Genomic DNA, 1,153,433 nt, shown 5'->3' with positions numbered 1-1,153,433 from the left:
TCCATTTATTCTTTTATGTAGAGACTGTCCAGTTTGACCAATGTACATGGCAGAGGGGCATTGCTGGCACATAATGGCATATATCACATTGGTGGATGTGCAGGTGAACAAGCCTCTGATAGTGTGGCTGATGTTATTAGGCCCTGTGATGGTGTCCCCTGAATAGATATGTGGGCACAGTTGGCAACGGGCTTTGTTGCAAGGATAGGTTTCTGGGTTAGTGGTTCTGTTGTGTGGTATGTGGTTGCTGGTGATTATTTGCTTCAGATTGGGGGGCTGTCTGTAGGCAAGGACTGGCCTGTCTCCCAAGATTTGTGAGAGTGTTGGGTCATCCTTCAGGATAGGTTGTAGATCCTTAATAATGCATTGGAGGGGTTTTATATTGGGGGCTGAAGGTGACGGCTAGTGGCGTTCTGTTATTTTCTTTGTTAGGCCTGTCCTGTAGTAGGTGACTTCTGGGAACTCTTCTGGCTCTATCAATCTGTTTCTTCACTTCCACAGGTGGGTATTGTAGTTGTAAGAATGCTTGATAGAGATCTTGTAGGTGTTTGTCTCTGTCTGAGGGGTTGGAGCAAATGCGGTTGTATCGCAGAGGTTGGCTGAAGACAATGGATCGTGTGGTGTGGTCAGGGTGAAAGCTGGAGGCATGTAGGTAGGAATAGCGGTCAGTAGGTTTCCGGTATAGGGTGGTGTTTATGTGACCATTGTTTATTAGCACTGTAGTGTCCAGGAAGTGGATCTCTTGTGTAGACTGGACCAGGCTGAGGTTGATGGTGGGATGGAAATTGTTGAAATCATGGTGGAATTCCTCAAGGGCTTCTTTTCCATGGGTCCAGATGATAAAGATGTCATCAATATAGCGCAAGTAGAGTAGGGGCGTTAGGGGACGAGAGCTGAGGAAGCGTTGTTCTAAGTCAGCCATAAAAATGTTGGCATACTCTGGGGTCATGCGGGTACCCATAGCAGTGCCACTGATTTGAAGTTATACATTGTCCCCAAATGTAAAATAGTTATGGGTAAGGACAAAGTCACAAAGTTCAGCCACCAGGTAGAATGGTTAGCTACTGATGTGCTGAAACCACAGCTGACTAGTGTTCTCTCATTGTTTGCTTGTACTTCCCTGTTGGTCTGTCTATGTCCATCTGTTGCTTCTTGTCTTAGAGTGTAAGCTCCTTGGTGCAGTGACTTTTTCTTCTGTGTTTGTACAACACCTCTGTCAAGTGCCTCTGACAATGGGGTGCTGGCCCATAACTGAGGCTTCTAGATGCTATGATAAATAATACATCAGACCCAAGGTCTGTCTACTCCTGTATCATGTCTCCAGTAATGACCAGCACTAGATGCCCAGAGAAAGGTGCAAGAACCCCACATTAGGCAGATATAGGATAATCTGCCCCCATGAAGGGTCCCATCCTAACCCCTAATAATTAGAGATCAGGGTAAGCTTGGAATTACAAGGGTTTTTATTCATTCCAAAATGCTAGCTTTATCTTTTCTCTCCTGTCATTCTTCCTAAAACCGAATACAGTGTAAGATTCATAGGTTTCAAGGCCAGAGGGGACAATTGCGATCATCTAGTCTGGCCTGTATAACACAGGCCATAGAACTTCCCCAAACTAATCGCTAGGGCATATTTTTTTAGGAAAAACATCCAATCTCGATTTAAAAATTGTCAGTGATGGAGAATGCACCATGACCCCCAGTAAAGTGTTCCAATGGCTAATTACTCTCACTTTAAAAATGTTCAAATTTTGAATTCTGTAAAAAGAAATGTATTTCTCTTCCCTCCCCCCCCCCAGCAGCTCTAACTATCGTATTTTTCATGGCTACAATTGGACTCTCATTCAGCAGGATTCTTTTGAACATCCCAACCCACACCTCAAAGTGCAGAGTAGTGCTCCTTACCATCATGAAGGGCTGTAATGACTCATAGGGAAAAGATGCATGCACAGAAACACCATTTTGGATTTCCTTAGAAATCTCTCATGTGAACATAACCTAGCTTGACCATGGTTTGCATGGGGTCGGAAGACATCGCAGTTTGAAGTATTATGAATGAAAGCAAATAAACATTCATTGCAAGCTTTCAGGTTACCATATGACCAAAATGTGACTCTGTCTGGTAATTTATATATCATGGAATCTGAGTACCTTGCTATTATTAATGGATTTCTTCCTCTCTTCTCTCATGTGACCCAGAGAAGTATTAATTCTATTTTACAGCTGGGGAACTGAAGTGTGGCAGCTGCCAACTTGGCCAGCACACCAGGGATCTTCAGAGCCAGAAGCATGAACTGCTACACTTTGAACTAAGAAGAGAGGGTAAGTAGATGGGGCGTGTAACAACTTATGTACTCTGTAGATTGGCACAGAAGGGCACCTGCAACACATGCTCATCAGTGGGTTACAGAAGCACAGAGAGATTAAGATCAGACATTTCCACTAACTTTGGATGTCCAATTCAAGATACCTAAGCCCAATTTTTCAGAGTACTTAGTAGTGTATAGCTCATTATATGCCCAGAGCTGAATTCCCATTGACCTCAGTTGTGAATGAACAGCACTTCTAAGGATAAATTAAATGATTTTGGTCAATGCCACACAGGCTATCTCTGTCTGACCCATGAGTTGAACCCAGGTTTCCCAAAGCCTCATCCCCTGCCATATCCACCAGACCATCCTTCCTACGTTGCTATATCTTCGCCCATATATTTCTCCACACATATTGCATATAAACTATATATGAAATATGTGATACCTAACTTAGTTTCATCTCACAGGCCATCTGACATGAAACCAAATTAATTTTAAATATATAAGTAAAATAGCTTTAAAATCGTTAATATATTTACTCTCAAATATATCTAGTTCCATAGCAGGGATTACTTGTGTTGTGTGCTAAAGGCCAAGTTTGTATATACTACATGTATTCTATGTACATATGAAATATCTTTGATCAAATATAGGGGAGATATGGTTTATCCATATGGCTTGGTTTTGACATACGGGAGTCGTGTGTTTCTATGGAGAACATAATACACAAAGCTAATTATATTAGGTAAAAAACTGAAAGCCACAGCGTGGGACAGGCAGGTGTTCAACTGGATTTTCACATAGGAATGTCTTCAAGGTCACTGATAGTGATGAGATCTCAGAGATTCCCAAATCTGCATAAAGTTATTCCTCTCCTCCCCACTACACTAACCACCTACTGCTCTATTGTCAGTCGGTGACATGGGATGGTAGATTTTCCTCTTCAAATACACCATTGACCATCTCTGTCATTAAAGAACCTGGGCATCTTTCACTGGCCAAGATAGGCAGGGGCTTGAAACACAGGTGGTGACTTACATTTCCTTTGCTTCATCTAGAACATCTTGCTCTGTGAATGTGCCAAATTCTGTGAAGTGAGCAGGTATGTATTTTGCCTAGGGCTTGGTGTAGGGTTGCTGCTGTCTGGAGATGTCTCAGATGTGCTCTACCTTTTTAAAGAAGTATATTACCAGTACCTCATATAGTGCTGAGTTGGTTTATAGGGTGGATTGCAATTAGGATTGACAAAGTAGTTTAAATTCTGGAAATTCTGCAGGTCAGCATTACTGACTCCAATTGGCCAATAGCACAGGGGGTGCATAAGGTTTTACAAGTATCCCTTGGGTCAGATACATGCATAGGAGTTCATCCAAGGATGGCATGTGAGATCACTACTGAGAGCCAGTAGCACACGGGTCATCATAACCATTGTTAAATATGGGTACAGGTATTATTTAAGGATTTGTGTGGCTACAAAAAATATATTCTTAAGGTCTTGGAGTTGTGGCACGTCACCTGGGGTGACATACCTCTGTAATGTTCCTTTCAGGCAGTAGGTAACAGACAATTATCTCTCTGTCTGGTCATCTGTGTATTGTATGCCTCACAATGTATGCCGTTTGCAGACTGAGCCACTTTTAGGTCTGTAATAGAGTAAGCAAAGAGATTGAAGTGTTCTCCGACTGGTTTTTGAATGTTATAATTCTTGACGTCTGATTTGTGTCCATTTATTCTTTTACGTAGAGACTGTCCAGTTTGACCAATGTACATGACAGAGGGGCATTGCTGGCACATGATGGCATATATCACATTGGTAGATGTGCAGGTGAACAAGCCTCTGATAGTGTGGCTGATGTGATTAGGCCCTATGATGGTGTCCCCTGAATAGATATGTGGACACAGTTGGCAACGGGCTTTGTTGCAAGGATAGGTTCCTGGGTTAGTGGTTCTGTTGTGTGGTGTGTGGTTGCTGGTGATTATTTGCTCCAGGTTGGGGGGCTGTCTGTAAGCAAGGCCTGTCCTGTCTTCCAAGATCTGTGAGAGTGATGGGTCGTCCTTCAGGATAGGTTGTAGATCCTTGATGATGCGTTGGAGAGGTTTTAGTTGGTGGCTGAAGGTGATGGCTAGTGACGTTCTGTTATTTTCTTTGTCAGTCTCTATGTAAAAGAATAAATGGACACAAATCAGACATCAAGAATTATAACATTCAAAAACCAATCGGAGAACACTTCAATCTCTTTGGTCACTCGATTACAGACCTAGAAGTGGCAATTCTTCAACAAAAAAACTTCAAAAACAGACTCCAATGAGAGACTGCTGAATTGGAATTAATTTGCAAACAATTAACTTAGGCTTGAATAAAGCCTGGGAGTGGATGGGTCATTACACAAATTAAAAGTATTTCCCCATGTTTATCCGCCCCCACCCACCCCGCAGTTCCTCAGACGTTCTTGTCAACTGCTGGAAATGGCCCACCTTGATTATCACTACAAAAGGTTTTTTCCCCCCGCTCTCCTGCTGGTAATAGCTCACCTCATCTGTTAATGGTGATGCTGCAGCTGCTCAAGGGGCTGTAGGGCCAGGAAGGGAAGATTCCAGGGCAGTTGGGAAGAGAAGGTCACAGAAGCAGGATGTTTGGGGCCCTGGGAGGAACAAAGCATTTGAAGGCAGATGGGAAATGGTACTGGAATCAACCAGATGTTACAGGTATTAGTAGCTGAAATGTCTACAGTACTTGTCTCAGCTGTGTTAAAACTAGCACATTGACAAGGGACTGTGTCAGGTCAAGGTTTGGTACCACAGCACACTGGAGACCTCGCAAAAGAGCTACATGTGTCTCACACATTAAGGTTGATGACTCAACATGCACATTAATGACTCCAATCTCTACCATGCCATACATGACTAGGAGCCATACATGACTAGTCCTGTCCAGGAGAACACCTAGCATTTTTGGTGAAGAAGATATTAGACTCCGAGAGGATAAATCAGAGAATGGGATGGATGTGGAGTTCTGTTTCTGACAATGCATTGCCTTGCTGTGTATGATCTGGAGAAAATCATCTTTGACTTAACCCTCCTGCCCCACTTTACAACATTTAGATACTTCTCTTATGGAACTACTGACCAACTTAACTAATTAATGTTGGTAAAGCATTTTGAGTGCTGCTGTGTACATCAACACATTACTATTACTTTTAAAATCTGAATCAAGAAAGCCTATGAGAAAGAAAACTATGAACATGGTCTGCTAGGTGGGTCTGAGGGCAAAGTATCTGATTCAAAGCCCACTGAAGTCTTTGTAAGGACTTCCACTGACTCAATGGGCTGTGGATCAGGCTCTAAATAGAATATGGGCTACTTTAGCAAGACTTCCCAACTGATTTAAGAGGGAAGTCAGATTGTGTAAGGAAGTTTTCCTTTTGGTCAGACCCAGTGATGAGCTGCCACAATCTTAACAACGGGTTCCCTCCTCACCCCACAAGGGGGTTGTTGTCCACCCCCACCCCCCGGGACTCCTGCCCCATCCAACCCCCCCGCCTACTCCCAGCCCCATCCACTGTCCCCTGACTGCCCCCAGAACCGGGCAGGAGGGTCTCGTGGGCCACCGTAGTGGGTGCCCACCCCACCCATAAGAGCCAGAGGCACGTGCCGGGGGGAGAGGTGGGGAGTCTCGGAGGTGCTTACCTGGGGCAGCTCCCAGGAAGCATCCGGAAGGTCCCTCTGGCTCCTAGGAGCATGAGAGCTTAGCTGGGGGGGAACAAGGCGGGCGGCCGCTCCCCCACAGATCACATCAAAAGTGGCGCCTTAGGTGCCGACTCCCTGGGTGCTCCGGGGCTGGAGCACCCATGGAGAGAATTTGGTGGATGCAGAGCACCCACTGGCAGCTCCCTGCCCCGCACCCGGCCCAGGCTCACCTCACCTCCGCTCCGCCTCCTCCCCTGAACGCACCGCCCCACTCTGCTTCTCCACCCCCCTGGCTTCCCGTGAATCAGCTGTTCGGCGGGAAGCTGGGGAGGGCTGAGAAGCAAGCAGCCGCTTCCCGCTCAGGCCGAGGGTGGCGGAGGTGAGCTGGGGTGGGGAGAGGTTCCCCTGCATGCCCCCCCCCCGGTTACCTGCTGTGGTGCGGGCGGCCCTCCTTGTCCCCCCCCCGCCCCCCTCCACTCACCTTCGCCTCCCTGGGCTTGAGCGGGAAGCCGCGGCCTGCTTCTCAGCCTGCCCCAGCTTCCTGCGTGAACAGCTAATTCGTGGGAAGCCTGGGGTGGGGGGCGGAGAAGCAGAACGGGGCGGCGCTTTCAGGGGAGGAGGCAGAGGCGGAGCGGAGGTGAGCTGGGGCTGGGGCTGGGGCCAGGGCTGGGCCGGGGAAGGGACCTGCCGGTGAGTGCTCTGCACCCACCAAATTTTCCCCTTGTGTGCTCCAGGGCTGGAGCCACTTTTGGCTGGTGCCACTTTTGGCCGGTTAAATTTAGAAGCCCTTTTAGAACCGGTTGTCCCTCGCAGAACAACCAGTTCCAAAAGGACTTCTAAATTTAACAGCCGGTTCTAGCGAACCGGTGGGAACCGGCTCCAGCTCACCACTGGTCAGACCCCTCCAAGAAGTCTGGAGAACTTATTCTCACCCGTGGGAACTTGCTCCCGCTAACTAATTTGGAGAACAGGAAAAGGGAAATTGCACACTAGCAGGGTTTACACTAGACAATGGAGCAATCTCATTATTGCTTAAACATACAAGCTTAACATTTTTTACCCTACCTCTCTTTTCATGACACAAAAAAGGTAAATAAACATGAAAGACCTATGGACTTATTACATTTTACACAATAGAGTGCAGCTTTATTGGGCTTTATTACATCTTGAAAAGATTAACTGCACCTGCCTATGAAGAATCCTCCTCAGTCCAGGTAAGCAGGCAAAGACACCTTCTTTATTAGAGCACATTCAAAGGAGACATTTCACTGCACTGGTTTATAGCAAGAGTAGTTTAACAAATGACAGAACCTACAACTTGTGAGGTGCAAGACTGCCCCCTAGTGGTGAGACTCAAATGTGGATGGGACACAAAACATTTCTTTGGACGCTATGGCAGAGTAAATGTTCAATAAGAAACTTGCATTTCTCTTCATTTTGATTGTTGATTCGGGGGAGGGGAGGGTTGGTGCTTTTCTTACCTTTCATATTGTGTTCTGCACACAGATCTGAGAGAAAAAAGTTCAGCAAAATTATCACTATCAGCAATTTTTAACAGTTGTTTCGTTATTGGAGAAAAATGCATAAAACTTAAACTTTGTTCAGTGCTCCAGTTTTTGTGTGAACTAATGCAGCTGTTATTTCCTGCTAATCATTTCATTCTCAATGCATGTAATTAAGCGCAAACTTATCTTTAAAGTAAAACAGAATGAATGATTAACAGTGAAACTACAGTGCTATGTTAAGGTGCATACCTTATTGAAAAAAGGAGTAGACATCTATGCACCTGATCCAGTGGTCACTGAAGTCAATGGGAGTCTTCCCATTGTCTTTACTGGTTTTCAGATCAGGTCCTGAATTAATAAGAAGGGCATTTGAAGTTATATGGCACATGAAAATTGTGTGTATTACATGCCATTAATCCCCCGGGGACAAACTGATCCATAAGTAGTGTTAATAGGAAATGTCCCTTGCAGAGCCCCCTACAGCCATCAATGTTTCTGACTGCTGTGATGGGTCTCAGGGCACCCAGGACTGTGAGTCACCTTGTTACACCCCTGCGCTCTCCTCTGCACTGTGCCAGCCCTGTCTTTGCAGCTTAACAATAGGTGCATCCCAGTCCCCAAGTCCCTTTGAATCATTCCCCTGTGATCCTGACCCTGGCTACTCACAGAAATTCCAGATCCTCTGCACCCAAAGGTGCCAGGTACCCCACTTTGCCAGTTTGACCTTAAACCACTGCTCTTGTAAACCACACAGCACCTGTGAGCACTTACAATAAAACACAAGTAGGTTTATTTAAGAAAGGGTAAAGATTGAACTAGAAATGAGAGAAAGTGATGGAAACAACTGGTTAGAACACAAAACAAAAATCAGAAAATGCAAACTAGGGCCTGCACTTATTAATAGTCACCTTTTCCATCTAATGAATCTCCTACCCCCAAAGTTCAGTCTGTTGCAAAGCTGGCTGGTTTCATAAGAACCAGGATCCAAATGTTCATGAAAATACCCCTGTTCCACAAGGGGTTCCCTCAGTGAATGGATCCTCAGGAGCTCTCCCACCTCTGTGTTATATTGAAACAGTCTTTTGTTTTGACCCCATCCTGTTGTAATGTTACTTTTTTACCTTTAAATTATTTTGATTGTTTGCAGTTGCCTGTGATGATTTTCAGTTGAAAGTCTTAGTATTGTGCAAGGCTAAACAACTGAGCCTTGCATTGCATCTCTGGCTAAACAAGGGAGGGTGACAACTCCCCCTGGCCCGAATGGGCCGTCACCAAGACAGGTTTTCCTCTGGTGACTAAATTCTACTCCAGGTCTATAAAGCAGACTTTCAATATAAATATATTATTTCTTAAATATTATCTGTACGTACACTTCACAATGTGTGACGATTATGAATCTTGACAAGTTACAAGCTTTCAGTGGATACCTCACATGTTACTCTTTATGAATAAATATCCTGTAAGATATATGTTTTGTGCAGTGAGTTTGTCAGGTCTGAGAGGAGAGTTGTCTGCACAGAATATGGGACCTTTCTTTGCTTCTTTGCTAAGAAGCTTCTGTGTCACTACTACAGGTTCTTTTGCAGTGTTTTGGTCCCTAAAGAAGACTAGAGCCAGCTTGGAACCACAGAAAAGTGTGACTGATTTTTCTTACATTTACCCAACCTCGAAAAGATTCAGGTCTATTTTGAATTGATAGGTGCAGCTTCCAAGCTATTATCCTTTTATCCAAATCAGTTTTTCCATTCCTAGTTGTTATTCCTTTTTTATGCAACCTTTTAGCAGTTCAGGAAAGAGAGACATTTTAAATCTTGAGGATTTTTTTTTTATTAAATTCAATAGATTGAGTAAAAGGATCACAATCTGGCCCCAAATGAAAAAATTTCTAAGGAATTTCTAAGGATTTTCTAAGGAAATTTCTAAGGAATTTCTAAGGAAATTGTGTTCTTTGTATAACTTCTCAGGTGCGGTGTATTAAAGCCTTGTCTGAGCAATGCACCATTAGAAACTCTTGCTCCTGGACTGCAGTGCAGACATGGAGTATGTATTTTGGTTGTCCCATAGGAAATCAGCGCTGTTCCACTTGCGGTTCTAGAGCTCAGCAATATTGTCATGCAGTTTTTACACTGGTTATGTTACTTACATAGAATTGTGTTTTGAGGGATATAGTACCCTAAAATTAGGAAATACACCTCTACCCCAATATAACATGACCCGATATAACATGAATTCGGATATAACGTGGTAAAGCAGTGTTCCAGGGGGGCGGGACTGTGCGCTCCCGTGGATCAAAGCAAGTTCAGTATAATGCAGTTTCACCTATAATGTGGTAAGATTTTTTAGCTCCCGAGGACAGAGTTATATCAGGGTAGAGGTGTAAAATTAAATGTATCATTTTTTAAAATATCAGGAAGTCTACACTGGTTTCTCCAAATAACCCCATTAATACCCATGCTATATAGAAAAATAAAGCAAAAGAGAAAGAAAAACAAAACAAGGGGCCAAGTTCTTCAGCTGGAGTAAATCAGGGTAGCACCATTGCAAGAAATTAAGTTACACTATTAGCCCTATTAGCCCTAAATGTATACATCTAAATACTATCAAATAGCCTCTGGATTAATTGATTACTTGAATGTTCTGTGTTTATTGGCTTCTAGGTATCTCACTTCCAAAAGTTTTCGGTCTAGTTGAAGCATGTTCATCCCAGAACATGAAAGAGACAAGGCGGGTAAGATAATATCTTTTATTGGACCAAGTTCTGTTGGTAGAATGTATAAGCTTTTGAGCTACTCAGAGCTTTTCTTCTGGTCTGGGGAAGGAAGCTGAGGTTTGTAAATCTGTCCAGTGAGCAGAATTGTCAGACACTTCTATGCTCGTAGGAACCTTCTGTACCTGAGCTTTGCCTATTATCCCATAACTTCTGTTCTAGAATACAAAGATAGTCTGAAGAAGTTAGTCCTTCCTAGGGCAATGGGAAGCCATTAGATAAGACAGATGTGTATAGACTGTTGTTTTGAAATCCTTTTTCTCTTGTATTATCATTTCTTCCTACTGTTAAGATTAAACAACACTCAGACAACTGTCTGATCACTATATTCACCACTGTTCACCGACTTGCAAAGGGAAGAACCACAGATGCCAAATCCACTCGAATCTGCTCAGTAAGCACGGTTGATACAGAGGATGCTGTAGCCATGGGCCCAGTCTAAGAGTGGGAGAATTGTGTGATTCCACCCCAGGAGAAGTAATGGCATGAGGCCTGATGCTTGAGGAGGTGCATTCAGAGGGTATGTCCACACTGTATGTGGGAGCAAGCTGTCCAGCTTATGAGCTCATGGTAGCATGCTAAAAATAGCTGTGTAGATGTTACTTTGAGGTTGCAGCCTGGGGGTCTTGAGTTCGCCCACCCTCAGGTTTGAGAACTCACGCTCCAGCCCAAGCCTCAGGCTCAAAGCAATATCTATGCAGTTATTTTTAGCGTGCTCACACAAGCCAATACGGTTGGGTTGGGAGGCTTGTGCCCAGATGCAGTGTAGATATGTAAATTAGGAAGGGGACAGGGCAGCTAGCCCTGTAACCATGCGATCATACTTTAGGTGTGGGTGGCTTTTAAAAGAGGCAGATTAGTGCTGTGCAGATCTGCAATAAAAATCCCTTTACCTTGCTGCCATTTCTTTGTGAGGTCCAGGGGCTGCTTCGGCCCCAGCAGAGAGCAGTGAAGCAATATGGATCCTGCATGGGCAGTGGGTATAATAGGCCAGGAGAGACTAAGCCAAGCCCGGGCCCCGCCCATGCTCTGCCCTCTCCCCCAAGCCAGTGCCCAAGATGGCGGGAGCTCAGCTCTGCCAGAGGCCAGTGCTGGGGGCAGCCCAGTGGTGGTGCCAGCTGGGGGCCCGGGGCGGTTCGGCTGCAGCTCCTCTGGCTGCAGGTCGGAGAGAGAGTGCTCAGGACTCCAGCAGATGGGGGCTAGGGGCAGGGCCTTGGGCAGAAGAGGCGGGGCCATGTGGCTCATGTGCCACCCCTGGATTCCTGTAAGAGACATACCGCCTGAGGGAGAGGGAGCCATGGAACCTGTGCAGATGCTCCTTCCCTATGGGATTTTTGTGGATTTAGGAAGTGACTTCCCTGCCATTTCTACAGCAGCTAAACACCACCTCCCTGCCAATCCAATTGCTACATCTGTCTAGGTTTAGTAATACTCCGTTTATCCAATTATTATCGGGCTCTCTGTATTAACCGAACAACCAGTGCACATAGGTCCAGAAGTGGGTGATCGCCCCTGTGGCCACTAGATGGCGATGTAGCCTCGCACTTTCCCATTTTCCAAATTATCCGAATTTTTAATGATCTGATCTGGCCCCAGTCAGATCGGATTAAGGGGTTCTGCTGTACTTACACAGCCCTCGTTACTGTAGCATATGGATTCCATGGCAAACTGGGAGGAAGTTCCACTAAGAACCAGTGCATGGGAAAACCCACTTTGGGGTAGCATATATGAAATAATTCAGGTGTGTGTTTGACATGAAAAGTCATTCAAATACACTTAAGTGACAATAAAAGAACTATTTATCTGGGGATGAAAAGAGCAGCTGTAAAAACACCAACCTTTACCTCATAGGGGCTTCTTACAGGTGGACTCAAATATCATCCACCAGCATGGCAGATTTGGTCATTTGTTTTTAGAGATTTTCCCAGCCTATCTTTTGCTGTTATGCATTCCTATAGTCGTCATGTATTATTTCTAGACATGGTTGAAACTTTTCTTTAAAATAATATTTAAAAAGCCTTCAAAATTACATTTTTCCCCATTTCAAAGGCACTGAAGAGGATTTTAATAAAAATCTGTAAAATATTTGTATTGGAAATGTTATAAAAATTATCGAACTCTTCGTTCATTCACTGACATTTTGGTAAATGAAACATTTCAAAACCATTCTAGATTCAAAACAAGTTGCAAATTTAATTTAAAAAAAAATAAACATTTTAAAAATGTCAGTGTGGGGGCAACATTTTTCATTTTTGAAAAAAAAAGACCCTTTTTAGATGGGAAAAAAAATGTGTTTTAAGAATTTGAATGTCCTTAATTATTTCCAGCAGACTGTCACCTGGTGGCCTCAACTGAGACCAGGACCCCATTGTGCTATACATTGTTCAAAGACATAGTAAGTGAATGTACCTGCTTTGAAAAGCTTACAGTCTAAATAGACAAGACAGACAAAGTGTGTGCGGGAAATAAATACTGTTCCCACTTTACAGGTGGGAAACTGAGGTTCAGAGAGGGATGCGGCCTGATTTTTTAGAAGTTTTGAGCACCCGCAAATCTCAGTGATATCTATTTGAGCAGTGGGTGTACAGCAAGCAGACCTGCCCAAGTTCACATAGAAAGTGTGTGGCAGGGCTGGAAATCAAAGCCTTATTTTCTGAGTTCCAGTCTGGTCCCTTAATGAAAAGGCCATTGTTCCTCTGAAATGATAATGGTTTTACCCCACTGGTTGGCTTTGTTGTGGACCACCTCTTGATATGGTTACTGTTCCATTGATTTAGGTGTTGGTGTACTAATTTTAATTAATAATTAAATTTGGTGTACTAATAAATAAAACTGTTCTCAGTACTGACGTCTAATCATAGCCGTGCTTTCAGAAATATCCTTTTGACATTAGATTTTATCTTGGAGTCCATGAGAGTTTTATTTTTGTTTCTGTGCCCCATTCCTGTTTTATATCCATATTGTAAGGTGATAACGGCAAAGCATTGGAATGCCACCTGTCTTTTGAATTTCTCCCAAGCTTTTATCTGTTCATCCAGATGGTTCGATTTGCATTGACAATTTTTGTGGCTGCTTCAATTAGCTTATGCTGTTTCATGGTGAAACTAATTATTTTAACTTTCATAAAAAAAAGCACAAATTCAACAGCAGATGTTATATCAAATACAGGAAGCAATAAGCAGTAGGCCAGCTTACCTCTATTATATTCACTGCTTTGCATTGTATTCTGCTTTTTGTATTCAGCAGTAATGCAAGGAACCTGCAGGCTTGTATCCTGTAAGACACTGGCTTCAGCAGCTAGCATGAGGCTTGAAATCTATGAACTTTGGCATCGATAAACTTAGGTAACTATATATTTTGAGGAACTGGAAGTAGAGTGTAGGGAGGGAATTTTGTCCATAATGACATCAGCCAGCCACAGAACATGAATGGGCACCAGCTTCTGAACGGAACATCCGCCCACAAGAATGCCATGGCAACGAATTGATGTATATGGTAATAGGGTGAAATCATAAATACAGTAACCTATAGAAGGACACCTTAACATTGATAAGGGGAGGAAATACAAATAAGGGAGAGGGGAGAACCCACTATTGATTAAGCATTAGACATGATAATGTCCACGTAACATATTCTAAAAGTGGCATACTAACCTGGGGCAGTAGGAGAGAGAGATGTAGCCATTGGGAGGGACCAGAATGATGGCCACTGGTGAGGATGTGGAAGGTTACAGTGATGAGGAAGATAATGACTAAGATTTCAGATTGTTCTGCAAGGGATGGTGTGAGTATGGATGTTCAGATGTACTTTCTATATTATCTCTATTTACCTTACTGAATTAGAGTGTGTGACTTTGCTAAATGTATTAATAAATTATTTATTTGTAAATATAAAAGAGTTCCTGTAGTGTGAGTGTTGCACCTGTGCACATTGGGGTTCCCAACTTTATAATAACTTTAATAATACTGGTCCTGATCTTGGGACAAGAACCTGTCAACCCTCAAAGTGATAACTGGGAATTTTTATTCATAATCTATAGACCAGGCTACAACTCCCAATGCTATAGTCTAACAGAGAATAATATTAGAAAAGCATGTTGGTTTATTTTATATTACATCCACTTTCATTGGACATGTTTTCCTTCTTATTATTTTGCTACTAAAAATTCTAGCAGTAAAGTACAACATTTTAGAAAAATTAACAGTACCTGATACAATATCTATATTTTGCTATTATTTACAGATTGGTTTTTCTACGAATATAAACATTTTGCTATTGGGACACTGGTATAAATGAAGGATAACTCCATAGACCAATTTACACCTATGTAAAAGACACTAAAATTTGGCCCTAATTATTATTAGAGGTGGTGAATCTCTTGAAGCTGGTTAGGAAATTTCCCATAAAATGTTTTTGGGCAGAAAACACTGTTTCTGCAAAATAAAAATTTTTCATGGGAAATATTTTGCCCTTTCCCCCATATTTTGTTTCAGATAGCACTGACCTGAAAGGAAACTTTCAGTTCATCAGCATAAATCAAAATATGTAATTTTGGATCAGTTCAAAATTAATCTTTCTTGGTGTGAGCTGTCATGGTGCCTCATGTGAATTGAAGTTCAGATGCTTCATGCCCCAGTCTCCTCCATAAGCCAGTCTCCCTGGCTGGAGTACATCTCCCTACAGGCCTGCACTGAGCCAGGTGGACTTTAACTTGAGGGGAATGGATTATTTTGGGCCTTAGGCAAGGCATAAGATTTTTATTTTCTATGCCTGGGCTGTCAGGGACAGTGAGGATGTAGGTATAATAGTTAGAAAGGAGAGACATAATGGAGAACATCTCAGGCCTGATGGTTAACTAGTTTGGCTACCAGTAGTGGACTGTGATCCAATAACCCCTTAAAGCCAACTAGAAAGAGGGTTACAAGAATATCCAGATTCTGGCATGTTCATTCTGGTTCACCAAAGAATGTCATGGGGGGGTCTTAAATGAAAGCCAAGGGTCAAACTGGTCATTGATAGCATTGTGAAATATATGCACAGATACTATGTAAGGAGTTGAATATGTATACTGAAAATATGTTCTTAGATTCTATACCACAGCAGAGCGGAAGAAACAGGTTTTCTGTCAGTAAGGAAATGCTTGTTCCGCAGTCTCTCTTACGGAATGTAAGTTAAGCATTGTAAGCTAATACAATGGATTCTCATTTACACAGGGAGTCAATAAAGAAATGTGAAATCAACAGGGAAGCAAGCACACAGGAACATAAGCCAGGTGGTTATCCTGTGTCTGAGTACAGGTAGTGAACTTTGGGGATATAAGCAGAAGGCAAAGAAGATACCTATTTATCCTGAACCTAGGAAGTAAACTGGCAGTGTGTTTATATTCATGAAAATGGGATCACAACCAACTTTGGTTGAAACTCTGCCGAGTACTTTGGGGGCAAAGTAAATTTCTTTAGACAGGAGGTTAGTCTGTTAAGTTTAATCTCTAGAAAACATGTTTTGATTTTTTGTATATGTAACCTTATATTTCTATTAGCCTTACGCACGATCTCTTAAATCTTTGGTAACAAACTTATTCTTATTTTTACTATAAATATATCTCAGTACTATGATATTAAGCAAAGTGCTGATCCTGAGTTGAATCACAGAAGCTGATGTTTGCACTCTTTCCTTGGAGTCAGCGGAGCTGATATTTCTGGGAGTGTTCAGTGGATTAGGGGCTGGACTCTACAGGGAAGTCTTCAAAGAGGCTGGGGACTGGGGTGCACATGTTGTTCACCTGCCAAACAAAGTAAGGGGTGGTAGAGCTCGGGTGGTGTCAGGGAGTTGACACTCAGTTAAGCAGAAGCAAGTCTCCCTCACACTGGAGGGTAATAAGGTGACTCACAGTCCTGGGTTCCCCGAGAACAATCACATGGACACAGTGTTATTAAATGGGTTAGGGTCTCTGCGGTTGATATAGTGCCTGTTTTCTAGTTCCCTGCAAGGACAGAGGGTGTCACAACAAGCAGTTATTGTAGAAAGGGTACCCAGTACTGAAGAATGAAATTATTGTTCATAAAAGTGAATGATAAATGGCATGGCTGGAGCCAAGCATAGGCCCTGATTCCAAAGTCCATTGAAGTGAATGTAAAGAAGATCCTGGTGAGTTCACTAGGCTTTCGTCCATGGAACAGGCAGGAGGTGATCAAGCTCCCTGGACTGCTGTGTTAAGGGTCATTCCTCTGATTTCCCCTGGAAGAGATTCTCTCATTAATGATGTGGAGTCTGCATTGTGTAGGAGATTATGAGGTTATACTATCTCATATAGTGTTGTTAGGCATTGTATTGAGTCTATAATCCATTGCTCTGTAACTTCTGTTAAAGAAATCAGGTAAGCACCTGGAGAGAACTGTCATTGTTCACTCACAACCTAACGTGACTTCTACTTGGTTACTCAACATGGGTGCATGTAACTTTTAACAGGAATCCTGCCTCCTTTAGTCAACAGAGTTTCTTCTTGTTCAGCTATTAATATATAAAGCCAATGACGTCTTTAACAAAAATCCATCAGAATTCTTTTTTCCTTCCCCTGTTTACCGAGGCCTGTATCATAGAGCATACTATGTATCACTAAAGCAGACATGTTTAGGAGTAGCAGAAAAAAGTATAAGACATCTGACATAGACAAGAAGGATTGTCTTGTGGTTAAACCATTTGCATTGAGACTCAGATGATCTGGATCAGTTCCCAGCTATACACGGACTCCCTGTGTGAACTTGGATGGATCTCTCGATCCCCTCATGCCTCAGTTTTCCATTTTGTAAAATGGGGATAATATTTTACAACCACCACTTGCTTGTCTTATCTTTTTAAATTATAAGCTCTTCAGGACAGGGACTGTCTCTTACTTGGTTTGTACAGTGCTTAGCATGGACCCAGTCTCAAGTGGGGCCAGTGGATGCTCCTGGAATACTGAGTGAATAAAGGTTAATGTAACATAACTAGAGTCCCAAAAGAAATTAACTAGTGAGTGTGATTATTCTATATCTGCTGTTGCTGAACTGTATGATTTTTCTATTCTAGTGATTTGTCTTGTGTGTCTTTGTATGTGTTCACTTTGATGTTGGCTTTTCATGGTGGATTTCCTATGAGAACCTAAGATCTCTTTTCTTCATTCACTGGTCCAAACTATACCTTTTCAAATATTGCTATGGAAAATGTTTCTTAGCTGAGATTTTAGATTGTGTGTGGGCCATATAATTGAATAAGAAGGGCTGTATTACATACAGCTAAGTTTGGAAGAGATCCCGGAGTAAAGAAAATATTAAATAAAGTGGAAAAAATCAACATATGGATGTTATCAATGTAGAATGGAAAATAGCCAACTGAAGTGGGGAAATTCCCACTCAGAGGGGAAACAAGTAACCGGTATTTAATATTGCTGCCAACACAAAGGGCCAGCACAGCTCATAAAGTAAACTCAGGTGGTGTGGGGATTGGATTGTAAAGGGAAACACGAGTACATCCTTTTTCAGTCGGGACCAAATATGTAAAGCTTCTGTTCAAAAACACAAAGGATCCCAGCAACACCGTCAGATAGGGAGATTATAGAGGCTTCACACAGACATAGCCACCACTCAAGGATATGCGTAATCACTGGCAACAGAGAGCAGACTATGTTACAATATGAGAGGCAGAGTGATCTAATGGACTGAGCACATGAGTGGAACCCAGGAGCTCTTAAGTTCTCATCTTTGATCTATCATTCACTGGCTGTATGGCCTTGGGCAAGCCACTTAGGTCCAGATCCTCAAAGGTATTTAGGCACCTAACTCCCATTGATTTCAAGGCACTGGGAGCTACATATGAGGATCTGGGCCTTAGTCTCCGTGTGTAAAAAGTCCCTCTCAATCTGTAAAATAGGGATAATCATAATACGACACAGTGAAGCTGAGGTTTGATTAGTGAGTTGATTAGCTGTGCAAATGCAAAGCACTGTATGTGATTATCAGTATTATCATTTTGTTTCAGCTCTAGTTTTGGGAGCACACTCTTCCATGACCATCTTCAGTAGCTGGATATCTGCTCACCTACCACATGATCATATCATCCACCAAAATACTGCCTTCAGATAGCAGTAGCTGTAGGAAAGCTATTTCTGCAGCCATGAATACTGTTTTGTAGGCTGAAGTGGCATTTGCAGATTTATCACCTTGCATAGGCTAGACTCCCCAGACATACATTAGAGCAAAACCAGGGATATGATATTGTTCCTTTAGGACCAAATTGTCCCTCATGTTAGTGTGGGTGCACAAAGGGAAGGGTGAAAACAGCCCAAGAGAACTGCTGGCAGACCCTGCACTCATGGGAGTGAAGGGACAAAATGTTCCGTGCACCCCCTACGAGAGGAAATGGGGAGAGAGTGGTTCATGTCCTGAGTAGCAGCCCAGGAAACTGGCTGTCCACTGAGAAAGGAAAGAATGCACCATTTGAGATGAGATGCAGCACATGCGTTTCTCCTGTACACTAGAGAATTGGGGGAGAATTTTTTCCTTTAGATGCATAACTCTTTCCAGAGGTCTGCCCAATGGTTCTAAACTGTTCCTAATTTGAGTCATATTGTAATCAACACAATCTTGCAGACCTGTGGGTGCTTATGGCTCACATAGTATGTGGGTGCAGTTCTGCTGAATGAGGATGCAGGACGCACAAAACTATGCAGGGGTTAATTTGCTTACTGTGAGTTGTGGAAATATGCTCTACATGGCCGTTTGCACTGAGTCACTGGAGTGTGCAGCTATATGTTTTTCAGGAGGTATGAACCCCCTGCACAGACTCTTTGCATCTTGCACCTCTGCCCAGTTAAACCAAATTATTTGGGCCACAAGTTTGGGTCTGAAGGGTGATAAAAAGAAGAGAAGTGTTATTGTGGCTAGTGAATTCTAGACTATGCAAATTCATTCCCTGTACCAAACCTGGAAAGGAGGTGCTGGGGGCTCACAGGGATGGGAGAAGATGGAATACTGATCAATTCCACATGCATGGATGGATTAGCCTAATAAATTATATTTGAAAGTATGTAGCTGTGTTGCAGCACTATTGTTTTAGGACATATGACATATTGGATTTGAGCAGTAGATGCAGGTGAAATAAAAAGGGCCATTTTAAAGTTAGGGATGCGTACTAGAAGAATATTAGAAATACACAGTTGATTTTTGGCTTATACTTGATAGAGCTATCAATTATAAATACATTTTTGTTGTTATGATATACTCCAAATTGATCAGCTGACCTAATGATAATTCACCGATGTCTTTGAAACAATTTATCAGAGGAGAAAAAACATTTCCTAATGACAACTAAATTAAAAACCAGGATTTCTAATAATTTAATAAGCAGAATCTCTTCCTTAAAAAATAACCTTATTAAGCTTCCTATGAGCAAAATAAATGAGTTCTGATAAAAATAGCTTCATTATGTTTCTCTTTTTTTTATAATTACAAAACTGTATCTTCTCTGCCACCTAATGGATGTGTATTCTGACCATTGCTGTTTAACATCTGATTCTTAAAATCAACAGTCAGTGGTTTCAGTTTACTTCTTACATGGCAGGAGGCCACATCATAAAAGACTTCATGACAACTGGCAGTCTCCTCATCTGCTCGCTTCAAAGTGCATGATTGAAACTAAGGATAGAATGTAAAGACAATGAGATGGCAGAGGTGTACCTAAGGGTAGAATCTGCCCCCAGAGACCCTTTATAGTTGGTGATCACATCTGAGAAAGAAAGAACCATCTTGACTTTCAGATCCCAGATTGAGAAAACAGGATGAGCATTTGGAAAGAACTGTTTAAAATGTAAACTGTCTGCATTCAATGTGGAAAACATTGGGAGACATTATATATGAAATCCCATTATGCCATTTTTACAGACATACTTTTCAAAGTAGAACCTGCTTTAAAGTTTTGGTGCTACAGAGATTTGTGGGATATTTTATTACTGTACTTTGGAAACGTTTTTGTCTTTAATTTATGTAAAGTACAACCAGATACTGAATGCATGTGATAATGATTGGATGGAATATTAATTTTAAATATGGCTGTGCAGAATCCTGGTTTGAACATCAAACATCAATCTGCAGTAAACATGCTGTATATTTCATAGGGATCCTGAAAGCTAGAGGCAGCTTACATTAATAAATAGGGCAAGCAACTTCCTTTTAGTGCAAGGTAGCACGATCCACACAGCTAGGTAGTATGCGGCAAATTAGTGTACTAGAGATTTAGATCCTATCTTGCTGTGCATTAAGTCTCTATCTAGACAAGCCCTCACGCTCCCATAAAACTGACATCAACTGAGTTATATTGGTGTAAAACACTGAAATAACTGACATCAACTGAGTTATATTGGTGTAAAACTGGCAGGAGCAGGGAGTCAGCATCACTAGATTTTCAAGGAGGTAGATCACCTATTTTAATTCAACACGATAGAGATAGCAGTGACATATTGGACCTTATTCATTATTGTCCTGCACCTCGTATAGTCATTTATGTGAGTTCAAAGTGAGGATTGGAATGGTTGTATTTTACATTCATTTTGTATGCCAAGAGCAAAGCAGTTTACAGAACCCAGGTTGTTGTTGTTTAACATTTGTGTTTCTGTAGCCTGTGGAGGCTCCAGTCAGGGATCAAGACACCACTGTTCTAATACAGAAAGAGAGTCCCTGCCTCAAAGAGCTTACCATATAAGTAGACTAGAGTAGCTGATAATGATCATCCCTTGATGGAGGCCCAGTCAGTTTAAAAAACAAACTCTCTTGTGAAATATGTGGAGAAGGAAGACGCACATGCTTTCATCAGTGAAGGTTCATAGGCAGTTTAAAATTAATGTTGAATATGAGTAGGTAGTCAAATTAACTTTGTATCAACTCCCCAAATGCTGCTTCTGAGAATGCTTCAGAACCCAAAGATGAATCTCTACTATAAAAATTATAAATCTATCCCAAGAAATATATTTAGATCCTTCCTGGAATAGTTGCATTGGGAAATTTATTGTGGCTTCTTTGGCATCTTAATTTAAATAAATACCTACCACTACTTGGGGAAGTTTATTTTACTTATTTCCCTTCTATCAACTGAAGTCAAGAAAGCCAGCAATTCTTTGGAAGATGAGATTTAGAAGGTGCTAACATTGTGACTGGCTTAGAGTGCACATTCTTAATCAGTTCAGATAAGAATGTGAAAGTTTTAATACCTGAATTAGAGTATTTCTTATGATAACTTTGAAAGCATTTCTAGAACTGGTCAGCATTTTTCAGCTGAAAAGCCTATTAATTGGAAAATGACCATTTCAAACAAAATTGTGAACAATCATCAAATTGCCAAAATATTTTGTTTTTCATTAACTTTTAGATTTTTTTAATAATGTTATCCAAATGCTTTTGCTTACAGAATTTGCTTACTGAAAATTGGATTTTTTTGGTAAACAAATAATTCCCATGGCTATTTAGATAACATTTCAAGAACATTTTGTGGAAAACAGAAAATAGAAGGTTAAAAATATAGGGGGGAAGGGTCTGTGTTTAAAAAAACTGACAAAATGAAGTCCTGGAACAAGCAACTCCCACTGAAGTCATTGGAAAGCATATTCGTTTACACCAGGGCTCAATTTGTCCCCTTGAATTAAAACAATAATAATTAATAGTGGGGCCAATTTTCCCATGCTGGACCTGATGCAGTCATTTATACTTATGCAAAGTGAATGTAAAATGATATTGAATTAGAATGACAGGTCAGAGTGTCAACTTATGCAAATCAGCACAAGTCCATTGAAGTCAATGGCGCTGCACCAGCTAAGGCGCTGGCTCCATAAAATGTACAGTTCCATGGTCAAAAAGAAAAGGTGGACTTGTGGCACCTTAGAGACTAACCAATTTATTTGAGCATAAGCTTTCGTGAGCTACAGCTCACTTCATCCGATGCATTCAGTGGAAAATACAGTGAGGAGATTTATATACACACAGAACATGAAAAAATAGGTGTTTATCATGCACACTGTAAGGAGAGTGATCACTTAAGATGAGCTATTACCAGCAGGAGAGTGGGGGGTGGGGGGGGGGGAAACCCTTTGTAGTGATAATCAAGGTGGGCACTTTCCAGCAGTTGACAAGAACGTCTGAGGAACATTGGGGGGGGGGGGGAATAAACAAGGGGAAATAGTTTTACTTTGTGTAATGACTCAACCACTCCCAGTCTCTATTCAAGCCTAAGTTAATTGTATCCAATTTGCAAATTAATTCCAATTCAACAGTCTCTCGTTGGAGTCTGTTTCTGAAGTCTTTTTGTTGAAGAATTGCCACTTTTAGGTCAGAAATCGAGCAACCAAAGAGATCGAAGTGTTCTCCAACTGGTTTTTGAATGTTATAATTCTTGACGTCTGATTTGTGTTCATTTATTCTTTTACGTAGAGACTGTCTAGTTTGACCAATGTACATGGCAGAGGGGCATTGCTGGCACATGATGGCATATATCACATTGGTAGATGTGCAGGTGAACGAGCTTCTGATAGCACGGCTGATGTGATTAGGCCCTCTGATGGTGTCCCCTGAATAGACGCATCATAGGGCCTAATCACATCAGCCACACTATCAGAAGCTCATTTTCACCTGCACATCTACCAATGTGATATATGCCATCATGTGCCATCATGCTGATTTGGGAGCATTTTGCATAGGTGCAAATGATTGCAAAAATTGCAGGCTGTGACGATTCAGTCCTCTGTGTTCAAAAATCTTGAAAGATGATATTGTTTTTAAATTAAATTTTACAGAGCCTTCCAATAATGCACTTCCAAAATGCATATTCCATCATAGGTGCTGAAAGTAGGGATGCTGGGGATGCTGCAACACCTCCTGACTTGAAGTGGTTTCCATTCTGTGCAGGGTTTGCAGTTTGGTTCAATGGCTCTCAGCACCCCCACCATAAAAATGTTCCAGCATCCCTGTGTTCCATTGTTAAGATTCTGACACTAATCAATGTGGGGAGGGGGGTTAACAGCATTCCATGGATCAGAGATTTTCCCACTGATTCATAGTCAGACATTGGGCTTCCCGATACTAATTTTTATGGAAGGAAAAAAATAAGTGATTGATTTTTCCAACAGGAGTAAGTAACTAGAATCTATGTGGAGCACTTAGTGACATTATAGTGATTTGGATATCTTTCATTTCACCAGGAAGGCAATAACATCTTTATGACTTAACAGCTTATAAAGTTGAGAAATGAAATCCCAGTGTCACTGAGAAGAGTGAGAAAAACAAATAGCACAAATGGAGTTCCCTTCAACAGACCATCAGCAGCTGTATTTAGCAGTTATTAAATGTGTCTGTGCACCTTATTGATAAGTTAGCCTTTCAGATTCACTGCTGCAATTGTTCCGACAGAACATCCCTTGCTCTTTTTAATATCAAAAGCTTTTGAGAGCAGTATTACAGCTGTTGAATTTGCATATGTTTTTTGTGTCATCTCAGAGTTACATTTGTAAAAGTCAGCTAGGAAAATGGAGACAGCTTTTCACTTCACAAGGCTAGTGACAGCCATCATTTATCTGCAAACTGTTATTGGTTTTCACATTGTCATCATGCCTGGGAGCTCTAGTCATGGCCTAGGACCCCGGGGTGCTAGGTGCTGTACACACACAGAACAAAAAGTCAGTCCCTGCCCTCAAAGAGTTTTCAGTCTAAGTATAAGAGATGAGAGTGGGATGCAGACAGACAGGGGAGTTCCAGTTGTTTGCAGGTACAGACTTAAAGCCAGATCGTGGGCTGCCCTGGCTCAACTATGCTGGGGGCATTCAGAAAATCACCTGCCCCCACTTACATCGCTATTCCTTTATCCTGGTTATATGTTACATGATAAGCATCACTCAGCCACTTGGCAAACGACAATAAAGCATGACATTTAATGACTTGCACCTTCGCATCATTTTCATGACATTAAAAAAAGACTTTGGTCTGTTGGACTGTTCCATTCAATACAACGAAGAAGTTTAGCTATCTGAAGTTTTCACAGCTTACATTTCTGTTTTCTTGTCTATTAAAGGTGCTTTTCTTTTTCTTCAGCTGGGCTGGCCTCCTTTCTAAATAATGGACTGACTGACTCCTAGTGTAAGACTACTAACACAGGGCATATGGCATCATGGGTGCATTATTTCTTAATCCACTGAAAGCTTTTTATGAGACGTATTCTTTTACAGTTCAATTAGTGCTTTAAATGAAATGGAACATAAACTGAGAAGGCACAAGTCAAAAGAATGATGGGCCATTTCCCCTCAGAAACCTTATATCTCGAAATTTGGCTCTAAATAGCTGTTCGCAGGTTGTATTTATCTATTACTGAAAAAGAGAAACATTAGCAAACGTGAATCTACCTGCTTGCAGGAGGCTCTGAGGTCTACTTGCGCCAAACAATAATAATCAGAGACTAATAGAAACCACATGTGGAAAGAAGGGCAATTTATAACCAAATGCTCAATAAAAACAAGTAGCTAGGAAAGATCAGTTTTCATGTTCTACCTCACTGATTATGCAGAAGTCCCTAAGGCAGTTATACTCGGTATATTGTATCCAGAAAATACCTTTTTTATGAACAAAGGTATAATCCTAGATTTCTGCTTCCCTATCTTTCTATTGAAACTACCTATGTATGAGCAGGGAACTATATAACACAATCCAATGGCTGGAAGTTGAAGCTAGACAAATTCAAATAGGAAATAAAGGTGTAATTTTTTAACTGTGAGAGTAATTAGCCTTTGGAACCATTTACCCAGATTCTCCATCACTGACAAATTTTAAATCAAGATTGGATGTTTTTTTCTGAAAGATCTGCTCTAAGAATTATTTGGGGGAAGTTCTATAACCCGTGTTATACAAGAGGTCAGACTAAATGCTCATAATAGTCCCTTCTGGCCTTAGAATCTATTAATCTGTTTTAGGCAGTAATGGTCTTGTGAAGTGGGACTCAAAAGATCTAGTTTTGCCACAGACTTTCTGTGTGACCTTGTGCAAGTCACTTAGGGGGAATATTTTCAAAGACACAAATGAGAATTGGATGCCCAATGACCACTGACTTTCAGTGGGTCTCAGTGCGTATCTGCTCTCTGTACCTTTGAAAATCTCCACCATAATCTTTCTGGGCCTCAATTACCTATCTGTAAAATGGGCTTGGTTGTACCCTGCAGGCGTATTATGAGAATACATTTATTATTGTTTCTGAGGATCTCAGTTACTCAGATGATGGGGACCATATAAGAATGTACATAAAGCTCAGAGACAACTATAAAGCACCAGTCACTATGGCATCTACATGTGGAATGAAATTAGCACAAATATCATTATATGCAGACCACTGAACTAGATTGCGTTTTACCTTCCTTCTGTGCCTTCCTTCTGTCCTCTCCCAGTCTACTGCAGATAATTCTATCTCCTGGGTTTTGTGGATGTAACAAAATCCTTTATAGGAGTAATTTTTACTGCCAGGGACACCCAAGATGATTGATTTCTGTTTGTTCATATCTATAATCTCAAGAACCAGAAAACAGTGGCCCAATCTTTCAGTGTATTGTTACCAATGCTCATTTTCTGCATTAAACTCCTCAGTTTTCCCACAAATGGCCATTCCTATATTTTCCTCATTGCCAGTTTTATAAAGGGACCACTTAATGCACAAGAAACACACTCCACTTACAGGGCCATAGGCTGGGAACATGCTGCTTTATTACAGAATCACTTCCAGAGTGGGTGGAAATGCCCACTATATAAACAGGAGTAAGGAAGGGGTGGAGCATAAGGTGAGCATATTTTTCCAAAGGGAAAACGGACACCGCACGAGGTTGGCCTGAGGCCCCTGCCCATGTGCAAGGCCAGCCTGAACCCCCCTACTGCCCACCCGCGGGGCTGGCTCAAAGCCTCCATCTCCCCACCGACTGCGGGGCCAGCCCGAGCCCCCTTGCCACCCACCCACACAGGGCCAGCCTGAGGTCCCCTTCTACCCACTGCACATGAGGCCAGCTGGTCCAGCCTGAGCCACTCTCCCAAGCCCTCCCTCCCACACAGGGCTGACTTTGAAGCTTGTCTCCCCCTCCTCCTCACACATTCCTCTGTGCCCCGCTAGGGGTCGCACCCCACTTTTTTGGCAAAACTCTGCATTTGTCCAGTTTGCTCTTGCCAGCTGATGATCCGTTGGCAAGAGCAAACGGGACAAGTGACTAGTTTTGCCAAAAAAGTCGGGACGGCCAGGACAGGGCTTAAAAAAGGGATGTTCTGGCCAAAACAGGAAGTATGGTCACCCTAAGCATGGCTCTGATCTGTAATACTCTGACTATCCCAATTAACTCCTTGAAGATCACTTTACTACAACGGGGTTTCTGTGAAATGGTGGGGTTGGCTCAGGCATCCCAAAACAGACAGTCTCAGGCTCTTTCTGATCCCTGCTGGCAGTGTTTTCTACAGTCCGTCCCCTTGCAGCAGAAGTAGACGGCAGAGCTGCCTCCCTAGCTTTACATTGGCTGGGGAAATCCTTCTACATGGCTGTAATTCTTCATGGGAAATTTCCACCTGGATCACACAGTACAAAGTAAACTTTGTGGACCAGAGAATCCAGCCCCCTGTCTCCACTTGGAAAATGGCCCACTGCTGACAGTTATGTCTGGCAGGGATCATTTTCCTAGTACAGAGAGAGTCGAAAGAGGCCTCTGCTGACTCCAAGATTCTGCTGCTATTGTCCCATTTTACATGGTATGCTGCAAAGTCCATGCTAAGAGCAAATCACAGGGCTGTATTAATTATGGTAATAATAATTTACTCTAATTATCGGATATCTTTATTCCAACCCTCTCCCATCTGCCCTCTTCCCTCCTCCTCCATCCTGTGGAAATTCTTTCCTTTAGGTTTAAACTAGCTGGAGAAGCCAAATCCTTCTCTCAAGGTTTCCTCACAGCCACTGGGTATTAAACTAGCTGGAGAAACGAATTTGCCTCTGAGCCAAAACTTTTAATAAAATCCAGCTTTCTCTTAAAGCCACAGTGGAAGAGAAACCAACTCTGTTATATTAATATTTGTTTAGTTTAGGCCCTTGGTTAAGAAGCAGGGGCAGGACTTTAAATTCTATTTCTGTGTTTTGTTTGGGGAGAAAATTCTAGTTTTGTTGTCGTTTTGGAAAGAAAGAAAGAATGTCAAGAAAGGAGTAAGCAAGGTCAAAAGAGAGCGCCAGGAGGATAAGATGCCTCCAAAAACTCAAGAAACGGAGCCACCTAAGTAGGGGTGCTTAAAAGTACTGTCACAGTTGGAATGCAGTGAGCATCATTCAGTTCTTACCCTGTGTGACGAAGTGGGACTGTTCTTAATGTTTCCTCTGAATAGTGTGGGGGTGCCTCAGTTTCCCCTAGGCAGTTCTTAAGTATCTAGGGGGTGGAGTAAGGGTGTATGATCATTGCAGAGCCCTAGAGGGCATGTGTGTGCAGGAGTCTGGACACAGAGAATGGCCGACACCCTGTTTCCTGGCAACTAATGGCCTGGGCCCTTCCCCCCCTGCAAGGTGAGAGCTGAAGGGTTGGAGAACAAAGGAATCAGGTGACCACCTGGCCCGGGAAAGGAACAAAGCCCAGAGGAGGAGGGGCTGGAGGGGGTTTTCAGTTTGGGGCTGGCTGGGACATGGAGTGAAGTGCAGACGTGGTTGTCTGGCTCACTGCCCCCCAAAATGGACCCAGCTGAGGGGTCCCGTTCTCTGCACCTGCAAGCTCTGTTTTAGACCATGTTCCTGTCGTCTAATAAACCTTCTGTTTTACTGGCTGGCTGAGAGTCACGTCTGACTGCGAAGTTGGGGTGCAGGACCCTCTGGCTTCCCCAGGAGCCCCGCCTGAGCGGACTCGCTGTGGGAAGCGCACGGAGGGGCAGAGGATGCTGAATGCTCCGAGGTCAGACCCAGGAAGGTGGAAGCTGTGTGAGCTGCGTGTCCTGAAGACAGGCTGCTCACAGAAAGGCGACTGCCCCAGAGTCCTGACTGGCTTCATGGGGAGCAGTTCCAGAGCATCGCCCAGGGACTCCGTGACAACTGGTGGCAGCGGTGGGATGTACTGCACCCCGTGGATGGTGCTTCCTGCAGTAAGTGACTGGGGAGCAGTAACACGAAGGGGGATTGCCGAGGACCAGGCCTGCTGAAGGCTCAGAGAGGAGCGGTTTCGGGGGGCGGTTAACCCCTGGGAGTGTGTGACCAGCGAGAAGGACTGTGCAGTAACAGGGTTCCCCTGGGGATTGCAGCGAGCAGTCCAAGGGGCGGAGGAGTCTGCAGCTCGACCCTGGCAAAGAGGTGGTGACCTCGAGAAGGGCTGACACACTAGGGGTTCTCCCTGGAAACCGTGGGGAGCTGAGAACACACGGGCCTGTGAGTCCACAACAACTTGGGAGGAGCGGAGTGATGGCCTGTCACCGTCTCCTTAAGAAGGACATTGTAACCCTGTGCAAACAGAGAGGGTTGAGCGTTGGAAAGTTCACCAAAGCAGAGTTAATCGTGCAGCTGGAGGAGGATGACCGCTCTAAGGAACAGATTCCTGACCCCAACTGGGGCTATAGCAGGATCTGGGAGCAGCTGAAGCGGGAGCCAGGCATCGCCAAGACTCCTGTCCCCGACCAGACGGGGGTCTTCACGATCGGGTTCCCCATTGGGGGATCAAGACGGACGGGATTGGAGCTGAGTCTGAGAGAGCAAGAGGACTGTGAGAGACAGCGAGAGCCCGAGAAAGAGCTGCAGAAGCAGCAGCAGCATGAACTGGCGGTGGGGGAGCGGAGAGGCCTAGGGGACCTCCCAGGGGTGAGTGGGGATAGACCCCGGGGGGCCAGTTCCGCAGGGAACCTCGAGACTAAATTGCTGCCCCTGGTTAAGGGGGGTGTGTGTGTGGATGCCACCTCACTGCCTTTGAGCAGGCTGGCGATTTGAACCAAGGGGACCCTGCGGAAAAGCCCCGGTGTCTAGCTCCCTTGCTGGGTCCCAAGGCCACAGACTCCGTCAGCCAGATGGTTGGGGATGTGGACAGGCTCCCACTCCTGACCCCAACCTATATGTCTGTGTGGAGTTTCCTGGGGCCAGGCCCCCCGGACCTCCAGTGGGAGCAGAAGGTGATGGTCAATGGGGAGACATTCTTGGGGTGGCCAAAGGGCATGGGCTGCATAAACCTTCCCACATGCGGCCTGCGAGTGCTATCAACCACCCCTGACCTAAGGGAGGGCGTGAAACTGGAAGGGCCTGGTGTAACTCCTACCAAGGAATGGGAGAGATGCTGGGGCATCCATGGGAACGTTGGTGGCTTCGAACTTCCCCAGGTCACCGGCTAAAGTGACCCCGCTCAGTTCGATCTCGAAGGGGGGAGAGATGTGACGAAGTGGGACTGTTCTTAATGTTTCCTCTGAATAGTGTGGGGGTGCCTCAGTTTCCCCTAGGCAGTTCTTAAGTATCTAGGGGGTGGAGTAAGGGTGTATGATCATTGCAGAGCCCTAGAGGGCATGTGTGTGCAGGAGTCTGGACACAGAGAATGGCCGACACCCTGTTTCCTGGCAACTAATGGCCTGGGCCCTTCCCCCCCTGCAAGGTGAGAGCTGAAGGGTTGGAGAACAAAGGAATCAGGTGACCACCTGGCCCGGGAAAGGAACAAAGCCCAGAGGAGGAGGGGCTGGAGGGGGTTTTCAGTTTGGGGCTGGCTGGGACATGGAGTGAAGTGCAGACGTGGTTGTCTGGCTCACTGCCCCCCAAAATGGACCCAGCTGAGGGGTCCCGTTCTCTGCACCTGCAAGCTCTGTTTTAGACCATGTTCCTGTCGTCTAATAAACCTTCTGTTTTACTGGCTGGCTGAGAGTCACGTCTGACTGCGAAGTTGGGGTGCAGGACCCTCTGGCTTCCCCAGGAGCCCCGCCTGAGCGGACTCGCTGTGGGAAGCGCACGGAGGGGCAGAGGATGCTGAATGCTCCGAGGTCAGACCCAGGAAGGTGGAAGCTGTGTGAGCTGTGTGTCCTGAAGACAGGCTGCTCACAGAAAGGCGACTGCCCCAGAGTCCTGACTGGCTTCATGGGGAGCAGTTCCAGAGCATCGCCCAGGGACTCCACCTAAGTAGGGGTGCTTAAAAGTACTGTCACAGTTGGAATGCAGTGAGCATCATTCAGTTCTTACCCTGCTTTCCTCTTTCCATTTTACAGATGGAGAGGCACAAAGCTATAACAGAGGTTAGGGGGAGGCCAGTTTGGGTAACACCTTTGAAACATTCAGCTTGCTCTCCCAACCATGCTAATATATAGATTTGGAATTTTCACTAAAGTATAGTAAAATTGACTTAAGCCTTGTCTACAGTACAGGAATAAATTGATCTAAGCTACACAATTTGAGTTACATTAGTAGCATAATTCAAGTCAACATAGCTTAGGTCTACTTACCGCGGGGTCCACACTATGCTGTGTCAAAGGGAGATGCTCTCCTGTCAACTCCCCTTACTCTTCTCATTCTGGTGGAATACAGGAGTCGACAGGAGAGCGATCTGCGGTTGATTTAGTGGGTCATCGACCGCTGATGCATCAGTCGCCACACGTTGATCCCTGCTAAGTGTAGACAAGCCCTTATTGGCTGGAATTTGGGGTTGTACTGGACTATTTTTAGGGGTATATGGTCACAGAATGCTTTGGCATTTTTCAGTTTTGTTGGGGAAACTTCACCCAATGAGACCTCAGTGGTCTGGGGAGATGTGAAAGTCTCTAGGACAGTGATCATGAGGATTTAGAAATGCTTGTTGTCCTGCTTAATGGCCCTTTTCCTAATCATTATTGCATATCGCCTGACACTGATGTAGATCTCTGGTGACAACCATTTGATATACGTCAGATTAAGTCATTCTGCAAGAAATGTGCATTGCATGTCACTGACTTCCAAAGCGTTTTTAGATTGTATTTCCAAGACATCTATCAATTCCAATGTATTGTCCAGTTGTTTTGTTGATGATAGAGGATATAATCTTCATGGTGTATAAACAGCCTTCCTGCTTCACAGAGACCTTTCTTCATACATAACCCTTTGCATTATACCTCTCACTTTGCATTATATGATGCTTTCTTTCACAGGCTATGATGTATCTGCTTGCAACATCCTACATTCAAATGATAAGTGAGCTTTATAGACTGGAAAAATCTGTCTGTGCTTTCACTGAAAAAAAGAGCATGAGATGTTCCCATCAATCCTGGAGTTGCACCAGGAGAGGATGAATCTCAAAAGGTTCTGGAGTTTGGATTTGATTTAGGTATGAATCCAAAAGTTGGAGAGGTATCTGAGCTAGCCAAACATCTTGAGGTAGGAATGTAGGGTTTGAAATCTCCCCATCTCCTAAATAAAGCTACTCCTGAACAGGAATATGCTTGTAGCTACGATCCAGATGAGGGCCATAGATGTACCTGAATAGATTTAGAGATTATCCTGCAAATAGAGGTGGTCAGGAATTTTTTGACAAACATTTTTTTCAATCAGAAAAATAACCAAATTCAAATCTTTTTATGAAAATGTACCAGTTTAAATGAAACTTTTGTTAAAACAGATTTCCGCGTAGTATGAAACTTCTGGTCAAAATGAAAGCATGCACAAGCACTGGCGGATTCAGAGCATGGATGTGAACCTAGATCTCCCATGCCCCAGGTAAGTCCCCAAATCGGTGGGCAAGAGGTTATTCAGAGGGGCTCTCAATCTCTCCTGTTGGAGCTGTTCCAATATGTACAAATAAACATTTACTGGACCACAGCAAGACTGACTGTATAAGCCTGGTGGTTAGGGCCCTCAACTAGGATGCAGAAAATCCAGGTTCAAGTTCCTCCTCCAAAGGAGAGACTTGAAGTTGGGTCCCTATATCCCAGGCAAGTGTCCTACCCACCACTCTATTGGCTATTCCCAAGACAGTTGGGTTTGCTTTTTCATGAAGATCTCTGAAAGGTCTCACTTTCATCCCAAGGCAGAACAGGACATTTTTTGAAATTTCAGTGTTTCTCAGGACAGGAAAACTGTTTCCCGTCCATCTCTAGCTGCATGTGTCTTTATACAGTATCTATTTTTTTCCACTGAACATTTTTACTCAGCCTCCTTTCTGCTCCCTTTTACACTGTTATCTCCCCAATAAAACTCAAGGTTGAGTCAAATGAGTAATGGGATTAAATTAAGAAAAGGAAAATGTAGGCTGAATATCAGGAAAAACCTCCTGGCAGCACGATGAATTAACATGAAGTATAGTCTCCCCAAGGGAAGTGGTGGAAATGCCACCACTTTTAAAATAAGCATTAGAAAATACACTCTAGGGAGCAATCCTGGGAAATGGACTGGATAATTTCTTAGGGCCTTCCTCTCTTTAATGTCTCAGATTCTGTGATGGAAAGCCAGTCATTTTCCACTGAGAATGGAGGACACGGCTTGTTAAAGTTTATAAGGCAAGCTGAAACACTTATCTACATGATATGAAAGCTGATGAAACAGAAATTAATATGAACACTTCTGGGCACACAGGGAGTCTTGGTTCTCCTTTAAACATTGGAGGGAGACTGATGCAATGTGAAGTTTTGTTCTTGTCACTGACCCATGCATACCTGAGCAGCTCACGTACAGTTTGACCTGGGGTTTTCAGCTGCTACATTCCATTCACCTTAGTGAGCACAAAAGGCTGTATGTCCATAGCATTCTATATATCATTACTTCTCCATGCCGCTCAGAAAGATAAACATTTTTATCCCAAGGATTTATAGCCAGCTCAGCGGGCAGCATGAAACATTTAAGAAATAAAACCTTGTGAAAGCAACTCAGTGAAAGTTAGTGAGGGTTTTCGGTCATTCGTATTTCGAGACATATAGGGCCTGATTCGCCACTCAGACAAATTGGGGCTCCAATTCAGGGCAACCTGGCCCTGGCAAAATTAAAACTGCACAGGCAACCTGCTTGCAACAGTCCCACTCCTTCACCTTAGGCCAGCTGGCACAGGAAGGAACAGAGCCACATTCACCAACTTCCTGCTGGTGGAGGGTTCCCCTGTGCAGGAGGAATTCTCCACTGTCTATCTCCAGCTGGTTTAAAGCTGTTTTGTAGCACATAATGAGTGGGGATGGGCCCATGGTTAGGACACTAGCCTAGGACTTGAGAGAACAGTGTTCAATCCCTTGATCTGTCACAGGCTTCTGGTGTGCCCTTGATCTTTTCAGTAACTCTGTTCCCCATCTCTAAAATGGGGACAGTAGCACTTCTCTACCTCACAGGGGTGTTGGGAGGAGAAAAATATTGCAAAGTGCTTAGATACTATGGCAATGGGGGCCATACAAATACCTAAAATAGATTATGCAGCACAAAGCGGCATTAGCCAATCAGGGATTCCAGTGCATAGACTTCAAACCTGCATTCAGAATGTAGCTGGCATTTCCAGTTAAGTCTGCAGCATGGGGCCTGGGTTACTTACAGATTTTAACTAGTGTAGATGATGGATTCTCTGTAACTTGAAGTCTTTAAATTATATGAGAACTTCAGTAACTCAGCCAGAGGTTACGGGTCTATTACAGGAGTGGGTGGGAGAGGTTCTGCGGCCTGCAGTGTGCAGGAGATCAGACTAGATCAGTGTTCCCCAAACTTTTTACCTCGCACACCCCCCTTATCGCTGTCCATGTCCCCCCAACCTCTGGAGCCAGGGCCATCGCTCTGGGAGTGGGGGACGTGGACAGATGTAAGTGGGCCAAGGTTAGGACCATAGCTGGGGACAGGCGTGGGAGTGGAGCCTCAGCCAGGGGCCGAGGCTGGTAGCTAGTGTCCCAGGTGTGGGGCCAGCAGCCATGGCCGGAAGTGGAGCCTCGGGGAACAGGGCCGTCAGTCAGATCCCCGGGTGCAAGGCCAAAAGCCACAGCCAGGAGCAGAGCACCAGGAATGGGGCCAGCAGCAGCTGGAACCCTGGGCATGGGTCTGAGAGCGAGGTCTGGGGCCAGGAGCAAATGTGGGTGGCACTCCCTCCCCACCTCCATGGGGGCTGGCCCCTGCCCCCCCCCCAATGTTCCTCCCCACGCGCCAAGGGGGACATGCCCCACAGATTGGGGACCTCTGGACTGGATGATCATAATGATTGATCCTTTTTCATTTTAAAGACTATGTGTCTAAATCATGGGAATTGTACCATATCATTGTCATATCATATATATGCGCTATATCTTGATAGTATATGGCTTTTGACACAGATCCACATAACATTCTCATAAGCAACCTAGGGAAATATGATCTAGATTAAATTGCTATAAGATGGGTGGGAAACTTGTTGAAAGACCATATTCTAAGAGTAATTATCATGGGTTTCCAGTCAAACAAGGAGGAAAAATCTAGTGGGATTCCATAGGGTTGAGTCCTGGATCCGGTAGTATTCAATATTTTAATTATATACTTGGATAATGGAGTGAAAACTGTGCTCATAAAATTTGCAGATGACACCAAACTGGGAGGGGTTGCAAGCACTTTGGAGGGCAGGATTTTAAAACAACTTTGACAAATTGAAGAACTGGTCTGAATTCAACAAGATGACATTCAAAAAAGGCAAATGCAAAATAATACACTTAGGAAAGAAAACTTAAATGCACAACTACAAAATGGAGAAAAACTGGCCAGGCGATAGTGAATATTTCTGAAAAGAATCTGGGGATTACAGTGGAGTACACACTGAATATGAACCAGCAATATGATGTAGTTGCAAAAAAGGCTAACATTCAGGGATGCATTCACAGGATGGTTGTATATCGAACACAGGTGGTAACTGTCCCACTCTATTCGGAACTGGTTAAGCCATATCTGGAGTTCTGTGTCCAGTTCTGAGCCTCATACTTGAAGAAAGATCTGGACAAATTGGAGCAAATCAAGAGACGAGCAACAAAAATGACAAAAGGTTTAGAAAAGCTGACCTATGAGGAAAGGTTAAAAATACTGGGCATGTTTAATCTTGAGAAAAGAGGTTGGACAGGTTTCTGATAACAATCCTCAGATATGTTAATGGTTGTTATAATGAGTACAATGATAACTTGTTCTCCATGTATGCAGTGTTGTTGTTGCCATGTTGGTCCCAGGATATTTGTCCCTTGTCTCTCTCACCAACAGAAGTTGGTCCAATAAAAGCTATTACCTCATCCACCTTGTCTCTTTAATTGTTCTCCAGGTCCACTGAAGGTAGGACAAGAAGTAATTGGCTGCAGCAAGGGAGATTTAGGTTAGAATTAGGAAAAACTTTGTAACAATCAGAGTAGTTAAGCACTGGAAAAGGATTCCAAAGGAGTTTATGGAATCCGCTTCATTGGAAGTTTTTGAGAATAAGTTAGACAAACACCTGTTTGGGATGGTCTATCTATACTTGGTCTTGTCTTAATGACTTCTGAAGGTGCTTTCCAGCCCTATATTTCTATGCGTCTATGTACTCAGCATGTTGTATATCAAAACATTGGCCAAGATTTTCAAAAGATTTAAGAGCTGAAAAGTCTTAATTTTGTATGACTAATTTAAAATGAAAATGATTACCATCACTATAACTAATGAGCTAGTCATCTCCAAACTCAACGCTAAGCTATAATTATAGCTCCCTGTCACTGCCTGTTCTTCAGAGGTCAGGCTCGTGTTTATAAAGTGTATAAAATCTAGTTCTGATTTGATTAAAATTTCATCTTCTACCTTAATTACATCAGGCAGGGTTAATGTGAGAGCTAGAAACCATGCTATATCGTAATGTGATGTAGGAGAGCTAATTAAAGCTATATGATGGTGTCTTAATTGTCTAAATGCGTTCCCACTTGAGATGGAAATGCCCACGTTGACTGACTGCTGCAGGAGGCTACACACAGAGAGCCAGATCCTCTGGTCCATGTGTGATGCATCCAAGGCAGTTCAGGGATGAAGGTGCAAAGGTGACTGAGACCTTTGGGCCAGAGTCCCATTGCAAATTAGAGTAACCTGAAGGCTCCTCTAGTTTATGTCAGTTACCCAAAGCCCAAAAGGAGCCTTTTTGAGACACAGTGATTGTCTGGGCACATGAATACTTTAGCCACCTCCCTTTCCCCGGACATGGGCCGGCAGTTAGGCAGTGAGGGGGTATTGGAACCATTGTGCCTCTGAACAGCACAGAGCAGCTTGAATATGTGGCTAGAGACTTTGTACTGCAAAGCACAGGCACACTTTGCAGCCATGCCACTTTGAGTTGTCATGAGGGCAGATACGTTAAAATAAGCATGGGTTATGGCCTGGTCAAAACTTTGACAAGAGATCTCTATGTAAAACCCAGGTGTGCAAGGTAGGTAGGTAACACTTTTCCTTTTGAGTCAGCACTGAGCCAATGCCACAACACGATGGAAGGGGGCACTGCTTCTGGGATGTCAGCTCTCAGAATACATGTAAGTCAAGATTTTGACTGCATGCCATCCTAAAAGATCCCATGGCAATTTTGGAAGAATCTCTGGCTAAATTTCCTTTGGGTAATTATATTCTGCCTACAAAAATTATCCTGTAATTGCATCTGCTTAAACTAATCTTGGGGTATGTCAACACAGAGAGTGGCAGTGAGTTTCAAAGGCAGGACTGACAGACTCAAACTCATGGGGTCTACACCCCTCTCTAGACTTCAGAGCCTAAGCTCCAAACTGAGCTGCAACATCTATACAGCTATTTTCAGTTGTGACAATACCCAGGGCACAGCCTGGACTGAGGAACGGCTGTGTCCTCTCAGTTTTCCAACCACGGTGCCTTTTACACTACTTTGCTGTGAGAGCTACTGCTCCTGGTCTGCTCTCACACAGCCTCCAGCTGTAAATTACTCCCAGTTACACTGCAAGAGTGCTACAGCCTGGCAACCTTGAATTACACTGCAGCGCAATGCCATCAGATTCCCAGTCCCAGACTTTCCCCCACAAATGTGGGTCTTGTACAGCCCAGCTCTGGACAACACAAGCTCATATAAAGTCTGTCATTTTATTAATAGAAAATGATATGCACAAATCCTGTTATCTCAAATTGAGTATCCCAAACACTTCAATCCAAAACACTGGTCTAGATAAAACAATAAAACAAGTCTATTAACTACAGGAAGATAGATGTTAAGCGGCTAGAAGTAATGAGGCATAAAAGTCAGAATTGGTTACAAGAAAGTAAAAGTAAATGCAACTAATACCTAACTTAACAAGCTAAGTGAGTTCAAAGCAAAAGTTTCTTTCACCACATGTTCCAAAAGTCTTACTGGCTGAAACTCTTTTAGTCAGGATCTCGTCCCAGTCCAGTCATGCTTCCTTTGCCCTTCAAATGTTTTGATGTCATGAGTAGAGATGAAGGGAGAGATCTGTTGGGGTATTTGCCCTCCCTTCTTATATGGTTTCTCTCTTCTTTGAGTACCATCTCCAGCTGAGTTTCAGGGTGTGGGTGGGAACACCCAGCTGTTTTTTTGTCAAAATGTAAATCATCACCCATATCCTTTTTCCTGCCAAAGAATAACCAGGTGATAGTCCATTTGATTTTACTGACACCTGGCTGAGGTATTGGCTAGCCTTTTGTCTCAGTTTGTGGCTGCTTTTAGTAATGTCATATGGTAGAATCTTATAACTTGACACACATGTTGCTGCACATATTTTAAATGGACAATAATGATCAGTAAAGTATGTGTTTTCAAATGATACTTCCCAAGGCATATTTTGTATTCAGTGTCTCATAGTCATAGAATCATAGAATATCAGGGTTGGAAGGGACCCCTGAAGGTCATCTAGTCCAACCCCCTGCTCAAAGCAGGACCAATTCCCAGTTACATCATCCCAGCCAGGGCTTTGTCAAGCCTGACCTTAAAAACCTCTAAGGAAGGAGATTCTACCACCTCCCTAGGTAACGCATTCCAGTGTTTCACCACCCTCTTAGTGAAAAAGTTTTTCCTGATATCCAATCTAAACCTCCCCCACTGCAACTTGAGACCATTACTCCTCGGTCTGTCATCTGCTACCATTGAGAACAGTCTAGAGCCATCCTCTTTAGAACCCCCTTTCAGGTAGTTGAAAGCAGCTATCAAATCCCCCCTCATTCTTCTCTTCTGCAGGCTAAACAATCCCAGCTCCCTCAGCCTCTCCTCATAACTCATGTGTTCCAGTACCCTAATCATTTTTGTTGCCCTTCGCTGGACTCTCTCCAATTTATCCACATCCTTCTTGAAGTGTGGGGCCCAAAACTGGACACAGTACTCCAGATGAGGCCTCACCAATGTCGAATAGAGGGGAACGATCACGTCCCTCGATCTGCTCGCTATGCCCCTACTTATACATCCCAAAATGCCATTGGCCTTCTTGGCAACAAGGGCACACTGCTGACTCATATCCAGCTTCTCATCCACTGTCACCCCTAGGTCCTTTTCCGCAGAACTGCTGCCTAGCCATTCGGTCCCTAGTCTGTAGCTGTGCATTGGGTTCTTCCGTCCTAAGTGCAGGACCCTGCACTTATCCTTATTGAACCTCATCAGATTTCTTTTGGCCCAATCCTCCAATTTGTCTAGGTCTTTCTGTATCCTATCCCTCCCCTCCAGCGTATCTACCACTCCTCCCAGTTTAGTATCATCCGCAAATTTGCTGAGAGTGCAATCCACACCATCCTCCAGATCATTTATGAAGATATTGAACAAAACCGGCCCCAGGACCGACCCTTGGGGTACTCCACTTGATACCGGCTGCCAACTCGATATGGAGCCATTGATCACTACCCGTTGAACCCGACAATCTAGCCAGCTTTCTACCCACCTTGTAGTGCATTCATCCAGCCCATACTTCCTTAACTTGCTGACAAGAATACTGTGGGAGACCGTGTCAAAAGCTTTGCTAAAGTCAAGAAACAATACATCCACTGCTTTCCCTTCATCCACAGAACCAGTAATCTCATCATAGAAGGCAATTAGATTAGTCAGGCATGACCTTCCCTTGGTGAATCCATGCTGGCTGTTCCTGATCACTTTCCTCTCATGCAAGTGCTTCAGGATTGATTCTTTGAGGACCTGCTCCATGATTTTTCCAGGGACTGAGGTGAGGCTGACTGGCCTGTAGTTCCCAGGATCCTCCTTCTTCCCTTTTTTAAAGATTGGCACTACATTAGCCTTTTTCCAGTCATCCGGGACTTCCCCGGTTCGCCACGAGTTTTCAAAGATAATGGCCAATGGCTCTGCAATCACAGCCGCCAATTCCTTCAGCACTCTCGGATGCAACTCGTCCGGCCCCATGGACTTGTGCACGTCCAGCTTTTCTAAATAGTCCCTAACCACCTCTATCTCCACAGAGGGCTGGCCATCTCTTCCCCATTTTGTGATGCCCAGCGCAGCAGTCTGGGAGCTGACCTTGTTAGTGAAGACAGAGGCAAAAAAAGCATTGAGTACATTAGCTTTTTCCACATCCTCTGTCACTAGGTTGCCTCCCTCATTCAGTAAGGGGCCCACACTTTCCTTGGCTTTCTTCTTGTTGCCAACATACCTGAAGAAACCCTTCTTGTTACTCTTGACATCTCTCGCTAGCTGCAGCTCCAGGTGCGATTTGGCCCTCCTGATATCATTCCTACATGCCCGAGCAATATTTTTATACTCTTCCCTGGTCATATGTCCAACCTTCCACTTCTTGTAAGCTTCTTTTTTATGTTTAAGATCCGCTAGGATTTCACCATTAAGCCAAGCTGGTCGTCTGCCATATTTACTATTCTTTCGACTCATTGGGATGGTTTGTCCCTGTAACCTCAACAGGGATTCCTTGAAATACAGCCAGCTCTCCTGGACTCCTTTCCCCTTCATGTCAGTCCCCCAGGGGATCCTGGCCATCCGTTCCCTGAGGGAGTCGAAGTCTGCTTTCCTGAAGTCCAGGGTCCGTATCGTGCTGCTTACCTTTCTTCCCTGCGTCAGGATCCTGAACTCAACCAACTCATGGTCACTGCCTCCCAGATTCCCATCCACTTTTGCTTCCCCCACTAATTCTACCCGGTTTGTGAGCAGCAGGTCAAGAAAAGCGCCCCCCCTAGTTGGCTCCTCTATCACTTGCGCCAGGAAATTGTCCCCTACGCTTTCCAAAAACTTCCTGGATTGTCTATGCACCGCTGTATTGCTCTCCCAGCAGATATCAGGAAAATTAAAGTCACCCATGAGAATCAGGGCATGCGATCTAGTAGCTTCCGTGAGCTGCCGGAAGAGAGCCTCATCCACCTCATCCCCCTGGTCCGGTGGTCTATAGCAGACTCCCACCACTACATCACTCTTGTTGCACACACTTCTAAACTTAATCCAGAGACACTCAGGTTTTTCTACAGTTTCGTACCGGAGCTCTGAGCAGTCATACTGCTCCCTTACATACAGTGCTACTCCCCCACCTTTTCTGCCCTGCCTGTCCTTCCTGAACAGTTTATAACCATCCATGACAGTACTCCAGTCATGTGAGTTATCCCACCAAGTCTCTGTTATTCCGATCACGTCATAGTTCCTTGACATCACCAGGACTCCAGTTCTCCCTGCTTGTAAAAGTCTTGTAAAAGGGGTGAATGAGGGGTACAAGCTGTCACATTAGTGTGGCAGCTGAGCTCCACAAGCCCAAGTCTGTTGACCGAGGTGTTAGGATATAGATATTCAGGCCTGTCTGTAAAGGCCTATACTCTAAGAATTTAGGTGTATTCCTATCACTTGGCTAGTTAGAGGTATAAAAGAAAGAATCAAAATCACTGTCTGCCAGTGTAAGGGCCTTCTCTTACTGTGACAGTCTGAGGCCCTGTTCTTAGGCTAAGGCCTTTGGCTAAGCGACAGAGGCAGCCATAAGCTGGGAAGTGAATGGTCACATCCTCACATTCCAAACTAGTCACATTGAAATAAGGTGCTATTGGGCTGTTAGGAATTTAATCCTGTCCTTATAGTGCCTATCACCTCCAGAGAAAGGGAAGTGCCTAGAAGCTGTAAAAGGAAATTGAGGTTGATAGTTTTCTGTCTGGTAAGAACTCACTTATCAATAGACACAGCTGGGAAACTCTTATGTCTTTACAGATGTAGTTGTGAAATCCTCATTTCTGTATTGTTTTGTCATTATAGTTCCCACTTTGCTATTGTTTATTGGCATGGTCTCTGTCTAGTTCTGTGATTGCTTCTGTCTGCTGTATAATTAATTTTGCTGGGTGTAAACTAATTAAGGTGGTGGGATATAATTGGTTAGCTAATCCATGTTAGGATTGGTTAGTTAAATTTTAGTAGAATGATTGGTTAAGGTATAGCTAAGAATATTACTATATAAATTAGGGGCAAACAGGAAGTAAGTTGGGATTCGAAAATAAGGAAAAAGGAACTTGTATTTAGCTTGCTGGAAGTTCACCCCAATAAACATCGAATTGTTTGCACCTTCGGACTTCGGGTATTGTTGCTCTCTGTTCATGCGAGAAGAACCAGGGAAGTGGGAGAGTGAAGGAATAAGCTCTCTAACATCTTGGTGCCGTGACCTGGATACATCGCATTGGATAGGTAAGTGGCAGCCTGTAAGTCCCCCTCCCCAACAGTCCGCGCAGCTGCTTGGAGGGGGTATGGCGAACTCTCGTGATGGTAGTTGCGGGTTCTGGCAAGCTGGGGTAACGGATTTTTTGAACAAATGGATAAGGAAGAATCAGGGCCCATACCAGGTGCAGGGGTTCACCTGGGATGAGATTGAGAAGGAGATGGGAGAGGTTTTGGGAGACCCCAAGGGAAAGGAGTGTAGGAAAAAGGGAATGGTATTACAAGGTTTGTGTGCTGGGATGGCATACTGGGTAAAAAGGGAAGCTGATCTCCTCCAACACATTAAGGATTTGGAGGAGATTGTGGATCAGCAACGGATTTTAACAGAAAAATCTGTGTTAGCAGTAGAGGTAGTGGATTTGAAGGCACGGGATGCTGCACGGACAGAGGAGTCTTGTGAGGCAATCCGGAGAGAGAGGGACGAACTGCTGGGGAGAGTAGGAGACTTAGAGGAGGAATTGTATTATTGTAAACATGGGGGCAATGGATTTGGGGACCTCAAACCATCTGCCCCACTAATGGAACTGAAGGAGACACCTCCACCACCCTACCCTGAAAAAACACTGTACCCACCACTGCCGGTGGATGTTGTAAGCCGACGATCCACAGTTACAGCCCCTGCGAGACAGGCTACCCGGGAGGAACTGCAGGAGGCAGGAATAGTGGCCCCAGTTGCGGGGTGGGGGGACCATGCCCCACAAGTAGTAGAACAGGCAGAAATCCGCCCCTTGTCCCTGAAGGACCGGGAGGCAGTACTGGGCCGTTTGGGAAAGGTACCCCGGAATGATTGGGATCAGTTTGTGCTGTGGCTAGTGGAGGTGGGCAGAGAGATGGAGGGTCTAACTCGTGAGGACCAGGTGATCTTATGGTGTAGTCTTTTGGGACGAGGTACCTTGGGAATCGATGTGGCAGGAGTGGCACATCCATTTCTAATTCCCGGACAGGTGGCAAAACACTTGTTTGGGGTGTACTCTCGTACTGCGGGGATGAATAAGATGAAGCGAGTCCCTGGGGAAACAGGGCGGGATACACTTAATCGCATACAGGCCTGGGCACGGTGCTGGGTGGATCCCCTGGACGGTCCATGGGTGATGCCCCAGACAGGGGCACCGGGACCTGGTGGGGGTGTGGAGCAGGGTAGGGGTGTGGAATTGCTGGAGAAATGGTTGGAGCTGAGCAATCCGCAGTTCGTGGGGCATTTAAGGTTGCAGCACCCTGAACTTGCTCCCAATCAGCTACCCCAGTTTCTGGAACAGGCAGATGTGTGGAGGCAGATGCATCAGGGGGAAGAGCCAGTCCATGCTATTACTGCGGGGGATCAATACAAGGTGGAAAGGAGTGGGTCAGCCTGGAGAGGAGGAGGTAGAGGGAGAGTTCGTGGCTTTGGGAGGGTAGTCAGGGATGAGCGGGCAGCTATAGAGCAACAGATCCAGAGATTGCAGGCTAAACTGACTACCCACGATCTTACCAGATCAGGGGGAAAATGGTCCCGGAGGCCAAGGGACTGGGACTGCCTGAAATGCCAGACATACAATTTTGCATGGAGACAGGAATGTGTTCGGTGCCAGGACCCCCGGTCTCCCCATGAACCAGTGGGAGGGACAGAGGTGGGTACTGCAACTTAGGGGTGCCCTGGGAGGCGTCCTGTCCATGTTCTCAGTTTGGGACGGGATGCATCTGGTCGCCCCACGCTCCAGGGGGCAATCGAAGGGAGTCCCATGAGGGATTTTTTGATAGACACTGGAGCAGCCATCAGTTTAACCACATGGGGGCAGGGGAGACCCTCAGAAGGGACTGTGACAATTGTAGGGGCAACAGGAGGGGAGACACAGTTAACCCTGAGGAGGGGACAAATCAAAGGAATCTGGGGGGAAGGGGAGATTATGTGGGGTTGTAATGATATGCTTAATCTGTTGGGGGCAGGAGATTTACACAAACTGGGACTTGTACTGGATTTAGCCAATTGGGTGTGTTTACTGGGGCAAACGCAGGACGGTCAGGGCTATACCATTCCCATGGGGATAGCCACTATGACCATTAAAGCGGCACATGCCCTCCCACCACCCCCGGCTGGGTGGGAACACATCCCTGTGTGGGCTAAGGATAACCTGGATTGTGGTAGGGGCAACATGAAGGTACTGATGGAGGGAGGGGACCCTCCCCCACAGAAACAGTATCCCATTCCTCGGGAGGCATTGGCAGAGGTGGGGGCAACTATTGGGGAGTTGGAACAAAGGGGACTGATTCGGGCAGTTGCATCCCCTTGTAATGCTGCTGTGTGGCCCGTGAGGAAGCCAAATGGTACCTGGCGCCTCACTGTGGATTACAGGGCACTAAATGCTCTGGCCAATTCGCCAGCCTCAGTGGTGGCAGCGTACCCTGAAATGTTGGCCCGTATTGGACCCCAGTTCCGAATTTTCACTGTTTTGGACATAGCTAATGGGTTTTGGTCTCTGCCACTAGCTACCTCGTGTCAGTATAAAACTGCATTCACATGGGAGGGCAGACAATTCTGCTGGACAGTCCTACCCCAGGGATATAGGGACTCCCCTGCAATTTTTCACAGATACATGAGACAGGCTCTGGAGGGGGTGGATTCAGCAAGGTGCATACAATATGTAGACGACCTGTTGCTAATGTCAGGGACAGAGGAAGAAGACAGGGAACTAACTGAGCAGGTCTTGCAAGCTTTGGCAAGAGCAGGATTGAAGGTCAATGGGAAAAAGGCTCAGATGGGACAGACAAGAGTGACCTACTTAGGAGTGGAAGTGTCTCAGATGGGAAGGGAAATCGATAAGGGACGGGTGCAGCTGATCCAGTCCCTGCCACTGCCTACGGATGTTAAAAGCTTGCAAAGTTTTCTGGGTCTAACTGGATTTTGCAGGGATTTTGTGGCCAATTATGCAGAAATAGCCCAGCCTCTATTTGACCTAACCCGAGCCTCAACTTGGGAATGGTCAGAAGAGTGTACTGAGGCAGTGAGAGTGCTAAAGGAAAACCTGGCCAGTGCTCCAGTGCTGGCCTCCCCAGATGGGGAGAAATTCTTTTATCTGTACCCTTTGGTATCGGACACTACCATTGGTTGTGCATTAACACAGGAGTATGGAGCAAAGGACCGACCTGTGGCCTTTGCCTCTCGACTTTTGAGTGCTGTGGAATTGAAGTATGGATGGTGTGAAAAGGTGCTGTTGTGCTCCTACTGGGGGGTAGGGAAATTTAAATACCTTACGGGAATGCAGAAAGTAATAATCCGATCTCATCATGACCCCCTGCGGCTGTTAAACATGCACACTATTTTACAGGGACAAGTGAGTGGGCAGCGTATTGCTAAATGGTTGCTGGCTCTACAGGCAGAAAACATTAAAGCAGAGGTCAAAGCAGACCTCTTAAAGCAGAGGATGTGACTGTTCGCTTCCTAGCTTATGGCTGCCTCTGCTGCTTAGCCAAAGGCCTTAGCCTAAGAACAGGGCCTAAAACTGTCACAGTAAGAGAAGGCCCTTACACCAGCAGACAGTGATTTTGATTCTTTCTTTTATACCTCTAGAACTATCCAAGTGATAAGAATACCCCTAAATTCTTAAAGGACAGGCCTTTGCAGACAGGCCTGAATATCTATATCCTAACAACTTGCATAGTATGGTTTCACTATATGAGTTGTATTTTTTTTCATAACATAGGTGAAACAATGCAAATGCTCAGATTTCTGTAGAGGTATCTGGGACGTACTGTTCACTACCTGGAGGCCTTATTTTTATTAGAAAACATTTTTCATTCACATTTGAAGAAGGTTTTTTTTTTTCTATTTGTTTTGGAAAATTCATATTGCTCTGCTATATTAAAAAAGGATAAGGGGTTTGCATTATTATTAATATAAGACAACTTTATGAGGAATTCGCAGCATGAGGACTGGCTCACGGACAACACCGTATGATGAGTACTGCTTCAGAACCTTTAGCTTCTGGTCTGTTATTAACTCCCTCCTTCTTCCAGTGGGAGCCTTACTCACGTGGAGTCACATTATGACCCTTGCTGTGCACCCAAGCAAAGCCAGGGGCTCTAAGCACTCCCCCTTAATTACCTGTACTCAATATAATCCGGCAGCCACACTGGTTTAGGGGCTGTGCTCCTAAGAACCTCTCAATGCCAGTTGACAGATTGTACATTGTTCTGTCACAGTAATTCCTGACTCGCTTGACAAACTCACTACATTTAGCATACTGCTTTCATAGTATTTATCCATAAAGAATGTCATGTGAGGTCTTCAGTAAAAGCCAGGGTCATACTGTCCATTAATACTGTAGTGAAATGTATGAATAAGTACAGTGTAAGAAGTTATACTGAAAATATGATCCTAACAACATCTGAATCAAGCCAGGGTTGACAATCAGGTTGTCAGTTCACTTGCAATTTAAGCTTTGTAAGCCAACATAATCAAAGCTTTGTTTGCATACAAAGTCAACATGAGAATGTGAAAACAACATGAAGTAAACACACCAGAAAACAAAACCCCCAGGTGTCATACTGACTCTGGAGACCAGCAGTGACACTGGGTGATATAAAGGAGAAGGTAAAAGCACCTCAGGAAGTAATCAGGCAGTGCAATTACATTAGTGAAAACAGGATCCTAACCTACCCTGGTTGGAATCACTGTGAAGGACATTTTGGTGAGCTAAGACTGCATTTAGACAGATGGTTAGCCTCTTAATGTTAAGTTTAGTCTGTAGAAGGCAGGGTATTGATTTTGTTTTATATGTAACCTTTCTGTTTCTATTATCGTCCTTGCTCAGTATCTCTTAAATCTTGGCCTTTCATAACAAACTTATTATTGTTTTCACTATAAATATATCATAGTGCTGTGATCTTATAGAGGAGCTGATCCCCATTTGACTCAGACAAGCTACTGTCCCCTTCAGGATAGCAAACCTGGTATTTCTGTGAGTAGCCAGTGACAGGGGCTGGATACCACAGGTGAATGTTTCAAAGGGACTCTAGGACTCAGGTGCACCAATTGTTAACCTTCAAAGGACAGAGAGAGTTGGTATTGCCCTGAGGATATTGTCTGGGTGGCTAATAGAATGGAGGTGTCAGAGAGCTAACACCCACTTAAACACGAGCAATTCCTCTCGGTGGAGGTAGGAGGATAACAAGGTGACTTACAGTCCTGGGCACCCTGAGAAAGTGTCACAGGTGTTCTCTTCTTTTGGATTCTATATCTGAAGACCATATATTTTAAGAAGCTGTCGGATGACACTATCACTTTTGAGCATTCTGAAGTATCAACATTTCATCCCACCCTCACCCTGCACACTCCATAATCAGTAAGAGTTTACATGATTTGGGTCATACATAATCAAGATATTGATTTCAATAAATCCATGCATTTAATGTATCCCATATCAATCCAACAATACATATCTGAATAATAGAAATATATTGGGGGACCTCAATTTCATTTGATACAGTGAATACTCTTTTTAATGTGAAAAATATTCAACAAATTATAAGTAAATAAATTATATACATATTCAACGGAATACTAATAAATAATAATTTTAATCAAATACTGCAGTGGATCAAGTGGTGGTGCACCTGGATCCAAAGCACTTTTCTACACACATACTGGAAAATGTGCTCATGTTATGTTTTCTACAGATGCTTCAGTTGGTGGTGGTAAGGAGGTGGGTTTTGGCGTTGGTGTGATGCCTTTGCCAATTTTTGCTGTCCATGATTTCTGCTGTGCTTCCGAACTGCTGGCACAGTTTGATTGTCCATAGAATGTATAGGTCCTATTCAAGGTAATGGTGCAAGAATAGAATTGCAGCCATGAATTTGGTTGTCTGGTCAATGACATCAGTCATTGCTGCACTGACGTCACCCAGCAGAGAGCGGGAGAATCCAGCTCACTGAATCTTTGCCAAGGCTAAAATAGGAAGCTATTATAACCCAGCCTGAGAGTGCACAGGCAGCTAGCAGCCCTGCTGCAATGGTCCAGTGTTGTTCTGCAGAGCATGCAGGTCTAATACAGATCTCTCTTGAACTGTGGGTTCCATAATTACTGAAGATGTTAGGATCTGTCTAAGATAATGGTGCAAGAGTAAAATAAATACATCGGTGTCATCTGATAATGCTGATTTTCCCCACCAGTTTCCTCTTATACAACCATCTCCATTTGTTGTACAAGGATTTGTCAGCTTACTCATGTGAGGTGGCCACGTCTTCTCTGTTGATCACCACACCTCCCTGATTTATTTCATCTGGGATGTTGTCTCTGCCTGTGAGGAATGGCTTGTGCTTTAGCGTGTGTCATTTATGAAACTTCTTGTCTTGAATGAATTCTGTACAAATGATGTCAGACAATGGTTTCTTATTTTCAGTAAACATCAAGAAAACTTTCTATAGAGGTAGCTATGTACTTGCACCCAACTGATATACTCTGTTTCAGTAGCTCTGCTAGATCTCACGCTATTCTTTGTTTTGAAGTCTTTGTACTTGTCAAAGACAAGGTATGCATCACCTCCTGCTAGCCTGTGTTCAGTGTAGACTCTGAAGCTGGTCACAGAGTCTTTGGTGCTATCACTTCCTGGCCAGTGTACTACACAAAGAACTGTGGAACCATTAGCAACTGCACAGATGCCTTCTTGTGAAGCATATATCTAGTTGGCACCTCTGTCTGCAGCTGCTTCTTTAGGTTAGACATAGCCTTGGCAATCCACATGTCACCAGAGTCAGTGAACATTGACAGGGGTACAGGAGCCAGCTGATGTGACAAAATATTCTTGATGTCAACCGCTTGAGAATGTGCTTGCTTATCATTCAAAATGTTCAGCAGTGGCAAGTTGTCATCAAGCATTTTCTTTGAACTTCGGGTCTTGAAATTCAGACTCCACAAAAAACACACATTGTAGGGACACTAAAACAAGGTAGTACCAAAAACTTGCATTTGGCTATCAGACTACTACTCATAGCACAGGTAGTTGTGCTGAGGCAAATCAGCCTCCAGGGGTTTCCGTCTTGTGCCAGTGGGCAATGAATGGACCACCAGGGCATGGATGGGCAGAGCATTCGATCTGTCTGCCTTCCACCATGCATCAGTCAGGATAACTGAGTGTGACAGCAAGGAACGGCTTAAGGGATACTTGCCTATCATGTGAGTCAGCAAGGGGTTTAAAGGGAAGGGTGAGTCCTCTTTCTGGGGGCTGAGGGAAGAAAGAGAAAAGTCTCTTGGGGCTGCAATTAGGGGAAATGCCTTATTTTGAGCTTGAACGATAAACTGTGCCCTGAGACAGGGGCCTAAACAGACTTGGATGTGATACTGGTTGTTGAGAATTTATACTGAGTAACTACACAAATTTTCTATACTAATAACACAAGATTGATGAGAAGCAGCACATCAAGAGTGGGTTTAAAGAGGGATCTAAAGTGGGGTAGGTTGGGGCCTTGCAGGTGTTTAGAGACCTGTGGGAAGTAGCTAAAAGATGGATTTATTCACAATCAGGGCCAGCCATAAGGTAGACAATCAGAGCAGCCACCCTGGGTGCCAACATCTGGGGGCACCAAATCTTTCCATTTGGGAGTGCCAAATCCCTGGGGGGTTTTGCTTGATGGGGGTGGGGGGCACTGAAAACATTTTCTGCCTTGGATGGAAAAACACTTGGGGCCGGCCTTCCCTCAACAGTGATAAAAATATGTAAAGAAAAATTTCTTTCTGGAAAACTGAAGTCCTGAACTCCAGCTATAAACAAATTGAAAGCAGTCAGGTCACATTCTTGTTCGTTTGTATATTTCATAATGATGAATAGTTTGTAAACAGTGAGACCGAGATACCTTTGAAGATCTGGGCCGGAGAGCCTATGAGCACATTCAAGAGTTTCAAGTAAGGGTGAAAATCAAAATTCTGCAAGAAATCAGCTTTCTTGCCTTCCTGGCTAATTTCTGCAACAGGGATTAGGCTCCTATTGCTCCTGTGATTGGGCCTAAATTTCCCAGAGTGACTAATGTTTTTTTATTGCCTCCATTTTAAGGTGTCCAAGTTGAGAGTCCTTGAATGGGCCTGATTTTCAGAAAGGCCTGAGTATCTACCCTTTCAGCATCAAACCCCCGTTAAAATGCCTCAAGTTGGGCAGCTAAAAATTGGGACCCAAAATGGCTAGGCACTTTGGAAAATATAAATCCTTATTTTTAAAATAGAAATAAATTTACAAGGAATTGCGTGTCAGATCAGAATAGCACAGAGGCCAGAAATGAAACAATATCCAGTGGTAGCTCTTGCAGGAGCAGGGCAGAGAGTAGTTCATAGTTGACCTCCCAAGAGATCAGTTACTTTTTAGTGGAGGCAACCCCTTACAAGTGGGTATAATTAGCTTTAATGCAGTCAGAGGGAAGGGAAGCCTTCTCATTGGTATGGACCAATTTAGGCAGCTCTCTGCATTGCTTGTGTGGTAGAGAAATAACTACATATGGATTTAATCTTCCCATAAAATGTAATTTGTGCGCATATCAGATGTTGTATAATTTACCATAATCAATGTGGAGTTCGACAGAACAAAGTCTCCAGAACGATAGCTCTGATGTCTGTCCGATTTATTCCCTTTTTTAAAATCTAACACTTCATTGATTTTTATCTGTCTCAGATTTCAACACCTCTGTCAAAGAGTTTGTCATCATGCAGGTCTAATATAATTTTACTCTTCCAATAAAGCTACAGAGAAGTGATGGATCGGAATTAGCTCACAAGCCCTGCCTGATCCATGTGGTGATGGTTGACTTGCAAATAGCCAATTAACCAACAGTTATGCTAAACAAGAAGGGAGGTACTGAGTTTTTTTCTGTTGGTTCCAGAGTTACTGCCATTATATAGAAAATCAGAGCCTTGCCTTGCAAATCTATTCCAACCTAATATTTTTCTTACTTCCTACAAAGTTGGAAAAGTAAAGTAAATAGGACACTGGTCTGGGAGTCAGGAGATCTGGATATGCTATTCCTAGCTCTGGCACTGACCTGCTGCATGACTTTAGGCTAGTCATTTCATTCCTTGTTTTCTCACTTGTTGTATGTCTTGCTGTAAGCTGCATGGCTGTCCCTCCCTGTCAGCCTCTGAGGGAGGCCACATCTCCTCGCTGTCGCGTACCTGGAACAGTGAGCTCAAAGCGGGGAATCAGCTACACCTAGTGCTCTGGTCTTCCAGCCAGGCAGAACAGTAATGCAGTCTGTGAGCCCTGGGCCCTCTATCAGAGCAGGGCAGCAAACAGTTAGTAGGCTTTGGCCTGCAATCAGGGCAGAGCAGCTGAGCAGTCTTTGAGCCCCAGGTAAGGGTGAGCACCAATAAAGTCTAGAGGCTCAGGAAAGGTGAGCACCAAACACAGTCTGTGAGGCTCAGGCAGGGGTGAGCACCAAACACAGTCTGTGGGGCTCAGGCAGGGGTGAGCACCAAACACAGTCTGTGGGGCTCAGGCAGGGGTGCCTGAGCAGTGCAGGCCTCCTGGTCTAAGGAAGAAGAGTACTGCCACCCCAGAGGTGGGGTTGCAGGGAGGGCCGCTCAACTCCACCGTGCCCTAACAGTGGCAGAGTGGTCCACCACTGGGTCAGTGGGGATCCACCTGCAACACGCTGACCTTGGATCAGGCCAGCTTTCAGCCAGGCTGTTGCCTGTTTCCCTGGGCTGCTTCCTACTCTTCCCCTTGGGTGTACCTGCGTCTGTCATCTCAGGAGTGGGGGGGCTCTGGCCAGTCCACAGGCGGCAGCTGTAGCAGCTCTTTGGCGTCTTGCTTGGCCAGCAACCCAGGGAGCTTGGACCAGTCCTCAGGCGGCAGCCCCAGCAACTCCTCAGCATCTTGGTCAGCCAGCGGTCTTGGGAGTTCTCGCCAATCCTCAGGAGGCAGCCCTGGCAGCTCCTCTGCAGGCTCCAGCAGCAGGTGGGATGCATCCGTCTCCTTTGATGGCTCCACTTCAGCTGAGCTGCACGGCCCACCTTTTGTACTTCCCCTTCCTATCCCACCCTTCTGCTTCTGGTGGGGCGGACGTGGCTGTCCTAGTTTGGCCCACCAGGGGGCGTGTTGTGGTCTCTGTGGGAGGCCACACCTCCTCGTTACACTTGCCTATTTAGATGTTAAGCTTACCAGAGCAGAGACTCTCTCTTACATGTGTTCGTTCGGACTGTGCCTCGCACAATGGGGCACTTCCCATGAGTCAGTATCACTAGCATCAATAACTTTCTTTTAAGTGGGGTCGGAGGGCAGGAGAATGGTTTGGATAAAGCAGGAAATATGACTGGAACCTTTCCTTTAGACTAGACCCAAATCCAAGCCTTTTTGAATTTTCAAGAAACTTCAACTAATTTTTAGTGAATGCATTCTATGTTTATTATTTTACATGCAGGAACACATCAATTAGATTGCCAAGAACACGGGATGGGGGCATGTAGTTGTTGGCTGGCCTACACTACAGCTTAACAGAGTAGTCATTGAACCTTCTGTTCTTGAAATGGTTCGGTTCCATTCACATTAACCAACGCTCGCTAATATAAATACCCACACATGCCAATTCCAGGCACTGTTCTTTGCTTTCTGTACTGTACTTGCATTTTTCAGGAGATGACACTTTTTATGGCTTATTGTAGAACGACATTATAAATGTCATTGAATTACATTTCAAAAGAAAACAATAAGATTATATATAAAAACCTAAATTATCCTTAATACAGTTTTACTTGAATAATGGTTTTAATAGTTTCGAAACAGCTACTCTGTGCCAAAGCATGTTCTTTTTACTGTTTTCTTAAAGAGGAAGGATGGTCCAAAGTTTAGGGGCACTAGCCTAGGACTTGGGAGAGCCAGGCGGAATTTCCTACTCTGCCAGAGACTTCCTGTTTGATGGTGGGCAAGTCCATTAGTGACTCTCAGTGCCTCTGCTCCCCACCTGTAGAATGGTGAGAATACACTTCCCTATCCTAAAAGAATGCTGTGATGATAGGTACATTAAAGACTGAGGCACTCAGATGTAGTAGGAAGAGAGCTTGAGAGATAAGCCCTTGCATTAGAGGCCTGGTGTGAGGCCTGAGCTAAAGTAGTGGCCAAGCTTTGCTGATATAAAGAAAAGTTAGCAAACACCAGGCTGTGAGCAAACGGCAGGCTCTGCCTGCATGCAAGCTCACAGAATCTGGCGAGAACAGGGCAGATATTGCAGACATGCACATTCCTCAGAAGCGCTAGGCACAGAGCACTCATGCAAACACCTCCCAATATCAAGTGGTACCAGAACATCCCAATATCAAGGATGGTACAGAAACATTCCCCAAGGATAACAGGAACACACTGACCCCTCCTAAAAGAAAAAATCAGGATGACAGTGTGATGAATAGAGATGTTTTAATCGAAGCAACATGTACAAGGAGATGGGTAATAACTAGCCATGTCAGGGGGCAGTAGCTAACTCTGTCAGAGGGGCAGTACATAACTTGTTTGTATCAGGGTATAAAGAAGTGTCTCTGAGAGAGTGTACTGGTCCAACTGAGGGGGGAACTGGAAAGTCCCGCAATTAATTGAGCTCAGGGCCATCCTTACCCATACGCAAAGCACGCAGCTGCATAGGGCACCAGGAAATTTGGGGCACCAAACTTCCTGGTGCCCTGCGCAGCTACATGCTGCTCCAGCCCCTGCTTTGGCTCTTCCCAGGCCTGCTCCACCCTGCCCCAGTCCTGCCCCAGCCCCTTCCCACCCCTGCTCCACCCCCGCCCCCATACCCCTGAAGATTGCAGCCGGGCCCAACCCTGTACTCACCGGTGAGTGACCCGGCCCCAGCCTACTCTGCTCCGCTGGCTCCCGCTGGCTCCACTGGTTCCCCCGGCTCCGCTGGTTCCCCCCTCCCCCCAAGCCTGGGAGCCAGGGGAGCACACAGGAAAAACACACATGCAGCCGAACATCTAACCACATCAGATACTATGGTGATGAGGACTATATAAGTATTATAGAGAGATAGCATTTACCTACCTTCCAGTGGTGTCGAAAATAAATACACGAAAGATAGTGAAGTGCTCAGATATTGTATTAATGAGCATCATAAGTACATAATACAGATGATATTCTCCTCCCCCAAAACCATTTATTTCACCTCGCTATTGCATCTTGTCATCAATGAAGATAAGAAGCTATTATGGGCCAAGAACTGCCTTTTTCACAAGACTGTACAATGCCTCGCACCATGGCACTCCAATCCCCTATTAGTGCCTCTAAGCAATCCTGCAACACAGAAAAAAACTAATAGTGTTAGGATGCACTCTATCTTTAATAAGGTGGGGTGGAGAGATGCTTGTGAGAGTCAAGAGCAGCTGAACATCACACACAATGCTGCTGGAACAGCAATGAATGAGGGGCGGCGACGGGAGGGGGGCAGATAGGTTAAAGCAGTGATACTCAGATTGAGGCTTGCGAGCCACAAGTGACTCTTTAATGTGTGTCCTGCGGCTCTTTGCAGCACATGAAATTAAAAGACTGTGTGGTTTAATTATTAACTAATCTAAGTTAATAACCAATCAGGATGTTTTTAGTATGTTATTAACCAGTTGTAGTTGATGAAATAGCACTTGGTCAGTCATTTTGCTGTGAGAATAACATTTTGCTGTGAGAATAACATATATATATGTTATAGCAGCCGTGTTAGTCTGTATTCGCAAAAAGAAAAGGAGTACTAGTGGCACCTTAGAGACTAACCAATTTATTTGAGCATAAGCTTTCGTGAGCTACAGCTCACTTCATCAGATGCATTCAGTGGAATATACAGTGGGGAGATGTATATACATAGAGAACATGAAACAATGGGTGTTACCATACACGCTATAACGAGAGTGATCAGGTAAGGTGAGCTATTACCAATAGGAGAGCGGGGGGGGGGGGGGTGGGAAGGAACCTTTTGTAGTGAAAATCAAGGTGGGCCATTTCCAGTAGTTGACAAGAATGTCTGAGGAAGAGTGAGGGGTGGGGGAAGGGGAGAATAAACATGGGGAAATAGTTTGACTTTGTGTAATGACCCATCCACTCCCAATCTTTATTCAAGCCTAAGTTAATTGTATGCAGTTTGCAAATAATTCCAATTCAGCAGTCTCTCCTTGGAGTCTGTTTTTGAAGTTTTTTTTGTTGAATAATTGCCACTTCTAGGTCTGTAATTGAGTGACCTAAGAGATTGAAGTGTCCTCCGACTGGTTTTTGAATGTTATAATTCTTGACTTCTGATTTGTATCCATTTATTCTTTTACATAGATACTGTCCAGTTTGACCAATGTACATGGCAGAGGGGCATTGCTGGCACATGATGGCATATATCACATTGGTAGATGTGCAGGTGAACGAGCCTCTGATAGTGTGGCTGATGTGATTAGGCCCTATGATGATGTCCCCTGAATAGATATGTGGACACAGTTGGCAACGGACTTTGTTGCAAGGATAGGTTCCTGGGTTAGTGATTCTGTTGTGTGGTGTGTGGTTGCTGGTGAGTATTTGCTTCAGGTTGGGGAGCTGCCTGTAAGCAAGGACTCCCAAGGTCTGTGAGAGTGATGGTTCGTCCTTCAGGATGGGTTGTTGATCCTTGATGAGGCATTGGAGAGGTTTTAGTTGGGGGCTGAAGGTGATGGCTAGTGGCGTTCTGTTATTTTCTTTGTTGGGTCTGTCCTGTAGTAGGTGACTTCTGGGTACTCTTCTGGCTCTGTCAATCTGTTTCTTCACTTCCGCAGGTGGGTATTGTAGTTGTAAGAACGCTTGATAGAGATCTTGTAGGTGTTTGTCTCTGTCTGAGGGGTTGGAGCAAATGCAGTTGTATCGTAGAGCTTGGCTGTAGACAGTGGATTGTGTGGTGTGGTCTGGATGAAAGCTGGAGGCATGTAGGTAGGAATAGCGGTCAGTAGGTTTCCGGTATAGGGTGGTGTTTATGTGACCATCGCTTATTAGCACCGTTGTGTCCAGGAAGTGGATCTCTTGTGTGGACTCGTCTAGGCTGTGGTTGATGGTGGGATGGAAATTGTTGAAATCATGGTGGAATTCCTCAAGGGTTTCTTTTCCATGGGTCCAGATGATGAAGAAGTCATCAATGTAGCGCAAGTAGAGTAGGGGCGTTAGGGGACGAGAGCTGAGGAAGCGTTGTTCTACGTCAGCCATAAAAATGTTGGCATACTGCAGGGCCACGTGGGTACCCATTGCAGTGCCGCTGATTTGAAGGTATCCATTGTCCCCAAATGTGAAATAGTTATGGGTGAGGACAAAGTCACAAAGTTCAGCCACCAGGTTTGCCGTGACATTATCGGGGATACTGTTCCTGACACCTTGTAGTTCATCTTTGTGTGGAATGTTGGTGTAGAGGGCTTCTACATCCATAGCGTTATGTGTTATAGTTTCAAACAAGCAATTTGATCATGACAAATGCTTAAGGAACAGAATATCAAGACATCTACTCTTATCATTCTCATAGTGTTCTTTTTGACCACGCCTCCTTTATTCATAGATTCCAAGGCCAGAAGGGACCATGGTGATCATTTAGTCTGACCTCCAGTATAACACAGACAATAGAACTTCCCCAAAATAATTCCAAGAGCATATCCTTTAGAAAAACATCCAATCTTGATTTAAAAATTGACAGTGACAGAGAATCCACCATGGGCCTTGATAAATTGTTCCAATGGTTAATTATTCTGACTGTTAAAAATTTACCCTTATTTCCAGTCTGAATTTATCTAGCTTGAACTTCCAGCCATTGGATCATTTTATATTTCTCTGCCAGACTGAAGAGCCCATTATTAGGTATTTGTCCACATGTACATACTGATACACTGCAATCAGTCACCCCTTAGCCTTCTACATGAAATTCCTATAAGATGGGAGCACAACTCTTTGAAAGATCATATTCAAAGAGTTCTTATCAATGGTTCTCTGTCAAACCGGTAGGGTGCATCTAGTGAGGATCTGTAGGGGTCAGTCCTGAGTCTGGTAGTATTCAATATTTTTATTAATGACTTGGATACTGGAGTGGAGAATATGCTTGTAACATTTGCAAATTACACCAAGATAAGAGGGCTTGCAAGAATTTTGGATGACAGGAATTAGAATTCAAAGCAACCTTAACAAAGGGAGAATTGGACTGGACTGATTCAACAAGATTAATTTCAATACAGATAAGTGCAAAATAAGACACTATACATAATGCAAAGAAAAAAATCAAATGTGCAGCGCAGCAAGTGCCTGAGAGAGAGCCCGGCTGGGGAGATGGTGGCAGCGGCCCGTTCCCCACCCAGGCCCAGCTGCCAGGGACAGGGGCCGAGTGAGCCAGAAACATTCCAGCGGGGAGAGGGGACTCCGGATCACTCAGCCCCTGTCCTTGGGCCCAGGCACAGCTGGGCCCAGACAGGAGGGTGGCCCACTGCCACCACCTCCCCAGCTGGGCTCTCTCTCAGGCAGCTGTTATGCAGCACAGAACAGTGACCCCCAGTGGCTGGCATTAGAAATGGCTGGTCCTGACCCTTCTGCTCCCCACGACCGGGAAGTCATGCGGGAGAAGGACAGAGCCTCTCTCTCTCCCCACAACCGGCAAGTCAAGCCGAAATATGAGGGGGCACTTGACCCCGTACTTCCCCCCTACACATTGCCTATGCACACTGCCTAGTATGGGTCACAACTGTGCCAAATTCAGGACAAACTGCTAGGAACAGGGCAGACACACCCCCAAACTGGTAGTATATTCTATAACTAGATTTCCCCAAGCCAGAAATAAAAGTGAGCTCTTGTATCACCACACTGGTTAACAAGAAGCCAAAACACAGTCCCCTTAGGCAATCCAGCCCCTGGCTTACCACCCAGACAACTGGACTATTGCGATAACTTATTATTAAAGCCAGAAATCACATATAATAGGTTCCTGCAACTCCAAGAAGCTGGCCACTCACCCCAGGTTAAAATATGCCTTAGATCTTACCCCACAACCATGCTGCAGTCAATTCCTTTAGTAACTAAATTAAAGGTTTATTAATAAAAAAAAGAAAAGAGAAGAAGAGAGTTATGAAATAGTTAAAGGAATCAGATACATTACAATCGATTTTCAGAGTCAGTAGGTCAGGATAATAGCAGTGGTAGTAAGTCTGCTAGCTTGCAATAACTCTCTCTGGGTCACCCAAAATATTGGGGGTCATCAGTTCTTTGTTCAAAGCGTCCCTGTTGTTGGAAATCACAGTCCAGAGAAGTAGAGCAGGACTGAAGACAAAGAATGATATCACAGTGTGCAATTTATATCTCTAAGTCCAGGTGCATGGAAAGTTACGGGCACCAAAATGGAGTCCTGGGTCACATGTGCACTGCTGAGTCCTGAGGCATTCACTGCCTACCTGGTGCCTGAAGAGACCTTGGGAGAGGTCCCTGGAAGAGCTGATTGTCCTTAAGGGACCATCAAGCAGGCTGGCTAGCCTTGATGTAAATGTCTTTTTGGGGCATCAGCCAAGAAAACAACATATTTAAGATACAAACACATAGCAAATATTCATAACTTCATATACAAAGATGATACATGGATTTAAACAGGATAATAATACTGAGAAGTCTATAGCTTTTCCATTGATACCTTACAAGGCATACTTTATACAAGATTTATCACAGTTGTACAACAGTGGTGATACATGAGTGATGATACATTAGTGTAAACACAGTCACCTTTCTTTTATACAACATCACACCAGGGACTGTGGGTCAGGGTACTATAGGGCCACAATGCTATCTCTAAACCACATAGTAATTCCCACTATGTAAGGGGAATTGCCAGCTGGCCAAATGTGCTAGCTTTACAGACCGTTTGCCTAGCAGAAGAGTGCAAGGAAGCTATATTGGAATAGATAATAGGGCCCACATAATTTTATAGTTAAAAGATCAGGAAGCAATCAACCTTATAGTATTCTTTCATGGTATAGCCTAGATGGTGTCCAGCCAGTACCTCAGATTAAGAAATTAGTAGCATGCAACTATGAAATGTATTTATCCAACAGTATTGTCATACCACTTTCTACGGAGCTTAGCAGTCAACACTCAGATAAAAGCATTAGCGCATCCACAGATCAGCCATTATTGGGTCAGATATTAGGGGCCTATTTTTAACAGTGTGTAAATGTGTTAAGTCCTGACATAGAACAACCTTTGCGACTGTAGTTTTGGTTCTCCTGGACCAGGACAGAGAAAGAGCACTTAGTTCTTTTAGGGCCTGATTCAAAGCCCATTACTCCCATTGACTTCAATGTGTTTAGTACTAGACCCTTCATACTTTATGCCCTGCTTCCTGCCCCCCTATTGTCATTCGAAGCCAGATTACATCAAATATAGAAATGAAAAAAACACATACAAATATAGTGTAATTAAATCTCATTAGTGTTTTGTCTATGAAAAATGTCCCCAAATCTATCTTGGGAAGACCATTTAGACTGCAAACCTCCTGGATATGCAAAAAAATCTTACATAATTTTGGACTTTGTTGTGAATAATGTAAAAAACTACATTAAGCAGAATGCAAAGCTACAATGAAATCTTTCAAAACTTCATTAGGAAAGACTCAGCTAAATCAAGGCATAACCACATTGAAGCCAGGAAAGATCATTCTTAATGTGGGATGCCAAAAAAAGGCTTCCCATCATCACAATCGCAGCTTATGTGTTGCTTTTGATCTTGAAGTAATCTTCACTTTCCAGGGGAAAGGATAGAGGAAGAAAAGCCTAAAGCAACAAACTATGCCCTCAGCTAAAGCAACTTCTTCCACTTCTGGCACAGTAGCATTCTAAATGTCTAGAACTATTTTTTAAAGTGCTAGTAAATGAGATTTCTCTCTTTCCCCCAGACAACTTTTGTTAACTCATTCCTTTCCATGGATATACACAGCTCCTAGTGCTCTGAGGGGAGGGATGGGAAGAGCATGACAGAATGTTTTTTTAAATGGATTTGTCATGACTGAGTGCTAGATGAAATAGCACTGAACAGTATGAAACAAATAAAACCTGGAACCAAACTCAAATCCTTTTTAAAGGGGTTCAGATTAGGAGCTGGAAATTGCATTGGCTGAGCTGAATTTGGGTGCTTATGTGAACTGAACTGATGAAATATTTGAAGTCCCCATCTGCAGCTGAGATCAGTTCATAAAATTACCTTTACCACAAACACATACACAACCCTGACCAAATGACTAATCCCAACAGGACACACACAGTACATTAGCTATTATCCCTCCTGGCATTTAAACAGGTTTGGCATGGATGGTTATTATCTTAAGGCTTTATGAATCAGATCCTCACATAGTGTAAACTGAGGTGACTCCTTTGAACTGAGTGGAGCTACACCAGTTTATGCCAGCTGAGGCTCTGGCCCTCTGAGTTAGAAGGTGGATGTGGCTGGCTTATGCCTCCAGGGGCATGGATATTTGTATATCTGTATAGTACAGTAAATCGCTAACCATCAAACAGATTTTACATTGATGATAATCAAAGACCAAGCTTAAGGATGTTGTAATAGGCCTGCATATTATTTCACTTTCCTTGAATTGGCTCTGATGGGCTACAAAGAAGCAGAAAACTGAAGCCCCCAGAAGTATTTAAATATAACTATATGAAAAAATGCTTCTCTTTGTAGAGTGATAATTTTTTCATGGTATCCTGGTATAACTCCATTTCTGCTCAGTGCAGATTGTGATCTCTACCAGTTATGACCATGAAAGAAATATTACAGCCTAAGGCAACCTTAAAAAGTTAAATAGAGAGCTTGAGGTTCCAAACTCTTTGAATGCTATGACAGAACAGGAATATTTTCTCTTCTGCTGTAGTCTATACTTGGTGCCTTAATTATGTAATGAGCAACCTGCCATGTATATTCTCTTAGTGCTGTAACAGGAAGATACTAACATGCACAGTGAGCGTGGTGTATAACTGAATGTCAGTCTTTCCATTGATTTCAGTGGGCTTTGGATCAGGCCCAGCATACACACATACAAGTACAGAAAGAAGAATCCTTGTGTAGACTATAAACCAGTTGGACTCTGGGGAGAGAAAGTGAGCAGGGATACAGCAGTCTGCAGAAAAGATGTACACAAGGCCTATGAAATATGAGTGGCTAAATTCCCATTTGTCAGAAGGGAAAAGCCCTTTGGTCAGACAGTGAATGCTCTGCCTCTCTCAGGATCAGGCCCTCTGTGAGCATTGCTGGTTTGAATCATTTTTTTCTTTTCCTAACTTATTAGAAGGCATTAAAAGATTTATCACTCCAAAGAATTTTTTTCTTCCCTTTCTCCATAGATATAAACATCAGCTCAACAAAATAGATTGATGTTTGCCAGGCTACAGGTCAAACTGCACTTTAGAACCTTTCAGTCCCTCTCTAAAGCAATTTTCAGGTGAAAATGTACAGGTGGCCTGTGAAAAACACAATTGCTAAGGTTTTAGAATGTCTAATGCAAAGTTTTCAATACAGCACTAGTTGTTAGATTTCCTCTCTCCTGTCTACATGTGACACAGTCTTACTTTCCCACTTCTATGTTTCATTAGACACAAAGTGGGAGAGATCCCTTTATACTTTCTATCTTCCTAGCAGTGCGTATATCTCAATGGGCTCATTTTCTTTCCATCGCTCTGAAACAGACATTTGGAAGGAGCTCCGATTCAGTATTTCTGATTAAAGGTGATTCCTTGTGTGCACCACTGTCCATGCAGGATGTAGTATATGATTGAAAGCGAATGGGTGCTTGTGATAATGAGGTGTAAGTGCAAAAAGATTATTTCAACCATTAGCACAGTAGCCAGAAGCTTTTGATACAAATACTGTCCTGTAATTAGAGCCAACACGGCACATTTTTGTGTCAGGAGTTTTGTCTCAAGATTTTCACTGGAGCATAATTAATCGACATTCCAATGTAACATCTTGGCAACCATCATGTAAAGTAACAGAAGAATTGGAGCCACGAGGTAGCCTGGTGCTCAGGAGGGCCTGATTAAACTCAGTGTGAGTAATTACAGGAGGCAGTTAATACAGGAAAACAGAAGCGTGCACCGGTTGGGACTGAAAACAAATGTCTGCTGTCCGTTAAACATAACTGCTGTTCAGTCCATTTTATTGACCAAGAGATCATTGCTCTGGGTTAGGAGAACAGAGAAAGGAGTTTTCAGAGGACACACTGCAGAAGGAAATCCGCCTTGAAAGAACTCCCTGTGAATTAACAGAACTGCAGGGGGATAGAGCAGCAAGGGAGGGGTATGTTTCCTTCCCTCAGAAACTATTCTGAAGCCCTGCCATGAATTTATGTACAGAACAAATTAGTTTGGTTTTAATATGTTAGCCAAAAAGTGTGTTTTGAGACTGACATTGCCTGAAATAGTTAAAAATAATGTAGTTTCCAGGATCTTGAAAGGTTTCCCCACAAAATGTGCAGCATTTTCAACAAACTGTTGAGACTAGTTTTCTAAATGAAATGTGAGCTGAGTTTGCTTTTAGCTAACTTCCAGGACCCCCATAGCTTCTGAGCCATTATAACGCTGTAAGAACAGAATAAACTTTCAGCCTAATGAATGCTCACATTGTGGGGGACCAAATGTTCCTACGTTTCACATGTGCGGGGAAAAAAACCTTCAACTGAAACATGGCATCTAAATTTTAAACCACAACGAAGTGAGTCAGGACTGTGAGTGGCAGTCAGAATACAGCCAATTTAGAGGTGACTGGTCACTTCATAGGCTTTAGCCACAATGAAACAACATAAGCAGCACCAGGCAATATTTTTCTCTCTCTGAAGATGATATTGAGTCACATACTGGATTTAGGCTTTGTGGAAAGCTTTTTTCCTCAACATCAAGGAATGACAATATTTTTTATAGCTAAATGAGTGCATGGAATTTATAACTAAGGCTTATTTTAGAGATGGGCACGAACAAGAGAACTCTGGTCCAACTCCCATTCCAAATGTCAGTGTCTCATCTGTTAGAAAGGGAGCATCATTTCAGCCTTGACAGTGTTCTGCATAGAGCATTTACAATAGCTAATCACTTCAAGGCAAAGAAACTGGTATTATTGCTTATGAAACAAAATATCTGTCTTTGTGCTACATTAAATGTTTTAGTCCAGGTAGAGCAGAAGCTGGAGCCAATCTTTTAAGGTGAATGAAAGCTGATTTATTTCTGAGGACAGAGGAACAGTGTTCCCTGGAACAGCAAACACTAGCAATTATAAGGATGATAAAGATTTTGTGGAAAATGTTACCGAGACAAGGCCCATTTTGGCAGCAGATATTCTGAGACATTTACTTATAGCTTCTGTAAACAAGACTAGGCTCACGCTGCTTTCTCATGGGATGGGGATATAATTGTTATTCATTATTTGTACTGTAGTAGCATCTAGAGGCTCTTTTGGCCCAATCCTCCAATTTGTCTAGGTCCCTCTGTATCCTATCCCTGCCCTCCAGTGTATCTACCACTCCTCCCAGTTTAGTATCATCCGCAAATTTGCTGAGAGTGCAATCCACACCATCCTCCAGATCATTTATGAAGATATTGAACAAAACCGGCCCCAGGACCGACCCCTGGGGCACTCCACTTGACACCGGCTACCAACTAGACATGGAGCCATTGATCACTACCCGTTGAGCCCGACAATCTAGCCAACTTTCTACCCACCTTATAGTGCATTCATCCAGCCCATACTTCTTTAACTTGCTGACAAGAATACTGACGACCCATCACTCTCACAGATCTTGGGAAACAGGCCAGTCCTTGCTTACAGACAGCCCCCCAACCTGAAGCAAATACTCACCAGCAACCACACACCACACAAAAGAACCACTAACCCAGGAACCTATCCTTGCAACAAAGCTCGTTGCTAACTGTGTCCACATATCTATTCAGGGGACATCATCATATGGCCTAATCACATCAGCCACACTATCAGAGGCTCGTTCACCTGCACATCTACCAATGTGATATATGCCATCATATGCCACCAATGCCCCTCTGCCATGTACATTGGCCAAACTGGACAATCTCTACGTAAAAGAATAAATGGATACAAATCAGTCGTCAAGAATTATAACATTCAAAAACCAGTCGGAGAACACTTCAATCTCTTTTGTCACTCGATTACAGACCTAAAAGTGGCAATTCTTCAACAAAAAATCTTCAAAAACAGACTCCAAGGAGAGACTGCTGAATTTGAATTAATTTGCAAACTGGATACAATTAACTTAGGCTTGAATAAAGACTGGGAGTGGATGGGTCATTACACAAAGTAAAACTATTTCCTCATGTTTATTCCTCCTCCCCTCCTCTGTTCCTCAGACGTTCTTGTCAACTGCTGGAAATGGCGCACCTTGATTATCACTACAAAAGGTCCTCCCCGCCCGCTCTCCTGCTGGTAATAGCTCACCTTACCTGATCACTCTTGTTACAGTGTGTATGGTAACACGCATTTTTTCATGTTCTCTGTGTATATAAATCTCCCCACTGTATTTTCCACTGAATGCATCTGATGAAGTGAGCTGTAGCTCACGAAAGCTTATGCTCAAATAAATTTGTTAGTCTCTAACATGCCACAAGTCCTCCTTTTCTTTTTATGGCTATTTTGTTGCTCTACACACACCCTTGAGGGGAAAACATGGCTAGTTGGTTGTATTATTTCCCCTCACCTAACAACCTCACCGAAAATTTCCCCAATTCTTGTCTCTTGCCAAGCTATGCACAGCACAGGACCCAAAACAACGGGAGGGAGAAATGTGGTTTTACACCATGTTAGCATTCCCCTGATTCTGGGACAAGTTCAGTTTCCATCATAGGTTAGCACAGCCATAAGGCTGCTCTATCCTATGCTGAGTTTTCTGTAGCCCCAGCCATAGCTGTCCCTTGGGTAAAGTGAATCGGGGCGGCCGCTCCGGGCACAACTATAAAAAGGGGAATAACTGGCAAGGTGGTAGTACTGTTGAAGAGGATCTAGGGGTTATAGTGGATCACAAATTGAATATGAGTCAACAGTGTGATGCAGTTGCAAAAAATGCTAATATCATTCTGGGGTGTATTAACAGGAGTGTTGAATGTCAAACATGTGAGGTAACTGTCTCGCTCTACTCAGTACTGGGGAAGCTTCAGTGGGAATACTGTGTTCAGCTCTGGGTGCTACACTTTGCGAAAGATGGAGAATCCAAACGACAGCAACAAAAATGATAACAGATTTAGAAAACCTAAAAGGTTAAAAAAGCTGGGTGAGTTAGTCCTGAGAAAAGAAAACTGAGGGAGGACCTGATAAAAGTCTTCAAATATGTTAAGGGCTGTAAAGATGTAAAGAGGATGGTGATCAATTGTGCTCCATGTCCACAGAAGGTAGGACAAGAAGCAATTGGCTTAATCTGCAGTAATGGAGATTTAGGTTAGATGTAAGGAAAATCTTTCTAACTATAAGAATAGTTAATCTCTGGAAAAGGCTTCCAAGGGGGGTTATGGAATTGCTATCACTGGAGGTTTTTAAGAACAGGTGGGACAAAGACCTGTTAGGGATGGTCAAGCTTTTCCTGGTCCTGCCTGAGCGCAGTGAGCTAGACCTGATTACTTCTTGAGAAGCTAATGTAAATCGTGTGCACACATTCTAGCACATCGGATTGACAATACACCAGAGGCTTAACATGGTAACTGTAACTTTTCACACATACATCAAATTATATTCATGTGCATGATTTATTTAAAGCATATACTGAATGTGTTCTCAAGTAAAATTTAATTTTATAAATTAAATGTATGGCCCAACTGCTTTACTACCCACTGTAGCAACCACATCCCAACAATATGGTTGGTTTGAGTTACTATAATACTATACCAATCAGTACCCATTATACCACAAATCAGAATCTGATGCTTTAGGCTACATTCTGGGGGGGGGGGGGGTTGGGGTTTTTTTTTTTAGCTGATCTTATATGCGCAGGCATAGATACAAAGCAACATAATGCACTGAGCCAAGTGTTGGTTTTAATTGGCACTGTTCAAAGAGGAAAAGAGAGAGAGAAGTTCATTTTAGCTAGAATGAAGTTCACAAAATGAATATTTAATGAAGAGGTAAACAAGAGAAGTGCAAATTATGCTCTTTCACAAACAGAAGAATAATTGCTCTTTTTAAAAGAATAAGATGATTTGATTCAAATAACATATCTAAAATGCACCAACCTAGGTGAGTTGTGTGGTATATAGTGGCAATAAACTTAAAAGACTACCTGGCAAAGTAATCAAAACTTACATCAGTATTCTGAATTTACTGGACTCCAAGGTTTTGGACTTAACAGCTCAAGAACTGTGTATTTCAATTTTAAAGGATGATGAATCTTTTGAAGGAAAGTTTGAAAAACATTTTTAAACGATCATTCTTAAGAAGAACACTTGTGTCTGCCCCATGTCAGTGCGTAGAGAATTAAAAGGGGCCGAGTTATAGGCCCCCCAAAAGGCAACCTCTCAACACATGTAACACATACTGCCCTCAATCTCTGTGCAAAATCCCCTCACTATTGATGGAAGCTCTACCAATTTTGACAGAAGAGCAATGTGTTTTGCTTTTGGCATGGGGTAGGGATTTCCAATGTTTTGCTATTTGTTTGAGGAATGTGAAGCAATAGCCGATGTGCACCATATATTTACTGTGTCTATATGTCTATGATGGAGGCTAAGGGGATAAATATTGTGTCTTTAAATGATCAAGAAAGAAGAATGAAATTTGGAGAATATTTTGCTCACAGGAGTTGTGTGATATAGCTGTCATTAGAAATTCATTTTCACTGGGGCAACTTATTGATGACATGTCCAAAGATATTCCTCTTGCCCAGACTCCAAATGCCCCTTTAGTACTTTCAGATATTTATATAGTGCATTCTGGAGTTTAACTTCTTTAAGCTTGTTATATTTTAATATACTTTAACAATTTAGGAATCTACATCAACCTTAAAACAAACTCCTGCAGTGCAATACAACATGTGCTTGTCTATCTAAGCCGCAGAAGTAGTCTGTTTTATCTGTGTTTATACTGTTATCTATCTAAGCTAGTGGTTTTCAACCTTTTTTTCATTTGCAGGCTCCTAAAAGATTTTGAATGGAGGTGCAGACCCCTTTGGAAACCTTAGACATAGTCTGTGGACCCCCAGAGTTCGACTGACCACTGTTCTGTGGTAACAACAACTTTTCGCAGACCCCTCAGACACAGTCTGTGGACTTGCACTTGTTTGAGTGCTAAAGCCACGCTTTGCCATCCCTTTTCTCCTGGGATGTTAGTGTTTGGAACACTCTCTCCTGTTGAATTCCTTGTCTCCTGCACTGGGGACGTATGAAAAGAGGGGGACAGAGAAATTAACCCCTGCTATGCTTCGCCACTCTTTGAGACCTGGAGGAAGCGTGGGTTGAGGGGTGAGAGGGGGAATTTGTTGTTGCTGTTTTGCCCTCCAGCCACTAGATGTCATTCTTGTGTTGGTTTCAGCAGTTGCCTCCCATCCTCCTTCTCACTATTGCCCCATTCATTGTAGCACAAAAGGGAACCACCAGGGAGAGGCTGCACTGCTGCTGTTTGGAGGAAAGGCATGGCAGGAAAGGAGTCACTGCTATGGTCTTAGCAGACCGACTGAGGACTCCACTGATGTGCTTCTCTGCAGGAAACTCATCTGGGGCCTAAGGTAAGGCTAGGATTTGAGGTGAAGAGAAGCTGATGTCAGCCCTTTGGCTGCAGTATGAAATAATTAGTGAGCGTGTGTAGGGGACGATGGGGAAATGGAAGTGCAAGCTCCCCTTTCCCCCCAGGTTTCAAGTAATCTCTTCCCCTGAACTGCAGGGAACAAATTCAGTGCAATACGTTTCAGTGATAACTGACACCCTGTTCTGTTTCAGTCCTTCACTTGGTGTTATCTGAAAAGCTGTTCCCATTCACAGGAGTTCATAGTTGTGAGCTGATGTTTGCCAGTGCAAGTGGTGCAGTGTATGTCCTTGTCTTCATTTCATCCTACTTCCTTCCTCTACCAGCGCATCTGGAAGAGTCACACGCACCTTAAAAGTTTTTTTTTTTTTTTTTTTTTAAGAAATTGTTTTAATGCATGTAGTTAATAGAAAGGGGAATCCACTGGTATATGCCAGCACAATGTGTTCTTTTGAGCCTCTGGTTAAAAAAGGCATTCATTTCTCTGTGTTTCTCTTTGCACCAGAGTCTCAATGTTTAATAGATTTGATTGTATAGTAAATAATTTTTACTCAGAGTTTCTTTAATGAATGCCCAACATAAATGGTGAAAACGTAAAATTCATTTTTTAAAATTTTCACATTTATTAATGTGTAAGCTTGCAAACATTTATACATGTGCGTAACTTTTACATACATGAGTAGTCCTATTAACTTCAATTAGAGTGTTCCATGCATATATGTTTGCAGGATCAGGGGCTAGGTTGGTAGTAATGCAGGTAAGGAGAAATATTAACATATATACAGGGTCAAATTCTGAAGCCTCTATTCATATTTTACTTAGTTCTAACTCAGGCAAAGTCCCAGGAAAGTCATTGACTTCAATGGGATTCTTTCATGTCTTGTAGAAAGCACTTACTGGATTGCAGGATTGGGTCCTCTGTCATGAGTATTTCACTTACATAGTTATTCTGTGTAGCAGGGGATATGTGGGGTGATATCGGCACAGTACACATCAGCAGGAAATTCCCAAATAGAAAAACAGTGTAGTGGGTTGGGATGGGTCTCACTAATTGGACACATAACACAGAAAGGGGCAAAGAGAATGTCCTTAGACTTAACGTAGAGTATACAGAAATTGTGTAGCCCTGTGCCATGACTATATCACTTTACACTGTGTCATTAATAGTGAAAGAACCCCCAGCAGGGCATACAGATTCAAAACAGATTTACTCGATTGCATATGCTGAAGGAGAATAGTTTACGTTGATGTTTCAAACATGGATATAACAAAATCACTAGGCCAAGTGAAAGAAAGTTACTTGTAATATTTCAGAATGGAATGGAATGGAATGTCATTTCAACACCAGTGCTGCTTCTAGGAGGCTTGACCAAAGGAGAAGACTTTAAAAAGATAAAGATCAAAGGACCTTGGACTATGCCTGGGGAACAATTCAGCTAAAATTCCTAATCCACTTGAGCATTATCCAACAGCTGTTCTCTGTTCTTGCTTCCTTTCAATCCATCCCTAATGCAGCTGCAAAGATTTTCTTCCTGTCTTGCTTGTTCCTATCTCCTTCCACATTAGCTTCAAGCTTCTCCTCCTCACTTTCAAATCATTTCACAAGTCCATCCCAGTTACAGTTCTGTCTTGGTCACCTCTTTATGCTCTCTGAAGGCTGCCAGTGCTTCTCTTCTGACTGCTCCCTTTGTCTCCTTAATCCACTGCAAATTTTGCACCTTTTTATGATGCCATTCCCCCATGTCTGGAACAGCTTCCTGGTTATTCTGTGCTAAGCTCAGTTTTTCTGTTTTCTTCAAAACTGTTCTTTAAAAAAAACATACATTGCAGCTTTGGCATGTTCCCATGACAGGGTGCAGAGATTTTACACTCCATGTGACATACAGGGAGTTAACTCCCTTATGGTAATTTCTGGCAGCCCATAGCCACATAAGGTGAAAGAGGGAGGAGTTAATGAGTCAAGACTCCTGAATGAAGGCATTAGGAGTCTCGGGGCTGGTCTAGACATGGAGTTGCACTGCTTTAACTGTAACTGTGATTTCAAACAGATTGAGTTAAACAAGTGCAAAAGACTGTGTGGCCTCTCTTATTTCGGTTTAAACCAAGCTGCTATCAGTTTAGTTTAAGTTAATTAGGAACAGGCTTAAGCTAAACCAGTGATCCCCAAACTTTTCAGGGTCATGCCCCCCCTTACTCCTGTCCACCCCACTGCCCTTGAGCTGGGGCTGGGAGTAGTGGGGAAACATGGACAGAGGTAAAGAGGCTGGAGGCATAGCTGGGAGGAGGGGAGCTAGGGCTCTGGGTGCAGGGCTGGGAGCAGAGCCCTGGGCGGAGGGCCAGCAGCTGCGGTCCCAGGTGCAGGGCTGGCATCTGGGGCCAGGAGCAGAGCTGGGTGATGCTTCCTTCCAGCTCCCCATGGGGGTTTGCCCAGGACCCAGCAGCGCCCTCCCACCCCGAACAGTCCTCCATGCTCCCCTAAGGGGACACCTCCCACAGTTTGGGGACCTCTGAGCTAAACCAATATAAGCCATTCAAATCAAAATAAGGGTGTCCAGACCGTGGTTTGCACCATTTAACTAAATAATAATAATACATAGCCAAGCTCTTATATGCTTTTCAACATCAGTAGATCTCAAAGTGCTGTCCAAAGTATGTCAATATCATAATCTCCATTTTACAGATGGGGAAACTGAGGCAAAGAGAATTGAGATGAACTGTCCAAGGTCACCCAGGAGGCCAGGGCCAGAACTGGAAATAGATCCTAGGCCTTCCAAATCCCAGGCCAGAATTTTATCCACTGGGCCACACTAGGGTTGCCAGCTGTCTGATTTTCGACTGGAACACTCGGTCGACAAGAGACCCTGGAGGCTCTGGTCAGCACCGCCGACCAGGCCATTAAAAGTCCGGGTGGCAGTGCTGTAGAGCTAAGGCAGGCTAGTCCCTACCTGTCCTGGGACTGCGCTGCACCCCGGAAGTGGCCAGCAGGTCCGGCTGCTAGACGGGGGAGCCATGGGGCTCTGCACGCTGTCCCATCCCTGAGCACTGGCTCCGCACTCCCATTGGCCAGGAGCTGCAGCCAATGGGAGCCGGGGGGGGCAGTGCCTGTGTGCAAGAGCAATGCGTGGAGTCTTCTCCCCCTCCCAGTCCCCCCCCCCCCGCCTCGGAGCTGGACCTGCTGGCCACTTCCGGGGCGCAGTGCAGAGCCAGGACGGGCAGGGAGCCTGCCTTAGCACCGCTGACTGGGAGCCGCCTGAGATAAGCCCGTGTCCAAACCCAGAGCCCCAACCCCCTACCCCAGTCCTGAGCACCCCCCCCAAACCCAGCGTCCCCTCCTGCACCCCAAATCCCTCATCCCTGGGCCCACCCCAGAGCCTTCACCCCCAGTCAGAGCCCTCACCCCCCCTCACCTCAACCCCATGCCCCAGCCCAGAGCCCCCTCCCACACCCTGAACCCCTCATCCCTGGCCCCACCCCAGAGCCCATACCCCCTTCTACACCCCAACCCCGTGCCTCAACGCGCAGCCACCTCCTGTACTCCGAATCCCTCAACCCCATCCCCAGTCTGGAGCCCCCTCCTGCAGCCCAAATCCGTCATCCCCAGCCCCACCCCAGAGCCCGCATCCCCAGTCAGAGCCCTCATCCCCTCCCACACACCAACTCCCTGCCCCAGCCTGGAGCCCCCTCCTGCACCCTGAACTCCTCATTTCTGGCCCCATCCCGGAGCCCACACCCCCAGTTACATCCCTCACTCCCTCCCGCACCCCAACCCCCTGCCCCAACCCCACTCAGTGAAAGTGAGTGAGAGTGGGGGAGAGCGAGCCACCGAGGTAGGGGGCATGTAATGAGCAGCAAGTGGGGCCTCGGAGCAGGAGTGGGGCAAGGACGGGGCCTTGAGGAAGAGCCGGGGCTAGAGTGTTTGGTTTTGTGCAATTAGAAAGTTGGCAACCCTAGGCCACGCTTCCTCTTCAACTTCTGCAAATTTGTGTGCAGAAAACCTATGAGGATCAGCATCAAAGCTTTATTACAACAGTTCAACCCTCATTGCAAAAGATAGAATAGAAGTGAGCAGGTTAAACCAGAAGGTAGATTTTCACATCAGAAGATTGTTTTTGTTGAATGATGAGCAGGTCCTTTTAGCTTTCCTGTTGGTTTAATAGTAAAACTTATTGAGGTTTCTGTTTGTTTAAAACTGATTTAACTTGGAATTCTGAGTAAATCAGGGCAGCTAATCCCCTTCAAAAGACTCTTCCCTCTAAGAAAAGAGAGAGGAGGGAGCATTTCTCCATGACATGTTCAAATCCAAACCTCCTGAGAAATGACTGGCGTCTGTATAAGAGCAAAGAGTCTCTAGTCTCTCTTAGTGACCCATACTTGTTATCTTCCTATTAATTTACTCTGGACTGGATAGCAAGAGGATTTCTAGTTTGAGACCTTCTGGACAGATTGGAAAGAATTCCTCTCTGGGGAATAAAAAATAAAATAAAATAGAAATAATTTGATGTTTACTGCATGGTCATTTTCACTAACATGCAAATTCCAGATGCATGATCCTATAACTGAAAGCCATATCTGTTATAAATTAACTGAAAATGCAGCCCTGCTGACTAAGAGAGCTCATGAGGCTCTTAATTTTTTTGATTTACCACTGAAGAGGACCTCTTGCCTTTCAGATGTACTTCTCAATGAAAACTGTGTTCAGGCCAGATCGTGCTATGAGGTCAGCTCATATATTCGGAAAGGAAAGCTCATGCAGAAGACATGTGAACAATTTCCTTTGTTTAATACTAAGGGCTTTCTGGGATTTGCTAAGAGAATGAAATGGGGGGTTGAGTCATAAAATGAATAACAACATGATCTTTTGGGAACCAAAGGTTAATATAAGAAAACAGCATCCAGAAGAGATGTTATAACTAGTCAAATGTCCCATAGAAGACCCAGAGGCAATAACTTCCAAGCAGTCAATGGTGTGCGCCAAAGAAGAATAAAAACTTTGCATCACTGGTAGAATTTTTTACCATTTGGCATCTGGGATCTTAAATCAAGGTTATATGAACTCTGCAGCAAGCTTTATGTAGGTTCTGTAGCAAGGGCCCCAGGGTTCTCAGGCACTCTGGTTGACCATATCGGATATTCCGTGACAGCTTTAGATTTTTATTCAGTTAAATAGGATCATAAACAATCCAGTCAGTACAACAGACCTTGTGGTCTTCATTTTTATATTAAAGTCAATGTTATATTTTGTCCTTTAAATTTTTTATTTTCAAGGTGCTAAAATTGGTATATCCACACACAATTGAATGCAATATGCATTGGGCATGTCAGGGAGGAGTGGGACGTTTTTGGTAGCTGGATAGGGATATAATTGGTGCTTTTAATTTGGCACCGGGGAAGACTTTGGAGGTGATTGAGGGGTGGAGGGGCAAACACATTAGCTGGCATTATCGTGTTAGCAAAATAGTTAATATTAGCGCCAAAATTATCATGATCAGGCTTAACAACCAATGGCAGGGGAGGTGTTCAAAAGTCTTTCAGAGCTATTGTTTCAGGTACTTACATCATTTCATTATTTACGCTTTGTTTGTTTTTGAAAGGTGTTACAAAATGTAAATTTAAAAATGAAGGCTTAGATTTTGTACCACAATTATTCTGCAAGAGGTGGATTCTATAATACTTATAAATAGAGCAAGATCTCGTGTATGCATACAGAGTACAGAACATAGAATTTTTTTATATAAATAGGGGAATTTGCAATGATTATAACACAGTTTCTGATCATAATATTTCCTGGATCGGAAGACTCAGAATACAATGGTACTGTATTACCATGATTAGAAAGAAGAACTACAGTTGATTAATAATAATATTTAGCGCCAACATAATGCTTTTTATACATAGATCTCAATCATCCCCATTTTATAGATTGGGAAACTGAAGTACAGAGAGGGGCAAGTGACTTGCTGTCATAAATATAAAGGGAAGGGTAAACCCCTTTGAAATCCCTCCTGGCCAGGGGAAAGCTCCTCTCACCTGTAAAGGGTTAAGAAGCTAAAGGTAACCTCGCTGGCACCTGACCAAAATGACCAATGAGGAGACAAGATACTTTCAAAAGCTGGGAGGAGGGAGACAAACAAAGGGTTTGTGTCTGTCTGTGTGCTGCTCTTGCCAGAGAGGAATGGAGTCTTAAAATTTTTAGTAAGTAATCTAGCTAGGTATGTGTTAGATTATGATTTCTTTAAATGGCTGAGAAAAGAATTGTGCTGAATAGAATAACTATTTCTGTCTGTGCATCTTTTTTGTAACTTAAGGTTTTGCCTAGAGGGGTTCTCTATGTTTTGAATCTAATTACCCTGTAAGATATCTACCATCCTGATTTTACAGGGGGGATTTCTTTATTTCTATTTACTTCTATTTTTATTAAAGGTCTTCTTGTAAAAACTGAATGCTTTTTCATTGTTCTCAGATCCAAGGGTTTGGGTCTGTGGTCACCTATGCAAATTGGTGAGGCTTTTTATCCAACATTTCCCAGGAAAGGGGGGGGTGCAAGTGTTGGGAGGATTGTTCATTGTTCTTAAGATCCAAGGGTCTGGGTCTGTAGTCACCTAGGCAAATTGGTGAGGCTTTTTACCAAACCTTGTCCAGGAAGTGGGGTGCAAGGTTTTGGGAAGTATTTTGGGGGGAAAGACGCGTCCAAACAGCTCTTCCCCAGTAACCAGTATTAGTTTGGTGGTGGTAGCGGCCATTCCAAGGATAACGGGTGTAATACCTTTAGGAATACCTTGGGGAAGTTTTGACCTAAGCTGGTAAAGATAAGCTTAGGAGGTTTTTCATGCAGGTCCCCACATCTGTACCCTAGAGTTCAGAGTGGGGGAGGAACCTTGACATGGTGGCACAGTGGTGGGATTAACCTGAAATCATTTTGAGATCCAGTTGAGATTTTTTGAACTAGAAATACAGATTTTAAAAAGGAAATTTTTTTTTCTTTGGAAAGAAAGTCCAGAAAGCAGCTTTGAAACTGAAAGCAGCTTGGTTTCTCTCTGCTCTGTGGCCAAGCAGAGATAAAAGGGGATTATCTTGTGAATTGCAGGTTTTTTTGCCTGGAGGCAGGGTACTTAACTCCTGCAGGGAAATTCACAGTCTTCCAACCCATTGTTTTTTTTTTCTTTTCTTCCTAAAAGTAAATAGGGGGTGTGTGTTCTACCCATTTGCTTTTTCTTTGGGCTGGGTAAGCAGGTTTCCAAGCAGTTGGAGGTTTTTTGCTTTAATTTGGGCCCAGAGCAGAGACAAGGGAATTGTCTTTTTCTGTAGGCTGACAATCACTATCAGAGAATAGGTATTCTATTGCAGCACAGCAAAATTTTACAGCCAAGTTTTGTTTGTTTATTTCTAAACCTCAGGTGTAAAGTTAGTTAAAAAAACAGAGAGGTTAGAATGACCAAATCCTCAGCTCAACTACAGCTGGAATTAGCCAAATTTCAGGCTGAGGAAAGACAAAGGGAACATGAAAGACAGATAGAACTCATGCGGCTGGAGAAGGAGGTACAGGAGGCTGCCCACAAGAGGGAAATGGAGGCAAGGAAGCATGTGGAGGAGGAGAGGGAAAAAGAGAGGAAGCATGTGGAGGAGGAGAAGGAAAAAGAGAGGAAGCATGTGGAGGAGATGGAGAGGATAAAGGCCCAGCAGAATATACCAACAAACCCTAGCAATCCTTCTCCGGGTACCACTTCCCATCCCAGAAAGTTCCCCACCTACAAGGCAGGTGATGATACTGAGGCCTTCTTAGAAAACTTCGAAAGGGCCTGCCTTGGGTACAACATCTCTACTGACCAATACATGGTAGAGCTGAGGCCGCAGCTCAGTGGACCCTTAGCTGAGGTGGCAGCTGAAATGCCTAAAGAACACATGAACAAGTATGAACTGTTTAAATCCAAGGCGAGAGTCAGAATGGGGATAACACCCGAGCAGTCTCGTCGGAGGTTCAGAGCCCTAAGGTGGAAACCAGACATGTCATTTACCCGACATGCCTACCACATTGTGAAACATTGGGATGCCTGGATATCAGGAGCAAGTGTTGAATCTCCAGTAAATTTGCCCTTCCTAATGCAAATGGAACAATTCTTAGAGGGTGTTCCTGAGGAAATAGAAAGATACATCCTAGATGGGAAACCCAAAACTGTAATTGAGGCAGGAGAGATTGGAGCCAGATGGGTGGAGGTGGCAGAGAAGAAGAAAACTGGTCGCAGTTGGAGCGGAGACCAGAAGGGACCACCCCAGACCACACCCTATTACCGGGGGCCGCCCAAAGCCCCACCTACCTCCCAAAGAACCCTCCAGACCCCTTATCGTCCCACCACCCCGTTCTCCAGCAACCCTCCTCGCCCCAGTGACCCGTCAGCTGGACGATGTTTTAAGTGTAACGAGCTGGGGCATGTAAAGGCCAACTGCCCCAAGAACCCCAACAGATTACAGTTCATTGCACCGGAATCACACCAGAGGTCCACAGGCCCAGATACCTCCCAGATACCCTTGGAGCGGAGGGAAACTGTGAGTGTGGGCGGGAAGAAGGTCACCGCGTGGAGGGACACCGGAGCACAAGTGTCAGCTATCCATGCTTCCTTAGTGGACCCCAATTTAATCAACCCAGAGATCCAAGTGACGATTCAACCCTTCAAGTCCAACTCTTTCGATTTGCCTACAGCCAAGTTGCCTGTCCAGTACAAGGGCTGGTCAGGAATGTGGACTTTTGCAGTCTATGATGATTATCCCATCCCCATGCTGTTGGGGGAAGACTTGGCCAATCATGTGAAGCAGGCCAAGAGAGTGGGAATGGTCCCCCGCAGCCAGGCTAAACAAGCCGTGAGGCCTAGCTCTGTTCCGGAAACTTCTATCAGGACCCAGTCAGAGGTGATGGACCCGGACCCCAGGCCAATGTCTGCAACAGCAGTAGTGGATCCAGTCCCAGAGACCCAGACGGAACCAGTCCCAGAACCGGAACCAGCCGAACAACCAACACCAGACCCCGTGTCAGCACTGAATCCAGTACTTGCAACCTCAACACCAGAGGGCCCCACCGAACCTGAACTGGCAGCAGCCGATAACCCGACCCAAGAGGCTCAGCCGGAGCCTGAATCCCAACATAGTGCACCAGCGGAGAGCGGTTCACAGTCAACAGAAACAGCTCCATCCCCTATATCGCTTCCAGAGGGACCAAGCCTAGGTCCACAATCCCATGAGGAACTGATGTCCCCAGCATCAAGGGAACAGTTCCAGACCGAACAGGAAGCAGATGAAAGCCTCCAGAGAGCTTGGACGGCGGCACGGAGCAACCCACCGCCTCTCAGCTCTTCTAATCGATCCAGGTTTGTTATAGAAAGAGGACTTTTATACAAGGAAACTCTTTCTGGCGGACACCAGGAAGACTGGCATCCTCAGAAACAGTTGGTAGTTCCAACTAAATACCGGGCCAAGCTCTTGAGCTTAGCCCACGATCACCCTAGTGGCCATGCTGGGGTGAACAGGACCAAAGACCGTTTGGGGGGATCATTCCACTGGGAGGGAATGGGCAAGGATGTTTCTACCTATGTCCAGTCTTGTGAGGTGTGCCAAAGAGTGGGAAAACCCCAAGACCAGGTCAAAGCCCCTCTCCAGCCACTCCCCATCATTGAAGTTCCATTTCAGCGAGTAGCTGTGGATATTCTGGGTCCTTTTCCGAAAAAGACACCCAGAGGAAAGCAGTACATACTGACTTTCATGGATTTTGCCACCCGATGGCCGGAAGCAGTAGCTCTAAGCAACACCAGGGCTAAAAGTGTGTGCCAGGCACTAGCAGACATTTTTGCCAGGGTAGGTTGGCCCTCCGACATCCTCACAGATGCAGGGACTAATTTCCTGGCAGGAACTATGAAAAACCTTTGGGAAGCTCATGGGGTAAATCACTTGGTTGCCACTCCTTACCACCATCAAACAAATGGCATGGTGGAGAAGTTTAATGGAACTTTGGGGGCCATGATACGTAAATTCGTAAATGAGCACTCCAATGATTGGGACCTAGTATTGCAGCAGTTGCTCTTTGCCTACAGAGCTGTACCACATCCCAGTTTAGGGTTTTCCCCATTTGAACTCGTATATGGCCGTGAGGTTAAGGGGCCATTGCAGTTGGTGAAGCAGCAATGGGAGGGATTTACACCTTCTCCAGGAACTAGCATTCTGGACTTTGTAACCAACCTACAAAACACCCTCCGAACCTCTTTAGCCCTTGCTAGAGAAAACTTACAGGATGCTCAAAAAGAGCAAAAAGCCTGGTATGATAAACATGCCAGAGAGCGTTCCTTCAAAGTAGGAGACCAGGTCATGGTCTTAAAGGCGCTCCAGGCCCATAAAATGGAAGCATCGTGGGAAGGGCCATTCATGGTCCAGGAGCGCCTGGGAGCTGTTAATTATCTCATAGCATTCCCCACCTCCAACCGAAAGCCTAAGGTGTACCATATTAATTCTCTAAAGCCCTTTTATTCCAGAGAATTAAAGGTTTGTCAGTTTACAGCCCAGGGAGGAGACGACGCTGAGTGGCCTGAAGGTGTTTACTACGAAGGGAAATGTGCTGGTGGTGTGGAAGAGGTGAACCTCTCCATGACCCTTGGGCGTATGCAGCGACAGCAGATCCAGGAGCTGTGCCCTAGCTACGCGCCAACGTTCTCAGCCACCCCAGGACTGACTGAACGGGCATACCACTCCATTGACACAGGTAATGCTCACCCAATTAGGGTCCAACCTTACCGGGTGTCTCCTCAAGCTAAAACTGCTATAGAACGGGAGATCCAGGATATGTTACAGATGGGGGTAATCCGCCCCTCTGAAAGTGCATGGACATCTCCAGTGGTTCTAGTTCCCAAACCAGATGGGGAAATACGTTTTTGCGTGGACTACCGTAAGCTAAATGCTGTAACTCGCCCAGACAACTATCCAATGCCACGCACAGATGAACTATTAGAGAAACTGGGACGGGCCCAGTTCATCTCTACCTTGGACTTAACCAAGGGGTACTGGCAGGTACCGCTAGATGAATCTGCCAAGGAAAGGTCAGCCTTCATCACACATCTCGGGCTGTATGAATTTAATGTACTCCCTTTCGGGCTGCGAAATGCACCCACCACTTTCCAAAGACTTGTAGATGGTCTCCTAGCGGGATTAGGAGAATATGCAGTCGCCTACCTTGACGACGTGGCCATATTTTCGGATTCCTGGGCAGACCACCTGGAACATCTACAAAAAGTCCTTGAGCGCATAAGGGAGGCAGGACGAACTGTTAAGGCTAAGAAGTGTCAAATAGGCCTAAACAGAGTGACTTACCTTGGACACCAGGTGGGTCAAGGAACTATCAGCCCCCTACAGGCCAAAGTGGATGCTATCCAAAAGTGGCCTGTCCCAAAGTCAAAGAAACAGGTTCAATCCTTCTTAGGCTTGGCCGGTTATTACAGACGATTTGTACCGCACTACAGCCAAATCGCTGCCCCACTGACAGACCTAACCAAAAAGAAACAGCCAAATGCTGTTCAGTGGACCGGAAAGTGTCAGAAGGCCTTTAACAAGCTTAAAGCGACACTCATGTCTGACCCTGTACTAAGGGCCCCAGACTTTGACAAACCGTTCCTAGTAACCACAGATGCATCCGAGCGTGGTGTGGGAGCAGTTTTAATGCAGAAAGGACCTGATCAAGAATTCCACCCTGTAGTGTTTCTCAGCAAAAAACTGTCTGAGAGGGAAAGCAACTGGTCAGTCACTGAAAAAGAATGTTATGCCATTGTCTACGCTCTGGAAAAGCTACGCCCATATGTTTGGGGACGGCGTTTCCACCTGCAAACCGACCATGCTGCACTAAAGTGGCTTCACACCGTCAAAGAAACTAACAAAAAACTTCTTCGGTGGAGTTTAGCTCTCCAAGATTTTGATTTCGACATCCAACACATCTCAGGAGCTTCTAACAAAGTGGCTGATGCACTCTCCCGTGAAAGTTTCCCAGAATCAACTGGTTAAAATCGTCCTTGAGATGTGGAAAATATTGTTAGTCTTTATGTACTTGGTAGTATATTTAGAGATGCATGTGTCTTATTAACTCTGTTTTCCTAGAGCTCCAGGAAGAAATCCCAGCCAGTGTTTCACCCTAGCTGAGATTTGGGGGGCGTGTCATAAATATAAAGGGAAGGGTAAACCCCTTTGAAATCCCTCCTGGCCAGGGGAAAGCTCCTCTCACCTGTAAAGGGTTAAGAAGCTAAAGGTAACCTCGCTGGCACCTGACCAAAATGACCAATGAGGAGACAAGATACTTTCAAAAGCTGGGAGGAGGGAGACAAACAAAGGGTTTGTGTCTGTCTGTGTGCTGCTCTTGCCAGAGACAGAACAGGAATGGAGTCTTAGAACTTTTAGTAAGTAATCTAGCTAGGTATGTGTTAGATTATGATTTCTTTAAATGGCTGAGAAAAGAATTGTGCTGAATAGAATAACTATTTCTGTCTGTGCATCTTTTTTGTAACTTAAGGTTTTGCCTAGAGGGGTTCTCTATGTTTTGAATCTAATTACCCTGTAAGATATCTACCATCCTGATTTTACAGGGGGGATTTCTTTATTTCTATTTACTTCTATTTTTTATTAAAGGTCTTCTTGTAAAAACTGAATGCTTTTTCATTGTTCTCAGATCCAAGGGTTTGGGTCTGTGGTCACCTATGCAAATTGGTGAGGCTTTTTATCCAACATTTCCCAGGAAAGGGGGGGTGCAAGTGTTGGGAGGATTGTTCATTGTTCTTAAGATCCAAGGGTCTGGGTCTGTAGTCACCTAGGCAAATTGGTGAGGCTTTTTACCAAACCTTGTCCAGGAAGTGGGGTGCAAGGTTTTGGGAAGTATTTTGGGGGGAAAGACGCGTCCAAACAGCTCTTCCCCAGTAACCAGTATTAGTTTGGTGGTGGTAGCGGCCATTCCAAGGATAACGGGTGTAATACCTTGGGGAATACCTTGGGGAAGTTTTGACCTAAGCTGGTAAAGATAAGCTTAGGAGGTTTTTCATGCAGGTCCCCACATCGGTACCCTAGAGTTCAGAGTGGGGGAGGAACCTTGACACTTGCCCAAGGTTACTAAGTAGCTAAATTCATATACTTTCAGTTAGAAATGAAGTCAACCAGATCTGAACACCTTTGAACTTCGAGGGAATTCGGATCCAAATTAATTTTATTACCTGCCTTTATGTCTGTAAGGGTACGTCTACACTGGAAAAACAAACAAAAAAAGCCCTGTTGGCAGCGAGTCTCAGAGCCCAAGTCTACATGCAGGGGTTGTGGGGGCTTGCACTACACCACTACAAATAGCGGTGTAGATGTTCCTGCTCACTGAGATTCACCCCCTCTTGCTGGTTTCACAGCCTGAACTTCAATCCAAGTTCCACCCCGACAGCTATTTTTAGCACCATAATGTCAGCCCCACGAGCCCAAGTTTGTAGACTTGGGCTCCCAGGTTCGCTGCTGCAGATCTTTTTATACACTGTACATACACCCTAAAGTGCTGAACCAAACCCCTAGATTAAAATACCCTCAATTTTTGAGACATTAGCTCCGCTTCTCAGTGAACCTTAGAGGTTTATAATTGAAGATTGTCATGCATTGTTTTAAATATGGACGTCTGGTAGTGCCAGGTTCATTTCCTTGCCAGAGACTTTTGGATTTCTGCATGAAGCCAGTTGGGTTTTGGTGGCCATTTCTGAGTTTCTGGCTTTTAGTTCTCATTATTTAAAACAAACAAACAAACACAACCTTTTATTTTCATATCAATCAGTGGGTCTCAACTTTATACTGGGAATCACCACCTCTCATTTAGCAACGTGGGATGGGCAACATGGTTCTGACCTTCTGCCACCTCTTCACAGCCAGAGTAAGGCCCTGTGATTGACGCTGCTGGTTGTTCACACATGATATCAAAACTTTGGGCAAAAAATGGAGAATAATGTTCTTAAAACACTGATCTGGGACATAAGGGATCTGGGTTCTTTTACTGACTCTTTCACAGATTTCCTTTGTGACCTTGGGGTGTCACATATCCATATTTATAAAACAGGGAAAATATTTATTTTGGGATGCTGCGAGGGCTAATTTATTAATGATTGTAAAGCACTTTGCATTTCTCCAGTGCCTTCCATCAGAAAGTAGGTGTGTGAGTGTGCGTGTGTGTGTGGTGTTGTGTTTGGCTTGTTGCTTTCTGCTTTGGAGGGCTTCCTCGATCATGCTTGCTGAGTATAATACTATGCTATGTCAGATTTTGTTGTAAAAGTGAAGCAGTGGCAAAATGATTAAATCAAATTAGAGGAACTGTTTGTTCTTCGTGGAAAAGCTCAATCGTTTGGGAATGTGTAACCAATTCTTTTTGTTTTTCAGCTGTGCCCTGACTGCAGTCCTTCTGTGATTGTTTTTTCTGTACTGTGCTTCCATCAGTAATAAGGTTTATTTGCTGACAGCTGTTGATAAGAAATAGCATGATGTGAATATGCACAGGAAATACCACCCACTGTTTCTAACAACTATATCAGGGGTGGGCAAACGTTTTGGCCCGAGGGCCACATCTGGGAATAGAAATAGTATAGTGGGCCATGGATGCTTACAAAATTGGGGTTGGGGTGTGGTAGGAGGTGAGAGCTCTGGCTGGGAGTGCGGGCTCTGGGGTGGGGCTGGGGATGAGGAGTTTGGGGTGTAGGAGGGTGCTCTGGGCTGGGACCGAGGGGTTTGGAGGGTGGGAGGGGAATCAGGGCTGAGGTGGGGGAGTGGAGTGTGTGTGTGTGGGCGGGGTGAGGGCTCCGGCTGGGGAGTGCGAGCTCTGGGGTGGGGCTGGGGATAAGGAGTTTGGGGTGCAAGAGGGTGCTCTGGGCTGGGACTGAGGGGTTCGGAGGGAGGGAGGAGGATCAGGGAGGAGGATACTAAACTGGGAGGAGTGGTAGATACGCTGGAGGGGAGGGATAGGATACAGAAGGACCTAGACAAATTGGAGGATTGGGCCAAAAGAAATCTGATGAGGTTCAATAAGGATAAGTGCAGGGTCCTGCACTTAGGACAGAAGAACCCAATGCACAGCTACAGACTAGGGACCGAATGTCTAGGCAGCAGTTCTGCGGAAAAGGACCTAGGGGTGACAGTGGACGAGAAGCTGGATATGAGTCAGCAGTGTGCCCTTGTTGCCAAGAAGGCCAATGGCATTTTGGGATGTATAAGTAGGGGCATAGCGAGCAGATCGAGGGACGTGATCGTTCCCCTCTATTCGACATTGGTGAGGCCTCATCTGGAGTACTGTGTCCAGTTTTGGGCCCCACACTTCAAGAAGGATGTGGATAAATTGGAGAGAGTCCAGCGAAGGGCAACAAAAATGATTAGGGGTCTGGAACATATGAGTTATGAGGAGAGGCTGAGGGAGCTGGGATTGTTTAGCCTGCAGAAGAGAAGAATGAGGGGGGATTTGATAGCTGTTTTCAACTACCTGAAAGGGGGTTCCAAAGAGGATGGCTCTAGACTGTTCTCAATGGTATCAGATGACAGAACGAGGAGTAATGGTCTCAAGTTACAGTGGGGGAGGTTTAGATTGGATATTAGGAAAAACTTTTTCACTAAGAGGGTAGTGAAACACTGGAATGCGTTACCTAGGGAGGTGGTAGAATCTCCTTCCTTAGAGGTTTTTAAGGTCAGGCTTGACAAAGCCCTGGCTGGGATGATTTAACTGGGAATTGGTCCTGCTTTGAGCAGGGGGTTGGACTAGATGACCTTCTGGGGTCCCTTCCAACCCTTATATTCTATGATTCTATGATTCTATGATCAGGGCTGGGGCAGGGGGTTGGGACATGGGGAGAGGCTCAGGGGTGCACTTACCTCAAACGGTTCCTGGAAGCAGAGGCATGTCCCTCCTCTGTCTCCTATATGGAGGTGCGGCCAGGCGGTTCTGCATGCTGGCCCGTCCATAGGCACCGCCCCTGCAGCTCCCATTGGGTCATCGGAATGCGTAGGAGCTGGAGTGGGCCCATGCCATGGCTTCCGGGAGCCGCATGGTACAGCCCCGTAACCCTGGGCCCCGGCTGAAGCTCCAGAGTAGGGCAAGCGTCAGACCCCACCCCCCAGCGGGAGCTCGCAGGCCGGCTTAAAATGGCCTGCGGGCCGTAGTTTGCCCATCCCTGAACTATATGGTGGATCCTGGTTTTCTTTTACCTCCCTATGCTTAAACAAGCTTCTCTGGGGAACTGTATCTTCCTGGACATAAGATAGGGCTGGTGAATTTAAATGTAACAGTTCTTTAAATTTGTCACATAAAGCCAGATCTTCAAAAGCTCTCCACATAGTATCTAACAACTTCTCAATATTCCAGAATCGTAATGGAAATTACTTACAATAGCTTTGTTCACTCATGTCATGAGAGTTCTCTTTGGGTCCACTAGGTGGCTAACAAGTGTTGAAATAAAAGCAGGCATTTGCCTTCATATCTCACAGAACACAATACATATCTAATTTAAAAAAGTTTCCAAATGACAAATGTATCACAGCTAAAGGTGCTTTCCTCACGTACTGGAAGGCTGACTTGGGCAAAATTTGGAGAAATAAATGGCCTCAATAGCCACTGTAAGTCATATTAAAAGTATAATCAATCAACATACTTAAGGGAGATTTAAACAGTGCCTGGTGGGGATAGTGTGTATGTGATGGTCCAGGAAAAGGTAGGAAATTAGCCTGGGGAGGAAGGGGGAGAATGCAAAACAGAGGGACCATATATGAAAACGTGCTGCCCCTGTAAACAGTGGTTTTTGTTTTGTTTTGATTTTGTGGGTGGGAAATGGACCAGGGTGGAGCTGTGGAAAAAATGTATGTATCATGGCCAGATCACCCCGCATTGGTGATTATTTGTTTAGTATGAAGGAGGAGTAAACCTACATTGTGGGCTGGAAAGTTTGATTCATATTCAAGGCGAGACTGGGACAAAAGAAGAGAGCTGTTACAGAATCAAACAGACAGAGAGAGAGAGAGGAGCAAAGCAGGAGGGGAAAGAAAAACAATATAAAGAAAAATATATGCAGTAAATACTGCATGTACTGTATAGGTGCACAACTGACTTATGTAGATCGGGATGCCTTATGGCAGTGGGAGAAAGCTGTTGCTCTCCTGATACACAGCACAGGCTTCTTGTGAGGATAGAAAATTAAAAATGAAGGTTTTTGAACTTTAAACTGCCTTTGAGACTCTATTTTTGAGAATAGTTGAATGTTAGGCAAAAATTGTGGTGTTTGGGGTTTTGCATATGAACAGGTTTAAACCTAAGATCCAAACATCCCCAATCTTTGGGAGAAGGGATCAGAATCTGATCCCAGATTAGAACACAGATTTGACATCGGGCCTGTTTTTTGGCTACAGGATTGAATCCCATATTCCTTCCTTCTCAGGGGTGGGCATCAATAGGGACATTTGTATAGTGAAACAACATTGATGGAATTAAAGACTGCAGTTACTGAACAGAACTCTTCCATGACTACTTCTAGGTGCTTGTGAGGCATTATGAGAAAAATGAATTCACCCTGTGTTTGGATGTGAAAACCAGTGTCCAGTGACTGTGCAAGGTTCTTAAAATGGTTTATGTTAATGACAAATACTATACTCTCAATGTAGATGGAGCACAGGCTTTTAGTTATTACAGACAGGGCTGACTAAGCTATGTTACTGCACCACCAAAGTAGGAGCACACTCTCTATTTTCACTCTCCTCCGACTTTCCTGGGAAAAAAACGAAATAAACGAAAGTGCGGTGTCATGGGCTCTGTCTCCTTTGTGTAGACATGAGCTTGTAGGTCACTCTAGTTAACTCTCATTGACAGGAAAGAGCAAACGCTCCTTTTCAATTAACTTTTTTACGGAGTTTAGCAACTGTGAAGGAAGCTGGTAGGCAGCTCTGGAGACTGATGCCCCCCGTTCATTTACAGAACTGGCTCAGTATAACAACATCAGCAGTGCTAGCTACTTCACAGTGCTGTACAGTAAGCCTGACCTGTAGCAACTGGGATGAAAGAGAGTTCAGTGTCTATGCCTCGTCAGACATTGGCTCATCTGCTGAAACATACAGTTAGTGCCAGTGGTGACTGATGGTGGCTTTATGAAATGGATTCTTTTCCATATGGAGACCACCAAACTCCTTTGACACAGGCCACTGAGCAACCATTAGCTCATATTGACTTTTGGGCCAAGATCTGAAAAAATTGGGAGCCTAGAGTTGGGCTTCTGAGCTCTTATTTAGGTTCTAAAAGAAGAGTCCTGATTTTTCAAAAGTGCTAACCAGCAGCCCTTATTACATCTGATTCCCATGTTTGGAGGTTTTGGGTGGGGGCGGGGCGAGGAAAATGTGGATGCTATCAGTTATCTTCTATCTGAAAAACATATTTGCTACCAATAAATATTAAGGTGAACAGAAGCAATCCATACTACAAAGCTCGTGAAAGGGGATTTATCTGTAAGTGTGACATTATTGCTCCCGGTTGTGCAGAAAAGCCTGCCTGCCAGTTGTTTTTCTCTCCAGTCTTCTTTGCACCTTCCCTCCTCCCAAGAGAGTCCTGGGTCCCACTTCACTCCTTGCTTAAAAGGCTGGATTTGGCCCATTTGGTCTGGAGTGTTATTAGTCCCTCTCTGTCTCCTTTTTCTTCCTGAATTACCTTCTCATAGCAATAAGTAACTTACCATACTAAATGTATGTATGTATCCAAACAGACTCCAAAGTCATACTAACTACAGTGGTTTAATGTTCAAGGACTTTACAGAAGAATGCATGTGTGAAATAATGTCTCTCCCACCAGCATCGTCTCTATAGACGCATCCAAACCCACCAGGCTGGCTGAAAGATGAAGAATTTGCTACAGAGAATGGGGATATATTACACTGCAGACTTCTATAAAGATGGAAACTTTTTGTCCTTAAAGCAAACAAAAGAGAAGTTTAATATCCAGATATTGTTATTAGTGTAAAACATCTGTTCTGTTCAAAATGTAAAGAATAATACAAGTAGCCTGGCTGCGGTGAGATTTGATTAACCATAGTGATAAACTGAGATAGACTGTCAAAATGTAAAACAAAAGAATAATGTGTTTACCATCTGGTTGGGAAATGCTCTTACTCATATAGTCTCAGATGTTCGTCCCAAGCAATAGTTATGGTTGTGGAATATATACTATTCCCTAGGGCCCATTAATTAGCTTGCGGAATAATTTAGAGGTTAGAAAGATAACAGGACTGTTATTAAAACAAAAGTCTTGAATGTTGGCCAAGCAATAGCAAAGAGTGGAGAGTTGGAATAGATTAAAAAGTGCTTTCTGACGGAATTGGTAATGTGATCTAATAACCTGCAAACCATTAGAAAGAATTGTATTTGCCGTTAGAAGAACAAATGGGAACAATTTCCCACAATTTGGCAAACAGTTGTTAATTACATTGAAGAGACAGGAAATATAGAATAGACTTTTAGCTTTCTGTGGCTTAGGCTGTAGTAATTTAAGGACAAGTTGGCTGAATAACTCTGAAGACTAAGAGCATAATGAAATATGGGAGAAGTAATAGCTTCTGCATGGAGTATATTTTACAGCACAAAATATTGAGGCCTCTATTGATTTGTGCTCTTTTGGAAATGTCTATTTGATAAAAATAATTTTTGATACACATACATTTCTTGCCTAGTGTCTACAAATGGATTATACCATACCATTACATACTATATACTTTCTTTTGTGCATTATAATTTAACAATGTCCTAGCTAGCAAATGCCATCATCCAGAAGACTTTTACCCTGTCTCCTGCGGTGGCCAATGAATAGATATTGTTTAGTCATGTATCAAGTTTCCTGTGATATCAACATTTAGTCCAACACAGGCCAAAACCCTTTTAATTTGTTTACTGTTTTAGAAATGGGCCTGAACTGATAGCCCAAACCTGAACACCTCCAGATTTGGAGAACCTTTGGACCTGAATATCATAGCTTTTACTTTGTGCAAGTCCATTTCCTCTAACAATACAAAGTAATAATGAATTACAGCAATGGCAATTGTTGTACTCTAGGTAAGTAGCATTTAGGTGAAATATTACTTTAATAAATTTCTAATGATGAAATACAAAATGTGAGAGAAGTTTTGGAGTACCGGAAGAATAAAAGTTTTTCAGTAAGCTATTCAGGTCCCTTTCCTTCATACACTTAGGCACCTGCTAAATTTTACTCATATGAGTAGTCCCATTGAAGTCAATGGGACTACTCATATCATATGAATAAAACTAAGCATACACATAAATATTTGCAAGATTGGAGCATTACATAATGAAATTAGGAAAGCAATCCATAGCATAGAAGACAAAACTAGATAAGAGTACTTAACATACATTCAGGCTATATTCACAAAAACATTCCACACTTCACAAGGGCTTTCGATGGAGTTTGTTTAGTACAAGTGTGCAAAGTGCAACATCTGAGTAATTAAAACTCTTTTAAACATTAATTATAATAACCTCTTCAGCCTGAGCAAAATTGGCACCTTTATCAATATACATTCGCTCTGAATCATTAATGAATAATCCAAACCTGCATGGACCAATTCATATTTGGAATTTGCTGTTTAGTGTTTACACATGAGTATTTACTGAATCAGAGTAAACATTAATACAAAATCATTTCTGTGGCAACCCTTTAATCATGTACTATGGACATTGTCTCAAGGAAAAGCCTTTTCTCATATAGACTTTATCTAAATCTTTTCCCAGTGATAAAATATGAAAAGGCTGCTGGATAAAAAAAAAATTCAAACTTGCACTTTATTTATTATTATTTTGTATTCCAATATCACTTAGAACCTCCAGCTGAAATTTGGGCACCCATTGTGTTGAGTGCTGTATAGACACATAGTAAGACAGTCTCTGCTCTAAAGAGCCTTCTTTCTATATAGACAGACAAAAGGCAAGAGGAGAAACAGGAACAGAGAAATGAAATGGATTTCCCAAGGAAACACAGAAAGTCAGTGGAAACCCAGATCCAGAACCAACATTCCCTTATCCCTAACCCCATGCCCTATACATTACCTTAGCAGGAATTAATCAGCTTACTGTATTCTCTTCTCAGGAGATGCACAGATCTGCTTGTTTTCTCTGGTTTTGGTTGTAAGCAACAAGACACTGTACCAGATCCAGAACAGGTGTAGATCAATGACTTTCCATTGATATCAGGAGAGGCAGAGTGATTTACACCATCTGAGGAATTAACTCTGTGCTTTATGCATTTTTAAGTGAATATGACACTTTTGTAGACATAGTCATTTAGCCATATGCCTCTAAAACAGTACGGTATCAAAATGAAAAAATCAGTTTAAATGTGCCGTCAACTACTCATATGTTTCTGTTTCTTGAAATGGTTGTTGATACTTGCATTTGAAGTTGTTAAGCCTGATTCTCCGTTCTGTTGGAGAACATGGATTTACTCTGGCTCAGCTTGAATGGTTACCTAGTGTAATGGAGTGGAGAATCGGCCCACTGTTAATAAAGTGTACACTTCTCCACAAAAGTACTTGTAGGACTGCATACTTAAAATGTAGTTGTTGTGAAACATGATTTTAAAGACATTGACTAATCAGTATAATAAATAAAAAACACAAAGATTGAAATTGTGCTCTGAGGTATACCTGTGCAACATCGTGATAGTCACTTGGCCAGATGTAATGAACTGTAAATTTTGGCAATGCAGCACCCTTTGTGAATGTGTGTTGAGGTTCCAGAGGGATGGCATGTGGACGGACGGGGCTTGGAGAATCCTACACTGTTTACATCTGTGGCCATTTCTCCACTCTCTTCCTGCAGAGTTGGTGAGTGCAAAGGACACTGAGACTACTCCAGAAAATATACTGGGAGAGACTCCATAGCGTGTCTGCTTCTACTCCATGCCCAAGGAGAGAATTCGAGAATTCTTCTACCTGCAGTGATCTCCATTACTTAGCTCAGTTAATTCAGCTGGTCACTGGGCATGAGATTTGTACTTCAGTGCTGGCAACTGTCAGAAGAAATAGCTATGAATGGTAATTAATGCAATAAGCCTTGATCAAGAGAATTAGTAATTACAGATAACCTGTGGCTGCTAATATTTATTACTAATGGTTTTAGTCTTTGCATTACTTTACATAAATGACATGTTGAAGAAGGTGGTGTGTACAGCTTACCAGGTGTCAATTCCTGGGTCACTGATATGATAAATAACATTAATAGTGGCGGTTCTCCAGAGGTTAACTTCCACAGGGAGAAAGCGACAGAGAAATGTATCCTACTGTTCTGACCTGAGCCAGGCAGGATACCAGTTTACTTAACCATGTGTGTTTAGATGTCCTAGCTGCAAGTATGTCAGATCAGATCTCTAAGAACTGGGGAGTAATTTCTGATTAGAACCAGTCTCATTATTCATTACATATAATATTTAGAGTGAATTTAGCTATTTGTCTGTCTGCATTTACATTGTTCACAAAGTGATCCACAAGTACTCCTTTTCTTTTTGCGAATACAGACTAACACGGCTGTTCCTCTGAAACCTGAGTTCTGAGAGTGTTTCAATAGTATAATAGTTTGGATGAACAGTTTTCATCTTGCAAGATGATTGTGAACAGTTGACTTTGAATATGTGCTGCTTGTGGCCTGTGGTTAGTACAGCTAGTTGGAAGTTGGGGGTGGGGAGATGTAATAATTCTCATTCTATTTTTATATTATAAAAATACACACACCCACACACTGTATCATGGCACGTTGCATGGTATTTCCAATATGTAAAAATGTGTTGTGTGGGGTACTTTCTAAAATACCAGAAGAGTAACTTCAAAGTGACTCAGGTCACCATGAGAAGTCTATGACTTCTCAAACATTTGTCATGATATTTTGTTAGAAAAATGATAACCGCTCTAGTGCTGAATGTTGAAGCTGGTGGTTTATGTTCAGCCTGCATAGTTCAGATTGCTAAGCAGTCTTACATCTGTGTAGCCTGTGTTTTGTGTGGTGGCGCCTATCATTTTTGCTATATCTAAATAAAGGACTATTTAACTGTTCCCTCATTTAGTCCGCTTGAAAGGCAGCTGTTACATCCATCAGCTTCAGTGAGGTATTTTCCAATCCCCCCCCCCCCATAATAATGTTTTATATTTTCATCAACTTTGTTTTAATCAAATTTTTTCATTCAGGGCTCTATCTGTTAGAAAAGTGATAACAAAATTTAATGAAAAATGTTAAAATGTCATTGAGTATAATGGTGATGTGAGTCATGTCAGGGTTACCCTTCTGGTATATCAGAAGGTATCCGAAACAACACATCTTTACATATTGGAAATACGATGCAACATGCCATGAAATGGCATGTTATTACCTGAGAACTCAGTGTTCTGACCAATTAAACAGGAAACATAGAAGTTGTCATACCACTGATACCAATGTTCCCTCTAGTCCAGTATCCTGTTTGTGACAGTGCCCAGTGGCAAGAAACTCTTCAGTAGATAGTTGTGGAATAAACTACCCTTTAGGAAACTACCCCGTCAGTTAATGGATTGGCATATGGCCTGAAGTATGAGAGTTTAGAACCATACTAAAAATCTTTGATTTGAATGATTGATTGTAAAAGAAAACTTGTGTTTGTGATTCTAAGATGTTTGATCAAAATCAAATTCAAATTCAGTGTTGCAATTAAGTGACCATTTATTTCAGAATCACATTTTTGGGAAAATAGAAATAGCATGCAAACCATAAAAAATTGAGTTTTACAGTACAATTTGATTTTTAAATCTCTTAGCAGCTAATAATTTGAGAGACAGGTAGTTCTTGCAGCTAAATTTACCACCTAAATGAAGACAAGACTCACTGAAGTGCCTTTTTTTTTTTGAACTGTATTAACTATTCCGTGTATAAACCAAATGATGTGGGTTGCAAAACCATACTGAAAGAACTTCCTCTATCTGTTTTTATATAGAGTGGAACAAGCACCATATGACCACATAATTATTAGTTAGCTCTGCAAATATTCATGGACTTAATCCTACAAGGAAGCATTTTTACAGTTGGTACAACAAATAAACATCTGGTCTCTGAGCCAGCAGAAGCCATTTGAGAAAACATTCCCTTTAACATCTTAATATTCTCTCTAGAATCAATCCCCTGTAAATTTTGGTTCACTACCTTAACAACCTGAGGCAACAAGCTGAAGCAATAGCAGGCACATGATGTAATATGGATACCCTTTGCATACATAGGGTAGGACTGGACAGCAGAGTCTTTTCTATGATCAGGGAAAAGGGAGTAGAGATGACAGCACCATGCTGCTGGGCAAAGAAGTGTCTAGAGTTACCAATAGTACATGCTGCCTATTGGAGGCCGCTAAAAATCTTGTAGACATGGCATTGGATATACGCTGTCAAATATAGGGGTACAGGCATATGGTGAGCACTAAGTATCTGCATATTCATTTCCCCATACTCTTAAACAACAGAATTGGTAGCAATTGTTTCTTCACTGTGGGAAGTGTTAAGGTTCAGTATATATTCCTTATGGAAAGTCCCATAGCATTTAATAGAAAATGTTCTATTAACAACTAATAATTGTTAATTTTTCTATAGAATTTTGAACTATCCTATAGACTTTTATAGAGAATTCTGTCCCTGATACAAAATTCTACAGGATGGTTACAAAATACCTATGAATTGATCTCCTTGTCTATTAAATTCTGTATTTTTTTAAATTAGCAAAGAAGCATATTGGCTTTAGTAAAATTAAATTCTATATGACCTTTCTTCCATAAAGGTTCAAGATGGGAAGCTATGTAGAGAAATCAGTGTAGGGAAGGTTAGAGAAATATGTAAGGTGTGCAGTTGAGGTCTACATGGTCCCAGTTTAGGAAAATGTCCTTATTCAGGATAGCATTTAAGTTGACCTCTTTTACTTCAGAAATTTGGAATATGTTAGATGCAACATATGGCATTTTTTAAGTATTTCAGAAATGTTCATATGGACAGTCTTGCCTGATTTTTTTAAACTGTATCTGGTCTCCTTCCTTCCTAAGCAATGGACTGAGAAACTTGTCGTTGTTTGGGGATTTTTTCCATATCAATGATTTTGTGTTTAGCAGAAAAGCCTCTGTGTAGCCTCTTCATTTCCCTCCATGCATCCTGTTTTTATGATTCCTGCAAGCAATCTTCTAATATGAAGAAGAAACTTAATTGAGAGGGGATGAATCTGAGGTAAAGGGACCAGGAATTGTCAGATGGCAGGCAACTGTATGTGTATGATTCATGACATCTCTTATGAATTTCACTGGGCATGATTTCACTGCAGTCCTTACTCAGGCAAAAGCCCCAAAGAATTCCTTGCGAATTTTGCCTGAGTAAAGGCCTATTAATTGTATTAATTTATAAAATTGAATGCCCTTTACTGATTTGGGTTGGCACTTGTTGATGTAATAGTCTCTCAGTGGCCTTGAATGTAAGGATGAGAATTTGTATCTTGATGTGGAAAGAGACAGAAGGCCAGTGGAGGGAATGGCATGATTAGATTGACATGGGAAACAATGTCAAGGCATGTTAGAAATAGGATTCTGATTCAGTTGTGGTTTGACGTACTTGAACAGGTAATTTTTTATAAAGATAATATTTGAGGGGGATGGCATAGCTGGAATTCTTAGACTTTTAAATTTATGCTCTAACATGCAAAAAATATTTCCTGTGTAAGCGAATAACACTGGATAACTGCAATAATACTTCTGTACATTCTTTTCTTGTGTTACAACACAGATGGATTAGGCTGGTAGATGTGATCCTCTGTCATTTGGCCTGATGCAAAACTCACTGTGGTCATTGACTTCAGTGGCTTTGCATCAGGTTTCTGGTGACTTAATAGTAGAGAGGGGTATGAGCTGCATCTTATCTGAATAATCTTGGCTCTTATCTGAATTTACCCAAACTTAGGGGACGTGTAGATCTGGGTTCTGTCTTGGATCTGTATCTCCTTGGTTTCTGCAGACTATTCCATATGTTGAACTGCGTTCTCACTTAAGAAGTGTCTCATGGATTCTTTCAGATGCTGTTCCTATTGCTACTTCTAGGATGCAGCCTTTTCCCCTGTAACTGGTGCTCAGCAAAACTCTTCACTTCTGTCCTTTTCACTTCTGTCCTTCCAGTCTATATCTGAGGCCCTGGCCATAAAGTATCCCACTACCTTGTCCAGAGGTTACATGCAAAGTGAGTAACCCTGTACTCCTGGATTTTTACATAACAAATGACTTTAGTCCAGGAACATCAAATGCAATAATTCTGTTGCAGATATAATGGTGAGCTGCTAATGACAGCACATGCTGAATTGGGGAAAGCCTAGGAAAGCAAAGGGATTATTAAAAATGTAATTAACTAAAAGACATGGGGGGAATTACATTACCCCTGAAAATAATGCTGGGTAAGTTATTTAAACCCATAATGTCACTAACTGCACATAGAATAATCCCTTTTAAGCATTTAAATATGAAGAAATCTTGTCTCCCTAGCTAATAAATTATTCCATAAAACAGTAGCTTTGTTACGTACATTTTTGTAAGCTAGTCTTTATTTGCCCTCTAAGCCTCACTTATTAGGGATAAAACTAAAGCCAGCCATATACCAACTTGACCATTTAAAGATGAATGGATTTAAGTCCAAATTATAGGTTTGTGACTGTGACCATAAATCATCTTGTCCTTCCTTTAGAGCTGTTTTAAAGTTGCCAGTCTTTATTGGAAATAAGATGAACTCTTTAAAAAGTAGAAATATAATATACATGAAATGTCAAAGTGTAAAAACTGAAGTGACAACGAATTTAATTATAGCCAGAGGGAAAGAGGTGAAAACATAGCCTACTTTTCATGTGCCTTTTAAAAAAAAAAAAATCCTTGACCAGAAAAATGTGGGAGGGGAACAGCTGGGAAGGTTGTTTCTTAATTTGCAGAAGATTAATCTGTGGTTTTGCTTTGTTTTCCCGGTGTCATTCTGGACCATATCTGACTCTGAATGGTGGGGACTTCAGGAAGGGTATATGGAGCTTCTGTTCCCCACCTCATTAGTGCACTCATGCAGTACTCGTACTGGGTGGTTGAGGGCAACCCAGCTACTGCAGGTATCATTGCTCCCCCTCTTGAAGGGAGCATTGTGTGGACAGGCCTCCAGCTGGATGGCACTTATGCTCTAATGCAGTGGTTCTTAACCTTTATTGCACCTGCACCCCTTTGGTTCTCAAAATATGTTCTCACACACCTTATCAAAAATCAAAATATATTCTCGCACCCCTTATCAAAAATCGTTGAAGTAGGTCAGTTCTTTAAACCTAGATATATTTTTGTTTGTATATTACAGTAATTGTTAAAAAATGTATAATGTTAATAAATACATAGGTTTGATGAAACAAAGCAGTTGTACTTAGGTGCCTGTGCTTAATTTGTGTTTTCAATGATTTACCTTTTAAAAAAATCTGGCATGTCTTACACCCCCAGAGAGGGCATCTTGCACCCCCAGGGGGTGCGTGCACCCCAGGTTAAGAACCACTGCTCTAATGCAATGGTGTTCAAACTTTTTTTTTGCGGACCACTTGAAAATTGCTGAGGGTCTTGGTGATCTTTCCAAATGTTGTTGTACCATTAGCTAACTATTGTAAAGCACTTTGATAAAAGCACTATATAAAAAACTCCATCATAATAATGAACGTTTTTTTGTTCTAGAAATAAAAGCGCACAACTCATTTTAATATCAGTAGTCTTACCTTTCTAATGCGATGGATGTCCCCTCTCTCCCCCGCTGCGGCAGCCCTCGAGCTGGGCCTGGGAAGGAGGGGGGTCTCTCCCCAGCAGCCACAGCCCTGGAGCTGGGGAAAGTCACCTCTCTCTCTGAGCGCCGCAGCCCTGCACATCCCAAATTCCCCTCACCTCCTCTTCTCACCCCATTGCTCCCTCCCACCTACCCCTTATTCCCCCCAAGGCCACCACCTCACCTTACATGTGTGTCTTCTCCAGGGTCCAGGCATCTAATTAGCAGCTCCACTAATTAGGTGGGCGGCCCTTCATTCTCTCGTGTGCAGCTGCCCAGATGCGCACCTTAGAGGGAACTATCCGTGGACCACGTGAATGGAGCTCACAGACCACTGGTGGTCCACGGACCACAGTTTGAGAACCTCGGATCTAATGTGTATTATACACCAGAAAACAGGAGTAACCATGTGCATCTTATCACTTATCCTTCCCCACCTCCCCTAACGGGAGTCAGCATAGTTTTGACTTGAGGCTTTTTCTGTCAACAAAAATCCAGTTTTGGTTACATCACAAGATGGAACATCCACTTTTCATAGTTTCTTAAGGAATTTAGGAAACTTCAAGTGTTTAGGGGCCAAATCCTGTCATCTGTACTCAGGCAAAGCACTTATCAGTGCAATGGGAGTTTTGTCTTTGTAAGGATGAAAGGCAAGTCCAGTCTTAGTCATCATTAGAGCTGGCTGAAATTTGGCAGGCAAAACTTTTTGTTTGCCAAAAAAATGCAGATTTGGGTTGATGAAATATTTCACAAATTCATGTTGATTTTGGCAAATTGTTTCAGCTGACAGGAAACAGTAAATTTTTGGAAGTGTCTAAACAAATAATTTCAACTTTATCAAAATGCAATGCTTTGATTTTGTGGGGGCTAGATTCACAAGGGAATTTAGATGCTATTCACAAAACTGACGAGAAGGTGGGGCCACTATCCCCTCCTTTACACCCAAAACCGTAGTGGTTAGGAGTTCACTCACCTGAAATGTGTGAAAACCAGGTTCAAAGCTCCACTCTGGTGCTGGCACTTGAATGCTGGTCTTCCCCCTCCCGGAGGGGTCCCTAACCATGGGGATAGTGGTGTAGCTGTTTCATTCTTTCCTGTTGACGCTATTCCCCTTTATATAAAATACTTGAATAATCACTGGACTAGAGAGAGAGAGAGTGAATGAGTCACGATAGCCTAGTAGTTAGGGCACTTCGCTGGAAGGGGAGAACAGCCATCAAACTGAAAAATCAGTTATTAGCACAGCTCTTGTATTTATTGATTCTGAAACACAATTTTCAAAGACTAAGCACGTTCTCAGCATTATGTCCTGGTGCTAACACTGTGCATAAGTCATTGCAAGGACAGATTCTAATATAGGGCTAGAACAAAAGGTATTAGCAATGCTATAAATAATATTAATTTGTGAATAACAAGCGCAATGTGCAATAGAGCTGCCTAGGCAATAGGTTCTGTCAACTTTTAAAAAGGAGAATATAGAAATCCCTAGAAAAATATTAAATTTGATTATTGAAAATAAGTGTTGATGACTGGGAAATATTCCAATCAGACTTTTACATGTAACCCTTTCCAATAATATTTATTCCAGTATTTTAGTGATTACTCTTTCCTAAAAGCTATCAAGTAAAAAGCCTGATTCAGACAGCAAATGAAAAATATGCCAAAAAGTCTTGTTTACATGGAGGGGAAAAAACCCTCCGAGATGCTGATATGAAGCTGACTCCTTGCCCACTTAATTAAACTTGTAAAAGCTACAAACTCTCTTGAGAATGTGACAAAATCTGGGAAATGCAGGGATTAAAAACTGAAGTATGATGGAGAGATTGTTTTAGCAGCAAGATATGTCCAGTCTTTCATAGTAGGATAGTGGTATTTGGTGTTTCACGTCTTTTGTGCTGTATCCTCCCATGTTATGCCTTGCTTTGAAGTTTTGAGTTAAACAAACAAGTGCAGAGGTCACATCAATGAATTACCACTGCAGTGACAACTTTGGCTTTCTCTCATCCTCATTTCAGTTTGTCCACAATTCATTGTCAAGATCTGAGCCGATATTTCTTTGGACCTGAGCTGAGAGGCCCATTTTATTTTGTTAGTTTGAACGGGTTTGTGAAATGACCAAAAATGTGATACTAGGACTTGACAGGGGATTAGAACAGCTGGTCAAGAGATCCTTAAGTAGATCAAAGCATCTTTTTGAATAAGTAACTTTATAGGTTCCTGTGCAAGAAAAAAAGTTTTGCCTTTTTGCTTTTATGAAATAATTTAATCTGTAATATTTCAATGAAATAAATACATATGAAAACTATAAAATATGACACCATATTTTGAGTGCATAAAACAATTTAAGTTCCAAAGAGTTTTGTCTACCTCTTTCCAATATTTTAATTATAATATTAGCATTCATAGATGTAGAAAACTTCATTTCTAATTTTTGTCATTAAATCATTCTTTTGTCATTAAATCAATCATTTTCTCTTTCTGGTGACTTCATTTCATCATTGTTTCTTCTTTCCAAACAAACAGAAGTTGCTTTCTGATTTAGTTTATATCTGTGGTACAACACCTCACAGCCAGGGAGCCTAAGCACAATTTAGGTAACAGGGAACTTTTGGACCAACCTATGTCATCAGGAAGTCCTTCTTTTTCTCTGTTTGTAACTTAAGCATTATACTATGATTTTTCTCTTGTTGGGAAACAGAAATGGTATCGTGTAGTCAGAGGTGACGCATGGCAGAGGGTCATGCATGGCTCCTTCCCTCCCCCCGATTTGCTGCTTGTAGTGAGCATGGTCACACAGACTGAACATGCCCAGTAACATCTGCCCCACCGCTATCAGCAGTTCCGGGTCATCTCTGTGTGTAGTGTGTTGTCAGTGAGGACTGAATCTGGAACCTTCTGATCGAAGAGAATGGGCTGCTTCTACTGGAGTTCAGTAATAATACTTGGTTTTATATAGGAATTTTCATCTGTAAATCTCAGAGCAAAGACATAAGTATCATTATCTTCATTTCACACAAGGAGAATACAGTACTGAGGGATAGATAGCTGAGGTGGCTTGCCAAAGGTCACACAGGAAGCTACTGGCAGAGCAGGGAATAGACCCACAGCTCTCCTGAGGCCCAAACCAGTGCCCTGTCCAAAGGACCATGCTACCTGTCTTTCTTTGTTGCAGAAGTAGACTCTTGTCCTGGGTGGATACACTTCTATCGGATATGGGATATTTGTCTGAAGCAGCCTCTTGCACTCCCCAGGATTGGGGTGTGAGAAATTGTCATATACCCACATTTATTTTCCATCTCTCTCTACCCATCTTAGATAATCACAGCTTTAGTACATCTGAGGATTAAGCATGGTAGCTCTAGTGTGTCTTCAACTGTCAGACAATGGTTTTGAGAAGATGGGGACTAGCAGGTACAGTCAATAAAAGAAGATCAGTTGAGCACCTGTGCTGCAGTCTCTATCTTAACAATCATGTAAGTGGCTAAGCAGGGGAAAGCAGCTGTGTAATGATCCTGAAGACAAGTACCGTCATTGTAGGTAAGAGGCTAATGAGATTCAAGAGTTTCAGCATGTATCAGCCTGTCATATTGATCATGTTGTGGTTTTGGGGGTTTGAATCCTGCAACAGTAACACAAGAAATCAGTGGCAATTGTATTCAGCAGCACAGTGTATATAAACGCTGCTTTACGATGCTGTAGACAGTTCCTCCACCAGGAAATGGCAATGAACTTTAAGATATTTTCTTTTTTCTGTTGCAGTGACTGAGACATTCTTTGTTGACATCTTTGAGAAAGCAAGTGCTATTTATAGACTCAGAGAATCCTAGAAATGTAGGGCTGGACGGGACCTTGAAAAGCCATCAAGCCACCAGAGCTGAGGCAGGACCAGGTAAACGTAGACCACCCCTGAGAGGTGTTTTGGAGGTTTTTAAAAACAGATTGGACATTGATGGGGATTCCACAACCTCTCTTGGAAGCCTATTCCAAAGTTTAACTATCCTTATAGTTAGAAAATTTTTCCTAATATCTAACCTAAATCTCCCTTGCTGCAGATTAGCCCATTACTTCTTGTCCCACTTTCAGTCGACATGGGGAACAACTGATAACTGTCCTCTTTATAACAGTCCTTAGTATATTTGAAGACAATTTTTCAAGACCCCACTTGGTCTTCTTTTCTCAAGACTAAACATACCCAGTATTTTCAACCTTTCCTCATAGTTCATGTTTTCTAAACCTTTTTATCATTTTTGTTGCTCTCCTCTGGATGCTCCAGTTTGTCCACATTTTTCCTTAATTGTGGCAGCAGAACTAGACACAGTACTCCAGCTAAGGCCTCACCAGTGCTGAGTTGAGTGGTCCATGTCTTATATGCAACACTCCTTTAAAAACATTCCAGAACAGTATTAGCCATTTTTGCTACTGCATCACACTGTTGACACGTATTCAATTTATGATCCACTATAACCCCCAATCCTTGTCAGCGGTACTACCACCTAGCCAGTTATTCCCCATTCTGTAGTTGTGTATTTGATTTTTCCTCCCTAAGTGAAGTACTTTGCATTCCTCTTTACTCATATTTATATTTATATTTGATCTGAACACAAAAGAGAAGAGGCCAAACCAAAGGTTCTAGATGCAATGACATCTAAAACCTTGATGGATAATGAAAATCCATCAATTAAAACAAACAAAAGCAACTTGTATCCCTTAGGAACTACCATAATTCAAATAAACAAGAATACTGTAATAAAAGCAGCAACAGCAGACTCCCCTAACTCCCAATAAGAAAACAGGTAAGATAAGAATACCTCCTCCCCAATCTGCCCATCTCAGATCACATAAATGCAATTGGCTCCACAGTGGAGGTATTTTTGGGATAAGGATAAAAAAAGTTGTGAATGGAAGTGGAATTTGCAGAGGACAGGGTCAGAGAGGTTTTGGGGTACAGCTCTAGCTACCTAACTCCCACACAGGTGAAATTACATTCTCTTTCAGTAAATAAACACAGATTAAAACATGTAAATTAGTAGTACCCAAATACTAAGGTCTTTACTGCGGGTTAGATCATACCCCCAAATATCTGCATGTAGCAGGGATCTTTTTTGTACTTAACCTTTCCATGCAAATGTAATTGTGTGTAGAGTGGGGAAAGGGAACTCAACCACCTTTACAGAAGTATCACCCTTCTTAGAACCCCAGTCAGGATCCAGCTGCAGACGGATCTGGGGCAGGGCGTAGGTGGCCCTGCATTGGATGGGGCCAGGATGATGCATCATCCTTGTCTGGAGATTTCCCAGGAAAGAATTGTTTCGGGCAATGTTCCTTGTTCTGCAGAGACCTTTCCAGGGCAGGAAACACTTTTTTAAAGGCAGTCCCCAGGGCACCCACAACCAGTGGGGAATCTCCAGTTAAGTGGCTTCATTGGAGCAGTGCAGCTGAGCAGAGTGGAAAATGGGGGCACATAGGTGTTGTAGAAGCAGACAGCTTTCATGCATATGGAGACGTCCTAAGGCAGGTCACACTTTTTTCTTTCCACTTTCTCTCCTGACAGAATGATTGAGGAGAGTCTCCCATTAGCCCTCAGTTTTCAGTCATGCCTTATTCAGGCATACTCCTCATTGACTTCTCTGAATCTGGCCCTAAAGGTAACATTTTCAAAAAATGCCTAAATACTCCTAAGACCTCTTTTTCCAAAGACTCTAAGTTACTTAAGAGTCTACGTCAATGAGAAATAAGCTCCTAAACCAATCAGGGTCCTTTTGAAAATGTTATCCTTAAAATGACTGAGGGTACATCTACACGGGGGGTGGGAGAGAAGGGGAGAAACAGCCTTGCAATAATGAGTCTCAGAGTCCAAGTCAAATGACTCAGCTCACGCTATGGGGCTAAAAATATCAGGGTAGATGTTCTTGCTTAGGCTGGAGCCTGGCTCGAAGACTCAACCACTGTGTCAAGTTGCAGAACCTGGGCTTCAGCCCAAAGGAGTACAGTGCTATTTTTAGCCTCATAGCATGAGCCCAAAGTCTTCTGACCGGGGCTCTGAGACTCGCTGCTGTGGGTCTTTTTTTTGCCATGAAGATGTGCATTTAAAGAGAACCATTGACTTTGATCTGAAGCGCCAAATGCTTTCGAAAATGTGTCTTAGGTAGCTTTGAAAACTGTCGTAAAACTATCTGTCTGTTCATCTATACTGAGAGTCCTTAAACCTTATCTCAATTTTTATTCCCTCATCCATGCACTTCTTTTTTTGTGGTTTTTACTTACCTTTTTATAAACAATGAAAGGTCTAGAATCTAGTTAGAATGTAGATCCTAGCACGTAACAGTGAACAGATTTGGCATGTTCTGTATTTATTGGCCCAATTTCATGCAGACATTCATTTCTTAACATATTGGTGGTTTCTGTGTCCTATTAACTAAACACTGTAACATATTGCTGAAGTCAGTTTTCATACCTGCTAGATGAAGTACAGTGGTTTGTATGCAGAGTGAATATTAGTTTCATCTTGGTGTATATTAAAAATGTTGATATGGCACTGGTGAAATACCATATGTATTCAGTATTTTAAAATATTGTATTGAAGAAATATGACTTTCTAATATAATACAGATAGGAACATATTTTACTTGTCCATTGTTTTCACATTTCATTAGTAATGAAATCTACCACCATTGTAGGCTTCTGGAATAAATTTTCAATACTACAGGGTCACTTACTTCCTTACAGTAATATTGATGGACAGTAATTGATTCTGATTATAACCACAGTGTCTCCTCTTTTATTCAACCAGTTCAGTCTTGAAAAATCTTTCATATCCTGTGGATTTTTCCTCTTGATTGTTAATTTTACATCTTAGAATAGTTATGGACAAGAGTGCCCCAATACCAAAGCAGCATGATAGTGTTTTGCACCAATTCTGCACAGGTGGCATTTAGGTTGACCATATAGCAAGTGTGAAAAACAAGACACTTTTTTCTGGGGCAGAGAACATAGTTGTGTATTTTAGACAAAGCCCCTAATATCGGGATGGTCCTGTTAATAGCGGGACATCTGGTCACCCTAGTGACAGTTGTTACACAAGTGTAAGGCAGCAGAGAATCAGGTCCTTTATATATAAAAACTGTATAAAATGCTTTAGAGTTTCCATACATATTAGTCATGTAACTTTTTGCAAACAGCAACAACAGCAACAAGGGTCAGGTCCATATATTTTTAGGGAAGTCTCTACAATTTGCTTAATTTTGGCTGAGGTCCCCACCCAGTAATCTGGGAATCTGTATCCATTCTAAATATCTTTATGCAGGCAAATCTGTACCCACCTGCAAGCACACTCAACAGGGGGGTTAAATAATTTTATTGGGGGAAGGAAGGGGAAAGGACAGGGTGAACTTGAACAAACTTTGCAATTTAACACTTTCTAGATAACACTTTCTAGAGCCATTTGCCTCAGGATGCATGAGTCACAATCCAAACAAATGGGCTTGAGTGGTTGATGCAGTTTTGTCACCTCCCTGCCCCGCACTCACGGTTAGTAGGTGCAGGTGCCCCAGGTAAAATCAGGGTCCCTTGTTTCTGAGGCAGCTCTGTGACTCTACCTCCTGTGCTGCTATAATGATTTTAGCAGCTAGGACAGGGAGGACTTACCAAAGTCTTTAAGCTGATGTAGATGGATGCTGCATACTCCTCTGCTCTTACCGTAGCACACATAACTGCTTTCAGTCTGCTGCTCTCCTGCTGGGTGCTGGGGTGGGCCCAGCTGCCGCTTTGCCCTGCCTGCTGCTGGGCTCTGTTCTTTGTTTGCTACTGACCAGATGACTTTTAATCATTTCCGAGAGCTCTTTTCACGCAAGGCCACCATGGCTCTCAACTCAGCTCTTTCAGGGATCAGAGGATTAGTGGTCTGAGGGATCCACCACAGTCCCTACAACTCAGAGAGGTATTCCCAGGAATAAGTCATGAATGTGTAGTCACCTTCCTCTTGAATGTTGGTTCTGTCCAAGGCTTCTTACCCAACCTTATAAAATATCAGTTTTGTTAGGGTGACCCCATACTGAGTCATTGTCCAGGCTTTGTTCAGATGGTCCCAGCAGGGTAATCCCCAAAATATTGTCCCCAAGTACAAAACTAAGCCAAAGTATACCCTATTGCCCCCAAACTATCCACAGTTCATATATAAATGGGGCACAGCCTTGCTCAATCAACTCCCCTTGCTCTCCAGCAGATGCCAGCAGAGAGCCTATCTTTGCTCTCAGATTCCTATCTTTTCTTGTAGGCTTAAGGCCACAGGGCTTACAGTTAAATAATTGTTAGTGAACAACAAAAAAATGCAGGCATTCAAAATCAATGAATGCTCTCAAAAATTTTGGTCTAACATGCTGAAATTAACGCAGAAAGTCAGAAGCAAAGCCTCAAGTTCTATCCAATTCAATGAATCCCATGCCCTAACCACAAAACTGGTCTGGGTTTCCGTCCTCAGAAGTTGAATGGGCTGGCAGTGCTTTGCTTTCAGGATGCCTGTTGGGCTTTAGAACGCGGTGATAGTGGGCTTACATTACCCCCTCCTCTGCAGATAAACTGGGTATTTGGCCAGTGTGTTCTCTTTGTAGTGTTTTCCTATAATCCGTTAGCAGAGTTTTTTAAACTACTGAAATAAAAAGGTGTTTGGTGGTGGTTGTGACCTTGCTTAGGATAGACCAAGAACTCATAGTGTAATGCTGCACCTTTTTAGTCTGAATGAAACCTGTGCTACAGGCAAGCCACTAGATTTAATAATAAGAACAGGAGGACTTGTGGCACCTTAGAGACTAACCAATTTATCTGAGCATAAGCTTTCGTGAGCTACAGCTCACTTCATCGGATGCATTCAGACTTAATAATAGATTTAATAACATATTCTTTTCTGTGAAGGAGGGTAGGAGAAATATATATCCCTAAGTATAGAATATATGGTAATTTTGGGTCAAATCTTTTATTCCTTGCTCAGTAGTCAATAAAATAAAATCCTCAGGCTACGGTTTCTGATCTCTTTTCAGTGAAATACAGAGTTCAGTGGGAAGAGAATTTGGCCCATAAACTTAAATGGGAATTTTGAGCTCAATCTTGATCCCTTTGAAGTCAATAGCCAACTTATGCATTTGGGCCTTGAGTAGACTGAAGGATACTACCCTTCATTTGCTAATTATATCCTTGTCTAAGATGTCTAAAACCATCATTCTCATTATTTTGTTTACAGAAACTGCACAGATAGTCCTATAGCAAGGGCATTTTACCAAATTCTCATAGTTCATCACTGAGAAATAAAATACCCCTGCATCATCTTAGTCCTGACTCTCACGTTCAGTCTGAGACTACTTTAATCCCCGAGTCTTTGATATTACAACTTCATTTTTAGATTTTTTTTAGTAGTGAATGGTTTCCTTTAGAGGTTTGGGATGAAATACTTTCATAGGTGTCAAGGGAAAATAAGCATTTCTATCACATTTGTCTTTTATTATTTGTCACCTTTTGGGAGATATCTTCTGTTGTGTTTTTTTCTCCTTTGTAATAATTACTTCCATCTATTAGTTTCCTTGGAGCCTTCTGTAGCATCAATCTATAATTGTGAATCCTGTTTTGATAAATCAGTTCTCATCAGATGTCAATAAGAAGTCAAAATGGACAACTGAACAGGACAATTGGACATTTTAAAGCCATCTGAATAGGACAATATTCAGTTATAGATGTCAAGACTAGATGTGAATAATGTCACAGAAGTTAAAGGTTGGGGGTAATCCACTCAGAAGTCATTCATGAATCATATTTAAATAGCTTCAGACACTTTTAAAAAAGTTATATTCCATCACACAACGAAATCTCTCTATCCTGATATGCGTGACAGTTACACATTGTAGGGAGACGTTCGCCATTATCTTGCTAGTGCCTAAGATGCTGAAAGAACCTTCTCTAGAATAAAACTACTTATGCTAGTTGTTTTTTTTTTAAAGAAAACAATTGGATTTTAACAAAACAAAGTTCTTTTTTCTTGGCTAGGAAGCAGTTAATTAATCACAAAGAAACAACCAATTTTTCAATTCACTTAATCATTCTACAAACAATTTTTTCCCCCTGAATAAAGAGACCACATTAAAATGTGTAATGTATGGAAGGTAGTTGCAGGAATTGATTGAATGAACTCTTCCTGGAAGTATGAAATCCACTCTATTCTGCTTACAACCATGAATTTCTTTGATAATGTTATGCGTGTTTCCATACTGGGGAAAATATGATAAGAATGGAAAATATACTTTAAAATTATAGGTTGTTTATTTTTAATGGAAGCAGCCATAGGATCAAACTAAATAAAGAGTTGACAAAAGTGTAATGAAATTCAGCTGCTACTGGGTTTGAAAGAAATCCAGCATTTATTTTTGTGGCTAAGATGCTGTAACACACAGTGGTAACATAGCAAACTATTTCAGGGCCAAGTTCCACCCTCACTTGTGCATGCTCACGTTGAAGTCTCAGTGGATAGAATGTCGTTATCCAAACTAGATTATGACCAGGGTGGATAAAAATCAATGATTTAAAAAAACAAAACCCAAAATCTGATTTTTTTTATTTAAATCAGATTGTTTCATTTGAATTGGATTTTTTTTAATTTAAATCTAAAGATAGTTTTAATTAAGATACATTATAGCTCAAAGATACCTCATCATGGAATAGCGATTATAAATTCTAATTCTATAGTATGAGACAATATATTCATGTAATGTTTAAGAAAAGTTTTGTAAATGTGTCCCAATAGTTCATGGATTAGGGACCCAATATTATGGGGTTCCAGGGGCTTCTGTATAGATTATTTACATTAATCTTTCTATCTACCCAGTGGGACTTAGTGCTCAGTCTAGAAGATACCATCAGAATTGATTAGAGAGATAACATGCTTGTTAACAGCAAAAAATGTTTTTAAATAAATAAATAATATATAGAAGTGAGAAATAACAGACCTCAACCCTATTGTCCCTCTGCTGATTTGTGTACACAGAGTCAATCCTTTACCTCTCTCTAAAAGTGCAAAGTTTCAGAAAGTTCAATGAATGGAAGATTGCTGGGGGTGGAATAGATCTGGACAAGGAGAAGAAGTCTGGAGATAAATGTGAGAAGGGAGGGACAGTCAGTAGAAACAAAAATGAAACTGTTTGAGCAGCATATTCCAGAAGTCTTGAGGACTTTCTGAGTGTAGTCTTCACTGATTTGAGATTTACCGTACCATTCTCTCACTAGAAGGGAAAACCTATAATGTCAGCAGGCCGTAAAAGAGACCCAGTTTGGGGATGTTTTTATGAAGTTCCTCTACCTGCTTCTCCACGTGGGCACCAATGATACTGCCAAGAATGACCTTGAGCGGATCACTGCGGACTACGTGGCTCTGGGAAGAAGGATAAAGGAGTTGGAGGCGCAAGTGGTGTTCTCGTCCATCCTCCCCGTGGAAGGAAAAGGCCTGGGTAGGGACCGTCGAATCGTGGAAGTCAACAAATGGCTACGCAGGTGGTGTTGGAGAGAAGGCTTTGGATTCTTTGACCATGGGATGGTGTTCCATGAAGGAGGATTGCTGGGCAGAGACGGGCTCCATCTTACAAAGAGAGGGAAGAGCATCTTTGCCAGCAGGCTGGCTAACCTAGTGAGGAGGGCTTTAAACTAGGTTCACCGGGGGAAGGAGACCAAAGCCCTGAGTTAAGTGGGAAAGCGGGATGCCGGGAGGAAGCTCAGGCAGGAATGTCTGTGAGGGGAGGGCTCGTGCCTCATACTGAGAATGAGGGGCAATCAACAGGTTATCTCAAGTGCTTATATACGAATGCACAAAGCCTTGGAAACAAGCAGGGAGAACTGGAGGTCCTGGTGATGTCAAGGAATTATGACGTGATTGGAATAACAGAGACTTGGTGGGATAACTCACATGACTGGAGTACTGTTGTGGATGGTTATAAACTGTTCAGGAAGGACAGGCAGGGCAGAAAAGGTGGGAGAGTAGCACTGTATGTAAGGGAGCAGTATGACTGCTCAGAGCTCCGGTACGAAACTGCAGAAAAACCTGAGTGTCTCTGGATTAAGTTTAGAAGTGTTTGCAACAAGAGTGATGTAGTGGTGGGAGTCTGCTATAGACCACCGGACCAGGGGGATGAGGTAGATGAGGCTTTCTTCCGGCAGCTCACGGAAGCTACTAGATCGCATGCCCTGATTCCCATGGGTGACTTTAATTTTCCTGATATCTGCTGGGAGAGCAATACAGTGGTGCATAGACAATCCAGGAAGTTTTTGGAAAGCGTAGGGGACAATTTCCTGGCGCAAGTGCTAGAGGAGCCAACTAGGGGGGGTGCTTTTCTTGACCTGCTGCTCACAAACCGGGTAGAATTAGTGGGGGAAGCAAAAGTGGATGGGAATCTGGGAGGCAGTGACCATGAGTTGGTTGAGTTCAGGATCCTGACGCAGGGAAGAAAGGTAAGCAGCAGGATACGGACCCTGGACTTCAGGAAAGCAGACTTCGACTCCCTCAGGGAACGGATGGCCAGGATCCCCTGGGGGACTAACATGAAGGGGAAAGGAGTCCAGGAGAGCTGGCTGTATTTCAAGGAATCCCTGTTGAGGTTACAGGGACAAACCATCCCAATGAGTCGAAAGAATAGTAAATATGGCAGGCGACCAGCTTGGCTTAATGGTGAAATCCTAGCGGATCTTAAACATAAAAAAGAAGCTTACAAGAAGTGGAAGGTTGGACATATGACCAGGGAAGAGTATAAAAATATTGCTTGGGCATGTAGGAATGATATCAGGAGGGCCAAATCGCACCTGGAGCTGCAGCTAGCGAGAGATGTCAAGAGTAACAAGAAGGGTTTCTTCAGGTATGTTGGCAACAAGAAGAAAGCCAAGGAAAGTGTGGGCCCCTTACTGAATGAGGGAGGCAACCTAGTGACAGAGGATGTGGAAAAAGCTAATGTACTCAATGCTTTTTTTGCTTCTGTCTTCACTAACAAGGTCAGCTCCCAGACTGCTGCGCTGGGCATCACAAAATGGGGAAGAGATGGCCAGCCCTCTGTGGAGATAGAGGTGGTTAGGGACTATTTAGAAAAGCTGGACGTGCACAAGTCCATGGGGCCGGACGAGTTGCATCCGAGAGTGCTGAAGGAATTGGCGGCTGTGATTGCAGAGCCATTGGCCATTATCTTTGAAAACTCGTGGCGAACCGGGGAAGTCCCGGATGACTGGAAAAAGGCTAATGTAGTGCCAATCTTTAAAAAAGGGAAGAAGGAGGATCCTGGGAACTACAGGCCAGTCAGCCTCACCTCAGTCCCTGGAAAAATCATGGAGCAGGTCCTGAAAGAATCAATCCTGATGCACTTGCATGAGAGGAAAGTGATCAGGAACAGCCAGCATGGATTCACCAAGGGAAGGTCATGCCTGACTAATCTAATTGCCTTTTATGATGAGATTACTGGTTCTGTGGATGAAGGGAAAGCAGTGGATGTATTGTTTCTTGACTTTAGCAAAGCTTTTGACACGGTCTCCCACAGTATTCTTGTCAGCAAGTTAAGGAAGTATTGGCTGGATGAATGCACTATAAGGTGGGTAGAAAGCTGGCTAGATTGTCGGGCTCAACGGGTAGTGATCAATGGCTCCATATCTAGTTGGCAGCCGGTATCAAGTGGAGTGCCCCAAGGGTTGGTCCTGGGGCCGGTTTTGTTCAATATCTTCATAAATGATCTGGAGGATGGTGTGGATTGCACTCTCAGCAAATTTGCGGATGATACTAAACTGGGAGGAGTGGTAGATACGCTGGAGGGGAGGGATAGGATACAGAAGGACCTAGACAAATTGGAGGATTGGGCCAAAAGAAATCTGATGAGGTTCAATAAGGATAAGTGTAGGGTCCTGCACTTAGGATGGAAGAATCCAATGCACCGCTACAGACTAGGGACCGAATGGCTAGGCAGCAGTTCTGCGGAAAAGGACCTAGGGGTGACAGTGGACGAGAAGCTGGATATGAGTCAGCAGTGTGCCCTTGTTGCCAAGAAGGCCAATGGCATTTTGGGATGTATAAGTAGGGGCATAGCGAGCAGATCGAGGGACGTGATCGTTCCCTTCTATTCGACATTGGTGAGGCCTCATCTGGAGTACTGTGTCCAGTTTTGGGCCCCACACTACAAGAAGGATGTGGATAAATTGGAGAGAGTCCACCGAAGGGCAACAAAAATGATTAGGGGTCTAGAACACATGACTTATGAGGAGAGGCTGAGGGAGCTGGGATTGTTTAGCCTGCAGAAGAGAAGAATGAGGGGGGATTTGATAGCTGCTTTCAACTACCTGAAAGGGGGTTCCAAAGAGGATGGCTCTAGACTGTTCTCAATGGTAGCAGATGACAGACCGAGGAGTAATGGTCTCAAGTTGCAGTGGGGGAGGTTTAGATTGGATATTAGGAAAAACTTTTTCACTAAGAGGGTGGTGAAACACTGGAATGCGTTACCTAGGGAGGTGGTAGAATCTCCTTCCTTAGAGGTTTTTAAGGTCAGGCTTGACAAAGCCCTGGCTGGGATGATTTAACTGGGAATTGGTCCTGCTTTGAGCAGGGGGTTGGACTAGATGACCTTCAGGGGTCCCTTCCAACCCTGATATTCTATGATTCTATGATTCTATACCTATGAAGAATATGTATTAAGGTTATAACAACCAACAAGAATGCACTTTTATGTAGAAATCCATGATTAAATCGAGTCTTCCTGAGTAGCGTTTTAAATCATGATGTAAATCAATTTGATTTAAATCAAATCCACCCTGATTATGACCAGCAGATAATACCCTATTCAAATTTAGGTTGCAGTGGACTAATGCACGAGGTGTCAAACACCTGCATAAATGAAAAAGTTGACATTCTGGGGGTGAACTGTGAGGGGTGTAGAATATAGCTAGTTGATTTGTGATTACATATATTAAGTCAGCCCACTCGCCTGTGTACTCATGGGCAGTTGTGGGAGCAGAGGTTTCGGGCTGCCATTTAATAGCCCACTTAGAGTCTGAGAGGATTTCATTTTCCTCATGATCCCTGCAGACCTCCCCTGTGTAAAGCCCATTCATATGCACTTTATGGAGAAGAGTGGACCTTGTAAACAGTGTGTGCATAACAAAGACTTAATTTTAAAAACACTGGAAAATGTTGGATCTAATCTAAACTCTCCCAAAATACAGAGCTCCCAGTTAATTGTTTTACATTAAGACTAATTAGCTCGACAGATAGATGTGGATGCCTGATGGTCCCAGTATGTGTTTTCAGGAATGTCTCCAGAGTTCCCCAGTTGTGTGGTAATCAGGGCCGGCTCCAGGCACCAGCGTTCCATGCCGGTGCTTCGGGCGGCAGTGTTTCCGTGGCCGCAGCAATTCAGCAGCAGCTTCTTCCTTTTGCCATCCACGGCGGTCATTCGGCGGTAGCTTCTCTCTTCTGTCACCCACGGTGGCAATTTGGCGGCGGCAGTTTTTTTCACTACTTGGGGCGGCAAAAACGGTTGAGCCGGCCCTGGCGGTAATTAAAGGAGAGATTTACCATGTTATGGTTATTGCCATTAGGCTCTTAGGGTAAGAGCCAGAAAGAGAAATACACTGACTGGAATGTGTGTGCAATGGCAGCTATTTGTTTTTGTTTGTTTTGGGTTGTGGGTTTTTTTTTTTTTTTTTTTTTTTTGAATGAACAAAGGTTTGAAGGAGGCCAGTGTTTGATAGGTTACTTGAAACAATGCAACTGACTAAGCTACAGCTACCTTTCAGGAAGGCCATAACTTTGCATGAAAGGCAGGCCTGCACACTTATTTGGAACTGAAAAAAAATTCTCAGAAACCGTCTACATTTTGCTAGATGCTGCAGTGATCTTGCCCACTATCATATGCAGCGTTATAGCCATGTGGGCCCCAGGATATTAGAGCGCCACCTTACCAACTGTCATGACTTTATCATGAGTCTTTCGATAGCTATTTTCCTTAAAACATCAGCTCCTGGCGTCAGTAATTACACGAGCTTTCATTCTTTTAAAAAGTTTCTAACCCTCATTAAAAATCTTGAAACCTTGACCTGAGTGAATCCTAAAGTCTCAAAAAACAAAAGGCGCATTAAAAAGTACCCCACAATTTGTGATTTTTTTCAAAAATCTAATTTTTTAATCTAATCTCATAATTTGTAGGTCTAATTCACATTTGGGATTGGCAATATTGTTATTGAGTATAATTGTTCTTCATCTAACAGACATTTCATTGCAATTAAACAGAACTCAGTTCCCAACTAAGAGGAAAAGACTAATCTACTACCTTCATGCTGACTCATAGATTGTGAACTCTTTGGGACAGAGACCATGTTTTTGTTATGCGTGTTTAGGTCTAGCATAATAAGCACACAGACCCTGATTGGGGCTTTCAAGTGTTACTGTAATATGGGTAACAAACTTGATACAATGTGCTGAGCCTGCTGTCTTCCATGCTGACCTGTGTTGTCTGATTGTTTCCTTGTACTCCTCTCTTTGTTTCTACATGTCTCATACTGAGAAACTAAAGTTCTTTGTGGGCAGGGACTGTCTTTTTGTCATGTTTGTACAGCGCCAAGCACCGTCCTGGTCTTTGACTGAGGCTTCTGGGCGCTATCACAATTGAGGTAATAGTGGATGACCTCTAGCTTCAACCTTGAACCTCCCAACTTTCAGTCAGGTTTAAGGGTCCCTCATGCTTATAAGATGTATGTAAAATGGAGAGCAGCAACATGGACCTTGGGTCCAGGTGCCCAGGAGTAAGTGGATGTACCTCAGAGCAGATGGAAAAGGAGAGCAGGGGAGCAGGCAGTCTTGGCTGAGCCACATAGCAGAGGCCTTCTGATTTTTTGCCAGTATATGCTCTATAGCAAATCACCACCTTCCGTCTCCCCACAAGGGAGAGGAGCAGGGAGCAGATAGAGGCATCTCAGCCAACAGTGCTTTCTGGTGCTACACCTGCAGTGTTATATCTTCTGCACCATACCTGAGGACTGTCTGCCCTGAGGCACATTCTAGCCCAGATAAGGCTCTAAAACTACCATTGCTGCACTGAGCCTTTAATAAATCTCAATAGAGAAAATTATCTCTACCATTGTGGTGAGTATGTGCCTCTTTGCCAACTCTGGGTCAGCTGGAGCACCCCTAAGTTCCATCACCTGACTCAGGAGCGGCAGAAGCTCCATAAAAGTGAAGGGGCCACCAGCTCTCGAACAGTTGCTTCTTTGTAGCCGTGATGTCAAGGATTCCTCAGCTAACAGCAGCTCCTGGGATTCTTTGGGGGCTCTAGTGTGGGAGGCAGCATAGAAATGCAATGCTGCATTGATATTAATGGAGCAAGAGCATACACGAAGTATCAGAAGGGGAAGTAACACTGCGATCATTCGTTTACTTCGTTGAGTGTGCCTTTTTAAAGACTGGGGACTCAGCTGTACATTTCTTTTAGGGCTTTTTTCTTGTATTCAGCATGGAGAAAAGATGAGCTCTCAGATTTTCTGGGCAATAACACTTCGCATTCTTCAATAAATGGTCCTATTTACAGGTCATATAGCTCTAAGTTTAGTAACCGATCTGCTATTGGCAACTGGATTTAAGCATTGCATGTGAAACAGCTAAACAGCTGAATTATGAAAACTCAGTGCTGTTGCTGTCTCATTTTAGACTCATTAAAAATTATACTATGCACATCATGTTTTCTGCTCTGTATAGGATGCAATGCCATGCCACGCGATTCATTTTTAGTAAAAAGAAAAGGAGTACTTGTGGCACCTTAGAGACTAACCAATTTATTTGAGCATAAGCTACAGCTCACTTCATTGGATGCATCAAGTGCCACAAGTACTCCTTTTCTTTTTGCGAGTACTGACTAACACGGCTGCTACTCTGAACCTGTCATTTTTAGTAGATTCCAAATATGATCAAGGTAGTAAAACCCTGATATAACATCTGGTATTCATTGATTTTCTGCTTTAAACACTGTTAGTGCTGGTCTGACCAGGGCACTAGAGAGTAACTAGTTGGAGTTCACACAATATAGATTAACTGTCTTATTTCACATTTGACCCTAGACTCATCCTAGGGTCTATTTACTGTTGCCCAGTCTTCTCCAGTTAGTCTTACCTTTGTAGAAATATTCTCAGACAAAAACTGTTAACATGGAGTTAAGGCTGGGATAAAAAATAATCGGCAATTTAGAATAAATTACATTAAAAATGTTGCAGCTATCCCCCAAACAAAGCATTATGAACCCAGGAAATTCAGAGTTCACATTAAATCTGAAAGGAATTCAAACATGTTAAGGTATGGAAATGCTCAGTTAGGACACACAACCAGCCTTTGTGACACAATTTGATAACAATCATATTTAAGACATTTTAATATTTGTGGGTCCAGATTAGATTAAACTAATTTATAAAGATGTATTTGATTCCTCCCCTCCAGCATCCTATTGTGTCCCTAGAGGGCAATTCTCTCTCCTACTGTCAATTTGGCAGATGTATTGGAAACCTATATATTTTTAAAAATCTTATTGACAGTATAAAGAACCAGGTGCATGCATTTATCGTGGAGATTGTGACTTAGATGGGAACCAGTGCATGAGGGAATCAAGATCCAACAAGATGAATTAAACCTTTTTATAAGCCAGTGGGCTAACTCATTGGCCCATGTACCAAAGAACACTCTCCAGCCACAAGATTCCAGTTCCTTTGCTTCAGGAACTCATTTTTCATTCTTCATAATAAAACTGTTTAACTTTAACATATCAGTCACATCCTTTCCCCCAGACCCTAGGGTTTCTGCCAGAGCCTATCTACTCCCTTCATTTCTCCCTCAGCTCGGCTCTTGATGGCTTTTATGAGGACCAGGTGAATTTCAAGCTATCACCTGATCCTTGGCCTTAACCTCAGCTGGGAGGCAGCTGATTAATCACAGGTGGGGCAGGCCCAACATCTCTTAAAGGGCCAGCCATGTTGTAATTACTAAATGTGAGCTTTGACCATAATGCTGGAATTGTGGCGGTTTGTTTGCTTTTCAGATGAGCCAAATATTCAAAAGTTGCTTATTTTGCCACTTCCATCTACTTCCCAGCCTCTTGGAGGTGCATGTGTGCATGCATGTTTTCCTTTATCTAACTGGATAGCTGTCCAATATATGCCCTATTTCTTTGACAGCAGAAAACCATTTTCAGTTATGTTACATAAGAGATGCACTCTAATGCAGCTGAACTCTGCTGGTAACACAAGAATTGGAACTACAAAGAAGGGATTGTAGAATATAGTCTCTAATGAATTTCAGCTATACTAACGATAGAGGAAATTCTTCAGTATTAGATCATGTAAAGCTCCCACTGAAGTTTGGCACAAATGAGGAATGGGACCAATATTATCAATATACTGTCTATTTTTAAGCATAAGTGAATTTATGAGGCATCATAGGTAATGTTATCCGCTACCTCTCTTCCCTCCCCCCCCCCCCCCCCCACAAAAATGTATTAAGATTAGTACTTTGGACTTTATGTTTGACAAATGGCATCTGTTATTTTGAATGAAGACACTGATCAGCTGTATGATCTTATGAGATGCTGAACATCTTTTTTGGGGTTAAAATGCCTTTTGGCAATGTAGATTTAATTAGATTTAATGTAGATTTAATTAATTAGCAATCAGGTTAGGAGGATGCACATATTTTTTGATTCCTGGGAAAGTCGAGGAGAGATGGCTTCAAACAAAATAACTGATAAATTAAAACAGACATTTCACTGCTCTAAATAATTTATTGGTACTCAGAAAGGAACAGACAAATACTCAGGTGGCTAATTTTTAATGCTGACATCTCAATGATTTACTAAAACATCTAAAACATCTGCCAGTCAGGTTATATGTGCTCCATTCAATACTCAGACGCTCGTAAAGAAGCTGTCCTGGTGAAAGAGAGTGCTACTTTAGAACAGGCATGATAACATTCAGTCCAAATGCACATGCCAGTGTTGATAGAGAGATTAAGTTTCCCTTGAGTATTGTCAAGTACAAGCAGACTTTTCTTTCTTTCCTTTTTTTTTTTTTTTGAGTTATGCCAAAGTTTAGTCAGGTGGTAAAAAAATGTAGAGGGAACAGCTAGCTGAAGCCTGAGCAGATGCATGTTGTAGCTATAACACTTCATGATAGTTCAGAAACCCTTTCTACTAGTGAAGCTTTCGGCCAGAGTTTGGCTGTGATTCAGAAAGGCACATGCTTAAATACCTAACTTTAAGCGCATGTGTAGTCCCAGTGACTGCCATAGGACTTCTCGTGACATCAGTGGAACTACTCATGTGATTGAAGTTTGGCACATGCTAAAGCATCTTTCTGGATCAAGACCTATGCTGTAAGTAGAGCCTGACTGCAATGCTAATTATTGACTGAGTAAGCAAAGCCCTACAATCAACTTCATGGCATTTATCTCTCTGTGACATAACAACAGAAGTTGGTCCACTAAATGATATTACCTCACCCTCCTTGTCTGTAACATGATAACTTTTGAACATTGCATCTCATCCATTCCAAAATGTCAGGGGTGTTTCTAGGCATTAGTGGGCAGAACCCTATTGATTGAAAAGCCTCATTTAGAGGAAAATAGGCCCATGGGCTGCCTAATGCTGCAGGCTGTGGAATCTCTCTGGCACCCCTTGCTGCTGCCTACAGCCATCAGAGGCAGCAGCTTAACTTGCTGTGCGGTAAGGCTGTCTGTAGCCTGGAGTCTAAGAAAACTAAGAAAGCCGTATAGGGAGGGTTATTGAGGGGACCTGGAGGGGGAAGAATGGGGATGGGAGGGAAGCAGCAGGGATGGGAGGGATGGGGCACTGCTAGTGTGGGGAACAGGGACCTGGAGAGCAGTGTCGTGATGGGGGAAGCAGCAATCTGGAGTACAGAGAAGCATGGCTGGGGACGGTGGCGGGGGAGAAGAAACATCAGGGACCCACAGGAATGTGTGTGGTGGGGAAGGGGACTGGGGAGAAAGGTCAAGGGGAAGCAGGGACCCAGAGAGGAGTGGGGGAGCCATGTGGGGTGGGAAAGCAGGGATCTGGAGGAGGAGTGGGGAAGTGGTTGTGATGAGTAACTGGAAGGTAAAAGACAAAGCAGCTCTGCAGGCAGCTTGTGTGAGGTCTGTAATCCTCCACACCTTTCCCCTGCAGTGCTCCCCCAGTTCCTACACGTCCCCTTCTTCTCCCTCCCCCGCGCCCCCCAAATTGCTGCAGGCAGAGTCATCTTTCTGGAACCCCTGCCGCTGCCTCCCACACATCTCAAGCGGCAGCTTAATGTGCAGTTCTCTCATTGGGTGTACAGCGTGGCCTACAGAAGCAATGAAGTGCTTGACCCCCTGGTTATGGAAGGCTGCGGACAGCCATCTTTAAAATAATACATGTATTGTGTAAGCACTGATAGATTTGTGCCAATTGCAGCCTGATCTTGAGAGGTGCGAAGTTTATCCAGTAGTGTGCTCAGTGGCTTCAAATCCCAGTGCAGTCGGCTCTCCTCTTGAAATCCTTATTTGAACATGCTATGGGTTGGATTCTGTTGGGTGGAGATAATTCCTGCAAGGTGAAATTATTCAGGCTGACTGCAGGGTCTGGTGCCCACCTAACAACACAGCTTTGCTGATCTTGCTTCAGGAGTTATGGCTTGATCCTCAGAGGTATTGAGCAGTTTGGCCCCAGAATAGCAAGTGCTTAAGTACCTGCTTAACTATTAGCAAATGAGCCATCTTGTTGACTTCAAAGGACTTTTCACATGCTTAAGAGCTTTGCAGGACTGGGGCAAGAGTGCTCAGACTAAGCTCTGAGTAAAGTGTATATTTTAGTAAAGTAGCATTAATTGCTGCACTGGTTTATTTCAGTGCACTGCAGTGCAATCTGTTTTCAAATTATTCATTTGCAAAATGACAGGTTTCAGAGTAGCAGCCATGTTAGTCTGTATCCGCAAAAAGAAAAGGAGTACTTGTGGCACCTTAGAGACTAACAAATTTATTTGAGCATAAGCTTTTGTGAGCTACAGCTCACTTCATCGGATGCATGCAGTGGAAAATACAGGGGGGAGATTTTATATACACAGAGAACATGAAACAATGGGTGTTACCATACACACTGTAACAAGAGCAATCAGGTAAGGTGAGCTATTACCAGCAGGAGAGCAGGGGGGAGGGGGAGGACTTTTTGTGGTGATAATCGAGGTGGGCCATTTCAGCAGTTGACAGGAACTTGTGAGGAACAGGGGGCGGGGGGGATTAAACATTTGCAAAAGAGCATCTTTCACACCAGTACCTTGCAGTACTGTACACCATTAATGAATTAATTCATGCAACATCCTTGGCAATAGGAAAGTAATAATAATCCTATTTTATAGCTAGCTAAAAGAGGGATCAGAGAGGTGAGTGCTTCTACCTAAAAAGTGACTCTAAAAATATGTGTTCTACATCTATAACCTCTTAAGGACTTCCATATTAAAAAGGTTATTTAAGAGTAAAAAGGATCACATCCTTGTCATCCACCTCGTTGCCAGCCCTGCACACTTAGCCTGAGATCAAAATCAGGACAAGTTATTTCTCAGGCATGTACCATTATTAGTAATTAAAAAAGCACAATGCCTTCAAATCCAGCTTGTTTATTTAACCGTTCTCATGATCCAGCCCGATGAGCAGATCTGTTGAATAAGGCTACATCTAAACTTATGGCAGTGTGCAGAGTACAGATGCTACAGGCTCAGCTAGCCTGGCTATAAATAGCAGTGTAGATGGGGAGAAATGGCTAAGGCAAGTTGAATAGAGTACTGAACCTCCCATGGGATATACCCTGCATCAGTGGTTCTCAAACTAGGGCCGCTGCTTGTTCAGGGAAAGCCCCTGGCGGGCCGGGCCGGTTTGTTTATCTGCCGCGTCCACAGGTTCAGCCGATTGTGGCTCCCACTGGCTGCGGTTCGCCACTCCAGGCCAATGGGGGCTGCAGGAAGGGCAGCCAGCGCATCCCTCGGTCCACGCCGCTTCCCGCAGCCCCCGTTGGCCTGGAGCGGCGAACTGCGGCCAGTGGGAGCCGCGATTGGCCGAACCTGCGGACGCGGCAGGTAAACAAACTGGCTCGGCCCACGAGGGGCTTTCCCTGAACAAGCGATGGCCCTAGTTTGAGAACCACTGCCCTACATGATCTGTCTGCATGCCAAAGCAGTGTCTCCCACATCTACACTGCTAAAAATAGCAGTGTAGTGTCCTTCTGCCTTCCTGCTGCCAGAGCCTTTCCCCACCACAGTGAAAAGCTCCAGCAGTGGGGGAAGGCTCTGATGCAAGGAGGCAGCAAGGAAGGGCTCCAGCGGCACCCTTCTGCCAGAGCCTTTCCTCACTGCCTCCCCCCCGCCAGAGCCTTTCCTCACTGTTGCTGGAGCCTGTCACTGCTGTATGTACAGCTACATGTGTAGTGCCTGTACTTTACATGTAAGTGTAGACATAGCCAAAGAAGACGTGTTTTAATTCAATAGATGTCAGAGTAAAATTATGCTTCAAGTGATTTTCCCAGGGTGACCCTGAAAGTTTGTGGCACGCTAGAACTAGAATTCAGTTCAAGGAATGTGTACACAAAATGATACTGTTTCCAGCTGAAACAGAGTCTAGTAGGTGTCTCATTATACGTATATATTGTTTTATTGTTTTAAATTCTTTCAGATTTGGTCCTATCTTGTTTAAAGTAATTCAGAAAAAAATGAGCAATTTTAGAGTACTCCACTTAGGGTTGTGGAGTACAGGGCAGAAACTGAGATAAAATAGAACATGGCTAATTATCTGTATTAGCTAAATAATTGGAATTTTGCATACATTCACTAGAGGAAAATATTTTTGTTTGTATACCAGGCACAGACCACATATTTTGCCCTGCAGCAGGTGTAACTTTCTTAAAATGCTCTCTAACATTCTTAATAAGAAAACCTTCAGTAAAGCATGACTCCTCAAAACTGTAGTAAAATAAATAAAAAGTCATTTAATGGTGATTCTTAACATCTGTTGACACAGTAGGTAATGGCTAATTCAGTATTAAGGAGCTAATGAAAATCCAAGTGAGGATGATACATGATGTGAAAAGTTCACCTTTTGACTTTCTACAGTATAACCTGGTATCATAAAATCTTGCGACATTCTTATCTCCCTGAATATTTTAAATTAACGAGAATTGTTTTAGCTTTTGCACTTTATCGTTTATGCTTATTCTTTGTTTAGACTGATCCAGCAAACCACTTAATCACATGTTTAAACTTAGCACAAGCGTGAGACTTAAGCACAAGTCAGTGGAACTTTATATACTGTATGCTTGAAGATCAGCCCATGCTTCAGTGTGTTGTTGAACTGGAGCCATATTGCCAAGTGGAGGTAGAATGGTGAATATGTACTATAGGCAGGCTACAAAATAGCTGTCTGGTAGAGGGATGAGGCCTCATGAGACATCCACAACTTCTTCTCTTGCACAGGGTGAACAGCTGGTCAGCATAGCCTTTGCAAAAAGGGCATGCTCACACCACAGGAAGATGTTCCTGGCAGTGTCTATCAGTGCATAGTGCAATCTAAAGCAGTACTCGTCTGGCAGAAATGCCAACAGAAATCAGGAATGCAAATTTGCTACCTTTTCACTTGAAGCAAACTCTGCCCACACAGGAAACAGCGACCCCTGGAAATGGATCCAACAGGGTGAGGCAAGCTTTTATATTTTACTTTACAACAAGTAGAAACAATGATATGGTACTGGACAGGATTAGGAAATAAACTGCTTCCTAGCAGGTAACAAAGCAGATGAGTTGCAATAACAAAAGTGATGTTTAAGATAAACCTATGGTTTTGTAGGCCCAGTCCTGAAGCCCTTTTTGTGTGAATCAAGCCAATTCCTCTGAAGAATATTCACCACTCTTCATGAATTCATTGTCATAAGTAAGGTTATGATTATGTCCCAGCTGCAAGCCCTGGAGCTCTGAGCCACAGCAGGGGCCCTGCAGTGCCCACAGAGCTCCCAGCCACAGCGGGTGGCCCCCAGAGCTCCCAGCCACTGTGGTGGGGGCACTCCACAGCTCCTGGCCACCATGGGCCTGGAGCTCTGAGCCTCCACGGGCAGCGGAGACCTGCAGCTCCCAGCCACTGTGAGTGGCACCAGAGGTGGGTGCTGGACCCCTCCTCCCCCCTTCCCCATTTTGTTAGGGTTAGTTTTAGTAGTGGATAAACAAGCTTCAACAGACAAAAGAATAAACTTTTCATCATTTTTCTCTCTATAAAATTGCTTGGCATTTTTTGCATGGTCTCTCTTGTGATGCTCCAGTATAACCAAAACATCTACACAACACCTGAAAATCCAAGAATGTTTTAAGGCAAGTCTACACTTAAGATGCTGCATTGGCATACATAAGAACATAAGAATGGCCATACTAGGTCAGACCAAAGGTCCATACAGCCCAGTATCCTGTCTACCAACAGTGGCCAATGCCAGGTGCCCCAGAGGGAGTGAACTTACCAGGTAATGACATAGTGATTTCTCTCCTGCCATCCATCTCCACCCTCTGACAAATAGAGGCTAGGGACACCATTCCTTACCCATCCTGGCTAATAGCCATTAATGGACTTAACCTCCATGAATTTATCCAGTTCTCTTTTAAACCCGGTTATAGTCCTAGCCTTCAAACCTCCTCAGGCGAGGAGTTCCACAGGTTGACTGTGTGCTGAGTGAAGAAGAACTTCCTTTTATTTGTTTTAAACCTGCTACCCATTAATTTTGTTTGATGGCCCCTAGTTCTTATATTATGGGAACAAGTAAATAACTTTTCCTTATTCACTTTCTCCACACCACTCATGATTTTATATACCTCTATACCACCACTCATGATTTTATATACCTTTTCCAAGCTGAAAAGTCCTAGCCTCTTTAATCTCTCCTCATATGGGACCCATTCCAACCCCCTAATAATTTTAGTTGCTCTTTTCTGAACCTTTTCTAATGCCAGTAGATCTTTTTTGAGATGAGGGGACCACATCTGTACGCAGTATTCCAGATAAGAAAAGGAGTACTTGTGGCACCTTAGAGACTAACCAATTTATTTGAGCATAAGCTTTCGTGAGCTACAGCTCACTTCATTGGATGCATACTGTTGACTTTCCACAGCTGGGATGGGTCTTTCAGACCTTGGTTCAAAGCTTCAGTGTAGCAAAGTTCCTCCAGAGGTATGAAGACAAGATGGAGGAGCTGCAGCAGCTTTTTATATTCTCATGCCATGTGGTCTTTCTTTCTTTGTTCCAAAGACAAGCTGTCCATCACATGGCATGGAAAAACCTCAGAATTCTATCCAAAGGCATGTCCCTGCATACCTTGCTGAGTTTCAAGGCGTGTCTGCCTTCTCTCAATGGGTCAGTTGTATAGCTGATGGTCCTTAATGGGCCATCAAGCAGGCTAGGCAGAGTTGACACCAACTTGTCTGGGGTGTCACCCAGAAGCACAGCATAAGTTTGAAATAGAGACAGTATAGAGCCAATATTCATAACTGCAACTACAAAAATGATACACACATATAGACAAGGGGAAATAGGCTACCTTGCATGACTAAGCCACTCCCAGTCTTTATTCAAGCCTAAGTTAATTGTATCCAATTTGCAAATGAATTCCAATTCAACAGTTTCTCGCTGGAGTCTGGATTTGAAGTTTTTTTGTTGTAAAATAGCGACTTTCATGTCTGTAATCGCGTGACCAGAGAGATTGAAGTGTTCTCCGACTGGTTTATGAATGTTATAATTCTTGACATCTGATTTGTGTCCATTTACTCTTTTACGTAGAGACTGTCCAGTTTGACCAATGTACATGGCAGAGGGGCATTGCTGGCACATGATGGCATATATCACATTGGTGGATGTGCACGTGAACAAGCCTCTGATAGTGTGGCTGATGTTATTAGGCCCTGTGATGGTGTCCCCTGAATAGATATGTGGGCACAGTTGGCAACTGGCTTTGTTGCAAGGATAGGTTCCTGGGTTAGTGGTTCTGTTGTGTGGTATGTGGTTGCTGGTGAGTATTTGCTTCAGGTTGGGGGGCTGTCTGTAGGCAAGGACTGGCCTGTCTCCCAAGATTTGTGAGAGTGTTGGGTCATCCGTCAGGATAGGTTGTAGATCCTTAATAATGCGTTGGAGGGGTTTTAGTTGGGGGCTGAAGGTGACGGCTGGTGGCGTTCTGTTATTTTCTTTGTTAGGCCTGTCCTGTAGTAGGTGACTTCTGGGAACTCTTCTGGCTCTATCAATCTGTTTCTTCACTTCCGCAGATGAGTATTGTAGTTGTAAGAATGCTTGATAGAGATCTTGTAGGTGTCTGTCTCTGTCTGAGGCGTTGGAGCAAATGCGGTTGTATTGCAGAGCTTGGCTGTAGACAATGGATCGTGTGGTGTGGTCAGGGTGAAAGCTGGAGGCGTGTAGATAGGAATAGCGGTCAGTAGGTTTCCGGTATAGGGTGGTGTTTATGTGACCATTGTTTATTAGCACTGTAGTGTCCAGGAAGTGGATCTCTTGTGTGGACTGGACCAGGCTGAGGTTGATGTTGGGATGGAAATTGTTGAAATCATGGTGGAATTCCTCAAGGGCTTCTTTTCCATGGGTCCAGATGATGAAGATGTCATCAATGTAGCGCAAGTAGAGTAGGGGTATTAGGGGACGAGAGCTGAGGAAGCGTTGTTCTAAATCAGCCATAAAAATGTTGGCATACTGTGGGGCCATGCGGGTACCCATAGCAGTGCCGCTGATCTGAAGGTATACATTGTCCCCAAATGTAAAATAGTTATGGGTAAGGACAAGGAGGATAGTGTTCTCTACAAGCCGTCAAGAACCCTATCCCCGATAATGTCACGGCTAACCTGGTGGCTGAACTTTGTGGCTTTTTCCTTACCCATAACTTATTTTACATTTGGGGACAATGTATACCTCAGATCAGCGGCACTGCTATGGGTACCCGCATGGTCCCACAGTATGAATTCATTTAAGATTTTTATTTCATTTGATTCTACATTTTCTTTCACATATAGTGCCACTCCCCCCCCCACCCACGCATGACCTGTTCCGTCCTTCCGATATATTTTGTACTCCGGAATGATTGTGTCCCATTGATTGTCCTCACTCCACCAGGTTTCTATGATGCCTATTATATAAATATCCTCCTTTAACACGAGGCACTCTAGTTCTCCCATCTTATTATTTAGACTTCTAGCATTTGCGTACAAGCCCTTTAAAAACTTGTCATTGTTTATTTGTCTGCCCTTTTCTGATGTGTCAGATTCTTTATGTGAATGTTTCTTGTCTGATCTGGCCCATACTTTATCCTCTTTCATCCTCTCCTCCTGACTAAAACCTAGAGAATCTCTATAAGTTGACTCTCCTCTAAGAGAAGTCTTTGTCTGATCCACGTGCACCTCTACAGCAATTGGCTTTCCCCCATCTCTTAGTTTAAAAACTGCTCTGCAACCTTTTTAATGTTAAGTGCCAGCAGTCTGGATCCACTTTGGTTAACGTGGAGCCCATCCTTCATGTATAGGCTCCCCCTATCCCCAAAGATTCCCCAGTTCCTAATGAATCTAAACCCCTCCTCTTTACACCATCGTCTCATCCACGCATTGAGACTCTGAAGCTCTGCCTGCCTATCTGGCCCTGCGCGTGGAACTGGAAGCATTTCTGAGAATGCCATAATAGAGGTCCTGGATTTCAGTCTCTTTCCTTGCAGCCTAAATTTGGCCTCCAGGACGTCTCTCCTACCCTTCCCTATGTCATTGGTACCTCCATGTACCACGACCACTGGCTGCTCCCCAGCACTACACATAAGTCTATCTAGATGCCTCGAGAGATCCGCAACCTTCGCAGCAGGCAGGCAAGTCACAATAAGGTTCTCCCAGTCATCACAAACCCAGCTGTCTATGTTTCTAATGATCGAGTCTCCCATAACTAACACCTGCCTTTTCCTAATGACTGGAGTTCCCTCCCCCGGAGAGGTAACCTCAGTGCAAGAGGATACCCCAACATCTTCTGGAAGGAGGGTCCCAACTATGGGAAGGTTTCCCTCTGTTCCCATTGACTGCTCTCCTTCTCTGGGCCTTTCATCCTCCATAATAGCGCAGGGGCTGTCTGACCGGAGGTGGGACAAATGTACTGTGTCCTGGAAAGCCTCATCAACATACCTCTCTGCATCCCTTAGCTCCTCCAGTTCCGTCATCCTGGCCTACAAAGCCCAGTCTCTGAGGGCCAGGAGCTCCTTGCACAGAATGCACACCTATGCCACCCGCCCACAGGGCAGGTAATCATACATGCTACACTGAGTGCAATAAACAGGATAGCCCCCACTCTGCTGCTGGGCTTCTGCCTGCATTTTCTCCTACCGTTACCTAGGTAAATGATAGGGTTTTTGTTTAAATCAAGAAGTTTTGATTATAGTTTAGTGTAAAGGTTTTAAAGAATGGCAAGTGTACCTTGCCCCCTTCCCACTCCCCTTCCCAGCTCCTTCTCAAAACTCCCTGTTAGTGGCCCCTGTTCGCAAAGCTCCCTGGTTGCTTGCTTACTGCTTTATAAAGCCCTGGCCTCCTTGATAGCCCCGCTCCCTGCCTAAGGCTCAGCCAATGAACAGAGGCTTCTAGATTTCAAACCTTGTTTAGAAGCTCACAGCTTCCAACTGCCAGTCACAGCACAGGGTCCTTCAAACAGACAGACAGACAGACAAACACAAGCTCAGCACACAGCACGTAACCCCCAAACACAAACACACACTACAGACAGCCACGTACCCCAAGGGTCCCGTATTTGCTCCTCCTTCACCTGGAGAACTCCCTCTCGAAAATCCCTGTTAGCGGCCCCTGTTTACAAAGCTGTAGCTGCACCAGTAATGATGCGCTGCTGTCACACTCCTGTGAAGACGCTCCTATGCCGATGAGAGAGCTTCTTCCGTCGGTGTAGTCAGTCCACCTCTGCAAGAGGTGGTAGCTATGTCAGCGGGAGAAGCTCTCCTGCTGACATAGCGCTGTCTACACCGGGGGCTAATTCGGTATAACTGTGTTGCTCAGTGGTGTGGATTTTTCACACACAGGAGTGTAAGCAGTGTCAGGATGAGCTCCCCCCTGACATCTGGTGGTGAGGTGTGGCAAGTTGTGGAAAAGAACTTCAGGGGCCGATCTCATTTGCATAGGCACACCCACCCCGCCTAGAATGAGGCCATAGCTGCCCAAATGGTCACTTTGGCTGCTGTGGGATCCCCAGTGTCCCTGTTATTGGGGCAGGAAGAATAAATTGTTATTACCCTGATTATGGGAACTGTGCTTGGAACTGTACTTGGCCTTTTGTTATGATGGAGGGACTCACCATCAACTAAGTAGCAAGGGTCATGGTTTTTAAAACTCTGTGAATGCCATGCTAGGCAAGGGTCATGGGTTTTAAAACTCTGTGAATGGAGAGAGAGGCTGGGGACAAGTATTAATACTTGGTGGCATGGGCCCCTTGGTGAGAGCCTTACATGCTAATTGCACTTTCTCCTCTCTCCACTATGCAATATCAGAGCTAATTTTGATTCCATTAGGAGTCTAGTTACAGGCTGCTGAGCTCACTTTGGGCTAATGGTGCACCAGCACTGAGGCTCCCCTACTACAAGCTGAATTCACCTAAGAGCTGAAATCACTGAGCATTGTGTTAAGTAGTGGGAGAGCCTGAAGATATATTGTGGAGCAGTTTGCGGGACGGCTGGAGTGCCTTGTGGACAGGCTGGTGGAGCAGTTCGTAGGACAGCGGGAGCTGCTGGTGGGACGCGGAGCAGTTTCTGGTCCGGCTGGTGGAGGAGTTTGTGGGGCGGCTGGCGGAGCGAAGGCCTATGGGGCTGTGGGGCGGTCAGCTTCAGATCATGTAAGGTGCCTCTTACCCCCGTCCCATTTCTACCCAGGTTGGGAGGTAAAGCTCCGCAGATAAACTTTCGAATTCTGGGGCTGCCCTGACCAGGGACAAAGACTTTTGGGTCATTGGACTTTTGGGACTTTGGGTGATTTGGGGTTGCTGGACTCAAGAACCAAAGGGAAAGGGGCATGCCCCAATTTGCTTATGGTGGGTTTTTTTTTCTCATGGGTTGTGTTATGAATCCTGTTGGTGGTGTTTCCCCAACATAATGCCACATTGTTTCTCTCTGTTATTAAAAGGCTTTTTTGCTACACTCAGACTATGTGCTTGCGAGAGGGGAAGTATTGCCTCTTGGAGGCGCCCAGTGGGGGTGGTATATATTTGTCCCAGGTCACTGGGTGGGGGCTCGAGCCGGTTTGCATTGTGTTATTGGAATGGATCCCCTAGATATTGAACCCGGCCCTTGTTGCTGCCAACTCTGACGGGCAGAAGGGTTACAGGAGCAACATAGTTATACTGATGTAAGTTTATAATGTAGACCTGGCCTTAGTTTTCAAAAAAAACCAAACAAATTCAACATTTTCTTTCCGAATTGTGAACAGAACCAGGACAGCTGCGTGCTGCTGCATGAAACCAGGAAGTGAAATTGACTAGAAGCACACAGTAAAATTAGTGAGATTTCACTAACAGAAGATTGGCCCTGCACTGAGAGCTGCAGTGCCCAACCCTAGGGTTGCCAGGCGTCTGGTTTTCGACTGGAATGTCCTTTTGAAAAGGGATCCTGGTGGCTGGGTCATTAAAAGTCCGGTAGTTGGCGGCGCTAAGGCAGGAGGGGTGTGTCCTGGCTCAGCGTGGCTCCCAGAAGGGGCTGGCATCTCCCTGAAGCCCCTAGGCTCAGGGGCAGCCAGGGAGGCGCTGAGCTGCAGCCAGTGGGAACTGCGGGGGCAGAGGCTGCGGGTGAGGGCAGCACCCGGAGCCCCATGGCCCCTCTGCCTAGGGGCCAGACATGCTGACCACTTCCATGTGCCAGCTGAGGTAAGTGCTGCCTGGCCGGAGACCTCGTCCCTCATTTCCTCCCACTCTTTTGTCCCAGTTTGGAACCCCCTCCTGCACCCCACACTCCTTCCCATGCCCCAACCCCTTGCCCCAAGTCAGAGACCCCTCCCGCACCCTAACTCCCTCCCAGAGCTGAACCCCAATCCCCTGCCCCAGCTCTGAGCTCTCTTCCACACTCAAACTCCCCCCCGGTTCCCACACCCCCTCCCATAGCCCAACCCCTGCCCCAGCCCTGAGTCCCCTCCCGCACCCAAATTCCCTCCCAGAGCCCAAACACCACACCCTCTCCTGCACACCAGCCCCTTGCCCTAGCCTGGAGCCCCTTCTTGCACCCAGAACCCTTCATTTCTAGTCCCACCTCAGAGCCCGCACCTACCCGTATCCCCCTGCACCCCAACCACCTGCCCCAGCCCGGTGAAAATGAGTGAGGGTGGGGGAGAGCAAGTGATGGAGAGAGGGGGAATGGAGTGAATGGGGGCGGGGCCTCAGGGAAGGGGCAGGGGGCAGGGCAAGGATGTTCGGTTTTCTGCAATCAGAAAATTGGCAAGTCTAACCCCTGAACATGTACAGAGCCCCATTGAAGCTGGGGTTTCATGCATATGCAGGGGTCTGCCCTAGTAGTTCTCCATGGAAAATGGTGGCCTAAATTGACGCAGTCTAGCCACAACAAATGGATCACAAGCAACCGTGAGGCTAAAATATACTTGGATAAACCATCGGTGTAATCATTGTGATTAATGAACAATTTCATAAAAATTGAATGCTGTGCACATATAGCTCATTTCCTGTTCACCAGTTAATTAATTCTAATAAATTATTGGCTGTAAATAGTTTGCTGATCCCAACTTAGCACCTTAAAAGTATGGGGAACTACTATCTCACATTGCCATAATGTTACAACGGCCCTGTTGCATTCCTTGCCTTGTGACTGTCACCTAATATTCTCTCTCTCTGAGGAATGTACCTGGTCCTGCTTTTCAGGCAGCAAAAATGCTTCATTCAAGTTTCAGCATGCCTGTTTGTGCAGTTGTAGTTACTGGGCATGTTGAAACTATGACAAAGCTGATAAAGCAGTTGTGGGGATTTTCTCCTTTCAAAAAGACAATGCAAAACTGGTGGCCAAGACCCAACAAAATCCTGCAGTTTGTCACCTGCATCCTCCTCTCTGTATATATCTTGGTGTTATATATTCAAAGTCCACTGCAGCATCAAAAACTCAAAAAAAGAGTGTTTAAATAGGGCAACATGCCCACATAAATAACTGATAAATCTGAAACAGAAAATAGCGATAAAATTGCCCAAACAACTACTCTTCAACTATGTCCCTCTCCACCCCCCAAAACATGAAAACATTTGTCAGCGTATGAAACAACTCCAAAATAAGATCAAAACCAAAAAGTCTTCAGTCGTGCATGGAAGGCGCCATAGCTGCACTGTGGCAGACATCCAGGAGAAGAGATTGCCAGAGGCAAAGATCTACAACAGCAAAGATGCTGCCTATTGGGAATAATAATTATTTTATTGATTAACACATAAATAGTTAGTTCACTAAAAAGTCACATGTTCCAATCCTGCTGATCTGAGATGCCCAAAAGAGATGACAGTTAGTCAGTCCCTCAGTGAAACAGATCCTGTACTATTTACCACTTTATATGCTAAAAGGAGAAATTGGCGTCAGCTATATCAGACTTCTGACATAGTATGATGCCTATGACATTCTGGGATGCTATCCAGACCGATGAGGGGTCACTGCTTGCCCTGCAACCTTGGAACCTCACAGTGACTTGCTGCTGTAGCTCCCACCTGGGCCACTCACAAACAGGCAGCCAGTGTGCAGGTCACATCCTGAGTGTCTTGTAAAACCACAGTTCTGGTCCAACGATGCTGATTCCAGCAGCCTGTCAGAAAACACCAGCCATACTCTGGCTTTCACTAGCCTTGGTTACTATTTGAAGGGTGACCCCAATATGCTCCCAGTCCCAGATTCCCCTCCCCAAATATGTATGTTCTGTACTGTCCAGTCCTCTCGTGGACAGTCCAGAAATATTTGATCTATTGTCCCTCTAAAGGAACAATGCATAATAACTTGCCACCTTAAATTGAGTTACCTGGATGTTTTAACTTAAATATACTGATTGAATTAAACAAGAAAACAAGTTTTATTAACAAAGAAGATAGGATTTTAAGTGAGTACAAGCAATGAGGCATAAAAATCAGAAATAGTTACAAGAAAAATAAAGATAAAACGCTTCCTAGTGCCTAACTTAAACTGTATTTGATTCAAGGTAAAATTCTTACCACATCCTTCCAATGACATTACTGACCAAAATCTCCAGGACAGGACCCCTTCTCCAATGTCCAACGGCTGTTTCTTTTGTCTTCTTAGGTGCAAAGAGGGATTTAAAAAAACACTTGGACAAGAAAAAATAGAACTTGTGGTATTTTTGGCCCTCACTATTATAGTTCATTCCCCCTATGAAATGCATTTGCCTGAGGGTTACTCCTAGTTAAAGTTTATTCAAACAGTAAAGAAGCCAACATGGTGTCTGGAGGTGAAAGAAATTCCATCCTATATCTTCTCACCTCTGCTAAGACACAGTTCTGTTTGTTCCTGTCCCGTCCCGCTTCCTTGCCAAGGAATGGCCACTTGATTGACTATCAGCTTTGATGACATCTGGGTGCGGCGTCAACTTGTCTTTTGTCTTTGAGAAACAGGTTTACCCACTCCCCAGACTTGTCTGGTAAGCACACTTCAGTTATGATTTCAGCTTACGTTCATAACTTTAATAGAATATTGCTACGTGCATTTCACCATTATGTTATTAACCAGCAAGTTATTAGTTTTCAAATGATACTTTATAAGGCATATTTTGTACAAAGATTATTACAGTGGTGTTTAGAGTGTGAATACAGGATCGTTAGGTATATCAAACTTTTGACAGAGTATGGCACCCCCTTTTGTTTTATTTTCATAGTTTTACAGAGAATAGTTGCACCTGGAGTTCTCTTAATTCCTTCAGAGATAAGCTTCTGCTGTGATTTACTAAATTTCCTTGGTTTGTAGTCTATAGTGTGTGGTCTGGTGAGCCAGAGAGTTGACTCCTAGTGCCTGATACTGCAATGGACTGGTGAATCAGACCATCTGGCTATTATTCCTCATTCTAGAGCTGTCTCACTGTGCGATGTTAGTCAAGTTATTTAACTTTTCTATGCTTCAGCTTACCTGACCGTTTAAAGGGTTGTTGTAGTGCTTCTTATGATGGAAATCCAGGATCCTCTGAAGTCAGTGGCAAAACTCCCATTGGCTTCAATGAGGCCAGGATTTCACCCTAGTTATTTCATAGCACTGTGAAATATGTGATAGGTACTTCATGGAGGATATTGGCTTCAGTGGGAGTTTAGGGATCTCAGTATGTTTTGGATGTTTTCTGTACTTCTCAAGTTTCGGCCTGTGTGTGCATGGTTTTTTGTTTTGTTTTTTTAATCCCTTTTTGACCCTGAGGTGAAAAGCTGCTATTTAAGTACAAAGTGTTATCATTATTGAGGTAGGTGATGTACAAACCCTTAGCTATTGCAGCTGCACACATGTCAGATTTTTTTTTCTGTCTTCCAGAAAAATAAAAATCAGCTTGACTCTTCATTTCAGTCATGTTCCATTTAGCAGTGGAATTTCCCAGTTGCCTTTATTATATATAAAAACTGAAATCTGGTACAAATCAGTTGTTTTGTGGAATGTTTGCTGGTAAATGAAGAGAGTAATCTCCCATATTGCAGTAATCTGAAATAAAATGGTTAGGCTGTATTACACATACCCGGTGTTGAGCAACTGTTAATTCAATAGGTTTTTTTAACACAATTATATTTCAAAATTAATATTGGAATGGTCTTCCCAGTAATGTTCTTGACAGATGCTGTCATGTTATGTGCAACGGCTGTACTTTTGCTCATGGTTATACATTGAAAGGTATTCTGTATTTATTTGTATTATCGTACCAACTAGGTACATATCACATGCCTCATGCAAACATTTATGTTCATTTTTCTGAGTGGAGGAGGAAAGTAAAATCAAGTATCAAATAATTGCACTTGATGGTAACAAATGATATTAAAGAGAGAGAAGATTAGTTCATTAACTTTGAGTTGTGCTTGATAGAAGATTCTCTTACTCAAAAGCATTAAGGGGGACACACAATCTTTATTCCTGGTGGGTGTGGAGGCCAATATATTTTATCATAATACACTTCTTCCAACTGCCAGTAGCTGAAATCCTGGCTCCATTGACATTAATGGGAGATTTGTCATTGCCTTCATTAGGGTCAGGATTTCACTCGATGTGTTTAGCCAACATGGATCATAGAATCATAGAATATTAGGGTTGGAAGAGACCTCTAGTCCAATCCCCTGCTCAAAGCAGGACCAATGCCAACTAAATTATCCCAGCCAGGGCTTTGTCAAGACAGGCCTTAAAAACCTCTACGGAGGGATCAGTAGCCATCTTCCATTTTATTTTAATTTTTCCTCTTTACCACAGTCCTAATTAAACATTGGAATAACTCCAAGATTGTACCAAAATGATGGGGCTGAAATTTGCTCATATTATATAAAATTCTGAAGCAGGATGTGGCCACAAATCTTAGGACATTTACACCAGAATATTTGATATAAGAATTTATCCCTCAAAACAGTAAATGTCTATATGTTGGTTGGATGGGACTTACGAATTCTAATAGCAAGGATATTGGATTAGAATTGTAACAGTGGAAACTCTCTCACCCTGAAAATGTAATGTTCTCTCTTGAGATGATGACAGACATCAAAAAAGGGTAAAACAAAGAGGATAGTATAGTTTACACAGACAGAAAGCTGGAAAGATAAATGGCCAGATCCTTCAGAGTCTTGTGGCTGCATCACCTGCAGATTCTGGTCACAAAGCCAGCAGAACCAGCTCTGGGAGAATCAACCCAATTCAAGGGGATCCTGTGCTGGTGTTTCGGCTCCTATTGCACCAGTAGCAGTGGACAAAGGAGTGAGACTGACATGAACCCCTATGCTTCACTGGCCACTCAATCTTTACATCTCCTTTGCTCCCCACCATTTGAGCTGTATGCTTCTTAGCTGCAACCAAGGATCTGGGCTAAATAATCTAGGAACATGATACATTATGGGTCCATTCCCACACTTTTCCTTAGGCTAAATCCCCATAATTACTTGAATAACCTATTAGACGGAGAAGGTGGATGAGGTAATGTCTTTCATTGGACCAGCTTCTGTTGGTGAGAGAAAGAATCTTTCTGGGACCTGAAGAAGCGCTCTGTGTGGCTTGAAAACTTGTCTCTCTCACCAACAGAAGTTGGTCCAATAAAAGATATACCCTACCCACCTTGTCTCTCTAATATCCTGGGACAGACAAGGCGATAACTACACTGCATAAAATAACCTGTCTCAGCCCTAGTGTTTTCTGTTTCTGAAAGCCAATAATTTTCTATTTAATCACTTCTCTGAATTTTTTTTCTGTTTTGCAGTTCCACGATCTGAGCTGTTGCTTTATTAAACCTCCCCACCAAAATAGTTTAGTTGAATGAATTATATCTTTTCTTTAAGCTTCTTGATATTTTAATGCGAGCAATATTTTAAATAGTTTATGATATAGACCTGGAACAATCCAACTGATCTGGATAAATGTTGCTACACCTTTTTGTGGGAGGTTCTGTACTTATTTCAGTGTATATCCGCTTCTCAATAAGTTTCTGCTTTCAATCATATTTGAGTTATTATAAAAATAAAGAAATCTCTTTACACATAGACTATACATGATTTTTTGCCAACCCAACATTACTGTAATGTGTTTTTAAGTAGTTTATTTTTTGCCTTGGGAACGATTTTCCTTTTGATGCTATTCCATCGCTTGTTGAACTTATCTTTTTTTTTGGCAGCTAACATAACTCACTCAAATAGCGAAATGGCCACTCTGGTTTTGAAATGTAGAAGGGCTAAGAAGAGGACCTGGATTTAATCATATTTCACTGACTTTTTTCTAATTGTTGTTAATAATTATTACATACCTGACTAGAAAATAAATTGATACTAGCATTACAATTTTCAGAGGAACAGCCGTGTTAGTCTGTATTCGCAAAAAGAAAAGGAGTACTTGTGGCACCTTAGAGACTAACCAATTTATTTGAGCATGAGCTTTCGTGAGCCACAGCTCACTTCATCAGATGTGTACCGTGGAAACTGCAGCAGACTTTATATACACACAGAAATCATGAAACAATACCTCCTCCCACCCCACTGTCCTGCTGGTAATAGCAATATTATACAATATCTACCTACCATTGTCTATCTTAGGGTTTCGTGTTTCCACTCATTAGTGTAGTACCTAAGTGCCTTCCACATAAACTCAGTAACACTAGCAAAATCCCTAATGGATTTCATAGTTTTCTCACAAAGTTTAATGAACTGTGGCTGCATAGAGAAACCATGGTTGTCAGCAGGGATTGAACCTGGGACCTTCGGGGCCAAAAAAGCAGAAGGCCCTACCATTTGAGCCGAAGAAAGAATTTTACTAGCTGTAATGTGAGTAAGTTATGGGGGCAAATTGCTAGTGGGGAGACATGATTACATGCAATTTGAGACACCGTATTATATAAGCCTCAATACATGATTAGAAACGGACATGGCCTGCAAAGTTCAGCTATAACTCTGCCTTCAGACTCCCCAACCCCTTCCAAACTTTCAAAGGTGTTCATATCTATGCATTTGGATTTGGCTCAGCAGAAATTGTCTCTTTTCTCTTTCTTTACATTGTGTTATTTGCAAAAGGTGAAAAATAATTCAGTAAGAAATATCACTTGGATTCTGTATTTATTGCAGTCTGGTTGTTTCTGTTGATGAATAGAAACTTTTTGCTTTAAAAAGTTGCATTCACAAGTCTTTGTCTAGAACTCTGTAAGACTTGATGTTTTCAACTAAGAGGTGGTTTGTTGAAAAAATGTTTTTTTTCTTACATTTTTTGTAAATTCACATTAAGTGTTTTAAATTGGAGAGGATACACTGTTATTAGTACATAGGAAACTGTTTAATCCCTGCTTTAAGTGCAAAACTCATCTTAATTTTAACTATGGAGTCACAGAAAGTGCCTCCATAATAAAAATGAGACAGCATCATGCTGTCTACCTTGTAATCTGCAGTTTGGCCTACATTAATTCCATGATATGTGCCTTTCCTATCGTAGTGTGCAAGCCCTAATGGATTCCTCAGCAGTAATATTTCAGCTCTAGAGTATTATTCATAGTGAAATTATAGCACAGTAGTCTTTCTTTGACGGGGTAACAAACTTTGTGGATGCGGGAAGCGGTAGATCTGGTATATCTTGACTTCAGTAAGGCTTTTGATACTGTCTTGCATGACCTTCTCATAAACAAACTAAGGAAATACAATCTAGATGGAGCTACTATAAGGTAGGTACATAACTGGTTGGAAAATTGTTCCCAGAGAGTAACAGTAGTTCACAGTCATGCTGGAAGGGCATAATGAGTGGGGTCCTGCAGGGATCGGTTCTGGGTCCAGTTCTCTTCAATATCTTCATCAATGATTCAGATAATAGCATACAGAGTACACTTATAAAGTTTGCGGACTGTTCCAAGCTGGGAGGGTTTGCAAGTGCTTTGGAGGATAGGATTAAAATTCAAAATGATCTGGACAAAACTGGAGAAATGGTCTGAAGTAAATAGGATGAAATCAATAAGGACAAATACAAAGTACTCCACTTAGGAAGGAACAATCAGTTGTACACATACAAAATGGGAAATGACCACCTAGGAAGGAGTACTGCGGAAAGGGATCTGGGGCTCATAGTGGATCACAAGCTAAATATGAGTCAACAGCATAATGCTGTTGCAAAAAAAGCAATCGTCATTCTGGGATGTATTAGCAGGAGTGTTGTAAGCAAGACACAAGAAGTAATTTGTCTGCTCTACTCCGCGTTGATTAGGCCTCAACTGGAGTATTGTGTCCAGTTCTGGGCTCCACATTTCAGGAAAGATGTGGACAAACTGGAGAAAGTCCAGAGACGAGCGATAAAAATGATTAAAGGCCTAGAAAACATGACTTATGAGGGAAGATTGAAAAAATTGGGTTTGTTTAGTCTAGAGAGGAGAAGACTGAGAAGGGGGCACAATAACAGTTTTGAAGTACATAAAAGTTGTTACAAGGAGGAGGGAGAAAAATTGTTCTTCTTAACCTCTAAGGATAGGACAAGAAGCCATGGGCTTAAAGCATGGGTGGTTTAGGTTGGACATTAGGAAAAACTTCCTAACTGTCAGAGTGGTTAAGCACTGGAATAAATTGCCTAGGGAGGTGGTGGAATCTCCATCATTGAAGATTTTTAAGAGCAGGTTAGACAAACACCTGTCAGGGATGGTCTAGATAATACTTAGTCCTGCCTTAAGTGCAGGGGTCTGGACTAGATGACCTCTCGAGGTCCCTTCCAATTCTATGATTATTTCATCTTTTTATTTTAAAAAATATCTAGTTCCCAGAAACATGTGGGTTAAGACTAATTGGCACCTTCTTGACACTGGTGATAATGTTCTGTTAGGCTGATCTTTAATTGATTATCATGCACATAGAAGTAGAACCTAGCCTTTAATATGACCTCTTTTTCTGGATCTGGCAACACAAAGTGGCTGTTTAACTATCCTACCTGGCAGCTTTGGATCCCTTGGCATGGAGAAATCTCTGAGTGTGGTAAAATTGTTTGACTCAACTCTGTCATTACCCTCCTTGGTAGGATAGGGGATGACCACTGTTATGTTTTGGAAATTCCCAGATGTTTCGGAAGCTCCTACAAGCCAGGATAAGGGCTTATCTAGACCAACAGTTTGTGGCAAGCTGGGGTGTAAATCTACAGCATACTAGTGTGCTGCACACTAATTGTTCGTGTGGACTCTACTAGTGCTCACTATAAGTTCCCTAGTGTGCTCTGATCTACTCCTCTTTCAAAATGTTAGTCACAATTTTGCAAGCAATAGTGGAGCTATCTAATGACTATAGTTAAGGGTTTTGCTAACCTCTCTATTGAAGGAGTATTCATTTGGCAAATATGTGATCACCCTGATTTGAAACTTGGCATTTTAGGTTTAAGTCTTAGGAAATTTAAAACAAACAAACAGACAAAAATTGAACATTTTTATGATATCAGGGCACTCACATTTATCAATAGAAGCTGAAAAATACTTTCTATGACATTAATATAAAAACACACTATATTGTGTGTAAGTGTTACAAGGTTTGTTTGTAGATTATACACCTACCCTAAACCACAAAAGCAAAGAAATGAAAAATTAAGGTTTCTACAAGTACATACCATCTCTCTTCCATTCAGCAAGGCACCCCTCATCACTAGTACAACCACCATATCCTACAGATCATACACCACAACCTTGACTTTGCCTCAGTAGGAATATCCACTTCAAACTACTACCACCACAACAGACCAGACTTCTCTCCTATTATCCCTTTTAGTACAATGCGGGAAAATCAAACTCACCCATCCTGACAGGAAGATCTGCCATGTTAGGCTATGGAACAGTCTCCCAAAGGAAGAGACAGGAGTCCCCCTGTGTTTGTGGGAGAGGGGCATTTAAAATTAAATTGTTCTGTTGGAATCAATCCTTCTCTGTCAAGGGAGCAGGGGGTTTGTGACTTAATGGGCTCTTTTAGTCTCTAAGGTATATGATTCTTTATGTGAACTTACCATAAATATAGTGCCACCAAACATGCATTGCTTTATGCTAACATTATTGGAAAATATTTTATTGTGATTTAAATATAGCTTCGTCTTCTGTTCCTGGCATCACAATTAATAGAAATTCCAAAACCAAGAGGGTGTTTATTCACAGAATTTAATCCTAATTGTTTGTTACATACATTTCACTTGGGGTTGAGATGGTTTGGATGTATTAAACCGTAACTTTGCCTATACAGTGAAACTTTGGCAAATATATATAATTGACCAACACTGATCAATTCTGTTCAGTTTTATATAGGTTTATATGCTTCAGTAGTCACTGTAGTATCTGAGCACCTTCCAGTAGTGCATTAAACAACATGATTAAGATGTCATGTGTGGTTTGTTCTTTCTTCCCTCCTCTTCCTGTGGAAGAAATGTTTTTTGGTTTGACAGGGATTTTTATTTTATGTTACTTTTTATGTACAAGATCCTCAGTGTTCATTTTAGAGAACGCAGGTTGAAAAGCATGCCTTGCGCTTGGAGAAGAGGCTTTCTGATGGCCCTTAATTCCTGGCTTGTCCAAAAGTCTCAGACCAGCCCCAGAGAAACCTCTTTCCCCTGAAGAACATGAGCTTTGCCCTTGTGGTAAAAAGTTCCATTCTGTCTGATGAGTGGAGTGATTGATCAGTCTTTATCCTCTACCATTTGGTGCTTGTCTCAGGTCATTGAGCATCTTGAAGATAGGGACTAAGACCTTAAACTTGATTCAATGTTCTCTGGGAAGCCAGTGTAGAAAGTAGAGGACAGGTTTGATGTGCTCATGGTAACTCATGTTGCTGAGGAGATGCGCTGTGGCATTGAATTCTATCTGAAATTTCCTATGGGCTGAGGGCTTTATGTCTAGTTGACATTTGTATCATGTCCATTGTGATGCAAATATCATATTGTGATATCTGATCAAAAATGTCTTGTCCTCTGGGGGTTCTTTCCCTAGAGAGTAGAGGAGTCTCTCATTTTAATTGTGTACCAATCTTTATGATTAGAATCAGAATCTGAACATCCCTGGGTTTGTTCAACCCTAATTTCCACCCTATCTACCTTGAATAATGAACACAGATGGACTTTAGTCACAAAGTGTAGATCCAGAGTGGCTTTGTATCTGGGGGTTCAGAGCAGAATTTCTGATTTGGGCCCATCTCTAGTAACCCATTTGAGTACAATGTGACTTATTCTACTTATAAACTTGCTATCTCATTCAAGATAAAATGGAATTTGGGACCACAGTAACTGCCATATTGGATCAGAACAATGTTCTGTTGACACCAGTATCCTGTCTTCATCAGGGACCATTACCAAGTGCTTCAACAAAAGAAAACCTATGGTAGACATCTTTGGGCTATCCTCCCACACACAAATTTTCCTCTCAGTTCCCTATGATAGTTACAGGTTGGCTTTGCAGAGTGTTTTAGTGCAAGCATGCTGACTGCTCAGAAGAGTTTCCTTTGTGGGAGTGGGAGGATCAAAGTTAATCTTTAGAGCCCAGCAAAACATTTTAAGCAAAACCTTTTTCTGTAGGGAAATGCCATTTTGGATAAAGCTATTTTGTTTTTGCAAAAATGTGTTAGTTTTAATGAAACTTCCATTGGGAAGATTTGTCAGTTTCAGGATAGAGTATATGAGAAAGAGAGAACCCAGAATGGCTAATAATGTAGGAGGTTTAGGCTGAAAAGCAGGGACTTGAAGCCAGAGTTCTCATACCCCACCCTAGTGCCCTAACCAGCAGGCTATTGGCTGTCCCAAAGTGATGGCTATCTCTTTCTAGTTTTCATGAAAATTTTTCCACCCAAATTTTTCAGGAAACAGAATTACTGTTTTCTGGCCAGCTCTACTAATCTCCTTCCTCCTTTGCTACTTTCTATGGAACTTAAGTTGAAAAAGTCTTTAAAAAGTCATATACACATTTTTGAGCTTATATCTTATAAAACTCATTTCACCAAACCTGAAATGTGGTTCTAAATTGATTTGACAGTATCCACTTACTTTTCAACATAGTCTTATGTATTTCTGTGCCCACTACATATTTATGTGGAGAATAGTTTCTAATGTATGTCAGAGGCTAATGTGGAATATTAGCAATTTTAGTATTCAGTAGTGTATAGATAGAAGTAAACAGCACATCACAAAATACTGTAATAATTTAAATATACTGTAAATAATTCATGATTTGGGCATTGACTATTTTCACTATACAATGTACAGTCTATGTATTACATTATATAATGCATGTGTTTCATTCAAAATGTATATGATTTCAGTACTTTTTGTGCCAGAACACAAATTATATCCCTAAGAGCACCTCATAACTTTGGGAACCAGAAATTGTTACACAACCCAGATGCTTTTTGGGAGAATATAAGAACTTCATTAACAAAATTCTCTATTGGTATAAATCCCTTAGACTGTGATAAGTGGGGCTGTTGCAGACTGAGAATTGGTGAATCAAAAACTGGCTCCCTGAATGCCCCTCTCCTGCCCAGAGTTTATCTTGGTTTAGGAGAGAATGTGATCCAATGTGTGTTCAGAGACTAAAGAATTAGTGAGAATGAGTGTGCAAGTGTAACGCTGACAGAGCCCGGTCGTTGGTGGGCGTGATCAAATCAGGGACCTCTGGAGCTTAGTGCATGAGCCTCTACTGCATGAGTTAAAAGCCAAGTTCCTCTTAGCTAAGGCTGTAGAGCAGACTTATTTTATCTCTCTCTTTAAGTGGTCTCGGTGCCACTCGATGGGACAGAACACCACACCCAGAAGGTGTGTGGGTTACGCAAGTGAGCAGGGGTAGTAGCATCTCTGGATTAATCTCAGTGCTAGAAACAATACACTGCACCTTCTCACAAATGAACAACAGCAGAAAGTGGTTGAAGGTTAAGTTAGATTTAAATTCATAAGCCGCTAACAAAGGAAATACGTTAGGACACTGATCTCTATTAAAAATGCCATTGACTGATGTAATTTGATTTTGAGGCCTACAATCTGATCTTGAGCAAAGACAGAGATGGATGTAATTAGACTGTTGAAGTGATGAAGTATTTTCAAGTATGTACTATTTGATATTTTCCTAGAAAAAGTACTGAGTCCTCAGGCCTCCTTGAGACAGCCTTATTTTATGTGACAGAAGATAAGTGTCTTCATAGATGATATAGAATTTTGATATTAAATCCAGGGTTCATTCCAGAATTTGTGGTTTTACAATCCCATCTCTTGTGTGCCAAATAACCATTTTCTTCTTATCGAAATTTTTCCTTATGAAACACTCTTTCCAGGAAGTCTTTCACTGCTGACCTAATATAGAAAGAAAAGAAAAGAAAATGGCAGGACCTCTGACTTGACCATCATTTACTGTTAATTGTTATGTTATTGCTGGAACTATACTCTCTGTCTAATTTAGATCACAATTCTGCAGACTTTATGTTGTGTAGGATTAATGTGAGCGATGCTGCTGAGGCCAATCAGACAAGCTGCATGAATAAATACTCACCAGAAGTGAGTAAGGGTTGCACAATCCCTAAGTTGCTAAGCTTTTTAGGGTAGACATCTGGTCCACTTCTAGTCTGTTATGTACTGCATTGACAACACAGATGGCCTTTGACCAATAACAATAACATGAAATCCATATCACAAATATCTCAATGATACTGATGGCGAGGGATCCATCTATGTAGCAGGTACCTGTGTTGCAAATCTTTCTCACATTACTTATGAAAGTACTGCCAATTGCAAGATTTGGCCCGAATTATGAAACCATTGTTGAAAAATGTAAGTTCATAGTGCTGGCCACCACATTCAGACAGACATGGTGAAGGAAGAGAAATTATTTTAGAGATGGACACAAAAATATGCAAAGGGAAAAAAATGGGTTTGTGGTACATGAAGACGCTGAGAGGGAGGCAAAAGGCCTTTGTCTTGGAGAAGAGAGGCAGATAACATAGTCAGAGAAAGGATTCGGGACCGTTTGGAACTATAAACTATAGGGCTTGAATAAGATAAAGAAAGGCATCTTGTGAAATATGGGCTTGGTGCACAGAGAACTAAATAATTTTGGAGAACACAAAGGATGGACAAAGAAGAGGACTAGAGAGGCCTCAAAGGGAGGAGAGGAGACAGATATGCTTAGAATGTCGTGGACAAAAACGTGTTTACTGGAGTAGAGAAATACATGATGGAGAATGGGTGAGCAGCAACACTAAATGGTAAAGGCCTAGATGCTCAAATAATTTGGGGGAGTAAGCAGACCTAGAAAAGATAGTAATTGGTCTTGGCAATCGGAGAATCCCTGGAATAGACATCAAAGACCAAAGTATATTGTGAAGAAACAAAAATCCCCTGGGAGCTGTTCAGCTAAACAAAGTTTGATACTGTGTATGGTTTTCATGTATCTCAAAAGATACCAACAAATGTGAAAGGTCTTTAACCAAGATCTGCAGCTGAAATTTGAACACTCATGAAATCTGGGAAAGTTCGAATCAGGATACAGGTCTAAATTTAGCAATAGCCCCCTTATCTCCACATGAGACTGATCCATATGCATCAGACTCTGGAAATGTTTGAATGTAAATGTGAACTTTAAAGTTTGGGCCCCTCTGTAGAGTCTCTTTATTTAGGAAAAATATGTTCATTATTATATTCTTGGTTATTTTTTGCTGAAAGAACTGGTTGCCCTTATTACTTAGAAGGAAACATGTTCACACAGGCTTAGCCATGGTATTGCACAGAAGTGTGCAAATCCCCCCCCCCAAAAAAAAAAACACTGAGAGAATATATTAAAAATAAAGTTGATGGATTTCCACTTATTAAATATATTAAAGATATTAAAATATATATTTAAATATATTAAAAATAAAGTTACCCAAAGAGTTCAAAACTAGCTACGAACTGGAGTCATGAAGTTTGGATCTAGATGCAGACTTCTGCAAGGTTTGTTGGGGAGTGGAGACTGGATCCATATTGCAGAGGGAATATTCAAAAGGTTTCCTTTCATATGCGGTTATAGGAAAGGGCAAAGGTTTGAGGAGGAAGGGATCTTAATCTTGCTGAGCAGTTTCTCCCATCCCTAGTAATCATGGATGGTTTCCAAAATAAGAATCCTACAGGACATACATGTTTGAAGAATGTGATGATCAAAGAACAGGCCTTTCCTAGTGGCCGACACATTCTCATTTATCCCTTTTTACAAAGACATAATTACTATAGTAGAGGTCAAACTGCATGTGCAGAAAATATGTGGCTATGAGGAGGAGTACTACTCAGAAAAGTTTTGGTTGAATGCTTGGTATCAGAATTGTTTCTTTTGGCTAGATTGTGCCCAAGGATAACATTTTCAAAAGCCCCTAAGTCCTATCTTCAAAAGAGATGTAAGCTTTTAAGGCTCCTAAGCCATTTAGGCACTTCTAATTTTTGTATCCCATGCTTTATGTAGGGTGCTGGGGAAGGAGCAAGGAAGCTCACCCCCCCACAGGGTTCACACAGTTGTGGGCTTTACACTTTTCTGATTGTAAGAACAGCTCTTAGCTTGAGTAGGGCACAAAGTTTACCGGGCTTTTGCACCTTCTAACAGGATGGCACAGTTGCCCTGCCACTCCTGGGAAGCTCTGAGAGGCATTTTGCCTGCCTGAGGCCTCCTGGAGTGTTCACAGGTACAGTGTGACTCAGTACCACCTTCAGCTGGAGGGTCTGCTTTCAATGCACAAAGAAGCCATGTCTGGTTATTTTACAAATTAAAAACATGAAAAAACTCATATGATTAGTGTGTGTGTGAAACACACAAAATCCCTATGTTAAAAGAACTTTATAAAGGTTGCAAAAGTTAGGAAGTACCAAAACGAAGGTTGCCAGAACAAGCTTAATTTGGGCCCCTGATGCATATGCATTATGACACAGTTTTTAATTATCTGATCACATACTTTTTTTTTTCCATAGGACTCCTGCCTCATTCAGCACTTTACTGAGCATGTGCAAACTGCGATTTTTCTGAGGCTGATAACTTGACCAAATTTGGATGGATTTTTACAGAGGCAGTGAAAGGCATATCCCTGACATAAACACCACTCCCCTGCCAAATTTCAAATTCCTTCTCCACAGCATGCGTCTAGAGCCTTTTTTAACATAAATAAATAAATAAATAAATAAGGGCACCAGAACTATTTTAACCTGGGCAAAAAAAACCCATATTTTTCCTCTAGCCTCATTCTTGGAAATGGCTGAAGTTGTCCAAAAAAAAAATCAGCCTGAGGCACACACCTGGCATGGAAACCTTCAGCACAAATGGGTAAAGTCTGTCAAAGTTATAAGCAACTGAGGACAGGGTCTTAAAATGGGAAGCGTTGGGCACCCTTAATAATAGGCAGTGCTACCAGCCCCCATCTATAAGGAACATACATGTGCTGCACACATAATTTGGTGGTATGCTCCGCTTGAATTGCGGTTTCACTAATTAACTTTATGCCATCCAGCTCATTTCAGCTCAGTCCAGTTCTGACATGGCCCTTCTTATTCTTGATAGAGTTCTACTGTGCATGCTTCTCTTTCACCTGCCTTCCCAAAGCAGACTGATGTCACTGCCAGTGCCTTATGACCATACAAAAGAGTTGAGATTTGCAGCTGCAAGAATTTGATGCCAAATTCTGGAATGTATTTTTCCACAAGCAACAGCATCTTGGTATGCGACGGGCTTCCTGTCTGGTCTCACTGCTTTGGTCATCTTGGAATGGTTTGAGAGGCTGCCGTAGGAGGGCTTTGCTCATGAGTTGTCCTCTCTCCTGGTGCCATTTGCCTTTTACTTGCTTTTGAATCTGAGAAACTTAATCCTTTTTGGATGCTGTATTAGAAATCTGGGCTTACAAAAATACTATAAAGAGGCTATTTTTTGCTCTAGGAAAACATACCGTCCGTCAATCCTGCCAATGGTTTGTGATACACTGTGTAAGTAAATACACTGATTGTGAAACTGTGCATATTGTAATGCATGCTTCATTTACATAATGAGCAGTCTTACGCTTTTTACACGACATCTCCATGAGCCACTTTACGGGAGAACAGATTCCTCCCCGCAGAAGTTACTGTAGGCGTTCATTTTCATGTGTCTCCACATGTAGTGAGAGTGTGTCATAATGGATAGAGCACTGGAATGGTGCAAGAGACAGGCTCTGTGCCCAGCTCTGCTGATGGGTTGTTGAGTGACCTTGCAAATTCTTGTCACAGCCCCGTGCCTCTGTTTCCCCAGCTGTACACTGGTTATTATGATGCTTTGTAAAGCACGTAGAATTCTACAAATAAAAATACTATATAAGAGCTAGGTATTAGTATTAACAAGTTACCATGTTGTAAGAAGGATCAACCTAGAGAAATTTTGGGGCTGTAAGTGAAAATTTAAAACTTTTCAAATGCTCTGGATATTTTCCTTTAGGTCAGTGGTAGAGGCCTGTGCTTCAAGTGCTGATGATTTCATGGCATACATTAGATCCACAGAGAGATCACCACTTTTTAATATGGCAAGCTGTCTGCAGGAGTAGAACGTAGGACTATCAGTATCAAAATCACAGGCCTCTACCACATCTATTGGCTGGATACTCCATGTGAATACTTCATAATATTTGAGTATGGATATTCCTTTAGCTGGCAGCAATACAAGGCTTTTATCCATGTGAGTGACCCAAGAGAGGAAGACTTTTTATTATTATTTTTCTTTTATTTGTGTTACAGTGATGCTCCCAAACAAAATCAGGGCTCCATTGTGTTAGGCATGGGGTTCTCAATCTTTTTCTGCTGGGACCCTCTTTGAAAATATGTCAGGCTGTCACAACCCCCCTCCATACCATACCACCCTTACTTCTGCACTACTGGTGGTGGCAACACTACCTTCAGGACTGGGCGACCAGCCACCACTTTCACGACCCCCCCCCACCCCCCACAATTGTCTTGTGACCCCTCTTCCATGTTGGGACCCTGAGTTTGAGAAACACAGTGCTAGGTGTTGTGAAAAGACATAGTGAACACCATCCCAGACCTGAAGAATTTACAATGTAAGTAGACAAGTCTAAGGATGGCAGGAAAGAAGTATTACAGTCCCCATTTTACACATAGATTAAGTGACATGCTTGAGGTCTTACAGGAAGAACGCAGCAGAGTCAAAAAATGGAGTCCTGAGTCCTAGTTTAGTTCTTTAACCATAATACATCAATGTTACATCTGTACATCTGATTGCCAACTGGGCCTGGAACCCAAAAAAACCAGAATAACATGCTGAAGGGTGCAGCCAAAGTATTTTCATTGTGGTTGGAACAAACAGGAACAAAAGTCTTGTGGAAGATCCTGATTTCCTGACAAATTTTGCAGACTCAAGGTATTTGGCTAGTTCAGATAAGCGTCCAGGTTTTGGGATATTTATTCACTCTGAATGTAAAGTGCAAGCCTTTGGAGGTCTGCCAATTAGCCATCACTATTCATTATTGTTAACATGGTGTTATTGCAGACAACATTTGGGGCAATGCTTTTTGAAGAGAGTATAATTACACCTAATAAACTAACTTGTGGACAGGGGAAAAAAATGTCAGCAATGCATCAGCATCTTTCATTAAAGCAGCTGCTCTCCTTTAATATGGTTGCTGTGGTTTTTAAATTGCTACTCCCACCTGTCTTGTGTTTTTTGATTTGTGGGGAGCTAGGCTTTCTAAATCACCCATCAGAATGGAGCGAGGCAGAGAAGGAGCAGAAACTGGGATGTTTCAAAGTCCATCACTAGAGTCGGGTCATGACACCAGCATAATCATTTATAAATCTCCTCCTCTTTAAAACTTGTAATCCAGTTGTGGGGATTCTAAAAGGGCAGGTCAGTGACTGTTGATAGTCGTTATTTTCTGTGAGAAGCGTATTTGTGAGTTTCAGAAGGTTTTTTTATTATCAAAATATAACAAGCCTAATTTTGATGAAAGCAGGTTTATAACATCAGCAGTTATCATTCTTTCCCGACACATGGCTCAGTGCCACTCACTAAAAACACTGCAGTCAGGTCCTGCTTGTGTAACAATAAAATAAAATAAAAAGCATTACATTTCATACTGCTAAAATCTCTGGGCCATTTTCCACTGGATGTGGCACTAGGGATGTATGAAGCTATAGCAGCACAATGCCTCAAGCGTGTAGAAAAAGCCCACTCAGAAGCATACATACTGGTGGTTTCAAAAGGTGCATCTTGCTACCTGCACACCCTGTCTTCTGTCTTATGATAGAGTCACGTCCCCTTCTGACTGGCTTATATCAGTGTGTCCAAAAGCAGAATTTGGACCAGTCTGAATAAGAATATCACTCTTCATTTTCAAGGCTCTTCACAGCCTATTCTTACCTTAGCTATCAAGTCTCATAGACTATCAAAATGTCGACTCCTGCCTCTGATCAGCCCATGACACCAGCCTTCAGCTCCCACTTGTTAAATGTCCAAACATCACCTTAATTCCTTTTCCCATCCAGGCTCTCATGCTTGGGAGGCATTTCCCATAAACACCCTCAAAACTATCTCATTATCCTCTTTCAAAATGCTCCTTAAAAATACTCCTTTGCCAGGGTGCTTACAAAATACTAGATAAAGGTTAGGCTGCTGGTGTGCTAATACTACTGCTGATCATGCTGACTAATATAGTCTCATTGTTTCCTTGTGCTCCTTCTATCTGTGTGTCAGTTTATGAGTTGTGTCTTGTCTTATACTTAGATTGTAAGCACTTTGGGCCAGGGACACTGGTGGTAGTTGCTTCCACAGCCAACACCAAAGCAGGGGCTGCATAACACTGGTGCAAATCTGGTATAACTCCATTTGAGTGGAGCTGGTGTAAGAGAAAGGAGAATCAGGTCCGTTGTGTTTTTCACCTTGCACCCATACATAAGCACATAAGATCCTGCAAATACAGTATTTATGAGACATGGATTATATTCTATGAGAATTACACAAGTGGGCAAACTTTATATTCAGTAGCAAACCCCTCTAAAATCAGTTCACATTTGTTTTCAGTACACATATGTGCTCTTCCCACTGACTCCAGAGTATATGGGTCTTGATTGCAGTTTGTATGTTTTGCTGTCAGCAAAAAATACAGTGTATTTCGCTGTGTAAAGGAAGAGGCTGAAATGCCTTCAATTACATCTGCATGACCCAGTGACTCATTCTCTATTTTAGGAATAGTCCCAATTTTCACTTGTGATAGTTAAGCTTTTAGCTCAGAATTATGCAAAAGCCAAACAAAAGCTAGAGGTTCTTAAGGTGCTGAGCTATGCACCCAGTAATATTATGACAGTCAAACTATAAATACAAGGGACCAACTTCTGCTCTCACTTACAGTGGTATAAATCTAGAGCAAATCCATTGGATTTACAGGGTAGAATATATGGATTTGCATGGAAGAGTATACATAAGCAGGTGGAGTTCTACCCTGCTCTGAGCTGAGCATACATGCACTGAGGGTCTGATCCTGCTCCATTAAAGTTAATGGGAGTTTTGCAGTTGACTTCACTGCGAGTAGGACTGAGCCATACTTAAAGTCTAATTCTTCACTGCTTGCACCATGCGTAGTAACTTGTACTAATGCAAACTGGCTGTAAAATGTTACTATTCTATCAGAGTTGGTAGCATTTTACTCCTACTCTGCACTGATAGAAATTAATGGACAAGATGCAAGGCAGTGAAGAACCAGGTTTGTAAAATCCAAATGTGTCTCCCTCCTCTATTTTGCCTTTAGGGGTAACCCAGATAACAGTCTCAGTCTGTGTAACTCAGCCTGTGCTTTCTCCCTCGGGTTAGCTTTTCCTAGGGCTTACCTATTTTTCTTCTCGATCCCTCAGCCTGTGAAAGAGTGACTCCAACCCCCGTATGCTCCTACAGTGGAGCTCATTAGATACCTGATCTGTGCTGAGTGACTCATCACTGATCACACTGCGCCGCTATTGAGTTGGAAAGATGCTTTCTGAGCCTCTGGATAGCGGGGCTAGCTTTTGGGGCTCGCAAGGGAGAATCGCACCTTTCAGTTAAAAGAAACTGAACGTAGCAGGTATGTCTTTTAGCTTGTTTCCTTGCAGAGATGCCTTGAAAATGTAAATTGATACAAATGAATGTAAGCTACCATTAGAGTTAAAAGCAATATTCAGCTGGGTTCTCTTTCTGAAGCAGAAAATGTGGCAGAGAGATATAAGGAGACATACTCATATTTTATGTAAAAATAATTGGTTATACTTGGGCTGTATCTCATAGAATAATCTTAGTGCTTTTCCCTCAAATCCATATGCTGGCCTACATGTAAGAGCGTGAGCATAGTGGACAAAAACTGAGTTGGGAGGAAAGGATGTGGCAGGAGAAAAAAGCATCCCCATCTCTGCTTGTTAACATTTGTAGCCCTCCCAGAGGCTGGGAATGAACTAGCTAGATCTCCATTAGGTAGCTGCTGTCCAGCATTTGCACCCATTATTGCAGTAGCAGCTACAACAGGATGGAGATTCCATCCCTAATTGTGGGGAGAGTGGTGCATTATGTAGGCCTTGGAATATACTCCAGCCTATGCCAGGTGCTCCAGAAGAGGAGAAACCAGTCATCTGGTATAACATTCAGCCACATGTCCTTTGAGTTACTTGTATGCAACAACACTAACAAGTACAGGCCTCAGTCTTGCCACAACTCTGTATGTAGCCTTATTTACTTCATGTGAGTGAAGAGGTCTGGCCTGCACAGAGCAAACGCCAAGATTGAGGTTATCATAGAATCATAGACTATCAGGTTGGAAGGGACCTCAGGAGATCATCTAGTCCAACCCCCTGCTCAAAGCAGGACCAGTCTCCAACTAAATCATCCCAGCCAGGGCTTTGTCAAGCCTGACCTTAAAAACCTCAAAGGAAGGAGATTCCACCACCTCCCTAGGTAACGCATTCCAGTGCTTCACCACCCTCCTACTGAAAAAGTTTTTCCTAATATCCAACCTAATCCTCCCCCACTGCAGTTATAGGTTAAAGAACTTTTCCTTGTTACAGAGACTGCACATAACCTTCTGATTCCACAAAAGCTAAACTCCAGGCAAACTAATTCTAAAATGTCACCCTTTCTTTTTAATTACAAAGCCAAAGATTGAACTGTACTTAGCAATATGTAAAAATAGAATGTGCTGTTGACAAGATATCATTATCCAATGCCTTGTTACTAATTCATTTGTTTTAAAAGGAATTACTTGGAATAAGTCACTGGTAATTGTATAGCAGGTTACATTTACTTTGCATGAGAGTGTCAAATGGAACTGAGTTCCCCAAATCCTCTTTATGAGTGACTTCCAGACTCTCAGGCACCTATTAGCTGTCCTTATTCAACAAAATCCTTACAGTTCCATCAATTGAGTCTTATTATATTGCAATTTTTCTACAATGCCCTGCTATAAAAAATAAATTTTTTGGAACAGTTACAAAGGAAAAACTATTAAGCAGGTCAAAATCTTAAAACATATGAAAGGTATAATAACATCTTACATTTTTAAGTAGCATCCTCCATTTCGTGGATCAAAGTGCTTTACAAATGTAGACTCCCAATGATTTCATAGAATTTGGCTCTTAACGGATACACAAAATGGGGGAGAGGCAGTGGGGTGGATTCAAGCCTACTATTATGGGTTGGGGTGAGAAAATCCCTGCCAAACCTACCACTTGTAGAACTTCTTCTTGCTCCTACCATGACAGTATAATTCCTTTCCACACCATGTCTGCCAAAGCTCATCTCCCTTTTCAGGAATGTGTGGACATTCTAATCACAGGGTTGAAGCACACTATTGGCACAATATGAAAAATATAATAATAATACTAGAAGGAAGAGTGCCACCTACTGAATCCTCATTACATACAGGCTTGCACATCTGCAATTTTTTTCTAATATAGTATATAATTTCAAATGAACAGTTTCTCAATTTTTCTTTTAAATGCATCATTGGGGTGATTTTTGCACTGAATATTCCCCCTGAAAATATATTAGTCCACTTTCTTTATGTAGACACTGATAATATAAAAACTGTGTTTGTTCTCCTTTCAGGCTATCTTCTTTAAGTGTAAAAAGAAAAGGAGTACTTGTGGCACCTTAGAGACTAACCAATTTATTTGAGCATGAGCTTTCATGAGCTACAGCTCACTTCATCGGATGCATGATGAGCTGTAGCTCACGAAAGCTCATGCTCAAATAAATTTGTTAGTCTCTAAGGTGCCACAAGTACTCCTTTTCTTTTTGCGAATATAGACTAACACGGCTGTTACTCTGAAACCTTCTTTAAGTGTGTTATTGAGGAAAACTTTAGACACACAATTGCTGTTCTGCACACAAAGTCTGTTATTGATGGGTTGTAGAGTGTTTATGTAGCAAAAGTACCAGAATTTAAACACTTCTAAAACCTAGCTGGCTTTTGACGTTAATGGTCAAATCAATACTTGTGCAGTTAAAATGATTGGAAGTCAATAATTGGATCAGCTCTCTAAATATCTAGAGATTTGGATGTAATAATAATAATAAATAACACCAAGCTCTAATATAGGACTTTTCATCCATGGGTGTCAAAATGCTGTACAAAGGAGTTCAGTATTATCTCCATTTTACAGATGGAGAAACTGAGGCATAGAGAAGTGAAGTGACCTGCCCAAGGTCACCCATCAGGCCAGTAGTAGAGTTGGGAATAGAACCCAGATCCCCTGAGTTCAGTGTTCTATCCACTAGGCCCTACTGCCTCTCAAAACAGTATCTCCCAGGTGAATAAGGTATATAGCCTACTGTAAATCATTATTTATATCACAGCAGTGCCCAGTGGAACCAGTAATGACCAGCATCCAATTGTGCTAGAAACTGTACAAATACAGAACAGACTAATGTGGAACATTGAAACTCATAAATGCCAAAAAATTCAAATAAGGGGGAATAAATCTCTTTGAAACAAATCTTAAACTTACTTGTTTATTGATTAAAATGACATTCCATACATCATTTTTCCCCAAGCAGAGCCCAAAGATGTATTCTGTAAAGGGAACCCCAGACATTTAATATTTGCAGTGCATATTTCTGTATATAATTGTACAAATAAATATTGTGAGTATGAGTCCCAGCCTACAATGTTATTAAAGGCATTTCTAATGTAGCTGTAAACTAGGTTTGTACTTGTGCTCCATTTGTTTAATATGAACCCAGTCCAGCTTCCATTAAAATCAATGGTGTGTCTCTCCACTGTTTAAATGGGAGTTGGATCAGGCCCTGTTTTCCTGCAGTACCAGGAGAATCGTCTCCTGTTAGTTTTACCTTCTCTTTTTTGATAGCATACTAGCTCAATCTTTTAATGTTTTGATTTTAGCTATGTAATTTTCAAACTATTGCCTATCGTGCAGACCGATATTGTCTCATTGGCTCCTTGTACTTCCCCATCTGCTTATATTCATCTGTTATCTCTTAGACTGTAAGGTTTTGGGGCTGGGGACTGTCTTCTTGTTCACTGTTGGTACAGTGTCTGGCACATTGGGGTTATGATCCATGACTAGGGTTCTTAGGAACTACAGCTCTGATCCTCAAAGGTATTTAGGCACCAAATTCCCTTTGATTTCAGTGGACACTAGCAGCCTGAATACATTGAGGTTTTGGGCTTATGGTAATACAAATAGTAAATGATAAAAAGAACTTGCTGGTCTCGAGTTCATTTCTTATCACCCTTACACATGCGGATTGCATTTATTTCAGGATTATTTCCCTACTGACTTTTCATTCCTCTTTATTAATACGAGTATAATGTTCATACTAGTTTCTTATTCCATTTCCTATTCATTTTCCTAGTAGATGAAAAGATCGATCTTATGGTTAAGAATTGGACTGAGAATCAAAAGACCTGCATTCAGTTCTACAACAAACTTTACTGTTTGATCATGAGCAAGCCACTTAATCTTTCTTTGTCTCAGATCCCCATCTGTAAAGAAGAGATACTAGTATTACATACTTGGTTTGTTTCTCTAGATGGTAAAAATCTTAGGGTCAGAGACTGCCTTTTACTATATGTTTGTAAAGTGACTAGCACATAAGAACGGCCATACCAGGTCAGACCAAAGGTCCATCTAGCCCAGTATCCTGTCTTCCGACAGTGGTGCCCCAGAGGGAATGAACAGAACAGGTAATCATCAAATGTTTCATCCCTTGTCACCCATTCCCAGCTCGTGGCAAACAGAGGCTAGGGAAGTACAAAGAAGTCCCAATCCCAGTATAGTGTCTCTTGGCACTACCATACTACAGTACCAGTAAAATTGCCTCTTGGCGCTACCATAATACCAGTATGGTAACTAATACTAAAAGTTATAATCCTATAGCAATATGAGACTCAGTAGGAGTAACTGAGCAAATGATAATGATAAACCTCGATCATGCTCAATTAAGTCAATTCAGTGCAAGACTCCTGTACAGAATTCTGTGGAAGTTTTACCTATGCATTAGGTCCAATAATAATATCTAGTACTTATAGAGCACCTCACATTTTTTAAGCACAAAGCATTACCTAACTTATCCCCATAGCAACCCTTCAAGGTGGGTAATATTATTTCCTGCATTTTACAGAAGAAGAAAACTGAGTCAGAGAAGTTGTGATTTTTCCCAAGGCCACACAGAAAATAAATCCATGGCAAAGCCAGGGTTAGCACTGAGGATTTCCTGGCTTCCAGACCTGTGCTCAGTTCCCCAGGCCATTCTGCCACTTAGTTAACTAATAAAAAAAAATATGAATTGTATGGCCCCATGAGTTTAACTGTTCTTCCATTTAGTGTATTTTCTCTAGGATTAAGTGTCTGTGGTGCTAACATCACCAACTTTGTTCTCCCCTCCCCACATTATACTAGCAGACTTACAGTAATGTTTCAGGACAGAAAGAGGCTGTGTGGCTTGATGCAATCTTTCCCTGTAGTACTTATACCCTGAAATTTTTTTTTGTCTGCTTCAGAGTGCTTCTCTAACACTTTTGAATGATCACAGCTGTGGTTTCCGGTGCCATCGCCGTTGATCCATTCTACATGTTAATTATCCCCTCCCATTCTCCTGATTGCCATAGAGCCTGGAATTTTCTTTTTTGACCTTGTTAATTTCTCTTCATGTCTTCTATGCCCCTCAGAGTTTTATGTAACCTCCTTTACGGTAACACCCAGAGGGGTTGTGCTACATTCTGAATCTACATAGACATAGGTAGTTCCCGCCCCCAAAGACTTTACAAGCTAAGAAGGGGTTTATAATCGTAGAAAACATAAAGTTGCTTTTTCCATAGTTCTGTCATTGATGCCCCCTTTGTATCTATTCTAGTTCTTTGTTGTATTTTCAGCAATTTAGTAATATTTTGTGTGAATTAGTATTATTGCACTGTAATACTAGAACAGTGGTCCATTAGACCTTTGCTCAGTATTCTTAACAATCTATTCTAATTGGTGCTCTATTCCTTACTATATACATCCCTATATTTGTTTGCTTCCTATTTCCATATTGTACTTTGAGTTAATATATGGTATACGCAAAAAAAAAAAAAAGGAGTACTTGTGGCACCTTGGAGACTAACCAATTTATTTGAGCATAAGCTTTCGTGAGCTACAGCTCACTTCATCGGATGCATACCGTGGAAACTGCAGAAGATGTTTTTATACACCCAAACCATGAAAAAATGGGTGTTTATCACTACAAAAGGTTTTCTCTCCCCCCCACCCCACTCTCCTGCTGGTAATAGCTTATGTAAAGTGATCGCTCTCCTTACAATGTGTGTGATAATCAAGGTGGGCCATTTCCAGCACAAATCCAGGGTTTAACAAGAACGTCTGAGGAAGAGGGTGGGGGGTGTAGGAAAAAACAAGGGGAAATAGGTTACCTTGCATAATAACTTAGCCACTCCGAATCTCTATTCAAGCCTAAGTTAAATGTATCCAGTTTGCAAATTAATTCCAGTTCAACAGTCTCTCGCTGGAGTCTGGTTTTGAAGTTTTTCTGTTGTAATATCGCAACTTTCATGTCTGTAATCGCGTGACCAGAGAGACTGAAGTGTTCTCCGACTGGTTTATGAATGTTATAATTCTTGACATCTGATTTGTGTCCATTTATTCTTTTATGTAGAGACTGTCCAGTTAGGCCTGTCCTGTAGTAGGTGATTTCTGGGATCTCTTCTGGCTCTATCAATCTGTTTCTTCACTTCCGCAGGTGGGTATTGTAGTTGTAAGAATGCTTGATAGAGATCTTGTAGGTGTTTTTCTCTGTCTGAGGGGTTGGAGCAAATGCGGTTGTATCGCAGAGCTTGGCTGTAGACAATGGATCGTGTGGTGTGGTCAGGGTGAAAGCTAGAGGCATGTAGGTAGGAATAGCGGTCAGTAGGTTTCCGGTATAGGGTGGTGTTTATGTGACCATCGTTTATTAGCACTGTGGTGTTCAGGAAGTGGATCTTTTGTGTGGACTGGACCATCCCACCATCAACCTCAGCCTGGTCCAGTCCACACGACCACACCACACGATCCATTGTCTACAGCCAAGCTCTGCGATACAACCGCATTTACTCTGAAACCTGTCAATATATGGTATATCCTCCTCCCCAGCTTTCATTTGGATACCACTCCCTGGAAGGCTCGCATATACTAGTTATGTATTTGCTTGCATATACTCCATATATTTGCTTTAAAAGAGCTGTGTAGTAACTTGTAACTGCTGGTGATACACCGTTCATAGCCCTTGGAGGGAAAAGATAAGCTCAGGTGGTGGCCGTTAGTGTCCCTGTCTTACGCTGGATATCAGTGTAAGACAGGGAGCTGTGCAACCTTACAGCCTCGGTTAGGAGGGAGAGAGATATGGGTCTCCCCTCAAGAGAGGTGACAGCTGGGAGCTGGAAAACTTAAGTGGGTGCCCTCAAGAGCCCAGAGAGAGGGGAACATGTGCAGTTACCTGGAAATGGTGACAATATGGTGGCTGTGTGAATGGGCTCTATGACACTTAGGAATTACCAGTAAATTACTAACAACAGGAAAATCAAGTATTGTAGAAGGAAAAAGCACAGAGAAAAGTGTATCATTCTTTTGTGGGGAAGAATAGCAAAAAGAAAGACAGGAGTAGGAATTAGGAACCATGGAAGAAACAGATGTTGAACTTGTATGAGCAGCTAGATTCCCCAGGTGGTGGTACTTCTCTGGAAGCATTTACAATCTAAGTACTTCACCTTAATCACTCCCCACTGTATTTTAGTTCCTGCAGGAGCTGTGATAACCTCCCCCTGTAGAGTAGAATGCAGTCATATAGAAACCATTCATAACTGCAATACAGTATGGTCCCCAAAGATATTGTATTGGATTGCAATGTCTGTCACAAAGATGTTATCTGATTTACTGTAATTATACTAGAGTTTAGTATAATGCACCCATTGAGTTACGAGGCTACATCCAATGCTGGATAGGAGAAATCTTGATGCCAGGTAGTCTTGGTGTTTGTACAATGTTTCTCTGCTGGCATACAGAAGAGCTATGACTGACGACAAGAAATGCAACTTGTCAATGGACGTTGATACCATGAGGATCTGTTTAGTTGTACTCCTTTGGGTAGGGCATAGTCTGGTTAATCCAGATTCCTTTCCCCCCCATTAGTGGTTACTTTGATCAATGTCAGAGGTTTATATTGCTCGTGGAGAAGGCAGACCATCTCTGAGCTGGTCTCCCTTTCGACTGTGTGATTTCAGATGGGTCTCGCTCATTGATTGGATTCAACTTGGCTTCTGGTAAGGATTTCTGTGGCCTTCAGAATTCGTTGTGCTCGGCTACCTGCTGTTCTGGTCCTTGTCCATCATGCATGCGTTCAGTTAACAGTGATGCTGTGATGACATAATCAGGCATTACTAGTTGCTCACTTAACAAAGGTAAGATAATGATCACTTTTAAACATGCAGAGATCCCTACCATCCTCAGAAAATCTTCTCTTAATGTTGGTGATCTTGCAAGGCTGAAAATACTTCTTCTTGGAGATTATAGTTAGGAAAATGGTGGCTATTCAGTTACACTTATGTTTGGACACCAGTAACATCATGAAAGATTTCAGCCTTCCTCTAAATTTAGATCATGCTTTTAAGGGTCACATGAATATACCCTGTAGATTTCAGTTTGGAGTCACCTGGTGCTTTGGTCATTTTCTCAGTCACTATCAAATAATCATAGAAATCACAGAACTGGAAGGGACCTGGAGAGGTCATCTAGTCCAGTCCCCTGCACTTTTGGCAGGTCTAAGTATTATATAGACCATTCCTGAAAGGTGTTTGTCTAACCTGTTCTTAAAAATCTCCAGTGATGGAGATTCCACAACCTCCCTAGACAATTTATTCCAATGCTTAACCACCCTGGCAGTTAGGAAGTTTTTCCTAATGTCCAACCTTGCTGCAATTTAAGCCCATTGCTTCTTGTCCTATCCTCAAAGGTTAAGAAAAACAATTTTTCTTCCTCCTCCTTACAACCTTTTACATACTTGAAAACTGTTATCATGTCCCCTCTCACTTTTCTCTTTTCCACACTAAAGAACCCCAATTTTTTCAATCTTCCCTCATAAGTCATATTTTCTAGACCTTAAATCATTTTTGTCGCTCTTCTCTGGACTCTCTCCAATTTGTCCACATCCTTCCTGAAATGTGGCGCCCAGAACTGAGGCCTAATCAGTGCAGAGTAGAGTGGAAGAATTACTTCTTGTGTCTTGCTTAGAACACTCCTGCTAATACATCTGTAGCACCGCGAGAGAATTAGCTCTTTTTTCAGCCTTGGAGCGCCCTCTGCAGGCCAGTGTCCCATATGACTCAGGCCTCTGTGTCCCTCCCGGACCCCAGTGCCCCTTTACCTTGGGTGCTGCCCCCTGGCTGTATACCCACTCTCTGGGTCTCCCCACCCCAGGGAACCCCCAAACTTCTATCCCCACCTCGCCTCAGTCTATGGCTACTACCAGTCCCGTACGATCTAGCCCCTGTTCACTGGGGCAGACTGCAGTGTACAAGCCATTCATCATAGACAAAGTGGGGGTTGGACCTGCTGCCTTGGCCTACCCTGGGCTACACCTCTGCAATCCTAGTACCCTTCCTGGCCTTTCATCAAAGGCCTGCAGCCTGGGGGGTTTCCAGGCTGGAGCTCCCCCCATCTCCTCTAGCCTTCCCCCAGCCCTCCTCCACCCTAGGTACTTTGCTCTGCTCCCAAGCAGCCAGGCCCATCTCTCTATTGCCAGAGGGAGATTGCCTGAGCTCCTGGCTCCCAGCATCTTTATAGGGCCAGCTATGGCCTGATTGGGGCGTAGCCCCAGCTGTGGTTGCCTTCCCAATCAGCCCAGCTTTTCCCCTGCCGCAGCCCTCTCCCAGGGCTGTTTTAAGCCCTTCAGGGCAGGAGCGGGTGACCACCCTGCTACAACATCCCAGAAGGATGTTCACTTTTTTTTGCAACAGTGTTACGCTTTTGACTCATATTTAGTTTGTGGTCCACTATGACCCCCAGATCCCTTTCCGCAGTACTCCTTCCTGGGCAGTCATTTCCCATTTTGTATGTTTGCAACTGATTGTTTCTTCATTTTTTGAATTTTAATCCTATCCTTCAAAGCACTTGTTACCCCTCTCAGCTTGGTATAGTCTGCAAACTTTATAAGAGTACTCTGTATGCCATTATCTATATCATTGATGAAGATATTGAACAGAACCGGATCCCTGTGGGACCCCACTCGTTATGCCCTTCCAGCTTGACTGTGAACCACTTATTACGACTCTCTGGGAACGGTTTTCCAACCAGTGTTGCACCCACCTTATAGTAACTCCATCTAGGTTGCATTTTGCTAGTTTGTTTATGAGAAGACAGTATCAAAGGCTTTACTAAAGTCAAGATATACCACGTCCAGTGCTTCCCCCTTATCCACAAGGCTTGTTACCCTGTCAAAGAAAGCTAGCAGGTTCCTTTGACACGATTTGTTTTTGACAAATCCAGGCTGACTGTTACTTATCACCTTATTATCTTCTAATGAATACAATGAGCCTCTCAGCAGCTTCCGAGATGATAGTGAGTTGTTCTTTGCTGACTAAGGGATGCTGTAAGTGTGTCTGGAACTAACCTGCCCTGGTTCCAGTCATACTCAGAAGACAGCAGTCTGTTAGTGGTGATGGTTAATTGTGTGTCACCACTGACAGGGTTGATATTCCATCCCTCTGGCATAGAATCATAGAATATAAGGGTTGGAAGGGACCCCAGAAGGTCATCTAGTCCAACCCCCTGCTCAAGCAGGACCAATTCCCAGTTAAATCATCCCAGCCAGGGCTTTGTCAAGCCTGACCTTAAAAACCTCTAAGGAAGGAGATTCTACCACCTCCCTAGGCAACGCATTCCAGTGTTTCACCACCCTCATAGTGAAAAAGTTTTTCCTAATATCCAATCTAAACCTCCCCCACTGTAACTTGAGACCATTACTCCTCGTTCTGTCATCTGATACCATTGAGAACAGTCTAGAGCCATCCTCTTTGGAACCCCCTTTCAGGTAGTTGAAAACAGCTATCAAATCCCCCCTCATTCTTCTCTTCTGCAGGCTAAACAATCCCAGCTCCCTCAGCCTCTCCTCATAACTCATATGTTCCAGACCCCTAATCATTTTTGTTGCCCTTCGCTGGACTCTCTCCAATTTATCCACATCCTTCTTGAAGTGTGGGGCCCAAAACTGGACACAGTACTCCAGATGAGGCCTCACCAATGTCGAATAGAGGGGAACGATCACGTCCCTCGATCTGCTCGCTATGCCCCTACTTATACATCCCAAAATGCCATTGGCCTTCTTGGCAACAAGGGCACACTGCTGACTCATATCCAGCTTCTCGTCCACTGTCACCCCTAGGTCCTTTTCCGCAGAACTGCTGCCTAGCCATTCGGTCCCTAGTCTGTAGCTGTGCATTGGGTTCTTCCGTCCTAAGTGCAGGACCCTGCACTTATCCTTATTGAACCTCATCAGATTTCTTTTGGCCCAATCCTCCAATTTGTCTAGGTCCCTCTGTATCCTATCCCTCCCCTCCAGCGTATCTACCACTCCTCCCAGTTTAGTATCATCCGCAAATTTGCTGAGAGTGCAATCCACACCATCCTCCAGATCATTTATGAAGATATTGAACAAAACCGGCCCCAGGACCGACCCTTGGGGCACACCACTTGATACCGGCTGCCAACTAGACATGGAGCCATTGATCACTACCCGTTGAGCCCGACAATCTAGCCAGCTTTCTACCCACCTTGTAGTGCATTCATCCAGCCCATACTTCCTTAACTTGCTGACAAGAATACTGTGGGAGACCGTGTCAAAAGCTTTGCTAAAGTCAAGAAACAATACATCCACTGCTTTCCCTTCATCCACAGAACCAGTAATCTCATCATAGAAGGCGATTAGATTAGTCAGGCATGACCTTCCCTTGGTGAATCCATGCTGGCTGTTCCTGATCACTTTCCTCTCATGCAAGTGCTTCAGGATTGATTCTTTGAGGACCTGCTCCATGATTTTTCCAGGGACTGAAGTGAGGCTCACTGGCCTGTAGTTCCCAGGATCCTCCTTCTTCCCTTTTTTAAAGATTGGCACTACATTAGCCTTTTTCCAGTCATCCGGGACTTCCCCGGTTCGCCACGAGTTTTCAAAGATAATGGCCAATGGCTCTGCAATCACAGCCGCCAGTTCCTTCAGCACTCTCGGATGCAACTCGTCCGGCCCCATGGACTTGTGCACGTCCAGCTTTTCTAAAAAGTCCCTAACCACCTCTATCTCCACAGAGGGCTGGCCATCTCTTCCCCATTTTGTGATGCCCAGCGTAGCAGTCTGGGAGCTGACCTTGTTAGTGAAAACAGAGGCAAAAAAAGCATTGAGTACATTAGCTTTTTCCACATCCTCTGTCACTAGTTTGCCTCCGTCATTCAGTAAGGGGCCCACACATTCCTTGGCTTTCTTCTTGTTGCCAACATACCTGAAGAAACCCTTCTTGTTACTCTTGACATCTCTGGCTAGCTGCAGCTCCAGGTGCGATTTGGCCCTCCTGATAACATTCCTACATGCCCTAGCAATATTTTTATACTCTTCCCTGGTCATATGTCCAACCTTCCACTTCTTGTAAGCTTCTTTTTTATGTTTAAGATCCGCTAAGATTTCACCATTAAGCCAAGCTGGTCGCCTGCCATATTTACTATTCTTTCGACTCATCGGGATGGTTTGTCCCTGTAACCTCAACAGGGATTCCTTGAAATACAGCCAGCTCTCCTGGACTCCTTTCCCCTTCATGTTAGTCCCCCAGGGGATCCTGGCCATCCGTTCCCTGAGGGAGTCGAAGTCTGCTTTCCTGAAGTCCAGGGTCCGTATCGTGCTGCTTACCTTTCTTCCCTGTGTCAGGATCCTGAACTCAACCAACTCATGGTCACTGCCCCCCAGATTCCCATCCACTTTTGCTTCCCCCACTAATTCTACCCGGTTTGTGAGCAGCAGGTCAAGAAAAGCGCCCCCCCCTAGTTGGCTCCTCGAGCACTTGCGCCAGGAAATTGTCCCCTACGCTTTCCAAAAAACTTCCTGGATTGTCTATGCATCCCTTCTGTCTCCCGTGTTGTTCAACATACATACAAAGTCACTTGGTGAGATCATTTCTAAATGTAGGGTAGAGTACCATTAGGATCCAATGAAGTGAGCTGTAGCTCACGAAAGATTATGCTCAGATAAATTTCTTAGTCTCTAAGGTGGCACAAGTCCTCCTTTTCTTTTATGCAGATACAGACTAACATGGCTTCTACTCTGAAACCTGTCAATAGGAAACTAGTGGTATAGGGCTATATGTCCCCTTTCCCTTATGCTCTGAAAGTTCAGTCTATGCCCTCAATGATTGCAGCTATCAGTCTGCAAGTCTGGGAACAGAAAAGTTTATCTGCCTCATAGAGGTCATGTGTGGGTAGGCCCACACTTCTTTCATGTCCCTGGGTGGGATTTGTTTAGAGAGGTAGTGAGTCAGGCTGAGGGACTCAGTGAGAACATTTTACCTTGCTCTTCTCCAGGAGGCCAGTTTGCGCTGCAATGCAATGTACCAATTTGTGTGTATTGTTTTGTATTTTACAAGATGAACACAGTTCTTTTTCCTGATCTTTGTTGTGCTTATGTTTCCTGAGTATGTGTCTCAGTTTCTGCATTCCGTCAGCCTGTAAATCCGCTGTCTGAGAAGTCAGAATTGAGTCAAGCTGAGATGAAGGTTACTGTATGTGATATAAATATGTGTGACTTGGCAATACAATATTACCCTTTCATTTTCCATAAATGTGTGGGACTTCGAGCATGGAGTCTGGCAGAAAGTATGCAGTGTTCACAACTAACAAATCAGCCTTAAATTTAGACTTAATAATCCATGTGGGTACAAGTAGATGCCTGTAAGCGAGATTAAATGATTTAGTTTAATGACTCTACAACTCATGAACTGGACGACTTTAAGTCTCATGTTTCTAACCACTGAAATTTAAAGTAACAGATGCTTCAATATTGAGAAGTCTTATAAATTAAACTCAGTCTTATGGTTGTATGCAGTCAGTATTCTAGAAATATTCCTAGTCTTAGAAATAGTCACTTAGATATTCTCTATTATAATTGTTAGTTTTCCTTTAACAAACCAAAACTACTGGTGAAAAAGTAAAATGCGTTCTTAAAATATAACTCTCAGTGAATTGTCTTACTGAATGTTTTACACATAAGTTATTGGGGTCAATACAGGGATGGAATTGTTTGGCCTGTGTTTTACAGGAGGTCATATTTGGTGCTCTAATGGACCCATTTGGGCTTGAAGTATATGAATCCACTTCCCCTCTTAGATACACACATAAGAGATCAAATTTTCAAGGTTGGAATCTTTCAGTGGAGAACCATGGCAACTTTCAAAAAAAATAAGTGGGTAGGATGAGTAAAATACAAAGAGGAAAGACAACAAAAGGAAAAAAAAACAAACAAAATCACAAACCAGTATAAGGAGTTTTCTGTCAGTTGCATTTCAAATGAACATAAAAGCTGAAATACCAGAGTATGGCATGAGCCATCTAACTCTAAAATACTTCAATGACCATAACAGTGTAGCCCTTTGCAATCATCCCTCTTTTCCCTAATATACTTCCTCATCAGCTTAACCCCCAGGTGATTCTGGTCACTTCAAAGCAAAGGAGTTTTCTAACTAGCAAAAGAAGAGAGACTAAAAACATACACACCCATTCAACCTGATATATCCCCCAGACACACGGCCACTGACCTGTGTTTCCAGTCCTATACATCTCTGCCACCTTACCTAAATGGTGGATTGCGCACCTTCACAATAGCAAGCTTTTAATTCTCACTAAATATTACCTGGCAAACTAACTGCGTGTCACAGGTAAGACAAAGGTAGAGAGCTAAGTTCCCTCAAAGCTGCGCGGCCGCATAGCAGGCTATTAAGTGCTGCACAAGCACTCAGGGCTGTGGTGGGGAGAGATGCCTCTCCCCCAGCCCTGGACCTGCTGCAGCCGGGAGAGAGGTGCCCCTCCTCTGTCCCCAGCCCAGCCCAGCCCAGACCTACCGCAGCCAGGAGAGAGGCTCCCCAACCCAGCCCCTCCTGGAACTGCTGCATCTGGGGGAGACGCGCCCCTCCCACGGCCCCAACCCAGCCCCGGCCCGGACCTGCCGTGGCTGGGGGAGAGGCACCCCTTCCCCATAGCCCAGGTGCTGCTGCGGGGAGAGAGAGCTTGCAGGAGTCCGAGTCCTCTCTCCCCGACATAGCCCCAGGGCAGCCTGCACCCGAAACCCTTCATCCCCAGCCCCACCCCAGAGCCTCCACCCCATATGGAGCCCTCAAACCCTCTCCCAGCTCCACTCCAGATCCCACACCCTCAGCTAGAGCACTCACCCCCCACACCCCAACCCTCTGCCCCAGTCCTGAGCCCCCTCCACACTCACTCCAAACCCCTCAGTCCCATCCCCACCACATGATTTTTTTATGTGCACCTGTCAAGGTTCCTCCCCCACTCTGAACTCTAGGGTACAGATGTGGGGACCTGCATGAAAAACCTCCTAAGCTTATCTTTACTAGCTTAGGTCAAAACTTCTCCAAGGTACAAAATATTACACCCGTTATCCTTGGAATGGCCGCTACCACCACCAAACTAATACTGGTTACTGGGGAAGAGCTGTTTGGACACGTCTTTCCCCCCAAAATACTTCCCAAAACCTTGCACCCCACTTCCTGGACAAGGTTTGGTAAAAAGCCTCACCAATTTGTCTAGGTGACTACAGACCCAGACCCTTGGATCTTAAGAAAATGAACAATCCTCCCAACACTTGCACCCCCCCTCTCCTGGGAAATGTTGGATAAAAAGCCTCACCAATTTGCATAGGTGACCACAGACCCAAACCCTTGGATCTGAGAACAATGAAAAAGCATTCAGTTTTTTACAAGAAGACTTTTAATAAAAAATAGAAGTAAATAGAAATAAAGAAATCCCCCCTGTAAAATCAGGATGGTAGATATCTTACAGGGTAATTAGATTCCAAAACATAGAGAACCCCTCTAGGCAAAACCTTAAGTTACAAAAAAGATACACAGACAGAAATAGTTATTCTATTCAGCACAATGCTTTTCTCAGCCATTTAAAGAAATCATAATCTAACACATACCTAGCTAGATTACTTACTAAAAGTTCTAAGACTCCATTCCTGTTCTGTCCCTGGCAAGAAGCAGCATACAGACAGACACAGACCCTTTGTTTCTCTCCCTCCTCCCAGCTTTTGAAAGTATCTTGTCTCCTCATTGGTCATTTTGGTCAGGTGCCAGCGAGGTTACCTTTAGCTTTTTAACCCTTTACAGGTGAGAGGAGCTTTCCCCTGGCCAGGAGGGATTTCAAAGGGGTTTACCCTTCCCTTTATATTTATGACAGCACCAGTATGGGAGTGATGTGTCACACCATCACCTCCATATTGGTGCACATAACAAAACTCATTCCGCACAGGTGTGGTAAAAATTAGAGGCAACACTGAAGAGAGACTTGCTGTTCAGGAGTAAAAATGGTAAGTGCTGTGGGAGATGTGTTATAATGATGACAGGCACAGCACCTCTTATCTATGATGATCCCACAACACTCAGCAGATTTTAATTCTCACTAAATATTACCTGGCAAACTAACTGTGTGTCACAGGTAAGACAAAGGTAGAGAGCTAAATTCCCTCCAAGCTACTCGGCCGCGCAGCAGCCTACTGAGTGCTTGAAAGAGATCACTGAAATCTAGTCACCTCTGGGTAAGGAGGATTGCAGATTTAGAGTGTAAATCAAGATTATGCAAGAGCTTAGGACAGAAAGTGAGAAATATTTGAATGAATGGATACTACGTGAGAAATGCAGGCAGAGCAGAAAGGAATAAGCCTTTAGTCAGGATACAGGGAATAAGGTTCTTGTAAGAAATGCCATTAGGTCAGGACCACAGCTGTATATCTCATCTGAAGGATAGCACCCCTATGAGTATGCTGGCTCCTATAATAATACATTATATGTAACTTTTTTATTATAAAATGCTTCTGATTCATATAGCGCCTTTCCTTGAAGGAAACACTGGGGGTGAATTCCTGCCCATTATTCTCTGGTGACTTGACCAGGATTTTACCCCACCTGTATGGATTTGGGAAGTGTTTTTTTGTTTTGTTTTTTTTGCAAGGTTGACAACTTTCTCATTTTTGTTTGTTTTTCATTTTTGATTTGGTAACGTGTTCAGAAGCATTGAGGTAGATCTCTTCATTTTCCAATCATTCGGGGTGATTCCATTTAGGCTCCTATAATATACAGTATTTAAAAAGGAGTCGAATGAGACTCTTACTCTGTTTAAACAGGATTCTTAATTCTTAATTCTGAAATAGCTGTTATAACATAAAATCATAAAGTTTCTTGTTGAGTTGTTTTCTATAAAACACAAAGTGGGATTTATACAACTTTTTTTTTTCCTTGAGTGCTTAGGGAAAATTCTTGACACAAAGCCTTCATTGGCAATCACCATCTGTCTTTGTGTGGCTGGCAGGTGCTAATTGGCAAAAGTGAAGGGAGTCTGGAAGAAACACATAGCTCGGTATAGCCAGCCCTGTTCAGCTGCAAAAAGAAAGTTCTTTGAACTTTTACTGGCTGTTCATCAAATCAAGCTTTTCAGGGCAACAAATGCTTAGCTTTGTTGCAGTGTTAAGAGTACAATGTTTGTAGCTGTGGGGTTGTGACATAGTGTACTGTCTTAGTTTCCTGATAGTTTTTATCATGAAAGAAATTAATTTAATCAGCGATACAGTTTAAGCTGTTAATGTAGCTTTTGTTTTAACACTTACTGTTTCATGGGAACTGCTTTGGTCCCTAAGATGTAGAAATAGTGTTTTTGATTTAGGACATAGAGACTAAAGTGTACCGTGTATATTATTACAAGGCTCTAATTTCACTGTGGGTTTCTCTGATATCATAAAGTATATGGCTTAGAAAGTTTAGTATTTAAAATCATGAAGCTGAAATGTTGTTGTTGTGTATGTATTTTTTTGTATATTAATGGCCATATACTGGAGGCTTTACCATGTTGAATAGGACCTTACTGTCCCCTAATCTGCATGTAGTCCTGTTATGGGCTGTAGGATTACTCATGGAGTATGGTCCAACTCAGTTTAATATTTAAGAAGCACGCCTACATGTCTTCTTTAACACGTTAAGACATTAAGTTGTTAAGCTTTTTGTATTTCGTGTTTTTTTAAACAGCCTCTAATTTTTCAGTTGCACTTAACTGGGGGCACAACCATAGTATTTAGGTTTCAGAGGAACAGCCGTGTTAGTCTGTATTCGCAAAAAGAAAAGGAGTACAGTGGGGTGGGAGGAGGTATTGTTTCATATTCTCTGTGTGTATATAAAGTCTGCTGCAGTTTCCACGGTAAACATCTGATGAAGTGAGCTGTAGCTCACGAAAGCTCATGCTCAAATAAATTGGTTAGTCTCTAAGGTGCCACAAGTACTCCTTTTCATAGTATTTAGATGGCATAACTATCTCGTTGTTCCTGCAAATCGTATATATAAATGGTATTGCTTTATTCCCCAAACTGAAGGTTGAATTGGGCCCCTTTAAAAGTTAGTCCTAAGAAATATCTTTCAAAATGTGGCTCACACATAGCTGTCTATAACAATATCAGATTTAGAATGATCATACAGTATGCTATAAAATTTCTGGTTTACTGGTATTTAAACTGCTAGATAATACAAATATAATTTTCCAGGTCTAACAATATTGATTCTTCAGGAAAAGTCCTTCAAAATTTAATGGAATAGTATAATAATCTTATAAGTGTTTAGCTATCCTTTTTGAACTTCAGCAATGGGATCCAATGGTTAGAGCAGTGGACTGGGACTCTGGAGACCTGGGATCTAGTCCCAGCTGTATTACTGTGTGCTAAGTCTCTGTGCCTCTGTCCTCAGTTCCCAAACTTTGTCTTTCCTTGCCTTAGTAGGGTGAGATTTTCAAAGGAGCCTAAGGGAATTGAATGTGAATTTCATTGGTATTTGGAGGCCTAATTCCAAATGGTTGGACGTTCCTTAGGGTATGTCTACACTACGAAATTAGGTCGAATTTATAGACGTCGGTTTTTTTAGAAATTGGTTTTATATATTCGAGTGTGTGTGTCCCCACAGAAAATGCTCTAAGTGCATTAACTCGGCGGAGTGCTTCCACAGTACCGAGGCTAGAGTCGACTTCCGGAGCGTTGCACTGTGGGTAGCTATCCCACAGTTCCCGCAGTCTCCGCTGCCCATTGGAATTCTGGGTTGAGATCCCAGTGCCTGATGGGGCTAAAACAATGTCGCGGGTGGTTCTGGGTACATATTGTCAGGCCCCCATTCCCTCCCTCCCTCCGTGAAAGCAAGGGCAGACAATCGTTTCACACCTTTTTTTCTGAGTTACCTGTGCAGACGCCATACCACGGCAAGCATGGAGCCCGCTCAGCTCACTGTCACCGTATGTCTCCTGAGTGCTGGCAGACGCGGTACTGCATTGCTACACAGCAGCAGCAACCCATTGCCTTGTGGCAGCAGACAGTACAATAGACTGGTAGCCATCATCGTCATGTCCGAGGTGCTCCTGGTCGCCTGTGTGAGGTTGATCAGGAGTGCCTGGGCAGACATGAGCGTAGGGACTAAATTTGGAGTGACTTGATCAAGTCATTCTCTTTAGTCCTGCAGTCAGTCCTATTGAACCATCTTATGGTGAGCAGGCAGGTGATACGGATTGCTAGCAGTCCTATTGCATCATCTTCTGCTGGGCAGGCAAGAGATGAGGTTGGCTAGCAGTCCTATTGTACCATCTTCTGCCGAGCAGCCATGAGATGTGGATGGCATGCAGTCTTTCTGCACCGTCTGCTGCCAGCCAAAGATGTAAAAGATAGATGGAGTGTATCAAAACAAGAAATAGACCAGCTTTGTTTTGTACTCATTTGCAAATCCCACCCCGTCTAGGGGACTCATTCCTCTAGGTCACACTGCAGTCACTCACAGAGAAGGTGCAGTGAGGTAAATCTAGCTTAGAAAATCCCAGCCTTAGATTGTTAATTTTTCACAGCAGGGACTGTTCTCCATAAGTATTTGTAGAGCACAAGACACAATGAGCCCCACATCTGGGTTGGGGGCTTCTAAGCCCAATAATAATAATAATTTATAATAATAGAGTATAGAATGTATATAATATAGAATTAGGGACCTCATCCATAGCCCATAGAACTTTATGGCTTGATTTCCTTTCTAGGGTCTCTTTGAACCATTCTCTAAACTTTTATACATGTGTACAATAATTTCTTCAGAATCTTATTTCTTTTCTGAGGTTGGAGAATTTCTAAAGAATTTTGCCTCTATTAAATTATATGTACATTAGATAATGTTGTTGTAAATCATTAAAAGTCTGAAAAAAATTTTGCGGAGGAAAACTGACTCTGAATTAACAGCAAGATAGTCAGCTAAAGAATTCGAGTTCACTTTTCAATGATCTTATCTTTAATCAGAATCATCTACATATATGAGGGGTGTCACTGGCCTGCAGAAGAAATTGCCTTCAGTTATGTTGAGTTTCTGCACAAAAGTTGTGCTTTTCTCCACTCAAATTACCATGATTTTACTTAATTAACAGTGAAAATTTATTTTCACGTACAGAAACTTTGCTAGTATTAGTTGAAAATCTGAGGCATGAATTTATAATAAAATTGTGAGGCCCACTTCTGGAACGTTAGTTAGAGCTTCCCTTCTTGTTTTTGAAAAACTAAGGGTTCAACTGCACCAGCTGGAAAAGGCACAAGGTCTTTCCTGCTTGTTCCCCAGCATGAGGCCAGGCAGAATGACAGTGCTTATATGACAGTGACCATCTTGGCTGACACACTGGGAATTGAAGCAGGGATCTCTGTAGCTAAAGCTTAAGCTATGAAAATACAGGCTCTATAGCTGGGTCTGTAACAAATATGAGCATGGAAGCCATTACTCTGCATTTAGACAGGAGACACTTTGCACACCCTCTCATTAAAGTGTGTGAAAATTGGTGTTGCATGGCATGCCAAAGATGACAGAACAGAGCCCTTTAAATTTAATCTCTGAAATGACTTGCTGCATTGCTCTGAAATGCTTATAAGAAAGAACATCTGTTATTCCTCCTCTAAGCATGTTTCTTCTTATCTTCTTTGAATGAATACATTGAATCAATCCAATTGTTTGATGGCGGCCGAGGAAGAAGTTTAATCAAATGGCTTTTAAGGTAGGAACAATTACGGATTAACACTGACAAGCAAGAATCATTGCCTAAAATCATGAAGGGAGTCAAGATTATGTAGAAACAAAGGGGCATGTTTTCCTTTCTGATGTAATGCAGCATTTCCTCCCCAGATCCAAGGATTAATTTTTGTAATAGTTTTAGAGAACATAAATGAACAGGACTTTTTATAGGTCTTGGCTATCTACTCTCATTTCAGATTTTATTCATTGAGAGGATTTTCTCTTTCTTGACCAAATAAATATCTTCACACGCCAAAATCTTTGGCTCACTACTAGTGAAATCTGAGTTCTCTTGGACAAGGATAACTAGTGGACCTGACCCAATCAGTAATATACATTTTAAGCACTAAGCTGAATCTGAGGGCCTGAAGACTCACAGTCCTTGCAGATGAGCTGAATGTCCTTGGCTGTCTGCTAGCACAGGTAGCTTTGGGTATGAATATCATGCTGAAATATCTACAGCCATTTAATCAGTAGTTTGGCCTTGGTCTGTGAGCCACAGATCAGCATTTTAGCAACAGCTTTGAAGAAAAGACAGTTTATCTATACATGTAATATAAATTATTTCAGGAGGGAAACAGGACACTTAAATAAAAAATAAATAGAACTGTTTCTCTGCTATACCACTGTTCTGCTAGAACCTCCCCTCATCTCTAATGTAATCTAACGATGCTGAACAGAGACGTCAGGGACCTTTTAATAGAGAACTGGTTATGTACCAGGTTGATGAGAATTATGGCAAGCTGAGTGTCACAAGGAATCTTAAATTCCTACATATTTTCCCCATGATTGTTGTTTTGACTAAAGGAGCAAGCAGCTAAAGAGTTTTTAAAATGTGGGGGAGCGGCAGGGGCCATGAAAAATCTGAAATGTCACATGTCACTGCATTTAATAGGGAGTGAACTACTGGTTCTCAGCAGCAGCAGCAGCAGAACTGGTAACTTTGGAACTTGTTTAACATTCAATTTGCATAGTCCTAAAAATAAATCAGTCTTGAAACATTCACTGTGCCAATGTTTATCCATGCTCATTTTTTAGGCCCGGAAGGGTGGTCTCATTTTTTTTTTATTTTAACAGTACAGGGATTATTACGGACATTGTCAGCAGATTTAGTGCCAGCAGATTTAGTGCTGACTGAGGATCTTTGTTCTGAAACGATTTGCCTTAGCATATAGGTCCAGAGCAGACAAGTGCCTAGGTGTGTACTCAAATCATTGATTTTTCTTTATGACTTAATGTATTTCATGTTGCTGGTAGCAACCTTGAAGCCAAAGAATGGCTTTGTGGAGTCCCACAATCCCTTTGGAAGCTAAGCTTTTAAGAAGGGAGACTGTTATGAAAATCAGATTTTGTTAGTATGTGATGGGAATATTGAAGGGAACTGTTATAATTCCAGTTTTGTTTGAGGTCTGATGTTGACAACAAATGACTGTTACCAGAGATTTTTATTTTATTCCTGCTCACCATCTACAAGAAAGTGTCAGCATGTTCTTTAGTGCCTTGGCAACTGTCTGTGGGTGGGTCACATAATTCAATGTAGGATGCTTGCCAAGTGCACCCACATTTTTTGAGAATTAGCTACAGCAATGGGGGCAGGAATCTACTAAGTTAATATCGATCCATACAAACACCAGGAACTTTAGAGGCTGTGGATACTGTGCAGCATCTGTGGAAAAGCTGTATACAATTTGACCTCATCTGGTGACAATTATGAAAAAATAGCAGCAAGTATGTATGAACTGGTTGCTTCTCCACCTATTATTCTCAGTACATACATTTTGCATCCTGGAAATGACCAGGGATAGAGGGCGTGTGATCAACTTATGTGGGTAATATTTTATTTCCAATTTGGGTAATATGGAGATATAGCTGAAAGAAGGAACAAAATTAGTTGTACTTTGCTATCCAAATACCATTTTTATGTGCCTGTTATTCATAGATTTTCAGACCAGAAAGGATCATTAGATCATCTACTCTGACTTCCTGTGTAACACAGAATTCAGAATTCCATCCAGGTACTTTTGTATTGAGCCCAATAACTTGTGTTTGACTAAAGCACATCTTCTAGAACAGCATCCAGTCTTCATTTGAAGATTTCAAGGATTTGAATAGCCCTTGGTAGTTTATTCTGATGGCTAATCACTGTCACTGTTAAAAATCTGAGCTTTGTTTCTAATTTGAATTTGTCTGGCTTCAGCTTACAGCTACTGGTTCTTGTTATGCCTTTTGCTGGTAGACTAAAGAGCCCGGAGCCCTTTAGTACTTGGTATTTTCTCCCCTTGTTACAAATGGTTACTAGCACTGTTGGGCATTTCATTGGAAACAACCAAGAATCCCTGTTAGAGAAGAGGCAATAAAACTTCCTATCTCATTTGATGTGCTGCTTGATTGACACGATAATTTGGGAAAGATCATGGAAGCCAGTCAAAGTATTTCCACTAACTTCAATGGGCTTTAAATCAGGTGTTCTAGCAGGTGCTAATAATTTAAATTGAAAAGAGTCTTCATCTAATAGGAATCGTCTTAATAAGATATATCTGCTCTGGAATAAGGTGTAGCTGCTCATTGTATGCCTCTCTGAAGCTCTTATTTTGTGGATGTGTTTGCCATTTTTTATTTTCTTAGGGCCACATTCTGATACACTTACTCTCACTGGATAGCACCTTGCTCCATGAATAGTCAGAGTGAAATCAGTGTGACTGCTTGTTGAGTGAGGTACCGTTTTATGTGAGTATGGGTGACAGAATCTTAGCTTTACTTTGTCAGTTGTAGCAGATAGCATACTTGGAACTGTTTGGAAGGTTTAAAAGCTTTTATTTCTATCTGATTTCTAAAAACTGCACAGTCTGATCAACATTTCTGAGAAGCAATCTGGTCTCATGGTGTGGTGGAATCACTCATATATACAAGAAAATAATTTTGTGGAAGTGATTAATTTGGCTTTTCCCTCCTTCCCACTTCCTCTAACATCTCTTGCCAACTAATAACAGAATAAGGAGATGTGGTATGTTTGAGCTAACAGTTGAATAGCACTATAATGCAATACCAAACCTTAAGGAAGTAGCCTTGGATTCTGATCTCAGTTATGGAATCATAGATGTGTAGGGCTGAAAGTGATTTTGAGAGGTCATCTAGTCCAATCACCTGCATTGAGGCAGGACTGAGTAAACCTAGACCAATTCTGACACATTTGTCCAATCTGTTCTTAAAAAATCTCAATTCCACAACCTCCCTTGACAGCCTATTCCAGAGCTTAACTACCCTTATAGTGAGAGTTTTTCCTAGTATCTAACCTAAATATCCCTAGTTGCAGATTAAGCCTGTTACTACTTGTCCAACCTTCAGTGGACATGGAGAACAACTGATCACCGTCTCCTTTATAGTAGACATTAACATATTTGAAAACTGTTATCAGGTCTCCCGTTGGTCCTCTTTTTCAAGACCAAACATGACCAGGGTTTTTTTTTTTAATCTTTCCTCATAGGTCAGGTTTTTTAAACTGTTTATCATTTTTTGCTGCTTTCCTCTGGAGTCTCTCCAGTTTGTTCACATTTTCCCTATAGTGTGGCACCCAGAAGTGGACATAGTATTACAGGTGAGGCTTTAACGGTGCCTAGTAGAGCAGGGAAAATTACCTCCCGTATCTTACATACAACAGTCCTGTTCATATGTTCCGGAATAACATTAGCCTTTTTTTACAGCATCACATTGTTGACTCATATTCAATTTGAGATCCACTGTAACTAAGGCTACTTTTTAGTCATGGGTATTTTTAGTAAAAGTCATGGACAGGTCACAGGCAACAAACAAAAATTCACGGGCCCGTGACCTGTCCATGACTTCACTCCATCATCCAGGTCATTAATGAAAGTATTGAATAGCACCAGAGCCAGGACTGACGGCTGTGGGACCCTACTACATATCCCAGTTTGACAGTGAACCATTGTAAACTTTGCTTTGAATATTCTTTCAACCAGTAGTGAACTCACCTTATAATAATATCATCTAGACCATATTTCCCTAGTTTGTTTATGAGAATGTCATGTGGAACTGTGTCAAAACCTTTCTAAAATCAAGATATATAATATCTACAGCTTCCCCCCATACACTAGACCAGTAACTGTGTCAAAGAAGGAAATTAGGTTGGTTTGGCATGATTTGTTCTTGACAAATCCATGCTTGCTATTCCTTATAACCCTGTTATCCTCTAGGTGCTTACAAATTGATTATTTAATAATTTGTTCTAGTATCTTTCCAGGTACCGAAGCTAAGTTGACTGGTCTATAATTCCCTGGGTCCTCTTTGTTCCTCTTTTTAAAAATAGGTACTATGTTTGCCCTTTACCGTCCCCCATGAGTTCTCAAAGATAATTACTAATATGGGAGAACCCTGTTTATCTGACCCTCCATTATTCTGTTCTCCATATTAGCCAAACAACCAGCACACACAGGTCCAGAAGCGGCAATCTTTCCTGTGGCCGTTAGATGGCCCTGTAGACTAGCATGTTCCCATTCTCCAGCTTATTCAAATTTTTCATTGTCCGATCTGGTCCTGGTCCCAATTAGATCGCATAAATGGGGTTCTGATGTAGTTCCAAGTTTGCTTCAGCTAATTCCTTAAGTATCCTAGGATGAATTTCAACAGGCCTTGCTGATTTGAATCCATGTAATGTATCTAAATATTCGTTTACCTGTGTGTTCCCTATTTTGGCTTGCATTCCTTTTCCTTTGTTGTTAATATTAATTGTCCGGGTTGTCCAGTCACCACTAACTTTTTTAGTGGTGACTGAAGCAAAATTGGTATTAAACAACTCAGTCTTCTTGATGTCATCAATTGTTAGATCTCCTTCCCCACTAAGTAGAGGACCTATACTTTTTCCTTCATCTTTCTCTTGTTCCTAATGTATTTAAAGAGTATCTTCATATTGCCTTTTATGTTCCTTGGTCAGTGTAACTCATTTGGTGCCTTAACCTTTCTGATTTTGTCCTTATGTGCTTGTGCTATTCTTTTGAATTCCTCTTTAGAAATTCATCCATGATTCATCTTTTTGTAGGATTCCTTTTTGATTTTCAGGTCATTAAAGAGCTCCTGATAGCCTCTTTCTGTTCTTCCTATCTTCTCTTCACATGGGGATAGTTTTCAATTGTACCTTTAATATTGTCTCCTCGAGAAACTTCCAGCTCTTCTGAACTCCTTTATCTCTTAGATTTTCTTCCTTACTTATAAATTCTCTGAGTTTGTCAAAGTCTCGCTGTCTTTATTCTAATGCTCTCACTTCTTCTTTTCCTTAGAATAATGAAATCTGTCATTTAGTGATCACTTTCACTCAAATTGCCTTCTACCTTCAGATTCAGAATTTCTGAATTCCTCCCTGTTAGTCAGAATCAATTCTAAAACAGCTGTCTCTGGGGTAACTTCCTGCGCTTTCAGAAGCAAAAAGTTGTCCCAAGTATATTAAAGAGCTTATTGGAAATGTAGTGTTTTACCATATTTTACTACAGAAGTCTGGGTAGTTAAAGTCCCCCATTACTACACCAGGTCTTCTGTTTTGGATATTTTTGTTATTTGTTTTTAGAAATGCTTCATCCACCTCCTCTTCCTGATTTGGTGGTCTATTGTAGACCCCTAACATTATGTCATCCCTATTTTACCATCTTTTATCTTTATAAAGGACCATCAATTAGTGGAGTTGACTTTTGTAAATTTGTTAGTCTCTAAGGTGCCACAAGTCCTCCTTTTCTTTTTGTGGATACAGACTAACACGGCTGCTACTCTGAAACCTGCAAAAGGGTTTATATCCCTTGTAAGTTTTTATCCTCTCTAAAGTAACTGTGATCAGAATTTGGTGCTAACTGATAGGGGTTAGGAAGATATTTTTCCTGTGGGAAGAATATTCCATAATTGTCCTCTAAGAGTTTTCTTGCACTTTCCTTTGATGCATTTGGTATTATGACTATTAGAGAATAGCAACTAGACTGGATGGTTTAATTGAGTATGGCCATTCCTATACCATATGTATTTTATTGTGTTTGGAAACATGGTAGTCTTTGTGGAAGGATGGGGCTTAATTTTTCCCCAGACAGTGGCTTATACTAGGGGGGCACTCTCCCTTTGCAAGTTCTATTCATTCCCAGATAAAATGGTGAGATAATTCCCTCTATCAAAGGGTTATGAGGAACCCTCTGTCATCCTGAAGCACCAACATCACAACACTGAGGCTGTGTGTGCAAGGGGCACAGGTGTGTCTGACCATTTATTCTTTAAGAGTTTCTCCACTTCTCTCTCTGAAGCAAAAGATTGTGTTGTCTTATATGCACAGGCTGTTCAGCAATAGCCTAGTTTAAATAGAGCTTTCACCATATTTATGGCTCATCATAAATCTGATCATATCGAACACCAATTTTTCAATCCTCAGTCAAAAAGTCAAACAAATGTCATTTGATGGTGTTACTTACCAATTTACTCCATAATATCCATTTTCACCTCTTTCTAAAGCTTCTGTGCTCTAGCCTGATATAACATGACCATTAAAGCACCGCACCAGGGATACAAATACAGTTTACTGTTTAGACAGTAGTATCCTGCATTGGACATACTTGGAGTTTTCCAGGCAGGGCTGGTCTGCAGTCAGGTGGCTCACTGAGTATTACCAGATAAGCATGCAAGCGTTTGCTACAGAGATCAAAACTCACTCTCCATTAGTGTAGACACACCCACACTTTACCTGAAACCCTGCAGCTCCTGACATGTTTATTTTAAATGCATATGGTTTAGGAATAAGAGGTTGAACTTAAGGTGTCTCAGATGGATTCTCCTCTTACTTACTCCAATATAAATTGGAAATAAATCGTCTGAAGTCAGTGCAATTTCACCAGTGTTAAACTGAATTATGTGAGTGGAGAATCAGGTCCAAGATGCCCATGCTTCAAGAAGAACACGTGTGAGGTCCCCTTCATACAGTTACTAACAGTCCTTCCATAATAACATGGTGAAATTATGTCCTTTTAACTCCTGCTTCAGTTGGGAAGCCCCTAAAAGCTGAAGATACTCATGCAAATGTATTCTCTGCAAGGGAAAGGCCAACATTGTTCAAACATGGGAGAGAATTTAAGAAGTGGAAGTGGCCAGCCTTCAGTCAGGTAAAAGCAAGAGCAATGAATACCATTCATTTGGATTGGGCTATGAACTAGTTCTAGGGAAGCTCCACACTTTTTTTGTGCATGAGTGTAAAAATTTATTATTCCTCAGTAGATTTTGGGATATTGGTACTTGTTCATGACCTTAACTGATCTGATCCTACATCATGGTCTGCTAATGAGACTTAGCAGATCACTGTGTAAAACTGAGGCCTTCCTTTGTGCAAAGCAGAGTTACCCTATTTTTGAGAAACCATGCATCCTAGATTAGAATGTGAACCAAAGATTTAAGATGATGTTCCAGGCTCAGGGGGCCTTAAGTGATGGTAAGGAAGGCCCACGGGAGACAGTCAGCTCCCCTGCCTCCCATGAATTGGCCAACAGGTAACCACAGGAAGTGGAACCTACCCCTGACCTCTTCTGCTTCTCCATGTGGATTCCAGATGAGGTGGGGGAGAAGTTGGGGGGCAACCAGACCTCAGAAGGAAGCCCCCTTCCCTCTGACATAATAGATCCCAAGAGGTGGCTATCCCTTTTCCTGTCTGATTAAATCTCCACCCCAAGATGAGAGAGGGTAGGGGAATGGGCATTTACTGGTTGGGCTTTGTATTCCATATACAAAATGAGAGATGAATCACAGTAAAATTAAATTCTACTAAACAGGCAGGACCTCTAGCTGAGAGTTTATAATCTTTGAATAAGTAATCCATTACCAGTTATGTATAGCAAGAATGATTACATACTCCATAGAGCTGTAAATAATTATTTGACAATATATTCCAATCACATACTAAAATGTAGGGCTACAGATTCACATTAATTTAAAGATATGAAGAACAGAAACCTGGACTCCAAAGAGACAGTGCAGCAAGACTAGAAATGAAGCTGGAGATTCTGGTTTTATGGTTTCAGAGTAGCAGCTGTGTTAGTCTGTATCCGCAAAAAGAACAGGAGTACTTGTGGCACCTTAGACTAACAAATGTATTTGAACATAAGCTTGCATCGGCTACAGCCCACTTCATAAGATGCATAGAATGGAAAATATAGTAAGAATATATATATACATATATATACATACAGAGAACATGAAAGGGTGGAAGTTGCTATACCAACTCTAAGAGGCTAATTAATTAAGATGAGCTATTCTCATCAGGAGAAAAAAAACATTCCGAGTGATAATCAAGATGGCCCATTTCAGACAGTTGACAAGAAGGCGTGAGGATACTTAACATGGGGAAATAGATTCAATTTGTGTAATGACCCAGCCACACCCAGTCTCTAATCAAGCCCAAGTTAATGGTATCTAGTTTGCAAATTAATTCCAGTTCAGCAGTTTCTTGTTGGAGACTGTTTTTGAAGCTTTTCTGTTGCAAAATTGCCACCTTTACATCTGTTACTGAGTGACCGGAGAGGTTGATGTGTTCTCCTACTGGTTTTTGAATGTTATGATTCCTGATGTCAGATTTGTGTCCATTTATTCTTTTGCGTAGAGACTGTCCGGTTTGGCCAATGTACATGGCAGAGGGGCATTGCTGGCCCATGATGGCATATATCATATTGGTAGATGTGCAGGTGAATGAGCCCCTGATGGCATGGCTGATGCGATTAGGTCCTGTGATGGTATCACTTGAATAGATATGTGGACAGAGTTGGCATCGGGCTTTGTTGCAAGGATAGGTTCCTGGGTTAGTGGTTCTGTTATATGGTGTGTGTGGTTGCTGGTGAGTATTTGCTTCAGGTTGGGGGGCTGTCTGTAAGTGAGGACTGGCCTGTCTCCCAAGATCTGTGAGAGTGAGGGATCATCTTTCAGGATAGGTTATAGATCTGTGACGATGCGCTGGAGAGGTTTTAGTTGGGGGCTGAAGGTGATAGCTAATGGCATTCTGTTATTTTCTTTGTTGGGCCTGTCCTGTAGTAGGTGACTTCTGGGTACTCTTCTGGCTCTGTCAATCTGTTTTTTTCACTTCAGCAGGTGGGTATTGTAGTTTTAAGAATGCTTGATAGAGATCTTGTAGGTGTTTGTTTCTGTCTGAGGGATTAGAGCAAATCCGGTTGTATCATAGAGCTTGGCTGTAGACAATGGATCACGTGGTGTGTCTTGGATGGAAGGTGGAGGCATGTGGGTAAGTATAGCGGTCAGTAGGTTTCTGGTATAGGGTGGTGTTTATGTGACCATTGTTTATTAGCAATGTAGTGTCCAGGAAGTGGATCTCTTGTGTGGACTGGTCCAGGCTGAGGTTGATGGTGGGATGGAAATTGTTGAAATCATGGTGGAATTCCTCAAGGGCTTCTTTTCCATGGGTCCAGATGATGAAGAAGTCATCAATGTAGCGCAAGTAGAGTAGGGGCGTTAGGGGATGAGAGCTAAGGAAGCGTTGTTCTACGTCAGCCATAAAAATGTTGGCATACTGCAGGGCCATGCGGGTAGCCATAGCAGTGCCACTGACTTGAAGGTATACATTGTCCCCAAATGTGAAATCATTATGGGTGAGGACAAAGTCACAAACTTCAGCCACCAGGTTTGCTGTGACATTATCGGGGATACTGTTCCTGACGGCTTGTAGTCCATCTTTGTGTGTAATGTTGGTGTAGAGGGCTTCTACATCCATAGTGGCCAGGATGGTGTTTTCAGGAAGATCACCAATGTATTGTAGTATCCTCAGGAAGTCAGTGGTGTCTAAAAGATAGCTGGGAGTGCTGGTAGCGTAGGGCCTGAGGAGAGAGTCCACATAGCCAGACAATCCTGTTGTTAGGGTGCCAATGCCTGAGATGTTGGGGCATCCAGGATTTCCAGGTTTATGGATCTTGGGTAGCAAATAGAATACCCCTGGTTGGGATTCTAGGGGTGTGTCTGTGCGGAATTGTTCTTGTGCTTTTTCAGGGAGTTTCCTGAACAGATGGTGTAGTTTCTTTTGGTAATCATCAGTGGGATCAGAGAATAATGACCTGTAGAATGTGAAGTTAGAGAGCTGCCTAGCAGCCTCTTGTTCATATTCCAACTTATTCATGATGACGACAGCACCTCCTTTGTCAGCCTTTTTGATTATGGTGTCCGAGTTGTTCCTGAGGCTGTTGATGGCGTTGTGTTCAGCATGACTAAGGTTATGGGGCAAGTGATACTGCTTTTCCACAATTTCAGTCCGTGCACGTCGACAGAAGCAATATATGTAGAAGTCCAGTCTGTTGTTTCGACCTTCAGGAGGAGTCCACCTAGAATCCTTCTTTTTGTAGTGCTGGTAGGAAGGATTCTGTGGGTCAGTATGTTGTTTAAAGGCGTGTTGGAAATATTCTTTGAGTCTGAGACGTCGAAAGTAGGAATCTAGGTCACCACAGAACTGTATCATGTTCTTGGGCCTGGAAAAGAATGAGAAATTTGATTGACTATGTGGAAATGTACTGGATGCCTGGAAACTGTTTTTTCAGCTTCTTCAGTGTGGAAATTATTCAGAATTACTACCGACTCACTGGTTTGCTACCATAATTACCAATAGTTCATAAATAAGAATAATGTGTTTTGGAACATCTTTCATAGTGGGGTGTTCGTTCTTAGATTTTTCTATTTGACTTCACATTTCTACTGCAGATATTAATGTATCTCCTTCTCTGGGCGTTTCTTTTCTATTGAAGGTTCTGATTTCAAAGACTAGGCTACTATTAAAGATGTAAGGGCAAAAGGTAATAATTTTTTATATTCTAAAGAAATCCTTGTTTTGGTTATAAACAATAGATTATTAATGGTGGTGATCATACACTTGTGTGGGTTTGCCATTGATTTCTGTGGGACTAATTAGCACAGAGTTGTCTAACCTCCAGGTTAAAATTCCAACACTTCACCTGATGTATATTCACGATAATTTATTCTCATCCTGCTTCACACAGAGTTTTAAATATGGGGAAATATACAAGTAAATAACACTTAATATGACATCAGTAAAATCCAAACATTATCACAGCCCTAGAATTTTTTTTTAAATTTTAAAATTAAATTTCTTTTAATTCCTTGTTTCTGAAGATGCTGTTAATTTAAACCATAACATCTGTCTAAAACTCACCAAAGCAAATAGACTGATAGTGAAGGCTGGACTATGTCCAGCTCTGTTTAGGGGAAGAGAACAAAGAGTTCGAAGAATCTTCACTCCCTTGAGTAGGGATTGCTGGTTCTGCTCTTTTAGCAGGAGGACTCTGCAAAGCTAGTAAGGCCTGGGGTAGTATTATCATAGAATCATAGAAGATTTGGAAGAGACCTCAGGAGATCATCTAGTCCAGCCCCCTGCTCAAAGCAGGACCAACACCAATTAAATCATCCCAGCCAGGGCTTTTTCAAGCCGGGCCTTAAAAATCTCTAAGGATGGAGATTCCAACACCTCCCTAGGTAACCCATTCGAATTCTTCACCACTCTCCTAGTGAAATAGTTCTTCCTAATATCCAACCTAGACCTCCCCCACTGCAATTTGAGATCATTGCTGCTTGTTCTGTCATCTGCCATCACTGAGAACAGCTGAACTCCATCTTCTTTGGAACCCGCCTTCAGGTAGTTGAAGGCTGCTATCAAATCCCACCTCACTCTTCTCTTCTGCAGACTAAATAAGCCCCGTTCTTTCAGCCTCTCCTCATAAGTCATGTGCCCCAGCCCCCTAATCATCTGCCCCAGCCCCCTAATCATTTTCATTGCCCTCTGCTGGACTGTCTCCAATTTGTTCACATCCTTTCTGTAGTGGGGGGCCCAAAACTGGATGCAATAATCCAGATGTGGCCTCACCAGTGCCGAATAGAGGGGAATAATCACTTCCCTTGGTCTGCTGCCAATGCTCCTACTAATTCAGCTCAATATGCCATTTGCCTTTCCAAAGTAGGAGGAGAGGGGCCATGGTCCTACCTCCCCTTTTTACCAGTCTGTAGAGCTGTCCCCACATGCAGGAAATCTGATAGCACCTTTTGAAAGAGTAGCACAAAAGTCCTGTTCCTTGGAGCACTAGCAGGCATTTTGCCTCCATGCCACCACACAGGGCGATGCCATAAAAGGTCACATATGCGCCTCTGGACCCTATTCAGTTGCCAGGTCTGGATGACTGTGTGAGTTGCAGCCTCCATATAGATGCCCCACAAGAGGGCAGGTACTGGGTAATTGGTGCATGGAGCCAAGGCAAAAGCCTAGTCGAGTCTGCACAGTTCCCTAACACCCGCACCTTCCTCCGCCTTCTCATTATAACCTGTCAGATAACTGGTAGGAACCCCTCTGTGAGGAAAGCCTCTGCAGGGGAGTCCTACTGCCACCCCCTCCTGGTGAGATTCAGTATCCAGCACCGATCAGTGTGCTGAGTGCAGAGGGCAAACTCGCTGCACTTATTGAATAGGAGGTGGTATGGGTGGGTGGCCCCACATACCTGCTCCTATGGTAAGGTAGCCTCCCAAAGATAAAGGTACCTGGTAATGGTAATCTTCCCTTGAGAACAGTGTATCTTTAAAATAAAATGAAGTGTTTGTATTTTGAAACACATACTCGATTGGCACTGATCTAATTAAACAATGTCCCCACTAACAGCTTTAACAGGGCAGGGGTTCTCAAATTTCATTGCACTGTTCCCCCCTTCTGACAACAAAAATTACAATATGACACCAGGAGGGGGGACTGAAGCCTGAGCCCACCCGAGCCCTGCTGCCCTGGGCGGGGGGGGGGCGAGGGTGCAAAGCCCAAGGGTTCAGCCTCAGGCAGGGGGCCTGTAACCTGAGCCCTGCCACCCAGAGCTGACACCCTCAGGCTTCGACTTTGGCCCTGGGCAGTGCAGCTCGGGCTTTGCCCCAGGGCCCAGAAAGTCTAATGCCAGCCCTGGTGATCCCATTAAAACAGGGTCACGACCCACTTTGGGCACCCGACCCACAGTTTGAGAACCACTGGATTAGGGGTATTATTGAGAGTCATGGACCATTCCAGGCTGATCTTTCTAGACAGTGGGATCCCCAAGATGTTTTTATTTGAGGAAACTGACCATACGAGAACAGATGGTTCAGTTCAAGCGAAAGATTTATCTTTCTTCGCAGCTTACCACTTATTTTTATAAATAGAGACTTTTAAGGATATGGAGTAGGGCATTTCTGGAGTCAGTTTTGTTAAGGATCTCAGCTAACATTAAAGATACATTTAGGAATTGTTTCTAGTTTAGCCACTTGTATTTGTTTATCTGAGCAGATGGGCTGTTATGAGTAACCAGTAAGGGGTGGACCTTAAGCCTGTACAGGAATAGAGGAAGATTGGAAAGACCATGTATTAGGTTTGTAAAACCAAACCAGGGTTGACTGAGACCTGAAGCCTTTCATCTGAACCCACCAAAGATTGTTGGATTACTTAGATAAAAGGTGCTGCTTTTGGCCATCTCTGGTTTAAGCTGCTTGTACCTACTATCAGTGGTATAATTTGAGTTAAGTAATTGAGTTGTTGGAATTTTCATAAGATTAAATTTTCATACTTCCTTTTTGAATGCAACAAATAGCTCATTTACATTAATTCTTAGCTTCTTACCCCCCTATAAAATAATTGAAAATACTAAACAGAATTAGCATTTAGCAAAGGATACAACACGAAGACCTGCATACCTTCACTTATATAAGTAATGCTAATACAGGTGAGTAACCCTAATGAAGTGAGTCTATCCATGTGAATTACTCATGTTAGTAAGGTTTCAGAGTAACAGCCGTGTTAGTCTGTATTCGCAAAAAGAAAAGGAGGACTTGTGGCACCTTTGAGACTAACCAATTTACCTGAGCATAAGCTTTCGTGAGCTACAGCTCACTGGGACTGCAAGTTTGGGGAGTCTAAAATATCAAATCATGAAGATCAACTTAGAAACTGAATGCTCTGGTAGAATACAATGATGGGAGAAGCATTAAGAATAATTAAAACATATGGTGATATAATTTACTCGAAATAAAAATAATAGCTTTTGGCTGTAGTACCAGGGTCTCCAGTTCTGGGGTGTGCATTCGGTGACACTTCAGAAGCAAGTCCAGTAGCCAAAAAGTTAACACCAGCTTGACTCTTTAATATTTTGCTCTTTCCACACCGTACTTTTGTACTTGCAAAGGCCCATACCTTTCTGTACGGAAGTTTGGAAATATAAATAATTATATACCAATGTAATACTATAACTATTACTCTTTACAGGTGAATTTCACACCTGTGTAATTTGAGGATTTCAATGGTGTGCAGCCGCTGTGCTGCTCCTCTGCACAGGTGTGAATTTCCTTTATGCTAGGTGACATCTGTAATTCACCACTCATACAAAGGTGTGCAGTTCCTTTGACTACAGAGCCACAAACTTACTGCCATCACAGGTGCCTGAAGTTCTCAAATAAATGTGTGATTCCATTTTGTTTACCCTACAACTTTTACAATCTGTCCATGGACAATTTTGAACAGAAAAAGAGGCAACATTTGTGAAATGATTATTATTTTATTATGGTAGTCAAGTTTGAGACCCTTGTGTGCTCAGCTCTGTGCAAATACATAGTAAGATGAGTCCGGCCCCGACAAGCTTACACTATAAATAGACAAGACAGATGGACAGAGAAATAAAGTCACTTGCCTAGGGTTACACAGCAGGCCAAGCAGAAGGAACAGAACCCAGGTTTCCTGAGCTACAGTCCAGTGCTCTCTGAATGCACCACTCTGTTAATGATTCATTACGATTTATCCAGTTAGCTCTAGGATAGATTGCACACTCTTTGTACCACTGCAAAGTGCAATACAAAACAATGCAAAAGAAAACTCTTGAAGATTAACAATATTGATAGATGTAGAAATATATGCAGATTTCTTCCTGTAACATCTGTTTTAAATTAGATGGAAACATTCCTCATTCTAGAATATCACTGTAGTTTTACCACCTCTTACAAAAATAACACACTATAATTTTATGGGTCACTTAAAAATGCTACTATTCAACTTCTTTTTGTGCTTTCATGTGGTATAAACATACTATGTATTTTCCTAATCCATAACATCTGACTCCCTTAAATGGCAAGAGATGTCTTCTGCATAAAAGTAGATCATTTCCATAGTTTTTATATGGGACTGTTAAGGTAATGCTAAAGAATACCTTGGTTTTTGCAGCACCATGAATGAGTTCAAATATCTGGGGATTAAGACTGCCTTGCGACTGTTGGATCTACAGTGCTGTTGTCTGTCTGAAGCATATCCTGACATCATCGATGTCATTAACCAATTAGTACTTGGAAAGGAAGAATTAGTTTGATTAAAATAGAAGGGATCCTCAAACTGTCAATGGGATTAGTCAAGTGATTGAAGTTAAGTATGCTTGTCAGTGTTTGCAGGATGATTTTCTATCTAATAGGTACTTATGTGCCACTCCCAACACCTCAATATTTGAGCACCTCAGAAACATATCCTTGGTATGCCATTCTGACATAGAAGAGTATTATTTTCATTTTATAGATGGAGAATCTGAGGCACATAGTGGAGCAACTTATCCAGAACCACAGAAGTCTTTGGCAGAAGCTGGAATTGAATCCAGATCTTCTGAATCTTAGTCTAGTGTTTCACCTCTAAGACCACCCTTCCTTCCCCAGATGTCTGCATCTTTGATCCACATATTTCGTTTGACATCTTTGCTGTCATTTTCGTGGCTCTTCGTGGAGCATTCTTGAGGTTTATATGGTCATGAAAAAGACTGCATATTCATCTCAAGGAGATCTTGTTATGAAAAGAATCAGGTGGAGTAGCTACTATAAAAGCAAATTACACCTGCTGGTGATGACTCAGGGCAGGTCTACACTACTGCTAAGTCAATGTAACTTATATCACTTAAACACTGTCCACACCATGCTATGTTGATGGGAGACGCTTTCCTGACAACATAGCTTCCACATCTTGAGATGGAGTAATTATGCCAGTGACATAGTGTGTCTTCATCAGACGTGCAATAGCAGTGCAGCTGCATTGGTGGAGACCAGACAGGTGGTGGAGACCAGAGAAGGGAGTTGCTTGATTTAGGATGGTATCTCAGGCATGTTCAGAGATGCCCTTAAAATTTCTGCCATATATTTCCTCCTCCATCAGATGTAGAATAATATGCCACAGTGTCTGCCAAATAGATTTGTATTTAGGAGGCACAAGAAGATAATTCTTAAAGAAAGAATTATCCATATTTTATCCATATTTGTTATCCATATTTTAGGGAAGGAAGTTCATATTCTTTTGTAGAGATGAGTAAGATTACTATGTATTTCCTCAGAGCTGAGCACACAAGGGCCTCAAACTTGATGACTGTAATACAAATAATAATCATTTGCAAAATTTTGCCTCTTTTTCTTTTCAAAATTGTCCATGGACAGATTGTAGAAGTCGTAGGGTAAACAATCTGGAATAACACATTTAGATTTCATCCCATCCCAGTATTTCAGCATCTTTATGCCAGAACATTAATAGCCACTGCAGGTCTTAGGTGCCTCATTTCAAAACAGAAACTACCTTGACCAATTAAACAAAAGGTTCATAAACCCTACTGGAATTTAGTGATGTGGAGCAGGGTGGGGAATTGTACACTGAGAAAGGGTCAGGAATTAGGAGAATGAAGAGAGGAGGACTGGACAAGAGAGGGATGGATACTTAGGAAATGTTGATTTGCTGTAAAAGTAAAGGAATAATTAATTAAGCTTATATTGCACATTTTAGCTTTTCTTCTTTTTTTAAAAAATAAGGAAATTTAATCTGGAATATCCAGCAAAGTGCTGGAGAGACAGGATCATGTTTCAGTGTCCAGTGGTAAAAGAAGTATTATTAGTAATTGAAGATGTTTTGAACCAGGCATTACACATTCTTTATAAAGTGGGAGAGATCAATGGAGTTTCAGTCCTAAAATGTGATAGCAAGGTTAGCATCCTAGAGACACTTCATTTAAAGTAAGACTAATGGTGTCTCGTGATTAATCATTTATTACTCTGAACATTTCTGTACAATAGGATCAAGACCAGGAGACTCAGGTGAGATCTCTGCCATCAAGGGGTCTTCTTACACAATTCAGTGTGACATGGCTGTGTGAACTTTGGAAATGATTGAGGGCAGTATGTGATAGTGTGCAGATCCAAATTTAAAACTAGGACTCAAATCTCTTTCTGATTTCAGATTTTTAAAATTTCTTTATATTTTGTATATCCTGAGCAATACATATTAATGTTTTATGGAGAATACAGTTCTAAAATTAATAGTGTACAGAATAAAGCTTTGAATAAAATTTACAACTTCTGGGTTACCAGGTGGCTCATGGATTGGTTCCAATTCAAATCCAGTCCCGGTCATTAGTGACTGAATGTTGTTACCATTTGATGACCTTTCAATGGCCTGTGAAAACTATGTGATCTCAGTCCATTTGCCACTAAGCACAGGTCATTTAATAACCACAACTGACACTTCTTGGTAGCCTCAGCAGAGTGGCCAAGGACAGAATAGGCCACTTAGAGTGAACTTGTTGTCTCACCACTAGAGGTGTTATCTCTAGAACAGGGTTAAGGCATACTTGAAGGTGGAAGGCTGTACTGTTCATGCTTGTGCTATAGCTGTTTTATGAATAAATGGCCGGGAACTGTGGCCAATGGGAACTGTGGAGGTGGTGCCTGTGAGTGCGGGCAGAGCCCCCTGACCCCTCTGCCAAGGAGCTGGACATGCCGGCCGCTTCCAGGAGTTCTGGAGGGAAAGACCACCCAGCCAGAGCCTGCACCCCAAACACCCTCCCACATCCGAAGCCCCTGCCCCAACCTGGAGCCTTCTCCTGCACCCCAAACCCCTAATCTCTGGCCCCACCCCAGAGCCCGCACCCCCAGCCAGAGCCCACACCTCAACCCCCTGTCCCAGCCCAGTGAAAATGAGTGAGGGTTGGGGAAAGCGAGCAATGGAGGGAGGGAGGATGGAGAGAGTAGGGGTGGAGCCTTGGAGAAGGGGTGGGGAAGGAGTGGGCCTAGGGAAAAGGGTGTGGCAGGAGCAGGACAAGGGTGTTCTGTTTTCTGTGATTAGAAAGTTGGCAACTGTACCTTGGACCCACAAAGTCAGCCTCCTCCTAGCACTAGCCAAAATGGCCATCTGTCAGTCTAGGAGAAGGAGGCCTGATAGAGAGTTTCTCTGCCACTGTGGGTCCTATTTCCATTCCCTAATTATCTCATATATGGAAGCAATTACCCTGGGCAGTGTCTACTGACTCCTTGGACTTCTTCACAGAGTAGTGGGAGCTATCCAGTGTTTTCTGCTCAGTGTTCCCTCCTATTGCATTGTTGACTCTCACTCCTATTCCTGTTTTACCGTTTGTTGTCTCAAGCAATCTGTTGTCTCGTGAGTTCTGAGTTCTAGCACCTTTCATGAGCATTAAATTCACACACAAATAAGAAAAAAAAATAATTTCCTACTTAGACTCTGAAACTAGCGAACGAAAACATCCTCTCTGGCTCCTTCACCTCCCATGTGAGAGGAATTCACCTGCAAAGTGGTAGATCGTCTGCTGTGTTGACCTGATATTTATCATCATAAGATCCTGACAGCATTAAAAACCTTATTAATATATTATATATATATATATAGGCTTGGCAGAATTCCATTTTTATTTTTTATAATGTTGACAGATGTTTGTTTTTAAGCATTTTTAATTATCAATTTGAATTTTCAAAGTTGCAGGAAATTATGGAGGGGTCAGACAATAGCTGTTTAAAGACAGAAGACATTGAGATTCAAAAAGTTAAAGCTTTATAACAGTTAAAATACAAATTGTTGGCATCACATGTCAAAATAACACAGGAAATATCCTTAAATCAAACTCTAAGAAGTCCTCAAGCAGCATTTTCTTTTACTTTTCATATCTGTAAATTTCGAAGATTATTACAGATGAAAACAGTTTTTTCACCTGTTTATGTGTGTATGGTGAAATTGATGTTTACTAATAAAAACTCTGTCCTTCCATGCCTGAATATATAGAACAGAGAGATCGTCATCAGAAGACTAACCTCTAAGAGTATCTGTGGAAGGAATAAGTTCAGTGAAGTTAACATAATCAGCAGTTTTTCCGAAAATTAAATGTGAAGGAAGGACATGTGTAATACAAGCCTGGAGTGGCAAGTATTAATTTTTAAATCCTTGCGGGCCCCCACTTCTGCACTTGGAGTCACAGATTGGGGATTCCACCTCTGCCACCAGGTCAAGGCTGAATTCCCACTCTGTCACTCCGAGTGCAAAAGTGGGGGCCTGCAAGGATTTTAAAAATTAATACTTGCCACTCCAGGTGTGATTATTTAATTTTATTTGTAGGAGAACCTTTTAAAGAAATGTTTTAAACCAACCAAGATATTAACTGTGGCAAATCACTGTTTCTTGATCTGGAAAAAAATAATCTTCAGTAAGATATAATTCCTCCCAGCCCATAGCTATTTAAGCACTAAAGGTTGTTAATGCAGTAACGGCTGTTGGTTGGCTGCTGGCTGTTCAGCTCATAATGATAGACGTTATCAACTACTGGTGATCAAGTTTTGTGTGTACATATATACAAAAATGCTTATGGGAGCATTAGGTTCACCATGAACAATATCCCTTGTCTTGCAAGGACATTCCAAATTTCAGTGAGCATGACAAGAAATATTCATCTTTCACAAATGGCCATCCGCTCTGCTGAGCACTTTCGTAAAATGGTCTGAGTGGAGGATTGAGCCAGGAACTCCTGAGTTCTAATGAACATTGAAACATAGAAATTGTCATATAGCAACAGACCAGTGGTCCATTAAGTCCAGTCAGGGAACAGAAGTGGTACCAAGATGTGACATGAATGACTCATCAAACCTCTTGTATATTGAATACTTGATACATTAGTAGCACGGCAAACAGTTTGCGGATAAGCGATCAACCAGAATTTGTTCTCACCAAATAATTAAACATTTTTTAATTGTAAATAGAGTAGTAGAAATTTCAGTCCATTTATGGACAATTTGTGAGAAGGAAAAATGTGATAGATTAGGATAATAAGCTGTTCATCGTGAATTGCGTGGTCAGGAAGTAAAGACTGTTTCTTAGTTTTTAGTGATTAGAATTCAGACTTTAGCTCCAATCCAGCAAAACACTTCAGCATATGTTTAAAGTTAAACACTTGACATCAATGGGATTACTTGAATGCTTAAAGATAAGCATATGCTTAAGTGCTTTCTGGGTCAGACTGTTGGTACTAACAAAGGAAGTGTAATGCAGTTGCTGTTTATATGGTGGATTATGTTTTTTAATGTTTGTAAAACCACATACAACTCAATTTATGTTTAATTTAGGGATTGTACCTCAACTAGAAAATAACTTGTATTGAATATATAGATTTAATCTATTCAGATTTATTGCCAGTATTTTAATAGAGGGTAAAATTCAGTGTCGCTGAAGTGAGCTCTATGGGCCAAATGATATGCAGGCATAAATTGGAGAGACAAGGTTGGTCAGGTAATATCTTCATTGGACCAACTTTTGTTAGTGAGAGAGACCAGTGACACTGAGTACGTTTCCCAGGTCTGAAGAAGAGCTCTGTGTAAGCTTGAAAGCTTGTCTCTCCCACCAACAGAAGTTGGTCCAGTAAAAGATATTACCTCACTCACCTTCTCTTTCTAATATCCTGGGACCAACATAGCTACAACTACACTGCATTCCTGGTATAAATTATCAGAGGGGTGGCCGTGTTTGCCACTTCTACAGATCCAGACTAAGAGTCCTGTGGCAATTTATAGACTAACAGACGTATTGGAGCATAAGCTTTTGTGGGTGACATGCATCTGAAGAAGTGGCTATTCACCCACGAAACCTTACGTCTGTTAGTCTATAAGGTGCCACAGTATTCTTTGCCGCTTTTACTGTATAAATTGGCACAGTTCTGCTAACTTCAATGGAGTTGTGGCAACCTACATCAGCAGAGTATCTGGCCCTTTGCCTTTTGCTTCTGTACTATATAGTAATTAAGTTTTTTGGGTCTAACACATTAGAAAAACAAAACTTAAGGAGTGAGAGTTGCACAGACTGCTAATGTGCTATACAGCAACCAAAACATGAGGGTATGGATATTTTCCAACATGCCTCAATAGATATCACAAAATGAGTTAACATCTAGTGAACATTTTAATTATTACTCTTTTAAACTTTTATCATAACAACTGTTCTGGTAATTACACTAGTATTAAAGTGTAGTTTGAAGCAAAACCACACTATTTATTGTAGTGTAAATCAGGGTTTCCTTAGGCAGCCATAATTTGTGCGTCCCTCTGGTTTTGCGTACTTTAATGTTTCTATTTTAGTGAATACACATGTGCTTTTTGTTAGAGTGGGGAAATTGTAGCAGACTAAACTGTAGACTAGGCTGCTTTTTGGGGGGGCTCATGCCCTCCTTTGGTGTTGGAGGAAGATGGTCACTTATACAAAAACAAATCTTGATTAAGAGAATCCCTGCAGAGAAGTGTGGTTTTCCCTGGCTCCTCACAAAGTACACAAAGCTCCTATATAAAGAGTTTTGGGTTTGTCTAATTGATCAAACTTTTAATTGCTGGCTTCCCCATTGCATACACAGTGGTTTTGTTCAATCCAAAGTAGACACGAGTCTGAACCACAAATTTTATAAGATCATAGAAGTTAGGAAAAGACCTAGTATGTCATCCAGTACATGTATCTTCCAGGGCATGGTTGTCTATTTATAAATGATGGGGTTTCCACACATCCCTTGGAAGACTATTCCACATCCTAATGCATCTCACTGCCAAGAGGTTTTTTCCCAACATTCAGCCTAAATATTCCCTTTCTTAGTTTTATCCTGTTTCTTCAAATTTTATCTCTGTGTATTATACTGAAATAAGCCCACTCCCTTGTGGGTTTTGGATTTGTGTAGATGGTTGAGGTATCCACTCTTAGCCCCAGATTCCACAAGTTACTCTGTGTGGGCATAGGAGTGCAAATGGCATGGAGTAACTTTCAGGATTTGGCCCATAGTATTATTAGCACATAATTTTGGATCCTGATTTCAAAAGTCAAAGGTGTTTTCGACCAGGCACTTGATTTTTTTTTTCATAATTGGGAAGACCAGCTGCAAAAATCAGATTTGGATTCAAGGCTGGATTCCAAATACTATATCCAGGGTGTTTTGAATGTATTTCTCATAAAATAGAAACCTATCAGTATAGAAGGGTAACAGTCTTACTGATATCTGGGCTTATTTCGCACACAAACAGACATTTTCTCTCCTACTAAATGCAGTCCTACTAAAAGTATGTGATGTTACCAGTGACAAAAAGTCCTCTGATCCTTAACAGGACAGAAATGTATCATTGTATTGTTATAATTAATTAAAACAATTTTATACCTACCGCTGACAAGGTTCTTTTTATCCAAAGATTCCAACAGACTTTACAAAGGAATACAACTTTATTATACCCGTTGTAGATATGGGGAAACAGTGGTACGTGTAGGTTTGGGGCAAAATTTTCAAAAGCTGCCACTGATTTAAGATGCTTCAGTTCTTGGGTGTCTAATTTAAGACCGCTAAACCCATACTTTTCAGAGGTGCTGAGAACCTCATGTTCTTATTGACTTTTATTGAGCTATAGGTGCTCAGTACCACTGAAAACCAGGCTTCTAAGTACAATTGTCTCAAGCTGCCCACTGAAAAATTAAGGCACCCAAAATGAGTCAATACTTTGGGGATGAGTACCACAGCAAGTCAGTACATCTGCACCAGCCCAAACAGTAGGATTAAATATCTGCAAATCAATTATACCTGAAAATACTACTGAATGTTGGCATTGGAGAGCTGTAAAATTAGATTCCTTAAGTTTAATTACCACAATCACCGATTTTATTACTGAAATGCAGTGAAATGACTGGAGAGATTTGGGTACCTGAGTAGGTGTAGGTATGGGGTAACACAATACCCATCCATCCTTACTATTGATGTGTGTGATCTCAGCAGGGAGGCAACAGATTTATTTGGGATAAAAGTGATCAAATATCTAGCACTAAATCAGGACTGACACTCCAATTGCATCTCCACAGGGTCGTAATTTAAATGATTACCTTAATACTTGTTGATGCCTGGTCACCCATCTTGTTAAAATGTGAAGTTGCTGGATCTTCAATAATGAGAGTGCACTAGAAACACAGAATTTCAAGGGTCCAGTCTGATTGCTGATGGCCCAAATAAATATGTGTCTAGACTGATGTCCAACATGTAATGGAATGGTAATAAGTGCCTTCATTGTGATTACAGGGCAGATGGTAAAAAACCCAATAATTTACTATTCATGGCGTAAGAAAAACCCAGATTCAGAGTGTAAATCTGGAACTTGCTTTGTTTCAAGTTGCACATGATGAAGAGCGGTGATGAGATGTTCTATTTTTTTTAAACAATTGTTATTTTGCCTGTGATGTGGCTGACATAGTAGTTTTTTAATCCTGTTCCAATACAGAGAGAAATGTGGATTGGATCTTCTGGGTTTTTCCTGAAAGAGTGATGACATGGTTAAGGCTGGGATTTCAGAAGAGCTTATGGGACTTTGGTGACTAATTCCCCTAAAGTTCTATATCTCCATGTACTGCCTGAAACTGTTTGAGGACTTGGCTACACAGAGGATTTGCTGAGATTGCAGCCAACACTGGCCAGCCACCAGTCTCGCTGCACTAATGCAAAAGCTCTAGTACTAACTGGCAAACCTCACCTATGTTTGAAGTCAGGGTTGGTTGCACTTGTGCAAATTGCAGCATATAGCAGCTTACTGTGTCTGCACTGGGGATTTGTGCTGGTGCAGTTGCACTGGAAGCGGGCCATCAACAACTATAAATGGGACAAACCCAGAGTGTAGCCAGGGATGCGATGCCATCAGTTTGTTGCAGTGGGAATGTGGAGTCCATTACCTGGCAATAAAACTGGAATTGATTTTCAAATATTTTGTATTAGAATGCATATGCAATTTTAAAGCCTCCAGCTGATTTGTGGTTAAATCAGTTTATTATTTATAACTGCTTTTTAATTTCACCATTAATATGATTATCAAAATAAAACATGGCCTAAAGTTTCAGACAGAAAAGTTGTATGTTACGGTTGTTTTGTGTCTAAACAACCAATGCTAACTTTGTTGACAAGTGTCTCTGTTGGCACCCAAACCATTGCATTCATGTGCAGAGAGAGGCTAATAACTGGAATCAAATGACTACACATTACCTTTTGAGGTAAATAATATTATCTACATATAACCAATTATTTCCTAAATACAGTGCTATTGAAGAACCAAGGAACAATCAACTGGCAGTAAGATCATTAGAGAGTTTAAAGGGACCGCCACATATCAATTTGATTGCTCGTTCAGGCCGAAAAAAAAGGCATCATTAGCTTTGACTGGTTTTTTTTTAATATATATTCTTCCTGCTGAGTTAATGGGAAATAGCTGGTACACATAAACACTTAGTACTGAACTTGTAACCACCCTGCTATTATTTGCTGCCCTGTGATCAGAAGAAAAATATGACATTTCAATTTTCCTTGATCTTCAACAAATAAGTGACCATTTTTTTCCTATTTAGAGACCACAGAATTTGTTAACAACAACAACAAAAATCATCAAACCCCACATTCCAGTAGAAAAATCAGTAATTTGATTTTCATCCAAGACTAGCCACACAATTCTGTGACCCATGTGCTAATCATGAACCGGGCATATACAGCTGATTTCAGGAATAAGATATTCTGATTTGCCTTTCTTTTATTGTAAACTGTTAAAATATCTGTGGAAACAACAATATTTGAAGGGTGCTCATTTATTTTACCTTGCCCTCTCCTCCCCTCCCCCACCTCCTGTTAACTAGAGTAAGTGATCTACTTCAAGAATATTAGGCATCTTATTGACATTCACCTGTAATTCAGTTTAGAAATTATATTACTGCAAACAGCAATGCTCAAAGGACAATAAAGTCCAATATTTACTTCTCAAAACCTAATCTTTTTGGAATTAAAAGGAGTGTAATTTAACTGAGAATTCTTTTTTCTCCATAGCATTAACTTTAAATAAAATGTTGTGGTCAGTTTAAAGTAGAGTTTCCTGATAATCAAACGCTTATGTTTATTGCCTGTTGTCCAAAGTAGATCCTGAATCAAAGCAAGAATGCACCATCTCTATCACAATATAGACGTAATGCTCCACAATCTTAAGAACATGAAATACATTCACATAACATTAGGGTCTGACTTCAGCAGACAAAAGCGAAGACCTCCTGCACCATCCTTTACTTGATATCCAGATGAAAAGAGTTATATAAGAGCTAGGTATTATTACTCTGTTGTTCCTCTGTATTGACAATCTCTGGGAATACTGCTTCACCATCAGTTAACACATCATAGCAGGGTCAATGGGGTCATCCAAGTGGATCTGTGCCTTTCTTTCTGAGACATCCCAGAGGGTAGTATTGGGCAATTGCTTACCAGCTACTAGCGCTCTGTCATCTGCATGTTCTATCTTGTCAACCCTCTGGTTTAATGTGCATGTGGGGGTTGTTATAGGATCAGTGAGGAATTTTGGGTTGTGGTGCCTCCAATATATTAATGAAATACAGATTTAAATTGCTACCTTTTCTGACCCTACCAATGAAGTGGAGCCATTTACCAGTGCTTAACAGGATATGGGATTGAGGCATGTATATGAATGCTAACTGACTGAGATAAGAGAGAGAATGATCATAGATTAGGTAGATTTCCTCTTGATTTTATCTGCCTATTGTAGATATTTCTTTATAGTAGTATCTAAAAGCTGAAATGGCAGAAATAACAACAGCACCTGACGGATATGAGCTTGCTGATGTACACCAGCTGAGAATCTGATCCAGTAAATATAAAAGTTATGTGCTTTTTATTCTCACTGTATCATTTAAGAAAGAGAGAGAAGATTCCTGAAACATTAAAGTGTATCATGTTCAAAATAGGACTATAAGCCAGAACTCCAGGCTCGTTTTTAAAATATGTTAAGGCTATACTTGGACCACCCCTGTTTAAAAGGTCTAAACACTTCATTTTGTTTTATTGTTATAATATTTAGAATTTGTTACTGTTGCTAGTAGCTGAGAGTCTACTTATTTATATCATTCCATGTTTACATTTCACTGTACACACTGCACTTAAATCAGTTTGCATAATATGTTAGAAGTGTTTTGATAGGAATGTTTAGATTTACAGGCTTGGTGATTTCATTGGAGTTGCTCTGGATTTACAGTCATGCATTGAGAACAAAGCCTGGCTACAGTATTTAAGTATGCAATGCACAATATAATTCATAGTCCAATATATGCAGTTTTAAATTATACCTACAGAAATATAACTCGGACTTTATGTAACAATTTGTTGTGCTTTCCTTTTCTTAGACTTACTAAAGAAAATGTGTAGTCTTGTTCTTTAGGAGGATGTAATCACAGAACTGTTCTGCCGTCTGGAGTATATACCTTATATATTACACCAGTGTAAATCCACAGCAAGACAATGGTGGTTATTCTGGATTTGTACCAGTGTCACTGAATGCAGTGTTTGTCCCTATATTCTTAAAGACTCTGCACTTTCCAAACATGAAATCACTTATTCCCCTGCCAGCATATTGGAATTACGTTTCTGAGACTGATTCAAAGTTGATTGAGATGAACCATTGCATTTAGTTTATTAACTCAAATATAAGAGTTAAACTTGCCTTGGTTATGTGTAGCAGTTTCTCAGGATCCCAGTCAGGTACTCATACTCATCTGAGATTAAATCCTAATATTTGAATGTTTACATAGTTTTTTCTTCTATCCAAAGAGTTCCAAATCCTTTTCAGACATTCCTTACAACACCCCCGTGCGGTAGGTATGTTAGTATGCCCATTTAACTGAGGGGACACAGGGGCACAGAAAGGTTATCTGTCTTGCCTCAGGTGGCCAGACTTCCAGACCTGTAGCTGTCCCTCCATGACTTGCATTGCACATTCTGCATTTCAAGTTTGGGCAATGGCATGAAAGAGAAAAACAGATCCAGTGTAACAAAGACGACCTTCCTACACTGATGTAGAAAAAAGCCAGAGAAAAGGTCCAGAATAGGAATTCCTCCCCACAACCCCGCCACCTCAGTCCCCACCGACACCCTATAAATTAATCAATTGCCACATACAAATACGCAATTTCCCCTTTTCTCGTGGTCCATTAGTCCCCCTTCCAATCCATTCATCCCCCACACCAGTTCCTCAGTCAGAGTGGATAAAAATCAGTGATATTTTTTTAAAAAATAAAAAGACAGATTTTTTTTATTTAAATCAGATTTTTTTGATAAAATGCTTTTTGAGGAAAAAACCTATTATAGCTCAAAGATATCTCATCATGGAATAGTGATTTTAAATTCTAATTTTATAGTATGAGGCAATATATTTATGTAATATTTAAGAAAAGTTTTGTAAATGAGTTCCAATTTTATGGGGTTTCAGGGGCTTCTGTATAGATTATTTAGGTTAATCTTTCTATCTACCCAATGGGACTCAGCACTCAGTCTCGAAGATACCATCAGAGATGCTTAGTTTTGCAGTTCTTAGACTGTAGATTTGTGTCTCCAGAGGTAACATGTTTGTAACAGCAAAAATGTTTTTAAATAAGTAAATATAGAGAGGTGAGAAATAAGAGACGTCAACTCTATTGTCCCTCTGTAAATTTGTGTACAGAGTTAATCCCTCACCTCTCTCTAAAAGTGCAAAGTTTCAAAAAGTTCAATGAATAGAAGACTGTTGGGAGTGGAATAGATTTGGACAAGGAGAAGAAGTCTAGAGATAAATGTGAAAAGCAAGGGACATATGCTTGTTTTATTAAAATATTATATGTTTGCTGTTGAAGAAAAAAATCCAGAATACTTAATGTTGTTGTTTTAGTTAAATAAAACAATTTAAATGTCTGTCTGGTGATGTTCTCCTCCTAATACAGCATGGCAAGAAAATCCTCCAAATATTAATGATTAATCTGTTGAATTGGAGATTGTTCACCTCCCAATGACTTCATAAATATCTGCTTCAATTACCTTTGGTAAATGATATAACCAAACAATCATTCATTTTCTGATATAGCTGTAAAACTATTCTGAAATGTTTTCAAAATAAATCACTGTTTAAAAATGCATTGTCTGTACCTTCTAAAAACGAAACCTACATCTGTCTCTGAGTTGTGACGAATATGCAGCAAGGTTATAACCACCAACAAGAATTCACTTTTATGTAGAAAAGCATGTTTAAATTGAGTCTTCCTGACTAGTGATTTAAATCAATTTTTAAATAAAATCAATTTGATTTAAATCAAATCCACCCTGCCCTCAATTATCCCCGTTCCTGCCTCAGTTCCCCACCTTGAGGCTGAGCTTTTCTCCTCAGCAGCAGCCATCGCTTTTGGTGCTGAGGAGCCTATGCTGTGACTCCTTCCCTGGCTAGGGGCTTAATCTTCTCACAGCTCCCCTTGCCTGACACCTTCCACAGCTCCCTCAGAGTTTCTCATGAAGGGCTCTGAGGGCAGTGACAGGAAGGGAACAGGGGCAGGGCCTCGAGCAATGAGAGGCTAGAGAGTCACACTTCAGATCAAAAAGCCTCATCCTCTGGCCAAAAGGTAAAAATTCGGCTGGGAAGGTCTTGCTGATTCTATTGGAGCCAAAACTGATAACTGCTAATTTATGTTTAAAAACAAATGCTACTCTTGTACACTATAGATATAGGTGTACAGTACAAACAGTTTTGGGTGGCAGGGGAATTGCCACTTGCTGAGGTACACATCTTATCTTTGCACAAATGTGCATCTCCCTCCATTTGGGGCTAATGCAGAATCTGGCCCACAGTTTCTAGCAACTAAGGTTTAAAGCAATGGAAGCAAAAAGAAGCATAGCCATAAAATTTTCAACAGTATTCCTAATTTGGTGCATTAACTTTTGGCTGTACTACCTGGGACTCCCAAGGTCTGAGTTTTTCAGAAGTGCTGAGTATCTACCGTAGTGGGTGTGGTATAAGTATCTGAAGAACAGAACAGAGTATGGCAAGAGAATTTTGAGGTTTTGAGGCTCATAGTATATGGATTTGTTTTTTGTATTGAACACTTGCACCCAGAACTTTGGATGGGCATGTATCATAATACATTAAATTAAAGACTGCTCTATTGTCCATATAGGGATCCTCAAAAGCCTCGGAGTAAAAATGCTGTTTTGATCATCCCAAATATGCAATGTTTCAGCAATTTTAGGCTTAACTTTATACTTGAGAGAAAAATGAGTCATGTAGTATTTTAAACTCAGTTAAGGATATTATTTTAATGATGAAATATGCAAATACAGTTAATACAAACGTACAGAACCTCAGCCAAAGCCCATTGAAATTAACTGGAGTCTCTCTGTTAACCTCAGTGGTCATTGGATGAAGTGAGCTGTAGCTCACGAAAGCTCATGCTCAAATAAATTGGTTAGTCTCTAAGGTGCCACAAGTACTCCTTTTCTTTTTGCGAATACAGACTAACACGGCTGTTCCTCTGAAACCATACAACACCTTGTTAGTTAAAGTACACAGCCCATTGACTGAGCCTCCTAATACTTCTGTGAGGTAGGTATTCTAATACCCATCTTGCAAATGGTAAACTCATGCACACTGTGGTCACTGTTCTGCTCTAAGGCACACTCTAGGCACACTCCATCATAAATGTATTCCAGATGTAAACTGACACCTGTTAGTTATCAAAGCTTTGTTTTTGACACAGGTATATTTTCTAATTATAGATTGTGAAAGTTTTCTATGCTTTCTCAGTTACAGTTTAAGAAGTGGTTGATGGGCATTTGAAGACCTGATATTGCTTTATCATACCGTCCAAACAATACATTCCGTTTGTTTATACATGTAATATATGTGTCTGACCCTGTCAACACTTATTTGCATAAGCAGCTTTATTCATGTATATAAATTTCATGTCTTTGGGATCAGATCCACAGATCATATGTAAAGTAAGTATAACGGAGGGATTATATGGTACAGAAATTATAATCTGAAGGGAAACTGAACTCACCAAGGTATCTTTAAAAGCGAGGTAATACAATAAATAAAAAGGTAGTATGCAAAACTGATATTTATTTGTATTCTGATCTATGCGTTAACATGCTGTTTAATGAGTCTAAATTATGATAAATTTGAACAGTTAATGATAGGGTGAATCCTGCTCTTTAATTGTTCTGGGAACAACAACTAAAATGACTTTCTAAACATATTTTTCCAAAGGGAGGGGAAGAGGGAATCCTGGACCCCATCCTGGTGCCTGAGAATGTGAGATCGTTAAGCAACTGGAAGGATCAGTGCACAGCACATGGATCAGAAACATTCATAGAAGCAGCAAGTATTGTATATTGCCTCAACCTTTGCTGAACTTTCCCAGTAAATACAGCATGCTGACAGCCTGGCATCCCTGCTGGGTGGATCCTGCAGCTCCAGGAGGGAATGGCACTTCTTGTTTTTAATTAGCAAAGGTGAAAGGTGAATTAAAACTAGCTGTTTGGCAAGTCAGAGCAAGGGACTGTGTTCTGAAGAGCACCAAGGAGGAGGTGTGTTTTTTTTTTTTTTTTTTTTTTTCCCCTCCTGAATGAATTGCCGAGCAGGAGGGACTGAAAATACAGCTTCTTCCTGAATCCACTGGCAGAGTTACTGAAGAGAGCTCAAGACACAACAGTGCAGAGTAACTCCTTGGAATGTCCTCTCAGTTTATAAACAGTTGTTGCAGGGAGAGAATATTTTTACATGACGTTTGCACAGCCTGACAATGTGGGGCTGTGTGCTGTTCTGATGAGAACTGAATTTCCCATAGAGATCCCCACAAACCGAACAGGAAAAGATTTAGCTGCGTTGGGAAAGTCAAGAGTGGAACTTGAAGCTTTTAAAAACAGAACAACTAAGTGAAGAAGCACAAGAATTTGATCTTGGGCAGCATGGCATCTACTAAGGACCTTTTAATCCTGGCACTATATGGCTTGTTACTAGAGTTACCGACCAGATGTCATACAACAGATACAAGGCTGCCAAGGTTACGTCTGTCACATAAAGGTAGGTCAGTATGTCAGCTAGTTTTTTGTGACAAATTCAACCTTGCTGTAACTCCACCGCTTCAGTGGAATTACTACACCACGGATGAATTTGGACCCTTGACAGAATGAAATATTCCTATTCAGAAATTTATGAATGATTTTTCCTGTGCTGAATAAACGGTGCAATTAAGTTTGCTGTAGACAGCAATATTTACTTTAAAGCACTTCTACTGATTCATAGCGGCTACTACAATAGCCTTTTACACCTGAGAGTGCATTAAACTAGCTAGTCACTCTGGCATTATTCTCCATGTTCTGTGAAGATTGTTCTTTAACAAGGATGAAATGCAATAGATAACACATGTGATCACTGAATAGTTTATGATCTGCTGTCTTCCACCAGGTAAGTCCTAAGCAGTTAGATGCCTGTGTTACACATTTTGCTGTGGCTCCAACTTATGTATATAGTGGGTGAATTCCTGTGCAGCTTGATGAATCATCTTCTAAACTAGCAAATGTCATCACACTATAATTAAAATGACTAACTGCCAATATAAGTCTGCTTTCAGTTTGACTGAATTGCCCAAAGATAAATGTCATTTTGCTATGAAATAGGTGGGTGGATATAAAACTCTTGACTCTTTATTTTAGTTGCAGTTTACCTGAAGTTTGAATCCCTCCTCCTTAATTCCAAATAAAATCCTATGAGCCAAAGTATGCCCTCATTTGCACCTGGGTAATAGGGTTGCATAGGTTTAAATTCATTCCCAGGTTTCTTTATTTCAGCTTGAGCCTTTTTTACATAAATGCTTGTGCAGTTCCATGCAATTGTAGTTCTCTGCAGCAGCACACACATTAACAGATGACGTAACTAGAAAATATGCAGCAGATTGTTGTTGCAGAAGAAATTAAAAGGACAGAGTGTGCATCATATGCCCATAATCTGTCACTAAGAAATGTTTTTATATAACCTATTGTACAAAGATTAAAAGAAAGTGACTCTCTCCTTTGCTGATCTAACAAGGATGAGAAGGCAGGAGGGAAGGAAGAGAGAAACACACCAGAGAAATATTACTGTAGTTATTAAAACAGACAAGTTTCATCAGTATGAAATATGTTATAATAGCAATTTTTAAAAAATGTATTCGCATCAGACTACGAGTACACATTGTACAGAGTCTAAACTAGCATGAGACTAAACAGGATTTAATTGTCTTTTATATAGCAAGCTGAATTACCAGTTATGGGAGAAAGAAAGGAAAAGCTGAATAGGATAATTGGTCTGAATGTCTTGTTAGAGGGCTAATAGAAGTGGGTTTTGCTTTTATAGACCATTTGGAACACTTTTTAGTGGAAGAAAGATTTGTCTTAAAGAGCTGTTTTGTAATTGAACCAGTGATTAGCATCAATGAATGAAATGAATTGATCCTAGTTTTATACAGGAAACCTTATTTTTTTGACATATGGTTTTCAAAATACAGTAGCAACTATTGATAAGTGTTGACTTTATCCTGCTTTATGGAATCCCTCCCCTCTGGAAGCAACATATTTGAGTGTCAGTTTCTTGTTAGGTGTAATTAGAAATACTATAAGTATTATAGATATTACTTGGTGGTGATGGGGTGGAGGCGAGGAAAAAGACACAGTGAATGAGATAAATAGTCCTACTGTTGTGCTAATGCAGGGCACTGGATTAGCTGCCAATTTTGGCAAGCTTCCCATGATGGTTCTGTAGGTATTAAATGTTTCTACTCTCACTTAGTGTGGTAAATTGTTTTTCCACTGGTTAGAATCAATGTGCATTTATTTCCCTGCCTACTGCTTTCATTTTCAGAGAGCTAATAATTTGGTCATAACACATCATAATTCTGTGATGTTTTTAAATAGATTATAAAATACCAGTTTCTCACTCAGGGCCAAATTTTAACCCCACTGAAGCCAGCTGTCACTGATTCCAATGACTTTACTGTGACAAAGATTTGGCCCTAATATATTGACTCTGCTCCCTGATATGAGCACACTTATCACCACCTTATACTTGGCTCATATATGTACTGCAACTGACTTTACCAGTTACACTGTGCTGGGTTCCTGAGTGCATATTCAAAGTCAAAGGTTAGAAGTGGCATACCTGTTTGCATCCTGGGAACAGCTATTGTAATTCTCCCAGCCAAAAGAATGTAGCATTCAACAGCAAGACAATGACTAAATGTCCTTGCCCTATTCACTAACCAAGTATGAATAGCAGGAGGGTCTGCCATCCTAATTTTGTAGTTCCAGAGGGCTGTTGCTCTGTGTACCAAACAGGCAAGAGGGTAATTATAATTAAATTGTAACTTGTCCTCTTTACAAAGCCAACCTATGCTTTGAAGTAAGTTGCCATTTTGAGATAGGCGACAAAGTTCATAGGGGTAGTTATAGTATGGAATAGCCATAACATCTGAGCAGAGACAAATTTATAACAGACACTGATTAGTGGAACTGAGTTTGCTATTCACACTCCTCCTGTTTGTGACTGTGTATGTTAGTGGCTAATCAGCACTTGGAAGATTATATGATAGATTGTTTGGAGGATTGTATGATAGGTAGTACAGTGAGGTATATGCCCAAGAGTCAAACAAACATTTTTAATTTATCTGTTTAAAAAGATTTTTACTTCAAAACATCTAAACTTTTTCCATGAGCTAGAAATTAAGGAAGGAGATTAATTTATTATTATCTAGTTTAATTTCAAAAATGGCACATTTGAAATAGCTGTGAGGCAGGAGATCCTTTATCTACAGAGCAGGCAAGGACTGGCCAATGGCAGTGCAAACTTTTCACATCCCTGAGCAACAATATCAGATTCCTGATGCGGTAGGGTAACCTTTGTGGATGAGAATAACACAGTCGCCATGCTAATTAAGGGACAGATTGTGCAACCCTTACTCATGTGTATCAGCACCTACTCACTTAATTAGCTTCCATGGCAGTTCATCAATAGCAGTACATTCTTGAACCCTCAATAAATTTGTCAAGCCTAACATAAACTGTATTGGTGATTTTTAGTAAGGTGGACACCTGTCTGCAAGAAACTGGGGCTACCAGTTCAGCTTACCCAGAACCTGCTCTTGCTCCCACTAAAGTCAATGAGAGTTTCACTACTGACTTAAGCGGGAACAGAATCAGCGTTATAGTTAACTCAACAGCCATCGGATGGTTGCAGCTTTTGGTTGCTAATTGTCTGAACCAATTTGAACCAGTGACAGTGTGTTCCCTCTTCCATTATGATTTCCCTGAGCCATCCATTCACTTTTCAGTTATCAGGAGATTTATACCAGGATTTAGAAAAATGTTCTTGGTTTCATGTTTATTTAGTGCTACAGTTTTGCCTAAAGGTCAGTGTCTGATGATGAACAATAAACATCTTAGGGTGCATTATTACATCAAACTATTGACTCATGCTGATTTGTAGAGTTACAAATATATTACTGCTGTGTTCACTATTACAGAGACATAATGTTTCTACATTAGTATGTTACAGGTTGACAGCTACATTTAAAATGATATAAAAATCATTAGCTCATTTTATATACAATAGACTCTGCCTAATGAGGTGCTAATGGAAGCCAAGTTTCAACTAATAGTCTTTATAGGCTGATGCTAAAATTCTTTCCCAATATCCCACAGTTAGCATTCTCTGGGAAACACATAATTGAGGTGGAATCAATAGAAGCTGTATGTTAAACAGAAACTATTTACATTACAGGTTGAAGTAGGACTGGTTTTGCAGAAGACAGTAGGTCTATATTTAAAAGTTAGCACAGCCATGTTAACCTGATCTGGATCAAAAGCTTTCATGAAAATGTTTGATACCCGTGTACAAATTCAATTTACAATGCATTTTAAACTATGCTTTGTGGTAGTGCGTTTTTGTGTCTGGGAAAGAGGAAAAAAGTACAGAAGTTCACCCAATAAAAATTAGTCCAAGTAAACAAAGAAGGCTAAAGGGAGGCTTTGGTATAATAATAATAATTAATAAAAGGATTGTTTTTGTATCTGACTATGTTCAGTGCATGAATCCATCCCATCACTTATTTTCATTAGCTAATTCAAGAAATCACAGAAATTAGAGCTGAGCGGAGAAAAAAGATATTATTTCATTAGTTCATTTCCCTGCAAATGTAGGTTTCCTCCTTACATTATTTACAGATTGTCAGGTTGGGTATTAAACGTGCCAAGAGGTGAACCTTTCATCTGTTCCCTTGGGAAACTGTTTGACAACCTACTGCATCTCTGTTGGGAAACTTTGCTGATATTCAGCCAGTTGTTCATCCAAATTTCCTTCTCAGTTTCATCTTATTACACCTACTCATATCACCTAACTCCTCTCAGATATTTGTATTTATGTTGCTCCTTTGCCACTCCTTAGCCAAGCTGTACAAATTTACCCCTTCAATCTTTCCTCATAATCATGCTCTCAATCCCCAGATCTTTTTCTTGCTTTTCTCTGAACTCATCCAATATGTGGGTTTTACCCTTCTGATAAATCATATCTGTGGAGGGATATGTGCATCGGAAGGCATCCTCCTCCTCAGAGAGGCAGAAAACAAGAATGTCACCCATATGTGCATGTGAATTTTAATATATGTGATTAATTTCTGGGGTTTCGATCTGTGTAATCACCATTGAGGGCTGTTGTAATTTGTTAACAAATTTGGTTCATTGTCATTGTAGTTAAGACTGAGGCAGCATCGCCACTGCAACAATTTTCAGTTATAACTTCCTAGGTGACCTCAGCTTTGAATGTTTTTTATTTACGAAGTGAGATCAAACTGTTCACTTGAGCACTGCACTAAGCTAGGACAATTCAAGCTGTTCATTTCAAATCTTGTTAGTTGTTGTTGTGGCTCTTATTTGAATTATCTAGGACTTGTCTAGGAGCCCCAGTCATGGACCCAGACACCGTTTTGCTAGGTTCTGTACAAACACGGGACAAAATGACTGCTGCTGCTGCCTGAAAGAATGTATTGCTTTCTTTTATCAGAGATTCACTTGAAAAAACGAAAAGGAGGACTTGTTGCACCTTAGAGACTAACCAATTTATTTGAGCATAAGCTTTCGTGAGCTGCAGCTCACTTCATCGGATCTGAGGTGCCACAAGTACTCCTTTTCTTTTTGCGAATACAGACTAACACGGCTGCTACTCTGAAACCTGTCACATGAAAAAAAAACAATCCTGATTTCTGAGAATGGATTCGCAAGCATTCACCCAATGGTTTTGATGAATAGGTTGCTCATAAACTGCTCATGTTGGCTCTTTGCTGTTCACTGTTGACCACTCGTGTTGTATGTGTGCGACTGAACACCTGAATCACATGGTATTGTTTCTGATTCCTGACTGGATGGATGCAACTTTTTAGCTGCAGAATAATGAATACAGCATAATAAAGAGCAAAATTCTGGGAGAGAATTATTAAATAAATGAACATTCATGATGGTAAGTATGCCAATTGCTTTATGAATGCACAGTGGTCATCTCAATACTCCAAATAAATGATTGTAGAGCCACATGAATCCTAATTAAGGCTAAGATTTTGTCACAGACATTTCTAGTAAAAGTCACAGACAGGTCATGGGCAACAAAGAAAAATTCATGGAAGCCTATGACCAGTCCCTGACTTTTACTAAAAATATCCCTGACAAAATGGGGAGCCGAGCTGCAAGGTCCCCATGCTGCCTGCAGAGGTTGGGCTGCTGAGAGGTCTGGGAGCCCCCACTGCCTACGGGGACTTGGAGCTCCAGGGTCTCCTGGCTCAGAGCTCCGGGGTATCCCGCCATTCGTGGCGGCCGGGAGCTTTGAAAGACTCCGGGAGCCCTTCGCACCTCGGAACTCTGGGACCCTGCTGCCCTCAGCAGCTCAGAGCTCTGTGGTGCCCTCACCACCCATGGCTGCTGGGAGCTTTGGGATATCCCTGCCGCCTGTGGCCGATCGGAGTTCCCAGGTCCCCTGCCATCCTTGGCCACGGGGACCCTACAGCTATTAGGCTATTGAGGCCTATTCTCCAATATCACAGTAAATGGAAATTACTCAGCGGGCTCAATGAGAGAGTTACCTATTCAGGCTCTGGGTCAGATCTGAGCTACAACTGGATGAGGATCTGGTTCTTTCGGGGTATGTATAGATATAGTCCAGAGACACAGATACAAAGTGAATTGGTATACATGACTTTTTTGAGCTTGGATTCTTCGCCACACGTGGTGTATGTAGGGCACTGCACTTCTGAGTGTTTGGGAAATTAAGAACTATATTATGGTTGTAGTTCGATGGAATGTGGCTGCAAATAAAGACTACTAACCAGAATTATGAGTGTTTAGTGGAAACAATCTGTGTCTTTCTCTATCTTTCTCTTTACCCAAATTCTTGAGGCGAGACAGAACGCAATGTCAATGCAGGAATGACCTAGGGGGGGAAAAATACAGATAGGAGCTCTTTTGTCTTACGCTCACTTCTTTTTTCTTTTCTTTTTTTCTCTCCTTTTTTTGCTGTCTCCCACTGATCAGACAACTGATTCCTTACACTGAAACTATGGCGATTTTTAGGCTTTTCCAACTGACCCTAAAGGGGCCTGTTCACCAGAGCTGGAATTTCTGGCAAAGAATCCACCAGTTCCTCTCATAACTACATCCTATTAACAAAGGCTTTTGAGGGTTTTGTTGCAGCAAAATTCTGAAGGGATACACTGTATTGGTGTTTGTCTTGAAGCAGACAGCTTGCAGTGTAACTTCAGTTGGCTTGTTGATTTTGTTTTAGAGAACTGAGTGTCATCTGAAGTTTCTAATCAGTTATCTCGCTGCTTTCAAAGAGCCACCACCATCTGTTGTTGTAAACTTTTTTAAACACATTGCGTGAGTTATCATTCCTCTGGAAATGAAAGCTGTATTTTAGTTTAATACATGCAGGATTAATATTATTTATGTGATTTACAGTATGCTGTGCAGGGCCACGCATCTGTTTCAAACCTTTTGAGAAACTTTTGGGTCAATAAATATTGTAAAACTGTGCAATGGGAATACTAAATATTATTAAATCTGGTGTCCTGGTTTTCTTCATGTAGTCAGTCAAAGATCATGAAACCACAAAGTGCAGCCATCATTAATTAGAAAATATTCATTTTTTAAAAAACACAGACCCTGCAAGGAAAAAGGTGCAAATCTTTATTTTACAGCTGAAACCCATTCAACTTGAATACATTATTCTTAATGTTGTGTTTATTAGATAATGTGTTCTGCACTTAAATAGCCAGTTGAGGATTCAAGATGGCAACATGAAAGAAAAAGTTAAGGAAGAAAGCTGGTGAATATATTATGCCGCAAAAAAAACAACACTAACTACATTATGAGCTTGGTTTCAGTTCAAAGCTTCTGTAAAATGAAGTAAATGGATCTGTGTTTGTTTTAAAGAAATGGAAATTTAAGTTACCAGCATAAATATTGAGTTTTGGGAACTAAGCAGATCTTCTATATGCGCCGACTTATTAAAATATTATTCTCTTTTCTGAAAATTAATAATTCATTTAATGCAGAATTTCAGTAACAGAAATGTTAGCAGCCTATCGTGTCCATGGCTTTGGCATTTAACTCTGGAAAATGCCTTTCTCCTCTCTCTCTCTGACTTGTTTCAATCTGCCTCAGTGTTACAAATTCTCACTGTGGAGGAGGAAAGTTATGAGCAGTTCACCTTGTGAACCAAGTCAGCTGTGGGCTTACATAATTGAATTTTTTTCCCCTCAGGATCTTCTGTAGTTAAAATGAAGCTATAACGTGATTAGATTTCACCATGATGGATCTCTCTGTCCAGCAGCTCTGTTGTACTCACAGTGAATTTTGCCCTTACAGAAAAAAGTATCACAGAAATATACCTACCACCAGATGATTGCTTTTCAGGAAAAAGAAAAAGGAGTACTTGTGGCACCTTAGAGACTAACCAGTTTATTTGAGCATAAGCTTTCGTGAGCTACAGCTCACTTCATTGCTTATGCTCAAATAAATTGGTTAGTCTCTAAGGTGCCACAAATACTCCTTTTCTTTTTGCGAATACAGACTAACACGGCTGCTACTCTGAAACTTTTCAGGAAAATCTTTGATGATCTTTGTTTTCATCATCAAAAATCTGAACAAAAATAGTTGCCATGAAGGAAGTTCTCTCTTTGTGCACTTCAGGAATCCTTCTGCCCTAAGATCCTTCGCCACTAGATCTTTTCAGAAGTCATTTAAAGTACACCATATCAATGGGGCATCTGGCACTATGTTTAACCTCAGTACACTGAGTGAGCAAATCACCTCAACATGTTTCGCCCATCCTGTTGTTTCTTTTACAATCTACCAGAGCTTTGTATTTTTTTTTTATGAATGGGCTATTTGTAGGTCCTCACAAATATGATTAGATTTGAAAGATCTGTTTACGGTTTCTGTACAAGTATATGCAGGTGGTCTGTAACCTCAGACATGACAACATCGAATTCCTGCCAAACCTCTCCCAGTGCTGGTATGATGCACTCACTGTGAATAGGAGCCAGTAGCTGTAAAGTTTGCATGGCTCATACAGCTAAAAGAGAAATCTAAATAGACTGAAAACTTTAACTCATCCTTAAATTACTCTTTATTAGGCTCAGGTGAAAATAGATACTTCATCCACCTTGCTGCCTGTCTGAACAGATACAACATGCAGCATGCTTTGCTACCTATTAAGTCAGTTAGGACTCTGATCTAAAGACCATTTAAAGTCAATGGGAGTCTTTGTGTTGACATTAATGGATTTTGGATTAGGCCTTGAGTGCAGTGGAGCTGTTTTTCAAACTGAAATGTCAGTCAGTATGTCGGAATGTCGCCTGCTTGTTTTCCATATGTTTTAAACCTATCCGGGAAGACTGTCAGTATGAAACAAAACCTTACATCATGCTATATGATTAAAAAACCCTCTTTTGAGTTACTAAAGTGGCGTTATTATTTATCTCTGAAGAACTGCATGATTAACACATGGGACCACCATTGGGTATGGATAGATTTCAAGGTGACACTTGGATCTCCAATATAAAGAAGAATATTCAAGATAGTTATCACAGGCTGCGTGTGTTAGTTGGGAAACTACTTTCAAATGCTTCTGGAAGACAACTGGTAAGAAAACATATGAGATAAAGCCTGAATCAGCCTATTAACCATTCAACTCGATGGAAACTCTGGAGTTTTCTAAGTGCAAAAAGCCCTATTTTTCATAGGCACCTTATGGTAGTACAGGTTTTAACTCACATTGTAAATTTATTTTATGTTAACATTCATACCAGAAACCTAATTATGAGTTACACACTTTCAATCAGGGCACTTGAAACAATATCATATGATTTATGTGACCAGTTGTAACTCAGCATAGTTTGAATTATTGGATTGAGTATTTAACAGCAAACCATGGAGTAAATACAAGATCAGAAAACTGATATATTCAAGAAAATCCTGATCTGTCAGCAGACAACAGGGAAAATGTAATGAAATGAACTATTTGATGGGACTTATTCACTCAACTGTAATAATATGTTGATTATGCCAGTATCCTGAGCAGGGCAATATATGGTTCACTTTGGAGTCTGATCTGGCTGCTGCTGTTAAGAAAAATAGTATACAGTATGTGATGCTTATGAAATTAAGTTGCTGACATTTCAATTTCATCAGCACTGAAATGTTTCAGTTTTCAGGCAGTATACTCCTTCAGTGAAGCATCTGAGTCTCATCCTTTGTCTCTGCTTCTTTATCCTCAAATAGAATATTTGCTAACAGATTTAGGAGGGGCTTAATTGGAACTCTCTGGTATGCTAATGATTTTTTTGGCAAGCTGCTAATAAAACAATTCTGTAAGCCAAAGAATTAATGTTTGGAAGAAAGTCATATAAGTGTCGGAAGACTCAGAATTCTGTATGTACCTACTCTGTACTTACCTCTTTTGTGTTTATTTTTATTTAAAGGGCTGTTGACTTCAAACGGTGTAGGGATTTAAGCTTCCCTAGGAAGTTGAACAATGAGCTTCTTACAGATGCTAAATTTGTTTTATGGTGGGAGGGAAGGGGGGGAGATATAGCCTGTAGCTTGTAACATACAAATGATTTGTTTAATAGGCTTGATAAAAAAGCGAGAGCAGCTGTAAACATATTTTACTTGTTGACATGCAATAAATGCCACAGAAAATCTCACCATTTCTTGCTCTGATCTTGTTGACCTTCGCTGAAGAGAATGATTTAAAATGAATGCAGAATAGTGTTATCCTCAAAACTTCAGTATCAATAAACTGAGGTTTTTTCCCAGCTATTAGTCCTCAACACAGTGTTACCAAAATTTAATATCAGTACTCTTTCTGGCCATGCTGTACTTATCTTGAAGATAAATCGTCATTTTGCAGCTGGAAAGCTAAAGGCTAATGAGTGTTGCCAAGAACTCCTGCAACTCCTATTTGTGACTAAGCCAAGTATTTTACTGTGGGTGTGTGTGTGGCATAAGCAAGAGTAAAAGAAAATAAGCTTGCTCATTTGTGTATTAAATGATTCAGCTCAGCTGATTGAGAATGTTATGATGCAAAGCTTGGAACTATCTGTTCTCTCTGAGCACAGAAAGATGAAGCTGGTAAGCAATTTGCTGGCCTTTTAGGGCTCTCATTCCTATTAAAAGTCCTTGTTGCAGAGATGGGGTGTGTGTGTGTGTGTGTGTGTGTCGTTCAGTCTGTCACTGTCTTCTCTTTCTCTGCTTCCTCATCTCAGGCCTTACAAAGTCCTTCTTCATATTTTCAGGTTACACAGAAGTCTGGGAGAGCAGCCACTTTCAGGAAACACTACATACGTAAAGAGGGTGTGTAACAGGCTCGCTCCTGGTTGGAGGGATGAGCTGGCACTCCCTCCTTCGGTTGCTCACCCCATGGTATCCCTGGACTCTGGGTTCTCCTTCTTCCTGGCTTGGCCCCCTTGGCCAGGTTACTATAGTCCTTCCCTTCTTGGGCATCAAAGTTCCACTGGACAAACTGTCTATCTGCGGTTTCTGGCAGTCTTCTGATTCAAGTCAATAGCACTTCCCCAGTGACCGGTAGGGGACCTGAGACCCACCTGCTACTCCAGGTTTCAGCCCAGAGATCCTAAAATCAGCAGCCAAAGTCTACCATTTCCATGAGCTTCTTCCTACTTTGCCCTCTTCAGGCTTTCTTCTCCACCACCTACCTGTGTGAACCCCTTCCTTCGGGCTTAGGATCCCAGGGCTTCTGCCAGCCCTCCACCGGGTTTTTTTCCTTCTCTCCTCACTATGCCCAGAGAGTGTCTGCAGACCTCCACCTCTTCCTATCACTCTTGTCCTACATAACCCCTGCAGTGGTGGTGTGGGGTGAACACCCCATCACAGGGTGATAGGTTGCATCAACCTGTTGATTAGTCTATTATTTTGCACAGTGACACATTGCAATGCGGAGAGTGTTTTACTCATTCCAAAGTACAATTTTTTTAAAAGTGGTTCCCAGTAAGTGAACGTTTGCAGTTGTACTGGAACAATGCTACACCCTGACGACTTTGTATTGCATTTCTTAAATACTTGCATTCTTGTGGGTTAAAATGGTTTATGTTGTTGAGAATAACAAATAAACAATTGCAGAAAAGGGTGATTGTTTCTCTAAAAGTGGCTTTGAGTACAGAGCTTACCTTTTTACAGTCTAGCCATGTGATATGTCAAACATTTAATCTAGAAATAGTGCTGAGGTCTCATTCTGCCGTCATTAATGGCAATGGCAACATTCTTGTGAGTTTCCATGAAAGGAGGAGCAGCCAACAGGTTCCCTTGCATCTATCCTTCCCTGAATATAAACCTAGCTTACTGATTTAGAGTCTGATCATGCAAGGCACTAACTAGTCCTGGGATTTACAAAGTGCATAGTCCCAGGGAAGCACAACTGTCTTGGTGGACTATAAATGGAAATGCTGTCACTGATGTTGTGGGTTCCTGATCTGTTGGTGGCCTTACAGATCAGGCTGAGACTCTGATCCTACAACGACTAAGTCACATGCTTAATTTTAGTCATGTGAGCTGTTCTATTGACTTAAAGTAAAGCATGTGTTTGCAGGATCTGAGCCTAAGGCACAAGGGTGATTGTCTCAGAATGACCCATCCATTTTTCAATATTTTAAAAATCAAAATAGTAACACAAGTAAAGTTGTTGAACAGAATTTTTATTTTGGCAAAGCCCAATTAATGGTCTTCACAAAGCACCATGGGTTCTTGTGAAGGATTCCATATGGTACTATAAAGGTACTTTTTTATTGTGCTTTTTGGCTAAAACTCAACTACAGAAAGGCCATAAGAGCAACATTTCTCCTTGCCCCCCATGCCTCTATATCATATGAAAGGCAGACCTCACTGAACATGCTTCTTAGATTACTTTATAGAGTGTTCCGAGGTCTATGGGTGCAAGGAGGTATACCTGTGATTTATTATTTTGAATTATTTTATTATTGTGCTGTTTAAACATGTGCCCTTTACTTTTCTAACACTGGAAGAGCTCCTTTCAACTACATTGGAATGGCTCTTTTCAATGTTACAAAAATGCAGCAAATAACTTTACAAAAGAAACACTGGGCTTTTTGCTCACTGCTGGAGGGTACATACTGTGGGATAACATGTAAGCTGTCAGATCAAGCCTCTGTGCTCTTAGAAGTGTAGCATATACCTGGTTAATGACAGATATTTACCTGAAAGCATGTCTGAGGCCTAATGAGGATTTGAAAGTAATAACTGATAGTGTGTATACATGCTTGCAAACCTGCTCATAGAGTGTGCCAAGAATTTTGTAATGATATGGAAATATTGTGTAAATTAGAACTGTTATGGGATAGTGAGCCAATTGGCATACATTGGTGCCCCACAATGATGACTGGGTATGTTGCAGGATCCAAAGGGAATGCCGAAGGATTTGTTTGAAGACATCATGTCTCAGCATATCGTGTGTCTAAGGTGCCACAAGTACTCCTCATTCTTCTTGTGTTTAGGTTGGCATAAACACAGCTATAAAGTAACTTGGAGAAAGCAGATATGAAGCCTGTGGTGAAAGTTTGTTTGGAGTTTGTTTTCCAAGTTAGTCACACATTATATTGATGGCTGTAGTCCTATGGCTTGGTCGAGGTATTTTGCTGAGGTGTGTGACTATTTAGTTTGCAAAATGATGGCAAGTTTCTGCAGACTTTGGGCAAATCTACACTACAAAATTAAGTCTACCTAAGTTATGTCAACTTACAGCCACAGCAGTGATTAAATTGCTTTTGCAAGTCCACACTACACTCTTTGTGTCGGTGGTGCGTGTTCTCACCAGGAGTGTTTGCACCAAATTAATTGTCAGAGTGGGGCATTTTGGGATGGCTTCTGAAAGACAGCAACAGTGGATGTACACTGACACTGCGTTGACCAAACTACATCGACTTAAGTGCTACGCCTCTCACAATTATTAAATCAGTGTAATGGGTGAGTTACATCGGTCGGAGCTGCATTTTAATGTAGATACTTTCAGAGTTAGGTCGATGTAAGATACCTTACATCGACCTAACTCTGTAGTGTAGACCAGGGCTTAGATTCTCATATGCACTTTGTCCCAGAGGTTTTGTTTTTATTAGGATATGGCTCTTAAGTCTGTAAGGTCTGGTGTCACGAGGCATTATGATTTGGATGACAGAGATTAGTTGTTACCATATTTAGAGGAGGTTCCATACTTGTCATTGTAACCACTGTTCCCTCTAAGCTGTGCACGTGTGCAAGTACACACAGATCCTAAACCCTGTGCACATGGCGAAACACTGCACACACAAAAATTTGCACAGAAACACAAGTTGCATAGAAGAAAATTTTTGCACGAACGGCCTGCCAAAAATTTGCACAGAAAATTTTTTTTGCGCACCCAGCCTGTCAAAAATTAGAGGGAACATTGGTAGTAACTGCATTACAACAACATGGGATAACAACCTGTTTCTATTGGCATCTCAGAGTTTTGCAGTTGCTTTCACTGGAGATATAGTCAGGCCTGTAACTCTTTGTTCTACTCATTTGATATGGATTTCTCTGTATGAATAGAGAAAACCACAGAGTGCAGTAAGGGGAAAGTAGGAGTTGGGAAGATGGCATGGCAAGTGCTGACCTTTGCTTCAGGATTGTTGATTGAACATCACTTGTACAAGACTGTTTAAGTCCTAATTTGAACACCTCTCTGTTTTTGCTTTTGAAGAGCAACACCTTGTAGTGATGTATATCTATGTTGGGGGTGGGGATGAACACCAGAGAACTGAACTGACAGTCCCTGAAGTTGGGATATTGCTGTAACACTGCTGAGTGCAATTATAAGCAAATTACTTACATCAAGATATTACTTGCAAGGGGTGAAATCCTGGTCTTATTGAAATCAGTGGGACTTTTGCCACTGATTTCAGTAGGGCCAGGATTTCACCCACAAAGTTTTCCCGTATATAGAGACTAGACTAGAATTTGGGAAATCTAGGTTTGATTCCTGGTTTTACAATAAATTTCCAGTGTGATTTTGGGTTGGGATTTTCAGAGGGGCAGCTTGCTTAATTAATTGCTATCAAAACTATGTAGTTAAGTGGCAAGTCAAATATCAATGTATTTATTGGTAACATTTATGAATATAGAGCAGTATAAGGAATTATCAAACATTTGCAGCTCCAGGATGGCTGTATCTTCCTCCTGCTTACCATGCTTACTGAAGGAATCACTGACTGCGGGACCTGTAGTATCTCTGGTCTGCATTTTACAGCCACTGAAAGCCATGAAAATTTTACGAGGACCCTTTGAATTTTAGGCCTACCACCACTGCTTTCAGAGACAAAAACTTCCATTGAGCTCAGTGGGAGCGAGAGTGGGCTCTTTTTAGACCAATATGACTTCATGCTTATCTAAGTTCTCACACTCTTCCCAGCTCTACCACAGGAATGTCCATTTGGGTGCTAATCAGTCCTATGGCTTTAGGTAGAATACTAAGCAACAGCAAGCCCCATTCAGTAGCGTACAGCCGGATGTACAGCCAGCTGAGCCACTACTGGAATTTGACCAAATATACTCAGTACCTCTACACTATTGTGCACCATTGACCCCATCCTGCTTGTACAGATGAAGCAGTGTAGTCTAGAGATTGGAGCAGGGACCTGGGAGTTGGGATGGTCCAGTGGTTAGGGTGCTACCCTGGAACTTGCGAGACCTGGGTTCATTTCCTTGCTGTGCCTCAGGCTTCCTGTGTGTGACAGTGGGAAAGTTACTCAGGCCAGACTTTCACTGAAAAATTAAGTCAACCCAGCTATGTTGCTCAGCCATGTGAAACATCCACACACCCGGAGCAAGACAGCTAAGCCGACCAAACTGCTGGTGTATACAGCACTAGGTTGATGGAAGAATTCTTCTGTGGACCTAGCTACCGCCTCTCCGGGGGTGGATTAACTAGACCGATGGAAGAACCTCTCCCATCACTGTAGTGAATGTCTACACTGTAGTGAATGTCTACTACCGTAGCTGTAGTGCTGCAGCTGTAGTGTTTCAAGTGTAGACTAGCTCGCAGAACTTCCCTACTCCACAGGGGGCATTCCGAGGTTAAATACGTTTAAAAATTGTGTGGTGTTCAGATACTATGATAATAGAGGCTATTGAAGTACCTTAGATAGATTGTCAGAAACTTCCTTGGTGTTCCAGTCTCAGCTCTACAAACTAGCTGTTAAGACTGACTCAAAATTATTGCCTTAGGCCAAGTCTATACTAAAAAGTTAGGTTTCAGAGGAACAGCCGTGTTAGTCTGTATTCGCAAAAAGAAAAGGAGTACTTGTGGCACCTTAGAGACTAACCAATTTAATTGAGCATGAGCTTTCGTGAGCTACAGCTCACTTCATCAGATGCATACCGTGGAAACTGCAGCAGACTTTATATATACATAGAGAATATGAAACAATACCTCCTCCCACCCCACTGTCCTGCTGGTAACAGCTTATCTAAAGTGATCAACAGGTGGGCCATTTCCAGCACAAATCCAGGTTTTCTCACCCTCCACCCCCCCACACAAATTCACTCTCCTGCTGGTGCTAGCCCATCCAAAGTGACAACTCTTTACATAATCAAGTCGGGCTATTTCCTGCATAAATCCAGGTTTTCTCACAAAAGTTAGGTTAACCCACGCCCCTGAGCAACATAGTTAAACTGATCTAATCCCCAATGTAGACTGCACTAGGTCAGTGGAAGAATTAGCTACTGCCTCTTGGGGACGTGAATTAGTGATGGGTGAACGCTCTCCCCCTCAACCCCCACCCTGGGCCCCAGTTTAAGTGTAGAAACATAGCATGAGTGGTTTCGTTTATTCATTTGTAAAATAGGTGTAATATCTCACATGGCTTAAACTTGTCAAGTGCTTTGACATCCTTGGCTGAAAGAAGCCATATTAAGTGTAAAGTGTTGTTATTTACACATCTACCCTCTTATCTGGGATGATAGCAGTTGCAGAAAGGCATGGGAAAACACCATGGGAAAACACCTGTAACACCCTTTCACCACTTCTTTCAGCCAAGGATGTCAAAGCAATTTCCAAATTTAAACAGAAGGTGCTGCTAAAAGTCACCCTGATTCATTGAGGCACAGCAAATGGAACAAATAGGCTTCAAGAGAGATTACCAAGGCACCAATAGGAGACAGTCAATAAAAATTAAATAAATGAGAGCAGAGCTTGTTTTGGCTCACAAAAGAACCAAGCCACCTTTACTTTTGGCAGTTATTCATCCTCTCTATTCCTGTCCTCACTTCTCCCCTGTGCACTGCTGTGAAACTTGCTCTGGTGAATACATTTCATCCAAGGTTTAACTGCCTTGGTAGGAGCCAGATAGATGATCTGTTATCAGTGATCTAACAGAGCTTTCACCTCTGCCCAAGTTCCCATGTAAATCACAAACTATATAATCTGTTTCACAGGTAGGGCATAGTGCAGCAGACATACTTAGTGAATCCAGTTTATCACTGACTAATATGCATTAGGCTGAAGATATTTTCTTATATATTAATTTTAAGCATCAGGCCTATTTTGTGAAAACTAAAAATGAGTATCTATGGATTTCTTGTCCTACCTTTATAATAATGCAATGGTCATGGACAGTATAGCAAATGAATAAAACCCTGCAGAGAGGGATTTTCCCCTACAAACAGATTTTCCCCACCATACGCTTGCTGTTTTTAGATGGTGTGGAATTACCTCTCCAGCCTTTCCTACAGCATTTTGGCACTTTCCATTTCAATCACAGAGAGATACTGCTTAACATTGCGATTAAAACTGTGATTAATTGCGATTAATTTTTTGAGTTAATCGTGTGAGTTAACTGCGATTAATCAACAGCCCTAATTATTACCTTAGAATAGCTGTTAAATAATTTTCTTCCTATTCTTTGTGGCTGAAAAGTCTTCAGTGAGGTCACTGAAATCCATCTGGTGAAACAAATCACACTCAATTGACATTGATGTCAAATTATTCAATCTTATCTGATCCATACTTGACCTGAATCAATGTTTGATTAGGGCCAATTTTGTAAATGGGCATTCACCTCCAGCGCTAGCTACTGGCAGTGTCTAAAAAATTCATAATGCAATATCTACTTTGGGAAATGCAGACTGTACAATCTTTTGTCATAAAAGTTGAAGCAAGTTATTTGGAGATTTGCTGTTCTTATCTCTTACATACAGTCTAACTTGGACCAATTCATCTGCAGTTCTCTTAGCAGCAGAAGCACGTATCTTGCATGCAGACAGCCCACTAAAATTAGTAAAAAAATCCAAAGTGGGCACACACTTCATTATATGTTTCATAACTATGGGCAAGTCTACGCTACTGTGCCACATTGGCACAGTTATACCGATGCAGCTGCGCTGCTGTAGTGTGTCTGGTGAAGACATGCTAGGTCGACAGGCGAGCGCTCTTCCATCGATATAATAATTCTACCTCCATGAGAGGCCGAAGCTATGTCAGCAGGAGAGCATCACCCACTGACAGCGTGGTATGGACAATGTTTAAGTTGTGGTAACTTACATTGCACAGAAGGTATCTTATTCACACCAATGAGTGACATAAATTACAACGACCTAAGTGGTAGTGTAGATCAGCCCTATGTTGCAGCTTTGTGACAAGTTTTTCAATCATAATGTTGAAAACCTCCATTCAAAATTTATCTTGCCCTGCCAACATGTAGTTCAGCTCCTCAGCTTCACTGAGGTCTTTTTATGCTTTAGCCCTTTTTACTCTTACATTATTGAGAAACTCACATTTGTATTATTTTAGCTGCTGTTTCACAGCTGTCAAATTGTTCCTGTAGGTCTGCCACAAATTCCGTCAGCAAGCCCACCAATTTTACAGCAGTAATGAGTTCTAGCTCAGCAGCCTAAAGAGCGTTACCTGTTGATTGAAACCTCTGTAGAAGTGTGTTCTTCTTCGAGTGCTTGCTCATATCAATTCCAATTAGGTGTGTGCGCACCGCATGCACGATCATCAGAAGATTTTTATCCCAGCAACACTCGGTGGGTCGGCTGAGGTGTCCCCCGGAGTGGCGCCTTCATGGCACCGGATATATGCCCCAGCCGACCCAGCGCCCCCTCAGTTCCTTCTTACCGCCCATGATGGTCGGTCGTTGGAACTGTGGAGCGCAGCGTAGCTGAGGGGGGGAGGGATAGCTCAGTGGTTTGAGCATTGGCCTGCTAAACCCAGGGTTGTGCGTTCAATCCTTGAGGGGGCCATTTAGGGATGTGCAGCAAAAATTGGGGATTTGTCCTGCTTTGAGCAGGGGGTTGGACTAGATGACCTCCTGAGGTCCCTTCCAATCCTGATATTCTATGATCTCCACTCTCCCTAACTTTCTCTCTTAGTACCTGTTAATAGTTGTTAGTAGTTGTTAATAGATAGTGTAGTTAGATTAGTGTACTTAGTAGGGTGGAGTGGGGTCCCGGTACCGCAGGGCCCATGCCGGGGTCTCCAGGTTTCAATCCCTGCTTGGCTTGCCTGAAGCCGATGCCAACGGGAGACCCCCACAACTCTTGCCTAAGGTGTCTGGGGAATCCCACCAAGCGGACAAGTGCCGCATTTGCAAAGCCTTCAAGCCGAGGACCAAAAAGGAGCGGGACTTTAGACTCAAGCAGCTCCTTATGGGGCGGCATTTAGCCCGGTCCCTTCCTCTATGCACCGGGACTTGGCGTCGTCTTCGGTGAGGACTGCCCCTGCGGCACCAAATGGTCCGGCACCACGTTCAGACTCTGCTAAAGACTCGCAGTCTCAGGCCCCACCGGCACCTCCACCACAGCAGCGCTGGTCCCTGTCTCCGGGCCAGAAGAAGAAGCAGCCCAAGCAGGTGCTGACTGCTTCTTCTTTGTCGGTTTGACAGCCACCGACACTTCCCACACCACAGCCGGAGCCAAGTCCATTGCTGGAGCGCACAGGACAAGTAACGGCTCCTGCACTGTCAACTCCGGCGCCGCAAGGGCTGTCGAGTCCGGTGCATGTTAGCTCCCCGGTGCACACCGCAGTCGAGCTAAGGCTGCCCTCCATGCCAGAGACCTTCTCTGCAGCGTGGGACTTGATCGCACTCACAGACCCAACTCCCCTGCAGCCAGCGGCACCTCTAGTGTGGGTGCTGCTGTCGAAGGGAAAACCATCCCTGATACAACTACCTTCGCCGAGTGAAGCAGGGCAGCACCGGTCCCGGTCCCAATCTTGGTCCCGGCACCTTTCACAGCGTCGCTTGCAGTCCTGGCACCGATCCCGTTCTCGGCGCCGGTCGTACTCGTGACGCCGCTCTGGCTCGCGAAGATCTGAATCGTGGTACGGCTGGTACTGATCAGACTCTTGGCACTACTCCTGGTACTGGTCAGAGCAGTGCTCGACCTGGAGCCGATCCCGGTGCCGGTCTCATCGAAGGTCACCGTCGAGATCTAGATCAGGCTCCTGGTACCGATACGACCGCAGGCACCGACTGACATCTCGGTACCGTTCTACATCTCGCCACCGGTCCCCAGCACCACGGCACTGTACAGCACCAGGGGACTCTGCACCGATATGTTCGGCACCGCCTTGGTCATCTTGCTCCGCCTCCACGTCGTCATGCTCATGAGGTAGCCACCGTGCCCAGGAGTAGGGCGAGGACGGTGCGGGACGGTGGCTGGACGAAGGCCAGAACCTGGGCCAAGGATCTCCACAGTGGTCTTTTTGGACCCCCTGGGCACACCATCAGATCCAATGGGTTCCTTAGGGGGCTTCCCGTTCCACCCCTTCGGAGCCCCGAGTACCAGAGGCCATTGTGTCTCGCCCCCACCAGGGGGTTCTGAGGGGACTGCTCCAGCACCAACACAGGCCCACGCCCCTAGTGTGGTGGACCTTGGGCAACAAGTTCCTCCACATGAGGACCCCTTGCAGGAACCCTTTGTCCTCTTCTTCGTATCTTCTTCGTCCTCGCCTGATGAGGCAGTGGCAGGACTTACGGTTTCGGGCCCTCCTCCTATGGACCTCTGCGCCCACCAGGAGCTGCTCCGCAGGGTGGCATGCAATATGAACCTCCAGGAAGAGGAGGTGGTGGAGGTAGAGGACCTTGTGGTCAACATTCTGTCTGCAGAGGCACCATCCAGGGTGGCCCTCCCAATCATACGGACTATACAGGCCAATGCCAAGACAATCTGGCAGTCGCCAGCCTCTATTCCACCTATGGCCAAGGGGGTGGAAAGGAAGTACTTTGTCCCCTCAAAGGAGTACGAGTACCTCTACACACACCCCCAACCGTGTTCCCTTGTTGTGGCTTTGGTCAACAAGAAGGAACAGCATGGTCAGTAGGCCCTGGCACCCAAATCAAAGGACGTTAGATGCCTAGACTTGTTTGGGCACAAGATGGAGTCGGCCGGAGGCTTGCAGCTCAGGGTGGCCAACCAGCAGGCACTCCTGAGCAGATACGGTTATAATTTGTGGCACTCTATGGAGAAATTCAAAGAGCTGGTTCCACAGGAGTCCAGAGAGGAATTTGGGGCTCTAGTGGAGGAGGGCAAGAAGGTGGCCAGAACCTCCCTGCAAGCCTCTCTGGATGCAGCGGACTTGGCAGCTAGGACCCTGGCCTCAGGCATAGCCATGCACTGTATCTCATGGCTGCAGGTCTCTGGCTTACTGCCAGAGTTGCAGCAGACCCTCCAGGACCTACCCTTTAATGTCCAGGGCCTATTCTCAGACAAAACAGACTCAAGGCTGCAGAGTCTGAAGGACTCGAGAACTATTATGCGCTCTTTGGGAATGCATACCCCAGTAACGCAGAGAAGGCCTTCAGACCGCAGCCTCAGAGGTCCTGCCCTCCCCCTCAGCCAAGACAGGACTTCTTTAGAAGACGGGTCCAAGGTGGTAGAAGAAGACAAACTGGCCACCAAGCCAGCCACGGCCAGGGCCCTCCCAAGTCATCGGCTGGGCCTAAGCAGAACTTTTGAAGGTACGCCTGAGGATGGAGCACCAGTCTCCATTCAGGATCCTTCCCCACCTTTCCAAGATTGTCTTTCCCATTTCCTCCGTGCGTGGTCTCACTTAATATCAGACCGTTGGGTCCTTCACACGGTGGAAAGGGGTTACTCCCTTCAATTTGCTTCCCCCCCCCGCCACCCTCCTACCCCGTCCCTCCTCATGGACCCTTCTCACAAGCACCTCCTTCTACAGGAGGGCCAATCACTCCTAGCTGTGGGGGGTGATAGAGGAGCTTCCAAGAGAGTCAAGGGGCAGGGGTTTTTACTCCTGCCACTTCCTAATCCCCAAGGCCAAGGGTGGACTTCGGCCCATCCTGGACCTATGCGGACTCAACAAATTCATGGTAAAGTTGAAGTTCCGCATGGTCTCTCTAAGGACCATTATTCCTTCCTTAGATCCTGGAGACTGGTACGCCCCCCTCGACATGAAGGACGCGTACTTCCACATTGCGATCTACCCAGCGCACAGACGCTTCCTTCGCTTTGTGGTCAATCAACAGCACTTCCAATTCACCGTCCTTCCTTTTGGCCTATCTGTGGCCCCCAGGACATTTGCCAAGTGCATGGCTGTTGTGGCTGCCTGCCTTCGTCGACAATTTTCAGAGTAACAGCCATGTTAGTCTGTATTCGCAAAAAGAAAAGGAGTACTTGTGGCACCTTAGAGACTAACCAATTTATTTGAGCATAAGCTTTTGTGAGCTACAGCTCACTTCATCGGTATGCATCCGATGAAGTGAGCTGTAGCTCACGAAAGCTTATGCTCAGATAAATTGGTTAGTCTCTAAGGTGCCACAAGTACAACTTTTCTTTTTTCATCGACAATGGATCTAAGTGTTCCCATACCTCGATGACTGGCTTATTCGGGGCCGCTCCAGGGATCAGGTGCAGTCTCATGTCCAGCTCACCATGAACATGTTCAATCGACTGGGCCTCCTGCTCAATGTCGCGAAATCTACTCTGGTACCAACCCAGAGGATAGAATTCGTAGGAGCAGTCTTAGACTCAGGCCTAGCCCAAGCACTTCTGCCGGAAGCACGCTTCCAATCCCTGGTGAACATCATCCACAGCCTGCAAAACTTCCCAACCTCGACCGTGAAAACATGCCTATGCCTCCTGGGACATATGGCCTCTTGCACATATGTGACCATGCATGCCAGGCTGCGGCTACGTCCACTCCAAGCCTGGCTATCAACAGTATACCGCCCAGGTTGGGACAGCTTGAGCACAGTGGTTATCGTCCCGCCAGGGATATTAGCCTATCTAGATTGGTGGCTGGACCCCAAATCAGTGTGCGAAGGGGTGCCATTTCACGCCCTGCAGCCCTCCGTGTCCCTAGTCACGGATGCGTCATCCCTGGGATGGGGAGCCCATCTTGGGGTCATCCGTACACAGGGGCTATGGTCGGCAGGAGAGTTATCCCTGCACATCAACATACGGGAACTCAGAGCTGTGCGCCTGGCATGTCAGGCATTCCGAGAGCGCATTCAAGACAACACAATGGCCATGTTTTACATCAACAAGCAAGGGGGAGCCCGGTCATCCCCCCTCTGTCCGGAGGCCACTCGTCTGTGGGAATTCTGTATAGCCCACTCGATCCATCTGGTGGTGTCGTTTCTCCCAGGAGTCCAGAACACCTTAGCGGACCACCTCAGCAGATCATTTCAGACTCACGAGTGATCAGTTTGCCTGGACGTCATCCACTCTGTCTTCTTGAAGTGGGGCTTTCCCCGATAGACTTATTCGCCTCTCATGAGAATCGGAAATGCCAAGTGTTCTGTTCTCTACAAGGACGCTCTCCGGGTTCCCTGTCAGACGCCTTCCCAGTGCAGTGGAAGGATCACCTGTGCTACGCCTTCCCTCCATTCCCGCTAGTCCACAGGGTCCTGCTCAAGCTGCACAGGGACAGAGCCTGTCTTGATTTTGGTCGCCCTGGCGTGGCCCAGACAGCACTGGTATACCACTCTCCTAGAGCTGTTGGTGGACACTCCAATTCCACTCGCTCTGTGGCCAGACCTGATCACTCAGGATCACGGGCGACTCTGTCATCCTGACCTGCAATCTCTCCATCTCACAGCGTGGACGCTGCATGGCTAACTCAATCTGAGCTGTGCTGCTCTCACTTGGTACAGCAGGTCTTTTTGGGTAGCAGGAAGCCCTCTACCAGGTCCACATACTTAGCCAAGTGGAAGCGTTTTTCCTGCTGGTGCTCTGAGAGTCATACGGCCCCGCTACAGGCGTCAGTACCTATCATCTTGGACTACCTCCTGTCCTTAAAACAGCAGGGCTTGGCAATATCATAATCAGAGTGCACCTGGCACCTATTTCACCCGGGCGAAAATGGGCGTTCGGACCTCTCCAATCCCATGGTCAGCAAATTTCTCAAGGGGTTGGAGCACCTGTTCCCACGAATTCGACAACCGGTCTCTACGTGAGATCTTAACCTGGTCCTCCTCAAACTCATGACTGCCCCGTTAGAGCCGATGGCCACCTGCTTGCTCCTGTACCTTTCCTGGAAGACAGCCTTCCTCATAGCTATCACTTGGGCGAGGCGTGTGTCTGACCTCAGGGCACTCACATCGGAACTGCTGTCTAAGGTGTTCCATAAGGACAAGGTACAGCTGCAACCCCACCCGGCCTTCCTCCCTAAGGTGGTGTCTGCTTCCATCTCAACCAGGACATCTTCCTTCCTGTCTTCTACCGGAAGCTGCATGCCTCTCGATGGGAACAACAGCTGCACTCCCTGGATGTTCGCAGGGCCCTCACCTTCTACATTACGTTACCTAGGGAGATGGTGGAATCTCGTTCCTTAGATATTTTTAAGGTCAGGCTTGACAAAGCCCTAGCTGGGATGATTTAGTTGAGGATTGGTCCTGCTTTGAGCAGAGGGTTGGACTAGATGACCTCCTGAGGTCCCTTCCAACCCTGATATTCTATGATTCTATGATTCTATACATAGAGCGAACGACACCTTTCAGGAAAACGTCGCAGCTGTTTGTTGCTGTGGCAGACCGGATGAAGGGCCTTCCAGTCTTCTCCCAGCGCATCTTGTCTTGGATCACATCATGCATCCGTGCGTGCTATGACTTGGCTGGTGTCCCAACTGCACACCTTACCGCCCACTCCACACGGGCTCAGGCTTCATCTTCTGCTTTCCTGGCACACGTACCCATACAGGACATATGTAGAGCAGCGACTTGGTCATCGGTGCATACCTTCGCCGCCCACTATGCGATATTTCAGCAGCCCAGGGGTGATGCCGCATTTGGTTCAGCGGTCCTTCACTCCGCGACATTTCACTATGACCCCACCACCTAGGTAAGGTTTGGGAGTCACCTAATTGGAATCGATATTAGCAAGCACTCGAAGAAGAAAAGATGGTTACTCACCTTTGTAACTGTTGTTCTTTTCGAGATGTGTTGCTCACATCCATTCCAAACCCACCCTCCTTCCCGTCTGTCGGAGTAGCCGGCAAGAAGGACTGAGGGGGCGCTGGATCGGCTGGGGCATATATCCAGTGCCATGAAGGCGCCACTCCAGGGCGCGCCTCAGCCGACCCATCGAGTGTTGCTGGGGTAAAAATCTTCCGACGATCATGCACGCGGCGCGCACACACCCAATTGGAATGGATATGAGCAACACATCTTGAAGAACAACAGTTACAAAGGTGAGTGACCGTCTTTTTCAAGAGCTGTAAAAAAAAGCAGCTTGCAGCTTGTCCATTTTGCTTTGCAGAGATTGAGCATCACTGTGCGTGCTTGGTTTCTGTTTTAAATCATCAGCTACACTTTTCAGAGAATCCTGGTTATTGCCATAATTAAGACAAAGTGCTTTTGTAGCCTGGCCGTGGGCAGACCATCTAATACCAGCCAATCCTTCAGAGTTTTAGTTCTTTTATTGTCGCTTGGATCTAATGCTGCTGAAACAACATGCCAGCAATGGGTTGATTCATAGATTCCAAGGCCAGAAGTGACCCCAGTGATCATCCAGTCTGACTTCCTGTATAACAGATGCCTTGGAACTTCACCAAAATAATTCTTAGGGCATATCTTAAAAAAAAACTAATCCAGTCTTGATTTTAAAATTGTCAGTGATGGAGAATCAGCCATGACTTTTGGTAAATTGTTTCAATGGAGCAGAAATTAAAAAGAGACTGAAGAAACAAACAAACAAAAATGTTTACCTCCAAGCAGCAGTTTATGCTAGTAACTATGCTTGTAACCTCAAATGAGCTGAGCTCAGAACCCACTACTAGTGGATTACTAGTACTACTAGTGGGGGAAGGGATAGCTCAGTGGTTTGAGCACTGGCCTGCTAAACCCAGGGTGGCTAGTTCAATCCTTGAGGGGGCCATTTAGGGATCAGGGCAAAAATTGGGAATTGGTCCTGCTTTGAGCAGGGGGTTGGACTAGATGACCTCTGAGGTCCCTTCCAACTCTGATATTCTATGATTAGTCTCCTGAATTCATATTTGGAAACCTTTATATGTTCCGGACATGTTCCTGGCATTATCATAACCCCTGCAATTAGATATGCCAATGTTCATCTCCTGGAAAACTGTACGAACAGAATGGAAAGGCAGTTCTCCAAGACGACTCATGATAGGTAGAAATTTCAGAAAACGCTCTTGAATCTGTCTGCCTTGTGATACATAGCACACAGTGACTGTAAGCTGATCAACATGGAATATGTCTGGAGTGGAATCTAATAATTGAAATGTACTTTTGCTATCTGCAACTGACTGATTATTTCAAAACTACTTTTTCCCCTTTAAATACATAAATTCTTTGCAAATGATCGATGATTCTCAGGTGCTACAGATCTCAAACCCAGGCCTGGGAGTCTGAGCGTTATCTGCTGCACCACTGAGCTGCAAGGCCTGATGAGGGAACTGCTTCTCAGACCCCATCACCAGAAGCTACACCCACTGATTCAGCAGGGTTAGTTGACTAACAGCCGACTGTTGTTGTAGGCCTGTTGTTGCACAGACTGATGAGAACAAGTCCCAGCTTCCTTGCATTGTCCCTGTTACTGCTACCTAACAGGCATCATCCCTGTTTCTGCTACCACAGCTTGTTCCTACTTCCTTACCTTGACCCCAGTTGCTGACATTGACTTTGATCCTTGGTGTGACCTCTGCCTCTAACCCTGGCTTTGATCCTTGACATGACCATGACCCTGACACTACTCCTGGTTCCAACCACTAGGTCAGGCAGCCCATGTTAGAGACCTTGACAATGATAGGTATGAAGGCTTTCCTTTACCAGCATCTCCATATTTGTATACGTTCATAAAGGAAAGAAATGAACTGACTCAACAATGCCAAGATTCCCAAATATTTACTGTTATTAGGGAAGCCCACAATTTCATTATCTCCTCTAAAGTGAACACCACTCTCAACAAGAAACATCTGCAACAACCATGTCTAAGGACATCTCTCCAATACTTTCACTTATTTTCAAGCTGTTTTTTCAGCTCATTGTGTACCTGGCCTTTGACTTGTGTCTGGGAAATCCAAGGAGGCATTGTATTTTGATGATAAACTCTGCTCTCATGCTCTAAAATGGGAACTGCAGCATGTTTCCAGTCATTAAATCCAGAAGCACTAAGTGCGGGTATGCAAGAATCTCCAAATAATCAGCATACAGAACAAAAACTCTCCCTGTCAATGATTGATAAGGAAGCCACTCAAGAGGCACAGATTCTCCATTTTTCAGAAAGTATGTGAACAGCGTTTTTGATAAGCACCACTTCTGATTTCTTGTAACTTTTTTAAATGCTGAAAAATCTCAATTTTTATTTTGACACAATTGAGGTCCTTTCGTAATCTAGGAAGATAGCGGGGTCTCAGTTGCTGGAGCCCAGAGTACAGTATTGGTGACAAATGGATCAGTTTTAATATCCACTATATTATTGCTTTCATATGTGACAATTTTCACTCTCTTCTGAAACTGACTCACTGGAGAATGAAAAATTAGGACTTGCCAGTAATTCACAGTATGATCCATGCGTGTCAGTTGTTTCCTTCTGTTGATTTTTCTCTGATGACTATAGATGTTGGAATTCATTAATATTTTCAAAAAATTCTAATAGATTGGAGAAACACAACATCTCTATTATTATGTCATGTTCATCTAGGTATTTTATAATTCTGTCTTCGATAGATTAGCTGAAACACTAGCTAGATATTGAAATAAGGCTTATTTTTCTGTAATTCCCAGGATGACCTTTACCATCTCTTTTTAGATGGTACAATATTGTGCTACCTTCCGATCCTGATTTTCATGAGAGATTGCTTATTTTTGTCAGCAGCTTAGGCATTTAATTCTAAAGTGTCTTCAGAACTTTTCAGTTGCCACGGACTTGTATTTTATTTAGAACCTAGTGATATTTGGAGTATTTTCTTAAAGCCCTAACTATCAGAGCGAAAGAGAATCTCATCTTGAGAATCTCAGTTTTAGTTTAAAAAGAAAAAAATTTGTAGCCCTCACAGTTGCAGAGAAAAACTTGAAAATATAAATAAGGGTCAAAAACCAGAAGGAAAATAAAAAGAACCCTGCATCTCATGACTTTTAAAACAGCATCAGATGCTTTAAACATGGGAGCCTGAGCCATGACTTCCAAATGTGTGGAGTCAGCAACACTTAGATGAGTGCCAAAAAGTTCTAGTGAGTTCTTACTTAATATATTAATTAGGTCCAGTACTCCTACTTTTGTCATCCTATTTTCTGACTGGGCCTCATGTGTATTACTTGAAAAATATAGGTTTGGGATAGATGTTTGCCCAATTTTGTCTATGAGGAAGAAGAATGCAAAGAAATTATTTACTCCTTTTGAGCCCGGTGTATCCACCAATCCTTTTATAGGCTCCGTAAATAATCTATTTGTTTTTATTTCTATTTGCACTTCAGATTCCTTTCTAGCTTTCCTAATGACCAGTTGCAATTTTTGTCATATTTTGTTTCTTTCTGTTGAGTTTAATTGGGCTGGATTTCAGTTTTTGGAAGGATACCTGTTTAGCTCAAGTAGTATCTTGAAGCTTGCTATTTGACCATATTGCTTAGTTTTACTTACTTTCCATATTCCTTTTAGTTTGGGCCTCTTCTGACTCTGTTCCGCTATTCTTAAGCGGCCTCCATGCTGAGTCTAAGGTTTTTAATTTCCTCACTTTTGGCTGTAGGGTCTTTTTTTTACTAGCTTTTTCGTTGATTTTGTCTTTGTTTTTAAAGCCCTCTTTCTAAAGTTTCACATCACAGTACTATATTTTTGGTATGATTCCTCCCCCAACAGTGTTAAACTTAATTATATTGTAGCCACTATTAGTTAGTGGCTCAAGTATAGCTACTTCTTGAATCAACTCCAGTGTGTAACTTATAACTAGGTCAAGCGTAGTATTCCCTCTTATGTGTTCCAGAAGGAATCATTTGAGGTGTCAAGAAATTGCTTCCCTCAACACTGGCCCGCGTTATGACATACGATCAGTTGAAATATGGGTTGTTAAAGTTACCTATTACAGTTTTTTTAGATTTGGTGCCTCTTTGATCTCTCACCATTACGCACTCAGTATCCTTTTCCAGTAGCAGTGGTACAAAGCCTACTTATATATGGCTTGGAATTTGTATCCAGAGAATTTTGAATGCATGTGACATGTCAGTACAAAATGTTTTTATGACACAGTGACTACTTATTGCAATATCATGGATAAACCTTATTGAACTAAGTTTAAGTAGCTTAGGAGTTCATTGTATTTAAAAATGCAAATGTTTATGTATTATTGTGGAATTGTATGTAACTTTTTTAAGGGGAAGAGAAGGCTAACGTAAACCCAGAGGAGCGTAATGAGCTTCAAAGGACTCTTTTAAAACAATGGGCCAGACAAGTTTGAACTTCTGAAGCTACACCTTGAGGAGAAACCCATTGCCTGGCTAATTACCTGTTCACAGTCTCTGCAGATCAGAGACACAACTGGACAAAAGAGGGACTCACAGATTCATGGACATGTTTGTTCTGAGCTAACAAGTGTTATGAACTTGTGACCACAGAAAACCTCGTTTGTGGGGTTTGAAGGACTGATCCCTTGCCAGAGCCCTGGTTGGAATCAAGGGGTGATCTCTAGTAAGTTTATTAACATATGTGTAGGGTCTTTTATTGTTTTAATATATTTTCTGTATAATGCTTTTACCTTAGGAATAAAGGTGCTTGCTTAGAAAGAGCTGCGTGGCAACTTCACTGACAGTAGTTACGTTGTTTATAGCCTCCAAGAAGAAGGCAAAGCAAGCCTTATCAGGCTATCTGTCTTGCTGTGGAATTCTCAGTGTAGTCTGGGAATTTTGCAGCCTGGGAAAGTCCCAGTCAGAAGAAAGAGAGATGCAGGTCTCCGCCCAAGAGAGGTGGTTGCTGGGGAGTCAGAAGCCTGAGAGTGGGTTCCTTTGTTGGACCACAACAGGGAAATACAAGTGTAGTTGTCCTGAATTGTGACAGTTATATCACTACATACTACAAGACAATTGTTTAAACATTACTGGAGACCATTCAAGTGAACAAGAAAATCTTAGCAGCTGTGAGTTTGTGATAACCTCCACAGTTGAAAATATAACTAAATCCCTGAATGGTTTAAAATATCTTTGATTTTAAGTACAGGGAATTCTATTTATTAAACATATATTGTTATCTGTGGGGGATCATGATGCGTTGATTTTTAACCCACCAATTTGTTGTACCTATCTCATCCCTTTATTTTTTGGTCTGGTTGAAGATAAGCGTACATCTCTCTCTCTCTCTCTCCCGTTTCAGAAAGAGAACCACCTAGGAAAGGCCTCTTATTTCTAATGATCTTAATTAGATCTCTCCTCCATTGTATCTGAATTTGGACTAGAGACTACCCAAATTCAGATTACACGCTCTACTGCTTCAGTATAGACACTCACTACAGTAATAGGAGGGGTCCCATCACTGCAGTGAATCCACCTCTCCAAGAGGCAGTAGCTAGATCAACAGAGGAATTCTTCCATCGCCCTTGTGCTTTCTACACTGGGGATTAAGTCAGTTCAGCTAAGTCACTCAAGTGAGGATTGTTCACACCTCTGAGCGATGGAGTTGGATCAACCTAACTTTTTAGTGTAGACCCGGCTTTAGGTTTGCTTCTCCACCTTACCTTGTTATATTGGTTTAATGTCAATATAATCATTGCTTTCCATGACAATGTTTTAGATGCTCAGTACATTAGAAGTCTAGTTTTAGGCAGCTAGTTTGGAAAAATGTTGACCTTAGTGTCCATGGAAGATGTTGGATATTGACCACGCTGCAGACTGAAGTTCTTTATTCATCTACAGGACCGGGGTAATGGAGTAGTGGAAAGTATTACATCACTATACCTTAACCCTGATTTAGAAGGACCCCTAGATTTATCATTCTCTACACCCATTAAATTATTTGTCTACCTGCAGTAAGTGCCAACAAGTCTACTGAAGTAGTGTTAATTGTAAAAGTTTGTCCTTAGGCAGCTAGACAGAAGCCAACAAACAGCCATCAGATGGTAGCAACTTCTAATCAATACTTAACTGGTCCAGCTTCAGAATAGAAATGATCTAAATGGGAAAAGGCACTCTGGTCCCCTACCTGTCTTTTGAACCATCAAATCCAATAAGAAACCATGTTCTGAAATAGAGGAAAAGTTGATCTTTCAATCTGGTCCTATAGCTGGTTTCAGTCTTACTGAGCGTCAGCTTTATTTTCTCTCAAGTCCCTTACATTCCAGAAAATTTAGTTAAAGTTAAAGAATTTCCAGCTGCAGCAAGTTGGGTGGTAATTCTGTGATGTCAGTAAATGTCTACTGGAGCCTAGGTTAACCCCACTAAACTTATGACCTAAAACAATTAGGGACTTTCAACCTGCAAAAGGTCCGTAGATGAACTTATGTGGTTGAATCTGACACCATAAAAGGTCAGTGGTCTCTGATTTATTGTCTATACCATTCTGCATATTGCAGCAGATAAAACTTTTTTTCCCTATGAAAACTTAGAATGACATCATAACAGATAGAACAATAATGAAATCATGGCCACAAAGTGATAAGTGGTGTCTGTGCTATGTTTCTCTTTTTCCAGAGCAAAGCATTACTTAAAATAATATCCTCCATGTTAGCCACATTACTGTGGGTTCAAGAGTTAATAAAAATCATAGATGGCATATGATTATGTGGAATATGTTCTGAGTTCTTAAATAACGTGAATAATTAATTTGGTAAATATCTGCTGAATAATGCATAATGCTCTCTATATTTTCAGGATTTGCGTCAAGAAGTTTAACTCATTGTTAATCCTCCAGACTGTGGCTAGATAGCTTTAGAAGAACAGATTACACTGAAAATACAGCCATTTCCTTACTAGCAAATACATTATAATAGTTAAGTGTTTTATTAATGTATTTATCCTTTGCTTTGATTTTTGTCAAAATAAACAAGCTAAATATGGTTGGCCCAGGTTAGTACATGGAAGGGAGACCTTGAAAGGAAATTCCAAATGTTGCAGAACGCGAAAAGGCTGATTTTATGTCTTCACCCCAGGTCCTCTCATTGTCATGCCTGGCACACTGGGCCAGGATTTTATCCATTTTCTCTCTCCTCTCCTTTTCTATCTCTGATCTTCTTGTTATTTTTGCTTCCAAATTATTTTCTTTATTCCTCTCTTGCTTTGTAGCTGCCTTGATATGGAGAGATTCAATTGGGAGAGGAATTATGACTGTGTCACAGCTAATTGGGAGAGGGATGTACATAAATTGGAGGGGGTACATAGGAGAGCCAGGAGAATGATTAAAGGATTGGAAAACAGGCCTTATAATGATGGGCACAAGGAGCTCGATCTAGTTAACTTAACAAGGAGAAGGTTAAGGTCTGACTTGATTACAGTCTATAAGTGTGCACATGGGGAACAAATACTTAATAATGGATCTTCAATCTAGCAGAGAAAGATATAACAAAATCCAGTGGCTGGAAGTTGAAGCTAGACAAATTCAAAAATTCTTGATACATGGGCACTCTGAAAACATATGAGCTAATGCAGGACCAAGAGTTACATTTCCAACAGTGATCAACATTTGAGGCCCATTACTATTTACATATGTGGGGACCACTATATTCAAAAAAGTGTCTTTTGTTGCATAAGCCTTAGTCCCAGGTTTATAGTTGTTTTTTAAACATTTGATACAGTTTTATTCATTTGGGTAGAAGATAGTTGAGTATCCAGGTCACTGTTTCAAGTACCTCTCGAATTATCAATCTTTGGCAGAGTTTTTTGGGTCAGAAAATCATAAAAGGATACCCCTGGCCAAATAAATCCAGAAAGTTTCCTCAAAATAATAAAAGTTCTGGAGGATCTGGAGCTTTCAATGCATGTAGCACATTGATAAGCAAAATGCTTTAACTGCAGATATTTCCGTGCTCTGGATCAGAGCAAATTGTTGCTGAAGATCGACAAATGATTTAAATGTATCATTGTCAATTAGTTGTGACACAGTCATAATTGCTTTCTCCATCTAATCTCTCCACATCAAAGTTTTGCCACCAATTTTAAGGATAGGTTGCTCCATAGGACTGCCTCCACATGGAAGAATGGATGGAAGCAGAATTTTCTAGCCAAATTTGACCAAGCTTGCCCTCCCAGCCGTTATTGTGGACTCTCTGGAGCCATCAAATCTATAACAATTTGATCCTACAATGCGTGAAAAGAGAAGAGGGTATATTAATTGTTGTTCTGTCTGAACTCAAGGTGGGATCAATGCAGTCATATCTAAGAGCCACGAAGATGCCTGGCTTAACAAAAAGGAAATATGATAATTTTTCAAGTTGGGAAACAAAATCCCTTCAGAGACAAAGGGAGCTGTACTTTGTTCAGAGCCAGACTAGTTTTCTTACTTGCACGGCCAAAGGAACATTCTGAAAATATTATTGAATTTCTTAAAATAAGTCTGTGGAATAGAACAAGAGAAACTCCCTCAGGACAGAACAAATTCTTGGAAGAACATTTATTTTCAGTATATTAATTTTACCCACAAACTGAGATTTAACTAACTCCATTTCCCCAAATCATTGGCCATTGGTTTTATATTTATCTTAGGGATGTCTTGAATATTATTGAGAATCTATAAAACTGCAGAGTAATATTCAGGCTGGGGCTGGAGCCCAAGCTCTTGGACCCCATGAGGGAGGACGGTCCCATAGTGCAGGCTCCAGTCCAAATACAAACATCCATACTGCAATTTTATAGCCCTGCAGCCCAAATCTGTGATTTTCAGCTCACACAGAGGTACCCACGCTAGCTCTGCTCAACCTAATGCTTAAAAATAGCAGTGTGCCTGCAGCGGCATGGGCAGCAGCTTGATCTAACCGCCCAAGTAAGTAGCCCAGGATCAGGAAGAACTGTTCTTGGGACAGCTAACTGGGGGTCGTGACCCCTTAGAGGGTCACAAGGTTATTACTTGGGGGGTCGCAAGCTGTCAGCCTACACCCCAAATCCCATTTCACCTCCAGCATTTATAGTATTAAATATAAAGTATTTTTAATTTATAAGGGGAGGGGTTCGCACTCATAGTCTCGCTGTTTGAAAGGGGTCACCAATATAAAAGTTTGAGAACCACTGGGCTAGCCTGGCTGGTTACCTGTGGTGCTACAGACACACTGCTATTTTTAGGTGTTAGCTTGAACAGAGCTAGTGTGGGTACATCTATGTGAGCCGGCAATCAGACCTCCCAGCTCAAAGTAGACGTATGCTTAGTAACTTAATTGGAAAATTTTGACCCCTGAGTTTATGTGCAAATTGCCTAATCCCAGTTTGCCTTCCTGGGCTGTTAACCTTCTCCTTGTTAAACTGAAAAAAAAATTCAGAAATGTCAATTTGAATCAAAATTTTGTTTAAAAATAGATTCAAATTGGCATTTTGTTTAGAAAAAGTCAATTGGAGTTGGCATTTGAAATGTTGTGTTTGACCCATATTAATTTTTTTTCCATTTTTTGTTTCTTCATGAAACACCAGAAAAATTCAGTTTCGTTTCAAAACTAACAAAAATTGTGGGGGGCAACTTTTTGGTTCGGCCAGTGAACCATTAAAATAAATCATTAGTTCAGTTCTAATTAAATGTTTGGCTAACCTTTTTTTTTTCCCATTGCTGTCTTTTTCTGGGATGTTCTGCCCTTGTGGGTTCTGAAAAGAAACAGAACTCCTTCAGCTGAAGTGTATGAAGAACCAAAGAATTCATTAGAAATGCTGTTTTGATTAGATTTCCCTTTACAATTTTGCTGACTCAAAAGTAGAGATGAGATTAAGCTGCAAAATTCTGATCTACATTCAGATCTGGATTTGGATTTTTAAAAGCCCAAAGTTTTGAGATTTTCAAGTGCAAGGTTTGTCATATTATAGAGGTAAGAAACAATTACAAAATTATAATCTTGGTAAGGATTCCAACCCCAACAATGTCTGGATCCAAGACCATTCAGATACGGTTGTTATCAACTCCTGTCTTCTCTAGAAGCAAAGAATGGTCTCGTTCCAGAAAGTATTATCATCCAAAGAAAAAAATTGTTTCTGTGACAGCTGTCTGCCCTTTGTAAGGGTGTTCAGAATACACACATGAATAAAGGACAGATATGTTTATAAGGTGATATGAGCCTAAAGATTCCATATATGTATATATGGAAAGTTGAATGCATTCTTCCCCCCTCCCGTTCTTCAAGAGAGAGTTTTTGAATTATACTCAGTGATGGGGGAAGAAAAAAAAAACTGTCTCCAATGTATTAAAGCCAGTAGGTCACATATGCACCCGAGCTGTATTTCATCCTGTATGGGATTTGTAAAACCAAATGAGATAATGTTTTTATGCTTATATAATGCCTTTCATCCAGATGACAACTGAACTCTTGAGAAACTCATATACAAGCTATATACAGGGATCACCTCATCCACCACTGTGACTGTTATGTTCATAGCATACACACTGAGAAGTTAGATACAAACATAAAATACTCTTGCTGAAAGGTAGAAAAATAACAGTACTTTATTTTTTAAAAGTCAGAATGATAACAAAGAGAAGCAAAGCAGGTGCTCCCTAAAACAGAGAGACAACTCACACCACCTAACTGTAGGCTGTCTTAGTGCAAATTGATGGCTCCTAAGCCCAGATCATGAGCTTCCCTACAGAGTCCCATGGCTGCAAGCAGGACCAGGAAGACCTCTGAGAATTTTAAGGCTTTACTGGTAATAGGTGATTTCTATAGTTGTAATGTTTAGGGCCCCAGCGACTGTGAGAGTCTCTAAGTTTCACCTCGTGTTCCCGGGTGTCAAGTGTGTATTTTGGGACTATTTAAACAGATTCTTCTTATTGTTTGTATGGTATCAATGTGTATTTCTCTCTCTGCTATCTTTTCTGTTTTGTTTTTTCATGTATTTAATTCCTCTTTCTGCCTCCCTTTCAATAGCATCCAACACCAGGAGTTTCCTTCCCACTCACGTAGAATATGTACCGGGAAGCAACAGCCTACCTCTGGTTTATATAACTTTTGCTGCTTAAATATGCAAGAACTGTATGCTGCTCAGGAAAAATTGCAATTTCTCATTTATTCGCAAAGCAACTTTATATTTTATACAGTATATTTTAACAATGATGTCTGCAATAATTAAATGTGTCTCCTGGAACATAAAGGGTTTTAATAACCCTATTAAAAGATATACACACACAGAAACCTCTGTCGTGGCAGGCACTACCCCTCCAGCTGCTGATGGTGCAGTGGAAATTTCCAGCCCGTACCTGGACTAAATTACTGATATGCCAATGGGACCCATCGTGCAATTCATATGTTATCGCTCCTAGATGCTGGAAATGAAAGCTGTGACCCAAACTTGGACCCCCTCCATGATATGCATATACGTACCCACTGCTCCAGCACCAGAGTCTTCACCTAGCCCTCTGTTTGTCATTGGTGTAAGCTTTGGAGTAAGCCTGATACTTCTGTACATGGGTGTGAACCTCTTGCAGATCTATATTCCTGGGATCTTTAAAAAAGGGGTGCCATAAGTGTAATGATAAGCACAATTCTTGTCCCAGCAGCAGCAAAGCTTGTGAATGACCTGTACCTCTCTGGGGAACAGCCCGGTAATGATGTAGTACTGAGTGAAGAGCTTACAGAACAGATAAACCCATGGGACAGGTGAGCCTGAAGCCTGTTCTTCAATGTGAGATTAAATCTCTCTACACTCCCCTTAGCCTGAGGGTGTTATCTCAGAGTACAGACAGGCCAGATACCTTTATCTGCTAGGAATTGGGTAAAACAAGTAGGAACTAACTGGAGTCCATTATCACTAATTATTGTGTGGGGATAACCCCACCTAGAGAACCACTCCTTCAGCTGATCATAGATGACTTGTACTGTTATTAAGATGCTAGCTGCAACCTCTGGCCATTTGGAAAAAAAGGTCATAGGCTATTAACAGAAACTGCTGATGCTGTGTGGCAGAGGTTATATCTTCACATATGTCTAGCTGTAGGGACTGCCACAGCCCAGACCACAGCAGGATAGGGATCATGCGTAAGCTGGTTGTCTTATAGGATTTACCACTAAGAAAACGTGGTTCACAATTTCTGATCAACTCTTCAATAAGACTATCAATTCCTGGCCACCATACCACTGTGTGACACCTCTGCTTCATACATACCACTCCAAGGTGCCCTTCTTGGACAGTGGACAGCACCTCTGTCCTCCTGGCCTCTAGTATTACTACAATGTGCTTAAATTGCAGCAAGGGAGGTTTAGGTTGGGCATTAGGAAAAACTTCCTAACTGTCAGAGTGGTTAAGCACTGGAACAAATTTCCTAGGGGGATCTCCATCATTGGGGATTTTTAAGAGCAGGTTGGACAAACACCTGTCAGGGATGGTCTAGATAATACTTATGCCTGCCTTGAGTGCAGGGGACTGGACTAGATGACCTCTTGAGGTCCCTTCCACTTCTATGATTCTATGATCCTTTTCTGTGGGGGTCTCCTCCTCCTGGCTTCACTTCCTGGTTTCTTAAAGGAGCAATACCTCATAAGCAGCCATTCCCAAATACTACAAATGACAAGTTATAATTTCTAATAGATGACTAAAGTGATATTTCAAAATGACTTCTTTTTACTACATATTATATTTGGAAAAGAAGCTGTTGTGGATTTCTTTTTTCCTGAAAGTATTCTTCTAGTAATAGAAGACTATACTATCTCAAGTGGAAAGAATATCCATAGAAACCTTCTAGTCTGGTCTCATTTTGTTGGAAATACAGAAATGGCATAATGTAAGTGAAGCGGATTTTGTATATATAACATAAAATTAATGGGCAACTTGGCCTAGCAACCACAAGCATTTCAACTTCATCCCTTTTCTACCAACAATCCTGCAAACAGTCACGCATGTGCTCAACTTTAAGCATGTGAAGAGTCCCATTTTACTCAGTTTATGTACTTAAATTTAAAAATATGTATATTGGCTTGTCTCCACCAACACTTAGTTTGTGGCAAGTTAGGGTATAAACCTACCCCACACTAGCCAGCATGCCCTAAGTGCCCATCTGGACCCTGCTGCAACACACCAAATGTTACTCCTGTTTAAAGCAGAATAGATTGAAGTGTGGTACAGAATTTTTATTCTCGGCATCAGGGTCCACACAGACACTGAGTGCATGGCAGGCCAGTGCAGGGTAGATTTACACCACAGCTTTCCATGAACTAAGTGTTCTTCTTCAAATGCTTGCTCACATCAGTTCCATTCTAGGTGTGCACGCGCTCACGTGCACGGTCGTCAGAGATTTTTGCCTCAGCGGTATCCATAGGACCTGCTGTGGTGCCCCCTAGAGTGCCCCGCTCATGCCACGGTGTATCTGGCGCTGCCGGCCCTGTGCCTTCTCAGTTCCTTCTGACTGCTCGTGGTGGTCAGTCGGAGCGTCTCTACCCCTTGCTTCCCAAGGGGCCAGAGGTTCCTTTTCTCAGCCTTGTGCTTGTAGTTGTAAATAGTTCTTTTGTTTGTTAATTAGTAGTTAAGTAGCCATTAAGTGTTCAGTTAGTTAGGGTCCCAGAAGGGCCTTTGTCCCTGGCAGGGCATACCTCAGCTTCTGGGTTTTAAGCCCTACTCCACATGTAACAGGCCTATGCCCGTTAGCGACCCATACGATAGTTGTCTGCAGTGCTCCCACTTGAAGGAGCGTTGTTGCATCTGTCAGAACTTTCATCCTCGGACGTAGAGAGAGTGTGACATATGACTCAGGGCCCTCCTGATGCAGGCTGCCCTGCGCTCAACTTCAGAGCTGGCTTGGCACAAAACGGCACTCAGCAATTCGACTTTGATGCATAGCGCATCCCTGGCACAGGGCTCCTCTGGCACCGATCCCTGTCACTGGTGCTGAAGAAGAAGGCAAAGAAGACGGCACCGAGCAAGCCCGATAAAGGCACTCTGGGCAAAGGACTCTGTTCAGGCCTTACGCCACTCTGGACCCGCACAAGGGCTCCGCCATGGGGAGTTCCTCCCCCTGAAAAGACCCTACACTGACTCCGGGCAGCAGTACAGGGTCCAAGCCAATGGTGCAGCCGATACCCTTTCAGCTTTCAGCACCTGCAGAACCAAGAGAGCTCCCATGACAGCCAGCACTGCATTCGGCAATGGAACTGGTTAAGGCTCCCTGCAAGGGCAAGCCCACCAGTAGGGCCTCACACAAGATGAGCGAGTGCTACCGGTCTCTGGAGCCAAGACAAAGCCTGGCTCTCCACGCTCTTGGTCTCTGCGTCAGCCCAGGTCTCCGGCCCGTTGTTACCAGGCATCGGTATGGTGCTCCTGGTCCCAGTCTTTGGGCCAAAGCTCTTCCAGGCATAGACGATCTCCCTGTCATGTCGGTTGCCGACGCCGAGACCTTGAGGCCACTCCCCGACACGGCACTGTTCTCCCTACTCCTGGCACTGGTTGCGACACTCCCAACACCAGTCACCGGTGGCGATGGTTTGACGCCAGGCCTCGACGATCCCACCATGGTCACCGGAGGGTGACGACCTCTCCGGATCAGAGGCAGAGTTCAGCCCCTTGCAAAGACAGCAATGGGTCTGGGCTCCAGAGAGCGCATCTGCGGCGTTGGTGACAGCCTAGCAGCAGGGCCAGTGGCCAGCCTGGGGGGTTCCTGTCATACCATTACCCCACTCCCGCCAGCCCTCAGTCACCGCATCAGACAGGCCGAATTTGACACCAGCTGCACCGTCGGCACCAGCTTTGGTGCAGGATGCTCCAATGGCCGTCGCGGGTGAGGAGCTGGTACCCACCCCAAGGCCATCCTCCCCAGCCAGTGAGGACACCGTCGGACCTCCCACGGTGGTCCAATCATCCTCCTCCTCTCCAGACGAGGCGGGGGTGGGCCCCTCCAGAGCTAGCCCACTGGATGATTTCAAGGAGCATCAGACGCTGCTCCGTAGGGTGGCTTTGAATTTGGGCCTCAAGGCAGAGGAGATGTAGGAGCATACACATTGTTTAATGTACCCGCGGCATCCACCCCAGCCCATGTCGCACTCCCCGTGTACGAGGGGGTCCTGAACATTGCCAAGTCCATCTGGAAAACACTGTCCTCTATTCCACCCAAGTCCAACAGAGCAAATAAAAAGTACTTTGTTCCTGCGAAAGGGTTTGAGTACCATCCGCCACTGGGATAATTGGTCGTGTCTGCGGCCAATGAGAGGGATAAGAGGGCCCCACCAGTTTCACCCCTAAAAATAAAGAGGCCAAGAGGCTGGACTTTTTTGGTCGCAAAATTTATTCTACGGCCAGCCTCCAGTTTCGGGTGGCAAACCACCAGACCCTCTTGGACCGCTATAATTTTAATTTGTGGTACTCCCTCCTCAGATTCAAAACTCCATGTCCCAGGAAGCGGCCCAGGAGTCTGCAACCCTGGTGGAGGAGGGTGCCATGGCGGCTCGGTGCTCTCTCCAAATGGCCTGGGATCCAGCCTATTCGGAGTCTGGGTGGTTGCCTCCACGGTGGTTATGAGGTGCAGTTCCTGGCTACAGACCGCATGCCTGTCCCAGGAGATGCAGGCCTCTATTCAGGACCTCCCATCTGATTGTGTCAGCCTTTTCTCCGACCAGACTGACGCATGGCTGCATAGGCTTAAGGACACAGAGGCAACTCTCTGCTCTCTGGGGATGCACACTCCTCAGGTGTCAAGGCAGCCGTTCTGGCCTCCTCCACCATCTCAACAGTGGCAGCCTCATCAAGAGCCTGCAAAGAAACGGGGCACCGGGTTTAGCCGCCGCCGCACATCATCGTCCTGCTCTCCTGTGCAGCCTGGCCCGGTGAAGCACCAAGGGGGCCAGAAACGCTCATTTTGAGGGTGTGCCCGGGAGCGACACACCAGCCATCTGCCCGGATCCTTCCCGCCTTTTCCACAACTTCCTTTTCCCTTACCATTTGGCCAGGTCCAGGGTTATGTCGGACCACTGGGTCCTGGACATAGTCACTCGGGGCTAAACCCTGCAATTTTTGCCCTTCCCCCCCTTTTCCCTATCCCTCTTCAGGGACTTGTGATATTATCTGATTAAAATACAACCATATAGATCATTGTTGCAACCACCGTTATATATTTGCAACAAATCTTGTACAAAATGTGGCATGTAAGATGTCTATGAAAAGGTTATGATTTGCTGGTTATGATTATGCTATTTGTATGCATGTATCATTTTTCTATTTGAAGTTGTGAATATTGGCTCCATACCTGGATTTCAAATGTTTGCTCCTGGCGTAATGCCCACAAGGTAGTTAGGCAGCACATCTTGGAGGGACTATTCAAATTAAGTGGCCCATCAAAAGAACATTTAACTGACAATAAGCCATGGGAGATGCCTATCTACACTTAATGGAATTTTCTGCTGTGACTAGGCGAAATGCATGGACATGTGACTTGTCCATGTGGCTCCAACCACCATCTTGTTACTGTACTTATCCTCAGCAAGAACAATGGGGTTCTCTCCACATGGCAGTTGATATAAAAGGCCCTGGAAACACCTCCGTTTTGCCTGTTCCAGCCTCTGTCCTGCTACAGCCTCTACCTTGCTCAGGCCTCTGGAATAAGAATTTATACTAATGGGAGCATTCTAACCAATGGACTGAGGATCTTCCAATGATTTGGAAGCAACCAGAGACTTGACTTAAGCCAGCAGTTTATTCCCTCACTGCTATAAGCCTAAACCAAGAACTTCGCAATTACTGTATGTATTTGATTCCTTTAACCAATTTTAACTCTCACCTTTCTTTCTTCCTTTTTAAATATAAACCTTTAGATTTTAGATACTAAAAGATTGGCATCAGTGTGGTTTTTCGGTAAGATCTGACTTATATATTGACCTGGGTGTGTGGCTGGTCCTTTGGGATCAGAGGAACCTTTTATTTGATGAGACTGGTTGTAAAGAACCACTCATCTCTAAATCCAGTGTTTTTGGTGGTGACATAAGAACTGGAATGCCTAAGGAAACTAATTTTATGACTTCTTGTTAGCCAGTGTGGTGAAACAAAAGTTTACTTTTGTTGCTGGTTTGATATATCTTATAGAAGAATAACCATCAGTTTTGGGTTGTGATGGCCTTGTTTTTCAGCAGTCTGTCCTGAATTTTGCATCCTCATTTGTGACCCACTGAGGCACGGTTACAGGATCCTTCTCACGAGCAACTCCTTGTCCAGGAGGTTGAGAAGCTCCTCAGCTTGGGGGCTGTGGAGGAGGTTCCTCGGGATATGGAAGGAAGAGGATTCTATTCCCGCTTCTTCCTAATCCTGAAGGCAAAAGGGGGCCTCAGACCCATTCTGGACCTGTGTGGCCTTAACAAGTCTCTCAAGAAGTTGAAGTTCCGCATGGTCTCCCTGGCCTCCATCATCCCTTCCCTGGATCTGGGGGGACTGGTACGCCACTCTCGACTTAAAGGATGGTTACTTCCATGTCACCATATTCCCGGAACACAGACGGTTCCTGCACTTCATAGTGGCTGGGCGCCACCTACAGTTCATGGTGCTACCCTTTGGCCTGTCCTCAGCCCCAGGGTGTTCACCAAATGAATGGTGCCTGTGGCGACTTACTTCAAATGTTGGGGGGGGTACAGATATTTCCGTACCTTGATGACTGGCTTATCAAGGGCAGGTCTCCGGAGCAGGTGCAAAGGAGCCTCAATTTAGTGCGTTCCACCTGCAGCAACCTGGGCCTGTTAATAAACACAGCAAAGTCCACACTAATACCAGTCCAATGCATAAAGTTTATTGGGGCGGTTCTCGACTCCCCGCGGGCCAGGGCCTTCCTTCCTGAAGCGAGTTTCCAGGCCATGGCAGACGTAATCTCCGACATAAATGCCCACCTGCTCACCATGGCCCACACGTGTCTGCAGCTGTTGGGTCATACGGCCGCGTGAACGTACGTGGTCAGGCATGCCCGACTTCATCTGCAGCCTTTGCAAATGTAGATGGCCTCGGTTTACATTCCCAGCAGCCACCCCCAGACCGAGCAGTCACGGTTCCAAGCCATATCCTACGGTCATTTGACTGGTAGTGGAGTTCCAAGGAGTTCCTTTTGTGTCCTCGACCTCATCGCTCACCCTTGTCTTGGACGCTTTGGATCTGGGCTGGGGAGCCCACCTGGGCGAGCTCAACACCAAGGCCATTGGCTACAACCCAACCTGGCCCTTCACATCAATTTCAGGGAGTTCAGGGTGGTTTGCCTGGCATGTCAGGCTTTCTTGCCCAACCTGAAGGGCAAGGTGGTGCAAGTCCTACCTCTGCAATGTATTACATCAACAGGCAGAGTGGCACCAGGTCTTCAGCCCGTTGTCGGGAAACACTCAGCCTCTGGAACTTTTGTGTGTGACACAACATTCACCTGGTGGCCACCCACCTGCCGGGAACCAAGAACGTCCTAGCAAATCGCCTCAGCAGGACCTTCTCATCTTGCCACGAATGGTCGCTCCATCCGGAGGTGGTCAGCCTAATCTTCCACAGGCGGGGGGATCCCCAGGTAGACCTGTTCACGTCCTGGCAGAACGGGAAGTGCCACATGTTCTGCTTTCTGCAGGGCAAGGACAAGGGCTCCCTGTTGGATGCCTTCCTGATTTTGTGGTTGGGAGAACTGAGGTACGCCTTCCTGCTGGTGCCCTTGGTCCACAGGTCACTGCTAAAGGTGAGGCAAGGCAAAGCCATGGTCATCCTTGTGGCCTCAGCCTGGCCCTGTCAACACTAGGTCGGCATGCTGCCCAGTGTGTTGGCAGCCACCCCCCCTGCTGCTGCCTGTTCGGCTGGATCTGCTGTCCCAGAACCATGGCAATCTGCTGCACCCGAACCTGGTGGCACTCCACTTGACAGCCTGACTGCTGCGTGGCTGAGGGGAGATGAACAACAGTGTTCCGCCAGTGTCCAGCAAGTCCTGCTGGGCAGCAGGAAGCCCTCCACCAGAGCTACCTATGTGGCTCAGTGGAAGCGATTTACATGTTGGGCCTTGGATCGTCACATCCGTATGGAAGAGGCCCCGCTGCAGGATGTCTTGGACTATTTGCTGCACCTTAAGCTCCAGGCCTATCACTGTCTTTGGGTAAGATGTACCTGGAGGCCATTTTGGTGTTCCATCCTCCGTTTCAAAGCAGGTCATTCTTCGCCCACCCTATAACAGCGTGGTTTCTGAAAGGCCAGCAATGCCTTTTCCCATATGTTCAAGACCCGGTACCCCCTTGTGAACTGAATCTTGTGCTCTCAAGGCTCATGGTTCCCCCCTTCAAGTCCCTTGCCTCCTGCTCTCTCCTGTGTCTCTCCTGGTCTCCTTCCTAGTCACTATAACTTCGGCCTGTTGAGTGTCCGAAATCAGAGCACTAACATCCGAACTGCCTTACACAGTCTTCTATAAGGACAAGGTCCAGCTGCCCAAAGTCACCTCCCAGTTCCATACTGGTCAAGACAAATACTTGCCGGTCTTTTGTCCTAAGACCCACGTGACGGATGAGGAACGCAGGTTGCATACCCTGGATATCAGACGGGCTCTGGCTTTATACATAGATAGAACAAGGCCATTCCATAAGTCAACAAAGTTGTTCATTGTGGTCGCAGACAGGATGTCCAGTGTCTGCCCAAAGAATATCATCATGGATCACGGCCTGCATTCACTACTCTTATGAGCTAGTGAAGGTGCCGCTGCTGCCAATAATGATGGTTCACTCGACTAGACACAGGCATCCTCGGCAGCCTTCCTTGCTCAGGTGCCGATCCAAGAAATCTGTCAGGCCATGACCTGGTCCTCCGTCCACACATTCGCTTCACAGTGTGTGCTGACCCAGCAAGCTTGAGATGACCCTGGTTTTGGCAGAGCAGTGCTCCAACCTGCAAGTCTGTGAACTCTGAGCCCATCTCTGTGGATTCTGCTTGTGAGTCACCTAGAATGGAATCGACATGAGCAAGCACTCGAAGAGGAAAACACGGTTACCTACCTTTCGTAACTGTTGTTCTTCTAGACGTGTTGCTCTGTCCATTCCATTACCCGCCCTCCTACCCCTCTGTTGGAGTTGTTGGCAAGAAGAAACTTGCGCAGGGCCAGCGGTACCTGATATACACGGCATGAGCGCAGCACTCTAGGGGCGTCTCAGCCGGCCCTACGGATACCGCTAAAGCAAAAATCTCTGACAACCACACACTTGGGCACGCGCACACTTAGAATGGAATGGACATGAGCAACACATCTCGAAGAACAACAGTTATGAAAGGTAGGTAACGGTTTTTTTATGTAGAAAACCCATACGTCTTTGTAAAATGTAACGATGGGGCATGTAGGCACAATATGATGTTTTCAATGGGACTACTAGCATATTTCAAGTTACGTGTTTGAACTTCTGCAGGACTAGAGCCAAAGTTTACCCATCATGTAAGTCCCAACTAGAATTATGCAATTATTAACTATTATAATTCAGTTATTTATTTTTTATTTTATTAATGTCATGTATTATTTTTGGTTTAATTTAATTTAATTTTATAATTTTATTATTTCTAAATATTTAATTATTGTTTAACCTACAATATGCAGTAAGAAGGGGAGCAAAGAGAATAGAGTGTATGTTACAAGTGTTTTGTATAAAATCAGAAAGGGCACTAATAGTTTTCCTAACCCCACCAAAAGAATAGTTGCATCAAATGTAGATACAGCTTGTTGAATTCACAAGTGTGTTAACTGATACGTATCCCTCATATTTTTCCTTCAGTGTTGTTATATTGCCTCCTTTGTGCTGTAATCCTTACTTTGGCCAAACCCCTCCAAATTCAATATTTCAACAGCAGACCTTGTTATTTAAAGACGGCTTCTTAATTGTTTTAATAGCACTTGAAGTTCTCAAAGCCTGTTGCTTTAATCCTAGGGGACTGCCCAGAAAATGGATGAACTGCGATAATATTTAAGCTAACAAATCTTCATTTGAATATCCTTTGTAGTTTACCATGACAGGAAGAGTCATTAACCACTTTGTACTCCCCCCTCAGTAAATCTAAACTTTCAAAAGATGGTGTAACCTACACTGCAGCCCAACCAGCAGGTTTCATGTTTTCAATTTTCTCATCAAGACTTCATCTCTGAGTTGCCTGCAGGACACTGAAGGCTTGCACATTGTGTAACAATTGCTGTTCGCTGTGGGGTAATTGAGAAGCCGGGATTCCCAGTGTTTCAGCTTACAAGGGAGTAGTACTGTGCAGTACACACCAGTTTCCTGGCCTATTAATTAAGTCAAGGATTGTGCTCTTTATTTCATTATAGGCTAGTTAGAGAATTCTCATTTCTTCCATATGTCAAGAGATCATTTGTCTACATCTCTGGGACAAGTGTAATAATAGATCAACCTGTATGTAACAAAGTGTGTCTGTGACCAATTCATTTGCAGTGATAGGCAGTTTGAATGGGAAAACATGCTCATGTAGAAAATAAGTTAAGAAGAGGAGACTGCTCTCCCTCTTTCCTACTTGTTATATTTTCTAAATGACTAAGTATTTACGGGGGCGGGGGAGGAGAGAGAGTGAGAGAGAGCCCAGTGGTTAGGGCACCCACGTGGGAGGTAGGAAACCCAAGGTCCAGTCCCTCTGCTCCAATCATGTTCATTATTTATCGACAGTGAAAGAGTTTTAACGGGAGAGACACCACATCAGGATACCCCAAAACTGAATGATTAGAGCACTCTCCTGAGAGATGGGAGATCTCTGTTTAAATCCTTTCTCTCCTTCTGGTTGTGTAGGGGGAATTGAACCTGGTCTCCCACATCCCAGGTGAGTGCTTAACCAATGGGCTAAAAGTTATAAGGTAGGCAGCACTGCCGCCACCTTTACAGATGTTTTGTGTGGGTCAAGAAAGGTGCCTACCTCATGCCTGCAACACATGCCTAAGGTGCCTATGCTGCCTGACTCCTGGCGGCTCGTCCCCATTTATGGATCACTAAGCAGAAATAGGTGCCTCCCTGCAACCTGGACTTAGGCACCTATCTCTGTGAGAAGAGTGGGGTTTTAGCACACCCCCCTCTCCTCAGCATCTGCCATTGACCAGTTTAGGTGGCCCTCACCTAACATGCGGGCTTTTGTGGGTTACACTCAAAGTGTCTATCTCTCCCCAGTCATTGCACAGGTAGCCTAGGCGCCTAACTTAGGCTTTGTGGATCACAGTGATTTTCTAGGTGCCTAAAAGTTATCTCAGCATTGCAATGCCTAAGTCCCTTTGTGGATCTGGGGTGAAAGTTCATTTAGCTGCTGTCTAGGGAGGAGTTGAATAACACCTCTCAGCTGTCTGCTCAGGACGCTACATAATTTAGCATTGTTATGGGAATTGTTTCACTAGTAATATGTCTGCTCTGAACCTGTGGATCTTGAAGTGATTGTCTATCAGGAGAGCGGTTGGCAGGTGAGCCTTATAAAGCCTTTAGCAAATTTTGCTTGCACCTGGCTGCTTTTATAACCTGCCTACACAAGAGAAACCTGAGGAATCTGAGGCAATTTATGTGAGTTGGCTTAACTACTTGTTTTAAGAACTGGTGCATATGAGTAGACAACATTCATGTACAACTCAGAGGGCTTCTGTGAAGTAGGAGAATATAGAGATTATAGCATTCTAGCAGAAACCTGTGGAAATAGGAAGCAGTGCAGGCTTTTGTTTAGAAGCATGTTGTCTTCTTTTATTCTTTCATGCACATTTTAAATAAGTGTCCAACTTACATTTGGTATTTCAGTCATCAACATTCCCCCAGCTTTATACGTGGAGTGCCAACTTACCTGTTGGCAAAGCAAACATGTAAAGCGTAGCAGATTTTACCTACATTTTTTTTAAAGGAATCTCTCTCTATTTGCAATGCAAAGTGATCTATTGGATTAAGCCCTTTCTACTCCGGCTACATGGGCACAGCACAGAAAACAACTGCTACCTCCCCTGTGAATGCCAGGTTTCCCAGATCTCAGAACTGATGTAAAACAGACTGAAGGTTAGAGTCAGGGACAGATCTTCACTCAGTGTGAGTTGGTGTAGTTCCAATGACATCACTGAGGGTATGTCTTCGCAGGAGGTAGAGGTGTAATTTCCAATTACCCATGCTAGCTGTGATAAAGCCAGCAGGCTAAAAATAGCAGTGTAGCCCCAGCTTCACAGGTGATGGGAGGGACTAGCTTCCCCCAGTACAGTACCATCTGGAACCTTAGGGTATGTACTGAGAGCAGCTAGCCCTTCCTGCCACCAATGGAGCTGCGGCTATGCTGTAATTTTTAGCACACTAGCTTAAGCAAACCTAGTATGGGTATTTCTACCCAAATTGGAAATTCCAGTTCGAGTGCAGAGATACCCTGATTTACACCAGCTGAGGCTTGGGATCTTTAGAGCTGCTGCTTCCATAGTCTTTTCTATGCAGAGTTTCTTTGCATCAGTGTAGCTAAGCTACCAGGCTAGGCCCATTTTGAACTGGTATTAATTGTGGACTCTAGTGATTTGCATAAGAATGGCTACAAAAATATGAATTAGATTGTTCCAAATTTCCCTGATCTAGACAAGTCCCAAATTGTTTAATTTAAAAAAAAAAAGTCTTCAATCCGTATCCATTTTTGAATTAGCATGGTAGGTATTTTTCTCTTCCAAAGAAAATGTAGAGCTCAAGAAAAATGCCTGATTGTTTAACCTCTGAGCGGGAATAAGAAAGCTGGTCTGTAGGAAATCAAGTTTCCCCACACAATTCTGCCACTGTCCATCATAAACCTTGCTGTAGAGGTTAATGATATCTCCATCCCCATTCCATCTTTTCCCTGTCTGATTAGGTTGAAAAGGTACTAACTGTAATTGCCATTATAATTGTATTGCTGTAGTAGTTTGGGGCAGCGATCAGGGCTCCATTGTGTAAGGTGATGTATACACCTGTAGTCAAAAGAGTTCTTCTCCCAAAGAGCTCACAGTTCAGAATAGTGTCATTTGGGATGCAGATGCTGATCCTTCAGTCGAAGGGCTGATCTACACAATTGGATCAATCCAGCTACGTCACCCAGGAGTGTGAAAAATCCATACCCCTGAGTGATGTAGTTAGGTGGACCTAAGTCCCCATGTAGACAGCACTTCCATCGACGTAGCTACCCCTCTGGAGGAGGTGGATTACCTGCGCTGTGGGAAGAATTCATCTGTCTGCCTAGGTAGTGTCTACACTGAAGCTTTACAGCAGTGCGGCTGCAGTGCTGCAGTTGTTCTGCTGTAGCATTTCAAGTGTAGACAAGCCCGCAGGTGGGACTAATATTACCAACTTATTTTATGTAGGGTGGTAACTTAGCCCAGAGGTTTTAAACAGAAGGAATTTTATGATAATGTAATGTTGCATACCATAGGGCAATACTGTCACAGATGCAAAAGGATCCTTATTTGTGTCAGAGATGGGCTGAATGGAAATTCTATGCTAAAAATGTCTCTAGAAACATGGATGTTTAGATGTTCATGTATGTAGACAACTTTAACATGAAGGAGGTCACTGCATGCCACTGAAATAGGTACCCTATGGGAACCCCAAGATAGATAGAACAGAATGATGGCCGAGGTCCATCTTATGGGACTGGATAATAATGTGATATATGGCATAGAAATTTCCTTCTCTACCACAGTAATGCAACAGCCTAGTAGGCCTCTGCTTATAAAACATACCTATTGGTATGACTGACTTTGAGAGTCTGCCTATATGCAGCGTATCAGAGGGGTAGCCGTGTTAGTCTGTATCCACAAAAACAACGAGGAGTCCGGTGGCACCTTAAAGACTAACAGATTATTTGGGCATAAGCTTTCGTGGGTAAAAAACCCACTTCTTCAGATGCATGGAGTGGAAATTACAGATACAGGCATAAATATATTGGCACATGAAGAGAAAGGAGGTACCTTACAAGTGGAGAACCAGTGTTAAAGGCCAATTCAGTCAAGGTGTATGTGGTCAACTCCCAATAACTGATGAGGCAGTGTCAATACTAAGAGAGGGAAAATTGCTAGTGATGCTCACATAAACACCACCCTATACTGGATACCTACTGACTGCTATACTTACCTACATGCCTCCAGCTTTCATCCAAACCACATCACATGATCCATTGTCTACAGCCAAGCCCTAAGATACAACCACATTTGCTCCATTCCCTCAGACAGAGACAAGCAACTACAAGATCTTTATCAAGCATTCTTAAAACTACAGTACCCACCTGGGGAAGTGAGCAAACAGATTGACAGAGCGAGACGGGTTCCCAGAAGTCACCTGCTACAGGACAGGCCCAACAAGGAAAATAACAGAACACCACCGGGCATCACGTACAGCCCCCAGCTAAAACCTCTCCAGCACATCATCAACGATCTACAACCTATTCTGGAAAATGATCCCTCATTCTCTCAGACCTTGGGAGACAGGCCAGTCCTCGCTTACAGACAGCCTCACCAACCTGAAGCAAATACTCACCGGCAACTACACACCACACCACAGAAACACTAACCCAGGAACCAATCCCTGTTACAAACCCCGTTGCCTACTCTGTCCCCATATCTACTCTAGTGACACCATCACAGGACCCAACCACATCAGCCACACCATCAGGGGCTCATTAACCCCTCATTATCTACCAATGTGATATATGCCATCATGTGCCAGCAATGCCCTCTGCCATGTACATTGGCCAAACCAGATAGTCTCTACGTAAAATAATAAATGGACACAAATCAGACATCAGGAATGGCAACATACAAAAGCCAGTAGGAGAGCACTTCAATCTCCCTGGATATTCCCTGTATCTGTAATTTTCACTCCATGCATCTGAAGATTGTGGGGTTTTTACCCACAAAACCTTATGCCCAAATAAATCTGACGTCTGCAATGGACTCCTTGTTGTACCTATATGCAGACAGCTAAGCAATATATTAAATATTAATATTTATTGGGATAACTGCATGACTCAAGGGTCTGTCAATAGGATATTGAACTTTTAATTTTCATGCTGATAGTTTGGCTGTAGGTAATTGTGAAAGTTATTGAAAGCTGGTGTAAATCCTCAAGTTTGACTGAAGCCTGTGAACCTGTAGCAGTGTACACCATCTTCAAATCTTGACTAAGTAATCTATGGAATTGTGCCAATTTCAGTGTCAGAGGACACCTAAGTTATAAAGGATATTCTGAAATCCTTTTATGATTAAAGTTCAACACACATATCAAACAAAGTTTGGTTTGCTTGAATTTGAGCAAACCCATGAAATGTGTGACTTTAGTGTGTTTTTGGTCACTACTGCCTCCCTGAATCAGAAAAAAAAATCTCATAGGAAGTTTTATACTGCTTAACCACAGCATATGTTCCCATCCTTTAGGGAAAACATAATTTTGATTGAAAGGGATACCGTGTTATGTGTAACCTAAAGTTTTCTCTCATTTTAATGGACTTTTCTAAAATATTAAAGGCTGGTAATGGAAAATTTTAAACACTAGCGACAAAAATGACATCACGTTGCTTTCATTAAATGCTACCTTTAACCCTTAGGAAAAGAGAAGCAGTGATCAAAGTGGCAAATAGTTTCAACATCTTCAGTTTTAAAAAAGATAATTTAAAAGGATAAATTCTTTGTAAGAAATGAAATAAATACAGATGCCCAATCAGCAATGGGTGATTACTCTGCAACTTAAAGGGACAGTTGTCAGTTTAATATTTTGGATGCCTACGAAGATTCTGCATGCATTCAACTTTCATAAAAACACCAGTATGGCTTGATATTGCATATAACAACTAAGCATTTTTATCATCCTTTGAAAATATACTCTTAAGTTACACTCAACATATATGGAAACATAAGTGCAGCTGGAGTGTTTAAAATATAGCCAAAATGGTGTTTGACGTGTCTGGAATCCCACAGACATGTCAATACATATCTTTGCACTGCCTAGAACTAAATGGTTAATGCATTAGGACACTTGTGCCTATTTAAACATTGCTTTGTAATAATTGAATGTATACTAATTAGAGCCGGTCGGGAATTATATGTCAACATTATATTTTGATGGAAAATGCAGTTCTGCAAAATCAAAATTATCCACACATGCAAAAAAAAAGGCATTTAGCAAGTACACTAAGAGCTCTCTTTGAAAGATCAAGACAAAAATACTCCATGAAGAAAGAGGACAAAGAAAATATATTTAAATAATCACAAGTTGGCAAAGCACAAATGAATAGACGAGTCTATTACAAAGGCCCTATTCATCCAGATGTGAATATCCAAGCACAGAATTTACATTATGGTGTCTATTCAGATTAGTATCAGAGGGTTAGCCGTGTTAGTCTGGATCTGTAAAAGCGGCAAAGAGTCCTGTGGCACCTTATAGACTAACAGACGTATTGGAGCATAAGCTTTCGTGGGTGAATACCCACTTTGTCAGATGCAGCTTATGCTCCAATATGTCTGTTAGTCTTTAAGGTGCCACAGGACTCTTTGCTGCTTATTCAGATTAGGTTACTTGCAAGAAGGTTTTACTGAGTCTGTCCTCACATATGGGGGAAAACTTCAGTCACTCTCACTCCAGTATATTATACACCAGTGTATATCCACCTATTTTTCTCCCGGTTTTTGCTGGGCTTGGGTTGGCCTGCCCCACTGAATCTGCTGTGCATGCTCTGACTGGAAGAGCGGGTTAAAAGGGAGTGCAGGCAAAGGGTGGTGGACAGGCTGCAGGAAAGCGGAATCCAATCTCCAGGGAGCCAGAGGGAAGGTTGAGCTTGAGAGGGGACCACAGAACTGGTAAGGCCCACAGGTAGAGGCTTCGCTAACCACCACCCTTTCCCCCATTTGAGAGCCAGCAGTTCCTGCAGCACCCTGCTCCTGTGGACTTTTCTTTATTTTTTTCTTAGAAAGAGAGAGACTCACTGTTTGGACTATAGGGACCACTAAAGGGACCTACTGGTAGGAAGTAGCCCAGGGAAGTGATGTTGGACTTACTGCAGGGAGCACCCTACTGGTGTTGCTTCCCTTAGGACCTGGGCAGGCGGGAACCCAGTGGTGCGGGATGGCCCAGGTCCACCTCCCACACCTTCTTAAGGGCCAAGGCCCGGATGTGGGTGGAAAGGTGAAGATTCCTGGCTTAAGGTTAGGAACAGATATCTCTACCTCCCTGACAGAGGAGCAAGGGGCTGGAAGTTGGGTGTGCTAACGACTGGGCCTCCTGGCACTCTGAGTCCCCTGTCACCACGTGGTTATCATAGCCACATGCAGCTTTTCATAATGACAGCAAATTATCCGGTATTGAAACTACTTTTCACAGTTAGGATTGTTAAGAGTCGTTATCAGATGTTTCATTCAAATATTGCAGCATGGCAAGCTCACAGACGGTTCATAGGATTTGTATTAACCCATAGGTGCTTAATTCCTTGTGTTGTAATGATAATAAAAATCATTATAATTATTTATGTGTATTATGTTAGCACCTAAAGGCCCCAAATCAAGATTGTGGCCCCATTGTCCTAGGTGCTGAACAAACATATAATAAATAATTATATTTATAATTAAATGTAAAATATAAATATATATTTATAAATATAAAATATAATATAAAATATATATATATATAAATGTTCTGACACGTGTCCTTAAACCAATTTTCTGATCTCATTTATACCAGTGTAAATTCAGACTCTCCACTGAAGTCAGTGGAGATACTCTGGATATACAGTGGCATCAATAGTGTTACTTTGGATTTACACAGGTGTAACAGAGATCAAAATCTGGTCCATTATTTTAAAATTACAGAATATCAGGTACAATAATTGGCACGCTGGAGTTACTGGAAGCAGACAAACAGTTGACATCATCATCAAATTGGTTAGTCTCTAAGGTGCCACAAGTACTCCTTTTCTTTTTGCTAATACAGACTAACACGGCTGCTACTCTGAAACCTGTCATTAGGCAGGCAAACCATTTATTTTTAAAAAGGATAAATCATGTTGTTTTCAGTCTCGGGGCCAAAATTCTTTGAGGCTCTTATTAAAATTACTTTTTTATTTGATTAGAAACTGACTAAGAGCACCATACTCAACCAAGGGCAAATTTCCCTTTAGACTTCTTTGGCTACCAAGGAACATAATCTAGTATTAGATATGCCTAAACATGGTTAGGGTTAGGTGGCTAAGTTCCTAATGGATTGGTATTTAATTGGCTATATTTCTGTTGAACTGGAGTGGTATGGAAGCAACGCTAAAAAGTGATGCACTGTGTTGCCATCTGCGTGGCACTGTACCTCTGATAACTTTAATAAAAGCTGTCTGTTCTCATGATGTTCACAACGGACTCCCATTTGCGTTAATAGGAAGCGCTTGTTTTTATCACTTATTTTGTTTTTACCAGTATTAGATGTTCATGGTGCATTAGAAGCAGATGAGAATGCAAGGTCCCTTCCCCTTTCTCACACAGAAGACTATTTTTCTGTGTATTTATCTGTTAAAACTTTGTCCTTATACAGACCCGTTGAGGTAGTATTTAAGTAGCCACTTAATGAAGGAAAGCATGGGCAGATGTAGCCTCCCAATTCAATGGGTGTACTATATTAAACCGCCAGGGGGCACCAACCAACTGAAGCAGCACCCTCCACGCTAGCACCCAACCCTAATCCCATCAGGGGTCAGAGAGCTGCACTTATCCCACAATGTGGGGCTGGGCCTGGCTTCTTGCTTCGGACCTTGCGACCTGGCCCATGGGGTCGCAATATCACTCAGGTTTGGTCCGACCATCCCTCTGTCATGAGGGGCAGAAAGGCCAAACCCAAGTGGGGATCCAGGCCCAGCCCCATGAGACAGGAGCCGCTGCTCCAGGCTGAGAGCGGGGCAGGCTCACTCTCCAACCAGTCTCCCCTCTGCACTGGGCCAGGTATATATATGCCTGGTTTTGGACCCTCCGTTTCATGATTTCTGTGGGTACATCTGAATCCATAAACCCATGCAAAAGCCACCCCAGCAGAGGAATGGATATGCATGTCTGTTCAAAGGGGAGGAAAAATAAAACAGATTGAACTTATTCTGCAGAGGGGAAGAAAGAATCCATCTGCATACTGTCCATTTATGTTTGTTTGTTTCATCTGCTTTTTTTCTTACTCAGTTTCTTAGACATTTATGTAAACAGAAACATCCACTCAACTCTGCTGGGGAAAGAGAGAATTTGGTCTGCATGTTGGCTCAATCCTAAACTTCCCCTGAGGTTTTGTGATAACAACCTAGGGCCCTTAACAAGATGTTAATAGACTTGGTGCGTTGTTCATACAAATGAAGGAATTCATGTGAACGTTTCTATTTTTTTTACACTTTCTATTGGCCTGCGTTGGCTGCTTTTTTTTCAGCAACAACACATAACACCGACATCTCAAATTAATTTACCTTGAGGGCCAGCCTTAAGACACATGCCAAGTGTAGAGCTACTCAAGACCTCAGACTTTTAGGTTCCACTTTTTGTCAGCACTGTCTTCCATACATACCCAGAACTACTTGTTCACCCAGCTGCTTGAAGTGACTCCCCCTGGGGTCAGCTGGGTGCTCAACCATGTGAAAATCAGGCCAATTATTTATCTGCCTCAATATGGATTTGGGTACCAATTTTTGGAAATCTTAGCCTAAATGTTTAGCTGAGAATGAAGTTCTTAAGTATTGATTACTGTGTGGTATTTGCTAAGGAAAGACCAGTATTAATTTATAACCAGCATACCATATGCATGGCAAACTGCAGCCCCTTCTGTAACCTTCCCATACAGAAACGTGTAATTTCTGGTTTTTTTCTTAGATGATCTGTATACTCTATTCATGATTGTTAAAACTCTGAGCTGGGTGTTTTCTGGCAGTGAATGAACATCAGAGTTTATGACAGGTTTCAGAGTAACAGCCGTGTTAGTCTGTATTCGCAAAAAGAAAAGGAGTACTTATGGCACCTTAGAGACTAACCAATTTATTTGAGCATAAGCTTTCGTGAGCTACAGCGCTGCTTAGCTTTGCCATAGGGTTGTCAACTTTCTGATTGCAGAAAACAGAACACTCTTGCCCCACCCCCTGCCCCACCCCTAGGCCTCGCCCCTGTCTCACCTCTTCTCCAAGGCACCACCCCCACTCACTCCATCCCCCCTTCCTCAGTTGTTCTCCCCCACCCTCACTCATTCATTTTCACTGGGCTGGGGCAAAGGTTTGGGGTGTGGGAGGGGTTGAGGGCTCTGTCTAGGGGTGCAGGCTCTGGGTTGGGGCTGGAGATGAGGGGTTTGGGGTGCAGGAGGGGACTCTCGGCTGGGACCAAGGATTGGGGGTGCAGGGAGGTTGAAGACTCTGGCTGGGGGGTGCCGGTTCTGGTGTGGGGCTGAGAATGAGGGATTTGGGATGTTGGAGGGGGCTCCAGACTGGGGCTGAGGGGTTTGGAGTGTGGAAGGGGGGTGAGGACTCCGTCTGGGGGTGTGGGCTATTGTGTGTGGCCAGGGATGAGGCGTTTGGTGTGCAGGAGGGGGCTCTGGGTTGTGGCCAAGGGGTTCGGAGGGCAGAAGAGGGATCAGGACTGGGGTAGGGGGTTGGGGCATGGGAGTGGGTGAGGGGTGCAGGCTATGAGCGGTGCTTTCCTGTGGTAGCTCCCAGAAGCAGTGGCATGTTTCCACTCCAGTTGCAAGGCACAGGCGCGGCCAGGCAGATCTGCATGCTGCTCCATCCGCAGTCGCCGCCCCTGCAGCTCCCATTGGCTGGGAAATGTGGCCAATGGGAGCTGCAGAGCTGGCTCTTGGGGTGAGGCAGCGCACAGAGCCCCTGGTTGCCCCTATACGTAGGAGCTGCAGGGGGAACATGCCTACTGCTTCCAGGAGCTGCAGGGAGCCACGGCTTTAGCTGCCTTACCCCACTGCACCACTGACCGGACATTTAACAGTCTGACTGGAGCTGCCAGTGAAATAAATATGATAGCTCACCTAATACAAGGATTAGTAGCATAGGCACTGACTTGTAGTTTTCCCTGAGGGTGCTTCACCCCCGCTTCACCCCGAGGCCCCGCCACCACTCTGCCCACCACTCTGCCCCATCTGTCAAGGCCCTACCCTCGCTCCACCTATTCCCACCCCCACTCTGCCCCTCCCCAAGGCCCTGCCCTTACTCTGCCTCTTCCTGCCCCACTCCGCCCCCTCTCCTGAGGCCCTGCCATCGCTCTGGCTCTTCCTGCCCCTGCTCCAGCCCCACCCCAAAGGCCCCTGCCCGCCCGCTCCTCACTACTTTTTAGCCTCTCCCAAATCCCTTCCCCAGCCACCAAACAGCTGGCCGCCCAATAGCTGATTAATGGCATGTCAGAACAGCTGTGGCTGGTCATTGCTGAGCACCCACTGTTTTTTCCTGTGGGTGCTTGGGCCCCGGAGCACCCATGGAGTCATCGCCTATGATCAATAGTATTAATTATTGGATTATCACAGTACCTGGGAGCCCGAGTCATGAATCAAAACTTCATTGTGCTAGGCGCTGCACAAATAAAGAACAAGAAGATGATGTATACCCCAAAGAGTTTACAGACAGCGACAACAGAGAGAGACAGACAAGAGATCTGAGTCAAAGATGCCACCCATGTTAACTAATATAGCCATGAAATACACAGTCTCTAGCATTATGACTTTTTAAAGCTTAAAACAGGCTCCGTTTTTCAATCCTTTTTATTTATTTCATAGGAGGTTAGGCTGGAACTTAGTTAAGAATATAAAACAATGCTGAAGGAGGTAAAAAATCAGCTTCCAACTGAGAAGGTTTTCAAGCCTTTTAGCCCATCTCTGGAAGGAAAAGAGCTTATTAAAAAGCAAAATGGGATGCGACAGGGTCGGGCCAGATGGCTATAGGAGAGTAATAGAAGGCCGATATATAAGCCCCAGGCTAAGTAGGTCCCTTTTCCCTGGGTAAGGTAACAGAGAAGGTTCCAGAACAATAAGGAACCTTCTGGAGACAATTAAGACAGGCTGATTAGAACACCTGCAGCCAATCAAGAAGCTGCTGGAATCAAGAAGCTGGGCTGGAACCCGGAGTAGAGGGTGGGCCCGGGTTCCCCCCAAATCCTCCCAATTCCTGGTCAGACACAGGAGTCGTCGACCTGGACTGTGAATTCAGAAAAACGGCCAAGCTGAGCTCTGCCGTGAAGCTCCAAGGCGAGCAAATCTGCCAATAAGTGTAAGCACACGAAGGTAGAGCAGGAACTTTGTCACAGGGAGTAAAAGATTTAAAGGTTGAAGTGACGTAGCAAGCAGTAATGTTTGCTGAGGTAACAAGGTGCTGTTCATAATGGAAATGCAGTTGGTATGACAAGTGGAGATATAAAAGGGAAGTGTAAGATTATAAATAATGAATAAGTCTTGAGGAGGAGGAAAATTTTTGGAAGCCAGTTTAAAGTTTGCAAGGATGACAAAGATGCTTATGGCTTTGGGTTTATAGTTACACTGGATTTCAGAATGTTTTACAGATATATAAGTAGGATACATCAACTTGTTTATCTTAGAGTAACATGATGCTCATGGGTGGATTGGCAGCAATTGGGACTGAACATGGAACCTCTGCATGCACTAAAGAACGGGATTCCAGGTAGAAAATATATAGCAGATTCATAAACTTCTGTTTCTCCTACTAGATTAGCTGAAGTCTAACATTTTGCTAATACCATGCTGGAGAATTTATTATTTGATTGTCTAGTGAAGATTGTCTGCTATTAGGCTTTAACTTCTGAATGATAATTCTTTGCACTTAGACATTTACTTTTCTTCTGAGGCTCTCAGAGCACTTTGCATGACTACTACTATTCCTGAGATATCACACCATTTTAAAGATAAAGTAGAATGAGGCACAATAAGGTAAAAGCCCAAAATTGTCATCTGCTTTTGAAAGCCTTAGTTTTTGGGTGCCCAAGTCAGGAACATAAGGCCTGACTTTTTTCAGAGGCGCTTACTGTCCATTGCTCCATCTGGAGTTAATGGATGGTACCACTGCAAAGCATCTCTGAAAAATCAGGCCCTATGTGTTTCAAGTCTGGCACCCCCAAATTAGAAGGTACTTTTGAAAAACAAGTATTAAGATTTGCCTAAATCAGGGGTAGACCTGTGACTGAAACCCAGGAGTCTTGCCTCCCAGTCCTTACTAGCTAACGCACTTTAGCAGAAACCCAGTGCTGGACCTATGCTTTTTTTTTTTTTTTAAACGTACAAAAAACTCAGATACTTTATTCGTCATATATAAAAAGCAAGCAGATGCTATGTAAAATACCTAAGAACTATGTAGGACACATGCAAAGGTGAAAACTAGGTGACCCAACTCCCACCCTCCTCTCGAGTCAGAGGCTAGGCTTGAGGTGCTCTATTTGACCTCCCCCCCAAAGATAACCCTCTAATTTTCAGCGATCAGCCCTTTGACGGGGCAGGGCCTTGAGTTGGGTGGCATCAGGAGATGTTCTGGGACGTAGCCTAGGGAGGGGAGAATGGGACTGGAGAGGAGCCGGGCTTGGGTGTGAGACAACACATATCTTTGAGGGGAGAAGAGCTGAAAGGTAGCAGGACACTGGTGGACCATGTGGGCTGAGGACCATTGCAGCATGGTGGGTCCAGAAGCCAAGATGAAGCCACCACAAATGGCAGACACCATGGGTCTAGCATCTTGGCTTCTGTATTCCCTCCACGCTGCAGATGCAGTCCCAGCACCAACCCACCTAGCTTTGCACCCAAAAGCTCCCGTGCTATAAGTTGTCTCCTCTATGGAACTAGCTAAACTCCAGGGACTCTGGAACATCCTTAGTTATGCTCATGAGTTTCTTGTTAGTTTGCAGAACTCACAAATTCTGCCAACAATGCATCCTTAACAAACACATTAAAAATATTGAATAGAAACAGTCTAATGTGCCGGTGCCCTGTGCCAACACTCATAATTTTAAAACTACTCAACTGATGTTCCTCAGATTTATTTTGCTTCTTAAATCTCAATGTAACTTATAAAAACAAATAAAAATCTCTTTTGAAGTTTATCACATCAGATGTTTTTTAGTGTGAAATTGCTGGCTGGAACAGATGGGGAGAATGTATTCCCCTACCCCCCACTTCCCACCCCATCAATTTTGCGCAAACTTTCAAAAACAATTCACAGTTGGGGTGAGATCAAATGTAGAAAATGTAATTCAAAGGAATTATTCTGACAAAGCTATTGAGCAACTGGTCCAAAGAGATTACACTGGTAGTTAACCTTAACGAGGGCAAGCAATACACATGCACACTATAATAAGTAGCAGATTAATTTTCACTTTTGTAAATCTTTTCTCTGCCTGTTGACTAGACAGATTAACAATACTGGCTTTTATCTTGCCTCCAGTAACTAGTGGGCAGATTCTTAAAGGTATTTAGGTGCGTAAAGATGCACATAGCCACGTAGTGGGATTTTCAAAAGCATCTAGATGTCTAACTCCCATTCAGATCAATCAGTCAATGTGGATATGTGAAATCAATGGCAGATAGACACCTAAGCACTTTCAACAATCCCAGTAGGCAACTCTCTGCATCTTTAGGTGCCTAAAGGTCTGGCCCAAGGTCCTTAACTTCAAACACATAACTGTAGGACCAGAGTTTTCAGAGATGACTAGTGATTTTTTGTGCCTCAAATGTTAGGTGTTCATCGCTGGGACATCTTAAAGCAGCCTGATTTTAAGCAAATGTTGAGCACTCACCTCCTGAAAATCAACCCCCTTTTAAAATGTCCAACAGTGGAATCCCAGAAACTGATGCCCTCAAAATCACTAGTCGTTCTTGAAAAATTTCAACAATAATCAGTTCAAATGTAAAGAAGTGTTTTGAGTAGCATCGCCTTTATTGAATGTTATTGCGCAGCTAGCAAAAGCTGCACAGAGTAATCTAAGGCCTTGTCTACACTGCAGAGTTTTGTTGGCAAAAGGCAGCTTTTGGTGGCAAAACATTGGAGGTGTGAGCACTGCAATGCCACTTTTAGCGACAAAACACTTGAGTTTTGGCAACAAAATAAAACCACCTCAACGAGAGACACAGAACTCTTTGTGGCAAAGTTAAAATGACAATGCATCAGTGTAGACGCTGCCATTCATTATATCAACAGAACTGGCCTCCCCCAGTATCCCACAATGCCCACCATGACTGCTCTGCTCACCGTTTTGAACTTGGCTGCTCTGCAGACATGCATCCCTCCTCTTTCAAAGCTTCGTGAAGTCTCTGGGAACAAAGAACAAATCATTAACGTGGGATGCTGTTGTCTCCTGTACTACAAACACTGCTGTGCTGTGCAGAGCCAGCGAAGGAGACAGGGCTGATATCGGGGGTGTCCCTGCCTGAGGACTGGTTGCTGTCGGTGGTTGTCTGAACTTAGAGAGAGCATGCTGACACACTCACCCTCCCCCAACATACATTGTCCCCCAACACACTCTCTGACTTTGTTTCTCCCCCCAACACACAGACATTCCCTGTCACCCGCTCTCCCCCTTTCCCGCCACAAACACCAGTTGAAAAGTGACTGACAATCTAGTAGGATGCCCATGGAATGATGGGATTGAGAAACCTGCATCATGTGAAGCTGTACCTGCCCCATGAGGCATTGCAAACCCTTCCCAAAGCGCCCTGCAGCCACTTACACAGTGGGATAGCTACCCACAGTGCATTGTTCTCTGTGTCGATGCAAGAGCTGCTAGTGTGGATGCACTCTGCCGAAACTAGGAGCATAGGACATGCAACAGCGGGTTAATTAAAACGCTTTAATTAAAGTGGCAGAACTTTTGGCAACAAAACTCTTCAGTGTAGACATAGCCTAAGGTGGAGCATTTAATTTAACTTACTTTAAGACAGCTGTGTTCATTCTTTGCTTTCTGTATAAGCCTTTGTTTAAATTCTGATCAAGAGCCTCATTGCTTAAATATATATTTGAATCTGTCACACAAACAAGAACATTTACAAATTGTGCAGGTCACTCCCATGGGCCTCAATAAATAAATAAATCTATATTAATAAGGAAAAGAGGAAATAACAAATCCAGGGGAAGTAATGAATTGCCTGCTAATTGATTCAGATCAGAGATTCACACTTCATAAGGTCAGTTTTAATTGCTTTGAAAACACGTCAACTCTCCGAGGCCTTTCTGAAATGTTTGCTTTTGCTGGCAAGAGGGAAAATTCAACACTGTGTAGATAGCAGCATAACAAAAGGTCTGGAGTTTTTATTTTTGTTTTTCTTTCATCCATATTTCCATTGGCTTATAACAGACCCTGGAAGACTTACTGCAAGTAGCTAATTATTCTCATTTATGTATATAATGCAGTAATATTTTTCTTCTTGAATCATTGAAACCGATGTTCATTGAAAACTTAAAAGTTAGCCCTAGTTCTTAAGACAGGGTTTCAGCTAAAAAAACTAGGTTCTGGCTTGTGCTACATGCCCACACAAGGGAGTAAGAACCCTAACACCACCCTTATACCTTCCCTTCCTGGGGTTACTCAGACCTTGGGTCCACACATAGGAGTAAGCATTGCAGGGTCGCTTGCCTGCCCAAAGCACGTGGCCAGGAAGGGGCAAGAAATGAGCAGAATGAGAGTCTTGGTGCCACTTCCCCACTTGCTGGCTGGAGTAGCTGAGCTGGCATGGAGGTGGGTAAGTAATCTGTGTCTGGTGTAAGCTGTTTGGTAAATTATTTCCCCCCTGGGAGCAAGGAGGGAGGAATGGTGACTCAGATGGCTCTAAGAACAGGAGGACTTGTGGCACCTTAGAGACTAGCAAATTTATTTGAGCATAAGGTTTCGCGAGCTACAGCTCACTCTGAAACCTATTCTTCCATAGCATCACTTGCCGTAGTTGCTTATGTGCAGAATGCATGCTGTATACTGCATGTAGCATATCATCATACTCTTATGCACACAGCCTCAGGGACTTTTCTACCAATGGGACAGTACATAACAAGTGTTACACTTTCAGCGGTCTCTCTTCTCTTGTTGTGGTTTTTTGGAGGTGGATGGGGTTTTTTTAATAATAAAGGTAGTTTAATTGGTGGCATGTCTGTACCAAAACAGATAAGTAATTATTGCCACAAAGTTTTCAACTGGAGAAAATGATTCAGGAGTCCTGAGTCAAAAATGGAGCTGGGTAAATAATTGATTTTCTTTTTTAGTTCAATGGCAGGTCTTCAAAATAAATAAAAAATTCAGTTCAGGTTGAACCAAATCTGAATTTTTAAAAAAATGTTGGTGACTTGAAAGAGTCTGTTTGAGAGAGGGGATTCAAACCTGGGTTTTCCACACTTTAATTGCCGAGCGAAAGGTCTGGAGGAGAAGAAGAGGAGCCAGCAATCCCACCACTCCCGCACCTTCTCTTCTGGCCTTTTTGTGAAGGGCCGAAACTATTCATGTCAAATTCGCAAATAGGTTTGGGTCAGCCAAACTTCATTTTTTCCTCAAATGAATTACTTGTCTGAAAAATTTTGCCCCACTCTAATCAGGAAGGAAAGCTCTAATGTATGTAACTTTCACTACCTCCTACATATCCCCTCTCTGAATACTCTCATAACTATAAGAATGCTTGAACAAGTCAGTCTATTGTCAAATGTGTGTGTTGCTAACTAGAGCTGGTTGGAGAATTTCTGTTGAAACCACATTTTGACAAAACCCAGGAAAAATATAGTCATGAAAGATATTTTCCAGTTCCTGATCAGCTATATTACTAACAGTAAAAAACAACAACACAGAACCATATATAAACTAATTTTGTTTACTATTTGCAAATGTCTAGGCTCATTAAATAGTTTAAATTTACAAAAGAAGTATCATCTCTATCTTACATATGGAGGCACAAAAATGAGGTGAATTCCTCAAACGTTAAATTGGGGGTAGAGCTGGGACTGGAACACGAGATTTCCTGGATCCCAGCTCAGTACCTTAACCTCTCTCACACACACGTACACACAGTTTTATACAGATAGATAGATACTGTGTGTGTGAAATATTGCAGCTTGAAATACAGATTATCATTTCTTTTCCTTTTTTCAGAGTTTTGTGCATGGGCTATCAGTCAATTTCAAAATGCAACTTGCCCAAAACACAAGAAGTCCCTTTGAATCTGTGGTTTAAGTATACAAAATAGTTCCAGACAAACAGGGCTTTTCATCTTACCTGAAATTGTTTCAGGCATTGCCTCCACCTTTTAGGATTAATTCCTGCGGTCTCATAATTTCTTGTTTGCTAGGCAAAATTTCCTGGGCCCAATTCTCAGTTATACTTCGGCAACTGTATCCCTTCCTAGTTAGTGTAAAGGGTCTTAAAGTGGAATTATATTTATATCCCACTTTACTGCTCTTTGCACTGCTTGGTATAAGTCGGCCTTACCGTAAATTAGGAGTATGGGCCATAAGAGTAAGGACAGCAGGTTTTGTCTCTCAAGCGTGGTCTACGCTACAAAGTTAGGTTGATGTAAGTTGCCTTGCATCGACCTATGTGTTCACATTTCTACACTTAAATTTGTATTTGGCTGACTTAAGCATCCTGTTACAGCAACACAGTAAAACCACCTCCCTGAATGGCATGAAGCAGGGATCGGCAACCTTTGGCACGCGGCCCATCAGGGATATCCGCTGGCGGGCCGGGAAGGTTTTTTTTCCCCTGCAGCGTCCACAGGTTCAGCCGATTGCAGCTCCCACTGGCCACAGTTCACTGTTCCAGGCCAGTCGGGGCTGGAGGAAGCAGCGGCCAGCACATCCCTCAGCCCAAAGAGCCATGATGGAGCTACTGAGATTAACAAGGTGTGAGTGTAGACACTGCATGACCTGTGTCAGCCCAAACAATCCTCTAGCAGCTGTTCCACAATGTCCATTCCCTGCGACAGTGACCATTGTGGTCACTATTTTAAACTCTGTTGCCCAGGGGTCAGAGACAGTGGAAGCCACACCTTCCATTAGACCCACACATCCATTAGACCCTTGGAGTTTTTTAATATGCCTTTTCCTGATTGGCTACTTTGGTGAGTACACTTAGCATCTTCTTTGTGTGCAGCTGCCTGACTGATCATGTCCACACAGTAGACACACTTCTGCCAGAGTAGACTGGAAGTATTGGATCTCCTGGGCCTGTGGGGAGAAGAGGCTATACAAGCACATGTATGAACCAGCCATAGAAATGTGGATATGTATGAGCAAATTGCATGGGGGATGCAGGCAGGGATATCACAAGGCCAGGGAGCACAGCAATAGATCCAGTGTTGCACCACAGACCTGCCACTTCTACAAGTTGATGCATGCCATTCATGGTGCAGACCCCAACAGCACTCTGCAGACTACTATGGATACCTCCAAGGAGCCTGAGACAGACCCCTACCATGAACAGTGAAAGAGAGCGGGGGGACTCCAGCCATGCCACGAGCCAGAACCTGTTTGGGACTCCTCATGCTCTATCCAGTCCTGCCAGGCACATATGGATGAGGAGGAAGGGTATTCGGGTAAATGTGTGTGCATGCATTTTTTCTTACAGTGCTTACATTTAAATATAGCATGTGGCCCCATCTCCAAGCTAACAAGAAAAAGTTATCAACTTTTTACTGTTTTACTTGTATGAGAAGAGGTAGAGGTACAACAAACAGAGGTAGAGTTGTCATCTGCTTTTCATTCTCCTTTTGGGATAGACAAGGGGCCATGTGGAGCACCTTGTTTATGTGCATAGTGATATGCTGTTTATCTTTCTGAGAGACCTTGATGAAACTTTCATGGAAATACTCTGCAGTCCTCTCCCACAGGCTTCCAGGGATGTGTGATCCTTTATCCACCCCACACTGGCCTATAAAGGATTAATGGAGCCCTAGCGAGGCTGTGCGAAAAGCAGCCAATAGGAAAGGGGCTGTGAGCCAACCAGGGCCGGGCAGGCCCATATAAGAAAAGCTGCAGGGCAGAGCAGGGGCAGTTGCTCCCTGGAGCTCAAGGAGGGAGAATTGGCTGCCTTGCAGGAGGAAGGAAGCTAGCATCTTGGACAAAGCAGTGCTGGGCAGGATCAGGGGAGTGAGAGTGAGCTCCTGGCTGACTGCTGGCATGCTGAGGCCCTGAAATAAGGGTCACAGGGAAGTGGCCCAGAGAAAGGTACTGGGATGTTGGAGGGGACGCACTATGTGGCTGTCATCTACAGAATCCCTGGGCTGAGACCCAGAGTCGTTCCCCCCACATACACACACACACCTGCACGCACTGCTGAGGAAGTAACTGGACCATCAGACTGTGGTACATTCCCCCAGAACAGGGGAGAACAGAGTGGGACATGGCTGGAGGGCTGTGTCCTGAAGAGGACACCATGGTCCTTGTAAGAACACATATCCAGAAGCAGAAGTGATGGTGGGGAGACACCACCAGAAGAGGGCGCACTGGCTAATCCTCGGGATAGCCAGCAGGAGGTGCCGCAGTGGTGAGTGAATCCCATCGCAGAATGACAGCTCTATTTCTTCCGCCGCAGTAGGATGCTTTCCTTTGCCACTCTGTGATGAGTTCTGCTGGCACCATTGCAGTAAACAGTCTAGCGTCTTACAGGCCTAGATGCCAGTAGTAGCTGTGTTCTCTGTGTCTTTGTGACCCTCAGGAGTGAAATATCAGCTAAAACCACCATCACCTGTGGAAAATAGTGCCACGATTCAGTGCCATTGCCTTATACTCGTACTGACGGAATAGGGACAGAAACTTCATAGCTTCCTACCACAGAATATCCCTCCTCCTCCTATCCCTGGTGGGCCATACTCACTATGGCTGGGGCTGGAGAGCTGTACAATGTAGAAGCACTCCAAAGCTGACATGTCAATAAGCATGTTGTATTAAATGTCTGTAAATCCAGTGGTACATCTGTTATCAGCAGCTTCTGGTGTGGTGGCCCTGAAGGATGCCCCCTCCACACCCACAGCATGCCTGGCCCTGATAAGGATGAGAAAGAAGAAGAATAGGGAGGGTATGTTCTGTGAGATCCTGAAACCCAGTGCTGCATGAGATGGTGGACAAAGTGCTTGGGGTGCAATATGAATGACAGCATGGAGAAAAGCAGAGAGCAGGAAGCAGGCCCGGGAATCCCAGCAGGACAATGATAGGGAGATATACCAGGAAATAATGGTTCTCCTTAGGCCAGAAACCCAAGTGCTGCAGGCTCTGCTTGACTTACAGGTCTCAAAATCCTGAATTTTCCACCCTTAGCAGTCCTTGGAGAACTCCACGGTTGCTTGTTCCTACACCCCCCAACATACCACATAGCATTGTGGGGCTCATCAGGACCCCGACCAGTCCATGCTGGGAGACAGCTTCAGATACACAGATCTGTGAGAAGCAGAGTTTCTGTATGTGTAGCCACAACAGACTATTTTTGTGCACTCAAATGGACATAAATGTTTACTTCCTAATTTAAAATTATCACCCCATTATGTTAAAGATTTGTATAACATTGCCTGTGGGTTTGTATAACATAGGCTGAGGGTATTTTTGCACATTGATTTTCTGTACTGGTTTTTCCCCACTCAATAAAGTTCTGGTTTTGGAGAAGCAAATTATCTTTTATTTCACAACAGCAATTGCAGTGCTGGGCTCTTGTAACAGCCCTTGTGTCTGGATGCTCAAAGTCAGCGGAGCTCCATCTCCCTCCTCCACCCTGGAATCAGCTTTTCTCCCTTTGTCTCACAGATATTATTCAGAACACAACAGACAGGTATAACCATTTGGATATTTTTCTCACTAAGATCTAGTCTAGTGAGTAAGCACTGCCAGCATCCCTTCAACCTACCAAAAGCATATTCAGCAGTCATTCTGCACATGCTGAGCTAGTAGGTGAATCATTCCTTGGTGTTGTCCATGTGGCCAGTGTATGGGTTCATGAGCCAAGGGACAATGGGGTAGGCTGTGTCCCCCTGAATTACTACTGACATTTCAATATTGCTGGGCAGGGAAGAATGCCTTTGCTTGCAGCTCTCAGAACAATCCTGGGTTCTTAAAGATGCAAGCATCATGCACCTTCCCTGACCAGCCCACACTGATATCCCCAGCATACCAACCATAGAAAAGTAGCCCTTTCTGTTGATTTACTTTGTGACAATGTGGGCTGGTGCAACCCCATTTGTGCAAATCTATCTGCTATTTCCTGCATGTTAACGAGAGTCACAGTCCTGAGTAGCAGGAGATGATTACTGGCCCTGTGCACTTGAATGACAATGGCTTCCACTGTGGATTTTCCAACTCCAAAATGATTTCCCACCGACCTGTAGCAATCCAACATTGCAAGCGTCCAGAGTGTGGTTGCCACTTGCTTCTCCACTGTCAATGCAGCTCCAATTCTGGTGTCCATGATCTGGAGAGCTGAGGCGAGTCCGGCATACAGATCCAGGAATGTAGTGTTTCACATCTCACAGCTCTGCAGACACAGCCCATCATCCCAAACTTGCATTACAATAAGAAAAGGAGTACTTGTGGCACCTTAGAGACTAACCAATTTATTTGAGCATGAGCTTTCGTGAGCTACAGCTCACTTCATCGGATGCATACCGTGGAAACTGCAGCAGACTTTATATATACACAGAGAATATGAAACAATACCTCCTCCCACCCCACTGTCCTGCTGGTAATAGCTTATCTAAAGTGATCATCAGGTGGGCCATTTCCAGCACAAATCCAGGTTTTCTCACCCTCCACCCCCCCACACATATTCACTCTCCTGCTGGTGCTAGCCCATCCAAAGTGACAACTCTTTACATAATCAAGTTGGGCTATTTCCTGCACAAATCCAGGTTTTCTCACATCCCCCCCACCCCCATACACACACAAACTCACTCTCCTGCTGGTAATAGCTCATCCAAACTGACCACTCTCCAAGTTTAAATCCAAGTTAAACCAGAACATCTGGGGGGGGGGGTAGGAAAAAACAAGAGGAAACAGGCTACCTTGCATAATGACTTAGCCACTCCCAGTCTCTATTTAAGCCTAAATTAATAGTATCCAATTTGCAAATGAATTCCAATTCAGCAGTTTCTCGCTGGAGTCTGGATTTGAAGTTTTTTTGTTTTAAGATAGCGACCTTCATGTCTGTGATTGCGTGACCAGAGAGATTGAAGTGTTCTCCGACTGGTTTATGAATGTTATAATTCTTGACATCTGATTTGTGTCCATTTATTCTTTTACGTAGAGACTGTCCAGTTTGACCAATGTACATGGCAGAGGGGCATTGCTGGCACATGATGGCATATATCACATTGGTGGATGTGCAGGTGAACGAGCCTCTGATAGTGTGGCTGATGTTATTAGGCCCTGTGATGGTGTCCCCTGAATAGATATGTGGGCACAATTGGCAACAGGCTTTGTTGCAAGGATAAGTTCCTGGGTTAGTGGTTCTGTTGTGTGGTATGTGGTTGTTGGTGAGTATTTGCTTCAGGTTGCGGGGCTGTCTGTAGGCAAGGACTGGTCTGTCTCCCAAGACTTGTGAGAGTGTTGGGTCATCCTTTAGGATAGGTTGTAGATCCTTAATAATGCGTTGGAGGGGTTTTAGTTGGGGGCTGAAGGTGACCGCTAGTGGCGTTCTGTTATTTTCTTTGTTAGGCCTGTCCTGTAGTAGGTAACTTCTGGGAACTCTTCTGGCTCTATCAATCTGTTTCTTTACTTCTGCAGGTGGGTATTGTAGTTGTAAGAAAGCTTGACAGAGATCTTGTAGGTGTTTGTCTCTGTCTGAGGGGTTGGAGCAAATGCGGTTGTATCGCAGAGCTTGGCTGTAGACGATGGATCGTGTGGTGTGGTCAGGGTGAAAGCTGGAGGCATGCAGGTAGGAATAGCGGTCAGTAGGTTTCCGGTATAGGATGGTGTTTATGTGACCATTGTTTATTAGCACTGTAGTGTCCAGGAAGTGGATCTCTTGTGTGGACTGGACCAGGCTGAGGTTGGTGGTGGGATGGAAATTGTTGAAATCATGGTGGAATTCCTCAAGGGCTTCTTTTCCATGGGTCCAGATGATGAAGATGTCATCAATATAGCGCAAGTAGAGTAGGGGCTTTAGGGGACGAGAGCTGAGGAAGCGTTGTTCTAAATCAGCCATAAAAATGTTGGCATACTGTGGGGCCATGCGGGTACCCATAGCAGTGCCGCTGATCTGAAGGTATACATTGTCCCCAAATGTGAAATAGTTATGGGTAAGGACAAAGTCACAAAGTTCAGCCACCAGGTTAGCCGTGACATTATCGGGGATAGTGTTCTTGACGGCTTGTAGTCCATCTTTGTGTGGAATGTTGGTGTAGAGGGCTTCTACATCCATAGTAGCCAGGATGGTGTTATCAGGAAGATCACCGATGGATTGAAGTTTCCTCAGGAAGTCAGTGGTGTCTCGAAGGTAGCTGGGAGTGCTGGTAGCGTAGGGCCTGAGGAGGGAGTCTACATAGCCAGACAATCCTGCTGTCAGGGTGCCAATGCCTGAGATGATGGGGCGCCCAGGATTTCCAGGTTTATGGATCTTGGGTAGTAGATAGAATATCCCAGGTCGGGGTTCCAGGGGTGTGTCTGTGCGGATTTGATCTTGTGCTTTTTCAGGAAGTTTCTTGAGCAAATACTGTAGTTGCTTTTGGTAACTCTCAGTGGGATCATAGGGTAATGGCTTGTAGAAACTCGTGTTGGAGAGCTGCCGAGCAGCCTCTTGTTCATATTCCTACCTATTCATGATGACAACAGCACCTCCTTTGTCAGCCTTTTTGATTATGATGTCAGAGTTGTTTCTGAGGCTGTGGATGGCATTGCGTTCCGCATGGCTGAGGTTATGGGGCAAGTGATGCTGCTTTTCCACAATTTCAGCCCGTGCACGTCGGCGGAAGCACTCTATGTAGAAGTCCAGTCTGCTGTTTCGACCTTCAGGAGGAGTCCATCTAGAATCCCTCTTTCTGTAGTGTTGGTAGGGAGACCTCTGTGGATTAGTATGTTGTTCAGAGGTATTTTGGAAATATTCCTTGAGTCGGAGACGTCGAAAATAGGATTCTAGGTCACCACAGAACTGTATCATGTTCGTGGGGGTGGAGGGGCAGAAGGAGAGGCCCCGAGATAGAACAGCTGCTTCTGCTGGGCTGAGAGTATAGTTGGATAGGTTAACAATATTGCTAGGTGGGTTGAGGGAACCATTGCTGTGGCCCCTTGTAGAATGTAGTAGTTTAGAAAGTTTAGTGTCCTTTTTCTTTTGTAGAGAAGCAAAGTGTGCGTTGTAAATGGCTTGTCTAGTTTTAGTAAAATCCAGCCACGAGGAAGTTTGTGTGGAAGGTTGGTTTTTTATGAGAGTATCCATTTTTGAGAGCTCATTCTTAATCTTTCCCTGTTTGCTGTAGAGGATGTTGATCAGGTGATTCCGCAGTTTCTTTGAGAGCGTGTGGCACAAGCTGTCAGCATAGTCTGTGTCGTATGTAGATTGTAATGGATTTTTTACCTACAGTCCTTTTGGTACGATGTCCATCTGTTTGCATTTGGAAAGGAAGATGATGTCTGTCTGTATCTGTACAAGTTTTTTCATGCAGTTGATAGATTTCCACTCCATACGGCTAAATGCAGTGCCTTGCATAATGATAGGTTTCAGAGTAACAGCCGTGTTAGTCTGTATTCGCAAAAAGAAAAGGAGTACTTGTGGCACCTTAGAGACTAACCAATTTATTTGAGCATGAGCTTTCGTGAGCTACAGCTCACTTCATCGGATGCATACCTATTACCAGCAGGACAGTGGGGTGGGAGGAGGTATTGTTTCATATTCTCTGTGAATGTATAAAGTCTGCTGCAGTTTCCACGGTATGCATCCGATGAAGTGAGCTGTAGCTCACGAAAGCTCATGCTCAAATAAATTGGTTAGTCTCTAAGGTGCCACAAGTACTCCTTTTCTTTTTGCGAATACAGACTAACACGGCTGTTACTCTGAAACCTTGCATTACAATGTGATCCTGCCAGTTGGTGCTTGTTTCTCAGGCCCAGAAGCAGACTCCACCATCTGAAGCTGCTCCATGAATGCCACCAACAACCTATTTTCATTATGTCGCTCAGCAAACTGTCCTCAAAGAAATTGTCATGTCCCCTGCTGTTGTGGTACTTCGTGAAGGTCTACAAATACAGGAGAATTGTGTGTAATGTATTTGTAAACTTCATAATAACAGTGCAGATCTCTGCGGATTCCAGGCTTCTGTCAGAGCTGGTAGACCCTGAAAGTGCTGTGCAAGTTTGTGGGTTCAAATAAAAAAGATGCAAAAATTATTGGATACAGGTGGCATTATGCAATGGAGAAAGTTGCATATGGGGAACTTGATCCCTAGCTCTTAGAAGTCCCTGGGTGAGTCGTTTCTATCCCACAACACATTGTGAAAATTTAGGGAAAAGGCATTTCACCAGATGGTGTCATGTGGCATACTGGTATACCTACCTATGGTACACCACACTTTATATCAACACAAGCACTCCTAGTAAATACACACAGTACTGATACAAGCAGCCACGTGTGCACTCATCTGAGCAACGTGCAAACTTCAGTGGCTGTATGCTGATGTAACTTGTGTCAACCACAATTTGTAGGGTAGACAAGGCCCTAGTAAACTGCTGCACAATCTCTTCATCTGATCCTCATCTTATTATGAGAAAATTTGCATTGTTAAACAGCACTGCAGCCTAACAGCACGTGCTAGATTTCCTATTCCAGTGCTGCAAGCTATTAAAGATTTCAAAAACCTTTGTTGCTAGGAATTTTAATTCTGACAGCCGGGGCCATTCATGTTGAAAGTTTTTAATCACGGGCATAAACTTCAGATCTTAGTGAATGAGGCAAGAGGTTATGATGTGAAACTTCATCCCCATTGTAAAGTTCATATGCTGCTGATTATAAATCTGCAAATGGAGCTCTCATTGCTTCTTTCTAAAACAGCTTTATAAAGAGTTATTTTGAGCAAAATTAGAATAGATGACAAGGACAAATTGCCATGAAATATATGTGAGCATAGTTCTAAAAGTCTACTTTATAATTTAACAAGATATTAGTGAGATGTTAATAGTAACACTCGTTAGAAATGTTTGACATCTTTATTCTATACTGAGTATAGGTATAGACCATTTCCCAGTTCTGCTACCATGGAAGTCAATGGCATTACTCCAATTGAATAAACTGGGAGTAGGATAAGTCCCCTCTTCAACTTTTCTTTATGATTTTTCTCCTCTTTTCACAGAGCTGACTTGAGCTGACGATACCACATGTGGGTTCTTGCTTCATTGATATACACTGTGTGCAACATCATTTGGGGATGTAAATCAGTGAAGAATTTCCACTCTATTTAGAGATGAATTCTGACACCTTTGAAGATAATCCCTAAAATGATATTTTGACTCAGTGTTTAAAGTTTCCGATTATTAATTTATTAATCCTGTTTTTAAGAACACACATTTCCAAACTCAACTTTTATATCTACCCATGATGTATTTAAGACATCTAAGAACAGACTCAGCCAAACTCTGCTTGGTAGATGCAGCATGGGCAAATAAATGTATTTGGGGGTCCTCTTCGTTGAAACGTAGCACTCTGAGAATACTCTACATGAAAGCAAAGAATTAATTTGCTCCAGACTTCTAGTATCTCCACTTCATAGAACACCTGTGCGTCACTGAGAATAAATTGTGTTAATCAGTAAAATATCTAATGGCAGTATGCCCATCATTTTGCTTGAGTGTACATGCAAAGAAATTTAAAAAAGAATCTAACAAGGCTGCCTCTTTTGAATTCCTCATATTATCCTTCCAAAACATTAGCATTTCTTAATTCATCTTTTAGCCACCAATAATCCAGCAGACTAAAGCATAGTAAGATTGAATGGAGGGAATGGAAAGATAGAAAAATTCAGAATGGAAATGGGTGCAGATTTTTACCAAAGAGGGTAATTAATCTTTGGAACAGCTAACCAAGGGAAATGGAAAAATCTCCAATAAGTCTTTAAATCAAGGTTGGATAGCTTTCTAACTAATATATACTCTAGCTCAACAGGAGTGACCTTGACACAGGAATTACTGGGTAAAATTCTACAGCCTGTAATATGCAACAGGTCAGACAAGAGGATCATAATGGTCCTTTTTGGCCTTAATATCTGTGGGTTAATTCATGACCACTTTAAGTCAGTTGCAAAACTCCCATTGATTTAAATCGGGACAGAATTCCATTCTATAAATCTATGAACAAATTTTCTAGTCATGTTAGAGGAAAACAATGGAAACACTTTTGGTACATTTATTTTAGGTCTCTTGTAAGTATTTGTTACAAAATGAATACAAGATCTGAATATATTGGTGTAGAGTTTACACTCTGTTCTTGTACTGTAGCAATAATTACTTACCTTCCTTTCCAATCCCTTCATCCCAAGGGATTGCAAAGAGCTTTACAAACTGATAATCAAAGTGGATCATTTCATTCACCACTGAAATAAACTGCCACTGGGGGGAAGCTGTTTTGATTCTACTAGATTTGTACATTGCTATTTTTACTGTATGCGTAGGCTTGTGTGTGAAGAATAATTGGAAAGTGGATCATTACCTGGATGTTGAAAAAAAAGTAATTTCTATCCATAAAAGTACAGGATGTATTTGATTAACTAGTTTAAAAGTGAATGATAAGAATTTGGCAATAGTATGAGAACCTTTCAGTATAAAAAGTGGAGCATGTCAGCAACAACTATGAAACACCTCAGAAAAGTCCAGCATTACGTGTAATATTCAGATTTCAGAGTAGCAGCCATGTTAGTCTGTATTCGCAAAAAGAAAAGGAGTACTTATGGCACCTTAGAGACTAACCAATTTATTTGAGCATAAGCTTTCGTGAGCTACAGCTCACTTCATCCAATGAAGCTGTAGCTCACGAAAGCTTATGCTCAAATAAATTGGTTAGTCTCTAAGGTGCCACAAGTACTCCTTTTCTTTGTGTAATATTCAGAGTGTGCCTTCTGATGCTCTATTACCTTTAGCAACAGTTCTACAGCTGAATTTCTATTTGAAAATGTGTTCCCTAGTTTAAAGGAAAAAATATATTTCAGCCAGAACCCAACTGAGCTGGAATATCTGCAAGCATCTTTCTTGTACTTTCATCTTCTAGTCCTGTAAAGTAGGTGTTAAATTCCTAGTATAAGAGCAGTCATGCAACTGAGATGACGTAATATTAGTATGGAAGTTACTATTCCAATGCCTGTATTAAACTTCTAAGCCTCTGTGTGAAGTAGATAATAAAAGTGCTGTGCTGTCATGTTTTCCAGTAAGTATTCTATTTCTAGTTACCTAAAGCACTATTGAATTAAATTTTCAATGGTAATTATTGAATTTTGGATGCCTCAGTTTTTGGGTGCCCAACATGAGGCATGCTGAGGGCAGTCTGATTTTTAGAGGGCCAGTGTTCACCATTTCAAGTCTTCTCAAGTTGGGCATTCAAAATTACTAGACATTTTTGAAAATGTAAGCCATCGTGACTAAGATTTGGCTAGAAAGATTAAAGACTATACAGAAACAAGTTCCATAATTACGATATATTTAAGGGTAATCTGAAGCTGAATTGTTAATTTCACTGATGCTGAATGTGTTAGTTGTGTAACAGCAGGTCTTTGACACAATATACATTATAACTATCTTCAGAAATAAAAAAATTTCTAAAAAATCTTTTCCATCTCTAGCTTCAATGGGTATGAGTACACGGGAACAAGAAACCTTGTGTTAGTAAGTCTCGGAGCGCAAGTCTACAGACTAGTAATCACTCTGGCCCTAAAAATAGCCATGTAGATGTTCAGGTGCAGGCTCTGAAGCCAAGGGAAGGAGGTGAGTTACAAAGTCCAACCTCCAACTCGAGCCTGAACTTCTACATAGCTATTTTTAGTGCCATAGAGCAAGTCTTGTGAGTCCGCGTCTGTAGTCCCAGGTTCTGAGACTTGCTGCTCTGGTGTTTTTGGCCTGGTCTACACTACAGAGTTAGGTCGATGTAAGGTAAGCATCTACTCAAAGCCCTGAGGAAGATGAGGAGGAGGAGGAGGTTGAAGATAGCGCACAGCAAGCAAGCGGAGAAACCGTTTTCCCCGAGAGCCAGGAACTGTTTCTCACCTTGGACCTGGAGCCAGAATCCACCCAAGGCGGGCTCCCGGATCCGCCAGGCAGAGAAGGGACCTCTGGTGAGTGTACCTTTGTAAATATAATACATGATTTAAAAGCAAGCATGTTTAAGGATTAATTTGTGGCCAGTACAGCTACTGGAAAAGTCTGCTGACGTGTCTGGGGATGGCGCAGAAATCCTCCAGGGACAGCTCCATAAAGCTCTCCTGGATGTACTCCCAGAACCTTTGCAAAAGGTTTCTGGGGAGGGCAGCCTTATTCCGTCCTCCATGGTAGGACACTTTACCACTCCAGGCCAGTAGCAAGTAGTCGGGAATCATTGCAGAACAAAGCATGGCAGCGTATGGTCCTGGTGTTTGCTGGTATTCGAGCATCATCCGTTCTTTATCTTTCTGTGTTATCCTCAGGAGAGTGATATCATTCATGGTCACCTGGTTGAAATAGGGTAATTTTATTAAGGGGACATTTAGAGGTGGCTGTTCCTGCTGGGCTGTTTGCCTGTGGCTGAACAGAAATCTTCCCTGCTGTTAGCCATGCGATGGGGGGAGGAGTGAAGTGACTATCCCAGAGAATTGGGGGTGTGTGTGTGTGGGGGGGGTAATTGGGTTTGTGCTGCACGTTAACCCGAAAACCACAGCCCCTCCTTTTAAATTGCCAACGCATTTTAAATGGCCAACCCAACAGCTGTTTGGTATGGGAAATGAGGGCGCTGTTGTTTGAAACCATTTCCACATGTTATGGAGGTTAAAGAAACCAAAACACTGTGGCTTACCATGGCTGCCTGCGATCCAAATTCTTTTGCCCGCCACCAAACCGGCAGACCCTCAATATAAGAGGCAAAATGCGACCTTGTACCAAATGCACATGTGCTATGTAATGTTAACAGCAAGGTTCACCCTGAAAGAGTCTATCCATTATTCTCTAAAATGTTTCTTTTTAACTACTACTCTCCCTTTTTTTCCCTCCCACAGCTGCAAATGTTTCAACACTCCCCCTACCATCACCGTCCCAGAGGCTAGCGAAGATTAGAAGTCGAAAAAATGCACTCACAATGAAATGTTCTCTGAGCTCATGCAATCCTCTCACACTGAAAGAGCCCAGCAGAATGCGTGGAGGCAGACAATGTTAGAGTTCAGGAAAGCACAATATGAGTGCGAGGACAGGTGGTGGGTTGAAGATAATAAGTGGCAGGTAGAAGATGATAGGTGGCGTCAGCTTGCTGACAGATGGCAGGAGTCAATGCTGAGGCTACTGGAGGATCAAACTGATATGCACCGGCATATAGTTGAGGTGCAGGAAAGGCAGCATGAGCACAGATCGCCGCTACAGCCCCTGTGTAACCAACTGCCCTCCTCCCCAAGTTCCACAGCCTCCTCACCCAGACGCCCAAGAATGCAGTGTGGGGGCCTCTGGGCACCCAACCACTCCATCCCAGAGGACTGCCCAAGCAACAGAAAGCTGGCATTCAATATGTTTTAAAGTGCAGTGTGGCCTTGTCCTTCCCTCCTCCCCCACCCCTCCCGGGCTACCTTGGCAGTTATGCCCCTATTTGTGTGATGAATTAATAAAAAATGCATGAATTTGAAGCAACAATGACTTTATTGCCTCTGCATGCGGTGATCAAAGGGGGGAGGGGAGAGTGGTTAGCTTACAGGGAAGCAGAGTGAACCAAGGGGCGGGGGTTTTCATCAAGGAGAAACAAACAGAACTTTCACACCCATAGCCTGGCCAGTCATGAAACTGGTTTTCAAAGCTTCTCTGATGCGCAGCGTGCCTTGCTGTACTCTTCTAACTGCCTTGGTGTCTGGCCGCGTGTAATCAGCGACCAGGCGATTTGCCTCAACCTCCCACCCCGCCATAAACATCTCCCCCTTACTCTCACAGATATTCTAAAGTGCACAGCAAGCAGTAATAACAATAGGAATATTGGTTTAGCTGAGGTCTAACCGAGTCAGTAAACTGCGCCAGCGCGCTTTTAAATGTCCAAATGCACATTCCACCACCATTCTGCACTTCCTCAGCCTATAGCTGAACAGCTCCTGACTACTGTCCAGGGTGCCTGTTTATGGTTTCATGAGCCACGGCATTAAGGGGTAGGCTGGCTCCCCAAGGATAACTATAGGCATTTCAACATCCCCAATGGTTATTTTCTGGTCTGGAAAGAAAGTCCCTTGCTGCAGCTGTTGAAACAGGCCAGAGTTCCTGAAGATGCGAGCATCATGTACCTTTCCTGGCCATCCCACATTGATGTTGGTGAAATGTCCCTTGTGATCCACCAGTGCTTGCAGCACCATTGAAAAGTACCCCTTTTGGTTTATGTACTCGCTGCCTTGGTGCTCCGGTGCCAAGATAGGGATATGGGTTCCGTCTATGGCCCCACTACAGTTAGGGAATCCCATTGCAGCAAAGCCATCCACTATGACCTGCAAATTTCCCAGAGTCACTACCCTTGATATCAGCAGCTCAGTGATTGCTTTGGCTACTTGCATCACAGCAGCCCCCACAGAAGATTTGCACACTCCAAATTGATTCCCGACTGACTGGTAGCTGTTTGGTGTTGCAAGCTTCCACAGGCTATCGCCACTCGCTTCTGAACTGTGGGGGTTGCTCTCATCTTGGTATTCATGCGCTTCAGGGCAGGGGAAAGCAAGTCACAAAGTTCCATGAAAGTGCCCTTATGTATGCAAAAGTTTCACAGGCATTGGGAATAGTCCCAGACGTGCAACACTATGCGGTCCCACCAGTCTGTGCTTGTTTTCCGGGCCCAGAGTCGGCGTTCCACGGCATGAACCTGCTGCATTACCACCGTGATGTCCACATTGCCGGGGTCCGTACTTTGAGAGAAGTCTGTGTCTATGTCCTCATCGCTCTCGTCACCATGCTGCTGTCGCCTCCTCGCCTGCTTTTGCAGGTTCTGGTTCTGCATATACTGCATGATAATGCGTAAGGTGTTTACAATGCTCATAATCGCCGCGGAGATCTGAACAGGCTCCATACTTTCCGTGGTATGTCGTCTGCAGGAGAGCAGAGTGGCAGCGGAAGCGGCTGGTGGATGACGATGCTGACAGCAATATGGTGCCTGCACGGAAAAAGGCGCAAAACGATTGTCGGCTGTTGCTTTCATGGAGGGAGGAGCAAGGGGTAGGCTGGCAGCAGACAGTGAAGTCCGACTGCTAGCCGTCGTCATCTCCTGGGTGCTCGTGGTGCTGCTGGCTGGGAGAGCAGCCTGAGGCAGAATGGCCTCCTCAAGGATTGAACTCACAACCCTGGGTTTAGCAGGCCAATGCTCAAAACACTGAGCTATGCCTCTGCCAATATTCCAGGCAGGACTGAATCTCCATTAGACAAAACCTAAAGAAGAGAATGACCTGAGTCTCTCCCATTTATGTCCATGTGCCCCTGACACTCACTGAGGTCTGCCAGGAGCACTCATCTCTGCCCAGGCGCCCCGACCGACCTCACCGAGTCCGGCCAAGAGCACCCAGGAGATGACGAGGATGGCTATCAGTCTTAATGCACCATCTGCTGCCACAAGGCAATGAGCTGCTGCTGTGTAGCAATGCAGTCCTGCGTCTGCCAGCACCCAGGAGATGTATGGTGACGGTGAGCTGAGTGGGCTCCATGCTTGCCATTGTATGGGGTCTGCACGGGTAACCCGGAAAAAAAGGCACAAAACGATTGTGTGCCGTTGCTTTCACGGAGGGAGGGAAGGAGGGACGGGGGGCCTGACGACATGTACCCAGAACCACTAGGGACAATGTTTTATGCCCCATCAGGCATTGGGATCTCAACCCAGAATTCCAATGGGCAGCGGAGACTGTGGGAACTGTGGGATAACTACCCACAGTGCAATGCTCTGGAAGTTGACGCTAGCCTCGGTACTGTGGACGCATTCCGCCAACTTAATGGTCTTAAGTGGGGACACACACAATCTACTGTATAAAATCGATTTCTAAAAAATCGACTTCTATAAATTCGCCCTCATTTCATAGTGTGGACATAGTGTAAAATTTAGCTCCCACCGATGTAACTCACCCATGACACCGACTTAATAACTCCACTTCCGTGAGAGGCATAGCACTTAGGTTGATGTAGTTAGGTCGATGCAGTGTCAGTGTAGACGTTGTGTTACTTACATCACCTGTTGCTGCCTTTCAGAAGCCCCACAATGACAGTTAAATAGGTGCAAGCACTCCTAGTGAGGACATGCACTGCTGACACAAAGAGCATAGTGTGGACATGCAAAAGTGATTAATTACTTCGGTGGCTGTACGTTGACGTAACTTAGGTCGATTTAATTTTGTAGTGTAGATCTGCCTTCTTTTTCTTTGCCGCATAGACATACCCTATGACTCAGGTCACAGAGACAGCAGAAATCTAAATATCCCATTTGTAGCATTAATCCATATGGAAGCTTAACTTTTTCCTATCTGTGCTTTTGACGTCTCATCAAGAACCCAACCCTACTCCAAAAGAAATCGATTTGAGTCTCTTTATTGACTCCAGTGAGAGTCATATGGGGTTGCAATGCTCATTGTTATCAATAATAGCTGCAGTGCAGGCTACATTGATACACATTGAGGACCAGATCTTGATCGTCTTAAGGTCAATGGCAAGCTTCCTATTGATTTCAGGGGGACCAAGGTTTTGTCCCTGTTACTTTATTTTGCATACAGGTATTGTCTACATTTTCAGCTGCTTCCGATAATGAAGTATTGAGTCTTATGCGATTTAGATATGAAAGGTCTGCTGTTATGACCCCTAATTGCTCCTGTCTTAAAAGATTTCAGTACTTCTAAGATGTGTAATTCTGTTTCTTTTCAAGGCACATGAAAAGGGATAATGTTAGCATTTTGCAGTTAATTCAATTACTTTCCACTTGTGAAAATGTTGACAGGATTTCCTATCACTGCAAAAGGGTCTTGATTATTAGGTGTGATTGGCAGCCCAGACATAACTGCTGAACTGCAGCTAAAATTAAAGCATTTTATCATTACTTGCTACATATCTTTTGCGACAAACCATTCAGCAAAACATTTAAACCATTATTCCAGTGAATTGATTTTCAACAGTAATTAATGTCCAGTTTGTTAGATAATAGTCTCAGTCAAAGCAGAGAGCAGTTAGAATCTGCTCTTGTGGTGGATAGCAAAAGTTATAGTATTTGTCATCCTAAACCACAGTAGTCGTTAAATATGATAGACCAAATTCTTTTTTTTTATTTACATCCTTATACAACAACACAGTAGTCCGAGAACTTGGCCCTACACATTTAAAATAGTTCAGAAATAAGGAAAAAAGAGTGAAACTTTACTGGAAAAATGGATCTTTGCCTGGATGTTGAATACCATAATTTTCCACCCACAAAACACAGGATGTGTTTTATTAATCATATTTCAAGCAAATCGTAAGAATTTTGTAATAGCATAATAGGAAAGGATTTGACTTTGAAAAGTAGAGCGTGTCAGTGACAGCTATGAAACACCCTTAAGAAAAACATCTCAGTGAAAAGCTGACTAAGAGATGATATTACAGTATAATGATGAGTGTATAGACCTTGTGGGAGAGAGAGAGGCAGAATCTGGGGAAGCATGGCTATTGGTCCAGCATGCATATGATTAATCCTGGTTAGGTGTTTTTTCAGACAACTAGATGAACCCTAGTTGGAAATCCATAATGCAGAGATGAGGAGTGGGTGCTAGAAATGTGTCTAAGACTTACAGAGGGCCAAAAAAAGGTGTAGATCAGTATGAAGCCTAACAGGAGTCTGAAGATACTAAACAGGTTGAATAGACGTAAAGCTGCTATCAAGGCTGTGAGCAAAGAAATTTCTTTTAATTCTCTTCTCTTTAATTATACATTTTCATCTCACTAGAGAAATGTCCAGCCTATGGCACCTAGAAGTTTGCAAGCCAATAAAAGGGCTCTCTTACCTAAGAAGATGGTTGTGTTTGAATGAGTAGCTGATAGAAAATGTTCCCACCAGACTTTGGGCTGTTTTTTTACAAGAGCAGAGCATTTAGCCATTTTACCTGAGGTAGCAGACAGAGTATGTACCCAAGGTCCATGATGAGTGTGTACTACCACACTGTGGTGTCTTCTTCACTCCTATTACTAGGGTGACCAGATGTCCCGATTTTATAGGGACAGTCCCGATTTTTGGGTCTTTTTCTTATGTAGGCCCTTATTGCGCCCCACCCCCAGTCCCGATTTTCCACACTTGCTGTCTGGTCACTCTAATTGTTACCAACACCAGCTGGATGCAAGCTAGCTCAGGTAGGTTAGCTTTTGCACAGGGTGGACATACCCTTTGACTGATTCAGCATAAGTTCTCCTGGGATGGGATGTTGAAAGAAGTTCATGGGCCCATGTATCCCCTACACTGAAACTCTTGGACTAGGAGAAGATCAATTGATCACTCCCTAAGGAACAAGAGGGGACAGCTGCCTACCCCCAAAGAAGTAGGAGGTGAGAGATGAGGTTGCAAGTCACCATTCCTTGTGGACTTCAGGTAAAGTTAATGTGTGATGAGAATGAGAATGTGCTGGGAATCTTTTGGGCTCTGGAAGATGGAGCGGCTTGGGTAGTAAACATTATAAACTCCCAAGTCAGGCTTGTTTTTCACCAATAAACAAGCAAAATACTGTTGTTCCAGCTGAATTTGCACCCAAACTTCTGTGCTGGTATGTGATTAGATCAGGTATAATATGTATGGCTATTCTCTGCCTACTCCCAAATTAAGCTTTTCCATGGTTATTTTACTCAGACCTTCATTATTTTCAAATACAAGCATATAAAGAGAATTTAACAGTGGCTAGTAGAAACTAACAAGGACTATGTTCACATGGAATTTAAATAATCTTTAGTACAATTTTCTTTTTATTCCATGAACATTTCCAATAAGGTTCTGTCACAATTAGACTTTGCACTACTGCATACTAAATAACCTATTTTTCTTAATTGTGGTGGCTTATGTGTGGATAAGTACACTTAAAAAAGATAACATTTTGCTAAATTATATTAGAAAAGATGGAAAATTGTTAGATTTATTTCAGAGAATTCTTTTATATCATCATAGCTCAGTTAGCCCACACACTCCTGTAGGTGTGCTGAGATTTTAAATATGGCACTTGTTGCATAACTCACAATTTTCCTCACAAATTCAATTTAGAGTAGCAAAGAATTACTGTATATCCAATTTAACTGCTTCTGTCAAAAGAAAGCAAATATTTTTTATAAACTCTCCTTTGTTATGTCTATATTTAATTAAATTTGGGAATATGATTTTTCCCCCAATAGCCATCTGTTTTTTATTATGATACCTACATTTGCCTACAAGTGTAGGGGTTTTCAAAGCTGAATAGGCATTATCTATTAATAAAGAGAAATTATTTCACTCTGCACTGTGGAACAGATACAGAATAATTGGAACCAATGGGAGAGGCTATTTGTTTGTTTATTTATTTATTTATTTATTTATTTATTTATTTATTTCACCAAAAAGTAACTCTTCAAGTTAGGAACGATGATTCCACCGATATGTCTTCTGGTTGAGTACACATTTTTATTGAGCTGTTACTTAATCCATCAAAGATGTTGATTATATCTTTTAATAACTTGAACAGTCAAGAAAAAGATTGATTTAATGTCATGGCAGTTTTAGCACAAAGCAGGCATTTTAAATCTGAGATATATGACAGGAAGGGAAGAAATTGCCTCGGGGCAAAGAAGAAAATATTATAATATTTCAGTGAAATACATCTCTCCCACCGGTTCAGCTACTCCCAGGAGGGATAGTGCTAGATGCTTCTGTTAAAAGCATTCACAATTATAAAGTCTTCCAAGAAAAACGGAGAGAACTTGCTCATCTAGACTGTAGTCACTTCACGTAATAATATTTAGATATCATTTTAACTGGGAATTATGTAGTTTATTCGGTGTTGCTCAGAAATGATACACTTCAGTAAAATGCCATGTTTTTGACACTTTCCTTAAATAAAAGTAAGGAAAAATAATTTAAATGTACACTACTGCTTATCATGTCTTCCTCCCTCTCATCCAAGGATCTCAAAAGCACTTGGCAATCATTAACTGATTAAGTCTCCCACTAGCTAATGTGAGCTAGGTAAGGGATACATGGGGATAACTTCAACACAACCACTGTGGCTTCACTGCAAAAACAGGTGTATTTTTATACTGAGGTAACTGACTCAAGATAGCTATCTTAATGTAAAATCCAAGTGGAGACCAGGCACACATGGGTTTTATCTCAATTTAGCTAGTTGAGATCAGCACTATATCCCCACCTGGCTTTGACCTAAATGCTCTAAGTTGACCTAAAAATCACGTGTGCCTTGTGCCCAATAGGATTTTACATTGTGTTAGCTATCTCAGTGTAAGAATACACCTAATTTTTGCAGTGAAGACATAGCATGTAACATCTTCTCTACATACAGTATTTGTACCATGATAATTCTGTTGCTTGACCGATGTAAGCACCTTTATGCTCATATAACTGCATCCACACTAGGGGATTACACCACTTTAATAAAATTGGTGTCTAAATGGATGTAGCTATGGTTGAAATAAAATCTCTGTGTAGACCAGCCCTAAGGAAGTCCTCTCAAGAGTGGGATGCAGCCCTTGCTTCAATAGCATTCTATGCAAACATTTTTAAATGGGAAGAACACTAACGTATACAATTGAAATTGGGAGGGGGAAATTTAGGGAGGCAGAATGTACCTACTGGAGTCTATACCAGCTCTTCAAGATCTGCCCAAGGAGGACCCTCCATTTCCACATCTTCTCCACGCTTAAGCATCGAAGATTGCTGTTCAGCGGACTCCAGACCCATTCTTCCCACAGACCCTCTGGAGAGCACTCCATGGTTCCAGAATTTAGGGTGGGAGAGGCTGGGAGACTGGACCAACCACAAGAGTAGCTGGCAGGCAAAGGGGATATACATTGTTTCCCCAATCCCTCAAAATTTATGCCACTCTTCCACCACAAATATGCCCCATTTGCCCTGATAGTTCCAGGGCAGGTGCAGACAGCTGGAGTCCCTAGTAGTACAGCTCTAGTCGTATTGTGTTTGGGTGAATGTGAGGTGGGGAGCATTAGGATCCAGTGCTAGTGCACAGAGGGAATCTGTTTGGAGAATGAGATTTTTTCTGGCTGCTAATGCAAGCTGCAGTAGGGTTATCAGGTTGCTATGGTAGTTTCATGCTAGTTAATACAAAATAAAATCTGTTTTATTGGGACACTGCTAAGAGATCCTGTTTGATAGTAGGAATTGCTGCAAGCTGATGTTTTAATGTTCCATGTACAGTTCAGGTGGGTTTTCAAGAAGCTGATATTACAGAGGTCATGGCATTGTTAATTGCAATTAATTTTTTTAAGATTCTACATGCATTAATTTTCTTCATCCGATACATCACTATTTTAAAATGTACACAGGTGCATACAGTCCAACTGTATGGAACATAAGATAATAATCTGGACACATTTCCTTCTCGGTTTTATAGAGGGTTTAGTTATACTACTTGACGCTTGTGCTTGTGAAGCCAGCAGTGTGTGCTGGCTGAAATGGGGTGTTTTTCAGAATGATGTGTACGGTAATAACTTACATACCTTTATAGCCTGTTAGGTGCTCTGTCATAAAGCAATCCACACCCAGGGGACCCCAGGCCTGTTAGTCGAGGGTCAACATTCAAACTATGTACTGTTCTTCATTTAGCTATGGAACTCCCATTGATATCGACAGAATTTCAGCTTTCAGACTGATGGAACTGCATGGCTATAACTTTTCTGTGGCAAAATTTCTCCTAGTACATGTTAAACAAACAGAATTTTTTCTTACTTACTATGGTTCTATCTGAGAAGCTAAAGTGGAGCTGAAGAGCCAGCAAAGATTTTAGATTTAAGATTACAATGCAAGGTCACAGGAAAATATGCAAAAACTCTCCTGCTCTCACTTGCTTCTTTTGGCTGCACCTGAATAACAAGGCTTCCCCGCAAATCCCCTGGTGTTGATGGAAAGCTACCTAACTTCAGGCTAGCGAAAGTTCTGACAAGCATTAAATATATCCTTCCAGGCTGCCCTCTGGAAAACAAAACTCTCATCGGAGGATGGTTTGCAGTTGAAATAGGAGCTAGAAGTATTTGAAAACAATGCCAGGATGTTTTAGAAAATAAAATTATTAATCTCCAGGGCACTTAGTTAAGAAAGTGAAGTGTTGAAAGAGAAAAGAATTAAGACAGTTAAAAGTATGCACATTTGCAGTGTTAATGAATACCGTCCCCACCAGAGACCAAGTCAAGTTTTATTTGCTAATGGTGCATTTCCAAATGGTTACCTGTCTTCCAGTGATCCAACATGAAGTCAGTTTGCAAACACCATGGCCAGTAACCCTTGACTGTATGAAGTGACAGATGTGAGAATCCAATTAATGAATATTCACTATCTGTAAAATTAGTATTCAGACCATGCAGATTCCTAATTGAAAACAGGGCAAATAGGTTTTGGTACGGGAAGAATGTCCTTGCAGCAGCCGTATCTGCCATTTCAATCCTTAGGGGCAGATTGTCAGCAGAGGTGGCAGGTTTGTATAATTTTTGGTGGTGCCCAGAACAGGTCCAAGTTCTGCCCCCCACACAAACACGTACCTGCCTTGTAAGCTGATATATATATTTGTAAAATAATGTAAAAATGGACTGGAAAAAGTACACATTTAACAGTTTCCCTATATTGCACAATGGTGGGGGGTGAGGGCTCTGGCTGTGAGTGAGGGCTCTGGGGTGGGGCTGGCCCTTATTGTCTTAAGCTTTATTTGCCCTAATTCTAAAGTGAGGACAAAGACCTTTACATACCCATTAGCAGGGTTATGAGGTCCAGTTAAATAATGGTTGTAAAGTGCAACATGCATGCAAACGTATTATGAGGCTGGTCTGTTTCAGAAATGGGAGTAGAATTCAGGCCACGTAGGTTCCTATTGCTTTGCTAACACTACTGAACGGCCACTGCGCCACCAACCTCATTTGCAGGAGCATATTTTTCTGCAAGAGTGGTTTATCAGTTTTCCTTTGTTGAGAATAACTGGAATTTCAGGGCTGCAAATTGATGGCAAACAAAATGATGAAATACTTTGCAATGTATGTATGCGATAAATATTGCCACTTTTTCACCAAACTCTAACGCAAGTGATGGCGGAGACTTTCTGTGCCTGCTAGAAGCTCAAAGTAAACGAAGTATCAGTCTAACAGAGCAAATTCTGCTTTTGTGATTTCTTTGGCACTCAGTAAAGTTTTGAAAAGAACTTTTCCTGCAATTAGTAGAAATAATGGGGGTGCTTGTAACCTCCTTAGGCCCATAACCAAACAGTCTTAAATATATTGATTGCCATATAAATTAGAAAGTTAAGTACAAGAGCTTTAATTTTTTTAACTGAATTAAATACGGTTGCGTAGCTCTATTAACACAACCACTGGAGCATCCAAATATTTGGTTAGCTTGTAATTAGCATTTGGAGATTAGTGGAGATAAACAATCAGCAGCTCAGATGTCTGGATCCTTCTTGGTGATTTCAGCATTTGCAGAGACATTTGGATGGCACAGGGACTCGACTATTCTTGCAGCTCTATGTGGGGTTTCTCCAGGCCAGGTCTGTGGCAAACTGGTGGGGATGGCAGGGGAAATGTTCATTGCTGCTATCCATATTTGTGCCTGTTTTCTGGTTAAGTAGAAGTTTTCTGTCTCCAAGACTTTGGCACCAGCCTGTTTCATGCAAATATTGAGAGATGGTTTCAAAAAAAGAACAAAAAGGCCAGTGCAGTTTTCGGGCTGCATATGGAAATATATCATGTAAGATCATAACTACATGTAGGTCATTGCATTACATTTTGGGTACCACATTAGCAGAAAATTATTGATGGGATTTCAAAGGAAAACAACAAAAATAATCAAGGTGCTTACTGTTGAAGTAGGGCTTGTTCGTACAAGTTACTGAAGAGAGTTGGTCAGAAAAAGGGACTAGCAATTCCCACCCCACTCCTCCTTGCCTTTCAAAAATTTGAAATTGTTATGAGATCTTGCAATTCAAAAAACTAGCCCAAATCCGGTAAACTACATAAACCCATGCTTAACTTTAAGTGCTTGAGTTGTTCCATTAACTTTGTGGTGAACTACAATGGTTGCATCTTTAGTGCTCAGCCAGCCCTCTGGTTTATGGGGCCAGATGTGGAATAATCCACAGCTTTAATCCCTAGGAATATCCCACTCCCGACCCATCTTCTACCTGCCTTCCTTCCCTTCTTTCTGATTACAAAAGGACTCAGCTAATCAATGAAAATAGAAGCATCACTAGACAGGGAGGAAGACAGGTGAGTATAGTCAGTAGGTTACACTGAAGCCAGTGGGGGAAGATGGTAGAGAATAGTTTTGAGTGTAGGTCCTTAAAAGCAGGCCCTTAAGGGCAGTCACTCGTGTTCCTCCTCATCTCTTACTCTTATAATTAAAGGTTAGTTAAAGTGCCTTATCAGAATAAGGGAAAATTGGGGGTGAGTATAGGTTATTTTGTTAGAATGTACTGTGTGATACTTGACCTTAATTTTTAATTAAAATAAAAATCTGGTGAAGGCCACAACTAAGGCTGCCAAGTCATGTGTGTGGTAGAATATTAGAATGTCAGTCATTATTAAAACCTTTGAAAATTAAAGTTTAGAGCTTTTCCTTTTAAAAAGGTGAGTATTTTTCATTTGAAGCCTTGTTTCTAAACCACAATTTTTAATAAAAATAACATATTCCGCACACCATTGAAATAACTACCCGCGGCAACCCATCTGGAATTAATTTCTTCTCATATCATGGGATTTATGTCACTGCTCTCCAATATGACATTGAAAAGCACGCACAAAAAATAACATTGACTCAAGGATATAGTTATGTTTATCCTTATAGAAGCGGATTTTTCTTTTATTTTCAAAGTAGCATCCTTTGGACTGGCACATGTTATTGGCTTATGGAACAAAAATACCAGAAGTAGGCATGCAGAAGTGCGCTCGCACAGGCCTACAAAATGAGAAAGTGGTCAGTTTTGCAATCCTTGTAGTACTCTGAATGAGGAACTTCCACTGATCCCAATGGGAGGTTTCCATGTGAGAGGACTGTGCAATCAGGCATTAGGAGATTTCCCCCAGATATGCCAGGGGACCATAGTTCTAATGGCTGCGTCAAGACTTCGCTCTCTAAGGGCATGATCCTAATGTCCATTAAAGTCAATGGGAGTCTTTCCATCAACTTTAGTGGGCATTGGATCATGCCAAATGTATCTTTTTAAGGAAACATTTCCCAAATTATTTGGTATCCTGTAGACGAGTGTGATAACCAAATAGTTTTAACAACAAGGAGTCCAGTGGCACCTTTAGGACTAACAGATTTGTTTGGGCATACGTTTTCGATGCATCTGAAGAAGTGGGGTTTTTACCCACGAAAGGTTATGCCCAAATAAAGCTGTTAGTCTTTAAGGTGCCACAGGACTCCTTGTTGTTTTTGTGGATACAGACTAACATGGCTACCCCCTGATACTTGACAAATAGTTTTAGTTAGTTTTATGAAGGCCCTTAAGTATCCAATGGCAGAGTGAGAACTTGTAGAATTTGTGCTCTATATTAAGGAGTATATTGTGTAAAGGGAATTTCCGTGGTTAAGGATAGATTAATTTTTTGGCATAAAGTATCCCAAATTAAACTCCACAGCTGCTGCTCTTCCATTGTCCTTCCTCATCCCTCCCTCCCCAAAGTGGTTTGTAAAGGCCCGATCCACAGCACGTTGAAATCGATGATTGTATTTCCATTGACCTCTGTGGACTCTTTATCTAGTCTTTTACAGATAAACCAGCAATGAAAAGCTGCCAAAGCCTCTCCCTTCTTTAAGATGGATCCACAGACCCCCATATTTCTGGCATTTTTGAGAATAGGAAGGATGCTCACCTATCCAACAGCATCCTAATACAGGGAGCAGGTTCTATTTTGCTATTCTATTGATGTCTGTGTCAGCCAGGAGGAAAAAAAAAGGGGGCCATGTGGTCTGAAATGCAACTTAGGTTAGCAATAACGAAGGCTCCATAGATTCTTGTTCCAGTGTGGGACAGAATGTTCTCCCAGTACTTCCTCTTCCCTCCCAGACAAGTTGTCCCCTCCCTGCCACAGCCCACATTGTGGAGATATGACAGCCTGAGCTCTGTTGTATGGAAGCCAACATGATCACCTCATCAGTAACCAACTGAGAAGTCATAAGATAAGATTTTGTCATGGAGCTCAGAGAGGTCACGGATTCAGCTTCAGCTTCAGCCCCACACTCCAGGGTGGTGGGGTCGGAGCTGTCAGCCGCCACAGGCAGTGTAGGCTCCACAGCTGTCTGCCACTGTGGGCTGGGGGTGCCCTGGAGCGCTGAGGCGCGGGCCCCAGAGCTCTGAGCCACCACAGGTAGTGGGAGCCCCGGACTCTGAGCCACTGCATACCGGGGGCCTCGAAGCTATGAGCTGCTGCGTACTAGGGGCCTCGAAGCTTTGAGCCGTTGCGTGCGTACTGGGGGCCCCGGAACTGTGAGTCTATCCCCCCCGTCAGCCTCTCTCCTGACAGTCTCCCCTCCCCACTCCATTATTTTTAGTAAAAATCACAGACAGGTCACAGGCTTCCATGAATTTTTGTTTATTGCCCGCGTCCTGACTTTTACTAAAAATAACCCTGATAAAATCTTAACCTTAGTCATAAACAAAGAAATATGACTTCAGCTGTGGAATAAGCAGCCAGAGTGGATGAACTGTTAGGAAACAAAAAGCCTATTTTCATACGAATGTTTTCAGTCATAAAAATGGAAGAAAAATAAAACAGGACCTATGTGCTATAGCAGCAGAGATTGCTTTAAATAGGCCATTTTTCACAGTCACGCATGCAGGATCAGCAGGTCTTGAAACTGTAGCAGAGTGAGCATACCACTATGGTGTGACCGAAATGAACTAGAGCAGTGTTCATGCTGGTATGTCACATTTTCATGTAAATAATGGTTAGTCATAAACAGTAGGGAGCCCATTTATATGTTTATCTAGGCTGTAAGCTGTGTTTTAATACACGCTATTGAGCAGAGGCGTTAGATCCTATGTTTATTTTTCTTTGTATCTTCATATTTAGTATCCTTAACCCCTAGAGATATTTTCCTAGTGTCTGACTGATGTTAAATGTAACAGGTTCCATAGGAGGTGCTTTTTTGAAATGACTACATTTTTTTCCCTTCTGACTCATGGAATCATATATGGTCTCTAGGGGAAGAAATAATATGCTATAGAAGAATATGTGTTACACTGTTAGACATGATGTATTTCATTTTGCCTCATTCTGTAGCACTTGGAACAGGCTTGGAAATTAATACAAAGAAAAGTCTCAGAAGAAGACAAATGGTGGACAGTAGACTGCAACAGAGCCATGTGATTTTCATTTGCAATGTACTATTACTGTATTGAATTTCACTTATAATATTTCCTGAGAAAATAGTGTTCAAAGACATGAAAGTAAATGAGAATAATATCAGTTCAAAGTTTCCAGAATATCTGTACATTTCACTAAGAGGTAAAGCTAAGCTTTACTAAGAAAAGTAACTTCATTGCCAAGATAGAGCTATTGAAACATGTGCAGACATTTTAAATTATTAGCCACCAAGAAATGTATTTAATTTTATACTGTACTAAAGCAAATACCCAGAGCAACATAGGTTATGTCTACACTGCACACTTCTTTCAGCAGCATGTAAAGTATGTACTCGGGTAGCCCCAAAAGCACGGGTTTAGGTAGCAGTGTAGACAGTGAAGCACAGCTTAGGTGACTAGAGTACAGATATGTCTGAAAGGTGTGGGTACGTACCTGACTACATTCCCTACATGTCTCTCTACTCACCCAACCCCTGCCTTCCTGCCTGCACTGCTATTTTTAGCCATACTGGGCCCCTCTACCTCCCAGCTGCTGGACCCATTCCTGACCACAGGAAAAGACTCCGACAGCGGGGAAAGGCTCTGGAAGTGGGAGGCAGCAAGGAAGGGCTCCAGTAGGAGCTGCCTCCCACCACCAGAGGCGTTCGTTGACATATGTAGTTTATACCGCAGTGTGGATCCAGCTTGATACAACTCCAATGGCAGCTTGTAGCTACACATACACTACGCACCACCAAAAGGGGTGGGTACTGTAGACACAGCCTGAGAGGACAAAGCAAAAAAGGAGCAATTCTGAAAATATTTATTGAAAATCCCATCAATAAATAGCATTAAAATCTTTAAAAGTCACAAGAAATTCTGCATTTTGACTATGCAAAGGCTGGGGATCCTGTGCAATGCTACTGCAAAGGATAGCAGAAAAGGAGACCTCTCCATTTATTGTGGCCAAACAATGCTCTTGGGTGCATGCACTTGGACAGAGTGGATCTCTTTGATTTGAATCCTCAATGTTAATCATGATTTCAAATAGAATTTTAAAAAACCCACAACATTTCATTTGTTAAATAAAATTTCCTTGGACGGACTGGATACTCAAGAAAAAAAGTTTATCAAAACATTTTGCAAAATTAATTGATTTATTAAACAAGCAGCATTATCTGTAGTTAAAGAACAGAGCTAATTGTTTCTGATCTTTCAGGGTTTTAGAACTAGATGTCCTTCCTCTCACAGCTGGATTACATACATAGGTTGGAAAAAAGAAAGCAAGATTTCTTGTTTTGTTATCTCCAACTGGTTTCCTAAGTCTGAAGGAACTAGTCATTGAACTGAACTACTCGAATAAACTAAAATGAAGAAAATATCCTCTTTGCTTCTGCAGAAGTGGCTACTGTTGTCAAAAAAGTGCCAGGTGCTTAACCAGTGACTTCCACCAGTTCAGTGATTTGATTGTCTTTAAAACTGGGCTGCAAATAGGTAATGCTAAATATTATTATTTTTATTTAATTTAAATAAAAGATACACATTTAGGCCTTAGCATAGGTTGTCATAATTTCATATTTAATTTTACATTTTAGTAATCTTATTTATGTATGTATTTATTTTATTTAAATCATCTTTGTCCACCCTGCGCTTGGGTGTAGGCTTCATGAGGGCATAGGGGTCTGTGTGTACTGAGCTCAGTCAGGATTGCTGCTTATATCACCAAGGGCTAGATTTTAAAAGGAATATAGGTGCCTAAAGATGCTAATAGGTTCCCAATGAGATTTCCAAAAGTACCTAAGCAGGTTAGACATCTAAGTCTTGTTGAAATCAATGGGAGTTATGCACTTTTGAAAATGCCACTAGGTGCCTATCTGCATCATTAGGTGCCTGATTTCCATTGAAAACCTGGCCCCAGGTCCTGGGGTTTCCCAAAAGGTCTGTTAGTCAGATAACACAGATATAATACTTTGTTAACTTAGATGGATTTATGAGATCTATCTATCCATCTATCTAAAATATTATTAGGTCCACTTTTTCTGTATCGCTTTTAACCTTAGACATTGCAGATGCATTTTTTGATGGAGTTACCCTGGACAAATATATATGCAGGAAATGAGGAAACTTTTCCAATATATAAATGGGAAAAAAGAGAGAAGATTCATTCTGCACAGAGCAGTATTTTAACACTGACCATTGGGAGTTTGTGTTCTATGAGCTGAAATATTGTAGGGCGGTTTATGTATAGATATATAGAGAGATACATCATATATATCAGTAAGATGTACTACCATGTTAATGTAATAATTTGCTGTCCAACAAATTTACAACAGCAAGAAAATTCAATCAGGGTGAAGTTGAACTTCAGTCCCTTAACTCACAAGTGCTTAAAATTATGGTGGTGTCCACACACCAGGTTGGCCTTACGGTAAATAATGTGGCTGCACATTAAAAGGGGTTGGTTGATTTTATGACACACGGGAAGGAGTATTTTACTTACTAATGGAATTGACTCAGAATAATTAATTTTATGGACCATTGTACGTATTTATGTAAGATCAGAATAGTCCATTCTCATGCTTCAGGGTGTGTAGTGATGACCACAAGGTTCACAACACAGTTTTTCACCACATGTATAACATTGCAGTTTTTTGGGGATTTTTCAACTTCCTCTGAAGCATCAAGGATGGATGAACGTCAGAGGAAAGATACTAAACAAGAAGAACTAATGATCAGAGTAGTTAAGGCTAATCTTATGTTCCTGTTTAGTCTGTGCCATAACTCTTGGGACCAATGAACTGAGCAAAGTTGAGGCAGTGTAAACCTTACCTCTGATTTTCTTGTAAGTAGCTAATTAGCCCCTTAGCATTATTTTGACATGTTTTTGTGGTTTAGCTTATTTAATTTTGGATTATGCAGCTTGAAGTGTGGCCTAAATTTTCAGAGTAAAACCTACATTTTGATGGGGTGAGGTTGTGCTGGCATGCCATGGCTGATACTGTAATGCAGTCAAGTTTATTCATTTTGAAAACTAAAAAGGCTCTTTGATTTTGAATAACCTGCACACAAGATGCCGACTTAACAGGCAGTTGTATTAAAGATACTTTGCAATAATCTAGCATTAAGTAGATAAAGTTTAGCAGGAACACATGGCTACTGAATTTCTTCATATTACATTTGAATAACGGCTTGGCAGAGATTATGTTATATGATGTTATATATATATATGCTGTTATAATTTCTACATAACATACATTTAAATAGGATCTCTCATGTGTAATATGATTATGCAAGATGCTCTTAGGGTCCCAGGACCAGATCCTGATTCAGCCATCAGAGTAAATAGTCCCATTGACTTCAGAATGACGGTTCATGTATGTGAGTAATAACTTCTCATGTGACAAGTCAGTAACAGATCAGAGCAGTGATACTCCCACTGATATGTCACTTGCATCTTATAGAAAAAGCTGATACAACAATTTAATTGGAAACTAGGGTGGGTCAAAATGTTTTGGAGCAGAGGTTTCCCAAATATTATTTGTGAAAAAAAGAGTTTTGTTTCATTTGAAACTTTTCGTGATTTTTTCTCCTCCTTTTTTGAAAAAAAAAAAAATTCAAACAAAAGGAAAACTTGAAGCTTTTTTCCCACTAGAAAAAAAAAGGAGGAGGGAATAGGAGAGAGAATTTCCCCCACACACACACACTTTACTCACAGTTTTCATTTTTCTTCTTTTTTTCCATTGAAAAGGTGAGGGAAAAAACAAAAAAGTGAGGAAAATATAAGGTCTGTTGTGATCTTATCAGTCATTTGGGGTGTATTTGTTGAATTATCAAACAGCAAAAGTTTTCCTTTTAAAACAGCTGGACAATCAGTATTGGTACTAATTCCACACTGAACCTGTGTATTAAAAAACCCATAACCCCTTATGGATTCAGTTGCTGTGTAGCACTGTGTAAAGGAACACAGTGAAGTATTTAAGGCACAGAACTGTGAGATAGCACACTTAGATTTCATTCCTGGCTATTCTCAGGCTTTCTTTGTGATCTTGGGCATGTCACAATGACCAAATTCTGCATGCGATTAATATACGATACTTCTCTTGAAACTCCACTTAAATTAGTAGGGATCCATAGAGTGTGAGTCTGTGCGAAATTTGACTCTTTGTGCATATTTAGCTCCCACAGGTGGGACAAACGTGTTTGTGCTGAGGAGAACACATTGATCCCTTTATAGAGGAGACATAGACGAAATTCATCACTGTTAGGCCATTGATCAATGAGGTTGTACAGAAGCAATTGAAAGAAGAACTTAACCTGATATATTTAAAGTAGTCCAAGGCTCTCTGTGTAATGTCCTGGAAGGGACATTACTGTGGATGAAGTCTTGAGGATTGCAAAGTACCTCTTGGGAGTTGGACCTGTGATTGGACTAGGATTTTGGATCAGTCAAAGTAGAAAAAGCTTCTGAAGAATCCGTCCCATGTTTCTGTAGCATTTCGGTGCTTGTGGAACTAGGTCTTAGTACTGCGTAGATCAGTTCCCCATTGGACACATTAAAAAAAAACTACATCCAGTTGGGTTTTAATTAACAGGCTAAGACCTCCTATCAGGGTAAATATCCTCGAGGAATGGGTGATTTTGTGGTTAAGGCACTAGACTGAGACTTAAGAGTTCTTTGTTCAGTTCTCAGCTATGCCATAGTCTTCTTGTGTGGCCTTAGGAAAGCAACTATGCATCCGTACCTCACATGAAAAATGTGGAAAATAATCCTTTACTTACTTTCTCCCACTCTTTGTCTGTCTTTTCTACTTGGACTTTAAGCTCCACAGAGAAGGGACTGTCTCTAATTATAGATATGCCCAATGCCAAACACAGTGGGGCCCTAATTTTGGTTGGGGCCACTAGGTGCTGCTGTAATTCAAAAGGTAAATACTAATGTTACCCTGATACCGAGTCTTAGGGCTGGTCTACATGCAGAGTTGCACCCAAATAACAAAAGGTGTGAATTAAAACAGATTCAGTTATTTGGCTGCAAATCTCTGTGCAAATAATCTTATTTTGGAATAAAAGTGCCTTAAATTGATTTAGCTAAAATTGGTTTATCAACTTTTAATTTACATCAGTTTTGCATCTTTTATTCCAAAATAATTGTCCACACACAAACTTGCCCCAGAGTAACTTAAAATGATTGAAATCATACATTTTTGTTATTTTGGTGCAAATTTGTGTGCAGACAAGTCCTTAGTTTGTTCCTTTAAAGTTCCATAATACAATAGAACACATAGATAAGGGATATCATTCAAAGTAACTTTCTTGTCTATGAATACTTATTAAACATCATAGAATCTTTTGCCAAGATGATCAAAGTCATATTTGATTCCTGCCTTTGTAATGGATTAAACTTTTGTTTCCTACATTTGTCAGCATATAGAAAAAATAACACTAGTTGAGCTTTTTGACCAAGTGAGCCCATTTATCAAGCTGACATATTGGCTACCACACAAAAATGTACAGAGTCCATCAATAGTGTAGATGAAGGTGTAAACTAAAGCCAAATTTTTATGCCAGTCTGAGATATGTGATGAATGGGATGCAACTTAGCTTTATTAATCTTTGCACATTCTTAATATCTCATACTTGACATTTGTAGTGAGCTGCTTCTTTTATGAGCATTCTTTTTATTTCACTTATGTACAAAAGGGAGTTAATCATACTTCAACTTAGTCATCTTTTTGTCACTTACCCTCCACAGGGATTTGGCATCCCAGCCATAACACGTGATTACCTCACCACACATTCAATCAGTCTTTATCTCTCTCTTTCTCTGTTGGGGAAATGATTTCACATTCCACAGCTTCAAGAGGTGCAGTGTTTAGCACATTATTAAAATATAAAAAGGCATTAATAACACATTTTACACCTCAAAAATAAAACTTCATTGCCTTTGAGTTGACACACACGTACCACTGGAACTTCTGTAGAAAGAAACAAGCTGAGGCAGTAGCTGGAAGCCTGCAGTTTTGCTTGCAAATGCATTCTGTGCTTAGTACCAGAATATGTGGCCTTGATTATATTTCTGGAGTAAGTCAGGAAAAAAATCAAACGAGTTACATTGGTGAAGGGGGAGCACTATCAGGCCATACATAATTATGGAGAATCCATCAAGGTGTCCTCCAAAAGGCTGTTAATTTATTCCTTCATAATGATTTGTGGCTAACATACACAGGAAGAACAATTCTTACAGGGGGGACTAGACTGTCCAATACAATCACACAGGAGTGTCAATGGTCATCAGTAAAGCCTTTACCTATCTGTAGGACTCTTCAGAACTATGATTTTTAGGGGAGGGAGCATTACACATATGTAGTCCTCTCTAGGGGCAGCGTAATTTATAGTGCAGTTACTGTTTTCCTTGACTGCAGTAACTCTCCTGGCTTTGACATAATGTGAAGGGGCAGCCATGGGTGGCCAGTAGTAAGCAATCAAGATCTGCATGGCACAGCAGGCTGCCCTAGCAGAGAGCCATGCTCTCCTTTGTTGTACTATGAGTAGTCAGAGCTAAGATGTCTAGAAGTCTACTACAGAACTGAGCTCCACAGATTAATACATAGCTCATTCTCTAGTCCTGAGAGGAGGAGGGGATCTGAAACCAAATGTATAGCAAAGGGCATGGCTGTGAGCAGAAACTGAAAAGAACTAAAATGTTTGAACATGTTGCCAGAGGAAAATGTCAAGCACCACACTGCTGCATATATGGTATTAGGGGATGACAGGGTGTCTGTAAATATGGAATGAGTTCATTCAAGCCCCTTGCAGCCTGAGATGAAGCTCATTTGCAGATGGGCCCCTGTATTGCTTAGGAATCCCTTAAAGCATATGTCATCCTCTACAGAAGTGTGGATGTCTGCCAATAGTAAGTAATTGATGCTCAGAGCAGTAATAATTTCTGTTTCGGCTATAGTAAGACACGTCTCATACGTTTTAGTCCAGTTCTTCTTCTCTTATTCCTCCTGCATTTCCGTAGGCCACACCCCCACTGGAGCATATAAATTATCAAATTCTTATCTTTTGCAGATCTTCTAGGTGAGAGAAAAATAATCTGCCAATCTACCAAAAATCGCTCTTGGTTTGTGCTTTTGATTTCACAGCAGATTTTCAGCAAATTGCTATGCTTTTCAACACCCCGGATATGGGCCCTATGTACGTAAGTGGTGGAAACTTAAGCAGCTATATACAAATTGTCCTGTGCATTCACCGTAGCTGTCCTCCATTGCCATATAATTCAATGAACTTCTCTGCAATGCTGCTGCAGGCAACTTTTTAGCCAATTTCATCTAAATACTATTTTAAGAATAAACAGCATTCAGTTACTTTTCTTGCTATCTCTGCTCTCCCCTCAATGAAACCAGTGGGAATTGTGAGTTCTCAGCACCTCTGAAAATGAGGCATTTTATTAGGTACAAATTATGGGTTGAAGTGCCCAGATGTGAACACTGTAACTTCATTGCCTGGCACACTAAGAGGTTGAACTTTACGTAATTAATCAGAGGATGTTGTTCAAGGGCCACTACCAACAATGGTAGTAATTAAATCATTGTCTATGCATTTAACAGGTAATGCAGTAGAGCTAATTCAGGGTATGTCTGCAATGGAGATAGAAGGTAGAATTTCCAGCATGAGTACACATCCCGGCTGTAGCTCTGATTGAACTAGCCTACTGAAAATAGAAGTGTAGCCACTGCTGGGCAAGCAGCAGGATGGGCTGGCCGCCCTGAGTACACACCTAAGGATGCAGTCAGACTCAGGGCAGCTTGCAGTACACATTTAAGCGACATTACAGAAGTTACAGTGGTACATTCTTTTAATATCATATTGTATTTCCTTAGTGAAACTAGGCTTCCCTTCACACTCAGCCCTACACAACCATTCACACACACATAACCTAGAAGTAGTACAGAGTGTGTGGCTGTTTTGAGATAACTACACATCATAAGTATATGGGAAGTCATGAAGCCTAAGGTCAAGTCACCCCATGCTCCCGAGGAGAGCAATCTTCTCCCAGGAAGGCAAACATACATATTTAAAATGTATCACAAAGAACAAGTGTTTGAACATATATCAGTCTTGAATTATTCACAGGGAGGAGGCAGATTACAGTAGCTCCTTGCTTAACGTTGTAGTTATGTTCTTGAAAAATGCGACTTTAAGCAAAACGATATTAAGCGAATCCAATTTCCCCATAAGAATTAATGTAAATAGGGAGGGTTAGGTTCCAGGGAATTTTTTTTCACTGCCTGCTAGAACAGTACTTTGTCAACTATTTGCGGGATTCTCTGGAAGAGCAGCCCATTGGAGCTAGCGGGTGGGGGCTGGGAACGAGGGTGGGCCAGCAGCCCCCCTATCAGCTCCCCTCTACACACTCCCCAGCACCTCTTGCCTGCTGGTGGGCCCCGCGGATCAGCACCTCCCCCCTCCCTCTCTCAGCTTCCTGAGCTCCTTTGCCGTGTTCAGGAGAGGGGAGGCGCTGATCAGCAGAGCCTGCAGGTGGGAGGCGCTCGGGTGTGTGTGGAGGGGAGCTATTTGGGGGGCTGCTGGCCCACCATAGTTCCAAGCCCCCACCTGCAAAACAACGTTATAAGCGAACATTACACAACTTTCAAGGAGTATGTTGCCTAATAGATGAGCGACATAACAACAAAACACCATTAACTGGGGCGACGTTAAGTGAGGAGTTACTGTATATTCAAATGTTAATGAATAAATAGCATTCCATTCCTATTGATTAAAATTTTAAGTCAATAAATAACTAATAATTTCTGGAATTAATTGTTGATATTGTACCAAATAGCATTAAACAGATATTTATAAATATGTTGGACTTAGCTCTGAATTTCATATTTGCTGGTTTGGCTGCAAAACTAAGCTCTGGGAACACTGTGGTTCTCTACGGCCCAGAATTTAACAAACAGGAATGTAGTTTATTAATTAAAATACATAAAAACAAGCCCCAATGTTGACTAGCAACTGTCATAGGAGAGCAGTAGAAAGAACCATAGAAAGAGATATTTTCTTCTAAGACTGAACAAGGAACTTTAGCAGAATGGGGAAAGCAATATTACTCCTAGAGTTGCTTCACCCTAAAGCTTCTGCCTGCAGCCTTTTCCAGCCTCTCCCAACCTGCCTTCCAGCTACAGTTTTAAACAGACTCTAAAAATACCCTCACAGTCATATTTTGCTGAATACAGCGCCTCTGATTGGAAGAGGACCAGCACAAGGCAAATGCACAGTTTATATCCTCAAAATTTGCCAACTCCACATATTAAAAGAAATCATGGATCAGGCTCTAAAAATCATGAGATTTAAAAAAAAAATAATTGGAGTTCTTTTTATTTGTTTTCTGGCATTTAAGCCTTTAGGATTCACTTGGCTAAAATTTTTCAAGCTTTGGTCTGCAGTTATGAGGGATAGAAAGTTACTTTTTTAATGAAAGTACAGAGTCTAACAATCACATAACTCCAGGAACTGCACAGAAAATGCACAGAAAAATGCTAATGGTAATGGCTAGAACTGGTTGGAAATGAGAAATTTTTATTCCCCAGGAAATTCCAACATCTCAGGGAAAAAATTATTTTGAATCAGAAGGAGAAGCTGAAATTTCCTATGGAACAAAAATTCTGAAAAATTTTGATTCAGAACCATCAAAATGTTTCATTTTTGACAATGTCAGATGTTCACTTTTTGCCCTTATTATATATAATATTAAAAATAATGTAATTAAGGAACCATTTCATTTTGACATGTATATAATATTAAAATTAATATTAATATTAAAATTAATATTATATACAAGGTTAAATGAATCAAAATAATAAAGTCAAAATGAAATATTTTAGCTTATTGAAGCTAAACCTTTTAGACATTATTGAAATGAAATATTTCAACATTATCAAAATGACATCATAGGCAAGTCAAAACAATTCATTTTGACTTTTTTTTCTGTTGAAAGTCATCAGAATTGATGCATTCCCACAATACATGTAGATTTTGACAAAGTTACAATTTCAGATGGGAAATTGTTCAGTCAAAAATTTTTCAACCAGCCAATAATAAGCTATCTTGTGTCACTCTTACTTGTACCAAATACAGCCTTATTCCTCAAGTAGTCCAATTAGAGCCAATGGAACTACTCAAGAAGAAAAATACTACTTAATGTGAACAAGGATGAGACATTCTGCAAAACTTTGCTGCCATTGCATAGCATGGTACGTGCTATTTTTTAAACAAAGCACTACTTTATTTCCTGCATAAATATTATTGATAGCAAAAAAGTACCTCAAGTGCAATTTATTCAAATTTCACATCAATATCCTACTCAGAATAATAGTAATAGAATTAAATATTGTGATAAAAATTGAAGGAAAAAATGACCAAAGTGCCATAAGCTTTTCTTTCAGCCCACATTGAAACTGAATGTACGTTTGCAAGGTATTGTTCATAATTTATAATAAGTAAAGCCTGTAAGTCTACTGGAAGGGAACTTCCACTTAACAAGGAAAGACAAAAGGCAGACCTTTTCTTTCTGTATACCATTTCTTATAAAGATACAGTAATAAAGCCTCATACAAGAGACTGATTCTTTTTTACAATAAGAAGACTATGAAGGAAAGAAAATTTTATTAGCTAGTTGGCCTGGTTATTTCTCAGTCAAAGGGTATATCAGTTACTCTACACAACTGCAACATTCCAAGAATTAAATTAAATTATGGACATTAGAAGCCAGCACAGTTTACATCTGTGCAAGATTTAAAACTGAGGCACATTTGATGATTTCTGTAGTCCCAGCAGAAATATTCCTGCAGAAATAATGCTGTTAAAAATTCTTTCTTAGAATACTTTATTCTTTCAAATGCCCATGTGCCAGGTGCATATTTGACTTTTTTTTAATGTGACATGAAAAAAACAACCTTGATTTCCTCACATATTTTCCCTTTCTTTAATCGTTTTGTGATTTTGGTAGTGTTATTGCTTTAAAGTTCTTACTGTGCTCCAGCATCCATACGGGCAAACTCCTGCGCTTGTCTGGAGCACATTAACTTCGGTGGCGTTTAACACAAGTCCAGGTCTGCCTGTACTGATGTTTTTTTGTAGGTTTGGGGCCTTAATACTATGTAATGCAGTAGGGTTTGAACCTGGGATCTTTGGTTTAACATATGATCCCCTTCACCGTGCTCTGTAATTATACAAAAAAAAAAAAAGGCTTTAGCACACTTGTAATTCCCATTTTGCTCATGCCAAAGTGGGTAAGGCTGGATTACAATATTTTAATTCATTACAAAATTGTTTGATTAGCTGTAATGGCTGCACAAGAGGCTGGAATGGCTGTTGGCATTGCATGCATCCTCTGGTTCCTGAAGCTGGAGAACACTTTATGTAATTTATGCTCAGAAGATCATAAAAACAGAACAGAAATAGATTGCGCATGGGGGTCAGATTCTCAGCTGGTGGAAGTCAGTGTAACTGCATTTATGCCAATAGAGCTGTGCCAGTTTATACCAGCTGAAGATCTGGCCTTTTTTTTTAATTCAGCAGATTACAGTGAGATGCAATTTATGCTATTTATTGCTGCTATACAGTTTCCCTGCCACCATCCACAGCAAGTGTAATCTCTTCCCTACAGAGGTGGGAGTAGAACTGTGTGAAAAGTTCACAATGAACCATAGACACCACGCTGCCAAGGTCACCTGTTTTCTGGATTTGGTATAGACACTAAAACTTGATCATGTGTTTTTTTTCTTCCCGTAAAGACCCATTGAGGTTCAAGAGTACGCAGATAAAGATTAAAGTATACCTGGATTAATGGACTGTTTTGCGTCAGAAATGAAATCTTGCAAAATGTGTGGCATGATGGTGAAATTCAGTGATTTCAACTGTGTTTCACTTGGAGTTCTGGGATTCAAACTCAAAGCCAAAATTGATTGTAGAAATTGTGGTGATGGGAGATGAGGATGAGTCCACAAGAATCACCCTTAAAGGAAATATTCACAAGAACCCTTGTGTGGTAAAGCTTTTGACTTCTTTACAGCGATAATCTGGATATATGATCCTCCTATTTTTTGAATGCTACTTAAAAAAACCTGTGACATAAGAATGTAAAAAGGGAGATAAAGTAAATATTTAACAAAAAGAGGTTCCTTGCATGTCTTTGCTGGAACTCGCTTGACATAGAGGACTGGTATTTCAAGAAGCACAATTTGCTTTAAAGGGCTGTTGCTTATATTGCAGTATGTGGATGTATAAATGCTTATAATTGGAATGTGATACAGGAGAGGAGGAGGGGTGGGAAATGGCACAGAGGCAGGTAGAATTACTTGAAACTTTAGCTGCATTGATTATTTCAGAGCACTATCCAACACTCTAGGTGCTATAATCCAAGACAATACAACAACAAACCAATCCATAACATTGCTCTCCTGCTGGAAACCCACCTTCAAGATAATATGAACCCACCAGAAAAGAAATACGCTGTTCTCCCACAGGACATCTCTCCCCGCACTCCCCCAACCTTTTCACTCTCCCCGAAAGTGCAGGATAGAAGCAATTTTGCAGCTTGTCCAGGACAATGACAGATTCTGGTTATTTCAGACCAATTGAGATGTACATTTCAAACTGTTAGATATTGTAAGGTGCATTATTGATGTAGAAAATACTAATATCTGTCATTAAATCACTTAGCATAGCCCTACCTGCTGCTACGGAAGAGAGAGAGATATGGATATAACTGACAATTTTTAATTCTTGAGAGATGTTCAAATAGTAATGAAGTCCATGTAAGAACCTAGATAGTTGGTAGTTGCCATGGGTGGAGTGAATATGTGACTCTGTCAGGAACAGAAGAGGTGGTAACTATATAGCACAATTGATTGTGGCCATATTTGTGGTAACACCTGCACTGGGGCTGGAGTCACACAGAAAATGTGACAACTTTTTAAAAAGATTTTTCTTTTCTGCAATATAGGGACATTGGGGGTGCATCTAGGACAAAACTCCACTCTGGGGTGGTTAGAGTCAATCGAGCAGCACTCGCTTACCCCAGATGGAAATTTGGCCCATGATCCTTTGAAGAACTAGACCCTTACTACAGGGACTATATTTACATTCTCATTGTTAATTTGTTTTTGGTTTTTGAGAGTGTTGATTGAGATGGCAAGTAGCCCTGTTTGAAAAACAGAGCCTTATTTTAAAATAGCTGACATCAGTTATTATAATATACATACACAAATTATAATATAAACCTACACATTCTGTGGGATCCAGGGTGTTTTCCTCAGATCTCCGTTTGAACTGCCTTGGGAAATGGACTGTGTGCGGTGTGTAAGTGTCACTCTGGCCTCATCGCTGTTTGTCGTAGAGGTGATAAATCCAGCCAGTAATGCAAGATCAATACCCTGAACACCACTTTCAGATATCCGCATTAGTGTGTAAAGAGTAAATTATATCACAGAAATTATAGCTGGAAATGGCCTGCTAGGTCATCTGATCCTTTCCCTGCCAGTGCATGGCTGTCGCCTACATCATGTTTTCTTGTGCTTCATCTCATCCAGTTTTAATTCTCTCTCCTACAAAGAGAAAAGGAGTACTTGTGGCACCTTAGAGACTAACAATTGGTTAGTCTCTAAGGTGCCACAAGTACTCCTTTTCTTTTTGCGAATACAGACTAACACGGCTGTTACTCTGAAACCTCTCCTACAAAGGCATCACAACTAATAGGTCTGACTGCCAGGACAATTATTCCTTGTCTTTATTTCTAATTATCCTGCCTTAGACCACCCTAAACAGTTCCTCTCATTCCTTGATGCATCATTTGCCTTCTGCAGATACTTGTAGAGGGCTATCATGGCCACTCTTAATGTTACATCGGGCCTGATTCTCCATTGACTTCACCAGTGCAAAGCAGGTGCAGAACATGCCAAGTCAGAACTGTGGCCACTGTGCGCTGCAGTGGAACAGTACATTTATTTTACAACTGTAAATGTTCCCTCATGGGGACAGCACCCTCCTGCCTCTGAGCAGGAATGCCATCTTCTGAGCAGCAGCAGCATGCGGGTTTTAAGCAGCAACATGAGTCAGGAAAAGTTGGTGGGGACTGTCCAGAAGGATAAGTCCATTGACAGACTTAAGAATGCACAGTGCCTCTCTCTAGGGAAATAGGCATCTGTTCACACAGGAAACTGTATTGGGAAGCCCAGAATAATCAGCTTATATCAATGGTTGCAATGCTTGGGCAGTCCATCCACAGTGATGTTATTTAAATTAAAGTGGAGCAGGAAAGCTGAGCATAGGAACTTGTGAAAAAGGCTGGCTATACCAAAGCAATGCGAAGAGACTCTTACAGTGGTATAAATGAGAACAGGACAAACCTTCTTCCCTAAGTGGGTACCCCTTTTTCAAAAATGATCTCCAGGCTCACGCTATACATTAAGGATGAACTACTATATTTATATTGAATGTCCAGCTCCAGAATCTGTCTTTCAGATTGCTCAAGAGTGGACCATCTAATAGATAGAGGGGCTTGCTGCTGTGGTAAAGGACTTGAGTGGAGTAGAAAGAGGGAGAAATGCATGAAGCACTAATAGGCCGCAGGTGTCTTAAGAGACACAGAAATGGTGAGGTTGTAGAGATGACTGTGGTGCAGGGAAGGTTGTGGGTTTACATTTTGTTCAGTCTCACACTGAAAAGTTCCCTCCAGTTGACCTAACTGAAAAATGGGTACCTGATCCAATGGGCTAGGGCCATCAAAGGCAGTTAGATGTGATGCTGGCCACATCACTCCCTTGTGTACTGTTGGTTCTGAAACTGAAACTGAAATGGCCCGAAAAGTCATTGGCTCAGGGGAACTTTGACTTTGTAGAGATAGTGTTTCAACCTCTCCCATTAGCTAAAATGATATAGACCCTCATCCTATAGTCCTTATATGACAAGTAATAGTGGTCATATAGCTGATGACTGTACCTAGGTTGCTAAACCTTGATTTTACCAGAACAGAAGGTAACTCTTTTGCTTTAGAAAGGTATGATGTACTTCCCCCACTCTGGCACTACCTTGCCAGCACTCACTAACATATCAAGTGGGAGGCCATGGTCTCACCCTGTCAAGGGGAGATGAAGCACAGATAACAGCACTAACTATTCCGCCCCTTCTAGTTCTTAGCAGTTAAAACCAAATTCTGCTTGCCTCCTGCAGAAGAACATACTCAGGCAAATGATCTCATTGAAGTCAGCAACTGTTTCCATGAGTACATACTCACCAGTGTTAATAAGGGTTTCACAAATAGGACCTACTGCATTGGAGGAAATTATTTAAATTCACAAAAATGGACATTTAGCCTCTGCTTTTATTGCTTTTTTAAATTTGTCTCTGTAGTGAAATTATTTCTAGCCCCCTTCACACCATACTTCAGTGTGCAGAATGTTACCAGCAACCTCACACCCAAAAACAGAATAATGTTCCCAATTCCTAACTCCTGAAATAAGGGGAAGATCTCCCCTAACAAAGGGCAGAACTACTTGAATTTAACATTTTCCTCTAAAATATTAATGGAGTACAACATAAACAATTAAATAGCTTTCAGTTAAATAATGCATGCATATGAACTGTTCATCCCCGAGTTAAGGATTCTTACTTGTGACAGTTTGGATAAATATATTATTCAATGTCAAGTTATTTCATACAATACATGATGTATAGTTTACATCTGTTTCATAACATAATGGATGAATAATTGCATCTCGCAGTATAAATACTGCAGCAATATGCATCATGAATTATAAACTTAATAGACCCTCAAATAATCCAGTGGTTATAAATCTGTGCAAAATATGAGTTTCAGTTTACCTCCTGTGTCAAATGTTGCTAGAAGATCGGTGTATAACAGCTTTTGGCAAATATAAGCCTAATACAATTAACACTAATTTCACTGTGGAACTGTTTCCTATTAACCATGAAGCTAGTGGGGACAGACTCAGGCACTTTGTCAGTTTCAGTGAGTATGCTTGGAAGGCATCATGTAGTCCAACCAATTTATAATAATGAGAAAAAACACTCGTTTGTACAAGTTGTTCTTTCATAGTGTGTCTCATTTTCCCCCCATCTTAGCATACTACTTTTATCAAACACATATATATTAGCTAAATGTAGTGATACAGTGGGCACGCTTCAAAAGTTGATTCTGATTTTAAAGACAGTTATGCTTTCAGACATATTCCCTGTTTTTAACATGGGAGAATAGCACTACAACCAGTAAGATCTCTAGAACTTTAAAGAATGTTTTGAATGTACTGACTGCATATCAAGCTGTGAGTGTTTGCTGAAAACCAAGTTCTGATAGCAAGTAGTTGGTCTTGTTGTTAAGACACTGAACAGAAACTTGGGGTGGGTTCCAATTCCCTGCCCTTCCACAGATTTCCAGAGTGATCTTGGGCAAGTTACTTTTGACCTGATCCATCACCCATTGAAGATAATGGAAAGATTCCATTTACTTTAGTGAGATTTAGTGAGATCAGACCCTTTTTCTCTCTGTGCCTCACTGCCCCATCTATACAATGGAGATGACACTTCCTTTCCCCCACTTTCTTTCCATCTCCTGTATTCAGATTGTAAACTCTCCAAGGCAGGGACTGTCCCTTACTATATTTGTGCAGCACCTGGCACAGTGGAATCTGACCAGACCTTAGTTGAGGGCCTCTAGGCACTACTGCAATATAAATGATAATAACGAAGCTGCAATGCTGCTGCTCTGTTTCTGTAGATACTGTGGGATGTAAAACAAGAGTCCTTATGAGAAATGATTATTTTAAAGGCCACCCAGGTAAATATTTCATGCTCTACCTAGCATAAAGTCATCTGTAACAACAGAAGGCACAGTGACCCAAGAAAATCATTGCATCTCTGCTGTTAAAATAAAACACAAATATTTTAAAACAAAGATGCCTTTGTATACAGATACAATAAAGAGGGATGTATTGAAGGAACACTGAAAGTGCACAGTGTTTATACACAGACTGTGAAATTAAACGGGACAGGGTAATTCTTAAACTGTGTTTCTCTTTCTTTCTTTATGGTTACTATCAGGTGGGATGAGGGCAAACAAACATGTACTTGTAATTTAGATTACATGTTTCTGTGCAGACTAGAGGGCCTTTCATTGTATTGGTTTTGGGGCAGGGGTGAGTTCAAAAGCATTTAAGGGAACACAAATTCCATTGAAATGCAATGGGACTTGTATTAAATCTCTTAGATGTTTTAGAAAAATCTGACCCCAAATTTATTATGATGATTACACTGCAAGCTAGGAGTGGAAGCCCAGCTTCGGGATGAACTCTTAAAAATTGTAAGGGAGCCCAAACTGTTTTTAATTGTATTTGACTCTTCAGCAACTAAAGCATGGCGAGGCATACTTTGAACATATTGTAGCCTTTGTTCCCTATTTTTCCGTGCATACCAGAAACAGAGGAATAGAAAATGTGTGAATAAAAATGTGTGTAATCATCTGTGAAGGCTTAGGGTACCTGTGCAGTGCTTTATATAATTCACAATTGTTATATGACCAGTAATAGCTGCCTAATGTTGACATACCTTCTCCAGTTACTTTAGCTAACATTAACATTGTCAAGATCTGCAGAGTCCAAGTCAAATGGCAGAAGTATTTTAAATGTCTCCATTCACTTGACTGCTAATATTTGCGTAGCATTATCGACATTTTGAAAGGCTTCAAAGTTGTCCCTAGTTATTCACAAAAAGGGTTTTTTTTTTCTCTCTCTGAAAATATTTAACTTTCCTAATACTTTGCAGATAATTATGTATATATGGGGAAAATCTGGGAAAACAAATCAGACAAGAAATGGGTTCTTAAAGAAGGTTTTTGCTATATAATACTTTTCTTATGATGGCTTAAAAAAAGAGCTTCATGATTACAAACACTTGTCCTATATAGGGATATATCTTTAGCCTGTATTTAAATGTACCTTAGTATAGATTCTTCCTTAAAAATAGTGCATGATGTAAGCACCTTCATCTGGCTTTATTTAACATGGAAAACTATCTGATTAAATTGGACCTAACAAACAAGCCTTGATTTATGTATTTCTTAGGCACCTAGATTTCCTATTAAAAGGCATAGGAGTTCTGGGTGTGTCAGGAAAGCAGGATCAAGCCAGAAAGGGTAGCCAAAGAGATGAAAATGTGGGGCCAAACCGCAGTTGGTAAAAATCAGTGTAGCTCCATTGAAGTCAATTATTTGCAGCAGCTGAGGTTCTGGCCTATTTCATGTTACTCTAAACCGGAGCATTCGAACACAGTTATTTTGTTGTATTAGGCAGAGCAGATTCCAGGGGCAACAAAATATTGGTTGCACATGCTGCCATTTATTTACCTTATATTTACAGATATTGTGCTCAGCCTTATGAGCACTCAGACTTACTCTGGGGTCTGTGGTGTAGAAGGATTTTTTTAACTCACCTATGGAATATTATATCAGACTCTGCATCTGCTGTGAGTAATTGATTTGGCAGAGAAGCTAAGCTGAAAATTTCCTTTCATCTTTTATTTCTTTACTTCTCAGTTTTCCCTCTTTTTTTGCTTTCCCTACAATGCCTCTTTTCTCTTTCCTTCTGTTTTTTATCATGTTGATGGTTCCAGATATCCTTGCTTATGCTGTCAATCACATGCCATCCTGTTCAAGAGTGTATGCCCCATGAAAATCACTTGGGATAGATTATTTTTATCCATCCTTTCAAAGGAAATTCAATTTAACAGTCATTTTGAATAGCCTAAAACGCTAACTTATTTGGCATCTTTATTTTAAATGAAAGCACCGGATTCTCTTCCTGTCAAAACACTGGATTTCTCCATAGGAAGAATTCTACCAGTGCTTGGTTGGTAATAAGCATGTAGTGAGTGGTACACCTTAATAAATCAAGACTTCAAGAGGTCGATCTGTCTGTGTTTGATCAGAAAAGTGCTGTACTTATTTGAACCATGTGTACCTTCTAAAACACAGAGATTTATAAATCTTCTCTTTCAACTGTTAAACTGTTAAGAAATTAAATATAATTTAAGACATTTTAACTTATTTTTAGTAGATTCGCTCAGTAGAAACAGTGCCATATAATATTTATAAATAAAAACATTGGCTTTGCTTTGATAGGACAGTTAGATAATGTTCTCCAGGACTATTTCAGGTTGTACTCCACCAGGGTGTAACAATAAAATACGAATATTTTCACTTTTATGTTTGAATTGAAACTCTTTTTAGGAATAACCATGGAGGAACTAATGGTATGAAACTCCCTATTTTGCACTTTTTGCTCTGGAAAAATCCTACTATTACTACTACTAATAAATAAATAAATACCTAGATCTTATATATTATATATCATCCATACATCTGAAAGTGCTTTACAAAAGAAGTAAGTATCATTAAATACTGAAGTCAGTGTGGAATTGTCCTGAGTAAGGAGAAAGGAGGTGAGGGAGGGACTGTTTGCCCTTGGCCACTGTTTGAGAGGGCACTCAAATCAAGCTTTAACCTGGCACGCGGGGTCACAGTGCCACTCAGGTTTGGTTTGGTTTGGTGGCCCCTCCTCCATGACTGAGTGGTGACCAGGCCAAACCTGAGTGGTACTGCAACCCCACACACCAGGTAGCATTGCTCGGAGCAGGGCCCAGTGCCATGGGATAGCAGATTAACTACTTCTGTGGGGTGGGTGAAGTACAGGCTCACTCACCAAACTCATCTGCCCAGCCTCCCCTTGGCGGGATTCCTTTTGGAAGGGTGGGGAGTGATCTCAATTTCAGATTTTTCCCCAGGCCCCCAAAAAACCCTGCAGCCCTGCTTAATAGGAGACCATCTTCAAAATTCTCAATCTCATGTGAGTATACCATGCCCAGGCCAGCAGTCCCATTGAAGTTAAGGATTGCTCACATAAGAACTGCTGGAGCCGGGACCAAGATCCAGATACCATGGACCAGGATCTCTGCTGGTGTAGGGTAAATGTCTGTATGCAGATTTACACCAGTTAAGAATCTGGTCCACATTCTCCTGCAATACTCTTATATTTCATTCCACGGTTATTGATGACAAACACTGAGGGATGTTGGTGCATGTTTTGTGGGAAGAGGCACATTTTGCAGCTCAACAAAATCTTTGGAGCCTTGGATGATCAGTGCAGATGTTGTGGTTATGGAGCCTTGGTTTTATCGCTTGCCAGCATTTACTGTCCAGCACTGAAATGAGTCCAAAAACGGAGAAAGATGTTGTGGGCTAACAATCTGTTACTGCACAGGAAACAGCCAGCTAATTGGAAATAAGCGTGGAATCGCTGCAGGAAGCTTGATTTGAAAACTCCAACAACAAACAAGTAAAGCTGGCTGGGCAACCCGATGCTGGCTGTGAATGCCAATTCATTACAAGCATGTTCTGGGGAAAAAATTGCACTTTAAAAACACAGGAGTCACAGGAAAAAAATAAGATGCTATTACTATTCTTATTTATAGTTGGTCTGATTCCTCTCCCCTCTGCATTGATTCATGGGTCAATTCCAAAACCCGCTGAAGTCAATGGAAAGACTCCCCTTGGGCTTTGGATCAAGCCCTAAGGGAGAAGTTAATTGCAAGTTACAGTGGTTTAATACCAATAAAAGCAAGGTCAGAAACAGCATCCAAAAGCCTGCTAGGCACTTCTCTGGCATGTAGGAAGACAGGCGGATGCCCCAAAGAGATCACAGTCTACAAACAAGGAATGCCTGAGTCACAGTGCAGCAGCATTTGAGGCGATTGCACAACGGGTGCACACAGCTTTGTGGCATAGAGGCCAGCAGTGCGGGGACTCTGCACACTGGTGAGCAGGGAGCGTGTGGGGCAGCTGAGCGCGTGCGATGAGAGGTGCAATAGCAGCTGCAGCGAGATTTATCTCCTTCTTTGCAGCCTGGGGATGAGGATTCCTGGATAGTTCAAAAGTATCCAGCCTAGATCCTCAGGCTGGCTGCTGAGCAGAGGATTTTAGCTCAACCACAAATAAGCAATGAACTCTGGACCAGGGGGTCTCAACCTTTTTCTTTCTGAGCCCCCCCCCCAACATACTATTAAAACTCCACGGCCCACCTGTGCCACAATAACTGCTTCTCTGCATATAAAAGCCAGAGCCGGCATTAGGGGGTAGCAAGCAGGGCAATTTCCCAGGGCCCCGCAAAGGTAAGTTGCTTAGGTTTTGGCTTCAGCCCTGGGTGGTGGGTCTCAGGGCTCTGGGTTTCAGCCCCATGTGGTGGGGCTTCAACTTTCTGCTCTGGGCCCCAGCAAATCTAATGCCAGCCCTGCTTGGCGGACCTCCAGAAACCTGCTCGTGGCCCCCCCAAGGGGGCCCCCGACCCCTGGTTGAGAATAGGGTGACCAGGTGTCCAGTTTTCGACCAGAACACCTCGTTAAAAAGGGATCCTGGAGGCTCCGGTCAGCACCACTGACCAGGCGATTGACTGTGTGGTTGGCAGCGGTGTGCAGGCTCCCAGGAAGCAGCTGGCATGTCTCCCCTCTGGCTCCTACACGTAGGAGCAGAAGAGGGCTCCGCACGCTGCCCCCACCCTAAGCGCTGCCCCCGCAGCTTCCATTGGCCGGGAACCACTGCCAAGGGGAGCTGCAGGTGCGGCGTCTGCAGACGGGGCAGCACACAGAGCCTCCTGGCTGCACCTCCGCATAGGAGCTGCACAGGGAACATGTTGCTGCTTCCAGGAGCTGCTTGAGGTAAGCGCCGCCCAGAGCCTGCACCCATGAGACCCTCCTCCAGTGCCCAAACGCCCTGCTCCAGCCCCCCAAGCCACTGCTCCAGCCCTGATCCCCCTCCCACCCTCCAAACCTCTCAGTCCCAGCCCGGAGCCCTGCCCTGCACCCCAAATCCCTCATCCCTGGTCCCACCCCAGAGCCCACACCTGCAGCCAGAGCCCTCACCCCCTCTCACATCCCAACCCACTGCCTCAGCCTGGAGCCCCCTCCCACACTCTGAACTCCTAATTTCTGGCCCCACCCCAGAGCCCGCATCCCCAGCCGGAGCCCTCACCCTCACTCCCCCATGTACCCCAGCTCCCTGAGCCAGCCTGGTGAAAATGAGCCAGTGAGTGAGGGTGGGGGGAGCAACCAGCAAAGGAAGTGGGGAATGGAGTGAGTGAGGGCAGGGCCTCAGAGAAGGAGCAGGGCATTGGCGGGGCCTCAGAGGAGGGGTGGGGCAACAGTGTTCAGTTTTATGTGAGTAGAAAGTTGGCAACCCTACTTGAGAACCACTGCTCTGTACAATGAAATATAAAGCTATAGGGAAAGCTTAAGAGCTGGTGAGCTCAATGGACTTGTACATTTGCACTAGCTAAGGATTTGGCCCTATGCCCAACCAGTTGCATATATAATGGTGGTTTATCTTGTTACTATATACACGGTTGTCATTTCTCTTAAATTACCAAGATCGGGGGGTAAGCGGAGGGGAAATTCTAGCCCCACTGAAACCAACGGCAAAACTCTTAATTCTGTGGGCCACAATTTCCCCCATGATGACTATATTTTTGTTTCATATTACATCTTTTCACCAGCTGTATCTATCCACCTACTCAGTTACCCAATTTCCAAATTTTTGTTCTTTCACAAACCTTTCACTGACAGTATCAAATTGGAACAATGTGATTTGCATGTTGTACGAATAGTCTGACATAACATACCTTCGTGCCTTGTTTTCCTTATTTTTTGTTAAGATCACAGTGTGGCTCTAGCCCCATTTACACCAGTTCTGCACCAGTGTAACTCAGTTTACTTCAGTGTAATTACTCCTGATTTGCACCAGAACCAAGGCGATCAGAATCAGACCAATGCCTTCCATTAAGTGCATTGAAAGAGAGCATATTTGATCTTTTTTCCAGCATACTGTTCTATCATTCTAAAACATCAGTATGGTCACACAAGACAAACTAACTTTAATCATTAATAAAGTGAGGAGGAACATGGGTGCATGTCAAAAATTTATCCCAAATGTGTTATACTGTCACTTGTTTAAAACATGCATTACTTCAGTGTCATTATAATCCATTGAAAAATCAGATACTGAAAATGCTTTCCACTAGTTTGAAAAGAACCCCTCACCCCCTTTTTAAAATTAAGTTTCCATCATTACAGTGAGTTGATGTTTCGTAGCAAAATATCAACACTGAATTTCTCTTCAAAAAGAATGAAATAAAATTGACGACTAGAGAATATTTTATTGGACTGGCATATATTCATTTGATTAAATTTTAAAATCTCTATGTTTACAGCCCGTTTAACGGTTTTATATTGTTATTTTTAATGGGAGCTATAGCTTCACTATGGAAAGCTATGAAGGGGAACTTTACTCCAGAATTCTGCATGAGCGTACACTTTGGTTTCTATAGGAGTGGATGTAGTATCCATACTATATATCTCGGCAGGTTTATAATGTTTTATATTTCCATTGCATAAGACATAAAAGTAGATCAGTTACAGTGCCATCTGCTGAATATGAACTACAATCACTAAGAAAGATAAACTAAATAGAAGACAGAGAAAAAAGTGAAAGATTAATTTTAAGCACGAACAGCTACTTAATGAGATCAGAGCACAATCTAACAAGCTTAACTATGTAAATGCATCTCATGTTTTTAAAAGTTTGATTTCTATTTCTATTGAATATTTGCAACCAAACCAAATTAGGAAGGGGAAAAACCCAAACTGTACCCAGCAATCTGTTACATGAATAGGATCACACCAGTAATAATCTTGTCCAATATTGTAAAAAGATAAGGAGAAAGTTCTGTGCTCCGTAAAGCACTTAGACCATCTAAAAGTACAATAATCACCTTATTTAATTTCAGAGATTTTTATGAAATGTGGTTTGTACAGATAAGGGAAGGTCTGTATTTGCAGTTGTGTTTGTGGGATTTATTTTTCCCTCTGATGTTTGCTGTACTCTGACTGCAGGCTTCATGTTCACATCCACAAATTCCAAAGAAGTATCTAGAAGAAAGTTGATTCCTCCCTGGGAAGAATCATCCATGGACATCAATGATCTATCCCTTTTGACTAAGACAAATGTATTCTCCAAATGGAGCTTCTTAGCCAGGATCATCTGCTGTTAAAAAGAAGAGACTGAGTCATGGGCCTCCTTTTAGTCTACATTAGGACTGTAGGTTTACAAGTATCTGATGAGGCAACCAATGTAGTACCTTTTTCTGCTAGGACATTTGAATGTTGTAGCACTGTGATAACCGGGAAGAGTGACAAATTGTGAATGTCCACTACTGACTCAAGTCCCTTAGTTTGTTACTGTCCTTAGCTGTATTGGTCATAACAGATCTAGGGGAAATCCTAGCTCCATGGAAATCATAGGCAAAAAACACACTGACTTCAGTGGGGCCAGGCTTTCACACACATGCACACCCACACCCCCCCGTGTTTATAAAAGGTAGCTGAAAGGTGAAATATCTTCCCCATTGTGCATATTAGCTGATTATTAATTCCTGATTAGCATTCATAAATAGGAAGAGTTAAATCCTTGATGCTATGCAAGTGAGCTTATCCCAGTTATGGAGTATAACTGAAGAGGATGTTTCTTGCAGCTATTAGGATATTGCTTTCTGTTTATTGCTCTATCCAATTTCTGAGGAGTCTGCCTGACTGCCATATTGTGGGTTAAAGTGGCTGCATACTGTATCAGAGTTCCACACTGCACTCTCTCACAATGACTTTTACTTCTATTTTGCACATTAACTGAAAATTTAAGTATTGCAGACTAAAAAGTATACAGATTATTTTTGTGTATGGAAAAACGCGTGGTAACTTTCAGCATTACCATTATCTGCGACTTCATAAGTTATCTCTTTTTTTGGTGTGATTCATTCTGATTCAACTCTGGTTGAGGTGAAAGCGTAGAGGTTAGTGGGTAAGAAATGAAGGATCTTTTCCCCATTTGATATGCTATTTAGGCAACAGTACAGCTATTCCGAGCCCAATAAATATAATTGAGATGCAGCTTCAAGTGTTCATCTGCAGTGTTTAAAAGCAGGATTGCTTTGAAGATTATGGGTAGGTCAGGGAGGCAGAATGACATTACTAATGTACTAGCTCATGTTCAGTGGCCAAGATTCCTTGTTTCCCAGGGAGAAAGAACTGTGCCTCCTGTTATCAATTTTATATGGAATATTGCCAGTTAAGGGTCCCAACCTTGTCAGACTGATCCAAGCACTTGTAAGATGATATTTTTATTTTGGTGATGGATTACTAGTTGTGGTTCCTGTGTATAATCATCTGCTCTAAAGTACTGATGGGTTGAGGATGAAGGCTGATTTTACTGTTACCATCCAATCAGAAAGAATGGCATGTCCAGAGAAACTAACTGACTTTTATAGACTTGAGGATTGGCTGAACTTTTTTCTTAAAACCACTAGTAGGTGGTTGTCCTCAAATTTGAAGGTTGTCTAATGAGTCTTATCCAGAAGGACTTTTTGATTCATCCGGTAATCATTTGTGTTACAAGTCTCTCAGGATCTTTCTCTATCTCTCTGTCTTGGTTTCTCTCCTTTTCATACATCTCGTTTTGGCAAGAGGAGTGAGCAAATTTTGGAATTCACCTGTAGCAAAAATCTGAATTAATTCATACTCCTTTGTGTTTTGCCAGGTTCTTGCCAAAGCTGGCTAGCTGTAATATTTGTAATCCACAGCTAAACTGATAGTTAAAGAAATAAAATGTCATTCAGATTGTCTGCTCACATTACATGGACATCATAGATTACATTAGAGAATCTATTACATTATTGTTTGAGACACATGGCAACCCTAAGTGCTGCCTCTTGTTATGAAGCAGGCCTGAGAGGTTCACCTTGCATACTCAGCTTGTTCAGCATGTCAGAATCATTTGTCAACGTCCCACATCTGGAAAGCATCTTCACTGGAAGAATGTGCGGCAGAATTAAGTAATGTGGGAGGTAAGATTGTATTTCTGCAAAAAATGTAAAGAGGGAACCGAAGATTTTTTTGAGAAGGCAAAAGAGGTGAGCGATAGACTTGTGTGGTTGTGATGTAATGCTACACAAAGCCGTGTGCTTCTGTAACTTTGTCACCCTCCTTAACAAAGTACAAACTGGAACAAGGAACAATCAGTATTTATGGTTAACAACAGAAGCCTATTTAGAGGTCTGCACCAGGGGATTGGGTTTTGAGGGTTGGGTATCAGGGTAAATGATTAGTCTAGGGGGCAGCATGCTTTGGCTATGCACTCAAAAATCACCACCTTTAAGAAGCTTTTTGTATTTAGAACACCAAGCATATTTTGCTGAAAGAAAAAAAAAGTGTTTTAATTTAAAAACTGGAGATGTCAAAATCAAACAGTTCCCAAGTTCATTCTTCTAGTAGGAGAAATATTTGCTCTAGCACAATCCTTGGAAGTTTGGAAGGATAGACACTATTTGGGAAATGAGCATTAAAACAGAGCAGAAATTAGCCATAGTGAATACAGCCTGGTATGGCTCTGCAAATAGCCAACAGTGTCCTGTCCACGAAAGAAGAGAGCTGCTGGAGGCCCAGCACATCTCATCGTTTATCATTATCCTCACATAGAAGGGAGAATAATCGGAATCAGTTCATAAAAAGTGTGTTTGTTATAAGAAAGAACTTGGCAAGTGAGATTGCCTTGACTATCTGCCAATTTGTGTCTGGAAGGCAGAGGACAGACCTGCAGAATTGAATGGGCATGGAAAACAGTGAGCACGGAACTGGCAAGCTTTGTTCAATTTCAGATACTGTAGTTCTTTTATGAAATATAGTCTACGAGCCCATAGTTGCTCTAAGCCTTTTGTTGGTAAGTGAACTGACAGAGTCAATTTAGGAATGTGTAAATATTGAAATAACCATTTCTTTGTGTGCCCAGAGGAAGCAGAGAAATATTGTTCCTGCAGTAATGATGCTTTGCATTTATATGATACTTTTTATCTAAAGATTTCAATGAGCTAATTACACTCCTTGAAATAACTAAGTTGCATTCTACTAATCTTACAGATAGTTAAACTGAGACACATTGAGGTTGTGACTTGCCTAAGGATGGGAATGGAAGCTAACTGGCTTTATTTCCAGTCCTCTGTGCTAAACACTAAACGATACAGCCTCCTGAAATAGTCCTTCCTCTCCAAATGGAGTATCTTTTAAATGTCTATAGATCCATGTGAGGAGTAGGTTCATGGAAAAAAACCTTTTAGCTCTGGCATCTACACTGGCTTATCAAGGGGGGAAGCTCCTCTTTAGCTCACATGGTACGTAGTAGCTTCTCCATATACAACACAAGGAGCCTGATTGAATTTTCATATAGAGCAGGTCCAGCCACTAAATGGGAAGCTCTGCTAATTGACTAAGTGTTACCTAGTGTTGAGCCACCAGTCTATGGTCCATCTACATTACAAGGTTATGGATGAAATTTTTGCCATCATTTACACGCATGCAGTCCCTATTGACTTCACACTGGTTTCCTCTAGCTTGTTTCACAAAGTTTTTGCACTCTCACCTTTTGCTTTTTGGAGTCCATTATTGTTTTATGGCTGTTTTAATCAGTGAGAATGGGACCTGGAGGAGCATATGTGTCTTCTGGATGTCCACTATAAACACATTTAGACACAGGGGACAAATTTTCCTAGTGCTGTTCAAGTCAATAAAGTTACACCAGGGATGAATTTGGCCCATGGCTACCAATTTTTAAATATGGATGTCTATAGGACATATAGAACAAACCTCTCGTAATTAGACGTCCAGATTAGTTGTATAGGAGGTGCATATATTTCCCTCTTCCCCAGCCTGATCTTGAAAGATGCTAAACTCTCTCAACATCTCAATGGGAGATGAGGATGCACCTGGCATGACTGAGTTTTATGTACCAGTCTGTCGATTTAAATGCCCAAATGTAGATAGCTCATCCTATTTTGGCGCTCACATTTGAAAACCAGTCCACTCTGATTTCTTGTGCAGACCTAACCAAGAGGCATATCTGTCAAGTGAAATAATGTCTCTGTTATGAGAATTTTGCTCCCAGGACAAGGTGCAGGTAAACCAGGAGAGTGTTACAAAGATATCTCTGGATCTTCTTCTGACCAGTGTATAACCAGAACATTAAAATTCCATTTCTCTCACCCCAAGGCTGAGTCAAAAAAAGAATATATAGGGTTTTTATCACTGAAAAGGAAAAGCAGGAAGTGGTTGTTTGAGACAAAAATTGTATTTGCAGTTCTGGTTTGATCCCGTTTCTTATATAAATACAGACTTATATATGGATTGAATGTTTCTGAAAGATTTCATTTGGAGAGAGAAATTTTCTGTCCACCTTTAGAGAGCAGATCAGGTACAATGCAGCACAGGGTTTCCGACATTTCACCACCAAAATATCCCACTTCTAATCGTAATATAACACTAGCCGTGATAAAAAGGCTCTTCTACACAGGGACATTCAGGAAAGTTACAACGAATTAACTAAAGATGTTAAGTTAATGCACCTAAGTTAAAGTATGTTCACCCCCATGTGGATGCTCTCATTCAGAAGTAATGTGGCTTTTGTTTACTGTAGCTTAATTCTCCACATGAGACTGTCCAACATCAGTATTTTAGTTCCTTTTTTCAGGCTTGAGTTTTACTTCTTCAGAATAAACCAATTCAGCACAATTTTCACCTATAAACAGGTCCCTTTCCCCAACAAGAGCCTGATCTGCTCTCTAAAGGTGTCAATTCCAAGGCCCTCTTTCTAGGCATTAAAACAGGTCTCTCTGCTCCCTTTTGCTGAGCCTTTCCTCAAGCAGTCTGGCTTTCAGCCTTCCTGGTGTGCTCCTTGCAGGATTACACTCCCCAGGCCATCTACCTGGGATCTAAGGAGGGCCTCTCTGCTCCCTTCTCTCCCTGAATTCAGGCTGCTCTTTAACCCAGCAGACCTGGTACTGAAGGTACGTCTATACTGAAAGAACAGGCAAACAAAAAGCCCTGCAGCAGAAAGTCTCAGAGCCTGAGTCAACTGACTCAGGTTCATGCTATGGGGCTAAAAATAGCCGTGCAGATGTTCCTGCTTGGGCTGGAACCTGGGATCTGAAACCCTCTCCCTTCACTGGGTTTCAGAGCCCTGGTTGTAGCCCAAGTGGGAATGTCTACCCTGCTATTTTTAACCTCATAGCCTGTGACCCTTGAGCCTCGAGTCAGTTGACCTGGGCTCTGGGACTCATGGCCATGGGTGGGTTTTTTGATATTTTTATTTTGTGCAATTTATACGTACCGTGAATCACCAATCTTCTATCATCTGACCCCAGGACTTATTCCCTTCAGCAGGAGAGAGGGAGCATGAGCCTGGGAGAGGGAGTAGGTTAGCCCCAGCCCTCCTGAAAGGTCAACTCACCATGTGGCAGCTACCCAAAATCCATAGTTGCCTTTGAAATTGTGGACATATAGGGTACAGGATGTCTGCTACTCTCATTGATTTCAGTGGCAACATTTACATTGAATTCAATGGGAGCTGAGTTGGGCCTTCAGTAGAAAAAAAAACATGAAAGGGATGAAAGGAAGCAATGTTATTGTGAACTGACTAAGAATATACTTACTTATCATTGGGGGCTTAACAGACATGCAGCTTGGTGGGGGGAAGTGAAGGCTGGGATAATTTATCCACCAGAGTCTGAATTTCTGGCAAATGACTTTCTATTGATTCATCCCCCTTTTCTCATTTGCAGTTAATGTTTTAAAGAGTTAATTCCCTTTTCTAAAATGCTAAAGAGGAAACATTTTGTTTTTCTGTCACATGGTAGATTGAGCACAAAGATTACAATGTACAAATCCACTTCCAGATCTCCAGGACATTTGGACAGTTTTGAAAATAGTTCCCAAGTGTTCTGTGTCTCTTTCTTACTAGGCGTTTTTAAGATTCAGAATATCTTAATGTCCCCAAAACCTTTTACCTCTTTCCCTGGAAAAACATGAAAACGAAGTCGTGAAACTAAGTTGTTGGGTATTGATCATGCCAACTGGTTGTATTTCAGAGCTCTGGGATTTAAACAGGACATCAGTCTTTCATAGCCCATCTGGATACCTTGGTCTTCACACAATGCTGCTGGATGAATATCAAGAGCGACTGTTTGTGGGAGGAAGGGATCTTGTGTATTCTCTCAGCTTGGACCGAGTCAGCGAGAACTACAGAGAGGTGCGGAAACATAAAATAGTGCATGGCATGTGATTCTGCATGAGAATAACTTCCCAGGGCTGGGGGACTTGGATGGCTCAGGTGACTGGAAATGGGATAGTGGATGTTTTCACATTTAAAGGGACACCAAGTTAAAATTGAAATTTCTCTTATTTGTTTTTAAACTAAATTAATACCCACGATCACTTGACCTGCAAGAGATTGGTGGAAATAAATATTTCTCACACTATTTCAGCTTGTTTATTTTGTGCATTCGACAGCATTTTGTTTACAGTTGAGTTAACTGTTTCCCTCATGTAGTCTTTCCCACAGCAATGGGGGGAAGGGAAAGCATTTCAAAAACCACAGAAATACACAAATTGGAAGGGGCCTAGATTTCAAGTTGACTGTGTCCCTTTAAGTCACTGGCTCAAAGCCAATCCAGGTGAGCAGTGGCTGAAAGTTAGTATCATTTGTAGCCTGTTCAGTGGTTTATGGGAGAAGACTTGGTGGTTTCTGCTGGAAAGGTTTGCACGTTACAAAAACATTGCTTATAGTCTAAGTGGCAGTCTAAGTGGAGAGGCCTCCAATGAATGGGGATGGAGACTGAACTCCTTTCTGTCCGCTGAGGCTCAGATTGGAAGCACATTGACAGAGCAGTGTAAGGACAGGTCCACAGTCCACACTGCACTTGGCTGCTCTGTGGATAAAGGATTTTAAAATCTGGCCCCTTTCAACAGCATCAAATTCACTTCAAAATAAATAAATACAACACCATTAGAAAAATATCTTTAACTGATTTCCATTGTGTACCAACCCTTAGACAATGAGCAGCTGATGCAAATACTCAGGAGACAAGTGTATTAACTCGGCTATGTAGGAAATTAAATGCTAGGACTCCACAAAGCACAGTGATACACACAGGACCTTACTCTTCCACTGTAAGATGGGCGTTAACTGCCCTTGCATTTGGTAGAAATTGCTCATATCCTGTAATGAGAGTAGCGTCCAGGGATACTAAAACATTTAAGAAGTGTCTGTTTCTATAAAATAACCAATCTTTCAATTAAGAGTAAATCAGCATAAGAAACGATGACAGCATAGAACATTTTGTGCTTCTGTCCAACCATCTTAACCATCTTGTCCCATCTGGACACACTCTTCGGGCTCTCATTCCAGTGACATTAAAAGAAAGTTTAGCCATTTACTCTGAAACTCCACCCTTTGTCTGGAGGCCTGTGCACAGGGTATATCAGATTAGTGGCAATTTGTTTTTAATGATATGCGAAAAATCAGAACCGGGAATAAATGTTCAGCCTGACTGAACATATTTGGAAACATGACCTCACTGGGCTCGGCTCCTCAGAATTCAACTTTCATGAGCTCTTTGGCTTTTCCTGTCGGTTATCCTAGAGTGCATTGCAGATATTGTATAAGTAGGGGCATAGCGAGCAGATCGAGGGACGTCATCGTCCCCCTCGGTTCGACATTGGTGAGGCCTCATCTGGAGTACTGTGTCCAGTTTTGGGCCCCACACTACAAGAAGGATGTGGATAAATTGGAGAGAGTCCAGCGAAAGGCAACAAAAATGATTAGGGGTCTGGAACACATGACTTATGGGGAGAGGCTGAGGGAACTGGGATTGTTTAGTCTGCAGAAGAGAAGAATGAGGGGGGATTTGATAGCTGCTTTCAACTACCTGAGAGGTGGTTCCAGAGAGGATAGTTCTAGACTATTCTCAGTGGTAGAAGAGGACAGGACAAGGAGTAATGGTCTCAAGTTGCAGTGGGGGAGGTTTAGGTTGGATATTAGGAAAAACTTTTTCACTAGGAGGGTGGTGAAACACTGGAATGCGTTACCTAGGGAGGCGGTAGAATCTCCTTCCTTAGAAGTTTTTAAGGTCAGGCTTGACAAAGCCCTGGCTGGGATGATTTAATTGGGGATTGGTTCTGCTTTGAGCAGGGGGTTGGACTAGATGACCTCCTGATGTCCCTTCCAACCCTGATATTCTATGATTCTATGATATTCACTCCAAAGTCGAGAGGGCAGAGTAGAGAGACTTTGACTGCTGCTAGGTCCAACAATTTTATCAGCAAAGATGTAGGTGAAAGGAACTTCATCAGACTTTTTCACATTAGAAATTTAGAGTGAAGTTTGAGCGGTCCATGCATTTCTACCTAAGGACCTCATCAAGCTGTAATTAAGGCATATTAATTAGCCATTGAACTTTTCTTTCATGTTGCAAACACTCATTGAAGTAATCTAAGACATAGTTATAAACCAAAGAGAGTATAATTAGCATTCCAAACTGATACTATGAAGAGAAAAAAAAAAAAAAGAGGAAAGGCAAATTTATCTATTTCAGTCCTATCTCTTGTAACAGGGACAAGTTTCCAGAAGCAGCAGGGAAATGTTTTAAAGCTAGTGACTCTGGACCACATTTCATAAATCTCCTTTTGTCTTTGATATCCTTAAAAAACTGTGAAAGAATTTTGTTGTTGTGTTCCCCATGTAGTGTTATACCATGGAATATGAAGAGAGTTTTTATTACCTCTGGCCTTAAATCTACAGATCCATGAGACTTGTGGATTATCTAGAAAAACAAAACAAAACAAAACAAAACCCCTTTGCATCACAGATGTATCCCCTCTGTCAGAAAACAAGCCAAGAATTCCTTAGAATATTCAGCTATGATGAGTCCATAAGGAGCTCCTCTGAGAAAAGCAATAAAGTACTGGGTGGATGTAAAATAATTTTTTTGTTTATTGACTGCCAAAATAATCCAGCAAATCTAAAATAACTTAATTGGTGGAGAATTTGGGGTGTGCATTCTGTGGAGCCTACATTTTAAAGACATCTGTTCTGTTTCCCAGAGTTTGATTCCCTCACGCCACCAAATTTCAAATAAAAGCCTGCAGTGTAGCGTACATTTGTATCTGTAAGTGACCACGTATGAATGTATTTCTGTTTCTAACCACATTAAAAACATCTTCATTTATTGTCTTGGTTACCTTTTACATCATTTTAAGAATCAATACAATTAAAACCAACAACAAGCTGTCAGGAGGTCTCTTTAGGAGACCTTGGTTCAACTGCAGCAGGCTGTAGACTTCCCATGTGACCTTAGGCAAGTCATTTAATCTCTCTGTGCCTCAGTTCTCCATCTATGAAATGGGGATAATGATACTTCCTTTCTCTTACCTGTGACTGTCTTACCTATTTGGATTGTAAACTCACTGGACCAGGTGTTTCTCTTTTTATGGGTATGTACAACACCTAGCATAAAGAGGCCCTAGTTTCAGGAGTGAGTTCTACCAGGTAACACAGAGCTGTTTTTTGTCATTTATAAAAAAATGTTAAAATTGTTAGTGTATTCTACAGAAATAATTCTGAACACTACAGCTTCCAGTGGTGATACTCTAGTGTTCTGGACCTTGTCTGGAGAATGCCGTGGTATTCTGCAGAGGTTGGGGAGTGATGGGGGGGACAGGGGGAAGAGAAGCAGTGATCTGAGAAGTGGAAGGTGCATGTCAATAGGTTCACAGGACTAGTTCACAAAACCGTACAAATGTTCAGATGCTTCTCTATACCTTGTGAGGCCTCCCTCGTATGACCCTCACTGTCCCGGGATTTCTTATTCCCCTTGATACCACTTTTTGCATCCAGCTCTGCACATATTTGGGGTCTGAGACAAAGCCCACAAGGCCTATCATTTTCTAACAAATCTTAGGAGAGGAGGCCTGTGTGGTGTAATGTATTATTTGTATTACTGTGGTGGAGTTTCCATCTCTTGAAGTCTTCAAATCAAGGTTTAATGACTGGTTGCCTTTCTGGAAGGTATGTTTTAGACAAACACCAGTTATTGGGTTCAATACAGAGGTAACTGGGTGAAACTTAATTGGCTTGTGATATACAGGAGATCAGACTATATGATCTTCTGACCTTAAACTAAATGAATCTGTAGATCATAACACTTCCCCAAACTGACCTAGACTTTGGAAGAAGTGAGGGAGTTGTTCTGAGATACTAGGCATGGTTCCATCTCTGATTAAAATATTTCCTCTGCCTGAATTTGCTCAGAGTGGTTGCTTTATGTGGAGTTAAACCAGGTGTGAGTATAGCCTGGGTATCAGTGCAATCTTACCATTCCAAGTGCTTATTCCTTTGAAAAGTATATTTTTAAAGTAGCCTTTTCCTATCTTTTCATCTCACTATTAGCAGATAAAATAATAATCTGTGAGTGGAATACTGACAAACCTTAATGTCAACAGTCACTTCCCACTGTTTTTTTTAAAAATGTTACCTGTGAATTTCCAAGCAGAAATCTTATTTTCATTGATCTGAAAATGGTATCACCTGAAGTGGAGACATTTTTGTTTCCAGTTCTTAAAGTGCTAGGAAGTGAAATCATCAGGCTAGTCCACCCAGGTCATTGTTTCACATATTTTTCATCCATACAAAGTGGAATGAAACAAAATTCTATAGCATAGGTTAACTGAAAAGCCACTTGTGACATTTGGCCTTCCTTGCAATAATTGACACTAAGCGGCTGATCCTGCCTTCAGTGAGGTTAACAGCTAAATTCTCATTTACCTCAGTGGGAGCTGAATTCTATCCTAAGTGATGTTTAGAGCAGGAAACAAGTGATTTTCAAATTGGTGTTCAATGGAAAAGTGTTTAAAGTCTTTGGATATTAAGTGGGCACAGTTGTACTGAATTAGTACAAAATGCTTTGGTGCATGGATTTCCCTTCAAATCAGAGAACGTATATTGAGTTTCCTCCATTATCTGATGGAGAAGACCGCCAGCTGTAATGCAGGAGAAATTAAATGCCTCCTTATACACCTGTATAGTTAACTTGTATAGTCAGAAATCTTTTGTCAAAAATTGGAATATTTAGCTTAATAACTTCTGAAAATCGGACTATTACAAAACATTATAAAATATTACTGTATAGAGTGTAGCAACAAAAACTGTACATTGAAAGTGATGACTCTTCAACCCAATCCAAAGAGGAAAAGCTGGATTGGCTGTGAATTATACACTTTTATATCCCCACTTGAATGATCTTGTGTTATTTCAGATACATTGGCCCAGTACACCCCAGCAGGCAGAAGAATGCACAATTAAAGGAAGAGATGCTGTAAGTATAATTAATTGCAAATTAATTACCTTTTAGTTACAGATGGGGTTGAACCAGTAACTTGGATCAAAGCATCCTTTAATTTTCGAGTGTTCAAAATCCTGATCCAATTCTGAATGTTGCTGTGTAGATTTACAGCTCAGATCCATTGAAGTGAGCTGTAGCTCATGAAAGCTTATGCTCAAATAAATTTGTTAATCTCTAAGGTGCCACAAGTACTCCTTTTCTTTTTGCGGATACAGACTAACACGGCTGCTACTCTGAAACCTAGCATGACTATTGTTAGCACATTAAGTCACTGGTTTAATTGCTTTCAAGACTAAGCAGTAACTGAGCAGTGAACACACTGGCTGCTACCAGCACACATGGGTTTTCTTTGGAGGTTTCACACCTGGTAATGGACAGGCCTGGCACTGCTTAGTTCATGAGATGTAATAAGATTGGCATCAGAGTGAAAGCCATTTTCTAACGGACATTAATAGTTCTGTTTCTTCTTTTTCTCATGAAAGATCTCATTTAATAAGGAAGATTGAGGAAATCAGAACTTTCTTATCCCCACAAATCCATTTCAACCAAATCTCGCTATTTTCCCACCACAGCAATCCATTCCTTACTTTCTGACCCACATGCTGAAACTCTCATCTGATTCCTTATTAAGATCTATTTTAAATACTACAACCTCTTAACTTTAGGCCTCTCTGATACTAACTTAGCCATCGCCACCCCCTCCACAATGTGACTGCTAAAATTATCTCCCTCATCTCCTCTGTCATTCTGAACATATCACCTCTAGCCTTCCCTTCAAGTTCTGCACTGGCTTGAATAATGGCCTTGTCTCCTATCACATCTTCCCTCTTCATCCACTGTTGATTGCCAGTAATGCCAGTCTAGACACCCGATTAATTTTTCTTCTTCCATGCCTATCTCCCTGCCTTTGTCCATATTGCTATGTGCATGGAATATCATTGTATCTTGATTCACCACGCTGCAGCCTCTCTTGATTCTAATCTTTCCTAAAGACTACTTATTACAGCATACCCACAAGAAGCAAGTTAAATTAATAGTAATATATAAAATACACCGTAAGTTACATCCACCCCTGTGGTCTGCTATCCCCACACAAAGCCTGTGGGACTTTACTAGGGAGCAGTGCAAGGATGCCGGGGCTCACACCTATGCAGAGCTCCCATTTGGCATCAGAGACTGAAAATTCTTAGGGGCATAAATGATGTATATTTTTGTACAGCATCAAGTTCATTGTCAGAACCTAATGAATGCACTCGCCACTGAGGTAGCTAACACTGGACGAGAGGATTTCAAAAGGCCAGAGATACTTTTGAAGTGTGAAAATACAGCAAACAGTCAAGCGCAAACACAGCCACAACAAATATTGTCGGTGACACCTAGGAAGCTGTAAACATCAATGGTCAACACTAGCATGAAAAACATACTACTCATCCACCTGGGGGGCATGGGAGCACCAGTTTTGAGAAATTAACAACCAAGCTACCTCACTCCTTACACACCTGAAGCTGAAGTGAACCTTGCTGAAGTGGCTTAAATGTTCAGTAAACTTTTTTCAGCCCTCATTTCACTGAGGGTACCTGCAATAGCAGGAGACTGGACTTGATGACCCAGGATATCTCCTCCAGTTCTATATCCTATGTTCATTTGATTATGAGGAGATAGATAGATAGATAGATAGATAGATAGATAGATAGATAGATAGATAGATAGATAGATAGATAGATAGATAGATAGATAGATAGATAGATAGATGTCTGGGACTTTTCAACTTGGAAAAAAAGACGACTAAGGTCTATAAAGTCATGACTGGTGTGGAGAAAATAAATAAGGAAGTGTTATTTACTCCTTCTCATAACACAAAAACTAGGGGTCACCAAATGAAATTAATAGGCAACAGGTTTAAAACAAACAGAAGGAAGTATTTTTTCACACAACGCACAGTCAACTTGTGGAAATCCTTGCCAGAGGATGTTGTGAAGGCCAAGACTATAACATGGTTCAAAAAAGAACTAGATAAGTTCATGGAGAATAGGTCCATCAATGGCTATTAGCTAGAATGGGCAGGGATGGTGTCCCTAGCCTCTGTTTGCTGGAAGCTGGGAATGGGCGACAGGGGATGGATCTCTTGATGATTACCTGTTCTGTTCATTCTTTCTGGAGCACCTGGCATTGGCCACTGTCGGAGGATGGGATACTGGCCTGGATGGACCTTTAGTCTGATCCAGTGTGGCCATTCTTATTTTCATGTTTTTGTGCTTTTGAAATCAATCTGGAAGCAGAAGGGGAAGGGGAAAAACATGAGAAGGACCTTTCTTGTGGTGATTTCTTCCCAATAAGAAGCAGGATGTACCATGAAATCATAGGATAAGGCATATTGTCATAAGAACATAAGAATGGCCATACTGGGTCAGACCAAAGGTCCATACAGCCCAGGATCCTATCTGCCGACAGTGGCCAATACCAGGTGCCCCACAGGGAGTGAACTTAACAGGTAATGATCTAGTGATCTCTCTCCTGCCATCCATCTCCACCCTCTGACAAACAGAGGCTAAGGACACCATTCCTTACCCATCCTGGCTAATAACCATTAATGGACTTAACCTCCATGAATTTATCCAGTTCTCTTTTAAACCGTATAGTCCTAGCCTTCACAACCTCCTCAGGCAAGGAGTTCCACAGTTTGACTGTGCGCTGAGTGAAGAAGAACTTCCTTTTATTTGTTTTAAACCTGCTACCCATTAATTTCATTTGGTGTCCCCTAGTTCTTATATTATGGGAACAAGTAAATAACTTTTCCTTATTCACTTTCTCCACACCACTCATGATTTTATATACCTCGATCATATCCCCCCTTAGTCTCCTCTTTTCCAAGCTGAAAAGTCCTACCCTCTTTAATCTCTCCTCATATGGGACCCATTCCAATCCCCTAATAATTTTAGTTGCCCTTTTCTGAACCTTTTCTAATGCCAGTAGATCTTTTTTGAGATGAGGGGACCACATCTGTACGTAGTATTCAAGATGTGGGCGTACCATGGATTTATATAAGGGCAATAAGATATTCTCCATCTTATTCTCTATCCCTTTTTTAATGATTCCTAACATCCCGTTTGCTTTTTTGACTGCCGCTGCACACTGCGTGGAAGTCTTCAGAGAACTATCCACGATGACTCCAAGATCTTTCTCCTGATTAGCTGTGGCTAAATTAGCCCCCATCATATTGTATGTATAATTGGGGTTATTTTTTCCAATGTGCATTACTTTACATTGATCCACATTAAATTTCATTTGCAATTTTGTTGCTCAATCACTTAGTTTTGTGAGGTCTTTTTGAAGTTCTTCACAGTCTGCTTTGGTCTTAACTATCTTGAGCAGTTTAGAATTGTCTGCAAACTTTGCCACCTCACTGTTTACCCCTTTCTCCAGATCATTTATGAATAAGTTGAATATGATTGGTCCTAGGACTGACCCTTGGGGAACACCACTAGTTACCCCTCTCCATTCTGAAAAATTACCATTTATTCCTACGCTTTGTTCCCTGTCTTTTAACCAGTTCTCAATCCATGAAAGGATCTTCCCTCTTATCCCATGACAACTTAATTTATGTAAGAGCCTTTGGTGAGGGACCTTGTCAAAGGCTTTCTGGAAATCTAAGTACACTATGTCCACTGGATCCCCCTTGTCCACATGCTTGTTGACCCCCTCAGAAAACTCTATTAGATTACAGAGTAACAGCCGTGTTAGTCTGTATTCGCAAAAAGAAAAGGAGTACTTGTGACACCTTAGAGACTAACATAAACTCACGAAAGCTTATGCTCAAATAAATTGGTTAGTCTCTAAGGTGCCACAAGTACTCCTTTTCTTTTTTCTCTAAAAGATTAGTAAGACACGATCTCCCTTTATAGAAACCATGTTGACTTTTATGCAACAATTTATGCTCTTCTATGTGTCTGACAATTCTATTCTTTACTTTTGTTTCTTTGCTCTTGGGTGAATGCCATCTGGTCCGGTGACTTGTTAGTGTTAAGTTTCTCAATTAATTCCAAAACCTCCTCTAGTGATATTTGAATCTGTGACAATTCCTCAGATTTGTCACCTACAAAAGACGGCTCAGATTTGGGAATCTCCTTAACATCCTCAGCCATGAAGACTAAAGCAAAGAATTCATTTAGTTTCTCTCAGATGACTTTATTGTTTTTAAGTGGTACTTTTGTATCTCGATCGTCCAGGGGTCCCACCTGTTGTTCAGCAGGCTTCCTGCTTCTGATGTACTTAAAAACATTTTGTTATTACCTTTTCGAGTTTTTGGCTAGCTGTTCTTCAAACTCCTTTTTGGCTTTTCTTATTACATTTTTACATTTAATTTGGCAGTGTTTATGCTCCTTTCTATTTACCTCACTAGGATTTGACTTCCACTTTTTAAAAGATGCTTTTTTATCTCTCACTGCTTCTTTTACATGGTTGTTAAGCCACAGTGGCTCTTTTTTAGTTCTTTTACTGTGTTTTTTTAATTTGGGGCATACATTTAAGTTGCGCCTCTGTTATGGTGTCTTTGAAAAGTGTCCATGCAGCTTGCAGGGATTTCACTCTAGTCACTGTACCTTTTAATTTATGTTTAACTAATCTCCTCATTTTTGCATAGTTCCCCTTTCTGAAATTAAATGCCATAGTGTTGGGCTGTTGAGGTGTTCTTCCCACCACAGGAATGTTAAATGTTATTATATTATGGTCACTATTTCCAAGCAGTCCTGTTATAGTTACCTCTTGGACCAGATCCTGCACTCCACTCAGGACTAGATCAAGAGTTGCCTCTCCCCTTGTGGGTTCCTGTTCCAGCTGCTCCAAGAAGCAGTCATTTAAAGTATCGAGAAATTTTCTCTCTGCATTTTGTCCTGAGGTGACATGTACCCAGCCAATATGGGGATAATTGAAATCCCCCACTATTATTGAGTATTTTATTTTGATAACCTCTCTAATCTCCCTTAGCATTTCATCGTCACTATCACTGTCCTGGTCAGGTGGTGGATAGAATCATAGAATCATAGAATATCAGGGTTGGAAGGGACCTCAGGAGGTCATCTAGTCCAACCCCCTGCTCAAAGCAGGACCAATCCCCAACTAAGTCATCCCAGCCAGGGCTTTGTCAAGCCTGACCTTAAAAATATCTAAGGAAGGAGATTCCACCACCTCCCCAGGTAACGCATTCCACTGTTTCACCACCTTCCTAGTGAAAAAGTTTTTCCTAATATCCAACCTAAACCTCCCCCACTGTAACTTGAGACCACTACTCCTTGTTCTGTCATAAGCTACCACTGAGATAATAGATCCCGACTCTTATATTCTTATTAGAGCATGGAATTACTATCCATACAGACTCTATGGAACATGTGGATTCATTTAAGATTTTTATTTCATTTGATTCTACATTTTCTTTCACATATAGTGCCACTTCCCCTCTCTTCCACCACCCCCCAACCTGTTCTGTCCTTCCGATATATTTTGTACCCCGGAATGATTGTGTCCCATTGATTGTCCTCACTCCACCAGGTTTCTATGATGCCTATTATATCAATATCCTCCTTTAACACGAGGCACTCTAGTTCACCCATCTTATTATTTAGACATCTAGTATTTGTGTACAAGCACTTTAAAAACTTGTCACTGTTTATTTGTCTGCCCTTTTCTGATGTGTCAGATTCTTTATCTGAATGTTTCTCATCTGATCTGGCCCATACCTTATCCTCTTTCATCCTCTCCTCCTGACTAAAACCTAGAGAATCTCTATCAGTTGACTCTCCTCTAAGAGAAGTCTTTGTCCGATCCATGTGCGCCTCTGCAGCAATCGGCTTTCCCCCATATCTTAGTTTAAAAACTGCTCTGCAACCTTTTTAGTGTTAAGTGTCTTCAGATTTGGACAGATTTAATGTTAAGTGTCTTCTGACTGGACAGAATCAAGATTATTCAATATTTTTCAATATTACCCAATATTTATTATTAATAATATTCAATATTATTTCAATATTACCCAGACTTGTGGAATTTATCTAACTGAGTCTGATTGTTGAAGCACTTGAGGTTTATCTATTATTCCCTCTCAGGAGAGGATGGTATTACAATCAAAGCCTCATTTCCCTTTGCTCACAGTGCTTTTACAGTTTATGATATTTTGTCCCCAGCCGCAGTCTTACAAGTTTCTAGGGAAGTTAAATACTCATTCTCTTATAGAAATATACAATGTTCTTCTGCTATAATAGTTCAAACCCCTTGAAGTTTACAATAATATTATTACAATCCCTGAGGCCATTACCGTGGAACACTGCAGTGTTTTTTCTCACGGGAATCCATGATTGATTATGAAATGCTCAATCATCAGTATTGCCAACCCCAAACAGTCAAAAACCAGGAGTCACGCCCCTCCAAAATTATGGGATTGACTTCAAACTCCATAAGATTTTTTTTTAAGTAAATTATGGGACTTTTTCTTTGACTGTGGTGTCTGAGTCTTTAGTGTTTCTGTTTTCCAGCTCTTCTTTGCAACCATGAGGGCTAGAAATTTACAAAAACAATGAGGAGTCCGGTGGCACCTTAAAGACTAACAGATTTATTTGGGCATAAGCTTTCGTGGGTAAAAAAACCCACTTCTTCAGATGCATGAAGTGAAAATTACAGATGCAGGCATAAATATACCGACACATGAAGAGAAAGGAGTTACCTACCTTACAAGTGGAGAACCAGTGTTGACAAGGCCAATTCAGTCAGGGTGGATGTGACACATTCTTAGGCCCCTTACCCTTCACTGCCTTTGTTTTTTGTCTTTGCTGCCGCCTTTCCCACTTTGCTCTGAACAAAGCATATTATACATGATAAGATGTGTAAAAAGTTTTAATAGCCATCTCAGTATTTAGGTATTCCACACTTTTCTTCACCAGCTCTTACTCTGTGACACTACAGGCTCCTTGTACAAGCTCTTAAGAGGTTATAAGTTCATCTTGTAGCAGTAAAACTTTAAGTATTGTAGTCATAAACACTATTGCAGAAAGCTTGTAAGAAACTAAATAGGACAATAGAATTGGGAAACCTTGTTCTTGACAACATGTGCACAACCTTAAACTTGGGCTAGGCTTTACTGATTTGGCTTAAACCAAAATAAAACTCTATTGCTTTAAATCCTGTGTCCGCTGCAGACATGCCAAATGCAGAAATTGGGCTTGTTTTTGGCTTAATTGGCTTGTGAGTTGCTTGTTGGCTAGTTTTTGGCTTATTGCTTGTTTGGCTCGTAGCCTGTTGCTTCTTTTTTTGATTGGCTCCTGGCAAGCAGGGGTAAGGGGGGCAACAAGGGGCATAGGGGGGAGAGAGTCAGGGGTGCACAGCGGGCCCACCACAGTCCCAGACTGCACGCCGGGGGGGATCTAGTCACATAGAGTGTTGGGGTTCTTAGGGATTGGCTTGTTTTAGCCTTGCTTTGAAAAGGGAATAGCTTGATTTTTGGCTTACTGTGAAAGTCGGGTGCTTATTTACTGTGTGAAAGTTGGCAACTGTGGACTTGGCTGGCCTGTGATAGAGGGTGTTTAGTTCCCCTCTGCATTTTTATCAGTCAGACATTAGTCAGAGGTAAGAAATATATTCTGTAACAGTGACTCCAGCTCCTTAATACAGTAGAGTAAAATGAGTAAAACATCTACAGATCTGTTAATAGATCTAGTGGGCATGTTAAAGATAACCTTCTCTGAAGACAGACTATATAATGTGTTTGTGTGTGTGATATCTCTAAACACCCTTTCACAAGAACATAACAAATATGGTTTAATAGGTTTACTTAGAAGTACATATAGCGAAGTTTATTTTTCTAATTTGCTGGATCTGACATTTCCCTCTGGCCCATCTACCATATATCCTGAGCCAGATTCTGGTCTCTGCTACACCAATATAAATACAGAGTAACTCCACAAAAGTCAATAAAATGATTGGAATTACACAGATGTAAATAAGTATACATTTTGGACCATATATATTAGAGGAAGGAAGGATGGGTTCGTTGTTAGGACCCTGGGAATGAGCAGAGCTGGATTCTATTCCATGGGGGTTGCAGATTCATCGTGTAACATTGGGCAAATCACTTAATCTCCTTGTTTCTCTGTCTGTAAGAAGGGGATACCCTATCTCACAGGTATTCATTAATGCTTGTGATTTGTGCTCAAGTATTGCAGTGATAAGAGCTATAGAACCATACAAATGCAGGGCTGGAAGGAACTTGAAGAGCTCTTGTAATCCATCCTCCCTGCGCATAGGAAGGATTAAGTATACCTAGACCATCCACATAAGTACTTAGACAAGGGAAGTAGAGAGATTCCCAAGGCTCAGAGGAAGTGGGGTTGTTTTTAAATTATTCTGAATACTAAGTTTCTCCTCTTCTTTTAAAAATAGGACGAATGTGCAAACTACATCCGCGTCCTTCACTGGTACAACAGAACACACCTCCTGGCCTGTGGTACAGGGGCTTTTGATCCCCTCTGCACTTTTATCAGAGTCGGACATCCCTCAGAGGTAAGAAGTATATTCTAGAGCCAGGACACTATTCTGAGCTGTAGCAAACCCCTCCTATGGTTATATATAAGCACACAAATTAAAGCACAGTGGAACACTGAGGTTGTTGAAATGGAGGGATCCCAGGTCACACTGCAGTCTGTGCAAGAGAAGTGACGTTTCCTATATACCACTCCACATGCAAAGACCACTCACAATTGCAGTCCTTGCACTCTTTTAAGTGCAAGGACTGGTCCCTAATAATGTCTCCATAGGTAGCCACCCCTAAAGGAAGAAGTCCTACAGAATTTTAAGAAGTCCTATAGAATTTAGTAAGAGTAATAACCTTGCTATAGGTTTCTTTTTTAAACCATCCTCTTGAATTAGAGAATGATCTTTCTATAGGGTAGTTCAAAAACCTGTAGAAAGTTCTCTGTTGTATTTGATAGGGCTTGAGAGCAATTATTATAGAATCATATTGATTTCTATAGAACTCTGTTAAATTCTATAAGACCCTTACATAAAAGTTGGTTGGGGAACTATGAGACCTAGCAGGCCACAGAGGGGAGCACACATTGATTTCTGTGGGACTGCTCATGTGAGTAAAGTGAGCAAGATTTGGTCACCAGACATCACCGTTATTAAGCAGTTACAAAATGACCATTTAATTAAGTAATTGCAGCCAAATGCCTCACTGACAAAGTGTCATCCTGATGTCATGAATGAGTGATGAATTGGTGAGTGATTTCCAGCCTTATGTAGTTGTGTAAATAGCTAATCTAACTGAAAACACATTTTGGAAAATTACATATAAGCTCACACATTACTGTCACCTTGGAATTTGTTTTAGCTGAATTATATAGCACTTTTTGAGATAAAGGTGTATCAGAGTTTGCATTCTAAGTCTTTCCCCCCGGGCATTTATAAACTGAATAATATATGCTTTTTGATGTGCCAGGAGATGCAAGCTCTCATCCCAGGATTGATATATTTTTTTGTTTCTTTTTCAGTGTTTTAGTTTTGATCAAACACAGCTGGTGCACTTAAACATCTTCATGCCTTTTGTAAGATTTCATCTTTCCACAGAATGCTGTGGCTGTACTCTCTGCTGACTTCCAGCCTTTGCTACCACCTTAAAGGCAGTAGCACTGATTCTGATCTCTCTTACACCAGAATATCTTCAAGGAGTTCATTGGAGCTACCCATGGTTTACACTGGTATGAGTGAGGATATAGTCAGGGCTAATGGGATTGCAGAGGGTGTCAGTCGATGCAGAGGTTGATCCTAAGTCTATAACGTCAACATAATTCTCATGCAAGAACAAGGATTTTCTGCAGTCTGCAGGAATCTAGAACCCTGCAATTTCAAGTTTTTTAGCTCAGAGTTAAAATCAGCCTAAGGAATGGACGAGGACTGCTAACTATCCCTTTTATGTAGTATTTTACAGCTGAATTCAGAACATGTTGACCTCAGTGGGTTTTGGATCTGGTTCTAAGTATCTGTGTGCAACTTATCTGCAGCGACATGTGGCCCCACTGAGTTGGGTGGCTTGATTTACCCACATGAGGACTGATCCTGCATTCACTGCCCACCTAAATTAACCACTGACCTCAAGCATAGTTTTTGAAATCCCCTAAACCTGAACCGCTCTTTGAGGACCTGGATGCCTTCAACTGGATGCTCAGGGTGTTCAGCATATTGCAGAATTAGGCTCTTGGCCAGCAAGCTGTGTCAAAATCACCAAGTTCCTCTAGGTTTTCATGTGAAAACTTGAACCATGTTTCTTTTTGTGTAAATCCATAAATCACTGAGAAGGAACCGTATCTCAAACTTTCCAGCAAAGCTGGGAGGAGTTTTGAGTATGTGATGAGAAACAAAACCAGTTGAGTTTTATTTTAACCCTCTTTATGAAAGTTCTGCACAGATCTAATCATTCCAAACCTGTTGAGAAGAGCTGAAAGGGAAGGGCCCACATTAAAAAGCTCACATGGAGCCACCACTCCACATATCAGCAGCAGTGCTGTGAAAGGAGGCCCTGCTCCTAGAGCCCTGGTTAGTGGGAGGGCTGGGAATAAGCAACCAGACAAAGCCAGACTCTCGGGGTATGTCTACCCAGCAATATAAGCTTAGGCTAACCTAGGGATCGGCAACCTTTGGCACACAGCCTGTCAGGGAAAGCTGCTGGCAGGCCGGGACAGTTTGTTTACCTGCAGCATCCCCCATAGGGGAGAAAAAGCTTAGAAATGAAGTTACAAGTGCTTTTCTTTTCATTTCCATATGCTGTCCAAACACTTCAGACTGTTTGCCAAAATGACTCAAGCTCTGCTATAAACAATCAGTGTTTATATTTCAAGATTGTAACCGTAATTCCAAGCAAAAAATAAAAAGAATTATTGAATGTTTTCTGTGGTTGGAGTCAAAGAAACTGAAAAAGCACTGCTGTTTCCTAGTGTAACTGTTGGGTGGGCTAGAGTTTACAACATCACCCTTCTCCTAGTGCCGAAGAACAGCTCCTGTATAAAAGCACAAGGAGACCCAGAATCAGGGCTGTCCTACGCAAGTTATCTAAGGGGAATATTAAGGGATGGGGCAGGGAAGGTGGGGTCTCCTGAGGGGAGATATTGAGGGAAGGGGAAGGGGAAGGCGGTTCCCAGCCAGTGCTGCTGATACCAGTGTGTGGAGGGAGCCCAGCCACTACCCCCTGCCTGGCGCTGCCCTTCCCTCTGCCACCCGCCCGGCGTGGCTTCTGCCGGGACTTGGGGCTTCCCTCCACCGCCCAGCTGCCCGACGCGACTTCTGACGCAGCTCGAGGCTTCCCTCCACCGCCTGCCCGCACACATGGGGTGGGGGTGATGGAAGCTCTGGCCAGGGGCCCTTGCCATGCACCCAGCTTTGAGCGGAGATTCCGCTCTCCAGTGCGCACGGCTCCCTCCCAGCACCCACAGCCCCACGCCAGCTCCTACCTTGTTCAGGGGGTGGAGAGAAGCCCTCCGGCCAGTGGGTGGGCTGAAGGGAGTGAGCAGTGGATGAGGGTGAGGGGCCAGGGGGCTTCTACCACTTCCCACCTTTCTTTAAAAATTTCCCACCCATGTTGCAGATTGGTTGTCCTGATTCACTCTGCACATGTGCAGCGAGGAAGACGCCAGGTGCAAACTTCACACAACCACGGCCAGCCTGCCTATGGGTAGGGACAGCAGAGTCAGAGCACAGCACAAGTGGAACAGCCCGGGCCCCGCAGCCTGGTGATGCCCCAAATTTTCAGGTGCCCCATGCAGCCCGTATGCTGCGTATGATTTTCAGCAAGGATTGCACAGGGTCAACCTCCCCACAATCAAGTCCGAAAAGAACAAAAGGAATTAACGTAATTCTTAAATTCCAGTTTTATAAAATCTTATGATAAATAACAAATGTCTTTAACATAACACAGTTACTTTATAATCCGCATACATTATCTTCACAGTTATAAACAAAGAAAGAAAGAAAACAAATCTAAACAGGTCAGTCTCCACAGAAACTTAGTGAGAAGGAGCTCACAAGTTTCAAAAGCTAAGTCTCATTTACAGCCTTTATATAGATGTTGGTGACCAATTTGCTGAGTCAAAAGCATTGCAACCCCATCTTTCCTCCACTTGCTTGTAGAAATCTTCAGCTGGAATCCATGCAGACTCTTCCTCCTCTTCTGTTGAGTTCACACAGTTAGCTAGTCAGCTAACTAATTAACTAACCACCACTCAGTTAAGTATATAGATTTTAAAAGTCCTGCTGCAAAATGCTTCAGAGTTAGGGGAAAACAGCCTGCTTTCTGCTTCTATGGCTCAGCTTCTCGCAGCCCACTCAACCACATGGCCGTTTGTAAAGCAGCTGCCCTCATGAAGTTCAGCTACAGGGAACCTATTGAGCATGTCCAAAACTACCACACCCAATTTGAGAAATTTCTGGGTGTGGAGTGCTAATTGTATGTCTGTGCCTCTAGCAACAATGAGTCAGACACAACTCACTCCTGTTTCCTTCCTCCCCCTTTGCTTCTCCATACAGTAGAACCTCAGAGTTACAAACACCTCAGGAATGAAGGTTGTTCGTAACTCTGACCAAAAGGTTGTGGTTGTTCCTTCAAAAGTTTACAACTTAACATTGACTTACCACAGTTTTCAAACTTTACTATGCAGAAGAAAATTGCTGCTTTCCCCCTTTTTTCAGTAGTTTACATTTAACACAGTACTGTATTGTATTTGCTTTTGTTTGTTTTTGGTTTTTTGTTTCTGTTGCTTTCTGATTTTGTATTTCTGGTTCCAAATGATATGTGTTGTAGACTCGTCAGTTTGTAACTCTTAGGTTCTACTGTAGATCTCTTAAAGAGATATCTCTCTAGTAGGCACATTGGTTACACTACAAAATTGAAATTAGCTTTTCTAATTATTTGAAACACAATTGGGGGAGGGATATTTACATTAATGAAAGAAACATTGTTCACATTGCATATATTATTCTTGTTTTGAAAGTTTGGTTTTAGTTAGGAATGTGACTACAAAAATAACATCCATATTTACTCTCTCTCTCAACTACTCAATGTCACATTTTCTCAGTTTACCAGGCAGAAAAAGTTTTTTTTTTTCTAACTCCTTACCTTACAGTTTCAATTTAGGAGCTGCAACATTCAGCTGTTTTTTTTTCTGCGTCTTACATCAGCACCAATGATTAAGATTTTTCAGTCAAAATTTAGCTGACAGTTTTGCTCATGATGACTGAGGCTGTGAGAATTCCTCACACATTGACTCCATGATGGGAACAGTAGCAAAATTGATGGATATTTTTGTTTAATCTTTAAATTAAGCAATTGGCTCACATAAACATAAACAGCAGACCTAGAGCCAAGTTCTACAAAGTTTACTCCCAGAAGTTACTCACCTGCATGAGATTTTGTGGAATCAGGCCTGTGTTGAGAAAGGAGGCATTACTTTGATGTAATCAATGTTCTTACTAGAACCACACAGCAAGGAACTATTTTCAAGGACCCATTCCTACCCTGAAGACAATGACAGTGAGGGTTCTGAGCACCTAAGAAGTTAAGGCCCTAAGTTAAGGTCATGTGAATCATAGAGAGTCACTGTCTTCTAACACTGAGAAGGGAACTTCATTAGAAAGAGGAAAATGGTGTTGTTTCTAAAACCATTCTGTATACCTCTCATTGCCTCATTGCTTCTCTTGCAAACCTTTCAAACCTTCTCTTTGCAAACTACCTGCTACAGATGCAAAAAAATTAGTGACCATCTCCTCAGCAGACCTGTTTAGGAAAAAATAAACAATCAGCTGATAAAAACAGAAAACAAAATAAACAAGAAAATAAAAAAAGAGGTGTTCATGACAATAAGCACAGCTCACAATCCTTCACTATTGCACCGCTGTCACCTTATTCGTCCATCCCTCCTTTTCTCCCCTTGTTTATTGTCCCTTGCTGTAATATGCCAAATTTTGGTCCTAAAGTTACACCGGTTGAAGCCAATGAACTCCAGGGAGGCGAAATAAAGTCCCAAGGATGCATGGCCACATTCTGATCCAGCTAGTGTAAATCTGCGTAGCTCAGTGCAGTTACCCCAATGTCCACCAGCTGAGGATCTGGCCCTCAGTCTCAAAAGGTGTTGAGTGCCATACCTATGGTATGGTAGAAATAATACATTATTGAAGAGGCTAGGTTGTTATAACTGCACTGCCCAAGAAGCAGGGTGGGGACCAAATTATCGCTCTAAAAGTCGCAAGTTGAACCCAGCGTATTGCTTTCCTCTTTGGGAATGCACCAGCCTGGTACCTGGAATAGCTTTCTTCCCTCCTCCAATCCCCCATCTCTGCTTTTCTGTGTGGGAGAAAGAGTACCAGCCCACTGGCAACTGCTCTCCCCATTGCATAGGGTCTGGCAAAGAAAATAGCAGGAGAGCATGGTGACTTCTTTTACCTTTCAGCTGGCTCAGACTCAGGCTCACGAGTAAGCCCAGTGACCAGACTATGTTCTCTGTATTTTTATTATCTCCTTATTATTTACTAGGGACATGTGTATGAAATCAGGGTCTGTGTTTCTTAAAAAATTCATCTATTCCTTCTGCTTATTTCCTACTGTTGTGTCTTACACACACACACACACACCATAAATCACCCATCGCATCACCACGATAGGCTCAGTCATTGAGTCAACTGCACTCCCCAAACTCAACTTCTCAACTTAACTTTGCATAAACCTTAAGCTACGGGATTTGAACTGTCCTTTTATTTGTGAATATTTGCATATTCTCTGAGGGCAAAAAGTACACAAACACTCAACAGGAATTTCTGAGCTATAGGAGAATTTAACACCATGATTACGTGCAACTGAAGCATCCAATAACAGCAAGGCAGTTGGATACGCCTTGGAATGTAACATTTAGCTGCAACCTTTGCACTCAGCAATTACAGAGAATGTTAGCCAGCCCAGTCGTTTTTCAAAGATCCATGGAAGTTTCATTCACTAAAAGAGTCAGAATTTCTTTTATAATAGACAGTTAGGATCAGTGATTATTATTATTTATTCTCTGTAGATCCCCCCGATGAATTTCCCCCACTGAAGTGCAGAGACTATCCCCTGTGGGTGGGATGGATATTATAATTGGCATCCAACTAACTTTGATCCTGGGGAATTAAGGTAAAGGAACACCCACTGACATGAATGGAGCCATTTATACATCTCAGAGCTATTGTTCAGGCTATATGCATCTCCACTGAATATTCACTTTCATCTAGCTGAGAGCATCTCATTGAGATAAATGGGCCACTTCTCACTTTTCTGAGCCTGCTGTTCTGGTGATGGCTGTGTATGCTAGTGTACCAAGCTTGCATGCTCAGCACTGTCATGTATGGTGGGGAAACATGGACAACTTATGCTCATCAGGAGAAAAGGTTGAACAGTTTCCACCTACGCTGTTTATGCCAAATGGCAAGATAAAGTCACCAACGCTGAGGTTCTTCAAAGGGTAAATTTATTAAGTGTGACAGCCCTGCTCAAGCAAAGATGACTGTGCTGGCTAGGCCAGCTGAGTAGGTTGGAAGATGGACATACACCCAAGGACATGCTATACAGGGAGCTTTCAGAGGGAACAAGAACAACAGGACATCCCAAACTTTGCTATAAAGACACATGCGAGCAAGATATGAAGGAACTGGAATTGATCCTGATGGATTTGAAATCTTGGAAGGTGATCGTAACAAGTGGCACCATTGTCTCCATCAGCCATTAAAAGTCCATGACAGGAGCTGGCTCCTCCAGCTTGAAGAGAAAAGAGCTGGTAGGAAGCAAGGAGCTCCCAACCAAGGTACATACATTTGCAATAACTGCCAAAGATCATGCAACTCTCAGATTGGACTATTCAGTCATGTGAGATATTGCAAACCATCTACATCATAGCCTGCAATTTCCACCATCTATCACAGAGGAAAGGATGCCAACCTATTCTGGTGATGGCGGTGTAGGGCATCTCCCCATGGTTAAGGTTAAAAGCTGCTTTCTGTATAAAGGATGACTCTTCAGTGCTCTAAAATCTGCAATCTTACATAGTTTGTCTTGAAATTTGCTATGCCTCATTATGGGAGTGTAGGGTAGGGTTAGTGATTCAAATGTGGGATCACTTGAGTGGGGGGGGAGCCAAGATAAAGCCCCCAAGAAAAAACAGTATTTTATTAAGGTCACAGATTCTAGCAATTTTGAAGTTTGAAACTGACCCCATGCAGAAATCTCAGAATGAACTGTAAACATTCGGGGAAAATCTTCCTCTGTCTAGGTTTGTGGGTGTTTTTTGTTTGGTTTGTTTAAAAACGTCATGCACTTTGGAAAATCTTGGTCATAACTTCTTATGTAATCGTAAAAAGAAAAGGAGGACTTGTGGCACCTTAGAGACTAACAAATTTATTTGAGCATAAGCTTTCGTGAGCTTCAGCTCACTTCATCGGATGCATTCCACTGAATGCATCCGATGAAGTGAGCTGTAGCTCACAAAAGCTTATGCTCAGATAAATTTGTTAGTCTCTAAGATGCCACAAGTCCTCCTTTTCTTTTTGCGGATACAGACTAACACGGCTGCTACTCTGAAATATGTAATCATAGAATCATAGACTTTAAGGTCAGAAGGGACCAGTGTGATCGTCTAGTCTGACCTCCTGCACAACGCAGGCCACAGAATCTCACCCACCAACTCCTGTAACAAACCCCTAACCTATGTCTGAGCTATTGAAGTCCTCAAATAGTGGTTTAAAGCTTCAAGGTGCAGAGAATCCTCCAGCAAGTGACCAATGCCCCACGCTGCAGAGGAAGGCAAAAAAAAACCCAGGGCCTTTCCAATCTGCCCTTGAGGAAAATTCCTTCCCGACCCCAAATATGGCGATCAGCTAGACCCTGAGAATGTGGGCAAGGCTCACCAGCCAGACACCCAGGAAAGAATTCTGTAACCCAGGAAAGATAATAATTGCAAGATGCTTTGGAATCCTTCAGGAGGAAATCTACAGTGATGTTATACATATGTTCTAGTGTTTCTTTCATCAAAGTTTTGTGAATTTTATAAAAATAGTATATCATGATACTGCTATGTTGGTTTTAATATAAAATAATTATCTTTAAACACACTGAAACATATTAGGTAATAGGCAACATTTATTAGACTCTGTCTCTAGCTTGGGTTATACCATCAAAGTCAAACCAATTGCGTTTATTTCTAAATCAAATTAATTATAAATTCAAGGATAAGCCATATTCCCAGTTCAAATATGAAATACATAACAGATGAATGTAGTGATCTAATTATAATATTGGTTTAATTGCCAGTGCTTTATAATTCCAGGCTGCTTAGCAAAACTGGTACCAGCAATTACCTTTCCAAAAACATAGAATTACATTCATTAATAGGAACATACAGCTTTATTTCCTTTTTAGAATATCTTTATTACTTTGGCTCTGATGCATGTTGGTTTCCCAAATATAAATGTTTAGACAAATTGCCTTAAAATTAACTGCTTTTTTAAAAACAAATTACTGGATTAGGAAAAGAAAAGCTAGAATACTGATTTAGCTGTCCCTTTCAAGAGATACAATGGATGAGATGATGTCTGCAAAAGAAGATCTGACTCACTCTCTTCCAACAAATATGTTACATAATAAGAAAGCTAATTATTTCAGGCTTTGCTAAACACTTCTGAATTTCAAAAGGGACTAACAAGTCAAAGAAGATTTGTACTTGGCTGCTGGAGAGAAAAGAACAGGAATCCATTGTGCCTAAAATCAATTCTTTCCTTCCAAGGAAAGAGCAATCAGAGAAGTCCCCTGCTCCCCTAGGGTTCTGTGAAAAGTTGAACAGGCATACCTACCAGACACCACTCTCCAATAATTAGCCTGGGAGAAGCCCTCAATACCAGGTTCAAAAGGTGAGGGAAGGAGAAGAAAATTTCCTTGGATGTCATTTCCCTATACACCAGCATCCCATATAATTACGTCATAGGTGCCTGCCTCAATTATCTACAAGACAATGGACAACACTCAGATATCCAACCCAAACACATTGCCAAACTCATCCATTTCATCCTCACCTATAACAATTTTATATTCAACAACAAACATTTAGTCCAAACCCTGGGTTCTAGGATGTCTCTCCAATATTCCAACCTCTTCATGGGCCACCTTGAGGAAGAATTTCTGGACAAATACACTACAAAGCCAATGATATACCTGAGATACATCAATGATATTTTCATCTTTGTGGACAGACGACCTAAACTGCTTCATAGATTTCCACCACAACTTCAACAACCACTGCCCATCCATCAGATTCTCTCTAGAACACTCCCATAGCAGTATCGACTTCCTGGACACCATGATCAACTTCAGCAATGGAACTCTACAGACAACTACCTACAAGAAACCCACGGATCACCACACTTACCTTCACAGGTCCAGTAACCAAGAAATCTGTTATCTACAGCCAGGCACCCAGATACCATAGAATATGCTCTGAGGAGAAAGTCCAGGATACATACCTTAACAGACTTTAAACCACCTGTATCAAACAAGGGCATTCCACCAGAGAAGTAGATTGCGTCATGGAACAGTGCACCCAAGTACCCTGAAAGAACCTGCTTCAATATAGAACTAAAAAACCTCCAACCACCCCATACAATTACAATCCATACTTGATGGGGACCACATTCTGAATAAATCTTTCCCACACACCCTTTTCTGCATTCAAGCCTTCTGCTTTCGGATGCCTCCAAGCTCGTCATCCGAAACCAGCTCCCCACCAACTCAAAGTGGCACCAGAACCTGCCGAAACAACAGATGCAAAACCTGCAGACATATCTTCACGGCTAGGATGATCAACACCCTCCACGGTACACCTTTCACAATCCATAGGTCCTATACATGCCTATCACAACATATGTCATGTCTCATCCTGTGCACTAAATGCCCCAATAACAACTCTGTGGGTGAAAGTAGACAATCACTACACTCCCGAATGAACTCGCACAGAAAAATGATAAAAGACAAAAACACCATACCACCCACAGGTGAACAACCACTCCATATATATATGCAGAATATTTTAGGTTCATTGTATGAGCTCATAATTTGATTAGGGGATAACCTAATAATTTGGTTAAGGGAAAGTGAAACAATGATTTTTGTTCCTCATAAGTGGTCTATTCACAGGACCAGCAAATGTGGGGAGGGCGGAAGAGGTTTTGCATTGTTCCACGACACCTCTACTGGCTTATTGAATAAGTAGCATAGATGTGCCCAGATTGGCCTCCCTACCTGTTGTCCTTGGTCAGAATATATATATTCATTTTTATTTTAAATCTGTCCATTGCCATATAGGGGTGTAGTAAATTACTAAGGCATCATATGATCACCAGCGTAAGGGGAAACACAGAAGGGAAAACAATCTGGGCCATAATCTTACTCTCAGACCCTTTACATTATATACATATAGCCACAGTGAGAGGCAGCCAACATCTGGAGCAGAGAGCATCAGCCAGACAAACAGCTGGGTGTCAAAGCATGTAGGGAGAATGGAAATTATGGTCAGGGACAATGGGTTAAACCCTTTGTGGCATTTTCTGTAAGAAAAATCTTTTATGTCTCCACTGAGCAGACAGAACCTCACTTTTAAATGCCTCCCGTAAAAATGCCCCAACACAGTAAACCACACAGAACTGCATGTATCAGCCTCAGAGGACTGAAAGGCTAAGTACTTCCTTCCAGGGTATGAACTGTGGTTCTAGGGAGTCTACGGTAGGTACTTCAAATCTGATGCATAGGTTACTAAGCCATTGCCTCTACAATTAGCTTTGAGGGACTCTGCATGTCAGAGTTCTAGGGGAGGAAGAACCATTCCAAATTATGAATCTTTGGAGCCTGTTGGAAAGGAACGAGCATTACATAAGCAAGAAATGTGGGTGGGCTCAGGAGAGAAAGGGGGTTGGTGAAGCCAGCTGGGAGTCTCTCTGAATGTGTATTTGCCCACTTTTGCTCCATATTTCACCTAATGTTTTCACTGGATTTCTTTCTCTGTTCTCTCTTTTTCCTTTGTTCACATTTTCTCCTAAGTGGAGCATGAACACAGTAACATTCAACCATGTACTGTGCTTTTGAGCCAACATTGTTAGCATGGTTTCAGAATTAGGCAAAACGAGTTCACCTCTTCCCATTGGAACGAACTGAATTGATCTGACATGTGAGTCATGAAAGCATGTTTAAAACATGTGTCAGTTTTAATGTTAAATGGATTGTCTTTGCCTTCCTGATCAGTATTTCAGATTGTTGTCATCGTCCTTTCAACTTGATCTATTCATTTAAAAAAATAAAATTGTATCAATATTCATTTTTATTATTCAGACAGCATTTCTGACATATCATTTTGCAATGTAAACAAACATAGCTCTGCTCAGTTATTTCTTCTGTATACCTTTTTCCCCTTACCTCATCTCCACTCTCAACATGCAGGGGATTAAGGAGCTGGAACATCTGGTTTCACTGATCAAACAGAAGTGGGTGGTGGTCAGCCCTTCACTAGATAGAATGTGTGACAAATTCTTACCCTGAAAATATTTGCTCAAGAGACACAGCGTCTCTCTCGTTGCCTGGATAAGGAGCCAGCCAGTCAGAAAGCCATCAATTAAGGCTCTGAGTGTTTATCAAGCAAATTCAGTTATGGACTCAAATTTGCAGCTGTAGCTCACGAAAGCATATGCTCAAATAAATTTGTTAGTCTCTAAGGTGCCACAAGTACTCCTTTTCTTTTTGCGAATACAGACTAACACGGCTGCTACTCTGAAACCACTAAATACTATGAAATTGTTTATTTTCTCCAGTCATTCCCATCCACAGTTCATGTAAACCTAGTCATTAAATTTATGGATGTTTTAATCTGTCATGAGTTCATGTATGTAAAGTGATACCAGGTAAGCATCATCATTGTGCATTGTTTAAATTCGGCCACGTTCTAAGTTTAAAGTTAATCAAACCGTTTAGGTGAGGAGTATGAATTGATCGGCCGTATGTACTCAATTTTCCATCACATTAGGTTTGCCCTTTGCATGATTAAAGACGGGTGGTCAGAAGGGGACAAACCAATACAGAGAAACAATGTTGCTTTCAAAAAGAGTAAGGAAGATTCCACCCGTGTTGTAATTTGACAGACATAAGTAAAACACTCTACAATGTACAGAATTTATTATATGTATGGCTGGATTCTGCCACCATCACTTAAGATGAATAGTGCCTTTCCCTGAGAGGACTCGCATTAAAATCAATGGGACAGGTTGTGGAGTAAAGTTGGTACACAACAGACATAAGAGTGGCAGAATCTCAGCTGTAATAATTAAAAACAGCAAGTATGGAAGCATCATTGATTTTAGGTTATCTTTTTGCAATTTTATAAAGTACCTCTTTTTCCTCACAGAAGTTATCAATCTTCAAGTGTATAAGCTCCTCATTCTACTCATATTCATTCAGCAGCCACTGGTTCAAAAGATCGACTAGACCATTTTAATCCTGAGTGCTCCTGGAAAATTACTTTTCATTTCACACAAACGGACCTTCCCCCTCCCCCACCCAACCCTACGTCCATGGTTTGTTACCTTTCTCCAGATATAGCACCTGCTTCAGATGCAGCCCTCAGTAACAAGAACAAGAGTGATGGGGCTCTGAGATTCTCATCCTCTGCAACCATCGCACTTAAAATGTGATTTTGTTTGGTGGAAATGGTTCATGTTATCGGAGGGTCTCATCTTGGGAGCTTTGTCATTGACTTCAGTGGAAACAGGAATGGATACCTTGGTCACTTAGATTGACATTCTCTCTTATGTAGAGGACCCACACAAGGCCTATACCTGAAGTCCCACTTAAGTTCTAAAAGCAGGCTCTAAAAGTGATGCAATAGGGCCTTGTGCTGGACCTCCGCCCCTGGCAAATTTCAACCTTAGAACTTATTTCCAATAATACTGTGGTAATTATGTCCCAGTTACTGATCTCGTTTGATAGCCCTCTCCCGATTCACCTGATGCCATTGTTCTTTCTATGGACTCAAGTTGTGTTTTCCTATATTTCTTTTGCTGTTGGTAATTTTCTGTGTGATAGCAGATCCCTCCAAGGAGGCTACTCAAGCTTAATGAGTGAAGTAGTTTCTGCAGCCCTCACATCTCACCTCACAAAGGGGAAATTATTGGAGGATCCATGTGACATTAGATCCACTCCACATTCTTTCTCCAGACTTACCCACTTCCGAGTGCCCCCTGTGTGTTGCTGCAACTCCAAAGGGAGCCCTCAGGTGTCTGGGTCCTGCTCCATGGAGCAGATTTGCACTTCCCCTTCAAATTCTTCCCCTCCTTGTGTAACCACTGATTACTGTGTATTTAGTTTTCCCCATCAAGGCCTGGTCCACAGAAGATATGAGTCTGTTACAGCTAGAGAACCTGGCTCTGTAGCTCAAGCTGTAAAGACCTTTTAGCTCTGGAGGTCTCCGGTATTGGCCAAAATAGCAGCCATCCCATTTGTGCTCTTTAAGTGCACAATTTCCGTTACCAGGGCCCCTCCACACCCTTGCTCACTACAGAGGATATGTACAGCTATTGGCCACACCCGTGTCCCTCCTAAAGTCTAGCCTGGAGCCACCACTATGTAATGAACGGCTTTGAAATCCTCAAATGATGCCTGTGCTCTCTGTGTGTGTAATTGTTACTATTGCCATAGTTTTCCACATTTATTAAATCATAGAGCGTTTTTTCCAGCTACTTTAGGGCACACATTTCGGCAGAAGTCATGCATTTCTAATCCTTTAGCAAAGCCAGCCAGCAGCCTGACTCAGTTCCAGATTTTAAACATGTTTTTACATTGAAGCCCAATATGTCTTCATAATTTAAATATAGAATAAAATGCATGGACCTGAAAATTACACCTGAGCATTCAGGGAGGATTTAAGGTCTATAATATTTAATGCACTCTCATTGATCTTTTCACTGTCACTGAATAGCAAAGATGATTGAAAACAGATCTCAGAAACAAATACTAGCCCCAAAATAATCTTCATCATGCTGGATAGAGGAGGAATAGAAAATTTCAGCTAGCTTTATGTGGACTTTACTTCTTATTCTAAATCTATCTCTGCTCTGAGAAAATAAAGTTAGATGAACATGGAAGGTAGGGTTTTCCAAAGTGCTCAGCATTGGGCCAACTTTGCAGCCAGTGAAGTTCATGGTAAATCTCCCACTGCTCTCAGTGGGAGTAGAGTTTGGCCAGCGTTTAGCTCTTTTGAAACATAATATGTTTAGAGCTAATATTCTTTGGGCATTTTCTATAGAAAGCCATGATTTATAAGGAATGCTCTTATTAAGTTACCGAGAAGTAATTAACAGCAGTTCAGAGAGTCAGTACAAGTCGTAATTAGCACTTAGGTGGTGCACAGGCCTCTTCATAGGGATTAATTTCACCAGAAGTGTTTTCCTATTACCCCAAGTCTTCTTTAAATCGGAAGCATTAAAGTGGATGCTGGAAAGCAGAAAAATGGGGCCCAAGACCTTAAAGAAGAACAAAAGAGAGAGCTTGGCAACACAATGAGGCTAGTAGTAGAAGGAGAGTTCTTGGACCCACACCTGCCTTAACAGAATGATTTCCTTTTATTGTAGATGGGAAGTAAATTTACTGTCAAACAAATAAGTCAGGGCTTGGGGAGTTGTGTGGCCTCTGACCTCATCATCTCCAGAGGTTCTTTCTTGCTGACTGGAGCTCTGCAGAGAGCATTATGGCAGAACAAGTTAAAAATTACTTAGACAAGTTAGATGTCTTCGTCACCAGGGCCTGATGAATATTCAAGGAGCTGACTGAGCAGATATCTGAGCCATTAGCGATTATCTTTGAAAAGTCATGGAAGACGGGAGAGATTCCAGAAGATTGGAAAAGGGCAAATATAGTTCCAATCTATAAAAAAGGGAAATAAGGACAACCCAGGGAATTACAGAAGAGTTAGCTTAACTTCTGTACCTGGACAGATAATGGAGAAAATAATTAAGCAATCAATATGCAAACATCTAGAAGATAATAAGGTGATAAGTAACAGTCAGCATGGATTTGTCAAGAACAAATTGTGTCAAACCAACCTGATAGATTTCTTTGACAGGGTAACAAGCCTTGTGGATGGGGAGGAAGCGCTAGATGTGGTATATTTTGACTTTAGTAAAGCTTTTGATACTGTCTCGCATGACCTTCACAAACAAACTAGGGAAGTGCAACCTAGATGGAGTTACTGTAAGGTGGGTGCAAAACTGGTTGAAATCCGTTCCCAGAGAGTAGTTATCAGTGGTTCATAGTCATGCTGGAAGGGCATAATTAGTGGGCTCCTGCAGGGAACAGTTCTGGGCCTGGTTCTATTCAATATCTTCATCAATGATTTAGATAATGGTATACGGAGTACACTTATAAAGTTTGCAGGAAATACCAAGCTGGGAGGGATTGCAAGTACTTTGGAGGATAGGATTAAAATTCAAAATGATCTGGACAAACTGGAGAAATGGTCTAAAGTAAATAGGATGAAATTCAATAAGGGCAAATGCAAAGTACTCTATTTAGGAAAGAACAATCAGTTGCACACATACACAATGGAAATGACAGCCTAGGAAGGAGTACTGCAGAAAGGGATCTGGGGGTCATAGTGGACCATAAGCTAAATATGAGTCAACAGTGTAACAATGTTGGAAAAATAGCGAACATCCTTCTGGGATGTATTAGCAGGAGGGTTGTAAGCAAGACACGAGAAGTAATTCTTTCGCTCTATTCCACGCTGATTAGGCCTCAACCAGAGTATTGCGTCCAGTTCTTGGCACCACATTTCAGGAAAGATGTGGACAAACTGGAGAAAGCCCAGAGAAGAACAACAAAAAGCATAAAAGGTCTAGAAAACATGACCTATGAGGGAAGATGGGAAAAATGAGTTTCTTTAGTCTGGGAAAGAGAAGACTGAGAGGGGATATGATAACAGTTTACAAGTACATAAAAGGTTTTTACAAGGAGGAGGGGAAAAATTATTCTTCTTAACCTCTGAGGATAGGACAAGAAGCTATGTGCTTAAATTGCAGCAAGGGAGGTTTATGTTGAACATTAGGAAAAACTTCCTGTCAGGGTGGTTAAGTACTGGACTAAATTGCCTAGGGAGGTTGTGAAATCGCCATCATTGGAGATTTTTAAGAGCAGGTTAGACAAACACCTGTCAGGAAAGGTCTCGATAATACATAGTCCTACCATGAGTGCAGGGGACTGGACTAGATGATTTCTTGAGGTCCCTTCCAGTCCTATGATTCTATGGAAGTTTCTTGCCATAAGTTAGATGGTGAGTTCACATTGTTATCTGCTTGGGTGGCAGTAAAAATAATTTTGAATTTCAGAACTTGCCATTCCATTGACACCTGGCAAAGGCGGTCAGCAGGGTATTTCCCCCCCTCAATAAGAGGATGATACATTTTGAAACTAGAACATTTCTGCTACTAAAACTATTGAGGCTTTCCATGTATCTAGGTGTACGTAAAGTTGCTCAACACCATGCTGTCTGAGCACTTGCATTGCTTGCTACATTTTAGGTTATCGTTTTGCTCAAGAGAGTAGTAATTCTGTAGGCTTCAATGGGAGTGAGTGAAATTGTGCACATGCTTAAGTGCCTGCAGGATGAGGACCTAAGTGCCCTCTGTACGAGCTTCCTGTGTGCCTGGTTTTCTTTTAGCATCAGTTCATTCTCTGTTGGTTTCAGCATCTTAAATGATTTGGTTCTTTGGTTTCCTAATTAAAGGCATTGACAGTGTCTGAAAACTTATTTTAATATTCTAACCCATTGTACAGATGTAGTCATTTGTTTATACAACAGGGATACTTATCTAATACTCTAGGGTATAATATAATAGTTGTATATATGGAAACTGTTTAATCTAAATTGTTCTACACATTACTGAAGGCTAAATGATTTGAAATGTCTTTTCAGGCCTGATCGTATTGTCAGCTTTCAGTTATGCTACCTAAAATATAAACCTCTTTCTCCCTACATCCAGTACAGTATATCTCTTTCCCCACATACTTTCTTGATGAGGTGGACTGTTCAGCTTATGAAAGGTCATAGAGTTGTGGGTTCATTTCAGAGATTTGTATTTGAATTAAAACACTGACTAGGTGTTCTGCTGATATACAGACATGCTCTGTGATTTTTCTTTTTTTTTTTTTTTTAGAAAATGTGGGAGTCAAAGTGTGTTTAATACCCCCATCCTGAAAGAAGCCTCTGCATAGTGTACTTAACATCTGTATATATTAGGATGTAGGATTTAAAAAAAGCAGGGAAGAACATTTTGCCAATATAAAGGATACATATTTGCAAGAAGGAGGGTTTAGGGATCAGCATGGCATGTGGGTGCAGGCAATTAACACTAATAACTTTGTTGTAGTCCCAGAGATAAAACAAAAAGAAAACACAGAGGAGATGGGTTCTATCAAAAACACCCCAGTTGTCTGTTGTGGTCACCAGTTTTCTTTGGATCCCTCCTGCTTTTAACTTTTCCTATCACATAAAAATATCTATTTGCAACAAGGAAAAGGTCTTTCCAATTGCCATGTTTGATGAAGTATAAATAATATATGTCAACAGAAGTTCCTTGGTGCATGAAATGATTCAGCAAGTGCCAAGAACCATAGTTACAGATTTCTACCTACACTCATGGTGTCCTAAAAGTGTAACTTTCCCCAAGGAGGAATTACTGGTCTGCAATACAAATTACCTTGAGTTCTTTTTCAAACAGAGGCATAATTCCCTTGCAAATTACTAACTTGTTAAGTGACTTCAGCTGTACTGTTTGATCCATACTTATACATATATTTTTAACTAAAAGTGCTAAAATCTGTATCTTTCCCAATCTGTCTAATAGCTGAAACTTCTTTTCAGAGGAATGGCAACCCTTTCCCATTCTTTTTCATGAACATTTTGTAGGTCCTGTATTATATGGGAGACTACCCTACCACAAAGTTTGCTGATAATTACCATTAATAGATCAAGTTACTCATTTTAGGCCCATTCCCAGTGGAATCAGTAAGAGTCTCTCCATTGACTTCTGTGAGATATAGTTTGAGTCATTTTACTGTATCTGAAAGGAACACACCTATCAATATCTCGGGGGTGGGGGGCATTGCTATTTTTTTTCCTTATATGGAAAACACTTGCGGAGTCTTAAAACTGAAAAACAAACAAACAAGGAAAATCAAATTATTTTGCCTCATTCATATACTTTCATAGGGACATCTATACATCGCCCCTTTATTAAGCCAGAGTTTAAAGCTGACCACGTGCATAAGTGCTTTGCTGAATGGGACTGGATTTAAGCACATGCTTTACATTAAGCACAAACTCAGATTCTTTGTTGAATCAGAACCAAAGGCAAGTGAAAAAGCAAATCTCTACTCTACAATTTAATGTAGCCCTTCAACTTTAATAGTTCTGATTTTCTTTTTCTTACATTATTATTTATAATTTACATTATATTTTGTGACAAAGTACCTCCTCTGCCTTGGTGAGTCCTGTGCTTATTGGATTTGCTCGCCTCAGAGGTTCATGACAGCTCTCAGTTTGGCCACTTTCGTGGCTCAAATCTGCCGTTCACTCAGTTAGCCTCATCACTGGCCAGCAAGGGGAAAAGGAAGAAGAATCCCCGCAGTCCTAGTGGATCGGGGAACAGGCCAGAGACCTTCCCCTCTGGTGGAACCCACAGTCCAGGTCAACTCCTCCAGTATCAAGTAGGGACTTGGGGGAATGGAGGGATGGGGGGAACCCAGGCCCGCCCTCTACTTCGGGTTCCAGCCCAGGGCCCTGTGGATTGCAGCTGTCTACAGTGGCTCCTGTAACAGCTATGTGACAGCTACAACTCCCTGGGCTACTTCCCCATGTCCTCCTCCCAACACCTTCTTTATTCTCACCACAGGACCTTCCTCTTGATGTCTGATAATGCTTGTATTTCTCAGTCTTCCAGTAGTACATCTTCTCACTCTCATCTTCTTGCACCGTTTGCTCCCAGCTCCTCCCACGCCCACCACAAACTGAAGTGAGCTCCTTTTTAAAACCCAGGTGCCCTGATTAGCCTGCCTTAATTGATTCTAGCAGCTTCTTGATTGGCTGCAGGTGTTCTAATCAGCCTGTCTGCCTTAATTGTTTCCAGAAAGTTCCTGATTGTTCTGGAACCTTCCCTGTTACCTTACCCAGGGAAAAGGGACCTACTTAACCTGGGGCTAATATATCTGCCTTCTGTCACTCTCCTGTAGCCATCTGGCCTGACCCTGCCACAATTTTTATTCTCTAACATTATTAATTCCCATTGAGTTAGTTAAATATAAAATGGCTGTAACTCTTGGAAACTACGTATATTTTTGTAAAAGATGATTATTTTATTAATAGCCAAGTGTGCATTGGGTTTCTTTAGTCAGAGGAACCATACATGAAACTCTGGTTTTTGATCTATGCTTAGAAATTAGTAACTCCACCCACCCATCTGTGTTGGTGCATGACTTTTAGCCTAACCACTGGAAAATGCCTGTAAAATAAATGACAATGTTGAATTGCTATGTACTATCCTGTAGGGTGTGAGTTTTCATCTGACAGTCTCAAAGGATTCCAGTGTCACACACACAGCAAGGAGGGCTAGAATGTTAATATCAGCCCTTGACGTTATTAATGTGTCACACTTATTTCATTTAAATTGGCATCATATGGAAGCAGACACATAGTCATCTCCAATGACTAACCTCCACAATTAGAAATGCTGTATCTGTTGTGCTGTCCCGGAAGGCTAAGGTGGAAAATCTCCCTTGGAAAAAGTTATCGTCTACATTTTGCAGACCTTTTTTGTGATGAGCTCATGCATCTGCTAGCATTTAATGTGGTACGAGTCCTGCTTTCTATCAAAACTAGTAAGGCCCACTGAAAAAGTCTCCATGTTACACTGAAATCCAAATTTTTGCCTACCTTGATTGATAGTGATGGCTTGTAAATTTAAACCATATTGCCTAGTCAAAAATTCCAGCTGTTAAAACACAGATAATGACAGGACAGTATAAATGCTGCCTACCATTCTCACTACAGTTAAACCTGCACACTGCACATTCCATGAACCATAAAATAGATGTTTTTGGTTTACAGATTGTGTCATCATGGCTCAATGGGTCAGTTTATCTTTGTGTTGTTTTTTTTTTTATTGGTTGGCTGTGATAATAATAAGAACCCAGTGAGCTAAGTTGTCCTGTGTGCAAAAAGAGCTTCACCATATGCAAGTTTCACTGCGCTCCCTTAAAACCACTCATTGATTTTAAGTTAAACGGCCTAATGTGCACCATGCATATTATGGCCTTATTTCTGCAATGAGATCTGTGCAGGCACTGGGGTCTGTCTGCATAGGTCTCATTGCAGGATCCAGGCCTAAATGACTGTAGAAAGTGCTGAGGAGAAATGGATGGTTTCAGTTTACAGTGTTTTGCATGAACCTGTTTTGTTGGTTTGCGTCACATGAGTTTCACATTGAGGTTCGGGTTTAAACGAGTCCAATGAACCAGCACAATGAAATGTAGAAGAAACCACTGAGTTTTGTCTCATTTTACCATGAAACAATAATTTTTCTCAGGTTCACTCAGAATCCCTCCACAATTGCTAGAAGGGTTGTAAACCCAAGGCAACTTTTTGAAGAACGTGGCTCAAATTTAAGGTTTGCAATAGCAGGTGAATTTTCCCTGATGGAAACTGTGAATGTTTGAATAGAATATTTATACCATCCAATGGAATTATATAGCAGATATATAATTCTTTCTTCCTTTCTATTGGCTGCTTGAAAAATTATATAAAAGGAGATAATTTTCTATTAATATCTATAGATTTTATGAATAATTTCTATAGAACCCTTTTCAATTTCTATGGGACTCCATTGGGTTTGTCTTTATCAAATTCTGTAGGCAGAGGGTGCTTAAGACAATCTGCCACCTTAGACAAAACTTCAATACACTTCCCCCTCCTATAGGTCTAGGCTGGCAGATTTGGCCTGGTTGCCATTGATTTGGCCTGATAGAGGGGTAGCTGGGCCAAATTTGAGTGAGAGGCATTGTGGTCTGGCCTGCTGGCTTACAACATCACTCAAATTTGGCCCAGTCACCCTTCTGTCAAGCTGCCACTTTAGGCAGCTGCCCCAAAATCCACTGCCTTAGTGAGCTGCCTAATTCACCAATCGTTAAGAGTGGCTCCGGTCTATAAGATGGTCCCATAAGACTAGCCTGCTTTGGGTTTACTTATGAAATTTCACATATCCCTAACTATAGAGCAGTGGCCTACATTCTGTCCTTGCATGACGTAAGATTTTTCTCTGCCAGGTTTCACTGTCCCAAGTTGATCAAAAGCTATTGCTTTTAATGGACTTTTCCTAAGTAAAATTTGAGCAAGAATGACAGTTTATGGTTCTTAAATAGGGACATGTCTTGTCATGGACACCCCCTCCCCCCACCCAGTTTGTTTAAGTTGCAGATCTGTGTGCAAAATAACACACAACAGGAGATATGGACCCTACCATATCAATTGCAGAAAACAGTAGTGCTGTGTAAATAGCGTAAACACCATTTCTGCAACTGTTGGTGTGAAATGTTTATGTTAATTTGCTTCAACTCTCTGTCCACCCCTGTTTTCTGTTCACCTTATTTACCGAAGAATGTTTCTTTTATCAGTTTTAAATTTGCAGTTGTTGATTTCACTGAATATCTCATTGTTCTTTTATCATGAGTGGGTAAATGGACAGCACAAGTATTAGGATATCATGTTAAATCTTTGAACTCACAAGTTATTTCTCTAATTACTTTTCACCTTCACCTTTGAAAATTGTTCACATTCTTTGGTTTTTATTTAACTGATTTACTGACAAATGCTCCAGGGAGGCAACTCAGGTGGGGAGAGGGGCGATATTTTTAATGAGTACCTTTATTTTTAGTAGCTGGTTAAGACAGAGATAACAGCAGGTAGGCACATTCTCTAAAGAAGAATTTCCTTTGCATTACATTTTTGGACAGTAATGACTCTCTAGTGCATTCTTCATGGTTTTCAGGAGTATTTTTTCCCTTTGTTTTGTTCTCTTTATTGTTCTTGTCCACTGTCAACCCAAAACATCCTGATTTTTCTTTAACCCAAACTGGTGTGTGATGTTTAAGAAATTTGGAATGAAATTCAAGTTTCCACAAGAATCCTATCCCTTTGTGGCTTGAAAATTGACCAGCAGCAGGATGGAGTAACCCAAGCCACAGGATGAGGTGGTAAAGTCTCCCTCTGTCTTTTCCTCACACCTCGTCCTTCCTCTCTTTCCCTCTCTTTTTCTATGTTAATCATTGGACTATCAGTATTATAAATTGATTGAGAGCATTACTGTAGGCTAACAGAGTTCTCACTCCCCACCTTCCACATGCACATGTCAACCCAAATAGCTTTAGCATATACAAGTGTGGAAGATGCACAAGAAAAATGCACAGAGCAGCAAAATATAATTAGAGCTTCAAAGAGCCAGTGTCACTGAAGATTTGGAAAAACAACACTCTTCAAAACTGGTGACAGAGCAGGCAGCAGGAGATGGGGACTAAAGAGGTGCCAAGTTACCGTTAACTTCAAACCACATCCAGCAGCAAGGGGACATTTCAAAACAGCACCAGGAAGGAACCAATAAGAGCTCATGTTTCAAAGCAGAAAGTCTTTATCTTCCCTCCAAGTGTCAGTGGTGTGTGCCTATCTGGTGGGATAATTAAATAGTGTATAGGTTTTTGTTCAGTCTCTTATCTAACTAAAACACACCAGTAAAGAAAGCAAGCACTCATCAATAGTTATATTGAAAGTTGTTCGTTTCAAGGACGCCAGCTTTACTGGTTTACCAGTCATTAGATGAATCTCAATTTTAAAATATCCGTAAATGAGCAGGTTTGTCATTTTTTTTACCTACACCTAAATAAACATAGGCAGATGGGAGACCTGCCATGGCCAGACTCAGTAGTCGAGGGGGTAAACCCTCACTGGAGAAACTGAGTCAGTGCTGAGTGTGCCTGTGGCATGTGTAAAACATATCCAGGATCTGCTGGGAGTCGTTAGACTCTGGCACAGCTAGGAAAGTTAGGGGCCACCACTTCCACTGAGATCAGGGAAATTGAAGCACAGCTGGATGGTTCTGCGGCCAAAACCTGCTGGGTGTAGTGAGTCATTGATACAGCTAGGTAAATAGCCGTGGGCCAGTACTCCACTGAGATCAGGACAAACTACTGGGAGCAGAGGAGACTCTGGAAAAGAGATCTGGTTTCACACCTTCCGGGGCGACAGATTCCTTTACTGACTAGGGTGATCCATATGGGTGTGACGCAACCACCTGGTGAAGTATGGATGTTAAAGAGGGGGAAAGGTGCCCCTTAGTCTATGGATTCAGGGGTACTGAGCAGTGATGCCTGGAGAGTAGCCAGAGGCTAATCCTACTGCATAAATGGCAGGGGGAGAGGTGTGATACAGAGGCCCATTGATGGTTCACCACTCTGTGTCAACAAGTTTTGTCACGCCTGACATACTCACCACACCTAACACACTGTTGTCATAATCTGTATCTAAAAGGTGTCATGTAAGGTATCATATACAAACTGATAACACGCTAGTCCCGAAAATCATTGAGTAGTGGAAGTACTGGGTGTGTTCAAAGAATTATAAATATGTGCTAGAATTATGTTCTTTAAATGTGTTTGGCAAGCAATGCACAAACCCAATCTGCCTAGACAAAGGAATGTATATTTGCTTGTCTGACCAGGCTGGTCATCAGGCAGAGACAATAAAGGAACATGTACATGTAAGAGAAACAAAGTTATCAAGCTAGCAAGTGGGAGAGAAGACAGCATGGTGTCTGCACCCTAGAAGAAGGGAGAAACTTTGGGCTTATTTTTCAAAGAATACATTTCAAAGGTTTACTGGACTAAAAAGAAAGGGGGAAAAATCTCTAACTTCTCCTGAGGAGTCAAAGAAGCCCCACACTTTGAACTCTGTGTGTTGGGTCCTGGCTAAATGTCCAGTCAGCCATGCTGAAAAAAAGTCTATGATAAGTAAACTTCTCTGAACAAAAGACTCTGGTTTGTTAAGTTTTAGGCTTAGAAGCATATTTTTACTTTTTCTTTTATATAGCCATTTCTATCTTTATTCCTTATGCCTGTTATCACTGAAACCTAGGTTCTTTGTTAATAAATTTGTTTTGCTTTTAACACAAACCATCTCAGCACTTTGGTTGAAGTGGAGGGTTTGTCAACCCCAGTTAAGTTAATAAGCTTTTGTGTATTGTCTCTTTAAAGGAGCAGCAAACTTAATTTCTCTGAGTTCAGTTAGAGGGCTGGACACTGCAGAGAGATGTCTCTGGGGAGCTTGGGAATTAGGGTTCGCTGATTGTTACCTGCACAGTAAGGTTTTGGACTGAAGAGTTTGCTGACAAAGCAGACAAGATGGTGTGTCAGGGAGCTGACACACAGCTCAACAGCAGCACTCTCACTTGTTGAGGCAGAGTAGGTAACAGTGACTCATAATTCTAGGGGTCCTCAGCGGAGGTCACACTGGTGTACTAGTCACTGGGTGAATCTCAACTTTAAAGTATCCTTAGATGGGCAGGTTTGTAATTATTTTTCCCATCATCTAAATGAACTAGGACTGTCAAGCAATTAAAAAAGTTAATCGTGATTAATCGTGCTGTTAAACAATAATAGGATACCATTTATTTACATATTTTTGGATGTTTTCTACATTTTCAAATATATTAATTTCAGTTACAACACAGAATACGAAGTGTACCGTGGTCACTTTCTATTAATTTTTATTACAAATATTTGCACTGTAAAAAAACAGAAGAAATAGTATTTTTCAGTTCACCTAATACAAGTACTGTAGTGCAATCTCTTTGTCATGAAAGTTGAACTTACACATGTAGAATTATGTACAAAAAATAACTGCATTCAAAAATAAAACAGTGTAAAACTTCAGAGCCTACAAGTCCACTCAGTCCTACTTCAGCCAATCGATGAGACAAACAAGTTTGGTTACATTTGCAGGAGATAATGCTGCCGCTTCTTGTTTACAATGTCACCTGAAAGTGAGAAGAGGTGTTCACGTGGCACTGTTGTAGCCGGTGTTGCAAGATATGTACATGCCAGATGTGCTAAAGATGCATATGTCCCTTCATGCTTCAACCACCATTCCAGAGGACATGTGTCCATGCTGATGAAGGGTTCTGCTAGATAATGATACAAAGCAGAGCGGACCGACACATGTTCATTTTCATCATCTGAGTCAAATGCCATCAGCAGAAGGTTGATTTTCTTTTTGGTGGTTCGGGTTCTGTAGTTTCCGTATCGGAGTGTTGCTCTTTTAAGACTCTTGAAAACATGCTCCGCATCTCATTCCTTTCAGATTTTGGAAGACACTTCAGATTCTTAAACTTTGGGTCGAGTGCTGTAGCTATTTTTAGAAATCTCACATTGGTACTGTGACGGGTTGGATCACAGAAACCCCCTTGGGACTGCCAACTGATGTCCCAAGACTACTTCTTCCTCTGCTTTCCCTGCCAGCTTGGGACTCCAGCGCCCTGTCTTGTTGAGCCAGACACGCCAGTCTACTCCAACACAGACCCAGGGTCTGAACCACGGGCCCAAAAGCTGCAGACTTAACTGAAAGCAGCTTAAGAAATGTTCCTGTCTTTAACGCTCAGATGCCCAACTCCCAATGGGGTCCAAACCCCAAATAAATCCGTTTTACCCTGTATAAAGTTTATACAGGGTAAACTCATACATTGTCCGCCCTCTATAACACTGATAGAGCGATATGCACAGCTGTTTCCGCCCCCTCCCCCCCCGCCCCCAGGTATTAATACATACTCTGGGTTAATTAATAAGTAAAAAGTGATTTTATGAAATACAGAAAGTAGGATTTAAGTGGTTCCAAGTAGTAACAGACAGAACAAAGTGAATTACCAAGCAAAATAAAATAGAACACGCAAGTCTATGTCTAAGAAAACTGAATACAGATAAAAACCTCACCCTTAGAGGAATTCCAGTAAGCTTCCTTTTACAGAATAGTCTCCTTCTAGTCTGGGTCCAGCAATCACTCACAGCCCCTGTAGTTACTGTCCTTTGTTCCAGTTTCTTTCAGGTATCCTTGGGGGTGGAGAGGCTATCTCCTTAGCCAGCTGAAGACAAAATAGAGGGGTCTCCCCGGGGTTTAAATAGACTTTTTCTGGTGGGTGGACATCCCTCACTCCCCCTGTGTAGAATCCCAGCTACAATATGGAGTTTTGGAGTCACACGGCCCAGTCCCATGTCCATGCATGACTCAGAACTTACAGGTAGCAGCCATGGGTCACATGCTACCTTGAACGTCCTCAAATAGACTTCTTATGTGGATTGGAGCATTCCAAGATCCATTGTCTCTTAAGGGCTTCTTGATTGGGCACTTAATTTGCACATTACTTTCTCAAGAAGAACAGGGGTACTAGTGGCACCTTAGAGACTAACAAATTTATTTGAGCATAAGCTTTCGTGGGCTACAGCCCACTTCATCAGATGCATAGAATGGAACATATAGTAAGAAGATACATGAAAAGGCGGAAGTTGCCATAACAACTCTAAGAGGCTAGTTAATTAAGATGAGCTATTATCAGCAGGAGAAAAAAACTTTTGTAGTGATAATCAAGATGGCCCATTTCAGACAGTTGACAAGAAAAACTACTGTGCTAATAAGCGATGGTGACATAAACACCACCCTATACCAGAAACCAACTGACTGCTATACTTACCTACATGCCTCCAGCTTCCATCCAGACCACACCACACGATCCATTGTATACAGCCAAACTCTTCGATACAACCGCATTTGCTCTAATCCCTCAGACAGAGACAAACACTGACAAGATCTCGATCAAGCATTCTTAAAACTACGATACCCACCTGCTGAAGTGAAAAAAACAGATTGACAGAGCCAGAAGAGTACCCAGAAGTCATCTACTACAGGAGAGGCCCAACAAAGAAAATAACAGAACGCCACTAACTGTCACCTTCAGCCCACAACTAACACCTCTCCAGCGCATCATCAAAGATCTACAACCTATCCTGAAAGACGATCCCTCACTCTCACAGATCTTGGGTGACAGACCAGTCCTCACTTACAGACAGCTCCCCAACCTGAAGCAAATACTCACCAGCAACCACACAACAAAAACACTAACCCAGTAACCTATCCTTGCAACAAAGCCCGATGCCAACTCAGTCCACATATCTATTCAAGTGACAGAATCATAGGACCTAATCACATCAGCCACACCATCAGGGGTCGTTCACCTACACATCTACCAATGTGATATATGCCATCATGTGCCAGCAATGCCCCTCTGCCATGTACATTGGCCAAGCCAGACAGTCTCTACACAAAAGAATAAATGGACACAAATCTGACATCAGGAATCATAACATTCAAAAACGCAGTAGGAGAACACTTCAACCTCTCTGGTCACTCAGTAACAGACTTAAAGGTGGCAATTTTGGAACAGAAAAGCTTAAAAAACAGACTCCAGTGAGAAACTGCTGAACTGGAATTAATTTGCAAACTAGATACCATTAACCTGGGCTTGAATAGAGATTGGGAGTGGCTGGATCATTACACAAATTGAATCTATTTCCCCATGTTAAGTATCCTCACACCTTCTTGTCAGCTGTCTGAAATGGGCCATCTTGATTATCACTACAAAAGTTTTTTTTCTCATGCTGATAATAGCTCATCTCTTAGAGCCGGTATTGTAACTTCCACCTTTTCATGTTCTCTGTCCGTATATATATCTTCTTATTATATGTTCCATTCTATGCATCTGATGAAGTGGGCTGTAGCCCACGAAAGCTGATGCTCAAATAAATGTGTTAGTCTCTAAGGTGCCACAAGTACTCCTGTTCTTTTTGCGGATACAGACTAACACGGCTGCTACTCTGAAACCTTTCTCAAGAAGCTGACCAAATGCTTTACAAAGACTACTTAAAAATCAAGCCAGTACACAGCCAATATTCATAACTTCGAATACAAAAATGATACATGCATACAAATAGGATTAATAGATTCAGTAGATCATAACCTTTACAGAGATATGTTACATGGCATATGTAGCATAAAACATATTCTAGTTATGTCATATATATATTCATAAGCATTGTTCCATAAAGCCTTATGGGGGGCACCGTCACAGGTACCTTCTTTGCATTTTGTCAAATCTGCAGTGAAAGTGTTCATAAAATAAATAACGTGCTGGGTCATCATCCGAAACTGCTACAACATGAAATATATGGCAGAATGAAGGAAAAACACAGAGCAGGAGACATACAATTCTCCCTCAAGGAGTTCAGTCACAAATTTAATTAAGGTTTCAGAGTAACAGCCGTGTTAGTCCGTATTCGCAAAAAGAAAAGGAGTACTTGTGGCACCTTAGAGACTAACCAATTTATTTGAGCATAAGCTTTCGTGAGCTACAGCTCACTTCATCGGATGCATACTGTGGAAAGTGTAGAAGATCTTTTTATACACACAAAGCTTGAAAAAATACCTCCCCCCCGACTCTCCTGCTGGTAATAGCTTATCTAAAGTGATCACTCTCCTTACAATGTGTATGATAATCAAGTTGGGCCATTTCCAGCACAAATCCAGGTTTTCTCACCCCCGCCCCGCCCCCACACACACAAACCCACTCTCCTGCTGGTAATAGCTTATCTAAAGTGATCACTCTCCTTACAATGTGTATGATAATCAAGGTGGGCCATTTCCAGCACAAATCCAGGGTTTAACAAGAACGTCTGGGGGGCGTGGGGTAGGAAAAAACAAGGGGAAATAGGTTACCTTGCATAATGACTTAGCCACTCCCAGTCTCTATTCAAGCCTAAGTTAATTGTATCCAATTTGCAAATGAATTCCAATTCAACAGTTTCTCGCTGGAGTCTGGATTTGAAGTTTTTTTGTTGTAATATCGCAACTTTCATGTCTGTAATCGCGTGACCAGAGAGATTGAAGTGTTCTCCGACTGGTTTATGAATGTTATAATTCTTGACATCTGATTTGTGTCCATTTATTCTTTTACATAGAGACTGTGCAGTTTGACCAATGTACATGGCAGAGGGGCATTGCTGGCACATGATGGCATATATCACATTGGTGGATGTGCAGGTGACAGCACCTCCTTTGTCAGCCTTTTTGATTATGATGTCAGAGTTGTTTCTGAGGCTGTGGATGGCATTGTGTTCCGTACGGCTGAGGTTATGGGGCTTTTCCAAAATTTCAGCCCGTGCACGTCGGCGGAAGCACTCTATGTAGAAGCTCATGCTCAAATAAATTGGTTAGTCTTTAAGGTGCCACAAGTACTCCTTTTCTTTTTGCAAATTTAATTAACACATTATGTTTTTAACAAGCTTCATCAGCATGGAAGCATGTCCTCTGGAATGGTGGCTGAAGCATAAAGGGGCATATACATGTTTAGCATATCTGGCATGTAAATACCTTGCAATTCCAGCTTCAAAAATGCCATGCAAATGCTTGTTCTCACTTTCAGCTGACATTGTAAATAAGGAGCTGGTAGCATTATCTCCCGTAAATGTAAACAAACTCGTTTGTGTCTTAAAAATTGGCTGAACAAGAACTAGGACTGAGAGGACTAGTGGGCTCTAAAGTTTTACATTGTTTTGTTTTTGAGTGCAGTTATGTAACAAAATAATTCTGCATTTATAAGTTGCACTTTCATGATAAAGAGATTGCACTACAGTACTTGTACGAGGTGCACTGAAAAATGCTATTTCTTTTGTTTCTTTTTTACAGTGATAATATTTGCAATAAGAATAATAATATAAAGTGAGGACTGTACACTTTATATTCTGTGTTGTAATTCAAATCAATATATCTGAAAATGTAGAAAAACATCCAAACATTTTTAATAAATTTCAATTGGTAGTCTATTGTTTAACAGTGTGATTAAAACTGCGATTAATCATGATTAATTTTTGTAATTGTGATTAATTTTTTTGAGTTAATCACGAGTTAAGTGCGATTAAGCAACAGCCCTAAAATAAACCTAGTTGGATGGGCTATGTTCAATGTAAAAAAATACTTTCTTCTGGGGCAACTAATTGAAAATGGACAATAAATGACTAATGCGGAGAAAATAGCTGGATAAGGGAAAATGTTAGGGGTCTCAATTGACCACAGAGGATCTATTCCTTCCATTGCAAACACTTCAACAACTGTATAATCTACCTGGTGCAAATGGTATTTCCTGAAGCTTAAACATTTTTTGAAGGACATATTCAATCCACAGGCAGTGGAACTGCCAGAAATCCAGAGTTTCTGTTGCTCTGAAGAGAGCTCCCTTGGTTTTCCAGACCAGTTGCAGCCTCTTAAGAGTTCCTGGTCCAAGTGACTCTCCCTAATTTAGATTATCTGTGCTGGGCCTGGAACAAAAAAATGTATATAAACCTGAGCCCTAGCCAATGGGGAAATGCCTTGCATTAAAAATTCTTTTGTTGATATATGATTAAGGCTGATCCAGCAGAAAATTATATTTCATTCACACTGGTCTCCACATAAGTTACAGTGCTTGGGTTTTCCCAACACAGACTGCTTCTGGAGATGTGGGTCTCCTGGAGCCCTACTGGCTCATGTGTTTTGCGATGGTCTCAGGATCCAGTCTTTCAGGCTAGAAGTAGATAGGAGGATTAATATGGTGATGGGTACAGTCTTAGAAATTACTTTCCAGAACTGTGTTTTGGAATATATCCCAACATCTTGGAAACTCTCTAGCTCTTGGGAAGCTTGTTTCCATAGTGCACTGCTTGTAGACAAATGGCTTATATTGCTTTGATGGAAGAGCAGATTGCTTCCAGGGATAGAAGCCTGGCTGGCTGGCAACTACAGAGTGAGTAACATTTCAAAGAAGATGGGCCTTAGACAAATTTGAAAAGATTCAGTCTAACTTTGTACAGGCCTTCATTAATCTCTAGAGGATGAGAACCGAAATGTCGCTCTCATTACCCTCTCTCTTCCCTCTCTTCCCCCCACCGCTCTGTTTTCTGCCCTCCCATTCTTTTATCTTGCTGTCCCTTTTAAAAACCTTTATTTCTTTAGCTCCCTTTTTTGGGTGGTTTTACATCTACCCAAACAGCTGACATACATGTGTACCACCAACCTAAAACTGAGATCAGTTCACCAAGCAGAAGGATTGAATTTATACAAAAAGAAAAGGAGTACTTGTGGCACCTTAGAGACTAACAAATTTATTTGAGCATAAGCTTTCGTGAGCTACAGCTCACTTCATCGGACGCATTGTGAGCTGTAGCTCACGAAAGCTTATGCTCAAATAAATTTGTTAGTCTCTAAGGTGCCACAAGTCCTCCTTTTCTTTTTGCAGATACAGACTAACACGGCTGCTACTCTGAAACCTGAATTTATACAGTATGCTGAAATAAATAATATGGTTTCATATACTTGTTTGATGAGTGAATCTGTAACACAGAACTGGCATTGCTGGAATATATGGTATCATATATATTTATAATACAAATTCTTGATGATTGTACTATGTATATTTTGGCAATCTAATTGTCATAACTGTACTTTCTCCTCCTCTCCCCGCTTATTTTTGGAGGGGAAAATTTTAATAATACATACATTTTAAAATTAGTTTCCAATTCACCCGATAATCACGTACCCCGCAAAAGAGACAGAGGACAACTAGATACTTCGATATTTCTCTACCATTTGTTCAACACTCAGACAAAATACACTCATTCGCCAAAAACCAGCACACCTGTCCAATTATTTTCAATATTAACATTTGATAGACATGCCTAGTTAAATATGTGTAAACAGAGATTTCACTCAATTTATAAAATCACCAAAAACAGCATGTCTTGGGTAACGTAAAGGTGCTCACTCTGTAATAAAGATAACACCCTATTAAATGAGCTGAGGATTATATTACTGTTTAATGTTTCTCTAAGCAAAAGCTCACTGTTGTAATGAACATTGTTTTGGCTCTGATATTTACATGGCAAAGATTTGTTAAAACTTCATAAATAAATAAATAGTTTTAAAAATATTTTCTTCTTTTCCAAGACTAATTTTGGAGTACGTCTGCAACATAAATCACATCACATGTTCTGAATGTTTTAATCAAAGATTCATTCCTAAAACTTTCTAGTACAAAGAAGACACACAGTAGCCTCAAATTTATGCTCCATTTATTATGCCATCCTATCTAGAGAGGACAAATGCATTTCTTTGCTAGATAGTTATTGAATATTTAGATAATTTTAGAGGAGAGAGGGAAATTTCCCCTCATGATGCCCATACAAATGAATCACTGATTCTAATACATGCATATTTCAGTAAATGTTGCAGTGTAGTATTCATGCAAGGGTGTTTTGTGGAAATCAAAGAATCTTTATAACGAATTTATTAGTGAACAATGGTAACCTTATTTTCTCCACACAGAAAAAGTCAATTCAGTTCAGAGATATCAAACACATTAAAGCTAATCTTTTATTCTTTTATTTTAATGTAGTATTTATGCTGTTTTCTGTGACTTTCTTTAAAGGATCACCTATTTCAACTGGACTGGCACAAATTTGAGAGAGGACGAGGCAGGTGCCCTTTTGATCCCAGCTCCTCCTTCATCTCAACTTTAATTGGTAATGAACTTTATGTCTCAATCTTCAAGGTGCTGTCAAACTGTCTTTCTGAGTCTCTTTCGTCAGCTCTCCTAGGTGTTATCAGTATTTCTCTACAGCCTATGGCATGTCAGACTTACTTCTATCAGTGGTGCCCAGATTAATATTACATTCCAGACAGTGTTAATTTGAGCAAGTGTATCTCAGACGAGTGAGCAGATGTTCTATTTCATGTGCTGTTCTACAAACATAATTGATTGTCACTTATTGTCAAAGATTCATTCCTAAAACTTTCTAGTACAAAGATTTTATATACACAGAGAACATGAAACAATGGGTGTTACCATACAGACTGTAACAAAAGTGATCAGGAAAGATGAGCTATTACCAGCAGGAGAGCTGGGGCGGGGGGGTACCTTTTGTAGTAATAATCAAGATGGGCAATTTCCAGCATTTTACAAGAACAGTAGGAGGGGAAATAAACAAGGCGAAATAGTTTTACTTTTTGTGTAATGACACATCTACTCCCAATCTTTATTCAAGCCTAAGTTAATTGTATCCAGTTTGCAAATTAATTCCAATTCAGCAGTCTCTCAATGGAGTCTGCTCAGCCTCGACCTCATCAACCTCAGCCTGGACCAGTCCACACAAGAGATCCACTTCCTGGACATGACGGTGCTAATAAGCGATGGTCACATAAACACCACCCTATACCGGAAACCTACTGACCGCTATACTTACCTACATGCCTCCAGCTTTCACCCAGACCACACCACAGGATCCATTGTCTACAGCCAAGCTCTATGATAGAACCGCATGTGCTCCAACCCCTCAGACAGAGACAAACACCTACAAGATCTCTATCAAGCATTCTTACAACTACAATACACACCTGCTGAAGTAAAGATACAGATTGACAGAGCCAGAAGAGTACCCAGAAGTTAACAGGACAGGCCCAACAAAGAAAATAACAGAACGCCACTAGCCGTCACCTTCAGCCCCCAACTAAAACCTCTCCAATGCATCATCAAAGATCTGCAACCTATCCTGAAGGATGACCCATCACTCTCACAGAACTTGGGAGACAGGCCAGTCCTTGCTTACAGACAGCCCCCCAACCTGAAGCAAATACTCACCAGCAACCACACACCACACAACAAAAACACTAACCCAGGAACCTATCCTTGCAACAAAGCCCGTTGCCAACTGTGACCACATATCTATTCAGGGGACACCATCACAGGGCCTAATCACATCAGCCACACTATCAGAAGCTCGTTCACCTGCACATCTACCAATGTGATATATGCCATCATGTGCCAGCAATGCCCCTCTGCCATGTACATTGGCCAAACTAGACAGTCTCTACGTAAAAGAATAAATGGACACAAATCAGACGTCAAGAATTATAACATTCAAAAACCAGTCGGAGAACACTTCAGTCTCTTTGCTCACTCGATTACAGACCTAAAAGTGGCAATTCTTCAACAAAAAAACTTCAGAAACAGACTCCAAGGAGAGACTGCTGAATTGGAATTAATTTGCAAGCTGGATACAATTAACTTAGGCTTGAATAAAGACTGGGAGTGGATGTGTCATTACACAAAGTAAAACTATTTCCCCTTGTTTATTTCCCCCCCCCCACTGTTCTTGTAAAGTGCTGGAAATGGCCCACCTTGTTTATCACTACAAAATGTTCCCCCCTCCCCCCCGCGCTTTCCTTCTGGTAATAGCTCACCTTTCCTGATCACTCTTGTTACAGTCTGTATGGTAACACCCATTGTTTCATGTTCTCTGTGTATATAAAATCTCCCCAGTATATTTTCCATTGTATGCATCCGATGAAGTGAGCTGTAGCTCACGAAAGCTTATGCTCTAATAAATTTGTTAGTCTCTAAGGTGCCACAAGTACTTCTTTTCTTTTTATGGATACAGACTAACACGGCTGCTACTCTGAAACCTGTCATTCTGGAGATAGTTTTGTGTTGTCTTGTTTTTCTTGATTTTTCAGTTTACATTTCAGTGGCATAAAATTTGTGGATTTTAATGTTCTTTTGTTGTTTACCTCAAACACCAAATCTCAGTTTGTCCAGAGAAGGAGGGGTGTTAATAGACTGTACCATCTTGAACTAAAATAAGAAAGCTGATCCCTAGTATCGCAAAGGTACTTACCATGAGTGGATTATATAGACATGGAAGATCCAGAAAAAAATATTTTGACTGACTTCCCCATGCCCCATGAAGTACGGTTGAGTATGGGTCTTTCACACACTCTTCTTCTGTCTATGTTTCAACCATTTAATAACCATTTAATGATCACACAGTGAGCTCTGCATAGGTATAGGGGGTCCACCTGCACAGAGCGTAACTGTAGGATTGGAGCTTTGCAGTCAGATTCTGCAGTTCTCAGTCTTTACTCAGGCAAAACTAAGAAAATAAATTAGATTTGATTCTGCTCGAACTGCGAGATCAATGTGAGTTTTATTATTGTCTGAAATGGAAGTCAGATTGTGTCCTGATTGAGCACTTCATGCCGGGGCATAAGGTACTTAGCCTTCATGCCTGGATCTTGGAAAAAAGCAGTTTGGGGTACATCTACACAGCATTTTAAAACCCAGGAGTCTCAGAGCCTGGGTCCGCAGACAAGGGCTCCCACGACAGCAGCTGTGTAGACAGGCTTGAGCTTAGCTCTGAAACCTGAAGAGAGGGGTGGGTTTCAGAACCTGAGCTCCAGCCCAAGTGACTACCTTTACACTGCTGTTTTTAGCACTGTAGCACAAGTCCCGTAAGCCTGAGTCTGTAGACCTAGGTTCTGAGACTGCCTGCTGTGGATTCTGAAATGCAGTGGGCCGTATTCTTATAGGTCCCATTCTAGAAGCTCTTCATGTGCCAAATTTTCCTTGAAGTCAATTGATATTCCACAAATGTATGGTTTGTAGGATCTGACTCCTAAGAGCCTGTAACGTTTTTGTATCAGTGGAGAAATGATCTCACCGTTTTCTACTAAGCAGTATGAAAGTTTCCTAAAAACTTTAGGTTCACCAGGAATTTGTTTTATGTTAAGAATCAGATTAACTTTTCTAGGAGAAAGTCTTCCTTTCAATGCAAATATAGCCAGATTGTCTACATTCTTACAAATCTTTGTGAGGAAATGCTGTATTCTTAAAGGGTCATACAGCAGCTCAAGGAACCTATCCTTGATGTTATTTAAAAATAAATACTTATCTGAGGGTATAAAGTTCTTAAAGGTATACATATTTATATATTTTCCTGTTATTTAAGGGGCTCTCGTATTCATAGTGAAGGGAAACGGGAAACACTAGAAGACTATGTTTTAATGTGATTTTTTTTTTACCTCTTTGAGGCCTACAGTGGAGCAACCACAGAAGACATAACACTTGGCAAATGAACAGAATGAATTCTTAGGGCATCTCATGAGATCATGTATTGTAGCTGTTTGGGTTTGTGGCACACGGTTGATAGTTTGGGGGGGATTTGTCTGGAGGACAATGAGAAGTGTAGAAACAAGCATTGTAGCCATTAATAGATAACCATTTGTGTGGATGGCACCAAAGCAGCAAGAGTGAAAGGCTGGACTATTGCTCTGTCCAAGCAGAACAAATAAAGGGTAATCTTTGGATCAGATAAGGCAACAGGAAGATTAGTATTGTATGAGAAAACAGGCTAAGATTTACTCAGCCTAAGAAGACTTTAGCCATTTAGCTGTACATGGAGCATTCAGCCATAAAAGGAGATACAAGATAAAGAAAATAAGAGGATGAATGAGGGCCTAGCCACAGGCACTTGAGTACCATATTTGTGTGCTGGCACCCATCTTTGACCAAACATATGCCAAAGAGGCTTGTGCATCTGAGCACCATGACCAAGGGATTCTGGCTCATTTCACGTGAGAGTAGGGGCTTTTCTTGTCCATTCCTTCTTTCTTGCCCCCTTTATCTAGTACTGGATTTGGCACCTCACTAGACAAGCTAGTGAAGAACCATATGCCCAGCAGAAGGGCTGGTCCTCAACACCAACACTGGCTGGCAAGAGTGTAAACCCAGGGGTTTTTTTTATTCATCCCAGATGAAGAACGAATATATTGTTATATGGCTTTGTAACAAGGGAAAAGGAAGTTGTAAATAGAGAAATAAGTAAAATTTTCAAAAGCACCTAAATGACTTAGGTGCCTAAGTCTTATTAAAAGTCAGTGGGAGTTCGGCTCCTAATTAACTAGGGCCGAGATCTTCAAAGATATTTAGCAAAAAGAAAAGGAGTACTTGTGGCACCTTAGAGACTAACCAATTTATTTGAGCATGAGCTTTCGTGAGCTACAGCTCACTTCATCGGATGCGTACCGTGGAAACTGCAGCAGACATTATATACACACAGAGATCATGAAACAATACCTCCTCCCACCCCACTGTCCTGCTGGTAATAGCTTATCTAAAGTGATCATCAAGTTTCATGATCTTGTTTCATGATCTCTGTGTGTATATAATGTCTGCTGCAGTTTCCACGGTATGCATCCGATGAAGTGAGCTGTAGCTCACGAAAGCTCATGCTCAAATAAATTGGTTAGTCTCTAAGGTGCCACAAGTACTCCTTTTCTTTTTGCGAATACAGACTAACACGGCTGTTACTCTGAAAGATATTTAGGAATCTAACTCCTACTGATTTTAATGGGAGTTAGGCACCTAATACCATGGAGAAGATAGACATAAGTCACTTTTAAAAATGGGACTTAGGTGCTTTTGAACATTTACCCAAAGGCTTTTAACAAACCATAAGCTTAACCCAATTCCTTTTTTTTATTTTAAATCTCTTTTGAAGGCTTTGAAATCTGTTTCCATCTTTGTAGCCTGCGGGCTTCCTGCCACCACCAACTCCTCCATTCTTTTGAGACCTCCATCTAAATTTCATATTACTCCCATTTTGGTTTATTATAATTTGTTTTTAAGCAGGAATCCAGCATCCTTCCCAATGGGCTGAACAAAATGACTTTAAAGTTTTATGTACCTACCTCTCTAAGTGTGCATTTTCTGTTCTGTCCTACTCAAACCCATCACCATGGTATCTGACCATTTATTTTGTGCCCATCACAGTGGTATCTGAATGCTTTATAAATTTAAGTCCATATTATTGTTCTGAATAAAGACCTGCATTTTCTTTTCTCTCCCATAGTCTAAGGTTGAGCTAAATTGTCACTTCTTTATTCTATCCTTCTATTGCTCTCTTTCACTCAGTTATTCTCTTTCCCATTCCAAGAACAGGCATAAAAAACCAGAGGGATCATTATCAGAATGGATTTTCCTAGATAGAAAATAGACATTAAAATCTAGTGTAAATTTATCACAGCTTGCTCATAAAGTATTAAATATATATCAAAAAATATAGGCCTAAACTGTTTTATCAGCCACTGTGGTCTTAGTCAATCAGCCTGAGTGATTTATTACAGAGCTGCTTTGACTATTGAAAGCATATGGGATGATAGGGGGATTTTTGTTTTGTTTTGTTTTTTAGAAAATCGGTCCAAGAGTTTTGTATGGAATTTTTCTAACCATTTACATTTTATGCCACTTCTCTGCAGCTGAACATCTATTCTGTTTCCTTATGCGGACAATATGTGACAAGTTTAATCATTCAGAATAGAATTTTCATCACAAGCTACTTTACCATCTGGTTAGATGACCTGTCATAAAACTCAATAAAATGTGGGATATTCAGTTTTAAAGCCAAGTCAGGAACTATCATTTTGTTGAACCAGGATTTTTAATTGAAGGGCTGAAATACACAAACTTTTCTTTTGACCTAAGTAAACCTATTTAAATCTGATTTTAGTCATACATATTGCAAATTATCTTCCGGATTTAACCATTTCTAAACTGTAGAATACTTGCCATTGGGGTGCTTTGCCTTTTTATTCAAAAGAGAGTCAGATCACTTCAAATGCAAAAGTTATAGCTTAGCGGCTCCATAAAAAGGAGTACTACTAATGGTAACTCTTAATATTTCCATTATTTTACTACTTTCACTTCAAATTACTCATACCAAAAACATCACCAACAACGGAAGCACAGCCATTTCTGAGGTAGAAATAGCCTATCTATTCTAAACTTGCAGTAATTTTAAGAGAATTGGAAAATAATATTCGTTTGATATTACATGAAGGGTTCAACTAAAAGGAATGTTGCAATCTTGTGCTGGAATTTGGCACCCTTTTAACCTTGGGTTATACCTGTACTCTTAGGAAAATTGTCGTGGGATATGGTCATGTGTTTTGTGTCACATCAAAGATGAGATCTTCATCACAACACTGCCCTCTATCAATTTGCTGGGATATTGCATTATTGATAACTGTGAGGATACCTGGGTTGTTTCTTTTAAAATGTAGCAGAAAGCCAGGCAAGAGGGAGATTGGTGAAGTTGCCAGGTAACATCTCCGTAAGGGATCAGAGAGAGAGAGTAGCTTTGGAGACAGCACTCCTGATATCTAAAAATGTTTCTTGTTCAGTGTTAGAAGAAAAGGATTTTGTGCTTCTTTACCATTGTCACTTGAAATAAAATCAGTTCTGCATTATCCTCTTTTTTGCACATTTTTGAAACTTTTACACTTTTTTGCTTAGAAGCACAAAATCCTGTTGTCCTGAGTTGTCAGACAAAATTCCAGTTGCTTTCTAGGACTACAGAAATTGTCCCTTAATTTGTTATTTCTAATTAAAAGCACTCCAGAGCAAAGCCTGACTTGATATTAACAAGATAAAAAACAGAAGATACCATTAGACACATTAGATAGTGTACAATGCATGTATCTTCTCTAGAGAGATAAACTACACCCACTCAACTGGGACCACACCAAAATCAGATTCAAACATTTGTTACACAGTCTACCTAAAGTCTATATGTTATCAAAGCCTTGTTTGCTGATTAGAAGCAGATTAGTGTGAATATTTTAGAAAGTCAAGCAAGAAAATGCATCATTTCCCTATACACATTATAACATTTTACAGGTAGTTATGTTAATCTTGTGAATAAATTGTTTTGGCACATCCTAAAAAGTTTACAGTAATGGACCGTAATGTATATGTGATCTTAAAGCAATGAGAATCTCATTATTGAAGTTTAAAGAATCCTAATGCTGCATCTGTTTATTCCTCATTCAGAAAATGTACATTAGAGAAGCGGGCAGTGTTGGCTTTACCCTGGATTCCATCTGCACCTAAAATTCCTAGGGAATTTTGAATGTACTAGGAATGCAGAATTCAGCCCTCTTTTTTCAAATAGCAGAATTTCCTTTCCATGTATGAAACTCTTCATCAAAAATTATTTTTAACCTAACCATTGGAGCAACTTACCAAGGTTTGTAGATTCTCCACCACAGACAATTTTTAAATCCACACTGGATTTTTTTTTCTAAAAGATATGCTCTAGTTCAGGGATCGGTAACCTTCGGCACGTGGCACATCAGGGTAATCTGCTGGCGGGCCACAAGACATTTGGTTTACGTTGACCATCCACAGGCACAGCCCCCCGCAGCTCCCAGTGGCCGAGGTTCGCCATTCCCGATCAATGGGAGCTGCAGGGACCAGGCCTGCGGACGGTCAACGTAAACAAAATGTCTTGTGGCCTTCCAGTAGACTACCCTAATGGGCTGCGTGCTGAAGGTTGCCGACCCCCGCTCTAGTTCAAACAGTAAATAATTTAGGGGGTCCTGCTTTTTTATGGGAGATCAGACTAGATTCCACAGTGGTTCTTCTGGCATTATAATCTATGAATCTGTGAGTTGTGTCATTGTTAACATGTTCTGAAATGTTTTCCCTGTGAAGTCAGCTATCACAGCCCACTAATCCAAGCTCCTATTGCTTTCCCCTGATTTTCCTGATGAATCTTCTTGATATGGAATCAATAGTTTGAGCTATTAGACAAGCAAATAGTCAAGAAAAAAGAGAGAAGATATTTATTTGGTTAATCTGTTCCCTACTTTATATAATTACTGTGCTTACAAAAACACTGTGTTTGTGCAAATTTACAGAAAGACAGTAGATGTGGCACTAAGCTGGGAGTCAGAAGTTCTATTTTGGGTTCTGCCCTGATTTAGTGGCAAGTACAAGCAAGTAACTCTTTGTCCTCCAGTTTGAAATGAGATGCCTGATGATATTTACCTTCCTTTGTAAAATGCTTTGAGATCTACAAAAGAAGAATTCTGTATAAGCCTTATTCAAAGACAATGCAAAAATCTGCCATTGACTTCAGTGGCCTTTGCATCAGGTCCTAAAAGAGCTGAATGTTGTTATTAAGGAAAGTGGAGAGCAAAATTAGAAAAAACATAAGAAACTTATAAATTAAGGTTACAGAAGGAACAACCATCCTGCATGTCCTGTATTTTTTTAATTATATAAATCCTGTAACATAAACAGGGAATATATTAACTTACATTCTTAACTAAAAAATAAGAATGGAAACTACTACTTATTATAAGTGCAAAATGACAGCAGGGATGATTAATTATGGAAATTTATCAGCATTTTGAGACATTTGTGATTCATTCTATATAACCTTAAAGTTGAATTCAGGTAAGTTTTGTTTTTTGTGGATTTTTTTTTGTTTTTGTTTGTTTTTGGAGGCGCAGTTTGCATTTAATTTTCTTGAATTCTTTTTTTCTAGAAAAAAGAAACATGGAATTGTCTTTTGTGCTCCCATTTACACTTTGATGATCACCTTTCTTTGAACTTAATGGGATGTAGAAGGAATGCTGTAACCTAATAAGCAAAATCTGCCAAATTGACTTCAGCAAAGTAAAGGCTTCAGGCTTGGATCCATATTTTTGTCTGGAGAAGGCAGGCAGTGTTAACAGTTCTTTAATTAATAAAATCTCTCTCTCTCTCTCTCTCTTTCTCAAAACACAAATCCTGCCCCAAGCATAAATTTTACCCTGAAAAGGGAACAGTGACAGACACTGCACAAAGTTTGACTTGGTACGGCACAACGTTTTGATTAAAAGAGTAGAACTATATAAAATTAACATGGCACAATTAAATCGATTACAAGCTGACCAACTGACAGGCCTCAAAATGTAATTGTTAATGGAGAATCATCATCAAGCAGATGTGTTTCTATTGGGATACCGCAAGAATTAGTTCTTGGCCCTATGCTATTTTACATTTATATTTATGACCTAGAAGAAAAAATAAAATCATCACTGATAAAGTTTGCAGATGACATAAAAATTGGGGGAATGGTAAGTAATGAAGAGGACAAGTCACTGGTATTGAGAGATCTGGATCACTTGGTAAGCTGGGTGCAAGAAAACAAGAAGTGTTTTAATACAGCTAAATGTAAATGGATACATGTAGGAACAAAGAATGTAGGCCATACTTACAGGATGGGGGACTCTATCCTGGAATGCAGTGACTCTGAAAAAGATGTGGGGGTCATGATGGATAATCAGCTGCACATGAGCTCCCAGTGCAACGCTGTGGCCAAAGGGGCTAATGTGGATCTTAGGATACATAAACAGGGGAATCTTGAGTAGGACTAGAGAGATTATTTTACTTCCATATTTGGCACTGGTGCGATCACTGCTGTGTCCAGTTCTGGTGTCCACAATTCAAGAAGGATGTTGATAAATTGGAGAGGTTTCAGAGAAGAGCCCCATGTGTTAGAGGAATAGAATCTAGAAGCTCAATCTATTTAGCGTAACAAAGCGAAGGTTAAGGGGTGACTTGATCACAGTCTATAAGTAGCTGCATGAGGAACAAATATATCATAGCGGGCTCTTCAGGCTAGCAGAGAGAGGTATAACATGATTCAGTGTCTGGAAGTTGAAGCTAGACAAATTGAGATGGGAAATAGGGAGTAAATTTTTAACACTGAGGGCAATTAACTATTGGAATAATTTACCAAAGGTAATGGTGGATTTTTCATAATTGACAGTTTTTAAATCAAGATTGGATGTTTTTCTAAAAGATATGATCTGGGAATTATTTTGGGAAGTTCTATGGCCTGTGTTATCCAAGAGGTCAGACTAGATTATGATCCCTTCTGGCCTTGGAATCTATGATTCTAAGTCCAGTAGAGACTTTGCTATTGATTTTACATGGAAGGTGCTGACATACTATGCGGTTGGGCGGCAGTATAAAACCCTGAGATAGAGATAGGAGAGCACTACATGAATATGCACTGTGATAGCGGAATCTTCACAACAGGGGGATAAAAAAGTAGAAATTTGAGCCAGAATTTCAAACTTGGAGGCATCAGGTCAGTACCTAAATCTATTTTTGAGGGTGCTTTGTACATATGAAAACCTGGCCATTTATTTTGGTGCCATAATATGATTTTAAAGGCTTGATACAAAGCCTATTGATGTCAGTGGGACAAGAGAGAAAACAGAAAATCCATGAATACCAAAAGGTAAAAGTTTGCAGAATCAAGTTAAAGTTCTTATGCTGAGATCACTTCCTGTCATGCTGACCGTAATTGGTTAGTCTCTAAGGTGCCACAAGTACTCCTTTTCTTATTGTTTCCTTGTACTTCCCCTGTTAGCTACTGTCTTATACTTAGATTGTTAGCTTTTTAGGCCAGGGACTGTATATCATTTCTGTGTGTGTCTAGCAGCTAGTATAGTGGGGGTTTGGTCCATGGGACTTGTAGGTGCTATTGTAATACAAATAATAAAATGGTAAAAAGAAGTACAGTAAATGGTTATTTAAATCCCTCATCCAGCTGATGGTATTTTCCATGTTTTGAGTGTCCTGCTAATCAACTTGTTCAAAGCAGAGAAGCATCATGTTTTGAATTATAAATTTCCACAGTTTTACTGCTATGAAGCAGCCTGTGATTTGTCAGATGGAATTTTTGAAAGGCGATATATGGGTTGTGTAGTTCATTAATCAATGTTGCAAAGAATGTTTTGAATATTATTCAGATACTGGCAAGCTCTCTTGTCTTAGCACCACTGGGGTGCTGTTTTGGTTTTTTTTAATTTCACTTACTGATATGTTACATGGTGGTGACTCAGTTTTTGTTATAAGGTAATATCCATTCTTCAAGAAGAGAAGCCGAGGGGAAAACTTCCCTCAGTTCTGAATCAGCTGAGGTCTCTGAACCAGCCCCAGCTGCCAGACTGCTGTAAACTTTTCAGAATCATTATTTCGACTTATGGTGCCATTAAGTTCTCATATAACTCTTAACAGAAACAAAATCCCCACCTATAGGGGGATGTGCACGCAAAATTTGTGCTTTCATTAAAGTCCATAATCACTAGCAAATGTTATTGATCAGTACGTTTATTTTGATTAGGGAGCGAGAAATGGTGTTACTGAAATCTCCACACAGATTAGCTTGGAACTGGAAATAATTTACTTCCGTCTGTTTGCACAGTTTGTGGCAGCAGTTTTATTTTATAATGTAAGGCTGCCATCTACTGGTCTTAACAAGCTACTTTTTTAATGAAACCTAACCAAATGCTAATGTAATCTCAGATTCATAAATGGTATATTATTGAAACACCCTAAAACAGGCACTTGATGTAACTTGAGCATTTTCATATGCGCTGTTTGCATCTCACTTGGAACAGCAAGTGGTCGGACAGGATATCAAACACTGAAGTCCGGTCCAGTGCTGTATGGCTAATGTTGAATCCCTAATCCTTGCAGCTTCACTGGACTGGTCACCTCATACATATGGATGCTATGTGACTCCCCAAAGCCATATTTTATGGACAGTTGAAAATGGGAGTACATATGCTAGGAGGCCAATGAAAACAATACAAGAACACTCTCAAAGCCCACCTAAAAGCTGGCCATGCCGACCCAAATACATGGGAAGCTGCTGCTGGCTGGTGGTAGATTAGGATTGCGGCAGACCTGTTGGTCTGAAGTTAAAGCCATTGAGAACATCTGAACAGAAAAAGCCAAAGAGAAGCAGGCTGTGGCAAAAGCACGTGGCCATATCTGCCCAACATGTGGATGCATCTGCGGATCCCTCATTGATTTACATTTGCCCAAGAAAACACACTGAAACAACTTGACTCTCTTATGTCTACTATGAGTATTATTTATTTATTAAGAGGTGGATATCGTCCTCTTATAAAACTTTGAAATAAAATTTATGTTTGGATATGTTTTGTTTTAGAAAAAGACAAATGTGCTACATTTTAATATAGTTATTAAGTAGAAATCTATGAGCTAAGAACATAAGGGGCAAAGTTTTCAAAACAGCTTAGCTTCCATGTAGGCACCTAGAGAACGGCTGGATTCTTCAAAGTGAGCAGAACCTAGCTGTTCTCATTAAGTCTCTTACGGATAGATTTTCAAAAGTGATCAGCACTCAACACGCTGGGCACTTCTGAAAATCTGGTCACTTCATTTTGGTACCTGAACTGAGCTCTTGCTGAAAAATCTGGCCCCGTTTCTGTTCACAGCTGTCTTTCAGCAAATGTCCTACCACCAGACTCCCCCAGCTCAATCTTTCCATTGGGTTATAATGTTCTAAAATAACATTCTGAATGCAAATGAAAAGATTAACACCATTTTCCTTAGAAATATAGTTGGTATAAACAACTATGAACAAGAAATAGGATTACAATAAGGTAAAGCATTTTATTAGTCTCTGATACTGAAGCCTCAGCTCCCAGTGAAGTCACAGTATGTCACAGAATCAGTTTTATTATTTATAATAATAATTATTATTATTATTATTTATTTTATTTATATATTATCTGTGTATTACGTAATACTTAGAGGCACCATCTGAAATCTGTCCCATTCTTCTAAGCACTATACAACACAGAGTAAGACCCTGCTTTGTAGACCTTTCAGTCTAAATCAGTGGTGGGCAACCTATGGCCCACAGGCCACATGAGGCCCATCAGGGTAATCTGATTACAGGCTGTGAGACATTTTGCTGACGTTGACCGTCCGCAGGCTTGGCCCCCCGCAACTCCCAGTGGCCGCAGTTTGCCTTTCCCAGCCAATGAGAGCTGCGGGAAGCAGCGGGCCACAGGGACTCCCGCCACTGGTCTACATTGACAAGACAGACAGTGGGTGGGAGAAAGAAACATGACTACCTCCATTGTACAGATGGGGCGCTGAGGCAGAGGCACATTAAGTGAATGCCAAAAGTCACACAGGAAGACTGTAGTAGAACCAGGAATTAAACCCAGATCTCCTGATCTTAGTCCAGTGTCATAATCGCAACAATGTCCTTCTTTTCTGAGGGCCTGAAGTCAATAAGACTCTTTTCATCAACTTCAATAAGACATGAATCAGGCCATAGATCCATTAAGTGTAGGCACCTTTTGAGGAGCACAATTTGTTTTTAGACAGTAAACTTCACCTTATAAAAAAAGTTGCATCTATAGCATGCTATTCTCTCTTATTATTTATCATTTGTATTACAATACTACCTCAGAGCTCCAGTCACAGACCAGGACCCCAAGGTGCTAGGTGCTGTACAAACACAGAAGCAAACAGTAGTCCCTACCCCAAATAGCTTACCCAGTTTCTCTTCCTTATTTACTGTAGCTAAGAGTTCTATATAATGAGGAATGGTGAATCTGGTGGAACCTTTGGTTTTGGTAATCTTACTAATGAATATATTGGACTCTCAGTATAGACATATACAGCATGGGAACTTTTTCTCCTGTAATTTAAACCCATCAGGTATTTTTAATCCTGAGGTTGTTTCAGTTTTTAACAAAATGTTTTTCTCACAAAAGAGAAGCCTGCACTATGTTGGAGAAAGCAGAATTCCTCGCTACCTTCCAAAAGCTGGGCTGGCTTCCAGCAAGCTTCTAACACCACCATCTTGTCCAAAGTATTAACTACAACTTTCCTATGTCTTGCAATTATGGGCTGTGGGGTAAAATTGTGCCACGGGCCAGCATCCGTTAAACATTCCCATGGGTTGGCTTTTTTCCTAATGTTCTCAGTTCGTACACAACCTCACATACTCAGTGGCTGACTCAATCTCTTGGCTAAAGTTGTAGAGAATATTAACAAGTTGTGTCTCTCATGGGGTTTTTTTTTTCCAGAGTATCTAGTAAGTACAGTATTGCCCTAACTTGTTCACTAATATGTCTGGTCTGCAGGGGGTGAGCTATTTGCTGGGCTCTACAATGACTACTGGGGGAGAGATGCTGCTGTCTTGCGTACTATGGGTCGTATACCACATATTCGAACTGAACCTGACGATGAGCGTTTATTGAAAGGTACAGGAAGTGAAAGAATACAGTTCATAAACCTAGGGAAATCTTTGGAGCTCTGTTGTTTATCAGAAATGAGAACTACAGTGTCATGAGCCGGATTCGCACTGCATCCAGCACAGAATTTTAGAGAGGGCTCCTTTCAGAACAAGGTCTTCCCAAGAGGTTGAAAGAGTGCACCAGCACAGGCTTGCAGCCAACAGTGGACAATGTGATTCCACAACCAGCAGGTCATCTATGGAGAGTGCATGCTTAGGGAGGCGAGATGTGCTGATTCAGTGCATCAGCTAAGGAGCCTCCACCTTAAGCCCAAGAGAAGACGGAGATGACAGCCCTGTTGCCTGCCTTTTCCAGAGGGCATCAGAGCTGGGGAACAAAGAGGCAGGCTGAGACAAGGAAGTGCAATTTGGATCTGTTTGCGCCAGTGCAAGTGAATTTGGCTCATTGGCTCTAAAATGTGGTTGTAGATTGGAGGCATCTCAAAAGAGCAGTGATTTGTTCAGATGCTAGGGGTGAATCCTGGTCCCACTGAAATCAATGGGAGTTTTGCCACTGAATTACTGAGTTGGGCTTTCAACCTAGATACAAGGCCTCATTTGACCAAACCACTTAAATATGCACCGGTACTTAACTTTGAGCATGTGTTTCAACCTCTTGACTCCAATGAGACTAAATACATGCTTGAGTAGTTTGCTGAATCGCAGACTTGGGTAGTACAATGGCAAGTACTATATAAATGATGTCGGAGATCATTAAAAAGGTAGATAGATGTACTCAATACATAGGCAAAATTGATCTTATCTCTAAGAGATGGTCTCTGTTTGTTTAAAATTAGGTTTCATGGTGGTATGGTTATAGTTTTGTTTTTTAATTTCCTCTATTTTTACACTGTGATTATGAAAAGGGGAAATATTTTAAAATATATATTTAATATATTTATATTTTAATCAACTAGAATAAAATCCCCAACTTAGTCCTCAATGACAGCAACATCTTAAAACAGCATTATGGCTCCAATATCAGAGCAGAAGTTTATGAAATATTTACAAAAGCATCTTATAATGATATCATGTCAGGTCCTAAGCTTCTTAAGAGGTCATGTCAAGGGAATGAATGCTGTTCCTGCTTTTGAAGAAAACTGTAAATGCTTTCTCAGAATGACTTAGGATGACAAGGAATCACTCTGCCCACAAGAACTCTGCCCAGGTTTGTGTTAAAGGTTCACAACATGGGCAAACCCAAATTTCAGCTTAGTAATGAAAACCCAAACCAGAAAAGTTTCACGTGGTTACCGTTTCCTAACAAAGGTGCACTCAGCACCTTCTAACTACAGGCACACCTCTGTTTGCTGAACAGAGCTGGACCTTTATCTCACTGGGTAAAAGGCACTTTGTCTGAAGCCAAAATTGGTATTCCTGGGCTTGTTTTGTATGTAGCCAGAGATTGCTACATAAACTCAGTGCCAAGTTTCAGCCTAATTTAAACTAAAATGTAAAAGCCCCAGAGAACAGGGCGGGAAAGAGATCTTTTCCTTGAACATATACAAAAGAGTATTGATATGCGAATTGGAGTTATAAAAATATTTTTGAAGCTAATGTTTTCCACATGTTCTGTAGATACCCACCCAAATAAAATAGGTTTCTACTCTATTTCCTCTCCCAAAATGGTAGATCTTTCCCTGGAAAAATCTCTGCTTCGTTCATTATATTTTCCTGTTCTCTATTAAAATGGTTAATTGATTTTTAAAATATTTATGATGTTTTAATAAACTTGAGCCAACTCTTTTTCTTTTTCTTCCTTTTTAAAGAACCAAAGTTTGTTGGCTCATACATGATTCCTGACAATGAAGACCGGGATGATAACAAAGTCTATTTCTTCTTTACTGAAAAAGCGTTAGAGGCAGAGACAGACGCTCATGCCATTTATGCCAGAGTTGGACGAGTGTGTGCGGTGAGATTCTTTTGTCCTGATCCTCTAGTAGAACAACTTACTGTGTGTTCACTTTTTCATACATTCTCCTACCTTCAAATGTACCATCAGTTAGTATTTGGGGAGGAGGAAGGGCGTCAGATGGGTCTGAACAAAAATCCCACATCTAACCATCCTCCAGTTTTGGGAAGTTCAAAATCCTAACCCACTTTTGGGCTGGAAGCTGAACCTCCACATCCAAACACTATTGAACTCTTGAGTGAGGAGGTTCAAAATCCAGACATGGATCCACGTTTTGTGGTTTAAGCCCATCTCTAGTTCTTTTGCAGTTAAGTGACACAGTTTGGTAATAATAATGATGATACTTAGCACTCAATGTTCACACAGCATTTCCCCAGCCAGATTCTCTCCTGCATCAGAGCTCTCCTCGGAACAAGGGGTGGAGGATGAATAACTGCCTGTATAAGGGGTTGGCTCCAGCCCCAAAGCCACTTAAAGCTGCTGCCAGGCCATTCTAAGTAACACCATGCTTTATGGTCCCTACAGACATGGGAGGATATGGGAGCTCAGCCACATGCTGTCAGCACATATCTTCCTGCCCCTAACGTGCCCCCTATATCAGGGATTGGAGGAACAGTATTTCCAGGGTTACCAGCAGGGAGCTCTCCTTGGATTGGAATATTCTGCTGCTCATTTGCAGCCGGTTTCTAGCCTCTTTGCATGAATAGCAAAAACGAGCCAGATCACAATAGATCCAGTCTTTCATGTGGAGAGCGCCTTTTAAATATGAACTAATTAATCCTTGCAATACCGCTGTGAGCTAGTAAACAGCATAATCCCCATTTCACAGATGAGGAAAATGAGGAAAAGAGGTGAAATGATTTGCGAAGATCACACACCAAGTCAGTAGCAGAGCCAGGAATAGACTGCAGATTTCCCAGTGTCTAATCTGCCTTTGAAGGCAGCCACATTCATTCTTCATAACTAAAGGAAGACTGATGGATGTACAGAGAGCAGTATACAAATGGAACAACATGCAAAACTACTTTATTAGCAGGAGACACAGGATGTTACACTTAGCCTCCAGCAAACGGCTTGTTAAAATTTCTTATGCAGCACCTAGTTAAAAGAGAGTCACGTATATGAAACATCCTAAATAGGGATGTTATCAAACTGAAAAACAGATTCTCAACATCACCAATGCTTGGGTCAGCAGCCTCAGTGAAGATAGTTCGACTGGGATTGATGAGAAATTCCTGGAGGAATTGATATCAGTCTTGGGACATATTTGCAGGACACTGTGTGGAAGGTTGCCGTGAATTAGCCCTGTCTGAACCTGTTCCAGAAACAGATTTGGGGCTTCTGTCTCCAAGTCTATTGATCCAGCGATGCACTCAGTTCATATAGAAATATACAGTCAGCTAAAATATTTGGACTATTGAGTTAATCGACTGTAGAAATAAATGAGAAGGGTTTACAACAGCTGGACAGGTAAAACTAGTTGCAGCCCTAGTATTTAATTAAAAATTCTTACAAACCCACAGCTTTTAATGAGAAATTGGATAAATCTCTACAGTTTTACTAGAGACTGACTCCAAAATAATAACACAAGTGGAATAATAGAAATGTGGTTTGAAATTGTATGCTTCAGACATTGAAAGGCACAATGAGAGCGCAATTCAACATTGAGTATTGTTCATCTAGATGCATTCCTCTAAATTACATTTATTATTTGTTTCTCTCTCCACACAGAATGATATGGGAGGACAGCGAATGTTGGTGAATAAATGGAGCACTTTCCTCAAAACCAGACTGATCTGCTCTGTGCCAGGAATGAATGGAATTGATACATATTTTGATGAATTAGGTAAATATCTTGGACAGAAATAAAGTTACACCACACTGTACAGAATCTGAACTTCTCTGCTAATCCCTTTTTACCTCAGTATAGGACATGTACCATTAACAGGAAGAGACTACTAATATTTGGATTACATCAAATATATATATATATATATATATATATATATATATATATATATATATATATATATTTCCAATACATATGTATTTTATATTTCAAAATATATTATAATATATAAAGTATATTTACGGACTAGGCTAACTTCCATTACACTTGTATTTATTTATATCATGTTTTTAAAAGCTGTGTTAAATTAAGTAGTGTGTATCAAGAAATAACTTTCCACTGTTAACAAGCAGTCAACTGTATCTCCTTTGGGACTCGGAAAAGTAGGTGAGCTATAAATAACATTGTGTTTTCATTTTTACAGAGGATGTGTTTTTACTACAAACTCGGGATAACAAAAATCCAGTGATATTTGGACTCTTTAACACGACAAGGTAACTAGCAAGGAAAGATGACAGTAATAGAGGCATATTTGACCAGTCTATAATTAAGGAAGATGTCAGTTGTGTAATAAATATCATATAGCTGATACACATTGCATAACTGATCAATTTAATTCTGATGCTATACATGCCCTTTCCCCTCACCCTCAATAATGCAGCTGCTGAGCAGGGCTGCCCTTACCATGAGGTGAACTGAGGCGGCCGCCTCAGGTGCCAGACTGTGTTCGGGGAGGGGGCGGCACCACTAGGACCCAGAGTTTCAAAGTTTTGGCCAAGCGAGGGGGCATGAGGGCATCATTTGAGCTCCCCGCCTCAAATGGCAAAATGGCAAAATGTTGTAGGCCAGCCCTGCTTCTTAGGGTAGTGAATTTAGTATATAAAGTGAAAATACATAGCTTCATTTAGAGCCTAATCGAGGGGTCGGCAACCTTCAGCATGCGGCCCATCAGGGTAGTCCACTGGCGGGCCACAAGACATGCCCCTCCTCCCTGCAGCTCCCAGTGGCCGCAGTTCACCGTTCCTGGCCAATGGGAGCTGCGGGGGGCCGTTCCTGCAGACGGTCAATTTAAACAAGATGTCTCGCAGCCCGCCAGCAGATTACCCTGATGGGCTGCATGCTGAAGGTTGCCAACCCGTGGCCTAATCTATTGTCCACTGAAGTCAATAGAAGGACTCAGATTGACTTTAGGTGGTGTTGTATCATTCCCATAGGTCCTGACTCAGCAAGAAATTATACAAATGAATACAGAAAGACTATGAGTAGAAGGATGGTCTAGAGCTTAGGGACCCTCGTCTAGAAGGTGGGAGACTGAGGTTCAGTTCCCTGTTCTTCCATGGACTTCTTGTGTGACTTTGAGCAAGTCACTTATCTCTGTGACTTAATTTTGCATCTGTAAAATAGAGACGATAGCATTTCTCTACCTCAAAGAGGTGTTGGGAGACTAAATACATTAAAAATTATGAAGAATTCAGATACTATGGTAACGATGGAGGCCATGTTAGTACCTGAGATAACGTAATCAGTCCCATTAAACTCAATGGGACCAATCACATGTTTAAACATAGACATATTTTTAAAATATCTTGCTGAATCTAATTTCATGAGTACTCATTATTAATACATTCACAGGGTATGACATTTATGTAATAAGTTCTATTAGTATGATTAATTCAACCACCAAACTGTACACTACAGCTACAATCTTTGCTTTAACATCTTTGATTTTTATTTTATAGCAATATTTTTAGAGGATATGCTATATGTGTCTATCATATAGCTAGCATCCGAGCAGCCTTCAATGGACCGTACGCTCATAAAGAAGGACCTGAATACCATTGGTCTCTGTATGAAGGAAAAGTACCTTACCCCAGGCCTGGCTCGGTAGGTACACGAGAAACCCTATTTTCTGTTGTGATGTCAGTCTAATTCAAGTTGGGAAGAAAATAAAATAAACAGGTCATGATGGACAAATATCATAATGTCCAGAATTGTGATAATGAGTATTTGATATCAATATGATGCTATTGAAAACGGATGGAATGACTCTAGCAGTAAACTATTAAGGCTATCAACAATATATTTTACCCAAAGTAAAACAATGAGAGTTAGATCCCTAGGGGCTCAGGGGGCTTTGGATTAGACCCTAGTTATCACCTCATGACTCTGTCTACAAAGATTGCATGTTTTGGTGGTTTTGGGGGGCAAAAAATAAATTGAAGTGGTAATTGACTTTTTTGCAATATCTCCAATGATTTCTGGTTTTAGTCATCTGGGAATAGCATGAAACCATGCTTTCTAAGGTATTTCACTATCTCTTTTCTGGCCCCTGCCAGGACCAGGATATGCAATGGAACAGGAAAATGTTAAGAGCAAAAAAATTATAGAAATATAGGACTGAAAGGGACCTTCATAGGTCATCTAGTCCAGTCTCCTGCACTGAGGCAGGACTAAGTATTATCTAGACAGTCCCTGAGAGCTGTTTGTCTAACCTGCTCTTAAAAATCTCCAATGATGGATATTCCTCAGCCTCCCAAGTAATTTGTTCCAGTGCTTAACTACCCTAAAAATTAAGAAGTTTTCCCTTATTTCAAACCTAAATCTCTCTTGCTGCAGTTTTAGCCCATTAATATCACGTCCCGTTCAGTCTTCACTTCTCCAGATTAAACAAACCCAGTCGTTTCAGTCTTTCCTCACATGTTTTCTAGACCTTTAATCATTTTTGTTGCTCTCCTCTGGACTCTCTCCAGTTTGTCCACATCTTTCCTGAAGTGTAATGCTCAGAACTGGACACAGTACTCCAGCTGAGGCCTTATCAATTCTGAGTAGAATGGAAGAATTATTTCTTGTTTCTTGCTTAAAACTTACTTGCTACTACATCCCAGAATTATGTCTGCTTTTTTTGCAACAGTTTTACATTGTTGACTCATATATAGTTTGTGATCCACTATAACCCTCAAATCCTTTTCTGCAATACTCCTTCCAAGGTAGTCATTTCCGATTTTGTATTTGTACAATTGATTATTCCTTCCTAAGTGTACTTTGCATTTGTTCTTATTGAATTTCATCCTATTTAATTCAGACCATTTCTCCACTTTGTCAAGATCATTTTGAATTCTAATCTTGTTTTCCAAACCACTTGAAATCCCTCCTTGGTACCATCTGCAAACTTATAAGTGTACTCTCTATGCCATTGTCCAAATCATTTATGAAGATATTGAATAGAACCAGAGGCAGGTCAGATCCCTGAGTGACCCCACTCGATATGCCCTTCCATCTTAACTGTGAACCACTGATAACTACTCTCTGAGTATAGTTTTCCAACCAGTTGTGCACCCACCTTATAGTAGAATCATCTAGGCTATATAAAATGTTAAACCAAAAAAGTTAATCCACTGTTTTGAATCTTACTTCAAAGTTCTCATTCAATTTGATGCAGGTTTTGCTCAAAGGATCAAATGGTTCTTAATTCCAATAATATAGGTAAATGCTCAAACTAGGAATAAGGTGCAGATTTTTAACAGTGAGGGTAATTAATCATTGGAACCATTTACCTAGGGATGTGGAGGATTCTCCATCAATTTAAGTCTTTAAATCAGGATTGGGTGTCTTTCTAAAAGATATGTTGTAGCTCAACCAGAATTTATTTTTGATGCAGAAATTATTGGGGTGAAATCCCATTGCCTCTGTTATGCAGAAGGTCAAACCAGACTATCACAATGGTCCCTTCTGGCCTTAATATGTATGTCTGCCAGGACCCTACAGATGGATGGATAGATTTGATCTGAACCAGTTCCCACTTTCTATACCTTCTTCTGGGCATCCTGCTTTCCTTCCATTTGCCAAACGATTCCAACAATTTGCCAATTTTGCCAACATGAAGAAAGTAAATAAAGATTTTTTTTTTACAAATTTGCGAAGAACAGAGTTGCAACAAGAACATGAATGTGCTTCTTTCTCGACTTTGTTATGACTTTTCCCAGAACTGGATCTTAGTACCAATGCACACTAAGTGAAAAGGAAACCCTGGGGCATACTCTGCAAACATAATAGAGCTGGCCTTTTTCCCATGGCATATTTTGCTCGTATACAGGAGCTGGCATCTGCACAGTTGTTTGTGCCTGGCATATGAGTTTTTATTTGGTGTATTGCCAGATTTCTGACAGGGATCACTTACACATTCCTTGCATAGAAAGAGGGGAAGAATTTCTATGATGGTGCTTCTTCACAGGCATGAACCAGCATCCCTCTCTCAGGCTCCCTCTGAATGTCTGTCTCTCATTTTCGATGTCTCTAAGGCTCCCATCACCATGGGATCTAAACACCACTATTCTTACTTGCCACATGGGCTTCAATGCTTTTAAAAAGGTTCTCAGCACATTCACATTCCATGGATATCAATGGTAGCCAAGGGTGCACAGTACCTCTCAAGAGTTTGTTAGCACCTCACAGATCAGGCCCAGGGTCAAAAAGGCCCGATTCTCCTCTCACTTCCTCTGATGTAAATCAGGAGTAACTGTGTTGAAGTCAAAGGAATTGAACCACGTAAAGCTGTTGTGAATGAGAGGAGAGTCAGACCCCAGATTTTTTCCTCTCCCCATACAGCTCCTTCCCCACAGTCATCTTCTGTGTAACTAATTAGCTGTACAAGGTATTATTACCAGCTGCAATTTTGTTAGGCTCAACAAGCCTTTCCTGTAAAACGTCAGCCTCATGCAGATTTTTGGCTGTGTGAGACCCATTTACATATGTAACATGTTTAGCTAAAAGAAAAGGAGGCACCTTAGAGAGTAACAAATTTATTTGAGCATAAGCTTTCGTGAGCTACAGCATGCTACGTACATGCTACACACATGCTGCTTTGAAATGTCACCCCTTTATCTTTTAATTGGCTAAGTGTTTGTTCTCCTGAGTTTACCAGTGGAGTAAACAATTTGCTGGTTCATTACTCATGGTATTGCTTTTGCTTTGCTATCTGAGTCAGTATTAAGTTTTATACTAAAAACAATCATATTCAAAAATAAACTTTGTGTGCAATCCGTTTATCACAGAATCACAGAAATGAGAGGTAGAAAGGCCAATTAGCTTATCTAGTCCATACCAATGCAGCTTCATTCCCTACTGTGTAATCTCAAATTCACCATCCGGTCTCATTTAAAATGACTGTTGGCTTCTGCAGCTTCTTTTGGGGTAGGAGTCACAAACCAAAATACAATAGAATATATTCCCCTAAAGAGATTATCTGGGATTTGAACAGTGTAAATGAGATTTATACCATCTTGATGTCACAGGGCTTTTTGTTCCTTTGTGGATGTGGGGACAAGCTGGAGACAAACTTCAGCTATTGGTGCTGAATCAGGATAAAACGACTGGCAAGTAAAATGCCTAATTTTCAGCTAGGAGGTGGAAGGAAACTGAAGTAATCATCTCCCAATGTAATACTTTCTATGAGACTGCTATGCCAGTTATTGGATCTGACAAAATGAGAGAAGTGAGGATGCACCAGAAACAGATTGCAGAATGGTTGATTATTTTACAAAGATTAGATTCTTCTCAACTATTCTGCAAGTCTGTATTCATTCCTTTTTCAGGAAGCAAATCCCCCCTATCCCAGAGCAAGGACTGAGTAAAACTGAATGAGGATTTCCACATTAGTCTCTACATTTCTGTTAGGAAATCTTTTTAAACAAATCTGAATGTTTGAGTTTTCTTTTTTTCTGAGCAAGTCACTAGCACTGAGCCATTAAATGGAACTTTCTGGTAAGAAGGACAAAACACTGTGCTAAATCCTCTGCTACACAGGAACCAAATTCATCCCAGTTGATGGGGAGACCGGTAAAGGAGCTGTGTGCTATTCCAACTTGACACCCATATCATGCCCCTATTCTTCATAGCATCTAGAGGCCCCAACCAAGACCAGGGCCCCATTGTGCTATCATCATCACGAAAGGGACATTGCCAACTTGCAAATTCAGTGGCACCTGGATCAGTCTCTGGCAAGGTGCTTACACTAGTCTAATGGTATATTCAGTTTGTGTCCATCACTGGCAATCTTATCGCACCACTCAAGCTTTTGGCAACCATGTGATTGTTGGACACGTAGCAGCATTCCTTGGTATGCATTCTTCAGAATTTGTTGGTCTTCCATTCCAATAATATGTCTATATTAAGAAAGTCGTCCAAACCAAATCAGTGCTGATGGAGGGGTTTGACTTTGAATATCCTGAATATTTCTAATCTTCTCTTGCCACTTGATATGGAGCAGCTGACAAAGATGATGGGAATCAAAAATATCAGTCTTGGGTTCTTCAGCCTTCCCCAGTGCCCGTGTTTCATTGCCATATGAAAAAGTTGGTATAATTGTGGTTCCATAAATCCTCAGCTTCACGGCAAGCAAAGTAACCTGAAGGCCCTGAAACAAGGCAGCAACTGCTGTTCTGTGCATGCTTTTGAGCATCCTCCAGCCCTCTCTGTGACTCTGCCCATGTATTTGACTGCTTCCAGCTACTTTTTGCTCTACCAGATTGGACACCAGCTGCAGCAATTCACCAAACTGAGCGAACAAGACAGTGGCATTGGTGTATTTGAGATCTCAAAATAGAATGATCTTCAGGTGAATGCCACTAGTGGCTGCTTCCTCAAGCTTATCCAGCAACCAGTCAATATGGATGTTGAACAATGGTGACATAATGCAGCCTTGCTGAACTCCCATAGAGACAGGAAACAATGCCATGTATCTGTGATTGACTCAGGCACAGAGTTCAATTCCATTAGAGTTCTTCTGTCAATTACACTGTCTTCCTCGGGACTCTGAATCGCTCCATTGTGCTAGAAACTATGCAAACAGAGAGTAAGGTCAGTCCCTGGACCTTAAGGGCTAACAGTTTAAATAGAGAAGATAAACAAAAGGTGGGAGCAGAAAGAGAGGGATAGAGGTCAAGGTGAAGCATGTGAGTGACAGAGCCTGAACCCTGAGTCCCAGTTCACTGAATCGTGTTGCCTTCCTAATCTTGAGGGTGTTATGGGACCTGGATCAGCTGGCTATGCTAGCTTTATGCTAGCTGAAGATTCAGCCATTCTTGACTGAGATTTAGGGCAGCTTTAGAGTCATCTGGTGTTGCTTCAGTAGAACAAAGGGACTTTGCATGGACCAGGCACCGGCCCTCTGAGTTTGGGTGTGGGGACCCGACTTTCAGGAGTGCCGTGTTGGTGGTGCCACTTCTTGGAAAGATGTTGGTTGCAATGATCCCAGTACCTTCTCCATGTTTAGTTAATTCTGAGAGCAATAGTGACAGAAGAAAGTGACAGGTTACAGAGTAGCAGCTGTGTTTGTCTGAATCCGTAAAAAGAAAAGGAGGACTTGTGGCACCTTAGAGACTAACAAATTTATTTGAGCATAAGCTTTCGTAGCTCACGAAGGCTTATGCTCTAATAAATTTCTTAGTCTCTAAGGTGCCACAAGTACTCCTTTTCTTTTTAAAAGAAAGTGACAAATCTTGCTCACCTCTATGAATCAACGTCTATCGATGTTGGCTGTTGGATGAGACTAGGTGGAGTCTATAAATTGGGGGAGAAGAGCAGTTTTAAATCACACAAACCCAGAGCTCACATATTTGGTAGAGCTAGACTGGTTCTGGCAGACTCTAGAATCTGTAATGTCTGCTGGAAGTATTGCTTTGGTCATGTGAGTAATCAGGCTACTACTCCTTTGTCACATCTAGTGTATTTTTACTGTGATGCTTCTGAAAACAAGACCAGCTTCCTCAGAAATGATGTTGAAGGGAAACTTTAGAGGCAGCTGCATCTACCAATTCCCCTCTAGAGTTTTTTTATTGTTTTTAATTCAGAAATAAAAGCCTGCAAAGGATCGTTTTGATCAAATCTCTCGAGTTGGAACTTTGCAACGGAACTTGGCAATGCTACTCGATGTGCTGTTCAATCTAGGGAAAGCGGAGGTTCAGCTTGTCTGAAAAACCCCAAACCTTTCCCTTTATTACAAACAGCTGGTGAAACGCCATCCCTAGGCTGATTAGACAATTACTTCAAAGTCAACACTGAGCATTCATGGAGCCAACCCCCATAAGTGGAAACAAACAGCTCCCGCTTTGACAAGTGCAGGAGCTTGTTTTTGTCAATTATAGTTGGCTGCAAGTTTAAAATGACCATTTCCAGTAAACATTAAGAGGGTTTTATTTCATTTTATTGATTGAAAATACAATTTAAATAGGGAGAGCCTGCTACTGTGGCTTTTCTTGAAATGCTTCTGAAAACCACACTGTCATGTGGAGATTGGGAGGAAGTGAACGTTACTGAAATATTTCCAGCTTGCTCATAAATGGTTTCAATTAGAGATCATGAGGCAAATTTGAAATGAAGAATCTATGTTAAGTCAGGGGACATTATCCTGTTTTTTTACATAATATTTAAAAATTAACTTTTATGGATAATGCCACAGTTTAGCCCTACAAATAAATTTAACCTAATCAGTAAATTCAATTCAATCACTGACTTATAGTGTGCTTTGCCAAATGGTAGACTGATCAAAGCAAACATTGGCATTTCAGGCTAACCTGTGATATATAATATTGTCATTATGAAGTAGAAATGAGAATTAAATGCAATACCACTAAGCATCTTGAGATGAAGAATTACTGCTGGTGCTGTGGGATTCATTTTTAAATGTGCTTAATTTCCTATTATGGTATTTTTGCAATCAAAATTAAACTATAGATTGATACCAAATGTTGCTGTTTTGCTCATTTTACATGGCTGGCTGTACTGAGTAGAAAACTTCTTTCTTCCTACTGTCTTACGATTAATGAAAAAAAGCCGAGAACCATTCTGATAACATTTTCAATCAAAATTTGTGGGGAAAAGAGGCACTACACTTTTTGTGAAAAACTAAAAATGTTGATCATGTAAATTTTTCATCAAAAAAATCTTTTTACAAAAAAAGCCATTTTTCCAATAAAATAAACCTCTCTGGGTATGCCTGAAAATGGGCTAGCCTACCCGAGCTAGTTTGAATCCAGCTAACTCACTAACAACTGCATTGAAGACAGCTCAGCACAGTCTGTAGAAGCCCAGCATGAATCCTGGGTATATCTTCGGCTCACTAGCCTGCAGAGTCTGAAGCCTGTGCTGCATTGTTTCTGCTGTTGTTACCCATGTTAGCTGGATTCAAGCTAGTGCAAGGAGGCTAGCCTGTGCTCAGCTTTTGCTGCATAGACATAGCCCATGTCTGAAAAAAACCTGATCAGCTCTACTGCTAATGTATTAGAGACATGGAGCTAATTTATTTCTGTAATACGTTATGAGAGGCCTTAACACTGGTTGGAAAACTGCCTTTGCGTAAGTATATGTGTGCATGCATGCATGCACACATATTTATATATACACACACCTGCATGTGTGTAGATAGATACATATGTAGATACATACATACTGTGGTCAAATTCAAGCTCTCATTGTAATTAAAAGCAGAATCTGGCCCTCGGTATACATTTGGGACCAAACCAGAATGTCTTTTCCTTAATAAGAACTAAATAAACTCCTGTTGACTTCAGCCAGAGTTCTGTTTGAGCAAAGATCTTTGCAGATCTTTGCCCCTGCTTCCTTCTCATTGCTAGTCACCCACTGTCTACTGCTCGGACTTTGCCCTCCAGCAGTTCCATCTTCTTTCATGCCCCCTTTATTCCCTAATCCCTCAAACGCCCATGCCTTCTCTTCTCCTGGGAGCTGTGGAGAGTCAGCATCCTTGAGAATGAGGCCTATACCATATATCATCTAAGCCAGCATTAAAAAAAATCCATGTATATAACCAGCCTATCACATGTTTTTACAGTGTGCCAGCAAAGTCAATGGCGGTCTGTATGGTACCACCAAAGACTATCCTGACGAAGCTGTCCGTTTTGCAAGGAGCCACCCACTGATGTATCAGCCCATCAAACCTGTTCATAAAAGGCCAATACTTGTGAAAACCGATGGCAAGTACAACCTAAAACAAATATCGGTGGATAGAGTGGAAGCTGAAGATGGGCAATACGATGTCTTGTTTATTGGCACAGGTAAATAAAAAAGATGGTATCTTATCTTTTTTCCTCCCACTTTCAACAAACCTATGACACCTCTCCAAGATTAAGCTGTTTCTGTTTGACAGGCGTCAAGTTGAAACCACAATCCTAATAAATAATCATACTCAACATTTCCATAGCACGTTTTATCTGTAGAGCACCAAATGCAAGGAGAGATTACAAGTCCCTGTTTCACCACTGGAGAATCTGAGGCAGCGATTTATCTAAGGTCATTGAGCAGACCTGTGGCAGAAATAAAAATAACAAGGGCTGGAAAAAAAGGATTAAAAACTGGAGCCTAAGTTTTTAAGAATGGGAGCCTAAAATACAGGTCCTGCAAAGGGAGCTGATTTTTCAAAAGTGCAATTCCCAGTGATCACAGTTCAGTGCCACACCTGAGACCCAGATTCAGAAGATATTAAAATAAGTTGTCTGATTTTTAAAAAAGTCAGTGCAAGCTGCTGGCTTTATTACTTACTCTGGGGACCACACGTCTAGAGGCTGGTGTTAAATAGAAGCAGTCAGTTTTTAGACCTACACTGTGATGCAGTACCAGGAACTGGTCATTGGAAGAAGGGATTGCCCCATCGTGCAATTCAAAAATAAGCTGCAAAAAGTTTGAGAGTTCTGCCAAGTTTTCAGACATCCCTAATACATTTTGATTTCTCAAAATACCTTTTTTTTAGCACCCATACAACAACTTTGGAAAAGGTCAAATATGTCACAAGCTTTCATATTTCGACGTCTGGGCAGGCACACAGAATGTCAACATCCTTTAATGCCTAACTGTTCTTCGGAACTTAAGAAAACGTAAATAAGGCCTGGAAATAGACTTGAATCTTTGCAATATCGAACTTATCTGGAAATGATTGAAAGATTCATACTTCTAAATTTTATCATAGCAACAGGGATTACTTGCCACAGGCACTAGTGGCCAGTTTGCCAAACAAAAAGCATTTAGTGTAAGCTATCTTTTAACTAATTAAATTTAGATGGAAACCATATTTCACTGTTCAAAGGATACAAAAGAAGTGTGCTTGTAGAATAGCAGGGTGTGCTTTACATTAATACTGTTTTCTAAACTTTTACATTTTGGTTCCAGTATGTGGTGAAATTAATCACATGCCATGTTCTTTGTCATGTATGTGTCTGTGCTGGATTTCATAACATTGACTGTATATTTTATGCTTTACACTTGTATATATAGTAAAACTTGCATGTTCAGAAAAGCAAATAGGTCTCTGATCAAGCAAAAGAAAAACTGTAGCCAGCAGAGCCACTCACCATAGTTAAGTAGGTGCTTAAGTACTCTGCTGGACTGGCGCCTAACTGCAGCTTATTCTTCTCTTTATAATTTGTTTTTTGGCGAAAAGAATTTCCAGCATAGCAATCTTGGGTTTGGCACTTTGAGCCCAATCATGCAGTGTTTACTCTGGCAAAAAATTCAGGGGTGCCCTGGGTATTATTTTGCAGGAAAGGGTCAATCTTCCTCTATCTAGATCCAACACATGAAGTGTTCATGTGGTCTAACTATGAATTGAGTTGTTTGAATGGCTTATCAAAGAGGAAGTCTAAACTTCAGGGTTAACGTTCCACAACATGCTTGTCAGCTGGATTCACAGAGGATCTTAGTTATGAAAATCTGAGCTCCGGGCAGTAATTCCTTTTAACTGTTCCCTCAAAAAATGGACCTCTTTGATCCATTTTTTCTTTGAGGAGAGGTGTTGGAGCCTACTTGAATGGCTCCTTTTTATGTGCATCTCCTTTATCTCTCCCTGAACATTTTTTTTCCCCCTGGTGCCTCTCTGGTTAATTTCTTTCTCCTGTAAATCAGAGATGAGTGAGAATAACAGGAGACCAGGAAGCAGCAATTGCTGCTGCTGATGACAAACTCGCAGCCTCGGAAAAATAAGGGATATTTAATAACAGGCAGCAAGACAAAATGAAGCAGAGGGAGACCAACAGTTATTCCAATGTGTTAATTTATTGTAACACAATAAATAATTTTTTGTAACACAATAAATAAGTGGGAGGCAGTATCATATAGTGGATTGACCACGGAACCGAGAGACAGGGCAACCTCAACTGTGTTCCTGACTCTACTACTTACTTGCTGGGTGGTCTTGATCCAGTGACTTAACCCTTAAAGATCTCAGGCCCAGATCCTTAAAGACATTTAGGCACCTAGCTCCCATTGAACTCAGTGGGAGTTAGGAACCTGAATACCTTTGAAGATTTAGGCCTCCATTTCCTAATTTGATGTCACATGTATTTTTATGTTCAAGATTCAAAAGCAAAGTGGATAATAAAAGAACTAATAATATGAAATATATTTCCAAGTTTGGTAGGTTTTTATTATTTAGGTTTTATCAGTTTAAAGAAGTTATTTTGATCTTCGTCAACTGACAAATTAATATTACTACCAGTTATGAATTATAGGGTGTTTTCTATTTGCTTCCAGATAATGGGATTGTGTTGAAAGTCATTACAATTTACAACCAGGACACAGAATCAATGGAAGAAGTGATTCTTGAAGAAATGCAAGTATTCAAGGTACAATGCCCTGTGTAAGAAACATATATCCAACTGTCACAAATCTAAATTAAAATGCCTACAGTGTATCAATATGAGTGAAAATACAATATCTGTGTGCAGTGAAACCCTCTGATGAGACTCTAGTTTTTTCACAGGAAATCTTCATTATAAACAGAGGTTTAATTGAACCAGAGTTGCACACTGAATACTGAAAGAACTGAAACAAGTCAGGAATTTCACTCTATGGTTTAAATCACAGAAATGCAGAGCTGCAATGTTCTCGAGAAGTCGTATAGTCCATCCTCTCTTGCGAAGGCAGGCCCAAGTAAAATTAGACCATCCCTGAGAGGTGTTCATCCAACCTGTTCTTAAAAACCTCTATTGATTGATTGGATTCCACCGCCTCCCTTGGTACCTATTCCAGCATCTAACTGCCCTTATAGTTAGAGAGTTTTTCCTAATATCTAACCTAAATCTCCCTTGGTGCAGATTAAGTCAATTGCTTCTTGTCCTATCTTCAGTGGACATGGAGAACAATTGATAAAGGGCTCTTTATAATAGCCCTTAAGATATTTGAAGATTGTTATCAGATCCCACTTCAGTCTTCTTTTCTCAAGACTAAACATACTAATTTTTTTTAACTCTTTCCTCATATATCAGGTTTTCTAAACATCTTTGTTGCTCTCCTATGGACTCTCCTATTTGTCCACATCTTTCTTAAAATGTGATGCCCGAAACTGGACTCAGTACTCCAGCTGAGGCATCACCAAAGCAAAGTAGAAGGGCAATTACCTCCTATGTCTTACATAATGATACTTCTGTTAATACACTGCAGAATTATATTAGCCTTTTTCACAGCTGCATCACATTGTTGGCTCATATTCAATTTGTGATCCTCTATAACCCCCAGATCTTTTTCTGCAGTACTACTGCCTAGCCAGTTATTACTCATTTTATATTTGTACTTTTGATTTTTCCTTCCTAAGTGTAGTACTTTTAACTTGTCTTTATTGAATTTCATCAACTCCAAATTGTAAAGGTCATTTAAAATTCTAATCCAGCCCTCCAAAGTACTTGCAACCCTTCCCAGTTTGGTGCCATCCACAAATTTTATGAGCATACGCCCAATGCCATTATTCAAACCATTCATGAAAATGTTGAATAGTTCTGGACCCAGGACAGATCTCTGCGGGACCCTAAGCAATAAGTCCTCCCAGTTTGACAGCAAACTATTTGAGCATGGTTTTCCAACCAGTTGTGCCAGTTTAATCTAGACCACATTTCCCTAATTTGCTTATGAGAATGTCTTATGTTCAGACAGAGCCTGTAAGATTTTAGGCTATTTTATAGGAAGAAGACTAACTACTTGATTTTATCCCTCCCTAAAAAATAGTCAATTAAGCATCTAAATGGGTTAAATTGCAAGCATAAAATTGCACCCAGGTTACTGGAGATTTAGTGAAGGTCCAGCTAAAAACCAGAGCCCAGAAAGAGAAATTCAGTCTATGCTGTGGGCCAAATCTTGAGTCCCTGCTTAGAAAAATTTCCTGTTGCTTTCAATAAGAATTTTGCCTGATTAAAAATCACAGTTTTTGGTGTGTAGCAAACTAGATATAATGAAATCCTACCCACAGAGGCACTACAGTGCTAGGACTACAGGGCTTGGACCAATAAGTGGGACCCAGTGTAAGTTCTCAGTGTAGTCGATGAGGATTCTGTTCTGCCAGTGTTACAGGAAGTCTGAGAAAAAGACAAAGGGGCAAGGCCACGAGTTGGAATGCCTGATAATTTAATCTTATCTATAGTCAGCCTGCCATGTATAAAGAACACTCCGCTTGTCATACTGAAGTGAGACAAATGGGATCGGTGAAACCAGGACTTGACATGACTGCCGTGCTCCCATTAGGTTTGATATTGTTCTCTGAATTAAAAATGTATGGTTTTTAAAAATCACTTTTTATAAAAATAATAGTTCTCAATTTCCTTCATTTACTCTACTCTGACAAAGAGTCCTAGAGAAAATGAGGGTACTTCACATGGTATAGAGAGGAGAGCCTCATATCTTGAGTAAATACTAATACTCTTTCTGTTAAATGTACAGTCATCATAAACAAGGCATTTCTTTTGATTTCCATGTAAAGCAAAGGACTAATCTCTTATTTTTTTTCAGGTGCCAGTTCCTATTATTTCTATGGAAATATCTTCAAAGAGGGCAAGTATTTTTCTGTGTTTAAAATAACATGACTCTGTAACTGAAATGTGGCAAAGATCTAAACTGTATATAGCTGGGTACTGTATATAAAGAGATCAGGTCAAGTAATATATGCTAATATTTTAATATAAACTCATAGTTAATCATGCTCTGCTTTTTATGAAACATTTAGGTTTTTCATTGCTGAATAAATCTGCGGCATTCACATTAGCATCCATTTTAAAGCAAGTGAAAAGCAATCTAATTCAAGAGTTGCTGGCATAGTAATCGCACAAGGAATCGCTTGAGAGACAGGGACTTTGTTGCTGATAAATTTGAAGTGATTGAGCAAGGGAGCATGGGGATTTCAGTGTAAGGAAGCCTCCTTTGTACTCCGCACCTTCATATTCAGTGGCCCCAGAGAGTGTTGGGCATGATTTAAATCGCAGTTTCTGAGTGTCTGCCAGAGAGGGTATGATTCAAGCGGTCTTCATGATGCTCCTAGCTCTTTCTCTCATCGGGCACAAAAGACCCAGCTGGGAATCTCCATATCAGTCCAAGCTGGCCCCAGATCTTCATTTTAACAGAGGATGGCTGAATATCAGTTCAAATGATTTGGTGTCAGTCTGGTTAGGGGGAGGAATTCTAAACTGAGTCCATGGCTTTCTGGGGCAGAAAGGGCTGAGCACCACAAAGGGCTGTTGGGGGAGACCCCTCTCTCCCTGATAAACAGAAATCTGGTTGGTTTGAACAAGATCAGGACCAACCCTCCCTCTCATGGGGCCACTGAACGTGGACGTGGGCAGCACAAAGGAGGCTCTCCTGGCCCGGAAATCTGCATGCTCTGGTGGCCAATCACTTTACATTGATCAGCAACAGATTTTTCCTTAGTCCCTGTTTCCCTCAAGTTATTCCCTGCTGTGATTATTGTGCCAGCAATTCATGAGTCAGATTGATCTTCCACTTGCTTTGATAATATGAACCCCACAGATCGCAGTGAAAACCTGAGTGTTTCATAATAAAACAGAGCGTGATTAACTAATGTGAATGAGTTCACATTTAAATATCACACACTATTAGATGATCTCGCTCTTATATGCACTTATATGCATTTCACATTTTTGTCACATTGTATACGCACACGTGTGTATATGTTATAGGTGGTGCAGGTAGCAACACCTACGGTTGCCCAGTAATTCCCAGTGTAATACCCTGTTTTCAGTTGCTTATAGTTTTGCCAAACTTTACCTGCTTTGGCTGAAATTTTTCATGCCAGGGTGTTTGCCTCGGGCTGACTTCAGAGTTTCAGCAAAAATGGTTCAGCCATTTCTGAGTGTGAAATAAGAGGAAAATACATTGTTTCACCCATGGTAACAAATTGGTTTGAAATTCTTTTTTAGAAGCTCTAGCGTCTCCATGTTTTGGAGCAGGGACATAAAATTGGGCACAGAGGTTACCCTGGCATCAGGGATGTGCCTTTTGCAGATCCCATGAAAAACACCCCAAAATGGCCAAGTTATGAGCCTTTGAAAAAAATCTCAGTTCACGCATGCTCAGTAGTGACTTGTTAGAGTTTGGCTGGTAATTCTCAGAAAATTCCACTGCACTGAGCATGCTTCAGCCCCATACAATGCCCCACCCCTCAGAGCAAGAGAACTTGTTCCACCAGAGCTGCAGGAGCTGAGCAGGTCTTTCCCTGCTATTGCTCCTTCCAGCGACTATGGTCCACTGTCATGCCTGGCACCAGAACTTAAAGCAGGAAGATTGTTTGTGAGTGTGTGTGTGCTCTCAATGACGCTCCCGACACACACCTTTCTGGCACCCCTCAGCAAGGAGAAGAAGGAGGAAGCAGCCTGACTTGAGTGCAGAGAGGTGAGGTGCAAGGAGAAGAGCAGGAGTAAGGGTTGCGGAGAGGGGAGATAGGAGCAGATGAAGGTAGCTGTGATCTCATCAGGAGCAGAGATCTGGGGAAAGGAATGGACAAGAACAGAGGAGAGTGAGGGGAAGCAGCATACATGGGGGCAGGTGCAGGAGCAGAGGGGAGGAGGGGATAGGCACATGAGGCAAAAAGGTTAAGAGCTGGGCAGGGGATAGGAGCAGAGAAGTAGGACTGAGGCAGGAGCTTGGACCAGATGGGGGAGAGAGGCAAGAGGAGGTGGGAGAGGACCCTGCGCTAGGGGGAAGAGAAAATATAGGAACAGAGGTGGGGGGAATGGAGTGGAGTGGGGGGATAGGAGCAGGAACTGAAGAGGGAGGAAGTGGGTAGAAACAGAGTTAGACAGGTATAGTGAGGAGAGAGAGAGAAGGGTTTATAACCTCTAGAACACACTCCCCTACGGAGCCTAGAATTGAACCCAGGAGTCCGGACTCTCAGCGTTCCTTTGCTGTCTCTCAAACAGCTGTGAAACCCTCTGGCAAAGTTTGTCTCATCCCCATCTTGTGCTGGCCCACAGAGATAATAACAGCGTAAATCTGCTGCCAGTTTTTCAATTGGCTCGAGTGCCAGAGCTCTGTGCTGGGTCTCTATAGGTCCACATCCTGCTGATAACCCACAAAGGGGATTATTATGGTTCCACATGATGGAATTTCTGTTTTTTCAGTTTGCTTTTTTAAACACTTAGAAAATTACATCCAGAAAAACTACATTAAAAGAATGTTAAGGTCAAGCACTTTCAAAGTCAAGCACTCAAAAGTTAGGAAATGCCAGAATTGAGCTTGCCTGTGCAATCTTAATTCGGCCCTTTTCTGCATATGCATTATGTGCGTCCTTTAATTATATGACCACATACAATTATATGACCTGCCTCATACAGTGCACAGGGTAGCTCTCCAAGAGGGCAGAAGGGAATTAAGCGTGCATGGGCAACTGTAAAGCTGGCATTTTCTAAAGTTCAAGTGGCAAATGACCTCGTCTTTTCCTAGTAGATGCTCTGTCCATAACAGTGTGTGCTACATTTTCTACAGCAACAACTGTATGTTGGATCTGAGTCTGCCGTAGCACAAGTGAAGTTCCATCAGTGTGACATGTATGGCACAGCCTGCACTGACTGCTGCCTAGCAAGAGATCCTTACTGTGCTTGGGATGGGATATCCTGTTCTAGATACTATCCCACAGGAATGCAGGCAAAGAGGTGAGAACTGTATTTTGCTACAAAATCCTCTTTGCATAATAATTATTTAAAGAGTTCCTATTGCAACAGAAATGGTTTCCTTTCTCCCCCTCGTATAAATAACTGAACAATGATATACTTTAGCTAATGATTTATTAACCCAGCCTTAGGGAATACAGAAGGATAAATGAACATGCTGACATGCACAGATGTTAAGTGCACACACTTCTTAGGAGCTAGACACACTGAGTGTTAAACAAATGTCTGATGTTCCCAATGCTACAGCTTGAAGACACGACTTCATTCTCTACAATGTGCAATAATTTATTTGGATTGTATTTGATGGTGAACTATATAATGCAACAGCCTATAAAAAGAAAGAAAGAAAGAAAGCAAATATATTAACAGCCAAATATCATTGTAAGACATATTCAAACAGTGCCTAGCTCTCTATCAATATATTGTAATGATTATTACATAAGTCAGCAAAAGGGCATATTATTTATGATACAGTCCTTTCCTTGATTTACTTTTAATTGCTACTTCTGCAAAAACATGCTCATATTTATTAGAACTACAATTTGGCCATTTTCAACAGGGTTACTTTGAATTAATGCAAAGATGTGTTCCTTTTGTACTGAGAGGCTGCTGAAAAAACAGTGAGGATGACACAGTTCATGATCTCTCCAAATCCACCAGTGCTCTCTTAAAAACAAAACAAAACACAGGCCTATGGTTTTTCTTCATCCACGATACCTCATGCTTGTCCTCCCATGACTCTGGAAGCTTGGTAGTCTCAAACCCATTGCTAACTATTGCTAGGCAAAATGAATGCTTCTGTGATTTTTGAAAAGGTATGGGAAGAGAATTGGATAGCGCAGTCTTTTGGATAGAATACCTCATAGCCATAAAAGATTCAGCTAAAGAAAGAACCTATCAGAGCATTCTGTCTTTGCAAGATCCAAGTTAAGCTAAGTAGGAATTCCATGACATGTCTACACATTGTATCAGATCCTCCTTGCATAACTCATGGAAGCAGTCCCAATGGAGACCACGCACTTGCCTAAAACGAGAAGAATCTGGCTCAGATTGATACAGTCCTGGAAAGTATTGATAGAACACATACATCATCCGTTATATTCTGGGCCAGTGAGCATTGTTCCCTACTGTATAAGCAGGAATTGGATGATCATAATTATATTGCAAATTAGATACTCATCTAATCACGTAAATGCCCTGGAGATTCCTGATTAATCTATTTAACTAGGAACTGTGTGGTGCAGATAGCCTCATGCTGTCTTGCTAATGCACCTCAACAAGATTCTGGAGGGTCTGTCTCTGGAGACGAGAGAGTAGTTCAGTCTCTCCATTCACTGCTGTTAAGTGCTAGCTATGGTAATGGAGGCTTTGTGATGTCCACTATTAACTGGACTTGAGACCACAAACTTACTTCACATGTGGGAGGTCACTGAACAGATAGTAACAACTTTGCTTCACTATCCAGCTGGTTCAGGGTGGAGAGACTGGGCTGCTGGAAAAAGTAGGTCTCGGTAGAGAGTATGGAGCCCTTCACCCTGCACCACCACCACCTTTCAACGCTTCTGGGTAAGATGCAGGTCTGTGGTGGCTGCCTGCATTCTGGAATCGTGCAGAGATGTTGACCAGCTCAGCACTCAGCACCCCTGAAGATGTGTGTTTGAGTTAGGGTTAGCCATGTCTCTGTTCTCCAACTTCCCCCTGCCTTGTGGGTGGAGGGCTGCCTTAGGGAGTAACCAAAGGCACAGCAAAAAACATCAGTAAACACTCATGCCCTTACACATGTGGAATGATTGTGTTTGTTTCTGGCAGCCCCAATGACATCATGCCTCTCTCTGCCATTTTCATGCAGCACTCCCCTTCCTTGATTTGGTCCTAATGCTAGCCTAGCAGCTTGAATTTGACCCTGATTGAATGGAAGTGAACACCATATATTTGGGTTGGGTTTGGAATCTTAAAATCAGTCATAATTAATAGTGCAAACTCAAGCAGAAATACGTCTGGGTAGTTAATTCCACCCCTCTTTTAAAACTTAATGAGTGTAAGGCATGAAGTGTGTTTAGACAAACATGAAATAGAAAACCTGCAGGCTACTACATGTTGTTAAGTATGTTGCTAAAGAATGTTGTTACTGCTGCCAGGTTGTTCTGGCTGCTCAGTACTTCTGTTCTTGGAGCTCCGGTGCTATCAGCACTAGAAGAGAGTGCAGCCTGCTAATTCAGCAGACCTCAGTGTTATAAAGAAAGAATGACCATAGGCATTGTTTGGTGACAAAGGCACTCAGCCAGGTTTATAGAGCTAAAGGGCCTGGTTTCTAATCCCACAACCATGATAACTACATGGTAACTCCAATTCAACATTGTACTAGAGTGCATTGTTGTTTTTAAGCACATGTGTAAGTCTATGCCTATAGAAAACACTTAAGCATGCGATTAACTGTAAGCATGTATTTAAGTCCTAAAATGGGATTAAACATATGTTTAAAGTTAAATTGATGTTTAAGTGACTTGTAGAATAAGGACCTAAATGCTAACCCCAAAGTCAACATGGTATTAAAAACTAAAATGAGTGAACATGAGTGGCTGGTAAAGAAGGATATTGCTATAATAGTAATCACAGAAACTTGGTGGAATGATGACACTCAAGGGTACAAAATATATAGTAATGACAGAATAGATCATGCTGATGGGGGAGTGGCACTATATGTGAAAGAAAACATGGAGTCAAATTTGTAACAATCTTACATGAATCAAACTGTACAATGTAATCTCTATGGATATAAATTCCATGACCAGGATGGTGATGGTGATTGTGAAATGCTCAGGGAGATTAGACAGGCTATAAAAATAAAAAATCTCAGTAATAATGGGGGATTTCAACTATCCCCATATTGACTGGGTACATGTCACTTCAGGACAGGATGTACAAATAAAATTTCTAGACACCATTAATGTCTGCTTCTTAGAGCAGCTAGTCCTGGAACCCACGAGGGGAAAGGCGATTCTTGATTTAGTCCTAAACAGAGCAAAGGATCTGGTCCAAGAGGTGATTATAGCTGACCTCCTCAGTCATAGTAACCATAATATACTTAAATTTAACATCCTTGTGGTGGTGGGTGAAAAGGACACCAAAGAAGCCCACCACAGTATATTTAACTTCAGAAAGGGGAAACAACAAAAAAATGAGGAAGCTAGTTAAATGGAAATTAAAAGGAACAGTCACAAGAGTGAAATGCCTGCAAGCTGCAGGGACACTTTTTAAAAACACGATAATAGGGGCTCAAATTAAATGTATACCCAAGGCATCCTTTAAAAATTGGAAGTAAAATCCAACTGAGGAAAATAGAAAAGAGCATAAACTCTGGGATGTCAAGTATAAGAGTATAATTAGGCCGGCCCAAAGGATGTGAGGGAGATTCCCACACCTGAACCATTCTTTTTAGGTGACAAATCTAAGGAACTGTCCCAGATTGAGATGTCTGTAAAGGAGGTTTTGGAACAAATTGAAAAATTAAACAGTAATAAGTCATGAGGACTAGATGGTATTCACCCAAGAGTTCTGAAGGAATTCAAATATGAAATTGAAGAATTACTAACTATGGTATGTAATTATGACGGTGTGTACCAAGCCTTTTGAGGCCCCCTGCTGGAGGCCTCATGGTCGTACCACACTGCCTGGGTGTTCCAGGCTAGACTAGAAAGGCTTAAGGGAAGCAGCCAATCGGCATGCAGCAGGCTTATATAAAAGGAGTTTCAAGGCCTGAGCAAGTCAGGTCCTGGCTGGGACCAGAGGGGCAAGGAACAGTATTTGTTATTGGTCACAGACAATCAAGAAGAGAATCAGAAGAAGGGCTCTGGTGGGACTTGCATGAAGTGAGAAGGAAGAGGATTTGAGAACTTCAGTCATGAGGTCAGGGTGAAGAGAAGGGGGCTATGTGGGAAAAGGCCCAGGGAATAACAGCATGAAAGTGAAGGAAGCAGTATGGGGCTGCTGTATATGAGGTCCCTGGGCTGGGACCCAGAGTAGTGGGCAGGTCCAGGTCCCCCCACCAGCCAATGCTGGAGTGGCTTAAGCCCCAAAAATGGGATATGACTAGTATAAAAGTCCAATAAAAGGGATTTAAAGGTACCCAGAGACATGACTGAAGACCCTGGTGAGGATAGACTTACAGTTCTGGTGGGACTCTTTACTAATCCTGAAGAAGGGGATAAGTTTCCTATAGAAGCGAGAGCAGAGGTCTGAACTTAAAAGGAGCCCAAAAGGGGCAGAAGAGAGAAGGCATCCTCAGGAAGGAGAGGCTGAGTCCATCTTGAGCCAGGGAATTGAATGACTTTACTTCATATTCATTTTGGACTTGAATGCCCAAGAAGCAGTTTATCCATTTTACAACAATGTGACTTGGCCAGAGGACTGAGCTACTGAAGACCCACCTAATGAGGCCAATAACATACAGGAGTTCCAGGACGAGAAAAGGATGCAGCACCACACCCAGCTGACAGAAGGCACTGCCGAGAGGAGAGTGCCCTGTCTCAGTCACCTATTACTTAAAACAGCTTCTGTACCAGATGGCCGGAGAATAGCTACCAAATGCCAATTTTTAAAAAAGGCTCCAGAGGTGATCCTGGCAATTACAGGCCAGTAAGCCTAATTTCAATACCAGGCAAATTGGTTGAAACTATAGTAAAGAACATAATTATCAAACACATAGAAGAACATGATTTGTTGGGAAAGGGTCAACACAACTTTTGTAAAGGGAAATCATGCCTCACCAATCTATTAGAATTCTTTGAAGAGGTCAACAAGCATGTGGACAAGGGTTATCCCATGGATAGTGTACTTGGACTTTCAGACAGCTTTTGACAAGGTCCATCACCAAAGGCTCTTAAGCAAACTAAGCAGTCATGGGATAAAAGGGGAGATCTTCTCATGGATCAATAATTGGTAAAAAGACAGCAAACAAAGAGTAGGAATAAATGCTCAGTTTTCACAATGGAAAGCTAAATAGTGATGTCCCGAGGGATTTATACTGGGACCACTGTTGTTCAACATATTCATAAATGATCTGGAAAAAGAGGTAAGCAGTGAGGTGGCAAAGTTTGCAGATGATGCAAAATTACTCAAGATAGTTAAGTCCAAAGTAGACTGCAAAGAGTTACATAGGGATACCACAAAACTAGGGGACTGGGCCACAAAATTCATTGTTGATAAATTCAGATTAATGCACATTGGAAACATAATCCCAGTTATACATACAAAATGATGGGTTCTAAAGTAGCTGTTACCACTCAAGAAAGAGACTTTGGAGTCATCATGGATAGTTTTCTGAAAACATCTGCTCAGTGTGCAATGGCCATCAAAAAAGCTAACAGAATGTTTGGAACCACGAGGAAATGGATAGATAATAAGACAGAAAATATCAAAATGCCACTGTATAAATCCATGGTATACCTACACCTTCAATCCTGTGTGCAGTTCTGGTTGCCCCATCTCAAAAAAGATATATTATAATTGGAAAAGGTGCAGAGAAGGGTAATTAAAATTATTACTGCTGTGGAACAGCTTCCACATGAGGAAATACAGGGACTATTCAGCTTGGAAAGGAGGCATCTAAGGAGGGATATGCCAGAAGTCTACAAAATCATGAATGGTGTGGAGAAAGTGAATAGTGAAATGTTATTTACTCTTCCACATAACACAAGAACCAGGGTCACCCAATGAAATGAATAGGCCTCAGGTTAAAACAAACAAAAGGAAGTACTTCTTCACACAACGCATAGTCAACCTGTGGAACTCATTGACAGGGATATTGTGAAGGCCAAAACTGTAATTCAAAAAAGAATTAGGTAAGTTCATGGAGGATAGATCCATCAATGGCTATGAGCCAAGATGGTCAGGGATGCAACCCCATGCTTTGAGTGTCCCTAAGCCTCTGACTGTCAAATGCTGTGACTGGATGACAGGATGGATCACTTGATGATTGCCCTGTTCTGTTCATTTCCTTTGAAGCATCTCACATTTGTCACCATCAGAAGACAAGATACTGGGGTAGATGGATGATTGGTCTGACCCAGTGTGGCCATTCTTATGTTCTTATGTTGTAACAATTGGTCTGATGAACTAAAACAAGTGTTTTATTTCATCAGTTTCAAATTATTCTTGTTTTAACATGTTCATATTTTTTCTGAACCATTGTCCTAGCCTTTCAGTCAGGCTTCTCTTACCACAGCTGTCACTCACAATAGCAAAATGTCACCAAACAGATGGATTTGCCTCTTGAATGGGGCAGCGAATAGAGGAAAGTGCTGCAGGGTCATGACTTTCATTAGCCATTAGCCCATGCACTGATTATCATGAGCCAGAGCACAATTCATGTCTTCTGATATCCTATTCACCCAAAAAGAGGCCTCAGAAAAGACTGATGGAGCTCATAACAGAGTTTACAGTCAAGGCCAATGTCTGAAACACTTCATGTATTCACACCTAGGACTAGAGAATCCAAGTCCTTAAAAATGCCCCCTGCTGCCCGGAGTCCTAAATATGCCTTGCTAGAGGATACTTTATTCACCCTTCTCAGACTCTTAATTGTGGGTATCGAGAGGCGCAGCTGCCATCTTAATGTCCAAGTAAGAACCACCATGGCAAGATAAAAAAGGTCACATGATTATGACAAAATTCCAGATTTCATTTAATAAAAACAACGTAAGGTTCTAGTCCTCATGACTGTGAAGAAAAACTTGAAAATATAAACCCAGCATAATTAGCGGTGAGATGTCTTCCAGGAGTCCGCAGAGAGCCTGGAACAATAGTTGATCTGCCCCATATAATTCTGAGACCTACCAAGAGCAGGTTCCTCCATGTGTGATGATAGGATCAGAACTCCTACCTACCATCATCATAAAGCAACTTCCCTAACACCTCCCCATCCTCAGCTTAAAAATTCAACACGTATGGTATTCCATTGGCCAGCTCCTCAGCTGGTGTATAGCAGTCGAGCTCTAATGAAGTCAGTGCAGCTGTGCTGATTTACACCCACTGAGGATTTGGTCCCCTGTGTCCTGGTGGCAGGAAGAACTGTGTTAATTACTGATATTATTTAAATAAGAAAAAAGTCATTAGGTTTGGCTTATTTCTGCTATACATTGTATAGAGTAGGTACACACATGAATACGAAAATAATTGTGCTCTAGGAGGTTCGCCATGTTGTCTGTTCCTTTTAATCAGCTGTTCAGCCTTGCAGATGCAAGACTGATAGTTCTGTATAATTGTTCTTTATGCAACCATAGGAAAATTATCCTGAGTTCCAACTATAAATTTTAGGACTCAAAATTCTGCATCTGACAAGGTGGTAAACTCAGCTTCCTGATACTTTCTTTCTTAGCAACTAGCTTTAATCTTATTTATCGTTATGGTCAGAGAACAAAATGTTTAAAATAATAACATCCTTCTTGTTGGTATCCATCGGAGAGTTAGGCATTTGCATTTATTTTCCATAGTTTTGTAAATACCTTGTTTTCAAAAACTGAGAGAGTATTGTCTACAGTGGTTGGAGCCAGAATTCCTGGGTTCTTGTCTCAGCTCTGCCAGTGACTCAATAGATAGCCTAGGGCAAGTCACCTCCTGTGCCTCAGTTTCCCCTTTGGTAAAATGGGAATTATAATACCAATTACGTAGGAGCATTGGGAGGCTAAAGTGATGTTTGTAGAGTATTTTAAGTTCCTCAGATGAAAGGAGTTATAAGAGAGCTAATAAAAATACCCCTCCACACAGACTGTAAACTGTGAAAGACTCAAAACAACTTTTCTGCTAAATATTGTCGTGTGTGTGTGTGTGTGTGTGTGCGCACGCGCATGCGTAACAGTTCAAAGCAACCTTGCAGCCAGTAAATTCAACCACTTAGGAATTCCCCTGCCTATGGGAATACCCAGTTACTGTTGAGATGCTATAACAGCTTCTATCACAGGGTCTCTAGGGCTCTGGGATACAGGGCATAGTTAAAGGAAGAGAATGTTTACAAGATACAGCAGCTTTCATGCTGCTCCAGATTTTGCCAGGGACCAGAATGGTGAACACAAAGAAAGCTTACAGCTGCCCCGGTCTCCTTTCCCCTAAACTAGCGCCGTATTGGTCCAAAGTATCTGGTTTCAGTATCTATGGATTGAGTCAAATGTACATGTCTGAGACTTTCTTTTAGACACATCAGATTTCTACAGAAAGTCTCCTCCTGCAGGCATCTGAGCACCTTCAGTTTAAGTGGAGGAAAACAATACTGGTGTATGAACTTAACTCCACACAGTGATAGTGCTGGCCAATATTTCAGCAGGAAGATCTAGTTCCCTGAATTTCTAATGATTCCAACTTTTGTGTAAAAGGTCAACAGTCCACAAGTTAAGCATATTTCTTAAAACAATTCCATTTTTTTCCCCCAGACGTTTCCGCAGACAAGACGTTCGACATGGAAATGCAGCTCAGCAGTGCTTTGGCCAGCAGTTCATTGGTAATCCACACACAGTGCAGCAGAATGCTAGTGAATGCCTAGAGCAAACAGTATGGCTTTTACACAGGAGAAACATCAAGGGCTGAGTCTGACCTCAGTTACACAGTTTTTATACTGATATAACTCTCATGATTTCAGTGGAATTACTCCTGATTTACACCCTTGACATTAGAAGCACACTGTAAGGACCAAGATCCCAAAGCAGGAAAGCTTTCCTATTCAAGATGGTGCTTAACCATGTACTGTGCTTAAGTCCCATTGGATTCAATGAGACTTAAGAGCATGCTAAAGTGCTGTCCTAAATAGGGATGGACTTGCATGCATGCTTAAATGCTCTTCTGAACCGCAGCTCAAATCATGCAACATGCTCAGTGCTCTCACATCCCATTAATTTCAACTACTGCTACTGTGGGCAGTGTAAAAACGTAGATAGGTAGCAGCTGCCAGGGTGTGCTGAGATTCTCGCCAGATTAGGCCCAATAAATCTAAAGAAAAAGAATCAAAGATCAGGGGGTTCTCTGTGACAGATGTTTCTCCAGAGAATTTTTTGCTGAAATGTATTTTTCCGCAGGATGAATTAGAATTTGAAAGGGAAATATTTCAAAGATGAAATATTTGTTAAGTTTGCCCTTGGACATTTCATACCATCCATTTTCAGCAGGATAGCTTAATGTATTTCTGCTGGAAAAAAATAAAGGACATCTATGGCCCACTGTGACGCTTAACTGCAAAACTGCATGCAATGAAGATTGTAGATTTGATTGAGAACTACACTAGGAACCTCACAATAGAGCACAGCAAATGTAAATAAAGAGAGAGAGAGAAATCATAATGGTTATTAATTCCCAGGCTTCTGGACCAGAAACTGATCATGAGTTGGTATCAGGAAAATAATCGCCCTATACTCCACTCCTCTCATAGTGGTATAAGGAAATGAACTAGAAAGACTGCTGCCCTGTTCCACTATAGCACCTCCTTTGTCTGTTCCACCATGGATTTTGTTATACATAGGAGCCTGCAACTGACTCTTGGTTAGTCACATTCAAATGAAAGTTTTAGTAACATTTGGATGGCAAAGCTATACACTTGTACTTTCTGTGCATGTGTTGTAGAGATCTGCTGTAGAGCTGACCTGGGAATGGTTTTTCCATCCCATGAATATTTTTGCGAGTTCAAAATGTTTTCTTATCTTGAAGTAAAGAAAAAAATTGACATCTCAAAAATACTTGCAGTCTGAAAAATTGTGTTTTTCTTTTGTATTTTGGATCAATTGAAACAGTTTGTTTTGATAATTTTGGAATGTTTTGTTTTGATTTTGATCTCTCGCCCCACACCCCCAAACTTTCTTACAGTCTAATTAGCCTGTATTTTGAAACACAACATTGCTTTGAACCAGAATTTTTTGTTTTGAAAATGTTGAAATGAAACATTTTGACAATTGTGATCTTTTTCCTTGACAGAAAATTAATCAAACCTGACCTGGTTTCGTGGACAGTTTGGTTTCGATGAATCAACATTTTTAGTTAAAAAGAAAAAAAAGCCTATCATCAAAAAATTCCCAACCAGCTCTAAGCTGTACAAATTCTGGGCACGCCATACAAAACAGTTTAGATGTTCATAGGTTTTGAGCGTTTGATCATGTAACATACTAAGAAATCTGATCCCAATCCTGCAAAATAATTTATCCCATGCTTGCTGTCAAGCATGTAAGTAGTCTTATTGGTGTCATTGACTTAAAATTAAACACGTGCATATGTACTTTGCTGGATGGATGCCAGAGTGCTTAGCACTTTGCAGGGTCAAGCCCTACAGACACATGCACAATCACAACCACCTGACATGCAGTACTTTGGTAGGCTACTTCACCTTAGGGCTGGATCCTGTGAGATCCTGAGGTGAGCCAGGCCTTCCATTCCTCCTCGAGAGAGTGGGAGCAGAGGGTGCTCCACAGTTCCCAGGATAAGGCCATTAGTAGGTACAAAATTTCAATCACTACCTGGAGGGCTATGGGTCAAATTCCATTCTAAAGGTGAACATCAAAGGAGTCCTTAAAAAGCCCAAAGGAAACGTGCTTAACGAAAAGGGTAGCATTTATTTTAGTTACACAACTGGCAAATAAATAAGAATCTTACTTTCCTTCACAGGAGAAGCCCTGGAGAAGACTGAAGAACGGATAGTATATGGAATAGAGTACAACAGCACTCTTCTGGAGTGTACCCCCAGAACTTTACAAGCGAAAGTGATCTGGTTTGTGCAGCGAGCCCACGAAGCCAGGAAGGAGGAGGTAATTTCCCATATAATTCTAGTTATACCATGTTTATAAAAAGGGTCGGTCATATTAGGGATCTTACAGGTAAATGAGCCGTCAGTGAAACAGCTGGTACCAGTTGGTGGAATTTACAAAGATTCATAGATTTTTAAGGGCAGTTGGGAACACTATGATTATCTAGTCTGACTTCCTGCATAAACAGGCCACGGCATTTTACTCAGTGATTCCTGCATCAATACCAGTTTGTCGAATGAGAGAATAGGTTTTAGAAGTGCATCCACCAGTGGCTCGCAAGTCTTTCATTTGGGGAGACTTATATGCACATGCCAGAAGCTCCCTAGAAATGGAGGGACCACCAGTCCCCAGACAGTCGCCCCACCCCCCGAGGCCCCATCTCCTCCCTTGAGCCCCCCCCCCACTCCTCTTCACCTCCTCCCCTAAGGCCCCCCCACCCACGTCTCCTCTTTGCCTCTTCTGCTGAGGCCCACCCACCTGCCCGCTCGCTCACTCCTCTCCGCTTCTTCCCCCAAGGTCCCCCACCCACCCACAGCTTGCTCCTCTCCCCCCAAGGTCCTCCCCCGCCCACTGGCCACTCGCTCCTCTCCATGCCAGAGAGGAGCGAGCAGGGGGTGGGGTAGGCTTCAGGGAAGAGGCCGAGTGGGAGCGGGGCCCTGGGGCAGAGAATAGTTGGGGTAACAGTGACTCCCTCCCGCACGCTTCTGGGGACCTTTGCCTCCAGCACTCCGAAGGTGGTGGGCCAGCATGCTTCCAAAGGGAGGTGACCCATGCCACATCCACAGCATTTGCCCTCCTGCATGACCAGCCTTTTTTGGAGAGTCTTAGCCTCCCTCAGCTTCTTATACGCACCACCCATGAGTCCGTTTCAATCTTCTTTTAAAATTTCAGAGTAATGGAGAATCTACCACATCCCTTTGCAAATGATTCCAATGACGACTGTCTATCACTGTTATCAATTTGCACCTTATTTCCAGTTTGAATTGTCTAGCTTCAACTTCCAACTATTAGTTCTTATTATTCTTTTGTATACTAGTTTAAAACTTTATTCCACCATCAGATATCGGCCTTACAGGTTGTGATCAGTGCTATCGATCTTAGTTACTTATACGGTCCCTGTTAAAATTTTCAGTGTATTGATCCTCACGAGACCTCTGTAGTGTAGGGAAGTGCCATTTTTCCCAGAGGGAAACGAGGCACAGAGAGACGAAGTGACTTGCCAGTTCTCACACAAAAGGCCTATAGCGGGCCAGTAAATTGAACCCAGGTTCCTAATGTCCTATGCCAGCACTGTCACCACATAACCTCCTCCCTCCTGCAATAAACGTAACCCTGTATGTGCTTGGAAAAGGCATGTTACAGCATCTTAGATTTATGTCCTGTAAATACTCACTGCTGAATTTGTAGCCAAGTCCCTACAGTACATTTAAAAATGATTGCACTGCTGTTTCTAATGCAGTACTAATCTTGTACTTACTGTGACTGCATTGATAATACAGTGTCATTGGCTCATTTCTCAGGTGAAGACAGATGACAGAATTGTCAAAATGGACCTTGGCCTCTTATTCTTAAGGCTGCACAGGCTGGATGCCGGGACCTATTTTTGTCAGACTGTGGAACACAGCATTGTTCATACAGTCAGAAAAATCACGCTGGAGGTAGTGGAGGAGGAGCGTATAGATGAAATGTTCAACAAAGACTATGAGGAGGACATACCTCACAAAATGCCATGCCCAGTGCAGAGCAGCATTCCTCAGGGATCGAAGCCGTGGTACAAGGAATTTCTGCAGCTAATAGGGTACAGCAACTTCCAGAGGGTCGAGGAGTATTGCGAAAAGGTGTGGTGCACGGATAAGAGGAGGAAAAAGCTGAAAATGTCCCCGTCCAAGTGGAAGTACGCCAACCCACAAGAGAAGAAGGCACGCATTAGGCCGGAGCATTACCGCCACCCCAGGAATGTAGTTGGCTCTTGATGGACAAAATGGATCCATTATTTTTGGGAGAATTTTTATTTGGACCTAAGGAATAGGGAGAAATCAGTCTTGGGTTTGGTAACTGACACAGGTTTTATATATATATATATATATATATATATATATAAAATAATGGGACTGAAAACAGAAAAGTGTTCTGTTAAGTTATAGCTTATACTCATGATGACTGTCTAGAGGTAATTTAAAAAAAAATCTACTTAATAGCTGTTTCTAAATAGGTCATTGCATTCAGAGTTTTCCATTTAAGGAGAACATGACAATCATTGTGCTTTAGTCAATTTCCCATGTGCAGCATGCTTCTGCTGTATATTCTTGCATATTAAGGAAATTTTAAAGTAAACTCATATAGTTAAGCATTGACAAGCAGAAGAAAAATTTGATGTATAATTTCCTTTGGTTTCACAAATGTCCTATTGCTTCTAAAAGCTGCACATTGCAAGATCTTAGCTTTCACTTGTGGCCTGTTTGCTTGTATTCGTAAGAGCCACAAGTTTTGTTAGTGTGGTGTACTCTTATTTCTAAAGATGTTGAAGAGGAATCTTATTTACTTCCCATCATTGCTTGTCTTTACCAGTAATTTATGAAGCACAGTGTACTACTATCACAACTAAATAGTACTGCCTTGTAACTTGATGTAAGTCAAATGCATGCGGAGAACAAAAACAGAATGAAGTTCTTCAGTGTAACTTTCTGTAAAACCTTGGAGTAATAGGTTAGTGAGAGTGTAAATCATGGTTATAGTAATGGACTGTTGGCTCAGTAGATATAAGATTTATAAGAATGCCCTCTTGTGGCAAAAGAGAACATTTCCTCACATTGGTGTTACGTTTTCTCCAGAAATTTATATACTTGAGTGTTATCCACAGTCTCCTGATTTGCAGCCTAGCTGTTAGTGCCACAGCCTTTCTACTGCATGTGCTGAAATCTCAACTATTTCAAACACAGGGTTAGAAATTACTTGTACTGGGGAATAGAGTTTAAAGAAATAAGCAACATATTAAGGTATTCAATGTAATATGCTTTTGGTGCAGCAAATACTGGTGAAAGAGGCAGATCGTGAAAACAACTTTATTTGTATAGTCACATGGTCGGATTTACCTGATACGGAATCTCTTCTTAGCACAGCTATTTTGCTGAACTTGTGAATTCTAGGGATGTGGGATCAAAAGAATAAGAAATCACTTACCACCTAGAATTTTCAGAGTATCACTGAAAAAAAATACAAAGCTTTCATTTTATTTTTGATTTTCATATTTTTCTTAAAAGTGTAGCACATTTTAGCGCAAAGAGTCACAGGAGAACTCGGATGTGAACATGTGAATTAGAACTAAAAAAAAATTGGAAATAAAAAGCGCTACTGTTGTGATATAAAAATATGAATCACAAATAGCACAGTTGGAAAACTCTAGCTGAGTGTGAGTTCTGCAGGATCCTTTCCCGTCGGCTGAGATGGGTTCTAGTGTGTGAATGATTACATCCCAATTGTGTGGCGCCACTAGATAAATCAACTGCTTCAGTCAGTGCATGACCCCAACCGTAATGAATAGCCCCAAGTCTGTAAAATTGGGCTGTCTCATAATTTTGAGGTAACCAAACATATATTTCAGGGATGTTCCACTTAACAGGTTCATATACAACTCTCATTCCACCTTCAACTTTTAATCAAGAAACGGTGTCTGGGATTAACGTTCTGGGGCACACAGATTTGTTATTAACCTAGCAGTCCTGTTATGAACCTAACACTGGAATGGAGGTTATTGCTGTGCACTCCAGTGTCTCTAAGACACACTGTATGTTGAACAAACAAAACAGTGTGTCTGAGAGAAGGCAGTTGCTGGGATCAGAGTCTAAGCTAGCATTGGAGTGAGCTCAACTTGGATCTTATCTCTTCAAAAGCATCATTTGCTCGGAGCAGAGAGTGTCTTGGTACTCAGAGGGATGCTGTTTGCAACTTGCCAGTCAACAGAAGCAAAAGGAGAAGCAGGATTTCATATTGTATCAATCACACAGATAGATAAACCTCTCTAGCTTCTAGTTATTTTAAGTAGGCTGTAGTTTATCTAAGAGTTTGCATGGCACATAGCTAGAGGGGCTGGCTCAGTGATCCAGTGGCAAAGGCAATGAGGAGATCAGAGCTTTCTGCTCCCTTGACCATGAGAAGCAGAGAACGTTATGTACAGCTGCTTTGGGAGAGGGAACATCTTGTAGCCACACCCTTTTGCTGATGCTGTGTATGGTGTGAACACCCAGTGCAGGAAGCATCAGATGAACTCCTTCAGCAATGCCAGTTTGGGCCTGAAGAGGCCTTACTCCAGTTAGGATCATATATATTGCTACAGGTTTAGCACTGAAGTCTACAAAGTAGGGGAGGAGAACATATATACCCATAGGCATCCCTACCTATTACTTACCTCCTCTTAATTAGCTCAGCAAAATCTGACTGGCATACACATACCATCTGACTCCCCCTCGGGGTAAATTATTAGAACCCCACTGAAGTTCTCCAGCAGCAGGCTGGTAGTAGGTTGCTCGACATTTAAGAGTAGTGAGTAAAGAAATGAAAAATACTAATAGGAGAGATCCCCTAGGCTAGAAGGAAATATAAATTCCCTCCTCCTCACCCCAGGTATTACTGGACATAAGGGCATTCGGGTCTTCCAAGTGAAAAATAATCTCAAGCAATTCATAGATTGGGGGTTGGGGAAGATGCATGGTGTCTGTCACGGCAGAGATACATTTGTGTTATAGGAATATAATGGGGGTTCTTTATTCAGGCCACTGGACTTGAACAGCCTTTGGAGTTATCCCAAGCTCTCTAGCTCTCAGAAGAACTAAACACAGCCTGTCCAGTGACACCACATCTCCCCAAGTCTTGGTCTAAACTGAATCATCATAGAACATGTTTGCTCCACTACTGGGGTATCCATAGAATCTACAGCCCTTTAAGGGTGATGTTGGCATTTTCATTAATTTGTTGTCAGCCATCTCAGTGCTAAAGGCTTATGCCAGATACAGTACCTCATAGTGACAGAAATAACAGATTCTCTGTCACTCTGAGGAAACTAACTCAATTATGTGTATATATAATTCTCTGAGATTATAGATGGAAACCAGGTGATCCACAAACCAGAATTTGTGTTTCAACACAATATATTTTTGATAGTTTCCTTTCCCAATGTTAGTTAAATGTTGAGAATCATCTTAAATTCTTAGCTTGTTCAGGGCCAGTTTGAGGATCTTTCAACCTTCATCATTAGTAGTGACTGTAACAACTCCTAAAACTTGGTTAAACATAAGATCACCTTTAAAATTATTATGACGACTGCAGAAGAAGAGCAAGTGTGACAATAGTGCATTTGAGTCAGATATGCATTTTTCTGCACAGAGGTGCTTTTATAGTAGGCAATGTTATTTAAAATGCTTCTTTGTGTATATACGGGGTGGCATTGTGTGTATCTTTTCATTATGGATTTGATGTATTTTGTATGTGCATGAAGTGGCTTAATTATATCATGAAGTACAGTACAATATTTGGGTGATATAATCTGTATGGCTTCCTGTTATTTATTTCGGAGTATGTGGAGCAGTATTTATTTTCACTGATCACCCAGTGGATATATTATCTCCCATCAATTTCTAGTGTGGATCGCACATTTCTGAGGGCAGAATTTCGTAAACAAAAGACGGGAGGATTATAATCTGTAGCCGTTCACTGAGAGGTAACATGAGTTAGTGGACAAGGAACTAGAGGGCTCGTCTACACTAGAATTGCTATCGCTGTGCCGCTGTAGTGCTGCTAGTGAAGATGCTCTATGCTGACTGAAGAGAGCTCTCCCTTTGGCCTAATTACTCCAGCTCCCCGAGCGGCGGTAGCTGTGTTGGCAAGAGAGTGTCTCCCGCCGACATAGCACTGTCCACACCGGCGCTTAGGTTGGTGTAATTTACATCGCTCGGGGGAGAGGGGTGGCTTTTCCACCCTCCTGAGCAAATTAAGTTATACCAAAGTAAGCGCTAGTATGTTCAAGCCGTGAGGACTCAGTAGGCCTGGGCTCTGACGCTGACCTACTGTGTTACCTTGACAGGTCACTTCACAGCTCTGTGTCTCTGTTTCCCCTCCTGCTGGTTTTCTCTCTTGTCATCTTAGCCCCTGGTCCGGCAGTTTGTTGCAAGAGGCACTTAGAGAGTAATCTCTTTGGGACAGGAGCTGTCTCCCGCTATATGTATGTACAGCTCCTAGTATGATGTGGCCCTGATCTTAGGGCTTCAAGGCACCACTCCAATACAAATAATAATTATTATTATTGCTCTAAAACTTTTTGTTATGGTGAAGGGGCAAGGGTGCAGAAGATTGGCGAGGAGCTAAGTGGTGGACTGCGTATGTGACTGGATGTAAGCGGAGGATGCAGGCTGTTTCAATGAACTTTGTCCGACAGACCCTGCCAAAAGACATTGTAGCATAGCTCAGCATATTTTTGCCTGTAAACAAGTTAGTTTATGTAATAAACATAAATCATACATATAAGAATGTAACCAGCTATTGACCCCATGTAATCCCGAGATAAGCGCGGAGATTATAGTGCCGCAGAGGACTCCCCCCCAGCGGAGTCCTGCCTGGTCAGCTGTCCCGAACGGCCAGAGTCCCCTGCAGCCCCTCCACGCATCCTAGGGGCTCCCCGTGCAGATTGGAGCACAAGTTCTTCCTTCCTTCCTTCCTTCCTTCAATAAAGTGTAGTTTACTATTCTTAGGCCTGAGTGTCCTCCTTTCACTGGTATCTCCCCCCCGCAGCCCTTGCGGGCATATATGGGACCTCTGTCTGGTATACCTCAACATAGGCCTTAAGACTCCCTAACTTTTCTGTAGTAAAGAAATGTCTCTTTTATGTAGTCCAAATTTGTGAAAGAAACAACACACACACATACATAGAAATGTGTGGACCTTCATTTGGTTGAACAGATGAGTCATTTTGAAATGCCACACAGATTATCTTCCAGCGTAATTAATATACTGGGGGAGCTGTATTTTTATTAGTATTATTTTGGAGAAAAAAAATCAATTTTCTGTCCTTGAAAAAGTAGTGAACCCGTTTCCTTTGGGGAAAAACAAATCCATGAATATCCTCATTCAACTCAAGAGCAGTGAAGTTGGCATTATTTATGCCGCCTCATGTCTCTAGGTCCAGAAGTTACACATACTCTTCAAAGCTGCCCTGTCCAGATAAGAGGCACTGTAAGTGAGCTTTTTTACATTTGTGACCTAGCAGGATGTTTGTTATTCCCATCACCCCTGTGAGTCCATTTCTGTTCACCAAACTGCTGTTTACTTTCGAGATTTTAAAGAGCCAGAGGGAGGATTCCTGTTCATTTACCACCAGTAGTTGGTGCAAATCAAGCTGTGATTGGCAAGTCTTGTTTTTTAAGTGATTTTTTTTCCTTTGATGAAATACTTTGCCTGAATAATACTGTAATGTTGCAAAACTGGAACGTCTGACAGGCTCATGATGCATCAAGTACGAATACTACCAGCTATCATTATTTAAAACAAGGAGTTAATCAGTGTTTCATAGTGTCTCAGGCCCCAGTCCTCCAACTAAACCCACACCCACAAACCCTGGTGTCCAGACAGACCACTGTTGCAGTCTGGCCTGCAAAGACATTATTGCCCCTCCAGACCAATGCAGAGTATAATACTATAGCTTAGATTGCAAAACACTCTGTTATACAAGGATGTACAGAACATTAACCCGCTATTGCCTTGTGCTCAGAGGTCTCTAAAGTCAGTGGGGCTGTTCATGGGTGCAGAGGTCAGCCAACATGAACCCAGCTGCAGGATTGGGACCTTAAAGGCCAGTGATTTAAGGCCCTAGTAGGCACTAGTATTGCAAGCAGGGCTCCCTTTTACCTACAGGGATCCTGTAACAGGGTGCTTGCCATGAGGTCCTGAGCCAGCCCTCTGTTAGCCCAGCTCCAGCTAAGAAGCATTGATTGCAGCTGGCTGAGTATGCCACACCTAATTGGATAGAAGAGACACACCTGCAGGCCTCATTAGCCGGGGGCTATATAGGGCTGATAGGAAGGCAGTAAATGGAGGGGTAGCAGCAACAAACAACAGCAAGAGAGGAGCTAAGGGCTGTGCAGCCCTGCTGGCCGGAGAAGCTAGCTGTTGTCCAGGTTGCTTCTTGGTCACGGTCTGTAAATAGAAGGTGGTGGGAGCTGACACTGTATCTAAAAGGCATTGGTGATTGCACTCAGAAGAGGTCTCTGGCTGATTTGTTGCGAGGACATGTGAACTCCTTACTACAGAGCCTCACTGAGTTCAATGGAGATTTGCATGCTAGAGAGCATGCTGAGAGAGAAATAAAAGTGGAGCCGATTGCACCACTTGGCCAGCAGATGTCTTATACGCCAGGGGATCTTTCAATTTCAGAGAAGCTTAACTTGTTTTGGGATTGCAGAGCCTCTATACTAGTCCCCCCCACTCAGACTCCCTCCCCACATGCTGCCCCCCAAAGAGCTTCCTCGTTTATCCAGCATAAAAAAAGAGAGTGCGTGAATGTACCCTTCCCTGTGCTATACCCATAGATGACAGTTATTTTATGTGCAAACTAGAACTGAACTCTCTTATAATCCGGGCAGTGAAGTCTGCTCAGGTTACACAGACAGTAAACTGGCTTCAGGTCTGATTAGTGACAGACTTTGTGTCTGGCAGTGAAGTTTGGCGTGCAGGGGGTTTTCTTTTGGTGTATGAGGGACTTTCACCTCATCAGGAGAAGTGTGGCAAGTGAGCCAGGGCCTGCTCAATTTAAAATCAATAGCATTTCACCATGGACTGCAAAAGCAGCGGCCCGATGTCTCTGTTTTCACTCCTGTTGACACAAACTCCTGATGCTTTCAAGCTGAGAGTTGGCTGTCTGCCTACATGAATGTGCTGAAAACACACAATAACAGACACTGGTGTGGATCGTAGCATTGTGAAGAATGGGAGGCTGATCTCTGAGCCATTGCGCTGTTTTCTGGTATATCGCCTGAGTGCTGTAAAAACTGAAACAAATCCTCTTTATGCTCATGTTCTTATAATAGGAGGTGACGGTTTCACTACCTATAACAGTCAGCATTTAGAGAGGGGCAGGAAGGGGCAGCTCCATTTCCAGCCCAGGTAACTGGTAATGCCCAGGAAGAAGGTTGTAAAACCGCTCAACAACCTTCTGTAGTGGGGAGGATCCATGCAACAGAGGATTTTCCAGCAACCTCCGTGACAGAATCACAGCCTTAAAAAGAATTACTGTAATTCATAACAGGTGGCCTTTTGATCTAGGCTAGCTGACCCCTCTGTGATATCCTGCAGACTCACCATCTCCCATGGAATGGAACACACACTCCAGTACTAAAAGTTCTTCTTAAATAGACAACTGAGATCTAAACTTAGCCCTGCTCTGTTTATGTGTTTGGTTCTTGTGCCAACATTGAGATGGTTAGTCTGTTCAGCCAACGCATTTTATGGCATGTAAATTAACAACTGTCTGAGTTTTCTATGCCCATGGTGTTATCCTCAGTTTCCTCCCATTACTGGAGGCTGATTGGCCATTATATATATGTAACCCACTGTCCAGTGTATATTACATGCTACTTTTCTAGTGTCTCATCCACAGAGCTCATAAATCTGCTACAGCTATAAACTCAGATGGTGCTGACTCATGCTTTTAGTACTGGAGGTCCTGGGTTAAATCTCTGGTGACAACCCATAATGGAGGTCTCTATGGATATACTTTTGAATGGACCAGTTAGTGCCAATTACATGGACTCCCAGACCACAGCATCATGCAGTACTTATACTAGGCTCTATGCCCCCCAGTGGCTGCCTTCTGGGATTTGCATTACTATACTACCTTTAGGTTCATAGTCTTCTACAATTCCATCTATATTAACAATTTGTAGCTCTTAACTGTACCATCAAAACAAATCTCTATTTTGGAACCTAAGAATGAAATCCTGGCCCCATGAAAGTCAATGACAAAGCTCCCATTGGCTTGAAATGGGCCAGGAATTCACCCTAGGTGTTTTTATATTTTTGGGTTTGAGTTTTTTGTTTTGTTTTTTGCATGTCCCACCTTTAGTATTTTAATACCCCAAAATGTCTTACTAGTCTAATGAGGGTTTTTTTCTAGCAGTTGCAGAATTCCTAGATTCCCTTCATTTCTAGTATAAAGTCAGTTATTTGAAGGGATTGTATTTAAAAATAACATTAAGGGGAAAACACACACACACGCTACCTTGAAACAGACTGGGGCCTTTGCTTCTTAGCACAGCCTACTAACTCTTCTTCAGATCAGGGGTAAAGTACTAGCAACCTGAAACAATCCTTTAGTACACTACAGAGCTTAATATTCTTAGAGACATATCTGCATTTGATTAAATATAAGCAGCAAGGTGGCTGAAAATGTACTTTTACACAAACTCAAACTGTGAACCAGTTCCAGAAAAGCCGATGTTGGGGATTATCAAGGCTAAATCATAGATCTAAGCCTTGTCCCTTTTTAAAATACACCACATGATAACAGAATACATTAATACACCATTTTGTATTTAACTGGATTTCTGGGCATAGAATGGTTGTCTTTTAGGCATCTCTTGAAAAAATTCAAAAATCCCGATATGGGGAAGAATTCATTTACTGCCTAACTTCTTTTGAGTTTCATTTCTGAAATGCAGTTTAATTCTTTGAGATATTTATGATCTTGTACTACAGAAGCATTAATGCTGCTCAGTGCATGAGCACCATATGTCCTACCTGCTCATAATAACTAATACATGTCTAATTTTGTATGTGTGGTATTGGGTACACATTGCAGACAATGAGCCCAGGGTTCTGATCACCTACTTCAGCAAGGCGTGCACCCAGCTCTTGTGGGAGCCTCAGAGCATGAATTCCAAAGTGCTGTGTTAGCCTAGAACTAAATTCCCCCCCTTTATTATATTTGAAAATGCATCTATTGCATGGATTTTCCTTTTCTGCATCATTTCATTTTCTTTTCCAAAACTCTATAAATAGTTTTTTAACCATCAACATTTTGCACTCATCATATGTACTAGCTACTTTGTGATACCAGATGATCTGGGCATGATTCTCCTCTGCTTTGCAATCATGTGTTTCTGTGCATAGGTGTACTATGCTACCAATACAGAATGGCAGTGTATTACATCCACTTTGCAGAGATCTACATGATTTCATGGGGTGCAAAACAGTGGGGAATCCATACCCGTTTGGTCCCCATATGTGGGACCAGCATTGGGTTCTGTGAGGCACTGTACAAAGTAGGCCCTATGACACCTCAGGCACACTATATTAATATTTGTAGTTTATGTAGTGGAGTGGAAATATCTAGCAGTTGTTGGGCTGGCCTGGGAGGTCTAACTGGTACATGACCAAGTCTCATTAGGGAAATGGAAAAGGGTTTTGCATCTGGGAATAGGTGGGTCAAGAAGCTTGTCTGCTATACTGAAGATTCAGAAAACCATTTTATGAAAGCCCAATGTAAGCCTTATTTACACATTTATATACTGGCCTCATGTTAAAATGTAAGGAGCGCTTCAGGCCAGGTGCACTGGAACAATTTTTGTAGTGGGAGTGTTGAAAGGGGGCGCGTTTGGTCACAACGCAGAACAAATTTGGCCCGTCTCAATCTACAGATGGGTGGTGTCATACATATAAAGGGAAGGGTAACCACCTTTCTGTGTGCAGAACTATAATATCCCTCCTGGCCAGAGGCAAAACCCTTTCACCTGTAAAGCATTAAGAAGCTAGGATAACCTCACTGGCACCTGACCAAAATGACCAATGAGGAGACAAGATACTTTCAAAGCTGGAAGGGGGGAGGGGAACAAAGGGTCTGTCTGTGGGATGCTTTTGCCAGGAACAGATCAGGAATGCTGTTCATAACTCCTTAAGTTAGTAAGTAATCTAGCTAGAAATGCATTAGATTTCCTTTAGTTTAAATGGCTGGTAAAATAGCTGTGCTGAATGGAGTGTATATTCCTGTTTTTGTGTCTTTTTGTAACTTAAGGTTTTGCCTAGAGGGATTCTCTATGCTTTGAATCTGATTACCTTGTAAGGTATTTACCATCCTTATTTTACAGAGGTGATTCTTTTACTTTTACTTTAATTAAAAGTCTTCTTTTGAGAACCTGATTGATTTTTCATTGTTCTTAAGATTCAAGGGTTTGGGTCTGTGCTCACCTATGCAAATTGGTGAGGATTTTTATCAAGCCTTCCCCAGGAAAGGGGGTATAGGGCTTGGGAGGAAGATGTCTACAAGTGGGCTCTTTCCCTGATCTATGTTTAACATGCTTGGTAGTGGCAGCATAGGGTTCAAGGCCAAGGCAAAGTTTGTACCTTGAGGAAGTTTTTAAGCTAAGCTGGTAAGAATAAGCTTAGGGGGTCTTTCATGCAGTTCCCCTCATCTGTACCCTAGAGTTCAGAGTGGGGAAGGAACCTTGACAGGTGGATAGGCCAAACCTGAGCATCACTGTGACCCTGTGCACCAGGTCACAGCTCCAGGATTGAATCAAAAATAATCTGTGAAAATTCAGTGGAAAAAGCCATTCTTTACTGAAAAAAGTTTGATGAAAGTAATTTGACCACCTCTAATCATAATGCAAAGTCTGTCACAACATTCAAACTAAACTGTTGGGATAACTGGTAGCCCTGCCTGTGTTAGTGCTCCTTACACTGTCCCTCCTCCCCTTTAGAGTAGATGGTGACGGAGCAGCTTCCTTTGCTCCTTATGTATCAACTTGTAATAAAGTAATGGTGCTGCAGCCAGTAAAGAGTTAACAGGTCCAAGTTGGTCATATGGTAGCTTGGAGCAGAGAATAAAAGGAATCTGGGGAGCGGAGGAGAAAGGTGTGTCCGTGTGTCCTCTCAGTTCCTGGCTGGCTGAAATAGGTAGAATCTCTTGTGATTACTGCTTAGGGTTTTTATGGGTGATTTGCTTTTGTTTTGTGGATGAAAAACAAGCCCTGAGGAAACGCCTTAATTAAAAAGGGCTAATTGTTAAAGTTTTGCTTCCCTTCCCTGGCTGGTGAAATCTGCCCACCAGCCTAGACACCTATTAAAACAATGGATTTGCTACCAATGTCTATAAAAAAAAACCAAAGAAAAACTCACATTTCAGAAAGAAAAACCAAAGCTTATTAAAGCCACCATCGATCAACACTACAAAACTAATCCTATGAAAAGCCACTGCCATGCCGTAACAGTATAAAACAAGCAATATATTATTAAACACAGAAAACTACATTAACAGACCACTATTAAGATTGCAAAGTCAGTTGCACTCCAGAAGTTAGAAAATACCAGAATTCAGGTGGCCTGTGCAGCCTTAATTTTGCTATTTTATGAATATGGATTACGATAGTCTTAAATTACATGATCACAACCTATTTTTTCCATAGGACCTCTGCTTTATTCAGTGCAAAGGATAAACTAGCTCTGAGGAGGAATCAGGGTTGTATAGTGAAATAGACTGTTTGTAGGCCTCGGCTTCATTTGTTGCAGAAATTAGAAGGTGTGAACTGCATGAGGCAGAAGTTTGAAGGAAAAAGAAAGGATGGTCTCATGGTTGAGGCCCTGTGTAAATCACAATTTCACAAAAATCATGAAATTAGCCAACTACAGTGATCTTTCCAACAGCAGGGAGGCCAAAGTACATCTTGAAAAAACATGGCATTCGGCTAATTCAGCAGCTCATTGGGGAATTGGGGGGCCAGCAAGCGAGAGGGAGTATCTCACCCATGGCACTGGCTGGATGGCCCAGCCTGGCCCATAGTAGGGATTGGAGTTTAGCTCGCTTCATGCTCAGTTTTGGCCCAGGCTGCTGCTGTGGCTTCCTGTCCGGTACGGTTGCCAACTGTCTAATCACACAAACCCAAACAGCCTTGCCCTGCCCTCTGCTCTCCCCCTTCTGCAAGGCTCTGCCCCACCCCTTTGCCCCCCCATTTTGCCCCCTCTCCCTCTGTCACTTGCTCTCCCCCAGCCTCACTCACTTTAACTAGGCTGGGGCAGGGGGTTCAGGTGTGGGAGTGGGTACAGGCTCTGGGCTGGGGCTGAAGGGTTCAGAGTGCTGGAGCGGGCTCCGGGCTGAGCCTGGGGTGCGGGGTTGGGGTGCAGGAGGGGGTGAAGGGTGTGAGCTCTGGGAGGGAGTTTGGGTGCAGGAGGGAGCTCAGGGCTGGGGCAGGGAGATGGGGTGTGGGAAGGGGTGAGGGGTGCAGGCTCCAGCTGGGCGGCACTTACCATGGGTGGCTCCCGGTCAGTGGCGCAGCAGGGCTAAGGCAGGCTCCCTGCCTGCCTGCTTTGACATTGTGCCACTCCCAGAAGCAGTCTGGGATGGTGGGGGGGCTCTGCGCAATGCTCCTGCCTGTAGCCCCCCCCCTTTTAACTGGGACCATGGTGACTGGACCATCCCTATTGGCCCAGTGCAGAGTTGGTACAATTGCTACCTACATTTTATCATGATATTATCAACCAGCGAGTAATTAGTTTTCAAATGATACCTCACGAGGCATGTTTTGTACAAAGATTATTACAATAATGTGTAGAGTTTGAATACAGGGGTGCTTTCAGTTACATGCATCTGAAATTTCCAGCTTCTCTGAATGCTCTTAGCTCAAGTCTGAGTCAGGCAGAGCCAAATGAGCTGTGAGTGATCTATCACTCTGTTATCACTGCTTCTACAAGAGCAGAGTGGTCATCTAAGCTCTATGAGTCATGCTTGACTCACAGGAAATTGCCATCACCGGTTGCTGTGCTCTGAGACCATAAAGTAGGCAGCAGTGAGCGCAGACTAAGCAGACCCTAGGCTTCTTAGTCTGGGCACCAAAGTTTCTAGTCATTTTGAAAATTTAGGTATATATATATATATATATATATATATATATATATATATATAATGTAATTTGCAGTTCTATCTATATGCTTTACTTCAAAGGCATAAGATCGATTATTTGAATAGGTATTCCACTGAAATGGCTGCAAGAACCAAGCATAGGTTGGCATTACTAAAATGTTCATGAATAGCTTCTGTTTCTGCATACTGTAAAAGCTCTTAATTTTTTTCTCCTTAAAGCAGAGAAAGTTCTTTAAAAAAAAAATTAAGCCAAAAATACATGGGGAATATCTAGAGCCTAGAATGCATAACAAAATAATTAACTCAAGAGCTGATGCTACCATTGGTAAAATTTTCAAAAAAATTTTAAAGTGGTTAAAGTTCCATTTTCAAATGTGACTTGGGCACTTAGGAGCCTAAGAATCACTGAAAGTCAACAGGACCTAGGCTCCTAAGCCATTTAGGAACTTCTGAAAAATTTACCAAACTTCTTCTTGGAATTGGCCTAATCTGTTGTTGGTGCAGCTCCACTGGCCTATAGTGCTGAGTGCCTGCAGATCCTATTGGGATCTGGGAGTGTTCAGAACCTCTAGGCATTAGGTAGTCAGGGCCCAGGGGCTCCCTTGGGAATAATCAATGGCTCTGCATCTTTCCAGACTCCATAAGAGTTTGTGCCAGGCTGATTTAGGGGCATGTAGGGACAAGGCTAGGGAAGTGAGTGTGGATGTGCTGGTCCTGTACCCCAGCTATTCTCTGGCTTCTAGGCACAAGCTAGTGCATTCTTTAGAACTCTCCTGTGTCAGGACTAGGACCAGAGCTGTCATAAATATAAAGGGAAGGGTAAACCCCTTTGAAATCCTTCCTGGCCAGGGGAAAGCTCCTCTCACCTGTAAAGGGTTAAGAAGCTAAAGGTAACCTCGCTGGCACCTGACCAAAATGACCAATGAGGAGACAAGATACTTTCAAAAGCTGGGAGGAGGGAGAGAAACAAAGGGTCTGTGTGTCTGTCTATATTCTGTCTTTGCCGGGGATAGACCAGGAATGGAGTCTTAGAACTTTTAGTAAGTAATCTAGCTAGGTATGTGTTAGATTATGATTTCTTTAAATGGCTGAGAAAAGAATTGTGCTGAATAGAATAACTATTTCTGTCTGTGTATCTTTTTTGTAACTTAAGGTTTTGCCTAGAGGGGTTCTCTATGTTTTTGAATCTAATTACCCTGTAAGATATCTACCATCCTGATTTTACAGGGGGGATTTCTTCATTTCTATTTACTTCTATTTTTACTAAAAGTCTTCTTGTAAGAAACTGAATGCTTTTTCATTGTTCTTAGATCCAAGGGTTTGGGTCTGTGGTCACCTATGCAAATTGGTGAGGCTTTTTATCCAACATTTCCCAGGAAAGGAGGGGTGCAAGTGTTGGGAGGATTGTTCATTGTTCTTAAGAACCAAGGGTCTGGGTCTGTAGTTACCTAGGCAAATTGGTGAGGCTTTTTAACCAAACCTTGTCCAGGAAGTGGGGTGCAAGGTTTTGGGAAGTATTTTGGGGGGAAGGACGCGTCCAAACAGCTCTTCCCCAGTAACCAGTATTAGTTTGGTGGTGGTAGCGGCCAGTCCAAGGACAACGGGTGGAATATTTTGTACCTTGGGGAAGTTTTGACCTAAGCTGGTAAAGATAAGCTTAGGAGGTTTTTCATGCAGGTCCCCACATCTGTACCCTAGAGTTCAGAGTGGGGGAGGAACCTTGACAAGAGCCTAGCAGCCCCAGGATAAGGGGAAATGGATTGTGCTTTGCCTCTGTCTCAGTGCTACAGAGACAGGGAAAAATTAGGGCCTCTGTGACCAGTTCTACTATGGGTCTTTGCAAGCTGGGATGTCTATATCATCTCTTCACAATGAATGAGCCTTTCACCTCTTCCATACTCTTGAAAGTTGCTAATTTATAAACTTAAGCTGTGGAAATAACTAATTGTTTTTGCTTTGACCACCGAAATGATGGTTTTTTAAAAAAATCATTTTGGGTTGATCCAGAATGAGATTTTTTTAATTCTTTGGTGAAATGAAAAAGAAAAATAGTAAAAAATAAAGTTCATTTTGAATTCAAGATTTTACATTTTTTTAAAATGAAATTGAGAGAAATTATAAAACAAAAAATCTTCCAAAATGAAAAGTTGAAACGTGTTTCAGGAATGCCAAAATTGATCCAGGAGAATTTGAGGAGGTTTTAAGGAAGCCAAATATTGGTTTGATTTCTGCTCACTGTCTCCCCCACATGCACAATTCTAAGGGGAAATCCATTCCCAATAGATATTGGTATCTTGATGGCACTGATAGGAGATGGATAGCTAGGGCTGGATCTCTAATCCTTGGAAGAAAGTGTAACATGTAAGTAGTTGCTGATGGCTTTAAATTTTATACATGAGCAAAGGCTAATATTGTCAGCGCAGATAAATGAGCGTTGCTTTGTGTAACTTCTAAAGGGAGAAATCCACTGGGAAACAATTTGTGAACCCTGTAAAATGGCAGCAAACAGCTTTCGGTTTCACTGTTAATGGAACTCCCATGCTTGCAGCCCTGTATTTTAAACAGTAGTGCCCTACACATGTTCACTTGAAGCCTAAAGAATTGTGGTCTCTGTGCCTGTCCCTGCTTTATAAAAATAAATAAATACATACTGAGATGCTGAGAAAGTGACTTGAAAGCCATCAAGTAGTATTTTGTCACAGTTTGTGATATACTTGTGGGAATGGTTTAGTTGATTTTGCTGGAGACTTTTGTCCTTTCCTGGCTGCTTTCATCTGCACTGAAAAGTTGACCAAAAAAAGTAACTTCACACATACAAACTGCCGATCGTTCAGCCTTGCTAATTATATTAAAATAGTTCTAATTATAATACCACAACATGTTTTTATATTTATAAGTGGCAGGTGCTAATTTGTGTGTGTGAATTGTTGCATTTTTAGATTTAGCAAATGAGTATGGTGCTATCTTTTAATTAATCATTAATCCTGTTCCAGTCCCTGCTCTCTAAAAAACAACTGGAAAGCCAGCTTTAACTGTTGCCTGTGAATTCCCATTGCACAGGGAGAAGCATGGGTAACAAGCTAATAGGGTCTAGAAATTAAACTGATTTAGGATTTGTGGGTAGGAAAAAACAGAGGTGTGGGCTATGGTGTGTCTGCACTTCAGATCTTCCCAATTTCTGGAGTAGCTCCTCAAGGGCCTAGGGGTGCCAGAGTTTGAGCTGCTGTAACTTATGCTGGAAACCAGGCTGGTCCACAGACTGCTCCAGAATTCGAGGGCCACGAGTATTTAAATCTTCCTTTTGTTTTTGATGGGATCAGCTAAGCTGGTTGTTTTTGAGCTGTTTAGCTGCTGACATGTAACACTAGGTACACCATGCTTTGTACCATAGCATCTTTTGGTTTCAGCAGGCAAAAAAGCTTTTTTATGCTGCAAATGTTAAACAAACAGAAATCTTAGAAGCTTCAGTCTATTGCCTTCATTCTCTGTTATTATACTGCAGTCATCTTCATGATGCCTGAGTGAATAAGGGAATTTCAACTTAAGATGAAAGGAGTTTTACTCTCATTTAACTTGAGGGTGGAATTTAAAATTTCTTTGCATTCCTTTATGGGTTTTTGTTTGTCTCTTCAGTTTATCTTAAGAGTTCTTTGATTTACTATTCTTTCCTTCACTCTGTTTCCTGTAGCAGCTAGTCAATCACTGACTCTACCTAGAGAAGCATCAACAGTTTATGAAGACACCGAGCATAACCTGGAACTCATTCACAGGACTGCAAGATGGAGTAAATGGAATGTCTGGATGCCTTCAATAAGGTATGAGAACACATACAGACATCAGGGAGTCCTGTCAAATGAGCAGTGTTGGTAGAAGAAATGGAAATGGGCATCCTTTCAGGAAAGTGAACTATATCAGAAATACATCAGCACTAGAATAAATTTATATATATATATACACACACACACAAGAGAAGAATGCAAATAATAAAATCCAGTGAAAAACCAAAACAAATATCAATATATCTTCTCCCTTACTGTGCCCTCTTTTTAAATGGTTGTCAGATGCAATATATTCATCAAAATAATAAAAGCACCTTGTGACAGGCAGGACCTTGCTGGTCAAGCTGGGGTGCCCCCATCCATCCAGTATGGGGATGGTCCACTCTGCTGCTCAGTTATGGGCCTCTCCATTAAGCAGGTGATCTCTGCCAAGCATGGCCCAGCCCCCAGACAGAGTCACCTAAATGGGTGGTTCATGGATTCTGAGCAGCAAAACAATCAAACAGTCTGTAGGATTAGCCCCCAGCCAGGGCAAAGCAGCAAGCAAGCTGCAGCCTCTGAGCAGGGCAAAGTAAGCAAACAATCAGTCTATAGAGCTCACATTCCTTGGGGCTGGGGCATAGTTTAGGCAGCTTCCTCAATAGGCAGTGGCTAAGCTTCCACGGCAGTCTCCACAGCCGGCAGATCGTCTGGCAGGTAGTCCAGACCCCCAGGATTTACCACCAAGGGCACTACAAGTACCTCTGCAGGAACCACCACTATGCTCCCTTCCTCCCACACAACTGGCCTGGGCTGCCTCCTTTTATCTGAGTTCTCCACTTGGAGCATGTGCAGCAGGGAAGAGGGGGTGTGGCCTCCTAGGGCCCACAATGATTGGGCTGCCCTGGCGGCCCAGTGCAGGCTGGTACACCACATCACACACCTGTTTGCATGACCCTGTTGTCTATTGGTTGGAGCACAGAAAAGAGAAGCAGTGTTCTGTCATAAATTCATAATGTTTAAGGCCAGAAGGGACCATTAGATTATCTCGCCCAGCTGTTCTCAAACTGTGGGTTGGGACCCCAAAGTGGGGTTGCCAGGGCTGGCTTAGACTTCCTGGGGCTGAAGCCTGAGCCCCACAGCCCAGGCCCATAGCTAAAGCCCGAGCCCCACTGCCTGAGGCCAAAACCCAAGGGCTTTAGCCTTGGGCAGTGGGATTCAGATTACAGGCCCCCTGCCTGAGACTGAAGCCCTTGGGCTTCTGTTTTGTCTCCCCCACCTGCAGTGGCAGGGCTCAAGCTTCATTCCCCCTCCTGGAGTCGTGTAGTAATTTTTATTGTCAGAAGGGGATCTCCCACACACACCTATCCAAAACAGTACTCAGCGCAAAAGCTCCTGGGTGGTTTCACACATGTCTTAGATGGGGCTTTTGTCTTTTGTCTTAGATGGGGCTTCTGTTCACCATGATGTTAACTGAAGGGAGCGTTCGCATCTGTCTACCTCAACAGGGTTTTAGCCCAACCTACAACATGATTTCACTCAGCTCATAAAAATATTTACATCCAAATCACTGATGGAAATGTTGAATAGCATCAGGTCTAATCCCGATCCTTGTGGAACCCCACTAGAAACTCACCCATTTGATGATGGTTCCTCGTTGACAACTACTTTTTCAGATGTCAGTTAGCCAGTTCTTAATCCATCTAACTTGTGCTTTATTGAGATTGTATAGTGCTAATTTTTGAATCAGAATGTCATGTTTAACTAAGTTGAATGCCTTACAAAATCCTAAGGCTGTGTCTACACTGTGTCTTCCAGCAGCACAGTGAGGGGTGGTAGCTTTGGTGGTGGGAGAGTGTCTCCCACTAGCAAATTACTATCCACACTGGTGCTTTTTGTCATTAAAACTTTTGTCAGTCAGGGGTGTGTTTTTCCTCACACTCCTGACTGACAAAAGGTTTAATGACAAAAGTGTAGTGCGGACATAGCCTCAGTGTACTACATCTATGCAATTACCTTTATCAACCACATTTGTAATCTCATCAAAGAATGAAATCAGGTTTGTTTGAAAAGATCTATTTTCCACAAAACTGTGCTGACTGCCATTAATTATATTTCTATCCTTTAATTCTTTATCAGTTGCATCCCATATCAGCTTTTCCATTATTTTGCCGAGGATTATAGGCTAACTGGCATATATTTATCTAGGTCATACTAATTGCCCTTTGAATATTGGCACACAACATTAGCATTAATCTTCTGGAATTTTCCAGGTATGGCAAGATTTATTAAAAATGAACATCAACGGCCAGAGATTTCCTCCGCCAACTCTTTTAGGACTCTTGGGTACAATTTGTATGGTACTTCTGACTTAAAACTGTTTATCCTAAGAATATCTTGGGTTCTATTGGTATCTCTTTCTGATTCATCTTCTGAAATTGAGCAAATTACCTAATTTTTATGCTTCAGTTTTGCATTTGAAAATAGGTATATCTTCCTTATTTAGATTGCAATCTGGTTCTTTTTTTCTTATGTGTTTATACAGTGCCTAGCACAAGGGCCCAGATTCATGATTGGGGCTCCTACATGCTTTTTAATACAAATAATTAGTAATACCTTCTTCACAGGATTAATTAATATTTGTAAAGCACTTTAAGGACATAAAGCAGTAGGTATTACAGAATTGCAAAATAATATTATCAAAAAGTGTAGGGCTGAGAAAATTATTGATGTTCCATTTTTCTAGGTATCTTGTGAGATTATGAGAGTCCTATTTCAGGAAACCACTTAAGCATATGCTTAACTTTGAAGTCAATGGGACTCAAGCACTGCTTAGTGCTTTCCTGAATCAGGGCCTAAAAGTGTTGGTGTGTATGATGTTCACTACAAACTTTCTCTTTGGGTATGTCTGTTCTAAAGCTGGAGCTGTAATTTCCAGCTTGAGTAGACATTCCTGTGCAAGTATGTACCTAGGGTCTTGGGCGGGATCACATCTGGGGCAACTAGCTCCTCCCCACTACTCACGCTGCCACAGCTACACTTCTATGTTTGGTGTGTTCGCCTAATTAGAGCTAGTGCAGGTATGTCTCCCTAAGCTGGAAACTATCCCTCCGGCTCCAGTGTGGGCATACCCTAAGACTTTGTAAGAGCCCCACCTTCATCATCCCTGGTGGAGAATGTGATGGCATTCAGACTTGCATGGCTGTTTACGTGTTTTTTATTATAGAAGTAAAGAGAAAAGCAATGCAATAAATGTTAGTGGGGTCTGACAGGTGGGCCTTCTGGAATTCTACCTGGTGTACTGGGATTTCAGTGAGCCTCTCCTGCTTGACCAGTCTGGGTTTCCCCCATCCCCACTTTGCTGAATTAGGCTCTCCAGCCTCTTGCAACGCACACACACACAGGTAGGGCCGCACCCCACTGCAGACACAGACTGAAGTCAGCTCTGTGTGAGAGGACTCCCCCAGCACTCATGTGCACACCCCTTTCGAGAGAGAAACCCAAAATAATACTGTCTTGCACTGTATAGAAAAATCTGTACAGGGCAAGCTCATAAAAATTCGCCCTCTTCTTCAATGTGAAGAGAGATGTGCATGACTTCTTCCCTCCCCCCCATTAGAAATTACATAAACTGGGTTTAATAATAAACAAAATAAGTTTATTAACTACAAAATAGATTTTAAGTGGTTAAAGGGATAGCAAACAGAATAAAGCAGATTACCTTAGTAAATAAACAAAAGCTGCAAACTGAGCTTAACACACTAGATAGGTAGCATACAAATTAGCAAATTCTCACCCTGAGTTATAAACCAGTTGACAGATTCTTAAGGCACAAGTTGCCTTGACTTTCTCAGATTTTCTTAGAGGGTAAAAATCCTTCCAGCCTGGGACTATCACTTCCCACAGTTCAGCCTTTGTTTCTCAGGTGATTTCAGGTGTGTTGTTGTAGGGAGAGTGAGGTCCCCTCATGTCACTGTCCCTCTTTTATATCTTCCCGTCACTTGCTGGAAAGCTTTTTTGCTGTTGTTAGTAAGAAATGTTGTGTTGTTATTGTTTAAATGTGTTTAATTAGCTGTTTTAATAGTATGTATAAGGTAAAGGTTATGTAAATCACTGGCTTTAATGAAATCCAATATGAAATATATCATCTGTGACTCTCGGACTCCATCTTTGTAAGCAGACTTGTTTACTGTAAAGACCCTGGATTTCCCTGACTCAAACCGGACTGAACCAGTTTTTCCCACCAAAAAGGCTATATAAGAACTTGCTCAGCACCTGTGCAGGGCTGTCCATTCCAGCATCAGCATGTTCACAGTCGGGTCTTCCTAACGCTCCAGAGCTAGAGAGAAGAGTACCATCTATCCCACAGCGAAGTTGAGGAAGGAGAGGCCTGTCCTCACTATCCCCACCACAGCGAACTGAATCCATTTTACCATTCTGGAGGGTCCTGCTTTCCTGGTGTCCATCATCCTGGAAGATATCCCTGCCTGCAATGAAATCCAACAGTCGTCGGGATGCCCCAGTCTTCCTCCTAGTGGACTCCACATCAGCCGGAGAGTAGAAGGTCCTGGGCTTCGCCCCAGTATGCTGTGTCCACTGCGCCTAAATCGTAGGAAAAGGTTTCTGTATTGGGGTTTTATTTATTGTTTTTCTGAATACCAAGGGAGGTTTTGTGGGTCTGAGCTTCAAGCTTCTAAAGCCAGTCACTGAATCACTGCATGGTTAAGTTTGAGTTTCTTCCCTATGTTTTTCCAGTTCTCTGTACCTTTACCCTTAATATATTTACCTTTGTTTGCACCATATCACCTAGTCTTTCCTTCATTTTTATTACATCACACAGGGAGGAAGGGACACCCTTATTGTAAGCTAAATCCACTGGTGACAGACACGGAAGGGAACCGAGTCTGCTCTTCTGAGAAAAGGGGCTTTCCTTTTCTATCTTTCCCCCTACCATTTCTCGAGTATTTTCTCTCTGAAGCATTACCTTACTCCCCTTGGGGTAACACTGTGACCTGGGTCAAGCACTTCCCATTGTATAGAACTATCTGATCTGGGTCAAACAGTTCCCATTGTGTAGAGCTATCTCTGAGAGGTTTCTATTGCACACAGTTCCTGGGGTAATCCTTACACTTCTGTGCATTTCTTCAATAAGTCACTAACATTGTTTGGCTTCATCCAGCGTAACACATTTGAAATACAGAGACTTGGTCAATTTTCCCAGCTTCAGGTACAAAAACGATACATGCATACAAATTGGATAAACACATTCAGTAAATCGTAGCCTTTCCCATGATACCTTACATGAGCCCTCTTGCATAAAGTACATCTCAGTTATGTCATATCCATATCATAAGCATATTTCCATAAAGAATATGGAGTGTAACATCACATGGGGATTTTACTGGTAGCCCACACTAGTGCACAATCAGAGGAACAGAAAGTAAGTGCAAATGAGTTTTCAACTGATCCTTCATGTCTATATCTCCTCCTCACAAAAAATAGTGTGCTGGCCTTGGAGAGGGGCATGAAGTATAATGTATAATTTTCCATTTTCATTCTACTCCTCAAACTGTCATGGACATTTCATGCTATATGTAGCTCATTCTACCCTTCACATTATCAAGACAATTGGAAGGTATTATATGCTTTTCTGTTCTTGTTCACATGCTTGTAATGCAAAGGGATTAATATTATGCCATCCTCTGCTCCCATTATGGTCTCTCTTGGAGAAACAGTATACCAATATAGCTGGGAAAATATACCAGCCATTTAAACAGTCTGTGACAATTCACTGTAGTGGGGAAAGGTGCTAAAATACAAGAAGAAGAATACAGGCATCCATTTTTGGGAAAAGGGATGATGCCAAGAATTGGAGGGAATACATATTGAATAATCCTTTCTGTAACAGCCCTGAGATTCCCCATTCTCACAGTCTTCTTCTCTCATAGTCAGAAGATAAGTGATGGGGGAGGGCAGAAACTGTATTGATCAGCAAGAGATTTTTATTTTTTTGCAACAAAACAACCCATTAGATAGATGAAGTCTTGTTGCCCATGGTAACAGGAAAACTGCATTCCAGCTGCATGACTATATATTTTAGTTTTACCTATTCCTTTCTAAATTATAAATAAAAACAGCAGCAAAAGAGAAGTAATTAGGATTATGCATTGTTTGGTCATTAGAGGGAGATTTGATAACAGAAGAGATTTCTTAAGAGAATACTGTAAAACCTATTGGTTATATGGGTAGTAATTGCTTTCAGCATTTAATGCCTCTAACTGTACGTACAGCAACAATATCCTGGAGGGTAGCCTCTCTTTCCACTGCCAGAAAGCTTGGAAGAAGGAGATGGGAGTCCTGTCCGGCTTTGCTTGCATATATGCACGCTATAAAATGTACTGTGCATGCCTTTGCCTGATTATGAAAAAGTATGTGCACTTTCACATTATAGAGTATGGCTAGATCTGCAAAGGGGACTTGGGGGTTGTCTACACATGCAGTTAGACAACAGCAAGCTGGGCAGTGACTCTTCCCTGCTCTAACCTTCCATGGTCTAACTGTCCACGTACACGCTGATGATGTGCCTTAACAGTGTGGTAGAGCACTTTGCTCTAGAGCAGCGGTGGGCAAACTATGCCCCCCAGGCTACACCCGGCCCCCAGGACCCTCCTGCCGGCCCCTGAGCTCCTGGCCTGGGAGGCTCACCCCCGGACCCTCCCCTGCTGTTCCCCCTCCCCTGCAGCCTTAGCTCACTGCACTGCTGGCACAATGATTGGGGTGGTGGGGCTGTGAGCTCCTGGGGCAGCGCAGCTGGGCAGCGCAGCTGCACAGCCCGGCCTGACTCGGTGCTCTGCCCTGCGTGGTGTGTGGCTGGCTGCACCTGGGCGGCTGCCAGCTCTGGTGCAGCTGTGCCGCCAGCCATTGGTGCTCCAGGCAGCGCCGTAAGGGGGCGGGGGGGGGGAGGAGGGGGAGATTAATAGAGGGCAGGGGAGTTTGGGGTGGTAGTCAGGGGATGGGGGTGTGGATGGGGTCGGGGCAGTCAGAGGGCAGGGAACAGGGGGGTTGAATAGGGGCAGGGGTTCCGGGTGGCGGTCAGCGGACAGGGAGAAGGGGTGGTTGGATGGGGCAGGGGTTCTGGGGGGGGCAGTCAGGAATGAGAGGAAGGGTTGGATGGGGCAGCAGGGGGCAGTCAGGGGCAGGGGTCCCCAGGGGCCGTCAGGGGGTGATAAGCAGGGAATAGGGGGCGAGGGCCACGCCACACCTGGCTGTTTGGGGAGGCACAGTCTCCCCTAACCAGCCCTCCATACAATTTCCGAAACCTGATGCGGCCCTCAGGCCAAAATGTTTGCCCGCCCCTGCTCTAGAGTCATCTTTGAAACAGGACTACTTCAAAGCCCATTAACAAACTGTTAACGTGCATCAGCAGGGTGCACACAGAGAGTTAGACCATGGTACGTTATTGCGGGTTAGCTTTACATCTGTCACAGACTGGGGTGTGGGTGGTCATGCCTGTTAGGATATAGATATTCAGGCCTGTCTGTAAAGGCCTATAATCTAAGAATTTAGGTGTATTCTTATCACTTAGGTAGTTCTAGAGGTATAAAAGAAAGAATCAAAATCACTGTCTGCTGGTGTAAGGGCCTTGTCTTACTGTGACAGTCTGAGGCCCTGTTCTTATGCTAAGGCCTTTGGCTAAGCAGCAGAGGCAGCCATAAGCTGGGAAGCGAATGGTCACCTCCTCACATTCCAAACTAGTCACATTGAAATAAGGTGCTATTGGGCTGTTAGGAATATACTCCTGTCCTGATAATGCCTATCGCTTCCAGAGAAAGGGAAGTGCCTAGAAGATGTAAAAGGAAACTTAGTTTGAGTTCTGCGGAAAAGGACCTAGGGGTGACAGTGGACGAGAAGCTGGATATGAGTCAGCAGTGGGCCCTTGTTGCCAAGAAGGCCAATGGCATTTTGGGATGTATAAGTAGGGGCATAGCGAGCAGATCGAGGGACGTGATCTTCCCCCTCTATTCAACATTGGTGAGGCCTCATCTGGAGTACTGTGTCCAGTTTTGGGCCCCACGCTACAAGAAGGATGTGGATAAATTGGAGAGAGTCCAGCGAAGGGCAACAAAAATTATTAGGGGTCTGGAAAACATGACTTATGAGGAGAGGCTGAGGGAACTGGGATTGTTTATTCTGCAGAAGAGAAGAATGAGGGGGGATTTGATAGCTGCTTTCAACTACCTGAGAGGTGGTTCCAGAGAGGATGGTTCTAGACTATTCTCAGTGGTAGAAGAGGACAGGACAAGGAGTAATGGTCTCAAGTTGCAGTGGGGGAGGTTTAGGTTGGATATTAGGAAAAACTTTTTCACTAGGAGGGTGGTGAAACACTGGAATGTGTTACCTAGGGAGGTGGTAGAATCTCCTTCCTTAGAAGTTTTTAAGGTCAGGCTTGACAAAGCCCTGGCTGGGATGATTTAATTGGGGATTGGTCCTGCTTTGAGCAGGGGGTTGGACTAGATGACCTCCTGAGGTCCCTTCCATCCCTGATATTCTATGATTCTATGATTCTTCCTGTCTGGCAAGAACTCACTTATCAATAGATGTAGTTGTGAAATCCTCACTTCTGTATTGTTTTGTCATTATAGTTCCCACTTTGCTATTGTTTATTTGCATGGTCTCTGTCTGGTTCTGTGATTGTTTCTGTCTGCAGTATAATTAAATTTGCTGGGTGTAAACTAATTAAGGTGGTGGGATATAATTGGTTAAATAATCATGTTACAATATGACAGGTTTCAGAGGAACAGCCGTGTTAGTCTGTATTCGCAAAAAGAAAAGGAGTACTTGTGGCACCTTAGAGACTAACCAATTTATTTGAGCATGAGCTTTCGTGAGCCACAGCTCACTGAGCTGTGGCTCACGAAAGCTCATGCTCAAATAAATTGGTTAGTCTCTAAGGTGCCACAAGTACTCCTTTTCATGTTACAATATGTTAGGATTGGTTAGTTAAATTTCAGTAAAATGATAGGTTAAGGTATAGCTAAGCAGAACTCAAGTTTTACTATATAATCTGCAGTCAATCAGGAAGTAAGGGGGGGAAATGGGTACAGGGAATGGGAAATTGGAATCATGTTTTGCTAAGAGAGGAAATGGGTACAGGGAATGGGGGTGGGGAAATTGGAATCATGTTTTGCTAAGGGGGGGAATGGGAACAGGAACACAGGTAAGGCTCTATGGTGTCAGAGCTGGGAAGGGGGACATTAAGGAAGGAAACTGGAATCATGCTTGCTGGAAGTTCACCCCAATAAAAATTGAATTATCTGCACCTTTGGACTTCAGGTATTGTTGCTCTCTATTCATGCGAGAAGAACCAGGGAAGTAAGTGGGTGAAGGAATAAGCCCCCTAACAATGCCTAGTGGTCAGAGCTGTGGCAGTCAGGAACCAGGAGTTGGAGCCTAGTGAGATTAGAGCCACAGTCAAGAACCAGGCTAGGGAGCAGGGCTAGAGAAGACTGCAAATGAGGCAGTCACAGGAGCAATTGCAGCTTCAGGCATAAGCATTAAACCTGCTGCTTGGCTTAAGAGCATGCCGGCTGGTTCCCCTCAGCCCGTCAGGTGGATTGGCCAGCAGTCGGTTCTGCTGTAGCTCCCCTGTGTTCATTAGTCTGCCTGGAGTTTGAGCTATCTAGTCCCGGGCTGAGCTGCAGGTCTTAGTTCCTGACAACACGGTCTTTGCCATGGTCCAATTGTTCTTTTACACAAGCCCTTAGTCTTATGTTGCAATGCCTAATTTTGGGTGTCGGGCTGCCCAGTGAAATCCACAGCCCTGAGTTAGGGTCCTGCCACCCAGGCTCCTTATACAATGCATGGGGAAAGTAAGACACCTAAGAATGGAATTCACAGTAGCCAGCAAGCTGAGCAAGGAGCTGCCTAAGCTAGTCAATATGAAACAATGAGATGGTGTGGCCCAAACTGTAGGGCGTTAGGCACCTCCCTCTACTGGGGATCCCTGCAAAAAAGGAGAAGGAAGAGGTTTCCCCACCCCAAGTAGACCAGTAGTTAGATGACCCACTTAGGCTGTGGAAGACCTAGGTTCATATTCCATGGCTTCTCCCCCAGGTCAATGCCCTAATCACTGAGTTGTAGGGTATTCTAGGGTGAGAATCTCTCCTTTTGAGGTTGTTCTAGTGTTTGTAGATAAATAAATATTCATCAGAGCAGCAACTGGAGCCTGACTGTCACACACCCCTCATTAACTGTCTCTGACCCAATTAATATTATTTGTTGACTCAAAGTGGACCTGCATCAACAAGAGAGATTGAAAGGGACTGGCTATTGCCAACTAGCTTAGAAGTTAGGGCAGTCACCTCAGAGGTGGGAGACTTGGATTCAAGTCCCTGCTCTGAACCAGAAAGTGGGAACCTGGGTTTCCCATCTTGTGGGGTATAAGAGAATAGTAGGGGTAGCACCACTGGTTTTTGTTTTTTTTTGGGGAGGGTGGGGGGGAATCCTGTAAGTGTGCTCTGAGGCTATCTAAAAACACGCCTACTGGATTGAACCTTGCAGGCACAGTAGACATGGGGAATGCCCAGTTTGGGGACTAGATGCTGAGCAGCTTGGTGGTATCAGGATTTGGGCAGCTTTTCATTTTCCCACTAGCAGAAATTTTGGTGCCTACAGGATTAGGCGGCAGCTGAGTGCATTTTTAAGGATCTACATTTTGGGTTTGGGAATCTAACGTGGCAGTTAGATTAGAGCCTTTATGGATCTATCCCTATGTCTTCTGTATGCCAGTCCAGAGAAGAGAGATTGCAAATGAAGCCAATGCACCAATAAACCAAGGGAAGATAGTGTCTATGCGTTAAAAATGTACATTTGATTTGTGTTCTCTGGTGCATGTTAGAACTGTATGAGGGCCAGCTAGGGGTAAGCCATGGTAAGTCAATAAGGAGCCCTGGAACTTTGACGATGGTTGAGCAGCCTGAATAAGAGCTGGCTGCTCTAGTTCTTGCCTCTGAACTCTGAGGATATAATTATTCAAAATCCTTTAAACCACATTTTACAAATGTAAACAGACACAGTTCCCTTGTTTAAAAGAGGCCATAATCTGAGAGAGACAAGACAAAAGCAAAACAAGTCCTGGAGCAATGAATCAGGAATGGAAGAATGTGGAGAGATTGCTGTGAGGAGGAAGGCAAAATAATTACTGAGACCTTGTCTACACTAGAACTTACTTTGGTATAATCCAGGGATGGGCAAACTACGGTCCGCGAGCCACATCCGGCCTGTCAGACCATTTAATGTGGCCCTCAGCTCCCACCAGAGAGCGGGGTTGGGGGCTTGCCCCACTCAGCCAGGCTCCCAGGAAGAGAATGGCATAACCCATCTCTGGCTCCTACGTAGTACATGGAGGTTTGGCCAGGCAGCTCTGCAAGCTGCCTGGTCCGCAGGCACCGTCCCCGCAGCTCCCATTGGTCGTGGTTCCTGGCCAATGGGAGTTTCAGGGTGGTGCCTGCGGATGGGGCAGCACGCAGAACTGCCTGGCCATGCCTCGGAGCCAGAAAGGGGACATGCTTCCAGGAGCTGCTTGCAGTAAGTGCCACCCAGAGCCTGCACCCCTGTGCACCCCCCGCACCCCAACCCCCTGCCACAGCCCTGGATCCCCCTCCCACCCTCCGAAGCCCTGGATCCCAGCTCAGAGCCCGTTCTTGTACTCCAAGCCCCTCATCCCCAGCCCCACTCCCGAGCCTGCACCCCCAGCCAGAGCCCTCACCTCCCCATGCTCCAACAGCCTGCCCCATCCCTGATCTCCCTCCCACCCTCCGAATCCATTGATCCCAGCCCAGAGCACCCTCCTGTACCCCAAACCTTTCATCCCCAGCCCCACCCCAGAGCCCATACTCCCAGCCGGAGCCCTCACATCCCTCCCCCGTATTCCAACCCCCTGTCCCAGCCCTGATCCCCCTCCCACCTTCCAAACCCCTCAGTCCCAGCCTGGAGCCCCCTCCTGCACCCCAAACCCCTCATTCCCAGCCCCTCTGAGCCCTCACCCCCTGCACGCCAATCCAGAGCCCCCTCACGCACCCTGAACTCCTCATTTCTGGCCCCATCCCAGAGCCCACACCCCCAGCTGGAGCCCTCACCCCCTCCCACACCCCATCCCCAATTTCATGAGCATTCATGGCCTGCCAGGCAATTTCCATACCCCGATGTGGCCCTCAGGCTAAAACGTTTGCCCACCCCGGTATAATCTATGTCGCTCAGGGGTGTGAATAATTCACACCCCTGAACAACATAAGTTATACTAACCTAAGTGCTGGTATAGACAGCCCTATGTCAATGGGAGAGCTTCTCCTGCTGACACAGCTACTACCTCTCCAGGAGATGGAGTAATTGAACTGATGTGAGAGCTCTCTCCTGTTGGCTTAGAATATCTTCACCAGAAGCACTACAGTGACACAGCTGTAGTTGGAAGATTGTCCCAGCTGAGGCAGTTGCATACATGAGACTGCAGAACTGCATTTCTACCACTGTGTGGGGCCAGGTGAGGCTATAAATCAGGAATGCGCCCAGAGCGCTCACAGGATTTAAGATGGCTTCTCTTAGCTCTAACTGAACCTTGGCTTGTTCTCTGGTGAGACTAAAGATCCTTCATATTGGCAGCAATTCCCTAATAGAGGAGCTACTTTCCATAGGTAAGAGAGAGATTTGAATTTTTCCTACTTATTTAATACAGGGTGCAACTGTGGCGGTTCAGTGATGAGACAGAACACAGCTTTATGCAAGCAGACAGGCTGGTCAGCGCAGATGGGCCGTTCTGCCCCCCCGCCTTCCACCTTCTCCTTTTATTATATTTCTCCCCCCTAAGCATTACACACTGCTACCACAAAAAGATACACAAAGGAATGTATGACGTTGATTAATATACTTAGTTGCATCTATATTTACTACAATCCTGGTTCTCAGGCCTTGAGCCCAGGCTAAGAAAGCCTCCCACAATTGCTGTCCAAACAATCAAGTTCTCATGGTTCATGTCTAGCCCTTGTCCTTGGATAGAGCAATGTGTGCATTGCTTCTAGGAAACAGTCAGGGTGTGCCCCGCCTGCTTCCAGGTGGAATAGCTAAACATTAACCCTTCATCTCCCCGTTTTTTATTTATTGATATTTGGCCATCTCATGGTAGCCGTCAATTTGTTTTGTCATGCTATTTAACTCCCAGACAGACAAGGACATAACCTGGGGAGCTTTCCAGGGCAAAATTTTACAAAATCTTAACAAGGAAAGAATACATTGTACACAGCAGCAGCAAAAAATAAGCCCAATGATTACAAACACAAAATAACCAAAAGCTCAACATCTGCAATATAATCATCTAAAAGGGGTACACTTCTTTTAGGAAATAGCAGGCACAAAAGGCACACAATCATCACAGAATTAGCAGTGATTTGGGCGAGAATCGCCACAAACAAAGTCTCAGGAGTCTCTGGCTGTTGATCTGCTGCCAGTCTTCGTTGAGCCGCGGCGACCAATGCTTTTACTGCTCCCCATGTCACGGGCTGGCTTGGGACGCTACGCCTCCTCCGTTTCCGTCCCGTCGTTGTCGACTCGGGGGGCAACGCGGTCTCCTCCAAGGTCAGCTGAAACTCCGGTATGGGATTCGACAGTCCCTGGTGCCATGCCATGTTGTTTAAGTGCCGGTCGCACACACCGAGCTGGAACCCACAACGGTCCTGCAGGGAGAGACACAGCAGCATATCCCCGACCCCAAGTGATTAGAGGTACTGGGCCCAGCCACTGTGGATCGGGCAGCTGACAGTAATAGACACGTGGTCTTTCCAGTACCTCAGATTTGTGAAAATGCCGATCCGCAGGGGTCTGCTGATCTGCATTCAGTGTTAAATTATTTAAAGTAAACAAGAGGGTATGCATTTGTTGTTAAATGTCTCCTAAGGTTTGGAGACGCAGCTCCCCTTGTTTTAATTGTTTATCTAGCAAGGTTTTGAGTGTGCGATTGGCACGTTCAACAATGGCTTGGCCCGTGAAATTATAAGGGATTCCGTGTGTAAGACGGACGTCCCAGCGGGCACAAAAGGTGGAGAGGGCTGCAGAGCAGTAGGCTGGGGCATATCTGTTTTAATTTGGCAGGGGCGACCCATAACAAAAAAGCAGGCCAGCAAATGGTGAATAACTTTGTTAGTGGCTTCCCCACGTTGTGGGGTTGCCCAAAGGAAGCCCGAATAAGTATCAACGGAAACATGTAAAAACGAATAGGGGCGGAATTGTGGCACATGAGTGACATCCATCTGCCACAGCTGATTTGCTGCGGTACCTCGGGGGTTAACGGCATAAGAAAAGGTAGGAGCAGCAGCAGCACAGTGGGGGCAGGAACGAACAATGGAACGTGCATGATCAGCAGGAATGTGAAACTGCCGGGCCAAAACAGAGGCAGACTGATGAAAAAAGGCATGGCTTTCAATGGGGTCAGAAAAAAGGGAATTTACCTGACCACGCAACGCGCGACCGGCGCGTGCATTGCCCTCAGTGAGTGGCCCAGGCAGAGGGGTATGACTGCAAATATGAGCAACAAAATAAGGGAAATGACAAGTGGCAAAAAGGTGCTGCAAAATCAAAAACAGGCGAAGGAGGTCTGCATCAACCTGAGGGGTAATGAGGGCAAGGGGTAAATGATCAATTACCTAATAAACATAATAGGTATCCACAATTAAATTAAAGGGACAATCAGCAAAAGGTTGAAAGGCCAAAATAACAGCAGCTAATTCTGAGGGCAAAGGGGGATGGTAAAAAAAAATCTTTTAAATCTAACACACAAAGTTGATCGGTTTGAGGAATTAAATTTGGATTTGGCAAGCCAAATTGCAAGGGGCCCATAGGTTGGATGCGTTTATTTATTTCCCTTAAATCATGTAACAGTCGCCAAGCACCCGATTTTTTCTTAATAACAAACACCGGGGTGTTCCAGGGACTAGTGGAGCTCTCCAGTCGCTGTGCTTGCAAATGCTGCTGCACAAGCGAATGAAGTGCTTTTAGCTTTTTTAGAGGGAGGGGCCACTGATCAATCCATACGGGCTCTAAGGATTGCCATACCAAGGGTAAGGCGGAGGGCACGGTGGGTGAGGGAGGGTTTTGGGCCATCAGATGTTAATATCGAGGGTGGTGTCTAACTTTGTAAGTAAATCACGGCCCCAAATATTGAGGTGGACAGGGAGCACAAAAGGGCGGATAGTAGCAAGGGTACGGCCTCCCGGTTTAGAGACCGTGACCCAAGACAAACTTTGGCGCCCGGGTTTACTACCCCCGATCCCCCACAATTCTTTAGAAGGAACTGTAGGCCAACTAGCCGGCCACTCCAGATCACGAATCACCGTAACGTCAGCTCCAGTGTCCACCAGCCCTGTAAAAGGAACATCATTTAAGAGAAGTGTTAACTGAGGTTTCGAGGGGCGGACTGACATTGTCAGAGCAACAAGTGGAGAAGACGCGCTGTGAGACGGCGAGTGAGACAACGTTGATCCAAAGCCGCCTCCGCCCCGAGTTCGATCCTCGGCAGCTGGCACCTGATAGGGGACTAAAATCAATTGTGCAATTGACCGTCCACACGGGAGCGACTGTGGAAGATGAGTCCACACCTGAACCTTAATAATGCCAGTGTAATCAGCATCAATGACCCCTGGAATGACAAAAAAGCCCTGTTTCCCAGCATGTGAGCGAGGGAGAACAAGACCTACAAAGCCGGCAGGGAGAGGTCCCGTCACCTGTGTAGGTATGGCACAGACCTCCCCTGGCAGCCGAAAGTCAGTGTCCTCCTGCATGATCAAATCAAGCCCTGCACTTCCAGCAGTCGCCGCCCTCATAGAGTCTATGGATTCCAAGGCAGAGGAGCGATTGCCTGAGTAGGAAACACCCCCGTTTGGCCCTGGGTTCGGGGGGGACCCGTCGCGCGGTTTCCCGACCCGCTACGACACTGATTAGCCCAGTGATAACCTTTCCCACACTTGGGGCACTTCTTTGAGGGTCGGGCTGGTGCCTTAGATGAGCGGCACTCCCGCTGAAAATGACCCTCCTTACCACAACGGTAACAACGCTTCCCCTCCTTCCCAGTTTTTCTGAGGGCGGCAGCCAGAACTCCAGCCTTGTGGGCTTGTGTGCCAATGTTCTGGCACGCCCGCAGCATGTCTGAGAGCTCTAAAATACCAGAGGCTTGCGCTGCCTGGAGAGCACGGCGGCAATCCTCGTTTGCATTTTCAACTGCCAATTTTAACAGGAGCTCGTGAGCTGCCTCAGTGTTATCCACCTGTCGGAGGATAGCCTCCTGCAATCTGTTGGTAAAATCCAAAAAGGACTCTGAGGCACCCTGATGGATACTGACAAAGCTTTTGGTAGGCTTGCCTGAATCCGGGACCTTCTTGAAAGCATGCTGGGCACAGGTGGAAATAATGGGGAAGACGGCCTGAGGGAGTTGAGACTGCATCTGAATAGTAGCAAACGGGCCCTCCCCTGCCAAATGCTCATAAATGATACCGCGCTCTCTATGTACCTGAGCTTGGCGTTCTGCCATCTGCCGATACTCACTAAGCCAAATAACATACTGACTAGGTGACAACATCATGCGCAGCAGCGTTTTCCAATCCTCAGGGATTAGGGAGTACCCAGTACCTATCCCTTCAACGAGACCACGCACAAAGGTGCTAGTCAGGCCAAACTCACGAATTGCTTTCCTCACCTCTCTAACCACCGAGTATGACAAAGTGGTCCAGGTGCCCACGGGGTTGCCCTGGTCATCATTCTGCCAGGTCACCGGGCAAACTGAGACCAGATCAGCCAGCTCCTCCGCTGTAAGATCTGATCGAGCTTTTGCTGCGTGAACCATTTGTTGCACCAGCGAAAGCTTCTGAGCAGATGCAGATGACCCTCCGGGGGGCCCCACGGGGGGAGGGTGATCACACACCGGCTCTGGTGGGGAAGGCCAGGGAGGCGGTGGTAATAGAGGCACTGGGGGCGAAGCAGGGGGAGGGATGGCTGCAGGAGCGAACGGGGGCGGCGGGATCGGCAGCCCCTCTGTTGGTGCTGGAGAGGGCCTTTCCGAGGCAACACTCTGTGTCGCATCGCCAGGAGGGGGGATGGCTGCAGGAGCAGACGGGGGCGGCGGGATCGGCAGCCCCTCTGTTGGTGCTGGAGAGGGCCTTTCCGAGGCGACACTCTGTGTCGCATCGCCAGGAGGGGGGATGGCTGCAGGAGCAGACGGGCGTGGTGAGATCACCAGCCTCGCGAGGGAGGGCCTGTCGGAGGCGACACGCTGTACCACATCGCGGCAGAGGTGCCAGGCATGTAAAGCCTGCACGGGCGCCCGAGGCTCTTTGTGCAATGTCTGGCCCAATCGCTCCCAGTCTGCTAGCTTAAGGCTTCCGGCTTCAGGATACCACGGGCACTTGGCACACACCTCCTGTAGCAGGAGAGTAAGTGCTCGAGCCGGGCAGTCATGCTGAGCCTTACGCAGCAAATACTGCAGCTCATTGCGGTGTTGCACTTGCAAAGCAGAGAGGGAGCTTCCCATACTTACCACAATGAAAAATACTCACCGGGATCCGCGAAGCGGATGAGTGACGCGTCTGAAACCCTTGCTGGGCGAGGTGAGTGCTGAGGGCCCCACGTTTGGGCGCCAGTTGTGGTGGTTCAGTGATGAGACAGAACACAGCTTTATGCAAGCAGACAGGCTGGTCAGCGCAGATGGGCCGTTCTGCCCCCCCGCCTTCCACCTTCTCCTTTTATTATATTTCTCCCCCCTAAGCATTACACACTGCTACCACAAAAAGATACACAAAGGAATGTATGACGTTGATTAATATACTTAGTTGCATCTATATCTACTACAATCCTGGTTCTCAGGCCTTGAGCCCAGGCTAAGAAAGCCTCCCACAATTGCTGTCCAAACAATCAAGTTCTCATGGTTCATGTCTAGCCCTTGTCCTTGGATAGAGCAATGTGTGCATTGCTTCTAGGAAACAGTCAGGGTGTGCCCCGCCTGCTTCCAGGTGGAATAGCTAAACATTAACCCTTCAGTGCAACATTATGTCTTTAAGCATATTAGAATGCAGAGAATTGGCATTATAAATCTTGGGCTTCTTTGGGCTAACCCTTTATTTCAGTGGCTCTGCTTGATCCTTCTTTCCCTGAGTGCAGGAGTGATCCATTGTACAAACACAGACTGCTTAAAAGGCATTGATAACTACTGTGTCCTGGCACAACACATTCTAGGTTTCTTTTGCCTTCAAAAGTCTCCATAGTTTTATCTCTCATAACCCAAAGCACAATCCCAGGTGCTGAAGTAGTGTCTCTTGGGCCAGCTGCCATCTTCAGATCTCTTGAGCAGTAGGGTATTTGCAAGCCAAAGGTATTTGGTGCATTTCAGAGCCTCTCTAAATTGGAAGGACTAGACTGAGGAACAATTGAGGTGACATAGCCATGAGTTTGCCATACAGAAGTTTTATTAGATCCTGAGTAATTTGTGGAAGTTTAGGCAGTAGCTGTGGCCAAGAGTGCTTTCTTCCCCTGTGCTGGTCAGAAGAGTGAGACCTTTTTTCTCAGAGGAATCCTTTGCTATTGTCCTACACATTGAGTCTGCCTGGAAGCTACTGCTGCATGTGACCAGCTGCCTGTTTAGAGAGCATATGACACAATTGGCCTGTGATTTGTATTGGCTATCAGTAGGTCTAGGGGTGGAGTTGGAGGTGATGGTTTTAATTTATAAAATCCTAAATGGTTTGGGACTGATTTCTATAAGGGGTCATCTCACTCCCTGGACAACACTGATGTAGTTGCAATCAGAGGAGGATGCTTAAAATGGAAACCTCTTGTTTTGATTTGGTCACTCTGAAGGGTTGTTACCCCTGAAACTTGGCATTTTGGGTTTATTATAAGTCCCCTTCTTTTTTCTCAGGCATTTGGGAGGAGGTGATGCCAAGATTTGGAGAACATATTTGGTTTAATAATATAACAGTTGTCACCAACAGGACATAAGGGGGGAAGATGGGGGCTCTAGGCTTCCCATTCTTGTTCTTACTGCATCAGGTAAAGGGAGGATGGGTAAGGTGGGTGCCCAGGGCATTTAACTCTGTGACCCTCATTCTTCTTATTTGTTTCTGTGCCCCTGCCCTTTCTTGATCTCTCTTTCCAGGGCAGTCATTCGTGCTTTCTTCTTTTTCCAGCACAAAATACAGACAACATTGGCTGAAAAGTAACTAGAGAGAAAATGTTGCATTGAGGCAGAGATAATATGAGATTTCATCTGGAATACTGAGTTGGGGGTATTTTGTAATCATCTGACTTGCTCCAGCGTTTGTTCTGGCTGCTGTAGTTCACTGTGTAGAATAAGTGTCATATTTACAATAAACTATTATGTAATATATACTTATATAGATGATAGCTTATGGCTGAGATTGAGATATACTGATCCCACTAGTGAGAGAGAGTCTGCAATAATTCTCAAGTCAAGAGGGAATTAAATATATTTCTTTACCAGTAGCTCAGCAGCATTTTAAAACACAGGCACAGACCTGAAAACTCTTGGTAAGGTTGCACTGTGAATCTATTCACAGCTGTATGAATAATTTGTAGCAAGAAAGTCTTTGAAGTTTACCTATTTTCTGTTCATGAACAGATCACTATTTTGAATTTAGTCATTTTTCTGAATTATTTGGTGACTAATTCCTGTGTGTAGAATTTATTTGTGAGAAGTTCATTGAGAGTATTTCATGGTCATATTATATACATAGATAGAATGCAGTGATGCTAACTCTCACAATATTTGGTGTTTTTCTTAAAATCCCAGCTCCTGAGGTGATGTGTGATTATATAAGCGTCTTAGCTTTTGTTGTTTTAAAAAAGTTTCTCACCTTTATGGTTTTGGAGAAACTTGAAGTGTGAACCTTAAGAATAAAAATAGTTGTTAGAGAGCTTATTCCTTCACTCTCCCACTTCCCTGGTCCTTCTCGCATGAACAGAGAGCAACAATACCCGAAGTCCAAAGGTGCAAACAATTCGATGTTTATTGGGGTGAACTTCCAGCAAGCTTAAATACAAGTTCCTTTTTCCTTATTTTCGAATCCCAACTTACTTCCTGTTTGCCCCTAAGTTATATAGTAATATTCTTAGCTATACCTTAACCAATCATTCTACTGAAATTTAACTAACCAATCCTAACATATTGTAACATGATTAGCTAACCAATTATATCCTACCACCTTAATTAGATTACACCCAGCAAAATTAATTATACAGCAAATAGAAACAATCACAGAACCAGACAGAGACCATGCCAATAAACAATAGCAAAGTGGGAACTATAATGACAAAACAATACAGAAGTGAGGATTTCACATCCCAGCTATTGATAAGTGAGTTCTTGCCAGACAGGATGCTATCAAACTAAGTTTCCTTTTACATTTTCTAGGCACTTCCCTTTCTCTGGAGGTGATAGGAATACAATCCTTTCCTGACAGTGCCTGACAGCCAATAGCACCTTATTTCAATGTGACTAGTTTGGAATGTGAGGATGTGACTGTTCGCTTCCCAGCTTATGGCTGCCTCTGCTGCTTAGCCAAAGGCCTTAGCAACTACAGCATTTGCTCAAGAAACTTCCTGAAAAAGCACAAGATCAAATCCGCACAGACACACCCCTGGAACCCCGACCTGGGATATTCTATCTACTACCCAAGATCCATAAACCTGGAAATCCTGGGCGCCCCATCATCTCAGGCATTGGCACCCTGACAGCAGGATTGTCTGGCTATGTAGACTCCCTCCTCAGACCCTACGCTACCAGCACTCCCAGCTACCTTCGAGACACCACTGACTTCCTGAGGAAACTTCAATCCATCGGTGATCTTCCTGATAACACCATCCTGGCTACTATGGATGTAGAAGCCCTCTACACCAACATTCCACACAAAGATGGACTACAAGCCGTCAAGAACACTATCCCCGATAATGTCACGGCTAACCTGGTGGCTGAACTTTGTGACTTTGTCCTTACCCATAACTATTTCACATTTGGGGACAATGTATACCTTCAGATCAGCGGCACTGCTATGGGTACCCGCATGGCCCCACAGTATGCCAACATTTTTATGGCTGATTTAGAACAACGCTTCCTCAGCTCTCGTCCCCTAAAGCCCCTACTCTACTTGCGCTATATTGATGACATCTTCATCATCTGGACCCATGGAAAAGAAGCCCTTGAGGAATTCCACCATGATTTCAACAATTTCCATCCCACCACCAACCTCAGCCTGGTCCAGTCCACACAAGAGATCCACTTCCTGGACACTACAGTGCTAATAAACAATGGCCACATAAACACCACCCTATACCGGAAACCTACTGACCACTATTCCTACCTGCATGCCTCCAGCTTTCACCCTGACCACACCACACGATCCATCGTCTACAGCCAAGCTCTGCGATACAACCGCATTTGCTCCAACCCCTCAGACAGAGACAAACACCTACAAGATCTCTGTCAAGCTTTCTTACAACTACAATACCCACCTGCAGAAGTAAAGAAACAGATTGATAGAGCCAGAAGAGTTCCCAGAAGTTACCTACTACAGGACAGGCCTAACAAAGAAAATAACAGAACGCCACTAGCGGTCACCTTCAGCCCCCAACTAAAACCCCTCCAATGCATTATTAAGGATCTACAACCTATCCTAAAGGATGACCCAACACTCTCACAAGTCTTGGGAGACAGGCCAGTCCTTGCCTACAGACAGCCCCGCAACCTGAAGCAAATACTCACCAACAACCACATACCACACAACAGAACCACTAACCCAGGAACTTATCCTTGCAACAAAGCCCATTGCCAATTGTGCCCACATATCTATTCAGGGGACACCATCACAGGGCCTAATAACATCAGCCACACTATCAGAGGCTCGTTCACCTGCACATCCACCAATGTGATATATGCCATCATGTGCCAGCAATGCCCCTCTGCCATGTACATTGGTCAAACTGGACAGTCTCTACGTAAAAGAATAAATGGACACAAATCAGATGTCAAGAATTATAACATTCATAAACCAGTCGGAGAACACTTCAATCTCTCTGGTCACGCAATCACAGACATGAAGGTCGCTATCTTAAAACAAAAAAACTTCAAATCCAGACTCCAGCGAGAAACTGCTGAATTGGAATTCATTTGCAGTTTCTACGGTATGCATCTGATGAAGTGAGCTGTAGCTCACGAAAGCTCATGCTCAAATAAATTGGTTAGTCTCTAAGGTGCCACAAGTACTCCTTTTCTTTTTAGTAAACTGTCAGTTTCACAGAAGTCTTTGAGGGCTATCCAGAATAACTTTGGGGATCTCCATCTACTCTGTCAGTTTTTATGCCCTGTTAGAACTCAAACAGTCCAGAAACGAAGGACCTTTCTTTGAATTCATATTTATATCTTGTCTCACAGAAGACAAGCTGAGAATCTGTTTATCCATGTGGGTTTTTCCTTTGATGATTATGGGTAAGGAAGGCACTTAGACTTTTGACCTCCAACCATATACATAATGGTCACTTGCTTTGAAATTAGCATTTTCTGTTAAAGTCCTTAAGTCCTTCATTAGCATTTCACAAGATTTCTTTGATAGGTAATTTGGTTACAGGAGAATACACAATGTAAATGTTTGCTATTGCATTATACAGGTAATTGAGAACAATACAAGTAACATCCATTAGTTTTCATGAAATTTAAACACCTAATATTCTTCTACATTTGACAACTACTTTGATCTAACCTAATAGCAAGTAGACTGACCTGTGTTTCTGGACTCACGTGACCTGGTCAGCCAGCATCAATCACCCATTATCCTGGTTGTAATTGTAGAGATACCAAAATAACTTTTTCTTTTAAAATTAAATAAACTTTACATTTTTGAAAATCAAGCTCAGTGCAACATTTAGCTGAATATTCAGGCTGGTTTATATTTTATCCAAATCTGTTAGTGAATCGCATACATATCAAATAACCTCTGCATTTATTGAATACTTTTCATGTTCAAAGCCCTTTGCAGATTAATTTGTAAATAATTAACCTTCACAGTTCTCAATTGACTTTAACTGGTGATGTGAATGTTCAGCACTTTTTAATTAGTGGCTATTTTTAAAAGTTGGGACCTAAATGATTTGTCCATTTGGAGTCAAAACCAAGATTGGAATTCAGGAATTTCTGGTTCCTGGGCTCAGGCTCAGGCTTGCAGATTATGCTGATCTCTGTTACTGATCCAAATGCTATGTGGTTCCTTACAACGAAAAACTAAGGGCAAATTTTGCTCTGACTGCTGTAAATGCAGAGGTATTTCATCAGCGTCAGTGGAGTTAGTTCATTTACACTGACTTACCAGACAGCAGAAATTAGGCAAATTCTCCCCTCATATAAGTACACACACATTTATACAAGAGCAGAATTTAAATGTACTGTGTTAATGTGACAAAGATTCATTTCAAATATTAATCACTAGAGTTGATCAAAAACCTCCAGAATACTGCATGAATATTCAGACCAACTGAAAACCGAATTTGCTTAGGCTGTGTTTGCCCCTCATTTGTGTTATCTTCCCACATTGATTCTATGCATCAGCAGGAATTTGTTCTCCATGCAGATAGTGGTAGGACAAAATCCTTACAAATAAACATTCAGGGTCTTTCCTAGGGTTGCAGAAGCAGCAACTGGATTAGAGCCACTCTGGACAAGCAATAAACAAACAGATCTTATCAGTTCTTATCAGACAGCTGCTGGACTGAAGTGCTGTATTTTAAAATGACAAGCCTTCCTCTGTGTTGAGGGAAAGCAGTGAAGGTTGAAATGGAACCACATTTTATATAAGTAATGAAAGATTTTCCAAAAAGTTGAATAGAACAGATAAGGTGGGGGGGGGAGAGGGAGGACAACAACCACCCTGAACACTCAGCTAATGACAGGTTTCAGAGTAGCAGCCGTGTTAGTATGTGTCCGCAAAAATAACAGGAGTACTTGTGGCACCTTAGAGACAAACAAATTTATTAGAGGATAAGCTTTCATGGTCTACAGCTCACTTCATCAGATGCATAGAATGGAACATATAGTAAGAAGATGTGTATCAGTTAATGATTACTGAATACAAAGAACCGTCAGGGACAAAGAACTTTCTGAGGTCAGTGTTTCTTTCCCTGGCATTTCTCTCAAATCATCATCATGTATGTTGCTACAGTTATCAACATGGATTTGAGCTAAGAAGTTTATTATTGGTATGAGTGACAGAACATTAGCACAGCTGTTGATGGTCAACTGCACTAATTGTTGCCCATCAGGAATGACCAGGCTAGACCTGCAAACCCTGCAAAATGAAGACCAGATGCACATCTAATCTTGAATTATGATAACACTTGGATGATGCACAGATTCTGTCCTCTGTTTCTAGAGGCAGTCAAGCACCAGTCTGATGGGGATTGGTGCACTTAACTTGGGTGATGAATTAGAACAATATATTTCAGTCTTCAAATGGAGTCCTCTGTCCTGAGATGAGTGGAGTTAGCTAAAGTTAGTGCTGTCTATTCTACTTAAATATCCTTTTATCCAATTTAGGTGTTTGTGTTTTAATATCTCTAAGTGTTCTTAATGCACCTTTCACTGGGTATTTTGGTACAAACTGTAAATTCTCCTTTTAAAAGTGAAAGCTATAACTAAGTAAATGTACATTGTTTAGCCTTGCCTACTCAAATTATATTGTATGGTTCTGATGCTGTATCCCCTCAATTACCAAATCCAGTCCAATGTTTGAATCGTAAGTCTGATCCACACCTCACTGGAGTCAGTAGAAATCTTTCTACTGATTTGAGTGGGCTTTGAATCTGACCAATGTGTCCCCAGGATGAATTTGCTATAATGCGCCTAACCCTGTACTGCTGGTTGAGCCTTCCTAATGTGGGTGATTCCAGAGTAGCAACCGTGTTAGTCTGTATTCACAAAAAGAAAAGGAGTACTTGTGGCACCTTAGAGACTAACCAATTTATTTGAGCATAAGCTTTCATGAGCTACAGCTCACTTCATCGGATGCATTCAGTGGAAAATACAGTGGGGAGATTTATATACATAGAGAATATGAAACAATGGGTGTTACCATACACACTGTAACAAGAGTGATCAGGAAAGGTGAGCTATTACCAGCAGGAGAGTGGGGAGGAGGGAACCTTTTGCAGTGATAATCAGGGTGGGCCATTTCCAGCAGTTGACAAGAATGTCTGAGGAACGGTGGAGAGTGGAATAAACATGGGGAAATAGTTTGACTTTGTGTAATGACACATCCACTCCCAGTCTTTATTCAAGCCTAAGTTAATTGTATCCAGTTTGCAAATTAATTCCAATTCAGCAGTTTCTCGTTGGAGTCTGGTTTTGAAGTTTTTTTGTTGAAGAATTGCCACTTTTAGGTCTGTAAGCGAGTGACCAAAGAGATTGAAGTGTTCTCCGACTGGTTTTTGAATGTTATAATTCTTGACGTCTGATTTGTGTCCATTTATACTTTTACGTAGAGACTGTCCAGTTTGGCCAACATACATGGCAGAGGGGCATTGCTGGCACATGATGGCATATATCACATTGGTAGATGTGCAGGTGAACGAGCTTCTGATAGTGTGGCTGATGTGATTAGGCCCTATGATGGTGTCCCCTGAATAGATGTGTGGTCACAGTTGGCAACGGGCTTTGTTGCAAGGATAGGTTCCTGGGTTAGTGTTTTTGTTGTGTGGTGTGTGGTTGCTGGTGAGTATTTGCTTCAGGTTGGGGGGCTGTCTGTGAGCAAGGACTGGCCTGTCTCCCAAGATCTGTGAGAGTGTTGGGTCATCCTTCAGGATAGGTTGTAGATCCTTGATGATGCGTTGGAGAGGTTTTAGTTGGGGGCTGAAGGTGATGGCTAGTGGCGTTCTGTTATTTTCTTTGTTAGGCCTGTCCTGTAGTAGGTGACTTCTGTGTACTCTTCTGGCTCTGTCAATCTGTTTCTTCTCTTCCGCAGGTGGGTATTGTAGTTGTAAGAATGCTTGATAGAGATCTTGTAGGTGTTTGTCTCTGTCGGAAGGGTTGGAACAAATGTGGTTGTATCGTAGAGCTTGGCTGTAGATAATGGATCGTGTGGTGTGGTCTGGATGAAAGCTGGAGGCATGTAGATAGGCATAGCGGTCAGTAGGTTTCCGGTATAGGGTGGTGTTTATGTGACCATCGCTTATTAGCACCATAGTGTCCAGGAAGTGGATCTCTTGTGTGGACTGGTCCAGGCTGAGGTTGATGGTGGGATGGAAATTGTTGAAATCATGGTGGAATTCCTCAAGGGCTTCTTTTCCGTGGGTCCAGATGATGAAGATGTCATCAATATAGCGCAAGTATAGTAGGAGCATTAGGGGACTAGAGCTAAGGAAGCGTTGTTCTAAGTCAGCCATAAAAATGTTGGCATACTCTGGGGCCATGCAGGTACCCATAGCAGTGCCGCTGATTTGAAGGTATCCATTGTCCCCAAATGTGAAATAGTTATGGGTGAGGACAAAGTCACAAAGTTCAGCCACCAGGTTTGCCGTGACATTATCGGGGATACTGTTCCTGACGGCTTGTAGTCCATCTTTGTGTGGAATGTTGGTGTAGAGGGCTTCTACATCCATAGTGGCCAGGATGGTGTTTTCAGGAAGATCACCGATGGATTGTAATTCAGTGGTGTCATAGAATATCAGGGATAGAAGGGACCTTAGGAGGTCATCTAGTCCAACCCCCTGCTCAAAGGGGGTCTCGAAGATAGCTGGGAGTGCTGGTAGCGTTGGGCCTGAGGAGGCAGTCTACATAGCCAGACAATCCTGCTGTCAGGGTGCCAAAGCCTGAGATGATGGGGCATCCAGGATTTCCAGGTTTATGGATCTTGGGTAGCAGATAGAATACCCCAGGTCGGGGTTCCAGGGGTGTGTCTTTGCGGATTTGTTCTTGTGCTTTTTCAGGGAGTTTCTTGAGCAGATGGTGTAGTTTCTTTTGGTAACCCTCAGTGGGATGAGAGGGTAATGGCTTGTAGAAAGTGGTGTTGGAGAGCTGCCGAGCAGCCTCTTGTTCATATTCCAACCTATTCATGATGACGACAGCACCTCCTTTGTCAGCCTTTTTGATTATGATGTCAGAGTTGTTTCTGAGGTTGTGGATGGCATTGTGTTCCGCACGGCTGAGGTTATGGGGCAAGTGATGCTGCTTTTCCACAATTTCAGCCCGTGCACGTCGTGGAAGCACTCTATGTAGAAGTCCAGTCTGTTGTTTTGACCTTCAGGAGGAGGTGTTTACCTAATGCCCATAGAGCTGCACTAATGGCTGGAACTCCTTCAGAAAACTGTGCATCAAGCTGGCAGCCCATTCAATAAAAACAACCCAAGTGCACACCGGAGAATAAAGTACTCTCTCTATTTTAGTTCAGCCAAGGTTTCTGGCTGATCTGTGGTTTCTTGGGTTATTTTTCTGACTCACTATGACTGTCCCTTATGTGGTGCCTAAAATGTCCTTTGATATGTTTCCAATGCTGAATTATTCAGAACCACTCGATCAGAAAATGTTTTCAAACATTACAGTATTAGCTGTACAAAGGATTATACACTGTAAACCAAATGTATAACATTTCACCACAATAAGATATGATAGGGTACTGTCCCTTTAAAAGTAAGTTTTGTGCTGACAATCCACTAATAAGAACATAAGAATGGCCCTACTGGGTCAGACCAAAGGTCCATCCAGCCCAGTATCCTCTCTGCCGACAGCGGCCAATGCCAGGTGCCCCAGAGTGAGTGAATTTAACAGGTAATGATCAAGTGATCTCTCTCCTGCCATCCATCTCCACCCTCTGACAAACAGAGGCTAGAGACACTATTCCTTACCCATCCTGGCTAATAGCCATTAATGGACTTAACCTCCATGAATTTATCTAATTCTCTTTTAAACCCTGTTATAGTCCTAGCCTTCACAAGCTCCTCAGGCGAGGAGTTCCACACGTTGTGCGCTGAGTGAAGAAAAACTTCCTTTTATTTGTTTTAAACCTGCTACCCATTAATTTCATTTGGTGGCCCCTAGTTCTTATATTATGGGAACAAGTAAATAACTTTTCCTTATTCACTTTCTCCACACCACTCATGATTTTATATACCTCTATCATATCCCCCCCCCCCTTAGTCTCCTCTTTTCCAAGCTGAAAAGTCCTAGCCTCTTTAATCTCTCCTCTTATGGGACCCGTTCCAAACCCCTAATCATTTTAGTTGCCCTTCTCTGAACCTTTTCTAATGCCAGTGTATCTTTTTTTAGATGAGGGGACCACATCTGTATGCAGTATTCAAGATGTGGGCATACCATGGATTGAAATAGGTGCAATAAGATATTCTCTGTCTTATTCTCGATCCCTTTTTTAATTATTCCTAACATCCCGTTTGCTTTTTTGACTGCCGCTGCGCATTGCGTGGAACTATCCACGATGACTCCAAGATCTTTCTCCTGATTAGCTGTAGCTAAATTAGCCCCCATCATATTGTACGTTATTGGGGTTATTTTTTCCAATGTGCATTACTTTACATTGATCCATATTACATTTCATTTGCCATTTTGTTGACCAATCACTTAGTTTTGTGAGATCTTTTTGAAGTTCTTCACAGTCTGCTTTGGTCTTAACTATCTTGAGCAGTTTAGTATCATCTGCAATCCTCACTGTTTACCGCTTTCTCCAGATCATTCATGAATAAGTTGAATATGATTGGCCCTAGGACTGACCCTTGAGGAACACCACTAGTTACCCTCTCCATTCTGAAAATTTACCATTTATTCCTACCCTTTGTTCCTTGTCTTTTAACCAGTTCTCAATCCATGAAAGGATCTTCCCTCTTATCCCATGACAACTTAATTTATGTAAGAGCCTTTGGTGAGGGACCTTGTCAAAGGCTTTCTGGAAATCTAAGTACACTATGTCCACTGTATCCCCTTGTCCACGTGTTTGTTGACTCCCCCCTCAAAGAACTCTAATAGATTAGTAAGACATGATGTTACCTTTACAGAAACCATGTTGATTTTTGTGCAACAATTTATGTTCTTCTACGTGTCTGACAATTTTATTCTTTATGATTGTTTCAAATAATTTACCTGATGTTAGACATACCAGTCTGTAATTGCCGGGATCACCTCTAGAGCCCTTTTTAAATATTGATGTTACATTAGCTATCTTCCAGTCATTGGATACAGAAACTGATTTAAAGGACAGGTTACAAATCATAGTTAATAATTCCACAATTTCACATTAATCTTTATTTCTTTAAAATATAGGCATTCACCCTACTTTACTACTACTTGTCTGTTTTTTGTTTGTAGTTTTTGTTTTGGTAGCTGTGTCTGCATATATTTGTTCATGAAAACCAGTTAAGCAGAAACCATTTTATTTAAAAATGTCCTCAATACTCATAAATAAATGTCAAGGAAAAAGAAAGGCATTTTCCTTGGGTGTGTTGAACTTCCAGAAATAGTTCCAAATCTCATTCCAAATGAATGGAGGCAGAATCTTCTTAGAATCAGTATACAGTAGGATTTTCAGTAAATACTCTTCAGCGGTTACACAGCTTCTCTCTCTCTCTCTCCAGCAGCTCCTTATACATTGTGACAGGAAGCCGGTTTTATTTTAAAGGATAGAAGTCTTTTCTGCTATTAATCCTTCTGCAGTCCTCTAGCAAGTAATGTTGTAAAATGTCATCTTCGTAAAGGTCCTCAGTTTCCTCTCTAAAGTCTGTGTGTTCCTGGCAAATCCAATAATCAGTTACTCTTTTCCATACAGAAAAGCAGTGACCTTCATTCTAGAATAAGAAAAACAACAAAGCGAGAAGGAATACCAAAAAAAAAAAAATCTCTAGGAGAAAGCAAAGTGGGTGTGTCTCCTTAATAAAATGCTTCAGCAAATCTACCTGGCAAAAAGGCAGCTGGCTTTGCGGACAGCAGGCTTCTAGAGAAGTCCAAAGTAAACACAAAACAAAATAATAAATTACATATTGTAATTACGCATGCCACTGGAGATTTTACCCTTTATCAATAGACATTCTCAACACCAGTGTTCTGTTTGTTTGTTTTTTTTAAAAAAATCTTGTATTGTGTTGCTACTACTCTCAGACTCAGGCTTTGGATTGTGAGAAGGCAAGGGAAAGTGTGAATGCAAGACTTGCGTCACTCCAGGGCCAACTCTGTGGGACAGAGATGACCTTGAAAGTCTTGGTAGAATATGCAATTAAGACTGCAGAATTTAGAAGGCATAAGCTGCTGAGAAGTTTAGTCTCTGAGTAAATCATGTAAAGTGTTTGTTTGAGAGGGCTGCCAATTAGGAGAGCCAAAAACAGTTAAAAAAAAAAACTTGTGTGTATATATAGCTTTGTGATTAGCACACATCAAACTAAAGTTAATGTGTATAGAACCGCAGTTAAGCCAAACTACGCTTTTGGGGTTTTTAGGCTGTACAACAAATGCTTAGTTTAGACTCTATTCAGGTAGATAAGGGATATTCATGTGTGACACTCACAGCAGGAACCATCACTAATGCAAATTCATAAGTGCATGAAATGCTTTTGATGTTGTTACAGCCTTTGTGCCGGTTGCCCTGTCAAACGCTTCCTGTGACCTACTCTGAGACTAGCCTTCTCAGCATCTTTTGTCTCAAAGGTGAATGCAATTAGGCCTCCCAAGTTAAACCTCGTCCCGAGAAAGACCTGGTCCTGGGACACCCAAGTCTTGCCTTTGCACATAGTGCCTTCTCATAATGCACAATCCTGAGACTGGGAGCAGTAGCAATGAAGCACCTATTTTTCTTTTATTAAATATAAAAATGATGAGGGTAAAAGAAGTGAGAATGGATAGGGTTGGCTGTGCTTTTGGGGGAAGTGATTGAAGGAATAGGCATCTCCCGAAGCAGTTCTCTCACAATTCTTGTATAATTATAAAATGTCTCTAGATCTTAATAAAGCCGTTATATCCTACCGGTTATTATAGACACACTGAGGAAAAAGCAGTCTATAAGTGGGAAATATGTCTCTTTAGCATTCATTTTATTCTATGGCACAAAAATTGCCTCAACTTGTTTGGTCCCTTTAAATTCTGCCTGCCTACTTCTTAAATCCCTGGTAGTCTGAACGATGCCAATTGCAGAATCTGGGCTGCATTATTCTGATGATCAAAGCAAAACTGTAAATAATCAGCCCAGGAAGTTTATATTCGGAAATGTTTATGTCTCTTTTGTTTATCATTCCACCAGTGAACATTTATTAGTGGGTGGTGGGAATATATGGACAGAGTATATTAGTTTTCACAATTTATACTTATAATAAAAATGATCAGCTTGATTCAGTAAAAATGATACCTTTTGAATTTTACTGCATGCTGTCACAGAAAATCCACTTTACAGATTAATGTCACCCAGACACACAGTTTACACAATCCTCTTTGAAAAGATCCAGTAGGTACAAAAAAAGTCTGAGTATTTTAAAGCTAAAGCTGAAGTAGGATTTTTTCTGATTTAACTTTGTGTTTGTATTATTATGAAGTAGTTTTCACGCTATAATTGTGAGATGTTCCCTAACTAGTTGATGATTTTGCTGCTTTTGATACTTTGAGACAGTCCCTTGAGGGAAGACTGATGGTGCTTTTTTCTTGTCTGTATAATTTAGCCCTATGTGCTGCAGTGAAATATTGTAGACAGTTCTGGATGCTCAGAAATAAAGTCCGGTGAGATGAAGCCAAGGTTTGCAAAGTTAATCTTTTACAGTATTGCCAATGCAAAGTTTTCAAAAAACCTTTAATCTATCTCCCCCCCCCCCAAATCATGAGATTTAAAAACAAAAAATAACCACTGGGATTTTTTAATTGGCCTTGTCGTTTTTTAGCCATTAGTTTCAAATTTGCAAGCTTTTCTTTATTACATGAGTACTAGAAATATTTTTTTAAAAGGACAGTTAAGAGTCTCACATAATCACTTGACTCTAGTTGCTGGGTCTTTAAGAAATATTATGACTCTTGTGATAAAACTGCAAGAGTTGGCAGCACTGATTAAGTGACTTCCAGCCTTCCAAGGGAAGCAGTGGGGGCAAAAGACCTATCTGGCTTCAAGATTAAACTCTCTAAGTTTATGGTGGAGATGGTATGATGGGATAACGTGATTTTGGCAATTAATTGATCTTTAAATATTCATGGTAAATAGGCCCAATGGCCTTTGATGGAATGTTAGATGGGGTGGGATCTGAGTTACTACAGATAATTCTTTCCAGGGTATCTGGCTGGCGAATCCTGCCCCCATGCTCAGGGTTCAGCTGATCGCCATATTTGGGGTCAGGAAGGAATTTTCCTCCAGGGCAGATTGGAAGAGGCCCTGGGGGGTTTTCGCCTTCCTCTGTAGCATGGGGCACGGGTCACTTGCTGGAGGATTCTCTACATCTTGAAGTCTTTAAAACACAATTTGAGGACTTCAATAGCTCAGACATAGGTGAGAGGTTTATTGCAGGAGTGGGTGGGTGAGATTCGGTGGCCTGCATTGTGCGGGAGGTTAGATTAGATGATCATAATGGTTCCTTCTGACCTTAATATCTATGAGTCTATGACTTTAAGATATTCCATTGTCCTGTCTGTATAGTTATGCACAACTTGCAGTGAAGTTGGCAGAGGTGGGAAGAAATCCGTAATGAGTAAAATGTGAATACGTTTTCCACTGAGAACCTGGCCAGTGAGGTCAATTTCTCCCATCTCATTTGCATTGCAAAGTTAATCATGTAGCTTTTGAGGCTGCAAGAAAAGCTGCCACATTTTACCAATACAAGCCAAATGTATTGTAAATCCATGACTACCTGGGACATCATTGTGGCAGCCATAGGTGCTGACTCTATTGATGCTCCAGCCCTGGAGCACCAATGGAAAAAAATGGTGGGTGCTTAGCATCCACCGGCAGCCTCCCCATCAGCTCCTTCCCCTCCCCCCCGTGCCTCCCACCCGCCAGCGGCCCCGCCAGTCAGCAACTCCCCTTCCCCTCCTAGTGCCTCCCACCTGCTGTGGATCAGCTGTTCCATGGCATGCAGGAGGCACTGAGGGAGAGAGGGGAGGAGTGAGGGCTGGGTGCGCTCAGGGGAGGGGGCAGAATGGGTCGGGAAGAGGCAGGGTGGGGATGGAGCGGGGGGAAGGAAGAGACAATGTGGGGGTAGGACCTTGGGGGAAGGGGTGGAGTGGGGGCAGGGACAGGGGGGCCCTCCGGCACATTAGAAACTCGGGGTGTGTGTGGTGGCAGGAAGGATAGAATTCAGGTCCTCCTGCTCAAAAAGCCTAAGAAATATGCTCATGGAGAGTCTCATTTAGCTGTTTTGCAATGTAAGGTGCATGACGCACAGTTGAACAGTTAGATTATTTGTTCTATCCCCATCAATGACTGATTGTTTTGTGGTATACTCTCCAGTGCTGTCTAATTCAGTAGCATCACTTCATCATACTTGTTTGTTTTCCTGTTGTACATTCCAGAGAGTAGTTGTGCCAGTGATTTTGATCAGTCTGGAACACATTTAATCCTAATGCATTTCTGAATTTCCCCTCCCTCACCAGATGAATGCACGGAGGTTTTTCTCGGCGCAGATAGGCTATCCTGAAGTAGGTATCTGTGCAGGAATACTTTCACATCAAGAATCTGCTTGGAGAGTCATTACTTCCCTTGCACATTCTCACACACTTCCACTATCCCCAGAGTACTCTGCTCTCTTGCTTTCGTGCTGTGTTCCTGTGACTCGTGAAGTACGTAGGCAAGAGTTACACTAACAGTGACTCAGGAGCAGCATGGAGAATTTTTTTTTTAAATCTCCAGAAGATGGGCGTCTGTGTGGGATAACGACAAAGAAAACTGATGTGGTGTTCGTGTCACCAGAGCTAAGAGAATTGAAACTCCAACTGACAGTGGAGGGTTTCTGTATAAATTGTTCACTGTTGCATTTGAATTTACCCACTGGCTGTAAGATAGGGGCTGCAGCAGGAGGAGTGTGAGGGCGGTACCAGTGATCTGACATGGACAGCTGGATTATTTCAGGTGACATCTATTCCCAGCAGTGAAAGCACCCAAGCTGCCTGTGCTAAGGAGTCAAAACAATTTATTACTGGTTATGTGTCACAGTTAATGGGAGGGTTTATTCATGAGGTTTAATGCATAAAACAGTGACCTTGAAAGTCAAGAGCCAGGGTTCTAATCCAGGTTCTGCCCACTGACTTTTACTAAAAAGAAAAGGAGTACTGTGATTTTGGTCAAGACCATTCCCCCCCTCCATTCTTTCTCTCTTGTCATTTTAGTCTATTAGCTCTTCAGGGGAAGAACTATCCTTCATGTTCGTTACTAAAAACTATATTGAATTAAGAGTAAGGACTAGATTATAACCTCAGCTGTATTGCAGATGTAAGGGGACTGTTGCCCCTTACAAACATTCAGTGGGGGTGTTTTAGTTGCTAGCTCCCAGTACTAAAAAGGGGGAAGGGTCGATGGGGAATCAGGACCCTGACACTGATAGCCCCCAGGAACAATGGGGAGAGGCCAGTGCTGCAGGTCAGCCTGAATGACAGGGCTGGCAGGCTAATCAGGGAGTCAGGAGGCCAGGGAGTCCCGTCCTCCGTGTGAGCTGGAATTGCGTGGGTCAGTCAGAGTGGGGCCGAGCTAAGGAGAAAGCAGGGGCCTGAGCTGAGCTGGGGAGCAGAGCTGTGCCAGATCCAGAGAGAGCAGACCCTGTCCTGGGAGCAAAGCTGTAGCAACCAGACTCAGAGGGGCCAAAGAAGCAGCCCAGGGAGCTGGAGGCAGAGCAGCAGCAGCCGTGCAGAGACAGAGTGGTGGACCTGGGGCTGGAGCAGTCCGGAGCTGGGTGCGGTGAGCAGCTGGGAAGAGCGAGGGGGACCCTGGGCAGCGGGCCCAGCACAGGGAGACGCCTCAGCCAAGAGGCTCTGCAGGCCAGGCTTGGATCGTAACCCCGACAGGGTGGGGGCAACACTGGGAAGAAGGGTCCTACCACTTAGAGCCTGAGCCAGAGCAAGTGTCCAACCCACAGCATCCCTACAGCACAGCCAGGGCCGGAGAAGGAGGCCTGGGACTTAGAAGGAACAGACTGTGAACTGCCCTGACATTCCAGAGACGCTGTTTGTGATGTTCCCTGCAACAGAGCGGGTTGATGTGTTTCCTTTAACCGTTCCCATTTTTCCTTATTCTTTTTCAAATTAATTGTTGATTAATCAACTTGCATTTGCTTTAACTTGTATGTAATGGTCAGTGGGTCAGAGAAGTGCCCAGGGCAGAGAGAGTACCCCAGAGTGGGGACACCCTAGCCCCTGTCCTAGGTGACCACAGCAGGGTTGGGGGTCGAGCCCCCAGGAATCCTGGGCCCAGCCTTGTTGGGGTTACGAGGACTCTGCCAGACAGGAGAATGGAAGGGGAGTCCTCAAGGGCAGGGAGGCCACTGGGTAAAGGAAGTGGGAGTGAGGGCTCAGATCCTTTCGCTAGCCCACTTCACCGGGGTAGTGCAGAAGCCAGAAAAGTTCCCCACAATAGCGAGGCTATTCCCCCGCTTACACAGACATCACAACATAACTCAAAATCCTACTAATGCACTCCTGGCAGATGATCAATTGCTGTGTGTCACACGCTTTTGATTGAGTCCATCCCTAACAGATTCATTTTTTAAGGCAGCGCAGGGAGATTTTTGCCCTTCCCAACCAGCTGTCCTTAAAGGTAGAGGGTCAAATTGTACTTACCTTACTCATGAAGGTCCTTCTTCAGGAAAGCACCTGTATTCAGAAAAAAGCATTTAAGCACAGGCTTATGACTCATAGACCCTGTCTGCACTACGGCGGGTAAGTCAACCTAAGTTACGTGAATAACATAGCTGGAGTCGACGTAGCTTAGGTCAACTTTCTGCAGTGTCTACACTGTGTTGGGTTGATGGAGACTTACCCTATGCCCCTCCCCCCCCCCCCCCCACACAGCAAGCAGGAGGCTCAGGGAGCAGCTCTAAGGCTGAGAGCAGGAGCAGCACATGGCAGTGGGGGGAGAGACAGCTGAACTGCCCACAATTGAGAGCCTGCTGGGCGGCTGCCGCACAGGGAAACTTAGGGGAGCGGGGAGCTGGGGGGGGTGGCTGCCGGTCCACCCTGGTTCCAAGTCCCCACCAGCTAGCGGCAACGGGCTGCTCTTCCTGCAAGCAGTGGACAAAACAGGCAGCTGCCAAAAGACGTTATAAGGGAGCATTGCACAACTTTAAATGAGCATGTTCCCTAATTGATCAGCAATGTAACAATGAAACAACGTTAACGGGGACAACTTTAAGTGAGGAGTTACTGTATCATAGAATCATAGAATATAAGGGTTGGAAGGGACCCCAGAAGGTCATCTAGTCCAACCCCCTGCTCGAAGCAGGACCAAATCCCAGTTAAATCATCCCAGCCAGGGCTTTGTCAAGCCTGACCTTAAAAACCTCTAAGGAAGGAGATTCTACCACCTCCCTAGGTAACGCATTCCAGTGTTTCACCACCCTCTTAGTGAAAAAGTTTTTCCTAATATCCAATCTAAACCTCCCCCACTGCAGCTTGAGACCATTACTCCTCGTTCTGTCATCTGCTACCATTGAGAACAGTCTAGAGCCATCCTCTTTGGAACCCCCTTTCAGGTAGTTGAAAGCAGCTATCAAATCCCCCCTCATTCTTCTCTTCTGCAGGCTAAACAATCCCAGCTCCCTCAGCCTCTCCTCATAACTCATGTGTTCCAGACCCCTAATCATTTTTGTTGCCCTTCGCTGGACTCTCTCCAATTTATCCACATCCTTCTTGAAGTGTGGGGCCCAAAACTGTACACAGTACTCCAGATGAGGCCTCACCAATGTCGAATAGAGGGGAACGATCACGTCCCTCGATCTGCTCGCTGTATGTTCTCAAGTGCTTTCCTGACTCATGGCCGAAGGAGCTATGTTGAAGTCATGTGAGTGAGATGATCATTTGGGCTTTATTGATAGTTGCACAGCAAAATCCCTATGCAACACTGTCATAAATATAAAGGGAAGGGTAACCACCTTTCTGTATACAGTGCTATAAAATCCCTCCTGACCAGAGGCAAAACCCTTTCACCTGTAAAGGGTTAAGAAGCTAATGTAACCTCGCTGGCACCTGACCAAAATGACCAATGAGGGGACAAGATACTTTCAAAGCTGGAGGGGGGGGAGAACAAAGGGGTCTGGCTGTCTGTGTGATGCTTTTTCCAGGAACAGATCAGAAATGCAAGCCTTCCAACTCCTGTTAAGTTAGTAAGTAATCTAACTAGAAAATGCATTAGATTTTCTTTTGTTTAATGGCTGGTAAAATAAGATGTACTGGAGGGAATGTATATTCCTGTTTTTGTGTCTCTTTGAAACTTAAGATTTTGCCTAGAGGGATTCTCTATGGGTTGAATCTGATTACCCTGTAAGGTATTTATCATCCTGATTTTACAGAGTGATTCTTCTACCTTTTCTTTAATTAAAATTCTTCTTTTAAGAACCTGATTGCTTTTTCATTGTTCTTAAGATCCAAGGGTTTGGGTCTGTGTTCACCTGTACCAATTGGTGAGGATTATTATAAAGCCTTCCCCAGGAAAGGGGGTGTAGGGCTTGGGGGGGGGGATATTTTGAGGGAAGACGTCTCCAAGTGGTCTCTTTCCCTGTTCTTTGTTTAAAACCCTTGGTGGTGGCAGCATACTGTTCAAGGACAAGGCAAAGTTTGTATCTTAGGGAAGTTTTTAACCTAAGCTGGTAAAAATAAGCTTAGGGGGTCTTTCATGCAGGTCCCCACATCTGTACCCTGGAGTTCAGAGTAGGGAAGGAACCTTGACGAACACATGAAAAACATAGGGGTAAAAACTTAATTGAAGACGACAAAAGCAAAAGAAATTCTGAGGTCTTCACCTTTAACTAGTTCATCTGTCTAAGGGGCTGTAAAAATCTCATAAAGATGTATGATGTTCTTTACTTTATCTTTGTAATGTTTTTTCTTATCTGAGATCTATTTTTTACTTTTTTTCAGTGAGTTTTGGCATACATCTTTATTTTCTTCATCATAATAATCATAATTCTGGTAAGGTTGGATATGGAGATTTTTGTGTGTCCTTCTGGAAAATAAGTTATCCAAAATCCATGAGTTATCCAAAATTACCCAAATGTTAAAGGTAACATAGTATATGGGCATGATATTATAACAAATGCAGGCCATCTTAGGAACTTCATGGTGGTTGCTATCTTTAGGGTGACCAGACAGCAAATGTGAATAATCGGGATGGGGGTGGGGAGGTAATAGGAGCCTATATAAGAAAAAGACCCAAAAATCGGGACTGTCCCTATAAAATCGGGACATCTGGTCACCCTAGCTATCTTCCACACCATAGTTATCTGAGATGCCAAAGCGGCAGTGTCAATAGATCTATCTAGCCAGTTTGCAAACCTAAGCCAGAGCCAGAAAATGTACAGCTGCAGCAGGCACATGGCAGGGAGCCGCATGCTGGGGGATGAGAAGCAGGCACGGAGGAAGCAGGGGCGCCATTTCAGATTTTGGTAAGGGGAGCAACTTTAACCCTGATTCCAGGGGCTACTTAGGCACCAGTAGGTAACTTATAAATTAGCTGACAGGAGCACTGTATTTAATTCCTATACAGGCAGTCCTCAGACTTACGACACAACTGGTTCCTGAAAAATGTGTCGCAAGTCGAAACATCGTAATTTGGAATTGCAATACATTCCATTGGGGACCGAGCGTCATAAGTCGAATCAGGGTAAATTCAGAAATGTAGTAAGTGCCGTTCAAAGTAAGTCGAATGTCGTAAAGTCGAGGACAGTCTGTATAAGGAAAGGAAAAAAAATACCAACACCAATTAAAGTAATATTTTAAATTTAGAACAATCAGGAGATAATACAGCAAAATATTTCCAATCCCAATCCTTGAGGTATCAGTTTTGGAACCTTAACACAGATATCAGAAACACAAGTTTGATACTTTGTACACTATCTTTAGTAGAGATAAATAAAATCTGCAGATAAACTCTGTTACTTTCATTATCTACTGTATTTTAGCCAATTGTTTTTCACTCCACTAAAGTGAATACTCCACAAATACTAAAACTGCATTTACGTAATTTTAACATACATAATTAAGGTTTTTTATTAAGAATGGTGATTTATTTTTCTTTTGGCATTTATGTTTACTGATCACAATCATGTACGTGACTCATTAACATTTGACTACATCACTACTGTTAGTATCAGACTTGGAAGCACATTTTATTTTTGTATTAATTTTAAGTTATTTTACATATATAATTAAAATACAATTTGAAAATAAGCAACCTTCATCTACGCAGTATCTAAAGTTGAGTGTTTAGCTAGTGGTTTTTTTAAACTGGCACTGCTAAAATGAGTACAAGCATTGAATTTACATTCTAGAAGGATACTATTATTTGATTGTACCACTTTAAATAATGAATGACAAAGCACAATATGGTAATAAAAGTAATGATAATTACTCAGGCCAGGACAGCCTACGCATTTTAGAACTCACTACTCAAAGAATTAAATTTTAAGCATAAGAGAGAAATAGAAGTATGAAAAAAAAAACAGTCAAAAAACCAGTATAATAGCACTGTAATCCTTATCAAACTTTGAAAGAATCATAATTATAGAGAATATATGTGCCTGTGCATTTCAACAGGAAGTAGCAAGATAAAAACAATAATACGTGTGTGTCGAGGGGCGGGGGGAAAGCATGTGTGGGAAACTGTTCCTCAGTGTGCCAGTCTGTGTCTCTTTAAACCGAGCACTCCGCCTCAATGCTTGTTCAGTGCAGCAGCCGCCGCCGCAGCTCTGACTTCTGAGGAGAGGTACCAGCACAGGCATACTCCATGCCCCCCCCCACAAACCAGCACAGTGGAGTCTCGCTTGGGCACGGCTACCTCTAGTATCGGGCAAGCTCCCGCAGCACCCTGCCAGGCCTGGATTGGCTTCCCAAAGACTGGGAGACTGCCATGGTGGTGGGAGCTGGGCGGCCAGAGATTGGTGGCGCCTGGCCGGACACCAAGCTCTGGGAGAGGTGGCTACGGGGAGGAGAAGTCAAAAGAAATTTTGGCGTTACTGTAGCCCCTGCATCTTCCCTTCCCGCCCCCAGCACCACTCATGTGCCTCTGACCTTAAAATCTAACTATTAAAGGTGTTTGGAGATATGGGGGAGTCTTCCCTGAACATTTGACCACCCTGTAGGGTTGTTAGGTATCCAATTTTTGACTGGAATACCCAGTCAAAAGGGACACTGGCAGCACTGGTCAGCACTGCTGACCAGGCCATTAAAAGTCTGGTTGGTGGTGCAGCAGGGCTGGCAGGCTCCCTGCCTGGCTTCATGCAGCTCCTGGGATGCAGCCAGCATGTCCGGCTCCTAGGCAGAGGGGCAGCCACAGGGGATCCATGCACTGCCCCCACCCTGAGCACTGGCTCTGCAGCTCCCACTGGCCCTCACCCCCTCCCACACACCAACCCCTGTCCTCAGCCCTGTCAAGGTTCCTCCCCCCACTCTGAACTCTAGGGTACAGATGTGGGGACCTGCATGAAAACCTCCTAAGCTTACTTTTACCACCTTAGGTTAAAACTTCCCCAAGGTACAAATTAATTTTATCTTTTGTCCTTGGAATAACCACTGCCACCACCACACTCTAACTGGGTTTACTAGGAAACGTAGTTTGGACACGTCTTTCCCCCCAAAATCCTCCCAACCCTTGCACCCCACTTCCTGGGAAAGGTTTGGTAAAAATCCTCACCAATTTGCATAGGTGATGACAGACCCAAACCGTTGGATCTGAGAACAATGAAAAAGCATTCAGTTTTCTTACAAGAAGACTTTTAATAGAAATAGAAGTAAATAGGAGTAAAGGAATCACCCCTGTAAAATCAGGATGGTAGGTACCTTACAGGGTAATTAGATTCAAAACATAGAGAATCCCTCTAGGCAAAACCTTAAGTTACAAAAAAGACACCCAGACAGAAATAGTCATTCTATTCAGCACAATTCTTTTCTCAGCCATTTAAAGAAATCATAATCTAACGCATATCTAGCTAGATTACTTACTAAAAGTTCTAAGACTCCATTCCTGTTCTATCCCCGGCAAAGCAGCATACCAACAGAGAGAGCCCCTTTGTTTTTCTCCCTCCTCCCAGCTTTTGAAAGTATCTTGTCTCCTCATTGGTCATTTTGGTCAGGTGCCAGCGAGGTTACCTTTAGCTTCTTAACCCTTTACAGGTGAGAGGATTTTTCCTCTGGCCAGGAGGGATTTTAAAGGGGTTTACCCTTCCCTTTATATTTATGGCAAGCCCTGAGCCCCCTAGTGCACCCAAATTACATCCCGGAGCCCGCACCCCAACTTCCTTTCCCAGCTCAGAGCCCCATCCCGCACTCTAAACCCCTCAGCCCCAACCCAGAGCCCCTTCCTTCGTGCCTGGTCCCAGCCCAGAGCCTGTCCTCCCTCCCACACACCAACCACCTGTCTCAGCATGGAGCCCCCTCCCACACTCCAAGTGATGGAGGGAGGGAGCCGAGCTGCAGAGCATAGGCGGGGCCTCAGGGAGGTTGAGGCAGGGAGCAGGGCAAGGGTGTTCAGTTTTCTGCCATTAGAAAGTTGGCAACCCTACCACCCTGAGATCCAGGTGCAAACATTTTTGTTAAAGGTTCTGAAATCTCTCTCTAGCTCTTATTTCTAGGGTGCTAATCACCACAGACTCTGCCTTAAGGTGTTTGGATATGTTGGCCTACAGTTCCAAAATGACTAGTGAATCTGGGTGCTTCCGTTGTTGGGTGCCTAACTTGAGACACCTCAAAGGACCTGATTTTCAGAAAGCCCTGAGCACCCACTTTCTGAAAATAGGGCCCTTTTAAGTTATATCAAATTGGTCATTGTCACGGAGTGTGGGGGAGTCCAGGCCCTGCACCCCTCTTCCTGGGATTCACTGAGACTCTCAGCCAGCCAGTAAAACAGAAGGTTTATTGGACAACAGGAACACAGTCCAAAACAGAGCTTGTAGGTACACCCAGGACCCCTCAGTCAAGTCCTTCTGGGGGAGCAGGGAGCTTAGACCCCAGCCCTGGGGTTCCCTGTGTTCCTCCACCCAGCCCCAAACTGAAAATAAACCCACCCAGCAGGTTCCCTGCTGCAGCCTCCGTCCACATTCCTGGGCAGAGGTGTTACCTCCCCCGCCCCCTCCTGGCTCAGGTGACAGGCTCTCAGGTCTCCCATCCCCAGGGAACATTCCCAGGTCAACACTCCCCCCTCCCTGCTGCGTCACATCGTCACATCCATCTAAAAATTGAGGCGTCTAAAATCAGTAAGGGCTTTACTTTAGGCCACCTTTCTTTTCCTCTTCTCCATTTTCACATGCCTTGGGTAAGAGCCTGCAGTTTTGGATGCTTGTACAAGCCAAACACAAATTTGCCAATCTCTAGTGTTAGAGCCTGAGGTGTCTCATCCAGCCCTAGTTTCTAATCCACACTTCCACTTTCCTTTGTTCACATTTCATAACTGTCTACAGTAATCACTGTTACCATATCTGACCTTACGTAACATCAATTTACATTTTGTATAAGTGCTACCATTCAAAACATGAAAATATCCTGAAAGCAGATCAAAGCTCACTCTTGGATTGAAAAATGTTTAAAACTAGTCATAAAAAATTACTTGCATATTACAGAGTCTGATGCAAACCCACAAACACAAAGAAAAAATTCAGAGTTGACGCTTGCCGTCTGTTCTTAAATCACTGAGAAGCAATGCCTGGTGACTTAAGGACAGCATTTCCAACTGAATACCAACTTCCATGGCTCTTGTGGACTTAGAATAATGTCAGTTAAAGAAGGGCATCTATTTACACAATTTTAGGATATACCTACACTTAAAAAGCTGCAGCTGCGCCAATGTTGTGCTTCAGTGTAGACACTGCCTATGACAACTGGAAGAGTTCTCCTGTCAGTGTAAGTAATCCACCTCCCCGCGAGGTAGCAGCAAGGTTGGCAGAAGAAGTCTTCTGTTGACCTAGCGGTGTCTACACTGGGAGTTAGGTTGGTACAGCTATGGATTTTTCACACCCTTGAGAGATGTAGCTATACTGATGTAAGTTCCTTGTGTAGACCAGTCCTTAGGGTCTCAAGTTAATTGCATTTTTGTCAGACTTGTCTGTTATGGCCACTCAGCGTATGAGTTACACTAGCTTAGACCCATCATACATTTATAGTTGTCTTTTTTTTTTAACATGAACAGTATGCTTGGTGCTGTTCAATATACCAAAGAACAAGTCCTTGCCCCAAAAAGCTTGTGATCGGCAAAACAGACACATCCAAAACCAGATGGAGGGGTGACTTAAAATGATTTTGTTTTGCAGTTGTTCTAAATTGTGAACTCCTTTCTTGTTGGCAAGGTGGAAGAAGTGGGTGTCATTGTAGGGAGTTTTAGACTTCCTTAGGCTTAGTGGGAAAAATTCAGGAAGTGAAGTGTAAGAGTGGCCTATTTTGGTGAAAGTCTAAAGGAGGCTAATGAGGGTGTCAAGATAGGTGTAATGGACATGCTGAGGGGTGTTACCCTAATGTAGACTCCTTCTAGACTCTTTTAAGGTTTGCCTTCATGAGACTTTTTTACGCTAGGGTAAAAGAACAAATGTTTGTAGCCTGGATCAAACATCTGCGAGGTTCCACACTAGCATTTAGTTAAGTGCCTGGAGTTAATTGATTAACTCAGTACAAAACTCTAGAGTAGCTATAACCAGACTCATCTCTGAATTTGGCTTCTTGATATGTCAGTTATACCAATTTGGACTCCTGTGCAGATTTGTTGCACTTGATCCTGCTCTGTTACACTGATGCATATCGTGGTAATTCCAGTTAAATCAAAGGATTTATGCTGGACTCCGTGAAAAGAGAATTGGGCTCGTGGCATAAAATTCAGAAGTCATGTATAAAGTGAAGTTTATGTTACACCGTATTAAGTGGGGGTAAGTCTAGAAGGAGTCTAACGTACAGGTTTGGAAGTAAGTATAAGTTGCACCAATTTACCTCTGAATTTGTCTTTCCCTTAAGGGGTGAACTGAAGCAGGATAATCATTTGTAACACAGTTTACTTTCTGTCATACAAAAAAGATGAAATATACACCACTAAGTGTGTAGCATTCCAAAGGGCAGGTAGACACCGAAGAATGAATAGATTTCCCCCTTTAACTCACTTCTGGAGTTTCTTCTAATGTGCAAAGGGAAAGGCTGTGTTCAATTTAGGAATGTTTTGCCTCATAGGAAGGTGCTGAGGATTTATATGTGGAGATTAGGAAACAACATCAGGGAAAGAAGAGAAATTAAGATAACAGGGAAAGAAATTAATGGTATTCATAGAATCATAGAATATAAGGGTTGGAAGGGACCCCAGAAGGTCATCTAGTCCAACCCCCTGCTCGAAGCAGGACCAATTCCCAGTTAAATCATCCCAGCCAGGGCTTTGTCAAGCCTGACCTTAAAAACCTCTAAGGAAGGAGATTCTACCACCTCCCTAGGTAACGCATTCCAGTGTTTCACCACCCTCTTAGTGAAAAAGTTTTTCCTAATATCCAATCTAAACCTCCCCCACTGCAGCTTGAGACCATTACTCCTCGTTCTGTCATCTGCTACCATTGAGAACAGTCTAGAGCCATCCTCTTTGGAACTCCCTTTCAGGTAGTTGAAAGCAGCTATCAAATCCCCCCTCATTCTTCTCTTCTGCAGGCTAAACAATCCCAGCTCCCTCAGCCTCTCCTCATAACTCATGTGTTCCAGACCCCTAATCATTTTTGTTGCCCTCCGCTGGACTCTCTCCAATTTATCCACATCCTTCTTGAAGTGTGGGGCCCAAAACTGGACACAGTACTCCAGATGAGGCCTCACCAATGTCGAATAGAGGGGAACGATCACGTCCCTCGATCTGCTCGCTATGCCCCTACTTATACATCCCAAAATGCCATTGGCCTTCTTGGCAACAAGGGCACACTGCTGACTCATATCCAGCTTCTCGTTCACTGTCACCCCTAGGTCCTTTTCCGTAGAACTGCTGCCTAGCCATTCGGTCCCTAGTCTGTAGCTGTGCATTGGGTTCTTCCGTCCTAAGTGCAGGACCCTGCACTTATCCTTATTGAACCTCATCAGATTTCTTTTGGCCCAATCCTCCAATTTGTCTAGGTCCTTCTGTATCCTATCCCTCCCCTCCAGCGTATCTACCACTCCTCCCAGTTTAGTATCATCCGCAAATTTGCTGAGAGTGCAATCCACACCATCCTCCAGATCATTTATGAAGATATTGAACAAAACCGGCCCCAGGACCGACCCTTGGGGCACTCCACTTGATACCGGCTGCCAACTAGACATGGAGCCATTGATAACTACCCGTTGAGCCCGACAATCTAGCCAGCTTTCTACCCACCTTATAGTGCATTCTTCCAGCCCATACTTCCTTAACTTGCTGACAAGAACACTGTGGGAGACCGTGTCAAAAGCTTTGCTAAAGTCAAGAAACATTCTCTCCCTGGTATATTGGACTTAGTTTTCTGTGTTGTTTCTCTCACTGACTTCATCCCTGCATTAAAGATAACTTCTGTGCTGTGTCTGGGTTAGACTGGATTGGCAGGAAACAGTGGAGTAGCAGCTGTTCTCTGTATTTGCCATGGGTTTTCCAGTGTTACAGGAAAGCCTCCTGACCTAAGTTTATAACCAAATATCTGACTGTTTGGTTTCTGATAGAGAAGGGACCAAAGTAAAGCTGTAGAGCATCCATGGACCCTGAGGTTTTTCAAAATCTAGAACTAAATTTTGCAGTTTGGGTTCATCTCCAGTTTTTGGCTATCTCAAAGCATGATTCATGTTGCCTCTGAATCACCAGCTGCTGCACACTTTAAGTCCATTTTCTCTTGCTTCTGATACAATTTTTGGACTTCCTTACTGATTCTAAGTGGATTGTTATAAAAGTTAGTCATTCTGCCTCACAGGGGAGTATGAAAATACATTTGAAGATATTTGTCAATTTTCTGTCATTTGAATTTTGTGTTCTGCTTTTGGTCTAAACTGTTTGTTTTCTTCACTTTGGAAGTATTTCTTTTTCTTTAACAAAAACATGTACAATTAAATTATGTACCCAGAAGTGGCTGTTTATTAGAGCATAATCAGATAATGAATTACTTAGTCCTTCTTTTCAAATAATTGCCTACCACGTTCTGTTAGGTGCTCTCATACCACACTCGTGGACTTAGGATACAATCCTGAACAGAAGAGAGTTCATTCATGTGCTGCTAGAAGTAGGTAAGCAAAACACTCATTTTTACAAATATTCACTCTGTTACTTTGAAATTATTTGCTTCAGCTAATTTCATGACCCTTTGTGTATTTATATTCTGATTTCACTAGCTGGCATGTTTGTGTCACCATCCAATTTTTATTGTAGAATATTTGTGAAAAGTGAATTTCAAATTCCACAGTTGCAAGTAATCACACCATAGTCATAGTAAGGCTAAGATTTTTATCACAGATATTTTAGTAAAAGTCATGGACATGACAGGGGCAATAAGCAAACATTCACAGAAGCCCCTGGTCTGTCCATGACTTCCACTAAAAATATCCCTGACAAAAGGTGTAGGCGGGTTCAGCAGCCACCGCTGCTGGGGCTCCCACCGCTGCTACGCATCCCGTCTCACCCAGCAGCTCGTAGCTGCGGAGTTCCCCCACGGCTTGCCGTGGCTGGACAGTTGCACCCCCTCGCCCCCCACCATGGCTGGACAGTTTCACAGGGTCCCCCCACTGCCCGCCATGGCTGGGCAGATACGGGGTCCCCCCGCCAGGGCTAGGAGCAGCAGGGCAAAAATGTCTCAGAGCTCAATGGACATCCCTGATTCCATGACCTCCGTGACATAATCACAGCCTTAGTCATAAGCCAATCGGAGGAAGATGTACCTTGTGGCCTGTGTCCAATCAACACAGCTTGAGAATTGAAACAGATTATTCCCAGTGGTTAGTTATGAGTATTTCATCTACAGGCAAACAATTATTCTTAGAAGTATTTGGCAAATAATTGAGTGATGAATAAATGTTGAGAAAACCATGATCATTAGACAATCCACAAGCAGAATAAGATGCTAATTTTGTTTATTAAAAAATAATTATGACTTTTTTGCCCATATCGTCAAATGAATGATTGACATGTTTTGGCTGTTGTCCTACAAACACTAATGTGTGTGCTTAACTTTAAGAGCATGACTTCAGTAGAATGCCTGAAGTTAAGCATGTACAGGATGTTTTCAGGGCCTTAGAGTAATATATGTGGGTATAAAATGTTAGTGATATAAGATAGTTTCTATTAAAACTCTGTTAGGGTAGCTCTCCTGGACTACTGAATTATCACTAATGAGCACAGAGCTGATAACAAGCTGCATTTGACTCAAGAAGATGTTTCAGTTTTTCAAAAAGTTGGGATTTACTGTCTTCTTCCTTTCATGAGCACGGCCAATTGGGGGTGGGCCAGGATGGCCATTTGGCCTGGGCCTCAAGCTCAAAGGGGCACAAAGTTAGACACTTTTTTGTCATTTAAGTTTTGCAACTTGTTTTTATGTGCACCCCTATCGGACCAAAATGTGACTCTCTCTCCGCTTAGAGCTGCAAATTTAAGCAAACAAATGAATATATTCCACAAACTTTAAATTGGATTGCAAGCCAAAGGGATTGCTTCAAGAAATACTGGAACTTGGACGCTCTGGGGTGTTTCCTATTATCGCAATTGCATTGCATATTTTTGTCAGTTTGCCTGCACCAGTGACTTCAGGTGAATGCACCTTCAACGTATTGAAGCAGTTAAAGAACTATCACCATTCAGCTATGGGACAAGAGCATTTTAATGGGCTCGCTATGCTTAATATCAACTGTGACATTGCACGAAAGCTAGATTTTCCCCCTCAATTAGTGCATTGCACAGAAAAAGGCTAGAAAAGAATTTGTAAATAAAAAAATATTCAAATGATGTCTCACTCTTTTTTGGTGCCTTATTTTGTTTTCATGTATCATTTTTTTTTTATTTTTCTTATGGCTAGGGGCCTCAAAAGCTGGAAGTGGCCTGGACCTCTCTGGACTTCTGAGAGGGCCAGTCCGTGAGCTCCACCATCACCATGACTTTTCAGGCAAATGAGCGATTATCCAGAAAGACAACTCATAGAATCGTAGAATATCAGGGTTGGAAGGGACCTCAGGAGGTCATCTAGTCCAATCCCCTGCTCAAAGCAGGACCAATCCGCAATTAAATCATCCCAGCCAGGGCTTTGTCAAGCCTGACCTTAAAAACTTCTAAGGAAGGAGATTCCACCACCTCCCTAGTGAAAAAGTTTTTCCTAATATCCAACCGAAAACTCACCCACTGCAACTTGAGACCATTACTCCTTGTTCTGTCATCAGCTACCACTGAGAACAGTCTAGAGCCATCCTCTTTGGAACCCCCCTTCAGGTAGTTGAAGGCAGCTATCAAATCCCCCCTCAGTCTTCTCTTCCATAGACTAAACATCCCCAGTTCCCTCAGCCTCTCCTCATAACTCATGTGTTCCAGTCCTCTAATCATTTTTGTTGCCCTCCGCTGGACTCTTTCCAATTTTTCCACATCCTTCTTGTAGTGTGGGGCTCCAAACTGGACACAGAACTCCCAGATGAGGCCTCACCAGTGTCGAATAGAGGGGAACGATCACGTCCCTCGATCTGCTGGCAATGCCCCTACTTATACATCCCAAAATGCCATTGGCCTTCTTCGCAACAAGGGCACAACTGTTGACTCATATCCAGCTTCTCGTCCACTGTAATCCCTAGGTCCTTTTCTGCAGAACTGCTGTCTAGCCTAGTCTGAAGCGGTGCCTGGGATTCTTCCGTCCTAAGTGCAGGACTCTGCACTTGTCCTTGTTGAACCCCATCAGATTTCTTTTGGCCCAATCCTCCAATTTGTCTAGGTCCCTCTGTATCCTATCCCTACCCTCCAGCATATCTACCTCTCCTCCCAGTTTAGTGTCACATGCAAACTTGCTGAGGGTGCAATCCACACCATCCTCCAGATCATTTATGAAGATATTGAACAAAACCGGCCCCAGGACCAACCCTTGGGGCACTCCACTTGATACCGGCTGCCAACTAGACATGGAGCCATTGATCACTACCGTTGAGCCTGACAAGCTAGCCAGCTTTCTATCCACCTTATAGTCCATTCATCCAGCCCATACTACTTTAACTTGCTGGCAAGAATACTGTGGGAGACAGTATCAAAAGCTTTGCTAAAGTCAAAGAACAACACGTCCACTGCTTTCCCTTCATCCACAGAGGCAGTTATCTCATGATAGAAGGCAATTAGATTAGTCAGGCATGACTTGCCCTTGATGAATCCATGCTGACTGTTCCTGATCACTTTCCTCTCCTGTAAGTGCTTCAGAATTGATTCCTTGAAGACCTGCTCCATGATTTTTCCAGGGACTGAGGTGAGGCTGACAGGCCTGTAGTTCCCAGGATCCTCCTCCTTCCCTTTTTTAAAGATGGGCACTACATTAGCCTTTTTCCAGTCGTCCGGGACTTCCCCGGATCGCCATGAGTTTTCAAAGATAATGGCCCCGCAATCACATCCGCCAACTCCTTTAGCATTCTCGGATGCAACGCATCCGGCCCCATGGACTTGTGCACATCCAGCTTTTCTAAATAGTCCCGAACTACTTCTTTCTCCACAGAGGACTGGTCACCTCCTCCCCATGCTGTGCTGCCCAATGCAGCAGTCTGGGAGGTGACCTTGTTCGTGAAGACAGAGGCAAAAAAAGCATTGAGTACATCGTCTGTCACTAGGATCCTGTCACATCCTCATTCAGTGAGGGGCCCACACTTTCCATGACTTTCTTCTTGTTGCCAACATACCTGAAGAAACCCTTCTTGTTACTCTTAACATCTCTTGCTAGCTGCAACTCCAGGTGTTATTTGGCCTTCCTGATTTCACTCCTGCATGCCCAAGCAATATTTTTATACTCAGCCCTGGTCATTTGTCCAATCTTCCACTTCTTGTAAGCTTCTTTTTTGTATTTAAGATCAGCAAGGATTTCCCTGTTAAGCCGAGCTGGTCGCCTGCCATATTTACTATTCTTTCTACACATTGGGATGGTTTGTCCCTGTAACCTCAATAAGGATTCTTTAAAATACAGCCAGTTCTCCTGGACTCCTTTCCCCCTCGTGTTATTCTCCTAGGGGATCCTGCCCATCAGTTCCCTGAGGGAGTCAAAGTCTGCTTTTCTAAAGTCCAGGGTCTTTATTCAGCTGCTTATCTTTCTTCCTTGTGTCAGGAAGGACATGACAGACGTGGCCTCATTGGACCTTCATCCCTTGTATTTATAATGTGAGGTTTATAGTAATGTTCCTTAAACTCAGTCATAAAGCCCTGGGGAAAGAATTTGAAAATTTTATTAGAAGCTTGGACATAAAAGGTGAAATATTGTTTCATCGTAATATTTCATCTTCCTGTTGAGGTCAATAGAAAATACAAAACTTGTTTGCAATATTCCTTGAGCTATAGCTATGTAGAAACTTTGGTTGGATCAATTTAGCTGAACAAAAATCCAATTGGTTTGTTCTAGAAAATAAGATGAGTTTGTGAAAGGTTTAAAACAAACAGATTTATTCTTAAAATGTGTTTTTAATTTTAATAACATACTTCCTAAAGGTGTAGGAAGGATGCCTTTTGTAATAACATACACAGCCTATTTGTTCCCAGTTCTCCAAATATCTAATATTAATTATAGTAGTATGAATACACTGAATGGGGAATCAATAAATATTGACACATCTGGCTATCTGCCAGGGTAGGCAGCATCTTAAAAAAAATAAGCACAATTCAAAACATATAACTCAGCATTTGACATTTTATAATAGAAAGTGAATCAATTGTTAGACTTGAGTTGCCACTGGGCACTACTGCATTGTGATAAATTAGTTCTCTCCAAAGGAACAGGGCTCATATGAATTTTATCTGCTAGAGTAGCGGTTCTCAAACTTTTTTTTTTTGTGTGGACCACTTGAAAATTGCTGTGGGTTTCGGCAGATCACTTAATATTTCTAAATGTTTGTACCATTAGCTAACTATTGTAAAGCGCTTTGGATAAAAGCACTATACTAAAAAAAACCCTTTTTTGTTCTACAAATAAAAGAACACAACTCATATTTTAATATCAGTAGTCTTACCTTTCTAATGTGATGGATGTTCCCTCTCTCCCCTGCCACAGCAGCCCACAAGCTGGGGCTGGGAAGGAGGGGGATCTCTCTCCTTAGCCCCCTCCGCGTCAGCTCCTGAGCTGGGAAGGAGGGGGGGCAGGCTTCTCCCTGGCAGCTGCAGCCCTGGAGCTGGGAAAAGTCACCTCTTTCTCTGGCTGCTGCAGCCCTTCACGTCCCAAATTCTGCCCTCCCTTCTCATCCCACTGCCCCATATTCCTCCCCAAGATCACCACCTCACCTTACATGTGCGTCTTCTCCATGGTCCAGGCACCTAATTAGTGGAGCCACGCCTGCGTGGCTTCACTAATTAGGTGGGTGGCCCTTCATTCTCTTGTGTGCAGCCGCCCAGGTGTGCAAATTAGAGGGAACTATCCGCAGACCACCTGAATGGAGTCTGTGGACCACAGTTTGAGAACCTCTGCACTAGAGGGTACATCCACTTTCCTGTCTTTGCTTTGTGACCAGCTTACAACTACTAGATAAAATCTGTATAAGCATTTTCATTTTGCAGAAATTAAACAGGGTTTTGTTTTTTTTTTAATGAATCCTGCTCAGATGTCACTGGAGATTTTAAAGCAATTAAGTGCACTTGTATGAAGATGATTTACATTTGCATTTAGGATTTAAATATACTATATTGGCACAGAATATCTGTACCCACTGCTTTGCAGACGCAGTTTAGTGCACACAATATCCCATGATTGTGGAACTGGGGAAAATATGGCAGCTATGTTATTTCTTGGCAGCTGGCAAAGAAACAAGTCTAATTTGGCCATCAAGAGGTCAATGCCAAGAACACAGGCCAATTTTTTTTTAAGTAGGGAGATTGTACTCCCAATGACAGGTTTCAGAGTAACCGCCGTATTATTTAGTCTGTATTTGCAAAAAGAAAAGGAGTACTTGTGGCACCTTAGAGACTAACCAATTTATTTGAGCATAAGCTTTCGTGAGCTACAGCTCACTTCATCGGATGCATACTGTGGAAAGTGTAGAAGATCTTTTTATATACACACAAAGCATGAAAAAATACCTCCTCCCACTCCACTCTCCTGCTGGTAATAGCTTATCTAAAGTGATCACTCGCCTTACAATGTGTATGATAATCAAGTTGAGCCATTTCCAGCACAAATCCAAGGTTTAACAAGAACGTCTGGGGGGTGGGGGGGGGAAGGAAAAAACAAGGGGAAATAGCCCTTGAGGAATTCCACCATGATTTCAACAATTTCCATCCTACCATCAACCTCAGCCTGGTCCAGTCCACACAAGAGATCCACTTCCTGGACACTAGAATCATAGAATATAAGGGTTGGAAGGGACCCCAGAAGGTCATCTAGTCCAACCCCCTGCTCGAAGCAGGACCAATTCCCAGTTAAATCATCCCAGCCAGGGCTTTGTCAAGCCTGACCTTAAAAACCTCTAAGGAAGGAGATTCTACCACCTCCCTAGGTAACGCATTCCAGTGTTTCACCACCCTCTTAGTGAAAAAGTTTTTCCTAATATCCAATCTAAACCTCCCCCACTGCAGCTTGAGACCATTACTCCTCGTTCTGTCATCTGCTACCATTGAGAACAGTCTAGAGCCATCCTCTTTGGAACCCCCTTTCAGGTAGTTGAAAGCAGCTATCAAATCCCCCCTCATTCTTCTCTTCTGCAGGCTAAACAATCCCAGCTCCCTCAGCCTCTCCTCATAACTCATGTGTTCCAGACCCCTAATCATTTTTGTTGCCCTCCGCTGGACTCTCTCCAATTTATCCACATCCTTCTTGAAGTGTGGGGCCCAAAACTGGACACAGTACTCCAGATGAGGCCTCACCAATGTCGAATAGAGGGGAACGATCACGTCCCTCGATCTGCTCGCTATGCCCCTACTTATACATCCCAAAATGCCATTGGCCTTCTTGGCAACAAGGGCACACTGCTGACTCATATCCAGCTTCTCGTCCACTGTCACCCCTAGGTCCTTTTCCGCAGAACTGCTGCCTAGCCATTCGGTCCCTAGTCTGTAGCTGTGCATTGGGTTCTTCCGTCCTAAGTGCAGGACCCTGCACTTATCCTTATTGAACCTCATCAGATTTCTTTTGGCCCAATCCTCCAATTTGTCTAGGTCCTTCTGTATTCTATCCCTCCCCTCCAGCGTATCTACCATTCCTCCCAGTTTAGTAGCATCCGCAAATTTGCTGAGAGTGCAATCCACACCATCCTCCAGATCATTTATGAAGATATTGAACAAAACCGGCCCCAGGACCGACCCTTGGGGCACTCCACTTGATACCGGCTGCCAACTAGACATGGAGCCATTGATAACTACCCGTTGAGCCCGACAATCTAGCCAGCTTTCTACCCACCTTATAGTGCATTCTTCCAGCCCATACTTCCTTAACTTGCTGACAAGAATACTGTGGGAGACCGTGTCAAAAGCTTTGCTAAAGTCAAGAAACAATACATCCACTGCTTTCCCTTCATCCACAGAACCAGTAATCTCATCATAAAAGGCGATTAGATTAGTCAGGCATGACCTTCCCTTGGTGAATCCATGCTGGCTGTTCCTGATCACTTTCCTCTCATGCAAGTGCTTCAGGATTGATTCTTTGAGGACCTGCTCCATGATTTTTCCAGGGACTGAGGTGAGGCTGACTGGCCTGTAGTTCCCAGGATCCTCCTTCTTCCCTTTTTTCAAGATTGGCACTACGTTAGCCTTTTTCCAGTCATCCGGGACTTCCCCCGTTCGCCACGAGTTTTCAAAGATAATGGCCAATGGCTCTGCAATCACAGCCGCCAATTCCTTCAGCACTCTCGGATGCAACTCGTCCGGCCCCATGGACTTGTGCACGTCCAGCTTTTCTAAATAGTCCCTAACCACTACATTGCTAATAAACAATGGTCACATAAACACACCCTATACCGAAAACCTACTGATCGCTATTCCTACCTACATGCCTCCAGCTTTCACCCTGACCATACCACACAATCCATCGTCTACAGTCAAGCTCTGCGATAAACCGCATTTGCTCCAACCCCTCAGACAGAGACAAACACCTACAAGATCTCTATCAAGCATTCTTACAACTACAATACCCACCTGCGGAAGTGAAGAAACAGATTGATAGAGCCAGAAGAATTCCCAGAAGTCACCTACTACAGGACAGGCCTAACAAAGAAAATAACAGAACGCCACTAGCCGTCACCTTCAGCCCCCAACTAAAACTCCTCCAACGCATTATTAAGGATCTACAACCTATCCTGAAGAATGACCCAACACTCTCACAAATCTTGGGAGACAGGCCAGTCCTTGCCTACAGACAGCCCCCCAACCTGAAGCAAATAATCACCAGCAACCACATACCACACAACAGAACCACTAACCCAGGAACCTATCCTTGCAACAAAGCCCGTTGCCAACTGTGCCCACATATCTATTCAGGGGACACCATCACAGGGCCTAATAACATCAGCCACACTATCAGAGGCTCGTTCACCTGCACATCCACCAATGTGATATATGCCATCATGTGCCAGCAATGCCCCTCTGCCATGTACATTGGTCAAACTGGACAGTCTCTACGTAAAAGAATAAATGGACACAAATCAGATGTCAAGAATTATAACATTCATAAACCAGTCGGAAAACACTTCAATCTCTCTGGTCACGCGATTACAGACATGAAAGTTGTGATATTACAACAAAAAAACTTCAAATCCAGACTCCAGCGAGAAACTGTTGAATTGGAATTCATTTGCAAATTGGATACAATTAACTTAGGTTACCTTGCATAATGACTTAGCCACTCCCAGTCTCTATTCAAGCCTATTTCCCCTTGTTTTTTTCTACCCCCCCCCCCAGATGTTCTTGTTAAACCCTGGATTTGTGCTGGAAATGGCCCAACTTGATTATCATACACATTGTAAGGCGAGTGATCACTTTAGATAAGCTATTACCAGCAGGAGAGTGGGGTGGGAGGAGGTATTTTTTCATGCTTTGTGTATATATAAAAAGATCTTCTACACTTTCCACAGTATGCATCCGATGAAGTGAGCTGTAGCTCACGAAAGCTTATGCTCAAATAAATTGGTTAGTCTCTAAGGTGCCACAAGAACTCCTTTTCTTTTTGTACTCCCAATGAAATTTCTAATCAAATATGAATATTGTATCCTTACGGTTCAAGAACTAGGATGTGAGTCATACAACAGACCTCAAAGTCATAAAATTCAGCAAATGAATTTGCTTAGGAAACAAATTCTCATGCTGTGGTCTGTGCAGCCCTTCTGTTTTTCTGCACAGAGCTGGTTGGTCATTGCTGACTGGCTCCCCCTCCTGGTTTCTAGCTGCTAAATTGCATTAAGGAAGTTAACAACACATTAAATACTTTGGTAATGTTTTTCAGCATAAGCAATTGCTGTAATTGCCACAGGGATGTTATTGGATGATATGGGAGCGGGGAGGGTCTGCATGAACGTCACTGAGAGGCATTTCAACAAGAGGACCTGGGGTCAAGAAGACTCAGACTTGTGCGGACTTGTCCAATACCAACATAGAATCATGGAAATGTAGGGCTGGAAGAGACCTCAAGCAGTCATCCAGTCCATCCCCCTGCACTGTGGCAGGACCAAGTATGTTTGTCCAACCTGTTCTTAAAAACTGCCAGTGTCTGGGATTTCACAACTTCCCTAGGTAACCTGTTCCAGTGCTTAACTATCCTGACAAAAGACTTTTCCTAATAGCTAACCTGAATCTTCCTTGCTTCAATCTAGGCTGATTACTTCTTATCCTCCTCTCAGTTGACATGGAGAACAATTGATCACCAACCTCTTTATAACTGTTTACATTTTTGAAGATTGTTATTTTATGTCCCCCCTCAGCCTTCTCTTCTCTAGACTAAACTTGCCCAATTCTTTCAGCCTTTCCTCATAGGTCATGTTTTCTAAACCTTTAAACATTGTTGTTGATCTCTTCTGGACTCTTGCCAATTTATTCTGATTTTTGAAGTCTAGTGCCTAAACCTGGACATAATACTGCAGGTGAGGCCTTACAAGTATCAAGTAAAGTGGAACAGTTGCCTCCAGTGTCTTACATACAACACTTCTGTTAATACATCCTAGAATGGCTCCTCGAGTTTAAGGCCAGAAGGGACCATCATGGTCATCTAGTCTGTAATTTGCCTTTTGCGCTGCAACGTCACACTGTTGACTCATTCAATTTGCCATCCACTGTAACCCCAGGATCTCTTTCAGCAGTACTACTACCTAGCCAGTTTTTCCCCATTTTGTAGTTGTGCATTTGATTTCCCTTTCTAAATGTAGTACTTTGTACTTGTCTTTATTCAATTTAATATCGTTGATTTCAGACCAGTTTTCCAGTTTATCAAGATCATTCTGAATTCTAATCCTATCCACCACAGTTCTTGCAACCACCCCTTGTTTTATTTTGTCTGCATATTTTAGAAGCAGACTCTCTACTCCATCATCCAAGTCATTAATGAAAATTATTGCATCATACTGGACCCTAGATAGACCCTCTATAAAATCCTCCACTTGATATGTCCTCCCAGTTTGACCGTGAACCATTGATAATTTACTCTTTGAATATGTTTTTTTCAACCAGTTTTTCACTCACCTTATAGTAATTTCATGTAGACGATATTTCCCCATTTTGCTTATGAGAATGTAATTTGGGAAAATGTCCCAATTTGAGCTTGTTGTACGTGATTAAATAATTCACTGGCACATTTTCTTTCCCACTGTTCTTTTTTCTGGTTCCTCTCATCAAAAATGAATAGGGGTATGGAATGGTTTTCGTATGAGGGGGACGGTTAGCTCAGTGGTTTGAGCATTGGCCTGCTAAACCCAGGGTTGTGAGTTCAATCCTTGAGGGGGCCATTTGGGATCTGGGGCAAAAATTGGGGATTGGCCCTGCTTTGAGAAGGGGGTTATACTAGATGACCTGCTGAGGTCCCTTCCAACCCTGGTATTCTATGATTCTATGAGGAGAGATTAATATGACTGGGACTTTTCAGCTTGGAAAAGAGACAACGAAGGGGGGGATATGACTGAGGTCTATAAAATCATGACTGGTGTGGGAAAGTAAATAAGGAAGTGTTATTTACTCCTTCTCATAACACAAGAACTAGGGGTCACCAAATGAAACTAATGGATCTTTGGTCTGACCCCAGTATAGCCGTTCTTCTGTTCCTAAATGCCAGTGGAAATGGTGCTCTATGAGGAAATATTGCTAGGTACTATGAACAACTCCAACACCCAATGAGTCCAAAGCCCAATGAAGTTGATATCGGTCTTTTCTTTGACTTCACAGGACTCTGGCTCAGGCCCTAATTGCATGCAAACTTGCACGTCATAATGCGCCAGGCAAATGACTGCCATCTGTTATCATTATTCATGTGTGCACTTCTGGATGGCATATAACAGAAAACATATATTTGTTAAATAAAACCCAATATTAGATGTTAATTAGGTTGCAAAGCACACAGCATTTAGGAAATGCTTGATTTGTTTTCTTCCTATTTTGAATACTGCATTATGATTCAGTTTTTAATTCCATGATCACATATTATTTTTTCCCCAGGGCACCTTACTCAATGTGCTTTTGCAGTATCAGGCTCAAAGTTTGCATCTTGAGCTGGATCTTCACCTTCTACCAAGTTTGGGTGGTGGTTGCATCCAGGGTTTTGGATGAGTCCAGCAAGTTCACATCAGAACACTCCCGAAATCTAGATCTGAGGTTTTGGTTTGGGTGCATCTCTGTTGCTCATGTCTCATGGTTTTAATAAAGATGGCCTCCTTCCCCCACATTACTGCTGGTAAATGAAGATCCTACATTTTTACTCCATACTTTTTGCTTCCTACATGGCTTGTAGGCAGTAATATACAATATAATACTAGCACCAGCAGATATTTCATCCAGTTAGAAGTAAACCGTGCAAAAGCGGTTTTATGTATGGGATTACTTGATTATATTTTTGAAAGAAACTAAAATAGCCTTCATACCATTATCTGTACCACTCCTCCAACAATCTAAGTGCTTTTATACTCCCAGTGGAAATGAAGAAAAAGTTAAAAACATCTAAATGTGTGTCGTAAGGAAAGCTTAGGAAATATTTTTAGTTTAAAAATTGTAGGTTATTTAGGTAAGTTCAACAGCATTTCACTTGACCCTGTTGCCTCTTTTCAAATGCCATTTCTAAGTACACAGTTTGTGGCTTTGGCACAGGAGCTGTTGCTTTTTAAAGATTTTTACATGGCATGTTTGGAACAGTTTTCAAAATTCACCCTTGTAGGTGAACTGAGACAGTGCCAGAGATGGCAGTGGTTCCAAGGGGCTGCGTGGGGTAGGGGTATGTGATTGAAGAAATTTTGCCTTTAAGGACCAAATTTATTGACACAAAGTTTGCATTATTAGAGCTGGTCACTGGAAAAAAAAAAAAGGGTCATGGTAGCAGGGGGGAGGGAATTGCACAATTTTGCTTGTTTATTGAAATTTAAAAATTGACTTACATTTTGATAAATTTTGGAATATTTCAACTCACTGTAGTTGGCAACAAAGACTTTATTTAGGTCAACAGTTCTCGACTTTTCCCATGTGGTTGAGTACTTCTCGAAATGGAGATATTTTTCTGGACCATCTTCCCATCTGTAACTATTGGTTATGTGAAAACTAGGACAGTGTTCTGAAAATAAACTTCTTTTACTGCAGTTGCAGAGGCTGCTTGGTTACATTTCCCTATATTGTTTGTGCTGTTCATATCCATACCGTTCAAACCATGAGAGAACATACAAAATGTAACTTGAAGATCCTGAACCTGGACCTGAGATATGGCAGTAGAGTATAGCTTTATTTGTATATATGTGAACTTCAGCTGTGATATATTTCTACATGAAGATGTTTATAGCTATCATATATCTGTTGGATTGGCCTATTAGTCAGTCAATTTTCTTGTCCCTAACATATGTAGACAGTGCCTACATTTATTTGTGAAATAGTCCTGATTGAATTCAATACAAAGAGGAGCGAGGAAGTGAATCTGGAGAGTTTGCCCTTTAGTCAAACCTAAAATGAGAAATAAGGTGGGATGTCTGAGTGGGTTAGCAAAATAAAGACAGATGGCTATAGAGTCTAATGCTTTTATTGCAATATAGCAATTTGACTTCTCTACCCTGTTCACTGATGCTAGATATTCTCCTGCACATCCTACAAAATAAGCAATATCTCCATTAACTTCATTCTTAGAGAATCAGGCTTTACCTTTGCAGCTCCTAGTTGTTATGGTGGCTGAGCGCTTTGGCCCTAAAAGAATGACTGCTCATGTACTTTGTGGTGTTGTAGCAGTGCTGGGCCCAGGATATTAGAAACAAAGTTGGTGAGTTAATATATTTTATTGGACCAACTTCTGTTGGTGGAAAAAGACAAGATTTCAAGCTCTTTTTCAGGACGGAGAAAAGAATCACTGACTGCACACCTCTAGTTGTTACCTACCATCCCACACTGGAACACATATGGGGTATCCTCAAACAGTCATAGTTGATGGGGACCTCATCCTGAAAAATCTTTCCTGCGTCCCTTCTTCCGGTTGTCAAACAACCCCCTAACCTCGTCAAGCTCATCATCAGAAGTAAGCTCCAGGATACCAACTCAAAGCAAAACAACACCTTGCCAGGACAACAGATGGAAAACCTGCAGCCATATCTCCACTGCTACGATGATGGGTACTTCCCACAACACAGCTTTCAGAATCCATGGGTCCTACACGTGCCTAGCACAGCGTGCACATCCCACTCATCAAATGCTCCAACAACAACTAAGTGGGTGAAACTAGACAATCCCCACACTCTTGAATGAACTCACACAGAAAAATGATAAAAAACCAGAATGCCCTATCACACCCATGGGTGAACCCTTTTTGCAAAACGATCACTCCATATCTGACCTCTCAGTCCTTGTCCTCAAAGGAAATCTGCATAACACCTTCAAAAGGTGAGTCTGGGAGCTTAAATTCATAACTCTGCTAAATACCATAAATCATGGACTCCATAGAAGACATGGGTTTTATGTCTCACTATAACAATTTGTAATCCACTAAGGGCTAGTCTACACTGGCAATGTTAAGCTCTTTAATGTGGCTTGTGTGGTCATAGCAGAGCGCTGGGAGAGAGCTCTCCCAGCACCCTTTTAATATTAAAAAAAAAAAAAAAAGGAGCACAGCTCCATGGGGGGCGTAGCTCCCTGCGCTGGAACACTGTCTACACTGGTGCTTTACAGCACTGAAACTTGCTGCGCTCAGGGGGGTGTTTTTTCACACCCCTCAGTGAGAAAGTTGCAGCGCTATAAAATGCCAGTGTAGACAAGCCCTAACTTTGTCCCATGACTGCAGAAGTGTTAATTACCCACTTCATTTTGAACAGTTTCTTGCAATGTGTTTGAACTCCTTATGCTTAACAATCTGTTCCCTCTTGTATTTTTATGTATAGGGTTACCATTCATCTGGGTTTTCCATTGTCCGTTTTCCATGTCCATTGCATCTTTTTTGAGCTTCCTTTTTCTGTCTGAGTGGATTATTCAAATAACAGGAAATGTCCAGGTTTTTGCTGAGCAGACAAGCTGCAGCTTAGAGTCCTGACTGGTCCCTTTCTTGATTGATCCTTCCCCTGCAAGCCACAGCTGTCAGCTCCCACCCACCCAGGCCCCAGCTCTCAGCCCTGGGGAACAGGGTCATTCTAGGAAGTGCTGATTGATGGCTCTCAATGCATCCTGGGCTTGTGCAAAGTCCTGCCACTGTGACAGGCTCCCTCATCTCCAGTAAGTGCCCCTGCTGCAGGTACCCTCTCCAGCACTCCCAACTCTACCTCCTCTCGTCCCAGGTCCCCCTCACCCCAGCAGTGTCCTTTTGGAAACCTGAAATATGGTAATCCTTCTTATGAAAGAATGCCGCTTCTAAAAAAAACCAGTTATTGTAACATAAAGAACACCCACTTGTTTCCTGTTTATGGTAGTGAAAATACATGGAGGACTGGGTAGTACTATGAAGTGCATTGGTCTTCCTCCTCTAAACCAACGTCTGTGAATTTAGCACCGTTTGCAAGTGAAAACGGGGCAGGAGGGTGGGTATGATGTCGTGCACTAGCCTTTCATCTTTACAGAGGCAAGTTTAATTTCTGCATTTTGTGGTCTGACAACCAGAGTAAAACCCTGGCCCCATTAAAACTCCTTTCAGCTTCAACCAGGCCAGGGTTTTACACCTGATCTTTACTGGAATCCACCCCACTATTTGTTATGAATGTGTGCTCAGAGCCTACTGACCTACGACTGAATAGAAGTTCAGTCCTAATGTTTGAGTAGGTCAACACTACAAACTTGCCCTGGCGCAGCTGCACTGGTGTAGGTTTGCTGCTGTAGCGCTTCTGGTGAAGGTGCTCTAAGTTGACAGGAGAGAGCTCTCCCATTGGCTTCATAACTCCACCTCCACGAGAGGCGGTAGCTGTGTCAGGGGCAGAAGCTCTCCCGCTGAAACAGCACTGTCTGCGTGGGGTGATTAAGGTTGGTATAACTACATTGCCCAGGATATGCATTTTTCACGCCCCTGAGTGATGTAATTATACCAAAGTGTAGCGTGGACTCGGCCTTAGTCGTCTTTAGAACTGATGGAATTATTTGCTGAGGAAAAAATTGTTAGACATAATTAGTGAATTCTGTGAACAGATAACAGTTACATAATTTATTTTTTCTATTACCATAGTGCATTGGAGCCCTGGTCTTGATCTTAATTCACAATTATTGGAATAATTTATGTGGGTAAACTTCAGCCTAGGAATTGTTCATGAGCTGTTCGTAGTTAGCATTACTGCAAATGTTTGCTATTTGAGCTGTGATTGGTCATCAGTCACATTGTTCTTCTACTTTTCTGATTAGAAGACATAAGCTAAAAACAGTCAGATACCGTGGTTATGAGCACAGAACTAAACCTAAATAGAATGAATGTCATTATCCTGAAATTAATGTTTCATCACAAAATGAATTTCTTTTTTTTTCTTGGTTAAATGGATGGCTGCTGTATTCTCAATTTGCTTTCAGTTGACATTGCTATGAACCAGCATTGCTCGTCTGAATGTTCATGAAAAGATAGCACACAAGGTTGTGAAAATGGGCAAATATAAATCTGAGTCAGAAGTCCCAAAGACAAGTGCAGATGCTTCCTTCCTCCCTTCCCCCCGCCCCCATTCACCCACCTCTAGTCATGATTAATGGGCCACTGGTAAGCAGAACTATGTAAGAGTACTGATGCAGCACTCTTTGCGCGATGGCTTAGCTAATGTTATAAATCTCTTGATTTCTTAACTACCAAATTCATTCAATTAAAGTGAAACGCTTCCTTCCCTGCGCACACAACTATACTCCACTACTTTTATTTTAGTACAAATACCTAATTTTAAGTCAGCCCTAGATCTGTTGTTTTAATACATCACTAATTTGCCACTATCCTTTTCTCTCTATTGAAAACTCTCTCTTTACAGCAAATGTATGAAGTTACTATTTAAATAGGATAAATATTACACAGTAGAACTGGAGATTAAACATAACCTCTACTGTACTTGCCTTAGACACAGCTTACTCTCTCTTTCATGAAAGCCTGGCTCCCACTAAATCGCACTAATATGTGAAAAATATCCAGGCAGATTTGTTTTCTTCTTAAACTGACAATCCTATCTAGAAATTCCTCTTGAATGGCCGAGGAGGCCTGACATAAATTATCTTAAAGAAGTCTTGTTGTTGGTTCTTGACAGTCTACTCTGAAGAGGGCTGAGGAATCTATGGATAATCACCTTGGCATGAATGTGTGTGGAATTAGAAACTGTGGGGGAGGCGGTGATTTCCTGATTATTCATTTTCTTTTGACTGCACAAATTATTCACAAAAAATTCCAGCTTCCTCAGCCCTGTTGCCTCCTATTGAACATGGCATCTTTCAGAAATATAGTAAGCTAGTCACACACACAGGGCTTGTCTTCACTAAGAGTTGCCAAGTCACACTAGATAAATATGTGACCTTGCCTTTCAAAAACAATCCCAAGGCGCCCCAAAACAAGCAGCTCAGTAAGAGGTGACTTGAGCTCCCCCCGGGCTGGCCGGCTGCCCCCAGGCTCCTGGTTCCACTTCCCCCTCCCTCTTCTTGTCTCCACTCCGCCCCCTCCCCACAGGTTCCCCACCACTCACGTCATGCCTCTCCAGCCCTTCCGCACAGGCTCCCAACCACGGGCTCACTCCTCTCTCTGCTTCCACACCCCCCACACCCCGCCAATCTAGGAGCACTAAGTAAACACAGCCTGCAGATAAAGCTCTATGGTTTTAATTTAAAAGGTGTGGGGGGAGAAGTAAACTGGCCCCTTCTAGTTGTATTTAGAAACCCACCAAAGGCCCTAATCAGAATTTCCCACAGATTAGGTTCCTTTGAAACACATGGTTATGAAAGGACTAAACCTCCTATACTACAGCAGAAAGGGAACTCTGGGCCTTCCTCCCCTCACAGATGCTAAGGCACATGAAAGTTGTCAGTACAGCATCAACAACATGCCAGGCTCTTTAGAAGGGTAATAAGACCCGGTCCCTGCCCCCAAGCCCAAAGAGTTTACAGTAGGTAGGCAACATACCAATGCAGGGAGATCGAAAGAAAGCAATCGAAAACCACATACCTGAACATCAAAGTAAGGTGCAGTGTCTGGTTAGTTCCCAAATTTTTTTGAAGCATGTGTTGGGAGGGAAGTCAGAGGAATGGTGGGAAGATCTGGGTTTGAAGGAAGACATGCATATTAAAGGAGGGCATGGAGGAGAGAGTGGGTACATGGCAGCTTGGTGGTGTGAGGGAGATCATCCAAAGTGCATGGAGTAAGAGGAGTTGGTGCTCCCACTCCCCAGGCTCTTGGTTCTCTGAATCCCTTCCCTCATTGACAGGGTACTACAGGCCAATGGGGCTGACCTGGAGTGTTGGCCTCTCCCCATTGGCCCTGGGGACAGTCAGTTTCCTCCAGATCCTTTCTTTTGGTTAGAGGGATTGTGCAACTGGGAGCCAATCACAGTTGCCGGCGGGAAATGAAGAAAAAAAAAAAAGGCAGCAGCCACTCCTTTGAAAACCCCAAAAGAAGCAACAAACAACTCAAAAAAATTACAAGCCAAGTCCGCTTAACACAAGCAGAAATTGGCTTGTTCTAAGCCTACTTGGCAAGGGTCTAGTGAGGACCCACTAAAGAAATAGCATAGCACTCTCTGGTTGACCCCAGCTCCCCAAGAAGAGTAAGGGAAGTCCACTGGGGAGCGTCTCCCATCAACGCAGCACAGTGAAGACACCGGGGTAAGTCTACCTAGGTTATGTTGACTCCCGTTACGTTATTCACGTAGCTGGAGTAGCATAATTTAGGTTGACTTACCCCAGTAGTGAAGACAAGCCCAGAGTGTTAGAAAGGAGTGAAAGATTCACCTATGAGAAAATTTGTTCTTCCACCATGCTCACCAGCAGAGGGAAGCAGAACAGGGGGTGCCAGACTGTCAGCACTGAGCTGGGTAAAAACACCCACAACAATACAGCCTTCCGGCCCCTTTTCTTCTTCCCACCAGCAGAATGCTTGAAGCCAGTGCCACATTTTGTCTGCAGCAATCCACTGATTTCTTTGTGCTTCTCTTCCCTTCTGGATGCATTCCCTCTCTGCTCTCAGTCAGTGCTGTAGAATGGAGGGGCAGTAGGGAAAGTGGAGAAGACATAGTTGCCCAGCACAGGGTATGCACTTTGACTAACTCTTTAGAAGTCAGGGGATTGATTCAGAATGGGAAGAGGAGTGCATTATGAGTTGTTAGTGGATGCTAGGTTGAAAGAGAGGAATGAGAGAGAACTCAGGGCCAACGGAGATGGAGTGAAGTGGGGAGCTTACAGTATAAAGGTTGGATATATAAGACCATTTACGGTTTTAAAAATGAGTGATTTATCAAAGTTAATTAAAAACCATTAATACTGTAATGAACTGGCTGTGTATGTATCTTTCTGTCCTCTACTGGACAGACTAAGAACTGCTGGACTGTGTGTCATAGGCCCTATTGTGATAGAACTTGAGTCCTTGTTAGTTTAACCAGCACCTGCCCTTCTGGAGTTGGGGAATCTGAGTTCTGTCTCCAGTCTTGAGTGTGCAGCATAGTAGCAAATGTGAAGTCCAAGGTGGCCATGGGTTTGTTACATTGATATCGGAAGGTATGGTGGTAGTCATGACTGGGAATGCATAAACAAGCTATGTGAAGAAAGTTGTAGTGATTAAGAACTGCAGTGCAGACTAATACAGAGACGTGGCCAGTTTATATGTCTGCTACTGTGTTAAAATGACAGGTCAGTTTATCTGAATTTTCTTCCCCAATTTCCATTAAGCCATTGAAATAACAAAATGCAATAATGGTTGAATTTAAGAAACTTTTTTTACTTTGTTAATGAAAAGTTAATTATCACTTGTATTGGTGTATCACTCAAAATAAAAATCAGCTGAGGGCCCAGTGGGGGGAGGGGGAGAGGGAGAGAGACCTTGACCCCAAATAGTTTATAATCTAAAAAGACAAAACACAGTGAGGATGTTGACCAATACATGCTGGGGTAATATATGTATATATAATGTATTAAACCACATCACATATATTAATATTAATTAAGCACACAATACCATCAGAACATTATATGGGGTGTGTGTGTGTGTATTTCTATCAGTTTCAGGATCTAAATTGCCTATGTCTTTCTATAATCCTGTTCACTTTTAAGTGTCCCATGATACTTTGCAAAGCTGAGATCAGCTTTGGCATTAACAAATGGGAAACTTGTCAAAAGTAAAATATATTAATGTTCTTCCACAATACAAGCTGGGGAGGTACCTTCATGGACTAGTACTTGGAATGCTTGTATGAAAAACAAAGATAAAGAAGGTTCAGAACAAGAAGTTAAGAAATGGTACCAACTGATGGGTTGATTTTAGTGACACATGCAAAGTTTTGTAACTTTAAAATCATCCTGTAAATATTCCTAGCTTAAAACTTTGGAAGCACACCTTCTTTGTAAGGTGAATTTAGCAACACTGCATGAGACGGCTTCCCAAAAACTGGTATTGTGTTGAAACTATTTCCTGTACTAATACTACTATTTAGTTTTAGCAATGAACCTGACTAATATTGGTTATTTGGTCTCTGGGGTATATTTCATAATGAACCAGTGTGGTTAGTTGATTATACAATGTATCAATAGGTGGAATGAAATATGACACACACACACAAAGGGGTCAGGGTTTTTATTTGTATACTTTTGTTCAATTTTTTTCTTTTAATTTTTTATGTTTAACCCACTTGAAAAATAACCCTTGCCTTTTCCTATATATTACTGTGTTTATCCCTAGTGTTTTTCTACTTTTGGGTCACACTTTGCATTAAAGTACACTTATAGTTAATAAGTTAGTAACTGATTAATACATGTGATAAGCATTTACAGCCATCAGTAATATAGTTATAAATCATGGATGCAAACAGCCTACTGAATTATGCTGGACATCAACAACTGATTAACCATTTATTAAAATATTTATTGATCATTTTGTGATGGTTTTGGTCACAGAGACCCCCTTGGGACTATCACCAGATATGCTGAATTTGCCTCTAAGCCCATTTTCCCTGCCAGCTTGGGACTCCAGAACCCTGCCTGGTTGAGCCAGACATGCTAGCCAGCTGCAAACACAGACCCAGGTCTGGTCCACGCCCCCAAAGCTGCAGACTTTAACCAAAAACTGCTCAGTAGGTCACCTATCTCCAGACACCCAGTTCCCAATGGGATCCTAACCCCAAGTAAATCTGTTTTACTCTGTATATAGCATATACAGGGTAAACTCATAAATTGTCTGCCCTCTATAACTCTGATAGAGAGATATGCACAGCTGTTTGCTCCCCGGATATTAATCACTTACTCTGGGTTAATAATAAACAAAAGTGATTGTATTAAATATAAAAAGTAGGACTTAAGTGGTTCCAAGTAATAACAGACAGAACAAAATAAGTTACCAAGAAAAATAAAAGAAAACACTTAAGCCTAATACATTAAGAAACTGAATACAAGTACATCTCACCCTTGGAGATGTTCCAATAAGCCTCTTTTGCAGACTAAACTTCTTCCTAGTCTAGGCCCAATACTTTCCCCTGGTACAGTCCTTGTTAGTTCCAGCAGGCATCTTGGGTGAAAAGCAGGGGGTTCCACATAACTGCGACCCCTTTGTTCTGTTCTACCCCCTTTTATAGCTTTGGCCCAAGGCGGGAATCCTTTGTCTCTCTGGGTTCCCACCCCTCCTTCTAAATGGAAAAGCGCCAGGTTTAAGATGGATGTCAGTATCATGTGACATGGTCACATGTCCTGTGAGACCCCTAGTCCCCATTCTTCCAAGGCTGGCCAGCACACAAATACTCCTTTTCTTTATACCCAAGAAGTTTTTCAAGTAAACAAAGCCATTCACAACCAATTGTCCTAGTTAATGGAAGCCATCAAGATTCCAAGCCCAAGCCACTATTAATGGCCCACACTTTGCATAATTACAATAGGACTTCAGAGTAATACTTCATATTTCTAGTTTAATACTAGAATGATACATACATACAAATAGGATGAACACACTCAGGAGAACATAAGCTTTGTAATGATACCTTACAAGAGACCCTTTGCATAAACCGTATTCCAGTTACATTATACACTTATAAACATATTTTTATAAAACATATGGAGTACAACATCACACATTTATTAACCCTTCATAAATAATAACTTGAATCTTATTGTAAAGTGTGATCTGTTTTTGTTTGACTAGTACATAAATCCTGCCTCCTTTGGTATGTAATCAGTCATATAGATGGGTATAATTATTTTAATCTAGGCTCTAGATTGAACCCTTTCAGCTTTTTAATTTTTTTTTTATTTAAACTCATGTCTATATAAATCAAGTGAACAGCAGGTGAATAGTAGAATGTTTCTGAAGGTGGCTGTGGTGCTGTGCTTGATAGAATGCCAGATGTACAGATTTGCAGGGCACTCTAGCATTCATCAAGGTGTTTGGCCCAGCCTTGAGAGACCCATAGGGATGAAACAGTCATTTTGCACAGTTCTATTTGCAATGTAATTTGTGCAAGGCTTTCTTGAGAGAGGCTTCTCAAGATGTACAGAGAATGAAATATATATTTGAGTTTCTGATTAATGTGCTAGGAAACATGTCTTAGGTTCTGTTCCCTGGTGTGCTATTGATTTGTTGTGTAGCTTTGGGGGCAAATCCATTCACTACTCAGTAAAGTGGGGATCTGCCATTTTGGGATCAAAAGTGAAATATAAACGTAGAGTACTATTTATTTACTAGTAAACTGGTTTTTCCGAGTCTGCTGCTGGCAGTAGCTATCTGGCTGAAAAATAGAATCATTTATGTCATTCATGGAATAGCAGTCCAGTTTTAAAAGTCTTGTAAGCCAGTCCTCATCTGGGTTGAGAACCAATTTTAGGTATTAAAGAGTAAGAATTTTAGTGTTTTCTTCGGGGCAAGGACTGCCGACTACCGTGTTTGGACAGCACCTAGCACAATGGGCAATTCTTGGTTGCTCTTTAGGCATTACCTTAGATTAATGAAACATTTCTTCTAAACATGTATTTATTATTTTACTATTACAAGTTTTATAATAAAATGTTAGCACTATATTAATACAAAGATGACACACATGGTACCAGGACACACACACAAACGGGTAAGTAATGTGGCTTTTCCTAAATACAACTACATTAAACAGCAAAATATTATCATCCATTTTCTGGATTTATATCCCCTCATCAATACCTATAGGTGTAATTAAGCCATAACAATAATGAAAGGGAATCACAGTAGCAGTTTGCCCATGTTAGATCAAGATAGACTACTTAGATATAGCCTGTAAACACCATGAGGGCCACATTGCTGTCAGAACACATGTTGTCTTGCTCGTTATCCCAAACAAGAACATATGGCTGACAGGAGGGAAGACCCACATCCTCAGAGAAGTGACATGGAACAAGATAACGACTCATAGTAGAGTCATAATCTTTTAAATGCTCTTAAATTCATACTTCAGTGGGACTTGGGCTATCTCCAAAATGTGCTTGTGGGTTGAAGATAGCAAATGTTATTTTTAGTTCACTCCTCTTTCACTTACCTTCTCCATCCTGGGGGAGCGGGGTGCGGGGGGGGGGGGGGAGCGTGGGTTCCGTACAGCATATCGGAATGTGCATATGCCATGTCTGGGGACACTGATGGCAGTTCCTTCCATACTCACTAGATGGTGCTGTGTACAGGTCTATAATTGGCAGTCTTTCTGCAAGAAGCATCTCTAGCAGAACACAAGAGGTACCTTTTCAGTTTCAGGTTCCCAGCAGGGGATATTGAAAGGATGGGTTAAGAAGTCCTATTTAATCAATTCTATGCCCCTTCCAGGACAAATAGTCAACCTGTGCCTCTCTGATCAGTTTTAATTAATTAAAAAGCTTTTGACCCCAGTAATTGGGCGTGTCTACCCATTTCATTCTGTCTCTTCCTTTGCAGTCTTATTTTTATATTCTGTCTCATGCTGTTTTAGTCTCTTCTCACTCCATAATTCCTGTTCACTTCCATCATTTCTATGTTATATTTCCTAACTAATCTTTGGATAAATGATCTCCTTAGTCTCATCAGCATATCTTCTTCCTTTTGCAAAAGGAAACCAATGTCCCACCTTCAAAGAGCCTGATGCTGCCAGTATCATCTCTGCATGTCTGAAGAAATGGATTCTCCAGTCAGGACAGGATTTCTCCTCCCTGCTTGCAGCCAATCCATTTGGGTCACTGAGTCATGGAACCTGCAAAACCACAGGCTGCAGGAAAATCCCTGATGGAGTCAGGGACAATTCATACAGAAAGATGTACTGAACAGCCTGGTGCTGCTCGAGTGTATTGATTAGCAAGGAGAAGGAGAGCACTGAGAGGTGGTGTGGTCTGGTGGATAAGACAGTGGATTGGAACTCTCAGATTTGGGCTCTATTCTTGACTTTGCTAGCCTGGGCAAGTCACTCTCTCCTACTGCCCGGTTCCCCTCCCATCTCCTGTCTGTCTTGTCAACCTAAACTGTAAGAACTTTGGGGGCAGGAACTCTCTTACTGCATGTTTGAACAATGCCTAGCACAATGGAGTCCTAAGTGTATGTAATAATTCCCTTAAAACTGACCTCTCTGTGGATCCCCTAAAGCTGGCACTGATACTTTGCAGTGTGTACAGTATACAATGTATATGCATCAGTCTATGCAAACAGTGATTCCCTGTTTGATACACGTTATTGGATAGATCCTCAAAGACGCACAGATTTCTCCATATAAATAACCATATAAAACAACCTCACAGAATAACATATTGTGTAATAATAATAATAATAATAATAATAATGCTCTGCACTTATACGGATCCTTAAATGCAAGTCTTTCAAACCACTTTACAAAGAGCTAAAACAGTCTTCCAACACTTCTGTTAGGCAAAGAAGGGATGACAGAGATCTCCTTGGCCGCCTGCGAAACACCACAACCTTTTATCAGCACATGGTGACATGCAAAAGTGTAGGAATAGAACTGAAGAGCATACCCAACTGACGCTGCAGAAGCTGTTTGGGTAGACAGAATGCAAGCATCAGAGCTGGGATTAATTGAGTACTGGGGTTAATAGAACTATTCTTACAAGAATTATTGTGAGGTCTGTAGTGACCACAGGTGGTCAGTATCTTGGTTTGACGAGTCACCTGAAAGATGGTAGCTCCGGCACTGACTTGGGAAGGCAAAGTGCTACTTACGGAATCATCAACATTCCTTCCTGAAGCACTCTGAGCTTCCCATGGAGATCTGCTATCCAGATACCCACACAGCCTGGTTTGCGTGATTTGACAGCTTCGCAGCACAAGGTGAAATGGATCACAGTCTCTAGTGTTGTTTTCCCTCTCACCTGTCTTATTAATAACATGGTTTTCTTTATATATGTTGCTGGTTAGAATATTAGCCTATTTTAATAAAATAAAAATGGGTTAGAAGATAGGAAAACAGAAAAGAGAAAAAATAAAGGCAGAAGAGACTAAGAATACAAGGAAGGAAAGAGGAAAAAGTAGCCATTAACGTGAATCCAGATCTCATTTTGCCTGATGGTACTATAATTTGTATGAGACTCTTCCAGTAGTGATCTGATTTGTTTGCTTTCTGCTAGAAAAGCCTCTGCTTTCTGCTAGAACAACCTCCTCTTTCAGGAAATTGGCATGAACTAAAACTCTGTGTCTGAATTCCTGTAAACTTTGGTAAAATACAGCTTTAAGTCTGTGAGCTTTGCGGCTCAAGGTCCAACTCTACTGATTTCAAGGTGTTAGGCTCTCTTCTTTGGACATGATTAAATATCAAGACTTCATCATGGTGTCCCCACTCACTAGATCCCCTTTGTCTAGTGACGGACTTCAGTGTCAGCTGGCCAGATCCATAGGTCGTGGTAGCGGTGGGGTGCAAAGTTGACCAGCTCTGCGCAGTGTCTGTCCTGCATAGCTTAAAAATTCCATTTCTGCAATAGCATGAGCAGTTCACAACTCTCTTCATCTCTAATTCTATTCCCACAGAGTTTAAAGTGCCCCAAATTTGCATTCAGGTATATCTGTCCTTCAGATAACTGAAAGCTGTACTTGTTGGGAGATGGATAATTTAGGTTTGACCTCACATGCACCTTGATTTTCTGTCCATGGTCCCATCTGACTTTGGGGATAGCAAACCACAGCACTGCTCTGGGTTTGGTAGCAGTCATTTTGCCCATCTGTTAGTAAGCTACCCACCAAACCCAAGCTTCTCTCTTACTCTGTATCCTCTCGCATACATATATACATAATGTTCATTCAACTGGCAGATTTGGAGGCATGCTGATTGCTTGGTGTGTAATCACTATGCAGCATCTTCCACTGGTGAATTTTCAGTGTGCACCAGCAAGCCCAGAATTCTCTCTAGATATACACAGACACACATACAAATATCCCTTTATTTACCACTAAAATGTAGCCATAGCCATCTATTCTGTAATAATACACTTTATATTTATGCTTTCTGGACCAAAGGTAACTCTGTTTCTTCCAATACACATTGGAGTGGTTTCCATTACTGCTGTCTCCTTCACATTGGACAGATAAACTGAACACTGAGTAAAGGGCAGACCTATAAATCTGGAAGGTACTGTAAAAACCTGGCTGCTTCCTCAACTGGTGTAAATTGGTGTAGCTCCATTGATTTTGATGGAACTTTGCACATATACACTGCTGAGGATTATTCCCTTTATTATTATAATAACTATTTGCCTTATGTAGTGCTCTGTATTCTCCTATTATGTTTTAGTTCTCTAGGTTTATACCTTCTGACAACGTACTAGCTCTTCTCTCTCTCTCTCTCTCCCTTCTCCTTCCCCCGCTCCCACCCCCCCCCACGCACCAAAGTATTTTAATTAAAGATTAACTAAACCATGTTTTGGAGCAAAATGAAAATAAAGAATTATAAATAGCACAGAAAAACACCCTAGAAAGCTATTTCTCAGGATCCATAATGGTAAACGATAAAACTGCCTAAATAAGGTGATAATTTAATTAAGTATATACTGAGGTGGAAAATCCCTGTGGAAACATAAAACCTGCAATACTGTCTTATTTAAAACTACTGTGAAACTAATGTAAAAGGGAAGGGGAATAATGTTTAAATAAAGACTGAGCAATACGCTTTCTGCTGAGAATGTAAACCCAAACCTAGGTAGGATTTGTATACATTACAAATGAAATTATTCTGTGTTGTATCTGCCTTAGTGTTTTATACTGCTGTCCATCACCATAGTGGCAGAGTGCCTTGCAGACAAATGAAATAGCAATAGTGAAGTCCTTAGGACATCAGCCTTTTCAGGGTCAAAACACTGCTTGGGATAGGGTTTGTTTGTTTGTTTGTTTTTGGTTGGTAGGGGCTTAGTGATAAAAGGGGGTGTCAGTGTTGTGAGTTTCATTCTTATGATGGGAAGCTTTTTCGAATTCACCGTCAGTGTGAGATTGCCTTATCCAGGGTACGGGGTAAGGCTTTAGGGTTATGGGGTGTAACATATCTTTAGTAACATCCCAGTCCTGACCCTTCTAGGTGTGTGATTGTGGGCCAGAACTACATGGCTCAACAAGCTACAGACTCTGAGGGCTGGCCTTGTATTATACTATGCAGGTAGCAAAGCTTGCCTCAACCTCAGGAATGGGGTGGTGGAGATGATGATGGGTACTGTGGAGGATGATGGATGGATGAGGTAGTCACACTCCAATATTCAACTGAGTAAAATCATATGGATAAACTGTACGTGCAGGTGTCCCGAGCTGACAGCTCTGAAATGGCGATTTCTTGCCCCCAGGATAAATGAAGCAAGGGGACAAGCAGGCAGAACCACTCTTTCTACTCTTCAAATATCTCTTTGAAAGGTAAGTGTTCAGGATTCTAGTCCTTGTTCACTTTTTCCTCCTCCAACCCAGTTACTGCAGCCCCTAAGCTGTGTTTACCTCTGTGTCCTAAGCATGTGGAAAGAGGGGAGCCATAATCTGTGGAGGGCTTCTTGTGGAACAGAGATTTCATAGCATCATAGAACTATAGGATTAGAAGGGACCACAGGTGTCGTCATGTAGTCTAACCCTTGCCAAGATGCAGGATCTGTTGTATCTAAACCATCCAAGACACACAGCCATCCCCAGCCTCTTTTTGAAAACCTCCAGTGAAGGCGTTTCCATAACCTCCCTAGGCAGTCTGTTCCATTGTCCTTCTGTTCGTACAGTTAGGACGTTTTTCCTGAGATTTAATCTAAATCTGCTCTGCTGTAATTTGAACACATTGCCTCTTATCCTGCCTTTTGTGACAAGAGACAACAACTTTTCCCCATCTTTTTTCTGGCAGCATTTCAAGTATTTGAAGACTGCTATCATGTCCCTGCCTTTATCTCCTCTTTTTTTCAAACTAAATGTATCCAGTTCCTTCAGCTTTTGCTCGTATGGCTTGCATTCCATCCCATTTGTCATCTTTGTCGGTCGCCTCTGGATCCTTTCCGGTTTCTCTACATTCTTTCTATACATTGGTGACCAAAATTGGACATAGTACTCTAATTGAGTAATTAACTGAGTAGAGCAGTACTATCACCTCCCATGACCCTCATGCTGAGCCTCCACTAATGGAACCCAAAATTGAATTGCATTGCAATTCATATACATAGGGCACCTGTTCCCACTGCAGCCGCTCAGAATCCTTCTCACTTTCTATGCCAGGCTTTAGAAGCCTCAGGGCAGGTCAGCCCAATACAAAGCCTAGTTACGTGATGCTAAAGAGCTTTGGTGTCCCTCATTAACTCATAACTGTTCCTGAGATCTTGGCCTGTACCTTAAAGTCACATTCTGCCCTCAGTTACAGCCATGTAATTTAATGAAAAATGTAGCCCTTTTAGCATTGCCATAAGTCTTTTAGATCTTGCACCCTAGTAATAATTATAGCTTGCATAATTATTTATTTAGTTATTAGCATTTGAATTGTGGTAGCCACTAGATGATCCAAGTAGGCACTCAGGCCCCATTTTGCTAGATCCTGTAGACACACCATAAAAAGACAGCCACTGTCTTTAAGAGCTTACAATCTAAGTAATTGCATAGTGATTTTCATGACAAAGCAACTTGGAGGTTCACAAAGCAGATCATAATATTCTCTCTCTTTTGCACATACACACTCATCAATTCATCTACCGCTAAAATGCATTTACTCCATGGAATAGAAAACAGCATCTATTTATATCATGCAGCAGTTTAGAATGTAAAGTTAATTCTGTATCCTGTTGAAACTGCAGGGGGGTTAGGCATGAGGAATGTAATAGGCATGCAGTGTAATCCTTGTAGGGGGGTGTCCTTGCAATTCCTTGTCCTGAAGCCCATTACAGAATCCTCTACTTTGTTTAGTGCTTAAATCCCTAGTTAACCAAGGTAGGGAATGAACATCATAATGGCACAGCAACCATTGATGAAACAGGTTACCATCAATTCTCCATTTTGTGCAATCCAAAATTTAAATTGCTTTCTTGTGTTGATATTACAATGAAACCAGAGTGCAGTGCCATAAAATCTGTATATAATCTACAGATATTGAATGCTATCTATCAACTTCAAGCACAGTGTGCTACACATAATTAAGATTTTGTCATGGTTATTTTTAGTAAAAGTCACGGACAGGTCACAGGCAATATACACTAATGCACGGAAGCTGTGACTTGTCTGTGACTTTTGCTGCTGCGGCTCCATGGTGGGAGCTGCAGGGTGGCCATAATTCCCAAAGAGAAAACGGGACACTCCAGCCGCTTGTCCAGCGTGTCCCCCTCCCGCAGCTTAAGGCTGTTGCCTGTCACTGGAACCCTAAGGAGGGCCCCCTCAGGAGTCTGTCACCTGTGGGTGGAACTTTGCAGGGGGCCCCCGTCACTTGTCGCTTCTCTTGTCTGTCACTGGAACTCTACCCGGGCCCCACTGGCTGTCGGCTCCAGAGTCCTGCAGCCCCTGGGGCTGAAGTAGAGAATGTTATGGAGGTCTCTGAAAGTCAGAGATTCCTCCCTGACACAAACGTAGCCTTACACATAATAAAAATCAGGTGTGAATTGGGAGGATTTAGCTAGCTATGTAAGGAGACTTAATCTGAGTGTGGTGCAACCCAAAAACCCCTTATGCCAACTGGCTTACAAGAACATCCTGATTCTGATATGTGCGTTGTGATTCACCAAAGAATATCCTCTGAGCTTTTAAATGAAAGCCGGGGCCACACTGGTCATAAATATTGTCATAAATATAAAGGGAAGGGTAAACCCCTTTGAAATCCCTCCTGGCCAGGGGAAAGCTCCTCTCACCTGTAAAGGGTTAAGAAGCTAAAGGTAACCTCGCTGGCACCTGACCAAAATGACCAATGAGGAGACAAGATACTTTCAAAAGCTGGGAGGAGGGAGAGAAACAAAGGGTCTGTGTCTGTCTGTATGCTGCTTTTGCCAGGGACAGAACAGGAATGGAGTCTTAGAACTTTTAGTAAGTAATCTAGCTAGGCATGTGTTAGATTATGATTTCTTTAAATGGCTGAGAAAAGAATTGTGCTGAATAGAATAACTATTTCTGTCTATGTATCTTTTTTGTAACTTAAGGTTTTGCCTAGAGGGGTTCTCTATGTTTTTGAATCTAATTACCCTGTAAGATATCTACCATCCTGATTTTACAGGGGGGATTTCTTTATTTCTATTTACTTCTATTTTTTATTAAAAGTCTTCTTGTAAAAAACTGAATGCTTTTTCATTGTTCTCAGATCCAAGGGTTTGGGTCTGTGGTCACCTATGCAAATTGGTGAGGTTTTTTATCCAACATTTCCCAGGAAAGGGGGGGTGCAAGTGTTGGGAGGATTGTTCATTGTTCTTAAGATCCAAGGGTCTGGGTCTGTAGTCACCTAGGCAAATTCTTGAGGCTTTTTACCAAACCTTGTCCAGGAAGTGGGGTGCAAGGTTTTGGGAAGTATTTTGGGGGGAAGGACGCATCCAAACAGCTCTTCCCCAGTAACCAGTATTAGTTTAGTGGTGGTAGCGGCCAGTCCAAGGACAACGGGGGGAATATTTTGTACCTTGGGGAAGTTTTGACCTAAGCTGGTAAAGATAAGCTTAGGAGGTTTTTCATGCAGGTCCCCACATCTGTACCCTAGAGTTCAGAGTGGGGGAGGAACCTTGACATGGTGGCACAGTGGTGGGATTAACCTGAAATCATTTTGAGATCCAGTTGAGATTTTTTGAACTAGAAATACAGATTTTAAAAAGGAATTTTTTTTTCCTTTGGAAAGGAAGTCCAGAAAGCAGTTGAAACTGAAAGCTGAAACTGTGGCCAAGCAGAGACAAAAGGGGATTATCTTGTGAATTGCAGGTTTTCTTTGCCTGGAGGCAGGGTACTTAACTCCTGCAGGGAAATTCACAGTCTTCCAACCCAGAGGTTTTTTTTTCTTTTCTTCCTAAAAGTAAATAGGGGGTGTGTGTTCTACCCATTTGCTTTTTCTTTGGGCTGGGTAAGCAGGTTTCCAAGTAGTTGGAGGTTTTTTGCTTTAATTTGGGCCCAGAGCAGAGACAAGGGAATTGTCTTTTTCTGTAGGCTGACAGTCACTATCAGAGAATAGGTATTCTATTCCAGCACAGCAAAATTTTACAGCCACGTTTTGTTTGTTTATTTCTAAACCTCGGGTGTAAAGTTAGTTAAAAACAGAGAGGTTAGAATGACCAAATCCTCAGCTCGACTACAGCTGGAATTAGCCAAATTTCAAGCTGAGGAAAAACAAAGGGAACATGAAAGACAGATAGAACTCATGCGGCTGGAGAAGGAGGTACAGGAGGCTGCCCACAAGAGGGAAATGGAGGCAAGGAAGCATGTGGAGGAGGAGAAGGAAAAAGAGAGGAAGCATGTGGAGGAGGAGAAGGAAAAAGAGAGGAAGCATGTGGAGGAGGTGGAGAGGATAAAGGCCCAGCAGAATATACCAACAAACCCTACAATCCTTCTCCAGGTACCACTTCCCATCCCAGAAAGTTCCCCACCTACAAGGCAGGTGATGATACTGAGGCCTTCTTAGAAAACTTCGAAAGGGCCTGCCTTGGGTACAACATCGCTACTGACCAATACATGGTAGAGCTGAGGCCGCAGCTCAGTGGACCCTTAGCTGAGGTGGCAGCTGAAATGCCTAAAGAACACATGAACAAGTATGAACTGTTTAAATCCAAGGCGAGAGTCAGAATGGGGATAACACCCGAGCAGTCTCGTCGGAGGTTCAGAGCCCTAAGGTGGAAACCAGACATGTCATTTACCCGACATGCCTACCACATTGTGAAACATTGGGATGCCTGGATATCAGGAGCAAGTGTTGAATCTCCAGTAAATTTGCCCTTCCTAATGCAAATGGAACAATTCTTAGAGGGTGTTCCTGAGGAAATAGAAAGATACATCCTAGACGGGAAGCCCAAAACTGTAATCGAGGCAGGAGAGATTGGAGCCAGATGGGTGGAGGTGGCAGAGAAGAAGAAAACTGGTCGCAATTGGAGCGGAGACCAGAAGGGACCACCCCAGACCACACCCTATTACCGGGGGCCGCCCAAAGCCCCACCTACCTCCCAAAGAACCCTCCAGACCCCTTATCGTCCCACCACCCCGTTCTCCAGCAACCCTCCTCGCCGCAGTGACCCGTCAGCTGGACGATTTTTAAGTGTAACGAGCTGGGGCATGTAAAGGCCAACTGCCCCAAGAACCCCAACAGATTACAGTTCATTGCACCGGAATCACACCAGAGGTCCACAGGCCCAGATACCTCCCAGATACCCTTGGAGTGGAGGGAAACTGTGAGTGTGGGCGGGAAGAAGGTCACCGCGTGGAGGGACACCGGAGCACAAGTGTCAGCTATCCATGCTTCCTTAGTGGACCCCAATTTAATCAACCCAGAGATCCAAGTGACGATTCAACCCTTCAAGTCCAACTCTTTCGATTTGCCTACAGCCAAGTTGCCTGTCCAGTATAAGGGCTGGTCAGGAATGTGGACTTTTGCAGTCTATGATGATTATCCCATCCCCATGCTGTTGGGGGAAGACTTGGCCAATCATGTGAAGCAGGCCAAGAGGGAGGGAATGGTCACCCGCAGCCAGGCTAAACAAGCCGTGAGGCCTAGCTCTGTTCCGGAAACTTCTATCAGGACCCAGTCAGAGGTGATGGACCCGGACCCCAGGCCAATGTCTGCAACAGCAGTAGTGGATCCAGTCCCAGAGACCCAGACGGAACCAGTTCTAGAACTGGAACCAGCCAAACAACCAACACCAGACCCCGTGTCAGCACTGAATCCAGTACTTGCAACCTCAACACCAGAGGGCCCCACCGAACCTGAACTGGCAGCAGCCGATAACCCTACACAAGAGGCTCAGCCGGAGCCTGAATCCCAACATAGTGCACCAGCGGAGAGCGGTTCACAGTCAACAGAAACAGCTCCATCCCCTATATCGCTTCCAGAGGGACCAAGCCTAGGTCCACAATCCCATGAGGAACTGATGTCTCCAGCATCAAGGGAACAGTTCCAGACCGAACAGGAAGCAGATGAAAGCCTCCAGAGAGCTTGGACGGCGGCATGGAGCAACCCACTGCCTCTCAGCTCTTCTAATCGATCCAGGTTTGTTATAGAAGGAGGACTTTTATACAAGGAAACTCTTTCTGGTGGACACCAGGAAGACTGGCATCCTCAGAGACAGTTGGTAGTTCCAACTAAATACCGGGCCAAGCTCTTGAGCTTAGCCCATGATCACCCTAGTGGCCATGCTGGGGTGAACAGGACCAAAGACCGTTTGGGGGGGTCATTCCACTGGGAGGGAATGGGCAAGGATGTTTCTACCTATGTCCAGTCTTGTGAGGTGTGCCAAAGAGTCGGAAAACCCCAAGACCAGGTCAAAGCCCCTCTACAACCCCTCCCCATCATTGAAGTTCCATTTCAGCGAGTAGCTGTGGATATTCTGGGTCCTTTTCCGAAAGACACCCAGAGGAAAGCAGTACATACTGACTTTCATGGATTTTGCCACCCGATGGCCAGAAGCAGTAGCTCTAAGCAACACCAGGGCTAAAAGTGTGTGCCAGGCACTAGCAGACATTTTTGCCAGGGTAGGTTGGCCCTCCGACATCCTCACAGATGCAGGGACTAATTTCCTGGCAGGAACTATGAAAAACCTTTGGGAAGCTCATGGGGTAAATCACTTGGTTGCCACTCCTTACCCCCATCAAACAAATGGCATGGTGGAGAAGTTTAATGGAACTTTGGGGGCCATGATACGTAAATTTGTAAATGAGCACTCCAATGATTGGGACCTAGTGTTGCAGCAGTTGCTCTTTGCCTACAGAGCTGTACCACATCCCAGTTTAGGGTTTTCCCCATTTGAACTTGTATATGGCCGTGAGGTTAAGGGGCCATTGCAGTTGGTGAAGCAGCAATGGGAGGGATTTACACCGTCTCCAGGAACTAACATTCTGGACTTTGTAACCAACCTACAAAACACCCTCCGAACCTCTTTAGCCCTTGCTAGAGAAAACTTACAGGATGCTCAAAAAGAGCAAAAAGCCTGGTATGATAAACATGCCAGAGAGCGTTCCTTCAAAGTAGGAGACCAGGTCATGGTCTTAAAGGCGCTCCAGGCCCATAAAATGGAAGCATCGTGGGAAGGGCCATTCATGGTCCAGGAGCGCCTGGGAGCTGTTAATTATCTCATAGCATTCCCCACCTCCAACCGAAAGCCTAAGGTGTACCATATTAATTCTCTAAAGCCCTTTTATTCCAGAGAATTAAAGGTTTGTCAGTTTACAGCCCAGGGAGGAGACGACGCTGAGTGGCCTGAAGGTGTTTACTACGAAGGGAAATGTGCTGGTGGTGTGGAAGAGGTGAACCCCTCCATGACCCTTGGGCGTATGCAGCGACAGCAGATCCAGGAGCTGTGCACTAGCTACGCACCAACGTTCTCAACCACCCCAGGACTGACTGAACGGGCATACCACTCCATTGACGCAGGTAATGCTCACCCAATTAGGGTCCAACCTTACCGGGTGTCTCCTCAAGCTAAAACTGCTATAGAACGGGAGATCCAGGATATGTTACAGATGGGTGTAATCCGCCCCTCTGAAAGTGCATGGGCATCTCCAGTGGTTCTAGTTCCCAAACCAGATGGGGAAATACGTTTTTGCATGGACTACCGTAAGCTAAATGCTGTAACTCACCCAGACAACTATCCAATGCCACGCACAGATGAACTATTAGAGAAACTGGGACGGGCCCAGTTCATCTCTACCTTGGACTTAACCAAGGGGTAATGGCAGGTACCGCTAGATGAATCTGCCAAGGAAAGGTCAGCCTTCATCACACATCTCGGGCTGTATGAATTTAATGTACTCCCTTTCGGGCTGCGAAATGCACCCGCCACTTTCCAAAGACTTGTAGATGGTCTCCTAGCGGGATTAGGAGAATATGCAGTCGCCTACCTTGACGATGTGGCCATATTTTCGGATTCCTGGGCAGACCACCTGGAACATCTACAAAAAGTCCTTGAGCGCATAAGGGAGGCAGGACTAACTGTTAAGGCTAAGAAGTGTCAAATAGGCCTAAACAGAGTGACTTACCTTGGACACCAGGTGGGTCAAGGAACTATCAGCCCCCTACAGGCCAAAGTGGATGCTATCCAAAAGTGGCCTGTCCCAAAGTCAAAGAAACAGGTTCAATCCTTCTTAGGCTTGGCTGGTTATTACAGACGATTTGTACCGCACTACAGCCAAATCGCTGCCCCACTGACAGACCTAACCAAAAAGAAACAGCCAAATGCTGTTCAGTGGACCGGAAAGTGTCAGAAGGCCTTTAACAAGCTTAAAGCGACACTCATGTCTGACCCTGTACTAAGGGCCCCAGACTTTGACAAACCGTTCCTAGTAACCACAGATGCATCCGAGCGTGGTGTGGGAGCAGTTTTAATGCAGAAAGGACCTGATCAAGAATTCCACCCTGTAGTGTTTCTCAGCAAAAAACTGTCTGAGAGGGAAAGCAACTGGTCAGTCACTGAAAAAGAATGTTACGCCATTGTCTACGCTCTGGAAAAGCTACGCCCATATGTTTGGGGACGGCGTTTCCACCTGCAAACCGACCATGCTGCACTGAAGTGGCTTCACACCGTCAAGGAAACTAACAAAAAACTTCTTCGGTGGAGTTTAGCTCTCCAAGATTTTGATTTCGACGTCCAACACATCTCAGGAGCTTCTAACAAAGTGGCTGATGCACTCTCCCTTGAAAGTTTCCCAGAATCAACTGGTTAAAATCGTCCTTGAGATGTGGAAAATATTGTTAGTCTTTATGTACTTGGTAGTATATTTAGAGATGCATGTGTCTTATTAACTCTGTTTTCCTAGAGCTCCAGGAAGAAATCCCAGCCAGTGTTTCACCCTAGCTGAGATTTGGGGGGCGTGTCATAAATATAAAGGGAAGGGTAAACCCCTTTGAAATCCCTCCTGGCCAGGGGAAAGCTCCTCTCACCTGTAAAGGGTTAAGAAGCTAAAGGTAACCTCGCTGGCACCTGACCAAAATGACCAATGAGGAGACAAGATACTTTCAAAAGCTGGGAGGAGGGAGAGAAACAAAGGGTCTGTGTCTGTCTGTATGCTGCTTTTGCCAGGGACAGAACAGGAATGGAATCTTAGAACTTTTAGTAAGTAATCTAGCTAGGCATGTGTTAGATTATGATTTCTTTAAATGGCTGAGAAAAGAATTGTGCTGAATAGAATAACTATTTCTGTCTATGTATCTTTTTTGTAACTTAAGGTTTTGCCTAGAGGGGTTCTCTATGTTTTTGAATCTAATTACCCTGTAAGATATCTACCATCCTGATTTTACAGGGGGGATTTCTTTATTTCTATTTATTTCTATTTTTTATTAAAAGTCTTCTTGTAAAAAACTGAATGCTTTTTCATTGTTCTCAGATCCAAGGGTTTGGGTCTGTGGTCACCTATGCAAATTGGTGAGGTTTTTTATCCAACATTTCCCAGGAAAGGGGGGATGCAAGTGTTGGGAGGATTGTTCATTGTTCTTAAGATCCAAGGGTCTGGGTCTGTAGTCACCTAGGCAAATTGGTGAGGCTTTTTACCAAACCTTGTCCAGGAAGTGGGGTGCAAGGTTTTGGGAAGTATTTTGGGGGGAAGGACGCGTCCAAACAGCTCTTCCCCAGTAACCAGTATTAGTTTAGTGGTGGTAGCGGCCAGTCCAAGGACAACGGGGGGAATATTTTGTACCTTGGGGAAGTTTTGACCTAAGCTGGTAAAGATAAGCTTAGGAGGTTTTTCATGCAGGTCCCCACATCTGTACCCTAGAGTTCAGAGTGGGGGAGGAACCTTGACAAATATCATTGTAAAACATATGTGCAGATATGTGTAAGGCCGTGGTTTTCAACCTTTTTTCATTTGCTGACCCATACAAACTTTTGAATGGAAGTGCGGATCCTTTTGGAAATCTTAGAGATAGTCTGTGTATTCCTAGGGGTCCATGGACCACAGGTTGAAAACCACTATTCTATGGTAACAACAACCTTTTGCAGACCTCTTAGACAAGGTCTGCGGACTACAGGTTGAAAACCACTGTTGTAAGGAATTGTGTGTGTATATACTGAGATATAAAGTATGAGTCACCAATAGAGGTGAAGAAACAGGTTGAATCACACAAAAGATGTTGATTCACCTGTCTCTCTGTTGGCATGTCAATTCAGCACTGTAAGCTAACACAATGGATATCCATTTGCCTACAAAGTCAGTGAAGAAATGCGAAGTCAACAGGGCAGCAGCACGTAGGAAAAACAATTCACATGAGGGTATTGTGTCTGAGTGCAGACAATGAACTTTGAGGACATAAGTAGAAGGCAAAGGACACACCTCCCCCGTGCTCCCCAAGATGTAAATGGGAAGTGTTTTAAATTCATGAAAACGGGGTCTCAGCCGACCTTGGTTGGAAAAGGTGCAGAGGACTTTGGGAGCAAGATAAACTTCTTTAGACAGGAGGTTAACCTGTCAGTTAACTTTAGTCTCTAGACATGTTATGAATATGTTTAATATGTAACCATTTGTTTCCAATATGCTTACTCACTATCACTTGAATATTTGGTAATAAACTTATCCATGTTTTCACTATAAATATAGCTAAGTGCTGTGATGTTAAACTAAGTGCTGAGCCTGAGCTGAATCATACAAGTTAGTGTGTATTCAGTTCCTGTGAGGACAGCAGACCAAGTTTTCTCTGAGTGTTCAGTGGATAAGGGTCTGTTCTACAGGGGAACTCTTCAAATGGTTTTGGGGACTGGAGTGCACCAATTGTTAAACTGCAAGGCAAAGTGAGGGCTGGCATAACCCAAGGGAGAGTGCTTGGGTCGCTAACAGGCTGGTGGTGTCAGGGAGCTGACACTCAGTTAAGACAAGGAAGTCTCCCGCATGCTGGAGGCAGAGGGTTAACAAAGTGACTTTCAGTTCTGGGTACCCTGAGAACCCTCACACACAGTTCCTCCTGTCTGTCTGGGGGATGGCTCTTTTTCACCTAAAGTCAATGGTTCTCCATCTGTGGCTCGCAGGCAGCTTGTGGCCTAATCAGCACATAGCTGCAGCCCATGTGATATCCTCAGGACCATACAGGTAGTGTATATATTGTGTGGATGTTGGCCACATAACACAGAGAGTTCCATATGCAGCCTACAGTGGTAAATAGGTTGAGAACCACTGCCTTAAGTACTAGTGTTCCTGTTGTATACAGACCCCAAAACTCCCAGATTGAGTCTTGTTTTCAGTAATGTGCAGATAAGCAAGGATAGTTAAGTGGTTTGGGTGCTAATGTTGGACTTGAACACCCAATTTCAATTCCCTATTCTGCCACAGAGTTCCTGGGGGGCCTTGAGCAAGTCCCTTAGTCTTTCTGCCTCAGTTCCCCATCTATAAAATGGGGATAAATAGTACTTCCCTCCTCATGAGTGTTGTGAGGAGAAATGTGAGACTGTGAGGTGTTCAGATACTGTGATAATGGGGCCATGTAACTTACTTAGACACATTTGGCTATGTCAACCCAGAATGGGGAGACTCACGTCATTGCTAAAGGGCATGTTCCTCCCCAATCATCACCTTGATTTTGCTTTGACTTCTTTTCCCATTCTTCTTAATAGCACACACTGAGCAACAGTAGCCTTCCATACAAACCAGCTTGACTAAAGGATAATCTTGGAGCTAACATCATGCTGATTGCCCTTTTCTGAACCTTTTCCAATTCCAATATATCTTTTTTTGAGATGGGCTACCACATCTGCATGCAGTATTCAAGATGAGTGTACCCTGGATTTATATAGAGGCAATATGATATTTTCTATCTTACTATATATCCCTTTCTTAATGATTCCCAGCACTCTGTTAGCTTTTTTGGCTGCTGCTGCACATTGAGTGGATGTTTTCAGAGAACTATCCACAGTGACTCCAAGATCTTTCTTGAGTGGTAACAGCTAATTTACACCCCATCATTTTATATGTATAGTTAGGATTATGTTTTCCAATGTGCATTACTTTACATTTATCAACATTGAATTTCACCTGCCATTTTGTTGCCCAGTCACCCAGTTTTGTGAGATTCTTTTGTAGCTCTTCGCAGTCTGCCTGGGACTTAACTATCTCGAGTAGTTTTGTATCATCTGCAAATTTTGCCACCTCACTGTTTACCCCTTTTTCCAGATCATTTATGAATATGTTGAATAGGACTGGACCCAGTACAGTACTGGGGGATACCATTATTTACCTCTCTCCATTCTGAAAACTGACCATTTATTCCTACCCTTTGTTTCCTTTCTTTTACCCAGTTACCAATCCATGAGAGGAGCATCCATCTTATCCCAATGCAGCTTACTTTGCTTAAGAGCCTTTGGTGAGGGACCTTGTCAAAGGCTTTCTGAAAATCTAAGTACACTATATCCATTGGATTTCTCCCTTGTCCACATGCTTGTTGACCCCCCTCAAATAATTCTAATAGGTTGCAGAGTAACAGCTGTGTTAGTCTGTATTCGCAAAAAGAAAAGGAGTACTTGTGGCACCTTAGAGACTAACCAATTTATTTGAGCATGAGCTTTCGTGAGCTACAGCTCACTTCATCGGATGCATACCGTGAAGTGAGCTGTAGCTCACGAAAGCTCATGCTCAAATAAATTGGTTAGTCTCTAAGGTGCCACAAGTACTCCTTTTCTTTTTTCTAATAGGTTGGTGAGACATAATTTTCCTTTACAAAAAACATGTTGACTCTATTGAGTAGTACCAGACCTAGAACTGACCCCTGTGGGGCCCCACTAGATACATTCCCTACCAGTTTGCCAGTTAACCATTGATATCTGCTCTTTTTGAGTGTGGTTCTTTGAACAGTTTAGCACCAACCCTACAGTAATTTCATCTAGACCACGTTTCCCTACCTTGCTTATGAGAGTATCATGTGGGACTGTATCAAAAGCCTTACTAAAAATCAATATATATCATGTCTCCTCCTTCCCCCCATCTATGAGGCCAGTAACCCTGTCAAAGAAGAAAATTAGGTTGGTATGGCATGACTCATTTTTTGACAAATCCATATTGTCTATTCCTTATAACCCTATTGTCCTGTAGATACTTACAAAATGATTGTTTAATCATTTTTATCTTTCCAGGTATCGAAACTAGGCTGACCGGTCTATAATTCCCGGGGTCCTCTTTGTTCCCTTTTTAAAGATAGCTACTGTGTTTGTCCTTCTCTGCTCCTCTGGGACCTCCCCAACCACCCCTGACTCCATGAGTTCTGGAAGATAATTGCTAACAGTTCTGAGACTGCTTCAGCTAGTTCCTTAAGGAACCTAGGATGCATTTCATCAACATACCTAAATATTCTTTAACTGGTTCTTTCCCTATTTTGGCTTGGATTCCCTCCACCTTGTTAATATTAATTGTTTTGAGTACCTGGTCACCATTAAACTTTTTAGTGATGGCTGAAGAAAATAGGTATTAAACACCTCAGTCGTCTTGATGTCATCAGTTATTAGCACTCCTTCCCTGCTAAGTAGAGGACCTAAAGTTTCCTTTGTCTTTCTCTTCCTCCAATGTGTTTAAAGAACCTCTTCTTACTACCTTTTATGTCCCTTGCTAGGTGAAACACATGTTCTGTCTTAGCCTTTTCCTAATTAGCCTAATAGCTGAATTGTAAAAATATCTGTGTTGGGTATGAAACTTAAAGGAGGGCAAAAAGTTGTTCTCTGATGCCATTTAACTTAGCATTAGTATTTACAATTTGTATTACAGTAGGGTTTTTAGCTCTCAACAGAAATTGGAGCCCCATTATACTAGACAAAACATACAGTGAGTCCCTGCCCCTATTTACAATGTAAATCAACAAGACAAAGGCAGCAGTAGGGTGACCAGATGTTCCGATATTTGGGGCTTTACCTTATATAGGTCCTATTGGGACGGGGGTAATTTTTCACACTTGCTGTCTGGTCACCCTAGGTGGCAGGGAGGGGAAATTCTGTCAAGAAATGGGAAGCTGAGAGCAGAACTCACATCTCCAGATTCCCAGACAAGTGCCTTTCTGAGCAAATCTTCCTCTCCAAACCTTCCAGCTATGAGTAAGCGATCACTAGTTTAAAAAGGATAACAATAGTGCAGTTACATTGTAATGAGAATGTAACTACAATTTAATGACACACGGTATTATAACGCATAACTGACAATGCTTGTGTCTAAGGACTAATGTTCTTTCTACTATTTTAGTTTCCCAGCCAAATGTGCTATTGATGTAATTTACATAAAAAGGTGAACTTCTGTTCTCTTATAATTTGTGTAAATTTAGAGTAATTCCAAAGTAAGGATTAAAGCAGATAGCTGTTCAGGATTTGACCCACAATGATGTGAGTTTTATACTTGTGTATATTTTTTAATTTGGAAAATATTTCCATTTTGTCTTCATTATATTTATATTATATGTTTAGATACCTGTATTGATGTGCATGACACTTCAGACCCCTTGTCTATTTGCCTGCTTTGCAGTAATGCACACTCATGCCAATTGCTCTAGCCTTAGACTTTAATTTGTTTGGCTCTGATTTACCCTGTCCCCTCTCAGAATAGTTCAGAATAACTGGGTTTTTTTCATGGAAACGAGAATGTTTTATTACTTGACTTCTTTTGCTCCTGAACTATTATTATACCAAAGCTTTTTTTTCTACATTGATATATAATTCTATACAAGCTCTTAAGGGCATTAAATCAGTGAAATATACTAATTATAATTAATAAACCTTTGGAGATTTCTTTTTAGATCTAATTATAGAAATTGTGTTTTGACACAAATGAGTCCATTAAAGAATAGGAAAGTAGGTTAAATTCAGCTCAAAAGGAAACCAAGTTCAACCTAATCTATGGGGAGAGCAGGTGTTGCCTGGGCAATAGGAATGCAACCTTCCCTATCACACCCAACCAATGTACATCATCCCAGAACTGGAGATACCATTTTGAAGGTGGTTCATTCTCTATCACTCATTTAGTTCTGGGCTTCTCTTCTGAGGCTAACAAGAAGGGCACCAGTCATGACAGTGTTTTTACGATGGAGCCCTCTGTGAGGTAATAGGTTAAAAACACCCATTCATGTCACTTAAACCCTTGTACAGCAATTGAGCAGCAAAGACAGCTGCAGCGGCACAGGAGCCAGCAAACAGAGCTGTAAACAGGGGAGTTTGCGTGGGAGTTTGCAAGGGGAGTTTGGGGAGAAGATTGAGAGCCAGGCAGAGGAACAGACGGGCTAGTGAAGGACAAATAGAGCTCAGGAACAGGTTTGCAGAGTTGGAAAATGAAGAAGGGGCACATCAGGTGGTCACTGAAGGTGAGAGGGCAAGGAAGAAGAGAAGAGCAGCTAGTCCTTTCGGAAGAGGGGAAGAGTCAATGGAGATAACACCAAATATGAGCCCCAGGAGGATACGGGATGGGTTGCAGAGGATTGAAAGGGACAATAGGAATCGAGAGGACTTGCAGCCAGAGGGAACGGGGATAGACATGAGAATTGCACCATCACCAGGAAAAGGCAGGTCTACGTGATTGGGGACTCCTTACTGAGAAGAATAGACAGTCCAGTAACCAGAGTTGATCCAGAGGACAGAAGGCTGTGCTGTCTATGAGGTGCTAAGATACAGGATGTGGACCTGAGGCTGAAGAGGACCCTAAAGGGAGTGGGAAAGAATCCACGGATTGTCCTACATGTGGGAACAAATGGTATGGCTAGATTCCCACTGGAACGTATCAAGGGAGACTATGCCAGGCTGGGGATGACGCTTAAAGAAATTGAGGCTAAGGTGATCTTCAGTGGGATTCTGCCTCTTCTGTGAGAAGGGCAACAAAGGTGTGCAAGAGTATGATGATCAACAGATGGCTCAGGCAGAGGTGCTACAAGGAGGGCTTTGGGATGTATGGCCACTGGGAAGCATTCATATTCTCTTGAGATGGACTTCACCTGAGTAGGGAGGGAAATAGACTTCTAAGATGGAGGCTGGCACAACTGATCAAGAGAGCTTTAAACTAGGAATCTGGGGGAGATGGTTGGGAGATGTCCAGGTAATCTCCACGCCGGATTTTTAACATTCATTTAACAAGGAAAAAGAAGTAAGAAAGGATATAGACATGGGTAGGAGAATGGACATAAGGAGGAAGGGCAGTGTGGATACCAGTCTAATAGGTGATACTGGCGGTAGAATGTCTGTGCCTAATCGGGTAAAGAATGTGAGAGAAGCCAAACAGCAAAAATTAAAATGTTTATACACTAATGCAAGGAGCCTAGGTAACAAAATGGAAGAACTAGAGCTACTGGTGCAGGAAGTGAAACCAGATACTATAGGGATAACAGAAACATGGTGGAATAATAGTCGTGACTGAACTACAGGTATTGAAGGGTATGTGCTGTTTAGGAAGGACAGAAATAAAGGCAAAGGTGGTGGAGTAGCATTGTATATCAATGATGAGGTAGACTGTAAAGAAATAAGAAGTGACTGAATGGATAAGACAGAGTCTGTCTGGGCAAAAATCACATTGGGGAAGAAAGCTACTAGAGTTTGCCCTGGGATAGTGCTTGGGGTGTGCTATAGACCGCCAGGATCCAATTTGGATATGAATGGAGACCTCTTTAATATTTTTAGTGAAGTAAATACTAATGGGAATTGTGTGATCATGGGAGACTTTAACTTCCCAGATATAGCCTGGAGGACAAGTGCTAGTAATAATAAGAGGGCTCAGATTTTCCTGGATACAATAGCTGATGGATTCCTTAACCAAGTAGTTGCTGAACCAACAAGAGGGGATGCCATTTTAGATCTGGTTTTAGTAAGTAGTGAGGACCTCAGAAGAAATGGTTGTAGGGGACAACCTTGGTTCGAGTGATCATGAGCTAATTCAGTTCAAACTAAATGGAAGGATAAACAAAAATAGATCTGTGACTAGGGTTTTTGATTCCCAAAGGGCTAACTTTAAAAAATTACAGAGATTAGTTAGGGACGTGGATTGGACTGAAAAATTTACGGATCTAAAGGCAGAGGAGGCCTGGAGTTACTTCAAGTCAAGGTTGCAGAAACTATCAGAAGCCTGCATCCCAAGAAAAGGAAAAAAACCTCATAGGCAGGAGTTGTAGACCAAGCTGGATGAGCAAGCATCTCAGAGAGGTGATTAAGAAAAAGCAGAAAGCCTACAAGGAGTGGAAGATGAGAGGGATCAGCAAGGAAAACTTCCTTATTGAGGTCAGAACATGTAGGGATAAAGTGAGAGAGGCCAAAAGCCATGTAGAGTTGGACCTTGCAAAGGGAATTGAAACCAATAGTAAAACGTTCTTTTGTCATATAAATAAGAAAACAAAGAAGGAAGAAGTGAGACAGCTAAACACTGAGAATGGAGTGGAGGTTAAGGATAATCTAGGCATGGCCCAATATCTAAACAAATACTTTGCCTCAGTGTTTAATGAGGCTAATGGGGAGCTTAGGGATAATGGTAGGATGACAAATGGGAATGAAGATATGGAGGTTGATATTACCACATCTGAGGTAGAAGCCAAACTCAAATAGTTTAATGGGACTAAATCAGGGGCCCCAGATAATCTTCATCCCAGAATATTAAAGGAATTGGCACATGAAATTACAAGCCCATTAGCAAGAATTTTTAATGAATCTGTAAACTCAGGGGTTGTACCATATGACTGGAGAATTGCTAACATAGTTCCTATTTTTAAGAAAGGAAAAAAAAAGTGATCCAGGTAACTACAGGCCTGTTAGTTTGACATCTGTAGTATGCAAGGTCTTGGAAAAAATTTTGAAGGAGAAAGTAGTTAAGGACATTAAGACAGGTTTCAGAGTAACAGCCGTGTTAGTCTGTATTCGCAAAAAGAAAAGGAGTACTTGTGGCACCTTAGCGACTAACCAATTTATTTGAGCATGAGCTTTCGTGAGCTACAGCTCACTTCATCAGATGCATACCGTGGAAACTGCAGCAGACTTTATATATACACAGAGAATATGAAACAATACCTCCTCCCACCCCACTGTCCTGCTGGTAATAGCTTATCTAAAGTGATCATCAGGTGGACATTAAGGTCACAGGTAATTGAGACAAAATACAACATGATTTTACAAAAGGTAGATCGTGCCGAACCAACCTGATCTCCTTCTTTGAGAATGTCAAGGTTCCTTCCCCACTCTGAAATCTAGGGTACAGATGTGGGGACCTCCATGAAAAACCCCCTAAGCTTATTTTTACCAGCTTAGGTTAAAACTACCCCAAGGTACAAACTATTTTACCCTTTGTCCCTGGACTTTATTGCTGCCACCACCAAGCGTCTAACAAATATAACAGGGAAAGAGCCCACTTGGAAACGTCTTTTCCCCCCAGAAATCCCCCCAAGCCCTACACCCCCTTTCCTGGGGAAGGCTTGATAAAAATCGTCATCAATTTGCATAGGTGAACACAGACCCAAACCCTTGGATCTTAAGAACAATGAAAAAGCTATCGGGTTCTTTAAAAGAAGAATTTTAATTGAAGAAAAAGTAAAAGAATCACCTCTGTAAAATCAGGATGGTAAATACCTTACAGGGTAATCAGATTAAAAACATAGAGAATCCCTCTAGGCAAAACCTTAAGTTACAAAAAGACACAGAAACAGGAATATACATTTCATTCAGCACAGCTTATTTTATCAGCCATTTAAACAAAACAGAATCTAACGCATATCAAACTAGATTGCTTATTAACCCTTTACAGGAGTTCTGACCTGCATTCCTGCTCTAGTCCCGGCAAAAACAACACAGACAGAGAGAACCCTTTGTTCCCCCCCCTCAGCTTTGAAAGTATCTTTTCTCCTCATTGGTCATTTTGGTCAGATGCCAGCGGGGTTGTCTTAGCTTCTTAACCCTTTACAGGTGAAAGGGTTTTTCCTCTGGCCAGGAGGGATTTAAAGGTGTTTACCCTTCCCTTTATATTTATGACAGAAAAGGTAACAGATTTTTTAGACAAAGGAAATGCAGTGGATCTAATTTACCTCAATTTCAGTAAGGCATTTGATATGGTTCCACATGGGGAATTATTAGCTAAATTGGAAAAGATGGGGATCAATATGAAAATTGAAAGGTGGATAAGGAATTGGTTAAAGGCGAGACTACAGTGGGTCATACTGAAAGGTGAACTGTCAGGCTGGAAGGAAGTTACTAGTGGAGTTCCTCAGGGATCGGTTTTCGGACCAATCTTATTTAATCTTTTTATTGCTGACCTTGGCACAAAAAGTGGGAATGTGCTAATAAAGTTTGCGGATGACACAAAGCTGGGAGGTATTGCCAATACAGAGAGGGACCGGGATATTGGACAGGAAGATCTGGATGACCTTGTAAACTGGAGTAATAGTAATACGATGAAATTTAATAGTGAAAAGTGCAAGGTCATGCATTTAGGGATTAATAACAAGATTTTTTTGTTATAAACTGGGGACGCATCACTTGGAATTAACAGAGGAGGAGAAGGACCTCAGAGTATTGGTTGATCAAAGGATGACGATGAGCTGCCAATATGATACGGCTGTGAAAAAAGCTAATGCAAATATATTTTTAAAGATATGCTCTGGTACAGCCAGATATTGAGCTAGATACAGGAATCGCTGAGTGAAATTCTGTGGCCTGTGTTGTTCAGGAGTTCAGACTAGATCAGTGGGTTTCAAACTGTGGGTTGCGACCCAGTACTGGGTTGTGGAATGTAAGGCACTGGGTTGTGGCAACGCTGGGCAGCACCGCCGACCGGGCCCTTAAAAGTCCCATTGGCAGTGCTGCCCAGCTAAGTCAGGCTAGTCCCTACCTGTTCCGACACCGTGCTGCGCCCCGGAAGTGGCCAGCAGCAGGTCTGGCTCCTAGGCGGGGGGGCCATGGGGTGCTGCACTCTGCCCCCACCCCGAGCACCAGCTCTGCACTTGGCCAATGGGAGCCGGGGCTGTGGGGGGTGCCTAAGGGTGAGAGCCGCATGGAGCCGCTTGCATGCCTCTGCCTAGGAGCCGGACCTGCTGCTGGCTGCTTCCGGGGCACAGTGCGGTCCACAGTGCCAGGACAGATGGGAAGCCTGCCTCTGCACCCCAGCTGCGCCGCTGACCAGGAGCTGCCAGAGGTAAGACCACGCCCCAACCCCACACCCCAACCTCCTGCCCCAGCCCTGAGCCTCCTCAAACCCGGAGCCCCTTCCTGCACCCCAAATCCCTCATTCCTGGCCCCACCATAAAGAGTGCACCCCCAGCCCTGATCCCCCCAAAAACCTGGAGCCTCCTCCTGCACCCAAACCCCTCATCCCCAGCCCAGAGCCCTGACCCCCTCCCACACTCCAGCCCAGAGCCCCCTCCCACACTCTGAACCCCTCATTCCTGGTGTCACCCCTGCACCCCAACCCTCTGCCCCAGCCCTGAGCCCCTCCCACAACCCAAATCCCTCATCCCCAGTTCTGATGGGTCACGGGTAATCAACAATTTTCTTTAACGGGGTCGCCAGAAAAAAAGCTTGAAAGCCATTGGACTACATTACAATGGTTCTTCCTGACCATAAAATCTGACTCTTCCAAAGGTTCAGGCCAAATGCATGCAATATTAGAAAAACAAGATGACATAATGAGTATATACAATGTGGCCTGTGCTCATGGAAACCTATACATTTATTTAAAAATCAATAGGATAGATTTAAAATAAAACATAAAATATTATGAGGAAGGGTCTTTACAAATGGTGAGATTTTCAGAAGCTTTCAGCCTTAACCCATCTCTTATTTTATTAAAGTAGACGGAAAAACTCCTGTTGACTTGTATGGGGGGAGAGTAAGGCCAATGCTTTTGAAAATCCCACCCAGATTGTATTGAAAATCTCGGAGAGGGGTGCAACACCTGAGCCTTTCTTTTCTAATTCCATTACGCCCCTCAGTTGTAAACAGTACTCTCATCTGTGAAAATGAACTACTGAGAATGCACTTACTATATTAAAAAAAAAAAGACACTCAATAGTATGTGGCCGTATACATACAGAAATATGAACTACCCCTAAGTCCTGGTCTACACTGGGGTGGGGATCGATCTAAGTTACACAACTTCAGCTACGTGAATAACGTAGCTGAAGTCGATGTACTTAGACCTACTCACCGCGGTGTCTTCACTATGGTGTGTTGACAGCTGCCACTCCACCGTCGACTCTGCCTGTGCCTCTCACAGCTCTGGAGTACAGGAGTTGATGGGAGAGGGCTCAGGGATCGATTTATCGCATCTAGACTAGACGCAATAAATCGACTCCCACTGGATCGATTGCTGCCCGCCAATCCAGCGGGTAGTGTAGACATATCCTAAGGAATGAAACTCATAGCTTTCAGCAGCATAATCCTAGGCTACTTAGGGACCTACTGGAGGATCCACACGAACTCAGCTACTGAGAGTTCTGATTTTAAACTGGTAGTACACATAACAAAAGCCAATAGGTTATTGTGTAAGCACTCTGCACCAGTGCTGCTTTGTTGTAGGGTTTTTGATGAAACCTGGGATGCTGGCAGCAATGATTTATGTTCCTTAAGTAAACCAGCACTGAAATATTTTGAAAACCAAATAACAAAATCAATTTGCAGATTAGTGAATTACTTGGACTGTGCAAACAGGTTTAAAACATCAATTAAAATCTTTTTAGCCCACTACCCTCATCTTTTTGGCTACTTTTGGCTCCCTCTTGTCTACCTCAACAATCAGAAATTTACTGTAATCACTTTCAAAGGCCTTCACAATTTAGCTCATTCTGCCTAGCCATCATATTATCTTGTTGTAAGGTCAGCTTCCCGATCTCACTGTGTCAGTGAAACCATGCTCAGTCATCTGTTTCTCCCAGGCATATTGTCATGTCTTCTACCATCTTACCCCATGCCAGTAGGAAAACCTACTTGTCAAAATGCGCAAAGCCATCACATTACCCACCTTCAAAACACTCTTTAAAACCTACTTCTACAGTGATAACTACAGAAAAGTGATAAGAGCCGATAGAAAGGTAGAGACCCATGATTGCTGCTACCTATTGACTTACTATGTCCACTAATTGCACATGGAGCTGGTTTATACATAAACATCCTGTTGTTGCTATTTCCTCCTCCTCCTTCTGCCTTCTTGTTTGTTTCATCCACCTGTGAAATTGCAAGCTCCTTGGGGCAGAGACTGCCATTTACCATATACTTGTGTTAGGCACTGTTCAGTGGGATCCTGATCTGGTATAAGAGTCAGATTTACAAAGATATTTGGGCACCTAAGCAATTTTTGTAAATCCAATAGGAGCTTATCTGCAGCTTTAGGTGCCTAAATACCCTTGTCAGTCTTCCCCAGGCCTGTAGGTGCTGACATAATATAGGTATTTTAAAAAGTTGGTAACACCATTTGTCAAGGTTCCTTCCCCACTCTGAACTCTAGGGTACAGATGTGGGGACCTGCATGAAAACCCCCCAAGCTTACTTTTACCAGCTTAGGTTAAAACTTCCCCAAGGTACAAACTATTTTACCCTTTGCCCTTGGAGTTCCACTGCCACCACCAAACGTTTATCTGGGTTTATTGGGAAAACGTTGTTTGGAAACGTCTTTCCCCCCAAAATCCTCCCAACCCTTGCACCCCACTTCCTGGTGAAGGTATGGTAAAAATCCTCACCAATTTGCATAGGTGAACACAGACCCAAACCTTTGGATCTTAGAACAATGAAAAAAGCATTCAGTTCTTGAAAAGAAACATTTTAATAGAAGAAACAGTAAAAAGAATCACCTCTGTAAAATCAGGATGGTAAATACCTTACAGGGTAATTAGATTCAAAACATAGAGAATCCCTCTAGGCAAAACCTTAAGTTACAAAAAGACACACAGACAGGAATATTCATTCTATTCAGCACAACTTAATTTCTCAGCCATTTAAAGAAATCATAACCTAACACATATCTAGCTAGATTACTTACTAAGTTCTAAGACTCCATTCCTGTTCTGTCCCTGCCAAAAGCATCACACAGACAGACACAGACCCTTTGTTTTTCTCCCTCCTCCCAGCTTTTGAAAGTATCTTGTCTCCTCATTGGTCATTTTGGTCAGGTGCCAGCGAGTTTATCCTAGCTTCTTAACCCTTTACAGGTGAAAGGATTTTTCCTCTGGTCAGGAGGGATTTTAAAGGTGTTTACCCTTCCCTTTATATTTATGACACCATTCATTCTCCCATTAATTGTAATAAGGCCCATTTGTTCATTATGTTTCCATGCTATTTGAGCCTATTTATTGCATGTATTATAGCTGGTGTGGTAGTGATATTTTCAAGGCAGTTGCCTCAGTGTGCCTATGGTAAACCTGTTAAAGTCTATAATAACTTTCTGAAATGTTTCCTATAAGGCTAAATTTTTTCCACAATTGAAGGTGAACTCGTCTGGCAAATTTGATTAGCAGTTTTTGAATGAGAGGATTATAACTGACCCGTTCCGTCCCAGGCCCTGCCTCCACCCCACCCCTTGTCCCAAGGCCCTGCCTCTTTTCACCCCTTCCCTGCTCTTCTCCCTCCCCCCAGCATCTCCTGCATGCTGCGATCAGCTGTTTTGCAGCATGCAAGAGGTGCTGGGGGGGACGGGGAGGAGTTGAGCGGGTGGATGGGAGGCATTGCGGGGGATGGGAGGGAGCTGGCTGCACATGGTCGCTAAGCACCCACTAAGTTTTTTCCATTGGTGCTCCAGCCACCCACGGAGTCAGCGACTGTGATTATGAGACACTCAGTAATGGAGGTCATAAATACCTAAGGCAGTAAATCCTATTTTTGTCCCACAGGCCACCTGACTAAATAACTAAAACCCTGAGAGATAACAAGATTCAGAGAGAGGCAAATATATTCAGTTTCATGTAGCCATCTCAATTTAGGTCTATTGTCCGATAATGTGTGGAAAATGTCCATGTTACTGTTCATGGAGTTAGGTACCTTGCTACTCACCTGCTATGGAGAATAAACATTTTATATTTGCATTTGTATGTTTGGTACATATCTAATTTTAAAAAGAAACTACACTACCAAATTGAGCCATTTCCTTTTGATAGCTGTCAAGAAGCAGGCAGTACACTTCTCATGAAACTTTGTAACTGGCCGGTATAATACCTAACTAAATTTAAAACCATTTTCAGGGTAAATAGTTTGCATTTGAAATATTAATGAATTGGGCTTTAATACAACAGCACAATGATATGGCTTCTGTCCCCTTACACTTCAGTGTTCACAAAAACTGGCTCTAAGTAGCATGTTAAATTAGAGCTTTAGAAACATTCAGACTGAAGCATTTAATCTCTGAGAAATCCTCAGCCATCTGTTTGCCCAGGGTTCGTATTGCCATCTGAGTGGAAGAACAAAATACATCTTGGATGAATTTATACTGCTTTTGCGTATTGCCAGACTCTCTCCAAACTTCTGAGGGTTTGTGACAGAGGGATTGGATAACAGCACACAAGCCAGACACTTAAGCTTGGTTTAGAGCAGACTCTGGAAAACAGACTCAACAGGACAGTTATTTAATTCTATTAAACAGAAAAACAGAAGCCACCTATTAGAATTAAATAATGAGATGAGAAAGTTAATGTTCACTCATCACTCCGTCCTTATGCAGTGCAATGCAGTCTAGTTACATGTCCACTTACTATTTCTCAAACAATACGATAGAACTTCATATGAATTTTTCTAAGACACACAAAGTAGTATCTTCTTCTGCTGTATCCTACTCTGTGTAAGCTGAAATAAAATCCATTATGGCTATTTTTATACACAAGGAGAGTAAGAGAGGGGCTCCTCTAGAAGAGGAAGCCAGCGCCTGTGCTCATAATCTTTAATGTACCAATTTTCACAATACCCCTGTGAGGTAGAGCCGTGCTATTATCCCTATTTTACAGATGGGGAACAACAACATGGTGAAGTGACTTGTCCAAGATCACAGCAGAACAGGAAATTGAACTTGGATCTTAAGAATACCTAGCTGGTACCCTAACCACTGAACCATCTTTCCTCCCTAACTACAACTTGATCTATAGCAGGAGTGTCAAAGTGTTTGGGTCTAAGTTGGCAAATCCAGCACTACTGGTCAGGCATGCTTAGCTCCTGAATGATGATGGTAGGATTTGGTCCAATATGACTAAAGGCATGTCAGCTCATTGCACTGAAGCTGATCTTCTTTCCTGGAAGAAACTATGCTATTGCTGTTCAAGAAGAATGAGATTTACAAGCTCAACGGGTCCTATTAATGGGATGGATTTAGTTTATATGATAGTTATTGTTTTGAAACCTCCATGTTTAGTGTATCAGGCTATATTTCTACCTAGGTGAATGAAAAGGCTGTTTACATAGAGACTGTTCTGTTTATTCAGTATCTAAATGACTCATCTTTCAGATTTTATTTGGCAGCTGGTTGTGGTGGTTGGTTTTGTAACTAGAGTCTGATTAAAGCAAAAATCAAATATTCAAAGATCGAATTCAAATAATTAGGAAAGAGCATGGTGTAGAGACTACTAATTACAGGACCAGGAGCCTTTGAGTTCTAATCTTGCTTCCGAGACTAATTTTTCTCTTATCCTGAGCAAATGGATTACCCTCTCTGGTAGGATGGCCACCTTTTCAAAAGGCAGAAGCAGGACATATGTAGGAGCCCTTCCCCTCCTCTTCCCCTGAGGCCCCGTACCCTGGCCAGGCTGGAAGTCAGAGCCAGGTCAAGGTAAGAGCTAGCCAGGGAGCCCGGACCACTGTGGGGAATCCCAGATCCTCCATCTGCCTTGTGCAATGGGCTGAGGTGCCAGAGAGCAGCCCGTGGCCTGTGTCCCCGCCTCCGAGAGAGCACCGCCCAAGGCAGACGGAGGGTCTAGGACTCCAGGGCTCCGTACAGTGGCCCGAGTTCCGTGGGCGCTCTTCCCGCTGCCCGGAGCCAGCTTCCCGCCTGGCTGTGGGGGGAGGCTCTTGGGAGGGAAGAGGAGAAGCAGGGGCAGGGCCTCATGGGAAGGGGGAGCTAAGGCCCATCTTCCCTCCCCCCACCAGGAAGAGGCTGGCACCTCTCCTGAGCCTTGATCAAGCACGGAGAGGCATCACATGGAATCCGGGACAAATGCTGTCCTGGAGTCATTCATTCCAGGACTGGGGCTTGAACTCTGCATTTCGGGACTGTCGCACCCAATTTGGGTCAGGTGGTCACCCTACTCTCTGGGTCTGTCTAGACTAGAAAGAATAATGCTTTTTTTAAACTGAGGTTGGGAACCTGGTTTAAAACACCACTTAGTCCTCTTGTAGGCACAGTTTAACACTTTTAAAATTACGTTAATGGGTTGTGTGAGTTAATGGGTTGTGGATCCTAGATTATGTTTAGGTAGCGGTGAAGTAAAATAATTGTTTTGTGGCCTGCCCAACAATTCTTAAACTGGGTCTGTTCTCTATATTCCTGTTTTGCTCCTGCCCTCCTTTCACTAAAATCCCTATTCCCTCTCTAAGAAATTTACCATGATCCACAAGCTCTTTATCTCCTACTACCTCTGCTTAAGAATTTAGCTTCTGACTTTCATTTACATTGATGCCCCTTTATGCCATCAGAGGTGAGTAAAGTGGCCTTGTCAGTGAGAATCAGGTCCTTGAATGTTCTCAGTGATTCTAACTTCGAAGTCTGCTGCATCTGGCTCTTTCTTTCCGCTTCACTCCACTCTACGTATGTACTACCTGGCTTCTGATCTTTCTTTTCCCTAACTTTGATGCTTAGCGCACTCTCTTCATTTCAACTCAGTTATCTACTATTCTCCTCAGCAAGAGTGATCTCAAAAATAGTAGAGAGTGTACCAAGTACTTTGGGACATTGGCATTATTTTTCCTGTAGTGAGAGCATTGCCATTCTTTGGAAGACCATTGCTTTGGGACTGTATCTAACAGAAGAGTGCTAATGGCTTTAGCCATTTTTTGATATAGCAAATGCTTTTTGAATGCACAAATTGATCAGTGAGAAAGGCATTGTTGTACTTCTACAGCCCAGGGTCTGTGATAGGATATGAATTTTTTGAATAAAGAATCATCTAACTACTGCTAGATTCCCTTGGAGCAAAAGACATATAATACTCAATTAAAAAATAGTTTGAGTCACTAAAACTTTCCCTCCTTCACAGATGTGCTGGCTTGCCAAAGGGAAAGAAAGAAAGATACAAAATTGCAGGCCTTTAAAGATTAGTAGGAGTGTATTTGATTTTGTTTTCACTGGTGGAATGTCTTTTCAGTAATGTGGTTTTTTTTTTCTCCCCTTACAAAATAATGTTCCATGTCAGTTACTGGCATTTTCCTCTCTTTGGCTGCTGCTTTCTTTGTCGGCTTCAATACCATGAATAAGGAAAGCTTTGTGATTTTACAAAAAGAAAAGGAGTACTTGTGGCACCTTAGAGATTAACCAATTTATTTGAGCATAAGATTTCGTGAGCTACAGCTCACTTCATCAGATGCATACTGTGGAAAATAAAAAAGATGTTTTTATACACACAGACCATGAAAAAAATGGGCGTTTCTCACTACAAAAGGTTTTCTCTCCCCCCACCCCACTCTCCTGCTGGTAATAGCTTATCTAAAGTGATCACTCTCCTTACAATGTGTATGATAATCAAGGTGGGCCATTTCCAGCAAAAATCCAGGGTTTAACAAGAACGTCTGAGGAACAGTGGGGGGGGAGGGGAAGGAATAAACAAGGGGAAATAGGTTACTTTTTATAATGAATCAACCATTTCCAGTCTCTATTCAAGCTTAAGTTAATTGTATCCAATTTGCAAATTAATTCCAATTCAGCAGTCTCTCGTTGGAATCTGGTTTTTTTTTGTTGAAGGATAGTGACTTTGCAATCAGAAATTGAGTGACCAGAGAGATTGAAGTGTTCTCCGACTGGTTTATGAATGTTATAATTCTTGACATCTGATTTGTGTCCATTTATTCTTTTACTTAGAGACTGTCCACTTTGACCAATGTACATGGCAGAGGGGCATTGCTGGCACATGATGGCATATATCACATTGGTAGATGTGCAGGTGAACGAGCCTCTGATAGTGTGGCTATGTTATTAGGCCCTGTGATGGTGTCCCCTGAATAGATATGTGGACATAGTTGGCAACAGGCTTTGTTGCAAGGATAGGTTCCTGGGTTAGTGGTTCTATTGTGTGGTATGTGGTTGCTGGTGAGTATTTGCTTCAGGTTGGGGGGCTGTCTGTAGGCAAGGACTGGCCTGTCTCCCAAGATTTGTGAGAGTGTTGGGTCATCATTCAGGATACGTTGTAGATCCTTGATAATGCATTGGAGGGGTTTTAGTTGGGGGCTGAAGGTGACGGCTAGTGACGTTCTGTTATTTTCTTTGTTGGGCCTGTCCTGTAGTAGGTGACTTCTGGGAACTCTTCTGGCTTTATCAATCTGTTTCTTCACTTCCGCAGATGGGTACTGTAGTTGTAAGAATGCTTGATAGAGATCTTGTAGGTGTTTGTTTCTGTCTGAGCAAATGTGGTTGTATCGCAGAGCTTGGCTGTAGACAATGGATCATGTGGTGTGGTCAGGGTGAAAGCTGGAGGCATGTAGGTAGGAATAGCGGTTAGTAGGTTTCCGGTATAGGGTGGTGTTTATGTGACCATTGTTTATTAGCACTGTAGTGTCCAGGAAGTGGATCTCTTGTGTGGACTGGTCCAGGCTGAGGTTGATGGTGGGATGGAAATTGTTGAAATCATGGTGGAATTCCTCAAGGGCTTCTTTTCCATGGGTCCAGATGATGAAGATGTCATCAATATAGCACAAGTAGAGTAGGGGCGTTAGGGGACGAGAGCTGAGGAAATGTTGTTCTAAGTCAGCCATAAAAATGTTGGCATACTGTGGGGCCATGCGAGTACTCGTAGCAGTGCCGCTGATTTGAAGGTATCCATTGTCCCCAAATGTAAAATAGTTATGGGTAAGGACAAAGTCACAAAGTTCAGCCACCAGGTTAGCCGTGACATTATTGGGGATAGTGTTCTTGATGGCTTGTAGTCCATCTTTGTGTGGAATGTTGGTGTAGAGGGCTTCTACATCCATAGTGGCCAGGATGGTGTTAACAGGAAGATCACCGATAGATTGTAGTTTCCTCAGGAAGTCAGTGGTGTCTCGAAGGTAGCTGGGAGTGCTGGTAGCGTAGGGCCTGAGGAGGGAATCTACATATCCAGACAATCCTGCTGTCAGGGTGCCAATGCCTGAGATGATGTGGCACCCAGAATTTCCAGGTTTATGGATCTTGGGTAGTAGATAGAATATCCCAGGTCGGGGTTCCAGGGGTGCGTCTCTGCAGATTTGATCTATATTTGTGAAAAAGTTATTCCTGATGTAAATGAGATCAGAATCAGGTCCATTGACTTTGGCATTTCTTAACATAATAGAGCAGGGATTTGCAACCTTTGGCATGTGGCCTATCACAGAAATCCACTGGACGGTTTGTTTACCTGCAGCATCTGCAGGTTTGGCCGATCACAGCTCCCACTGGCTGTGGTTTGCAGTTCCAGGTGAATGGGGGCTGCGGGAAGTAGCATGGGCTGAGCGATGTGCTGGCTGCCACTTCCCCGAACCCCCATTGGCCTGGAATGGTGAACTGCAGCCAGTGGGAACTGCGATCGGCTGAACCTGCGGACACTGCAGGTAAACAAACAATCCTGCCCCACCAGCAGATTGCCCTGATGGGCCGTGTCATACATAAAAGTTGTTACCCTCCCCTTTATATTTATGCAGTAATATAAAATCCTTCTTGGCCGGGGTACAGAATCACTTACCTGTAAGGGGTTAATCAGGTCAATTAACCTGACTAGAAGGACAAATGGGGAAAGAAGATACTTTCAAATCTGCGGCGGGGGGGTGGAGGGGAGGAGGTTTTGTTTGTGCTCTCTTTGTGTGTGCCCTCTCGGACAGAGAGGGGGACCAGGGCAGGAAAAAACATCTAACAAGATCCTGAAATGATGCATCTAAAATTACAGAAATTGTAAGTAACAGCAAGTAAATGCATTAGATTATCTTTTGTTTTAGCTTGTGAATTTTCCCCATGCTAAGAGGTAATTTTATTCCTGTTCTGTAACTGGGAAGCAGAATCAAAGGGGAATCCTCTGGGTTTTAAATCTTTTTATTTACCCTGTAAAGTTATCTTCCATCCTGATTTTGCAGGTGTGATTCTTTTACTTTTTTTTAATAAAATTCTTCTTTTAAGAACCAGATTGATTTTCAATGTCCCAAAAACCAGGAATTTGGTCTGTGCTCACTTTGTTAACCTATCAGTTGGTATATTATTCTCAAGCCTCCCCGGGAAAGGAGGTGAAGGGGCTTGGGGGGATATTTTGGGGGGATAGGGCTCTAAGTGACCCCGCCCTGATTGTTTGTTTGTTTTAAATCACGTGGTAGTGGCAGCAATACCATCCAAGGACAAGGAAAGGAATTTGTGCCTTGGAAGTTTTTAATCTAAACTGGTGGAATATAAACTTAGGGGGTCTTTCATGTGGGTCCTCACATCTGTACCCCAGAGTTCAGAGTGGGGAAGGAACCCTGACAGGTCGCATGCCAAAGGTTGCTGATCCCTGTAATAGACAATCATTTGTTATAATCAACATAGGGGAATTCTGTGGTGGACATTATTCTAACATATAAAGAGGAACTGATCAAAGAACTAAACATTAATGGTAGCTTAGGTACAAGTGATCATGATTTGATCACATTTATAATATGCAAGCAGGATAAAGTCCAAACTGTAATATATATGCTTCTGCTTTAATGGGGCCAGCTTCACAGGGCTGAAAACAAATATGGGCCAAATCAATTGGAAGGAAGAATTCAATCAAAAAAGGTGAATGCTAATTGGGAATAATTTAAGAACATCTTATACCCCAAAAGCCATGATAGAAAAAGAAGGCTATGCCAGTTAAAATACTGATCCTGGTTAGAGGGGGAGCAAAGGTAGCTGTAAAAAATAACAACAAAAAATGGAAGAAAGCAGAAGTTGATAGCAATGAATATAAATCAGGAGTTAAGAATTGTAGAAAATTCATAAGGGAAGCCAAGGGACACAAGGAGAAGTCTATGGCCAGCAGAGTTAAGCACAATAAGGAGTTTAAAAAAAAACTTAGGAACAAAAAGAATCCTGACAATGCTATTGGTCCATTACTGGACAAAAATGGCAGAATTATCAATAATAATGCAGAAAAGGCATTTGTATTTGTGGGAAAAACAGATGAATTAGTCTCATCATATGGTGGTGATGCTCTTTCCATTCCACTAGTATTTCTGATGGTTGTTGAAGCTACTAAAGTTAGATATTTTAAGTCAGCAGGTCCAGATAACTTACATCCAAGAATTTTTTTAAAAGGCTGGGTGGGGAGCTCAGTAGACTGTTAATGTTGTGTGGAAAAGTTCCTCCTCTGCCTTGGTGAGTTCTATGCTTTCTGGCGGATTTGCTAGCCTCAGAGGTTTACGGCAGTCCTCAGTTTGGCTCCTTTTGTTAGTGGCACAAACCTGCCATTCACTCGACTAACCTCATCACTGGCCAGCATGGGGAAAAGGAGGAGAACAATCCCCGCAGTCTCTGTTGGCCCACCTAATGGGTCAGGGGACAGGCCAGGGACCTTCCTCTCTGGTGGGACCCACAGTCCAGATCAACTCCTCTTATATCAAATAGGGAGTTGGGGCGGGGGAACTCCTCTACTCCGGGTTCCAACCCAGGTGATTTCAGCTGTCTACAGTGTCTCCTGTAACAGCTGCATGACAGCTACAACTCCCTGGGCTACTTCCCCCTGGCCTCCTCCCAACACCTTCTTTGTCCTCACCACCGGACCTTCGTCCTGATGTCTGATAATGCTTGTACTTCTCAGTCCTCCAGCAGTACGCCTACTCACTCTCAGCTTCTTGCACGCCTCTTACACCCAGCTCCTCGCACGCACCTCACTAACTGAAGTGAGGTCCTTTTTAAAACCAGGTGCCCTGATTAGCCTGCCTATCCCAATTGATTCTGGTAGCTTCTTAATTGGCTCCAGGTGTCCTAATTAGCCCACCTTAATTGGTTCCAGCAACTTCCTGATTGTTCTGGAACAGCTCATTATCTTACTCAGGAAAAAGGGATCTGCTTAATCTGGGGCTAATATATCTACTTTCTATCATTTTCCTGTAGCCATCTGGCCTGACCCTGTCACAGTTGATTTTCAATAAGTTTTGGGGTGCTAAGACAGTTCTAGAAGACTGGAAGAAAGCTAATGTGGTGCCAGTTTTTTAAAAGAGTAAATGGGATGATCCAGGTAATTATAGGGCTGTCATCCTGGATAAGATAATGAAGTGACTGATATGGGAGTCAATTAATAAAGAACTAAAGGAGGACAGTGTAATTAATTAAAATCAACATGTTTTTATGGAAAATGAATCTTCACAAGCTAGCTTGATGTCTTTTTATAGTATAAGTTTGGTTGATAAAGATAATAATGTTGATGTTATATACAGAGTTTTCTAAGGCACTTGACTTCGTGTCGCATGATATTTTGATTAAAATACTAGAATGATTTAAAATTAACATGGCACACATTAAATGAATTAAAAACTGGTGAATTGATAAGGTGTAAATATATAACTGTAAACAGGGAATTGTCATCCAGTGGAGTCCTGCAGTCATTGGTTCCTGACCATACGCTATTTAATAATTTCATCGATGACCTGGAAGAAAACACAAAAATAATCACCGATGAAGTTGGCAGATGACACACAAATTGGGCGAGTGTTAAATATGATGAGGACAAGTAAATTATTTAGAGCAATTTGGATTGCTTGACAAACTGCGAGCAAGCAAACAAATTGTGTTTTTAATACACTAAATGTAAATGTATACATCTGGGAACAAATAATGTAGGCCATATAGGAACGCTGTATCCTGGGAAACAGTAACTCTGAAAGATTCAGGGGTCATGGTGGATAATAAACTGAACATTAACTCTGGTGCTAATGTGATCCTGGGATGCATAAACAGGGGAATCTTGAATAGGAGTAGAGAAGTTATTTTACTTCTGCATTTGGCACTGGTGCAACTGCTGTTCGAATATGATGTCTTGTTCTGGTGTTGACAATTCAGAAGGATTTTGATTAATTGGAGAGAGTTCAGAGGAGAACCATAAGAATGACTAAAGGATTAGAAAGCATGCCTCATAGGGGTATGAGTCAACAGTGTGCCCTCGTTGCCAAGAAGGCTAATGGCATTTTGGGCTGTATAAGTAGGGGCATTGCCAGCAGATCGAGGGACATGATTGATCCCCTCTATTCGACATTGGTGAGGCCTCATCTGGAGTACTGTGTCCAGTTTTGGGCCCCACACTACAAGAAGGATGTGGAAAAATTGGAAAGAGTCGAGCGGAGGGCAACAAAAATGATTAGGGAACTGGAACACATGACTTATGAGGAGAGGCTGAGGGGACTGGGATGGTTTAGTCAGCAGAAGAGAAGAATGAGGCGGGATTTGATAGCTGCTTTCAGCTACCTGAAAGGAGGTTCCAAAGAGGATGGTTCTAGACTATTCTCAGTGGTAGAAGAGGACAGGACAAGGAGTAATGGTCTCAAGTTGCAGTGGGGGAGGTTTAGGTTGGATATTAGGAAAAACTTTTTCACTTAGAGGGTGGTGAAGCACTGGAATGCGTAACGTAGGGAGGTGGTGGAATCTCCTTCCTTTGAGGTTTTTAAGGTCAGGCTTGACAAAGCCCTGGCTGGGATGATTTAGTTGGTGTTGGTCCTGCTTTGAGCAGGGGGTTGGACTAGATGACCTCCTGAGGTCCCTTCTAACCCTGATATTCTATGATTCTATGATGATAGACTCAAGCAACTCAATCTATTTAGCTTAAAAAAGAGACGCTCAAAGGGTGACTTGATTACAGTGTATCAGTACCTACACTGGAAAAAATAATTAATAATGGGCTTTTCAATCTAGTAGAGAAATATATAAGAGGATCCAGTGCCTGAAAGTTGAAGGTAGACAATTTCAGACTGGAAATAAGGTGTAAAGTTTTAATAGGATAAATAACCATTCGAACAGTTTACCAAAGGTGAAGATGGAATCTCCATCACTGGTAATATTTAAATCAAGATTGGCTTTTTTTCTTAACACATGATGTAGTTTAAAAGGAATTATTTTGAGGAAGTTTTATGGCCTGCATTATACAGGAGGTCAGACTAGATGATCACAATGGTTCCTTCCGACCTTGGAATCTATAAAAGCATGGTATTTTCACATAACAAATAATATAACCACATGTGAGGAAAATAGGCATACACTATCTCTCTGACTTTTGGGGTTCATTTAGCTTCTTTTCCTGTCACAGACCTTTTCCATATTGACCAATGCATTTTTATTACCTGCGAGAATAGATTCTATCAATGTATACACAATTATTTATAACAAATCTAAGTCATGTTTGGTTTTACAGGCATTAAGGGGTTTTTGGATGCAAGAAAAATGTTGCTTCTAGCAATATTTTTGATTATCATTATTCCAGAGTGCTAATTATCTTAATGTTCATGAGAAGTTTCATACTGATAATGCTGGGAACTTAAGTTCACTGTTTATCCATAGTACATGTACAGTATAGGAAGTGCAGTCTTGTCACACAGACCCTTACCAATATGTTTCATTTCCAGATCCATTCAATCGTTTGTCTTTCTGCTGACACTGTCAACTAGGGTATTGTTTCTAATGTGGGCACTCATCCACTAGCAGTGATTCTCAAACTTATTTGATCACACCCCCCTTCTTTGTGTCTGCGGTAGTTTATGCCCTCCCCGGCCAGCAGTTGCTGCTCTCTGGCTACCCGGCTCTGAAGGCAGATAGGAGAACAGTGGCTGCTGGCCCGGTGCCCAGCCCTGAAGGCAGTGCAGTCACCAGCAGCAGCTCTCCACTGCTTTTCACGGCAGCATTGCCTTCAGAGCTGGGCCATCAGAGAGCAGCACTTTCTTTTGTTTTTAACCATGTGCGAATTGGGTTTTCGACTTTGACATGTAGGTTGTTGTGAACCATAGCAACAACAGAACACTAATCTTACTTAATAGTGGATATTGTTTGAAAACACTTATCCAAAATGATGATAAATGTAATGACTTGTATGTTTTGAGTGTGCTATCACAGGTGAGTTGCAGCAGTTTTTTCTTCTTCAGACATCAAGTTTGGCTCCATTATTGATTCAGAATTTTCGAAAGTTAAAGGATCTTTACCAACATTTTTCCTTCAAATTTTAAAACCCATCTGCAGGGAAGTAGTGACTAAAATTGTCAGACAGAGCAGTGAGATGTAACTGCATGACACTTTCCATTTCATTCACTTTTTCTTCACTGATGCTATTCTCCTCACTGTGTTGTAACAGTGTTGGGAACATGTAGCTCAGACGATTACTTTTCAGTTGTGCTTGCTACAGTGCTAATGACTTTTGGAATGCTTGTATCTGCTCACGGTGTCGAAACAAATCAATGTCTCTTCCTTGTAATCTCAAATTCATTTTGTTTAAAATTGAGAAAACGTCAGCTAGATATGACAACTTTATTAACCAACTGTCCTCTTCAAACAAATTTGCCAAATTAGACTTTTTCTTTACCAGAAAAACATGAAACTCATGGAGTTTGTACACCTTTGTAAGCACCCTGCCCCATGACAGCCACCATACTTCATTGTGAAATGAGTATGCTCCACTTCAAAATCCTGCTGTTCAATGAACTTCTTTTAATGAAGTTAACAATTTTCATTACTTCCTTCAGTATTTCCATAAGATCAGGGGAAATACCCTTGGATGCCAAAGCTTCACGGCAAATGAAATAGTGATTTCCAGCTGCCTCAGATATTTTTTTCATAACTTTGCTATTTTTACCTGTCGCATATAAGAAGTGGGTTTTTATCCACAAAAGCTTAAACCCAAATAAATCTGTTTAGTCTGTAGGGTGCCATCAGCTCCTCATTGTTTCACATATGCTGCACCATCACATGTAATTTCTTTGCAGTTAGCCCAGTCTAATTTGTATTTTCCAACTACGCAGTCATGCAATGCTTTGATGATCTGTGCTCCTCTTGTATTTTGTTGGTAAAGTCGGACAACACAGCAAATCTTGCCATACATACCTTACATAAAGTTAATAGTGTTGCACAATCTGAAATGTACTCTCATCAAGTTGGGTAGCAAAATCCCTGGCTGACTGTAACCATGTAATAAGCTGGGTTCCCAAATGCTCTGCAATATCACATATTTGCCGAGACATGGTGTTATCACTGAGAGGTATACTTCTCAATTTTTCAGCAGACCTTTTGTTGAAAATTGTTCAGACCCTATCCAGAGATGCTGGAAGAATAAGTTTTTCGTCAACTGTATGGTCCATTTTCTGTTTTGCCACATGGTATGTTATGTTACAAAATATGTTGCCTGTTGTGCCTTATCATTCAAAGTAATTGACGAGCTAAGAACTCACGCCGATAACTTTAATTTCCATTGCTTCCTTTGAAAATATTCAAAAAGGCTTATCAATGAGATCCCCATGTTTTGTTTCTAGATGTCTTTTTTTTTTAACTTTGACTGTTTTAAACCCTTGTTTGCAAGCACCTCACTGCAAATAACACACTGGGGATTTGGATATTTGTTTGCATTAGCACAATTGATGAAACCATATATATATTTTAAAAGCATCACTATACTGCCTCATCAATTATTTGGTTTTCTTTTTAGTAGTTGGTTGACATGAGGTTGACATGGTAGAAGTCTGTCCATTATTACTAGAACTTTCTTTTGCAAATGAAGTACTTACACTTGTATTTTCATTTTTAGATGTAGATGATTTGATTGTTTCTGAACTTTTTCTTATTACGGAATGATTCATTTTTTCAGGATAAAGGTTTGTTGATTAAGCCTTACAACTTGAATCTCCACAGCATTAACAGCATTGACAGTATGTGGAAAGCACGATGATTACATTCAAAACAGCTATGTTGTGTACACATGTTGTGTATAGTGCCAACTCTCTGTAAACAAATAATCTTACCAGAAATAAATAAAACATCCAATATTTAAATGATTGTTATGTTATTTTAAAACTCTAATGAAAGACATTCCAAGAGATCATAATATTTTAAATTTGCAAGCATCCCAGTGCCTAATATTCCAGGATACAGTACCGGGTCATGACCTGTACTTTGAAAACCACTGCAGTGGGAGCTGCACTTAACATAGGCTAATAAACAGCCATGAGATGGCAATAAATTTAGTTACTCACAACTTGGTATAGTTTTGAATTGGTGACATAAAGATGATGATATCTACCATATATATAATTCCTTGAACTATCCAGTCCCTCCAAACATCATCCTTTTTGACAAAACGTGTCATGTCGGCAAATTTGTTCAGATGTTATGTTTCAAAATACTGCATTTGCTTGCATTATGCCTGATGAATTTCATGTGTTTACATTTTCTGGTAGCTGCATCTCCTCTTCCTCATCATGATCCCTAATGAATGGTATTCAAGTCTTCATCTCCAGAAACAATGAAGCCTGTGTCAACATTCTCAGTGCATAAAAGGTTCAAAGGTGCTTAAATTCGTGCCAGATGTGTCAGTGAGTCATTCCCAAAGCTGGTGAAATGTTTGAGAGCTTAACAAGATATTATTTCTTCTTGCTGGAAACATCGTTACACAAAGGCATTTTTCAGTTAAGAGTCATCACTGATCACAGTTCCTCAGTACATGGAATCAACAATAGCTGAGCAGGCAGTTTGCCTTTACTGTCTGCATCAATATCGTAACTTTGAAAAGTCGGATTTCGTTGGGAACTTTAAATAGGATGCCTTTAAGAAAAATGTTCTGGAGCAAAAGACTTAATGTTTTATTAACTGAAAAGACTAATTTAGCTGAAAAGATTATTTTGGGACCAGGAGAAGTTTGGAAGCTCTGTTTTTTCTAAAAGCTTGACTACAGGCAAAGTAATTGCCCCTTGAATAGCTACAGAAATTGGACAATACATAATCAGGACAAAAAGACAACTGGGTCCTCCAGTCCAGTCTATTTTGTATTGTAGATCTGCTCAGTGCTTCACTGTTGCTGGCATTTTTTAGTCTATTTTACCAACCTAGAGCCCATCAACTTTCATTTTGGTTTTTAAATCCTTTTCCCACAAGGATCATACTCATTTCCACAAAGGTAATTCAGTTTAATAAAGAAATATGGAAGAAATGTGTATTTTTAATATTAACTGGCATGCATTTCTCAACCTTGATTGTCTGAACCTCAGTTATCTGAAATTCTCTTGTAACCAAAGTCATGTTTCCAGACATCTTATGAATCAGATTGAAAATTCCCTTTTGTTATTGAAAACATTGATTATCTAAACTTATTCAGCGTCCCTCCAGACTCTTGGATAATTGAGGATGGAGTGTAATCAAGCATCATAAGCTCAGATTGCAATTTGTTCAGTATATCTGGATTTCGTTTACTTATTTGTCCACATCTACCACCAGTCTTTAAGCCAGTAGTTATAAGCATCTGTGAATGGTGAGAACATTTTGTTTTTCTTTTTTAAAGTTAAATATTATTGAATATTATTGAACTTAGAGACACTATCAGGTTGGAACTCTTCTCTTTAGAAAATAAAATTACTTACCTCCATTAATAATAGCATTGATTACACAAAATGATTTAAAAATTTCAGTGTGCTTTTTGCAATTTGTTTGTTCGCTTGCTTGCTTTCTCTTTGTGCTTCATACTTCCTTCCTTCATGCTTATACACTGAAAATTAGTCATTTTTGTTTCTCAGCTGTTTCACCTTCTGATTGCCACACAGCACAATATTGTAATGTTTAGGATACAGACATTATCAGGGAATGGTAAAAATCAAATAAATCTTTCCCTTTTATTTATTATGTAATGAAAACGTAATGCTTAGCATGTGGCTTTGGATCAGGCCCTTCAACAGTTTTACCTGAATCCACTACTATTCCCATGCCCCTGAGGTAGGTGAGTGTTATGCTTATTATACAGTTGGTCATATTGATATATGGAGAGGATGAATAGCTTGTCTAAGGCCATAAAGTAAGTCAGTGTGAAAGCCAAAACAGATATTTCCAGGCTCTTATTCCAGATCATACTGTTTCATTTTATTTTTGTAAAAAAAAAAAAAAAAATTCAGAAAACCCAGTTTGTAGCCTGAAGTGTTCTTAGAATAAAAAGTTTTAAAACTTATTAAAACTATGCCACATGTATAAATAAATGAAAAATCTATATACAGAACACCAATGTATCAGTACAAAATATAATGTCTGTAGTGGTCATAATTAAAAATCAATATTTGCCTACACTTATTACACAGTGGCATTTAAAATACCATATTGGTCTCGTGTCTGAGAGAGAACTCCATGGTAATAGCTGAATAAATGCTGACATTTTCAGTAGAAGCTACTTCACTGCCTAAACAATGTTTAGTTAGCAGAATCATCTGTGTATATGTATGTGTAAGACATACACATCTGATATTAATCATCTGAAATAATTGTGATACTGTACAAAAAGGAAGATAGCTAGTTACACCAATAGTCACCACTGTTACAAAATTGCAATAAATCTTGTACAAAATGTCATGTAAGACAGTGTTTTTCAAAGTTTGGATCGCAACCCAGTACTGGGTCATGGCATGTAAGGGACTGGGTTGCTCTGGTCTGCACCTCTGACTGGGACGTTAAAAGTCCTGTCAGCGGTGCTACCAAGCTAAGGCAGGCTAATGCCTACCTGTTCTGACCCACAATGCATCCCAGAAATGGCCAGCAGTGGGTCCAGCTTCTAGGCAGGGGTGCTATGGGGCTCCACGTGCTGTCCCCGCCCCGCGCACCAGCTCCACACTCTGGGGGGAGGTGCTTGTGGGTGAGATCCATGCAGAGCCACTTGCATGCTTCCACCTAGGAGCCAGACCTGCTGCTGGCCACTTCAGGTGCAGCGCAGTCCATGGGGCCAGGACAGGCAGGAAGCCTGTCTCTGCACCCCAGCTGCACTGCTGACCGGGAGCCAACGGAGGTAAGTCTGTGCCCTAATCCCCAACCCTGAGCCCCCCAAATCTGGAATGCCCTCCTGCACACCAAACGCCTCATCCCCAGCCCCACACCAGAGCCTGCACCCCCAGCCCTGAGCCCCCCCAAACCCAGAACCCCCTCCTGCACCCCAAACCCCTCATCCCCGGCCCCACACCAGAGCCTGCACCCCCAGCCCAAACCCTATCCCTCTCCCATACCCCGAGCCCCTCCTGCACCCCAAACCCTCATCCTCACCCCCTGCCCCAGCCCTGAGCGCTCCCCCAAAACCCAGATCCTTCCTGCATCTCAAACCCTTCATCCCCTGCCCCAGCCCCACCTCACAGCTCTCACCCCTGCACCCCAACCCTCTGCCCCAGCCCTGAGCCCTTCTCTCACCCCAAACCCCTCATCCCCAGCTCTTTGGGTTGCAGGCATCAACAATTTTCTTCAACTGGGTTCCCAGAAAAAAGTTTGAATACCATTGATGTAAGGTATCAATGGAAAAGCTATAATATGTTGTGTATCATTTTGCTGTTTAAATCCATGTATTGTCATTGTATCTGAAGTTATGAATATAGTCTTTGTTTGTATCTCAAACATGTTTTGTTCTTGGGTGACACCCACAAGACAAATTTACATCTACATCGCCATCCCTGCATTGATGGGCCACTGAAGAAATTCAAATCACACAGTGAGCCCCTCCCGGAGACATTTCAAAGAATACTGAGACAATGGCTGCCCCAGGATTTAGCAAGGAATGTAAGGACATGTGATCTAAGACTCCATCTGTTGCCAGTAACTTTCCAAATACTTGGGCTGTAAGTATAAAAGCACACTGTTACATCATATATTTGTCTTCATTCCTGCTCTACATCTCTGGACATGAGCTTTGAACAATGGACTGATGACCCCGAATCTAATGAGCAAACCAGAGAGACTTTTTACAACCTAGCACATTTAACATCACTGCTATTATTCTGATCTGCAAACTCTGAAATCAATTGTAATGTATATTATTCCTTTAACCAATTAATAATTCTCATATTTTCCTTTTAAATTAATAAATCTTTAGTCTTTAGTTAGTAAAGGATTGGCTACAAGTGTAATTTTGGGGTTAAAATCTGAATTATATATTGACCTGGGAAGGTGGCTGATCCTTTGGGATTGGAAGAACTTTGCATATGATGAATCTGGTTTCATTAACTTCTCATCATAAAGACCAGATGTCGGGTGGTGTTAAGGGCTGGATTGCCTAAGGAGACTGTGTTTTGGCTTCTTGTTAACCAGTGTGGTGATACAGGAGTCACTTTTGTTACAGACTAGGGGAACTCTAATGTTAGAATAGCCACCAGTTTGGGTGGGGTAACTGCCTTGGTTTTCATCAGGCTGTCCTGAATTTGGCATTCTCAGCTGTGATCCACAACAGCCATGGTCCACAGTGATATGAGAGGAGAGAATAAAGGCAATACAGAAGACAAGCACATAAAGAACATGAGAGAGAGAACTAAGCACACAAAAATATGGGATAAACAAACCTATGCAAAACTGGTGAAACTGCACATAGAAAGGAGCATAAAATAGTGTGTATATATAATACATTCATCATAATTTCATTTTCTCAACAGTCTTATTTATCTCATATAGTACATATATGGGAGATTAGCATTGACTTTTATGGGAGCTGGGTGCCTAAGTCGCTCTTGTGCCTTTGAAAATTTTCCATGTGTATATATGGCAAGTGATGTTTAGAAGCCCAGCTTCTAGGGTAGCTCTTAGTACACACCTGTGCATGTACTTTAGCATATAAATGTCTGTAAATACATATATATGGAAGTTATTTCTCACAGTAAACTCCTGGCTTCAGTCATCTATCTGGAAAATGCAGCCTATTTATAGTTTGGTGTTAAAGGAACAAAATAATCCAATCTTTTAAATTTTGTAATTCATTTAGATCCCTGAGCAAGTGCAACATTTGATTGATCTTTGGCATCTAATGCATTCTGTACAGCCAAGCTTTCAAAGGCAGGTTCAAAAGGTCCCAAGGATTTCAGACAGAAGCATAGATCAATATGCTTAGTATACGTTAGCCAAACTACTGCCACCCCTTTAAGGTTCAAGTCTCTTTGTCAGTACCTTGACAAGGCACAGCTCAGCAGATTCGTTGTAGAAGGAATGTCTGGACCAGACTGAGATGGCAAATATACTCTGCTCTGTTTCTTTATGACCTCCACCCCTTGAAGTGAATGCAAGATATTTATTGTAGTGTAGTAAGAACTGGGGTGCAATGCTATAGGTTAAATAGGAAAAAAGGCCAATGATACAGCCTGCAAGTCCCACTTACAGTTGAGATCCGATTCATATATTAAATACTAGGCCAAATCTTGAGGTTGATCTTCCTTTCCTTTCGTCTTTACGCAGACAAAATTCCCATTAAATTTGGCCCAAAGTAAGGATTGGAAGGCTGATATGAAACGTAAACGAAACTTCCAAAATGTACATAAGATTGTGTGCTACTTACCTGCTATTGTTGGCAGTGGTACTTTGCCTTTTAACCTGGGGATTTGTACCACTGAATTGATGGGGCACAGTTTCTGAAAAAAGGTACAGTTCCTTCTGAACAGTCATCTTTTGCCTCTTTCGTAAGTGGGAATATGGGAATATGGAGTATCATAAGTTTAAAGTTCCAAGCTTTCACTTTGTTATTATATATTTGTATTTGGAAGCTCCCAAAGCCTGAATCAGTATCCAGACCTCATTGAACCAGGCCAGGGGTGTCAGTCACTCAGTTTCTAATTATGATCAGTGGACTGTGTTTATATATTTTAGGACTCCATCTTCCTTCAAGCCATCATTCGTTTCCTGATAATAGTAAAGGGATGTTTACACAAAGACCAAGGGTAGGAACTTTACTTACTTGTTCGTAACTAAACTGTTAGTTATTATTGATTACTTGTTCAGTGCCTTATCACACTCAGCATCACTTAGTGCCTTTTGGACCACCTGTGTATCTCTCTTGCACATCTGTATTTCCCTGTTTCTCTGCAACTTCCTTGTCTGTGTCTCTTCTGTTCTTCCCCCTGCATTTCATCCCATGCGACAACTAATAATTTCCAGCCATTGGTGGGCTACACTCCCATCCCTTTCCCTATTCTGTCTGCTGAAATAATCAGTGATGAACTATAACTTGCATAAAAGTGTTAGGCTTTTGAGTTATACTCCAATAAGAGTAATTATGGAGGGGTATTAACATGTCTCTAAGCTCCCCGCAGACTCAGGACAACATCACAGCATCCATTTACACTTAGTTCAATTTTGGAAGGGTGTCTTTGTGACCCTGGAACCTAGAAGCACATCTTGAATATCTAAAGCTGGCTACCAAAATAGTTAAGTGGGAGAGATTTGTCGTATGAGCCAATGTTTGACACTAAGTTCGATCCTGTATAAATACGTGCAAAGCAACAGTTCCTAGCTCACTGAAGCTAGGGGTCTTCTTGTATGGATCCTGTTGCCGGCCTGGGGCCTAACTTATTATACAAACTCTCCAGGCCCGTTTCAGTTTGTTAGAAGGGGCCAACACCAATGAGAAGAAAAAAGGGAGAGCATCAAAGCAACTGAATAATGGTGCAGCCTCACTTCTACATAGACACCAATGTAGGTATGCCATTTTGGAAAATAATAAGGTATTAACTGATCATTAAACAGTATTTGACTGTTGTTTCTGTCCTACAAACCATTCATTTGCTGTAGCATAATCTGATTCTTTTAATGGTTTCTTTCAATTGCAAACCATTTCACAGTACTATAATAGTTTCTGTAAAAAAGAGTGATTAAAAATAGTGGATAATCCTTGATATTTGAGCAGCTGCCCTAAAAAACCGGCTTTCCCTGAAAGCTGACATTTGATTGTGAAGTGAATGCAAGACATGTTCTGATAAATGCTCAAATGGTGAATGTAGCAATAAATTACACTTATTGGTAAAGGGCTTCATCACGATAGCTATACTGCTAATTTCTGTTAGCTCTATTCCTCCTCTTACTCTGCGCAAACACCTCCTCTCTATATCTGCTAACTCAGCCATGCCATTAGTCAGAGCCTCAGGAATTCTTCTCCCATGAATATCACATTAATCTTGGAGCTATATTGAAAATATACCCAAACATCATAATGATGATTCCTGAATTGCAGTCAACATCTCTGTAGAATTTACTTTAAAAAAATAAGGGTACTTTTCTCAGAGTTGCATCCATTGTTCTCCTCTGCCATTTAAAGCTGCCTTAAGGTGGGGCAGATTATATATATTAGGCACAGACCTATCATAGTGTGATGTGAAGCAGCATTTGTCTCTGAGAAACATTGTGCTTCAGACACATATCCCAGAGCACCTGGGGATGTCAGCCACTGCCCCAGGCCTTAAGTAGGTGCAACACAAAATGCTCTTCCTAGTCAACCATCTAGCCAGCTCTCGTGAGCCAGCAGAGTCTGGATGCATATAGGCAACTGAATACAGAATTTGGCCATTAATTTAATATAAATTATAAATATAATATAAAACTATGCAGGTGCACCATATTACTCTGAAGAATGCAGTAAGAAGTAAATCAACCCTGAAACCCTTAAATAAGAACTCCCGTTGACTTCAAAGAGTTATCTAGGGACTGTGAGGTAGGTCTGAGATGCTTATCTGAACCTCATCCCAAATATGCAGACATTCCTTGCTCTGCAAATCGAGCTGTAAATCTGAATATCATGACTATTGTATCCAGTCCCATCTGTAAGCAGAAATTTCAGAGATGTGAAAAAGAAAATAACTCAATAAAAAAGTAAATAACAAAAACAATTTAATTTACCAAAAAATTGAGGTTCAGGGTTTTAAAATTTATTAAATAAGTAGAATTTTACTTAAATGTCTCGATTTCTGAGTGAAGATTTTGATTCGTTCTTACTCGGTCAGTTTGTTACTCCAAAAAATGGATTTTGGGATGCTGCTATAATAGCCTGCTTATTCGTCTCCTCCCTCCCCCCACATCTATTCTTCCTGAGGTATAAGTTTCTAAGGTAGTTAAGGAAACACTAAAGGACACAGATATAACCTTCTGTCAAGGTTCCTTCCCCACTCTGAACTCTAGGGTACAGATGTGGGGACTTGCATGAAAGACTCCCCTAAACTTGTTTTTACCAGCTTAGGTTAAAAACTTCCCCAAGGTACAAACTTTGCCTTGAACAGTATGCTGCAACCACCAAGCGTTATAAACAAACAACAGGGAAAGAGCCCGCTTGGAGACATCTTCCCCCAAAATAACCCCTCAAGCCCCCCACCCCCTTTCCTGGAGAAGGCTTGATAATAATCCTCACCAATTGGTACAGGTGAACACAGACCCAAACCCTTGGATCTTAACAACAATGAAAAAGCAATCAGGTTCTTAAAAGAAGAATTTTAATTAAAGAAAAGGTAAAAAAATCACCTCTGTAAAATCAGGATGGTAAATACCTTACAGGGTAATCAGATTCAACCCATAGACAATCCCTCTAGGCAAAACCTTAAGTTACAAAAAGACACAAAAACAGGAATGTACGTTCCCTCCAGCACAGCTTATTTTATCAGCCATTAAACAAAAGAAAATCTAACACATTTTCTAGTCAGATTACTTACTTACTTAACAGGAGTTGGAAGGCTTGCATTTCTGATCTGTTCCCGGCAAAAGCATCCCACAGACAGACAACCCCTTGTTCCCCGCCTCCAGCTTTGAAAGTATCTTGTCCCCTCATTGGTCATTTTGGGTCAGGTGCCAGCGAGATTACCTTAGCTTCTTAACCCTTTACAGGTGAAAGGGTCTTGCCTCTGGCCAGGAGGGATTTTATAGCACTGTATACAGAAAGGTGGTTACCCTTCCCTTTATATTTATGATACCTTATAATAAAGTAATTGACACAGGCAGCATTCTTTCCAAAACACTGTTTTATTATTGTAAGTAATAATTCCTAACACAGGATCCTAAAATCCTAAACTAAACACACTTCCTGACATAAATCCCTTATTGCAAGCTAAAGAGCATTCAAACTACAATGGCATATAGTTCAAATGATTCTGAGCGAAGCGATTGTGTTACAAATGGCCAGTTTGCAACAAATCGCTGACAGCAGATCTTAAGTTTGCTTTTAAGTTTTACATAAGTAAGATAAAATTAAAATGCGTACACACACTTCAAGCATACACATTAAATACTTATGCTAAATTATACTAGACTAAAATTATTTTAAAAACTGGCAAGCTTTATACATTCATTGGTATCCCTTTAAAATCACGGTTGCTGCTTTGTAAATCTTTAATCACTATTGCTGTTTTGCTCCTGGTCAGTCAGCTTTGCTCCACTCCAGTTTTCTTCTCTCTCTCTGTCTCTCACCAGCAGCTTTTCTGATATCTTTCCAGTAGCTTTTCTTTGGCTTTCCCCACTGGCTTTCAATTCCACAGTCTCTTCCTGACTGAATCAATCTCTCTCTCTCTTTTTCACTCTCTCTCTCGCGTGCTCTCTTTTTGTGACTCAGACTTCAACTCTGAAACTGCCCACAGCAGGATGGCTTTTTAAGCTGCATTGTGGCTCTTTCCTAGTATACCTTTCTGTTCTTAGAAGCAATTACCTCATTCATACATGCCCAATATCAACCATTACTTCAGAGTAATGATTGACAGCTGTGACCATTGAAACAAGTTGTTACTGATATGAGTGGTCTCTGACCAGCTGGCTGCTCAGTTAACTGACCTCTGTGTCACTCTTTATAGCCCATGATCACTGTTGTCATTTACCTCAGAGCTGTGATTCTGCTGATTTCCCCCTCCCCCCCCCACTTTCCCACACACCTTGCTGTTTCCCAGGGCACCATTTTAGAAGTTCGGGGCTTTCAACTGAGTATGCTCTCAGGGTGGAGTGACTTTTTTGCTTATTCAGAATAAAGATCAGGCAGACAAACTGGAGACACAAGACTTCCTCTAGTAGCAAGCCGAGTATCTCATCACCAGTTCTAATAATTCAAAATTACTATATTATAACTTTCCATGCATTTGAAATATAGCCTTCCCTTATTATTACAATTGCTATCAAGATCAATTACCCATATTTGTAAGACATTACAGAGGAATATCAGCTAAAATTATTGTATTTATTATCCTTTTACAAATATTGATTTGTTTAAAAACCAAAAGCCATTGCATAAGAGGAACACTAAAAACCCACAAGCAAACAATAGCCATTTGCTGTTCTGGTTATTATTGTCCATACTGAATGCCTTTGCGTTTGTCAGTGTTTTCTGAATTCCTACAATCAAGTAACAAACGTATAGTAACCCCAGGCTTAGTTAGTAACTGAGCCCATAAGACCACTGAGAGAAGTTCTACTCCATCTTGCATTATCTGAAGCAGTGGTGGCCCAATAGATAGGGTGTTGTGGTGGGAACTATAAGACGTTGGTTCTGCTTCTGGCTCTGCCACTGAGCTCCTGTGGCAAGTCACTTCACCTTTGTGTTTCCCTTCTGTCATAAATATAAAGATAAAACCCTTTAAAATCCCTCCTGGCCAGAGGAAAAATCCTCTCACCTGTAAAGGGTTAAGAAGCTAAAGGTAACCTCGCTGGCACCTGACCAAAATGACCAATGAGGAGACAAGATACTTGCAAAAGCTGGGAGGAGGGAGAAAAACAAAGGGTCTGTGTCTGTCTGTATGCTGCTTTTGCTGGGGATAGAACAGGAATGGAGTCTTAGAACTTTTAGTAAGTAATCTAGCTAGGTATGCATTAGATTATGATTTCTTTAAATGGCTGAGAAAAGAATTGTGCTGAATAGAATAACTATTTCTGTCTGTGTATCTTTTTTGTAACTTAAGGTTTTGCCTAGGGGGATTCTCTATGTTTTGAATCTAATTACCCTGTAAGGTATCTACCATCCTGATTTTACAGAGGTGATTCCTTTACCTCTATTTACTTCTATTTCTATTAAAAGTCTTCTTGTAAGAAAACTGAATGCTTTTTCATTGTCCTCAGATCCAAGGGTTTGGGTCTGTGGTCACCTATGCAAATTGGTGAGGATTTTTACTAAACCTTTCCCAGGAAGTGGGGTGCAAGGGTTGGGAGGATTTTGGGGGGAAAGACGTGTCCAAACTACGTTTCCCAGTAAACCCAGTTAGAGTTTGGTGGTGGCAGTGGATATTCCAAGGACAAAGGATAAAATTAATTTGTACCTTGGGGAAGTTTTAACCTAAGCTTACTTTTACCAGCTTAGGAGGTTTTCATGCAGGTCCCCACATCTGTAACCTAGAGTTCAGAGTGGGGGAGGAACCTTGACACCTTCTATCTGTCTTACCTATGGTAGTTATATTTGTAATATCTTTGAGACAAAGACCAGGTCTTTCTATCTGTTTGAACAGCGCCTAGCACCATAGGCCTCTAATATCATTTGAGGCCTCGACCATTCTTCATCTGTACATTACAGTAATCTGTCATTGCATGTTCATCTACCAAAAATGCCCTTTCTTCCCCGCTGCCTCCCCAAATTCATTAGGAGTTACAAAGGGGTTTTGACACCAGATTAGACCATTGGTCTATTAAGTAGTTTCCCATTGTTTGGTATTCACATTTACCCAATGCTTCAAAAGAAGGCAAAGCCTGCAATAACACGGTAGGGCCATTATTTTCAAACTGAAGTGAGCCTCCTAAATGCATAGTTAGACACCTGTCTAATAGTGGCCCAATTTTCAGACATGCTGATCTTCTACTACTATCAGAAAAGGTTAATCATTTTGACACCTTCTCATATAAACTAGTAAACTAGGGAAATGTGGTCAGGATGAAATGACTGTAAGGTAGTTGCACAACTGTTTAAAAGTCCATACTCAAAGAGCCCAGGTGAGAAAGGTCTAGCCTGTGAAAGGAATACATGGAGATTTAAGCTGCAAGCAGTGCAGTTTACCTTCAAGAAATTCTGAAACCTGCATAAAACAACACTTAGGGTGAGAATTTGCAAATATTAACCAGTTAATTTAGAGTATTAAGCTTAGTTTGCATGTTTTGTTTTATTTGCTCAGTAATCTGTTTTAATCCATTTGATATCCCTTATAATCAGTTAAAATCTATCCTTTGTAGTTAATGAGCTTGTTTTTTGTTTATTCTAAAACCAATTTGTGTAATTCATAACAGGGGGAGGGGGCAAAAAGCTGTGCATATCTTTCTCCATGTTGAGGGAGGGAGCGAATGTCATGAGTTTACGCTGTATAGATCTCTATACAGCTCAAGACAATATAAGTCTGTTTACACGCCAGATGGTGTGTGCATTTAAGTGCTGGGCAGTCCCCGAGCTGAGTCTTCCCACACAGAGCTGATCTCAGAGTCAGTGTGTCTTTTTCTGAAGCTCAGTGTGCCTTTCTACAGGGGTGGGTGTGTGTGTGTGTGTGTGTGCGTGCGCGCGCAGCAGGACAGGGTGAGGGAGCCCAGGCTGGTGGAACAGGTAGTCACAGTGGAACCCCAGTACATCCGGTGGCACCCCAGACATATCTAGTGGAGTACCACAGGGGTCTGGCTAGGGTCCAGTACTATTCAATATCTTCATTAATGGCTTGGATAAGGGAGTAGAGAGTATGCTTGTAAACTTTGCTATGCAGTTGCAAAAAACGGCTAATATTCTGGGATGTATTAACTGGACTATCATATGTAACACAAGGGAGGTAATTGTCTCACTCTACTCGGAGCTGCTGATGGCTCAGCTGGAGGTCTGTATCCAATTCTGGGTGCCACACTTTACAGGAGATGAACAAAAATAAGAGGTTTAGAAAACCTGACCTAAACACAGTCTTGAGAAAAGAAGACTGTGGGGTGGGCTAATAGTCTTAAAGTGTGTTAAGAACTGTTACAAAGAGGACAGTGAAGGTGCACTGAAGCTAGGACAAGAAGTAATAGACGTAATCTGCCACCAGGGTTATCTAAATTAGATACTAGGAAAAGCTTTCTAACTATAAGGATAATTAAACTCTGGAATAGGCTTCCAAGGAAAGTTGTGGAATCCCCATCAGTGGAGGTTTTTTCGGAATAGGTTGGACGAACACCTGTTGGGTGGCCTAGGTTTACTGGGTCCTACCTCAGTGCAGGGGCTTGATGACCTCTAGAGGTTTCTTCCAGGTCTACATTTCCAGGCACAAAGTGTTGCATTTAATGATCCAGCCCTCTTAAAATCCCAGTATAGTATTTGACTCTCTGACACTTGTGTCAGGGAATTGCTGGAGCGGACGGAATGGCATGTGAAGAAATGTTTAATTTTTTCCTTTTTCTATCGTGTTTATAGGAAGCACCTCTGTTCCATTCTTTGGAGGATGCTTTGCTAAAAAGTACATCCAATGGATCGATCAAAATTGAGTGTCATTTTAACTACAAGTTTCATTCAGAGCTTCACCACAGTTCCCACTCTTGTACCTCCCCAAGTCTGCATCCCATTAATTTTTTTAATACTGTCTGAAATTCTTGCCACATTGTCCTTTAATTCATAGTACTTTGGCATCAGTTTCTCAGGAGCTATGGAAATTGGAATCCCTTTCAGTCTTGAGGCAGTAATAATTTAAAAGCTTTTCGTTTCCATTCCTTCTTTAAAATTATAATGAAGAAAAATACATGGTGAAATTATTCCAATACCAGTCAGAGTTTAGTTTCAGTGGTTCAGAACTCATTAGTTTCCCCGCTCATATGGTAAACCAGAATGCACTGCATAAATATATTTAAAAATCAATTAACAATAACACTTTATTTTCATGCAAGGAAAATACTGCAGTCTTATTTGAATGGCTAGTTTGCAAAAAATTCCTTTTAGCTTTTACGTAATGCAGAACACTGGAAGTTAGGAGACCTGTTTTTAAGAACAGGCCTCATTTCCTATTCTGCAGGGTGACTATACACCTGGAAAAATTCACAGGTTGTTGGGTGAACTGTCTGTATTGGCTGCTTCATACATTGCCTGCAATTTTTGTTGCACTCTTCAACCTACAAGGTAGTCATGGTTCATCTTGTCTGACTGAATATCTTGCTGCATTGGGTGTGTCTTTTCCAAACTTTATCTTAAACTTTGTTCCATAACATGTTTTCTTGCTATTCCTTTCCTCCACTTAAGTGATTATCAAGGGGTTAACTGGGATATTCAGAGTATTATGGGTTGGAGCCATGCACTCCATCCTTCCCTTACTTCCTGTTTAGTGAGTGGGAGTTTTTCCTCCCCTGTTATGACACAGTTAAATAAAGCAGCAAGTTCCTAGCCTGCAGTCCTCTAAGTAGACTTATTTTTGTTGCACTGAACAGGCCTTATACAAAAGCTGTATTTGCTTTTTGTCTCATAGCTTCCTCTAGTGCCACAGCCATAGTAAAAAGCATAGTGGTAAAACCCTGGCCCTATTAAGGGAGTGGGAATTTTTGCCATTGACTTCAGCTGGGCCAGGATTTCACCCCAGGTTTGTAAAAAAATAATCAAAAGTTTGTGAAAGTTATGTTAGGTCCTCACCCCACTCATCCTCCTGGTTCCCTGTGATACCCTTATGGTGTTCTGATTAATTGAGCCTTTCTACTAACTTTGGTTAAAACTGAAATCCTAACTCCCCCCTCGTGCCCTCCCCCCAATTGCTTGAACAATGAAACATTCTCCTTTAGAAAAAGACTCAATGTACATAGACTGCTGTGTAGAAGTCTTTCTGTTCTGAACTCTAGCTGTCTGGCTACTCACAGTTTTCAGTTTCCATATGGAAGCCAAACCTGTTTTTTAAATAACAATGTAAACTTCCCCACCCCTCTAATTTGTCAGTAATTGGGGGATCTGGCTCAGCAGATTCTGACATCTGTGTTCAAGTTCTGCCCATTGGGATAATTGATGTTTCACTGTTGTTTGATATTTCCTAATGGAAAACTCTCAGCAAGAAACTATCTAGGATTAAAGCTTAGGTGCAAAAAAAGAGGATTGCTTTACACACAAAAATCCCATGTCTTTGTCAGTGACATAGTACCTAGCCAGTCCATTACAAATACAAAATCAAGCTGAAGATTCTATTATTCCATCCTCTTTTCAGGTTTCTTACCAAGTCCAATAAATCAAGGATTTACTTATATGAATAACTGACATCCCCTAGTGAATACTTATGTCTGTTGCACATAAAAGGTTAGCTATTTCAGCTGTGTAATTATTTCCTCAACACAAAAGTGTGTAAAGCTTCTGAAGCAAAGTGTCAGATTGTATAGTTCTGAAGAATGCTGAGCAACTTCACTCAGACTGATTGTTATGAAGTACTGATACAAGAATTGCCTCTAAAGTACTTTCCAAAGCTGTGTGCCCAGAGCTAAAATTCTGTGAGCCAAAAGCAGTGTGCAAAACAGATCTTATCCCTAAGTAGAGCTGGTCAAAATGTGCAAATAACATTCACTGTGAATTTAGCTCTTTTCCTGGTTCATGAATCATTTGTGAACCAATCCCTGTTTGCAAACTGATCTGGAATCACAATTTCTGCAAATAGATTACTAGCAATTGTTAGTAGATAACTTAGTTTAATCTGTAGATTAAACTAAATTGCATTGGTAAATAGTTCAGTTACATTAGTTATCTGCTATTCATTATTATTTGTATGAGTTTTGTCACCTAAATCACAGGGTGAAATCCTGGTCCCACTAAAGTCAATGGAAAAGCACCCATTGACTTCATTGGGATAAGGATTTCACTCAAGATCAGTTCCTCTATTGATATTGGCTTCTTCAAGCATTAGACACTGTTTTAAATACATACATTGCAGAGGGCCTAGTTTGCTCAAAGAAGAAGGATATGAATATTTTCGCTCTTGGGTTGCTTGTTCAAATCTGGCCCAGGAAGGCAGTGACCAAAAGTAATTGTCATCTGCCATCTTTTTGCTGTCTATGTGAAACGGCTTTCTGTTCCATTCAGGGTCTCATTTACCAAATCTATCACTATGGTAGTTGAGTCTGCAGTTCTCAGTCAGTTTCCTATCTGGCAGGTAACCAGTTACCGATATTTTTTCCACTGCTGTAACTGGTGTCTGCATTGTTAGGGCACGTCTTCACTGGCTTGTGTAGTCATGGCACAGCACGAGGAGAGAGCTCTCCCAGCGCTCTAAAAAAAACACCTCCATGAGGGGTGTAGCTTCCGGCTCTGGGAGTGCGGATCCCAGCGCTCGTGCACTGTCTATACTGACATGTTACAGCGCTGAAACCGGCAGCACTCATGGGGTTGTTTTTTCACAGAAAAAGTTGCAGCGCTGTAAAGTGCCAGTGTAGACAAGTGTAGTTTTATCTGGGCAATAGAGAATTGCATCCAATGTGGAAACAACTTCCCTGTTTGAGATCTCTTCAGCTCAGATTTGAGGCATGTTGGTGGGACAGTGTAGAGACAACTGACGTGGCTCTGGCCAGACTGGATCATTTCTATCCCAAAGAGAGAATTTTGTTCTCCACTGCTATCCATATAACACCTTTCAGAAGTGCTAAATGTTGGCAAATGCTGACATTTTAATAATGAAGACTGCACTTGGTTGGTACTATGTGCTTATGTATCTAAGAACAGCATTAGGTATGTGTTTTTGCTACCCTCCAGTTTCCTCACGTCTGCAACTCAGCTTTACAATGAAAATTACCAGTTCAGATTGATGCTTCACTGTGATAAGATTCACAGTAAAGATGGAAGGGCTAAGCACTTCGCAGGCATACAAGAATGGACAGTCCCTGCCCTGAGGAGCTCAGAGGATAGGCAGATAGCATTCAGGATAGGGGACCCACAAAAGAGAATTTTATGGACAAATCAATGAGATTCACTATGGGCAGCACAGCAAAAGTGGGTTTTTAAGGCAAGTCTTAGAAATGGAGAAGGATGAGCTTGTGGATCGACCAAGTAAGGTCAGTCCATGAAGAGCGGGCCTCATGGAACAAGGTGCAAAGGCGAGTTGTTCAAGAGACTAACAAAGGAGTGGACAAAGGTGGGAAAGCTGGAGTGGAGTAGGTTTAGGCAGTGTGAATAGTGTTAGTAAAAATAAATCCTCTTCTTTCACCAAACCCACTGTTGGGTGCAACTCCAGATGTTTCTCATTGCCAGCTGCTTTTGGGGATGGGGACAGGGACTGGCTGGATATTTAGCTGGGTGTTGCTTTTACCTCTCTGGCTCCTGTCAAAACCTCATATTTGCTACTGCAGAAAGTGAGACCATTTTCTTGTTGTACCTATATGGCTAAGGTGCCTCCTGTGATAGAAATAGGACCTATGGGAGATATACACATGGAACACAATTCAAGCGAACAGTAGCAGTAATTTCTAAATTAAAGCCCTCACAGAGCCCTGTTGGGTACTATACTTCATTTATCCTACAAAATATATGATGAGCAAAATATTAATTTTGCCAGTAGAAAGTTGACACATTTATTAAATCTTCATTTTAGCTAACTGCTTGAAAGAGAGAAGTGAAGACAAATCAGACAGTTTGATGATTGATACCTCTCTAAGGCATTCAGACATTGCTGTGATGAGCACAGTTTCAGAACACCAGGAGACAGAATGCCTTTCTCATGTGGTATATGTTGTACTGGGAAAAGTTGTATTGTGACTAATATGGTATTCTCCTCAGTAGCCACTGGATGTTGCATGAATATCTGTCTTGTGAAATAGTTGCAGGTTAGTTTTATGGATACTTCATAAGTGAAAATGTATATTATGGGGGATTTTATAGAGAAGTTCTTACCCCCTTACAATGAAAATCTTGACTATACTATTCTGGAGCCCGCAGAGGAGACAGACAGATGCAGAGAGAGCTAATGGATACACAGCTGTCTGCATGCTCATTTTATTGTTCTGGCTTCAAAACTGAAACTAACACAAAACTGATGCTTTGCAATGGGAAGGGAAGAGAGTACAGAGCCTGCTGAACATTTAAATGGAGAGGACTTCACATTCCACCACCTTACTTTAAAAAACTTTCCAAACACACATACATTATCATTTACATGGTTAACATGAAAAACTATATAACTAAAAGTTGTGGGTGTTCTACTGCAGACTTTTCAGTTGCAGTGGATTATTCTGCCCTGGAATAGCAACTCTCTAACTGGACAATTTATAAGTTCAGGTGTACAACTGCTTTTTGCACTCTCTTGGTATAATGTGATAATGGTAGTTCAACAATGTCCTGAACAACAGAAACACTTAGTGGTAAGGAATCAGTTGGATCTGGTACTAAAGATTCTGCCACCAAATCATCAAAAGGAGGTTACACTGGAGGAACAGAAAGTCCTACTTGAATATCCCTAACTCGAGTACTAGTCGAGGCTTCAACTGGTCCAATTGTTGTTTCCATAAAATACCATGGGATCATTTTACCGCAAACAAAACAAGTCCTATGCATTTTATATGTTCTGAAGCTACCAATTTCACTCCAGAACCATAGTTGCAAGTCCAAAGACTAAGTATCTGACTTGAGAAGTATGATGATGAGTCTCATGTCGTTGATCAGTTTGCATAGGCTTGCAATTTAGCTGCATGTGAGGCAATATCAGGATGTAGCGGGCCCAAACAGAAATGCAAAGATCACTTCAAGAAATTAGTTGCAGGTGACTCCTGGGTAGTGACATGTGGTGTATTCCTGTAGATAAGCAAGAAATTGTCCAATTTCTGCTGATGACTTCAAATAGACTTGTTATTTTTTAAGTGGTGCTTAAGTGCTTGTTTGTACAAAGTGTTCCCTTATGTGTTCCTCCAAAATGACTGGAGGATAGCTAATGTGATGCCAATTTTTTAAAAGGACTCCAGAGGTGATCCCGGCAATTACAGACCAGTAAACTTGACTTCAGTATGGGGCAAACTGGTTGAAATTATAGTAAAGAACAAAATTGTCAGATACATAGGTGAACATAACTTGTTGGGGAAGAGTCAACATGGTTTTTATAAAGGGAAATCATGCCTCACCAATCTACTAGAATTCTCTTGGGGGGTCAACAAGCATGTGGACAAGGGGAATCCAGTGGATGTAATGTACTTAGATTTTCAGAAAGCCTTTGATGAGGTCCCTCACCAAGGGCTCTTAAGCAAAGTAAGCCTGTCATGGGATAACAGAGAAGGTCCTCTTATGGATTGGTAACTGGTTAAAAGATGGGAAACAAAAGGTAGGAATAAATGGTAGTTTTCAGAATGGAGAGAGGTAAATAGTGGTGTCCCCCAGGAGTCTGTACTGGGACTAGTCCTATTCAACATATTCATATTGGGTCTCTTGGGGGGAGGGATAGCTCAGTGGTTTGAGCATTGGCCTGCTAAACCCAGGGTTGTGAGTTCAATCCTTGAGGGGCCTTTTAGGGATCTGGGGCAAAAAAATTGGGGATTGGTCCTGCTTTGAGCAGGGGGTTGGACGAGATGACCTCCTGAGGTCCCTTCCAACCCTGATATTGTATGATTCTATTCTATGATAAATGATCAGGAAGAAGGGGTAAACAGTGAGGTGGAAAAATTCGCAGATGATATAAAACTACTCAAGATAATTAAATCTCAGGCAGACTGTGAAGAGCTACAAAAGGATCTCTCAAAACTGAGTGACTGGGCAATAAAATGGCAGATGAAATTCAGTGTCGCTAAATGCAAAGTAATGCATATTGGAAAACATAATCCCAACTATACCTATAAAATGATGGGGTCTAAATTATCTGTTACCACTCAAGAAAGAAATCTTGGAGTCATTGTGGAAGCTTTCTGAAAACATCCACTCAATGTTCAGCGATAGTCAAAAAAGCAAACAAATGTTGGGAATCCATTAAGAAAGGGATAGATAATAAGATAGAAAATACCATATTGCCTCTCTCTCTATCCATGGTATGCCCATATCTTGAATACTGCTTCCAGATGTAGTCACCCTATCTCAAAAAAGATATATTGGAACTGGAAAAGGTTCAGAAAAGGGCAACAAAAATGATTGGGGTATGGAATGGCTTCAGTATGAGGAGAGATTAATAAGACTGGGACTTTTCAGCTTGGAAAAGAGACAACTAAGGGGGATATGAATGAGATATATAAAATCACCTCACTGTTGACTGACTGGTATGGAGAAGGTAAATAAGGAAATGTTATTTACTCTTTCTCATAACACAAGAACTAGGGGGTCACCAAATGAAATTAGAAGGCACCAGGTTTAAAACAAACAAAAGGAAGTATGTCCTCACACAACATACAGTCAACCTGTGGAATGCTTTGCCAGAGGATGGTGTGAAGGCCAAGACTATAACAAGGTTCAAAAAAGAACTAGATAAATTCATGGAGGCTAGGTCCATCAATGGCTGTTAGCCAGGATGGGCAGAGATGCTATCCCTAACCTCTGTTTGCCAGAAGCTGGGACTCGGTGACAGGGAATGGAACACTTGAGGATTACCTGTTCTGTTCATTCCCTCTGGGGCACCTGGTATTGACCACTGTCAGAAGACAGGATGCTGGGCTGGACTTTTGGTCTGATCCAGTGTGGCCATTCTTATGTTCTAATGTTTGTTGCAGAATGATAGGAGCTGAGCATATGTGCTGAATTCCATTTGAAGCAAGGAGTTTCTGAAATTCTTCAGAACAGAACTGAGGTCCATTTTCACTCACCAACTGTAACGGTAAACCAAACTGACTAAACAAAGTATGAAGATGTCCAGTGGTCTTAGTAGCTGCAGTAGAACTCATTCTGAAAACGTTTGGCCATTTTGAATGGGCGTTGACTACGACCAAAAACATATAACCTTCTAAAGGTCCAGCAAAATCCACATGAATGTGTGTCCAAGGGTGTAGATGAATTGGGCCAGGATTATGTCACATTTGCTGATGCATAGTACAGCACTTTGCCTTCCTCTCAGTGTCTTTGTCAATCAGACTATCAAACGTGACTTTGGCCTATAGCCTTCATCTGTGCAATGCCAAAATGACCTTCATGAAGAGCTTCCAAAACCTGAGATTGGAGTGATTTCAGAATAGCTCACATTCCCCATAAAATGCAACTGTGATTCTCAGATAATCCATATTGATGTGACACAAATTGTATAAACTGGATATTCTTTTGATCTGACACTGTACCTTGTAGTACCATCCCCTTCACAAGAGAGAACACATCGTCCTTAGCAGTTTTTTTGGATGATGTCTGTGCTAGTGGTGGGTAATCTATCCATCAAATTGAGAGAGAACTCTTCATCTGAAATTTCTTTGGGTTGACAAGAACTTGGGCATGGCAGGTGTGTTGGCCCATCATCATTGCCATGCTGAGTCCCTTTACAGAACTGAATAGTATAGGAATGAGCTGAAAGTAGCAATGCTTATTGTCAGGGTCAGTGCATGGAGGTTTCACGCCCTAGGCAAAACTTCCACCTTGTGCCACCCTCCCCACCACCACCCTGCGGCAGCTCCCTGCCGCCCCCCTCCCCCTTGGCCCCGGGAGCCATGTGCAGCAGCTCCCCAGCTCACCTCTGCTCTGCCTCCTCCCTGAGCATGCCGCCGCTTCTCCCACCTCCCAGGCTTGCGGCACCAATCAGCTGTTCGATGCGCAAGCCTGGGAGGGAGAGAAGCAGAGCGGGGCGGTGCTCAGGGGAGGAGGCAGAGCAGTGGTGAGCTGGGGGGGAGCGGTTCCCCTGTGCACCCCCCCCCCCGTTACTTGCTGCAAGAGGCCCTCCCCATGCCCCCCTTCCCCAGCTTACTTCTGCTCCACCACTGCCCCCAACCACTTGGCGCCCTAGGTGACCCGCCTAGTTCACCTAGTGGTTGCACCAGCCCTGCTTATTGTTGCAGAGAAGCAGCAGCTAATGATGGAATTCCATGGTTTTTGTCCAAAAACTGAAATTAATGAGTGATGATCCATCAGCACGGTAAAAATATGTACCATCCAAATAGGTATGGAACTTCCTCATTCCAAAGATAATTTTGAGAACTTCTCGCTCTATTTGTGCTTAGTTTTTCTCAGGAGTAGTGATGCAAAGACAGTTTGTTTTCACCATGCCATTAGGAAAAACTTGGGAAAGAACTGCACACATGGTGAAGCATCACAAGCCATTTCAATGGTAGTGAAGCATCAAAATGTGTAAGAACTTGAGCTGATGTTAACAGGTCCTTTGCTTCCTAAATGCACACTCACACTCTTTAGGCCATTTTCATTTTGTCTTTGCTAGTAATAGTTCATGTAAAGGTGCCAAGACTATCACCAGATTAGGCAGAAATTTACTTTAGGGATTAAGATGTCCTAAGAATGAATATAACTGTGACACTTTCTCAGGGAGTGGCCTTCTCTTTCTCTGCTGATTTCCTTAAGCCTGTGGTACATGTCCAAGGTATTCAGCTGAAAGTTTGAAAAGTTCACATTTGTCTCCACGTAATCTCAAATTTTGGAGATGGTCCAAATTTCAAAGATGGCCCTCTTGATCCTTTTCTGTAATACCGATGCCATCCAAATAGCTTTGAACTCCAATCAGTCCCTTCAGAATCTCATCCGTGGCTTTTTTGAACAGAGCAGGTGCCAGTGTGATATCAAAAGGCAACCTGTTGTAACAAAATGAGCCTTTTGTGGTGTTTGAGATATTTGCAAGATGACGGATTAATCTCCATTTGTAGGTATGCATTGAGCAAATCCAATATACTGAAACACTATGCATCACTAAGAGTAGCAAACAAATTTTCGATACGCAGTAGTGGATACTGATACGCACATAAAGCTGGATTCAGTGTCACTTTGAAATCTCCACAAATTCAGACTGAGTCATCCTTCTTGATCACTGATGTTATGGATATAATGCCCTCACTGTGTGAAACTGATGACAAGATTCCAATGTTCACTAAATGATCCAAATCAACTTCTACCAGAAGCTTTTGTACATAAGGCACAACACTGAGCTTGCAAAATTTCAGCTGACTGTCAGGCTTAACAGTGAGCTTCACTGATACGTTGCTCATCTGTTAACCTCTTGTTCAGAAACTTTGGAGTGCCAGTCCAGTATTTGTTGAAGATTTCAAGTTGCTTTTGTGATTGCCTTCATGTCAGTCCAATTCACCTTGAGTTTCTCAAGCCAAGATCTGCCAGATAATCGTAGATACTTCCCTTCAATCACATACAATGGTAAAAATTGATTGCCCATCTAGTTGAACTTTCACCTAGAGTGTCACTTTTGGGACGGGTTTCAGAGTGGTAGCCGTGTTAGTCTGTATCAGCAAAAAGAACCAGGAGTACTTGTGGCACCTTAGAGACTAACAAATTTATTTGAGCATAAGCTTTTGTGGGCTAAAACCCACTTCATCGGATGCATGCAGTGGAAAATACAGTAGGAAGATAGATAGATAGATACATCAGTGAAAATGTATCTAAGTCGTTAAAACTATGGAGGTTTCTTCCAGGGGGTCTGGTGATAGGTAGATACAGAAATCAGTGAAACTGCAACTCCAGCATCAAGCTCCATTCTTGTACGAACTATTTTAATAAAGGGTGTATCCCAGATGCTGTCTCTGATAACATGTGTAGTGCTAGATCTTGGTCAATGTCACTAGAGCGCTTGTCTTTTTCCATATTATGAATTCCTGTCTTCTGTCTTTTCTTAGTTCAGTCTGGATAGGTGCCTTCTTGGATGTATGGTTACTCTGTGTTGCTCATCATTGAACTGTGTGACAGTTCATGGCAATGTGTCCTTTTTTTTTTTCTGGCATTTTCTGCAAATAATCTAACTTGCCCAGCAGTCCTACTGAGAGTGCATAGTTTGCACACAACCACCATGCGGAAATCCCTTACCTTCCTGTGGTCCTCTGTCTCACTGATGTAGGAGGTAAACTCAGCTCATGCTAAATTCCAGAGAATCTTTCTCTGCGGTCTCCACTGCAAAACCTGCTTCAACAGTCTTTTTGAATGTAAGTCCTGATATAATTAATAACTTCTTCCAGATCTGGACATTGTGTAATCCAGAGACTAATTGGCCACACAGGCATCACTTAATGGTTATCCAAACTGACAGTGCTCTGACAGCTTATTAAAACAGCAGCAAATTGTGCTACTGATTCTCCACTTCCCTGATGTCATTGATGGAACAGATATCATTTTGCTATGATCGCTGAGATAGGAGAAAAATGTTCCTGCACTCCTGCAGTATTTGTGGCTTACATCACAGATCCAGGCACATTTGGAGACAGTAGGTCACACAACAGTCCACATGCCTTTGGAGCCATCACTGTCAGCAAGGTTGAAAATCTTTGTCCATATGGAATGGTTACAAATTACTAAAAACTTTTGAGTAACACTACCCATGATTCACGGTTTTCGTCAAACACACCAATGTAACCCACAAAAGGTGTCGTTTCTCTTTTCCTTTTGGACTTCATGCCTCCTGGACACCTGTTCCACCTGGAATTTTTTTTTAAACTATGTGCTATCTGCACTCTATCACTCTCTGCTGGCTGTGTGCTTATGTCATAAATATCAAGGGAAGGGTAACCACCTTTCTGTATACAGAACTATGAAATCCCTACTGGCCAGAGGCAAAACCCTTTCATCTGTAAAGGGTTAAGAAGCTAAGATAACCTCGCTGGCACCTGACCAAAATGACCAATGAGGAGACAAGATACTTTCAAAGCTGGAGTGGGGGGAAACAAAGGTTCTGTCTGTCTGTGGGATGCTTTTGTTGGGAACAGACAGGAATGCAGCTCAGAACTTCTGTAAAAAGTTAGTAAGTAATCTAGCTAGAAATGCATTAGATTTCTTTTGTTTAATGGCTGGTAAAATAGCTGTGCTGAATGGAATATATATTCCTGTTTTTGTGTCTTTTTGTAACTTAAGGTTTTGCCTAGAGGGATTCTCTATGTTTTGAATCTGATTACCCTGTAAGGTATTTACCATCCTGATTTTACAGAGGTGATTCTTTTACTTTTTCTTTAATTACAATTCTTCTTTTAAGAACCTGATTGCTTTTTCATTGTTCTTAAGATCCAAGGGTTTGGTCTGTGTTCACCTATGCAAATTGGTGAGGATTTTTATCAAGCCTTCCCCTGCAAAGGGGGTGTAGGGCTTGAGGGGGATATTTTCAGGGGAAGATGTCTCCAAGTGGGCTCTTTCCCTGTTCTTTGTTTAACACGCTTGGTGGTGGCAGCATAGGGTTCAAGGCCAAGGCAAAGTTTGTACCTTGGGGAAGTTTTTAACCTAAGCTGGTAAGAATAAGCTTAGGGGGTCTTTCATGCAAGTCCCCACATCTGTACCGTAGAGTTCAGAGTGGGGAAGGAACCTTGACAGCTTACATACACCTTTGTCTGTACTTGGACTCACTTCTGCTAGCTGCAGACCTTCACTGCAGGCTAAGGCTGTTTCCATCTGTTTGTATGTGGTCAGTCAGAATGGCTGCCTACTTACACTCACTGCTTCTTTGTTTGGACAAGCTCTGAGCTGCAGCCTATTCCTTTGCTCTATCTTTATTTATCTTTATCTGGTAACTGAAATCTGTCAAAAAGTAATCTGCCTGAAGTGTCAGGTGATCAGGCTGAGGCCCCAGGATGGTGTGTTTCGTCATCTCTCCCCACAAACTAAGTGTCTAAGTTTTAAAGCTTTATTGATAAAATAATAAAATAACAGCGGAGAGTGATGGATGCTCCCCACGTCACTCAGAGAAGGAAGAAAGCGTTAGTGCCTCAAGCCCTAATTCACTTTCATACTCACACACACGCTACCTGAGGCTGTCCAGTGTAACATAAGAAGAAGAGGGGGAGGAGTGGACGGGAGTTTTTTTCCCGTGCATGGGTCGTTCAGGGTCCGCTGCCAATCTCCGAATTACTCCAACTTTCAGCAGGGCTTTAAGTCCTGGGTTCCTTTCTGGGTGTTCCATTCTGCGACCTCTGTTTCTGGTGCTCTTTTTTCAGTCCAAACCGGCTTTCTGTGGTCGTCTTCGCTTTTCCAAAACACAACAGTTGCAGGAACGCAAAGCTCTGCTCCCCCCACTCGTAATCTTGCCCGTGTTTTTCATCTCTGCAGCCCTGGTTTTTTCATGTCTGGCTGTGGCTGGGAGAGAGAGAAACTTCTCATCTAGTGCCATAATGTTGGACTGGGGCCAGCGTCTTATCGTTGGACTGAGCTTGCTAACTGCAGTGTTGAGTTAACCCGTTCTCTGCTCTCTTTCTCCTTCCCTCTTTGGCCCCTTGCAGCCTGCAAAAGAATCTTTCACTCTTCACTCACACCTTTGACCCTCCCCAAAATGCTTTGCGATGCTTGCAACAGCGTTAGCAACATGCAGTGCTGATCTGCCTTCCCCAGGGGAACCCCTGAGGTTGTGACAACTTGCTCCTCTCCAGCTGGCTGGTTCATGCTGCCCCAAGAGCAAAAACAGCAGTCTGTCACCCAGTGCCTCAAGGCAAGCTTAATCCCTTTTTAATAGTATTATTTGCTTACTTTTTTTCTTCTTGGTCAGGCAGTGAGAGCCCTGGACATCTGTGGGATGGAAATTCCTCATAGTCAAATGTTATATTTCTGGAGCTAGCAGAGAAGGAGACAGACAGAAATACACAGTGGGAGCTGATGGACCCACAGCTGTCTGATTTGCTCATTTTATTGTTCTGGCTCCGAAACTGAAACTAACAGGAAAGTGAGACTTTGCGCTAGGGATGGGGAAGAATACAGAGCTCCCTAAATATTTAAAGGAACAGGACATCACATTGACATACCTTGAAATAGTGGATCGTATGATAGTTAAATTAAATAAATCAAACATTTATGTATTCTTTTTTTCCCAATCAGAACAAAATTTGGACCTTGTTGAGTCAGTCGTCTACCAGGTTGGGAAGTGCAGCATGCAAATATTTCATTTTACAAGGATAAGATGCTGTGAGGAATCAGCCTGAGAGAAATAATACAGCAACGCAGAAACAGATAACGTGGCCAGATCATTCAAGGATGTATATATGTGTGTGTATGTGTACCTAATTTAGCCACATTCAGTATCTATATCCTGCCTTATTGCTCAAATGATTTCACAATAACTGTAAAGGGGATGGTATGCCTATATTCTTTTGTACACTAAACTCATAGGAAAAAGTGCATCAAATGTGTCAGAATTGACTTCCAAAGAAGAAGAAGAAATACACCAGGCAAAAATAAATGTATGATTAAAATAATCTTTCCCTGGATGATGAAAATCTTGATAGACCTATTTTTCTATTTATCTGAAATAGCAGATACATAGTTTGCTGTGGCTGGAATGTAGCTTCAAAACATCTCCTTTACAGGCCCTCTCAGAGATCCAGAGAGACCCAGGCCACTTCCAGCTTTTGAGGCCCCAGCCATAATAAGCAAGTAATTGCCTCCTTGCATGGTTCAGCATAGCCAACATCTACAAGGTTTCATGTGTGGTTTCCGCAGTTGGAGAAAATACAGTTTGAATTATGTTCAAGCAGAACTGCTTGTATACCTTTGTACATCTCAGTCATATTAGATCCATTGTCATAGGCTTGACCAATGCAGACTTGAAAATCTAACTTAAAACCTTCAAGAATTGCTAGTACTCAAGCAGGGATTTCTTTTCCAGTTTTTCTCGTGAAATTATCAAACAAAATAAACCTTTCTTCAATTGAAAATTTTGAACTGTCTACAATCTTAACATATTGAATAACCATAGTAGTCAGTTCCTTGTGAGAACAATCTGGAGTGGCATCAACAAAGATTGAAAAATACTTGGCATTTCGAATCTCATCAAGAATTGTTTGTATGAATGACCCACATAGCTCAATAAACTTGTTTTGTATGCGTGTGGAGAGATAATGGACTTGCATGCGCTTTTGACTCTCTTGCAATTCTTGAACATGTTTAACATGCTCTGATAAAAGTGGGTCATATTTCCTGAGGAGCTCAACTATGCCTAGAAAGTTTCCATTTGCACGATCACGATATGGTGACTGGAACCAAAGAAAGCCAATCACTGCTCAGAAAGAAAAAGGATGATATTCAGGATGCACTCAAGAAGTTTTTCCCAGTTATTAGTTTCTGTAGAGAGTTCAGTCAAGAGTAAATGCTCAACTGAACTTTCAGCTGGTGCTGCTCCACGAGCTGATTTCCATGCAACATAGTTTTCTTTGTGTGACGTTGAACTCTCAGGTGATGGTATTCGGTCTTTCAACTTCCTCCAACCTCTGTTGATGCTCCATCCTGATTGATCAGAGAGAACTGATGCATTTGCAGCACTTTTGTTCAAAATGAAGCAGAGTGCACTGTACAGATATTGTATTTCTGTACTCCACCATAACCAGTCTCTTGAGCAGGTCTCACCATTTGGAAGAGTTTTTGTCAGCAGACAAGTAGAGAAAGCATGATTATCCCCATCTCATGGAATGTTACGTGGAATTTCAAAACTAATTTGAAGAAAAGATTGCATTTGGGCAGCATTGCTCTTGTCAATAATTTCAGTGTCATTCACAGTCAAACCTGTAGTACTCATGAATTGCTCTTGCTGCGTAAGATCTACATCTTCCTGTTGCTACTGAGTTTCTTGATCATACACCGGATCTTCTGCTGCACCTTTTACTGTTGGCACATCTCCTTTTTGACTACTGTCCCCATGTTCAGGTATTGGCATTGAAATATCACCTGTTGCAGTTGCGGGGTTTTCATTATCTGTAGCATTGTTTGTTGGGTAATGTGTGTTTTCCAGTGGTTCGAGAAATTGTTATTGGCTTTAAGCTCTTAGCTGCTGCTTTGCCCAGTATTTTTGCAGTCTCTTGCTTGCACTACTTTCAAATCTTCTCTTCACAGTGATCTATCTGGTCAATATGTAGCCTATCCACACTTGAAATATTCTGCTGTAAATAAGTAGGTTATCTACACTTGAAATCTTCTACTGTAAACATATACCCAAATGCTGAAAAGACTTAAAATGAAGGAATACTAATTAAGAACACAAAATGAAACAGTCAGACAAGTTACTATCCTTATCACTGAATCAGAACTCAAGCATGCAAGGTATAATATAACTGGCTGAGCTGAAGACAAAGTGATGACATATACACATATAATACGTGTGTGTGTGTGTGTGTGTGTGTGTGTGTATATATATATATATATATATATATATATATATATAACACAGACGTGGATACAAACAGAGAGATAATGTCCAAACATTTCAAATGTGTCCTCTCATGAAACTCACTGTACAAGATTGTCCAAATTTTCACCTTGAATCTGGACCTATAGACTACGAAAGCCTATGATGGTGGCCAACCAACCAGTCACCTCTTTTAGCTACCATATGAAGATAATAATAATGAGGAATTCTCACACATAAATAATTCCTTAGTCAACTAGACATAAAACTATAAAGACTCTAAAATGTAACAATTCTCTACCTTTCAGCATGCAGTTGATCCAGCACCAGCCACTAGTAGTGGTTTATTTATATAATCAGCTCATCTGAGCAGATACATTCATCACTGTCTAATCTTGTGCCATCAGAACCAACATATTTTATGAATATTTATGAACATTTTAAACTCTTGAATATGACAAAATCTATATCAGTTAACCAAAAAATTGTCTTTTACCAAATCACATCTCTTATTTGCTTAAATTTGCATCTCTAAGCTGAGAGTGTGTGTCGCATTTTGGTCTGATAGGGATACGCATAAAAACCAGTTGCAAAACTTCTCAAATGCCAAAAAATTAACAAGTGTCTAAATTTGAGCCCCCCTTTGAGCTTGAGGCCAAGGCCAAATGGCCCTCCTGACCCCTCCTCTGTTTGGCCCTGTTCCTTTATAAAGATGAAAAACTCCTGTTACTTCTGTAGTTCATATTTATTAAATTGCTGCTTCTTCTCTATGTTCATTTCATACTTGTGCCTTTAAGACCATAGAGATTAATTTAGCTAAATGGATATGACCTTTAAATGGTGCTTGGAATAGAAAGATTGTCTCCTTTCAGAATAACCTTCATTTTTCAGTGCTTCCTGTGGACCTCATTTTCTCTGTCTAGAACACTATAATATTTTTCATGGTATTGTGCCTTGATTCTTGCAGAAGTAAGAGCACATTAGGTGGCTTTCTACAGCACTGCATAACTATCAGCAATCTCGCTGCCAGTGTATTGCATCCAGTGATTACAGTTTAATTTGATGGAAGGTAACAAAATACTACAAAGTGCACGCAGAGAAATGAGAACAAAAATAAAAATTCTAGCAATACAGACAAACCTCCAGACAGTGCCTCAGATCCACACCACTGTTTTCTTCAGAGTATAGTTATGTCTGTTTCTCTAGGTTTTCTCTAAATGAAAGTTCCTCTGATTTGTACTAAGGAACTGAACACACTGTTCTAGAGAGTGACCCTACTGCCCTAGAAATGGAATTGCTTTTCCTGTCATTTGGAACCATAAGCCAATTAATTGCTTTGAGTTTGGAAATAGCCATGTCTCTGTATGCAGAGGGAGTAATATATTTTCTGGAGCATTTGCCATCCAGTGCTGGCATTCATTCTTTTTTTCCTAAGTTAATCTTTCTCTGTTTTGGGTGAATAAACCCTTTGACTCCTTGCAGCCTGATTTTACCGTAAAATGGGGAAAACCATGCAATTAACAGATCTTACCTTGATTTGTATATCAGAATGATAATTTCCCACTGATCTGCTTAAAATGTTCAGGAAAGATTATTGAATGTGGCAGCCAGTGACAACAGGGTCTGCCAAAGCAGGGAGTGGAAATACATTATTTGCTATTACAGGACAGATTTAAACATCAGAGAAAGTCTTTATTCATATCTGTGTCATAGTAAGTTGTATTTATGTCCAGGGAATTGGGAAGTAGGGGAAAGGAAGAAATCCTTTTGTGAAGCTCAGTAAGCACATAGTTGGAGAGAAGGAACAACATTTGTACTAACTGCATGAGCACTCTTCTCAGTCTGACTCTGCTCATGTTTCTGGAAACCTCTAGTTTATATGTGGTATGCGACAAGGCAGTGCAGAAGCTCCATGATTTATCAATCAGTAGATGTAAAGACCAAGCTTGAGGGTAGCAAATAGTAATGGGACTGGTACTCATTTCCAGCTATACAACTCCATTGGCTTCAGTGGGGTTGCATGGCCGTAAGTGAAGGCAGAAGTTGATCCACAGCTCGATACTGCAAGGTGCTGAGCATCTCGATACTACGAGTTGCTGAATTCCAATGGGAGCTGAGGGTATGGAGCAACTAGCAGGCTCTGGGCCTTTGTCTGTTTGAGAGGATAGAGTTTTGATTTTTTTTTTCTTACCTGGAATGATTTGATGGTGACACTGTAATTTATTACTATTACTATGACTTATTGTATTGCTGCATTGGGAACTGCATGGAAACCAAGGTAGCTGTATGTGATAGCTGACTAAACATTATGATATTAATTTGATAATGTATGGCCTGGGAGTCTTGCCATTGATTTCAATCAGCATTGGGTCAGGCTTAAGATGAATAGGCTGTCAGGTGCTCCCTACCAATGTATCTTTTTAAAACTCTGTCAATTCAGTTAGCAGGTAAGAAGCTCACCACTTATACTGAGGGTGTGAGTATGTTTAGTAAAACTTGTTATGTTACTGCAGATCACCTTGCTAAGTATTCCTTTTTCATAGTTAATTGGGAACCTTCTTAAAGGTAGGGAGTAGGGTGTGTGTGTGTATACATACAAACACTCCACCTATTCAGGAGCACCGGAAGCACCCTAGAAGTGGGGGGGCACCGTGGCCTCGTGCCCAGTTCTCCCCTCCCCCGAGGCCCAGCCCAGACTCCACCCCCGCTCTGCTCTGAAGCCCTGCCCTTGCGCCACCTCTTCCCGCCCCCTTCTGCCTCTTCCTGCTTCTGCCTGCTCTTGCTCCACCTCTTCCTGCACCACATCTTCCCCGAGGCTCCACCTGCCACTCACTCCACTCTGCCACCTCCCCCACATCACTCCCCCTTAAAGCAGGAAAAAATATTTGCCAGTAAATATACACACTGAGATGGATAATCGTGATGCAGGAAGAGCAGATTCATATAGTGGAGACTACAGCACTTTGTTTACCATTAGAGATCAATCATTGAGACCTTGTCTACGCTTGTGGTGTGAAGGGTACACAGCATGCTGCTGTGAAAGACAGTCTCACTTTTGCATGCCACACATGTATGCTTTACATGTTCTCAAGACATAATGCAGCCCTTCCTCTTGCTTTACTTACGTGCACAGAGTTATTGGATTTAATTCTGGTCCCAAGGAAGTAAATAGCAAAATTACACTTAATGTCAATAAGACCAGGATCTCACTCATTATCTAATCTATATAATCTCATAAATTTAAGAGACACTGTACAAAACAAATATGAATGTAGAGTCCCTATCCCAGTGAGCTTTTAAATACCATATAACTGATGAGTTATGAAGTAGTATGGTGTGTGTGACACACAGCTGAGCATTTCTGACTCTATCCGGTAGAACAGAGTGGTGCATGTGCTCTCTTGCTGATTCATACTAATGTTAATCATTAGATCTTGTTGAACAAAGATTTTAAATAATGGGAAAAAATTACTTACTTTTTTTAAATTGACAAATTTCCATCTAACTTTTTTGAAATTTGAAATGTTGAGTAACTTGTTTACAAAATCAAAATTTGAAAAATTTCAGCCCACTCTGTAAACACACAATTTGGCAGGGAGAGAAAACACTTTAAATAGAAGGGCCAAACTATTGGCAAGGCTGGCATTTTGAAGAGAAAAGGAGTACTTGTGGCACCTTAGAGACTAACCAATTTATTTGAGCATGAGCTTTCGTGAGCCACAGCTCACTTCATCTGATGAAGTGAGCTGTGGCTCACGAAAGCTCATGCTCAAATAAATTGGTTAGTCTCTAAGGTGCCACAAGTACTCCTTTTCTTTTTGCGAATACAGACTAACACGGCTGTTCCTCTGAAACCTGTCATTTTGAAGAGAGATTGTCGATCAATTTTGACCTGTCATAAAATATTTATGATCTGATGGAGAGAACCTCTTGGACAAGAAATATATTGGGTGATAGAAAACCTCTCATTCCATCGAGAATGAGCAGCTAGAACAAAATAATCATGAGGCCTGCAAAACGGGACTTGTATTCCCTCTTCTTGATCTTTCACAGAAAGAATTTCCAGAAGCAACGATGAAGCATAAACCAATGACTAAATTCCTGCTCAGAAGCCCCCCCCCCACTCCCCACACACACTTTTCCTGTGAAGACTACTCCTCACAGAGCCTTCAAGGCTTCAGCTGGGATGGAGATAGTATTAGTAATACAAAAGAATAGGAAAGGGAAGTTTGAGGAAGTCTGAGGTGGGGCTAGGGAAAAGGAACTGTGGGAGCTAGCTAAAATGGAGAGGCTAGGTAGCCAGTGGCACATGAAGCACTGAAGTTATTTTGATGGGGAGTTCTGAAAGTTGGAAGAATTCAGAGGCAGGAATATAGGAATAACCATACTGGATCAGGCCAGTGGTGCATCTAATCTAGTACTCTGTCTCTAACAGTAGCCAGTAAAAGCTGCTTCATAAGAAGGGTGCAAGAAACCCTTTGATTGGCAGTTATGGGATAACATACACTCTTAATCAATTAGTGCGTGGCTTATGCCCAGACAGTGGTAGAGTATGTACCCTTTCCAAAATGCTTGCTTATTGTTTCTATCATTGATAGTATAACAATAGGTAGACTATCCATAAAAATGTCCACACGTAGTGAGTTCTGCAGGTCAATTGTGAGTTGTGTGAAAAGATTTTCCTTCTACTGATATAAATTCACTATGCATATGTGGAAGTAGCAGTTTGAGTGCATTGAGGTTGTGACAGTCAGTATCTGTATATTCACCCTTTTTTACAAAACTACAAAGTATGCCTTGTGAGGTATCATTTGAAAACTCCTAATGTGCTGATCATTACTGTCCTGGTAAAATATGTGTGGCAACACTTTATGTAAAGTTACAGGATTCTACTGTATAACATTACTGAGATATATTCCAAGTTTAGAAAAGTGGGTAAAAACTGGTTCCTCAAAGACAAAAGGTAAACTGACACCTCAACCAGGTGTCAACAAAAACAAATGGAATATCAGCTGGTTAAGCAGCAATTCTTGGGCAGGAAAAATGGTGTGAGTGAGGAAAAGATATAAAAATGGGGAACAGATGCCCCAAATCATCTCTCCCTTCATCTCTACTCACGGCATCAACAACACCTGAAATTAACACTGAACAGACTGCTAGAGCATGTGGTGAGAGAAACCTTTGCTTTGAATTTTCTTAACAACCTAAGTTAGCTATAGGATGCATTTTACCTTTTATTTACTTTGTAACCAATTCTGACTTTTATGCGTGATTACCTGTAAACACTTAAAATCTATCTTTCTGTTAATAAACTTGCTTTATTGTTTTATCTAAACCAGTTTGTGTTTGGATTGAAGTGTCAGAAACTCCATTTGAGATAAAGTTTGTGCATATTGTTTTCTATTAATGAAATGACGGACTTTATATGAGCTTGTATTGTCTAGGAGGGTGCTGGACAGCACAAGACGCACATTTCTGGGGAAAGTCTGGGACTGGGAGTTTGCTGGTGTTACCCTGCAATGTAGTTCTTGAGTGGGTGGCTATAGTACTCACAGAATATAAATGGGAATGATTAACATGCTCGAGGCTATGTGTGAGCAGACCAGGCATGGTTGCTGTCACAGCGAAGTAGTGTAAGAGGCACCCCAAGCTGGTGAATTGAGGGCACATAGCTATCCATCAATCCAGATTGTACCCTGGGTAATGTCAGAGAGGTCCAGTGCACGACCTACAAAAGTGAGAATAAATGAAAGGATTTTAGCTTTCTATGAAATTAAGGACCAAAATGCTGCTGGGAGAGAGGCTGAAATTTTGAAGCTAATTTTATTAAAAGAGTTTGAAAGAGTTAAAAGGTTGAGGCCAGGCATATGATGGTGTTTGTTTACTCAGGTGTCTAAATTAGGCTGATAGAACAGGTGCCAATCTTTCTGTATTTATATACTGATCTACATATACCTAGCATGAAATGGTACAGTTAAGTATGCAAGACTATTTAAAAAAACAACTCTACGCTTTTTTGGATACAGTCACAGAGTGGGGACTTTCATCTACATTTATTATCTATTCTACCTGAGCTTGAAAAAATGGTGTCCATTATGCCTATTATCTCAGTATGATGGCCAGCTGCTTCTATTATGTGCACATGCTGAAAGCACAAACCCAGATCATTCTTGAAACTAAAAATACTGAAGTTAATAAAGAAGCTTCTTGGTCTGAAAATGGAAAATGCTTCCCTGTGGTGGTGGTGGTTGGGGTTTTTTGGTGTTCTTGCAGTCAAAGAGCCTTAGTCATCTAAATGTACTGTCACTGCTTTTGCAGTCAGAAGATATAGACCTAAGGGAAACTGCCTATACTCTGCAAATTGTGACAGTAGACACGATAGCTTACCAAAACCAATTTGAACATGCCAAGGTGACTGCCATTTCACTTGAGCTACAGTATTGATCCAAAACCTGAAGCCAGGAAAATACATAGACAAAGACTCTTCAACACACTGTAAAAATTGCAGAACAGTTCCTGGAAAAACAATTCCAAGTTACCATTTCCAACATAAACTTGTATGTAACAAACTGATTGGTGGGACTGAAAAGTCTGGTACAAAGATTCTGCTTTCTAACTCAAACGGTGCTGATTACACCAACTGATGCTGACCTATACTCGCAGCTAATTAGTCACCTAGCCAGTATAATGATCTTTCCACAACATTTCCCAAACAATTGCTCCGTTTCTGAAGTGCGTTGAGACATGGTATTGCTAAGAAACCTAGAGGGAAGGACTTTGCCGGACTGCAGCTTCTAGAGAACAATGCCATTACTCCTAGTGTTTCAGATGTGTGTACAGCTGTATTAATATTCCCAGCCCTCCCTGTGACCATAGCAAGTGCTGAAAGATCATTGTCAAAATTTAAAATGATAAAATGCTATTTTCATGGTACAATGGACCAAATAGCCTCCAAGGACCTAGCATATTGACTAGACATGCATGTGAGCATAGAAAAGAAGATTATTTATAGGCTTCATCATCATGGTATTTAAGTGACTCATTTACATTCGTGAATATTATCTTTGAAACACCTGTGTAAATTCTTATTATTTCAATTTTTACAAATAAAGAACTGAGGCATAGAAACACTAAGGGCTAGATTTTTAATAGCATTTAGTTACCTGGAGGTTCAGTCAGGTGCCTTGGCACTTCTGAAAATCCAAATAGATGCCTAAATATGTTTAAAAATCTGGTGCTAAGTGACTGGCCTAAGGTCATATAGGAAGTCTGGTGCAGAGCCAAGATTAGAAACTGCCTCATCTGACTCCTAGTCCAGGGCCTTAACTACACCACCCTTCTCTGGATATGGAGATTGTCACTCTGTCTGGAGTGGCTCAAAACCATGAGTGCCTACCTCAGGGCAGACTATCAGAAAACAGGGGCAGACACCCTAAACTGGTGGGTATGCTCTACAATTAGATTTCACCAACCCAGTAACAAATGTGAAGTCCTGGATCACTATAACAATCTTATCATGGAGTCACAAGTCCCCTTAGGCTTTCCAGTCTACCTTGTCACCCAGAGAAACTGGATTTAGTGATAAAAAATTACACCAAAAATCTCGGAAAATATTCAGGTTGCTCCCAGTCTGAGGAGAGCAGTCACTTACCCCAGATCAATTTGTACCTTACATCTCACACGAAAGACAACACCTGTAGCCAATCCTGTAATAAACTAAGAAAATGTTTATTAACTAGGAAAAATAAGAATTATTTACAGGTTAAAGAGAGTAAACACATACAGATTATAACTCATTTGTGTGTATCCTAAAAGGCTCAGAACTGTAGCATTCTGTCAATTCAAAATGTCTTTCAGAGTGGACCCAGGATAACCCTGGGGATCTCTTCTTTAGCTCAGAATCTCTAGTCCTGTGAGAGTACAAAGAGCTGAAAAATCTGCATGCTAGCTGTTTTTATTTTCCTTTTCCAGCATTCAGACCAATGGGATGAGGCCTTCTGCACATATTTCTCCATGGGTGGATGGGGCAATCAACAAAGCCGATGTCCCACAATGGACCTCTTTTTGATAGTACTCCTGGATGGGCTGTGGGAGGGGGTTAAGGGGGAGAGGAGCTGCTCTTCTCATCTCACCAATCTACTAGAATTCTTTGAGGGGGTCAACAAACATGCGGACAAAGGAGATCCAGTGGATATGGTGTATTTAGATTTTCAGAAAGCATTTGACAAGGTCCCTCACCAAACGCTCTTAAGCAAAATAAGCAGTCATGGGATAAAAGGGAAGGTTCTCTCATGGACTGGTAACTGGTAAAAGATAGGAAACAAAGGGTAGGAATAAATGGTCAGTTTTCAGAATGGAGAGAGGTAAATAGTGTTGTCCCCCAGGGGTCTGTACTGGGCCCAGTCCTATTTAACATATTCATAAATGATCCAGAAAAAGGGGCAAACAGTGAGGTGGCAAAATTTGCAGATGATACAAAACTACTCAAGATAGTTAAGTCCCAAGCAGCCTGTGAAGAGCTACAAAAGGATCTCACAAAACTGGGTGACTGGGCAACAAAATAGCAGATGAAATTCAATGTTGATAGATGCAAAGTAATGCACATTGGAAAACGTAATCCTGGCTATACATCTACAATGATGGGGTCTAAATTAGCTGTTACCGCTCAGGAAAGAGATCTTGGAGTCACTGTGGATAGTTCTCCGAAAACATCCACTCAATGTGCAGCAGCAGTCAAAAAAGCGAACAGAGTGTTGAGAATCATTAAGAAAGAAAATATCATATTGCCTCTATATAAATCCAGAGTACACTCACACCTTGAATACTGCATGCAGATGTGGTCGCCCCATCTCAAAAAAGATATATTGGAATTGGAAAACGTTCAGAAAAGGACAACAAAAATGAATAGGGGTATAGAACGGCTTCTGTATGAGGAGAGATTAATAAGACTTGGATTTTTAGCTTGGGAAAGAGGCGAATAGGGAGGATATGGTAGAGATCTATAAAATCATGAGTGGTATAGAGAAAGTAAATAAGGAAGTGTTATTTACCCCTTCTCATAATACAAGAACAAGGGGCCACCAAACGAAATTAATTGGTAACAGGTTTAAAACAAACACAAGAAAGTATTTTTTCACACAACGCACTGTCAACCTCTGGAACTCCTTGCCAGAGGGTGTTGTGAAGGCCAGTACTATAACTGGGTTCAAAAGGGAGCTAGATAGATTCAAGGAAGATAAATCCATCAATGGCTATTAGCCAGGATGGGCAGGAATCGTGTCCCTAACCTCTGTATGCCAGAAGCTGGGATTCGGTGACAGGGCATTGATCACTTGATGATAACCTGTCTGTTCATTCCCTTTGGGGCACCTGCCATTGGCCACTGTCAGAGGACAGGATTCTGGGCTTGATGGGCCTTTGGTCTGACCTAGTATGGCTGTTCTTATGTTCTGAGTTCACAAGTTAAGAGTAGGCATTTTTACAATGACAAAACAAACTTATATTTTACCTTGTAACATTGAATACACACATTACATGCACGATTAATGTGGGTAGCAACTTACAAGCATTTCATAGAGTCTGAACACTCAGTACAGTCTTATAAGAATAATACCTACTTTGAACAAAACTAACATACAGGTGAACTGATTTGTTTTTCAGCTATGAGTTTGTCAGTTCTTAGCTAACACCTATGGCCTTGGCCGGAGATGGTACTTGATTACAGTGTCACAATGATGGCAATTTTTTTTTGTTTATCTGCCTCTTGGTTTATCTTATTTTGGATATGGTTTTGGCACACAGAAGGGGGACTTCAAAGATTTGTAGCAGGAGGTGATAACCAACTCCAAGGTTTTGCTTTGGACTCCGTTCAAAAATCATGATGCCCATTATGGCTTTGCAGGAGGAGGTTCAATATGAGTCATTAAAATACAAACAGACACATTTAATTCTGCTCTGCTGAAAACACAGGATAACTTCAGTACTTGAAAAATGGACAGAGCAAAATAAACATAGAAACAAATTATTAGTAAGCCTCAAATAAATTTGTTAGTCTCTAAGGTGCCACAAGTACTCTTTTCTTTTTGTGAATACAGACTAATACGGCTGTTACTCTGAAACCTCTAAAAAGTGTTACCTATAACGGGAAGGAGAAAAAGAAGGGGGGGGAGGAGGAGAGAGAGAGAATCTGAGATCCTTACTGATTCTTTCAAAATCAGTAAGATGCTTTAGATACTGCAATGAGGCCTAGACATATACACAGGGTACAATCCCCAGTGGAAATAAATAAGCCTGGCTCTGGTGAAGTTAATGGAGTGATGTCAATTTACATCAGTTGAGGATCTGCCCTTAGATTTCATTCCTTTGTTTGCTTTCCATGGTGTGCAAAAAAACCCCAGGACAATTAATGCCCTAATAAAATGTCTCCCTCCTAAGTGAATTTCAAAACGTGCAGAAATCAGCAACCATAACATGGGAAAATATTGTCAACAAATTAGTTTGCTCTTTGCCAAATAAGATTTGCAAACTCACTTGATAAAGAGATACTGTCTACGTATGGAGCTGGCAAGATAGGGGACAAAAATTGTGTGTGAATAATTTTTTTAACCAATTGTTAGAAAAAAATTAGCTTAAATAAAGCTTGCAGGCCCCATATCCCTTAGTTCACTTGAGTGATGTGACAGTAAGTGGGGAGAGGAAAGTGTGTGACTCCAACTCAGGCGGTAAGGATGGTTGGTGCTGGCAGCCATCCAGAGCTGTGCTTGTGTGTGTGAGGGTAGGTCATGTGCCAAAGTTTTCTGGATCTGGGTCAAATACGGTCTTAATCTCTGTGTTTGCCTGTGTGCATATATGTGCATATAAGTGTGTTACTGATGCTTTTCCAGATTAAACTAAAATGGATTTTGGGGAGCTTTAGATAATAAAGCAACCAAGAAAACCATCAGAGCGAATAAATCTACAGTGCACACTTGCACTAAAATAGTTGCTTGCTTTTGTAAAATATAGCTTGAATTGCATGAACCTTACATAAGAGGGTTACATTATAAAGAACTGTGTGGATTCAATATTTTTTTCTTGCTACATTGAATTGGGATCACTGATGTCGCAATCCCTGTTCAGTATTAAGAGTTACACAAAGCACTCAGTTGTTCCAAGGAGGATATGAAGAGATTAGAGAGCCCAATATATCTCAGACTAACCTCTCTGCGCTGGACATTCACAGCAAGGCAGGCACTTCTTATTCTTCCTACTGCTACTGGGAGCAGCTAGCTATCCTGACAAAAACATAACAATTGCAAGGATAGCTGAAGTCTAAGGTATGCATTTCTGTTTTATTAGTCACAACTTTATATGTTAAATTGGACCTTTCCCATTTGAAATTATGAATGCAGACAAAATGTATTAGAAATATTAAATCTCACTAGTCCGTTTGTTAGTAAATAATGAATTCTTAATTCTAGTAATTTTTAACTGCGTTCTGCAATAGCAGTATTTTTGATCCTGTAAGATTTCCCAGCCATAGTAAGAAGAACTATTAAAAATGTTTTTACCAAATAACACACTGAAAATAATGTACCATTAGCAAGAGCTTATTCCTTGAAAACATAAACTATGATAGGAAGAGTATCAGACAACTAATATGTGGCAATAGAGATTATAAGTATTTTGGATCCTTTTCTTTTCCGTAACAATATCTAATTCACTAAAGTAAGCATAAGTGGATGTACTATATATTCTCTCTTTATAGATGGTGGCTTATAAACTAAGTTAATAATAATAACAACAATAAATAATTAATAATAGGTAATAGTAATTCATAATTAAACATTTCACTTATGCAGCATTTTTAATTAGTGCCTGTCCAAAACACGAGTGAATAAATACATGGATAACCTCATCTGCCTAGTACCCAAAGACAAGCAAATGAGTAGCTAGAATTCGAGGAATTTAACTGCATGATGAGTTTCTGGGATCGTTTCAAATTTAAGTGGTGAGTTGGAGAGCAGCAGACCTATGTGGGTACCCACAAGTACATAGTAATGACATACAGTTTTGCACTATGAAGAGATTAGTTCAGGGTATCTTTGCTATGTGTAGAAACAATGCATTCTGGTTAAGGGAAACCAGAGTGCAAGTGTGATTTTTGGGTGCCCAACCTGAGACCCCTGAAATGGGCCTGATTTTGAGACAGTGCTGAGCTCCCACTTTCTGAAAATCTGGTCCTGTAAGCACCCAAAGCACTCAAAAACTACTAAATACTTTTCAAAATCTCATCACCATTGTCAGGAGAGGTGGTAATACAAATGTGTTGCTGAGCCTGTAAGTGTTGTGCGATGCACTATGCAAGTGGCTCAGTGAAGGACAACATCTCAGTAGGCAGATCAGCAAGCAGCACAATTTTACAGTGCCAATATGGCGCAGCTGGGAAAGATCATAAAATCTTTTTTAAAAGATGCTGTTAAAAAATAACCAAGTGAGCTGTTGTGTACAGCACTGTGAGGTGTGGGAAGTACAGCATGTGTCATTGCTAGAAGTTATTTATTAAACTGATGTAAAACCATTGCTGGAGACTTCAAAAATGTCTAGTAAATAAGCACTTCATTTAGCCGCAGGTGTGTCAATTAAGTAATGAGGTTCTTCTACAAACTAAAAATTGGTCAGAGTTCATAACCTACCCCCACGCTTCAAATCTTAAGCTACTTACAATATTTCATTCAATTATTTTCTCAGGGGAAGATTTTCTAAGGCACAAATGGGATGTACGCACCCAACTCCCATTCACTTTGCATTCCACTAGAATCTCTGGGGTAGCTATTAAAGTCAGACATTTTTAAATCAGCATGTCTGGATAACTAGCATCCAAGAGTTTTAAAAAGTTGGCTGAGGAGCTCAATGGACTTTTAATGTTGATTTTCAATACACCTTGGAGTGCTAGCAAAGTTCCAGAAAAGTGGAAGAAAGCTAATGTGCCACTTTTTTCAAAAGGGTAAACAAAATGATCTGGATAACTGTAGGCCTGTCAATCTGACATTGATTCCTGGCAAGATAATGAAGTGACTGGTAGGGGACTTGATTCATAAAGAACTAAAACAGGGTAAATATAATTAATGAATCAACATACAGTAACTCCTCACTTAAAGTCATCCCCGTTAACGTTGTTTCATTGTTACGTTGCTGATCAATTAGGGAACATGCTCGTTTAAAGTTGTGCAATGCTCCCTTATAATGTCATTTGGCAGCCACCTGCTTTGTCCACTGCTTGCAGGAAGAGCAGCCCGTTGCAGCGAGCTTGTGGGGGCTTGGAACCAGGGTGGACTGGCAGCCCCCCCATCAGCTCCCATCTCCCACAAGTTCCCTGTGCAGCAGCCACCCAGCAGGCTATCAATTGGAGGCAGTTCAGCCGTTCCTTTCCCCCACTGCCATGTGCTGCTCCTGCCCTCTGCCTTGAAGCTGTTCTCCAGAGCCTCCTGCTTGCTGGGGGGGAGGAGAGGGGAGCTAATGTCAGGGTGTCCCCCTCCCCCCTGCTCCTACACCCCGCTTACGCCATCTCCATAGAGCGGGGAAGGGGGGGAAACACATGACAGGGCTCAGGATGGAGGGAGCTTCCAGGCAGCAGCTGCAGTCTCAGCTTGCTGATTAACTTGAGGAAGTAGTGTATTTAAGAGTGGTGTCTGTGTACTTAAAGGGGAAATGTGCTTCACTCTCTCTCACACACAGTGTGTGTGTCTCTGTCTCTGTCTGCCATGCTATCTTCCTCTCCCTCCATTCATGCTGCCTTGTAGAGTGTGAGGCTACATTAACAGCAATGAGTTAACCCTTGAGGGCTCAGCCAACTGCTGGTTCATCATTTAGCAGTAAGGCATTCCCTGGAAAATATCCCACCCTCTGACTTCACCATCTCAATCAAGCTTCACAATCATCATCGCTGTGTACACTATTAAATTGTTTGTTTAAAACTTATACTCTGTGTGTGTGTGTGTGTAGGGGAGGTTAGGTTCCAGGGAAATTTCTGGCAAAAAAAAAAATTTCCTGAAACCTAACTCCCCTATTTACATTAATTCTTATGGGGAAATTGGATTCGCTTAACATCATTTTGCTTAAAGTCGCATTTTTCAGGAACATAACTACAATGTTAAGTGAGGAGTTACTGTAGTTTTATAGAAAATAGATCTGGTCAAACAAGCTTTATATATATATTTTTTTATGATTTTACAAAGTTGGTTGATAATTGTAATTGTGCTAATATACTTTGACTTTTGTAAGGCGTTTGACTTGATACTGCATGATACATTGATTAAAATAACTAAAACAATGTAAAATTAACACGGCACACATTGAGCCCACTATTCAAAAACAATATTGATAAATTGGAGAGGATTCAGAGAAGAACCACAAGAATCATTAAAGAATTTGACAACATGCCTTATATGCCTCAAGGAGTTCAATCTATTTATCTTAACAAAGAGAAGGTTAAGTGGTGACTTGTTTTCAGTCTATAAGTATCTACATGGAGAACAAATGTTTAATAGCAGGATCTTCAATCCCGAGGATCCAATGGGTGGAAGCTGAAGCTAGAAAATACAGAGTGGAAATAAGGTGTAGATTTTTAACAGTGAGGGTAATTAGCAATTAACCAAGCTTTGTGGTGGATTCTCCATCACTGACAATATTTAAATCAAGACTGGATGTTTTTCTAAATGATATGCTATAGGAATTATTTGGGGAAAGTTCTATGATTTTTGTTATACAAGAAGTCAGACTAGATGGTCACAATGGTCCCATCTGACCTTGAAATCTATAAAATTATGAAATGACCTAGAATAGCGGTTCCCAAACTTGTTCCGCTGCTTGTGCAGGGAAAGCCCCTGGCGGGCCGGGCCGGTATGTTTACCTGCCGCGTCTGCAGGTTCAGCCAATCGTGGCTCCCAGTGGCCACGGTTCGCTGCTCCAGGACAATGGGAGCTGCTGGAAGAGCTGGCCAGTACGTCCCTCGGCCCATGCCGCTTCCAGCAGCTCCCACTGGCCTGGAGCAGCGAACTTAAGTGGAATGGACTGCACATAACAGTGGTTTGGCCAATTGAGGAGGAGGGAATATAATGTTGTGTTTAGTGTAGAAATGGGGGCCTGAGCCAAAATCTTGTATCCAAACAGCCCATAAGTTTGCATCCAGAATTGGACGTTCAGATCTGTCACTAGCTAAGAGCTTTGCAAAAAAAAATGTTCTGTTAAAAACTTTCTGAATGATTTGGACCAAGTTTAACGAAGGCTACATCTATACTACACACAGTTGATGGCGGCATATAGGGTACATGTAGCTACACGCCACAATGAAAAGCAGGTTGCATCCACACTGCGGTGAGTAGCTGTGTGTGTCAGTGAAAGGCTGGGCAGCATGGATCAGCATTCACGTTGCACTCCCTGTCAATACCCAGGGAGTATTTCCCAAACTGGGGAAACTAATGATCCAAACAGCAGCCCAAATTTGATGATGAATCCTGGTCATGCGCCACCTGATGTACGTTGTGCATATGCGAAGAAGAAGTGAGAGGCTCTGGCAGAGGGGTGGCAGCAGGGAAAGGTTTCATCAGCTCCCTGTTGCTGAAGCCTTTCACTCCAATGAGGAAAGCTCTGGAACCGGGGGAGGGAGGCAGCTGGAGCCATTCCCTGCTGCCGGAGTCCTCCAAAGGCGCCAGCAGAGGTGAGGCAGTGAGATGTTACACAGATAAAAATAGCACCCTACATGGCCTGGGTGAGCAGAGAGCTGCGTAGAATACGTACATGAGTACGTACCCATACCCTTCTGGTGTGTCTTTATTCGACTCGTCTAAGCCTACTATTTATACCCATGCTGAGGGACTATGCAAGTATGTACGCTACACGCAACTGAAAGGAGCATGCACTGTAGATGTACCTAAAGGCCAACTGATGTTGGTGCTCTTTTCAGGTGGACTGGCCATGTTTCAAGTGAATTTGGCTCAGCACATTGTTTTGATGGGACCGCCTGTGAAAACTGTTGGTTTCATACGGCTTCCACTAAAAAACAGGCAACTCCTGGATGAGTTTTTGTGTTCAAACTCTAAAACTTAAAGTAAAAGATCAGAGGCATGTGAACCTATATAACCCTAACTGTAATTGTGGATTACACCAACCCCCAATGCAGAGAAACCTCTCAGTTTTGTACAGTCCTGTTATGTTCCCTACCAGGATCTCCAAATAAGCTTGAAGGAAGCTTTTCGGCAGAAATACTGTCACGTTGTCTTACCCTATTTTTCTGTAATAATTAATATAATATGTAATGTAAATAAAAATTGTTGCTAAAATAGCACTTAAAATCCCAACCAGGACTGGGACTCCATTGTGCATTGATCTCTGCCAAACCTAAGTAGAAAAGACAGACAAAGGGTGGGAGGAAGAAAAAATATCCCCATTGTTCAAATGGGAAAATGGAACACAGAGACATCTAGGATCAAATTTCCTAGAAGAGCTTAGCATCCACAGTGGAGGTAAGATTTTTAAGATCACCACTCACATTTAGTGACCTAAATATGTGACCAGATTTTCAAGAGTGCTCAGCAGTCCCCATTTTCTTGCTTATGGCCAGTTTTTTAAAAGTGCTCCCCATCACCCCACATACTGAACACTTCCCAAACTCTTGCCATTTATTCGAAGGGACCTGGGCACTCTTGAACGTCTGGCCCTGATAGAGGGGACTGAGCTCTTTTGAAAATCCAGCTATAACACACAGATCTCCTGAATGCCAATTCTGTGCTGTAACCACAAGACCCATCTTCCTGTTTCCTCTATTTACATTATACACTCATACTATATATATTCTCATCGAGGATATTTCATGTTTTCATTTATCTGTAAAGCCCCTAATACATTCTGGACACTGAGGTGGATTTCAAAAGCACCCAATGGGGAAATAGGAGGGTTGAAAATCCTACCATGTAAGGAATAATAAGCATCCTTAGAGACACATCCTTAGGTCCTCGATTTTTTTCTACTGAGGCAAACTCCTATTGATTTAGGTGAAACAAAGGGCATCAAGGTTTGGCCTGTTTGTTTTGTTGTGATCTGTCAGATCTGGCACTCTGAAATATTAACAGACAGTCCAGCTTTCCCCCAGCTTCTTCCTAAGTGATTGCAGTTGTTGCTGTTTTGCAGTGATTTCAACTGTGAGTGCTTAGCAGAGAAGCAAATCAGCAGAGAGCACTCGGTGATGATGTCAGCAGCAGGCTCTGGATAGTACCCAGTGGAGACAATTGGATAAGCTCAAGCAATAGGAGCAAAGCAGGGAGATACTACATACAGTATTTTCATTGACAGAGGCTCAGAATGGATGTTGGAAGATGCGGGATTTTGCATCCTGAGTGGAAGAATAGGAAAAGATCATTATTAGTGTATTAAATCCATTGACCACAAATAAGCATATGACTCATCCAATAAGGATGTCCATACTGTGAGCAAAAAGAAAAGGAGTACTTGTGGCACCTTAGAGACTAACCAATTTATTTGAGCATAAGCTTTCGTGAGCTACAGCTCACTTCATCGGATGCATACTGTGGAAAGTTTAGACGATCTTATTATATACACACACTGTGGAAAGTTTAGAAGATCTTATTATACACACACACTGTGAAAAGTTTAGAATATCTTATTATATACACACAAAGTATATTTTGTGTGTATATAATAAGATCTTCTAAACTTTCCACGGTATGCATCCAATGAAGTGAGCTGTAGCTCACAAAAGCTTATGCTCAAATAAATTGGTTAGTCTCTAAGGTGCCACAAGTACTCCTTTTCTTTTTGCAAATGTACACTAACACGGCTGTTACTCTGAAACCTGTCATACTGTGAGCAGGTACAATGTTGCTGCTATGTTGTCGGCCGCTGACAGGCCATTGTGATTGGATTGTTGGAAATTGGATTTACGTAGCTGCTGTGGCTGTGCAAAACAATGAGTTAGCTAAAAATAAAACATAGGGTGCAGTGATGTGAATAGTGTTGTGGTAGGTTCTCCGCTCCCGAGTATTTCTGTCCGGTCCTCATGTCACTGGATCTGGCCACAGAAAACAAGTCTCTGCTCACTTTTTGAATTTATATTAAAACTGGCATAGATATCTCAAGGTCTTACTCTTACTGTGCTAACTTTTCAAGCCATTTTGCCTAAATTGAGGTAGAATAGAACTTTGCAGGAACCTTCAGACAGAGGAGCAATGGCTTAGCATCCCTTTAGCTTCTCAACCTGTACTCATAAAGAGATAGAACATGTATATTATACACAGCCCTGAGTAAAGGATGATACATAGCTGTTTTGCCCCAGTTATTTTATACTGGGGATCTGTAATTTACTTTGGCCCTCTAGAGGTTGCAACTTACTCCCATCACATGGCTAGCCAGTGTGTAGGAGGTAACCATAGCTCACTCTGCTTATGGAGGACACACTTTGTTTAGCCCCTATGTTCCCCTTGACACCTGGAGCTGAGATCTGAGTATCCTTAACACAGAACTAGTACCCATGGGAGGAATTCTAACTCCCACAAACTCCCCTATGAGCCTGTTTTAGAGCAAGCAATAATTTAGCTCAAAATATGTGCGTATATTCATTTGTAGTGCCAAGCAAGTGTGTCCCTGTGGTTTGGGCATTTGCCAAGTACTTTGCCAAGGACTTGGATACATAAGTGACCTATCTGTGTATGCACATACAAGCCTCTGGTTTATAAGTATATGAGGTGCTTCAACATATTTTATAGCTACAGTTTATGTGGCAGGTTTGAAAATGTCTCCTTCTAAGGTGTCACATATCATTTTTCCAGATGATGGAATCAGCGTTATTTTATTTCATCCATTAAAAATTACATCAGTTCATAATATTGGATGGACTCTGTTCAGTATCCTTTGGTTAAATAGGTTTTGACGTTTTCCCAGTTATATTAAAACTAATATGTTTGATACAGCATTCTCCATTTTATTTTGTGTGGTTCAGTGAATTGTTCATAAAACAGGGAGGCAGTCCTATTTCCTGATGTGCCATTGAGACACTTGGAATACTTGGGCAATTGACTTAACCTCCCTATTTCTTATTTTCCCAATTTGGAAAAACTGGGACAATAAAACAAACCCACTTTTGAAAAGCACTTTGATCAGTGTCTGGAAAATACTCCAGCATGTTAGTCCCAAGAACTATTTTGCAACGTGCTATAAGAAACAACTCAGATGGACACAGATTTCTTAGCTTCACCTTTCAGACTCCAGATTCTCTGCATGGGTGGTGACCATCAACTTTTTAGCTTGTCCTGGATGCAACTGCCAGCTGAAAAAAGCACCATCCTGTGAATAGCTTACTGACTTACTGAGATGTGGAACTAATGTCTGTTTGGATCAATGTGAACATTTGGATTATCCCAGGGAAATGAAGCATACTCTTTACAGCAATGACAGGTAAGTGTTTTTATTTCACTACTCATGGATTCAGTCTTGCAGATTGGCCTGAGTGACAACTGCTTAATTGTATCCTATGTTAAATAACACAGCATATAGAAATTGTAGTGTAAATGATACTTTAAAGCCTTCCTTTTTTTCTTGTTCCTCCAGGTTCAGAAGTTCCAGGCTAACATAGGTAAGCATGCAAGTCATTGTTTCTTTAGAAGCAGTCAAAATGTTGAAATCTGTAGTCTTTCTCTTTCTAAACTTTTCCATGCCATCTTTGCACATCTCTACACAGATAACTCAAAAAAGTTCTCCTTAGTAAGAGCTTACAGCATGCACAAATCAAGGGCTCAGTCCTGAAGCCATTACAAGCCTGTCACTCCTGTAGAGATGAATGGGAATTTTGCCTGAATACAAACTGTAGTATCAGGTCCTAAAACATTCCCTTTTCCTTTTCTATCTAAATATACTTCACAAGCTTATAACACAAGCCACAATCCCATCACCAGTTCTGTATTCAGTAAAGCATTTACCAAACATTACATATTTTCATTTTTTTATCCCTCATTTATTCAATGCTCCTCATTTTTGTGACATCCCTTAATTTATTTTCCCAGCTATGTAGAAGAGTGGGCTTATATGCTATTTTAAAAAAATATATAAGACAAATATGATTAACTCAGTTTTCTTTCTTCTTCTTCAGCCTTCCAGTCTGGCATTCTCACCGCCTTAACCTGCTTCCAAAGTGACCTGTCTGGCTTCATTGCTCCCAAGTTTTCAGCTTCTACTTACCTAGATTCATTCCTCAAAAGTTTTGTTCTCGCAAGTTCATGGTTCTGCACTGTCTTTCCCATGGCACCTTAGTGGTTCTCTGGCTCTTCAACTCCCTGGCATTCTTTTGTGACTGCAAGTCTTCCCCTAAAAATCTTGCATATGGTAGCACGTATTGCTGATTTCTATTAAACGTGTCAATGACTTCTTTGAATCATAGCTTATAGTTATCCTAATAGTTATCTCTTGTGTACCCTCTGATTTTATGCTAACATAGGTTTCTGAAGTAAGTCAAAGGCTTCTGTTGGGAGTAAGGTGCCTTGATTCCATTGGTTTTGATCAGGTTCCTGGTCTAAATAGAAAATTCAGTGTTGGTATTTCATCCAGTCATTAATTGCAACTAGTTTGCACATTACATCTTCCTTCCACAATTCTGATTCTTCCTTTGTCATTTTGAGAATAGTATGCAACAGCAACAAAACAGAAGATAACAGTTCTGAGAAACAAAATATATGTAGGCAACATGGCTTAGGACATGGAACAGAAGCCAGAAGTTCCTGAGTTTTCATCTAGACACTCAGACTTACTGAGTGGTGTTGCCGGCACAGAGTGCCCGAGGCAAGCAACAGCTGGGTTCGTTGCCTGGTGTGCGTCGCGCCAATGACCACAACAGGGTGGAGAAGCAGAGAGATTTATTTGAAGCTTCAAATAGGGTGCAGGGAGACTGAGCTGTCTCAAATCCTGCAGCAGCGCATGCAGATTCCAGTATACATTTTATACCTTCTCCTACTTCACTACACAAGCTTATGCAACCAATTACCTGTTGCCCCGTACAATACTGTAGCCAATCAGCTAAAGCAGCCAGTTGTGTTTTTCCTCAGTAGCATTGCCCGAGCCTTGCCTTATTTGGGTCTATTTGTTACTGGTTTTTGCTAAACATTTCTGCCTTATCTATCTGTTTCCCAGGCCGAAGCTGGCCTTGGCTGGCGAGCCCTGTGCAAACCTGTCTGTTTATATGCTAGCTTACTCATAGTCGTGCAGGGTCACAGAAAGTTCAAGGAGCAGAGGGGCTGCAGTTTGTCTGGGCCTAGAGCAAGAGGGCTTCTTCGACACTCGTGGTCTTCCACCCTCCTGAGTTACCTAGAGTAGTGCCCAGCGTCACCAACAGCGGCATTGGGACAGTCACTTAATTTTTTTGTCACAGTTTCTGTATCTGCAAAATGGGCATAGAAATACTGATAAAGCTTTTGTGAATTTTAATTGGTATTTGTACAGCATTTTGAAGATACAAATAATATGAGTGCTATGTATGAAGTATTTTGGGTACGTTTTTTCTTCTTCTTCTTCCTTTAACTTAGCCTTCACTTCTGTTGCCCAGCACAGCCTCCAGGAGTCCAACTGATTAATATACTGGCTTTTCTTCTCCTTTGCTTTTTATTTTTGCATATAGCCAGGCATATTACCAAGCCTCAGGAGTGTTTTTCTCTCCACCACATGCCCCCTGGTTCTGCTGTGCTCTCCCTTTGCTCCTTCCTCCCTTTTTTGTGATAATCTTAATGTTACCCCTTCCCACTCCACCAAGCATTTATGCTATTGTTTTTACTTAAAATTAGTAGGGTACTTTTATATTAACTAGGCCTCTGGAATGTCCCGATGTTACTAATAAGTAAATTAATTTTGAATGTCAGTGTTGGCACTCAGGGTACAATCTTTATTCATAACTACTCTTTAGATAGCACCTTGGAGCTGGCAACTTGTTTTTATATTTCTGCCTTTAAATTGCCATGCTCACTTATAGAACCATATCAACAAATAAATAATAGTAATAAAGTCTATTTAAATCCTAGTTTTTCTGTTGACGGGTAAAGGTGCCAATTAGCATTCAGCCATAACGGAGTTTTTCAGGATGTGGCTATGTGTCCAGCAGGGGCTCAGTCAAACACTCATTCATGTCAGTGACAAGGCCCCTTTTGCCTTTGACAAGAATGGTATTTAGCCGAGGACCGCCCACTTGTTTCATACCAGTCACTGAATAACAATGATGGAAATGATAACTTTTGATAAAAAAGCTGATTCATTTAATAGCTGTTATGTATTTGCAACAACAGAATACTGTCCCTCATTATCTTGTGATATTGTCAATAAGAGCAAAACCAGTGAGTTAGTGTCACTTTCAGATAGCATAAGAAGCTGTTAGAGCAAAAAAGATGTGTGGAAATTATGGGGCAAAGTGTAGGGGAAAGACATACCATGGGACTTCTAGGACAGATTTCTGTTGATTTATGGTTCATAAGGAAAGGAAAGTCAGGGAAGGCACATAAGACCGGCTACTGGTACCACCATGTAACGCAGTACAACCTGCCACAGGTTGAGTGCTAGGCAGCTAAACCAGGAACCCCACCATGTAGAATGAGTGGGATATATGCCAGATACCCATAGGATTGAAAAAAATAATATCCATAAAGGAATAACTCCATCTGGCACTGCTGCCTTGCAGCTAATTCTTGGGTAGACAAAGGCTAGGGGAGAAAACACTGAATTAAACTTGTGGTGGAGAAAATGTTATGTGGTTGGCATAGCAACTCAGCTTTGCCCTCCCGTATCTCCTGCAGCTGTTCTGGCTTCTGAACATGTTGGTCTCCAAGCCTTTGGGCCTAGTCAGTACTGCCAAGAGGGTGGGCTTTGGTCCTGAGGCAAGCCTCTTTATCTTTTTTCTGTCTAGGTGTACACACTGAACATTCAGGTACAGTGGTTGCCCTCTTCAAACTTGCTTGTTGGAAAGGATGGACAATGTGCACTGGTGGGTCAAATGATCTAGAGGAGATCAACCACCCTAGAAAGTCCACCATCATTGTTGAGAAGGGAGCTGACATTGATGTAGCCACTGTCTCTGAAACCAGTCCAACTGGTGTGGGCTCTTTCTATGAGGTGCATTACACCTTTCTCTGGAACTGGAAAAAGGAAACAAGACCACCGTGAACATCAGATGGGTTTCCCAATCAAAAACTCATGAGCACACATGGTTAAATGTCCCATTGCAACATCAGAACATATTATATTACTAAGACTATCTACCACAGGAGACTTTGCTAACATCGCTATATACACCCCAACACATCGTTCTATCTCTGAAGAGAAGGTCTTTTTCAGCAACTCGGCGTGTCAGTAGTAAGCTACCACTGCTACTGGAAGACTGCAAGCTAAAGTTGGCTCAGATTACAAGACCTAGCCACTATGCATTGGCCACCATGGAGAAGGAAAAATTAATGACAATGGGCAAAGATTACTGAAGTTCTGCACCCATCAAGGGCTGTGCATTACCAACACCTACTTCCAAGGCAGTCACTGCCACATGGTTTTGTGGAGACACTCAAGATCTGGCACCAGATTTAATTGTAACCTGTGGAAAACACCTACAGGATTTTCTCCATACTTGCTGTTTTCTCAGTGTAGACTGTGACACAGACCACGTGCTTGTATGCTGCCAAATAAGACTTTCACTATGGAAATTCCATTGTACTAAACAAAGTTGTTGCCAACACATTAAAATTAACCACATAAAAGACCAAGGAGTGAAGGTCTCAAGTTGCAGTGGGGGAGGTTTTGGTTGGATATTAGGAAAAAAATGTTCACTAGGAGGGTGGTGAAGCACTGGTATGTGTTACCTAGGGAGGTGGTGGAATCTCCTTCCTTAGAGGTTTTTAAGGTCAGGCTTGACAAAGCCCTGGCTGGGATGATTTAGCTGGGGATTGGTCCTGCTTTGAGCAGGGGGTTGGACTAGATGACCTCCTGAGGTCCCTTCCAACCTTGATATTCTGTGATTCTAAGAAGAAGAACTTTTGAAGAAGACAATGATTATGGTACAAGGTGTGTTGGCTGCACCCGAAGTTTAATAGCTAGCATCACATTAAAAGTTGTGCACAAGTTCTGTTATCTAGGATCAGATGTATCAGATAACCTCTCTTATGATGAACTTAATTCTTGCATAGGAAAGGCAATTACCATATTTGGCCAATTGACCAAGTGTGTGTGAGATAACAGAAAACTGATACTGAACACCAAGATATGGGTCTACCAGACATGTGTTTTGAGCATGTTGATGTACAGTAGCAAGATCTGGACTATCTACAACAGGCATGAAAGAAGGCTAAATACCTTCAACACACATTGTCTCTGCCATATTCTAAATATCAGGTGGAAGACAAAGGCCCTGACACCAAAGTACTTGAGAAAGTGAAATTACCCAGTCTAATCTCTATTCTCAGACACAAATGTCTCCACTGGGTTACTCATCTGTACCAGATGGAAGATGGATACATTCCAAAGGCTCTCCCATACAGAGAACTTGTGGATGCTCTAAGACCACTGGGACAACCTTGGCTCAGGTTTAAGGACATTTGCAAAAAAGGACATGAAAATTTTCAACATCAACTCCGCAAGCTGGGAAGATATGGCGAACAATAGGTTGCAATGGAGGACTGTGTGGCACAAAGGAGTCAAAGACCCTGAAGAGAGGTGGTTGAGAAAGAAGAAAGTGAAGAGTATGAAGAGGAAAGTACAGCAGGTGTCAGGCACGAGTAGTGTTCTGGCTTCATCCTCTGGCCCTGCAATTGACTCCTGCATCATCCGTGGCAAGAACTATTGTTTGAGCATTGGACATTTTAGCCACTCGTGATGCTGCTTTATGACACACAGTAACTCAACTCCTAACACCCTAAAATGCCATAAGGGTGAGCAAATCTAAATGCCCCAGTGCATCAAAATAAAGTAAAATAAACCCAGACTAATTCATCATGCAAAAGTGCCATGACAATATGGAGCCAGCAGGTGGATTCAGCCAATTTTTAGCCCCTCCCCTCTAAATTCTTCAACATAAAGAGAGTAGCCCTGACATAACCCACTGCAACAGCTTCCAAAACAAACAACAACAACAACAAACTGGGGTGATATAGGGTCCAGGTGTTGAAGGTAGAATCATAGAATATCAGGGTTGGAAGGGACCTCAAGAGGTCATCTGGTCCAACCCCCTGCTCAAAAAAGGACCAATGCCCAATTTTTTGCCCCAGATTCCCTAAATGGCCCCCTCAAGGATTAAATTCACAACCCTGGGTTTAGGAGGCCAATGCTCAAACCACTGAGCTGTCCCGCCCCCTGCACTGCAGTAGGAGCTGTGATCCCTTTCTCAGCTGTGGAATTTCTAAGATGGGGCCAAAAATTTCGCAGAACCCAGAAGGGTGGATCTGGGATTTTTGAGCGGCTGCTTCTGCCCTCAAGGGCGCTGGAACAATTATTACAGTGGGCTGCTAAGAGCCATTGAACCAAACGGTAAACTCTGAGTAGGATGGAAACCTCTTCAAGCCAGGGGGTGTGGCCGCACCGCTAGTTCCGGCACGGGTATATCTCCGGGTCTGGGGATGTATTTGGAGCAGCTACACTTGGCTGCCTATGAATCAGGGTGGTTTGTGTGTGTGTGTGGGGGGGGGGGAGCCCCACACTGTCTGGATCCCCGTGCCAGATGCAGCTTTTTTGCGGCACTTACGCCTGGTGATGAGTTGGGGGCGGGGTCCCTTGTGTGTGTGTGTGTGTGTGTGTGTGTGTGGCTGGTGGGGGGGGGGGGGGCGGCGCACTGGGACTCCGCGTCTCCTTTAACTGCCCGGGTAAGGCGGGGGCCGCCGCTGTGTGCGCGGGGAGGGGGGGGGAGCCACCTGCGCTCGGCACGGAGCATGCGCTCGGCGGGGAGGCGGCGGCGGCAGAGCTAGGCTGGCATCGCCCGGGTGCCCGCTCGCTCTCTCTCGCCCCGGCAGCCGCCACCGCGGCCGCAGCCAGCGCCCCGGAGCCATGCAGGCAGCGGCGCCCGCCGCCCAGGACTGATTGCCCCGCTCCCCACCGGGGCAGGGGCGAGCCCAGCCGGGGCCGGAGCCGCCCAGCCTGCGCCGAGGAGCGGCGAGAGCTCGCCTGTCGGGAGCCGAGCCCGCCAGCCATGGGCAACGAGGCGAGCCTGGAGGGGGGAGAAGCGCTGGCCGGGCTCCCCGCCGGGCCGGCGGCGGCCGGGGACGGCGGCGGGCAAGGGCTGGCAGCCGGCGTGGAGGCGGACCTGAGCCAGCTCAGCGAGGAGGAGAGGAGACAGATCGCCGCTGTCATGTCAAGGGCGCAGGGGCTGCCCAAAGGGAGCCTCCCCGGCACGGCCAGCGCGGAGCCGCCTCCCATGCAAAGGCACGCCGAGACCCCGCTCCCTTTTCCCGGCGGGGTGGGGGGCTGCTGCCGCGGCCGCAGCCCTGCGAGCCCGGTGCATTGCATCAGGAGCGGGCGGTGCATGGTGCAGGCGGGGAGTCGATGGGGAGGCAGCGTGGGTACGGACCCTGGGGTGGAGCCTCTGCTCCCCCCCACTCCGAGGGTTTCTAATCATCAGGAATAATCCGCCTCACCCCACCCCCCTTCCTGGAGCAGACCCAGGGGCTGGTTAGCTTCGGTGACAAGGGAGCCGGAGGTTTGCAGATAAGAACAATTGGGGGGTTTGGGGTATAAAGGCTTGGGATGCGCTCCCCCGAGCTAGCTTAGGAGCCAGGAGAGCTTTGCCCACACCGAGCAGTTCTGTAGCGGCTGCTACTGGACCGATGGAGTCTCACTGAATCTTCCTAAACTCTAGGGCATTATTTTATTTGAAAGTCTTAATCTGCCTCTGCTAGTAACAATCGATTTATATAAATAGTCAAAGACCAAAGGCTCTCTATTTACGCCTATATAGTCCTCCCTTATGTCTTTTCTCATTTTTTGTGTGGGGGACGGGGGAAAGACAAATAGGGAGCATGGACTGTATTGTCAAATAGTGATTCCGTGTCTTGTGTGGGCTTGACTTCACCTCTTCATGTATATCTAAAAGCTAAAACAATTTACTTCCTTATTCTCCCTCCTACCCCAAATCCGTTGCTTGCCCCAAAAGGGAATACTACTTATCTTTATGTGCTTGTAAGTCAGTAGTAGTGTTAACTCACATTATGGTCAGGGAAGATAGAGGTTTCCCTTTCCCTTGTCCATGGTGCTGAAGTTGCCCTTTTCTCAGGACCACAATCCAGGTATAGCTAGTTTGGAGCCTACAATTTCAAGGGCTGGGTGTGTTGTTTGTCTTGAAGCAGGCTACAAAAAGGAACCTCCTTTGACTGCCTGTTCCACAGGTTCTTGTGGTGTACTGACCTCACGCCAGATAAATGCCAGTTCAGTTTATATAATATCAGGCTTGTATAAGTGAATGCTAAGAGAACACAAAAAAGGAGGATTGGACCAAATCCACCCTTAGAGGAACTCCACAGAGGTCAGTGGAATTACACCTGGGATGAATTTGTCTCCGATTTGCTTGAAACTGAGGTTTCATCCTATATCTCTTGCATGTTTGTTAAGAATGGACAAAAAATGAAAGTTTGTGTGGAATATAATTCTATAGCTAATTTAGGGCCTGCCCTGGCCCCCACTGAATCCAATGAGGACTCCTCCAGGGGTGCATAATCAAGCTCAAAATTCCCTTTTGTGTAGCAGTTTGGGATACCACAAAGACACACAGGTTTTAAAAGTTTATTGTTTTCAAGTTAACCTGCCAGTACAAAGGAAGATAAACATTCCCATTACATTGTTAGGGGTGGCTAAAATGATTTTACTTGGCCACATCTTTATATCTGCCGACAGTTGTTACCCTTAAATTATGTTCTGGGATAACTGGAAACCCTTAGATGATTGTTATAGCTGTATAACTTAATTTCACTTTTCATTAAAATAAAACCTGTCTGTATTTGGTAAATTGGACCTTTTAATAATCAGGTGTGCTTCGCTATGCTGAGTAAAAAGATGATTTGTTAGGGTAGATGATAACATATCTCAGAGTTTTATACTGGTGCTCATCACCACAGTATCTGCATGCCTATCTGTATTACCAAGTATCCATTCTTCGCTCCGTGGCTTTACTTGCTCTTTGCTGCTGTTGGGATTCTCTGACAAAGGTGGGAAGCCTGACTTTTGAGAGCCTAATCCAAAATCCATGAATTTCAATGGAAGTCCTTCAGTTGACTACTATGGTCTTTGGATCAGGCTCACAATGACTTTGACTTAAGCAACTGACTAGTTTAGTGATGCTGAGATTCCTTAGCTTCAAACTTTTTTGCTCTTCCAGAGGCTGTTGCTTTGAAGAGTAATCCTATGTGAGCAAAGAAATTAGAGATGGGAAAGAGCTTTTAAGTCATCTAGTCCATCTATTTTCCAATGCAGGATTGTTCCCAACAATACATTCATAACCGGCTTATTCCAGTTTCATTTTGAAATGATTCAGGTGGTGATGCTGAAATTTAGGCTCAGTATCTGCACAGTATCACATTGCTATGGTGCCCTTACTGCACTGGTTTTTAGATTTTTGTTTTATACAAATGGAGTTTTGTTTTTAGTGTACAGTGGTTGCCATACTAAGGACAACATATACCAACTGTTATACAGTGTATCTGAGATTCTGAGCTACCACCATTATTTCCTTTATAACAGGGAACTGATCTTCCGTATACCATTGTGTTACACATCTTGGCAACTAGTGACTTTGTAATAGCACTCAATATAAGTAGTAGTATACAGAGTTTCCCCTTCACCTGCACAAAATACACCTGTAGTTATATGTATTTTTTGAGGCTTCATGCTTTCAAGTCACTGGAAATGCAGCAGCTGGTATAAGAGCAAGTAATGCATATTGTGACACTTTAACCATTTTATTATAAGCACTAAAACCATTTTTTTCCAAACCTGAGTACTTAAAATGAGCCACCTAAATAAAATTGACTTGATTTTTCAGTGTTGAACAACTGTAGCACCGGTTAGCTTCAGTGGGAGATTCGGGTGCTCAGCACTTTTGAAGAAAATCAGACAACTTTTAGTTCGTAGTCTGCAAACTGTGACTGAATCACAATGAGCTATATCCTCAGCTAGTGGAAATCAGTTTAGCTCCATAGAATGTTAGTGGCACTATGCCAGTTTACACTAGCAGAGGATCTGTTCCATATCATCAGAAAGGATTAGATGATCAAATCTCTTTCTAGCACAGCCACTTCATTTTTAGGTAAACTTAATTTTTATGTATGTGATTAAATAGTTTAGCAACCGCCTGTCACTGGCAAAAAAAATTGCTGTTGTATTTTGAGAGTATATGCTGTGAAAGTAGCCCAGCCTGAGAACCATGCTTCCTAAGTATTGCATTTATTCTTCCAGAATAAATACAGTCTTTTGTCAGTAGCATGATTATACTGACTCTAAGAAAGTCAACGCCGCCCAGCAGGAAATATGTTTTTGTATACATATATTTTCTGTAAATATGAAGGATTATTTAATTAGTGTTCATTGTTAATAATTTATTTTGGCTTCAAAATAATTAATTTTAATTGATGGTATAAATAGTTTGGTTTAATTTTATCATGAAGGTTTTCAGGCTATTAAAGACCTGATCCAAAGCCTGCTGATATCAATAGTAAAACTCCAATTGATTTCCATGGGTTTTGGATCAGGCCCTAATAATTACATAACTGAAACTGAGTGCTTTGTTGAATCACGGCCTAAATGAGGAAGAGAAACAAAAGAATCAGGGCATTGGGGAGTGAAGAAAGTTTTGATTTGGGCCTGAGAATTCAAAAACGGCCTCCCTTTAAAAATTATGGAGTTCCTCTCCCCATTTAAAAATGTTTGGCAACAGGAAATTCCCTACCAGACAAAAATGAAAATTAAGTTCTGAGATTTACAGAAGTATCAACAACTATAAAGGCAATATGTGACTACAATAACTGATTGTTCTTAAAACTCAGTTCTTACATGGGTGTAGAAAATATTAGAAAAACTGTGCTCCCACACTCATGTGCCCAAAACTAAAAGGCCTAAATCCAGGTTTATTATTACAGAGGTAAAAGTCTTCAATAAATTTGTCCTCTGAAGTCATTTTCTTCCACAGTTTAGGTACAGTCTGTTTCCTTCATATAGAAGCATTCATTTATGGAGAATTGCAAAACAAATCTGGTCTGCACAGTAAACATGAGATCTGGCATCATCAGGCAGTAATTTTTCAATTCATGCTTTTTTAGTCTTATTAACCAATTTTGTTACAGTGTTCCTTGTTCTAAGAGATCCGTGTTCTACAGATAAGAGTGGCAGAGGCTGACTGCTTCTCTCATGAGTACACCACTTTAAAAAGTTCACAATTAGTTAGCCCTGGAAACATCATCATTAGTTGATTTTTTAAAAAATATTAATTTCTTCCGATTTCATGCATGAGAAATTGTAATTACCTCATATTTCCTGACCTAAACTTCAAATTCTGCTTCTCAAAACATTGGTATTCAATATTCTCAGCCATTAGGCAGTATTTATGTCCATAAGTTGTTAATGGTCATACCTCCATTTTTTTTCTTAGGGTCTTGCTGTTCTGAACCTAAGCTTTCAAACTTCTTGAACAGTTGCAAGCATTAATACCAGAACCATACTCAGCCTTTACTAGTATAAAAGCCTGTGCATTTTCACTAAGCAAGCACTACATCTTTGGATGAATGCAATATGTACCACAAAGTGGCATGGAACTAAAACCAGATAGGCCTGACTGGCAGCTAGCAAAAGCTTTATAGTAAATTTGCAAACATTGTATAGATTCAGTTTATGGTTGGGCCATTCTGGATATACCTTTCTTCCTGGTAAGTAGGGGCCCCATCAAGTACTCATTGAAGTCAATGAAACAACACTCATTGACTTCAATGGGTCATGCATTAATATAATAAAACTCCCAATAATCCATGTGGCTATCCTGGGGAAAAAAAACAAAATGTGTAGCACTGAAAGCAGCTTTCTAGTCAGAGTTAATGTTAGGGTTACCAACCTTCCAAGATAGGCCTGGAGTCTCCAGGAGTTACATTAATCTTTAATTAAATATTATGTCGTGATGAAATCTCCAGGAATATATCCAACCAAAACTGGCAACCCTAGTTAATGTGATGACAATAAAAGCAATTAGCCATCCATAGGAATCCTGTTCCCTACACCCTTGTTTTGGATAACTTTTTAAAAAGCAAGTCAGGATTGATGTGAAATTGCAAATTGCTAGAATCTTGAGAACCAAAATGCCTACCATATAGATTTTCTTAGGGTAGTTCATTGTCATCAGGGATTCATTAAAGCTCAAAATAGTCACGAATTAAAGTAGTGTGTTTCTAGTAACATTAGCTGTTTGAAATCCAATGTAGCATGTTACTACTATTTATAACTATGGCAGTGTTCTGATGTAACTCTTAATTAAAAATTATCGTACTGCTAGTTTGTTTTTATTGTAGTCATGGACCTCAGATTCTTTAATAGGCTAACTGTAATGAATGACTGCCTGATTTTCATGATGTACAGTAAGAAATAACATGTTTGGAAATGTGGGACTATATTTAACTTGAGATGTCTGAAAACTGATCACAATGATGGCACAGGAGAGAATATCATATCCTCCAGGAAAGACTAAATGATAGCACAAAACAGAACATCACATGTCACCCTTTAGCTAAAATACAATAGCACTGAATAGAATATCATCCCCTCCAGGTACAAACCAACAGAGTAACAATTAAAACACCATACTACACCTCTAGGTATTTTCTGGATTTGGCTCCCTTCTTTCCCTAGCTTAACCTTCTATATTCTATTATAAAACAAAGGAAAATGAGACCTGTAGAAGGAAAAAACCCTGCAGAATAAGATAGATATTTTTGTTGTCAGATGAATTATGTTGTTGGTTTTTTTAGGTGGGGGCAGAAGGATAGTTTCAGTACTATTAATGAAAAAGCTAAAAAGAAGTGATTCTCTTAGCTAGCTTGTGCTTCATCTGAATGAAGATACTTTTTCTTTATTATTAATGAATGTCAGTGTAAATACTATAATAAAAGATGTCTCTACATTTGGATCTATTGGGATTTTAGGTGCCTGAATCACTGCTGCATATTCAGTTGTAAATACACCATTAAAAGTAGGTACAAATAGCTAGAGCACAATTACATATAAATATTTTGTAACATGTGAGTATTTTTCCTGGATGGCCATGCTTTGATCTGCTGATCATGGAACACCTCTCTCTTTTACTGTTCTTTTTGTCTCCATGTTTGAATTGTACACCCCAAGAGATACTGTGAAGAGTTAATCATCTGGGTTTAGATGAAATGGCAAATCACAGCTTAATTTTGTAGTGCTTCAGACTTCTGAAAGAAAATTCTCTGGATAAGGATGGTACTTCTGTTAGATTAGTTTCTAAATATTAAATCAGACATCAACTAAATATTCAGATAAATGTTTCTGGAACAAAAAAAATATGATAATCCTTCTAGTAATAAGCCCTGATCCCGCAAACACTAAAGCACATGAGTAATTTTACTCATATGAATAGTCCCATTGAGGACTACTCACATGCTTGAAGTTAAGCAGTTGAAGATTCAGTGGTCATAATCTTTAACTTTTCCTACCTTATTTTTCTTTACATTTTAAAAAAATATATTTTCTTCCAAAGAGTTCAATAATTACAACTAATTTATAGTTAGTTTTTTCACTATTTTTATTTTACTGTATTTATCTCCCCACAGACATCCTGAGCTTGATATAAACCACTATGCAAGACAGCCAGGTAAGTCTCCATCCAGTTTAAGCAAAAGCAGAACGGTAGATGTGTTGAAGACAGAACAACAGTCGCCTGGAAGGAGCCCTTCTTCCACTAGTCTGAGAGAATCTAAATCCAGGACTGATTTTAAAGAAGATCAGAAGCCAAGTATGATGCCTAGCTTCCTCTCTGAGGCCAATCCATTAAGTGCAGTCACTTCAGTCGTAAACAAGTTCAATCCTTTCGATTTGATATCGGAGTCCGATGCAGCCCAGGAAGAAGCCAACAGGAAACAAAAAGCAGTTCAGAAGGACCAGGGAAAGCCTGAGGAGCAAAAGGGACATGCAAAGCATCCAACTCAGCAACAATCTCCAAAGCCAACAGTTCAGCAAAAAGAGCCTGTCAAATCTGCACCCCAGCAACCAGGGCCTTCTAAACTGCCACCCCAACAGCAGCAACCAGGGGCAGCTAAGCAAGCTCCGAAACCAGGGCCTAGTCAGCCAACAGGCCCTCCATCAGAACAAGCAAAACAACCATCTCAACAACGAGGGCCACAGAGAACTCAGCCCCAGCAATCAGAATCCACAAAGCAGGTACCTCAACAACAGAGTCCTTCGAAACCTTCAACACTGCAACCAGGCCAGACCAAAACATTACCACAGCTGCCAGATGCTGCTAGAGCACCATCCCACACACCAGCTCCCGGAAAGCCATCAGCACAGCAGCCAGGTCCTACAAAACAACCATCTCAGCAACCAGGACAGCAAGCAGGTCCTGCAAAGCCATCGCCTCAACAAGCAGGGCCTGCCAAACAACCATCTCAGCAGCTTGGGCCTGGGAAGCCATCCCCACAGCCCGCAGGACCTGCTAAACAACCATCTCAGCAGCTTGGGCCTGGGAAGCCATCCCCTCAGCCAGCAGGACCTGCTAAACAACCATCTCAGCAGCCAGGGCCTGGGAAGCCATCCCCTCAGCCAGCAGGACTTGCAAAGCTACCATCAAAACAACCAGGACCTACAAAACTATCAGGCCAGCAACCAGGGCCTGGTAAAGCTTCACAGCAACAACAAGTAGCTGCAGCCACACCTGCTGAATCAGCCCCAAAGAAAACTTTCTGTCCTCTTTGCACTAGCACTGAACTGCTGCTGCACACTCCAGAACAAGCCAATTACAATACATGCACACAGTGTCAAACTGTGGTCTGCAGCCTGTGTGGCTTTAATCCCAACCCGCATATAACAGAGGTGAGTAGCCTCTAACATTGATTTTCATTCTAGGCCCCAAAATTGGGAAAAAATTCACTATGGCTAAGTCCAGAAGCTATTATGGTTTGTAATACATCACATAGGCCGGTTATAGCAAGTTAAGAGAAGAAGGTCAGGTTGTTTAGGCAAACAATTCACATTTCATTTGGAGGGGAATGACAGTTCTGTGTTTCTAGTGTCTAACACAGTGGGGTCCTGGTCTGTGACTGGGGTTCCTAAGCATGACTGACATAGAAATAATAAGAGAAAACCTAATTTGAACCTTCCTTTAAAACAATTGCTTTTGTTTTGATTTAAACACTCCCCTGCTGTGTTTGTAGTTCAGATACCATAGTCTCCTGCTGATGTCTGTGAACCAGAAAGATAAACTGATATAGGAAATGACTAAGCAATAAAAGTGACACTGACTAGCTTATATTCAATATCTCTGCTGAGCAAGGTGCAAAAGTAAACAAGCAGTCCAGATGTTGAAAAAATAAATTAGAATTTAAAAAAAAATCTTTCTGTTTTAATATCTGGAGCAATTAGTCACACGTGGAAATTTGTGCTTGAAATGGATACAGGGTCAGATCCTCAGGTCGTCTAGATTGGCAGTTTTGGAGCTCCACAGGTGTGTAGACCAGTTAAGAATCTGGCTGATGATTTGTAATTTGATGGTTTTCAATTTGTTTTCAATAAGGTGGACCATTACTTAAGACTGAATAATCCTTCTGTGAACTATCTCCACTCCCAACCCTGATCTCCACTCCTGTAATAAAAGTAATATTAGGACAGTATTTTTAAAATGAACTTGTTTTAATTTGATGTGTGTGGTGGCTTGATTAACAACCCCTATACTACATTTGTGTTGTGTGCATCCTCTCCATGGGAATTCACATTAATATCTGGACCCCTCTTGTTGCTTTTAAACCCCCATTACTCTAATTTCCCAAAGATGCTTTGCAGTTTGGGTGTGTATCTTATCAGTGCCTGTGTTTTTGGCATCACCTAGAAATTTGAGCACAGTAGAACTGGTATCAAAGAAAAACCCAACAAACCAGTCATGAAGCAATCAGAGAGGATGTTGGAGAGGACTGTTGGTTTGTTGTTGTTTTTTTGTTTGTTTGTTTGTTTGTTTTAGATGGGAAGGAAAGCTAATGGAAAGAAGCCTGAACTGGGCAACAACTAGAATTTCAACATGAATTTGGAGAAAAAGTAATCAGTTGTGCTTAGCTTTGGTATGGTATATAAAGACTACAATCGACAACAAGAAAGAACATTGATAATTGATACATCTCATTCACATGCACATCTTGTACCAGTAAAAAGAAAAGGAGTACTAGTGGCACCTTAGAGATTAACCAGTTTATTTGAGCATAAGCTTTTGTGAGCTACAGCATCCAATGAAGAGAGCTGTAGCTCATGAAAGCTTATGCTCAAAAAAATTGGTTAGTCTCTAAGGTGCCACAAGTCCTCCTTTTCTTTTTGTGAATACAGACTAACACGGCTGCTACTCTGAAACCTGTCATCTTGTACTAGTGGCATTTTTGGATGGTACCTGGTGACAAATGGCATGTAGTTCGCATTTGTCAACCTTGGTTATTTATTGGTTTGCAGTCTTTTTAATAAAGAAATAAAATAAAAAAGGTTTACAGTGGTAACTCTCTGCACCTCTATGCAGAGGATACAAACTTGAGTTCAGAGCCCGTTTGAGTCCACCCCTGGGATATCAAAGGATGCACTGGAGTTGATGTTCGGAAATTCTCAGGGCTTGGCTACACTTGCAAGTTACAGCACAATAAAGGAGCCCCGGGCGCACTAGCTCACTACCCGTCCACACTGGCAAGGCACGTAGAGCGCTCTGACTCCGCGGCTACAGCGCTGCTGGTACTCCACCTTGGTGAGTGGAATAACGTTTGCTGCGCTCCTGCTGGAGGGCTGCGGTGCCAGTGTGGATGAGGTGTTGCATTACTGTTCTCTGATCAGCCTCCAGAAACATCCCATAATCCCCTTAAGTCAAGTGGCCACTCTTGTCATTGTTTTTGAATCACTGTAGGAATGCAGATATGGCCTTTGAAAGCTACATTTCTGATACCCAGCTGCTTATCTCCTCCGAGACAAAGCAACCATTAGTGTGGAATTCTGTGTGTGAGAGAGAGAGGCAGGTGAGGGGGGGGTCTGCTGCTGTCTGAACTTACAAGACAGCATGCTGACAGGCTCTCAGCCCCCCAAAAACCCACTCTCTCTTCCCCCACATACACACAACACATTCCCTGTCACACTCCACCCCACCCCACCCCCATTTGAAAAGCACATTGCAGTCACTTGCATGCTGGGATAGCTGCCCATAATGCAGCATGCCCAATGCCGCTGCAAGTGCCGCAAATGTGGCCATGCCAGCACACTTGAAGCTGTCAGTGTGGACAGACTGCAGCGCTTTCCTTACTGAGCTCTACGAAGGCTGGTTTAACTCAAAGTGCTCTACATCTGCAAGTGTAGCCATGCCCTTAGATTAGCAGAAGTGCTAATTGTGCTTTACTGCCTGTGGGTTCTGGGGCCATTTGCAGGACGTGTTCAAGAGGAGTGACCAGAGAATACTGCTGCTGGAGAATGTTTTATGGGACGTTTTAGACAGGAGTGTTCTTTAGTGGGGTCAAAGGAGAAACACTGGTACCCTGAACCTCTACTGCCACACTCTCACGCCTGAGTCTAGCTAGTTGGGTGGGACTGTGGTGCTGCATCAAATTACAGAAAAATAATTGGATGATTGTCTAGGTTTGGAATAATTGGTCTCGAGAATAATCTAGAAAGATTGTTTAGAAACAAAAATCATTAAGCAGCCACTGGAAATATTATAGTATGACAGTAGTGATGTTATTTGCGGTGTTGTTTTAGCCTTGTTGGTCCCAGGGTATTAGATAAAGTGGGTGAGGTAATATCTTTATTGGACCAACTTCACCTTTTAATCGGCCACTTCACCTTTAATGGTCCCTTGAAGTATGTGTTAACTACTTATGCTAAACAAACTGTTCCATCTTGTATTTGGCTGTGACACTCTGAGCAAGTTTCCCAGACCTGAAGAAGAGCTCTGTGTAAGGTCAAAAGTTCATCTCTCTCACTAACAGAAGTTGGTCCAATATAAGATATTACCTCACCCACCTTGTCTCTGTAGTAGTGATGTTAGCCATATTCAAAGATCAAATTCTTATAAAACTTTATTTTCAAGCCTTTGCAGCTTTCTGGTACAGGGAGAAAGAAAAAAACTACTTTAGTTGAAATTTCTCCTGCTTGTTTGGCATGCCCAATTGATAAAATTTCTTTGACCCATTTTATATTCAGTTATTGGAGCATGGTTCAAAGGCTTTCCTTCTGTCTTTCTCTCTCTTTCTTTCGTTTTCCTTAGTGGGATTCTGATAGTTCAAAAGTTGGTTTATGTTTAAAATATCAGATTTCCATGAAGATAGTCAAGAGCCTTCAATGTATTTGAACCAAACTGGTTTAGAGAGAGCTGTAAGTATTTGAAAAATCTTCGATTTTCCACTAACTTTTTAAGTAGGCATTATGCCTGGGTATGAAATTCAATATGTTGAGACAATAAATACAGCTGCCTTTAAGACCATCTGATTGCATACATATGTAAAAGGACATTTGAATTTCATATCGTACTTTGAAATAAACCTGGGTAAGGCATTTATTTCACAGTGCAATCATTTCAATAAATGAAGAAGTGCTTCTAATCTAGTCAGCTACTAGCTCTATGCTGATGACTCCCATATCTACCATTCCCCTTCTGCTCAGCCTCTCATCTCCAATCTTGCTGAAATCTCATTTTGGATGTTCTGTGACCATCTGAAATGGAATATAACAAAACCTGAACTCCTGATCTTTCCCCTCTGAGCCCTTCTGCCCTCCTTTATTAAGCTCAAAATCTTATCCCTCTTTTCATCCAATGCCCAGGCTGTTGCCAAATCTTGCTGCTTCTTCCTATACCACATCTCATACATTCTTTTCACCATACTGCTTGAAAACAATACTTTGTTCCTTAGTTGTATGTCACTGTGACTACTGTGAAAACTTTATGTTCCTGGTTTGTCCTTATTACTCTCCAGTCCATCTGTTAAAATAATCTTCCCTCTCACCACTCAGATCTTACCATTTACCTAATGAAATCCCTTCTTTGACTTCTTCTCACCTGCTGCGTAATATTTAAGCTTCTCGTGCTCCCCTTCGTGTTTTCCATTCATACCTCTTTCATTTGGAACTCTCTCTTATTCAGGCACAGTCTCTCTCCCAAAAAATGACAATTCTAAATGAAAAATAAACAGATGAACAAAAGGTAGGGGGAAGAGCTACAGCATGTAACAGAGGATTTTCATTGTTTAGTTCCCTGACTATTCCTTTGTAAACTACTATAACTGCCTTCTGCAGGGGTTCTTGCATCTTCCTCTGGAGCATCAGGTTCTGGGCACTGGCAGTGATGGGTGATTGAACCACTAGTCTGGTCCAGTATGTCAATTCCTACATTTCTATATTACTAGTTGGCAGATTTCTTGCAGGCATCACAACAGAAGTGGCTCTTGAAGAGGAGGGTTGAATAAGGACTAGCTCCAGAAGCTCCAGGCAGACTAGCTCCAGAAGTGTATTCAATGCATCAGGACAGCACAGCACAGAAGAAAGTACAAAATAACATCAGAGGTTCACCCTCTCTTCATTTAAATCCCTACTTAAAATTCACATTCTATATGAAGCCTATCCACCTCAATTCGCGATAGAGAACTTTGTAACCAAGACCCAGAAGTGATACTGTACTGCTAGGAGATCAGATCATCATTTGCACCAGGTGACTGAACTAACTTACATTGCAAATATCTTTGGACAAGGTATTGTCTGTCTTCAGTTTTGTGCAGCATATTCTAGACAGAAAACACACCATAAATAGTGTCTGGCAACGTATGTCTCTCTAATCTGTCTAGGTATTTATATTCAGTTCATCACTGTGTTATATGAGTGCCTAGAAACAATTACATAAGGTAAAAAAACCCATCTAAACACAGTTGATGTTTGGTCCTCCGTTCTATTTCTCATATACACACTTTTGAATCTCACATAAAAGATAATGAGAATGTCCCTCAAATAACCAGCCTCCTAACTATGTGTTTTATTGTGTAATCATTTGGAATTTTTTCCCCTTCATTTTATTTTCCTTCTTACATTCCCTATTGTAAAAACCAACAACACAGGTCATCAGTGAGGACTGATCCCAGCACCTCCAGATCCTTTAAGCACTACTCATATCTTTAAATACTTGCTTTGCCAAAGTGCATGAACTTCTATACTTTGTTTCCTTTGGCTGGTAGTTGTAGCAGACTGTCATCCTCTGTGAACCAGCCACTAAAGAAGATGCATAACACATACTCAGCCAGGGATTGTGCTGAGATAATGCACCTGTATGTTCATTACACTGGATGTCCATAAAGGGGCAGATGGACTCAAGTTCTAGAGCTCTTAATGTTGTAGACCCTAGTTATATTTTTCAGATCTCCTCCATGGGCTTCTCTTTGATACCACATGCCTTTAGAGATCCCGCTACTTTCAAACAATTCATTCCACCTTTAATCTATCTCAGTCCATCTCTTCTGACCTTCAGTAACCCATTCCACATGTTTTCAGTGGTGTAATATGGCTGCTCTTCCCTTCTACTTTCCTGTTACCTTCTCCTTCCATTTTGTTACAGAATTGGAATGTTCTTCATGATAAATAATAGTTATTTACCAATACTTGTCATTGTTTATATATTTTATTGTGCCATGTCTTTGGTGAGGGAATGGTTTGGTAAGGTGCATGTTAAATACATGTTATTAAGAATTTAAACAGAGAAATTGAGGAAACTCACTGATGATATCCACTGCAATTATAACTCAACTGCTTTGCACATCTATATTAAGAAACTCATTTAAAAGTACATACAATAGTTCAAAATACTGTTCTTACACAAGGGAGTATCTTGCTATTCAGAGGAAAATAGGACTGTAAGGAGCTTCTTGGGTCATCTAATCTAGTCCCCTGCTGTCCTAGGGAACCTCATTATATAGTCCCATTCATGAATTTATCGAGCCCCACCCAGATAAGTACATTCCATTCCTGGGGGAACCTTCATTATGACTTTTGTGAATTTGAATTCACAAGCATAATTTTGCATTAAAAGCACATCATTTTGGATAAACCTAATACAGTATTGCTAGAAGTGTTTTCATTATTTTCTTTTTTGACAAATGCTAATGAAGACAGCCTTTTATTAGATCTAAGTATTCTCTGCAATGCTTACAGTTCAAAAACTGCAGCATTGTGCTAGTGCATGAGAACCAGAAAGTGACCTGGACTAGAAACTTACTGTAAACAAAAATAAGGCTTCAATCCTAGACTCCAAGTCTAGGCTTTATTATAGTAGTAGAAATAGCTTTGACATGGCAAGCCCTCTGTAAAATACTCTTAGTCCTGAAAAGTATTTATTACTGATGGCAACATGAAGAAGGCAGTGCAAAATAGAAAAGTAGTAAGTGTTTGAATCCTTTCATAAACTATTATAAGTATGAGGTGCAGACAAAATGAAAGTTTAAAAAAAATCAGATCAAGATTATGTATTTATTTTATTTATTAGTATCTAAATATATCATATCAGATTCAACTCTTAGATACACTGGTGTGAAGCCAGAGCTACTCCATTAAAGTGGGTGGAGTTACTCTGGAGTTACACCACGGTAGTAGAGATCAGGATCTGACCCAAAAATATTCAGTCACTTATCTAAAACGTTTCTTATCTCCTTGTGTTAAATGAAATATCTGCAGTTAAATCCTCCACAGAATGATTGGAGTTTCACTCTTACTAAATTGCAGTTTACACATTGCTGTGTACTGAAATAATTTGGTACTTTGGATTAAATTCATCTCTAGTGTAATTTCTTTAATTCTACTTTGCTATAAAAAAGATACACTTAAAGTAGAATATAGTGTATATGTTTACACTAAGTGGAATTTGTTGGAAGAATTGATGAGCTCCTCAAATGAAAAGTGCTAAGTACGTACACAATAGTATTGTTCTGTTCTGAAGTATTCCTGTTTAAGAATGCAATACACTTTCCATTATTCTTTATCAGAGGAAGTTTACATGTCTACATTAGTACTCTTTAATTCAGGGCAGATTCGTATTAAAAACATTGTTGTCCTGTAGCTTCTAGTTTCTTTAATGCAAAAAAAAAAAAAAAGAGAGAGCTAAGAGAAGCTGAACGATCGTTAGTGTATGGCAAGAAATGTCTGACCTTCCAACATGTAGGCTAATCATTTTAAATAGAAAATATGCTAAAAGGCTTTTAAACAAGTTACCACTAGCCCAGGAAACTCTTCCGTCCAGTTTTTAACACAAGTAAATTATGAATTAATCTGCAAAGCTAAAGGTATCAACTGCTGTGAGCCATCTGCACTGGTATTACTGTTGCCCAGCAACTGTAATTTACTACTGCATCAGGTCATGTGATATGGGATGCTGTTTTCTGGGTAATCACTGGGCAGGAAGTGTGGATGATTCCTTCTTTGAACAGAAGGGATAATCTGTTGTCAAATCCCAGTAATATTCACTTGGTTGGATGCTTTTTATGTAGAACAGATGAACTTTTACTTGTTAACCATTTGTGTTCTATACTGTTAGTGGTAACAGCTAATTTAGAGCCTGTCATTTTGTATGTAGAGTTGGCATTATTTTGCATTTGTCAACATTACATTTCATCTGCTTTTTTGTTTGCTCAGTCACCCAGTTTAGTGAGATCCCTTTGTAACCTTTTATGGTCTGCTTTGGACCTAACTGTCTTGAGTAATTTTGTGTCGTCTGCAAATTTTGCCACCTCCAGATAATTAATGAATATGTTGTCCCAGTACATAGCCTTAGAGGACCATGCTATTTACCTCTCTCCATTGTGAAAACTGACCATTTACTCCTACCTTTTGTTTCCTATCTTTTAATCAGTTACTGATCCATGTGAGGATGTTCCCTCTTTTCTCGTGACTTCTTAGTTTGTTTAAGAGCCTATGGTGAGGGATCTTGTCAAGGTTTTTCTGAAAGTCCAAGTACACAACATCAACTGGATCACTCTCGTCCACATGGTTGTTGAATGACCCCCTCAAAGAATTCTAATAGGTTTGTAAAGGCATGATTTCCCTTTACAAAAGCTGTGCTGACTCTTCCCCAATGTATTGTGTTTAACTGTCTTTCTGATAATTCTGTTTTTTAAAATGATTTAAGCCAACTTGCCCAAACTGAAGTTAGGCTTACTGGCCTGTAATTGCCAGGGTCACCTCTGAAACATTTTTTTTTTAAATTGGCATTACATTTAGCTACCCTCCAGTCATCTGATGCAAAGGCTTATTTAACTGATATATTACATACCTGAGTTTAGAATGGCCATGTCATCCCTGTTGTATTTGGGCTGGAGCTGAACCTATTCCTTCTTTGCCCACACCAGGATTCTGAGTCTTAGAGCCTTTTCTGTTATGATGCTTTACCAGCGTACATGATACTGCATAGAATTATAACTGACTTGCATTTTTAAGGGCCTAATTTTATCTAGGTAGAAATGTATTCTATAAATCAAATTCAGATTCCTGTCTCTGGCTCCTGTTGGAGGCTTTGGGAGCCATAAACACGTGTTTGTTCCCATGCTGGGAATTGACTTCTAGGTCACGCTTTGGTGCAGAGTTGGGCCTTTTAAATACATTGGACCTGATTCTCATTTACACTGAGGCTACTTTACAATCCCCTGCATTGTAAAGCATTCATAAATTTTACACTGAGCTGGGAACATATGCTTATGTTGTATACACATTTTAAGGCTCCTTTACACTGCCAGGAGACTTAATGTAAATGACAATTTGTTTCATTATCTTAAAACGTAGCTTTGCTCTGAGAATTGGCTGTTAGAATAGCTACATTTTTATTGTCTCAGTGAATGTTGTTTCAAATGTGCTCAATTTGAAATGTAAAGAAGATGTGTTTTTTTTTCCTTGCAGCCATACTGGAAAACAATATGTTTTAGTTAAAATCATGCAGGGTCTTCCACAGTAATAAAAACCCTGCAAGTCAGCTAAAGCATTCTGTGACACCCGTGCAAGTCCGTTGCCTTCAATGGGTTTGCACAAGTGTAACAATTCTATTGATAACGCACAAGAAGGAGTAGAATCCAGGTCTTCCTGAGCTGTGTTGTCTCTGTATGGCTAAGGAAAGTTAAACATGAAAGCAATAAATATGTATTTTTGTCACTGGAGTCAGCAGTTCTGACTCTGAATGCACAGAGAAAGAAGAGCTGTTGAATAAGATGGTACAGGTTTGTCTTTCATGGTCACTCTTCATAGATGGTATTGCTAGAAAATAGAGAATAAACTTACTTTGGAGCTCCCGTTTTTAACTAGTACAGTCATTAGAAAGCTGTTATTATTTCTCTGAACATATGGCACGGCTGTGAAATATATTTTAGTGTTTGCTTATTATTTTGAAATTACATAATATCACATCAGAGAGCTAGGCGATGAGGATTCATAGATTCATAGGTATTAAGGTCACAAGGAACCATTATGATCATCTAGTCTGACCTCCTGCACAATGCAGGCCACAGAATCTCACCGACCCACTCCTACAATAAACTTCTCACCTATGTCTGAGCTATTGAAGTCCTCAAATCATGGTTTAAAGACTTCAAGATGCAGAGAATCATCCAGCAAGTGACCCAGGCCCCATGCTACAGAGGAAGGCGAAAAACCCCCGGGGCCTCTTCCAATCTGCCCTGGAGGAAAATTCCTTCCCGACCCCAAATATGGCGATCAGCTGAACCCTGAGCATATGGGCAAGATTCACCAGCCAGATACCCAGGAAAGAATTCTCTGTAGTAACTCAGATCCCACCCCATCTAACATCCCACCACAGGCCATTGGGCCTATTTACCATGAATATTTAAAGATCAATTAATTGCCAAAATCATGTTATCCCATCATACCATCTCCTCCGTAAAGAGGAAGAGGTGTAACATAGGAACCTCTACTCCACCAAAGAATCCACTGGGGTGATTGTTCCTTGGCCAATTACACTAGCTTTAGTGCCTGTTTACATCAGACCAGTGGGGAGGCCACACTGCACTAGAGGATTTTGCCCTTTTTGGCTCTGGGAAGAAATAAATATAACGAAGAAAGAATTTGGGATTTGGGCCAGGGCATTGCTGCCCATGACACATTGCTCTGACTGCTTGCTCTTTCTCCTTTTATGATGATGGTCATTGAATAGAGGGGAAGAGGTGCTCACCCTCCCACAAATTTTACATTGTCTGTAAAAATATGGAAGAGCAGCCCTGGATACAGCCCAAGCCTACTCCCGGTGAAGTCAGTAGCAAACTCTTTGATGGCAGCAGACACATGATCAGGCCCATTCTTCAATATGTTTTAGTTGATAAAATGCAGCTCTTAACGTAATTTATTTACAACTCCTCCAGTTAAAGCACATGCAAACTACAGTTCTCTGAGTTTAAAATGAAATATATTGGTTATAATGGCTTTGGAGTTTTGGCACTTAAATTCCTCCCAGGCATTTCAGTGGAAGGAATTATGGCTAAAACAGAGGGATTTAAAAAAAAAAAAAGGTAAAATCCCTATGTTTTTCCTTCTTCATTTCAGTTGTAGGAGTTACCCATTAACTTTTATTTTAAAAGCTTTATTTTGATTCAGAAAGTAAAAAATGAAAACCCAGGATATAAAGGCACTTAACATTGTTGGTGCTCAAGTTAATATATTGCAAACTGCAGTACAGAGCGGACTCATATTTATTTATTTAGACTCTAATTGGACACTATAATCAGGCTGGACTTAACCAGGTGCTGTGTTTACCATTAATTATATCACATGGTGAAGAAAGCATTTGATAAAATTAAAAGGCCATCATTATTTTTTTAAATGTCTTTATTGGTGGTAAGAGAGACAAGGTGTGTGAGGTAATGTTTTTTATTGGATCAACTTCTGTTGGTGAGAGAGACAGGCTATCAAACTTACACAGTGCTCTTCTTAGGTCTCAGAAGCTAACTCAGTTTCATTGCTAAATACAAGGTGGAACAGATTGTTTACCAAAAGTAATTAATGCATATTTCAAGGGACCATATAAGGTGAAGTGACCCATTAACACCCCTCGCGTCATAGGAAGGAAATGAAGGGGGTGGAGGGGGGGAGAAACAGCTGGATGGGATTATTAATGGGTTACAGACTGTTGTAATAAGTCATAAATCCATCTGTTCAGAACCTGATTTTTAGTGTCTTGTAAAGTTATGAATTTAAACTCCTAGGCTTGTCTTTTGAAAGTGTTGTGCAGGTTTCCTTTTATGATGAGGACTGATAGGTCAGATATTGAGTGATGACTTTGTGAAAAGTGTTCACCCACAGGTGCTAGGGTGTTTTTGTCTTTTATCGTTTTCCTGTGTGAGTTCATTTGAGAGTGTAGTGATTGTCTAGTTTCACCCACATAGTTGCTATTGAGGCATTTAGTGCACTGGATGAGGTACACCACATGTTGTGACTGGAATGTGTCCCTACAGGTATGTTGTGTGGGGTGTTGATCATTGTAGCAGTCTGCAGGTTTGTATCTGTTGTTCTGTCAGGATATGGTGCTGCTTTGAGTTTGTGCGTCCTGGTTTGTTAGGAGCTAGCTTCTGAAGATGAGCTTGGAGGGATTGAGGGGTTGTCTGAAGGCCAGAAGAGGGGGCTCAGGAAAGCTTTCTTTCAGGATGGGGTCCCCATCAACTATGGGTTGTAGTTGTTTGATGCTACCCTATATGAGTTCCGTGTGGGGTGGTAGGTGACAACTAAGGGTGTGCAGTCAAAGGGGGTTTTATTTCTGTATTGAAACAGGTTCTCTCGGGATATTTGGGTGACCTGTTCCATGATGTAATCTACTTCTCTGGTGGAGTGTCCTTGTTTAAGATGCTCAAAAACACCTTCACTAAAGTGTATATCCTGGACTTTCTCCTCAGAGCATATTCTGTGGTATCTGAGTGCCTGTAGATCAGTGGTTCTCAAAGCCGGTCTGCCGCTTGTTCAGGGAAAACCCCTGGCTGCGGGAAGGGCACCCAGCATGTCCCTTGGCCCATGCCGCTTTCTGCAGCCCCCACAGGCCTGGAGCGGTGAACCGCTGCCAGTGGGAGCCGCGATCGGTAGAACCTGCGGACGCGGAAGGTAAACAAACCGGCCCTGAACAAGCGGTGGACCGGCTTTGAGAACCACTGCTGCAGATAACAGATTTCTTGGTGTGTTTGGGGTGGTTACTGGATCTATGAAGATGGGTGCGATCATAAAATCTCTTTTATGGTCATTGTTAAAAATGTATTGCTGGGTAAGTACAGAGGGAAACATAATAATTAAAAAGCAGTCTGGGCCAATTCAGTTTTCATTTCCATGGGTGCAACTTGCAGTAAATTCAGTGGGAGTTACACACACTTGAAATGGGAGCTGAAGTTGTTTCTTAATTATTTTGTCCTGTAAGCTTGACTCATCCCCTTGAATACCAAAACGTTCACCACATAAAATGTCCTCGTTTTCATCTTCGTTGGTGATAGGGATGAGGTTTTGCAAGTCTGTGGAGGGAGCAGGATGAATGAATCTCCCCTCGCCTGGGGCAGCCAAGAGCCTATAGGGAATTTTGTACTACCCCTGTGGTCTGCTCCTCTGTGCAGCTCCCTTTGTCCCTTGGCAATGTGGCTCACTCAGGATATGTGATATCACTGGCTTTGTGGCTGCATGTGTGCCCGGCTTTCCCCTCCAAAGGGAATAGAGCAGCGGTGGCCAACCTGAGCTTGAGAAGGAGCCAGAATTTACCAGTGTACATTGCCAAAGAGCCACAGTAATATGTCCGCAGCCCACCATCAGCTCCCCCGCACCCCTCTCCCAGTGTCTTCCGCCCACCGGCAGCCACACCGGAGGAGGTGGGAAGGGGTGGAGTGGGGGCAGGGCTTGTGGCAGAGCCAGAGGTTGAGCAGTGAGCACCCCCCTAGCACATTGGAAAGTTGGCACCTGTAGCTCCAGCCCTGGAGTCGGTGCCTATACAAGGAGCCGCATACTTAACTTCTGAAGAGCCGCATATGGCTCCGGAGCCTCAGGTTGGCCACCCCTAGAATAGAGAGTGTGGAGGGAGGAGTAGGAGATAATGCTGTAATGAGCAGAACTAACTCTCCTGCTGGAAATTGTTGCCGTGCAGGATACCATGCCAAACTGAGTAGTAATGAAAAGCATGGGGAATGCCATGTGTAACAAATGTTTTCCTGGCTTCATCTTCCTCTTCCTCTGGCCTGACTTGTCCTTTCTGAAATCCTCTGGAGCCCCAACTGCAACTGTGCAGATAGCCTTCAGGAGAAAACAATGGTGTATTTGTTCTGCTCTCCTCTCTTAAAACAGTTATGGGGGCATAAGAAGAGAGCAAGAATGGTCCTGAGATTAGGGTCGTAGCCTGGGACTCAGAAGAGCTCAGTTCAATTCTTTTCTCTGCCATACTTCCTGTGAGGCTTTAAGCAAGTCATGCAGTCAGTTCCCCACCTGTAAAATAGCATTTCTTTCCCTCACAGGGCTGTTGTGAGGAGAAATACATTACAAATTGTAAAGGAGTACTTGTGGCACCTTAGAGACGAACAAATTTATTTGTTCGTCTCTAAGGTGCCACAAGTACTCCTTTTCTTTTTGCGGATTCAGACTAACATGGCTGCTACTCTGAAACCTGTCATTACAAATTGTGAGGTTCTTGGATACTACAGTAATAGAGGCCTAGAGGTACAGAAAATAGATGAATTATTTGCCTTATTCTTTCCCTTTGTGTTGAATAATGAAGAGTACAATGGGGCTTATGGTAATTATTTTTGGATCTACTAAGCCTAATAATGATATGATTGCAGGAACACATAATTATGGTTCATGTAGGGCCATAATTTTTTAAGCAGAGCTCCTCATTTATTTCAGATGAAGACTTGTGCTCAGAAGTTGATTATATGAAATGGGTCTACATAAATATATGGAATTCATTAGCACACCTCTATTGTTAGTTCAGTATGTGCATATAGAGCATCACTATGACTTTTTTGCTCCTATTATATAAAACATAACCAAAACTATAAACTAGTCCAGGAACTTGATAATTGCACAGTTAAAGGTAATTATGCATTCATTTTTGTTCTGATTATTATAATTATGGCTTTCATTGGCAGCATTAATTTGCCAAACTATTTTTGAGTATTATTATTATTTCATTATTACCATTTTCTTTTTTTAAAACTTTTTTTGGCAAATCAGTATTGCTGATGACTCAATGCTGGCAAATCAGTGCTGCCCCCATGAATTTCCACAGTGCTTGAAGTGTGGACTTGTTCTGATGGCCCGGACTGCAGGAATCAGAAGTGAAATGAAAAATTCAGTTGTATTTTTTTAACCATAAAGCAATATTCAGTGGTAATATTTCCCCCTCTTTTGGTGAACTTGTATCTGCCAAAAGTTGATTTACTAATGTTAACATAACATGACCCTAATTTTAAATCTTTTCCTGCAGGTTAAAGAATGGCTCTGTTTAAACTGCCAGATGCAAAGAGCACTAGGTGGTGATTTAGCTTCTGTTCATGGTCCTGTGCCACAGTCTCTTCCATCCAAACAGAAGGCAACCTTTCCAACTCTAACAACCAAAGCGCCCTCCCAGCCCCAGCAGCCTGCTCAAAAGAAAGATATTTCTCAAACACCTGCTTCTTCCCAGTCCCTAGAACCTAAAAAGCCCCCGCCACTGACAAAGCAACCATCCATGCCTGGCTCTCCCCCTGTGAAATCAAAGCAGCCACCCACTGTGCCTGTTACCCCACACATCTCTCAGCAAATTGAACCCACTCCAAAATTTGGCCAGGTCAAGCCAACATTGGTCGAAGATAAGCAAAAGAAGCCTACAACTGACAGTGTGCCTGCCTCTTCAGCGTCTGGTCTGAAACAGGATTCACAAGGTCCCAAAGCTCCGTCAACTCAACAGAAAGCAATGGAATCTCAGAAATCAGAACATGCCAAGCTGTTGCTGGACACCCATCTGGCTGGGGATAAAGCGGTCCTGCCAGATTCCAAAACCTTACCACAAGTGTCACGGCAAAAGTCAGATCCTAAATTTGTTTCTCAGCCTGGACCAGACACTGTTGAGCCAACACAAATTAAAGAAGACCCTAAGAAGACACAAATAAAAGTAACCCCAAAACCTGATGCCAAGCAGGTTCCAAAAGGACAACAAGCAGCTGTAGGCCCCAAGCCTACCCCCGTGCAGCCAACACCTCAGCCTCAACAGCCTCAGAGAGCCCAAGAGCAACCAAGGCGTTTCAGTCTAAATCTGGGAGGTATTACTGACACCCCTAAACCACAGCCTACAACTCCACAAGAAACAGTTACTGGGAAACTCTTTGGATTTGGCGCGTCAATCTTTAGCCAGGCTTCAAATTTAATCTCCACATCAGGCCAACAAGGAGCTCAATCCTCAGGCCCTCTACTGGGGCCTGCTACAAAGCAACCCCCTCCACCGTCTCAGGTACCATCCAAAGAGGCCAGTCAGGCTCAGCCATCTCTAAAAGCAGCACCTGTGAAAAAAGAAGCCAAGCCTCCTGTGGCAGAAAAGTCACAGCCACCCAAGACAGATAACATTGTAACCGTTAAAGGATCTGTATTAGAAAAGAAACCTATTGCTGCAAAAGACAGCAAGCCTCAAATTGCTGAATCTAAAAAATCTGCTGGGCCACCAGGACTGGAAAAAATTACCCTACCTAAATCAACTTGTACTCTTTGTAAAACTGGACTAAACATTGGTTCTAAGGATCCTCCCAACTTTAATACATGTACAGAATGCAAGAATATCGTGTGCAATCTCTGTGGATTTAATCCGATGCCGCACATAGTTGAGGTAGGCAGTGGCATTTATATTTACTCTATATACGTTAGCAACTGGGTTTCTAGATTGTGAATGTCAAAGCATATTTTTAATTAGCAAGTGGTGCTGAACAATTCTAATGCTTCATTTGAGAGCTTGTATTTTTTTTAATTAAATATTTCTGAAACTTGGAGGGTAATCAAAAGCTACTTTAGATGAATTTCCTGTATTTTAAAGGCAGATACTGAAGTAGATCTCCTAGGTTTTGAGGCAAAGGCAGACTAATAATAATGATGATTACTGAACCCTTTGAAATTAGTGGTATTATAGCATGGTAGATTATTGTACTCATTCTTTAGAGCTCACCCTGGGGTAAAAGTTCTCTTTCATGTCTGTCAGTATAGCAACATTAACATGGTTTATTTCCCTCTCCTCCTCCTCTTGATCAGTGAGCATTATTGAATGAAAGGATTTATTAATTGTTAGTCACTTTTCCCCAGCACAGTCTTTTAACTTCTCCCTAAATCTGTTAGACAGAGTTGTACCTGTTCTTTCAGGTTCCATTAATCACATTACTGTATGTGGGAGGCAGACTCATTCTGATGTGCCCAAACCCCTGAAGTTTGAGGGATACATGTGTGCAAAGTGGGCCAGGATTTAAACAGGCAACGATCAGAAAGCCATTTAACTGATAAAAGGGCTAGAGTTTGAGTGGGGCTGTTTATTGTTAAAATACGACAATATGTCTTTCCCATGTAGCTATGTAGCAAAATGTTTCCACAAAAGACAATTATTGGAACAGACTCTGTTTAACTCTTGTAACCACCATTCTTTCCAAAAAGGCAACATTTATTTATTTATTGTTCTTTCTTGCAAGAATTTTGAAAAAGAGGGAAGTGGTGAGGCACTTTATGTCAGTTTTTGAGCAGGGCAGAAAAATACCATACTTTCCTTATTGAGTTAGCAAGACCTGACTTGGTAAAAATAGACCACCAGCCAAATACTTGCAGGTAATTCAAGTGTGTAATTCAATCTACTTAGTACCTGAGAAAAGAAACTATTAGTTAAGGGTGTTTGGTATCCAAGTAAATAAACTAGAAATATCTATCTGGGTTAGATCATTGTGACATCACTGCCATAGCAGAGTAGAAGCACAGGAAGAATAGTGACAAGAAAAGAACATTCAATGTGTGTGGACTTTATCTCTTGGATTCTCTTCCTAACCACGGTATTGCCAACCGTTGAGAGTGTGAAAAACTGGAATCAGAGCCCCTTGCCCTTCAAAAACCACCAAACTAAACCAAACAACAAATTCTCACGTTCTTGTGTCTGTCTTCTGAATTTTTCAGTCTTTAGGGCAGAAATCCTGCACCTCTAGAATTTGGGTTTAAAATTCAGGTAGAGATTTTTCAAAAGTGACGGAGGGATTCAGTTGCAAAAGTCCCATGACTTTTAATGCGGCTTACACTACTAAATCCCATCATCACTTTTGAAAGCCCCACACTTGGCTGTTAAATAAATGCATTCACAAAAATGTGAGGCTTCCCCCTGACTTCCCTGCTGGTTCCATGTACCTTCTCCTAACACCTAAAGTTGGAAACTGGCATGCTATTTCCTTTTTTCCTCCCTCATCACTGTCCAACCTTCCTGCCTGGACTCCTTCTCTCAGTCTCCTAGTATTCCTCTCACCCCATCTCCCTTTCTGCTCCCCTTAATATTCACCACCACATTCTCTTCCCTTCAAAGTCTCCCTCCATTTCTGCTCAGTTTCCTGCCCGTTATAATCTCTCTTTCCCCCTCACAATATCCAGTACCTCACATTCTAATTTCCTTCCCCTGTAGTCTGTCTGCCCCCATGTCTCTCCTTCCCACCTAGTTGTCTTCCTCTTTCCCACAGTCCTTGGTCTGTTTTTCTTCCTGCAATATAAATTTCCTTAGCTGCTGTCCCATTTCTATGTTCCCCCCCCCACAAGCCCTTTTCTGTTACCCATACCCTATGGTTTCCATCTTATTTGCTTCTTTCCTCTACTTCCCTCATTTAGCAAGCCACTCTAGCTAAATGTCTTTGTCTCCTCCCTGGCCACACATTGTGAAGAGGATGCAAGCTTCAGTCCCCTTGAGAAGAATGGGAGGTGGTAACCTTTTTCCAAAGGGCAAAAAATCATGAGGAAGACCAAGTAATCCAGACATAAAAACCACCTGAAATCATGAAAATTGCAAGTAATATAATGGGAGTTAGCATTTTATTGACTCTGTAACTGTAGTGCTCAATATAGCTGGAGTGTGATGTGTTCTGTCAAAGGACAAGCAGCTAGTCAGACTGTGTTTATTACCAAACTTCACACTCTCCAACAACTGTTTTTGAAGGTGGGGTGGGCTGATTTATATGGGGATCAAAGGAAGGAATGCTCATAGCTGTTAGAATGAGATCAGGAGGGAAATTCACTCCCTCTGTTTAACATACACTCTCTCTTTTTATCCTTACTCTCTGAGTTCAAATCTGGAAAGACCAAATTCTGCTGTTTTAAAGGCTATATCTTTCCTTTTTTAAAAAAATCCTTCTGTCTCTTTATACTGAAGTCAGGATGGGTTTGAGGTCAGAAAACAATGCAACATCAGTCCTAAACTGAGCTTTATTTTGCAGTTGCTAATGCACAAGGGCAGTTCTTACTGTTGTTTGTATATCAGTCTATGAACTGTTACCTGGTACCTGCCAAAACATGAGATGTGTCCTTCATTACTTGGGAAACCAGAGGGAAAGCATGTGGTATAGGTAATAGATAAGGGCCTGGAGGACCTTGACACAGGAATGGAGGCAACATCTAAGCAAATGTATTTGAATGATTCTGATCCTGCCCCATTTAAGGGGCGCACAGTGAGGCTCAAAGAACAAGAAAACATATGCTGAGTTGATAAATATTCAGGAAAATCTAACCCCCCCCCCCAGTGCTTTTCAATCTTTGAGTACTTTTAACATGGAATATCCAGCATGCAGCCTGGTATCATGCTGTGGACAAGGGTAGCTGATACTTAAGAGGGAACAAGATGCCTATTTATAATAAGATATTTGTTCCTGTCGTTATGTGACAGCACCTCACCTTTTGAAGCGTATTTCCTTCTCTGAATCCATTGAAAACAATCCCTGTGCTGATGAGCTCCAGTTAAACCTACAGGGCCAGTCTCTCAGTGGTGTAAATCAGCAAAGTCCCATGGATATCGATGTAGCTGCACTGATTTTCACAAACTGAGAGTATGGCTCATATTGCCTTTTTTAAAAAAGAAGCAATTGCTCTTTTTTTTCTCATTTGTTGATCTAGCAGACAAATATTTATTTACCTAAATGGTAATTTATCTGTGAAGTAAACTGCGAAGAATAATTAAATAAATGACACTTGATAGATTTCAAAGACTTACAGGGGCACATAAACCTGGTGCATTAGCACAGAGCTGAGCCACTGTTCTTATCCTACCATTTACACAATGGGGAGGAGCATTGTTTACCAACTGTTTAATTAGCTTTTCTGTGGGTTTCCAGCTCGGGTAGTTGGAAGCAGTTCTATTTTTAGTAACAGAATATAAGAAAATTGCAACTGTTGAAGCTCAGAAATGAAGACTGTGGCAACGACCATTTTGTGCATTTAAAGCTCAGTGTGGCTTTTGAGTGAATACTGAACAGGATCAGAACTGGGTGGCTAATATAATTGTTGGACATGCTGCAGGTCGGGGGGATGGCAGGAGGGAGGCATCGTGCCATGAAATAGTGTGGCAATAAACTACAAGGAGGATTTTCAAAAAAGAAAGATGAGTTAGAAACATCCAGAGGGAAAAGCTAGGAAATTAAAATCATGGAATCAGGATGGATGCTCCATAAGTATAACATCTTTATATAATCACATAGTCTATGAACAAAAAAAGGAAGCAAAATGATATATGAGGTGCGTATATAATGGTAGAATATGCAGTATGTCTAATCTTATAGAAATGCCAAGGGAACAACAGACCTAGAGTTCTTTAGTCTATTGATAGGTGTAAAATTATCCATAGGTATTGGAAGGAAAAAATGGTTCTATCTGTGAAAGAATTTATTATGGACATGGTAAGAGGAGTGTTTTTGGAATGGAAAATAAGTTGGGAGAATTTGGGGGGAAAATGGATGTAATTTCTGACCTGTGAAGGAAGGAACTATAATTCTAAGAAAGGGATGTGTGTGTGAAGACATAGCTTGCACATGACAATCTTAAATAGGGGAAAGTAATATTTATTATTAGGCTTATTTGATGGGGTTGTCTTCTGTGCAAAATTCTACAATTTGACTTCGAAATGGAATGTTAAAGTTTTTGCTATTTTGGGCCCCCACTTGTATTTACTAGACTTTATTAACATTAATACATAAATGATGATCTTCCCCAAAATAAAACAATGGTGAAGGGAGTGGGGAAAGTGGCTACATTGTGAAGTCCTTCCCCAGGCAGACTTGGTGGTATCATAAAAGCAAAGAGTTTAGCAGCATTCAAAGATCAGCCATTTATTTGGGCAGAGTTATAATACAAAATATGAACAAAATAAAGTTTTGCAATGAATATAAACCTTCATGCTTCAAGACATAAACAAACTTCTAACTTTTGGAGCTAGCAGGACATTTTCCATGATCCCATAACCGCCTACTTCAGGGTCTCTTACACTTTTCTCTGAAGCAGTTGGCACTGGTGTAGATGGCCCCTGATCTAACCCAATATGGTAATTCCTATTTTCCAAACTCCCACTGAAGTCTGAGGGGAAAATGGAGCATCGACATCAGCAGGTGACCCATTTTGTTTAAATGCTTCAGGAGTTTATTCAGGCCCAAACACTAGCCTTTAAAAATAATGGAAATCCAGCCCAATTGAAATGAGTCCCTGTAATTAAATATCCAAATGTGGCAGGGGTTCTTTAAAGCAAGTCTCTGGAACACTTTAAAGTAATGAGCCATCCAAGAGTGTGTAATGAAAATGTCCATCCAAGATTGTCATGAAAAGGTCCAGAAAGCTGTACTGTATCATCTGCGATGATATCCATTACTTCTCATTTAGTAACAACTGTGCACTACATTGTCTGCCCTTTAGAGAAAACCTGGACATTCTGCTAGTTGAACTCCTGCTAGAGTTTTATAGAACTTTTTTGTTGTATTGTGTTGGGGTTTGTTTATAGAATAGCGGGTATCCAGAAAACCTAGAACACAATCGAGAAAAATCTGCTGGTTGGACTATGAGGAATCCCTATCGTCCCTCACAGCTATCCATTTTCAGCAGCAATATTTTTTACTTATGACATTTAAAGCCTTTCTCTAAATTATTATTATAAACAGGTTCATGCTAGGAATGCTTTGCTCCATAACAGTGTCTTTATTATGCAAAAATGGACAGGAAAATGCAATGTATATGAATTCACCATGGTTCATAGAAGTTGTATCCATTAATTGATAACAACCACTTATAATCAAGGGATTTGTAAAATTCCTTTTACAGAAGACTGTATTTTGCATTTGAGCCAGACACAAAATAACCAATCACACAATATGCAGAATTAATGAAGAAAAAGTTTCTTCATTATCAGCACAAAATGAAATTAATTTTACACCAAATCAAGCATTCCACATTTCGTAATGAACTTTGATTGTGTAGTTTGTGTTAAAAATACCCTCATAACTGAGCAATTGATGTTTGTCCATATTTTTATAAAACATGTATACAATTGAAAGAAATAATTCATAGATTCCAAGGCCAGAAAGGACCATTATGAACATCTTGTCTGACTTCCTTTATAACACAGGCCATAGAACTTCCTTAAAATAAATTCCTGGAACATATTTATTAGGCAAAACATCCAATCTTGATTTAAAAATTGTCAGTAATAGAGAATCCACCATGTCCCATGTTAAGTTGTTCCAATAGTTAATTACTTTCATTGTTAAAAATGTGTATCTTATTTCCAGTCTGAATTTGTCGAGCTTCAGATTCTAGCTACTGCATCATACCTTTCTGTGCTAGATTGAAGCAGGTACTTATGGACTGTAATCAAGTCACACCTTAACCTTCTCTTTGTCAAGATGAATAGATTGAGCTCCTGAAGTGTTTCACTATACGGCATGCTTTCTAATCCTATAATCATTCTTGTGACTCTTCTCTGAACTGTTTCCAATTTCTCACATCCTTCTTGAGTTGTGGACACCAGAGCTGGACAGAGTATTCCAGCAACAGTCATACCATTGTCAAATACAGAGGTAAAATATAATCTCTACTCCTATTTGAGATTTCCCTGTTTATGCATCTCAGGATCACGTTATCTCTTTTGGACACAGTGTTGCACTGGGAGCTTATGGTCAGTTGGTTTTCCACCATGACCCCAAATCTTTTTTCAGAGACACTGCTTTCCAGGATAGAGTCCCCCATCCTGTATGTATGACCTACATTCTTTGTTCCTAGATGTATACATTTACATTTAGCCATATTAAAATTCATACTGTTTGCTTGAGCCCATTTTACATAGTGATCAAGATCACTCAGCAGCCTGTTCTGTTCATTATTTACCTCTCCCCCAATTTGTGACATCTGCAAATAATGCAAGTAATCCAGACCTGCTGATTTAAAAATGTCTAACTTTAGTAGCTGCTGTTTAACATCCTCCTGAGATTCTGGTGGAATGGAAAGAGTGTTATCATATGATATGACTGCATGATCTATTTTTTCCAAAATACAGAACAGAAATATTTATTGAACACTTCTGTCTTTTCTGCATTGTGATGGATAATTCTATCATTTTCATCTAGTAATGGATCAATACCATTGATAGAGTTTTTTTTGTTCCTAATATACTTATGTCCTTAACTCTGCTAGCCATAAATCTCTTCTTGTGTCCCTTTGCTTCCCTTATCCATTTTCTACAATTCATAGCTTTATATGCATTACTATCAATTTATATTCATTACTATCAATTTCCATTTACTTCCATTTGTTTTATATATATAGAAGTCTCACATCAGGCCTTCACTTCTCCTTTAAACCAGGTTGGATTTTTAATGAATATGGCTTTCTTCCTCAATTGTAGCTTTTTGGGCATCTAATAGAGTTCTTAAACAATTCCCACTTATCATTCACATTTTTCTGATTACGTTCTTCTTCCCAGCTGATTTGGCTCATAATCATTTTTAGCTCTCTGAAACTGGGCTTTTTAAAACACCTACTGTTTGTCCATTATAAATGTGATCAAGTCATGATCACTTTTACCTGACTTACCAATTAGTTTTTAGTTCTCTGATCAGTTCCTCTATCTGTCAAGATGTGGTCTAACATAGAATTCCCCTTTGTTGGATGCAACACCTTTTGAGTTGTTATAGGGAATTGTCATCTATAATATTCGAAAATTCCAAGGATGTTTTAGTACTGGCAGCGTGAGACCTCCAGCATATGTCTCTCAAATTGAAGTCCCCCATGATCACAGTTTTTTCCCCCTATACATTGTAGATAAGGTGCATAAGGAGCCATTCATCTTGTTCCCTAGTGTGATTTGGTTGTCTAACGCCCCCATCTTGTGCTTTATCTGTTAGGACATGGATCCCTAATGTGGGATGCGCCTTCAGATGACATAATAAAAACTGACCATGGGTAAAATTTTCAAACGCACCTAACATCCGTGTTTCAAAAGTGACATAGACACACAGGGCTAGAGTCACAAAGGTGACTTAGGACTTGCAGTGCTGTGCGTGCAATTCACAACACTGAGTTAGGCGCGCAGGCTCCCAATACAATGCATGGTGAGAGTCAGGCACCTAAGAATGGTATTCCCAAAAGCCAGCACGCTAGGCAGCAAGCTGCTTAAGCTAGTCAATAGGAGATGCTGATGAGCGGGGTGTGTCTTAACCCCAGCCCTCAAAGAGAGTTAGGTGCTTAATTCTGGGCTGCAAGGAAGCATCTATCTCTGCTTGGGATTCACACTTGGCTACCGACGCTGTTTCTGGGTAGAAAGATGGAGGCTCATGCCTAACTCCACACAAAAGGACAGGGTATGAGGGAAGGGGATCATGAGGCCTCCCTTAAAACTTTCAGCTCAGATGGCCGGTATTCCCCCAGGATGTGGGAGAACCTCATTCAATTCCTCCCTCTTCCTCTCACGTGAGTGCCCAAACCACTGGACTCTAAATTAATTTGATCTTTCTCTGGCCCAATGCATACTTAATTATGTATACACCATGGAACAGCTTCAACAGGAGGGATTGAGAAACCCACACCAGAATTCCCCATAGCTCAGTGGTTAGGGCATTCACATGAGTGGTGGGAGACCCATGTTCAACTGCTTTCTCCTCATCAGGTAGAGGGGTGGAATTGAATGAGGTATTCTCATATCCTGGGTGAGTGAACTCAGTGTTATAATGGAGGCCTCCCTCAGTTTTGTGTGGAATAAGGCAGGCAAGATAGATGTAGCAATGCCTTGTTTAAGAATCCTGCTGGGGCTTAGGTAAGAGAGAAGCTTCCGGGCACCGGCAGAATCTTTGGAGGATATGGCTGGTCTAAAGGCCAAAAGCAAGGCCCTCCTGTTGCTGACACACTGGGCTAATCCTCCTACCAGGAATGAAATGTCATGGTGGAAAAAAGTGTCTGGACTATCCCCAACCTCCATTAGGGCGATTCTGCCTGTATCATGATTGTACCGCTACTGGGAATCCACTCATAAATTAATGCAGCGTAAGCGTGGATAAACTTCTGATGAGAATTCTCTCCTTTAATGGTGATTCTAAGGGCTACAGCCCATGGGCTCTTGTAAGCAGTGCCCCATGGGCCACTGGAAGAGACAATGTGGAGGCACTAAGGCGCCAAAATCCATTAGGATGAGTGTAGGTCTGGGGAACTCTGTGCTGGGAGGGCATACAGCAAGCCTCAATGGGAAAAAAATTAAGAATGATTGCTATCTCAGTGCTTTTTTGGCCTCCTGTAGTATCTGAGCACCATGCAGTCACCCACCTTTGACACCCCTCAGAAACCTCTTTGAAGTAGGGAAACATTTACCTCATTTAACAGAAGGTAAACTGAAGCAGGCACAGATTGTGGATTGCAGCGTGTGACACAGTTTGGAATTGAACCCAGATATTCTGAGTTCTAGTTCAGTGCCTTCACCACAAGGGCATCTGCTCTCCTCTTGCAAAAAAAAAATAAATCCTTCTCCCTCGCACCTCGTTTAGATTTTCTGCATAAGGAGGAAATCAGGGACTAACTCTAGAGTCTGAGAAAGACTGACAGTGCCTCTCGAAGTAGGTATTTGATCTTTTGCTAGTGTTAGTCTCTTAATTCTTTTGCTTCTGTTTCCTCTGCTTATAAAAGTTTCCATTTTGCCCTCCCGAACCCAGAACGGCAGGGGTAACTAAACATTGTAGATACAGACAGTGGGGTGGAGATGTAAAGCTACACAAGGCCAGCTGGCTTTTATTAGTATTCTAATGGTGGGTGTTAGTATGAGCTCCAAAGAGCTGACTGCTGTAGCAATACATTTCATACATGACCTGCTCCTGTCTCACTGCCAATTCTCCATATCCAGAAGGAATACTCTGAATTCTTCACCTGTAGATCTTGTCTATTTCTTAGCACCTTTCAGGATGAAAAATGCTTGATCATCATGATTGGCATAAGGCTTTAAATGCTGATCTTGCAGTCTAGTTTTTCCTCTGCTATTAGGACATCAGACAGCCTATAGACTAGAGCAGTGGTTCCCAAACTTGTTCCGCCGCTTGTGCAGGGAAAGCCCCTGGTGGGCCGGGCTGGTTTGTTTACCTGCTGCGTCCGCAGGTTCGGCTGATCGCGGCTCCCAGTGGCCACGATTCACTACTCCAGGCCACTGGGGGCTGCTGGAAGTGGCGGCCAGTACATCCCTCGGCCCACGCCGCTTCCAGCAGCTCCCATTGGCCTGGAGTAGCGAACCGCGGCCACTGGGAGCCGCAATCGGCTGAACCTGCGGACGCAACAGGTAAACAGCCAGGCCCGCCAGGGGCTTTCCCTGCACAAGCGGCAGAAAAAGTTTGAGAACCACTGGACTAGAGCATTAGTGAGGGTCAACATGAAGTCTGAAACCTAAAGTAGATAATCTGAAGAATTACTGATTTGGCCTTAAGACAGGAGATTTTCTCCTATTTTATTTCATCAGGAATTTGCATCATGCTGACATTATCAAAGAAATTTTCTAAAGTCTTAGCTTAGCTTGGTTGTATCTAAGCTTGACATCACCCAAGGAACTTTTTATATTTATATTAACATTTTAAGGTGTTTTTTCTCTACAGTGTTTCTTTAGTCACAGGATCCTTCTTGTCTTTCACCTCAAGTAAATGCATAATTTTAGTTCATATTGTCTTGAGAAAGAAACAAAAATGCTGATTTTAGGCATTTTAAGAACTGGTCTAGGCTTCATGCACCTTGATGACCAAAACAGAGGAGACTCAGTAAGACACTGTGATACATTTTTTCAAAAATGATTTGTGATTTTGGGTGCCCCAATTTTTGGGTGTCTGTATTGAGATACTTTTAAGAGGCTTTATTTTTCAAAGGTTCTGAGCACCTTTAAACATACAATTGTGTTGTTAATATATACATGCACAGTCCCAGGTTATCTTTCTTACATGACCAGAAAAATAAATAGCACAAAATCTTTTTCGGTACTGAGAGAAGATTTGGTTACTGCTGGTCTTGCCATAGACACATCATGGAGTGTCTTATTGATGTTGTAACCTACCCATAAGCAAAATGAACAGCCTGATCTCTTCCTGGGAAGAAGTACAAAGGACATGACTGGGGCATGATATCTGTGGTGAGACTTCAATGTGTCTGAAACCTACAGCGAGACTTCTTGACAATTGCCAGCTCTCATGGACTCACATAGTCACCTCTTTATGCATTGTAAGCATACATGCTCTTTTTCTATCTAACTCATAAAGGACGACTGGTATCCATGCTTTATAGTCAAATTACTGGGACCAATAAGATGGCTATGTATATCTAGTAACACTCTGGCAAGAAGTTCTACTGTAACATGTATGTGCATTCACTGGGGACATATCTTATTTCCCACAAGACGATCTGTACATGTTGTCAAGGGAGTTAATAAGTCCCAGTTAGCACATGCAGTTAAAATTTCATATTATACTGTGCCAACCAAGTGGATAGTGCTCATCAAAATACTATGATAAATTAATAAAGAAATGTTAGTGCTGTGATGCAGTATAAATCCAGAAATGCACTTGGGAACCAGTACTGCACCCTTTTACACCCAGTAAGGTTGTACGCGTGTAATCAACAGCAGTATTTCAATGCATTATAACCATCTGGATGATGAATAACAACAGTAAAAATATGAGGGGATCTTAAGGTGTAAAGAGAGAGGCCCACACATGAATACAGAGGAGATATTCTGACACAACATTACATAAAGAATAAGAACCTTATTTGAAATTGCCTGTGTAACTGTGACCGTTATTTCTGGAAGGATTTTGTGGAAATTGAGACGGTTCTGTGGACAAAAACCAAGATGATTCAGGACTTTGGGAGAATGTTACTTATGAATAAAATTGATTTGGCCAATATATTTGGGGACAGGGAATTCTTATGTCATTAAAGTGGAGTGGAAAAGAGAGGATTAGATTCATGCCAGAAAGCTGTTTGAGATGCTGTCTTATAGTATTTGAAAACAAGGTGTCATGGACTGATGCTGAAGAAAGGACGGAAGAACCCAATGCACAGCTACAGACTAGGGACCGAATGGCTAGGCAGCAGTTCTGCGGAAAAGGACCTAGGGGTGACAGTGGACGAGAAGCTGGATATGAGTCAGCAGTGTGCCCTTGGCATTTTGGGATGTATAAGTAGGGGCATAGCGAGCAGATCGAGGGACGTGATCGTCCCCCTCTATTCGACATTGGTGAGGCCTCATCTGGAGTACTGTGTCCAGTTTTGGGCCCCACACTTCAAGAAGGATGTGGATAAATTGGAGAGAGTCCAGCGAAGGGCAACAAAAATGATTAGGGGTCTGGAACACATGAGTTATGAGGAGAGGCTGAGGGAGCTGGGATTGTTTAGCCTGCAGAAGAGAAGAATGAGGGGGGATTTGATAGCTGCTTTCAACTACCTGAAAGGGGGTTCCAAAGAGGATGGCTCTAGACTGTTCTCAATGGTAGCAGATGACAGAACGAGGAGTAATGGTCTCAAGTTGCAGTGGGGGAGGTTTAGATTGGATATTAGGAAAAACTTTTTCACTAAGAGGGTGGTGAAACACTGGAATGCGTTACCTAGGGAGGTGGTAGAATCTCCTTCCTTAGAGGTTTTTAAGGTCAGGCTTGACAAAGCCCTGGCTGGGATGATTTAACTGGGAATTGGTCCTGCTTTGAGCAGGGGGTTGGACTAGATGACCTTCTGGAGTCCCTTCCAACCCTGATATTCTATGATTCTATGATTCTATGAAAGGATTAGCAACATTTAGGCATTCAGGCAGAATGTCTTTACACAAAGGATGGTTGGAGTAGAAAGAGAGTGTCATATTTTGTTACAATCATCAACAAAAGGAAATAAGGTAATGTGCATCCATTTTTGAGGGTCCAGGGCATGTGTTTGGGTGGAACAACAAAGAGATACTAGTCACTAATTGCATTTTGGGGGTAAAGCCAGATGCTGAGACAGTGAGATAGCCTGGGCTTCTGAGGACAGGGCCCAGTAGACCATATGGTGGTCTTCTGTTTTTAGAGCTCTCCTAGATTAATATCTTGTTGGGTTTTTATCAGATGGACTTACAATTGGAAATAGTCTAGTTTTCATGTAAGGAAATATTAAACTGAACATAAGAAACTTGTCTTCTAATTTATATCCTCAACCAATACAATGATTTTGGGAGATTTGTGTCCTAGCAGATGGACACAGTTACTAAACAATTCCAGCTAGTCAGAAAACTGTAAATATTTTTTTTCAGTTCTTAATGTTTTAAAAAAATAATTGAGTACATTTTCAGGCTGATTTTCTGCTTTGGAACTCCACTCCTATCTATAGATGATTGAGTTTAAACAAATTGATCTTTTACTGTAGAAATAAGTATATATTTCCACCAATACAATTTCATTGAAGTTAATGACAAAGCCTATAATCAACTTTCTGATTTAACTTAAACTGTCTGAGCCTCTGTAAAACTCTGTAAAGTTAAGAAAAAATGTTACTTTTTGTAGGTAGCCTTGAAATTAATCTTTTTAATGCAGTGGAATATTTTTGTTTATATGAAATGCGTTACAATGTTGCGGCATGTATTCTTCTCTAAAATGCTGATAAATATTCTGCAGTGACTGGCATTTTCAGTCTATTTAATGGGAATTATCACTTCTCATATTTAGAGCACAAATGAAGCTCATTGGAATCAACAGAGACTCCCAGGTAGAGTTATTGGAAAATGTTCTCCCCGCCCCACACCCATGGAAAATTTCAACAAAAACTAAATAAGTTTTGTCAAAATTTTCCATGGAAAATTTGGGGTCTTGGTGAAAAATCAAAATCTGAAATATTTCAGCCAAAAATGGTGAAAATAACATTTTGCCTGATGCCTCACAGTCTCCTCAGTTTGTGGTGAGAGGCCGTGCTTCATGGAAAATGAAATCTGGTTGTGGAGGCTGTTCAATGGAGGAAAACAGGAGCATGATGCATCCAAACCACAATTCATTTGAAGCACTACAGGGGCATTTCATAATCAAAATATTTTGGGATTCAGACAACTACCATTTCCCCCCCCCCCCCAGTTTTTAGCTATTCAGTTTTTTGATAATAAATAGAAGATTTCTGCAGAAATGAGTCACTTTTTAAGAATTTTTTGTAGACAAAAATGTCATTGAACTTTGAGAATTAGTTTAGATGGGGACATTTTGATCTGCCCTTCTCCTTGTTATTGGTCATCTTCTGTTGCTTACATTGACTTCAGTGAGCTTTGGTTCAGGACTTCAGAGATTACAGTGAGTCTGAGTGTTTTTTCCTTATATTATGGAAGAAACAGGTTAAGAGTGGAAGGAGAAATGTTAAAGAGAAATAGTCTAAAGGACATACCATATATCTAGCAAGTATAAATAGAGGGTAAAAAATTAACAGGGTCTTTCGGAACACACACATAGAAAAAGTTAGTATTTATAATGCTCTCATCATACTTATCGCAGATTTGATATACAAAGTTATTACTTCTTATTACAAGATCTTGTCATTATACTTATCTGTCAGTATATTAATTTCACTGTGTCTAATTTGGGTACCGGTCCTCTAAGCAAGAACACAATGTAGATTAAGTTAAGCTATTATTCTGTGGCACGTCTGCAAAAAAAAAAAAAAAAAAAGAAGAAGAAGAAGATTTTTCAGGGGTTGTTTTGTTTTGAACGTAACTGAAGGGAGTTAAAGATTTTGGCCTAAATGTCCATAGAAAAAGTGACTGGTGATTTTTGATGCATCAGTTTTTAGCTGTACAACTTGACATCCTACCCCTGAAAAACCATCCTTTTTAGGGTGACCAGATGTCCTGATTTTATAGGGACAGTCCCGATTTTTGGATCTTTTTCTTATATAGGCTCCTATTACCCCCAACCCCCGTCCCGATTTTTCATACTTGCTGTCTGGTCACCCTGTTTTAAGGCATTTTTGTAATGGTGTTGGTCCCAACAAGGTGGGTGAAGTATTATCTTTCATTGGACCAACTTCTGTTGGTCTTTTCCCCAGACCTGAAGAAGAGCTCTGTGTAAGCTTGAAAGCTTGTCTCTCCCACCAACCGAAATTGGTCCAATAAAAGATATTATCTCACCCACCTTGTCTTTCTAATAAGCCTGTTTACGACTGTCAAGTCTGGGCATCCAAAATCACTACTAATTTTGAAAATGTTGGACTTTTTGTGCATCACAGAAAAGGCTGAACAGCACTATTGAGTCCTGGCAGTTACTTTACAAACTTCTGCTAATGCACTTTGGTTCTGACCTACAGCATATTTTGTTCCGGTCCTGAACCACATTTGAGCAGAGCATATTTATTGTATTCTGTGTAGTGGATTTTTAGATTCCTATGAGGCCAGCATACTTGTGACTCGATTGAGATTTAACCCAGCTATCTAAAGAGGTGGAGCCCTGGCATTTATCTTCTATATCATCTAGCGCAGGGGTTCTCAAACTGGAGGTCAGGACTCCTGAGGGGTCACAAGATTATTACATGGGGGGTCATGAGCTGTCAGCCTCCACCCAAAACCCTGCTTTGCTTTCAGCATTTATAATGGTGTTAAATATATTAAAAAGTGTTTTTAATTTATAAGGGGCTTGCACTGAGAGATTTGCTTTGTGAAATGGGATCACCAGTTCAAAAATTTGAGAACCACTAGGGGGGTGTCTCCTAATCAAAATGTAATTTCTCGTATGTGTGGGAATCCTTTTTAATGTTTTGCTCTAGAGTGAAACTATAATTAATACTGTTTTCTCAAACTTGTATGAAAGATACCAGTCCTCTGGAGTCCACCAAATGCCAGGCCTTTGCAGCACATGACTGTTCCTGCTCCTGAATTCCTGGCTTGCCCTTGGCTTGATTTGGATTTGTACCCTGATACCACTTGGACTCTGATTCTTGGTACCAAACCTGGCCTGGAATCTAACTACGAACTCCTTGGCTACTCCCAGCCTCACGTTGGCACCTGTTCTGACCCTTGGCCCGGACTGCCCTTGTGGGGATCCTGACGCTATGTGTTGTAAAGGGCCTGCCGTAGGTAATCAGTAAAGTTGAGTGGGGCTCAACTTGGACTTGGTTACAGAGTGCAGATTCCTATTGCAAATATATTGCAAGCTTTTTGCTACAAACTGTAAGATCTGGCAGACCCCATAAAGAGCAGCCTCTTATACTGATTTCTCCAAGGTCCATTAGTAGGTTTAACCAGCAAAGCCACAGATTTTTCTTCGAAGTTTTGATTCCTGCCCTGATTGAATTACAGTACCCATGAGCTTTGAGGAAGTTGTGGACTGGATTTGAATTTTGCATCTGGTCCCTTTGTCTGAACTTGTCAGATCCAAATCTTTAGCTCTAAACATCCCCAAACTTTGGGATACTTGAACTTTGCAGCTTAAGCCTCTGTTTCTCTATATGGATTTGCTTCCTCACATTGCTTTGTTTTGAGTAATTTAAAATTTTAATCAGATTTTTTTTCTTCCACAAGGGCAGTGGGGAAGAAAGGAGGTCAGGTTTACATCAAGCCCCAAATCCGGATATTTTGCTATAGTGGTTAATCGTCTTCCCATTATAGAACGTCTCACAAAACATTTGCTTTAGCACCGTGCACAATACATACATACTGTAGAATGTGAGGTTTTGAGGACTTTCCAGCTATTCGTAGGACACTATAAGTATACTGAAACGTAAAACTATTCCACAGTGATCCATTCCCCAAACTCTCCAGTTAAACCCCCAGTTAATAGGATTTACAGGGCATTTCATGCTTTTAAATAACATGTTTTGCTTGGATAACTTTGTTGTGAATAATTAAAAGTCATTTTTCCTGTGCACATATTCTGAATTTTTGGATCTAAATTTCATACCTCCCAGTGTTTCAATTGGCTAAAGCAGAAGCAGTGACACTCAGGTTTTGCCCTGCTGTCCTTCCCTAAATGGAGATGGAAGGGTGGATAGGCCAAACTTCTGGGCAGCCCAGATTGCAGGAAATTTCCTGCTTCAACTAAATAGGAGATTTGGGGGCTCAAAATGGGACAGTCCTGCAAAACCCAGGACTGTTTGGAGGTATGAAATGTGTTATTCACAGAAAAGAGATCCCTTGCTTTTACTTATCAAGACATATGTAGGGAGAGTTGACGCATTCTTACTCAAGTGAAATCCTACTAGAGCTGATACAGCATTTTACTTCATGCTCAGCAGAAAGTAATTATTAATTATTATCCTTATAATAAGAGGAATCAGGATGAATTGTTGGGGGCTTTCATCAGTATGCAAGATATATATTTTTATAGCAGATCTGGGAAAACTTTGTTTTTTTTCTTTCTAACCTATTGAAGAAACTCAATTGACTGCAAAGTATTTCTGTCTGTGTGTGTAATTGTAATACTTAGATTATTTCTGTGTGTATGGTTAGTTCGGTGTTGCGTGTAGTGCCTCATTTAGCTTTTCAGTGGGCAGAGTGGGTCTATCATCTAGAAGGAGTCATTGTGGAATTGTTTGTTTGGGTTTAGGTTTTTATCTATGGCGACTGGTGCTCAAAATGTATACAGAGATCAATACAGTCTAAAAATAATTTTGGTTGGAAGTTTCTGGCTTGCTGTGCCTGTAATGATCTTGGGGTTCATTAAATCAACCAGTGAATGAGAAATGAATGAATAAATAAATAAATAATAAAACAAACTGGAGAACATCTCTGTGAACTGCTGCACGCAGCCATGTGGTGTTCCCACCTCACATCTCCAGGGCACCTCTCCAAATTCCTGTGTTCATAATACTTTCCCTTATGAGGGAGCATCTTTAAATTATAATCTTCTACAAAACATATCTCTACATCTTCCCTCTTAAAGAAAAACAAAGTTGTATGTGTGTGTGTGTGCAGCTAATAACTATGTAATAAAACATGGAATAAATTCTCAACTTATATAGTACATTTCTGTAAACCCAATGTATAAACTACCTAGGGCGGAGAGGTTACCAGCACATCGGTCTCAAGTGAGTCTTTACCACTCACTTTCCTCAAATACACCTTCTCCAGACAGATTAGCAAATCTCGATGAGTCTTTCAGGATGTTTAATCTCCTGCTCTGATCTTCTCTGTATCAGCCTTCAATTAGAGACTGTGTTGTTCTCTTGTTCCTTGACAGTTTCTCCTTAATGTGTTGACGATAAAGGATCAGTCAGATGGGAAATGCCAGAGTCCACATCTAATGTCAATGTGTTGGAGCTTTCTGGGATTACTTATAGATCTCTTCGATTACATCAAAATGTGTCCCCCAGTCTGTCTGGACTACATAAAACCTTAGATGCAGCTGTTCTTTAATGGTACCCTTTTAGCCCAAGTATTAGAGGTGTGATTCCTCAGGCACACTCTATCACCTTTGAGATCACGGGCCCTCTTGTCAAAATAATAATTCTGCATCCACTTCTGATTTTGTTTCATCTTCCGTATGGTTTCACTGTTATGAGAATCGAGAAATTGGTAAATTAGATCTGATCCTTCTTCCCATTAACAGCTGAGGTAGAGATGAAAATCCCAATATATTGCAAATTGCCTAAAATCTGTACTGGAGAATTGCAGTCCATTATTTCTAAAGCCTTCATCTGGAATTCCATGTCTGGAGGATTCCCTTCATGCCAGCTATCACTGACTTACTATTAATACTGTGCAGTTTGCAAATTTCTGGATACAGAGAATAATAATTTGTGACTATTAAATAATCCTTTGATTGCCAGGTTAATAAGTCAGTGTCTACCTTCTTATAAGGCTGTCAAGGTTCCTCCCCCACTCTGAACTCTAGGGTACCGATGTGGGGACCTGCATGAAAACACCTCCTAAGCTTATCTTTACCAGCTTAGGTCAAAACTTCCCCAAGGTACAAAATATTCCCCCCGTTGTCCTTGGACTGGCCGCTACCACCACCAAACTAATACTGGTTACTGGGGAAGAGCTGTTTGGACGCGTCTTTCCCCCCAAAATACTTCCCAAAACCCTGCACCCCACTCCCTGGACAAGGTTTGGTAAAAAGCCTCACCAATTTGCCTAGGTGACTACAGACCCAGACCCTTGGATCTTAAGAACAATGAACAATCCTCCCAACACTTGCACCCCCCCTTTCCTGGGAAATGTTGGATAAAAAGCCTCACCAATTTGCATAGGTGACCACAGACTCAAACCCTTGGACCTGAGAACAATGAAAAAGCATTCAGTTTTTTACAAGAAGACTTTTAATAAAAAATAGAAGTAAATAGAAATAAAGAAATCCCCCCTGTAAAATCAGGATGGTAGATATCTTACAGGGTAATTAGATTCAAAAACATAGAGAACCCCTCTAGGCAAAACCTTAAGTTACAAAAAAGATACACAGACAGAAATAGTTATTCTATTCAGCACAATGCTTTTCTCAGCCATTTAAAGAAATCATAATCTAACACATACCTAGCTAGATTACTTACTAAAAGTTCTAAGACTCCATTCCTGGTCTATCCCCGGGACTACAGACAGACACAGACCCTTTGTTTCTCTCCCTCCTCCCAGCTTTTGAAAGTATCTTGTCTCCTCATTGGTCATTTTGGTCAGGTGCCAGCGAGGTTACCTTTAGCTTCTTAACCCTTTACAGGTGAGAGGAGCTTTCCCCTGGCCAGGAGGGATTTCAAAGGGGTTTACCCTTCCCTTTATATTTATGACAAAGGCTTTTGTGGAACTTGATGAGGTCTCAGTAGCTCTGCCTGTTGCATGGCTTGTATTTCAAACTTGAAAAGCAGTTAGTAATGTCGTGATTGACCAAAATAGCACCTCTTGTGCTTGTTGTTTGCACTTCTCAATTCCTAAATGACCCTCGTGGATCTTCTGGTCATTCTGGGCATTCCAGTCGAAAACCAGACACCTGGCAACCTCTACAGTGACATTTGCAATGAGACTGGAATATTGTTGAGATGTATTTACTAGAGAGTTTCATTAGACTTCTGCTGTAGCCTCATTATGTAATCTACCCTGTCAGTAATCCATATGATGAAAATAGAATATCTTTGCACATACATGGATATTCAGATGGTCATTTATTAATTTAGATCTGGTTCTCTACTGCTATCTTTGTGAAATCTTGCAGCTATGTTGTGTTTTAAATGAACAATGTTTATTTCTCTCTGATATGCAGACTCATATGGGTTCTTCCTGGCACATTTTTTTCATCTGTGGGGAGATAAGTTATTACAAAAGCATAATCTCATGGATGGTGACTATTTACAGAGTGGACTATCCAATGTGGTATCCTAAATTCCTAAGTTCTTTACCTACTCCTTAATTCTGTGCTGCTTATCCTCCATTTATATTTACATATCTGTAGTTTAATAATTGCTTCTGGTATCCACCTGTGGCCTCAAGAAGGAGCGTTCAGAGTGATTTCCATTTGGAACCTGAGAATACAACCTGTAAAATGCTTCTTCTACTTACGTGGCATGCAGAGTTCCTCTATCTAGCCCCCTCTTTCCATACAGCAGAATTGTGGTATTTAGGAAATTCCCTGTATACCGAGGAAGTGGAACAGGAGGATTTAGCTCTAATTTCAGAAATACGGATTTTAAATATATCATGTTCCTCGTGGTTAAGCATAGAGGGATACCGATAGCTAAAAACAACCTTTCCACTAGTGCATTTTTCCTGTTTTGTCACATCTTTAAATGTATTTTTCATGTACTGTTTACATTCAGATAAAAACTCTTACCTGTTGTTGACATATCTATTCTGCTGTTGCCTTTGTTGCTTGTTTCTCTCTGATTGACCTTTTTATGACGTCTGGCACACTAAGACACTCTGGAATGAGATTATCTGTGCATTTTGTATAAAAGCAAAACTGACATAAAAACCTCTTTCCTGCTACTCTGCATCATTTTCTCTTCTCTTATTTTCAGCCATACCGTAGCAGTTATTCTTATTGCCTATTTTCCACCTCATAAAAAAGTTAAATGTGTGAACATCTCACTTTATTTAGGTTTCAGGGTAGCAGCCGTGTTAGTCTGTATTCGCAAAAAGAAAAGGAGTACTTGTGGCACCTTAGAGACTAACACATTTATTTGAGCATCAGCTTTTGTGAGCTACAGCTCACTTCATCAGATGCATAACGTGGAAAATACAGTGAGGAGATTTATATACACACAGACCATGAAAAAATGAGTGTTTATCATACACATTATAAGGATAATTACAATGTGTATGATAAACACCCATTTTTTTCAAGGTCTGTGTGTATATAAATCTCCTCACTGTATTTTCCACTTTATGCATCCGATGAAGTGAGCTGTAGCTCACGAAAGCTTATGCTCAAATAAATTGATTAGTTTCTAAGGTGCCACAAGTACTCCTTTTCTTTTCACTTTATTTAATTATTGAAAACTAAGACCCATTTTTTAAACATTACTAGAAATTAAATTAGACATGTGGAAAAGAGAAGGTGCAGATGTGAGGCTGATTGTTTTCAGGTTACTGAAATAAAAAAGTAATAAGACCAATTGTTAACATAAGTGTGTTTCTATTCAATTATATTCTGTTCACATATTGAACTAAAAGAGGATATACCAAACTTGAAGCCAGCCTTTCAGCCCAGCCCAGTACATGGAGTAATTTCTAGACCATCATTGGAGTTTGAGGATTCTGTTATCTATGTAGTCATCTATTTATGTGGCTTCCATCGCTGTAGTATTAAAGTCCCTACAGCAGTGGTTCTCAAACTTTTTCTTTTGTGGACGACTTGAAAATTGCTGAGAGTCTCGGTGGACCACTTTAATGATCTTTCCAAATGTATGTACCGTTAGCTAACTGTTGTAGAGTGCTTTGGATAAAAGCGCTATATAACAAAATCAATAATAACATTTTTTTGTTCTACAAATAAAAAGCACACAACTCATATTGTAATATCAGAAGTCTTACCTTTCTAATGCAATGGATGTGCCCTCTCTTCCCACCACAGCAGCCCCCGAGCTGGGGCTGGGAAGGAGGGCCATCTCTCCCCACCAGCTGCAGCCCTGGAGCTGGGGAAAGTTGCCTCTTTCTCTGGTCGCCACAGCTCTGCACATCCCAAATTCCCCTCACTCCCTCTTCTCACCCCACTGCCCCCTCCCAGCTACCCCCTATTCCTCCTAAGGCCACCACCTCACCTTACATGTGCCTCTTCTCCAGGGTCAAGGCACCTAATTAGTGGAGCCATGCCATGCCAATAAGGTGGGTGGCCCTTCATTCTCTTGTGTGCAGCCACCCAGGTGTGCAACTTAAAGGGAACTATCCGCAGATCACCTGAATGGAGCTCGTGGACCACTGGTGGTCTGCGGACCACAGTTTGAGAAACTCTGCCCTAAAGGATCAGATTAAAGACTGCTTGGGTTTCAAGTTTGCAGGTCTACATCCTACATCAGCATCCTGAATGGCTAGACATGATGCCAAGTTACATTGTACAGATATGAACTTTCCCAAAGTTCATCGGCGTTCAGCTGGGGTAGCATGAGATTTTAGGCATCTGTACTTGGTATGAGTGATTTGCAGAATCAGGCCTGCTGCTGCTACTTCTCGGGATTTTATGTACATTTTGTAATCCTAATATTTTATTTTCATTACAGACCATGAGTTGTTGGATTGTTTATTGCTGATTCTTCTTATTTTTTGTTTAGTTGTTCTCTCCTTTTGCTATCCTTCCCTGATTTGTTCAATCAAAAGCTCCATGGGCCGGATCTCTTAGGCACTCAGATACTGCAGTCTTGAGGGCCATATATCTACCTGGAAAAATAGATCCATAGCCCAGTAAAGTCCATGGATATAGCTCCATTGACTTCAATGGTCTTTGGATCAGGCCCTATAGCTGGAGATACAGTGTAATTTAATATAATTTTTAAGTGGGGGGAGGGTAATTTTGTTTGTTTAAAACAATTATTGTATATATTCTACAGAATATAATGTATGAACTATGAGTAAGGACGATGTATCAATCGGGAGATGGTTTTTAAAAATATGACAAATTGGGTTAAAATTCTTAATGGCAAAAATAATGTGGACTGGATATTTTGGTACTAAAAATGGAAAATATGAAGAATTTTCTTGATTACAGAGGTTCCGCCCATGCTTACTTGTTAAGTAGTATCTTAGTAAACAAGTATCTTCAGGATCTCACTGAAATTGAATAGTAAAGTGCTACTGAAAGTAAATATGGCTTCAAAAGAAAAAAAATAGGAACACATTTCTATCGCTTCAGCTACCATTTAATTCTTACATTTAGTTCTGATTTGTAATAAGCTTCTGCTGCTGACTTTAACGAGTTAAAATCCTTTTTGTGATTAAAACTATAAATAATATTGCATGTGTTTTTAAGAAAAAGAGGTACTCAAAAACATTTAAGTCAGGTGAACTGGGCCACTCAGTAAAGTTATTCATGTGCATATGTGTTTGAAGGATCAGGCCCTAAATAGCAGTCAGCTACCTTAAACTCCTCAGAACACTTCAAAAACTTCTCTCTCTTAGCACATTCCATTTTGGAGGAAGCTTAAATGATATTTTTGGAATCTCCACTATGTGCTTCAGAATGAAGGATTTTCAGACAAAATTCAGCAAGTGATGCATAAATCCATTTACTCGTTAACTTGCCAAGAATTGTTGGAAAGACCATTGATTTCAGTGAGACTATTTGTGTAGTAAAGTACTTCTCAAGGAGCCTAGCTTAGCTTTGTGGTGTTAATTGTGGATGTTTAGAGCCATTATTCACAGTGGCCAATAGGGGGCATGTAGCAAGGGTGTAAGCATCTTTGTAAACAAGAAATAAAGATGGTCTTTGTCAAGGTTCCTCCCCCACTCTGAACTCTAGGGTACAGATGTGGGGACCTGCATGAAAAACCTCCTAAGCTTATCTTTACCAGCTTAGGTCAAAACTTCCCCAAGGTACAAAATATTCCACCCTTTGTCCTTGGATTGGCCACTACCACCACCAAACTAATACTGGTTACTGGGGAAGAGTGGTTTGGATGCGTCTTTCCCCCCAGAATACTTCCCAAAACCTTGCACCCTACTTCCTGGACAAGGTTTGGTAAAAAGCCTCACCAATTTGCCTAGGTGACTACAGACCCAGACGCTTGGATCTTAAGAACAATGAACAATCCTCCCAACACTTGCACCCCCCCTTTCCTGGGAAATGTTGGATAAAAAGCCTCACCAATTTGCATAGGTGACCACAGACCCAAACCCTTGGACCTGAGAACAATGAAAAAGCATTCAGTTTTCTTACAAGAAGACTTTTAATAAAAATAGAAGTAAATAGAAATAAAGAAATCCCCCCTGTAAAATCAGGATGGTAGATATCTTACAGGGTAATTCGATTCAAAACATAGAGAACCCCTCTAGGGAAAACCTTAAGTTACAAAAAAGATACACAGACAGAAATAGTTATTCTATTCAGCACAATTCTTTTCTCAGCCATTTAAAGAAATCATAATCTAACACATACCTAGCTAGATTACTTACTAAAAGTTGTAAGACTCCATTCCTGGTCTATCCCCGGCAGAAACCAGCATATAGACAGACACACAGACCCTTTGTTTCTCTCCCTCCTCCCAGCTTTTGAAAGTATCTTGTCTCCTCATTGGTCATTTTGGTCAGGTGCCAGCGAGGTTACCTTTAGCTTCTTAACCCTTTACAGGTGAGAGGAGCTTTCCCCTGGCCAGGAGGGATTTCAAAGGCGTTTACCCTTCCCTTTATATTTATGACAGTCTTGCATTCTCCTTTACAGTTTCTATTCAGGTCAATGAAAAGATTCCTACTGAATTTAGTGGAATCTGAATGTGAGTAAAAGTGGTCAAAACTTTGAAACCCACATCAAAGTATTTGCCATATGCCTACTAGGATACAGTTTTACAGTGAAGTTTGGGAGATTTAGGTTTTGATCTTCCAAAAGGATTATATATGTGAGTAACTTGACTAACATTAGTTGCCCACTTGAAATTTCCAGCTCTATAACTGTGTACAAAGATATATTGCTAGAATCCTTAAGGGTAAACTTCTAATATATGAGAGTTTTCAAAATAGATTTCATTTGGAGGGCTAACAACTCAGGGCTCCACCTTGCAAATATTCATATGAGCGGTCTTCACTCCTGTGAGCAGTCATTGGGGCTGCTTGGGGGCTAGATCCCACTATCCTAAATTCTGCCACACTGTGTAGCACCTTTTTCTGCAAGTGGCCCAATGGGTGGGAATGGGGACAGTCACTAAGTAAAGTGATATTCATTATAAGTGTGACAAAATGTGGTCCTATGTGAGTAAAGGTTTCAGAGTAGCAGCCGTGTTAGTCTGTACCTGGAAAATGAAAAGGAGGACTTGTGGCACCTTAGAGACTAACAAATTTATTTGAGCATAAGCTTTTGTGAGCTACAGCTCACTTCATCAGAGGCATGCATCCGATGAAGTGAGCTGTAGCTCACCAAAGCTTATGCTCAAATAAATTTGTTAGTCTCTAAAGTGCCACAAGTCCTCCTTTTCTTTTTATGTGAGTAAAGAATACCAGCATGAGTAAGGGTTTGTAGGATGGTGAGTAATGCTAGACAATTACTCTAAATAATGCTTTTTAATGCATTGTTGTATTTCTGCATACAACTACTTGGTGCATACAGAGCAAACTCTTGAAAATATATCCAATTAAAATATAGAGATTGTATTCACACAGGCATAATTAGGAAAAATATACAATGCCAAAGGATCTTTTGGATGACTGCTTCATATTGTTTTGATCATCTCTCAAACCTGAACTGCAGTTTAATGTATTTTGGCTCTTGTTGGAAAGATGTCACAGCATGTTTCATATAAGCAAATGCATTTATTATTAGAAAATGTTAAATTTTTAATGTATCTGCCAATATTATGGCAAGGGGAAGAATTTAGACTTTTGAGAAACGATTTGGAGGGTTGGCAGCAGAAATGTGCAGTGCTAATGAATACTGTGCTGAGGACACAAAATTGGAGGCAGCCCCAGAACTGCTGAAGTTCAGGTCGTCACCCAGATTGCAAAGCATTTTGTTGGAAAGGCGATGGCTCTTTGTTCTTTGTTCTTTTTTTTTTAATGTTCCTGCGAGGTGTTGAGAACTGTTACCTCCCATTGGCTTCAGTGGTAGTTGAAGGTGCACAGAACCATAGAATATGGTTAATAGGATTAGTAGTAGTTGATCCTGATTGGAGGTTATGAGCATGCTTAGGATAGTTCTCTGTGAGGAATAGGAAGAGTTAACAGCGTAAATGGGAAAGGAGTTTGTCCCCAAAAAATTGAATGGAGAAATCGTCTCTTAGAACTGTGGTGGCAACCTGCGGCCCACAGGCTACATGCAGCCTGTTGGGATAATCTACTGGCAGGCTGCAAAACAGTTTGTTTACATTGGCATGGGCGCAGCTCCCAGTTGCCGCAGTTCGCCAAGCCCAGCCAATGGGAGCTGTGGGAAACGGCGGCCAGCACGTCCCTGAGGCCTGCACCACTTCCCGCAGCTCCCATTGGCTGGGAATGGAGAACCGCAGTCACTGGGAGCTGTGGGCTGCCTTGCCAATGTAAACGAACTGTCTTGCAGCCCGCCAGCAGATTACCCTGATGAGCTGCGTGTGGCCTGTGGGCTGCAGGTTGGCCACCACTGTCCTAGAACCACAACTAGTGAATACTAATGCCTTTGGGTCAGGGTCTACAATGTGAAGTAAGAATCTATATGCAGATGCATAAGGACCAAAAGGAAAAAAAGTATTGCAAAAAACTTTGATAGCATAAGGCAGACAAGTGTTGCAAGGCTGGGTAAATAAGATGCAATATTTTTTTCCCCTTTGTTGAAAAGAAGCTGTCATGGTTACAGAGCTAGCAGCACCTCTGTTCCTGGTCTGTCTGAGTGCACCCCCTAAGGTGCCAGACCTCATGCTTTTTACCTTTCCTGCAGTAGAATTCCACAATTCTCCAACTCTTAGGGTATGTCTACACGTGGAGCTGGAGTGTAATTCCCAGTTCGAGGAGACATACTTACACTAGCTCTAATCAAGGTAGCATGTTAAAAATAGAGTGTAACTATGGCGGGACAGGCTACATCCAAGACTATAGACACATAGTTGGGTGGCTTGTGCTGCTTTCTCTACACTCTATTTTTAGCAAGCTAGCTCAATTAGAGATTGTGCAAGTATGTTTCCTGGTGCTAGGAATCACACATACCCCAGCTCCAAATATAGACATACTCATAGACTGGGCCAGGGCTCAAGTACCCAGTGTATCAACTATGATTACTTGGCTGGTCCGAATGGGGTTCGGCACCTGCAGTTCTTCTCTTTGGAGTCTGTGACCAGTGGCACTCAGTGTTGAAACAGCCTTCTTGAGACCAAAATATTGTTTGTTTTGCAGCAGGAATGAAGCATAATAGAGAAAGAGAGAAGGGGTTTAAAACAACAAATAGTTTACAAGCATGTGTCTCTGACCTAAAAACTTATCAGCCCTAATGTTGACCTAGACAGGCCTAACTTCTTAAGACACCCCCAGTAAGTGCATGTCTTAGTCTGTATTCCCCCAAACAACTCCTCTGAACAATTACCTCCCTCTCTTGAGAGAAAAGCCCTTTTTAAACTGCCAGAGTTACTTTTTTCTTCTCTGTTCCCAGGTTTTGGCCCTTCTGGACAGAACTAGTTTTGCAGGTTGGCTGGGGGCGAAGTAAAAATCTTCAAAGGTAAATAGTTCAGGCATTGTCCCATAACAATTCTCAAGTGTTTTCTGAGGGGTAGCTTATCTTGAGCCATTCTTTTGCTTTTTGATTGCTTTACCTTAAGGTCCTCTACTACCATAAAAATATGGTCATACAGTAAAGATTCCAATAAATCAGATAAACATACAATATTCGTAAATTATTACATAGGAACTCCAATTCTGTCACAGGAGCAAAAATAGATATCTGAGGAGAAACACAGTAATTGTCTCCTCTGACCAGTTGTCCAGGTGGTCTGGTATCCCATCTTCAGCAGTGGTTGGTTCCAGATGTTTCCAAGGAAAGCGCTTCATAACTCATCACAGAAAATTATGAAATAATGTATGCGTAGAGGAAGTTTCTTTGTCATTTTGGTTGGTTTATGGCAGGGAGGTTTACATCATTTTTACATTTTATCCTGTCAACTACAACTATACAGCCTTTAGTTTTTTGGCTGTAACTTAGGCCAAGCCAACTTGAACACTTATAGATAGAGGCTGGGTGGGAAGCCGAGAGGAAGGTGTTATGTTTGGTGATGCAAGATCATGAAAGTAAAACAAAATCCAAGTTCACCTCTATGCTGCTTGAGGTGAGGGCCACACAGAACAATAAACTGTGAATAACCCACATACAGAACTGGTTGAGATCTTATTCAAAGATTTCACAATTAATGAGGTTCCTAAGTAAGAAGCATCATCTTTTAAGATCAGATAATTTCTGCAGTTTACAGTAGCAGGGCTTAGTGAAGTATTGCAGTTTCTTAGCCATCCTTCTTGGAAATCTAACACTTTTCTGATACCTTTCTCCTAACTTAAAGTAAATCAGGTTATATGAAGGTGCTGTTAGATGACTCTGGCATTCAGTTCATCTTCCCAGTCAAGAGGCAAATATCCATTTTAATCTGGCAAGTTTAAATGAGACCTTTACAGTAGACCACAGGTGCTGGAACTAGGGGTTCTGACCTCTGGCTTGAAGTGGTTTCCATCATAGACAGGGTTTATGGTTTGGTTCAACTGCTCTCACCACCCCCACTATACAGATTGTTCCAGCACCCCTGCAATAAACAGTTCTTGTTAAGGACATAATAAGGCAAGTGGATATGCAGCTGAAGCAGAGTGAAGAGTTTTGAAGATTATATTAACTCAAAATTCTCTTAAACTCTCATTTTTCTTTAAATGCACAATCAACTGGACATTTATTAGATGGCACAAAATTCATTTAGAGAAGAAATGAAAATAAATTCAGAAAATTCCAGAACAGTTCTTTTCTGAATGTGTTTATTGAAATACATGGAATCATAGAACTGTAGGTCAAAATGATCTCAAGCTGTTATCTAATCCACCTCACTGTGCAAAGTGTACCTAGATCATCTCTGACAGGTCTCTGTCTAACCTGTTCTTAAAAACTGTTTCTGATTCTACCACCTTCTTACGTAACCTGTTCCAGTGTTTAACTGTCCTTATAGTTAGAAAGTTTTTTTTAATATCTAACCTAAATCTCCCTTGATGCAAACTAAGCCAATTACTACTTGTCCTACCTTCAGTGGATGTGGAGAACAACCTTTCACATATTCAAAGACCATTATGTCTCCCCTCAGCCTTCTCTTCTCTAGACTAAACATTTCTAGTTCTTTCAACCTTTCCTCATAGATTGTGTCTTATTTTTTTAGTTGCTCTCCACTGGACTCCCTTCAGTTTGTTCACATCTGACTTAATATATGGTGCCCAAAACTGGACACAACAGAGGCCTCACCAGGGGTGGGCAGAGAAGAACAATTATCCTTCCTCCCCCCATCTTAAATATGACACTCCTGTTAATACATAAAAGTCTACAACTGACTATATTTTTAGCTTTTGTAATCACAGCAACCTTTACTTTTAAGATTACACTGGTCTCATTCAGTGGCTCTAAAATAAGACGTGGGTCTCTTTTGCCTGTCTAGCCTATCATGAAAATGACTCTGGTGGAAATATGGATTTTCATTTGCTGGTTGCAGAAAATATAGATTGTCAAATGAGTCCCATCTATAGTGTCAAACTATGTATAGCAAAAAAGCCAGTGTTCTGTTTGTGAATCAAAGAGATTTTGCTCAGACAGGTCATTGTATTGATAAGTGTATGAAGATGTTTCTTTGCTGCTTGCTCTGTCCCAGAGGAAGAAAAGTGAAATTACCTGATACTTTGCAATCACAGTTGTCGATTGAATTGGCGATTGGCAAACTTCCATTTATTTCATCTATAAAAGTACTTTGAACATTTGTAGTACATTCTATTCCACTATCTGTCATAAATGAAGCAATAAAAACATAGACAAAAACAACGCAAGATGGTGAAGGAGAAGAGAAACTGATTGTGTTAATTGAAGAACATAGCAGGGACTATTTCAATACATTTCATTTAGCTTCCTTCCCTAACAGATGTATTAAAAGTAATAAGTTTTTTTTTAACTTGTATTACATCCTGAAGTGGTTCATAACAGCACAATATGAAATATGTGATATTGTTAATGTAAACAAATGTTAAAAACCATGCACAAAATAATAATAGAAAGTTCCACAAATTCCATGCATTTCTTGCAGTGAGTCTTTCTGGGCCCATTATTAAAAGGGCAGGGAGGTATTGTGCTCAGTGTAATGGGCTGAACCAGGGGATCTGGTTTCAATTTGTGGCTCTGCCAGACTTTGTGTGTGACTTTGAGCCCAAATCACTTCATTTCTCTTCCTCAGTTTCTCATCTTTACAGTGGGGGTAATAACACTTTTTTCTCAAATCCTTTGTCTGTCTTGTCCAATTAGATTGCTATTAGATAACAGGAACCTCTTGGATGTACATTAATAAGTGTGTAAAGATATACAAATATGATTTTTCCTATCATTTGATTTTCGCAGCTGAAACATTTAATATCAACCTTTTTTGATAATCTTCTAGTGTAAATATAGGTTGCAAAGATGATGGTGCTTTTTATTTTAGATAGCCGTAAGAATCCATTTCAGTTCCCCAGAGCTCAGCAAGCTATTACCACTCTGAGTCAAACTTCCTTGAACATTAATGCAGTTGTCCCTGTAAGTGTTATGATGATGACTTGTTTTTCTTCATGGAACTATTTGACACTATTATATCTGTCATATTCGATAAAAATACACGCCTCCCCAGCTTTATTGATATGTAGAAATTGTCAAATTTAGCATATCTTCACATCAAGTAGCATCATTGTTTATTTGAGACCATGTTGATTTACCATGCAAGGTGTTTGTCCTTAGAGCTGTAAAACTCTAGTCAATGTGTTTATCATTACTCCTGGCAATATGTATTATAGTGTTAATAATATCTAATTGAAATTTCTGTCAAATGTTCTGCGGTTGCCTGAGAAATGTATTACTACACGTTATAGTCTAAAGTGACTATTTATTTGTATCTGTTCTTTCATTATCTTTAACCAAAGCTGACACAGTATAATGGGGAAAATCTCAGGTTTAACTAGACTGGCAAAGAGACTGAGATGTATCCTCTTTTAGTGCTCTAAATGCAAAATGATCCCAATAATTAAGACAGGCCAATAATTAAGACAGGCATGATGATTTTGAACTGTGAATAGATTTTATTGGTCAACTATGACAAATTTGTGAATTAACTATTTCTTACCTAAAACCAATACTTAGGAAATCAGTGGGGATTTAATCACCACTAACAGAATAAGGATAATTTAATGTACCTAGTTACATATAGTTACAGCTATGGTGAGGAGGTGCTATTCCCATCTGGATCAAGTTTGGGCTCCAGTTCAGTTTCAAGACTTGAATCAGGAGTTAGAAATCAGATTTGAGATATGCACTGGAGATAAGGATCAGAGGCATTACATCTTGTACTTTACTACATTACTACATTACTCTCAATGCTGACTCCAGAAGGTGGAAGTCTAAAACAGATCAGGTATTCTCATGAGATTTCAGCTGCATCTAGAGATATTGCAGCTTCCCTATAAAGACCTATATTTTGCTTAGTGCTTAAAAGAGAGCAACTGTAGGGATTTAGAGAGACCACTTCTCTTCTGGAGAAGTCACCATTAAGAATGACAGGGTAGCTCAGAATCCATGTTCACTCAATCATTTTACCTGCCTGCTGAGACTGCCAGTTAGTGTAAATTGTGATGGTCCTTTACACACAATGGAGGGATAGAGCATGATGACTCCCAGGTGCTCCACAGACCTCGCTTCAAGTCCCTTGAGGTCTGCCACCAGCACAATCTCAGTTGGGGCCTCAAGGGGTACATCTACACAGCCCACAGTGGCAAGCCTCCCATCCCTAGTCCAGATGGGCTAGTAGGGCTTGCATTAGTGCTCTAAAAATAGCTGTGTATACATTGCTTTGAAGCTGTAGCTTAGGCTGGATCCTTGGGCTCTGAAGCTCTGTTGACTTGGATTGTGAAGCTCATTGTGGTTGGCTGTGTAGACATAGACTCAGTGTCACTGAAATATAAATGACAACAGACTTTAAGATGGGAATTATTTTTCTCTTTTTTAAAAAAAATCTATCAGCATGATGAATGTTTATTTTCAAGTAATGGGTATATTGTTTTACGTAATGGGGAGTGCTTTTTTGTCCCTCTCCCTTTACTTGACCATAACATTTCTTTCCCTTTTGGCATTGTCTTGCATATGGAAATACAGAGGGGTTTTAATGCCTCAAGAGATTCTGCTCTCTGGCCCAACTAAAAATACAAAACCCCAGAACTCTTGTAAGGAAGCCTATTCTTGTGAGATTATGGCCAGTTTTGAAGGCAAAAGAGATCTGTAGAGTTTGAATAGGGTTCAGATAAGTGCTTCAACTGCTGTGTGTTTATCCAAATTGAACCTACAAAGCTGTATGTTTGACTGTAGGGTGTTTCATTAATACATTCTATGGAGAGAGATGCTGCTTGGTGGCCACTTGATAAAGATAAGACCTAGATTCTATGCCTGGCTCAGCCACAGGCTTTCTGTGCGACATTGGGCAACTTTTCTGTGCCTCGACTTCCCATTCTTTAAAATGAAGATAATTATGCTAACTAGCTCAGGGAGGTTTTGTGGACTTAATTAAAGCTTGTAAAACACTCTGTGTTCTCAGATGGAAGATGCTACTCAAGTGCAAATTATTATTTTATAATACACTTGTTCTGGTGTCCACAGTTCAAAAAAGATATTGAAATATTGGCAAGGGTTCAGAAAAACCATAATAATTCAAGGTCTGGAAAACATGCCTTTTATTGAGAGACATAGAAAGTTCAATGCATTTAGTTTTATTGAGAGAAGATTAAGAGTTTCCTTGATCAAGGTTTACAAGTACCTTCATGGGGAAGAGATTTCTGATAATAGACAGCTCTTAAATCTAGTAGAAAAGCCCATAATGATTCCAGTGGTTGGAAGATGAATCTAGACCTAGACAAGAAATAAAGTGCAAATTTTTAACGGTGGGGATAATTAACAATTGGAACAACTTACCCAAGGTTGGGGTGGCTTCTCAATCACTTGAAGGTGAGCTGAGAAGCAGATAAAACAATATTAACTCTGCAAAACAAAAAGTAGAATTTCTGCAGTTAGTCAAATAACATGTTTAACAGCATGTCTACCACTCATTCGAACACTGAACAAACTAAAAAGCAGTAAAACAATATAGGAAACAGAACTGGAGTATTTTGCAACCAGGCAAGGGAGAGAATTTTTTTTAAACGTGTTATTTTCCACGTTCACCTTTTGTAGACTTCACTGGGATTCGAGGGTATCTCTTGCTCACAATATCACATGACTGGGTAACAAGGGTGGTGCTCAGAACTGCCAATATTTAAGATCAGGTCAGAGGAGTCACTACTAGAAATGGGCTTGAAGTCACTGGACCTGAGCACCTCTGAATCTTGGAAAAGTTCAGCTATAGATCTGGATCTAAACTTTGTGGCTTAGCATCATTTCTGTTCTTTAGTGGGGGGTATTTAGGATATTAGACTGAAAAACGTGTTCTTTTCTATGATTCTCTTGTTGCAGAGCCTTCTGTTTTCAGAGATGGTCTATAAATTCTTACATATTGTGTATCCTATGGAAAGAGATTGTATTTAGGTTTAGCACTTTTTCTTTTAGTTCAACAAACGGAGTATAACTGAATGAAATATGCTTATGCCAGAAATTTACCTTTATTATGCTTTTATTTCCATTAGCCAGTAATAATCAGCTACAAGTAGGCACCTTCTCTTTTCCACTTGTCTAGTTTAATTTATATTAATGTTTAGAGGTGAATTGAGGTTTTTGATAATTACATACCCACTTTAAACCTTCTCGCTCTCAGGTCTACTAATTGCTTTTGGTTGCCAATTTCCCTTTCTGAATCGTGAGATTATGCTTTGGGACCAGAAGTCAAAGAAGAGACTTTTCACTGTCAGAAGAAGGCTTTGATGATAACCTCTTCTTCTAAACAATATATTGTGTATTTGTAAAATCTATATAATATCTTTTAGTATAACCAAGGAAAGTAGTGCAACATTGCTATCAGTGGTTTGTTCTTTGTGTCAAATCTCTTTGTAGAATGTTGCAAATGTTGCAAATACATCCTATTTACTGTAAATATAACTTGAGCATTGTTCTGAAGATGTGGCATAGAGATTTTTTTCTCCCATTAACAATCAGTTTATTCTTCCCCTTCATAGCTTTCTCAAATGGTATTTTACAAGGACTATTCTTCCATAAAAACAACAGTTGCACGGACTTTCAATACTTATGAAGAATGCTAGATTAAGCACACTGTAAATTGAACAGGTACAATGGTAACTTCCACTCCACATACTGCCCTGCTAGTGTGCCTCGGCTCCTACCTTGTAAAGGACACCACAAGGACTGAGCACATACTTCAATATACATTTCTATTTATTCTTTGGCTTTTCAGCAGTCTCTAAACTACTGTCACTTTTGATATTTTCAGGGGTGAGGTAACTATGCACTGAGACTGAGAACACTACACACATTTCACACAACTCCCGAAGAGCCACTAGTTGATAATGTCTTTTCAGTTCTACCAATGTGGGCTGCATTTGAACCAGCAATGAGGAAAGGTTTTTTATCCATTGCCTTCGCTTTATACTAGCCCACAACCCATAAAGAATATTCTGAGGCATGCACATTACTGTGAACTTGTTGATAAAGACCAGAGAGACCTTCCTCCTAATATCCATCTTGTCTCTTTGCAGTGCACATTGCTTGTGCTTGGGTGGGGCATGGAGGATTTTTACCTTTTGTGATTAAAAAAAATAATTAAAATTTCATCCCGTGGTTTAAAACCTGGCTTTAACCTTGCAGATGTTGAACTTTCAAAATCGACCAACTTTCTAGACCCGTAGTGCCAATGCAACATTGATCAGGGAAAAATCCTAAGTGTAAACTCTCCTGAACTCCATGTCACAGACTAAAAGTCTGAGTCTCACCTTGCTTAACCCGGTGTTACACCAGGGTAAATCAATTTTAGATCTTACCCTGTGTGAAGTCACATTCAAAGGCTGTCAATTCCCCATTTTCAATATGTAGTATCCTCTTTTACCATAATTTCCAGTGTACTGTTAGTATAACCACAGTTGCATTCAGGAAAACAGAAGGGTTCAGAGGAATTTCACAGATGTTAGAGGCTTCAGTTATTTTTTGGTATGTAAGATGCTCCCTAATCATTTAAATATCTGAAGGAATTTGACCCCTGTATTGCTAACTGATAATAAAAACTTGAATGAATTATTCTGCTTAAGCTTTTAATTTGGCAAGCTTCAATTTTTTGCCATCTTCTCAAACCATGTGTAGTTGTTAACACTAACACCTTATAAATAGAGCTTCCCATATTTTTTTCCTAATTTCTTTGCAGCTATTTTAGTCTCCTGTTGAACACACTCACATCTTTCACACCTCAAAATTTGATAATACGTCAATTCCTTTTCTCACTGAATTTGTCATGCTGTCAAGCTCTGTATTCCCGTGAACCCGTGCCAAGTTGGGTTTTTCTTTTTGGGGACTTTATTATTTCATAGAGCACTTCATGTACTTAGAAATGAAAAGCAGCAAAGACTTAGGAAACATAATTGCTCTTGCACCATCCTATTTATGGTTATTAATAAGTAGCAGATGGACTAATTCTCCACCTGTTCATTGTAGCATCCAGCTGTTACAATGATAATTATAAATTATTGACAGGGGAACAGTCACAGACACATTCAGAATCCATTAGGGTTTGGACCAAAGAAATAGTCAAGCAAAACCAAAATGTTTGTCCCAGTCATCGCAGGAAGTAAGACAAGACAGCAGGATTGTGGATTAACTATGCTAGCCTGCAACTTTATTAAGTAACAAATCTGGGAACTATCTAGCAATGGCTTTGGCCAGTGAAGGCCATCCTTCCTAGAATAATCTGTTCCACGTGGTAGACGGCTGCAATCAGCCTCCCACCCTGTTAACCTGGTCCCAGCTCTGCTGCTGAGACCCCACTACCCTCCCTCATCTGAGGGTTAAGAGAATAGGAAAAGAGGGTTTTCTCCTTGCTGTATCAGGCATTGGGAACTGTCATAAATATAAAGGGAAGAGTAAACCCCTTTAAAATCCCTCCTGGCCAGAGGAAAAATCCTCTCACCTGTAAAGGGTTAAGAAGCTAAAGGTAACCTCGCTGGCACCTGACCAAAATGACCAATGAGGAGACAAGATACTTTCAAAAGATGGGAGGAGAGAGAGAAACAAAGGATCTCTGTCTGTCTATATGCTGCTTTTGTCGGGGATAGACCAGGAATGGAGTCTTAGAACTTTTAGTAAGTAATCTAGCTAGGTATGTGTTAGATTATGTTTTCTTTAAATGGCTGAGAAAAGAATTGTGCTGAATAGAATAACTATTTCTGTCTGTGTATCTTTTTTGTAACTTAAGGTTTTGCCTAGAGGGATTCTCTATGTTTTGAATCGAATTACCCTGTAAGGTATCTACCATCCTGATTTTACAGAGGGGATTTCTTTACTTCTATTTACTCCTATTTCTATTAAAAGTCTTCTTGTAAGAAAACTGAATGCTTTTTCATTGTTCTCAGGTCCAAGGGTTTGGGTCTGTAGTCACCTAGGCAAATTGGTGAGGCTTTTTACCAAACCTTGTCCAGGAAGTGGGGTGCAAGGTTTGGGGAAGTATTTTGGGGGGAAAGACGTTTCCAAACAGCTCTTCCCCAGTAACCAGTATTTGTTTGGTGGTGGTAGCAGCCAATCCAAGGACAAAGGGTGGAATATTTTGTACCTTGGGGAAGTTTTTGACCTAAGCTGGTAAAGATAAGCTTAGGAGGTTTTCATGCAGGTCCCCACATCTGTACCCTAGTGTTCAGAGTGGGGGAGGAACCTTGACAGGAACTCCAATCTCATTTCTTAACTTCTTTAGGGGTTGCTTTCTTCTGATCTGTCTCATATGTCAGGGAACCAGACCCCCTAGTAAACAATTACCTGTACTTGGCACCTGCCAGTAGGAGGCACCCATAATTTTCTTGGCTGCCTCCCGCCATCCTGTTTATTCCCAGATTGAGTCCTTTGCTAATAGCAACCAGAATCGTATCTAATCCCCAGTCAGAGATGTGTACCACCTCTCTCTTGAATAATTCAGATATTGGATATGTAATACCATGATAGGCAATCACCAGCCTTTCTCACTCAATTAAGCTGTGAGTCAATATACCCCTTTCCTGGTCATGACCAACTGCAAAGGCCTTGTGGCTTCCCTGCCAAATCCTCTGTTGTGGCACCTCAGGTCTCATTAGAAAGTTTGGACCAAGGAAACAATCAAGCAAAGCCAAAATGCTCTTATGTTCCTCATCAACACTTTGTTTTCCTGTTGCAGTATATTACTGTGAAAGGAAGGATGATTGTGTGGTTGTCTTCTTTTGAATGGCAAGAGAGGTGATTAGAAGTGTTTAAATAATCAAGTCCAGATTTATGAGCCAGTGAGTAGCTTTGGAAGTGGATTGGTGCAAGTCTGAGATGCCACTGCAAAGGATCAAAGCAGGCACTGATTTAATAAGTGGTCCATAGTTGGCAACTGGTGTCCAGTCATATTGTGAATTGTCTCTCATCTTCCAGAGATATAAGAGATGACAGCGTCGGCCATGTGATATTCTGAAATGGTTCAATATAGACCATTGTTTCAGGGTACGTTGAAGCCTGGATATTCTTTTGTGGGGTCAGTAGGCAAGTGTGTGTTTGGAACATTAGTATTATGACAGAATTCTTTCCTGAATGCCTCAAGATTGAATGAGGATGTTTAAGAGCTTTAGCCTGATCTCAAAAAGGCTTGTGAGATTTCAGGAGTGTCTTTGGAAGGTTCTGGATATCCTCATAAATTGGTAAATTCAGGTTGGCCATGGTTTGATTGTGCTCACTAGCAGTATATGGGTGTCTCTCTCACTCTCTCTATCTCTCTCAATTGTGGGTCTGGGTATGTGTGCCAGAATGTGCAACCATTGAAGGGGTCTTAATTTTAATGTTCCAGTTGTGATTCTCATGACAACATTAAGTTGAACATCCAGAGATTTGGTAAGTGAGTTTCCCACCCAGACTGGTGCACAATATTCAGCATTAAGTATACCAGTACTAGCCTTGGTGTTCGAAAGATGTGTGCCTGCAAGTTTTCGGATGGGCCTAGTTTTTACTTGTATCTTTTCACATCTTTTCCAGATGAGCCTTAAAAGTCAAGCTTTTGTCCAAGTTTCAGAGTAGGAGCCGTGTTAGTCTGTATCCGCAAAAAGAACAGGAGTACTTGCGGCACCTTAGAGACTAACAAATTTATTTGAGCATAAGCTTTTATGGGCTACAGCCCACTTCATCGGATGCACAGAATGGAACATATAGTAAGAAGCTATATATATACACACATACAGAGAACATGAAAAAGTGGACTAAGAGGCTAATTAATTAGAATGAGCTATTATCATCAGGAGAAAAAAACTTTTGTAGTGATAATCAAGATGGCCCATTTAGACAGTTGACAAGAAGGTGTGCGGATACTTAACATGGGGAAATAGATTCAATATGTGTAATGACCCAGCCTCTCCCAGTCTCTATTCAAACCCAAGTTAATGGTATCTAGTTTGCATATTAATTCAAGCTCAGCAGTTTCTTGTTGGAGTCTGTTTTTTGAAGCTTTTCTGTTGCACTCAAGTACTTCAGATAGGGCTCATTTTGGACCTGTTGCCTGCAGAAGGTGACATTGGGTGGTTTCTTGGTGGCTTTGTTGTTTACTTGAAAGGCTATTACCAAGGCTTTTGAGGCATTAGAGCAGAGTTTCTAGTACTGAAAGTATTCTGCCATTATCTTGTGGTTGGTGGAGAAGTTGTCATTGACAGTGGTGAGGTCTTTGCCTGGTACCTCGAGTGATGTCAGCACAAATGAACTTACGTGAACTTATGTATCAGGTAAGTCACTAATGTAAGTGTTAAATAGTGAAGGAGTCAGCACAAGTCCTTGAGGATGCATGCTTTGCTGATCTGCCCATTCAAAAGGAAATGTTCTCTACAGTTGCTCAACATTGTGCCAGGAGTTGCATAGTGCTACGGCATTTGATGACTCCTGATGCCCATATCACCATAGCATGCTGTAGGTGGCGGATAAATCTATCACCACTGTTCCAGGTTTTAGATTCCACTGGAAGCCAGCCTCTGTGTGACTAGTAATGGCAAAATCCTGGTTGTAGCAACTCCATCCTGATCTGAAACCAGGCTGTTCTTTTGGCAGGATGGCCTCACAGATGGGATGAGATGGACCAGTAAGACCCTCTCCGTTAACTTGCAAATTGTGGACAGGAGTGCTATTGGGTGATGGCTGGTGGCATCATCTGTTGGTTTCCCATGTTTGAGGAGGGTAATAACTACAGCCTTAAAGCAGTTTTTTGGGCTCTTTCCCTTGAATGTAAGGCAGGGAATAGATCTGTGAACCATGCTTGTCCGTTTGGTCCCAAAATGTGGCCCTTCCCAGCAGCTTTTCCACTTCTAATGGCCATGAAGGCCTTGTTTATTTCTTCTTTAATATATGGGAATGATAGCATTGAGGTGTCAGGGCTTTGTGGGACATTTAAAAAGAGCTCTTTCTGAACCTTCTATCTAGTCAGCTTCTCAGTTTTCTTCTTCAAATTATGGAGAAGGTGTGAGACAACAGCACTGGCCATCACTTTTGGTTAGTGGTGTTTTACTAGGTCAGCAGCTCCAACCTTATGGAGTGCCAGGCTTCATGACTGGAATGAGTGAGCTCAGGACTGTCCACTGTCTAGTTCCATCTCTTAGGTGGGAATTATTCAGTGACTCCAGTGTTTTGTTTTGTTTTCTGTGTCTGGATCATTGCTCTGTCATACTATTTGAAGAGTGCTTCTGTCTCTGACTGCCAGCAAGGAGTACAGACCTTGCAGTAGCAGTGCAGAATGTGTTTTGTGACATCTTTGAGAAGGTGAACAAAGCGGTTGTAGTTTTGTTGGATCCATTTAATATGGTGTATCCTGCCTTCAACTTCTGCAGTATATGCAACCAAGTTTGCTTAGAGGAAATTCCAGTGTAGGTGGTTATGAGATGGGAATCGAAACTCAGAGATCTGGGTTCTACCACAGACTTCAGAGTGACCTTGGGCAAACTTTCTACATGCTTTATGTCTCAGTTCTCCCATCAGTAAATTTGGGATAATAATATCACAGTTGTGAGATTGATACCTATATGGTGCTTGGAGATACATAGTTGGAAGGCAATGTATAAGCTAAACATATCTTCCCAAAGAAGATATCCACATAGCTGAAGTTTTATATATTGCACTCTTTGAAGTGTATGAGGCCTCATTTTCAGATGTTTAGGCCACTTGCCGCTTCCATTGACTTAGTTGGAATTGTGGGTGTTCCAGCTTTGCAAATCAGATTAATAAAATGTGCTTAAGTGGTCCCTATTAAAATGTCATATTCACCAATCTATTCCATGACATGACACTAGAAAATAATTTGTCTCAGATATCATTGTGCTGTAACTCTTGGTAAAGGCTGACTTTAACATTGGACTTTAGGATGAGGATTTCTTCTTTACATGCATTAATGAATTATAGTTCACAACACTTTGTGAGGTAGGGAAGTGGCATTATATCAATTTTATATTCATACTTCATGATTATATTCTCAAGCCAGGGACATATCTCTTACTTGTCTGTAAAACACCATGCATTTAGTATTATGTTAATAATTTTACAGATCCATAAATTGTGGTACATAGATCCTGAGTGACTTTTCCAAGGATAGTAATTGACCTAGCATCTGAAATGCAAGAAGAAACATCCCCTTCCATCTGTACAGTGTAATGGGAATGTATTTTAGTCTTATGAAACTATTTTTTTTCAATTAACTCAAGAGGGTGTGTCAAGTTAACTGCAGCTTTCTTTTATTCTGTTTTTGTGTGTCTCTAAAGTCAGGCTCTAGGTATTTCATCAGGTTTATCCCTTCATAATAGAAAATAATGTGCCTTATTTTTCCTCAGGCAGTGCATTGCAGGAAAAACCTTCCTATTAGATTCGGTAGTCCCTGATTAAACAGAGATCTGTATTACAGCAACTGTTCAAAATTCAGGTATTGTCTGAGTCACAGTACCTTCCCAGAGATCATAGATATGCATTTCTCAGGAAGTCATCCTCTGCCTGTGTAAACTTCAGCAAATGTCTAATGCCATCCAGATTGATTTCTGAGGTTGATACAGAAATTGTCACATGGGAGAGATGAAGTTCTCCATTTAAAATTGGTAAAAGAGATATATTTTAGAATGGGCTAAAAAGGCTGTGGAAGGAAAGTCTGGAGGCATGGTATTCTGCTGCATCTATGGAGCGTTTGAGATGGACAATGCTATGGCTGATAAAATGCGAAGAAAAGACTGTTGATTTAATACAAATGAGACCAACAGGGAGAATATAGGGAGCTAAACAAGCAAAAAATATAAAGCTTTGCAGCTAGCATGTTTCAGTAACACAGACAATATTGTTTGGGGTTTTATTTATTCATTTTTGTGGTGTCAGAGTGTAACGCCGACAGACCCTGCGTGGCGGCGGGCGGGATTGAACCTGGGGCCTCTGGAGCTCAGTGCATGAGCTAAAAGCCAACAGGCTGTTAGCTAAGGCTGTAGAGCAGACTCATTTTCTCTCTCTCTCTAAGTGGTCTCAATGCCACTAGATGGGACAGAACACCACACCCAGAATGTGTGTGGGTTACAACCAAAAAATGTATCTTTGTAACGTAATTGCAATGAAATTAAGATGCCAGCAGCTCAAAGCTGTCTGCTGTAGCATGTTATCTTACTCCCTGGGAGACAGCACTGGAGAGTCAACCGTTAATTCAAAACAATGATGTTTGATGGTTGTACTCTAGTTTTCTTGTTTCTTTGACTGTCCCTTGACTCTTTTGTTCTGCTTGGTTTAGAGGGCTCTAATTAGAATGGTTTCCTTCATTGCACTTTCTCAAAGGAATGTCAGAAGTATTATTTGAGCACATATTTTTGCCTTAAGAGTCTATGGATCTGCAAGCACGTTTGTACTTTTTTTCTTCAGTGTTTGCCCAGTTTTAATTGTTAATTGTACAGGCCTATACCAAAAGTGGCTATATGCACATACATTTGCAGTTTAAATTTACCATACACTTGTCTTAATTGATTTGGCTAGAATCCCTGCCTTCTCCCCTTTCATCCTCTTACAGATGGATAGATGCCTCTGTTGTTCTCTGACTGCTGCAATGGATTTCTATCCTACTCTGGAGGCTTCTACTGAGTTACTAAGCAAGGCAGTCAATTCTCATTCTGGATGCTCTTTTGCTGGTATGTGGGGAGGCAGTGTCTAGCTATTGTCCAGTTCTTTCTCATAGCAATTTACAGACTATACTGTTATAAATCACGAAGGTTAGGTCTAGAGAGCATGGAGTACTGGATATTGTAGAAGAGTGTGTTATTGCTTTGGTAACTGATTTACTCATTAGTACTGTCTCCTCCTTGATTAACATTTAGTTTTTGCAGGGTATATGAAAGTGCCTTCACAGTTTTTTATGTTGTTTTCACCTCTTCCTTATCTTATATCCCCTGGTACAGTCCAGGTTGCAAGTGTCAGTTTGATTTCTGAGCTCCAGACAGAGTTGAAACTTATTTGCCTGGTTTTATTCTTCAATGGTGTCTAAAGCACTGTAGCTGATATCAAACCAGCTCTAGAAATAACATTTCTTGCTAACTTCTTGCTAACCAGATTTCTCTTACACTCAGGGTTGAGTGAACTGTGGGTCAATGACAACATATGGGCTGTCTCCTTTGCAAATCTACCTTCTGACCATAACACAACTTTCCTTCTGTCAATAGTTAACACTTCTTGCATCGGAGAAGGAAGAACTCTAGTAAGTGAAGATGCAGTATTTCCTTTCCCCTTTTTGGCATGATATCCGGCTGTGTCTCTTGTAACAGATAAGGTAGTATCAAGAAGGCAAAGATGTGGATGAAGGGACTGAGAGGGGGGAATGACAATGCAAATGAGAGGACTAGAATCAATGGAAAGGGAAGGGAAGCAGTAGATAGGGAGAGAGAAGAAAGGGTGAAAGATAATAGGGCAGGAAAGAAAAGATATGGTAGGTGTGATGTTGTCTAATTAAAATATAACCATGCAAATCGTTATTGCTACCACTGTTATATAATTGTAACAAATCTTATATAAATGGACAGAAAAGGGTTAAACAGCTTGCAGACTGACTGCCCCAAAGCCAACCTTTAAAGTCATGGTAGAAAGTATGCAAATGGTAATGAGGGCCATTCAATGCTAGATAGGCTAAAACTTCGAAATGCAAACCTATGTTCTTAGAAGTTAGCAGTGATACTAATTGTATATGTGTATTCATAAATGTTAGCCATGTAAACAGACAGTTCCTGTCTGTCACTATAGCTAGTAATTCAGAGATCAAAAAGGAATATTAACACTTAAATGAATCATGGGTGAAATAATGTCATTGTCTATATGTCTCTTTGAAGTTTGTGATAGACTGCCTAATGGATAAATTGCCCTATGTTAATTTGTGTAACTAATTACTGGTGGTGCTTAGAAAGGAGAAGGTTACATCAAAAGCCTATTGTTAACGCAGGACTGTGTGGTCAAGTGGCTGCTAGAACACTGTATACGAGACTCCAGGGTCCTGATCCTGTCATCTTAGATTCGCTTAAGCTTCATCAGGGGAAGTTTGAATCACAAGATTGAGATCCCAGTTAAGCTAGAATACCCTGAATTTGATATCAGACATTGGACTGTAACCTATGGACTAAATTCTAAAATAGCTCTTTGCAACTACAAAGCTCACCATTTCTGCTATGAATCTGAGCTTCCAGAATTGAACTCATGTCTGTATGTATATTAATTTTTTAACCATACTCACTCTCTTTTATTTTTTAACAAATTTTAGTTAATAAGAATTGGCTGTAAGCATGTATTTGGGTAAGATCTGGAATATCCATTAACCTGGGAGGTAATGTGTCCAATCCTTTGGGATTGGTAGAACCTTTTTAATATGATGAAATAAGATTTTCAGACATCCTCATCATACCTCACTTGGGTGCCTACATGGGTGCCTGCGGCTGGATTTCTTTAAGGGATCTGTGTTGTTGACTTCTGAGTAACCAGTGAGATCTAACAGAAGCTGTTTTGTGCTGGTTTGGTAAATCTAAGTATTGGAATATCCACCAGTTTTGGGGTTTGCAGTTCACCCTAATTGAGTGACCTCCGCTGTCTCCCCTGGGACCGCGGTCACAGTAGGCATAATAGGAGAGAGTTTGGAGAAAAACAAATGAATATAGAAATTAAAATGCTGCCTCAGCCTAGTGGTGGATCGAGTCCCATATTCCTTCTCTGACAGTGGCCAATTCCAGATGCTTCAGAGGAAGGTTGAGAAATTCTGCAGCAGGCAAGTATGGAATCACCTGCACAAGGGAGATGATTCTTCCTAATCCCTGCTAATTAGTAGAGGGTGTGTGCCTGATGCATAAGGGTTTATACCCCCATATTTTATTTTACTTTCTTCCATTCCATCCAGTGCAACTTTGAATGTATTCATATCCATGCAGCTTCTGAGGCTTTTTGAAAATCGCAGCGGTTTCTTGTAGCAATGAGTTACTCAGTAATTACATTTCTGTTTAAAAATATATCCTTGTATCACCTTCAGATTTGTTTCCTTTCATTTTCATGGAACTTCCCTTTATTGCTGGTTGCATTTTGAGAGAGTGCAAATTAGAATGCCTGATGTACCATCCCTTATTGTGCACATTTCTCTTGTGCATGAGCACCTCCTCTCTAAACGTCCCAGCCTCTTCCAAGGCTTTCTGTATGGGAGGATACATTTTTATCACTTACTTCTGGGCCACTTTTGTTTGAATGAGGAGAACTGAGCACAGTATTCTGGTGATGGGATAATTGTTGATTTATATAATAGCATTGTATTTGCAGGCATTATACCATTTTTAGACCATTTTTTCTACATGCTAACTTTTGTTTTAATTGATTCACTCTGCACATGGATAAGAGGGGGTTCATTGGTCTGTAGTGGCACTGAGGTTCCTTTCCTGAGTGCCTAAAATTAATTTAGAAGCCAGCAGTATGTATTCGTTCTATACTGTATTATCTTGTTGGTTATGATTTTCATCTATTTGTGTTCTCCAGTCACTTACTTTTGATAGGTCCCTCTGAGGTTCCTTGCAGTCTTTTATTGACTTCACTTCAAAAGAAGAAGTTAGGGGTACTTTAGTGTCGTATACAGAAGCACCTGAACTCCTATGAACCTCTATTCTCTGTAGATTATCTTGAATATAATGAAGGCATTACTGGGCAAACACAACATCACAAAATATTAGTCTTTGAAAACATGCAGGTGTTTTCTATTAAACTTCTTGGCAATTGAGCAGTGAATTTTTTAAAAAAATAATTACAATCCAGAAAACACATTCCACAGCAGATTATAGCAGTTTTAAACCGATAAATTTTGGGTCTGTCTGCTACTTGTGTTTAACATTTATGACTTGACATTTAGTAACAGAAGTTTGGCATTTTGAAATTGAGTGATATATTAAACTATCCACTGTGGATGATTGATTATTGAGCAGTGTAACATCTATCAATTAAAAGAAGGACAGAGTACTTGTGAATATACTGTAGGGAACATTTTTTATTGGCAGGAAGATAGCCAAGATGTCATAATGGCATTTTTTCCCCTTTCCTGATTTCTAGGAATCTGTGAACCATACAATGGAACGTAGAGGTTTTCCCATGAGCTACCTAAATGGAAACATATTTTACTACCACTCATTTGAAGGATTCTTCAGATATATCAGTAGTTGTGCGAAAGTAATATATTATGGAAGGGAAATGACATACACTGAGCCAAGATTTAGGTGGCAGTGCCTGAAGTTTTATACACTTAAGGAATGTAATAGTTCAGCAAAGCACAGAAATCATGACTATATAGTAACTATAGACTTGGATATAATATGCCATTGGGGCTCTTTTAAAAAGCTTTTTGACTTTTCAGTACTTTATTATGCCATGACTGTCTTTTTTTAAATGTGTAAATTTCCTCTTGGAACTTCTTCCTAATCTTTGATCTTTTTATAATATTTTACTTTAGAGATACAGGCTTTACATTTGATACTGAATAGAGTTATTTTCATCACTGTCTACTGAGATATGTGGTATTAGATAAGGAGTAAAGAACAAGTGGTATTCCATTTAAGAGCAATATAACCTCTCAAAACTTTAAAGATCTGGCATTTTCCCATATGGTGTTGACAGAGGAGACCATGATTCTATTGCCTATCACTGTATATTGATACTATTGTTGTTCAACCTACCCAGTGTAACTGTTATTCAATTCTGTTATATTTACGTGTGAAATGTGGTAGAGATCATTTAACAAGTCGATGTGAACTGATTTCAAATGCATGGAATGCAGCTCCATCCAAGTTCCAGTTCCACAGAGGACCAACTGAAATCTGTTATACATGTATGAATTTGTAATTTAAGAATTTTAATGGCTTATACTACTTGCCATTAAGCTCTAGTGACAGTTACCACACAGTGCTGTCTGGGATACTGCTGTTAATTTTCTAAACTTATTTCTTATGCTGCATGGTAATAATGGGTCTGATGACTTTTTAATGGCCACTGCAGTATTTTAACAGTGAAAATAAATTTACATTCCCGACCAAATATAAATACATACATACATACATACACACACACTGGAAAAAAATTAGTCACAGGTTTTTTTACAAAAGCAAAATAGCAGTAGTGTTAGTAAAGATTAATGGGGACAAATAGTTGGATGTAGACTGAAGAGCTAATAGAAAGCATTGGAGGATTACTGACCAGGTTAACACGACACTCAAAATTAGGTTGCAACTGTTAATTGCTCCTTGCTCCGCTACCCCCATGTCTTACTCTGGTGCTTTGATTTGTGACAATACTTACTACTTAACTGAAATTTGAAAAATTTGCTGTGACACCCATCAGGTGATAGCAGCTTAGCACGAATCTTAAAACTGTGCTGTCAGCAGCTCTGCAGGGCAGGCCAGCATGTGGTCCATTCAGACAAATACTGGTACTTAGTTAAAAGAAAAGGAGTACTTGTGGCACCTTAGAGACTAACCAATTTATTTGAGCATAAGCTTTCGTGAGCTACAGCTCACTTCATCGGATGAAGAGAGCTGTAGCTCACGAAAGCTTATGCTCAGATAAATTGGTTAGTCTCTAAGGTGCCACAAGTACTCCTTTTCTTTTTGCGAATACAGACTAACACGGCTGTTACTCTGGTACTTAGTTGTTTTTATCAGTTTATATTACACTAGCACCTAGCATCTCCAAACAAGGTTGGGTCTCTGTTGCACTACACCAGTAGTTCTCAACCTACGGGCCACTTGCAGCCCTATCAGTGCAGAGCTGCGGCCGATGTGACATTCTCAGGGTCATGCAGGTACTATGTATATTATGTGATGCAGCCCATGTGACACACAGAGATCTGCATATGCAGCCCACAGTGGTAAATAGGTTCGAACCACTGTACTAGACACTGTACAAACATATAATAGCTGTTTTCTGCCTTGAAGATCTTACAATCTAAAATTACAGTGCAGCAAAGCTCCATATCTTTTAGTACTTACTTATTTCCCATATATTCCAATTGGATTTATCCTTGTGCCTAAATGCTTTGCTGAATGTTCATCTAAATACAGACAAAGGATGGCAGAAGCAGCAAGAGACAGAGGTGAAGTGACTTGCCCAACACCACAGAGCAGGTCAGTGGCAGAGGCAGGAATAGAACCAGGTCCCTAATTTCCAGTCCAGACTTTCAAGAGGAAACAGACAAGTCTCTAGGAAACAGGCAAGCCACCAATCATTTGATCAAGCCCCAAATCTGCCAGCAAACCGCCACACATATCCACCTGTCTGTGTTTATGAGGCTTCTCAGGCTCTGGTAATTTGGCTTCATTCCTGGCTCATGAAGTGGAAGGGCAAAAATATCAGCAGAAAATGGAGAAGGCAATTAGAAAATTAAAAGTCTGAAGCAATACAGTGGAGCACAAGTTGGAAAGGATTGTGAGACCCAGGGGATTGTGGGACCCAGGGCCTAACTTGATGCCTGCTTGGTGTTGGCCTTGGTAGCAATGTGATGAGAGGAACAGTTTCTGTCCTGAGATTGGCTACAGCAATCTATGTAGCAAATTACATAGATTGTTTTGGCCATCAGTAGATTTTATTCAGTGGTAATTGATTTATTACAGTGCCCCCTGTAGACAGACTTTGTGTTGACTGAAAAAAACAGATCAGAAGTCATATCGGCAAATATCAGTTTGTCATTAGTGGTGTGCAATGACCATGGTTGGGTGAGATTACATTGGGAAACCAATGAAACACACATCTTGATAAAGGAGAGTTAACACGGTCCAGTAGGGAAGGTTGTAGCAGAGAATATTACTGCTTTTAATTGTGCCTACTAGAGAATTAGTTGGACTTCGGCATCACATCAAAGACTATTGGAATTTTCAGTGGTACCTCCAGTTGTATAATCCCTGTCTTTCTCAGTCTCCCTTGCCTCTCTTACCTCAAATGACAGTGGTTCCAATGCTGCGAGGAATTGAATGGGTTGTGCTGCCTAGTCTCCTGTACAGGCAGCAGCTTTGGCGTGACAGTGGCTCTGGGTCTTAGGAATATGTGTCTTGAGGGAGGAGAAAATATCTAGCAAGGACGCTGATCAGGATCTTTTCCCTCCCTTTCAACGTCCACGGTACTAATAAAGTTATAATTGCATATCTAAGAGCGAGGCTGATAAAATTCAGAACATTTTAGGGTTTTAATTAAGAAAGAGCGTTCCTCTGCAAATTTAAAAATGAGGTTCCAGTCAGTTTCTTCCATCCAAGTTCATGTACTTCTCTAGCTTATGCAGTTTTTAAACGGTTCAGTTGGCTGCTGATTTACCCAAGAAGCAGCACAGGAATACCTGCAAATTGTACAACCTGAATTGAACTGGCATTTGTCTGGTACTATGAAGCTGTCATGGTGGGTGCTTGGCTTTCTTCATGGGAGTCATGGGTATTATTTTGGTCATATCGTGTCACTGCAGACAGTTTACTAGCCTAGACTCATTTCCCCCAAAGCATTTGTATTCACGTGAGTTCATAGAATGGACTGAAATCTGTTCAGCTGATTTGTGATTTTAAGACCGAAGGATCCATTAGATCATTCAAATCTGACCTCCTCACAGTTTCAGCTGGTTACCCCTATATTGAGAGCAATTACTTGTGTTTGACTAAAGCATATCTTCCAGAAAAGTTTCCAGTTTTGTTCTGAAGACTTCAAGAGATGGAGAATAATGACTGAAACAAACTACCAAGGGAAGTGGTATAATCACCCTTACTATTAAAAAATTGGGATTTATTTCTAAATTGAATTTGTTTGTCTTAAACTTCCAACCATTGGTCCTTGTTATGCCTTTCTCTGATAGATTAAAGAGCCTGTTAGGACTCGTGAAGATACCTTTAGTTTCCGTGTGAAAGGAGCTTATACACCATAATCAGCCCTCTTTCAATCTTCTTTTTGATATACTAAACAGATTTGGCTCCTTTAGTCTTTCACTTTAAGGCAACATTGCTTATTTGGAAAACAAATCACTGCCAATAAAGTATTAGATGCTCTATTACAAGTGGCATTGGCATCCAATGGATGGATATAGATAGATTTATGAAAAGACTGGATAATTGTATGATCAATAATTTATAGTTATGCAGTATACTGTAAAGATAATCAAATTCCATGCTTCAGGGCTTAATTTGATTGAGTTCAGGAAAGGCTTGTTCTCCTATGTAAGGCATTGTACCATTGGCTATAATAGTGGTTCGCAAACTGTGGGGAGGGGCACGGAGGAACATTCGAGGCACATGACAGGGCCCGGGCCAGCACCCATGGAGGGGTGGGGAAGGAGTGCTACTCAAGCCTCTCTGCTCCCAGTTCCGTTTTGGCACCGCCCCTGCTGCAGCCCCAGCTTTGGCTCCCGATCATGGGCCTGGCTCCTGACTGCAGCCCCACTGCTGGCCCCAGCTCCCAACTGCAGCCCTGGGAGGTGGGGGACACGGACAGTTTCCTTTACGGGTAAGGGGGGGGGGCGTGATGGAAAAGTTTGGGGACCACTGGACTGGAAGTATTGTGGAAAGTACTTTCTTACTAAGCATTACATATTTACCCAACTCGCAACAAGATACTAGTATTCTCCCTGTGTGAAATATCTTTTAAGCTAGTAAAAACTTTAAAACTGGTTAGAAACACTTTAAGTGGAACTACTGTATAATAATGCTAATGAAATGAAATAGGAGTACAAATATAGTACACAATTGTGAGTGCTATCAATGGAGCTTAGGGTAGGCACTCATTTACCAGGGTCATGATATGTAAATAGATGTAAGGAGAAGTATGAGATGGAAGAGCTGTTACTTGCAGTGAGTTCATTTGAATAAAGAATCAAGTTTAATTTTGCTTATTGAAGTCAAAATAAAACACCGGTGTGAGCAAGTTTATTGTTCAAATACTCAAGTCTCTACTGTCACATACTGCAATGTAACGCTTCAATAAGGATTGGATGATACGAGTTGCTGAAAGTTGCAGAGCCACCTTCAGCACCTCTTGTCCCCCAGTGTAAATGCAAGACCAGGCATTATACGGTATAATGAGCTTTTATGTACAAGTGCAGTGACAAAAAAAAAAATCAGGTGTGAGAGGGATCAAGACTGATCTCAAATCTACAGTATCCAAATCCAGGTACAAGAAACAAACCATTACTGTTCAAAATGTCTAGTGATTATTAGCAAGGCTGCTTTGAGGGGTTTTGTGCATTTAATAGAATTGAGAGGAATACTTTTCAGATGCTGGTCACATCAAAAGTATTTTTTCTACATTTTGTGTTAGCCCCTTTCCTATCTGAGTTCAGAGTTATTCCATGTAGCTTTAGATTACCCTGCACAGTCCCTTGAACAATATGCTTAAATGGTGAAATTGGCTGAGGTACAGCAAGAGAATGCTCAGACTGCTTTTTGCTTCTTCTCCAGAACAAGCATTTCTTCTTTGTGTTTCAATAACTACTTTTCACAAGCTGGATTTTAAATTTGTGATACACACAATGACACCATCTGTTTTCTCTTCATTTGCTAGTGTGTCTTAGAATTTCAGGACAAAGATAGGCAATGTTTTATTGACCTACAATGCATCCTGATTATTAGAAGGCTAATTTAGAAGACTAGGTGTCCATTTCAAAGGAAAAAGAAGTAATTGTTTTATACTACTTGACAATTCTGGGCTAGAGTAAATCTGGTCCGAGACTTTCATGTAGGTATTTGGATACTCTCTTTAAATAAATAAATAAATAATAAATGTGTTAGTCTCTAAGGTGCCACAAGTACTCCTTTTCTTTTTGCGGATACAGACTAACACGGCTGCTACTCTGAAACCTCTCTTTAGTAGGTTACTGTAAAAGGCATTTTCCTCTCATTAAAGTTTAGCTTGTTTTATGATTATATGTATGCCGATACTTTTTTTTTTTTGCATATCCCCTTAGGTTCAAGAATAGCAATGAAAGTATACAAAGCAAGAGTGCAGATTGTCAGCTTGAAGTTGTCGTAGGCACGCAGTTTAAAAAGGTTAAGGCTTGTTTGTTGACAAAATATCTAGTGAACTGCTTTGCAGTGGTGTAGCTGTGTTAGTCTCAGGATACTAAAGAGACAAGGTGGATGAGCTTACAACAGAACTCTTCTTCTGGTCTGGGATACTTACTGTGAATATCTGCACTGCAGTTGGACAGTCCCTTGGCCCAAGCCCCACAGGTTTGAGTCAGCTGGCATGGGCCAGATGCAGGTTTTTGGTTGTACTGTAGATATACCCTGAGTAAGTTTCCCAGACCTGAAGAAGATCTCGGTGTAAGCTCAGAAGTTGATCCAATAAAAGATATTACCTCACCCACCTTGTCTCTCTAGTGAGCTGGTAAGCAGTTAGATAAAAAGTGATACAATGTTTTTGGGTGTTTGCTAGGAGACAGAGTTAGAAATTGGATTGGATATTACTAATATGACTAAGTGGTATTTAGATCCTAGCTAACTGGCCATCAGAAAAGGTCACTTGCCAAATAGATAATAGACAAGACATTTCAGGAAAATATATGACTCATTCCTTGACCCTTTAGTGCATAGGTAGCAGGAAGTGGCTGGAAAGCTTCCTTAAAGAAACAGCTGAAGATTCCGCATTGTAGAGGAATGGCGTGAAACCAGTGTATTGAGGCATATGCCACCCACTCTGTCCCTTTGTGTTGGGGCCTGAGAGAGGTGGGCTGGGCCAAAGTATAAAGTGTTCAATCAGAGCTCAGGTCGTGTAGCAGTCCCTATCTATTTTTTATTATCAGTGGTTCCTTTTTTGTTTCCAGAGCACCTCTTAAGCTAAAATGTATGTGCTGGTTTGCAAGCCTCATCAATAATGTCATCACAGTTTGAGGATTAATATTTATTCCTGAAATGTTGCTGTAGAATTAGAAGAACAAGCACAATGTATTGTTTCATGAATCCTGTGCAATTATATTTGCTGTTATTATAATCAAAGGTGAATTAAACAAGGTTATCATGAGATTATTACAAGTTTAATATCCTGTAGGTGATGTTTATGATGCTATGATATAGAATAACTATTTAATTCTGTGTCTGAATTTCTCCTTTCAAAAATTCAAGACATAGATCTTGATTTTCCTCTCACTTGCACAAGTGTAAAATAGTGGTAACTGCCACTGACATCAAAGGAGTTACACTGGTGTTAAAATTGTTGCATGCAAGAAAAAGGATGTCTAGTGGTTAGAACACTAGCCTATGACACAAGGAGACCTTAGTTCACATCTCCTTTCCACCACCTCCTTCCTATGTGACCCTGAGCGAGTCACTTAGCCTCCCTGTGCCTCTGTTCCCCATCTTACAGTTGGGGATAAACTGTGCTTCCCTTTTTATTTAACAAAGGGGGTTGTGAAACACACAGATATTGTGATAATAGGCATCAGATAAATAACTAAGAGAGATGGGAGAATCAGGTGAATAGGCTTTATATCTACATAGAACAATATTTTTTTCTAGAGACGTTTTCTCTGCTTTTCATGCAAGACATTTCCATTTGCCTAAAGCTGAAGAGATTTTGCAAGATGATACTTTATCCTTTTCCATCTTCTGAAGAAAGGTCTCAGTATGGCATAGTCTTCCCTGAATATCTCTGAATCGTTATATGCAGCATTGCTGTAGCCAATATTAGAGAGACAAGGTGGGTGAGGTAATATCTTTTATTGGACCAGCTTCTGTTGGCAAGAGAATATAGCAAGGATTATTGCCTATTGGTGAAAATATATGAAGCCAATCAGATTGAACTGGAGTGGCAAATATAAATTTGGCACACTGGATCAATTATATATGATATATTACCCACTGACTGAGGAGTTATGAAGTAGGAAGATGTGTCTCACTGTGGAATGAAAATTGGCTGAAGGGCTGTAATCACAATGGAAGGGATTAATGATACCTTTCTCATGCTGTTTGTATTACAGGGTTGCCATTTGCTGCAAGTGCGCCTCCTTGCATCTAGGTCTTGGATTGTAGGTCTCACTGCATCAGGTGCTCCCTGCTGCTGGGCTACTTGTTCTGTGATAGTTTCTTTTCTGGTAACTTAGCCCTCTGGCCAGGTCATCATTTAGTCCACCCGTTCCACTCTCCAAATGTTGTCTCCAGACTGTGTTCAACCCCATCCTGGGCTCTCTGACAGTGGCTGGCGGGGAACCCAGACCCATCCTCTACAGCAGGTTCCAGCCAGGGACCTACAACCAGCAGTGTAATCTGCTTAGTCCCAGTCCTTGTTGTTTTTTCTCCTTCCTACCCAGCCTCTCTATCTTCTTGTCCATTTCTGGGTTTTTACCACTGGACCTTAATCTATTTCCCATGGCTACTTCACCGCTCCTAGCCTCTTGCCAAAATCCTTATTCCAGTGCAGGATCCCATTACTTTGCCCCGCACTTCCTCCATGTCCCTGATAGTCTCCCTCCTCTCAGGGTGTGCCTGCAGACTCCTTCCCCTTTCTGCTCTCAGTTTCTTAGCAGTGTAGATTGTCCTAGTCCTTCCCTAGTTGGGATTCACTGTGAATTAATCCTACCCCACATTCTGTTAGGTGATACCAGGTGACCTAACTGGCCTCAAACCCTTGTTAATTATCATGGCTAGAGTCCAGTGCACATCCTACAATGCAAAAATATCAGTATTCAAACTTTAGCTCACCCTTTACCCATGTGGATGATGGTGCTGACAGACCAATTGCTAAATATATACAAGATTATAAATTGGGTGAGTCATGAGGTAGGTCCACCCCGTCAGAGGGATGTCAGGTTGTGGTGGAATTAAAGTAGAACTGGGGCAGCCAAAGTGGCCTAATCTCCCCAGCAACCCTGGCTGTCAGGGCAGCATAGCCTAATTGTTGGGGTCAGTGCAGCAGCCCATTGGTGAGGGTCCATGCCCTGATGGCCTGAGTCACTAGGGTTACCCTTTTAGGTAGGGCAGTGCAGCCTAATGCCTGGGGCCAGTAGGACTACTCTGGCAGGGCAGTGCAGCCTAATGGCTGAAGTTGATGGAACCCCACCTTTGTGGGAGGGCAGCATTGCCTAGTGGCTGTAGTAGAGTGAGCTGCCACCCAGGGGTGGGCAGCAGGCAGGGTAGGGGGTCCCCAGGCCCTCCCTACTTCACCAGGTCCCAGCCCAGGGCCCTGTCTGTGGTGTGGGTATCCACCACCAACTCAGCGGGGATCCTTCCGAAACACGCTGAGTCAAAGCCCAGGACCTCAACAAGATCAATGCTTCATCCCCCTGGGCTACTTCCTACCCATTCTTCCGCAGCTGGTAGTCTTAGGGGATCCATGGTCTCTCTTGTGGCTGGGGGTCAGTTGGAGCCACAGCCCAGCTGGCCTCTGTGTCCTGGAGCTCCAGCAGTCTCTCCCCAGGAGCCTGCAACACACCTCTGCTCCCTTCAGCAAGCAGCCTAGACTGAACTGAGCTGCTCCCTTTTATATCCTGATTCCAGCTTGAGCCTGCCCAGCAGAGATGAGGGAGTGCGGCCTCCTGGTGTGATTAACCACTGCTGAACCAGTATGGGGTAGGTGTACCCCATCACAGAGTGGCACAACAAATGAGGGAGCATTACTTGACATTTGCTTGTTTACTGGAAATAAATGGACTATGAATCTGATCCTGAAACCACTGAAGTAAATGGTGACTTTCCTATTTATTTCAAAGAAAGTAGAATCAGGATTGTGCCCTAGGAATACAAAGAAAATAGAAATTATCTTACTTTTAATTATGTCTGTCTTTCCAAATGGCCATATTCTGCCTGATTTTCTAATAAAGTTTAAATCTAGCTTTTTTAGCAAGCAAGCTAACAGATTCAACAACTTCATTTCCTAGAGATGAAATTCATATAAGGCCCTATGTACCATTGATGCTCCTGTAAGCATAAAGTGGCTGAAGTGGTACAGAGAACCATTTGTGAACTCCCAGAACAGGGCTGAATTCCATCCTGTGTGAGTGATAATGTTAACTGAAGTGCCTTGGTGAGACCAATAAGTTGCCTGTATTGGGGATTCCTAAAAACAACATTCTAGCAGAAATGAATATTATGACATGGTTGTTGGCTTGGAATTATTAATCTGATTTTATATAAAATACATGGCCTATAGAGAATGAAGAAAAGATATAAAGAAACAATGTGTACCACTTGGAAATAATCATGACCTTTTTCAACTGACTACTGAAAATATTTTATGTAAGGAATATATAATATACAGTTATGTAGAGAGTTAGCAAACTCATTTCCTGAAACACCCAAGTGTTTTTGAAAAGTCACAATAAACTGAGATTCCAGACAACTGGAAAGAGCAAATGTGGTAGTGATTTAGTTAAAACAGAGTTATCCTGACAACAGCTGCCTTATAAATTTAGATCCTAATGAAACCAAAATTAAGAGTGAAAAACAAAATGTAAAAATCTAGAGGATTGGTTGTGTGTTTATAAAGAACTGATCTTGCCAGATCTCTGTGGGTGGGTGGGAGTAAGAGGGTGGATGGGGACTAAGTAGAAACACAAAATTAGTGGAGCTGGTTTTAAAAACCAAACCAAAAAAAACCCAACCTATTACTGAAAATTTTAAACAGAACAATTTTCCATTTTTTACTGTTTTATTACTTTAATTGAAAAATCCTGACCACCTTTGCAACTGGTGAAAAACCAAAAACAATGTGTTCAATCTTTCTGGGGGGATTTTTCATTGATTTAAATTTTGGATTAAATATTTAATCAAAAATGCAAAATTAGTGCATACATATATAATGCATATTGATTTTAGCAGACAAGACACATGATTTCACAAAATGTTACCAAAAGCATTCCAATAGGTTTGAGTATAGCACTGTCACACGGGTTGAGACCACAAAGAAAGGAACGTTAAATTGCTTTTGGCATATGTCACTTTATCAACCGAAACCTTCATTACTTTTCATGATAAAACTGTGCTCTCTCTCATGTCATTGTGTGGCAACTGTTGACAAATGTTGATTTTTTTTGTTAATGGAATCCATTATGTCAAGTTTTGGGTTGTGTCTAGTGGAGCAGTATTGTATGGGTTTGTTATTAGGACTGGTCTTCATATAATCATTAGTAAGCCAGAGAGAGAGAGTGTGTGTGTAAATGGCACACAAAACATTCACAGATGATACCAAATTGGAAGCTATTGTATAGCCACTGAGGAAAGAACTTATAAAAGTGGACCTGGGAAATTAACATAATGAGACTGGAAAAATGGAATTGAATGCATCTGGGGGAAAAAAAAAGAGATGGGGAAGAAACAGTTATAAAGTCAAACAAAACCTGGGATGATGAATAGCAAACTACAAATGTGTTTGCCTTGTTATATGTATCAGAGGGGTAGCCGTGTTAGTCTGTATCCACAAAAACAATGAGGAGTCCAGTGGCACCTTAAAGACTAACAGATTTATTTGGGCATTAGCTTTTGTGGGTAGAAAACCCACTTCTTCAGCTGCAGTGGGTTTGTTATCCACAAAAGCTAATGTCCAATTAAATATATTAATCTTTAAGGTGCCACTGGACTCCTCCTTGTTATATGGCAGCAGGAAAAGGGAAATACATGTACAGAGACACACAATGGTGCAGGAAGGTGAGTCCCTTTGTATACAGTCCTGGTGGGACAACTACTGGAGTACTGAGAACAGTTACAGATCTCATTGACCCCAAAATGTAGATACTCTTCTCTAAACTCTCTGCAAATTAACAAAAACTGAGGCAGCTAGAAGGACCAATGTTATATTTACATATATTGTAGAGCTGTGAGCCTCAGAAGCGGAGAAAAAATATTTAAGGATGATACAAACAGGAGTAAGAGGATGGAGTGAAGGCATGGAAAATTCATGGTGAATATCAGGAATGAGAGCTATATGATTTTGGAAGAGTCTCCCAAAGGAAGTCACATTGATAGACACATTTAAGATTGGACTTGACAAAACATTGTAGGGGAAAAGAGGACCATGCTCTCTAGATGACTTATCTGGTCTTTTTCAAACACCTATGTCTATGACTCTTAAACTCAGTCTCCTGCACTGTCACTTTGCACAGTGCTAAATTTTTTAAACAAAGCGTAAAATGTTTTCCCCTTAAAGTATCCTTTTCTGTTCAGGAAACAATATTGATTTTGGTGTGTGTTTTCAACAGAGATGAAATTAATATGTCTTTTTCAGGCTTGCAACAAAATTTGCAACCTTAATTTTAAAAGTGCAACTTTTAATGGTGAAACATATTTGGAACTGACCTTGCTTCCAAAGAAGTGTACAGGAATTTTTGATGGATTTCTTTGGCAGCTGGATTTTCTTTGGATGCCATTCTCATTCAACAACGTTGGAATAAATATTGAGCCTCATCCTGCAAAGTGCTAAGTGCCCTCAACTCCCATGACGTCATTCGACGGGAGGACTCAGCTTCTCTCCTATGGCAGTCAGCAATTTAGAAAGTCAGGATTTACTGTGCAAAGACATCATAGGAAGCGTAAATCACTGGATCTCCTGAAGACCAGTAGACTAGCTGGTCCCAGTTATCAATGAAAAGACAGGTTACCTCCATTGTAATGAGAATTTGTGTTTGTAATTTTTTTCCCTGTAGGTATCTGTTTGCGATTCTGGAGACATTAACACAGTTTTCGAGCACCAGGGTGGTTTGAGTAATCTGCTTCCCATTAAGGGCAGCTCCTAAGGAAAACTGGTATTCATCTCCTATCTGCCCCAAATGTCTGCACTGTATCTGTATGAATGGAGACAGCTTGAAATGATTAGAATAGACTGAGATGTGAAGTCACATAAGAAAGAATTTTAAATCAAAAAGAAGAGCTGACACGCAGTGCTGTATTAACAGGAGAGGAGTTCAAGTAGTAAACTGGGCAGATTTTCAAATGGCATATGGGAATTTAGCTGTTTCATTCCATAGAATCATAGAATATCAGGGTTGGAAGGGACCCCAGAAGGTCATCTAGTCCAACCCCCTGCTCGAAGCAGGACCAATTCCTAGTTAAATCATCCCAGCCAGGGCTTTGTCAAGCCTGACCTTAAAAACCTCCAAGGAAGGAGATTCTACCACCTCCCTAGGTAACGCATTCCAGTGTTTCACCACCCTCTTAGTGAAAAAGGTTTCCTAATATCCAATCTAAACCTCCCCCGCTGCAACTTGAGACCATTACTCCTCGTTCTGTCATCTGCTACCATTGAGAACAGTCTAGAGCCATCCTCTTGGAACCCCCTTTCAGGTAGTTGAAAGCAGCTATCAAATCCCCCCTCATTCTTCTCTTCTGCAGGCTAAACAATCCCAGCTCCCTCAGCCTCTCCTCATAAGTCATGTGTTCCAGACTCCTAATCATTTTTGTTGCCCTTCGCTGGACTCTCTCCAATTTATCCACATCCTTCTTGTAGTGTGGGGCCCAAAACTGGACACAGTACTCCAGATGAGGCCTCACCAATGTCGAATAGAGGGGAACGATCACGTCCCTCGATCTGCTCGCTGTGCCCCTACTTATACATCCCAAAATGCCATTGGCCTTCTTGGCAACAAGGGCACACTGCTGACTCATATCCAGCTTCTCGTCCACTGTGACCCCTAGGTCCTTTTCCACAGAACTGCTGCCTAGCCATTCGGTCCCTAGTCTGTAGCTGTGCATTGGGTTCTTCCGTCCTAAGTGCAGGACCCTGCACTTATCCTTATTGAACCTCATCAGATTTCTTTTGGCCCAATCCTCCAATTTGTCTAGGTCCTTCTGTATCCTATCCCTCCCCTCCAGCGTATCTACCACTCCTCCCACTTTAGATATTCCACTGATATCAGTTGCTGTTTCACATCAGAATTTACCCTCAATAGCTTATATCTAAAAACCCATTCTAATCATGGATACTAGTTTCATAAGAACACTAGAATTTCCAAGCAGGAACAAACCAGTTGTTCTTCTAGTCTGATAACCTATTTCCAACACCGGTCAATGCCAATCAGAAGAAGAGGGAACCCCCACACTTTATGCAGGAATTCTCACCCTTTTTCTTTCTGACCCTCCCCTCTCCCCCCCAACATGCTATAAAGACTCTAAGGCCCACCTCTGCTACAACAACTGTTTTTCTGCAAATAAAAGCCAGAACTAGCATTATGAGGTAGCAAGCAGAGCAATTACCTGGAGCCCCATGCCATAGGGGCCCCCGCAAAGCTAAGTTGCTCAGGCTTCGGCTTCAGTCCTGGGTGGCAGGTCTCAGGGCCCCAGACTTCAGCCTTATGATGCGGGGCTTCAGTTTTCTGCCCTGGGCCGCAGCAAGTCTAATGCCGGCCCTGCTTGGTGGCCCCCCAAAACCTGCTTGCAGGCCCACCCAGGGGACCCCAGACCCTTGGTTGAGAACCACTGCCTTAATGTACATAAATGTAAATTGCACACCATATAGGGAAATGTTATTTTCTGCCCTGAAGTATGAGGTTTGATAACTTATTTTAATGCCAATTACCCATGTTTTAGAATAAATCTCTCACCTTTTCAAAGGTGGATAATCTTTTTTATTGTAAGTACTGACTTTTAAAACAAATGTACTTTAGGCTGTGTGGCAAAGTACCTTGTTCTTCTCAGCAGACTCAGTCCTTTTTAACATTGGAGTCACCGGCTTGGGCAAGGCAAATCCTTTCAGGTAGCACAGGGTCCGGTTATTCCTTTCCCTGATCAGTCCCTTGTGTTTGTTTTCCTTCCGTTCTGGGGCAGGGGAGTGTAGCTTCCCTTACTTGAAGGGTTCGGTATCTTGCTGTCCTTAGCCTACTAGCAGCTTCTCTCACTCTCTTCTCCCTCTCCTTCCATACCGGCAGAGGGTTTAAAAAGGTCTCCACCAGTTGGAGCCAGCTGAACCTAATTAGCTCCCTAGCAACCCCTTTTCCAGCTGAACCTTATTTCCCCCTGGTTATATCCTCAGTGGACAGGGAGAGGCCTTTTAATCCCCTGGGACTAATTACTACCCCTCCCTTTTTTGTAGCTGTTTGTCCTGAGTTTACCACATGAGTCCTTTCTTCCTCCTCTTCTCCACTGATCAAATTGCTGGGTGGCTTTTAAGTACTGGTGTTTTTCACATTCCCTCATTCAGGCTACTACAATTGAATAGAAATTTAAAAAAAAAAATAATCCTGACTTTCTCTCAAACACAACTCTGCTGAAATACTTTGTACAGCATACATATTTTTGGTTCTTCCTCAACGCAGATTACACTGTAAATGTAAATACTACTTCTTTTAGAGATAGCTAATTACCAGTCTAAGGAATTTAATTTATTAGACAGATATACAAACCTGCATCCTTTCAGAAAAGAACCAGCCTTTTTTCTGAAATGGTCTTCTGCTGACCCAGACATGTACTTTAAATGGAATCTATTTATTAGATACTCTAGGGAAAACATCTTAACACATGATGACGATACTTAGTGCTTATGTAAATGATGAGATCTAATAGTACTTGTATTTGATTTCATTGTCCATGTGGATTAAGTGTTTTTCCTCATTGGTTTGAGCTTACAACCTCAGGATAAGACTGGGCCAGTCTTGAGAGGGTGGTTTCAAATTCAGCACATTTGGAGAAACTTTGTATTTTTTTTTTTAATTAGGCCATGATCTGGCCATTACCTCTTCCGTGTTGTTGTTGTTTTTGTAGAGACTGATGGACCTAATTTGGTCTCAGGTACCCCTATGTTTAACTTTCCATAGAAGATGAGTCACCCTGTTGATAGGCTAATGAGTCATAATTGTCTGCTGTCCAGGAGTATCGATATCTCCTAAAAGTTCTCTGTTTGTATGTCTTCCTGGAAGATCATTTCTAGGTGCAAGTGTCCTGTGTCACTAGGTTCATCAACTGCAGCATGCAGAGTGTTTGAAATTTTGTGCTGTGGCCATTATGGAGGGAAATAAGTCCTTTCTTCCTCAATCACATCTGCAAAATCTTATCCAGCAGAACTGTTCTGAGTAGTGGTGCTAGCCCAAAAACAGATTTAGGGTACCCCCAGAATAGTTTACCTGCTAACCAATCTGTTTTTCTAAGGTATGGGTCTCCAGGGTGGCTAAGGAAATACCTGGAGGACACGAATACAGCCTTCCAGTAAATGATTGACACAAAGAGAGAGTTCTTTCCAAAACAAGACATCTCTTTATTGGTGCAAATAATAATTCCTAACACCATAATAATCTAAAACACATCCCTTCAAGTTGCACCCCAACTGCAATATCATACAACTGAGATGATTTTAAGCAGTTGCACCCTGTCACAGATGGTCAGTCTGTCACAGGCTGCTGACAGCAGTTCTTAAACACTTTAAATTGTATACATTTCTTTAATCATCAACACACATACATACATCCTTATTAGTCCACATATACACACTAATAGTATACTATGATATGCTATGCTGTATGATAACACTAACTGACAAGCTTACTCTGTCTGCTGACACAGGACTCTTTCTGGTACTGCTGCTGTCTTCTTGCCTGTTTCTTTAGGTCTCCTTGCTTCACTCTTGTACACTTTTCTCCGCTCCACTCTCCTCAGCTCCTACTTCTTCAGCTGCTCTGCTCCTAACCTCTCAGCTGCCCACTTACTGTCTGGCTTTTATAGTGTCCTGTCAGAACCTTCTAGACACTTGTGTCTACTGCAAATGCTCACTACCAAACATTCCATTGGCTACCTGTCAGTTCTATTTTTAGCCTCCAGTCATAATCGTTGACAGTTATCTGTCAATCGTTGTTTACCATCTCCGTAACCTTTCTCCTACTTTTGAAGTATCATGTGACCTGCAGCTTCCAATCCTTGTTTACCTCACAGTGTTATGACCCATGTACCACTGTGACCTTTAGTCTACATTCAGTGGCTATGTGACCTTTAGCCTACTTTTATACTGCAGAGGCTCAGTAATATGTGACCTGCAGCTTCTAATGGTGGAGTGACTCTTGCTTATTCAAAATGGGGGTCAGGAATGCAAAATGGAGTCTGGGGAATTTCTCTGATATCAGTGGATTGTTATTGAAATATTGTGCACTAGGTAGATGTATTAGAAATAAGAGTGGCTGAAAAAATATTCTTTCCTGAGAGAACCTTTTCATCCCCTCATCAAGCATTCTGTGCATTAGCTCTTGGCTCAGTCAGAGCTCCCTCCACCCTCATTCATCTTTAAATGACTATATTACAGATTATAGATTTATTTTCAGGCCAGAATGAAGCACTATGATCAGAAAGGGTGCATCTACAGCTGGGAGCCTGCTTTCCAGTGTGTGTAAATAGACACTCATTAGCTTCTGCTTCAGCTAGCTAAATGTAGCCTGGGGAGCATGAGTGGCAGCTCAGGCTCACCATCTGAGTGCAAATCCTCCCAGATCCTTTGGGTCCATACTTGAGCTGCTGCTCTGTGCCTCCACCCAGGCTACAGCTGACTACATGGCTATTTTAGGCTGCTTGAGCAGAATTAGCATAGTGTCTGTCTACTCATGCCGGGAAGCATGCTGCAGTGTAAATGTACCCTTTGTCAGGCCTCCAGTATAACACAGGCCAAAAACCTCACCCAGTAATTCCTGCAGTGGATGGAATTATTGTCCCTTACTATATAAGTGAACACTATAAAGTCCAATAATGTACAAAGAGAAGCCAAGAAGTAAGTAATCAACCATAACAAATTCTCAATACATATAAATGATTTTTGTGCAAGAAGGTAGTAGAATAGCAGAACCTTTTCACCTGGATAAGCAGGGCAGCAGCTGCAGCACACAACTGAAGAGAAAGCAATGGGAACCCACTCTACCCCTCATGGCACCCTAGACCCAACCACTAACCCATGAAAACAATTCAAACCAGAGGAATCCAACCCAAAAGTTAATCAAGACAGCACAGAAAATACTGTTAAAGATGTTCTAAAACGTCACTGAACAGGCCCTTTAAAAAAAATCTGGATTAAAAACAAATTAAACAAACAAAACAAAAAACTCCACAATGCTATGCAGTGTGCCTACAAACTGGTATAATTTATTTTCGGGAAGAAATGGACAGGAACAGGGGAAAAACACCCTTTAAACAACTTATCATTGAGTAGTGGAACAATGGAATAAACTGTCATTCAGAGTAGTAACCCCGCACCTGTTAATTAATACAAACAGCTAAAACCACATAAGTGCCACCTACCAGTCAACCAGCAAACTTTAACAACACTCACTCTACTGCTGTTGGAAGTGTCCGATTCCACCAGCAGCGGGTACCAGTTGACACAAAAATGTAACCCCACCCACATATGTTTTAAGCTGTTTTTCTAACTTTTTAAAAGAATCACATTTATTTAAAATTAAAGAAAAAGATCCAATGAGTTATGCTAAATGGACTCTTAGAAGGTAGGTGCAGTGCTATGAAAAATACTTTCATGGTTTTTAGAAAGATCTGTATTCGGTAACTCAACCTGAAAACACTTAGCTTGCTTTCTACTCATATAATATGTGTTTATGTGAGTGTGGGTCTGTATACTGCATATTTATCATGTAGATAAATTTCACAGAGCTACAATAATTGAGATAGAAAAACATGCAAGGGAAACCTTAGATTGGAGGGTTGCAGTTTCAGAGGCAAAACATAAGGTCATTCCATCATCCAGTCGTCTATACAAAATGCTGCCACCGCAATGATCTCCTTTATATTTTCAGTCTGATTGCATTCCTCCCCCTTTACAAAGAATTGTTCCACTGGATCCTGGTTTTCCATGGTACTGAGTTTAAAGTTCTCATCCTCATCTTTGAAGTCCTGCACCCCCAGTAAACATTTTCACTGTAGTCTCAGATTGAACTTTGCACTTGGCTACCTGCCAGTGATGCCTGTCTTGATGCCGTATTTGTGTCCTTTATCCTCTCCCGTTCCTATATCCAGGCTGTTCCTTTTGCATGGATCATCTTTTCAATACCAATATGCTAAGCCCTCTATCCTTTCCACATTCAAAGCCTACCAAGAATCTTACTTTGTCTATTTGATGGGTATTTTTCCATTTAAAAGAACCTTGTCCATTCAAAATTACTGTTTTTTAAAATAATTTATATCTAGAATCCCTGTCTCTTCAGCAGCCTTTTTTTATTACATTAAAAAAGAAAACAAACAAAACTACATTAAAAGAATGTTAAGGTTGCAAAGTTGAGCACTGAAAAAGTTAGGAAATGTCAGAATTAAGATTGCCAAATTTGGCCCCCTTGTGTGTATACATTGTAATAGTTTTTAATTACATATTGTGTTCCGTTTTCCCCTGCTATATTTAGTGCACAGTATGAATGGAGCTCACTAAATGGATAGTTATTCAATCCTAGGTGTTGAGGGGCATCCTGTGTGATGATAGTATTCATTTAAAGCAGTTACAACAGCAAATGAATACTTAAATAAGCACCTTGTATGGGGAAAAGTACAGTAACTACACTGGAAGCATGTGAGAGAAAGCCAAATCCAATTTTTAGAATGCCTATTAGAATTGCATGCCAGGTATGTTTCTTATGAATCTTTCATGATGATGTGTGACCTTTCTTTGCCCTGGAGGTGTCTTGTGACTCTAATACAATGACCTGTGATGGATTGCTTGAACAGAATAGCCCCAGACCAGTGCTACAGATGACAAGAGGATGCTCCTTACTTACAGTGAAGCATGTCAAACAAGGGGACAAAAGAGATCCTTAAAATAAATACAATACATAAATAATAACAGGCAGCCAATAAAACCAGAGAGAAGTCAGGAACCCTTTTAGGACAGAGGCATTCCCAGCTTTTTCTGGCATGGCTAATTCTGATCTCATACACATGCTTACATAGAGATAGATTGGCCTCTTTGCAATCTACCCCAGGTAAGGGGTAGTACATGGCTGTGCTGTCTCAGGACCAGAGCCGGGAGTCACAGTTTTGTTGCTGCTTCCCCCTTGCTTAATGGGGGAAGTAAAATGCACCAGCCTTTTCGTGGAACAGATTAGTTCCTTCTCCATGCTAACTCAGCTCTGCTACCCGCATTGAGGGGCAGAGCCTCACGCCTTGTGTGGAGTGGCAGGAGGAGGAGCAGCCTTGGGGAATGGTCTGACCTTTGCATTGTGAACTGTGATGTGGGTAGCTCATGCAGGGGAGCACCGTACACCTCCTTACTCCTTTGTGTGGCTGTGCAGGCTGGCTCACAGATCAGCACATCATATTTTGTGAAATTAGGCACTGCACATGTCCCTAGAGTTCATATTGTTCTTTGCTCTGCTCTTATTTTCCTGCAAGTACTTCTCACCAATAAGACCAAAAATACTTTGCAAGTATAATTGGACAAGGGCATGATATGTGGAACTCCTGCAGGAAGGGATGAAATATTTTGAATATATGCTCTATCAATGGTAAGGCAACCTCTTCTGCTTCCTAAAGGAAAGTAAAAAGGAACTGGTTTATAGAAATTAAACATTTTACTTAAATACGGTACTAGTAGGGTTGCCAACCCTCCAGGATTGTCCAGGAGTCTCCCGGAATTGAACATTAATCTTTAATTAAAGATTATATCTTGTGATGAAACCCCCCAGGGATATGTCCAACCAAAATTGGCAACCCTAGGTACTAACCCCAGAGGCACACGAGCTGAGATGTGGGAGTCACTGTTGCCAAGGGAATCGGAGGGAAATACAGAAGGCACTATTGCTGAGGCAATGGGGTGTGGGAAATAGAGGGGACACTCCTGATGAGGAGAGAAGGGCATGACACTGTGGGGGACCACAGCTGTCAAGGGGAGAGGTCATTACTGCTATTTGGGAAAAGGGAGGCAGGCACTCAGGGCCAGAGTCTGCACAGTGAGAGGGAGTGGTGGCTTTCAGGGAGCTGTTTATGGCTCCCCGAGTCTCCGGCACAGGTTAGAGCATCGAGGCGTTGCTCTAACTTGTGACTGCTAGCTATGGTCCCTAAGGGATCACATGCCAGCTGGAGATTGTCAGGATTGATCATGATTTAATCACTCCTCCTCCCCACTCCAAACTCATCATCATGTCCTCTGTGTTGGAAGCTACAAGGTGGGAGGCATAGGAGCTCTCTGTTTTGGCTGTAAACCTGCTGAGAGCACTCCCATGCTAGGGGTGTCCCCATTTTAGGGCTTTAGAATTAGTCTCTGCTTTTTTTGCATTGCATATTGAATACTCACTATTACTAGTCACTCTTGAACATTTTAAGGCCAGGGTTTTTGAGAGCTTTTTTTCTACTTTTGCATTTTATATTTCAAATAAAATATAAAATATAAAATAAAATATTTCAAATAAAATATAAAACAGTAAACTCCTCTTCACAAGGAGAGAAGTATATGGAATTCACTCTTTCCTGCTGCAGCAGGGAGTCATGGTACAGCACTTTCAAATATGGATTAGGTCAAGAGGTGACATTTAGTGTATTAGTCTCAAAGGAACTGGTAATGGACACACCTCACAAAACGATCACTCATACTGGCATGACTTCTAATGTGCTCAGAGAACCCCAGGTACTAAAATTTATAGCTAAAGTGGTGTGGGTAGAGACTCGTTGACAGACCTGCCTGAAGAATCCTGCATAGGGAGTGCTTAGCTCACCTTCCATTTCCTTTCCTTTCATAATATTAAAATGCACCTGATCATTTTAAAAGATAATCCCCAAAGCAAGTACACACACAAAGATGTAGCCAATCAAAATTAAGTTCTCTAACTCAATACTTTATGCCAGGGTGCAATGGTATCTATTAAAAAGTCAACTTTTGACAACAAATACTGCACAGAATTACCTGAGATACGAAAACTTCTCCCTCTACTCTAGGAAATAGCTGTGCTAAGCTAGATATGTCTGTGTGGTAACCATTGGCCAGTATTGATATTTTATGGAGATATTTGTATTGTATTAGCAGCTGTTCTGTAAAATCATTGAAGGTATATCTACACTAAAAAAAATTAGTACCCATATTACAGCAACCACTGAGGAGGGATTAGTGATCCATCCTCCAAGATATTTTCAGAACAGATCCTTACAGTAGTGAAGAGAGGGAGTTATTATCTGTGTCTTTGTTTGCTCCTTCTAAATGTCCAAAATCTAGCTGAAGGCAAGAAAAGGATTATATTTATTGACTGCAAAGAATGGAATGACTTAAGTCCTGATTTCTGTAAGTGGTCATTCTTTGCACTTCCTTGGAGCTCAGTTGAGGTTGAGCGTATTATGTGGTGAGAATCCCAGCAAATGCACTATGGATCCTATGCCCAGAAAGTTCTGCTCCAAAGATAGCTCAGCAGAGATGGAGGAAAGGGCCTTCTTGAAGTAGAGAGTATCTGAGGATGACTGAGACACCAGAGTGCTCATGGGCAAGATAGAGAAGTTAAGGGGATTCCATCCTCATCACTTGCCATCCTGGATTGGATACAAATTGAATATAGCGTACACCTATTTCTTCCTACCCCAGAAAAGGTCTAAAGTCTTCAGAGTTCCAATGTGATATGCATTTCCTCTTTAAACAAGCAGCAGAAAGGCTGAAAGATTGCACTACCTTTTACTTTACTGCACAAGCTGGAAATCTTGACTCTCAGAGCCTGATTCTGATTACGTTGGTGTAAACCTGGAGTAATTCCACTGTTGTCCTTGGGGTTACATTGGTGTAAAATAGTTAAGTGTAAGAGAAGAATCAGATCCTCAGATCCTTGGTGATTTCCAGAGCTGTCCACTGGGGGGAAAACTCCATTTGCTTGAAAACTAAACAGTGTTCACCTGGAGTCACTGAAAGACCATAACATGGAACCCCACGATGCTGTTTTCACAAAGGATTTTTTCATAGTATAACATGCTTTTGAGTTTCCATAAAGTCTTCCTTTTAGTGAACAAAGGGTTCATTTTGTTTTTTTAACACTGCTGTATCTTTCACCCAGGTGGCAAGTACTGTTTTTAACACACACACTAGTCAGGTAATGGTTCTTTGGCAAGCATAATGGAAAGAGATTGTCATGTTTAAGGTAGAGGTAACAAAATCAAAATTTGTTTTTATAGTAAAATTAATTTCAGTAAATAGCTCGCTGGCCTACTCAGCAGGAATGAATACAGCATTTTTCTAGAAGAGACAAAAACAACCTCTTAGAGCTTTTCCAAAGCAGACATATTAGAACTGCAGTGAATCATAGAATAATAGGACTGCAAGGGACCTCAAGAGGTCATCTAGTCCAGTCCCCTGCACTCATGGCAGGACTCAGTATTATCTAGGCCACCCCTGACAGGTGTTTGTCCAACCTGCTCTTAAAAATCTCCAATGACAGAGATTCCACAGCCTCTCTAGGCAATTTATTCTGGTGCTTAATCTACCCTGATAGTTAGGAAGTTTTTCTTAATGTCCAACCTAAATCTCCCTTGCTGCAAGTTAAACCCATTGCTTCTTGTCCTATCCTCAGATGTTAATGACAACAATTTTTCTCCCTCCTCCTTGTAACAATCTTTTGAGTACTTGAAAATTGTTATCAAGTCCTCTCTCAGTCTTTTCTTCTCCAGACTAAACAAACCCATTCTTTTCAATCTTTTCTCATAGGTCATGTTTGCTAGACCGTGAATTATTTTTGTTGCTCTCCTCTGGACTTCCTCCAATTTGTCCACATCTTTCCTGAAATCTGGCGCCCAGAACTGGACACAATACTCCAGTTCAGGCCTAATTAGTGTAGAGTAGAGCAGAAGAATTACTTCTCATGTCTTGCTTACAACACTCCTGATAATACATCCCAGAATGATGTCTGCTTTTTTTGCAAAAGTGGTACACTGCTTACTCATATTTAGCTTGTGATCCACTATGACCCCCAGATCCCTTTCTGCAGTACTCCTTCCTAGGCAGTCATTTCCCATTTTGTATGTGTGCAACTGTTTGTTCCTTCCTGAGTGGAGTACTTTGCATTTGCCTTTATTGAATTTCATCCTGTTTACTTCAGACAATTTCTCCAGTTTGTCCAGCTCATTTTGAATTTTAATCCTATCCTCCAAAGCACTTGCAAACCCTCCCAGCTTGGTATTGTCCGCAAACTTTATAATGTACTCTTTGTGCCATTATCTAAATCACTGATGAAGGTATTGAACAGAACCAGACCCAGAACTGATCCCTGTGGGACCCCTCTCATTATGTCCTTCCAGCATGACTGTGAACCACTGATAACTACTCTCTGGGACAGGTTTTCCAACCAGTTTTGCGCCCACCTTACAGTAGCTCCATCTTGGTTGCATTTCCCTACTTTGTTTATGAGAGGGTCATGTGAGACAGTGTCAAAAGCTTCACTAAAGTCAAGTCATATACCAAGTTTACCACTTCCCCCACATCCACAAGGCTTGTTGCTCTGTCAACGAAAGCTATCAGGTTGGTTTGACATGATTTGTTCTTGCAAATCCATACTGACTGTTACTTATCCCCTTATTATCTTCTAGTGTTTGCAAATTGATTGCTTGATTATTTGCTCCATTATCTTTCTGGGTACTGAAGTTAAAATGTAATTCCCCGGTTGCCTTTATTCCCCTTTTTATAGATTGACACTATATTTGCCCTTTTCCAATCCTCTGGACTCTCTCCCATCTTCCATGACTTTTCAAAGATAATCGCTAATGGCTGAAATATCTCCTGAGTCAGCTCCTTGAATATTCTAGGATGTATTTCATCAGCCTCTGGTGACTTGAAGACATCTAATTTGTCTAAGTCATTTTTAACTTGTTCTTTCTCTATTTTAATCTCAGATCCTACGTCATTTTCACTGGTGTTCACTATGTTAGATTTCCAGTCTCTGTTAAAACTTTTTGGTAAAAACGGAAACAAAAAAAGTTGGTTAGTACAGTGTGGTTCTCAACCAGGGGTACATGTACCCATGGCGGTACGCAGAGGGCTTCCAGGGGGTGCGTCAACTCATCTAGATTATTACCCACTTTTAGAACAGGATACATAAAAGCATCAGTGAAGTCAGTACAAACTAAAATTTCATAAGGACAATGACTTGTTTATACTGCTCTATATACTATATCAGTGTTTCTCAACTTGAGGGTCGTGATTTATTTTATAATTATATGGTATAAATGAAAAAGTAAGCAATTTTTCAGTAATAGTGTGCTGTGACACATATATTTTTATGTTTGATTTTGTAAGCAAGTAGTTTTTAAGTGAGGTGAAACTTGGGGTACACAAGACCAATCAGCCTCCTGAAGGGGGAGCAGTAGTCTGGAAACATTGAGAACCACTGGTGTAGCACTTTGCCATTTTCACATTTTCTGTTATTTCCCCTCGCTCCCCCCTGCCACTCTGAGTAATGAGCCTCCCCTTTCCTTGGTTTTCCTGTTACTTCTGATGTATTTGTAGAATGTTTTCTTGTTATCCTTTCCGTCTCTAGCTAGTTTAATCTCGTTTTGTGCCTTGGCCTTTCTAATTGTATTCCTACATGCTTGTGTTGTTTGTTTAAATTCATCCTTTGTAATTTGACCTAGTTTCCACTTTTTGTAGGACTGTTTTTTGAGTTTCAGGTCACTGAAGCTTTCCCGGTTAAACCAGGGTGGGCTCTTGCCCATCTTTCCTATGCAGTGGAATAATTTTCTCTTGTGCCCTTAACGTCTCCCAGAAAAATTGTCAACTCCCTTGAGACTTACTTCCCATGGGATCTTATCTACCAACTCCCTGAGTTTGCGAACGTCTGCCTTCTTTAAATCCATTGTTGTGTCATTTCTCCTCCAACCATTTCTTAGAATCATGTAATTAGCATTTCATGATCACTTTCACCCAAACTGCCTTCCAATTTCAAATTCTCACCCAGTTCCTCCCTATTTGTCAAAATCAAATCTCCCCTAGTAGCTTTCTCCACCTTTTGAAATAAATTGTCTCCAATTCGTTGGATAATCATTTCCATGCTCTTTTATTTTTCCAATAGATGTCTGGGTAGTTGAAGTCCCCTATCACAACCAAGTCCTGTGCTTTGGATGCTTCTGTTAGTTGTTTAAAAATGCCTCAGACACCTGTTCTTCATAGAATAGAGTATCAGGGTTGGATGGAAACTGCTCAAAGCCGGACCAATCCCCAATTTTTGCCCCAGATCCCTAAATGGCCCCCTCAAGGATTGAACTCACAACTCTGGATTTTAGGTGATCTGTAGTAGACTCCCACCATGATATCACCCTTGTTTTTTATGCTTTTTATACTTACCCAGAGACTTTCAGAAAGTCTGACTCCTATTTCCATCTCAACATCAGTCCAAGTGAATAAATCTTTAATATATAAGGCAACACCTCATCCCTTTTTTCCATATCTGTCCTTCCTGAGCAAGCTGTACCCTTCTATACCAATATTCTAGTCATGTTTATTATCCCATCAAGTCAGGCATTCCACCTCCCAGGTGCACCTGTCTCTGCCTGGGCTTGTACAGTAGGGCGGAGAGATTTAGGTTTATTAGGAAGTGGGGAACCTTTTGGAAAAGGAGGAGCCTATACAGGAAGGATGGGCTTCTCCTAAACCAAAATGGAACCAGATTGCTGCCATGTAAAATTAAAGAGGAGTTTTTAAACTATGGGCTGGAGGAAAGTTGACAGGTGCGGAGAAGCACACGATTTGGTGCACCCATCTGTTAGAGGAGGATCTATTAATGGGGAGTCTCTATAAAGAGGAGTAGTAAAGAGGAGAAGATAGAATTTGATAAAGTACAGGTAGGAGCTGAAGAGAAACAGTCAAATGGAAGAGTCCCATTCAGTTACATCACATGAAGGCAGACAAATATTCACAAATTTTATAAATGCTTGTACACAAATGAAAAGTCTAAATACTAAGATGGGTGAACTTGAGTGTCTGGTATTAAATTAGGATATTGATATAATATGCATCACAGAAACTTATTAGAATGATAATCAATAGGACATGGTATAAAATATGTAGGAATGACAGAGTAGGTTGTGCTGGTGGGAGACTGGTACTATATGTGAAAGAAAACATAGAGTGAAATATAGTAAAAATCTTAAATGAATTAAAGTACCATAGAATTTCTTTGAATAGATATTCCATGCTTGAATAATAAAAGAGTATAGCAGTAAGCATATACTACTGACCACCTGACCAGGATGGTGATGGTGATTGTGAAATACTCAGTGAGATTAGAGAGGCTATAAAGATAGAAAACTCAATAATAATGCGGGATTTGAACTATCCCCATATTGACTGGGTACGTGTCACCTCAGGACAGGATGCAAAGATAAAATTTCTAGACACCATTAATGACTGCTTTTTGGAGCAGCTAATCCTGGAACCCACAAGGGGAGAGGTAATTCTAGATTCAGTCCTAAGTGGAGCATAGGATCTGGTCCAAGAGGTGAATATATTTGAACCATTCAGCAATAGTGACCATAATATAATTAAATTTAACATCCTGGGGGAGGGGGAATACCAAAGAAGCCCACCATGGTAGCATTTAACTTCAAAAAGGGGAACTACACAAAAATAAGGAAGCTAGTTAAACTGAAATTAAAAGGACCAGTAACAAGAGTGAACCAGTTGCATGGAAACTTTCTAAAAACACCGTAATAGAATGTATAACACAAATAATAAAATAGTAAGAGTAAAAGAGGGGGTTAGAGGCAAAAAAGCATCCTTTAAAAATAGAAGTGAAATCCTACTGAGGAAAATAGAAAGGAGCATAAACTCTGGCAAGTCAAGTGTAAAAGTATAATTAGACAGGCCAAAAAAGAATGTGAAAAGCAACCAGCAAAAGACGACAAAAATTTTGCTGTTAATTTTTGCAAGTACATTGTTTGTCAGGTGTCCTGCTTCCAATCAGTGAGGCCACAGGACAATCGAGGTGCTAAAGGAGCACTCAAGCATGATAAGGCAATTGCGGAGAAACTAAATGAATTATTTGCATTGGTGTTCATGGCCGAGGATGTGAAGGAGATTCTCAAACCTGAGCCATTCTTTTTAAGTGACAAATCTGAGGAACTGTCCCAGATTGAGGTGTCATCAGAGGAGATTTTGGAACAAATTGATAAAGTAAACAGTAATAAGTCACCCAGACCAGATGGTATTCACCCAAGAGTTCTGAAGGAACTCAAATACGAAATTACAGAACTACTAACTGTGATATGTAACTTATCACTTAAATCAGCCTCTGTACCAGATCATAGAATCATAGAATCATAGAATATAAGGGTTGGAAGGGACCCCAGAAGGTCATCTAGTCCAACCCCCTGCTCGAAGCAGGACCAATTCCCAGTTAAATCATCCCAGCCAGGGCTTTGTCAAGCCTGACCTTAAAAACCTCTAAGGAAGGAGATTCTACCACCTCCCTAGGTAACGCATTCCAGTGTTTCACCACCCTCTTAGTGAAAAAGTTTTTCCTAATATCCAATCTAAACCTCCCCCACTGCAGCTTGAGACCATTACTCCTCGTTCTGTCATCTGCTACCATTGAGAACAGTCTAGAGCCATCCTCTTTGGAACCCCCTTTCAGGTAGTTGAAAGCAGCTATCAAATCCCCCCTCATTCTTCTCTTCTGCAGGCTAAACAATCCCAGCTCCCTCAGCCTCTCCTCATAACTCATGTGTTCCAGCCCCCTAATCATTTTTGTTGCCCTTCGCTGGACTCTCTCCAATTTATCCACATCCTTCTTGAAGTGTGGGGCCCAAAACTGGACACAGTACTCCAGATGAGGCCTCACCAATGTCGAATAGAGGGGAACGATCACGTCCCTCGATCTGCTCGCTATGCCCCTACTTATACATCCCAAAATGCCATTGGCCTTCTTGGCAACAAGGGCACACTGCTGACTCATATCCAGCTTCTCGTCCACTGTCACCCCTAGGTCCTTTTCCGCAGAACTGCTGCCTAGCCATTCGGTCCCTAGTCTGTAGCTGTGCATTGGGTTCTTCCGTCCTAAGTGCAGGACCCTGCACTTATCCTTATTGAACCTCATCAGATTTCTTTTGGCCCAATCCTCCAATTTGTCTAGGTCTTTCTGTATCCTATCCCTCCCCTCCAGCGTATCTACCACTCCTCCCAGTTTAGTATCATCCGCAAATTTGCTGAGAGTGCAATCCACACCATCCTCCAGATCATTTATGAAGATATTGAACAAAACCGGCCCCAGGACCGACCCTTGGGGTACTCCACTTGATACCAGCTGCCAACTAGATATGGAGCCATTGATCACTACCCGTTGAGCCCGACAATCTAGCCAGCTTTCTACCCACCTTGTAGTGCATTCATCCAGCCCATACTTCCTTAACTTGCTGACAAGAATACTGTGGGAGACTGTGTCAAAAGCTTTGCTAAAGTCAAGAAACAATACATCCACTGCTTTCCCTTCATCCACAGAACCAGTAATCTCATCATAAAAGGCGATTAGATTAGTCAGGCATGACCTTCCCTTGGTGAATCCATGCTGGCTGTTCCTGATCACTTTCCTCTCATGCAAGTGCTTCAGGATTGATTCTTTGAGGACCTGCTCCATGATTTTTCCAGGGACTGAGGTGAGGCTGACTGGCCTGTAGTTCCCAGGATCCTCCTTCTTCCCTTTTTTAAAGATTGGCACTACATTAGCCTTTTTCCAGTCATCCGGGACTTCCCCGGTTCGCCACGAGTTTTCAAAGATAATGGCCAATGGCTCTGCAATCACAGTCGCCAGTTCCTTCAGCACTCTCGGATGCAACTCGTCCGGCCCCATGGACTTGTGCACGTCCAGCTTTTCTAAATAGTCCCTAACAACCTCTATCTCCACAGAGGGCTGGCCATCTCTTCCCCATTTTGTGATGCCCAGCGTAGCAGTCTGGGAGCTGACCTTGTTAGAGAAAACAGAGGCAAAAAAAGCATTGAGTACATTAGCTTTTTCCACATCCTCTGTCACTAGGTTGCCTCCCTCATTCAGTAAGGGGCCCACACATTCCTTGGCTTTCTTCTTGTTGCCAACATACCTGAAGAAACCCTTCTTGTTACTCTTGACATCTCTGGCTAGCTGCAGCTCCAGGTGCGATTTGGCCCTCCTGATAACATTCCTACATGCCCGAGCAATATTTTTATATTCTTCCCTGGTCATATGTCCAACCTTCCACTTCTTGTAAGCTTCTTTTTTATGTTTAAGATCCGCTAAGATTTCACCATTAAGCCAAGCTGGTCGCCTGCCATATTTACTATTCTTTCGACTCATCGGGATGGTTTGTCCCTGTAACCTCAACAGGGATTCCTTGAAATACAGGCAGCTCTCCTGGACTCCTTTCCCCTTCAAGTTAGTCCCCCAGGGGATCCTGGCCATCCGTTCCCTGAGGGAGTCGAAGTCTGCTTTCCTGAAGTCCAGGGTCCGTATCGTGCTGCTTACCTTTCTTCCCTGTGTCAGGATCCTGAACTCAACCAACTCATGGTCACTGCCTCCCAGATTCCCATCCACTTTTGCTTCCCCCACTAATTCTACCCGGTTTGTGAGCAGCAGGTCAAGAAAAGCTCTCCCCCTAGTTGGCTCCTCTATCACTTGCGCCAGGAAATTGTCCCCTACGCTTTCCAAAAACTTCCTGGATTGTCTATGCACCGCTGTATTGCTCTCCCAGCAGATATCAGGAAAATTAAAGTCACCCATGAGAATCAGGGCATGCGATCCAGTAGCTTCCGTGAGCTGCCGGAAGAAAGCCTCATCTACCTCATCCCCCTGGTCCGGTGGTCTATAGCAGACTCCCACCACTACATCACTCTTGTTGCACACACTTCTAAACTTAATCCAGAGACACTCAGGTTTTTCTGCAGTTTCGTACCAGAGCTCTGAGCAGTCATACTGCTCCCTTACATACAGTGCTACTCCCCCACCTTTTCTGCCCTGCCTGTCCTTCCTGAACAGTTTATAACCATAGATGACTAGAGGATAGCTAATGTGTATATATATGAACGTGATTTGTTGGGGGAAGAGTCTACTTGGCTTTTGTAAAGGGAAATCATGCCTCAACAGTCCATTAGAATTCTTTGAGGGGGTCGACAAATGTGGACAAGGGTGAACCAATGGATATAATGTACTTGGACTTTCAGAAAGCCTTTGTCAAGGTTCCTGACCAAAGGCTCTTAAGCAAACTAAGCAGTCTTGGGATAAGAGGGCAGGTCCTTTCGTGGATCAGTAACTGGTTAAAAGTCAGGAAACAAAAGGTAAGAATAAACGGTCAGTTTTCACAGTGGAGAGAGGTAAATATCAGGATTCCCCAAGCATCTGTACTGGAACCAGGGCTGTTCAACATATTTATAAATGATCTGGAAAAGTAGTAAACAGTGAGGTGGCAAAGTGTGCAGATGATACAAAATTACTCAGGGTAGTTAAGTCCAAAGCAGAGCTACAAAGGGATCTCACAAAACTATGGTGACTGAGCAACAAAATGGCAGATGAAATTCAGTGTTGTTAAATGCAAAGTAATGCGCATTGGAAAAAAAAATCCTAACTATACATACAAAATGATGGGGTCTAAATTAGCTGTTACCACTCAGGAAAGGAATCCTGGAGTCATTGTGGATAGTTTTCTGAAAACACCCACTCGGTGTGCAGCAGCAGTCAAAAAAAGCTAACAGAGTATTAGGAACCATTGGAAAAGGGATAGATAATAAGTTAGATAATATCATTATACCACTGTAAAAAGCCATGGTATGCCACATCTTAAATATTGTGTGCAATTCTGGTTTCCCCATTTCAAAAAAAGATACATTAGAATTGGAAAAAAGTACAGAGGACAACAAAAATGATTCGGGGTATGAAACATATGAGGAGAGATTAAATAGAGTGTGACTGTTCATCTTAAAAAAGAAATGTCTAAGGAAGGTATGACAAAGGTCTATAAAATCATGAATGGTGTGGAGAAAGTAAATAAGGAAGTGTTATTTATCCCTTCACGTAACATGAGATCCAGGTGGTACCCAATTAAATTAATAGGCAGCAGGTTTAAAATGAACTGAAGGAAGTATTTCTTCACACATTGCACAGTCAACCTGTGAAACTCATTGCCAAGAGCTATTGTGAAGGCTGAAAGTATAAAAAGAATTAGATAAATTCCTGGAGGATAGGTCCATCAGTGGCTATTGACAAGAAGGTCAGGGATGCAACCCCATGCTCTGGATTTCCCGAAGCCTCTGACTGCCAGATGCTGGCACTGGACAGACACTGGAGTGTCTGATAATTAAGAACTTGGGTAGATTGAGTTGGGGAGACTCTGGATTGGAAGCGTAGTTGGGTTCACCATGAAAGCAGTAACTAGGCTGTGGAAGCCAGGGCGAGACCTTTATGATTATGGGCTGGCTACTGGTGTCAGGGCTTTGAGGCATGGCAGCAGAGCATTAAGGCATCCACAGTTACAAGGCAGAACCCCTTACTGGTCTGGGGTGATCCCCAGAACATCACAGTTGAGCTAAATTAATTCCCCCTTCTTATGTCATCATTTTAACCCTTAGAGTTTGAGGTCCAAACTCTAGTGCTCGCTGTGCACTAGCAGAGTGAAAGATCCTAGGTTAGTGTAAGTGGTGGGATCTATCTTACAGTATCTTAGGTCTCACATCTATTTTTGCTCTTCTCTCCCAATACTGTACATCAGCCAGGGGTAACGCCACTGAAGTGAAGGGAATTATATCAGTATAAAGCCAGCACGACAGCAGAACCAGGCTCTTTAAGTCTTTCATTTGCAGATATTGTAAGTTAATGATAGGGGGAAATTGTTTTTAAAAAAGGATTTCTAGAGATCAGGGTTTTCATCTTGGGGTCATGAACAAGTATCAGGGCGTGAAATGGGAGAAGGGTCACGGCTTGATGGGAGGGGAGTCTTGGGGTGCTCCCAATATTGAAAATGGGCCATGGTATAGAAAAGACTGAAAACCCCCCAAACTCGTTCATATAAAATTACTGAAATCCATCATCTCTTTTTCCCTCCACCCATCCCAGTAACACTTGTTGCACATTTGAATAGCGAGGAAGGCTGGTTCATTGGTTATAGCCTTCGCCCAAGACTGGGGTGATCTGGGTTCAAGTCCCTGCTCTGCCACAGACTTCCTGTGTGATCTTGGTCAAGTCTCTTATCTCCGTGCCCCAATTCATCAATCAATGAAATGGGGATAATAGTACTTTCCTACTTCATAAGTGTATTGTGAGAATAAATATATTAATGATTGTGACACACTCAGATATTATGATAATAGGAGCCATACAAGTACCTAAGATGGAAGCTATGGATTAGTTTTCCTTTTCTCTTGTACAACATCACTTTTATGTATTCCAGCTCCAAAAGTTGGCTTTCAGTTTCAGGGTAATATGGAAGGATTTAAGATTCCTATTTGCAGAGGAGGAGTTGCCCCCCGTTGAGTGGAAGGAAAGTGCAATCTCTGATCACCATTGAAAATATACAGGTTGCCCGGCTGAAAAACGTGCAGAGCTTTGTTTAGTCTGTTGTGTGGAGGCAGAGAGCTGCTTATTTCTTTGTTGTGATTAAGGCCAAAAATCATTGTAGTTCAGTTACGTGTTGTGGAGGATGGTATCAATGTGACTACGTAGAAAAAACAGCCTGCTTCATAAAACTTGAATGGCAATAGGCAATCAAAGGCTGTTTTTTTTAAGAGAACATCAGGGTCATGCATTTGATAAGCTCTGTTTATCTGTAAGATTTTTCATTACCTGGGGTTAGCCCAGTTGATTAGTGACTTGAGGGAAAGGTGCTGGCCCATTACAGGGACTCCTGAATTTCATTCTGTCACCAAACAGCTTCTTGTATCTCACGGTTTTTTTAGCATAGCCATATCCTGGTGCTTTGGATGTCTGGCAGCAAAGCATTGCATTAAAGATAAATGCTTTAAACTCTTCAAGCAACATAGGGACTTTTGGTTTGCTGTCCCTTTTTAAAATGAATCATACAAAGTCTAGGGCACAGAGAGTGAAAGCTTCCACAGATGATGACAGCCTTACGCTGACATTGAGAATTTGAGCCACATGGCTGATAACTCTTCATACCATTTGATGGACCAGCAAACAAATTCCTTGGGTATCCCCTGTCCTTTCCATTAGTCTCTAACTAATGTGGATGGGCTACACTGGCCTTCACAGGGTTATTGACATTACCTCTTTGGGCCTCAGGTAGATTGGGGATTGATTTAAGCCGCTAATACTGCTCAGCTCATAAACACTAACTAGATGTTATCATTATAAATTTCCTCTGGACATTGTAAGAAAATATAAAAAAGCACTGAATATTATAATCAAACTGGGAGAGAAAAATATGAGTAAGTCATTAAAGTAGAATATGTGACAAAACGTTGGGCCCAATTCTCTACTGAATTGTGCTTTTTGAAGTCATTCGCATGTGCAAAGTGGATGGATATAAACATCACTCCTCTGACTTGCACAGATAAATGATTATGCAGTGTGAAAGGCATTGGAGAATCCAGCCCATTACTTTTTCTTAGAGGGATAGAGGCCAGGTCTACACTCCGTTATTAAGTTGGCCCAGCCACGTTGGGTGTGAATAATCCACTCCCTTGAGCGATGTAGTTAAGCCAACCTAACTCCCGGTATAGACAGTGCTAGATTGACGGAAGAATTCTTCCAGAAGTCTAGCTACCGCTTCTCAGGGAGGTCGATAATCTATGCCAATGGGAGTACGCCTCCCATTGGTGTAGTGAGTGTCTCCGCTGAAGTGCTATAGCTGTGCCACTCTAGCATTTCAAATGTAGATAAAGCCAAAGAAGGAAATTACTTATGCCCTGATGCAGCAAGGCCCTTAAACACGTGCTTGCCTTTAAGCACACGAATAATCCCATTGGCTTCAGAAGGACTAATCACATGCTTCAAGTTAAGCATATGCTGAAATATCCTGCTAGATCAGATCCCTGATTTGTTAGTTCATCTTTCTTCCTATCTTTGTTTGGGGGTGGTTGTGAGGGACCAGCTGAATCAACGGAGACAGTGTGCTCTGGCATCCCTGGTAAGAACAACACAATGTTAAGGAGATGGGGAGAAGCATGTTTGACCATGGAAATTTGAATGCATCAGTCCAAAAAGCCAGACAGTAGAAAAGAATAGGTTGATGAAGGACAGGGACTTTTTGAAGGAGCGGAAAATAGGTGATCCATAAATCTAGCTTGTCTTGTAAATTGGCCTCTCTTTTTAGACCCTCTCACCCATAGGTGCTGAAACTAGAGGTGCTAGGGGTGGTGCTGCACCCCCTGGTTTGAAGTGCTTTCCATCATATACAGGGTTTACAGTTTGGTTCAATGGTTTTCTGCATCCTCACTATACAAATTGCTCCAGCACCCCATCTCCCACTCTATCCTTGTCTTCTACTCTACTGCCTGTGTAAGTGTAATGCTGACAGACTCTGGTCGTCGGCAGGCGAGATCAAACTTGGGACCTCTGGAGCTTAATGCATGAGCCTCTACCACACGAGCTAAAAGCCAACTGCCTGTTAGCTAAGGCTGTAGAGAAGACTCATTTTATCTCTCTCTTCAAGTGGTCTCGGTGCCACTAGATGGGACAGAACACCACATCCAGAAGGGGTGTGGGTTATATAAGCAGTCATCACAGTATTGGGCAAAAGCTGCATCCAGCCAACTTCCTGCATAAAATGCATCTGCCTTTACACAGATCACTTAACTATAACTGAATTTGGCTGCAGATCATGTAATTTTACCACTTTTTTTTCCCTGAGAGATTAAGCAATTTAAGAACAGCTGGCACTGTAGGTAACTTGTAGCATCCTAGGTCTACAGCTAATTAGATTTTGGCCATACTGTTGTAAACATAATCTGTTAAATGTGGTTGAAGCAAAACAATAGAGTAAACTTGTGTTTAATTATTTAATTGTATCTGGTTTTAAAGAAGAAAGTTCTGACTTTGAAAAGCCACCATATGGTAAATGGGGTAATTTTTGCAGTATTTTTGTACATACCTAAATACTTGTTTAAACTATGCCTGCATGCTTCTGCAAATTCTACACAATATATTTGACATTTTTGTCTTGCTTTGCATAAGGGTCAGAGACCTGATTCTAGGCTGTTTTGTTTTTATTTTTCCCCCCACAGTTGTTTCTTTATCTTTTAAATCAACAGGTTAAGCCTAGAAACTTGTCTTTGTAAACCAAAGAGATTTGGATCGGTTGGTAAACTGGGCACAAGCAAACAATATATGTTTTAATATGGCTAAATATAAATGTATATATCTAGGGTGACAGAATGTAGGCCCTACATACAGGATGGGGGAGTCTAGTTTGGGAAGAAGTGGTTCTAAAAAAGATCTGGGGATCATGGTGGATAATCAGATGAACATGAGCTCCCAGTGTGACATGGTGACCAAAAGAGCTAATGCAATCCTGGGATGCATAAACAGGAGAATCTCGAGTATGAGTAGAGAGGTTATTCTACCTCTGTATTTGGCACTGGTGGAATTGCTGTAGGAATACTCTGTCCAGTTCTGATGGCCACCGTTCAAGAAGGATGTTGATAAATTGGAGAGAGTTCATAGACTCATAGACATTAAGGTCAGAAGGGACAATTATGATCATCTAGTCTGACCTCCTGCACACTGCAGGCCACAGAATCTCACCCACCCACTCCTGCAATAAACCTCTCACCTATGTCTGAGCTATTGATGTCCTCAAATCATGGTTTAAATACTTCAAGGTGCAGATAATCCTCCAGCAAGTGACCCGTGCCCCATGCTGCAGCGGAAGGCAAAAAACTCCCAGGACCTCTTACAATCTGCCCTGAAAGAAAATTCCTTTCCGACGCCAGATATGGTGATCAGATGAAGCATGAGCATGTGCTCAACATTCACCAGCCAAATACCCAGGAAAGAATTCTTTGTAGTAACTCAGGCCATCTAACATCCTATCACAGGCCACTGGGCCTATTTACTATGAATAGTTAAAGATCAGTTAATTGCCAAAATCATGTTATCCCATCATACCATCTCCTCCATAAACTTATCAAGCTTAATCTTGAAGCCAGATAGGTCTTTTGTCCCCACTGCTTCCCTTGGAAAGCTGTTCCAGAACTTCACTCCTCTGATGGTTAGAAACCTTAGTCTAATTTCATGTCCAAACTTCCTGATGGCCAATTTATATCCATTTGTTCTTGTGTCCACATTGGTACTGAGCTTAAATAATTCCTCTCCCTCCCTGGTATTTAGCCCTCTGATATATTTATAGAGAGCAATCATCTCTCCCCTCAGCCTTCTTTTGGTTAAGCTAAACAAGCCAAGCTCCTTGAGTCTCCTTTCATAAGACAGGTTTTCCATTCCTTGGATCATCCTAGTAGCCCTTCTCTGTACCTGTTCCAGTTTGAATTCATCCTTCTTAAACATGGGAGACCAGAACTGCACACAGTATTCCAGGTGAGGTCTCACCAGTGCCTTGTATAACGGTACTAACACCTCCTTATCCCTACTGGAAATACCTCGCCTGATGCATCCCAAGACCACATTAGCTTCTTTCATGGTCATATCACATTGGTGGTGCATAGTCATCCTGTGGTCAACCAATACTCCAAGGTTCTTCTCCTCCTCCTTTACTTCCAATTGATGCGTTCCCAGCCTATAACTAAAATTATTGTTATTAATCCCTAAATGCATGACCTTACACTTCTCACTATTAAATTTCATCCTATTGCTATTACTCCAGTTTACAAGGTCATCCATATCTTCCTGTATGATAGACCTTGCATACTACAGATGTCAAACTAACAGGCCTGTAGTTACCCGGATCACCTTTTTTTCCTTTCTTAAAAATAGGAACTATGTTAGCAATTCTCCAGTCATACGTTACAACCCCTGAGTTTACAGATTTATTAAAAATTCTTGCTAATGGGCTTGCAATTTCATGTGCCAATTCCTTTAATATTTTTGGATGAAGATTATCTGGGCCCCGCAATTTAGTCCCATTAAGCTGTTCGAGTTTCGCTTCTACCTCGGATATGGTAATATCTACCTCCATATCCTCATTCCCATTTGTCATGCTACCATTATCCCTAAGAGCCTCATTGGCCTCATTAAAGACTGACACAAAGTATTTGTTTAGATATTGGGCCATGCCTAGATTATCCTTAACCTCCACTCCATCCTCAGTGTTTAGCAGTCCTACTTCTTCTTTGTTTGTTTTCTTCTTATTTATATGACAAAAGAACCTTTTACCATTGGTTTTAATTCCCTTTGCAAGCTCCAACTCTACTTGACTTTTAGCCTTTCTCACTTTATCCCTACATGTTGTGACCTCAATAAGGTACCTTTCCTTGCTGATCCCTCCCATCTTCCACTCCCTGTATGCTTTCTGCTTTTTCTTAATCACCTCTGTGAGATGCTTGCTCATCCAGCTTGGTCTACAACTCCTGCCTATGAATTTTTTCCCCTTTCTTGGGATGCAGGCTTCCGATAGCTTCTGCACCTTTGACTTGAAGTAATCCCAGGCCTCCTCTGCCTTTAGATCCATAAATTCTTCAGTCCAATCCACTTCCTTAACTAATTTCCTTAATTTTTGAAAGTCAGCCCTTTTGAAATCAAAAACCCTAGTCGCAGATTTTTGTTTATCCTTCCATTTAGTTTGAACTGAATTAGCTCATGATCACTTGAACCAAGGTTGTCCCCTACAACAATTTCTTCTATGAGATCTTCACTACTCACCAAAGCCAAATCTAAAATGGCATCCCCTGTTGTTGTTCAGCAACTACTTGATGAAGGAATCCATCAGCTATCGCATCTAGGAAAATCTGAGCCCTATTATTATTACTAGCACTCCAGTCTATATCTGGGAACTTAAAGTCTCCCATGATCACTCAGTTTCCATTAGTATTTACTTCATTAAAAACATTAAAGAGGGCTCTATCCATATCCAAACTGGATCCCAGTGGTCTATAGCACACCCCAAGTACTATCACAGAGGAGGCTCTAGTAGTTTTCTTCCCCAATGTGATTTTTGCCCAGACGGACTCTGTCTTATCCATTCCATCACTTCTTATTTCTTTACATTTGTCAAGGTTCCTCCCACACTCTGAACTCTAGGGTACAGATGTGGGGACCTGCATGAAAAACCTCCTAAGCTTATCTTTACCAGCTTAGGTCAAAACTTCCTCAAGGTACAAAATATTCCACCCGTTGTCCTTGGACTGGCCGCTACCACCACCAAACTAATACTGGTTACTGGGGAAGAGCTGTTTGGACGCATCCTTCCCCCCAAAATACTTCCCAAAACCTTGCACCCCACTTCCTGTACAAGGTTTGGTAAAAAGCCTCACCAATTTGCCTAGGTGACTACAGACCCAGACCCTTGGATCTTAAGAACAATGAACAATCCTCCCAACACTTGCACCCCGCCTTTCCTGGGAAATGTTGGATAAAAAGCCTCACCAATTTGCATAGGTGACCACAGACCCAAACCCTTGGATCTGAGAACAATGAAAAAGCATTCAGTTTCTTACAAGAAGACTTTTAATAAAAATAGAAGTAAATAGAAATAAAGAAATTCCCCCCTGTAAAATCAGGATGGTAGATATCTTACAGGGTAATTAGATTCAAAAACATAGAGAACCCCTCTAGGCAAAACCTTAAGTTACAAAAAAGATACACAGACAGAAATAGTTATTCTATTCAGCACAATTCTTTTCTCAGCCATTTAAAGAAATCATAATCTAACACATACCTAGCTAGATTACTTACTAAAAGTTCTAAGACTCCATTCCTGGTCTATCCCTGACAAAGACAAACTATAGACAGACACACAGACCCTTTGTTTCTCTCCCTCCTCCCAGCTTTTGAAAGTATCTTGTCTCCTCATTGGTCATTTTGGTCAGGTGCTAGCGAGGTTACCTTTAGCTTCTTAACCCTTTACAGGTGAGAGGAGCTTTCCCCTGGCCAGGAGGGATTTCAAAGCGGTTTACCCTTCCCTTTATATTTATGACAACATTCTACCTCATCATTGATATACAAAGCTGCTCCACCACCTTTACCTTTTTTTCTGTCTTTCCTAAACAGCACATACCCTTCAATACCTGTAGTCCAGTCATGACTATTATTCTACCATGTTTCTGTTATCCCTATAATATCTGGTTTCACTTCCTGCACCAGTAGCTCTCGTTCTTCCATTTTGTTACCTAGGCTCCTTGCATTAATGTACAAACATCTTAATTTTTGCTGTTTGGCTTCTCTCACATTCTTTACCAGATTAGGCACAGACATTCTACCACCAGTATGACCTATTAAATTGGTATCCACACTGCCCTTCCTCCTTATGTCCATTCTCCTACCCATGTCTATATCCTTTCTTACTTCTTTTTCCTTGTTAAATGAATGTTAAAAATCCGGCGTGGAGATTACCTGGACATCTCCCAACCAGTTCCCCCAGTTTCCTAGTTTAAAAGGTCTTTTGATCAGTTGTGCCAGCCTCCATCCTAGAAGTTTATTTCCTTCCCTACTCAGATGAAGTCCATCCTGAGAGAACAGTCTTCTGTCCATGAATGCCTCCCAGTGGCCATACATCCCAAAGCCCTCCTTACAGCACCACTGCCTAAGCCATCTGTTGATCGTCATAATCTTATCACACTTTGTTGCCTTTCTCTAGGAACAGGCAGAATCCCACTGAAGATCACCTGAGCCTCGATTTCCTTAAGTGTCTTCCCCAGCCTGGCATAGTCGCCCTTGATATGTTCCAGCGAGAATCTATTGGTATCATTTGTTCCCACATGAATGATTATCAGTGGATTCTTTCCCGCTCCTTTAGGATCTTCAGCCTCAGGTCCACATCCCGTATCTTAGCACCAGGTAGACAGCAAACCCTTCTATTCTCTGGATCAGCTCTGGTTACAGGCCTGTCCATTCTTCCTAGTAAGGAGTCCCCGGTCATGTAGACCTGCCATTTCCTGGTGATGGTGTGATTCTCTGGTCTATCCCCAGTTCCCTCTGGCTGCAAGTCCTTTCCATTCCTATTCTCCCTTGTAATGCTCTTCAACCCATCCTATATCCTCCTGGGGCTCATATTTGGTGTTGTCTCCATTGACTCTTCCCCTCTTCCTATAGGACTAGCTGCTCTTCTCTTTTTCCTTGCCCTTCCACCTTGAGTGACCATCTGCTGTGCCTCTTCTTCATGTTCCAACTCTGCAAACCTGTTCTTGAGCTCTATTTCTCCTTCATTAGCCCGTCTTTTCCTCCGCTTGGTTCTCTTAGTCACATGCTTCCACTGTCCATTTTCTTCATCCAGCAGTCTCCCCTCAGAGTTTGTCGGTCCTGCTTCCATCTGCAAGTCTGAGCTTTTCTCTTCAGCCGCCTGGTGTCTTTGCTACATAATCTGCTTGAACCCCCTTCTAAACTCAACCAGACTTTCCATCTCCACTCCTCGGATCTTTTATTCCATCAGCTCTATCAGGAGGCACTTCATGCACACAGAACTCTTTCCAGGTACCCCCTCCAGGATCATGTACATACCGTAGCTTCCACATCCAGTCATCTTCATTGTGTCTTCCACTACTTGGGTCATTACCACCGCTGCCTCTGTATCTGTCATTGCCTTCCCACCTGAATCCTGTCAGTCTGGGAAACAAACAACACCAAAACACCACCACCCACAGCAAAAACAAACCCCAAACGAGCTCCCCTTGCAAACTCCCACTCAAACTCCCCTGTTTACAGCTCTGTTTGCTGGCTCCTGTGCAGCTGCAGCTGTCTGCTCAGAGAAGAGCCACAAAAATTATTAAAGAATCAGGAAACGTGCCTTTTAGAGATCAAGTTATTTATCTTAACAAAGAGAGGGTTAAGGAGTGGCTTAATTACAATCTATAAATGTCTACATAGTGAACAAATATTTAATAATGAGCTCTTCATTCTAACCAAGAAAGGTATAATACAATACCATTGCTGGAAGCTGAAGCTAGATAAATAAGACTCCTGGACATTTTTTAACAGAAAGAATAATTAACCATTGGAACAGTTTATCAAGGATTGTAGTAGATTCTTCATTGCTGACTATTTTAAATTCGAAATGGGATTTTTTCCTAAAAAATCTGGTCTAGGAATTATTTTGGGGAAATTCTCTGGCCTGTGTTATACAGGAGGTCAGACTAGATAACCATAATGGTCCCTTCTGGCCTTGGAATTTATGCATATATGAAATATAGCAAATGAGTGCATAATATATACAAGTTTTTCCCCATGTATTTTTAAAAATCTAGTACAAACTGAAAAAATTGTCCTGAAAATTTCCCAACCTAGTCACAAAGATTTACTTCCTATTACTGCCATGATCATATTGCTCAATGGAACCCCTTACAGACCTCCCCCAATATATTTATTTGCGTGTCACAGAATTTTTCATGGCTGAGCTAATAGTTTGCATGTGCCGATTGAGTTTGAAAAGCTCAGTGTGCACTTGTCAGTTCATTTAGACATGCAGGCTTTTCCCATCCCCATTTTCAGTCGTTGTTCACACTACAGTTATGAAAATATTTCCATTTGTTTGGTTTTGCTGTTGTACCTAAGTGCATGCTCTTCATGCACATCCTTTACAAATTACCTGCTGGTATTTCCATGCAATTCGAGAAAAAAAATCTCAGTGTTTGAGGTTCCACAGAAGATTTTTTTTCTTTGGAATACTTATTTTCTTTTAAAGGAGACTGGCAATGCACTTCAAAAACTAAATGTTTTCAACCAAAAATAGTAGTCTGAACAACACGTCGGTGAACTTCATCTTGCTCTACACCGGTAACTCAGTGCGACACTTTTGCATTATATTATCATCAGACTCTGAAAACTTATTAAATCATGTTCCAAGTGATCAATGGATTTACCCTTCACAAACTAATGCCTTCATCACTCATTGCTTTCCTTCTTTGTTCCAGCATAATGCAGATAGTTATAAAGCATCTTGTCAGTTCCTCATTTTCTTTGTTTCTTTGAACATGGGCTTGACTATTCCATAAGAAATTAGAAAGTGGGCACTAGACAGCAGCCAGCTAAATTTGCTTGACAGAAATACAAATAATCACATCATTTTCATTTGGAAGAACAGGCAACCATGGCCATTCCATGTGTTTGAAGTATTTCTGCAGAAAGGTTTATCATTTTACAAATTGTGCAAAATTGACTCAGTGGAAGTGCATTTCATAAAAGTATAACCCAAACACATGTTTTCAAATTCATCACAGGGGATGGAGGAAGCAATCAGGTATTTGACTCAGTCCAATCTGTAAATGGTCCAGGGAAATGATTAAGAGTATGTGAAATCCACTTTGCAGTTTTCTTACAGGCAGTTTTTCAGGGCTGATTTTAGAGGACAGGAGTAGCATTTTGATTGCTGACATAGAATGAAGCTATTCTTTAATCCTCCTAATTTTGGGAAATTAAATTAAAGAGCTGCTAGGGTGAAGGAAATTTGGATAGGTGAATGACCTCCACCTGCCCACACCATGTGATTTACCAGTAAGCTGTTAATTTTATAAAAGGTGATGTTCAGAGCCAGAAATTATAGAGTGTGCATGCTAACACTGTTCAAAAAGCTGGAAATGATACTCACTCAGGCTTGTAATATTCAGTTGGCTAGCCAGCTGCATTCTCCTTTGTTCTGTATTGCAACTATATTGTACGAAATTTCTCTAATTGCAGTAAAAATCCTGCTATTAATATGAAGAGAAGAAGAGGAAGATCTAGTTTGTGTCTTGGGAAACAAAATTTTTTATTGGGTGGATGAAGAGAAAACAATAGGCAGGGCTGCTGCTTCTTAATTAGGAAACGTAGTATAGACCCCCCCAAAGGGCAGTTGTTTGCATCCAGAAGCCATGTTTTAGCTCGTTTGCGACATAGGCCGGTGTCATTAGTAGAGCTGGCCAAGATCCACAATTCCATTTTGTGATCACTTTTGAGGTTTAAAAATGTTTTAGTTCCTCATTGGAATGAAAACAAAATATTTTGAATATTTTCATGAAACAGAATAGCATCAAAATGTCAATTTTCTACTCAAAAAGGTCAAGTTTTCAATTTCTCTTTTTCTTTTTCTGGGGAATTCACCACAGAGTCTACCTGGAACCCCAGAAACCTTCCCAGTGAACCGGTTTCAGAGTAGCAGCCATGTTAGTCTGTATCCACAAAAAGAAAAGGAGGACTTGTGGCACTTTAGAGACTAACAGATTTATTTGAGCATAAGCTTTGGTGAGCTACAGCTCACTTCATCGGATGCATTCAGTGGAAAATAAGTGGGGAGATTTATATACACAGAGAACATGAAACAATGGGTGTTACCATACACACTGTAAGGAGAGTGATCACTTAAGATGAGCTAATACCAGCAGGAGAGCGAGGGGAGGAGGGGGAAACCTTTTGTAGTGATAATCAAGGTGGGCCATTTCCATCAGTTGACAAGAACGTCTGAGGAACAGTTGGGGGGGGGGGAGAGAAGGGGAAATAAACATGGGGAAATAGTTTTACTTTGTGTAATGACCCATCCACTCCCAGTCTCTATTCAAGCCTAAGTTAATTGTATGCAGTTTGCAAATTAATTCCAATTCAGCAGTCTCTTGTTGGAGTCTGTTTCTGAAGATTTTTGTTGAAGAATTGTCACTTTTAGGTCTGTAATCGAGTGACCAGAGAGATTGAAGTGTTCTCCTACTGGTTTATGAATGTTATAATTCTTTACATCTGATTTGTGTCCATTTATTCTTTTACGTAGAGACTGTCCAGTTTGGCCAGTGTACATGGCAGAGGGGCATTGCTGGCACATGATGGCATATATCACATTGGTGGATGTGCAGGTGAACGAGCCTCTGACAGTGTGGCTGATGTGATTAGGCCCTGTGATGGTGTCCCCTGAATAGATATGTGGACACAGTTGGCAACGGGCTTTGTTGCAAGCTTAGGTTCCTTGGTTAGTGGTTCTGTTGTGTGGTGTGTGGTTGGTGGTGAGTATTTGCTTCAGGTTGGGGGGCTGTCTGTAAGCAAGGCCTGTCCTGTCTCCCAAGATCTGTGAGGTGACTTCTCGGTACTCTTCTGGCTCTGTCAATCTGTCAATTACAGTATAGGTAAGCAACCGTTTTTTTCTTCTTTGAGTAGATGTGGCTATGTATTCCTCAAGCAGTAAGTGCAGGAAGTGGGGCTCTGAGACCATTCAAACAAGGAGTGCAGGATTGCTTTCCCAAAGTTTACATCTGATCTGGATGCAGTAGTAATGAGACAGTGGTTTATAAACATACATACAGAGGACGTATGTACACAAATGTCCACTACACGAATGTCACTTAGAAATGCCATTGACACTGCCTGGGCCCTCGTGCAATGATCTCGCACCCTTTGAGAAGATGCAGACTGAGCTAGTTCCTATGCTGTCATGATACAGGAGACACCCACCTGGAGATTGTCTGTGAAAAGACTGCTTGCCCCTTCATTTGGTCTGCATTTGAAACAGACTAGATGAAGAACAGAAGGGTTTAGTCCTATCCAGGTAAAAAAACTAAATATCACCTGACATCCAACGTGTGAAGATGTCATCTGGAGAAAACCACTGGTAGATCTATAACTTGGGAAACTGAGAAACCAATTTAAATTAAAAAAAAACATAAGGTGAGGACCAAGGTAACTTTGTCTTTGGAAAATTGCATGTAATAAGGCTCTGCTGCCTAAGGTTGCAAATCACACACTCTCTTTGCCACAAAGAAAGCAGTTTTCAGACACAGAAGGGAAAAAGATGTTGCCAGAGGTTCAAACAGAGGTCCTATAAGAACCAGTAAGACAGTATTAAGGTCCCACAAGGAACCGGGTCTTTAACTGGAGCGGGAGAGACAAGTGACTGCTTTCAAAAACCACACTACCATGGAGTTCAAAAACATTGACTTCCCATAGATTGGGGGATGAAATGCTGAAATTGTACCAGGTGCAACCAGCTAAGCACAAGACCAGAAGACTGAAGGTATAACAGGTAATCCAAGATATACTGGATACAAGCCATCTTTAGTTGCACTCCCGGAGCGAACGACCACATTAACACGGCTGCTACTCTGAAACCTGTACTGTAATTGTTGTTCTTGAGATGTGATGCAGGTGAGTATTCCACAACCCTTCTGCATTGGAATCTGTACTTTTGATGTTCAACGTGAAGGAACAAGGGGGGGTCAGGGCAGTGCTGTCTGTATTCTCTTGTGTGATAAATATAAAGGTATCTGTTATCGTGAAAACTTATGAGCACTTTTACAGAAATGGGGGCACACAGGCTGTCAATCCAGATTTCAGCGTGTCTTCTTGGATGAACAACTCATGTGCAACACACAGATGTGTTCATAAATCAGTGTCAGTAGCTGCATGCTCAGTGTTGCTTTTTTTTTTTTTTTTTTATTTGGAAACATCTGTGGAACCATATGGGATTCCTGTTTATATGCTGTCTCCAGATTTTGACTATTTTATTCAAACTCTATAGTGATTTAAATAACAGCCCACTTTATAGCAATCAGGAGGCCCTGTGATAACAATTCTTACTAAATTCGAGCGCAGAAGAGTGACAACAGCTGACAAACTTCAAAATGAGGGAGACTGGAATTTTGCAGATTTTCTCTGGTGACCTCAATTTAAGAATTTTGTCTTTCTTCACATGTTGTAAATAGTTTCTGAAAAGCATCTCTGTTTTTTTTTTTTAAAAAAAATCAGAGCAAGAATCAGGGCCGGCTCCAGGCCCCAGTGTTCCAAGCAGGTGCTTGGGGCAGCAGTTAGAAAGAGGCGGCAGTTCCTCCAGCCGCGGTGGCAATTCGGCGGCAACTTCTTCCTTTTGCCAGCCGTGGCGGCAAAACCTGTAAAGCCGGCCCTGGCAAGAATATAAGAAATTTTAGCAATCTCGTCTCTTTCAGCTGTTTTGTGTGTTCCATGGAAAACTCCCACAGAGGATACTCTGCTTTCAACAACAGGGAATCATCATTTTATTAGCCTATTAGAACTGTGGCTGTAACATATTGCATACTGTACAATGCTGTTAGTATTTCACTGCACTCTTGTTTGTGCAAGTCCTGATGTAAAAATGACAAGAAGCATTAGAACAAACTAATTTTATTTGAAGTTTTAGAAAAAAACTTATTTGTAATAAAATATTTTCATTAACAGTAGAATTAACAGAACCACTGAATCCATATTTTAACATTTTTGTTTTTGCTTCAGGCAGAACTGCTTTTAATAACTAACTATTAATTATAGACATTTTTAGTGGTTGGTGTGTGCCTATATTTATAATACTAAAGTCCAAAAGAGTACAACAAAATGTGTCCTTTAAAATGAATACAAGTGTCAAAGGAGTAGTGTTCACAGTTAATTCTGAATATCAAAACCTACTCCATTCACGTTACCCAGCACTTTGCCACAATATTATTAGAGAGGTTTATATGAGGTGGCTACAGTCTGCTTGAAGGTATAAATCGTGTCTTATGCCCATAAAGCTGGAGAAGTCTGGTGATGCATCTTAAAAAGCAGATGTGTTATACAATAGGTTTGCTATGCCTTCTGCCTCATCATTGTTTCTAACAGGAAAAATATTGCAATGTCACATCATAAAATAGAAGGGAATATTATGAAATCTTATCTGATTTCCTGCATAATACTGGCCATGGAACTTCACCCGGTAATTCCTGTATCAAGCCCAAAATATCAAATAGCACAATAACATTTTTCACTATAGCTGCTATATGAATCTGGTTGTGTTATTTTATAATTCATAGTGGCTGTTTAATCTCTCTCCCCTGATTCCCTCTCCCTGTGCCCTTAGATGAATGAAGAGAACCAAGTCTGGTTCAAGCCAATCTGGGTCTCTCTTGTGCAATCATTCAGTTTGGGCCCTAGACTGGAAGATCCAAGCTTCAGTGTTTAACTTGCTCCCTACCACCTTCCCCAAATTCCTATGCCTTGCAAACTGCAGTGGGTTCAGCTATTCAGGAGGAATAGGTCTTATCTGAACTAGTATGTGTGTGTTTGGAGGAAATTCAGAGAGTAATAGATGGAGGTTTCCTCTGAAATAAGAAAGGGGAGGAAATAGGGGAACCTTTACTATGTCCCTGACAGAACTACGATAAAGGGGGTGACATCTGATTCCTCCATGGGGCTCAAGTTGTCATTCGCAGTCCCCCTCCCCATGCTGATTGAGAGCCCTCTAGTACTCGGGCATAAGCAGTAAATAGCATAGCACCATTTTAACTTTTTCCTGGCTGGATTTGAATTCAGATGACTTTTGGACCCCCTATGGCATGATTGCCTGAATAAGCCCTGAAAAGAAACTTCGACTTAACCTAACCAGGGTAAAGGGTATATCTCTAGAGTGCCCATGGCAGGAATTGCTATAGTAGCATATATCCCATCTTACAAAGATTTCCATAACAATAAAGATTTCCTTTGAGGAAAATACTCACTCTGTTACTAGAAAAAAACCTCATGTTAAATGCTCATAATTCAATACTCTTGAAATGTTTACCCAACTGATTGATATATTAATTTCTGATTTCAAACCTCTAAATTCAATAGAGACACTAGATATGGGAACACATTATAAGGAGTAGTTACTATGCATGTTGATTAGACCATATGCAGGCTTAAAAGACTCAAATGCATCCCTGAAGACAGTAGAGGTATCCTAGGGTGAATTTGACCCCCAAATTTTCAAATCTGTATTTGATGAGCATTCACTCAGCTTCCATTCAATTTTATTTACTTCAGTATACATTTTCACAGAGAATTCATTTTGCCCTCATGATAGTGCAGGTCACTTCATACTGATGAAGAACACACCATTACTTTTTCATCACTGTTTTAAGCTATATTCAACAGCTGCAAGGCACTTGTAATATATATGTGTAAGTAGTAGAAATGGTGTTGGTTTTTCATGGGGTGTGCTTAAAAAGAACAGAAACATCAGCTGAACTGCCTTCATAAATTTGGCGACGAGCGTTAAGTTCAGAACGATCATTCTGTTTCCTTCAGTCGTAAAACATCCTCAATTAAATGACATTTTAATATGGACATAAATAGTTCAGTGGTGCCCTTTAAAATGAGTTTCAATGAGGAAGGATAGGTTGTACTATATAAAGCACAGTTCACTCAGCTTTAAAAATAAATCTTTTCTATTGTTACAGCTATTAGTAGGCAATTACCGTATAGTTATTGAAGCATTGCAGAAGTATATCAATCAGAAGTATAAAAGGAAGGTATGTTCAATCCATAGGACCAGGTTTCAGTTGTGCTGAATAATCAGGCTGCTTAGAATAATAGAATCATAGAATATCAGGGTTGGAAGGGACCTCAGGAGGTCATCTAGTCCAACCCCCTGCTCAAAGCAGGACCTTCCCCAATTAAATCATCCCAGCCAGGGCTTTGTCAACCTGACCTTAAAAACTTCTAAGGAAGGAGATTCTACCACCTCCCTAGGTAACGCATTCCAGTGTTTCACCACCCTACTAGTGAAAAAGTTTTTCCTAATATCCAACCTAAACCTCCCCCACTGCAACTTGAGACCATTACTCCTTGTCCTGTCCTCTTCTACCACTGAGAATAGTCTAGAACCATCCTCTTTGGAACCACCTCTCAGGTAGTTGAAAGCAGCTATCAAATCCCCCCTCATTCTTCTCTTCTGCAGACTAAACAATCCCAGTTCCCTCAGCCTCTCCTCATAAGTCATGTGTTCCAGACCCCTAATCATTTTTGTTGCCCTTCGCTGGACTCTCTCCAATTTATCCACATCCTTCTTGTAGTGTGGGGCCCAAAACTGGACACAGTACTCCAGATGAGGCCTCACCAATGTCGAATAGAGGGGGACGATCCCTCGATCTGCTGGCAATGCCCCTACTTATACATCCCAAAATGCCATTGGCCTTTGTCATAAATATAAAGGGAAGGGTAAACCCCTTTGAAATCCTTCCTGGCCAGGGGAAAGCTCCTCTCACCTGTAAAGGGTTAAGAAGCTAAAGGTAACCTCGCTGGCACCTGACCAAAATGACCAATGAGGAGACAAGATACTTGCAAAAGCTGGGAGGAGGGAGAGAAACAAAGGGTCTGTGTGTCTGTCTATAGTCTCTTCTTTGTCGGGGATAGACCAGGAATGGAGTCTTAGAACTTTTAGTAAGTAATCTAGCTAGGTATGTGTTAGATTATGATTTCTTTAAATGGCTGAGAAAAGAATTGTGCTGAATAGAATAACTATTTCTGTCTGTGTATCTTTTTTGTAACTTAAGGTTTTGCCTAGAGGGGTTCTCTATGTTTTTGAATCTAATTACCCTGTAAGATATCTACCATCCTGATTTTACAGGGGGGAATTTCTTTATTTCTATTTACTTCTATTTTTATTAAAAGTCTTCTTGTAAGAAACTGAATGCTTTTTCATTGTTCTCAGATCCAAGGGTTTGGGTCTGTGGTCACCTATGCAAATTGGTGAGGCTTTTTATCCAACATTTCCCAGGAAAGGAGGGGTGCAAGTGTTGGGAGGATTGTTCATTGTTCTTAAGATCCAAGGGTCTGGGTCTGTAGTCACCTAGGCAAATTGGTGAGGCTTTTTACCAAACCTTGTCCAGGAAGTGGGGTGCAAGGTTTTGGGAAGTATTTTGGGGGGAAGGACGCGTCCAAACAGCTCTTCCCCAGTAACCAGTATTAGTTTGGTGGTGGTAGCGGCCAGTCCAAGGACAACGGGTGGAATATTTTGTACCTTGGGGAAGTTTTGACCTAAGCTGGTAAAGATAAGCTTAGGAGGTTTTTCATGCAGGTCCCCACATCTGTACCCTAAAGTTCAGAGGGGGGGAGGAACCTTGACAGCCTTCTTGGCAACAAGGGCACACTGCTGACTCATATCCAGCTTCTCGTCCACTGTCACCCCTAGGTCCTTTTCTGCAGAACTGCTGCCTAGCCATTCGGTCCCTAGTCTGTAGCTGTGCATTGGGTTCTTCCGTCCTAAGTGCAGGACCCTGCACTTATCCTTATTGAACCTCATCAGATTTCTTTTGGCCCAGTCCTCCAATTTGTCTAGGTCCCTCTGTATCCTATCCCTGCCCTCCAGCGTATCTACCACTCCTCCCAGTTTAGTATCATCTGCAAATTTTCTGAGAGTGCAATCCACACCATCCTCTAGATCATTTATGAAGATATTGAACAAAACCAGCCCCAGGACCGACCCCTGGGGCACTCCACTTGACACCGGCTGCCAACTAGACATGGAGCCCGACAATCTAGCCAACTTTCTACCCACCTTATAGTGCATTCATCCAGCCCATACCTCTTTAACTTGCTGACAAGAATACTGTGGGAGACCGTGTCAAAAGCTTTGCTAAAGTCAAGAAACAATACATCCACTGCTTTCCCTTCATCCACAGAACCAGTAATCTCATCATAGAAGGCGATTAGATTAGTCAGGCATGACCTTCCCTTGGTGAATCCATGCTGACTGTTCCTGATCACTTTCCTCTCATGTAAGTGCTTCAGGATTGATTTTTTGAGGACCTGCTCCATGATTTTTCCGGGGACTGAGGTGAGGCTGACTGGCCTGTAGTTCCCAGGATCCTCCTTCTTCCCTTTTTTAAAGATTGGCACTACGTTAGCCTTTTTCCAGTCATCCGGGACTTCCCCTGTTCGCCACGAGTTTTCAAAGATAATGGCCAATGGCTCTGCAATCACAGCTGCCAATTCCTTTAGCACTCTCGGATGCAACTCGTCCGGCCCCATGGACTTGTGCATGTCCAGCTTTTCTAAATAGTGCCTAACCACCTCTTTCTCCACAGAGGGCTGGCCCCATGTTGTGATGCCAAGCGCAGCAGTCTGGGAGCTGACCTTGTTCGTGAAGACAGAGGCAAAAAAAATATTGAGTACATTAGCTTTTTCCACATCCTCTGTCACTAGGTTGCCTCCCTCATTCATTAAGGGGCCCACACTTTCCTTGGCTTTCCTCTTGTTGCCAACATACCTGAAGAAACCCTTCTTGTTACTCTTGACATCTCTCGCTAGCTGCAGCTCCAGGTGTGATTTGGCCCTCCTGATTTTATTCCTACATGCCCGAGCAATATTTTTATACTCTTCCCTGGTCATATGTCCAACCTTCCACTTCTTGTAAGCTTCTTTTTTATGTTTAAGATCCACTAGGATTTCACCGTTAAGCCAAGCTGGTCACCTGCCATATTTACTATTCTTTCGACCCATCGGGATGGTTTGTCCCTGTAACCTCAACAGGGATTCCTTGAAATACAGCCAGCTCTCCTGGACTCCTTTCCCCTTCATGTTAGTCCCCTAGGGGATCCTACCCATCCGTTCCCTGAGGGAGTCGAAGTCTGCTTTCCTGAAGTCCAGGGTCTGTATCCTGCTGCTTACCTTTCTTCCCTGTGTCAGGATCCTGAACTCAACCAACTCATGGTCACTGCCTCCCAGATTCCCATCCACTTTTGCTTCCCCCACTAATTCTTCCCGGTTTCTGAGCAGCAGGTCAAGAAAAGCTCTCCCCCTAGTTGGCTCCTCTAGCACTTGCACCAGGAAATTGTCCCCTACGCTTTCCAAAAACTTCCTGGATTGTCTATGCACCGCTGTATTGCTCTCCCAGCAGATATCAGGAAAATTAAAGTCACCCATGAGAACCAGGGCGTGCGATCTAGTAGCTTCTGCGAGCTGCCAGAAGAAAGCCTCATCCACCTCATCCCCCTGGTCCGGTGGTCTATTGCAGACTCCCACCACTACATCACTCTTGTTGCTCACACTTCTAAACTTAATCCAGAGACACTCAGGTTTTTCTGCAGTTTCGTACCGGAGCTCTGAGCAGTCATACTGCTCCCTGACATACAGTGCTACTCCCCCACCTTTTCTGCCCTGCCTGTCCTTCCTGAACAGTTTATAACCATCCATGATAGTACTCCAGTCATGTGAGTTATCCCACCAAGTCTCTGTTATTCCAATCACGTCATAATTCCTTGACATCACCAGGACCTCCAGTTCTCCCTGCTTGTTTCCAAGGCTTTGTGCATTCGTATATAAGCACTTGAGATAACCTGCTGATCGCCCCTCATTCTCAGTATGAGGCAGGAGCCCTCCCCTCACAGACATTCCTGCCTGTGCTTCCTCCCGGTATCCCGCTTTCCCACTTACCTCAGGGCTTTGGTCTCCTTCCCCCGGTGAACCTAGTTTAAAGCCCTCCTCACTAGGTTAGCCAGCCTGCTCGCAAAGATGCTCTTCCCTCTCTTCATAAGGTGGAGCCCGTCTCTGCCCAACACTCCTCCTTCATGGAAGACCATCCCATGGTCAAAGAATCCAAAGCCTTCTCTCCGACACCACCTGCGTAGCCATTCGTTGACTTCCACGATTCGACGGTCCCTACCTAGGCCTTTTCCTTCCACGGGGAGGATGGACGAGAACACCACTTGCGCCTCAAACTCCTTTATCCTTCTTCCCAGAGCCACATAGTCCGCAGTGGTCCGCAGTGATCCGCTCAAGGTCATTCTTGGCAGTATCATTGGTGCCCACGTGGAGAAGCAGGAAGGGGTAGCGATCCGAGGGCTTGATGAGTCTCGGCAGTCTCTCCGTCACATCGCGAATCTTAGCCCCCGGCAAGCAGCAGACTTCTCAGTTTTCCTGGTCAGGGCGGCAGATAGATGACTCAGTCCCCCGGCTTGATGCACAGTTCTGCATGTGACTTGGTAGGAGAAAACAATGATTTTTTATCCTCTACTATCAGTACCATAGGCAGGATGTATTTCCGTGGACATCAGTGGAGATCTGTTAGTTTACATCAGATGAGGTTCTGGCCATGTGCTCTCTCATCCTCACATAACACTGGTAAAAAGATGACCTGTCATTGCTAATTCAATGAAAGACAGCGAGAGCACTGTGCTGAGTCTGTCCAATTATGTCACAAGGAATTTTTGGTGTCTTAGATTATGAATACATAGAATGCAGAAAGGAGTTCTCCATCATTGCAATGTACCTGTATTCCCCTCTAGGGTCCACTCCAGGAATTCCCAGTCAGGTCTCAGATCTCCAGCTGTCACCTGTCTCTGGTCAGGGATCCTTGTCTCACTCCCTTCTGACCGGAAGGATTAAGGAGGCACAACTCCCTGCCTTATACTGTAATATCCCCAGCAAGCCAGTTTGCCTAAAGGCCAGCACCTATGCTTTGCTTTCTATGAACAGTGTATTGCCAGCAGTTACAAGATACCACCCCGCCCTTTCTAAGTAAGCACATTTATTCTTAAGGTAAAAGCATTATGGAGCAAACATATACAAACAATAAACAGATTTAACACACACATTAAACATACATACCCATCAGTCTTATGGAGCACTAGTAGGCCAAAGTCTTTCCAACCATTCTTCAAGGGTTGCCCTCCTCCCTCCCCCCCCCCCCCATTGGATAGAAGATCCTGTCCGTTTGTTAGATCAGAAAGAAGGCCTTGAGTCATTTTAAACCCAACCTTTTCATATCAAAAGCCCTTTCTTTGTCTGATGGTTTCTGGAGAAACCAGTTTCAGCTAGTATATTTGGATGGTGCTACTCTGGAGTTGTTTACAGCCTAAGTGATTCACCTTAATCACCTCCCCACCACCACCACCACCACTGTTTTTAGATCCTGGAAGAGCTGTGGCAATCCTTGTATCTGGCGTTATATACACTCCCTGGCCCACAGTGTTACAGAAACCATTCATACATTTCACACAATTATAGTTCCCAAACATATTGCATGTGGTTGCAATATCTGTCATACACTTCATCACACCCATTCAGGTAGTTTGGATCAGCAGAGCTCTTCTGAGAGAATAGCCCGGTTAATATGATCTTGTCCACTTGGCAAAAGAACTGAGTATTTCACAGCATGAGGATAGTTTGTTACTTTTTCTATTAGATTGCTTGGCACTATCCATCTTGCTTGCTTGATGGTCAAACTCAGAGTCTGGATGGAGAGAATATATATTCACTGAGAATGGTGTATCAAGCATTAGGCTGCAAACTGTCAAAGGGACCCAGGTTCTTCTTGACTCACAAGGTCCAGTGGGGGATAGAAAGGGCACCAGGTTCATTAATGAAGAAATAATTACTTGTCTCCTGCTCTTTTCCTCTCTCCTTTTGGACTAGGTGACCTCTGGAGGTCTCTTCCAACCCTAATCTTCTATGATTCTATGATATCCCATAATTTAGGGAGTTTGCTCACTGGTTTGTACCCATGTTTGCAATGTAGACTTCACCACTGTGATTCATGCCTTAATAACTTCAGAGCGGATTACTTCATTGTGCTCTACTAGGGGCTACACCTTGCATCTGGTATGCAGCCTGTCAGTTAGGTACTGTGTCTTTCAGCCAGTGCTCTGTGGTCTGCGTGGGCTTCCAGCTTATTCCCAGGTGTTCTGTAAAGCATTGGCTTTGACCTTTTTAAACTCTCATGGGTTTAGTCCTGTTTACCTTAGTCTCCTCCCACCTCACTTGAGACCCCAGAAGTTGCAATTATATGATTAAGTAAATGATAAATTTCACATGAGAGCTGGGCAAATAACAGATGTTTTCTGTTCACCAGCAATTCTGAAAAATTGGGAAAAAAATTGGGGTCAAACTGAGAATGCAATTTGCCAACATTTTCAGTGAATCAAAAAGTTTAAAAAATGTTTTTCATTCAACCCTAAATAAACATTTCATTTAGATTTTGAGCTTTTTTTTATAATTTTAAAAACTAAAATTAAAGGACATGTCTAAAAGAAAAGTTGTATTGAATCAAAAAATTGAAGTGATTCAATATTTTTTAGAATTCTTTAAACTTTTTTTTGACCAAAATAGTTCATAGAATCATAGAAGATTAGGGTTGGAAGAGACCTCAGGAGGTCATCTAGTCCAACCCCCTGCTCAAAGCAGGACCAATCCCCAACTAAATCATCCCAGCCAGGGCTTTGTCTAGCCAGGCCTTAAAAACCTCTAAGGATGGAGATTCCACCACCTCCCTAGGGAACCCATTCTAGTGCTTCATCACCCTCCTAGTGAAATAGTTTTTCCTAATATTCAACCTACACCCCCGCCCCATGCACACAGCAACTTGAGACCGTTGCTTCTTGTTCTGTCATCTGCCACCACTGAGAACAGCCAAGCTCCATCCTCTTTGGAACCCCCTTTCAGGTAGTTAAAGGCTGCTATCAAATCCCCCCTCACACTTCTCTTTTGCAGACTAAATAAGGCCAGTTCCCTCAGACTCTCCTCATAAGTCATGTGCCCCAGCCCCCTGATCATTTTTGTTGCCCTCTGCTGGACTCTCTCCAATTTGTCCACATTATTTCTGTAGTGGGGGGCCTAAAAGTGGGCAGTACTCCAGATGTGGCCTCACCAGTGCGGAATAGAGGGAAATAATCACTTCCCTCGATCTGCTGGCATTGCTTCTACTAATGCAGCTCAATATGCCGTTAGCCTTCTTGGCAACAAGGGCACACTGCCGACTCATATCCAGTTTCTCGTCAACTGTAATCCTGAGGTTTTAATATGCAGAACTGCTGCTTAGCCAGTTGGTCCCCAGCCTGTAGCGGGTACGTGGGATACTTTAGTCCTAACTGCAGGACTCTGCACTTGTCCTTGTTGAACCTCATCAGATTTCTTTTGGCCCAATCCTCCAATTTGTCTAGGTCACTCTGGACCCTATCCCTACTATCCAGTATATCTACCTTTCTCCCCAGCTTAGTGTCATCTGTGAACTTGCTGAGGGTGCAATCCATCCCATCATCCATATCATCAATAAAGATGTTGAACAAAACCGGCTCCAGGACCGACCCCTGGGGCACTCCACTTGTTACCGGCTGCCAACTTGTTCAGCAGAATCAATGTGAATTTATGGAATGGTTTCAGTGTTCAGTCGGGGGGAGGGATAGCTCAGTGGTTTGAGCATTGGCCTGCTAAACCCAGGGTTGTGAGTTCAATCTTTGAGGGGGCCATTTAGGGATCTGGGGCAAAAATTGGGGATTGGTCCTGCTTTGAGCAGGGTGTTGGACTAGATGACCTCCTGAGGTCCCTTCCAACCCTGATATTCTATGACAAATCTGTATTTTTCATTTTTGTTAAAAAAAAATAATTCAGTCCAATGCTAGTTCACATCCCACTTCTCTTCTAATGCTTTTCAGTACGTTGGCTCTTTGGGCATCTTGCAGAGCCTCTCTGCTGCCCCAGACATTCCCTGGGTTGATTGGTTAGACTGATTTGTGGAATGGATTGAGAGGGAGAATTCTATTTTAATGTGGATTGGAGGATTTATTGGGGCTATTATTTGGGGTAATATTCTTTTAAGGCACTTAGCACCAGATTCTCCTCCATCACCAGAATTAATAGAATTCCTCCTAATTTACAGTCTTAGCCAATCTAAAAATGTACAGAGAGAATAAATTGCTGTTTAATTTACAGATGCATGTTGTGCTGCTTCAGTACCTTCCTGTCAGAAAAGTCTAATGCTACATATGTCATCTAAGAAGAAACTAATGGTTTGGGGAAGTGGATGTCCTCCAGTTCAAGACTAGGAATGAGGAGAGCAGGCGAATAGGTTGCCTTCTGCAGATCTGGGAGATGGCCTGTGGGCTACCCTCTGCAGGCTAGAAGTGGGGGTCTGAAGACCCTTTCCCTCTAGAAGACACCATTAGATAACAGAGTAGTTGAAGCCTATTGGTGAGGTTTTGGCTGCTTTGGTAACAAAACCATGAGAGTGAAACTGTTTGTTTTTAATTAACATTTTGCTCAGATCTAGATTACAGGCCCTTTAATACATGGCCTCTGGCTCAGAATCATCAGTTAGGTCTCCCAGAGTAGTAAATTATCTAGGCACTCTCTTTGACTTTAAAATACTAACTTCTTGAGCAGTAACAGCCAAGTGGGCACCAGGCCTAGTATAAAGCGGCTAATTGTCTGTCATACCTATTTGAAAATCAAGTCTCTGTCAATATTGGTGCATTAGGTTGCTAGGCTGCCCTCCTCCTGTTTTAGTCTGATCAGAGAGCAAGTTTGTTTAACAGATATTAAGGACAAGATTATGTCCCACCCTTCTTGGTGGTCAAAGGGCCTTTCCCTTCCTGTGCCTAGCACAAGTGCCAGGCTTTATGCAATGTGTACTTTCCTCTGAATGCAAGGACTATAGGGGAATGCCTCTTTCAGTACTACTGGCAAATGTTGCCGTCTCTTTAAGAGTTGCACAGTGACAGCACTCCCTGGAGCTCCAGGTGACGTGCTTGCCTCAGGTAAAAGCCTCAATGAGCTCCTATTGATGTGGTGTGCCTCTGAAGAACTCTTAGTGTGGGACTGTGCCTTAACAGCACAATAGAGTCCACAGTGAAGAAGAGTATATTACTGCAAGCTGTTGATGATGGTCATCAAGTGTGTCTTTGACCTACAGACAATCACAGACCTGATTAAAGCTGAAGGGTGTGCTAAGCACTCTTTTTGAGGTAAATGGAAGAAGCAGTTAAATGCCTTTTTATGTTATGATAGTTGGGAGAATAAAAGCCACTGCCCAAGACAGTGGGACATATGGCAAGGCCAACCAGAACCTAAACTATGTGGGTGAAGGGGTTTCCTTGGGACAAGGTCTCTGATGTTGATTGGTTGCAGCAGTGTTTATCCATATGTGTGAGAGGCAGAAAGCAATAAAAATGCATCAGGAAGTAAGAGAAGAAGAAATGAATGTGGCCCTCAGAGGAAACTGAGAAACAGATTATTTTGGTCACAGTACTTGCTGAAAGGCAGACTTGGATTTCTGAGCAAGGAAACGGCCTACTAATTATTTGCAGCTTCTGTATTCAGGGAAACAGGACTTGGAGTACTTTCTTTCTGAATAATCAGGACTACACCAAAGAAATCCCTGACTTGTATCACCAGTCTCTCCTCCTAATGGAAATTACCTGGCAAGGCCCTGAATATTGACTAACCCTCAGACCAAAGGGACAACATTGTGTATATACCATAACATTTTTTTCTCTGATTTCTGCCTCTGTTTTCTTCTGACAGCATTGGGAGAATTTTCAACATGATGTTGGAAAATGTATTTAGTTATGCATCTTTTTTCCCCTCTTTGCTTAGGTGGCATTTTCAAGATGCTAAAATTGCAGTGTAGGGTAAAATGTGCCTTCACAATAACCTCTCATGCTTGTAATGCTTTGTTTTACAGTTATGGATCAAATTCTGCCTGAATTTACATCTTGTGTTACAGGGTTACTGGTGGGGGTATAAGTTAGAGAAAATTTTACCTCTAAGTTGTGACAAGATCTCAAGGTCACCAATTCAGCATGAGAACTAGATTCCTAGAAGAAATGGGGAAACAAGCTTCAAGTACCCAAGATGATATTGAAACTTTGCAAATCCCTTTTCCTTTCATCAGAGAGACTTGCTGTCCATTTGAACTAGTGAGCCTGTTGCTCAGGCTGAACCACTGATCTCTGTATCCTTATCCTTGCAATATGAAGAATTACAGGGTTAACACAACTTACAGCAGTGGCAGGAGTTCCTCAATTACAGCTCACAAGCAGTGGTGCAAGTAGAATTCATTTCTTACTGGTACGCTGTACCAGCTAAAGGGGTGGGGGAGGCATGTGACTTCCTCACATGACCCTGTCCCAGTCTGGGGCGCTCTCCCCTTCCCCTCCCTATGATCCGTCCCACATTACCTGGAGGGGAGCACTCCCAGTGGGTGGATACGGCACAGCTGTTGTGTGGGCTGCTAAGAGAAGAGGAGGGCTTGCTCTCTGGTATGCATCCGATGAAGTGAGCTGTAGCTCACGAAGGCTCATGCTCAGATAAATTGGTTAGTCTCTAAGGTGCCACAAGTACTCCTTTTCTTTTCTCTGGAACAGTAGCTGGCTCACAGAGTCGCACCTGCTTTGGGAATTGCCAGCAGAAGAGCTTCAACCCTCTGACAACAGAGAATATTTTTTTCAGGTGTGCTGGCAACCGAGCCCCACGGCGGAAGCTCCTCTGGCGTGGCTGCACTGCCCCAAGCCCTGCCCCCGGCCCTTCCACCCAGCTGCGTCTCCTGAGTCCTGTCTGGGGTCTGTACAGAAGCCCTGCCGGCGGATGGGGCTGAGGGGGCGAGGCTGGAGTGGTACAGCTGTGCAAGTGGAGCTGCCGGCATGGAGTTCTGCTCCTTTCACTGCTGCGGGTTCCTGAGAGAGCCCTGAACTGCAGGGCTCTCCCGGGAAGCCCGGTGGTGAAAGGAGCAGAACGTGGGACTGCCGGGCCACCCCACACCGGCAGCTCTTCCGGTGCAGCTGTACTGTCCCCAGCCCTGTCCTCCGGTGGGGCAGTTGTACAGACTCCAGACAGGAGATGCAGGCAGGCAGCTGCGTGGAAGGGCTGGGGGGAGCTGCCAGCGTGGGGTCACCCGGCGGCTCCACATTCTGCTCCTCCTGTGTCTTTCTGGTATAAATAGCTTCCTGGTACAGCGTACTGGACCGTATCGCCCTACTTGGACCACTGCTCACGAGACGCATTCCATGTTGGGTTGGGTATTGGTGTTGATGCAAGCACTTTCAAGATCACAGCAATCAGATTAGCCTAGTGAAATTTATTCCACAGAAATGCAATTGCTGAGAGAAGGAAGATGCTAATCCACCAAATAATGGCTCACAGCATCTGTACAGTCATTTTTTTTTGCATTGAATAGGATCTAAGAGTGGGGTTGTTTGACTCCTGAAAAAGACTGATTTTCCTTAGTCTCTGAAGAAAGGGTTTTTTCCCCCACTAGTACAGCTGTGAGAAATCCTGTTACTTTGCTTCAGAGGGTTCACACAAACCTTTTCCCTTAAGGTTTGAACATGAAAGTTCAGGAGCCTGATCCCACAAATCATTCTCTATGGGCAGAATTCCTACTGATTTTATGGGAGTTCTGCATGCAAAGACCTTGCAGAATCCATCCCACCTGAGTTAGAATGAACTCTAAATGCCACACCACTGGGCTTCACAATATTTTGCATTGAATCCTCCAGTGTTGCATGATTTTGACTCAAAACCATAAATCAATCTGCGATTGCTCGAAAATGGGCCCAAGGTAGCTCAGCAATTTTCACAAACCATTTGTGGAAACTGGAACTGAGTGTAAAGTTTTCAGTGAAACCCAAAACAAGGCAAGTTTCCCGTGGGCTTGGCTTGCATAAGGAAAACTTTGAGTATCTCTGCTGGTTATTCTTGCCTTACATCTAATGCTGAAAAAGAACATACTAAAAAAATGGTAAGCAATACTTACAGTTGCCAGCTCTGACTGAAGCTATTTTGGGAGATTTTTTTCCCCAACATGATGTAATGTCATTTTCTTAAAATATCCTGTTAAACTCTCCCAGATTGCTTTCAGTAGTCACCGGGAGATCAATGCCAACTCCGGGAGACTCCAGGCCAATCCCAGAGGGTTGGCAACCCTAGCAATACTAGAAGCTGCAGAAGTGTTCCTTTCCTTGCCTTGCCCCTTAGGCTAGAGATGCCTCAAACTTGGTCTCTTTCAAAGAAAGAAATGTTACACTTTTTGAGACAGAGACCTGAACTTCTAGCTTGCCTGCACATTTTAGCAAACACACAAGGGTGAGCAGGCTGAACTCCTCTGGAATAAAATGGACTTAGAGTAGGTGCCATTAAGACGCCATAAAGTTGCTACTTTAAATTAAGGAAGTGCAGGGAAAACCTGCAAAGCTGGGTAGGAGAGGGAGCTTTGATAGAGAACGATACAATGTCTTTGTTGTTATAGCACAAGGGGGTGCAATTGCAAGTGAACATGGAAATAGACTTTGCTGGAGAAGTCTCACTCTAGGAGAAAATTTAAAGCCTCTCGTTAAGCTTCTCTTCTGTCTTGTGCATAACCATTGAGTTGAGTACTTTGGTTTAACTTTGCAACACAACTGTAGCTGGATTTTTTTTCTCACTGTGTTAATGAGAACATTAATATAAAGGTTGTCAACATGTGTAGATATTCAGTTATTTACTTCTGCATATATAGTTATTCAGTTTATTAGATAACTTCTCTTTCTTGGCCTGCCCAACAAATTCAGTCCCATCACACCTTGGGAGGTTGGCCTTCTGAGAGAACACTAACAGTATGTTTGCTGGTAAAGGGTCTTTCACCTGTGTGACTCTATATGTTAGCTCAGCAAGATGAACAATTTGCTCTGGTATGCTTTATGAAGGTGTTGTTATGGATTTGAGAAATGTGCAGGGAAAAAATGGAACAGAAAAAGCTGGCTGTTTGTTTTTTAATATTACCACGGTGTCTTTAGCGTTTTCAGCAAAGACTTTAAATAAATAATTTTAAAAGTTTAAAACCATTTGTTTCATTTCAGCATCTCTTGTTTTATGTGGCTACATGCACCGCACTCCTGTTGCTATCAGTAGAGCAGCTGAATACTCTAATAGATACGCTACTGATAGGTGTCCATGTGTGGATGAATGGGAGTGATTGTTCTTTGTATTCTAGGTCTTCCCTTAATAATGGTATAGGTAGGCGAATCAAGAGGGAATTTGGAAAATGTAAATGCTCCTGGTAGTCCAAGTTGGAACACCCCAGGCACTGTTTGGATTGCAGGCTTTGATATCCCACAATTACTTTCTGTGAACGAACACTTTACAGATATCCAGTCCTGTTTGATGAAAACTTGATACACTTGCTCATTCCCAGAATTTAGATTGCTTGGAAAGCAAACTTTGCTTTTAAGTAGGTTAGATGCTAAATTAAGGTACAATATAAATAATTTGCAATTCATTCCTCCCAGTCTGCCAATCTAGGCAATTACATATTTGCTGTACAGGTACATAATTCAAGGCAAATACAGTCTAATTTGCAGATGTGATTAACTTATCCCAAAAAGTAACAATGACATTACTACTAACAAAATGCATGCTACTGTATTGGAAAAGTAAGTGAATGAACATTTTGAAATTCCTGTGGTAAGTGTCTAAGGAAACAAGAGAAAAGTAGATATAATTTGGAGCGAGACACTGATGTTCGTGTCCATCACATAGTTCCTTACACCCTCTCCCAGATGAGTAATGGAGCTGCACTGATTGCTGGTTCAAAGAACTCTGGGTCTTGGGTTCCCCCGGCTAGAGAAAAAGTGAATACATGGTAGCTGCCAGTGTGCTCAAGGAGAAACTGTATGAAAACTATCAGTGTGAGGAGCTTGGTTGTCTGAAGACCCTTTTCTTCAGGAACTTCTTCCAGGATCTAAGCCTAATAGAGTATGAAGTGGAAAACTTGCACTAGAATGATATTAAGGTCTGACTTAAACTGAAAAAACCAGACAATTCAAAGGTAAAACTCAACACATTGTACCTGGGTAAATGCCTGGGTCTCTCACAGGGGCAGTAAATGTCACAGCAGGAATGAATGGAAGTATGGAGTGGGATTCAACTCAGAGTTAATCATGCATTCAGCACTTGGTACTGGCTCAGATTCAGCTGCAGTGTAACTCAACTGACATGAGTGGATTTACACTAGAAAGAATTTGACCCATTGACCATAAACATTGTAGTAACATAATTTTGGTGTTTAATTTTTTGGTTAATGGTATTGGAAGTTCAAAACAAGCACTCACCCACCCTATCCCCTTTTGTTTATTTTATACTGGGCTGCAAATCTTTTGATGGCATGTATTATATGTAGCTCCGTAACCATTCTGATTCAATTCTGTGTAGCATGCCATTAGGTTTCTAGGAGTCTGCAGAAGAGAGGTGCTGTTTGATGAAGCAGAGTGGTGCAGACGGGTAGCAAGCAGAAATACTGTGCTCCCTCGTGGTGACTTGGCTTTTGTTCTCTTTTGGTGTGTTGTTCCTCATATATGAGTTGTGTATGGAAAACCCCCACAATAGTACACTTATAATCTTGCAGACTTTACTCAGTTTACAGATGGATAAATTGAGGCAAAGCAAGATTACATGACTTTTTCAACTTCAGTTGCAAATATGTCAGACAGTGAATCAGTTGCAGAGCTAGGAATAGAACCCTTTAATCCACACTCTCAATTTCCTGTGCTATTCAACTTGTAGGACCCCTCCAAGATACAGTAGAGAGAGTAGCTGCATCTATTCAAATGGCAGGATTGTAAATTGCATTGTGGGGATTGCCACTGCATTTTTGAGATTTGTGTTATATGTGACACTCTTCCCTTACAAAAGCCTCTACTGTGCTACTTTTCCACTGCTATACAGGAATCTTTGCCTGTTGCTTAGATTTGTAGATCAAGAAAATGTTTTAGCTGCAGATCCTTGTTGCCAAGTTGTGGAATATTACATGCCCTGGAAAGAATTATGGAGCATTTTTCTTACTTATACAAGAGTCCTACAATAGCTCCCAGGTGCTTCCAGGATAAATGACTCATTTGAGCGCTCTATAATATGTGAAATAAACTTATAACTCACTTTTGTCCACAGAGGTTTTTTATATAACTTGAAGGATGAAGAATTTGCTTTTGAAGATGCTGTTTTTTCTCAGTAATCTGGGGCTGCGCAATGGCATAGACCAATTGTGTATAATTTGCTGCATAATGAATGCTGACTTTTATAAAACAGATGCAGGATGAAACTACATGCACGTGGTGTTTCTGCATTAAACCAGCTTGTTGAAGCTGATTTGCATTCATCCAAGAGCTCATCAGTATTACATGTTCAGACAGTTTGGGACAGGACCAAATCCTACTTTTTTGCCTGAGTCATCAGTTCTGAGTAGATGTTCACAAACTGTAAAATTTCATTAACCCAGATTTGCAATTTAGTGGGATAGTCTCATCTCTGTGGAAAGAGATTTATTTATATGTGTAGCTTACCATGCACCAAGATAGCAATATAAGAAGAGAGATGAGGTATATATTAGGTAACCAGCTAGGTTCTTTCCATCTCTAATTTCTTGGATCCTTTGATTTTCTCTTGTCCACATTATTTCTTAAATAAACTGCATATGAGTTTTGGATTTCATATAGTTTTTCTGTGGAATCCATTAATGGAAAGAAAGTTTGGATAGACTATCTAAAATAGTAGATGAAAGAAGCACAGTAGACACCAGCTAATTGGATTTTTGTAAAGTAGTTGGATAGAGTCTCAGCAACTCTTGTTCTCAACATCAATTGAAATTGATTTGGATATTTTCATGGGCTAAGTGACTGAGATAGGTTTGTGAAAAAACACATAGCAGATAAAATTTGATGTTGACAAATGAAAGGGTAATGCACATTGGTGGGAGTAATAAGAAATACTCATATATATTGCTGGATTCTAAATGAACTGTAACTCAAGCAAAAGACCTAGCTGTCATTGTGGAAAGCTCAATGAAAACATCTGCTCACTGTGCAAACAAAAGGAGGGATGTATAAGGAATGGAACTGAAAAGAATACTATGACTATTGTAATGCCATTATATAAATCAATGACATGCCATCACCTGGAGGGCTGTGGTGGGTTCCAGTTGCCGTATCTCAACAGAGTTATTAAGAAAATAGAAGGCTCTTCAGAGATGGTGATGAAAATAATTAGAAGCATAAAAAGACTTCCATTAGAAGAAAGATTGAAAAGTTGGGATGGCTTAACCTAGAGAAGAGAGAAAATTGAATGCACCTATATTTATCCTTTCCCATCATACAAGAATAGGGGAAAATTAAATGAAATTGAAAGACAAAAATTAAAATGGATACTAGGAAATATGTTTTACAGAACATATTAGCCTGTGAATCTCATTGAAACAATATGTCACTGAGGGCAAAATCTTAGTGTGATTGAACATTTATTTACTGTTATTGATAATGAAAACATCTACAATTTGCTTATACGTACACACATAAGAAGGGTTATAAACCTACATGGTTCAGTGTAAGTACTACAGTACTGATAGCATTAGGAAGAAACTTCTCATATGGGTGGTTGTTCCATAATCCCCACTACTGCTTTTCTTGCACCTTCCTCTAAAGCAGTGGTCTCCAAACTGGGATGCGCGAGATGATCCCAGGGGGTGCGCGGCACCAGGAGCGCCGCCAGACAGCACTCTGCCGTTTTTTTTCTTCAGTGGCAGCTCTGCACGTCCACGGCTGGTGTTCCCCTCTGGGGCCCGCCTGTGGTAAGTATTCTGTTCTTCTTCCATCGGAAGCACGTCTGCGGCAGGTCTTCCAGTCTTCTTCTGTTGGCGGCGTGCCTGCAGCTGGTCTTCCGGTCTTCTTCCGTCAGCGGCGCGTCTGTGGCAGGTCTTCCGGTCTTCACCCTGAGGGTGCGTGAGCCAAAACGTTTAGAGACCACGGCTCTAAAGTATTTGATACTGTTCACTGCCATAGACAGGATACCAGGGCAGAGTTCCATTGATCTGATCTGCTGTGGCAATTCTTAAGATCCTTTAGGAACACAAGTTTGGCACTTAAAATGGAGACACCCAAAATCAATGACCGCTTTGGAAAATATTAGCATATAAGTACAGGTGGCAAAGTTATAGAACTTTATGAATGAAGTTAATATAATGTTTGGTCCATGGAGTGCAGAATTATGCCCAATGATACGGAAATATTAAAAAGGCCTATGAGATAAATAGATGTTTATTATGTAACTAATTTCAGCTTAGCCATTTGTAAAGGATTTTCTTTAAATATCAAATGCTCTAATGGGTTTTCTTTCTTATATCTTGAATTACTACTGCTTTGATAGACTTTTTAAAATCACAGCTGTTATCGATTAGTGTCGATAACTAACATTTGTCTGTAGTAAAGGATAATATATTTCAGCATCAGTAAAACCCAAATGATAAAATGATTGAATTAAAATTCCTTCTGTTTCCTCATAATAGTGTCCTTCCAGTGGCAATTATGAGTCTGCTGTTCCGTGCACATAAAAGAAAACGTTGGCTTCTCCTGCATTGCTGTTCCATCCGCTAGTGGAATGGCATTTATCAAGATAACCACAACCTGAGTGAATTTTACATTGAATGATTTCTCTGTAATGGATCATGTGAAGCAGCAGAGTCTTAAAAAGAAAAAGAAAGTAGCCACTTCCTATATTTTCAATATTGATAAAAGAAAATGAATGCCTGGCAGAGGATTTAGGTCATTTACTTTATGTGATGAGCTGTAAGAATAAAAAATTAAATACACTGACTTGTCCTGCGATTTCTAGAGCTAAAGCCCAATGCAGAGACTTTTGTTCTATCGGCAAGTCTTTGATTTCTCTGTGGGAGGCTTTGTTGAGCTACCCAAAATAAACCCAGCTAGGAGGGACTATAGGGACCAGAACACTGCACAAAGTGAAATAGTTCTTGCTTTTTTTCTCCTCACAAAGTCTTCAGGTTGATTTCAAAGCATAAATATAAAATAATAAAAATGCTTCAGGGAGAGGGCGTAAAGAAAAACAATATAACTTTTACAGTTACTAACTAAAGTATTACAGCTTTATACTGTAAGCTCTCCAGGGCAGGGACTTCGTTTTAGCTGTTTGTTTTACTGCTTGTAAAGTGCTATGTACAGTTAGAGCCCTCTAAATTTCCAGACACAAAAAACTAAGTTACAATAGAATTAAGGGTGAGAATACATATAAGTAATTTAAATACAATACATTACAGGTACATTGTAATATCCCCGAAGCCAGGAAATTCTCCATTAAGGCACCCAAACAATGTAACTTTTCCCTGTAGTGATGCCATGCATGGTAGTACTTGTGATCGTAGATTAAACTGATTTTATATGTGTCTTAAAAAATCGCTTTTGATCTGACTTCGGACCACAAGCACTAGCATGTATATATTTCTCCGTGTCACTCAGTAGAGGGCGGAGTTAAAGTTCTTCCATGTGCCCTGTAGATAGGGTTGCCAACTTTCTAATCGCACAAAACCAAACACTCTTTTCCCACCACTTGCCCCTCCCCTTCTCCGAGGCCCCACCCCCTGCTCACTCCATCCCTCCTCCCTCTGTTGCTCACTTTTCCCCACCCTCACTCACTCATTTTTACCGGGCTGGGGCAGGGAGTTGGGGTGTGGAATGGGGTGAGGGCTCCAGCAGGGGTGTGCAGACTCTGGGATGGGGCTGGGGATGAAGGATTTGGGGTGCAGGAGGGGGATCTGGGTTGTGGGTTGGGGCCGAGAGGTTTGGAATGTGGGAGAGGGCTCCAGGCTGAGGCAGGCTGTTGGGGCATGGGAGGAGGTACGGGCTGTGGGCTGGGGGCACAGGCTCTGGAGTGGGGACAAAAATGAGTGGTTCTGCGTTTGTGAGAAGGCTCTGGGCTGGGGCTGAGGCGTTTGGCGTGTGTGTGTGGGTGAGGACTCCGGCTGGGGGTGCAAGTTCTGCGGTGGGGCCGGGGATGAGGGATTTGGGGTGTAAGAGGCGGCTCCGGGATAGGGCTGAGGGGTTCAGAGTGTGGGAGGAGGTTCCGAGATGTGGCAGGGGGTTCGGGGTGTGGGTTCCAGGAGGGAGTTTGGGTTGGGAAAGGGGCTGAGGGATGGGGCAGAGGGTTGGGGTGTGAGAGGGGGTATGGTGTGTTGGCTCCAGGAGGGAGTTTGGGTGCAGGAGGTGGCTGGGAGTTGGGGTGCATGAGGGGTGTGGGCTCTGGGAGGAAATTTGGGTGTGGGAGGGGGCTCAGGGCTGGGGGTGTGGGCTACGGGTTACGCTGACCTCAGGCACCATGTTTCTTGCCTCCCAGGCAGAGGCACAGCCAGGCGTCTCTGCATGCTGCCTCAACCTGTAGGCACCATGGTTCCCAGCCAATGGGAGCTGTGGAGCTGGTGCTCAGGGTGGGGGCAGTGCTCTAAGACCCGCTGGCTGCTCCTGCACCTAGGAGCTGGAGGGAGATACCACCCGCTTCTGGGAGCCACACAGAGCAGGGCAGGGAGCCTGCCAACCCCATGCCAACTTGAGTTTTCATGGCTCGGTCAGCAGTGCTGGCCGGAACTGCCAGGATCCCTTTTCGACCAGGTGTTGTGTTGAAAACCGGACACCTGGCAACGCTACCTGTAGAGTATGGAGAGCCTCAAAACTTGCGGGGAAGAGACAAGGTAGTGCCCCTACTACTCCCACTGTAAAGGCCTTTTCTAACAATATTTAATTTATTTAATAGTGTATTCTACTTACACTTTAAAATTGTGTGCATCATTGGCTCTGCAGATCCCAGTGGTCACAACAAACCTGGAATGATACATCTGGTAAGTGAGGAATCATCATATTTGAAGTTATTGTGCTGAGACTCCATGGAAAAAATATCATAAAGCACGCAAGTGGTATACAATAATTTATTCTTGAAGTTAAATATCATTGGGTCTGATCCCAAGAGATGGTGAACACATTCATCTCTAGTTGTATGTAGTGAGAGTTATAGGACTAGGCACCTTTTAGGATCAAGTGCATGGTCATTTTGTTTTACCTGCCAAAATAATGACTCGATATAAGAGGGAAAGTAGGCTGTGACTGTTTTAACTGAGGTGTTTTGAGTTTGCTGGAGGGTAAAACAACATCTAAAAATAGTATTTTATTATTCTCTCATAGTTGAGAAACAGCGAAGCATATTTTAAGCTATTTTATTATGGGGATTGGGAAATTGAGGAAAAATGTAAGGATAAACTAGATGCAGTACTCTACATTTCTATACACATGCCACACCAGTGACCTCCATCTTGCGAAGAGATCCACATGGGAAGATCTGTAGGTGTGTTTCTTGTCCCATTGAAACACTTTTCTTCTGCAAATTTTAATCCCTGAAATGAATGTGTGAATCCCTGATAAGATGTATTTATAATGGAAAATCTGGCAGATACTCAACTATATAGGTAGGGATGTTATATTGTACCATGAGGCTTTGCTGGCTTTTCACAGAAAATTCTATTTTAAAAGGAAATTGCAGTAGTATTGATTATTTTCCTCTTCCAAAGTGACATACTACTTTTGCTATTCCACATTAAGCATCTGAAAGGTCTACTGGGCCTAATGCTAATAAGAATCAGGTTGCTGAATCTTTTTGTAGCTGAGTTGTTTCAACAGTACTTACTCTGAGGAGTTTGCCTGTGAACATTTATTATAAGGATCGGAATCCAATGGTGGTGTGGCAGATGGTGAGTGTCTTTAGAGAATGGCAGGGACTGCAGGATTCTCTGAGCAACTGGCATTATCTTGCTAACAGGACTTCTTGCTTGGATGTGTTACCTATAGTTAGTGTCTTAAATGTGGAGTTTTCATGAAAAACTCCCCAGAATCTATACTAGCTTTTACTGTGAAACAAAGTAACTGTACCAGACTGTATTGTGGCTAATTGTATTACTATTTGGCTCAGTTGTATCAACATTTCTTTCATGTTGTTACATGCAAGTCTTGTAGGTTCATTTTTTGTCATCATCATCTTTATTTTTCACATTTTTTCCCAATCCATTATGAAGCCAAAGCCTCCCTAGGATTACTGTATTGTGTTGATCATTAGTAGGGCCCTACCAAATTCATGGTTCATTTTGGTCAATTTCACAATCATAAAATTATAAAAGTAATGAATTTCATGCTTTCAGCTCTTTAAATCTGAAATTTCATGGTGGTGTAATTGTAGGGGTCCTGACACAAAAAGGAGTTGTGCAGGGGAGGGGGCGTGTGTCTCAAGGTTACTGTAGAGGGGGTTGCGGTACTGCTACCCTTACTTCTGCACTGCTGCTGGTGATGGTGCTGCTTTCAGAGCTGGGCAGCTGGAGAACGGCGGCTGCTGACTGGGATCCCAGCTCTGAAGGCAGAGCCGCCACCACCAGCAGCGCAGAAGTAAGGATGACATGGTGTGGTATTGCCACCCTTACTTCTCTACTGCAGCTGATGGGGCGCTGCCTTCAGAGCTGGGTTCCTGGCCAACAGCCGCCACTCTCGGCCGCCCAACTCTGAAGGCAGCACAGAAGGCTGGCAATAACCCCATCCGAGTAAAATAACCTTGTGTCACCCCCCGTGCAACTCCCTTTTGGGTCAGGATCCCCAATTTGAGAAATGCTGGTCTCCCACCGTGAAATCTGTGTAGTATCGGTAAAAGCACACAAAAGAACAGATTTCACGGTAGGAGAGCAGATGTCATGGTTCGTGATGCGTTTTTCATGGCCGAGAATTTGGTAGAGCCCTAGTCATAAGGGTGTTTTCTTTCTCCAGTTACATAGTCCTTGCACCAGGAATAGTCCCACTGAATCACTGTAATAAGCACTGTGCCTAGGAGTAGATGTTTGCACAAACAACCTCAGTTTGCACTCCACAGTCTTTAGTATTCATAGTTAATCAATATATTCCTAGTGGTTTGTGTCCTTCTGTAAACATCTGTCCTGCCCAATAATTTGGTTTTTTTTCCTCCCTTGGTCTTAGTGAGAAAAGGGAAACCAGGTCACTTACTCCTTTCAGTCATTGACCCATTCAGACCCATTTTAACAAAAAAACAGCGCTTAATTTGTTCCAGAGCTTGCCAGGGCTGAGCCCTGGCACCTCTGTGCTTGGTAGTTCATAGCCCAGGGACCTCTGGACTTCCTGCATGAGTTATGAAAGTAAAAAAAAAATGTTTGAGCCCCGGCACTTCTTTGATTGCAAATTAACCACTGACAAAAACAAACAAGAACAAAACAATGGAGCTAATCCCCCCACACACATTTGGTGTGTATAACTCTTGTTTATCTTATTGGACTGCCTTATCACTTGTACAGAAGGGGAGAATAGCTTCCCCCACCATGTTATCTGATGGTTCATGAGTTAGGTACTCATCCAGAGCTTTGAGTTACGGGAAACATGCTTATACATAAGATACAAGATCACACACAATTTTAGTAAGAACTGAAACTGCTAAGAAGCAAAATCTGTGACATAGCTGTGTTTCACTTTGGCTCTTGGCCATTCTGAAAAGCTCATTGCAACAGACACCTGCCTGTAGTGTATGAAATGGCTATAATCCAGAAAGAACACTTACTAAAAAAGAAATCAGTATTGAAGCAATAATAGCCTAATGTCAGAATGGGGAAGCTGCTGCTGTTTAATGCAGCACGGGATAAGAGCTGCTGCTTTGTGCCAGTAATAATGAACGGCCTGTGGTTAGCACCTTATCCACAGCATCTTAAAAGGACTTGAGAGCAATATACTGTAACATACCCGATGTCCTGTCATTTCAGTTTGTCTTGATATTATTCATATAAATCAGGTTTTAATGCATGTGAAAATAAAAATTTGATCCAGGTCACCTGATGAGTTATAGTTGTATAGAGAATACATGGATACGTGGAAAGCTCTTTTCACCCTCAGTGCATGCATTACGTTAACATTTACTTAGTATGGGCATTTGGTTGAAGCTCATAAGTTTTGCAAAACTCTCAAACTGTTCATGCTGTTAAACATCCAGTTTGAGTTTTGGAATTTTTTCTTGGAATTCCTTTCCACCAATGGTTAGTCAATTGAGACAAAATAAACATTCATGCTAAAGGAAATGTGTTATGGAATAGTAATTTAACAACCTCTAACCCAACCACTACCCTACAGTCCTCATCCTGCAAAGGGATTCAGATTCCTGGTGGAGACTCAGATACTTCAGTGGGACAAGACTAAGACCTAAAGTTCTCCTCATGTGGACCCCTTCTGCAAGATGGTGTAGGTTGTGCATATTGGTGGCCTGTGTACAGTAGATGTACAGTACTGTATTATCATTGCATTTTTTCCTCACTTCCCTCTCTGCTCCTTTTTTTCTAGTTGTTTTTGAGTTGTTCCATTTCCTCTTCTTTTTTTCCCTGTGCTCGATTCCCCCCCCCCCCATTTTTCCTAAGTGCAATATAAAAGCAATAATATTAGCATTCAAGATGCACTTCCAAACTCAACAAGTTTGGCTGTTTTCAAAATTAATCAAAATTAGATGAATTTGCCTATCTGCGATTAGTGATTTTTTTTTAGAGGGAGGAAGAGAGGATATATTGTCCCACTTTTCTTAAGTATTTAGGGCTTTATCCAGCAATGTGCCTTTTATTTTGTTTTTATTTATTTATTGTTACTTTTGCAACCAAGTTTTGATACAAACACAAAATTAGCACCTACCTTGGAGAATCAAATCCTGCTCATCTTACCTACAGACTAGCATTGACTTCAGTGGGACTCCTCATGTGATAAAAGAGAGCAAGACTGGGCCTGGAAAAGCCCCATGATCATTTTGGATGGCTCTTTCTGATTTTGTTTCAGATGGCAGAACGGTTATAAAATACATTTAACTGATCGCCTGAGACAATTTGCTGACTGATAGCTGAGAAATGAACTGTTCTGTTTCTAATCTTTCCAGTGTGCTTTCCTGTGTAGTACTGGATATAGTTATACAAGTTTGTAAGGGTGAGTTTTTATATATTGTTTTCCTCTTTAGTGTAGAGTGGAAATAGGGAAGTATTTACTGCTCTGTGTGTAAAGCAGGAGAGTTATACTAACAAATTATTTTCATTTCACCTCAAAGGTTTTCATCTCAATCTGGGGCCTGATTCTGCTCTCACTAATGCTGGTGTGAATGAAGAGTATCTCCACTGAAGTTAGAGGAGTTAAACCTGTATAAAAGGTGTAAAGAGGAAGAGAACCAGGCTTCAGTATCTTATGTTCAACAGAAATAGCTGCGCAGGGAGGGAGACAGACAGGAAATGACTCCATGGAACTAAAATAGAGAAACAAAATGTTATGCAGGCCAAAGAGAAAATGCACACTCATTTTAAAAAGGTGCCAAAGGTTGATAAGAATGGAGAAGGGTGCAGGAACAGACTTACCATAGATAAAGAGAATGAGAAAAATGAGCGAGATCACAGTAAGAGGGAGAAATGTAGCAGATGGAGATCACAGGGAATGACAAGGGACGACCAATGGATGGCTCTGTTTTTAGTCCTCTCCATGCACTTTGTGGCAATGGACAGCTACAGCTCTTTGGTAGCCATGGGAGTTGTAGGTTCTCAGCACCACTCAGAATGACACCATGAAAGCCTAATATTTCTACTAGCAAACTGGAATGGTGAGAGAGGGGAAAAAGCCACCTGGAAATGACCTAAATACACACAATACATAACACACATTCCCTGACACTAAGCCATTTTGTAAAGTTTCATATTTGAATTTAGGTTGTTTTTTCAGGTCAGGTCAGCAAGCTCATATTAAGCCCTGTTAGATGTCTTACCTCCTCCGAGTGATTACACTGCTGAATCATTGAGAAAATGAATGTGCCAAGTTGACACATCATTTTACGGGTAAATTCTAGTTTTCCTTCTTGAGATGTTTTATAATTCTCTGCCACAACTTCTGATGCCTGGGAAGAAATTTCTAGGCAAACCTGTCAAATCCAGACAATTCTCATAGATCATTTTTGTGTTTGCTTGCATTTCTCAGGTCAGATGTAGGGTTTCACAGGCAGTTTGTAGCAAACGTAATGACAACTTTCAAAAGGAGCTGAAAGCTTTTCAAAGAAGAGTTGAAGAAAGCTTCAGTGCCTCACCAAATCAGGCACACTCTCACTCATTGCTTATATAGGCCTCAGTCATGCGCTCATTGAAGTCAGTGAGAGTTTTACCATTGATTTAAGGCCAGACCCATAGCCTGTTAAAATCAGTGAAAGTCTTCAGTGTGCTTTGGATAGGGACCTTAAATTTGTATAGGTCTGGGCCCAAAACACCCCAGAATGTGTTTTAAGCACTTTATAGACATAAACCATGATGAGGCATCTGCCTCACTGTCAAGGTTCCTCCCCCACTCTGAACTCTAGGGTACAGATGTGGGGACCTGCATGAAAAACCTCCTAAGCTTATCTTTACCAGCTTAGGTCAAAACTTCCCCAAGGTACAAAATATTCCACCCGTTATCCTTGGAATGGCCGCTACCACCACCAAACTAATACTGGTTACTGGGGAAGAGCTGTTTGGACGCGTCCTTCCCCCCAAAATACTTCCCAAAACCTTGCACCCCACTTCCTGGACAAGGTTTGGTAAAAAGCCTCACCAATTTGCCTAGGTGACTACAGACCCAGACCCTTGGATCTTAAGAACAATGAACAATCCTCCCAACACTTGCACCCCCCCTTTCCTGGGAAATGTTGGATAAAAAGCCTCACCAATTTGCATAGGTGACCACAGACCCAAATCCCTGGATCTGAGAACAATGAAAAAGCATTCAGTTTTCTTACAAGAAGACTTTTAATAAAAAATAGAAGTAAATAGAAATAAAGAAATCCCCCCCTGTAAAATCAGGATGGTAGATATCCTGCAGGGTAATTTAGATTCAAAAACATAGAGAACCCCTCTAGGCAAAACCTTAAGTTACAAAAAAGATACACAGACAGAAATAGTTATTCTATTCAGCACAATTCTTTTCTCAGCCATTTAAAGAAATCATAATCTAACACATACCTAGCTAGATTACTTACTAAAAGTTCTAAGACTCCATTCCTGGTCTATCCCTGACAAAGAAGAGACTATAGACAGACACACAGACCCTTTGTTTCTCTCCCTCCTCCCAGCTTTTGCAAGTATCTTGTCTCCTCATTGGTCATTTTGGTCAGGTGCCAGCGAGGTTACCTTTAGCTTCTTAACCCTTTACAGGTGAGAGGAGCTTTCCCCTGGCCAGGAGGGATTTCAAAGGGGTTTACCCTTCCCTTTATATTTATGACACTCACCAAAAAAATTTGAAGTATAAGATCTGATCCTGCAAACGTGTATATACAGTGTATTAACTTTACTCACATAACTAGTGTCATTGACGTCAATAGGACTACTTAACATGGGTAAAGGCGGAGGTTCTCAAACTGGGGGGATGCTTTCCCCGTAGGGATGTGAAATGTATTCTCGGAATGTGAGAAGCTTTAGCAGAAAAATAACTTACTGCACACGTTTTACCTTCAGCAATGAACAATTAGCAAAGCTGATTCCTCCAGACATATCAGGTCCTCAGATGGTGTGGATTTGATTCTAGATGGTGCTCTGGATTTCGAGGGATTTCTGTTAAGCTTGCAAAAGCATTCTACAAAGTCGTTGCCATCTGTATGTTAATCTGTTTGCTAACATGCAGTGTGCCATTTAAATGTAATCATCAACCACAATCACAGTTTTGCTTTTGCTCTGGTCACAATGGATCATTGGCTCTGTTTGAAACAATGCTTTGCTGTTTTTAATATTTAGTGAGAGTTGCATGTTGATTATTTTTTATTGGTGTATGTATTTGTGTGCCAAGAAGATGTGAACTACAACAGACACAAAGAAGGGAGGCACAATCAGATAAATTTGAGAACCACTGGATTAAGGTACACGTGCATATTTGCAAGATTGGGACAAAAAGACAAAGGGAGGAGAAAAAGTCACAACACGTTACAAGATATGTTTACTGTAATCTGATGGCATGCTCTGTCAATTTTTGGTGGTTTTTAGTGAATTTAACTTGTGTATTTATCAGGTCTTACAAATATTATAATTAGCAGGAAAAAATTTCTAAAGACTTCCTAGCATGGATCTCTTTAAGGGAGTCCAAAGAAAGGCAATAGTATTTATTTTAAAAGATAATGATATTTGCAGTATATGATGTGTTATATTAAATGAAGTGCTTGTCAGTGGAGTTTGCAACTGTTATTTATTTTTTTTAAATCTAATATTGGGGGGGGGTGTCCAAAATTGGTTTCATGGTTTGACTTTAGTTGTGTAATTTTCCATGTTACGTTGAAAAGGGTTTATTATTTTGACTTCAGGGCTGAAAAGAAAATCTATTCCCCCTTAGAGCAATGGAAATAAAACTTCAGTTAACAATAACATCAAGTTCAATCCTTACACTACAGTGTAAGGATGTGTTTATTGTGCTGTGGAGATTGAGAGCCAATTTCTCTGCTGGTGTTAATGGAGCTGTGCCAGTTTATATTAGTAGAGACCCTGGTGTTGTGCTTACACAGACTTCTTCAGCACCTGTTATATATTCACATAGCACATAAGAAATTATGAAGATCCATATTGTACGTATCATTTGGACCATTCACATCCCCACTGCAGGCAGTAAAATATTAGAGAAAACAAACAAACAAAACAGCTCTGTGAAAACTATACTAAATCCTAACTATCCATGAATATCATTGTTAGGGCCTCTTTCCTGTGTTCTAGCCATTTTTTGACATGCTGATACAGTACAGTACAGTAAGATGAAGTGTACGAGATACTGTGCCTGATCAGCTCATTTTCCCACTCCTGCCTGTATATCTTTTTCATTGCCTTCCCTTATTCATAGGGCACCCTCCATCTACCCTCTGACCAGGTTATTATCCTTCCTCCATTCTGTTCACTCCTAAAGATTCACTTGTTTGGCCACGTCTACACTAGAAAGTTTTCCAGGTGGTATTTGTGCCAACATACATCTGCCCATGTTGCATGTTTTTGCTGGTGCAGCACATTCTCGCAGAGGGGGATTGTTATTGGCAAAAGACATGCTGCAGTGTGGGTAGGTATCCCCGTGTCTTTGTGCCAACATTCGATGTGCTACCGGGGGGAAAAGTTTCCCATACATTGTGGGATACCAGCACTCCTCTCAGGGAATTGTGGGAGCTTGGGGTCAAGTTCCCACACAATGCTCTGTGCTCCACCCCATAATTTTCTTTTTTGCTGTTTCTCTGAATTCCCATAGTTCTTCCCCTATAGCCCATAATCCTTCCGCACTCTGGCTTTCAATCTCTCTTCCCTCTTGCTGACAGAACCATGGATGCTGAACAGGTCAATGGAGTTTGTGCCTGGTTTAGAGAAAAGGGTGACTGATTTTTCTGTGTTTGTCAAATTTTCAATGATTACGATGGCGGACACTCATGTAGCAGCGAAAATGAGAAAACTGGGGAGGAGCGAGTGATGCAGACAGTAAATGAAAGTTAGCAGGGGCTGCAAACAGGCACTAGGCCCATGAAACAAGCGCGGAATGGAGGGATTGGATCATGATGGAAATCTGGGACAATCATTAGTGGCTGCACAACTTTCAGACACGGAAGGTCAGATTCCTGGAGTTTTGTCTCAGAACCACCCCAGCCCTTCTGCTCAAAGACAGCAAAATGAGAGCTGTTGGACAATGAAAAAACATAAGGCAATTAAGCTGTGGAAACTTGCAGCCCCAGATTGCTATTGTTTGGCAGACATCAGTTTGGTGTTGGAAAGTCTGTGGTGGGGGCTGTCATCATCCATGTGCGCAGGGCCATTGTGTCCTGCTGCACAGGATTGTGGCTTTGGTGAATGTGCAGGAAATAATAGAGGGATTCAGGACAATAGGTTTCCTAAACTGTGGTGTGGTGATAATAGAGATGCATAGCCTGATTCCAGCCCTTCTTCACGCCCCTTGCTTCTCAGTACGTAAACAGAAAAGGGTACTGTGATGGAATGTAAACCCCACACCAGCACTTAAGGAGCTAAGAGGAACTGGAGAGCTCAATAAGTAAGAATCCAGTTGCACTTGGTGGAGGGACCATGCCCAATTTGGGATGTAACCCAGCTGGACAGGAACTGGGTGGCTACTGTAAAAGTAGGGCTTCTGGCTAGAGAAAAGGAGGCCCAGGAAGAAAGTAAGCCTTGGGATCCTTTCCTGAGATGAAGCTATGGAAAAGCATCAGGAAAGTTAGGCTGTCTGGGAAGGAAACATCCCTGGATATTGGGTCCTGAGTGTTCCTGGGGGCCTCGCCTTCCCTTTGCCATAAACTAAAGCACGTGGTCAGCAACAGGGAAACATTTACCCAGTGGTGAGCTGGAGCCGGTTCGCACCGGTTCGCTGGAACCGGTTGTTAAATTTAGAAGCCCTTGTGGGACAACCGGTTCTAAAAGGGCTTCTAAATCTAACAACTGGCCAAAAGTGGCGCCTTAGGCGCCGACTCTGTGGGTGCTCCGGGGCTGGAGCACCCACGGGGAAAATTTGGTGGTTGCAGAGCCCCAAACCAGCAGCTCCCCGCTCTGCTTCTCTGGCCCCCACCCCCCGGCTTCCCGTGAATCAGCTGTTCGCATGGGAAGCCTGGGAGGGCTGAGAAGCAGGCAGCGGCTTCGTGCTCAGGCCCAGGGAGGCGGAGGCAAGCTGGGGCGGGGAGTGGTTCCCCTGCACCCTCCCCGGTTACCTGCTGTGGCACGGGCGTCCCTTCTCGCACCCCCCTGCCCCAGCTCCCCTCCGCCTCCGCCTCCTTGGGCTTGAGCGCGAAGCTGCTGCTTGCTTCTTTGCCCTCCCAGGCTTCCTGCATGAACAGCTGATTTGCGGGGAGGGGCGGGAGCGGAGAAGCAGAGCGGGGCGGTGCATTCAGGGGAGGAGGTGGAGCGGAGGTGAGCTAGGGCTGGGCCTGGCGTGAGGAGCTGCCGGTGGGTGCTCTGCAGAGTCTGCACCCACCAAATTCTCCCCATGGGGGCTCCAGCCCCGGAGCTCCCATGGAGTCGGTGCCTAAGGCACCAGTTTTGATGTGATCAGTGGGGGAAGCGGCCGCTCCCCCTGTTCCCCCGCTAGCTACACCGCCCCTAGGAGCCAGAGGGACCTGCTGGATGCTTCCTGGGAGCCGCCCAGGTGACTCCCCACCTCACCCCCTGGCAGGTCCCTCTGGTTCTTAGGGGGCGTGGTGGGGTGGGCACCCTCTACAGTGGCCCACGAGACCCTCCTGCCCGGTTCTGGGGGCAGTCAGGGGTCAGGGGAGGGGTGTCAAGGAACACAGGGGGTTGGATGGGGCAGGAGTCCCGGGGGGCGGGGCGGGCCACGACTCCCTCGTGGGGTGAGGAGGGAACCGGTTGTTAAGATTTTGGCAGCTCATCACTGCATTTACCTGTTGCCTGAGTTTATGCAGGATGACTATGATGTGTGCATTTGGCAGATTAAAGACACATTGTTGTTGTCAGAAAACTCAGTGAGACAAAAAATATTCCTGTTGTTATTGTTGCATGTTGTGTTTCACATGGTACTTGCGAAGCCAAGGAGGTAGTAGGAAGACTGGTGATTTTGAACAGCCTGAGACCAGGGCAGTTACCAGGGTACATAAATGTGCTGTATGGCTGAGGGAGGCCTTAAAAGCACACTTTGACATTGTGCAGGCCCAAGTGTGTCTTGCTTTGTGTAATTGTGTACTGGATCACAAATAAACAGTGCTTGGCCTGCATGTGAATTTTACCATGAGTTGTTGACAATTTTTATTACTCTGGTAAGGGACTATTGATCTGGGGGTTTCACATCTGGTTGGAACATAAAGTAAACAAATAATGGTTTTCACAAAGCTGTTGTTAGTTATTGTGCAATAAACAACAAATAGTCTTCTAAAAACAATTTTAAAACTACTAAATGCAAAGTGCAAGGTGCCAACCAGATGGGTATAGATGTAATCGTAGCAGTTCTTCTTACTGGGGTGGAGTGGAAAGGATATAGTGGCAGGATATGTTGGCACTTTGGGGAGAATGTGTGTGTGTGAGGGAGGTAAGTAAGAAGGAATTGCCAATGCAGTACAAGAACTACTGGAGTGTAGATCTTTGGAGTATAGCCTTTATAGCATCTGAGTTTGTTGTCTGAGGAGCTGCAGCATGTCTTGGTGCACTTCCTTATGCCCATCTAGGTCTTTCTGTGTCTCCTCAAGCATGCGTTCTGTCCAATCACCAGAGTCGCAGGAACCAGACTTGGAGTTCCGAAGCAGTTCAGAGAATACGTCCCCTCTTAGTGGGGTTTTTTTTCCTCCAAGGTCAGCCTTGCAGCATGTGTGGACAGTGCCTCTCAAGGATACCCAAGCAGTGACCACAGAAAAGCAAAACAGAAAGATAGAGGTCATTGTTAAATTTAAAGCAGCAAACAACAAAGATGAATGTCGAAACTCCCTAATATTTTCCCATGAAGATCTTCATACTAATACAAAATGTGTCAGATGCGCTATTGCTTGCTTCTCACAGACTAGTCCAGGTATTAAACACACTCCCTGGTAGTAAGTGTTAGCAGGATTGTAACCTTAGGCTTGGCTCCTGCAATGATTTATGAGTGTGCTTAACTTTGAAATCAATGAAATTATGTATAGTACATAAAGTTAGGCATGCACAAGTTTTGCAAATTTGTTTTGCAGTGAAAACATATGGAGATCAGCATAATCGAAGTTTTGTCCATTTTTAGTAAAGTTTTGCAATTTTTCTGCTCAAAAAAGTCCTTTTTAGAGTGAAAATTGAATTAAATGTTCATGATTTTTTTTAAAAAACCAAAACTGTATCAGTGTTTGAAATCACAACAAAATGTGAAAGGACTCAGTTTATTAGGGTTTTCCATTTTGTTGAGAAAATGTGGTACAGCTCTAGTGCTTGATTCTTGTAACCCTTTACTCATTTGAATAAACACAGTGGGATTGAGTCCCTATCTTGGAACATTCTAATTAGTATTAGAATAGAATATCAGTATTTGTCTACCCTTTTAGCCTGCTAACAAAGCCAACAATGCCTATTGTGTTAAATGCTAAGATTCTATGGATGAATCTATTGTAAAATCATTATAAAATCCAATATGTGTAATATTTTCTCATATCCATCTGTTAAAAAGAAGAGAGAACCTGGGCTAGTTCTTTTGACTTTGTTGAACACTGAAGTTAACTGATATGCTAGAATATTAACAAAGTATGAACCATTTATTGGAGATCTCTGAGATCATGGGGTTCTCTTCTTGTAACCTTTGGAAAGTCCTTTCCCAAATGCCTCTGCTGAGCAAGGAGAGATTTCTTAGCCTCTTTGATGTATGTTAATGCCAGTTGATGGAGTATGGCAGTAATCAGCCATCTGGCTAACTGTCAGTGGGGAGAATTTGTCATCTCCCCCATTTGCCCTCAATTTTGCAAACAGCTGAAAATCCTCCAGCACCTATGTTAACTCCTAGAAGTTAATAGCTTTAATCACTAAGATTTAGTGTGACATTTTAAAATTAAGATAATTTTCCAAATACTTCCTGGGTTTTCATTATTGTGGAGAGAACTGCATTCTGGAACATGTGGCTTATAGACAGAAATTATTTGGATTTTTCCCAAGATGAAGAAAACAGGGCAAAATTAGATGGGCTTGTGTTTCCTTTTACTGATGGTGGCAGCCAACATGGGGGAAGTATTTTTGAGTGCATTTCTGTGTGACAAAGAGGGGAGTGAGGGGGATTGGTGTAGGGTGTTTTGTTTTGTTTTTTAATAATATAGTTCACTAATTTTTCTGAACATTTATGTACAGAGAGCCAAATTCTATTCTGTTATTCTATTCTATTCTGCTGCTGCCAACCCCCAGTCTCATCTCCTAGAGAACCAGTTCTGTTCTCCATTACACCACTGTCAATTTGTTGTCAGTGCAGTTCCTCCAGATTTACAACCATATGTCCGAAAACAGAACTTGACCCACCGTGTGTTGAGACTCTGGGTTTTCAGCAGAGTAACTGAGAGCAATATTTGGCCTCTAATGACATCAGTAACTTTAAATTAGAGTGCCTAGAAAAACTGTCGATATTTCACTTCCCAGCTCTAATAGTTATAAGTTACTGGTGACTTTAAAATAGTTACAAGTCAAAAGTCAATAGCTTGCAAACAAAAACATAGATTGATTAGCTCCTTGGGACATGGACAGTCTTTTTGTTCTATGTTTGTACAGTACCTTGCACAGGGGGGTCCTCGCTATGACTCAGGCCACTAGGCACTGCTAATGTAAATAATAATAAGATGCAAATAGTTAGAAATGCAGCATGTGGAGCAGTAGTTTCCTTTTAAGTTGTCTCCAATCAATTATAAGCCAAAATGCAGAGGAACTACTTTAAACAATATATTTTGACTAGTAATAACATCGATTTAACATATGGAAAAAGCCACACACACCATGTATGTCAGAGTTGACTTACAACCAAATGTAAAATGCCAGTGAAGTGGAAATGATTTCCCTGAATCAGTGCTGGTACAAGTCAGGGTACATTATCTTGAAGTTGGGACACACTGAACCTCTGCGTGCTTTGTTGCCCTTGTCAGAAACACTACTGACGTCATGCTGGAAAATCCTTAGAAACCCTGTGAAATCAGACTCCCAAGGGTTTCATAGAACATGATGGGTCACCAGTCCTATAACGAGTAGAGATTTTGTGTTTGTTTTTTAAAAAGAGCTTGTTTTACATTTGAATCTGGAAATTGTTTAAAGACCCTTAGGTTGACAACTTTGCTATTCTGGCACAACAGGACTTTCTACAGAAAGGGTAAAGCCCATGTGTGCAGGAGACACTTTTCTTGAGGGGCAGCCCAAGACTGGGGAGCAGACTTCCAGAGGAACTAAGGACCATCACAAACCTCACCACTTCCTGCTCCAAGTGCAAGATGCATTTCTCTGACTTTGCCTTGTCTAACATAAACATAGTGTCTTTGTATGAATTCCAAAATAAAGCACTTCTCTGCACATGCTTTTCCTAACAGGGAGAGGATGAGAGAACAGACATGTCAGATACACAGCTATGCTTAATGTACTATTGGGAAGTTCTCAGATACTAGGGTGATGAGAGCAGTATAAGCATCTATGTAGAATAAAATAGAATAACATCAGGTGAGATAAGCCTGATGCAGCCTGGCCCAGGACTGACCTCCATCATTAGCATAGAGCAATAGTGTCACAGCTCCAAGCAGCTTTTAGGCCAGAAGGTAAATAAATAAGATTTAAAAAATGAGGATCTCTCAAGTTATGGGAAATTCCTGTGTTTGGATTTTCATCTTTATTATGGGTCAAATTAACTATAAGGGAATGAATTATGTTTATGTGTAGGAATTATGTTTCTAAAAACAAACAAAAACCACTCTAAAAACCATTAAACTGCCATTTAAATCCTTCTTGTTCTAACACAGGAATTCACCTCTGTATGATGGTCACTTTGTAGCAGCTACCCTGGAGCCATGAGGCTACAAAGCAGCTGTAAGATTTCTCTGGGGATTACTCTCAATGTAGAGGGCCTTCTTGGCACACAGAATGCAGGCCTATCTGGTTCAATGGCACCGTTGGTGTGGGACACTTGCCCTGGATGGACCAGGAAAAAGAGGAGTATGGTCTGGTCCAGGGGAAACAAAACCACTTGGGGATGATGGAGGAGACTAGCCATGCACACAGTAGAAATATTGTGGGGAGGGGGCTCCACCCCTTTATAAATGTGTATATTTATACACAGGGAGCACAGATTGGGGCCTGGTGCAGCCACCACAGTGCCGAGCTGTTGTATCATGGGTACTGTGCTATATAATTGGTTATGTTTTGGCTATATACAGTGTATGTTTTATAGTAAAAATTAAGGTATTAAATAAATAGTGGATACTAGTAATAGCCCTTTTATTTTATGCCTTGTAAGTAACAGACAGTATTTTGTCTGTGTCTATGTTAATTACATTACAGAAATTTCAGAGGCCCAGACCCCAATGTGGGAAAGAACAGTTACGAAATTTAGTACGGTCTAATTTATGATGCCTTTCTTGTTCAACATAAAACACTGCTATTTGTTACCTTTTGAAGGTCTTTGCAAAGAACTGTTTGTGTAAATGAGGAATGTATGCATCAGGGAAAAATACAGTGTGAAGGCCATTTTTGAAGCCAGATGGCCAAGGGAGGAAATGTAAAAAAAAATAAAAAGACTGAAGAGTCTCAGAAACACCAAAGAACCATCAACGTGCATCCATGGTTGAGGAGGGGCAGACTAACGACCCTGAGGTGAAGGCTGGCACCCTTAAAACACAAAATAATTAATTAAATCAAAACCAGACAGAATGTTTTGGGCCATCAAAAAATAACACCAATTAAGGAGTAACCGGTCACAAACTGACACAGCAAAATCCACAGACTTCAACAACAAAAAAAGACTGTAAGAACAGGGTGGTTTGCCATGGGAGTTTGGGTTTGTCTTGCCACTACTCCAGAAGCATCGGATCGTGACCAACAGAGCCCAGCTCCCCTTTGTGACCAATCTGGCTGGCCACTAGGTTGATCCAGACTCTGCATTGGTAACTATAAACATCGACTGTGTGCATGGGATATGTGTGTGTGTGTGTGTGTGTGTGTGAGTGAGTGACTAAAAAGCATACGCTAATTGCTGTATTCTCAATAAATGTGACGTGTTGCCTTTTCCCCTAAAAAAAGATCTTGTGTGCACTGTTTAAGCATAACAAGGCCAGGGAGCAGGGAGTGAGACCTAGAGGGACTGGAATGGGCCCAGGAGCAGGTAGAAACCCCCTCGTTCATAGCCTGGAGCCAACTTCCCACCCCTTTTCCTGGTCCCCCACCAAGTCTCAGTACCTCCCATCATTCCCCTCTTATCTCTCTACTCCCCCATTTGGAGGGAGCTTCTGCCCCCCCCCCCCCCCCCCGAGTCTGGTCAACTCATTATTACATCCCAGCTGCCAGAATGGCCCCTAGGAGCCTTTGTGGCCAGGACACAAGTTAAGACAGTGCATGAGGCTCCTCTAACCTCTGCCTGGGGCCACTTTCACCCCCAGTAGCCACAGAGAGATGTATTGCTTCCTCTCTCAATCCCTGGACTGGGCTCAACACCATCACAAGACTTACTTCTCCCCTTTGGGCCTGATTCTTTATCAGTCCACACTATCAATACCCACAGGAGTAACTGCACTGACCTCACTGGATTTATTCCTGATTTAAAACTGACTCAGGGCCATAGTGTGTGTTAGCTACTTTGATATTTTAACACCAATGCTATGGCTTTGTAGTTTACTAATCTGATGCACTCCAATGCCATACTAATGAGTTTAGTTTATTGAAGGAAGAGAAGATTTATGGACAGCATGCATTGTGATTACTGGAAGCATCCTACATTCCAGTTTGGCTTGTTTACAAGGAATACAAAAATAAGTGTCTTTGACATGTTTCTCTATTTTCTGCCTTGCTCTGGAACAGTGTGTGCCGTTGGCAGTTTGCTGTTATGCTCTAAGTGTTTTCATTGTTTTAGCAGCTTTAATCCTTTAAGAAAAGTTCATTGCAGTTTACTTTTGTGCTGTTCAGTAAAACATCTTTAATTAATCTGACCCTGAACTGGACTTTGCTGATCCTTCCCTGTGCAACTGATTGATTTATAATTAGCATGCTCATTTTCAGCTTTATAAAAAATATTCTGTCTCTCTTTCCATTTAGTTTTGTCTGTAATAGCGCTCTCTGTTTCTTTTTCCTTTTTGTTCTAAATTATCCTGGAGTGTGTGCTGCTGAAAGAATACTGTAATTATACCCTTATGAATCATAACCTCTCCTTTTAATTACAATTAAGGGAATCCATATATTATTATATTTAGGTTTCTGCATAAATTAAGGAAACAACATGGGACAAAGTGGGTTTTGAAAGCTGAAAAAATGCTGACAAAATTAGTTTGTATGTATAAAAATGCTGACTTTTTTTTCTTTTTTTTTACTGCTTATGCTTTCAGAATTCAGGGATACAGATAGAGTTCCGAATCCTTCCAGCGTATAGCCCACAGTATTTTATTGATATTATTAAGGGAGGAGAGTTGTGTTCAAAATTTTTCCCCATCCTTCCCTCTCTACCTTCCCTTTGTACTGTGGTCTCTGTGAAGTATTCTGCTTATTCTGGATGTGCTGACCTTTCATTTTATGTGGCTTGAAATAGAACTTCTTCCAGTCATTATCAGCAGAACAATCTAAAGATTTTACATGGTGAGAACTACATCTGAACATACATAATCTCTGAAATACATGTGAAGATAGTTTATCTGTGAATATACAAAACTTGCCACGCCTCAACAGCTGATGGAGGCTTTCTGCAGAAGAATTGCTTCATGTGGGACACTGGTGTCATACAATATCTATTTATGAGACTTTAATTAGTTGTTCATCCTGTGACTGTCATATACCCCTTTTACATGTTCGGCTGCAGGGCTGCTAGTAACAGGTCAGGCTTCTGTATCAGATACCTACTGGCTACAGAGCTTCCTTCTCAGAGAGATACACCAGACGTGTTCACTATAAGATCCTTTAATGAACTGCCAGGAATGGCTATTGTGAGCTTAAGATAGAAATCTGACATCAGGAATCTTAACATTCAAAAACCAGTAGGAGAACACTTCAATCTCTCTGGTCACTCAATAACAGACCTAAAAGTGACAATTCTTCAACAACAAAAAACTTCAAAAACAGACTCCAACGTGAAGCTGCAGAACTGGAATTAATTTGCAAATCAGAGTAGGCCTGAACAGCGTCTGGGAGTGGTTAGGTCATTACAAAACCTAAACTTAACTTCCCCAATACTAATTTCTCCCTACTGTTACTCACACCTTCTTGTCAACTGTCTGTAATGGGCCACTCTTTTACCACTTCAAAAGTTATTTTTCCTCCCTTGGTATCCTGCTGTTAATTGATTTATCTCGTTAGACTGACTTCACACTTGGTAAAGCACCCCCCCCCATCCTTTCATGTATTTATATCTGCTCCTGTATTTTCACTCCATGCATCTGATGAAGTGGGTTCTAGCCCACGAAATCTTATGCCCAAATAAATTTGTTAGTCTCTAAGGTGCCACAAGTACTCCTCATTCTTTTTGCTGATACAGACTAACACGGCTACCACTCTGAAACCTGAGATAGATATCAAGTATCAGAGGGGTAGCCATGATAGTCTGGATCTGTGTGGATCTGAGTCCTGTGGCACCTTATAGACTAACAGACGTATTGGAGCATTAGCTTTCGTGAGTGAAAGCTTATGCTCCAATACCTCTGTTAGTCTATAAGGTGCCACAGGACTCTGCCGCTTCTAAGTTAGATATGTTACCCATGGCGCCACCTAGTGGCTGAAAAGTATAATACAGTTTAGCATCCATTACCTCTCCCCTTTTAATTTTTACATTTCTACTATTTACAAAATTTAAATGATCATGCTATCTTTAAAGTTAAGTACGGATCAGTCTGTTAAATGTCTCTGAATCATACTGGTTTTCTAATTACATGACCCAAACTTGTAATAACTTGGCCATCTGGCTGTCCATTAGTTGCAATGACTGGCTGTGGTTGGTTTGGAATCTTTGAGTTGTCTTCTTTTTGTTTTGCATCTTCCATATGTAGAATCTATTCTGATGATTGTTCTTTCTGAGGAATAAACTGTAGAGGTCACTGGTTTCTGTTGAACATCTTCACTGTCGGTCTTGAGCACATATGATGGTGATGAATTCTTTTTCTTTGCAACAGCTGGAGTTGTCTGTCTTTTTTCTCTCACCAGTTTGACATAAACATGGTCACCCAGCAGCTCTCTTTGTGTTTGTAAGCTCTCTTTGACTTTTTATCCAATTAGGTTACACTTTTCAAGTCTGGCTTCTTTGGAGATAGGTTCTTTTCCATAGTTGGAACAGTAGTTCTGAGTTGTCCTCCTATAAGGAGTATGCTGTACTATATCCAGTAGCTGATATTGGTGTCAATCTGTAACTCAGAAGAGCCAGATAGGAAGTTCCTGTTGTAGGATTTTCTTGGCTGTCTGCATAGCACTCATGGCCTCTCCATTCACTGGTGGGTAATACGGGTGGCTAACAATATGATCAAAATCATATTTAGCTTGGAGTGACTTTGTCAAGGTTCCTTCCCCACTCTGAACTCTAGGGTACAGATGTGGGGACCTGCATGAAAGACCCCTTAAGCTTATTCTTACCAGGTTAAAAACTTCCCCAAGGTACAAACTTTGCCTTGTCCTTGAACCCTATGCTGCCACCACCAAGCGTGTTAAACAAAGAACAGGGAAAGACGTCTTCCCCCCAAAATATCCCCCCAAGCCCTACACCCCCTTTCCTGGGGAAGGCTTGATAAAAATCCTCACCAATTTGCATAGGTGAATACAGACCCAAACCCTTGGATCTTAAGAACAATGAAAAATCAATCAGGTTCTTAAAAAATGAATTTTAATTAAAGAAAAGGTAAAAGAATCACCTCTGTAGAATCAGGATGGTAAATACTTACAGGGTAATCAGATTCAACCCAGAGAGAATCCCTCTTGGCAAAACCTTAAGTTACAAAAAGACAGTTTTTTTTTAAAAAAAAAGGGGGTGGGGGGGTGAGAAAACCTGTATTTGTGCTGGAAATGGCCCACCTTGATTATCATACACATTTTAAAGAGAGTGGTCACTTTGGATGGGCTATTACCAGCAGGAAAGTGAGTTTGTGTGTGGTGGGGGGGCGGAGGGTGAGAAAACCTGGATTTGTGCTGGAAATGGCCCAACTTGATGATCACTTTAGATAAGCTATTACCAGCAGGAGAGTGGGGTGGGAGGAGGTATTGTTTCATGGTCTCTGTGTATATAATGTCTTCTGCAGTTTCCACAGTATGCATCCGATGAAGTGAGCTGTAGCTCACGAAAGCTCATGCTCAAATAAATTGGTTAGTCTCTAAGGTGCCAAAAGTACTCCTTTTCTTTTTGCGAATACAGACTAACACGGCTGTTACTCTAAAAACAGGAATATACATTCCATTCAGCACAGCCTATTTTACCAGCCATTGAACAAAAGACAATCTAACGCATTTCTAGCTAGATTACTTACTAACTTTTTACAGGAGTTCTGAGCTGCATTCCTGATCTGTTCCCGGTAAAAGCATCACACAAACAGACAGACCCTTTGTTCCGCCCCACCCCCTCCAGCTTTGAAAGTATCTTGTCTCCTCATTGGTCATTTTGGTCAGGTGCCAGCGAGGTTATCTTAGCTTCTTAACCCTTTACAGGTGAAAGGGTTTTGCCTCTGGCCAGGAGGGATTTTAAAGCACTGTGGACAGAAAGGTGATTACCCTTCCCTTTATATTTATGACAGACTTATATTCTACTGCAGTGAATTGTGGTCCATTGTCTGTCACTAGTTGTTCAGGAAAACCAAAATGAGCAAAAGTACACTTCAGTTTCTTGATAACACTGCAACATGTTATGTTTTTTAAGTACATTTTTATCATATATGAAAACAAAGTCCACTACGATCAGGTAATGAGGTCCTCTGAAATTCAAATAAATCTACAACTAGTCTCTTCCACCTCTTCTGGTAGAGGTGTTTGCACACTGTGTTGGTCATCATTGTCACTTCAGTTGATTTGTACTGGATCTCCTTTCAAAATTTCAATATCGTCAAATCCTAAATTGAGTTCTTGCACCTTTCCCACTCGGCCCATCATGGCACCACACTGCAATAGAGAAGGTTTTTAGTCTTTAATCCTTTGATGGCATGCACTCTGAATGCATAGTGTTTGTCTCTGTTAGTTGTTTCTATGGCCAACTGGCCCATGCAGTTCAGAATGCCTCCAGGGATAGTCAAGGCTGTGTTAGGTGATTTCAGCTCCTGAGTCAATTTTAAAGTCACTATCATTCCATGAATATTCAGTTTCACTTTCCAGGTAGGCTCTGTCATCATATGTGCAGATCCCAGAGACAATGACTCTTGATAGTCTGTAATCAGAGTCAGCACTCTGACTGCTTAGTACTGCAAAAAGCAAAATGTCCATATTTTATGCATTTATTACATATTTCACCTTTAGCTGGACACACATCTCTTGAGCTGTGACATTTTCCAGATCTTATACATTTGGTCCAAAAGATTTTGTAGTTAACCTGGGACTCCCTCGTAGCCTCAGGTCTTTCATGGTAATGACTTTTAACATTGTTTTCAGCTTCTTAGCTAGTTTCAGGTTTTTCTAGTTGCTCCTGCCTTTTGTTCTGTTCTTTGACTAGTTCATATTTCTTTGCTGTCTGCATAGCTGTGCGTAGATTTAAATCTGTTTTGAATTGTAGTTGCTAAGAGAAGCTTTTGTCTGTTAACCCAATAACCAGCATTTCTCTGATACTTTCATGTGAAAATATGCTCTTTCATAAACCACATTTCTCTAAGGTATAAAGGTATGCATCAGTCATAGCCAGAACCCTTTCATAGCCATATTTCTGACTGTCTTTAGTAAAGTCAAAGGACTGAAAGATATAAATCTTCTGCCTGCTTTCCCATCATATAAATTAAAGATGATACCTGAGTATCTTCATTCTGGAGTTTTGAAGCAATATGAAATCTTTCAAAATACTGCTTCCAGTCTGTCCATACCGAAGGTCTATCAAAACTGAAATTCTCCAGTGCATTGAAGAGTGTCACGTTGATGAGATTGTGCCACCTTTGTTACCTTTTTTTCTGTCTGTAACCTTTGTTGCTGTTTTCCATTTGTTTTTGTTCTCCTCTGGCACTAGTTTACTGCCTTTGCTTCTTACACCATGTCTTGTACTCCTTATACATAGTAGGTGTAGTTGAAAGAGAGCCTTTTGTCATGGCCTGAGTTTTCCTCATAGCATAACTTTTGCTGACTTTGGTTCAGGCCTCAGGTCTTGCACCAGGCCCATGCTTCAGACTCCCTCTTTCTACACAGTAGGTGGCAGGGCTGCTATAAGCACGTCAGGGTTCTTTATCAGATATGGACTGGCCATAGAGCTTCCTTTGCAGAAAGATATAGTATTTCCAACCTCAAGATATCAAAAATCTTGAGTTGGACTCCGCAAAATCATGACATTTTAAAAAAGGTTATATTGTGTTTTTTAGGTCAGTCTCTTGATTTTTTAATTCCCCGTGCCCATTCCCAGGGGGTGGGCATGTGGCAATTAGCGTTGCCCACTCTCCTGCATGTTCTGGAGATTTTGGCCCCTGCTGCATTAATCCTGTCCTCCAGTGCCCCCTCAACTCAGTCCCCCAGTCTCCATTATCACAACTCCATCGACCCCTGCCACCCTCAGTTCACCCTCCCAGCACTCACCCCATCTGCTCAGAACCCACCATCAATACAGCCCCTCTGCAGTCCTCAGCTCACTTCAGCCCCTCCTGCAGTCCTCAGGCCAGAGTTTATCCCTTCCAGCCTCACCTCTGTCCTCTGAGGGTTCTTCACCCTCTCCAGGCCTGGGGGGGGGGACTGCAGTGGGGTCCCATCTCCCACTTCCCAGGATGACTGTGAGAGCCCCACCTCCTGGGGCTGAAAAAAATCCTGAAAATACATAGTTCTCTCACAAGATCATGAGTGAGGTTTAATTTCACTTAGAAAGTGCATCTCTTGCGATAAATTCGCAAGAGTTGGCATGTCTGGAGATACACCAGATGTGTTCACTATAAGATCCTTTAATGCACTGCCAGAAATGGCTGGTTGCGAGCTTAAGTAAGGTATGTTACACATGATGCCACATAGTGACTGAACAGTATAATACAATTTAGCATTCCATTACTTTGAACACCTTGGAAAACTGGGGAGCTTGACAACTGGGGCAGTTGTCCTAGGCACAGACCTGGCTGTGTGAATCCTTAGCGTTTGTGTTGCTTCCTTACTAGCTGATTTCTTCCTCTTGTGTAATTGTACTGATCTGTTGCCCAGTTCTGCCCGCTCTGACTACTGGCAGGAACTGCCCCTGGCTTCACGGCTGCTCCCTATGGTGCCATGTTGTCTCCTCTTTGCCCCAGCAACTGGCATTAGTAACTATAGTTTTCTTTTTTTCCCATTTTTCGCAAGCTGCTTTTCAGCCAGGATCTTCAGAGATGAATTAATCATGTGTAAATATTGTGTCACACTCATGTTTAGTAGAACCATGATAATCTGCACTTCATTAAACTACATACTTTATAATCTGCCAACAAAAAAAAAAAAGTGGGTGAAGGAGGAAAAAAACAAAATTTGTCTCTCCACAAACTTTAGTGGAAATTAATAACAGGGGATGTAATGAGGTTTTATATTATTAAGACTCGATGTATTTCACAAACTATACTATAGCATGTCTACTAGGTTAAGCAGCTACTACTGACAAAATTAATGAATAAAGTACGTTTTGTGATATAGTCCTTTTTTAGTGAGTTTATTACTCTCTAATTTGCAAAATTTAGTCATTCACAACAGGTTTCACAGACTTTAGTCCTAAGTAGCTGAATTCTACCATATTGGAGAGCTGTTTATTTATTACTCTTACGTATGTCTAGACTTTTCTGTGGTATGGTATCCGAGAGTCTTGCAAATGTTTCGAATTTAGCATCACAGTTCATCAACGAAGTTCAGAAGGATTATCATCTTTCTTATAGATTGGGAAACTGGAGTACAGAGAGGTTAAGATCCGATCCTGTATAGGTTTAAATGTGGCTGAGTGGGGGAAAGGGAGCGAGACCATTGGCCCTATTGAAGTCAATGACTCAAGCTCTCATTGACTTCAGTGCGGCCAGGATTTCATCCTAATAGGCCCGGTGAGATCTTGGTCACTTACTTGAGGTTACACAGGAAATCTGTGCCAAAACTGTAGAATCCAGATCTCTTGGTTTCAGGTCCAGTGTCTTAATCACAAGATCACATTTCTAGTTTGATTTAAAAAAATCTGTACATATGAATTCACTGTTCCATTAATAACATTACATTTCTATTTGATTATTATGTATTTGATTTGCAGTCATGCCTAGGAGCACAGTCATGACTCAGGATCACACTGTGCTAGGAGCTGTACAAACATTGAACAAAAAGACAGTCTCTGCCCCCAAAGAGTTTATTATCCAAATCATAAATTTTTTTTTGTAGTCAATCTTGCTGAAAGATTTGGAGTGAAGAGGGTTGTTTAGCTTTGCAGCAGTAAAAAAAGGAAAGAACTGTCTCTTGAATTTATGGATGTTCATAGCGTACATGCGGTTCCCACTGATGTCAATTTTGAATCTCAATTGGAGTGTGTCACAAACTTTACAAGTCAGTGTTACTGTTGTAAACTAGGCCATTTGCTTCAATGAAAAGTGATTTTTCCTTACTCACTACTGTTGTGATTTAGATAGACGCCTGCAAATGCTTTGTGCTCTCCTCTTGATGTTCTCAAGAAAAAGAAAATGTTGAGCTGAAGAGAAAAACGTGCTTGGCAGAGAGATATGTTGGTTATCTGAAAAATGTGTTTAGATTACAGTACTGTATTCCCCTTTGAGCATTAATTACAGGGAAGTGGAAGGTTTTTTTATTAAATTACAGATTCTTGGCATGGAACCAGTCAGTTCCCTCAAGATATTTTATGTTTTTGCAGTAGATGGCTGTTCATCATGCTCCTGTGTCTTACCTGCATGTCGAGTGCTAGGAACAAGTAAGATGTTTTACATGTGACTTGTACACTTTAGTGTACAATCCTGCATCCACTGATGTCAGCAAGACTCTTGAAAATCAAACTATAGGGCTTGTTGTTCCAAATTGCTGTATTTGCTAAAGCTAATTGATAGTATGCCTTTGGGTCAATGACATAATCTAAAACAGAAACTGAATTGGCACAAATTTGTGACAGGTTCTTCCTGAAGGTTTGGGTTTGTTTATTGTAAGAGAGAACAAGAGACAATTTACCTGTTGGTACATGCATTCTCTCAGTTATGGGTACCCAATTTGATGTTCTCTTGCTAATGTACCACAGTCTGATTCACAAGAAATTATACGCTCTGTATAATTCAGATCTCTCTTACTACCTAGAGCTGATAGAGAATCCAGATGTTTGGAGATCTCAAATGACAGCCACATAGAAAAAAATACCATAGGGACAGCAAGCACTGCTGTCTTATACTATATCCAATTCTAATCCAACATAGCTCCAAGCTTTCTACTGTCCGTCAGCCACCACTAACCCTTATATATTAGACTCCTCTATGTTAAAGCAACTGTGAACTGAACTGAAATCTGTACAGAAACAGTTAATACCTTGTATAGGTTTTACAGCTAAATTCTCTTTTTTTCTCAGTCAGGTGTTTTACGAAATCTGATTTTTGTTGCTTTAATCTTGTCCAGATCATCCCCCCTAGCAAACTGGTGGTGGAGGAGGCCTTATTGAACAAAGTGTCCATCATTCTTATTCATGTCATGAGGCTGTCTGAATCCTGCCATGACTTAGTATTAGACAGATAAATAACTTGTAGTATATATGCAAATTGCTTGCCGGATTAGAGACATAGCTGGAGAAAATGTATTTGTAAAAAATTGTTTTCATGGCATTGATTTTGTATTTTGTTTTGAGATTGTAAACACAATAAGCACCCTTTCAACTCTTTATCATAGATAGAGGAGGACAATCTTTTTTTATTTTTATTTTTCCCACCAGGAAATCAAATCTAATGCTATTGCCTCAATGGAAACCTTGAGTTGGTCTTAGGTAATGGGAATGAATGAAGGTTAGTGGTATTATTGTATCCAGTCCAGTTATCTGCAAGGTTTACAATAAAAATATCAGCTATAGTGTGTTTTGCCAACCCATGTTTTTTTGGGGAGTGTGATATTTTAGCTACCTGGGTCTTACCAGGCTGCTGATTTTCGAGATGTGGGCCAGAGCATCACAGACTACAATAAAGATGTTTTCACACTGTCACATTCCTAACTCACAATATGAGGAGGGGGTATTGCCAAAGAGGAACAAGAATCATTTTATCTTCCCATATTTTCTTAAAATTATCCTCATTTCTTTTAATGTTTGGACTTTTGACCTCCTCATGACTTTTTTGTATCAGAGAGGGGTTCTGATCTCTTGTACTAGTGGTATTTCTCTGTGCTCACTGGCCTAACACATTTAGCATCAGCTTTCATCTTCAAAATGCCTCACTTCTGTATATAGTATGTTCCATTCCATCCCCACCCACTCAGGTATGAACACCTGCACTAGAAGCTGAATTATTATATATTACATTTGAATACCAAAAATGTCCTATGCTCTTGGTGTACATTAACATTTAGGTACATGCAGCTCATACCCTCTACACTGATAAAGATGGACAAAGAGCAGAAAGGGGAGTTACAGATAAGCAGAGTGACCATTCTTCCATTCTATCACTTTAGATAAGCTATTACCAGCAGGACAGTGGGGTGGGAGGAGGTATTGTTTCATATTCTCTGTGTGTATATAAAGTCTGCTGCAGTTTCCACGGTATACATCTGATGAAGTGAGCTGTAGCTCACGAAAGCTCATGCTCAAATAAATTGGTTAGTCTCTAAGGTGCCACAAGTACTCCTTTTCTTTTTGCGAATACAGACTAACACGGCTGTTCCTCTGAAACCATTGTTCCAGAGTTCCTGTTGATAGGAGTTAGCAGGATCAGCCAGCAGTTGGTGGTTCTGGGGAGAGGTTGGCACTTCTGTTTATCAGACTGGGAAACAGGTAGTCAGTTTGCTCATTGCAGAAAAGCACTCAGAGGTAAGCTGATTTTACAGTGGTGTAACTTACTGCCTTTAGTGGAGTTAGTCCCGACTAATACTGTTGAAAACTACAGGAGAATATCACGTATAGTAATAGTTATTCATTGAGTTTGTTCAACTTTTGGAACCTTAATGTCATATTAAAAGAAATTCTTGGTTTTAAGCCTTACTGATGTAGTCAATAAACTTTTGCTATCCCATGCATCCTTACAAGTGCTAGGTCAGGGATTGGCAACCTTTGGCACGCGGGCCGCCAGGGTAAGTCCTCTGGCAGGCTGGACTGGTTTGTTTACCTGCTGCGTCCACAGGTTCGGTCGATCGCAGGTCCCACTGGCCGTGGTTTGTTGCTCCAGGCCAATGTGGGCTGCGGGAAGCAGCGCGGGCCGAGAGATGTGCTGGCCACCGCTTCCTGAAGCCCCCATTGGCCTGGAACGGTGAACTGCGGCCAGTGACAGCTGCGATTGGCTGAACCTGCAGACGCGGCAGGTAAACAAACCAGTCTAGCCCAGCAGTGGGCTTACCCTGGCGGGCTGTGGGCCAGAGTTGCCGATCCCTGTGCTAGGTGCAGGCCGGGAGTCAGCAAACACTAATGAAGGAGTTTACAATTATGAGTTCTCTCTTTGAACTCAGTGCAGCTACTCACAGATGAAAAATGACCCAAATGTGTAAAAGTTTGCCAGAATGAATCCTTATTTTGTAGCCTGGACACCAGTCTCACATAGGCTGCTGCTTAAGTAAGAGAGGACTTCCTTTGTTTTTGATATTCTAACATCACTTTTGCTGCATTATTAAAGCCATTTGTTGGATAAACAAGAGTTTTCTGTCCTGCTGCCTATCAGCTCTTCTCTGGTGGAGTCATTAATCCTGAAATTGGGATGTTCAATCCCTTTGTTGACAGCAGTTTGTGAAGTCATAAATGTTGGATTATATAGGAGATAACTTGACGGTGCTTCTTGTTTACAACGTAATAACCATATACTGGCTATATAAAATCTGAAGCTGAAGGCCACAGTGTTTATTAACCTAGGATTACTTTTACTGACTTACCAGGAACCGCCAACAGGGCGGTGTTATTTATTTGCTAGTAATTTGATTCCCCCACATTACATTATTTTAAAGCTCCCGACGCCATAACTTTTTCATAAAGTTGTATTTAAAACTGCCTATGATTTAACAATTCTGCTGAAAAGAGAGAAGAGGGAGGTGAGCCAGGGTGCATGTGAAACATTGTTCAGAGGCTCATTCCAGCTGAAATGCTAAAAACACAGTGCTTTTTCCTCTCTAAACCAGTTGGCAGTGCCTTGGAGCTGTACATTTCAGCTGAAAATAAATGATTGTTTTTGAAGGTTTAAGGGGGTGAGTAGAGGGAAACACCAAGAGCTTTAAATGAGATATGGTCCAAGGAGGCAGAGTTGAGATCTGAAATAGTTTAGGGCTAAGGTTTAGGTTCTGTGACAGATGGAAGTTTGAATCTATCAGCCTGTAGTCTCATACGTGGTTCTCACAGGTTCAGGTGGCTTATCTGGTGGGATTGTCACCATTTTGGCCGGTGGGAGTTTCACAGGGTGACAGTTCTCAGGAAATTTCACTGTCATGAGCCATGGCCATTGAAGAATAGCTCTTGTCTCTAGGGAATTCGGCCATGTCCAAACCAGAAAACAAGTTTAGGAAACAAAACTGGAGCCAGAACAATAGAATCCAGTTGGGATTGGGGCTTCAAATGCACACGCACAAACACACCCAAACAAAATTGGCAGCGGCAGGAAGTTTTTGATTAGGAGTTCCAGTTTTGCCTGATCTCCCCAACTCCTTGCCCCCCAAGAAATAATCAACTGAATAATTTTTTTCTTGTGAAAAAATTGCTTTCCATGGAAAATTTTGATTTATTTCAATCAAAAAATGGAGTTCACCTCCCTTATGCACCATCTCCCCTAACCAGGAGCAGAGTCTGTGGTGCATTGTGAGAATGTAGTCCCCCACCATCTGCTGTGGCTGGGTAGCTGCAGGGAGTCTCCCCCACCCACTTCCGCCCGCAGCAGCTGGACAGCTGCAGGGTCTGCCAGCCACCTGCTGCATCTGGGCAGCTACGAGGTCCCCCCACCAGGGCGGGGGCTGGAAGCTGCAGGGGCAGGGCTGGCTGGAAGCTCCAGCCCCAGGGCAGAAAATGTCACAAAGGTCAATGGACGTCATGGATTCCGTGACATAATCATACACTTAATTATTATTATTTATTTGTGTTACTGTAGTGCCTAGGAACCCTAGTCATGGACCAGGTTCCAGTAACAAAAAAGTCTACATTTTTAATAACTATTTACCATTCAGAAGGAAGAGTTGGATCAGTTCTACAAATATCCAGACAGCTCTGAGTTAGTAATTGTATCTATACACTAAATGGCTGCAACACTTTCATTGCAATTTAATTTGACTCTACTGTAGTGTGACGTTGCACTCTGTGATTTTTATGAAAATATGCTAATGACTTAACTGGAATATGCTTCATGAAAAGGTCTCTTGTAAGGTATCATTACAAAGCTTATAATCTACTGAGTGTGGTCATCCTATTTGTATGTATGTATCATTCTTGTATCTGAAACTAGAAATAAGAAATATAACTTTGAGGGCCTATTGTAATTATACAAACCATTAATGGTGGTTTGGAATCTTGATGGTTCCCATCAACCACGACAATTGACTGTGGATAGATCTCTTTGCTTGAAGGCCTTCCTGTGAGTCAGGCTGGGAGGAATGAGGGCTTGGAGTCTCACAGGACATGTTATCATGTTACCTGGTACTGGAATCCATCTTAAACCTGGTGCTTTTCCATTTAGAAGGAGGGGTGGGAACCCAGAGAGGGACAAAGGATTCCCGCCTTCTGCGAAAGATATATAAAGGGGTGGAACAGAACAAAGGGGGCTGCAATCATGAGAAATCCCCTAGCTACCACCTGAGCTGGAACAAGGGCTGTACCAGGGGAAAGGATTGTGCCCAGACTAGGAAGGCATCCAGTGTGTGATAGAAGGCTTATTGAAACATCTGAAGGTAAGGTTTTATCTGTATTCAGTTTTCTTACTGTACTAGACTTAGACTTGCGTGTTTTATTTTATTTTGCTTGGTAATTCACTTTCTGTCTGTTATTACTTGGAACCACTTAAATCCTACTTTTTGTATTTAATAAAATCACTTTTTACTTATTAATTGACCCAGAGTATGTATTAATACATTACAAACAGCTGTGCATACCTCTCTATCAGTGTTATAGAGGGTGAACAATTTATGAGTTTACCCTGTATATGCTTTATACAGGGTAAAACTGATTTATTTGGGGTTTGGATCCCATTGGGAACTGGGTATCTGGGTGTTGGAGACAGGAACACTTCTTAAGCTGTTTTCAGTTAAGCCTGCAGCTGCTGGGGACGTGTTTCAGACCTGGGTCTGCATTTGTAGCAGGCGAGTGTGTCTGGCTCAAACCAGGCAGGGCACTCAAGTCCTAAGCTGGCAGGGAAAACAGATTCAGAGATAGTCAAAGCACATCAGGTGGCAGTCCCAAAGGGGGTTTCTGTGATCCAACCAGTCACATGTAGAATCAAGCAAATGGAGACGCATGGTAGTGAAGAGAGAATGCTTTTATTGAAACTAAGAGCTTGGGACAAAACAAAAGTTAGTGGTAAAGTAAATTTAGGTGTAAATCTTTTCTACTTTCAAGTTTCCTCCAGTGTTATAACCCCTGCCTCAGTTATGTGCTCTCATTGAGCTTTCTTATTTTTAAAGGCTAAAACAACATTATTTGCAATTTTAATGGTTAATCAACATGGAGGGCCTCTATAGTACAACATAGTATTAGGCAAAGCTATATAGGTAGAATATTACACTTGTACAATAAAGGAAAGTATCTTACTTTGGAAACATCACTAACTCCTCACTTCCTACAAGAAAGCACAGATTATTACTGACTGGATGATACCGGTTAGATACAGTATGAACAATGTCTTACTATTTCCGTACAGTGACCAGGTGTGTCTTTCACTAGACCTATGGTGACTGTTATTTCTACCATGGCATCAAATCATCTACATAACTGTCATTTGATATAACATGTTATCAATGATCATGAAGCAGAGAAGTTTAGAAAGTGAAACAAGGGGCGCTTAGGGCATATATTTGCTGTGCTGATGATTAGAACAATCACAAAACAGAATTCACAGTGAAGTGATTATCTAAAATAAGATTTCCTCAAATGCTACAGAGGCATATTGTCTCCTAAGAACACCAAATTGTATAATACAGAATCAGTGTTAATGAAAATACTGCTATATTCCCATAGCACCTGTTACCTGTCTCTCATTCTGAACTGGAAAATTAATATAAGATGATACTTTGGATATCTAGAGTTCTTTATGTTTGAGGACCTGAAATTGCTTACAAACATTAGTTAGGCCTGTGCTAAGATAGTAGCAGGGATGCTGGAACAATTTCTATAGTGGGGATGCTGAGAGCAAACTGTAAACCCTGTGTATGGTGGAAACCACTTCAGGCCAGAGCCACCCCCAGTTCCAGCATCTATGGGTAGTAAATGTCAGTATTATTATCTCAGTTTTACAGATGGGGAAACTTAAGACATTGGAAGTTTATGTGACTTGCTCAAGGTAACACTGTGAGGGATTCAGATTCTCAGAACCTTTCTTAAAGCACATGACCACCCTACCTCCCCAACAGTACTTAGAGAGGAAATGGCAAAGATAGCAATGAGAGATAAGCTCAAGAGTTTGATGGCATCATCAGAAACCACAGGTTGAAATCCTGGCCCCATTGAAGTCAAAGCTCTCACTGATTAAAATGAGTCCAGGATTCCATCCCCGATGGTATCACCAAAACCACAGGGACTGTGTAGCCTTTCCAGTGTTTTCCAGTAATTGCTGGATTTTCCTGTATTTCCTTTTAGCAGAATATTCTTGAATGTTCTTTACAATTAGCAGACCTGCTGAATGGCAGCACATGTTTATATTTGTAATATACAAATAACGTTTTTTTGAAATATCCAAATAATTGTATTTTCAGTCTATGTGCCCCTTAGTGAACAAAAATAAATTTTCAGATCCCCCCCCCCATATTAAAGGATCATTATATGTATTTTTATTATTTTAACTAAAATTTAATATAATAAATGTAAGATCATCCAGAAAAAAAGCCCAAATCAGCAAGATTTGGCATCTCTTTCTTGCTCAGAATCATGCATGCACGCTATTACCAGCAGGACAGTGGGGTGGGAGGAGGTATTGTTTCATGATTTCTGTGTGTATATAAAGTCTGCTGCAGTTTCCACGGTAAACATCTGATGAAGTGAGCTGTAGCTCACGAAAGCTCATGCTCAAATAAATTGGTTAGTCTCTAAGGTGCCACAAGTACTCCTTTTCTTTTTGCGAATACAGACTAACACGGCTGTTCCTCTGAAACCTGTCATAATGAATTATGTATGGCTATAACATTAGGTATGGATGAGGAGCAGAAATAGGTATAGAATACTGTATTTTATGTATGTCTAGAATAGCTAATACCATATTTTAACAAGATAACAAAGCATTCTTTCAGGAAGTGAAGCTGCCTGTTGCCAGCTTTAGGGGTGGTAGGTGTTGCTGTCTGAGTGCTCTAACTGCATGAAAATTGGCTGGATTTTTTTTCACACTGTGGTCTCTCCTCTTTCCTTCTAATAATGCTAATGCTACAATAATTTCACTGCATTGTCCTGCTCGCTGTATAATATGCCTTTCATACTGATTATTTTAGAGCTATTATAAATGCAGGGAAATTATAAAATGAAGGCACTGGCCCCCTTTTGTAAATAAAATTACTGGTGAAATGCACGTGTGTTCTGTTTCCATTTGCTGGTGCAGATTCTTGTTACATGAGCTGTGCAGAAATGCAGCTTTAAATAGATATTGAGCTGAATCCTGGGCTGAGTCTGGCTTTTGTGGCTTCAATCCAGTATTTTTGTGGTTTCCTTTTGAAAACTAGAAGACTGTAAGTTTGAGGTTTCTGGGGCAGCTACTTTAGTTTTGCAGTTTGTATTTTAAGGGGTAATCCTGCCAGCTGATGACAAGCAGTTATGTAATGGGAATAATATGCGGCAAGTAATATCAAACTAATATATTCTGTGTTTTGAGACTGACTCAGCATTGGCATTGCTTTTTTTCCTATAACTTGTGTAGTGAAACAAATAATCACCTGTAATATATTCCATTGTTTTCTTGATCTTATCAGTTGTTTAGCTTCTAATAAAAGAAAGACTTGTGTCACCTTAGAGACTAACAAATTTATTTGAGCATAAGCTTTTGTGAGCTACAGCTCAGCTCACGAAAGCTTATGCTCAAATAAATTTGTTAGTCTCTAAGGTGACACAAGTCCTCCTTTTCATTTTGCGGATACAGACTAACACGGCTGCTACTCTGAAACTTAGCTTCTAATGTAACGTCACAAGAACAAAATACATTTCCAAGTTTTTCATTATTGTGTCTGATACTACAAATATGCTACAATCATGCATCTAGTACAACCCTGGGGTCTGATTTCACAGGAGTAACAAATAAATCATTAGGAGTTGAGAATGGGCAGAACCGTCTGGGATTGGGCCATGTGGAACTATGCAGTAGAGCGTGATCCTACACCACTGAAGTCGCTGCAAGGTTTACCATGGATTTTGATGGGAGTATGATCAGTCAAGGTGTTAACATATATCTGCTATAATTTCTAATTCAGATGCTGCATAGCTACCATAAACTATACCAAGGTGTGTTGTAGCTGTGCTATACCTGTGCTAAAGTAATTAATAATATATCAACTCCGTGTGCTGCTTTCCTCTTTTGACCCTACAGTAATGTACTGAAGTGAAGTACCATAAATTTCATAATCTCTGTTATCCTACATCCGCTCCAGAGGGTTCTAGCTTGCAGGCTGCTCTCTAAAGGGAAATCAATTGCAGTGTACATTTTTTTTTCCTTTACCAAACTGATTGAAAAATCATGATAGTTTTTGTGTCATTTTAGAACTTAAGATTTTATTTTACTTACTGAGGACACGAAGTTTGAAAGTGAGGACAAGAAATTTATGTTTGTGGTGAAAAGGGGGAACCAATGGAAGAACTTAAAGATGGTGGGAGACATAGCCAAAGTGACAAACCAGGAGTAGAGGTGGTGCATAACTGATTTTTTGGTTCACTAGCAGCTCTGAAATTTTTTTAAAAAAATTGGTTCAACCTGAAAAGAATCTGAAATTTATTGGAATGTTCAGCAAATCAAAAAAGTCTGTTTTGTATCCAACAAAACTGTTTCTTCAATCAAAAATATTTGGTTTTTCGGGATTTTAAAGGGTTAGATTTATAAAACAGGGAGGGGGTAAGCCCCCCAATAACTTTTAGCCCAGAGGTTAGAGCACTTGCCCAGGATGTGGGAGACCCATGTTCTGCTTCTTCCTCTGTTTCATGTGGAGCAGGGATCAAAATTTGGATCTCCTGCTTCTCACAAGGAGTGTTCTAGCCACTGGGCTATGGCTCTCTCAGTCTCGGCTATTGAAGCTCTTCCACATTGTATAAATACAAATTCAGGATCCAGGACTTGCACTTGGATCTCTCTCTTTCTGGCCTGTGACTGTCCAAGTATTTTACACAAAGTGGAACACCTTCAATAGGATAGGCTGAGAAAGATCTGCCACAGAATACCCCAAAGGCCAATGGTTAGGCACTCTCTTGAGAGATAGGAGACAGAATGTTCAAATGACTGCTTCACATCGGGCAGAGAGGGGAATTGAACCGAGATTTCCTGTGTCATGGGTGAATGCTTTAACAGGTGGGCTAAAGGTTATACAGGGGAACTCCTCCTCCAGCCATTTTGTGAATGGCACCAAAGTTCCTTTGTGACTCTAGCCTAAAAAAATAATTTTGGATAAAACTATTTGACGAATTTGTGTCAAATTTACAAATAGTTTTGAGTCACCAGAAATTGCATTTTTCACCTAATAAACTCTTTGTCCAAAAAATTTTTTGCCCAGCTCTTCTTGTGGGAAATGGAAATGAACATTTTTGGATTTAGACTCAGCTCAGTACAGCTGGAGATAGGGCTAAGTCATGAAGCTCTGACCCAAATCTGGGTCATGGGTTCCACCACTCTTATAAGTAATTTTGGTTTGTGGTCTAAAGTTGGTGTTTAAAATGAGAGAACAATATGCTCAGGCAGAAGTCAGCAGGCCTGCAGGGAATTCAGAAGTGTCTTGTATGAAGTGGAGCAGAAGGTGATGTAGAAATACACCCTTTATGGATGCCTTGAAGGATGGGGTTTCCAAACTCAAGCCAGCAGTACCAACTTCAAAATTATTTAGATAGCACCAGTTCAATATCCTCACATTCTTTGTCAATGCTAGATGGAGGACTTGGTTTCAATAACCAGTCCTGGTTTCCCTCAGAGCTGACAGAGACCGTGAAAACTCTTTGTTGTCTGTCAGTAACTATCCTTTCAGATAATCAAGGAAGTCTGGTGATTGAAGGTGGCTAATGTGGGATCTGGAGCTTGGTAAAAAGGTTTGACCTAGGAAAAGTAAGTTGATCACACAGGGTTTTGACAGAGACATGATAGGAAAAATAAATTGGTACAAGAACCTTTTAAAAAGATTACTACAATATTTCATTTAAAAATCGTTTCAAATATATGTGTTAGTCTCTGCCATGCCACAACCTATCATTCAGGACTGTATCTGTGAACAACAGTTTCCATTAGCTACCCCTTGGCAGAGAGGAGAGATATAAGATTATACCCATAAACCATAGCTCTCCATTTGTTGGACACATGCTGCATGTCTTAAGGCCAAGATACACTGGAGTATAATCTTCCTTAAAATATGTTTTCACCTCACCATTTTTGGAAGCTCCCAGTTTTGATCTGTGCTATCTCTAAATACATTTGATTTTATATCATTTGAAATGCCCCTACAGCCATCTGCAAAAGAGTTGCTGCCTCCCAGAAGCTGAAAATCAGCAACAACCTGATTACATGATAATTCCAAACTGTGACTAATTGTTGCTAAAGAAGTGGGGAAAGGAACAAATGAAAATTTAAGAGGGAAAGGATGTGCTGGATCTGCAAAGGCGGCCCTCCGCCCCATCCCAAATAATTGAAATTACTCCATTTTTCTCTTGAGAAAGATGCCTGCTCAGTGGAACACTCTGATTTAGAACCACGGGGCAGCACTGGTGGTTAAAATTGCCTACTCACTGTTTATATGTTATGACTGCCGAGAATGATGTTTAATTTCCTTTTGTCTTATTTTCATCTCATTTCCTGACAGCCAAGTAAAATTATGTTCTCTGTCGTTGATTAATTAGTTACTATTTGTAAAGCACTTTGAGGATGAGAAGTGCTGTTTAAGTGCTTCTGAGTATAATTGTTATACATATATTGTGCAAAATTTTACTGTTTTATTCCCACTTTAGAGGACTTTTTGTTACAATTATAATGACTTTCTAATTTTAGCACTGTTAACATGCTATTTTTATGGACAGATGGAAATGTCACTTGGGTTCAAGTAAAAATATTGTGAATTCCACTGGCTCCTGTAACTTTCCTAATAGCTTTGAACATACTTTGGATTCCTTAGTGGGACAGAGTTGATGTTGGCAGGAGAAGGAAATCTGTTGTGAAGCTGGATGGAATTATGACCTTCTCCCTCTGCTGAGGGCATCTTCCAGCTGAAAAATCAAGGATGGTTCTCAGTTGCAAGGATCCTGCTCCTAGACATACATTTAGCAGCAATGGTGAGAAATGGCATCGTCCATTTTCAGCTAGTGCCCATTCTTCTTGCTCAATAATTTTGTAAAAGTTAATTACACATTCATCACCTTCAGGTTGAATGGGTTTTAGTGTCAGTGGGGTTTGTTCAAGGAAGCAGAATGGTCTGTTGGATAGGGAACTGGCTGGTGAGTTGTGCTACAAGAGTTCTGTTCCCAGGTCTAGCACTGACCTGCTGCATGGCCTTGGGTAAGTCACTTTACCTTTCTGTGCCTCAGCTTGCCCATCTGTACAGTGGGGATAATGACGTGGCTTAGAGATCTATGGATTAAAAGTGCTTTATAAGGTCTTAGTATTTATGATGACAAGCAAGCATTTTTTTCTGATTTTTTTATTATTCTCTCCAGCCACACTGCAAATAATAATATTAATGAAGGGTATGAGACAGTGGCCAACATTTTTCAAACTGGGTCCATAAGGTTGCTCCTAAATTGGCATTTAGGCTCCTACTCATCAAGCTGAGTGATTAAAGTTGGGCACTGAAAATGAATGGCCACTTTTGAATATTTACCTGTCTTTCTGTAAAATGTGACAAGTTCCAAACCCTGGAAGTAAATCACTTTCCTTGGGACTTAAAATGAACAAATAGTGGAATCCATCCTGGCCTCAGCTATCTTGGCATTCATTTTACATGTCTTGTAAAATCAATTACCACTCTAGTATCTGCAAGCATGGTACAGCAGCTACTATTTTCAAACTACTGTACATACCAAAGTACATCCTCAGACCTTAGGCCAGGATGAAGTGCAAATCTTTTCCAGTGCGTGAGGGCATTGTGGGGAGATTGCCTGGTTCAGGTTAGTTACCCTTTCTGGGATAATAAATTAGGAGTACATTGTAAAATGTGGCTTTCAAATAGTAACCACTAATGCTGTAGGAGAGAAGGGAGACTGGTAGGAAAAAATCCAGGGGACATAAATCTATCCCAGAGATGACTGGTGAGATCTTTAACTGTGTAAGTATGAGTTAGTGCTTATCACTGCACAAGAATGGAAGCCTTATGGCTTTGTACACACTAGTGCTTACATCGGCATCACTTAAGTCGCTCAGGGGTGTGAAAAAGCACACTGCTGGTATGGACAGCGCTATGTCCTTGGGAGAAGCTCTCCCGCCAACATAGCTACCACTGCTCGGAGAGGTGGAGTAATTATGCCAACAGGAGAGCTCTCTCCTGTCAGCATACACCATCTGCACAAGCAGCGCTAAACTGGCCTAGCTACACTGGTACAGGTGTGCCACTGTAGTGATTCTAGTGTAAATTAGCCCTTAGACTGGGGATGTAATCATCACAGTGTAAGACTCTCTGCTCCTTTGCCCCCTCTGAGGGCAGCGCCTCCAGGTGACAGACCCTGAGCCTTTACTTCTCTAGGATGGAATCCTGTGATTCCCTTCCTCTTTAGATTGGGTCCTTGGCCATGGAGGAGTCATCTTACTAGCTGTGATTGCTCAGGAGGCCCAACTAAATTCAGTTGGCCTGCAAGACTTCCCTTGGGGAGCTGTGACATAGTAACATAAAACAACCTTTATAGAACAAAGTTGTTTAACCTCATCAGAAGGAATGCAGAATAACAAGAAAGGGCCTTTTAACATGACAGTCTATCCACAATTTAGGTAAGCTTAGCTTATCCAGACCACCCTCACTTCTAGAAGTGGGATTCAGTCTGTTTCCATGTACCTTCCCAAGCTCAGGGGCTCAGGTTTTTAAACTATTTCTAAGCTCTTTAAGTTTCCTCGCTTGACGATCCCTGTGACGGGTTGCTCAACTCACCGCTGGATGGCACCACCTCCTGGCAACTCTGGGGATTAGCTTGGTCAGGCTGACACCACTTCTAGTGGTTATACCCCATCAATTTCTCCTCTGCAGCCCTTCTCTGGCTCCAGGAACCACAATATCCTCTTTGTGACTCAGCCCTCCAGCCAGGTCACTATTGTGGTTTCCCCTTCTGAGGGGGCGGGGGAAGAGGTGTATCAAGCAGTCTTCCATTTCAGTGCCTCACAGTGCCACTCCCACAGTGGTTGGCTGGCAGGGGAACTTGGGCCCTCCCTCTACTCTGGGTTCCAGCTTAGGGACCCTCTACACAACGGCCAAGGTCCATTCCCTGAACCTTGCTGCCTTTCCCTGAGCCACTTCCATACCTGCTGGCCTTCCCCACTCCTCTGGGTTTGCCAGACTTTTCAGTAATGCAAATCATCTCTGCAGCCCCTTAGGCACACCTTCCTTTTCCCAGGGAGTGACTGCTGGTTCCTTCCCTGCAGCCCTCCCTGCTTCCAATTTCCTGTCTTTTGTAGAAGCCCTGCCTGTCCCTCAGGGGTGAGTGTCTCTCTAGCTGCTTAAAGCTCCCCTGTTTGCAGACTAATTAGCTGATTGGGCCCGTTTGACCTAATTCAGCTCTTGCAGGGCTAGTGTGGGGAGCACACCCCATCACAATCTCATGGAAATCTGGACCTTTCCCCAGTAGGGCAAACTGGACAGATTAACCTCTGCAGGGTCAAGAGTAAACTTCAAAGGAATTGACATGAGAATTATCCTTTTAATTGGAGTGCTACGGGAAATGTTTGTCTTCTTTCCCATTGGAATTAACCCCTTGTAAATTCTGTAGAAAACAACAAATAACAACCGGGCAGAGAGACCGAACATAGAATATTAATAAAATATTAGTGGCATCTTCCAGGTCCTTCACAATAATGTATTAGATATTTGAGAGTTTTGCATGGAAAACTGAAGCAATACACTTCTCTGTCTCCACGTGTATACAGGTACACCCCATACATACAAAGGTTTTCAAGAAACAATGATAAAGTCAATAGGTCAAACAAGTGACACCTTAAAAACTGTATTAGTTGTTCCATGTGTCTTGCTGATAAGATTAGGGTTTTGTTAGTTTTTATATATATATAATATTTATATATCAAAAGGGGGATGTAAAGCCAAGTGTATGATAAACTGGCTGCAACCCAGTAATAATAAACCTCCTAGGATGAGCCCATGCACACATCACTTTCCCCTATTATGCCCTTTATTCTACAGAGGAATGGGATTCTTGTAATTTTCATTACACTTTCTATTCACAAAATGGAAAAGACAGGCACAGAGGGGAAAGATAGAGTGCTGATATACACATCTGTGATTCATAACACAGGTCATTTGTGATATCAACACTGTCCGTTTTACAAAAAGGCAGCAAGCAAAATTATTAGGGAATGGAAAATGAACAAGCAGACTGTACAGGCCAAATCCTAAGGTCTACTCTCAGGATTCCACCTGGGCCTTATATTGGTATGCAGTTTGGGCAGTGGGGTAACATGGTGGAAATACCTTCCCCTTACCTCTCCTGTGGCTCACAGAGTGGAAAAGCAGAATCACAGCTCCTCTGTGCTCTGGAGAATGCAGGGCAGAGGTGAAAGTAAGCCGGTCTGGTCTGGTATGGCGTACCGGCAAAAGCCGGTACGCCGTGCTGGACTGGACCGGCTTCCGCAGGCTGGCAATTTAAAGGGCCCGGGGCACCCCGCAGCAGAGGGAGACCCGGGTCCTTTAAATTGCTGCCTGAGCTGGGTTGCTGGAGCCCCGGGGTAGCGGCGGCAGGGCTTCAGCGGTGAGTTAAAGGGCCCGGAGCTCTGCTGTGGTAGCAGCGGCTGGAGCCCCAGGCCCTTTAAATTGCTCCTGACCCCTGGAGCCACCTCTGCAGCAGGGAGCTCCGGGGGGTGATTTAAAGGCCCTGGGGCTCCCAGCTTCAGCCGGAGCCCTGAGGCCTTTAAATCTTGATTTAAAGGCCCCACCTCTTCTGGTTGAGGCCACACCCCCACTCAGGACTCCGGCATACCGGTAAGTCCTTTAAGTTACTTTCACCCCTGATGCAGGGTGACTTCATCCCTTCATCCTTGAGAGTGAGCGTGTTCTAAAGAGGGCTGGCAGGAGGCCGGGACCTGCCTTTGCTATCTCTGTTCATCAGGAATCAGAACAGGCTGGCGGAGAGTGAACAACTACTCAGATTCAGAGAAAAACTAAATCCCATTGGTGACTTCAGTTAACACACAACATAAAAACAAAACATCAAACAGGTGGAATTGTCTTTTTTTTTCCCCTCTTCTGTCTCGTAATTTTTACATTTATCTTGAAGTATCTATTTCAGTAACTCACAGAATAGTAGCTAATAAAGCACAGGGACAACTGTGTCTTACAACATCCTGTTTATCGAATGCTATTTTAAACTTTTGTTGATTTTATGAATTTGATCTTTCATATCCTTTCAGTCGTGTAAGAATGATTTTTCTTGTGTTTTTGCATTAGTGTTTGTTAATGCATTTATAACCACTTTTCTACAATAAATATTTGGGAAATTATATATTATCTTCTTCATAGAAGACCCCATATTATTTACTGTTTTGCCTCTTACCTTGTTCAAGCAAATAGTGCTCTTTTCTCCTAGGGCTGTAGTTTGCCACCTTTTCTGCCAGCCGGCGCATGCAGCTATCTGTCTTCACAGCTGTCAGCAATGTGTTCCTTATTTTTCATTATGGAGTGTTTAAATATATATAAGAAATCTACTCCATTCTTGTGCTTTGGGGAATTCATGCCCCGTCTCTAAAAAGCCAAATTTCCTCAGCTGGTTCACTCATGGGAATAGGAGTCTTGACTTTTGAGTCTCACTCCAAGAGCTCCATCAAATGTCAGCAACTAGGAAATCTTTTCTTAGGGTAAATCCTAAAGATAGGAGGGTGGTAGTAACTTTGTGTCTGTACAAATGCTGTTTGCACTGACCGCAGTTTACAAAAGAGGATTACACTGTATTTTGTTTGATTGTGATGTTCTGCCTGCCAATTGTTGCTGTTCTCATTAAAAAGGCAAACACAAAGTGTAAATAGATTAATTAAGCATTTTTTCCATTCCGATTTGCTTTCCTCAATCATTTTCTTTGTGAAGACATGTAACGTTATTGTTCTCAAGTAGTGTGCATACTTTAAAAAAATGGCTGGATAGATTGTTGTTGTCACATTTTTGTTGTTGTCACATTTTTCTAGTGCGTCTTCCATGAAATATCTCTTTTCTGTTCCCAGTTTTGACTGTGTTTCGGACCAAATCTAGATACCTCTTGAGGTCTTAGCTAATTCCCATTGATCTCAATGAGCTCAAGATTTGGGGTGTAATTTTCAAAGACACCTAAGACCCATTTTCAAAAGTTACTCAGGTCCTTCAGAGCCTAAGTTTCATTGAGGCATAGGTTCTTAAGGCCCAGATCTCAAAGGTATTGAGGTGCCTAATTCCCACTGAGTAATAATAATAGGGCTCAGATTTTCCTAGATGCGATAGCTGATGGATTCCTTCATCAAGTAGTTGCTGAACCGACTAGAGTGGATGCCATTTTAGATTTGGTTTTGGTGAGTAGTAAGGACCTCATAGAAGAAATGGTTGTAGGGGATAATCTTGGTTCAAGTGATCATGAGTTAATTCAGTTCAAACTAAATGGAAGGATAAACAAAAATCTGCGACTAGGGTTTTTTATTTCAAAAGGGCTGACTTTCAAAAATTAAGGAAATGAGTTAGGGAAGTGGATTGGACTGAAGAACTTATGGATCTAAAGGTAGAGGAGGCCTGGGATTATTTTAAATCAAAGCTGCAGAAGCTATAGGAAGCCTGCATCCCAAGAAAGGGGAAAAATTCATAGGCAGGAGTTGTAGACCAAGCTGGATGAGCAAGCATCTCAGAGAGGTGATTAAGAAAAAGCAGAAAGCATACAGGGAGTGGAAGATGGGAGGGATCAGCAATGAAAGCTACCTTATTGAGGTCAGACCATGTAGGGATAAAGTGAGACAGGCTAAAAGTCAAGTAGAGTTGGATCTTGAAAAGGGAATTAAAACCAATAGTAAAAGGTTCTTTTGTCATATAAATAAGAAGAAAACAAACAAAGAAGAAGTAGGACTGCTAAACACTGAGGATGGAGTGGAGGTTAAGGATAATCTAGGCACGGCCCAATATCTAAACTAATACTTTGCTTCAGTCTTTAATGAGGCCAATGAGACTCTTAGGGATAATGGTAACATGACAAATGAGAATGAGGATATGGAGGTAGATATTACCATATCTGAGGTAGAAGCGAAACTCAAACAGCTTAATGGGACTAAATCGGGGGACCCAGATAATCTTCATCCAAGAATATTAAAGGAACTGGCATGTGAAATTGCAAGCCCATTAGCAAGAATTTTTAATGAATCTGTAAACTCAGGGGTTGTAACGTATGACTGGAGAATTGCTAACATAGTTCCTATTTTTAAGAAAGGAAAAAAAAGTGATCCGGTTAATTATAGGCCTGTTAGTTTGACATCTGTAGTATGCAAGGTCTTGGAAAATTTTTGAAGGAGAAGGTAGTTAAGGACATTGAAGTCAATGGTAAATGGGACAAAATACAGCATGGTTTTACAAAAGGTAGATCGTGCCAAACCAACCTGATCTCCTTCTTTGAGAAAGTAACAGATTTTTTAGACAAAGGAAACTCAGCGGATCTAATTTACCTAGATTTCAATAAGGCGTTTGATACCGTGCCACATGAGGAATTATTAGCTAAATTGGAAAAGATGGGCATCAATATGAAAATTGAAAGGTGGATAAGGAATTGATTTACGGGGAGACTACAGCGGGACCTACTGAAAGGTGAATTGTCAGGCTGGAGGGAGGTTACCAGTGGAGTTCCTCAAGGATCGGTTTTGGGACCAATCTTATTTAATCTTTTTATTACTGACCTCGGCACAAAAAGTGGGAGTGTGCTAATAAAATTTGCGGATGATACAAAGCTGGGAGGTATTGCCAATTTAGAGAAGGACAGGGATATCATACAGGAGGATCTGGATGACCTTGTAAACTGGAGGAATAGTAATGGGATGAAATTTAAAAGTGAGAAGTGTAAGGTAATGCATTTAGGGATTAATAACAATAATTTTAGTTATAAGCTGGGGACGCATCAATTAGAAGTAACGGAGGAGGAGAAGGACCTTGGAGTACTGGTTGATCATAGGGTGACTATGAGTCGCCAATGTGATATGGCTGTGAAAAAAGCTAATGCGGTGTTGGGATGCATCAGGACAGGTATTTCCAGTAGGGATAAGGAGGTTTTAGTACCATTATACAAGGCACTGGTGAGACCTCACCTGGAATACTGTGTGCAGTTCTGGTCTCCCACGTTTAAGAAGGGTGAATTCAAACTGGAACAGGTACAGAGAAGGGCTAATAGGATGATCCGAGGAATGGAAAACTTGTCTTATGAAAGGAGACTCAAAGAGCTTGGCTTGCTTAGCCTAACTAAAAGAAGGTTAAGGGGAGATATGATTGCTCTCTATAAATATATCAGAGGGATAAATACTGGAGAGGGAGAGGAATTATTTAAGCTCAGTACCAATGTGGACACAAGAACAAATGGATATAAACTGGCCACCGGGAAATTTAGACTTGAAATTAGATGAAGGTTTCTAACCATCAGAGGAGTGAAGTTTTGGAATAGCCTTCCAAGGGAAGCAGTGGGGGCAAAAGATCTATCTGGCTTTAAGATTAAACTCGATAAGTTTATGGAGGAGATGGTATGATGGGATAACATGGTTTTGGTAATTAAATATTCATGGTAAATAGGCCTAATGGCCTGTGATGGGATGTTAGATGGGGTGGGATCTGAGTTACCCAGGAAAGAATTTTCTGTAGTATCTGGCTGGTGAATATTGCCCATATGCTCAGGGTTTAGCTGATCACCCTTAGCTGATCCTTTGGGGTCGGGAAGGAATTTTCCTCCAGGGCAGATTGGAAGAGGCCCTGGAGGTTTTTTGCCTTCCTCTGTAGCATGGGGCACAGGTCACTTGCTAGAGGATTCTCTGCTCCTTGAAGTCTTTAAACCACAATTTGAGGACTTCAGTAGCTCAGACATAGGTGAGAGGTTTTTCGCAGGAGTGGATGGGTGAAATTCTGTGGCCTGTGTTGTGCAGGAGGTCAGACTAGATGATCATAATGCTCCCTTCTGACCTTAGTATCTATGAATCTAAGAATTAGGAGCCTAAACACTTTTGAGGATCTGGGCCGAACTGCCTAAATGACTGAAAATGGGACTAGGCTCCTAAGTCACTTAGGTGCTCTTGAAAGTTTTATCCTTGGCCTTCATATTTGTCTCATGAGCCAGATACAGTGTAGTAACTCAGATGGACTTTGTTTATAATATTTGGTATTTTAATATTGACATTTGAGCAATTCATCATCTGATATTTTTCTAGCTAATAAGTATTTATTTCTTTAATGTATCATCACAGATCACATCTCTTAGCCTTGTGAGCCTTTCATTCAGTATCTTCACTTTCACTGTATCATTTCAAATGAGAGGGAGAGATTTTTTTTTTTTATAAAGTAACGAATATTCTCAATGGTGTCTTGCCAGGGAATTGCAAAATTACCTATGTATCTTTTGTTAGGATATTTATTTATCATAGTTAATGAAATGTTTATGTTATGATACTCATTTTCCTTGTATTTATACATTGCATTGTCATATTTTCTCACCTAACATTTACAGAGAGCAGCCTGCTGTTCATAGAACTTGTTACTGTGAACAAGTCAAACAAGTCAAATTCTGAGAGGTGCAAAACAGTAGGCTTTGTAGTATGTAGAGAGGCAGGAGATCAACTGGATTGCAGTACTTTCCAGCTTGTAAGTGCTGTACGTTATCTATTCATGTCTACCCAGTTGTCTATTCATGTCATACTTCACAGTATTTCTACTTCAATCTGTGATTCAGTTTCCTGTCTGATGCCACAATTACAAAGCTTCCTTCTTTTTCTGCTTTCTTCTTCGTTTACTAGCACTGGAGGAAAAATAATGTTCCATATTTATATTGGACATCTGTAAAGCCTCTCCTCCATAGCTCATTTGTTTGAGGACAGAGATTTAAATTTGATACATGTAAAAACATTCTCAAAATTATCCTGTGATTAAAAGGGGGAGGAACTCATTCTTTCAACAGCTGATTTTCTGTCTTAGCTTAGTTAGAATACCATTAAGCTCTTCTGTTGTCTTGAAAGCTGATGGCACTGCTTAGCATTGCTTAAAATTGCACCTTGTTATGGCAGAATGTTAACAGTTCCTGAAGTTGCAGATGATTAAATTGTGTTGGCATTTAAACAGCCCGGTATTCCAGTGGCTTTCATAGTTTCGAGAAATATGGGGTATCCAAAAAGTGACCCAAGTGAATTTGTCTAGTTGCTGTATGACAATGATTCCCAACCTTTTTGGCCATCAGTGTCTTTTTACCAGTTTGTTTTCTCAACTGTACCAACCAGTGTCCACTGCCTCCTATGAAATCTGTGCACTCTCTCAGTTGCACAATTAGGGTTTGGGAGTAGCTTTCACTCCACTGTAGATTAGAGAGTGCACAACATAACGGAATGTGAGTTGTCATTGTCTCATAGGGACTTGTTGTTAAGGCCTTGTTTTTGCCGGGCTGCTCCAGAAGTGTGTAAGAGTGGGAGGGGACACAAGGAGACACATTGTAGTCCCTGCTTTCCCTGAAGCACCTTCACGCACCTTCTCGACCTCAAAGTGGGTGACAAGAGGAGGTAGAGCCATAGCCTGACCGCTCAAGGCACTTGCCCGTACAGTAGCTCGCTACACAATGGGAAAACTCCCCTTGGCCTGATGCAGCTCTGCACCAAACCTAATGTGGTGCTGTGCGTAAAGGCATGACTGAGCCTGAAATAAATTGTGGGTAGCCTCAGGTTGCTGCCCCATGCGAATGGTTGGGAATGACTGCTATAGAGTCTATACAATGAAGTATTCAACACTTTTTTTTTTAACTGAATAACAGGATGGCAGTAGAAAGATGCAAATGTTGACTAGGTTGCTCCTGCCACAAATAGTTAGTGATGCCTGATAATTACTAAACAATGTCACACAGCATTAAAATGTCATTTTTAAACCCAGTTATGACTGTTCCATCTTGGTATCCAAGGTGCTTGCTACATAAAAATTGACTGATAGATGAAAAAGAACAGACACAACCAAGCCTTTTTGTTTATCATTTTTGGAAGCTTCTTTTTTATTGCAGTAGGAGCTTGAGAAGGTACTGAGGAACCATGAGAATTTTTTTCACTGAATGTTTGTTTGGACTTTAAATACTTAATAGAAGAATAACAGGCAGTTGTAAAACTGGACATTAATCAGCCTGCATATACATGTATCATTTAGTAAGCTCCAATCTCCTTCATATTGTGCATTATACTGAAACAGATGGGCAATGTAATAAAAGTCATGAATTACTGAACATAACAAAGTGTTTATATTAGGTGCAAATAATTCAAATATATGGTACAAGAATGACTCTGAGAACATATGCTAAAAAGCTATTTTATGTGCTGGGATATTTATGCTACCTGCTAACTGGAATTCTCAGGGGACCTCGGGTTTCCCATAATAAAGTGCGCCTAAGTACGGGAGAAACTGATACCAGTGTTATTTAGAGCAAAGAATAAGTGTATTATAGAATAGAAACAAAGAGAAACTCACACACCTAAAATAGAATTGAAGAAATAGGAGATGGAAAAAATCTATTGAGTCATCTAGTCCATATCCCTAAATGCTTAGTGCTTCACCAGTCTTATTTTAAATGTTCCAAAAATGGGGCTGAAATTGTTCTCTGGTCTCATTTCACACACAGCTTGCCATCAGAGCTGGCTGAAAATTGTAATTACAGCTTCCATGAGTCATCATGGATAACTCACATGGTCACAGATTAATACCAAAGTGACTTGAAAACAAGACATTTTGATTTGGGTCGATCAGACCTGAAGCAAAATACTTAATTTGGATTTTCCCAGTGAAAAATAAACAGAAATTGGCAAAATCAAAGATTTCCTCTATAAAATTTCAAATTTCAGGAAATCTCATCAAAATCAATTTGATGGAAAATTCACAACCAGCTCTACTTGTCACTATGCTTGACTTTTTAAAGGCTGTATAGGAATGATGGTTGCAAAATTTACTCCTATACCTGTGCTAAAAAATAAAGGGCTGAATTAACAACAATCCTGTTTTCATCTCTCTCTTCCTGCCCACACCTCTCCTCCCCTCAAATATGGTTCTGAAGAGATAAAGGGAGTTCTATAGACAAAGCAAGATCTATAGGTATTTAGCAGTGCATACAACTTTGAAAACCATTGCCATAAAAGTTAACTAACTTGGCATTTGTTTTTTATTCTCATAAGTTTCTGAGTTGCATTATTTGAAAGGCTATTGAGGTATAGTATAATTTACTGAATGCTTAGAGTGCAACAATATTAAATGTCTTACATTGATGTGCAGTAGTTTGTCACAAATTGATCATATAAACGACAAAATTCTTCAGGTAAAACAAGGTTAATAACTGAATACAGACATAAATAAGTGAAACAACCATCTCAAAGAGCCAGTACCCCCCGAACCTACCCAAGGCTGCTTCCTGGACCCGGCAGGCGGAGAACGGACCTCCGGTGAGTGTACCTTTTAAAATACTATACATGGTTTAAAAGCAAGCATGTGAAAGGATTACTTTGCCCTGGCATTCGCGGCTCTCCTGGATGTACTCCCAAAGCCTTTGCAAAAGGTTTCTGGGGAGGGCAGCCTTATTGCGTCCTCCATGGTAGGACACTTTACCACTCCAGGCCAGTAACACGTACTCGGGAATCATTGTACAACAAAGCATTGCAGTGTATGTTTGCTGGCGTTCAAACAACATCTGTTCTTTATCTCTCTGTGTTATCCTCAGGAGAGTGAGATATCATTCATGGTCACCTGGTTGAAATAGGGTGCTTTTCTTCAGGGGACACTCAGAGGAGCCCGTTCCTGCTGGGCTGTTTACCTGTGGCTGAACAGAAATGTTCCTCGCTGTTAGTCACGGGGAGTGGGGAGGGTTGATGGGGTAGCCACGCGGTAGGGGGAGGCAAAATGTGACCTTGTAACGAAAGCACATGTGCTATGTATGTAATGTTAACAGCAAGGTTTACCCTGAAAGAGTGTAGCCACTGTTTTATAAAATGTGTCTTTTTAAATACCGCTGTCCCTTTTTTTTCTCCACCAGCTGCATGTGTTTCAATGATCACAGGCTCTTCTCCTTCCCAGAGGCTAGTGAAGATTAGAAAGAAAAAAAAAACACACTCGTGATGAAATGTTCTCTGAGCTCATGCTGTCTGCCCACATTGACAGAGCACAGACGAATGCGTGGAGGCAAATAATGTCAGAGTGCAGGAAAGCACAAAATGACCGGGAGGAGAAGTGGCGGGCTGAAGAGAGTAAGTGGCGGGCTGAAGACAGGGCTGAAGCTCAAATGTGGCGGCAGCGTGATGAGAGGAGGGAGGATTCAATGCTGAGGCTGCTGGAGGACCAAACCAGTATGCTCCAGTGTATGGTTGAGCTGCAGCAAAGGCAGCTGGAGCACAGACTGCCACTACAGCCCCTGTGTAACCAACCGCCCTCCTCCCCAAGTTCCATAGCCTCCACACCTAGACGCCCAAGAACGCGGTGGGGGGGCCACCGGCCAACCGGCCACTCCGCCACAGAGGATTGCCCAAAAAAAAGAAGGCTGGCATTCAATAAATTTTAAAGTTGTAAACTTTTAAAGTGCTGTGTGGCATTTTCCTTCCCTCCTCCACCACCCCTCCTGGGCTACCTTAGTAGTCATCCCCCTATTTGTGTGATGAATGAATAAAGAATGCATGAATGTGAAGCAAGAATGACTTTATTGCCTCTGCAAGCAATGATTAAAGGGAGGAGGGGAGGGTGGTTAGCTTGCAGGGAAGTAGAGTGAACCAAGGGGCGGGGGGTTTCATCGAGGAGAAACAAAGAGAACTTTCACACCGTAGCCTGGCCAGTCATGAAACTGGTTTTCAAAGCTTCTCTGATGCGTACCGCTCCCTCCTGTGCTCTTCTAACCGCCCTGGTGTCTGGCTGCGCGTAACCAGCAGCCAGGTGATTTGCCTCAACCTCCCACCCCGCCATAAACGTCTCCCCCTTACTCTCACAGATATTGTGGAGCACACAGCAAGCAGTAATAACAGTGGGAATATTGGTTTCGCTGAGGTCTAAGCGAGTCAGTAAACTGCGCCAGCACGCCTTTAAACGTCCAAATGCACATTCTACCACCATTCTGCACTTGCTCAGCCTGTAGTTGAACAGCTCCTGACTACTGTCCAGGCTGCCTGTGTACGGCTTCATGAGCCATGGCATTAAGGGGTAGGCTGGGTCCCCAAGGATACATATAGGCATTTCAACGTCCCCAACAGTTATTTTCTGGTCTGGGAATAAAGTCCCTTCCTGCAGCTTTTGAAACAGACCAGAGTTCCTGAAGATGTGAGCGTCATGTACCTTTCCCGGCCATCCCACGTTGATGTTGGTGAAACGTCCCTTGTGATCCACCAGAGCTTGCAGCACTCTTGAAAAGTACCCCTTGCGTTTTATGTACTCGCCGGCTTGGTGCTCCGGTGCCAAGATAGCGATATGGGTTCCGTCTATGGCCCCACCACACTTAGGGAATCCCATTGCAGCAAAGCCATCCACTATGACCTGCACATTTCCCAGGGTCACTACCCTTGATATCAGCAGATCTTTGATTGCGTGGGCTACTTGCATCACAGCAGCTCCAAAAGTAGATTTGCCCACTCCAAATTGATTCCCAACTGACCAGTAGCTGTCTGGCGTTGCAAGCTTCCACAGGGCTATCGCCACTCGCTTCTCAACTGTGAGGGCTGCTCTCATCTTGGTATTCATGCGCTTCAGGGCAGGGGAAAGCAAGTCACAAAGTTCCATAAAAGTGCCCCTACGCATGCGAAAGTTTCGCAGCCACTGGGAATCGTCCCAGACCTGAAACACTATGCGGTCCCACCAGACTGTGCTTGTTTCCCGAGCCCAGAATCAGCATTCCACAGCATGAACCTGCCCCATTAGCACCATGATGCATGCATTGGCAGGGCCCATGCTTTCAGAGAAATCTGTGTCCATGTCCTGATCACTCACATGACCGCACTGACGTCGCCTCCTCGCCCGGTATCGCTTTGCCAGGTTCTAGTGCTGCATATACTGCTGGAGAATGCGTGTGGTGTTTAATGTGCTCCTAATTGCCAAAGTGAGCTGAGCAGCCTCCATGCTTGCCTTGGTATGGCATCCGCACAGAAAAAAGGCGTGGAATGATTGTCTGTCGTTGCTCTGACGGAGGGAGGGGCGACTGACCACACGGCTTCCAGGGTTGGCTTCAGGGAGCTAAAATCAACAAAGGGGGTGGCTTTACATCAAGGAGTATTTCAGGCAGGACTTCACGGAGGGTTCCAATAAGAAATGGTGCACCTAAGTTATTGTTCTTATTGGAACAATGAGGTTAGTCTGGCCTCTGATTGATACATGGCTAGATTTACCTTGCTGAACCTTCTCTGTGAGTGACTGCAGTGTGACCTAGAGGAATGAGTCCCCTAGACGGGGGAGAGGGGGAAGCAAATGAGTACAAAACAAATCTGGTCTATTTCTTGTTTTGATCCACTCCATCTATCTTTTACATCTTTGGCTGGCAGCAGACGGTGCAGAAGGACTGCATGCCATCCACATCTCATGGCTGCCCGGCAGAAGATGATGCAATAGGACTGCTAGCAATCCGTATCGCCTGCCTGCTCACCATAAGACGGTTCAATAGGACTGACTGCAGGACTAAAGAGAATGACCTGGTCGAGTCACTCCAAATTTAGTCCCTGCGCCCATGTCTGCCCAGGCGTTCCTGGCCGACGTGGCCAGGAGCACCTCGGACATGACTAGGACGGCTACCAGTCGTACTGTACCGTCTGCTGCCACAAGGCAATGGGTTGCTGCTACTGTGTAGCAATGCAATACCACGTCTGCCAGCACCCAGGAGACATAGGGTGACGGTTACCTGAGCGGGCTCCATGCTTGCCGCAGTATGGCGTCTGCACAGGTAACTCAGGAGAAAAGGCGCGAAACGATTGTCTGCCCTTGCTTTCACGGAGGGAGGGAGGGAACAGGGGCCTGACGATATGTACCCAGAACCACCCGCGACAATGTTTTAGCCCCATCAGGCATTGGGATCTCAACCCAGAATTCCAATGGGCAGCGGAGACTGCGGGAACTGTGGGATAGCTACCCACAGTGCAACACTCCGGAAGTCGACTCTAGCCTCGGTACTGTGGAAGCACTCCGCCGAGTTAATGCACTTAATGCACTTAGAGCATTTTCTGTGGGGACACACACACTCGAATATATAAAACCGATTTCTAAAAAACCGACTTCTATAAATTCGACCTGATTTCGTAGTGTAGACATACCCTTATACTCCTATTAGTTCCTTTTCTTGCTACACTCTTTTCTTTCAATTTCTAAGTGTGTGAATTACACCCATATATGCCATTAGACTCAGTAGGGTACACTTTGTAGTGATGCATAACCTATATAAATTGCATATCTGTAAGTAGTTGAGGTTGCAAGGGATTTTAAGTTAGTCTAAAATATGTCTACACTAGTGACTATACATGTGTCCATGCTGTAGGCTTATGACATAACACCCCCCCCCCCCCCGCCATTCTCCACACTTCGGGTACTCCTGCACGTATAGCGGCATGTAAGTACATCCACTGCACACCCAGCTAGCACAGATTCTAAGCAAAACATCTCTTTCTATAGAAGGCCATCGCTATCACATCCAAAAAATGCTGCAAACAACACAGCAGATGTTCAAACACTTTTTAGCTGATAGAGCTATTAATGTGTAGGATAGGTGCACAGAAGTCACATGTTTAATCCCCATTGATATATTTGACCGCAGATTATTTGATAGAAAAATAATGCCCCCAAGTCTCACGTTCAAAAGTGTGTGAGAAATTATCTTGCAAAGTAAGTAATTATTTTGATTTAAACTGCGATATAAACCCATCTGATTTGTGTGCTCATAGCTCCCTTGATGCCTTATGTTACTACAGAAATAAAAAGAAAATTGGAATGGATTTATGCAGTTGTTTAAAAAAGCTGAACTGGTGTGTGGATCTGCCTGAGACTGAGAATTGGGTGTCTTGACTACCTGTATTTTAATGGAGTCACAAGCTGTGCTTGAAAGCATCTTGTTACTATGTAAAATAGTGAGTAATAATATAGCTGGCTTGATCCAACAAAAATGTATATTTATTTATTTGTTGTTGCAGTAGAGCTGGCTTTTCTTGCTAAGTAAATATCTATAATGATTAACCTGGTGATAGATCTGCAGATTCTGAGAGGATGTGGCTATAATTTAGATAGACTATCCTATAAGGATAGTTATTAATTTTGGTCTGGAATACGTTTCCAAGCGGGCTCTTTCCCAGTTAGATTTTGTTAGACGCTTGGTGGTGGCACCAATAAAGTCCAGGGACAAAACGTAAAATAGTTTGTACCTTGGGGAAGTTTTAACCTAAGCTGGTAAAAATAAGCTTAGGGGGTTTTTCATGCAGGTCCCCACATCTGTACCCTAGAGTTCAGAGTGGGGAAGGAACCTTGACAGGAGTGATCAGAGACAGCCTGATTCTGCTCTCCCTTGCACTGCGTTAAATAGGAGTAAAAGTTGATTAAAGTAAATGGAGTTACGCTGGTGTAAAATTGATGTGAGAACAGAACTGGGCCCAGAGGTAGACATGTTGCCTGGCTCTTACTTACGTGTCTGGGGAGGGCACAAGGAAATTTCATTCTCCCCCATATGATGCTGAAGTGACATATTTCTTCTGTGTTTAGGGATTCATGGAGAGAGCACAGCATTTAGCTCAGTCTTAATACATGTGCTATAATGCCTGCAACCTTCATAGCCAGTTAAATTGAAGCAATAGCTCTAGAGAAGAAAATGTTATGCTGCCTCAGCAAGAGTGTTTTGCACGCATCTGCATATTGGGGAATGTGTTGTAATCATTTTGCCTACTAGAAAAGCAAGTGAGGACAGGGAAGATTCGGGGCTGTATATATTTTAGACTACTTTGGCCTTGTGGAGAGCGCTGCATGCCCTTCTGATATACACAGAAACTGCTATTTTAAAACAAATCAATGCCACAGCAACTGAACAGTCGTATCCATCTGGCATACCAGTGGCCCAATCTACCTGCTTTGCAGGACAGTACCAAGAACAACCTGCAGTATTCTATAACTGGAGGACATTTCTTCCTGATCGATTAACATTGTATTTTTTTGTCTTGATGCCTGAGGAGGATTAATAGCCCTAGTGAGAGGTATCATAGCTAGTGTAACCGCAGATACTGTTATTTATTAATATAATTATCTAATCTTGTCTTGAATCTGTTAGCTATTCAACTGACTCTCTACCAGTGAATTTTATTGTAATTATATCTTTTTAAAATTTCATTTAGTATCCTCTTGACAGTAACAAAGAGGGACCCAACTGGTCTGTACTCTGATGGTCATTCTAGTCTAGTCAAGTTCTTACACCATGCTCATCGTCATAGTATCTGTTTTATTTACCTCTATCCTATTTCCTCCTACTATTCTCCTCTCCAAACTAAATACTCTTTCTCCCCCTTAGAACTACTACATAAATTGTATTTGGGGTGTCTGTCCATTTCCTGGACCACACTGCAGGCAGTGAACATTTAACATCTGCCCAATTACTGTATAGAAAAGTACTGAGCTTATGATGTTAATAGTATGTGTTCATGTGTAGTCTGGATGTTATACTTAGATCAAAGTGCCAAAGCCAGTTAACAGTAGCTGGACAGAGAGGCCTCATTAAGGATGGCTGAAATCAGGGCTTCACACATTCACTCAGTTGCTTGCCAAGTAGAAAACTTTACACAGTGAGAGGGACCGCTCAGGATTTGTCATATTCTCAGTGATGGGAGACAGAAAGCTACAAGGAAACAAGGAGTGAAGAATGTAAGTGTTCATAGTCCACAGTTTGAAACGTGTTGCAGCCAATAACAACCTCATATTTGATAGCAGATGGTTACTAGCAGCAAAATAATTTCCATTTAAGGTGCTCAGTCATCCCAGTTCATGAAGTGATTAGCAGGTTAAAACTTAAAAACTGGTCTCACAAAATAATCCTTCTGGTCTCAGTAAAATAAGCCTTCTGGTCTCACAAAATAATCTGGGACACGTTGATGAAAGCGTCAGCATTAAATACCAAGAAGAAAGGTCTGGTTTACATTATTCTTTTAACTCCCAATTTGTTTGCAAATGAATGGAGATAAACATGAAAAGGTAGCCAATATAACCTTCCTCACTTAAATGTAAACCTTTATCACTGATTCAAAAGTTCCGAACAGCCAGACCTTTCCCATCAAATTTAAGGGCTAGTGCTTTTTCCTCTGCTGACTTTTCTGTACGCCCTGGCTAGGTTGTTTGCTTTTGTGCACAATACTCATTCATAAGAAGGCAGCCAAGCCTATTCTAACCTTTTACAGTCTAAATACTGTTCAATAAAACATTAGAATCTTATTGAACCTTTCTACCAAGAATAATGCAGCAAATTGTTTGAAATGGGAAATAATCACCATTGACTCCACCTCATTAATACTGCACCAAAATCAGCCAATTAGTTTGTACATCACCCAAGGGATGAGCATGATGTTATTTATGCACAGTTTTCTCCTCAGCCTGTACAACTGATAAAAGCTATGCAAATATTATATTTATTAGAGTAAAAAGAAAAGGAGTACTTGTGGCACCTTAGAGACTAACCAATTTATTTGAGCATGAGCTTTCGTGAGCTACAGCTCACTTCATCGGATGCATACCGTGGAAACTGCAGAGACATTATATACACACAGAGACCATGAAACAATACCTCCTCCCACCCCACTCTCCTGCTGGTAATAGCTTATCTAAAGTGATCATCAAGTTGGGCCATTTCCAGCACAAATCCAGGTTTTCTCACCCTCCGCCCCCCCGCCCCCCACACAAACTCACTCTCCTGCTGGTAATAGCCCATCCAAAGTGACCACGCTCTTCACAATGTGTATGATAATCAAGGTGGGCCATTTCCTGCATAAATCCATATGTCAAGAATTATAACATTCATAAACCAGTCGGAGAACACTTCAATCTCTCTGGTCACGCAATCACAGACATGAAGGTCGCTATCTTACAACAAAAAAACTTCAAATCCAGACTCCAGCGAGAAACTGCTGAATTGGAATTCATTTGCAAATTGGATACTATTAATTTAGGCTTAAATAGAGACTGGGAGTGGCTAAGTCATTATGCAAGGTAGCCTATTTCCCCTTGTTTTTTCCTACCCCCACCCCCCAGACGTTCTGGTTAAACTTGGATTTAAACTTGGAGAGTAGTCAGTTTGGATGAGCTATTGCCAGCAGGAGAGTGAGTTTGTGTGTGTGTGTGTGTGTTCCCGGGGGTGGGGGGGGAGGGATGAGAAAGCCTGGATTTGTGCTGGAAATGGCCCACCTTGATTACCATGCACATTGTAGGGAGAGTGGTCACTTTGGATGAGCTATTACCAGCAGGAGAGTGAGTTTGTGTGTGTGGTTTTTGGAGGGGGGTGAGGGGGTGAGAGAACCTGGATTTGTGCAGGAAATGGCCCACCTTGATTATCATACACATTGTGAAGAGAGTGGTCACTTTGGATGGGCTATTACCAGCAGGAGAGTGAGTTTGTGTGGGGGGGGGGGCAGAGGGTGAGAAAACCTGGATTTGTGCTGGAAATGGCCCAACTTGATGATCACTTTAGATAAGCTATTACCAGCAGGAGAGTGGGGTGGGAGGAGGTATTGTTTCATGGTCTCTGTGTGTATATAATGTCTTCTGCAGTTTCCATGGTATGCATCCGATGAAGTGAGCTGTAGCTCACGAAAGCTCATGCTCAGATAAATTGGTTAGTCTCTAAGGTGCCAAAAGTACTCCTTTTCTTTTTGCGAATACAGACTAACATGGCTGCTACTCTGAAACCATTTATTGGAGTATTATCAGTTGATGCTAGTGGGTATCACTGTCACCCTTCATTTAAGAGTAGAAACGGTTGAGCTTGTATATGAAAGAATAGCAGTTTCCAAACCAAACCTAACCAAAAGTACATGTCACCACCCAAAAGAAAGGCACATCCCATTCCCAGGCTGCTCAGGAATTAGAAAGGTGGGGCGAAGTGGCATAGCTGGATATTGTTTTGGGCCAGAGTGTTGTGAGGGGGGAAGGGAAGAGCAGAGGGGGGCATAGAAAAATACCAGAGAAACTGAGAGAAAAGGCAATAAGAAAGCACCAGCGACTGCCTGAACAAGCACTGAGTGTGTGGTCCTGGAAAAGCTGAAGGAGAGAGCTTCTGGGTCAGGTGCTGGCTAAAAGAGATTTGGGGCTATGAGCAAGGAAACTATCTCCTGTGGTTTGGTTCCTGCTGTGCTCAGGGAAGCAGGAATTTACACATTCTTTGTAAATAGAAAAGCTTGCATCAAGCGGCCTGACTTCAACATCAGTTTCTTCTTTTAACTAGAAAAACCTACAAGACCCCAAATTTCTGGCTAGCCGCTTGGGCCAAAAGGGATAAAAATGTACATACCAGCTCAGTAAAGGTAAAGCATTTCTTTGTAACAGTCTAGGTACTGGTCCCTAGTGGTGGTTTTATAAAGAGCTTTCTGTATGCTACTAGAGCTGAGGAGCTTTTTTCTAATTCCAAGCAGGGCATTTCTAAGATGTGACACACATAAAATATTTGGCATTCGGTCATATCTTTCTTGGGTTTGTTATGCTCCAGATTAGAGGGTCTCCAGAGTGGCAGCTTGTTTAGTAAATTGCACTGTGTGCTTCTTGGGAACACTACCCTGTGGGACACATTAACAGCACTTCTAATGTTGTATTCATTGCAACACTGTGTTCCAGTGCGCTCATTCTGGTAGGCTGCCACCTTGTTTCCTACTGCTTTGTACCTTTAGCTTCACACGTACAGAGCTTACCTGCTGCAAGCCCACTCTTCCAGAGCAGAGTTCATCCCTGTCTCTAGTCAGACAGCTGAGAGCATGGCTGATAAAAATCAATATTTAAAAAAAAAATTAAAAAATCTTTTTAATTGAAATTGAATGTTTTTATTTTGTTATTTAAATTATAATATTTTTTTCTTAAAAATAAACCTGTTTAAAATGAAATCTAAATTTAGTACAAAATAAATTAAGGCCTAAATTTATTATAATCTCTTAAAACATTGAAATAAAAAATCAGTATACTTTATTCATGACTGAGCCTTTATCAAAACCTTTGAGTTAAAGGCTACTTTCCTATATATCCATTAATTTCTCAACTTCCTCCCTCTCTGTCTCTAAACAAATAAAACACTTCAGTACAACAGGTATGTGTATGGGCAGAAGTCTTGGATTGTTGTTAGCTTTTTTGTTTTTTCTGGGGGTAGGGGTGGGGTGGGGAGTTACATAACAGGAGAGAAGGAGCAGAGTGTCAACCAGAAAGGAACAACCCTGGTATCACAGCAGGACACTGTGTGAAGGCGGGACAACATTCTTCAGAGTACAGCCTCTAATGTTGATTTCAATAGTTAGCAATGGGAGAAAAAAGAACTGCAAATCATAAAAAAGACTATTTGGGAATATTTTCAAGAAATTCCTGTACTTTGAGTAAAAAAGGAACACATGCCTATGTAAACATTGCAACAGAGATGCAAGAATAAAACAGTCAGAATGAAACATTATGAAAAATTCTCTTCGGAAGGCAGTGAGTTTGAAAATGGTGATGTGGACATGTGTGAACAATCTGGATCAATGGGTTCATTAACTGATTTTTTGCACCATTCTTGGGCACCACCTACAATGTTTTGCTATGCTAGTAAGTGATAATTTAGATTATTGTCATATATTTGTGCTTTGGGTGGGTTACTTACGAATTTCAAAATGTTTGAGATCAAAATGTAATTGGTATGTTGTTTGTTTTTGGAGCATTTATCAATTATATTTTTACCTTTCCTGCTGGACTTCCAAAATGATGGTTTTTTTGCTCAATATAACCAAACATCTTAGGTGAAAATTTCCTTCTACAAGTCAAGTTTTATTATGCATTTATGAACATTTAACATTTAAAACATTTTTTCATGTTATTTGGTATGTTGCTAGACCTAAACACTTAAAGAGATTTAGATAATTCTTATTTATTTATTGATTTATTTATTATTTCCCCTATAAAACTGGATTTAGAATAAATTATATCATTTAACCAGTGGAAAAGCAGCTGCAGTAGGAGGAACCTTTCATTAACAATATCAATTTTTTAAAGCAGTCCATTGAGTAATACTCAGTGAGTGAGCGTGACTTTTTCATCATTTTGTTTCATATTCCAGCTTAAACATATAAGGGGTATGAACATCCATCCTCTGCAATGTCTATAACTTCAGAGTCATCTGCTGATACCCCCAGTAATGCTGCAATCACACATATGAGAGACAGTAACTTACCTGTATAAAATAAAAAAACACTTTCTTCATCATCGAGTCAAACCGGGGATGAGTTTGTAATTAGGACAAGCCAATTCCAGCATGACTCCATAGATGAAAAGATTGCTCATTTCATTTATGCAACAAATTCTTCCTTTCTCTTGTTTAGAACAAACATTTAATTGACATGTTCAACCATAGGACCAGGCTACGCTCCAGCCAGCAGAGCAGAAGTTGTGGAAAGGTTGCTGGATACAGTGTATGAGAAGGAAATTGAACAGTGGGCAAAAAACATTAACAGAAGTTTTGTTACTCTGACTCAATATGGGTGGAACAATGTACTCAATGATCCCTTAATGTGTGCTTGCGTGACAACAGAAGAAGGGGTTGTCTATCTTACAGCAACAAGTGATATATCAGGAAATGCCCACACAGCAGAACACTAAAAAGAAGTAACTGTAAAAGCTGTAACAAACTGTGAACAAAAATTCAAGTTTGCAGAAAGTAATGGAAATGCAAATGGAAAAGTTGTTTAAAATTGGTGATTTAAATTGCAGCTTTCCACTTGGTGATTTAAATCATGTTTAAATGGCTGATTTAAATGGATGCACCCTGGCTGAAAGTCTGGTGTTCCAGATTCCTGACTCCCTTATAGGTGCCATATATAAACCCACTTTCTGCATTTGGTGGGGAGAAGGCTCGCACACAGTCCCTGTGCAGAGCAAACATCACACCCGCTTGCGCTCAGTGCAGGCATTGCTGAGGAGCCCAGCCATAGGGAAAATATGGTTGGGTGCAGTTGCAGTGAATTTCTGAATCCCAAAGCAGACTATACGAGGAATGTGCTCTCAGTCTGGCCTAGACTGAACCACATATGAAGAAGAGGAAAACCTGTTCGAAAAAAAATCCTCTTAAATTAATTGAATGAACGTTGTCCTGTCTGATTTAAGGTTGACACCTCGGATGCAAGAACCAGGGAGCCCTTTTATGTCATTTTAATATCAGAAGGTTATGGAAAGCCCAATTCAAAATCCTTTAGCACATTGATGCCCCATCCAGCCATGGTTCATCAGAGCTGTCACAGGCTACATCCTGCTAGGCTGCAGAATCTTTACACAAAGCTGCATGCTGAAAATAGTAACCTGTCTTCCTACTCTGTAGCCCTATGGTTGCAGTCTGCAATTGTGCTGATAACTGAGTCCTGATTGAACCACACAATTTCCCTGAAGGAGTATTTAAAACAAAGACCCACAAGCCTGTTGCAGTTTCATATGCATATAGCCATAGAAATAGTTCCAGATCCTGCTGGCCCAGTCAGCAGAAAGTTGGCAGTGCCTGTGCACTCGTAAGCTGAGAATTTAAAGTGAGTAGAGACTCCATATTGATTTCCTCCACTTCTTACACAGCACGATTCCAACCCATACATTCCTTACCTAGCAGCAGCAGAAGCTATATTTTAATATGTACTCTCAAATGCTAATTGAGGCAACAGCTGAATTAACATTGGCATATTGTTTTGGCCATGAGCTTGTACATTCAGGGTAGGCAGCCACCTGGATCGTCCCTGGCGAGGTTTCTCAATTCATAGCAAATACACTGGATGCTAGTACATGCTCCCTTTGTTGTCTATGCTTTTACCCATCTGGTCCAATGGCGTTGTTCCCACTTACAAGTTGGTCAGACCATCTCACACATTGGTGCCAAGTGAATGTGGGTTTAGATGGACAGCTCCAAAAGCCAAATGCAATCTCTTCTGCAGGAAGTCTCTGCTCTGAAACAGCAGGGCCACATTGGTGCCACATGTTTCTTACTTGATGACATCTGTTCATGCAAATGTGCCAACAAAATACCTGTGCATGTTAAAAATGGAGTCAGCTACTGCTCATGCATGCTGACAACACAAGCAGCGCTGTCTTATCTCTACGCTGAAATTGCGTAGGAACATATTATTTTCACATTATTTTTGTTACTGTTTTTAAACCAGTTTTATTGCAGAGAACGGCACCAGGGAACATCATCAGTGCCAAACCAATCACTCACAGCTCAGTTCAAAAGCTGTGTCCTTACTTTTGGTGAATTTTGCTCTTCTTGATAAGTGAAGAACACAATATGAGGCAGTTTCATAGATTATTGGGTAACGGCTGAGTGGAATCATTCCTGAGTGGATTAATGTAAATCACCAAATGGAAAGGCAAGAATTTAAATCGATTTTAATCAACTTCTCCATTTGTACTTCAGTTATTGTCCATTCTCATGGACTGATATAACCATTAAAACATTTATTTACAATTAAATACAGCCTTTACATTAGATTTGGTACATGTTTTTTATATATATAGGAGGGTAAACTATACCTATGTACATTTATTTAAGCAATTATATAGCTTAATATATTCACATTCTTATTAATTATACATTTTAGTATTTTAGACAATGGTGAATGATAGATTGCTTATTTACTAGATAACTATTTTTTTGCTCATGATTTGTGTCCAGCTGCATAAGGATGGAAACTGGAATTTAATTAAACACACAAAACAGCATATAAAATTTATTTTTATTAAAGAAAACAACCTTAATGTTTTGGCTACATAAATTTCTCTTTAGCAAAACATGGTTCACATTTTCAGCTACGTGATTTATTAAAGGAGCAGAAGGATTAACTATAGTCAGGGAATTGAACTGATTATTTCAGGTTAGCCTTGGAAAATTTTCAAATATGCCTAAGTGAAAGTGACTGGAACTTAAATTCCTACTTGTCTAAGTCTCTTGAAAATTAGACAGCATTCTCTTTAGTTAGTTAGGCTCTCTTTCAAAATTTTAAAACTAGTAGATCTCATCCCCACCCTCCTTGTTTTTATTCACAGACAAAAAGAAAGACAAAATGTCTGTGCTTTTTCAGCTCCCAATTGATTTCTGAACTTTGAGTGAATTAGTCAAGTGAAGAAAATATTCTTTCAGTGCCTGCAGAAGAGGCTACTGCTGTCAAAAGCTGGTTTATCACTTCAACAAACACTGGTTTCAGGTACTTAGCTAGTGGTTTCCACCAGTTCAGTCATGTGACTTTCTTTAAAACATCCTGCCTGAATGGTTCGCCTGCAGCCCATGTCATGACAGCATCTTCTTCAGCAGTTAAGCATCTACCCAGGTACTTTGGATTGAGAATATTGGCAAGAAAATGAGATGGAGTAAGTGTTTGATCCATCTTTTTCTTTATTGCCTGCAGTTTAACTTTGTTGTTAGGTATTTCTTTCTTCAGCCTCTCTTCCAAGTTCTTTGGAAGTTCTTTCCAAATTTCAAAAATATTAGCAATACAGCAGCAATCTTTCTGAAGTTTGTCCAAAGCTATGGAAATAGGTTTTAATATAGTCAGCATATCTTTTACATTTCTCTTTAGTCCCATGTTGACTACTTTGGCTGTGATAGTTCCATATGTTTTGTCATGATTTTCTTCACAAATTGTCATCAGAATAGGCCAGTTCTTAATAAATAGTTCAAAAGAGTCAGTGATTGAATTCCATTGTAGACGTTGGGGAAGAATTAGTTTGGATTCTACTGCTGTCTTTGGTGAAGCTGAAACAAAGTGGTTGTTTTGGAAGTATTTTGCAATTTGAGCAACATTTTCCTTTATTCCGGGGTTGTACTTAAGTCTTTGGTGAAAAGAAGCATCAAATGAGCACTGCACATATATGTTATAAATTACAGTTTCCATATCTGCTTCTAGATTTCTTTTAATCTTTGCTACATTTGCAGCATTGTCTGTGACCAAGCTGTGCATTGAAACTTGAATTTTTGTTCAGTTTGTTATAGCTTTCCCTGCTACTTTTTTAAAGTATTCTACGGTATGGTTCTGTGGTTCTGTGACAACCAACCCCATCTTCAGTTGTCGCACAAGCACATATTACTGTGGATTACTGTGCGTACATTGCTTCACAAATCAAGACTCAAATTAATGAATTTCCCATCAATGTTTATTGCACACCATTCAGTTTCTTTCTCATAAACTGTACCATTAACCCTACAGCAACTTCTGATCTGCCAGGTGGAATGTAGCCTAATCATAACAATTGAACCACGTGAATGAAATATTTGTTGTGAATGAGATGGAATTTGTTGCATAAATGGAGAATTTGTTACATAAATGAACCAAGCAATCTTTCCATCTGTGGAATCTTGCAGGAATCAGCTGTTCCTGACTACAAACTCATCCCTGATTTTACTGAATGATGAAGAAAAGTCATATATACATATATATAATACAAGGTAATTTACTGTCTGACATATGTTTAGTTGCAGCACTGCTGCTGGTAGCCATTGCAGATGATGGATGTTCATACCCATCATGTCTAAGCTGGACCATGAAACAAAATGACAAAAAAAGTCATTTTCATTCACTGGGTATTACTCAGTGCACTACTTTTAAAATTGAGATTGTTAATGAAAGATTCCTCCGTCTGCAACTGTTTGTACCACTGCTTAAATTATACAATTTACTCTAAATGCACTTTTATAGAGGAAATAATAAATAAATTGTACAGATTATCTAAATCTATTATAACTTTTATGTGTAGCAACATACCAAATAACATGAAAAATAGTTTTAGATGTTAAAATTCATAAATGTCTAATAAAACTTGACTGGACAGGAAATTTTCTCCTAAGATGTGTGGTTATATTGAGCAAAAAACATCATTTTGGATATCCAGCTAGAACGGTAATTGATAAAACATTCGCACAACAAACTAACATACCAATTATATTGTGATCTCAAACATTTTGAAATTCATAAGTTAAGTAACCCATCCAAAACACAAATTTATAATCACAATAAAAGTTATTTACTAGCATAATAAGCCATACTCGGTAGTGCACAAGAATGGTGCAAAAATAAGTTTACAAACCAGTTGATCCCAATTGTTCAGATACGTCCACTTCAACTTGAAAGCATTGCCTTCTAAGGAGCATTTTTCATAATGTTGCTTCATTCAGACAACAGCCTTGCACCTCTGGTTGTCTCCGCTCTTTGTTGCACTGTTTTACGTTTGGCATGTGTTCCTTTTTTACCCAGAGCTACAGAAAGTTCTTGAAAATATTCTCAAATGGAGTCTTTTATGATCTACAGACATGGTAGTTTTTTATTTTCTCCCATTCCTAAGTGTTGAAATCACCATTAGAGGCTGTACTCTGAAGAATGTTGTCCCGTCTTCCCAAGGTGTCCTGCTTTGATCCCAGTGTTGCTCCTTTATGCTTATACAGTCTGCTCCTTCTCCCTCAGGATGTAACTCCCCGCCCCACCCCTTCCCACGGGAAAACAAAAGAGCTAACAACAATCCAAAACTTCTGCTCATGTAACCAGTTGCAACCTGCCTGTTGCACTGCAGTATTTTATTTCTTTAGAGAGAGAGGAGACAGTTGAGAAATTAATGGATTTCTGCTTATCTCTCTGTCTATGTACACATGCAAGGAGACAGAGCAAGACCATTTAATTGACATGTTCAGAACCATCTAGAAGCAAGGGCTTGTAGTTACTGAGCAGATTAGTGGTTTTCCATGAGCTGGAGAGTAAGTTTCCATAGTAGGTGGAATCATAAATATTCATAATTTGAGAACTGAGCTAATCAGAGCTCAGCTAGGGAAGTTATAAAATAGCAATATGAGACCACTCAGGTGGGCTCAATGGATGATGAGCTCCATTATGGTGTCTCCTGGAGTCAGAGCCTAGTTCCCACTAGCGTTGCCAACTCTTCAGGATTATCCTAAAGATCTATATTCAATTAAATATTATGTCATGTGATGAAACCTCCAAAAATACATCCAGCCAGAACTGGCAACTCTAGTTCCAACCTGTGTTGACTTTGCCAGTCTCTAGTACCCAGTAGATCAAGCCCTTAATATAGTACACAACCTGTTATGCCATATTTCTAAAGCTTGATCTAAAAAGTTAAATGTTTCCCTCAAGATTCTTTCTTGTACAGAAAAGCAGCCTTTTACTCAAAGTGTTTGAGGGTCAGTAATGAATTCAGCATATTATTTTTTTTTGTTCCAATGTTTTAAGACATTATAAGAAGTTTAGGCCTTAACATATTTTGTATTAAATTCAGATTTCATTTTAAACAGGTTTATTTATTAAAAAGAGAAACTTCTTATAATTTAAATAATAAAATAAAAAACCCTATTAAAATTTTTAAAAAATCAATTTTTTAAAATTCCTGAATCATTCCAGTATCTACATGGTATAAGTGAAGATTAAAGCACAAAAGATAGGTAATCTCACTCCTTATCACTATCAGCACTTGGCTAGAACTATTAGAGCTTGATGTACCACAGTAATTTAGCACACTGCATGTAGTTCTTGGCAAAATACAGTGTAAATATGTGTATCTGAATATACTCTGTGCTTTAAAAAACACTCATTTTGGAAAACAACTAGTCTCAAGCAATGTTCATGCAGTGATTGCTACAATGCAAATTCCATGTACATGCATGTTTGTATGTATCTATGCAATATACACGTATGTGCTCCTACAACAGCGAATGTGTTGCAGGAATGCTGTCATTCATCATTAGGGAACCTTCTCCTGTATGGTGACAGGATTTCAGGCACTACACTGGTTCTAATAGACATTATCAATATCTGTAATTCAAGCTCCATTGATGCAAAAATATCTGTTGTTACTCAATCACTTTGACTCCATTACAGTTGAGCTACAGATGCCTTTGGGGCTTTATAGTTAAATCTATGAAGGAATCTTTTGTTGATTACAAAAGACAGATGTGCCACCATTTGGTTATAAATTTATCACAAAATAATGCTGTCAACATAATTTTATCTGTTGGTGCACTTAGTGTTTTATTTAAAAAAACCTAAATCAGTCTTCTTTCTTTAAAATTGTTCATTTGAAAAAGATTCACTTATTTTGGAATATATATGTATGTGGGAGTGTTTATTTCCTCCTATCATTTGTGATATTTCTAACAGATTTTTTTCTACTGTTCATCTTTCTCATCTTAAGCTGGTAGAAATGAAAGAGGAATTGCATCTAATGCTTAGAGCAGAAAGTGGGATGTGATTGGGATGTGACCTGCCATGTTTTTAGATCTAGCACTTATTTTTTGTTTCATCATTTGTAAACCCCTTTTAGTCGCCATGTTTCTGTTTACCCTTTTGTAAAACGAGTAGATTAATACCTATCTAATATTTGGAGTATTGTGTGGTTCGCTTAATGTTTTTAAAAACATTAAAACATTAAAAACATGGTGTTGCTGGATGAAATAAGCTAGAAATGCAAAGTATCATTTAAAATATTAGTCTCATGGTGTTATGCCCAGTCTTGACACTCAAAAATTTATTAATATTATTATTTACTTCAGAGGAATTTTTACTCAGACAGAATGATACACATAGATGGAACTGAATTATTATACATGATCAGACAAATTTTCCATCCACGCTGCAGCATTTTGCCTGCTTAGCTTTCCAAATGCCACATTTCTCTGCCTATCCAGTTGGGTGACAGTTTCAGTCAGTGTTATGCAGTCATGCCTTTGCACATTGACTGTCACTGCAGATACGTGAGATTAATGTGTGTCGTTTCATAACCATCATCTAGAACTGGAAATTCTTAGTGTACTTATGTCTTGCTCTCACGTCTGTCTCTCTCTCTCTCACTCACTCACTCGCTTTCTGTGTGTGTGTGAGTTAGGGAATGTCTCAGGACTTTATTTTGAATGGAAATGTTACCGAATTAAATTATCTGCTTAAATAAACATCAGATAAGTTCGCTTAGTGGAAGTGAGTTAATGGCTGAACAGGAAAGTAAGATTGTCTTGGTAATAATTATAATAACTATTCCATAGGAACAAATCATTCTGACTAAAGAGGTGACTACAAATTTTAGAGAAAGTCTGATACCTCCCAACACCGCAATATGTGAAAGCCACAGCTGGTGAGATCTTCTCTTCTTCTCAATCGCCTTTGAACATGGGGGGATCCTAACTTTTCAGATAGGGTCGTTCACCAAAATACTGTCTTGGAAGCTGGATTGTGAACTCTTTGGGGGTGGGACAATCTTTTTTTCTCTTTGTTTGTACAGCACCTAGCACGATAGGGTTCTGGTCTAAGACTGAGGCCCCAAAGTGCTACTATAATACAGAGAAATAATAATCATGATTTCAATGCATAGTTTCCCTCTCCAGGTTGGAGTGAGCACTGCTATTTAGAACTTGTGGGTGGAAACTGTATTACCCATTTGAGTATCTCTCCTTTGAATCCTAAAAATTAAGCCTGGATAAATATATGCTAATTCCATGCAGCCCCTCTCCTTTTCCCAGTTCGCATTCCGTGTTGTGACAGGGTCAGGCCAGACAGCTACAGGAGAGTGCAGGAAGGAAGGTATATTAGCCTCAGAATAACCAGGTCCCTCTTCCCCTGGTAACATGAGCAGGGGTTACTCCAGGTTAATTAAGACACCTGGAGCCAATTAAGAACTTGCCAGAAGGGGTTCAAAAACTTCTCCCCAGCCAGTCAGGGTGGGTGGTTGGTGCTGTGAAAGTCGAGGCGAGCTGTTGGAGAGCTGAGCGGTGTGGAAGCTGACAAGGTCCGGGGAGAACCCCGCAGGTATAGAGACTGGGGAGAAACCCTACCCTAAACAGGAGTTAAGGACCCTTCCAGGTGTAAAGATCTGAAGAAAAGGACCCTGCCAGAGGGGAGAGACTGAGCCATGCATTTGGTGTGGTGCTGCCATGCCTGGAAGGGCTACCAGAGACTAGGGATGCTCCCTCCCTGTTCAGGAGGATCAGGAGGAACCCTGCCCAAGCAAAGTGGGGACAATAAGCCAAGGGCCGTGGGGAAGTAACCCAGGGAAGCTAGCAGCTTTCCTGGGAACTGGCAGTGTGAAGCTGCTACTTGTGGGGTCATAGAATCATAGAATATCAGGGTTGGAAGGGACCTCAGGAGGTCATCTAGTCCAACCCCCTGCTCAAAGCAGGACCAATCCCCAACTAAATCATCCCAGCCAGGGCTTTATCAAGCCTGACCGTAAAAACTTCTAAGGAAGGAGATTCCACCACCTCCCTAGGTAACGCATTCCAGTGCTTCACTACCCTCCTAGTGAAAAAGTTTTTTCCTAATATCCAACCGAAAACTCCCCCACTGCAGCCTGAGACCATTACTCCTCGTTCTGTCATCTGCTACCACTGAGAACAGTCTAGATCCATCCTCTTTGGAACCCCCTTTCAGGTAGTTGAAAGCAGCTATCAAATCCCCCCTCATTCTTCTCTTCCACAGACTAAATAATCCCAGTTCCCTCAGCCTCTCCTCATAAGTCATGTGTTCCAGTCCCCTAATCATTTTTGTTGCCATCCGCTGGACTCTTTCCAATTTTTCCACATCCTTCTTGTAGTGTGGGGCCCAAAACTGGACACAATACTCCAGATGAGGCCTCACCAGTGTCGAATAGAGGGGAATGATCACGTCCCTCAATCTGCTGGCAATGCCCCTACGTACATACAATGCCCCTACATACATGGTTGGGGCCTGGAGTAGAGGGTGGGACCAGCCACCCCCACCCCATTTTCCTCTCACTGGATGTCCACCAAGGAGGCCAGAAGCCCCAGTGAAGCAGTGAGGGCCTAGCAGGCCCAGAAATGGAAAGGCTGCTTGGAAACAGAATTTCCCCACCCAATATAAATAGAGGGGGGAAATTCTGAGAGGAGAGACGAGACGCTATCCTGACCCACCGCTAGAAGGAAGTTACCCTCTGAGGCAGAGAAAAAGCCCTGTTACAGTGTATATTCTCAGTTGGTTTATGATGTAGTTTTTAAGCATCTCAAGTGATAGTGCACCAGTAAAATGACTCAGGGCTCGTCTACATGAGAACAGTCTGGAAAGTGAAGATGAATCAACTAAAAGCGTGAAGTTAATGTGCAGAAATTGAAGAAAATCAAACTCCCATGTGGATATTCTCATTAAGGAGTAAGTGTCCTTGGTGCACTGTAGCTTAAGCCTCCTCCAACGTAATCTAATCCAAGGAGGATTAAACTACAGAGAAACTAAGGCCATGTTAGTCCTGAATGAATGTTTCCTCAGGGGGATTAAACTTTCTTAATTAATGGATTTTGACTTCACAACTGTATTTGATTTGTCTTAACGTTCCTCAATGTCCCTGTATAGACAAGCCCTCAGTGAGCATCCCTTTAGAAATGGCAGTGGTTCCAATTCTTACCTATCATAAAGAAAAATTAGCCATGTCCAGTGAAGGTCATGGGAGATTGAGTAGTGAAAATGTTCTCCATTAAATCCAAAGTTGTCTTCTCTGACCTTAGCTCAGTAGGAAGAAAAAAGTGTGAATTGCTCTGTCTTCATTAAAAACATAGGCGTAGCTTGACTTGAGGTGGCAGCTCTTGTCAGGCCAGTGTGGCTGCATGGGCCGGGAGGGGGGGGGCAATCTTCCTCTGCCTGAGGCTTGCAGTTTAGGTGGGGCAACCCTCCCCTCCCACCCACCCACACATAAACTACCCATGGTTAAAAACATGCATGTGGCTGAAATAGACACTGAAACAGTTTGTCAGTTACATCCCATAAGGCTAAGAAAAGGCAAGGACTTTGCACTTGTCTGAAAGATTACAAGGGAGGTGATAAACATTAATATCTCCTGTGAATTTATTTGATTCTTTGGAGCATTGCTTATTGAAGCAAAGTGTTCTGTTCTCATTAATTACTTGTAAATTGTATTTTGCATCCTTTTTTTTGCAGAAAGCCGTGGTTTTCAAACTGGGGTATACATACCCCTAAGGGTAGATGAGCTCTCATCAGGGTACATGTGAAAAATCCTGTAATGGCAGACAAACGCATCGTGTTATCCCTTACAGACCTTTTTTTTTTCTGTTTTCAAAGGTATATTATAACCCTATCTCAAATTATTTGAAACGGGGTACGCAGTTTAAAAAGTATGAAAACCACTGGCATAGAGAATTCCAATACACTCCATCAGAGAGATGCTATACAGTTTGGAGTCAATGACCATATTTTCAAAGGGGCCTCAGTCCAGTCTCAATTGGTGCCTGTGCAGGCTTGTTTATATAGGTTACCTGTGTGTACAGTTTTTGTGTTATATAAATATACATGTGCATGACTAATTTAGGCCTGGTTGTAAACGGGGTTTGCACATGCACATTGTTGTTTGCACATGCACAAGAGATGGTGAAAAAAAAGTATGTGTCCGATTGATTTTGTGTGCATTATTTTATACAGAAAAAATAAAAATTTGCCACATTTGAAATTTTTATATAAATAGAAGGGAGCGGGCTACTATAGAAAAGTGGATTCTATTTGGCATAGTTTGTTAACATATTTCTGAGCTAAGTTCTGGAGGTTTACATTTGGTTGTGGTTGCGGATCATGTAGTAAGCAGATAGAATGCAATTTAATATTGATATTTGATTATACCTTGATTGCCAACTGTTTGACAAATCCTGATTTGATTCTCACCCTAAATCAGAGGTAATTTTGATAGTGGAAGTTTTTCATCAAGTTGTTCTTCTGAACATAATCACACTTATGTGAGCCTACATTCATTTGACAAACCTTCTTGATCTAATTGACTGAGCATAAAACTGGGAGCAAAAACCTATCATTCTGACTCTGACTGTGCCACTGATTTGCTATGTGGTCTTGAGCAAAACATTTAGGCTAAGATCTTCAAATCTGTGTAGAGGCATTAGGCACCCAAGCATTGAAACTCACAGGATTTGGGCACTTAGGCTCCTTTGAAAATCCCAATCTTAAAACCTGGGTCTCAATTTTCCCCACTTGTTAAATGATAATATTCACAGTTTCCTAAAGCCAATCATATCTTTGGGTGAAAGGTGCTATATAACTTCCAGCTGGTGTTAGTAATTCAAAGTTTCATATGAAAAAGGCCCACAATTATGCCCTCACTTGTGTGAAATCTGTTCTTTCTTTAAATTTAAGCCACCGTTGCCAGTGTGATTATTGGGGTTGCTCAGTGCTAGAGTATACCTAAGGTGCCAGCAGCATGCCAGATGTACCATGAATCAGAGGCAAGTACTGAAGTGCTTCAGCAGCTTGGCCTTTTCGGTGCTAGCCCTAGTGGGTCCCATTAGCCACTCAGACACAGGGCTAAGTGAAAAGGGAATTTTACTAGGGCTAGCAGGAAAGGAAAAGGTTGCAAATACCCTAGGGGCAGAGGCTTAAACAGTTACAGTTCAAAGTGAGCAATAGCATTTCCTGTTTGAGCCCCTGGGGCAGTCAAATTGAGAGTCAGGGTCCTCGGGCCTAGTACCTGGGTAGCTCTCTTCAGTTCAGTCTCTATTCAGGCAAATAGGAGCAGGTTTCCAGGCCATGCTCAGTTAGTGTGTCTCCTTGGGGCTCCTCTTCACTGGCTCCCTGCCCAGCTGCAACTCTACCATACAGACCTGCATTCAGCTGAAACGTCCAGCCTATTCCACACACGGTTTTGCAAACAGTTCCTGGGATTTTTCCTCTCTGCATACAGCTTCTCTGCAGCTCCTGGCTAGCTGTGGCCAGCCACTGATTCACTAAAGGAGCCCGAGTACTTCCTGGTTCAGAACTCTTCACCTTACCTGGCCAATGGGGGGCTGATGGGAAACATAGTCCTTGCTTAGCAGAACCATCACACTTGCACTGGGACTGGGGTTCAGTGGAAAGACACAGTCATCCACAGTAGGTGGATGGTGGTGGGCCCCATTAGGAGTCCAATGCAGAGACCTTACCCCTCTTATCAACAGAGGCAAATTAGAGAAGTTACTGGGCATGCGGTCCAGGGAACAGATACTTTGCTGTCATCACCAACAGAGGCGTTTCCTAGCCCTAACCCCCGGTGATGGAGCGCCTGTGATTTTAGCACCAAGGTGGTAATGTGGGCTGTGGGCTAAGTGCCTAGGTCTCTTTTGAAAATGGAACTTAGGCACTTAAAATTTGTTTACCCTTAATCTTTATAAAATAATTTGAGATCATAATATCTGTTTAGTAGGAATCCATGATTTAAGATATTGCACAATATCCAGATGTTTTTCTCTTGTATCTACTGGTTCAGGTCTTAATTCTTTTTCAGTTTAGGACTTTTTCAAATCTGATAGACTGTGTTTGTCACTGTAAAGCATTTAGGCACTTGGTTTATTAATTGTTTTAGTAGGGATAATTGATCTGGGATTTCCAGTTTGTGTACACATCACTGATGGCATTCCTTATGTATTGCATTTTTCATTCAGACAGCTAGCTCAGAATATGGTATATACATTTTGTTATATATAATGGGTCTACTTTTTAGTAGGAAGTGTGAATTTTAAGGATGGATTAAAGCCACAAAATCAAAATCCAGATGTGAAACACTCAAAAGTTGAGTTGTATTTATATCCAAGGATTTGCTTCAGCCTGTTACAAAGATAAGGCCCAATTACGAAATTCTGATCTAGTTCAGTGCAATTCATTATTCAAAATATTGGACCTCTTAATCAAGATTCCCACATCAACATTCCAGGTGCAACAACGATGTAGAGAGTTTTGAAAAAACTATAATATATTAAAAGGTGGAAAATTCAAAAGCAATAAAAGGAAATGTTTTTTCACACAACATATGATCAGACTGTGGAACTCGTAGTCACAGGATGTTGATGAGGCCAAAGTTGTAGCAAGAATTAATATTCTATTTATCCATATAAATGTCCAATTTTTTTAGAGGTGTTTTAGTTAATGATAAAAATAATAGATGAGATATTAAACCTCATGCTTAGGGGTTAAACTGATCTCTAACTAGTAGGGATTAGGAGGTTTATTGCATCTTCCTCTGAAGCCTATGGTTCTGGCTACTGTTGGAGACAAGATATTGGATTTTGGTATGCTAATCCCTGTTTCTAAATTCTATACAAACATTTGAAAACACTGGAATAATGCCAACTTCTGCCCTGGCCTGTGCATGCAGAATTCCCATTCAATAGTAATCGTATTTAAAAAACTGTTTAGAATTATGGTGAGAATTAAGGTATTCTGAAATGCTTGGGATTACTTTAAAGTTTGGGGAAAGTTCAAGGAGGGGCAAGAGATTTTTCTTTTAGCCAAATTGGTTTATGTATTGATTACCTGAGTATTTATTCTGTTAACATCTGTTGCTAAGGTACAAAATAAAAAGGACAGATCTACAGCACTGTGAAAAGTGACTGTGAAAAAGGCTTCATGAGTTCTCTGTTTGTTTCTCAATAACTTCCTTATCAAACGGACATTTGTATCAATGTCCATCAGTTCACATGTAAAAGGTTGTTTTTTCTAACTGTCAGATCAGCCTGGTTTCCTTCCTTCTTGCATATCATTACACATAATACAGGTATGATGGATACGGAGCTGCTCTGTAATAACTTATGAATACTCTGTGTTGGCCTGGTTATTGGGATTTTTACTGTATGAAATTTTGGATATTTGGGATATTTACTGTATGAATATTTACTATATTCATTTTAGTTCAATAGTACTTTGCCAGAGCACGCTGGCAGGAAGGAAAAGAATGGCTTAATATAACCACCTCTCAGCAAGCCTTTAGACTGGTAAAAGACAATCCCAAAACTATAGTGGTACTTATTTATCTCCATCACCAGACTACCTACAAATCTCGTTTGAACCCAAACTGGAAAAGTCCTGAAAACACAGAAGAACTAAAGAACTCTGACAGGATTAAAAGGGACCCTCTCTCAAGAGAGAGGTAGTAATTATTCAGAGGAACCAGGGTGAGACACAATCCTGTTGCGATGTCTAGAGAAGCTAGGCCTGGTTAGGTTACATCGCAGGATAGTAGCACTTTAGGTAAGATAGACATGAGTGTAGAGTATTGATTAAAAATCCTTTTTTCTCTAATGCTTTGTTCCTGTTGCTAAAATAAACAGTATTTTAAACAGATTGTCTGATCACTACATTCACCTCTGATCACAGACTCTGGAAGGGAAGAACCACAGGGGTGCAAACTCAGTTGGACCCGCAGGGTAAGAATGGTGGATATACATGGTATTGTAGCTAAAGGACCCCAGTATAAGAGTTGGGGAATTGTTGAATTCCATCCAAGAATAGGCAAAGGCATGAGGCCTGACACCTGAGGGGGTGCACTCTGACAGACCACAAAGGGAGCAGAGGTGCACCAACACATTACTGTTTTCAGAAGTTCTTATGTGTATTTCTATTTGATGCTTGTTCAATGACTTTTGGCAAGAGACTGAAAAAAAAAAAAAAAAAAAAACAATGCATGAACACAGCTCCAGTATACAATAGGCCTTGATTCAGTCCAATGCCGAGAACATCTGGAGGGTGGACTTTTTGTCAGATGTTTTCAGTGGAAGTGGATGGTAGTCAGGGCACCTTTGAAGGAGCTCAGCGCGCCTCTGGATAGGCCCTAGTCAGCATCCTAAAAATCTGAATCACTTTTACTTGGGGGGTGGGGGTGGGGAGGGAAAGTAGGTGCACATGCAAAGTAAACTTATGATTTTAAGTGAGGTAGCTCACTGATGGAACTGCAGACTGTTGATGAAGTTTTTCTTTGAAAGCATTGCAGAGTCTTGACGTAAACCGTTCTTCACAAATCCAGAATATATTGATAGCAGCTGGAACCTGGGTATAATGAAATAAGAGCCTGTACAAGACTGGTTGGCATGAATTAGTAATGTGAAAATGCAAGACTTGGGAAAGGATACTGTTGGTTATTTGGTATCCTAATAGGCAGAAATTGTCTTCCACAGAGGAATTAAAACTTTCTCCATAAACACTGAGTTCCATAGAACACATACAATGATACTTTGAAACTTGTTCACTGAAGTTGTCTAGAGCTGTGGAAATTCATTCCTATTTCTGTCCTCCTTTTAAATGGCATAAAATACCTTTTACAGAAAACCATTTCTCATGCTACTTTGTACCATAACTCTGGGAGCATTGGTGGAACAATTACAAAAAAAGGTAAAGGCAGTACATCTGTCTGTCAGTCAACCAATCAATAGATAAAGTTCACATATTCTTCCCAATGTAGATGTGAGCCTATTTGCTTCTTTTCTTTTTTCTTTCTATCCATGTATCTTTTTAGAAAATTCTGTGAAATGGACTATAATGCTCCTGAACGTTGCTGAATTGAACCCCCGTGGAATAAAGTGTTCTTTATAGCCAGAAAATTGGTATAGCATGGGCATCCATAGTGCAGTCTTCACTGTTCTTCCTCACCAGTATCTCTCCACACTGTTCTTGAGGAGCTGTGTTTACAGATAAAAGGGTAGTTCACTCTCTGGCCAGATTCTCTGCTGGTATAAATCAGTGTAACTCCCTTGACTTCAGAGGAGTCACATCTGTTCATACCAACTGGGGCTCTGGCCTTGGGTCCACTTGGGCTCTCTGTTGAGAGTATCAGCAAAGAATGCCATTTTATATCTATATATAAACTTTTCCACAGGGACTCATTAGTTAGTTTACTTAGTAAAGTGATAAAAGATTTTGTGTCATTAATTAGGAACTGCTTTTTCAAAGCAAATCCAGGTAGAGTGGTGAGGAAATCTTCTTTATTTCTATGCTTATATAGATCCTGTAACTTTTCTCCATTATTAGATTTCTATTCTATGCAATTTGCAAACTGTGTTTAATGAGCAAGCTACAGTTCTAGCTTACCAGCCACCAGAAACTCCAAATGCAGTAGTGCAGAGCATCCCAGAGTAGTCTGAGAACTTGAATTGGCTGTTTATCTCACCTTTTCTCTACCAAGCATTGTTTGATGGTGCAGCAGTAAATTGAAATGTAAATGTTTTGAAATTTGCTTTTGTCCTCATACAGGACAAAAAGTAAAAATACTGAGATTTTCCATAAAACAGAATAGTTTAGATTCAGAAATAATCTTTGTTCCGGTTATTAAAATGAATTGAAACATTTTGTTTTGGGTCAGTTTGACATAAAGCTAGGTTTGCCTGAGCTGCTGTGGTTGCTAAAGGAAGTTGTAGTTCAAGTTATCTGATCCTATGGGCAGGGCTTCCTGGCCAGACTGCATCTTCTTTGATGCAATGTGATCATTTGACACCCAGGATGCACGGTGATGGTTCAACCAGAAGGCAAATTATGGTGCATCATGAGAGACATAGTGCATCCAGGGAGTCCAGCTATAGAGGAAAATGGGAGCATGGGGCACCTGAATTACAACCCCTGGTGATTTGCAGGGATACAGATTTCACGTGTAAGTGACACAAAATGAAACATTTCAGTTCAGAAAAACTGATGTATTTTGACTCTGGTCAACTCCACCCAAACCAAAATATTTCTTTTTGATTTTCCCAACAGAGAATCAAAGAAAAATTCAGCAAAATCAAAATTATACAGTGAGAAATTTTGATTTTGTCAAAACTGCATTGTATGTAAAAATAAATAAATAAATAAATAATTTTTAAACAAAAAATTCCTAACCAGCTCTAATATTAACTAACATACAGGTGAGGAGGTTTCTCCAGAGTATAACAGAATCTGTAAATCTGTTAGCAAATTATATATTAGATACAACTGTATAGTAGATGTTAAGATTGGGATCATTGACTCCTTCAGTTATTTTATACCCATTTATATTTATAAATGAAATATAATTACCTTTAATTTAGCATTTGTATTTTCAGGTTTTATAGGTTATGAAATTATACAGACCTTTTAAAATCCATACACTTTTAAAATTTGATTATGGCTCTTTTGATTTGATGGTGGCCTAAAAGGGAAAATTCTACAGATTTATTATAATCTGTGAGCCATATTCTCTTCCTAATTTGGAGAAACTTCAGCTACAGTTAATGGATATAAACTAGATTTATACTGGTATAACTGTGTTCAGAATGTGGCTCTGTGTATGTGGATATTTTGTATATGGAATGCATAAAGCAGTATCCCAGTGATCATGGTATGTCTCTGAGTTTGTAGTAAAGACAATGAGGAAGAGCAGAATATGGCTAGTTTCCATTTTGCTAATATACACATTAATGATTTGATATTTTTATGACAGCAGTTCACAAACATCCCCAATCAGGATTATGGCCCTGTCATGCTACATGGTACATTCAAAAAAGTAGACAGTGGAGCTGGGAGGCAATTTTTCATGAAAAATTCCACTCTGTTAAAACTGAAACTGTTCCAGAAACAAGTTCATGTTCGAGGTTTCCTGACTCAAAAAAAAAAAAAAAAGTTGACATAGTTCTGAAATGGTTGAAATATTTAATTTAAACATTTCAAAAAAAAATGTCCAGTTTCTGGTTTGAATTGACTTTCTGTTGTGAAATTTAAGCTAACGAGACAGGAAAAAAAAAAGAAAAAGATTGAAACACCTTAGAAATATTGATATGAAACCTAAAATGAAAACAAAAATCTTTTTTTCGCAAGTATTTTTGAGGTTTTGACTTTCGTCCTGTTTTGAGAAAAATTTCCCACGACCGGAAAACCATTTCCTGCCGAGCTTTAATAGACAGAGACACTGCTCCAATGAGCCTATTGTCTATGGCAATAAGCAATATAAAAAGGAAGGGAGTGGAAGTCAATGCGTCACATACAATGTGTATATACATTTGTTATGTTTTATTTGTTTTGTAATCTGCAGAAAAAATATCCTGCCTGCACTACCTCTATGCAAGACATTTAATAGTAGTTTAGTCTAGTGAGGTCTCATAGAACTAAAGCTTTGTTATTTTTAACTACTGGAATGCCATGCATTAAGTAGTACATCCTGAATTACAGTATATCTAATAAAATTTAACTACAGTTTTCAAAATACACAAATAAAGTATTTTATCATGTATTATATTTTGTTCTTCTCGCCATTCATTTGGCTGAACCCTGCAATCACTTGCTAATAATCACTTGCTCACACCAAGCTAGCAACCATTTCAAGTGTTTGTTCTATTATTATCAACCTTTGGGGACTCAACAAATCAAATTGATTTTCACTGTTAACTCTTCTAACCAAGTGACAGTTATTGACCTTTCTGCAATTTAAATAATCTAAGAGATCATAAATTCTGCATAGGGATCCGCTTCATTACTTTGTAGTATCCTCAGTGAATTTTAATTGCATGTGGCCTGTTAAGAATGGTCTTGAACAGACAAATTTCAGATCACAATGATTCACTGAATAACAAGTCAGATGCTTTTTATGGGAGACAGACAAACTCATGATGCCTATCATACAATACAAATTACACTCTTTCCACTTATTCCATAATTGCTGATATGAAGAGAAACACTTCTCTTCTCTGACCCAGCAACTACACCCATCACTGTGTTGTCTGTGCTTGAGATGAATGGTGTAGGTATTCGGTCAGAGAAAGTCACCACACTTTACCAAATAAAAGTTCCTCATTCAAAATTCAAGATTTGTTTACATCTAGAGATTTGTTTGCAAGCATAATGTTGCCTTAAATTATTCTTCCAAAAGCAACTGGATAGGGTTGCCAACTTCGTAATCTTTAAAAACCAGACACTCCAGCAGGAGTGCTGGAGCCTCCCCTGCCCCATCTCTTCTACCCCAAGGGATACGATAGAGGTCTATAAAATCACGACTGGTGTGGAGAACGTAAATAAAGAAGTGTTACTGACTCTTTCTCATAACACAAGAACTAAGGGTCACCAAATGAAATTAATGGCAGCAGGTTTAAAACAAACAAAAGAAAGTATTTCTTCACTTTACACAACACATAGTCAACCTGTGGAGCTCTTTGCCGGAAGATGTTGGTAAGGCCAAGACTATAACAGGGTTCAAAAAAGAAGTAGATAGCCATTGATGGACCTATCCTCCATGGATCTATTAGCCAAGATGGGCAAGGATGGTGTCCCTAGCCTCTGTTTGCCAGGGTCTGGGAGTGGGCAGCAGGGGATGGATCACTTAGTGATTGCCTGTTCTGTTCATTCCGCTGGGGCACCTGACATTGGCCGCTGTTGGAAAACAGGATACTGGGTTCAATGGATCTTTGGTATGATCCAGTATGGCCATGTCATAAATATAAAGGGAAGAGTAAACACCTTTAAATCCCTCCTGGCCAGAGGAAAAACCCTTTCACCTGTAAAGGGTTAAGAAGCTAGGATAACCTCGCTGGCACCTGACCAAAATGACCAATGAGGTGACAAGATACTTTCAAAGCTGGAGGGGGGGGGAAACAAAGGTTCTCTCTTTCTGTGTGATGCTTTTGCCAGGAACAGAAAAAGGAATGGAATCTTAGAACTTAATAAGCAATCTAGCTAGATATGCGTTAGATTCTGTTTTGTTTAAATGGCTGATAAAATAAGTTGTGCTGAATGGAATGTATATTCCTGTTTTTGTGTCTTTTTGTAACTTAAGGTTTTGCCTAGAGGGATTCTCTATGTTTTAAATATGATTATCCTGTAAGGTATTTACCATCCTGATTTTATAGAGATGATTCTTTTACTTTTTCTTCAGTTAAAATTCTTCTTTTAAGAACCTGATTGCTTTTTTCTTGTTCTTAAGATCCAAGGGTTTGGGTCTGTGTTCACCTATGCAAATTGGTGAGCATTTTTATCAAGCCTTCCCCAGGAAAGGGGGTGTAGGGTTTGGGAGGATTTTGGGGGGAAGGACGTTTCCAAGCAGGCTCTTTCCCGGTTATATTTTGTTAGACGCTTGGTGGTGGCAGCAATAAAGTCCAGGGGCAAAAGGTAAAATAGTTTGTACCTTGGGGAAGTTTTAACCTAAGCTGGTAAAAATAAGCTTAGGGGGTTTTTCATGCAGGTCCCCACATCTGTACCCTAGAGTTCAGAGTGGGGAAGGAACCTTGACAGGCCATTTTTATGTTCTTATGACCTGTACCCATAAAGGACTAATTTTCTTCATATGCCACTTGAAAGCTTGACTCGTCACTCATTAAAAAGGCACATGCAAAATTAAAGTCAGCTACTAAATCAGATATTGTATCTCTCTCTCTCTCTTCCTGGTGTGCATGGAATGATAATCAATCAGGCAAGAAATGCAGGAGTAACTCATTCTTATGGCAATGATTGTTATAGGAATGAAAATGGCAAAATTATAATGCATTCTTGTCACAGATTGTAATGAGAATAGAAAATGGCACAAATTTTATTCACTACAGTGACAATTGTAAGACAGTAATGAGAACAGAAGACCGCATAAATTCTGTGAGCTTTCTAAAATGCAATCTCGCTGTTATCCTCAGATGCCGTTTTCCAGGTTCTCTAGATTGCATCTTTTAACACAGTACAGTGAATTCCTGCAACTCCACTCAACCATCCTCTTGTGCCTCATTACACATATGCCCACTTTTTAATAATGTAATTTGATTATTTTTTTCACAAGAAAGCATATTTTTGACAAATATTTTATACAATCCATTGTAGAAAAATGCAGTGTAGTACGACAAGGCATCCAAACTAATTATAGAGACTATATACTGGGGTAGTTGATAGGAAACCACAGGAGAGATCCAGACCACCAGAGGCTTTTGAACATACTGGGAAATCTTTTTATTTACTTATTATGATCATGTTATTTTTTTTTTTATTATTTTCTCTGAAGTCTTGAACCTTGACTATACCTTGACCAAGAAATTTGGACCTTGACAAAAAATAATTGACTACCCCTGAAAATGGAAGCACTCTGCAATATACTGTATCAGCTTGGGGACAGGGTTCTGGGTGACTGTAGCTGACATACTGAACTATCTGCAAACTTCTGTGTAGCATTTAAAGATGACAAAGTAAGCCCCGATCTATAGTAAATATCTGATATTTAGTAGTGCTGGGAGTACTTTCAAGACCATCCATCAAGTCTCTGATACAATTTTAAAATACCTAGGCCAATATGTCAGTGTTTATACTCCAGTAATTCTGAGTATAAATTTGAGTTTATTTGCTGATGGATTAGAAGAAAGAAAACTGGACTAAATGCACACTTTGGGTGAAGTGGACTCACTGTTCTAACACAGTGATTAATACTGATTCACTTTCAGATGAAGATCTTAAATATTTATTTTAAAACATCAATTCTCAGCTCCTTGTTTTGTCAGACATTCAGGTTTTATAATATATTCACAATGGCATGCTTATCAGATCTGTCAAGCAAACATGCAACTTCTAAGGCTTTCATCAGGTTTCAAAGGCGAAACTCTCAAAGCAGATTAGCCAGTCGCACAGATGTGTGTTTTTCTTAAACTGTATTATTGCCATAGTTACTGCTGACATGTTATATAAAATAAATTGCTTATTGATGCATAAAGGCCTGGCAGAGCAGCAGTATCATTTAAAAAAAAAATCTCAGCATTTCTCTCAGCAAGTTCACCACTGGTACAATGATTTTAAAAAGCTGCCTTTTTTTAGACTGGAGATCTGTCAGTTGAGTATTTTAGTGGTCGGTTAGGTTTTGCCATGATCAATTTTTAGGCAGTTCTGTTTCCTGTTATGCCCATTAGTGTCTGGCTTTGAGCACTGGAGGATTGCCCTCATTCTGGCAGGGCTTAGATTAATTATCTCACCCTGGGTCTTACACACTAAGACAATTCTCATCTTTAAACAGTTATGAAAACTGATAGCAATAGTGTACTGTTAAGATAACTTCTGAGCAATGATTTGTTAAAATTACACTTAATAGTTATTTATAAACCTAAACAAAAGTACATCGGCAGTACAAGATGCCCTGCATGATGCAGAATGATCAGGAAAATACCCCATGTGACATATACATCCATTTATGGGCTATCTGCCGTCTAGGTGTAACACAAGAGTATTGTAGATGTGCATTTTTTTAAAGTATGACTCAAACATTGCTAATAAGACATACATACTGGAGTAGTGGATATCTTCTACGTTGTCTAGTTCATCTCATTAAGGAACCTTTACAGATGTACTTTAAAGATTTGTAATAACAAAATGCTGAGTTCCTAAATTCACATGAAGTTTGAAACTTTCCGGGCTGCAGATCTCAGGGCTGGAGTCAGTTCCTCTCTCTCTCTCATGCTCACACTCAACATGCACAGGTTTTGGTGTATGATCACATCATGTTAGCTGTACATATGCATCTAGTATAAAGTCTTAATGATGATGAACCCACTGTTCCTATAACACTATTTCACTTTAGGTCAGTATTTCTTCAGTGCGTTGCCTAACAAGATTTAACAAAACTTTCCTTTTTTCCCCTCTCTTCTTTTACATCATTTAACTTATTTAAATACACTGGCTATGAATTAGGTTCTTTTGCTCCATATTTATTATTGTTTTCCATGCCTTGAAATGGGCACTGAAGAAATGTAGTAAAATGGGTTGCAGGTAGTTTAGGTGCACTTCAATTTGATAAAGTACAATTGTGCACACTCCTAAAATTCCATTTGACTTTATAGCTCTTTATTCATTGTTAAGCTACAGCATTATAATCAGGGATATCCAAAGCTCACAATGCAAGCAGTCTGTTCCCTGAAGAGTGTACTGTCTAAACAACACAGATGTAGAGTAGACAGGATGCACTGGGAATACCAAGAGAGAGGGGATTACTATGATTTTTATTTCATGTTTACATTTTTTTATTCTTCTGATTTTTACTTAAGGGTCCTCCCCTGAACAACAAGTTTCTACACATTTCTAAAGAGACTAGTGAAAGTAACAGTGCCGTTTGTGAATCCAATTACCATTTTGGGCTACATTTTGACTTCAGGTATAGCTTTGAGCAATGGGTGGTGCATAGTCTGCACCACCCCAGGGTACCCCCAAACAGTACTGTGAATGAGAGAGAGGCAGCCCTCTGAATCACAGTTCCCTCTCTGCTCCCCCTGTAGCAATCTGCATGGTACTTGGAGAAAGGAGCACAGGTTGAAGGAGGGAAGAGTTTAGAGGAAGTACCAGGAGGTTAGTCTGCCTGCATGTGGCATGAATGCTAAGTGCAGTTGCAGCACTTCTGTAAATAGATTTCTTAATAAAGAGCCAGTTTTACAAGCATGGAGTCTTCTCATGATATTACCCAACATGCAATATATGAAACACCCCTTTATACTGAAGGGAGAGGAAAATTGTAGTAATTTGCTGTCGGCCCATAACAGCACCAAACTGTGACACTCCCTGCACTGGCTCAGCTATGCTGGCCAATGAATAGGGAAGACAGATCCAGTGATCTGGCCATTCCGTGCTCCTTCCTGCCAAATGCTCACTCTTCCATGCCCATGTGCTCTTGGGAGAAGGTAAGAGGATGTGTAGTCCCACTTATTTCTGTGCACCCCACCCACATATGGGCAATGGGATGGATGGAATTACCTTTTTCTATGTGTAGACACGATTTGGGTACCTGGGTTCTGGAAATACTGCTCTAAGACCTCAATTTTGAGAGGTACAAAGCACTGATTACTTCCTATGTGGAGGATTGTAGGTTCAAGCCCTTGAGTGATTATTTCCGAGGTATTTCAATTGCATTTGAAGTAGAGATGGTATATTCATCCTGCAAATAATCTGAAAACAGTGCAGTAAAAATCCAGTCTGTGCCTCTTCAGTTGTCCTTTTAGATATTGTTAGGGAATGACTGCAGCAGAGCACTGTCCTTCAGTACAAGTTAGCGTAACAGTAGCCGTGCATCCAGATTCTTTCAAATACAGATTCTTCTGAAACATAATGCAAACTGCTTTAATGTACAAACATTTACTTGCCTACCATGGAAACTGCTTCCAATTCTGCCCTTGAACACAGATGTGAACTTTCCACTCCATTGCCTAGAAATGTGCTTTCCAAGACAGCCACATAAATGGTTCATTTATAGGCATGTATATTATCTTAGTGTTGAAAGTTTGGGAATTGGTTCTACAAACTTCGGTGTGGATATGATGATTCTTGTTATGTTTTGGAATTAACTTTTAATCCTCTCTTCCTCATATCTGCAATTATGATCTTCATAGTATTCTGTTTTGAAGTATCTATGTCTGCCACTCTAAAAAAAAAAGTCATTTACCAAGTCATCTGCAGTCTGTGGTTATTGATTTATCATTTTTAGCAGCTGTTGGTTGATATATTTATTGAATTCTTACCCAAGTCGATGCTTTTTTCAGAATCAAATAATTATAAAGACAAAAATAATTTATTTTATTTTAAATTACCTAGGAGGTGAATTTGAACATGTTTACTGTTTGTATTCTGATAGTATCTAGAGACCCCAGCTGGTATCATTCCAGTAGGAATGTACCTACCCTGAAGACTTTCCATTCTAAATTTAAGAAGTCAGAAAAAAGGAAATATTCTTATCCCTATTTCATGGATAGGGATCTGAGACAGAGAATACCCAACGTCACACAGGAAGTCAAGGAAGAACCAGGAATTGAACCCATTCTCCGGTGTCTCATTCAGTGCTTTGACTACAAAGCCAGCCTCATTTTGATTTATTTGTAGAAACTCTTCTGTTTATCTTTTTAAATCATTTCCCCTTGATTCTCAATGATTAACAAAAATCATTGGAATGAGAGTTGGAGGAGTCCTATTAGGTTGTCTAGTCCATTCTGCATCTTTGTGGAAAAGTTCACCATTTTATTATTTTCTGGTGTTCTGTCCAGTTCTACTGTAAATAACCTAAGAAGAAATTAACACAGCTTGAATTGAGAAAATGGTGATGTTGGCCTTTAAAATTGAAGACCAGAAGACAGGCCATAAAAATAAAGTTACAGAGGATTTCATTTTGGAAAGTTGATTGGGTGTGTAGGCATAGACCAATAGATGTGGCAAGAAACAAGGGACCAGAACCTCAGCTAATGTTAATCAGCTTAGCTCCATTGACTTTGCTAGAGCTAAGTCGATTTATATCAGCTGAGGATCTACCCCAAAAATACAGTCTGATGCCCACAATTAAAAAGGTATTGGCAATTGGAAAAGGTTCAGATAAGAGTTACAAGAATGATTTGTGATTTGGAACTTGTCTTACAGTCAGAGACTAAAGAAGTTCAATCTACATAGTTTAACAAAGAAAGCTAAATAGTAACTTAATAAAAGTCTGTAAGTAACTACAAAGAAGGAAGATTCTGATAGTTGGCAGCTCTTTAACCCAGCAGAGAGAGGCATAACAAGATCCAATGGATTGCAACTAAAGCTAGACAAATTCAGACTAGAAATATGGTCAGGCTTGACAAAGCCCTGGCTGGGATGTTGAGATGGAGGGAAAGAGAGGCTAAGTGGTGATGTCACTGTCTCTCTCTTTATACTTTTTTCCAACTTTGCTAGAAAGTTCCTTGCTGTGTTGTGGGGATCAGGCAGTCCCTATTGGTCAAGCAGTGTCCATTGCATATGTGCTCTCTCTGAGAAGTCTCTGGGATGGCCACTGGGAGAGCGGAATCCCTTTAATGGACCATCAGCACATGTCTGGCTGATCTCTCATTGTAACTGAAAGGTTGGTTGTGGGTGTTTCCCAACCTCACAACATATTTCAGTAACACACATAGATAGCAATGCTTCATAACTTCACACCTAATGACAACACATACAATCCAACAGGTTATTGTACAGGTTATTGTACAGCAGATCAAGACTTTTAAAATTATATCTGACAAGGTATAGTTTGTACAAAACATATCATAATAATATAGCAGTGGTGAATATTGGGATTCCAGGGTGTTTACTTTGAGGTACAGAGTGTCACAGAAGTGTTGTAGGAAAATGAGAAGAGACTGATTATTTCTGGGGGGATTATTATTTTCTACCTTTGAAAATAGGAAGATTATATTTGGTAAAGTCAACACTGTACAGGTGCTTTAAGTCATGTAGGAGGGTGAATTTTATAAAAACTAAAAATACTTTTAAAAAATTAATATGATCTAAAAGTAAGATTTGGCCAGAATATTAGACATGCACAAATTCCAAGAAATTGGGAGTGATTTGACTGAGAAGGAAGCATTTCAAAGGGCTTTTTGTTAAAAGTTGAAACATAGGTCATACAGAATGCTCTGAAATAAATATTTGAGCATAGCTCAAGCTGGTGTTAATTAATACTCTTTTAAAAAGTGCTACACTCAAAAGAAGCATGATCAGCATCTTGGATTCTGTGTTTGGTAGGATTTTATGGGTTGTTCCTGACTATGCAAAGTCTGACACATATCTGCATGAAGTAGACTTACAGACTTTAAGGCCAGAAGGGACCATCATGATCATCTAGTCTAACCTCCTGCACATTGCAGGCCACAGAAACTCACCCACCCACTCCTGTAATAGACCCATAACCTCTGGCTGAAATACTGAAATCCTCAAATCATGAGTTAAAGACTTCAAGTTACAGTTAATCCACAATTTACATTAGTTAAACCTGCAAGTGACCCATGCCCCATCCTGCAGAGGAAGGCCAAAAAAACCCAGGGTCTCTGCCAATCTGACCTTGGGGAAAATTCCTTCCTGACCCCAAATATGGCAATCAGTTAGACCCTGAGCATGTGGGCGAAACCCACCAGACAAACACCAAGAAAAGAATTCTGTGTAGTACCTTAGAGCCCCCACATCTATTGCCGCATCTCCGGCTGTTGGGGATTTTTTGCTATTTTTTGTTGTATGCAGTCCCATCGTACCATTCCCTCCACACACTTATCAAGCACATTCTTGAAGGCAGTCAGGTTTTTTGCCCCCACTGATCCATTTGGAAGGCTGTTTCAGAACTTCATTCCTCTGATGGTTAGAAACCTTTACCTAATTATGAGCCCACACTTGTTGATGGTCACTTTATATCTGTTTGTTCTTGTGTTAGCATTGGCACTTAACTTAAATAAATCCTTTCCCTCCCTGGTATATTTATAGAGAGAAATCATATCTCCCCTCAGCCTTCATTTGATTAGGCTAAACAAGCCAAGCTCTTTTGAGTCTTTCCATTCCTTTGATCATCCTCATAACCCTTCTCTGCAACTATTCCAGTTTAAGTTCATATTTCTTAAACATGGAAGAACAGAATTGCACACAGTATTCCAGGTAAGGTCTCACCAAGTGTACAATGGTATTAACACTTTCCTATCTCTACTGGAGATATCTCGCCCAATGCATCCTAGGATTGTATTAGCCTTTTTTCACAGCCACATCACATTGGTGTCTTATAGTCATCCTGTATTCAAACAATAAGCCTGGGTCTTTCTCTTCTTGTGTCACTTCCAACTGATAAGTCCCCATCTTATAGCAAAAATTCTTGTTGTTAGTCCCTAAGTGCATGACTTTGCACTATTAAATTTATCCCATTTGCATTACTTCCGTTTTCAAGGTTGTTTAGATCTTCTTGTATGATATTCTGGTCCTCCTCCGTAATGGCAATACCTCCCAACTTTGTGTCACCCACAAATTTTATTAGCACACTCCCACTTTTTTTGGCAAGGTCATTAATGAAAATGTTAAATAACATTGGGTCCAAAAACAATCCCTGAGGAACTCCACTAGTAACCTCCCCTGCTCTAACAGTTCATCTTTCAGTATAACCCATTGTAGTCTCCCCTTTAACCAGTTCCTTACCACCTTTCAGTTCTCATATTAATCCCCATCTTCTCCAATTGTACTAGCAACTTCCCACATGGAATTGTATCAAATGCCTTACTGAAATCTAGCTGTGTTAGAACTACTGCATTTCCTTTGTCTAAAAAATCAGTTATCTTCTCAGAGGAGTAGATCAGATTGGTCTGGCACGCTTTTGCTTTTGTAAAACCATGTTGTATTTTGTCCCAATTACCATTTACCTCCATATCCTTAACTACTTTCTCTTTCAAAATGTGCTCTAAAACGCTACATACAACTGAGGTCAAACTAATGCGCCTGTAGTTTCCCAGATCACATATTTTTCCTTTCTTAAAAATAGATACTAAATTAGCAATTCTCCAACCATAGTGTATGACCCCCCAAGTTTACAGATTCATTAAAAATCCTTGCTACTGGGCTTGCAATTACGTTTGCCAGTTTCTTTCATATTCTTGGATGGAGATTATCCGGGCCCTCAATTTAGTCCCATTAATCTGTTTGAGTTTGACTTCCACCTCAGATGTGGTAATTCCTACTTCCATATCCTCATTCCCATTTGCCACCCTGTCAGTACCCCCAAACTCCTCATTACCCTTATGAAAACCTGAGGCAAAACAACAACACTTTACTTATATACTGAATTTATATAGCAGCAGCCAGGACATCAGGAAATGGTTATCTTTGACCCTTTTATTATAGTTCTAAGTTCCAGTTAATATTTTTGAACCTGATTCTCCTTTACTACAACTGTTTCACACTGGTGTAATATTGCTGATTTCTGTGGAGCTACTGCTGACTTATACTGAGAGAAGGCTCAAGTACATTGACTTCAGTAGAATTAGTCCTAATTTACACTACTATAAGTGAGATCTGAATCAGGCCATTCATTTATAGATTTGACCTTAATATTCCTAGTTGAAGGTTGTCAAGGTTCCTTCCCCACTCTGAACGCTAGGGTACAGATGTGAGGACCTGCATGAAAAACCCCCTAAGCTTATTTTTACCAGCTTAGGTTAAAACTTCCCCAAGGTACAAACTATTTTACCTTTTGTCCCTGGACTTTATTGCTGCCAAGTGTCTAACAAATAAAACAGGGAAAGAGCCCGCTTGAAAGTCTTTCCCCCCAAAATCTCCCCAAACCCTACACCCCCTTTCCTGGGGAAGGCTTGATAAAAATCCTCACCAATTTGCATAGGTGAACACAGACCCAAACCCTTGGATCTTAAGAACAAGGAAAAAGCAATCAGGTTCTTAAAAGAAGAATTTTAATTAAAGAAAAAGTTAAAGAATCACCGCTGTAAAATCAGGATGGTAAATACCTTACAGAGTAATCAGATTCAAAACATAGAGAATGTCTTTAGGCTAAAGCTTAAGTTACAAAAAGACACAAAAACAGGAATGTACATTCCATTCAGCACAACTCATTTTATCAGCCATTTAAACAAAACAGAATCTAACGCATATCTAACTAGCTTGCTTACTGACTTTTTACAGGAGTTCTGACCTGCATTCCTGCTCTGGTCCCAGCAAAAGCAACACACAGACAGAGATAACCCTTTGTCCATCCCACCCACTCCAGCTTTGAAAGTATCTTTTCTCCTCATTGGTCATTTTGGTCAGGTGCCAGCGAGGTTGTCTTAGCTTCTTAACCCTTTACAGGTGAAAGAGTTTTTCCTCTGTCCAGGAGGGATTTAAAGGTGTTTACCCTTCCCTTTATATTTATGACAAAGGTATATTTGTTTCATGTGCACTCCATGAGTCTAGGCAATTACTTCAGTGTGTGCATGGTTATACTCATGATACCTGCTGAAAATCAACTCGTAGTTTATTGCAGATGATTGTCAGAGTCTATAAGATTTATTTTCACATTAGACATCAAGAAAACATCTGCTTTTCACCAAGCTGTAGCATTACAGTATGGTCTGCCTTTAAACAGATTACAAACACATTTCAACAAGAGAAACTGGAAGGGAATTTCAATGATTGCTGGCTTGAAGTTTTCACAAGAAAAAGTTTCATTTTAATCTGTTCACGTAAATGGTTCAGTCATATAAATTGCTAAATTATAGCAGCATCCAGTAATAGCATCTGTGACAAAATTCCTCCTCTACCTTGGTGGGTCTTGCACTTATTGGCGGATTTGCTCACCTTGGAGCTTCACAGCAGCCCTCAGTTTGTCCGTTTTCATGAACCCACAGTCCAGGTCAGCTCCTCCTGTGGATGACCAGGAGTTGGGAGGTTTGGGGGGAACCCAGGCCCGCCCTCTACTCCAGGTTCCAGCCCAGGGCCCTGTGGAATGCAGCTGTCTAGAGTGCCTCCTGGAACAGCTGTGCAACAACTACTACTCCCTGGGCTACTTCCCCATGGCCTCCTCCCTACACCTTCTTTATCCTCACCATAGGACCTTCCTCCTGGTGTCTGATAATACTTGTACTCCTCAGTCCTCCAACAGTCCACGTTCTCACTCTCAGCTCCTGGCGCCTCTTGCTCCCAGCTCCTTACACACACATCACAAACTGAAGTGAGCTCCTTTTTAAACAAACCCAGGTGCCCTGATTTGCCAGCCTTAATTGATTCTAGCAGCTTCTTGATTAGAACACCTGTAGCCAATCAGCCTGTCTGTCTTAATTGTCTCCAGAAGGTTCCTGATTGTTCTGGAACCTTCCGTGTTACCTTACCCAGGGAAAAGGGACCTACTTAACCTGGGGCTAATATATCTGCTGTCTATTACTCTCCTGTAGCCATCTGGCCCGACCCTGTCACGCATCTTAGTTTGTTCCTGTCATAGGAACACTGAGATAAAAATGCAGCCATATAGCCAGATTCTGTTTCTGGATTCATATTAGCAGCTCCCATTGTTTTAATTTGAGGAAAAGAGAGACATTCCAGTATAAAGCACAGGTATTCGGTGTAAATGTGTGTCCAACTATTACTAACACGTATGTATTGATCCACCGAGTCCTTGCAAAATGTGTAGCAAGGTGCCTAGTGCTTAACTCTGACTCTGGGCCTGCATTTCTCAAAACCAGCCATTGTTTGGGTGAGACTAGCCCTGAGCTGAGAAAGTGGGTGGCAGCCATTATTCTACCCCTGTCAACTGCAACCACTGTCTCCCTCCCCCACCCCCTTCAAGGCCCAAAAGCTGTAGCTTAAAGAAGTGAACATACCTCTTTCTCACTGCAGCAGCTGAAGGAAGGACGGCGTCATCCAGAAGTACTGGAGGGGAGGCAGGCGGGAAAGTGTATTGTGTACAAAGTCTGGCTCACTCCAGCCTGGAGTAACAGCACTGTATTTATTTACTTTATTAATTTTATAACCTGTCTATTGTCATGGCAGCTGCAAGCACATCAGGAAGTGGTGACCTGTGACAAGTCTTATTATAATTCTAGTTAATAAGTAACTTTTTCCAGAGCTCCTAAGTGATTTTCCTCCATTTTCACCTGGTTACTAGATAATGAGGTATGTCTGCTGGGAAAAAAACTACCCTTTACACTGCTAATCCCTGATCCCATCCCTTTCCTTATAAAATCTTATCTCCTGGGAAATACCAGATCAGATACCAATCATGTAAAACAAGAACAAAAATGAAATACAAAATAATACTAAGTGTCTAACATTTCGTTGGTAACCCAAGTACAAAACGGGATAATCTACAGTGACCCTGATTAGCATGAGTCCCAAATTAAAGAACTTGAATTGGGAAACTGAAGTCAGTGGATGAGCTCCATGCTTTTGAAAATTAGACCACTTATTTAGGTGTCAAACTATGGGATTAAGACTTAACTTCAGACCCTCATTTTTAAAAATCTTGTCTTTGGTCTTGAGTCCATACGACCCATAGACACCATGAACAAGATGCACAACCCTCATCTAGCACTATTTTGGGGCAAAAAGAGCTCCCTCCCAACTGCCCAGAGCAGATACAGAGTTTCAAAGTGGGTGGGAAAAGAGGAGGGCAGGGGGAGATGTAAAATGTCTTCTGGTAAGGTGGGACTCCACACCATTCCCAATGCAGGGTCATGCTTTAAACATTCAGTTGGGCCTTAAACCAGTTACTTGTGATGCAGAACAAATAAGTTATTTAACAGATATTTCAATCCTCCATTATAACAACTCATTTTGGGTCTGGGTTTGGCACCCTCACTTACATGAAGTAGTATCTTACTGCCCAAGTAAATCTTTGTGGATTCAGAAGGATTACTCATGCAGTAAGGTACTACTCAGCATGAGCAAGTGCCACAAAAATGGGCCCTGAAGCAGTTTTAGCATTGGTTCTAATTTATGCAAAACATATGATTGAAATTAACTCTATTTGTCAATTTGAGGACAATCAGTTGGAATATTTAATTGGTACAAAAACAGTGACTTTGTGGAGTAGTGATATGTAGTAGTGATCTCTGTAATTTGAGTAGGGATTTCCCAAGGAAACCAGGTTTGGGTTTTCTAACGATGGTTCAGATCCAGGTTCCCATTAATCTGATCTACCAAGTTTCAGATAAAAAGATCTGGTTGTGATCTGTCCTTAAATTTCAGATTCTGAGATGTGACAAGTATCCGTTAATTGTTGTGGTCCCTGGATTATTAAAAGGGACAGCTCTACAATTGCACTCCAGTTTGAGAACTTTATTAATTATTAGTATTATCTACTAATGTATTTGTATTACTATAATGCCAAGAAGCCCTACTTATGAATCAGGATTTCATTGTGCTAGGTGCTGTACAAACACAGAACAAAAAGTGGTCCTTGCCCCAAAGAGGTTACAAGAGATAGCAGATGGATACAGATAAGTGATGATGGAGTACATGTAAATAATGGTCATCATGATAGGCAGTGGTCTCAGCACTGAAGTAGCCCAACTGTGGTCAAGAAGATGTCAGAGAGACAGGCTGAGGTTTTAATTTGGACAGAGGGAGGCAGGTGTGGAGTACAGAGGTATCTCTGTAAATCATCAGCATAGAGACGGTAGGTGATTTTGTGTTTGCAGATGAGATTGTCAGAGATAAGGTGTAGAGATGGAAGAGAAGGTGGACCAATGACCAAGAACTGTCGAAAGTTGGAGGATGTAATGAAGAGGATCCTCCAGAAGAGATGCTGAAGGACTGATTAGAGAGGTAGGAAGAGAACCAGGAGAGGAAGGAATCACAGAAACCAATAGAGGACAAGATTTCAAGAACAGAAGCATGGTCAGTGTGTTGAAGGTAGCTGACAGGTCAAAGAGGAGGATAAGGATGGAGACCTGGTTCTAAGCTTTTTCTAGGAAGAGGACTTTGACGAGAGTACTTTCAGCAGAGTGCAAGGGGTGGAAGCCAGATTGCAGAGGGTCTAGTATGGAATTGGAGGGGAGGAACACTAGATACCAACTGTAGCTAGCACATTCAATGAGCTTAGAGATGAAAAGGAAATGTGGCAGTAGGTAAGAGGCAAGTAAGGTGGATTTTTTTTTTAAGATGGAAGAGAGTAAAGCATGATTGTATTTTGAGGGGAAAGAGCTAACGACCAGTGAGAAGTTAAGGGGAAGAGTGAGGGAAAGGATGAGAATGGTCTCAAGGGAGATCAGGAGATGGGATAGGATGGGGTCAATGGGGCAGGTGGAGAGGTTAGAGGAGACGAGTGAATAAGAAAGGTTCCTTTAGACTCCCCATAAGTGGTCAAGCACTGAACCAAAATGTTATGCAGATTGTGAGCTCTTCAGAGCAGGGCAACTGTCTTTGGTATTTTTATGTCATTATTATAAAGTCACTGGATACTGTGTCAGCTCAAAACAAATAATACATAGTAATGATGCCTAGGACTGTTACTATCAAAGCACTGCTCTGGCCAGTTGTTACTGGGTGCTGGGGTTTCCACTATCGCTGCCACAAAAACGATTCTTTTAAATCTTTTTGTTGTAATGAAGAGTAAACATGGAAGGTGTGTGGCTATGAAATGTCTACAAAATAGCAAGTGACTAGTTGAAAAAAGATGAAGGCAACTGACTTTGTCTTGGACTTAGTGTAGTTTTTCCAGTTGGAAATAATTCACTATACAATTATGACCTAGAAAATGAACACAACCTATGATACAATTAATCAGAAAAATCCTACCAAAGCAAGTAAAAGATAATGCAAGTGGAGGTCATATACTGCCATTTAATTAACCTAGTGTGGCATGTTCATTTGTCACAGACGGAAGAAATGCAAATGCTAATTGTTTCAGTCAGCTAATTGGGAAACTGTTTGAAGGAACCTGGGAAGGGTAATACCATAGCAACTGCTGGTCATGTGACCATGTGGCTGTCAGATATGTGCATAAATATGATTTTTACCAGGTTTAATATCTGCTTAGTCTGGAAGCAAATACTGAATGATGGACCTTTTTTACTGAGCCGGGCAACTGATGTAACAAGACAATTTTGACAGAGTGTACTGGGAAAAACCTTATGGGCTGAAAGACATAGCTTGGCATTCAGGATACCTGTCTGATGAAGTGCAAGAACATTAAAACCTGAACATCTGATTTTCAGGCATACAGTATTCTACTGTATAATCTTTTTGTGTATTATGTGGCAAACTCTGCCCCCTCTGCATCGTCACATTCAGGGAGAACAGTGTTGCCAACTTTTCAATGTTATCACGCGTCTCCTGATATTTTTTGTTTAATGATCCAGCTCCTCCAGTCATGTGATTGAGTGATTATCTCAGCTTTTGTTTAAAAAAAAAAAGTGTCTAGCCCTCCTTGTTGCAAAGAAAAGATTGAAAGACTCCAAAAACCACAGGCAAATAAAAAGAGGCTCAAATGGTTTATTTTTAAAAAGTTCATGATTTTTATGTCAATTTCATGAATTTTGACTGTCTGAGGTTGGCAATACTGGTTGTGTTAATAGTGGCAGAGTGGGAGACACTGGGATGAGTGGAGATGGATCCATTATCCCTGTGGTTCCCTAGGCCACTGTGTTTTCTGTAGTAGGTCACAGAATCTGCCCTAGCTTCGGGGCTGAAGGAGTGACTGCAGATTCTCAGGTATTGGAGGATTCCTTATTGATGGTTGGCTTGAGGGACCGGATTTAGCTGCAAAGAGCAGTTTGACAACAACCAAGAGGAATGCACTTGATCAAAAGCTCAAATATCTCTCATTCAAACCCTCATAACTGGAAACACTAAAAAAACAGTGGAATCATTAAAATAAACAGCTAGACAAATACTGTAACCTTTGTCAATAATATGTCATCATACAGAAGCTGTAACATTTGTATGTAAAGGCTATTTATTTACACTTCGTATATGTTAAAGTAGGGTCCCAAAATCCTCTCCTGTTGCCATGATTTTCATGAAATGAGTGGGCTATCAAATAAAACATGTACTTATTCCATTAACCTTTGCAGTGGTTGGGAAATTAGAGAGATTTGTTTAAATATGTGAATATATTGTTTTAACCATATCCTCACTAGAAGGTTGTCTGTTGAAAGGCTCCCCTCTAATGTGCTACAAAATGATTTATTTTTATTTCATTCAGAACTTACAGCCCATAGAATGTACTGTCTAATACGTAATCTGAATGTAGATGTTTGGAGTTCAGTATTATTAATAATAATAATTGTACACTGCAATAGCAACCAGAGGCCAAAGTCAAGGCCTGGCACCACAAATACATACCAAGACATGTTCCCTGCCTTAAGGAGTTTGTAGTCTAAGAATCCTCGCACTGATAGCAAAGATGTGCTTCTTTTTGTGTGTGTCTTAAAATTCCACCTGCTGGAGTCATGTGATTAAGTGATCATTTCAATGACATATCTCAGTTACATTTTAGGTAATGACCTATAGACATTTTTACATTCAGAATTTCCAGGACTGCGTATAGGGTTTGATCCAAAGCCCACTGAAATCTCACTGGGCTTTGGATCAGGCCCTTAACACATTATACCCAGCTGGGCCTGTCCCTTGTCCCTTCCCCATGGTGTGTTCTACCACAGTAGCAAATAGATAGTCACATGAAGCAACAAAACATTCAATAACCATTTGTGTGAGTGAATGCGAGCTGATGGGGGAAGCAATCTGCTGCTTTATCTAAGACAGCAGGACCCCTAAAGCCAGCCCTGCCCATATCAAACTGCAGCAGTGTTCACCTGTTAAAACAATGTATGCTAAAGTACTGAACCTATCATTTCCAGTTGAAATAATTTGAAAATGAAAAGCCTGTGTTTCAGGATGGACCATTTAAACAAAGAGCACTGCAGTTAGGGCAGGGATAACGGCAAGTTTCTTATAATGTTCCATACAGGAGGGGGAAAAAGCAACAACTTATTTCTGCACAGTTTGGTTTCAACTGTTGTTCATGATGCAGTTGATAACATTATAACATAAGGTCCATCTAGCCCAGTATCCTGTCTTCCGACAGTGGCCAATGCCAGGTGCCCCAGAGGGAATGAACAGAACAGGTAATCAGCAAGTGATCCATGTCCTGTCGCCCACTCCCAGCTTCTGGGCAAACAGAGGCTAGGGACAGCAACCCTGCCCTTCCTGGCTAATAGCCAATGATGGACATATCCTCCATGAATTTATCTACTTCTTTTTTATTATAATCTTGGCCTTCACAACATCCTCTGGCAAGGAGTTCCACAGGTTGAGTGTGCATTGTGTGAAAAAATACTTCCTTTAGTTTATTCATGATGTGGTTGAGAACAACATTAATAATATATTTTCAGCATATAACCTCCACATCTGAAGGTCTCTGGGATCCTTAATTGAAATAACTACAAAACAAATTACAGTATATGCAGACATGATGCCTGTAAAAATGTCCAAGAACCAGCAAACTAAATTGTAACACCATAAACCCCACAGACCACATAACTACTGCAGACGTGAAACAAGATTTGAGCTTTGCTCTGAAGGTGTCACCGATGTACCTTTGGAATACATGGCGGGAAATGACATTCCAGAGTTGAGGTCCCTCAGTGGGGTAGGCCTGCCTTGCTGTCCTCTTGCTTTATTCTGTAGCCCACTCATTATATGATCCTGTGGGATTGTCAGCAATTCTAACCTTGTCAATCTTAAAACTGTTGTGATGGGTTAAAGTAGCAGACAATCCGTCATACAGGGGCAGATTCTTTTTGCCCCAGTCTGCTCCGTCTGCCCTTCTTAGGCATGTCTTGTGGTAGGGGAGTCACCTGCAGGCACCTATACCTCTTTACCTACAGCCCCTGGCTCGAGGTGGAGAACAGAGACTTTCCAAGGGGACCATAAGCAGCTGGCACCGACTAGAGCAGCCCCCAGACTGCTCTAACCTCTGTTGGAGCCAGAGCTGGGTAAAGAGTCAAGAAACTATAACCAACTTCTTGGCTGCCCTGGCACTCTATAAAATGATGGCATACTATTTAAGCGTTTAAATCTTAATAGTAAGTCCTTGGAGTGTTCTCGCTGGATAAAAGGCCTTGGTTCGTGGAGCCATGGCATTATCCTTTAGCAAGGTCCTTTTAAGGCAGTACTAAGTAGTAGAACAAAGTCTTACTGGGCCATTTCACATTCTTTGGAAACATAATGGTATTACTTGTTCATCTGTCCAGGTTCTTATACTATGCCCACTACTGTGGTATCCAAGTAGCAAGCTAAAAGGCTGAAAAATGTGTGCTATGTACAAATTTGGATGAAAACTTTATAATAACCATTAAGAATTTAGAAAAAAAGGTGGGTCCTGATCAGGAGGATTGTACATAGCAGTTAGATTGGGTATGGGGGAAAATCTCTGTACAAAATTCCAAACTGACCTTTATACTTGGAACTAATTAATCCCTGAACTAATCTGCTAATTTCCACTTCAAATTCCTCCTCAAGATGTATTCCTCCTGTCACACCTATAACATATTGATCAACTAATGTTGGCTAGATTGAGCTGCAGTTAGATTAGCTGATGTTTATATTTTTAAAAAATAATTATTTTAAATGATCTGGAACAATCAAGTTGTGTGCCCTGTGTAACTGCAATCATTTGGTCATTATTTTCATTCCCTTTCCTCCTGTTGTTTGCTACACACTTGTTTAATCTTCTTTCAAATTCAATAGTAAATTCTTTGGTGAAAGAGACCATTTTTCCTTACCTGTTTGTGTAGTGCCTTGGCCATTGGAGCCTGGACTGGGGCTTGTGAGCAACACCCAGTTACAAATAATACAAAGCCGTCTAAATAGATTTGTTCAATTTTATCCTATCGAGTAATAGTAAAGTAATTCTAGCTAGTCTGCACTTAACCTACAGGATTATAGACGCACTTTATTAATTAAAATGATTTTTTTTAATGAGAGAAAGAGTAATCCAAAATACCTAGAGAAACTGAAGGCAAATAAAGTAAATCAAGAAAAAGTGTCTCTAAAAGTGTCAAGCTAAACAAAGCCTTAATACATTAACAAAAATCGGGGGGGGGGAGGTTTGGAAGGCTGCCTTTCCTTCAGCAAAACACAGATTGAATAGCATTCTCATAATCTAAGATGGGAGTCTGGATGCTAGCCATATCGTACAATAGCTTCTACTTTTATTACTGCTTATTGGATGGCAAGAAATCCAATTTACTATCCCATTGGATGGTAAATCCCATTACAGCACAGTGCGGAAAGACAGTTTATACACTGAATAGCAAAATCAAGCAGACTGCATGTTGTGGTAACATTACATTTCTGTTCAAATAGCATCATTGTTAGGGACAGTAGACTTAACTAGGCAAACGGTTTTGTATTACTCAGGTAACACTGAAACTTTTCATTGCTGTTTACTTCTGTTTAAAGCCACTGTAGAGCCAACACAGCCAAAAGAGAGTGAGGTGGATTCTGTTTTTTCTTGGGCTTCAGCAGATATGTTTACTGCATTGACTGAAGCCAGCGAGACTTAAATGTATTGATAAGCCCTTAGCTGAACTGGAGGCTTAACAACTATGCCAACCCATTGTCCTCAGTGAGTGTGCATCTGGTCAGGGTATAGCAAACAATTCTGCTGATACCCAAGAAAAAAGAGAATCCACCTCACTCTATTTTAGCTGTTTGCAATGGTAAGAGGAGTAAAAAGTATGAAAAGATATTTTTATTACTAAAGGCAGTAGATATGACTGAATATTCATAGGGAACAAAGCTGTAAAGGAAGATGGAATTTTTCATAGTCATTTTTCAGAGTAAAACCACAGCTTAACAGCAACTTTAAATAGAAAAAAAAAGTTTCATTCTAAAACGAAGGGCTTATTTAGACATGGTATTGTTCCCGATTAACCCCATGTGAGAACACTCTTATTCTGGAATAAGAATACCTTGTTTGAAATCTATTGCACTTTAAACTCCTCCAACCCTATTTTAATACAAACTTTCAAATGTAGTCAAACCAGTAAGTGTGTTTATTTGGAAGCGGAAACAGGGGGGCTTGGTAGTCAGTACAATTCAAAGATGTGAATTTCTTCAGTATTATTAATCACGTTAAAACAGTAGAAAAACTACCTCCAAAAAAGTACACTGGTTAAAGTCGCTTTTGAGTCATATGACTGTGCAATATTAATGTTATATTGTTAAATGCAATTGACTTGTTACCTGTACTTTCTAAAAAAACAATCTTCAGAATCTGTATGCTACAAACGCAAAAGAAAAGCAAGCATATTTTGATAGCAATGAAAATATTTTACTTTAGTATAGTTGTATCCCAGGCATTTAAAACTAGACTGGATAAAGGATCACTGTATAGACTCTAATAAAAATCCTACACTGGCAGGGAGATGGATTAGTTGACCTGATCAACATTTTCAACTTTAACTTTTCTGACACTGTGATATGTGAATATATGAGCCTAGGAACTGCAGTACCTAAACTCTTGCGTGACTTGAAAAACAGAGAAAATACATTAGTATTGAATGGCTAGATGTGTGCCCTTTTCATGGTGGTATTTGTATATAAGAAAGCTGAATAGGTATAACAGCTGCTTTTACTATGTCCAGCAGGACGGGGTTGAATTCCCAATAAAACAGAAAAGAGCTGTGGAGTCGGAACTTTGAGGCACACTAGCATTGTTTATAATACTGATAACTAGTACACCCAACTCGGTGATAAAACGGTGTAAAGTCTTTAAGGATTCGAAAGGAAGCAAGAGGAATTATCCAGTGAAGACTGCTGAAGGAAGATGATGTCCATTTCCCAAGTCATAATAAATGTGGGTTGACAGACAAACTGAAAATATAGCCCTGGGGAAAAGCTTGTATTCATGGCATGAGGTTAACTGAGGAAAAGACAAGGCTAAAATTCAGGCATATGACTTTATGGTACAGAATGTGATTTTACAGGTTCTGACAGGGAATCAAGATCTGACATAAAAGGATTTATAAACTTTATTGTGATGAGATATACACAAGGTTCTGAAAATGCAGTTTCTGACCTGTATTTCTCCAGTGTTGCCATTTAGCAGTTTTAAATTAAAATCTATCACATTTGATCAAGTTATTTTGGAAGAGAGAACCTTTACAAAACTCATGAGAAAGAGCAAGCATCAATGATATTATGGGAGACTGTTCTCCATTTGCTATATCTGAGTCATACTTTAGCAGGATGTGTTATATTTAGTTACTTGTAAAACCATAATGGTATTAATGGTCAAATGATTATTTTTGCATCGGTTTTATGCCCAAATTTGTTTCTGGCTGTGCTACTTTCACCTGGGATTATAAAAATCAGTGCACAGTTTTTTAGTGTTTCTAATGTTACTCACATAATTTTGGCAACATGAAATAACTAGACTGGACAGAGACTTTATGAAACCAATAGTGAAAATATTTTCAGGAAAACTTGGTTCTATCTTATTTGTGTTCTTCATTCTTTGTAACTAATACATTCCAAAGAGAGAACCAGGACCAGGCTATTTAATCTAGCAGAGAAAGCTATAACATTATCCAATGGCTGGAAGTTGAAGCTATAGAGTCGATGTTTTTCTAAAAGCTATGCACTAGGAATTATTTTTGGGGAAGTTCTCTGGCCTGTGTTATACAGGAGGTCTCACTATATGATCAGAAAGGTCCCTTCTGATCTTGGAATCTAGGAATCTACTTTTTCCGAGTTGTAAATCTAGATAATTGATTAAGGTTTAAAATTGAAATCTAGGATAATTGATTAAGGTTTAAAAATGCCAGCATGAATCCAAGATAAAAAAGAAAATTGTAATATAATTTGGCCATTTATTGAAAGATCAAATTTCTTTCAGAACAAATTATTGGGGGGAGAAAGGAGGGTAGTTAATGTGCTTTGAGTGCTGAGCAGCAGTGGCCTTGGACCGGAAAAAGAATTGATTAAAAAAGAGCTGATGAGCATGGTTCAATGCCCACTGTAGTCTGTAAGAGTCTTTCCATAATTTTGAATGGACTTTGGATCAGGCTCTTTATTATCTTTGATCAGGACTGTACTTGCAAGCAGTTCATCATAAGCCATTTTCCTCATGACTTGGCTGTTCCCAGGGTTTTTAACTGTTCAACCTACCTCAGAGAGATGCTCAGGACCAGATTCTGCTCTCACTTACACCGTTGCTAACCTAGAGTAATCCCACTGAGCTGGTTTCTTGTGTGAGTCAGCAGAATAGTTCTGCATCTCCACATAGAATGAACAAACTTGACAGTCTTTCTCAAGGCTCAGTCCTGCAACGCCGTCCGCACATGGCACAACCCCTGAAGTCAATGACTGCTCAATGAGCATAGGTGTTTCAGAATCATACCCAACATTATGGTGTGAGATGCTGAAGATATAAATTCTGTAAAAACTAGGACTGCACTAAGCTCAGGCATATGCAACAAAAAGTGCCAATGGATTATTAATAGAGCTTTAGAATTTGCCGATTCACTGAAATCAAAATGTTTTGCAGAGATGGTTAGATTTTGACAGAGTTCCTCCAGAAACCACATAAGGGTCTGATAGTTTCCTGCCAGCTATCCTGCCTGTCTCTAGGGCAGCCTGCCAGGCAGAGTATCCCAGAGTCAAGGACCTTAGGCCTTCCAGGGTCCATGCTCCAGATGAGCTGGCAGGAAACCAGGTAGATTTCAAAACCAAATTGGAATGAAAGCAAATTTCAGCAAATGGAATTATCTCCACAGAGCAATAATCATTAAGAACTTTTATACTACATCAGCAACATATTGGATTATACTCCATATATAAATACAACTCATATGTTAATATTATGGGATATTAGCAACAACAGCTTGCTACCTTGAGGTGGAATACAGTAAAACTCATTCATAAGGAGTCTGAGCATAAAATAAATTTAGTACACATCAAGCATAATGTGAGGCCAAATTCTCAGCTGGTATAAATCACATAGGTCTATTGACTTCAGTGGAACAACACTGATTTACACAAGCAGAGGATATAGCTCATTTAGGACCTCCAGCCCCAAATGTTCCAAACTCATGAGTCTGGCAGTGTAGTCAGTGGTGGTCAGTCCTCCCCCTCTGGGTCAGAGTGAGGCCACCCTGCCTCACTCCATCATTGGAATCTCGGCCTAGTTTTGGGGACCTAGCAGTCTGGCATTAGTGTCCCGATGGGCCTAATGAGGTTGAGTTCCCAGATAGGCACCTAGCTTTGGCCGATTATGCAGGAGCAGGTTCTCTCTGGAGCCAGCACACCTCACCCCGAGGCTGGGCTGGACAGTCAATAGGCTGTAGCCCTAGAGCTCTTTAAGCTGGGACTGGGCAAATGCCATAGCCAACTGGCCCTAGTCTCTTGCTGCAGAGGCAGGGCACACCCAGTAATCACTCAGCTCTGGGCTCTTGCAGCAGAGCCAGAGGAAACCATCAGTTTACTTGCTCTGGACTCTTGCAGCAGAGTTGCGGAAAAACCCAGTAGCCAGTTAGCCCTGGTCTCTTGATTAAGAGACAGGGCAAGCCCAGGAGTCAATGAGCTCTGTGCTCTTGTTGGAGAGCCAGAGCAAACCCAGGAGTCAATTAGCCTGGTCTCATGGTTCAGAGACAGGGCAAGCCCACGGATCAGACTTCCTAGCTTCGGTAGACAACCAACAAACCCAGGCCCTGGTGGTGGCAGGAGAGGTCTGGACCAACCCTATTCCACCGGACCCTGACCCAGAGCCCTAACAGTGTCGGAGTGGTCTGCCACTGGGTCAGCAGGGATCCCAACCACAACACAGTGGCTGTGCCTGAGGCAAAGCTGCAGCCAGACTAAGGTTGGCTGCCCCTGGGCCACTTCCTCCCCTCCCATCGAGGTATACCTGGATTAGCGGGGCGTCCTCCGCCTCTTCTGGGTAGGTGTCCCATGGCAGGGCATCATTGAGCTCAGCAGCCAGGAATGTCTGTCTCCCCTGGTGTCTCACCCTCAGCTGAGCAGAGGCCCCGCCCTTTATATTTCCTGTTCTGGTGTCGTACTTCCGGTGGGAGGGGTAAGGGAGTCCTGTCTCTATCCACGTGGGCAGGGAGGGCGGGTTGTCCCCCTTTAGCTCAGAGGGAGGCCACCCTGCCTCACTACAGGCCCTAAAAATCATTAGATTGGCTTCTGAATCATGAGACCAATTACAAAAATACATTTTGGTTCCTTTTATTTGTATTCTGGTTTTGAGCCCCCTTATGCTACACTGGGGTCACATTATCATGCTTTTCTCCCCAACCATGCAAGCTAAAAATGTACCTTAAAAATAAAAATACATCTGAGAGTCTCACATATTCACATGACTGTAGAATCTGAGTCTTTAAGAAAAACACGAATTATTGCAAATCTCAGGATTAAAATCTTGAAAGATGGCATTAGAGTCTAAGGTTTGTTCCGCTAACCTGATAGTTAGATCATTTGCCAGGATCATCTCGGTATATCTCATGTAAACAATCCCCTGCTGTATGGGGGCCTCGGGCATTGGTGCACCGCAGTGCCTCCTATTCTCTGCCTATGACATACAATAGTTTAGTTTTCTGAGGGCTCTAGTACTTTAGTCTAATTTCAGTTGTTGGGTTTGTGATGGGTGCTGGGTGGCACTGATAGCCTGTGATGTACAGGAGGTCAGACTGAATGATCTTGTGGTCCCTTCTTACCTTAAACTCTATAACTTTATGACTCTAGGTAGCCCGCATTACTTTGGAGATGGTTTTTCTTATTGTGTAAGACCATGGCTGTTGATGGGCTTGGGTTAGCATTTAAAATGGAGGAGGCTGAAGTGGTGGGGGCCATTGACCCAAGTTCATTCAGGCAAAATAACCTATTTGTACAGCTTGTTGCCTGAGGGGTTAGTGGAGAGCATTCACTGGTTGTTTTTTATTTAAGGAGAAAGTGTTGGAGTCTGCATTGGCACTGGGCCAAATTTTTTTTTATAGTGAGGGCAGGTCTACACTTAAAATGTTGCTGAAGCGCTTTAGTGAAGATGCTCCTATGCTAACGGGAGAGCATAATTAATCCACCTCTCCGAAAGGCAATAGCTGTGTTGATGGGAGAAGCTCTCCCGCTGACATATTGCTGTCTACAGAGGGGGTTAGGTTGGTATGACGACGATACACACCCCAGAGCAAAGTAGCTATACCGATATAAGTCTGTAGTGGAGACCCGACCATAAACTCTCACATGCACGTGTACACACATTCTCTCATTTTGAGCTAAGGGCCTGATCCTGTGTCCACTGAAGTCAATGGGAGCCTTTCTTTTACTTTCAGTGGGAGTTGGATCAGGCTTTTATGTGAGTGTCCTTTTTAGCTCCTTATAGAAATCAATATAAGAAGCTACAGATGACTCAGTAAAGTGTTAGATATTTCAGTCTTTATTGGGGAAAAATTACCAATTATTTCAAATGCTTTATGTGCTTCTGTGTCAGTGACAATTACTAATACTCATGTGTATGGGGCATTGTAATGAAAAGTAAAATAATAGGTAGGTAAATGCAATTTTTAGACAAAATATGTGAACCCTGCTGAAGTGCAGATATATTATTCCCTCATGTTGAGTGCTAGGAACATAATGATCTATTTGCTGACAAAGAAGGCTACTTCTATTTTAAATATTAAACAATCACTTCTTCATACCTTGTAATTGTGCTTGCAGTTTAGCTTTTATAAGAGCGTGTGATTCACACGTAACACTCTTTTCATATGCAATTCTAATAAATAATTTACAATTCTTATTATTTCACATATTTTCTAACTCTGTTTTGGCCTAGAGCCAGCAAGATATTGGTGGAATGCTTAACAGAATTCCAGTTATTATTCTGGGCCTTGTAAGACTTCATAAACGGCCTGTAAGAACAGAAACAAAATGACATGGCAATTGCTAATTTTAATCTGTTTGATGTTCAGTTGTGACCATTCTTGAGTATGATAGAGCAAAATATAAACTGTACTGTGGGACGAGAAGAAGAATACAAGGCTGAGCACCTCATGTGAGGTGCTTGGTAGCTGAGACCCAGATTTACAAAGGGATTTAGGTGCCAAAACATGCAGATAGGCACTTAGTGGTATTTACAAAAGTACCAGAGTGAAATAGACACCTATGTCTCATTGGCTGTCAGTGACAGTTAGACGCCTAGCCATTAGGCACCAATCTAGATCTTTGGGTGCCTCAATACCTTTGTAAATCTGACCCTGGACACCTTTCAGAATTGAATGCACCTTTTTCTTTTTTCTTCACAGGTCAGTAACATAATCCCTTCCAGCTCTACCTCTGTGACTGTATGATTAGCTTTTAAAGACCCCCCTTTCTTTTTTTTTACAAGAATCCTTCCATTCTAAAATTATCTGAAGCATATCTTTGATGTAGAAATTTAAGGGGTCTCTGTTCTTCAGCCACTGATAGTTTTCTTCAGCCACAGTTTTCTAATATATTATTACTATCACTGTTATTTCTCTGTTTATTATATTATATGTTTCCAAAAAACACTGTCTGAGTGATAGGTGTTTGAACAGACATGAAGCCGCTGGGTTGGCACTATGAAGAAAATAGGAGCTCCAGTCCAAATGTGGTAAAAGAAATTGAATCTATTAGGCCTTCCCCCGTCTTGCTGAAAAGAACAAAAAGAAACACACAACAAAGGTTTCTGTAATTTACAGCGTCAGGATCTTGGTCCAATAATGGGGCTCATTAGCTGGCTCTGAATTAAAGCTTCAAGGCTAACCCCTTCTCCAGAGGTTTCTGGGGGTTTTTTTATACTGTTTACTATGTCTCAGGTTCCCATTTCAAACCTGCTGCAACTATAGCCAAGTGCTGCTGAAAGCAGTCTGACTCTTCTGTAACCAGGCAACCATCAACATGAGTTTATACACGGGTGCCCATTTGCCATTTGTCCTTTTCCTAGTTTTCTGAGAAAGGTAGGTAGAAAGAGAGACAGAATGCAGCAACGATTTACCAAAGGAAGAAGAAAACAAAAGAAGGATGACCTATCTTTCATTCATATCCCATTGTCTCACACACACACACTTTTACCACCCAAAACTAGAAAATCCAGAATAGAGAAAAAGAACTAATCTCTATGGGAAAAACAGATAAACAAAAGTCCAAAGCAGTCCATTAAACAGACAGACCATCCTATTACAATGATGAACAACCACAGAGGAAGGCATTGTCTCAATTTGTATAAGAGGCTTTGATAGGTTTTAGATGTTGGGCATATATGGGCAAGCTTTCTAGAAAAGGACAGCAATATTTTGGATGAAAGATAAAATTTGCAAGTGTATTTATACCCTCCTGTTACTTTGGATACATTAAATTGTTGCATTCTGTGTGGTTTAGATGAATGGTGTGAGTCTTCCAGCAAGGGAACCAGGAAAATAATTGTGTATGATGTGCATAGGATTTGGATTACACGTACTGTAGTGACAACAGTAACAGCCAAAAGCACAATATGATTTTACTTTCAAAAATATTTATTTTATTTAATGTTGTTTGTTATGTTATAGGTACAAGAATGGCTGTGCTTAAACTGCCAGAGACAAAGAGCAATATTGGGACAACTTGGGGATATGGACAAAATGCCACCTCCAATGGCTGCCCCTTCACAGTTGGCATCCAAACCATCTGTTGTCCCTCAGAGCCAGCCTACGCCAACCAAGTCAGATCACCCTCAGAAAACTGCAGCACTGCCTACCCAAATAGTTGAAAAATCAAAAGAAGAACCAGGAATTCAGAAAAAAGTTCCAAAGCTTCCGCTGGGGAAATTGGCAAAGACGCTTTCATCTGATAAAATCCAGCAGGGGATTCAGAAGGAAGATCCAAAACTTCAACAGGGGAAATTGGCAAAGACGCTTTCAGCTGATAAAATCCAGCAGGGGATTCAGAAGGAAGATCCAAAACTTCAACAGGGGAAATTGGCAAAGACGCTTTCAGCTGATAAAATCCAGCAGGGGATTCAGAAGGAAGATCCAAAATTCCAGCTGGGGAAACTGGTTAAGATACCATCAGCTGATAAAATCCAGCAAGCAATTCAGAAGGAAGCTCCAAAACTTCAGCAGGGGAAACTGGCAAGGAAACCCTCAGTTGATAAAATTCACCAGGGAATACAGAAGGAGGATCCAAAACAACAACAGGGGAAACTGGCAAAGACATCGTCAGTGGATAAAATTCCTCTGGAGATAAGTTCAGATGCAAAGCAACTTATAAGCAAATTGGAAGAAGACAAAAAAGGTGTACTCCCAGAAGAGAAACCATCCCTCCCAGAGGACAAAAAAGAAGACGTCAGAGTTGAGACTAAAGGACAAGATATCAAACTGAAGTTAGAAACCAAAGTACCTCCTGAGGAATTGCAGGTTAAAAAACAAGAAGAGATTAAGAAGGAAGATTTGATCACTGGGATTCCACAAATGGCATCCAAACATGAAAAAATTCAGAAAGAAGAAACCCTAGCTCAAGTGGCACCTTTGCCAAGACCTGATCGTGTGGAAACAGTGAAAGAAAAAACGGTAAGATTTTTTTTCTTTTCCATTTGCTACAGAAGGCAATAAAGGACCTGCTACTGCAAACCCTTACTTATGTGAGTGGTCCTTATTCTCAAAGCCATTGCAATGACATGGGATGACTCTCACTGGTAAGGGTGAAGACTCCTGTCAGTAAGGATTTGCGCAACAGGTGCATAGTGCCCTTGTGTGTGGTTTTTCATTTGAGTTTGCATAATTTTCAATCTCTACAGTTCAGAACAGACACTAAACCAAAATTGCTTTTTTGAAGTCAGATTCAAACCTTTGTCTTTTTTTAATGGCGGTTATAGATTCCTTTAGGCTTTTGTTCAGTTTTAATCATTGAAGCTGATACACACTTTTCATAGATCTCAATCCCTGGAGGAACCAAGCTGCAACAATGTTTCACTCTGTTTTCACTCATCTTTCTTGATTATTTTTTGCTATAGAGATTTTGATTTGGAGGAAGTGACCAGTATAAATTATAAAATAGCTATATTTCTTAGTCCAGAAATGGTGGGCAAACGTGCTGATTTCATGGGCCTTCATCCTACTTTGGGATCTGCTAATACAGATTTTATGTCCATGCAGGATTGCATTGGCCCACCAAAGGCAAATGGGATTTGCATGATACAGGAGTCTGCAATACTAGATCCCAGTACAGGATTATTGCTATGTTTTGTAGTAAATTTACATACATAATATATAACTCAGCCACATTGTATAACTTATTTCCTTCTCTTGTGGAAAATTGCATGTCTTCAAGTACAAGTTATATATGGACTTTCCATTCACATAAATCAATGAGTGTTAGCATTTATGAACTGATATACCTGGCTGCACTGTACAGATACATTTGCTGTATGTACAGTAATTGTTAAGCCATTCATCAACTAAATGTGGCTAAAGAAATGATTTATACATATTTTGTGGGAGATGAAAAATTGTGCTCTTTTTAATTAACCTTGAACTAGTGAATGATCATTCATTGCAAAGGTATTGGGGTGGGTGAAAGGAAATTCTTTCATGTCTTCCAAGTATGCTATAAAGCTTCCAAATAGAGCTGGTCTATTTTTCAACAACAAAACCTACCAAAATATTTTGGCTGAAAACTGAGAGAGCTTGATTTGGAAATGTAGTTGTAGTGGGAGTTGCAATTTGGGTGCCTCATACTCCCATTCTCTTCTGTCAGACAGACTCCCTGGCTGGACTACAGCTAACATGATACACCATGGTCTCCCCTTGTGGTGAGGAGATGTAATTGAACCATTGGAGTCCTAGCCATGATGCATCATGGGAGATGAGAAGATGCATTTTAAAAATGGGAGCCCAGTCAGTCTACAGAGAAGGTTGGGGCTGTAAGGAAATGGGACTACAACTCTCATGAGGCACAGTGGCAGCATATCCAAAACAACAAATTTTAATTTTTGGCTGAAAGATTTCATTTTGGGGGCATTTGATTTTTCAACAAAAATCTGAATTTTCCATGGACAAGAGATGCTTTTTCACAAAATATTTTGTTTTATAAAAAATCTAATTTTCTGTCAAACAACATTTTTGATGGATAATTTTCAACCAGCCTGATTCTTCAATTTCTATAATTTCATTTTGTATTTTGTATGCAAACGCTAAAAAATGTTACCTAGTGTTTAGGGCATAGGTCTGAGATTCCAGGGTTTCTAGTTCTCACACTCATACTGTAATCATGGTGTTTCACCTGATTTCTATATAGTAAACTTGCTCACTTTATTCTTGTGATAATACCACTGAATACTTATTACAATCAAGGAGACTACTGGAATGAATATGATGAATGGGATTTAGCCTTCTGTACCTCACTTTACTGATCTATAAAATGAATATGATGATAAATATGTACTCCACATTACCAGAGTGAAGCTTTGGCCTTTACTTAGGTAATATTTATAAAGCATTTGGAGTTGCACACATGATAGGAGCTACTTATATATATATAATATTTATTATTATAATTTTATTTATTAAAACCAGAACTCTTTGAAACAGCACACATTTTTATAAAGAATACCAATTTTTAAAAGCAAGGATTACATTATTTGTTTCCTTTCCTTCTTTCTTTTGTCACCGGCGAAATCCTTCTTAGTTTCTACCAATGAGGAAATAAATTGTACATCTGTTATTTTGTTTCCTAAAAGCAATTATGATAATTTATTGTTATTTATTGAACACCATTAATATTTTCTCTGAAGTACAACAAACGGCAGGAGATACAATCTTGCCCCAGGGCTCTTGTAATCTAAGTAAAACAGAATATAACAATTTGAGTAGATTGCACATTTACACCTCTTGATTTGGTGCAGGTCAATCTCCAGGCAGTGCAGAATATTTTTTAAAATGAATTTTGGAGAGGAATAGTGTAAAGGATTTCTGTAAGAAGTATTTTTAAAGTAGGGATTTGAGTGAAAAGATAATAAATGTTAGCACTTACAGTTGCTATATGCAGTTTGCTATCTCTATGCAAACATTAATTAATTCTCACAGTATCCCATGAGATAGATCAATATTAGTATTCCCATTTAACAGAGAGTGAAACTAAAACACACATTGCAGCCGAGGTGCGTGGTTTCAGCACGTGATCAGAGTTAGCTTTAATCAAGCTAGCATGAGTACCATTAGTGAAGTCACAACAGCAGGCTTCAGCACAGTCTGTACAAGCCCAGCTGGAACCCTGGGTACTTACACGGGTGGCTAGCCCATGCTGACACCTGTGTGCCACAGCTTCACAGCGGTTGGTACTTGCACGAGCTAGATTAAAGCTATATTGGGTGTGTTTACACGTGCTGTCATCACACCTCCAACTGCAACATATACATACCCATACAGAGGTCCTCATCCACAGCCCAGTAACATCAATGGCAATGCTTCCCTGGGCTTTGGATCAGATTCTGAAGGACTTGCCCAAAGCCACTGAGTCAGTAATAAGAACTGGAGTACTTGTGGCACCTTAGAGACTAACAAATTTATTTGAGCATAAGCTTTCGTGAGTTAGTCTCTAAAGTGCCACAAGTACTCCTTTTCTTTTAACAAATATACAGGTGCCAAAATGTGTATGTTCTTCTCATTGGTTAAAATCTTACACAACCACTGGTCTTGCTAGTAATTCATTGTTTCTTAATTAGACCTGATTCAGAAAAAGTTTGACCAGAACATTTTCCATTGGAGAATTCAGTTCTATTGACATTTAAACAATTTAAAAATTGCATAAATTTTGCCAGAATTTCATTTAATTGAATAAAAGTTCCAACAATATTGAAACATCCTGTTTTGAAGTTATAACGAAATGTCACAATTTTTTCCTTTCAAAATGTCTTTTTGTTATGATTTATTTTTTATTTGTACAATATTATATTTTATTTTAAAAAAAAAAGGTTTTTACCAATCCAAAACTACTACTTCTAAAAAAATTATTTCTCAGAGAATATCAAAATTTTCGGGTTTAATTCCTAATCAGAACGAAAATAGATTTTTAAATCTCCAACTCTTTAACAAAATAGAGTTTCCATTCTCTCCACAGGTCTGTTCTTAATCCTTGTAAGAATGACTCAGTCTTAGAAAATTTATATAGCATACCTTTTTAAAAAATTCATTTTCTTTTGAACAATACTCTAATTCAATCTAAATAATTTGACATCTGTAAGCAATTTAGCCACAAAACATTTAAATATTACCCTCTCTACTTAGTAATATCATTCCTATCATACCAGGGAATATTATAAAGAGTTACCTTGAACAACATTGTCAGAATCTGAGTGATGGATAAATATGTAAGAATAAGGGGGATTTTGAAAATGAAAAACTCGCAGGAAATAGTTAATAATACCTAGCTCTTATACAGTGCTTGTCAAAGGACGGCAGTATCACCATCCCCCTTTAACAGATTGGGTAACAGACACACCACTTCTAGTTAACACACAGGTAAAGTGACTTCCTCAAGACTGTCCAGCAGGTGAGTGGCAGAACCAAGGAGAGAACCCAAGTCTCCTGAGTCTCAGTTAACTGCTCCAGCTGTTCGGCCATACCTGCCTCTAAGGCTGTAGTGGTTTAGAGTTGTAAACAGAGGGTTTCGTTGCTGTAATATAGGTACCTCCTACACATCTTTAATTTTCATAAGAATGAAAATGAAAACTGAAAATGTAGCCTCCAATTCCATGGAAAAATAATCTTGTCCTATGCCAATAGAAAGACGTTACCATTGAGTTATGGTTTAAATTGGCAATTTAAGCAGGGTTTAAATTGGCAAGCTTACGGAAAGAAGGCCCTGTAGGTTTGTACACCATTCCGGAAGGCCTGCTGAGCTTGATTGTATGAACCTGAGTCCCTCCTAGTTGTGACAGTGAAGCAGTTATATGTTTGCCATCAACTTCAGGCACCTAATGTTGTTCTCTGACAGTGGTAACAGTAATTTCACCATCGCACCTACATAGCCCTCGCGCGCACGGTATTTTCCTTCAAATATCATCATTCATCTAAAACAGTTGTTCTACAATTATAATTTCCTTGAATGTAAGAAGTGATATGAGGCATGCAATGATACATCACAGGTGAATTAGATGTATGTTGCCTCAAAACTCTATGATGTGTCTTATTATATTTGCATGATGTGTATCACCAGACACGCAACTATACACATGGGCGTAAGGCATAAAATAAATTCTTGTAAATTGTGCTCCTCCCATCGTAGATTTTTAAAAATCTCATTACATATAGTCTTATCACTAATAGAAGCACCTTAATATTTTAGCGCAAATTCTGCTCCCTGGCTGTGCAATGTGGAACTCCTCTGCACAATGCAGGACCCTATTACAGACTGCACAATTCCATGAGCAGAGCTCCCACTGGTAGCAAGGGGAGCTCTGTGCAGAGAATGCAGTAAGAACGCTTATTGCGGATTAGAGACTAAATGTTTATAAGCTGTCATCTCATTTGTTATACAGTGATTATAAGAGAGGCTGTTTCTAGGCAAGGGACCAAAGGGCACAGCAGAGCTTGGACTGGCAGTGTTCAACCCTGGAATGACAGGCAGTAAAAATACCTCTAGCTCTCTTAGCTTGTTCTGTCAGGGGATAGCTGCTGCTGTCAGGGCTATCTATGGAGTCCAGAATTACAGTTTGGACTCCATAGATAGCCCTGACAGCAGCAGCTACAAGGGGATGGGCTTGAATCAATCCATCTCCTGGCTGCGCTGACCACTCATCCTTTCTGGTCTATGTCTACTGGCTCCAGATCACAGCAAAACAGAGGCGACTGTCCCTTCTGGGAGGACTTTCCACAGCCAGGAACCTACAGCCCAGGTTCCACTGGCTTTCACCAATGAGACCCAGTGAGGCAGTCAAGCCCTAGGAGTCTGTTTGATCATGATCAATGTGTTAATTTAATATCTCATAAAATTTATCCATGTAAGCCTCTATCTTATAAAAGCTAAAATAAATAAATCATTACAGGTAGATTTTGAATGAGGAGGTATAAAGTGTCAGGGGTATGTCTACACTTTGAGCTGGGGGTGTCAAGGAGGTATAGTCATGCTAGTTCTCATCTCATTAGAGAGCTAAAAACAGAATCTAGCTGCAGTAGTGCGAGTGGCAGGAGGCATAGCTGCCCCGAGTACAAGCCCATGGGAGACCCTAAGCACGTACTGAGGGTGGCTGGCCCATCCTGCAGCTCATACTGCTGCAGCTACGCTCTATTTTTAGCATGGATGCTCAATCAGCGCCCTGATGAGTGTGTTTCCTTGAGGTGGGACTCACACCCCGTTCTCCAAGTGCAGATATACCTTAGGTGTGAGAACCTCATGGAAAAGTTCAGGTGGCTAAAATAGGACATAGACATGCTCTGAAAAATTTCCCATAAATGCTTGCTTTGTTGGAAAAAGGAAAGAAAACAGGCAAACCTGTTTTTTTTTTTTAAGTTATACTTTAGTGTGGACCTTATACGAAGATTAGATGTGATGCTGTCATTAAGGGCCTGTTGATTTCCAGGGTAGTTTTCCCTGAGTAAGGAGAGATAAATGGTGTCCTGGGTCATACTGATTTCCCAATTGTTACTGAACAAAAAATGTTTGGAGTCCAATAGATAAATTCTCAATAGCATTTTAGTGTCAGGGTTATCACCAGAATTGTCAAAAGAAGTGGAATGCATCCGATGAAGTGAGCTGTAGCTCACAAAAGCTTATGCTCAAATAAATTTGTTAGTCTCTGAGGTGCCACAAGTACTCCTTTCCTTTTTGCGGATACAGACTAACATGGCTGCTACTCTGAAACCAAAAGAAGTGAGTACTTCTTGTGGCACATACCTTAGAAAATACAATGGCATCGGTCCTGATATCAGATATTTGGGCACACGCTATTGGTAAAAAGAGGTTAATTTAAAGGTTAATACCTAACTTTGCAAAGTGTACAATAAAGCATTCCAATGTAGCTGAGACTGATACCAATGTATTAATATAACATTAATTAATATGCAGGATGAATAGTGTAGTTGTTTTAGCACAGAGTATCTATACACACACAACACATCGAGCACAGTGATAACGTGCCTTGAATATAAATCATAATAATTTTTAAAATCTCACCCTGATTAATCATCAAAACTGTAATAATTGGCAATAAGAATTATTTTTCTACAAGCGGTTTTTTAATGGAATTGCAAATAAACTCTGTATAATTAAAAAGATCTGAAGGTAAATGTAAGTGTAATAGTAAAAGTAACCATTTACCCCATTTCAATAACAGATTTGCTTCACAATAAGTTTCAATTAAAAACAACTTTTTTCTGAAAAAATAAGTAGACAAAAAAAACCTTCAAATCAGTCATTTGCTGTAGTCCAGGGATGGCCAATATTGGTCAGCACAGGCGACGAATATTGCTTAGTTATTTACTGAAGGCATAAACCTGCGTAATGAACTTGTCTTGGCATGGTGGGCAGGAGGCTTTTGGACAGTGGCTTTCAAGATGCCAGTGGAGGCAGGGACACTTGTCAGTGAAAAGTGGGATATGTTGTCAGCTAGGAGGCAGGATGGGTGCCTGTCATTTAGGGGAGGATGACATATTTTATTAGCTGGATGGAGAGGTGGCTTGGGGGCCCTTGTCACTAAGAGGTGTAGGAATGTTTGGGGAGAGAGTTTGGGGGATAAGTCTCATTCAGAAACAGGGGGATCCTTGGGGTGAAGATATTGCCACAAGGGATAGATGGGTGGTTTTGTCACCTTGAAAGGGAGCTAGAAGCACTTGGTCATGTATGGAAAGTTCTGGAAGTTAGGATGGTAGTCAGGGACTTTTAACTAGTGATAAGGAAAGCTATTACAACTGGGAAGATTGGGTTGTTTTTGGTTTTGAGTTAGGTGTGTCTGCCCCGTAGGCTTTTTTCTCTTCTCTTCAGATCACTGGCTGGCCTTCCTGTTTTTGTCCTTATGACTCCATTTTTCTAGCAGCAGCACCTACCTACATTACAAAGGAACCTAGAGCACATCAGCTTCTGTACTGGGAAAATTCCTTCCAGTTGAATTTTTGTGCACTCTGCCAGGCAGTAGATTCTGTGGTGTTCCAGATCCCATTCACTCTCGTCAATATCTCATTCATTCTGCTTCATGCTAGAGAGTTCAGCACTGTGAGGCAGAAACCAAAGGCCCATCGTCCTGGCAGGTGAGGTTATTCTTGGGAATGGGAGATTACATCGGGAAAGAAGGCGGTAGATGCCAGAAATGCTGCAGGCTGAGATATAGGAATCCCTGTTCTACTATATCTACAACTACTTAGTCAGCTTTGTATCCTAGGTGATAAAAAAACACATTTAAACTAAATGTGATAAAAAACCACATCAAAACCTTGCAATGATCATCTACTACTATGCAACAGACTATAATTAGAAAGTGTTCTGAAAGATAGAGGACTACAGTATTTATTTATGTTTAAAAATAAAAGATCATCCTTAAGCACCTAACATGATTAAATCAGTTGCCTGTGTGAACTGTCATGCAAAGCATAATTAGATTAAATTGAAAAAAAACGTCATAATTTGAGGATTTTTTTAAAATGTTTTAAGGCTTTGCATACCAAAATTAGTGTTTCATTAATTTATGGTTTATTCTTCTTCTGGTTTAAAATACTTCTTATCATAATGGGGACATTAACTCTTCTTTGAGAAAAAGCTTTGTATGTAATTGCCTGGCAACATTAAGAATTGATATATATATATACATGTTTATTTTCTAGGAGCAGGAGGTTGACAAATCAGACACATCAATCTCTCAGCAACAGAGAAGTCCACAAGGTCTGAGTGACACTGGGTATTCTTCTGATGGGATATCGAGTTCACTTGGTGAAATTCCAAGTCTTATCCCCAGTGATGAAAAAGATTTACTCAAGGAACTTTCTAAAAAAGATACTTTTTCGCAAGAAGGCAGTCCTTCAAGCCCCTCAGATCTTGCCAAGTTGGAAAGTACAGTTCTATCAATTTTGGAAGCTCAAGCAAGTACACTTGCTGAGGAAGAGTCTGGGAAGACCAAAGACCTTTACGGTATATATGGCGAACAAACAAAGGATCCTCATAGAACAAAGCCTTTGCCAATGACTCCAGAACCTTACAGTTCAGATGAGGAGGATCTGGAAGACATTCAAGAAGAAGATGAAGAAGGTCTTGAAGAAGATGGAAAACAAAGTGTTCCAACTCAGAAAGACTATAAGGAAAAGACGGAGGCAGTAGATGATATATCAACAAGAAGGCAACGCTATGATTCTGTAGAAGACAGCAGTGAGAGTGAAAACTCACCTGTCCCAAGGAGAAAAAGACGAACTAGTGTTGGCTCTTCAAGTAGTGATGAGTACAAACGAGAAGACAGTCTAGGATCAGGTGATGATGAAGACTTCATTAGAAAACAGATTATAGAAATGAGTGCTGATGAAGATGCCTCAGGTTCTGAAGATGATGAATTCATTAGGAACCAGCTTAAAGAAATCAGTGTAACTGAAAGCCAAAAGAAGGAAGAAGTGAAAGTCAAAGCTAAAGGGACAGCTGGAAAACATAGAAGGATGATGCGAAAAAGTAGCACAACCTATGATGAGGATGCTGGAAGGCGTCACTCGTGGCATGATGATGATGATGATGATGATGATGAAACTTTTGATGAAAGCCCTGAACCAAAATATAGGGAAACCAAAAGTCAAGACAGTGAAGAACTCACTGTAACTGGAGGAGGTGGAGGCCTTAGACGTTTCAAAACAATAGAACTCAACAGCACAATAACAAATACATATTCTGAGGAATCTGAACCACAGAAGGGTAGCTTATATTTTGATGAAGAGCCAGAGCTAGAGATGGAGAGTCTTACAGATTCACCAGAAGACAGATCCAGGGGAGAAGGGTCTTCTAGTTTGCATGCCTCCAGTTTTACTCCAGGTACATCTCCCACATCTGTGTCATCTCTTGATGAAGATAGTGACAGCAGTCCTAGTCACAAAAAAATGGGAGGAGAAAGCAAACAGCAGCGCAAAGCCAGACACCGGTCACATGGTCCTCTTCTTCCTACCATTGAAGACTCTTCAGAAGAAGAGGAGCTAAGGGAGGAAGAAGAGCTGCTAAAGGAACAAGAGAAACAACGTGAATTAGAACAGCAGCAAAGAAAGAGTTCTAGCAAAAAATCTAAGAAAGACAAAGATGAACTAAGAGCACAGAGAAGACGGGAACGTCCAAAGACCCCACCAAGTAATCTTTCTCCTATTGAAGATGCATCTCCAACAGAAGAGTTACGACAGGCAGCAGAAATGGAGGAGCTGCACCGATCTTCTTGTTCTGAATATTCACCAAGTATTGAGTCAGATCCTGAAGGATTTGAAATCAGCCCAGAAAAAATAATAGAAGTGCAAAAGGTTTATAAGTTGCCTACAGCTGTCTCTTTATATTCTCCAACAGATGAACAATCTGTTGGGGTCCTAAAAGAAGAAAGTAGCCAAAAAACATTAAAAAGTGCTGAAGAGGTATATGAGGAAATGATGCACAAATCCCATAAATCCAAACTATTTCAAAGTACAAATGAAAAAGAAGTGTTTGAAAAAGACTCTTTATATGGTGGCATGTTAATAGAGGATTATATTTATGAATCTTTAGTAGAGGACACATATAATGGAACTATTGATGCTAATCTTGTAATGAGACAAGATGAAAGTAGTGAATTTATTCAGCAGAGAGGGAGAGAAAAAAAAATAAAACCTCCAGATCAGATTTATGAAGAAACTATGCAGAAAATTGTAGATCAACAGAGAGACTATTACAGTGTAGAGCCTTTGCATTCAATTGTGCCTCAAGAAGACATTGTGTCTAGTTCTTACATTATACCAGAACGTCATGAGATAGTTGTACTTGACAGTGTAGTAACTTCCACCACTGAGGAAAAGCAGTTGTTAGATGCAGATGCTGCTTATGAGGAGCTTATGAAACGACAAAGAATGCAGCTAACGCCAGGCTCCAGTCCAACTCAGCCGACATCTGATTTAATTCCTGCGCCAGATACAACCGTATTTATAGTTAGAGATATAGTGGATGGTGAATCTTTAGCGTCAAGTGCTCCTATGACAGTTTCAGATACAGCTTCAGTCAGCAGCACAGTGCTTTCTATTCCAGATGTTAAAATAACTCAGCACTTTACTACGGAAAAAATAGAAGATGAATACCTAACAGATTATGCCAGAGAAGTTCAGGAAATCATTTCACACGAAACGTCAATGTTGACATACTCTGAGGCATCAGAAAGTGCGACATCAGTTTTACCTTATGATACACCTTCTCTAACATCATCTACATCTTCAATTTGTACCACTGAGAGCTCATCACCTATTACTGGAATAGATAGCAAAACTGCAGGTTATGTAGACATAGCAGATGTTGTAGGTAAATTAGTACATTCTGAAGGTATCAGTGCAATAGCTCAAGTTCCCTTAAGTTTCACAAAAGAATATTCTGAAATAAGCACACCTTATGAACCTGTTTCCGTGCCTCCTAAAAAGACAGTTGTATCCACAGATATGGCAAGTGTGGATCATGGTGTAATTTCTTTGCCTGAAGATGCACCTTCTGTCATCACAACTACGGCTATAAAACCCAAGCAATATGCTTCTGACACCACTACCTTTGATTCACCCAAACCAGAAAAAGACACAGCCAGAAAAATTAAAGGTACAGCTGATGCTGGTATTGATAAAGTACTTTCTGAGGATGTACACAAAGGAGCTGTGTTTGACATGACAAGGATTAACTTGGCTGAGGCAGCATCTGACCAACCTCCTGTGTGTATAACTTCAGAGCAAGCCCCAGTCACATCCTCTGTATCTACTACCCATGCTACAACTAAGACCAGCACAGTATCTGCATTACCATCTATTGCTTCTTCAGTTCCTACTGTAACATCCAAAGTATTCTCATTTTTTAGAAGCTCTTCTTTGGATTCTTCAGTCCAACCATCTCCACCACCTCCACCCCCTCCTCCTCCTCCACCACCTCCACCTCCCCTACCATTACCTCCGCCTCCTCCACCAAAGCCAGCTATTTATCCCAAAAAGAAGCCACAGGTTAAGGTTCCAGTGACAACAGCTCCTGCAGTGCCACCTTCAGTTACTAGTATAGCCAGAGAGGCCACAGAGGTGTTAAAGAACAACGTGACATCTGCCCCAAAAATATACACCCCGACACCACCTCCTGTGCCACCCAAGCCATCCTTAATTCCAGCAGGGCTTGTGTTCAGTCACAGGCCCCTTGAGGTAACTAAGCCTCCCATTGCTCCTAAGCCAGCAGTTCCTCAGCTCCCAACAGCTGCTCATCAGCCAGCAGAGAAACAGCCAAAACCAACAGGTTTGTCATTGACAAGTATGACTTTGAATTTGGTCTCTTCAGCAGAGTGCAAGTTCACATCCCCTACGTCCCCTTTGTCTCCACACTCTAGCAAATCTTCACCAAAGCTGACCAAACCCTCGCAGGAAACCTATGTTGTTATCACATTGCCATCTGAACCTGGAACTCCCACAGAGTCTATAAGTAGTCAAGCTATTACCAGTTGGCCTTTTGGATCATCCTCTAAGGAACAGCTCCCCCAAAATGTGCAGCCTCTGTTTACTCCATCTATGAAAGCTATGGAGATTCAAAGTATGGCAGATCACAGCATGTATGTTTCAGGTTCTTTGCAGACACTTTCCACTGTTCCTGTCACAGCACAATCAACTTTTGAAACAGTCCCCAGTTCGGTAACACAGTTAATAACAACAGAGGTGACCAAAACCACAGTGTCTGTGGTTAAAAGCTCAGTTCCCACTGTTGGTTTAGGTAGTGTCTCCATTACTATACCTCCAGAGCCAACACATATAGGTGAGCCTCCTAGGTGTAGAGAGAATGGAAGATTCCATCTCTTTGGTGATGTTATTGACCTTCGTACTTTAACTAAAATGGATATTGAAATGACAGACAGCTGTATGGATCTGTCTGCTGCTCCCATGGATGTGAGAAGACAAACTATGTCAAGTGATATATGTGGGCGGCCAGTAAGTGCAGTCCAACCAGCTATCATAAATCTTAGCACTGTGTCAGCTGCAGAACCCTCTCTAGCACTAGTCTCAGAAACGGTAACGATAATGACCTGCACAGCTGCTGTAAGTTACACATCAAGTACAGAGAGCCTTGTAGATCTGGGGCATGCAATGACAACACCACTGCAGCTGACAACGTCAAAACATTTTGAGCCTGCATACAGAGTAACAGGCAGCCAGGCATTCTCTACAGGTAGAGATGAAGTGCCAATAAACTTATCCCTGGGTACCTCAACACATGCAGTATCATGGGCTACTGCAATACCTGTTACTGTACCTCCTGTTGGTATGACAAATGGGTGGACTGATGTCTCCACATCCCAGGAGCTAATGGAGAGTGGAGCAGTTGACCTTAGCACCACAAAATCCCACAGAACAGTGGTGACAGTGGATGAAGTTACCTCAGGAGTTGTCACCAGTATAATAGAAGAAGATGAAAAGCCCGTTGATCTGACTGCAGGGAGAAGAGCTGTTTGTTGTGATGTGGTTTATAAATTGCCATTTGGCAGTAGCTGTACAGCACAGCAGCCTCCAACCACACTGCCTGAAGATCGGTTTGGTTACAGAGATGACCATTATCAGTATGATCGCTCAGGGCCATATGGGTACAGAGGATTTGGAGGTATGAAACCATCCATGTCTGACACTAATTTATCAGAAGCTGGTCTTTTTGTATACAAAAGCAAGAATAGCTTTGATTATCGAGTTGGGGCAACAGATGCAGCAGTAGATCTAACTTCTGGAAGAGTCACTTCAGGTCAGTATGAAACAGCAGCAGATCTTTCTTTGAAATATAATTGTGGTGTTCCTCATCTCATATCAGGATAATTTTTTTTTAAATTTTTCCTACTGTAATTATGTTTTCTGTTGGACAGTGTGACACATTATTCTGGATTATACATGTATTTTATTTCTTCATTTTACATATGTGTTTTGCACAGAGGTCCTGCATGTGCCTGCATGTTCAGCAATGCTTTTTTCTTCACGTCTAAAGTAAATCATTAACCTGAAGATTTGCATGCAGTTCCCCACCCCTGTTTAATTCATCAAGATGGGATGGCTTTCAGAATCCACAAAGCAGCCTTCTTTTGGGGGACTGGACTATAACTCTGCCCTGTAATTTCAGGTGAGGTAATGGATTACTCAAGCAAGACCACTGGTCCTTATCCAGAGACTCGGCAAGTGATTTCAGGCATCGGGATTAGTGCACCACAGTATTCCCAAGCAAGAATAGTACCGTCTCTGGGATCCCAGTATGGTGTTGGAAGTGTGTTACGATCCTCTAATGGTGTTGTTTATTCCTCAGTTGCAACTCCAATCCCAGCCACATTTGCCATAACCACACAGCCTGGTTCTATTTTCAGTACAACTGTCAGAGATTTATCTGCTGTCCAAACGATTGATTCGGTGTCCTCACTGTCAACCTTGCAACAGAATCAGCCTCTTCCAAGATCATACAGTTTCTTGACAACAGTGGCAGCTGAAAAAGACAATGCAATTACTGGCATTGATATTGACACAGGGTTGCAACCTGGCACTATAGAAACTATTACCACTGAGCCAACTAACTTGATGCCTGCTTTAACTACAGCTTCTGAAGCTTTTGCAGATATAATTGAAGATGAAGTTGCACTTCTCGTTGCCCCTGAAGAAGACAAACAGCAGCAGCTTGACTTGCAGCGTGAACTGCTTGAGCTTGAGAAACTTAAGCAGCAGCGCTTTGCAGAGGAACTAGAGTGGGAACGTCAGGAAATCCAAAGGTTTAGAGAACAAGAAAAGTTAATGGTCCAAAAAAAACTTGAGGAGTTGCAATCCATGAAGCACCATCTCTTATTTCAGCAAGAAGAGGAGCGACAAGCTCAATTCATGATGAGGCAGGAAACCTTAGCCCAGCAGCAGTTACAGCTTGAACAATTTCAACAACTTCAACAGCAGCTTCATCAGCAGCTGGAAGAGCAAAAAATTCGCCAGATATATCAGTATAATTATGACCCTTCTGGAACTGTCTCTCCACAAACAAGCACAGACCAAGCCCTTCTGGAAGGGCAGTATGCTGCTACAGAAAATGGCCCATTTTGGACTAGCGATGACCCAAACACCACAGCTTCCACTGTGTTGGGCATTGAAATTCCACAAAGCCAAACATGGTACACAGTTCAGTCAGATGGCATTACCCAATATATATCTAGGCCTGGTATGCTAAGCTCTGTTTCAGAAATGTCTCTTAAGGACATTGATGTGAGAGAAGAGAAACAACTGAAAAAGAGGAGCTCCATGCCAAAATTGCGTGGTCAGTATGACAAGCTTGATGAGACTCTGGAAGAAGAGCCCAGTTGTTTTAAAAAAATAGTGGACAGTGGAGTACAAACTGATGATGAAGATGGTGCAGACAGAAGTTACGCAAACAGGAGAAGGAGAACTAAGAAAAGCGTTGACACAAGTGTTCAGACGGATGATGAAGATCAAGATGAATGGGATCTTTCTAACAGATCAAGAAGAAAGTCTCGTGTTGGGAAATATAACGAGGGTACCACTGAGGTAGACAAAGCTAAGCCATTTTCCAAAGTGTCTAGCATTGCAGTTCAGACAGTGGCAGAGATCTCTGTACAGACAGAACCTGTAGGGACGATACGAACACCTTCAATAAGTGCCAGGCTGGATGCTAAGGTTGAAATCATTAAACATATTTCAGCTCCAGAGAAGACATACAAAGGAGAAAGTTTGGGATGTCAAACAGAAACAGACTCAGATCAGAGTCCCCAGTACTTGACAGCCACGTCTCCACAGAAAGATAAAAAGCGTCCAACACCATTAGAAATAGGCTATTCATCCCATCTCCGTGCAGATGCCACATTACAGGTAGTCCCTTCCCCTCCTAAATCTCCCAAAGTTCTATATTCACCCATTTCACCTGTTTCACCAAGCAAAGTTATAGAGTCTGCCTTTATACCCTATGAAAAATCCATCACTGATGACATCAGCCCTCAGAAGATGCTGCATGCTGATATTGCCAAGGGTCCTCCACCGAGCCCAAAATCTGCAAAGACGATGCAGCGCTCTATGTCGGATCCTAAGCCCTTGAGTCCAACAGCAGAAGACACTTCCAGACCTCCGTTTCAGTACGCTGAGGGATTTGTGGTAAGAATTGTTTGTTTTTTCTTTCTTTAACATCAAAACTGTGAGGTTGACTTTTTATGCAGCATGAGGGATGTTGCACTCATTAACAGGATCTGTTCACAAAAATTGTTTATACATCATGCTGAAAAAGTACCGTGATATGTCAGAAGCTTGTTGCAGTGATTATTTGTTTCGTTGCTTGTTTTGGAAAATGAAGAGAGCCTCAAATTATTTTCTCAATGGGGGATTAAAAGACACACCATGGTATCATCTAAAACTAGCGGGGTACTTACAATTTTGGATGCTAAGGTTACCACCAACATTTTTTTCAGTGAACTACATTCACATTCATTCTAACAAGGAATTTTTCCCCCACCAAGTTCCTATGCTATAGTTTGGAATGTAGATACACTAAGGTGCTGAATGCATGTGCCTTTCAAGGTACCAGTAATCCCAGACTTGCTTCTGGCTGGTTGAACTATCCTTTTTGTCCCCATTGGAAAAGGGAAGGAGAATTTCTCCCTACAGTTCTCAATTAAGTAAGGATTCTCCTTGTTCTCTCAATTTGTACTTGTTTGACCACTCCCCATTCCTGGAAGTCTCATATCACAGCTATCATCTTTCTGGATAAGGAGAAGTAGGTGGGAGTCACCTGTGTGTTCAGTGCTGCTTCTTATTGGCCAGGGGGGTGAATTTGAAATAACAAGAGACATTCCCACCTCAGGAAATCAGTGTATAATTTGTGAAGCATTACCTGGGAAATGAAACCTGCCACTGGCTGAGAATCAAGGAGGAGATATTCATTATTTAGTATATTACAATTGTTCCATTTGTGTGTGTGTTACCTTTGTTCATTTGAATGTGCTGTTGTTTAGTTATAAAAGGCCAGTGGGAGTCCTCACTCTGGTTTCTCTATTAATTTTTTGTTTTCTTCTGTGTTTAGCTGTGTTTGGACATTTAGCTATGTTTGGTTCCAGGATATGGCATGGGGTGGAATAATGAGTGTTTCTGACTTGCATCTATGTTTGCATGTGTGTCATGTTTTCCAGTTTCAGGCTAGCTATTCCCACCCTCAAGGGTCCAGATTGTATGTGACTCCTGCACCAACACAGAATCATAGAAATGTAGGACTGGAAGGGACTTTGACCGGGCATCTAGTCCAGTCCCCTGCACTGAGGCAGGACTGAGTATAATCTAGATCATCCCTGACAGGTGTTCGTCTAACCTGTTCTTAAAAACCTCCAATGACAGCAAATCCAAACCTCCCTAAATAATTTGTTCCAGTGCTTAACTACCCTTACAGTTAGGAAGTTTTGCCTAATGTCTAACCTAACTCTCCATTGCTGCAATTTAAGCCCATTACTTCTTGTCCTGTCCTCTGTGATTAAGGAGGACAATTTATCACCCTTTCACATACTTGAAGACTGTTATCATGTCCCTCCTTCTCCAGACTAAACAAATCCATTTCTTTTTCAATCTTTCCTTATAGGTCCTATTTTCTAGACCTTTAAACATTTTTGTTGCTCTCCTCTGGACTACCTCCAATTTGTCAACATCTTTCCCGAAGTGTGGTACCCAAACTGGACACCTTACTCCAGTTGAGGCTTTATCAGTGCTGAGTAGAGTGGAAGAATTACTTATCATGTATTGCTTACCACACTTGCGCTAATTCATCCCAGAAAGAAGTTTGCCCTTTGCCCAATATTACATTGTTGACTCATATTTAGTTTGTGATCCACTATAATCCCCAGATCCTTTTCTGCAGTACTGCTTTCTAGGCAGTCATTTCCCATTTTGTATTTGTGCAGTTGATTATTCCTTTCTAAGTGTAGTACTTTGCATTTGTCCTGAGTGAATTTCATCCTATTTATTTCAGACCATTTCTCCAGTTTGTCCAGATCAGTTTGAATTCTAATCCTATCCTCCAAAGCACTTGCAACCGCTCCCATCTTGGTATCATCCGCAAACTTTATAAGTGTACTCTGTACGCCACGCCAGGCATCTCAAACTCGAATCACCACGAGGGCCACATGAGGACTAGTGTATTCGCCCGAGGGCCGCATCACTGACACACACACCCCCGCTGCCCCTGGCCCCACCCTCACTCCACCCCTTCCTTGAGGCCCCGCCACTGCCCTGCCTCTTCCCACCCCTTCCCACCCACATTCCAACCCCTTCTCCAAAGTCCCCACCCAAACTCCACACCCTCCCTGACCCATTTCACCCCCTTTCCCAAATCCCCACCCCGGCCCCGCATCTTCTCCACCTCTTCCCTTGAGCGCACGGCTCCCCACTCTTCCGCCCTCCCTCCTGGAAAGCGATAAGGACCGCCAAACAGCTGTTTGGCAGTGGGAAGCGCCTGGAGGTAGGCACAGGAGCGGGGATGCAGCACGCTGAGGGGAGGGGGAATGGGGGGAAGGGGAGCTTGGCGGCTCGCAGGAAATAACTCCGGGGAGGGGGTGCGGGGAGCTTGGCAGGCTGCAGGAAATAACCCTGCAGGCTGCGTGTTTGAGACCCCTGCTCTATGCCATTATCCAAATCATTCATGAAGATATTGAATAGAACTGCAGCCAGGATAGATCCTATGGGATCCAGCTCAATATACCTTTCCATCTTGACTGTGAATCACTGATAACTGTCTAAGTTTGCTTTTCTAACCAGTTGTGCACCCACCTTATAGTAGGCTCCTCTAGGCTATATTTCTCTAGTTTGTTTATGAGACGGTCATGTGAGACAGTATCAAAAGCCTTACTGAAGTTGAGATATATCACATCTACTTAAATCACATCCATGTTGACTTTTATTTACCACCTTATTTTCTTCTAGATACTTACAAATTGATTGTCCAATGATTTGTTCTGTTATGTTTCCAGGTGCCAAGGTTAAGCTGACCGGTCTATAATTCCTTGGGTTGTCCTCATTCCCCTTTTTTATGGATAGGTACTATATTATCACTTTTCCAGTCCTCTTGGATCTTTCTTGTCCTCCACGGATTCTCAGAGATAATCACTAATGTCTCAGAGAACTCTTCTGCCAGTTCCTTAAGTATTCTAGGATATATTTCACCACATCCTACCCACTTGAATAATTGAACTTGGGTGTAATTCCTAACTTGTTCTTTTCCTATTTTAGCCTTGGAACCTACCCCATTTACACAGATGTTCACTATGTTAGTTGTACAATCACTGCTAACTTTTTTGGTGAAACCTGAAACAAAGAAGTCATTTAACACTTCGGCCGTTGCTACATTTTCTGTTATTGTCTTGCCATCCCCACTGAGTAATGGGCCTACCATGTCCTTGGTCTTCCTCTTGCTTCTGTATTTGTAAAATGTTTCCGTGTTCCCCTTTATGTCCCTAGCCAGTTTAATCTCATTTCTTGCCTTGGCCTTCCTAATTTTGTCCCTATGTGCTTTTGTTGTTGTTGTTTTTATATATTCGTCCTTCATAATTTGACCTAATTTCTCCTTTTGTATGGCTGTTTTTTTTAATTTCAGGTCATTGAAGGTCTCCTGGGTAAGCCAGGGTGGTCACTTAACCATGTTTCCATGCAGGTGTGCAGAGGCCATGCACAATAAAAAATGTTCCCTGTGCACTCCCTGAAGGACTCTTAAAAGGGGGAAGAAAAGTGGTGTGCTCATGGCACTGCCTCCCCTTTCATCCACCTACCCAACCCCCCTACCCCCACATCATCTCCAGAAGTTGGCATGAATTTTGCTGTTGTGCAGCTCTCCAAGCACCTCCACAGAGTGGGAAGCTGTAGAACTAACATTGTATTATTAACAGAGGCTTCACAGCAGAATGTTGCATATCTAATCACAGCGGGCTTTGGATAGCATCCTCAATGGGAATGATTAGATTAAGCTCATAGGGAATACAGGGAACTATTTTTGAGTATGTGGAACTAGGCACACTTATTTCTATAAATAGGTGCAATTGGCATTGATTTACCAATTTGTATAAAGAGGAATGTGCATCTTACACACTTCATAAAAAGTTGTGTGCAGCCTGAATAATGCAGTTTGTCTCTAAAGAGATCTTAAATATTAGAGTTTGAAAATATACAGTGCGAATTAAAGGATATAGAGTATGTTATTTTTAATTAGTATTTACCATATCTATTACTCTAGTGCTGAGAGGCCAACTGAGAATGGAGCCCCATTGTGCTAGGCAATATACATAGGCAGCCATATAATAGTAGACAGTCCCTGCCCCAAAGAGCTTTACAGTCTAAATAGAGCCGGCATACACACGGTGAGAGAAGGGTAGAACACACCAGCTGAGTGAACAATGTGATGATGGATCCATAATGTTTTTTTATTTTATTTTGTTACTTAAATTCCTTTGGTGGGGTTCGCAAAAAGAAAAGGAGTACTTGTGGCACCTTAGAGACTAACCAATTTATTTGAGCATGAGCTTTCGTGAGCCACAGCTCACTTCATCAGATGCTGTGGCTCACGAAAGCTCATGCTCAAATAAATTGGTTAGTCTCTAAGGTGCCACAAGTACTCCTTTTCTTTTTGCGAATACAGACTAACACGGCTGTTCCTCTGAAACCTTTGGTGGGGTTATGTTAGGTGGAGATTAACTAGATGGATGGGGTAACAGAGTTGGAGCAGCAGCCAATCAATCAGAGGGGAGAGAATGTCCGGAGTGAAAACTACAGAAAGTGACCTGACAGCATCAGCATCTGAATGTCCCTGCTTAAGCAGCTCCTGCAGCTACTCTTTCAGCTTCAGTCTTTGGCTGGCTCCTCCCAGCAGTTTGTTTTCCCAAGCCCATGTGGTGGGAAGTAGGGGTTTAGGTGCTGGTACCCCCAGAGAGGGCATCTTCCTTGCACAGTTTTGGATCCAGGGGGTGCTGGGGAGGAGGAGTGGCCCTGGCTGTTTATGATATAAGTAAAAAGAAAAGGAGTACTTGTGGCACCTTAGAGACTATCCAATTTATTTGAGCATGAGCTTTCGTGAGCTCACGAAAGCTCATGCTCAAATAAATTGGTTAGTCTCTAAGGTGCCACAAGTACTCCTTTTCTTTTTGCGAATACAGACTAACACGGCTGTTACTCTGAAACCTATGATATAAGTAATACACTAGGCAGAATTTGGTTCAAGAAGGTCTAGACAAATACAAACTCCAGAGGAGCTAAGCTGATTGATACCAGCTGAGGATATAGCCCTAGGGCTCTAACATCTCGGAAGCACAGGGAGGAATTATTGTTTTTCCAATTCTTTTTTCATTGGTGTAAAAACTGTAGTTATCTTTCATACTCAAAGGGCCCTCCTGCAAGTTAGCATACACATATTGCCACAATTAATGAGGGGTAAGTGGTGTTGGCATTCCTTCCTTAGCTGCAGGTTTGTGTTATGTTATGCCAACATATCATGGACCCCTCTGCACTTGGATTTAAGTATTGCCACACTTCAATTTTATTCTAATTTAAACATGCACGCTGACTTATTTTGCTTGTAGCAGAAGCTTTTTTGGAACCCGGGCTATCTTTTTGTTCTGTGTTTGTACAGCACCTAGCAAAATGGGGTCCCTGTCCAATAATAGTAATAAATAATAAATACACAAAGGAGTGTGTTATGTGAGGGGCACTCAGAGAATGCTCTTATTTAAAACAGGGTACAGGAGAAGGGAGTCAGAGTCATCTCTCAAAACATCTTAGTTCAAAGAATTTATATGCACAACAAAACTCGGTCCAAGTCCTGATGTGCAGCAGGGAAAATGGCAGAGCTAAAAGCAAAATCAGGAGATGGTAAATTAGAAGTGATCTTTCATTGCATTCTGCAAGCTACATGTGTGTATGTGCATGTCTGTCCACTGCAAAAAAAACCCCTTGGCAGTGAGTCTCAGAGTCTGGGTCCACTGACTCGGGCTTATGTTACATGGCTCAAAACAGCAGTGTAGATGTTCCGCTCAGACTGGAGCTCGAGTTCTGAGACCTGGTGAGGGGGGTGGGTGTCAGAGCTCCAGCTTCAGCCTGATCAGGAACATTCACACTGCTATTTTTAGGCCCATAGCATGAGCCTGAGTCAGAGAGTCACTGCCACAGGGTTTTTTTGCAGTGTAGACATACCCTGTGTCTAGTCATTGACCAGGTTTATATGCATGCTCTCTTTAAAGTCTGTTTTGCCAGAGCTGTCTCTCTGTAGGCCACATGATGTGTGTTTCAGACTGAGATGTGATCAGTAGTGGGAACAGACTATCCCATGCAAAAGGCTTTTACACCCAATCTGAAGCAAGCAAAAATGAGTCTCTCCACCATTTAGGTTTTGCAGCAGTTTACTTCCTCACATTTAGCTTTATCAGAACATGTTTCCTAATAGAACATGATCTTGTTTTTGCAAATATTTTTTTTCACCTGCTGGAAAAAAATATGTTAAAGTAAGGCAGTGCTGTCGAACCTGTGATCCAAGAGCCACGTGTGGCCCTTGAAGCTCTAAAATTTGGCCCTCAAGGCTGAAGAAGGAAATCTGTATTTCATTATAAATAAAACGTGATTCCTGAGCAATATTTAAATTGTAGTGTTTGAATCACACAGCATCTCTGACTGCCTCCTCGTTTCCCCAGGAGTCCCAGATGTAAAATGGAGACACGCTGGACATCTGTTGTCATTTCCCTCCTGCATAGGCTCAGCAGCACCTTTGCTGGCCACCTCTCTCATTGCATTGGTCTCTGCCAATCTGACCTGTGGGCAAGACCCACCAGCCAGACATCCAGGAAAGAATTCTCAGTAATAACTCAGAGGCCTCCACATCTGGTGTCCCATTACCAGCTGTTGGAAATATTTGCTGCTAGCAGTTGCATATCGGCTACATGCCATTGTAGGCAATCTCATCATAACTTGATAAACTTATCAAGCTCAGTCTTGAAACCAGTTAGGTTTTTTGACACCACTGCACCCCTTGGAAGACTGTTCCAGAACTTCACTCATCTGATGATTAGAAACTTTCATCTAAGTTCAAGCCTAAACTTGTTGATGGCCAATTTATATCCATTTGTTCTTGTGTCTACATTGCCTAACTACAGATTTTTGTCATTAATTTGACCTCTTGCATAACAGAAGCCACAGAAATTAGCAAGTGATTCCTACATCATTTCCATAACTGTTCCCTTTGCAATGCAGAATAGAACAGAGTATCTGCCCCCCAAAAATTGATTGTGGCCCCTTAACTCCTTTGAAATAATACATTTGGCCCTAAGGAGAAGTGACTATGTTAACTTGAAATGCTGTGATATGAGTTGTTCTAGAATAAGTGTGTTTAGTGAAATTGTATGATAGGGTATAATGTTGGCTGAAGCCCAAAAGAACACATGCTGCAGGGTACACAGAGGCTTGGACTGCTGGATGTTACCTCCACCTGGACTGCTCATTTGGAGGGTTACTTGTGGCACCGTCGGGAAGGTGCCACAAGTACCCCTTTTCTTCTTGTGGATACAGACTAACACAGCTGCTACTCTGAAACCTGTCATTTGGAGGGTTGGGGGTGTTGAATTTGAAGGGTCATCAGCTGGCTCCTGAGGGGAGAGGGAGCAGGGTCAGAGGGAATCAGAGAACTACACTGTGATCAGGAAGGAATGCACTGGTGGGCACTTATGAGACTAGGCTTTCCCTAGCAGAGTAAGAAGTAGAAGGGATACTGAAAGCTACCGTTCTGTTTGTTATGTTTACTCTGATTAAGTAAAAGTTTAGTCATTTTTTGAACCCAGGAATTGGAGGCGTAGTAAATTGGTGGGTTTTGAAATACAGTTAGGAAAAGCAGCTAGGATCAACTTGCCAGCTTTAGCACATGCGTATTTAAACTTCAACATTCTAAACAAATTCTATCAGTCTATGTTTTAGGAGAGTTAATGGAAGCTTTACTGCAATTTTCCGTCTGATACAAAAATGTGACATCACTGCATTTGTAGTGGGAATTTTATTTCAATCTGTATACTGCAGCAAAACAGATAATAGCCTTTCTCTGTCCCGAAACAGGTAAAAGTCACAGGAGTTTGCTTGCAGTTGCAATAAGATTGGAAATCATGATTTTTCTAAGCTGTCTATGCTCTTAAAAAGAACGCAAGTTGGTGAATCCCAAATCATTATTTTTTATATTTATTTTCATACTCGAGTGCCCAGTTAGGCTCCTAAATTTACATTTTGAAACCTAAATAAGTGCCCTGATATTTCAAAAGTGTCTAAAATAAGTTTTAGGTGCTTAACTCTCGGCATCTATCTTTGAAAATGTTGGCTTACATCTCAAATATCTACTGACAGCTAAGTAAATTACAAAATATTGCAAAGGTTGTAAATTTTAGTCAACTGACATCCTGACTCTAAATTCATGTGGAGGGAATTTGCTCTATTGGTTTATAGGATTTTTTTCCTTGTTCCATATTTTGAAATTTCCTCTTGACCTTTGTTACTGTAATTATATAACATAATTCTTTCCCATTTGCAGTAATAGCATTCTTGTTTATGGATTGGGTAAATGTCAACCCTAGGTAACATTCACAAGAGCTTATATTGTGAAATATATTCTTATATATATTATAGGCAGCAGAGGTAGTGCTGCCTATAAATAAGGTTGCCCGACACTTCCCACTATAATACCGTTTTCAGTTTCTTGTAACTTGCTAAACATAACCGTTTGGTCTGATATTTTCCATTTTGGGTGTCTGCCTCAGGTTAAGGACACAGGACCAGAAGACTCTGAGTAGGGGTGTGGCTGCATATGGCCTCTCGAGCATCCCTTGATGACAGAGTTTCGCTTTATGGCATCTTGTTTCTGTGGCCGTCCCGTCTCATCAGGGGCCCTTTTAAGAAGTCACAGTTCAAAGTACTTCAGACAATCCCCAGAAAGCCTTCCATTTATTTAGTCCTCAGGTGTACACCCCTAGTTCAGTGTCCCTCTCCCAGTAATCCAACACAAAGTCCTTCAAAGTAAAACACAGACTTATACAGTCTTCAACCCAGTTTCATCTGTGCACAGCCCCCTCCTCCCTGAGGTTCTGTCTGTCAGTCTCTCTCCTGCTTCTTGGGTAGGGTCTCTCCCAGGCCTCCCTCTGTGGAGAGCTTTCTCCTGCTTCCTATTAGAGACAGGAAGCCTGACAGTCTCAGTTACACTCAACCACCCACTTACCCCTGACATATTCTGCAGCTTCCTGCAGCTGCCTGCTACCTTTTACTCTGGGATCATGTCAGGTGGGACTCCTCATGTAATCAGGGTTGGCTTAGCCCCCAGCTGTCCAGCCCACAGGTAAACCACCCCTTTACATGCTGTAACCATTAGAGAACCTGGAATTTAATTTAACCCATTATTCCTGGGTCTTCAAAGTCCTTTGTTTTCTAAAAAATAGCTGAGAAACACACTGGCAACATTTGTGTCTCCATCCCCCCACTAGGCACATCCACATTCAATTGCTTATTAGTTCAAGTGGAAGAGCCTGCCTGGTGGATGATCCCAATCCTACTGATAATCCATGTAGGTGGTCAATATGGTTCCACCTGTTGAGATATTTGAGGTTTTTTTGTTTTGTTTTGTTTTTTCAAATGTAAAGTTTCTTTTTGAAAAAAAATAGGAAATTATACTAAAAATCCCTACCTTAATTCAACACCTTGCGTATATGCATTATGATATAGTGTTAAATGATTACATACTATTTTTACATAGGACTTCTGCCTCAGTGCACAGGATGGACTGTGCTCTGGGGATGAATAGGGTTGTGCAGTGAATGAGGCTGGAATCTTCAGGACCCTTGCTTCATCTGTAGCAGAAGTTGGAAGGTATGTGCTGAATGAAGCTGGCACTACTGGAAGAAACAGGATAGTCTCACCCTCAAGGATGCTAAAGGCTGCTCTGGATAATTGGATTTTATCCCTTCCACTGCCACAAAGTTCCTGTGTGATGCTGGGCAAGTCACATAAGTTAAAGATTTCACTGGTTGCCACTAATTTCATGTATCTTTTTTCTGAGTACCCAAACTGAGACATTTGGGGTCTGATTTGCCGATGTGCTGAGCTCTCACAACTGCAAATGAGGCCAATGGGAGCTGAGCATTGAACAAATAAAGTGCTACCAAATGCTAGACTCTCTGGGAAATCAGGGGCTTGGTTTCTCATATTGGACACCCAAAATTAGTTGACATTTTTTAACAATTTTGTCTTTAAATGTTGTGCCTTCATTCCCCATGAGTAAAATGAATAATAATACCATCTCACCTCTCAGGGGTATTGTGAAGATAAATTCATTAATGTTCATAAAGAATTATGCTAGTTTGAGGTGAGTGCAATAGAAAAGCCCAGGAGGACATTAATAATTCTGTGTGCAGTACAAGGTGGTGGTGTGGGTGGTGTGGAACAAATAATGCATGGGACCACACATTGAATGATGAGGATAAAAAGAAATATTGAATAGCTGTGTCCACCATTCTCTAACCACCATTCATCCTGTGTACTGAATGATGTAGAGGTGCTGTGGAAAATACAGTAGGTGATCATGTAATTAAAGGTAGAACAAGAATGCAAACTCACAATGGGGCAAACTAAAGCTGCACAGGCAACCTTACCTTGGGTATTTTCTAACTTCTGAGTGCTTGACTTTTCCAGCTTAATGTACTTTCAACATAGTTTTTTTGGATTTTATGTATATGTGTCTAAATAAGACTCTGAAATCTGAATTGGTTGCAAATGATAAAATTGGAAATATTTTTTTGGAAATCAACGAATCAACGAAAAAGTAAATAGAAGCCAAAATTTAGATTTAGTGTAACCTTGAGTGAGGCAACCATCTTCCCTTAGTAACTCCAAAATATCCATAGGATTTTTATGATTTAAAAATCTGCATTTTCAGTATCAAGTGACCACCTATACAACATTGCCTATATCTATATATTATTTATATTTCTAATCTGAATATTCAAAACCTGTGCTAAATTACTGGGAAATGGGGGTCCTTTTGTGGATTTTTGTAGATACATTTTTACCAATTTCAACTGAGACCTAAACTCTAGTTGTTATTCCCAGCTATATGAATGTCTATACTCTTAGGGATAGATAAAGGCTTAACAGCGGATGCTGGGATTACATTCCCAGAAATATAGCTTTCCTAGTGTATTAGACAATAATATCTAAATATGATGACCATTCCCTATATATGAGCATGCCTTTTGTGTATGTGTGGTTTCTGTAGACAGAATCTGGGCCAAATGTCTGTACACGTAACAGGCACAAATCCATTGAGTTCAGTGGAGTTTCTCCTATTTACATAAATATAATCTGACCTGCTGACTCCAATCGAATTATACCAGGGATAGATTTAGTTCATGGTGTGTTTCCATTTCACCACATATTTATGGTATACAGTACTTTACGTAGATTAAGTTTAGTTTTTGTTTATCAATTACACTGATGAATTCAATCCATTAACAGTTTGTATGACTATCTTTTCTTTGAATAGCAAATTTTACTGTCTTCTGTAACTGCCTGACATATTAAATGTCATAATTTACATAACTATCATTGGTGTAAAACAAATCACTCCAAGTCTGTGTTTTCCGATAAGGAGGTTCTCAGTTAATGAAAGGGCAAGAGTACAACAAAGACCGACACATTCTCCTGCAGTGTTGCAAAAGAAACTGCAACACCCACCTAATTGTGGAGTATTTTCCCAGAGGAAATGGTGGAAGCCTCTTTAGTTGGAACTTGACTAAGCAGTAGGAAATGTTAATAAAGACTCCTAAACTAGTAGAGCAAAGGCTAGCTGGTTGTACAGGTCTTTTCTATACTTAATTTTTATTTTTTTTTATACTCTGCAATCATGATTAAAGCTTAATGGAGACTAGGTAGTAGTTCTACTCGGAAAAGTGACTTTGTGAAAGTGCATCTGTGGGATTCACTCTTTTATTGTTTCTCAATGGTTTCTCGGTAAGATACTTTTTACTTGTAAACTGAAGTTATGTGATTTTTCTTTCCCCTCCCTCCCCCCGAACTACCAGCCCATCAAGCTCAACCTCGGATCTGAGAGTCAAGCTCGGTTATTTATTTTTCACACATCACTATCAATAATAAAGATTCTGTAGGCTAAATTACAACTTCAGTTATACACGTGTAAGCACATTGTCTTCACATGTGTAACTGATTGCATTTTAATAAACAATTCTATTGAGGCATGCACAAGAAGGAATAGAATCCAGGTCATTCTCTCTTTGCTGTGTTAACTCTGCAGCATGGCCAGGAGTAGAAAAACAGTACAATTTATTCTGTTGTTAAAGTAGACACATACCATTTTTGAGGATGCACAAAAGGACAGATCTGTTGAGTAAGGAGATGCTGTTTTAATACCATCACTTATCAAAGTACAACCACATTTTGGGCCTGATTTTGAAACATGTGCACTGCCTCCTGAGAGGTGCTAAGCACCCTCAATTCCTATAGAAGTCAGTGCAAATTTTTGGCACTTATCAGGAGTCATATAACACTCTGTAAGACTGGGCCCTGTATGCTGAAATCTGAGTATTGGTGACGTGATCTCTCAGGCAGGGTTAGCACAGGGTGAGCACTCTCATAGGAAAGTGAGTGCTTTTGCAGGAGTTAAGTTGTGCTGAGTGCTTTCAAACAGAGATGCCTGCCTAATAAGAATGAGCTGATATTTTGAAAAAAAAAACCAAGTATTTCTTTGGATAGGAAAAGAACTGCTAGCACAATAATTTCTAACATTTCTGATGAATCAGAGGTTTATGGAAATGCTTGGAAAAACTTTAATTGGACCAAATCCTCCAGTCCTTTCTTTGGAACCAGCCCTTCAAAATGTGAGCAGAGGTCTCTCCATTCTCAGTGAAGTCAATGTGAGTTGAGGGCACACAGCAATTCAGGCCTTTAATCCTCCATTAAGCAAAAAGCCCACTAAAATCAGTGGGAACTGATTGAGACTACAGGGTCTGGCACTCTTATTTTTCAGGAAACCATTCTACTATATCTGTATTTATCTATCTATAAAATATGTATGAAAACTTAGCCAACCCAAGCATAGGGCCATCTACAGCCCCCTAGTTCTTAATCTTTGGTTCAGATTTATCCCAGGTCAGTAATAACCAAAAGAATAATGCTATTTGGTGTCCTTTATAAATTCAGTTGGGGTTCTCTGTCCAGTTCTAAATGGACTAGTCCAGACAACAGTACTGTACATAGTTGAAAGGAAGATAGTATTCTGTGTTCTGTGTAATTCACCATTAAGCATAGATGAAAGGGCCTACTTGCTGCAGAAGCAGCTGCCATTTTGTGTTTCACTTTAGATGAAAGTGGGATTCTATATTTGTTCTTTCTTTGTTATTTTCCTTAATCTAGAATAAAAGTAATCTAAATTGAAACAGCAAGTTTTGCTCTTTGCATCTGGGGAATTTTAACAACAACCTCAATTGGATTTTAGACTGTTGTGTAAAGGAACAGCTGTGTGGCATTGCTGTATGCTGTTAAGCCATTTCTTTTATCCAAGGCAGATGGCTGAGCTGCAGTGGTGAACAAAGTGATACTCCTGTGTACTTTGCAATTAGTAAATTGCAAGATTCAAATTTTAGGCACAATCCTGATCAACGGATGGTGTGTAAGCTACAACAGAAGTAGCCCCTGGTGACGTACCTCAAAATATCCCCTAAAACACCATTTTCCCTCTTCTTCCTCCTTGCTCAAGATGGGATAGAGGCTGGTAATTTGCTGTTAGCCTATACCCTTTGTGTTGGCTCACCTGTGTAGGCCAGAGAGTAGGGAGATAGATCAAAGGTCCTGCCTGCAACGTGCACCTTTCCTACCTGCTCTAGTTGGATTAAACAGGCATGCAAGTTCCAGCAGAGATTCAAGTAACCCTACAGGGGCATAAGGAGAGTTTTTACTCTCCCTCAATTCTTTGCATGAACATTTAGTCTAAGGGTAACATTTTCAAAAGTGTATAACCCTTAGGAGCCAAGGTACCATTTTCAAATGTGACTTAGGTGCTTAGGACTCTAAGTCTCATTGCCTTTCTATGGGAGTTGGGGTCCTAAGAGCATGTCACTTTTCAAAATGGGACAAAGGGTTTGTCTACACACAAACATTTACTGTGTGGCAAGCTGGAGTCAACAGTATGATGCATACTGCCTGTGTGTACCCTACTACCATGCACTAAGTTTTTCCCTAGTGCACATTGACCTACTTTTGTTTCAAAGCACTCCAGAGAAATTTTAGTATGTGATAGCAGGGTGCACTTAGATAGTTAGTGCACAACACACGAGTGTACTGTTGATTTACACCCTTGGGTGTCATTTCAGGTTGGAGGGGGGGCAACTTTAACCGTGATTCCAGGGGCTACTTAGGCACTTGAAAACTCTAGTTTTTTGACAGATAACTTAGCAATTAGCTGACAGGAGCACTGTTTCTAATTCTTATATAAAAGAAAGAAAATTAAATAAATTAGACCCACTCAGCTCTAATACTAACATGTTCTGACATCTTGTGGTAGGTCACTTAAGGGACACTGATTAGGTTCAAAATTTTAATGTATATTCTTACTTTGTTACTAGGTCTGGGGAGAGAGAGACCTCCATCAGGGCTCCTGGCTTCTATCTCAGCTCTGGGATGGGAATGGGGTCTACTGGGTTACAGTAGGGGGAAATACATCTGGGTCTATATAAGAACATCAGAATGGCCATCCTGGGTAACACCAATGGTCCATCTAGCCCAGTATCCTGTCTTTCAACAGTGGCCAATACCAGGTGCTTCAGAGGGAATGAACAGAACAGACAAACATCAAGTGATTCATCCCCTCTCACCCACACCAAGCCTCTGGCAAACAGAGGCTAGGGACACGCAGACCATGGTGTTGGATCCCTACTCACTCTGGCTAATAGCCATTGATTGCCCTAACCTCCATGAACTCATCTAGTTCTTATTGGAACCCTGTTATAGTTTTGGCCTTCACAACATCCCCTGGCAAAGAGTTCCACAGGTTGACTGTGAAGAAATACTTTCTTTTGTTTGTTTTAAATCTGTTGCCTCTTAATTTAATTGGGTAACCTGTAGTTCTTGTGTTATGTGAAGGACTAAATAATGTTTTCTTATTCAATTTTTCCACACTATTCATGATTTTATAGACCTCTATCATTTTCCCCCCTTAGTCATCTCTTTTCCAAGCTGAAAAGTCTCAGTCTTTTTAATCTCTCCTCATATGGAACCTGTTCCATACCCCTAATCATTGTGTTGCCTTTTCTGTAGCTTTTTTCAATTCCAATATATCTTTTCTGAGATGGGGTGGCCACATCTGCAGGCAGTATTCAAGATGTGGGCATACCATGGATTACAATTACATTATTTTCTGTCTTATTATTTATCCCTTTCCTAATTATTCCCAGTATTATTTTTGACTGCCACTGCACATTGGTGGATGTTTTCAGAGAACTATCCACAATGACTTCAAGATCTCTTTCTTGAGTGCTAACAGCTAATTTAGACCTGTGACAGGGTCGGGCCAGATGGCTACAGGAGAGTAATAGAAGGCAGATATATTAGCCCCAGGTTAAGTAGGTCCCTTTTCCCTGGGTAAGGTAACACGGAAGGTTCCAGAACAATCAGGAACCTTCTGGAGACAATTAAGACAGACAGGCTGATTGGCTGCAGGTGTTCAAATCAAGAAGCTGCTAGAATCAATTAAGGCTGGCTAATCAGGGCACCTAGGTTTGTTTAAAAAGGAGCTCACTTCAGTTTGTGGTGCGCATGTTTGTGGTGCGCATGTAAGGAGCTGGGAGCAAGAGGTGCTAGGAGCTGGGAGAGTGAGAACGTGGACTGTTGGAGGACTGAGGAGTACAAGTATTATCAGACACCAGGAGGAAGGCCCTGTGGTGAGGATAAAGAAGGTGTTGGGAGGAGGCCAGGGGGAAGTAGCCCAGGGAGTTGTAGCTGTCGCACAGCTGTTCCAGGTGGCACTCTAGACAGCTGCATTCCACAGGGCCCTGGGCTGGAACCTGGAGTAGAGGGCGGGCCCGGGTTCCCCCCAAACCTCCCAACTCCTGGTCATCCACAGGAGGAGTTGACCTGGACTGTGGGTTCACGAAAACAGCCAAACTGAGGGCTGCCGTGAAGCTCCAAGGCAAGCAAATCCACCAATAAGTGCAAGACCCACCAAGGTAGAAGAGGAACTTTGTCACAGACCCCATCATTTTATTTGTATAGTTGGGATTATGTTTTCCAATGTGCATTACTTCACATTTATCAGTATTGAATTTAATCTGCCATTTTGTTGCCCAGTCATCCAGTTTTGTCAGATGCCTTTGTAACCCTTCACAGCCTGCTTTAGACTTAACTATCTTGAGTAATTTTGTATTGTTTGCAAATTTCACCACCTCACTGTTCACCTCTTTTTTTCAGATAATTTATGAATATGTTGAACAGTACTGGTCCAAGTACAGATCTCTGGGGAACACCACTATTCATCTCCTTCCATTCTGAAAACTGACCATTTATTGCTACCCTTTATGTCCTGTCTTTTAACCCGTTACTGATCCATGAGAGGATCTTCCCCTTATCCTTAGAGCAAAGGATCAAGATCCAAAAATTACTGATTTCTTGGGAGACCTTGAGCAAATTCCTTGATTTGTTTTTGTTTTAGTCAAACCCAGCTATGAAACTGGCTTGAAAACCCACTGAAAACTAGAGACTGGCTCTGAGCTGAGCTTTCCTAGGTAAATAAGTTATAAAAACAACACAGAAAGAGCCATCTCATCTATAAATTATATATTTTTAGAGAGTGTAAAGATTTTTCAAACAAAAGGGGGAAGCTGGTTAACATTTAGATTCACTAACATTTAGAACCCTTTCTTCCTCTGATGCATTAGAAACCCTGCATTATCGAACTCCTGGAATAATCTCTTTGTGACTCAAATGAGGCATCCTATTTCCATCAGTCAGATCTTCCAAAGAGAAGGGGTATCCAACATTTGATAAGCATGTCACATAAATGGGAGTTTATAAAGGGTATTTAACTGGGTCAGTGTGTAGTGCCTATTACTTTTACATTTCATTTCACACCTATTCCCTGTTCAATGAACAGACACATCACCATTAGGGGAAATTAGCCTAATGATGTCTTTTGCTTTTCAAAGTGGGTCCTTCTCAGTCTTTCAAAAAGCATGGTCACCTGGCATGGGGTTAACAAAAGGTCTGTTTTTTTTCTCCCCTTTCCTGCTCACATGTTCTGCAATGGCCATCTCACATTCAGGCCAAAATTCCACACTCTGCTCTGCATGTGGGATAGACAGGGAAGAAGGTATAAGGAGTCCCTCCCTGCTCAGATCCAACACACATGCGTAACAACACACACAATTCCGTCTGAGCGTTATTTGAGCACTAAGTTGGGGACTGGCTAACTTGGGGACTGGCTAATCCATGGACTGAGAAACAAAGAAATGCAACATTACTATGTGTACTAGAACCAAGCAGGAGCCAGGGAGCATAAGAGGAGTGTTATGACTGGCAGTATGGATTTAAACCAGGACCGCTAGAAACTTTAGCTTAAGAGCCAGTCTCCAAGTTGAGACAGACTCACATCCTGTGTAGATCAGGCACAGAAGAGGACACATAACACACATTGCCTAGAGGATGACAGTAGCTCACCCCCTGCACACTCCTTTTTACTGCTAATCCGTTTCTGCTCTGACCCCCCGTATCATTCCACCTCCATCCTACCTGCACTGCAGCACAGCTAGACTCCACTCACTCAAACATTCTTTAGTGGAAGAGCCCCTTCAAGATTCTATGGTGGCACCTACCACAGTATCTTATAGTGACACCTTCAAGCATCAAGCTGAGCTTGATGTGTGTGCAGGGAAGGATGGAAGGAGTGAGTACCCACCAACCAGCAAGGAGTAATGTCTGTTACTTCAACACTTGTGTTATGTTTGCTTACTGGAAGCCTTTAGAACATTCTTGTGTAGGGAAATGGGAGAGGGAGGTCAGAAAAAATGATGATCCTTAAGCCATCTTTACTATTGGTGTATCTGTGTACATACTGTGTACATCCTCGGCACCCATAGTTTCTGGACCAACTGAAGTCCAGAGAGACTCTTTTGATTACACTGATAGTGAATTTGGCCCAATGCACTCTACTGGCTAAGCTAGTTTATGAGCATCTGTGAAAAAAAATGCAGGAAAACAAAACTGCATTAGCATGTTTTGCAGCGGGACGGTGCAGCAGAAGGCTGTCACTTGCAAAATCCTCCTTACTGTTATCTCTGGGTAAAATCTATTTAACTGATGTGGGGGAGAACACTGATTTGGTAGACTGTGGATTATTACTGACAAAATAGCAAAGAGAAAGTGACACAAACCTGACATGGCATTGCATACCTATTGCATTTATATATAAATTACAGACATCTATGTATTTTTGTCAGAGCACTTCTGTATCCATTGCATATACATACATTTGTTTCAGTGACATCTCTTTACACTTCCCTCCCACACAGTCATTTTGGAACCATTTTATTCACAAGACCAGTATATTCATTAAACCATGTCCCTAGACCCACAATATCTATATGCATTGCATTGTAGATCCATACATTTCCATCCATACATGCTCCCTCAAAAGTATATCAAGACATATTTTTATCATATACCAGATATTTGGAGGACACAGCAGGGCATGGATTGCACACTGAGACAGCTGGGCTGAAGGGAGATGAAGCACCAGTCCTGTTGGATTGAGGCAGTGCCCACACCCCAATATGGAGAAGTCTAAAAAGGAGAGAGACAAAAGTCAAAACCCATTATAATGTCTCAAACCTTCCTTTTCTATCACCCAGTTTGCGACTTCACTCACTTTGCTCCATGTTTCATTTGTTTAATTGCAGTCCCTGTACACAGGCACCTTTACCTTAAAATTCTCATTGCAACTACTAGAAGCACTTTCCATGGAATTTTATGTGTCCAAACCCACAACACAAAATGCAAAATAAAACATTCCAGACTAAGTCCACCAAAAACGCTTATGGCCTTTTTATGCTCCCAGCTTCAGTATTCCTTTCTCACCTATTTTAGCCAACAAGGCCATTTCAGGTCTTCTTTAAAGAACATGAAAAGATCAAAGACAATTAAAGTTTGGCACAACCACCCTTATATCAACATACTCTAAGCTGCTTTTCAACCAATGATTATGGGTTTGCGTGTGTATCTATATAGACACACACGGGGAAAGAGAGAGGCTGTAAGTATATATTTAAGCTGGTCAAAAATTTTCAATTGAAACTAGCTTTTGATGGTTTCAGAGTAGCAGCTGTGTTCGTCTGTATCCGCAAAAAGAACAGGAGTACTTGTGGCACCTTAGAGACTTAACAAATTTATTAGAGCATAAGCTTTCATGGGCTGCAGCCCACTTCATTGGATGCATAGAATGGAACATATAGTAAGAAGATATATATATATATATACATACAGAGAAGGTGGAAGTTGCCATATAAACTGTAAGAGGCTAATTAATTAAGATGAGCTATTATCAGCAGGAGAAAAAAACTTTTGTAGTGATGATCAAGATGGCCCATTTAGACAGTTGACAAGAAGGTGTGAGGATACTTAACATGGGGAAATAGATTCAATATCTGATGAAGTGAGCTGTAGCTCACGAAAGCTTATGCTCAAATAAATTGGTTAGTCTCTAAGGTGCCACAAGTACTCCTTTTCTTTTTGCGAATACAGACTAACACGGCTGTTACTCTGAAACCTGTTATCAATACTTTGACACCCAAGTAGATATATGAAGAAAAGCTCATTCCTGTGGTCAAAATGAGTAACAAGGTGGGTTTAGTGAACATGTTATTTACCATTTTCCCCACCATTTGATCAGTTATTATCCCTCAAACTCTTTATGCAAACTCTGTTCTTGACTAGAGATGGCCAGAGAATGAAAATTCTATTTTGCAAAAATTTTCGAGGTTTCAAAATCTGTGTTCGTTCTGCATTGGTACAAAACAAATTGTGTTCAAATAGCTGTTTTCCACTTAAAAAGATCATGTTTTTGATTCAGGTCTCTCTCTTGTCAGAAAGTCCTCTCAGTACCTCAAAGACTTCCCTATCAAAAACTTTATCAAAAAGAAAGTCTCTGTGACATGTTTCGACCTTCACAAAATAACATATTTTGATGACAATTTTTGTCAAAAATGTTCCATTCAGTTCTATTCTTGACAAAGTATTTCTAACACCAGTTCCACACTTCATACTATAGCAAAGTGTTATCTTTAATCTTAAGTGTTTCCTTTCAGTTGGTTGAAAACTAGGGTGACCATATTTCCCAAAGGGAAAAAGGGACACTGCAAGGGACTAGGATCCAGTCGTCCCCCACTTCCTGCATGGGGCTGGCCTGAGCCGCTCACCTGAGCCCCAATCCCCATGTGGGGCTGATATCACTGCTTGCCCAAGCCTCCATCCCTGAATGGGGCTGGCCCAAGTCCTGCCTCCTCCTCCCCACACAGGGGGCTGGCATTGCTGCTTGCCCAAGCCCTGCCTCTTCCCCCCCGTGGCATGAGGCTTGGGCTGGCCTTGCTGCTCTCTCAAGCCCTACTTGCCCCCTCCCTCTGCAGGGTTGGCATCACGGCTTGTCCCCCTGCACGTTTCTCCACATCCCACTTGTTTGACAAAGGTGGGCATTTGTCCCGTTTGCTCTTGCCAACTTGATCAGTTGGCAACAGCAAACAGGACAAATGCCCACTTTTGCCAAAAAAGTTGGGACAGCTGGGACAGGGCTTAAAAAAGGGACTCTCCTGGCCAAAACGGGACCCGTAGTCAACCTATTGAAAACCCAAACATTTAACAGAGTTCCTCATACATTTGCTCGATGATCAAAATGTAATAAACTATTACTTGAAAATAATTTAAGATTGGAAAAAAAATCTGATACCTTATTAATCCCGTATGGAGGTCACAAGAAAGATCTAAGTGTTTCCACAGTTTATATTCCTACATGACTAAAATATGAAAGAAATACAGTGACAAGATCTTCTGTGTAAACCTTGCCTCCCTATAATAAGACTGATAGATTCCCATAGGGTGCCTTTAAAGCAGATCAGTCTTCATTTTTTTAAATTGCTTGGAGTATGTTATTGATGAGACCTTTATTTTCGGGCCACATTTACCATAGGCTGAAGTGGGTGCAACTATGTTGAAGCCAACATGTGCGCACTTATAACCAAGGTGCATTTGGTAGTGTGTCCATGTGACACACACCCATCTTCCTGCTTGCTACTGTATTTCTCAGCAGCGTTGTCCAGTTAAGTAGAGGCTTAGTGTATGAGAGAGTGGAATTTTTCATCCACTGTAGCTTTTCTCATAACAAGGGTATCTGCAAATTCAGAGAAACCCTCCACCCCACTCCCCAAAAAAGAGAGAATAAGGGAGGGGGGCAATTAATCTTGAATCCTTGGGCTGGATCTGTGTTATTAATAACCTTCATTCAGTTATTAGCTTCGTAAGTCATCCTCTGGGGCTCTGAAAGTTCTACTTCCTGTCCAAAGGGTGCGCTTTGTGCCAGATTCTCTCTTTGCACAGCTGTTTCAGTTTATGCTGTAGGCAAGCAGTACCTCACAGTGTCCTCTGAAATGACAGAGTTACTTTTTATGAGGCATGGAAATGCCCAATAGCCTACCACAATCTGGACTCCTACCACACTCCTCCATTTAGTCCTTGGATTCTCTTTTGCGGACCTGTATCTTGGCTTTTATGATTTGGTCTGGTGTGTTTAATTGAATTTAATGAGACAAACACACATTTTCATTTGTGAACTGAGCTGGGATTTGAAGTATACATGTGTATGTTTATATGTTTAAAATGAGTAGCCCAGTGTAAGTGTTACATAACATTGACAAAAATTTCTGTTGTAGTGCAGTTCTTCTCTTTAAAAGTGTTGCATAAGCCTACTGTACATCTTTTCTTGCTGAACCAATATTTATCTCAGTTATCTTTTTATGTTTTACTTGACATTGATCTTTTTCTTTTCAAAACATCAATGGGACTTCCATCTTCCAATAGGAACGTGCTAAAGTAAATATGTGCAACTTTTGCATATGTGTAATAGGTTCTGCTTAGAAAGTCAAAAGTTTACAGTTAAGAAAAAAAATCATTCATGCTTCTAGCTGTGTTTTGCTTGTTTGTTTGTTTGTTTTGTTTAAAGCAGAACAATTGCTATTTTGTTCACAAATAATCATAGATTTTCATGCCAGACCTTTATGATCATCTAATTTGACTTCACTATTATCATTCCCATTCCCATTTTACAGATTTGGAACTGAGGCACACAGAAACTTAAACTACCTGGCAATTGGAGATGTGATTGCAGTATGTGTAGACATACCCAAGCTAGTTTTTTATCCAGATAGGGAGAATACCAGTAGCAGTAAAGTCATGGCATTATGGGCTTCAATGCAGGCTGTACAAGCCCCTGGGTATTTACGTAGGTGGCTGGTATGCACACTCGCTAGATTAAAGCCTCCGGCATATCTCCAATTTCAGTGTAGACATACTCTAACTGACCTGCTCGAGGTCACACAGGAAGTTTGCGATGGAGCAGAAACTTGATCGTCCAATCACTCATTCCTTAATGACTGGACAATCATTCTTTTTGTCAATTTGATTCTGTGTAGCAGATTCACTGCAGACACGTTTTTATGCTTTAATAAACTTAGCACAACAAAATTGGGTACCAAAAATGAGGCCTTTAAGTTCCAAGTTGGTGCTTCAGCAAGTGCCTTGATTTTTCACCAATTTTATTGAAAGGACACACGAAAAAAATAGTGCAAAAAGCATTGGGGCTCCAGTTTCTCTCAACAGTGTTTTTGTAAAGTGAATAGACTGCTGGTAGATGGATAGCACAGTGCAGGCAAACCTTCTATTTACAGAACAAGAAAAGCACAGGTAACACCAATTCAGACTTTCCCAGACTGACCTGTCAATGTAGCCTGACGTGGAGAGAGCACTATTAAGTCCAAACCCATTTAATCTTTGTCACCTCTGCACAGGTTGTCAAAATCATTTCAACTAGTGCCAATTTTGGTGGCACTGGTAGTCACTTGACAACTTGAACAGACCCCATGTAACATTTTCAGAAATACTTAAGTGACTTTCATAGATTCATAGATATTACGGTCAGAAGGGACGATTATGATCATCTAGTCTGACCTCCTAGATCAGCAGGCCACAGAATCTCACCCACCCATTCCTGCAAGAAACCTCTCACCTATGTCTGAGCTATTGAAGTCCTCAAATCATGGTTTAAAGACTTCAAGGAGCAGAGAATCTTCCAGCAAGTGACCTGTGCCCCATGCTACAGAGGAAGGCAAAAAACCCCCAGGGCCTCTTCTAATCTGCCCTGGAAGAAAATTCCTTCCCAACCCCAAATATGGCGATCAGCTGAACCCTGAGTATATGGGCAAGATTCACCAGCCAGATACCCAGGAAAGAATTCAAAGCCTAAGTCCCATTTTCAAAAGGGATTTAGGCACTTAGGTGCTGAAGTGTAAATGAAAGTCACTGAGTGGTATCTTGAGTTGTTGTATAACATTTAAGTACCATGGTTGCAGATGTCTTAGAAAAAAATTAACATATGCAGGTAGGTAAAACTTGGTTCACTATCTTCCTTAACCACGTTTTCTATCACTGGTTTTTATAATTCAGCATTTCTGATGCATTTAAACGAAGTAGTAACGGCGTAAAAAGTCGAAATTGTCTTGTAATAGGCAGAGTTAAATTTGGGTCTGAAATAAGGAGGGACACCCGGTTATTACAGACGATTTGTACCACACTACAGCCAAATCGCCACCCCACTGACAGATCTAACCAAAAAGAAACAGCCAAATGCTGTTCAGTGGATAAGATACTGGTATTTTCTGAGTTTATCAGTTATATCCCTCTGATATTATTGCAAGCAGAGTGAAAACATCATGGATTTCTAGGAAGGGAGATGTTTGTTGTTTGTTTTGTGGTATATTTGTGCAAAGAGAAGTTTTTGGCTGTGGAAAAGAGTCAGTAATGCCTGAAGGTATGTGTTTAGGCAATGAAAACACTTGATTTGTCAGTGATTGTGGAGGTTGTGCTGTGTCATTGATTCCTTCTGTTCCTGCAGCCTCTGTGAACATATTTTAGATGAGAGAAATGTAGCCCAGGTGGAGGTCTCACTGTTATTTCCATCTCCCTGATCTTCTTAGTGCAAAGAAATAGACTGCTACCTTGCTGAAGAAATAGTATATAGTTATACAATTATACAAATAATTGCTATAGTATGAAGTATGGAACTGGTTACCAGATCCTCATTCATTAGCCACAATAACTGCATCTTTTTTCTATTCTAAACAAGACCCAAATAAATAATCTCCAGGGTGTCCTTCAGAGCCATGACTGGTGGGATTTTCTCCCCACTCTCTGCCTAGCACGATCTATAACACTGTTGCTTCGATGAAACCAATATGATATGAAAATAAACACTGGAGTCCCACGGGAGTCCCTCCTGCAGTACATATTGCACACCTGCCACTGGGGCGGGGGGTGGGGGGGAGGTTGTGCATGATCTGGTGAATTTTAGCACATGTATTGTGCTTTTCAAACATTAATTAATTAATCTTCTCAGCCTATAGTGAGATTGATTAGTAGTAGTATGGCCACTTTTACAAATGGGGAAACTCAGACAGAAATGTTGAGTAACTTGACCAAACCCACAGTGCCAAAACTGGATTAGGACATCGTCCGTTCTTGGTCTCATGCTGTGTCCTGTAGACCATGCTACTTTTATGCTGTAGAACTGCTACTTGTATTCAGAAGGCTTCATTGGCTGTTGAACAGAGGAGCTGATTCAGCCATCTGGGGGAAACCTTGAAGCAACCGTGACAGCTTCGGTGGCCCTGCCTCCTACAGTTGGGGGGAGGGATAGCTCACTGGTTTGAGCATTGGCCTGCTAAACCCAGGGTTATGAGTTGAATCCTTGAGGGTGCTATTTAGGGATCTGGGGCAAAAATTGGGGATTGGTCCTGCTTTGAGCAGGGGGTTGGACTAGATGACCTCCTGAGGTCCCTTCCAACCCTGATATTCTATGATTCTATGAAATGATCGGGGTTATTCCCAAAAATCAAGAGCTCTCTGCACATGGGTGGATGGAGATGAGGAGTGAGATTGTAACCTATAAAATGAAGCCAATAAAATGATAAAACTCTCCGTTCTAGTGAATAGTTTATATAGGTTTAGTTTGGGAAAAGGGGAGCAGTGTGTTTAATGACAACTTCTCCTTCCCATTCTAGATCTCCAAAATAGACAGCCTCTGTTTATACCACTGGAGTGCTGGGAACCTATCTTTCCAGTGGGACATAGTGCTTCTTTATAGGCCTGCTTAGAACATGAAATACTGAACCTTAAAATTTTGATGTGAATATGGACAGAAAAGCTATTTTAAATCCACTATAGAGATTATAACTGATGCATGAGAGAAAATGTCTGTCTTTCCCAGTATGTGGATAGTTATATATGACTTTACTGGCAGAGGGATACAAAAAACAGTTGCAATAACATTTTTGAAAACTCTCTCCTTAAAATGTGACATAAATAGCATTGTTATTCCCCTGGATTGATAACAAAAGTAAAAAAGGACTCCAATTCAAAGATGGTGGGTGTAAGAATAATGTTTTACTGGCATAACCTACATAAATCACTGTCTACCACTTCAGAACTATTGTCACAATTTCAGGGTAACTACACTTTATATCCCCTATTCATTGTCTGCTTTAGGAGTATCCAATGAGGTCTCAGGCCTCCAGCCATCACCCGTATCTGGGCAGGTACCTGTATCTGATCAGTGTTTTAAACCTGCCGTGCAAGGGCAAGCTTCAAAGGCTGGACATCGCATAACCAGCCTTGGGATTTTGCACTAATCATTCCCTAGTGATTTCAGATTGTCAGAAACCCCACTCTTTCCCCCCGGTCCCTGGAGAATTAGGAATACACAAATGCACATCACTTGCATGGATACGAAGGGCTTTTGATATTCTATATCTGACCCATCTCAATGTAATGGCTTTTTGAGGTTTTCAGGGTAAAATACAATAAGGTCCCCAAAGTTACTGCATGTGTTCGCAATGTCTGTGACAACTACTATTCCAAACTCATCCCAATTAGGAATGGCTGGAGAACAAGAATTCTGTTTTACAAAATATTTTGCAGTTTTGATCTTTGTTTTCATTCAAATCCCTGCTCTGAATCAGGCAGTGCAAGGACTTTGGGTGTCCCAGATCCCAAATGAGTACCCTACCCACTGGGCTGTTCTGTGGTGGGTCTCTCTCACTCTCTGGTTTTGACCAGAAATTCCATCCAATGAGCGAGTGGCCAACAAGCAGCGAGCAAGTGAGCGGCCGACAAGCGAGCGAGTGAGAGAGCAGCCGATAAGCTTACTTAATACCCCATGTGCAGTGACACAGTATTACAACTTATATCTACATGGAGAGCAAAGGTATAGGTTAGAAGGGATAGTTAGGTGAAGCATTAAAACCTCAATTCAGCAAAGCACTTAAATGTGCTTACATTCCATTGACATCAAGCATGTGTTCCAGTCCTGATTAATTTAAGCAGCTGATTGTACATTCATTTGAATATTTGATTTGAATATTTTCATGTATGGGATTCTTGATTTTTAGAGGTACAGATGCTGTTGTAAATTTTCAGATGGTTTTCATGATCAGTTATCACTGAATCCCCCAGCTGAGCAGATGAACCCCACACTTACGTATATCCATTACCGTGGGTAAGCTTGTTTGAGTAATTAATAAGCAGTGCAAAAATTGTCTTCTTCCTTTGACCTCTTGTAAAACAGTGAAATTAAGAGATTGATGCATTTGTTGAAATGGTAGTAGGAAGGTGTCCCATTTGAGAAGATCTGATGTTGACTTAGAAGTAGATGGTAAGTGATGATGGAGGTGAAAAAGAAGCAAATACAGGAGAAGAAATGATAGGTTGCAAGGTAAATAGAAAGAAGAAAATTAACACTTCTCTTCTGTCTCCATTTCATTACAGCTCTTATTACTTCCACAGTCATTTTCATTAGATTCTTATTAGATGTTCTGCCCTTCACGTCCTTTCACTATTTTACATTCCCCACCAACCTTTGCCTCTTTTCTTTGTGCTCTCTCTCTTTTGTCCCTCTCTCTTCCATGTATTTTCTCATTATCTTTTTCGCTCCCAATTTTCTTTTATCTGTGCTCATCCAGTCTCTTCTCTTCCTCCTGTCCTTATCGCTTTTAAATATTTTCACTAGTTTTAAATCACTGTTATTTCATTAGCACTCATGCTGGTGTTCTTCAGGACTCCTACACCAGCTGTGCCAAGCTGCAGCCTTTCCAATCGGGGTAGACAAGAGAGGGGGCCATGTCAGCAGTTCAGGGGGAGTATTAAATTAACCTCAGCAGCTCCAGAAAGATAATGTTAAACATGGTGAAAACTTAATATTGAAAGAGGCAAAAGGAAATGAGCCTTGAACATTTTAGTGTCCTTATTTTGCATAACAAGAGCTAGAGAAACAGCATGCTGCCTGTGGATGGGCTGCATGAGTTAGGATGGTTGCCAACACTGGCTGCTAAGTATTTTAAAATGTATAGATCTGTGAAACTTCTTATCTAATTTATTCCAAAGAACTGGTGGAATAACCATCAACTTGATGCACTTCAAGCTAGCTAGCAAATACTCTGTAGGGAATGATGCTTAAAGCCAGAGCCCAACCTCTAGGTACCTCATCAAAACTCATGAATGTCTTTCCATTGATTTTAATGGGTTTTGGATTAGGCACTAACGAAGGAAGTTAGAAAGAACTGTTAGAATAACCCTCTGAGCTGGTTATTCCACAATTGTCCACCACAGAGGTTTTTTGCCCTTTCTCTGAAGCATTGTGTTCTGGCCACTATAAAAGACAAGATCCACTATCAAAGACTATACGTTCCACCAATCTGGAAGGGAATTTCTTGTGTATAAAGTTTGTTCTGAACTCAGCTATAAGAGCTGTTTCCATTATTGAATCATTTTTAAAATAAGGGAAATATTTTTTTGAAAGGAAGAGTGTTCAGCGATCATAATCCCTTGGTAACAATTAGAGCTTTAGTTGCAAATGACTATCTGGTTAATATTCATAATGGAGCTTTTTAATTGTTATTCATTTAACAGTAAGTAGAATTGACACAAAAAAGTACAATGCATGTGCCAGAATATGATTTATCTATTTAAAAGGACAATTTTTGCACACAAATAATGTCAGTAAAAGCAGTAACACAAATAATGGATCAGCTGACAGTCAGTCATTGTCAGTGCCATTAACTTCAATGGTGTTTAGCCCATTTACACCTCAGAAGGGAATTTGGCCCAGTATGTGGAATGCATCTGAATGTTTCATACCAAAGTGTAGAGATGGTAATAGAATAGCTTCAGTTCAGACTTCATGAGGCTCCATAAGCTTTTAGGCCTATCCTCATGATTCTGTTTCTGTTGGTCTCCAGGGACTTATTTTAAACAACGATCTTATCCATACTGATGTGTAATGTTACTCAGAGAACAATAAATTATGAGGCACAGAATGGAACAAAAAGGATCTCTTGTTAACAAAGTATAGCATTTTGAAAGAAAGCATGCACTGAATTCACTATGCTCGACAACTGGTAATTATTTAATGGGGGGGGAAATGTGTTTGGACACTTTAAAATACAGGGGTATGTCTGATTCTCCACCGAAAAGCTTTAGGCACCATTTGGGAGGTTTCCACTGAAATGTACAATATCAGGGGTGACAAGCTACTTAAATAATTACTGCTAAATACTGCACAGTATTTTGAAGGGAATATAATGGAACTAGTTAATATGACATTCAAATTACATGACATGTATGACATTCAAATGTTCAGGGGTTGAGGTTGCTTTGGAAATCAGGTGGAGAAGTGAGCAAGAACTGACTTTCTTGGGAGATTTTCAGTTCTTCCTAGTTTACCTTGATTACGAAATACAGCAAGAATAGCCTGAAGAGCAATTCATTTTTATTTTCAGATTTGGTCAGGAAAGCCATGAAGTGCAGCTACATGAATATAGGAATTGCCAGACTAGAACAGACAAAAGGTCTATCTAGTCCAGTATTCTATCTCCAACAGTGGCTTAAGAAGAAGGTGTAAGAACCACACTCTAGGCAAATGTGAGATAGTCACACTTCGCACACACACACACACACACACACACACACACACACACACACACACACACACACATATATATATATATATATATATATATATATATATATATACACATTAGGTGTCATCCTGGTCATTAATAGGCAGAGACTGGCTTAAGACTTGAAGCTTTTGGTGTAATATTAATTCCAAAAATTTTGTTACTACTAACTGTTCAAACTCTGGATATTTTTGTTATTCATATATATGTCCAATTTCTTTTTGAGACTAAAAAAAAAAGAAAAATGTAAAAGGCGTTTGTTTTTTTGTTTGAATCTCAGAAAAGATCTGGTTTGCATTTTAGGCAAAGGTTTAGAACAGGTTCTTGTTTTATCTGAACAAGTTCACTCACTCCTAATGGGGAGTCCACTGGAAATGGATACTTATGCATTATTTCCACACCTCTGAACTAAAGCTGGTTGGAAAACAGGTTAAAATACCAATTTTTTCCTCAAAATTCAAAATCTTGATGAAAAATTTAATCAAAATTTCAAATTCAGCAAATTTTCAACCAGCTCTACTCTCAGTTTTCCCTCATTACATGAGACTTCCTTGTTATGTTTGATGATGATGATGATTTATTTGTATTACCACAACATCTAAAATCCCTAGTCATGGACCAGGACCCCATTATACTAGGTTCTATATAAACACAGAACAAAAAGAGACTCCCTTCCCCAGTGGTCTTATAATCTATGCATATGACATAAGAACATAAGAATGGCCATACTCTGTCAGACCAATGGTCCATCTAGCCCAGTATCTTGTCTTCTGACAGCAATCAGTAGTAGGTACTTCAAAGGAAATGATCAGAACAGGTCACTTGTCAAGTGATCTATCCCATGTCATTTAGTCCCACCAACGGGCAGTCAGAGGCTTAGGGACACTCAGAGCCTAGGGTTGCATCTCTGACCATCTTGGCTAATAACCATTGATGGACCTCTCCCCCATGAATTTATCTAAATCTTTTTTGAACCGTGTTACAGTTTTGGCCATCACAACATCCCCTGGCAATGAGTTTCACAGGTTGACTATATGTTGCGTGAAGTACTTCCTTATGTTTGTTTTAAACCTGCCACCTATTAATTTCATTGGGTGACCCTGATTCTTGTGTTATGTGAAGGAGTAAATGACACTTTCTTATTCACTTTCTCCACAGCATTCATGATTTTATAAACCTATCATATCTCCCCTTCATCATCTCTTTTTCCAAGCTGAACAGTCCCAGTTTGTTTAATCTCTTCTCATATATGGGCTGTTCCATACCTTTAATCATTTCTGTTACTCTTCTATGTACCTTTTCCAATTCTAATATATGTTTTTTGAAATGGGGCAACCAGAAGTGCATGCAGTATTCAAGGTGTGGACACACCAGGGATTTATATAGTGACATTACAACATTTTCTGTCTTATTAACTATCCCTTTCCTAATAGTTCCTAACATTCTGTTAGCTTTTTTGACTGCTGTTGCACTTCAAGTTGATGTTTTCAGAAAACTATCCACAGTGACTCCAAGATCTCTTTCTTGAATGGAAACAGCTAATTTAGACCCCATCATTTTGTATGTACAGTTGTGATTATGTTTTCTAATAAGTGATACTTTGCACTTTGCAACACTGAATTTCATCTGCCATTGGGTTGCCCAGTCACACAGTTTTGTGAGATCCCTTTATAACTCTTTACAGTCTGCTTTGGATTTAACTATCTTGAGTAATTTGGGGCTGGTCTACACTACACAGTTAAATTGAAGTAAGGCAGCTTACACCAACCTAATTAGGTCAGTCTCTACACTACAGCCTTGCCACTGCTGATGTAAGTGCCCTACTACACGGACATAATAACTCCACCTCCACAAGAGGCATAGGACTTATGTCAGTGTAGTTAGGGCTACACAGTGTCTGTGTAGACACTGTTATTTACATCCACTGTTGGCTGTCTTCTCAATTTCATGGCAGGAGCTGTGAAATTGAAAAGAAAGCTGGGCAGCTAGAACCCCACTGCCCCCATCTCCCCTGGAGATCTGGGCAGTTGGACCCTACTCCCAGCTGGGAGCCAGGGTGAGAAGCCTGGGTGGCTTCCCTCCCACCCTGCTCCCAGCTGTTAACATTGGCTGTCTTCTCAATTTCACGGCTTGTGGGGGTGGGGGGGGTGAGAAGCTGGGACAGCTGGACCCCACTCCCTGCAGGGAATGGGCAGCAGAGCAGGGAACGGGGAGCAGGGGGGGATCCCAGCAGGAAGCTGCCAGAAGAGCTGAGAGACCGGACTCTCAGCTCCCCACACTGCCAGTCTTAGGATGGTGGGATCGCTCCTGGTGAGGGCGCCGCACACCACCAATGCAAGAAGGGTAGCACTGCGGTAGACATGCACTGCGGTGGCTGTACGTCAACCTAATATAAGTCGACTTACGTTTCTAGTATAGACATACCCTTTCTATCATCTGCAGACTTTGCCATCTCACTGTTTACCCCTTTTACCAGATCATTTATGAATATGTTCAACAGCCATGGTCCCAACAGATGCCTAGGGGTCAGCCTATTTACAATTTTGAAAACTGACCATTTATTCCTACCCTTTGCTACCTGTCTTTTAACCAGTTACTGATCCATGAGAGGGCCTTCCCTCTTATCCCATGACTGTTTAGTTTGCTTAAGAGCCTTTGGTGAGGGACCTTGTCAAAGGCTATCTGAAAGTCCAGGTATGCTATATCCACTGGAACACCCTTGCCTACATGTTTGTTGATTCTCTCAAAGAATTGTAGTAGATTGGTGAGGCATGATTTCCCTGTACAAAAATAATGTTGACTAGTTCTGCAGTTTCACTTTTGAGTTTGTTTCGAACTCTTGGGTGAATACCATCTGGTCCTGGTGACTTATTACTGTTTAATTTATCAGTTTGTTCCAAAAGCTCCTCCACCGACACCTCAGTCTGGGACAGTTCTTCAGATCTGTCACGAAAAAAGAAGGTCTTAAGTGTGGGATCCTCCTTTACATCCTCTGCAAGTGAAGACCAATGCAAATAATTCATTTAGCTTCTTGGCAGTGGCCTTGTCTTCCTTGAGTGCCCCTTTAGCACCTGAATCTTCCAGTGGCCCTACTGACTGTTTGGCAGGCTTCGTGCTGCTGCTGAACTTGTTTTGCTGTTAGTTTTTCTGTCTTTTGCTAAATTGCTCTTCAAATGTTTTTGGCCTACCTAATTATACTTTTACACTTGACTTGTCAGAGCTTATGCTCCTTTCTGTTTACTCAGTAGGATTTGATTTTCAATTTTTAAAGGATGCCTTTTTGCTTCTAACCATCTCTTTTACTGTGCTGGCTAACCATGATGGTATTTTTTTTTGGTCCTCTTACAATTTTAAAATTTGGAATATACATTTAACTTGAGTCTCTGTTGTAGTGCTTTTTAAAAGACCCCATGCAGCTTGCAGGCATTTCACTCTTGTGACTGTTTCTTTTAATTTCCATTTACCTAGCTTCCTAATTTTGTATAGTTCCCCTTTCTAAAGTTAAAAACTACTGGGGTGGGTTTCTTTGAAATCCCCCCTCCCAAGAATGTTAAATGTAATGATATTATGGTCATTATTACTGAGCGGTTCCTCTATACTCACCTCTTGGACCAGACCCTGTGCTCCACTTAGTATTAAACCAATAATTGTGTCCCCCCCTTGTGGGTTCCAGGACTAGGTGCTCCAAGAAGCAGTCATTAGTGGTGTCCAGAAACTTTATCTCTGCATCCCATTCTGAGGTGACATGTACCCAGTCAATGTGGGGATAGTTCAAATCCTCCATTATTATTGAGTTTTCTATTTTTATAGTCTCTGTAATCTCCCTGAGCATTTCACAGTCACCATCACCATCCTGCTCAGATGGTCGGTAGTATATTCCCACTGCTGTACTCTTTTTATTCAAGCATTGATTTCTATCTATAGAGATTCAAGAGAAGAGACAGATGTAGTCAAGAGATATAGGAAGAGGGGGGAGTACACCTAGACAATGAGACAGTATTGTTCAGCATGATGGGTTGTGGTCTCAACACAATTAATGTCAAGTTTCATTATTGTCAAGTTTTTTATGGGTATCAAAGCAAAAGAGCATCTTGAGGAGGTACCTAAAGGTGGATTATAAGGTAGCTTTGCAGATAGCAATTTGTTGAATCCCCATCATTTGAGGTTTTTAAGAACAGCTTGTACAAACACCTGTCAGAGAGGATCTAGGTTTACTAGACCCTGCCTCCCTGCAGAGGGATGGACTTGATGACTTCTTGAGGTCCCTTCCAGCCCCTTTTATGATTCTTTATTTGCAGGGAGCAGCATGAGAGAAAGCACAATCTTGTTTGTTTGAAAATTGAACAAGTAGGCAGTGGAGGCTGGCAAATTGGGCCGACAGGAGGCAAACATCAACAGCTCAATGTTGAATGAGAGATGGTAGGGAGAATGCAGATTGACTGTGAACTTGCTTCTGTCTCAAACAAGCATAAAGTCAAATGTGGCTGCAGAGTGTAATTTAGTATAAAATATGGCCTATTTCATGATTAAAGTCCTGGAAAGTGTTACATGTGTTCAGTTGATCAATTATACATCATTTAAAGGTAAGCTTACTATTTTATCTTTTCTCCCTCGTTCTGTGTCTGTATCTCATGCTGTGCCCTACATTTAAGTCTTGGCAGAATGACAATGACAGCTAAGCTGTGATCCGTTCTATGTACTTTAAATAGGTTCTCCATCTGTAGTTTGAAAATGCACTTTAGTGTGTCTAAGGCCATCTCCTTAAAGAAAACCTGAAAGCCAGTGTCATGGTCCATGCCATTTTGTTTGAAAATATAATATATACATGGTTTGAGAAGCCAAATGTCATTATTAATAAACCCTAATGAATTTACTCAAGCAGGATTTTTATGTACTTGCACATGACTAACTTTATTCTTAACTTCCCTATTGACTGCATTTAATTAAATGTGGAACAATTGGTGGTCGAAAGATTAATGGGCTGGCCCAATCACTTAGTGTCCTGCTTTGCATGTATCTGCACTGTAGGGAACATGGTTTTCATACCCTGTGTCTCTTTGCTTGGGCTGATGTTAGCTCTGAATTTGGTGGCTGAAGCATGAGGAGTTGCAGGAAAGTGTATCTCATGTTGCTTGTCAATGAATGCTCCAGTTCATTAAGTTACCAGTAGTAATTATCTTGGAGGTGGGGGAATTAAATTAGAAACATGGCAGGAGTCATCTTAAAGGCACAGTCTGAGCTGCATAACCTTCCTATAACCTGGAAGAACTGTTGCAAAAAGTACTGAAGAAGAAAAACCAGAAACTACATATTTTCGATTAATCTGCTGAAGGAAAACAAAACACAAAAAAACGAACTCCCTTGTCCCAGTGAATTAAAGTAAAAATCTTTCTTTTTCCTATCTGTATGCCACGTGTTTTAGATCTGAGTGAAAGGTGTTACTTGGCTCCCTCTTGAAGCTCTGTGTATGAAACAGATAATTGTTCTCTAGGTTTTGAATGATTACGGGTGCGGAGTGATTAATTAATTTAATGAAGAAAGACTTTTTAATAATAATCTGTAGCCTGGCCTAGTGTCAGCAACCAAAGTGGTGAACGAGAAAGCTATGAGAATCTTTGAAGAGTCTTGGAGTTTTGTAAATGTCAAGGAAGGAGGACATTTTTATATAGGATAGCCCATGGGGGTATAGCTAGGAATTAATGGGAGGAATTTAAATAAAATGAAAAATACAGTATCAAGGAAACATCCTCAATCGTAGACTTTAGCGTATGTGTAAGCAGCAGGTGGGAGGTGTGATTCCCCACCTGGGTAAACAGACTCTTGCTAACTTTGCTCTAGCTAGCATGCTAAAAATAGCAGCGTGGAGACTGCGAGGTGGCGCGGTTTATTCACCTGAGCTCAGACCCAGGGATTTGAGCAGGCTTGGACTCGAGTGGCTAGTCCACGCTGTTGCCCATGCCGCAATGTCCACATTGTTATCGTTAGCACACTAGCTGCAACAGTGCTAGCACAAGTCTGACAATGCACCCCAGGGCTCAGACCTCCCTGCTGCACTGTAGACAGAGGGACAAGACCTTGTCAACGGTTTGATCCCCCTGATCAATGCAACATTGTTTGTTGTTCTACATTTATTAGTGTTTTGTCTAGTCTCGTTTTAAAAATGCACCTCTCTCCCCTAGGAGGCTATTGTACAGCCTAAGAGATCTTTCTAACAGGTAATTTTACCAATACTGAGCCTTATTTTTGTCTTTCTTAATTTGTACTGTTCTAATGATACCCCCTTTTTCTGAATAGCTCTGCTCTCTGTCTCCATGGTGTTTTCTCAGGACATAGGCCTAAACCAAAAACCTGAATCCAAACTCTCCCAAATTGAAGGCAAGTTTTAATCCAGGCCCAAACTTGCTGTTTCACTATTTGTTGCTTACAGTCCTCAATAGTTGTAGGATGTTGTTCTGTCCAGCACTTAGTTGTTGTTAAGCCAAACAATACATTTTGGACTCATAAAATCATGCTCCTAAGTCAATCCCTCCAGTTCTCTGATTTTTTTTCCCCACTCCCTTCAGTTTGTCAGCATTTTTTTTTTTAATTGAGATCTGTTAGATTGTGAAACAGTCTTGTCCTATTATTATTATTACATTTACGTAGATTGTAACTCATGACTGGGGATTCACTGAGTCTTGTTTTTCATTAATTAGTAGTATTATTATCACCCCTGTTATTTATTATTGCTATAAAGCCCAAAGGCCCCAACCAGGATTGGGCCCTGCGGTGCCAGGTGCTACTAACACACGCAAAATACAGTCTCTGCCCTGAGGAGCTTATGAGACAAGATGTCATTTTTGCCATGTTGGCTCCACTTTTGGTTGGTTGGTTCATTGGGTCCCCCTGTTCAAGTTAGGGCTTGAGGAGCAGACAGGACCTGGCTCAGCTCATTTCTCTCTCCCTCTCCCCCTCTCACCACTGCTGTTGCTCTGAGCTTTTGCCAGGGAACTCTCTTTGCTCCTATCTGCTGGCTGCATCTAGCTGTTTCAGCTCTTTCTTTTCTGCACTCCTATGGCTTTGGCCAGGGCGGGGAGAGGAAAGGGGGTGGTTCTCAGGGCCTCATGCCATAGAAGATAGCTTGCTTTCAGAGGCCTGCTCTTCAGGTCTAAGAATGGGAGGGCAGGGGGACCCTTGTATGCCTCATTCCTGCCCCACTGCTGCCTCACCCCGTTCGCTCTGGGATCCTAGAAGGTGGTAAAACCCCATCACCCGAGTAATTTAAAGCTGTACTGACAAAGTAAGGAACAGTTTTGCACCGTTCTGTCAGGACACTTGCCAAGTGTTGACGTGAGGCAGAAGAGCTGTACAAGTTCTAGAGGCAGCAAACAATACAGAGGACAATTTACTGACCCATGAAAGTGAATTCTGTCACTAGACGATCACTCTCGTCACACTGAACATATTCTCCTCCAACATACTTTTAAATCTTGTAAAAATTAGATCTACAAGTTAATGCGTCTCCACAACAGTTTTAACTTGCATGACCAACAACTGTTTAGCAGAACTGCAAAGGCCCTTCTGACCTTGTCAGCAAATGTAGAGGTCATATTTTTCACTTGGATTAACCCTACTTGAACAAAGATTGAATATATTCAGTGCAAGCATGTTTTTCTTCTGCATCTGATATGCATTTCCCCTTTCCATACATTACTGAATTTATTATGACTACTACAAAGAAACACCCTGCCCTGTATGAAATCTTTTTTATAATTTGTATTACAGAGTAGCACCTAGGAACCCCAATCAAGGATCAGGGCCCCATTCTGCTAGGCCCTGCACATACATGTAACAAAGAAGATGGTCCCTACCCCAGTGTGATCACAATCCACATGTCAGACAGGGTGCAAGAGGCGCAAGTTGCAGGCAAACTGCGTGGGGATAACTTGGGAGGATGTGATAGTTGTAAAGCAAATGCAGTTTAACACACTACTTGCCTAACCCATGCCAGCTGGGAGCCATTTGTAGGTATCATGAGGTAGGTTTTAAGGAGGGATTTAATAGAGGATAAGGCTTTCTGAAGTTTGACAGGGAGATTTTCCCCTGCATGGGAAGAGCAGCATGGGATACAGTGCAGAGATTATAGAGGCAAGATCCTTGTCAATTCTGTGTCCATATCTCTAAAACCACAATCATAACTGATACTAAATGTCAATCGTTTGGCAGTTTCAGATGAGTCAAAGTAATGAACAGTTATTGAGACTGAACCTCTGACAGCTTTATCTCCAGGTTAGGGTCAAACCACTTTGGCAAGGCAGTGTTAGGGAATCTTGTACTATCATTCTAGAACCTTGCATGAGTACAAAGCACACTTCTTTTTGTTAACAACAATTTTACAATAGTTAAAGTAATAATATACAGATCATCACTTAGATCTTGCTGATGCTAATTAGCTGCTTTAAAAAGTTGAGTTTTAGCCAGGAAGGAAATGTGTGAGGAAATGTACAACAATACCATACATTGGGCTACTGTGGGGCATATCCAGTATAGAAAATATTTAAAGCTCTTTACTGATCTTTTGGATTTGTATGAATGCTTCTGGACATTTGCAGTTCCGTCCAGTATGAATGCAAATGACTACAGTATGTGAAGCCGTAACTCCAGTATTTTCATTAGTTCTCTTCAAATTGGCATAAACCCTACGGTCTTTACTCTGGCAATATTCTCATTAAGCCAAGCAGCTTTGACACCCACTGAGGTTGTGGGTGGGGGTTTGTTTCATTGTTTTAACAGTTAATCTGGCTTTACTCTGTTGTAAATTAAAAGAGATCTGGCCCATTAGCTCCAGAGGAAGTGTGGTCAGGGTAAGGACTGCCTCTTGTCTTTAAGCCGTGAAACATAAGCAGTATTGCCCTTGAGAGTCGGCCCGCCCAAAGTAATGAGATTAGCCCAAAAATCATGACATTTAAAAAAATATTATATTGTGTTTTTAGGTCAGTCTCTTGATTTTTGAACTCCCCCTCCCATCCCCAGGGTGTGTGCATGTGACAATTAGTGCTGCCCACTCTCCCACTGGATAAGGGGATTTTTGGCCCCTGCTGTAGGAGCGTTCACACCCACATCTGCCCATCTGCTGCCCAGCAATTAATCTTGTCCTCTAATCCCCCGTCAATTCTGTCCCCACCCAACTCCCCTCCATTCAGTCCCCTAGCCCCCATCATCACCACCCTATCAGTTCAGCCCCCCTGCCCCCCACCACCCTTAGTTCACCCTCTCAGCACTCACCCCATCTGCTCAGAACCCACCATCAGTACAGCCCCCCACCCCCTCAGCTCTCACCATCCTTACTTCAGCCCCCCTGCAGCCCTCCCCCCAGCCTCACCTCTTCTCCTTAGGCTTGGGGAGATGCAGTGGGGTCCCTTCTCCCACTTCCCAGGCTGGCAGGGGAGCAGCTGCCTGGGGCTGACAGCTGGATCCACGGCTGCGCCTGGGGTGGCTGACAGGATTTCTAAGTAAAATTCAGGCTCCCTTTTTCAGTTGATGCTTAGTGCGCAGAAACTGCGCTGTTGCAGTGCTGTAAAAAAGCCACCCTGACGAGAGGTGTACAGCTTTCTGCGCCGGGTGCCAGTCTAGACACCCTAGTCAATTATAGGACCCGCACTGCACCCCTCTAATAGCCCTGGTCTCTGGCTGTTCAAATTCAGCCTCGAGGCGCTGAGCCTCAGCAATCCAGCCCTGAGTTACGCTTTCACCCTTCCCTTCACAAATATGATGGAGCGTACAGCATGCGGCTATAAGCATAGGAATATTGTCACCTGCCAGGTCCACCCTCCCATATAGGCAGTGCCAGCAGGCCTTTAAATGGCCAAAAGCACACTCAACAGCCATTCTGCACCTGCTCGTCCTGTTGTTGACCTTCTCCTTGCTGCCGTCAAGGTGCCCTGTGTATGACTTCATAAGCCACGGCATTAAGGGGTAAGTGGGTCTCCCAGGATCACAATGGGCATTTCAGCTTCCCCTACGGTGCTCTTCTGGTCTGGGAAGAAAGTCCCTGCTTGCAGCTTCCTGAACAGGCCGGTGTTCCAAAAGATGCGTGCATCATGCACCTTTCCAGACCAACCTGTGTTAATGTCCATGAAACGCCCACAGTGATCCACAAGCACCTGGAGAACCATTGAGAAATACCCCTTCTGATTAATGTGCTCGGTGACTAGGTGATCTTGTGCCAGAATTGGAATATGCGTGCCATCTATCGCCCCTCCGCAGTTAGGGAAGCCCATTTGTGCAAAGCCATCCACAATGTCACGCACGTTGCCCAAAGTCACGGTCTTTTGAAGCAGAATGCGATTAATGGCCCTGCACACTTCCGTCAACACAAGTCCAACGGTCGAATTTCCCATTCCAAATGGGTTAGCGACTGATGAGTAGCAGTCTGGAGTAGCCAACTTCCACAGTGCAATCGCTACGTGCTTCTCCAATGACAAGGCAGCTCTTATTCTCGTGTCCTTTTGCCACAGGACTGGGGTGGGCTCATGAATGTGGCTTTCCTCATCCGAAAATTCTGCAGCCTCTGCTCGTCATCCCAGATGTGCATCATGATGTGATCCCACCACTCAGTGCTTGTTTCCTGAGCCCAAAAGCAACGTTCGTCTGTGGTCAGCACCTCTGTGAATGCCACAAGCAATCTCGTGTCATAGCTACTATGCGTGGCAAAATCCATGCCACACTCCTCTTGCCTTTGTAGTTTAAGGAATAACTCCACTGCCACTCGTAATGTATTAGTCAGAGCGAGCAGCGTATTGGTCAACAGTGCAGGATCCATTCCTGCAGACCGAAGAGGCAGAGCATGCAGTACATAAACCACTGAAAGATGGTGCCAAATGCAGACGGAAGCACAGGGATTGCTGGGGTGCGAAGCAATGCATCATGGGGCATTGGGACAGGACCCAGGATGTCCCCGCAACCCCTTCCGCTTTCCCACAACACTTAGCAGCAGAAGAGGAAGAGATTCTCTGTGGGATGGCTGCCCAGAGTGCACCGCTCCAAATACCGCTGCAAGTGCCACAAGTATGAACACACTATTGCGCAGGCAGCTGACAGTGTGAACACACAACAGCGGTTTCCCTTCAGCGCTCTCTGAGCGGCGCTGTAACTGCCAGTGCTGTAACTCTGCCAGTGTAGACATACCCTCAGACGAAGTTTGTCTTCCAAGCTGGGGTGTAGCCTGCTGTCTCTTGTTATCGTGGTAGTTTTGTTTATTTGATATGTAAATTAATTTTCATTGCCTTTTAAAGTTCTTTGGAATTAACTGCTGGTTGGAAAAGCCAAATTCCTTTGTTTAGGGTAGGGTAACTCCTGTTTGACTGGAAACACATAATTTGTGCTGCAGCTGGAAAAAAAGTCCTGACATTTGAGAATTCTCAAATGAGTGAGGCTTAATTTTATTCAGAAATCATGATTCTCATGATCAGTTCACAAGAGTTGGCTTGTCTACATAAATATACAAAAAAATAGACAAAGAAAAGCAGAGAGTTACCCAGACATATGTGCCACAAACAAACCTTACTGGATAGCTGATTTAAAACATTTAACAACCAACAAAAGCCAGCTGTAAAACTAAATAGCTTCCTTTTCTTTTTTCCCCCAGGTTAAAAGAAGTGTAACTATATGACAGAAGGGGATTAGGTCAGGACATGCTTTGCTGTTAATTTCATATGGTGATGGAATAAACTCCATTTTGTGCCACATATTTTATGCTGAATGGAGCTGTCTATGTAGACCTGGCCAATTACACAGATTTCTCACTTAGATCTCTGTAAATACACAGTTGACAGCTTACCTGATATTGTCTTCTGTTGCCTAACCTGATCTCTCTATAGAGTGACAATGTGCACAAAGTGGAATGGCCAGGCTCAATTTCCAAAGACAGTCTTGTCCAGTCCTCCTTGAGTGAAAGGATGGTGTGACCATTTGACTGGATCTTGGAGATTGTGGGTAAAGAGAGTGGCTAAAAGGGGGAGGAAAAGGGCCATGACAGTAAGATGGAAGGTTCCTGCCTTCTCCCTCACCAGTGAAACGGCATCCTGGATGCAAGGTCAGCACTCTCTTGATGCTGCTCTAATATGAGCCACAATTGTTTTTAAGTGCTAGAACTAGTTACTCTTATAAAAGTAGGTATGGAGATTGCAAATGGCATTTCTTCCACATTGCTCTCTCTTTTTCCACTGCCTTTTCTGTACTTTTCTGTTTCACTGATGTGTAAAAATGAGCTTGCTGTACTTCTACCTTCATGTTATGCTTCTCACAGCAAGCAGAAGTAGAAAATCCTGGCTCTAACTTATTGGTATTAAAATTGGAGATGATCTTACTGTTTAAGGTTACTGATTTCTCCTTCTCCAACCCTACACAGTTTGACTAAATATTACATTGACAGTAGGGACATAGTCAGATGGAATATGGGCATAGACGTAATGCTTACTCATATGAAAATTAATTTTGATTTTGTCAGTCATATAATTCAGGAACTAACTCAAAAATGGTGAAAACAAGCAGATACACAATTATATTCTTTTATTTTGAAACAAAATAAGGAAGTTAAACTTAGAATCATTGGACCTGCTCCTGATTTCACTTACACTGGTGTAAATCAGGACCATTGGAGTTACTCTGATGAACAAGTGGGATGAGTGAGAGGAGAACTGGGCCCATAATATCATGATGATGAAAAATGCCCTCTGGTCTGCTTTCCTGCAACTGCAAGAGTACATTGACTAGTGTTTCATCCAGTCTAGCTTTAACTAATCAGATGTTGGGGTTTCCACCACTTCCCTTGGAAGACTTTTCCACAGCCTAATGTATCACCCTGTCAGGAAGCCATTATTATGGTTATTTATTTTTACAATACCCAAAAATGTGCTAGTGACTTTGACAAAGCAAGTTTACCCCTTCCTAATTTCATCCCATTACTCCTTACCTCTTTTATATGCTAACCAATTCCTATATGTTACCTCTTTTATATGCTAACCAATTCCTCTCCCCTTCCTGGTGTTTATAAACCTTTAAATATATATGGGCTGCTATTATGTGTCCTCTCAGTTCTCTCTTAGCCATGCTATACATGTTTCACACTTTTAACCATTCCAAGTAAGTCAGTCTCTCCAAGTCTCCTAACCACCTGTGTTGCTCTTTGCTGAACGTCTGCAAAATGGAGTGCCATACTGATACCGGCTGGTGACAGCATACCCATCCACACACAAACAAAACAGGAAAAGGCTAGCTGCACATCTGAGATCTTGGCTGCATCAGAGTGTTTTTTGCTTTCCGTTTTTGGTATAAGTGAAGGTTTGAATCTGAACAGTTATAATTAGAGTGGTATAATCCCTTATGTAGACACTTTTACTCATGAGTACCTCATATATGTGTTGTTTCAGAGTAGCAGCCATGTTAGTCTGTATTCGTAAAAAGAAAAGGAGTACTTGTGGCACCATAGAGACTAACAAATTTGTTAGTCTCTATGGTGCCACAAGTACTCCTTTTCATATATGTGTGTGTTTGTAGCTTGGGAAGTCATTTAAGCTAAACTGAAAAATTCCACTCTTCTACAGAATGGATACTTATATATACAGAATGGATACTTATATATCCTACTTATATATTAGGAAAGGAGTACTTGTGGCACCTTAGAGACTAACAAATTTATTTGAGCATAAGCTTTCATGAGCTACAGCTCACTTCATCGGATGCACCCACTGAATGCATCTGATGAAGAGAGCTGTAGCTCACGAAAGCTTATGCTCAAATAAATTGGTTAGTCTCTAAGGTGCCACAAGTACTCCTTTTCGTTTTGCGAATACAGACTAACACAGCTGCTACTCTGAAACCTGCCACTTATATATTGATATAACGTGAACTTATCCATGCAGACAAGCTTAATGGAAAGTATGTACGCACTACATTTTCAGTACATGTCACTGTGGGCCTGTCTCCATTGACTTCAGACATGCTGTCAATTTATAAAACTGTTCTTTCTGAGCTAGCTATCATTTATATTCATTTATTTTACTACATATAAAGTAAGTTAAACTTAGAATCATGGGACCTGCTCCTGTTTTCACTTACACTGAGGTAAAACACTACTAACTTCAGTGACTTCATCGGAATTATTCTGACAAACAAGTGGGGTAGTGAGAGGCAAATGATGCCCATAATATCATGATAATAAATTATGCCCTCTTAAGACATCTGGGTCTGATTTCCTGCCACTGTAGCCCTGCCTCAGAGGGCTCTTGGTTTAGATACAGAGGGAGAGCGCAACAGGATGGTAGAATAGGGTACAAAGATGGAGCAGGAGGTGATTGTTTTCAATAGAATGAATTGCACGAGGCAGAATTTTAAGGTGCTTTTGGAAGGAAAGTGAGGGAACTTTTATGCAGGCTAATTAGGAGGCTGTTTCACATGTTTGGAGTGATGTGAACGAATTTAAGACAAGCAAAGATAACAATGGGAGCAGTTAGAGGTGTCGCTTACATGCAGCCCAGGACTGAAGCCAGGAATTTGCCTGCTCAGTGAGTTTGTCCAATCTGTGTTTTACTGATCAGCTGGCCACTCTCCCTTAGATCTCCAGCCCTGATCTAGGGAAAGTGTCTACACTGTGCTCAGCATACTCTGCCTGCCTGCTTTAATCTTATATCTAGCAGATTCATCAAAGATTCCAGAAGCCAGGCTTGAACTCGCCAAGAAATATGGTTATGTTTTGCCAGAAGTAAAGATGAACTTTTCCAAATGCTAGGCACATGCAAGGACCCTAGATAGAGTTTCTTTGGTCTTGCTCCAGGTTGGGTGGTAAACATGAGTGAAAAGAAAATCCTGAAACCAACAGACGAGAGGTTGCTAAGATACCGTAGCTCATGAATTCTGAGACAACTGCAGATGTACAGGAAACATCTGGATATGAAATAATGAATTAGGAGGTTTGTTTTTTAAAACACATTCTTATTGTACTAGTCAAAACATCAATAAATATTTGTGACTGGGTAATACTACAGGTACATCTCTTTTCTATATTGAGTCATAATACCATGTAGTGAAGAGAATACTCTTTCAAGAATAAAATACACATTAATCTGATATGAGGGAGGCAGACTGCAGATGTTGTCTCTCCTGGTCATGATCCAGCAGCCTGAGCTGTCAGGTTGGGCTGACCTCAGAGAAATTCTCTCCTTAGTTGTGGGAAAGAGATAGATGTTCCCTCCCTGCATGCTGGGAATGGAGAGATGGGAGAATTTGTGGCCCTGAATGGAATTGAGGGGGGGAAAACATACTCCGCTGCCATCACCTCAGAAAGGGCCCTGGAAGAATTGCTGTGTGAGGAGCCAGGAATAGAAATGGCTGCAGTTACTAGCACGCAAATCAAGGCTGTTGTTGGAGCACCACATGACTAGGGTTCCCATATTTGAACATTCAAAAAAGAGGACACTCCACGGGGTGGGGAGGTATTTGCACCAGTATCTACCAACTCGGGTTGTATTAATGTGTTGTTATGCTGTTATATATGCTGTGCGCTACATGTTGTCTATATTGAGTATATATAAGAAAAAGTGATACGGCCTCAAAAGTGAAGTTTATTTAAAGTTTAGTATACTTCTTTATATGTAGTGAGTCCTTTCCTTTCACCAGTTCTTCAGTTTTCTTTCTCCTCATGTGCCCACACATACTTCTCTGTAGATTGCATTTTTCTCAGCCGTGGTTGATTGCTCTTTAAGAAGGCATGAAAGTCTTTACAAGAAGTTTGTCTGAAGTTGTACTGTACAAGTAGAATTCCTTTCAGCGACTCAGCATTCAAGTTGTTCCTTTCCTTTGTCCACTCCTTTGCATCAGTGAAAAAAATCACTCTACATTTGTATTGTGAGAAGGAATAGCAAAGAAGAACTGTGCAGTCTTTAACAGTTCTGAATGACACTCAATGTTTTTGGATTTCTCAAAATATCTGGTCCACTTCTGGTGTGCTAGCAAATAATTACTGAACTCTTCATCACTATTGCAACTTTCCATAAACAACTTCAGGTTGCTGACCTGATCAAAACACTTCACGTCATCAATTTGCACCCCCTTATCGATCAGATACAAGTACTTGATACAAGGTTCCACATCACTCCAATTCAGTATCTCACTCAGGGTAATCCACCTGAAACAAGAGAAGTCTTCTTCCAGGGGTCTAAGCCACTTCTCCAAATATTCTAAGCATCTGCTGTACATATTATCTGCTTCAGCACAGAATTTGTCACACTCTTCATCAATTCCTTCCATGCGCTTTTGTGCCAGTAGTCCCTTAACTTTCAGGGACATAAAGTTGTGAGTCTTGCATTCAAGAAGTATAGTGTGAACTGAGTTCAAACTTTTCAGCACTTCCACGACAGAATTGCTTTCCCTTTCGATTTCTTGGATGTAAGTTTGGAATACACTCATGATTGAATGCATATGCCAGAGGTAAATCTCACTTAATTCATACTCAAAAAATGTCTTAAGCACTGTGGTTTGTCCTGTGACAGAAAGAATGACTTCAAGGCTGGAAACATCTGTATCAGCCTTGTAATGCCTGGAAATAATGACAGCCATCGTGTCTTGCTATGAGAAAGCAGCTTTCTGTATTCAACATCAACAAATGCACAGTACTCCTTCAGCCCCTCAGTTCAGACAGTGTAGATATGAAAGTACTGGTAAATTTTAAAAATAATGTTCTCAATGTCAACATTCATTCTTTCTTCTGCATGGTGAACACAGTTGTTCAACGTGTGCTGGGCAACCCACACCAATTCATGTTCTCTTCTGCAACAACTTCTTTAAGTTTGCAAACACATTCTTTCCATCTTCATCATGCCAGAGTCCTCCAAACATTATATTGCAGTTGTCACCTGTAAATGCAATACACTTCTCGAAAAAACAATTTTTTTCATGTGTTTCTTTTACGTAATGAGCAATCGTGTCAGCAGTCTCATTAGGTGTGTTCTGAACCTCAGTCAGTTTTCACTGCAAACCGCCATTCTTCCAGTCGAAATACTGAATAATTACTGGAAATATTTTCACTGAACCGTGATTGCTTTCCATCTGTAGCAACTCCACAGTAAGCTATGTCATTTTCTTCAAATGTTTTCAGAACAACATCAGCAGAATGTGGTGCAAACACAGAGATAACAATTGCTTCTGTCTTGGTTCTGGCACTTGAAAATTTCCATGCTCCTTCAGAATCAGGGAATGTCTTCTTCAACAAGACAGATGTGCAATCCATTGACTTAAAGCTATTATGATGCTTAATGGTGTGAATTTCGAAAGCAGCCTCTGCTGCAGTAACAGCATCCTCTTATTCGCTGCCTGGTTTTACAAAATAATCTGTCAATTTTGTTGATGAGCTCACTCCTCGAACCGCTTTTTTGTGCTTGTCTGAGTCTACATGAGTTTGTAAATCATTAGCACCTTTATTTTTCACAGAGACCTAAGTACGAGGTCTACATACCAAGCACTCAGCTTCCCATTCTTCTCTTCCACTTCGAAAACACGGGAATTTCGTCCTTAGTTCTGAAGTGAATTTACACTTTCGTTTTGGCATTGTGTTTGGGGGTAGTAAAATAAAATATAAAATAAAGAGCTCTTGAGGAAACACTACCATGCATGGTACGAACTCAGAAAAGACACTGAATTTGTCGATGTTGCACTATCGCTACTGTCAAGGTTCCTCCCCCACTCTGAACTCTAGGGTACAGATGTGGGGACCTGCATGAAAAAACCCCCTAAGCTTATCTTTACCAGCTTAGGTCAAAACTTCCCCAAGGTACAAAATATTCCACCCGTTATCCTTGGAATGGCCGCTACCACCACCAAACTAATACTGGTTACTGGGGAAGAGCTGTTTGGACGCGTCTTTCCCCCCAAAATACTTCCCAAAACCTTGCACCCCACTTCCTGGACAAGGTTTGGTAAAAAGCCTCACCAATTTGCCTAGGTGACTACAGACCCAAACCCTTGGATCTGAGAACAATGAAAAAGCATTCAGTTTTTACAAGAAGACTTTTAATAAAAAATAGAAGTAAATAGAAATAAAGAAATCCCCCCTGTAAAATCAGGATGGTAGATATCTTACAGGGTAATTAGATTCAAAAACATAGAGAACCCCTCTAGGCAAAACCTTAAGTTACAAAAAAGATGCACAGACAGAAATAGTTATTCTATTCAGCACAATGCTTTTCTCAGCCATTTAAAGGAATCATAATCTAACACATACCTAGCTAGATTACTTACTAAAAGTTCTAAGACTCCATTCCTGTTCTGTCTCTGGCAAGAGCAGCATACAGACAGACACTGACCCCTTTGTTCCTCTCCCTCCTCCCAGCTTTTGAAAGTATCTTGTCTCCTCATTGGTCGTTTTGGTCAGGTGCCAGCGAGGTTACCTTTAGCTTCTTAACCCTTTACAGGTGAGAGGAGCTTTCCCCTGGCCAGGAGGGATTTCAAAGGGGTTTACCCTTCCCTTTATATTTATGACACGCCCCCCAAATCTCAGCTAGGGTGAAACACTGGCTGGGATTTTTTCCTGGAGCTCTAGGAAAAACAGAGTTAATAAGACACATGCATCTCTAAATATACTACCAAGTACATAAAGACTAACAATATTTTCCACATCTCAAGGACGATTTTAACCAGTTGATTCTGGGAAACTTTCACGGGAGAGTGCATCAGCCACTTTGTTAGAAGCTCCTGAATGTGTTGGACGTCGAAATCAAAATCTTGGAGAGCTAAACTCCACCGAAGAAGTTTTTTGTTAGTTTCCTTGACGGTGTGAAGCCACTTCAGTGCAACATGGTCGGTTTGCAGGTGGAAACGCCGTCCCCAAACATATGGGCGTAGCTTTTCCAGAGCGTAGACAATGGCGTAACATTCTTTTTCAGTGACTGACCAGTTGCTTTCCCTCTCAGACAGTTTTTTGCTGAGAAACGCTACAGGGTGGAATTCTTGATCAGGTCCTTTCTGCATTAAAACTGCTCCCACACCACGCTCGGATGCATCTGTGGTTACTAGGAACGGTTTGTCAAAGTCTGGGGCCCTTAGTACAGGGTCAGACATGAGTGTCGCTTTAAGCTTGTTAAAGGCCTTCTGACACTTTCCGGTCCACTGAACAGCATTTGGCTGTTTCTTTTTGGTTAGGTCTGTCAGTGGGGCAGCGATTTGGCTGTAGTGCGGTACAAATCGTCTGTAATAACCGGCCAAGCCTAAGAAGGATTGAACCTGTTTCTTTGACTTTGGGACAGGCCACTTTTGGATAGCATCCACTTTGGCCTGTAGGGGGCTGATAGTTCCTTGACCCACCTGGTGTCCAAGGTAAGTCACTCTGTTTAGGCCTATTTGACACTTCTTAGCCTTAACAGTTAGTCCTGCCTCCCTTATGCGCTCAAGGACTTTTTGTAGATGTTCCAGGTGGTCTGCCCAGGAATCCGAAAATATGGCCACGTCGTCAAGGTAGGCGACTGCATATTCTCCTAATCCCGCTAGGAGACCATCTACAAGTCTTTGGAAAGTGGCGGGTGCATTTCGCAGCCCGAAAGGGAGTACATTAAATTCATACAGCCCGAGATGTGTGATGAAGGCTGACCTTTCCTTGGCAGATTCATCTAGCGGTACCTGCCAGTACCCCTTGGTTAAGTCCAAGGTAGAGATGAACTGGGCCCGTCCCAGTTTCTCTAATAGTTCATCTGTGCGTGGCATTGGATAGTTGTCTGGGCGAGTTACAGCATTTAGCTTACGGTAGTCCACGCAAAAACGTATTTCCCCATCTGGTTTGGGAACTAGAACCACTGGAGATGCCCATGCACTTTCAGAGGGGCGGATTACCCCCATCTGTAACATATCCTGGATCTCCCGTTCTATAGCAGTTTTAGCTTGAGGAGACACCCGGTAAGGTTGGACCCTAATTGGGTGAGCATTACCTGTGTCAATGGAGTGATATGCCCGTTCAGTCAGTCCTGGGGTGGCTGAGAATGTTGGCGCGTAGCTAGTGCACAGCTCCTGGATCTGCTGTCGCTGCATACGCCCAAGGGTCATGGAGAGGTTCACCTCTTCCACACCACCAGCACATTTCCCTTCGTAGTAAACACCTTCAGGCCACTCAGCGTCGTCTCCTCCCTGGGCTGTAAACTGACAAACCTTTAATTCTCTGGAATAAAAGGGCTTTAGAGAATTAATATGGTACACCTTAGGCTTCCGGTTGGAGGTGGGGAATGCTATGAGATAATTAACAGCTCCCAGGCGCTCCTGGACCGTGAATGGCCCTTCCCACGATGCTTCCATTTTATGGGCCTGGAGCGCCCTTAAGACCATGACCTGGTCTCCTACTTTGAAGGAACGCTCTCTGGCATGTTTATCATACCAGGCTTTTTGCTCTTTTTGAGCATCCTGTAAGTTTTCTCTAGCAAGGGCTAAAGAGGTTCGGAGGGTGTTTTGTAGGTTGGTTACAAAGTCCAGAATGTTAGTTCCTGGAGACGGTGTAAATCCCTCCCATTGCTGCTTCACCAACTGCAATGGCCCCTTAACCTCACGGCCATATACAAGTTCAAATGGGGAAAACCCTAAACTGGGATGTGGTACAGCTCTGTAGGCAAAGAGCAACTGCTGCAACACTAGGTCCCAATCATTGGAGTGCTCATTTACAAATTTACGTATCATGGCCCCCAAAGTTCCATTAAACTTCTCCACCATGCCATTTGTTTGATGGTGGTAAGGAGTGGCAACCAAGTGATTTACCCCATGAGCTTCCCAAAGGTTTTTCATAGTTCCTGCCAGGAAATTAGTCCCTGCATCTGTGAGGATGTCGGAGGGCCAACCTACCCTGGCAAAAATGTCTGCTAGTGCCTGACACACACTTTTAGCCCTGGTGTTGCTTAGAGCTACTGCTTCCGGCCATCGGGTGGCAAAATCCATGAAAGTCAGTATGTACTGCTTTCCTCTGGGTGTCTTTTTCGGAAAAGGACCCAGAATATCCACAGCTACTCGCTGAAATGGAAATTCAATGATGGGGAGTGGCTGGAGAGGGGCTTTGACCTGGTCTTGGGGTTTTCCCACTCTTTGGCACACCTCACAAGACTGGACATAGGTAGAAACATCCTTGCCCATTCCCTCCCAGTGGAATGACCCCCCCAAACGGTCTTTGGTCCTGTTCACCCCAGCATGGCCACTAGGGTGATCATGGGCTAAGCTCAAGAGCTTGGCCCGGTATTTAGTTGGAACTACCAACTGTCTCTGAGGATGCCAGTCTTCCTGGTGTCCACCAGAAAGAGTTTCCTTGTATAAAAGTCCTCTTTCTACAACAAACCTGGATCGATTAGAAGAGCTGAGAGGCGGTGGGTTGCTCCGTGCCGCCGTCCAAGCTCTCTGGAGGCTTTCATCTGCTTCCTGTTCGGTCTGGAACTGTTCCCTTGATGCTGGAGACATCAGTTCCTCATGGGATTGTGGACCTAGGCTTGGTCCCTCTGGAAGCGATATAGGGGATGGAGCTGTTTCTGTTGACTGTGAACCGCTCTCCGCTGGTGCACTATGTTGGGATTCAGGCTCCGGCTGAGCCTCTTGGGTCGGGTTATCGGCTGCTGCCAGTTCAGGTTCGGTGGGGCCCTCTGGTGTTGAGGTTGCAAGTACTGGATTCAGTGCTGACACGGGTTCTGGTGTTGGTTGTTCGGCTGGTTCCGGTTCTGGGACTGGTTCCGTCTGGGTCTCTGGGACTGGATCCACTACTGCTGTTGCAGACATTGGCCTGGGGTCCAGGTCCATCACCTCTGACTGGGTCCTGATAGAAGTTTCCGGAACAGAGCTAGGCCTCACGGCTTGTTTAGCCTGGCTGCGGGTGACCATTCCCACCCTCTTGGCCTGCTTCACATGATTGGCCAAGTCTTCCCCCAACAGCATGGGGATGGGATAATCATCATAGACTGCAAAAGTCCACATTCCTGACCAGCCCTTGTACTGGACAGGCAACTTGGCTGTAGGCAAATCGAAAGAGTTGGACTTGAAGGGTTGAATCGTCACTTGGATCTCTGGGTTGATTAAATTGGGGTCCACTAAGGAAGCATGGATAGCTGACACTTGTGCTCCGGTGTCCCTCCACGCGGTGACCTTCTTCCCGCCCACACTCACAGTTTCCCTCCGCTCCAAGGGTATCTGGGAGGTATCTGGGCCTGTGGACCTCTGGTGTGATTCCGGTGCAATGAACTGTAATCTGTTGGGGTTCTTGGGGCAGTTGGCCTTTACATGCCCCAGCTCGTTACACTTAAAACATCGTCCAGCTGACGGGTCACTGGGGCGAGGAGGGTTGCTGGAGAACGGGGTGGTGGGACGATAAGGGGTCTGGAGGGTTCTTTGGGAGGTAGGTGGGGCTTTGGGCGGCCCCCGGTAATAGGGTGTGGTCTGGGGTGGTCCCTTCTGGTCTCCGCTCCAACTGCGACCAGTTTTCTTCTTCTCTGCCACCTCCACCCATCTGGCTCCAATCTCTCCTGCCTCAATTACAGTTTTGGGTTTCCCATCTAGGATGTATCTTTCTATTTCCTCAGGAACACCCTCTAAGAATTGTTCCATTTGCATTAGGAAGGGCAAATTTACTGGAGATTCAACACTTGCTCCTGATATCCAGGCATCCCAATGTTTCACAATGTGGTAGGCATGTCGGGTAAATGACATGTCTGGTTTCCACCTTAGGGCTCTGAACCTCCGACGAGACTGCTCGGGTGTTATCCCCATTCTGACTCTCGCCTTGGATTTAAACAGTTCATACTTGTTCATGTGTTCTTTAGGCATTTCAGCTGCCACCTCAGCTAAGGGTCCACTGAGCTGCGGCCTCAGCTCTACCATGTATTGGTCAGTAGAGATGTTGTACCCAAGGCAGGCCCTTTCGAAGTTCTCTAAGAAGGCCTCAGTATCATCACCTGCCTTGTAGGTGGGGAACTTTCTGGGATGGGAAGTGGTACCTGGAGAAGGATTGCTAGGGTTTGTTGGTATATTCTGCTGGGCCTTTATCTTCTCCACCTCCTCCACATGCTTCCTCTCTTTTTCCTTCTCCTCCAGTTCTTTGGCCCTTGCTTCCATTTCTTTGTCCCTTGCTTCCATTTCCCTCTTGTGGGCAGCCTGTTGGTGTTGTTCTGCCTCCCTTTCTTGTTCCTTCTTCAGCTGCATGAGTTCTGTCTGTCTTTCATGTTCCCTTTGTCTTTCCTCAGCCTGAAATTTGGCTAATTCGAGCTGTAGTCGAGCCGCGGATTTTGCCATTCTAACCTCTCTGTTTTTACTAACTTTACACCCGAGGTTTAGAAATAAACAAACAAAACTGGGCTGTAAAATTTTGCTGTGCTGGAATAGAATACCTATTCTCTGATAGTGATTGTCAGCCTACAGAAAAAGACAATTCCCTTGTCTCTGCTCTGGGCCCAAATTAAAGCAAAAAACCTCCAACTACCAGCAGCCCAAAGGAAAAAAAAATTCTTTTCAAACCTGTGCTCCTTGTAAAACAAAACAAAAAAAAAAAATCAAAATCCTAAAAAAAACCCTGCCACTTTTGTCTCCAGGCAAATGGGTAGAGCACACCCCCCCTATTTACTTTTAGGAAGAAAAGAAAAAAAAAAACCTCTGGGTTGGAAGACTGTGAATTTCCCTGCTGGAGTTAAGTACCCTGCCTCCAGGCAAAGAAAACCTGCAATTCACAAGATAATCCCCTTTTGTCTCTGCTTGGCCACAAAGCAGAGAGAAACCAAGCTGCTTTCAGTTTCAAAGCTGCTTTCTGGACTTTCTTTCCAAAGAAAAGAAAATTTCCTTTTTAAAATCTGTATTTCTAGTTCAAAAAATCTCAACTGGATCTCAAATGATTTCAGGTTAATCCCACCACTGTGCCACCATGTCAAGGTTCCTCCCCCACTCTGAACTCTAGGGTACAGATGTGGGGACCTGCATGAAAAAACCCCCTAAGCTTATCTTTACCAGCTTAGGTCAAAACTTCCCCAAGGTACAAAATATTCCACCCGTTATCCTTGGAATGGCCGCTACCACCACCAAACTAATACTGGTTACTGGGGAAGAGCTGTTTGGACGCGTCTTTCCCCCCAAAATACTTCCCAAAACCTTGCACCCCACTTCCTGGACAAGGTTTGGTAAAAAGCCTCACCAATTTGCCTAGGTGACTACAGACCCAAACCCTTGGATCTGAGAACAATGAAAAAGCATTCAGTTTTTACAAGAAGACTTTTAATAAAAAATAGAAGTAAATAGAAATAAAGAAATCCCCCCTGTAAAATCAGGATGGTAGATATCTTACAGGGTTATTAGATTCAAAAACATAGAGAACCCCTCTAGGCAAAACCTTAAGTTACAAAAAAGATGCACAGACAGAAATAGTTATTCTATTCAGCACAATGCTTTTCTCAGCCATTTAAAGGAATCATAATCTAACACATACCTAGCTAGATTACTTACTAAAAGTTCTAAGACTCCATTCCTGTTCTGTCTCTGGCAAGAGCAGCACACAGATAGACACAGACCCTTTGTTCCTCTCCCTCCTCCCAGCTTTTGAAAGTATCTTGTCTCCTCATTGGTCATTTTGGTCAGGTGCCAGCGAGGTTACCTTTAGCTTCTTAACCCTTTACAGGTGAGAGGAGCTTTCCCCTGGCCAGGAGGGATTTCAAAGGGGTTTACCCTTCCCTTTATATTTATGACAGCTACTATGGAAAAATGATCATACCTGTCTGGAACCATAGGGCTAGGCGCCAACTTTCCCTGGCGCCAGTGGGTGCTCGTGCCCCCCCGGCCCTGCCCCAACTCCACCCCTTCCCCGCCCCGATTCCAACCTCTTCCCCAAAGTGCCCACCCCAACTCCGCCCCCCCCGCCCCATTGGATCCCTTCCCCAAATCTCCGCCCTGGCCTCACCTCCTCCCCTGAGTGCGCCACGTTCCCCATCTTCCCCCCTCCCTCCCAGCCATGCGAAGCAGCTGTTTTGCGGCGCAAGCACTGGGAGCTAGGGGGGAAAAGCGGGCACTCTCTCGAATGATCAACATTCACTTTCTTTCTCGAGTGGTCAACATTCAGTCTTGAATGATCAACTCTTCTTTGGGGAAAAATAAAAATGTCAAAATCCCGGACGTTTTTAGATATTTAAAAGTTCCTCCCGGATGGCAATTTAAGAACCAAACAGCCGGGCATGTCCAGGAAAATATGGACATATGGTAACCCTACACATGATGCCAGGGGAAGAAGTCAAAGCTAGGCAATTTTGTGGCAAGTGGCCAAGGAGAAGGGAGAAGAGGAGCCAAGTCGATAAGAATATTTTGTACCTGGTTTTTCTTCTGTAAAATAGAGTTAAGAACTTACTTTATCTTCCAGATAGGGTTATTTTGTGATTTAGGTGAAGTCTGCAAAGTGCTTTGATATGCATCAGTAAAAAGGACTGTGTAAATTCTGGGTCATTCTATCCACAGATAGAGGCTTTTCTGACCTGCCTTCAGTGGTGCTAGTCCGGATTCTGGAAGTTGTTTGCAAAAGAGTGAGCACTCAGTGTGCTCTCACCTGTTAAAAATTTCTATTTAAGATCCAGCAAAATGTACCACTGATGAAAGCTCGATTGTAATTAATGTTCATTATTCTAATCCAGAGGAATGTCACATGATGAAGTTTGGCTTAGCCGATAAGAAGTGCTGTATAAGTGCTAGTTATTATGACAGCACAAGAATCCATCCTGAAGCTCTTGCGTTATTTGCAAAAGGAAGGACTGTTCTCCAGGAATGATGGTGCGGAACAAGGCTGATGCCCTTGTCTAATGTTGCAAGTAGCTACAGGCCCCTCTTAGCCACAGCATAACTGTTAATTCTTTAAGTGCTGCATAATGTGAGGGAATTTGAGGGAAATGCTACTGTTTCTGGAATGTCTGCTTTTGAACCTCCCAGTGTCAGCACCGCATAGACTCTGCATCAGCATTACCTAATATAAAATCTGCTACAGAAGTATGAGTCACAGTCATTGTTAATTAAACAGAAGAGATACTGTACTGGAGACAAAGATGGCCATAGCTCTCAGGGCACAGACACCCTGACCCAGCACAGACACCAACTGCCCCAGCTGCTTCTCAAAACTTCCTGGCACCACCTCCAAGATAGATTCTTCCCCAGTTAAAATGTCTCTTTGAATTTGAATGAATAACAGTAAAACAATGTAAAGTATTTAAAGAACACGATTTAAATTAATATCTTCTAGTACAAAGTCCATGTAATTTTGGAGCCTATGTCTCTGCATTGTAGCAGCTAAGGCAGTAGCTAAGGCAAGCTAGGTCTAGTTGTACCATTAGTCTCTCTCTCGAGGTTGGATTGTCCAGATCATTTCTGGTCTCTGATTCACTCGTAGATGGTTCACGCTGCCTTCCCCCTGTGTTGTCCTCCATCGCCTCTTGTATCTCAGAATCTGTTGTGCTCCTTTGGTAGAATAGTCTTTCTTCACCTTCACGAGCAAGGTCGATGGTGTCACGAATCCATTCATGTGAATCCTCACACTGAACTGTTTGTGAGCAATCCATTGGTCAGACATTATCCACACAAAAATTCAACTAGCCACAAAGAGCCTTTGTAAATTTCACAACCCATTCATCAATAATTTGCAAATGGGAAAAGGAGCTAAATCCATACATAGATGTATTTATTTAGTGACTTGTTTTCCCACCTTCATCATCTGGAGGGAATACTTCAGCAATAGAAGAGTAGTCTTTCTGTGGCTTTACATGAAGGTTTCTTGGTAGTTAATAAATATCTAGCTATTGATAAATAAAATAAAATGCTTCAGGATATTTAACTTCAAAAAATCACTGAAGAAGGTCAGGAGGCCAGTTCTGTAAGATGGTCAGCCCCTTCAGCTCTGCTGCTACCTGTAGACCTCTTCTAGGTCTTTACTATGAAGTTTATGTGTAAGACTATGATTTAGTCATGGGTACTTTTAGTACAAGTCATGGACAGGTAACGGGCCGTGAATTTTTGTTTATTGCCCTTGACCTGTCCATGACTTGTACTAAAATACCCATGACTAAATCTTAGGTGCGCTGGGGGCCCTGGGGCACTGCTGCTGGTCTGGGAGGCCCCAGGGCACTGCTGCTGCTCTGGGGGGCCCCAGGGCACTGCTGCTGGTCTGGGGGGCCCCGGGGCACTGCTGCTGGTCTGGGGGGCCCCAGGGCACTGCTGCTGCCCTGGGGGGCCCTAGGGGGCTGCTGCTCTGGGGGGAGCCCTCCGAGGTGCCACAGCTGCTCTGGGGGGAGCCTTACAGGGTGCCACAGGTGCTCTGAGGTGCTGCTGTTTCTCTGGGACCACTGCTCTGGAGCTGTGCCCAGGACTGCTGCTGCTCCGGCAGCCCCTGGGACCAGCTGCCCAGAGCTGCCCGATCAGCGGCTAATGGAGCTGGCCCCAGGGCCACCCAAGCAATGGCTGATGCGGCTGGCCCCGGCCCGTCCTAGCTGCTCAGGCGGCCCTGGGGTCAGTCATACCAGCTGCTGCAGAAGTCATGGAGGTCCCGGCAAGTCATGTGCCAGACTTGCAGCCTTATTTATGTGTTATAGACGTTTGTTTATTTACATAATATGCTCAGTAGGTTTCTTGCTTGCTTGCTCACATCCTCATAGTATTTCCTGTCTTTCGTCAGACAATAATGCCTTCTTCCCAGTAAATTAAAACATAAAATGTATTTAAGTGCATGCTGAACCCCACTGTCCACATCTAATATTCTGTGTGTGTTTGTGTTTTGTAGGAGGAATGGAAAGTTTTGAGACTATTTGAATAGAATGTGGGATCTGTCCTTGCCATACCAGGCATGCCATACAATATAGCAGAAGTCAAAGCCTTTTTACATCAAGTTTTCAAATCTGTCACTCGGTTATTAGAAGCAGAGATTCTGATCATGATTTACTCTATTTTGGGGACTTGAGATTTTTCCAGCTGGACTATGCTTTTTTGGAATGATTGAATGTAACAAAAAGATTACCTTACCCTTTTGGTACAAAGGTTCTGATGGTGACAGTCCTCACCTCTGACTGTCTGACCCTTTCTTTTGGCTTGGCAGACGTTTAATGTGCTGTCTGAATCAGTCTGCAGGAGGATTCTTTCCCCATTGTACAGTAAACACAGTACATTTACAATACAACATGATGGAATAGAGCATCTCTCATTCAAACTGTATCTCAGACCACTTCAAAGTGCTATATAATGTAATTGCCAAGTTAAATAATAAATAATAGCAGAGGGAGAGAGAAATGAAGAATAAAGGAGAAAATACACGTTTGCAAATCAGAGCTGGGGAGAGCTGGACAGTGGATGAGAGAAAGAAAGTAAAGCTGCCCAAGTAGGATTCAAGATTAAAGCTTCAGAAGAGAAAGCTTTCACAAAACAGTGTACAAATAGTGGGAATGGATAGAGAGGAGGCTAATGCTAGATGTACACAGGGAGCAGAGGAAATGAATAAATATGGATGTACATCTCTGGGAAGAAAGAGCCTGATAGTTCTTTGGAATGAGGAATATTTTAGTAAAGAACGTTCCATTGTAAATATTTCCCATACCAATCTCTAACTCCAGGTAAATGTATGGACATGAGGCTTTTTCCAAGGCAAAATATTGGGAGTCAGAGTTTTTCAGAACATTGGGTTTGATTCTTCTCTCATCCTGGTTTTACACCAGTGTAACAACTAACTTAATTTGAAAAAAGAAAAGGAGTATTTGTGGCACCTTAGAGACTAACCAATTTATTTGAGCATAAGCTTTCGTGAGCTACAGCTCACTTCATCGGACGCATACTGTGGCATCCGATGAAGTGAGCTGTAGCTCACGAAAGCTTATGCTCAAATAAATTGGTTAGTATCTAAGGTGCCACAAGTACTCCTTTTCTTTTTGCGAATACAGACTAACACGGCTGTTACTCTGAAACTTAAATTGAGTTACTCCTGATTTACACAGGTGTAAGGGAGAGGAAAATCAAGCCCCTGGCCTCTATTTGTGCACATGCACTGTGTTGTAAACCCCATTTTCAATTGGCTCTCAAATGGGTTTGCTTCACATGGAAATCTTTTGGTTTCATGCACAAGGGATAGTGCACAAAAACTACCTGTAAATTATTACACACACAAAGTTGTGCATGCATAAAAGAAAGGCAGGTGGAGGCCTCCTTTAAAAAGCCACATATAAGGGCCACATACTTCTCTAGTTCCCATATTGAATGTCGACAGCATTTGCTTCTCCCCCTCCCCCCCGAAATATCAAAGGAAGTATGTGGCCCTTAAGGTATTTAACTCAGAAGGAAGCCAATGCCTTGTGTCACTTCAACAGTTAGGAAGTGCACTGTACTGTCCCCTTTGCATTTGAAGTGAAACTGGCAATTTTGAGCAATTTCACAGAGGAAATGAAAAGATTAATGGAATGGAAAGTACAGAACTGTTCAACTGAAGATGACTAACTATCTGATTGACATGAATGAAAGCAAAAAATAAAATAAAAACAGCATGAAAGATGCTTATTATTTTTCAGGTTCTGGGGGACTATTTACTAAAAACAAACAAAAAACTTCACACAGATTTTAGTACCAAAGAGAAATTAATCTCTGCAGGGCTTCCCAGAGAATGAAGAACTATGGGAGGAATCAGAGTGACTGGCATCTCAATGCTGCTGTCTAGTGATGTAGAAACTAGTTTTTTGCCTGACTGCTCAGACCCCTGAGCAAACTACTCGCAGAGAAGAAACAGACCAGACATGCATTAAAGAAAAGATCTGAGATACCACAAGTGAAATAGCGAGTTTCCTTCAACATCAAAGGCCAGATTCAGCTCATCTAACTCATGCAGATATTCCCATTGATGTCAATGGCACATGAGTAAGGGGAGCAGAATGTGGCCCATGGTTAGTATGTGTGCACAGTGTTTAGTATTCTGCTCTCCATATTGACTGTGAGGTTGGCTTTTTTTCAAAATCCCAGTTTTAATATCTGTTCCTCCCTTGTACACTTCATCTTATACACCTCCCTCTATTGGCTTCAGAGCAAGGAGCCCAAACTTCGGTGGTGGTTAAATTATTATTAACCCTGTTTATTACAGTAATGCCCAAGGACCAACCAAGAATGGGGGGCCCATTGTGCAAGGCGCTGTATGACACAGGATGGTAGATGGCCCCTGCCTCAAAGAGTTAACAATCTAACTAGATCGATAGACAGGATGGGGGAAAGGGATAGAACAGACAAGCAGAGTGACCAATGTGATGGCAGCAAACATGATGTTCCACAATTCTGGGGGAGTGGGTTTAGTGAGGAGAGGATCTGCTAAATGGCAAGACAAGGGAAGTGGGGGTGAGACGGGAGAAGAGGGTAAGCAGGCAAGTGCGGGGTGAAGCTCAGATGAAGACACTATGAGGAAGGGGGAAGGAGAGGATTGGAACAAACAGCCAGTCAGCACAGAGCAGAGAAAGTCCAGTCCAAACTGCAGAATCATAGAATCATAGAATCATAGAATATAAGGGTTGGAAGGGACCCCAGAAGGTCATCTAGTCCAACCCCCTGCTCAAAGCAGGACCAATTCCCAGTTAAATCATCCCAGCCAGGGCTTTGTCAAGCCTGACCTTAAAAACCTCTAAGGAAGGAGATTCTACCACCTCCCTAGGTAACGCATTCCAGTGTTTCACCACCCTCATAGTGAAAAAGTTTTTCCTAATATCCAATCTAAACCTCCCCCACTGTAACTTGAGACCATTACTCCTCGTTCTGTCATCTGATACCATTGAGAACAGTCTAGAGCCATCCTCTTTGGAACCCCCTTTCAGGTAGTTGAAAACAGCTATCAAATCCCCCCTCATTCTTCTCTTCTGCAGGCTAAACAATCCCAGCTCCCTCAGCCTCTCCTCATAACTCATATGTTCCAGACCCCTAATCATTTTTGTTGCCCTTCGCTGGACTCTCTCCAAATTATCCACATCCTTCTTGAAGTGTGGGGCCCAAAACTGGACACAGTACTCCAGATGAGGCCTCACCAATGTCGAATAGAGGGGAACGATCACGTCCCTCGATCTGCTCGCTATGCCCCTGAAAGGCATAGCGAGCAGAAAGGCCTCTGAATCTCCCTGCTTTGGCTGTTTCTGCAGCTGCCCCTACTGGCTGGAATTTCTGGCTGGTTTCTTTCTGTAGTTTTCCCCCAAGGCACGTAGTGGAGGGAAGGTGAGACACCATCTGGTATTTAATTTTCCCAGAGAGCTGGGGTCTCCCCTGCACACTTCTGGGTCCAGGAAGGGTTTGCTGAGGAACAAGTGACCATGGCTGTACCCCATTTTATTCCCTCCCCGCCCTCAGTGTAGCAGTCCCTACTTTAGCTGCTCCTCGCCAAGACCACATGGTGGGTGGGTGAGGGGGCATCACCTGGGTCCTGTTGTCTCAGTGTATGTGGGGGGCAGGATCTCTCATGCACTGTTTTGGATCCAGGGGTGCTGGGAGGAGGGGTGGCACTGGCTTGGCCCTATTTTACAACCTTCCCCTGCATCAGCACCCATTATATAGGCAAAGCCCTGAAACTGAACATGCAGTACAACATTTGCATACACAAATAAGGAAGGTGAAACTGCAATTGTGCTTGATATGCATGCACAGATCCTGGCTTCAAGTATCAGGGGGTAGCCATGTTAGTCTGTATCCACAAAAACAACGAGGAGTCTGGTGGCACCTTAAAAACTAACAGATTTATTTGGGTATAAGCTTTCGTGGGTAAAAAACCCACTTCTTCAGATGCATGGAGTGAAAATTGCAGATGCAGGCATAAATATACTGACACATGAAGAGAAGGGAGTTATCTTAAAAGTGGAGAGCCAGTGTTGACAGGGCCAATTCAATTAGGGTGGATGTGGTCCACTCCCTATAATTGATGAGGAGGTGATACCAAGAGAGGGAAAATTGCTTTTGTAGTGAGCCAGCCACTCCCAGTCCCTATTCAAGCCCAAATTAATGGTGTTAAATTTGCAAATGAATTGTACCTCTGCAATTTCTCTTTGAAGTCTGTTTTTGAAGTTTTTTTGTTGAAATGTGGCTACTTTTAAATCTGTTATAGAATGTCCAGGGAGATTGATGTGTTCTCCTATTGGCTTTTGTTTGTTACCATTCCTGATGTCTGATTTGTGTCCGTTTATTTAGGGGGAGGGATAGCTCATTGGCCTGCTAAACCCAGGGTTGTGAGTTCAATCCCTGAGGGGGCCATTTAGGGATCTGGGGCAGAAATTGGGGATTGGTCCTGTTTTGAGCAGGGGGTTGGACACAACCCTAAAGTCCCTTCCAACCCTGATATTCTATGATTCTTTTACGTAGAGACTATCGTTTTGGCCAGTGTACATGGCAGAGGGGTATTGCTGGCACATGATAGCATATATCACAGTAGCAGATGTGCAGGTGAATGAGCCCCTGATAGTGTGGCTCATGTTGTTGAGTCCTCTGATGGTGTTGCTAGAGTAGATATGGGGACAGAGTAGGCAACAGGGTTTGTTACAGGGATTGGTTCCTGGGTTACTGTTTTTATGGTGTGGTGTGTAGTTGCTGGTGAGTATTTGCTTCAGGTTGAGGGGCTGTCTGTAAGCAAGGACTGGCCTGTCTCCCAAGATCTGTGAACGTGAGGGATCATTTTCCAGGTTAGGTTGTAGATCGCTGATGATGTGCTGAAGAGGTTTTAGCTGGGGGCTGTATATGATGGCCAGTGGTGTTCTGTTATTTTCCTTGTTGGGCCTGTCCTGTAGTAGGCGACTTCTGGGTACCCATCTCGCTCTGTCAATCTGTTTCCTTGCTTCCCCAGGTGGGTATTGTAGTTTTAAGGATGCTTGATAAAGATCTTGTAGGTGTTTGTCTGAGGGATTGGAGCAAATTTGGTTGTATCTTAGGGCTTGGCTGTAGACAGTGGAGCATGTGATGTTTCCTGGATGGAAGCTGGAGGCATGTAGGTAAGTATTGTGGTCAGTAGGTTTCCAGTATAGGGTGGTGTTTATGTGGCCATCACTTATTTGCACTATAGTGTCCTGGAAGTGGATATCTTGTGTGGACTAGTTCAGGCTGTGGTTGATGGTGGGGTGGAAATTGTTGAAATCCCTGTGGAATTCTTCAAGGGCCTCTTTCCTGTGGGTCCTTATGATGAAGATGTCATCAATGTACATGCTTGTACATGCTGATTTGTCCCTGATTAAAGCAAAGATGATAGTCAGGTTCTTGGCATGGGTGCTAAGGGAGGATGTTAGTTTTGTCACCTATAAAGGAGAAAAGAGAGGGAGCTTTGGGTGGAAAGATTGAGCTGGCTTTTGTTGATCTTGAGATGACAGTGAGCTCTCAAAGTTGGGATATGGCAAAGACAGTGAGGGATTGGAAATTGAATTTAAAAGAAAGAGGTCGGAGTATGAAATGTACATTTCAGAGTCATAAATATAAAGATGATAGCTGAGTTCTTGTGAACAAATGAGGTCACCCAATGATGGGGAAAAGTATAGGGAGCAGAGGAGGGGACCAAGAGCCACAATGTGGGAAGGAAGAAGAGGTAGAGCATCAAGAAGAGATGGTGAAAGAGTGGTCTAGAATCCAACAAACAATTGCAGAGGTTAAATCCTATTAGCAATTAGCAATTATTCTAAACCAGTCAATCCCACAAAATAAAGTGTTGCTTTTACACAAATGAGAAGCAATGGAGCATTTCCTAATGCATGGCTGGTTCCTGTAATGGGGCAGATTTCTACTGCCCTCATCAACAGTGCTATCAAATTGGAGAAGACAGAAATCATTAGAAAATATTCTACTTTTAAAGACTCTTTCTCTCTCTTAAAACAAGAGCGAGAGAGAGAGATGCTGATCTCAAAGGAAAAATCCATATACGAAAGCCAGCACAAAATATAATAGGACTGACAACCTTTACACAGTTGTAAGCAGTATAGTTGTAGCATCACTGGATATTAGAGAGACAAGGCGGGTGAGGTAATATCTTTTACTGGCCCAACTTCTGTTGGTGAAAGAGAGAAGTTTTCCAGGCACACAGAGCTTTTCTTCAGGTCTGGGGAAGGTACTCTGAGCACAGCAGCTAAATGCAAGGTGGAACAGATTGTTTAGCATTAGTAAAAAGAACAGGAGGACTTGTGGCACCTTAGAGACTAACAAATTTATTTGAGCATGAGCTTTCATGAGCTACAGCTCACTTCATTGGATGCATGCAGTGGAAAATACAGTGGGGAAATTTTATATACACAGAGAACATGAAACAATGGGTGTTACCATACACACTGTAAGAAGAGTGATCAGGTGGTAAGGTGAGCTATTACCAGCGCGGGGGGGGGGGGGGGGAGGGGAAGGGGGGAACCTTTTATAGTGATAATCAAGGTGGGCCATTTCCGGTAGTTGACAAGAACTTGTGAGGAGCAGTGTGTGTGTGTGTGTGGGGGGGGGAATAAACAAGGGGAAATAGTTTTACTTTGTGTAATGACACATTCACTCCCAGTCTTTATTCAAGCCTAAGTTAATTGTATCCTCTTTGCAAATTAATTCCATTTCAGAAGTCTCTCGTTGGAGTCTGTTTTTGAAATTTTTTGTTGAAGAATCGCCACTTTTAGGTCTGTAATCGAGTGACCGAAGAGATTGAAGTGAATAGCTCACGTTACCTGATCACTCTTGTTACAGTGTATATGGTAACACCCATTGTTTCATGTTCTCTGTGTATATAAAATCTCGCCGCTGTATTTTCCACTGCATGCATCCGATGAAGTGAGCTGTAGCTCACGAAAGCTTATGCTCAAATAAATTTGGTGCCACAAGTACTCCATTCAAGGAAGAGCGGCCCATTAACACCTCTGCAATCAGGGACTAGTGGATTACAGATTGTTGTAATGACCCACTGTTGTCTGTAACCCACTAAAACAAGAAAATTATTTAACAAAGAACTGAGATTAGAGAAGAAGCAAGTAGAATTAATGGAAACAAATGGTTACATATAAAGTAAAATCATAACACACTTTCTAGAGCCTAAGATAAAAACTCTCAAGACATTCCCTTGCCTCACAAAGGTTAGCTCAGCCAATGGTTCTTTCCCAGCTTCAAACTGCCAGACTGGCTGTAATCCTCCATTCATAAAACAAACCAGCTGGCAGCTTGTTCCCTCGGTGAAGGGCAAAACCATTGCCTCCAGGGAGGAAGCCCTGGGAGTACGGCCCGATGGCAGGACTGGGACTGGTTTACAGACCACAGACACACCCAACCACAGGGAGCGCTCACGAGAGGTGGGTGCTGACCCCGTTACACCTCTGTATCCCACATATAATTCCAGCGACCCATTTTCTTCACTTGTAAACAGGGAAACTCCCCCACCACTTGTTTTTTTTTCCTTTCTTGAATCTCCCCTGGAGGCCTTGCAATCACTTGATTAGTATTGTGCTTAGACTGTAAATAGGTGTTCATTGTGAAGCATACAGTTCTCAATCTACATATAAGCAGACAGGTGTCGATAAGTGTCTCCTGCCTGGAAGAAACCTGTTTTTCATCTTCAGGTGACCAGCCCCAACTCACAGACCTTAAGAGCATAATTTTCAGTATCTATACATAACTCCTTTCACATTATCTGTACATAACCCCTTACATATTATCCATCCATACGTTTTGCAATGATTGATGATCAGTGTGACACAAGCTTTCAGTAAAGACTTTACATGATACCCTTTGGCAAACTAGTATGTAGATACCAGATCCAAGGATCCCTGTAACCTCTATGCCAGTTACCACTAAGATATCCCTGTGCACACCATAGAATTGTATTCATGATTCTTGCACCTAGAGTATATCCTTCAGGTAGAGTTCCAGTCTTAAGAGTATCCAATATTTTAGTAACTCACAGGGCTGTTATGAGGCATAATTAATGTTTATAAATTAGCTGTTTGAGTAAATGATGTATAGGTTCATAGATGCCAAGATCAGAAGGGACCACTTGTAAGCATCTCTTCAGCAGCTCTTGTATAACACAGGCCATAGAACTTCCCTGAAACAATTCCTCTTTGAACTAGAGCAGATCTTTCAGAAAAATGTCCAGGCTAGGTTTTAAAAACTGCTAGTAATGGAGAATTCACCACAGCCCTTAGTAAATTGTTCCAATGGTTAATCATCCCCACTATCAAAAATCTATGCCTCATTTCCATTTGGAACTTGTCTAGCTGCAACTTCCAGCCCAGGGATAATGGATTCTCTGCTTGACTGAAGAGCCCATTATCAAATATTTGTTCCCTATATAGATACTTATAGACTGTGATCAAGTCATCCACTAATCTTTGCTTTGTTAAGATAAATGAATTGAACTCCTTGAGTCTTTCACTATAAGGCATGTTTTCCTATCCCTTAATCATTCTCGTGGCACCAGAACTGGACACAGTATTCCAGCAGTGGTTGCATCAGTGCCAAATACAGAGGTAATATGACTTCCTGTTCCTACTCGAGATTCCCCTGTTTATGAATCCAAATATCATGTTAACTCTTTTGGCCACAGCATTGCATTGCAAGCGCATGTTCATCCAATTATCCACCATAACCCCCAAGTCTCTTTTCAGAGTCACTGCTTCCCAGGATTATTTATCATTATTTGTTTGTTTATTATTTGGGAAGTTCAAGGAAAGAGTAACTTGAAGATTCATTTTGGGGGGATGGGGGTCGGTTTGTGTGTAATTGCTTGATTCATTTCTCTTATTGTGGACTGAAAATATGAGCCTTCGGTGGAAACTTGAAACAGAAGATTGGTGATTTGGCAGTTCAAGATGCGGTGAGCTTTCCATGCAAAGGGTTGGGCAGGGGGATGAGAGTGGAAGAATGAGATGAAGTGAACATCGGGGTAGGACAGAAGGGACCAACACAGTAAGAAAGCAGAGCAAAAATGCAGGGCTGTATATACACTAAAAAGGGAGGACAATAAATGTTACAGTGATATATAGGGAATAAATGGACAATTGTTAATTATGACACTAATAAAAGTAATAATAAAAATGCTAATGGAAATAATTTATGTATATGACAGGGTTGGTTGTGATGGCGGGGGGCAGGGCTCAACAGCTGGCAACCTGCAGGGGTCAGAAAGGTATTTTTCCCCCATTCTGCAAGGTTTTTTTTCTTTAATCTTCTTCTTCCTCTGAAGCATCAGGGATGGCCACCGCTGGAGATGGGACATTGGGCGGGGTGGGCCAGGGCTCTGAGTTGGTGCTGAACATTCTCTTTTTTGGGTGTTTGCTGGCTGGTTCTTGCTCACATGCTCAGGGTTTAACTGATGGCCGTAGGTGGTCTTGGGAAGGAATATTTTCCTGGGTCAGAATGGCAATGGCCTTGGGGATCTTTCCCCCCCCCCCTTCTGCAGCGTGTGTGTGTGGTGACTTGCAAGGATTATCTGGGTATATCTCAAGTCATCATTTCTCTTCTATTTCTCTGTTCCCCAAACAGAGGCACATTGATCCCTCCTGTTCTATGCCTGTGACACATATTTAGGGTGACCAGATGTCCCAATTTTATAGGGACAGTCCCGATTTTTGGGTCTTTTTCTTATATAGGCTCCTATTACACCCCCACCCTCCTGTCCCAATTTTTCACATTTGCTGTCTGGTCATCCTACACATATTAGTCTCGTCTCCCATGGGTCTCATTTACTTTGGTCTACAATTGGTTATTGGGTTTTAGTGTGCAGGTTCTGAGTGACGTTGGTGGCCCATGATATACAGGACATCAGACTAGATGATTTGGTGGGCCTACTGGCCTTAAATTCTATTATTCTATTTGCTAACCACCATGATCTATTCTATTCTATTGTATTATGTTCAGGTTCTTATACTGCTCTCATCACTGTAGTATCTGAGCACTTTCCAGTAGAATATTAAGCAACAACATGACTAACATCTGTCACATGTTTGTTCTCTCATCCTCTTCCCAGGGGGAGAATTGTGTGTTCAGTGCAGTGTTTTGTTCTGGTAGGTTTCTTTTTGTTTGTTTGTTTTGGGGGGTTATGTACATATTGCTCTGTATTTATATTAGACAAGGGAAATCAAAGAAATGCACTTTGCATTTAGTATGGAAGGCAGTGGGGTTAGTTTCTCCCGCACACACAGGCTTTATCCTTATTGTAGAAAGCTCCATTGTGCCACAGTTGTCCATCTCGTTCTTCATTCCCGGGCTTTAGGTTCTTTTAGATATCCTGGGCCCACGCCATTGAATTAATCATCATTTTCAAGGCAGACCTTGAACTTGACTCCAATCCACAAGGGACTATAGCAAAAATGGTGAATTCTTCACGTTATGATGCTGAAACAAGAAACAGAGCAAACTATTACTACTCCTTGAGACACAGTCCCTTCCTGGGGTCTTATGTAGTCTAAACTATCCTCTACTTGGACTGGTGTTTAAATACCACAGTTTGGACCTTAGGTCAAAAGGCATTTAGGGTGGAACAAAGGAGTGGGAGGATGAAATTAAGAACATGGAAAATTAGGTGAAATATAAAGAATGACATCATTCTTTAAGGCCAGAAGGGACCATTATGATCATCTAGTTTGGCTCCAACATAACCTTTAGCCAGTGATTCCTGGCTGTGGAACAGATTTCCAAGAGAAGTAGTGGAAGCCCCTTCCCCCGGCACATATTAAAACTAGACTGGACATACCTCTAGATCAGGTACTATAGGGAACAAAACTGCCTTGGCAGGGAGGTGAACTATAGATGCCCTAATAGGTCCTTTCCATTTCTAATTTCTATGGTTCTATGATACCAAGATTGCAGTTTGGTGAGGAACAGCTTCTGGGTGTATATCTGTTTCCTTGGTTGTGCACAAATTAAAAAAAATATAAAAAAGTATTTGTCACCCTTTTGTGTTATACAACCAGTCACTGTGTTTGAATTTCTCTTGATCATAGCTAGAAACTACCAGCACCATTACGAGAACTTCGTATAATGTTGCTAACATCATTGATGATGACGTTACCCAAAAGAAAGAACTAGAAAAACCAGCAGATGTTTTGAATATTGCAGCACTACACTGCAGCAAAATATCTTTCCCCCCATCCAAATGTAAACTGAACAGGAAAATAACCAAGCTCACTGTGCCTGCCCTGTCCAGCTAGGAAATAATATGTAAAGCTAAAAATAAAAAAAATATTAACTCACACATACTGGGACATTTGGGGTCCTATCCCATGAGGTGTTCATAGAATATCAGGGTTGGAAGGGACCTCAGGAGGTCATCTAGTCCAACCCCCTGATCAAAGCAGGACCAATCCCCAACTAAATCATTTGAGAACATCAAATAGGAATTGGAGGTGTTCAGTTCTTTTAAGGATACATCTGTACTGTACATTAGTGACAGTGGCATGTAGCTACATGCTGCAGAGAAAAGGAAGCTGTGTTCACACAGCAGTGTGTAGCTACATGTGTCAGTGAAAAGCTCTGGTGGTGGTGCAGCTCCCAGCTGCTGAAGCCTTTCCCCTCTATCTCCCCCAACCATAGTCTTTCCCCACTTCCAGAGTCTCTCCCTGGGCCAGCAGAAGCTTTAGAGTGGCGAGCTGGCAGAACCTTTCCCTGCTGACTCCCTACTACCAAAGTGTTTCCCTGCCAGAGCCTGTCCCCACTGCCAGAATCTTTTCTTTCTGTGGGGAAAGGCTCCAGCAGTGGGGTGGCAGGAGGATACTACCCTGATAGGGAGACACTGCTGGTGCAAGTTGAGAACCTTGTGGATACATACATGGGTACATGTCTATGGGTTTCAGGCATGTCTTTACTTGTTTAAGCTATGCCTTACCATCTACACTGTTATTTAGACTCATGCTTTTGGGGCTATACACCTTCATAAGAAGTGTGCAGTATAGATGTTTCTTTAGAAGTACTCTGTACCTCACAGGATCAGGCCCTTAATTTGTTCTTTTTCTTCATGAGCAATCTATCCTTTTTGACTTTTCGGTGTTTTAACTGAAAATAAGACACATTATGTTAATAAAATGTGGTATAAACTGATGTACAGGTTTACTCACTAGCATTGCCATCATCACAGCATAATCATTCTTCAAAGTATCATATGCCTTTAATGAGTTTGCGGTTAATGGCTCTTCCCCAATATCAGTCACCTTCTGTGATTGCTATTTCAGATTGAGAGGGAGTGGGGGAAGCATAGATAGAGGCTGAATTTACAATATAAATTAACAGTCAACTAGACCTACTGTAGATGATTAATTTGTCTTTGATTATAACTGCACACCGAATGAGAGAAAATTAGCTTCTTTGATTTGTTGGCACAATATGGGTTTGGGAAATGGCCACAGGAAGTTGAAACCAAAACTAAATTACATTTCTTGAAATGCAAAGCATGCAAAAATTGATGGAAGTTAGATGATGAGGAAGAAAAAAGCTTTAAATGGCACTTCATAAGATGGTGAAAGTTTGTTTAAAGACCCATGACAAATGACATTGGGTTGATTATTTTGAATTGGTAAGGTTAAGGTTAACCGGCATAGAAGGTTGGCCGGCATAGAAGGTTGTTAGTACTTCTTCTTTTTTTCAAACCTTTTCAACTATTAGTTGATAACACATTGTAGCTTGGAAATAAATACCTCCTATAGTAATTAAAATGAATTTGTTGACTTCTTATCTTGTTGAAGTAACATTTACTTCAGCAAAAAGTACATTTTAAATTGACAACAATTGCTAGAGTGCTACACTTCTGTTGCACATACAGAGGTAGAAGCAGGTATCTAGTTGGCATATAAAATTCTTCAGTTCCTGTCTTAATCTGCTTTGTAATGTTTACATAGGCTGTTACTAGCTTTCATGTTCTACCATCATGGTGACTCCATTTCTGTGGGGACTGAAGTGGTTGTTCTACATGTATACTTAAGGCCACGAGCTCTGGTCTTTACTAAGGCAAAGCTTACGCAGAGACGCTAGGGAGACAGAGTAAAATTTCCAGTGGATCTATGTAACTTAGTAGACCTATTTGCAAAAAATGCCTGCTTCACTTGAATGTGACTTGGGAGCTTTTGAAAAAATTACCTAAAGTTCACAACTTCTATTTATATAGGTCCTTCTGTGACCTCTCTTGGTATCACATCCTGCCCCTGCCACTAATGCCATGGAGAGTTCCCTAGTTTTGGAACTAATATAGTTCCTTTCTGCAAAGACAGCCACATTTGAGGGGAGCCAAGAAGAGGTTGCTCACCTCTTGTGCAGAACAGAGCTCTGGCCTGCAGGGACTCCTTCATGGCAGTGGGGATAAGGCAGGCAATAGTGATGGGGACCAAGTATCAGCCACTGTCCAGAGGATCAGTCACAGCTTCTCCAGTTCTCCACCAGACAACGGGGTGTGTTGGCAACATAAAGAGCTGCTTCAGCCACTGACTTTCAGTAAGAGTTGTGGATGCTTAGCATGTGCTCAGGAGCTGGCCCAGAGTCATCATGAGAATATTGTATGGAGGGAGTGTGTTTATATGTATGTGTGTATATAGGTACTAACTGTGTGTCAGAGTATATAACTATTCAGATTTAAGAATAAAATGGCAAATCAAAAACTCCAGTAGAACTGCAGTAGAATTGACAGAACAATTCTGAACCTTAGACTAATAAAGAAAAAGTCCTAGGCTGGTATACTGTTTAAGGTATCAGTGGCAATTCTTTGGTGCCTGCCCTGTTTTGAATTAGATGACTTATCTAAACAGGCTCTGAATGCACCCTTGTATGCCTTTTTCTGTTGCGTATTTTCAGATGTCACAGACTCCACTACAGCACGTATAGCATATGTTTAAGATATGAAACAATGCTTAAAAGTGTTATTACCAGCCTGCAGTGTATTAGAATTTAAGTTTCTATAATAGTGACTCAGTTTTGTTTCTTTTATTGTAGGCTAAAGGTTCTACAGGAATAACATCGGGCACCCAGAAGAAAGTAAAGAGGACTCTACCCAACCCACCTCCAGAAGATGCGACCACAGGGACCCAGTCAGCATTCACTACTGGGGGGTCAGTTTCACGCAGAAGGATCTGTAGAACCAACACCATGGCCAGAGCTAAAATTCTCCAGGATATAGACAGGGAATTGGATCTGGTAGAACGAGAGTCAGCCAAGCTTAGGAAGAAGCAAGCAGAGCTAGATGAGGAAGAAAAAGAAATAGATGCCAAACTGCGATACTTGGAAATGGGCATCAATAGGCGGAAAGAAGCCTTGTTAAAGGAAAGAGAAAAGAGAGAGCGTGCCTACCTCCAAGGAGTAGCAGAAGAACGTGATTACATGTCAGACAGTGAAGTTAATAATACCAGGCCTACTAGAATGGAAGCCCAGCATGGCTTGGAAAGACCACGAACTGCACCACAGACAGAATTTAATCAATTCATGCCACCACAGACCCAGCCAGAAACTCAGTTTGCTCCCCCTACAAGCCCTTATACACAATATCAATATTCTTCTCCTGCTCTCCCTACTCAAGCACCAACTCAGTATACACAACAGTCACATTACCAACAGCAGCAGACTTTATATCATCAACAGGTTTCACCCTATCAAACCCAATCAGCCTTCCAGCCTGTGGCAACCATGTCCTTTACTCCCCAAGCTCAGCCTCCACCAACCCAACAGTCATCATACCAACTCCCGTCACAAATGATGGTGATACAGCAAAAGCCAAGGCAAACTACATTATATTTGGAGCCTAAGATAACATCAGACTATGATGTGATTCGTAATCAGCCTCTCATGATAGCACCTGTTTCCAGTGATACTACTTATGCTGTTTCCCATCTTGGCAGCAAATACAATACCTTGGATTTAAGGATAGGGCTGGACGAGAGAAGCAACATGGCGAGCAGCCCCATATCAAGCATATCTGCAGATTCATTCTATGCAGACATAGACCATCATCACACACCCCGAAATTATGTGCTGCTGGATGATATAGGAGAGCTTACAAAGGGAACAGCAGCACTGAGCTCTGCTTTTAGCCTCCACGAGAAGGATCTGACAAAAACCGATCGGCTTCTTCGAACCACCGAGGCCCGGAGAGCACAGGAAGTGTCGGACTTCCTAGCACCACTGCAAACTTCTTCTAGATTGCATACTTACGTGAAAGCAGATGAAGATCCAATGGAAGATCCTTATGAGCTAAAGCTTCTGAAACATCAGATCAAGCAGGAGTTCCGCAGGGGTGCAGAAAGCCTCGATCACCTTGCTGGCCTTTCTCAGTATTACCATGCAGATACCAGCTACAGGCATTTCCCCAAATCTGAGAAATACAGCATAAGCAGGCTCACACTTGAGAAACAAGCAGCCAAGCAGCTCCCAGCAGCCCTCCTCTACCAAAAGCAGTCAAAGCACAAGAAAGCTTTGATAGACCCCAAACTGTCAAAGTTTTCACCTATCCAGGAAAGTCGAGACCTCGAGCCTGATTATTCAAACTATATGACTTCCAGTACTTTATCGCTTGGGGGCATCTCCTCCAGGGCAAGGCTTCTTCAGGATGATATCACTTTTGGCCTCAGAAAAAATATCACGGACCAACAGAAATTTATGGGGCCAACACTGACATCATCCCTTGGAGCCAGCCTTGGGACCACACTAGGCACAACAATGAGATCCACATTACAAGATGAAGCTGACAAGTCCTATAGTAGTGGCAGTAGATCAAGGCCTTCATCTAGACCTTCTTCAGTCTATGGTCTTGATTTATCATTAAAAAGAGATTCCTCTAGCTCTTCTTTAAGGCTGAAAGCCCAGGAGTCTGAACCATTAGATATTTCTTTTAGTCATGCAGCTCCCTCTGGAAGAACTAAACCTACAAGTCTACCTATTAGCCAAAGCAGGGGAAGAATCCCAATAGTAGCACAGAACTCAGAGGAAGAGAGCCCTTTAAGTCCTGTTGGTCAGCCAATGGGAATGGCAAGAGCTGCAGCTGGACCCTTGCCACCAATATCTGCAGATACCCGGGAGCAGTTTGGATCAAGCCATTCACTACCTGAGGTCCAGCAACATATGAGGGAAGAATCACGGACTCGCGGGTATGACCGGGATATAGCCTTCATCATGGATGACTTCCAGCATGCCATGTCAGACAGTGAAGGTAAACTAGGCCTCAGACTGCTATGTTACTCTCACAACACAAATCCTCATTTCTATGCATGCATCTGATTTTTTCATCCTACAAGGACTTGTTCTTCTTTTTGTTCCTTTGTGCATCTTTTGTGTATCTCTCTTTTCTAATTTTGTTTTTGTTTTACTGCAAAAGCAAATTCTGGATGGTGCTTAGATACAATAGTATGCTCAAGTCATTTGTTGTTGTTTTGGTTTCCTTTTGGTTTGCTTGTGCATTTTCCTTTTTATTTGTCGGTGTCTACTTTTCTAACTGCATTATATAAATAGAATAATATGTATATAAAGTGTGCCCCATTTACTCTTTTCTTCAGTCCTTACATGGGGCTTCATCCTTTGAAATTCAATCGTTGAATTTTTTTTACACAGTTTCTCTTGAAAACCCCCAAATCTTTAAAAACAGTTGAATCTCGTAAGAAAAACTGGATGCATAAAGTTTCATTATGGGTTTCAAGAATCAGTAATTCAACTTCCTGAGGCACACAGAATTATAATTACACCTTATGAGCATATTATGTGCTAAAAGTCGGTACTGTGTATTAGAACCGTAGAGAGTTTAATGTGAGAGCAAATGAACATTCTAAATCTGGTTTGTTAAAATATATCTTGTCATGTGGACTTCTGTGCATTCAGAATTGTGATGATGTAAGAAAATTTATTGTTTAGATGGCACAAGGTAACCTCATTCATCAATAAACTTGCTTAAAATATTTCACTTCCATTGATGGATTATCCAGCTTAACTGGTTTTATGTGGACCCCATTCAATACTTCTGCCAGATAAGCACAAGAGCTTATCTCACTTAAGTTCATGAGAAGGAACCTCTCTGATGTATTATAAATGGTGTAATTAAAAAGTGTTTAATTTAAATAAATACAGCAGAATGTTAAGCTGGTGTTAAGTACTAAATAACTGCAAATTATGCATCCACTTGGTTTGACTCTAGTCAAATTTAATACATTTTAAAACTGTTTAAAAATCATAGTCACTCTGAAAGAGAATGAAACGCACATGTTTAAGTTATCATCTGCTTTTCATTGTATGTGCTCCATTAACTTTTCTTGTGTATATTTACTGCACAATAAAAAAACCCCAAAATTTTGCATGCACTATATTGTTTGTAAGTGACAATAATTACTGCAAAAGAATAATTTGCATGATTGTGAAGTAGAGATGGTTGCTTCCTGTACTTATACATAACCCACATTTACTATTTTGAAAAAGCATTGCTTCCCTTGGTTCATAAGCTATATCATTTTGAATTCAAAGGGGAAATCTTGGTTTAGAAGATGAATAACGTTTGCTTTCTCTGAATTTGATCTCACACTATTGTAAACTGATAAGCTGCAAGTCATTGTTCTGTAAGTTTCTGTGCATTTTGGGGTCTGACCCTGAAGCTTTATTTCACAGCAGGTAGGTTTTTCATTATTAAGGGTCTGATTCTGCATGGTGCTGAGTATCTCTGTACTGTTCTCCGTGCTATCAATTCCCGATGAAGGAAGATGGGAATTGAAGGCACTCAGCCCAGCACAGGATGAGTGCTGCATAATGGATGACAAGGCTGTATGGGACCTCAGCATCTTCCATTGAAGTTAATTGAAGTTGCACTGGAGCTAAAGTGAGTGGGATTGGGCCCCAAATCCATATAAAAAGTTGGCCTTCCCTCTATTGTTATGTAATACATAAACTGATCATGGATAAAACCACAGTAGTTTATAATACTGCTCTACAGTTACATTATTTATTTGTGACAAATACTTAGGATGTAAGGGCTGGTTTTGATCTGATTCTGAATCTGATATATATTTTTAGATCTATTCTAACTCAGTTCACAATTTGTTCATTATTAGGTTGACCACATGTCCCTGGGAACAATTGCTGTCCCTTTTTTCTGAGCTTATCCCAGTGGCTGTGTCATTTTTACAAATAACTTTGCTTTGTCCCAATTCTCATAAAGCCTTGCAGATTGGCCAGCACTAGGAGCTGTCAGACAATGGAGCTGGAGAAATTATTATTAAATAGAAAGCCGGCTGGCTCAAGTGCATGTGCACCACCAGGACCACCCCACCCCCAACCAGCCTGCCACATGATGATACCCAGCTGCTCCTCTTCTCCTGTTCCTAAAGCTGTCCAGTAGCCCTGTCACTCAAGTCCTTGACCCAGCTTTCTTGGCCCAGAGAGTCAAAACCATAAGGTGGCTGGGAAGGAACAGGAGCAGTGTTCTGGCAGAGGAAAGGAAGTAGTGGGCTTCTATTTAATTCTCACCAAACCCATCCCCTGTACAACCATTTTCTCCCCCATGACTTGGCTTTTCACATTCAAGATCTGGTTACCCCACTCTGGAGGCAATCAAAAAATAAGTCTTGTTAAACAGGTGGCTCTCTACCATTCTTTTTATTGAAGACACTTTCTAGCTTACTGATGCTTGACACTCCTGTATCTGTTGCCCTCTGGAATCATGTGTAGCCATCAGACTTCCTGTGCAGCTTATGTATTATTCCTGCACAGTAAGGGAACACATTCACAGGCAGGAGTATTAATGATGATTTTATTTTTGAGTGCTTGGTGTTGCACATGGCTTGAAGGAGTTCCAAAGCAGATGGACCAACCCAATCCCACACCCCTCAAAGTCAGTGGCAAAGTTCTTCTCTTTGGTGGATTGTCCTCTCTGTGGAAGAAATGTGTTGGAAGCTGGTGTTGGAGGAGGAGATGGGAGTTCTGAGTCTGAGGGACACCGAGGAGAGAATGCATAAAGAAGAGAATTTGAGAAGGACACAGAGGGCATTGAGGAGGGCAGGGAAAGTACGGCCTAGGCACCACGAAGAGTAATAGGAGGAGGTGAGGACAAAGATGCTGGTAATGACAGAATTGTCTGAGGGCCACAGTGGTGGTGAAGCACAAACTTTATATGGGACTTGAGAGGAAGCTAGTGAATAAACGGGCAGATGCTCTGATTGGATGCGGAAAGTATAGGAATAAGCCTGCATGTGATATTAGGTGAAAATATGAATGGGACGTATGGGGTACCAACGAGAACCAAATGACTTGGTGGACGTGGGGAAATCCATACAACTTGGACATAAAATAAAGAGTGGAAGGAGACTCTTTCCTTTGAACAGTGATGCAGTGTTGTATAGCAGTGTTTCCCAAACTTGGGTCGCCCCTTGTTCAGGGTAAGCCCTTGGTGGGCCGGGCCAGTTTGTTTACCTGCCGCGTCCGCAGGTTCGGCCGATTGCGGCTCCCACGGGCCACAGTTCGCTGTGCCTGGCCAATGGGGGCTGCGGGAAGCGGCACGGGCCGAGGGGACATATTGGCCGGGCACAGTGAACTGCGGCCAGTGGGAGCCGCGATGGGCCGAACCTGCGGACGCGGCAGGTAAACAAACCGGCCTGGCCCACCAGGGGCTTTCCCTGAACAAGCAGCATCCCAAGTTTGGGAAACACTGTTCTATAGGAATGTCTAAAACCCCATACAAGCACACTCTGTGGTGCAGTCAGAAGGGTTGTCAGAGAAGAGTTATTGTGTAGCAAGCTCTGCTGTAAATCAACAATGCAATGAGTACGCCGCACACTAACTGTCCACGTGGACCCTTCTGTTATTCACTAACAGTTTGCTAGTGCGCTTTGATCTACTTCACTTTGAAATGAAAGCTGGTCAATGTGTATGAGGGAACTTTCAGTGTGGAACTTTTAGTGTGCGGTAGCAGAGTCCACACTGCCAGCTAGTGTGCAGCATGTTAATGCACTGTAGATTTACACCCAGGTTGCTGCTCACTTAACCCTTGTCTACACCTAAAATATAGGTCTACCTACCTATTTGGCTCAGGGTTGTGTAGGCATACCCGAAGTGTTCATCTAAACAAGCCCAGAGTGTGGTGTTTTGGACAGTTACTTCGGAGTATTACAACATATCTTCTGAGGGAAACCAGTTCCAATATAAAAGAACTCACTTTGTATTTTTTTAAAATCTGTCTCTTTGCATGGATGTGATTTCAATTCGTCAGTCAGTCCTAATCAGAGTTGTAAAAATGACTTTTTTTTTTTTAGTCAAAGAAAGCTGCCATTTCTTCTGCTAGAGGCAATTTTTCAGTACAAGTAATATGGAATATGGATTTTAAAATAAAAAGAGAGAGGTCTGTTTGAGGTTCTGTTAGTCTTATGGAATGCCTGTACAATAGCAAGTAGCAGATAGGAGTAGAAATGCAATTTCTGAGCCCAGACCATTTGTATGAGTAATATATGCAAACATATTTAAAAGTAATGCTATTTTTACACATTGTAATAAATCATAAACCACAAGGTCAATATTTAAAAAAAATAATTGGGCACATAAAGTGGAACTCCAGACTTCATACTTAGGCAGCTAAATAAGTATAATAGTTTTCAAAAGTGCAAAGCACCCAACAGCTGGCATTGAAATCAGTGGGTGCTTAGAACTTCCAAAAATTAGGTTACTTCTTTAGGTGCCTAGCTATGAATTTAGAAGTCTAATTTTAAACTTTTTTTTTTCAAATCTTGGCCCTAAGTTAGCTAAAACTGCATTATTGTGATCAAATTATTTCCTCTCACATACCCCATAATGTGTTGGAAACTCCCTTCTTTATAAATTTTTAAATTATGAATAATTCCTACACTGCTTTGTAGACCATGAACTAACTATGTTACATCTAAACAGACCATCTATATATGCTTGTGTCATAGAGCATTTGTGTTCTTGTTAAAGAGCTCATGGAAGTTTCCTAATTTGTAGTATAATTGCAAATGTTTTGATCAGGTAAAGTTAATTTACAATGAGTAGCCAAGAAATGTTACATCCTGACCTCCATAAAACATAAAGTCATTGTCCTGACTTCTGTAAAACCTTAGATTTTATCTTTTTTGGCCCAAAGCTGCCAGACATTGATTATATCCCATAGATTATTAAATATGTATGAAAATATTAAGGCCCCAATCCTGCAAACATTGTTTAATTTTATTAACATGAATAGTCCCTATTGGTTACCTCTGAGAATTTAAATCCTAATGGTTCCCTTCTCAGCGAGATTTCCCCCCGTTTAAATGTGAGGCTATTAGTGTTAATCCTATGGTAAATTTGGAAGACCTACCACTCAGATATGAGGAAATTCCAGAAGTCTGAGATGAACACTGAGTCTTTACCATGCCCCGCTGGTTTAAAGCATATCATCTTGTCTCTTCCTACTCATTTTCCCCACTGAGGATAAAGGTCTTCTGCTTAGCGGCTACAAATACAGGAGGCTTGTGGTCCTGAAGGTTCTGGGTTTGTGTAGGTGGACGCAAGCTGACATGCTTTGTTACACGTAGGCCATAAAACGCCTTCTCTCTGTAGACACCGCCATGCTGCCACTGCTGTTTTTTATAAGCCCATCATGAATCTCAATTTTTTTATTTTTTCAAGCCACTAACAGAAAATATCCTGGGAGAGGAAGAAACTGCAGAAGTTAAAGTAGTTACTAACCATTAGGTGTTCTAATATTTTTGATGCCACGTTGGTTTTACTGAGGTCACTCTTATATAAGGTCTGATCGTGCAATTAGCAGTGTGGGAGAGGGGCTGCTTTATCAGCATAGGGCCCCATTGACTTCAATTGGACTCTGTACAGGTGCAGTAGTCCGCCTACGTGCTCTCTGTCACAGGATCAGGGCCATAACTTCTTATGCAGCCGAGGGTTTAAAATGGCTGCTCTCAAGATTGTCAGTGAAATTCCCAACTCCAGTCACCCCACCCAACCACATGCAAAATACCCAAATAATCAAACAAAAAGTTCACAATAGTTTCCTTTAAACTTGAAAAAAATCATAGAATTCATGACACCTTTGACAGAAACACAGCTTGATCCATAAGCCTTCATAGGGAATTTCCACAAGCACGCTAACTCTCTGAAGGGAGAAGGCCAGCAAAGATTATTTTAACTGTGTGAGAGAGACTCTGTTTCAGGGTTTCTTCTGATTAGATGATGAAACAGATGGTGGTATTCAGAATATCTTGGATCAGAACAGGGCCTTTGGTTTTTAAGCAGAAAATTTGATTGGGAGTTTCATTATGAGCTGAGTTATAGGGCAGCCTGGTAAATGCAGTCAATCAGTCATTTGCAGCAAATCTGCAAACTATGGAATATTTACATAATAGATGACAATGGCTTATTAGAAGCAGTTAATCACTATCTGGACAAACATCAACATTTGATATCTCATTTTATTGTATCCATGCTGGTCTACTGGATAAATAATGTTGTCAAACTGTTTAACAATAGGGATCTGTGCACATACAGGATAAAAATTGACCTCGTAATATTTGTCCCAAAATACATTTGTCCTAAAGACCTTAATGGCAAAAGTATTTCAAAATGTGTTTATATTGTTTTTAACCTCATATATAATGTGCCTTAAAAGATCCATTTCTATATAGCTAGCCTTTCGCTTTTGTGTTTGGGAAATAACACACCTTTGTAACTTTCTGTTATACTAAAATGTTGCAATTTTTTTTGTTTTTTTTTTCAAACTTCCGTGAGCCATTCAGGTCATATTTACTAAAGAATTAGAAACAGAAAAAAACACACTAGTGTTTTGCATTTTTAATTTCTTTTTGTGGGATTGAACAACTGCATTTACTCTTGTTACTATAGCGACAGCTGACCTTATTTTAGTTTTGTAATTTCCTGGTGATTTTGCTAAAATAATAATGTCTTTTTCCAATGCTAAATTTATAATGATTATTATAACATGAAATTCAGATGTTCCATGGGATTCTACTTAGCTACAGTTTATCTTGTTTTGTATTGATATATGTGCATTCAGAAGAAAATCTGTATGTTGTATAATAAAAATAGTATTTAACTTTATAGCTCGTGATCTCACACTGGTGCAAATCAGAAGGAACTGGCGAAATCAGTCATCATAGCTCATTTGACTTCAGTGAGGCAATGCTCATTTACACTGGCTGAGATTCTTGCCTAATGGGTTTACACCAGTGTAAAACTGGTTTAAATGGGAGGAGAATCAGGCCAGTAGGGTTCCATCCTGCTTTCCTTGCACACTATAAAACCTGATTGGAATTCTGTGTACAAGAAACGTTCATAATGTATAAACGAAGATGTACAGCAAGACCCAGTCAATGGGATTTAAAAGGAGAATTCCTGCAGCATTTCTCCACCATGTTATAAAGTGAGCTTTTCTTCTTCTTCAGTCTGTGTTTTGGGATGAACAATGCTTTAGTTAAGCAGACTTCATTTTCATAGAACAGTTTGCAGAGGCTCTCCGAAGAAACTTGAACATACAGATGTCCTTTGACGCAGTCTGTTAAGGAGTCACTGCTATAACTACTGATTCATAAAAGTCCAGCTACATCTCAGGCCTGATATACATTAGAAAATTAGATTGGTTTAACTATGTAAAATCCCTGTGTAGACAGCGCTAAATTGACAGAGCAATTCTTCTTTCGACCTAGCTACCGCCTCTCAGGGAGATGGATTATCTACTCCAATGGGAGAACCCCTCCTTTCAGCGTAGGTAGTGTCTACACTGAAGCACTACAGTGGGGCAGCTGCAACAGCGCAGTTGTGCCTTTGTAGCATTTTAAGTGTTGACAAACCCTCAGAAATGTGTGAAATCTGCAGTATATTTCTAAGCACCCAGAGAGAGGAAATGGTTATGGCACTCAATACCTGTTTGTTTTTTTCTTGATATTAAATATCCATAGTCAGTTATAACACAGATGGGATCTCATTCTTGTCTCCTCTGCCACTTACTACTTAATTTTACTTGAGTTAGTCTGTCTTCAGCTTTGCCTGTAAATTCGCTTGAGCTGCATGGCCAATTAATAACCACTGTGCATGTTTGCTGTGTGTGCCAAACTGTTGCCCTTCTCTTCGCTCTGAGTCAGAACATTTGACATGTCCTTGGTTTTCAAAGCCTATCACCTCCGCCGTGAAGAGACAGATTGGTTTGACAAGCCCAGGGAGTCTCGTCTGGAGAATGGACATGGCTTTGACAGAAAACTGCAAGAGAAGTTGTCCCACTCCAGACCACCAAGTCAACATCAAGATCAAGTAAGATGTGTCTATAGTTTTGTGGATATTCTGTAGAAAGCTTGTTAAATCATACTATCCTGTAACATGTGGACCAGTAGATTTATCAAAATCCAGCTACATTTTAAGCAGCTTAGGAGACCATCAGTATTATTTATGATCCCTATTCTTTAGGATTAGTTTTGTCCTTAAACAGTTTTTGGGTAGAATTAACCTGCTCACCTGGAATTACATAGGCAGCGGATACACCCACACAGAATGATTCAGTCTAGTCCAGTTTTACTTTGGACATTGACATTAATCCAACCTGATTTAAGACTCTGCTTTTTAATGTTCTTAGGAACAGGGCTGGATTTACTTTGAGGTGTTGTTATGAATGGAACTGAATTCTGTTATGTTACATGTGTGTAATCCCTGTAGATCAATGATGAATCACTGAACAAATCAATGGGATTGCACACAGGTAACAAGTAAGAATTTGGCCTGTTCATTATACTGAGATATAAGAAAAACACATTGATCAAAGTGTTTTAAACTTGCTCACTTTGCGGTCTAGTTCGCCTTCATATATCCCATTAGCATCACTGAGGTTTAAACATGTCATCAGTAGATCCCTATATGTTTCACTTGCTACTTTGACTATCATACACACTTATTCAGATTCTATCCTGGCTCCAGTGGTGTGACATGGGTGCAGATGAAGGCAGAATTACAAACAAACTAGCCACATACAAATTAACACATGAGTTAATATGCCACTGTTAATTCGTTAGATAATATATAAAGGGCATGTTCTGCTATCCTCCCACCTACAGAACTCCTGTCTAGGTCAGTGAGAGTTTTAGATGCAGTTTGATGGCAGAATGGCTCTTCATGAGTAAATTTAGGTATTAATTCAATCACTTCATATAAATAAAGGACACTACATATGTTTTTCTCTTTTGCCTATTCTCCAGCCTAGAGTTTGCCCAGTCCAGACTACATTTTGCTGAAGCCTTAAAATTTCACCTGTTCTGCTGGAAGAAAGGGTCTTTTTTTTATAGGACATTAATGTTATTCAGTAGAATTCACTCTGCAGGCCAGATCTGCTGCAGGACAATTGGAATTTTAAGGCTCCAGATCTGTAAATAGCATTGACCAAAATATATACCTATCTCCTATAATCCCATTGAGAAACATGGGTTATTTTGGAATATATATGACTGTGTTTAGCGATTGCAGCATCCCAATGTCAATTTAGATTTTCTCTGTCACACACACACACACACACATTTGTAGAATTGTTTCTGTCCAGGACAAGAGTTAACATTATTTTGGACTCTCCTTCATAGGCAAGGGTGGAAGATATGCCTAATGTTTAAAAACCTATAGCGTTTATACTTTTGAGAAGACCCATAGGGTTGTTAATCGCAACAGTGGCCAGGTCTCATAAAGTCTAAAGCCAGATGGGACCATCATGATCATCTAGTCTGACCTCCTGCACATCACAGGCCACAGAATCTCACCCACCGACTCCTGTAATAGACCCATAACCTCTGGCTGAGTTACTGAAGTTTTCAAATCTTGATTTAAAAGACTTTAATTACAGAGAATCCACTGTTTACTGTAGTTCAAACCAGCAAGTGATCCACTCCCTACACTGCTGAGGAGGATGAAAAAAACCCAGGGTCTCTGCCAGTCTGACCTGGGGGAAAATTCTGTCCCAATCTCCAAAATGGTGATCAGTTAGACCCTGAGCAGGTGGGTGAGAGCCACAGCCAGACACTTGGGAAACAATTAACTGAAATAACTCTAAGTCCTCCCATCTAGTGTCCCATCTCCAGTTGTTGGAGATATTAGCTAATAGGAGTTGTGGATGGGCCATATCCCATTGTAAGCAATCTCATCATACCACCCCCTCCATAATCTTATCCTTGGTTTTTCATCTCATATAAGATACAGGATACTAGAGCTGGTCCAAAAATTGTCAAAATTTTATTTTGGAATTTTTTGGTGGAAAATGCCTTTAAAAAAAAGTAAAAAGAAAAAAAAATGGCCAAAAATATTTGTAAAAAGAAAAGGAGTACTTGTGGCACCTTAGAGACTAACAAATTTATTTGAGCATAAGCTTTCATGAACGAAAGCTTATGCTCAAATAAATTTGTTAGTCTCTAAGGTGCCACAAGTACTCCTTTTCTTTTTACGAATACAGACTAACATGGCTGCTACTCTGAAAAATATTTGTGTTTTCAGTTTATAATGGAAAATTGAAATTTTCTGCTAAAAATTTAGATGAAAATGAGATTTTAGTTTCTGTCATAATTTTCTGTAGAGCTATGTACCTCTTCTTCCCCCCAAAATTCTGACCAGCTCTACAAGGCACCTTCATCAACATGCTGTCCCTTAACCAGAGATTAAAGGAAGGATAATTATCAAGTCAGATTCTGCAGGGATTGGTCCTGGATCTGGTTTTGTTCAACATCTTCATCAATGATCTAGATAATGGCATAGAAAGTACACTTTTAAAGTTTGCGGGTGATACCAAACTGGGAGGGGTTGCAAGTGCTTTGGAGGATAGGATTAAAATTCAAAATGATCTGGGAACCTGGAGAAATGGTCTGAAGTAAACAGGATAAAATTCAATAAGGACAAATGCAAAGTAGCCCACTTAGGAAGGATCAATCACTTTCATACATAGAAAAATGAAAATGACTGCCTAGGAAGGAGTACTGCAAAAAGGGATCTTGGAGTTATAGTGGATCACAAGCTAAATATGAGTCAACAGTGTGACACTGTTGCCACACACACACACAAAAGCAAACATCATTCTGGGTTGTATGCAGGAGTGTTGTAAGCAAGAAATGAGTAGTAATTCTTCCACTCTACTCTGCGCTGATAAGGCCTCAGTTTGAGTACTGGATCCAGTTCTGGGTGCCACATTTTAGGAAAGATGTGGATAAATGTGGAGACAATCCAGAGGAGAGCCACAAAAATGATGAAAGGTCTAGAACACAGGATCTGTGAGGGAAGATTGAAAAAATTGGGTTTGTTTAGTCTGAAGAAGAGAAGACAGAGGGGGGACATAACAGTTTTCAAGTACATAAAAGGCTGTTACAAGGGGAGTGTGAAACCTTTGTCCTACTTAATCTCTGAGGATAGGACAAGAAGCAATGGTCTTAAATAAAGGGTGGTTTAGGTTGGACATTAGGAAAAACTTCCTGTCAGGCTAGTTAAGAACCGTAACAAATTGCCTAGGGAGGTTGTGGAATCTCCATCATTGGAGATTTTTAAGAACAGATTAGACAAACACCTGTCATGAATGGTCTAGTTATTACATCATCCTGCCTTAAATGCACAGGACTGGACTAGGTGACCAATTGAGGTCCCTTCCAGTGCTATACTTCTATGATTCTATGATGCAACAGGGAGCTAAAGCACAAGGAGAGCACCCCTCCTCTCACTGATTTACAGGAGGAAAGCACTCCCACAGCTCTCTACAGAGGGAGTGAAAGCTCCCTGCAAATGTGGGGAGCAGAGGGACAGGATGTGGGGCGTGAGTGGAGGCACTGAGACTTGGCTGGTAAGGAAGCCGCTGGCTCCAGTCTGGGAAAAAAGGAGCCAGGGGTTCCTATCTCCTCCCCTCCAGTCTATTCCAGCCATTTGGGGATCCTGCTCCCCAGCCACATCCCTACCCCCACAGTGCACTCCAGCTCCTCTGCGTCCCACTCTCACCTCTGCCACCCCACTGCCCACCCTGAGCATGTGCAAGTTTACTAGGGGGCAGAGCCCCCACAATATATGTATTGCATGGACACTAGTCCTTCCCCCCTCACTCCTGGCCCCTGTTTCCATCACCCCTGACCCTCTCTCCGTCTAGGCTGGTGTGTGGAGAGACCTCCTCCTCCTGTTTCAATCTCCTTTACTCATTATCCCCTGCTGGGACATTGTTTCAGTACTGATGCAGGAGGGGATCACCTGTTGCCTCTACAACTCTGCATCCTGTAGCACGGGAAGTGTTTCTCAGAGATCTTCGGTCCCAGATGCCTTCTGCAAGCAGTCACACAAATAGAATCTCATTGGACAAATATTCATGGGAAGAGAAAAGGAAGAAAAGTGCAACCACAGCTGAAGAGAATTCAGTTTTAAATTGGTGTGAATGTTTGTGGAACTCTCTTTTTTACAATAAGTGCTAGGTAGATTATTTGTTTGCTTTGGTTACATTTGGTTACCATTTCTCTCTTTTGTCAATTTAAATTCAGGCCAAGATTTTCAAAAAATGGCTAGTGACTTCAGCTGCCTAACTTGACATTTTTAAGAGTCTGATTTTCACAAAGAGCTGAACACCCACCCTCTGAAAATCAGGCCCTTTAAAGATTTCGCACTGATCTCAAACTGGCAGTATGGATGTTTGCAAAAGCTGTGGTAGCCTGCTTGTACCCAAGTCAATGAGTGAGAAACTTCTGGCTTCACTCATCCAGTACAAATCCTCATTCTCTTCTTTCTATCTTAAAAAAAATGCAAATATTTTACAATCCCACCTACCATACTAAAATACTGTAAGTGTCCTGCTTTGTGTCTATGTGTGACTTTTACTACATGGAATCACATAACTAACAGCTAACAGAGATTCCCCTTTAGCACGGCCCGGTGCTTTTGGAGCAGGAATTTTGTGCAGTCTAGTGTCATCCTAAAAGTCATCAGTTGCCATGGATTTGTTATGATATGGCACAGTGGATTAATCTGATACTATTCTAGTAATATTACAGTACATCAGTTTCCACAGCAACATTCCTGGTGTTACTTAACATTCTTAAACATAATGAAATTACAGTGCAGCTTAGGATCATAACAGCTAGTGTCTCCCAGTACAGAAATCTGGGCTGCTTACCTGACGATGGCAAATGTACTATTTAAATCCACTGAGTATTTGACCGACAGCATCACCTTGATTTCTCTCATTGATCCCTCCAGTCCCACGCTCTGCAGCAGCAGCCTGCTGAGTCTCTGCCAGTGGACTAGAAACTTCAGCCAAACACAAGGTCCAAGCTCCTCTTACTATTGTTTATCATGCATTATTTATATAGCTCCAAAAAGTGTGCTAGGTGTAAGAAGACAAGCCCCTAGCAGGCAGCTGCTCTTAAAGTGATGATAGCAGGTTAATTCCTGATCCAAAGCCTGTTGAATTCAAAAGAAATCCTCCCATTAACTTCAATGGGCTTTGGATACATCATGGAGTTTAGCACATAGATAATTTAGAAAAGCACATAGGCAAGAGAACAGATCATGAAGGTTGAGAAGATAGGAAAAGGAGGAGGTAGAAACAATAGGAAAATATGGGAAGGGAATACAGCCACAGCAATGGAAAGAACTGTTGTCCTGGAGAAAGTCCTATTGTTTCCTGTATTTGTTGTTAGTTCTCTCTCTGTCTCTGTTTTAATTATTAGGTTGCCAAAGCTGGCACTAATAGCACCAGCGTTGCTTATGGGTGCACAGCAAGGCAAATGCAATGAGTTTTGAAGAAGCAATTTGAAGGGGGAGGTTACTTTGTGCTCTGGGAGAGGGAGGACCAGCTAAAGAGTGTGGGGGCAGGGAGGAGAGAGAGGGGAGTAAAAGAGTAGGCAGCCTGTAAAAAGCCACAGAATAATGACTGGAGAAGACAAAAAAGGATGGGTTAAGGCAAGAAAAGTAGGTAAAGGATGGAGAATTTGAGAATAGAACTTTCCCATTCCAGAACTGGTCTTTGTAAACCCAAAATGAAGCCCAAAACAACAATGAAACAACAGCAAAAGTTTGTGCCATCATGGTTTCTGTCAGCAAGTCTTTCCACAGCTACGAAGGCTGATACAGGAAAAGAATGATGCAGTCAGATTTTCATTTTGGACACACATGCAAACATAAACATGTGCAAACACATTCCACCCACCCCACTCCTAATATATCACTGATAGTCAAACGGTAATAAAAAGTTCTAGTCTCCAAAATTGCCGTGATAATCACTTGGGGATAGGCTTTTCTCCTCATATACTTTCTGGTCAGGTCAGAAAGATGAGGATGGTTTTCCTCGCTGCATTTTGGCATTTCACTCATGCTGGAATAAAAACATAAGCATGGCCATACTGTATCAGACCAATGGTCCTTTTAGCCCAGTATCCTGTCTTCCAACAGTGGCCAGTACAAGATGTTTCAGAGGGAAGGAACAGAACAGAGCAAGTGTCAAGTGATCCATCACCTCTCATCCAGTCCCACCTTCCAGCAGTCAGAGGTTTAGGGACACACAGGGCATAGGATTGCATCCCTGACTGTCTTGATTAATAGCCATTGTTGGACCTATCCTCTATGAACTTCTCTCTCTTTTTTTTTTTGAATGAAGTTATAGTTTGGGCCTTCACAACATCCCCCTGTCAACAAGTTCCACAAGTAGATTGTGCGTTGTGTGAAGAAGTGCTTCATTATGTTTATTTTTAAGCTGCTGCCTCTTAATTTCATTATGTGAACCCTGGTTCTTGTGTTACATGAAGGGTAAATAACATTTCCTTATTCACTTACTCCACATCCTTCATGATTTTATAGACCTCCGTCATATCTCCCCTTAGTCGTCTCTTTTCTAAACTGGCCAGTCCCAGTGTTTAATCTCTTCTTATATGGAAGCTGTTCCATGTCCCTAATCATTTTTGTTGCCCTTCTCTGTACCTTTTCCGATTCTAATATAGTTTTTTGAGATGGGGCCACCTGAACGGCATGCAGTATTCAAAGTGTGGCATGCCATGGATTTATACAGTGGCATTGTGATATTTTTTGTCTATCCCTTTTCTAATGGTTCCTGATAGTGGTGAATATTGAGCAGATGTTTCCAGAGAGCCATACATGATTACTCCAAGATTTCTTTGATTGGTAACAGCTAATTTAGACCCCATCATTTTGTGCTTAGTTGTATGTAAAATGCAGAATGGCTGAGGTGTTGGAGTTCAGTTAAAGGTTAGAGTGATGTTTCAGGTAAATTATTTTGTCTGAGCTGATCCCCCATTTCTAGTACATCTATTTATTGAAACCCCTTAAAATGATAAATATGTTAAATGCATCTGAGAAAGTAATGAGAAATCAGTTATCTAAGCACTCAAAGTCACATTAGAAGGGAGGCAGTGCTCTGTAGTACCATGCAAAAGACATTTCAAATGTTGACCTCCCACTTCCCACGTGATACCAGCACTTCAAAGGCCATTAGTTCAGCCCCCTCGGGAATATCTGTTGTATGTTGCTCCATGGGCTAATCCAACTCCCTTAGAAGACAATGAAATACACATCTTGATTTAAATGACTGTTGCATCAAATGCTTTTGGAGCAGAATTGCTGGGCTCAGAGATGTCCAGCCTTCTTCACCTGAAAGAATGGTGGCTCTGACATGGGCCCTCAAGTGTGAAGGGATTATGATATTGGTGATAGCAGGCTCCATGAGACACACAAAATAGGCAATGCTTGTTCCACAGTGATAGCTACTGCTTAATTTAGACTCAAGAAATGTCACCTTTTTGGAGGTAAATTGCCCTTGAATTTCTTTCTTTTAAAATTGCCTGGAAATCTGATGACAAATTTACCACAATAAATTTTAAAATCTCATCATCAACCCACCATTAGATGAATCATCAGCAACCACTTCATTACAGGTCAAGATATTTCCTTTACGTTATTTGGCAAACAATTACTGATCTTTTCCATCACCCAGCTCTATTGTATATGCTGAAAGGATGGAGAATAATAACATGTTGACATTTCCTCACTGATGACTACTTAGTGATATTTTTTACCCTTACCTGGGCTGCTCTCATGAATGGGACAGGAGACTTTGTGAACTTGTATTCTTGGAGTTCTTTCCAATTCTGCCTTTGTAAAACTTTCACATCAGGCAGGTCCTCGTAAAGTGACAATAGCAGTTTAAGGCCTTTTCTGAAATCTATTGAAGTCAAAGGAGGCACATGGCTGTTTGCATGGAGAACCTATGACTGGTCTTCTGTAGTCTCTTGATATTGTGGCTTCTGCCATATAAAGCCCCTGAATCCCCACTCAGAGGTTTCACATCACAGAGGGAGAAAAGAGAGTAAAATAATGTAGATAGGGCCAGAGTTAACTTACCTGTTAAAGTCCCAGATAGATGCTTTTGCAGGGTTAGACAAAACCCTAAGGTACAGTAAAACCTCAGGGTTACAACACCAGAGTTACGAATGATCGGTCAAACAAACACCTCATTTGGAACCGGAAGTACACAATCAGGCACAGCGGAGACAAAAAAAAAAAAAAGCAAATAAAATACAGAACTGTGTTAAACATAAACTACTAAAAAAATAAAGACAAAGTTTAAAAAAATATTTGACAAGGTAAGGAAACTGTTTTTGTGCTTGTTTCATTTAAAGTAAGATGGCTACAAGACTCATTCTCCTTCTGCATAGAAAAGTTTAAAGGTTATACTAAGTCAATGTTCAGTTGTAAACTTTTGAAAGAACAACCATAATGTTTTGTTCAGAGATACGAACACTTCAGAGTTACGAACAATCTCCATTCCCGAATGTTCTAGTGTTCTACTTAGGAGTAAGAGGTGTTCTAGAAATGGCATGCTGCCTGAGCTACTTCTCCCACATCTGACCGGTGAGATGAAGCTGATGTGACCTTTAGTTTGCCGTTGGCCTGATCCTGTACACGTGACTCAGACAGAACTTCTGTTGAAGGCAATGGTTCTTAATAGAGGAGGGGGTCAACAGAACTAATCACAATTATACTCATTGAGCACAAAGACTATGCAAGCTTAGAGCTGCTGGCCTTCCTGAAGTGGATGGAGCAAAATAGGGGCCATGATCCTGGTCCCATTCTGCATTATCCAATGGAGATGGCTCTGCACAGAATGGCACTTGTGCCCTTTCAAAGAGTGTTGCAATGGCAGCATTCCTACTGTGAGCTCCTACCTCTGCACTGCATCAAAGAAGACCATTGGCTTATGTGTCACTGTCAGGCTTTGGGAATCATGGCAGCAGGATCTGGCCCAAACTTTCAGGTTAGGGAAGAGGTGTGATGTCATTAAAAAGTGAGCTCACCGAAGCTTTACAGGACTGATCTAAAGCCCATTGATTTCAATGGAAAGACTCTCAAAGACTTTAGATGAGGCCCCCAGGGCAGAATTACTGGATATGCAGCACTAAGGAGAGAAACTCCAGTTGACTGTCCTGTCCTCTGCACTATAGAATCTCAGGATTCTTGTGTCTCCCACTAAACCTAATTTTCATACAGAGAAGTGCCTGGGCATAATATGTCACTGTGGAAAAAAAAGAGGTCATAACTAAAATGATTTCCCATGTCACAATTCAAAAGAGCCCCAGCAAATTTATCCACTATTCCCAGCTGTTTAACAACATAAAGATGATTCACTCTTCAGAGAGACTTCAGCTGACTAATAACATGAAATGTGTGACCAGTGCCACGGGGTCTGGAGGGAACACATCACTCTCACTTAGTTTTGTATTTAACTCACTGGGTTACAAACCATGGGGGCCTGCTGAGTAATCTGCTGAAAAATGTGACCCAAGTCCAATGTCTGCTTAAAATATGAGGGTTGTGCATTGGAGTGCACACTGTAAGGGTGAAATTAAACTGTGGAGGCCACTGCAGTGTCAGCCGTGAACTGGGAGGATTTTGAGTGGAGTGGACTGCACCTCCTTGAATGCTGTGAAAAGGGTCTTTGTAGCTGTTGTGTTGATCCATTGGTACCAATACCCCATCTGGCTGGCACAGGGGGGCTGCAGGTTCAGCCCTGTGACCTAGTTCTAGGTTTGGAGGGTGCAGATTTCCTCCACACATGCACTCCATTCGTATAAACATCCAGCTTCTCCTCTCACATTGGCCAGATTTACACTGGCATGTGGAGTCATGCGTTATTTATGCCAGAGTAACTGAGAGGCAAATCAGATCAAATCAGATCTCAAGTTGCAGTGGGGGAGGTTTAGATTGGATATTAGGAAAAACTTTTTCACTAAGAGGGTGGTGAAACACTGGAATGCGTTACCTAGGGAGGTGGTAGAATCTCCTTCCTTAGAGGTTTTTAAGGTCAGGCTTGACAAAGCCCTGGCTGGGATGATTTAACTGGGAATTGGTCCTGCTTCGAGCAGGGGGTTGGACTAGATGACCTTCTGGGGTCCCTTCCAACCCTTATATTCTATGATTCTATGATTCTATGATTCTATCTGAAGCCCCAATATTCAGGCTTTATGCAGGTGGAATGGAGTTCACCCTAAATGAATTACCAGGAACAGAATGTGTGAACAAATGGCAATCTTACCATGCTTGTGTTCTACATTGTCTGTTTGTAATAGATGAATATACTTTATAGAAATGCACATGAACGACTGATTGATGTAAAAACACCCCCAATGATCAGAGATGACATAACCATTCCCACTAGCATTACCTATTTTCAGTAGCATCTTTTGCCATTCATTTTTCTGCCTCTTTCCTCTCAGCTCTGACACACTGTTCTGCAGCTAACAGCCTAATATAATCTTCAGTTTAAGCACTCTTTCCCAGCAACAATAAAGGAGACTATGAAGACGTGGATGCCAATAAACTCTGATACTTTTATTCATAAGCATATTTATTACCAAGCTTTACACTGATCATAAAAGTCTGGAAGTGGAAGTAATGAGAGAACAACAGACTAATGCGAGTGCCGATCTATTTTCTCTGATATGCCAGTCAGTGAAACATGAAATACGGTGGTGTATATTTTTGGGATTATTATATATCCAAAAAATGAAGATAAAAAATAATACATTGGAATTTGCAATTTATAGGCCAGAACTTCACCTGTGATAAATTGACATAACTCTGTTGATAAAAATGGAGCTATGTTGATTTATCCCATCTAAAGATCTGGCCCAATGTGCTTATAGAACTTCTTTGACAATTATTTTACCTTAATTTTTTTTAATACTCCAGTAGATATATACCTATAAAAATGATTCAGTGTAGCATTCAGACAATATAATTGCAGTTAACCAACTTCTGTAAGATTTCAAATAGATTATTTTAATAATAATGTTACTTGCTATATTTTGCTAATAATGTTAATTAGAACCAAGATTCGGATCACTTGTGTTCATTAAAATCCCATACTACTTTGAACAACAGTAGACAATGTAAGTAAGTAGATTCTGCATACAGTCCCTGCAGTCAGTTTTGACTTGTTCTGTAGTGCTCATGTGCATTGTTAAACTCATGGGATACCCCTTAATTAGCTTTTATTTAAAACTGCAGTTTCACAGCTGATTTCATGAGGCAAAACAGGATAAAGTAACTTGTGCAAGACTGTACCCACTGAAATCACAGGTAATTTGGTTACTGACTTCAATGGGGACAGTAGTTCAATTTTGTAGAGCTAGCACAGTCTAAACTAGGATAGGAGGTATGATCTAGTTTTCCTTCTTACCTCTGCTACTGACCTGTGTGAATTTAGGCATGTAACATCACCTCTCTGTTTCGCCTCCCACCTTGTGTGTGTTGTGTATTTATATTATAAACTCTTTGGGGCAAGGACTGCGTTGGTAAAGTATCTAATACAATGGCTGTTGAAGCCTCTACATGCTACTTTAATCAAGGACCTTTCTAGTACTCATTTGTGTAGGCTATAAAACTTGCCCTTTCCAATTTGTACGAACAAGGCTCACATTTAAAATGTCTTCTAGTTTAAATGATTCTACTAATTTGAGAGAGATTCTTTATACTTAATATGAGGTATACTAACAGAACCAATAATATCCTCAAGGCACTTCTGAAGGGTGACCGCTGTAGATGGATATAATAAATGAGTAAATATGAAAATAGAATAGCAATTTACCTCAGAAATCTTCAAAAGAAATCAAGATGAACTCCCATTGCACATAATTTCAGTTTGATCATAATCACTAACTGAAGCAAGACAAAAGAGGATTGTTGTGACTCGACCAGCAAATTAAATCAGTGGCAGTGAGGTCCCGTGGAGAAGGCACCAATAGTTTATTGTTATTAAATAAACTACTGAAAACTGCATTACTGCTTGTATGCTGACCCATTGTGATATGATCATCTGTTTTTAAAAGTCTTGTCTAACAGAAGAATATGTGAGCCCGGCAGGAAATTCATTGCAAACAGATTTGTCATTTTGAGAGACAGCTGCAAAATAGTTTCCTAACTCTATCTTTTATACCTAAGCTCACAAGGAAGTGTCTTAAACTCCACATGTGCAATTGGTCATCATAGAAAATAAAAGGCAGGGAGATTGTGGATTCTGTTCTAACACTGAAAGATGAAAGTGGGGGACAAATTGGGGTGAAAGTTTCATAGGCATAGTTGTGCATCAGTCTTTCAACATAGGCCCTTTCTGCAGGGACAGACAGAAAGCATCTGTAACCCTCTGGTCAGTATATGTTTCATGTCCCTCCCAATGCCTTGTCCAGAGGGGCTGTATAGCACTGTAGCACAAGTTGTAGAGACTCATGCTTTCAGCTCCAGAGATCCATGCTGTCTGCCAAAATGGCGGCTGTCACACATCTTCATATAAATGATATTCCTAAAAGTTTTAGGCTGGGATTTTCAAAGGAACTTTAAATCTTGACAGTCAATGGGAGTTGGGCATCTTTCTTTGAAAACACCAACCTTAAAGGATTAACGAATGGAATTAAAAAAGAAGTCTGAGGTTCAGGCAAGAGAGGAAATAAAATATGTGCTTATAGATGAGACTGAAAAAGAGTAAGAGCCCCTATCTGACTATATAACTTGTGCTTTGTTTATTGTGCTATGGTGAGGGGTACGTTAGCAATGCCTAAGATGGGGAGAGATTCATTCAGAATGTGTATTTTTGGTGAGACCAAAGCAATACTTCATGGAGCTTTATACATATATCCACACCTTCATCTTAGGCCTGTTTGCATTCCAACTCTCTCCTTATGCATTACACAAATCCCATGGTCAAAGGATCAACGGTCACGCTGCTTTATGGCTTCCATTAGTGGATGCGATAGAACAAAGTAGACAATTTCAAGTCCCTAGGAAATTAAACAAAAACTAAAGCTGGCCTTAAAATTACTCTAGTAATATGGAAGTAATGCACAAACACTCATGTGCCTGTTAACAAATGTCCCAATTTGTGGGTTAAAACTCTGGGGAATGATTGAACAAGGATGAGATATGATTGTCAAATATCCCCCAACCAGATATATGTTTCGTAGGAGCGTTGTTTGTATGACTGGCTTTTTTTAAGTTATTAAAATGGACATGCTTTACATTTTTTTATGACATGCATGTTTTATGTTCCTCAGATAAATGGGAAGCCGCTTCAGTACATTTTCCCGCATGCAAGACTCAAACTACTGAGAGACCCAAAGGATCACACTGTATCAGGTAAAAATAATAAAACCCAAACAAAATGTACACCTGGTTTTATTAGAATGCTTATTAAGTAGCATGCACATGGTTTGCAATGCCAATGATGGTTGCTCAGTCCTGTGTGGCAGGAAATGTACTGCTCATCTTACATGTTTTTAGTGATAACAGAAAACAGTGACCTACAGAAGTGGTCATGAGACTTTGTTAAAAATAGACAAATTACTGTAAACAATTTGATACTGAAAACACATAGGCAAGTTGGCTGTATTAGTGAGATATATCAGGAGGCTGTATGTCTGTCACTCTCTATATGTCTGTCCTCTTCATATGACAATCTCATATAGAATTTAATAGGGATGAAGCCACTAAAGATCTAAAGAAATTGAATAGGCTTATGTAAAAATTCAAAACTTGCAGAATTTTATGAAGAATTCTGCCCTTTCTGTAGAGTTTAAATTATATCAGCTTGTTAAAAAACCTATAGGAAAGTTATTGCTTTCTGTTATATTCTACAGAAACTTTTCTCCCTCGTCATCCCTTCACAATATGTGTGTGTGTGTGTATAGAGAGTGAAAGAGATCGGCTGAGAGCGGATATGTGTTATTTTGTATCCTATTACACAGGCTACAGCAGGTGAATCAAGACCAGTGCTGCAGTACAATTCTTCTATGTCAGAGTGTAAAACACCTTCTATATCAAGAGCTAATAGGTGCTAGGTCTGTTTGTTGTTTTTCAGAATTGTACGTTTTTTTAATAAGAGAGTGTATTGATTAGGAAGTAAGTGTTTTTCTGTGGAGATACATGCTATTTATATTCTGCCAGTGGTGTGTAATTTAGCCTTTTGTGGTTTTCTTGCAGAACAATCAGACTTTCTTTTAACTACTATTGAAAATTCAAATAGCATATGTCAAAATCCACTTCTGTCTGGAAGTAATTACTTGTTGCCAACCACTGGTTTCCCTCCAGCATTTAATGGGAAGTAGCATCATGTTTCGTTGCATTTCTATATATTGCTTTCCCAGCATTTTTTGCTGAAAATCTCAATTATTTTCTCACATCCTCCCCCTGTCTTTCAGGCATGTAAACAAGAGGGGCACTCTCATGTGCCCCCTTCTGGCTGGGGTGCCTCTGTAGTGCCCTGATTTTTATCCTCCCTCATCCAGGCTCTTTTAAACAGACTCCTACACATTTGCTTATCCAATCACTCAAAATCCCCAAGGTCCATCCCAGGGCACAGCTTTTACCTCACAGCCTGGTGTTCACAGGGTCCTTTTATCAGTTCTTAGAAGGTGCCCCATTCTGGGGTTTGGCTTGCCTCTGCCTTGCTCAGAGCTGACTCTCTTACAGACGTCCCAGAATCAGCTCCCGCTTCGAGAACTGCTTCAGGGCTTTTATAAGGAACCAGCTGCTCGAAGTTCCCTCCCTGGTCCAGGTATTTCTGGTTGAGTCGTTTAGTAAGTTCAAGTCTCCTTCAAGCAGCTCTTTCCCTCCCTTTGCTCTCTCACAAGGCATTGAAGCAGTTTTCTCTCTATGTACTCCCTTGGCATTAATTTCTACAAAACAGATATCGCACCCACTAATTAATTTAAAATACTAGCTCTTCCACTATCCCAGACTGTAGAGTTTAAAAAGACAGTTCATACCCTTTGTACAGCCCTGGGCTCCTGAAGTCAATTGGAGTTACTTGTAATCCTCCTCGGGATTTCTTGCCCTGCAGGGAAATGAATAATGCTGAGATCCAAGCTGTTCTCTTTCTGAAGAACAGGTGGAATTATAGCCGCATGAAACTAGTTACCTCATGGTTTTGTTTTGAAGAGGACCTGATTCTCTCACCACTGTTGTGTGCTGTTATTTACAGAGTGTAAACTGCTGCCTAACCTGAGTCCTCCACTGGCTCACACCAATGGCAGCATTTCACATCCACTCTGCACAAATGTAAATCACCATGCAGGATGAGAAGTGATGGAAAATCAAGCCCTGTATATTTAATTCCTCTTCACCTTCTGATACTCTCAGTGTATAGGGTTATTTTTCTCAGGCTCCCCTTCAGCCACTGTGATAATGTGCCAAATAGTGTGCCCTTGCCAGTCACAAGAGAAATCACCATTAAGAATGGTACAACTTGCCTATAGGAATTAGTATTTAAAAATATTTGTGCGTATTGTACAAGGTCTCATGGCCCCTTATTGGTGGGTTAGCACAAGCAGACAGAGCCCCCAGAATGGTGATACAGGCATGAGCTCAGTAAACAACAGAGTGACATAAGAATGTATTACTGGAAGAGAATTCAGAGGTACATCTTCTGGTGCTGATGGTGTCTACTGGTACATGAGAGCTTCACTTTCTCCCTCAGGTTGGAAGAACACACCCTAAAGTTCCCCCCCAGTCACTTCCTGACATGGGGCCCTTCCCCTCTGGGAGAATCTATTGTCTGTAGATGTGTCACACAGAGACCTAGCCACCAAAACTGCGACCAGATTTTCAGAACAGTTCAGTATGTTAGGTGAACGCTTCGTGCCCTTTGAACATCTGTCCATCGGTGTTACGCTGGGAGCAGCTGGCTCCTGAGCCCCCTTGAGAATCCAGCCCTATGAAGGATTGCTGTCCCTGAGTTACATCTACTGGGAAACAGAGCATAATGTGGTAGAAAGGCTAAGTTCCCAAACAGAGAAAAGGTGAGAGGAGTGACTCTTGATTAGATTCCCTCCTACCCCCAGAGATGTCTGGGGCACTGCCACTCCACAGTGTTTAGGACAGGACGGCATGGAGCCAGGGAGACTGCTGACTTGTTAAATGGTGGGCTTCACAGTGGAAATTTACTTATTGCTGCTTGGAGCAGAAGATATTCCCCTCCCTCCCACTCCCGGTGACTTCTGTCTCTCTTGCACATCAGGTAGGTTGCAAATGGAGGAGGATGGTGGTTAGTCAAAGGCAGGACCGCTGCTGTCCGGGAGGAGGTAGGCAGGAAAACAGTCGAAGGCTTGGGATTTGCATATTTCATTCCTCACATATCTTTGAGGTGAATGGAATTTTGGGCCTCCTTTGCATGCCAGCCTTGCCTCGCCCTGCTCTTCTGAGGAGGAAAACTGGTAGATATGCTGCAAATTTAAACATGCAGAGTTTTCTGCTGGGGTTTTATGATCTTGGGTGGTCTCTCCCAGAAGCCACATTGCCCTGCTTGTATTTGCTATTATAAAAATAAATCGTTTGACCAACCAATACCAACAAACTGGTGACCAGTTCTAGTTATCATCCAAACAGTGAATGAAGCTGTTTTTATAATACCAGAGGCAGAGGAGACCTTAGAAATCTTTTATACAGTTCCAGGTCATTTAAAAGTGTAATAATTAATTAATACATATCTTAGAAAGCCCACCAGCCCCGCCACAGCAGAGGTGGCGCAGCAGCAAGATAATTGGACGATCCTCTATATAACATGGCATCTCCTCATTTAAAAACAAAAAAAAGCAGAGGCGTCAGAATATTCAGCCAGTCAGATGATGCGATCAGCTAAATTTGTAAGCTATTTGGGGCAGAGATGTTCAGTTATTGTACATTTGTACAGTGCCTAGCACAACGGAGCAGTGACTCAGTTGAAGCTAATAAATAGAGGCTATAAATGTTAAATATTAATAGTCTCAGATCGTTTAAATCCATTTCAAACAGTCTGAAGTGATGCTGCGTACCTAGCACAGAGTCTTTTTTAAAATGAAAGCAGAAAATACAACACTCACATTACTTCCAGAGTTGAGGGCCTGTCGAGCCTATGCCTTAGGCTGTCTCGATGCACAAAAGTTTCCCATAGATTTCGCCAGGAGAGTGAGGTGCTAAAGGCAGGGGCATGCCATCTCTGTATGCAAGGCATGAACTTCATGGACTCTGTGCCTGATCGGTTATGCGCTGTCCAACTGGAGGGCTGTGGACTGGGATCCAGCTCCCAGGATGGTTCCGTCTGGCCTTCAAAAAAGTGCTCAGATACTACAGTGATAGGGCAGCATGAGAACTATATGGAATGGAATAGAATGCAAATCTTATTACAAGTCCATGCAGCTAAGTCTTCAAATTGTGTTGTCCATCAAGAAAATATGACTATCCTGCATCATAGATTCCAAGCCATAAGGGACTATTGGGACCATCTAGTCTGGTCCCCTGTATAACACAGGCCATAGATCTTTTCTGAGTTGATTCCTGTTTGAACTAGAGCATATGGAATGTATATAGCTGTTTACTGGGCTTCTAAATTTATTTGTATATGACTGAGCATGAAGCTTTTTTGATGAATTAAGCCAACGGTCCACAATTCCTGTGGCAGTGGCATCCTCCACAGAGCGTGATCCTGTACCCGCCATATGTGCAAGCTACTCCTGCACAGAGGATGCCATTTTGGACTGTCTAAAACATACAAGGGAGTTGTTGCATGCCTTACTAAAACTGGCCCAGCTTGCTATTGGCTGATGGAATGAAGGACTGGACCCCTAACGATCAATTAGTTTTCAGTCCTGTGAGAGGCTACTAAGATCCAAGTGCGACTGCTTTGTGGGAAAACTGAATGGATCTTTCCTAACTGCCCCTCTTTTTCTGCATCACTCACCGTCCCCTAGAGCTCTCAGCTCTTCTCTGTACTGCAGGAAGGTTTATAGTACAAAATGTCCTCAACACATTTGCCAAATGTAAATGCCACCGGCCTTTTACTGCTAGGCCTGAATAAATTGCCGAAGGGTTTTGTCTCCAAAGATTCATTAATAGTTTTCAATACATTTGGAAGGAATTGGCATCATTGTGCAGCTCAGATGCCAAAGCAATGATGGCAGTGATCAGAGAATGATAATGTAGGAGCATTTAATGATCCAGAAACACACTGCTTGTTTTCACTCAAAGTCTACTTGTCTCTTATGGGTCCTTGGCCACAGCCAGCAAGAGAGTTCATTTTAGCATGCTCGCATTTTCCCTTCTGGTGTTTAAAGTGGAGTGGTTACAGCTGGAATAAAAGAGGGAAGAGGTGGCTGCATGAGACAATAAGGGCGCTGACAGTAGCTGCTGCAAACATTGCAAGAGCTACACACACACATTGTCTTCCTCCTCCTGGTCACAAGACCCTTTCTCATGCAGGGTGAAGGCTCAGCATGGCAGGAAATCTCAATAGCTCTGCACGTCTGGCTACACCCAAGTATGGGGTAGCCCATGGCTGCAGCATATCATCATGTGGGACTGAATTACAGTGCCAGAGGCAATGCTCCTTTCCCAAATGTATGATGTCAAGCTGTCATCTTTCCAGTTCTGTCCCTGCAGGGCAAAAAGCACCTGTTAGTTGCAAGGCTGTCTGTGCTGCAGGACACTCTCCCTGATGCCCCTTTGTGTGCAGGCAGAGCAGCGGTACAGGGAGGAGTCTGCACTGAATATGCTAATTAGTTCTGGGCAGAGGCTAGGCCTCTGGATCGTGACTTCTACAGATCTACTGTTCAAGAAACCACATGCAGGAGGGACTGGGCTGGACATGGCTGCAAAGAGGTTTCAGAGGTGCTTTGAACCCTACTTATAGTTTGAGGGGTTAGTTTCTCGCTCCTTTCCCTCTCCCGCCATAAAAATCAGATCTAATTCCCTAAGCAGAGCAAATTTACTGGGCATTTATTCAGGGAGATGGGGGTGGATTTAACACAATTTTCATATATCAAGCCTACATTGCTGGACTTTCTTCCTAGTGTATATATTTTGGGTTATTTCAGCTTCAAGTCCGTTCTGACAACAAAACCATAGATTAAAATGCAGACGTGCAGTGAACATAAGGAATTATTACCAGGCAGATAACGAGTGCATGGAACACAGGTACAGTCCAGGTTTAGCTGGGGTGGTGGCCATGAAGATAAGGGAATGGGATATAACTTGTTCCCGATGCTTCACCTAGAGCTGGTGCTAGCCTATTGGGGGCCCTAAGCAGGAATATTTTTCTCCCCCCCCCCCATACTAAAAAAGTGAATGGGGGCCCACTTGAGCTGCTCGAAGCCCTAAGCAATTGCTGAGTCTGCTGATGCCTAGTGCTGGCTTTGAGTTCACCCTTCACATAGGGACAGCTGCCTCCATCCTGGAGTGTATGTGGGGTGCCCCTGCTTCTGTGGGCCCAATACCCTGCGGACCGGAGATGATCCTACCCTTCCCCAGAGACCAGCACACAAGCTCTCCCTGATCATGCACAAAGACACACACAGGTGAGGGGAAGGGTTTACCCCTAAACAATGATGATGCCAGCTCATGGACCTCTTCCCCTTCTGAGCAAAATGAAAAGCAAGTAAACATGAGGGGAATGGAAAGGAATACAGATTTACGTGGCTGGGATCATCCTGTGGGATTCACCATTGCAAGTGGTGAGGGAAGGTGGGGCTAGGTCACTTAATGAACGTAAGTAGATGTTTGTTATATTACTTAATGCACTGCTAGAAAGTGCTCATATACTATAGTGATAGGGCAGCATAAGAACTATATAGAATAGAATAGAACAGAAAACAAATCTGATTACAAGTCCACGCAGCTAAGTCTTCAAACTGTGTTGTCCATCAAGAAAATATGACTGTCCTGCATCATAGATGCCAAGCCATAAGGGACTACTGTGACCATCTAGTCTGATCCCCTGTATAATACAGGCCATAGATCTTTTTTTGAGTTGATTCCTGTTTGAACTAGAGCATATGAAATGTATCTAGCTGTTTACTGGGCTTCTAAATTTATTTGTAAATGAATGAGCATGAAGCTTATTTGATTAAATAAGCTGAGGGTCCACAATTCCTGTGGCAGTCAGGCTGAGTTGTGCTCACTGCTCGGCACTTATGAAAATCAGGCCAATCTGGAATAACTGTAGGGTTTTTTTTCAAGATTCACTAAAGGCTAGTGGGGAGAACCCCAAATGTAGCTGTTTCTAACACTCCATTAGCATGACACTGTATTTTTAGCACTGGTGAATAGCAGTTGTGGAATAGCCAGTGAGTGGGGTTCTTGTGCAACAGATCACAGATCAATACTTACTGTGAAATCCTTAGGCACAAGTAAAAGAAAAATAGATTCCCAGTCCTAAAACTAGTCCTGCATTGTTAAGGACACTAGGACAAAGACAGCCCTCATTTATGCCCATGCAACCTCAGTGAGTTAAATTAAATTGCATAGATGTAATTGAGGGCTGAATTGGAGGGGCCGGGGGACTATATACCTATATCTCGATGTCACCTTTCTGGGTAAACAAGTAACATGTTTATGCATGTATGTGTTTACCTAGAAATATTTTATAGGCTTTTATTCCATGTCTGTGATTGCCCCTCTAAATAGCTCTTTATTCTGAATGCCCTAAAAAGTGTTTTAAAAAATAAGTTCCACTGACATTCAGCAGCTTAATAGCCTGTGTACTTTCCTCTTTTAGAACATGATACTATATTGAGTGTGTGTCATAGTGTGTGGGGATTTTTTGAGAAGAGAATATACCCTTTACCCTGGAAGGTTTATGCCTGGTATCTTACAGACTGGATGGGAGAAGACATTGGAAAAATAAAGCAGGAGGGTAGAATGCAGATTCCCACAGAGAAGAAAGTGAAGTTAAAATTTTAGGCACATATGAGTGATATGAGTACATAAAGCTTGTCAAGAACATTAGGGAAAATTAGAAATCCAGGAAACGCTGAGGTAAGGTTGCACTTCTCAGATAAACACTCAAACTATCATAACTACCCCAAGATGCGGCAGCATGCCATCTTCCCTTCCTTATACAGAGACTATCAAAAATGTACAGCATGCAGCATTTGTTTAATTTGTCTCATCCATTCATGTCTCCAGTTACTAAGTATAATTCATGGAAGTGCTCTAAGAGCATGTGCTGGGGGTCTGAAATGTATGTATGCAGACATGCTAGCACAGTCAAATGATATTTAAAGAACTGGCTGTCACATGAGATCACAGAGCTCTTTACTTTGAGGTGCTGAACACCTATTACTACTGGGTGAACCTTCCAGGATTGAGCCCTTTATAATGATTTAAGAACAGTTGCCTTTAGTGTTTGTCTGTGGATAGATAAGGTAGTCGCGGTAGCTTGGGTGCCTCATTTGACATGTGCAGTGCCAATTCTGCCTTTCCTGAGCTCCTGTGTTTTTAAACTCTAATATTCTTGACAGGTAATATGCACTCAACTCACCCATGCACTCTTGTCACCTTAATGGCACTTCAGCTAAGGTTTTTCTGTGGAAATTTCCTTAGCCTTCAAAAAATACAGTTGTATGATCTGCTGGAGACAATTTATTTTACTGCAAACGTTAAGAGATCCACAAGAAGGGAGGTCAAGCTGACTTTAGGAAGTTCTTTTTATGTGGCATCTCCATTCCTGGAGATTTGCAGCCATGGTAGCCCATTCTGTATGATCCTCTGCTAATCTCATTGTGAAGGAATAGTCCTCTTCATCCACCCAGGATACCACATCATCCATCCAAGATTTTCTTGTTTTGCCTCATGTTCTTCTACCATCAGCTGTCCCTGGAACATGGATCACCCAAATGAAGTTCAAAGTGGGGAAAATCAAGCCTGAGGGCTCAGACTGGACATGCAAAAACTGAGATGCCCCAAATCAGTGGCCACTTCTGAAAATAATTGTTATTGATTATTTGTATGTAGTAGCACCTACCAGCCCCATTCATGGACCGGGACCCCATTGTGCTAGGGGCTGTACAAGCACAGAACAAAAGGACTGTCCCTGTTTCAAAGAACTTGTCTTCCTCTTCTCTAAAGCTGCATGGGTAAAATGTGGTCTAGTAGATAGAGCCCTGGACTGGAACTGGGCTCTGTTCATAGCTCTGCTGATGGCCAGTTGTGTGATCTTTGGCAAATCATTTTAATCCCACTCTGTGCCTCAGTTCCCCTATCTGTAAAGTTGGGATAATGATACTGATCACCTTTGTAAGGTGCTTTGAAATGTACAGTTGAAAAGCCATGTACAATAGCTAGGTATTAGTATTATACAAAGTTTGGAAGATGCATAAATAATTTTCCTAGAGGTGGTATGGATTGAGAAGTCTAGTGAAAAAGCCAGGAGATTAAGATAAGCAAAACAGAACAATGACTGGCATGTTGGGCTCTTTTGCTCTCCCTAAAAGTTCTTATTTTGCTACTTACTAGAAGTCCAGGTGGGTGATGGCTGGGGAGGCAATTAGAAGTAGGTTTAATATAAGTCATCTTTAGAGAAAGGACTGGCATTTTTTTCAATTTTTCTCTGTGTAGAAGAACAATACTATGACAGTTATTTGGCTAGCAAAGGGTACCATGTTTAAATGAACCAAATTGTGTGGGGAAAATAATTGACTTTCTTCCTTGTCAGAAATAATTGTACATTGGGGGCTCATTTTGCCAAACAGCAAACCCAATAGCAAATTAGCATGCATGTAATTTATATTATGTTTTTCTTCTGCAGGAGTCAGGTTAACAAGTGGCGGGAGAGAGTCTGTGCACACAAACGCTTATGCCAGCAAAACTTATGTTGCTCAGGGGGGTGGGATTTTTATATCCCTGAGTGGCAAATTATTTGCCAATATAAGTGCTACAGTCGACATGGCCTTAGTTAAAAGGGCTATATTGCACCATGGGCCAAAATTTCAAGTCTGTACTCAGTACTTTCTCAGGCAAAATCCCACTGAGTTCACAAGTCAAAGTTTTGCCTGAGAAATAACTGAATAAAAACTGAGGGAAGATCTCAGGATTTGGTCCAATATGCAGCAAGATTTTGTAAATTACATGGTGGTTCTTTACCATTCAGCACAGCTTAGTGTAAGTGGGGGAACAGTCCCGCTATTGTGGGGAACTTTCCTGGCTTCTGCACTACCCTGGTTAAGTGGGCTAGCGAAAGGATCTGAATCCTCGCTCTCACTTCCTTTACCCAGTGGCCTCCGTGCCCTTGAGGACTCCCCTTCTGTCTGACAGAGTCCTCATAACCCAACAAGGCTGGGCCCACTATTCCTGGGGGGCTCGACCCCCAACCCTGCTGTGGTCACCTAGGACAGGGGCTAGGGTGTCCCCACTCTGGGGTACTCTCTCTGCCCTGGGCACTTCTCTGACCCACTGAACATTACATACAAGTTAAAGCAAATGCAAGTTATTTAATCAACAATTAATTTTAAAAAGAATAAGAAAAAATGGGAAACACATCAACCCGCTCTGTGGCAGGGAACATCACAAACAGTGTCTCTGGAATGTCAGGGCAGTTCACAGTCTGTTCCTTGTAGGTCCCAGGCCTCCTTCTCCAGCCCTGGCTGTGCTGCAGGGATGCTGTGGGTTGGACACTTGATCTGGTGGTGGCCACACGCTCTCAGGCTCTAGGTGGCAAGGCCCTTCTTCCCAGCGTTGCCCCCGCCCTGTCGGGGTTACCAATCCCCCTCCATGTCTGGCCCGCAGAGCCTCCTGGCTGAGGTGTCTCCCTGTGCTGGGCCCACTGCCCAGGGTCCCCCTCGCTCTCCCCAGCTGCTCACGACACCCGGTTCCGGACTGCTCCAGCCCCAGTTCCAGCTCCACTCTGCCTCAGCTCCAGCCCCACTCTGCCTCAGCACGGCTGCTGCTCTGCCTCCAGCTCTCTGGGCTGCTTCTCTGGCCCCTCTGGCTCTGGTTGCTACAGCTCTGCTCCCAGGACAGGGTCTGCTCTGCAGGCTGCTTCTGTGACGCTGCTCCCAGCACTGACCTGCTTCGTGGGCTGCTTCTCTGGTCCCTCTGGCTCTGGTTGCTGCAGCTCTCCTCCCAGGGCAAGTCTGCTTTCTCTGGGCTGTGCCTCTGGCTTTGGAGCTGCAGCTCTGCTCCCAGGACAGGGTCTGCTCTCTCTGGGCTGCTTTTCTGGTCCCTCTGGATCTGGCATAGCTCTGCTCCCCAGCTCAGCTAGGACCCCTGCTTTCTCCTTAGCTTGGCCCCACTCTGACTGACCCAGGTAATTCCAGCTTACACGGAGAATGGGACATCCCTGGCCTCCTGACTCACTGATTAGCCTACCCGCCCTGTCATTCAGGCTGACCTGGAGCATTGGCCTCTCCCCATTGTTCCTGGGGGCTGTCAGTCTCAGAGTCCTGATTCCCCATCAACCCTTCCCCTTTTTAGTATTGGGCGCTAGCAACTAAAACACCCCCACTGAATGTTAGTAAGGGGGCAACAGTCCCCTTACATTAGAATGTAATGGCGAACGGGGGAAGTCCCGGATGACTGGAAAAAGGCTAATGTAGTGCCAATCTTTAAAAAAGGGAAGAAGGAGGATCCTGGGAACTACAGGCCAGTCAGCCTCACCTCAGTCCCTGGAAAAATCATGGAGCAGGTCCTCAAGGAATCAATCCTGAAGCACTTGCATGAGAGGAAAGTGATCAGGAACAGCCAGCATGGATTCACCAAGGGAAGGTCATGCCTGACTAATCTAATCACCTTTTATGATGAGATTACTGGTTCTGTGGATGAAGGGAAAGCAGTGGATGTATTGTTTCTTGACTTTAGCAAAGCTTTTGACACGGTCTCCCACAGTATTCTTGTCAGCAAGTTAAGGAAGTATGGGCTGGAAGAATGCACTATAAGGTGGGTAGAAAGCTGGCTAGATTGTCGGGCTCAACGGGTAGTGATCAATGGCTCCATGTCTAGTTGGCAGCCGGTGTCAAGTGGAGTGCCCCAGGGGTCAGTCCTGGGGCCGGTTTTGTTCAATATCTTCATAAATGATCTGGAGGATGGTGTGGATTGCACTCTCAGCAAATTTGCAGATGATACTAAACTGGGAGGAGTGGTAGATACGCTGGAGGGGAGGGATAGGATACAGAAGGACCTAGACAAATTGGAGGATTGGGCCAAAAGAAATCTGATGAGGTTCAATAAGGATAAGTGCAGGGTCCTGCACTTAGGATGGAAGAATCCAATGCACCGCTACAGACTAGGGACCGAATGGCTAGGCAGCAGTTCTGCGGAAAAGGACCTAGGGGTGACAGTGGACGAGAAGCTGGATATGAGTCAGCAGTGTGCCCTTGTTGCCAAGAAGGCCAATGGCATTTTGGGATGTATAAGTAGGGGGCATAGCGAGCAGATCGAGGGACGTGATCGTTCCCCTCTATTCGACATTGGTGAGGCCTCATCTGGAGTACTGTGTCCAGTTTTGGGCCCCACACTACAAGAAGGATGTGGATAAATTGGAGAGAGTCCAGCGAAGGGCAACAAAAATGATTAGGGGTCTAGAACACATGACTTATGAGGAGAGGCTGAGGGAGCTGGGATTGTTTAGCCTGCAGAAGAGAAGAATGAGGGGGGATTTGATAGCTGCTTTCAACTACCTGAAAGGGGGTTCCAAAGAGGATGGCTCTAGACTGTTCTCAATGGTAGCAGATGACAGAATGAGGAGTAATGGTCTCAAGTTGCAGTGGGGGAGGTTTAGATTGGATATTAGGAAAAAGTTTTTCACTAAGAGGGTGGTGAAACACTGGAATGCGTTACCTAGGGAGGTGGTAGAATCTCCTTCCTTAGAGGTTTTTAAGGTCAGGCTTGACAAAGCCCTGGCTGGGATGATTTAACTGGGAATTGGTCCTGCTTCGAGCAGGGTGTTGGACTAGATGACCTTCTGGGGTCCCTTCCAACCCTGATATTCTGTGATTCTATGGTTCTATGAATAAGATGCACTGTACTGGAGCATCACAAAATATGCCTGATATAAACATGCAGGTATTGATAGAATACACTGGATATGCCTTGATAGGCCAAAATGCTGTCAGTTATATAAATCTTTCTTGTAATCATGATTTTCATGCATGACTCACAGAAAACACCAATAAAAAATATTCTACGTTTTCCCCTCTATGGGAAGTACATTTGTAAAAAAGCTTGAGTTAAAGTAACTGCTATAGCATTAAATGTGTCATAAAGATTGAATTTTATAGTGACACCATGAATGTGGCTGATGTTTTGTTTGAGCAGATTAATGTCTGTCTTTAATAGCAGATTTATCTTACCTAAGAATCCTGAAAGTTCTATGGTGCTTGATTACTATTTTTGTCTTGGAGTGAGCTGAGATGGTTCCCATATTAGGTTGCAAAGGAGTTTTGCAATATAGACAGAGGGCACTGAACAAATGGAGATGTGATTTTATTACCTCATTCGATGGAACCTGAACTCCACTCTGCTGAAAAGTGTAAATCTAAAGATATTTTTGTGACTTGTGACTAAACTGTTTTAGAAGCTGGAGACAGAGTATATTTTAAATGTGGTTAGATATTGGGCTGTAACATATTAGGGTTAGATATTCCCTTTAACAAAGAAAGGGAAGGGGAAGAGGAGAGAACAGAACAAGCAGAGAAAAGTGAACATGAATGGAGAAGGATAAAGATTAATTGTTGCAGGTTGCACTAAAGGCAACACAGAGGACCAAATATTCTTGATTGGAGCAGGGGCTAAGAGTGCTTTACATAGATATGAATATAAGAGCCTACCTTTAGGCATACAAACAACAAAAATACTTGTTGTCTATAGATATTTACTGAACCTATTAACAATCTCTCGGTGCTAACAAAAGGCTAGTTTGGGTTGTATCATGCAGACAATAGTAAGGGGTGGAGCAAAGGTGCACTGCTAAAATGGGAACACTAGGAGGCACTGTGTCACTGCATTTGCACTGAGATAGTAGAGTAATTCATGGCATGTCTTCCTCCAGTGCAGCCACACCCTACTCTATACAGCCAGCCAGCACTGGCATATGGTTGGACTGAGCCATGGCTCCATCTACCCTCTACCTCTCCCCCCCCATTCTCTGTCCAGTTTCACCAAGGGGGAGGCATCTTCGGCATTGCCCTGGCACTTCCCCAAACATCATGGTTGTGACTCAGGATTCTGTATGAAATGGAGAGGGGCATGTTTCTAACTCCCTTCTCCTCAGTATGGCTGTGTTAAACAAGGCAATAATATAACTCCCGATATGTGGGGGTTTTAAAAGTCACATGGGCTACCTCAATGTCTCTTAAATAGACAGAATCCAAACCTTTTAGGGATTCCACAGGTCAAAGCCAAAACATTAAACTTTACTTGCAAATTGGTTATCAGCCAATGAAATTCTTCAAGTCAGGTGTAATGTGCTTCAAAAAAGAAAAAAAAAAGCTTAATAAGCAGGCTGCTAAATTTTAAACTGTGACAGTTTTTTAATAGTTTCTAATGTGTAGCCCCATGTAGAAGTACTCTGTGATCCTTCCAAGCACTAATCAAAAGAGCATGGGCCATAGCCGCAGCTCGTGTAAATTGATGTTGCTTCATTGAAGTCAATGGACCTTATTATGATATACACCAGCTGAGGATATAACCCTGATCTTATGGTTTAATTGCCTATGGCCAGAAAAATGGGAGAACTGAATAGATTTAATCTGGTTTTGAGGAAAGATCTTCATGTAGCTAATTTAGTTTATAAAAAGCTTCAAACTAATTCTCCTGAGCACAAACCTGAAAACATTTGTACCAATCCTTGCAATCCAGCATTGGTTTTAAAAGTCACATTAGCTAGAGCATACCACAGACTGTACGTTAAAAAAAAAATTGCACATCGCTTGTTTTTAATACATTTGCAGCACTGGTACTGATTTATTTTTTTTCCTTGTGCGATCTGTCTTCACTTTATCCTGACCTGTTATCCAGAAATACTCATCATGTCACTGTCATGTTGTTTTATCGCTATTGTGATATCAAATGCAGAAATCTAGAAAGATTCTTTGCAAGGAAAACTAGTCTGAACACTTCGTAGCAGAGAAGTTGTAATGTTCTCTGATCACTTAGTTTAATTCAGAAAGGTGCCCTGTGTCATGATGTAAAATTCCTTCAGCATGTAAAGGGTTACCAGGATCCTGCCTAACCTACTAAGCAGTCCACCCACCTTATGAAAATCAGGTCCTTTCTCAAGCCGTGTGCCCAAGATCACTAATTGCATTTGAAAATCTTGACCTATGGATCAAACATCCTGAAGTCAGGGAAAACAGATCCCATAGATATCTATAGATATCTACCTACTACTGACACAGTGTAGATTACTGCTCTCCACGTATATACCCCTTTCCTCCAATGTTTTGCCTACACCCACTGTGTGTTCACTGAAAATCAATTGTCCGTATTAATTGCTTCTTGCCTGCCTTTGCACACCTAATTAGACAGACAAATGGTTTTATTTTTGTAAAATTTAGCCCAGAGAAAAGATTTGCTTGGTTTAGCAGTTGACCAATATTTGCACACAGCTTCTGCATCAAGAACCTGTCATTCATGAGTTAGTAAACAAGTCATAGCTAAAATATAGGGCTTTCCTTTTCCCCACCCACCCATCAGATAGTGTTCACACCAGTCACACAAGGATGTTTGCAGCCCTGTAATGTTTGTTGCTTCTAAGAGAAAAATCCCTGCAAACGTTATCCTAAGTCATGTCTAGATGTAGGAAAACTCTCTGTCTCTCTCTCTGTCTCTGTCTCTCTCTCTCACACACACACACACACACACTGGATTAAAGTAGTAAGTATTTCTCTGCTGTAATGCATCCAGCTTTAATTTATGTAATGGGTTATTGATATGTATTTGGAAGAACAAGTATCCTCACCATTTATTCATTGAAATTCTTCCCATAACTCTGGGTTGCTTATTTTCTAATGGATATACTGGAGCTGTGTGTTTCTCTACTAAATGCTAAAGAGATTATATGATTTCATGAACCTCCCTACAGACAGTGCAACATTGACTGGCAAAGATCTTATTTTTATTTCTGATAGGCACAAGGAGTCCCATAAAATGATTTGTAAGCTTTTCCTGTTCCTTGTAATGAGACTTCTAGAGTCAAACAAAGCTAATGTTAGATTGCGGAAGAGAGAGAAAAAACATCTATAAATTTTCCATTGCACAGGATTTTTTTAAAGGGAAAAAGAAAAGTAATCTCTTGGTTGATTTTAGCAGCAGTACAACTGCTTCAGCTTCTGCTGATCAGTATTGGGCCTGGACTGCAACTATCGGTGGTACAGAGCAAGAATAAACCGTTGCAAGATTCTTCAGTAATTGCTACAAACATTGAACTGTTGCTGCATGCCCTGCTGCTTTGGATCATTATTGTGGAATATAGCAGATTTAATAAAGTGTGTGTACACGGGTTACCAGGCATGGTCACTCCAATTTCTCTTCTAGGTTTGATGTAATCACACAAAAACGATTAAAGCTCTGGAAGAAAATCTCCCCTCTTGGGGTCTGGTTTGATAAAATCACATTAACACAGACATTATAAGCATGCAGGAAACCTCTTCTACCCAGGCTTGATTCATCCATCTTTTCCAAATTCTATGAAGCATCTCCTTCAGCCTCTACAGCCCTCGCACTAGGACTGTGGCAAGCTTCTCCCCTTGTATCATCATTCACAAGTCTTTTTCCTAGATTACAGGGGTTCACCTCTTGGTAGAGGCATTCTGTGTAGTCTTTGCCTTTGAGCCCTTGCCTGGAGAGACCAAACATCCTCTACTCCTTCCCTTCAAGTCTCCCAGTAGAAAGATTCCTTCTCTCTCTCTTCACACTGGGTGACTGGACCTCCCTTTTATATCCTGGTTCTTCCTCCCCAGCTGGCCTTGCTGTAGCCTACAGTCATATGATCTGGGAATAAACCAGACACAGGTGAGAGCTGGGCCTGGACCTCTCTTAAAGGTCGAGCCACCCAGTGGCAAGGTGCAAAGGTTCTGATCATACCATGAAGTCAATGAGAAATTAAGAGAGGAGCTTGAACAACTCAGAGCATAGGGCCAACATGAAAACAATTCCTTGAATTGTGTCTTCTCAATGTGTCTGAGTGTGGGAGAATCTGGCTCTTGATGAGGATAAATTAATAAATTTTAATGCAGAAGGGGCCATTATGACCATCTTATCTGACCTACATAACATAGTTTATACAATCACCCAATGATTCCTGCATCTAGCCCAATAATTTGTGGTTGAACTAAAGTGTATGTTTTAGAAAGTAATACAAGACTCCAAGAACTGGAAAATAGGAAAATGCCATTGATCAACAGTGTGAAAATGCCATTGATTTTACCATTTTGCAGTCTTTTTATGTTCTTGCTTTGGGACTGTCAATGCTGCTGCAGTCTAGTGTATCAAACCCTGTTTCAAGAGAGGGGTTGGCTCTTCTAATTGAAATCAGAGATTCTGTGGAGTCTTCAAAGAAGTGGACAGTCAATTACTACATCCTTTGAGGCAAGAATGCTTGAAATTTGCTACATATCGCCAGCTACAGGCAATCTTTAAAATGGTGAGCCAAATTCTGGTCTCATTTACACTGTTGTAAATCTATTGACTGAAAGTGGAATTACTCCAGGAGTATAGTGTAACTGAGAGCAGCGTTTGGCAAATAGGCCCAGATCCTCAAAAAAGTAGTTAGGCTCCTAACTTCCAGTGAAATCTTTGAAATCAGTGGAGATTAGGAGCCTAAATACATTTGAAGATCTGGTCCGTAGTCTGTTTCACCGGTAGTGTAAATGAGGAAAAAGGAGAGCGGCAATTTATTTTCACATTGAGGTGCTGGTGCTCATCAGGACACCAGTGACATGAGTTCCTTGGTGTCATACCGAAATTGTGGGCATCTAGTTACTTTACAGAACCAATTGTGCAGTTTGATCCTAACTACTGGTGACTCAATCCAACATTTTTTGTATTTTTTCCATAGCTTTGAATTCATGCTAAAATAAAAGTCCTTTCATTTATTAGACTTTTGAAATCTTTTCTCAGACTTTTGTGAGTATCTGTTTTCAGAAATAAGTATCAGAGTGGTAGCCGTGTTAGTCTGTATCAGCAAAAAGAATGAGGAGGACTTGTGCCACCTTAGAGCCTAACAAATTTATTTGAGCATAAGCTTTTGTGGGCTAAAGCCCACTTCATCAGATGCATGCAGTGGAAAATACAGTAGGAAGATATAGATATATATATATGGAGAACATTAAAAAATGAGGGTTGCCATACCAATTGTTAATGAGACCAGTCGATTAAGGTGGGCTATTATCAGTAGGAGGAAAAAAAAACTTTTGTAGTGATAATCAGGATGGCCCATTTCAAACAGTTGACAAGAAGGTGTGAGCAACAGTGGGGGAAAATTAGCATGGCGAAATAGTTTTTAGTTTGTGTAATGACTCATTCACTCCCAGTCTTTATTCAAGCCTAATTGAATGGTGTCCAGTTTGCAAATTAATTCCAGTTCTGCAGTTTCTCGTTGGAGTCTGTTTTTGAAGTTTTTTTGTTGAAGAATTGCCACTTTTAGGTCTGTAGCTGTGTGTCCAGGGAGGTTGAAGTGGTCTCCGACTGGTTTTTGAATGTTATAATTCTTGACTTCTGATTTCTGTCCATTTATTCTTTTCTGTAGAGACTGTCTGGTTTGGCCAATGTACATGGCAGAGGGGCATTGTTGGCACAAGATGGCATATATCACATTGGTAGATGTGCAGGTGAACAAGCCTCTGATAGTGTGGCTGATGTGATTAGGTCCTATGATGGTGTCCCTTGAATAAATATGTGGACAGAGTTGGCAACGGGCTTTGTTGCAAGGCATTTTTCCTTTGCATGCATCTGATGAAGTAGGCTTTAGCCCACGAAAGCTTATGCTCAAATAAATTTGTAAATCTCTAAGGTGCCACAAGTACTCCTCAGAAATAAGTAGTTGCTCATAAGCCAAACTGGTAGCTGGCTGTGTATTGAACCATGCTACAAATTCATTTTCATGTGATACATTTCTTTAGAGTTGAGCATCAATTTCTGTCCTTCTGTGAATGTTTTGCTGAGGGTGATAAATCTTAAAGCTTGAGTTAAGGTTAGATAGCAAGAGAGTTTCACAGACTCGTGAGATCAGTAAAAAACAGTTGCAATTAATTAGGAGTGCTTCTAGCTTTCAAGTATCTTAAAAGGATTGCATCTAAATGTATAACATTCCCTTTGAAAAGATGTTTTCTCAAACACAGTTGACAGTTGAAAATCCATAGCCAAAGGTAAACAAGGTGCCCTCTCTCATTCAAAACACAGCGATTCAATTTTTGATGGCTAACTGGACCTCTGTTTTAGAAAAAAGAAACTTGGAGGTCATAAATCAGAAAACCAAAAATTGAAAGATGAATATCAAAATGGTTTGAAAGATGGAAATTAAGACTTAAAGATTTAAAAGAAGAAATAAAAGACCAAGAGGAAAAAAGAGATCTGAGAAACTATATTATGGATGATATTTTTTTAAGCTACCCACATTTGGAGTGATAATTTGGGCAATGCCATTGCAGACAAAAGTAATGAGATCAGTATCTTCAATAGGCACAGTATACAAAACAGGTTTGAAAGTCTGTTTTCACAAAACCCAAAGAGTGAAAATTTAACTCCTGTTATGATGATTTAAACCCAACAAATCAGAATTTTCCAAGTTAGTTCAATTAGTTTAACCCACATGCTGATCTTTTCTCAGATATTTCTTTTAGAAATATTTTCACAGTACAATTATAAAAAATAAAATGCACTTTTCTCAAACAAAGGGGTGCATTCAGTAAGATGCTTACTTTGGGAGGGGGCAAGAAACATATATCTTTGATTGAAACAGGCATTTAATTGTAAATTCATATGGGTGGCCGTCAGTGTATTTCTGTTTATTCTGTAATATGACTCATAGTTCTGATTCCAGCAAATTAGAATATAAAAGCAAAATTCTACACTGTATGTATAGGTGCTAATTTTCAAAGTTGACTAGGGGATTTCGCCACACTACTTGCACTGAACTCAATTATTATATACAACCATTGACTATCATACTGATTAATAATAAATTTTTTGACTGTGCAATCTGGGAGTCTGCTTGGGTAGCAGCTGTGACCAAGATGACGATTGCTAGCTATATCTAGCTTTTAAGGTTACAACAGTTTCTCTTGGTAGTGGACTTTGTTATCATGATCCAAATCTCTGTCACCTTTAGACTAGACCACTGCACTTAACTCTACTTGGATTTACAGGGTGAGGTTTTCAACAGTGCTTAGCAATGCGATTTTATCACTGACTCCCGGGGGGACAATGTTAGGCCAGTGGTGGGTGTTCGTGAAAATCCCACCTTAAATCTGTTCAGAAAATGCATCTGGTATGGTATGGGGCAGCCTGTGTAAAGTGTAAAGCTGGTAGAAAAATTTCCAGTTGATCAGTTTTTGGAATTGCCTGTCAGGGTGCCCAGCTCCCAGTCTACCTAGACTGGCTTGCTACATGGCCAGCCAAGAATTTTTCAAACATTTCCTTCCTGCAGAAAATTTCCCATTTCCCATTTTTTTTCCAGTTCAGAATGAAAATATTTTCAGAATTCCAAAATTTTCCACGGGAAGGAAATTCCAGTTTCCTCACAACCCTGGTTAAGTGTGGATGTCCCACCCCTAGCACCTTACAACAGCACTTGAGGATCTTCACTGGCTGCATGTTTCTGGGTGAAATGTAAGGTGTTGATTTTGATGCATAAAACTCTATGGTCCTGATCCAGTGCTGATAGACATCAGTGGAGTGACCCCTCATGAATTCACTGGGCAATAAATAACATGGCTTGAGGCCTGTTTATTTGAGATGGCTTAAATGGATTGAGGCCTGTTTATTTGAGATAGGACCTCTCTCCCTGTGCTATGCTGCCACAGCTTTGATTTAAGAGAGGGAGCTGCCGGCATGATGTTCTCTGTAAGGGCCTTCAGCTTTGGAAGTTACTCCCAGTTACGGTCTGAAAGGGATCATCTCTGTTGACCCTTCAGGGCACACTGCAAAGCCCATCTGTTTGCTTCTGTGGACTTTAAGGGTGGTGTATTTTCACTTGATTAAGTTACAGATGGTTCCCATAACCTGCCTGATGTGAAGTACTCATCTGTTTTAAGGATTGAATCTTTAATTTCTGTAAAACACACAGAGGAGCACAGGATTGATGCATTTTATTTTACTATACATTCATATAAAGAAAGAAAATAATAATATACTACCTAATCCAGAATGGTGCTAAATTCCATCAAACTCCTAAATGTTTTTACAGAGTATTATCAACTTTCTGAAAATGATGATTTTGTGATTTGTTTATTGCTTACTGAAAATAATCAAATTCTATTCCACTATGTTCAACTTAATAACTTTTAAGAAGTTAGCAAGTATTATTTTAACATTAGATGCAGAGATTCATCAATCTACTACAATATCCTATTTTTATCTGAATTAATTACCAAGGGTTGAAATGCTTGTTTAGTTAGAATATGTAGATTCATCAGAACTGAAACTGTTTGTGGGAAAAGGTCAGAACATCCCGATTTGGAAAAAAAAAAAAAAGGAAGAAGGAAGAAAAAGAAGAAGAAGAAATAGTCAAAATATCAGGTTTCGATATTTTGGAAACAAAAAGTTTCATGTTCCAGGTTGAAATGCCTTTTTGTTTCAAAATTCAAACAAATTTAATTTTATTTAAAAAGGTCAAAATTGAAATGAAACATTTTGAAATAATCAGAATGTTTTGATTGACCCAATCTGGTTATTTTTTTCTTTCAGGCAATCAGTTAGCCAAAATTTTTGAGAATTTGACCTTCCTGACCTTTCCATCCTGATTCAGGACTAGAAAAATATTTGAAATCTTAAAAACTGTCACTTGGCAGGAAAACCACTTCCCACCCAACTCTACTTAACATCACCACCAAAGTCAACACCATATGACTGTAGATTTCTTATATTCTGATAATATTCTTTGATGTAAAAGCAAATGTGTAAGAAAAGTGAGAGTACCTTCCAAAGACAGTATATTTGCAGTTCACAGTTCTCTCACACTCACTCTTTACAAACTCCTGCAAGATCCGCTATCATGTGTTCATCTAAATTATATGTATTTTTTTTAGATATGTAATAAAACTAAGTGCATTTGCTGTCTCAAATTAAGGATTGTTGTACGTATATCTGCGATCCTAATTAACAATTTTGCAGTACGTTGTGGTTATTAGAAGTACACAGAGTAGGTTTTAGAGTATATTTTTAGTGTTATGAGAGAGGTTGGGTCTGTGGCTTCAGTGATACAGCAATTACATCTGGGGAACTTGGGGAACTTTTCCATAATGCTCTAACATTTTTCCTAAGTTACAAAGTGACTGAACCATACTGTTATGGGGAGGGAATCCACCAGGGAGACAGGAGACACCCATGCAGATGGCTTCCATTTCCGCAGAGCTAGAGATGCCCTTCTCTGTATCTCCAACACCTTGGGAGTTGGGAGCCTCTCCTTTTGTGAATTCAGCAGGCCCATGTTCCCTTTCCACTAGAGGAATTCTCTATTGGCAAGGGCAGTGTGGTTTTGATAGTAAAATTAATCTCCATGCTCAAGTTCAGAAGCTGCTGTAGGTGTTTGTTTTCCTTTACGTAGCTTGTGATGTGTCTTCTGTCCTCACTTCTCTTCAGACAAATATCCAATATTTCTGTCTCTGCCCATACCCAGTTGTTTCTTTCTTTTGATTGCAGGCAATGGACTGGGAATCCGAGTTGTAGGTGGGAAAGAAATTCCAGGGAACAATGGAGAAATTGGAGCCTACATTGCCAAGATCCTTCCCGGGGGCAATGCAGAGCAGACAGGGAAGCTGATGGAAGGTAAGATAAAGGTGTCATCAAAAACTGGCACCCAAGGAATGTTCTATTGCATGATTTGTGGGCTACATTCATTCTTTCTCCAGGGCAGCATTCAGTGCAAAGGCAGGGTGGAAGGCATCAGGGAGTCAATTACAGCTCCCCAGTTCTAGGCCCAAACCCCTCTCCAATGAGACTTAAAGCAGCATTTGGACTGTTCAATGATCAGATCCTGGTGGAAGATCCTTTAATGTCCCCTACACCAGTGGAGAATGTATACGACAGAATGGAGAAAGATTTGGCCTTGATTTTGACACCCCCGCCACTCCCAGTACATCCTGTACATAATATACTGATATAGTTTCAGGAGTTCAAAACAGTACTTGCAAATATTTGTTTGAATTCTGTGTTTAGTTTGACAATGTTCTTACCGCTTATTACACTCTCTTTGAACATTCCCATAAATGGGCGTTTCTTCTTACAAACAATTGAGGAATGGCTGTTCTTCATATGAGTACCTGAATTCATCTGCAAACAATGTTCATGTTTGGACAAGAGTTCCCTTCTCTGAATTCATCATCATTTGTTGTTGTTCTGTTTAAAATAAAATCAGTCATCCAGAGCAGAAAAAGGACCACAAATAAAGAAGACTGAATAGTCAAAGTGAGCCCTTCTCGACACCCTCCTTTCCCAACAGATTGAAATTTGTTCACATAAACTTTTTGGTACATGAACAACAAATATATTTGCAGGAATCAGGATTGATTCACAATCATTTTGCAAACATGATAAACTGAGCAGAGAATGTATTTACAAAAAGAATCATCTCAATACGCTCTGGGAATAACCAAGAATAGAATTTAACCCAAATTTGTTGTTGTACCTTTTGGTTTTAAAATGCTTGTTATTTTCTTTGTCAATAATACTTTGTAGGCCGTAAATAAGGAAAAGGTTCTATTTTCAAAGTAAATTTAACGGTTAATGAGGGAATTGCTCAGTGACAAAAAATGTTCTCTTTGTTTTTACTAAGGGCCTGATTCTGCCATTGATATATTGAATTAGTGCCTGATTCAGCATATGGTTCCATTGCATTCAATGGCTTAGTCATGGAATAAGGTACATGTCTACAGATCGGACTACTGGTTGAAGAGGATTACATTAATATGAACTAGGAACCTCTTAGTTCATGTCCACAGCATCCACATGGGGAGTTACAGTGCAATACTTTGATGTGTGCTGCTATTCAGATCCCTGTAGTCCAAACTGTACAGCTGTGTAGACAAGTCCTGAGTCTGAATATATGTTAAAGTATCTGGCCCTACCTTTGTTCATGTTTCCCCACAAATATTTACACCTTCCACCCATAAAAAATGGTCTTTCATAGATATGACTGAAGTGCCTATTGCCTTAACTAAATGGGTTTTGGAAATCCAGAGGATGATTAGGAAGCAACAATGCAATATTGCCCACAATATGGAGTGTTTTGGGAATCAGGAGAGGCACTTAATGAGTGAAAATCCACTCACTGTGCTGAGCAGAAAACTAGCCTTCTGGGCTCTTTTGCTGTGAACAGCTATTGGAATAGAGTTCTAAAATAGCTCCTGACATACCATTAATTGATGTTTTCAGCTGTGTTAGGGAGAAGTTAGAATTTACTATGTCCAGCAGACAGTGTCCAACCAAGTGACTGGTCATCTGAATTCTCCTGTCATTACCACTGTATGTCATTGCCATGGCTAGATGAACAGATTAATGAAATAGTTATCTCCTCTTTTCCCTTTCCCTCTGCATCATCGGAACAGCCATATTTTAAATTGACCTTAATAGCTCAGTTCTGGACTCAGTTATAGCAGCATAACTCGGACGTAACTCCCTCAGAATCAATGGAGTTACACTGCATTTGTGTCACTATTGCTGAGAACAGAATGCAGCCCTTGGAACAGCACGGAAATATAGTTTCACTGCTGCTGCGTAATCTATTCCCTATCAGGGTCAAAATGAGCATTCTAGTAGGGTATGCCCACCCACTCGATACACCTCCCATTCATCGTAACTTGCTGAAAATATATCTTGCTCCATCTTACAATTACTGCCAAGTGACTTTTTATGTTGTTTTAAAAGGTTATTGTTCATCTGAAGAGACTATCTGGCTCTGCTACGATTGCATTTCTTGGTCAGGTGTACATGTGGCTAATGCTGATTTTGTTTTCTGAACTTCTAAATCTGCTAATATGTATTTGATTTGTAGTAAGGTCTGTGGGTCACCGTCTGCTTGCTGGTAGAACAGTGTGGATCCAGAATTAGTCCAACAAAGTTACTGGTACTGGTGCCTGAGAGTAGAACTTAGCCTTGTATGTTTTTCAGTCTCTCTGTCTCATCACATATGAGAAGGGAGGTGCACATCTTACGCATATGGTTATTTGCAAATGTTAATGCTCTTTGATCAGCAATCTATTTGTATAGCAATCATGATTCACTTTGGTGCTGTAATGATTCGTGGCTGCCTATTATTGTACATACTCCATAGTCATCAATTAAGCATACACAAATGTCATCAGGAACAGAAATCATGACTCACCAGCCTTTCCAGGAATGTGGCCTCTACTCATTACAAAAGAGCAATATTTCCATAAGCTCTTGTGGTGCAGGAACCTGAAAGTACTGGAACAGGTCTGAAATTCCCTCCAGTGGAAGAAAGTGATGAATATATGCACAAGTCAGTATATTACAATGCATCTTGCTTGTATGTTCTTTTTGAATCTGTTAATGTTATTAGGTGTATCTGCAGTAGTGATTAGGAAACGCCAGTCTTTCTGGGTTCTCTCATCTTGAATTGCTCCAGGAGTTCAAAAATAGCTCTGATTCATCATTCATTGGTGTCACAGAAACTGGAAGTGGAAAGCTGATTCCACTGAACCGTCAAGTGCGGCTACTGTCACAGTTTGATAGACACGTGTCTGAACTCACTTTCATGTTGATAGAGACAGTTCAGTAATCTTCCACCTGTTATTGTTTTGAGGGGTGCATATAATACTTATTGAATGTATTAATTATAAAAAAAGAAAGAGAGAAAAGTGATCAGTCACAAGATTTACAAAAAGAATTACAATTTATATGTATGTATATCTATATTACAAACACAAAAATTATTAAAATTGCAAAGTCAAACATTCAAAAATTAGGAAATGCCCAACAAAGATTGCCTGAGCATCTCTCATGCATATGTATTGTGATACAGTCTTTAATTACATGATCCCATAATATTTTTTCCACAGGCCCCCAGTTTCATTCCATACACATAATAGACAGTGCTCAGTTAATTAATTCAATATTTTGTTTTATCCTTATTGTGCAAGGTGTGACCTTAGGCTTTGTTTACTGTAAACAGTTCAAACCCTGCTATGGACATAGAATTATTGATGTCCTCCTGGTCTTTTCTGTGGTGCTTATCACTCTAGTGTCTGAGTGCTTCACAAACATTAATTAATTTATATTGAGAATACCCTGTTCTTCATAGGGTGGTATTGTCCCCATTTTACAGATGGGGAACTGAGGCACACAGATTTACATCAGTAGTGTTTTCTAATTTTGGGTGTCCAATTTGAGACACTTAGGAATTTTTCAGAGTCCTTAGCATTTTATAGCACTTCATATTTTCAAAGAATAGTTCTCATTTACTTCAGTGGCAGCTGTGAGTGCTCAAAGCTTCTGCAAATCATATGCCATGGTGTCAGGTCAGGCACCCAGAAAACGAGGAATACACAATCAGTTACTACCTCTGAATAGCCTTACTTGAGTGAATTGAGAGCAGGATCATTCCAGAGTCACTGTACAACAAAGTTGTTTTTATAAAGAGGAAAATCTACATTAAAATCACCCTGGTGTATTCTTAATTATAAAATGCAGGGCAAAAAAGCATCTCTTTGTATAAGTTCTGGGTTATGGACACAGTCATTTTTTCCCAAAGCTTTTACAGAGTGAGTTTAACTATGAAACTGAAGTGCCATTGTTTTGCTCTCTGTAGCACACCCTGTGATAGAACGTAATACAAACTGCTGCTATTAATAGGCTGAGAAGCAGCAAGCCATGTATTTGTGCGATTTATAGAACAATTTTGCTGAGATCCATCTTTCCCAAAGACTAATTTGGAGTCCAGGTCAAATATGTTTCCTATGACAGGTTTCAGAGTAGCAGCCGTGTTAGTCTGTATCCGAAAAAGAACAGGAGTACTTGTGGCACCTTAGCGACTAACAAATGTATTAGAGCATAAGCTTTCGTGAGCTACAGCTCACTTCATCGCATGCAGAGAGTGGAACATATAGTAAGATATATATATATACATACAGATAAGTTGGAAGTTACCATACAAACTGTGAGAAGCTAATTAGTAAAGATGAGCTATTATCAGCAGGAGAAAAAAAATTTTGTAGTGATAATCAAGATGGCCCATTTAGACAGTTGACAAGAAGGTGTGAGGATACTTAATGTAAGGAAATAGATTCAATATGTGTAATTAATTTGTTTGTCTCTAAGGTGCCACAAGTACTCCTGTTCTTTTTATGTTTCCTATGTATCTCAATTTCAGAGAGATAGGAAGTGGAGAAAAACAAAGACATTTCTAAAATGGCTCAAGTTAAGGCAATCACTCACTGAGAGGACTTAGGAAGAAACTTCTTCCATGAGCTAGTTATTCCATAATTGCCCATTTCAGGGTTTCTTGCACCTTCTTCTGAAACATCTGCTACATGCCACTGACCAAGAGAAGATGCTGAACTACATGAAACAATGGTCTGATCTGGCATGACAATTCCTCTTTTCTTAATTTTATGTTGCTGTAATTATAAAATTACTTTTTCATATTTCCAATTCCATTATCAGTTGTTACAGTATATTATAAAATTATGTAAAATTATGTAAATTAATATATAAAATGAATGTCTTAAAAGACAGATTAAAGGGGAAAAGTCATATAAATACTTTCAGAAAACCGCATTAGGAATTTCCTTTAAATTGCTTCAAGCATGTTCTATGATCAGGCCTACATTTATCACCCTTGCAATTTTGGCTAGGAAGGTTGGTTTTGGCATGAAAATCACTAGGTTTATTTGAAGGCAAAAGAGAATATTTCTAAACAGTTAGATGAAAAAATGTACAAACTGTTTTTAAGTTAAAAGTCACCACATTACTCTGACTCGTCATTCTGATTAGTGTCTAACTTTAAAGCCTGGTATCTTAAAACTGGATAGATACTGCCACTTCAAACTTTCTGCTTATGTAAGCGGGGGAATAGTCCTGCTATTGTGGGGAACTTTCCTGGCTTCTGCACTACCCTGGTGAAGTGGGCTAGCGAAAGGATCTGAGTCCTTGCTCCCACTTCTTTTACCCAGTGGCCTCCCCTTCCACTCTCCTGTCTTCCAGAGTCCTCATAACCCCAACAAGTCTAGGCCCAGGATTCCTGGGGGGCTCAACCCCCAACCCTGCTGTGGTCACCTAGGACAGGGGCTAGGGTGTCCCCACTCTGGGGTACTCTCTCTGCCCTGGGCACTTCTCTGACCCACTGAACATTACATACAAGTTAAAGCAAATGCAAGTTATTTAATCAACAATTAATTTTTAAAAGAATAAGGCAAAATGGGAAAGGTTAAAGGAAACACATCACCCCCCTCTGTGGCAGGGAACATCACAAACAGTGTCTCTGGAATGTCAGGGCAGTTCACAGTCTGTTCCTTGTAAGTCCCAGGCCTCCTTCTCCGGCCCTGGCTGTGCTGTAGGGATGCTGTGGGTTGGACACTTGCTCTGGTGGTAGCCACACGCTCTCAGGTTCTAAGTGGTAGGACCCTTCTTTCCAGTGTCGCCCCCACCCTCTCAGGGTTACAATCCATGCCTGGCCTGCAGAGCCTCTTGGCAGAAGCATCTCCCTCTGCTGGGCCCGCTGCCCAGGCTCCCCCTCGCTCTCCACAGCTGCTCACCGCACCCAGCTCCGGACTGCTCCAGCCCCAGGTCCACCACTCTCTCTCTGCACGGCTGCTGCTGCTCTGCCTCCAGCTCCCTGGGCTACTTTTTTGGCCCCACTGCCTCTGGTTGCTACAGCTCTGCTCCCAGGACAGGTCTGCTCTGCAGGCTGCTTCTGTGACTCTGCTCCCAGCATTGACCTGCTTCCTGGGCTGCTTTTCTGGCCCCTCTGGCTCTGGTTGCTGCAGCTCTGTCCCAGGTCAAGTCTGTTCTCTCTGGACTGTGCCTCTAGCTTTGGGGCTGCAGCTCTGCTCCCAGGACAGGGTCTGCTCTCTCTGGGCTGCTTTTCTGATCCCTCTGGAACTGGCATAGCTCTGCTCCCCAGCTCAGCTTGGGCCCCTGCTTTCTCCTTAGCTCGGCCCCACTTTGTCTGACATGGAGGACAGTACCACCCTGGCTTCCTGACTCCCTGATTAACCTGCCTGCCCTGTCATTCAGGCTGACCTGGAGCATTGGCCTCTCCCCATTGTTCCTGGGGACCGTCAGTCTCAGGGTCCTGATTCCCCATCAACCCTTCCCCCTTTTTAGTACTGGGAGCTAGCAACTAAAACACCCCCACTGAATGTTAGTAAGGGGGCAACAGTCCGCTTACACATAGTTAGATCATTTTGACTACTGGTGTAGTGTATTGGCTATACTTAAAGAAGATATGGAGTACTTGTGGCGCCTTAGAGACTAACAAATTTATTTGAGCATAAGCTTCAAACTGCTTCAAATGATCAATGCTTAACATTGATACTCTTTTGAAATTGTACTCATTGCCTGGTTTTCGGTGGGAGGCTAAAAACAGTGTGATTGTAAAATGTAATTCCTTCCTGACAGATAAATAAAGACTAGAGTATAAGATACATTAACAAACTCATTTGAAAAAATTGGCCTTATCAATTGATATTGGGGTGCACACTTTCTAATGGATACATGATGTGATGCATGCTTTAACTCTGCATGTGTTATATCCTTTATAAAGTTTACACGAGGTGTGGGTGGAGGGTAAGAGACAGGAACTCTATAGACCAGTGGTATAGGACAATATAATTATATTTAAAACAAAAGAAGAGAATACAAGAAGAGTATAAAAAAGTGTAAGGGCCAAATCCTGGTAGGTTCTGAGAACTTCCATTTCCCTTTGAGCCCAGTTCTTATTTTCATTGCATTTCAGGGACTTATTAAACTATAGTTTGCAATAATCACTAGGAATATCTTAGTTTAGGCCCCGGTCCTGCAATTGACTCCATGTATATATCTCTACAGAGGCCCATTCACTTGTATGTACATAGGTGACTTTAATATGACTCTGGATGGATGGTGTATCCATCCATGCATATTGGTTGCAGGATCTGGCTCTTCCAGGCAGGAGCTCCATCTTTTGCTTATGAAGCACCATGAATAGTGAGTGTTTAATAAAGTAAATAATACCCAGCAGGGGGGAAATAGAGGTCTCAAATGAGCAATAAATTGATGTACTGAGACATCAAGCTGTGTTAGCGCTTATCTACATAGCGAGCTAGTGTGCAGCAAAGTGGGATGTAAACCTATAGCGTGCTAACCTGCCTCACACTAACTGACTGCTGCTCACTACAAGTTTCAAAGTGTGCTCTGATCTACTGCTGCTTGAAACAGCTTGTTGAAACAGCAGTACATCAAAGCGCACTACAGCACTTTTAGTGAGCAGTCGCAGGGTCCACAAAACAGTTGGTGTGTAGCAGGCAAGAGCACTGTAGATTTTACAGCCCAACCTGCCACACACCAACTTTCCATGCAGAGAAGTCTTTGGACTGATGCTCTTCCTGAACACTTTATAATAATATGAAAAAGAGAACTCCAGTACTCACTCTGATCCGATTAACACAAAGTAATGTATGGTGATCTTTTACAGTCTGAGCTGTCAGCTTGCAATCAGACAATATATTCCAGTGTTAGTAAAAAGCTCTCTGTTATACTACATTGAGTGATATATGGTTATGATGCCAAATTCTGACCCCATAGACTCTTAGGTAAATCCCATGATAGTCCATGGGAGCCACATGTATGTATGCAAGAGCAGAATTTAGCATCCAACTATATTAAATCCTGATACAATATTAGCTTCAACATTTGCTAATACCCAAATGCTTTCTTTAATAATTTCTAGCCTAATAAGGCAGCTAGTATAATTTGAAATGTTAGAAGCAATTTTACTGCTTCAAAGTTTATTAAAAATTTGATTATCCCAGGAAATGATTCAGAAAAACTAGTAAAGTTGTTCATACACAAATTCTTGCCCAGAAAGTTTACATGAACATATGGACAGCCACAACAATTAAGCACATTCCTTTCAATTATCATGACACATAAGAAGGGAAGATAGAAAACAATTGAAGTGATCAACTAGGGTTTAAAGACAAGAGCAGCAATGTGTGGGCCTTCTACTATTTCCAAGGAATGCCCACAACATCTTTACCTTTACTGAACAAATAACTGCTTTGGATTTTAAAAAAATGCCAGGATAAGAATGCCAAATGCCACCTCAGAGCTGGATTATCATATTTTATTGCAAACTAATTGTAATATGTATGGAACCCCAGGCAGTTTCTGGATGAGATTAATAATTCATCTGAGATAGCATATCATACATGGTTGGTAGAAGACATTTAAACTTTAAAATGAGGGGGATAATGCATTAAAGTGCTGATTGAAAGGGTGGCCTAGAGAGAATAGTTGTTCATTTCATTTTAGTTATTACTCTAGGCTTCTCAAAGGCACAGTATCCCTAAGATTTATAACTGTAGACAATTTTATGGTTTTCTGGCCAACAAACAGCATGTAGCCACTTTATTCAATAGTTCTTGAAAGATCCACAGAGAAGTCTGGAGTTATGGTGTTCCAGTGTAAAACAGCACATCTGTTTTCTATGGAGATATTTATTGTATCCTCTTCTTTATTTACCTCTTCTTCTCTTCCCCTGTAACTGTCCCTTGGAGGATGATATTTTGTCATTCCTATAGTTTTCTTTTTTGCCAACATGTTTCACACCACCAGCTACTAGGATGTAGGCTTCTTACACTTACTCCTACTATGAGAGTTATTGATGCAGCAAATTGCTGCAAGACATGTACTCCACCTCCATTGCTGTATAATGGCCAGATTTTGATGGTAATTATACGAGTGTAAATCCAGAATAACTCCACTAAAGTAAAAAGAAAAGGAGTACTAGTGGCACTTTAGAGACTAACCAATTTATTTGAGCATAAGCTTTCGTGAGCTACAGCTCACTTTATTGGATGCATCTGATGAAAGCTCATGAAAGCTTATGCTCAGATAAATTGGTTAGTCTCTAAATCCGATGAAGCGAGCTGTAGCTCACAAAAGCTTATGCTCAAATAAATTGGTTAGTCTCTAAGGTGCCACCAGTACTTCTTTTCTTTTTGCGAATACAGACTAACACGACTCCTACTCTGAAACCGTCCACTAAAGTAAATGAAGTCACCCTGGATTTACAGCAGCCTAACTGAGATCAGAATCTTGTCCATGATGGGCAAAGTCAACTTGCTTCCTGGAATGCAGTATTTATTTATCTGGAGAAACAATTTGCAAAATGTATACTATGGTGTGAAATTTAGAAATTTCTATTCCTAAAGCGCAATACAGAGGACATCAAATCTGGAGTATTTAATTTGCTCAAGGTAAATAAAGAACTTGGCTCATATTTACTCTGACAATTTGTTTTATTAACCTAATTTTGTTTTTAATAATAATTTGTCATTGACTAATAAAAAGTATAGCTAACCACCCCCCCTCCAGTATTTGTATAGTAGAAAACCTCTTTCCATGGTTGACACCATCATTTTTATTAAACCAGTTTTTTTAAAAAAATTGCTTATGAAAAAGAAGCCCTAGCAGTTGAAATATTTGCTTTTACCTGTTTACCAAAAATCAAAGGAGGCAAAAATCAAAATTAAAGACTGGGACTGTTCATCTTCAAAAACAGATGAGTAAGGGGAGTTAGATAGATGTATATAAAATCATGAATGGTTTGGAACTCGTTGCCAGGGAATGCTGGGAAGGCCAAAAGTATAACAGGGTTCAAAAAAGAATTAGATAAGTTCACAGAGGATAGGTCCATCAAGGGCTATTAGTCAAGATGGTCAGGGACGCAACACCATGCTCTGAGTACCAGAAGCTGGAACTGGATGAGAAGGGATGGATCACTCGATAATTGCCCTGTTCCGTTCATTCCCTCTGAAACATTTGGCACTGGCCACTGTTGGCAAACAGGATACAGTAAAACTTCAGAGTTATGAACACCTCAGGAATGGAGTTTGTTCATAACTCTGAAATGTTTGTAATTCTGAACAAAACGTCATGGTTGTTCTTTCAAAAGTTTACAACTGAACATTGACTTAATACAGCTTTGAAATTTTATTGTGCAGAAGAAAAATGCTGCTTTTTACCATCTTAATGGAACGAGCACAGAATCAATTTCTTTACCTTGTCAAATTTAAAAAAAATTCCCTTTAATTTTTTAGTAGTTTACATTTAACACAGTACTGTATTGTATTTGCTCTGTGTGTGTGTGTGTGTGTCCCCGCTGCTGCCTGATTGTATACTTCCAGTTCCAAGTGAGATGTGTGGTTGACTGGTCAGTTCATAACTCTGGTGTTCGTAATTCTGAGGTTCTATTGTACTGGGCAAGATGGACCAATATGGCCATTCTTATGTTCTTATTTTCAACATGTTAATAATGCAAGGGGAAAATTCTGGTGTAATTTGTGTGGGTATAATTGATAGAAGTCCCAGTAAATATCAAAGAGAAGTGTGAAAAATATTCCTTGGGTTCTAAAAGTACCATTGCCTATGAGCAGATACTTTATTTTTTTTTACAACACCTAAATTGCCTCTCCGCTTTTAATGTAATGATTATGATTATGAATTTTGAAACATAGCATTTCCTGACTAGGTCAGATCAGACGTCCATCTAGTGTAGTATCCCATCTCTGGCAGTGATAGGTAGGGTGACCAGATGTCCTGATTTTATAGGGACAGACCCAATATTCAGGGCTTTTTATACAGCTGCCTATTACCCTCCACCCTGACCCAATTTTTCACACTTGCTATCTGGTCACCCTAGTGATAGGTACCACCAGCTTCATAGGATGAGTTTATTTAGCGCAGGAGTGGGCAAAGTTTTTGGCCTGAGGGCCACATCTGGGTATGAAATTGTATGGCAGGCCATGAATGCTCACAAAATTGGGGTTGGGGTGCAGAAGGGAGTGAGGGCTCTGGCTGGGGGTGCAGGCTCTGGGGTAGACCAAAAATGAGGCCTCTGGCTGGGGGCTCCAGGCTGGGATAGGGGGTTGAGGTGCGGGGGGGGGGGTGAGGGTTCCAGCTGGGGGTGTAGGCTCTGGGGTGGGGCTGGGGATGAGGGGTTTGGGGTGAAGGAGGGTGCTCTGGACTGGGATCGAGGGATTCGGAGAGTGGGATGGGGATCAGGGTTGGGGCAGGGGGTTGGGGCTTAGGGGTGCAGGCTCCAGGCGGCTTACTTCAAGCAGTTCCCGGAAGCAGCAGCATGTCTCCCCTCCAGCTTCTATGCAGAGGCATGGCCAGGCAGCTCCCCCGTCCGCAGGTGCCACCCCCACAGCTCCCATTTTCTGCAGTTCCCAGCCAATGGGAGTTGTGCGGGTGGCGCTTGGAGTGGGGGCAGCATGCAGAGCCCCCTGGCTGCCCCTAAACATAGGAACCGGAGGGGGGACATTCCGCTGTTTCTGGGAGCTGCAGCACGCATGCACAGAGTGGACCCCGACCCCGCTCCCCAGCTGGAGCGGGGCAAGGCCCAGACCTTGCTCCCCAGCAGGAGCTCGAAGGCCAGATTAAATCAGTTGGAGGGCCAGATGTGGCCTGCTGGCCGTAGTTTGCCCACCCCTCATTTAGAGGTTGGCTTAATCCCCCAACTTGCAGGTTTATATCCCTTCCAAAATTCTTGTTTAATTATTTATAATGACTATTATAACTCTGCTATTCTTGTTATCAATGCATAATCCCTTTTTGAATCCTGCTACATTCTTGGCCTCCATGACTTCTTGTGGGAATAGGTTCCATAGGCTAATAGGTCATTGTGTTGAAAAAATATTTTGTGTTAATACATTTCCAAATCATTGGGTAATCCTGGTCTGTTGGTCTGTCAGATACAGTGGGAATAGTTTAGGACAAGACTTCCAACTGCCAAGAGAAGCGAGGGACAAAACCCCTAACTGTGAGATCACATAGAAGTGTTGGGAAAGCAAATTCCTGTTGACCAGACAACAAGATCTGCTTGAGGTTTACAAGAGCCAAGAGTGCTGGGCAAAAGGGAGTTGGCATTTGGAGGCCAATGTGTAGATGATCCTGTTTGTTAGCTCAGAGAAACATGCCTGGCTTTTCATGATATATTTCCCTGGAAAGGACTGGTGCCTAAATGGCATTGCTCTGCTTACCAATTGCCTCTAGAGCAACACAGTCAGTTAATATGCGCCCAGACAAAAGCAAGACTGAAAGCTGTCATCTCAAGATCTTTATCCTTGGCTGAGCTGTCAACCTGAACGATAGCAGTACGAGCATGAAACTGAAATAATGCTGCTTCTGCAGTACAAGGACAGTCTCTATAGGCCTGTTTGTTAGCAACATGTTGAAGAAATGCACAACTATAGCTGAAAAACATAGAGTATTTTATGAAGTGAGCTGTAGCTCACGAAAGCTTATGCTCAAATAAATTGGTTAGTCTCTAAGGTGCCACAAATCCTCCTTTTCTTTTTGCGAATACAGACTGACACGACTCCTACTCTGAAACTGTCCACTATATATTGCTGGGTATAGAGATAGGCTTTGTAACGGGGCATCCTGCTGGCTGTCCTGGGGATTAGCTCCGCAGGTCGATACGCCCTCTCTGGATGGTGCCTTGCCTCTGCTGTCACTTCTGCTCCTGGAGCCACATCACTCCAAGGAACACCTCATTCTTTTCATGACACAGCCCTCTGGCCATGTCATGATCTGTGCTTCCCCTCTTCCGGGGGCAAGTGCTGCAGTCCAACTGACCCACCACTTTCCCAGTGGCTACTGCAGCCAATGGTCCAGCCACTTCTCCACAGCACCAGCACCCTCTTCTTCCTTGCTTCAGGGCCTCAACCTGCAAATCCCAGTAGCTGGCCGGATGCTGTCTCTAGCTCTCCTTGCTATTATCAATGCTCTGTCCAGGGTGCTAGCTTTGTTCTTCCTGGCAGGCAGGCAGCCAGTCCTCTCTCCTTCAGCTCCAGGGAGTAACTGGCCTGGCTCTGCCCTGCAGCTCTTCTTATATGGGCCTGCCAGATCCTTACTGGCTGTCCCTCATAGCCCTTCTCCTATTGGTTGCCACTTGCACAGCCTCTCAAGGGCTCTGTTAACCCCTTAGAAGCCAGTCAGTGGCCAATGTCCCATCACAGCTTGAACTAGGAACCCTACATCTGAACTTTATGGAAATTCTGAACCATATTGGAATTCGGCCTCTGGTCCCTATCTCTGTAATAGGCCAAACCAACATTAAAGAGAACTTTGAGAAAGGCCAGAGATGATCATTATGACTTAGTTCCATCTCTATTTTGGAATTAAATCCTGCCACAGGGATACAGAATCTTGATCATCTTTGCAGTCTTCCATCCACCTTCTTCTGTGCATCCCTTTATGCTTTGCATAGTGTCTCTCTTGCTGTGCAATAACTGAAGCCCAGACTGTTCTTAAAACACAGTTGTCACAGGAAACACTTCACGTATGACCCTTTGGGGTTGACCTGCAATATGCTGCGTAACACCTGAAGTTGCTGAATGTGATGGGTTCTGTCCCTACTCCCCTTGCCCAAAATAATCAAACAGAAAATAAAAAATTGGTAATCACTTTGACTGTTCTCTAGACAACACACTTAAAACCCACTTAAAATCACCACCAGTATCTCAGAGCAACAAGCTGTGCACATGACCCTGCTCACTGTGCCAAGAATCCCATGCACTGCTCCAGGCTGGGGACCGACTGGCTAAGCAGCAGAAAAGGACCTGGGGATTACAGTGGATGAGAAGCTGGATATGAGTCAGCAGTGTGCCCTCATTGCCAAGAAGGCCAACGGCATATTGGGCTGTATCAGTAGGAGCATTGCCAGCAGATCAAGGGAAGTGATTATTCTCCTCTATTTGGCACTGGTGAGGCTGCACCTAGAGTATTACATCAAGATTTGGTCCCCCCGCTACAGAAGAGATGTGGACAATTCGAGAGAGTCCAGCAGCGGGAAATGAAAATGATCAGGGGGCTGGGGCACATGACTGATAAGGAGAGGCTGAGGGAACTGGGCTTATTTAATCTGCAGAAGAGAAGAGTGAGGGGGGGATTTGATAGCAACCTTCAGCTACCTGAAGGGGGGTTCCAAAGAGGATGGAGCTCGGCTGTTCTCAGTGGTGGCAGATGACAGAACAAAAACAATGGTCTCAAGTTGCAGTGGAAGAGGTCTAGGTTGGATATTAGGAAACACTATTTCACTAGGAGGCTGGTGAAGCACTGGAATGGGATACCTAGGGAGGTGGTGGAATCTCCATTCTTAGAGGTTTTTAAGGCCCAGGTTGACAAAGCCCTGGCTGGGATGATTTAATTGGTGTTGGTTTGAGCAGGGGATTGGACTAGATGACCTCCTGAGGTCTATTTCAACCCTAATATTCTATGATTCTATGATTGTGATGGATTCTGCCCCCTTCTTCGTGGTGCCACCTGGGAGTGGGGTACCACTGAGCTCACCTGACCCACCAGCCTGGACTCCCTTTACGTGGTATTGTGGAGGCAAGCCAGCCAACCCCTCCCTCAGGCTTCAGACTGCACTTCACCAGCACACATACAGGTAGGGATCAGCTCTGTACGGGAAGGCTCAGCTAAGGAATTTCCAGTACTCAAGTGCATGCCCCCATGCTAGAGGGTAGACCCAAAATTATACTATCCTGTGCTGCACAGAAAATTGTACAGGGTAAGTCATGAAATTCACCCCTTCCCTCAATGTGGAGAGAGTTATGCAACATGTTTTTGCCCTCCAGTTATGAATTTCACACACTGGGTTTTAGACAAAACAAAAACAAGTTTATTAACTAAAAATGATCGATTTTAAGTGATTATAAGGGATAGCAAACAGATCAAAGCAGATTACCCAGCAAATAAAACACAATCTAAGATTTGTATACTAAAGAAATTGGTTATAAGTAGCAAATTCTCACCCTACATGATGTTTTAGGCAGATTGCAGAGACTTGCTTGCAGCTTAAAACTCCAGATATTCCTTTCACCAGCCAAGGCCAGACACCCTCTAGCCTTGGCTCAGCCCTTCTCCTACAGTTCACTCTCTTTGTTTCTCAGGTGTTTCCAGCAGCCTTCTTTCTTAGGCGGGGAGTTAAAGAACAAATTGAAGAACAAACTACAATGATGTCACTCCCCTGCCTTAAATAGTTTTTGCGTATGGTGGGAATCCTTTGTCTCCCAGTGTGATTCCTACCCCAGTCAGTGGAAAAATACTAGTATTATCATGGAGTCCAGTATCAGGTGACTTGGGCACCTGACCCTGCAGTCATAACTCAGAGGCTGTTTGTAGTGTCCCCAGGAACACTTCTCAGTGGGTGATTAGCATCTTCAAAGACCTGTTGTTTTCCCTAATGGCTCTTCCCAGCAAGACATCTAGATTGATTACATTCTGCCTAGTGGGCATTCCCCATGTGTAAACACATTTGTAATAAATGCATAGCCAATATTCCTAACTTTAGATACAAAAATGAAACATGCATACAACTAGGATAAACATATTCAGTAAATCATAACCTTTCCAACTATATCTCACATGACCCATCTTGCACAAAATACATCATAGTTATGGCACAATCATATCATAACACTATCTCTATGAAGAATATGGGGTGTAATGCCACACTGAGCATTTTCAATGCAAATAGAAGTGAGTGGCAATTGAGGGTTCTCAGCACTTTTCATGTTTGGGCCCCTCCATGTGTATTGGTTTCTTTTTATCTAAAGGCCAAGTTCTGCCCTTGCTTATACTAATGTAAATCCACCATCTTCATCTATTATTGCCACAAATGCTGATTATGAAGCTGTAATTTAAAAAGTTGTTTCCAGTTAAAGTGGAAGACATTAGTCACACTGGGGCAGCAATGCTAATTCAGTTTGTTTTCTTTAAATGAAAGTTGTGTGACAAATATAGCACTGGGTAAATTGCAATGTGGCCATTCAAATGCTATTGAAGTTGTAATGTGAACAAACCTGCTGTAATCTGTGAGGCTGCACTAAAGATTGAGCAATCTTAGAATCTGGAAAAAAATCGTACAACATAGTCAGTTGTTGTGCTAGGTCAGGTGCAAGAGTTTTTAGATGTGCATTTTGGTCAAAATGTATGGCTATTTATTTAAGTGTCTAAATATGGAATTAGGTGAATTTAGGAAACCAATTTTGAACATTTGTCCTTAGAGCTTTTCAATTTGGACTACCTAACTTCAAATGCACATTTTCTATGTTGATTAATACAGCATATTAATCTATATTTACCATTTTGTGTATTTCACACTAGTGTCAATTCTTAAATTGCTGCTCTATGGCAGATATTTGAAATGTAAGGAGTTTGACTATTCACATTTGATTATAATATGTTTTAATCAGTGGGAATCAGCTGTGGATGAGGGTGATGTCAGCAAAAAAACAAGAATGCAAAATGAGTGTAACATTTGATTTCTGACTATTCTGGTTTAAATAACAGTTAGATAAGAGATGAGTGGGTGTGGAGAAAAAAAAGTTTCTAACCTTATACACCCCAAAAAAAAATCCTTCTTTTTTGTTGGTAATGTAGTCCGCTAATCAAACACACATATCATTGTGCTGTGAATCTGCAATTCAGTAATCTAATATATAGTTTGTATCTAATACCAAGAAAACACTGATTAAAATACATATTATTTTATTAATAATTAATAATATATCTCATTCTATCTATCTATCTATCTATCGTCCAGTCCCTGGTGGACTGGTATCCACCTCACAGAAGCCACCCTGGTGGACTTGCATCCATCTTATGGAAACCACCTTTGCAGTTTGCAATAGAGAGCATTCTTGTTGGCAATTGAATGGAGATACCAATATCCGACTAAGTAGTGAGTCTTGAAATGGCACGTATTTACTGCCTCTGTGTCCCTAGCCTCTGTTTTCCAGAAGTTGGGAATGGGCAACAGGGGTTGGATCATTTGATGATTATTTGATGTTCTGTTCATTCCCTCTGGGGAACCTGGCATTGGCCACTGTCAGAAGGCAAGATACTGGGCTAGATGGATCTTTGGTCTGACCCAGTATGGCCATTCTTATGTTCTTATGTAGTCCTTAAAGTGATTCTGCCAGAGCTGGATGAACAATAGAGGGGAGGGTTGCGTGATCTTCCAGAACTACTACTACTCATCCGATGAAGTGAGCTGTAGCTCACGAAAGCTCATGCTCAAATAAATTGGTTAGTCTCTAAGGTGCCACAAGTACTCCTTTTCTTTTTGCGAAGACAGATTAACACGGCTGTTACTCTGAAACCTACTACTCTAATGTGTGGGTACACTAAGGACTTTCCTCTCTAGAGCGGTCAATCTGGGAGCTTTCATGAGCATTATGTTTATTTTTGTTTGCAGTGTTGTAACAAGGTAGGTGAGGTAATATCTTTTATTGAAACAGCTTCTGTTGGTGGAAGGTACACATTTTAAAACTATACAGAGCTCTTCTTCAGGTCTAGGGACCAATAAGTTGGTCCAATAAAAGATATTACCCTGTGTACCTTGTCTCTCTCATTATATTTGTTATTTTTATTTTCAAAGGAGTGTAAAGGGACATGAAAAAGGCATGTTCAGCAAGAAATAAAGTAGTGAGTCTTCTAGGAGGCATAGAAAACAATAGTCCCTTTGTACATGGATAGCCCGAGGATTGTAATCTCTTGAATCTCTTCCAAATTCTTGTAACATCTTGATCTAAAATGTCAGTAAATATGAATGTATCACCATTGCTTGGGAAACATTCTGGGAACCCTCATCATGAAAAGGACACAAGAGTACTGAAAGTGGCAGAGAGTTTATTTAAAGATAATGTAGATTCACCAAAGGCTGGCCATGTCTAACAATGCTTTATTGGGGAAATAATATAAAGAATGGATGGAAGAATCCTGTATACATAATTTACCAGAACTTAAAGCAGCTTTTCATACATTTCACTCACAAAAAAAGTCTTATCTAACTTTAAAAGGTCAGCAAGAGTAGTGTGTAGGGTGAGATAATATGTGTGTAGGGTGACCTGCATAGTATGGACTAGTTTGATGATAAAAACCAAAGGGTGAGATCCTTGACCTTGTTGCTTTTTGTGCCAGATTTATTTTACTTACTCTGTTCTTGCCCTCCCTGGTATTCCTAGAGCATATCAGGGGCAGGAAGGAGTGTGACTGGAACATACTCCACTGTCCTGAACTTGGGCTGGTGGAATTGACCACAGCAGGCAAAAATTGGAACAGCTGGGAGGCTGATGGGAGACTAGTGGTGGGAGCAAATTGGCCCCGGAAAGGTGGTGGAAAGCAATAATATCCACATGTAGAGAGTGTCTCTGCTGTGTGCTGGAATCTACTTGCACTGGAGAATTAGAGGTGTAGTATTTATCATCCCAAGTGCAGTGACAGTTATATTTAGCAACATTGACCAATCATCTAAGTGTGTAGCAAGTGTGTTTATTTCTTCATTACTACATAATATGCTGAACAGAAAGGCATGAAATTAACCTTTAAAAATACACAGTGAAAGGAAATGAGTCATTGAAGGCGATATTAATCAGTACATCAGCATCTAGCTTGCTAAATTAGTCATGTCATAGAGTGGGTGAAATGAGTCAGTCCAATGGCTTCATATCCTTCATATATTTGCTGATCATATTGTTAAGTGGAAGTAAGGATTGGTTTGGGTCTAACTATAGGAAAAGTCCATGTCAAGCTTACTGGTGATATTGTCTGAATCTGGAGCTGTGGGGGCTGATTGGCAGTAGCAGCTAGACTGGGATGGCTGTGAAAAGACAAATTGCAAGAATGAAAAGGCTCCATGGACTCAGAAAACCTCTCAGGGAGGCACTTTCATGATTGATGCTAATAGGACAGTTGTTCAGGTGGATCCGTTTTATTCTTAGACAATATAAAAGGAAGGAAAGAGGCTTTTTCTCCCCTTTCATTTAATCTCCAATTCTTGCAAGCAGCCTGCTAGCTCTACTGAAATGATGGCTCTAGCTTTGGTACTGTAGAGGCTGTGTGATCAGTTACAAAGCAGGGGACCCCTCTAATTATAATAGAAATAGCTGAAAGTACTTAGCTTCATTGGGGCTGCCAAATCCCACCCCAATGAGCTATCCAGGGAGCTAAATTGTTTCTCTAATCCTGAGTGCTTATGACCTGCCTCTGAGCTGAACACCAAATGATGTGAAGAACTATCATCCTACTTCACCAAAAAGATCATGCACATTTGGGAAACCTTCTCAAACAGCATGGATCAACTCTGCTCCACCTGCACCCAGCAACCAACCAATCAACAGCCCACCTGCATTTCCAGAATTTAGTACTCAGTAAGACATTCCGGACACTTTGACCCCAGACTTGTGAATCGACATGTGCCCTTCCTGGCTTGTGAAAGAGCATCATGAACAACTGGTGCCATGCCTGACCAAAATAACCAACATCTCATTCAGAGAGACTCTTCCTTCAAACATGCAATAGTCTGATCTACACTGAAGAAACCCCCCTGGATACTTCAGCCCTTGTCAACTTCGCCAGGTGTCAAACCTGTCATTTCTGAGCAAACACATAGACAAGCTAGCCAAAGGTCAACCACAAGCTCGTCTAGCTGAAGCCAACATTCTAGAACCAGCACAATCTGGATTTAGGCCACGACATGGAACGGAAACAGCTTTGGTGGCACTGATGGATGATCTCCACCTGTCAGTGGGTAGAGGACAGACATTTATTCTCATCCTCCTGGACCTCTCCTTAGCGTTTGACACTGTTGACCATGAGATACTGCTCTCTCACCTGAGAGAAGTAACAGAAGTCCAGGGAAATGCACTAAAATGGTTTGAGCCCTTTCTGAAGGGACACACCCAAAGCATAGTGATGGGAAACTGCATCTCTTTTGTAATATTACAAATATTAAAATCATACCTAAGATTACTCCTCCACCATTAGACCCCTTGCTTGTGGGGATCCCCAAGGCTCAGTTGTTTCTCTGATCGTTTTCCACATCTACCTGCAACCACTAGATGAACTGATCAGACAACACGAACTCAAATGTCAACGATATTCAGATGAGACACAGCTCTACCTGTCCTTCACCACATACAACCACACCACTACCACCCAGATGGCCCTGAGCTTGGGTGTGATTAGCTCATGGATGAAGAACAGCTGTCTGAAGCTGCACCAGAGCAACACAGAGGTGATGCTGGTGGGCAGACAGAAGAACGTTGAGGAGTTTGCAGCCACAGTGCTATCTCCTTTAACTGAAGGCACAATTGGTCAATTCTGTCTGTAGTCTTGGAGTGGTCTTGAATTCCTCACTGATGCTGAGTTCTCCTGTCAGTGGCTGTACATAATGCTTTCTACTATCTCCAGCTGGCTAGGAGACTCCATCCCATCCTGGTACATGAAGAACTAGCCTCAGTTATTCATACTTTCTTCGCTCTCAGCTGCTCTACCGCAATGAGATATACCTGGGGATGAAACCTTCAGCACCTAGAAAACTCCCAACTAGTACAAAACAGGGCACCATGTCTCCTCAGCAATGCAGACTGCCATGAGCACATCACAGGTGTCCTCTGCTCTCTATACTGGCTTCCCCCTGAATTTCTAATCAAGTTTATGATTTTGGTCCTTATCTTCAAAGCACTCCATGGCCTGGGCCCAAGATACCTCAAACACTACTTAAAGCTCGAGGATGAAGACTGTGGTCAACAACTTTGGTCCTTTGGCATAATTGAACTCTGAACACTAAGAGTAAAGGTTGGGAGACAGAACCTGCTCTGGGGTGGTCAAGGACTATAACAAACCTCACTACTTTCTACTCCAAGTGCAAGGCACATTTCTTTGAGCTTCACTTCTCTAATATAAACATGCAGCAACAGGTATATTTAACAACAACAGCAACAACAAACAAAACAAAAAATAACCCAACACCACCCTACTGTAACAAGACCCTCCACTCCACGTGCTTTTCTCTCTGGGAAGAGGATGAGAGAGCAACCAACATGTTACAGATGTGTAATTATGTTCCTTAATGCACTATTAGAAGGTGCTCAGATACTATGATGATGAACGTGGTGTAAATGCCTATATAGAATAGAATAGAATAGGAAAGCAAAGAAAATACTTCACAGTAATCTTAGGGGGAGACAGGTCTCTAAAGGAAGAACCATGGAAACACTCAGCTGCTACAGCAATGGGTGCTGTGTAAAAATGCAGACAAATGAACAGATACAGTAGATGGACAGATATGATGGAAAGAAACAATGGATACAACAAACAGACAGAAAAACATTTGTATTTTAGCACATGTAGAAAATTTTGGTGCCACCTAGTGGAGATAAATAATAGACAAAAGTGCATATTGTATATACAGCAGAACCCCGTTTGTCTGATCTAATTGGACTGGGGCTAAATCGGATAATCTAAAATTCAGATAATCTGGAGAATGGGAAAGTACGAGGCTGCCGCACCACCTAGTGGCGACAGAAGAGATCACCCGCTTCTGAATCTGTGTGCGCTGGTTACTCGGTTAATACAGAGAGCTGGATAATGGAGGATCGGATAAACGGGGTCTTACTGTACTTGTTTAAGGAAGCCAATGGCACGTTATCTGTGTTTGTTTCAAGTATTTTAAATTAAGCATTTCTAAATGGTTATGTTTAATTATATTGTAAAGGGAGTAGTTATCAGTTATATTTCAGGAAGATTTACTACTGACTTAAGTAGTCCCCTCCAGCATTAAGAAAGAATGGAGGTCAGATATTAGCAAAACTGGGAAAGGATGAAATTGTCTATGAACATGCTGGTTTCAATTTAACAGTTCCGATCAGACGTAACTAACAGAATAATCGGGCCTGACTGCTGTGAAGTGTTTGCAAATTATGCTTAACCAGACGCTGTTTCAAAGTGAGACAGGTCCAGTCTACTCAAGAAAGGGCTTAGTGGTGAAGCAATCCTGGTATAACTGTAGCGGCAAAGATTCCTAGTGGAGACACAGCTTTTATCAGTGAAAGCATGCTTGTGCCAGCCTGGCTTGTACCAGTTCCCTGAATGACATTAGCTATACCAGCAAAAGGACATTTTTGCCAGTATAACTGCATCTACACTGGGTTTTTTTGCTGGTATTAAAATGTTGTAAAGAATTACACCCCTAACCCTAATTATTATAGTGGCAAAAGTTCCTAAAATAGACCTGGCCATACACAAAGCACTAGATACTGCACTCAACAGGACAGGTACTCAAGCCACAACCTAAAATAGGGTCAGCACATACTCCCTATCTGTAAAACTGGCGCTGAATTCAATGTGAGCTGGATCAAGCCCTTGATGATGACTGTTAGTCTGTAAAGAAACACGTGCAAACTACTGGCTTTTGTGAAATTGTATGAGTGTAAATGAAGACAGAATCCATTACAACCTGAGTTTATAATTCTTCAAGATGCACTGTAGACCCAGCTTTCTTCCTTTGCACATGAGGAGATGAGTTTTGGGTAGAACTTGGTAGTGGTGCTCTGGAACTCTGGAGATTGTGTGTGGCGGGGTTGGTTAATTTCAGTTCTTGTCATGTTGTCGCTGAGTTATTTGAATTAACTGGGAGAATTGACTGGTCTGTTCAATTAGTGTGTTTTTAAAAAAACATTGTCAAGGGCACCCAGCGCATCGATTATTATAGTTAGTAAAAATCCAAATAAATCTGGCACTTTATTTTTAGAGATAATTATTTTGATGATAAATGTTAGACAATTTAGCAATTTCTAGGAATTACCAAAACTCATTTTCTCTTTAGACAAATATTATTTGCAATATTATTCCTTTATTATCTTCAATATGTTTTTGGAAGTTTACCGTCTCTATTGGCATTTTTTTCCTGCTGTTCTATGTCCTACCCCCCCACCCTTTATTAATTTATTTTATTAATGATTCATAGCACCATTGAGATTCTGTTCAGTCCTGTGTTATTAATGTTTTTATTGCTTAAATTTTCTCTAGAGGTTAGAAAATGTAAAATTTTCATTTTAGTTCAATACAATTTGATACCTCAGCTACTTTTGAATGAAAAAGGAATAGGTTAGTGGTTTTATGTAAGGAGTGACTTAGGCCTGATTATTTCACTTTCTTACAGACCCTGACTTTCATCTCTCCTGAGTAGAGACTCTGAACTGTGCTAAATCATGCAGAAGCTCTGACATGTGGTCAAATGCCCCTGAAGATTCGGTTGAGAGAGAATCAGTCTGGTTTCCCCTTGTGACCCAAAATTCACGTTTGAGCTTGAATCTACAAAGGTGAAATATTGGTCCAATGCTTTCAAATTTGGCAGCTTAAATGTTAACCACCAAAATCCATACTGAGGCACATAAGCAAATGGACTGATTTTCAGAGGTGCTAAGTAGGTGTAACACCCAGTGAAATCAATGGGAGCGGCAGATCCCCTGAAACTCAGGCCACAGTTTAGGTGACTATCTGTGGATTTAGTGTCTAATGGTAAGCACCCTTGTTTGAAAACATAGGAGTTGTGTTTGGACCTGACCTGTTGTCCATTATGTCAATGGCAAGGCTTCAGTTGGATTCAGCAGGCACTGGAGCAGGCCATTAACTCAGGCTTGTTCCTCGTTTTCCAGGGCTGCATTTTTGTTCAACATCTTTATTAATTTTTTGTTCAACATCTTTATTAATGATCTGGATGATGGGATGAGTTACACCCTCAGCACGTTCATAGATGACACTAAGCTGGGAAGAGAGGTAGATATGCTAGAGGGTAGGGATAGGGTCCAGAGTGACCTAGACAATATGGAGGATTGGGCCAAAAGAAATCTGATGAGGTTCAACAAGGACAAGTGCAGAGTCATGCTGTCAAGGTCCCCCCCCCCCACTCTGAACTCTAGGGTACAGATGTGGGGACCTGCATGAAAAAAACCTCCTAAGCTTATCTTTACCAGCTTAGGTCAAAACTTCCCCAAGGTACAAAATATTCCCCCCGTTGTCCTTGGACTGGCCGCTACCACCACCAAACTAATACTGGTTACTGGGGAAGAGCTGTTTGGACGCGTCTTTCCCCCCAAAATACTTCCCAAAACCCTGCACCCCACTCCCTGGACAAGGTTTGGTAAAAAGCCTCACCAATTTGCCTAGGTGACTACAGACCCAGACCCTTGGATCTTAAGAACAATGAACAATCCTCCCAACACTTGCACCCCGCCTTTCCTGGGAAATGTTGGATAAAAAGCCTCACCAATTTGCATAGGTGACCACAGACCCAAACCCTTGGATCTGAGAACAGTGAAAAAGCATTCAGTTTTTACAAGAAGACTTTTAATAAAAAATAGAAGTAAATAGAAATAAAGAAATCCCCCCTGTAAAATCAGGATGGTAGATATCTTACAGGGTAATTAGATTCCAAAACATAGAGAACCCCTCTAGGCAAAACCTTAAGTTACAAAAAAGATACACAGACAGAAATAGTTATTCTATTCAGCACAATTCTTTTCTCAGCCATTTAAAGAAATCATAATCTAACACATACCTAGCTAGATTACTTACTAAAAGTTCTAAGACTCCATTCCTGTTCTGTCCCTGGCAAAAGCAGCATACAGAGAGACACAGACCCTTTGTTTCTCTCCCTCCTCCCAGCTTTTGAAAGTATCTTGTCTCCTCATTGGTCATTTTGGTCAGGTGCCAGCGAGGTTACCTTTAGCTTCTTAACCCTTTACAGGTGAGAGGAGCTTTCCCCTGGCCAGGAGGGATTTCAAAGGGGTTTAACCTTCCCTTTATATTTATGACACATGCACTTAGGAAGGAAGAATCCAATGCACTGCTACAGGCTGGGGACCGACTGGCTAAGCAGCAGTTCTGCAGAAGAGGACCTGGGGATTACAGTGGATGAGAAGCTGGATATGAGTCAGCAGTCGTGCCCTTGTTGCCAAGAAGGCCAACGGCATATTGGGCTGTATTAGTAGGAGCATTGCCAGCAGATTGAGGGAAGTGATTATTCCCCCCTATTCAGCACTGGTGAGGCCACACCTAGAGTATTGTGTCCAGTTTTGGTCCCCCCACTACGGAAGGGATGTGGACAAATTGGAGAGAGTCCAGCGGAGGGCAACAAAAATTATTAGGGGGCTGGGGCACATGACTTATGAGGAGAGGCTGAGGGAACTGAATTTATTTAGTCTGCAGAAGAGAAGAGTGAGGGGGGATTTGATAGCAGCCTTCAACTACCCGAAGGGGGGTTCCAAAGAGGATGGAGCTCGGCTGTTCTCAGTGGTGGCAGATGACAGAACAAGAAGCAATGGTCTCAAGTTTCAGTGGGGGAGGTGTAGGTTGGATATTAGGAAACACTTTTTCACTAGGAGGGTGGTGACACACTGGAATGGGTTACCTAGGGAGGCGGTGGAATCTCCATCCATAGAGGTTCTTAAGGGCCGGCTAGACAAAGCCATAGATGGAATGATTTAGTTGGTGTTGATCCTGCTTTGAGCAGGGGGTTGGACTAGATGACCTCCGGAGGTCTCTTTCAACCCTAATATTCTATGATTTTATGATTTACAAAAGAACTGGGGCACTCTTGTAGGGTCTTGTCATTCTCAGTGTAACTGCACGCTTTTTCTAGGGAACCTTCTACTCTACAGCTTAGGCTGTTATGAATTATTCTTCCCGAGCTACAAGTATCAGATAGACAGTGTGCAGATGCCGCTAGACACTTGTTTTATGTCTGCCTCCTTCCTGGTGTACATACAGTCAATACAATATGTTGTTGTAAGGCATCATATAGAAACATGGGGACTTGCTGATAAGAGATGATTTGTTTTGGTGAAGATAATAAGAAGAAATTGAAGTTGCTGCTAATTAATATGTATGCCAAAGCTAACATGAATTCACCCTTATCTTTATGCTTTAAGAAAAATAAAAAATGTGGCTTGCCAAAGACAGTAAGTAAACAGAATAAATTAAGTGTGATTGATCATTCTGACATGTTTATCCGCAGTTCCAATGTACTGTCTAATGTTTCTTATTCTGTTTTAAAAAAAGCAAAGCAACATTACATTTATCTTGTAAATTATCCTCCGAGTACCAGCAGCTGCAAGTGATTTGCTGTTAAAATGATTATTACGGTGCTGCCCTGAGGATGTTCATGCTTATGCCAAAAAGGTGACTCTCTGGTCTCTTGGGAATAATGGGACCCAAACATTTGAATTGAAATTTGACACAAAGAGATTAAAAAAGGGTGACCAGCATAGGATAGTCAGAGGGGAAAACACTGAAGTTACCATTTTGGTAGTTGAACCTTTCACCCATCCCCATCCCATTTGTCTGTTTTGTCTACCTGTCACATTGTGTCTGACATGAAGATCATAAACTCTCTGAAGCAAGACTAGTCTTCTTAGCTAGTTGTTTATACAGTGCCTAGCTTAATGGGGCCCTGATTCTTGACTGAGGTTCCTAAGTGCTATCATAACATAAATAATAATAGACCATGATTTTTAAATTGCAGTTACTGAGAGTACACATACACATCAGGTAGGTGCACGCACCCTGGATAGTTATAGTCACTTGTATGTGCCTGATTGGTAAGTACAGCTGCAGTAATTGAACATCCAAATTAGGATTGTATGTTTCGTCAGAGAATGAACTAATCATGGACCTAATCCTGCAATATTTACTCACATGATTATTTCTTACCTATGCAGATAGCTACATAATTTTAAATTGAACTGTTTTCAAGAAAATGTACTCCTTGCTTGAGCAAGGATTGTAGCATCAGATTCATATAAATCTTGTTTGATAAAATTTTGACTAAAATAGCATGTGATGTGTACAAAAGTATATATGAGAGGTGTAAATATCAGAGTGGGGGGGGTTACATTTTTAAGGTGGTACATGCAAGCAGAACACCAAGTAAAAGAATGAAATTTTGAAAAAGAAAACTTAGGCCAAATATGAAAAATTTCAGATGGTAAAATCTGTTAGACGGTTAGATCGATTAGCCATATGCATTACAGAACTATCACTCAGACCCCTCTTTTTTTGTTTTTACTCATGTTGAAATATACTCTGCAATTTGTATGACAACTAATGATCCCCAGCACCTGTTAGCCCTCATATTAAACTAAATAAATCATTAGTAGGAAGCTACCAGATTCACTTGGGCATTAGTTCATGAAGTTCAATTACTATGGAGGTACTTCCTGTGCTCCACACAAGGGTTTGGTTCTGGAATGGGGCATTCTTAACAGTTTTCCTCACTGATCCTGCTCAGTTCCACACTAGGCTCTTAGAAACTTAGACTCACACATCCCTCCAGAAGACATTTGGCCAGCACCAGGCACCTCTGTAGGTTTAGGGCTTGTCTACACTACAAAATTAAGTCCTCTTAAGTTAAGTCAATGCACAGCCACCGCAGTACTTAAAGTGGTGGTTCACGTCCCCACTTGCTCCTTCCATTGGCGGTGCACGTCCTCACCAGGAGCATTTCCACCCATTGAAGTGGGGCATTGTGGGACACCAACAGCTGAAGCCCAGGAGCCCTGGGGCTGATAGCCTCAGCTGTCAACCCCACATGGGGTTCACAGCTTGCCCTTCCCTCCTCACTGCTGACAGACAGCCCAACACTGACAGCCCAATCAGTCAGCGGGGCTTGGGCTCAGAGCTGGGTGCCCTTCCCATCCCAGTGCTGACAGCCCGAGTTGTCAGTGCAGTGGTGGAGGGGGGACCCCAACTGTGAGCCCGCACCGGCTGACCACTTCGCTATCAAATATTGGGATGCGGGGTAGAGCTCCATCTGTCAGCCCTGCATGAGACTGACAGCCAACAGATGATGTAAGTAATGGCAAGGTCTACATGGACACTGCATTGCCCTGACTACATTGACATAAGCACTATGCCTCTAGTGGAGGTGGAATTATTATGTTGGCGTAGTGGGGGATTTACTTTGGCAGAAGCAGCATTCTAGTGTAGACAATGACATAATTAGGTTGATGTAAGCCACCTTGCATCGACCTAGCTCTGTAGTATAGGCCAGGCCTTTGAGCACTTAGAGCCTGAGCCTCTCTCACTTATAGCCTTTGGTGATGGAGTACACATACAGATCAGGTAGGTGCACTAACCCACAGAGGGCCCTGGGGCTAAAATGCTAACACTCAGCCACCACATGAGATACTTTACAGCCACTGACCAATGCACCTCTCCTCACTGAAGTTAGGGAAGTGCTCTTAGCCCCCTATCTGCATTGTAGACAAGGTGCTGTTGTTAGTGCATTACCCGTTACAGGAAATTTCTGCTTTCCCATTCATAGACACTAACATGGGGGCAAAATCTCTTGGGATTTACTCTCTTCCAACTTGAGCCATTAGAGCTGGTTGAAAAATGGGAGCAACTTTTTCATGTAAGTTCCCTCTCTACCCACCCACCCCCATACACTCCCTTCCTCTTTTTTCTGGGGTCAAAATTTCAAATTTTGGTAAGAAAAATCTTCAAAATGTCAACAAACCTGGGATGTAGATCAATATTTTTTATTAGGAGGACTAGGCTGTTAACCAAATTGATCTGCCCTGGCCACCCCACGCTCCTCCATGCTAATCCAGGACATTTTGTGCAGCAGCACTGTGTAAACTCAGCAGGTTCAACCTCTACAGCTGAACCCATTGGAGCTATGTGAGAAAATGTTCATTGAAATCAAATAACTCTAAAAGCCTGCTGTTACCAACATCTCTTGGGTTCTCAAATATTGGAAATCCATGGGAATGTGTGCATCTCTCCGCAAGTCACATTATTCCCAAGTGTTAAGGTTAAATATTTTGTCATGGTTATTTTTAGTGAAAGTAATGGACAGGTTGCAGGCAATAAACAAAAATTCATGGAAGCCTGTGACCTGTCTGTGACTTTTACTAAAAATAACCGGGGTGGGGGGCTCAGAGGAGGGAGGAATGACAGCTGGAGCCCCATGGGGGGGGAACTGACAGTCCGAGCCCCACCGCACGAGGGGGGCACCGTCGGGGAGGAGGCACAGCCCCAACTCCAGCCTCGGCTGCAGCCATGGTGGGGAGCACAGCCCCATCCATAGGGCATGGATGTACAGCCCCAGCTCCAGGCCGGGCCACAGCCACTGACTGCTGAAGCCAAAGAAGTCATGGAGGTCCAGTAAAGTCATGATAAACAGTAAAGTGACCTCTGGGACTAAATTGTATCCTTACCGATTGTTAGTCATTGCACGTTTGTTAGAAGCAATACTAGAAAACACAGTTGCTTCTGAGTTTGCTGAGTAAAAGGCTGGTAAGCTCCCAGGGTGACGCTGTGGACGGAAGGGCTAATGCAATCCGTGGATGCATAAACCAAGTAATCTTGAGTAGGAGCAGTGAGGTAATTTCCCCTCTGTATTTGGCATTGGTGTGACTGCTGCTAGAGTGCTGTGTCCAGTTCTGGTGCCCACAATTCAAGAAGGAGGTTGATAAATTAGAAGGGATTCAGAGAAGAATCAGGAGTAGAAAACAAGCTCACTGTTTAGTTTTATAAAGAGAAGGGTAAGTGGTGACTTGGTTACAGTCTACGGGTACCTACATTGAGAACAAATATTTGACATTGGGCTCTTCAGTCTAGCACAGAAAGGCATAACATGATCTAATGTCTAGAAGCTGAAGCTCGACAAATTCAGAATGGAGAGGGTGTATATTTGTAGTTGTGAGGGTAATTAACCATGGGAACCATTTACCGAAACCATGGTGGATTCTTCCTCTCTGGCCATTTTTAAATCAAAGTTGGATGTTTTTCTAAAAGATACGCTCTAAGAATAATTTTAGGGAAATGCTGTGGCTTGTATTATACACAAGGTCAGACTCGATGATCACAATGGTCCCTTCTGGCCTTGGAATCTATGAATCTATGAGATGCAGTATATACAAATTTTCAGCTGGAATGTGGTTAGGGGCCTTAAACAGGGTGCAGAGCTGCTGTGGCTCCTCTGTCTCCTGCAGTGAGTAAATCTTGGCACAAGAGAGAATGAGGCCTTCAGTGTCTCAACCACCAGACTCGTCAGTATGAACAGTAGGCCTCTGGGCCTGCCTGCAAATGAACTGTATGTAATTCTAATGGTTTTTCTATAGAAGTGGTAACAGACTAGTAAATTCATGAGTTGTAGGAATATCATTAACAGAGACATTTTGTTCATAGCTTTCTCTTTAAGCCAGTGCATTTTAATTTGAATGCAAAGAGATCAGCTTATAGTCCTATTTATATTAACAGTAACATGATGTTTTACACAGGCCTTGTATAGCATATTTTATTTAGTAATTTATGTTCTCAGGTAGGATACCAGCTAAATAACTGAGGGCCAGATCATTCTATCAGAAACATACATAAACTTTCACAAAAGCTGTATGCCTCTGTTAGCATGTCCCTTCTGGTGCTTAAAAAAACCTTTTACAGATGTCATGGGAGCAAATTCTGGTGTCAGTTGCAATTAATGGAAGTTGAAATCAATGAGAATTGCATCTATGTAAATGAAACCAGATTTTGGCCTTAAGAATGGAAATGGAAAACAAAATTAAAACTTGAACTCTGAAAGCATTGATATTGATAGCCACAGAGTGTAAAAATTAATATAACCAACTCAAATTCATCTTTGCAGTACCATCTGCCGCTGAAGCCAATGGTGCTATGCCAGAGATAAGTTGAGTATTATGTATCTGTATCTCATTAAGGGGACACAGTATAACGGAGGCAAATTGCCACTCTTGATTTTTTTTTGCACATCTCTGGAGATGGTGACCTTGAGCTCAGAAGATTCTGCCAGTCCACCACGCACATACTAGTAAATGAGAAATCTTTTACTGCTGGCACAAAGACGATGTACTAGTTTCCAATGGGGATTTTGTCTATGAGAACATCCTAATTTTTTAATGTTTGGAATTTCAATTAAATTAGAGCACTCAACAGGGAGATTATTCCTCCAGAGGTTTCTATAACGTATATCCGTTTTTTCAAACGGCATTCCAAGAAACTGAGCAAATACTCTCCAAATTTCTCTTTTTGTGAACAGTATGCCATTTTTTTTGTTTTTAACGCATCAAAATGGGAGCACTGAGACAGTGAATGGCGTAAATTACAGTTTGTCACAGTCAACATGGCATAAATGATCATTCTTTCTGCAGTATTTTCTTATCCAATATATTATTTGTTGAGGAGGGGTGGTGAGGAAAGAAATACAAACTACTTATATTGATACGATCATTTTCACAAGGAGAAATTTTAATCGTCATCCAGATAACTAAGATGACCCCCAAATTTAAAATCTGCTTCTATTATGCTGCAAAATAGTCAGAAGGAAGATTAGGCCCAGCCTACCCTCAACTGTGACCAGTCAACCCACAGCATGGCCCAGGAGGGAGGAGGTAAGGTTGGCCTTTACAATCCACCGATCCTGGGCCAGCTTTGTGCCACACCACACCCCTGGCCTAATTTAGAAAAGCCTAACAGTCTTAAGTCTGGTCTGAGCCACAACAGCTGCCAAAAGCCCCAAGTGACCAGAGCTGAAGGAAGTCCCAGCCATACCCCCTTTCTTCAGCTGTGCCCACTGTGCTGGTAACTGTCAGTGCTGCAGGAGCTCCTACAATTCTGAACCATCAGAGGATTCCGCTTATATTAGGTTGACCCTCCCTTGGCTAACTAGGCCATCTCTAGGGCTGCTTCACATTGGTGAGGCAGCACAACGTGGTCATGTTGCAGGGCTGGATCTAGCACTGTCATTCTACCATGCAGAACAGATTGTCCATTTTTAGCAACCATGAGCGCTGTCGTTATATTAATTATTATAATAGTGCAAAACATTCAACCTGGGCATGAGTGATGAATGGGCGAGGAAATGAAGGTGTCTACTACAAATAATGAGTTTTTGTGTGATTCATGCCCAGCAGTAGAGAGAAGCAAATTAGCACATTGACTTTTGTCAGCCTATTTTTAACCATCAGGAACTTTTAGAATTAAAGAAAAATAACTAGAGAAAATAGACCATAAAATAATTTAGTGGTGAATGTCAAACTTTGGCAGCTAATTCCATTTTTCATCATTCAGAGTGCATGCCATAATATAAGATTACCTTTAACTTATATAGCACTTTCTGAGCTTCTCAAAGTACCTTTTACAAAGGTTAATCTTTATATCATCCCCATGAGGTAGGTAAATATTACTGTCCCCATTTTATTGATCAGCAACCTCTGTCACAGAGAGTCTGATTATCCACTGACTTATGTAGTGATTGACACCTGTCCAAAAGAGGCCAGGTCACAATGCTAATACATATGCAGGTGTCAATGATGGCACAAGGTGTAGGACAGTGGAGAAATAAGGCCCAGGCCCAGAAGGTTGATGGAGCTTGGGTCCAGGGCCAATAGCAGCCTATAGCAGGACCAGGACTAGAAGTACCAATCTTGTCTCTTAGCCTCGAACCCATCTTTTCTCTTCTTTCCTTATGAAAGCAATTAATCAAAACAGTGACCGCTCATTATTATGAGAAAGGAAATTCATAACACTGTATATTATTCTGATTTAAAAAAAAATATTTCTAATTCTTAGTGACACGACGGATACCAAAAACTCAACATTTTCCTACTCGGACACATATGATAATTCTCGCACTTTGAGTAGGAGATTCCACAGTATCGTAATGGGTGAAGAGTGGCAGTGGTTGACTTAATAATAGTGCCCACTGTGTTGTATATGGGTGTTGAATCCAAGGGACGATCAGCCACCATCAAACTTGTCTTCTCAGCTTGCTTTTTCTGTAGTTAATGCAATTTTGTTTATGACTGATATGCAGGAAAAAATAAAATCCTTTCATGACACACAAATTATAGCTCCCGGTCAATTTTCACATCTAATCATGCAGCAAGCTCATGTCTTCAACAGCAATATAAAGGGGGCACAGAATGAGAAAAATAATTAAAGATGGAGGGATACTATTATACATGTTGTATCTTCCAGTTGATGGCCAGAGACTCAAACTAGGGTCCTGTTGTCTCTGAACCCAAATGGAACTTACATATGAGCAGAGCCGGCATTAGGGGCTAGCAAGCAGGGCAATTGCCCAGCACCCCATGCCACAGGGGGCCCCGTGAAGCTAAGTTAAAGATGGTGGGGCTCGGTCTTCAGCTGCAGCCCCCGGTGGTGGGGACTCAGGCTTCAGCCCTGGGCAGTGGGGCTTGGGCTTGGACTTTGGCCCCAGGCAGTAGAGTTTGGGCTTCAGCGGGGTTGGGGCCCATTCCTTAGTTTCTGCCCTGGGCCCCAGCAAGTCTAACGTCAGCCCAACATCTGACCAAGACAGTAGGAGCTGTTCTAATGCACTCTGGATTAGAAGGTGTTCTTTCATATCTTATCAAACCTGACTTGCCTGTTTATGAATAGGACAGTACCTATCCAGAAGTAGTATCTGAGTGCCTCACAAACATGAATGGATTTACCTTTGTGAGGCAGGGAACCCTTATTCTCCATTTGCAGATAAGAAAACAGAACTACAAAAGAGAGATCACACAGAAATTACTGTGATAGAGCCAGGTATGGAATGTAGAATCCCAGTCTAGTGTCTGACCAACAAGGCCAGCCTTCTTCCGGATGACAGTCTGGTATTGCTCCAAAGTGTTCTTTCCCCCTCTCTCCATTGAGCTTCACCAACATTATGGTTTGTTGTTTTGCTCTTTCTCTTCCTTTTGCTCACTCTTTCACTCCTTATCTACCATAGTCAGCTACCTATAATAAGCTTCTGGGGAAAAATAGCAAACGTAACCCTCTTTTAAGCGCTTCTGTATGAAGCAAAGGGATCGAAATAACTGATATCCACATCTGTGCATGGAGAACAGAATAACCAGGTTCTATCAGTATTTACTGTCTCAGCACAGGACTGGCCAAGGACTGACCAGTCATGGAGATCAAACTGCACAGGTGCTGGAACTAGGGGTGCTGGGACTGCTGTTGCACTCCCTAGCTTGAAGTGGTTTCCAGCATATACAGGGTTTATAGTTTGGTTGAATGGCTCTCAGCACCCCCACTATACAGATTGTTCCAGCACCACTGCCAAACTATGTTAGCCCTAGAGGAGGAGGCTCTTGTATGTCTAGGGTGTGGCATACTAAAGGGTCAGTGCAAGGATGTATGTGCTAGTGAAGATTTTGCTGTAATGCTTCTGTAGATAAACAGACTACATCAGTTTTCATGAGCTGAAGTCCAGCAATCTCACTGGCACTAAGTTCACTTCAAAGAAAAAAAGTGGTCATGAGTTTGATGATCCATTGCAGGGTGTCTTCCCTGAAAATTTTCTGAGAAAGATGGCAAAGAACATGCCCCCTTAAGTAAATAGAACTGCATGCGTAGGCAGGAAAATACCCACAAATGAATAATATAATCAGGCTAAGAGTAGCAAACCTTGTGGGTTTACATCTAGAAACTGATCTTACTTACTAATTAAATCAGATCTAAAACTCTTTGCTTCTAATCTTATTCGGGAGATCTTTTAAAAACTGACAGATTTTAGTTAAAGCCTCTGAAAGAAATTAATTACAATTCTGAAATAAATATTAAGGTGTGGGTTTTTGGTTTTTTTTTGTTTTTTTAAAGTTTTCAGGCAATTCCAGTAAGAATAAAACTAATGACTGTGTTTCTCAAAGCACATTTCCTCCAACAGGCACTGGAGACATTCTACAGTCATTATCAAATAAATAAGTTTTACCAGCATTGTGAGCCAAACTCTCTTCTCTTGATGCTGGGATAAATCAAGAGTAACTCCACTGAAGTCCATGGAGTTACACCAGTGTAAAACTTGGGTTAGTGAAAAGAGAACCAGGATCTATGGGGCAGTTTGTAGCATTTACCCACTGGCCCACATTGGGGATAGTGCCATAGCTGCCCTGCCTCGTGAAGAACATTCCCTCCCTACCACCGATGGGATGGTGCGGTCTGTTGCTGCAAACCTTGTAGCCAACTGTACTGACCAGTGTGAAGAAGGTGTCATAGTTAAACCTCTCAGATAGCCTTCCTTTTGAAGGACATCACTCATTTTAGCCCCAAAGGCATCTACAAATGTGACATCCCCTAACTTTCATTATTGACCACCTGTATCAGGGTGGCTTTCCCCTTTAAGTGACATGCTGTCCAGTGGGGCTAACCAGACCAGTTCACAGTCAGCTGGAAAGGGAACAAGTGATTATAAAAGCCGACAAGTGGCTAGGTTGAGATGGAACTGCAGGCTGAAAATAGACTCCTGCAGTAGGCCCTGAAGCAGGGGGGACTAAAGGGCAGGGTCTGTCTTCCTTTCAGCACTGAGAGAGGCAAAGGCAGAAAGCCTCCAGGAAGTGCAGCTGATGCTGGACAGAGGAAGTACTTTTTGTTTTGATTTTGAAGAATAAAAATGCCCTGAAAGAGACTTGGGTGTGGCAGTGAGTCCTCCCTGGCCTGACCAAACAGGCCAGCAGCTCTCAGATGATGGTGAATGTGAGCAGGCAATTGACCGAGAAACTGAGGCAGCCCGAAGTCAGACTGAGTAGGTGGTGCAGCTATACCCCACAGCTCAATAATTCTTTGATTGTGCAAGTTGTCAAGCACTCTCACGCTGCCCAGAAAAACATTTAAGCATGTGTTTAAGTGCTTTGCTGTATCAAGGCCAAAACGTTCAGCATTCTGCAGGATCAAGCCCTAAAATCACTGTTTAAAAATGACAGGTTTCAGAGTGGTAGCCATGTTAGTCTGTATCAGCAGAAAGAATGAGGAGTACTTGTGGCACCTTAGAGACTAACAAATTTCTTTGAGCATAAGATTTCGAGGGCCAAAACCCACTTCATCAGATGCATGCAGTGGAAAATAAAGAAGGAAGATATATATATATATATATATATATATATATATATATATATATATATATATATATATATATATATATTCAGAGAACATGAATAAATGGGGGTTGCCATACCAACTCTTAATGAGACCAATCAATTAAGGTTGGCTATTATCAGCAGGAGAAAAAAAACTTTTGTAGTGATAATCGGGATGGCCCATTTCAAACAGTTGACAAGAAGGTGTGAGTAACAGTCGGGGGAAAATGAGCATGGAGAAATAGTTTTTAGTTAGTGTAGTGACTCATCCACTCCCAGTCTTTATTCAAGCTTAATTTAATCGTGTCTAGTTTGCAGATTAATTCCAGTTCTGCTGTTTCTCGTTGGAGTCTGTTTTTGAAGTTTGTTTGTTGAATAATCGTGACTTTTAGGTCTGTAATTGAGTGTCCAGGAAGGTTGAAGTGTTCTCTGACTAGTTTTTTGAATGTTATAATTCTTGATGTCTGATTTGTGTCCATTTATTCTTTTGCGTAGAGAATGTCCGGTTTGGCCAATGTACATGGCAGAGGGGCATTGCTGGCACGTGATGGCATATATCACATTGGTAGATGTGCAGGCGAATGAGCCTCTTATAGTGTGGCTGATGTGATTAGGTCCTCTGATGGTGTCCCTTGAATGGATATGTGGACAGAGTTGGCAACGAGCTTTGTTGCAAGGATAGGTTCATGGGTTAGTGTTTTTGTTGTGTGGTGTGTGGTTGCTGGTGAGTATTTGCTTCAGGTTGGGGGGCTGTCTGTAAGCAAGGACTGGCCTGGCTCCCAAGGTCTGTGAGAGTGAGGGATCATCCTTCAGGATAGGTTGTAGATCCTTGGTGATGTGCTGGAGAGGTTTTAGTTGGGGGCTGAAGTTGATGGCTAGTGGCGTTCTGTTACTTTTTTTGTTGGGCCGTCCCGTAGTAGGTGACTTCTGGGTACTCTTCTGGCTCTGTCAATCTGTTTCTTCACTTCAGCAGGTGGGTACTGTAGTTGTAAGAATGCTTGATAGAGATCTTGTAGGTGTTTGTCTCTGTCTGAGGGGTTGGAGCAAATGTGGTTGTATCTTAGAGCTTGGCTGTAGACAATGGATCATGTGGTGTGGTCTGGATGAAAGCTGGAGGCATGAAGGTAAGTATAGTGGTTAGTAGGTTTCCGGTATAGGGTGGTGTTTATGTGATCATCACTTATTAGCACTGTAATATCCAGGAAGTGGATCTCTTTTGTGGACTGGTCCAGGCTGAGGTTGATGGTGGGATGGAAATTGTTGAAATCATGGTGGAATTCCTCAAGGGCTTCTTTTCCATGGGTCCAGATGATGAAGATGTCATCAATGTAGTGCAAGCAGAGTAGGGGCATTAGGGGACGAGAGCTGAGGAAGCGTTGTTGGGCTCAGTGGCTTTATGTGTGATCATTCTTTCCCATAACTCCAGTCTGCCTATGGTATTGCTGCTCATTATGTAGGATTTCATAATGACATTCAGACCAGCATTGCAATTTTATTTTACACATTTTGTTAGTTGTTGACATGCTAAGGGTTATTCATTGGGATGTCTACTCACAGTTAGATATAACCACAGTTACCGATGATTCCTTTATTGAAGAATATGAGTCTGAATTTATAGTTAGCCATTTTAAGCCTGTTGGGCTAATTAGAAATTTTCTGTTAAATTTTAGTCCATTGTGTGTGTGTCATGATTTGGGACACAACAAATGTTTAGTTAATGCTATGTTTTTAAGGTGACTGGAGGACAAAAAGCTAGACAGATATTTTCAAAGCTGGCTAAGGGATTTAGACACCCAAGTTCCATTAAAAACAGTATTGGCTAATTTTAGATAGCTTTGGAAAACTCAACCCCTAGAAGATTTGCATTTTTTTTATCAGTGCAAATATTTCTCCTCTTACTTCTAGAAGCACTAGAAAGCAAATTGAGGGCATACACACAGATGAGCTCAAATGAATCAGTCGCAAGTACATATTCGTGTCAAAATAGACCAATTTAAATGATTCATAGAATTGCACCTCCAAGCTCTTGAAGAATATTGCATTACTATTCAGACACTTTTATGGTAGCCTTGCTCCAGACTCTCGAGAGGTAGAGCTATGTAGAGCTATAAAATATCAACACAGTCCAGAATAGGAAATTTCATATGTTACAGTACACATAGTTTTACAACATTTTTGTGGATTAATTCAAAAGAAATGTATAACAAATGGAACCATTTCCAATTAGTGTCTGTCCACATATACACATTGAACATCAGTGGTGAGTCACGCTTTGACCTTTTTGGCAGTGTTAAAGCAGAGAAAATATTGGCTTGTAGGAGATGGCACATGATTGAATAGGCTGGCAGTGCCAGTGTACTCCATGCTGTTACAACATGGGTCCTTTCTCCCGATGTCTGGTCTGTGTACAAGGCGTATGAGTTTTCAATAGCTGATGATTAGGGGACATAGTCATTTTGCTCAAGAAGTAGCAGATCATGTTCTTAGTGCTAAAGATCCCATGTTCCACTTCTGCTGAAAACCCAAGCAGGATTGGTTACACCATCGCCCCATATTTGGAGCTAGGATTCAGTCTAGTGTCTGCACAGGCACTGTATTGGAGCCTTTGCCAGATGGGGAAGTTGTGGTGATGGAAAAGAAAGTGCAATCTCCTCACCAGTGGAGGATCCACCAACGCCAGTCAAAAAGTGAGTGATGCTAGCAGGGAAGGAGGTATGGCCTGGATGACCATGGTATTTGTTAGTTCAACCTCCATCAGTACAGCTATCCTGAAACTCTGGCCATGACTTAGAGCTGCTCAGTCTTTATAGTAAATCTCAAGGGGTGATGGCAGAGGTGTAGGGGATATGCACCCCGGTGTGATGTGAAGTGTAGATCCATAGGGGTTCCTTATGCCTCAGCATACCAGAGGTGTATGGTGGCAGAGGTGAGTTAGGCCAATGCACTGGCCAGCACAGCTGAGTCAGCATGCCAGGGATATCTTCACTAGATATCAGGCTGGCACAGATTACCTCCCCCGGAAGGATGTGGAAATCAGGACACACATTATGGCACTGAGTATTACGATCTGGTTCCTCATCTGCTCCTTGGGCTGCACCACTACACATTGCCCCTTGCTTAGGGTTTGTGGCAAAGTCACAATTTAGTGATGGAGGTAAGGTGTATGGCGGTAGCACAGCCTAATGGATAGACCCACTGGGACCATTATACTTAGACTTTTGTAAGGTATTTGACTTGGTACTGTACAATATTTTGTTTAAAAAACTAGAACAAAGTTAAATTAATATAGCACACATTAAATGGATTAACAACTGGATAACTGATAGGTCTCAAAGTGTAACTGTAAATAGGGAATCATCACTGGGCAAGTCCATTTTTATTGGTGTACCACAGAGTTTTGTTTTTGACCCCATGCTATTTAACATTTTTGTCAATGTAGAAAAACATTAGATCTTCACTGATAAAGGTTTGCAGAGGATACAAAAATTGGAGGAGTGGTAAATAATGAAGAGGAAAGGTCACTGATTCAGAGTGATCTGGATCGATTGGTAAACTGGGCACAAGCAAACAATAGGCATTTTAATATGTCTAAAAGTAAATGCATATATCTGGGAACAAAGAATGTAGGCTGTAGTTACAGGATAGGGACTCTATTCTTGGAAGCAGTGGCTCTGAAAAAGACTTGGGGGTTGTGGTGAATAATCAGTGAAACATGAGCTCCCAATGTGACTCTCTGGCCAAAAGAGCTAATGTGATCCTGGGATGCATAAACAGGGGAATCTTGTTGCATAGGAGTAGAGAGGTTATTTCACCTCTGTATTTTTTTCACTGATGTGAATCTGCTGGAATACTGTGCCCAGTTCTGGTGCCCACAATTCAAGAAGGATGTTGATAAATTGGAGAGGGTTCATAGAAGAGCCACGGGAATGATTAAAGGATTAGAAAATATTCCTTCCTGCGATAGACTCATGGAGCTCAATTTATTTATCTTAACAAAGAGAAGGTTAAGGGGTGTCTTTGATGACCGTTTATAAGTACCTATGTGGGAAACAAATATGTAATAATGGACACTTCAGTCTAGCACAGAAACATGTAACATGTCTTGAAGTTGAGCTGGACAAATTCAGACTGGAAATAAGATGTACATTTTTAACAGTGAGAGCAATTAACCACTGGAACAATTTACCTAGGGTTATGGTGGATTCTCCATCCCTGACTATTTTAAAATCAAGATTGGATGTTTTTCTAAATATCTGCTCTAGGAATTATTTTGGGGATGCTGTATGTCTTGTGTTATACAGGAGGTCAGTTTAGATTATCATAATGGTCCCTTCTGATCTTAGAATTTATGAATCTATGAAATCTCTGTTGCTGGATTGCTGGGTGAACTTGGGCAAGTCACTTCACCTTTCTGTGCCTCAGTTTTCCCATCTATGTAATGGGGATGATAGTGCTGACCTCCTTTGAAAAGTTCTTTGAGATCTATGGATGAAAAGTGCTATATAAGAGCTAGTTACATATATCCCAATGCCCATCTGAGACACACTGTAGAGCAGGTTGGCTTCACTCTGTTCACTCTGGGGCCCAAAGATTTGAACTCTTCTGCTGTCCTTTGAATGGAAGAAAAGGATGCACTTTGTGCTCACATAGTACTGAAAATATGAACTGCTGAGAGGAAAGTCCTTGCTGAGTTTTCTTCTGAGGGTTTCAAATGCACAGAATTAAATGATATTTTCATATCTACTCTCTGTGAATTTTAAAATATAATTAAGTTTGTTGTATAATGATTGTACCTGAAGCAGATTAGACATTTGATATCAAAACCTCATCTAAATAAAAAAAAGATATATATGGCAGCAGTTAATGTTTCAAACACCTTTGTAGATAAAAGGAGCGGAGGTTGTTTAGCTTAGATCTAGATCAAAGCTGTTTCAAGGTGGTCTGCTGAGGTTTTGTTATTTTTTTAAAAATAAGTTGTCAAAGCCAGGTCTTTGTTGGCATGAATTTAGTATTGGAGTCCTAGCCCTGAAGAGAGAAGCCTATGGTTATTAAGAAAATAGATATATGTCTTGATCTGAAGACCCTCAAAGATTTCAGCAGGCTTTGGATCGAGGCCATAGTGTGGAGGACACTGGCAATACAAGCTACTGCATGATGTATTTTCTTGTATCCGGAGCCTGTGAACCATGTTTGATGTTCACACTTTTTAGGGGTTTTGGGAACCAAAGATGACATGGGCAGAAACTGTGGCTGGATACCGACTATGGCTGAGGAGTCATTTAATCCTCATCAATCTCTCTTTTTTTTTTTTTTTGCATTGAGGAAGCTGCATTAGCTTGAAGGATATTGGATAGTACCGGTTTCTCAAGGGAAAAGGACAATAGTTAGAAAATAATTAAGCGAGTAGAAACTGGTCAGATAAACATTTTCCTAGCTAAAAAACATTCTTCTAAGTCATTGTGCCATATCTTGGTCTCATTAAAATCAATGGCAAAATTCTCATTGACTAAAATTAGACCAGGTTTGCCACACCTAAAGGCAGTAGGTGGCCCAGTTGGGATACTGATATACCGACAGACACATGCCCAGCACAGGATACATCTGCCATAATAAGGTAGACTTGATCGTGTTAGGCTGCAGGTGATCCTCTTGCTGATCCTTTAAGCTGGAGCAACTTGCTGTCTCATTTTCTGGTGAGTAGCACTTGGTGCTGAACCAGATACATGGTGTTTTCTCCAGCATGCAAGGCAGATGTCATTTGTTAGTAAAATGTCATGCATCATAACAGGATGCCACCCATCTTCCCAACCATCCAACACCTTCCTCTTCCCTTTTATCTCTTTGCTGCTGTATGGAAGTGCTGGTTTTAGCTCTTTGTACTGTATTTAATTAATCAATGTACTATCACAGCAAGGCACCCAATTTTCCTCTGTGTTCTTCCTTTAAAAAATGGCATATAGCCAGAGGTTGGCATGTAAATGGAAATAACTCTAGCCCCTACCCCTCCAGAAACCCCAATAAACCACTGTGTTTGCTACTGTGCACTTACACTGCAGTAAATCAGGAGTTGCTACAATCACTCCAATCAGAATTACTCCTGATATACTTCAGGGTAAGTGAGATTAGAATCAGACTCTACAAATCTACATCCTAAACAGCAAAACAATTATTTGCGATTCTTCAAAAGCTAGATCGTCCTCTTGAACAATGATTTGTAAATGAAAGGGGGTTTAATTTTAAAGAAAGGTGAATCTATTTTGGTAAATCTATTACAAAATGTGCTTCACTCCCTTCTGAGCATCACTTCATATTCATTCCTCACATTGTTTGTATTTTCAATGCTGTGACACTAAATTACACTAAAAATTCTTGCTGACAAATGCATGAGAAAATATGGTATTTCATATTCTAGCAGTATCCTGGGGAAATGTGGCACAATGTAGTATGATAGCCTATATCTTTTCTCACTCTTTCAGCACTGTATAAATTCATTCCTTCTCCTCCAAAAGCAATTAACATTATATTTTACTTAATCTTTTCCTTTGTTTATGAGTTTGTCGCTGTGTTTTACTTTATTATTTTTCCCATTTGTTGTATACAACAGCACAGGATTCTCAAAATAACATAAGACCCATGTGATGACTCAATTTTATCTGTGTAAGTGGCAACAAGCCAAACAATTGTGGTTTTCTTGCTGTGAAAATGATGTGGTTTTAAGATTTTAACTTATTGATTTTACGTGTGACATTAAGTATTCTGGAACTTGATCTGTTAAGAACCTTTTCCTTCCATAGTTCAAGGGCTGGATTTTGAAACCCGTACACTGGTGAGAAGTTGACCTAATTGGAGTTACTCATGTGAGTGACTGCTCATCAGTGTAAATGCGGAGTTCATAATCTGGCCCTAATTGGTGAGCTGGCTACTGCTCTGTGCTCTGAGCTCCCCTGTTTAACTCAATGGTATGTTCAGTGTAAACATTCTGACCTGAAAGAGCTCATTGTAACCAAATAAGATTTCTCATCTGATTAGGTTATGGTCTCCAAATAATTAATTGGGGGGGCGGGCTTAATCCTGCATAGTGCTTACTACTGTAAATTGAATGGGCCAGCTCATGGCATTACGTTCTATAGTAAGTCTTTGCAGGATCAGGCCTTAGGACAATTAGAACAGACACATATAATAATGCATACATTTAGGAGAGCCCTATGCAATTCCGTTCACCCCAGACTCAGATTTCCTCCACCCCGATAGTGAGTTACTTATCTTCACCCAATGCACACGCATCATCACCCCCCTCCTGGTGAAAGGTGGGTAAGCACAATCCATGCCTGAGCTTGTACATTTCCAAGACAATTTATCAAGGCTGATTTCAGACATTTTGAAATGTCTTCACTTGGTGTAAATTGGCCTAACTTCATTGATATGGTCCTCTCTTATTTTATTTTTTAATGTCAGAATACAAACAATGGCCCAGCATTTACACATCTCTCCCACAAAGTTAGGCCATTGCTGTTGCATTTCTTACCACAGACACTCAGCAGCTGTTTGCCAGCAAGCTGAGAATGTCAGCTTAGCCTAATTCACAGATGTTAGTTCGCTAGGAAATGTCTGATTCATAGAATGGTGATTTCTTTAATACATTGGCCAATGTGCCTGTATTTTGATGTTCTAAAAATCTTTCACTATCATGCAACCCAGACAAAGCATTTTATGCAATGTGCATGAACAGCCAGAAGGATGTTCAGCTGCCAGCTGAGTCATATAGGTAAGCTGATGGCATCATAACATTCATTAATCTTATCAGTGTGCAGTGAAAGTTGTTTGGTAATGTAATGTACCAAAGACCATGTACAACAGATTTTCTGAATGTCACATCAAATCATGCACTTTAAGTTAACGGCTGGGTCACATAGCAACAGTATTTCACTCTTTGCTATTCTGCTGTCCTAGGAATGCAGGTGTTGGAATGGAATGGCATCCCCTTGACTGCAAGAACTTATGAAGAAGTCCAGAGTATCATTAGTCAACAAAGTGGGGAAGCAGAAATATGTGTAAGACTGTGAGTTTTTCCCCATCTTTCTGTTTCCATTTTTTTTGGCTTTTCATTGCTTTTTTTGATTTACAATTGTTAAGGTGGAACCTTTGCTAGCCTTGAGGATTTGTACATTTATAAATAACTAGAAAAAGGGTTCAGTGTGACTTTTGGAGGTTTATTTGTTCCATAATAAATAATTAAAATACAACAAAGAGATTAGATTAAAAGAGATTTTAGCTAATTATGTTTTTATCCAGAATGATGTCTCCCTCTCTAGGACAAATTCTCCTCTCATTGCACAGGTACAATCCCATTGAATTCAGTGGGGTTGGCCAGTGTAAGCAGATAAGAATTTAGTCCTCCCATGACTTCTGTTGAAACATGTTATATTAGGATGGAAGCTGTAACTCATCTAAACACCATGAGACATGTATGTATTTCAATATAATCTTACATTCAATCCATTAAAGATTTCACCTTAAAAGAATAATTTTTCTCAGCACATTTGACTTTAACAGCATTGCAAATCTGTATCAGCTAAGAAGGGGCCATGCTTGGGAGCTGCTTTCTGTCATTAATCACGTCTCATTTATCGACTTAATAAAATAATGAGGGTATAAGGAAAGAGTTTCTTTTGTCTCAGGCTTCTCATTGCTTTCTTTAGGGACCTCAACATGCTCTCAGATTCTGAGAATCCCCAGCATTTGGAACTGCATGACCCAGTAAAGGCTGGTAGGTGAAAGCAGATTGCTTTCAAATGTATGTACTGGATGGCCATAAGCACCACAGCTGAAAATTCTGAATGTTATAGACAAAGTTTTATTTGCATTTTAAGCACATAGCAGAAACTCATGAAATGTCTGGTATGTGACTTTATTTCCTAAATTTCTTAAAAATAAATGTTCTCTGCTCTGATTAGCTTATGAAGTCTTCCATTCCAGACTTCAGAGTCTCTTTTGTGCTCAGATCCTTTCTTAGTCCTTTTCTTTTTGCATGAATTTGCTCAGCAGTGACTTGACTTTATTACTCAGTTATTTAAACAAAAGATTTTGGATGAACTGTTGTCATACCAAAGTACGGGTTCTTAACAAAACTGGAAGAGTTCTAGAAGCTATAGGCATGGGGCCAGGTCTTCAGCTGGTGTAAATCAGCAGCTGAGGCTCTGGCTAATTATCAGCCGAGGATCTGGCCAATCATCTCTAATCTTACTGTAACAAAGGCAAACTTCCCTTGCTGCCTAAGGAAGATTTCTCCTAAACGGTTTATGTGATAGCTGGGGTTTGATGACTTGGTGTTGAGTGGGTGGAGAAGGGGACCTGTTGTTTTCAAGTTCTTTTTGCACTGAAATGTGGAGTCAGATCTTCAATTAGTGGAAATAAAAGCAGGCAATCTGACAACGTTGTTTATTTATTTAGTGTGTTGACCCACTGCTGGAATAGCCGGAGGACTGAATGGTTTAGCAATTATCAATGTAAAGCTCTTTTACCTCAATCCAGTAGACAAGGCGAAGTCCCCAGGGGTCGATCCTAAGCAGCTGGCTGCGGAGCTCCAAAAGGTTTCCCTACAGCAGTCCCCTTTGGTTGCTTCCTCAGCAGTGGAGAAGGGATCTCATGTCCATTCTGGCACTCCCTCTGCCTCCTCCAGTGCTGTTCCCAGTCCCGGCCAGCCTGGTTCACCCTCAGTGAGCAAAAAACGACACAGCAGCAAGGTAAGATGCTTCCACTTTTGATACGCTTCTCAGTTGTCCAGTGAGTAAAACGTGGTCACAAGAAGTGAGTAATTATCTACCTACATGACCTCTCCACTGTAGCAACAGAGTGACTCACACATGTAAATTAGTTTACCCTCACCACACCCTCCTGACAGAGAAGAATATTATTGTTCCTATTTTATAGGTGGGGAACTGAGGTACAAAGATGATGTGACTTACCCAAGATCACAGAGGAAGTGTGTGACAGCCAGGAATTGAACCAAGATATCTTTAGTCCAATTTGAGTGCTTTAGCAAAAAGATTGTCCTGCTCATCCTTTCTCTGGTCTTTCATGTGCATCCTGTCTACTCTGTGGTGAAATACCAGCTTTAGTGAAGCCAGAACTCCATTGATCTCATCTGGTCTACACTGCAATTAAAAACCCGTGGCTGGTCTAAAGGCTGTTTAACTTCAGTGTAGATGTTCAGGCTTGGGCTGGGGCCCAGGTTCGAAGACCCTGCAAGGTGGGTGAGGTGCAGCCCAAGCCTGAATGTCTACACTGCAGGTGAACTGCCCCTTGGCCTGAGCCCTACAAGCCTGAGTCATCTGGCAGGGGCCAGCAACAGGTATCTAACTGCAGTGTAGACGTATTCATTGGGGCCAGGACTTCACCCAGAAAAACACAGGGGGAGACTATCTATGACGTGCACAGTGCTGAGCCAAATACTGAAGTGTTATAAAGGATAAATAATCATAGTTGCAGTACTGATAATAATTGCTTTGAGTACCAGGAAGAGAGTTAACAACAACGTTAACATCAAGCTCTGCCTTTCTCACTAAACAACAGTATGAGTTAGTTATTAATTGTACCCTCAGATCTTCTTTGACAAATATTGTTCATTTCTCAGCTGAACTGCTTTATGCCTGAGATACCAAACACACATTCAAAAGGCATTAGCAATATTTTTCATATGGGAAGTTGGGGGAAAAAGGGCTATAAAGTTATGCATGACTTTGCTACATTTTCATCAAAAGACTTGTTGCCTGCAATAGAAATCAACGTTGGAAGGATTGCACTCCTTGTGCAATTTGTAAGGAAGAGTGCTCAAATCTTTTCTAAAGGAAGCTATTAGGACAGTGAAAAGCTGAACATTAAGAATAGTTCCAAATGTGAAAGTAATGCACTTCCTAGCTACTTAATTATCTATATTTAGAGCTCTGTATAGGATTTTATAAGGTCTCCCATTATTTTTGTCATTCTTTATTTATTTATTTGTACTGTGGTAGCACCTAGGAACACCAGGCATGAGCCAGGACCCCATTGTGCTAGGTGCCGTACAAACACAGAAAAAAGATGGTCCCTTCCCCAAAGAGCTTACAATTTAAGTAAATTGTGGATCTAAGTACCTTCTGTGAGAGGTAAACACAAGAATCTCTCTGTATCTCCTTCTGCTGACCCAGCAGGAACAAGCTCAGACTTATAATCAGGAGTTTTTTAGAGAGTTGCTGTGGGAAAGCTGCATCAGTGAGATAGGTTATGCTTTTAATGATGATCCTTTACGTGAGTTCCTCAGTCTTGGTCCAGATCCTGAGAAAACTGTGTGCCTTTTAGATAAGAGCCTTCCTCTGTTTGTTGGCCACTTTAGTTTGGGGGTAAATTATTGTCCTTAAGGGAAGAGGAATAAATATAGCAGGAGGGCAAACTTTTACTGAGGGGACTGGTCAGAAATCCCATAGATGGGTTAAACACAAGCTACTTCATGCCAGAAAGGTACATATTAAACCCATAATGTTTCACAGAGCAAAAGCAATCCAATATGCATTATTGTTTTATAAATGTATTTCTTAACAATGAAGTAAAATGGGTCTTGGCATTCACATTAAGAAGATTAAGTAATTAAAAACTCTTTTTTCTGTAAATCATGTCAAAAGTATATATTCCCTATATAATAATCATTCCTATCACTGACATATCGTGGCTTCTGGACTATAAGATGGATAGAAAGCTGGCTAGATTGTTGGGCTCAACGGGTAGTGATCAATGGCTCCATGTCTAGTTGGCAGCCGGTATCAAGTAGAGTGCCCCAAGGGTCGGTCCTGGGGCCGGTTTTGTTCAATATCTTCATAAATGATCTGGAGGATGGTGTGGATTGCACCCTCAGCAAGTTTGCAGATGACACTAAACTGGGAGGAGAGGTAGATACGCTGGAGGGTAGGGATAGGATACAGAGGGACCTAGACAAATTGGAGGATTGGGCCAAAAGAAATCTGATGAGGTTCAACAAGGACAAGTGCAGAGTCCTGCACTTAGGATGGAAGAATCCCATGCACCGCTACAGACTAGGGACCAAATGGCTTGGCAGCAGTTCTGCAGAAAAGGACCTAGGGGTTACAGTGGACGAGAAGCTGGATACGAGTCAACAGTGTTCCCTTGTTGCGAAGAAGGCAATGGCATTTTGGGATGTATAAGTAGGGGCATTGCCAGCAGATCGAGGTACGTGATCATTCCCCTCTATTCGACACTGGGGAGGCCTCATCTGGAGGACTGTGTCCAGTTTTGGGCCCCTCACTACAAGAAAGATGTGGAAAAATTGGAAAGAGTCCAGCGGAGGGCAACAAAAATGATTAGGGGACTGGAACACATGAGTTATGAGGAGAGGCTGAGGGAACTGGGGATGTTTAGTCTACGGAAGAGAAGAATGAGGGGGGATTTGATAGCTGCTTTCAGCTACCTGAAAGGGGGTTCCAAAGAGGATAGCTCTAGACTGTTCTCAGTGGTAGCAGATGACAGAACAAGGAGTAATGGTCTCAAGTTGCAGTGGGGGAGATTTAGGTTGGATATTAGGAAAAACTTTTTCACTAGGAGGGTGGTGAAACACTGGAATGTGTTACCTAGGGAGGTGGTGGAATCTCCTTCCTTAGAAGTTTTTAAGGTCAGGCTTGACAAAGCCCTGGCTGGGATGATTTAGTTGGTGTTGGTCCTGCTTTGAGCAGGGGGTTGGACTAGATGACATCCTGACGTCCCTTCCAACCCTGATATTCTATGATTCTATGATTCTGTTTCTTGATCTACACAACAAGTTCATAACTCTACTGAGATCTATTAGATCGCAGTATTATAACTTATTCAATTTGGAGCTCCCTTCTACTTTTGATTTATGACATTGGCAGTCAGAATAGAACCTTGATCCATCACATTTGCAAAAGTTTCATGATGGCCTAAATGTTTCAAAGTGTCTAGGTCTTCCTTTTGGTAGTCGATAAAATCTTCTGCTTAAAGGTTTTTGTATAGCACATTTGACGTACTTCAAAAATGATGTAGGAGTCTCTTTGATATCCTGTAATGCAGATTCCATCATATTTAATAATTTGTCCCATTACCATAGAGAGTGATAGAGCATAACATCAGAGCCTGGCATTACAAGAGCTCCCCATCACAATAATGACAGCCTTCCCTAGGAAGTTTCACAGCATTACAAAGCACCAGTTCTTCTATGGAAAAAGAAATGTAACAAAAGAAATTGAATGATGAGGCAGAGAAGGGAGTTAACATTTTGAGCCATGAATGGGTTATGTCTTGTACAAGTCTATTTCTTTTTCTAAACTGATGCACAATCGTGTTGCAGTTCAGATTACATGCTGGATACTAGGCATCTGGCTATAAAATGTCCATCAGGAACAATTTTCTTTGCCTCTTAAAGAAGAATAGGCTGCCTTTCTAAGTCCTTTCTGAAACAGCAGTGAGTTGCTTTTCCTTCTGCCAAATTAATCTTTAATAATGCCCTGATTCAACAAGATACTTAATCATGTGCCTCACTTTAAGCATGTGGTCAGTCCCACAGAGTGACATTTCAATCAACTGACTTAAAAAAACTCTACTTGAATATTTAAATTGAAGTGTGTGCTTAAGTGTTTTGCTGAATTGGAGCATAAAGAATGAATAAGGATCATTTTAAAAGGCTGTAAAGTTGTTAAAGCTTAACAGAGGAATTTACAATGTTCTATATAGTGTATGTGTGTTTTTGCAGATACACACTATGGAGCCCCAGTGACATCTTAGTTAAAAGGTGTAAATAGCTTTGCATTATAAGTTCAGTTTGGAAAACCACACAACCCCTGCTTTCAGACTAAAGTTTATCAGATGGTGTTTCCTGGCAGAAGATTTTTTTTTTTACCCAATATTTGTGATGAATCAGCTGTAGCATTTGTGAGTTTCTAAGTTTTGAAAAATAAGGCTGCATCCACCCTAGAATAGCTTGTATCTGTAGTCCAGTTAACCAATGATACCAGTCTTGTCAGCTATAGTGTAGACAGACTTCAGCATTTTTAAGCACCACCTAATGAAAATCTGCCCTGAGCTATCAACAAGTAACATTCATTCCTTTGCTGGGGGCCAGGACAAGGCCTGTGAACTGACAGAAGTCAAAGAGTCAAAGAAGAAGAATCAAAGGACTGGAAGGGACCTCGAGAGGTCATCTAGTCCAGTCCCCTGCACTTATTGCAGGACTAAGTATTATCTAGACCATCCCTGACAGGTGTTTGTCTAACCTGCTCTTAAAAATCTCCAATGATGGAGATTCCACAACCTCCCTAGGCAATTTATTCCAGTGCTTAACCACCCTGATAGTTAGTAAGTTTTCCCTAATGCCCAACCTAAACCTCCCTTGCTGCAAGTTAAACCCATTGCTTCTTGTCCTATCCTCAGAGGTTAAGAGGAACAATTTTTTGCCCTCCTCCTTGGGATTGGAAGCTGGGATTGAATGACAGGGGATGGATCTCTCAATAATTGCCTCTTTCTGCTCATTCCCTCTGAAGCATCTAGCACTGGACACAGTTGGAGACAGGATACTTGGCTAGATGGACCATTAGTCTGCTCAGTATGGCTGTTCTTACATTCTTATGAACCATTTAAGCCGTGTTGTGAGAGCTTAAATAGGATTTAAATGATGCATAGGCTATGAATTAAGAAGTAAATTTTAGTCAATAGTGTCTTTGAATGTTTTTTTCAAAGGTTAAGTGGCTAATTTTAGGAGTTGTTAAACTGCATCTTCCCATGGGGCTGTGGTGCCCCCTGGGAATTGTAGTTCAGGTGCTTCATGTCCTGTTCTCTCCTATGGACTAGGCTTCTTGGCTGGACTACACTTCCCATGATGCACTCCTCCCTCCCTCTGACTGAGTTGTGTGGGGCATTGTGGGAGTCCCATCACTGCAGTGCATCATGGGAGATGTAGTGGATGTGGGGGGATGTTAGGAGGAGTCTGGTAAGAAAAGCAGATTTTTGACAGTTGGGCCAGGAGTCTGGTAAGGAAAGCCTGTACACACCTCTGTTGAGCACAGATAGGTAGGATAATGGGAACTTACCAATTCTCCTGGTTGGGGAGGAGGGTTTTGTGGCCTTCTGGAGGAGACAGAGCAAATTGCCATAGAAATGACATGGTCCATTTAAAAATGGATTCATGCCTATGTATCTCGGGTGTATCCACACAGCGAGCTAGTCCTCCAAGTCTGCTTCTTGGGTCAATCTCTACCAGGTATTAGGTCTTACTCAGAAGCTGTGATGCCTTTAGCTCTTCCATTGCCCTTTAATCACTTCTCTGAGAAGTTAGTGCAACAAGGAGCACCAAAGAGTCCTGTGGCACCTTATAGACTAACAGACGTATTGGAGCATAAGCTTTCGTGGGTGAATACCCACTTCGTCAGTAACTCCCACGCACATTTCTGCTAGGAATCTACTGTTGGGTTTTTTCTGTGGGGACCATGCCTCAAAGAGCATAAGCTCCCATTCTCTGCCATCCATATGGATTGTGACATGTATGCATTACTCTCCTACTTCTTCATGTCATGTCTGCTTCCTACCCATCTTCTAGCCCCTTTGTTTCCATCATCACCGTGCAGCACAGGGGAGCAGAGTTCTGCACAATGAGGCACTATGGCCATGGATTAAATTCAATGTAAGCAAATTCAAGGCCGAGGCACAGTGAAAGGAAAACTTCATAATAGTTTGTACTCACTCATGGATTCTGAAACAGCTGCAACATTTAAAGATAAAGATCTAGGAGTCAAGATAGATAGTATAACAAAGAAGACAGCTTAATATGCACTGGCAGTCCACAGATCAAGTAAGAGATTAGGTTGCATTAAGAACGCAGAGAACAATATAGAAAATATGATTATGTCTTTATATAAATTGATGGTTTGTCCTTAGCCTGAATATTTCATTTACTTTTGGTAACCTCATCTCAAAAAGAGCACCGCAGAAATAAAAAAGGCCAAGCAACTAGAGACAAGGAGATTCTTCAGAAAAGATTAGGATTCATTTAACTGGCAGTATAAGCAGGTGTAACCCTACAGAAATCAGTGGAGTTAGGCCCACTTATGTCATCAGCAAATTTGGCCCTTGGACTGTTTAGCATGTAAAGAAGACGAGTAAGAGAAGATATTATACAAGTGTATCATTAAAAAATAGTTGAGAAGCCCATTTATTATCATAAAAAATACCTTGCCAGATCTCAGAGCCCTTTACAAAGGAGGCATTTTACATATGGGGAAACTGTGGCACAAGCAGGTGAAGTAAGTTGCCCAAGGTCATCCAGTATTCCAGTGAGAGAGCTGAGGCCAGAACTCAGGTCTCTAGAGTCATATTTAACAGTCTTATTTAACTAGTCTCCTAATAAAATAACAAGGAGAAACTCGATGAAATGTGTAGACAATAAACTTAAACATAACAGGAATTTGTTATGTAACGTAGCATTAATTTTATAATTGTCCTCCAGGGCAATGAGTCCAATTGCTTTGTAAGATTCTAAAAAAGATCAGACACAGACCAGATGCGTGACAGTAGTCTCTGCTGCTGCACTAGCCGTAGGAGAAAAATTACCAGGGTCACCAATTCTCAGTACTCTCCTAACGCACAACCATCTGGGGGCAGGAACATGTGTTTCCCCATGGCACTTATTCATGTGACATTAATGTGGCAGGAGAGGGTGGGGTATTCCTCCAAACACTGTGTAGAAGCCAGTGTCAAAAAAGAATTTCTATGTTCCTATTAGAGATTGCCCTTAACTACAACATTTGAATATAGGGGTTAGGTTCATTTCCAGTTCCTGCAGAATTTTACGATATTTATTCGATAGAATACATTGGGGCAGTTTGTGCCTATCTCTTGCGCAGAGGTGGGGGAAGAACACAAAGAGGATTTTCCTTCATCCCCCTCCCTATGTGAGTCACCCTGAGCGAGGTCCAGCAGCAATTGCAGTCCTTACTAGAGCTGGGTGGGGAAATGTAGTTCCGTTTTTTGGAGGATTTTGATATTTCAAAATTTGGTTTCATTCCGATTCAAGATTTTCTGCAAAAGGGAGCAAAGCCCTGGCTCCAGGGCAGTCTGCCTGCCTGGTTGCCCTAAAGCTATGGACTCCAGAAGCCAGGGGTCCCTGACCAGGAGGCAGTCTGCCTGGTGGGCTGACTGGATACCAGGGATCTTAGGAGCCCAGGCTACCAAGGAGCCTTGATCTTGGGAGCTGGGCCTTCCAGGATCTTGGCTCCCTGACAGAAGTGCTGCTGAGGATCTGGGTGTGAGAGCTGGCAGGAAACACGGCAGGGTTTAGTCAGAATCCTGTCTGGTTGCCAGTGGAGTTTCCACTGAAATTGAACCGTACTTTCTGCACAACCTTTTGATTTTGACAAATTGCAAATTCCAACAAAACTGTATTGCATCTGAATTTTTCAAACCAGCGCTAATTCCTACACACAAGGAGACTAGGGAACTGCTCCCATTTCATGCACCCAGGCAGGAAAGGACACTGCACTGCCCTTAGTCATGGTTCAACATATGCACAACCCAGAGCTCCAGCCCTTGCCCCTCCAGGGGCTCCAGCCCCTGCTCAAGGTGAGCCCCTGTCTCATCTTGAACTGTTGCTTTTCAATGCATTGACACATTCTCTTTGATCTCTTGAGGACTGCAGTAGCTGTGACACATATTTTACAGCATGACCTTAGCACAGCAAGAGGTGTCGTATGGACCTAGAATGCCTGGCAGGTTGCAATTCACATCTGCAAGTTAGAAGGAGGTCAATCTTCTGAGCATTTGTTTACTGGCTGTAAGAATAGTGAGTTTGTCTTTGTTTAGAACTCTCATTGTCTGCTGCATCAACCAAGGAATCAGGTATGGAGAGAATATAAAAGTATTGAAAACTTTGCTGTAGAACCTGATAGACCCAGGTTGCATGACCAGTCATTGGAAGAATGGAAGCAGCTCCAGGCTGGCTCAAGGACACCATCGTATAATGAAAGAGGATATCAAACAAATGGTGAAATTTGTCTTAAATTGAAGAAACATAATTATCTAGGAATGCTTTTGTCCTTGTCAGCAATTCATGGACCTCAATAAAGGAGAATAAATAGGAAGAGGCAGGGATATACAGAGATTTGAAGAAGGGGACCAGAAGCTTAAATTTGATATCATAGTAGATGGGGAGCCAGTGGAAAGATTCAAAGAGTGCAGTGACATGAACAAATTGATGGGCATGGAAGATGATACTTAAGAATCAATGAATGACTATCAACAGAAACTGATTTGGAATTGTCACGTCCACTTGAAAATTCACTCACTTTCATCCTCTTCTCTGTGATCATCCAAGAGGTTGATGGGAAAATAATTGGCCTTGACCTAAAGTAGTTTAATCCATGCATCTCTACCGAAATCCAGCTGTGCCATCTCTGGAAAGTCAACTAGGTCTGGTCTACACCTAAAAATTAGATTGACACAACTACCTCACTCAGAGCTATGAAAAATGTCACACCCTGTGTGAGATAGTTAGGTCAATCCACCCCCTACTGTAGCTACCATCTTTCGGAGAGGGGAATTAACTGCCTCTACCTCTGCCTCTTCTGCCAATGTCAGAAGCATCTACACTACAGTGGCACAGCTGCAGCGCTGTAGCTCTGCTGCTGTAGTGTAGACTTACCCTTAATCTCTGTGCTCCAGTTCCCTCTCTGTCAAATGAGAATGATGCTACTTCTTTTCCTCCCGGATGTTGTCTGTCTTATCTGTTTAGACCCAGGATCGGCAGCCTTTGGCACGCGGCTTGTCAGGGAAATCCGCTGGTGGGCTGGGCTGGTTTGTTTACCTGCAGCATCTGCAGGTTCGGGCGATCGCAGCTCTCACTGGCCGCGGTTCACCATTCCAGGCCAATGGGGGCTGCGGGAAGTGGCGGTCAGCACATCCCTTGACCGGCGCCGCTTCCCGCAGCCCCCATTGGCCTGGAATGGTGAACCGCGGCCAGTGGGAGCTGCGATCGGCCGAACCTGCAGAGGCTGCAGGTAAACAAACCGTCCCGGCCCACCAGCAGATTTCCCTGACAGGCTGCGTGCCAAAGGTTGCCGATCCCTGATTTAGACTGTAAACAATTTGGGACTGAGACTGTTTCTTTCTCAGTGTTTGTACAATACCTACCCTAAAGATTTCAGGTGAGGTCACTAGGTGCCAATGAAAATACTATAATAATAATTAATTAGTAATCGATTGAGTCAGCAGAAAAGTGGCTTTCTAAGGTAAGTGGTAGGTAGAGCAGTGTAAACAGAGCTTTGTAAAAATGTTACCATTGAAAGACTGTTATGTTTAACCTATGTGTCTCGCTATATTTTTTCATCCGGTAGCCCACTGAAGCCACAAAGTCCACATCCCATCCAATCACTGGAGAAATTCAGGTAAATACATACAGAATTTGTTGCAGCTGAACGTGTTTAGGTTTAGAATGAGTTTTCAGAAGGGAACCTGTGCTGTGTGATTTGGGCTGATTCTGAGGTAATTTGGACCCTTGAAATGTCACTAAAGCCATTGGGATGACATGGGGTTTAAGCATTGCCGGATTTTGACCTCTGACTTTATTATCAGTGTGTGGAATACAAGATCAATTCAACAGTGGCATGGGAATTCCTACTGCTCTCAAAAGGTCTAAAAAATAAATTGAACTTGATTCCAATCTGCAATCCTTGGACACTCGCTGTGATTCAGTGAACATATATGCAAACAAAGTTGTGGATTTTCCAAGAAGCAGTTAAATTTTTTCCATGCAGTGCTGAGTAGCTGAATATATCTGAATTGAATTGACCTCAGTGGTGGTTTAAAAATAAAAAGTTCACTAACCTCTGGAAATGAAAGTTTGGTGGGCATAGAAACTGCTGCTGCTGGGATTGCCTCCCAGTTCCATGTGAGCTCCCATTTCAGGGTCACCTTACTCAAAAGGGAGTCCCACTGACTTCAAAGTGCAGGTGGGCCCCCACAGAGTGGGTAAGCTCCCAACCTCCTGGCTGGAAGCCCTTTCTGCTGCTGCTAGGGAGCTGGGGAAAGCAGCTGGTAGCACCTTTCCTCCTCTGTCTACATCTGTCCCCTTAGTCCACTTTCAATAGTGGCTCAGAGAGCCAAGTGTCCATGGTTTAAAGCAAGACAGCCTAAGGGAATAACTGGTTCTGGCAGCCTCTTTTGTTAACTTTTAGCAGATATGGTATAAGGAGCAGAGACACTGATGGTTTGTGGGATACGGGACAGCTATACCATAGGTGCAGAGTGAAGAAAAGGACAGTACCACCAGAGACATGGGGAAATGAAGAAAGGAGCCAAGAGAGTCTTGAGAGTCAAGAGAAGATGATACAAGTTAGGATGGTCATTTAGGGTGTGTGGGAAAAAGCCCATTTCAAATTATGGGGAGGGTGCACTTTGAAGCTGTGTGAGTGAATATTGGCTACTCCCCTGACTGGGAACAATCCTGTACTGTCAATGGGATAGACTGAGATGGCTTATGGTTGTGAGTGCATAAGACTGACTGATGGAGCGCACACTACCATGCTGGTTTTAGAATCTCTACCTGAGATCTCTAGTGTAAGAGCTAAGGCTGTTGACCAGGTCATTCTCTTTTTTTGTGGAGGCGCAAACAATCATTTTAGCAGGAAGCAGAATCTGTTTCTGTGCTCCCAGGTCACTGAAAGATTAAATCATCTGCTGAAATGAGTCACTTGTCAAGTAGATGTGAATAGGTGTTGCTGCATTTAATAAACATTTATGCAAAGGGTTTCAGGGGAAAACTGAATTCTTAAGTAAGCAAAGGAAAAAATAATTCTCAAGTATTTTAATGCCCACTCTAGCTTCAAATCAACTATGACAAGCACCTTGGCAACCTCATCATCCACATTCTTCAAGCAAGAAACCTAGCTCCACGAGACAACAATGGCTATTCTGACCCTTTCGTTAAAGTCTATCTACTTCCAGGGAGAGGGTAAGTAGAGGGGAAATTTCAGATTGAACTCTGTTGCTTTTCATTTGTCTTTGATGCCAGTCCTGAAAAACAGAACTTAGATTAAAACTTCAGAAAATCTGGTTAGTATCAAGCAGCACTGAACATCTCTTTGTTCTTTTTTTTAACAAGACAGTGCAAATAAAGGGCCCAATCCTATTTCCTGTGAAATCCATGTGAGTTTTGTCATTGATTTCAGTGGGATCTGAAGCAGGCCTGTAGATTTCATCTTTATTTTGAATTTTTACAGAATAAAAGTCACACACATGCACAAATTATGTTAAAATAACATTGTGGTCTGGTGAAACCCACCAGATCCATGGAGTTCAGAGTTTTCCTTAGGAATCTGTCTTTTACTCTGCTCTGCCTGTTTTTTCTGGTTCTTATGTTTTTGGGAGACTGTAATGAAGGACACTGCAAGGTGAGACTAGGGTGGAATTTCATCTTTGGCTCATCTTTTTTTCTAGTTTTTGTGAATTTAAGACCAAGATTTGCCATGTTAATTCCATGTTCAGTAATCTCTCTATGATTGGTTTTAAAGGTACAGTGTAAATTTAAAAAGGAGAGCTATTAGAAAACATCCCTTTCAGGGAGCATATGAGAGTTAAAATATTTGATAGGTTGTTATGTGGGGTTCCCCACTGAAGTGTTTGTGTAGTGTTTTATAATTTTTTTCACAGATCATAATGACTCCTTTGAACCATTAGTATAATAGCAAATCTATAATCAGTGCTCCTTTCTAATGCATACTGCTGTCTGATAAACTGTAATAACTTTGGTTTTAGGTCCTGATCTTGCAAGCAGTTACACATGTGCAGAACAAACAGTCCCACTGACTTAAATAGTGGAACTACATTTAACTTTATGTAGGTTTATTCAGTTTATGTAACATGCATAAGAACTTGCAGGACCAGCGCCTTATTTTGCAGTGGCACAATCTGCAGGGACCTGGGTTTGGGCAATCAATCTAATGGTTAGAGTCAGGAGCCTGGAACCAAAGCCAGAGTCAGAATCTGAGTCAAAGATCAGAGAGCATGGCTACTCTGGAAACTTCAAAGCGCGGTCGCAAGAGCGCTCCCATGGCAGCACTTTGAAGCACTCCTGGTAATCCACCTCCATGAGGGGATTAGCTCTGAGCGCTGGGAGCACGGCTCCCTGTTTACAGTAGCGCTTTAAAGCGCTCTGACTTGCTGTGCACAGGGGCTGATTTTTCACACCCCTGAGCCGGCTGATTAGAGCACTATAAAATGTAAGTGAGGCCAAGCCCAGAGCCAGAGTCTGGTTCCAAGCCAAAAGTCAGTGCCCGAGTCTGGTGCCAAGCCAGTGGTCAGAGTCAGGAGTCAAGGCAGGCATCAAAGCTGTAGTCAGCATCGGGTTAGGGCGCAAGATCACAGACCTAGAGCGAAGCAGGAAAACAGGAACTGGGAATAGATGGGGGTCTGAGTTAAGGAGAGCATGAACAAATGAGAAGGGAGGGCTCAGGAGTTACGCAAGCAGGCAGGGTCCATAGTAACAGCCAACCAAGGTTTCACCTAGCTGCTCAGACACCTTCCTCTGCCTCTTTCTGGTTTGTATAGTGCATCCCAGCCAATCAGTAAGGCTGGACATTTCCCCCAAACAGGAATTTTGTGGACGGGGTCCTAGGTGAACTATATCTTTACTAACCCCTTTCTCAACTGGTTCAGGTGAGCTGCCAATGTCTCGCAACCCACAGGCCCGGGTTTGAGGCCTGTAATCCTTCATACAATCCTGTAAATGTTCATGCATGTGAATAATCCCATTAGCCCTAACAGAGTCTTAGGCCTCGACCACATTAGTTAAAAATGTATGTCTGACCTTTGTACTTAGGAGAGGTGAAAGCTGTTGGAGAATATTTGTTTCAGAGGCATTATGCCCCTCTAGTATAGCTAGATTTATTTTTTGAATCAAACCTTTATCAGCTATTGTCCCATCAAGTGGGTTCATGCCTTTCAGCTGCTTGTAAATTAAATTTTAAAATTAACTATTTTATATAAATGACTTTTTCCAACAATGCAGCACAACAGTCAGCTCTTGAGTGTGTACACTAGTATTTTAAAACAGTAGTTCCTTAAGAGTCTTAGAATATGACTTACTGCACATATTTGGCCACCACATAATACATTACTTCAAGAACTTAAATTCTCTTGGACATAATTGATGGCAATCGCTCCAGAGGATCTGTGACAGTCATTCAGGCTATCAATCTGCTGTCTCAAGCAATCCGTAGGTATGGATTGGTGGCCCAATTCTGCAAACTCTTACTTACCTATGTTAAAATAATGCATATGGACTTTAATAGGCTCCAACTCTGCAAGAACATATGGACAGATTCAGCTTCACACATGTAAGTTATTCCCATAAGCAGTCCCATTCATTTCAATTACTCAATCTTGCAAACGTTTATACAGATGAACAAGTAACTCACATAACCATTAAATTTATTTATATATATTTAAAAATATATTTTTTCTTTGCACAATACCCATCATCATTAGTCCATATAATGGAATATTGGCCTGCACTTTAAAAGTGAACCTATTTTTGAGCTATGCCATAGTAGCATGATGCTTCTGAAATTAGTAGTTTCCTTTTGGTTTTGGCCTCCTATAATTTATATATATATATATATATATATATATATATATATATATATATATATATATATATATAATATACTAAACTCCATAGTTGCATCATATAAGCAAACTGTGTAAATATGTGCAGATATGCTGAATTGCACACACAACTATTTGTTTTACACCTGCAAATGGATTTGCCTGCAATTTTGGTAAGTGTAGCTAATGAGGCTCTCTTGAAAATTTGACACTTATTACCCAAATGTTCAGCTTAGGATGAATTTCTGAACTATGGTTCCAATTCAGCAAGGTACTTAACCACACATATAGCTAAAAGCACATGAATTGTCCCATTGAAAACATGGTTGATTCAGGCTATAAAGGGCTCAGTCTTGCTCCTAGAGAAATTGGTTATGAAATTCCCATTGAAATCAGTAGGTCCAAAATGGCTAAAAAAGACCATTTATGATGGATACATAGTAAATCCTTACGTATTGTGACATCTACAGTTCCATTTTATGTAAAAACTGAGTTTTAATTACTTGTGCCGATTGTCATATGAGAAGTTGGAGGGAGTGGGAGGGGAGTTATTGCCCTGATTTTGTAGAAATAAGACTTTAACTTAGAGATAGGTCCAAGCTACAAAGTTCTGACCTGAATTCAAATCCAGCTCCAAACGGGGACAAAGTTCTGGGGCATTTAAATTTCCATTGTGGTTTGGGCCCATTTCTAGTTCAAACTATGATTAATGTTATCATTCACAATGGGACATATTGCTTTGGGGATTCTTTGTACATACCACTGACAATTAAAGTGGAGAGATGCTCAGTAATTTCATTACTTTTATCTGAATACAAATGCATTCACTGATTGCTAATACATATCTTTCTTTTTGATGTAGTTCAATCCACATCAAAATATGTATTCTTGTTAATGTCTGTTTCCTGTGATTCTGAAACTAGAAACTGCTCATTTATTATTCACATGTTCTCTCTTTCGTTTCTGTCTATTCCCATTTTCTCTCATGCTGCTTCCTCCACTTTCCTATCTCCATTTATTACACTGTCTCCTCACTGGGTCCATGCAGACAAGTCATGGTTGTCCAGAATGCAAGGTAGAGTGACTTATCTTTCAATTTTATTCTTTGAAGCATGCATGCATCAAGCTGTGATTACCTTATGCATGTACCTGTAGATTTTCATTGAGTTCTGGTGACCTATAAATCCAGGAACCAAGACTGGCTTTGCTGTTCACTGTCTAATGAATCTGATTTCCAGAAGGGAAAGAAATTGGTGGAGGAGGGGGGGAATTGTTGTGGTTCCTGATGCAGTAACGTTTTAGGATCAAACTCTGTAGTTCTTAATTATTTAAAACTTACACTGAAGTGAATGGGAATTTTGTTCAATCAAATACTGCGTAAATTGGTCCTTACTCTTTGATGCTTGTGATTAACTGTGAACTTGTCACATAATTTTCAGCAGAGGTTACTGCTGAGAGACAATCAGAGATGCTGACATTATTTGGAAGTGACCCAATTCTACCTTTCTTTAGAGAACTATTGTACACCTTATACAAAACCTTTGCCTAGAATTATATTATAGATTATTGTACTAGATGGATTTATAGCTTTCTAGCAAAAGTCCACATATAAATGGCAGTCTGAAGTAAGCAGAACTGAAATATTAGTTAGATTTACCTGTGCTGGGTTTTGGAGTACAGGTATAAAACAGATTAAATGACAAAATTCTGCTCTTAAATACACCAGTGTCAACCCACAGCAGAGTGGGTACAGAACCAGATTTTCTGTTTTGTTGGAAATTCCATGATTTTGAATTTTTTTCTATTCCAAAACAGAATGAAAACAAAACTAAACAAAAATGAAATTTTCCTATGAAACCAAATACCAAAACAAAATTCATTTCAGGTCAATCAAAATATTTCATTTGGATAAAATATAAACATTTCATTGCAATTTTGACGTTAAAAACATTTTCCACTATGTTTTTGTGGAAAAACAATTAATTTTGTTCTGAAAAGTCATTTGTAAATGAAAAATTGGAATGTTCCCTTCAAAAAATGTCAAAGCACTTTGTCTGAGATTTGGATGGGAGGGGTAAGGAGTGGGGGGCGCGAGGGTGAGAAGGGTGGAAGAGGGTCCTAAAGAAAATTTTATTGAAATTGACACATTTTGCAAAACCTGTCAATTCAGAGGAAAATGGCCTATTTGTCAAAAAAAACTTGTTTTGACTAAAAATTTCTGACCAGCTCCAACCCAGAGTAATACCAGATACAATTCAGCGCTCTAATCTCACATTTATTTAAAAAGGAAAATTTAAGCAGGCTAATAGGTGGCTTTTTTAATAAACAAATTCTGCTCTGCCTCAAATCACGGTTATTTCATAATTAATATAATTATATAATTCATGTATTCAAACGTTAATTTTTCCATGTAAGAGTAGTCTAATACTTTCTTTATTCTATAAGTAATGTATTGTGTTACTGCATATAGCAACAGGGTATAAAAAGGGAAACCCAGAGAAATGATAAAGAAAAGGAAGAGCCTCTGTTTGTGTTCTTTCCACATATGGCATGTCTTATTAGTTTCAAGTATGAACTCCATTGGGAGTTGACTAGTTTTAATGAAGGTGTTGTATCAAAGCATCACCATCTGTTAATCACAGGCAAAGGGAAAAGTGGTAATCTAGTGGGACAGATCCAATGTATTTGCCAGGTCTTTCTTCTTAAAATTGCACAGTCCTTCAAGTGGCATTCTGCTTTGTGTGGGCTTTTCTAGATTTAGTCAGTGTTGTTGTTTTTTAATTTCTTGCTGTGCAACAGACTCAGTCCCTTTTGCAATAGCACTTCAGGCCAAATTCTGCTCTCACAGATATAAAACTGGAGTAACTCAGGGTCAGCCTTAGGGAAAAGGATGCCCTGGATGAACTTATATTTTGGCACCCCTGGCAGAGGCACCCGCCCATGACCCCTGGCCCCCACAGTCTCCCCACTATTGCCCCTGACCCCCGCAGGCTCTCCAGGCTCCCCACCCTCATTGCGCCCAAGCCCCACTTCCTCCCCACAGTGCTTAATTTATAATGCGAGACCTGCCAGGGCTCAGGCCCAGTAACCCTTGGCACAAATTAAGCACTGGTTGGGTGGCTCAGAAATTCCCTCTCTGTGCAGCCTGGTCTGGATGGCGGGAGAGCAGCAGTGGATGGCCAGGTGCCCAGCTCTGAAGGCAGAGCCACTGCCATGAGTGACTGGCCGTCCAGGCCGGGCTACACAGACAGGGAGTTTCTGAGCCCAGGGCCTTCCCCAGCCGTATACCTCCTGACCACTGCGCCCGCAGGAAGGGGATACCAGGGGTTGGCCCACTGGCTCTGCAGGGGCGAGCCTGTTGCCTGTGTCTCCCCGCCAGCTGGCAGCTCCAGGTGCCATCACCTTCCCCCCTGCCTGGCTTGCCAGTGGCTCCAGCCCCAGACTTGCCCACACAACCCCCCCCTCTCTGGCAGCCCAGGCCCACCAGCTTGCAACACTCAGGTGGTGCCCCCCCACGACCCCGACCATGGCACCTTGGACAGTCACCCATGTTGCCCACCCCTAAGGCTAACCCAGGAGTAACTGCCCGGAGTTCATGGGAATTACTCAAGATTTACAGTGGTATCAAGGAGACCAGCAGGGGGGTCCAATCCCCTACCCACTTTCACAACCCAAGATCTCCTCCCCTGAAACCAGTATATCCCTTGAGTACCAGAATCATCCAGACCAAGTTCCAGTGCCTCTGAACTGTCTTCAAGCTCCTATGTTCCCCACTGTCCCTGCCCCCTTTCTCCTGCCCCTGGGTAGGAGGGAAATGGATTCCAACTTGTGCAAGGGGAGTCTGGGTGAGTTAATCTTTACAAGTCGGCATTAGCTGATCAGAAAAGTAGTGTGAGGACAGAGATGCTCACCCCAGTCCTGCCCTTCTCAGCTTACCCCATCTCCAGATGTGCAGAGACAGCTTCAGAAAGGCCTAAGGAGGGGCTTGGGAGCAGGAGAATGGGGGGAACATGCCACTGAGTTTGTCTGGTTTTCTTAATAGGCATAAATATTTAAGTGGACCATGAAATAGGATTAGTCATCATAGTCTTTCTGCTTCCCAGAGAGGTTTACGGTTTGGTGGTGTTGGTGGTAGTGGGGTGGTTGTTTTTGCCTTCTTTGCAAAGAATGCAGAGTAATAAGATTATAGGGTGAATTTCTTTTTAACATGCATTCATTCCCCCTGAAATCCCATCCATCTTTCTTACTGATGCATGATAAAAAAGAAAAAGAAAAAGAGCTCCTTTTTTAACAGATATCATTACACTCTGAGGTTGTCAGACCCAATTGCATTATGGACATGTTCTGCTTTCCTCTCTTAAGTGGACGTGGGAAGATACTCTGCTTTACAAACCACAGTGCCCTACACATTTTTTAGTAAATTGGAGGACAGTAGTACATCATGTTTTGAAAGAAAATGAATGGGGCTGTGTGAAATGGGCTAGGTGTGGGATGCAGAAGAGCTGCAAGTCACTGTCTTTACAGATTTCAGAGTAGCAGCCGTGTTAGTCTGTATTTGCAAAAAGAAAAGGAGTACTTGTGGCACCTTAGAGACTAACACATTTATTTGAGCTGTAGCTCACGAAAGCTTATGCTCAAATAAATTTGTTCGTCTCTAAGGTGCCACAAGTCCTCCTTTTCTTTTTGTCTTTACAGAGTGTCACTCAGAACTGAATGTCTGAGGAAAAGAGGCAGGAGAGGGATTTCATGTCACTGTGCTCACAAATGTCTCGTTATTACGGAGCAGACCTCAGATGTGCTGTATGTTCCTCAGGGCCTGTGATGTAATATAGTGTGAGAGAGAGGAGAATGTGGGCCTTTGGGCCTTTCTGAAAAATATGTATATAGATAGAAAAACAGATATGAGACAATAGAGTAGAGCCTGTCAGAAAATGGTAAGTATTTTCTGTGGAAAAAAATTGGAAAGAACTTTTCACAACTGTTTGCACAATTTATTTCAGTGGAGCCACTTGTATAGTATAATGTACTGTTTGACATGAGTAAGAGTATCGACTACGACCACTGTGTCCAAAGCTGTAATTATGCAAGTACTCAAAATGAGGCAATCCGTACTGGTGTTTACTCCATTAGAACCATAGCAGAGGGAGGAAATCATATTTGCCAAAAGAACAGGGACAAATCAAGCTGGGAAATATTACTTATACGCTTTCAGAGTGGTCTTAAAACAAGGAAGAATAATCAAAAATAAAATAAACCAATCTTCAAGTCTTTGATTGTTCCTTTACATTAGGGCCATGTTTAAATGTAAATAAAAGAGCAGTTAACTTTCATTTATCAAAATGGTTCTGCACTTTAAATCTATTTGGGTGCTCAGAATCCTAGAAGTTCTTGGTATTTTCTTAGGTAACCCTATGACATCTTTTCCATTAACATTTTATATTAAATTAAAATTGGTATACAAGTGGATCTAGCATCAGGGCTTATAGTGCCCAAGGAATCCATAATGTATGAAAGGTGAGTGCATTACTTGCTCTTCACCCAGGAAATGCAGAGTATAATTGAGTATATTTCAGCTCCTTTTTAATGCAGCTAATTCAGCCAAACTTCTTATACTTGCCTATTGATAAAAACGAGCTTGATGCACTTTTATGCTTGGTCTCACTACAGTCAGAGGCGAAGCCAGAGAACAGGATCAGTATGAAATTACTGTTTCTTTCATTAACAGTATATCAGTGTACCATTGCTTTCATTTAATGTTCCTATAAGATGAGACTCCTGTGATTAAAGAATACAAAATAAAAATAAAATGGATTAAGCCTACCTAAATGTGATAACAGAAAGATGTTCTTTGGGAAAGAAACACATTATCATTTACAGTTGTAATTAAAGCCCTGCTCTAAAGAGGCAGGAGGTATGTATAACTACAGTAAAAAAAAAAAAAAAAAAAAGGCTTGTGTTTCCTGATGCTGGAGGTTGAACAGTTTTCTTGTAGGCAGGCTGAGCTTTCAGAAGGCTCATAACGTCAGCTTTTTAAAGATAGCATCATGAAACCATGGTACAGCAGCTTGGGCAATGCAGATAAAGAAGGTAGGCGCTCATTGTATTCTTATAGCCCTGAGTTGTTGCAGGTTTTTTTCTATTTCCATAAAATATATTCTGTACAAGAACAGAAGGAAACAAAAGAGGACTAATGTAATGTTCCCTTCCTTTGTTCAAATTCAGTGCTGAGTACAAGCGGAGGACTAAATACGTGCAGAAAAGCTTGAATCCCGAGTGGAATCAGACGGTCATTTATAAAAGTATCTCCATGGAGCAGGTACATGACTATTAGCACTATCCACTGTGATTTTCTGTTCTGTTATTTGTATGGCCAGTGACTGTCATTGTGGAATCAGGGGTGATATTGGAGGGAGTTCATCCCCCTGAGAAATCCTGCTATCAAATTGAAGGGAAGCTTGAATGATTTCCTTGCCTCTGATAGAGTTCACTCTCTCTACAGATACAGTTTGAGCATCTCTGCCAGAGATTTAGTTGCCCCTTCAACTCGTAAAAATACTTCCCAATAGTTTTGGTTTTTTTACTTTGGAATTCACCGTATTGCACCTACTATCAGTTATTTAAAAAAGCGTTTGGAGGCAAATACCCTTGATCCCTCTATTAGTTCTATACGCACATACACATCATTTAAAGTCACACCAGGTCAACATTACTATGCTGGACTATCAATATACTTAGTGTATTTTCCAGGGATAAGTAAGTTCAAGCACATTTAACATAGATTTGTTCACCAAGTGGCATAGGCGTCAACTTCTGCTGGCACTGGTCGGTGCTCGATCCCCCTCTGCCCCGGCCCCTCCCTGACTTTACCCCATCCTGACCCCTTTCTGCCCCTGCCCTGCCCCCATTCCAACCCCTTCCCCAAAGTCCCTGCCCCAACTCTGCCCCCTCCCTGCCCCTATTCCAATCCCTTCCCCAAATCCTGGCCCCGGCCCTGCCTCTTCCCCACCTCCTCCCCTGAGCACGCCACAGTCCCACTCCTCCCCATCCCTCCCAGAGCTTGTTACGCCATGAAACAGCTGTATTGTGGCGGCAAGTGCTGGGAGGAGAAGCGGGAAATGGCGCGCTCAGGAGTCGGAGGTGTGGTGGGGCGGGGGGGGCAGAGCAGGGAGGGGAGCGGAGCTTGGCTGCTGGTGGGTGCAGAGCACCCACCAATTTTCCCCGTGGTTGCTCTAGCTCTGGAGCATCCACAGAGTTAGCGCCTATGCCAAGTGTTGTCTTTGTCTCACTGTCTGGAGTGGCTCACGACCCTGAGGGCCAACCTTGGGGCAGACTGTCAAGAAGCAGGGGAAAAACTCCAACCTGGTTGTATGTTCTATAATGAGATTTCACCAACCTAGTAACAAGTGTGATCTCCTAAAGCACTATACCAGTCTTACCATGGAGTCACAGAGAGTCCCACTGCCACCCGGGCAAGATGGACATTATAACAGATGGTTGCTTTACACCAAAAATCACAACAATATTCAGGTTAGTCCCAGTCCTGAAGGACCAGTCACTTACTTCAGGCCAGTTGTACTCAGATCTGAAACCAAAGACAGTACTTGTAGCTAATCCTGTAACAAACCAGCCACAGGTTTAGTAACTAGGAAAAAGAAATAAGAGTTCTTTACAAGAGTAAAGCAGGTAAACACACACACACACACACATGAGTTACAGTCAGCTTTCAAAAAGTAATAGAAACTTCTGTAGTAAGCAGACTCTATGTATCCTTTAGGGCTAACCCAGGCAAAACATGCTTAGAAAGCCTCACCCTCAGAGTTCAAGCAGCAAAAGAATAATAAATTCTCCTTAACAGGCATTTTTATTCCCTTCCCCCAGCATCCCAGTGATAAAATGAGGGGTTGGGCACGTAATCTCTTCAGGGCTGTGGGAGACAAAATCAACAAAGTCTTTGTTCCACGATGGCCCATTTGGATTCAATAGTCTTTCCTCATGGGCAGGAATCTGTAGGAATCCAGCATTTTGCATTAGGTGAAGTCTTCTTTATTGTTTGGTGAGCTACATAGTTTCAAAGCAAACATTTTACAGTTATAGAACAAACACTTCAGTATTACCTTATAGCATGGTTTTAAGTGAGATTATGCATGCAGCAATTTACAGGCATTTCATAAAGTCTAAACACTAGACATATAGATATAAATTCAGTACCTATCTTAATAATACTCCAGAGGTAATACTGACTGGTTTACCGTTATGCATTTGTCAGTGTTCAGTGAGGCCTTAAAGGCTTTGGCATTAGTTTGCATTTGGTCTGGTGATGTCACCATCTTCTTTTGAGACAGCCTAGTTAGCTGATGACCATCAGAGATCTTCCTTCCTGGCATCTAGCATGTCTAAGATGCACCTGCTGAGTCTCAGGATTGTAACTAGAGACTCAGGCTTTGAGTGTTTTCCAGGTCTGTGAGGCTGCCTCCAGGATCCCACACTTTCGGCAATGCCACAGCTGCAGGCATGGCAACTCTGAATGTGATGCTGAATTAACTAGAGAGAGTGAGTCAAGACATAGGGCATGTCTAAGACGGAGAAACAAGAAGTCTTGCTCCTTACAGTCATCCAGATTCACTTATATTAGGGGTTCTGATGTTTTCTATATTTAAATAAAATACATATGGAATGTTGCTGTTTTCACACATAATAGTGAGGGGCTTAAGGATGGGCTTAGTCCCCTGAGAGGAACATTTTAGGGTTTTTATTTTCCAAGAGTAGACCAGCTTCAGTCACAGTTGAGGAGGGGAGTCCCTCATGTTCTCAAAAGCTTTCTCCTGCTTACTATTGTTAGTTTTCTAAATCTAATCTTGAGTTCCGAAATCAGCTGTGGTAGCCTTTAGCATGGCAGTGCTCTGAGTGTGAGAAAGAGAAGTTTTGTCCTTTTTAAAAAATTCTGACAAAACGAGGGTCTCCCTCCTGGTTTAAATCCAAAAATTATGGAGTAATGGACCTAGACAGATTATTTGTTTCCAGCACCTGGATCCAGTTGCATTTCCTGAATGTTCCTGTATTTCTTAGCATTTAAGTTCTTGACACTTTCAGATTTGATTTTTCACAGCCATCCAATCTCTCAGTACTTTATAAATGACTTCAGCATGCCAAGCTTGCTACTGCAGAATGTCCAGATTTTTTCAGCTGCCTTGATCTGATCCTTCATCCTGACACACAGCCCTTAAAATTAGCCTCCCAATTTCAAACTTGATTATTTATTCTTCTCTTTCAGTGATGACAGTGTGGATTAGTGAATTCGTTTTTGCATGAAGCAACACTAAGAAGGCTGGAGAGGGGACTAATGTGGTTCACAGGATTGATAATGGGTAGGGCTGCATGTCAGTCATGGAGGTCACGGAAGTCACAGATTCCGTGACTTTCCACAGTGTCCATGACTTCTGCAGCAGTCAGTGTGGATGACCTCAGGGCCGCCCAAACAGCTGGCTCCCGGGCCAGCTGCTCAGGTGGCCCCAGGGACAGCCAAGCCCTGGGGACAGCCACACCAGCCACTGCTCAGGTGGCCCTCGGCAGCTGTCCCAGGGCGGCCGGAGCAGCCGCAGTCTGTGGCCCAGGCAGCATTCCCTGGGTGGCCGGCCAGAGCAGCTGTGGTCTCTGGCCCCAGACAGTGGTCCCCAGGCAGCTGGCAGGAGCAGCCCCAGTCCACGGCCCCTGGCAGCAGGTGCCGCTGGCCCCGGGTGCCTCCAGCCTCAGGAGCCACCTCTGCCCCCAGCAATGACCACCCCAGCAGCGTCCCCCACAAAATATCCCTCCCCACACTCCCCCACCCAAGTTTTAGTCACAGATATTTTTAGTATAAGTCATGGACAGATCACGGCCATGAATTTTTGTGACCTGTCTATGACTTTTACTAAAAATACTCATGACCAAATCGTAGCCTTAATAATGGGCTATGGAGTCTTTTACTGCTAAGGTCATGGGCTGAAATCCAGCTCAGTTATGGCTTCCAGGGTTTGTGTAAACTTGTATTTTGGTGTCACACCTTGGGGGTTTGCATACATAGCATTTCAAAATAATCCAAAAGTTCAAAGTGAAATTCAGCCAAATCCCTGCCTGTTTTCACAGTGAAGGTATGCAAAATGAAAATGGTATGACTGCAATGCAGCCCCTAAACCTCCCAGGTTCACTAAAGAGGTTTGTAAATCTTAGCAAACTTTCCAAATAATCCAGGCTGATTTTCAAGTTTAAAATGGTTTGGTTTCAGGGTCTGCTGTGAACATGTCACAGGTCTAGTTAGCAGGGACTGAACATCAAAAATTTATTTGGTGACCTTAAATGAGCTGATGTTCTCAGCCAGAGCCTAGTAGAAAGTTGTCTGTATCTCAGCCACTCTTACCACAGGCCCTAATTGGCAAAGTAACAGTCAAAAGTTTGCCGTTCAGGATGCCAGCTAGGGCCTGTGCTAAGAGTGGCTGAAATACTGACACCTGCTCACTGAGCTAAGATCAAAGAATTTAAAATGTGACAAAAAAGAATTTTAAATTTTTTTAACCTTTGCTTCTACTGTCACTACAATCGTATTCTGTTCTCTTCCATGGAGGTTCTGGGCAAAATGTTCAGAATGAATAGTTTATTCAAGGAAAAATGCAGTTTTATTCGAACTTTCAGCAAATTTGACAAATAGTTTCAGAATGGTTGGAGGAAGAAATGGTGTTGATGCTGGTATCCTTCCCATTTACAACCTTTAGCCCAGTGGTTCAGGCACTGGACTTTCTTGATTCAACAAAAATTCCAAAAAAAATCAGATTCTGTTTGATCCAAACTGCATTTTGTTTTTAATTTTTCAGAAAGACCACGTCACCCAACCAAAAAATCAGTTATTCACCTTGCTCTATGTTAATACAGCACTCATCACCTTGGTATCTGAGTGCCTTCCAGTAATACATCAAAGAGAAGTATATTAAGAGATGTGACTAACATCTGTCACATGTTGTTTGTTCTTTCGTCGTCTCCGCCAGGGGAGAACTGTGTGTAACATAGTGTCTTTTTTTGGTAGGGACTTTTCTTTTCACACCTCTCCTGGCATGTATCTGTTGGCTAGAGAGAATGAGATGGTTGTGTAGGTGGATGATTCTTCTCTTAGGAAAATGCAGTGCTATTCCATGAATTAGCAAGAGTTCCACAGAGCAGCAAGGTTAAATACCTTGCCAAGATAGCAAATAGCACCATAGTCCCTCCCAGCATTGGATCTTTCCTGATTTTTGTGATTCCAGTTGTTCCTAGAGTATATGATGGCTGCAAATGCACATATAAATAAACATATACTACAGCTTGGAGAATTGTCTCCATGTCAAGCTGTTCATAGTGTCTGGACGCATAGCCAACATGGATTGATATTTCACAACAGTTTGATAATGACTATAAATAGGAGTTTAAGAGAATAACAATGCTGGTTGCAGAACAGATGTTCTGATCAGCAAACTACTTAAGCTACATCGGATTGTGAATTAGCCATATACTGTCAGCAATCATTTCCTTGCTAGTGTTGGCTCAAAAACTTGATAAAACTATTCTTTCAGAGAAGCATTTTCCACTCCTCCATCAGTTTGGAGAGTTGGTCTGAAATCCATAAGATGAAATTAATTAAAGATAAGAACAAAGTCCTGCACTTAGGAAGAAAAAATCAAATGCACAACTTACAAAATGGGGAATAATTGGTGAGGTTACTGCTGAAAAGTTTCAGAGGGTCATACTGGATCACAAATTGAATTGAGTCAATAATGTGATACAATTGCAAATAAGGCTAATATCATTCTGGAGTGTATTAACAGGAGGTAATTGTCCTGATCTACCCAACACTGATGGGGCCTCAGCTGGAGTAATTTGTCCAGTTCTGGGCAGGACACATTAGGAAAGATAAAATTGGAATGAGTCCAGAGGAGAGCAACAAAAATGATAAAAGTTTAGAAACCTGAACTCTGAGGAAAGGTTAACAAAAAACTGGGCAGATTTAGTCTTGAGAAAAAAAGACTGATGCGGGGAACCGATAACAGTCTTCAAATATTTTGAGGGCTGTTATAAAAAGGACAATAATCAATTGTTCTCCATATCCACTGAAGGTAGGACAAAAAGTAATGTGCTTAATCTATGGCAAGGGAGACTTAGACATTAGGAAAAGCTTTCTAACTATAAGGGTAGTTAGATTCTGGAATGGGCTTCCATGGGAGATAGTGGAATTCCCATCACTGGAGGGTTTTAAAAGCAGGATGTACAAACACCTGTGATGGATGGTCTAGGTTTATTTGGTCCTTCCTCAGCACAGGGCACTGGACTTGATGACCTCTCAAGGCCGTTTGATTCTATGATCAAAGGCATGCTCTCCTGCTGACAGCAAATAAGTATTATTAAATGTTTGTTAATATAGTCTTTTTAACGTCACTGTCTAGACATTGGCTGGTTATACAATTTTTCATTTTCGTTTTCTCTTTCATAACATAGCAGAAATTAAACTGAAAATAATTATGAGAAAGACTTTTGAATGAAACAGACTTTTTCAAGACCATAATGATTAATTTTGCAATGTAGCAAGTTCCAGTTAGACAGTTAAATGGAAAAAATAAGTAAAACTGAGTATTTATTTCATAATTAATTTTTTTGGAAGGGGAGAATGATGGAGATATTTTAATTTAGGGAGGGGTTCTAGACATATATTACAAACATTGCTATGTATACTCAGGTTTCAGAGGAACAGCCGTGTTAGTCTGTATTCGCAAAAAGAAAAGGAGTACTTGTGGCACCTTAGAGACTAACCAATTTATTTGAGCATGAGCTTTCGTGAGCTACAGCTCACTTCATCAGATGTATACCGTGGAAACTGCAGCAGACTTTATATACACACAGAGAATATGAAACAATACCTCCTCCCACCCCACTGTCCTGCTGGTAATAGCTTATCTAAAGTGATCAACAGGTGGGCCATTTCCAGCACAAATCCAGGTTTTCTCACCCTCCACCCCCCCACACAAATTCACTCTCCTGCTGGTGCTAGCCCATCCAAAGTGACAACTCTTTACATAATCAAGTCGGGCTATTTCCTGCATAGATCCAGGTTTTCTCACATCCCCCCCACCCCCATACACACACAAACTCACTCTCCTGCTGGTAATAGCTCATCTAAACTGACCACTCTCCAAGTTTAAATCCAAGTTAAACCAGAACATCTGGGGGGGGGGTAGGAAAAAACAAGAGGAAACAGGCTACCTTGCATAATGACTTAGCCACTCCCAGTCTCTATTTAAGCCTAAATTAATAGTATCCAATTTGCAAATGAATTCCAATTCAGCAGTTTCTCGCTGGAGTCTGGATTTGAAGTTTTTTTGTTTTAAGATAGCGACCTTCATGTCTGTGATTGCGTGACCAGAGAGATTGAAGTGTTCTCCGACTGGTTTATGAATGTTATAATTCTTGACATCTGATTTGTGTCCATTTATTCTTTTACGTAGAGACGTAAAAAAGATACCCTCTGTAGCCTACCAACAAAAGGCAACATAATCATAATCTGAGCAAGACGAACATTCCACCATGTAGGCTGTGTTATACATACACATATTACTCAATACATTTCAGTAAATTTACGTTAGTGTCACAAAGTCCTGTACACAGCACTCAATTTTATGAATACTAGGAATGGGCAAACCTTGCAGGGTTTTAGATTTTGTAAACTTGACATGCTTTTAGGGGGTCTGGAGAGGATAGCTTGGAATTCTCACTAAACTAAGTTTGTGGTGGTAAAACTTTTTTGCCCTATAATTTATACCCAGATTTATTTTGAGCGAGTCAATTAAAAGTGTTTTGTCTAGCTCAAAAGAAGCTTGTGCTCTGCTATACATCAGAAATAAAAAAAACATTCCTCTAAAGTTAAACTGCACTAAGTGGTGGCCTGTATATAGTAAAGATCCTGTATCTATTTTTGTCATAATTTTTTCCTCTCTATTCCCCTTTTCAATGTATTATAAATGTATTATATTTGATACAGTGCAGTAACCTTAACATGTTATGTGCTTTTACATTCTATATTGCAAAACTAACAGACATGAGACAAAATGAAACCTGTAGTCAAATGACTGCTTAGTTTAAAGTACCCTCATAAAAAAATTGGTTTATGATTCAGACACAACAAACCGTTCCTTTCTTTTCTACCTAGCATCACTCCTCTCTGAGCAGTCAATGTTAGGTGACTTGCCTTAATAGGCACTAAAAGAAATCATGATGATGGGTACTGAATGGATGGACTGACAGAACTAGAACTAGAAAACACCTGGTTTATGCAGAGACTATCATCTCTAAGGACCGTAAGGATGAAATCCTGGTCCCACTGAAGTCAATGGTAAAACTGCCATTAGTAGCTTGAGTGGGCCCAGAATTTAATCCAAATTGCCACATGATGTGTCACAATGCTCACTTTTATCTAGCAACTTCCCACACAAGAAACACCCACTAACTGATTCAGGCTCAGCAATGCCTTTGTCTCACCATGACTGGCGCCTAGCCAAAGTTGCTTCCTGATCAAAGGGTGATCATGGCCATCTAGCTGTCCTTCGCCTGGGAACACTTGTTCTTTTCCCGATGAGTGCACTCCCACCTACACAGACACACCTGCCCAGGTTTAGAAAAATTACTTGCAATCACATCACCCGTTAACTTCCTGAGGGGACCTTAAATCACTGACTTCAGCAGCTAAAATTGGATTATGTAAAACAGCACCTCACTTTGCTCAGATAGAGTCACACACAAGGGCTACTTGTAAAATCTCTAATCACAAAATGCTCTTGATTCCTTAATTGTGGTACATATGTCTTCAGACAAATACTTCCCCTCAACTCATATTTGAAACTTATCTCATGCACCCTGCTTAGCAGAGTTCCTCTGATGATTGTCCATTATCCTGGTATTTTATAAAAGCTTTATTAAGTTAAGAGGATTAAAACAGACACTACAAAAAATGTGGAGTACTATAAATTTCCAGCTCTGTTTTATTATCTTGCTAATACAAAAATGCAGTTCCAGCATAGGGCCAGTTGCTTGAAATCCTGGTCTGCTGGATAAGATAGCTCCATCTGAAGAGGGGTGTGATTCTTGTTCAGTGGCGCAAACATAAATTATGCAGGTTAAATACACAATGAAACTTTTTTTTCAGATTTAGACTTAAGAGAAATGATAAGAGAGTGAAGAAGAGAGAGACTAATGTGCTGGCGACATTTTAATAAATGGCTCCCTCAAAAACATTCTGCCTCACTCGGCAGTGCTGTCTGTGTCAAATACTCTTCCCACACAATAAAATATGTATCAGTTCCCACACAAAAATTCAATCAGATCCATACTTTTTCCCCTCCTAGATCCATCTATCCTCTATTTGACATTGGTGAGGCCTCATCTGGAGTACTGTTTTGGGCCCCACACTACAAGAAGGATGTGGATAAATTGGAGAGAGTCCAGCGAAGGGCAACAAAAATGATTAGGGGTCTGGAACACATGACTTATGAGGAGAGGCTGAGGGAACTGGGATTGTTTAGTCTGCAGAAGAGAAGAATGAGGGGGGATTTGATAGCTGCTTTCAACTACCTGAGAGGTGGTTCCAGAGAGGATGGTTCTAGACTATTCTCAGTGGTAGAAGAGGACAGGACAAGGAGTAATGGTCTCAAGTTGCAGTGGGGGAGGTTTAGGTTGGATATTAGGAAAAACTTTTTCACTAGGAGGGTGGTGAAACACTGGAATGCGTTACCTAGGGAGGTGGTAGAATCTCCTTCCTTAGAAGTTTTTAAGGTCAGGTTGACAAAGCCCTGGCTGGGATGATTTAATTGGGGAAGGTCCTGCTTTGAGCAGGGGGTTGGACTAGATGACCTCCTGAGGTCCCTTCCAACCCTGATATTCTATGATTCTATAATTCCTTCTGTGCCAGTCCAGCACATTCATAACTTGTAGAGAAGAGGCACTCTTTAGAACATCTCTCTAAATGTTTAAATATCTTTGCCTATAATTTGTAAAGGGCATTCACAAATGATATGCTAAGCTTTCCCTGCTATCTTGCCACTTTATATAGTCTCTTGTTCAAACTTCTGTTTAATTTTTCACAGGATATTTCCAATAAAAACATGTTCTATGTTGCCCGAGTGGATAGGATATAAAAAAAGAGAGAGAACAGAATTTCACTTAGTTAAGAGCACTTTTTACATCTTTGCTTTCAAACCATATTTTTATTGTTGCCCTATTAGCAAGTGCATTATGTATTCCCCCCAAAAATATTTAAAAATCTCCTTGGGGAGGGGGTAGGATATACTTATTTTAACATAATTTTCAAAGAAACTGGCACTGCATAACTGTTCGTTTTACTAAGACTAAGTGAGACCAGAAGATATTTTGTAACAACAATTACTATAAATCCACTTTTTATTGTGAAGGTCTTCTACATCATTAAGAATATCTGTATTAAACTGGTTTCAGAGTAGCAGCCCTGTTAGTCTGTGTCCGCAAAAAGAAAAGGAGTAGTTGTGGCACCTTAGAGACTAACAAATTTATTTGAGCATAAGCTTTTGTGAGCTGCAGCTCACTTCATTGGATGCATTCAATGGAAAATACAGTGGGGAGATTTATATACACAGAGAACATGAAACAATGGGTGTTACCATACACACTGTAGCGAGAGTGATCACTTAAGGTGAGCTATTACCAGAAGGAGCAGAGACGACCTTTTGTAGTGATAATCAAGGTGGGCCATTTCCAGCAGTTGACAAGAACATCTGGTGAACAGCGGAGGGGGGTTGATGTGCTTAGGCCTTATGATGGTGTCCCCTGAATAGAGTAAGTAGAGTAGGGGCTTTAGGGGATGAGAGCTGAGGAAGCTTTGTTCTAAGTCAGCCATAAAAATGTTGGCATACTGTGGGGCCATGCGGGTACCCATAGCTGTGCCGCTGATTTGAAGGTATACATTGCGCTACATTGATGACATCTTCATCATCTGGACCCATGGAAAAGAAGCCCTTGAGGAATTCCACCATGATTTCCACAATTTCCATCCCACCATCAACCTCAGCCTGGACCAGTCCACACAAGAGATCACTTCCTGGACACTACGGTGCAAATAAGTGATGGTCACATAAACACCACCCTATACCAGAAACCTACTGACCGCTATACTTAACTACATGCCTCCAGTTTTCATCCAGACCACACCACACGATCCATGTCTACAGCCAAGCTCTACGATACCACCGCATTTGCTCCAACCCCTCAGACAGGGACAAACACCTACAAGATCTCTATCAAGCATTCTTACAACTACAATACCCACCTGCTGAAGTGAAGAAACAGATTGACAGAGCCAGAAGAGTACCCAGAAGTTACCTACTACAGGACAGGCCCAACAAAGAAAATAACAGAACGCCACTAGCCATCACCTTCAGCCCCCAACTAAAACCTCTCCAACGCATCATCAAGGATCTACAACCTATCCTGAAGGACGACCCATCACTCTCACAGATCTTGGGAGACAGGCCAATCCTTGCTTACAGACAGCCCCTCAACCTGAAGCAAATACTCACCAGCAACCACACACCACACAACAGAACCACTAACCCAGGAACCTAGCCTCGCAACAAAGCCCGTTGCCAACTGTGTCCACATATCTATTCAGGGGACATCATCATAGGGCCTAATCACATCAGCCACACTATCAGAGGCTCATTCACCTGCACATCTACCTATGTGATATATGCCATTATGTGCCAGCAATGCCCTCTGCCATGTACATTGGCCAAACTGGACAGTGTCTATGCAAAAGAATAAATGGACACAAATCAGACGTCCAGAATTGTAACATTCAAAAACCAGTCGGAGAACACTTCAATCTCTTTGGTCACTCGATTACAGACCTAAAAGTGGCAATTCTTCAACAAAACAACTTCAAAAACAGACTCCAAGGAGAGACTGCTGAATTGGAATTAATTTGGAAACTGGATACAATTAACTTAGGCTTGAATAAAGACTGGGAGTGGATGGGTCATTACACAAAGTAAAACTATTTCCCCTCCCCCCCCGCTGTTCCTCAGACGTTCTTGTCAACTGGTGGAAATGGCCCACCTTGGTTATCACTACAAAAAGTTTTTTCCCCATCCCCATTCTCCTGCTGGTAATAGCTCACCTTACCTGATCACTCTTGTTACAGTGTGTATGGTAACACCCATTGTTTGTACAGATGTGTAGTCACTATCAACGTTTAAAAAGTCACAGTATGGGCCTTGTGCTGGACACACTGTCGGGCTTTCAAAAGCAACTTCTCAGAGTCTCAGCAGTGCCTTGTACAAGCCCATCCGTCTTGACAACAAACTCCAGCTTTGCCCAAAATTAATTTTCTGAGATCAAGGTTGATGTGGGGATAAAAAATTGTCTGGCTATCACATTGAAAAAGAATGCAGGCAATTAATAAAAATAGAAGCTATTGTATGGATGCGACATGAGGTTTATGATGGCAATTGGGATTAATCATCTTTTGATTTAAACTGTAGCTGAAGAAGAAAACACTGGAAGTGACTGTCTGGGATTATGATAGATTCTCCTCCAATGACTTTCTGGGTGAAGTGAGTATCTAATTTCCTCTCTTCCTGCAAACTCCCTCCCCACCTCTTGGGAGACACTTGATTAAATGCACATTGATAATAAGAGATTGTTTGTTTGGTGGTTGTGGGACTCACAGAAACATTTTTCTTTAGGCTTAGCTGCTAGGCCATAACTATACTACTGCCCGACTTCATAAGAAATGTGTGAGATTTCCTTCATTCACCCACAAAGGGCACCAAACTTTTCTGTCTCTTGTTATATCGTAGTAGGGCTAATTTTGTGCATTTAGGATTAAGTGATTCTGCTGAATAGTTGCACTAATTTAGCTCAGTGTTTCAAAAGTAACTTGACGAGGGATTTCAGCTCTGACAAATAGAGTCTGTCTTTGTCTCAGGACTGACGAGTTTTCTATAGTGTGGGGAGAAGAGCGGCCGTGCCAATGAGAAAAGGACCAAATTCTGCCTGCAGGCCAGGGTTTTGCAAGGCACTTAAGCACACGCAATTGCAAAGAAGTCAGTAGCATGACGCAGCTGTAACTGAAAGCACAGTCTTGCATAGTTTATTCCTAATGTCTCAATAACACTGCTCCAGGTCAGCAATGATGAAAAGCTTGGATACAACCTGCTTTCCCTTTTTGTTTTAAAGCATATGTAATATGAATTACCAGCAATAACCATGTCAAATCAGTAATTAAAATTGTTATTACCACAGAGGATAACAATTAGAAACAATTACCCAGAAAAATCAATTACTAAAATTACCATTTGGATCAAGTGATACTAATGTGAAAAAAATTGCTTACCCTCCATTTAAGGTGTATTATACAGCATATGCAATGAAATGTTATTCAGTTTAGCACCAGATATGCTTTATTGTGACCATAGTACCAGGCAAGTTATGTCAGCACTTATATAATCTCTAGAACAAATGTAAGGATGAGTTTAAAAAGCAATTACATGATTACTTACATCCTACCTACCACATCACATTGTTGCTGTCTTCAGCATACTTATCATACCCCAAAATGCATGACTTTAGCGAGTATCTACATCATTATTATTTATGACCTGTAGATTAAATTGGTGTTTTAATGACTGCTTCTCTGGCATGATTAAAACTTTTGACTTGAAATATGAGCACCATCTGCAAGTATTTAATCTAATTTATAACTTCATTTTTATTTAAATGTGAATGCAGTTCCTCATTGCGAAAGTAAGAGAGTGAGAGAGAGCGCAAACAAGTATATTTCAGGCCCATTATTTAGGGGCTGTCAAGGATTAAATCAGAAGGAAACCTAACAAGTGACAGTGGATGTGGGGTGCATCCAAAAATGTAACTTGTCAATGACTGTTGTCTCTAAGGGCACCACTGATGAAGCAACTAAAAGCCCCCCAAAGAGACCAAGCCAGAGCTTGGGTCTTGCCCAGCATATGAGAGCTAAAGACAAATGTCTTTTCTGCCCCCCTGGAGAGAGACAGACTTGAGGAGACTTCCCAGGTAGAGCTGAGGAGTCTTTCATAAATTCATTGGACTGCTGAATCAGTCTGTATTTTTTTCTCTAATCAGATGACAAAGGCTTGGTTCCTAAAGTATTTGCACCCTTTCCTTCTGCCAGCACTAGAGAAGATTCCCTTACTATTACATGTATGAGTTTATTGGGAGCCTGCAAGGGTTACAACCTGTAGGGGCTTCTGTTTTAATTATCTACAGCTTCTGCCTGTTGTCCAGCTGGCTTGCTGCTAAGTATCCAAGCATTTGGTCTACAGGACAGTCACACAGTGACCTCATCCTGGGGTCAGATACCAAGAGCTGTTCCACACAGAATATTGGTCTGTATGTAGATCAGTCTAATTCTAACATTCTTGTGCTTTGGAGTTCCTACCATTTCCAAAGGACAACTTGCCAAGAACTCAGCATCAGGAAATATTTTCTGCCATTATTCAGCCTAATTTCCATGACACAACTCTTTGCTAAATTCCTTTTTAAACACCCTAAACTATTCATCTCTACTTACTGCTCCATCTATGAGTGGTCTCTTTGCCTTTGCCTCACCCTGACCAGCCTCTTTGGTGAGTCTGTGGTAGCCTGCTTATGGGACAGCTATCAATGACAGCTCTCCAAGCTGTATTCTACATGCACCACATTCAGTATCCCTTGGATAGAGTTCCTCCAGTCCTTAGTTAACCTTTGGTAACTTCAGACAGTGGGCCTGATGTATACCTGTCTGCTATTTAGGCTGGGAACTGTTCTCCTTTAGCCCTGGTCTACACTGGGAGGGATCGATCTAAGTTACGCAACTTCAGCTACGTGAATAATGTAGCTGAAGTCGACATTCTTAGATCTACTCACCACGGTGTCTTCGCTGCAGTGAGTCGACTGCTGCCACTCCCTCGTCGACTCTGCCTGCGCCTCTCACGGCAGTGGAGTACAAGAGTCGATGGGAGAGCACGTGGGGATCGATTTATCATGCCTAGACTAGACATGATAGATCGACCACCACTGGATCGATGGCTGCTCACCAATCTGGTGGGTAGTGTAGACGTACCCTTAGTCTCCGCAATAATTAGAGGCCTTCTCCGGAGCACTGGAGAAGTTCTAGAAAAGTGGAAGAGAGCGAATGTGCCAATTTTTAAAAAGGGTAAATAGGATGACCGCAGATCATTATAGGCCTGTCAGCCTGACATTGATCCTGGGAAAGATAGTGGAGCAGCTTATAAGAGACTCAATTAATAGTGAATGAAAAGAGGGTAATGTGATTAATGCCAATCACCATGGGTTTTATGGAAACTAGATCTGTCAAACTAACTTGGTATCTCTTTTTTTTGGTAATATTACTAGTTTGGTTGATAAAGGTAGTAGTGTTCAGGTAATATACTTAGGCTTCTATAAAGCCTTTGACTTGATACCACACAACATTTTGATTAAGAAACTAGACTGATAGAAAATTAACATGGCACATAATAAATAAATGAAAAACTGGCTGACTGATAGGTCTCAAAATGTAACTGTAAATGGGGGATCATAATTGAGCTGGCGTGTTTCCAGTGGGATCCTGCAGGGATCTGTTCTTTGCCCTATTCTATTTAATATTTTTATCAGTGACATGAAAAAAAACATGAAATTCTATAAGTACCTACATGGGGAACAAATATTCTCCATCACTGACAATTTTTAAATCAAGCTTGAATGTTTTTCAAATGTAATGCTCTAGAAATTATCTGGAGGGAGTTCTATGGCCTGTGCTGCACAGAAAGTCAGACTAAATGATCACAGTGGTCCCTTCTGGCCTTAGAATCTCTGAATCCTTAAGTAGCTGCTCCTTTAAGATGGCTGAGGCTGCTGCTTCTAGACTACAATATGGCCCAAAGTTTTACCCCCACAGCCTCTTTTCTGTTCCAAATATATAAGGTGTTTGTTTGTTTGTTTGTTTGTTTGTTTATGGTGGAGCACTCAGCTGTTCTTTCATGCCTTAAAGAGTGGGTCTAGAGGATTGTTCATCCCCTCAGCAACTCTTGCTTTGGTCGCTGGAAGTTGTCTTCAACTTATTCTGTGCTCCCTGCTCCCCTTTATGAACTCAATCTCTCCCCAAAGAGCTCTGCTTCCTAAGGTCAGAAGATGTTTGTAATCAACTGCCTATTCTACCTCCTTTGCATTGACTGAGTCCTAAAGAGAACCTCCCCTTTCTGGACAGATCTTTCGAAAGGCTTCCAAGACTCCTGCCAACAGCACTAGTTGCCCAGAGCAGTGGGTCTCAGCAAAGTAAAGTCAGAGGAGCACAGGCTACATCATTTAAAGGTCTGCACAGTTGTTCCTCTCATGGCAATGCTCTCAAGGCATTGTCTTCCCCTCCCCAATGCAGCTCTGATTCCTAAAAGGCATTATTGAGTACAGTATTTTTAAGCAATAGAAAATAATTGTTCCCTTAATATTTAAAGTTATAGCTATCTCTTTCCTTTGTGGGGTAAAAAATAATAGATATTAACATTTGAATATAATCACTAAGCACATATAAATACTTAAAGAACCTTTCACCATCATTCTTACATTATATAAGATCTCTTTAGTAACAAATATTCATTAACATCTCATCTTCCCCTTATAGGTTTTACATTGGTATGATTCTATTAATTTTTGTGAGATACTTTTGACTTACACCAGCATCATTGAGATTAGATTCAGTCCACTTTGTGTCTCATGTTATATCTTAATCAGATATATCATATGTCATTGTGCAGATATTGATTGAGCTATCCAGCACCTCTCAGCTTGACAACACCCCAAGGTGGTATCCTCTGAAGGAGCAGACTGAAAGTATTGACCATGGAAAATCTCATTCTGGGCAGAGCAGCCAGCAATCACCAAAGCCATCTGTCATCAAGAGCAGAAGTCATGGAATCTTCCCTGACCCATCCAAGGGTAAAAGCTATGAAAAATTTCCCTAACAAGTCATCAGAAATCTATGATGTAACAGAACCTTTTGTGATTTTCAGGGTCCCATGGAAAAACAGTGACTCGCATATATTTTCTACATACTTTTATTAAAAGCTAAATCCAGCCTCACAGTGATTTCGGTAGAGTTAAACTGCTTACACCAAAGCTGAATTTGGCCTTTTCAGTACCACTTTATTAAGAAATTGCGTCTTTCAAACAGTATATTATAAAGTGAGATCCTATGTGTTCTGCATAGGTATTAGAGATCTTATGGTACTTTTCATTTGCCTATGTCTTTGGCCAAAATTCAAAACATATACTGCTTTGGATTAGGCTTTATTTTTCATTTCATTTAGTATTTTATGGCACTGTGTTTTGAGCATGTGTGCTAATATTTAAACTGTTGTCGTCTGACATTGTCAAACTGACATGTTTGTAAAGAATCATAATGAGTGTAAGTTCATTTCACCTTCATTATGGGCCTGAGTAGAATCTGGCTTACACTGGTGTAAATCGGGAGTAACTCCATTGAAATCAGTAGAGGTAGTGGAATTCAGTGGAGTTACACTACTGTGAGTGAGTGAAGAATCAGGCTCAATGTCTCCAAAACCGACCGTCAATGTGTATAATTCTTCAGAATATTTTTTTCAAACTAAATATAGCAGCTTCAAGTTGCAGTGGGGGAGGTTTAGATTGGATATTAGGAAAAACTTTTTCACTAAGAGGGTGGTGAAACACTGGAATGCGTTACCTAGGGAGGTGGTAGAATCTCCTTCCTTAGAGGTTTTTAAGGTCAGGCTTGACAGAGCCCTGGCTGGGATGATTTAACTGGGAATTGGTCCTGCTTTTGAGCAGGGGTTTGGACTAGATGACCTTCTGGGGTCCCTTCCAACCCTGATATTCTATGATTCTATGATTCTATGATTCCCAATATCTCAGCTGGCAAACATTGTGTATCTGCAACACATGTAGTACCAGAGCAATGTCCATCTGATAAACCAGTACAAATGGAGGCCAGATGACAGCAGCGAACTAAGAGGATAGTGTTCTGGTAATAACACCCGGTCTGTCTTATTTCTTTTTGGTGTAAGTTTGCTTTGATGACAATTCTGTAAAGCACCGTGTACTTGCAACGACAATATCCTCTCTTGTCTAAATCAGAGATGGCTGTGGATATAATTATATAAGGGCTAGATTGTGACTTGAACTGCACACCACTACAGGGAGATCCTAAACTTGCTCGGCCTACCTTGGACTTGAGTCTGGACACTCAGGGGTAAATGGTGCTGCTTGCCTGCTTCCTTCTTGTAGCACAGGTGGGTAAGGAAGAACTGGAAATGTGATCAGCTTTGGCTCCACCCACCAGCTCACCAGCAAGCAAGGCTGGGTCAGCATGGGAGGTGTCCAAATTTGCTGCTTGTATAGGTCAGCAGCAAACTATACCTTGGACCACAGAGCAACAGGAAAGCAGGGAGGGAATTGTGCCTCAGTGCATGCTAGGGCTACTGCTGGAGTGATGCACTTCAGAACTGTGCCTGGAAACACAATTTTGTGAGAGAGAGATTATTTATTTAATAGAAGTAACACTCCCATTTATCCTTTTCCCCATCAGACATGCAGATGCCCACCATTGAGAAATCTCACAGCAGTCCAGGGAGCTCTAAATCTTCTTCAGAAGGACATCTGCGCTCTCATGGACCATCTCGCAGCCAAAGCAAAACCAGTGTCACTCAAACCCACCTTGAAGACGCTGGGGCAGCCATCGCTGCTGCTGAAGCAGCTGTCCAACAGCTTCGCCTTCAACCAAGTAAAAGACGCAAATAAATTCCTCAGCATGGCAGCTTAATGTTCATCTGTTGCCTTTTTCCCCTGCTGTCCTTCCCGGTTTGCTTTTTGTTTGTTTCCGTTCTTGGAACACTCTGCTCACTCTGTTCAATGTATTTCTTTGTGTGTGTGTGTGTGTGTGTGTGTGTGTGTGTGTGTGTGTGTGTGTGTGTGTGTGTGTGTGTGTGTGTGTGTGTGTGAACACATATAAGTACAATATACTCCTCCTGTTTAGAAGTCTTTTTTTTTTTTAATTTATATAGATTGCAGTAAAACTGGCTGTTTCACCATCACTCCCTCCATTCGTGGCCCATGACATTCCAGAGCTGTGCATGACTCATGGAATCTTCCACTGTGTGTTGTTGTTTTGGTGTTGCTAAATATCTCAACCACAGAAATAATCAAACCCTCAGATAGGTGGCTTCCAGCTTTTAAAGAATCACATCCAATATGCATTGAGAGCACATTAACAGCATGATATTAACATCAGAAAACAATCAGTGCATCTACACTGGAGGACAATGGTGGGGAGGATTTCAGGTTGAAAAAACAGTTGTTACTTAACAACGTGACTCAATTTCCTATATTTGAAGCATGGCTGCTTATAAGTCTCTAACATTCCACTCTTTTGAAAGGCTTATTAAAGGCAACCTGCTCCGTACAACGTTTCAGATAAATTCGTATTCGTGAACAGTGGGACGACAATAAATACACCAGACTATTAACAAGGAACTTAGGTACTGAATAGAATTAATAATCTTATCATTCCACTCTCCTTGGGCTTTTCTAAGCCAATTGCTGTAGTAGTGGATTCAATTTATTTAGCTGCTTTATGGACAGATTGATTTAGGGCTAGAACAGGATTTATCTGGTAGCTGGAAATAGATTCACAAATGACAAACCTTCCATTCAGAATTCTAGGACTACAGAGTACAGTTCAGACCTGCACGTTATTACTGGTTGAGGATTTAGTTTCTGCAAATTAAAACCTTCCAACTGTGGACTCCCGTTGTTTGTCTTCAGGGTTTGTTAGTGTGCCATAAACTCATTGTGGTATAAAACACAAAGGGGGGAAAAACTATTTTCCTTGTCCCACCATCATTAATAAAGAAACAGCCAGTTTTAACACCCTTTAATGCTGTGCATGTGGTGTCTCTTTGGTGTTTGAAAACCCTACTTATTTAAGTACAGAACAAAACACTTCTGTCTGCATGAATAACATTTAAGCTGGTTCCATCTGAGGATACATACTCTGGGTTTCCATTTCACCCACACTGCCACAGCAGCACATAAAAGCGGTCAGTCTAATCATGCCAGGAAGCAGCACAGACACAGCATAGCAGGAGTCCTCCCAATTCAAAGAACTCAGTCTGACAATCTGCCTCCACCAGCCAATGACAACAAAGACCAAAGCCAACTAGCCCTCAGAAAAGTGATGTCTGATGGACCAGTCAAGCCCGAAGGAGGTGAGCAGAAAGACATGGCCAAGAAACCAACCGAAGCCAAAATCCTTCTTGCCATGTCTACTGATTCATTGCAGAGTTTAATTATTTATTTACCCTCTGTAAACTGCTGTAAATGTCAAAGCAAATCAAGATCTTTACTTGATCTTACCATAATTGTGTAAGTTCCTAACAAAACAATGTGCTAAGTAACATGATAGAACCGTGATTTGTGCACTTCCATGCTGCTGGGGGACCTGCTCTTCTGTTGAAAAATGGATTAACTGTGTTCACACTGCCTAATACAATGCATGCCTTTAACCAGGTCTGCTTAAGCATGCTTTAACAATTCTTGTGTTATGATAAAATACTAATTGCACACTTCTGCTGCTGGAATTCCAGCTAGGACACAGAGCCATTCTCCTCCCCCGACCCCATGTTGTTGTAAGTGCCAATGCATTACTTCAAATGCAGAGTTTTGCAAATACCAGTGGAAAGGAAAGGAATAAAGGAATAGTATCCTAGCAATATCTAAAGTAGAAATATGTTCCTCTCTGTTGTGGGCAATTGTGCTACCAAACCTACATGTTAGGTGTGCCATCATCCACCTATCTACCACTGCTTCCTAACCAGAACTTCATCTGATGCAAATCAGCTAAATCCATTGTCTTTTGGAGCACTTCTCTGGTTTACATCTGCTGTGGAATTGGTCCAGATTATACTGCTTGAGTCTTAAACTATGTGGTGTCTGAGCGAAAGTAGATGGGTAGGACAGCTTTATTATTTTACCCCAGTGCAGAAGATAACAAAACCAAAAACTCTTATTTTGTTTCTAGTCCCCCATTTATTACCCTTCTGTTTTTATCTCAAATTTTCCATGGCTCCCTAGAATGGAAAGAGACTATTGAACAATTATTATTATTAATACTAATAGCAAGCAAAACCCAAAACATATGAAGGTTCTTCAACCAAATGGAATGTTTATATGGGGCATAAGAACATATTTAGTAGCACTATCTAGAGAATGGAGATTCCATTTTGTGGAGGCTTTTGGGATTTAGAAATTTATTTTCATTCCAATTTGGAATAAAACCTGAAAATTTCAAAATTCTCTGCAAAGGAAAAGTCCCAAAAACATTTTGTTTGGGGTTGTTTGGACTTTTTAAATTTTTATATTATATTATATATTCTACTGAAAGAAATTGAAATGAAAAGGCATTTTAATATGAAAAATCAAAACCTTTTGTTTCTAAAATGTTGAGACAAGATGCTTTAAGCATCAGCTCAACTTTTTCCCCTCTAAAACACAATTTTGGCAAAATCAACATAATTTTATTAAGTCTTTTGGTTTTTGATGGAACTACAATTTCTCATGGAAAATGGTCCCATTGAAGATTTTCTGAACAGCTTCAATATTTAGCCAACCTTCCTTGATTGGGAAATCTCATCAGAATATATTCTCTCTTGATAGGTCTAGCACTTCCTAAGAGATGTGTGAACTGAGCTAGGATGCAGGAACTCATGAGTTCTAACTGTTTTTTATTCAGAATTAGCATTAACTGTATAATTTATTCAACAAATTTTTGCATCATTGTCGTGTTCTCCAGATCATTCCCTGTCCTCAAATTTGTTTGATCAAAATTATTTGCCAGTCACTCTTCTGCAACTCATTCATGGCAGATAATTTTGAATATTTGATTTTCAAGCTGTTTTGATTGACCTTTTACCAAGCTCTGGAATGTGAATGACTTATATAGCAAAAATAAAATGAAGTTATAGAGATATGCACAAAATAAATTACTCTGTTGACTTGATATAAATAGCCTTTTCAAAGTATAGAATATGTTTTTCTTGGTCCAAAGAGCAACCCATGCACTTTCAGTCTCAATGACTTTTACTTTAGATTAACGGAAACAACAAAGTAAGGAAGAACAACAGCAAAGTCTGCATGACACGATGGAAGAACACAGTATGAGCTTTACATGTGAGATGCTGTATCAGTTCTGCCACACAAAAATGGCAGCAGCTCATACAGACAGCAGACTCCTATGAAGTTAGAAGTACAGAACCCAGAAAATAAACTCACAGCGGTTACCTAACTTCATAGGTGATACAAGATAGTTGGTCACTTCTCAGTGCACATGCTGTTGTACAGGGAGCTCAAGCAGAACAGTGGCCTCTCTGCATGTAGCTCACTTCTTTACTTGCCAATGTAGCTCACTTCATTCACTTGCCAATGGTTTTGCGCAACTGCAGAGAAGGTGATTGGCTTTGCCCTGAAATGCAACAGGCTTCATCTTGATTCTGTCATTGCATAAAAACGTTGCACTGTTAGCTGACTGATCGGTGTTAAAGACGCAGAGGAGGACGTTTTGTAGGCTCAGGAAGACTCTTTTATATCTTTCAAAGGTGCCTGCATTGAAAGTAAAAGTTGCAGAAGCTGAGTAGAGGATTCAAGCTATAAACTTCATAATAGCCAGCTGTGTATTGTCTATGTGCTTCCAAGCAGACACTACTGTGTATCCCATGGGAAATTGGTACATTAGTGTACTTGTTCTTATGAGAGAATGGCATACTAGTGGAGTTTAGTGTCAAAAGGGCAATATGGACATGAAGTGAGATAAGACTGGTTTTAATTGAGTTTGCCTTCTTGCTTATGCTCAATTTCTTTTACCTGACACAAATAAGAAACTGCTGTGGAAAAAAAAAACGTAAGTAGTTTAGGGATATAAAACAAGGTAGAAGTGTTGTGTACAAAGCAGATATATATGCTACTGCATTGTAAACTTGGTTAGATATAAGTTAGTCAGCACAGTGTAATTTTGAGCCATTTACCAGAAGAAATGCAATATTCTGCAGTTCCTCTCAGTAGCTTTTATTTTACTGGCTTTGGCTAATTTGGAATGGAAATGCAACTGATTTTCTGGGTACTTCATATTGCTTGGACTGGATAGGATTGTGTAGCGATTTAAATACCAGCTTAAGGGTCCTTCATATACAGAAGCATTGAATGTTTCTAACAGGCAATAACAGGTTTTCATTTCTTGCCATAGTTTGGGATAACTCCTTCACACTTTAAATAATTTACTGCCCAATAAAGCTGCTTTATGCCAAGCTTCTCTGGGCTTCTAATATCAGGGTAAATTAAATAAGCTTTCTTATTGTGACAAACAACTAGTTTTCCAGACTCCTTCTGTCATTGTCAAAACAAGAACAGTTTGTCCCTGTTCTGTGCAGACAGCAATAATCTTAGGCTGTCTTTGGTTCCAGCCTGAGTACTGGCACCTTTTGCTGTTGCTAGTCTTGCTCTTTTTTCTTCCACCATTTTAAAATGACATGTAATTTCAGGAAATTGCTCAGAGTCTTTGTCCAATAACTCCTATTTCAAAAGTCTGTTAGACAGTGGCCTGAGCCCCAGGGAGCATCTGTGCTAGAACTAGATTGTTAAGATTGCTTTGTTGAGTAAAGAAACAACATTGCAGCACTTTTAGTAGGACGCTATCCTGCCACCATTACTCACATTGTGGGAAGTCCCACTAAAATTTCACAAAATTATACATATAAAACATATGGTCAAATCAACACATAATGTAAAAATCAATATAAAAGGGCAGATATGTGGGAGTACTCATGGAGTAAAGTATTATCCAGAGTGAGGAAGGATGGCAGAATGGAACTCTTAGGGCTAAATTATGGTATATCCCCCTGATCAGTGTTTGTTGTACCCCACCCCCCCATACTCAGTTCACAAAGAATGTGAGAGTTACAGATACAGAGCTTGTAGTAATTCATGCTTTTTGCTCTGGCAGGCCCTGGTTCTGTCTTTGGTGTTGGCCAAGATGATGTAATTTTGCCACAGCTCTGGGTTGAGGATACTTGGTGATGCATTGCTGCAGAAGGACAACCAGCTGGCATTCTGTCTCCTAAAGCTCTCTGGTTACATTGGAGGAAGTAACACATTCCACCAGCTTGATCACCTGGTTGGCACATTTAGGATGGGAGGCAGAAATGTGGCTCCACTTAATTCCTACCTGCTCTTTCTTTGGTTGCTTGCTGAAGGAGCAAGTTGATAGAACCACCAGGTCCTCCAAAGCTCCAAATCTTGTGATGCACTCCTGATTTGGACACATTGTACTCCTTTTTAAGAGGCTAGGTTTTATTACCGAAATTCTTTGGAATGTGTCTTTACCATTCAGTTGGATTGTCTCTTGTCAAAGGCAATTGGTTGAATCCAAACTTGGTGGAGAGGGGAGGTAAGCAGGACTATGGAATCAATTATTTATGTGCCTGAAGTCTTTCTGAGGGTTATATATCGCAATTTTCCAGACGTTCTAAACAAGTCCAGGAGCTACTGTAAACGGGCCTATCCCTTGAGTGAGAAATGAAATACTAGGACCACTGTGCTCTCTGGATCATAACACAGACACTGGTTTCACTGAGCAACATCTAGACCAGTATCCTGTCTTCAGGCCAGGGCTAATGTCAGGTGTTTCACAGGGAATGAACAGAACAGGCAATCATCAAGTGATCTATCAATGATCATCCACTCCCAGCTTCTGGCAGTCAGGGGCTAGGGACATCCAGATTATGGGGTTGCATCCCTGACCGTCTTGGCTCATTGCCACTGATAGACCTATTCTTTATGAACTTATCTAGTTCTTTTTGAACCCCAGTATAGTTTTGGCCTTCACAACATCCCCTGGCAATGAGTTCCACAGGTTGACTGTGTGTTGTGTGAAGAAGTACTTCCTTTTGTTTGTTTTAAACCTGCTGCCTATTAACTTCATTGGTCTTGTGTTATTAGAAGGAGTGAATAACACTTCCTTATTCACTTTCTCTACACCATTTCATGATTTTATAGACCTATTTTATATCCCCCTTAGTCATCTCTTTTCCAAGCTGGATAGTCCCAGTTTTATTAATCTCTCCTCATATGGAAACTATTCCAGATCCTTAATAATTTTTGATGCCCTTCTCTGTACCTTTTCAAATTCTAATATATATATATATATATATATATATATATATATATATATATATATATATATATATATATAATATAAAGAATTTGAAAAGGTGCAGAGAAGGGCATCAAAATTATATATATATTAGATGGGGTACCCAGAACAGTAAACAGTATTTAAAGTGTGGGTGTACCACAGATTTATATAGAGGCACTATCATATTTTCTGTCTTATTATCGATCCCTTTCCTAATGATTCCTAATGTTCTGTTAGCTCTTTTGACTGCCACTGCACTTTGAGTGGTTGTTTTCAGAAAACTATCCACAATGACTCAAAAATCTTTCTTGGTAACATCTAATTTAGATCCCATCATTTTATATGTACAGTTGGAATTATGTATTCCAATGTGCATTACTTTGCATTTATCAACACTGAATTTCATCTGCCATTTTGCTGTCCAGTCACCCAGTTTTGTTTGATCCCTTTGTAACTCGTCATAGTCCGCTCTGGACTTAATTATCTTGAGTAATGTTGTATTGTTTACAAAATTTCCCACCTCACTATTTATCCAGCTCATTTATGAATATGTTGAACAGCACTGGTCCCAGTACAGACCCCTGCACACCACTATTTACCTCCCTCCATTGTGAAACTGACCATTTATTCCTACCTTTGTTATCTGTCTCTTAACCAGTTACCAGTCCATTAGAGGACCTTCCCTCTTATACCATGACAGCTTAAGAGCCTTTCATGAGGGACATTGTCAAAGGCTTTCTAAAAGTCCAAGTACACTCTATCCACTGGATCTCCCTTGTCCAGATGTTTGTTGACCCCCCTCAAAGTATTCTAGCGGATTGGTGAGCCATGATTTCCCATTACAAATTTCATGTTGACTCTTCTCCAACAAATCATGTTCATCTCTTTATCTGATAATTCTGTTCTTTACTATGGTTTCAGCCAATTTACCTGGTACTGAAGTTAGGCTTACCAGCCTGTACTTGCCATTATTGCCTCTGTAGCCTTTTTTAAAAATTGGCATCACATTAGCTATCCTCCAGTCATCTAGTAAATGATTTAACATCTGATTTAAATTATGTTTTACATGCCCCAGAGAGTAGTTCTGTAATTTCATATTTGAGTTTCTTCAGAACTCTTGGATGAATACCATCTGGTCCTGGTGACTTATTACTGTTTAATTTATCAATTTGTACAAAAACCTCCTCTAACTGACACCTCAATCTGGGACAGTTCCTCAGATTGGTCACCTAAAAAGAATGGCTCAGGTGTGGGAACTTCCTTCACATCTTCTACAGTGAAGACCAATGCAAAGAATTCATGTAGCTTCACTACAGTGGCCTTCCTTAAGTGCTCCTTTAGCACCTTGATCGTTCAGTGGCCCCACTGGTTGTTTGGCAGGCTTCATACTTCTGATGTACTTAAAAAAATATTGTTAGTTTTTGAGTTTTTGGCTAGTTACTCTTTCAATTCTTTTTTGGCCTGCCTAATTATACTTTTATACTTGAGATGCCAAAGTTTATGCTTCTTTCTATTTTCCTCAGTAGGATTTAGCTTCCAATTTTTAAAGGATCCCTTTTTGCGTCTAATTATTTCTTTTACTTCTTGTTTAGCCATGGTGGTACTTTTTTGGTCCTCTTACTTTTTTTTTTTTATTTGGGGTATACATTTAATTGGAGCCTCTGTTGTGGTATTTTAAAAATGTTTCCATGCAGCTTGCAGGCATTTCACTTTTGTGACTATATCTTTTAATTTATGTTTAATTAGCTTCCTCATTTTTGTGTAGTTCCCATCTCTGACGTTAAATACTATTGTGGTGACTTCTTTGATGTTCCGTCCTCCCACGCCCACACACCCTGAAAATCCTAAATAATTATAGAAGCTGCCCATACTTCTGTCTTTATTCTGCCAAACTGGGCTGAAAAATCTAGCAAGAATGGATTCTCTCATGAGGTTTCTGGTGCGTACTATTTGGGTTGCAACTTGTACAGGCTTTCTGGTGGCATTTTGGCACTTCAGCTTCTGGTCCTGCCAGTCATGTAAAAAGGAATAACAGTTGGGATGGAGGAAAAGATACTTTCTGCAATTTAGAACTCAGAAGAAGGTTCTTTTTGAGATAGCTATTATTTTTTCTGAATCAGTTGGCCCCACATTTAATCTCAAGTTCCCCTCTTGAAACAAACTGCTTATCCAGTCTAGATGAATGGCTGGGAAGTCTGGCGGTGCTTAGTAGTTTCCATTTCACTGTTGATTGATTTGACAGCACAGGGCTGTAGGTGCTGTGTGAATTATCTCCCTTATACTTAGCTTTAAAAAAAAACACATGCACATTTCTTTTCTGTAGTCTCAAGCCCCCTTCACTGGGAGATTTAGTAGTAGTATTTGGCTTCTTTTTTCCCCTTCTCATTGATTTTAAAATGACATTATCCTTTAGTACGTTTGAGGCCTGGAACTCATGTTTCTCCAGTTATGGAGTCTGATTCTCTAACTGGCTCCATAAATACAAGTTTAACCCCACCCCACCCCACCCTATCCTATGTGGAGACAACTAGTATTGTGTTAAGTTGTTTTTTTTTATTTTGGAGAAGTGAGGAATATTCAATTTTCTTTATCCTGCCATTGTTTTCTAAGGTAGGTATATAGAGATAGCTGCATGAATAGCTTGCTGTTGGCAGGAAAGTCTTCACTGGGATCCATTAATGGCACTGAATGCAGAAGACATATTGGTGGCACCTATATATGTCTAATCCTTTTTCATGGAGGACTAGAAAGATTTTTTAAAAAGCCTGTGATGGAGGCGAAGGTTCACATGCCTAAATACTCGATTACTTTCCACTTTCTTAGTCTTAGGGTTTTTTTGGATACAGCATGGACAGAAGCAGATGCAGAGGAAAGAATAACATTTCAGCCTAGAAGGCAATCAATAGTTATTCCAATCCCATTCATGCACAATTCAATAGAAGCCTTTCTATTAAAAATAAAATCTGGACATTTTCTTTATATAAACTCAAATGAAAAAGAGCAAACTGGTAGCAGTTCTGGTGCCATTAATCTCATGACGAATATCAGTCACTGGTGCCATTAGACCCATGATGCTAGTGTTAACGAATCATCTTATTGCAGGCTATTAAATATATACTGAGACACAATTAGCCACTGCAGCTCAAAATTAGATAAAGAACAAGATGATAAGTTAACAGTAGAAGTTTATCAACCATCTGATCGGAATGGACCCCAAAACGAATGGCCAATAGCAGAAATCCAAACCACTACCAAGGAGGAGACTAATATTACATCCTCTAATCCTCAGCCCCTACTTCGATCACCCCATGCAGTTGGACAATTTTTCCAGTGCCCCTTATGGCTGTTGGCAGTGTCTTGGTTGCACTTCTTAGACTACTGTTTCTACCCAGTGCTCCAGTCTAAGTTCCATTTTCTCACACGTTGCCTCACAGGAGTTTAGAATGTCAAAGGACACAGAAATGGAAGGGATATTTTGGGTCATGAAGTCCACTATCCTGCTATTGCAGGCAACCCCATCATATAATCTTGACATTGTTATCACCAGGAGTTGAACCCAAGATCTCTAGAGTTAACACATGAGCACAGCCAGTAGAGCAGATTGAAAGTTTTCCATCAAAACTGTTTTTCCATGGGTTTTTGATGAAATGAAAATGTTCACAAAAAAGTGTCTGCTTTCTGTGGAAAGATTCAAGATTTTGTTGAATAACTAAATGTTTTCGGCCAAAAACTGAAAACATTATGGCTGCAAACTTTCTGGTTTTTGGTTTTTCAATTAAAAGTCAAAACTTTTTGTGGGGAAAAAACAGATCTACTCTACAGCACTAGGTCACCATGCTGGCAACAGTGGCAGACTTATTCCCTTTGTGGATCAGATACAAAATCCAGATATAAACCTAAACTTGGGCTCACCACATCTAATATTCAATTCCAGTAACAGAGTTGATGGGAAAGGAAATCAGTGTGGAAAAATGTAAAGTAGGGTAGAGTAAAGAATAGAAACTAAAAATACTGAATGCAAAATACACCCTCAAAGGACATTTTATTTCAAACGAGCACCAGGAAAGAAGTTTGGTGTTCCCAGAGAATAAAACTCTAACACCTTCAAAATGTAAGTAAAATCCAGGAGATAAATTCAGCTATTGAGTACAAATAGTCTTATGACAGCATTTAAGTACTTCATAAAGGAAAAATCAAAGCACAACTACAAAATGGGGAATAACTGGCTAGGTGGTAATAATGCTGAAAAGATTCTGGAGGCTTATAATGGATCATAAATTGAATGTGAGCTAACCATGTGATGCAGTTGCAAAAAAGCCTAATATCATTCCAAGATGTATTAACAGGAATGTTGTATATAAGACAGAGGAATTAATTGGCCCACTCTACTTGGCATTGGTAAGGCCTCAGCTGGAGTATTATGCCAAGTTTTGGGTGCCAGCCTTTAGGAAAGATGTGGACAAGTTGGAGAGAGTTTAGAAGAAAGCTACACAAATCACAAAAGAAAACCTGACCTGTGAAGAAAGGTTAAAAAACCTGGGCATATTCAGACTTGAGAAAAAAAAAGACTGAGGAGGGAGGGAACTGATAGTATTCATGTACATTAAGACTGTTTTAAAGAGGATGGTGAGCAATTGTTCTTCATGTCCACTGAAGGTAGGATGCAAAGTAATGGGGTTAATCTGCAGCAAGGGAGATTTAGGCTAGACATTGGGAAAAACTTTCTAACTATAAGGATAGTTAAGCACTGGAATAGGCTTCCAAGGGAGGTTGTGGAATCCCCCTCACTGGAAGAAGAATAGATTAGACAAACACCTATCAGAATGGTCTATATGTTCTTGGTCCTGCCTCAGCACAAGGTATGGACTAGATGACCTCTTAAGGTCTCTTCCAGCCCTATATTTCTATGATTCTAAGGTTAGGTGAGGTTAGGTCTAAAGTTAGGTGAGGTCTTGTTTGGAATGCTGTGCTGAATTCTGTATTCCTACTACTACCCATAAGGATATAGAGGAAGAGGAGGTCCACTGGAGGACAAATTTAATGACTTGGGGACTCCAGGAACTAGTCTTTACAGACTAAACAAGGAAACTGGGCCATATCATTCCCCTCTGATTTAACAATGGACAAGCTGAGATGTGGACTAATGACCCTAACTGGCAAGTAACTCCGTAATGAAGAAGCATCAACACCATCCCTCTGCACAGTCACCATTTTGGGTTTTTATGGGTTTTGTGGGGGTACGGCTGCTCAGATGTGATGGTGTGAGGAGGGAGCCAGTTTATGTGACATCATCGTATGGCACACCTATGCCGAAACAACCACTGGGATTAGTGTTGATCCTGCAAACAGTCTCAGAAATTAGATTAAGGGTGGCTCTGTTCAGACGTGAGCAAGGAGGAATCCAGATTGCCAGAAGTAGGAGGCCATGGTGTACAGTGGGGGGCTTGGCCTGAGATTTCTTCAGTTGCCCCACGAATCTCTGGAAATATATGCTTTTGGCAGGCCTTCTACTCCCTACACAATCCAGCTCCCTACTCACATGAGTTATCAGAAGTACCACAAATGGCAGAGTTCCTAGTGTAATTTCACCTATCCGATGGGGTCTTCTTTGGCAGAGTATGTTATAGTGCTGTATCTGTCTTCTCTGGAAAAACAGAGGCTTTGGTGGGTATCTCACTGAGCCAGGCTTGATTTTGAAAGTTACCTGCTAATCGTCTCTTAAGAGTGATTATAATTTAAGTGCAAAGGGTCATGAAATACAGCTGAAAACCAGTGGGGTCTTAAAGGAACCTAGTAGTATTCAAATAGATGGACTGAGTGAATGAAAGCAGCTGATGGTAATAGCGTTTTAAAGAGTTACTGAATTTACAAGGGAAGAATCATTGTGGGAATATGAACTCAGGGTTAGGACAGACCAATGATTCATGGTGCACTGTTTTCTTTTATTCCTATTTTCCAATGTTAATTATTAATCCATTTTCAAAATATATTTAGGGTGTCTTATTTAACTTTGGGTCACATTGCAAGGCAGTTTGCAGAAGCCTGCACCGGAAAGAACACACACGAAGTCAAACATAAATATCATTAACTTATCTGGGTTCTGGGCTGTATTTGAAATTATTTGCTTTTAGATTTTTGACACATTTCATGTATAAATGTAATCCCTTTGAATTCTTTGTCTTCAAGTTTTAAGGCTGACCAAGATGACAGCAAAACTTTACTAAAGTGAGAGCTTCTAGTACAAATATTTCTATCCTCAGCATTATATCCATTCTACTAAAGTGAAAAGTGCCATCCATAGCTATCTTTTCAAGAAAAAAAACCCCTATATTTATTTTCCTGGGCAATTGTGTTATTCAATGTGTGAACAGATATTGTTCATTGTTCTTTTATTAAGTGTAATGTCACAGTGTGTCATCTGTGTATATTTCTCAACTTGCTGAGGGCCAAATGCAGGACAATTAATTAGTTTGGAGTATCAAAAATAGTAAACCAGAATAAAGCATCTAAAGCAAAAATAATTTCTTTAGAGTTGACATACAGTCACCACATGAAATTAGCCTAAGAAATAGAGGTTTAGCACCAGTTTACTAAATTGCTAAGTGCTGTGCTTAAAAACTCAAGGCATACCAAAGATATTCATGAGCAGTTGAGAAATGTAATGATCTGATGTCTGAAGAGGAGGATGTTTCCGTACACAATTTGTGTGGGACTAGATGGTGTATCGATGGTACTTCCTTTGGATTCCCTGTACTATATCAAAAGTCATCAAATTCAATGAAGGAATTTTTCATAAAGAATAACAGGAAGGTACATTGGGATTCTCATTGTAGGACTATCCTACTCACTTTGTCAAATGAATATGAAGTAAAGTACAGCGTAAAGGTGTTTGCAGCATTTAATTGTGATGAATAGCTCATTCTTAACATTGATTACATTTATACCTTACAAGCTTTTTTGTAACCCATTATTCCTGCTCTGTACAGCAAGGTCTACCAACCACCGACCTACAGAAAGTTCTGTCTCCACTGGCTCGTCAGCCAGTAGTTTTGGCAGTGGATATAGCATGGATAGCGAAGGAAGCAGCAGCACCACAGGGGAGAACAATCTGTTTCCTATTCCAAGGATGTAAGGCTTTTTCTTTAATACACTGTATTGTCCTGACAGTACTATGTACATCACTTGGAGGCCTCAGGCTTCCTCATATGTCATTTCTTCCCAAGACTTGTTATACAATCTAACAGCTAATAGCATTTAACTGGATAGGACTCTTGTCAGAGTCCGTAATTGCATTTTCCAATGTTGCACAATTAGAAACGTTCAAGCCCACTACACCCATGATTCTACAGAAAAAACTAATTGCAATAATCCAGGAGCAACTTCATCCTCATCCCTTTTTGTGCACATTTGTAGAGATGGGCTTGAGTCACAAAGTGCTGATGGAGAGCAGAACTTCTGCTAAATTTGGGGATGTTCAATTTGGGTTTTTAGTTTGGCCCCATTCTAGACACAGGTGCTAACAGCAAAATTCAGATCCAGATCTGGATCCAAACCTCCCCAAAATTTAGGAATTTGAATGGAGATTTTTGGTGCAGCCCCATGTCTGCATTATCGTAGTAGTTTGAGGAAGACTTCTTCATCATATCCCTTCTCTTGCCAATATAGGGGTATTCTCCACAGTTTAACAAGTTTCGCCATCAGCAAGTTTATCCTTATTTTACAACACTAAGCTTTATTATTGTTAACCTTATCCATTACTTCTAATTATACCCCTTGTATCATGCTAGATAATTCCTCTCCCCTTCTGATGTTAACACTCTTCAGAAGGAAATAGATCAATTGTTTTCAGACTCTGTCTGGTCCATGAAACATTTGCCAATGGTCTTTGAAGAGCTAGCTGGTCACACCCTCGCTGGCTATGCATATTTACCCTATTCCCTGCAGCACCCAATTCCACCACTGTGTGGTACTAAGAGTCAGTTAATGCTGCTAGGAAGAGTACTGTCTATGGCTTAGCACCCTTTGGCCCTCTGCAGAGGGGAGTATAAAACATGGGCTATCTGAGACCTAACAGCAACATGATCGCCATTGCTAGAGAGGTGTGTGGACGCTGAGCACCTCTCTTCAGTAGAGAAACTCTGATTTCCTCCAGCTGTGACTCTGACCCCATATTTCTAAACCAGACTCACACTTTGCCAGTGCCAGGGCTATCAGCCCAATACTGGCCTGGAACCACACTAATGTTTAATGAACTTTTTCAAGTAAATCTTCCTTTCCTGTGCCTTTTCTGAGCACACTATTATCAGTTCTTGCTCTGTAGTCCTGAAATCTGATGCACAGGAGATGAAAGCAACTTTTTTAAAGGTTCTTGAATTTATAAATGAAACAAAACCAATTTGTTCTCTCGAGTTTGTGACATTCCAAAGTGCTTATCCCCTGTTGAAATGTAGTGGAATAGCAAATGACTGTAACTTATTAGATGCTAAAAAGGAAAAGAGCTATCAATCTTACTTTTAAGTTTCCCCTTCAGCAACTTAGGGGAGGGGAGAAATGAGCTCAGGCTGTAAAGTTCCATCTGATTAATTTTTTATTGAATCTTTCACTCACCCTTGCTGTAGATTAAAACAAATTGTACTTCAGAGGAACAAAAATTATTTTTAATTGTATTTTACAATCTAGATGCATAATTAGTTTATAATGATTCCTAAAGATAAAATATAAGTTCATGGCGTGTTAGGGAAGCCTGAGTTTTAAACCACTCTTGTTTTGGGCCTAGTGGTGGTGCCCATTTGAATATCTAGCTAAGAAAAAAAAATTAATAGTGATACTATGGGGATTATTTGATGAGGTAGGTAATTAGAAGCATGTCATTGCAGATGTTAGACATTGTTACAAACGTCAAGGGAAATTAATAATTATATAACAATAGAAGAAAGCATTTTATAAAATCACCACATTTGGTGGGTCATTTTTTGCATCTCTCATTATCAAAATGCCAGAGCTTGTATGAAACTTCTGAAAATTACCAATGTCACTCATACCAAACCCTGCTGGAGAATAGGGGCCAGATTCTTCATTGCCCAGTCCATTGTGTAGACTTTTACACCAGAGCAAAGTGGCAGGTGTGAAATGCTACTAAACTAGAATGATAAATGACTACACAATTTGCAGGGAATCTGACCCTGGGCACTAATAATTCTCTACAGCATATTTGCCATACTTCATAAAGTATGAAAAAAAGAAATACTTTGCTAGGCAATTAAACTGAACTCAAAAATCTGTTTTGTATTTACTTTTTCCCTTCAGTTTTTTTTATTTTATCACAGAGAAGGACAACTTCCTACTGTAATGTGAAATTTAAGAGCCTGAGCCTCAGCTGGTGTAGCTCAACACTGCTCCATTTGACTACAATGGAACAATGCCGATTTGCACCAGTTGAGGATCTGGCACCATATCTCTCTCTCACGGTATATTGTAAGGTTACCCATTGTAAATGGGAAGAGTCCATTCAAAATTGCAAAGTTTATTTTCTGGAGGATTGTAATCATGCCTCAAAGCTAGTTGCACCTCGCTAGAATAGTTAAGGAGTAAATTGAAATAAACAAAACAGGACCAGATACTGATCTCTGTTACACCTATGTAACAGAGATAAAAACCTGCCCATATTAACCAAGTGAATAGTAGAAATAACTCTTCTTCTAAATCAAAGGAATTTTATCACACTGGTTAGCTGTCAAGATCAGACCTAATTGATGAGATCAGGGTTACAGTGTCTCAATGATGAGTTGTTTATCATGCTCAATGAGTGTGAAAGAACCTTCCCTTCCGAGCCTGAACTATAGTGTCACAACAGTTATTAAAGAAATACTGTGATTGAGCAAAAATTTATCTTACTGTACAAATCATAGTAATCTAATTTAAATATCTTGCTGAGGAGACCTCTTATGGTATAAGAGCACTGACTCATGAATGATGGGACCAAAAACTTAAAGAAACAAGGTGGGTGAGGTAATATTTTTTACTGGACCCACTTCTGTTAGTGAGAGAAACAAGTTTTCAAGCTTACACAGAGCTCTACTGCAGATCTGGGAAATATAGCTAAATACAAGGTGAAACAGATTGTTTAGCATAAGTAGTTAATATATCTCATGCAAGGTGCAGAGGCCTGCTAATACCTCGCCAGTCATAGTGGGGGAAAGGGGCGGGGGGGAAGCTGGGGAAGAGGGGGGTTGTGTGTTATAGATTATTGTAATAGACCATAAATAGAGGTCAGATGTGAAGTGATTATTTTGTGAAAAGTGTTCACTCATGGCTGATACTGTGTTTTTGTCTTTTATATTTTTCTGTGTGCGTTCATTGGAAAGCGTAGTGATTGACTGGTTTCACCTACGTAGTTGTTATTGGGGCATTTTTCCCCTCCTTTCTTCCCTCTGACTGGAGAGGTGTTAAGGGGCTACTTCACCTTGAATGGTCCCTTGAAATACATGTTAACTAATTATGCTAAACAATCTGTTCCACCCTGTATTTAGCTGTGACACTCAGTACATTTCCCAGACCCGAAGAAGAGCTCTGTGTAAACTTGCAAGCTTCTGTCTCTCTGCAACAGAAGTTGGTCCAATAAAAGATATTACCTCACCCACCTTGTTTCCCTGATATCCTGCAAGCAACATGACTGCAACAACACTGCATATGGCCAAAAGCTGTGATATACACTGGACCCTCGCTAGAACGCGTGTTTATATAGTGCGAATTCGCATATAACGCAGTCACGGCCATGGATCCCAAATTTAATTACTTTAATTGCAATTCATTTTAACACAGTCCCCGCTATAACGCGGTCCCCGTGTTAATGCAGTACCACATCTCAAATCCCACATTCTAGCGACGGTCTGGTGTACTAGAATGTACATGGGATAATGCTTGTGTAACTGAGATCAGTTTCTGGACCCGTGTTATTTATTTCACCTTTCCCCTTAACCATAATAGACTGTGGGGAGAGTAGAATTTGATCAAGTAACAAGGTTTCCGATTATGTGATTACAAGCTTCTGCAAAAAGAATGTAGCTTCTCTGAAGTCTCTTCCAGTTGACAATGGGAGACTTGCTGTTTACAGACACAAGAATTTCTGCATGTCCAATCAGAATCTCTGAAAAGTTATTGCCTTTTCTGTTATTTATGAAAAATATTTGGCACCCTTGAAGGATGTTAGGAAGTGATTGTTTCTTCTTTTTTTGGACTGTACCAATACTCTTTCTGTTTGAGGATTTCTTTTGTGCTTTGGTATCTTCTGTTCAAGACTTCATTGACAGTTACAAAACTGCTTTTTTCGACAGAGGGAAGATGGGCCAGAATGGACAAGAATCAGTAAAGCAGTCAGGAGTGGGATTAACTGATGCAGAAGGTAAAATGAAATACAAACAACATTACACAGTGGTGCCTGACAATTTATACAAAAGAGTAATTATTCTTTCAACTTTTCACGTTATGAAGTATTAGCTAAATCTGTTTTTGTATTACAGTCTTAAGGCCTGACTCTGAGGGCCCTTGCTACACCCTAGTAGTGTCAAGGGGCTTTAGTGTAAATGAGAATCAGACTGTACCTGTTAATTTAAGGTCATTCAGGAGCCACATTGCAATGAATAAGAATTCCCACCCAGCAGTTCTCATTGCCTTTCATGCTACTGGAGTGAAAACAAATGCTTAATATAGTCTATAGAACTGATTCCATGCCCCCACTGAATTCAATAGAAAGACTTCAGTGGACACTGAATCAGGCTCTTCTTAGTACATTTCAGGCTACCCACTTATTATATGAAATGTAATATGAGGAGGCTCTATCCAACATTAAGTTAAAATAACCTCGTTATCCCTAGCCTGATTCTTGCTTGCATGTATATACCTGCCTCTGGAAATTTCCACTACATGCATCTGACGAAGTGGGTATTCACCCACGAAAGCTTATGCTCCAATACGTTTGTTAGTCTATAAGGTGCCACAGGATCTTTGCTGCTTTTAAAATAAAGAGACTATCTTAACCTGCAGCCTGACTGCTGGTCTTGTACCCAGATGAAGTTCCTTCAGAATATTCGTTTGATGGGGAAGATCTTGGATCTTTTTATTTAAATCTATGAGGAAAGTTAGTGTCCATGACAGTGAGGACAATGTGTCTATCTGTGGCCTGTGAGGTTTCCCGCACAGCTGTCCCAAAGTTGCTCAGACCACAAATATAACACCCCTGCTAATCCTGCATGGGCATCTCTTCAGCAGATACCGACAGTAATATCTAAAATGGGTCATGGGTACACCAACAGAATGAACTATCAAAGAACAGTATTGGTGGGAATTAGCAAGATAAAGCCAAGGTCCATAAAAGGGGGTGATTAGAATTAGAGCTGGTTGGAAGATGAGGCTTTTTTCTGTGGAAAAATCATGTTTCTGGTGAAAAATGAAAATCACAAATATTTCCTCTAAAAACATATTGCAGTTTTGAAATGCTTCTGCAGTGCCTTATAGGAATTGTAGTTTGGTTGTATCGTGCTCCCATTCTCCCCTCTAGGCCAGGCACCCTGGGCAGACTACATGATGCATAAACATCTCCCTTCTGGGTGAGAAGAGGAGTTGCACCCATCATGGCAGTCATAGTGCATCATGGGACATGACATCTACCTGGGGAGCATGGCCTGTGTAGGAGAATGGGTGGAGAAAGTTTTTGTGAAAAAAATTTAAGTCAAAGCCCCAATTTTTCATTGTAAGACAGTTTCAGTGGAAAATTTTTGACCAGCCCTAACTAAAGTGAGTCCATGAAACTCATTTTCACTTGTGAGTATTAAGTCCCTACTTGAATCTGGGCCTGAAAGATTAGTACCCTGATCCTAGGTGCCACCTAGGATAAACACCAAAATCTGGAAAGTTATGTTTCAGTGTGTCATGCATATTTTTTATTCTCTAAACAATATTTTTAGAAGTGATTATATTACTATGATTGTAACTGGTGCTACACAGCCTGCTAGGCTATTCTGTCAAGAGATTCCCACGCAAAAGATGTTTGCCCTTTAGACATTGAAGCTTTCCATTTTTTAATTCCTGCATTGTTGGTTTTTAGTCATCCTGTGCACTTTTTCACTCTACGTGGTGATTAAAACTCAGAATTTGAGTCTCCTCTCACTTACACTAGACTAAGGCTGTGTCTACACTACGGACCTTACCGCAGCACAGCTGTACTGCTGCAGCTGCACCGTTGTAAGGTTTCCTGTGTAGCCACTCTGTGCTGATGGAAGAGAGCTCTCCCACTGGCATAATAAAATGAGTGGCGGTAGCTTTGTTGGCGGGAGGAAGTCTCTGTCCACACCGGTGCTTTTGTTTGTGAAACTTACGTCATCCTTGACCAACAAAAGTTTTGCTGACAAAACTGCTAGTGTAGACAACGCCTCAGTATGGAGTAACTCCATTGAAGCCAAAAGAGTTATACTGGTGTGAGAGAAGAATCAGGCCCTTAGATGGGGCTGGAGCCAATCTGATGAGTTCCATCTACTAGTACTCAGAGTAGTTCAGCAGTTTGGTTCAACAGTTCCAAAGGCAGCTGTATCAAAATCGGCATTTCACATTTAAATATCTTTAAACGAATATAGGGATTTAAATTGAGAAAAGCGGTCTCATGTTTGGACAAGAAGGCCAGGAAATCCCTCCTCCCGCCCTCCCACCCCCCATAAGTTTAAAGTCACAGATGGGAGGCAGGGTATTTAAAAAAATACAGAGAAGAGAGGAATAGGTTTTGCAAGGCTCCTCTCAAATTTTGCACATTCTTTGTAGGTCATTAAGATGTGCAAGTATTTACAGATTATTTACAGATCTGTACTTAGATGTCTAAATGACCAAAATTAAAGGTGTGTATATCACTGCACAGGAGAAATTGTGCAGTTATCTGCACCTCTAATTTTGCAGACAAAAGAGGAAAAAAAAGAAGAGAAGAAACTTTAAGATTAAAATGTGATCCTTAATGTCCATTGCAGGAGTAGGGTTATAAGTATAATTCTAATAAATATGATTCCCTGAATTATACTTAAGGCGAGTTTGATTTATTTTACCTTCACGGAATTAATGATGCCTTTGAGTGAGCTCAGTGAGCCAAAGTATAGTATAGGACAGGAATCAAATAAATAGTAAAGCTATATACATTTGGGCTCACCTGAGATATTCCCTCCTTCACATTGAATTCACATTCTATGTTTATATACAGTAACAGATGCCTTGAAAAAAACCCTCAGGTCTTTACATCCTCTACCTTTAGAATGTTTGAAATCTAGATCCAGATTTTGATCCAAATTTTGTGATTTAGATCTGTTTCTAATATCCAATAATACCAATGCTCAGAAGCAGTGTTTACCAGTAATTATGAAAGTAAAAATAATTACTTGAGCCCTGGCACCTCTTTCATTACAAATTAAACACTGCTCAGAAGGAAACAAACATTTAAAATAGACTAAGTTGTCATTCATAATGTCTATGTTCATCTTGCTCGCTCTCTCTCTATTTAAATTTCATCCAATAAAAATATTAGGAAGGAAACACAGGACTTTAATAGAAAATTATCTATGGATGTCTTACATAATGGGTGATGTATATTTTAATGTATGTGCATATACAAATAAACAGTACTAGATGATAGTGCACTTGCTTAAATTTTTACTACTGTCTGCATAGAATGCAATTTGATATTTGATACATCTAGACTTTTAAAGAGGAACAACTGTAGCTTAAGGAGCAGGATATAAAAAAGCTGCACATTGAATAGGTTTTTTTTGAATAGGAGCAACACATTGAATAGGTTTTTTCTCTGACACATTTGTGAATTCCCCTAAAGTAAATAGGCAGCAAGAATACACTGATGCCACTGTAGCAGTCTCAGGGGACTAGATGCTGTGCTACGCCTCCTGAGTGACATAACCCGAAGATAAGAGGAGGAGCCAAAGATAGCTTTAGCCACCTTTGCACCACTTGATTTCTAGGCTGCCATAGAGAACAAAACAGTTCCTGGCAAAAGTTAGGGCAGGCCTGGGAGCTGCTGTAACTCATGGCAGTCTGTCCTGAGTTGTCTATAGGCTCTGCGGCATTTCAGAATCCTTGTAGCACAGGGTACTATGACCACATCCATTATGGCCGGACTTGTGAGAAGAGGTAGTGTAGAGGAGTTTAAGTTGGCACTAAGCCGATCCTGCACTGGGAGCATTCTCTGTTGGCCCTTTGCCACTCATTTATAGTGACCTAAGAAGCTGCTTTTATTTGTCAGGGTAAATTGAAACAAATGTGTAGATAATCTCCGCAAAAGAGACCACTAATTCATTAGAGAGGGGTTGAGGAAGCAGACTTCAGACATCAACTGATAGTGTGAAAAGGAGTGAGCTTACATTAGAGCTGAAGGTGTTTTGTTACCATTAATCAAAGATTTGATAATGATTAAACTGTCGGGTTCAATTGGGCAGCTACAGACACTTTGCCTGTGTGTGACTGGCATGTCTGGAACGAACAGTCCATGCAGGCAAAGATCTTGGTAGCCCTTTAAGTGGTAATATTTTACAAACATGTTTTTGGCCCACATTTTCTTCAGGATGTTACACTTTTCTTCAGCATTAGCCATGCATGTCATCTTGCTCCACCTAATTTTTTTGTCTTGAGCAAACCTATTTATTATGTCTGAGGCTGGAAAATTCCACTGTCCTTTCAGCTTTTCTCTTGCTTGGTGTTTATCTATAGAGGCAAGACAAGAGTTTCATATCCATGCCAGTGGGTTCCTGTGATTCTGAAAAGTTTTATCTCCACTGGGAGTTTGGAAATAGCCAGATTCATTGTGTAAATACTGAATTGTTCGGTATATATAAGGAGATGAGAGAAGGAGAATGCATAACCCCCCTTACTAGCAAGAATGATCCCCAATGATCCCATGTGTCCTGAATTAAGGTTGTGTTTATTTTAGTTTAACAGAACTTTATCTATTGTTTGCTACAACTTAATGCCAGCTCCATATCTCTTTAGTAGCACATTGCCTGGCAACACACTCAGCCAGTGAAACACCAAAAGAGAAGTATTAGTTCAGAAAGCTCACTGGCCGATTATGCTGTGACAGCTGATTCCAGCAGTTTCTAAAATGTACCTCTTATAAATTGACTCTGTAATACCCAGCCTGTATGGAACTCTTTTTGACGGTAATGAGAGTTTCAATATATAAAGCACTTTCAGAAGAAGGTCCAGTGGCAGAGAGCTTAAGCTACGGCTGGAATGGTTTTGTACATAAGCACTGAAGTTCTGTCTAACTTCTCCATGGCAATTTTAGACTAGTATTCACAACTATCTATGCTATTAGCAGCAGCTATTGTGAGCTTGTCTGATGGTGATATAATACCTGTACTATTTGCTGCCTTCCAAAATGTTTCAAGAATCACAGGTATGTCAAACCATTGCTAATGCCTTTTTTTTTTTAAAATCATGGTCTGGTCTTGCAAGTATTTTTCTTTAATCAATAGAAGTTTATAGTTACTGTCCATATGACAATTGATTTGACCATAATGGATATTGATCCAAGACGTTACAGAGAAAACGAGCCAACCTGAAGTGTTACCGATACTATCTAGCTGTGATTGAATAGATTTTTTAGTTTTTAAATTCATCTCCAGGAGTGCCGTGCAAGAGAAAATTGCCAAACCCTTTTAAGATCTTGCTTCAAGAGCCCGATGAGTCAAGAGACAGTGTTCTTTTTAATAGTAGTAGGCTACGGGCTTTGTGGGCTTATTGTGCCGTCCTTACTTACACTGAGTCAATGGGACTATTTGTGGAATAAAACACGACTCAGAGTGAGTAAAGATGCCAGAATTTGGTGCTGAATGAGCAAGAGAGCTACATGAAATGAGGCACTTCCTGTTTTCTGCATTAAAAGCTTTAAAAAAAAAGCTGCTGGTATGCTGAGAATATTTCAGCCTTACGTGTTTTTTTCTCAACTGCCTTTTGATATAAAATCCCTATCGTGCTTTGTGCCATCAAGTCCTAACTCACATCTACCATCTAGGGCTCCCCACAGCATAAGATTAATCAATGCCAGAAATATTTAAAGGAGAAAATATCAGCAAGGATGATCTCTGGCACTGAAAAATTGCTTCAGTGCTGGGAGAAAGTGGCACAGAGGAATGGAAAATAAGCAGGGAAAGAAAGTGTTTGTCTGCAATTTGTCTACCTTGTGTTGACTGATGTAGCGCTCCTCCTTTGCTCTCTGAAATTCTGCTTTTCATTACACAAGTTAAAGGAATCAGATATATTTTTAAATAATGGGTGATTAAGAGGAAATGTTATTAGTGTACAGGACTAGGATCTAGGAAGTCTAAGAGGCACTGCTGAATGTCATTTTACGGCTATGTGGACTTGAGCCAGTTCCTTATCCACTTACGATGACCACATATTTGCAATAAAAATTGTTTGTCAGTGAAAACTTGGGTTTTCAACTAAATAAAAACGTTCATTTCTGCTTTCCATGGAAAATGTTTTTTTAATTAATCAAAAAAAGAATGCCTGAAACATTCAGTCAAAAATCAAAATACTTTGATTTGATTATGCTGCCACAGTGCCTCATGGGAGTTGCAGTTCAGTTGCCTCATGTTCCCATTCTGCTCTATTGGCCTGGCTCTCCAGTTGGACTACATCTCCCATGATGCACCATGGCTTGGGACATCCATGATGCATGATTCCAAGAGAGGAGGCCATGGTGAATTGTGGGAGACAAAGATGTACTGGGCTACTACTAATGCATTCTATGGATGTCTTTCTCTGTTCACGAATGGCTTGCTATATATTTCTTCTTTTTTTCTGCAGCCTTTGTTAATAGAGTCTTAGCAATTTTAACTGCTGATTTGGCTTTGCCATTTGATCGGCTATGGTATGATTATGATGTGGTATGATTAATTTGATTGGCTATGTTACAGTGCTGATGTAATATTCAAATTCTGAGATAAATTCCAAAATTCACAGCAAGTAAATTGGGGTTCATTGTTTGAAACCAAAGATTCGTGGATACCATTCATGCTGAAATGTTTAATTGCTTTCTTTGTGATTCTTATTGAAGTAGTGTCTGACAGTTCGTGTAGTTCCTAGAAGTCTGAATAATAATCTTCCACAATGAGGTAGTTTGTGTGGTTTGCAATGAAAAAATCCATTCCTGCTTTGCTTCAAGGTCTCTTGAGAACACTGTATATTTTAATTGTCTTTTTGCTGCTTGACTTGCATTGCCCCACATGCTCATCAGGTGTCTGATACCCTTGGCCATGTTTGGCTAGTATTCAGTGTTTGTTATTTACAGGATCACTCTGGTGTATTCCTGAGTTTCTATTCTCAGTGATCCAGTTATTATGATTCTACCGCCTTTATGTAGGCTGCTATATTGGACTCTCAGCTCATCTTGATAGTTTCAGTATTCTTGGGAGGGAGGGTGGGGCTTCTCCCTTGGTGTCTGGCCATCCTGACGGAATGACAGATGCCAGCACTTGTAAATCTTGTCCTGTATAGTTTGTTGGGTTTTTTTCTTATGCAATAGTCTTAGTTTCTGATTTCATGTACCTGCAGCCGCTGCCTCACTTCTGTCACCATGTTTAATAATCAAGCATTAAAAGGGAAAGAGACACTACAGTGTAACATTCAACCTTTATTCCATCCTCCATATACACTCTGCTCCCTCATCAGGAACTTCCTGAATGTAGAGTTCTCTAAGAGTCTAGACTTCATCATACTGCATTTTCTTCTATTGTGAAGCTATTTATAGTAACAAATGGAATTTACACTAAGGGTGAATTTGGACCTGAGGGCAGAGACTATAAGGAGAGAGGAATCTGAACTATGTTGGAAAGAGATATAGAGGACAGGCCAAAGTACCTGGAGAAAGAAGTCCTTGTAGCTACTTTCTGTGGGCCCCAGTTGTGCAACCCTTTTTCGTAATGGTTGGTACTTACTCACAGTAAATCAACTGAGCTACTTGTGTTAGTAAGTGTTCATCAACACTTGTAAATGTTGCCCAGTGTGACCCAGAGAGTAAAATGCTCAACTATCCCTAAAGCCCATTTTGCTCAAAGTCTATTTGAAGGAGTTACACATTTTGAGTAAAAGGTAGATTAGTTTAACTCTGGGACTATGCTCCTCACTGACATCAAACTGAGTGTAGTTTAGAGCATGGGGAAGCAGGAAATGACATGATAAAGGGAAATTTGCCTATTGGACAGATGTGGATCTGAGTTAACAGACTATTGCCAAAGTTACTGTGAGGGAGTGTTTTATTTATCATTCATATAAATATATTATTGCTGTGTTTTCCCAAGGTGATTGTGTGTTCCCTTTCCCCCTAATAAAGTTTTCCTTATTTCATACACAAACTGAATATCTGCAAGTGGGGAAGTAGTGCCTATTAAGGGTGCCCATGGAAGGTATTTAGTGATCCCAGAAATTCTGGGAGGGGGCTCGAGCTGGGGGTGTTTGTTAGTTTTGGCACCCAGCTGTTTGAACCCAGCCCTTGTTACTGCCAATAGCACATGACCAGAAGGGTTACATTACTAATCCTATATATTCTAATAGCTCACTTTCTTTCCTATAAGAAATTACCATGATCAGAGTAGGCTAACTGCTTAGTGTCATGACAAGGCATTAATTTAGATTATCAAGTGTGCTGTAGAGTATCATAAAGTTTAATAAGCAATAAAGTAGTTAGAAATGGCAAGGTTAATATGAAGTGTTGCCAGTTAATGTTTGCCCATTATTCCAAAAGAAATTCAGTTAAGATTAAATATAAAGTAAAATCATATGCTGAGGTTGCGTGAGTTTCCATGCAAAAAACATGCATTCCATGTGTGGACTGAAAAAGCCCAAAATATGAAAGCGTTGTCAGTGGACCAGATCCTTTGTCTACTTGGGGCCAGCTGCTGTAAATTCAACTCAATGGAGGTATGATGATCTTACAGCAGCTTGTGCTATCTTTTCTTTGGTTAAAGTTTTCTTACATTTGGTGAGTTATACTAAATGATTGATTAAATAAAATACAGCTCTGTAAATCAAATCTAGGGTTTTTGGGGGGAAAATTGCTGTCTCTAGCAGAAAATGGAAATAATATCTGTATAAAGAGAACCAGTATTCCTTTTTCCTCTTTTAAAGATAAGATATCAGTAAACAGATTTTTAAAGTTACCAACAAAACTACTTTTTGCAAGACCTTTTTCCCTTTAATTTGAAATACCAGATTTTCTTTCTTTCTTTCTTTCTTTCTTTCTTTCTTTCTTTCTTTCTTTCTTTCTTTCTTTCTTTCTTTCTTTCTTTCTTCTGATATATCAAATCTATACATTTTTTATTAACAAACTTAATTAGCTTTAGGTCCAACTTTGATTTCAATAGATGCTGTGGTATGTCAGTGTGTCAGTCTACCCCTTTATGTAACTGAAATTACACCTACTTCTTCAAACAGTTGTCTAAACATAACTAGTGTTTATGAAGGGTGAAATCCTGACCTCACTGAAATCAAGGGGATTTTTCAGAGTTTCAGTAGGTCACAAATTTCACCCAAAGGGTTCTGAGAATTCTCAGTAATCTATGAATGATGTTATTTATTATCATGTGCTTTTTTGCATTTTGTTGAGGCAGTACCACCTTTCCACAATATGCGCAGTAAAAGAGAAATGGACAGTGGGCTAGCTTCTCCCCTCATCCCAGTGTAAATCAGAATTAACTCCACCTCAGTCAGTGGAGTTACATCAGCCTAAAACTGTCATGAGAGGAAAATCAGGCCTGAAGTGATCACCAAAAGAGACGCTCTCAGATATTGTGACCAACACAGAACTATACACATAAAGTAACATTGGAGAAACCAGGAAAATTAAGTTAAAAACAGTTGGCCAGTTGAGCAACTAAGTGGCTACAAATAATGCTGCAAGGTGGAAGATCTGGGTTATTCAGCAACCAGGAGATCAGACTCCATAGCATTTACAGTAACTGTTTTATTTCATGAAACAGCATTTTTGTCTTGCCTTCCCTGTGATCTCTCATTCCCCAGGTTCTCATTGATTTGTGGTTTTCAGAGCTTCAGTGTACTTCACTTAAATAAGCAAGTTTCCTTTAGCTCTTGACAGTTGTTTATACAAATGCAAGAAAACATAGAATCATAGATCATAGAATATCAGGGTTGGAAGGGACCTCAGGAGGTCATCTAGTCCAACCCCCTGTTCAAAGCAGGACCAATCTTCAACTAAATCATCCCAGCCAGGGCTTTGTCAAGCCTGACCTTAAAAACTTCTAAGGAAGGAGATTCCACCACCTCCCTAGGTAATGCATTCCAGTGCTTCACCACCCTCCTAGTGAAAAATTTTTCCTAATATCCAGCCTAAACCTCCCCCACTGCAACTTGAGACCATTACTCCTCGTTCTGTCATCCTCTGCAGCACATTACCATTGGAATTCTGATCACCAATCTTGTCCGACAGAGTTCTCTGAGATATACCATGTACTGTGTAATTTCTCGCCCCTGGGCTGATTTCAATTCTGCCATCACTAGTTCTCTTAGAATTCTAGTGAGAGCGAAATAAAGGCCAAGATTTATTAACAATTTGAACTGAGAATTTGTATAGAGCAGCAAGTTAGCAGCAGAAGCAAAGGCAACAATTCAAATTTAATTTAGGTAGCTGTAACCTCAGAAACTTAGATTTGAGTTAAGAAGTCAACCTTGATTAGCTAACTTCACAGGCCAATCCTTTGTGCTGAGTTATGTCATGTTTGGAATGTTCAGGCTCCTGGAATTAGATTGGCTCCAAGAGATCTATTTATATCGGGCATTCCCAGTGCTATAAACAGTTCCCTGGTGTTGTGGGTAACAGTTAAAAAAATAAAAACTTGTTTTAAACAAGGAGAAGAGCATGGTTAAACTGAACTGGCCCCAGCTGTGTGTGTGGGATTCTCCATTCATCAAGAGCACATTTTAGTTCCATGAGCTTTTGTAGTCTGCAGAGTAAATTTCAGTCTTGTGACTGCTGGGCAGTGGATTCCAGAGCTCTTCAGCCAAATTTGGTCTCACCCCTGGAACTTATGTGTCATTGCTGGTCTCGCATGGAGGAGGGAGCAAATCCCTTAGTTCTCCATCAGAAATCCCAGTGACTTTTCATTTGTGCTAATCCACAATAGCTGCTCCAGAGTATCTGTATATGTACGATGGGGAAGAGTTGTAAGGCGGTAGGTTGTAGTGGTTAGTGATTTCACTGGGAGTTTTGCCTGTGTAGGAAGTGAAGGATTTGGCCATTCATTCTTTCAGAGTTTGTAAATCTAATTTGCTCAGCCACTCTAATAATCCCTCTGCATAATAAGGATCTTACACTGGTTTTATGCCAGTGTCAATCCATTAATTTTAAAGCATTGAGAATGCTATACCAGATCAAACTCATGGTCCATCTAGTCCAGTATCTTGCCTCCAGTGGTAGCCCGTAGAAGAAGAAGCAGCAAGAAAAACTGCAGTAGTCAGTTATGGGGTAATCTGCCACTGGGAAGTCTTCTTGTACCCCATAGTAGAATGATAGAATCATTGAAATGTAGGAAGGGACCTCAGTAAGTCACCTAGTTTAGTCCCATGCATTGAGGCAGGACTAAGTATTATCTTGAACATCCCTAACAGATGTTTGTCTAACCTGTTCTTAAAAGCCTCCATGACAGAGAATCCACAACTTCCCTGGGTAATTTGTAATAGTGCTTAACTACCCTTACAGTTAGGAAGTTTTTCTTAATGTCTAACCTAAATTTCTCTTACTGCAATTTAAGCCAATTACTTCTTCTCCTGTCCTTAGTTGTTAAGGAGAACAATGTATCACCCTTCTCTATAACAGCCTTCTACTACTAGAACACTGTTATCTTGTCCCCCGTCAGTCTTCTCTTATCCATACCAGGTTTTGTTTTTTTTCAATCTTCCTTCATAGGTCATGTTTTCTAGACCTTTCATCATTTTTGTTCCTCTCCTCTGGATTTTCTCCACTTTGTCCACACCTTTCCTGAAGTGTGGTGCCGAGAACTGGACACAATATTTAGAGATCAGTACAAATCCTGAAGCATGAGCATTTATATTTCCCCCCCAAAAAAACCCTTTTTTGAGTATTTCCAGTTATAATTCTTATAATGTGTATAATTTTCTACTAGCCCTTTGAATCCTTCAGAGTTCTTGAACTCAAGAACATCCTGTGGCAATGAGTTCCATTGTTGAATTATGTGAATTTCAGTGTATTTAGATGCCTAAAGATGCACCGATATGTGTGTGTTCAGTCTGAGATCAGAATCAGGCCTTATGTATTCACAGAGTCACATGGAAAAGCATTTAACAATCCAACAGCTGGTTTCATGCTCTGTCTCATCCTCACTATGTTATTAATTAATATTTGTATGTGTTATTTAGTTAGCTGTGACAATACACTCAGTGCTGCACAAGACACTGAAATAAAGACAGTTTCTATCTCAAAAAGCTTTGTTTACATGATAGACATTATAGAAAGTTAATATAAATTTGGCAGAAAGTAACTTTTAAGCACATTTCCTTTAGTTGACAAAAAATGCTAATCTGATTCAGTGTGCAGTACTAAAACAAGTGCTGTGCTCAACAGCCAGTGTAATTGCCAATTGAGGTGTTCAATTCTGAAATTATTTTGTACTAATAAGAACCACAAGATAGTGTCAATCTATTTTTTGTTAGGAAAAGCATAAACTGGACAGGCCAGAATGAATATTTTGTGAAAAATGTACTTTGGGAGGAATTTGGGGTCAACACTTTACTCTCCGTTACATACAGTACAGCTCTATTGAAGTCAATATGGGTGCAACTGTGTAGCAGAGAGCAGGTTTTATCTCATCAGTGATGAAAATTATAGTTGGTCACAAACACAGTTTAAGGATCAAAACTCAATGTTAGGATCAATTTCATATTACAGGTTTCAGAGTAGCAGCCGTGTTAGTCTGTATTCGCAAAAAGAAAAGGAGGTCTTGTGGCACCTTAGAGACTAACCAATTTATGTTTCATATTAGGAGCTTGAGAATACGGTACCAATACTAGTCCAAATTCTACTTCCATTACACTTGTATAGCCTGATTGCCTTACATGATATAACTCAAGATCTTGCCTTTAATTTCCAACAGCTGAAGTTAAAAGGACAGTTACAGGGGTATAATGGCAAATCTAGCGGGAGTTTATCTAAACCTCCAAAGTTTTTGAGGGGAAGGGGCTTGAATATGGATGTGGTGGAGCACAGACATCCCACACCGGCCAGGAGAGAGTCAATGAACTGCTCTGGGCTCTATCACATGCACAGGCGCTGACTTTCCAATGTGCTGGGGGGGGTGCTCGACCCCCAGCTCTGCACCAGGTCCCACTCCACCCCTTCCTCCAAGGCCCTGCCCCACCTCTTCCCGCCCCCACTCCATCCTCGTTCCACTTCTTCCCACCCCATTCTGCCCCCAGCGTGCCGCACCCTCGCTCTTCCCGCTCCCTCCCAAAGCCTCCTGCATGCCACGAAACAGCTGTTTGCGGCAGGCAGGAGGCACGGGGAGGGAGGGGGAGGTGCTCATCAGCAGGGCCACTGGGGGGTGGCAAACACTGGGGGGCAATGGGGGAGCTTATCGGGGACTGCTGGTGTCCCACGAGTCTGCGCCTATGATCACATGTGCAATAGGTGTCAGGCTTCGGGAAAGGAGTTAAAAGGGGAGAGGAGAGCCCAGCTCAGTTGGGAGCTGGCTGGGAGGGAGTGGAGACTTCCACCTCTTATGCTGTGAGAGAAGCCTGGCTGGGTCAGGAATTGATTAGAGACTGTGCCTGCCAGAGCCTCCCTCAGGGAAGATAGGTCTGACTTGGGACAGTTGTTCCAGTTTGCTACCAGTGACTTTCCTGCTGTTGCTTGGCAGGAGTGGCAAGCGGGTCTGGATGGGGAGTGAGAGGGAGCCACTTCTCACACCGCCTGGGCCTGGCTGCCAGTGCCAGGGACAGGTGCTGAGTGAGCCAGACACATGCTGCGGGGGAGAGGAGACAGCCGGGCTCTCTCTCAAGCAGCTACTGCGCTGCACAGAACAGCGACCGGAGCAGCCAGCATGAGAAGTGGCTGGTCTGGCCCCTTCCACTCCCTGCCTGGGCCCAGCTGCCAGGGACAAGGGCCAAGTGCACTGGGGGGCAAGCGCAGCAGGAGAAATACAGAGCCCTCTCCCCACCATAGGTAACTCTGGTCGAGTGGGGAGAGTGCAACAGGCCAAGCAGAAATTGGGTGGGGCATTTGACCCTACATGCGCATGCCCCATGTGTTGCCTGTCTCAGTTGGGATTGGTCTGAACACTTTTGTACAGATTTATGAACTCAAGGAGATGGGCTAACTTAGCCCTAATTGTGTCTTGCTTAACTTAACTATTTACGGTGTCATGTTCAGAGCTGCTTAGCACCAATGCAGCTCCCCTTGGAGAATGGCATAAACCAAATACTAAACACCCATAAGAACAAGTTATTCTATAGTTGCCCAATAAAGGGCTTCTTGAACCTTCGTCTGCAGCATCTATACAAGGTTTGTTTCTATTATTGGCCACTTGCCAGTATACTGGACAAAATGGATGATTGGTTTGATTTGCCATGGCAAAGTCCTATGTTTCGTAGGATATTTTTTGGACACACTATTCGGGTGAGATATTGGTCTCAAATTGCAGAAAGTTTAAGGGAACAGATGAACTCACAAGAATTATGATATGTGGGGTGAAGTTTATATTAATCTTAGAAGATCAACTGTTCTCCTCGGATTCCCACTATGTTGTGCTCATGTCTCATGAAAACAGCTGTTTTTTCAAGACATATAAAAGCATATATCATTAAGGCTGATAAAATGAGATGCTCTGCTATAGTTACCATGGCACAGTGGAGTGAAATCTCCATTACTGTGCACGTTTACTGTGGAAAAGGCCCCTTGTGTTATTACAGTATCTACAGGATTACATCAACAGGCATTATCTGTCTGTGGTACTTATATGGCCCTCATTACTGTAGTATCTCAGTTATCAATGTATTTATCCTCACAACACCTCTGTGAGATAGGGAAGTGCTGTTAACCCCATTTTACAGATGGGCAACTGATACATAAAGGAGCTTGGTCAAAGTCACACAAGACATCTGTGGAGAACCCAAGTCCTAGACTAGTGGCCTGACCACAAGACCATCTTTTCTTCTCTGATAGTCTGCCATAGTGTAATGGCCTTCTGAAAAGGAATGTAGATTTGCTAGTGTCAGTAGTATGAATGAATACCAGAGTTGATCCCTTCTTTAATTTTGAGGAAAATCTAAACTTCCCTACTTAACCATATCTGTCGGATAGACTCAGGGACTCCTTCCCCAACATGGGAACCTCTGCCTTACTGTAGGATAGCCCCAAAGTGGAACGCTGAATACAAATACCTCTGAATTTGTGCCCAAAATCTATGGCACAGGCCGATTTCTAGTCACTAGTTGCCATGGTCCATGGTCCATGAGAAGAGGCAAGAGAAGAAGAAGCTTATTTTGCTTTTCTGTTACAAGGCTAAAAACAGTGAAGCAGAACATGTGCTTGTCTTAGCTGTGTGGCACAGTATTGCCATTATCATTTTTGCATAAGCTCATCAGGGTTAACATCTCATCCCATCCTATTCACCCTAACACAATATTAGAAGCCCTCTGGGAATCAAGACCAAAGCTAGTGGTTATCTAAGAAATACACAAACATGACTAACCATTCTCTATAAAGATATGTAATCTGCTTTCCTCTGCCCCCCTGCAGCAAAACTCACCAGTGAACAAACAGGGCTTGCTTTCCTGCAGTAGTGCTAACTTGTTGATTGCACCACTGTTGTTTTTAAAGCTCTTTCCCTAAGGCAGCCTTTCTCTATTGTTGACAATAAAATGGATGGTCTCTGAAAGGAGCCTTTTGTGCCAGTGTTTGGCTGCAAACAATTGGGGGATAATGCAAGGACTGCAAAGGAGATTTAATATCCTTTCAACCTCTCTAGAAGATTGGAGCTAAAAATGTACAATCAAAGCCTAAAGCAGTAACAGAAAAATATTCTGAAAGTGCTGGTTCTGTCAGTTGAAGACAATGCACTTTTCCCCCCAAGTAATCACATTTTATCGGAGTTCATCTCAGACTATGTGGTGCTTATTCAATCATTCTAAACAGAGTTTGTTTAGGACTTTAGAACTAACCAGTAAGGCCTATTTTGTGTCCTCTCCACTCTGCTTTCTCCCAGATGGACACCTCTGTAATGATTTCAATATAGTGTCTTCAGGCAGCATCATCTTGGGCTATGATCTTGGGAGATATCACTAGTTAACAAGGTCAAACCTAGGAGCATCACAAGCACCAGCACATCCCAAGAGGTGATTTAATAGGCCATAGATATCCCTCATAGTCAGACTGATGCCCAGGATGGTGTTAGGGAAGGCCTGCTCTTTTGCTGGAGGTGCCATCTTGAAGGTAAGATTTAAAGCGAGGTCCTGCCCACTGCTGGTTATTCAACATCTCATAGAACTTTTCATAATTATTGTGTCTTGGCCAGATTCCCACTCAAATAATTACATTCTGCTACCTAAAATTCCCCACAGCAGTTTCAAATATAATAGTATTTTTTTCTTCTCTTTTTGCTGTGTCTGTCTACAGCACACAGCACTTATACAGATATGGTCAGTCTCATCACAGGCTTTATAAATGAGGTATTGTAGAAAATGTCAATGTGCTATAAAAGCAGAGACAATTTACTAGATCCTGCTCTTTGCTAGAAAAGAAGGAGGATGGTCTTGTGGAAGCTCTACTGTTAATGTGCCCAGCTTTTGTATCCCAATACATGGTGTTTACATCTAATAGTACACACATGCCCAGCAATTCAATGTACTTGTTTACTGTGTCTGGCAGCATTATCAAGAAGAGACACAGAATTTTGCAGCATGTGAACTGTCCTTTAGTGAAATGAAAGGTATTTCACGCACAGCTGAGAAGCCTCATACGGTATGTCTGCACTGCATTTAAAAACCTGCAGTTGGCCCATACCAGATGACTCAGGCTGTCAGGGCTTGGGCTGCAAGGCTGTTTAATTGCCGTATAGATGTCCGGGCTCTAGACTGGAGCCCTGATTCTAGGACCCTGCCTGGTGGGAAGTTCCCAGAACTCAGGCTACAGCCTGAGCCAGAACATCTACATTGCAATTGAACAGCCCATTAGCCCACGCCCCGCAAGCCCTAGGTCAGTGTCTAATTACTGTGTAGACATACTGTCATAAATATAAAGGGAAGGGTAAACCCCTTTGAAATCCCTCCTGGCCAGGGGAAAGCTCCTCTCACCTGTAAAGGGTTAAGAAGCTAAAGGTAACCTCGCTGGCACCTGACCAAAATGACCAATGAGGAGACAAGATACTTTCAAAAGCTGGGAGGAGGGAGAGAAACAAAGGGTCTGTGTCTCTCTGTATGCTGCTCTTGCCAGGGACAGAACAGGAATGGAGTCTTAGAACTTTTAGTAAGTAATCTAGCTAGGTATGTGTTAGATTATGATTTCTTTAAATGGCTGAGAAAAGAATTGTGCAGAATAGAATAACTATTTCTGTCTGTGTATCTTTTTTGTAACTTAAGGTTTTGCCTAGAGGGGTTCTCTATGTTTTTGAATCTAATTACCCTGTAAGATATCTACCATCCTGATTTTACAGGGGGGATTTCTTTATTTCTATTTACTTCTATTTTTTATTAAAAGTCTTCTTGTAAAAAAACTGAATGCTTTTTCATTGTTCTCAGATCCAAGGGTTTGGGTCTGTGGTCACCTATGCAAATTGGTGAGGCTTTTTATCCAACATTTCCCAGGAAAAGGGGGGTGCAAGTGTTGGGAGGATTGTTCATTGTTCTTAAGATCCAAGGGTCTGGGTCTGTAGTCACCTAGGCAAATTGGTGAGGCTTTTTACCAAACCTTGTCCAGGAAGTGGGGTGCAAGGTTTTGGGAAGTATTTTGGGGGGAAGGACGCGTCCAAACAGCTCTTCCCCAGTAACCAGTATTAGTTTGGTGGTGGTAGCGGCCAGTCCAAGGATAACGGGTGTAATATTTTGTACCTTGGGGAAGTTTTGACCTAAGCTGGTAAAGATAAGCTTAGGAGGTTTTTCATGCAGGTCCCCACATCTGTACCCTAGAGTTCAGAGTGGGGGAGGAACCTTGACACATACCCTTAATTGCAGTGTAGACATTCAGGCTCGAGTTGCAGCCCAAGCTCTGGGACCTCCCCACCACGCAGGGTGCTACAGCCCAGGCTCCACCCCAAGCCCGAACATCTACACTGCAATTAAGCCCAAGTCAACCCACAAGCCCAAGTCAGCTGGCATGGGCCAGCCACAGGGTTTTTTATTTCAGATTAGATCTACCCATAGTGTGTTCTGTCTGTCTGGTGTTCTGAAATAGTTAAGAAAAATGGACTCTGTTGCCATAGATCGAGCTGGTAGCCTTGTCCATCGTTGAGGTTGCCTGATACTTTCTTTTATAAGACCCTGTTTACAGCTGCTTATAGCTTTGTGGAAAAAATAGGATGTGATCATATAATTAATTATAATGAATATCCCCAAGGGAGGCAAATTAAGGTTGCACAGGCAATCTTAATGCTGGCATTTCCTAATTTAGGACAGAGGAGTTTTTAGCATAATTAATGTTACATGTTGCAGAAGAACTCAAGTTATGGACTACCAGTGAAATCCTTCAGTTGATTTCTAGATTCCTAGATCAGGTGTGTTGGGCAGTATTGGGAGTAAAGATGTCCATGATCCTGCATTCAATCTTGATTCTACAGGCACTGAACACTCTGACCCCAGTCCAGCAAAGCAGCTGAGCATATGACTAACTCTAAGCATGAGTCAGCCCATTGATTTCACATCCTTACAGTTAAGTGCCTTTGCTAGATCAGGCCCAGAACACTCAGCACCTTGCAGGATCCAGCCTGTAATGACAGCTGTTGGAGATTTACCCAGTTGCTCCTGCTCACTAGGTGGAGTTAAGCCTAAGGGGATGTGATGCTGATCATTAGCTCCTTGGACACAGATTCCTATTCCACATCCCACTCCTATTTGATCCTGTCCTCTTGAAGGTTAGGGCATCAGCATACAGGGCACTTGAGACTTATCTCTGCTCAATGCAGAGGATTGCACCATTGATTAATCTTACTTCCCCCAAGACTTAAAGTGGCAAATAAGTTGCACAATATTTCACTGCAACTCTGCAAGCAGTTTCAAGATCAAGGCCATAGTCTCGCAGATCTAGGTGATGTCCTTGACTGCCAGCTTCTGTATTTGGATTCTTCCTTAGTTGAAAGATGTGTAAAAGATTATCTAGATATAGAACACATCCTACTGGCTTCACACAGTGAAGCTACACAATGTTACAGTTAGAGATGGGCAAAAATATTGGGACAAATAGTTTATTTGCGGGGAAAAAAATGCAATTTTGGTCAATCTGAAACCATTCATGAGTTTAACCTGAATTCACAAAATAGTTCCATCCAGCTCTAGCTGTAACATTGTTTATCTGTTGCAGACAAATGGGGAAATTCCAGCTCATGTGCTGCATCTTGAAACAGGTCGGAGCCCTTAGCTAGTAAAAATTTAATGATGTAAAAACAAAAACCCAATTGGTCTCTTCATTCATCTACCCTTCTTAGCTCTCCATCTCCATGCAAGCTTGCATAAAAAGCAAAATGATCAGGGGGCAGATTCTCATTTGTACTAAATAAAGATGGGAGTGGACTTGGGGGAGTGTCCACCTTTTCCCAAACCACTTTGCTCATCCTTACGTTTAAAGCAAGATATAGCCATTCCTAGATAACCTGGGTGCCAGCAGGGTGGATGTAAACCTTTCAAGGATCCCAGTACTATTACAAAGACTTTCAAGTGAACTTCTGACTAAGCTAGAAACAATTTCTTTACGTCCACTGTGAAATGAATTAGATGTTCAGAGTAGCTATTAGAGCATTAATGGGGTACTGTATTCCACAGATGAAAAATAATGACCTTGCTAAGTGGCAAATGGGTGACAGAGTGTAAATGATGCATTCTCAATCAAAAGCGCAGATTAAAAAGTGAAGGCTTCAGACAGAAGGTTAACAACTGTTGAATAATTTTTACAAAGGGCAGTATATGAAATGAAGAATTAACCAGGGATGCTGGGGAAGGAGCTGAAATGCATACTGATGCCTCTACTATAATTTATATGACGGATAAATGCCGGCACTACTTTCTAAGGTCAAGTGTGTGTTTGCTGGTCAGAAACCAATTTTATAATGATCAGAAGTGTCTCTGACACTTTCGTTCAATATTAACTGAAAATTGTGATTGCTGGCTATGTGTGGCCCTGATGAAAATTAAGAGGACTAATTCAAAGACTTTGGTCCTCTCAGGCACTCCTGTTTCAATCTGCTCTTTGATTTCAGCAGATAAATGCTCTGATAGGTCACGGGGTTCAAGTACTGTGCCTTTACTTTGGCATGTTGCTAAGCATCTCCTGTACAAGATGCTGTATGTATATCACTTCTAGTGACTAAAATGGGCAAGTTAAATGTTCAGCATCTTGCAGCAGGCCGACACCAGCTCACAGGATTGGGCCCATAGGCTGGAGATGAAGGTCACAGGTTTACAGCATTTGCTGAGCTGCCACAGCAACATAAATTACTGCCCAGATGGTTCATGTCTACTTCTAACAGTAATGAGTCTCATAAGCTGAGCCAGGCTTGAAGTGGCATTTCTATGTAGACTCTTGATTGCACACAAGTTAAACAACCTATTTTCCGGCTTTCTACAGCACCTATGACCATAGTATCTAAGGACCAGATTATTAAAGATATTTAGTTGCCTAAAGGTACAGATACACACCTGTCTGTGCATTCTTAGGCATCTAAATACCTTTAAAATGGACCTAAGTGCTTCCAGGTGGGGGAATTTTCTGCTCTTGTCTCCCATTTTTGGATGAGAAGTTTCTGCTTGGATATGATTCTATTTTCACTGTGCCAGTTACAGTGGGGAATTATTTGTCATAGAGGATGGTCTTGCAACATGTCCTGAAAGAGGTCAGACTGTAATTTACACTCTTCTCCTGGCTGTTCACTCCACAGTTGAATCTCCTCATTATGTATTATTACAAACTGATCAGATTCAGATGAGATTAGAAGTGGACAAATGAGAGTACTTAGCTCAGGTATCTTTTGGAGAATTCATGCCATTTGAAAGACCACCTTCACTTATGTTTTAAACCAAAATATTACAGAAAAGATCTGAGGACAGGTCATGTTGGATGGACAGTGCCTTTTGTCTATGCATTTTTAACATGTTATTCCACATGACTAACATACATGTCATGATACTGTCACAGGCAGTCAACACTACTAGAAAAGAAATCAGCTTTAGCTGAAGTCATAATTGCATAGAGACAATTGAATGTTTTTGTTTTGCATGTGATATGATAGACATAAAACAATACTGAAAATTTATGTTAGAAATACATTTTGAAAGTCATTCTCAGAGTAACTATCTTGTAACAAAAAGAATTGAAATGGTTGAGGCTATCGTAAAGTACAGGGATTGTGAAATACATTTGGAATAAAATACTCACCATTTCATCTCATCGAATATCGCATTTTTATTTCTTTAAGCATTTATTTTTATCTGAATGTTTTTTGTGCACTTCCTGTGCCCTGATAGGGTGGAAAAGTCTAAATTTAGGTCAAACTATAACTGATTGATCTAAACTTGATATCATTGTTTGATGTTCTTCAGATAGTTTTCATCTGTTTTATTTTCATAGTTAGCCATAAAGGTGGCCCTGTGAAGTAAGGAACTGATGGCCAGGATCCCCTGGGAGGTTAATATGAGGGAGAAAGAAGTCCAGGAGAGCTGGCTGTATTTTAAAGAAGCCTTATTGAGGGCACAGGAAAAATAACCATTCTAATGTGTGGAAAGAATAGTAAATATGGCAGGCGACCAGCTTGGCTTAAGAGAGAAATCTTCAGTGGGCTTAAACACAAAAAGGAAGTTTACAAGAAGTGGAAACTTGGACAGATGACTAGGGAGGAGTATAAAAATATTGCTCGAGCATGTAGGGGTGTAATCAGGAAGGCCGAAGCACAATTGGAGTTGCAGTTAGCAAGGGATGTGAAGGGTAACAAGAAGGGTTTCTACAGGTATGTTAGCACTGAATGCAGGAGGCAGCCTAGTAACAGATGATGTGGAAAAAGCTGAAAGTACTCAATACTTTTTTTGCCCTGGTCTTCACAGACAAGGTCAGCTCCCAGGATGCTGCAGTGGTCAGCATAGTATGGGGAGGAGGTGAGCAGCCCTCAGTGGTGAAACAACAGGTAAAGGACTATTTAGAAAAACTGGACATGCACAAGTCCATGTGTCAACAAGGTCAAGTGCACAGTCCTGCACTTAAGATGGAAGAATCCCATGCACTGCTACAGGCTTGGGACCGACTGACTGAGCAGCAGTTCTGCAGAAAAGGACCTGGGGATTATAGTGGACGAGAAGCTGGGTGTAAGTCAACAATGTGCCCTTGTTGCCAAGAAGGTTAACAGCATATTGGGCTGCATTAGTAGGAGCATTGCCAGCAGATCGAGGGAAGTGATTATTCGCCACTGGTGAGGCCACGCCTGGAATACTGTGTCCAATTTTGGGCCCCCCACTACAGAAAGGATGTGGACAAATTGGAGAGAGTCCAGCGGAGGGCAACAAAAATGATTAGGGGGCTGGGGCACATGACTTATGAGGAGAGGCTGAAGGAACTGGGCTTATTTAGTCTGCAGAAGAGAAGAGTGAGGAGGGATTTGATAGCAGCCTTCAACTACCTGAAGATGGGTTCCAAAGAGGATGGAGCTAGGCTGTTTTCAGTGGTGGCAGATGACAGAACAAGGAGCAATGGTCTCAAGTGGGGGGTCTAGGTTGGATATTAGGAAAAACTGTTTCACTAGGAAGGTGGTGAAGCACTGGAACGGGTTCCCTAGGGAGGTGGTGGAATCTCCATCCTTAGAGGTTTTTAAGGCCCCGGCTTGACAAAGCCCTGGCTGGGATGATTTAGTTGGTGTTGGTCCTACTTTGAGCAGAGGGTTGGACTAGATGATCTTTTGAGGTCTCTTCTAACCCTAATCTTCTATGATTCTATGGTTCTATGATTCTAAATTCAGCAGAAGCATCTAGCGCAAATCTTCCGTTTCTTTGGAATTAGAGTCTAGCTTGCCCTGACTAACAGTAAATTACTTATATTACATAGTATCCACAGGTGGTGAGTTATATGGCCCATGGTGCCTGTGCTTCAGGAATATTCAGGGCCTGGGGGCCCTACTCCACCAATGTTTGGGCCGGGTCTCTCCCCTGGCCCTGCCTGCTGCCCCCGCATGCCTCCCCCAGAGTATCTCCCGGCCCCGCTTGCCACCCCCAGACAATTTAAAAGGACCCGAGGGCCCCTGGCCGCCACCGCCACCACTGGCAGCACAGTGGGGCTAAGACAGCTTCCGCCCTCACTCTCACTCCCAGAAGCGGCCAGCACATCCCTGCAGCCCCAGGCAGCGGGGTGTCTCTGCATGGTGCCCCTGCCCTGAGCACTGATTCCACAGCTCCCATTGGCTGAGAACTGCAGACAATGGGAGCTGTGGGGGCGGTGCTTGCGGGCAACAGCGTGCAGAGACCCCCCCAGCCACCCCGCATAGGAGCCGCTGCCAGAGGGATGTGTGGGTTGCTTTTGGGAGCCACCCAAGGTAAGAGCCACGCCCTCCACCCTCTCCCACACCCCAACCCCTTGCCCCAGCCCAGAGCTTACACCATGCACGCAAACTCCCTCCCAGAGCCTGCCCGCCACACCTCCTCCTGCACCCCACCCCCCTGCCCCAGTCCGCATCCAAACTCCCTCCCAGAGCCCACACCCTTCACCCCCTCCCACACCCCAAACCCCTGCCCCAGGCCAGAGCCTGCACCCAGCACCCAAACTCCCTCCCAGAGCCCACACCCCTCCCGCACCCAAACTCCCTCCCAGAGACCGCACCCCTTCCACACCCAAACTCCCACCCAGAGCCTTAGGCTTGTGTGTGTGTGTCGCCCCTGAGAGTATCGTTTAGAAGTTGTAATAATTTTGAATACCAACATTAAAGAGCACAGAAAACAGGCTCTCAGCACCTTCTGAAAATGGCGCATAAAGTCAGGCAGTGAGGCCAGAAGGAGGCTGCAGTGTGGAAGTCTGCAGTCAGTCTTTGGGCTTAGAGAGGGAAAAGAGGAAAGCAGAAGCCCTGGGATCCTGGTTCTGAGGAAAGGGTTTACGCAGAAAAGTGATGGATAAGGAAGCCTGACAGACACAGGGAAGGAAGCAGCCAAGGGAAATAGCAGCAAGTTTTGGGATGGAGCAGATGTTGGCTGCTGATTGTAGGGTTCCTGGGCCCACATCCCCCTACCAGCCACTGGGGAAGTGGCACAGTCTGGTCAATAGAACAGAAGACTGCCTGAGACAGATCGTCCAGTGGGACTTTGAACCCCCGGAAAACTATAGTATCCTGGCCAGAGAGCCAAGCCATGAAGAGGGAGCATCCTGATTCATACAGAGGAAGCACTCAGCTCCTGAAGGGTAAAAGGGGACACAGCACGAGCAATAGAAGAGGCAGGCATGAGATTGGAAGGAGCTATTCCCCAGAGGCAACTGCAAGGAAGTTTCCCGCTGGTAAGCAGAGTACCCAATGACAGGCCCTTTAGGAGTCTTTGTGATTGTTCTGGTGAAGCTGGAGATATAGAACAGAGGTCCTGATACTTGTGGTCATTAGAGGTTTCATGCCCCATTTCAGAAGGCATAATCTCTATCCTGGCCAAATTCCAAATCAGGCAATTAATTTGGCCTCTCTACATTTCCTCTGCATTTTTCTGTAAACAGTCTTCTCTCTCACTTCCTGCCCTTCGTAGCTGGACACTGTTAAACAATGGTTACATCAACCACAGCTATGGCTGAACCATACTGGGGAATGATAGTGATCCCTATAACAGTTTGTCACATTTCATCAACATTGAAATTTGGATTCCAAGGCCTTGGAGAAGTCTTGTGATGTTGTGACAATGAATTCACTCCTCCAACCAGCACTATTCCCTGCAGATAGACTTGCTGAGGTTGATACAGCCTAACTCTTTCTAAGGCTATGTCTACATTACATTACATCAATGGTCTGAGATCAATCCACCGGCGATTAATTTAGCGGGTCTAGTGAAGATCCACCAAATCGATAGCAGATCTCTCTCCAGTCAACCCTAGTGCTCTACCCCCGATGAGAAGAGTAAGGTAAGTTGATGGGAGAGTTTCTCCCATCGACTGCCCCTCCCCCCCCCGGTGTAGACCCCGCAGTACCTCGACCTAAGGTATGTCGATTCCAGCTACGTTATTCACGTAACTGGAGTTGGGTAGCATAGGTCGACTTACCGCGGTAGTGTAGACATAGCCTAAGTCATTTTGTGGTTACTACTGAGCAGCTGCATGGGGACCCAGTCTACTGGATTGAGGTTCACTTACTCAGCAGATGGGTCTAACAAATATTTATTAAGGCAAAACAGTCAGTAGTGATCAATTACTCATGAGCTTCTGCAGGCCTAAATATGACTTTCCTCCCAACATAGTCAATATCGTGACAGGTTTCAGAGTAACAGCCGTGTTAGTCTGTATTCGCAAAAAGAAAAGGAGTACTTGTGGCACCTTAGAGACTAACCAATTTATTTGAGCAAAAGCTTTCGTGAGCTACAGCTCACTTTGTCAGATGCATTCATCATGGCATCTACTAGGCCTATGCTGCCAAGGGGCAATGAGGGACTTTTAGATCAGTTGCAGAAGCTAGAGCTGTCCTTACAGAAGGTCTTTACCACCATGGCTCTGAGAGATCCCAGCCTATTGGATCTGGATCCAAATAATCGGGAGTCCTCTGCCCCACTAAAATCCATGATTTACAAATCTGTCATCCTTGAGGAATGTTTCTGCTTCTGTGCTCCCCTCCTACAGTTTCTCTGCAGCATCAAGTGATCTTGCTTATAGAAATTTTAGAGATGTAGAAATGAGGTGTATGGTTCTTTTTATCTACCTACCAAAATGTTACAATCTGCAATATTAGGCCTGATTCTGATATCACACATGTGTCCACTGATATAACTCGTTTCGCTTCAGTGGAGTCCCTCCAGATTTATACCCGTGTAAGTGAGATCAGATGTAGACCCACTGTTTTTTTTTCCCTTCAGATTTTTCTTTCATACATAGGTCTTCAGCACAGGTAAGATGGAGCATTGTTGTTGGGGTTTTTTGTTTTTTTCTTTATTCCCCGACCCCTTATTATTTCTTGATGGTCTAAATTGTTATGCAAGATGTTTTTGTTCAAGTATATCCCTGTAGACTTTATGCGTATAAATGAATTCAAAAGTGCAATGAAATCAGAGATTTAGAATGCACCTATTATAGCAGCTACATGGCACCAATGGTGCATAGATGAAAAATAACGGTGCTGGTAAGTGCCGAATGAGAGCCAAAATGTAAATTATGTGTTGATCAAAAGCACAGATTTAAAAACATGAAGACTTCAGACAGAAGGGTAACTAACTTAAATAGTTTTTACAAAGAGCTATATAGAAAATGAAGAATTAACAGGGCAGAGATGGAAACAACCACAACAACTCTGAATAACCTCTCCTGTGTATCATCACAAAGTGTGGACATTACTGTATTCTGCTAGAAATTGACTATTCTCCACTGACTCTATTCAGTCTCATCCCTTCCAAGAAGAATTTGAAGTAACAGAATTACAGTTTGGGATGAGTTGGTTCCACATTCATTGTGATGAATGGAACATGATCCTCCTTCCCTGTACTACAGCCCAAATTATGCTCTTATGTAAGCGCACCTTATTAGTAATTGCATGTGTGCATCTGAGGGCAGAATAGGGTGACCAGACATCCTGATAAAATCGGGACTGTCCTGATCTTTAGTTCTTTGTCCCGCGTCCCAACCGATGCCATTTGTCCAAATATTGCGGCTTTGGCTGCTCCAGAGGGGTTTTTTTTGTTCTTTTTTTTTACTTTGGCAACTCTGGCTGCTTTTTTTTTTTTTTTTTTGCTTCCCCCATGTGTCCTGATATTTTGTCCATTTCATCTGGTCACCCTAGGGCAGAATGTTGCCACAAGTCCCACAGCCAGCCCCAATATGACACCGACAACACTGGAAGGTAGACTTAGATTTCTTGAAGTCTATTACGTTATTCTAATACAAAGAGTTTTGCTAGACTCATGCATAGCTATTACTGCTCTTACCAATACATTAAACTGGCTATTCTGTGGACCAGATTCCATGATCTTACTTACACCGACTAATATTTATTTACTTGTTTGTATTACAGTAGTGCCTAGGAGCCCTAGTCTAGGACCCTTGTGCTAGGTACTGTACAAACACCGAAAGTCACACTGAAGTCAGTGGGACTACTCAAAAAGTGCTATACACAGCTGTTACTCTAACAGCATAATCTGCTTTAGAATCATAGAATATCAGGGTTGGCAGGGACCCCAGAAGGTCATCTAGTCCAACCCCCTGCTCAAAGCAGGACCAATTCCCAGTTAAATCATCCCAGCCAGGGCTTTGTCAAGCCTGACCTTAAAAACCTCTAAGGAAGGAGATTCTACCACCTCCCTAGGTAACGCATTCCAGTGTTTCACCACCCTCTTAGTGAAAAAGTTTTTCCTAATATCCAATCTAAACCTCCCCCACTGCAACTTGAAGGATCCATGCGGATCTTTTCACTTTTCATGGATCCTTCAAGACTTTTCACTTGAAGGATCCATGCGGCAGCAACTGCTCCGGTGCCCTACACTTTGTCGTATGTATTCCAAAAGGGAGTCCGGAGGTGCATCGGCACAACTTCAAGAGAGCACCTCCATTTGATTGAATAGGCTGGCAACTCCTATAGAGATCTGAGGGCCACTTTATGCCCTTAGATGATGAGCCTCTTGGAGTTGAGAGTAGGCTGGGAAATTACGGTCTCTTTCTTAAAACTTTAACTTATGGCCCCCAGGGGTTAACAAGAAATGAAACTGTGCCTAGTGCGTGTCATTTAACAATACTAAAGTACTGCATTAGCTTGTGTATGCCTATAGATACATCCTTTTCTCTTCCCCTCACCCTCTCACAACAAAAAGCTGTAAACAGCTCTGTATGTAAATGTGTGTAAGGTGCATTTTTATGGGTTTTTTTTAAATGACTGTAGCAACTCAAGCTGTGAATAACATGTGAAAGGAAACAACCTGTTCCACTGCATACAGAATACAAGCAATGCTATGCTGTGTTCTCTGTGCAGTACATGCACAGTCTGGCATTGTTCAGCTTAACTGAAATGAGAGCCTATCCCAGATCGCACATATACAAATTTGCATACACTTTCGGCAAATCCCTGAAATGCTCAGGCCCAGTATGGGGCATTCTAGGACAGAGGGAGAGCGTCAAAAATACTGACTTCCCTTGCCTTCAAACGGCTAAGCCAGAAAACCTCAGTGGTGTTCTAACATAGTTTTATTTGTAAAGATTTTCAAAAGTGGATGCTTAAAGTTGGACACTTAAGTCCATATTTAGGAGGCGAAATAAGAAGCCTGACTTTCAAAAGTGCTGCGCTTCCAGCAGCTCCCACTGAAGTCACCACTTTTGAAAATCAGGCCATTTATCTAGTTACCTAAATAACTTATTTAATAAATTAAATAAGGATTTAGATATCTAACTTTAAGCATTCACTTTTTAAGATCGTGGCCTAGGTATTTTCTTCAGTTCATACCTACACATGATTGGAGACAAATGAAATTTGAGCACACAATGCTGATGTCACTTTAAAATCATCTCTATGCTGAAGAAAAGGGGTTGGGGGGAGCTCTTTATGAATGTCAGTATGTTACACCTGCTTTTGTTTTTGTGGACAGGCAGACATTTTGTCTCTTTCTCATGTTGCTCCCCCAAGTGGATAAAGTGTGAAATTTCCTAAACCGGAATTTCTAATGGCAGTAGTGATCACAGGAATTGAGTTTTCAATCTAATGTTAAGGAAATTTGCTTGGTATCTTTCATTCCCCCCCATGTTTTACACTCTAACACTTATGTTGCTCTCATCATATAACAGTGCATTCCACATTACATGTGTCAAGGTTCCTCCCCCCCTCTGAACTCTAGGGTACAGATGTGGGGACCTGCATGAAAAACCTCCTAAACTTATCTTTACCAGCTTAGGTCAAAACTTCCCCAAGGTACAAAATATTCCCCCCGTTGTCCTTGGACTGGCCGCTACCACCACCAAACTAATACTGGTTACTGGGGAAGAGCTGTTTGGACGCGTCTTTCCCCCCAAAATACTTCCCAAAACCCTGCACCCCACTTCCTGGACAAGGTTTGGTAAAAAGCCTCACCAATTTGCCTAGGTGACTACAGACCCAGACCCTTGGATCTTAAAAACAATGAACAATCCTCCCAACACTTGCACCCCGCCTTTCCTGGGAAATGTTGGATAAAAAGCCTCACCAATTTGCATAGGTGACCACAGACCCAAACCCTTGGATCTGAGAACAATGAAAAAGCATTCAGTTTTTACAAGAAGACTTTTAATAAAAAATAGAAGTAAATAGAAATAAAGAAATCTCCCCTGTAAAATCAGGATGGTAGATATCTTACAGGGTAATTAGATTCCAAAACATAGAGAACCCCTCTAGGCAAAACCTTAAGTTACAAAAAAGATACACAGACAGAAATAGTCATTCTATTCAGCACAATTCTTTTCTCAGCCATTTAAAGAAATCATAATCTAACACATACCTAGCTAGATTACTTACTAAAAGTTCTAAGACTCCATTCCTGTTCTGTCCCTGGCAAAAGCAGCATACCGACAGACACAGACCCTTTGTTTCTCTCCCTCCTCCCAGCTTTTGAAAGTATCTTGTCTCCTCATTGGTCATTTTGGTCAGGTGCCAGCAAGGTTACCTTTAGCTTCTTAACCCTTTACAGGTGAGAGGAGCTTTCCCCTGGCCAGGAGGGATTTCAAAGGGGTTTACCCTTCCCTTTATATTTATGACAACATGAATTTAGGTGTCCAGGCTCCCAGCTGTGTCAGCTACAGAATATTCTATCCAATGAATTATATTCTAATATTCTATTTGGATCCACAGAGTTGTGGGATGGATAAACCCGATTTGCCAGATCGCTTTCCTACAACTTATTATCTAGTGCTTTTTCTACTCTAGTTTTAAGTGTCTGAAGCAATGGGCTTTCTACCAGTTTCCTTGGCAGATTATCCCAATGTCTACTATGTATTTTCTACCTTAGACTAAAGTGGTAATATTGGACCTGATCCAAAGCTCACTGAATTTAATAAAAGTCTTTGCATTGACTTCAGTCATCTTAGGTTCAGGTCCATTATGCTCTCATTGTCCTATAATGTAATCCAGATTGATATTAATTCATTTGTTCAGCTTTCCAGCAGTTAAAACAGAATGTGTAAATTCCTGGGACTTCAGTAGTTGATATGAGCAAAGAGGGTAACCAAATTTGCTATAGGATGCTTGTAGCGAGGAGGACACCCACTCTGGCCCAGAGGGGTTTAGAACAGCCCTGAGAGATGGCTGTTGTAGAAGGAAGGCAGTGGGGCTGATTGGGGAAGCAGCCTCAGCTGGGGGCCATGCCCCAATCAGGGCCCAGCTGGCTCTATAAAGGTTGTGAGCCAGAGGCCCAGAGAGACTCTCTCTAGCTTCTGAGAGGGAGGGACCCAAGCAGAGTACCTAGATTGGAGCGGAGCTGGGGAGCTCCAGTCAGGAAAGCCCCAGGCTGCAGCCTAGCATTAGACTCAATAGGTGCTGGGGTTGCAGGGGACAGCCCAAGGTTAGACAGAGGCAGCAGGTCCAAACCCAACCTTGCCTGTGATGAGTTGCTCATACTGCAGTCTGCCCCAGGCTGTGGGGGTTAGCGGGTAACTGGCAGGAGCCTATGACTGAGGTGAGGTAGGGATAGTGGGTGGGGGGGTTCCCCTGGGAGGGGGAGACCCAGAACTGTGGGGGCAGCACCCAGAGGAAAGGGGCACAGGGGTCCTGGGAGGGACACGGGAGCCAGCAGTAGGGCAAGACAGCGGTTTGAGGATGGTGCTCTGGGGGCTGGTGAATTAATTCCCTGAGATGACCAGCAAGAGGTGCTGCCAGTGAGTCTGTGCCCTGTGACAAGTGGTGGCAAATGTAGGCATAGGTGGTCTGCCCCTGATACAAGGGGTAAGGGCATGGACAGCAGGACTATTACCCAACAGGAGTGACCCAGGGGATGATAGATCCTGGGTACATGGGGGTCTTCTATGGGGAGGCCCTGGATGCAGTCCCTGGTTGGACCACAGGGTCAGCGCCCTAGAGGAGGGGGCTGACCACCTGCAGGGGATCCAAGGGGCCCAACGGGCCATATGGGAGACACAATGGGCCCTCCATAAGAGCATAGGCCAGCTGGTAGAGGAGCAGTGGGCTCTGACAAAGATCCTCTGGGAGGAGTTGCGGAGGAAATAGTGGAGAGTGGCTGAACAGCAGACATGTTATGCCTGCAGAAGGCAGGGATATTTAAAAAGGGATTGTCCCTACTGGGACCGGGGCAGGGCACCTTGCCTGGAGGAGAGACGGGGACAATTCCTGCAGACAGTCCACCAGGTGAGGGAACCCGGGTGGCTGCCAACCTGTTGGTCCTGCGGCCAGAAGGGTCACTTGTGGTGGGCATGCCCAGGACAGAGGGACACAGAAAGGTCCAGGGCAGGGAGGAGGTGGAGGGCTTGTTGGGGCTGCCGGGCACTGGGCCATAAGGAGGAGGGGAACTGGCAGGAGGAGGTGCCTGTGGGCCCAGAAGGACCAAACCTGAAGGAGGCAACCTCCCGAATGGAGGGAACCCTGCAGGAGGTGGGAACCCAGACCGTCAAAGGGCTAGTTGCTGAGGATGAGACCGGGAGGCCGGGACTCAGGTTCGGGGAGCCCACGTAACAGTGGGAATGCAGACCCGGGGGAAGAGGGTCTGGAAAACCCACTCATACGGGCGTGGCTGGAGGCCACAGAACGGGCCGACCGGAGGGCGGAGACCCAGGTCCAGGAGATGTCCCGACCCTGGGAGGCCGGGGAGAAGACGTGTGCAAGCCTGGAGGGCTAGTCCCAGGGAGCCCTGGCTGAGAGGCCCCTCTTCCCCCAGGTGTAGGGGTTTTGAGGGGGGTGGGGTGTAGCGGGGTGGACACCCGCTCAGGCCCAGAGGGGTTTAGAACAGCCCTGAGAGAGGGGCTCTTGTAGAAGGAAGGCAGTGGGGATGACTGGGGAAGCAGCCTCAGCTGGGGGCCATGCCCCAAACAGGGCTCAGCTGGGTCTATAAAGGCTGTGAGCCAGAGGCCCAGAGAGATTCTCTAGCTTCTGAGAGAGAGGGACCAAAGCAGAGTACCTAGATTGGAGCAGGGCCGGGGAAGGACCGGAGGAGCTGCGGAGCTCCAGCCAGGAAAGCCCCAGGCTGCGGCCTACCATTAGGCCCAGCAGGTACTGGGGTTGCAGGGGACAGCCCAAGGTTAGACGGAGGCAGCAGGTCCAAACCCAACTTTGCCTGTGATGTGTGGCTCATACTGCAGTCTGCCCCAGGGCACAGGGACTAGCTGGTGACTGGCAGGAGCCTACGACTGAGATGAGGTAGGGATAGTGGGTGGGGGGTTCCCCTGGGAGGGGGAGACCCAGAATTGTTGGGTACTGCCAGGGGACAGCACCCAGAGGAAAGGGGTACAGGGGTCCTGGGAGAGACATGGTGGCCAGCAGCAAAGCGAGACACCGGCCTGAGGAGGGAGCTCCGGAGGCTGGTGAGTTAATTCCCTGAGACGAACAGTAGGAGGCACCGCTGGTGAGTCTGCACCCGGTGACAGTGCTCAAGAAATTAAAATCTTTGTTCTTGCCTTTCCTTGTCCACTGAGATCCGAGTATGTAAGTATCTGGCATTATTTTGGCCAAGACAGCAAAATCTGACTCAGGAAGGGGTTTGACAGTCAGAACTGCCGTTACAGTTATGGATAAACCTTGCAATCAAGATGAAAAGGAATGATAAATTTGCTTGGTTGGAGAAGGGAGGAAAACAGATTTTGAAATTATCATAAACTGAGCAAGAACCTAAGCAGTTTCTCTCTAGCTGTCGTCTTCCTAGTGTATAAGTAAGAAACACTTTGTATATTATATAACAGAATGGAAAAAAGCTTGCAGATTCACTTGTCCTACTTTCACAGAACACTTATGGTATATTAGACCAAGATGATTGTCCTCTTGTAGTGAGGTTATATTAAATGCAGGTTTTTAATGGGAGCTTGCAGATTTGCTCTTTCTCTAGCAAAACCGTGTTTTCTTAGGCTACGGCTATACTACAGAGCTTACAGCGGCAGAGCTACACCCATGCTGAATAAGCCACACCCCTGAGCGACCTAAGTTACACCAACCTGAGTGCCAGTATAGACAGCACTATGTTGGCAGGAGAGCTTCTCCCACTGACCTAGCTACCACCGCTCATGGGGCTGGAGTATTTAAGCCGAGAGGAGAGCTCTCTCCCGTTAGCTTAGAGCATCTGCACTAGCAGATGTAAGCTCTGAATTGTAGCCATAGCCTTAGTCACGCCCCGAGTGACATAACTTATACTGACGCAATCTGTAGTGTGTTCATAGCTTTAGCAAAACTCTAATAGAATGGGATCATCCTAAGGCTTAATGTGTATTATATTAATCAGGGTTTGGGTAGCAGTGTATATGTGACATAAATTGTTTCCTTCTCCTTATTTGAGCTACTGCCCATACAAAAACAAGGGCTATGTGTGCCTTCCATAATCAGAATTCATTTTAGCTGTGCTGATGCAGACAATGGGTCTGTATCTGGAGACTCTGATATCACCCTTTATATAAGGTGATGTGAAAGTAATGGGAAGATTGAACCAAGCTTAATCAGAATATCACAGTGGAATATTCATCGCCATTTATCTTGCTGTGATTAAAGATATGGAGAGTTATAATGCTATTTTAAGAAATTCATTGAGACTCTAAACCTAAGCTTGAAATTTGAATGAACTGTACAGTAGTCTTCAGAGTAAGCCATGTTAGTCTGTATCCGCAAAAAGAAAAGGAGGACTTGTGGCATCTTAGAGCTGTAGCTCACGAAAGCTTATGCTCAAATAAATTTTAATCTCTAAGGTGCCACAAGTCCTCCTTTTCTTTGTACAGTAGGTGTTACCAAAACAGTTCACATTAGAGCATGAGGGGACAAATCCTCAAAGTATTTAGGTGCCTAAAGAGAAGATAAAACCTAAATGGGATTTTCAAAGCACCAAAGTGAATTAGGCACCAAACTCCCATAGGTTGACTCATTTTGGTGCTTTTGAAAATTCCACATGGTGCTTATCTCCATCTTCAGGTGCCCAAATACATTTGAGAATATGGGCCTTACTCCCTCTTCACAGCAAAGGATAAACTAGGGAAGGATTGTGACTGTGAGTTACACTTTGTGAGTTGCACTGGTTAGCTGCTAAGGTGGTGCAGTTATGTGTTGCCCTGAACTCAGGGAAGCTTGTTAGTCTACAGCCTAGTTATATGGTAGACAACAAATCCATAAGCCCACATGTCTTAGCTATGTTCTGTAAAGTTGTTAAATATCTTAGTGAGACATTTTCAATGCCAAACAAAACTGGCAAATAGATTTTCCATCCCCAGCCTCACCCTGGGGCTTGCCAGAGGGAAAGGTCATCCAGGATTTGCATTTCCCAGATATCCCAGCCACAATCAGTGGTGACCATTTAAGGGCTACTCTGGCTGGCTCTTGGCCAGAAATGCCACTTGGGGGCCCCACATGCTGGGGTACCAATGCAGCCAGCATTGTGTGCTCTGCACTGTTTTATACTGTTGTCACAAATATGGGGCTGCCCCTTTCTGTTTTAATAGTCTCATTAACTTTCGTACTTATCAAACACATGCACTGATTCCTACAAAATCTATACAGTTGCCAATTTTGCATCAAATGAGTTCTTCTGGCTTTATTCCCTTCATTTTAATTGCATGCATGTGTTAAACCAATCTACAGGGTCAGAATATTTTACTTTTTCATTGGGACCATGTCTGGCACAGAAACCTATTTGCGCTCCATACAGAAATTGCGACACTGATTTAGCCAACATCAAAGCTAATCTCTACCATTCTATGAGGGCAAAAATCAAATAAACATGCCTTCTTATATCTGAAATTGAAGGAGAATGACTTTAAAAAATCATGGTGTGAACCTCTTTAAGGTTTTTAATCATTCTGCTTTAGACTTAGCACCTAATGGTGCTCTCTGGTTTAAGTTAATGAAAGTTTCACTTGTCTCTTCAATAGAAGCAAAACTATATTAAGATTTACAAATACATTTCCAAACAGAATACACTTTAAAAGCAGCAATTATTTTATCACAAGATGTGGTCTAAGCAAATCTGGTCTGAGTCATCCACCTCAGTGTTCCTGCACTTGCTCTGACCTGTCTCTTCACTTTCAGATTCCTGACCTGCTTAGGATCTTTTGTAAACCCCAGCAGGCACCAATTTTCATTTCTAGGTGCCTAAAGCCCTTTGTAACTCTGACCACAGGTCCTTTAGCTCAAGCTATAGAGAGACTCTGGCTTTTAGCTCTGGAGATTCTCCATGCTGGACAATGTTAGAGATGGAACATTTTGCAAGTTCATATTGTTTACATGATTTTTTGTTTTCAGAAAGTTTACTATCTCATGCAGGAATTTTCTGCTGCTAGCATTAATATTCCTGTGGTAATCCTGCTGCAAATTCTTCAGCTCAGAGCTCTGGGGAAGAAAGAGCATCCCTGGGGTGTTTCTAATGGCATGGTTATTAGTACAAGGATGGACTTAAGTTGATTGCTTTGGGGAAGGTGTTTTTAAATTGCTGCAGAATAAGAACATAAAGTATATTTCATGGATAAATTGTTGTTTCCCAGTAGCTCTACAGAGTATGATTTATGGTAATACTAAAGCTAATAATTATATTTCTAAACTACCTTCCCCAGCACTTTGGACACAGCTCCATGACTCCTGATAAATAGGGCCCTACCAAATTCACAGCCATGAAAAACGTGTCAAGAACTGTGAAATCTGGTCTCCCCTGTGAAACCTGGCTATTGTAGGGGGGTTGCAGTGCATTCAGAGCTGGGTGACTAGAGAGTGGCAGCTGCTGGCTGGGCACCAGTGCTGAAGGTATTGCCACCACCAGCAGCAATGCAGAAGTGAGGGTGGCATGGTAGGGGAGGAGTACTCACCTTGGGGGAGGAGGAATGGCCGGCCTTGTGGATGATTGCCCAGTATGCCATGGTCAGGGGTTGCCGAGGTCACACACACACATGCCCCAGCCAGTCCAAGGCCCTGTTAAGCTCTGGGCCTGGAGCTGGAGAGGGGCAGGGCTGGCAGCTGCTAGTCCTGATTGGGCTGGGGAGGGATGGACCACTTCCTCTTCCCCTGCATGGACCACTCCTGGGGCAGGTCAGACTCACCTCTGGGAACCTCCCCCGGCTGTAGGAAGCTCCATGGCTGCTGGCTGGGAGCCCAGCTCTGGAGGCACTGTAGCACAGAAGTGGGGCGGGGGGGGTGGTCATGGTATTGCCAACACTTGCAATAGCCTTGCGACCTCCCCCCATCCTCTAGGGCCTCCTTTTGGGTCAGGACCCCCATGGTTAGAACACTGTGAAAGTTCAGATTGAAATATCTGAAACCATGACACTTAAGATTTTTAAAAATCCTATGACCATAAGGTTTACCACAATGGACTGTGAATTTGGTAGGGCCCTACTGATAAATATAATAAAGGAATACGAAGACCACTGCCTATCGTGCTGACCAGTATTATATCACTATGTCCTTGTGCTCCCTGATGTCTCTTTTCGTACACTTATATTGTGAACTTTTTGGTACTGTAATTTTGTTCTGTGTCCATGACAGGGCTCCTAGGCACTACTAAAGTACAAATAAATAATAACTATTAATGAAGATGCAATATCAGGAAGCTTTTTTATGAAGACCCTCAACTATAAACTATGAACACAAGATATTACATGGCTGGGGTGGGGGAGGAGCCAAAGCATCTGCATATGAGAGAGCAGGAGTTTTGATCTCCTATAAAAGTTTAAAGCAGAATGTTTTAAAGTATTGCTTAAAAGTGGCAAAGGATGCATTGTGATGAATGTAAAAAAGGCAACAAATTTCACACTATTGAGTCCAGCTGAGCAAAGTTGCCAGTCAAATTATGGTGGTAGAGTTCCAAAGGGTCTGCAGTCGTCTGAGTACAGATGTCAGGAATGAAGTATTGGATGAATCTGCTTTGATTAGACTGTGGGGCAGTGAAGTTGGCCTGCAGAGTACTGGCAGGTATGTTGTCATTCTGAGTTTAGCTCATATTTGAGAGTAGGTGCATGCACATATAGCTAGAGAGATCTAAAACCCTGCAAATTATCCCAATGCAAAGGAAAGATTGTAATCACTATTGTTACCATCTCAAAATGTAATTGTAAATGGGGAATCCTCATTGAGAAGGCATGTCTCTAGTAGGGTCCTGTAGGGATCGTTTCTTAGCCCTAATTTAACATTTTTATCTATGATCTGGAGGAAAACATAAAATTATCACTGATAATGTTTGCACAAAAATTGGGGGAGTGGTAAATAAGAGGACATGTCACTGACAAAGCAAGGATTGCTTGGTAAACTGAGCACAAAAATACAAAAAGCATTTGAATATAGCTGGATGTAAATGTATACATCTAGGAAAAAAGAATGTAGGCCATATGTACACGATGGGAGATTCTATCTTGGGAAGCAGTGACTCTGAAAAAGAGCTGTTTCAGAGTCGCAGCCGTGTTAGTCTGTATTCGCAAAAAGAAAAGGAGTACTTGTGGCACCTTAGAGATTAACCAATTTATTTGAGCATAAGCTTTCGTAAGCTACAGCTCACCAGTGAAGTGAGCTGTAGCTCACGAAAGCTTATGCGCAAATAAATTGGTTAATCTCTAAGGTGCCACAAGTACTCCTTTTCTTTTTGAAAAGGAGCTGTGTGTCATGGTGGATAATCAGTTGAACATGAACTCCCAGTGTGATGCTGTGGCCAAAAGGGCTAATGCAATTCTCAGATGCATAAACAGGGGGCTCTCAAGTAGGAGCAGAAAGGTTACATTATGTCTGTATTTGGCACTGGTGCCGCTACTGGAATACTGTAACCAATTCTGGTGTCCATAATTCAAGAAGAATGTTGATAAATTGGAGCAAATTCAGAGAAGAGCCATGGAAAAAGGACCAGAAAACATGCCTTACAGTGACAGACTCAGTGAGTTCAATCTAGTTAGCTTAACAGAGAGAAGAGCAAGGTGTTGTTTAGTTATGGTGTATAAGTACCTACATGTGGAACAAATATATAATGGGCTCTTCAGTATAGTAGAGAAAGGTACAACATGATCCAGTGGTTGGATGTTGAAGTTAAGAACTGTATAAAGAGGACAGTGATCGATTATTTACATGTCCACTGAAGGTATTACAAGAAGTAATGGGGTTTATTTGTAGCAAGGGAGATTTAGGTTAGGTATGAGGGAAAACTATCTCATTCTAAAGACAGTTAAACACTGAAATAAACATCCGAGGGAGACTCTAGAGTCCCCATTTTTGTAGGTTTTTAAGAACAGGTTAAACAAACAGCTGTCCGGGGTGATATAGATTTACTTGGCCCTACTTCAGTGCAGGGGGTTGGACTAGATGACCTGTCGAGGTCCCTTCCAGCCTGCATTTTTCTGATTCTACCTCTGACCTTAGGGATCATGCAAGATTTGAAGGCAGCAGCTAAAGAAGCAGAGACCACCAGACCTGCTGTGGTCTGCTGGACTACCTGGAATATCAGCCAATGGAGGAGGGAGGGCAGAGCTGAGAGCTACATAGGCCTTCCACTAATTTGGATTTGGAGAGTGGTGGTGGAAAATGTTAGTGACATCAAGGATGTGGTAGGTGGGTCGATCAAACAACTGGTTACTTTCAGAAAGGGAGAGTGAAGGGATGGAACCAGGCTGCAAACTGACTGTAGGAGTTTTCAGGGAATGTACTTATGAGGCTAAAGGAGAAAGATGTGACTCATTTGGGAGATAGATAGGACCCAAAGAACAGAGGGGAAGGGGAAGATCTCAAAGCAGTGAGAATAGAATAGAAAACCTCTGGCATATGAAGGATTTGAGACATTCCTTATAATGTTCATCCATCATTACTTCAGAATAGCTCTGCCGCTGGCTCATGTCACCATGACAGGATGAAATGCATTATGACATGAACTGAGACCATTGCAAATAACTGGAATGATTTTTTTTTTAATAAAAAGCGTAAATTGTTGAGCTAACTTCTGCTGTTTGTATGCAGGGAACGCTCCCCATTGACTGGTAGTTTTGCCTGAGTAAGGGCTGCAGGGTTTTTCTCATATGATTGGAATTATAGGCTCGTATGATTTTCAAAATGCCAGTTAATACCATGATGGATGAGGTAATATCAGTCAGCTGGAATTTAAATAATGGTTAGCATTTACAGCACTATTTATTTTCAGACTGATTTACCATGATGGACCATTGTGATACCCCTGTCTTTTGGGGCAAGAAGGCGGGATGAAACCACAGTGCTCCAGAGACACAGAAGGCATTCAGCAGAGGCTACACAACTGCTACTGCATCCTTTGGTGGAGAGAAGCTTATAGCCCCATGTGTGGCCAGCTAGCTCCACTGGTCAGTGCATGGTGGAGGAGGACACAGGCATGGCACTAGCTCCTCTCTCCACCCTCTTTGGGTTATCATGCATTCCCAAGAGGGCACAAAGGCTGCAATTCTGCTGTTCCTCACATGGAATACAGAAGGGGGAGAGAAGCACCTTTCTTTGCTGTATATCTGGTGCTATATAATGAATCCAAAAGGATAGGATTCATGGTTAGGTAGGTAAGTATTATCCCTATATTAGAGGTGAGGTAGAGAGCTAAACTGGCTTTTCCAAGGCCACAAAGTCAATTTGGGGCTGGGATCTGGGGACAGACTTCAGGAGTTCTAGGTACTCATTCATGCACCCAGACTTTAATACCCTTTTGCAATGTTAATGCTGTAATACCATAATGCTACCAATTCTAGCTTTTTTCCTAAGTACTGTGGAGGGAGAAAGTTGGATTTTTATTCTTCTAATTTAGCTGAACCAAAGAGCATGCTAGGTTAAGTGATACAAATGCCTAACTGCACGCACAATGCTTAATCGCAGAATACATCCTGTCTCATTATACCATGCTAGAAATCATTATAACTGTTCCATGTCCACATGACTAGATATCCGTGTGACAAAAGTAAAGGAAATATCAAAAAAGAAATGCCAATATTCCATCAATGAATATTGTGCAGTTCCCACAGCTCATTAATTCAATTCCTTTTGGGTATTAAAACATAAAGAACTAAAGAAATGGAATTAGATTCCAACAAAGGAAGTCTTTATTTCAGTTCTTATGCCTGTAATGACACTCTGATGATTACCCCACATCTCTTCCTCTTATGCTGTACATTGCAAGATTATGGAAATTGTATGAAGTGTCATTTATTATTTTAGGATGAGCGATGTAACATTTACAGTCAAAAATAGCAAGTCTTCAGAGCATACTTAAAAATAGCTTTTAGGACCAATTAGAAGATAAGGACTTAACTTAAACTTAATGCAGAATATTCTTCCAAAACAGAACATGTATACCAGAAGCCTTGCACACCATCTAAAGTAAAATCTGTAAGGTTTTCCTCGTTATTTAGCCAGCTGTCTCTTCCCTTATGTATATATACTTCCATGTAGGATAATCTGGTCTTGGGTTTGGCATTCGGAATGTTCATTAAGGAGATAAATCCTGCCCATTCCTCTGTGAGTTTGGAAGGCTTCATTGTATTGGAACAATGCAATTTGTTGGCAGGATTCAAGGGGCTATATATATTCTTTGTGCAGTGCAGGTGCCATCTCCCTGCACATGCTCAGTGGGAGAAACGGGGGGTGTGGTTTAAATAATCCACGGCTACATGGCTCCTCCCCACCAACACATACAGTAGAGTAGGGAGCACTGCAGTCAGAGAGAAATTCTGTTGCCACCATGTGCCTGGCAAGGGCCCCTCATTCATTCTGCCTAATTTTCCAGCACCCAGATGAGTTACTTGGTTTGGATGTTAGGGAGAGGATTTGGGCTATAAAGTATAATGTGGCAGAAAGCACCAATTCAAGAGGCCGGTCCATTTGGGAAGTGGGCAGAAGGGAGATAGTCTGTGGTTCTACCTCTCTCATGTTGAGGAACATAGCCCCTGTGAGCTGTGTATTTCCTGTGTACACTGGAAGTAGTGTCTGTCTTACAAGCTAATATAGGAACACTGGGAAACACTGGGGAGGGGTTGTCATTTTGCTTCTTTTCTAGCAGGAGTCTTCTGTCTCTCTTGTTTGTTTGTTTATTTATTTATTTGCATTGTAGCAGCACTTAGGAGCCCCAGTCATGGACCATTGTGCTCGGTGCTGTACAAACACAGAACAAAAAAATGGGCTGTGCCCTAACGAGACTACAAATTCTATGCATTCTCAACAGTTTTGCTGAACTGGGCTGGAAGAAGAAGAAGAATGACCAGAGCTGAGCTAATAACTGACTGTTTCGTTCAGTGGTAGTTACAAAAAAAATTTTAAAAAAAAATATTTTGGTCAAAACTAACTAAAAATTGGTAGCATTTTCTGTGAATTGAAAAAGTCCATTTCAGGTCTGTTCCAGATTGGGAATTCAAACCTAGGTCTCCCACATCCCAGAGGAGTGCCCGAAGTACTGGGATATAGGTCAGAGGGTGGGGCCAGCAGTATCACCCCACCATCTCCTCCAAATATTTTCAGGTCGACTGAAACAGCATTTTCAGTGAATAAACTATTCATCCAGTTTTGCTCCAAAGACTTTGTCACTGATCCCATAGTCAATGGTTTCACTACTCAAATGGTGCTTCAACCAAAGGGTAACATCACTGTTCATTCCTTCCTAGGACAAGCTCTGGCTGATAGCAGGTATCTGATTAAAAATAAATTAAGATAAAGGGTGAAATCCATGCCTTATGAATAGACATAACTTTCAAAAGAGGGTAGCTGGAGGTTCTGGTACTAATAATTAACTTAAACAACACTGCAAAATGACATTACAAATACTTCCAACTTTGCAGAGCTGAAACAAAGCCCCATGATTTATAAATGCAGTAAATTGGTACAATAACTGCAGATAAATGAATTAATAAATAAATTCTCTAGTCATCCAATGTCCTAGCAATATGGAGGCTCATAGTTATATATGAATAAGGGTTTATATCATGGGCACTAGAGCAAATTAAGTTTATAACACCCCTCAACTTCTTAAGGTTACCATTTAACAAAATAGTTTTCAGCAAATTATTGAATCAATTAGTTCTTAATTGCTAACGGATGCTTAATAAATCTGATGGCCTAATAATAAGCAATAATTATCCTGTCTTGCAGAAACTCATTAAATACTTAATCATAGCTATATTTTTTAAAGACTCTAATTACATAGTTCTTGGTAACACAGTTCTAAGGTGGTTTTAATTCAGCTAGACGTGCCCGTTACCCTGCACTTGAGTAAATATGTTTTTGACAACGAGGTAAGATTTTAATAATGTACAAAAACTGTCTTATTTCAGGAGAGGATGAGTGCACAAGGTTTGGATTTTTTCTGGATAAACCATCAATGTATCATCAACTGTGCAATGAATGTCCAATCCTATAAGGTATTGAGCACCTTGAACTCCAAGATCAGCCACAAAGATGCAGGAGAATAAATTTTAAACTATCTCAAAATAGGTAAAGCCAAGCCCATTTTTAAAGAAATGCTCAGTCTTCACCGACCATGAACCCTCATGAACAGTTCTAGACAGTTATATAGTGACTACCCCATCAATGTAGCCCTTCTTTAAATGTGTTTGTATTCTGCGAACCAAAACCCCAAACCAATGCGGATATGGGATACGTCTTATATCCCATTCAGAGTGATTATGCCAGGGTGGGTGAAAGGAGAGAATGGAAAGAGGAAGCCAAAGAGTTGGAAGGAAGTGAGGTAAATTCTGAGTCTTTAAAACAGTTTTGGTTCTTTAAATCAACAATGTGATTCAGTCCCCTGTTTCATGAGGCTGGTGCAAGGGCTCAAAGAGTCAGGTTAAACATCTTCAATCTCACACAATGGGAGAAGTGAAAATGAGTTAGGAGATACAGGAGTGCTATCAGGTTTCAAGTATCCTCCCCAAGGAAATATGTTTTCCCTGTGTAGCTGTTATAGCAGAAAAGTATCTGTGGAGATACACACTGATCTACAGTAAAATGCTAGATATTGAGACACTGAAGTGCTGCATCATAAAATGGGACTGACATTTTCAGGCACACTGTAAGATATTGTAAGCATATCTCTCTCTCTCTCTAGTCCACTGAATCCCATGTAACATTTCTCCATGCTGACTGATTTTGTGTTATTTTGAAAAGACATGTAAGTGAAGGGGAGAAAAAATAAAAAAGGAAGCAGACTCTGCCAGGAAAGCTGTTGCCTCAACAAATGTTGCAAATGAATGTAAAAGGGGTGGGGATGGAAGAGACAATAAAATAAAAAGCTTGGCAGCTGTTCTAGGAAAGGCTGGTGGTTAAGTGAAGATTGCCTGAAACTAATCACACGTTTCTGCTACAACTGTTTATACTGGCTTCACGTAGTTAATTATTATGGGATTCAATGCAAAAACAACACTGACCAAAGCACTAGCAACAGCAAGTGGTAGATTTGCCACTGTAGCTTTGAAATGTGTGCTGCCTTCATAAACACCTTTGCTAGTCTGTCTACAGAGCAAAACACAGCTCTACCCCCGTCTCTATTTCTGAGTCTTTCAGTACTTGGGGTCCAAGCCTGCAATGTGCTGAATACTGTCAGTTTCTATTGGTTGCTCAGCACTTTGCAGGTTAATACCATTGCCATCTTAAAATCTCACTGAGGCACATCAGATGGAACCGATTTATGGGTAATGGTAATAACGTATCTGACCATCCTCTTCACCAGTCTTGGCTATTGGTAAATCATTTCTGCCACAGTCACAGATCCTAACACCATGGGTGTCATTGCCCTTTCACACATATGTGCTTTACATTGGTGTAATGACACTCAGGGGGTTAGACCTATTTTGCATGAGAAGAGAGTCAAGCTCTATACATTGTGTTAGTGGGTCTGGCAAAAAAAAATGAGTGCTCTGATTGATGGAATGTAAGTCAAAGCAAAACTCTCATGAATGGATTAAGAGCAGGAGCAGACCCTCAAGGGAAGGTTTTCTGATTGCCAGGCTTGACAGTAATTTCACCTGCCCACATAAGAGCCCCTTCTGTCCCTCTAGGGGTGAAATCCTGACTCCACTAAAGTTGATGGGAAGACTTCAGCTGAGTGAGGATTTCATCCTCTGATGCTACCAGGTGCCAGTTTGTGGTCATTCTGTAATGAGCTGACTGCTTTCCATGACTCAATACAAATTTATTTAAATGGGGAAAACAATATAGTGTGTGAGGATTTTCTCATGGAAATCTGTGCTCCAGCAGCTGGTGCTGTGTAATGGGAACTATTCAAGTGCTGTAATATATTCATGGGACATGGAAGTAGCATCTAAAAGTCACTTTGGGAGTTTTGATGCTTTAAGAAAAGCAAGATTTTGTAGCAATTTGAAAGGCACATGTTTAATTGTTTCCATTCATCAAGATCACTTTTTATGATAACTCCTTGGCACCTTCTGCAAGGATTTCCTGGTAATGCATTAAACTCCAGACTGCTGGCACCAAAGAGTTAGACACCAAAGACTCTCACAGACTTCACTGGGCTTTGGATCAGGCCCCAAGTGAAGAAGAAGGTGAAACATTACGTTACACCAGCAAAGTGGCAGGTAGAGGTAATCTAGGCACAGCCCCTCTTTGGGGTTATTGCAGAGCCAGGACATGTTCTGCCAGGAGCCCCGGGGAGTGCTCATACATCTCTGCCCATTTAAGCAATGCAGCATATCACCCTCCACTCTGGGCATCTAGCCAAGAGCAATGCCTGGGCTGTGGGCCTGCCACTCTGCCTAGTCCATGTGCAGGCTGCACAAAGGTGGAGGAAGGCTCTTTTCTTCTGCCCCCTTCCCTGCACTGTACATGCACATAATGGCTGGGGAAAATATCGTATATCGTCTAAAGGGAATATAATTGCATAGCTTCACATACAAATGTAATGGTTTGACATAGAGTAGTCCTGTCCAGAGAGCTATTAGGGAATTCATGACCGTTCAAAATAATTGCACTTACATGTTTATTGGATGAATTTGATTTTTATAAATCTTTATTGTACATTGAATAATATCCCTTATTCTTTTTGAATGGAGTAATTTCAGAGTCCTGACCTAAAACTTTCAATAGCATCTCAGTGGCTTAGGAACTTAAACCCATTTACTTTCAGTGATACTTAGACAGATCGGGCCCGATTTTCAAAAGTATTTAGATGCCTAAAATGCAGATAGGCACCCAACAGAATCTTTAAAACTCCTAGAAGCGTAATGCCCATGTGAGTTAGGTACCTATGTGCTTTTGGAAGGCCCATTAGGCGCCTATCTGCAGTATTAGCTACTTCAACATGTTTGAAAATCTGGCCCAAAATAACTGTCGCTTTGGAAAATGGGATTAGGCTCCTAACTCACTTTAGAAAATATTCCCTTATTTGCTTCTTGAATTAAATAAGTTCTGATGTCTGTGACTGTATGTGCTACTGTTGACTGCATATGTCCACCCTGTTTGCTTTTATCTAGTCATTGTTTTTATACAGCACCTCTCATTGTAACAAATGAGAAAAGTATAACACAATCTCCTTCCTAAATACAGTACTTAGAGCCCCCCTCCATTTCCCTTCACTATAATGGGTTTTGTTTTTCTGCTTTCTAGGTAAAACCCAGGTGATAGGTGAAATCAAGATTGCATTGAAGAAGGAAATGAAGACTGATGGAGAACAGCTAATAGTTGAAATCCTTCAGTGCAGAAATATCACCTACAAGTTTAAATCTCCAGATCACTTACCAGGTACCAGTCAGAAACAGCTTTATGATACAGTACTGAGCAACAAGCAGGACACTGACTCACACATTTAATGATATTATTGCCATAGAAAAATCATTTTGTTTGTTAAGCAAAATGACGTATGTTTTTTTTGTTCCTGTGAACATTTTTGATGAAAATGTGTTTTTTGAATTTTTTCTTGAAATGTTTTTTGCATTTATGTCGAATTCAAAATGTTTCAATTTATTGTTGCATTAAAAATGAACATTTGTCAGTTTTGTGTTTTCACAAAAAAATAGACATTTCTGGTGAAAATTTCTGTTTTGTCAAAAAAAGGTACTTTTCATTGAAAAAATATTTCAGATGAAAATTTCCTAACAGCAGTAATATTTTGACAGAGCCATAAAGACATCAAGACTGGTTTTGCTGTCAGTGACACCAGTGCAAATCCAGAGTAATTTCCTTGGCTTCAGTGGAGTGACTCTAGTTTCACTCCGGTGTAAATGACAGCAGGATATGGCTCCACGGTATACAGAGGTGTATTTTGTCTCCGTACTTCTCACCCATTGAAATCTGCAGTGACAATGACACCTTAAGAGCGCCTGTATCATAGGTTGAATCTTTCTTCCACAGATCTGTATGTGAAGCTGTATGTTGTCAATATCTCTACCCAGAAGAGAGTAATTAAGAAGAAAACCAGAGTGTGCAGGCATGACCGAGAGCCTTCATTTAACGAGACGTTTAGATTTAGTTTGAGTCCTGCTGGGCATTCTCTTCAGGTAATTCTGCATCTTATTACAACATAATTTTATATGTCTTCCATGCTGTGCTTTGGGAATTAGAGATCAAACTCCCATTCCCAGTGACTTGCCTAACAGGTTACTTAAAAAATAAGATTGCAAAGGAAATAGCACCGTTATCTCCACTCTCTTGCTTTCTTTTAGTAGGTTGAATGCAGTGTACCTAATGTCATGTCTTTAGGGGAAGGATGGTCTTGTAGGTGAATTAATCACAAGACTAAGGGCTTGGCTACACTTGCGACTTACAGCATAATAAAGGAGCCCCATACGCACTAGCTCACTACCCATCCACACTGGCACGTAGAGCGCTCTGACTCCGTGGCTATAACGCTGCTGGTACTCCACCTCGGCGAGTGGAATAACGTTTGCTGTGCCCCCGCTGGAGCACTGCTGCGCCACTGTGAATGAGGTGTTGCATTACTGCTCTCTGATTGACCTCTGGAAATGTCCCATAATCCCCTTAGGTCAAGTGGCCACTCTTGTCATTGTTTTGAACTCACTGTAGGAATGCGGATATGCCCTTTCAAAGCTCTGTTTCTGACAGCTGGCTGCTTATCTGCTCCGGGACAAAGGAACCATTACTGAGGAATGCTGCTTGCTTTGAGTGAGTGAGAGAGAGGCAGGCAGGGGGAGAGGGAGGTCTGCTGCTGTCTGAACTTACAAGACAGCATGCTGACACGCTCTCAGCCCCCCAAAACCCACTCTCTCTCCCTCCACATACACACAACGCACTCCCTGTCACACCCCACCCCCCTGCATTTGAAAAGCACGTTGCAGCCAGTTGCATGCTGGGATAGCTATCACAGTGCACTGCTGTTTGTGGCATTGCAAAAGCTGCTAATGTGGCCACGCCAGTGCGCTTCCAGCTGAGAGTGTAAACACTCGGCAGCGTTTTCCCTGCTGTGGTCTTCGAAGGCTGCTTTAACTCCCAGCGCTCTACAACTGCAAGTGTAGCCATGCCCTAAGAGTCAGAAGATTTGGGTACTAGTCACAGCTATGCCTCTGACTCATGAACACAGATTCTGCAAGTTGCATAGTCTCTATTTCCCCATCGCTAAAAGGGGATAATGATATTTACTCAGTTCTGCAGAGAACTTTGAGATCTTCAGATGCAAAATGCTACTTAACAGCCAGGTGTTGTTATCATTTATTAGAAATAATTTACTGAAGCTCAAAGAGATAGATGTGAAGCATAGCGCACTGGAGCCAGCTTGTTTAATTTACAATCTGGCACACATCAAAGCTTGAGTGGAGCTGCACCAGGAGGCAAAATCCCTCTTCCTGCTGCTCAGTATGTCAGTGGGCTGTGCACATTGCCCCAGCTCTCACTGGTGCTCCCTGCTTTCCTCGGTGTGTCCAGCTGGCTGCTTGGGTTGGTGCAAAGGTAGGCGACAGCCTACGTCTCTTCTTAATTTTCATTACCTGTTAACCCTAATAAAAAGAACAGGAGTACTTGTGGCACCTTAGAGACTAACACATTTATTTGAGCATAAGCTTTCGTGACCTACAGCTCACTTCATCTAAACATAACAATGTCTCTTTATTATAGGCAGGACTGATGGTACCACCTACTATTATTATGGTTGCCCAACATATAGTTACTTATAACGGCCAAACTTTAACCATTTTGGGCTACAATTTTCCATACGGGGTGTCTGCTTCAGGCTGAATTGGTTTGAAAAATGTCGGCCCACACAGCTGAGCTCTTTCAAAGAAAGAGGCTACAGAAAATTTATTGTTTTGCCCATGTTAAAAAATTCCGATGACCTTTCCTTTGAAAAGATCTAGTGCCCCTGTGCTTTGCAGCAGGGACTTGAAATTTGGCAGGGGATATTGTTTTTGTTTCAGGATGTATTTTTTGCCATCCCCATTGTTCTGTTTGGACCCAGCAGAGAAGTAAATAGGCACAGAGGGAGCCAATAGAAACACAGCCCTCTGCTGTGTGGTGGCTTTTTTGTCCTAGCTGCAAATCAGAAACCAACATGAAAGAGAGGCTTTGCATTAGGGAGTGGGGGGACTGTTCAAACATTTAAAGGGACATGCTATCACACCTATGAAAATCTGCTCAAATCTTGCCTTTGAAAAATTGCAGCTCACACATGCTCAAAAGGTTGTTTGTTTGTTTTTTTCAATTTTGAGCAGCTAAAATCTCCAAACATTCTATCTACTCTGGGCATGCTCCAGCTCAAGGCTGAGCAGCACTTCTCTTGCAATTGCAGCTCAGGGCTTCTGTGGGCAATGCTGGGGTCTGGGCCTGGGTTTGAGATTGAGCATACTGGAACTGAGAACAGTCATTCCTGTGCTCTAAATGCCCCTCCTGCTGGACCTAGGCAATGTGGAGGTAGAAGCTGTCTGAAGCTGCAGAGGGATAAGAGCTGAATCTTCACGGATGGGGCAGTAGACGAAGGCAAGGAGCTTGAAGGAATAGACTGGGACCAGAGGCTAGGAGGTGGGGAGAAGGAGCCTGGGAGTTGGGGTGAGGAGGTGACTGGGACAAGCAACCTTAATTCTGGCATTTCTTAACTTTTGAGTGCTTGATTTTGCAACGTTCATCGTGTTGTTTTGACATAGTTTTCCTGTGTATAATATTTATATAGTGCCTTTCATCTGAGACTTTAAAAATGCATGACTGACACTCATGAAGACAGCCTCTCAACACCTTTATGAAGTATTATTGTACCCATTTTACACATGAGGAAAATAAGGTTGTGACGGGTTGGATCACAGAAACCCCCTTGGGACTGCCAGCTGATGTGCCAAGACTACTTCTGCCCCTGCTTTCCCTGCCAGCCTGGGACTCTGGAACCCTGCCTGGTTGTGCCAGACACGCTTTCTGGTTACAAACACAGACCTAGGTCTGAAGCACATCCCACAAACTGCAGGCTTAACTGAAAGCAGCCTAAGAAGTGTTCCTGTCTTTAACACTCAGATGCCCAACTCCCAATGGGGTCCAAACCCCAAATAAATCCGTTTTACCCTCTATAAAGCTTATACAGGGTAAACTCATAAATTATTTTCCCTCTATAACACTGATAGAGAGATATGCACAGCTGTTTGCCCCCCCACCCCAGGTATTAATACATACTCTAGGTTAATTAATAAGTAAAAATTGATTTTATTAAATACAGGAAGTAGGATTTAAGTGGTTCCAAGTAATACCAGACAGAACAAAGTGAATTACCAAGAAAAATAAAATAAAACACGCAAGCCTATGCCTAATACAGTAAGAAAGTGATTACAGATGAAACCTCACCCTTAGAGGTGTTCCAGTAAGCTTCTTTTACAGACTAACCTCCTTCTAGTCTGGGTCCAGCAATCACTCCCATCCTTGTGGCTACTGTCCTTTGTTCCAGTCTCTTTCAGGTAACCTTCAGGGGTGGAGAGGCTACCTCTTGAGCCAGCTGAAGACAGAATGGAGGGGTCTCCCAGGGGCTTAAATAGACTTTCTCTCGTGGGTGGAGACTCCCTCCTCTCTCCTATGCAAAGTCCAACTCCAAGATGGAGTTTTGGAGTCACATGGGCAAGTCACATGTCCGTGCATGACTCAGTTTTTACAGGCAGCAGCCATTGACCACATTCTATCTTGAATGTTTCCAGGAAGACTTCTTATGTGGATTGGAGTCTTCCAAGATCCATTGTTCATTAAGTGTTTCTTGACTGGGCACTTAATTTGCACATTCCTTTCTCAAGAAGCTAACCAAATGCTTCACTAAGGCTACTTAAAATCAAGCAAGTACACAGCCAATATTCATAACTTCGAGTACAAAAATGATACATGCCTACAAATGGGATGAATATATTCAGTAGATCATAACCTTTCCGGATATATGTTATATGGCATATGTAGCATAAAACATATTCCAGTTATGTTATATTTACATTCATAAGCATATTTCCATAAAGCATTATGGGGGTGCAACGTCACAAAGGTACATAAAGATTAAGTCCCAAATGCACACACCTAGATGTCTAAAACTGGGCTCCCAAAATTATAGGCCATTGTCAAAAATTTGGCCACATTTTGCGTTTGAGCTGAGGATAGACTCCAGGACTGCTGAATTCCATTCATCTGCTCTAGCCAGTAGATCACAGAACAAGGAAGTGGAATAGGGGAGAAGCTCTGCGTTCACTGCATTTCCTCTCAAATGGGGTAATATCCTTGTGTAGTAGGCTGTGCGTTGATGTTTCCTTACTGTTCTACAGGTGCAAACCTAGATGTCAACATTTCTGAATCTTTATTGTACACCAGCAAGTGGTATGTGTAATTAAGCAAATAAGACAATTTTAACCATGTTTTTTTTTCTTCCCAGATTCTGCTTGTCTCCAATGGAGGGAAGTTTATGAAAAAGACACTGATTGGTGAAGCTTATATCTGGCTTGACAAAGTGGATCTAAGGAAAAGAATAGTAAACTGGCACAAACTGATGGTCAGCTCTACACAAACACATTGAGCAGACTAGTCTGCTTAGGGCACTAAACCTTGCAGCGTCTGCTGTAAATGGCATTACTCCAAGACTATAGTTTAATATTGTGTTTAGCTAGGCTTTCAGAATACCAAGTAGGGAAGAGTGAGCTCTGGGCTACATAGCACACTTAAATGAGGGCTAGTCAACTTGTTTTGCTGTAAAAGATAGCAAAGAAAAAAAGTGAGCCCAGAACTAAAAGCGAGGAAGTTTGAAAAGAAGATGGATATGAGGGCTCCTTGACATTGGACTCTTTGTGGCTGTCAGGAGAGTAACTCAGAAAGAAATAATGAAGGCTTGAAGGCAGCTGTTAATGCAGAGTTTGGCTGCGGCTGGAAGTAATGTGTCTGAGAGAGCAATCTGCGTTTCTGTGCAACCAGAAGGAGATCATTTTATGCAAAAGCACCTAGGATGACTGGTTTTTCAAATCTCACTTATCAGAAGTGTAAAACTTGTTCCTCTGCACCTTAAAATCTCTGATAATTTGTTGTTGTGAGATTATGCCACAGGACACAAACTGCAGGCTGTTTGTAGTGATGGGAACATTATTTTACATGTTTTTTTTCCCTTTATGTAAAGAAGATACACTATATAGAGAATCAGATCAAAATTATTTCATTTTTGTTTCCATGCACTAACAATGGGTGTAGGTCTCGGTCCTGGAATGTAAAGAATAAAAGCACACCCGTGGCTATTTTTTGTTTTTGGAGGGTGGTTGGAAAGAGAAAGGATCAAATGGAAATTGCACTAAATAAGGATGGGGGTGGGAGAGAATGTTTTCTGTGCGAATGAAACTGCAATTCATCCTTCCCTTTGGGTCAGCGGTTTACAAAAATGGGTTTGTCTCTTTACAGTTTAAGCACTGAGATCAATGCTATAATTTCAACTATTCCCTTTTTGTCTCCAACCATCAGCCTTACCCTTAGACTGTTTAAAGGCAGTAAAAGTTTAAAATATAGAGTATGTACTCTGAAACATTAGACCCATTGTGCTAATGCTACCCTGCTGTTTGTGGAGCTCTGGATCAACAACAACCTCAGCAACACACACACTCCTTCTTGACAGCTAACAAGAAGGAATAACAAAATGTTTACCATCTGGGGATTGAAACATTAATGCGTGTCAAGAATTTCCTTTGAGAATCTCAGGTGAATGACTGAAACTAGTCCATTCAAATGTGGCTTGACAGTTATGAAATATGTAATTAAATGAAGGTCACTGGCAACACTATAGCTTAAGGTTGTGTCGGAGATTCCACAATAAAAGTTCGATTTTCAGGTGTTTATAACTCAGCGGTAACAATTTCCTTTTGACTGAAACTTTGCATAGGGGATCTTAAACTGGGTGTGATAATTTTCTTCTAACTCAGATTAAAAGAAAAAGGAAAGTACTTTCATCATTCTTAAAATTGTAGAAATATTTAAAATAAATTGGCATGGGATTAATTCCCTTACTGTTCAAAAATGGCTTCATATTTTATACCTTCATATTTTGAAGCGATTTGGCAGGGGATTACCCTGAAAGATCATTGCTTTTTTGTATTTAAAAAGAAAGTGACCAAATGTAAAATGCTGGCAAGTGTTTACTGTGTTTACCCAACAGGAACTTTTCATACACCATTTTAAGTACCCATGTTGTTTTTTTTTACTAGGGTAAAAACATGACTTACATGGTCAATTCAAATTATTCCTTGGGATAAGAATTATATGCTTTAAATAAAATAGGGATAGATGAGAAACCAGATTGACTCTGAAAGAGCTATTGCAGTTGTTTAACTTGATGACACTTTTCTACATATTTTTCCATTTATTTATTCAAAATTAAAAATAACACCATGGGAAATGAGTGCAATATAGAGCAACGGGAAAATGTTAGGGATACACAAACCAAAGAAAGACAAGTAAGTCCAAGTTAAGGCTTTGGTGTACCACATTTTACTTGCAACACAATGCATTCCTACCAAAATGCCATAAGTTATCATAAAGACACAACAGCACTGTCAGTGGCAGCATGGCGTGTGCTTTGACTTTTAGTGTTGTGCTTTTGTCAGTGTTTTACCCAACTTCGATCTTATGTAATCACAGTCTGTTGGTGATCATATAAAATATCCTAAATATTGTGATTTATATGGAGAGTAAGATTCTTAAAAACCAAAATCCCCAACCAAACCAAAAATCCCTAAGTGGGATTTTTTTAAAAAAAATCTTTCATGTAAATATTGCTCCTTTGTTGAGTTATTTTAAATGCCTGATGTCTACAGTAAGTCCTTTCTTTTCTGAAATGTCCAATTTCAATTACTGCATGAAGTAAAAGCAGTGAGATGTGCAATTTTGTGCAAACTGCTGGTAATTTTGTTCTTGCTCAGATTTATTATGAAGACCGCGAGTCATGCTGATGGTTGCTATGGAGATTTCCAGCAGGTGCTAGCACTGACTGGATGGCTTACTAGGAAGCCTATAATCATTATTCTTAATTGACGAAAGTGGGCTGGCATACTTTGCTCTTACATGCATTCACAAATGTTTCTGGTATTTTTATGAAACGGGATTGCTTGTTTGGTGTGGCTGGGGTTGTCCAGGAAAGCCACAGTTACTTTGGAATTAGCTCTCTGAAATGGGTTTAATTCATGCATCTTTATATATTGAAATTCAAGTGTGACTTGTCTGTTGGAATCCCACAGAGAAATACAAAGGGTAGTGGCTGTCAGGAAAACTGGTCACTATTAGCAATGGCTTGACCAACAGCAGTAGTGAGAGGACTCTTTTAATTTCATAGTTGTTCTCCTGTGCAAAGAGATAGTGACAGAGCTGGGTCCATACACTTTCCCTTTTGTGAGATTACCATCAATTCAGAGTTCGCAAGATGCTTCCAAAGTGTGCCAAGTTCCTTTTTTGATCAGATCTCTAGGTTGTACTGGAATCATTCTATGCAACACTGTTTCGTGTTTGAATGCATTTTTCTTTTTTGGGTGAATGAAGTCAGGAAAAAAACCCTTCTTGTGACATTAAAAAAAAACAAACAAACCCACCAAACAAGGACTATTAGTATTTTTTACTTTTTTTGTATATATTGCAACATATTCTTTCACCCCTCCCCCCCATTTTATGTTTCTTCTAGTGGCTGAAAGTCCTTAGATGTGGCAGCAGATCTTATCCTCTCTAAATGATTGATTATTAGTGAATTCACACGTTTCTTTGAAGATGCATATTGTGGCTAGGCAATGGCAGAAGCATTTTAATTTGTTTTATTCATACGTCTGCTGAGTCAACAGAGATTGAAGTTGCTTCTTTGTTCAAGGCCTTGTACAGTGGAAACAAGCTGAATTACAAGAAAAAGCACAGTGTATGTGTTTACAAATAACAGGGATTTCTAATGTGGTCATTACTATTATGCATACAATGAGCAACAAACCATTTTCTTTTTTCCTAGTTCACACTAAACATGAGAGTTTCTATGATGACTGTTGAGCTAGTACTTTATCATTACACTTTAAAGGGATAGTATCCAGGGGAAATATGAGTGCTGCTGCTTTATTATTACCCACGTTTTTTACATCATATCTCAGCGGAAGTAATAAGGGCCTGATCCAACGCCTATCGAAGTCAATGGTAATCTTTCCATTCACTTCAGTGTGGTTTTGGATCAAGACCTAGGAATTGATAGAGTTAATTTTCTGGATACATAGGTGTTCCAATGGTTAGATTGTGGGGGATACTGTAGCTGGTAACCAGCTGATATTGATTCTGACTCTAGGAATGAGGAGGAGGAGGACTGCTGGGGAAGAAGAAGCTAGTGTACCCTATAGAAATGATTTAATTAGTATTTAGTTTCATGGAAATATCATAAAGATGTTAATAGTATTTTTTTAATCTTATTATTTGAATCATAACTGACAATATTTTTAAGTACTTTATTTTCATTGCTACAGTGTCTGTATCCCAGATTCCACTAAGTATCTATCTAGATATGTACATACATATATGTATAAGAGAAAAATTGCATCTGTGTAACTGAAACTTGAAGTAATAATGGAACAGAGAGGTAGTTCAGTGTAAGTATCCACCTACATCACATTTGGGGCCCAATCCTGCATTCCTGGTTGCACCCGGGCTGAAGGATTGGGCCTTCTTTTTGAATTGCTAGTTGCCTTTGGTAAGAAAGTAGAAAGAATAAGCAAAATCTGGATACTCTCTCTTTAAATCATAAGATGCATTTTGACGTTTTCCGTATGTTCTGGTTTATCCTTTTTTAAAAGAAGATTAATAAATATACTGATGAGCTCAAAATTATAATATATATTATATATATATATATATATCCATAACTCAGACTACGTGATTTGAGAGAAAGCAGTTTTCTTAATTTGTTACCCTGTAAATAAGTATACATTTTTGTATAACAAATCAAGTTTGAATTATGAATTCCATCTGGTGTCCAAGCATGTGAATGTGAGTATTATTTGACTGTATCTTGTATAGATGTTCAGTGACGTGCTCAGGTGCTCAGCAATAGCTGACTAGCGTGTGTGCTGTCATGCTAGCAGACTATGTGTACAGCGTATCCAATGTTTAAAAAAAATCTACAAAAATACCTTAAAAAAAACCAAACAACAAGAAGAGTAGTCCTTGGAGAAATGTAATGTTTCTTCAATGAATGTTGCATGCATTGATGGTGGTTTGTTATTTTTGTTTGTTTGTTTTATTTATTTTGCTTCTGAATTCTCTCAGCAAAACAAAACAAACTTGTTCTAAAAATTGTATAAATTGAGACAAAAGCAGTATGAGAACTGTATACAGAAAATGCTTGTAAATCTGTCTCGGTTTCCACTTTATGTATAAATCCATGTTATGGTTTTGTGGTTGTATACAGGATGTATCTTGAGAACTTATGCAAATTGTGCTGTATAAAGGCTGTTAACCCAGTCTGACTAATAAATATTTAAAATATCCACTTTGGTTTTTTTTTCCCCATTGAATGCATAAATCTATACACATAGGAATTTTGCCGGCCTTAATTCATCCTCCACATTGACTTTAGTGGGCTTACAGTAGGGTTGAATTTAGCCCAGCTGTGATGCTGTACCCAACACCTACCTAGTGAAGCTACCATTCCGAACCCTACATGGGCACCCCCTCCCAAGGTGTTTGCAATTCCACCATTTTCCCACATTTTCAGTGTTAAATAGGGCTTGCTTTGCCCTAGGGTCCCTCAGACAGATTAGCACCCGCATTCCCCAAGAGGAATCTCGATGCCTTGCCTGTATTCCTCCTGGCATCTCCCAGACAGCACACATCAGTGTGATTCTAGCAGCACCCTGGAAGCACGTGCAGCATATTGCCTCCTCCACACCTGGCTAACTCTGGTATAAAGATGAGATGGAGACATGCCCTAGTGCTGTACTATCCACTACTAGGGATCTATCACCCATGACAGCACTAGGAACACACAGAGACAATATTCCCTCCCCACCTTCCAATGGGATTCTGGCCAACTCCAATAGAAAAAGGGAGAACGGACTCCCCTTCTGGTACCCTGTTCCTGGACTATTGTGCTACCCCCATAGCAAGCCTCTATTAACTATTCTTACAATTTATAAAACTATAATAATAAATTATTAAAATTATTTCTGATTTTTCAGCTCTTGAGTCTGTTTGGAAATAAAGAAGTAGTGGCAGCATGATTTAATGAATCCCATGATCAAATTCATTACGAGAACATGAACAAATTAATTAAACTGAGGATTTTCTGGATTCACAGAGGATTTTGAAAAAACATTGGCTGCTAATCCTAAAAAGTTAAATCTGTAATAACATCCACAATTCTCACTCCGCATCAGAAAGTGACAAAATACACTATTAATATACAAAGATTTTAAGTCCTGCTCGAAATGGGAATTGAACACAAATTATTTGCTACAAAGGAGAATCAAGATCATATGAATTATGACATATAAAAAGAATAAATCAGCAAGAAGTGTGTGGAATACAGAATTCCTTTTCCAAGCCACATGAATTGTTCAGATGTTTTTTACAGAAAATTTTTGCAAACTGCAGTTTCCAGACCTGCTTTGAGATAAATGCATCCAGAAATGGCAAAGTATAAGGGAACGGAAAACCTTATGGCTTTAATCTGTCATGATGTTTATAAGGTGCTGTGTTGTAGTAGCCATGCTGGCCCCAGGATATGTAAGAGACCTGATATGAGTGGTACTATCTTTTATTGAACTAAATTCTGTTGGCGGAAGGGACTGAGGAGAAGCTAATAAAGCAGATAATTTGGAGGCATGGCCTGGGAAAGAACAGAACTGGCTGCATCCTAGTAATATTCAAGAGAATTACTGTCAGTGCAGCCTGTTAAATTTTCAATAGCTACCAAAGCACAAGGAAGTTTATCATAACATTTAGCAAGCATTTTTCATTCATAGACTTGCATGTGGGAACAAAGTGAGTAAGCAGATCAGGTGACTTCCTCCAGTCTCATTGTGTGTTACACAGAGCCAGTGGCAGAGTTCGGGTCTGCTTTCCAGTCCATACCCAATCAATCAGACCATGCCAAGCAGAAGACATGTAGGCACATAGGTCACTTTATCATAACACACTTAGGTGCCTAGGAAATTTGGGTGCCCACAGGAATAAGTGGCAGCTGAATGGGTGCTTTGAGAATCTCTATTTGAATTTAGGCACCAAAAGTGGCAGTTAGCCACCTAATTCCTCTGTGTAGCAGCAGCAGGGCCAGGAATACCGTAAAATCCGCAGAATAGTTCCAAATTGATACATTGACTTTCTATTTTTGCCAAACCATTATGTTATGGCAGCACTGATTTTGAGCACCTTTTCTTTTTCTTCCTACCTCTGACACATCGTAATATGCACATACTTTGGAACCTATTTTCCTTCATCATTAACCACCCTTGACGTAAGCAGGTACCTGCTGTGCTTTAGAATGCCTTTGAAGAAGTCCTAGAATCATAGAATATCAGGGTTGGAGGGGATCTCAGTAGGTTGTCTAGTCCAACCCCCTACTCAAAGTCATTTGTGGATTCTCCTTCCCCGTGCAACAGTGGATGGACGCCTGGAAGTTCCTGTCTCTTAAACCGTCTCTCCTCCTCTGCTTCCTTCTCTTCAGCCTTCTCTCCTCCTCACCCCTTCCAGCTATGTCTAGTCCCTCAGGTAAAGTGGTTATTTCATGCAGGATACAGCATACTAGGAGTAGCCTAAAATTTTATGACCTTCATGGGGCTGTACTTTAGTGGCCCCACACTGGACAGAGGGAAATCCCTCCACTGCATCTTCAAGATGCCAAAGGTTCTCTCTATCACTAACTGAGTGTGTTTGTGGACACAACTGTATCGCTCTTAAGCCTCAGTTGTTGGGTTTCCTATGAGTGAGGCGCCAGGGCTGGAAGGGGGATCCTCTGTCACCTCTAAGGGTCTGTGATGGGGCCCACTCACCCCGCATTGGATGGGGAAGGGTTAACCCTATATTGTGGGCTGAGACAGCCACACCCCCTCAACTCTACTGGGAATACTCCAAATGCACTAGTATAAAAGGGAGCAGCTTAGCTTAGTGGGGGGCTGACCGCTGGAGAGGAAGGATGGACGCCACAGGCTCCAGCCAAGGATCAGGCTGTGGGAACCAGAGATGCCGCAACCCATGCAGATGCCAGGTTACCCACAGAGGCCCTGCAGAGTCCAGAGTTGCTGGGGACAGTGCAGACCAGGGAACCCAGAGACAGAGAAGATGCCCAGACCGCAGCAGCGTGAACCATGGTAGGAAACAGCACAAGGGAATTAGATCGTAGCCCAGCTAGTGAACCGGAACTTTGAGTCAGTGTGTTTTGGTCAAACCACTCCTCCCCGCTGACTCAGTGGCATGCGTTCTTGCCACTATCAGGGGCTGGAGCCTCCCCGGGATGCCACCACCCCCATTTTGTGCATGGCGGCCCCCTTCCCCAACTGAGGCCACTGTGCCTTACTGCCCTGCTAACAGATGTGGATGTATTGGCCACTACGCCTTACTACCCCGCTAACAGAGGCGAATCTATGGACTTTGGCCGTTAGGCCTTACTGCCCTGCTGAATCACCTAAATCTAGTGACTTTGGCTGCTGGGTCTTACTTCCCTGCTAACTGGGGCTAATGTATTGACTCTGGTCATTGGGCCACACTGCCCTCCTAACAGGGGCACATATACATTAGGATTAAGGCATCTGTCCCCATGGTAGGGTGGCAGTGTGTTAAGGTGGTAGTGTCCAGTAGCGCAGTCCAGTATTGCAGCCAGAACATGCTGTGGATTGGGCTTGTGTGGTTGATGCATGTGGCGTGATTGGTGATGCGTGGGGGAGGTGAGTTCCCCATGTCTTACCTTACCAGTGTGGCTTTCTCTAAGGAAGGTCCACCATAGACAGGGTCTTCTCTGTAAGACGATTGCAAGAAAAGTGCAGAGAGAAGTGTATTCCACTGTACATGGCTTTTATAGATTTAATAAAAGCCTTTGATAGAGTTAGTCATCAGGACTTTACGTTGTTTTGAAGAAGCCTGGTTGTCCACCTATATTGCTAAACCTTGTGAAATCCTTACAAAATGGCATGAAGGCAACTGTAATATAGGAAAACCAAGGGTCTGACTCATTTAACATCAACAATTGAGTAAAGCAGGGTTGGATACTGGCTCCTACATTGTTTAATATTTATTTCTCATTCCTGCTTCAACATGTGTTCCACGATGTTTGAGAGGATGTGTCTTAGCACTAGACATGATGGAGGTTTGTTTAAAGATATTGCAAGGTTCAGAGTTAAGGTGAAGGTGAAGGAGATCATCATACGGGACCTATTGTTTACAGATGATGCACTCCTTGTGGCTCACAATGTTAACACTTTACAACATCTTATGACCAAGTTATCTGACTCATACAAAATCTTTGGGCTAGCAATAAGCTTGAAGAGGAATGTTATCATGCACCAAGGCTCTTCAGAACCAGCTCAAGATACCACCTTTGATGGCATTTGTCTGGATGTTGTTGACCACTTTTGCTACCTTGGCTCTACTGTTACCAGCAACGTAGATCTTGATACTTAACTTGACTGTAGAATTGGCCAAGCAGCCAGGAACTCTGGTCTTTTGCAAGACAGAGCTTGGAACAATAACAAATTGTTAACTAAAGTGAAAAAGCATATTTATTATATGTGTTTTATCCACTCTTCTATATGGCTTATATTTCTTCTATATGGAAACATGGACAACTTATGGCTAACATACCAAAAGACTAAACAGATTTTAAATCAGATGCTTGCGTAAAATTATTTGAATAAGATTATCTTGCCATCTTATTCAAATAATTTTGAATGACAAATGACAGAATGACAAATATGGAAGTGTTTTAAATTGTGCTGGTATGTCATTCATGGGAATATTGATTAGTAAGAAAAGTCTCAGTTGGCTTGGACATGTCAAGCGGATGCTGGATTACAAGATAGTGAAGAGTGCGCGGTACTCTGAAGCTCACAAAGGGTCTAAAAAGAGAGACAGTCCACAGTACAGATTTTGGAATTCCTGCAAGGATGACTTAATATCCTTTGGAATCTCTTTGGATGGTTGGCAGGGTCAGCTTGTCGATGGAGCGAGGCGTTGCGAGGCCAACTGGCTCAAGCTTTGTGGTGACCGGCGTCAGAGGAGGAAAGAATCTATGGCTGGGATTCAGGGCATTGCTAGGGTGTGGGTAGATGGAACTGTCACACATGCATCAGACTCCGCAGTCATCAGATAACTCGAAGGCATACACACCGTGCTCTGTAAAGAGCGACAGTGTCATAGACCTAACAGACACCCATAGGGAAACTCTCCTTGTTGCCTGAGACCAAATGAACAGCATGCAAGGTATTTGGCTATGACATCTAGAAATTCCATTCTGACATTGCATGCTGCCATCATGTTCATTGCATAATCCCTGTGTCTGTTCATACACACCTGGGCACCCTGTTGTGGCTTCCTGAGGTTCACGTATGTGTCATTGACCGTTCTGAACTGAAGGGAAGTATGTGTTTTGGTAGAATTCTGTCATGGTTCTCCTCCAGGCGGGTGGCTCTGCAGGGAACTGAGTGTATTGTATTAACCTGCATGGCTGACTGTAGGAAAGTGACCAGAAAGTGAACAGGTACCCTTGAAGTGCTTGAGTCACTGATTCCGGTGGTCTGGGCAGTGACCCAGTCCCCACTAAGGCAACAGCAGTGCTTACCTTTATGGGACTGGGACTGCATGACTCCTGTGGGTAGCAGTGGCTAGGTCCTCCTGAAGGATGTCACACAGGTGGTACGTAGTGTCTGGGTTGACGTTGTCGTGCCCTATGCAGGCCCTGTCTGAGACCCCTATAAAACTGCAGGGAGGTCAGATGATGCAGATATTTCCTTGCAGATGGTGAGATCTGGCCTGTGCTGCAGCACTACACTGCTATTGATCATTATTAGTACATCCAACTCTCCAGCCTTCCCAGCACATGATCCCTTCCCCCATTCTGTCCCCAGGCATCCAAGCCCACTCCCTAGACCTGTCCCAGCTCTCTCTCTCTCTCTCTCTCTCTCTCTCTCTCCAGACTCTCTCTCTCTCCAGAACTGAGGTTCCCCTTCCCTGCCCCACCCCATCTGGCTACCCCAGATATTCCTCACCTTCACCCCTGAATTTGACCTACTACCTAACCCCCTGCACAGATAACCCGTCCCTCATTCCTGATCAGCTACCTGTAAGGATTGATGGGAATTCAACCCAGGCCTGGAGGGCTCCCAAGCAACCAACGTCCCCACGCTGCCACCCAGCAGCAGCTATATCCTGGCTGCTCCCTGTGACTCAATCTGCAGAGACTGAACACCACAGAAAGTTCCACCTTGAGTGATCTGGCTGACAGTGGGCTTAGTTATCCCTGATTGGCTCCTAGATAAGCCCATGGGGTGTACCTAGAAGTGTCCAGGCAACAATGTGGATTCCTGGCTAGCAACCATGACTGTCCTGCATCTGAACTCTTGGTATTGATCTTGGTTCTGATTTGGATTCTTTCTGCCAATCAGCCCCCAGAACCGCAACACGGACCCTGATATCTGATATTGACCCTAGGCCTGATTCCTGACTCTGTCTCTCTCTAACCCCCATCTTGACTCCTGATTCTCAGCCCGGTTTGACCCTGAGCTTAACTCTTTTGGCTCTTGATCCTGACACTGGCTCTGACCCCTGTCTTTATTTCCTGGCTCCTCAGCTCCCGCCACTAGTTCTGACTTTCTCCACACCAAATCCTGGTTCCCAACAGGTTTTTTCTTTCTCTCTCTCACACACATATACATGCTCTTCTTATGCTGACCTGTGGCACTGGCTGCATTTTCTTGTGACTACTCAAATGCCCCTCCACCCAACTGTGGCCTGCATCTAGCCCTCCCACATTGGAGGAGGACGTGTATTGGGTGTTAGACATTCTCTGAGCACATTTACCAGGTTGGGCCTCACAGGCAAGATAGGTGCTTCTCCATCTGTTTTACCCTGCTTTTTGGCTTGCTCTGGAGTTTAGAAGGGAGATAGATGTTCAGAGGGCTAGAAGGAGGCAGCAGTATGTGTGCCCAAAGGTAGAAATGTAAGGGCCAAAGGGCAGTTAGGCATTTAAGTCACTTTGTGAATGTAGCCCAGAGTCTTATTCTTATTGCAGCTTGTTTTATTTACATTATATGTGCTGGTCTTTGAACAGAGGTGGTCAAATAGCACATGGGTATTCCCCTAATTAAGGAATCTCCCGAACAGCAACACCACCTCAAGAATTGCAGTGTTGTCAGTTCCTGTGATTTTTATGGTGAGTCTAATGATTTTTGGTGATTTAATTAAAGCTTCTAGAGGCCAGAGATTATGTAAGAATTTCAGCTTTCACTTTTTAAAGTAAACTTCTAGCCTTCTTGACATGGAGAAGAGCCTGAACTGACTGTACCCTAAAGGCTCCAAAGCTAGATGAAAAATAAAAAAAAACCCCAATATTTTATTTTTTAAATCTCCTGATTTTGTGGGGCTTGACTCATGATTTTTAAACAGTTGGGGTTGACAATACTGGAATAAACTCTAGATAGAAAGATTAAGGAGCAAATTCTCCTGCTGACTACAACAGCTCCCCCCAAAAGAAGCTTCATTCCAAAACTAATAAAAATGCAATATTTCTTCAAAGACTGAATAGTGCTCGCATGCCAAGAAAAATAAAGGTTCCAGAGTAGCAGCCGTGTTAGTCTTGTATCAGCAAAAAAAAACAAAACAAAACAAAAAAATGAAATGAGGAGGACTTGTGGCACCTTAGAAACTAACAAATTTATTTGGGCATAAGCTTTCGTGGCCTAAAACCCACTTCATCGGATGCATGGAGTGGAAAATACAGTAGGAAGATATATATACACAGAGAACATGAAAAAATGGGTGTTCCCATACCAACTGTAATGAGACCAATTAATTAAGCGCTATTATCAGCAGGAGAAAAAAAACCCTTTTGTAATGGTAATCAGGATGGCCCATTTCAAACAGTTGACAAGAAGGTGTGAGTAACAGTAGGGGAAAAATTAGCATGGAGAAATAGTTTTTACTTTGCGTAATGACCCATCCACTCCCAGTCTTTATTCAAGCCTAATTTAATGGTGTCCAGTTTGAAAATTAATTCCAATTCTGCAGTTTCTCGTTGGAGTCTGTTTTTGAAGTTTTTTTGTGGGAGAACTGCGACTTTCAGGTCTGAAATTGAGTGACCAGGGAGGTTGAAGTGTTCTCTGACTGGTTTTTGAATGTTATAATTCTTGATGTCTGATTTGTGTCCATTTATTCTTTTGCATAGAGATTGTCCGGTTTGGCCAATGTACATGGCAGAGGGGCATTGTTGGCATATGATGGCATATATCACATTGGTAGATGTGCAGGTGACCGAGCCTCTTATGGTGTGGCTGATGTGATTAGGTCCTATGATGGTGTCCCTTGAGTAGATATGTGGACAGAGTTGGCAATGGGCTTTGTTGCAAGGATAGGTTCCTGGGTTAGTGTTTTTGTAGTGTGGTGTGTGGTTGCTAGTGAGTATTTGCTTCAGGTTGGGGGGCTGTCTGTAAGCGATGACTGGCCTGTCTCCCAAGATCTGTGAGAATCAGGGATTGTCCTTCAGGATAAGTTGTAGATCCTTGATGATGTGCTGGAGAGTTTTAAGTTGGGGGCTGAAGGTGACGGCTAGTGGCGTTCTGTTACTTTCTTTGTTGGGCCTGTCCTGGAGTAGGTGACTTCTGGGTATTCTTCTGGCTCTGTCAATCTGTTTCTTCACTTCAGCAGGTGGGTATTGTAGTTTTAAGAATGCTTGATAGAGATCTTGTAGGTGTTTGTCTCTGTCTGAGGGATTGGAGCAAATGTGGTTGTATCTTAGAGCTTGGCTGTAGACAATGGATTGTGTGATGTGGTCTGGATGAAAGCTGGAGGCATGTAGGTAAGTATAGCAGTCAGTAGGTTTCTGGCATAGGGTGGTGTTTATGTGGCCATTGCTTATTAGCACTGTAGTGTCCAGGAAGTGGATCTCTTGTGTGGACTGGTCCAGGCTGAGGTTGATGGTGGGGTGGAAATTGTTGAAATCATGGTGGAATTCCTCAAGGGCTTCTTTTCCATGGGTCCAGATGACGAAGATGTCATCAATGTAGCATAAATAGAGTAGGGGCATTAGGGGAGGAGAGCTGAGGAAGTGTTGTTCTAAGTCAGCCATAAAAGTGTTGGCATATTGTGGGGCCATGCGGGCAGCCATAGCAGTGCTGCTGACTTGAAGGTATATATTGTCCCCAAATGTGAAATAGTTATGGATGAGGACAAAGTCACAAAGTTCAGCCACCAGGTTTGCCATGACATTATCGGTGATACTGTTCCTGATGGCTTGTAGTCCATCTTTGTGTGGAGTGTTGGTGTAGAGGGCTTCTACATCCATAGTGGCCAGGATGGTGTTTTCTGGAAGATCACCAATGGAAAATACAGGTGCTTAAAGCTATGCCACAACTGCCATCTGCTGGCTCTGACCATAACAATAACATATGCCCATTCAACATTGACCTGTGCTGGAACAGAACTGGACCTTATCCAAAGTCTATTCAGTCAGTGGAAAGTCCCATTAACTTCAGTAGAGTTTGGATAATCTCATATGGTAAGGGTCTGTCTACACAGAAATGCTCCAGGGAGGTATTGTTTATTAAAATAAATCCAGAAACTCTTAAAGCAAATTAAAATAAAGCTCTCCCAGATAAGGTTTAATCACTACAGTCTCTTCAGTTGGCTCGGAAAGCAGCTGTCAGTAGGTGACTTGACAACGGAGCTGAGAGAAATGTAAAAAAAATTCCCATCAGAAGTCTTAATGAGGGCAAACTCTGATGATGGTCTGAAGTTTGGCACTGGAGAAAATAAAATGCACATGAAAAGAGAGTTCTTGGTATTGAGTTACCTTGAACAATTTTAAAGGGCAAACCTGCTCTCATACATCCTGAATGTGTAGAAGGAAGAGGCACTCAGGAGGATCTTTCCATCTTGCTGGAAAAATGTAACCAGCACTTGGGAATTAAAAAAAAAGAAAAAACATCAAGGGGTGAAAAAGATTAATTGATACTTTCAATTAGAAGCATTAAATATCACCTCCAGGATGCTAGCGCTAAGTGTGAAAACAATGTGCCAGTACTTCTTGTTGGTGTGGAATTTTTAAAAATGCTCCTGCAGCCATGGATTTGCACATTTCAGCAACATTCAGTAGCATCATTTTTCCCCAGTGGCTCTTGACCTCATTTTCAGCAGAGAAAAGACAATGAGAGCATCAAAATTCAATCTAATCAGTAATTACAAATCCCCAAGTGATTTTAGACATCTTTTTGATTATGAAATATTCTAATCATTATTTTATTGGCTGTTACATAATGTATGACTATAAATATAGCATCCTAGAGACAATTCTGGCACTAAATAGAACTATACGTAGTATTACCAAATAAAAGCTGCTTAATTACTGTAAAAATAAGTTGCATATTTAAAAATGTGTGTTATTATTTTTCTTCGCAATGGTTCTTACATAAGTCTTAACATAGCACAAAAATAACTTGATGCACTTCTTTTTTTTTTTTTTTTACACAATTTATAATGGCTGGTATATTTTCAAATGGAGGAGAAACAAGGGGGGGAAATCAAATGCCCAGCCTAGCCCACATTATTTAAAAACTAGAGGGGAGGGGGCTATCCATGTACAGGAGAGTATAGCAACATATTCAGTACTACCCAGTTTATCAAGGCTGTACTCATTCTAGTAAAAAATAGAGAAAGCAGAGTTCTATACCACATACATTTATGATGAATGCAGATGTATGTGCTGTGCAGTGTTTTATATTACGTCATGGATCACCTTACTGATCACACTGAAGTGTGCTCAATGTTCCCCAACAGCAATAATACAAACAAGTGGGCAGCAGAGCTAGTGGACAGCATAACAGAACTAGGGACAAATTGTGTCCTCAGATACCTCTTGGATGGTGTTTCAATAGCGCAACTGAGGACAGACTGTTTCATTCTGCTTCTTTAAATTTTCAGGGCAAGGGTGGGAGGTGAAGCTATTGCTCATGTTGAGCATGTCAATGAGGCTATTTCTAGTCCCTTTGTGCCACTCTGGAAAGGGGCTGAAAAGCCATCAGATCTCCCTAGGTAAGGATTCTCCTGGTGTGTGGGACTCACCAGCTGGCATAGAGCCAGGGTAGTCTGCCACAGGTGGCATGCCTGGAGCCTTATTGCCTTCCTGCAGTCTTCAGCTGGTGTGATGCTTGTTGTAGGTCATAGCCAACGGGCATAGATTAGAGCAGCTTTGAGGCTGCTCGATTCCATGCCAAGGTCAGACTAGCTTAGAATTGGGCTTAATATCAGGGAAATGCAACTGGCTGCTTTATGGCCCCCACCTCAACTGCACCCAACAGGAACTGGGTGAAACTGAGAATCTAGGTGGTGGTCTCCAGATGTTCACATAAGATTCAGATCTGAATAGTTCCTATTAACACTTTTCTAGAGTGTGACATACAGGCCCCATACCCACATCAGCCTAGTTACCTCTCAAATCTACCTGCTTTGAGAACTCTAGTGCCACTGTTCACCCTAGAATCCCACACTCCTACAGGGTCCTGGAACAGGATCTCAGGTTAGGACAAAGGCTCCTTGCCCCCAGGGCCATCCACACAGAGCTAGATATATTAGTTATATCAATTATTTACACCACCCTATGTAGTAAATTTGCTATGCCATTTGATAACATTGTAGCAAACTGTACAAAATCATCTTAGTAGGATGGTTCTGCATCTTCCATTATTCATTTGAGGCATAAAGGACCAGAAATGTACTCCTGCCATAACACCACCGACTTTAACAGAGTTATTCCAGCACAGGAATTTGGTCAATAATGCTTAATAAATATCCCATTAGGAATCAGGTTTGTGAAGAGAGAAGATAAAAGACTTTATTAAAGGCATAAACATTAAACTCAAATCAAGTCTGCTCAGGCTTCTGGAACTTCTAGTTCCCAGGATGCATGCTCAGAGGTTTTAACATATGCATTAGCATACTCACTCCCACGTGGTCATTATTTTATTATATTTGCATAGACATCCCGTACTTATATTCAGATAGCCTTATTGGGGACAAAAATCACTTTCATTCCAAGGATGGGATTTGCAAAAGTGCCTAAGTGACTCAGAAGCACAAGCTTTTGAAAATCCTTCTCTAAGTTATGTTTTTGTTGATGTTGAAGTTGAGTTAACAAAAAATGAGAAGTTGAGTTTTTCAGTTGTCGTCAACTTGGTGAAAATGAAGAAATTGCCGATTTCACTCTGTGCTAAGCAGAAAGCCAACATTAATAACCTTTAAAGGGGAAATTTTATTTGTAGAGAGGTCATGAATTATTACAAAGAGGCCCTGGGGTTCTGAATTTTTAATATTATATTTTAATGATCATGTTGGATCCACAGTATATGTTCAATAAAACTTGGAAGCCCTCCTTCATTCAAACTTCAAAAGAATTTAAAGAGCAGCTGACTAGGCAATGGTCTACAGAGATGACAACAAGGAATGAAAAAGAAAGTGTGTAATCTCCCTGAGGAAAAACAAATACAGAGCCTGTATAAATCTAGAGCATCTGGAAGAGAACTGTTGCAGATGAAGACAATAAGAATAAATTATATGGTTACAACTATGATGGGAGACAGCAGAAAAATAAATTTGGTGCTTTTGCAAAATTACCATAGTAAAAGAAAGCATTAATGTGCATGTCAAGGTTCCTCCCCCACTCTGAACTCTAGGGTACAGATGTGGGGACCTGCATGAAAAAACCTCCTAAGCTTATCTTTATCAGCGTAGGTCAAAACTTCCCCAAGGTACAAAATATTCCCCCCCGTTGTCCTTGGACTGGCCGCTACCACCACCAAACTAATACTGGTTACTGGGGAAGAGCTGTTTGGACGCGTCTTTCCCCCCAAAATACTTCCCAAAACCCTGCACCCCACTTCCTGGACAAGGTTTGGTAAAAAGCCTCACCAATTTGCCTACGTGACTACAGACCCAGACCCTTGGATCTTAAGAACAATGAACAATCCTCCCAACACTTGCACCCCCCCTTTCCTGGGAAATGTTGGATAAAAAGCCTCACCAATTTGCATAGGTGACCACAGACCCAAACCCTTGGATCTGAGAACAATGAAAAAGCATTCAGTTTTTTACAAGAAGACTTTTAATAAAAAATAGAAGTAAATAGAAATAAAGAAATCCCCCCTGTAAAATCAGGATGGTAGATATCTTACAGGGTAATTAGATTAAAAAACATAGAGAACCCCTCTAGGCAAAACCTTAAGTTACAAAAAAGATACACAGACAGAAATAGTTATTCTATTCAGCACAATTCTGTTCTCAGCCATTTAAAGAAATCATAATCTAACACATACCTAGCTAGATTACTTACTAAAAGTTCTAAGACTCCATTCCTGTTCTGTCCCTGGCAAGAGCAGCATACAGACAGACACAGACCCTTCGTTTCTCTCCCTCCTCCCAGCTTTTGAAAGTATCTTGTCTCCTCATTGGTCATTTTGGTCAGGTGCCAGCGAGGTTACCTTTAGCTTCTTAACCCTTTACAGGTGAGAGGAGCTTTCCCCTGGCCAGGAGGGATTTCAAAGGGGTTTACCCTTCCCTTTATATTTATGACACGCCCCCCAAATCTCAGCTAGGGTGAAACACTGGCTGGGATTTCTTCCTGGAGCTCTAGGAAAAACAGAGTTAATAAGACACATGAATCTCTAAATATACTACCAAGTACATAAAGACTAACAATATTTTCCACATCTCAAGGACGATTTTAACTAGTTGATTCTGGGAAACTTTCACGGGAGAGTGCATCAGCCACTTTGTTAGAAGCTCCTGAGATGTGTTGGACGTCGAAATCAAAATCTTGGAGAGCTAAACTCCACCGAAGAAGTTTTTTGTTAGTTTCCTTGACGGTGTGAAGCCACTTCAGTGCAGCATGGTCGGTTTGCAGGTGGAAACGCCGTCCCCAAACATATGGGCGTAGTTTTTCCAGAGCGTAGACAATGGCGTAACATTTTTTTTCAGTGACTGACCAGTTGCTTTCCCTCTCAGACCGTTTTTTGCTGAGAAACACTACAGGGTGGAATTCTTGATCAGGTCCTCTCTGCATTAAAACTGCTCCCACACCACTCTCGGACGCATCTGTGGTTACTAGGAACGGTTTGTCAAAGTCTGGGGCCCTTAGTATAGGGTCAGACATGAGTGTCGCTTTAAGCTTGTTAAAGGCCTTCTGACACTTTCCGGTCCACTGAACAGCATTTGGCTGTTTCTTTTTGGTTAGGTCTGTCAGTGGGGCAGCGATTTGGCTGTAGTGCGGTACAAATCGTCTGTAATAACCAGCCAAGCCTAAGAAGGATTGAACCTGTTTCTTTGACTTTGGGACAGGCCACTTTTGGATAGCATCCACTTTGGCCTGTAGGGGGCTGATAGTTCCTTGACCCACCTGGTGTCCAAGGTAAGTCACTCTGTTTAGGCCTATTTGACACTTCTTAGCCTTAACAGTTAGTCCTGCCTCCCTTATGCGCTCAAGGACTTTTTGTAGATGTTCCAGGTGGTCTGCCCAGGAATCTGAAAATATGGCCACATCGTCAAGGTAGGCGACTGCATATTCTCCTAATCCCGCTAGGAGACCATCTACAAGTCTTTGGAAAGTGGCGGGTGCATTTCGCAGCCCGAAAGGGAGTACATTAAATTCATACAGCCCGAGATGTGTGATGAAGGCTGACCTTTCCTTGGCAGATTCATCTAGCGGTACCTGCCAGTACCCCTTGGTTAAGTCCAAGGTAGAGATGAACTGGGCCTGTCCCAGTTTCTCTAATAGTTCATCTGTGCGTGGCATTGGATAGTTGTCTGGGCGAGTTACAGCATTTAGCTTACGGTAGTCCACGCAAAAACGTATTTCCCCATCTGCTTTGGGAACTAGAACCACTGGAGATGCCCATGCACTTTCAGAGGGGCGGATTACACCCATCTGTAACATATCCTGGATCTCCCGTTCTATAGCAGTTTTAGCTTGAGGAGACACCCGGTAAGGTTGGACCCTAATTGGGTGAGCATTACCTGTGTCAATGGAGTGGTATGCCCGTTCAGTCAGGCCTGGGGTGGCTGAGAACGTTGGCGCGTAGCTAGTGCACAGCTCCTGGATCTGCTGTCGCTGCATACGCCCAAGGGTCATGGAGAGGTTCACCTCTTCCACACAACCAGCACATTTCCCTTCGTAGTAAACACCTTCAGGCCACTCAGCGTCGTCTCCTCCCTGGGCTGTAAACTGACAAACCTTTAATTCTCTGGAATAAAAGGGCTTTAGAGAATTAATATGGTACACCTTAGGCTTTCGGTTGGAGGTGGGGAATGCTATGAGATAATTAACAGCTCCTGGACCATGAATGGCCCTTCCCACGATGCTTCCATTTTATGGGCCTGGAGCGCCTTTAAGACCATGACCTGGTCTCCTACTTTGAAGGAACGCTCTCTGGCATGTTTATCATACCAGGCTTTTTGCTCTTTTTGAGCATCCTGTAAGTTTTCTCTAGCAAGGGCTAAAGAGGTTCGGAGGGTGTTTTGTAGGTTGGTTACAAAGTCCAGAATGTTAGTTCCTGGAGACGGTGTAAATCCCTCCCATTGCTGCTTCACCAACTGCAATGGCCCCTTAACCTCATGGCCATATACAAGTTCAAATGGGGAAAACCCTAAACTGGGATGTGGTACAGCTCTGTAGGCAAAGAGCAACTGCTGCAACACTAGGTCCCAATCATTGGAGTGCTCATTTACAAATTTACGTATCATGGCCCCCAAAGTTCCATTAAACTTCTCCACCATGCCATTTGTTTGATGGTGGTAAGGAGTGGCAACCAAGTGATTTACCCCATGAGCTTCCCAAAAGTTTTTCATAGTTCCTGCCAGGAAATTAGTCCCTGCATCTGTGAGGATGTCGGAGGGCCAACCTACC

General features: G+C 41.8%; 3 protein-coding genes across 8 annotated transcripts; 2 read left to right on the top strand and 1 right to left on the bottom strand.

Moving 5' to 3' along the window:
- Positions 1 to 199,373: 199,373 nt before the first annotated feature.
- On the top strand, positions 199,374 to 421,262 carry SEMA3E (semaphorin 3E). The gene is made up of 17 exons (XM_048836506.2): positions 199,374 to 200,180; positions 321,887 to 322,047; positions 327,110 to 327,169; positions 335,618 to 335,737; positions 368,927 to 369,020; positions 383,089 to 383,208; positions 385,010 to 385,152; positions 386,884 to 386,998; positions 387,426 to 387,495; positions 388,741 to 388,885; positions 396,846 to 397,068; positions 399,536 to 399,627; positions 401,780 to 401,821; positions 404,765 to 404,931; positions 413,373 to 413,440; positions 415,585 to 415,724; positions 417,245 to 421,262. Exons 1-17 carry the CDS (start codon positions 200,066 to 200,068, stop codon positions 417,695 to 417,697), a joined length of 2,328 nt encoding a protein of 775 aa, XP_048692463.1. The 5' UTR covers positions 199,374 to 200,065; the 3' UTR covers positions 417,698 to 421,262.
- A 25,883-nt stretch (positions 421,263 to 447,145) lies between these two features.
- On the bottom strand, positions 447,146 to 451,960 carry LOC142070652 (uncharacterized). Of its 2 annotated transcripts, none has more exons than XM_075124516.1 (2): positions 450,925 to 451,960; positions 447,146 to 448,099 (listed from the first exon to the last, which is right to left on the bottom strand). In XM_075124516.1, exons 1-2 carry the CDS (start codon positions 451,939 to 451,941, stop codon positions 447,695 to 447,697), a joined length of 1,422 nt encoding a protein of 473 aa, XP_074980617.1. In that variant the 5' UTR covers positions 451,942 to 451,960; the 3' UTR covers positions 447,146 to 447,694. The 2 variants fall into 2 exon arrangements, with proteins under 2 accessions (XP_074980617.1, XP_074980618.1); XM_075124517.1 differs by having other exon boundaries at positions 451,111 to 451,960.
- A 148,096-nt stretch (positions 451,961 to 600,056) lies between these two features.
- On the top strand, positions 600,057 to 1,137,828 carry PCLO (piccolo presynaptic cytomatrix protein). Of its 5 annotated transcripts, none has more exons than XM_048836503.2 (26): positions 600,061 to 600,499; positions 606,901 to 608,158; positions 622,764 to 624,134; positions 845,230 to 846,228; positions 854,470 to 859,582; positions 859,952 to 861,963; positions 933,066 to 935,271; positions 943,228 to 943,364; positions 956,654 to 956,735; positions 979,200 to 979,325; positions 1,023,410 to 1,023,518; positions 1,024,159 to 1,024,226; positions 1,024,991 to 1,025,202; positions 1,034,839 to 1,034,889; positions 1,036,324 to 1,036,454; positions 1,040,157 to 1,040,183; positions 1,045,331 to 1,045,424; positions 1,057,666 to 1,057,737; positions 1,061,953 to 1,062,133; positions 1,063,761 to 1,063,955; positions 1,065,364 to 1,065,438; positions 1,077,401 to 1,077,542; positions 1,081,748 to 1,081,815; positions 1,127,507 to 1,127,641; positions 1,128,251 to 1,128,396; positions 1,132,728 to 1,137,828. In XM_048836503.2, exons 1-26 carry the CDS (start codon positions 600,267 to 600,269, stop codon positions 1,132,866 to 1,132,868), a joined length of 15,384 nt encoding a protein of 5,127 aa, XP_048692460.2. In that variant the 5' UTR covers positions 600,061 to 600,266; the 3' UTR covers positions 1,132,869 to 1,137,828. The 5 variants fall into 5 exon arrangements, with proteins under 5 accessions (XP_048692462.2, XP_048692460.2, XP_048692459.2 ...); XM_048836502.2 differs by having other exon boundaries at positions 1,065,259 to 1,065,438; XM_048836501.2 differs by having other exon boundaries at positions 600,062 to 600,499; positions 1,065,256 to 1,065,438.
- The last annotated feature ends 15,605 nt before the right edge of the window (positions 1,137,829 to 1,153,433 follow it).

The sequence above is a fragment of the Caretta caretta genome, chromosome 1 (genome assembly GCF_965140235.1).
Source record: "Caretta caretta isolate rCarCar2 chromosome 1, rCarCar1.hap1, whole genome shotgun sequence".
NCBI lineage: Eukaryota > Metazoa > Chordata > Testudines > Cheloniidae > Caretta > Caretta caretta.
Note: the sequence above shows the minus strand (reverse complement) of the source record. Positions and strands in the feature narration are given on the sequence as shown.

Bases quoted from the DNA above. Each gene is read 5' to 3' on its own strand.
- SEMA3E (XM_048836506.2), top strand. From the start codon at position 200,066: ATGGCATCTACTAAGGACCTTTTAATCCTGGCACTATATGGCTTGTTA. The intron at 322,048-327,109 runs GTGCGGAAACAT...GTGTTATTTCAG, and splicing joins TCAGCGAGAACTACAGAGAG to ATACATTGGCCCAGTACACC. The intron at 335,738-368,926 runs GTAAGAAGTATA...CTTTCTTTAAAG, and splicing joins GAGTCGGACATCCCTCAGAG to GATCACCTATTTCAACTGGA.
- PCLO (XM_048836501.2), top strand. From the start codon at position 600,267: ATGGGCAACGAGGCGAGCCTGGAGGGGGGAGAAGCGCTGGCCGGGCTC. The intron at 1,077,543-1,081,747 runs GTAAGGCTTTTT...TTTTTTCGACAG, and splicing joins CTGTTTCCTATTCCAAGGAT to AGGGAAGATGGGCCAGAATG. The intron at 1,128,397-1,132,727 runs GTAATTCTGCAT...TTTTCTTCCCAG, and splicing joins CTGCTGGGCATTCTCTTCAG to ATTCTGCTTGTCTCCAATGG.
- LOC142070652 (XM_075124516.1), bottom strand. From the start codon at position 451,941: ATGGGAAGCTCCCTCTCTGCTTTGCAAGTGCAACACCGCAATGAGCTG. The intron at 448,100-450,924 runs GTACATAGAGAG...CTCTCCCTGCAG, and splicing joins TGGCAGAACGCCAAGCTCAG to GACCGTTGTGGGTTCCAGCT.